The following is a 1,153,433-nucleotide window of genomic DNA, read 5'->3' as shown; positions in this document are numbered from 1 at the left end:
TGGTAGGCTTTATCCTGGCTATTATTTGCTTTCCTCTTCTTGTGTTTGTATCTTTCTTGGTGTGTAGCCTCTTTTTCATTATTTTGACTGGATGACTTATATCCTTCCACTGCTCAAAATAATGGGTCGGCTTTTTTCGGTAAGCACTCTATGAGGGTGCTTGTATTTTCTTTCTTGCTTTGTCTCATGTGCTGATTCCCCCTTTCATATTCCTACCCTTTTGTTGCTTCCCTTTAGAATGACCTCATCTGTTCCTCAATTGCTCTCCTACCGCTGATGGCACTTTAAATAAAATTGTTTAACTTTCATTGTTTTTTTAGAGCTGTGCAGCTACTCTTTGCTGGGGGGGGGGGACTTTGCGTTCCAAATGGCATTTTTACGCACCTCTGTTATTTCTCGGCCAAACATTGTTGCTTCTTCCCTGAGAACCTGCCCAACAATTTTCTCATTTTTCTTTTGAGGGGGGGGGGGGTCGGGGGGCAGCAACTGCAATATACTGTTGTGCCGCGCCACATTCCAAAAAGCACTTTAGGCCTAATTAAATGTATTATTTTAGTTACCAGTCCAAGTAGTGTTTACTATTTTAGGTTACTAAATAAAAATAATAAAATGGTGTTTCATTCTGTAGGAACGTCATTAAAGATGTGGGTGGGTATGGAATAATGTCGCTACATTATCGCATTTTTCTTGTTTCATTTTTTTTTTAAGATGCTCCTTACCTTCGGCAAAAAGCCTTGGAAAAAGTCAGTTGACAAATAAGGCAACACCTATTTTCTGTGGCAATGCTTGTTTGTTGTGAAAGATATTTCATTTTCACACAGTCCCAGTGAGTCAGATGGAGCGCTGGCACAGATTTGCTTATTCCGCTCGAGGCTATTTCTTGTGTCTACTGATGATCGCCTTCTGAGATTAGTGTCAGAAAGAACTTTGGCATCCTTGTCTTAACAGTGCAAGCTGCGGGGCTGATTGTGAACCCTTTGAGGTAGAACCCTTGTTAATTGCAGCGCACAGGGGTGCCGAAATTAACATGAATACTAACACAAAGCGTCACAATCGGCCCCATAGCTGTACAATTAAGAACAGAAAAGCAGAGTCTCCTACACAGCGTGTGCTAAAGCACACGTCGTGTTGGAGACACTGTTTTTCCTTTCTTAACAGTGCAAGCTGCGGGGCTGCTTGTGAACCCTTTGAGGTAGTATTCTTGTTAATTGCAGCACACACGGGCGCCACACTTAACATGAATACGGTCTTGGAGATGCAGGAGCTAAGAAGGTGTGAAAAAACGACAAACCCATGAATGTGCAAAGGATCTTTTAAAGACCCGCAAAGTACTTGGGTGCGGCTGTTGAGTGCCCAGGAAGCTGTCTCAGCCTGGGGGGTCCACGCATGAGGGGAGGGGAAGGAGGGAGGGGGGGGGGTGAAGCTGAAGTCTGAAGCACTTTGAGCACAATGGGCTTTGCGTCTCTTCTTTGATTCCACGTGGACAAGATTCTGAACCCGAAACCACTGGCCTTTGACTGCCTGGACACTCTGGACTTCGCTGGACTTCGTTTGGGCCCGACTTCATCTCCCTCTCAGTTTGAAGCATTGTCTGTGCTGATTCACCATACAGGCTCTGTGCAGGACCTGTGGAACATCAAGGACAACCAAAGATATCTCCCTTGGAGTGAAAGAATCATTCCCCTGCATCCGCAGGCACCACATCATGACTGACCAGTCTGCTGCTCCTGAGCTCCTACGGACTCCGAACGCTCCAGCAACACAAGAGGTAGATTTCTATGCCCCTCGAGGTTTGGGCTGTCCTCTCACTAAGTTTGAGGTCAAAATCCCTTGTGGGGGCTGCAATACCTGTACCCCTGTGCACAGTGTTCATTTGCAAGTGCATATGCTTGTTGGCATTTACAGAGCAAGTGCATTGGGGTCCGAGTAGCTCCTGGCCTTTTCATACTGAGTGCTCCGTGGGCTGCTGTTTGGTGAAATCGCTTGCGGTCCTCCCGGGAGTCCTGTGCCTCTGGCCTGTGAGTCCACTTGAGGGTCAAATGTGCTTTTATTGGTCTCCCCTGGTTGCTCCAAGCCTGCCCTGACTCCCCTTGCTTTAGTGAGTCTCATGTCCCTTGCTGGTCCAAACCGTAAAGTAGTTTGACCTTCTGTATAGGTTGCCGTTGCAAAGGCGTGTTGGTGCTCACGCTAGACACCAAACCCTCGACATCCTTTATGGTACAGCTCATATATGTCTCCTGGTTATCCTCAATATCTCCTTGTCCCCATGGTTGCTGAGTCAAGAACTCCCGCAACGCACCTGAAGCACCCGACATCGGTGAGCATAGGTTTACCAAGCCCCTGGTCACTCCCGAGTGACCTAGACTCTGTCCTCTGCTTTCAGGTACCCTTTGACAAGAATCCACCTTCTGATTCTAATGGACACTTTTCTTCCTTCCAGCAGTGGCTCTTCTTCGAAGTCCTCCATTGAGATCGACGGCGGTTTTGGATGACACTTCATTCCTATGCACCCGGCAACCCTGGGATAGGTAACTCTGGTACTATGGTATCCACGGGTGGGGTGGCTTTCCAAACTCCTAACTTCCACAGGGTTTCTTCGAAGTCCACTGGGAAGGGTCGTCGAACTTTAAAACTTCAACCGCGGCTTTCCGATAGAATTGTACGTAGCACGCGGTCGTGTTCACACACTGCACCCGTCCTATGGGGTGTCCCTACTTACTCATCTCTGGTGGTTCCTTGGGGTCCCAGTCATTCTACGTCCTCTAGACACTGTCTTGACTCGAGTTGTGGTTCTTATACCACTATTTTAGTATATGGTTTGATCCCCCTTGGGGCCCACTGTGCATTTGTGCTATTTACTATTGTTTCTGTGATACAGTATTATGTGCTTTGAGAGTATTTCCGTGTAGAAGAAACAGTGTTGTACTAGAGAGTGTTATAACAATAAACACACATATGTTGTATAACTACTGTGTGGTACTCCTTTCATTTAACCAATACTATAAGGTTGCATTCTAGTAAAACAAGCTCCTTAACATTCCTTCAAGACTAAGCCCGAAGGCTGCTCTCCACAGCTGCCACTTGGATAGCTTTTTAAGGTTACCTTTTACCTCTTAAATCACCATAAGGGTTGTTTGGACTGGTGCAAGGTGCCCACTATAATTAATGGACAGCATATACCAAGCCAACTTCTCACACACGGAAAGACCTAGCCCTATTCTATATGACCCTCTTCTGCTAGTTAACTGTGAGATGGAATAGACATAACTGCACAGTTAAGGAAATCAGGCTTTTCAACTTTTTTCCTCTTTCTTCACATGACTCTTCTTGCTAATTTTCAATCAAGGCTTCACCGAACCTCGAGTCTCCCTCGGTCTCCCATCTTTGTGCAACACACAGCACCCCAATTGCCAGAGCATAATTCAGGCCTTCTTTTACGACTCAAGATGTGGCTTCTGTCCATTTCAGTTTGTTTTGTGCACTATTTTTTGCGATTGCCTGCCTCGTGTTCTGGAAGTGTTGCAAATGCAAGCAGCTGACCAGTATTACTGCTTTACCCTCCACCCACCATTTGTTCATGTGTTTTTCTTTCAAACCTTAGCTTTCACTTATGATCTATAGAGTCTGGGTCAGTAAAGATCGAGTTGAGCAGTCACAAAGTTAGAATAGTAGAAATTTGACTTTACTCACTAGGTCCCTTTCACCAAATCTTTCATTTTATGCATTAATTGTGTTTAACTCGCTCCGAGCTCCATTGCTTCATTTCTGTAAAGAGGGCTGCAAATCTTGCCCTTTATCTGGTCACAATGTGGCAGCTGTTCCTTTGTTACCAGTGGTAAATCCCCTTTCTTTTTCCTCTAGCGAGTACTTCAACTGTCTTTCTCTTCTCAGTGGTAATTCCCCATTCTTAGTCCTCTAGGCAGTTTTGCCACTGCGTCTTTGTTCCCAGTCGTAGTTCCTGATGCTTAATACTCTAGCAACTGCTGCTAGCTGTTTCTCTGGTCCCAGTGGTAATTCCTCATTCTTAGTCCTCTAGACAATGTTACAGCTGCTTCTCTGGTCCCAGTCGTTATTCCTCATTCTTATACCTCTAGGCAGTGCTGCTAGCTGTTTCTTTGGTCCTATTGGTAATTCCTCATCCTGAATTCTCTTGGCAGTGCTGGAGCTGTGTCTCTGATTACAGTGGTAATTCCTCATTTTAAGTCTTCCAACCCATGCTGCTAGCCGCTACTTTGGTCCAGTTAGAAATTCACATATTTTAAGTCATCTAGGCTCTAGCTGTGTCTTTGTTCCCAGTGGTAATTCCTCATTCCTGGTCCTCTAGACAGTACTGCTTGCTGCTTCTCACGTCTTGTTGGTAATTCGTCATTCTCAGTCCTCTAGACAGTGTTGCTAACTGCTTTTATGGTCCCATCAGAAACTCATGCAGTATAAATCCTTTAGGCAGTGCTGCAGCAATGTCTCTGATCACAGTGGTAATTCCTCGTTCTCAGCCCTCTAGACAGTTCTGCTTGCTGCTTCTCTGGTTCTGTCGGTAATTTCTCATTCTAACTCCTCTAGACAGTATTGCTAGCTGTTTCTCTGGTCTCATCTGTAATTCCTCATTCTAAGTCCTCTAGGCAGTGCTGCAGCTGCATCTTAGGTCCTGTCAGTAATTCCATATTCTAAGTCCTCTAGATAATGCTGCTAGCTGCTTCTCTGGTCCTGTTGGGGATTCCTCATTCTAAGTCTTCTACACCCTGCTGCTACCTCCTTCTCTGGCCTCGCTGGTAATTCCTCATTCTAAGTAATCTAGATAATACGACCTCTGCTTCTCTGGTTCCAGTGGAAATTCCTCATTCTAATCCTTAAGCCAGTGCCGCAGCTCTGTCTCTGTTCATACATCCACTACACTCCAAACCAAAACACATAGATAAAAGACATTATCGTTTACAAAACCATAAGCTTTAACTCTGACAGATGTGAGAGCTATTGCATTGCAAATGCTTGATTCAGGTTTATCACGGCCCACTCTTATTTTAAGATATCTTGCCGGACTTGGCATACATTGTTTACGGTACTTAGGGAGAAGCTACTAGTGGAAGGCAACATGGATTCTAAGTTTAGCTACAGGGCTCCTTCGTTTGTTAACCCTTATTCTGTGTTAGGCATATTGTCGGGCATAAAAACAATATAAGTATAGTTTCAGGCATACGTCATTCTCTCATTGTCACTTGGTCACTAATATACTATTATGTCTGATACACATATGGCCGGTGTCTGTTCTTTATTTACACAACACCGCACGTGGTATGCCGCATTGTGGTCATAGTCTTTTCTCCATACAATATTTGAGGTATTATATGTCTCTGGATTCTTCCAGTGACAAATAGTGCCCCTATCCCTTGACCACTTGACCACCAAATATAGGTGTGGCAGCGCTCATGGCTACTTGAATGTCTGAAAGGATTTACTTTTTGTTTTATTTATATTGACATTTTACAGGAGACTTTATATGTTCCTTGGGTCAGACTTCTATATTTTAACACTAAAACTGACTACCCAGCATAGCTGCTTACTGTCACTCTTACCTTATTTACTCACTACTTGCGCATTTATATTTTTCAACAGACTTTTTTATTCTTTGTTACTTTAAACTGGCATCACACGTACATAGGTACCTACAGTGTTTAACACCTACATATCACACAGGCTGATCAATGATTTTCACAAGTATGCACATAGGATCTTAGTTATACTAACCACAAGGGTGTCTCTGCTTACTCATTTCTACGAGAGCTACTTTTGACTCCGTTTCTGCTTGGTGGACACTGGCACTTTGTCGCAATTTGCACTTCTCACACTACAGCCACAGTGTGAGTCTCTAGCCATGTGTTCCTTCTTCTAATATGATTATGGGAGGATTACCATTTTATACATCTGTCTTTTTGTCTTCTTCCCGCATGGGTGAACCATCTTTCTTTGGCTTTTAGACTGTAGTTTGACTCTATAGAGGTTACTCGGTTTGTCTTTGTTGTCATCCCAACTCAAAGTAATGAGAGCCTTTTATATATACTTTTCAGCCTTGGAAAAGTCATGTAAAAGAAAAACGTGTCTTCTGCCTTTTTGTAGAAGTGTTGTATGTGATACAAAGAATTGGAGAAGCAACCGTGAAGAACAGAAAAAGAACCTTTTGTTCACCTCTACGGGAAACAACCTTTAAAATACGGCAATTACACCCCAATACCTTTACAACGCGTTGTTACAATATTCGCGTTGTTATTACGCGATGCATTTACATAGCAAGTCTTTACAATGACTTCCACTAGGGGGGGCTGAGGCATTGGTAATGAAATCCAACACCTTCCCTAATGTTGCACAAACTGGATAGGAATAGTAAATAATACTATTCCTAAGTCCAGCGGGCCCCCTAGTGGAAGTCGTTGTAAACACTTGCGATGTAAATGCATCACCTACTAACATCGCGTCGTTGTAACAACCGCAATGTAATACATCGCGTAGTAAAGTGCTACATTCACCTCTACTGCTGACACATCATTGGATAGTATATCTATAAGAATTGTCCGGATGTACTTGTGTGCTTCAGTACCATTTCTTTCTTAAACACAGGTCCACTCAAGAACCCTCAGTCTCTCACTCGAGTGACACTACCTACTGTTAACCTTCTTTTCCAGCCCTGTACTCATACAGGCTGTTTCTGATAGCAAAGGTTCTTGAACCATGATCAGTCTCTATGTGGCGTTTGTTGTGGTGCAGACCCACTGAAGTCAGTCCCAGTGCTTGTGGGGAACACTGACTTTGGTTAAGCCTGATGGCACAATGTGCAGGAGGCAGCACTTCTGGTCTCCAGATCCTCTGTATGATATACTTAGCTGGCCATTTCTAAAGACAATGGTCCCTAGACAGCATTCTAGTACAATACAAATGAATATAGACTCGATCAGTATTATATTTCTGTCCAGCCTGACAGGTATTTAATATGCAATAAAAGTATAACATAAAGTAGGGGAAACAATCCAAGTGGGGCACAGCTTGCATCCTACTAACATGAACAGACAAACAACATTAAGTAAAGGGTTCAGGCAAAGAAAGTGTGTCTGTATACAAACGTGATACAAATGAAACAGGCAGAATATCGTAGAGACACCAATACATATTCAAACATAGCGATTTAGTGAACGTATATGTTGTACATTTTGTCAACGGCATTTTGATCCCTTAAAAAACGTGGCATCATCTTCAGGACATTAAAGTGACATGCCTGTATGCAAAAGACCTGGCCCATGTGGGCGGTTCTAGCAGGGCACTGTTTGCGACCTGGGTGATCCAGTCGTCAATGGGGTCCTTGTGGACAGCAGGACAACATCCGGTTTTGAGCAACCAATGCTTTGCAAATGGCTCGGGAGGTCCAGTACGGCTTTAAGGAATTTATAGAAGTCACTTCTGGAGTCGTAAAAGCAGGCCTGATTTAAGCTGTGGCAATTGGGTATCGTGAGTGGCACAAAATAATTTAAAAGTTGTAATGACACATGATTACATTAAAAACAATTTTATGCATATTCGTCTTTGCTGTAAGCCAGCTCAATTAGAAAAACTCTGATTTTTTATAAAAGATGCCGTAAGGCACAATTACATAAATCTACATATACATCATATTTATTAAACATAAGGAACAAACTGTCGACGCGGCGTTTCGGTGCCTCAATTACTTTCGCACCTTCTTCAGGACTTGTTCATTTAACTCATATCCAGGTACATATTTCCTTCCTGGTATTATGTGTATCGGACGTTATAGCATATTAGTCACCAAGTGATAGTGGGAGGGTAAAAATTACTATTCCCACTCCAGTGATTACAACAGTAGGGAAAGCGTTGAATAGCGTAGGGGTAAAAATGACTATTCCCACTCCAAAGAGTGCAACAGTAGGGAAAGCGTTGGATAGCGGGAGGGTAAAAATTACTATTCCCACTCCAGAGAGTGCAACAGTAGGGAAAGTGTTGGAAAGCGGGAGGGTAAAAATTACTATTTCCATTCCAGTAAGTGCAACTGTAGGGAAAGCGTCGGATAGCGGGAGGGTATAAATTACTATTCCTACTCCAGTGAGTACAGCAGTAGGGAAAACGTTGGATAGAGTAGAGGTAAAAATGACTATTCCCACTCCAAAGAGTGCAACTGTAGGGAAAGCGTTGGATAGGTGGAGGGTAAAAATTACTATTCCCACTCCAGAGAGTGCAACAGTAGGGAAAGTGTTGAATAGCCGGAGGGTAAAAATTACTATTCCCACTCCAGTGAGTGCAACAGTAGGGAAAGCGCCGGATAGCGGGAGGGTAAAAATTACTATTCCCACTCCAGTGAGTGCAACAGTAGGGAAAACATTGGATAACGTAGGGGTAAAAATGACTATTCCTACTCCTGAGAGTGCAACAGTAGGGAAAGTAATGATTTAATGTTAAAAGAAGATTACATTAATTATCACTACCAATACAAAATGTATTTAAAATAATAACCAATTAATAAAAATGAATTACCAATTAAAAAAATGAATTAACAATTAATAAAAAGTAATTAACAATTAATAATTAATAAAAAAATAATTATCAATACATATAAATAAAAATGAATATTTACTGTATTACAATTAAATTACTTCCCACCCTATTCCCCTATAAACCAACAACATGCTCCAAATAATAAATAATACACTTAACATAATCAATTAATACAAATTAATTCCAAATGAATAAACATTAATTACCAATTAATACAAATTAATGACCAAATAATAATTAATTATCAAGAAATTCATTATTAATACATATACATAAAATAAATATTAACTTTATTACAATTAAATTACTTTCCACCCTATTCCCCTACAAAACCCACAACCTGCTCCAAATAAATAATACAATTAACATAATTATCAATTAATCAATTAATAACAATTAATTACAATTAATAAAAATAATTTACAATTAATAAAAATGAATTGCTAATTAATAAAAATTAATTACCAATTATTAATTATCAATCAATTAATTATCAAATACATATACATAAAAATGTATATTTAATTTACTATAATTAAAGTACTTCCCACCCTATTCCTCTATAAACCCACAACCCACTACGGAATTAAATTACGCAAAAATTAAATTATATAACATTCATTACTTAAAAAAAATTAAACATATATTACAAAATTAATACATAAATTTAACACATACACTGCCATACATAACACCACAAAAAAAATCGATATTATGGAAATCGATATTTTAAATTTGATATTATGGAAATCGAGATTTCCTACCCCAAATTCGATATTCTGACCTATCTATATTTTGGTAATTCGATATTCAGTCCTATCTATATTTTGGAGTCGATATTCTTTCCTGTCTATATTTTGGATTCTATATTTCGGTTGTTCACCCATCTATGTACCTCCCCCAATACATAAAGTGCTCAACAGGTTCTGTAGGGCATGCAGTCCAAATATGTGTTTTCTCAAAAAGTCCATATGTAACTTCTCAAAAGAAGAGCAAAATGTTGCCCAAATTGCTGCACCCTGTATTTGTGTATACCACTCCCCATTATGTACAAATGTATTGTTATTTAAGACAACCCTGATGAAGTCTAGCAGCATTTCAGTATGCTCAAACCGGGTGGTATTCCGGGTGTTAAAGTATAGTGGACAGGGAAATGCCTTGGTCCATGGGAATGTTTGTGTACAGTGAGCACATGTCTAGTGTTACTAGTATGTTCCCCTCTGTCTATTCAAAGTCAGAGACTTGGCTGAGGAGGTCCTTCATATCTTTAATGTAAGAAGGTAGATTACAAACTGTTGCAGATACAAATCTATGTTCTCACATAGTCTCTCAGTTGGTCACCCTATGTCTGATATGATGGGCCTGCCAGATGAAAAGCTCAAGTGCTTGTGTATTTTGGGTAAGATTTATTTGCATGGTGCTATAGGTGTGGGGCTGTATATGTAGAGCTATTCTGCTTCTGAGATTAGGCATCGCTCACTCCAATGTTTAAGTCTATGTTAGATGATTTTATTAGTGTCCTTCAGTGGATTATGTGTAAGTTTCAAATATGCAGTCACATCTGGTAGTTGTTGGTCTGTTTCCTTTTGGTAGTCAACCTCATTCATGATGACAACATTGCCGCCCTTGTCTGCCTCCTAGATCACAATACTGGATTCCGTTAAGAGAGAGTGTAGGGGCTGTCTCTCCTCCTTTGTGATGTTATGTCTTGTAAGGGTAAGTGTTATTTGGCTATGAGAATAACCCATTAGCATGGGGAGCTACCAGCAGAGAGGGAGCAAAGATAACTAAGTGCTTTACTTGCTGTGAGGGATGGGCAGGAAAACCTGATCACATGTATCCACTGTATCCACTGACCTCAACTTCCACCTGGAGAAAAACAACGACACCAACACCACCACCCTGCTGGACAACCTTGCCAACCTCGGACTCAAGCAACTGGTGAACACCCCCACCCACTACGCCGGCCCCACGCTGGACCCCGTCTTCTCCTCCAGCAAGCACATCTCCTTCAGCCACTCCACCGGACTCCATTGGACGGATCACAGCTGCGTCCACTTCAGTTTCAGAAGAACCACGACCCACCACCACCCGCAACAGGTTCTTCGTAGGAGCTAAAGCAAGATCACCGTCGACCAGCTCACCACCTCCCCCAGCCTGAACCCTCCCGCCAGCACAGCGGACCCCAACGAAGGAGCCCGCAACTTCACACAGTGGCTCACCAACTGCGCCGACGACCTCGCACCACTGAAGAACCCTCCCAGCAGACCCGGCAGCAAAAAAGCCTCCTGGTTCACCAACGAACTCAAAACATCCAAGAAAAACTGCCGCACCCTTGAAAAAGCCTGGCGCCCGACCAGACCACAGAAAACATGACTGCCCTCAAGAACTCCACCCGCAAACACCACCAGCTGATCCGCACCACCAAAAGGACAACGCTCAAAGAACGACTGGACAACAACACCCACAACAGCAAGGAACTCTTCAGCATCGTCAAAGAGTTTTCCAACCCAAACGCCAGAAACAACGACATCACACCCTCGCAAGACCTCTGCGACTCACTCACCACCTTCTTCCACCGCAAGATCGCCGACATACACAACAGCTTCGTCGCACAGACCACGCACACAACCACCGAATCAACGCCCCCCACCACCACCCTCTGCACCTGGACCCCGGTCAGCACCGAAGACACCACCCGCACGATGAACACCATCCACTCCGGATCACAAACCGACCCCTGCCCCCACCACGTCTTCAACAAGGTCGACTCCATCATCGCACCCCAACTCCGGGACATCATCAACATCTCCTTCAACACCGCCACCTTCCCGGAGAGCTGGAAGCACGCCGAGCTCAGCGCCCTCCAGAAGAAACCAACAGCGGACCCCGCCGACCTCAAGAACTTCCGCCCCATCTCGCTCCTCCCTTTTCCAGCCAAAGTCATCGAGAAGATCATCAACAGACAGCTCGCCGCCTTCCTCGAGACAAACGGATCCCTAGACCCTTCGCAGTCCGTCTTCCGAGCCAACCACAGCACTGAGACCGCCCTCCTCGCAGCCACCGACGACATCAGATCCCAGCTCGACAACGGGGATACAGCGGCCCTCATCCTCCTGGACCTATCTGCGGCGTTCAACACTGTCTGCCACCGCACCCTAGTACAGCGCCTCAGCAACATCGGGATCCAAGGGAAGGCTCTGGAGTGGATCATCTCGTTCCTCGCCAGAAGAACCCAGAGAGTCCGCCTCCCCCCATACAGGTCAGAGGCCACCGAGGTCATCTGCGGCGTACCACAAGGATCCTCACTCAGCCCCACCCTCTTCAACGTCTACATGAGCCCCCTCGCAGCTATCGCACGCCAACACAACCTCAACATCATCTCCTACGCCGACAACACCCAGCTGATCCTCTCCCTCACCAACGACCCCGCCACCGCCAGAGCCAGCCTTCACGAAAGGATGAAAGACGTCGCCGAGTGGATGAAGAACAGCCGCCTGAAACTGAACTCAGACAAGACGGAAGTCCTCATCCTGGGATCATCGCCCTCCGTCTGGGACGACTCCTGGTGGCCCCCTGCCCTGGGCAGTCGGGGAAAAATTCTACAGCATTATCCGCTAGAGTGCAGCAGAGAGCAGCACGCGGACGCCAGACGCCAGATTTTGTACGACGAGGTACAAGCAAGGGAGCTGAGCAAGCTGAGCCGTGTCAAGCTGGGACAGTGAGCCGGCTGGCGAACCCGGCAACTTTATCACCGGCGGCTGACCTTTCCCGCTTTCCCGCTTGATTCCCTACTGCCGCGCCCCGTCAGAGCTCCGGTCAGGGGTGCCTGGCATTCGAACCGCGGTCTGCGACTCCCGGCTCCCGGCACCAGGCACTGAGGCACTGAGGCACCGAGGAGAGAGGGGTACCCTGGGAGAGCCTGGAGAGAGCTGTGGTGTTGCTGAAACTGCCGACAACCGCGGGGACTAACGTGCCCCCCCCCTCCCCCCGCAGCTCCTTTGGCTCCCTTGGCTCCCTTGTGGAATCTGCACCAGGGAGGTACCCGTGTGCAGGACGTACCCGGCGTGAAGTAGCGACGCCATACCGCCACTAAGCCTGAGGGGGCACACCAATCAACAGGTGAGAAGCGAAATTGGCCCCTGCTCTTGTAATCTGCCGGCCAAGCTGCTGAGGGGCTAAGCGGCAGTGACCTCGACTGAGTAGCTGGCCTTTATAGGGGTGGAAAGAAGGGCTGGAAGGAAGGAAGAGCTACAACTGGCAACTTTTATTTACACCGGATCCCAGTCAGACACAGACTGCGGTCATCAGCCACGTGGGTAGTGGAGAGAGCGGCTCCGTCTCTGCCGCATCACCGCCCTTCACCGCCCCTTGTGTGTTATTTCGTCTGTATGCTTACCCGCATGCCCAGCAAGGCTTCATCCAATGGTTGAACTGTCATAGCACTTACAATCCCAAACATAACCATCAGACATTAAATAACAGGCAGTCCTATCAGCAGTTCTGTCAGCCTACCGCAGCAGCGAACAACTGTGTCACTGACGCAGCTGCATCATCTTTCGTCCAGCCTAGTGAGGATCAGCGACTGGTGCTGAGCGACTCTGGAACCCGTCCTCCTGCCTCTCTCCCCTGCCAGTACAACCCTTGAACAAGCCCCTCGGTGTAACAGTCAGCAACAGTCAGCGCAGCTAAGCGCACTCCTGAACCCACGGGTTTAAACTACTACTTAATTTCAGCATGAGGTCAGGAAAAAAAAGGGTTCACATCGAGAACAAGTCAAAGAGCAAGGCTAAAGTCAAAGCTAAGCAGAATGCTGTAGCAACTCCCAACATAAAGGACAATGCATCTGGAGTCAGTAGCAGCTGGGTTCTTCCCCTAGGAGAAAGCGACGCGGCTTGTGATCAAGTTCTACGGGACGTGAATCCTCGCCCCAACCCTCGGCAGCCAAAAATCACATCAATATTCTACTATCTGAAAGACCCACTCTCCACCATCTTCTCGTCCAGTGGGAAAATCCTGGGTCTCCAGAATTCATTACTTCCACTATCTCCCTGCGAAGTGCAAATCGACCAACCCCTGGGCCATGGCAGTGGTATTACGAACAGCTCTTCAACAGCAAGCGGCCAACCGGCATCACGCTCTTCTGCTCAGGGAGAACTATGTCCCACAGGTACAGGTATTCTTACAGACACGGCCATCTGCAGCCCACCAGGCCCACGGTTGGGCGACAGCGGGGTTACATCTGACCCACAGTTCCCTTCATCTCCCATGTGTAACAACGCCCGTCTGCCACCAATTACCTTACCTGCACTAGGCACCAGTCAGAACTTAAACAATGTCTCGTACAATCTTACAACTTGCAGCGGTAGGGACCACCCCCAACGGCAAGAAGCCCTAAGCAGCGAAAACTCACATAATCTAAACAACTCTTTTATCACCGACAAAAGCTTTCTGGACCAATTGGTCCATTCGGACAGCTCAATACCTCATTTAACGCCAAAGGATGGCATTGGGAACGATCAGATCTCAGAAGACCACCTACCAGAGGACAGGGGTAACACAACAACCCCTGGGAGCGACGGCCCCGCCAATCTAACCTATTTGGGCTCTCAGGAGTGGGCCGAATTAGTTGCCTCATATACTCCGACAACATTGACGAATCCATCTTCGCTCACTGAGGTACCAATAAATAAAAACCAGCGAACAAAAAATGGTCACGAATGTGAGGGCGTCCTCAAGGACCTAACCATCTTACCGAATTCCTCTCTGTCGTCAACCCCCAACTTAAGGACAACCCAAAAAAGCCCTCTACCAAGGACTCATGCATCAGACACGGCAAACACGTGGGACATTTTGCTAAACACCTTCCAACGAACCGTAGACACTCTTCATTTTCAATCTGACAAAATGGACTTGCAGCTGACCCTACTTGACACTCTGGCTGTTTTTGTTGGGCGAATAGACGAGAAACTTGGCCAACTCAATTCGTTAATCATCAGAGCCCAGCAAGAGGCAAAGCTAGCGTGCAGCTGTGGGCCTATTATCGACAAACTGTCAGCCCTTCCCGAAACAGTATCATCTCTTATTGAACGGTTGCCAAAAAGACAACATGCAAGCCACGAGTTCACCAATTCCAGTGATACAGTCTTCTCTGGACAATCAAACAGAGTGCCTACAGCAGCCAGCCCTGCCGACAAGGGGGTATTGACACCCCCACCTGCTGACCAGGTGCTATCAGAGGGTCACCCGATAACAACTACCACCCCTCCCCTAAAGAATAACATTCTGCCCTTGAATGCGAAAGGGCGGCGGCAGCAAAGGAGGAAAGGCCGCAACAAACTGACCACTTCAAGCATGCCAGAAGTGTATCCACTTTTTAAGCCAGGGAGAAAGCAGGAGAAGCTAGCCCACGGCCCGACGCCAGGACCAGACACCAGCGGAAAACCTACCTCTACGGGGCCTCGATCCTCCATAAATGGACCACACGCAGCAGCCCCCACTGGGGTTCCTTCACAGGAGGAGGGGTCGGCCACGCCTGGCACCGACAACGACAAACAATGCACGTCGGGAAACCGCTGCCCGAAAAATGTAAAAGTCAACAGCCCCAGCAAACCACCGTCAACATCTGAAACTAGGGGGGCACAGTCTAAGCACAGCTTGGACACGGAACAAGAAGGACCGATCAGCACATACCGGGAAGGACCCCGTGCTCAAGAACTCAGGTCAACGGCACTTCCGTGCCCCCAAACTCAGCTATACTCCACCATAGCGAGCGCCCCTACAGCTCCAGCTGCTCCCGTTTTTAAGAATTTTCCTTTCGGGGGTACTCGCCCAGGAAACTCATCTCACCTGGACAATAGCGTCTTAGGGTCCCAAACTCAGCTATACTCCACCATAGCGAGCGCCCCTACAGCTCCAGCCGCTCCCATTTTTAAGAATTTTCCCTTTGGGGGTACTCGCCCAGGAAACCCATCCCAGTCGGACAATAGCGTCTTAGGGTCCCAAATTCTTCCCCACCTCCCAACCTCTCAGGTGACTGATCCAAGCAAGACGCCCACCATTGTTCTCTTTACCCCTGAGTACGATTCAAAAGGCTCCTTCGATATTCTGAATAGAGGCAACCTCTTACGATTACTCAAGACAATACCAGCATTAAACAACATATCCTCAGCCGACCTTCTCTCCATAGAGTTTGTAGAATCTGTCAGACCACATGCTAATGAAGCGACCAAAGCAACATGGATTTCATCTGAAATTGCTAGCAAAATCCTAGAAGAGCAAAATCTCCTGAAAAAATGGGGGATTAAAACTACACTATATCACAACATTGGATACCCGCTGCCCCTGCTTGAGAGACCTAAGGAGGGAATACCTATAACAACTTCGAAAACAAGGTCGGTGCTGAGAGGCGCTTTGGGCCTATCTCCAACAACCTGCCGGGCGTCAGGGTTTAAAGACAGTTCATTGACGGCAAATCCCCACAGCACGGTAGAAGATCGACTTTTTAGAATATGCAATACATCATATAACTGCCAATGACAAGGACACCTAACGGAGTTAGGCCTGTGCCCAGCTACACCATGTTTGGAGTTATGTTCGTGGAACTTAAACGGCCTTAACAATAAAGCAGCGGATAACGACTTCTTAAACTACGTGAAATCATTTGATATAATTCTCTTCCAGGAGACATGGCTGGAGGAGCCGATTCACCTAGACGGCTATACCTGCCATCATTCCCCAGCCATAAGGAGAAGCAAGTTCGGTCGGATGGCAGGTGGCCTAGCAACCTACACAAAAATCTCAACTATTGGTAATGTACAAGCGCTCACTTCCAATTCTCCATCCATAAATACTGTTGAGATGGTATTAAATCTTGGGGGAAACAAGAAAGAGGTTCGGCTGATTAACACGTATATCAACCCAAAAAAGAAATCACAAGAGGCAAAGCGTTTAATGGACCATTTACATCATGTCTTGACAACGCAAACCTCACCCTACTTAATTGTTTCCGGTGACTTCAACCAATGTATTCTAGGGTCATCCTTGAACAATGACACTCAGGCCCAGTCTTACCACTGGAACATCCCAAATCAAACTTGGAGCAGCCAAAGTAAAACCACCAAGTCGGCAAAGGACCTGTTGGAAGACTTGGAACACATGGGCTTGAGGGTCCTAAATGGAAGATTTCCTGAAGACTCTCCGCCCATGGCCACGTTCAACTCGGGCATCGTAACCTCGACAATTGATTATACACTGGTCTCTCTTCCTCTTTTTCACAACATCTTGGGCTTTAACTTAGGAGACAAGGGAGACAGTGATCATCGCCCTCAGGAAGTCTCTCTTGGCGCCCTCCCGGATCCAATACTTCTAAACCCAACTGGTCCGCATGCTAGCCACACCATAGACTTTAAACGGATCAAAACCTCAGTCGCTAACATGCCGGAGGTATTACATGCTGCAAAACACCAACTAATCAGCTTAAACTACCTCTCAGGCAACCCAGTAGCAGGCTGGGAACAATTTACGGCTGATTTTGCAAATCAATATTCATCTATTGTACGGCACAACTCATCTGCCGGCTGTGGTGTCCTAAGGAAGATCTCAAGCTCCCAGAAATCAGCCCTAAAAACTTACAAAAAAGAGATCAACAGTCTGTTAAGAATGCTGAGAAAAAGCCGGGGGGACAAGGCCCTTCTTGTAAAACTTCAGAAGGTTCGGACGGACCTAAAAAAACTGACATGGTCAGTCAAAAGATTCAATGAGGAGGACCTCTGGGCAAAACTTCATCACGACTTGAAGGGTAACAACAGCGCCCAGTTTTGGTCTACAATAAACAAAATAATAAATCCAAAAAATTGCGGAATAACGTCCCACATTACCAAATCTTCTTGGGAATCCTTCTTAGACTCGCACTTTAACCAGCAGGTCGCCACTGAAAGCAAGCCCCAGGAAGCCCCGGAAGGCCACACGCTACAAACAACAACAACTTGGTTAGAATTCGAATCTAGAATCTCAGCGACTCTGCCTAAACTTATTGCGAAGGGAAGGAAGGCTGGTGCAGCAGGGCCAAATGGGATTCCTCCGGCACTGTTCAAACTTGAGCCAGAATATTGGGCAGAAACGCTCACCCCTCTTTACACGTCTGTGAGCCGACTTAGGACTCTTCCTGCCTCATGGAGGGGTTCAATCGTTTCACCAATTTATAAGGCGGGGGATAGAACGCTGCCAAAAAATTACCGGCTGATAGCACTCCTGGACATTGAGGCTAAATATTTTGCGGGACTCCTACTGACCCACCTGTGCGATTGGGCAACACACCACAACATAATTCCTCTGAGCCAAACTGGTTTCAGCAAAGAAACGGGAACAACGACAAACTTGCTGGCAATTTCGCAACTCATCGACAAAGCAAGGGTGACCAAACAGGCTCTTCACCTTTGCTTTGTCGACTTCAAGGCGGCGTTCGATAATGTCAACCGGGGCTACCTCTGGAGAAAATTGGCCTCCTGGGGGATCCCCGATCCCCTATTGCACCTTCTGATCGAACTGCATACCAACACGTGGGTCCAGGTCAAGCTTGGCAATGGTACACACCTTTCCAGGCGCATTCCGACTACCAACGGGCTAAAGCAAGGGTGCGTCTTAGCACCGACCCTTTTTAACTTATTTACAGCTGATTTACCACCTGCTCTAGAAACCTGCAATGCACACGCTCCACGCCTGGGGGGCAAAGCGCTGCCTAGTATATCCTACGCAGATGATGTGGTCCTGGTCAGTCACACCAAAGTAGGTCTCCAAAACCTCATCAATGCACTGCACGGATACGCCAAAGCAAATCTGTTAGAAATAAACACTGACAAGACCAAAGTTCTGTCTATAAATGGAAACAACAAGCGGTATACTTGGTTCCTCGGAACAAAGGTTGTCGCAAACTGTTCAGAATATAAATACCTCGGAATATTGTTCGACAAAGGAGGTCGCTTTTCGCACCAACTAGGGGCAATCAAGAGGAAAGGGATGCTGATAGCTACCACGCTCAAACAGCTAAAGTCTAATCTGAATGGTCCCACTCTTCTCCCACTGCTCCGTGTGGCACAGGTTAAGCTAGAGTCATCTATTACATATGGCAGTGAGGCTCTAAAAGGCATAGATGCGAAACTGCTGGACACAACCATTGGAAAGGCCTACCGACTTCTCTTCAACCTGCCAACCTACACCTCACAAGCCCAGATCCGGTTAGAGTTTGGACTGACCTCCCAAAAGCTTGCTAGAAGAGGCTCATACATTAAGTGCTGGCAGAAAATAAAGAACTCGCCAGAAAACTCACTTAACCGTCTGCTATGGCTAGATCTAAGCAGCTCTCTTCAACTGCCGGCGAAAACTTACCTAGAGGAATCCCTGACTGTCACAGGTCTAAAAGAACTATGGGAAACTCCCTTACCGCACGTGCAATTCAAGCGTGTTGTCAACAAGAGCATAAAAAGACAATCGCACTTGGAAGACAAAGCGACCTTTTCACAAAGGCAACACGCATGGATGACTTTGTCCACATACAAATCGCCTGGGTTACAAGCGTACTTTGGTCTGGGGTATGGCAGGAAATCAAAAGAAGCCTTCTTAAAACATAGGCTAGGAATTTTACCCTCTATTCCGCATCTGCAACCATGGCTGAGAAGGGACTGTGGGATAAAATGCAGGCTGTGCGGGGCAGAATATGAAGACTTAGAACATCTACTATGTATCTGCCCAAGGCTGAAAGAGGAAAGAGTAGCCCTGTTAAAAACTGCCTTCAACGAACAAAAAATCCGCACACGTAGACAAGCGGTTCTTGCTTGTTTCGACCCAGCCCTTCCCCCATTAAACGGGAAGTTGGTCAAATTCCTGAAATGTTTGGAATTGAAACTAAAAAATCTGGAAGTTGGCACCAGTCCGGACTAGTTGAAAACTGGCCAAGTCACCACACTACGACCACACACCCGCACCAAACTGTTTTTATCAAAGGTTTTTGTTTTAAAGCATATTATATTTTTCTTACAGTCTTTTATCGGAAGGTATGAGTGATCAATGTACTTTTGTAACGGTTTTAATTAACCTAAAACAATAAAAATTACTTACTTACTTACCCTGCCCTGGGCACCACCCCAAAGCCAACGGACCACGCACGAAACCTGGGCTTCATCCTGGACTCCTCCCTCTCGATGACCAGACAAGTCAACGCCGTATCGTCATCGTGCTTCAACACCCTGCGCATGCTCCGTAAGATCTTCCGCTGGATCCCCACCGAAACCAGGAAGACAGTCACCCAGGCACTCGTCACCAGCCGATTGGACTACGGGAACACCCTCTACGCGGCAACCACGGCCAAACTACAGAAAAGACTCCAGCACATACAGAACGCCTCCGCACGACTCATCCTGGACATCCCTCGCCACAGCCACATCTCAACCCACCTGAGAGACCTGCACTGGCTCCCCGTCAACAAGAGGATCACGTTCAGACTCCTCACCCACGCAAACAAGGCTCTCCGCGACATGGGCCCGAAGTACATCAACAGCCGCCTCACCTTCTACACTCCCACCCACCAGCTACGATCGGCCAGCCTCGCCCTCGCCGCCGTACCACGCATTCGCAGAGCCACCGCTTGAGGAAGATCCTTCTCCTACCTGGCGGCCAAGACATGGAACTCCCTCCCCATCCACCTACGGCTGACCCAGGACCACCTCTCCTTCAGGAAATAACTCAAGACCTGGTTTTTCGAGCAATAACGGACGCCCCCCCCAGCGCCTTGAAACCCTACTGGGTGAGTAGCGCGCTTTACAAATTGATGATTGATTGATTGATTGATTGTATGCCTGTGTGTATGTATAAGAGTATACAGGTTGATGTATGCATATACTTTTATGTGTCCAGTACTGTGTTTGCATGGGTAAATGAATGCTCCAGACATGATTGCCCTACCTAGGCAGTATCCCTCCCTTGTCCATGGCAAATGTGCTAACTTGGCGCACTTCATACCCCACTTACTATCGGGGTGCCTCCCCTGCACAATAGTTGATGTTCCAAAAGTAATTATATGTGTAATGTACTTAATTAAAAGGGCTTTCAGCCATCTCTCTACATACATTGGTCTGTGGTTTTGTCACTCACATTTTGCTTCCACCCACTACTGCAGCACGCAGCATGGGGCAATAGGTCAGCTGGCTTCAGGCACTGGCTAACTTCACTTTGAGTGGCTGCATTTAGCCCTTTCACAGGAAGCACATCTAGCAAATATGCACACTAGGTAGCTCCAGTCAGTGCCAGTATTATAATTTTTACTCTATTATCACTTTATTATTAATTTAGTGTTGCCTATGTTTCTACTAGATGTGATCACATGGCACATTCCAGCTTTATCCCTTCTTGTCTCCTGCCAATGCTGTTGTATCTTCCTTTTGATATGACTGTTGTTTATTAGACTGCTGCTTTTTCATACCGTATTAGCCACTCACATTAACTCTGAATATAAGATCATGAAGGTGCTCTATCTTTGCCACCCTGTCTGTCTGTTATTCTTTCTTTCTTTCTGTCTTTCCTTATATCCTCATTTCTTTCTTTCTTTCTTTCTTTCTTTCTTTCTTTCTTTCTTTCTTTTTTTCTCCTATAGTGGTTTTCAAACCGGCCTCATCCATTAGTCTGTGCTTATATCATTCACATGTTTCTTCCACCCACTCCATCATGCATCAAGGGACAGGCAGTGTGCCAGCCCACTTCAGACATTTTCTGACTTAACGAAGAGTTACAGTTTGCTGTACTTTTACACAGTAGTTCAATTCAGTGCCAAAGAGTGATATGACAACATATGCCTTTTTAAGACCAATTCAGAAAAGGGGGTGGTGATGGACAGAGCATCTGAATTAAACAGAACACTCATACCCAGTCAAAAGATCAGGGCTTGATCCATCACCGTTTTTTAGCTCACTGCACCATCCCAGTTCAGAACCTGGCTATATGAAAATTAGTCTGTCCCTGGCCCAGTGCATCATGGGAACAGGGCAGACCAAACTACCAAGCCAATTCTTTACTGGAAATGTGCATGTAGCCAGGTTCTGAGCTGGGATGGTGCAGTGAGCTAAAAAACGGTGATGGATCAAGCCCTGATCTTTTGACTGGGTACGAGTGTTCTGTTTAATTCAGATACTCTGTCCATCACCACCCCCACTTTTTGAATCTTTTTAAGACCAAAACATTTTTGCTTTAGACAATTTTCTTTTAGATTGATGAGGACCCGGCAAGTGCCCAAACAATACAGTTTTGCAAAAACCATAAATAAAAAAAATAAGAATTGCCTAAAGGCTGGCAGCCAATGCCTCATGTATTGGTTTTGACAATGCTTGTTCTATTACTGATCCTATCTGTTGCTGATCCAGCTCTTTTCCACTGTCAGGCTTAGTATGGCATAGCGCCTACTGAGCTTATTTATCGCGTTCCCAAGTAGGAGCAGCAATAATCATTTATCAAATGTGCGGGGAATATCCCAGCCTGTCACCCTCTTTAGTTGGGCTAAGACCTGAACCTAAAAGGAGACTAAAGTAGAATAGTGCCACACTATCTGTAAAAAATCCTCCAACTCCGCATTTAGGGCATCACTTTCCTCTGAAGGGGTAAATAGAGTGCAACCTTTTTGGGCATAAGTATGTCAAATGGACTACATTATATTGGATTTGCTTGAACCGAGCTGCTACTCTCCAAACCCCTGTATGACTTTTTGATCAGTCTTTTGGAGTAAGAGGATCCTCAGATTACTTTTACTATGTGTCCTCTATTTTGAGCCCCCAGAGCTGCCTGTTACAGTGTGAAGATCGATATGAATGCATAAAGAGCCTGCAGCTCCCTGCCATGGATAAAAGCACCACCAAGGTTTGCGAGTGTTCTGGTAACTCCAGAAAAGTAGGCCACAATTGCCAAGCTGTTGCTGCTATCTTGGCATATTGAAGGACCTGACCTTGAACAAAAGCCAAACACACATAATGGCATCTTGGAGGGAAGCGCTCCTTGGGATACAAATCAGATAACAGAATACATTAATCTTCCTGCCATTTAACAAGGGACATCACTTTAATCATCTGTTCAGAAAGATAAATTATCCATAGGTTGTTATCAAGAGCCTATGGCGCTCTCTTCAGGACCTGCCTCACAAATCTATCCAAAATCCTTCCCAGCAGGTGAATCAAGTGAGGAAGGTTTCCCAGCATATGACCTCCTCGCATCAGGAGGGCCCCAAGCTGGTGAATACCATGAGTGCCTGCCAACAGGAATTGCTCCCAATTAGGCTCCCCGTCCAATCAAAGAATTGCATGATGCAACTGCTCTGCAAAGTAATACAACTCAAGATCTGGAACCTCCATGCCCCCCATATCCCATTCTCATCTCAGGGTCGACAAGCCTACTCTGCAATGCTTGCCCTGCCATAGAAGTTCCAACAAAACTTGTCACGCTCCCTTAACACTATCTGGGGAAGTTCATAGAAAGCATTCTGCATAGCATAGAGGCATGGCAGCAGCACCACCATCTTTATAAGAGCTATTTTTCCCATCAGTGAGAGGTGTAACATGTTCTAAAACCTAATAGTGGGTCGCAAATTTGCCAGCACCCATCCCATGTTGTGGGTATAGAACTGGGTCTGGTCATGTGTAATATTAATGCCCAGATATTTCTTCCTATCAATTGACCAGGTAAGCCAGAGCTTGGGAGGTGGGCAAGGGTCAACCTACTGGCTGCCCCAATGGAAACAGGACCAATTTGTTCAGACTGGTCCGTGGCCCCGACATTTCCCAGAATTCAGTCATTACTTTTAATAAAATCGAAAACCGAGATGTCGGGCTGTCGCAGATGCAGCATGGCATCATCAGCATACAGCAAAGCAATATGCTCTGTATATCCCACTTTTATGCCCCGCCCCAAGTGTGTGCCGAAGTGTGCATGCTAAAGGCTCCATAGTCATGGGAAAACATGCCCACTTCAAATAGGATCTCTGCCAACACATACCGCATGGTATGCACCCTCGCTGTAGGAATTGTGTAGAATATCTGAACCATTTCATAAAGCGGGGGCCAAGTCCCATCTTCATCATCACCTGACATACATAGTCTCACAGACATAACCAAATCAAATGCTTGTTCAATATCTAAAAAGACCTCCCACAGCCTCTGCGAATGCAGTATGTGTGCCAGGCAACGTAAGTTACATAAGGTATTTCTATGTGGTATAAAGCCAGACTGATCTTCATGGATCAGTCAAGGCAGGCGCCATGCCAGGACATGACTCATGATTTTTAGATCTACATTTAGTCTGCAAATGGGTCAGTAGGACCCTTTTTCTAAAAGGTCCGTACATGGCTTTGGAATTACTGTGATCAATGCTTCCTTTATCGATTGTGGATGCTCTTGCTTATCAATGGTTTCAAGATATACTGCAAGTGATTTATGTTGTAGAGTCTGGGGGAAACATTTACAAAATTCTGTCAGTAGGCCGTCGCTGCCTGGTGATTTTGCAGGCTTCAAGGCTTTTATAGTTCTGAGCAATTCCTGACTGGAGACAGGAGACTCCAAGTTTTCCCTCTCCCCAGGGTCTAACCCCCAGATTCATGAAAGCCACATTATGCGAATTCGAAATTGCGAAAATTACCAAATCGCAATTTAGAATTCGCAGAATGGGATTCATGTTGAAATGCGAGCAAAAAAAGCGAATCGCAATCGGCCGCAATTGCCGTTTGCGATTTTGCCTAAATCGCAAATAAATCACAGAATCGCCCTTTTTCCTTGTTGAAATTGCGATTTCGCAATTATCGAAATCGCTAATTGCGATCTCGCTAATTGCGAGATTGCAAACACGGAAAGTCGCATTTCGAGCACAATGATGACATCACAACCAGGAAGTAGGCAGTTTCCTGCCTCATTCTGCTCACTGAGCCTGAAAGTTGAAGCAGCACTTGCCAGAACTCCACTACAGAGCACCTGCAGCAGCAAACCAGGACACAATCAACCCCAGAAAATGTCCCAGGAAGCAGCAGGGAGCAGTGCCCCTGGAAGAAAAAGGAAGATTACATTTTTCGAGCAGGAACTAGAATATGTAATTGAGTCACCAAGGACCATGACCGGCTCTTTGGTAAGGATTCAAGGAGGGTGCCTGAGGCAGACAAGAGGCGCATTTGGCTGCGCATCCGCGCCAAGGTCAATGCAGTGGGAGTGACCCAGCGCTCCATTGACAAACTCAAAAAGAGGTGGTATGACCTCAGAGGGCGTGCAAAAGAAAGAATTGCAGAGAGGTTGGAGGAGCGAATTGCAACCGGAGGAGGAGAGCCCACCGTACCACCCAACACCCCACTGGAGGACCTTGTGGAGGACATCCTGAATCCCCAAGCATGCGTGGGGGTCACCCGGCTGGACTCCTCCCGACCCACCCAACAATCCCAAGGTAAGTGCCATGCGACTGCGACCCTGTCCCCTGACAATGCCCATGACTCCAGAGCTAACCATTAGAAAACCCCAGTCATGCAGGCCATGCACGCCAGAAATGCCCAATTGCATTGTGGGACTCGTAGTGTGACCACAATTTCCAGATAGCCACATACAGCCAGACCTGTCGAGTGAGAGTCATTCCTAAAGCCAGTCAGGAAATGCTAGCCTGCATGCATGTAGCAACCTCCCATGTGCAAGAAACATGTCATTAATCACGGTCCCATTTACATCACAGGTGGCACAGAACAACCCAGCTCGGACAGTGAGGCCCTACACATTGACGACAACCCAGAGGACACCGAGGGAGAGGCCGACCTTCACACCAACCAGGACCATCACAGGCAACACCAGCAGCAGTAGTACCACCACCTGCCCCTGTGGTCAGTGCCACCCCTGCAGCCACATGCGCGCCACAACCAGCCGGTGTAACACCCATGGCAGTGGCACAGGCCACAACAGTTGCAGCCCGGAGGCAGACAAGGCGCACAGCCACTGTGTGATCACAGTCCATTGGACTGGTGAGGGAGCAGCACGACGCAACAACACGCGCTGGCAGGGGGGGAAATATCCGGGACCCTGGCCTGTCCATTGAACGTCGCATGCTCTGAGTCCATCAGAAGCAGGCACGTCACTTGGCTGCCATCCACCTGCAGCTGCACAAGACTGCACGTAATGTGGGACAGCTCACTGAGAGCATGCAAATCATGACCGCTGCTGTCCAAGAAAACACCCAGGTCCTGTTGTCCCAGCAGGATGTCAACCGCCGCCGCCACCGCCAGCTGCTGACCCGCCTGTCAGCTTACACACGCTCAAATCACATCATCGGGAATGCCACATCCCAACTATCGCGTCCCTCCCTAGCGATGCAGATTCAAATGGTGCAGTGCTGCCTGGACGTCGCTAGGGCACTGGAGCAAGTCACCACAGCAGTGCAGGGTCTGCAGGCAACTGGCCATGGACAAGCTAGTGGGGGGGATGATGCCAGTGAGGGCAATTCCAGCCACAGCAGCCTGTCGTTGCCGCTGGTGACGGTACCTTGCCGCAGCACCAGGCCCACTTCATCCTCACGGGCTAATGCTGAAGTGGAGGAAGTCGGAAGGCGACTGGGAGCATCCTCCCGGAAGCGCCACTGACTCTTCCTAATGTACCTGCAGGGCCATGCTGATGTTACAAGCATGCCCTCTTCACAAACATGGGGATGTATGAGTTAATACAGCTCTCATGCAATGTAAAAAATATTATGACTACATTATTGTGAAAAAAACAATAAGGTTTAATATGCACAAGTTAATCTGACTCATGTCATTATTTCATTTGTCATGCATGAGTGAAGTTTTGGGTGAGGGGAGTGGGTGCACTAGAAACAGTTAATTGTGATCTGGTTGTGGTGCCTGTGTCCTTCAGCAGGATTCTCCCCCCATGCATGATGCACATGTGCAGGTGGGCGGTTGTCCCCGTCCGACTCACTGCCAGAGATCTCTACAGGTATCCTCCGCTTGGTAGCAATGTTGTGGAGTATTCCACACACGGCCATGATGCGGCAGCAGACTTCAGGCTGGTATTTGAGGGCCCCACCAGTCTTGTGTAGAATGCGGAATCGGCTCTTCAATAGCCCAAATGTCCACTCAATGCAATTTCTTGTGCGGATGTGTGCAGCATTGAAACGCCTTTGCTGTGGTGTGGCTGGGTTGAGGTATGGGGTGAGGAGGTACTCTCGGAGACCGTAGGCGCTGTCACCTGATTGAAAGGAGCAGAGGGTGAGTGCCTGTTATGTGCAGCTACATGGTCGCAATGTACTGTTTGTTGCATGTGTACTTACCTAGCAGGTGTCCTTCGCCAAAGTCTCCCCTGGCCAGTCGTGGGTGCATGCCGCTGTGCCGGAATATGAAGGAGTCATGTGTGCTCCCCGGGTATTCTGCCACTATGTCCGTGATGATTGTCTTAGCGTTGCACACCATCTGGATATTCAGTGAGTGGTAGCACTTGCGGTTCCGGTACATGTATTCTGTTTGTGCTGGTGGGCAGATGTGGATGTGGGTACAGTCAATGCATCCAATGACATGGGGGAATTGCGCAATGTTGTAAAAATCAAGCTTGGTTTGATTCAAGTCCTGTTGGGTGGTCGGGAATTTGATGTAATGGTGTAGCCGGGTCAGCATGGCCTCCAGGAAATTGTTTAGGCAGCGTGACATGGTGCTCTGGGAGATTCCCCTGCAACGTCAACTATCCCCTGGAAGCTTCCCGAGGCTAGGAGGTGCAGGCTGCACAAGACCTGGACATGGGTGGGCACGGCATTGGTCCTCCTTGTTGGGTGCTGCATCAGGGGGTCAAGGTCCCGGATGAGCTTTGTTATCATTGCCCCATTCAGCCTGTACTTTGAGTAGATTTGCTCCTCAGTTTGGCCCAGAAGTGTGACCCGCCGGTGGAAAATTCTCTCCTGGATCCTGCGTATGTTTCTTGCTGCAGCTGAACCACCATGTATAGTCCTGGCATTGTGAATGTCCTCATGCTCATACTGTGTCTCCTTAAGTGTGTGAGGTCAGGGCCGCACCTGTTTAGGGTTTTTTTTAAACATTTTTTAATATGGACTTCATGGTTGCCACCTGGTTTGGGTTCTCCTCAAATTACGCCTCTGAAATTGCGATTTTGTGGTTTTTCGCAATTTGCGATTTTTGATGAATTTGGTTAGCGATTATTTAGCGAATTCGCAAACTAAATCGCAGTTTGATTGGATTCTCGCAAATTCCGATTCGCTAAGGGGGTTCCACCTTGATTCTGCGATTTAATTTGCGAATTCGCTAAATCTATTTTGCGAATTCGCAAATTGACCATTTTTCGTATCCTGAATTGCATATCATTGAATTGCGATCGCAATAGCTAATTCGCAGCGATTGCGATCGCAATTTTGGTTGATGAATCTGCCTGTAAGCACTTTATCAGGAGTGCGTCTAAATATGGAGAGAGATCCTGTGGCATCGGCATCCTCTGGGAAGCCACATACACCCTCTGAAAGTGTTCTGCAGAGGCGGTATTAATGGTGTGTTGTATATGGCGTTCACTACCGGACGCGTCTCTAATGGTTAATATAGGACATGGCCCGGCATCTGCCCTGCCTTATCTCCCTCTAGATACCTTCACCATCTTGCTGTTTTTCTGGTGTACTTCTTCAATTGATCCCATAGCTCATATTCATTCTGCTTCTGGCTATTCCAGTCATTCTGTGCCGAGGGGTGTGAAAGCAGTATGTGCCCCAATCTTACCAGTTCCTGCTCCTGGCGGGTAATGTCAGTCTCCAACGTGCAGCGCACCCCCACTGTTGTGGCCAGACACACTCCTACTATTACCACCTTCATGGCATCCCATCCCACTCCTCTGCCACCTTCTGATTCCCAATTTTCATCAAAATACTGGGTGGGTCATTGTACTGGAGAACGTCTCTCTGAAAATCATATCTGTCAAGGTTTCGGCACCATCCACCACAGCGGGACCTGTGATAGCTGCCTATCTATGGAATAAGTAAGCACCAATGGGTTGTTGCTTTGATATAGAGATACTTTTGACTGCTTGGCTATCCCCTTACAGAGGCACTTGGTGTCTGACTCTTGCTATATCTCCCCATCAATCCCTACTGGGAGCCTTAATTTACGGACCCCTGGGCCCCTTGCTCAACTCTCTGTTTAACACTGTGGCCCATATGGCTGTGCACTATGCCCATTTTATATTGCTAGGAGACTTTAACCTCCATATGGATAAACAGGATGATAATGAAGTGGTCTGTATTTTAAGTGACATTATTTTATATGGAACTAGTTCACTGTGTGTTTAGCCCTACACATCAAGCAGGACATGTGCTAGACCTAGAGTTTTACTAATAAAACTTTGAAAGTTGACACACCCATTCCGCAAGTCTGGTCCGATCATTTTCTGATCAAATTTGACTGGGCGATGGAAGAGAGAGATCAACCACGGGCTTTAGCACCCTCTTATGTTTTGGAAGCTTTTCACAAAATCAAGACAGCATACCTCCTCGGGGAATTACTTTAGTGAGTGATGTAAATACCGATGCTGATCCATTAGATAGTTGAATTACTGACGTTGTCCAGGGACTGGCACCTGAAATCCCACCGATTTCAAGCAGAGAAAAGCCATCTTGCCCCTGGTTTACAGTTGCTCTCCAAGTAGGGAAAATCAGTGTAAATTCCTTGAAAGACAGTAGAGGTAATCTTATAATCCTAACTATAATGATCAATACAGGTTAGCTCTAAAAGAATATTAAAGAGAGGTTAAAAAAGTGGAAAAAGCCTACCTGGAGGGTAGAACTGAAAGGCCTGGTAATCTATTGTGAGAGATTTTCAAAATTGTGCAACATTTTATAAGCCCTGAAAGGCTACCACTGCCTGCTAAGTACCCCATACTGAGTGGTGTGTGTAGCTAGCTGCCATTCTATTGTCATGATATATCCTGAATATTTAGGCCAGCTTTGCTTCCTGCACTCTGAGGACTGAGGGGGCTGTATGGGACAATATATCTGGCCTTGAGCATAATTCTGCAGTGACCCTCTCCAGATTCAACACAATTTCCCTGGATGACTCACTCACTGCTATGTGTGGCCTTAAATTGGGATCGCCAGCAGACCCCTGCCCCACTAATGTGTTGGCACTCAGGCACATGTTATCAATCCGCTTGGCAAAAAACTCTTGACTGAGTCTCTGGCTTTAGCAATTGTGAAGGGGTTTTGGAAGCAAGCCAAAATCTTACCCTTGCTGAAAAAACCTCAGGCCAACCCAGGAGAGTACTCTAACTATAGACCCATTTCTTTACCCCCAGCCTTCTCTAAGGTACTGGAGAAACATGTTAACCTACAACTCTTTCAGTATCTGGGAAGCAATATCGTTTTTACATCCGAGACAGTCAGGCTTCGTACCCTGTTTCAGCACGGAGATGGCACTAGTGGATGTGGCTGATTACATTAGGAGTACATTAGCTGGTGGTGGTAAGGTATTGCTGACAATGTTATATCTTTCAGTGGCTTTCAATATGGCACCCTATGCCACTCTCCTAGCCCTTCTCCGATCTATCGGAATTGGTGGTAAAGCGCTAGACTGCCTTGCCTCATTTCTTGAAGATTGAGGTCAAGAGGTCTGAATTCCACTTTTTTTGTCTGGGTCATGCAAACAGTGGGCGGGAGTTCTTCAGGTCTCCGCTATAAGCACTGCTTTATTTGATATATACCTTAACCCCTTGCCTTACTTGCAGAAGCCCTGGGAGCAAAAATTACCTCTGACACCCAACATCTGTTTTTGGGAGCAGGATGCAGATTTCCCTGGTGAAAACATTAAAACCTGTCAGTCAGCTGTCTTCCAGTGGCTAACTTACCATCAGCTTTGATGCAATGAGAGGAAAATAGAGCTTCTCTTTTTTGCAGTAAAGGCCCCGGAAACATGGCGGTTTTACTGGTCCTGCAGACACTCCTCCCCCTGAGCGCCATGTGAATTCTGTGAAAAATGTAGGCATCGAATTTTATGATTGTCTCTCTTTTGCACCTCAGGTAAATGCTGTAGTAGGATTTTGCTTTGGTCCCCTGCATATCCTAGGAAAACATGTTCACTTTCTATCTTTCACTGCCAGTAAACAGGTGATAGAAGCTCTTATAACGTCAAGGCTTCATTACTGCAATGTCTTGTATCTGGGCCTTCCAGATTATCTCAGTCATAAACTACTCTCTTGGGACTGCCTTTGAGATTTTCTGTATCTGCTCACTTGTGGGATTTGCACTGGCATCCTTTAAAAAAGAGACCTCTATTTAATAACCTTATTCTGGTCCATAGAGGCCTTGACCAGACTGGTACCGGATATCTTAGGGGAAAGAATAGTTTCTATTCAACTACCAGATGTCTTCGCTCTACCAATGCTTTTTTGACCAAAATTCCCAAGGTTCGACGATCTAGGGCTGGAGGCACATCTTTCTCTTTTCTGGACCATCAACCTGGAAAAAACTGCCTTCTGAACTTCAGGCCATCTTAGCTACCTCCACTAAAGACATGGTTTTATAATTTAGCTTAAATGTGCTTTGGTCCCCACTGTAGTAATTATAGAAGTGCAGAGCGCCAGTACCCTCTCTGGATTAACAGTGCACAATACGAATGCCCTTTTATTCTTTATTTATTCATTCATTCATCCAATATGTACCTGGTCAAATATTGTACATCCTCTACTCTATGAGCAGCAGTCCTCTGAACAAAAAAGTTATCAAGGCGGCTGTGCGTGGCTGTAGCTGGGGCATAACCGGAAAATGTTTTTGTATTGGGGTCGCGCTAGCGCCAGACATTAATTATCAGAAGACTCCTGTGTGCCTTTATTAGGGCTGCCATTGCATGTGGCCTGGATTCCAATTTGGGTGGAGAACAAGCTAATGCACCATCCACCTCGCAGTTAGGGTAGCCTGCTAGTATGACCTCAGTGTCTGGCGACACCTGCATTACTTTCACTTCTGAACCAGTTGAGTAGAGGTTTGTGCATGGAATGGTCTGCCATGAGCAGTGGGAGCAGATGTGTGTGTATTGTGTTACACTGCACTGATTGCTACTTAAATGGATGGGCATGATTGAAATGGCAAGCATCACAAAGTATTCGAGGCGGTTAATCCAGTAGTAACCTCATTGTGGCATCTACCACCTTGTCAAGTACATTGTTTAGACAATATATCGAGTTGAAAGTATTGTGACATGGAAATATCAATGTCAAGATTATCGATGTCAAGAATATCGATTTGAAGGTAAGTAATATCGATTTTAAAAATATGGAATTCATTAATATCTTTTGCAAAAATACAGATGTTTAAAATATTGTTTTTTAATTAGTGGTATGTATTTTAGTATTTATTTTATATGTATGTGATGTGATTTATTTGTAAAAGTGTTGCTTATGTTTTATAATCTTTGTGTTATATTTTTAGTATATATTAAATCTAATTTAAATACATTTTCTGTTTTTTAGTTCCGTAGCAGGTTGCGGGTTTATGGGGAATAGGGTGGGAAGTAATTTAATTATGATAAATAATTAACATTTTTTATTCAATAATGTTTATTTCATTGATATTTAATTGTGTTCATTGTGCTTAAAAATATTTGGGGTACATTTTGGGGCCGATTCCGGTAAAATCCCGTACGAATAGCCGTACGGAGAATTTTTCCCATACGAATCGAATCTTCGAACGTCCCCGTACGTACGATGTAGTACGATGCGTACCCAAAGCAGTTCTCCATCGGAATCGTACCAAAGCCCATACGACTGAATAATCCGTACAAATCGCATTCGGAACGCGCAGTACGCGATGTCCGTACGGATCGAAGCATAATTTCCTGACCCAGCAAGTACGATTCGTCCAGTCAACACTCCGTACAACTCTTTTTTTACGAAAGCTCAAAATGTCCAGAAAAGCAGAATTCGACTCGAAGTGCATGCAAAACGGACCCCCGGTACGGTTCGTTTGACCCATGATCTTGGGGGTACAGTTCGTACACCTACGATCATGGGGTATGGTTCGTACACCCCATGATCTTGGGGTTATGGTTCGTACACCCCATGATCATAGGGGTACGGTTTGTACACCCCATGATCGTAGGTGTACGAATCGTACCCCTACGATCACGGGGTGTGCGAACCGTACCCCATGATCGTAGGTGTACGAACCGTACCCCTACAATCATGGGGTGTAGAAACCATACCCCATGATCGTAGGTGTACAAACCGTACCCCTACGATCATGGGGTGTACGAACCGTACCCCTACGATCATGGGGTGTACAAACCGTACCCCATGATCGTAGGTGTACGAACCGTACCCCTACGATCATGGGGTGTACGAATCGCGTACTCATTCTCCGGTCTGGATCGTACTTGTCGGATCATACGGCATGTTTACGATTCGTACGGTTCACTTTCAGGGTCTGTATCGTATGGATTTTCCCTTGCTTTTCATACGGTTCGCAACGATTCTGACGTATTTTTTTCCTACGGATCGTACTACGCCATTCGGACAGCTTTGTACGATTCGTACGGAAATGGCTACGAATTTGAATCGTCGTACAGATTTGTTTCCCAAATCGGAATGGACCCCTTTATGTGTGGGTTGTGGGGTTTATGGGGTAAAGGGTGGGAAGGTTTATATTTTTGATTATTAAGAATTAGTTGTTAATTAATACTAATTAATTAATTGATAATTAAGTATGTTAGTTGTGTAATTTTTTTAGATGCGGGTTGGGGAGTTATAGAGGGATGTAATTTATTTTTAATAAATTATTAATTAGCAGATAATTATTATTTAATAATTAATTGATAATTACTTTTGTTAATTGTTTATTTACTTTTTTTTAGGTGCGGGTTTTGGGTTTCAAAAGGTAAAGGGTGGGCATTAAATAATTTGTAATTACTGTACAATTAGTTGCTAAATACTATTAGTTATGTATATGAAAATGAATTTTAATAACTATTTTTTAACGTTCAATTTTAGGTGTGGGTTGTGGGGATTATGGGGTAACGGGTGGGACGCTAATTAACTTTAATGATTATAATTTGGTTTCTAATCAATAATATTTGTTTCATTGATAATTAAGTTTGCAAATTATTTATTTTTTAGGTTTTAGATGTTGGTGTGGGTAGGAAGTAAATGATTTTTAAGTAATTAATAATTATTTTTAAATTAATATTAATGTTTAATGTAAGAATTAATGATGTTAATAGTGTAAAAAAAAGATTTTCATGTTATGAGTGTGTTGTGTGCTTTGTGGGATTTATTCTGGCATGTATATTATTATAATTAATTAATAATTAATATGTATTTAATGAAAATTAGTTTGTTGATTAATATTTATATTAATAGTGTAAAGACTGTCTTAGGTTCAGGTTGTTAGTTTTATGGTGTTGTAAGGTGGGAAGTAACTAAACTAAATGTTTGTAGCGTAGCGTAGGGACCCTCCTACTGCCCCACAGTAGCGCCACCTCCCGCTTGGCCAATAGGAACCCAAGAGCTGCAAATTTCCTGACTTTTTTGGGGAAGTTTACCATGTATCCCAATAGTGCAATCTCCGCTGTAGGAACCATGTTATAGCAAGCATGTCGCCCAAAGTGTTGTGTATCAGTACCCAGTATCGCTGCAACTTAGGACAAGTCCATGAGAGTTAGGCAAAGTCGGCTTGTGGGGCCGAACATTTCTGACAGTGGTGAGGCCTAGTAGGATCATTCTTGTGGGACCAAGCCTGAGTATTGTACATTCTGCGGAGAAATTTGAAATGCAGCAGCTTATGTCTACTATTCAGGGACACCTCCCTCGTAACCCTGCAGCAGTGCTCCCATTGGTCAATAGTTCTAGGTCGACCCAAAGTCTTGTTCCCATGCAGTGCGAATCTTAACATCGGAGAAGGCGCGCTCCATCATACATTGTTTACACAATATGGAAATCAAATGTGCACCAGTTTGACTTTCTATAACTAACGTCAGAGGAGCAGCCACGTCAGGAGCCACCGGAAAAGATGGAAAGGTAGCCCGTAACATGGAAAGCATGCGGCGCAGCTCTAAAACATCAATGAAGGAGCAATCTTGGAATCGCGCTCCTCCGAGACTGAGAAAATATGGTTGTCACGTAAAAGATCCCCTATCGAGTGAATTTGAAACTTAGCCAATGTGCGCTGCACTAGAATTTCACCAGTTATTGGGAGCAACGTGGGATTCGGAAGAGGCAATGCCGGGGAGTACAATAGGTCCAAACCCAACAGTCTACGTAACTTCTCCCATACCCAACATGTGGTGTATACCGACTGAATATCCTGTGGGTCCCTCGGGATCCCTCTAGTTAAAACAGAGTATAAATTCTGCGGAAGCACCAGATCCGCCTCTGGCTTCAAATAGGGGACACGTGCGTCCGGATGGTACCAGTTGTAGGAATAACAGCACTGCACCGTCAGATAGTATAGATACATGTCAGGAACCCCAAACCCACCCCGCTCATAAGGTAGTGTCAAGGTCTGCCAGCTTACCTGTGGTGTCTTGTCACCCCATACATGCCGTAACAAAAGTTGCCACAGCTGCAAAAAAAGAGGCCTGGCTGAGAGGGATAGGAACATTGTTAAAAAAATATAAAAATCTCGGGAGTACCACCATTTTAGTAATGGCCACTCTACCCGCCATTGACAAAGGCAGTCGAACCCATCTCTCGATCTGCAATTCAAGCGAGCTAATTGCGTGACCATAGTTCAATCTAATGATAGTGGCAGCATCTAAGTGTACATACACCCCGAGATACTTAACAGAATCTCTGCACCACTCCAGAGGAAACTCACATTCCCATGCAGAAGTGTTGCCGTTAATGGAAAAATCACAGACGTGTGCCAGTTAACACTCAGACCCAAAAACCTGCCAATCCGAATAATTTCCCTTATAAGGGGATCCAAGTTAGTTTGTGGCTGCCGAACGTATAGAATAGTATCATCAGCATACAGAGATACCAACAGAGGGCCGGTACGAAACTGCAATCTACAATGCAAATGTTTCTCCTGCAAATGTTGAACCAGCGGGTCCATTGCTAATATGAAAAGCAATGGGGACAGGGGACAACCCTGACAGGTGCCACGTCACAGACAAAATGGCTGGGAGATAGTACCATTCAGGTGCAATCTAGCTATGAGTTCAGTATTCAGCAGCGAGACTGTAGAGACGAAACACTCAGGCATTCCCATGCGGCGCATCACAGAAAGAAAAAAGGACCATTCAAGGGAATCAAATGCCTTTACGGCGTCGAGAAGTACAGCGGCAGCGGGCATATTGGGGGCAATCCTATGTAATACTGTGAATAAGGTTCACAAATTGAGTGAGGTGGACCTATGGTGGACGAAGCCAGATTGTGCAGGTGAAATGATATATTCCATCAATAAAGATAACCGGATGGCGATCACTTTGGCCACTATTTTGTAATCGAGATTGAGAGGGGACAATGGCTGATAGGAGTCGCAAAGTGTAGGGTCCTTACCAGGCTTAGGGAGAAGGATAATAACAGCCACTCTGAAAGTTGGAGGGAGGATACCAGATTCATGAGCCTCAGCATACAGCTCTATTAATCGTGGCACCATTAAATCCTTATAAGCTTTGTAAAAATCAGCAGAAAACCCGTCAAGGCCGGGCGCCGAGGAACCTTTAAGCACATCAATCGCCACCAATACGTTATCCGGAAATATGGGAAGGGCAAGGAAGTCCTTCATATGCCTTTCAAGGTAAACCAGAGCGATTTCAGCGAGGTACTCTCCTTTCTCACGGAGGTGCCCATCAAGTTTAGAGGTATACAGAGTTTTAAAATGTGTAAGGAAGGTGTCACAGATATCCGGAGTGGAATGAAACACCTGGTCATTTGGGCCTTTGATTTCAGTGATGTAGGCCCTGTCGTGTGGAGGGCAAACAGGGCAAAATGTGTGCGCTAAGATTTTACCGGGCCGTTCACCCTCCCCATATCGTCTGGCAATGTGTTGCTTACAGAGGAAAAATAGTTCCCAGCTCAGCAGGCTCCCGAAATTCCAACATCAAGGCTAATCGTCGAGCCTCACCGGCCTCCGACACCCTCTCTAGCAATTCCATGTCTAGGGCTGCAATTTCTTGCTCAATGCAGCTTAAAGTGGATCGCAAAGCTCTCAGGACCCCTGCATTCTTGGCTATGCACACCCCCCTGATGTAGGCCTTAAAACCCTCCCACAGCACCACCGAGGTATCCACCGACCCTGTATTTATTTCAAAGTATATCTCAGTTGCTTCCCTTATTTCTTCAAGATACACCTGATCCTGAAGTGCCCTGCCAGGGAAGCGCCATCGCCTCTCATAACCCCCGGGTCTCGGAATGTTGAGTCGTAGCAGGACCGGTAAATAGTCCGAAAACTTTCAAGGCAGTGTCTCCAACCAACTGAACCAACCAGCCACCCCTGGTGAGACCAACCAGTAGTCTTTTCTGGTCCAAGTGTTGTGAAACCCAGAATAATGTGTAGAGGATGCGAGGTGCGGGTGATGTGTGCGTTCAATGTCACCAGTGAAAAGTGTCGACAGATGTCCTGTAACACCCTCTGTGAATGGTGCTTGGAGTCTGGTGCGGAGGGGATACTCTCCCTAATGGGTTCTATCAACAAATTAAAAACACCTCCCAATATCAATAAACAAGGATCCAAAGCCAGAAGGCGTACCTGTAGCGCGTGATAGAATTCAGGCGAGTCCACATTCGGACCATATATGCCCACCAGAGCCACATTATGTCCCATCAAGGAGCCAACTACTACCAACAAGCTGCCCTCTCCATCAGTTACTACCTTGTGCAGGGGAAAGGAACCCTCTTATGGATGAATATTGCCACCCCTCTCGCGTAACTGCTGTAGTTAGAGAAGTATCTGAGGAATCCCCAGCTTACCGCCATAGGTGGAGCATCTGAGTTGGACAAGTGAGTCTCCTGCAAGCAAATTATATCTATGTTGTGTCTAGCAACGTAATTAAGAACCTGTCTTCTTTTGCGTGTGTTATTCAACCCCCTGACATTCCAAGACATCAGTGAGAGCCCGGAAGAACTGGGCTGCCAGCCTAACTGTGCCATTCGGTCAGTGTTACAACAAACACGAATTTAGCAGAGCCAACCCAACACCATGTACCATTAACCTGTGTAAGTAGTTCTGAAAACCTGTGAAAAAACTGCAAATGTCCCCCTCACACCACCCAGCCACGCCCTGTCCCTGGCGAGGCAGATCCCATCCCTGCAAACCAACTGACGGTGCAAGTCAAGCAAGCTTCTTAATACAGTTATCGCATATACACACCATAAACTTGGCATTTTTAACAAACAAACCACTGTGTTCACCATGAGGCGCAGCAACGCCACGCCGGCCCGGCAAAACTGAATACAGTAATGACGAATGGAAGAAGTTACATCTATGGTAATTACATAACAGCGCCTTCAAATACAAAAAATGAATCAAACAGTCCCAGGATTGGAGAAGAGTTCCATACTGGCTGCAAAGCCGCTATGCGGGGGGATGTTGCACATGTAGCTGCCGCCACTCCATTGTTGTTCTTCTTGTACTCTTGGCAAAACTCCTGCGCCTCGGTCGGAGTATCAAAGATGCGTGATCTGCCGTCCACATCCACCTTTAGCCTGACCGGATATAGCATACCATACCTCAGGTCCAAGTTCTTTAACGTGGCTTTCACTCCGTTAAATTTGCGTTGTGCATCTTGAACCATAACAGTGAAGTCTGGGAAAAAAGAGAGTTGGCTCCCCTCCATTGGACCTCCCCCTTCTCACGGGCCGAACGAAGTGTTGCATCTCTGTCCCTAAAGTTCATAAGCCTGGCAATGATGGGCCTCAGAGGCTGGCCAGGCCTGGGAAGAGGACCCAGCGACTTGGGTGCTCACTCAACCCCTGCGTGAAAGTCTCTCTGCCAAAGTGATCCGATAGTAGTTGCTTTATGAATATATCTATTCGACCAGAGGTTGCAGTTTCAGGCACGCCAATAATGCGTCTACGGGATTCTAAATCTTCGTTCTTTATCGCAACTTCTTTCAGAATTCATTCCACTCTTTATAGTCATTTCTGAGATTGAATTGCTCCATCTTCTATGTACAAAACTCCAGCCTCCACGTCGTCGAGCCAACGGTCATGAACTTGCACCTTCGTATTCATGTCCGCCAGATGTTGATCCAACGCATCAAATCTGCCATCAAAGGCCTTGAAGCCAGCCCGCATCTCCCAGAGCATCGACGCACTGAGTGAGGCAGAATCTTCAACATCATCCTCGCCCTGCGCCGCTTCAGCCGAATCTGCCTGGTCACTAGAAGTGGCATCAGGGACCTTGTTGTACTGCAGCGTCCGCTGTTTAGGGTTCTTCCATCCTATGGTTGCCTTAGGCTGGCAGCGTCCACAAACCCAGGTTGAAAAATGGATAGTCGCGCCTCAGACAGTAAGTGTGGAAATAGAACCTTAAAAGGGCTGATGACTATGTTGCACTGAATTGCAGGGTCTATACCAGCAGCACTGCCCAGAGTATCGGGGGGTTCTATACCTAGACAGTCAGTTGCTCTCAACAGTCAGTTGGCTTGAGGGACAGCCAAAAAAAGGTGGCACCCGGAAAGCCCTGCGTTGGACAGCAGACAAAGAAGATGGCAGGTAAGGGGAGTGCGCTGTGCCTCAAAGGAGCACACCGTGCCTTCTGGAAGTGCTGTTCAGTATGGCCCCGGTCCAATACACAAGCGCCAGTGCAGGAGCTCCAGGTACCCCTCAGTCAATCCAGCCCAGACTCAGCAGGACATAATGTGACCAACAACAAGAGGACCTCCGCGACAGCAGCAACCCAGGAGTAAGGAGCGACACCTGTCCACCTCAGGAGGAAGTCTATATGTGTGGCCAGAGTCTGTAGGTGCCAGTGCAGGTAAAATCCCCAGGTAGGGGCCGTGATACAAGCTGTCACAGATGTGGGCTGTCTGTTCGTGTCTTCCCCAGGGCCAAACATGGGAAGAGGAGGGAGCCAGCACACCTGATCCAGCCCAGCGCCTCGCAGCCCCCAAGACGTTAGCTGACGACTTCCCCTCTCTAACCCGCCACACCCCCAGAAGCCTCACAGCGCCTGCGGCCCAGCGCAACCGCAACCGTGAGGCAGACAAAACCCCGCAGCCGCTGCATCAGCAGGAGCGCCGCCGCAACGCAACAGCAGGGGGGGCAGGGGGAGGGTCACCGCAGTATCGGGAGGAGCGGGGGGCCGACTCCGGCACCGGGCACGTCACAGGGGCCACCGCTCACCTCAAAACTCGGCCGCAGCGTTCCACTCCACACCGCCGCTCCCGATCAGGCCTCTAGCCCCGAGCACGGATCTCAGCGGCATAGGGTCACGTACAGGGCTGTTCCGCTCATCGGATCCACACGCCCATGGTGCCGATACACTCCACATCATCTCCTGGTTATCAGGGGAAGGCGTCCGCGATGTTATGGGCAGTCTGCATTGGTGGAATCATGGTGCAGCGCCCGACTGGCGGAGCTTCAGGCGCAGGCAGCCATCTTAGTCGCCTGCATTGCCACGCCCCCTAGCAGAATGTATACATTGATAAACATAACCCAAAACTCTGCAAAGCAAACACATACACAAATAAAGCACTTTCATACTGACATATCTACTTTGATAATATATATGACACATCTATTAATAACAAAAAGCATTACACATAAATCTTATACTTGAAGTACATCTATGTCTATAAAGTGCACATTCTCCTCACATTCTACTCATGCACATATAAGGAAATGTACAACAACAGCTACTAAATGTCCAACAAGCCAATACACACCTATTTCAACATATTGGGGGCCATATATACTAACATATTCTGTTATGGTTGTGCAACTTATGTGGCACAGCTACAATCCAATATGTAATGTATTAATTACAAAGCCATGCAAGGGGTGATTAGTCCAAACCTGCATGACTTGGCAAAGAAATGGTATGGCACATAGCTGCTTGTGATGCATTCCAGAACTTAAACATCTTGAAGGCTTTACATGTGAAGAGCATGGGCGTTCATGTGCAACCAACAATTGAATTTGCAAAATCCCAGTGTTACAAAGTTGGTAACAATATGGATTATGTAAAAATTCTATGCCTCCCAGAGGGTGACATAACACGGACAGGATGATACATATATTATTATTTTTATTTCATCTGTATCAGTGTGCTGCAACACACTTATACATTGCAAAATATAGGAAGGGATTTTGTTATACCAGAAGGTATCTACTCCTGCTCAGAAACTATCATGCCTGTAACGCTGTCATATTCGCACCATGGTGCAAGGGGGCCTGCTTTGTTGTACCCTGTATGTAGAGCAGAGGTAGAATTGTGTATGATTTGTCATTGGGCATACATGCTCTCGTCCATTCACTGAACGCAGTGCAGAAAGCTGGCTTGCTGCAATGTGATGCAAGGACAATGAAAAGGCTTCATTGATGTTTATAAAGGCACGTAAGGCCTGATTTGCATGGCTTTGTAAAGAAATGTAACTCAAGGCAGCTGCTTACTTTATATTTTAACTTTTGAGACATTCCATGGGTGCAGCATGGGTATTCCCATGCATCCATCCATGGATTTTGGCGCATTCCCAAAGACTTGGAAACCTGGGAACGTGCCAAAATACTACACCTTCCCAAGGGAGGTGTAACAAGGAGAAATATCTTATTTCTCCTTGTTATTTCCTTTTTCCACAGGAAGAGGAAAATGCCTCTAAGAAATGTTGTCTGTGAAGAAAAACAATCCTGACTGTAACACAGGGACTCTTGCAGGGCCGGACTGGGAACCACAACCGGCCCTGTCAAAGTACTCGGCCGGACCCCCCTCCTCCCCACTCCGGGGGGGTTGGAGGTGCCGCCCAACTCTTTGCCGGGGCCGGTTTTCGGCCGATTTTGGTACAGTGCCGATTTCGGCCCTGTAACAAAAACGGCCCCAGGGGTCCAAAACCGGCCCCCACCAGTGCGGCGCTCCCGGGGATTGCCCGGGCCCGCTATGGCCAGTCCGGGCCTGGACTCTTGCACTATGGTGCAAAGGTGCCTGGCTGGTGCAAACACAAGGAGATGATGGACGTAGCACTAACACTTTTCAGACACTCACCCCCAGTAACAAATCTGGGTTGAATGCATCATCATTCTTTATCCCACTTTGCAACCCCAGTTCAGACACAGCTATATGCAAATAAGTATTGACTCTGTGCCTCATGGGAACAGTCCAGCCCGAACTGCCAAGCCATATCTTCCCTGGACCAGAAATAAGCATCCTGGGACCGGTTTCGGGCTAACAGCCCTCATCAGCCAGGCTAGCTTGAATCCAGGGCAAAATGTACAAGGGACCCACGTCTGGGCATGCCCTGCCAACTTAGGGAGAACAAAGCAACCACATGGAGATGATGGACGGAGCGCTGTAACTTTTCAGACACTCACCCCCAGTCACAGATCTGGGTTGAATCCATAATCATTCTTTAGCTCGCTTCACCACCCCAGTTCAGTCACAGCTATGTGCAAACCGGTCTTGCCCCTGTGACTCATGGGAACAGAGCACCAGAGAAAGAAGGAGCAGCAATGCTCCATATCAGTTAAAATAGTGAGCATTGCGGCTCTCTCTCTTTCACGTAACACAACACAGCACGGTTGATTGCTGCCTGTGTTGGTGAAAGTTTATTAAATGTGCCCCCTGGGGTGTAAGTTGTATAGTTGCTTAGCCTTGCGGTGTTATATTCCAATGCATTGTGATGCAATTAATGTTTGTGTGATGCTGCATTGCTTTAAATGATGTGGCTTCACTCATACATGGCTTGTGTTGCAGTGTGTGACTGAAATCTATCAAATTGCCACAAACACCCAGGAAGTCACACAAAGGTCATGGCTGTGTGGCAGGAAATATATGTAATTACTTTCTCTTTCTGCCTGTGCTTGTTAGATGGTGGTTGCTATTTTGTCTGAGAGAGGAGCTGGTGTCTGGGATTGTGTGCTTTGTTGGTTTTGTTAAAAGTCTTGTCTGTATTGTATCTGTCTTCTTCATATATACTACAGTCTTGTTTATTGTCTCAAATGTGCTTGTCTTTCTTTATGGGGCTTTAAAGGGTTGTCTAGTTCAGGGGTGATAAGGGGTGTTTGGAGGTGTTTAATAGTTAAAGGTGTTGAAGTGTTCCATTTGAACATTATGCCTGGTAAGCGGAAAGTGAGCAACGTTAATGAGAGTGAGGTAAGGATCTTGATATTTCTTATTGTCCACTACCTCACTCATATGCTTGGAGCAGGAGGGAGAGTCAACCAGGGACAGGGATATACCATCACTGAGCACCTTGTCCGATAGGAGTGGATAAGGAAACACTTGCTCCTAGTCAGCAGGGCAGAGTATACCATCCAACAACTGCAGTAAAGATTGGCATATGTGGTACCATGGGAGGCAGATCTGCTGGACCTACTGGGGCTGAAGATTGCTGGGCCTGTTGGTATGTATGCTCTTTCTAATATTTGAACTTTGTGTAGGCCATATAAAAAATATGTTTGATGTTTTGATGTGCATATCCATTCATCGTGAAAGGAGGACTATTGGCCTACAGTGATTTACATAGTGACTCCACTATGTTGATAATACAATCCCATGTAAACATGTGGCAAAGTAGATGAGTAATGTGATCAATACAAATTATTATGAGACTTACACTTGTTGTGTACCATGGAGTGTGAATTAGATTGTAACAAAAAATGCTATCTCATATAAATATTGCCAAATTAGTTAATATATTGAACTGTACTTACCTCTCATGCTTATAGAGTATTTGCAGATGTGTGTATCCCATCAGATTTATTGAAAGGTTGCAATTTCTATTATCAGAATGACTTTTGATATATCCAGTCACAACACATATTCTGCTTCTCGTTATGTGAACAGTAAATACTTTGATAACCAATAAATAAACACACTGTACATTACTCCTTTGCCTTCAACATGCAATGCATCCTCCCTCTAGATATGTAAGAATACATAATTTACCTTCTGTGAGCAGGAGTGATCATAAAGCAATTGTATGTTGCTAAACAATTTATATCTATGTGCAAATTGTGCAATATTCAAATTCACAATTTGCTTTATTCGATTTCAGAAAACAAAATCATAAAAGCATACATTCTAAAAACATAACATTTACATTTAAAAGGAGACTATGCATTTATAAAAGTTTCTAGTTTAAAACGATGCCGTGATACAATTTACATAAGTCAATAAGTAATGGAGGTTAACTCCACACAGTTCATATCATGTCGTGAGAGGACCTAAACAGGTATGTACATTCATAATAGATTTAAAAACCTAGTTTTCCAAAAAGTACAAGGTGGAATTCATTGCTATATGCATTACATTGAATTTCGAAACCTAATTGCAAGTTTTAAAAAGCGGGATACTGCCTGAATGACGAGGTCGTTTTCCAGCTGTTGCAACTTAAGGAATGCCGCTCTACAGGTGCGGATCCCCCAGGCCTTTAAAATAGGTTTCAGGAATGCCCCCCTTGGTGTCTGATAGAATTTACAAAACAATACGCAATGAATATTTGATTGGAAAGAAATGTCATCGCATGGGCATATTAAGTTTTCCCTTGACCAGTTGTTACACTCTGGAAAAGTGATCAAGCGGAAAAAGGTGCCCGTGCGGAAACGAGTCAGTAACATGCGGGCATAGCAGCTTGGCTCAGATAAAAGATACTGTTGGACCTCTTCGCCGATGGTAATTTGCTGGTATTCTACAACTGTACATTTAACTTTTTTCAAGGCCCACCTCTTGTCTGCTAAGTGGTCAAGGACCATATTTTTTAATGACCCTCTAGACACAGCTTCCATGCTTGTAGGACTCGAGAAGAATTACGGGTGCCCTATCTCAGTCAACATATCTTTTACATAGGAAAGCCATTTAATATTAGCTACTCCGTGAAGCTTAAGACAGTCAGTAATCACATCTCTGTTTAAGGTTGTCTCAGGGGTAACCCATACCTTGTGCCACAGTAGTACAGGAGAGATGTTGATAATATCAGAGATGTATGGTAAACCCACTTCAATATGTGCGATGTAAGTAGCTATTGATTTAGGGGCCCCCAGTAAATGGCGGATGTAGTGGTTTTCGCAGCGTTGTATCTGTTGTGCGTGTTCAATCCCCCAGAGGCCTGCTCCGTAAGTGCCTGTGGATACGCATTTTGCTTTATAAATTTGAATCAGTTCTCTCACCGGTCTTCCACCTAGTTTAGCCGCGAAGTTGGTCAGTGCACCTGTGGCCCTAGAAAAAGCTAATTTTCTTGCGCTCACAGCTGCATGCCAGGTGCACTTTCTGTCAAAATGTATTCCTAAATAGGAAAATCTCTCTGTCGTTTCAATCCTTTTCCCATCCAGGAAAATTGGGCAAGGTGCCCTCTTTGTCCCAATGCCTCAAGACATAGTATATGTTTTTTTGGCATCGACTTTGAGCCCTCTGCCTCTCATGTAATTGGTAAATTTAACAACAGCCCTCTGGAGACCGACCCTAGTCCAGGACATTATGGCAGCGTCGTCGGCATACAAAAATATTGGCACTGGTGTTCCCATTATGGTTGGATAGTCGTGCTGAGATTCGCTAAGGTGTTGATCGATGGAGTTGATGTACAGGGTGAAGATGAGGGGTGCTAAGATACACCCCTGTCTCACTCCCCTCCGGATATCAAACTTATCTGAGCACTCACCCTTCCTACCATATCGTACTCTTGCGCCTGCACCCCTGTAGAGTTCTTTAATGAATAGGAGGATTTGTCGATCTAAGCCAATGTCGCTGAGTATCGACCATAATTTCTCATTGTCCACACAATCGAAAGCGGAACTTAGGTCCACAAAAGTAACAAAAAGATTTCCCTTCTTGGCCTGCGTGTATTTGGATATGACTAAAGCCAAGTTGAGTCCCTGTTCTATTGTACCTTTGCCCGCTCTGAAACCATATTGTAAATTGGAAATAACATCATTGTCCTCTGCCCATATCTGAATCCTGTTTAAAATGATCCAGCTCGCCACCTTCATTAATGCATCAAGTACTGAAATCGGCCGATAACAAGTGGGATCATTTCTGTCCCCTTTTTTAAAAATTGGAACAACAATTGCATCAGGCCAGGACGATATAAACCCATGGTGGTTTGCATTGTTTAAAACATTAGTTAGCATAGGAGCCCAAAAATCAATCTCGGTTTTGTAAACGTCGATTGGGACTCCATCGGGGCCCCATCGGGGCCCGGTGCTTTGCCTGAAGGGCTTTCCTTGATTGCCTTTTTAACCTCCTCACAGTTAAAGATAATGGCCAGTGGAAATACGCTCGTCGAATTGTTATCATGGTGTATGCCTATTTCATCGATCGCTGGATTTCCAGATTCAAGTAGGTTAACTTTGTCATAGAGACTTTTAAAATGTATGACCCAAGATTATCCAGTGATTGCAAAGTCAATCAATCAATCAAGACATTTGTAGAGCGCACTACTTACCCGGAGGGTCTCAAGGCGCTTGGGGGGGGGGGGTGCTGCTACTGCTCGAACAGCCAGGTCTTGAGCTTCTTCCTGAAGGAGAGGTGGTCTTGGGTCAGGCGCAGGTCGGTCGGGAGGGAGTTCCAGGTCTTGGCGGCCAGGTAGGAGAAGGACCTTCCTCCTGTTGTCGTTCTTCGGATGCGGGGGACGGCGGCGAGGGCGTGACTGGCTGATCGGAGATGGCGCTTGGGAGCGTAGAAGTTGATGCGGTTGTTGAGGTAGCTCGGGCCTTGATCGTGTAGGGCTTTGTGTGCGTGGGTGAGGAGACGGAAGGTGATTCTTTTGTTGACGGGGAGCCAATGCAGGTCTCTCAGATGTCCGGAGATGTGGCTGTGTCGGGGGATGTCGAGGATGAGTCTGGCTGAGGTGTTCTGGATCCGCTGGAGTCTCTTCTGGAGCTTGGCGGTGGTTCCGGCGTAGAGGGCGTTGCCGTAGTCCAGTCGGCTGGTGACGAGGGCCTGGGTGACCGTCTTCCTGGTCTCGGTGGGGATCCACCGGAAGATCTTCCGTAGCATGCGCAGGATGTTGAAGCACGACGAGGAGACGGCGTTGACTTGTCTGGTCATGGAGAGGGAGGAGTCCAGGATGAAGCCCAGGTTGCGTGCGTGGTCTGTCGGTTTGGGTGCGGTGCCCAGGGCGGGGGGCCACCAGGAGTTGTCCCAGGCGGAGGGCGAGGAGCCCAGGATGAGGACTTCCGTCTTGTCTGAGTTCAGTTTCAGGCGGCTGGTCGTCATCCACTCGGCTACGTCTTTCATCCCTTCGTGAAGGTTGGATCTGGCGGCGGCGGGGCCGTTGGTCAGGGAGAGGATCAGCTGGGTGTCGTCAGCGTAGGAGATGATGTTGAGGTTGTGTTGGCGTGCGATGGCCGCGAGGGGGCTCATGTAGACGTTGAAGAGGGTGGGGCTCAGCGAGGATCCTTGCGGGACGCCGCAGATGACTTCGGTGGCCTCTGACTTGTACGGTGGTAGGCGGACTCTCTGTGTTCTTCCGTCGAGGAAGGAGATGATCCATTCCAGTGCCTTCTCCTGGATTCCGACGTTGCTGAGGCGCTGCACTAGGGTGCGGTGGCAGACAGTGTCGAATGCCGCGGAGAGGTCTAGGAGGATGAGGGCCGCTGTTTCTCCGTTGTCCATCAGGGCTCGGATGTCATCGGTGGCAGCGATGAGGGCGGTCTCGGTGCTGTGGTTGGCTCGGAAGCCAGACTGTGAGGGGTTGAGGGATCCATTTGTCTCGAGGAAGGCGGCCAGCTGTTTGTTGACGGTCTTCTCGATGACTTTGGCTGGAAACGGGAGGAGCGAGATGGGGCGGTAATTCTTGAGTTCGGTGGGGTCCGCTGTAGGTTTCTTTAGTAGGGCGCTGAGTTCGGCGTGCTTCCAGCTCTCCGGGAAGGTGGCGGTGTCGAAGGAGGTGTTGATGATGTCCCGCAGGTGGGGTGCGATGACAGCGTTGGCCTTGTTGAAGACGTGGTGAGGGCAGGGGTCGGCCGGAGATCCGGAGTGGATGGAGTTCATCATGCGGACGGTGTCTTCGGTGCTGATCGGAGTCCAGGCGCGGAGGGTGGTGGTGGGGGGCGGTGGTTCGGTCGTGGCGTGCGACGGTTGAGTGCTGAAGCTGTTGTGTATGTCTGCGATCTTGTTGTGGAAGTAGGAGGCGAGGGAGTTGCAGAGGTCTTGCGATGGGGTGATGTCGTTGTTTCCGGCGTTGGGGTTGGAGAGCTCTTTCACGATGTTGAAGAGTTCCTTGCAGTTGTGTGCGTTGTTGTCCAGCCGGTCCTTGAATGCAGTTTTCTTGGTGGCGCGGATCAGTTGGTGGTGTTTCCGGGTGGCAAGCTTGAGGGTGGTCATGTTGTCCGGTGTTGGTTCCCTTCTCCAGGCTTTCTCGAGGGCTCGGCAGTTCTTCTTGGAGCTCTTGAGTTCGTCGGTGAACCATGGGGCCTTCTTGCTGCCGGGTCTGCTGGGCGGGGTCCTCAGTGGGGCGAGTTCGTCCGCGCAGTAGCTGATCCACTTCGTGAGGTTGTCGGCGGCCTGGCTGGGGTTCGCTGAGCTGGCGGGAGGGTGCTGGCTCAGGGAGGCGGCGAGCTGGTCGGCTGTGATCTTGTTCCAGCTTCTTCGAGCAACTTGTGGCTGGTGGTGGTGGATCGTCGTCCTTCTGAAGGTGAAGTGGACGCAGCTGTGGTCCGTCCAGTGGAGTCCAGTGGCGTGGCTGAAGGCGATGTCTTTGCTGGATGAGAAGATGGCGTCGAGTGTGTGTCCGGCGAGGTGGGTGGGGGTGGACACCAGTTGCTTGAGACCGAGGTTGGCGAGGTTGTCGAGCAGGGTGATGGTGTTGTTCTCCAGGTGGAAGTTGATGTCCCCCAGGAGGATGTAGTCAGCGGAGGGGAGGGCATGCGGGCTGATGAAGTCGGCGATGTCCTCGCTGAATTGTGGGCGTGGTCCCGGGGGTCGGTAGATCAGGGTGCCTCTGAGGGTGTTTTTGGGGTCCGTGTGGATCTGGAAGTGCAGGTGTTCGGCGGTTGTCAGGGTGTCGTCGGTGTTGGTCTTGATGCGGATGGTGTCCCTGTAGATGATGGCGATTGTTGTTGTTGCGGTCTCTTCGGGTGATCTTGTAGCCCTCTGGGATGGTGATGGCGATGTCGGGCGCTGAGGAGTCGTTCATCCAGGTTTCCGTGAGGAAGGCGACGTCAGGAGCTGTGGTGTTGAGGAGGTTCCAGAGTTCCATGGCGTGTCTGTGGACGGAGCGGGTGTTGAGCAGGATGCACTTCAGGTGGTTGCTGCTGGTGTTCGGCTTGGCGGGTGCTGGTGCGGGGCAGGACCGGATGCAGGTGAACTTGCAGGCGTGGCAGCTGAAGGGTCCGTGGGTGCGTCTCGGGGTGGCTCGGTAGCATCCCGGGGTTCGGCCGGTGTTGAGTGCGAAGAGGGTGGCGGCGTCGTAGGTCCGGCGGGTGGGCTGGTGTCTGCGGGGGCCAGGGGTCCAAGTCTATGACATCTACCTCTTTGCTCTGTAAGAACGTGACGTTGACCGCTTTCCAGAAGGCTGTATTATCTTTTCTTTGAGATGCGTCATGTAAGGCCAACCAAGCTTCCCTCTTCAATTGTTTTTTCCTCATCTTCATGGCGGTTTGATAGGAGTTTCTTGCATTCCTGATCACCACAGGGGATCTTGGTAATGCATGCAGTGCCCTTTTCAAGGCAATGAGTGCATTTGTGCAGCTTTTGTTAAACCAGCTGTGAGCTTTGTTTGGGCCGTGGCGATGTTCCCTGGTAAGTAACTTTTTTGTCTCCGCTAAAATATTAATAAACGAGTCCATAACTGTTTGGGGTTCCTCGTTTTGTGAGAGACAAATTACCATGTCTTCATAAGAGTTTGTTACTAGGTTTTGCAGGAAAGCCACTGGCTCCACTTTGTCCCATTTGATTGAGTAACCATTTTTGCTTGCCAGGTTAATCGTGGGTTTATATAGGGGATTTCCTCTTAGGGTCTGCTCTCGACCTTTAATTTTTAAGCCAAAAGAAATAGGATAATGGTCGCTGAGCAAGACATCGAGTGTTTCCCATGATGATACTAATCCTGCATGCCCAACGGATAGAAGTGTAAAGTCAATCGTCGAGTTGCACCCTCTCCCGTTAAAAGTGGGCTGAAATGGTATATTTGGGCTGCATAATTCATTAACGTAAGACAAGTTAAAGTAAAAGATCAAATTATTCAACTTATCGCCAAGTTTGGAGTGGGTGAAATGGGGTGGGATTGTCCTCCCTATTTTTGCCTAAGCCGCTAATGCTGGTCGAACCGCGGGGATAAACAGTACAGTTAAAATCACCCACCCAGATCAAGACCATGTCTCCTGCTAGCTGGTCCTTAAGAGTAGTTAAACTACTCATAAGTTTATTAATCACATGTTCCATGGAGATTATTGGGACATTATTATAAAAGTTTACTAAGGTCATGTTTTTTACATGTCCCCAACGGATTGTTAAAATTTGATAATACTCCGTGGTCGTAAATTTAAGTACTTTAACGCCCCCTGAGATTGAAACGTATGTACACAAGCCCCCTTTGTTTCTCCTCTGTGGACTTGCAATGGCAGGTGTATGGAGGGTTTGGTACCCAAGGATGTGTAAATCGTCTATGGTCCATGGTTCCTGAAGGCATCGTATACTGTGCTCGGTTGTTATGTCTAGCCATGGTGAGTGGGTCACTTTGTCTGACAATCCTGCAACATTCCAGGATAGAATATTATAGTTGGAGTTTTTCCCTTTAAGGGGAGCACTATCTGTGCTATGTGCCTCTGTCAGTCCCGGGGGGGTAAGGGGCCTTTCTTTGTCTGATGTCCGGTTTGAAGCCGTGGTTCATTAAATGTATATCCTAGTTGGATCTCCGCTGGGGGGTTTATGGCAGCTGCAGCCTGCATTGCCTTATCCTTGTTGTTCGGCTCGGCCCGACCTGTGTGTTCCCTCCCCTGTGGCCTATTTAATTCCGTCAATGACGGGATGGTGGTTGCCAATAATTTCCACCCCGTGTGGTTTTTCTTCTGTCAATCTAGATCATCCATGCCTGTTAAGGCCTCGTAGCAGTTATCTAAGGGTATACACCACCGTGGGGTATATGTGGCTTGCTGTGTTCTACCAAGTTGGTATGTGGAGGTTCTATGTGCACGTGGTTGAGGAGGATAGAAAGGCCCCAGTGGGTTGATACGTATTGAAGTTTGGGTTATAGGGATGCTTCTAGTGCTCTTAAAGATGTCGTGAACGAGTCTAGGGTCACTAAAAAAGTGTGCACTATAGACAAACATCATTCATTTGAAAATGATGTCTTTATTGTTATCCGATCAATGCCATCCCAATGCCAATCATCCCAGATATCCTTATAGTAGGACAGGTATCCCCTATCTTAAAGAAGCCATGGGCTGACCTATCGGACTTAAACAACTTTCGCCCAATATCCAACATCCCCACTCTGGACAAACTCCTTGAAAAATGTGTTCATATACAGTTGGGCAACCATATAGTCCATTTCAACCTACTCAACCAATACCAATCTGGCTTCCAAGCAGTTCACAATACAGAATCAGCCATGACACTCATAATAGATGACGTCTAAAAATCCTTGACCAAAACAAAACTTGTTTACTAGTCAAACACGACAACTTTCTAGACCTCCTGAAACACAGAATGGTTTTATCGGCTTTGTACTCACCTGGTTCACTTCCTTCCTCGAAAACAGATCTCAAAGATTCAAGGTAAACAATTCCTTATCCAATCCCATGCCAGTAACTCTAGGAGTACCGCAAGAATCATGCCTCTCACCCACTCTTTTCAACCTCTATATGGAACCACTAACCAAACTCCTCAGCGCATCTAAGGTCCACTATCACATGTACGCAGATGATACGCAACTCTACATAAAGATCCATTCACTTGAGGACATCAATTCTCTCTTAACTGCATTCCTCCTAATCGCTACCCCCAACCATTCTTCCATGATTCACGACTGGCTGAATCACCTAACACCACTCAAATGTCAACCACTCATTGTTGATTCAGCAAAATCACTGGGAATAACGCTAGAACGTAACTTAACATGCAGAAACATAGTGCCTCTAGCACATTTTCAAACAAACACCTTGAGAAAATTGAAATCCTTTTTGCTGGCAAATGACTTCAAACAGGCTGTGCAAGCCTTAGTAATCCCAAGAGTAGAATATGGGTATGTCTCCTTTTGCGGTCTTCCCAGATCAACGACAGCCCCGCTAAGAGTCACAATCAACACAGTGGCTAGACTAATGACAGGCTCCAAAAGAAACTCACATATCTCCCCGGACCTTGGAGCTCTCAATTGGCTACCATTCGAGGCGAGAATTCATCTAAAAATCGCTTGTATGACGCACAAGGCCCTACACCGCAATACCCCAAGTTATCTATCACATAATTTGTCACTCTCATTGTGGTAACAGATCCACCAGGAGCTTCAAGAATCTTCATTTGAAACTGCAAAGATTCGCCAAGAAAAAAACATATAGCCGATCCTTTCCAGGAATGGCCCCTAGGATCTGGAATGTCCTACTCCCAGAAATGAAACAGAACCCCTCTACTGCTTTTTTCAAAAAAGAAGTGAAATCGATTCTCATGTCTAAGTTTACGTGAAATATTTTATATCCGGATTTTTAGTGACTACTCTGTATTGGATCTCTCGCAGCAAGATTTGAACTATATTCTCAGGGATACTATGCTTCTAACAAGGTAAACAACGTTTACCACGAATTTTTTACAACGCGGTACCTTTACCACGCGGCCGTTACAACGCAAGTCGTTACCACGACTTGCGCTGGAGGGCGCTGTGGGATAAGGAATTTTATAAATTTATATTCCAACACCTTCCCTAGTATCCACGGGGACTGGTGTTGGAATATAAAATTATAAAAATCCTAAATCCGCGCCCTCCAACGCAAGTCGTGGTAACGACTTGCGTTGTAGCGGCCGCGTGGTAAAGGTATGCGTTGTTACAACCTGCGTTGTAACAACGTACATCCTTCTAAAAAGTTTGTATATAACCTTGTATTGCATATGTTTTTCTATTGGTAGCTACTTCTCTGTACTAGACTCAATCATATACTTTCTACTATATTTTTATTTTTCCTGACATCTTGCTTGTAAAGCACTCTGATTCCCGCAAGGTTCTTGTTCGCGCTATATAAAGCTCTCAAAATAAAAATAAATAAATAAATGCTGTACAATGTGTTATATGGCTAAATGTAACAAATCATCTTATCATATATTTCAGGTGGTCACAACCTTATGATGATGTGGAAATTCTGACTTTCTCCAATCCTAATGACGAAGGTAGTACTCAATACCCCAGTACCATTAGAACCATATGAAATGAGGGTGTGCCAAGGAGCTTAACAATCATGGATAAGTACTAGGGATGTGTTTAGCAAAAAAGGTTAAAATACGTACATGATGTTAGCAGCATGATCATTACTTACTTATGTCCATACTGTCACACAACATCCTCACAAGTCCTTGTTTGTCAGTATGCAATAGGTGACAGAATGTTTTATCTGTGAATGATGGTCATGACTGTGAGTAACCAAAACCCTCTCAGCACACTACCATCACTCCCAAGGTAATGTGTAAGGCCCTTACTCACATCTTTCATCACAGAGCCCTTCTCCCCTCTAGCATTGTGCATAAGCTCCTTGGAGGACCTATGCATGTCTTCTATATTTACCTTTACAGTGTTACATGCATTGTGATGAGAACACTCTCACCCCTACTGCAGTTGGATAGCACTCTATGAACGTTGTACATGTGTCCCCTTAGCTCACACATAGATGGCTGAATGTGAAATTGCAGCCTTACACAAAAATGAAGTTTCATTTGCCTAAATAATAATAAAACATTTCACACTACTCAAAAGACCAGTGAAAATGTTTTTACATGGCTGTGTATTCAAGACAACATATATTGATTCCCTTCCTCGTGTTTTACAAGGGATGTTTACTATTGTGGACCTTTAACAGGTGGTCAACCTTGGCAATCCTGGACTCATTAGGAAAAATGTCACAGACACCCTTATAGCAACAGTTAGCACTCTCTGATTACCTTTCCTAACATCCCTACACACATCTTGTAGCACAACCTCTTTGTGACATATTGAAACAAAAAGCACAGGTGCACCACTCCACAACACATAGTTCAAATAGGAACAATAATAAAGTTAAAATCCAATAGATAACAGGAGAAAAGTTCCTCAGTTTGGTTTCTTTATTCCATTTTCTTGTTGCTTAGAGAAAAACACAGTACAGCCGACGCATTTCGTCCTAGTATAGGACTTCTTCAGGGCAATGGTTAGAATATTCAGAAAGCCTCCATAGATAAAAACGGGGGGTGCGCGACAATTACTACTCAAAATGTTATGTCCCGTCCGACGTGAAATGTGTGTAAATAACGGGATCTAGGCCGTCCAAGTATAGGCCACAGCTTTGATCTGAGAAGGTTGGATACTCAAAAACAAGATCCAAATGTGCCACTGTCTACGTGCTGATGGTAATCAAAATCCAATCTTCAAAAGGATCATAGACAAGTGCAGGCCTCGAAGCAGTCAACAATTAAGGAGAGCGATCATATGTGAGGTGAATAATAATGCTAAATCTATAATCGTATCGAGTGAGAGGTACATTAAGCTTTACCCCAAGCAGCCAGATAAGGCAGAAAGAACAGGATCGCAATATGATAAAGGCGATCGATAAAGTCTCCGGGAACGTCGTAGCAGCAAGACCCCCTCCAGCAGAAAGTGACCTCGATTTGACCTTTATTATTGTTCCTATTTGAACTATGTGTTGTGGAGTGGTGCACCTGTGCTTTTTGTTTCAAATTGTTGAGTTCCTGAGGGAACAGGCACTGTGACGGTGGGTGCTGTTCGGTGTGCACACTGACCCCTATAAGGATATAAGGGGTAATATTTTGGGAGCAATAGTAGGTTAGGTGCTGGAGGTGAGAAGGTTCCACTGTCTTTCAAAGATTTGTTTGTACTCTTTGTGACATATATCCATATCATTAAATGAGGCAGGACATTTTGCATATATATGAGCCCCATAACAACATCCAACACTGTACTATTTTTATTTAATTTATTTTTGCAATTTTATATAGTGCAGACATGGCCTGAAGGCATCAGAGTGCTTTACAGCAGTAGCATGATAGAAAGGTACAGCAAGTTGCAGTTACAACAATTACGTTCAGACATATTGAATCGGTAGCTGCGACCAGGACAAATACAGCCACTGGGCAAGGGACGTAGTTGGTTCAAGCATTGATTTAGGGGGACACACAATGAAGGTAGTTTGTCTCCTGGATAGAGTACTTAAGTATGGTTGAACAAGATTAACCCAGGTGTCTGTCAAATAGGAGGAGCTTTAGGTCCTTTTTGAAGGTGACTATGCAGGTTGTTGGACAAAGGGATGGAAGTAAGGAGTCCCAGATTCTTGTGGCACTATCAGAGAATGTCTGGTTTATGTACCATTCTCGACTGAAGATGGGGGTTCCAGGAGCAGGGATTGGGCATTTCTGGAACCCCTATTCGCTCCAGAGAGTTTCAGTTTCTCACTTAAATAGGAGAGTAAGTAGGAATGCAGTGCTCTGTGGGTAATGCATGGGGTTTTGAATTGGGCCCAAGCTTCAATGGAGAGCCATTGGAGCGTTAGCAGGTCAATTGTGGTCAATTTTCTTGAAACCTAACACAAAGCGCGCTGCTGCATGTAGAGTTGCTCTCCATGGGCCTAGATAACCTTTGGGAATTCTAAAGAAAAGGGCAATTATGTAATCTAGTCTGGTGTGGACAAGAGACTGCACCACTTTTTTGAGGTTTTGGTTTAGGATCAGTTGTCTGTTGCCCCACAGCTGCCTGAGTTGGTGTTGTGTGCTTTTGGCTGTAATGTCTGTAATGTGGCTGTGGAGGTTTAGAGGATTGTCAAGGATGACTCCAAGGTGTCTAGCACTCTGGACAATAGAGGAGCAGGCATCCATGGTGGGAAAGTTTCTGAGCAAGAGTTTTTGCTTTCGAAGGTGACATCTAAAGAAATTCTGTTATGGTTGCGTTGAGTTTTAGATGATGGTTAAACTTCCAGTTTTGAATCTTTAGGCGCTTGACTGAAAGGAATGCAAGGTCTTCAGGGGAAGAGATGTTCATGTATATTTGGGAGTTGTCAGCATAGAGGTGGAAGAGAATCCCAGAGTTTCTGAGAATCACACATAAAGGTTTTAGGTACAGGTTAAACAGGGTTAAGTTAGGCAGCATTAAACAATATTTGGAACCGCACCTCTTTTACAACTTAATCTTCATTTTAAAGTTTATTATACCAAAAAATGAACTTCAAGGACACACTTTTGCTGTGCTTTTAAAAACAAATAGCATTCATTCGTAACTCAAGCACACTTGTTGTCAAAATCGGGGCATGCTTGCCTCATACACACACTCAATCTATTTTGTTTCCTTTGAAATAAGTGATTGTGCTTACCACCTCGCCTCACTTGCAATGTTTTGGAGGAAATGTTATGTTTTGTATATGTGCACGGTAATCAAATTGCACCATAATTGCAATCACTTATAACAATTTGAATTAAATAATTTCTTAAATTAAACAGTCCTTTCCACTAAACATGGTGCGTATTAAGTATCACACTAATCATTACCTACCACTATCCATCCCATTCTCTATATTAAGCTCCCCAACCACCATAAAAAGTGCAGTGTTCACTATATCATATAAACCACCATAAAAAGTGCAGTGTTCACTATATCATAGTACTTTTTTAGGACAGCTGTTGTTCTTGTTGCTACTTATCTTCCATTTCCCATTTTATTTCAAAGCTCATACCATCCCTCACGCATTAATAACTAACAAAATATTAATGTCTGTATTATAGCTATTAAGAATGAAACTTCAAACATTATGCACAACCACAGTGCTGTACAGCACTTCTAAAATAAACTAAACCAATAGTTCTCACAGAGGCGAGACCTGTTGGCTTTGCCAATGCTGGTGTAAGTAGTGGACATGTATGCTTGTTAGTTGGATGGCATAGCTAAAAAGGAGTGGTGAATTTTTGAGAAGTATATAGTGTATTTGAGAGGTCAAAGTAGTCAGAAAGGTTCTTAGTAGTCATAAAGGTTTGGGATGAGTCAGAGAGACGAAGTATGGGAAGGAGAGTAGGTGAAAAAAATAGCAAAATGGAAATAATGTATACATAAATACATATACAAGATGCTTTGGAAAATGTTTTGTTTGCTTGATTAACCCTCCTCTATATAAATACACATATGTACAGTGAAACGGCAATATTTACGTTGTTTGCAGCTTCCCACGTTATCGTGTGGATGTTTAACAAGTCACAAAATTCTACTCTCTATTGGCAAAAAAGCAAGGACTGGCCACTGCACAAGATATGGAGGTACTTGTTATCATGCACGTTTATAAATACTCACACAGGTGTAACTGATATGCATGCACCTTCATATTCAGACAGGCATACTCGCAAAACATAAACATATGCAGTAATTATCTCAGCACTGGCAGACAAACCTTTCACATTTTCATTGGTTGCCCGGGTGCGTGGATGAATGAATCTATACAATAATCTGTAAATAAAGCTCATTTTCACGCTTCACCTAATGTAGAAAATGGCGTGCAATCGGTGTTTCAGTGGATGTTCCACTGCAACACCCATTGTTTTTTGATGCTGCTCCATATTTTCCGGGCTGGGACAGTGCCAAAAAAGAGACCAGGGACTCTCTGACCTTTGACTGGCGATACAAGGAGAAATTATTAATGTCTCCATTTTTTTGCTCTTTCCATGTGTGCTGCACACTGCGGCACACATAGAACAAAGCAAATCGCCTTTCAAGTTGTTTAAACAACAACCCCTGCAGTGCTGGCACCCTTGTAACATGGCACAAGGGTGCCTGCTGTGGCACTACAAAGCGGTACAAAAGGGGATGGTGATGGACGGAGCATCCGAACCAATCAAACACTCACACCCAGTCAACAGATCTGGGTTTAATCCATCACCGTTCTTTAGCCCACTCTGCCACCCCAGTTCAGACATGGCCAAATGCAAATCAGTCTGACCCTGTACCTCATGGGAACAGTTCAGCCCGAACTGCCAAGCCATGCCTTCCCTGGACCGGAAACAAGCTTTCTAGGACCGGTTTCTGGCATTACAGCCGTCTTCAGTCCGGCTTGGTTGAATCCAGTGGCAAAGTGAGCAAGGGACTCACGTCTGAGCATACCCTGCCAACTTATGGCGAACAAACCGGTACAAAAGTACGTTGGCAGGGTATGCTCAGACATGAGTCCCTTTCTCACTTTGCCACTGGATTCAAGCAAGCCTGGCTGAAGATGCCTGTAATGCCAGAAACCGGTCCTAGGAAGCTTGTTTCCAGTCCAGGGAAGGCATGGCTTGGCAGTTCGAGCTGGACTGTTCTCATGAGGCACAGGGTCAGACTGCTTTGCACTTGGCCCTGTCTGAACTGGGGTGGTGTGGAGTGTAAAAAAACAATGGATTTAAGCCCAGATCTATGTACTGGGGTGAATGTATGACATTGTTCAGCATTCTGTCCATCAACTCTTGTTTTTGCAATTGTCACCCCGAGTGGGACGGGTATGCTCAGACGTGAGTCCCGTGCTCTCCACACCTCTGGAGTCAAGCTATCCTGGCTAATGACGGCTGATAGCCAGAAAACGGTCTTAGGATGCTTTATTCCGGTCCAGGGAAGACATGGCTTGGCAGTTCGGGCTTGACTGTTCCCATGAGGCACAGGGTCAAGGCTGATTTGCATATGGCCATGTCTGAACTGGGGTGGTGTGGAGTGCAAAAAACGATGAATTTAGGCCGTCATCAGCCAGGATAGTTTGACTCCAGTGGTGTGGAGAGCACGGGACTCACGTCTGAGCATACCCGTCCCACTCGGGGTGACAATTATAAAACAACAGTTGATGGGCAGAATGGAGAACAATGTCATACATTCACCCCAGTACAGAGATCTGGGCCTAAATCCATTGTTTTTTTGGACTCCACACCACCCCAGTTCAGACATGGCCATATGCAAATCAGCCTTGACCCTGTGCCTCATGGGAACAGTCCAGCCCGAACTGAAAAAGCCATGTCTTCCATGGACCGGAATCAAGCATCCTAGGACCGGTTTCTGGCTATCAGCCGTCATCAGCCAGGATAGCTTGACTCCAGTGGTGTGGAGAGCACGGGATCCACGTCTGAGCATACCCGTCCCACTCAGGATGACAATTGCAAAAACAACAGTTGATGGACAGAATGCAGAACAATTTCATACATTCAACCCAGTACAGAGATCTGGGCAGCTTTATTAGCACAAGCGCTAGGGAAAACACATGGGTGCGCTGTATTTTTGTAACTAAAGTGCATCCCTGCATTTTAAAAAGGCTGGAGCGTGGTTTTACCAAGTTTGGCGTAACACTGCACTCCGACATTGTGTTGTGAATATCCCCCTACATATGCCATGATCTTGTAATCCTTCCTCAGATGCATGCTATATATGGGATTGTCAGGTAAGTAATAAAAAATAAATGCGTGCATATGTGTTGTGCTCCATGCTTATCACAGTAAAATGTTGGACCTGTGGTAATGGTGGTAATTATTGTCAGCTGTGTTCTTCCACAAATTATTACCATCCCTAGTAAAATGCTTGTCCTAGCACAATAGCAATAATTTAGGTATATTGTGGCTATTCATAATGGTCCAGCACAATTTTGGGCATCAATGGCACAGAGGTGGCCACACCTAGGGGCATATTTACTAGGGCATTGCACCACTGGAACATGCCTTTTTCCAATGTTCTGATGGTGTAATGTCTTGCTCCAAATTTACAAAGTGGCTATAAGCCACTTTGTGTGGCTTTAAGCCACTTTAGAAATATTGTTCCTTTTCACGCAAGTATTTGCATGATAGAGGCGTGCAATGATTTTTGCTTTGGGCATTCCACTACAACACTCATTGCCTTTTGAAGCTGCCCCAGATTTACAAGGATCTGTAAATCTGAGGCCACCCCAAAAACGAATGGCACTGAACAGCAGGTGTTAGTCTGGCGCAATGATGCCGCACACATAGAAAGAGCAAATTGTCTTTAAAGTTTGTTTACGTGCAGGAAGGTGTCCCTTCCTGCGCATAAATAATCATTCCCTGCAACACAGACACCCTTGCACCATGGTTCATGGGTGCCTGAGCTGCAGGGATGATTCCCTTGCACTATAGTGCAAGGGTGTCTGTATTGGTGCTAGGCAGATTTTTTTAGCACCAGCGCAAGGGAAAACACAGGGGTGCGTCGTATTCTTGTAAATACGGCACATCCCTTTGTTTTTTAAATGAATCAGCGTGGCACTGCTAAATTGCATGCAGCACCGTGCTGCGCCATTTCCCTGTATGTATCCCCCTAGTATTGTGCTTGCCCTTTGCTATGGTGATAATTGTATGCATATTGTGGACATACGTGGCACGATGATGCCCATCCCAAGATTGTAGCAGTAATTCCTCGCATATTGTGGGCATCCATGGAATGACTATGCCTGTCTATGGCATACTGCTGGTCATGGCAGAATGGTGGTAATTCTTGATCTGTTATGGATATTCATTCTACAGCCGTGCTCACCTGGTGCATCATTAAGACTCTGGCACATCATTAAGACCCTGGCACAATAGTGGCGGCTTTAGGCATATTTTTTTATATCAATGACACAATGGTTCCCACCGGTGATATAATGCTAGCCTCTGCGTTATGGTGGTACTTCTTGACATACTGTGGGCATGCAAAACATGATGGGATACAATCCTGGTATAATGCTGCCCAGGGTAATTCCAGGCATATTGTGTCCATATTTTGGGGCGAAAGCAAAAATAAAACTCATTTTGAACACCTTAAAGTGCAAGTGGGCCCAAAAAATAGTAAGAGCAGGTGAGCTTAACTTCCATGTACATTAATGCCCTTTCTTTGACAACCTACTTTACAGAATGCAGAACTAATTCGTCCTTGGTGATGCCCAGGTCTTAGAGAATGGGTTGGTCAATGCCAAACCTATTGCATAAAGATAGTAAACGCTTGTTTTCTAAAAGGTTATGTATTTTTCTCAAGGGAAAACCTATGTATATACGGTTCAATTGAATGTACATTGTTTCGCCTCTCGTGTGTGGAGTGTACCCTTAGAAAATGAAATAACACTTTTATTTCTTTTATGTACTCCATGAAGAATTCTATTTTATGTACTTGTTGGGATCGAATTTTTGATAATATACATTATTTGCCTAATATATCCAAGTATAGTCCCGTAGTTATATAATCAGGTATTTAGAGTGTGCTATGGTCACTTATCGACCAACGATTCCTTTTCGCTTGTTTATTCCTATTGGTATAACCGAGGCCATTTTGTTTCGTTTCTCTATGAGCAAACGCGGTTTCTCAGAAATCACGTGATTAGGCCTTCTGTTCGAAACCACGGAGGCAGCCAAACCTGCCTACGATAGTTATTAGCTGGTAGCTCAAGGAAACCTCAAGGTCACACCTGCCCTTCTTGTGGGATGCGCACATTCTAGCAGAGCCCATCCCTGTACTCCCCAGGCTCCAGATAGACAGGGAGGCACCTTACTGACCTGCCCCCGGAATAGCTTAGGCCTAGGCTACTAGCAAATCAATTGTGCCTTATATGGGTATTCCTCTTGGCTTACTGACAAGTTGTGTTTTTCCTTGTATGGTGTCATCTTGAACACATGAAACGTATATATGCTTTGTATTTTGAACATGTAGTCAGTCTCCTCTGCGCAGCTCTGAGGGTCGTGTAGACTGAGGCTCCTCTGTCAGGGCTTGCATTTGAAGAATAAACGATTGAACCTTCTCCATTGCCGACTGAATTATTATAACGTATATTGGTTTATGGGATATTGGTAAGTATAGCCCGGTAGATTTATTTTGGATCCTTCATACTCCATGAGAAGTACGCTAAGAAAACAGTCGAAGTGAATGTGAAGGCTGGAAGCTTTTCCTGCACTGTCGAAGTCTGCTACAAAATCGTTCTGTTCCAGCAACGTAATTTATCATTTTAATATGAGGGCGGACCCGTTCACATGATGGCGCTGTTAGTCTTCAGAAATGTATACGATCTGCGACTCAATCAAGCAATCAAAAATACTTTATTTAGACAGTCAAGACCATTAATGTATAAAATCTGGGAATAACGTATAATCTGCCTTTATTTTTTCACTTTTGGTTGCTGATTTAGCAAAGTGGTGTTTATGAAATGTTTAGTGGATTTATTGAAGCCCCAGATCGACTGAGATATATATTGCATTCGAAGGATTGAGCTATGGTTAATCTATCAAAACACTGTTAAAGCAGGTAATTCAGCTTATACAAAGTTAACTGGAGTGCCCCTTGACCGCTAAGCTTGTTCTTTTATTTTATTTTATCGGCTAGTTAATATTTATTTTCCTCGTTCTTCGTTCTTTTATCCTCTTTATATGCCTAAAGGAGGATAGAGGATATCTACCAGGAATGGTAAATACTATTTTAAATGATCTCACCACTGGTACAACTGGTAAATTTGGTGCTTCGGTCTCCTCAGTCACTGCTTAGACCCTCCCAATGGGCCTGATTGACGCCAGACTGCAACAGAAAAGCCAGCCTGAGTACACAGAATCTGTTTTGGTATACTATCACTGCCGTCTCAACTGCGATATTTGTAACCTGACTACGACAGTCACCTAAACATTCTACTAACAGATTTACATGTCGAAATAATGTCATATTTCCCTATACCATTTTAACACTAGTCTGTTTTTGGGGTACATTTAGTGTGCTACTTGCCGTAAAAGGCTTTAATGCCTCTCCAGGGGTAGTAAGCGCTATATAAATGCAAACACAATTAAATCACTGATAACCTCATCCAGTAAGTGTAAGTGTTTCGTAAAAATTTCTGAGACTTAACTATATACACTAGGCTACTGCATAAGTTAAATTATTATTATTTCTGTACTAGTATGAGTAATACTATTTCTAACATGTCACCTAAGTAGCTGTGTGACTGTCTGTATCAGTGTGTTAGTGAGTGTCTGAGTGGCTGAATGGGTGAGTGGGTGGGTGTGTGAGTGTCTGTATGGATTTGTCAGGGGGGTGGGACTGGCTGTATAGATCTATTAGTAGGTGTGTGAGTGGCTGTATAGGTATGTGAATGGGTTTGTGAGAGGTTTTCTGAGTGTGTGAGTGGTTGTATTTGTGTGTGGTTGTGTGTGAGTGGGTTTGTAAGTGGTGGTTGTATGGGTGTGTGAATGGGTATTTGAGTGGTTGTATGGCTGTGTGAGAGGTTATATGGGTGTGTAAGTAGGTGTCTGAGTGGGCGTGTGGTTGTGTGCATGCTTGTATGGGTGTGTGAGGGGTTTTATAATCTGTGAGTGGGTGTATGAGTGGTTGTGCCTGTGTGTGAGTGGGTGTGTGCATTCATTTCTGCATATGTGAGTTGCTTTGTGGGTTTGTGAGTGGTTGTGCAAGTGTGTGAATGGGTGTGTGACTGGTTGCATGGTCAAGTAAGTCGGTGTGGGAGTGGTTGTATGGGTGTGTGACTGGATATATGAGTGGTTGTATGGATCTATGACTGGGTGTGTGAGTGGTTGTATGTGTGTGTGAGTGGCTTTGTGGGTCAGTGAGTGGGTGTGTGAGTGGTTCTATGGATGATCTCATCAGAAATATCATCAGCGATTTAATCAGTGATGCCACTGACCATGTCATGGGCGATGGGATATGTGAGGTCATAAGCACTGCACTGCAGGGACATAAGTTATAGTTAGCGAAGATAACTATAACTGCTGAGTTTCTATAGTTTTGTGAGTTTGAAATCTGAGCCTAACTATAACATCCCTGTAGCTTTAGTTTTGTTAGTGAATGTCTTAGGTGTTTTTAAAATTCTATTTCCTAACTATACTTTCAACGTACCCTTTGTTTTTTTCAGTGAATTTCAAAAGGTTTTTCAAATTCCATTTCTAAAGTGTTATGTACATCTAATGTTTAATTTGTTTTGTTAATGTGTAGAGTTTATTTTTAATACTAAGTGCCCCATTAGGATGTCGGGCGGATCGCCATCGCCATGCGGGCGGCGGTGATCCGCCAGACATCCTTCCCCGCCCGCCACCCATTTCCCCCGCCATATTACTATGACGGGGGGGGGACCGCAGCGGACAGAATAAACGTCTGCCTCTTTTCCATCCAGTCAAGGAGTTGACCGGGCGGAAAAGGGTTTCATATGGTGGTGGTGTCTGTTAGACACCGCCATCCATATTAGGGTGAAGGCGGGGACATGCTTTTCGGTGGCGGCAACGCCGCCACAGAAAGGCATGCAGGAATGTCTTGTGAGGGCCTGTTGTGGGGCACCCGGGACTCCTGGGGGTGGGGGGTGCACATGGGGGGTACCTATGGTACCCCCCTACACTTCACTGTACAACGTGACAGGCACTGCACGGTGCCCGTTACGTTGTGCATTGGAGTGCACAATGTGCATTTTCACCATTGCGGCAGTTGGTGCTTTCAGCACCGCCTGCTGCAATGTTAAAAATGCAGGTTGTGCCCTCCAGTGTGGCGGGCGTATCCTAATAGCCCCCACGGGACCGCCGCCCTTATGGCGGGCAGTCCCATTTTACGTCGGGATGGCGGATGGACAAAGTCCGCCCACCAGTCTAATGGGCCTCTAAATGTGTTATCATTATTTTGATTTGCTGTAGACATTTTTTTTATAAATATGGTTTATATATTTTTGAAAGCATAAAAATCACGTTTGTACATAATGTAAAGCATATGAAGATTTTTAAATTTAATTAAACAAATTACATTTTTTCAAAAAGCTTTTGGGGTACCGTGGTACCTTTATGGCTTCATAAAGATAGACGGACTGCAACTCCATAGTTTTTAATCCAGAACACATGATTGGAATAGATCCGGGAGTCTGAATCAGCAGATTCAATAAAATATCTTTAAATTATTTTAAATAGGTACACCCCTCAAATTTAATTGTTGGCATGTGTGAACATATTTACAAGTATATATAAACCACCTTATATCTATTTTTCACCAAAGTTACCCATTTAACAAGTATCTTGAATCTTTGATTCTACATGTCAGATTTGTGAATTCGCTCTAAACCACACCCAGTCCTTGTCTTTTGATTACATATATAAGAACCCCACCATGCCCCTGGAAAACCACACCCAAAGCCAGCTACTTTTCCAGTGAAGTTTCTAGAAGGAGGATTGAGAGTCAGTGGTGCTCTGCTTTTACAGAATGGCTAAAGAGACATCTTCCCTCCAGGATAAGCAACCACAACTTGTTGAGGATGAAGAGGAAGACACACCACCTCACAGAAAAGAAATTGATGCCTGGAAGCATTTTAGTAGTCCTTCTGGGAGAAAGAAGGTAACAGCAAAATATGTGCAGTGCAACATGTGTGGCAAACAGTTATCCAGAGGCACTGCAAAGACATACTCTCATGGGATAAGTTCCATGTGGAAGCACCTAAAAACGATTTATGAAATGTTTTTCAACCATTGATGCTTAAGAAAGAAGGTGCAGCAGGATAGTAAACCTCTACAGTAGCCTTGGGAGAACCATCACCAGCTGCAGTCATTACAATACCAGCTGCCTGCAAAGAATTGAGTGGTACAAAAGGGGGTGGCATGGGAATACACGTTGCAAAATGCCACATTCTTGTCACTGTAAAATATCTACTGTGCCTGCATTCATGGACTTCCATGGACTTCCATTGACACTACTTCTTGTATTGAATCCAATAGGGAACTCTCTCTCTGTTCTGGAACTTTTGTCCAGTCATTTCTCCACTCATATCCCTCCTTCTCAGACCCAGTATCCTTAAGGGCCCTCAGTCTAAGGTCACCTACAATCAGGGTTCTACCTTCTCAGGAGTGCTGATATAGTCCTCTTAAAACTCTTTATGTGGTGCAGATTGGATTCTGCGAATATCCTCCCAGGCAGTAAGGGCAAACTAGTCCTCAGACTTGGATGTACAGTTGAGTAAATGGCTGTGTAAATGGTCTTATGGGTGTGTGAGTGAGTGTAGCAGTCACTGTCTGGCTTTATGAGTGATGTGTACATAATTGATTTTGTGGGAGTGTAACTGGGCCTGTAAGTGCCTGCCTGACTGTATGAGATTGTGAACATTACATACTATTAAAAGGCATACTATAAGCAAGCACCCACAACTAATCGAAAACACATTAATTTATACTAGCATAATAACATTGATATTTATTCAGTATATCAATTCCTCTTTCTCCTTTCCTGCATACTGTATTTGCAGTTATAATTATCATCTGAGCACCCTTCTATTTTCTCTTCTAGTATAGTGTCTAGAAGCTACACATTTTCTTACAGATTACATACACTCAGATGTGGGAGTGAGTTTGGACAATCACTGTCTGTCTATATGAGTGAAGGAGTGCTTTTGTGGGAGTATAACTGTGTCTGTAAGTGCCTGCCGGAATGTATGAGTGTGTACAAATTACATGCTATTCACACACATTGAATTTTATTCATTTATACTGGCATAATCAAATTAATATTCATTAAATATACCAATTCCTTTTCCTCCTTCGTGCTCACTCTATTTTTAGTTAATGTTCTCATCTAACACACCTTTAGTTTCCACTTCTAGTATAGTGTCTAGAAGCTATACATTTTCTTTCAGTTTACAAACACTCACTATTATTTTTCTAAATGTACTTTTACATGCTACAACCTACTTTACATACTTGTAAAAGCTCTTTGCTGTTCTCTCAGTTTTATTCTATGTCTGATAACATTTGTGTTCATAGGACATCTCCAATCAGAACCCTTGCAAACCACCTCCTCAGTAGAAAAGCAGCTAAAATGACTATCCCTCACTATGTACTCTTATGTATGCTGCTCTAGATACCAAATCTCAGACTTCCTTCCATCTTTCTTTTATGTTATACCACTTCTAAATTGTCAGTATTTCTTTAACCCTGTCTATTTTTTCTGCAAAAAAGCCAAAAGTGGTTGTTTTTATCCATGAGAATCAGTGCGGCCCGTGTAGTTTTGTGATGGATTTGCTGATCCGCACAGGATCTATGACTGCATGTGTGAATATCGGAGTGGGTCTTTGAGTGGGTGTGTTGGAGTGTGAATGGGTCTGTGAGTAGGTGGTTGTGTGAGTGAGTGGGTCAGTGAGTAGGTTTATGAGTATCTGTGTGAGGCCGGGAGTGGGTGTGCAAGTGTCTGTATGGATCTGAGAGTGGTTGTGTGAGTTTCTGAATGGGTGTGTGAATGGGTGTAAGAGTATCTGAGTGGATATGTCAGTGGGGGTGTCAGTGTCTGTGTGTGCCTGTGAGTGTGCTTGTGAGTTTCTGTGAGTGGGTATGTGAGTTTCTGAGTGGGTCTATCAGTGACAGTGGGAGTACATATATTTATTTAGGTCATGGCGAGCTCTGCAGATCCATTGTGGAGTTACTGAAGGGGCGGCACTTCCTACACAACATAACTCATTTTGCTACCTCTATTACGGAAATATTGGTTCTGGGACTCTCTATCCTGACTGCTTCCTCTGTTTAACACACTACTTTTCAGCCCCAAGGACTGTTTATCAAAACATAAAATGGCATCCAGGACTTTTCTCTCAGGTTGCGGCGAGCCAATCAGGACCTTACTGTGGCATGTGGAATCCCGGATTCACCGTGGGTAGATCTGTGGAGGGTCATTGTCTCTTAGTATCTATATTTCTTTTTCCTTTAATATCGCGGAAACTACTGAATGGATTTACACCAATTAACAAAAAGGTCACCTTCTGAACCAAGACCTACCTTTCTGCCAAAATTGGTGTAATTCCTTCCAGCACTTCGGGCTGTAGTTGTGCTCAGAATCCCTATGATGAATTGCATGGGTAAAACTGTTTTAGGACCCTCCTTTATCTTCACCTCTGCTTGACGAATCACCCTTAAAATTTACAACACAACAGTTGAACTGAGAGTCATACTTATTTTGAACATTTCGTGAAGATTTGGCAAACGACGTCAACGCTATTCGAAAACAATAAATGTTTTTCCTAGGGAAACTAGTTCCTAACTATAACTACCTACTATATATATTTGTGTGTTTTGACATAAGGGGAGGTACCTTTGGGATACCCCAACATGGTTATTAACACACATAGCACAGACAATAACTCTTGGTCTCCACCATGCACAAAAGGGCATAGATTAACAAAAACATTTAACAGGAGAACATAAAGGGGACGCCGTGAATGGCATGTGTTGTGTGCATTCATAATCATCACTGAGTTACAGTGCTTTTCAGAGCATTTGAATCAGAACCATAATTCTGTTTTCAACTGTGGCTTTTTCAGTGAATTTCCTAGGTTTTTTATAGTATACTTAATTTTCAACCCCAACTGCCACCGCCAAAGACCACACACTTTTTCTGAACTACGTTGAATGCCCTACCTCACTGCATATTACCTTCAGCTTGGAACTGATGGAATTGGCCACTGTGAGCCAGGCAATACCCCGCTTCCCCTCCCTGCAGCTGCCCTGACACCCCTAAATAAATAGAGCACTGTAATGACCGCTCTTCACCTTCCTTTCTCACTCCAGCACGACAGACAGGACGAACAGCGTCAACCACTCCTTCACTGCAGCAGAAAAGATAGAGAAAGGGTTAATGGTGACCTCACGGAGCGGCTGACGATAGAAGGGGCGGAACTCCTGACCCTAAGAACCAATCACCGCAGAGAGAGGGAAGCCAGTGGTGGACAAAGGGACCAGATGAAGAAGAAAGTGGGCGGCACCCGGAAGACGCTGAGGAAAGTAACGTGGATCTAGACGGCGTGGAGTGGGACCTGACTAGAGTGGAGAATATGGAGAAACAAGACCACTCCGGGAAGACAACGACACCTGAGAAACCTGGAGAGAGGAGTGTTGATCGCCCCAGGAAGCCTGACTCCCCTCCGCAACTCAAGAGAGTTGTGGCTTGCAAGGTACGTGCAAATATGGGGACTGGGAACTGAGGGAACAGGGGGAAAATTGAGGGAACAGTCAGGGAAGCCTAAAAGAAGGGGCTATATGGGTGAGAAGCAAACACACCTGACATATAGATCTTGAGGGGAGACCGTTAGATGTATCTCTTAATATCTTATGTTACTGATGTCTCGCTGCTACCATCTCACTTTATTTGCCCTGCCAAAGCTACTGGCATTCCGTTTTTTTTGTTTATTTCTTTCTTTTGTTGTTGTAATTTTTTTGAAGATTGACAAAGGGGAAGGGGGTAAAGATAAAAGAGGACTATCAATGAGCAATCCCTAAAACGAATACCAGAAGTTCACCAAGGACCCCGACGAGAGGGCATATAGCAACAGGAGAGTTGGGAGCAGGTTACACGTCTACTCATTTTTCCTGAGCACCTCCACATCCTCACCAAGCAGAAATAGAAAAATAGCTGGAAAAGAGGGAGGGGGAGAGAGGAGTAGACCCCCACACTAAAGGATAGATAGATTGTCTACACCCATGGGTGTGGTGATGGTTTCTGTCCCTTCTCAATAAAACCCACCTTTTACCTACCATCCACTCCTTGTATTCTTTCTTGAGCAACCGGGGACGGCCAACCTCAGAAGTCCAGTCACACCTAAAAGAAAAGAGAAACAGATAAAAAGACTGCTATAAAAAGAAGAACACAGCGACCCAAAAGGACAAGCCTGAGACTTGTTATTAGTGATACCAATTGTGTTATTTTCCAATTTGTGCTACTACCACAAAATAAACGTCATAATAGATAAACACAGGAGGAGGAGCTACGCGCGCATCCGAGATGGCCGCATTAGCACAGGGCTCCCGAGGACCCTCGCTGCCTCCCGCATTTATCCTGGATAATATCCTGATTTGATGGAAGGTCATTGAAGACACAACCCGGCTGATGTACTAGCAGGTTTTTGGGTCTGAATCGGACGCAGGGACCCCGAGCTTTGCCGTCTTGAAATTTGTGGCCTTCTCCATGGAACAGCCTGGACCTTGAGTTGTAGCAGTGCCCAGGTCGTAATTTAACAACAACGGCTTGAGGGGATCAGACCACAGCCTCACTTAACTTTCGGTTTCGTTTCTCCAGCGCACTGTCTCCTATCTGTGGTGTGTCTGTTGATAGGACGAGCTCTGCTGCCAGCTCATCGAGCTTAGAGCTAGCGACTGTTTGGCTGTGGACTCAAATTGGCCCACTTCGCCTCCTGTATTCTTGTTTGTGAATTTTAAGGAGCCATTTGGACCAGATCCCAAGCCTCCCTCCGGGGCACCCGGCTCGCCATGACGGGCAAGCCCGAGGGTGAAAAACGGAAAGTCAAGACCACTATCCGTGGAGGTTCAACCCAGACGAATGTCATGGATCGCTACACACTTTCTAAAGGATCCCCTGGTGGCGCACCTAAGGCCCGGGAGGAGGCTGTCGACGATCCTGCTGCATTGGCGGAATTAACGCTACAAGACGTGATGGGCGCCATTGCTGGTATTCAGTCTTCCATTGGCCAACAGTGTGAAGCCCTGGCTCTGAAGTTGGACACGGTGGCTATTGATGTCAACCTCATTCGAACTGATTTTGCCAAGACGAACGAGAAGGTGAAGTCATTGGACCTAAAGACGTCCAGCCTGACCACGGATGTGTCCGACTTGCAAACAGAAGTGCGCAACCTTAGATCTGCTAATGACTTTTTTGCTCGTCGCTTGGAGGATTTTGAAGGCCGTGCACGGCGCAACAACGTGCGTATTATTGGGGTCCCGGAAGATTCTAGTTCACTCGCCACAGATCTTCGAGTGGAGGACCTCATTCTTAATCATCTTGCACCCAAGGGCCTGAGTAAATTCTTTGCCATCGAACGTGCGCACAGAGCGCCAGGGGGACAGGCGAAGCCCGGTTTTCCCCCCGTCCGATTATTGCACGGATTTTCAACTTCAGAGATCGCGACGCCATTCTGCAGGCGGCACGGACAAGCGGCCCTACGCAGTTCGAGAACGCTGCTGTGAACTTTTATCCAGACTTTTCTCAATCGGTCCAGAAACAACGAATGGGATTTCAAGGGGTGAAACGGCGACTAAGAGACATGGAACTAAAATACGCTATGTTATTCCCGGCCCGACTGCGTGTTGAATATGACAATCGAACATTCTTCTTTGTCAGGCCTGAGGAAGCGAGTGACTGGTTGGACACTTTGACGGCTCGCCGTGCTGGCCAGGAACGTGCTGGTGGTGCTGAGGGGGGACTGATGGACCAAGAATGATTATGGTGCCTGTTTTCGGAACACTGTTCAACGTATCCAGCTGAGGCTCACTGACTTCCTTGATCACTCCATTCGTACTTGGGAGGTAGCGGGGACCCCTTTCCTCCTCTGGGGTTCTCTTTGTGTAGATTAGTTCTTTGTTTGTAATTGTTAGGGCGACAGGCATGCTGCAAATTGGGGTGGCTTTCGAGTCGGTGCAGGGGTGCAGGGTGGGGGGTAGTTGTGTTGGGGAACTTGGGGGGAGGGGGGGCATGTTTTGGGATTGTTTGTTCTTTCTTTTTCAAGGCAAGGTACTTTCATTAACTTTGACTTTGGTGTGATGCTCGTTTTGCGATGGGAGTTCATTGTGGATCTGGATGGGGGTAGGGGGTTGAGGGTATTATGCTGGAATGTGAATGGGTTGGGGGATCGTATAAAGAGAGGGGTGGTTATGCAGCTGTTGCGGCACCTTGATGTCGTTTTGCTACAGGAGACACACTTGATAGGAAATTCTTGTCACGCTCTTAATAGACGGGGTTATCGTCTTGCTGCCCATTCTGGGTTTACATCTAGTTCTAGAGGAGTGGGTATTTTGCTCAGGGTTTCCCTCCCCCTCGAGGTTGACGATGTGATCCTTGATGCCAGGGGTCGATATGTTGCACATGTTGGGCGGTGGGAGGGAAAACCAATCTCGTTGGTGTCGGTGTATGTCCCTCCGGGCTTACAATCCACAACATTTACGGACCTGGGGCGGATGGTTCTGGGTCTCCCGGAGGGTGTTTTGATACTGGGTGGTGTTTTTAACTCCGTAATTTCTGGCAGACTAGACCGCTATCCGCCCCGAGATCTTCCTGCTGCGCAATCCTGGTTGGGTGACTTCCTGGAAACATTGGGACTTATAGACTGTTGGAGACTAATGCATCCAGAGCAAACACAGTTTACTTTCCATTTGGGAGCTCATGGTAGTCTTTCTAGATTGGATTATATCCTGATACCGGCTGCCCTGTCCCCTTCGATTGGAGAGATTAAACACTTGGCCCGGGGTATATCAGATCATTCCCCTATTTGGTTCGCATTTTAATCTTAACATCGGCGCCGAAGGGAGGGTGGCCCCGATTAACCCCTGGTATCTTCTTAACCCTAAGACTCGCACTGAATTGATTAAATCATTTGATCTGTATTTTACTGAGAATGCTGGTTCTGTATCCTCTCCTGTTTCGTTATGGGAAGCTTTTAAGACTGTGATCAGTGGACAGGCATTGTCTTTGGTGGGGTGTGCAAAGAAATGCAAGAATGAGGCCATTGTTCAGCTCGAGACTGAAATCACAGACCTGGAGACTGCATTGGAACGAGAGGTCACTCGAGATGCATTACATGTCCTCCGCCTTAAACAATTAGAATATAAAACTCTGGTTACTGATGCGGCAAAGATGATGAGTAGGGAACAGCAGGGACGGCTATATGATGTGGGTGATAAAGCAGGAAAATTGATTGCCTGGCTGGACAGAAGGGAGAGAGCGAGTCGAGTGGTTCCGGTGGTTGAGACATGTGGTGGTGTGCGTGTAACGGACCCTGTTGAAATTGTTGAATGCTTTGCTGATTATTTTCGAAAGGTCTATACCTCGATGTCCGACAGGCCCGAGGAGGATTCGCAGTTGTTGCTTCGAGATAAAGCACTTTCATGTTTGTCGGAATCGGATCGGGACTGTTTGGATGCCACGCCCTCTGTGGATGAGGTGGCTCTCGCGCTACGCTCTATTCATTCCGGCAAAGCTCTGGGTCCCAACGGCCTTACTATTGAACTGTATAAATTACGCCCTGATACTCTAGCTCCCTATCTCCGTGATATGTTTTTGGCTGCGCGAGACAGTGGCTCCCTCCCTAGAGATCAGCGTCTTGCTACCATTGTGGTGAACCATAAGGAGGGCAAGCCAAGAGATCTTTGCTCGTCTTATATACCCATTTCGCTCTTAAATGCAGAGCCTAAGATCCTCGCCAAACTGCTTGCTAATCGTCTGATTACGGTTATTAGCGACCTGATTCATCCGGATCAATCGGGTTTTATCCCGCACCGTAACACGGCATTAAATTTGCAACGTTTGCATGGTGTTCTCGCGAGGGGCCCGACGCTGCGTGAACCGGCCATCTTGGCGTCCTTAGACGCCACGATGGCCTTTGATACAATCGAATGGTCTTATCTCTGGGCGGTACTCGCCAAGTTTGGATTCGGCGCTGGTTTTATTGGTTGGGTCAAACTCCTGTATGAAACGCCACTGGCACAGGTGGTGGTCAATGGCCGTGTCTCCGTGCCTTTTACTCTTGGGAGGGGCACACGGCAGGGTTGTCCATTGTCCCCGCTCCTCTTTGCTTTGGCGTTGGAGCCACTCGCCGCTTGGCTACGGTGGGAACCTTCGATGAAGGGTATACGCTGGACGCCGGAATTTGAAGATCGCATTTCCTTATACGCGGATGATATTTTATTGTACCTCACCTCTCCCCAAAAATCGCTCAACGTATTGTTTGACGTACTTAACTCCTTCGGGAAGAACTCGGGCCTTATCATTAATTGGTCGAAATCCTACATTTATGTACTTGCGGGTGATGTCCCTCGTTTGCCGCGGGGCTGTCCCATCCAGTTGTCGCAGTCTGGCTTTACGTACTTTGGTGTGTTTATCTCGTTGGATCCGGCGGTTCGCTATGAACGCAATTTACTCCCCCCGCTTCAAAGGTTGCGCTCCGATGTAGCGCATTGGCGTAAATTACCGTTATCTCCCCTAGGGCGTGCAGCTCTTTTTAAAATGATGTCCTTACCGCGGTTCCTATACGCACTTCAGAATAGTTTCGATGTCATCCCGTCGAAATATTTTTGGGAAGTAGAATCGTTGCAGAGACAATTAATATGGGACGGACGTTCCCGCATCGCTCTTTCCCTGGTATGATGGCGGTATAGCGCTCCCGGATATTTGTCGGTATTATTGGGCCTCCCACCTTGCTGCCATCAACCACGGGATGTATGGCCCGGCGTTGAATCCAGCATTTGAAATGGATAAGTGGCAGCTCCCGGTGGTGATTACTACAGGGCGCTTTATTCGGGACCCTCGCGTTCACAACTCTCGGGACCTACCGCTATAGCCGTGGAGTGATAAAATAACTGGTGCGACTCCGCTCTATGCCTCTGCGAAGTTGGGTGGCCTATGGCAGACGAAGGGATTTGATAAATGGGACACGATCGGTATTAGTAAAGTGCGTGATCTCTGGGTTAAAGGAGGGGTGAAGACCTTCTCGGATCTGCAAGTAGAGTACAAGCTGAGTGACAGGGAAAAATTTTGTTATGTGCAGGTACGCCATGCTCTGAACTCTGTGTTGCCAGTGGGTAGTGACATTCCGGAATCCTCCCCCCTCGAAGATCGTATACTAGACGGTCATGTGCCAGACAGTACTATCTCATTGTTCTATAAGAAAATGATTAATGACCGATCGAGTCTGCTTGATCGCCTTCGTGCAGCTTGGATTGCTGATGGTATTGAACTTGATGATGAGGACTGGCAGTCCGCGATCTCCTCTCCCAGGGAGGTGGCGATTCCGGCCCGCCTCCGTCTGGTCCAACTCAAGATCCTCCACAGAATCTATGTCACCGGTCCCCGTCTGATCCATATGGGCTACTCCACAGATGGCATGTGTAGGCGTGGGTGTGGTCTCCTTGGCACCTATCTCCATATCATATGGGAATGCCCTGAGGTGGTGCGATTTTGGAAACGTATACATGAGGTGATGGATGAAGTAACGGGTGTTGTGATGATGCCGGAAGTCCGGCAATGTTTATTGACTGTGTGGGGTCCGAATGATTATGACGTGTCGCAGCTTCGGTGGGTGACTCTTGCCAATATGGCTGCGAAGAGGGATATTGCACAGTTGTGGGGGTCCCCGAGGCCGCCTACAGTGACTGCTTGGAAAGAGAGTCTGGACTGGTGCATGTTCAGAGAGAAGACAGTGTATATGGCAAGAGGCAGACCCAAAAAATGGGGGAAGATTTGGGACCAGTGGAACTCATACCGTGGAGATATCTGTACGCCCCCACTCACTGCGATTCCTAGTCCTTCCCAGTCGCCCTGACCACATTCCTTCTAGCTGTGTTGTATTGTACTGTTCATATGCAATTCTACCTTTGGCACCCTCCCCTCATCTGTATTCGAAAAATCTTTCTCCTGTTGTCATGTATCTCCCGTCCTCCTTGAGCGCAGACCTAATGGCTGTATTATTGCTGTATTGCCTTGATTGTATGTTTGATGTGTTGTTTCCTTTTGTTTTATATAATAAAAAGTTACAAAAAAAATAAAAAATAAAAAATAGATAAACACCTCAGGACTCCTAGATTGGTGTTCCGCCTAGACCTCCCACAGCTACATAGCCTGGCCTACGCCCAGGCTCTTTTCCCACACTAACTTTGGCTACCTACCTTGCAACATCCCACCTTCAGTCTTGTGCAGCAGAGGATTGGCGCAGGGTCTGACTACAGGAGAGGTCCTTGGCTCCTGCAGCAAGATCTGTTCAGTGTCACATAGGCGCAGAGTCTGGTCTCGTGTTTTCCAGGCAATGTAAGACATAAATTTTAATGTTTGATTTGCTTTTGTTCAGTTGCCTCAAACTGACGAGTTTCAAGCTCGTGATTTGGCCCCAACTTGTGAGATGTGTGCCGTTTTCAATGGTTCCATGTCTTGCAATTTTTTTTCTCAGAGTGAAAGTCGTGAATCGAAGCTGACTCACAAGTTTCTAAATGCAAAAAAACTAGCTTTTAAGCCCTTATGCAGCCAATCACAGGGGCATATTATCATGGCAAGGCTATATAATTATCGCCGCTTTAGCATCCGTTTTCGGGCAAAAAGCGGCGATAATTATATCGCATTATCCGCAAGGTCAGGCTATTGTGTGAATCCTTGCCTTAGCGCCCTTTTCCCCAACGCCCAGCTTTGCATCTCTAATGAGATGCAAAGTGGGCGTACCTTGCCAAACTTACATGGAGAATGTCGCTAAACGACATTTCTCCATTTAATAAGAAAATCACTAACCTGCTTAGCGATTAATAATGAAGCGCTAACCGTGCTTAACATAGTTTCCTGTACGCCTGCTTTCCATCTGACTTAGACATGTAATCCAATGGGAGGTGGATTACATGGCTAAGTCCACCCTGCCCTAATAGCAAGGTATCGCCTGTCGCAGTGCGATTGTTGCTGGAAATCGCACAGTTTTGAAGCTAACCTTTGGATTTCTATCACTTTAGAGATAAGCGTTGCTGATAGCACGCTATCTCCGAGATAGAATCCAGCGATAGCCGGCAATAATTATCCTAGCGCTAAGTGCTCTTAGCGATAATTATCGCCAGTTGATGCTGATATGCCCCACAGTTTGTAAAAAATGCAACAATTTTATTGACATGATTCTGGAGTGCTAATCCTTCAAATGCTGCTGGGCAACCTTTTTAACATGCTAATATCTCAATAAGTACTGGATGGATTAACACCAACCCAAAAAAGCATGCCATCTGATCAAAGGTTTACTTTCATATATAGTATGGTGTGAAACCATTCAGAGATTTTTGCTATTTCTTTTGGCAAAATTTCGTAAAAGACCGATACACGGAGAGGTCATGAATTATCAGTCTTAAATAAATTCCAAACAAAAGTTTACAAATGTATCTTTCACATCCCCAAATCAGCATCTCCACAACAAGTTTGTCTAGAGTTTGGCCTAACTAACCAAAGTTTCCTGAACAAAGGCGCATTCATCAAACTATTTGGGAGGCTACATCCATCTGAAAGAGGCTCTATCGATAACCTGTGGTAGAAAGAAATTGAGTACAAAAACAGAACAACATAAAAGGCTCCTGGGGTTTCCATCTAATCCAGGTTATTGAGGATCTTTGCTTGCAAGACATTTGGAAAGCCAGCATTGGGAAAGAGGGCTTTAATGAAGCAATTAAGTTAACTACTAAACAGCTGTCCTTTACTACAGATGTGAACACTTTATTGTGAAGACGCCATGCTTGGACAGTGATTAATTTAATTTATATATTAACTGTAAGCATCAGGAATACTTATCAGCTCACTGTTCAATGAGCATAAAACATCAGTTCATGTAATTTCGCTTCGGCATCTGGGAAACAAATGATTGTATCCCTTCCTCGAGAGAAAAGTATCAAAACCAAGATTGTCGATTGTGTAACAAAAATCTTTAACACATATTCTCTGCTTATGCCCAAAGTTCATGACAGAAAGGAAACAATTACTGAAAGAAATATTTATGAAAATGAGCATTCTAACCTGTAGAGAAGTGGTAACCACTAGGGGCCTCATTTATGAGAAATGACGCATCGCTGCGTGAAAGCAGCGATGCGTCACTTCTCAGTGTGCACTCTTTGCGACATTCCTGATGCGTCATATTTATTGTATGACGCATCATGTCGCAAGGAGTTACAGATACGTCAGTATTTCTGTAAGCGCAAAAGTGACGCATTGCTGGAGTGTGTCACAAAAGTGACGCAACTCCAGCAATGCGTCCTTTCACATGGGGCAAGCCCCATGTGAAAGGGCCTGCGTCAGTCTTACGTCTGCTGTGAGGCAGGCGCAAGATTTTGACGCAATGGTGTCCAAAAAGTGACGCAGTGAAATGTCATAGATTTCACTGTGTCACTTCTACGACCCTTTCTTGCGTCAATACGCCCCCCTTGCATACATTATACCTGGCACAGGTATAATGTGGTGCAGGGGTTTACAAAGTGACGCATCTACCTAGATGCGTCACTTTATAAATATGGCGCAACAAGGTGCATTTTTACACCACTGGTGCGTCACAAAAAGTGACGCACCGGCGGCGTAAAAGTGACGCACAGCCTCATAAATGAGACCCACGGTTTGGCGGTTCTTCAATCCCCTAGTCTGCAGGGGGTAACATTTAAAAGAAATAGGACAAATCTCTCTGGAACCCTAAATAGATCTTTAGTACTTCAGGAAAGTACAATAAGTTGCGAAAATGGAACAGTCAGTACAAAGCAGAAGCACTTTTTTAAAGGGCAAAGCACTTTATGGACAATGAACGGAATCTGTCTATTAACGATCAAAAAAGATTCACTCTTTTATATTTTTGATATCAGGTTCACCAATGGATTTTATAAGGATGTTTTATTTCAAGCTCAAAGCACTTCGTGGACAATGGAGTTAAATTCATATTTATCAAACGTCCAATAATGATCAATTGTTTTATATTTTCATAATAGATTTATAAATGGATTTTACTATGATATTTTATGTATGTATGTTGTATGGTGTAATGGTTTTAAAAGACTGAACACTTGAATAAACTAAACTGACCTAAAATTGGAAACAACAGCCCTTTTCGCCCCCCCTGAACTTTTTGCAGTGGTCGGCTCCTCATAAAACATTGCAATCCCAAAACTTAGATGACTAAGTTGATTGCCAAGTTTTATTCAAGAAAAATAGTTGAACGCTTACTTTAATGCCAAAACACATTTATTATACACAAACAAGCACATTAACAATATCGCAGCTAAGGGAGACAGATCCCCAGGGAATTGGGCATATCATGTTAGGTACTTTCCCCAGAGTCCCAATATATCCTGCACATAAGCAATCGACTGGGGACCCATGGGACAGACATTAAAACTTTACATAGGCGTGTTAGCAGGTGCATCACTTTCTCATGAGAAAATTGTCAAAAGGCTTTGAAAAACGATACAAAAACAGGGTTTCACACATTAAGCTTGATTTATTGAGAAATCTCACTTCACTATGCCAGGCATGAACATTAGGCCTGTGCATGTCCGAAGGGAGAGAGCCCAAACAGTTGGTTAAAAATGGGCATACAAAACGGCTTCTTGTAAAGCAACATGGCATTCACTAAATAGGGTGTATGTCATCAAAAGTTGCATGAATTCACGCAGGCACAGACACACACAAATAAACACACAACACACACGCGCACACACACATGAATATCACAATCTTTATGATCAAATTTTTTCTGGAACTGTGCTAAAAAGGGAATTACTTCCCTTTTTAGCACAGTCTTCATCTTACCAGTCAGAGAGTCCAAGAACTATGCAAGGGGAGCCAGAGGTGTACAGTGATGAGCTAATCTAGCTGAGGGGAAACAGCTACAATAACATTGTGCAGTATGAAGCCAACTGGACACAACAGAGAGATAAACAACACTGGAAGTCCGTAGGTCTGAATCAGGATTATTACAATGAAAAAGAATGCTTCTTGGGGCAACTCATATTTTGTGGGCATGTAATGTTCTCTGACTTGGTAAATTACGTAAGGATTGGGAGCGGTCTGTAATTAAAGAGGGTGTTGTTCCTAATTCTGGAAGTAGGTCCATCTTCGGTTACTTTCTGATTTTTTAATTTTTCTTAGCAATGGTCTGGCCTCTAGTATGGCTCTTTACATCCCAAATGTTTCATTTCCTAACTATGTATAAAGAGATTCCAGTTCCCATGTCATTTTGGAGTGGAGCCAGAGTTTGGGTGCTATGGTCTTCCTTCTTTAGGCTTTGATGAGAAGACCTGTAGTAGCTTGAAAGGTGGTCAATGTGGTGGCATGAAGTCTGGTATGAAAGAATTAGTGGCTTGACTATTGCTCTGAAATTGGTTTAAACCTCGAGGGGGAAAGTGTTTTTTATTTTACTAGATACACAAATGCAAACTGAAGAACATACAATATAGAGAATACATGAAAGAAGTAATGAATTGACATATTTGGACTACATGTCTTCATTTATATCCCAAATAAACTTAAATGGCAGATCCTTCATCTTCTCTTGAAATATCTTGTCAAATCGTTCACTCTGTGCAACAGTCATGATGTTTTTCCAGTCTCCAATGGTGCCTAAAAAAATATAACACAAATGCTAAGGACCAGATTTTCCTTTTCCAGAATTGTTTCTTACTCTCTATGTTTTTTTGTACAAAATCTCAGAAAATTGGATCTTGTGTCAGAAATGAGATATCATTTAGAACTAGGGACATAGGCACGTGTGATACCTATTTTTGTTTTTATCTGCATGTTGTTCACTTTTCTTTTATTTTTTGTACAGGTTTTTATTAACCATACAATAAAATACAGTAGAAAGATATAATTTAACATCCAATCGTTTAAAAAATAAAATGCTGTATTAATATATAATATATGCCACTTTGAGATTTTAGTGGCATGTGCAAGCATGCTTGATTGCACTTACATGCTAAGCTTGGGTGGTTTAGCAAAACATTAATTTCTGTTGTCTAGTTCTGTGTCTGTTTGAAAATGCCTTCACTTTTCCATTTATCTCGATAACATAAACTGTGTTCCCCAAGTTTCCTCAAGTTGTACATCTCTTACCCTACTGTTTTGTGCCCTCTATATTGCTCTCAACAATTTTCTTTTCACTGGATACTTTTCTAAACTTCCCCCTTTTTGATTTCCAGGGTTGTCCCTCTTGTGCCAAAGTTTAAGATTACATGCCCCTTTGTACCACCTCCATTACCACATGCCCTACGAACCGTCTTATGAATAATCTCAATAAGTCTTCAGACCCTTGGACATAAACTACTTTTAACTTTCTACATGGTCTCCCGTGCTTTTAATTCACTCTCTACAGCCTTTTGTACCCTAAGTAAAAACACAATGTTTTATAAACTAAAATTCACTTAATTAATAACATTTTTGATTTGCATTTCAATCTTTCTTCAAATGACTCCTCCACCTCCCTTCTCACCTCTTTTATTATTAACGTGGTTTACTTCAACATTGCATGAATCCCACGAACATCAAAGCACCTACCATTGCAAGATTTGAAAAACATACTATTTACATGTTGCCGATCCTATTGTGGTTCATTGCTTTGAACACTCTCAAATGCTGTTTTCCCAATTCTTAAACAATGGCCAACAAAAAGGATCAATCAATTGAATTGGTGACAATACGATTTCGGATCTCATCAACCATGCACTGAATGCCTTTCCCAGTCTCTGTCCCTTTACTGGTAACAAAGGTAACTATAATAAAATTGTATCCACAATTATATATGTCTGCCGCCAAAAAGACAGATGCTCAGAAGAAAATAAAAACAACCTTTGAGCAACAGAACATGTTACTAAGTAGAAGCCACCAATAGTCAAACTACAAAATCTTCACTGCCAGAAACGCTTACGAGAAAAACATTTTCTGATGAAATGCATTAAATTGAAATAGAATTGACAAAAAATAATAGCCTAAAAGACATTTGAATTATCAAGGTGTGCAATAAATCCCCATTATATCTTGCTATTGATGGCACACATAAGAAATGTGAGAAATGTATAACCTTGTACAGCATTAAATTTGAATATTTGAAAGTTCCCTAGATTTATTTTCTAACAATTTATCCTATTCTTTCCTGTACAGAATGTTTGAGAAGAGCTGGTCCGACATCAAAGACATACCTCAGAGAGAATTTATGATTGTCAATCTCAGACTCTCCAATTACTTCTAAGACCCTGTCCTTTTTATGCTGTGGTAAAGATAATTGAACACATCTAGCTATCTACCGGGAAACAGAATGCTTGTTCTGATGATCTCAATAGCTTTGAGGTCTTTCCAGATAAAGCCCTTAAGGGTTATGTGAACAACTATCTTAACCAATTCATCAAAACCAGTTATTGTAATTTAATTTTCTCCTTGGTTCCAAAGTCCACCTCTCACAACACAGCCTGCCATTGTTTATGAGAGCAATCTGAGAGCAATCACATTTTACTCCATTACTCCAGTGCTAACAACTTTGAGATGGCTTCCAAGGAAGAGATCATGCATCTACAAAAGCCTGAGGAATATCAGTATATGAATCCAATAACCTAACATACAGAACAAACTCAACTATTTGTTTTTGTATCGACTGCTTAATTTGAGCCGGGGTTGCAGGCGGGGCCCATTGACGCTCATTTTTTGGGTCGTAACATATTTTTTCTCACCAGACATTGATCCAAAAGAAGGGGATGAAAAACAAAAGAGAGAAAGAAGGATGAATTTAATGACAGTGACAATTACAGAAAGAAGTGATGAAAAAGAACCTTCAAGAGTGGAATAAAGAGAAAGGTGCTGTGGGAGGGATTAAAGAGGCATGAGTGGAAATCAATACTATGCAGTCCTGGTACTCATGACTTGACCTTTGATAGCATCAGCAAAACTTTGGGCCCAGCACTTACTCTTTTAGAAGGCATTCCTTTCTTAAATATGTGTCTGAATTCTTTCAGATTTTTCAGCATTTTATGTTTTGTTGAAAGGCGCAACATAGATACACTTGGCACAAATCTGTTCAGTAAGAGAATGCAGAGAATAACACAATTCAAGTGGAGATTGTATTGTATTGTATTGTATTGTTTTGGTAGAGCGCAAACAGCTGCCCCAGCGATGAGGCGTCCCGGCGCTAAGAACCACAGACCCTGGTCAGAGCGGGAGAGGGTGGGAGGGAATTAGGGGAGAGGGAATAGGAGCGTTTTAATCGCTTTCCGGAACGCCAGTAGGCTTTCTATGGAGCGGATGTGTTGTGGCAGGCTGTTCCATAGTTTAGCTCCAAGGAACCTGAAAGAGCGGCCGCCCATGCGGCAGAGTTTTATGCGTGGAACACATAGGAGGTTTTGGTTTGAGGATCGCAGAGTACGTGATGGCGCGTAGGGGGTGAGAAGTGGTGGAAGCAGTGGAGGGGTATCCAGTTTGATGATTTTGAAGGTCGTGATAAGGGCCTTGAACTTAATGCGGTACTTTAGCGTCTGAAGGGCTGGCACTTCTGACTTAGAGACAGCAACATACCAAGTTTGCATGAGAAAAGCTGTTAGGAATCAAGTAACCTGTGCAGTAGAAGGAGATATATAAAGAGGCTTTGTCAATCACATGGCAGGCCTATGCACAGGGTCGGATTGAGCGGTGGTGGCTTTCAGTGCGACATTCTTTGTTGGGGCCAGCCCAAAAACCTCCATCTTTGTGAATTCCCTAACTACCATGCTCCATCAGAACCCCTAATTTCCTCTTAGCCCCTTTTACACATGCATTCCATTTGTTTTCAGGAGCTACTCATATCAGTGCAGAGAGTCAGAGCACTTTACATCACACACGCATTATAGAAAGCCAATGAACTATATGTGTGGAAATCAGTCTATGGGAATTATTTTCTACAACAGGATTACACGATGTAGGAGTTACATGTCACCGATAATACTAGGCAGTAAATTGTAAGAGTGTTTGATTTTGAGAAACACAAACTCAGGATTAAAACATACCACAGAGGGTGTATTTCTACCCCAAATAACCGTTTTTAGCAACATTAGAATAATGCAGATGGGGGAAAAACACAATGTTCCAACCTGTATCATGCACTTTGCATGCAGCTCTTTGATGAGAGTTCATAGCTCACTGTACTATATTAAGGTTGTAATTTATGACAAAAAACATGGGCAGGTCATTGTTTTTGTTGTTGTTCTTATTTAAATTGATTCATCTGTACATAAGCCCAAGGTGTCAGAACTGGAGGATGCATAAGATTCTTTCCTTTGAAGAACTAGCTGTCAGGACTTGCTGGACAGTCATGTTGTGCAATGTGTAGACAACAGATGAGATTAAGATAAAGTGATGTGTAATGTGCATGCATGTATTGATACCGATGCCTTGACTGAGTGAAAAGTTATCACAAACAACGGTTGTTCCTGTACACTGTTGCATAAAAAGTCAATAAAACAGATTTGAAAAAAACCCATTAAGGTTGTAACTTATGAACTACAAGCAACAAAAGTATCTCTGTAGCAAAAGCAGTAACCTACTAAGTGATCTACATAAAATACAGTTTGGTGACTTTCATGGTACATGTTCTTGGAAGCAGGCACATTAACCCTTTGCGCCATTTTATGATGAGTCAAAACTGCCACCAGGCAGAACTGGATCACTCTTCAGCAGGAACATTAATCACTAGAGTTATTTTGACATTTTTGTTGTTGTCTGAAAACTGCTGGGCACACAAGGAACTCTAAACACAGCCCCCTCCTTCCCAAAGTCAGTGTCAGGTGCAATTGCACCAGTAACAGCACCCTAGAGCTGGCCTTGTCCATGCATCTGCAAGTGTCATCTATAAATATCTGCACATGAGCACTCATGTCCCTAGAAACGCTTATAAAATATTGTGGCACAAGAAGAATTTCAAATGTAAATGTTGAAATTAATTTTAACCAAAATTTGCTTTGAAGGAAACTGTCTTGGCAATGCATGTTTTACATAAAGGATCAATTCAAACCTGTTTTCCCTTGGTTGGTATAAATACCGAGGCAAAGTAGAAACCTATATGATTATTGTTCAAGCATCTGCAGTATCTGTAATCAGATGGATACATGACTGAATCTGTAAGATCAGTAAACTGTGTAACAAGTAGCCTGCATCAGTGCTGACTCTGAGTACGACCACCCTGCACAGCCTACTGATACAGTAGGTAGCCAACTTCCAAAACTACAAGCTCCAGCATGGTCTAGCAGCAGTCATCATATGTTTTGGTCATGTTGAGCAGAACCCAGACACATCTGAGTAGCATCCATGGCAATTTGCGACACTAAACATGTTACTACCACCAACCTATATTTGAGCTAATTTGAGGGTTAGTTCTTTTTAATCGGGCATGGCTTCTGTGCCCGAGGCAAGATAGCAGCAGACTGCTGAGCTCCGCTACAAACGTGGAGCTTCGTCATTATTTTTAGCTTTCTCATGCCACGCCTTTCTCTACCCACTAACGTTTTCAACTTCTGAACGTCGCTGCACCTCAAACTTCCAAAACTTTCACTGAGGTATGTTTTTATATCTCCCGGTGCAGTGGCGGTGATTGTCTTAACTTCTAGCGAGTCGCTCGCGTCTTGGATTTCCTGCCTCCCAGTAATTTAATCCTGCTTTTTTTCTGCAACCACAAAAAATAAACACAGAGGAGTAACTGAGACTGGATATAATGATAATTTCAATGATAGCTGGTGAAGAACAAGGCAAGAAAACAGACCAAGGAGTGTGTTTCGACGATAAAGACCAAGCCACTACAAAGTAATAGAAACCACGAAGCACAGCCCAGACATAGCTCATTACTAAATTGGCTAGCAAATCCATTATAGATATCTTTCCACCCTCTCTCCAAACCAGTATGATATTTCCAGAATGTTGTTAACAATTCACCTGACTTTTACTAATGCACAACGCTAGGATTTCCCACATGTTCTTCACTTTAATCTGGGACTCAACAGCTTGACTAAAGGAGGCGGGGTTTACAACTCCTGGACGTCGTGGCACCTCCAACTTCAAAAGTTGCACTAAGGTATGTTTCTTTTGGATCCTGGTGCTGCTTCAGTGATTTTCTTCACACACCCGAGCGCCCATTTTCCAGAGCGCCACTCACATCTCAGTTTTCCTGCCTCCTCAGGAATTGCCCCTTGTTGTAATTTTGTGCACCATTTACAGTTGTTGAAGTGCTCTCCTTAGCTCTTGGTACAATAGCAGTGAATTCCCCTCCTTCCATAAGAACAGCCTGGGAACCAGCCTCCTCAGGTTTATTGGACAACTTTTCTTCAAGAATGTCTTTCCTGGAATGACCCTTCACTCCAAGATGCGATCTTATCAAAAGCTTAAGCAGAGTTAAATTCGCTTCATCAAGATAGCCAGGGACTCACATACATATACCAAGCCACTTTCTTCAGGTACAAAATCAAAGAGAGAAAAAAATGACCCTCCAGCTCTAATTCTGACGTCCAATAACCCAGTTTCAGACACTATTATGGTTGAGGTGCGAGGTCTTAAACCTTTCCTGTGCGCAACTAATGAAAAGCTACAACAAATTGAAGACCGCTGGATTGTCATGGAGGGCAAGATGTCCGTGTTGGAACGGCGTGTTGGGACCTTAAAAATATGACTATTCTACATCCCTACCTCTGTAAAATCACCCATGAAGGTGTCTCACAGTCTTTCGATGATCCGACTAAACTAAAAACGTTTTTGCTGAATATTACAAGTCAGAATATGGAGGTTATTGCTTGTTGTTCGTAAATACTCTTAATTTTTCGCATTATTTTTCTTATTCTATTCTTTGATTCAATATTTCTTTAAGCATATGGCTATTTTTTTAAGGACCTTTTAGTCTCCGTCTTTGCTGTCGTTCTTGCTTTTGACTCTATCATGCCCTATGCTCATCCTTTGTTCTCTTTTTTCCAGATCTGGATTTCTATCCTTGATCTGTCCTGTATTTTTCCTTCTCTTATTTCCTTTCCCCATTTCTATTTCTCTCCTCTTTTGCCCTCTTTCTCTTTTCCTTGTTTCTTTTTCTTACTTTCCTTATATTTGTACGAGTGTTTCTTAGATCCTTTTTCTTCTTTTCGTAATAACTGTTTTCTTATGTTCTTTCTTTGTTGATAATCTGTGCCTTTTTACTTTTCTTATTAATTTTGCAGCTTGTTGTAACTGTTCCTGTATCCTCTTCCCCACCCCACATCATGTTTAATGTTGTCTTGTGGAATGTTCGTAGTCTGGGTCATCCCATCAAACGTCATGTTGCAAGTAAGGAAATCCACGTAATGCCAGTAGTTTATCAGTGGTAGTTTATTTCTACAAATACTCCACCTAACGCACGATGCATCCGATCAACCAATCGTAATGGAAATCAAATTGAACCAATCCACGCAGTCACTGGCATAGACGAGAGTCACAAGCTGAATTTCACTGGCCAATCATGACGAGTAAAGTCAAAATAACCAAGTGAATGGGCTTCAGCATCGACCAATCATGCTTCAGAACTCATATTTCAACATACCTTATCCGAGGAAATGGAAAGGAACACTGAAAATCCTACCGGGATACTCTCGAAATTGAGATCAACCGGAATTAAGGGAGCAGGTACGTCCTTCTCTCTGAATTGTGAAGATGTAAAAATGATTAAAATTTCTTGCATGGGTGTGGGTGGAGTTTCCAAGTTTCCCGATCGTCACCAAATGTTGCAAGTAAGGAAATCCACGTAATGCCAGTAGTTTATCAGTGGTAGTTTATTTCCACGAATACTCCACCTAACGCATGATGCATCCGATCAGCAGAAAGCCCAATGGTGACTGCAGAAACGTTAGAGGCTTTCTACAGAACGGACACGCCGCGCGTGAACCATTACATTTAAACCATAATACAATGTTAACACGAAGCGCATGAAATGCACGAGGAATAAAGAACACAGAACCATGAATAAACATTGCGCGGTGATCCGCGTGATGCATGGTGCACATCGCGCGATGCTCTGTGCAATGCGCATTCAACACTTACCACTACACCACCTTCCCCCTTACAACAGCAAAAAAAAGAATCTGAACAGTAAAATTCACATTTACCTTAAAATCTGACAAAACCATCAAACTTCCTCAGAACTCTAATGGTCCTGCCACGAGAAGAGCACCCAGCAACATTTTGTACATTAGAATGAACATTTGAATGAGTATGTGACACAATAGCTGGAATGGACACAGAACGATTATCAGAAACATCCAGCCAATGACTCCCATCTAAATCCTCATTAGATTCACCACATCTATTCTGCATAATTTCTACCTGTCGATGAGAAACTTTTACCAGCTGACGTTTGTTCCACCAACCCTTCCTATCAACAAATGCAGCCCCTTTACTGACTTTAAGGACTTGAACTGGTTCAAGAAATTTTGATTCCCCTTTTTTTACTCTATCAGGTTTTTTAATTAAAACCCAGTCCCCAACCAAAATAGATTTCTTTTTCATTTGAATCTGTTTGTCATTCACTTTTTTTCGAATAGCACTTAGGTCAATTTTCCTTTCACCAGACATATGTTGAAATCAAGAAGGAAACAAATTAGAATGAGCTTCCCTGTTCCTAAAACAAAGTAAACGGAGGGAAACCTGTAGTACAGTGCGGTGAGGTGTTGTAATGCCACACTTTCTGTCTAACAAAATCATGCACATTAAGCTGGCATGTTAAAGCCGTCTGTATGCCTTCTTTGATCACTTTATTCCCTCTCTCCACCAAACCATTCGATGAAGGGGAGTATAAAGCGACTTTTAACTGTTTAATATCCAACTCACTAAGAAATGTGCACATTTTACCAGAAGTGAAATGTGTGCCATTATCCGTAACTATTACTCTAGGAGTACCTTCCACATTAAAAAACTTTCCTTAAGAAAGCAATTGTAGAATCAGAATCAGGTGTTTTAACGAACTCATGATACAGCCATTTAGAATAATAGTCAACCAGTAAAATCACGTACTCATTCTCTTGATCCAAAACAGAATATGGCCAAGAAAAATCTATACCAACTTTCTCCAATGAAGAATGTGGAAACTCAGTTGGGTGCAAAGGAACTTTCAAAGTTTGCCTGTGTTTGTCTGATAACAGACATTCAGGACAAGGATCAATTAACTTCCTAACCTGATCATCCAAAGAGGGCCACAAGTAATGTTGCTTAATTCTCATGACACTCTTGGTAACGCCTAAATGCCCCTGATGCGCCTCATTAATGATTGAAGCACGTACATTGAAAGGGGGAATAAATGTGTCACCTCTACGGACAATTCCATTCTCAACTGAGAGTTCCTCAGAGACTTGAGCAAATCTGCGCAATTCACCCTCTAAACACCTAAGCTCAGGCCAACGATATGTTGAATAATCATTGACTTTCTGAAGAATTGCATCATTTTCATTAGCAGACTTCCAATCCATTTCAGATATAACTGAACTCATTTCACACACCGCATCAACCACAGCAACACATTCAATATCCTCTGCTGAGATATCCTCATCATCATCCTTCACCATGGAGAGTCTAGAAAGACAGTTGACTCGGAAATTCTTCCCTCCATGAATATGTTTTACCTCAAAATGAAAGTCTTGCAATTTGGAAAAAAGTCTCATCAACCTTGCAGACATACAAGAAGAACCTACTTTATTAAAAATGTAAATCAGGGGTTTATGGTCAGTAACCAGTTCAGACTTCTGACCCCAAATGTACGTTCTGAACTTTTGCACCGCCCAGACGCAAGCTAATGCCTCCCTCTTGATGGTACTGTACTTTGCTTCAAAAGATTTGAGGGATCTCGAAGCGAAAGCAACGGTCTGTTCATAGCCCTTCACCCTTTGCTCCAAGTCCACACATGCTGACGTCAACTGTTATGATTGAAGTACAATCCTCTCTAAAAGCGTGGAGAGCTCGAGCGGACACAATCATCTTTTTTACCTCAGCAAAAACTTTATCGAGTTCAGGAGACCAAACAAAGCTACAACCTTTCCTTAACAGCATGCGGAGAGGTTCAACTAATTGGGAATAAGACGGAAAAAAACCTTGCGTAGTATTCTGCCAAACCAAGGAAGGACTAGGTAATCTTTATCTGTAGGATGTTCGGCATCCTCAATGGCCCTAATTACCGAACATTTTGGCTTAATCCCCTTGTTGGAAACAGTGTGTCCCAAGTATTTGAGTTCATTAACTGCAAATTTACACTTGTCACTGCGGACGGTCATGTTTTTAAACATCAAAATTGCAAGCACACGTCTCAGAATCGTATTATGTTCATCCAAAGACTTTGCAAAAATTCAAATGTCATCAAGATATGCTTGAACTCCCACAACCTCATGAAAAAGAGAATCCATAAGTTTCTGGAAAACATTTCCAGCTGATGCTAAGCCGAAGAGGAGGCGCAAAAACTTATATGCCCCAAATGGAGTGATGAAGGTAGTCAATTCTTGGGATTCTTTTGATAAAGCAACCTGATGGTGTGCTGATTTCAAATCAATCAGTGATAACCATTTGGCACCGCCAAGATTTGCGAGAAGCTCATGGATCTTTGGCAGGGATGACAATCTATGATAATATTTTTGTTTAAAGCGCGTACGTCCGCGCATAGCCTAATTTCGCCAGATTTCTTGCGTGCGACCACGATGGGGGCCACCCACTGGGAAGAGTCAACAGATTCTATGATACCCTGATCACACACATTTTCCAAATCATTTTCTAATTCACTCCGAACACTCAGGGAAACAGATCGGACTCTATGAGCAACAGGTTGGGCTCCTGAAATTAATCTGATCTTGTGCTCAAAACCTTTCACACTGCCCACATTGTCATTAAACACTGGCTTGAACTTATCAATAATCTGTTTTAGGGCAAAAGAATCAGAATTAGGCAAGCCACAATCGATACTAGAGACAGGTAGTTCCCTGACCTTGATAGGATTATCGTCCCCGGGAACTAAGTATAGGCCCAAGCGAGCAAGGTCCTTCCAACCAACTATATTCATCCCTTTCTCTGCAACGTAGACTTTAGTCATGGTCTCTCTTCCCAGACATTGAACTAACCCTGTAAAATACCCAATAATGTTAATATCCTTTTCACCAAATCCTTTTGGATTTATGTCTGACTGCAACAGATCAACCTTTCTTTTCCACAAATCATAAATTGTTGAATCCTTCAAAATGGTGAATGGTGATCCTGAGTCTGCCATAACCTGTAATGGAACATTATCAATCATTGCAGAACATAACCAACCCTTTATGTCATCGATTTCGCCATCACAGTCTGAGGTAACAGCTATGTTGCTGATAGAGTTGCTGCAGTAATCAACATCGGAATCAATACAATTCAAATTAGGTGGTTTCCTCACATTTCTACAAACCCCTTGAAAATGTCCCACTTTTTTACAAACTACGCAACGTTTGTTGATAGCAGGACATCCTTGAAAGTTCCCGATGTGATTTTTGGACCCGCATCTATAACAACATATAGATTGCTTCTTCTGAGGAAACTTCACATTTTTGTTTTTAACATTTACTGAACAAATAGTATTGTCTTGGCAAGGATCTAAAGGATTGACCAGGTGAATTCCGCTCTTTGGAGTATCAGACATTACCTTACTCGTGAGTTTGGAACGTTCAATACTCAATGCGAGATCAATCACTTCATCTAAGGAAGGATTTTTGCACCCCAAAATCCAATCTTTGATCTTACGGGAAGCACAATTGAAAACAAACTGATCCCTGATATAGTTATCGGATAATGGACCAAAGTTGCATGTAGTTGATAATACTCTAAGAGCAGAGATGTACTCCTCAACTTTCTCTTCTGCTTTTTGTTTGCTAGCATAAAAATTATGTTGTTCCAACCTAAATTTGGTTCTTCTGCAAACTGCTTCTTTAAGCGAGCCACCGCTTCAAGATAAACGTTCCACTGGCAATCGCCAGCTTGAGATGTAGGAGGAGGAATGGGAGCAACACTTTTAAAAATTCTTTGTGCAGCCTGACCAAGACAACCAAAAAGAATAGCAAATTTACGTTCAGATGTGTAAGCAACAGCATCTATAGCAACAAGGTGGTTTTCAAAAAGGGCAAACCACTCTTTCCAAATGATCTCGGGCTCCCAGGTTTACTTAAGAAAGGAGGAGGTTGAGTAATTTGCTGTAATTGCAAATTAGCTATCGTACAATATTTAATTACTGTAAAAATAACAAATATAAGGAATAACTACTCAATATTGATGCTGTTGCTAGGATACTTGGCAATAATACAAATCCTAAACACTGTAACTTAAATAATAATAAATGTGAACATAACTGGAAAGAAAAGCAAGTAAAATAGGTTAAATATGGCAAAGGGTGCGTATCGCTGAAGGTTAAATAAGGCAAAGCGTGCGTATCGCTGAAGAAATATGCTCAATATGACAAATATCCCAAGCGTGCGTGTCGCTGAAGAAAAGCGCAAATGATGACAAAAACCCAGTTCGATAAAGTGTGCGCGTCGCTGTAGCAACGTGCTGATATTGACAAAATAAACAAAGAAATTGAAGTGTGCGTGCCACTGTAGCAACATGCTGGTGTAAGTTTCCCAACACAGACTAGCGGAAATTAAATTCCGATACTCACTGCATACCAAGACGATTAAAGTGTGTGCGTCGCTGTAGCAGCGCGCTGTTGTGGGTATAAACAATCTCCTTCAGCACGGATTAGTTGAACAAATGCTCCGAAGACCAATCGTAATGAAAACCAAATTGAACCAATCCACGCAGTCACTGGCAGAAACGAGAGTCACAAGCTGAATTTCACTGGCCAATCATGATGAGTAAAGTCAAAATAACAAAGTGAATGGGCTTCAGCATCGACCAATCATGCTTCAGAACTCATATTTCAACATACCTCATCCGAGGAAATGGAAAGGAACACTGAAAATTCTACCGGGATACTCTTGAAATTGAGATCAACCGGAATTAAGGGAGCAGGTACGTCCTTATCTCGGAATTGTGAAGATGTAAAAATTATCAAAATCTCTTGCATGGGTGTGGGTGGAGTTTCCAAGTTTCCCGATCGTCACCAAATGTTGCAAGTCAGGAAATCCACGTAATGCCAGTAGTTTATCAGTGGTAGTTTATTTCCACAAATACTCCACCTAACGCACAATGCATCCGATCAGCAGAAAGCCCAACGGTGACTGCAGAAACGTTAGAGGCTCTCTACAGAACAGACACGCCGCGTGTGAACCATTACATTTCAACCATAATACAATGTTAACACGAAGCGCATGAAATGCGCGAGGAATAAAGAACACAGAACCATGAATAAACATCGCGCGGTGCTCCGCGCAATGCATGGTGCACATCGCGCTATGCTCCGTGCAATGCGCACTCAACACTTACCACTACACGTCAGAAGGTACTTTTTCACCTATCTGAGCTTAATACACTTGTTGCTTTTTTGCTGGAAACACATTGTAATGATGTTGAATCACTTATACTTAAACGTCACTGGGTTGCTCAGGTAATCTTTTCTCCTGCTGTTAACCGCAAAGGTAGTGTAGACATTTTATCCCACAAGTCGTTGTATATTCAGATTTTATCATCAGAACGTGACACAAACGGACGATGGGTTTTAGTTGATGCTATTATCTTTCAAAAACATGTTACTTTCTTCAATATTTACTGTCCTGTTAAATCTGTTCTCGAATTTTGACACAGCGTTAAATTTAAAGTTATCTTCTATCTTTAATCCAAATATTATTGTTGCTGGTGATTGTAATGATTGGTTGGACCCATTTACAGATAGGAGATCTGATTACAAATGTATTCCTGTTAAGTCTCATAAAGCATTCCAATATGCCATTGCCTCTCCTCCCTTCTTTGATGTATGGAAAACATGTAATTCGGATATATATGGATTTACATTATTCTCCAACGTACAGCAGACTATGGGGCACATTAGGATGGCGGGCGGACTTTGTCCGCCCCATCCCTAAGCAAAAAGGGATTGCCCACCATAAGGGCGGGGTCCCGTGTGGGCCATAAGGATGCACCTGTTACACTCGCGGGCGCATCCCGCATTTTTAACATTGCGGCGGGCGGTGCTGAATGCTAAAAATGCACATCATGCAGTTCAATGCACAACGTGATAGGCCCCGCAAGTGATTATCGCCTGCCTTTCGCTGTCGGCGTTGCCGCCACGGAAAGGCATGTCCTTGCCATAATGCTAATTTGAATGGCGTGTCTCCCAGACACCACCACCATGTTATCAGCTTTTCCGCCCGGTCGACTCTTCGACCGAGCCGAAATCTGGCAGACGGTCTTTCCGTCCGCCGGGCTCCCCCCTCCATGGTAATGTAGCGGGGGAGGAATCAGAGCGGGCGGATTGCCACTGCCATACGGGCGGTGGCGATCCGCTGCCATCATAATGATCATAACTAATCCTTACTCCCCTCTTTTCAATCATCAGAAATTGTTTTTTTTTTATTTCTGACCATGTCCTCCTTTGACATGTCTCTTAACACTTCTAAACAGGGACGCTGGCGATTTAATACTCCTTACTATCAGACCAATCCTTTATTTTAGAAGTAATTTCCTTTATTAATGAATTTTTTCAGCTTAATCACCCTCAAGACACTACTGTTCACAATAATTGGGATGCTTTTGAGGCTTCTTTTAGGGCCTTCACCATTGCCTACTCTGCTAAAAGGAAAAAGATGTTAGATTCTAAATACCTCTCCGCTCTCCAATATAACAAAGTTCTTGAGAATACGTACTACACATCCGAGTCCTCCGCTAACTTGTTGGAACTTATTGAAGCCAAGTCTGCCCTGAATAAGATTGCTACAGTTGATGCTTCTATATATGCAGAGGATACAACTCTTTCTGAGTGCGATATTAAGACTTTTTGCATGACCTCCCTAACCCCCCTCTATTCCAGATATTCTTTTAACTCTTGTAAAAGTGGTTACTCTTCAGAAAGTTATCAATGCTATTAAGTCTTTGAAATAGGCTAAAGCTCCTGATCCAGATGGCTTCTCCATTGAACATATTTGCTCCTATTCCTCTATTTTTGCCCCAAAATTATTTTTATTTCGTTTTTGCTTAGTTCTAAAGAAAGTGGTTCCTTTTTGGATGCCCTTCTTGCCATTATCCCTAAATTTGATAAAGATCCTACACTCTGTAAAAATGGCCAGTTTCATTAATTAACTATGATTGTAACATTTTTGCTAACATTCTACAATCTAGTTTGGAGCATGTTGTTCCCCACCTTGTTAAGCCTGACCAGGTTGGTTTTATTAAAGGCAGGCTTGCCTCCGATAATGCTAGAATGTTCTCTAAAGGCCTTGCCTCTGGGAAAAAATACCCATTTCCTCTTGCTGCCCTCTGACTTGATACTGAAAAAGCTTTTCATTGACTACATTGGCAATGTATGTTTACCACTCTTCAGTGGTTTGGTTTTGGCCCGAAGTTTATTTCCTTTATCAAACTAGTATATGTTGAACCCTGTGTCTGCATTTTTGTTAATGGCCATTTCTTCCCCTATTTTAATTTACATAGAGGACCTAGACAAGAATGTTCTCTTTCAACTTTGCTTTATCTCTTTTGCTTGGAGCCCTTCCTTGAGTGCATTCTATGTAATCTGCTATATCTGGCTTTAAACACAATTCCATAGAAATTAAACTCTCAGCTTTTGAAGAGGATATTTTGGACTATATGTCAAATCCCCTCACTTCCCTAAAACCCTTTATACAAGATATTGATTTATACTCTGCTATCTCTGATTACAAATAAAAACATTCTAAAACTGAGATTTTAACGTTAAACTCCTCCTGTTACTGTTACATGTTTGATAACACTAACTTTGCATGGTATACCTCTAAGATTAAGTATTTGGGTGTCTGGTTTTCTCCCACCATTTCTAATACACTTGCTCATAATTTTACTACCCTAAACCTAAAACTTCAAAGTTTATGTTCTACTGTGTCGTCCTTATTTTTATTCTGGTGGGGCAGATTAGATACCATTAAAATGATGATCGTTCTTCATTACTTTTTATGATCTCTAGGTTACCTTTTAAAATTCCTAATTACTATTTTTCACAGATTACTTCTATTTGCACTAAATTACTTCAGAATAACAAAAATACCCATATTGCCTTATCCAAACTAATTTGGCCAAAGACTGACGGTGATGTATGTTTCCCCAATTTAGACATAGTTTTAATTAGACAATTTTATGCTCTGACCAAAGACTACTCTGATCTTCCTGTTTCACAATAGAGAACTTTTGGGTGCTCATTACTGCATTAATTTTCCATTTTATGATGTTGTTTTCATGTCTAATTCTACATTTATATCTAAATATCCAATTTTAAAGTACTCCCAACATTTGCTACACTCAATATTTACCCAGGGATCTGAACTTTTTCAGACTTTTCCTGCACCTTCTATTTGGTACAATAAATGTATTAAATGTCATCATGAATCATTTTATTTCAAATATTGGAAGGAAAAGGTTATTTTTTATGTTCATCATTTGATCTCCCAAAACTCAGTTTTATCTTTTGCTCAATTAAAAGAATGATATAACTTGCCTAATTCCTGCCTACAATAATATAATCAATTATTACCTGTACTTCAATCTTTTTATTGAACAACCATTTTTCTCCTTATTCTACCCCATTCACTCATTCGAAGCAATCATACAATCTTACTCACTTTTCCACACCCAAAGCATCTCTCATATATAGGCATCTATCTTCTCTTATCAGTAGGAGAAATAAATCCTCTATTCGATTATTATGGGAGCCAGAGCTTTCTCTGTCATTATCTGTACACCAATGGGATAATTTTCGTGGTGTAGAATATTTAATATCGTGTATAATAGAACAGTTATTACTCCTTTTCTTATTCATAAAATTGATTCCTCTGCCTCTCCCCAATGCTGGTCATGTCTCTCTTCCAATGGTACTTTAAGCCACCTATTATACTATTGTCCTAAAGTGGCTAAGTTTTGAAAATCTGTTTGATCAAAATGTTTAATGATATTTTCATTCAATGTTACATTATCTATTCAAAATGTTTTACTTGGACCTGTGTCTGCAGATTGTAACAACCTTTCTCCAAAGCGAATTGCTTCTAAAGTTATATTAACTTGCTGGAAAGAGAATCCTAAAATATGTATATTAACTAGGTGGAATCTTATTTGTGATGAACATAGAATATCTACTGTCTCTTTTTCTCCGATGTTTCAAACAATTAAATTGGGTATACTTTGGCTACCTATCACTACCTTTCTATCTTCACACATCATTTGCCTAAATCTTGAACGTTTCTCCCCACTTTTCCGTATTTTTTTCTCTTCTTGGTTCTATTTCTTCCTCCTTCTCCCTCTTTCTTTTTTGTAAAAAAAGTATGACGATAGATAAACATTTACTGTTTGTCACTTGTTGCTTTATATTTCATAATCTGTTACGATTTCCAAGGAATTCCTCTACTAAGACGTTTGTCAACTATGTAATATGTTTAACTCATTATATATTTTGCTTGACAATTGTATTGTTTTTTATTACCTTTCATCATAAATAAAAACATATTTAACTAAAAAAAAATTTTTTTAGTCATACTGCCAGATCAGTGGATTACAAAATGGGCAGAGCACACTCTTTAGGGGTGTCACTTATGCTTCAGGGATGCCAGCAAGAGGGTCATTATTGCTTCCATTTATATGGGATAGGACCAGCCTTCGGAAGTTCAGTTTTGGTATAGAGGCTTTTACTCTGCAAAGCGAGTAGAGCTTGGTGCCAAGCAGATTGTGCTGTTTGCACAATGTGATTATTAAAACTGATGGCTGTATCTTTGCACGTGAACAAGGACCTGATAGCCAAGAGGTGCTTTGGGCAGAACCCTTCAGAATTCAGTGCTGAGAGTCAGTGAATCTCTTGCTGTCACTGTCACTGCAGATAAGGACACATTCTAGATTTGTTTGGCTGATAAGAGACCTATCACTAAAACTAGATATGTGTTATCCCTACTTCCAAGAGTGCACTGGACTTCCAACTGCTCTGTTTATAGTTTGAAGATTCCCGGTAAGAAGATGGAGCCTTAGGAGAGTTGATAAAATACAGGGACAGGCTCACACCTGAGTAGCTCATTTTGACTTGCTGCTATGTGTTGTCGAGGTAATTGGTAAACTACTGTAGGTGCACACTATAAAAGCCCATTTACAAGGTAAGGGTATTGAGAAAGACAAAATGTCTCATTTACAAGAGGGTTGTGCCGCCGGAGCGTCACTTTTAAGGACACTCCAGTGAAGTTAAGTAAATAACTAATTGTTCTAACACACCTTTTAATGTTTTTGTATGTAATTATTATTTTTCTAAACTAAATTGCAGGAACTCAATTGTTTGCCCATGTTCCTTGTTTTTTATGATCTGGATAGCTAGTTTTTGGCCTCTGTGCACAGTCCTTTACAGTCTGAGTTTTTTTCTGAACTGCTGCATTTTGGTTATAACCTTTTCTATATATTTCCAAATGTTATGGTAACTCATGACCAGGGCCACTAGAATTATGCAATTCTACGGCAATGGCATTTTCCACATAATTATGGATTTGCTCCATTGGCCACACAAACTATCATCTGTTGCATAATCTGCACATTTTAACAAAACATTGTTTCCAGCACAAACAGATAAAATATTTTTTTTAATATGCTTACAAATATCTCATTGCAGTTGAAAGCCTTTCATAAATGGGGTCCAATACAGCAGCATAGGTGCTCCATGAGTATCTTCGACCGGAGGTGAACGTCTACCATCATCTACCCTTATCTCCCCTCCCAAATCTCTATCTTGGTTCAATTATCAAGCACAGTCATGAATCCTAACACACAGGGATTACTTAAAGACAAGCTGGAGCCATTGGACCACAATACATTTACCATTAAAAACCCATGTAACCTATCTTAAAATCCAACCAAATGCCTCAAACGCAGAATTCTTAAATCTTATCCAGAAACCCGAATTTCGGACCCTTGCTTCTCCTCTAGTACAAGATCTACAATTTGTGATCTCATCTTCTACTCGAAAAGAAGAGCTAAATGGGGGAATGCACTTCACTCATTCTTCCTGATCACTTCCTCCCAAAAATGTGCACATGGAACTAGGCTGTTGGTTGCCCCTTTATCCACTTTCAAAGATGATGCTTCATCACCATATATAACAATGGGCAAATCCTCAATCAAGCTGCAGACCACCATCTAGGGTCTTTTGAGGAAATTATCCATATTATCAAGAACTCCATAACTAACCAGGATCCTGACACTTCGAAGAGTGTGCTTAGCATCCCATCCTCCCCACTGGTCCCAAACAATCCTGTCTTGTAGTACCACCCACCGAGACACCCCTCTCCCCTCCTAACTCCTCTATGGCAAGCTGCTCACTTTTCCCCATCTCCCTTCTTTTGTTGATGGGATAGGATTCACTCGGGGTGACAAGTGACTCCTTGAATGTGGACATATATTGCAATGGTTCCATCTCAGCCATTCCATACTTACACTCACCCTGCGCTAGCCCCGGCTTACTTGATACTATTATCTCCACAACACGTCCCTTGGCTATTGAAGGGACTACCCTGAAGTCCGATTCCTCAATCACTAACAACACCAATATTCTTTTGACCACAGTGTGTCGAGGAGATCAGTTCATGAGCTCTCTCAGGCCCACGAGCAATCTTAGTAACCTTTCCTACTCTACCGAACCTTATCAGGAACTTTCAGGCCAGCAATACCGGATCTCGTTCTTCAGAACCCCTTCCCCTCCTACTGGAGCCCTGATGCACTTCACAGAGTCTCATCACCACCCTTTACCTACATCTACCCTAGATAATATCTCCCAGGATATTCAACAACTCAAGGCTGACTTACAAATGCTTATATTCATCACCTCAAAACTGGCTAACAATGGATGAATGACAAATTGTCAAGAAAGAACAGACACAATCTAGCACCAGATACTAACTTCTACACTAAGCTGTCATCTGCCCCTTCAGTCAAGGGATTATCTTCGACTATGCGTTCCCCTGCTGGAGAACCATACCCTACCCAACAGCTCCCTCTAGACCCTCTAGATCTAAGAATTCTTTAACAGTGAGGGATAGTGACTACCTCCTCCATTCTTACAATGCCTCTCTCATGGAGGAGCTATATTACCAGGAACATATTCAAGCCATTCCCCCGAACCCACTCAGAAGACCCAGACACACACTAATGCTTTAAACACCTCAAACCTGAAACAAGGTCCCATCACACAGCCCACTTCCACCGATACCTTTCCTCACTTGAAGTGCATGCTCATAAATTGTAGATTAGCAGTGAAACATGCCACGGACATCACTGACCTCATCCTGGCTCAGTATTGTGACATCCTTATACTTACAGAAACCTGGCTAAAGGATTCCTCTGGTCCTTGATATACTAGTCCCGCCGACCCATAACATCATCAGACTCGACAGATCTGACAGATCTGGTTGAGGCAACTCCTGCATATACCAGAATAGCCTTATAGTGGAAAAAGTCACACACAGATATTTTCCCCTCTTGTGAAAACCTGTGTATTTACATCACAAGCTACCATAGGCCATTATGCACATTTCACATGCTTTACCATCCATCAGGAGAGAACCTCCCATTTGTTAAACAAACACAGCAAATCATCTCTTCCCAAGTGGGACAACATTTTTCCCAAATCTTCCTCAGAGACTTCAACCTTCACTGAAACAACCTGAAGGACCCGGTTGCGAACAATCTCAAAACGTTGCTAGCTGACCTTAGCTTAAATTCAAATCTGTGATAGCCCCACACACATTTTGGGCTTGATTCTGGACCTAATTATAGCTAAACCCAAAGCTATTCAACTGGATTTGATTGCCCCATGTGACTGGTCTGATCATCAATATATCTCCTTCCGCATCATTGAAACTTGGCATAAGAAAAGATCACAAGTAAAGAAACACAAGCACTGGAAACAATCTTTCTGAAACACAAACATGAATGAGTTGATATCCCTAGGCATAATACCTTGCCTCCACCGATTGACATGTCTGAGGTACAGGACCTCACAGAGCATTACAACAATTCTATATTGAGTATTCTACATACAATTGCCCCCTTACAACCAAAAAGAAGGTTCACCAGTCTCCAACCTTGGTTCAACAATAGTTTAAATACAGATAGATGCAATCTGACACTAGCTGAATGATCCTGGAGAGGATCCCCATCCTGTGAACACCTTATGCTCCTGAGATCTAGAAGGAGCACCTGCAACAAACATATCAGGAGGGCAAAATCAAACTTCTTCAGAAGCCAACTAGAAAATGCCAGAAACAGACCCTAAAAATGTTTTGAATTAATCAAACTCCAATCCAACTATCTTCTCACTCCTCCGCCAATGGATTCCAGCACACAGCCAAACTGTGAAGTTGTTGCCTCTTTTTTAGAAAAGACGATAAAGATTGAAACTAATCTCCTGACTGCAATGAACCAACTGACTGTCCCATTCCCTACCAACACCGCATCCTTTCCTCCTCCTCAGCCTCTTCCTGTCCCTGGTTTCACATCTAAAATTGACGCCTTCTGGATACAGTTCACATCCTTTGATGAAATCTCTGTACTCAACTTGCTTTCTACTTAAAAACCCTCAAGCCACTTCAGTGACCCTTTCTCCTGACATTTGTTCAATGAGATGAAGGGGCCCTTAGTCCTACTCTGGACAAAATAGTAAATGCCTCCCTCCATCAAATTTTTTTAGGTAAATTTATTTTTTATTGCACAGTTAATTAAAACTCACAATTTAAAATGCATAAAAATTGGGTCTCTTGTGGATAGAAGCACAGTTTGACTGCCTGTCGGCAGGATCTAATCCCCTTCTGGTTCCATATTGCACGTAATAGTGTTCTCCTTAGGTCCGTTAAGCTGGGACAAATACATATTGTGTGGACTAGATCTTCGGGGCCTGTTTTGCAGAGTCGGCAAGTTTGGTCGTCCTGAGTCCTCCTCCATGGAGCCAGATGAGGGAGAATTGGAAGAATGCCTAACCGCAGCTTTAGGAATTTTTTTTTAATCTTCTGTTTAAATCCTTGATCTAAATACTCTTGAGGCTTTAGAGTTTTATAGTCGTTTAAGACTATCCATCCGTGTGCCCTTTTTGCCTGAGTTTCTTTGTCTTCCAGTAATGATGTTATTTTAGTTACTTTTGTTACCAGCTTTTTAAAGTGTTTGTGGTCTACTGGGCTGTTCCAGAGGCCAGTCAGCTCCAAATTTTGTAGAGATTCCATCAGGTACTCTCTAGCGTTTGATCGTTCGCGTCTTTGCAGTTCAGTCCAGAGGTGGGAATTTAGGGTGCCCAGCTCTGCGTTTCTGATCTTGTGCCAGCATTTTATGAAGCTGCCCCTTCTTTCCGCTGTTTGCTTTTGTACCCCAAACTCCAGACGGATTTGTGCTGCTGAGACATAACTAGGAAGCTGAAAGATTGACCTATAGGTTCTGGTGATTACTTTGTCTATTGTCAGCGCGTCTTTTCCGAAGGTTGGTTCGCTCCCATATGTGAGAGTCGGTTGGAGACGAGCTCTCAGTACCTGCAGGAAAGGGTCGAGCGTGTGGTCAGGCAGAAGCTTCTTCAAGGATTTCATCGCAAGGAAGGTCATGGTTCCTTTTCGGTGTAGCGATTCTAATTGAGGTTTAAACGACCCTCTGCTATCCAATAAGACACCCAGGTACTTGTAGCACTTCACTTGGCCCAATTTGTGTCCATCCAGGAGCCAATTGTTCTTCCTGGCCTTCTTGTAGTTCACAGCCATGATTCTTGTTTTATTCAAATTGATGGTTAGGCCGTTTCGATTCGAGAATGAACTAGTAGTGTTCAAAAGATGTTGGAGGCCTGTTGGAGTGCGGCTTATTAGGACAAGATCATCGGCATAGAGGAGGTTGGTCAGCGTAATGTCCCCTAGCCGCGGGGCGTGTGAATGAGTACCGTCCAGTTCCCCTGGTAGATCTGCCAGGTAGAGGTTGAACAGGGTCGGGGCTAGGACGCACCCTTGTTTCAGGCCTTTGGAGGTGTTAAGTCGCCTTGAAAGGTGCGTCCCGTCTCCCAGCTTGATCTTGAGCCACGTGTTGGTGTGAAGTAAGATGAGTTGCCTCAAGAGGGGGTGGGGTATCCCCCATTTTTTAAGCTTTTCCCATAATTTGCCCCGGTCCACGTGGTCAAAGGCTGAGCTATTGTCTATGAAGCACAGAAACAGCGAGTTGTTTCCTAATTTTGCCGCGTCTATTAGTAGGGATAGAGCCATGATATTTGTGGAAGTGCCCTGTCCTCTGCGGAATCCTGTTTGGGTCGGTGCAATTATGTGCATTGTCTCTGCCCATGAAGTCAGTTCTTCTAATAGTATGCCAGCGTAATATTTGGCCTCTATATCTAGTAAGGCTATCAGCCGATAGTTGGCAGGATTGCTCCTGTCTCCTTGCTTGTAGATAGGGCTAACGATAGATCCTTTCCAGGATTCCGGGCATGTCTCTATTTCCAGTGTGCTCGAAAAGAGTGGCACTAAGATATCACTCCAGAATTCGATGTCATGCTTGAATATTGACGGTGGTATCCCGTTTGGGCCCGGGGCTCCTTCCGTTTTCCCTTTCTTTATTTGAGTTTTTATCCGATTAGTAGTTATTTTGATGTCGTTTTCAGTGTTGAATGTTAATGTGCTGTTTTTCTTTTCTCCCCCTGCCTTCTGTTGGTCTTGTTGTGCTCTGATGTTTTCTTCTGCGTTTCTGGGCCCTTTGTCTACCTTCCTTGTTTCACTGATCTCCGTGATAAGCTCATTTCCTTGTGTTGTCGAACCTGTAGAGTTGTCTACGTTTGGTTGATTAAAATGATTCTGCAGGTAATCTGCCCAAACTGGCTCTGATATATATGAGCTTATCCCGTGGTGCCCTGGCCGCTGCAGGCTATGAATTTGTTTCCAAAAATTGGCGCTGTTTTTTTGTTTTGAATCGTGCTTTATTTTTACCCAAAGCTCGTCGTTCATCTGCCTTTTGTTCTCCCAGGTTGCCTTTTTCAGACTTGCTGTTTAAACCGCGTAGAATATAATGTAGCGGCTCGTTTGTAGGCTGTGTGCGCAATTGCTTCAAAGTTTGCTTGATGTGCCTTTTGAGGCTTTTTAGCTCCGGTGTACTTGTCTTTCTCAATGCAGCCTTCGAGGGTTTGCCTTTAGACGCCATTGGTTTTGTTGCATGTTTGATCCCAAGGGCCTTCGTGAACCCTTCCCAGGCCTCTATTTGGTTTCCGGCAGAGGTCCCTTGATGTATTAGTTCCTTTGCGTCAGTAGACAGTGCCTCAATATTGTCTTGTTTGAATCTAATGCGTTTGAAGTCTGTTGTATGTTCAGAGCCTGCGGTTGCCCTGGCTTCTTTGGGGTTCCCACTAAGAGGTTTTAAGACTATTTCTTGTGGCAGGTGGTCGCTTTGGTCGCTGGCGCCCAGTTGATATGAGCTGATGACGTCAAATAGCGGGAGTGTTACAAATGCGTAGTCTAAATAGGAGGAGGTTGTAGCGGAGTGGTAAGTAGATGCTGGGGGGGTGTCTTCTGTATACCGTCCGTTCAGCTCCCTTAACTTTAGTTCCTCTAGATCTTTCAGCAATTGAGTTGAGCATTTTGTTCGTTTAATTACCGGCACTTGTGCTTGCGCTGGGATTCCCCATGCTCTGTCGAGTTCACATGATAGTTCCTCATCCGCGGCTGTTCCAAGGAGAAAAAGATTGAAGTCTCCTGCCAGGATTAAGTCCTCAGCTTCCCCCTCATCCAGGATTCTTGCTGTTTCCTTGGCCAGCTCTCTTGCACCCTTCTGCTTATGCTTCGGGTGTATGTAGGAGTTGATTATTACAAGAGGACGGTCCGGCTTTCTAGTGTTGAGTGTAATAACTGCCGCCTGTAGCACATTAGGAGTTATGGTTTTGGCTTTTATTTCCCTCATCGATCTGATTGATGATATTGAGGCAAAAATCGTCAATCCTCCTGAGCTGTGACCAAAGGTTGATGTCCTGGTCGCTGGGGAAGTTTGCATCATATATCCTTCCAGGGATATTTCTTCTACTTCCCAAGTTTCCTGGAGTAGTATTAGGTCAAATGACCTTAGGTACCTTAATGTGTCCTGGTCATCTAATTTGTCAGTCAAACCGTTGATGTTCCAGATGCAAATTCTGAGGGTGATCGGATTTTCGAGGCCCGGGGGCTCTGCGGAGTATTCTTGTCAGTGCCCACCTCTGTTTGTTATTGTTCGCAATATTATGTCGGAGTTCAAAATTGGAAGTTTTGTTGTTGCCACTTCGATGTGGGAAGGCCTCCCTTGGTAGCCTGGTGAGTGGCTGAGTGCTCCTTTCAATATTGATGTAATTTTGGGGCGATGTTCTTTTCCGCCTTCATTTAAAAAAGGTGTTGGGTAGCAAGGCCTTTTGCCTAGTTCAAGTTTTATACCCCACTGGGCACATTTGGTCAACTTTCCTAAGATGCGATCGACCAGGTCATTTGATGACCATGTTGTCTTAGTTGTTTCTGATTTGTTCTGCACTAGTGCAGGCAGGAATTCGAGTTTGAGTAGGTCAGTTCAAGAGATGCCCTCCAGGCCCTCAATTGAGTTTATCAATTTTATGATGTTCCCTCTGTTCAAGACGTCCACTCGGCCTCTAGTTTTATATTCTGGGATGAATATTAGTATGTCTGTCTTGTTAGATGGAGTGCCGCGTGGTTCTTTGACTGCAGTGAGGCCGGGGTCATTAGCCCTGTTGAAAGATTGGTCACAGTTGTAGTCTGCTATGACTGTGATTTCCCTTGGTTTGAGATTTTTCTGGTCCCCCTTCAGAGTCGGGGGGCTCTCACTTTGGGGCGTGATGTTGTGGCTCCTGGCTACGCCACATTCATAGATCTCCTGCTCGGGACTTTTCCGCTGTTGTATGATTTGTGTGTCTGACTCCTCCTTGTGTTCAAGATGATCTGTTATTAGTGCAGTTACTTCTATTGTAGTTGTAGTTGGTTTTTTAAATTTGTCGGAGGAGTTTTCCTGATCCTGCTTCAGGCCCAGCAGGCTCTCGCTTTGAGACACAAAATTTTGGCTCCTAGCTTCACCGCGTTCGTGGGGCTCTTGCTCAAGACTTTTCCACTGTTGAATACTTTGTGTATTTAACTCCTCCTTGTGTCCCGATCCATCAGTTATTATTGCAATTGTTTCTTTTTTGTTTGGTTTTTTGGGTTTGTCGGATTTGTCTAAGGACCTTGAGGTGATCGATTTTTTCCCTGGAGTCATTTCTTTGCCTGTGGTCAAGGTCTGCTCAATCTCATTATGGGAGGATGCGGTCTCTTCTTTTGTCTCTTGATGGTAGGACTCCTGTAACTGACTTTCCTTTCCTTGAGTTATGGCTATCATTCTCCTGTTCCTGCCTTTCCTTTTTTGTTTCCGGCGAGTTCGTGAATTTGTAGGTGCTACTGTGGTTTCTGTTTCGGGAATCTTGAGAGCTGGGGTTAGATTTTTTGGCGATTGAGTCGCTTGGGGAGAGCTGGTATTCCTGGTTTGGAGGTGTTTCTTCTCTGCCTGAGTCTGATTTCGGTTCGCTTGTGGGTCCCTAGTCTTGTTTCCCGTAGTGACTATGTCTATTAGTGTCGGTGCCTTGAGAGGTTTCAGCTCGTCCAGGAGGTTTTCTAGCATAGTTGGTAGCGTTGATAGCTTATTTATTATTGGGAAGCAGTCACATTCTGTTTTTGCTAACGCTGAAAGTTCTACTGCTTCCTGTCCCCTTTTTATGAGACCGTTTAAGTCGCCTAGTTTCCTCTCGATTCCTGAGGTAAACTCTGCGAGTGTTTGTAATACTATTAGTTGCATGTCTAGTTTCTCTGATTGATATTGTAGTGCTGTTGCCGATAGTTGTATTGTGTTTAGTAGATTTGCCCAGAACGTGATGCACGAACCTTTACTCTTGTTCTCCGGTCTGGTGGTACTGGGGGTTTTACTGGGCTTTAGATTGTAGGCCGTCACTAAGTCTTGCCACTCCTGTGATGCAAGAAAGGTCATGTCGTTGGCTGTGGTGTAGGTGTTCTCTTTTTTCTGACTTTTAGGTGTGTTTGGTATGTTAAGACGGCCTGTATCTCTCTGCTCTGTAGGGGCCGTTTGATGAGTGTCTCGCGAGCTCGTGAGCGTCGGTGGAGGGGTGCTGGTCGGTTGAGATGTTGCTCCCATTCCTTCCTGCTCACTCAGAGCTTTTTTATGTGAAGATCGGGATGAGAGGTCGCCCCAATCATTTGAGTCTTGAAATTGGAGGATGATGGAGGCGTCTAGTGCTCCGGTTAATCTTGACCCGCTTGGAGAGGTCTCCTTGACCGGGGAGCTTTCTGCTATTATCCTTCTGAGCGGAGTCTGTGTGTTTTGGGCGCTCTTTAATGCTATATTTGGTGGACTGCTAAACTCCGCTGGCTGGTCTATTGTCGTGCGGGCTGTTTCGTCTTTTCCCTTATTAGTTGTTTGTCCGATTTCAGCTTGTACCCTCTGGTGACTGTTGATGTGAATGTCCGCCATTACAAGTTTTAGGGGTCTTTCTGCTTCCGATTGTTGTTGTACTTGTAATGGGGAATATTTTATCTTCCCAGGTTCCAAAGGAGTGGGTAGTTGTTCCAAGTTCTCGTTTTTAGTAAAAATTGCCGCTCCAGGTTGTTTTAGGAACGCAAATTTCGTGTAGATTTTCGGTTGGTAAGTGTGTGAAAATTTTGCAACTGGTTCTCCATCTATAGTTATGAGGTCTTCAGTTCTGGCTCTTTTTAATCCTTTCAATGATTTGCTTTGTTTTGATGCCTTTTTTTTGTCCGTGGTGACTGCGGGATTATTGTCTTTAGTAGGATCCAAGCCTGTAAACCAGAGGCAGCCCATATCATCATTAATTTCTTTGCTAGTTTCGATTTAATTGGAATTGACTTTTTCCTTTCCGTTTATTGTAGAACTGACATTGTCATCTGTGGGTGATGGAGAGGTTCCAGCATCTTTAGTTGCCCCCCTTTTCCGTCTGGGTGCTGGTTTTGTGAGGGACCTTCTCACTTTTCCTGACCTCATGACTGTCTGAGAGCTAAAGATGGGTTTAGATTGTCGCTCTACGTTGCTCTGGTTCTGGGCCCCCCCACCGCACAGGCCTCTAGAGCTACTGCGCAGAAGTGAGTGCCGATTGCGGCGTGGATGGATCTTATATCAGTCTTAGGGCGGTCTTTAGCGGTTCCTTTGCCTTAGATCGCTGCACACTCCGCTCTGGCTCTAGCACAGAACTCGCCAGCTGTGCTCCAATAGTCGAGTGTTGTATTGAAAGGTGCCTTGAATGGTAAATGCTTAGGCCCTTTTTGGCATGGTCAGATGGTCAGATGTAGATATGCTTTTCGCAACCCTGAGCCTGCAAGGTTTGTTCAAAAGAAGGCTTTTGGAATGAAAAAAACAGTGCCTTGTGGCGAGTTAGTGTATTTTCTCTTGGGACACTCTCTGGTTAAAAGGACATCGCAGAGCCCCTTTTTTTTTTTGCTGTTACTGTAGTCTACTGTAGTCTACTGCCACACTGTGGTTTCACGAATTAGTTTTTGGGTCCTACCTCAGATGCCGGTTCTATAGTTGGCTCGCCGAGGGAGACTGTAGGCTGAATGGAGCTGAATGGTCGGAGCTGAATGGAGCTCCTGGTGCTACCTCGGCGGTGTTGTTTTTGCAGCACTCAACACCCGCTGGCAGCTCCTCACAGGTGAGGAGCCCGAGGCAGATCAGGTCGGGTCTCACTCAACTGCCCTCGGCAACAAAAACAGCAATGAGTCAAGCTGCTCTCCTCTCCGTGCCACGACGCTCCACTCAGGGAAATGTGCAACCAAACAGGCAGGCAGGCAGGCGGACGAGCAGGCGCGCAGGATACCCCAGGCCACTCACGCCGCCGCCGCCGCCGCTGGGGGTTTTGGTGAAGCTTCGGTGCCTTCCACGGCAAGGACCGCAAGACGGGACAAGACACAGTCACGGTCTAGGCGCGGCTGGTGCGCGACTGGGGTGGCCCCGCAAACTGTGAGTCGATGGCAGTGCTATTGGTACCGGAGGTACAGGAACAGTACCGAAGCAGTAGCACTGAAGCAGCAGCAGCGATGTTTCCTCCCATTGGTATGGCGTCTCTGGCTCGGTCTCTGGCTCGGCGTTCTCAGAGCTCTCTGGTGCTCTCTAGTGGCCCTAAGCAGTTCACTCTCTCCATCAAGGTATGACCCCGTATTGTCTAAAATCAGGGCAGTCACACCCATCCTTAAAAAACCTTAATAACTTCCGACCTATCAATAGCATCCTAACTTTGTCGAAGCTTCTAGAGAAATCTGTTAATGTCCAACAATGTAATCACAATGATCAATTCCAGATTCTTGATCAATTCTAATCTGGTTTTCTTCAGGGCCAAAGCTATGAAAGGGCCTTTCCCACATAGTGGATGACAATCTGAGAATGCTGGATCGGAACGAAGCCTGCCTTCTAATCCTCCTTGACCTCTAATCAGCATTTGAAATGGTCAAACATGACAATCTCCTGGACTTACTGGAACGCAGGATAGGTCTATGAGGTTCAGTGTTCAACTGGTCTGCCTCCTTTCTTAACAACAGAACACAAAGATTTAAAGTCCATCAAACCCTCTCCATCTCTGCGCCCTCCACTCTTGGGGGCCCTCAGGGGTCTGCACTCTCACCCGTGCTCTTCAACATGTTCATGGAGCATCAAACCAAAAGGCTCAAATCAGCAAACATTCACTATCACATGCATGCGGACGACACCCAACTGTACCTGGGAATCTCCTCCCAGGAAGACATCTGGTCTCTCGACTCAATCCTACACAAAACACAATACTGGCAGATTTCACAACAATTCCAGCTTAACTACTTCCAAATGGAATTACTCCTTGTCTCATCACCTAAACAGGCTCCCGATATTGTTGAATACATGAAACACCTTACAGCTCTAAACTGTACACCACACATCATTGAGTCTACAAGGTCTCTTGGAATAATACTTGATTATGCAGGAGCACATCAGCTCAGCCATCAAAGGAGCCAACGTCCAAATGAACATCCTAAGAATTACAAAACCCTTTTACCCCCTGGACAATTTGAAGTCTGCTTTTTAAGTGTTAGAAATTTCTAGGTTAGAGTATGGTACCACAATGCTCTGTGGGCTACCCACCTCTCAGGGCATCCCTGAATTCAGCTGCAAGGCTTATCACTGGATCCAGAAGAAATACCCTAAACACACCAGATCTGAAATCCCTAAACTTGCTGCCTTTTGAGGATAGGATACATCTTAAAATTGCTTGCATCACACACAAGGCCCTTCACCATAACACCCCTTTGCCCCTAACTCAAAAACTTGAAATCTCTGGTGTTAGCAGATCCTCTATGAGTTCCAGCACCCTGCTGCTCAAAGCTCAAAAATTCAAAAGAAAGAAAACCTATAACCAAGCTTTCTCAGATATTGCCCTGAGAATCGCATCGCGAACTCCTTTCTTCCGGAAATCGGACTGAATTCCTCAATGGTATCTTTAAAAAAAAAAAGGAAATTCTACAGATGATTACTCTCTCCATCCCTCCATTTGATGTTGGCTCTTCAACAAGCTTGTTTTTTTCCTCCCGTACGGACTGCGTCACCCAGAGTGGCACTGCTAGAATGTGTTTTTGTAACTGATCCTATGACTGTTCTCAACATCCCGAGTTGTTTTTTGCTTATATATGCTAATTTATATTGTTTATGTGGTGTCACAATATTGTTCCTCTTGTATACAGCAGTATCTTGCATATTACTGCTGCTGTTACTGACCCACTTGTCTAACTCTTTTTTTTGTTCCTGAATCATGTTCGCACTATATAAAAGTATATATAAATAAATAAACCTGTGGCCTGGTCCAACATTTCAGCACTAGAACCCAACCTAGGTTACATTTGTAGCGCTAGAACCTCAGTTACTGAGTGTAAGAAATGGGATTTCTGGTTGGCTAGGACACGTGTCTCAGCCAGGCAGAAACCACTATTCTAGTTAGGGCAAGGAAGTTACACACTGAAAATAACCCCTGCTCACCACCTTGGTAGCTTGGCAGAGCAGTCAGGCTTATCACAGAGGCAATGTGTAACACGTTTGCGCAACACACTCACACAGCTGCGACACACTAGTCACACCACCAAGGAAACTTCACACAAAGTTAAGTAAAAATAGCCTTTGTATTACTCATACAACATATTAGAACTTAATCACATATACACACTGTGCCACATGGCACTTGGTATGTCTTTACAGGGATTATGAACATTACAGGGCCAATCAGGCAACTGACAGAACCATCATAATTTACAGTTTGTGAAGACAACTAGTAACTACTGGTAAGGGTACACTTAACATAAACATAAGGATGTATGTCATTACCATGCATGCTTTTACAACGCATGCCTTTACCACGCAACTTTTACAACGCAAGTTGTTACAACGACTTGTGTTGGGGGGTGCTGGATAGTGAATAGTTTAATTTACTATTCCAACTCCAGTCCCCGTGGATAGTAGGGAAGGTTTTGGATAGTAAATTAACTATTCCTTATCCTAGAGGGCCCCCCCAGCGGAAGTCGTTGTAACGACTTTCGTTGTAAAAGTTGCGTGGTAAAGGTACTGCGTTGTAAAAGTTGCGTTGTAAACGCAGTTTACCTAAACATAATAGGCATACATCCTAATCATCATCATAGCACATTATACATATTCATCTTCAGCACAATGAACCACTGTAAACACGTGCCACAGTGCACATCTCTGTAGAAATGTCACTGGCAATGTAGCATCCAAAGCGTACTCACATCAGGGTATAACACAGCCCCTGGGGCAGCTTCCAGTACTCTCGGGCATATGGCAAGCCTTCTAAGCCCATAACCAGGGCTAGCTCATGTAGGCTCCCGAGCTACACGCCCGCCTACACCAGGCACAATGCAGTAATGTAGGAGCATCCCTCCCCCATACTAATCCTCTTTTTCACTGAGGAGTGGTGGCCTCAGTCGAGGTTTCCCCTTTTATGCCCCCAAGATGTCAGTAAGCGTACAGCTGCCCGGGACCATGCGGTGCAGCTGCCAATATATAGCCAAATGCTGGAGTTACATTGGTGCTGTGAAGGCACCTGAGTGAGGACATCCTATGGCCCCTCGGGCCTGAAAAACAACAGGGTGGTCCACTCCCTTAAAAGGGGCACCCTCAAGACCTGAACTGGTCTCTCCCAGACAGTGTGACTCGTGTATCCAAGGTACTCACTTGGTCTCCTCTTCCAGGTGGGGGCGGGAAGTTGAAGGGTGGAGACCACAAAGCTCCAATTGAACCAGGGCAGCAGGGCTCCTCACCGGGGCTTCCTTGGGCCTCTCCGGTCTCCTCGGCGAGAGGAGGCCTGCCCAGGGTAAAAGACAGGAAGATGCAGAGGGGAGCCTGCAAGGCTACCGTTCTTCCTCTGGCTGCACCTGAAGCCTGCCTACAAACAGGCTCAGGCAGCACGCGGGGCTCTTTCCGGAAACAAGGGAGCCCACCCACAATCAGGCACAGACTTTGCCTGACTTCCGGCAGCGTCTTCTGGTCAGCTCCTGTTGGCTCACGGTGCACTGCAATGCCCCACCCACAACAAGGCTCAGCCTGGCTTCCGCCTGCTTCCTCCCTCTGTCCATTCTCTGCACAGCTGGAGCCTACCCCCAAGGGTCAGGGAGAGGGTAGAATAAGCGTGCTCCACACATTTTCTGTTTTCCAGTATGTACAAAATGGTTGGATTAAATATAAAAACCAAGCACTCCTTCTGCACTCCGCCCCAGGGCTCTTCACAAGTGGAGCGTCCCACCAGCATCCAAAGCGTTTCACCACATGCGTGAGGCAAAGTCTCATTCCAGTTTAATCAGCCCAGGCAGGCCAGCACACTAGTGCTCTTCAGCAGGGCAGCAGCTTTCCTCCCACGAATAGGGAGCCCCAGACGGCGGTTCCTATCGGGGCCCAGTAGTTCCCAGTAAGCAAAACAGCACTTTACATGGGGTCACAGCCCCAATATTTATATTGCATGACATCTTTGTTCTGCCATGGCACAGGGCTTTGGACCCAGTGCAAACCAGTTCTGGGGGGCACTTAACAAGTGCACAACACTCTCCATTGTCAGTGTAGGCTCTGGCCCCAGACAAACCACAGGGGCGCAGAGCCAGAATTGTGTAAGGCAGGCACAGTCCTATTCAGGGTTGGGGGCTACTCCGCCCACTACTCCAAATGCAGATTATCCTATTCAGTCTAGCCCCTCTTGAGCCACTGCACCTACCCAGCCCCTGTCATCCAGAGCCAGACATGCAATACACAACAGGCAGGTACAAAGGCACAAAGCACCCAGAAATGACCACTTCTAAGAGTGGCATTTCTAAAATAGTGATTATAAATGTGTGAACACCAATAAGCAGCATTTACCACCACTATTCCAAACGTATCAAACTTGATCACGCTACTCCTCTCATGTCAGGAATTTCCTCCACTTCCTCTATCTCTTCCCAATGTGTGCCAACTCGCCACCACCCCCCTCCCGAGACCCATGGTGTGAGAAACCTTTACACCGCATGTGAGATATCCATATTTATAAAGCAAATTCTGTAGTGTGATGTAGTAGTGTGTTCTATTGCACAGTAAGGAGGATACCATCGAAATTACCTCCTGCTTTATTCGGAAAGCGTTGCATTCATTAATACGGCAAAACGCCCTAGTAGGTGTGCAGGTGCAATAGCGCTACATTCAAGGTACCTATTATATTGAAGCTGGCAATGCCAATAATTGTGATTTTAAGTGCACAATACTATTCACCATAGTACACCTGGGCTCTTTGAGCCACGTTGTAAGTGCACTAAGAAGAGCACGAAAGCATGAGCACCTGATTACAAACGTGCAATATGTGTGTCCCTTTTTTGTGTGTTTGTGTCTTTATGTTTCCTCTCTTGACACAGGTGCAATTCGGTTTCTCCCAAGAAAGAAACCCCTGTAATATAGGATTGCAATTTTTACACCGTTTTCACATTCATGTCCTCTGGTCAGGGTGGGCCTTAGTGCGCCCATACCGCCGAGGTATCCTCTCCTTTGTGGTCCTGAAGAATGCCTGGTAAATAGCACCACTCAGGAAGAAACATGTCGACCCTACACCACGGGATATACTGAAAAATCCATTCAGTTGTGTACCCCACACTTTGTTTTTAGTGTGTCCGATTTGCTAACTAATAAATCTTTTTTTGACACAATCTTGACACTTTTAAACCACCACTTTCCCCTCTTCACAAAAAAAACAGCTCTGCAGTAATTCTGGCATTGCAGCATACCAGGGAGGCACTCGACCTCTTTTGGTGGGGCCCGATGATGAAGCAAGTCACCAACTAGGTTGGTGAGTGAGGACTTTCTAAAGAATCTATGTAAGATTCTTCCTGCCTGCTCTTCTCACAAGAAGGCACACTCTTTTGTTGTTTAAGCTACCTTAGCTGGGGGACCAAGAGTGCTCCTTTAGAGTTTTTCCCTCTCTCTCCTGTTGATAACTACAACATATACTTAAGCCTATAGGATTGGCTCAATTCCCACCACTTTGAAATTCTGCACACACAAAAAAGTCACTAATTGTAGTACATTAGATCATTTACCTTGCTTATTTCTGGTAAAGCAACCCATCCTCCTACAGCCCATGTAACATATTGTCTCCTCAATCCCACGGTGGAATTCCACTTTCTCCCACTTCTGGCTGAAGTAAAAGGAGGGTGCGGAGTTAGAGGAATCCTTTCCCTTGGAGGACAGATGTTTGACCAACCCTATGCCCTCAAAAGCCACATACCTAAGAAACAAAAAATCCTAAACCATATCCCTTATGACCTACAACAACTAAAAGAATGATGGGAGATGGATATGGGAGACCTTGACCACAAGAAGGCACTTGGCTCCCCTAGGAAGGTCACCCACAAATGTGGGTTTCGATTGACACTGCTGTATATTTTGCACAGCTTCTACTGCTCCCAATGGGCCCTGCTAAAAATGGGAATTGATGCCTCCAGTTTATGTTTATGGGGTTGCAGATAGATTGGCTTTTTCTTCCATATGTTCTGAGACTGCCCGGTAATAAAGATCTTTTGGGAGAAACTTGTGGATGGCATGGAACGGGTGGGAGGAAAGGGACTGACACGTTTAGAAGATATGTGTGCTTAATATATGGGGGAAGACAGAGGTAACCAGGTTCCAGAAAATGTGGATCACGATGGGCCTAGTGGTATGAAAAAGGAACGTTACAAAATCCTAAGGAGCTGGAATTTCTCTGCATCTGAAAACCTGGGAGTAGGCCATGGACTGGCGCATGCTAGCTGAAAAGTGATCTATGAAGACAAGACCTGCCCTAGAAAATAGGAAATGATCTGGAGAAATTCGAACACCTATTGGGGGTTGGTTCAGAAAGCTTGTGAACTGAAAATACCAACCAATCCTGGTGGCACTCTCAATACACTGGAGAACTGGCAAGAAGAAGAGGGGTGAACTGGGGGGATAAGCCTGGCGGGTCTGAGGCAATCCTTTCAACAAATATTGTGCTTGAGACAGTGATTTCCTCCTATTGATCAACTTAGCATTTCTTACCTTTGCGAAGAACTCCCCCTTGCTTGCTGTCTAGGACTTCCTTAGGCATTGATACATAGTTTGCTCTTGGATCAGATTTCATGTTCTTGAAAGTGGCCTGTTCCACAACGCTATCCACTTCTTGATCATTCAGGCGCTGCCCCCCAAACTGACATATCTTTAGCACAACTGTTCTGAGATCCTGAAAGATGACAATGGCATTTTATACTTTCTACATAGCACATATTTTTTTATTTTTAAATAAGAAAACCGACTAAAAAAACAACAGTTATCTATGTGGTAAATTCCCATATTTGCCTTGGAAAGGTGGAAAACAGCTCATACGATGTATCCTCCTTTTAAAATATACTTCTTTCTTTTTGTGGTTTAGAAGAATCCCTATAACCTTAGTTTGACACCATCAATTTTTACTTAATACTCACATCCAGATTGTGCACTTAGGCCTTCCTGTTTTTGTGGAAAAACAGGAAGTCCTAGGTGCACAGGGGTTATTTAAACTTTGGCAAATGGAGGACATCCGCTAAAAATTGGTGGATGTCCCAACCATCAACTGTTGTTTTTGCAATTGTCCCAACCACCATAACCACAGCGTATGCCCATGAATACACTTTAAACAGGGTGACAGGACATCTGCAAATTTTTGTGGCTGTCCCACAGTTGCCAGACTCAACCCCTCAGTATAGATCATCAAATTATGTGTCAAAAACTTTGGAAAGCAATGTAAATACCCACAACACTATGACATGTGTTTACTTCTTTTTCAGTGGCCCCAATCCACCCCTGACACTGACAATCATGACAAGTTGGAATAGAAAACAATAACTCTTCCAATAAGGACTACTAGAGAAATCTCATGGACAAAACTGTTGATTTAAACTGATATGTTGAAGAGCATGATTTTTTCATTTGAATGAAGATTTATGCAATTATAACACATCACTATTTTACCTTATTGTCATTAAATTCGTGGTTAATCACATATTCATATTGTTTATACATTACGCATTTTGACTCATCATTAACTACGTCCATATGCAGTTAAACAGGTTTAATATGTAAACAAACAAATGTTCTTTCTTATTTAATATTACTTTACACCACACACATCAAGGCTCTTTGTTTATTTTTCATAAACACACTGATAAACGTTCATTAGATTTTGATTGTACTCACAATATTTAATCTCATAAGGGGCACAGGCTATTTCAGATTTGGTTAGGTACAAGGCATTTAACAACAAATTGTTTTATTCAGAGTTGCTCAGGACAGGCACCAAATGTAGTTTTTGTAAGTTGTATGTGGTACCCAAGTGTGGTCCAGACACACTGGAACTGTGTGTAGTTCAGCTCCAGTGTTGCGCTCCCTTTTCAGGTGCTCATGCATTGCCATTTGTTCATACATTATTTGATGCTACTCTTTGATGTGCCCAAATGTAGCTTAGGATTGTGGGTCATGTGCATCAAACCAATAACACTACATTCCTCATAAGCTTCAGATACAGACAAACACTGTTGAACAAACAGCTTTGAGAAGAACAGGCAGAAGCACAATGGTAGTAGCCTGAAAGGAAGAGATAGAAAGAGAGAAAGAGAGAGAGAGTGAGAGAGTGAGAGAGATCCATTCAAACGTGTGTACTTGAATACATGGTAAAGTCTTTATATGTGGGCCTGTGATGCTCGTGTGCTTGAGTGTTTAGTGGAGCTGGGTGGCGAGGTAGCTGTGTTACTCTCCTGCATCGGGGTGATCCTGCAGTTGTGACCGCAGCATCCCTCATCAGATAAATAAGCGTCTGGTTTATTCTTGGATCGTTGAAATGATGGCACTCTAGGTTTAAAAGGTCAGAGCACACACACTAGAGGTACAAATGGAAGTGGTAGCATCCCATAGTACTGCTCTGTCTTCTCTTTATCTGGCATCTCTGTTCGGTGTTGGTGAGCATTCTTACAGGTGTATGTGACCAGAACCCACATGTCATTGGACCCTCGTTGCATTGCATCAAGACTGTGGGGCTTGTATAAATGAATACCTCAGTTTGTTGGCACCTCATAGTTGTTTCATTTGGCAGGGCAACTTTTGTATTTTCTAAACACCTGTTGCTCTTTGGGCCCCCATTCACATTGGTAGTCTGATTTGAGAAGTTTATTTGGTTAACATGGCGAACTTTTAGATAAATCGTCCACAATATGTAAACATGTTTATGAAATTCTTCACTTCTGACATGTTTGTTGGGGAACTTGCCTTTTGGATGTCTGGACTTTCTTTGGATTGGGTGACACTCTTCTATATGACAACTAGTACTGGAAGAATTCAATGTTCATCTTGATGAACGCACATTTTTTTGCAGCGTATTGTAAGCCCATTAAATGCCATTCTTTCGAGTAGTGCCATTAGGCAGTGTGGTGTTGTTTGATGCACTTGGATGTCACTGCTGACATCTATTACTTCAAACAGTCCTGATAGCATCTCTTCAATGCAACTTTTATAGATTTCAGTTGCACTTGAAAGGGCGAAAGTGTGCCTGCGCCTGAGACTAACTTGCGTTGAGAACTTTGTTAAATACCGTGATTCTTTACTGAGCCAAGTTTAGTGGTATGCAAATTTAAGATCGATTTTTGAGAACAACTTGGCTCTGCTGATTTCTGTGATGATGTTGTTGACATTGTGAATCACATGGCATTCTCTTCTAATTGCTTTGGTAGGCAAAAGGCATACACATATCTGAGCATATGGGGACAGCTTCTGGTTGCCTTGGTTTCCTTGCCACCATGATGGGTGACACTCATGGAGTTGGTCATTCTACTTTTCATTAATTCCTGCGGCCTCCAGATCTTCCAGCTCGCATTCCCTTATATGGAATGGAATACTTCTGTGATGCAGAGCTGTGTGGTATGGTCGATGTGTAGTTTCGCAAATTTCTTTCTTAAGCACCCTATCCTTTGGAATACTTGTTTGAATGCAACCAGCATTTGTGAAATGGACTGTTCCTCTACGTGGAATGCAAGTGTAATCTGTTTGATCAACTTTGCTGTGCTGCAACTGATTTGTGTATTTTCTCACAGCCTGATTGTAAAGACCCTTGTGGATATGGATTTGGGTTGGTGCACAATCTTTGTAATGAATGTGTGCACCACGCCACCTCGGGGTCATGCTGCCTTAATCATAGATCTTTGTTGCCAATGGTTTCAGCTGTGCTGGTGGGAGCAGCTGTTGGTGGTCATACCTTGGCATTACACACACAGTGGTAACTTTGTCAATGTGGCAGTTCATCAGTTGTTCTTGAATTGTTAGGCAGCCGCGGGCCGTGGAGGGAGTTACGGTGGGGCAGGGAGGCGGGGAGGGGGAGGGGCGGGGTGGAGGGTGCTAAAAACAGGCATATGGATCATTGCAGGTAAGTACACAATTTAATTAATAAAACTAAATTCGTAGCGCGCACTGCATGGCAAAAAGCAATGCTGTGCGTGCTACGAATTTCGTTTTATTAATTAAATGGTGTACTTACCTGCAATGATCCATATGCCTGTTTTTAGCACCCTCAACCCCGCCCCTCCCCCTCCCCGCCTCCCTGCCCCACCATAACTCCCTCCACGGCCCGCGGCTGTTGTTAGGTGGCACTGTGGCTGTAGGCTGGTTGGTGTTCTTGTGCGTCCCCCAAGTGCTGATATTGAGTGGTTCTTCTGGTTGCAGTACCTTTCCATGTTCAAACTCAATGTTTCACACTGTGGGCTTGTCTGTCCTTGTCTTTCGATCTATCTTTGCATTTGATGAGTTAGTCGACTTGCAGACTTTCACCAAATGGCTTGTCTAGCATAGTAGGAACAGGTATTGCCTTTCAAGATGGGAATTTGCCTCTTCGGTAGTGACCCTTGGCTCTGATTTGAGCAGTTTTGTTCCTAAAGATTGTTCAATGTGGACTGCCTTCTCATCTGCTAGTTCTCGAGCATGCGCTAGAGTGAGCATCGTGGCTAGGGGCATTTTGGCTGTCTTCATGTTTTCTCTGTGGAGGTCTGAAGTGGTACACACTTTTATGATCTAGGCATGTAGCTTCTCCTCCACGTTATGATTTTGACTTTGCGCATGCCAGAAACCAGTCCAAGGAAGCTTGTTTCCGGTCCAGGGAAGGCATGGCTTGGCAGTTCGGGCTGGACTGTTCCCATGAGGCACAGGGTCAGACTGATTTGCATATGGTCATGTCTGAACTGGGGTGGCAGAGTGGGCTAAAGAACGGTGATGGATTAAACCCAGATCTGTTGACTGGGTGTGAGTGTTTGATTGGTTCAGATGCTCCGTCCATCACCACCTCCTTTTGTATTGCTTTGTTCGCCATAAGTTGGCAGGGTATGCTCAGACGTGAGTCCCTTGCTCACTTTGCCACTGGATTCAAGCAAGCCTGGCTGAAGACGGCTGAAATGCCAGAAACCGGTCCTCGGAAGCTTGTTTCCGGTCCAGCGAAGGCATGGCTTGGCAGTTCGGGCTGGACTGTTCCCATGAGGCACAGGGTCAGACTGATTTGCATATGGTCATGTCTGAACTGGAGTGGCAGAGTGGGCTAAAGAACGGTGATGGATTAAACCCAGATCTGTTGACTGGGTGTGAGTGTTTAATTGGTTCAGATGCTCTGTCCATCACCACCTCCTTTTGTACTGGTCAGGCCTTGCAGGCACACATAGAAAATATCAATAGTCTCATTCATATGGGCTTTGCATCGCTTGGTGCAAAATTGAACATCTGTAATTTGTATTTGCTTGTTGTGGTATCCATGTCTTCCAGTGTGCAGTGACAGACGACAGCACTGACAGCATGTCAAACGGCACTATTGAGCATCGTGTTGCATGTAATTGAGTAATCTTAGGGTAGTATAAATGACTGTGACCCTGCTGAGGACCCTATCACAACTTGCATGCTTTGTTATTGGATAGCATGTGGCACAATAGTTGGCTGCAGGGGACACATCCATTGAGAAACTGGCTCGTGAGTTAGCATTACTTCTGTTGGGCTGGAAGGACTTCTGCGCTTTATTGAGTGTGACAACAGACACTGTGGCCTTGAAATCAGCGGTTGCCTGACTATCTTTCCCTGGATTTTTGGGCCTCTGTTTCTGTGCACACTGCTCGGCACGTTGAGGGCCACTGTGGGGTGTTTAGTGTATCATAATTACAGAGACCTAAGTGGTCCCCAAAAAATCAGATCATTGTTGTTTGATAAATTTTTGTTTTTTTGTTATTGTGAGTATCATTACTTCTTACCCTTGATGTGGTCTGCCGTGAGTTGCATGCGGCACGCAAGTGTGGTACATACACACAGACATTGTGTGCAGTTCAACTCCCACGTCGTACTCCCTATGCCACTGCATGTCATGTGACACCATGCTTTGGCGTGCACAAGTGTAGTGGAGGAGCGGTGTCACATGGATCGAACAAACAACATTAAAGGCAACTATTTTGTTGCATATTTTACTCGCTGAGAGAGTAAATATCTCTGAAACTAAGCTAAATGTATGTACATTGTCTCTGTCAACTTATATGCAATGGTAACCTCTGTCAAGGAATACTGGTTACGCCCAGTTTAAAGGCACAACATTGAAAAATGCTGAAGAATTAAATGTGCAAGTCACATGAACAATCATTATGTTGCCGCTTACGACAAGTGTCGGAAACCCTACCACAAAAACCAAAGGTGGTGAAACCCTACCACCCCAGGTCGGAGGCTTTCCGACACTCATCGTTAGTTTCCATTCCGACGGGCTGATTATATTACAGCTGGTCGGAATTGAAACTAGTCGGTCATCCCGGCTGACTTCCGATGGGCTCCAGAAGCCCATCTGCCAGTCGGAGACCAGCCTATGATCCAAATGGAAGGCGTTTCTGCCTTCTGGATTACGATACACGGTTTCTGGCAGGGTTTCCATGCAGGCCTTTCAGACACAGAAACCCTGTTGGAAACTGTCTTTAGGCAACCGTAGCAGGGCCCCCTTCTGTTTTTGGCCTCCAGTTAAGGGCCAAACGATGCGCAATAGGTGCCCCTTTGACCCTTGTTGACCCCTGCCCCTTGTGACAGGCACCATGAGGTGCCTGCCACAGGGTTCAGGAATGAAAATAGACTTCCCGTTTACAGCCATAACACCGGATCCCATAGAGGAATGACAGTATGTGACCGCGCCATGTGCGGTCGTATCGTGATTAGGCACTCGGGACCGCCGACCGGAGGTCGGTCAGTCCCATTTCCATGACGGTGTTGGGCGAACGCAAGTCCACCCGACATTGAAATAAGCCCCTATAAGTGATTAATAATGGGCACTTATGAATGACAGACAGTGAATATAAATTGAGGGCAAGGACAATTAATGGAATGTTGTTTAAGAGTATAATTAATGTGCAAACTGTAACAAAGTTATCACAGCTAAGCTGTGCACAGGGTAACACATAGTGCAATTGTGCAGGGAGCGTGCTGTGTGTGTGTGAGTTCAAGCTACAATAACTCCAAAAGCAACATTTAGAGTCAAGGCTATGAAAGTAGTCTTCTAAACCATTTCATGGTGTAGCCAATGAAAAAGATGGTGTGACGACTGGTGCTGGAGGGGTAGGTGACTGACATCTATTTAAATTGTAGATGGTCGAGAGATGTATGGAGTTCAAGTCGTATGGATGATGATCAGCACTGTGAAAAGTAAACCACATTCTTAAATTCTTTCAAATCGATTAAGAAATAGAAGTGGTTTATCCTTATTTAAATCTATAAAAGTGCCCTTCTGCTGAAGCTTCTTGGTGCTAAGGATAACACTGAAATGGAGATCCCATACTCCTCCTTCTAAGTAAATAACCATATATGTTTTTTTCAGAACGTAAAGAAGCCTTTCTCTGATTTGTTTAAGGTGCAAGGCAATCTGTAGCCTAGCCACTACCCTTGGGAAAGGCCTACTCTTTATTTATACATATCTGCATTGGGAGGGGTATTGCATGTACCCCCTTATGTAATGATCTTGGTAAGTGTGAAGGTGACAATCTCTTGAAAGAAGATATCAAGAAAGAAGGTAAGTCAGAGAAAATAGCCTCAAGCACAACAAAAATTGAATTTAGGAGGACTTTTTCTTATTTTGCAGGCAGTGCTCGGCTCTGACTAGGTCTTATAAATGATCACACTTATGCTGCCTCTTGTACGTCTAGATATCACTAAATGTAAGTATCCACTGTCCTTTCCGAGGCTGCTGGGTAATTGCTCTATAGTCTACAAAAGACAGGATAAGTGCATTCACCACTGTCACATTTAGGAGCAGTTTGTGAATAAGGCAACGTTGAATACAGTTTCTTAATGTGGTGATATAAGATACTGATGACTTCTGAAACTTGTCTATCCAGACATCCTATTGTTAAGCAACAGTCTAGGAGTTTTCACTTCCTCAGATGGAGTGAGGAAAAGATCAATCAAAACAGTCAGCTGCATCTATCCCATAAACGGGATTCTCTGATTGTTAGCAAAACCTCTCTTTTAGAGGGATGTAATGTTATGTATACCCTCAACATGCATCCATGAATAGCTGGCAATGTAGGCTTAAATTCACTGACAGCACCTTAAACCCTGCTTCTCTGTTTAAAGGTTAGTGCCAGATACATGTAAAATATGGACTCTATCTTCTGTATCGGGTGGGCCGGAGGTCACATGTAGTTATTAAAATGGAGACAAAGTAGATCCTTGCATGGGCACCCACTTCCACCCCTAAAGGTTTGAACAGCACAGCAGTAAACCAGTCTCTGAGAATGACCCCTAATTAATTAAACCATTGTATTACCACTTATTTTAATCCAGTAAGGTCTAATCAGTTGAGCAGGAGAGAATGGTCAACAGTATGAAAAGATGCTGATGAATCCAAAAGGACAAGCACTCCAATACCACCAACATTAATCTCCTTCTGAGATCATCCAAGACGGATTACCCAGAATTCAGTAGTTTTTATTGGGTGTAAGCTTTCCAAGAAAGGATCAAGGAACTCAGTAAACTTGGAAAGCGTTTTAATCTGCTTCATAACAACTTTCCCTAAAGGTGTGTCAACGTGCTGTGATGGGAAGATGGGTATGGGATTTACTTGGGAGGCAGAATGAGACTTTTCATTCTACAGAGATACATCCTACTTTCAGCGAGCACTTGAATATTGTTATAAGATCTTTCGAAAGTGCTGGAGCTAAGAGTTTTAAAAATCCAGCTAGGTAAACCTCACTGGTGATCTATTCGAATGGCTAGCTTGCATAGGATCAGAGGTACCCGACTCCTAAATTAACTCCACCTCTAAAAGAGGTGCCAAGTCAGAACTGCCTTCAATATGGCCGAGGTACTGAGGTTTAGTAACAGACTTTTGATCAACGTTCTGCCATATTTTATGTATTTCAGTGATAAAAAAAACGTGTTACTATTTGAAGTTTTCTGAAAGTGGAAGAGAAACTAGATGTGTGGCCTGGGAGCAAATTATCACTGTCATAATGTTAAGCATTGCTTCAACAATGGAGATCATACCTCTGAGCTGCTAGCGGTAGCTCACAGTTCTTTCAGACTTAGGTCCCGATTTAGAGTTTGATGAACAGGATACTCTGTTACAAACATGACGGTACAGAGCTCACAGATGTGCTGGTGGTTATTTCTATATTTAGCAAGGGTAGTTTGTTAGAGTGGCAGACGTCATTTCCTTCGCCAACCTGACTGATGGACAATTTTATTTGAGCCTTATGTACAATTAGTTTTAATGCATATCTTTATCAGTGGGATCATAGGCTTGTCCCAAACTCTGAGCAGCTCGGCACACTTCTAGAATACTTTATGCCAGTGCAAGGGTGAGTGATTTGTTTTTATTTTCACTGTGTACTAAGAACCGATAGAGATGTCTGTAAATTATAAAAAAACAAACCTGGCGAAAATCTGGCAAAAGATTAGTGGGTTGAGCATATAGCAAAGAAATTGTGCTGCATGCTGGTTGCAATATCCAGTTCTAATAAGAGTTTTGATGCCTGCTGCAGAAACCTGTATTACACCGGTGGCAGAAAGTTCGCATTTTGCACTAATGCATGCATTAGCATGTGTGTGACTGCAAATGTATAGGTATTTCATGTTAAGCATTTAAAATAGTGTGAACTTGAGCCAGAAAAGCCTCAGAGTCCTATAGAAAGAACATGTTTATGCCTGTAGAAACATGAAACGTTAGGTTCCGTACAGAATGCAGAATTATGCATGCTGTTTGTGTTTTAAACAAGATTATAAAGTTGCAGATGTGATGAAAAGGTGAGGAATAGGGCCATGTCACAAGGTAGTAGGACACAGAAGCCTGTGGGTAATTAACATGCAACCTGGTCCACCGTTGGGTCTCTCCATTAAAAAGTAAACTTAACAAATGTGAAAGAATGGACTCTTCTGAAGACAGTTAGATAAAGGCATAGATAGATAGATAGATAGATAGATAGATAGATAGATAGATAGATAGATAGATAGATAGATAGATAGATAGATAGATAGATAGATAGATAGATAGATAGATAGATAGATAGATAGATAGATAGATAGATAGATAGATGTGTGTTAGAGAGATGCAATGCAGTGGATTATTAGTGTCCATAGCGTATTTTAAGTAATATCACTATTTTGGCAAAATTAGAGCCACCATAACTTCCCCACTTTTTACTGAGTAGAATATTTTCTCTAAAAATGATACTGATGTATTCCAGATAAATGCTAGAGTGCAAACTGTCCTTCAAATTAAGGTTGATAACCTAATTGAGGTTTGCTGCAAATCACTATTAGAAAGTTGCTATTCCTAATGTATGAAAGATAATCAGTTTCATTTAGAGATTTACAATGGGGTTGCAAATTGACCTGCCTCATGAATATTAATTAGGTAGGTCTCCATCTGACCATAATAAGTGTGATTGCTTTTAATAAAATACTCTTTTTTTTAAGCAGCCTGTTTTTCTTAATGGGAAATTGGATGCATTTAAAAAGAAAAAAAAAGAAAAGTTTAAGTTTCGTTTTTAAGAGAAGGTCGAGGTCCATGGGACACATCCTTCTCCTAAAAATATTTGGATCCACATACACAAAGAGGAAGGGGCCCATGCGGACCCCTTCCCATTTCAGAATGGTTACCAATGTTAGAAACGGGGTCTCTATTTGGCAGTGGTTTGCACCCTGTCCAAGTAAAGACACACACTCCAGTCAGAGTAAGATAGTCACACAGCTAAGATAACCCCTGCTCATCCCCTTGGTAGCTTGGCATGAGCAGTCAGGCTTTTCTCAGAGGCAATGTGTAAAGCATTTGTACATACACTCACAGTAACACAGTGATGTGTTAGTTCCTTACTGGAAGGGGAGGCGATGTGTTAATTTCTGGACACGTGGCCTTGGTTCCATACTGTGGTGCAGCCACAATGAAGTATCGGTGTCAAGGGACTATGCGTTGAAAATCCAGACACACTGTGTCAATGCAACAACAGCGAGGCAGGCGCAGCAATGATTTTCCAGCCGCAAACCAGGCACTGCGTTGATTCCACAGCCACCAACCAGGTGCTGTGTCGGAGTTGGAGCAGGTGTCACAGAAGACGGTGACACTGTGCTCGGGACTCACGCTGTTCTGATATTTCTCATGTGTTGTGATGTCGAACTAGGGCCTGTGGTGAAAGCTGTGGTCAATACATAGATCGGGAACCACATTCGGTACATGTAGTGGTGATGCATTGATCTTATGCAGTGATGCATCAAGGAAACAGGCACTGGAAGTCGATGCATGGATTTTCTCTCGGTGGTTAGCAGATTCTACTTCCAAGGGCCCAGAAACTGGATTTTGCACCACTTCACATGTTAGGACTCTCAGCAGAAGAGTCCAGGCATGGATAAGTGAAGTCTTTGATGGCCCTGAGACTTTTTAACAGGAGGCAAGCAAGCACCAGCCCTTGGAGAACATTGGAAGCAAGATACAGAGAGCAAAGTTCAGTCCTTTCACTCCCAGGACAGAAGCAGCAAGCAGCAGGCCAGCACAGCAACGCAACAGGTGGAGTGTCATTCCATCGTAAAGCATCCAGCACTTCATCCTGGCAGAATGTACTTAGTCCAGAAGTGTTCTGCTATGAGAGTGTCAGAGGTCCAATACGTATACCCCTTTCTGCCTTTGAAGTAGGCACACTTCAAAGGAAAGTTGTCGTAGTGCAGAAAACCCTGCCTTTCCCTGATCTGGCTCCAGATACACTACCGTGAGGTAGAGACAGCTTTGAGTGAGGAAAGGCACAGCCCTATTCAAGTGTCAGTGACAGCTCCTCCCAACAGTCGAGGGGACAGATGCATGAAGCATTTTTCTCCTCACAAACAGACCGATTCGCAGAATCAGCCCATTGTGATTGCAAAAAATGCTTTTGCGATGCATCAAACCCAATTTTCCACTTCAGTAACATGTTACCGAATTGCAAAATGGGCTTGCAATTCATTATTGCATGCTTCCAGGGTTTTGTGAGCCCTCCATGCTTTCTCTAGAGCTTCTGTATTCTTGGAGGTCTGTGGTGAACCAGGTGGCTTTTGAGTTGTGTCATCTGTCGTAGTTTGAGGGTGAGCGTGATAGTGCAGTGGGCGAACCATTGGTGGAGGTCATTGGCTGCAGAATTGACATTAGTCATAGTGGGGAGTGGGGTGTGGCTGCGGGAGGATGTGAGGTGCTCTTCGGAGATCTTGCACCATTTTCTGCATGAGAGGCATGGCTTTGGCTTGAGTGCGGCGGGTTTTCAGAAGGAGAAATGGACGCAGTGGTGGTCCGTCCAAAGAGGTTACGTGGTGTGACTGAAGCGGATGTTGTTTCCTCTAGCGAAGAAGTGTCTTGCCATGTGTGTAGGGGTGGTGACGAGTTGCTTCAGACCAATGTTGGCAAGGTTCTCTAGGAGGGTGGTGGAGCTGGGGTCGCTGAGGTTGTCAAGTTGGAAATTCAGGACTCTGAGCAGTGCGTAGTCTGTGGAGGCGAGGGTGTGGGGTGCGATGTAGTCTGCGATGGTGTTGGTGAATGGGGAGCCGGGTCCGGGAGGTCTGTAGGGGGGAGTTTTGCTTAAAGTTGTTCTGGGGTTGGGATGGATCTAGAAATGGATGTGTTCCAAGTGGGCGAGGCGTCGTTCGAGATGGAGGTAGTCAGGAGGAGGAAGCTTTTGTGGACAATGGCGAGGCCTTCTTCGGGGTGGTTAGGACAGTCTTTCCTCTGGATCTTGTACCAGTCGCAGATGACAGTTGCGATGTCGGGAGTGGAGCTGGCATTCATCCAGGTCTCTGTGAGGAAGGTGACGTTGGGCGAGAGGGTGTTGAGGAGGTCTCAGAATTCTACTGTGTGTCTGTGCATGGAGCGTACGTTGAGGTGGATGCAGCTCAGGCGTTTGGGTGGGCTGGCATCCGATGGTTGGCGGTAGCTGTCTGGGTCTGGTGGTTAGTGAAGCAGTGGTGACAGTGTCAGCAGGAGAACAGGCCATGAGGGCTGTTCAGCGTTGATGGCTGGCAGTGGCTGTTGCGTCCAGAGTAGAGTGCATGGAGAGCCCTGGGATCATAGCCGCAGGGGGTCAGAGAACCAGAGTCCCTGGCGCTGGTCGTTGTTGGTTCACGGACAGGCGCAGATGGGCTTGCCATTGGAGCGCCAGCGGATCGGCCACATAGCGGTTGCCATTAAGTAGGGGTTGGAGGGAGAGCAGCTGGGAGGCGGGAACACGCAGGGGGTAGGGGCCGCATGGGCAGCAGCGGCTGTAAAATGGAGGAAAACAGTGAAAAGAAGGAAACAGAGAAAAAAAGAGGAGAAAAGGAGAGAAAAAGGATGAATAAAATAGAAAAAAGAGCAGACCGAAATAAGGCTGGTAGAGGGGACCAGCAGAAGAGCAAGGCTCTCCCACTGGACCACCAGGGATGAGGCGCAGGCAGGAGCCTGTGGGAGGAGGAGGGCCTCAAACAGCTACCTGAAGCAGAGAGCCGCAGGGGGCAGATTTTTAAGGACGGAGCTGCTGTGAAACTTGACATAAACCTTGCAGAAGTGAGTTATTCATCAAGGAGCAGTGGGTGTCCCAACTGCCCTGTTTAGAGTGCACTGATGTCTGTTCACTGTACCTAGGTTAGACTGGGCATCTGCTGCTTTTTGGCATATGCCCTGAATCCATTAAGCTCTAAGTCCAACATGTTATTCCCTGCTGTCTCATTAGTCTACACAAAGGAGGAACAATACATAAATCTAACTTGAAGAGTGAAACAATGCAGCTCTTTCCTTTATCATACTATATTTTAAACTTCTGTTTTAGGGCATTATTAACAAACAATCAAACATGAAGCCCGTCTTCCTAGAAAAATTGGAAATGTCACCTTGAGTCCCACCTAAGTTTAGGCCCTCGCCTGACGGATCTACATGAATCTTACCAGAAGCCGTAATGGATGTACAATTTCTTTTTGGAAAGTATTGTTCAAATTTAATCATATATACACACATCTAAATGTATGGAAAGAGATGGGCTCTGTCCACACATGCCTCACAGGGAGCTGCTTTTTCGGTACCTGTACTACCCTGGTGTGTGCACGTTACCCAGTAATTATTTAATGTACCGTGGTCGTCCTTCCTCAGACTAATGTGCACCCAAATAGTGTTATGCCTCGATTATCCTATTAGAGTCATTAATCTCATGCATTTTTTTCATTTCACAAATTTCTAGTTTTAGCAATACCAATTGTTTGGAACGCTTCATTTTGAATACATAACTGCATTATGGATTGTATTTTTGTTCCTTTAGGAAAAAGTGCCTCAATTTTGCCTCTGTGGGCCACCTTTTAAAAAGAGTACCTCAAAATGTATCGCATTCTCCAGTTTCAATAACCTACATAGAATAATATTTAGATGAATATAGATAAATATTTTGAAGGTGCTAAAGTTATCAACCCTTCAGCGGCATCTCCCCTGCTAAGGATGAGGAGTGTTGCCCTACTGTTTTTCAGCAGAGTAAAAAAAGAAAATGATAATACCTCACTGTTATTATCCTTTTTTTTCCTTGCTGAAGCCAGTTTTAGGGTGGAGATGGGCGGAGTTTGGCTGTCATCATAACCAGCAGGGGGAAGAGTGGTATGTGCACTTAAGTGTGCGTTATGGTTTGGCCAAACAGTGGTGCGCACTTAGCATGTTGTCCACCTGGCTGTAACGTACAGCCTGGGTGCAGAGCATGCACAGGCTCGCAGTCCCCATTTGAGCACTAAACCACAGCACTTAGACCAATCAGGGGACCCTAGATGCTTACTGGAAGAGAAGCGGAGGAAAGACGCTGTAGGACAGAGGGCGTGCAGAGGTACGTTTTTTTGTTTCACCACAACACCCACCCCGTTCCATACCAGCCATGACTGCAACCCTCATGTGGCGTATATCTACTCATTTTAGGGATATAAACTAGACACAAGCAAAAGTTATAAATTGATACTGACTGATTTCATGTTTACATGTTAAAGCATACACTTGTCGTATATATGGTGATATATGATGAAATATGATGTAAAAAAAATGATTACCTTCACCATCTCCTCATATGAAAGCAATAGGAAATCGACATTTTCCTTTTGAGAATACCAGCCTCTGATATGTTCAAACCAGCAACCACCAAATACTAATAAATAAAATTGAAAATTAGGCTTTTTACAGTTTTTGAGAAATACATTCACATTCAACATACACACTCTAAAATAATCTGATTTTATTTACACTTCAGAGCTTAACGCAAGAACAAATAATTAAAGATTTTGTATCAAGTCCAAAATATTTTATTTCTAAGAAATAAGGGGCTGATTAGGATGGCGGTCAGATGATCTTTTGTAGATGGGACCGCCCGACAGGCTGTCAGCCGTCCCGCCATAGGCATTAGGATGTGACCACCACCAGAGCAGTTACAATGCCTATATTTTGGATTGAGGTTAGTGCTGCTGGCTGCAGCACATGCCGCAGTACAAAAAAGGGACACTGCACATATCCCTGCACTACCTGGCAGGCACCACGTGCGCACCAATAGCCAATAGCTGAGGGCCAGGTGGGAAGGGGGACCTGCTACAGGCCCCCAATGTCCCTTTCTGACTGCCTTTTTATGGTGGGTTATCCGCCTTGAAACGACGGCCGGAAAGAGACATTGTAATCCCTATAGCGATGTCTGGCAGGCACCGCCACCATTTTAGGGAATACAAAACCCTCCATCAGCCTACTTTTGCTGCTTGCTTCCTCGCTGCCAGGGGACTCCACTTTGGGGGCAGTGAAAGCCCCGTAAGGTCACCACCGACCCACCAGCACCGCTGCTCAGCCGGAGGACTTAAATTCCCGGCGGGCTGTGGCGGTGTATAGCGGACATCATCACCAAGCGCCCGGAGGCGCTCAAAAGACCGAGGCGCCTCCTGCAGCGCGGGACCCTCCATCAGCCTACCTTTGCTGCTTGCTTCCTCGCTGCCAGGGGACACCACGTTGGGGGCAGTGAAAGCCCCGTAAGGTCACCACCGACCCGCCAGCACCGCTGCTCAGCCGGAGGACTTCAATTCCCGGCGGGCTGTGGCGGCGCATAGCGGACGTCATCACCAAGCGCCCGGAGGCGCTCAAAAGACCGAGGCGCCTCCCGCAGCGCGGGGTGCGCGCGGGCGAAGTCCGGGCCAAGGGCTGGCCCGTCCCGCGCCCGTCGGCGACAGGAGGAAACAGGGCTGGTCCACCTTTTTTTCATCTGGTTTTCAAGTGCCCTCAAATAGAACATATGGACTAAAAGGTACTGTGGGGATCCAGAGGGGGCCTTATTGTTGTTCTGTGTAGTATTGGTTTCCCCTATAAGGTGCTTAAACAATAACCAAAGCTAGCCAGGAGGGTCTGCTTATAACCTTACTGGAAATAATGGGTAAAAGAAAATCTATGGAGGGGGGAGCTGCACTGGTAAATACAAAAAAGGGGAAAAAGGCAAAAAGGGCTCAGCATGCGGCCACTAACTGTGTCCTATCAAGCATTGAAGCTATTGACAGTGAATGTGAGGAGATTCTAGTGGGGAATCCCAGCAATATTGTAAGGGAGGAAACTGATTTGTTAACTGTAGCTCCTAAATCGAATCAGAGCAAGGTGATCCCTGCTATTTTAAACAAAAAACCCATACCCCCCCTTCTATCTGTGAAGTCCATACCCCCCCGAGGGACTTACTGAGCAAGGTGTCATAGAACTTCTTAATAGAGCTAACTCGCCCACGAAGATTGTCTCATCTAGTAATATTTCGGAGATTTCTAATCTGGCCTCAAATGAGGTACCAAGGGAGAAAGTCATCCCTTGCTCCAATAGATTTGCTGTTCTAGAAGGCGAATCAGGAGATCTAATTGAAGCCATAGCACAAGGGTCTAGAGATTTAGAACCCAAGACGGATGGCCATGCGGATTGCTCCACATGCCTATCCTCCAACAGGTTACTCCTGAAGAAAATATTAAATCTTGAGAGGGAACTGGCCTCAATTAAAAAAATGCTGATGGAGTTATCACAGAAGGGGGGATATGTATAGGCCCAAACACGCTCAATCTCTAACACCACCCACACTGGTAACACCATTAAACACAAGGGAAACCACTCTCACAAAGCCCAAAATAGGTGGGGGACCACCAGGGAAAGGAACCATGGCCCATAGACCGAGTGGCAATAAGAACTGTGCTGTGTTTCCCAACTCTGGCTCTTATGCAGATGCCATGAAACCAGGTGGAATTATGGCAAAGTGCAAGGACCAGCGCTTGAGTAAAATAGACTCGAGCTGTGCCAGTCCGGCTAATAAAGGGTTAAGTGCGGGTGACCACCGGAGCTCTCAGTCGAATATTAAGCACCCCGGAAACCCAAAGGCAACTGTTTACCTAACCGGGGTCCCAAAGCCTGGTAGGGACTCCGGTTATGAGAGCAGTGAATCCATCCATAATAAAGCAATTCATTGGATACGCCATGTGAGGGGGTGCAGATCAATTATTAGGGAGGATATGACTAGTGTCAAAAGATTGTCCCTGTTTAGCTCCCATACAGACTGCATTGAAATACAGCTATGCAGCGTGGCTATTGCAGAAAGTTTAGTGTCCTTGGAGTATCGAACATGTCCCCCTAAGCATTCCAACATCCAAATTAGACACTTACCATTATGGTCTATAGACAGGATGCAGGACGATTCCGAATTGAATAAAATAGATTGACTATACAAGGGTATGTCTTGGGAACGCATGGTTGACACAAACAATATTGGCAATCCTGAAAACTTGATCGCAGTCACTAGGCCAATTTTAAGTCGCAGGAGCACGGAAGGGATTATTCCGGATTCTGCAGTCCTACCTGAGTCTGAGAACCTGACCCATGAATCAAGATTGTCTAATAGTTTCAACAATTTGGAGGAGACAGGTTTGGATGTTCAGGTCCCCCTCAGTGATGAGGAAGAAAACAACAGTGTGATCAGATTGCTCTCCTGGAGCAGGTCTCCAAAAGAAACTGGCCATCCCGGAATGGAATGAGTTTATCAGTAAGTACGAGATCTGTATGTTCCAGGAGGCCTGGAGCATGATCCCGTTGCACAAGTCTGGGTACTCCACTTACTTTATCCCGGCAATTAGCTAAGGGAAAGGTCGTCCATCAGGGGGTCTACAAATATGGGTTAGTGTGGCATTACATTGTGCTGTCACCATACATAATTCAGGTTCGGATGATAATATGCATTTATCTGTCAAAGGATCCCACAATGACACCACTGTAGAACTGTTTAATGTTTATGCTAGAGGTACCTCAGGGGCACAAAGCTCAGACACTATAGCAGCTTTAGAAACAGCGCTAGCAGGCGTTTCCCCTTTGGCCAATATTATTGTGGGTGGCGACTTCAATTGTACATATGAACCCCTAAGTGAGGAAGATCTTTTTGGGATTAGTGAGGAGGATGCGAGGCAGGCAATTCCCCCACTAAGCTTGACGCCAATTGGGAAATGGACACCTAGGGTGGTCCAAATCAATGCTCTAACAATAGAATATAATCTTCGAGCATTGAATGGCAGGACCATCTCGGATCCAAATGGGGCAATGACTTTTAACAGACTTAGCAGCCCCTCGCATATTGATTACATCTTGCTCAATACTCGCTTTTGGGGGAGCCTAGTAGACATGGAGGTAATCCATTCGCAAGACAGCGATCATAACCCTCTATGCATGAAAATTAGATGGGGGAGCTTGGGAGAAGCACCGAACGCCCCGCTACTGACAACAAAAGAGGTGGTGCCTTCTAATTGTAATCGTAGATTAAAATGGCAGAAGGTGGCATGTCAGGAAGAAGTACTGATTGGCATTAAAGAGTTAGTACAAGCGAAGAGCAGGGAACTTTCCTCATTTAAAACGCCCCAGGATACAGAGCAGGACTCCGGTCTAAGAGAATCCTATAGGAGCCTTATAGAGAAACTGGGCTCTTTCTTTATTGCCAGGGAGACTAGAGGGAATGAGAATAAAATTCCCAAAAGTGCCAACTCGTGGTACACGGCCAGGTGTAGGGAAAAAAGAAAGGCCATAACCATTGCCCTGCGCAGAAAGGATCCCGCTGCTGTAAGACTTGCTAGAAAGGAGTATAGTAATACTGTGTATCTGGCAAAACGGGAATGGGAGGAAGATCACTGGCAACAGCTCAAAACAGCGGCTTACTTAAAAGATTCAACCCTATTTTGGGAATTAATAAATAAACTCAACAGAAGGGGAACAGAGCCTGTCCCAAACCAAATAACCGAGCAGCAATGGTTTTCACATTTTTCTAAACTGTATTGCGGTGAGATGGAAGCTGACCAAAGGCTAGGGGCACAAATAGAACTTTCCCTAGATGAGCTTGTACCAGCTGAACCCTTCACCCTTCATGAGGTTCATCTGGCCATAAAAAGCATAGCCCCAGGAAAGGCTGCAGGGCCGGATGGCTTGCCGGGTGATCTATTTCTACACGACCCCTCATTATGGGCCAACTTCATAACCCTTCTTATGAATTTAATCGTACAGGGTCACCCCGTCCCTGAGTCGTGGAAGGGAGCTGAAGTTGTAACCATAAACAAGAAAGGTGCCAGGGAGGACCCTGCGAACTATAGGCCGATTAGTTTAATCGATGCGGTCCAGAAGGTAGGAGGCAGGGTCATTGTCTCGAGAATAGGGTCTTGGCTTGAGGAGGGGAATATTCTGACTCACTTCCAGGTGGGCTTCAGGCAAAGGGTTGGTACGATGGACCAGGTTTTCAGATTCTTTGCGGTTTACTGGAAAACTGTGTCCATCGGGAAAGGCAGTTTATACCTGGCCTTTATTGATCTGAAGACCGCCTTTGACCTGGTGCCCCGAGATAAACTTTGGCAGGTACTAAATGATATGGGCTTCCACGATATCTCCTCGAGCTTATTAAAAAACTCCACGAGGATAATTTTGCTAAAACTAGATGGGGGAGCCAGGGACAACTGACAAGCAGGGTTCCGGTGAACAGGGGGGTCCGCCAGGGCTGTGTGACGGCCCCGACTTTGTTCTCTCTCTTTATTAATGGGGTGGTAGCCCATTTGAGAGAGGACCCAGCCGATGCCCCGGTCCTGGCGGGTGAGAAAACAACGACCCTCCTCTTCGCAGATGATACCCTGCTGATGTCGAAAACCCCAATGGGGCTACAGAAACTGCTGGATAGTTTCAGCTTGTTCTGTGAAGAACGTGGTTTGACTATCAACACCTCTAAAACCAAGTTGATGGTATTGTCTTCATCAAGAAAAGCAAGGAGGATTAGTATTACGCTTAATGGGTCTCCGTTAGAGGTGGTGGAGGCATTTGATTACCTGGGCATCAGGGTAAACAACAGAATGAAATGGGACTCTCAAGTAGCCAAAATCCTCCTAAATCATAAAAGAGTGTCAGGGGCAATTTTGAGAAACTAACAAATATCAATTAGTAAACCAAAAGCCCCAGCTCTCATGGTACATGAAGGAAAGGCATTAGCCTCAGCAGTGTACGGTTCAAAAATGTGGGGGTTTGAGAATACCTCGGACCTGGTTAAAGCCGAGAATAAGTTTATGAGTTATCTGGTTTCCCTCCCTCTTTCAACACCCTTAAAACCCCTCCTACATGATTTGGGTAAACGTTCCATTAAAGACATAGTTCGCCTCCGCCCTTTATTGTTCTGGGTGCGCCTGAGGAGGACACCCGAACTGGCGAACTATGCATTAGTGTTGGACAAATAAATTAAATTGAACAGCTCAAGGAAAATCGTGTGGCTGAACAAATTGAGGCAGCTGGTCATGGACCTGGGATTGGGTGATTCTTGGGTGGCCCAAACACCCCCACCCAAACAAAATATGAAACAAATCTACTGGGAGTGGGTCCAGGCGGAGGAATTACACAGTACAAAGTGGGGTGCTCTAACTAATAAATTTCTAAAGCATAAACCTACTAGGATGCTGGAACGTTTTTTGGATTTTATACAAATTCCAAGAGACAGATCTCTCTTTTTAAAAATAAAGATATGGGACATTGCCGTTAAATGATTTTACAGAGAGATGGAAGAAGTCTCGGTCAGATCAAGCTGCCTATCCAGGTTGTTCTTGCCCTAGCGAATCCTTACCACACTTTTTGTTTGCCTGCAAAGCATACAAGGATGTTAGAAGAAAATAGCTGAAACCTGTTTGTAAAGAGCTAGGAGTACGACAATGTAAGGTGGCCCTACGCATTCTCACATCAGATACAACATCCCTGGCCTTGATCTGTGGGGTTGCAAAGTACTTGGGAAGGGCCTGGCTGATACGCACTAATTTGTTAAAAAATAAATGAGCTAGTTAACTGTAGCCAAGTCAGATGATATGCACATGTTTAAATTCACTGCTGCATTTTAAACCTGTTTAGCACTTCTTTTTTCATTGTAAATAAGCTTTTTAACGTTTTTATCGGATGAATCTAGCTATATGAATTTTATTGTTGTATCGAGATAGGAAATGTATTTACTTTTATGATAAACTTATCGAATAAAGTATTACAACTATTAGAATACAAAACCCTCTGACGGTCCGACAGGCTCCTGAGACCATCAGATCCGTGGCAGTTGGTCTCTCTGACTGCCACCCATCCGTCCACCATCCTAATGTGACGGGAGAATCATCATTCCGATAGTGGTGGAACCAACACCAACGGGTTGTCAGTGGCGGCCCCACCATCATCGTAATCAGGCCCAAAATTCTTTCAGAAATATCGCATCAGTATTCCAATGCATCAATAAATAGCGTTTGATTGTATCAAAAACATTCACTTGACATTTAAATACAGCATAAAACACCAATAAATGACTTAAATCATGTTATTACTTAACAAAACAGCAAAACATTAAAACTGATATAATGCCCTTATGACAATTCATCCTGAAGTAAATACATTAGGAGTAGATACAGTATTTCCAATTGATTATCATGCTATTAAAAGCAAACAACCAGAAATTCCATTACTTGTGTAATAAATAATAATGCATTTTGCAAGGCAGGGTATGGGGTCACTGCTCACAGGTGATTGAGGGAATAATTGTCCTTGCATAGCATGAGACGATTTTGTGTAGGTATTGGCCAATAGCGATGGCAACATCCTGATGAGTCATACCACAAAACATATTTAAACCAAGTTCTCTAGACCAGATCCCATATTTTTTTTAAGAATGGTTACAGGATCTTCTTCCTTTCCTCTCAAAAGAATACAGAATCCACCAGTAGATGACACACCGAATACCCTGTGCCCAATTGACAAGTGCATTGGCCTCCATTCACAGCTATTTACGCTTTCAGATCTGGCATCCGCCGTCCCAGACCAATTCCCACCTTCAGGAGCAGAAACGAATTTTGCAATTGTCTATCTGGTATTCTGTAAAGATCCTGAAAGAGATCAGGGCCCTCCTGAGTTAAGTAAACGGGACCAGCAGAGCTCCTATTCTCCAGATACAACAGATCTTCATTCCAGCTAGTTTCCTTGGCACAGTGCCTGAGGGTGCTTTGTATTTGGTCACTTTTTTTTTAATCAACCCATTCAAACTGAATATTTGAGACTCCTAAGTGTTACATAATGATTTCCACTGGGCTTCTCTTACCAGAGAAGGTTTCCATTATCTCCGGGAGGCTTTGCATAGATAGTTTCACACAGGGATCACTGTTTTTTATCAAAAAATGGTATTGCAAGGACTTTTAGTCTGCCAAAGGTTCCCAAGCTACAAATTTCAGCTCACGCCTTATGGCTTGAATCATTGCATTGTTTGGTAAATCAGGTAAGGATTTCAGGGTACTACTTTCTAGCATCTCCCATGTGACCTGTCTATCCAAGGCCAGCACCTCCGCTCCATATAGTGCGTGAGGAATTAACTTTGCATATAGCAACTTTCCTAGGAGACTCAAAGGTATAGCTGACATATTTACAGTCAAACCGCTTCAGACTGTTCACTTCAGCCATCAAAGCAACCATTCTGCTGGCCAAGTGCTTATCCCATCTTAAATCCTCTGGGAATATCAACCCCAAATATTTGTACTCTTGTACCTGCTACAGCTGTACATTGTCAAGGAACCAAGAAAGATTCCCTTTCTCCTTGCAAAAGCACAATGCTTTTGTCATGTTAATATTAATCGTCAGCTTGTTCTCTGGACAATAAGTACTTAATTTATTTAATTTGCATTGGAGCCCAAAGGACATGAAGTCGATAACCACCAGGTCATTAGTATAAATTAGACAGCTTGTGTGCCTGCCCACAATCGTAGGGGGAATACTGTGCATAGCACTTAGTGTCGAAGAGAGATCTGCTATCAGTAAGCTAAAAACAGAGGGGCTAAAAGGCAACCTTGTTGCAATTTATTCTCCACTCGAATTTCCCTTTACAAGCCCCCAGCCCCATCCAGGTCAACCTGAATCCAGCTGTTAGTATGGAGTTCAATCAGGAGACCCATCAGGGCCTCTGGGATATTCCACCTATGGAGCTTAAGCCATAACATACCTCTGTCTACCCTGTCAAAGGCTGCCCAGAAGTCAAAGAAGCAATAGCAAAGACAGCCAGTTCCATTGATCTCTGTCCTGTCCCCCACAGAGTGAAACAGTGGTCAATTGTTGAAAAATTTGACCTAAACCCTCCCTGCTCCATGAGGATAAACCCAGCACCAAGTGCACAGGCTGCTAGTTGATACAGTAAAGTCTGGGCAAATACCTTAGAGGTGATGTCAAATAGCGGCATCAAGGTATAATTGGCAGCAGAGTCGGATTTACCTTTTATGTGAAGAGGCTTCACTATGCCATCAGTGTTACCCTCTTAAAAAACCTAATTGAAACTAAGTCCCACTTCTTGGGGTCCTTCTTGAAAATACCTGATGGAAGGCCGCCTGGGCTTCCTGCCGTAGACAATTTCATATTGTGGATGATTTCTGATACTACCACAGCTGATTGAGAACTTGCAATATCCTCTTTGTCGGCTTGCAAAGCATGCCAGACCATCACCCAATTTTCAGGGTTTCCTCCACTATAAAGGGCGTGAATGAAGGTATACCTATCTTCCTCAGCTATCTGTGCTACCAAGGAGGATGGTGATAAGACGGAGACAGAATTCACCAGCCTCCAGAAGTGCTTGCTGTCTTTCCTGCAACAGCAGTGAACATTTTGTCTTAATTTGCTCTATAAAATTCCCTTTTTTTGAGCACATAAATAGTGATATGCTTTTGTCAAGGCCTCCGTTTCTTCTCTGACACATATGATATTTTTGTTTTCACTGCGATGTCGACAATGCTTATTCAAAGTTCTTCTTTCCTTCCTACAATTATCATCAAACCAGTTACTCGGACTCCCCATATCTATGTGGCCAGTTGTTAGCATTGGTCCAAACTTTGCTGGTTTAAAATGGGCTAACAGTTGTTTGATCAGGCTGTCATACCACCCAATCCCATCATCCCCTACTTCTGCTAAAAGAATCTCAAATTGTATTGGAGGCAGACCCTGTAATGAGTCTTCCGTGATCATAAACCTGATTTTTCTGTGGTATACTACCTCACGCACCTGAATTGCAATTTCTCTTTACTCAAAGGCTTGCTTAAGCTTTAAAATGAGTGTGTTATGATCACTACAGCCTAGATCAAGAACTCTAAAAATGTTTTCCCAGTGAAACTGGTTTACTGGCACAAGCACATTGTAGGCTAGTAGGATCTGCTTCTTATGGTTACCCCACTTTTTGCTTGATGTCTCACTGTTTTTGACTAGTCTGACTGGGATCCTGCTATCTGCTTTCTCCCTTAAATTGTCATGCATGCACTTTGGTACAATCTAGTTTGGATACTGGGGTACCCTTATAAGTCCTTAGTGTTGGAACTGGCCCTTCTTGCAGGGTCATCCTCAAACTTTTTGCTTCTTCCCCCCTTATTTTTCCTGACCTGTGGCTGTTGGCAATATGACTCTGCGCACTTTACCACTGCTGATCAGTGCTAAAGTGCATATGCTCTCTGTGTAAATTGTTATTCTGATTGAATATACATGTTTGGCATATTTGTATCACCATGAAGTCCCTAGTAAAGTGCACTGGGTGTGCCAGGGCTGGTGATGACAAATGCTACTAGTGGGCCTGCAGCACTGATTGTGCCACCCACATGAGTAGCCCTAAAATGGTGTCTCAGGCCTGCCACTGCAGTGCCTGTGGGCAGTTTAGAACTGCCATGTCCTCCTGGTCAGTGTCCACACTGACCAGGCCTAACCCTTCCCTTTTCGTGCACATCAGCCACCCCTACGGAAGGCCCAAGGTACCCCCCTGGGCAGGGTGCAGTGTATGTGAAAGGTAGAGCATGTACTGGTGCAGGTAACATGTTCTGGTAGTGAATTACAGCCATTTTCGTTTTTCACTATTGTAAGGCTATCTTGCTCCATAGGTTAACATGGGGGATGCTGGCTACAGTGGTTAACAGCATTTCTTCCCATAGGAAAAAGATAGGACATAAGTATCTAGTATCCCTGAACTCAGAATTTAATAACACATCTTTTAGGAAAGGTTGTTTTTAAATCCTGTGTTTGAGAACAGCACTTTTAGAAAGTTGCTGTTCTCTTGTCTGACCGTTCTGTGTGCCTGGGCCTGTTTGTGTATTGACTGTCTGGTTTGTGAGTGACAGGGGCTGGGAAATTCCCCAGCAGGATGGATGAGTCAGCACTAGGCTGAATGACTGCAGTTGCAACTGGAGTGGTGGGAGGAGTTAGCACCTGGGCTGAATAGGGCTGTGCCTGCCTTCCACAATGCTGGCTCCACCCCCCTGCTGGGCGGCTGAGGACCCTGCCCCTCACTCTAAAAGGAAAGATGCAGCCAGCAAAACAAAGTACTCAGGATCCACCCAGAACTGGTTCAGACCGGGCACAGGGCCCACATGCACCAAGAGAACAAAGACTTTAGGGGTATAAGTACAGGACCCCTGACAACAGAAAATTAGATCATCCTGGAAATCAAGAAGGAACCTCTGCCAAGGAGAAAGCTGAAACTGAAGAAGGAAGATTGTCCTGCTGTTGCTCTGCTGGACTGACCTGTTGCTTTGCTGCCAAGGAGAGGGGAAGGACTTTGCTGTTTGCTGTGTCCCCTGTCTTGAAGGAATCTCCAAGGGCCTGAGAAGAGCTGGCTCCCTGTTTTGAAGTCCCAGGAACAAAATGACTTCACCCCCCAGCTTCCCTGAACTCTGCTGAGAGAGTTCTGTCCCTCCTAGAGTGCTTGATCCAGTTGTGGGGCCTCTGGAGGTTGGACCTGTGCTGGGAAGCTTGAAACTAAGCTTGAGTGACTTTTGAATCTGAAAAGTGTTGCATCGCTCGCTTGCGGAGCGCATCCCCGACAGTGCGAGAAGTTTCCCGCCGCTACGGAGGTCGAGATCGTCGCAGCGCCTGACGCCGCTGCCAGAGACGTCGCATCCTTCGTTTGCGGGACGCACCAGACCTGTGCGGGAGAATCGAACATCGCTGCGAGTATCGTCGCAGAGCCTGTCGTCGCTGGGTGAGAACGCCGCACCGCTTGCTTGCGGACCGCATCACGTCGCTGCGAGTGTCGTCGCAGAATCATCGCATCGAGGAGCTGCGAGAGAAAGGATCGCCGCTGGACCGCGCATCGTCGCCCCGGAGATCGTCGCAGCACCTACGAGATCGTCGCATCGTGCCTTTGCGAGAACAGACTTCCTACGGAACCTACGCACCGGAATCCATACAAGTGGCCTTCCTCCCCATACAGACCGGATTCGCCGCAACGCGCCCGCTGCTGCAGCTGGGCTGTCGCATCGCCTCCCCAGGGTCTCAGGAGCAACGCATCGCTTGTTTTCCACCGCACCAGCTTCTGCTTTTGGAACTTTGTTGCAACTAAAGGTACTGTGAGTAAACGTGACGCAACTGTGAACTTTTCACGCATCTGTGGTTATTTTTACCGCAACTTGAAGAATTTTAACGCAACCTTAAGAACTCTTTTTGAAACCATATTCTTGAACTGTGTATGTTGGATTTTTATCGTTTTGGTCTTGTGTAGTTTTAGATTAAATACCTTTATTTTTCTAAACTGTTGTGGAATCAGTTTGTGGTGTTTTCACTGTGTTACTGTGAGTGTTGGTACAAATACTTTACGCATTGCCTCTGATTAGCCTAGACTGCTCAGGCCAAGCTACCTAGAGGGCGAGCAGGGGTTATCTCAGAGAGTTATCTCCTTGTCCTGACTAGAAGCAAGGGTCCCTATTTGGACAGTGGTACCTACCCCTGCCAACTAGAGACCCCCAGATCTAACATTGGTGGTCAGGCGGTGGGATTTGAACTTGTATTTGTACTTGACCCACAGTAATTGGTGTACATCACTAGTGAGTGCAGACCACTACGCCACCGCATACTACTGGTTTTGATTTTTTCTATTTTTGAGTAACTCTTCCAAGCATCATGTCTGTGAAAGGAAAGGCACCCAGTCAGGAGGCAGAAGAAGAATTAGAGTTTTGCATTGAAGATTTGTGTTCATACAAAGTTGAGCAACTTAGGAAATTCTGCCTTGAGTTTGAGTGCCCCATAAAAAGCGCCTACAGAAAGGAGGAGCTGCAGAAAATCTTGAGGGCCCATTGGGAGGCTCAAGAGGGAGATGATGTGGTGGATGTGGAAAACAGTTTTCACAGCAAGGATCTGCCAGTGGGCAGAGTAGGCTCAGGAGCTGGCAGCAACCACTCCGGTAGGGGCCTCACCCCAGAAGAGTTACAAGAAAATCAGAGAATGAGAGAATATGACTTGGAAGTCATGAAAATAGAAAGGGCGGCGGAGGAGAGCAAAAATGCCCGTGCCCTGGAAGAATTGAAATTGACCTTGGCCCATGAATTAAGAATGAGGAAGCTTGAGTTGGAGCTCAAGAGGCGTGAGGCCATGAGGGTCTCAGCTGAAGAAGAAACCTGGGTAGCTCAAGAGGTGAGCTTTGCTGAGTTGGAGGCGGAGTCCAGCTCAGATGGTGGCAGCATGATTTTGATATCTAGTGTGGAAAGAAATGTACAAACACCCAGAGATGTGGCGCCTGACTTGAGGGAGGGGGTCGACATACACCAGGGGGTTCAGGTTTATGATGTAGTTCCATTGGAGTGCAGTGTCCCTGAATTAGATTGGGGGACTGGCATAGGGGACCATATTCCTAGTGGTGGGAGGGACACTCTACTGACTCTAGATGAGAGGTACAGGGAGAGGGGTTCCCCCATGGTAGAAACCTTGGTGTGTGTATGTGAAGACCAGCCAGAAGAGTGTGGGTTGTGTGACAGAGACAGTCAGATACTGTCTTGCCAGTCTCAGGAGAGTGGTGTGGGGTACTTGTGTGAGGCACTGGAGGGTGAGGCAAAGGTAGCTTGGTTAACATCTGTGGGGGGCTGTGTGATTCATTTGTTGGAGAGCATATTTTAAGTCCCTGTTTTCCAGAGCTATGCCAACACCCGGTGGAGTGTGAGTTCTCTGAGCCCAGAGAGCTTGCGTTGGAGGCAGACCTCTTGGTGGATTCCAGAGAGTCTGAGGAGGCATTGGGGAGTGATCCCAAAAGGAGTGGCTTAGGTATCTTCCAGACCTGTGAGGTGGAAGCGGTTCAGTGTAGCCCAGTTAGGTCCCAGTGTAGTGGGAGGGGTGTAGGGGCTCATGTCCGGTCTCAGTGGAGAAGGAATGAGTGTGGGACCGTGTGTCTCATGGTGCCCGAAACCCAGTCTCAGGGCCTGGAGGGTTCCTTAAGGGAAGACCAGGTTGGGGACCTAGACTGTACTTGTAGGCCATTTGAGGAGGATCTCCTAGTGTCTGGTGAACGGGGAGTGCCTGTAACCAGGCCTTCATCAGTTCTGGTGTCTGGCAGTGCCGCTCCACTTGGGAGGGTACAGAAGTCCAGACTGAGGGGTGAGAGGGGGAAGGAGTCCCCAGTGGGAGAACCAGTGGGTCAGGGACCAGTCAGAAGGGCTGAGTCCCCAGTGAGTGACCATGGTGACACCACTCCTGTCCTGGGGGATCTTCGCGCACTGTCGGATGGACAGGGGTCGGGAGATCTGCGCCAGGCAGACTGTCACCGGACACATGAGTTGTGTGTCACCCTCAAGGGGGTACTATGTGAGTCCCCAGAAGTCCTGGTGCGCCAGGCAAGTGTTCCATCGCAGGGGTTGGTCCCTGGGTGGGAAAGCCAGGTTCAGGTATTATCTGACCTGGAGGCTTTGGAGCCTAGGTTTGAGGGCCAGGTCTGGGGTATCCCCCCTGACCTGGAATACCAGTTGCAGGATAGCACCCCTGAACTGGTGGGTGAATGGTGCGGGACACCTGCCACAGGTGCCCTGGCTATTCTAGAAGGGGGTACCGCTCCAGGTGGGAGGGTACAGATCCCCAAGGAAGAGGAGGACCGGGTGTGGAGAAGCCCACCTCAGCCTCCTGTCCAGCCGCCGGATACAGGTCCGGGACTGGTGGGTCAGTGCCAGGATGTTAGACCTGACATGACAAGAGAGGGAGTGGACAAAGGGTGCCAAGCACCTGGGGCTACTGCCCCCCACCCTCTGACGCCACAGGGGTTTGAGAGCCCTGAGAGGCATGAGGCCTGGGTCTCATCCTTGATCACTGTTGGTGGTCACTGTGGCTTGCTGTCTGTCTGTTGGGACACACCTGTGAGGAAATTAAGGTTAGGTGCTGCACAGGTGGTGTCCACAGGTGAGGAGAAGGGTTCCACATGGATTGGCATGGTGGACCCTGAGAGTATGGATAGAGTGATCCAACTGGGTTTAGGACGGCTTAGAACAGGACTGCCCTGCTGTGTGGGCCAGTTTCCGTGTTCTATCGCCTTAAGCAGGGAATCCCATCGAGGTATCGTTTGGTCTACCCTGGCTTTAGGCTGGAAGGGGGTTGTGTTGGAACTGGCCCTTCTTGCGGGGTCATCCTCAAACTTTTTGCTTCTTCCCCCCTTATTTTTCCTGACCTGTGGCTGTTGGCAATAGGACTCTGCGGACTTTACCACTGCTGATCAGTGCTAAAGTGCATATGCTCTCTGTGTAAATTGTTATTCTGATTGAATATACATGTTTGGCATATTTGTATCACCATGAAGTCCCTAGTAAAGTGCACTGGGTGTGCCAGGGCTGGTGATGACAAATGCTACTAGTGGGCCTGCAGCACTGATTGTGCCACCCACATGAGTAGCCCTAAAATGGTGTCTCAGGCCTGCCACTGCAGTGCCTATGGGCAGTTTAGAACTGCCATGTCCTCCTGGTCAGTGTCCACACTGACCAGGCCTAACCCTTCCCTTTTCGTGCACATCAGCCACCCCTATGGAAGGCCCAAGGTACCCCCCTGGGCAGGGTGCAGTGTATGTGAAAGGTAGAGCATGTACTGGTGCAGGTAACATGTTCTGGTAGTGAATTACAGCCATTTTCGTTTTTCACTATTGTAAGGCTATCTTGCTCCATAGGTTAACATGGGGGATGCTGGCTACAGTGGTTAACAGCATTTCTTCCCATAGGAACAAGATAGGACATAAGTATCTAGTATCCCTGAACTCAGAATTTAATAACACATCTTTTAGGAAAGGTTGTTTTTAAATCCTGTGTTTGAGAACAGCACTTTTAGAAAGTTGCTGTTCTCTTGTCTGACCCTTCTGTGTGCCTGGGCCTGTTTGTGTATTGACTGTCTGGTTTGTGAGTGACAGGGGCTGGGGAATTCCCCAGCAGGATGGATGAGTCAGCACTAGGCTGAATGACTGCAGTTGCAACTGGAGTGGTGGGAGGAGTTAGCACCTGGGCTGAATAGGGCTGTGCCTGCCTTCCACAATGCTGGCTCCACCTCCCTGCTGGGCGGCTGAGGACCCTGCCCCTCACTCTGAAAGGAAAGATGCAGCCAGCAAAACAAAGTACTCAGGATCCACCCAGAACTGGTTCAGACCGGGCACAGGGCCCACATGCACCAAGAGAACAAAGACTTTAGGGGTATAAGTACAGGACCCCTGACAACAGAAAATTAGATCATCCTGGAAATCAAGAAGGAACCTCTGCCAAGGAGAAAGCTGAAACTGAAGAAGGAAGATTGTCCTGCTGTTGCTCTGCTGGACTGACCTGTTGCTTTGCTGCCAAGGAGAGGGGAAGGACTTTGCTGTTTGCTGTGTCCCCTGTCTTGAAGGAATCTCCAAGGGCCTGAGAAGAGCTGGCTCCCTGTTTTGAAGTCCCAGGAACAAAATGACTTCACCCCCCAGCTTCCCTGAACTCTGCTGAGAGAGTTCTGTCCCTCCTAGAGTGCTTGATCCAGTTGTGGGGCCTCTGGAGGTTGGACCTGTGCTGGGAAGCTTGAAACTAAGCTTGAGTGACTTTTGAATCTGAAAAGTGTCGCATCGCTCGCTTGCGGAGCGCATCCTCGACAGTGCGAGAAGTTTCCCGCCGCTACGGAGGTCGAGATCGTCGCAGCGCCTGACGCCGCTGCCAGAGACGTCGCATCCTTCGTTTGCGGGACGCACCAGACCGGTGCGGGAGAATCGAACATCGCTGCGAGTATCGTCGCAGAGCCTGTCGTCGCTGGGTGAGAACGCCGCACCGCTTGCTTGCGGACCGCATCACGTCGCTGCGAGTGTCGTCGCAGAATCATCGCATCGAGGAGCTGCGAGAGAAAGGATCGCCGCTGGACCGCGCATCGTCGCCCCGGAGATCGTCGCAGCACCTACGAGATCGTCGCATCGTGCCTTTGCGAGAACAGAATTCCTACGGAACCTACGCACCGGAATCCATACAAGTGGCCTTCCTCCCCATACAGACCGGATTCGCCGCAACAGGCCCGCTGCTGCAGGCTGTCACATCGCCTCCCCAGGGTCTCAGGAGCAACGCATCGCTTGTTTTCCACCGCACCAGCTTCTGGTTTTGGAACTTTGTTGCAACTAAAGGTACTGTGAGTAAACGTGACACAACTGTGAACTTTTCACGCATCTGTGGTTATTTTTACCGCAACTTGAAGAATTTTAACGCAACCTTAAGAACTCTTTTTGAAACCATATTCTTGAACTGTGTATGTTGGATTTTTATTGTTTTGGTCTTGTGTAGTTTTAGATTAAATACCTTTATTTTTCTAAACTGTTGTGGAATCAGTTTGTGGTGTTTTCACTGTGTTACTGTGAGTGTTGGTACAAATACTTTACGCATTGCCTCTGATTAGCCTAGACTGCTCAGGCCAAGCTACCTAGAGGGTGAGCAGGGGTTATCTCAGAGAGTTATCTCCTTGTCCTGACTAGAAGCAAGGGTCCCTATTTGGACAGTGGTACCTACCCCTGCCAACTAGAGACCCCCAGATCTAACACTTAGTATATGGTACCCATGCACCCAGGGCATAGGTACCCCAGAGGCCTCCCATGGGCTGAAGCATGTATTATGCCACCTATGAGAGGCCATGCAAAATGGAACTACAGGTTTGATACTGCAACCTGTGTAAGCTTGTGCTCACACCGCTTACTTAGATACAGGTTCACTATATATATTGGTCACTACACTTAAAACTTATAAGTCACCCCCATAGCAGGCCTTAACAATCCGGAAGGCAGGGTGCTGTGTTTTATGTGAGAGGGTGCCCCGCATGAGCAGGCCTCTCTGCAGCCTTCGGAGACCATTCTCCCGGGTTGTCTGTGACTCAGCTAGACATATGGGTAGAGGTGAATTATAACCTCGCGGTAAACGCTTTCTCAAAAACGGCTGCACAGAAACATATTGTGTTTGGTATCAAACACTTTGGATCATACCTCCACACCAGTAACTAGAGTGGGAGGTATGATCCCACCTTTCAGAAGCAAACTTTGTGGGGTGGCTGGTATAACCAGTGCCAGCCAACTTGACCCGGACAGCACAAAATGGATGCTGCAGACCAGAGACACATTTCTGCCCTCCTGCTGCTGAGCCAAGCTCAAGCAGAGGAAGGCAGCACAATAGGCATACTGTCACAGAGAGGTGTGACCACCTCCCAGAAAGGATTTAGTGTATTGGGGCTGGGTGGGTGCACTCTGAGAGTGCCTGAAAGTCTGCACCTAGGTCACATTTGGTATCCCTGTGCATAGCCCAGCTCAAATCAGTTCTGGGAGCCATTGGCGCAAAACTGGACAAAGGACATGGGAGTAACCACCCCTCCGTCCAGACCCTTCCCTAGGAGGGTCCCCCGAATCTGTCCAACCCTCTCCCATGGGTACATAAGGGCTTACCTAGCTATAAGACTTTGAATTTTATGTGGGCAAGATTCTACAAGAAGAAACCCCTGACCTTCGACCATCTGGACACTCTGGACTTTGCTGGACCTCGACAGGGCTCGACTTTGTCCCCTTTCTGTGCAAAGCTTAGTTTGGGCCTATGCTCCATACTGGCTCTGTGCAGGACCTGTGGTGCACTTAAGACAACTGAAGAATCTCCCTTAGAGAGAAGGAGTCACTCCCCAGCAACTGCAGACACCATAACACAACTGAGAAGACTGCTGTTCCCAAGCTCCCGAGGACTCCGAAAACTCCAGCAACACAGGAAGTGGGTTTCCTAAAGTCGCTGAGGTTCATATGCCCTCTCACCGAGGTTGAGGCCAGTATCCTTCGTGGGGATTGCATTAACCGAACCCCTGTGCATTGCATCCATTTGCAAGTGCATATGCTTGTTGGTGATTTCTGAGCTTGTGCATTGGACTTAGTGTAGTCCTGACCCTGAGCAGTGTTTGCACCAAAGAACTCCTGCCTCCTCACACCGAATGTTCCATGGGCTGGTACTTTGCAATCTTGCTCGAGGTCCCCTCGCTACTTCTGGTCCTTTGGCCTGTGGGTCCCCCTGAGGGTCATTTTGATTTCTGTTGTGCTTTCCTGGTTGCTCCAGACGTGCCCTCACTGCCCATTGCTTGCTGAGTCTCCTGGACCTTGCTCGACCACACCATAACCTGCTTGACCTTCCTGCATGGGTTGCATTTGCCAAGGCTTGTTGGTGCTCTCTCTGGACACCGACCCCTCAGCAGTCGACATCCTTTGTGGAACTGCTCACCTCCAGCTACTGGTCATTCTGGATGCCTCCTGGTCCTCGTGGTTGCATAGTCAAGCATCCCTTCTTTGCATCAGAAGCCAACAACATCAGTGGGCATTCATCTCCTGAGCCCCTGGTCACTTTGAAGTGACCCAGACTCTGTCCCCTCTGCTTTCAGGTTCCTTCCTTCCAGAATCCAGGCTTGGATTCCACCAGACCCTTTTCACTTTCACAGCAGCAGTACTTCACACCCTTACATTGAGTACAATGAGAGTTTCCGACGCCACTTCAAACCTATGCACCCGGCTCCCCTGGGATAGGTAACTTGGGTACCACGGTATCTACGGATGGTGTGGCTCTTAAAACTCTTAAGTTCCAAAGGGTTAGCTCGAAGTCCTCCTAGAAGGCTCCTTAAACTATAAATGTGTAACCGCGAGTTCCCCATAGAATTGTATGAAGCCCACAATCGTGTTCCCACACTGCACCCGGCCTCAGTGGAGTCCTTGTCTACTCTCCTTGGGTGGTTCCTTGGTGTCCCAGTGATTCTACATGCTTCAGATCTTCTCTTGATCTCAGTCGTGACTGTTATACCACTATTTTAGCATATGGTTTGGTCTGCCCCTGGAGCCCACTGTGTATTTTGCTACCTACAACTGTTCTATTGATCTCGTATTGTGTGCTTTGTGTTCTATCCTCATGTACAGGATAGTAGAGAGTGTTATATTAATAAATACATATTTTTATATAACTACTGTGTGGTTCCTCTTCCTTTAGTCTTTCAGGAGGTGATATTATGGTAAAACAAGCTGCTTTACATTCCTTCAAGATTAAGCCTGAGGCTGCTTCCACAGCCACTACTGGGATAGCTTTCTAAAGGTTATTTTTGACCTCATACATCATAAGGGTCATTTGGACTGGTACAAGGTGCTCACTTTAATTGGTGGACAGCATATGCCAGGCCAATTTTTCACACACATAATCTATGAACATACAGCTGTTACCATATTCTAAGGTGCTAGCAGCAGGAATATGATAATTACACCCCCCATTAATGTTAATCAAATTTTGCTACCCTTAACAGAAAAAAAACTTTGCTTCGTCTTCAATGCCTCTTAACAAGAAAGTCCCATACAGAATATTTAGTGACATCAGCTGGTCCTTTATCTTTAAATGTTGATATTTCATTATAGTACCCATGCAATAAACAGAGCATCTGGATAATCCATTTACAATTGTTGTAAATCATCAGTCAGTTTCTGTAACTCGTTCTCAAGTATGGAGCACACTGGTGGAATATATACATTTAGACAAACTGTATGCTTAAACACTGATACATCATTAAACAATCTATTAAACAAGCAAGCACCCATGCACAAGAGGTTTGCAGCTTTGTTACTTTTCTCCCACAGCAATCTGACACCAAACTTAGCCACCCTCCCACTGCTCTTCCTCTAGTAGAGGGCTTAGCATTTTGTGCAATGGAACCAAACCCCTCAATTGCCGGGCACTGTATTAGCCAGGTTGTCTAGAGGAAGAGTACTAGGTATTAACTTAGGCTCTCTTTAAAATTTCCTGCTTTCATAAAGATTTTGAACTTGTGTAGGTTCCACACCAGAATATGACCCGGCGATAGAGGCTCTGGCTCCTACCCATCAATCAAATCAGCTCATGTCACTCCAGGGTGCAGTATGGGCAGTGTTTGAACATTGAATAATGGAACTTTCATTCCTCCAGTATCTAAGTGATTAGTGGCATGGGCATTCATCCCTCAAGAGGTTAAGTGGGAGTCTGGCCATATCGTAGTGGTGTTGTGTTATCTTACTCTTTGCAATGCATCCTCCTCTTATTGTTATGTCACCTGCAGCTCAGCCAGAATGACTGTGTAGTTATTAGAATGCTGGTGTGTGCATGGCTTGGGAGATTGTCAGTTGAATGTGTGGGCTGAACAGCAAGGATGCTGGTCCCATTGGGGCTCCCTCCATGCCTAATTTATCTGAACTTTATCTGAACCTGTGACTACTACTTCAAGAATAAACCTAGATCCTGTTTCATCTTACTGCTGGCCACCCTGCATCTTGATTTACTACAGGTGTGTTATATCATGGTTCCCCCATTTTGGAAGGTAACAAACACTATTCTCATGCGACCCTCCCTGCTCTCACCAATTCCTATTAAAGCTTGCTTTCTGACCTCCACCTAGGAACCTTGTTGTATCTACCTCGTTATGTTGCAAACCACTATTATCGGCTAGGAATGGGGCTCTTCTATAGCCACCACCGTCCCCTGACCACTGGCCAGTCTACCTCTACACTATCCTGTAGATATATGCTGTGAACTTCAAGGTGGTTGCTGAGGCTTCAACTAAACACCTTGCTTCCTTAACATCGTTCTTAAAACTTTTCCTAACAAGATACAGTAATGTAATTGGGACCTCTCTGAGGTACTTTCCTTGTGAGTTTTCCCATTTTTCTGCCCCCTACTAATTTAATCCCAGCTGATGGTTTAGGTGTCCCTCCTGTACATGTCTTCATAGATCTTCCCCTGGAAACTCGTGGTGTAATTTATGGGGTTTGGGTCTAGGGGAGCTCAGCAAGTCACCTTGCTGCACTGCCCAACGTCAAAGTGAAAGAGCAGGAATACACCTTATTTATCCAATATGGTGCAATCCTGTCCTTTCCCCATGCACTGGCTCTATTTCAGCAGCCTAGTGCCAATGCAGGAGCCTGTGTTATAGACAGGATAGTCTTTTTGCAGGAAGGGGCAATCCTTGGAGGTGTTTCCCTCCTTCTATGTGTGCTGCAGAATGCAGCCCACATAGAAAGAGGAATAAGTGAGAAGAAATAAAGGCATTTCTCCATTTTATGCCTCACCTGGGGAGGCGTAAGATTTTGATACATTTCCAGGTTTAAAAATCTGTGTAAATCTGGGAATGATTCAAAACATGTATGAGTTTCATGGAAATACCCACAACGCCCATGGAGCACCTCCCTTGCACAGAGTAACGCGACACAGAGATTTGTGCTGTGTTTGCCGTACTCAAGATTTATGAGGCCACTTAAAGCCATGCAATGTGGCTTTGCATGTCTTCAGAAATCTGGCTCAGAGCTTTGTGTAACACAAGTACTACTTTGCTTGGTGCAAACTTAGTGGAAGGATCTCATAAATATGCTCCTTAATGTTTACCTTTAGCCGCTAGGTCTACTTTGATAGGCAGTCAATTAGTAGGCAATTTGTTAGGTGACTGCCTAGATGAGGCCTCACCGAGAGCATTCGGATTTGTACCACATTTTACACTTGTTCACCTTGTCCACAGAAGGAGCACCAGCCCCACTCTGGAATACAGAATGAAATACATCAGGTACATCAGCCAAGCCCTTCATAGGGTCCCAAGGCTTTCCTCCCATGATGTGCTCTGACGAAGGGTGGTGCTTTAAACAAAACTTTACCACATCGCCCTCTTCAACAAAACAGTCCTCCGTGGTGAAATGTTTTGGCAATGACCAGGCTGGTACAGTCGTCTTCATGGTGGTTAGATCCGGTTCAGCTTCTACTTTTTCTTCCTTTACTGGCATCTACAATGGTCCTCTGCTGCCTCTTTTAACAGGCACATTGCTTTGAAATGCTTAGAGACAGACTCCCACAGGGATGATGCCAAACCTGCTACAGACCACCTGACCAATTTCTGTTCCTGCTTCGACTGCTTCTCTTTAGGCATTAGAAGGTAGGGAGTCGACATAGGAAACTTAGCTGCCTATAACACCAGTTCTGCTACAAGCTTTAATGGAGCTTCCATTATTCCCACCACCACCGCTACTTACACCAGTTCCTCCTGCTAATCTTGACAGACCCACTTGTTCTGAGGGATTCTCATTTGCCACAGAAACATCAGATTCATCAAGATTTCACTGGACCCTGTACCCCGGGCAGGTTTTTGGCTCCCTTTCTTCTAGGCCAGGCTCATCGACATTAGTAAATACCTCAGATGGATTACAAATTTTCCGCCCGGCATCCCCCTCACCCTGGATCATTCTTTCAACCTGCTCCTCTACCACAAACACACTTCAGCTGGAGTCGTTCTTCAGTAGCCTCCCATTTTTATCCAGGGATAGCAATCTCATTGGGTGCATAACAAACATCAAAGCAAAAGCCTCCTCATTCATTTGTTGAAATGTAAGGTATGTATGCATCAATGCCAAAGTTTCTTCCTGCAAACCTAAGCCACTAAGACCAATAAGAGACTCACGTGGGCCGCCAACTCTTCTCAAGTACTCTGGGGTATGAACCTCTGTCAAATCCCCAGGCATTCCATTGGTAGGTACCTGACGCTGCAGTGGATGTGATGCAGTGGGTGGTATCAATGAATTACAATTGGTGGACAATTCCCTGGCTCTTTTTGAAGCGCACTTCTCACCGCCGCGCTCTTTTGTAACCTCACCCTTTGCAATTTTATCCTTTGATCATCTCCACTAGAACCAGGTCCAGGAAACACAGAAACAGGAAACTCAGGGAAAATTTGCAGCAAGTCTCCAGGACCACTAAATGTCTCTTATCTCTTCTATCTCAGACCACCTTGTTAGATGCCTGATGCCAAATTGGTGATTCGACGGAGAAACTGTGGGAGCACTTCAAGTGACGGAACAAGACAGGACTGAAAAATGTTTTGTGATTATAGAGCAAATATCCTCAAAGCAAATGGAAGGCTTAGGGAGAAGCTTTCTGGTGACAGCGATGGCAATGGCGGGTGGGCGGAACACACAACTAGCAAACCTCACCTCACTTAGTCAGGCTGCTTCTGCATGCCAAGACCCTGTCTAGCTGCGCCAACTATGCAGCAAAATCTACACAGTATGCACCTAACCAATCCTGTTGATAGTGCTTGATACAGCCTGGTTATGCCTACCTAATTGCTGCCACTACTTCTTCACTGTGCACAATTGTATATTGTAGTAGTGCCAAATAGGTAAGGATTGTTACTCACTGTGGCCCACCTGGCAAGCTGTTGCTTTCCCCTCACAAGATACCTAGACTGTCCCCAACACCTCCACCACCAACAGCTGGGTGCCCCTTGCCCCTTGCCCTCATTCCTCTATTGTTCCTCTTTAATGGGGCCATGTTGCCCAGTGCTTTCTGGTATCTTCCGGTGCGTTCACACACTGAAGTGCCTACAGCACCTTGCAGACTGCACCCTCCACACGGGGATCTGCAGTGTCAATTATCTGGCGTCTTGTATGCGTGGTACACATTTGTGCCCACAAGCTGCCACCGGTGTGTTACAGGTGGTTTTCTCCCGGTACCTGACTGACTCTGGCACCTGCCTGGCTTCTGTGTCTCCATGCCTCAGCCCCGCAGTGCCCACTCGGCTGCCTTACCTTGTGTCTCATATTTCTTATCAGTGCTCTCAGCTGCCTCCTCCTCTCGGGTATCACTGCTCCTGCACAGCTCCTTGAATCATGTGAAAGACATTTTTTGCAGGATGGTTTGCACTCATGCAGTTATCAGGAATACAACAGTATCATTTTAAGAGAAGGCTCCTTCTTAGTCAAAAATAGGGAAATCTTGGTGGCTTGAACTTTGCCAAAAGAAGTGAAATTAAATAAAATGTGCTTCTTAGTCTATGGGCACTGATCATGTACCACATTGCCCACGAAGTGTGGAGCAAATGTTCACTTTCTCCTTACAATGAGAAGATGCAGTGATTAGTTTGTGCATGTGGTTGCAGGAGGTGTGAGCTAGCAATCATTTTTGGGAAGGGTAGATGGGGAGTGAAGGGTGGCGGGAGAAAGAGGTATGAGGTAGAATCAAGACTAGGCAGTATAGGTATTAAACAATAGCAGAATTCGGATGCACCAGTGCTGGATCCAAAGAAAATGTTGGACCCCTGTACCAATTGTCTTTTTTTAACAAATTAAACACTGGCCCACAGTGTCTAGATAAAATCTAAAACAAGTAAAGGGTCCTCCTGTTTCCAAATCAATACTTAGGTGTAAGTATCTCAGAAGTGCAGGTGTTGTGTTGCAGTCTGGAATATTGCATAAGGGATATACTTAAACCTTAATATCGTAGCCAAATATTGACAACAAAAATACTGAAAGTGCATATAGGAAAGTGTAGATTTAGTATTCTTAACTCCTTTGAGATGTATATATCATCAAGCTAGTTATATATGGAGTTAAGTGTGAAAACTCTATACATACTTACTGTTAAAAATTGGGTCTCTAGTTGGCAAAGGTATGCACTCTGTCCAGGTAGGGACCACAATCCTATCAGGGTAAGTCAGACAGACACCCTAAATTAAGCTCTGCTCACTCTCTGGTAGCTTGGCACAGAGCAGGCAGGCTTAACTTAAGCGATAATGTGTAAGGGTTTTGTTCAACACTTAAAACAGTAAAACAGTCAGCACATTCACTTCCATAGGCCCAAGACTGAACTGACACAGCCTGGCAGGGCAGACTCATAGTTGGCAGAGTCCACAGTTATAGATGTATTGTTGGAAGTGATTGATTTCCCTGAGACTTCAGAGCATGAGGCAAGCCAGCAAGCCCTTGGAGTCAGTTTAGTTCTGGTGATGTACAGAGGCAGGCTATTTTTTCTCAACAACAGGCAAGGAAGGCAGCAGGGCAGGCACAACGCAGAATTTCAGCAAAGTCGGCTAGAGTCCAGTGGAGTGAAAGTCCTTTCATCAGCACAGCAGTCCTTCTTCCTGGCAGAATGTCCTCAGGTGTACACATGCACTGGGTTAGTAGTATCAAGGGTCCAGTATCTATATCCAGTTGTGCCTTTGAAGTGGTGATGACTTCAAAGAGAGCGCTTAGAATTACACAAGGTGCCTGCCCTGGCTCCAGACTCACTGCAGTAGGAAATGCATCTCTTTCTTTGGGGGCAAGCACAGCCCTATTCAGGTCCAAGTGCCAACACTCCCTCCTATCCGGCCAAGGAGGGCCCATCAGCCTGGTGATGGCCCATTAGGATGTCAATGGCGGAGACAGCCAGGGACACAGAATGGTTAATTTAAGAAAATGCTAACATTCTAAAAGTGGCATTTTCACACCTGCAATTTAAAATCCAACTTTACCATAAATTGTGCTTTTAAATTGTGAGTTCAGAGACACCAAACCCCAACTATCTATCTTTCCCAATTAGAAATTATACTTATAAAATGTAATAAGGTAATGCCAGTGTTAACCTATTGGAGAGTGGCACAATCAGTGCTACATTATATTTACCGGCCCAGGGCTCTTGTAGTGTACTTTACTAGGAACTTATGAATAAATTAATTTAGCAAATTGTGGATAATGTCGGTCAGAGATCAGCTCTTTCCCATCAGCTCTGCCTTGTTGTGCTTTGTCTCCGGTCACGCCCAGGCATGGTTCGAGACTAACCCTGGGCGTAGTTTGCAAAGTAGCGCTACGCATAGGTAAGCAAAGTGCACTTCGCACTATGCGAGCTATGCGTAGCACTACGCGAACTGCGTAGTGTGCTGTTCACGATGATTGCACAGTGCCGGATACTTGTGCACACTGTGCAATCATTGAAAACGGCATCTTGCACAGTGCGAGCTGTCTTTTACTGCCGCTCGAGTAGATTTTTACTCGAGCAGCAGCTTTCTCAACGCGGACTGGTAGTTTCTCATCGCGAGCATATGCGACCACTCGCAATGAGAAACCTGACCTCCCCGCGTTGAGAATCTCGCCGGGAGATTTTTTTTCCATGCTCGTAATTGGCAACTTGATGTTGTTGATCGCGAACGAGGAAAAAGTATCGCCGGGATGTCATTTTGCTTGCCCGCGGTCGCCAACTTGACGTTGAGGACCTTGAGCAAACAAAATATGAACGCTGCACTACGCTATGCTATGCTATGCTACGTGTGTTTGCACAGTGCTATGTGCAATTTGCGTAGTGCGAAGTAGCGCAAACTTCGCAAACTACGCGAGCGTAGCGTAGTGCTTAGCCCAGGGTTATTCGAGACCACTCCTTGCTGGTTCCCGCGCTGGTAATTCTTGTTTTGTTTTTAACTTTCCCCTGCATTCCCCCCACTGTAGCCCATTAATGCTGGTTCCCCCTATCAGACCTGTATCCTCTATTTGGGTGACAGCAGCACGTGGATTGTGCCCCTCGTAGCTTTTGGCTCCCCCCTTCCTGTGCCACCATCCATTGCATAATTGGAATTGTACTGTAGTCTTTCTGTGTTTTTACCACGTTCATTGTATAATTGGAATTTTACTGTAGTCCTTCCGTGTTTTTTTTGCTGTATTTCTCATCACTTTTTTTTCCCGCCGCAACCTGCCCCTGCTCCCGACTCCCAGCTGCACGTCCCTCCCCCCTCCCCTACTTAATGGCGACCGCTGTGGGGAGCATGAGCTAGACCCCTGACCCTCGGTCAACGATCAGCTCTTCCCAGCAGCTCCGCCTTGCTGAGCTCAGTCTACGGTCCACCAAGGCAGGGTTCTAGACCTCTCCTTGATGGGACCTGCATTGATAATTCTTGATTTGTTTTTTATTTTCCGCTGCATTTCCCCACTGTAGCTCATTAATGCTGCTTCCCCCTATCAGACCTGTATCATCTGTTTGGGTGTCAGCAGCACGTGGATTGTGCCCCCACTAGCTTTCTCCTCCCTCTTCCTGTACCACAGTTCATTGTATAATTGGAATTGTACTGTAGTCCATGCTCTCAACCCCGGGACACACCGGCTGCAATAGATCCTCACCTAGCACCACCAATGGACCATTTTCATGCAGACTCCGCCGCAGATCCTTCACCATCGATACAACCACCACTACCACCGAAGGCCCTCCTGATGCTTGCACAACCGAAACCCTAAGCTGCATTTTCCTCAACGTACGCTCCCTTCACCAACACGCTGTAGAGATATGCGACCTGATCGGGCCCTCTCGCTTGACGTTGCCTTCTTCACAGAAACCTGGACCAACGCCACCTCCGGCCCGACAGTGCCACTGCCATCCCTGATGGCTACAAGATCCATAGAAAGGACGGCCCCACCACCCAGGAGGAGGACTCACCATCGCACTCAAGACCCCCCTCTGACTCTCCACATCCAGCATGAGCGACCCCCACTTCAACACAGAACACCTCCACTTCCAGATCCAGACCAGCCCCAGGACCACGCTATGTGGCACCCTCATCTACAGACCACCGGGACATCGCGCCCAGTCCGCAACCGCTATCGCCGAGCTCAACGCACGCCACGCCATCACCTCCACGGACTTCATTCTACTCGAGGACCTGAACTTCCACCTCGACACCGGCGACGACCCCGACTCTACCACCCTCCTCGCCAACCTCCGACTGAAGCAGCTGGTTAACACGCCCACTCACAGAGCTTGGTCACAGAAGAACACCTTAACACCACCCTCCTCCAAGACCCCCCCAGCACCATGACCAACACCAATGCCACAGCCGTGGAACTGCACCGCTGTATCTCCTGCTGCGCCGACAAGCTTGCACCCCTATGCCGTCCGGCCAAACCACGCCCTCTAAAGGCCACCTGGTTCACCACAGAACTAAAAGAAGCCAGACGCTCCTGCAGACGCCTAGGTAAAACCTGGCAAAACCAGAAAACTACAGAAGCACGGAACAACTACAGGGACGCCCTGAAGGAATACCACCAGCGCATAAGAGACACCAAACAGACCTTCATAAGAGACAAAGTCCAGACCAACACGACCAACGCCAAGGAACTGTTCAACATCATACAGCAGTTCGCAAAACCCCCCGCGAAGCCACAGCCGTCACACCTTCCCAGGAACTCTGCGACAAGCTCAGCTCCTACCTCCATCTGAAGACATCTGCATGCTACTCAACCTGGAACACACTGTGGCCCTCATCCTTCTTGACCTAGCCGCAGCCTTCAACACTGTCTCACATCCCACACTCGCAGCCAGACTACATGACGTGGGAAAACAAGGAGCCACCCTGGACTGGATCCAATCCTTTCTCTCCGGCCGAACCCAGAGGATCAGACTCCCTCCCTTCCTCTCTGAACCCACCGATATCAACTGTGGAGTACCCCAAGGATCCTCGCTAAGCCCCATGCTCTTCAACATCTACATGGCCCTCCTCGTCGCCATCGTCAGACAGCATCAGCTCAGCATCGTATCCTACACCGACAACACCCAGCTCATCCTCTCACTCACGAGAAAACCTGAAGACATCAGACTCAGTTTCCAGGAAGGAATGAAGAACGTGGCAGCCTGGATGAAAGACAGCTGCTTAAAGCTCAACTCAGAGAAGACCGAGGTCCTCATCCTCGGACCCTGCCCCCGACTGGGACAACACCTGGTGGCCCACCGCCCGCGGGAATCCACCCACACCTACAGACTACACACGAAACCTCGGTATCATCCTCAACTCCTCCCTCTCCATGAACCGCCAGATCAACGACGTCACCTTCACCAGTTTCAACTACCTGCGCATCCTCCGTAAGACCTTCAAATGGATCCCTCCCGACTGCAGAAAGACCGTTACCCACGCACTCATAAACAGCGGACTGGAGGACAGCAACGCCCTGTACACTGGAATAAACAGAACCCTTCTACACAAACTCCAAACCATCCAGAACGCCGCAGCCAGACTCGTCCTCGGGACACTGCGCCATGAACACATGAACCAACACCTACGAGACCTCCACTGGCTCCCCGTCGAGAAGAGGATCACCTTTAAACTCCTCACCCACACCTACAAATCCCTCAACAACTCCGGGCCCAAATATCTCAATGAGAGATTATCCTTCCACTTACCCAAGAGGAACCTTCGCTCTGCGGACCTCACCCTGGCAGAGGTCCCCCTCATCCGCAGATACAGAGCAGGCGGGAGAGATTTCTCCTACATCACGGCCAAGAACTGGAACGAGCTCCCTGTGAACATCAGACGCTCCCAACCCTGCACACATTCAGGAAGAACCTCAAGACTAGGGGTGGGCGTATTTTGCATAGTCGCGCTACGCAAAGCTCCACATAAAGGTAAAAAATCTCCGCGAGCACGCAAAAGTTCTGCGAACATGGGGAATTGCTTGTTCTGCCTATTCGCGATGTTTTTTTCCTGTTCGTGAACACTGTTTGCGTGCTCGGGGAAAAAAATCTCGCGAACACGCATTTTGAAAGCGCGAACAAGCAAAAAATTTCACAACGCCACGGATCACGAAATGTTGGCCAATTCTGCGTTCTGTCGGGGGACGCAAAATTACCCAAATTCCACAAATTCCTCGAGCGAACGGAATTTACCGCCCAGGCCTACTCAAGACCTGGCTCTTTGACTGATCCGAAGCTGCTCCCCCTCCCCCGATAGCGCCTTGAGACCCTCACTGGTGAGTAGGATGCTCTATAAACGCCTGATTGATTGATTGATCGTTAGAGAATACATGCACTTTAGCACTGGTCAGCAGTGGTAAAGTGCCCAAAGACCAAAAGCCAACAGAAACAAATTCAGCAAAAAGGGGAGGGGGAAGGCAAAACATTTGGGGGTGACCCTGCAGACAGGGCCAGGCCCAACACTTACCTATTGATTTTATTGTCCTTGAATGATCAAATAATCTAGGTGTTCAGCATAATATATAATATTAAAGCATCATCACCAACAGGGACAAACCATGTTTAGGATGATTAGAGTACATTTACATTCATAATAATCTACCTTCACTGACATGAGATCAGCCATCCAAGAAGTTGGTGGAGGACAATGTCCTCCAGACCCACTCTCTCCCAATGTTGGTATAGAACTGGTTGTCAAAAGTGACAGAAATGTCCAGTAGGGTCATTCACTCTAGACCACCCTTATCTACAGTGGCTCTAAACATCTCAGTAGCCATGATCCTGGCTGCTACCATTCCTTGCCTAGTGCAGGAGTGAAGTTACCAAGGATCAAGAGCAATACTCTTCCACAAAGGCAGCTCATAGCATAGTCAAAATGTTCTCTAAGATTTTTCCCTTTGACTGGTCTGAGAGTAATCAGACAGTTTTATGTAACCTCATTAGAATCTGACGTTCCATATTTTAATAAAAACAGACACCATTCCAAGCTTCCAAACACTCAATGCTTTTAAGTTACTGGTCACTAATTGCTGGAGCAAGTAATTATGAGGTAGAAGCTGGCCAGGAATCAACAGTGGAACCTTATTTGATACTCACCAGAAAGTCCATTACTTTTATTCTGGTGGGAGAAGTAAAGAAGGACCTGTGGCAAAAAGATCTCTTCTTGGAACAGCAAATAGAGGGCCTCAGTTACATGTTGGGCCAATGGGTCACTGTAAACACCCAGGATTGGTGTGTCAAACAAGGATGAAAGCCTTTCACAAAAGCCCTGATATGGCTGGACTATTTTGACAAGGTAGTTAGGACTGATGAATAACGTGTCTATTTCTAGAATTGCTGTTTTATGAACTTTTCATTCAGTTTTATAGTTTGAAAGATCTTCCTCACTATAAGGTGTATGTCTTTGGCATTCTGTCTGTCACGTGTATAATATCTCTGTCCGGAGAGTCTGTGAAATCAGGCATTAAAAGCTATATAGCTTCACACTTCAGAGGTATGGAAGGAAAATGTTCCTACAGTAAGTACCCTAACTCGTTATTACATGAGTCTACTGCTAGGTTAAGGTCAGTACATGAAAAAAATAATCTCAGGCAGCTTTCATGGTTACCTTATTTCACCATTGGATGTGATGCATGAGTTCCCCTCTTGCATTTTTCCTACAACTGGCAAATTATTAGGAAACATATGAGGCAACATCCGTACTGCTCAAAGATACAATATCATGACCCATACCAACTCTTATGAAGCAAGTTCCACATTAAATAGGGGCCTGGCTCTGTTAAACCAATTGTTCTGGCAGTAGAAAATACAATGGCTGAGGTGGCATGGTGTGCAAAATAATGATAAACTGGGATGCATCCCCGAGTAATTACAAGTGCTGAGATTATTTTAAAAATGTCATTCATAACTTTTTTTGTATGCTTTAAATTGTTACCCTAAGTGGGACCAGTACTGAGATTAATTCAAGAATTTTCTTCCTAACTTTTTTTTGTATACTTTAGATTGTCACCCTAAGTGGGACGGGTATGTTTAAATGGGGGTCCTTTGCACACTGTGTCACCAGAACCAAGCTTTACCTGGTTAATGAGCCCTAACGAGTGTTAAACCGTTCTTGGGTTGCTTGTGTTCTGGTTCAAGGAGGAGCAGGCCTGGCAGTTCAGGTTAGACTGTTCTCGTTGGAGCAGTTCAAGACTGATTTGCATATGTCTGGGTTCAAACTGAGGTGCATGGTGTTGAAAATAATGAAGGACTGGGATACTTCCCAAGCAATTACCAGTGCCTGAGGTTAATTTAAGCATTCCATGAATCGCTTTTTGTATACTTTAGTGCGATACCCTAAGTGGGATCGGTATTCCGAGACATGGATCTCCTGCACCCTGTGTCAGTGGAAATAAGCTATACCTGGCTGATGATAATGGAGAAAATGGTCCTGGGTTGCTTGTGGATAAACCCCAAACACAAAACTGTCCCTGCATTGCTTGGGGACGGTCCAGCAACGACCTATCCTGGCAGGCCTGGCAGTTCAGGCTGGACTGTTCCCTTTGGAGCACGGTCAAGGGCGATTTCCATAGTGCTGGGTCCAGTCTGAGGTGGCACAGTGGCCGGAAAACGATTGATTGGGATGCGGCCAGAGCAATCGCCATTGGCTGAAATAACTTCAAGAATTCAAACCACCTCTTTGTTTTTCTGTACACTCACACTTTAATGCCTCACCAAGGTCAACACTGATATCCATGAAGAGTCCCAAAATCTCCATGTGCACAGATCCCGAGTTGTGCAAGACAGTAATCTCAAAGATGCAGCCCAAATATGTGTGCAAAAATTCACCATATAATAGCAGACTTTGGAGTTAGTATGGCTTTTAACAAAATAGCAGCCGGGTGTCTATAAAACTGCAATTGTGTGTGGTGCATTTTCCCAAAACATGGTCACTGTCTGTGGTTGTGTATTGGAGTAGCTTCATTTTGGCTCCATCCTTCTATGTTTGGCTCGGCCATACATATATATTTACATTTGGGCTTATGTACTAGTGTGGCGCAATAATACTAATGAGATGTTGTGCAACAAAGATATGGAAAATGCATCTATAGTGTATTTTTGACATACATTTGTGTGCATATGAACTTTTTTTCTTTTCAGAAACCTCTGGATTGCTGCTATTAATCTTCTATAGGTTTAGAGTGAAAGGTAGTGTGCTAAAAAGCATTTAATGCAGTGCATTCACATGGGATTAATTAGAATGAATCATATGTGTGTTTAATGCTTTCTTTATAAATTGTGACAAGTGGTTGTTTTTGCATAATAGTACATGTATTTGTTTTTTTGCGCCACATATAATAGTACAGTATAAAAGAAGCTTGATTCCTTTATTAAAGCTTTCATTTATTGGATTATATGTAGCATGTATACCTAAAATGTATTTAAAGAGAAATGGTGACAGCATGATTGTGAGCCTTAAGCTTCTAGTTGAGACATTTAGTATTGATATGAAAGTTGTTTTTCTGCATGTTTCTCCTCTGCAGGTGCAGACCAAAGGCATTCGTTAGTTAGTAAAAAAGTATATTTTATTTCTGAGATAGTGAATTGAGGAAGAACTGGCAAGGTCAAATAATTTTAATGAAGAACAAAGAAAGTATTACAAGTTGTTATTATCAGATGAAGGAAGGAACCAGGAACACTTTGGAAGCAGAGAATGAAATCTGAGAGTGATGTTTATGGTACTAATTAATATTCTGGGAACTTGAAACAACCTGCAATTTGTGTGGGGTCATATTTCTCTAATGTTCTTTATGCATTTTAATTAGTGAACTCACCTTGTAGTTAGTCAGATTCCCTTTAAGCTTGGGGAGGTACCAGAAAAAAGAAGAAGACCCTGTAAGTAAATCTGGCTAAGTGTGAAAGAACCAGTCCCTACAGGGAAAGAATAGCACCTGTCATTCAGGCCCCAAACATTGCAAATCATCTCAAGCAAGTTCCCAAATTATAGTTCATCACCCTCCCCCACTGTCTGCCACCAAATAAATCATCAATCACCACTCACAAACACTCACTCACTGTTGCAATAGTTGTAGTTACCTCTTCCAATCCCTACAAGAGTAGATTAGGTGGTAGGTACATAATTAATCTTTGATGCAGGCAACACATTGGAATTTTAGTATTGGCACGCTTGAGAATGAATGAACTTCTGGGGCAGCCCTGCTTGTGCTAAGTGATGCAAAAAAGGATAGGCATGCGAGAGGGGTAGGCATTGTCTACAATGTCAAGAAGGAATTGTGGAGACTTCTTCAATGCACACTGGTCCAACTGCAATCTGGCAATATATGTGACTAAAAAACGGTGGGGCAGCATAAATCTGACACAAAAATAATAATGTTTCACTAAATATTTTTTGTTGTTGTAAAGTTAGAAGTTCACCTAGAAGTTGGTCAGCTAACACACTTGATTCGACCAATCATTCTCCTCCTCCTCTTCTGCTGTTTCAAGAATGGTGTAATTGAGTGGTATGAAATGTTGGTTCATTTCTATCATAGTCAATCTCCACACATTTTGAGGTGAGAGACTGGTCCATCACACTGTAACAACTGCACCAGCTGCACTGAACACACGCTCAACAGACACACTGGCCACAGGTGAAGTATATACATAATTGTCAGCCTGCTGAGCTCTGGACGTTAGCACATCTTCCCATACAAATGCATCATTGGATTTTGTACCTCATATGCCTCTTTTGGATCATCTAGATACTCCCGAACCATCCTGTGGATGGTGATTGGTGTTGCAACTTGCTCACTGTCTTTTGAGTTCACCTCTTCACTGGACGTAAACCCTGCTGATTGAAATCAATACAATGCATAGGTTGGCTTTGATCCCTTTGTTTTTTTTGCTGCTAGTGTTCTGGTTGATGGTGTTTTAGCTGCTGTGAGACAAGACTGCCCTTTCTGGAAGATGCAGGCAGCACCAAGAACTGCAGGGTGGGACTTCAAGTTCCAGACATTCTTTTTTCCAGGTTTCCATGCTTGATCAACAATCTACCTCTTGTATTTTGAAACATCCCCTTCAAAAAAGGAAGGAAAGTGGGCAGAATTTTTTTGTACTGTGGATCAAGTAGTGTGGCACAGATGTACTATTTGGATGAGATGATGTCATTTTGCAGCCTTCCATTGTAAGCCAAGCGAAAGAATAAGCTCTCAACCAAGGCACGCGCTTCTTTGTTTTCATTCACATCTGCAGAGGGAACCTTTTGGACACCTTCTTTACCTGGTCCCGTAGCAGATGCAACAATGGGATAGCTTAGTCCATCAAACTGTTCTCCTTTTTAACTTTCAGTGTGAAAACCTTAAAAAGAGTAGCATCTGTGTCAGGCATTTGGCTAGGCCCCATTTGTCCGTATATATGGTCATAGCTTTCCCAACTGTATCCCCTCATCTCTGAATGATATAGTCATTGATCTGATTGTAGACATCAAACAGTCGTTGCAATATGTAATAGGTTGAGTTCCAATGTTTTGGCACCTCCTCTATCAGGGATATATATATGGTGCTTTATTAGTACGCTGAATAATCCATAGCTGCTTCCAGGCTTCAAAAGAACAGCTGACATTAGTTCAGATTCTTCTGCAGGTGGTCAGCATGTTACTACGTCTTCATTTTTGCGAAGCTTTTGAACCACCATGTTGATTCAATGGGCCAAACACAGGACCCTGAAATAGCCACCGTCTGACGTGGCCTTGCCAGTATCACTGAAATGTAAACTAAATATTCCCTTTGGTATTTGAGCCTCTTGCGTCTGCTTTGTTCAATCCATACAACATTCATTCATACTTCATATATAATAGAAAAGGTAAAGGCAAACCATATGGACGCCAAAAAGTAATCAAGGAAATCGAGATAAGTATAACCGGTGGAGACCAATGAAATGTGGTCATTTTAAACAAGATATTTGGCACATGTTTTTTTATTAAAGATACAGTGCAGTAGAACAACCAGCACCAACTACCAAGAATAACATTAAAACTGGTCCGCTGTACACTGAAATAACAGAGTTTGGCTCATTGGGGCTGTATCATAAAAGACATTGTTCCACAACCGAATTAGGACATATTAAATGGTTGAATCGGGTACATGGACAATGATTTTAAAGGAGGACATACATTTTGGTCTCAAAAAGGGTGGTCGCAATTAGTACAATACCACGGAAATGAGTCAATACATTGGACAGACTTAATTCTTTGGGCACTCTAGCATATTTGATGAAAAGGCTTGCAATAATCAGATGCCTATGTTGACCACACATATGGATTAGTGTATGAATTACATATAAGTGTACCTTTGTATGTGTTTTGTCTCTCTTTTTATCTCTCTTTTTCCTTGTTCACTTCTTATAAAAAGAACAATCTTTTTCTTCTTGTCCTCCGGGGATTGAATTTCACAGAGTATTTTATTGTTATATTATAGAACATAGGCTATTTTTTTTTATTGGACTCCATTGTCTATCAACTACAGTGTAACAATCAAACTATGTTGGTTTAGTCCTATATTTATGTAAAGTTTTTTATGTATGCATTTAAAAAAAAAATCAAGTATATTTTCTCTACTATTTGAGTATGCGTGGCACTAAAACTATTCAATTGGGATGTGGTGGGTGTATATATATGAAGTATGAATGAATGTTGAATGGATTGAACTAAGAATACACAAGGGAGTCAAATTCCAAAGGGAATATTTATTTTACATTTCAGTTAGAGCCCTATCCCTTTGGCATGTTGGGCCTCTCTCATAACATTGCTTGCCAATGTTACTGCCATTGCCATGGCAACAAATCCAATTCTGAGACCTCTAGGTCACAGCCATTCATACACCTGGCTGTTAAATTCATCCAAGATGTTTACAGCTTTATGTGATTTCTCAATGTCGAACATGGCCACTGTTAAATGCTTCTGAATGCTCTTAAAACTGTATTCAGAGCCAAGACTTGCAGATATCTTTTGCTTTACTCCCACAAAAGAGATCCTGTGTGCTGTGATGCTCATGCAATCAGTCATCGGAAATCTGGTCCACATGTCTGTCATCAGGTGGATAGTGTGAACAGCACTTTCCTGCAAAGCTTGTCTAACCAACTGCAGCACATTGCAATGCAACACTGGAACAGCAACTCTGGCAAAATACGTCCAACTTAGTACCTTCCATTTTGGGCAGATGGCTGCCACAATTTCGAAGAATCCCACTGTTGTCTCTTAAAATTCCAGGAATGTAAGAGGCTCGGGCATGTGGTTAGTGAAAACAAAAATACTCCTTTATTCTTGGCAGGCACAGTAGGATTTCAAAAGAAAAATAATGATAACTTAGGGTGTCTATCTTTCTCACCCACTAACTCTTCCCAAGTTGCTCCTCTTGGCTCCCAAGTACTCTTCTTTCTTCAAGAGTTTCTCGTCTCTGTCTTGAATCCCAGGAAGAGATGGCTTGTCATGACCCTCAGAAAGGAATCAAACAGGGAAGACCATAAGTGGGCTGTACACAGGCTAGGTCTGTCCCTTCACAAATTGCGCCACAACCACACCTGTGGGTCATATTTACCTCTTCGTGTTTTCTTTTACATCAGTGGGTGTGTTGAGTATCCCGCCTATCACCTCTTTAAAGAAAATACATTTACAAAAGGCATTTGCCTACAGCCACGACCCTCCATGGCTGTGGTAGACGGGGTCCAGGTGTCCACCTCGCCCGAGGACCAGAGGACTTAGGGAAATTGTGTCTTTAAATTTCCTCTGGATTTGTTGTCAACTCTTCTACTCTCTCACTGCCAATCATGCTGACAACCCCTTTGGTTCACTCTCTGTTTACTGTCACTTCTTGGTGCCTTGCTCCCTCGTCAGTAGTTGGCTTACACTCCTCCTTGCTCAACTCGACTTCCTTTTCTCCCATTGTGCATGCAAGGTTGGCAATCCCCATCTCTTCTATGATGTGCCCCTGAAAGACTGGTGTGTTGACTTCTGTTACAGTCGTGCTAACACTGGCTGCCATGCTTGAATTTTCGGGAGCGGGTAGCGCTGTATTACACCCATTCTTTCCACAAAAGAAAAGGGAAGGAGGTCCGGCGCTAACATTTTTGCCAGCTTCCCATTGTACAAACGTGCAGGTGGGTGGTTCCACTTGTAGGCTCCCTCCTGCCTAAACATGGCTGTAATAGAACCCTGGATTTGCTTCATTTCTGGGGCCATTAACAAAGGCATCTTTCGAGAAGTAGATGGTAGTGGTAGACCTAATGTACATCAAGGTGGGCCGTCACTGTATTATGAATGTGTCTCCATCTCACTCTGAGTCTTCTTGTGACATTGTGAAGTCACTGAGGTGGGTGGCTCTGCTGGTCCACTGCTGAGTAAAGGGCTGCTTTGCAGGAAGATGTTTACATCTTCTCCCTCATCACTTCCCACTATGATTGGACTCATAGCTGATGTTCCCTGGCTCTCTTCACCACCACAACCATGTTCAGCAATTTCTTTAAGGTGCTCCTTCTACCGGGTTGCATAGTGTTTTCTCATAAGGGTTGTTTGGCCTTCAGTACTATAATGTAAACCAGGCTTACCTCGACGAACATGCGTGTAGACAATGCTGCATACTGCCATGTGCTCCCCCCGTGAACTAACCGTAAAAAAGTACCAAACTGGGGAGAAGTACATTTTTACTGTGCCACTGCCAATGCCTGAAGAAGAAGTGCTGGTAGGTGGGTGTGTCGTCTATAGCCTCTCTGTAGGAAATTCTTCTACTGGTGTAGGGGTCCCAGCTGTCGTACTCCTCTGTGTCACCAACCACAATGGCTGCCTCGTCATCCTCTATATCATCCCCTTCCATAAGTCTAAGGCTTCCAGGAACTTTTCTTTTCCCTTCCCTCTCCTGGACACTACTGGGGTCCACTTTGTGTCCGTATCATCTCTGGAAGTGGTGCTTGGAGAAGATGGTGCAAAAGTACCCTTCTTTTTCCTTGCTGGAGATTTAGGAGCCAATGGTTCTAAAAGAGGAGGTTCTTGCTCAGAAGTAAGCTCAACCTCCTGTTGTGCTCCACCATCAAGAAAATATACTATTACTGGCTGTGGCTGCTGGCCACTTTGCTCTGCTTCATAAAATGATTGGGTACTGCTTTGCAAAAGGGACAAATCTTATTCAGTGTCACTGCTCATTGGAGTTGCGAGGATTGCAGTGGCCGCCACACTCACAGACATAGTCTTGGGCTAAGGTTGGGGGCAGCTGTTGCTGCGGGAGTGCTGCTCTCAGCATGCTCCCTGGAGGCCGGTGCAACAGGCACATGACATGGTGGAGCAAAAAATATTTGGGGCGACATGCCACGGGTAGGGGGCTGCTTCTTCTCACTGACCACTTTCTTGCAAGTATCTTTCTTTGGGGTCATCTTAAAGCGCTCAGTTGGCAGTTGCTCTGCCATTTCTCTATGGGAGGTTGTGCTAGGCTGTAAACTGACCGTAATACATGATCCCATAAAGAAATGGATGTGTGTGAAAAACACTGCAAGCAGTGCAGGGATTTCCAGGGGGCATCCTAGGTACCCCCTTGGCCACCAACCAGAGGCTGCGGAGGCAAGGGGGCTCTGCTAGGGGCCCCTCAAAGTTGCTTTCCGAAAGCCCTTCTGTGTCGGAAAGACCGGCACGGAAAGGCTGTTGGAAACTGATATCGTAATCCCCACGGAGGAAACGCTGTCCATAGGGGATTACGGTGCGGGTCCGACCGCTCAGAATAATCCAATAGTCGGTCCGAACCACGTCAGAATTACTTGCCAGTTTCCACTCCAACCGCTGACATTGCAATTCAGCAGTCGGACTGCAAACCAACCATGTCAGTTGGAAAGCTTTCGACTAGCGGTTCGAGGCTTCCTGACCGACGTCGTAATTGGCCCGTTAGTGTGAAACCTCAAAATTTCTCATCTGGATTCGTGAACACAGTGCGACTTCTGCCGTTTTTTTTTTTAATTGCCTAGTTTTCTCAGCAAACATAAGGGGTCAGGATGTTTCTACCCTGCCCCCTTTTCTTGTTTGTTAATGTTTTTTTCACTGTTTTCTAGTCACTCGGGTACTGAGTCACAAGATGGCTGCCAACACATTCAGCTTTGGAGTGTTGGTAGCCAATCAGAGTGAAGCTTGTGCCCGGGAGGATTCGCAAAACCCTTCTCGGTGCTCAGATATTGATATATTTCATTTTTTAATTCCTCAGGAACTAGAGAACGGATTTACCCCATTTAAAAATAAAGTCACTTTGTGAAGCAAGGACTACCTTTTTGCCAAATTTGGTGTAATTCCGTTCAGCAGTTCGGGCTGTAACTGTGTCTAGAAATTCCTATGGAAATTAACATAGGGAAAACGCATTTTGGAATCCCCCTTTTTTCTTGGCCCCCAATTCACAAATCACCCTGAAACTTTCAAAACACAAGCTTACCTGAGTTCCCCATTAGTTTTGAAAATTTCACGAAGATTCGTCAAACGATGCCGAAGAAATTGGCAAAAGAAAAAACGCTTTTTAAATAGAAACAAGGTCCTAACTATAACTACCTACTGGCGAACGCCAGTAAGTAATATATATATATACAAGTGCCAGCATGCTTCAGAAACGGCTCAATGGAGCACTCACCAGGGGACAAAACATTTATAAATTGAAGCAATCAACTTGCGGGTGTGTTTTCTCAAGACATGCCGAGGCTCACCTTCGATAAAGGTCATGAAGTTCGAAACGCATCAGGACTGTCTACTGTAATTGAATACATTATTGATTGCCACTATTGAGAGTGCGGCTATGGCTTTCCTGAGAGGAGAAAGGTTGTGAGATGTTTTAGCGGCTTGGTTATGATGGGACACGACGTCAACAAAGAGCACCATGGCGGTTCAAACTGAACCGCTTGTGTTTTTTCTGTGAATGTCAGCAGGTCCCCTTGGTCAAAAGCAATGCCGGCTCCCGCAGGAGGCGGGGAGCCGACGGGACCATGGAGGCATTGGGGCTGCCCCACGGTCCCCAGTGAAAAAGGCCAGCCCCAGGGGATGGGGTCCCCAGAGCCAGAAGTGGTCATGTGGCCCCCCTCCCTTTAATTAAACAAAAAATGGCTGGCCCCCTAGGAATGGGGACCCGAGGGCTGAAAATGGCTTGGGAAGGGGGGCCGTGCGGCCCTTCTCCTTAAAAAGAAACATAAATGTATAATGGCCAAGCTCCAGGGGATGGGGTCCCTGAGGTCAAAAGTGGCTTGGGAGGGGGGGCCAAGTGGCCCCCCTTCCTAATACATTTATTTTAAAATGAGGCGATGCCCCGGGTGTGGGGTCCCTGGGGTAGATAATTTCCTCAGGAAAACAAAAATGTATACTTGGCCATGCCCCGGGGGATGGGGTCCCAGGACTGAATTTCTTTTTTTTTAAGAAAGGGGTCAGGCCCTGGGGGATGGGGTCACAGGGGCCACAAAAATAGTGAAAGAAGGAAGGCCATAGTGCCCCTTTCTAGAAAAAAAACAGCTGGCATCATGCGCAGGCCCACCTCCTCCTTGCACCCCTCCCTGCAACACTCTGCAAATGCGCCCCCTGGCATGTTGTAAGATGGGAAATTGAGTCCACATGAATACTGAGGGTCCCTGGGGGTAAAATAGCCCACCAGGTGCATTCAGTAAGCGCCACATAGCTGGATTGCAGAGAGGTGGTCAGAGGCATTGCCCCTTTTACACCACTCTGTAAATGCACCTCTAGGTGCACTGCTGATGGCGATGAGGTCCTCTTGTGTCCTGAGTACCTCAGCACACAAGTGGACTTCATCCCCAAGTAGCAGAACGCCAGGAGCTGTGTTTGCAGAGTGGTGTAAAAAGTGGGCTTGGCCTCCGACCACTCAAAGCAATCCAGGTGTGTGGTGCTTACTGGAGGTTACTGGTGGGCTAGTTGGCCCCCAGGGACCCTCAGAAATTAAGGGGACTTAACACCCCAACTTATACCCGCCAGGAGATGCATTTGCAGAGTGGTGGGGAAAGGGGACGTGGCCTTTGCCCACCTCTTAGCAATCCCATTGTGTGGGGCTTATTGGAGATAAGTGGTAGGCTAGTTGGTCCCTAAAGGACCCCAGCAGTGAAGGGGACTTCAATCCCCATCCAAGAGTGAGCCAGGGAGCGCGTTTGCCGAGTGGTGGGCATAGGGGGCGTGGCTTGCTAAGAGAACTTAGCAATCGCGCTGTGTGGGACTTACTGGAGGTAATAGGAGGGGTAGTTGGCCCCCATGGTTGTCCTTGGAGGCCAACAACCTCTCTTGTTACCTGCAGTAAGTCCCACACAGTGGGATTGCTAAGACCTTTAAGGAGGGCATGCCCCCCTTTCTCCACTACTCTGCAAAAGCACCTCCTGGCAGACTACGGGATGGGGGATGAAGTCCAATTAACTCTTGAGGGACTTTGGGGGCCAAGAAGCGCTCTTGGTGCCTCCTCTAAGTCCTATGCAGCAGAATTTCTGGGCGATGGTCGGAGGCCCAGCACCTTTTCTCCACCACTCTGCAAACGTGACTTTTACTTAAAAAAGCATCTTTCTTCACCACTGACTTACATGTAGTTTTAATACCCCTGCCCTATTATGTACTAGGGCCTTACAGGGGAGGCCATGCCAATCACAGGGGTGCCCCAACGCATAGTATTCCCTAGTGGATGTAGGTGTTTTCATGGTATTCTAAGTGGCTTTTAGCATAGCACTTGCTCTAGACCTGATTAGTCAGAATCAGTTACCTCCAGTACCCATCAGCAAAAAGTTGGGGGCACAGGATGAGTTTGCAACAAGGCCTCTTTCTGCTCTTCTGTTGGTTCTTTGTGCACATCGCTTGCTTCTTTTTGCACATTTCTTCATCTTTCTGGACTTCTGTTGCCTCTTTCTGTATTTCTCTTGCTTCTTTCTGCTCCTTTCTTCCTCTTTCTGCACATGTCTTACCTTTGTAGGCATAGTTAGAAATTAACATTTAAAAACCTTTTAAATTCCCTGAAAAAAACACAGGTTTCAGGGACGTTATAGTTAGAAATTAGCTTTTAAAAATCCTTTGAAATTCACTGATCAAACCATAGGTTTCAGGGACGTTATAGTTAGAAGTTAGCATTTAAAAAACCTTAGAAATCCACTGAAAAAAACACAGGTTTCAGGGACGTTACAGTTAGTTGGACTTTTCACTCGTGCAAAACCAGAGAAATAATTCAGCCACCACAGTTAGTTAAGCTAATTATAACTCGCTCCCCGCAATGCACTGCTGATGACATCACATATTACATCATTCATGACATGGTCAGTGACATCACCAATGACATCTCATATGACATCACTGATGACATCCTCCATCTTATAATCTGATACACCTCCTCATACCCTAATATAACCTTTGATACATCCACTCTAAAATACAGACTACCATTTTCAAAACCATAGACACACCAATGTCAGTTACTACATACCCACTCACTGATTACTAGGTCTACACACACATCCACTCATTCACCCATACAGTCACTCATACATTCAGGCACTCATCAATACGTCACTATCATATGCACTCATACACCTATACAGACACTCACTGTTGGACTTGGGCCTTAGGGCAGGTTCACCCCTAATCTTTTTGCTTTTATTTGTGACCCTGTGTAGTGACTTTTGGGTCTTGGCGCACTTTTTCCCTGTGCCCCAGAGTAAAGTGCGTGCGTGTAGTATGGCTGGCCTGCTCTCCCATAGGAATGCATGGAGAATGTGTGTGTCCATGTTAGTTCCTGATGTGTGGGGAGTGCAGGCTCGAGTTTAGTATGTATGTACTCATGAGAGTGAATGCCGCAAGATGGTGTATGCGGCATGTATGTGTCTAGAAGGGAAGTGCTACTTCTGGACATTGATGTATGTGTGCAGTGAGGATGCTGGAGGGTGATTGGCTGGAGCTGGCTGGCATGCCAGGCTCCAGGAAGTCTGGATGGGTCTGCCCGGTGGTGAGTGTGAGATCAGCATGAGTGATGTGTGGGAGGAGTGCACCTGGGTCCTTGATGGGCTGGGGTTTTCCCCACACAATGCTGGCTCCGCCCCCCTGTGGTTTGTCTAACGACCCAAGCCTCCCCAGTGAATGAAAGGGGTGGTTGGGCCATCAAGGGTACTCCCAAGCCAGCTGCAACTGGTTTCCCCCCACCCTGCACCCTGAAGACAAAGGATTTCGCTGTATAAAAATGGGGCTGTGTCCCCACAGAAATTGTTCTACTTTTGGATCCTTGCCAGAGGGGGCTCTTGCTGCTGCTGGGGCCAGGAGGACCGCCACTTGGCTTGTCTCCCTGCCTGGAGACCCAGTGTGCTGGCTCTGGCCCTGCCTTGCCCCCCTGCCTGCCTCCAGACCCTGCTGGAGCCTTTGCTTTGCTCTTAGCGCTTGGGAGCGCTTATTTGCCTGCTAGCGCTGTGGAGCGCTTTTCCTTTTGCCCCGGTTGGCAGCGGGCCGCTCCCACGTGCCAGGTCTTCCGAGTCCACGAAGGACTCCAACGAGAGGGGCCATTTCTTTGCTTGTGAGCCCTAGAGGCTCTTGGGGGCCATTGTCTTGATCCCGAGTCCCCCGTGAGGGACTCCAGCGACGCCCCATCCTTCTGTGAGCCCACAGAAGGCTCAAGGTGCCCCATTTGTTTTAGAGCCCGAGAGGCTCCCACGCCCACATTGATTTACGAGCCCCGAGGCTCGAGGGGGCATTCTGTTGATTTAGAGCGCTGAAGCTCTTTACCCCAGCCCACATTTGTTTTGTGAGCCCTGAGAGGCTCTGAGGGTGCCAGTTCCTTTGCGAGCCCTGAGAGGCTCCAACATTTGCCTACCTGCTATTTACAACTGTCCGGCACTTAGTGGACAGTTGCTACGTTTAGGTTTTTGTGCTGTGCTGCCTGCGCAGCCTCCCCGGACATTAAGACTCAGGGCATTTCAGCCCTTGCGAGGCCAGTTGGCCTGAGGGACCATTCTAGTGTGGTGCTATGTGCACCCTGCGCATTGTGATTTACTTGTGAATATTGATTCCTGCGCAAATGTTCTACCTGCACCTCTGAATGTGTTTTAATGTTTCATGTGCCCTTGTTTGTTATTACCTTTGCTAAAAGTGACCTGCTTAGGTAATTCTTTGTTCTTTTATTCCCCTTTGCTAAAAGTGACCTGCTTAGAGGAATGTTTGTTTTGTTTTGTTTTGTTTGTTTGTAGCGCTTGGGAGCGCTTTACTTTCCCCTTGTAGCGCTTGGGAGCGCTGTGACCCTGTTCCTAGCACTGAGAGCGCTTTATTGATGCCCCTGGCGCTTGGGAGCGCGTGGTCTGCTGGAGGCCGGTGCCCACCCGGCATTTGCCTGTTCGTTTGCCGATCGCGCTTTCCCGCCCCGCATTTTGCGTGGGGAAAGCAGGGGCCGCCCTGCGTGTTGCCGCCGGTTTGCGGCTGCCCACGCCGCACCTGTGGCTGTAGTTATTGCCCTTTTTGGGCTGTGCCCCTTTATTTGAATTTGCGAGTGCCCACCTCGCTTCTTAATTTAATCGGAGGCCGGTGCCCACCCGGCATTGTCCCCGGATCACCGCCGCAGCCTGTGGGTCGAGGAGAAGCCGGGGAACGCAGCCTCCCGCCCGGGCCGCGCTGTGATTGGTCGAGCCGGCCGAGCCCCCGCCGCATCACAGAAGGGGGAGCGGAGGGCAGGAAGCAGCCGGCTGTGTCCATACGAGGCTCCTCGGGGGAGAGAGGAGCCCCCGGACCTTCACTAGAGCCGGTGAGTGCGGGACAGGGTCTTTGGTTGTTTGAGAGCGGCCCCGGTTGGCAGCGGGCCGCTCCCACGTGCCAGGTCTTCCAAGTCCACGAAGGACTCCAACGAGAGGGGCCATTTCTTTGCTTGTGAGCCCTAGAGGCTCTTGGGGGCCATTGTCTTGATCCTGAGTCCCCCGTGAGGGACTCCAGCGACGCCCCATCCTTCTGTGAGCCCACAGAAGGCTCAAGGTGCCCCATTTGTTTTAGAGCCCGAGAGGCTCCCACGCCCACATTGATTTACGAGCCCCGAGGCTCGAGGGGGCATTCTGTTGATTTAGAGCGCTGAAGCTCTTTACCCCAGCCCACATTTGTTTTGTGAGCCCTGAGAGGCTCTGAGGGTGCCAGTTCCTTTGCGAGCCCTGAGAGGCTCCAACGTTTGCCTACCTGCTATTTACAACTGTCCGGCACTTAGTGGACAGTTGCTACGTTTAGGTTTTTGTGCTGTGCTGCCTGCGCAGCCTCCCCGGACATTAAGACTCAGGGCATTTCAGCCCTTGCGAGGCCAGTTGGCCTGAGGGACCATTCTAGTGTGGTGCTACGTGCACCCTGCGCATTGTTATTTACTTGTGAATATTGATTCCTGCGCAAATGTTCTACCTGCACCTCTGAATGTGTTTTAATGTTTCATGTGCCCTTGTTTGTTATTACCTTTGCTAAAAGTGACCTGCTTAGGTAATTCTTTGTTCTTTTATTCCCCTTTGCTAAAAGTGACCTGCTTAGAGGAATGTTTGTTTTTACCTTTGCTAAAAGTGACCTGCTTAGGTAATTCTTTATGTTTTTATTTCCCTGTATAAAAATGGGGCTGTGTCCCCACAGAAATTGTTCTACTTTTGGATCTTTGCCAGAGGGGGCTGTTGCTGCTGCTGGGGCCAGGAGGACCGCCACTTGGCTTGTCTCCCTGCCTGGAGACCCAGTGTGCTGGCTCTGGCCCTGCCTTGCCCCCCTGCCTGCCTCCAGACCCTGCTGGAGCCTTTGCTTTGCTCTTAGCGCTTGGGAGCGCTTATTTGCCTGCTAGCGCTGTGGAGCGCTTTTCCTTTTGCCCCGGTTGGCAGTGGGCCGCTCCCACGTGCCAGGTCTTCCGAGTCCACGAAGGACTCCAACGAGAGGGGCCATTTCTTTGCTTGTGAGCCCTAGAGGCTCTTGGGGGCCATTGTCTTGATCCCGAGTCCCCCGTGAGGGACTCCAGCGACGCCCCATCCTTCTGTGAGCCCACAGAAGGCTCAAGGTGCCCCATTTGTTTTAGAGCCCGAGAGGCTCCCACGCCCACATTGATTTACGAGCCCCGAGGCTCGAGGGGGCATTCTGTTGATTTAGAGCGCTGAAGCTCTTTACCCCAGCCCACATTTGTTTTGTGAGCCCTGAGAGGCTCTGAGGGTGCCAGTTCCTTTGCGAGCCCTGAGAGGCTCCAACGTTTGCCTACCTGCTATTTACAACTGTCCGGCACTTAGTGGACAGTTGCTACGTTTAGGCTTTTGTGCTGTGCTGCCTGCGCAGCCTCCCCGGACATTAAGACTCAGGGCATTTCAGCCCTTGCGAGGCCAGTTGGCCTGAGGGACCATTCTAGTGTGGTGCTACGTGCACCCTGCGCATTGTGATTTACTTGTGAATATTGATTCCTGCGCAAATGTTCTACCTGCACCTCTGAATGTGTTTTAATGTTTCATGTGCCCTTGTTTGTTATTACCTTTGCTAAAAGTGACCTGCTTAGGTAATTCTTTGTTCTTTTATTCCCCTTTGCTAAAAGTGACCTGCTTAGAGGAATGTTTGTTTTGTTTTGTTTGTTTGTAGCGCTTGGGAGCGCTTTACTTTCCCCTTGTAGCGCTTGGGAGCGCTGTGACCCTGTTCCTAGCACTGAGAGCGCTTTATTGATGCCCCTGGCGCTTGGGAGCGCGTGGTCTGCTGGAGGCCGGTGCCCACCCGGCATTTGCCTGTTCGTTTGCCGATCGCGCTTTCCCGCCCCGCATTTTGCGTGGGGAAAGCAGGGGCTGCCCTGCGTGTTGCCGCCGGTTCGCGGCTGCCCACGCCGCACCTGTGGCTGTAGTTATTGCCCTTTTTGGGCTGTGCCCCTTTATTTGAATTTGTGAGTGCCCACCTCGCTTCTTAATTTAATCGGAGGCCGGTGCCCACCCGGCATTGTCCCCGGATCACCGCCGCAGCCCGTGGGTCGAGGAGAAGCCGGGGAAAGCAGCCTCCCGCCCGGGCCGCGCTGTGATTGGTCAAGCCGGCCGAGCCCCCGCCGCATCACAGAAGGGGGAGCGGAGGGCAGGAAGCAGCCGGCTGTGTCCATACGAGGCTCCCCGGGGGAGAGAGGAGCCCCCGGACCTTCACTAGAGCCGGTGAGTGCGGGACAGGGTCTTTGGTTGTTTGAGAGCGGCCCCGGTTGGCAGCGGGCCGCTCCCACGTGCCAGGTCTTCCGAGTCCACGAAGGACTCCAACGAGAGGGGCCATTTCTTTGCTTGTGAGCCCTAGAGGCTCTTGGGGGCCATTGTCTTGATCCCGAGTCCCCCGTGAGGGACTCCAGCGACGCCCCATCCTTCTGTGAGCCCACAGAAGGCTCAAGGTGCCCCATTTGTTTTAGAGCCCGAGAGGCTCCCACGCCCACATTGATTTACGAGCCCCGAGGCTCGAGGGGGCATTCTGTTGATTTAGAGCGCTGAAGCTCTTTACCCCAGCCCACATTTGTTTTGTGAGCCCTGAGAGGCTCTGAGGGTGCCAGTTCCTTTGCGAGCCCTGAGAGGCTCCAACGTTTGCCTACCTGCTATTTACAACTGTCCGGCACTTAGTGGACAGTTGCTACGTTTAGGCTTTTGTGCTGTGCTGCCTGCGCAGCCTCCCCGGACATTAAGACTCAGGGCATTTCAGCCCTTGCGAGGCCAGTTGGCCTGAGGGACCATTCTAGTGTGGTGCTACGTGCACCCTGCGCATTGTGATTTACTTGTGAATATTGATTCCTGCGCAAATGTTCTACCTGCACCTCTGAATGTGTTTTAATGTTTCATGTGCCCTTGTTTGTTATTACCTTTGCTAAAAGTGACCTGCTTAGGTAATTCTTTGTTCTTTTATTCCCCTTTGCTAAAAGTGACCTGCTTAGAGGAATGTTTGTTTTTACCTTTGCTAAAAGTGACCTGCTTAGGTAATTCTTTATGTTTTTATTTCCCTTTGCTAAAAGTGACCTGCTTAGAGGAATGTTGATGTTTTATTGCCTTTGCTAAATGTTACTTGCCTAGGTGATTATTTTAGGTTTCCTTCCCTTTGCTAAATGTGACTTGCTTAGGTGATAGGTTTTCCTTCCATAGGTCCTGATGTTAAGGTCCTGGTTCCCTGCGTGATTTCCCTTCAATGTTTAGGGTGGCGTAGGAGGTATTTACCCTTTACCAGTAGTTACTGGTTGTATGCTACATTTTCTATTTCTGTGTTACAGTCATTATATGTTGATGTGCTAAAGTGTTATACCTACAAGTGCTATTTCTGAAAAGTGCATACCCCTGACAGTGGTCCTGGTGGCCCTGTCCTGTACATAATCCCTTGTAAATCTTGCCCGTGCCTGTTGGCACATTGTAAAGTTGTGTGTTATCTAATGTGTTTTTACTATAATACAAAGGCTATTTTTATATAACCTTGTGTGGAGTTTCCTTTGTGGTGGGCCTAGGGTGTTGCTGCTGGGGTGCGCGCGCAAACGCTTTACACATCGCCTCCGAGATTAGCCTTGCTGCTCGCGCCACGTTACCTAGAGGGTGAGCGGGGGTTATCTTGGTGTGTGACTCCCTTGCCCTGACCTTGGAAATGGTGATCCCTGACTGACCTCGGCGCAAGCCTTGGCCAGCCAGAGGTCCCGTTTCTAACATTGGTGGCTAGCGGTGCGGATTGGACTTGCGTTTGCGCTGTACCACAGTGGCGACGGGCCACATTACAAAACTCTGCAATTTTAGATAACCACATTTTGGGGATTATTGTTTTTTAGGGAAGTTCAGTTTTGCTTCTCCTGAAAGGTGTCATTTTGTGATTTGTGTCCAGTACATTTGTTCCCCGCCCTGCTTCCAGAGCTTGGTACCTGTGTCACTTGTGGTCAGGTTGAGAAAATCAGGGGTGGTAGAAACTGCCTTACCGGTCCGAGGGGAGGGTTGTGTGTGAATGAGTGGTGTGTTACACTGGACAGTGGAGTGCAAGTTCTCTGAGATAGGAATCTTGCTGAATTGTGTAATTGTATACTCCTGTGTAAGCTCAGACCCCCAGGTTCCCTGTGTCAAACTCTTCTTGAGAACGTCCGCCAAAATGGAGCCTGCTTTTGATCTCAGTGATCTAGTTTGGTACAGTATGCAGGAGTTGGAAAGGTTCTGTAGAGAGAGAGACATAGGGGTGGATGAGTCAGATACTCAGAATCAACTTAGGAACCACCTGGTTCAATGGTATATGGATCAAAGGGATCTTGAGCACAGTGAGAGAGATAGGGCCCGGGCCTCCCGCCAGGACGGTGGTGAGTCTGTGGGGAGCCCTGAAGATTCTGATGAAGAAGATGATGACAGTGGGAGGGCACCAGCAGATAGTGAGGACCCCATAGGTAGGGAGTCCCTTGCTGGGCCCAGTGTCAGTACCAGCGCCCCATCCCTTGTCCTGTCCCCAGAAGAGTGGGAAGATAGGGAGAAAGAAAGGGAGCATCAGTTAGTGATGGAACAGCTCATGTTAGAGCATGCCCAGGCTATGGCGCGGCTAGAGATCGAAAGACTCTTAGCGCAGGAGAGGATAGAGGTGGAGAGAAGGGCCATCATCCGTGAGAGAGCAGCCCTAGAGGATAGACTCTTCCCTGCGCACAGTTGTAATTGTCTGGATTCCCCAGGGAGGGTGAAGTCCAGTGGTGGCAGCGATTTAAGTGTTAGTGTAGACAGTCCCACTCCCAGTTCCCCGAGTATGGTACCTGTTTCCCCAGAGGAGGAGAATAGGTTGAGGTTCAGGAACCTTAGGAAACTGTCTCACCAGTCTTGGGAAGAGTTTGTGGATGAATTTCAAGATGCACTGTCTGATTGGCTAGAGGTTCACATGGGAACTGAGTTTACCAAGCTATTTGATCTGATTCTAAGAGAGCAGGTGCTCAATAGTTGTTTGCCAGGGTTGCGCCAACACCTGTTGGAATATGGGTTGACTGATCCAGACACCCTCGCAGAGGAAGCAGAGCGCTGGGACAGTGCGAGAGGTTCTTTAGAGTCACTAGTGAGTGATTCCAACAATAGTGGGTCAGGTGTCTTCCAGCCCAGTGTGGTGGAGGAGGGTGAGAGTAGCCCAGCTAGGTCCCAGGTTAGTGAGGAGGGTGTAGGGGCTGACTGCCTGTCTCAGTGGAGCGGGAGTGAGTGTGTGACCGAGAGTCCCCAGATGCCCGAAGCCCTGTCACAGAGCCTGGATGGTTTCTTTAGGGAACACCAGGATGGGAACCTAGGCTTGCCTGTTAGTTCACTTGAGGGAGATCTCCTAGTGTGTAGAGAACCTGGAGCATCTGTAAGCGGAGATTCTATGGTTCTAGAGTCTGGCAGTACCGCTCCGGTAGGGAGGGTACAGGAGTCCAGCGAAAAGAGTGATTGGGGAATAGTATGTGAGTCCCCAGAAGTCCTGGAGTGCCAGGCATTGGTTCCACCAAAGGTTCTAGACCAGAGGTTGGAAGGCCAGGTTCAGGATCCGCCTGACCTGAAGGGTGGAACTACTGTAATCAGTGTCCTGACCAGTTCTTTTTCCAGAGGTACCGCCCCGGTTGGGAGGGAGCAGGACTCTGGAAGGGGGTGCAGAGGATGGGAGAGCCCACCTCTGACCCCGGTGCAACCTGAGGGGTTAAACCCTAGGTTGGGAGAATGTTGTTTAGAGGGGACCCCCTCGCAGGAGGAGGAGGAACCCTAGAAGAAGAGGTAGGGGGAGGAGAGCCTTCCCTGAGACTCCTGGTCCGCCTGAGGTTGTAGACCCTAGGCTGGAGAACCAGTGGCAGTCTAGCCCTGTCTTGCAGACAGGAAGGGTGGAAAATGGCTATTATGTGCCAGGGGTTACTACCCCCCACTTTGTGAGTAGGCAGGATCTAGTGGTACCTGGGTGGCCTAGGGCCTGGTCCTGGCCGAGGGCAGCGGGAGAGTACCAGTGGGGTACCCCAGTTAGTCCCTACAGTAGTTTTAGAAGGAACCCTAGGGGTTCACTGTGGCGTAAAACAGGAGGGTGTCCCTGCAGTTGTGGGCCCGCGTCCGTGTTTTATCGCCCCAAGCAGGGAAGCCCATCACGGTGGTGATCGGTCTGCCCTGCATTTTGGCTGGAAGGGGGTCGTGTTGGACTTGGGCCTTAGGGCAGGTTCACCCCTAATCTTTTTGCTTTTATTTGTGACCCTGTGTAGTGACTTTTGGGTCTTGGCGCACTTTTTCCCTGTGCCCCAGAGTAAAGTGCGTGCGTGTAGTATGGCTGGCCTGCTCTCCCATAGAATGCATGGAGAATGTGTGTGTCCATGTTAGTTCCTGATGTGTGGAGAGTGCAGGCTCGAGTTTAGTATGTATGAACTCGTGAGAGTGAATGCTGCAAGATGGTGTATGCAGCATGTATGTGTCTAGAAGGGAAGTGCTACTTTTGGACATTGATGTATGTGTGCAGTGAGGATGCTGGAGGGTGATTGGCTGGAGCTGGCTGGCATGCCAGGCTCCAGGAAGTCTGGATGGGTCTGCCCGGTGGTGAGTGTGAGATCAGCATGAGTGATGTGTGGGAGGAGTGCACCTGGGTCCTTGATGGGCTGGGGTTTTCCCCACACAATGCTGGCTCCGCCCCCCTGTGGTTTGTCTAACGACCCAAGCCTCCCCAGTGAATGAAAGGGGTGGTTGGGCCATCAAGGGTACTCCCAAGCCAGCTGCAACTGGTTTCCCCCACCCTGCACCCTGAAGACAAAGGATTTCGCTGTATAAAAATGGGGCTGTGTCCCCACAGAAATTGTTCTACTTTTGGATCCTTGCCAGAGGGGGCTGTTGCTGCTGCTGGGGCCAGGAGGACCGCCACTTGGCTTGTCTCCCTGCCTGGAGACCCAGTGTGCTGGCTCTGGCCCTGCCTTGCCCCCCTGCCTGCCACCAGACCCTGCTGGAGCCTTTGCTTTGCTCTTAGTGCTTGGGAGCGCTTATTTGCCTGCTAGCGCTGTGGAGCGCTTTTCCTTTTGCTTGTAGCGCTTGGGAGCGCTTTACTTTCCCCTTGTAGCGCTTGGGAGCGCTGTGACCCTGTTCCTAGCGCTGAGAGCGCTTTATTGATGCCCCTGGCGCTTGGGAGCCCGTGGTCTGCTGGAGGCCGGTGCCCACCCGGCATTTGCCTGTTCATTTGCCGATCGTGCTTTCCCGCCCCGCATTTTGCGTGGGGAAAGCAGGGGCCGCCCTGCGTGTTGCTGCCGGTTCGCGGCTGCCCACGCCGCACCTGTGGCTGTAGTTATTGCCCTTTTTGGGCTGTGCCCCTTTATTTGAATTTGCGAGTGCCCACCTCGCTTCTTAATTTAATCGGAGGCCGGTGCCCACCCGGCATTGTCCCCGGATCACCGCCGCAGCCCGTGGGTCGAGGAGAAGCCGGGGAAAGCAGACTCCCGCCCGGGCCGCGCTGTGATTGGTCGAGCCGGCCGAGCCCCCGCCGCATCACAGAAGGGGGAGCGGAGGGCAGGAAGCAGCCGGCTGTGTCCATACGAGGCTCCCCGGGGGAGAGAGGAGCCCCCGGACCTTCACTAGAGCCGGTGAGTGCGGGACAGGGTCTTTGGTTGTTTGAGAGCGGCCCCGGTTGGCAGCGGGCCGCTCCCACGTGCCAGGTCTTCCGAGTCCACGAAGGACTCCAACGAGAGGGGCCATTTCTTTGCTTGTGAGCCCTAGAGGCTCTTGGGGGCCATTGTCTTGATCCCGAGTCCCCCGTGAGGGACTCCAGCGACGCCCCATCCTTCTGTGAGCCCACAGAAGGCTCAAGGTGCCCCATTTGTTTTAGAGCCCGAGAGGCTCCCACGCCCACATTGATTTACGAGCCCCGAGGCTCGAGGGGGCATTCTGTTGATTTAGAGCGCTGAAGCTCTTTACCCCAGCCCACATTTGTTTTGTGAGCCCTGAGAGGCTCTGAGGGTGCCAGTTCCTTTGCGAGCCCTGAGAGGCTCCAACGTTTGCCTACCTGCTATTTACAACTGTCCAGCACTTAGTGGACAGTTGCTACGTTTAGGCTTTTGTGCTGTGCTGCCTGCGCAGCCTCCCCTGACATTAAGACTCAGGGCATTTCAGCCCTTGCGAGGCCAGTTGGCCTGAGGGACCATTCTAGTGTGGTGCTACGTGCACCCTGCTCATTGTGATTTACTTGTGAATATTGATTCCTGCGCAAATGTTCTACCTGCACCTCTGAATGTGTTTTAATGTTTCATGTGCCCTTGTTTGTTATTACCTTTGCTAAAAGTGACCTGCTTAGGTAATTCTTTGTTCTTTTATTCCCCTTTGCTAAAAGTGACCTGCTTAGAGGAATGTTTGTTTTTACCTTTGCTAAAAGTGACCTGCTTAGGTAATTCTTTATGTTTTTATTTCCCTTTGCTAAAAGTGACCTGCTTAGAGGAATGTTGATGTTTTATTGCCTTTGCTAAATGTTACTTGCCTAGGTGATTATTTTAGGTTTCCTTCCCTTTGCTAAATGTGACTTGCTTAGGTGATAGGTTTTCCTTCCATAGGTCCTGATGTTAAGGTCCTGGTTCCCTGCGTGATTTCCCTTCAATGTTTAGGGTGGCGTCGGAGGTATTTACCCTTTACCAGTAGTTACTGGTTGTATGCTACATTTTCTATTTCTGTGTTACAGTCATTATATGTTGATGTGCTAAAGTGTTATACCTACAAGTGCTATTTCTGAAAAGTGCATACCCCTGACAGTGGTCCAGGTGGCCCTGTCCTGTACATAATCCCTTGTAAATCTTGCCCGTGCCTGTTGGCACATTGTAAAGTTGTGTGTTATCTAATGTGTTTTTACTATAATACAAAGGCTATTTTTATATAACCTTGTGTGGAGTTTCCTTTGTGGTGGGCCTAGGGTGTTGCTGCTGGGGTGCGCGCGCAAACGCTTTACACATCGCCTCCGAGATTAGCCTTGCTGCTCGCGCCACGTTACCTAGAGGGTGAGCGGGGGTTATCTTGGTGTGTGACTCCCTTGCCCTGACCTTGGAAATGGTGATCCCTGACTGACCTCGGCGCAAGCCTTGGCCAGCCAGAGGTGCCGTTTCGAACACTCACACACTGCCACTCATCCACAGTTACTCTTATACCTAGTCAGTCATGCAAAGAATCAATCACACTCCCATTTACTCACCTAAACAGTTATAGACATACCACCTCACTTATTCATACAGATAGTAACACATACTTACTCTCTTATACAATCACTGATACAAGCACACACTCATCCATAGAGGCACTCTCACATTCACTCACTCTCACATATAGTCATTTATATACTCCAACACTCACATATACTGCCTTTCACATATGGAGCTACTCACACATGTACCACTGAAACATCCATTCACTCACCAACACATCCATACACACATTCACTCACCCATATAACCCTTCACAGATGCACTCTTGAACCCATACACCCAGTGAATCACCTACTCAAACATCTATGCAGGGATTCACACACCCCCACCCACCCACCCACACAGACACTCAGGCACCCATACAGATACTCATACAACCAATCAATAACCCATATAGACACTCAAGTAGCTACTCATAAACCCATGCAGCAGCTCACACACCAACTGACAGACTAATACAGACAGACACAGTTTAGTGACTAACCAATGCATTCAGTAAGACATGATTAATCACTCACTTATGCAGTCAGTCACGCACCTACTAAATCATCCATTCAGACACTTATACACCCACTCATTCTTCAATACACCTTGGCATATAAATATATATAAAACATATTTTAACTTTACAGAAACACATAGTCCCTGAATGATGTCATCAGTGATGTCATCAGTAATGTCATTTGAGATGTCATCAGGGATGTCACTGACCATGTTATGAATGATGTAATATGTGACGTCATCAGCAGTGCCTTGCGTGGCATGAGTTATAGTTAGCTTAACTAACTATGGGGCATATTATAAAGAACCGTGGTAAAATTATTGCTGTTTTAACGGTAGGAAACTGCCGCTAAAACGGTGATAATGGGCTTGCTAATATGCATTATAGAATTCCAATAGAAGCCCAGGTTAGATGTGCAGGACATCGAACCTGGGCTTCTATTGGAATTCTATAACGCATATTAGAAAGCCCATTATTGCCTTTTTAGCGGCAGTTTCCTGTCCCTAAATATGCGATCATTTGAACAAGGTTCTTGCTAATATGCCCCTAAAACGGCTGAATTTCTCTGGTTTTGTACAAGTGAAATGTCCAACTTACTATAACGTCACTGAAATCTGTGTTTTTTTCAGTGAATGTTTAGGGTTTTTTAAATGCTAATTCCTCACTATAACATCCCTGAAACCTATGTTTTTTTCAGTGAATACTTATATATTCCACTATATACATATATAGATATACATACATAAATATGTGTGTATATTTATATATATATTCACTGAAAAAACCATAGGTTATAGACCATATATAGTTAGGAATTAGCATTTACAAAACCTTGAAAATTCACTGAAAAAACCATAGGTTATAGACCATATATAGTTAGGAATTAGCATTTAAAAAACCTTATTTTACTCACACAAAACCATTGAAATTCCATATATAGTTAGTTGCACTAACTATATATCGCGCACCCGCAATCCACTGCTGATCATGTCACATATTACATCATTCATGACATGGTCAGTGACATCACTGATGACATCACTGATGACATCTCAAATGACATCACTGATGACTACATCCAGTGACTGTATAATTCTGTAAAGTTAAAATATGTCTTACATATTGAAGAATGAGTGGATGTATAAGTGTCTTGATGAAGGATTTAGTAGGGGCATGGCTGACTGTATGAGTGACTGATTAAATGTGTCTCACTGAGTGCATGGGTTAGTGACTAAACTGTCTTAATTTGTGCATCATTATGTCTGTTGTTCTGTAAACTGCTGCATGTGTTGATCATTAGCTATATGATTAACTGTATGGGTTATTGATTGGTTGCCCAAGCATTTGTATGGGAGACTGAGTGTGTGTCTGGGTGGCTGGGAGGTGTATGACTCTCTGCATAGATGTGTGAGCAGTTGATTGACTAGATGTATGGGTTCAAAAGTGCATGTGGAAACAGCTGTATGGGCGGTTGACTGTGTGCATGAGTGTATTGGTGAGTGAATGGATATCTCAGTGCTACATGTCAAAGTAACTACATATGTAAAACACAGTACATGTGAGAGTTGACATATATAAATAACTGTGCATAAGAGCCAGTGAATGTGTGAGTGGCTGTATGGATCATTGTGAACTTGTATCCAGGATTGTATAAGTGAGTAAATATGTTTTAGTATATGTTTGAATAAGTAAGGTGTGTATAACTGTATAGTTGAGGAAATGGAGGTGTGATTGATTCTTTGCATGACTGACTAAGTGTCTGAGTAACTCCATGGATGAGTGACAGTCTATGAGTGTCTGTTTACACTGAGTGTATCTAAGGTTATATTAGAGTCTGAAGAGGTTCATCGTATTATCACATGAATGATGTCATCAGTGATGTGATCAGTAATGTCAAATGAAATGTCATCAGTGATGTCATTTGAGATGTCATCAGTGATGTCATCAGTGATGTCATTTGAGATGTCATCAGTGATGTCATCAGTGATGTCATTTGAGATGTCATCAGTGATGTCATCAGTGATGTCACTGACCATGTCATGAATGATGTAATATGTGACATGATCAGCAGTGGATTGCGGGTGCGCGATATATAGTTAGTGCAACTAACTATATATGGAATTTCAATGGTTTTGTGTGAGTAAAATAAGGTTTTTTAAATGCTAATTCCTAACTATATATGGTCTATAACCTATGGTTTTTTCAGTGAATTTTCAAGGTTTTGTAAATGCTAATTCCTAACTATATATGGTCTATAACCTATGGTTTTTTCAGTGAATTTCAATGGTTTTTTAATAGCAAATATCATAAGCTGTCGAATGTCAAGTACGTGGTAAGTGAAAACATTTTCGTGTTTATGCACACTGATCTGCTTTGAATGGTTCCCCCCCCCCTCATTTCTATTAGGAGTACTCTCTCTTTGCAGATAGTGAAAGGTAGTTAACGCAGGCCTTTGCCCCCGTTGTAATCCGTCGTGCCTGCTTCTCTCTCCATTTGATTGATTGTTATCCAAGTATTTACTGTTTTAGAATTAGTTCTCTTTGGTTCATTCTCTATGTACAAACAAACACAGAGTCGCAATACTCTGTTTAGTCTTTGCAGATAACGAAAAATCGTGTAAAAAAAAAGAAAAGGAATCGAGCAAAATCAGTAGGCCACTAATGGGATCTCTTTTTGACCTCGCTAAAATAGAAACATTAGGAACAACCCCTCATGACAAATACAAAACTAGTGAGATGAACTGAACTCCACACCATGATGGCTGCAAAACAGCTCGGCTCTGCCACCCACCCCGCCCAAAATAACGATAAAGAGCGGCTGCCATGATTGGTTGCAGAATGGCCACGACGGAGCTACGAAATGGTGCTGCTCTCATGCTAACCCCAGCTTCAGTCTGAAACATCCAGAAACACTGTAGACTACCAATTCGATCACTTCCGGTAGCGCCCCAATGTAACCCGGTAGAGAAGAACTAGCCCTCCCCTCTTTGACTGATGGTTCTTGTTGCCTGTCCCTTCTGTTGTCATTTAACAGAACTATTTAGCCTGCTGAAAGGGGCTGTGTTCCGACCGCTGGTTGGTGGAGACATTTTGACTATATTCTGTACCTGCGTTGTCGCGTAATGCGTCATATGACGCGCCGCGTTAGCGCATCCGGAAGTCATCCGGGGCGCGCAGCGCGTAACGTAAGCATAACAAGTCATGTGACTTGTTAATAAAACTTTTCATTGGTTCATTTTACTTTTCTTATTGTAATGATGAAAGGCTTGGTCATATGACCTAAAAATTACGCTTTTCATTACTTCCGAACATTATTTTTTCTTAAATATATGTTATAATGTTCCAGGCTAATGTACTTTCCCGGAAATTTTACAACTGTCCTGCAAGTAAAATATATTCTTTTTTCGAGAAAAAGAGCGTTTCTTCGTCCCATGACGGAGCCGTTGAGCAAAAGAGGGTCGACCTGCTGTCTTAGTCGCCGATACGCCTGAATATGAGATTCTTATCGATCACTTTATGTTGCAGGAATAGAAAACACAACAGCCCTTGACCATTTATCTTTACTGCGTTCCTTCGTATTATACCTTTTACCCTTCATGTAATTGGTCTGCTTTATTTCACTTGCCTTTTAATGATTCTAAAACAGTCACTATTATTAAAAACGTTACCAATGTATATACTACTACCATGTTTTCTTTTAAAAACCTTTATTGTGAAAATTTCATTATACAAATACGAGCCTATAACCACGTGGGCCTGCCACGGAGCAAACTGTAATCGTATATGATGAATAGACATTTACACTGTAGAGGAACGTAACGGGCGGGCCATTAGGTTGCAAGAACTAAGGTGTCTAACAGTTACGGAATCGGTGGACGTACATTTTATAATTAAAATACGACAGGGCCAGTTACAATAAAATTATCTAGATATACATTTGCGGGCAAGTACCATGGGTGACGTTAATTCGAACTTTCAACAGTACAGTAATCAATAACACATCAGAACTTAATATCAATAGGGATGTCGAAATATTCAATCAATTCTCGTCCCCGCCCGCCATGTGCTTCAAAACTGCATACGTATCTCATGATTTCAAGGTTCTGCAACCAGTACACAACAAGGAGTTACGAGTCCCATTTATTCCGGCGCCATTTTGGGCGAGGACGGGCAGGTCCAGGATATCGTCAAAATGTCTCTACCAACCATCGACTATGATGATGTTCATATGCTGTATTTATTAGAGTAACACTCATCTGTCCACATGAAATTAATTTGACACAATCTAAACATGTCATTTTAATCTTTCCAAAGTTCTTCTAAATATTTGGGACCGTTTCCCTTGCCTCTGAAGCTCTCAGTGCCACTTCTTTGATGAATGTACTAGCAGGTCAGGGGTTCTCCTCCAAATCTCTCTTTTAAGCAGCACTATAATTAATTGGTGCCACCTCTCCATATGACGATGCATGGTATAGTTACCACAACTATATTTTTTTTCGGTTCCTCTGGAGAGTTCATCGTGGCAGATGAAGCGTGTAACGTACCGGGCATTTACCTTTTTTTGCATGTACAGGAAAGGAAAAAAAAATCGAGCGTCCGAGTTCTAAGGTGTCCCAGGGCCATTTTAGTGGACCAGGCCCAAATCCAAAGAACAGGCCGCCATTTTGAGAGTCCTCTTGCAGCCGCCTCTCGCTGTAGCATCAAGAGCAGCCGAAACTCAGCTGAATGGCAACTGAAACGGTAAAGGGGCGCCCCACTACAGCAGACGAGCCTCCACCTAGGAAGGCCCATTCATGCCGGCTCCCCCCCCCTTCGGGCACCCCACGCCGTTATTCGGAGCAGTATTGTAGGATGGCCACACCAGTGCGGCAACTTGCTAGACATCACCTCGGTGGTAACCGAATCTCAACGCCTTGTGGTGTCTTCTATTCAGAAAACATTGTTATGCTGCCTTCGACCTATTCGCCGCAAGTGCGCACACAACTCAACTGCATAGCTTGCTAGACACCACCTCGGTGCCATCCGGATCTTGGAATGTCAGCACCTTTTGGTGTCTTCTCTTCAGAAAATATTGTTGCACTGCCTTTGGCCCCATTCGCACATCAGTCCGCTACTGACGCCATCTCACAGGCTAATGGGGCGCCCCACGCCGACTTTCAGCATTGTAGAATGACCACACCAGTACAGCAACTTGCTAGACATCACCTCGGTGCCATCCGGATCTCGGCGCCCCACTGCAGATGAAGTGCCTCTCAACTATGAAACCACCACGGTGACATCCGGATCTTGGCACGTTGTGCTGCCTTCGGCCTATTCGCACATCGGTCCGCTACTGACGCCATCTCACAGGCTAATGGGGCGACCCACGCCGAGTTTCAGCATTGTAGGATGACCACACCAGTACAGCAACTTGCTAGACATCACCTCGGTGCCATCCGAATCTTGGCATCTCAACGCCTAGTGGTATCTTCCATACAAAAAATATTGTTACGCTGCCTTTGGCCCCATTCGCACATCAGTCCGCAACTTAGACATCACCTCGGTGCCATCCGGATCTTGGCATCTCAGCGCCTTGTGGTGTCAGTCAGAAAATATTGTTGCGCTGCCTTTGGCCCCATTCGCACATCAGTCCGCTACTGACACCATCTCACAGGCCAACAGGGCGCCCCACGCCGACTTTTACCATTGTACGATGGCCACACCAGTGCCACAACTTGCTAGACACCACCTCGGTGCCATCCGGATCTTGGCATCTCAGCGCCTTGTGGTGTCTTCAAATCAGAAAATATTGTTGCGTTGCCTTTGGCCCCATTCGCACATCGGTCCGCTACTGACGCCATCTCACAGGCCAACGGGGCGCCCCACGCCGACTTTCAACATTGTAGGATGGCCACAGAAGTGCGACAACTTACTAGACACCACCTCGGTGCCATCCGGATCTTGGCGCGTTGTGCTGCCTTCGGCCTATTCGCACATCGGTCCGCTACTGACGCAAACTCACAGGCCAACGGGGCGCCCCACGCCGACTTTCAGCATTGTAGGATGGCCACACCAGTGCGGCAACTTACTAGACACAACCTCGGTGCCATCCGGATCTTGGCGCGTTGTGCTGCCTTTCGGCCTATTCGCACATCGGTCCGCTACTGACGCAAACTCACAGGCCAACGGGGCGCCCCACGCCGACTTTCAGCATTGTTGGATGGCCACACCAGTGCGGCAACTTACTAGACACCACCTCGGTGCCATCCGGATCTTGGCGCGTTGTGCTGCCTTCGGCCTATTCGCACATCGGTCCGCTACTGACGCAAACTCACAGGCCAACGGGGCGCCCCACGCCGACTTTCAGCATTGTAGGATGGCCACACCAGTGCTGCAACTTGCTGGACACCACCTCGGTGCCATCTGGATCTTGGCGCGTTGTATTGCCTTCGGCCTATTCGCACATCGGTCCGCTACTGACGCCGCCTCACGTGCCAACGTATTTTCTCCGCATTTTATACCCTATGCCGCATAACAGGTCATGTGACTTGTTTATAAAACTTTTCATTGGTTCATTTTACTTTTGGTTTCCTAATGATGGAACGCTTGATCATATGACCTAAAAACAACACTTTTCATTGGATGAAAACTTTTTTTTTTCCCAAACGATGAAAGCCCCACCTTGTTTCTGGATGTTTCAGACTGAAGCTGGCGTCAGCATGAGAGCACCACCATCTCGTAGCTCCGTCGTGGTCATTCCGCGAGCAATCATGGCAGCCGCTCCCCACCAGAAGCCTGCAGGAGTCGGGGCCCCCAAAACTTTTGATGAATTCTCAAGGCGGAGGGGACGCTTTCGAGAATGGGGTCCAAGACCTAGCAGACAAGCGTCCGATTTCCAAGGTGTCCCAGGGCCATTTCAGTGGACCAGGCCCAAAAAGGAAAGAGCCTGCCGCCATTTTGAGAGTCCTGTGACAGCCGCCTATCGCTGCACCGCAAGAGTGGGCGCAACTCAGCTGAATTGCGGCTTTTGACACAGTGGACCAAAAACGGACGGAATGGCAACTGAAACGGTAAAGGGGCGCCCCACTACAACAGATGACACTCCACCTGGAGAGGCCCGTTCACGCCGCCTCCCCCGGGGCGCCCCACGCCGTTATTCGGAGCAGCATTGTAGGATACCAAAACCAGTGCGGCAACTTACTGGACATCACCTTGGTGCCATCGTTCTGCTGCCTTGGAACTATTCGCACAACAGTTTGCTACTGATGACCCACCCCCCGCGACGCCCCACGCCGTTATTTGCTGGGTGGCAACTTACTAGACATCACTTTCGTGTCATCTAGATTTCGGCGCGTTCTGCTGCCTTGGAACTATTCGCACAACAGTTTGCTACTGATGACCCACCCCCCGCGACGCCCCACGCCGAAAATCTGGACGTTGTGCTGCGTTGGGACTATTCGCACAGCCGACCGCTACTTCGTTGTTTTTCCCTAAAAATGTTTATATGTTATTACTATTTTTGTTTTCTTGTATATATTTATAAATTATTAAAGTTTTATAATCTTACTACTTTGTCGGAGTGCTATATATTTTTAATGTGACACATAATTGTAAAAACTTTGATGTACAAAGAGTCATCCCTGGAATCTTCCGCTTCACGCTCGGTCCCCTCCCCAATCACAATACAAGATGGTTTTCAGATTATAGCAACGCTTATGCTGTGACGGATCTCATCGAGTGTGGGCCTTGATCTACTATAACTCCTTTGAAGAGGGGTGATTCTTTACAGCTGTGGCCATAAACTACATCTGCAGGGCTAGCTGATAGCCTAGGACCGGCCTGGACAATCGGACACAGAGGAAAAGGAGTGTCAGAGGGTGCGGTAGTGAATAGGACGAAAGGGAGGTGTCGGGCGGGCACAGGGTGTGATTCTCAGGGAAGAGCAGCGCAGATGGGGGGAGGTTTATTACCCATGCATAAGACAGAGAGCGGGGGTGACCACTGCCTGGGTGAGATGCTTGCGAGGGTGGGGAGCCATGCTAAGGATCGACAGCGTGCACAGAGTGGGTCTGGTCAAGGCATCTAAAATGGCTGCCGTGCACGACAAAAGTGTGGCATTTGAAAAAAGACAAGATGGCGCAGACAATGTTTTTCAACACTTCCTGATTTCCTTCGAATCGAACGTTAACAGACGTTGGGGCATATTACCAAAGTTAAGCGATATTTATCCCTAACGATGCATTGCAAAGATTTTTTTACCGTCAGAAATTATCGCAGATAAACCTTGCTATTACCAAGGTTTATCGCAAATACGATAAAAAACGACCGCAATGCATTAATATCGCTGAAAACTCAGCGATATTCATGCATTACCGAGCTAATGCTCTTAGCCATGTTATCCACCTCCCATTGGATAACATGGCTAAGAACTGCTCAGGGCAGCTGTTACTTTTTGGAGATATTCGCGCTTATCTCGAATATTTCCAAAAGTTGATAATAGGAGATAGCGATGTTAGCGACTGTTTCCAGTCGCTAACATCTTGGCATGCCCACTTTGCATGTCATTAGTGATAAATATCACTCACATGCAAAGTGGGGCCCAAGATGGTCGCTATCTCCTACTAGCCGTCGCTAACTGGTGTTAGCAACAGCTAGGTAATACAGATATAATTTTATCTCCGCGAAGCGGAGCGCTGTTACAGATATATATCTTGTTTTTGAACGTTAATTTCTCAAAATGCACTGAAGCACATATATTGAGACCTAGCAAAGGCACATCGGGCTACCAGTCCCTAATATTTTACCAAGTTTCGTGCAAATCCATTCAGCCGTTCGATTATTATTATTATTTTTTTTTTTTGCCCCGCGGGGCCCTTTTAAAACCTCCACATCAAACCTAGGGGGTCAGCGAGGATCTACTATGCCCCCTTATGGTCATTTGCCCCTTCGCTTTGGCCTCCTCTTGTCTCTCGATCCTACCGAGAGACAAGATGGCGGCCGCTACGGACTGTTTGGAATGTTTACAGACACCGGAGAGCCAATCAGCTTCGCTTCGCAAAGCTCCGTAACGCGAAAAGTACGCGAAGCGGTGCGCTGTTACAGATATATATCTTTTTTTGAACGTAATTTCTCAAAATCCACTGAAGCACATATATTGAGACCTAGCAAAGGCACATCGGGCTACCAGTCCCTACAATTTTGCCAAGTTTCGTGCAAATCCATTCAGCCGTTCGATTATTAATATAATTTTTTTTTTTTGCCCCGCGGGGCCCTTTTAAAACCTCCACATCAAACCTAGGGGGTCAGCGAGGATCTACTATTCCCCCTTATGGTCATTTGCCCCTTCGCTTTGGCCTCCTCTTGTCTCTCGATCCTACCGAGAGACAAGATGGCGGCCGCTACGGACTGTTTGGAATGTTGACAGACGCCGGAGAACCAATCAGCTTCGCTTCACAAAGCTCCGTTGCGCGAAAAGTACGCGTCCTGGAGCGCTGCCCGGTCCGCTGTTACAGATATATATCTTTTTTTAAACGTTAATTTCTCAAAATCCACTGGAGCACATATATTGAGACCTACAAAAGGCACATCGGGCTACCAGTCCCTACAATTTTGCCAAGTTTCGTGCAAATCCATTCAGCCGTTCGGGCTAAAAGTGAGGCCAACCGCCCTATGGAAAACTCAATGTTAAAAACACGTTTTGGGGCCCCCCTTTTTTCTCAGCCCCCCCTTGACGAACCCCCCCCAAATTTTCAAGGGCTGCTCAGAAACAAAATGTGCCATTTTCCTGAAAATTTCAGCCAATTCCGTCCACAAACGCCAAAGTTATTAGACATAGAATTTTCAAAAATCCCATAGAGAAAAAATCCTAACTATATATACCTACTGGCGACCGCCAGTAGGTAATGTGTGTGTGTGTATATGTGTGTGCATATATATGTGTATATGTTCTAAGATATATATATATATATATATATATATATATATGTCCCACCAAAGTGATCCTTCAACTCTGTGCGCTCAACTGTGGGTGCTCTGCATAGGGGCCGGATCCTGGCTCAATTCACAATTTTTTCTCCAAAGATGCAGCACTCAGGGTTTGAGTTTTAACAAGTTAAGGTTTATTTACTTCTCCAGCTCGGACCAACGCGTTTCAGCCTTACACGGGGTTTGTTCACGGTAAGTGAGCTTTCTTCTCTGTTCACTATTTATCCCAGTCTGCAGTTACGGTGGATTATGGGATTAGTAGTTGTTAAATCATAACCTATAATTCATTTTTGACATGTTTCGCATGCAATATTTAAACGCATTCGTTTACATCAAATACTTCATGATTTTGCACAGTATTCTGCTTGCGTAGCATTCTTACGCGCGCCTGAAGCAATATCTTGCTATTGTTCTCTATATATACAATTCCGTGGTATAGTACCCATCAGTCTATTACGAATGTACTCTTTTATGTATTTGTATGTGTATTTGGGTATAGTACCCCATTATACCATAGTTACATCAGTCTATCATGTTCTACCAAATCTTTACAGTTCTCAGTCTAAATGTACATGAAGCTCCTCATCGAAGTTCATCCCACGTGGCATTTTAGTCTTAAGTCTAATTATGAATTTCGATTCAATTTGTCTTAGTTTGCGCAGTCTGTTACCTCCTCGTTCATCCAGCTTAACCATGTGTATCCCATAGTATGACATCGCTCTCCAATCACTTTTTTGGCACATTGCCATATGTTTCGCAGTAGCATAGGACATGTCGTTATTTTTCACAGCCCTACTGTGTTCCAATATTCGTTTTTTCAGTGCACAGGTTGTGCTTCCAATATAGCATGACCCACATGTGCATTGTATAATATAGACCACATGTGTGGATGAGCATGTGATTTTTCCTTCAATGATTGTATTTTTCCCATTAGGTTCTTCAAAAGTATTTTTGTTTTGGCCAATTTTACATGCCTTACAGACATTGGATTTTCTGAATCCATTTTGCTGGTCAGTAAGCCAGTTGCTTTTCTTTTCAGATGTTTTTGCCTTGAAATGACTTTTGACAAGATGATCTTTTATTGACGGTGGTTTTTTATAACTTATCATTGGTCCTTCGCCTACTATCTTTCCTATATCGGGATCCCCCGATATTAGATGCCAATATTTTTTGAATTTGCTTTTTATAATGCCACTTTCTTTACTATATGTTGTCACAAATCGTGGTGGTCCTTGTGAGTCTTCTTTATGTACTTGTGTGGTTAGTATCATAGATCTAGTTTTTGTATTTTTGGCAGGAAGTAAATTGTGGGAATTACTGGGTATTCATTCATTAGAAATTTCTTCTCATCTTCATCCAGTAATCCTTCTCTTTGCCAATTATGCAGTAATTCATTTAGTTGCAGAGTCATCTGATTTATTGGGTTATTTTGTAGTTTTCTGTAATTTATGGGGTTCTCCAGTTGTCGTTTGGCTTCTTTTACATAATCCTGTGTGTCCATCAGTACAATATTGCCCCCCTTGTCTGCCGGTTTTATAGTTAAATTGATATCATCATTCAATGTTTTTATAGCATTTCTTTCTCCCTTTGTTAGATTCTCTCTGTTGTTCTCTTTTCTTGTATTTGAGAGTTTCTCTATCTCCTCAATTATGGCTTCTGAAAACATATCAATTCTATTGCCTGGTGACAAGGTGGGGCAAAATCTGGATTTTTTCTTTAGGCCACTTTTGACCCTTTGGTCAGTTCTGACATTCAGATCCTCCAACAGCTGGGTTCCCGAAATTTCCGTGGTACCTCGGTCATATAGTAGTCGGAATATATTCAGGAGATCAGTTATTTCTTCAATCTGCCAGTTTGATCTATTATCTGGTGGATCTCCACCTTCTGTTTCCAACATTTGTTTTGGTCGTCGCACATGAACTTTTGCTAATTTGAGCTTCCGTATGTATTTATATAAGTCAATTCTGACTTTAGTTGGGTTGAAATGCTTTTCAGGACAGAAGGAGAGTCCTTTGTTTAATAACGAGTTTTATTCTTCTGTCAATGTATGTTTTGATAAATTAATTATCAGGTTTTTTACTTTCGATTCCTGAGGGGATACGACCTTTTTTCTTTTTGCTCTTCTGGTTTTCCTTGCGCTGCGACAGTGGTGCTTGATCCTCTTCCTCGGGTCTGGGATGATCCTCTTCCGCGGCCCCCTCCTCTGGACAGGGTTTTGTCCAGGTTCCAGAGCCACACTTCTTCTAAAAAATCACGACCTGTGTTACTTGCTCCACTGTCAGATCCTTCAGTCTCACTTCTCTCTGATCCACTTGTACTTGTTGGTGTGCCTGACATATGTTGTGGCGGAAAATTCTTTTTAAGGTGGTCAAACCGTCTGGCAAATGTCAAGATTCTCCCTATTGCATAGTCTTTTTCATCCCTTTTGAATTTTCGCTCCTTCCGTTCTTCTATTTCGGTTTCGTATTTCTCAAGTCCGTCATTCATCTCTTTTCTCATTTTTGATGCCTCATCTTTATTAATTTGTTGTTTGATGTTTTCTTCTGTTTCATTGAGTTTAGTCGTAATATCAGCTATATCGATTTTGGCATGTTTTATCAAGATGCGCATCATGTTTAGTGAGCATTCTGTATTGTTTTCCACCCAGTCTTCAATTAGTTCTTTCTTGGTTTCTGGGTGAGTTGGCATTGTAAAAATCCTAAGCCCCCTCGGTATCCTTCTCACTTCAATGTATTTTTCTAATGCGATGACTTCCCAACTTTTATTTATTTATTTTTTGTATAATTTTTCAATTTGGTTGAACATTTGTTTTCCAATGTTTACTTGCGATACATTCGCACTGTTTGTGCTCGGCGGTTCTTTTCCCCTGCTTGTAGCAGTTTTAAACATGGTGTTTGCTTTATCGGCGCGTTTTGCTGCTCGCGCTTCCATATTGACACCGTTTGTGTTTTCCTTTGTAATGGCGTTTTTCTTATTGCATGCGAGTTTCAAATGCCCCCACAACCGAGCATCCGGAGTTAGTGAAACTGTCTCTTTGTTATTTAAACCCTTCTCCCCCGTTAGCCTCTCGAAACCGCCGTACTGTTTACGGATCGATTTCACTTGTGGGCTTCACGGGGACACATCGCTTTCACACAGCTTGTATTCAAATGGCCATCATCGCCACTCACCTCCGGGAGACTCCCCATTCGGCGGCGTCCTCCGACTCCGTCTCAAGGCGCTCAACCTTCGGTGATATTCATCAGGTTTCTCCTTCACGCTGTGAGAGTGGGCATATATATATATATGTGTGAGTGTGTGTTTGTGAGTTTTTGAATACCCCCTAAAGCCCCCAAATTCCCAATAGCACAGCAAAACCCATGATCACCCTGAACCCTAAAATTACCATTGGCACCCCAAAGTACATGTTCAAAAACACAAGCAGGAGGAATGGGAAACAAAAAACACATACAGGCCTATGGGCACTGATTATTCAAAAAAATTTACCCTGGCCACATGGCATATGGAACAAAGACGAATGATGGCCTATGGCAAACATACTGACAGACTGGCCAGACACCCATGGACTGGCCAGAGGCCTGGTAACACAGGACAAAACAGCATTTTTTTTACTTCTTTATTTGGCATAACAAAATACAATAGAAGTGACAGTTTATCAATAGAGGTTACAGTACAAACTTTGTTTTAAAAAAAAGCAAAGAAACAATTCATCAATCTAAAATCTACATGGTACAATTTAAGTGTACAGATAAAAAACAAACATCTCATATAACATGTCTCTCATCAGTCCACCCCATCTAAACACTTAGTTGATGCTACCCCTTGTGGTCCCTAATCTAAATGCAGTCCTTAAAAAATTAGTAATACAGAAGAGTGTAAAAGCATCTGGGCAAATTTTAAAAATAAAAGTGCCACCGGTGCTTATTTGAATCTGGCTTTTTTTAAAATACCCCTCAAAAAAAGTCTTCTGGGATGAAGATAAAATGGGCAGAATAAAACAAAGTGAAGGGTGTCCTGTGGAGACCTGTGATCACAGCTACAGGGTCCCTTCATCTGTGGAGAAGTGTGGCTCAATGGTTAGAGCAGCAGACCCTGATGCAGAAGTCTAGCCCGGGATCAGGGTTCAATTCCCCACCTCGGCGGGTCTTGGGCTCAAAATTCCACGGACCTGATAATTCTCGCCTCGGTGCCTATTCCAATCATGGAGTCCCACTCTGCAACTCTTGGCAATAGCTTGCTTAATCTCCACAACGGCCCCCACAACGCTAAGGATGCCTGGCCTCCACCTTGGGGGTGCCCAGGAGTGGACACCATACAGGGAAAGCCAGGATGGGTTCCACAGCGGTATTCTTACAAGCGTCTTGAGACCCTTGCGGGTGAGTAGTGCGCTATACAAGTATCAATTTACATTTCATCTCTGAGTGCGGTGTAAATCCTGCCAGCTCTGCTAAAACGTGAGGCAAAAGATTTAGCCTGAACCGAGTCATTAAAAATCTATCATGGGCACTACTTATACAGGACAGGTATGGTTCAATGCCCTCAGTGAACCTGGCTTCTAAGTGTTCTCTCACCGGTGCATCAGTGCATACTTAAAGAACCGGTCCTTAACCAGTGCCTTATCCTGCATGCTTATTTTTGAGGGGTTAGCAAATAAGTCTGCACATCCAATTTTCACAAAGGACTCCTTCACATATTTTAGCCAGGGAATTTTGAGTCCATGGTCCAGGAAGAGACATTCTTCTATAACCTGCCTGCTTAGTGCAGCCTCCTCATTTAACGAGATCTTTACCCAGCAAACTAGGGGGTTGACAGCCCACATATCCATAATGTAAAGGGCACCCAGTTCTTTGTGTACAATGTTGGCTGGCGTGCTTTGAGGGACTTTTAGCAGGGGCCTGAGATACTTGTTCTCCTCTATTAGTAATTGATTTGCCTCAATAAATCCCCACACCTCACTGCCATACAGCACTTTGGTGCAACACATGGAGCTGTACAGTTTCAGAATCTGCTCTGTGGACCACCGTTATCCCTTTGTGCAAATTTCAATATTGATCCGTTACATTTGGCCATAGTTCGGCACTTCTCTTCTAATAAATATTTCAAATTTAAACGCCCATCACATAAAATCCCCAGATACGAAAAGGACTGTACGTTACCTAAACAATGAGATCCAATTGTATAATTATAGGATTTACCTGGCTTTTTGCCCACTTCCATGATGTAAGATTTTGCCAAATTGGGAGACAAATCCAGGTTCTCCATAAAAGATACAAACCCATCTATTAGGATCTGCAGACCTTTGGGGGTGCGTGCAAGGAGTACCTCGTCGGCTGCCTAAAACAAAACTGGAATTCAACGGGTACCTATCCTTCGGGTGTCTGCCTGAAAAGTGCCTAGTGCGCGATCAAGATCATTTATGTATAGCGTAAACAGAAATGGAGCGAATATGCAACCCTGTCTGACACCACTAGAGCACGTAAAGGGTTATGTTTTATTTCCAGCCTGACTGTATCTAACCGTAGCAGTGGTATTCAAATGCAAAGTTTTTAAGTTGTTAATAAGCCAAGCCCGCCCATTAGTGCCCACAATTTCCCTCTATTAACTCTGTCGAAAGCTGCAGTTAGGTCCATAAATGCCAAATACATCGTCCCTGAACTGACTACTGTGTATTTGGCTGAAATAAGGTACAGGTTGAAGCATTGGTCGGTTGTATATTTCCTTGGCCTAAAACCAAATTGAAGATCAGTTATAACTTGATGCTCATCAGCCCAGTCCATCAGCCTACTTAAAATCACCCGCCCTAGTACCTTCGCTGACACATCAATGAGAGAACTCGGGTGGTAACATTGTGGGTTATCCTTATTACCCTTTTTTAAAATGGGGACAATCGTGGCTGTGGACCAGGAGGCTGGCATTACTGTGTCCACTGCTGCATTAATCACCCTAGTCAGGATTGGAGACCAGAGATTCACGGTATTTATAAAAAAAAGTCAGGTGGGATCCCATCTAGGCCAGGCGCCTGGTTCCTACTTAGCCCTCAATTCACGTTTTGGCCTCACCCATGGCTCTCCTTGATGTTGCCTTTCACACTGAGCAAAAGACAGTTTTATATCCCTCCAGATAAAAGTTATTATTGACGGGTTCCCATGTTTCTTGCAGACAAATAATCTGGAAATCCCATATATAAAAAAGCCATTCTGCATCCTTAAATTTGGTAGATAGGCCTGCTATGTTCCATGAGAGGATTTTAATTTCTTTTTCATTTGGCCTTACTACGCTATCAATTGCCTGGATACTATTTGACATGGGAACATTACAACCTGTAGGCCATAAATGGTGTGGCCTTTCACTGTCCCTGCGGTAGTCACTTCTCTCCTCCTCCCTCGATCTGATCTGAGTTAGTTACGGGAGTACAAAAATTCTATCACCTTTCCTCGGTCGACCTAGTCAATCAATATCATTTAGGTCGTTGAGGTCTCTAAGTGGTGCAAAGGCATTACTTTGCAATGGTGCATTGCCCCAACCAAATGAACCCTCTTGTCAATATACCTTTCTATGATGTTGATTCGGGAAGGGCGAGGCTCTATAGAAAAAGTCCAACGGGAGCAGTTTAACACATACAATAGGCCCCAAAAGAGCAGTTATCAGAGGCTCCAATAGCTCCAATTGGTCAGTCATCCCCAAACTCCGCACCGGTGTGATTATTATTGTTACCACTATTATGAGTCTGATTCAGTTCTGGAGTCGGTTTATCAGGGGGCCGACCTGCTTGAGGTTTTAGTCTGGGTTTTTGTTTTTGCTTTTGTGTAGCTCCTCCCCTTGGGCATTTCGCAGGTGGCTCTCCATTACCAGCAGTTGAGGACTTTGAGACATTTATCGTTCTTTCCCTGGCAACCCTTTTGGATCAAGTGATGACCTCCGCACAACACAGGCCAGATTTATTTGCGTTGTGTCCCGTGGTACGGGACAGTGGATCTTCAACCAAAATGTGTGACAGGTCGGGCTCATTAATCCTGCACTGTGTACTGCAGTAATAATGGAATCAACCTGCACGAGTGTGGTCGCCTCTGATGCCACTAGCAGGGAGTCAGGGGGGCCGATTAAATCCCCATTTTTACTGAGGCCAGGGATGATGTGATGCAGATAATCCACAGGATGCTGTGCACCCTCGGGGGATTTAGCCGTAACTATGCCTCCCATCGAAAACCGTTTCTGGGCCGCAAAGGTATCCAGTGAGAGTCTTTTTTCAGTGAGCTGGATCTGATGAGTCAGGACTGATTTGGCTCTTGTCAAAAAAGCGTCCAATGTCCTCACACAAACCCCCACCAGTAGGCCTGTAACCTTATGTTTATTCATGCTTGCGGCTAGCTGTTCCTCAAAATTGAAGGCCCACAAACTGAATCAAAACGCATAGGTACCTTGTTTTAGTAGCAAAGATCCACCTTGGTGTTTGCGTTGGTGTAGAAAATCACAGGGTAATGGCCCAGCCCCACCTCTTTCTGGCTCTGACGGGCTCATACAGGCTCGCCCTTGGCCCGGGCGCATCCCGCGGTGCGGGAGGCAGTGGCAGCCTTTAGGCGCTGGCTGGCGCACAAATGAGGTGCGGCTCCTGCCGCGAGGCCCCCTGGGCCTGGTAGTCCTTGTGCTCTGTGGCGAGAGTCTGGCAACATCTGATACAGTCTGATACGGCATCCCACGGTGCAGGAGGCAGTGGCGGCCTTTGCGCCGGATGGTGCGCAAATGAGGCACGGCTCCTGCCACATGGCCCCCTGTGCCTGGTAGTCCTTGTGCGCTGTGGCGACAGTCTGGCAAAGTCTGAAACATTCTGATACGGCGTCCCGCAGTGCGGGAGGCAGTGGCGGCCTTTAAGCACCGGCTGGCTCGCAAATGAGGAACGGCTCCTGCCGCGAGGCCCCCTGGGCCTGGTAGCCCTCGTGCGCTGTGGCGAGAGTCTGGCAAGGTCTGATACAGTCTGAAACACCATTCATTCAGTAATGCCATAAACAAAAATTAACACACTTCTTCCAAAGGCATCAAATATATTACCCTACCTAAACTCTGTTTGCAGAATAAAAAATTAAAGTACCCCAAACAAAACTCATTTTGTTACTTAATCCATTGCTATCCATGACCTAAATCATGTTTCAATTCAACAGACACAACAGAAACAGTTGTTTCATGCACCCATGACTAATATTGGTCCTACTGGCTGGAAAGTCCATTGGCACACTAGGCAACATAGTAAACTAAATGAATATTGGAAATGTATTTAAATAAATTGAGAAAATGTACTAAACCGTTAAATAGCTAGGCCTATACTGAAACTGCAGGCCACCCACCACAATAAATTTAAAAAAGTTAATAAAAGTACAAAAAATTCTTGGTGCATGCCCCCCAATCAAACAAACAACACCATTATACACCACTTTTTTAACTTATTTTGAACAGTCCTTAAATCCAGTGGTACATATATAGCAGACAAGGAGAGAGATCCGTCCAGCTCCAAATCCAAACAAAAAGTGACCAGGAGATGGACAAGGCACTGGGAGGTGCCGGCTGGATAGCCTGCTGGCAAATGGAACTTCTGGGGCACTTCCTTCCTAAGAAGCATTGAAATTTTTTTTTTAAAAAAAAGGCTTCTTGCATCAAAAAAACAACTCTTGTGGCCCGCTGGAGAAGAAAATCCACTCAAAAAGCCTCTTTGCTGCTTCTCGAACACGAAAGCTGCTTGAGCGTTGCCATCGCAATCAGCACTACATTGGCGCCATCATGGTCAGAAGCCATGTGAGCGAGTGCAACATATTGCGAACCTCACTAGCTGCCTGAGATTATCGTGGCACTCGCAAGCAAGCAGAACAACAAATCTCGCACACAACCAGAAAAAAACTTTTCTTCGCGCCTGAGAAGACAGAATTCAGCAACTTATTGCTCTTCTGCGGAGCGCAGTGTACTGAATTCCATAAACACAGAGTTTCCTACCCGAGCCTAGCTGAGATATGTGTTGGTTATTGTGTGCTTCTTTTCACAATGGGTTGAGGCACATCCCACCAAAAGGAATGATAGTCTCAAGTAGTAAAGTTGCTGTTGAGGGAGTTGATACAAAGATTTGGCGTCCCGACTTCTTGGGAATCAAATCGAGGCACGCACTTCAATGATGAAGTGCTGAGGATGTGCTTTCTGGTTGGAGGTTGAACAGAGACTGCATTGTAGTTACCGGCCTGAGGGTTCAGGTCTGGTAGAGCAGGGCAATCAGACCCTGATATCAAGATTTGTCAAAGTGAGTGCGTCTACGTCTTTGAAATGGCCAGATGATTTACTGTTGGTGTTGATGAGTCTGCACAGCATACCCGATCATAGGAAGAGGTCTGAATCCCCTTGAGATCATCAGGGTAAAGGGCAATGCGATTGCCAGCTGTACCTGCAAATGTGCTAGTAGATGTTACTGATGATCTGATACTAGATTACTGCAAAGGATTGGCTGACGTGGTGCATTATGTATCCAACCAGGTTGAAAATACTACAGCCCCATTACATCAGGAGCACTGCCCTGACCTAAGTTCTGGAAACTTGGTGGTTGTGAAGAAGCACGTATGAAAGGCGTGATTGGGGCCTTGTTGACGTGGGCCATTACAAGTTATGCTAATAACTTAACCTGCTGTGAAGTGCGGAGATCTCTGCAATTGGCTCTCTGCTGCCCATACTGCAGGGTTTCATGTCCCCTTGATAAAATAACAGCACCTCTTCCAGAAGAGCCAGTGGTGGTCGAGAGATCACAGGAGCAGGATAGTTTAGCTATAGGAGGACAGCCAGAAACTGAAATAGCACTTTATTGGCCTGAAGAGGGTTGCGGAGAGTTGGATGACGAAACTGCTGAAGAAAAACCTAATGCAGTGGCTGTAACAGAGATAGACTTGGACCCTGATGAAAGGCCTTGTGCTAGAGAATTGAAAGGGGCAGCAAAAGAACATTGTCTGAGAAGGCAGAAGAGGGGAAAACATGTCTTGCAAGCAGAAAGTGATCCCTAAGGAGATAGAAGATTCAGACTTGAGTGAAGAAGGAGAAGAGACAACACTCAGGAAATCGAAGTGAAAAAAGGGTCCTGACAGAGGTACTTGTTGTAATCCGCTTGGTACTGCCTTACCTTGCTTTTTCCCCCTCCCTCTTTCTTCCCTTGGAATGTTCTTACAGTTGGTTAGTGAAGATTCCACAGCTGCCTCTAGCCGGCCAGAACCTGTTGGTGGTGTAAGACGTATTAAAGATTCTTCCTCATCTATTCAGTGTTAGGCCTTTTTAACACTGGTGACAACTAGCTGTGTGGGGGCAGCCACACCACCATCCCCAGCTATATCCTACCTACTGTGTACAGCCACACTCCAGTGACAGCGGTAATTACGTTTGACGACCTCTTCATTTTAAGTTTCGGACAACCCCTGAGGTAGTGTACTTCTATTTTCTTAAGATATTTGTGTCTTCTGGTACATCTCCATTAGATCTCAAGAACTCTTACCTGTGTGCAGTGGTTGCTCTCTTGCTTTGGGTGGTGGTACATGTGTTGCTGCATCGTCCGTATTAGGAGTGCTGTCTCTGTGATTATGAGGGGTGTCTCTGTGCCCTGCTTTTCTCCTAGCTTATCCATCTGTATTCGACGAGACTACCCAGAGAGGCTTTCCGCTCTCTGGAGTATGTCAGTTTGGAGGCTTGTCGTTTTGAGGTGATCAATCGGTGAGCACATCCTAGTGTCCAGATCCCTCCGAGACCATCCATAGTACTGGTTTTCCACTTTCTGGATCTGCGCCTGTCCATTGTCTGTTGTTCTGCTCCAGCTGGCTTCCACAGCATTGGAGAACGTGCACAATTGGGCAAGCAGCTTTGCTTTTCCTTCATCAGCACCTGACTGAGGTACCGACCTATGCATTACTGTTTTGGAAGTCAGGGTGTGTGCGAGGCAGGGGCTGCTTTGTTGCTCCATCTTAGTTTGATGCTGACAGGCACAGCAAGCCGCCTGCCTTCTCTCAGCCTATTTTCCTTCACCGACGGGCACAACAGGCTTATTAGTTGCGAAAAACAACTCATTTACCGCTAACAGGCACAGCAAGCTCATCACTTACCAGATACGCCTTATTTCGCTGACCGGCACAGCAAGCTCATCAGTTACCAATGCTGCCTCATTTAGCTGACGGGCGCAACAAGCTCATCAGTCACTTGTTTTGCTCCTTTTCGCTGACGAGACCAGCCCACTCGTCAATTGCTATATCCGCCTCATTTCGCTGACGAGCACAGCCTCTAATCAACAGTAGTAGGTGGATTTATCACACTTTACTCATGCTGATCAGCACAACAGGGTTCTGGACTTAATCCCTCTACAGCATTGACTAGTGAATTTCATAAGCAGTTTACTTTAATTCATATATTTTCTAAGCCTTCCTTGTATTTACCCCATCCTTCTATTTCTATCAAGCTTAGTTAACGGTGTTTTTTTTCACATGGCTGCTTTAAATATGTCCTTACCACCTCCATTTTTAAATGGAGTTGGTGAACCAAATATCCCTTGGAACGAATGGAAAGATTTATTTGAGTCTTACCTCATGGCTATTGGGGGGACACATATTCTCACTTCAGGAAACAGCATATACTGTTTCACAATTTAGGTATTGAAGGTCGTAAAACCTTCAAAACATAAAAGATTCTGAACAAGAAGTTGACAAAGGGGATGGTGATTTCAATGTATATTCAGCCACTATGAACAAGTTTAAGAAACATTTTGTTCAGGCCATTAATGTAGTATTAGAGAGACACAAATGTTTCTCAGGAGTGCAAGGCAAAAATTAAAAATTCAGATCTTACATTACTGTGCTTAAGGGTTTGTCCAACACCTGTGATTTTGGGGTCTTGACTGACTCACTTATCAGGGACCATTTTGTGAGGTGCGCTAATAACCCTAAAACAAAAGAGAAATTATCAGCGGGTAACCCTGATCTCAAACAAGCCATAGAAATAGCGTTGGGAGTAGAACATACCACAGAATACAAAGGCAGGAGCACTGTAGGTAAGAGTTATGTTACTGAGAAGGGTTCCAATCTTTTAGGTTGGAAACACCAACAGGAACTCGGTATCAAACTTGACCCAAACAGCCCAGATTAAGTACTTTTAGTTGATCGTTATTTATGTGATCAAGACATTTGTGAGGAATTCCCAGAGGTCTTTATGAATAAACTAGGTCTACTAAAAGACTTCCCACACCACATAAAACTCAAAGACAAGGCTAAAGCTGTAGCACATAAAATAAGTCCCATTCCACACATCATGCAGTTTCCCTTGAAAAAGAGTTGGACCGGTTGTTAGAATTGGGTGTTATAAAACCTATAGAGAGTTCCCAATTGTTGGCTTCAATCGTTATCATGTCCAAATCAGCTAGTAAGGAAGTCAGGTTATGCATTTAACTCAGTGATTTAAATAGAAATATCTGAGTAGACAGACACCCGCTTCTGAGGATTCATGAGATTTTAACTCTCAGCATGGATGTCAGTTATTTCAGTGTCCTCGATCTATCCTCAGTGTATGACCAAGTGGAACTGCACCCTGAATCCCGGCACCTCACTTCGTGCATCAGGCCCCTAGGTGCATTTCAATATTTACGTATGCATTTTGGGCTGGCATCCGCTGCTGCTGCACTTTCAAAGAATTATGCAGCATATTCTCAAGGATGTCCCCGGCATTTTTGCTTCCAAGATGACATTCTTATACATGGAAAAACATAAAAGAACACAATAACATGCTGAGACAAGTTCTACACAAATTGCGTGAGGCAGGTCTTACACTAAAGAAAGAGAAATGCCAAATTGGAGTAGGCTACGTGGAATATCTAGGACATATCATTTCCAGAGATAGCATAAAGCCAAAGAAGAATTTAGTTGATGCCATCCTAAATACTGTTGCTCCCACCAATGTTGAAGAACTTAAGTCTTTCTTAGGCCACTCAGGATAGTATTCCAAGTTTACACAAAACTATGCCAGCATGGTGGAACCCCTATGGAACTCAGAGCAAAAAGAAACATTTGTATGGGATGAAGACTGTCAAGTAGAATTTGTTACCATCAAGTCCTTTATCACAAACGCACCTTTTTTAGGCAGGTTCGACAGTACGAAAGCTAAATTCTTGTCTAGGGATGCCAGTTATAGAGGGTTGGGAGCCAGCCTCACCCAAAGGATAGGAGCAAGTTGTTGCTTCTGCATCAAGTACACTGAAGGGAGCTGAATATCATTACTCTGTGGTAGAGAAAGAAGCCCTTGCTTGTTTCTTGGCCATCGGATACTTCAAGTTTTTCTTATGGGGCATACCTTTCACTGTTACGACTGATCATAAACCCCTCAACTACTTCTCCATGACCAAAGGCTCGAATAGGACCACACCTAGGATCTCAAGATGTATTTTGGGGTGCGAAAGTTACCATTTTAAGGTGAAATATGTAGCAGGTAAACAGAATGTGGTGGCCAATTTCCTTTCTTGGGCTCCTCTTAATGTAAGTGCTGACACCCCCGTGCTAATGGGTTGGTGGAAAACATGAACAGGGTCATCAAAGAGTCTTTACAAAGAGCAGAAGTAACTAATCCTCCTGCCAAGTTTGCTTTGCAAGAAATTATATGGGCCTCCAGAACTGCACCCAATAGCGTCACCTTTCATCTCCTTAAAGGGTAGAAAACCCAAGACTAACCTCACTGCTGGATGGTTATGAAAAGACAGTACATGTTGTGTAAACAGATCGGAAATTGACAAAGAATCGACCTGCAGTAAAGCAAATACAAAACCAGATATGACAACACAAAATGTGTCAAAACATAGATGTTCAAGCAAGGTGAATGCGTACAACTTGACTTTCCCAAGGTGAGCAGAAACAACTACTCCCAGTTCTCTGAACCTCTCAAGATAGAAAGCATGGGAAGAAATGTGGTCCAGTTAGAAAATGGACAAACGTGGGGGATGGACAAAGGGGTAACATGCAATTCTCCCCAGGTATTTCTTAATGAATCCAGTACTGATGGTAGGCGGTTAGAAAAGCCAACTGGTTCCCCTCGTAGGTCACCGAGGAACAGTGGTTTTTCCATATATCACAAGGACAATAATATTGGTTAATATCTGACTATTGGTATACGCTGTAATGCTTTCAGTTATTCGTTTCATACCTTGGAGGTACTGAAATTTTAACTTTCTAGCAGTTTTGCGATTTCCCTTTCCCCTCCTTTCTTCCTCTTCTCCTGGTACTTTCTTTTCTACCTTTCCTGCCCAGGGATGTGTGTTGTAATCAACTTGGTAGTGCCTTATCGTGCTTTTTCCCCTCCTTCTTTCTTCCCTTGGAATGTTCTGACAGTTGGTGAGTGAAGATTCCACAGCTGCCTCCAGCTGACTGGAACCTTTTGGTAGTGTATTAAAGATTCTTCCGCAGTTTTACATATTTTTAACAGTACTCATCCTCTGAATGGACATATTTATCACAAATGACAGGGAGAAAGAGTTCTGGAAATATTGGGATCACTGTGAAAGTTCAAATAAAACTTCAGGAACTTGATCTCTAGTTTGACGTTACCTTGGAACTTCCTTCGTTGACAAGACAGCGTGCCTTGAGACATCTCATCTTAGATATAGCTGGATTTCCCTTTTTAGGTGCAAATAATTTTCCTGTGCTAATTTATGACCTTAGGCATTTCATACCGGGACTAATAGTGAGTGAAATAGAACCTTTTATTATTAAAGGCATTTCATACCCTTTGTGTCAGAATTTCACCTTGTTTTTCAGCAGGAGCTACAGGATGACATGAAGCTAAATCCCAACTTCACCTTTGCACCTTTGCACTAGGAAACCTAACATTAGTCAACGTTTTCCAAGCCTGATGGGGAAGAGGGGCTGGGAAGAAACAAAACAATGTTGCACGCAGGTGACTCCGGAATGCAACTGTCCATATCTGCCAAATGAGGTTCTTTCTATAAGAGTAAGTGACAGGGTATGCGAGAATACCAATGTGTCTATATGTGCATTACTACTTTTAAAAATGTACCTGTGTATACCTTATTTAATACCCTCTCACTCTTTTTGGTAGATTAGAGTAGAAGGCCTATCGGTATCTGCATGTGCTGCCCTAAAAGGAAAGACAACATATAAATAATGGAAAGAACAACCAACCAACCACTTGAAGGTAAGCCTTATTGGCATGTATTACGTATCTATCATTAGACTGTGAACCAGAAAAAGTAGGTCCCACACAGAACTCATAGGACAATTCTTAGGGCATTCATTAACTTCATGTTAGTCTACTAGTAATTATTTCCAATAAAAATGTGGATCAAAAGAGAAAACAAAAATACAGGGTGTTTGCTATAGAATATTGAAACTGAATACTGTTCCTCCAGATATAATCCCCAGCACATTCACTAATTGGCATTTGATTTTAACTTCTGTCTTTTTTGCAGGAGTAAATATATCAAGGAAATCATGATAGTCTCCCTTGTTTAACTTCAAAAGCTCGCAATTTCAGATAAGTAAATTTTGTAAAATGTTCAGAACAACGCTAAGAACGTTAGTTTTGTTTTTTAGTCACTGATACTTTAAATGTAAGCTTGTTGACTTTTTCCTCCTTAGGTTCTCCTGGAAGAAACCACGCACAAAAGCCCTTGTAACTGCCAGACAATTTAAGGGAGAAAAATGAAGAGACATGCTGATGCCTTAGAAAACCCGATGAACAATACCAAGGACGACACAGTAAGGAGAGGTGGCCCAGAATTCATTTGAGTGAGAGTACGACACCTGGAAGCTGCTGGCACATAAATACTACTTTGCCAAGCATCTTCCTACTGTGCCTGTTTGCCTCTCATGTGAGTCAGCTCCACCCCTGCCATGCCCCCTGGCTGGATCGCAACAGGCCTGACACTTTGTAAGAAGGAAAGAAAAGTACAGAGGCTCAAGGAAACAGAAGGAGCCTAGTGGTCGACCTCAAAGCTGGAGAACTGGGTTCGAGCCTCGGCAGGGATGCTCAACATTCTGTGATTCTGGGAAAATCACTTATAATTTCTAATTCTGTGTGGTGAACCCTGCTTTGCTTGCGGAGTTTGCAGACTTTTCTGCACTCAGCGTTACATGGAGCTTGTGGAGTTCCCAAAAACTCTATATGGAGCTGAGTTTTTTCCCTCACTCATGTTCGTCAATGTTAAGTTGGCGAGCAAGGAAAATCCACCTCCTGGCAAGATTCTTCCATGTTGCGATCGTCAATATCAAGTTGGTGAGCACAAGCTCGGAAAATCAACTTCCCAGCAAGATTTCTCAAAGCGGGCAGTCAGATTTCTCATTGCAAGTGGTCGTGTATGCTTGTGACCGCTCGCGTTGAGAAACCATCCGTTCATGTTGAGAAAGCTGCCGCTCGAGTTAAAATCTACTCGAGCTGCAGAAATTAAGCAGCGCCCGCTTGCGATGTTCATGGTGCCACCTGAGAGGATTGCACAGTGCGTACACGAACCTGGCACTGAAAATCACTGCAAACTGTATTTATCTATCGCACTCCAGCGCATGCGGAGCTCCACGTAGCACGGTGGAGTTCTTTTTGCACTTCACGGAGTTCTGTGTAGTGGATCTCCGCAAGCTCAGCCCAGGATTATTTCTCTCCCTGTGCCTACCAAAATGTATGTGTCTATCTGTAACGCAACTGGCACTCATGTATAGCGCTCTGATACCTTCGGGTTGAGTTTGCAGTATATAAAACTCCCCCTCCCCCAAAAAAGGTTATTTTTAGAAGAACGCGGAGAAGGACTAAAGTACATTCATGAAGATTCAGTATATTTTGTTGCATATGTTTGAAAATTGCTTTTGCTGTTTGCACAGGTGGAAACCGACAGAGAAGTCTCTGCAGATGCTACGTTAGACCCATGGTTAAGATTCCAACCTTACTACTAGTAGGCATAGATACATCATAGTAGGTAAACACAGGGCTTTAGTTGTAATATTAGTTATAGCGCTTATAGGGTTATTTCCAGTGTCTCCTAAGTCTACTAGAGACCCTACCATGCAAACCTTTTCTGATAGTAGCATAGAGTTGTGGACGGTTAAGAAATTAAACACAGATGTATCGTGAGGTGATTGTACCTCAATTGCTTATTTTAGACTGCTTTATGGGTATATTGATACAATGAATGCCATTGATATGGTATTTCTTGGAGTCTTCTATTAAGTAAATTTTATGGAGAAGGCAGTTTCCAATAATATTTTTCAAATTATGATGTAGTTCTCCCACAAGTTCCCCTGATCAAACATTTAAATGAAAAATCTTATTTTAAAAGTGCAGAAATTGCAGGCAAATATGTTGTGTCTCTCAAGTCATTCAAAACTGCTTATGCATATAGACACATTTTCACTTGCTTGATGTCAGATGTGGAAAAGAAATCTTTGAATTTGATGGAGGAAAGATGGAGAGAACTGGATCGTAAAAATCACAAGTGGGGTAGTGAAGAAATTGAACATCAGGAAAAAGGAAATGTACCTGCCTTGCTTTTTATTGGAAACACAAAGGAATGTTGTGTATACATATTGATTAGAGTTACATAGATGTGTTGTTTCTATGGGAGAGCAAATGTGAACATACGTTTGAAGCGAGAGAGGAACCTTTTTGTTTCCTGGAGGGATAGGATCCTGTGGTTCCTGCAGTCTATTTTATTTGTGGACAAACTGCATATTTTCCCAAAGATTTATCCTGTGGAACAGTTTAATGATCCTGTATGGGAAGAGAAATCAAGAACTAAGTAAGGTGCTAGTGAAGCAGAATGGTATGGGATATTTTTGTTGCCATAATCTTGTGTGTGGAAGTAATTTTAAATGATTGGAAAATTAGAAAGCTGTCTAAAATAGTGGGCACATTGGATACAAACACAGCTAATTTTGTATTACTTGTAAATACTAAGATGATTGCAATATGGTCTATGGTCTGGCAGAACTGATGTGTGTTACACCTTTGGCTCGCAAAAGAGGGTGGAATTTATCAGATGTTGAAAGTTCAGCAATTCTGTACTTATATTCCAGACAAAAGTAAGGGCCTAGAGAAATGTATTAGGAATATATCCAGGTTGACAAGGAATCTGAAAGAATTGGAAGTGACAGGTGCTTGGGGAGCTTTTCAAAATTGGTTTGCTTTGGTAGGTCAATGGTTTGGAAGCTTGGGAAGTGGAATTGTGGGCGCCATTTGAAAGCTCGTTTGATAATTGCCCTTTGTGCGTTATTCCTAATTCTGATCTTTAAGGGGAATCAGTATGCACAAGTTAGACAGGGAGTTCAAGGAGTGAAAACAAAGAGAGCACATGTGGGGTTAGAAGAAGGTCAGAGCAGGTATAATACCACAAGGTTTTGATTGGTGTAATCTAATAATGATCGTATTCTAATCTGTGATGGCTTGAGCGCCATCTGAGGGGGGATTGGAGTAGCATCATTTTGGCTCCTTCCTTCTACGTTTGACTGGGCCATTCATATATATTTACATTTCACCTTATGTACTCGTATAACGCAATAATACTAATGAGATGTGGTTACCAAAGGTATATGAAGTGCATCTATTGTGCATTTTTGACATAAATGTGTGTGCATATTAATGTTTTTCCTTTTCAGAAACCACTGGATTGCTTATATTAATCTTCTGTAATTTTACATAGACATGTGGTTTGCTAAAATGCATTCAATGCAGTGGATTAGTGAGAATTACTTATATGTGTGTTTAATGTTTTATTTATAAATTGTGACCAGTTAACGTTTTTGCTTAATACCATATGTATTAGTTTATTGTGCTACATATAAGAGTACAGTCTAAAAGAAGCTTGAGTCCTTTATTAAATATTTCATTTATTGGATTATATGTAGGTTGTAGACCTAAAATGCATTTAAAGAGAAATGTTAAGTCAGCATGATTGTATGCCTTCTGCTGATAGTAGAATAGAGACATTTAATATTAACGTGGAAGCTGTTTTTCTGCATGTTTCTCCTCTGCGGATGAAGACCAAAGGCATTTGTTAGCTAGTGAAAAGCCCATTGTATTTCTGAGATAGTAAGGTGGGGAAGAACTGACAATGTCAAATAATTCTAATGAAGAACAAAGGGAGTGTTACCAGTTGGTACTATCAAACAAAGGGAGGAACCAAGGATGCTTTGGAAGTGGAGACTGGAATATGGGAGTAGTGCTCAAGGTGCCGAGTTCTTTTCTGGGAACTGGACACATACTGTGATATGTATGAGGCTATATTTCCAAACATTCTTTGTGCATTTTAATTAGTTAACCCACCTTGGTGATAGTCAGATTCCCTATGGGCTTAGAGAGGTACAGAACTCCTGCAATGCAATGTTGCAAAAACGGAGGTGATGCTGTTCGGTGAGGCCAAACTCCTGTGGTCCCCCGACTGGTGGCCGCAAGATCTTGGCCCAGTCCCAGAGCCCAAGCAGGTGGTTAAAAATCTCGGTGTGCGTCTGGACCAGGAGCTGTCCCTGAAGCAACATGGCAACCAAGTGGTGGGGTCCTGCTTCCATGTCATCGGAATGCTGAGGAAAGTTTTTCCCTTGCTCCCTGACTCAACCAGGAGGACGTTAGTGCAGGCCTTAGTGTTGAGTCGCTTGGACTATTGCAATGGGTTGCTTCTATCAGTAAATGAGGGAGTAACTGCCAGATTGCAGGTAGTCCAGAATACCGCGGCCCGTCTTGTTCTAAATCAGCCCTCTCGCACCCCCTCCAAACCCCTCTTGAACACCCTGCATTGGGTTCCCATTAAGCAACGGGTGAAGTACAAGACTTGTTGCATTATATACAAGTGTCTTCAGAAGAAAGTCCCTGTGTATTTGTCTAACAGATGTTTCCCCTATAAACCTTTGAGATCCTTGAGATCTAGTGAACAAGCCCTGCTGCAGGTTGCGAGAGCAAAAAAGGCTAGACAGGGTGGTAGAGCCCTCTCAATTGCTGGCCCAACGCTGTGGAACAGCCTCCCACTTTCCTTGAGACTTTCCAAGGAGTATCTCCCGTTCAGAAAACAGTTAAAAACCTTTTTATTCCAAAACTAGTGTAAATTTTATATACCTACTGCTATGCGCTGGAAGGTTGCCAAAGGCGAGGAGATACTCCTTTGGGAGGTGATCCTAGCGCGTTATAAACCCGCAAATAAATAAATAAATAAACTCTATTTACATTTCTGATTGTGTGACTTAACACTATACATCACTCCTTACCTATAGAACTTCTGCAGAAGTTCTGATGCTGACACCTTTCTTGCTTTCATGATTTAATATGGGTTTCCCTATCCTTAGTTTGGTGTAGGGTTTAGTAGATGTTGCAAAACGTTTCCATGTATGTGGAGAAAGATCTAAACCATTTGTTTAGTCATCAAATACTTTTGCCTATATGTGCATAGCTGCAACAGAAATCCTTATATGCTCTTTGCTGTGGAGGACCAATACTGTAAGACGTTTTGCTCTTCCTATGATAATACTTTATTTTTACAGTATGTTTTTGGGATTGATTCATATTAGTTTGGGAAAACATCCTTTACCCCGCAGTCACAACAATTACCTGCCTTTACAACGCAGTCACTATCCCTACTGCAAAGATACCACAAGTTCCTTTAAACCCGCAAGTGGTTACAATGACTTTCTTTAGGGGGTGCGTTGTTGGCCTGGTTTTGGAATTTTGAGTCCCTACTGTTGTGTAGACTGAAGTTGGAATAGTAATTTATACTATTCCAAAGTCCAGCACCTCCTAAAGTAAGTTGCTGTAATAATTTCCATGGTAAAGTAACATGTAGTAACGCTGCAGTCTCAGTGGTGACTGTGCTGTAAAAGCATGTGGGATACATACATGCGGAATTCCGTCACACAACTATTAGTTTGGCTTTAAGTTTGTAATAAATCTTTTAACTTCAAGTTACTGAGGCAGAATTTTTTGGTGTGGTCCTAATGATCACACTGTACATTGAGATATAAATTGTTGTTAACCATTTTTCCTCTCAGACTGCTAAAAAGGTCTATTGACCAAAAGTCAAATTAAAAGAAATGGTCCAGAGCATTCTCAGTAGCTTCTCAACAACATTTCAGCAAAGGGATGAGGCACAAGCTCCTAAAATGGTGCCTCTAATGAGTGCACATTGCTCCACTGACTAGAAGAAGCTCTTGAACTAACTTCTCTTGGAAAAGAGAAATCAATGAGCGCTCTTACTATTAAGTCCAATACATTGAGACTTCCTCAGTGGATCAGATCTTTGTGTTGTCCAACCCTTTGAACTATTGAAATGCAGTGCTGGATTGTGGAGGACAGGTTTCAGTAAAATTCAGTTGCTCAGCCCACTGCCCAGAGATTGTAGGAAAGGATGTGAGCCCTTGTGACATATAACATTCCTGAACTGTGAGAAAATGGATTAGAATCCATAAGGCCTTTGTCTTCTAAAAAATGATGGTATTAGGGGCACAATATAGACTGAAAAAAAGTCCAAAAAGAGAGTCATGGGATATTACCATGTGAGATGGGAAACCTGCTAAAGGATACGTAAATGTTTGTCATTTTGCTATGATTCAATAGAATGGAAGGCATATTTCCTCTCTCCACTGATAACCGAATCAATGTATTGAATATCGATTAAGTACGAAATGTTAGTTCTTTTCACAATAACATTTACTTGCATTGACTTTAATGTTATACATTTCGGATGATGTTACTCTTCTTTAACTGTTTGAAAAAAGGTTACCTTCTCCTTTCAAGTACCTCTCCATGAAATGTGAAAAATTTGGGGACGGTGTAAGTGATGGCAATTTCTTTTCATGATGATAAAATGAAGTCATCACATCTTTAGGATTTCTGATTATGTAGATTACCTGTAATAACACAATTTAGGAACAGAAATTAAGGTAACTGCAACAAAAGTTAGTTCTCTTGGCAATAACTAGTTAATTTAAGGCTTGGGCCCCCCCTTTTTGATATATCAGTTATTGTGTCTTTTCCTGGAGTAACTGACTTTAAACAGTATACAGAGCTTGTGTGACTTCATGACATTCCAAACACCATGACATTCCAAGCCACAGGCTTGCACAATACCACACATCTCCCTTTTTATAAAACAGAGAATAATGTAAAGTACATAACAAAGTGGCTGTCAAAGTTAAATAAAGCAAATTCCCTTTTAAAACAATTTCAGCAATTCCCTTTTAAAATCATTTCAGCAATTATAACCCATTGTACCCATTGATGGAGCAAGGTCTCATGAAAAAGAGACTTGCTTAGAAGCAATCTTCTCATGTAACCACTAACCCCAAACTAAATTTGTATTGTGGAAATAAGATGCATTACACAACATTTATGAATAAGAACTATGCTTGCCTATGTGTCTTATTAACCAGTAACTCGAGTGTGATTTTAAGATGGCCGCTAACCGAAAATCTTTAGTTCGCATGCGTCCACTGCATCTACGTAGTATGGCGTATCTTTTGCTTGGAGGGAACTTTCTGCATTTGTGCAGTAGCTAACAAAAGGCCTCTCGGAACTCACATGCTTGCCACCTGCTTGCTGAAAAACTAAGCACAGCTATTCAACTAATGCTAATGCGGGAAGAGTAATAAGAAGTAAATGGGATTAGAGTAGAGATAGGTGGTATACAGTGAAACCATTTATTTTTGATTTTAACATTTGTCTTTTTGACTCTTCCAATAGTGCTATTTCTGGGCCTAGAAACATGAACCACAGTCTATTCCCTCACGTTCTACCGCACATGCGTAGTGAAATCAAGCTAGAAGACGCGATGTCAACTTGAACCTTGTCCAAGGTTTCTAGTAGTTACTTTTCAAGAGAACCGGAATGACCGTCCACTGAAATATAGAGGAACTACAGTTTTTTCTCTAATATGTGACAATTACAATGTGAATACGGGTGGGAATAAAGCGTGATGTATAAAATGTGAGGGGTGGGATTTAAATCAAAGAACTGAAAGAAAATAATGAGAAATAAGCATGATGTGATGATCACCTCCCCTTGCCTGTCCAATCATAATTAGTATTTTCATAAGTTTGAAACATTAATGGGAGGTACTAGCATACTGAAAGGTATAATTCAGGTAGTTTAGTTAGTTAGTTATGAAGATCCGGACGGAGATGCTCAAGTCCAGACCGGGATGCTGTCAGAGTGACGAGTGATGCTGAAGAAAAACCGAATTACTGAGCCAATTATCTTAAGCAAATTAATTTAGAAGAAGATCACGGAACAATATCAAGGAGGAAGAGAGTGTCACAGAGGGGTGCTACGCAAGCATCGGTGATAGAGACGTTGTCTGTCCTGTCCTGAATCCTGCCCTGAAGACTTTGTTCACCAGACCTTTCCTGGTGGACCCCTTCCAATTCCTAGGCCTGGGAGTTGGTTTTCACACCTTTCTTGGTCATTATAATTATATCTGTGTATGCGCTTATGTGCTGTCCCTTCATGCAGTGTCATTGCAGTGCGTAAATTAATGCATTTTGATTGATTATTTGAATCTTCCTTCCTGTGAGAAGACAGAGTTGGTTCTGTACTGTGTAAGAAGTTCACATGAAATAATTTGAGAGAAAATTTAAAATACATCCTGACTTTGAAATCTTAGGTCATTTCACCATCAACTAGTTCCAAATAATGGTCCATTGACCAGAGGAAAGAACTCTTTGATAAGTGAAAGATTAGTTAGGGACTAGAGATAACTAATCTAGAGAATTACAAAACATGACCCCAGCTGTTATTGCCAGTGTGTTGTGAATGAATGTATGGGGCCAGGTGAGTATGTGGTGTTAGATTACCTGTTGCTGGTAACCCGCTGGATCACTATACCACCCCAATAGGAAAACGAAAGAAAAAAGAGAAAGAAAGAGAAGAAGAAAAGAAAGCATCAAAGCAATTAATGCAAAACCAAATCATTCCACTTCTTTGGCCGTGCAGGAGTGCGAACACTTCTTCTGATAGTTTGTGTCAACATATTACTCTTTTAAAATTTCTTGGTTTGATTAGGCAAAGAAAAACACTGAGGAAAACATTTCTTGTTATCACCAGACATGGCAAGGTTATGAGGAACTAAAGCAACATGAGAATTGCCCCACCAGTTCCTGTCAGAGAGTTCCCTGAATTCTTCCCTAGTTCACAAACCTAAACAGGAATTTAGATAAACTTTTACCAACAAGCACAGGATTTTTCACGCGTACCCAGTCACCTACTTTTAGTCTACACTCTTTCCTTAACCCTGGATTTGCATTAACAGTTCTCCTTAAATTGACAAGATTTGAATTGATTTTAGCTGATTTCTACCATTTATCGGCACTCCCAAACTTCGGTAACATTTTTGTAGTCTAAAAGGATAACGTTCTGTGGCAGCTTCCCCACCTCTCATCAAGTCAAAAGGGTACTTGCCAGTTACTGAATGCGGTGTAGTGCGGTGAGTCTTGAATGGACTTGGCAACACATAGATTGCTTTTAATAGAAGATTGTATGCATTCTACTCGTACTTTGTTAAAGCGTTCAACTTTCCTGGTATTTTGAGGATGGTAAAGAAGTGCCCTCAAATGTTTTATGGCACAATTTTCTAAGAAATAGGACATTTCAGTTGAAGTAAACTGAACCCCATTGTCAGAAAGGATCTCACCAGGGAGACCTTCTCTTGAAAATACTCTCTGGAAAGATTCAATTACTTTTTTGGTGGTGGGATCAGAGACTGGTTCAATTTCAACCCACCTAAAAAGATGATCTACAATGACAATGAAATATCTTAGCAGTTAGATAAGATTTGATAAGACCCACAAAGTCTACGCCAATGCGCTGCCATGCTCTCTTAGGACAAAAACTGACCCACTCTACTTGGGGTTCCGTAATTAATACCTTGTCACTAAGAGTACATTTGGCACAATTGGGTACAAATTTCTCGACCTCAATGTCCATGCGAGGCCACCAGAACCTTTCTCTGATCTTCCTCTTTGTCAAAGTGGAGTCTAAATGACCACCATGTGCTAAACCTATCAAGCGTTCTCGAAAAAAGGAAGGTGCAACTAGTTTCTCTCCATGTACTAAAATACCACCCTCTAAAGACAACTCATCTAAAACGTTCCAAAACATCTGTAGTTCAGGTTGCAGTAGAGTCTCTTTCGGCCAACCAAGTTCACAAAAGCAACAACCTTACTAAGAACACAGTCAGATTCAATGGCAGAAAGCCAATCTTTCTCACAAATGGTAGCATCCCCTATATAAACAATGAAACACTCCTGAATTTCTGTTTCCCATTCAAGATTCTCAGGTTCTTTAATGGGGAGCCTAGACAAGCAGTCTGCACAAACGTTTTTCCCACCAGGTATATACTCAATAGAAAAAGTGAACTCTAAAGGTTTTGCTGCTAATCTTGAGATTCTGGCAGTGGTGATCTTTTTGCCAGAGTATGTTTACCATGGGACAGTGATCCTGCCCCATACATATGCTTTACATTTTTTGACACTCCAAACACAAGCTAAAAGCTCTTTTTCGATTAAATAATACTTGAGTTCAGCAGGTCTAAGTGTCCGAGATGTGAATCCTACGGTAAACTCATGCCTATTATCAACTTGAGTAAGGACAGACCCAAGACCATATTCACAAGCATCCACAGTCACCACAATGGTTCTGCCCTCAAGAAAAGGCTGTAGAGCAGGAACATTCACAATTTTCTCTTTGATAATTTTGAAAAAATGTTCACAGGAATCTGACCAGACAAACTCTGCAGTTTTCTTTAAAAGAGGCCTGAAACATTTTGTCAGGTTGGCAAAATTCTTTTAAAACTTACACACATGCCCAAAAAGGAAAGTAACTGTTCTTTATTTTTGGAGCAGGAGCATCTACAATGCTTTTTACAAGGCATGACTTGGGTTTCACTCCTTGATCAGAAAAGAGATGACCTAAGTACTCAATCTCGGCTGTGAAGATACACTTGTCTTTCCTCAAGGGAGCACCTATGGATTCAAGTATGTTAAAGACTTTTGTTATTAAAACATCATGTTCAAATTCACTTTTAGTGAATAGTAAAATATCATCTTGAAAGACAGCCACCTGTGAGATGCCATGAAACATTTCAAACATCAATCTTTGAAAGACTACTGCTGCTGAGGCTATGCCAAAAGGCATCCTGCAGAACTGGAATATGCCTTCTAGTGGGACAAAGGCAGTTAGATGACAGGAGGCTTTGTCTAATTTGACCTGGTGATAAGCTGATCGAAGGTCCAGTTTGGTGAAACAGCTAGACTGACCAATTTTTGTTATAAGATCTTATATCCTAGGCAAGGGAAAAGTGTCCACCCAGATAGCCCCATTGACACTTCTTAAGTCCACACACATCCTAAGTTCACCTGTTTTCTTCTTGGGTAAAACTATGGGAGATAGCCATAAAGTGCCCTCAACTTTCTCAATGATACCTGGCACACACATGTCAGACAACATATCAAACAGTTCTTTTCTGACACTTGAGGGAATGTTACATAACTTGTGTTTGACAGATACTACATCTCATTTGACTTTTTCAGAATAGACAAAGTCAGTAATTTTCCCTAACTTATCTTGATAAACTTTTGGGAATTTACTTTCCTAGTCATTGCCAACATTAGTAACACACTTAATGTCATGCTTGCCGCAGATAGTGGTATCAGTATTCACCAAGTTCTGCTTTTCAATGGTAATGGGTTTCCTAGAACCAGGTCTAATGGTTAGATTGAACTCAGCTTGATGCACAAGACCTTAAACATTAATGCTTTTCCGTGCAACATAAACGTTTCCATTAATAGAAGAGTGAAACAATTTGGAAGACCAAAAATAACCAACGAGATGCACTTTACTGCCTTTAAAAGCCACTGTCATAATTTCTAGAGGCAGTAAAGATTGTGTACTCCAAAACTGTGTGTACTTAGTATGATCTATAATGGTAATATGAGCTCCAGTGTCTACTAAAAGTTTAATGGGAATTCCACTGATCCAAACTTCATTTCTGGATTGGCAACCAAAGAAAATTAGTCTTGTTTCACACATCTCACACCAAGTAATAACTCTTTGAGTGTGTCATCATTGTCGTTGTCATCAACATCGTGATCTTCACTGACAACACAGCGAACAGGGTTGTTATACCTACCACCCCTGCAAACTTTTAAAAAATGGCCCGTTTTCCAATATTTTTTGCATTGTTTCCTATGTGCAGGACTATGTTTGAAAGTGGAAACGTGATTGGGTGACCCACATCTAAAGCAACTAACCTTCTGTGTTTGTAACGTTTGGGGGTTGGGTTTAAAAGAGTTCTTGTTCTTTTGATATTTACATTAGAAATGGGTTTGTTAAAACTGCCCCTGAAATGTTTTGTTGAGAGATTCCTCTAAAAATTTCACATCTTGGCATGAACCCTCAATGCTCTTGGCTATATCAATAGTTTTGTCTAAGGATGGATTTTTACAAGTGAGGAGACGTTCTTGAATTATTTTAGAACTACATCTAACTACAAGCTGATCTTTGATTAACTGTGAGGTGAACTCTTCAAATTCACAAGTTGCAGCTAATACCTTCAGAGCAGTAACATATGTGCCAATACTCTCTGAAGGTTTTTGTACTCTTGTAAAAAACCTATGAACAACAAGCTTTTTTGACTTGGTAAAATATTATTCAAGTTGAGCAATAGCAATGTCAAATTCATCAAGTTCAGACTCATCTAAGTCTTCATAATCAGGTAAATTGTCAAATATAGTTTGCCCTACAACTCCTAAAAGGTAATACGTTAGACCTGTTTTCCTATCTTGTTTAAGTTTTGTGTGATCAATTACTACAAAACATGCCATGAAGGAGCAAATCCACAGGTTGCATTCTAAAGGAGGTTCACCAGGTTCTTGCAGGAATAGTGCAGGTGGTGAAATGCTTTGCATTGCTTTTGATTCTGACCACTGAACGTTGATGAAATGGTGCGAAGTGTGCAAATTACTGGGTGGATCTGCTCAAAGCGTGCAGATCGCTGACGAAGACAAACTCTGTGAAGAGTGTGCAGATCACTGAAAAGTAGGTTTGCAAGTTGCACTTTATATGAAGTGTTAAAATTGTTGCAGTGTAAATCTGCTCAAAGCGTGCAGATCACTGAAAAGGCTGTACATTTTAAAAAAGTGTGCAAATCACTGAAAATTGGATCTGCGGAAAGTGAAGACTCTAAAAAAACTTACACAGAGAAATCTAGATACAAAGATTGCAAATCTCTGATTAACAGACTTGCACCAATGTCGAATATAGAGTGTGCAGAACTGCTAAAGTCCACTGTAGGCAGTATTGTAAAATTCAACTCTATTGTTGAGACAGGAAACGCAGGAAGAGCACAGATGAGATAATTACTCTGGAGATCGTGGAGCTACTGCGCCTGGCCAGATGGAAAAGGTAAGCTCCAGATAGATTTATTCATGTGTAATGGCAGAAGCGATCGTATTACACAAAGAACGAGCTAGGTTGTCATTGGTTTACTGATATTTGTAGCCTCAACAGTTTAGGGACGCTTGTGTAGTGAGGTGCTCGTGCTGGAAGGCCGCGTTGCCTTCTCACAGTCAGCTTTAGCATGTGCAAGATTTTGAAATGAGCGGTCACTAGGCAACAATGCGATGCTCAAGCTCGACACAAAAAGTCAATGAGAAGATTTTTTTTTTCTTTTCGAATCTTCGACACGTGGAAGATAAAGACTCTCACCTTCAGTGTCCACTTACGATTGAAACACATTTTTTAAGCAGTTGACGGTGTATTGGGTAGATTGCTCCTTGGCATTTTCTTCCAAATGGTTACAAGGATACAAGGATAGTTGGTCCAAACAAATCCCAAATTGTTGCCAGTTTTGTAGTAATGACACTACGCAGTCTGTAGTTACATATGTAAGTTTAATCTTTGAATACATCCGTCCATGAAGGGGCTCTGGAACAACTGACTACAAGCAGAATACAGAGCTTCAGTGACTTTATGACATTCCAAACCCCATGACATTCCAAGCCACAGGCTTGCACAATACCGCTGTTTATCTGATTGCCAGGAAAGAAGGTTGTATGTGAATCACCAATAAAGGAGAATTGGGAGATGACTGTCTCATTAAAAGCAATTGCCTTTCTATAATCCTGCGACAAAATGCATGTGAAGCCATAGCATATTCTTACTTAGACACACACTTAAACACACCATTAAAATGAGATTGTGTTAAAGCCCATTTATTGTTGTACCTCCCCACTACTGAAACAATGCTTCTTATACCAACTGTCACAGTGTTGATATACTCCTCTCTACAGGTACGTGATACATGTCAATGTAAGACAGCCTAGTTCAAGCAACATAAACACACAAATGATGTCCTAGGTGGCATGCTTCAACATTGGGCTTCTCCTCACAAACGTGGGAAACCACCAATGTGGGCTCCACCCTGAAAGTACTGGGGAACTTATATTTGGTGCAAAGAAGGTTGGGAGCTCAGTGTGCTGGTGTGGGGGAAATTCTTAAGTATAGAAGAGAGGGGAACTGTCAAAACTTCCTTCTAGTGAACCCTGGACCTTCATTGAAGTCCCCAGTGGGTAGAGCTAAAATAATCAAGGAAAAAAGTGATACTCTTTGTGACGAGGGGCACAATGATGAAGCATGCCACCTGTGAGTGCCTATCCATTAAAAGTGAACTTTCTATCTCAGTCTCATATGAGGCCTACTGTTTGTTATACACTCTGGGCAATATTTGGATTTTTGATTGTATTGATGGAGGAGGATAGGCTCTGGTAGTACCTCCCATTCACCATTATTGTTATTAGATAGCCTTTTTCAAGCGGCAGGGGATGAAAGAAGCAGCAGGCCAATCCTAGTAGAATATGAAAAATATCTCGGTCATCAGTGACTATATCTCACCAATCCCTGGCTACTTTACAGGTTTTTGCTGTTCTGCCTCCATCTGCCAAGATGTGTTATATTTTGTACTTGCTTCAGAGAGGTGTTGAGGCCCATACGATCACATTTATTTTAAGTTGGTGTAGAAGAAGGATTTGTAATTGTTCACACATTTGCATCCTTCTTTTCGAACCCTACTTAGAAGTAAACTTCTTTCTTCAGCTTTTTGACTTGTCATTTCACTGTAATATATTTATTTTTGGTTTCCATATCCATAGTTACTAACCTCTGGCAGGAATGATTAGCATCGGCTACTTCTACCCTTTTGGGGGCACTCTTTTTGTATGTCCTTTCTTTGTCTGAGTCTGTATGGTGAGGTTAATCCTTCGATTTCTCTGCCCAATCTCTTTTGAGTCTTTTCATGGAATCTATAATGTTTGATCACTCAAGCACAAAAGAGATGTACGCTTCAAGTAAGAAGGGCCACAATTTCAACAATTTGCCTCTTTGTTGTGCATACAAAATCTGTCTCCATCCCAGAACTGCCCTTCCTCTTATTGTCCTCAAATCTTCTTGCTTGCCCCTTTTTCTCACCTGGGCATTTCCAGTTTCCAGCAGGTGGTTTGCTGTACCATTCAGATCTGATGTCCTGACTTGTTACTTGGCTGCTTGACACTAAACCCCTGGGCTAAAGAACAAAAAAGGCAAGGGCTAAAGAAAAAAAAGACAAGGAAGAAGACAGAGAGAGGAGATGAGAAATACAAAATGAGTAATAGAAGACATGGAAAATAGGAGAAGGGAAATATATGCACCAACTTTCTCTCTACCACTTGATGATCATGTTACGTATACATTTCTCCTTAGTCAGTCTCACAGCTTTCTTGGGGAATTGCTGGATCCTGGTGGTTAATTGTCTTCTATTCTTACTCTGCTGTGTGTTCTTGTTAGATTCCATGTCACCTGAACTTTCAGGGATTTGCCTTTCCATGGACTGAAGCTATGTCTTGAAAGTGGCATGTTCCGACTAATTTGTCAGTCCCTTACCCGTGTAATCACCATGGATCCTTTTTAGGCCTCTACTTGTATTGGTTTATTGGTATATAAGGCATGAACCCTCTTTGCTAACACCCACCGTTTTGATGTTTGGGAATGTGCTTGCCTCTGAGAATCAGCCTATTACTTCATCTTCTGCTTGGCTTGATGACCTCTTCTGCACACAGCTTGATCTTTCATTTTCCTCTGAGTTGTCTCAGGTTTACAGATCAGTAGTGACATGCAAACCACCGAACCAAATAACTGTGTTGTTGGGCACTGTCCTGCAGTGTAATATGGAGTGTTTGAGTAGTCTCTCAGTATGGTGTTCAGTTTCTGTTGCGTTGGCATGTGGTTAAATATATCTTATTGGAGCAACGTCTTATGGTTGGCATGAACCATTCGACCATTCAATTCACTTGCAGCAATAACGTGATCTTCCTGTTTCTAGTTTAGGTGTGTTCTGCTCATAGAGAAATCTTGATTTTTGACAGGCAGGCCATAATTAATATTTCTCAACATCTGGAAATTACCATGCTGCAAAGATTTCTTCCAGATTTCAGTGATTCAAAAATAGTGGTGAGAATGCACAAAGCACTTTTTGGGAGAGAAAACCTTTGCAGTGGGGGCTTGTACCCTATAGACAGCTTGGCACTGGTGATGCTCAATATGTCTCTTTGACCAGCTGATCTACATCAGGAAACTATAAATTCTTTAGAGAGAATGACGTGATCACCACCAGTTCTCTGTGCTCCTCATGGATAGATGAATAAATGTGTCTCCTAAGCACCACACAAATTACAATTTGCCTGTCTTTTAGTATTAGTAGGATGTTGAAAGCTCTCGCTGTAAGTTCACTGTTTAATTGTTGGAATTCTCTCATGTTCTACACTTCTACCTCAGCTGGCATGTCATCTTGGTGGTGCCACTGGTTTCTTACTAGTCTTTATTTGACCTCCATCGAGGTTGGAGAGTGGCCTCTTGTATGCTCCGGAGAAGTACAAACTGTGGTACTGTCTGATCCACAAGGAACTTGATGTAATCTTCTACCGTTGAATTGCTCATCTTTCATGTTGGTAGTGGATGTCCTCAACATTTGATGCATAGCAGCATCTTGGTTCATGGTTTTCCAAAACTGGTTGTGAATACATGATGGTCTGTTAATATGATGAAGAATTTACCATAATAAAATAAAGTGAGTGTTCACACACCCATAAAGTTGGACAGGTTTTCTTTTTCTGGTTGAGAATTTGCTCCCGCCATGTCCAACAGGTTTCTGATGGCAGGTGGAAATTTGATGGCAATCATCTCTTTTTTCATGATGTACCATTATGATCCTTAGACGTACTGTGCTGATACCAACAGGGATTTCCATGCACAGCGCTTGATTAAAGTAGACTATGGTGATAGCACTACTGATTTTCTCTTGAATTCCTGGAAATCCTGTTTAAATTCTCAGATCCATACAATTTGGCATCCCTGTTTAGTGGTTTTCAACAAGCACTGCTAATAGTGGTTTAGCCCCAGGTATATTTTGAATATGAACTTTGCTGACGTCTGTGGAGTATTGTGTTGGAGTGAGACTTTGTCTGGATCTGGGTGCATGCTCCAGTCAGGGAAGACATGTACAAAGCATTTTAGCTGGTTGCTGTGTAATTGACACTTTTTAACGTTGCAGTGTTTCACTTAGCTTTCGAAAGGTCTGTCCGAGGTTCCAAATAGAAGAATGTCACCACCATAACTTAGTTTGTTGACAATGGGTCTGATCACTCTAATAATAGAACCCTGGAAAATCTCAGCTACTGAGGATACTCCAAGGCTTATTCTATATACTTAAACATCCAAGGTGGGGGGGCGTGGCCAAGATGGCGACGGAGTGAGACGTCTTTTCGAGTCCCTCCGGCGCCAAGCCCAGCTCAGCTTTGTTTCAGCATCGGAAGCGGCCTGCTTCTCGACCATTTGGGACCTGCTGTGACCCCTGTTGTTGAGGGGTCCGGTCCGGAGTCTCGAGTGCGAGCCGCGGAGGCCCGAGGGTGGACTTAGCCGCGGCGGCAGACTGCGGCCTTGCAATCCCCGACCTGGAGTAGAGGGGAGAGCCGGACTTCCGGTCCGCGGCGGCGCGGAGCAGGCATTGACGGAGGCTGGACGGGGACGACACTCCTGGCCCTCGGTACGCTACGCGAAGCCCCTACGCCCCACCGGTGAGCGGCGACCGGCGAGAGAGCGCTGGCGGGGAGGATCGGCGGGACCTGGTGTGTGCGGCGGCCTCGCTGCTTCCCCTACCCCCGGCCCCGCTTCGACAAGCTTGGCGGAGCGGCACGGCAGAGATCTCCCCACCTGCCTCTGCCTCTAAGGTGAGCCCCGAAGCGGAGTGGTGGGCGCCGGCGGACCGCTCAGGACTGGAGGAGGCCTTGAAGAGGGCTCCGGAGCCCTTGCGGCTCGCGGTCTCGTGATCCCTGGCCCTGGGAGCTTGGCGGGCTCGGGCTCCGGGCACAGCAGGAGGGGGTAGGAGACACTGAGGAGGGGCCGCGATGGAGGGGACTACTGGCCTTTGGGCTCGCGCCTACCCCCCGCCGACCTGGGGAGCTGCTCCGGGCACCGGAGGAGAGTGGCTGTGCACCGTGACCGGAGAGTGGAGGCCGCAGAGGAGGACCGGCAGCCGACAGGGGCCCTAGCAACGGCGCAATCTCTTCCCCACTACGTCCCTGAAGTGACCAGGAGGTTGGAGAGGCCCTGCTGGGGAGCAGCTCCCTGAGATCCGAGCGCCTGGGGGGGGCCCCTGGAGGGGACTCAACGCCCCCCTGCTTGCGCCACACCTGTGCACCTGCGGTGCTGGTCCGTCGCGGAGGTGACCCTTCCTTGGGGGCCCGGCTGGAGAGCACAGCAGTTCGGTGAAGTGGGAAGCGTGCGCTGCACGGCGACGACTAGCCGCGGCGGGGCCGGACATATGCCTGGGCCGTAAGTCCGGAGGGCTCCATGACCATGGGACGCTAGCAGTGGAATCGGCTGCGCAACCCCCGCAGGCGGAGTGCCAGCGGTGGACACCTGGAATACGGACTGGGGCCTGCCCTTAGGAGAGCCCCGGCCGCGGGGGGATCAGTGCAGGAACTGCTTTACCGGCACTGGTGTGGAGGAGATCTTGTGATTACCGAAGATGGGACTGCTGCCCTACCCGGGGGTGTCGCGATGTCTTCCACGCTGCGCAAAGGGAAGCCTGGGAAAGATGGCGCAGCGAAGAATTCTCAACAACCGCCGTCCCCCGGACCCAGTGTATCGCCCAAGAAATCGGACGATGAGGCCCCTGCAACCAAGGCCTTTATGACGGAACTCTTTGCCTACATTAAGGAGGACATCTCTGAACTCCGCGCCCAACTGGCATCGGACCTCCGTGAAGTGCGGAGAGACGTGGACGGCATCGGAGAGAGGGTGGCCACGTTGGAGGACCACAACTTAAGCATGGCAAACGATGTCCACCAGCTACAGCAAGATATAATTAGGCTCACGGAGCAGAACTTGGATCTCCAGTCCCATATGGAGGATCTGGAGAACCGTTCCCGCCGGAACAACATCCGCATTCGGGCGGTGCCATGGGACGGAGAAGCAGGTGACCTGCGGGGTTATGTCCAAGCTCTTTTCTTACAGGTTCTGGGCGACGATGATGTTCAGCAAATCAGAATGGACAGAGTACACAGGGTCGGTCTCCCTAGAAGGGGTGGGGGGGGGCGCCCCCGGACATCCTAGTCTGTGTACACGATTTCCAGCTAAAGGACGTATCTTACGGAAGGCACGGACCATCCCTTCATTGCAATTCAGAGAGCATCATCCACAGCTGTACCAGGACTTAGCGGCATCGACCCTCCAGAAGCGGCGGGAGTTCCGCCCAGTGACCACCTTCCTCCGGGAACGCAACATTTCCTACTCGTGGGGTCATCCTTTCCGCATTATCTTTCGGTGGGAGAACAGACTTGCGCAGATTCGATCTCTCCAGGTGGCGAAGGATCTGTTGGGGCTGGATGATGTGACTCCCTCACAGGAGGCTGGCAGCTCGCCGCCGCGAAGGCGCAGGCGTTCTTCCTCATGGCAGAGAGTGGGCCCGGTCACGAATCGTGGGCGGCCTGATCGTACGGCTAGCCTACTAGGGAGAGGGAATGCAGTGGCTTCGGTGGCCTCTGCGACTTTGGCATCGTCCCAGCAGAGCTCCGGTGCCGCTTGATCTTTGAGCCGCCAGCTGGTTGGTGCCGGAGGGGCACTTGACACCAGGTACCGTGGATTTCATTGTACTTTTGGAGAAGACACCCCGTACCGTGGCCTATGGGGTCCCACCATGGGTGCCCCATCCCCAGCCCAGGAGGACCTCTACGAACTGTTCTCCGATGGGACTGCTAAGTACACTGTTTTGGTTTTGGTTTGGGTTTGGGTTTTGGGGGGGGGGGGGCGGGAGAGACTTGGGGGCCAATTGGGGAGGGGGGCTGTTGGGGACCGGGATAGGGTTGGGCAGGGAGGTGGTGGCGTCCGGAATGAATGTGTCGTATGCTTGTTTCCCTCTGCAGGTGAGACACTTGGGATCTTGCGTATCAGGCCTCAGGATGGGACTCTTTATTGGATTGGAGTTGTCCTCATGTCTGGTCTGCTGGGTTCTAGGGGGTCCGGAATGGGCAATGGGAAGCTGGGAACAGATGGGGCCCGGAGCGATTTCTGGCTGCCTTTGGCGGGGTGGGAGAGTGGGCATAGTTTCGGTGCGGGTACACAGAGATGGTTGCTAATAGTTCTCCATGCCGCTTAGTATCGGAACATGGAACGTAAAGGGCCTCAACTCCCCTCAGAAACGCCAGAAAATTTGGAAATATATATCTGACCACCACTTGGATATTGTGGGGCTCCAAGAGACTCACCTGGCACGTAAAGATGAGCTGCGACTAAGACACAAACATTTCCCGCTCATCTATAGGTCGTCTGCATCTACCAAACATAGAGGGGTGGCACTTCTATTCCGAGCGTCCCTGCACTTCCAACCTATGGGGATCAGTTGTGACAAGGAGGGACGTTGGTTGATGGTCAAGGGGGCACTTTACTGCAGAGTTTGTACGTTTGTAGTGGTGTATGTTCCCAACTCTGGGCAGAATGCTTTTCTTCGTGATTTGTTGGATAGGGCGGGGGACTCTGTGGAGGGGCACATGGTTTTAATGGGGGATTTCAACATGGTTTGGGACAAGGATTTGGATAGCTCCCGAGCCCAGAGAGCGGACGCTGGGGTTTTCTCTACGGAAACGCAGCGTATGGTAGGTGAGCTTGGATTGATTGATACTTGGCGATTCCTGCATCCACAAGCACGAGACTATACCTTCTTTTCCCATGTTCATCATACTTATTCCCGTTTGGATCATATTTTTGTGAGCCAGGCCCTCAGGGGAGATGTCCGTGATTCTGCTTTCTTCCCGCTCTCCGTGTCAGATCATAGATTGCTGGTTCTCGGGCTCCACTGGTCGGCGGGGGGGTGACGGTGTGAGGAAATGGTACTTCCCACCTGCGCTTGTCCGGGATGATAACTCATGTAAGGAACTGCGTAAAGCTATAGGGGAGTTTTTGGCTCTCAACCCGGTTGCGGACACTTCACTTTTCAATACGTGGGATGCGTGTAAGGCGTCACTGCGGGGCACATGCCTGGGCCTCAATGCTAATCTCAATAGGTTAAGGAGGAAGGAACGGGAGGACCTGGAGGCAGAGCTAGCAATCTTAGAACAGGCGCATAAAACAAACCCGTCTAGATTGACTCTTAGACCCTTGACGGCCGTGCGGGGTAAATTGAAGGCCCACTACAACAACCGAGCAGAGTTTACTCTCCTGCGGCTTAGGCGTGTCTCCTACTCACAGGGGAATAAGGTGGGCAGGCACTTAGCCCGTCAGCTCTGGGACAAGAGGGAGAGAGATTATATTGGTGGAATTCTGGACCCAACTGGTTCGCTACAACATAGGGATGTGGATAAGGCTGGTATTTTTGGCCGCTTTTACGAGGCGCTCTATGAGGGTGACTCCCTGGATCAGGCAGCGCAGGACCATTTCCTGGTGGATCTCCCCATCCCACAAGTGTCTGAGGAGTGGAACGAGCTCTTGGCCACCCCCTTCTCTAGATCAGAGGTGTTGGACGCCATTAGAGATCTGAAGCTCCACAAGGCGCCGGGTCCTGACGGCTACACTGCCCTGTTTTACAAGACCTTTGCGGCAGAGTTATGCGATTTTTTGGTGTCCCTTTTCAACGAAATGGCGGTCACTGGGAAAACCACGGGCACCATGGCCGAGGCCGTGATCACCGTGATTCCCAAACCGGAGAAAGACCTTTCCAAATGTTCATCGTACCGCCCGATAGCACTTCTCAATGTGGACGCTAAATTGTATTCCACTATAATAGCACGCAGGCTCCAGGATTTGATGCCGGCCATCATTCACCCGGATCAATCCGGGTTTATTAAAGGCCGTCAGACGCATGACAACTGGAGGAGGGTCATACACCTTATAGAGAAGGCCACCCGGTTCCGGATCCCAGCGGTACTGGTGGGGTTGGACGCGGAAAAAGCTTTTGACCGGGTTGACTGGAGGTTCATGTTCCACACCTTGGAGGCCTTCGGCTTCTCGCACCAGTTCATCACCATGATCCGGGCGAACTACAGCAGCCCTAGCTCTAGAGTAGTGATTAATGGACATCGATCCACCAGCTTCTCGCACTCCCGGGGTACAAGGCAGAGCTGCCCCCTTTCCCCTCTCCTCTTTGCTTTGAGCATCGAACCTTTGGCCCTTGCGGTGCGCGAACGGGAGCAGATAAAGGGACTCCCCTTTTCGGGTGAACAATACAAAATCTCCCTTTTTGCGGATGACGTGTTGATGTCGGTGGGGGAGCCGGCCCATTCCTTACCACATATCCAAACTCTGCTGTCCGACTATGAGACAGTGGCCGGATTTAAGGTCAATTTTGATAAGTCGTACATCTTGAACCTGACCCTCCCTCCAGCAGAATTGGAACGGCTGGGCCCGCTCACGCCCTTGGCGTGGGCGCCTGCCTCCTTATTATATCTGGGAGTCCATCTGACCCCTTCTATAAACTCCCTATTCACAGCAAATTTCCCACCGCTGTTGGCGGCTGTGCGCAGGGAACTAGACGGGTGGAAACCGAAATATATCTCGTGGCTTGGTAGGATCCATACCATCAAGATGGTCCTCCTTCCTAGGTTTCTGTATCTCTTTCAGGCCCTCCCCATCCCCATGGAGCTGGACTTCTTCCGGCGCCTTAAGACTTTACTGCTGAAATACATCTGGCAGGGAGGCCGAGGGCGCTTATCCTTCGCAACTCTGCGGCGCCCACGGGAGGAGGGAGGAGTGGGTCTTCCTGACCTGCACCTGTACTACAAAGCTGCTCAACTGCGGGTATTAGTGGAATGGTCGCAGCAGGTTTCTGAGAAACACTGGCTGCATATGGATAGGAGTGTGGCCGGGAGATCGTTCTGGGACCTTGCCTGGAAGCCCAAGGTGGACAGGCCTAAGAACGCCTACATCAGCACGCCCACTAGCACTGTCTTGAAAGTGTGGGATACGATCACGGGGGATGAGCGATGGACAACATTTCCCTCCCCCTTCACTCCCTTACATTTCAATCCGGCCTTTCCGCCAGCGTTACGGGAGGGTCCCTTCCGACTATGGCGAGAGGGAGGGTGTCGAGCCCTTACGCACTTATTCCACGGAACGGACCTCCTTACATTCCATAACTGCATGCGTGACTACGGTCTCCCGCCTTCGGAACGCTTCCGTCATGCTCAGCTGATCCACTGGGCGACCTCGACGGGACTGAGAGATGCGGCTACCAGACCACTCTCGCTATTTGAGGCCTTTATTCTCCGGTCCTCCACGATGAAGGGGACGATCTCCTTTCTGTATAAACTCTTACTGACTACTGTGGTCTCCCCACGTCCCCGCTACATGGACCACTGGGAAACCCTCCTGGGCCGAGACATAGCCGGGGACGAATGGAAAGGTCTTTGGCGGGATATTGTAGCTCACAACCACTCGGTGGACCTGCGAGAGGCCCATCTTAAAACCATGCTCGATTAGTACCTCTACCCGTCAAAACTGCATCGCATATTCCCGGCTTCTTCGGACCGGTGTTGGAGGGGCTGTGGACTGTTGGGAGACTTCCGCCACATTTGGTGGGACTGCCCGGTCATCCGGCCGTTTTGGGCCGAAATCTTGTCCCATATCAAGGATATATTAGGATACCCAATCCCAGATTCTTTGTCCTATGTCATCCTGGGCCTTCGAGATCCGATGTTGGAACACCAAACGAAGGCGGATAAACATATTCTATGGCTCTGCCTTGGAGCGGCTAAACTTACGCTGGCCGCTGCCTGGAAGAAATCGTCGGCCCCAGCTCTGTCACTGTGGCACGCGAGACTGTGGAGACTTTTGAGCATGGAGAGAATGGCGGACATCTTCTTGGGCAACTTTAAGAACTTTATGTTTCGGTGGGGCCCCTTGGTTCGCTTTCTGTCGAGGGGCTTGCCCTCAGCGGTATGCCCGTCTGCCCTGCGTGCCCTTCACCTTTTCCAGATTTAACTTGATTGTATGATTAAGGGAATGAGACTGAAAGTATGTGTAGGCACCACCACTGGGGGAGGGGGGGTAAGGGGAGCTGGGTGGGGGGGAAGTTGGTGGGGTTGTTCATTACTTGTTGCGGCACCGCATAGCTAATGGAGGCTTTTGATTGCCCGGGGGGCTTTCGCAACATTCCGACTATAAGGGAGTGACCACCCCCTTGGGGAGGGCTGCCGTTGTGCCAAGAAGCGGCTGACTTTGATTTCCTTGCTACTCACTGGCGAGCACTGTTCTTAAGAATTGCCAAGACTGATGTCATTTGTTATCCTAAGTGCCTCTTTGTGAGCTTCTTACTGGTCCCTTCATTGGGAGATACCGCGGTTTTGCTGCTTGTTTTCTTGCTATCCTTTTCTCTCTTCCTTTTTCACTTTATGTTTGAACTGCATTAAATAAAAACTTTTACAAAAAAAAAATCCAAAGTGGGTGGTTAAGGGTGTTACATAGCTCAAGCCTTTGTTGAATTTGAGCAGGTGACATCCCTTATTCCGAATAAGTTTGGAGAATATCTTGCCACCATTTAGGAGAGTGACCATGTCACTTTTAGGCAGTTCTGAATGTCTATACCTTTCTGGGGCTGTGTTTGAAATCCACATGCCTTCCCACAAATGCACATCCTAGTCTGTTTTTCTGTTTAGGACTACCCTTAGTGGTAAAACCCACGGAGTGGACCCTCAGGAATATTCCATGATGTCAGATACAAGTAGTTCTTGAGTTTTTTTTCCACTGCTTTATGAATGAATTAATGAATGGGAATTTTTAAAGCGCGGACTAAGCCCAAGGGCATCAAGGCGCTCTGAACAGAAGAGCCTACAGGCACAGCCAGCATACATACTCACACTTGTCTTGCCGGATACAACCAGGTCTTAAGGGTCTTACGGAAGATTGAGTGAACTTCCTGGCCCGAGAGGGAAACAGGGAGAGAGTTCCACGCCTTGGCCGTGGCCTGTGAAAAGGCTCTCCCACCCCATCTCATCTTTTTGAATCTAGGAACCACGAGCACATTTTTATTAGCTGACCTGAGATTCCTAGAAGGAGCGTACCTATGGAAAATATTCTTTATGCCCACTGGGCCATGTCCATAGTATGCATTGTGGGTGAGGCATGGGGTCTTGAAAAAGACTCTACGGTCCACCGGGTGCCAGTGCAGTGAACAGAGAGCAGAAGAAGCTGAGTGACACTTGGGAAGATCCAGTACCAGCCTAACAGCGGCATTTTGTACCAGCTGAAGGCGGCGCAGCTGACCCTTGCTTATTCCCAGATAAAGGGCATTACAGTAGTCCAGCCTGGCCAATATTAGGGCCACGATTACCTTTTTGCGGGCTTCGAGTGACAGAAACTGGGACATTTTTCTTATGACTCGAATGAGTTCAAAACATGTGGCCACTGTTCTGGAGACCTGGCGAGACATGGAAAGGCCGTCATCCACCACCACTCCAAGATTTTTTCCCTGGGAGACAGGAGTGGGACAGGTACCCAGGGAACTGGGCCACCACTCGCTTGACCAGATGTCAGAGTTGTCCCCGAAGATCAAGACCTCCTTTTCTAACCATTTAATTTGAGGTAATTATGAACCATCCATGCCGATACAGTGGTCATACAGTCTTTAAAGTTTTCAGCAGAGTCCCTGATCTTTTGAGTAATAGAGACCATGATTTGCGTGTCATCCACATAGGACAGCACCTCTAGTCCAAATGATTGCACTACCCTTGCCAGGGGGCCACATAGATATTAAAGAGGGTGTGGCTCAGGGAAGAGCCCTGAGGCACTCCGTAGACAAGGGGGCAGGACTCAGAGTAAAAATCGCCCATTTTAACAGTTTGAAACCGATCACTAAGAAATGAGGCGAGAAGGTCCAGGGCCAGGCTGCCAACCCCTATCTCCTTGAGACGCTCCACCAGTCTCAGAGGGAACAGGGTGTCGAATGCGGCAGTGAGGTTGAGTAAAATAAGGAGGGTGGTGTGTCCTGCATCCACCTGAACTCGAATATTGTCCAACACATTGGTGAGAGCAGTCTCCGTGCTATGAGCCCGTCTGAACCCATGTTGGGAACCATCAAGAATCTTGTGGTCCCTCAGGTAGGCACTCAGGTGTGAGTTCAGATAGGATTCAAGGATTTTAGCAGGGAGTGGCAGCAGGGAAATTGGACGGAAGTTTTCAAGGTTTAAAGGATCTAAGGAAGGCTTTTTAAGGATGGGCCTAACCAATGCAGCCTTCCAGATCAAGGGATATTGGCCCAATGATATGGCTAGGTTCAGGACAGTCGTGAGATGCGGGGTCAAAGCCTCCTTGGCTGTTTTCATGACTTTGAGGGGACAGGGATCCAAGGGTGACCCGGATTTAATACCTTCGAGCAAGATGTCTACAGTTTCAGGTGATAACATAGGAAAGACACAGAAACTTGCCGAGGTCATATTACTGGAAGAGCTGTTCAGACGGGTTTCGGCGGAGGCATCAAGTGTCTGACTGGCATTAAGAATCTCCAACTGTTCATAGATATCGGAGATCTTGCAGCAGAAGAAGGAAGATAAGCGATCACAGAGCTCCTGTGAAGGCTCCACTTTGTCCGAGACTGTCGGAGCCGCAAGGGAGTTAAGGATATTAAAGAACTCCTTGGGAGTGGTGATATCCCCAGTGATCTTGGAGTAATATCTTTCCTTTTCCTCAATTATAGCTGCTTTATATGCCTTCAGACATTGCTTCTGAGAGTCCCTACTAGAGGGAGCCAGGTATTTCCGCCAATATCTTTCCGTCCTTCTGCACTCTTGTCTCATATTTCGAAGACGATCAGAGAACCAGGGAGTGGAGGGCGTTTTCCTGGCCGAGTAACACAATTTTTTGGGGGCAAGAGAGTCCATCGTAGCAGTAATTTTGTTAAAAAAATGTTCCCCCAGCCATTTCTATGTTATGAAGATCCGATTGATCTGTACTATGTTTACTGTACTTTGTTTATTGTACTTTTATGATCTTACGATCGAAATAAAGTTTCAAGAGATCCAATTGTTGGAAGTCAGCAAAAGCAGTGGCGACCGCTTTGTTAGTAAAAAGGGTGAGATTTAGTTTTTCAGCCGTTTTCCACCCTGCGCTATGAGTATTACCTTAGGTAGTGGCCCTCAGTTCAAAAGGAACTGCAAAGTGGTCAGACCATGAAAGTGGAAGGGGCGCGCCCACCAGGATTCGGTCGTCATTCGAAAAAATCCCATCAATGGTGTGACCCGCAATATGAGTAGGGATATTCACTATTTGTGGAAAGTCATAGCCACTCCTACATTCTAGCAGAGTTTGGGTGTCAAGATTCAAGGTATTTTCTAAATGAAAATTAAAATCGCCAAGGAGCGTGAAGTTCATAAGCTCAAGGTAAGGTTCTAAATGGTTGCTAAACTCATTGCTAAACGAAGCCCTAGGGCCAGGTGGCCTTTAGCACAGGATCCCTGAAAAACTCTTGGTGGGAGTGAAATGTATAGAGAAATATAATGCCTGATAGGAGTCAAGGGCTGAGGTCAGCGGTTCTGATCGACAGGTCAAAGAATCCTTAACCAGGATACCTAAGCCTCCCCCACGTCGGCCCTCCCTGTCCAGTCTGGTCAGGCAATACCTCAAAGGAATAGCCTCTACCAGCTCAGGACCAGAAGAGTCATTAGCCCAAGTTTCAGTGAGGAAAACCCAGTCAGGGTCGTGTTGAAGAACAAAGTCCTTGAATGCAAATATTATTCTTAATCAAGGACCTGGAGTTGAGGAGGAAACCCTGCAGCGACCTTTGCGTTAGCGTGTAGTGGGCTTTAATAGGCAAAGAGGAGGGGCTGGTCCCTTCACGCCCATTAAGGCAGAGGCCACACCAACTACATGAGAAGGGTCCTTTCTTGAACAATGTTTCTTCGTTCAAGATGTGTACACAAAGTGGCGGATTTCTCATCCCAATATCCGACAAATCCCCCCTTGAGTACCTTAATTTAGGCCCAAACTCTGGTAGCATAGAGGCCGCATCCCCGGCCCCTGGCGCTGACTTGGCCCGGACGGGCACAGACGGGCTGCTGAAGTAGAAGGGAGATAGCCTGCGCACTAGAGTGCTAACCCCCCAGTCTCCGCCCCTCGATCAGCCGGCCGAGGAGCAAGTGGCGCCGCCTAAGCACCCTCCACACAAACGGTAGAAACCGCGGTGGACCGGGGTGCGTGGCAGACCAAGGCTTCCTGGTAGTCAGGTAGGCAGAGGCAGCACAAAGATAAAAATTAAAATTGGAGGTTTAAAAATTCAATGGCGGCACACCACAGTCAATTTTGCAAATGTGTGTAGGCCGGAAGAAGTATCAAAATAATCACAGCACACCACAGTCAATATTTTAAAAAGAGTGTAGGGACCGGAGGAGCCCCGCAAAACAAAGAATATGCAGGACCGGAGTACCTGCAGGCTACTGACCGCAGCGCAGCCCTGGTGAGGCTCTAATATAGATTTTGTGCGCACTAGAGCGCTAACCCCCCAGTCTCCGCCCCTCGACCAGCTGGCAGAGGAGCAAGTGGCGCCGCCTAAGCACCCTCCACACAAACGGTAGAAACAGCGGCGGACCAGGAAGCGCGGCAGACCAAGGCTCCCTGGTAGTCAGGTAAGCAGAGGCAGTACAAAGATAAAAATTTAAATTGGAGGTTTAAAAATTAAATGGCAGCACACCACAGTCAATTTTGCAAACGCGTGTGGGCCGGAAGAAGTATTAAAATAATCACAGCACACGACAGTCAATATTTTAAAAAGAGTGTAGGGACCGGAGGAGCCCCGCAAAACAAAGAATAGGCAGGACTGGAGTACCTGCAGGCTATAATGGAACCTACAGGCTATAATGGAACTTGATTTATCTGTACTATTGGGCAACTGGTTTCATGCCTTCAATTATACATAGGTGCACCTCAAAATCTATCATTTTCACTAGTCCAGTAAACAGCATTGTGTATTTTTGCACTATGGGTAATTCTTTATCCGCAAATCACAGAGCAGTGACCAATTTTAGTTGTGATGGTTTGGACAGGATGATAAAAGAATCATCCAATATTTGCACATCCATAACAGCCACAAACAAGTGCTCTTTGTCTGTCAATAATGTTTAGAATTTTCCTAGACTGATTAGGTGTTCTTTTGCCATCCATGTGTACACTCAGATATCCACCCAATCCAGCTCAGGTCTGGATTACCTTCTCTTGGGCACGGTGACAGAAATGTAGTTCAATCATGTTTCTCTATCAAGACAAATCGATTTCCTTGCATTGTTCGGTATTTCTTCTTGGCATTCTATTCATCTGACACTATGGGGCATATTTACAAGCCCCCATAGATACAACAATGTCACTTTTCTCGATGCTGTGGTGGTGATAGGAGCTTCACCTTATCCAAAAGGTAGCGTTAAGTCACTAAATGCGGCTTAACGCCGCCTTGTGAATAAGCCACCCTTTTTCGTTGTACTTACATTGACATGTGCAGGCAATGGGTGTTGTGATGGGCATTTCACCGCAAACACATTGATTTTGACACTGCCCCATGTTTACAAGAGTGGCATAAATATGGGGAAGCACCAAAATTAAGACCAGGAAAAACCTGGTCTTACCCTGGCGTTGTGAATCTGCTTTTTACGAAGAGGACAGATCCTAACCAAAACCCTCCCCTGGAACAAGGCAAAACACAGCACTTTCCCAAGGTGAGGTAATAATACCAATCCAAACGTATGGAATAAAACACATATACTTTTATTAATACACTATTTCAACGGCAGGCTGAATGCATTAGTCATGGCAGACTCCCACGTAACAAATGGATAATTGGAATAAATGATAAAAAATAGGATGCAATATATATATGTAGCAATGAATTGAAAAGGAATAAGAAAAGAGTGTCAAGAAAAGAAAGAAATAAGAAAAGATTTGGCCTAGGAACACCTCACCGACTATTTCAGCACCGTCCTGCCAGCCCAAGCTGAGGGAAGTCCGGTTCTGCAGCCTCAACAGGGGTTCGGTCAGGACACAATTTCCTTTGCCGTCAACAGCAATACGTCTATTCTGTGGTGATCTTCTGTCTAGCCCGCGGAGGCCCCTTGCTTTAATACCATTACCTAACATGAAACAAAGCTTCTAGAAAGCCCCGCCCACTTCTCATTGGAAAACCAGGCTGGCTTGTACCAGTCTGCGTCAAGTCAAGACAGTGGCTGGCCAAGCCTCTGTAATTTGGCTTCGAGGCTGAGTTTGTACATTCCATAGATAATATCCAGTACACTCTGGACAGTGAGTTGCCATCTGTGAGGTCATCAGTGATGTCACTGACCATGTCATGAATGATTTAATATGTGACATCATCAGCAGTGGATTGCGGGCGCGCAAGTTATAGTTAGCTGAACTAACTATAACGGAGGAATTTCAATGGTTTTATATGAGTGAAATGTTCAGCTAACTATAACAGCCCTGAAACCTATGGTTTTTTCAGTGAATTTCTAAGGTTTTTAAATGCTAATTCCTAACTATAACCTGTCTGAAACCTATGTTTTTTTCAGTGAAATTCAAAGGTTTTTTAAATGACAATTTTTAAATGTAATAATAGTTATTTGTATTTTTTGATACTGTTTATTTTTACATATTTTATTTTTTCAATTACATTATATATTTTTAATATAAATGAACATAAAAAAGGTTTTTTAAATATTGAAACTGACATACTGTTTTTTTGTTTTATATTTTTATTTTAATATCTTTATATTATTTTCTTTATTGTTTTTTTTTCACATTTTTGGGGGGAGTCGCACACCCAAAGCGCACCTTCCCTGATCGCTACGTGGAACCTAGCCGCCATTTTAGAAATGTTGTGAAGGATCCGCGTAGGGTGTGCGACGGGTGCGTATTTTCTGAAATGTGAGCGATCGCTATGCGACCGGTACGCATCTCCAGCTCCCGCGCATTCGTTGCACATGCGCATTACTGTACACAACGCTTGCGCGTGACCTCATATACGTGTTTGACGCGGTGGGTGCGCGAATCCCGCAAATCTTTTTAATGTCTAAAATGATATATATATATCTTTAGTATACATATTAGGGCAAAACATTATCTAAGCTATTCATAAAAATAATATATTTTTACTTGTGATAAACTTATATTACTTTAAAATGCACTTTTGCGAAGTCGCCTTGGGTGCGTGCTGCCTGTGCGCAAGGTGCGCGGATCCCATGTGACCTGAAAAAAAAGATTTGACTGGTTCATAACATTTTTCATTCTAACTATTGAAGGACCCCACCCATTCCCATCATTCTTCTTTGACCTTCTTTGGAGAGTGATCTCAGAGCTTGGAAGAACCTATTCCCATTACTTTTTTTTGGGTGTTTTGGAGAATAAAAACAACATCATGGCTTCAGGACAGCAGCCACATAAGCAGAAGGAACATTCTTCAGAGGAAGAATTTTTACCCAAAGCTCCACGCCCACAAAGGCCAGAATCGGTGGCGTGGAAGTGTTTCACCTTCCCGGAGGGGCAGAAGAAAGTGGATGCCACCAAAGTCACCTGCAAGATCTGTGAGCGTGCCTTATCCCGGGGTAGTGCTGAGAGAAAATACTCTTGCAGTACTGCCTCGATGTATAAGCACCTGAGGACTATACATCCAGTGAATATGGCTCGGGAGGAGTGTAGAAGAGCACAACAGAACCCTCCACCTGCAGTGCCTGGTACCTCTGGCAGTTCAACAGCACCATCACCACCCGACATGCGTCCTGAATTTGCTCTACGTAAGCAGCACTGTGTAAAGTGCAACAAACTAATTTCCTGTGGAGAGCAGTCTGTTGCAGCAGTGTGTGCTGCGCAACGAAAACATCGTTGCTAGACTTTCTCTTTTTTTTGGGTGGGAATGCAAGTTAATTCCTGAGGTTTCCTGTTTTTTTCGTTCTTTTTTCATTTTTTTGAAAAACACCCAAAAATTAACAAAATCGTTCAGATAAATACAAAAAAAATATAAAAGAAAAAAGAACAAGAAAAAGTTATTCTCAGAACTAACTTCTCTGGTTAAAGAAAGAATTATAGTTGTATGTTAATGTGTGAAAGTTTGTTTGAATGTATGTGTGTAGCTTAATTGACAGGAAGAATGCATTAGTAGTGTATGGTGAATTTATAAGTGCAGAACTATAAGGAAGTGGTGCAGCATGACAATGTAAGCTCTTTAGCTGCACTGTGCTGTGGTACTTTCGAAACACAGGGATGCAACATATGTACATGAATATGTTGCATCTCTATGCTTCCCTCCGCACTGCTGCACAAACTGCAGACATACAGTGACACAGGCATCCTTGCGCCATGGTGCAAGCATGTCTATGTTGTGGAGAGATTGTTTTTGTGCAGGTTTGAGGACTGCATGGGTATTGGAGAGGGGTTTGAACCAGTCCATGTGCTAAGACCTGGCTCACTGCATGGATACTTGGGTACTGACTGGATGATTAGAGTACTGCAAGGAGAGTGCCTGGGTGAATTTATAAGTGGTTGGGTTTTGGCGCAGTGAATGGATTAGTACATGTTGCTGAATGCGTCACGAGAGGAGTGCAAGGGGAGTGACAGGGTGTTTGCTGGAGTGTATGGATACTGACTGGGAAATTGAAGGTGTGAAAGACAAGTGTGTAGGTGGTTAGAGGACTGCATGCATAGTGGATAGGGGTTTGAAGGCAGTCCATGAGCTAAGGCTTGGCTCTCTGCATGAGTACGTTGGTACTGACTGAATGATTACAGTACTGCAAGGAGAATGCCTGAGTGAATTTATAAGTGGATGGGTTTTAGCGCAGTGAATGCATTAGTACATGGCGCTGAATAGGTCACTAAAGAAGTGCAAGGGGAGAAACAGGGTGTTTGCTGGAAGTGTATGGATACTGAGTGGAGAATTGAAGGTGTGAAAGACAAGTGTGTAGGTGGTTAGAAGACTGCATGCATAGTGGATAGGGGTTTGAAGCAGTTCATGTGCTAAGGTCTGGCTCACTGCATGAGTACTTGGGTACTGACTGAATGATTAGAGTACTGCAAGGACAGTGCCTGGATGAATTTATAAGTGGTTGGGTTTTGGTGCAGTGAATGGATTGGTACATGGTGCTGAATGGGTCACTAGAGGAGTGCAAGGGGAGTGACAGGGTGTTTGCTGGAGTGTATGGATAATGACTGGGGAATTGAAGGTGTGAAAGACAAGTGTTTAGCTGGTAAGAGGACTGCATGCATAGTGGATAGGGGTTTGAAGCAGTCCATGACCTAAGGCCTGGGTTACTGCATGAGTACTTGGGTACTGACTGAATGATTAGACTACTGCAAGGAGAGTGCCTGGGTGAATTTATAATTGGTTTGGATTTGGCGCAGTGAATGCATTAGTACATGGTGCTGAATGGGTCAATATAGGAGTGCAAGGGGAGTGACAGGGTGTTTGCTGGAAGTTTGCTTTTCATTTTATTTTCCTATTTTATTTTACTTTGTTTTCTACTCTAGTATACACATTTGCTGTACTCATATTTGTATCCTGTGCACTGCGATACCCTGTACCCAGATCACTTTATCTTCACCGGTAATCCACCGATTACTACCTCACTACCGCACTGAAGCGCTGACTCTCACGCGCTAAACAACTAATTTGATTTTAAAAACTGTCACTTTCTCTGTGTTTGATCTGAAAAGCATTGAGCATTCCTGCACTGAAGCGCTGACTCTCACGCGCTAAACAACTAATTTGATTTTAAAAACTGTCACTTTCTCTGTGTTTGATCTAAAAAGCATTGAGCATTCCTGCACTGAAGCGCTGACTCTCACGCGCTAAACAACTAATTTGATTTTAAAAACTGTCACTTTCTCTGTGTTTGATCTAAAAGCACTGAGCTTACCTGCACCGAAGCGCCGACGTCCACGCGCTAAAGCAGCCCTCCCAGACCCCCCATGACACAGCGACTTCCAGCGCTGATATAGGGGAATACGCCCACACCGACAGCGCGGGCCCAAGGCGGAGCCACGCCCACTGCGAGGCCACGCCCATAACACTCACTACAAATGTGCCGGCCATACCAGCGCAGCGGACGAGCGCAGTTTGCGCGCCGGAGGCGCGCCTAAGGCAAGCCCGTCTGCGCCCGTCCGCGCACGGCCGGGCCTAGAGCCTGATCCCCTGTCGAATAAAACTGCCCATAAGGTAACCTACTCACGTCGGGACCTCCTTAGTCTCAGACCCACCATCGCCTCCTCTTTTGAGTATGTTCACGTTCCAGAGGGACCATTTATCAGCTGCCCTTACTGCCACCCAGCCCTACTCAAACTCCCTATTCAACCCTACAAACCCTCAGCCCTCAAACTTGCTTCTCTGAACTGTCGTTCTCTCCCTAAACATGCGACGCTTATTAACCATCTCATAGAAGACCATGAGATCGACGTTCTATTCTTTACGGAAACGTGGCTCTCCCCACACTCGGCGTCAGACATGGTTCTAGCTACCCCCTCGGGCTTCCTCATTCAGTCCCTACCTCGCCCTTCAGGCAGAGGTGGGGGGGTCGCAATTATTCACCGGGACTATCTCCCCTGCAAATACAACGACGCGCAGGTTCCTGACTCTGAAAGCCTACAGTTCACAATTAAGCTAGACCCCACTAACTCCCTCACAGGCATCCTACTGTACCGCCCCCCCGGTCATCCAGGTTCTTTTTCTAGTGCTCTCCTGGACACGGTAGCAACACAGGCCCACTCCTTTACCAACTTCATGATACTAGGAGACCTGAACATTCATTTCGATGACCCTTTAGATACTGGGGCAGCCGACTTGATCACCGATCTGGCAGCTCTCGACCTCCACCTCCTAAACTCCGGAGCTACACACAACAAAGGCCACTTGCTGGACCCGGTATTTACAAGCACCCCCACCATGCAATTCAGCGAGTCCCTCCCCCTCCCCTGGACGGACCACTTCTTAGTCTCTTTCCAACTATTAGGACCTTTTAGAAAAACACAAAAACCTCCCACTTACACCAGGGACAGGGCCTGGTCCAAGCTCACCACCAAAGACTGGGCCAGGACCCTAGAGTCAACTACCCCTGCCCATGCAGAAGACCCGGCTATTGCCGACAGTAAATTCAGAGAGTGGATTACTACCTCCCTGGATTCCGTACTCCCTTTTAGAACCCGGGAGGACAAAAACGGGAAACCAGGTTCCGCCCCGTGGTATACCCCGGAACTACGATCACTACGTAAAAAATGCAAGAAAGCCGAACGACTATGGAGGAAAGACTGGCAGCACGCCAGCAAGGAAACCTACCAGAACTCAGTTAGATTATACAAAACCACCATTAAGCGCTCTAAAGCCTCCCATTATGACACTCGGATAAGAGAATCTACCAACTTAGCCAGGGAATCCTTCCTAATCGTAAAAGAGCTATTGAAAGTACCAACCACTCCTTCCCCCAACGCCCCCCCTGTGGACCGAAGCAACGAATTAGCCACCTATTTCAATGACAAAATTGCCCGAATCTTAGTATCCCTTCCCCCCCCCTGTCCCCCTAGTCATACGGACATTGAATCACCCCCCAGCCAAGCAGGAAGCAGTATGCGCCCCCAACTAGCTACATTTAGGGCAGTAACTTGCAACGAGGTAGATGCAACCTTGACCAACATGAAAAGCGGATCACCTATGGATCCCGCACCAATCAGATTCCTCAAAACCGTAGCCCCTATCATCGTCCCCACGATCACAGAGCTTATTAACAGCACGCTTGCCCAAGGATCTGTCCCCGATAGCTGGAAGAGCGCAGTGGTGAAAGCACTCCTTAAAAAACCCCAGCTAGACCCAGCAGACATGGCAAACTACCGGCCAATCTCACTCCTCCCTGTCATTAGCAAGATAGCTGAGAAATTGGTCAACGGACAATTGTCTCAGTTTCTCGAGGTAAATAACATCTTACGGCAATCCCATACAGGGTTTCGCCCGGGTCATGGCACTGATACCGCCCTTCTGGCCGTTATTGAGGAGGCAAGGCGCATTGTGGACTCAGGAGGGTCAGTAGCAGTGATCCTCCTGGATCTAAGTGCAGCCTTCGACACAGTCAACCACCGTGTCCTCCTCCAGCGGCTGGCGGCAGCAGGGCTCACCGGGATGGCGCTCAGGTGGATAGAGTCCTTCCTTGCCGGGCGCACGTTCCAGGTATGGGACGGCAACCACCACTCCTCCACCCTCCCCCTCACGAGCGGGGTCCCCCAAGGATCATCTCTAAGCCCTACGCTTTTTAATGCTTATATGGCCCCCCTTGAAGACGTGGTGACGCCCTTCGGCATCAAAATAGTGAGTTACGCGGATGACACACAGCTGGTCGTCTCCCTATCCCAACTAGACGACCACCCAGACAATTTGGCAAATTGCCTTACGGAAATCTATGGCTGGATGTGTAAATCATCACTCAAATTAAACGGGTCGAAGACCGAAGTGATGCTCATGGGAAAGCAATGGGTGACCATCCCCCCATCAGCCTGGCCAGACGTGTTCGGGGAAATTCCCACCCCAAAAAAAGAAATCAAAACCCTTGGAGTCTGGCTAGAACCCGAACTCTCAATGAAAACACAAGCGGCCAAAACTGCAGGAACCTGTTTTGGGCTCATGCGCACCACCCGCAAGATTCTTCCCCTACTCCCGCCCGCCTCCAGGAAACTTTTAGTCCAAGGGCTAATACTGTCACGGCTGGACTATAGTAACATGGTCTACCTGGGAGCACCAGAGGCCACCTTGACTAAAATACAACGAACACAGAACGCTGCAGCCCGACTACTCATGAACCTTCCCTCCAGAGTGTCAGCTAAACCCGCCATCAAAGCCCTGCACTGGCTCCCGGTCCGTCAAAGGGTGGGATTCAAAGCCATGTGCACGGCCTACAAACTGATTAATGGAGCTGGCCCTCCGATTCTCAGCGACCTGGTAACCCCTTATATAGCTCCCAGATCCCTGCGGTCCGAGAATGAACACCTAGCCAACATCCCCAAATTTAAAAAGACACGCACTGGAGGCCGACGCTTCTCTGTGAAAGCTTCCACCGGATGGAACTCACTCCCCCATACCCTCAGACTGGAACCCAGCTATCTTACTTTCAGGAAAAAATTGAAAACACTCCTATTCCCGAAATAACGTCCCCCCCTCTTCCTTTTCTCCTCCATCTCATCTGGATATCAAAATCATCACAGCGCGGGGATGCCTTCGGGTCACCAGGCGCTCTACAAGTCGTTAAAAAAAAAAAAAGAAAAAAAAAAAGTGTATGGATATTGACCGGAGAATTGAAGGTGTGAAAGACAAGTGTGAAGGTGGTTAGAAGACTGCATGCATAGTGGATAGGGGATTGAAGCAGTCCATGTGCTAAGGCCTGGCTCACTGCATGAGTACTTGGGTACTGACTGAATGATTAGAGTACTGCAAGGAGAGTGCCTGGGTGAATTTATAGGTGTTTGGGTTTTGGCGTAGTGAATGGTTTAGTACATGGTGCTGAATGGGTCACTAGAGGAGTGTAAGGGGAGTGACATGGTATTTACTGGAGTGTATGGACACAGACTGGGGAATTGAAGGTGTGAAAGACGAATGTGTAGGTGGTTAGAGAACTGCATGCATAGTGGATAGGGGTTTGAAGCTATCTATGCTGTAAGGCCTGAGTCACTGCATGAGTACTTGGGTACTGACTGAATGATTGACGTACTGGAAGGAGAGTGCCTGAGTGAATTTATAAGTGGTTGGGTTTTGGCGTAGTGAATGGATTAGTACATGGTGCTGAATGGGTCACTAGAGGAGTGCAAGGGGAGTGACGGGGTGTTTGCTGGAGTGTATGAACACTGCCTGGGGAATTTAAGATGTGAAAGACAAATGTGTAGGTGCTTAGAGGACTACATGCATAGTGTATAGGTGTTTGAAGCAGTCTATGTGCTAAGGCCTGAGTCACTGCATGAGTACTTGGGTACTGACTGAATGATTAGAGTACTGCAAGGAGAGTACCTAGGTGAATTTATAAGTGGTTGGGTATTGGCACAATGAATGGATTAGTACATGGTGCTGAATGGGTCAGTAGAGGAGTGCAAGGGGAGTAGGTTTTTAAGCAGTTCTGTGTCAGAAAAGCGATGAAGTAACCACATGCTTCTGTCACAATGGATGCACAAGTGGACACAGACTCACAGTGTTATTCTAGACAAGCAAGACTATTCCCTGGACTTTACCAGAAGAGACTCACTAGTCTGGAAGGGGTTAGGTGACTGCTTACATTCCACACATTTCACAACAGCACTTCTAGTGTGAATGCCTGAATCATTCTGCAAATGCATAAGAAATTACTAGGTTCTAATATTACTGAAACTTGACAACAGGATAGGTTTGTACGCGGTTATGTGTGCGCAAAAACATGAAACACCACATGCTTCTGTCAGAATAGTTGCACAAGTGGTCACAGACTCACAGTGTGATTCTAGATAAGCAAGACTATTCCCTAGACCTTAGCAGGAGAAACTCACTAGTCTGAAAGGGGTAAAGTGACTGCATACATTTTACACATTTCACTACTGCACTCTAGTGACAATGCCTGACTCATTCTGTGGATGCATAAGCAATGACTGGCTTCTAATACTACTGAAACTTGACAACATGATAGGTTTTTAAGCAGTTATGTGTCAGCAAAGACATGAAGTAACCACATGCTTCTGTCACAATGGTTGCACAAGTGCACACAGACTCACAGTGTGATTCTAGACAAGCAAGACTATTCCTTGGACTTTAACAGGAGAAACACAGTAGTCTATTTAAAAACTAAGGCACCACATAGAACACATTACAAATTAATAACTCACCTTTCAAATTGATTTGTAGATTAAGAAGTATCTGAATCACACACCAGAATTTCTTATACAGAATGTCTGTAGTGCACTGCTCTTAGGAAAACCAAAAAATGGCAAACTTTCCCTCTCATTCTGCATACATATACATCTAAACATCAAATCACATTGCTTCCCAAAGTAATTCAAACGCTAAAACACATTTCTATTGCTTACAAATTTCACCCCTTTCCAATTTACACAACTTTCAACCCTACCCCATTCTGCGTAATGTCTGTTACCATAGTAACAGTTCATGGAACACTCAACTGAACACACAGGTCACAATTTCAGCACACAATGTTGCAAACTCAAACAGCAAGGGTGCTTGACTTTTCACAATATCAGCTTATCCTACCTAATGTTCCTGTCAACCAGTTTTTACTATCCAATAAGAAACATGGGGACATATTAGCAAGGACATGCGGTATTTATCACAGAGATAACATGCTATTAGCAATGTTTATCTCTAATGCGATAATATATCCAGCGACAGCGGCTTAATGCGTGAATATCGCTGGAAATCCAGGGATATTCAGGAATTAACGCTAATGGGGACTTAACCTGAATATCCAACTCCCATTGGATAAACAAGTTAAGTAATGGTCTGAGCAGGCGTTAGAATCTGGCGCTAATCGGGCTCAGCGTGACTTTTTTAATCGCACAGCCTGCCTTGCTAATAGGCAATAGCTGTGTTAGCGACTGCTTTCAGTGGCTAACAGTTTAGGTACGCCCAATTTCCATGTCATTAGCGATAAGTATCACTGACATGCAAAGTGGGCCCCAAACCGGTCGCTATTGCCTAAAAGCTGTCGCTAACTGCTGTTAGCAACAGCTTGCTAATAGGGCAATAAAATATTGCCGCTTTAGTGGCAAAAAGTGCCACTAAAGCGGCGATATGGCCCTTGCTAGTATGCCCCATGCATTTTAAACACAGAAACATGCACCCTATTTTTCAGTTTTTTAATGTTCACAAACAGCCAATCATTTCTCTTCTTTTTTTAAAACTGCATCTCATCCACCATTTTAGAAAAATCTTAGTGGCATATTAGCAATAACCTTGTTAAAATTATCGCCATTTTAGCGGCAGGAAACTGCAGCTAAAACGGCAATAATGGGCTTGCTAATATGCGTTATAGAATTCCAATAGAAGCCCAGGTTAGATGTCCTGCACATAAAGTAACCCAATGTTATCCAATGGCAGACTTAGGTCTAACAAACGTGAAACACAAATTTGGAAGTTTTTCACTGCCAGGACATGTAAAGCTTAAAAGTACATGTCTAACTTTTTAAATACATCACACCATGCCCTATGAACTGTTTAGAGCCTACCGTAGGAGTTCCTTATATGAATTAAAAAGTGATGTTTAGGCCTGGCAAAGGGTGTATTTTGTCAGGCCAAATTTATAGTTTAAAACTGCAAATACAGGCTGCAATGGCAGACCTAAAACATGCCTAAAAAGGTTACTTATGTGGGTGGCACAAAAAGCATTTCATTTACATGCCATGGGTACATGTAGTACCACTTTACTAAGGATATACAAGTAAATGTACTGTGCCAATTGAGTGCACAGAGTCCAAAAGGCACCAAAAAACCCACAAAAAACGGAAGGGGTGAAGGCAAAATGTTTGAGGGTGACCCTGCAGAGAGGACCAGTTCCAAAAATTATGTTTAAGGTTGATGCGATATCAGGGATCTATTGTGGCTTTTGCAATAGGCCTCACTGCTGTGCATGCCTTCTTGCTTCTATTTGTTTGAACATGTGAAAAGTGGCCATTTTGTTTAGTAGTGTTGTGTTTTGCCATTGGCCGGCATGTGAGTTTGTTGTCCATGCCATCTTGCCTGTTGTTGTTTGAACACGTGGCCTATGCCCATTTTGTTTAGTAGCAAATGTGATCTTTTATAACAGGCCTACATGTTTTCTTTGTTGTCCTTCTCTTCTTGCTTGTTGTTGTTTAAACATGCGACCAGCAGCCATTTTGAGCAACAAGTAAATGCTCTTTTGCCACAGGCCTGCCTGTGTTCTTTGTTGTCTATGCCTGCTTGCTTGTTGTTGCTTGAAAATGTGGCCAGCTGCCATTTTGTGTATTATTCAGTGTGCTTTTCCCATATGCCTGCATGAATTCTTTGTTGTCCATGCCTTCTTGCCTGTTGTTGTTTGAATATGTGGCCTGTGGCCATTTTGTGAAGTTGGCAAGTGTGCTTTGGCGACATAGGCCTACATGTGATCTTTGTTGTCAATGCCTTCATGCCTGTTGTTGGTTGAACATGTGGCCTGCGGCCATTTTGTTTAGTAGTCACTGTGCTATTTTATAATAGCCCTGCATGTGCTCTTTGTTGTCCTTGTCTTCTTGCTTGTTGTTGTTTAAACATCTGACCAGCTGCCATTTTGTGTTGCCAGCCAATGTTCTTTTGCCACAGTCCTGCCTGTGTTCTCTGTTATCTACGCCTGCTTGCTTGTTGTTGTTTCAAATTGTGGTAAGCGTCCATTTTGTGTGGCAGTCAGTGTGCTTTTGCCATGGGCATGCATGATTTCTTTGTTTTCCATCCCTTCTTGCGTGTTGTTGTTTTAACATGTGGCTGGCGGCCTTTTTGTGCAGTCAGCAAGTGTGCTTTTGGCATAGGTCTCCATGTGATCTTTGTTGTCTATGCATTCTTCCCTGTATCAAAATGATGATGGGACGCTCACAGGAATTCCATACGCCTCACACATTTCTCCATTTATCCATCTCTTTTTTTTTTGTAAGCAGCAGGAAGGCTGCTCTGGGCGGGGCTTTCCATACCATCTATGTTAATAAATCATCTTACATATCTACCCTGGACTTATGCGTTGTTCTAAAACAGCATGTGGCAAAGGGCATTACGGCTGGAACATGTGTTAAGCATTTTACAGTACCATTATAGAGCATAAGTAATTCAGACAACTCAAAAGAAATCCGACACCAACTTGTGAAAATAAAGCTTATTTTTATATCAATAAAGTCAGCAAAACAAACTTTGTATTGTACATACCACCGGAGTTGTGGATTTACGAAGTATTCAAAAAATAAATACAGTACATTTTTCAAACTGGTTCCATTGAAGTCAAAGAGCGAAAACTCAGGTGACAATATGTCACTTGCAGGGTGAGTTCAAACAAATTCTTCTTGCGGATAAGGTCATGCGGGTCACTAGACCAAGTTCCAGCAGTCATTACTTCGTCACCTTACCCATGGAGTCTAGCTGCAGAGGTGACTTGGCTGTCCTTGGTGCTGAGTGCAGTGCATTTTTCAAACTTGTCGCATTGAAGTCAAAGAGCGAAAACTCAGGTGGCAATACGTCACTTGCAGGGTGAGTTCAAACAAACTCTTCTTGTGGATAAGGTCACACGGGTCCCTAGACCAAGTTCCAACAGTCATTACTTTGTCACCTTACCCATGGAGTCTTGGTGCAGAGGTGACTTCGCTGTCCTTGGTGCTGAGTGCGATCTGTGGAAGCTGTCAAACTTACAGCAGTTGACAAAAACACACTGGTAGGTGGAGGTTCACTCTCCCCATGGAGGTTAGAGGGCTTCAGTCCCTAGGATCCAGGTTCAACAGCTGGATTTCTTCTTTCTTGCTCAGCGACTCTGAGTGCAGAGGTAGCTGGCAGCTGCCGATCACAGGACAGGTTGCTCCCAAGATAATTTAACACACACTCAACAACTCCAAGATACAGAAAACCAGCTGGGTTATTGCCATTGTTAGTCGCTGTTGTTGTGAGTTGCTCTTGGGCTGGAGATGTCACTCAAGTGGTCGTTCACCCAACTGCCAATCATCAAGACTTGGCTGCAGCAAATGTAGTGCACGTTACTTTGGCGGGCCAGATAGGTAATAGGGCGAGGGCTCAGGCAGAAGAAAATCAAGGGTTCGAAGAGCTTGAGCAGGGCCAGATAGGAGTAGAAAAATGTGTTCAGGAAGAAGAAGGTGAGTCAAATCAAATTCAAATTCAACAGACACCTGAACAAGGCCAGATTAGTAACCAGGCAGAAGAAACTGAAATAAGACCTGGACCTAGTCATATAGAGATGGATACAGAAGATAATATTGAAATAGATGTGCCACAACCGAATGAAAATAAGTGAACAATGGAAGAAGGCCAGAGCACAGTGCCAGCTAAAAGACTGAGAAAAGGAGACAAGTGGCCTAGGTTTGTCAAAAGACTGAGATTTCGTCTAAAGACAATAAATGAAGAACCAGAACAAGTAAATGAAATAACAAGTCAAACTGACCAATCTGCAGTACAACCAAGAAGGAGAAGTCCAAGTTTAAAGAGACTAAATAATAAATTCAGAGGCCCTGAATGGACTTACATCGTTCTTGAAGATTTCGAAAACTTAGAAATAAGCGACGAAAGTGATGACGAATTGATTGCTGATCAGACTGACAGAGAAGTGAGACCCACTTGAAAATTTCACAGGGTAAAAGACTGTGTAAAAGCTACAAAGAGGGTTTAAGTCCCCTTGGTCAGAAATGGCTGATCATACTGGTAATGGAAGACCGAAAAGAAACTGTTTGAAAACATGCTGTAGAATATGCACATGTAGTATAGTGATAGTACTCGTAGTATGGTTAGGACTGACAATAGCAATTCCTTATATAATGAGTAGAGACATGAAGAATAATCCTAATGAACTACAAACGATAGATACACCTAGAAAAATAGATACACAAGAGAAAGCACTTAGCATTAAACAACAGAAGGTAGACTTAGAAGCATCAGATGAGGAAGGACTACATTATACTGGAATTAAAAACAGAATTCACTTAAATGTATTTGCAAACCTATTAGTACACTATGTAGAAGCTATGGAAATAGAAGATTGCTATGTGTGTATGAAGTTACCTACTTTGGTAGCCGAAGGTATGACTTACCATCATTTACCACTAACCTATGGTATTTCTTGTAGTATTTTAGGTAGTTTATTCTATAAGAAAGGACCTTTGCAGTATTACTATTCTAATTCAGACGTGATATTTTCTGCACTTCCTATACGTAGTAACCTGAATCCTATACATACTAAGAGTGATGTAACATGTTACATGGGTGAATACTTTCTAACTATAGGTACAATAGATATAGCTGAAACACACAAGAATAATTTAACATGTTTATTACGGGAAAAAGAGAAAATATTTTTGAATATGGTTGAGAAAGGAGAGAGAATTTCCAAAGAAAGCGAAATGATAAGAATTATAAAATTCCTAAATGGGCTGAAAATATAGGGTTCACCCCAAATGGCAAGACTCATGCTGCTATGTTGCTGGATTTCGAAAAGAAGGGGATACTCTGTCACCACAGGGAAAGAACTAGTTATTATAACAATATATTCATTGGTTCCAGTGAATGTGAACACAATTATAAAGTAATTGGATGTTCGAGTTTCAAAGATGGAACTGAACCTGTGTTTCCTGGAATTTATTTTATATGCAGAAACAAAGCTTATTACAAATTGCCAGATCATTGGTATGGGAGCTGTTATTTTGGAATAGTATTCCCAAAGATATATCATGTAAACAAAATCACTGTAAAAACAATGTAGAAACTAATGGTTTAATACGTAGCAAAAGAGCTAGTTTTGGAGAAATAGTAGGTGACATATTTAGTGAATTGATACCTACAGTGGGAGTGGCTCTGAATACGCAAATAATTTGCAAATTGTCAACAGTAGTGGATCGTTTATCGACTGATACTGCTGGAGGGTTCTTAATGGTCAATACCGAATTGGTTGCGATCAGATCAATGGTTTTACAAAATCGACTTGCCCTTGATACATTATTAGCAAAAGAGGGCGGAGTCTGTAGAATGTTGAAAGCGCAACATTGATGCACTTACATACCTGACAAAAGTGTTGAAATTAAGGGGTATGTAAGAAATATCACACATTTGGGAAAAGAGCTCAAACCACTGGAGGTTGATAGTGCATGGAAGAGACTTACTGATGGTCTCTCCTCTATAGGTAATTTACTTTCTAATGTAGGAATACGTTTTGTAGGTAGAATACTGATGCCAATGGTGAGAATAGGCCTACTGATTTTAGGGATAATAATTTGTTGCAAATGTCGGAAGCACAAAAAGACATATGCAGTAAATAAGAGAGGGGAAAAGAGAAATATTGATGAACTTGAGTTAGAAGAACTGAATGGAAATATATACAAGAAAGTGAAAAACTTTCACACAAACAATGAAAAGAAACAAAATAGAAAGTTTGAAGAAATTGAGCTGGGTGAAATGTGAAACGTTGGCATCTGTTTCATTAATTGGTGATGATATAAAATATCATCAAAGAGGGAATTGATGGAGCAAGGATTCGCCCGTGATTCGACTTGCTTGTAATCACTCCTCTCGACATAACGTTAATGCGCTAACCAATATGTTTGTCTTATTAATATTGCATTTCACAACACATTCGGTATCTAGAAGAAGCTTGCATATCTGCTTTTACTAATGTTAATCTGCTTGCAATAAAATGGCCGCTGCTATGCGGGATTTCTTACTGCGCATGCGTCTGTCACACTCACGTAACATGACGTACTCTTTGCTTTGGAGGGAATCTTTTGCTTCTGCGCATTAAAACTAAGATGGCTGCTCTGTGTTACAGCATGCATGCAGCTTGCACTGCTGCTTTTGCTAAGCTGCTCGTTTTGCCTAATTTCTAAAGCAATAGTTAAAATAGAGTAGAGATACGTGGTATACAGTACATTCAGTTATTCACTGTTCTAAAACTGTTTCTTTTCTATTTCTCATATGTATTGAACTTTGGGCCTGACATATTTCTGAACTCCATCTTTAGAGGAACTGCGACTGCGCAGAAAAGCTCAAGTCCATGAAGCACTGACCTTTGAAACTCGGCCAACTCCTGACTTGCTAGAAGATGTTCATGGGAACGTCAACTCCTGACCCCTGTGAAGGAAGCTGAACTAAAATATTGGCTACATTGTAATCATTATTGATACATTCACTGCCGGGTGGAATAAAAGTGCATGGGAAAATAAAATTGATGGGAGGGAACGCAAACATTAATATTCAGTCTAAAAGTTTCATTTTGGTATGGTGTGATGACCTCTCCTCATTCTTTTGTCCAATCAAAATTGGGGATCCTTAAACTTGCAACATTGGGGTTGGTACACTGACTTGGAATATAGTATAACTAGACTAGGCTTAGCTAGTTAATTTGTCCGACTTGTCCGAATAGCTGACCTGTAACTGACCCAACGCACTCAATAGGTGATAGGGAGCAGATGTGCTGGCGGAGCCCTCTGTCAGAAGGTTCTAAACCCAGATCAGGGTTTGAGAGCTGAAGTGCTGGCGAAGCACGTTGTTGGAGGAATCGATAACTTTTACCAGGTTCTGGCTGTTAGCTGCAGAGAGGGAGTAACACAGGCGTTGCAACTTTAATTGCGGGTGCTGGTCTTAGCCCTAGTGGTCCTGTCCTGATCCAATTTGCTTTACCTGTCCTGATTCTGATCTGCACCTGCCTGCCTTTATGGTGCCTGCACTTTTGGGGTTCTGTCCTTTAAACAGATCCGTGGCCAGGGTTAGTTCTTCACATCATTCTAGGTAAATATTAAATGTGGGTATTGTCAGTGTACTGTTTCCTTCTCTCTTCCCACCCTATTGTCAAATGCGTAAAGATTGCTTTATAAAAACTCTGCATATTTTATTTTCAATCATTATTTTCCTAATTAAGAATTTTCTAATATTCGAATGCTTGGATTATTACATTTGAAAGATTTTAGATAAAGTGTTTAAACCTTTCCCGAGTTGTTGTTATTTAATGAGTGCAAATGTTCTATTTCTACCAATTATGCTAACACCCTGATCCATTACGTTTTCAGGTACTGGTGACTAGGATTGGTAAGTCCAATGGTACAGGTCCTGAATGGTTAAAACAAAATTTGAAATGAGTGTACGTTTTTACCTGTACAAATTGAATATATATATATTTTATGGGTCCAGGTGAGTATGGTAAATAATGGGCAGGTGAACCTGCGCTCTATCACTATTTTCTGCCTATCAGGATTTTTATTACTTAGGACTTATACCTGTACACCATGACTTACCAATCCTTTGTCACCTATGCTATAAGTCCTAGCGTTCGAAAAGGGAGTCAGCATACTTGGTAGCAATTTAATAATTTACCTTTCCTGAAATAACCACAGGCTCTGGAGTAATACATGAATATTACAAGTAAGAAAATGATTAATAGGACCTAAAGTTTGCAAGAAATCACAGTAACACCTTTAGACATTGGTACCTGGGAAGGGTGAGAAAGGGAAATAGCACAAGGACATACCACATGGATTATATTTACCTAGAATGGTGTGAGGACCAATCCTGACCACGGGCTGGGGAAAAGATAGGGCTCCCGATCAATCAGGTGCCAACAGGACAGGAGAGGTGAAGATCAGGACAGGTAACCTCCCCTAGTGCAACACCAGCGTCACACCCCTCTCTCTACGCCAAATTTTGATACCTCGATTGGGTAATGGATACTTCTCCCTCAGCAAAACCTTTATTCCTCTGACAGTGTGCTCCGCCAGCACCTCTGCTCTCGATCTCCTAATAGCATGCGTTGAGTCAGTGACAAGTCAGATAATCGGACAAGTCGGACAATTTCTCTAACTAAGCCTACCTTAGTTATACCATTTCCAGGGCAATGTACCACCCCTAAATGTTGCAAATCTATGTGTTCTCCTTCAGTGATTGGCCAGAAAGACGAGTTTTATTCCACCCATCAATATTATTTCATTTTATTACACAACGTTTCAAGTCTTTTCCTTTCCAAGGTCCTGAATTCATGGTTCTCAGGCGCGTAGCCAGAAAGACAGTCACTGGCACCAGTTCAATGCCATTGCTTGAGGCTTCTCAAAGTTCTCGGCTCATGCTCAGAGCGGTTTTCAATATGGCTGTACATGTCACCCTTAGGCCCAAATACGAGCTAGTAACAAAGTCAAAGAAAAAACATTAGAATACAAAAATAAATGAATGCACTGTATACCACTTATCTCTACTCTAACAAGATTAATTTATTTATACTATAGCATTAATAGTTAAGCAGAATGAACAAAGTTTAGTTGAAGCAATAGCAGTGCTTTAGTGTGTGAGACATGAAGCGGCCATCTTGGCACTAGTGCGCCGCTGCAAGAAATTCCCACCAAAGCAGAGATGCGTCACAGCACGTAGATGTGGCAGACGCATGCGCAGAAAGGTTCCCACGTTTTCGGTGGCCATTTTAGGACACTCAGGTTACTGTTAGTAAAAGCACATAGGAAAGCTTCCCCCAGATACTAAATGTGTTGTGTTATGCAAATATTAGTAAACAAAACATGTTGATTAATTAGTTATATGTTATTTCGAGAGGGCTGAATACAAGCAAGTTTCTGTAAGTATGAAACCTTGCTCCATCACATTTACCTAGTAGATATGGTTTCAGACAGATATTTAGTGGCCCCAATCATGCATCCCTCCTTCAGCTATACTGACATTTTAGTCACCTTTCCAATGCATCTTGGGAATTGTAGTTTCATTTTTAACATGTTAAGCAGTGTTTTGAGCGAGCTGGGTCTTTTCTTACAGATGCCCTTATTTCAGACCTTGACAGTGCTATCTCAGTAAAAGATATCTAGAAGCTAAAGAGAAAACAATCTGAATGACAGCCTTGGAGACTGTACGTGGCTTAAGTCTTTGTGGATGGAACCTTTGGGAAGGATGGAGCACCGGCAGGAAGAGGATGATTAACCAGTAGGGGAATAAGGGAAATAAGGGAAATAAGGGGAATAAGGATCAGGAGGTGGACCACCAGGAAGACCAGTACAACCAGAGTCATGAGGATCAGGGCAAGATTAAACAGGACCAGGGAGGTCTAAAGGTTGAGAACCAGGATGATTAAGACCAAGGCCACATGTACAAGGAGGAACACGTCCAGGAGAAACAGGAGTAGGGCTCCCAAGATCAAGATGAGAAGGATCAGGAGGACATTGGACAGGGAGACCAGAACTCAATGTACAAGGGCCAGAAGGAACAGAAGGGCTAGGGAAAGGAGTAACAGAACACACTAGACCAGCAAGATGAGGAAGGCTAAGAGGGCTAGAAAATGCCAAACAGGACTAGAGGAACAAGGTGGACAAGGGCCAGGAGTAGAAGACACAGGTGGACACACCCAAGAGTGCCAGGAGAACAAGGGAAAGGAGAATCAAGGACAGGAGGACCAGGACTACAGAAATCATCTCAAGGATGACCTGGGTACAGAATGAGATCAATCAGAAAGGACCAGGGCTAGCAGGAGGCCCAAGATCAGTAGTACCCGGAGGGATAGAAAGGACCAGGAAGTCCAAGTCAATAAAAGTCAGAATCATGAGTTCCCTAAACCAAGATGACAAGCCTACCTGGGCCAAGGTTCCCCAAAACACAGGAAACACAGGAACTAAGAGGACAAGGAATAGGTGGACAAGACAAAGAAGACCATGCCTGGGCCAGCCACTCCAAGGAGCTCAATTACAGAAGAGACCGGGGTCAGATGGACAAGAACAATGTGGAACACACAAATCAGGAGACCAAGAGGACTAGATGGACTGGGATGGAACAGGAGGACTTGAGGACTAGGAGGGCTGAAGAAACCAAGGCCAGTAGGACCAGCACCAGATTACTATTTCCAGCAGGAACAGACCTACGAAGACCAGGACAACATGGACCAGAAGAGACAATGTGCAGCAGGATTAGTGACAGACAAACCAGAGGGACACTATAAACCAGGAGAAATAGACCAGGGGGACTGATGAGCCTGAATTGGGATGAGAAAAATGAAAAAGGCCAGAACCGAGAACCTGTTTTACAGAGAAATGGGATACAGATGCCCTGGGAAAAAGGTACTTGTGAATGAAGACCAGGAAGGCGAGGACCAGGATGTTATAAGGCTAGACGTGGGACTGGGAGGAACAGCTCTGTCCTGGATGGAGAGTTTTCTCACCGGCCGCTCTCAGGAAGTCAGAATGGGCCCCCATAAATCCACCTCTAGGGAGCTCACCAGGGGAGTGCCACAGGGCTCATGCCTAAGCCCCACACTGTTTAATGTGTATGTGGCCCCCCTGGCTGACATAGTGAGGTCCTTTGGGTTCACCCCGGTGTCCTACGCCGACGACACCCAACTTCTATTCCCCTTCAAAACCCTAACATGTGCCCTGAAAAAATCCTTCGCTGATGGCATGAGGGCGGTCTCAAGGTGGATGACTGAGAACTACCTTCAATGCAATGTGGCTAAAACTGAGGTGCTACTGTTTGGGGCGGCAGCGTCTGAATGGTCCAATGAGTGGTGGCCTTCAGAACTGGGTCCAGTCCCCATTCCAAAACAGACTGTGAAAAACCTGGGAGTATTATTTGATCAAACCCTGACATTTAAAGACCATGTCAACCAGGTTGCTGGCACGTGCTTTAGGGCCATTGGACTGCTGCGAAGAGTGTTTCCCTACCTTACTGACAACCACAGAAAAACTCTAGTTCAGGCGCTAGTTATTAGTAGATTGGACTACTGCAATGGCCTTCTTTTATCCACCAATGAAGGCCAGCTAAAGAAACTGCAAGTAGTCCAAAACACGGCAGCGAGGCTAGTCCTCAATATGCCATCTAGGACCCCCTCCTGCCCACTTCTGGCGGAACTTCACTGGCTGCCTGTGCGGCAACGCACCCAGTTCAAAACGCTTTGCATAATTCACAAATGTCTGTCAGGAAACGGCCCAAAATATCTTACAAAAGCCTTTTTACCCTATGCCCCAGGCCGAACACTGCGTTCTAGTAACTTGCAACTATTACAGGTCCCCAAAATAAAGAAATGCCGACAAGGAGGACGTGCTCTGGCTTATGCTGGGCCAGCTCTGTGGAACTCCCTCCCCCTCACACTAAAACAAATAACCAATCACTTGTCCTTCCGCAAATCCCTCAAAACATACCTTTTCAACAGCATCTAAATCCCCCTCCATTTCCCAGCAACTTTTTCCTGAATGACCTGGCACAATACTTGCTTCCCTCTGTAAGGCAAAGCGCGGAGATACCCCTTCGGGGGTTTATTCATGCGCTATAGAAGCATATAAAATAAAATAAATAAATAGCATAAACAGGGTGTCCTGACCCATTATAAATGTGAAAGGCTACGAAGATCAGTGGTGGGTCTGATTAAGGTATTTCCAAACCATGAGGACAAGGAGCAGAAGGAACAGGACCAGATTAAGGTGGACTATGACGTTCAGGACCAGAAAGACAGAGGGCAGGAGGACCAGAAACCCAGGATAAGCAGAACAGTGACTAGGATCTCAGGGCACCAGATGATTCAGAGCAAGGAGGACTAGATAGTAAAAAATAATCTTTACTAGCACAATAAAGAGCTATTTGTTTTAAAAAAAGCAAATAAGATATTTACCAGCCGGACTGCAAACAGGGCTAAGAGGGTAATGACGCTCGGTACCTAGGGGACTATGGTTCAGAATATGAAGTGGAGCAGACTGATCATCTCAGGTAGATGGGCCAGGGCGAGAATGATCAGATGTAACATGGCCAGCCAGGGACAAGAAGTCAAAGGGACTGGACAAGGGTAGCCAGGAGGACTAGTCCCAAAATTGCCAAGCTGAGAGGGGACAGAACAAGGAGAACCAGGATCAGTAGGGTCAGGACCAATGGGTGCAGTACTAGGAGGACAAAAAACAGAGCCATAGGATTAGGACAACCCACGCCAGGAGGACTAGGACTGAATGGTCCAGGACATGAGAAAGCAGATGGGCCAAGTGGACAGCAAGACTGTGCTTGCAGTACAGGGTGATGAGAAATAGAACAAGGTAATCACAGCAAATAGAACCAGAAAGGAGCAGGGCGAGGAAGGGCCAGGACTGGGTGGGGGCAGGAAGGGCAGAATAGCCAGAAGACAAGGTTAATGAGCATGAAAGAGGAAGAACAAGAAAAGCCATAATGACCAGAGCAAGGAGATCAGGGCAAGGATGGCTAGGAGGACCGGGGTTAAGATAACTCGACAGAAAATAATCCAAACTTTAACCAAGGCCAAGAGACCAAGGACCAAAAGAATCAGATCTAATGGGCCTAAAGTCCCTAAAAGGACAAGGACTATGAAAACAGTAAATTGTAGAACCAATGCCAGGAGGACTAGGGGGTGAGATGAGGTATGAAGGAAATCAAGGACAGAAGGGTAAGTTCTATCAGGATCCGGAAACATAGGACCAGGGGGAGCAGAACCAAGGGGGCAAGAGAATCAAGTTAAATAGTACAATGAGATGTTGCACCAGGTCAAGAAGAACCAGGATGAGGAGGAAAAGGAGTATCTGGTGAAAGGGATCTGTACTTGGATGACCACAGCCAGGTTTACATGGTTACAGGGCTGGGAATAGGATAGTCAGGAGGATGGGGAATGGAATGATCAGGCACAGATGATCAAGAAAAAGGAGGAGCATGGGCAGTTGGTGTAGAACCATGAGGATAAGAGGCAGAAAGACATGGGCCAGGAGAATCAGGAGCAGAATCAGGATGACTAAAAAGATAAGGAGCATGAGAATTATGGCTGAGGGAATCAGATTAAGTAAGCGGTACAAGGGAGGCTAGTAGCAACAATACCAGAAGGACCAGAGCTAGGAAACCCAGGACCAGAGCATGGAGGACTAAAAGCATCAGGACCAAGAGAACTGGGAAGATGCCTAGGAGTGTCAGGAGTACCAGGAATACCTCCTGAACCATGTCCATTTGTTCCTGGTACTCGCGATCTCCCATACCCAGCCCAAGATCAAATGGGTAAGGCGCAGGAGGACACAACTGAAGAGAACTAGGACCAGAGGGCCAGAAATAGTGGGAGTGTAATGCTAGAAGGACCATGAGGTCAGCGCAAAGGAACAGGAGAACAAGAGTGATCCAAACCAGGAAGACAAGGACTAAGCGATCCTGGACTCAAGTGCCAGGTCAGCAAAGTAGACCAGCAGGACCAGGAGCTGAAGAGCTAAGAATTAAATGAACATGGTAAGGCGTATCAAAAGGACCGATAAAGGGTACAAGTGTCAAGAAAACCTGGAAGGTTCAGGAAGGGCTAGAGTTCCTGAAGGGGCCAGGATGGCCAAAGCAGCTGGGACTAAGCGGATTAGTGATACAAAGAGCAGAAGGATAGCGTCCCATGGGTACAAAACCAGGAAAAGGACAAGGAATTTGAGAACCTGGAATAGGAAGACCATGGCTATGTAAACCAGATCCAAAGTGAGTAAGACTCGGAGCACCTGACCCAGAGAATCAGGAGCAGTCAGAAGGTCCAAGAAGTGCCACTTCAAGGAAGGGTCAGATCAAGATTCGGGAAGTGCCAGACCATGTCCAGTGTCTTAGTAGACTAATGCATCCACTGCAGGGGCCTGTGTTCAACCTCTTGGTCACAAGTTCAAATTCTGGCAGGTCCACTCAGCCTCTCATCCTTTCTGAGGTCGATAAAATGAGTACCTATGAGTTGGATAACAAAAAACATCTGTTATTCAGCGCCAAGATACCCCGTTTGCGTTGAACATGCGCTTTACAAATACACATGTTATGTTACATGTTAGGAAGACCGGGGCCAAGTAGAACTAGAACTGGAAGCACCACTTTCAGATAACCAGTAATATGGTGATAATGGCTAAGGGGCTCAGGGCAGCAGCAGGACTAATGTGACCAAAACACTTGGAACAGAACAAAGAGAAAGACCAAGATCAGAAGGAATAGACAACTAGGAGAAGAAAAAAGAACTCCAGGAGTATGAAGAGGAGGAGATCCATGTAATTCTAGGCCATGTGCATTAGGATAGCCCTCTTGTAAACTGTTCTTTTTCAAGCTTTTTATGCTGTCAACTGCTGGAAATCCCCATCTCGTTCAGCATTCCCACTTATAGAACTGAAGGAAATAATTTCTTGAAAAATTAAAGCGTGCTCCATCAACAAAAGTCAGGACAATCTCATTGGAAATGATAGCAGGCTGGTACAGTTATGTGATTTTGGGTCCGAGGGCAGAGAGATCAAAGGGTGAATGGTGAGCGTTAAAAGTGGGTATGTAAGATCCAGAAGAGAGAGATGTTATGGGCAATAAGGGTTATCATACGAGGTCAATGTCGCATAGCTCTAGTGGGATGGGGCAAAAGAGAGAAATGGTAATTGTCTGAGTATCAGTGTAGAAAGATCTGCAAGAAGACATCTGGTGTAGTTTGAGGGGTCTCAGAACTGCCCGAGTAATTATGTGTGGGGCTAGTTGAGGTGGTGTAAGAGCTGAATGCCGATAGAGGAGGGTGATGGTGAAAACATGTCTGTCGTTGGTGGGAGCTTTGAGGGCCATCTGATGGGTTAGAGAGCTGGCAAAATGGATAGGCTAGGCTCTGAGGTTTAGCAGAGAAGCAGCAGGGAGAGTTATGGGGTCTGCAACACTTGGCAGAAATGGTTTGACAGCCTGTGAATAAGGGGGTTTGTATAGCATTTTGAAAAAGAAGGCATGGAAGAAGTTGTGATGGAGTTGTACACATGGGAAGGTGTAGATGAAGGCAGTTTGAATGGGTGTTATGGTCTGGAAATGACTTTGCAGACCCCTTGAACATGACTGTTTAATAAAAGGATTTAATGTCCCTTGTATGTTATATGGGTGTGTACCCCTGCTCTGAGCGTTCAACTGCTTGTGAAACTGGTATTCTGACATTTTAATTGGCCTTGTGACCACACTAATCTAACATTTACAGGGAGGCCTTAGCTTGTCCATGGAAATTTAAGGTCAATAGCCTGTTCTGTGACCTGGATGGGACACCAGGCATGCCTTCATAACTGAAATACTACAGATTACTGTTGATGTCCTTTGTTCATCACAAAAGTGGTGCTAGCAGCACACTAAGTTTTGTGATTTATTAGTCTTAAGAACAAATGTTTTTCTATGTCAAATTAGAGTGCTGTCCACTGACGTAACAAGTTCCACCTAGTGTGACTCCCAGACCCTTGCACTGACAGTCTATGTGATGGGATCGTTTACATTGAACTTGCCTTTGGGGAGCCCCGGAGGAGAGTTGCCGTTTTGCCTGCTGGGGTTGCCGCCTGCCTCCCGCTGCCCGCTCCCATCTCCATCTGGGGAAGCGCCGGCCCGCGAGGAGTGTAGGAAAGGGGACTGCAATCCCCAGCAGCCCACGGGAACCACCTGACCAGACCACAGCGCCAGGAGGCGCATAAAACTAACGACAGCCCTGCAGAGCGGGGGGATCTTTTACATTGAACTTGCCTTTGGGGAGCCTGGGAGGAGAGTTGCCCTTTTGCCTGCTGGGGTTGCCGCCTGCCTCCCGCTGCCCGCTCCCATCTCCATCTGGGGAAGCGCCGGCCCGCGAGGAGTGTAGGAAAGGGGACTGCAATCCCCAGCAGCCCACGGGAACCACCTGACCAGACCACAGCGCCAGGAGGCGCATAAAACTAACGACAGCCCTGCAGAGCGGGGGGATCGTTTACATTGAACTTGCCTTTGGGGAGCCCGGGAGGAGAGTTGCCCTTTTGCCTGCTGGGGTTGCCGCCTGCCTCCCGCTGCACGCTCCCATCTCCATCTGGGGAAGCGCCGGCCCGCGAGGAGTGTAGGAAAGGGGACTGAAATCCACAGCAGCCCACGGGAACCACCTGACCAGACCACAGCGCCAGGAGGCGCATAAAACTAACGACAGCCCTGCAGAGCGGGGGGGATCGTTTATTATTTTATTTATTTTGAGAGTTTTATACAGCGCGAACAAGATCTTTGCAGATAACAGAGCGCTTTACAGAATACAAAAGCAATGGAGAAGAAAAAAGAAGCAGGTGTTGAACAAAGTATCTGATCCCGACATAAATGAAAATAAATAAAAGGCATCTAAAAAAGGGGGGAAGTTGCAACAAGGAGCATACTAAATCAAACAGATACATACAGATAATACAAAGGTGCAAAAATATCCAGGATCAATGTTGAAGTGAATTTAGCCATGAGGATAGCTTTTACTTCCTTCTTGAAAAATGAAGTGGAGGAGATAAGTCTGGTTTCTGGGGGGAGTGAGTTCCAGATCCTGGGTGCCATTCCTGAAAAGGATCGTTTATAAGTTTTTTCCTTCCGAAATCTTCGAGGTTTCAGAAGAAGGTTTTTTCTGCTTCTAGTGTTTCTTGGGCCACCTGAGATAGTCAGTTTCTGAGTGAGGTAGCTGGGTGAGTTATGGTGTACAGCACTGTGAGTCATGCAGGTGATTTTCAAATGGATTCTGGCTTCGAAAGGCAGCCAGTTCAGGGATCTCAAGTCAGGGGAGATATGGGAGTGTTTCTTTGAACCAGTGATGAGTCTCGCAGCAGAGTTCAGTGAGGCTTTTAGGGGTGCGGTTGTTGATAGGGGTAGTCCGCAGAGGGCGACGCTACCGTAGTCTATCCGAGGAATGACTAGGGCTTGTACTGCAGTTTGGAAGTCTTTAGCTGGGAGGAAAGGTTTCAGTTTCCTCAGAGTATTTATTTGGAAGTTAGCTCCCTTTATTGCCTTGCTGATATGGTGTTGCATATTGAGGTTGGTGTCCAGGGTGATGCCAAGGGATTTCGCGGAGTCTACGATGGTAGGTTAGATGTTGAGTGCAGTTAGGTTTTTAAGCCAGGTTTGTGTGGTGGAGATTTTTGCGGGAGGTGTGATCAGAAGGAACTCAGTTTTCTGAGCATTAAGTTTGAGGTGATTCTCGGCCAGCCATGTTTGGGTGTTTCTGAGCGTTGAATTCAACAGATTGATGTCTTCGGGGAATTGTAATTTGAGATAGAGCTGGGTGTCGTCGGCAGACATATGAAAGTGTACATTGGATGCTTGTAACAAGGTGGAGAGAGGCTCCATGAATAGGTTGAACAATGTTGGGGATAGGGAAGAGCCTTGTGGGACGCCTAATGTAACAGGCATAGGTGAGGACATCAAGTTGTTGCTCTTGAATTTCGGTGATCTGTTATGCAGAAAGGAGGTAAACCACTTGAGAACGGTCCCTGATAGACCCATTCTAGTCTTTAACAGCTCGAGTAAGCTCTCGTGTTTGACAGTGTCAAATGCTGAGGATAGATCAAGTAGGATGAGGAGGCAGGGATCATTCTGATCTAGGATTTGGAGGGCGTCATCAATTATGTGTGTCATAGCTGTCTCTGTGCTGTGACCTGATCGGAAGCCTGATTGATGAAGATTGAGGAGGTCAAACTTTTCAATGTGTTTTGTTAGCTGGAGTTGTGCGCATTTTTCCAACAGTTTGGCCAGGGTGGGGATATTGGTAATAGGACGATAGTTGTTCAGGTCCGTGGGGTCCGCTGTTGGTTTCTTGATAATAGGAGTGACTTGACCCACTTTGAGGGAGACAGGGATGAGTCCTTGTTGAAGTGAGCTGTTAACAATTTTGGTCCATAGTGGGAGGAGCAGAGGGATAAAATCTTTTACAGCTGGAAGAGGGTCTGTGAGGTGATTAGGTTTCAGTGTACTGAGCAGTTTGCCAATTGTTTCTTCCGAGTAGGTTTCAAATGAGGACCATGCGGCATTGTTTTTTGTTCCAGTGGGAGTTATGCTGTGTGGACTAGCGTAAAGGCTAAGGTCTTTTAGGAGATCCATCCTGATGTTGTCGGTCTTTAGGGTAAAGAAGGCTGAGAAGGCTTCACAGGATGGCGTATCGAGCAATGAGCTATGTGGTTGTTTGGGCTGTTCCTTGGATTGTGTTTTGATTAGATCAACCAATTTCCTCGGTCGGTTCTGTGCTTGGTCTAGCTGGAGGCTAAAGAAGTTTAATTTAGAGCGTTTGATTTTCCTAAAGTAGGCATTTCTCTTTTTCTTAAGAGCTTTAAGGTGCAATGCTGAAGGGGCTGATCTCCAGGTGCGCTCTGCAAGTCGCATGGCACGTCTATCTTCGTTGAGTCTGCCATCGTACCAGGGGTTAGAGATCTTAGTGGGGACTCTCTTTAGTTGTAGGGGGGCTGCCTCATTGATTATAGTGGTCATAGTGTTGAGGTAGTGGTGGGTCAATGCATGAACATCTGAGGTGTCGGTAGGGGGAAGGAGGAGATTGCAGCTGGAGGGAGGTAACGAGTTAGGGTTAAGTTTCTTCAGGTCTCTTTTCCAAGTCTTGGATTTGGTGGGTTGAACTGAGTTAAGTTTGATTTTTTCATTGATGAAGAATGTGATAATGTGGTGGTCTGACCAGTCACAGGGTTGTATTGATTCCAGTTGGGTGGAGTCCTCTTTGGAGATGATAAGGTCGAGGATAGAGCCCTTGTCATGGGCGGGGCTATTGCATGTTTGGATGAGGTCAAGAGCGTTGAGGAAGTTTTTGAAACTATTAACCAGCGCGTCATTGTGATCGTTCCAGTGGAGGTTAAAATCTCCAAGGAAAATTTGAGAGATTTGATGACTGGAGTTGGTTGTGATTATGTCCATGATTTGTTGGGTGAAGATGAGGTTGTCCCCCGGTGGATGGTAAATGATGTGCAGAGGGCATACAGCTTTGCCTATGCTACTGACATCAAGGCAGATGTATTCACATGAGGTGAGAGTCGGGGAGGTGATTCTAGTAATGGAGAGGTTGTTCCTATGAATGCAAGCGATTCCACCACCTGCCTTGGCAGTCCTGTCAAGTCTAATGATGTGATAGTTGGGTGGAACAAGAATGTCAATGATTGGTGTAGAAGATTCTGTTAACCAAGTTTCGGTGAGGATCATTAGGTCCAGGTCTAGTGTTTCTATGAGATCAGCAATGTCTGAGGAGTGTCTATGAGCCGATCTGCAGTTTAGTAATGTGCATTTGAGCCGAGGGGTGATAAGGGAGGTAGAGGGTTCCATGAGGGGGACTTTTTTAAGGTTGATAGGGACCTCTGTTGCTGTGTGTGGAGGGCCTGAGAGGGTTTGATTGAATTGTGGGGATGGGCAGGTGTGTGTTGGTTATGTGATTTTGGGTAGTGGGGTCATATGAGTGGAGGAGGGTGCGTATGTCTTGTTCAGAGTGTGGATTGCTGGTACGGTGTGGGCGGGTGGAGTGTTTGTGAGCGGGGGTAGGGGTCCAGTGGGGGGAGTTTCGTGTGAGGGGATGAATAGGATGGGTGTGTGACTTGTTGGGAGGGGGAGTAGTGGTGGGAAGGGTGTGTCTTGGGTGTGTCAAGAGTAGCTCTTTGAAGGTGTGTAGGTCCTCTTTGATTTGGAGGAGGGTGGACATGATCTTGTCCAGCATAGGATTGTGAAGGGTGTCGGGGGAAGTCGCTGAAGGTGAGAAAGTATCATGGATATTGGAGTGGGGCGGAGGGGTGTGGTGTAAGTGCAGTGGTTGGTTGTATTAGTGTCAGGGTTATCGGACGGTTGGAAGGGGTGTAGAGGGATTAGTGGGGGGGTAGGAGTTGTAGGGGGGTAGGAGGCATGGGTGATAAGGAGTTTGGGGATGGGTGTAGGTTCAGGGTGGTGGGGGTGTAGGTGTGGAGGTGGGGAATGAGTATAGGGGGGGTGATGGTCCTAGGGTGGGAGATGGTCCTGTTGTGGGGAGGAGGAGATGAGTTAAGGGGAGTCCAGCTGGAAATGGAAGGGGGGTGTTAGGGTGTAGGGCAAGGGGAGTGGGGGTGGGTTAAATGAGAGAGGAGGGACGATTGACATCTGGGGTAGAGGGGTGTGGTGTTATGATGAGGGGTGGGTGGGTGATAGGGATACTAGCGGTGGGGGGGGGCGAGGTGAGTCGATCTGATGTTGTGCTATGTTATTGGGGGGAGGGCGGAGGGGTGGTTGTTCTGGTGCTGTGTAGGGTTAGGAGGAGAGAAGGTGGGTGAGGATAGGTGGTTGGTGGTAGGAAGTGGAATCGAGTCGAGGGTGTTGGGGTTGGGGGTGTGATGGGTGTGTGTCAGAGGGTTGGAGATATGTTCTTTGAAAGTGGGGAACAGGTTGTCGAATAGGTCAAGGTTCCTGTCTGTGGATTGCGTTAGGATAATACCATTGTTGTAAATAGTGATGGTAGCTCTCGCTGGGAAGAGTTGGGATGGTGCGGTGGTAAGTGTTAGGCCATGGGCGGATTTTCTAGTGGCGGAGATGGTGAGTAGGTTGAGGAACGTTTTTCTCCATTGTGCTCTTCGTGGAGTGTAGAAGATAATGTCAGTGTTCTTGGCTCCATTGTTAAGTGAGAGATAAGAGTCCACAAAGGGGGTTTCAGGATAGGATTTCAAAAAGTTATGTTTAAAACGTTTGACGTTTTTTTTGGGGAGCTCGGGGGGGTAATTGATTTTATAAGTGTGCCTGCCAGTGCCTTCCATGTTGTGGGTAGAGGTGTAGAGCGGTGGAGGAGGAAGTGAGGGTAGGTGTAGAAACAGCACGATAGTAAGTGTGAGTAAAGTCAGGGGGGAAGGACTAAAGAGTACGCATGAGGATGAGGGATATTGACTAGACTAAGATGGCCGAGTCCTTAGGCCAGGTTAGGTAGAGAAGAGTGACTAGTCTAAGATGGCCGACTCCTTAGGCCAGGTTAGTTAGGAAAGACTAGTCTAAGATGGCCGACAAATCGGAGGGATAAACAAGATAGTCCTCTGTTTGTTTCTATGATTATAGATAGTAGGGGAGAAGAATAAGGTAGTCCTCTGTTTGTTTCCTGATCCTGGGCCGGTTAGGATAGTCCAGTTTCTAGCTTGCTGAGTGACTGAGTGGGGAGTACAAGTCCTATTTCTATTTTGATGTAGCTATAGCCAGTAGGATTGTTATTCAGGCTTGTGTGTGCCTGGTAGAAGATGGAGGCAGTTTATTGCTGTATTTTATGACCCCGGCCATTTTGGGCCATAGTTTTCCGGTTGAATGGGCAAAAGAAATACAAAAATACAAAAATAGAGCGAGAAAAAAGGAGCAGGAACAGTACCTTGAGAGATTAATGAGGAGTAGTCATGATGATGTCATCCGTTTTTACAGTGTATTCAACGGTGCCGTCTTCGGAGTTCCCAGGACTCCAGCCTGCTCCAACTGTCCATCAGGTCGATGCAAGAAAACAACGCAGTCCCCAGGAGTCTCTTGATGTCCTAGATCGGCAGCGCGGATCGTCTAGGTGCCGGTATGACAATGAAGGTGCCGGCAAGATGCGGGAGACGTCGCCCGATGTAGTGGGAGCCTTGCGGGGTCTGCAGCCTCAAGGGGGACGAAGGGTGGCTCCGGGCAGTAGTGTAGACAGCCAGGGCGAGGAACGAAGGACGCCGCCCTCATGGGCGGAAGCTCAGCGGTGTCCGCGATCTCCGGGCGGGAGCCAGAAGCAGAATGACGGTGCGGCAGTACTATGTGCCGGCTCAGCGCTGTCCGCGATCTCCGGGCGGGAGCCAGAAGCAGAATGACGGTGCGGCAGTAGTATGTGCCGGCTCAGCGGTGTCCGCGATTTCCAGGCGGGAGCCAGAGGCAGAATGACGGTGCGGCAGTGCTATGTGCCGTTGCCGCCGGGCAGGGCCGAGAAAACTGGTGAGGGCGAGTGATTGTAGGTCCTCATCGGCGCCTGGGGGAGCTCAGTCCAGTTTGCCCCTGCCGCTCCAATCCGGATGCTTCCCATGGGTGCTCGGTCTCGTGATCAGCCGAGTCTGCAGAGTAGCACCCCAGGACCGATGCAAGATGCCTTGTCCAGTCCGGTTTCAAAGCTCTGGTGTGCAGATCCCACGAGCAGTAGTCAGGACGATGACCCGGGCTACGAAGGAAGATCCATCGGCCAACCTCTCAGACGATCCTCAGCAGGCTCCAGTCGTCGGTCAGTCAGGTAAGGAAAAAGCGAAATGATCCAGTTACTTGTGTGATCCAATCCAATTACTTGATCGAAACTCGAATCGGGTAGAGTGACGCAGCACCATCCAGTTATTCTAAAATACTCGAGGCAGCGATAGTTGCTAACAGGGATATTTCCGAGAAATGGTATCCCAAGCATTGGGAGCTCTTAACAAGAGCTCTTACCAGGCGGCCATCTTCACGTACAGGACATTGAACTTGCCTTTGGGGAGCCCGGGAGGAGAGTTGCCCTTTTGCCTGCTGGGGTTGCCGCCTCCCTCCCGCTGCCCGCTCCCATCTCCATCTGAGGATGCGCCGGCCCGCGAGGAGTGTAGGAAAGGGGACTGCAATCCCCAGCAGCCCACGGGAACCACCTGACCAGACCACAGCCCCAGGATGCGCATAAAACTAACGACAGCCCTGCAGAGCGGGGGGATCGTTTACATTGAACTTGCCTTTGGGGAGCCCGGGAGGAGAGTTGCCCGTTTGCCTGCTGGGGTTGCCGCCTGCCTCCCGCTGCCCGCTCCCATCTCCATCTGGGGAAGCGCCGGCCCGCGAGGAGTGTAGGAAAGGGGACTGCAATCCCCAGCAGCCCACGGGAACCACCTGACCAGACCACAGCGCCAGGAGGCGCATAAAACCAACGACAGCCCTCCTTCGCGGGACGCGAGTAGGACGCCGGGCTAAGCCCGGGCAAAGGGCGGGCCCTCTACGGCCCTCAGAGGCCCGAGGAGGACGGGACGGGCCACCCCCCTTGGCCTTTCCACATGAGGAGGTAAAGAGACTTGGACTCCATATTTTACGGTCTACCCAATATTTGACTTTATTTATGGACTTTTAAATCTTGTACACTAATAGTCCCTGACGTTTTCGCTGCTTGGTATTATCCATATACATCCCACTCATAACCAAGCAATATTATGTCTCCTAAGGGGATCAACAGAAAAACCATCCCTCAGATGGGTTTGTGCCACGGGACACAAGTTCACCACCCAAATGGGATAATACTGCCCATTCTAACAGAAACTGATAAAATGTTTCCCGCCAGTCAGTAGATAGCACATGTAGCCAAGATTTACCTTCATTTATAGCCAGTACTACGCAAAGCCTTTCTTTGGAAGAGGAATTAAATATTCTGTGCAAAACTAGGAATGTCCCAGTGGAACCGAGATCCGAACAAAATAATGCCCTACCTTGTTTTGTAAATAGTATTGGTACTTTTTCCCCTAACGACTGCCCGCTGGAGGCTTCCCTATCGCCTAAAAAAGTTAACATCCATAGCATAGCACTCCCCCAGGTCTTATCCGTTAAAAGGAAGCACGAAGGGGACAAACACAATGGGAAATACCCAAAGTTACAAAAATTGTACAAAAGTCCCCCACTGTCCATCACTAATTCCCCCTTAACCTTGGAGGTTGAAGAAGATTTAGACCATCTAATACCTCCCTCTCACCTGGTTTTATTGTCCCAGATAGAATTATTGGTCAAATCTATTACATTGCCGTTGGTGGAAAAACTAAACGCTTTAGGGGATAGGTTAACGGGATTAGAAGAATTGATTAAGGCTAACTTGTCACCCACTAAAAACTCCGTAATATCCAACCGCTCAAAGCCACTTGTTGGCTCCGAAGCACCCATGTTAACTACACAAAATACTAATGTCCTAATTCAGCCACTAGCCCTCAATAATTCGGCCCCAAATGCTCCTAAGATCTCTTCTAAACCCGTACTAGCACAGCATACTGCTCCCAGAGTAGAACTTAATAAAGCACCTTACATACACCTACCACCGGAGGCCGCACCATTTGTGTGTGTCCTCTCGGGAGTACCAGCACCCACATACGGTAAAGTGGAAAGACAAGAAGATCTATTAAATAAGGCTATGTTTTGGTTAGCAAAAAATAGACCCTTGCCAACCAACCTTAATGGAACAATAGTGAGTGTCAAAAGGGTGGGCTGGTTAGGCTCTCTTCCAAAAGATATTCCTGGTGATCTAGTGTTAGTTAGATTTAGGAACCCACATATTGTCCCGTATCTGCAATCCTGGCGGCCTCAAGAAGGTGACGGCGCTATATCCACCTGGGATTTACATGACTTCTACCCCAGTGCCTCATACACCCCTTTATTAAGACCAAATACAGGGTACAATTATTCTATGGGCAGAAGCGTCTGTGCACTGAATGGTAGTAGCTTTTTCGCATCTAATCAATTTGAATCAATGCACAATAGCAATAAGCAGTCATGGCTTGCAAGGATGAATTAATTTTTAACTGTTATTTTAATTTAAAAGCACCTTTTGAAATTTTGGCTGTTTACAAGAATTTTTTATATTGAAATCCAATATTGTTTTTTTTTTAATTCAAAAGTGTAATTGTTATGAATTTAAAAAAAAAAACTGTTATTGAATTGTACATGCTTTTATGAAATGTTTTTACTCTTCGAATAAAGCTTTTGAACGATGAACGACAGTCTATGTTCATGTCAAGGGTGTGTATTTGCAGTGGATTTAAAGCATGTGTGTAGTAATAAAACTCAGTGTGTGGTAAAAGAGTAAGTGCTGCAAACAGGAGGAGGCATTTTGAACAGCCCCTGGTATTGCATACCCGACCCCTGGCATTGCATGGCACATGATGAAAAGCAAATGTAGTTTCCCATGACAGTAGAACTTTATTGACTGCATCCCTACAATTGAAGAATGGAGACTAAGACATTGTGGTGAGAAAGGATGGAGAAAGGGGGATGTATGTTGTTACAACGCATGCTTTTTCCACGCATGCCTTTACAACGCAGGTATTACAACGCAAGTCGTTACAACGACTTGCGTTGGGGGGCGCTGGATAGTGGAATAGTTTAATTTACTATTCCAACTCCAGTCCCCGTGGATAGTAGGGAAGGTTTTGGATAGTAAATTAAACTATTCCCTATCCTACAGCGCCCTCCAGTGCAAGTCGTTGTAACGATTTGCGTTGTAATACCTGCGTTGTAAAGGTACTGCGTGGTAAAAGTTTCGTTGTAAAGGATGTTTCCCGAGAAAGGGCTGCCCATAGAAATTCATTGAGGTCCTTGTTAGCAAAAGAGTGTCTATCAATTTTTCCTGAGCAAAGCATTTCATAAATGGTAGGAGTGAGGGGTAGGACAGCATATTTCACGGCTAAAGGTGAGTGAGTTCATAAGAAGGACCTGCCCTTTTTTGTGCCTGAGGACTGATCAGGAAGGCTTATGACAGCCAGGAGCAGAGATCCCATGCGTCACTGTGTCCTTGTTTTTGATAATCCTAATTGCACCTAGCACCAATACTATCTGCTGTAACAGCCATCAAATGAAATTTTAAAGAGAATCACCCAAAACCAGTTCTTAATTCTTAGACCGTGGATTCACATCTCCAATTTGGAAATTATCGTTCTGTAGGTCACTAGAATGGAGGTAACAAAATGTTTTGTTTATTCATAGGGGCATATTCTCAAGGAGGTATCGCCAAGTTAACAGCACTTTACCGCAGCCAAAGTCGCGATAAAGTTATCACCCGATTCACAAGCTGGTACTTACAGCCCATAGCACCAGTTTACCTGTGATAGCAGCCGCAAAAAACATCGCCACAGACGACCCAGGCAACTATCGCTAATGAAATGCAGAGTAGTCGTTTCCGTGCATAAAGCCGCAACAACACGACTCCGCAACATTCTCAACGACCATCCAGATCGGTGAATAGACCACGGAACATGCAATAAGACGCGTTAGCAGCTGGAAACTAACACCTGCTCTGATCTGGTGCAAGTCGGATGACATCCTGCACCACAAAAAGAGCCCAGCCCAGAGCCACCCCTGAAGAACAACAGATGCCATGGAGCCACAGAGCATGTGGGCAGGATACCCAAAAGGGCCACAACATCCACCGCCGCCACCCCAAGACTCCCCCGGACCCCCACCGCCCCCCCAGACCAACACTGAGGCAGCGCAGACAAACACAGTGACGTTCAGAAAATGCTCCAACCTCACAGACCCAACACCAGAGAATGTCATTGCCCACTACATGCTCAAAGGGACAACCCTCCTCCGCATCCTGACCTCCATTGGCCACGGGCTGATGGTACCAGCACAGCAGACAACCAACACCCCACCTCAGACTAAGTTGCTGGCCATGATGCACCTGTTGGCCTCTGGTTCCCTCCAACCAACATCCGCACGAGTCGGAGGAGTCACACAGCCAGGCCAGTCCAAGTCCCTCACAATGGTCATGGATGACACCATCAGCTTAGTACCCCACTATCTATACTTCCCCCACACTGCGCAGGGGCAGCGGGAGACCATGCAAGCCATCCACACCATAGCTGGCGTCCCACACACGTTGGGGGCAATTGACTGCACACATGTCCTATTTGTGCCCCCTGCTTACACTGCACACAATAAGCATAACAGAAAGCAATGGTATCCCACCAATGTGCAGGCACTAGTGGACCACCGGGGAATCTACGCCAACATCGGCGCTAACCACCCAGGCAGTGTGCATGATTCATACACCTCCAACAGTCCATCATCAACCAGCGCTTCCAGGATTGCACCCATGGAAAGGCACTGCCTGTTCGTCAATACCAAATGCACACACCACACACCTCAACTCCACAATCATGCAACACACAACACAGGAAATGCACACATCACAAGCTCACATACAACATGCACACCCACCAGACACAACAGCACAACTCACTGTGGGAATGTGGCCCAGCCATTGACATTAGCCATCAACGGCATGGCACATCAGCCACACGTTAGCAGAATGTCAGAAGAGGTGAAGACAAGGCATGTGCGAAGGAGGCAAGTGACCGATGAATGAGAATGTACACAATGACAAGTGTGGCGTGGATGTTATGGCCAGACTGTGGAATGCAGACCACACACATACCCATTTTCATCATCATCATAGAAACTTTATTGCGGCCGTTTTATAGCCATAAAAGCACAATTAAAATTGACATCATTATATAAATCCAAGCTGGATTATGGTTACTATATCAGATCATACATCGGCGTCTAGGCATACAATGAAAATTGGTACATTTCCTTAAAAATATAAAATCGTCATTATGGGAATTTCATAGTTTTAAAACAGACCATAAAAATATAAATTAGATATAAAATAATCATAAAATTCAAAATACAGTCCCATGGTCAACGTCCAAGCCCAGTGTGCATGCTGCTGAATATCAATTGACTATACCCCAAACCACCTCAAAATAAAAAATAGGAGTTCCTGGACTAATCATGAAACCATAGAGAAAGGGGTGTTATAAGTTGCTTGTGGTCTGATCCACTTTTAACAAGTTCCTTTGTATTGACCACATAGCAAACAAAAATGTTGATGTCACAACCACATGAACCGGGTCGGTATCTGTTTTTAGGATCCTGAAAAAATCAAGGTAACTCCTAATACCCAGGTTCCTGCAAAGTTGAATAATCCACTTCTGCCTTGGTTGTTTATATGCCCCGCAGAAGAGCATTACATGAACCATAGTTTCCAGGAACCCAATCAATCAATCAATCAGCAATTTGTATAGCGCGCTACTCACCCAGTAGGGTCTCAATGCGCTCGGGGGGGGGGGGTCCGTTACTGCTCGAAAAGCCAGGTCTTGAGTTGTTTCCTGAAGGAGAGGTGGTCCTGGGTCAGTCGTAGGTGGATGGGGAGGGAGTTCAATGTCTTGGCCACCAGGTAGGAGAAGGATCTTCCTCCAGCGGTGGCTCTGCGGATGTGTGGTACGGCGGCGAGGGCGAGGCTGGCCGATCGTAGCTGGTGGGTGGGCATGTAGAAAGTGAGGCGGTTGTTGAGGTACTTCGGGCCCATGTCGTGGAGAGGCTTGTGTGCGTGGGTGAGGAGTCTGAACGTGATCCTCTTGTTGACGGGGAGCCAGTGCAGGTGTCTCAGGTGGGGCGAGATGTGGCTGTAGAGAGGGATGTCCAGGATGAGTCGTGCGGAGGCGTTCTGTATGTGCTGGAGTCTTTTCTGTAGTTTGGCAGTGGTTCCCGTGTAGAGGGTGTTCCCGTAGTCCAGTCGGCTGGTGACGAGAGCCTGGGTGACCGTCTTCCTGGTTTCGGTGGGGATCCATTGGGAAGATCTTACGGAGCATGCGCACGGTGTTGAAGCACGATGACAACACGGCGCTGACTTGTCTGGTCATCGTGAGTGAGGAGTCCAGGATGAAGCCCAGGTTTTGTGCGTGGTCCGTTGGCTTGGGGGTGGTGCCCAGGGCAGGGGGCCACCAGGAGTTGTCCCAGGCGGAGGGCGAGGATCCCAGGATGAGGACTTCCGTCTTGTCTGAGTTCAGTTTCAGGCGGCTGTTCTTCATCCACTCGGCGACGTCTTTCATCCCTTCGTGTAGGCTGGCTCTGGCGGTGGCGGGGTCGTTGGTGAGGGAGAGGATCAGCTGGGTGTCGTCGGCGTAGGAGATGATGTTGAGGTTGTGTTGGCGTGCGATGGCTGCGAGGGGGCTCATGTAGATGTTGAAGAGGGTGGGGCTGAGTGAGGATCCTTGTGGTACGCCGCAGAGCCCCGGATCTGAACTCTCTGGGTTCTTCCAGCGAGGAACGAGATGATCCACTCCAGGGCCTTCCCTTGGATACTGATGTTGCTGAGGCGCTGTACTAGGGTGGGGTGGCAGACAGTTTCGAATGCCGCAGATAGGTCCAGGAGGATGAGGGCCGCTGTTTCACCGTTGTCGAGCAGGTATCTGATGTCGTCGGTGGCTGCGATGAGGGCGGTCTCGGTGCTGTGGTTGGCTCGGAAGCCGGACTGCGAAGAGTCGAGGGATCCGTTTGTCTCGAAGAAGGCGGTGAGCTGTCTGTTGACGGTCTTCTCGATGACTTTGGCAGGAAAAGGGAGGAGCGAGATGGGGCAAAAGTTCTTGAGGTCGGTGGGGTCCGCTGTTGGTTTCTTCAGGAGGGCGCTGAGCTCGGCGTGCTTCCAGCTCTCCGGGAAGGTGGCGGTGTTGAAGGAGATGTTAATGATGTCCCGGAGTTGGGGTGCGATGATGGAGTCGGCCTTGTTGAAGACGTGGTGGGGGCAGGGGTCGGTTGGTGATCCGGAGTGGATGGTGTTCATCATGCGGGTGGTGTCTTCGATGCTGACCGGGGTCCAGTTGCAGAGGGTGGTGGTGGGGGGCGTTGGTTCAGTGGTTGGGTGCGTGGTCTGTGCTCCGAAGCTGTTGTGTATGTCGGCGATCTTGCGGTGGAAGAAGGTGGCGAGTGAGTCGCAGAGGTCTTGCGAGGGTGTGATGTCGTTGTTTCCAGCGTTGGGGTTGGAGAACTCTTTGACGATGCTGAAGAGTTCCTTGCTGTTGTGGGTATTGTTGTCCAGTCGTTCTTTGAATGTTGTCCTTTTGGTGGTGCGGATCAGCTGGTGGTGTTTGCGGGTGGCGCTCTTGAGGGCAGTCATGTTTTCTGTGGTCTGGTCGTGGTGCCAGGCTTTTTCAAGGGTGCAGCAGTTTTTCTTGGATGTTTTGAGTTTGTCGGTGTTCCAGGAGGCTTTCTTAGTGCCGGGTCTGCTGGGAGGGTTCTTCAGTGGAGCGAGGTCGTCGGCGCAGTTAGTGAGCCACTGTGTGAAGGTGCGGGCTGCTTGGTTGGGGTCCAAGGCACTGGCGGGAGGGTTCAGGCTGAGGGAGGTGGTGTGCTGGTCGGTGGTGATCTTGCTCCAGCTCCTGCATGGATTAAGCTCGCGAAATTTACTAACTTCATGATTTTGGTCAGTTTAAACTCTTTTAGTGCACTAGCCAAGGTTTTCTTGGAGATAGCGGGGCAGGAGACTTATGGATACAACCAAAGATTCTTCCTACCAATTGCCCTAAAGGAGTCCCTTATAAAGGAGAGCCAAGGTAAACAACCAGCACCTAATGCTGACATTACTCCTTTTAATTCTTCCCTGTAGCAATCCAACTCTAAAGTACTCCACAACCGCCGCCAGTATTGCAACGGACGTGATTCTATAAGGTACGCAATAGGAAGGTTATTCAAATCCATCCTTAGAGGGACTAATGGTGTGGTTTTCGGTAGAGTCAGAATGTGTCTAATGAAGTTATTTTCAGTTTTTGTGATAGGATTGGAGGGCCTATGCCCCCGCAATTCCGCCCCATAAAAGGAAGATGACCTATCTTGAACTTTGTAAATTTCAAGTGGTGGGCTTATAGTCTTTAAAACACAATTCTTCTGGACTTTTAAAATCCCCCTAGCTGCCTGAATCAGTTTTAGATTAGCCTTATCCATTTGTGAGCCCTACCCCATTTTATCATTCAGGGTTAGCCCTAGGTAATCAAAAATGGGTACCCTTTCAAGGGGTCTACCCTCCATTACAGGGTGAGGGCAGTTAGTAGAATTAGCATTAAAAACCATATACTTGGTTTTGCTAATATTGACCACAAGATTCCTCTTTTTGCAGAACTCGCTAAAAACATTTAGCACAAGCTGCATACCCATTGCCGACTTCGAAAGCAGCAGGGTATCATCCGCAAACATTAATGCGGGAAATCTACGAAGGGCCAATTTCAGGGAGTCTATATCCTTAGTGGCTGATAACTCTTGAATTAAACCGTTTAGGAAGAGGGAGAAGAGGGTCGGCGTGAGAACGCATCCCTGCCTCACCCCCTTACCCACGGGAAACGGGGCCATCAGTTGGCCATTCTTACCATATCTGACTCTAGCAAAAGTGTTTTCGTGGAGTTGTTTAAACTGAAAGCATAGATATGGTGGAGCGCCCATAGCCAACAGAATACTCCATAACTGGTTGCGATCCACCATATCAAATGAAGATTTCGGGTCCACAAAGGTAAGGTATAAACTCCCTCCATCCAATACTACATGCTTCCAGTAAATGAGCTAGAGCCTAAATAGCTGATCTATAGTAGAGGTTTTGGCCCTAAACCCTGCTTGCAATGGGGTCAAAATGTCGTGGTCACGAATCCATTCCTGCAATCTCTCTAACAACACCCTTGCGTATATTTTTTGGAATACATTGATTAGGCTAATAGGCTTATAATTGGCCGGCTCCATGTGGTACCCCTTTTTATGGATGGGGATAATCTCTGCCCCTGCGAACATGCTAGGGGCCTGAAGGCCCTGAAGGATTGCGTTAAAGAGTAATTGAAGATAAAGTACCCACACTAGCTGTTCATTTTTATACAGGTCTCCCGGGATCCTATCTAGTCCTGGAGCTTTATTCAATTAGAGCTTATCCAGAGCTAGTTTAACCTCGGCCAGGGTGCAAGGTGGTATATTCCACAAGGGATCGAGAGTTTGGAGGCAGACCGGTGTCTCGCTTACTTCAATTGCCGTAATTGAATATAATTCCTTGAAATAGAGACGCCAGGCTTCCTCGACAATATTTGGTTCAATAGCAGTCTTGCCCTCTGGCTTCCCTGTGTGAACCAAATTCCAAAAGGACCTTGGATCTTTTGCATCTAGGGCAGCCTTAATTGACTGCCATCTATCTGCTTCCCATTCTGATTTACTATTAAAAACAATTTTCTTAAAATTTAGCCTAGCATCCTTTATACATAGTCGATCACCCCCCTAAATAGCTGATAAATGGGTTAGCTTTGCCACCCTACAACCCTTAATTAACCAGGGTTTTTTACCCCACACTGTTTGTGGCTAGTTAGCTTCTTAGAAAAAAAAGTACTCGCCCAGGGTTACAACCAATTCCTGGTGGATTTTACCTAGGTCATCACGGTGACCAATATTAGTATTATTTCCAGGAACAATCCTTACCCTTTCTAGAATAGGAATAATACTCTTATACATTCTTTGTATTGTCTCTGGAGTTTCAATAATTGTGGCTCAACAGATGCGCCTCCCACCCTCCACTATTCTAAGTTTACTTCTAGGGGGGATTACGATTCCTTGGACTGTTTCCATCATACCAAAATCCAGCAAAATGACCAATGGATTATGATCACTTTCGGTGCGCTGTTCGACACTAAAGTCAACCACTTTGTGCCAAATTTGGAGACTTATTAAAAAATAATCAATAGCAGAAGCCTGGCCTACCCTCTCGAAGGTTGGATGCCCAGGATTATCTCTCGGAAATCGCCCATTTCAAGCCCTCAAGGAGAAGGTAAGTGTAAGTGAGGTCATTTTGAGGACTAATTGGATCCAACCCTTTATCGGATATGTATTCGGAGGTGGAATTAACCAGAGTGCATCCTCATCACTTGTAATAGATTTCGTGAGGCCGCTCAAGGGTTCGTAATAGCAGTTAAAGTCCCCACCAATCAGAAAGGACACATCACCTGGGAGGGAATTTAGAATGTTCACCAGGGAGTCTAGAGTCCGGGATATCCCACCATGCTGAACTGGCCACGAATAGATATTAATAAGTGCCAGTTTTGGTGCTTTTCTATGAATTATGAGGATACAAATTATATTGGGAGAGTGAGTATCCACTCTTCTCACCTCATACCCAAGGTGAGTTCCCAACCATATACATAGGCCCCCCGATGATCTACCTCTAGGGCCCTTAACAGCCGGCTCGCAGTATGACACAAACCCAACTCTATGGATAGTGCTTAAGGCCCAAGTCTCTTGAAAGAGGCAAATCCCATGCAGGTCTATAAAATCTCCCCAACTTGGCAGGTCAAGTTTGGCAGCAAGGTCCGCAATGTTCCGTGACAGCATTTTTAGGCCGCCTATGGGACCCTGCACATTGCTCCCAGCTTTTCCCACTGGGCCTGGGCAATCTGATGCATCAGAGAGACTAGTGTACAGGCTTGGGGGAGATACCACTTCAAACGATGGCGGGGCTTCACTAGGTAAAATAAGTGCATCCATCATTATAGCCTGCTTCCCATCTATTAAATCCGTGGCAACTCTGGTTGTTTGGTTACTATCACTAGATCGTATTACCTCCTCAGTTAAAGAGGCCCAATTGTTCCCAATAGGGGTCCCTCCTATGTTTGTTGCCCTATTACCCTTTGATGGTCTAGCTGTAGGTGTGGTAATGGATGGTGGTTAATCGGCCAGATCGAGTACACTGAATCTATTACTCGCTGGGAAATCTAAGAATTGCTGATTCCCACCCCCAACCTCACCATGACTCGGGGCAGCATATTGAGACTGCCACCCCCTTTTACTTCCATAATGATCTTGGTTCATATTATAGTTAAGGGGGGATAAAAATAGCTTAAATCAAAGGATTGGATTAATGTTTGTAAATTCTGTGGAGGCCCCATGCAGACATATTCAACCACTCTACTGTCCTTAAAATTATTAACATTGCAATCCCCCTCCACGTCTTTGGGTCTGCAACCCACCCATCCCACTCTGCTGGCAAATACAATTTGGCATTTCACATTTCTGGGGAGTGGTCTGTTTTGGTTCAACCAGTGGATTGACTTATTTTTAGTTCTATGTAAGACTCAGTTACGTTTTCACCCTGTTAGAACAACTACATAGGGTGCACTTTCTGGGGTTGATCGATATATGGTAGATTAGACCCCCAATCTTCAGGATTCCTTTTCCTCTTCCGCCTTCTGCCTACAATTTTCCAGCCCTCCTCTCCAGAATGTTGTAGGGCTTTAGGCGGTTCTGTGTTACTGACCGGGGGCACACAACCATCTGGGTGTACACTGGTGGTTGGACGGGTTGAAGTCTCCACCGAGTTTGAGGGGCAACTGGGAACTGATATTGGAGTGGTGGCCTAAGCCCTTTCAGGGACACGCTTTGCTGCTATGTGCCCCTGATTTATCCTATTTCCCTTGATAAAGTCCACACTCGACCTGGAGAGTTCCTCTATTTTAGTGAGCCTTTGCTCTATTAGTAACAGTCTTCCCTCTAGGGGCTGCAATGATGATAATAGTGGGTCGCCCAGTTTAGCCAAAAATAGATCCTCTGCCATAGGTGGTATTTTAGCCATATTTGCCACGTCAGAGGCAATTGGTGCAGGTGGAGTCTCCTGAAGGTCCTCAGAGGGTTCTGGCTCCTCAGTGACAGGACCCTTGTTGTTGTTAAGCTTTTGGACCTTGGGCTGTCTGCCCCGCATGGCAGCTCCCGCCCACTTCCTTTTGGGAAAGGCCCCCTTGTGGCATCCATCTGACTGTATAGGGACAGCAGGAACTACTGAACTGCATAGTGCTGTATTTACATCAGGACTGATTAATGTGTTATCGTTCGTCACTATCGGTTGTGAAAATTCTCCGATCGAGGGAGAATTGTCCAATTCTTGGAATGGCTGTATATTAGACCCACTCTGGCATCCAACTTTAACAACCTTTTGCTGGAGCCGTTCCGGTGTACGAGCATTTATCAGAGGTCCTATCGAGGACTTTTTGGTGAAGACGGAATCCTGGGACAGCCGTCGCTCTGTTATGGCTATCTCATGGTTCAAAACAGACGTTGCCCTTGTGATAAATTGATCTAGTGTCCCGGCAACGTACCCTCCCGACATCACTTTTTTTCCCCTACCATCGCGCCCAGCCATTATCAAATCCTAGTGTAGAAATAGCGTAAATAAGTACTCACAGGACTGTGAGGAAACCCTCGTTGTGGCGTACACTGGAAGTTAGAGAGTGGGTCGGGTCCGGTCTCCTATGGGCTACAACGGGCTTAAACGGGCCCGCCCTTGGCCCGGGCTTAAGCCGGCACGTGCCAGCGTGCGTCCCACGCAGCGGGTGCAGCGAGGAGCTAAGAGGCGGCGGCTGTGGGCTGGTCTTTGCAACACAGGTGCGGTCAATAGGTGGGCTCCTGGGACTTCGAGTCCCTTTGGAAAACAGTCCTTCTCTTCCGCGATGACAGGCTCCAAGCTCAACGAAGCGGCACCCTCGCAGCGGGTGCGGCGAGGAGCTAAGAGGCGGCGGCTGAGGTTGGGTCTCTGCAACACAGGTGCGGTGAATAGGCGGGCTCCTGGGACTTCGAGACCCTTTGCAAAACAGTCCTTCTCTCCCGCGATGACTGGCTCCAAGCTCAACGAAGTGGCTCCCACGCAGCGGGTGCGGTGAGGAGCTAAGAGGCGGCGGCTGTGGGCGGGTCTCTACAACTCAGGTGAGGTGAATAGGTGGGCTCCTGGGACTTCAAGTCCCTTTGCAAAACAGCCCTTCTCTCCCGCGATGACAGGCTCCAAGCTCAACGAAGCGGCCCACATGTCACACCAGCCAGTGGGGGAGATCAAGGAAATGTAGCTTGTTACGTTCCCACCTGTAAGCGTGCGCGGAGTGGGCTGGTCTGGCATATGCCAGGCCAGCGTAGGGGCATGCATAAAAGGCATGTAACTCTGGGCGTGGTCCTCTTCCCGAATGCCCAACGTCTCTGTCAGGGCAGCGCCTCTCGCCCAGCCATGAGCGGTGTTGCCTGTGATCCTGTGTGCCTGCTGCACCCAAGGCCGCTGGTCCCCAAATCTATCTTACTCACCCCTGCTCACCCAGGCCTCAATGCCCACCTGCCAACACTGGCGTGTGTCAAAGAGGGCCCACCATGTGCCGGTCCAAGCTCCAAGGCCAAGGTCTGTGACCCTGTGGCAACCTGCTATGACCGTCACGGTCTGCGCGAGCAAGGCGGCTGACACCGCGGACTAGTAGGTCACACATTTGGACCTGAGTCTTGATTACACCATGTCCGAGCACATTAGTTATGGCTGAGTGTACACCCACAAGATTCTGTGGGCCCACGTGGACTACTGATTTTGGCCCACGCTTTGCTCAGGTAAGTCATATAATTGGAACCGAGCATCAATTTTTCTAAGGCAGAGTACATTATTGCACGCAAGGGGAGACGTAAGAGGATGATGCGTTACATTTGAGAGGAAAAAAGGATCATCGTTATGGAGGTGATCGAACACTACCAGCAACTGCCCTGGTGTCACTAACTCTGTGCATCACGAGCCTACGACACGTGGCTGTGGGCCACTGCTGACCACTGCCTCCGGCCTACACTGCGGTCCAGTAGGTCACACATTTGGGACTGAGTCTTGATTTAGCAATGGCGGAGTACATATCAGTGTACTGGCATCATCGCAGACTGCATCCCCACTCAGCCCTGTTGCCACTAAGTCTGTTCCCCGACATTCATGGACACTCAATGGTCGTACATTTGTGGAGTCTCAGTCAATGGACTAGGGGGTAGTTTTCATCCTCATGTACCTGATACTGAATTGGTGGTGGCAACGAGGCTGTGACTTTCCACTCCCCCATTTGCTGCTTCCGGATAACATCAGCGGTAAACGTTATATGGCGTTATAGAATCCGAATGAATTTTCCAGATTCATGCCCTTATATAGGTACAATTCACGTTGCCCTTATATAGGCATAGAAATCCAGCCCTTATTTAGGCATAGCTCATGCTACCCAAATACAGGCATGGCTACTTCCATCAGTTCATCAACATCACAACAATTTCTTGGAAAACCACACTCTTAAGCCGTTAGGGACTTTCCCTTGCTTGGATATTGATTTCTCCAAGAAACTCATTATTATGCATGAACACCTATTCCTTAAGGGTTCATCCATGACATTCATATGCCCGACTTTACGTCTATACTGGCATTCCTAAACACCTTCAAGGTATAAATATACCTCCATTTGCTATGGCAAAGCACGGTGTGGTTCGGTGCAGTTCGACGACCTACTTGCCCGACGCAGCTCTCTACAGCAAGTGCTGAAGAAAACCGACTCGCCAGCTGACGCACTGATCAGGAAGCTGTCCTCCTCTGCCGAGATTCCAGATCCTGTGTTTCTGACTCCCCTTGCGAGTGTTGGGAAATCGAGTCCCGAAACAGAGATACCAAACCTCCTTCATTCTAAGGTATGGAGCTGATTAGAACCTAAAGAAACCTTTGGCAAATCCTTGGCAAAACCTGATCTATGCTAAAGACCATACTTACTTCTTCCCTCGTACTAGACCTAGGTTAGGTACATTGCGATGGGCGTATTTCAGAAACACCAGTTGAGTATTTTAATCTGTGTTATTTATGTATGTATTTTTATATGGCTTAGCAACCATACAATGCTATTACAGTATTATTTTATAATACTATTCTCGCTGTATGCATTATACTTGGCATTCTGTCTAACGATTGTAGCAGTTCACCTCTCTTGCATGAGAAATAAGACTGTTCAATCAACCCTTTTTATTGAAAACGCCCGTCTCACTTTTTCTCTGCAACTCTGTAGAAACAAAGCATGCACGATTGACTGAGTGAACTAGTTATCTATTGTTTCCACGACTCTGAAGATATTTGTTCCAGTCCTACCGAAACAAAGTTGTCATGTTTGTACGGTTGTCAGAAACGAATCCCTTCTTGTGTATTCGAGAAAGTTTATAGTGACCTCTGAGTGAGCTGGCACTTACTATTATGTTTAGTATATTTGATAGAGACCTACTGACCTAAGTCCTACGTCATATCTATAGGATATATTATTCCAATGCGCAGAGCCTATTGGGAATATAGGAACTACACTACAACGTAATGGGGCAACCCAGTGTCCCTCAGAACCTGGGTATATGTATTTAAGGTGAAAAATGGTTCTGTTGGGGTTTTCAATTAATTAGAGCAAGTAGCAACACCTTACTTATAACACATATCAATGATTTGCAAAGGAAACATAAAGATATAACACACACCAGAATTAGAATTCAATAATGTATTCAGAAAAAATCAAACAATCATGGCTGTCACAATTTACAATTTAAGTATGAAATCCGTGACTATGGTGAAAAAGTGACATGTGGTGATTGGTGATAAGGGCGGTACCTTATATACAGTAACAATTGAACGTGCAAGAAAAAGAGGGGGGAAAGATTTTATAAATATGTATGTCCTTATTATTTGAGCACATATGCTTCAGGATCCAATGACAAATGGGACTGTAATCATGAGAGTTGTGTAGACATATACAATACGCCAACATTTCGGCCCGTAGCCAGTTCAACATAATATCTGTGTGTGTCCCTGTGGTCTTGATGTATGCATGAGGGCCCTACGACATTACATTGTGCTGTGTACAGCGGGCGCAGACATGTCACCACAGGCAGCGGGTTGGAGCTTGAACATGTAGCTGTGTCGTCACCCACTCAATTCATGAGGGGAGTGGCCTGGGCCATCATACGCAGAGCCAACGTGGGTGTGTGACTGCTATTTGCATGCCCCTGGGCGTGGTCAGTACTGTGAATGTGCATCTGCATGTGTCTCTATGGCAGTATGGGTCTCCTTTGTGGTGTGTAGGTAGTCCCTGAAGGATAATAGACACCCACGTATGTGATCTAGTTCACTTTCCATGGGTTCGGACCCCACCTGTTCGGACTCCTCCGTTTGGCGTTCTGACACCTGGCATTGGGGTGCCATGTGTGGGTCGGTGAAGTGTCGTGAGCCAGTTGTGCTTGCGGGTGCTTCCTGCAGTGTGGCCTGTGTTCTCCTCTCGGTAGCTTGGCTGCCCGGGTCCTGGTGGTGGGTTGCGTTGAATGTCCATAGGCTGTTCGAGGGCATTGGTGTCAAAGCTGTGGTGGTCCTCTCCAACATCACAGATGTGTGGTCTTCTGTGCTCTGCTGGAGGTGTTGTTTACATGCATTTTAGTGCATTGGTGTTGTTTACATGCAGACTGTATGGTAATGTACATTGTGACTGTTTGGGAGGTGCAGGATTTGGATGTGGGCCGTGTACATTTGGACTACCTAACGGATGTGAGGTTGTATGCATACATTTCCATTTCAAAGTTTCCAGCTCTGTCAATTGAAGTAGGCCTGTTTCTGCGCGTCTGCAGAGCCAGCTGTGTCCTCTCTTCTGCAGTGTCGGGTTTGCGCATTGTACCACATTGTTGTCAAAGTGGGTGTGCTGTTCTTGCTATGTGTGTGTGCTGCAGCGTGCCACGGGGATCAGGGACATGATCCAGGGTCATTGTGGGTATGCAGTCTGCTACACCTTGTTGTGCATGTGTGCCATTGTGCCCATCTCCCCCCATTCCCCCAGTCCCTGGTTGTTACTCACCCTCTTGATGTTGTGTCAGGTCCTCTCGAGCTGTGTCCGTACACACTACTCCTTGCACCATCTCCACACTGATGACTTTGGCCTCGGTTTCCTCCAGCTCCTCCTGTGGCGCAGGACTCTCATCTCCTGTCGCCGTTGCTGCCTTCATGTTGGCAGCAGGTTTAGATTATCACATCATGCCAGCACCTCTCGGCCTCCTCTGTTGGTCTCCTCGACACTCTGACTGCATTCCTTTTTTTTTTTTTTTTTTTTTCCCATCAACATCAGAATTACATATTTATAATACATTGCCAGAGAAACAGAAACACACAAAAAGAAAAAAAAATATATATATATATACATATATAATCTTACAATTCAAAAAGCATTATCGCCAAATTTAAAACAAATAAAGCATTTTTTCCAAATACGCAAAGAGTTTTAGACTGGGAAGAGTAAGTAAAAAAAAAAAAAGAAAAAAAAAATGGGAAAAATTAATCTCAGACACAATAGAAAACCATCATTAAAAAATATCACATATTCTTAATTGCGTCTGCCTTTCCCCCTATTTCATCTTAAATCTCTCCCAGCCTCCTTTTCCATTCAATTATTGGGGCCCATATCCTCCGTCCAGCCTCTTTTTTTTCCCTCCCTCTTTTTTCATATAGGGCCATTTCTAATATGTATATGGCCAGTACACGAGAGATCCATTGCTGTAATGTTGGGGGGTTAGGGTCCTTCCAGAGTGTAGCTATGCATAGTCTGCTAAGAGTCATAGCTAAATACAGAAACTCATGGTGAAGAACATCTACACCCACCCTCACTACACCCAAAATCATAACTTCATCTGTCAAAGTTAGATGTATCCCCAGAGAATCGGAAAAAAATTGTTCCAAAGATTTTTTATATATGCCCAGAGAGGGGCATGATGCAAACATATGAATTGTATCTGCTTGCGTGGATTGGCATCTCGGACAGATGCCCCCGTTATTTCCCCCCCACTGCGCTATTTTATGAGGAGTGTAATAAAGTTCAAACATAGTCTTATATTGCTGAGATTGTAGATTAGCCACTCTTAAGACCGAATTTGACAGTTTTAATGACTGCTCTGCCTCATTTCCTGTTAGACCTAGTTTGACTCTCCACTTCTCATACATTCTATCACAATCATCCTTTTTATATTTACAAATTTCTTCGTATAATTGCGAGATGGAGGATCCCCCTTCATCCCTTACACATTCCAGCAGTTCGATTCTTTGAAAATTCATATCCCCTCCCTGTTTCTTTACCAGAACTGACCTCACTTGTAAGTACTTAAAAAAGTCTCTGCGCCCTAGATTATATAAGCGTTGTGCCTGCTCAAAAGAGATCAGACCGGTTGCCCCTGTAAGGTCCCCGATAGTTTTAACCCCTAATGCATCCCATCCCCTCATAACTGGGTCGTGAAATACCCCCGGCAGTGATGGGTTCCCATACAGAGGGGTATAATAATTCATTCTCCCTAGTTTTAATTTTCTCCTTATCCCAGACCAGACTGATCTTGTGGCCACCAAGGTCTTAAGCCTTACTTTTTTGTGATAGCTCCTCTCCTCATATGTGAGTAACCATTGATTAGAGTTTTTCACTACGAGTTCATATACGTCTGGGACCCCATCTCTACCTCTCCATCTGTCTATAATACTCCCCCCCAACATACCTCTGGTGTATTGCAGGACTGTTGCCCAATAATATGCCTTAAAGTCTGGTAGCGCCAGCCCACCTCTCTCTCTTGGGAGAGACAGAAATTTTTGGGAGCGGCGTGTTTTGCCCTTGGCCCAAATAAATCTGTTTGTTACCTTTTCTAGCTCCCTGAACCAGCTATTGGTAAAAATTAGCGGTATGGTCCTAAATAAATAAAGCACTTTTGGCATAAACACCATTTTGATAACATTGCAGCGACCAATTGTTGTTAGGTGTAGGTTATTCAATTTGTCAAAATAAATTTTGGCCTTATCTATAATGGGGCTTAAGTTCTTCGATACCACTTTCGAAAGGTCTGAGGTTATGCGAACCCCCAGATATACTGCTGTCTCTACCACTCTTGGATCGACCAAAGATACTTTCTGATTTATTACTACTTGGGTCTTATTTACATTTAATTTGTACCCAGACAGTCTTCCAAATGCAGCCGCTTCCTGTTCTATTTCTGTTAGGGCTGACCTTGGTTCGCTTGATGTTATGGCCAATTCATCCGCATATCCTAGTATTTTAGTTTCATGCCTGTTCAATGCTATGGGCAAAATGTTTCTGTTCTGCTCTATCCTCCTAATGTATGTATGTGTCTATGTATAGAGCGAAGAGTAGCGGGGAGCAGGGACACCCTTGCCTAGTTCCTCGTCCAATATCTATTATACCACTCAGCTCCCCCATGGTTCTAACCCTTATTCTTGGATTGTGGTATAAGGCTTTCAGAGCTCCCACATAGCCCTCCCCCAGATTCAGCTTCTCCAACGCGGCCCAGAGAAATCCCCACGAGACCCTATCAAATGCCTTCTCAGCATCTAAAAGGATCAGCGCCATAGGGTCTCGTGAGGATGCCGTGCCATCAAATAACGTAAACACTCTTCTAACATGTTCCGCTGTTCCTCTCCCAGGGATAAACCCGTGCTGTCATGGAGAGACAATCTTGCCAATTACTGCTCCTAGCCTATTTGCCAACATCTTTGAGTAGATTTTCACATCGCTGTTCATTAGGCTTATCGGCCTATAAGCCCAGGATTGGTTGCGGGCTTGTCTTTTTTCAGAAAGACTATCATAGTTGCCTCTCCCCATGACTCCGGAGGTATCGCACCCTCTTGTATATTTACAGCCAACTCATATAGTTCTTCTTCTATCTCAGCTAAAAATGTTTTGTAAAACTCCAAGGGTATAGAGTCTGGGCCTACTGCTTTACCAGATGGTAAGTCATAAATTGCCCTCTGTATTTCTATTTTATTAAATGCCGTCTCCAATGTCCCCCTGTCCTCTGTCGTTAGTTTCTCTAGTCTGACACTCCCAAAATAACTATCTATATCCTCACTAGGTGCCATATAGTCAGCTTCATATAGCTTCTGATAGTAGTCCCGAAAGCTAGCATATATACTCTCGGGTGTTGTTGCGACACTTCCGTTCTCGGACCTGATCTCAGAAATATCCCCCTTAGTAGCAGCCTGCCTAGTTCGAACAGCTAGCATGCGGCCTATCTGCTCACTATACTCATATTGATCTTTCCTCCATGCCAAATACTTCCCTGCTGCTTTAGACGCAAATAGTTCCCCAACCGCTGCCTTAGCCATAGCAAGCTCGTATGTTATTCTAACAATATCCTGATTCGCCCTAATTGCGCTACTAAGTTCGTGTTCCAGTCTAGCAACTGTCCTTGTTCTAGTTTCTACTTCCTCCCTCTCTGCCTTATTCCGCCTAATTGAGTATCTGATTGTCTCCCCCCTTGTACCTGCTTTCATGGTATCCCATACTACTGCAGGGGGAGCAGAGCCTTTGTTTAGTTCCAAAAAATTTCTCATCCATTCTTTCATTAGGGCGGTATATTCTGAATCCTGTAACAGGGCTCTCTCAATGACTGCATTCCCAGTGGTCTACTTGTGGGTCAGTTGATGGTAGTGTTCCCTCACCTCAGTGACGCTGATCTGGTTTTGCTGCAGATGGCACCCCGTCTTCCTCTCCCTCTTCTCCTTGGCCATCCCAGGTGTTCGTTGCTGGTAGTCTGTGGGGGTTGTGGGGTTCGCTTTGGCCTCTGCGCTCGTCAGGGTGCATCCATGTTGCTACATGCTTTGGATTGTTTCTGGTGTGTTGTTTCTGTAGTTTTTATAGTGCATTTTCCCTCCAGACACGTGGGATTTGCAGGCCTGTCCGGATTTTCGCTGCTTTTTGTACCACGATTGGCCTCATCGCAAGATTTTTTGTGTTCGCGTTTTGCATTTTTGCGGCAATGGGTAGTTTCTAACGCGGACATTTGACGAGTTATCTGGAGGCTATTGTATGGTACTGCCGTGTTGAGAATGCTTCATTAACACTGGATAATTTTCCCGCAATGGTCTGCGATTTTGGAAGTTGTGTTAAGTTACTTTTGCGATGGTTATCACACATTCTTAAGAATATGCCCCATAGTGTCTTATTTCGTACAGTATTTGTAATAAAGTAAATGGATACAATACCTCTGTATATTCTGGTGTGAGTCTTTAATTCCTACATGTCTTTCTCTGATTTACTGGGAATATCACTTTCTATTCCAATTATATTAAATTAAATTAGTTAAAGTAGAGCTCCAACTAGAGGTGATGGTTCTAACATCCCCAACATGTTGATTATACAATAAACTATAGAAGTTGTTCCTAACCTGTTACATTTAAAACGGTGGTCTCACCATCACTGGCAAATGTCCCCAGGAAAGACAGCTTACTTGCAGATTACAGTGATCTGCTCTACCTGTCCTTGGAAGTCAACTCCAGTCAAACTCAGTTCTGGGTTATTTCACCAAAGCTGGTGGCGAGGCCTGCTCTTGGATTCCTTTGCAACATTGATTTTTGCCTGCTATACCTTGCCTCAGTGTTGCCTTTATCAAGTAAGACTCTTGTTGGGCAGAACCTGCTTTCCACTTACAGAGAGACCCAAATCACCCCACATTGTTCAAGTTCCAAGCTCTTCATGACCTTGGAAGGTAGTGAAAGACACAAAAGGTGATCAGAGGAATAAATTGCTGACCACTGGCAATCACTCGGCAGCATTTCAACCCACTGTTCTTTTGTCTACCATGCTACTTCAAAATAGACACAGCCATACGTAAATCAGTCTTGGTCTAGCTCTCATAGGAACAGGCTAGCATGGACTGCCAAGCCGGGTTCTCTCTTAGCCAGAACACAAGCAATTCAAGACCAGTGTCAGCCTGATTGGGCCTCTTCAGTCTGGTGTAGCTTGGTCCCAGTGGCACAGTGAGCCAGGACACACATTTGGGCACACCCTTGTGCACTCAGAGCATTATATCAAACACACAAAAGGTGATGGGAGGAATGCTTCAATGAGTCTGAACTCTGGTAATCACATGTGTAGCATTTTAACCCATCATTCGTTTGCCTATCATGCAACCTCAGATTAGACCCATCCACATGCAAATCAGTCGTAGTTCTTCTCCCCTAGGTACAAACCAGCCCGAACTGTCAAGCAAGGTCCTTTCAGAATGAGAACACAACCAGCCCATGACTGGTTTTGGCCTGATTGGGCCTCTTCAGTCAGGTGTAGATTAGTTCTAGTGGCATATTAAGCAAGGGGCCCAAATCTGGGAACAATCTCATAGTCTTGGCCTCTTAGGGAATTATATTAAATATACTAAAGGTGATGGGAAAAATGCTTTCAATAAGTCTAACAACTAGCAATCGCTTAGAGTACCATTTGAAACCAACATTCTTTTGCCAACCATACCACCTTAGATTTGATCCTGCCGTAGTCAAAACAGCCTTGGTCCTGCTCCAAAAAGAGAAGTCCAGCCTGAACTGCCCAAGCCAGGTCCTCTCTGAACCTGAACACAAACACCCAAGACCGGTTTTGTCCTGGAAGGGCATCTTCATTGGGCCACAGGAGCCCAGCCACACCTTACTGATGAGCACCAATCAGGGCGAAACTGATTGTCTCAGTCTTACTCTCGTTCATTTTAGAGCTAAATGCTTGTTGGTCTTGACTATCTTGTCCATAGCTCCTCACCAGCATTCCTCGGATAAAGACTTTATGGTGTGCAGGTCAGGTGAATTGTCATCTGAGTGGGCAGGAAGGCAAAAGAAAATCTCTGGATTTCCAGTAGCTTTTGTATTTTTTGCTGCATCTATTATGCTTCCTGTACCCAGCCTGGCCACATCACACCTACCAGCACAGTGTATAGAAACACTTTTGATTGTAACTTTGGTATCAAACTATTACTGCTACTATGTACTCTCAAGAATACATTGAGGTCCTTGAGAGGTCTGGTGATTCTTGTAGATAGATCCATGCGCCTAGTAGTAAGAATATCTTTGCTAGTCACAAATTGCTGAACGCGGAGTGGAGTCAGAGGTGAATGTTTCAGAGTAGTGTTAAATGGGCAGGTTCAATTGATACCAAAAGTAGAACATCAACTTCACCAACAGCTGCAGGGTACAGGTTATTGCATTGTTTGAGTTCAGTCGCATTGCACCCTCTGAGTTATGAAAAGCAGTGTTTGAACTCCAACCTGTTGTTGTCAGCTTTAGGCATTGGACCCATTGTTGCTGCATTGTACATCTTCTGTGCTCAGTATATTTTTAGTATCACAGTTTACAGTGGCTGCTTCCATTTGTGCAGCAGTCTGTATACAGGACATTGTATTTATGACACTAAGGGCCTCATTTGCAATGATTTGGCAAAGGGCAACACTGCATGTCTTTTTGTTTCGCTACCCTATGCATAATCGAAAGGGAAGGAATGCACTGTATTTACAAGATACAGTGCATCCCTGCCCATTCAGCATGCCCCCAATATGGTGCCTAGCGCCAATGCAGGCACCATTGCACTATAGTGCAAGGGTGTCTGTGTTGTTGGCAGGATTATTGTCGTAAAAATAGTTGATTTCCCCTTGTTATGCCTTCCCTGGGGAGGCGTACAGTTTTGACGCATTCCTAGATTTACAGATCCTGGAAAATCTGTGAATGTTTCAAAAACCCATGGCTATTGCGTGGAAACATACAATGCAACGCCCATGGACCGCCTCCCAGGTGCAGTGTGAGGTAACGCAACGACTTGCGCTGCATTGCCTTACACCATATCTACAAGGCCCTAAAAAAGCCACGCAAAGTGGCTTTGCCTGGCATCATAGATATGGGTCTGCACTCAGCACCGCCGGGAGTCATTAAAGGTGAATCACCGGTGGCACAAGGGGTTTTGGTGTGAAACAGGGTGTCTCTTTTCATAGTGCTTGCTATTCCTTATGAGTTAGTTCCTGTGTTGGCCTATTGGGTTCCCAGCTAACCAGCAGAGGGCGAAGGAAGTTCTACAGTTGCCACATAATCCTGTCTCCGCAGAGCAGCTTACAAGGGCAGCAGGGACAGTAGCATTTGAATAGCTGGCAGTGACCGCAGTTTCCATTTTCAGCCCAGCAGCGGCAGTTTGGATGCTGAACAGGTCCAAAACGTTAGGATCATCAGCTTTCATATCGCTGGCAGCCGGGCCCGTCAGCACATTCCTAGTCTCCTGCACACCACTGCTGGCTGCTCCAGCAGAAGTCTTGGTAGCCTGGCAGCATCCTTTAGACACCTTTAGCTGGAAGACACTTAAAGCCTCTTGACCCAATAAGTAAAGCGAGAGCATGCCAGACAGACATCAGTTTGCACTAAAGTCAGGTAATTGTTTTGTAAATGTTGTCCTTTATCCAGGTCAATAGGGCATCACTTTGCAGAATAGCACAGAAGAGGCCCCAGGTTTGGACAAGGTTCCAAGAGACTTATTTAGGGCTGTAAGTGACATCTGGTGCCAGTACTTTGTTATATTCCTCAATTCTGTTCTGAAAGTGCTCCAATGCCGCCCACCTGGCAGGTGCCAAGATAATTCCGATTTGCAAAAAGGGTTCCTGGTCCATCCCCTTCAACTACAGGACTTTAGCCTTATTGACGGTATGCAGAAAATATTTAGTAGGACTATCTTGGCTATGCTGTGTGAGTGGCTCGCTGATGCCGTGTTTTTGACTCCCCTACAAGCTGGCTTCAGAGAAGGTGTTGGTACAATCAATCAAGTCTTTCATCTTAAATTGTTTCATTGGAAGTATGTATTACTCAGGGGTTGTTGTCTATCTGTGATGTTTGTTGACCGTCGGTCAGCCTTTGACCTTGTCTCAAGGAATGGAAGGCTTTGGGTGAAATTGGCATCTCTAAGTATATTTTCTTGGTCTTGATCAGGTTACACTCTGGCAACTTCGCACAAGTAGGTGTCGAGACAGAGGGCGAATGCATGGATACTATCCCCATCAATCAGGGTGTCAGACAGAGATGTGTATTGGCCACAACCTTATTTTTATTTATGGTCTGGTGGCATACTTGGCTGATTGTGAGAATGCTGCACCAAGCATTGCTGATGTTAGGATCCTAGCCCTACTGCTTTCTGATGACATCCTTCTGATTTCTAGATCGCTGATGGGGTTGCAAATGCTCTTGGCTCAATTTTAGTGCACCTGCAGGCAGAGGGGCTTGAAGGTCAACATCAGCAAGACCAAGTACAATGTCTTCAACCCTTGTCCATCATCTAGGGCCAACTCTGAGCTGCACGGAGCCCAGATAAAGCAAGTTCCAATTTTTGATTATTTAGGGGTCACACTCACCGAACACTTTAATTTGTCTATGCATATTGTAAAATGCAGGTTAAAGCTTGAACAGTACTCTAGTGGAATTATTGGCTCCCTTAGGGGCTCTCAATTTCGCCCTATCTCTCCAGCTCTTCAAACTTATAACATTAAAGCTGTGGGAACTGCATCCTATGATGTGGAACTCTGGGATCACAAATATTGTAGCTCGCTGGATAAAGTTGAAAATTGTTTTATGTGTTCACGGACCAATCTTCCTATTAGCACCACGCTCATTTGATGCGCTTACACCTGTGACTAGGAGCGCTTAGCCATATTGTATTGGCACAGAATTTGGGTGACCCCGGAGTTCTTATCCTAACGGAAAAGTCCAGAGGATCTTCTCAGGTCACACGGTGCCCTAAAATGTCCATGGGTTAGGTATATCCAGCAATCCTTTAGTCAACTACGCTGTGCGAATCTATGAATTACTCCAGCAGACCTTAGCTGGATAACTAGGGCAGCCATAAAGAGCTTGTATCGGGAGTAGAAGACATCTGCTTATAGTTGGCAAGTGGGAACAGGTTCTCTAGCTTCTGCATTCCTTGATTTTAAAGTAGACTTTAAATCGTAAGCCTCTTTTGCCCAGCTTACAAAGGATATCAGGAAAAATTGATACTTCCACTTTGTCGGGCTTTTGAGCTTATGAGATTATAGAATGCAATTAGGATATTGAGAACTGATACAAGGAGATTAAGGTCTAAATATTTGCAGTCCAGTGATCCTGGTCCTATGGGAGCTTGACTCACACATATTTTGTATGTAAGTTTGCTGCTCATGCTGGGATGATCTTTTTAGTCTACTTATGTATGTATTGCACTGACTGATAAAGTGAATTTTATGTTTTATGTACTTTTCTGGCCTTGTGCATGATAAAGAATGTATATATATATATATATATATATATATATATATATATATATATATAAAGAATTAGTATAACATTTGTTTAGGCAATCGCAATTTGTTGTCCGATTCCTGTTCAGGAGCGCTGCAAGCACATCCGTTAGCTTGCCACCATCTTGGTTCAAATAGAGAGAGTGTGAATCCTAATGTACTATTGATACTTGTTGCTTGGTTTTCCTCAAGAATGTAAGTATTGGACGGGGAAGGGAAATCCTCACCTTAAACAATGCAAGTAAGGAGGCAGTGTCAAAAATAACATGTTGCCTCTGGCAGTGAAACTCAGGATGTCCCTGCTGTATTTCTTTTGGTAGCTTGCTCTTTCCGTCACCTTCACCTTTCTTAATAGCTCATAGAGCAGGAGGGTCAATTGTAATGTGCGCTCCTATAAGAAAGTTAAATAATCACTTTTTTATTCCCTCAACCCCAACCTCTAAAAATTATTCTGCTGAAAACATTTCAAATGTTTCTATAAGTTTCCCTAGTATTTTCTTTGTTAATATGACAAGGCCCACAACACTGGCATAGAGCTAGTGAAATTAATTTAATTGTCGGTTTATTGGAGAATGTGACCTGTTGAAAGACTGCATGCATCTTATTTACATGCAGAAAAAGCAAGTGCGGAAAACGCAATCACAGCACACTCATGTCAGACACACTTGTCGACTCAGTAATCGGGGTACTGGTTGTAAACAATTAGTTCTACACTATTAAAAAAAAAAACACTAAGTATTTGCAAAGAATATTGTCTATACCTATGAGTTTGTACAGTGGCGTAGCTAGTCCCTAGGCACCCCGTGGCAGCCACTGCATCTGCCGCCCGCGGCTTAATCGAAGAGCGGGGGGAGATGCTGGCACTTCATGCGGCCACGAAGGCCGCACGTAAGAGCGGGGGCTCAGGGGGCTTAATGCAGATTCTTACAGCTGCAATTAAGAGAGGGGGAAGGGGGGCCGGCCGCCGCCCCAAAATCCGTGCTGCCTGGGTCGGTCCACCACTACTGCCCCCACTCCCCCCCCCACTAGCTCTGCCACTGAGTTGGTACCATCTTCTGAATCAACAGGTCTATAGAGGCAATCTATAGAAGCTGCCTTTTGTAGAACCAGATATTTGGAAATAGGATTAACATGATATCATTGATCCACAGTCCCTGCCACTTCTTTTTAAAGCAATTAGACTTGAATGACAATGTCTTTAGCAATCATGCAATCATTTAATCTAGACAACATTTACATGCCAAACATAGGCGCGAAAGCATCTGACAAATACACTGGAGACAACTCCAATTACAATTGTCTGTTCTTGTGATCGTGGGGGGAGTGCAGGCCGGATAAACAGGCGTGGAGGCCGTATTAAGAGAGAAATGTTTATTGAGGTTGTACAGATAAGGATGAAATGAGAAACACAACAGTCCGAGCTTCTGTTCTTCTTTGGGGAGTTCCCGTTCGGGTGGTTTGACTCCTTCTCTTCTCTCTGTGGCCAAGACTCCGGGTAGTCTGTGGAGGGCGTATGGGAGAAAAAGAAAGGGAGTCGTTAGTCCTGTCGGACAGTCCAAGCTGAGTACCGTACACCGAAACCCAGGAATGTGACGGATATAAGAAAACGAGTCGTGAGGGTTAAGGAGCGGGTAAGCGGGACGATAGAGAGGGAAGGGAATTCAGTAAGAGAAGAATATAGAGGCTTCTCCAGGTGCTAACCTTGCTCTAGTCTTTTTAGGGCGGGTGCAGGACGGTTATCAGGAAGGGTAGTGAGGGTCAGGACGTGCTATATACTATGTACAATGGACAGTTCTCCACTAAGTGAACGATCTCTATACAGTTCTAGTGCTCTCCTCCCGCCTTTCTAGTGATTTACAGTATTTCTCCAAGGCGCGTGTTCTCACCGACTCCGCCGTAGCTATCCTGAGCTACGGCAGCTCCCCAGCCACCTTCATGGGACACCACCACTCCTCGCTCCACACTTCTTCTCCGCCTTTGGTCTCTGCTCCGTGATCTCCGTCACCAGCTCTCGGGAACTCCTGCCACTCCGACTCTCCGCCTGCAGTTCTTCCATCCTCGGGTTCACGGCTTCCTCGTTTCAAGTCCCGGAGGGTTGGACTTCCAGGGTATCCTGGGGTCTCATTCGGTTTTCCTCTGTGGGCTATTGGTTCCTGGAATGACAGAGGACAGGGGGGCGGGGTTCCTGTTACTACGGACGATTCCGAGTTCGAGTCCGCCCTCAGGGAATGGCGATGTTGTGAGGCAGGTAAGGGGGCCATATCACAGTTCTCCATAAGCAACTGACTTGAAAAATATTTCACTCAAAAATGCATATATTACCTTCTGGGTTGCATCCTATACTTTTCGAATGGCAACTCAATTTTATGACCTAGCAAATTCTCTGTAATCACCCTAAGGCGCTCTGTGTTATTGAAGCACTATATATAACTGTAAAATATATATTCAAATCAATAATTACAAAATACAACACAACCAGAGTAACTTCTAGAAGTTCATCACATCTCCTCTTCATTTTCACTAAGGTTCCCAGAGAAAGAAGGAAAAGATAGGCATGGAGTACGTGCTAAAGCAAGAGAGAGGGATTATAGATTAAACATAATGGACCTAATTTACCAAGCTAATTTTGATTGTTAGTCAGGCCTTCTCATGCAAATAGCATTTTCCACAAGTCTCACATCAGGGACCGATCAGATATTTATTCTAAAGAGGTGTGAATCCCTGCCCATAGTGGCATTAGGAAAGAAACACCTTCAGACTTTAGGGGGACTTTAAGAATTGGAGGGCTCATTTATGTGCTTGTGATGCAGTGGAGTGCAGCAAGTCACCTTGGTGCCCTGTGCAACAGGGAAAGGGTAGGAATGCGTAGTATTTAAGGGAATACAGCACACTCCTGTCCATTGCCTTGGGGTTGCACCCTTTGGCAGCCTAGCACCAGCGCAGGTACCCTTGCATCATGGTGCAAGGGTGCTTGTGTTGTATGCAGGATTGTTTTTGTGCAGTACAGTGCACCTTCCTGCACCAAAACAATCCTGGAGGGCATATTGCCCTTTCTATGTGTACTGCAGAGAAAGACATTGGGAGAAATGAAGATATTTCTCACTTTCAGCCTCCCAGGGAAGGTGTAAGATTGCGGCGCATCCTTACTCAGGTTTACACGTTTTTTAAAAATCTAGAGATGTGTCACCATCCATGGGAGATGCATGGGAACACCCATGCCACGGCCATAGAACGCCAGAGTGACAAAATGTAGCGATTTGCGCTGCGCTGCGTTGCGTTAGTCCAGATTTTTGAAGCCACTCAGAGACACGCAAAGTGGCTTTGCGTGGCTTTAAAAATCTGGCTTAGAGGTCTGTGCTACGCATGTACCAGGATGTGTTGTGCAAACATGACACAACCCCCTCTTAAATAAGCCCCTCGGTTTGTTCAAGGAGGATAATATTTTTTAAACTTGAGAAAAAAAATAAAAGCACAATTACGGTAATGCAAAGCCATTCTTAGCCCATTCAGTTGATCACTATGTAAAACTGCGCGTTGGGAAATGGCTTCGCTTGAAAGTAAACAGGAATTTATAAAGGTTTCACAGAAGTAGTCGTTTAAAACTGTGTCAGACGCTGCCTTTCAGGAGTACTCTTGAACACAGTTCTAAATACCAGTCATTCATAAGTTTGCAGTCAGAACGAGCTGTAAACCTACAGGTGTAGATTGCAGAATTTCTTGGAGAATTGAACACAGAATCTCAATCTTTCTGATTAAAAAAAAGCCAGGATGCTAACCAGGAAGCATTCTGCATTCTCATATTCATGGGTAACAGGTAAACTGGATTAGAACTAAGCATGGAATTTATGTGAGAAACAAATAGGAGACTTATAGACTAGCATCAAACAGGACAGCACAATGTAAAAAAGAAAACACATACCTTTCCTCTTCTGTTTCTGAAATCTCTTGGAAGCAAATGATAAGGTAGGTGACTGGCAAATAAACGTGGGGAGGGACGCTTTTTGTGATCATGCACTCTTAGGTCATATTCAATCCATGGCACTCTGTCAATAGTATTGATGTTTTCTGTTCCATTACGATGACCTTCGTGATAGATCAAACTTAAAACCTGCTGCGCAAACATTGTTCCTGTAAAAGAAATTTGTGTTTCTATTAGGTTCTCCGCAAATGTGAAAAAAGTTTTTTGATCCATGTGTTTTCATGCATTGTTAGTAAACAGTTTTTGGGATGCTCTTTTGAGCCTCCATCAGTGCGTGTTTGAGTTTCATCTCAGTTCATGTTCTTGTACCTCTTCTTAGCCAATGATAGGTGATTGCCTTGCTAAATGTAACCAGCAGAAAACACTGAGGTGAAGAATTTGTGCTGTGCAACTGACAATCATTCATGATTAAACATGTTTATTAATGTGTCTTTTTCCATGTAGGTAGAAATATTAACTGAACATTCTTATGCAATTTCCTAAAGCTCAGACACTATTTCTCTCATGTTAGCTGAATCTTGTGGGCCTGAAATGCAATATCCCTGGAAGCTCTGGCTTTAGAATTAACAGTTTGAATAAATTGTGGGACATGTACAATGAAGTGGCGAAGTGAGGCGTTAGCCGTCATGGCTTAACGCCTTGCTCCGCCACTTCTGAAACGCAAGGCTGCACCATATTTACAAGAATGTGATGCAGCCTTGTGTTTCCCCCTGCGATGGCTCTGAGTTTAGCAACTTAGCGCCAACGCAGGCACCCTTGCACCATAGTGCAAGGATGTCTGCGTGCAGGGTAGGATTGTTTATGTGTAGGAAGGTGTCCCTTCCTGCACATAAACAATCCTAAAATGTCATTCTCTCACTTTTATGTGTGCTGCTTCCTGCAGCTCACATGAAAGTGACAAAATTGCATGTTTTTTGAAAAAAGATTGTTTATGTATAGGAAGTGACACCTTTCTGTACATAAACAAACCATGGCATTTTGCTTTTTCCACGTGTGCTGCACAAGGTAGCACAAATGCAAAAAGCAAAAACGAGGAGAAATAATGCATTTCTCCTAATTTCGCCTACTTAAGAACAGGATTTACCTGGTTTTAACTTTGGTGCTGTTTTCTATGTACCCCACCCTTGTACACAAGGAGCAGCATCAAAATCAATGGGTGTTGTGGTGGAACGTCCACCGCAACACCCACTGCCTACCCCTTTCACGCTAAACATAGCAAGAAAGGGGGCTGATTTACAAGGCAGTTTTAAGCCATGTTAAGTGGCTTAACGTTGCCTTGTAAATAAGGCACAGTCCCTATCGTTACCACAACGTCGATAAAAGGGATGTTGTGGTGGCGATAGAGGCTTGTACATATGCACTTGTTACACCTTTTGACCGTTGGTAAAAAGGGGGTGGATCTATTAGAGTATCCTCAAAAAACCCAATGCTTTTGTGTTCGTGCGGTATATCTGTTTCATCCGCCCCGCATTGATGTTTTAGGCAGTTATCATTGGGTACTCCAAAGTAGTGGTTTGCCAGCCTCAACCCGAGGCACCTCTGGTCTTGGGTGCAGTGTCCAGAGAAGTTAAGTGAATAAGTGTGAAAAAATAAATTCTCAAAAAAAGAAAAAAATATTAAAAAGCTGGTAAATCACCCTTGGGAAACTTTAATGTTGGCGTGATTTCCAATAGTTGTCTAAAAACAAAGGGTACTACTAAATAGATCGAGTTACTTGATCTGGCAGTATTTTGTATAAAGCGTCGACATGTTTCAGCTCTCTGGGCCCAAAGGGTCTATAGAGCTTTCGTCAGGACTCACAAACATAGAGTTTTATACTTACACCATTTGTGTAGTATTATTTTGGTTTTTTTTTTATTATGTATCTGGAAAATCAAATCCTCCGTATTCTGCAATGGAATGGGGAAAGTACATAGAGAAATACACACTTAACAAGTATATTCAATAACGGGTTGGTGTACACTGGAATAAATTCTATTCACATTGAGAGACGTTATCTAGGGAAGGGGATTCAAGTGAATTGAGTAATAAATGCTAACGCTGTCCGTGGGTGGATTTTAATTCCAAAGGGAGTATAATTCCCACTTTTTTGTGTGTCAAGTGGTCGAATTACTTCCATATAGTATATCTCTTATAGATTAAACAAAGAAATCAAATCTGTCGCCTGCCTTATTGGATCACAAGATTACGCGCTGGTTTTTTGAGAGTGCGCGAATTTAAAATAGGCCAGTATTTATATTTAAGAACTACAAAACCTGCTCATTCGAGAAAAGGTTCATTAGTCTAGGGTCAGGGGGCCATTGGTTATATATTTATGAGTTCCTTCTAGAATGGTCTACACAAGCGTTTACACATACACAGTTAGGGTTTTTTTTCAAAATTGTCTGCAAGCCAGTAAAGGCGATTGGGCGTTTTAACGTAGTAATGAAAAATCATCCTACCTGTACAGGAGGTTCCCTTTCTTTCCTCGGGGTCCTGCTGCTAGTAAGCCCAGAGCTGTTTAAAAAAGCGATTTACGCATTAGCTTTTCCACCCTCAAAGCGTCTTACCAGGGTGATATATGCCGGGTGAGTTTCTCCGCCATTACCCGCGTGTGATTAGGATTCTGCCTTGTGCTGGCTCTGCCCCCGGATGTGTCTATTCCCAAGGACGTTCTTATTTAAAGGGGCAGTACTCTACAGCATTCCGGCTGTGTTTTTTTTTAATTGGCGAACACAAGAGTAATATCAAACTAAAAAAGAACACGACAAAACTCTGTTCCCACTTCATCGAAGCGGGCCATTCTTGTGATGAACTCCGTTGGACTGTCATTGAAATGCTCATTGATAAAACATCTAGATGTGAACAAACATTATTCGAAAAAGAACAGAGGTGGGTAGACCGCCTCAAGACTTGTGAGCAGGGATTAAACGAATTTATACCCTGGCACCAGTTTGTTAACTAAATATTCACAAAGAGCTTGAATGATGCAAGTGTTCTCACCATCAAGTGAAGTTTTCCTGTAAATACTGAGATGCCTCCTTTTGCTCTACGAGATTACTCTAAATGGATGAAAACATTCTCCTAATGTCTCTTTTGTGTTGATCCATATGCAAGTCTTACAAATCAGCCTATTTTTTCCTCAATCGCAAACGCATAAAGTTTTATCGAACTCCTTAAAAAAAAACACAGCCGGAATGCTGTAGAGTACTGCCCCTTTAAATAAGAACGTCCTTGGGAATAGACACATCCGGGGGCAGAGCCAGCACAAGGCAGAATCCTAATCACACGCGGGTAATGGCGGAGAAACTCACCCGGCATATATCACCCTGGTAAGACGCTTTGAGGGTGGAAAAGCTAATTCGTAAATCGCTTTTTTAAACAGCTCTGGGCTTACTAGCAGCAAGACCCCAGGAAAGAAAGGGAACCTCCTGTACAGGTAGGATGATTTTTCATTACTACGTTAAAACGCCCAATCGCCTTTACTGGCTTGCAGACAATTTTGAAAAAAAACCCTAACTGTGTATGTGTAAACGCTTGTGTAGACCATTCTAGAAGGAACTCATAAATATATAACCAATGGCCCCCTGACCCTAGACTAATGAACCTTTTCTCGAATGAGCAGGTTTTGTAGTTCTTAAATATAAATACTGGCCTATTTTAAATTTGCGCACTCTCAAAAAACCAGCGCGTAATCTTGTGATCCAATAAGGCAGGCGACAGATTTGGTTTCTTTGTTTAATCTATAAGAGATATACTATATGGAAGTAATTCGACCACTTGACACACAAAAAAGTGGGAATTATACTCCCTTTGGAATTAAAATCCACCCACGGACAGCGTTAGCATTTATTACTCAATTCACTTGAATCCCCTTCCCTAGATAACGTTTCTCAATGTGAATAGAATTTATTCCAGTGTACACCAACCCGTTATTGAATATACTTGTTAAGTGTGTATTTCTCTATGTACTTTCCCCATTCTATTGCAAAATACGGAGGATTTGATTTTCCAGATACATAATCAAAAAATAACCAAAATAATACTACACAAATGGTGTAAGTATAAAACTCTATGTTTGTGAGTCCTGACGAAAGCTCTATAGACCCTTTGGGCCCAGAGAGCTGAAACATGTCGACGCTTTATACAAAATACTGCCAGATCAAGTAACTCGATCTATTTAGTAGTACCCTTTGTTTTTAGACCACTATTGGAAATCACGCCAACATTAAAGTTTCCCAAGGGTGATTTACCAGCTTTTTAATATTTTTTTCTTTTTTTGAGAATTTATTTTTTCACACTTATTCACTTAACTTCTCTGGACACTGCACCCAAGACCAGAGGTGCCTCGGGTTGAGGCTGGCAAACCACTACTTTGGAGTACCCAATGATAACTGCCTAAAACATCAATGCGGGGCGGATGAAACAGATATACCGCGCGAACACAAAAGCATTGGGTTTTTTGAGGATACTCTAATAGATCCACCCCCTTTTTACCAACGGTCAAAAGGTGTAACAAGTGTCTGTTTCTCTTTTGATAAACTATAGGCTCACCCCGGGGAGTGAAACAGACGTCTCAATCCCTTATCCCTCCATTTTTGATTAATTACTAATTACTGCTTGTACATATGCACCATTGTGTGATGTGTATTTTGTTCTTTCTCACGTATGTGTTGCAGGTGGAAGAAGCGCCCTTGTTAATAAGAATAATTTATTTGTTTTATTAGATAGGCAAGGAGAGAAGGGTAGATATCATGAGCTAAAGCGGATAAGGGAAATTGTTCTGTTTTCACACCGTAGAAGGCCTGGGAATCAAGGTCAACATGAGGCAGTTCAGGAACATCGCTGCCCCATGAAAAATTCCCTTTGAGATCGTGATCAGAGTAGATGGTGTGAACAGCAACAATTCTTTGGAAGATACCTGTAATATTAAACGCTGCAAGTAAGGAATGGTGCCCACTTCTTCTCTGCCTCCAGAAAAAACAAGCTCTGTCTCGATAGCTTCATGCTAATGGGCCCATCGATGGTGGAGAGACTTCTTAGAAAGACTCCACATGCTGACTCCTTTTATTTCTTTCTCTGAAGATGCTTAAGTAGGGATGTATTTTAGTGCTAGTGCAGGGATAGATTGATGTTCTACATTCATCAACCCTCGATGTAGGGAAATTTAGACTCATGCTTCCTGATCCTCTGTATTCTATTTCTTGAGTTAATTCTGTTGTGCATGTATCATTGACTCAGCTTTGTTCGCAGATTTGGCTTTATACTGATTTCAATGTATTTTTACACTCTCGTTTTGAGATGTCTCTATGTCCAGTTATTTTTGGCGCTGTAATAAACGAACTACCCTTGCGTAGTTGTGTGTAGCTACTATGTGTCCAGAGGAATTCCTTTTGAATTGATTGGCCTTAAAACACTTTCTCCCCTCTATGCTTACATGCTGCTAAAAAGAACCATCAGATTGTGATTCTAGAACAGGTCCAGAACATTTGACAATGGATCCCAAATTTCTCTTTGATGGCGAAGCCTTCACAGATACTGACCTACAAGGATGTGAGTGATCCAGTACCTTGGGATAACAATAGCTTACGTGCCTTCTTGGAACTGAGAGAGTGCCTTTAGGAATGCCAGATTACAGCAAAGCGTTTTTGTTGTTCTGCCATGAAATGGAAGGTTGTGCTCTTTATGTACTCACCCAGACACATGGATGTGCCAGTGGACGAGTGGCCTACTTCTCAGCTACATTAGATCCTGTAGCTTCAGCATTGCCCGGATGTCTCAAATTCGCTATCACAACAGTTGCCAGTATTAAAATATGTGAAAGCATTGTGATGGGTCATCCACTACCTGTATTGTACGGCACTCAGTTCAACTCCTGATAACAAGGACCAAAGCACAGCATTTGACTAATAACAGGTTGACAAGATAGGAACAAGTGCTGCTTGCAGCAGAAAACGTGATTTTAAAGCGCTGTTCTGTGTTAAACCCAGCTATCTTTTGCCTGTTCTAAATGTTGATGGGGAAGATTGTGAAGACCATGACTGTCTGGATGTTACTGAGCTTTCCATCAAACTGAGACCTGACATTGTCAATGAACCATTGTCTGATCACGATAAAGTTCTTTTTTGTTGCTAGTTCATGTCTAATGGACAATGAAGGTAATCTGAGAGCAGCATTTGCTGTCTGTACCATCTCTGGAGTTCTGGAAGATGCTTGTCTACAGGAATGTACACTCCGCACAGGTGGCCGAGATCATTGCCTTGACCAATGCATGCCTTGTCTCTGAGCAGATCCGAGTCACCATCAATACCGATAACCAGTATGGTTGTGGTGTAGTTCATGACTTCAGACAACTATGGTCGCAGAGAGGGTTCCTAACGCTATCAGGATCTCCCATTCAGCACAGGGAATATGTGAGACAGCTGTTGGAAGCAGTGCAGTTACCAAAGGAAGTGATGGTCTTAAAGTGCGCTGCTTATGGGGAGGGGGTAATTTTGTCACCATAGGAAACTGATACACAGAGAAAGTTGCTAGTTTTTGTGTCACACATGCATGAATTTTCAATGGGGAATATGTTGGCAAGAGTACAGAGAAGACCAAACTCAGCATGATGCTAGCTGTTGCAGACACATGGGATGACATTACAAATGGAGGCTATAGATCAGGAACAAGATGGTTGAATCAGAGCAGGCTTAGTTTTTCTAAATCCAATGGCAAGGCAGATTCATGGATCAGCCCCCATAGGAAGAGATGCAATGGTGAGATGGTTCATCCTGATTTGGTTTAACCTGAGGTTCCGTGTGATTACAGAGGCAGTGTGTCATGTCAACAAATAAATGCTGGGAAGATAACTGTTATTGCCTGAGCCGAATTAGGAGGTCTGGGGGTCCTTTCAATCGGATCCAATTGGACTTTGTTGAGATGCCTTTTTGTAATGGATTGAGATAAATTTTGGTTGTTGTGTGCATCTTTTCTTGGTGGGTGGAAACTTATCCAACTAGAAGCTGTGACAGTCTCACAGTAGCAAAGTTGTTGTTGAGGTAGCTTATACCACGCTTCACATTTCCAACTACATTGGAGTCGGGTAGAGAAACTCATTTTCACAGCGAGATCATGAAGCTATTGTGTACTGCCTAGAGTGTGGATCAGAGACTGTATTGTAGTTACAGCCAGATGCTACCACCTCGAAGGAGGTGGTAACCCTTTTGCAAATGGCACAGGGTCTTCAAGGGACCACTTCCCCTTTTTCCCCTTTGAGAATGTAAAAATAAATATTTTTTAAGAGCAGGCAGTGGTCCCACGGACCATTGCCTACTCTTAGAATATGAAAGTTTTCTTTTATTTTTTTTTAAACGCTTCCCATTTTCCTTAACACAGGCTGCATTATAAAAATCGCTTTATTTAAAAGCAATCACAAACACAGTGGCCTGCTGACCCCAGCAGACCACTTTCCCAGCGATGGCAGCAATTCCTACTGGTTCACAAATTGCATAGCTCAATAATATTTATGAGGTAGGTTGATGTGTGACCCAACTAGGAATTGCTATTTTAAGGATAGGTATTTAGTACATCAGGAATTGCAATTTTCTAATTGCGATACATTAGGAATCATCATTTGGAAATAGCTATTTGTAATATTTGTACATCTGGCCTTAAAACTGTTGATTCTTTGAAGGATTAAACTCAATGTGCATCTAAACTATCTGGCTTAGGGTGTGATACTTGCATAATGCAACATAACCATAAGTATGAAGTCGTCCTCTCTAGGTACTTATTCAACACACTTAAATTACAATGAGCACTCTACATCAATTTTTGACATTTTCGACATGATGTACCTTCGCAAATTGCGTGACATCAATCTTAGACTAAACCATTACAAGCTATCAAAATATCAAGCTATCAAATTTGTGGGTCTGATTCACAAAGATAAACTTACACTTTTGTGTAAGTTGACTATTTTTTTGGTATTCGCAAATTACAAATTTTAATGTGGTAATAATAATTTTATGACTGCTTAGACTCCTCAGTCAGTACGCTGAACTCTGAACATATAAAAATAGGACAGGCCAGTCTTTTCTTGTGAGGTTTCCACCCTATTGCGGAATCCCACAGTCATAAAATTACTATTAGTAAAATTACACTCATTGCGCCTGATTCACAATGGTAAACTTGCACTTTTGTGTAGTTTTACTATTTTTTCGCTATTCACAAAGTATGAGTTAATAGTAACTTCATGACTGTGGAGACTCCACAGTTGGTGCAGACAACTCTACTCATAGAAAGATAAGCCTGTCCTAACTTTTTATGTGTGGTGTTCTTCACCCCTATAGTGGAGTCTTATGTATTTCAGTCATAAAATTGCTATTTTTTTATGTTTGTAAATAAAAACAAAATAGTAAACTTGCAGAAACATTTTAATTTACCTTTGTGCATCAGGCCCTTTGTAAATACTGAAATAGTTGTAAAGTTACCATAGCAAATGTATACTTACAGAAAAGTATAAATTTACCTTTGTTTATCAGGCCCTCAGGGCAATTCCCAAAGGCAAACGTACACTTTTATGTAGGTTTACTATTTTTTGGCATTCACAAATTTTACTAATGGTAATTTTATGACTGTGTACACTTCATACGTATGGCGGAGACTAACCCCCAGATTCATCATGGTCCCGATTTGCGAGTCCTTAATAGCGATTATTAAGGAATCGCTATTAAGGACTCTCAAATTGGAATTCATGTAGAAAATGCAAAATAAATTGCGATTCCTACAGCCTCCTTATTTGCGATTAGCAAATTGCTAATCGCAAATAAGGAATAACTCCCCATTCATTCCTATGGGCCTAAAGGCCGATAGGAATGAATGGGGAGTCAATCCTTATTTGCGATTAGCAATTTGCTAATCGCAAATAAGAATGCGATTTCAAGGGTGCCAGGGGTGTCCAAAGGACACCCTGTAGCACCCCTGAAATGGAAATGTAGCCTGATGTTGCGCACACACATGTCCAAACTAAAGTGCATTTTTCTAAGTTTTCGCTATTTACCACGAAGTCAGACTTCGCGGTAAATAGCGGCCGGAAATTGCGAATTCGCAAATTTTAAAAGTTTCATGAATTGCATTTAAGGAGTCTCAAATAGAGATTCCTTAAATGCTATTCCTCGCTAAAATGTGAACTCTGTAATAGCGAATTTTGCATTTGGGATGATGAATCCCAAATGCAAAAATTGCGCTCGCAAAGGGCCAGATTCTCAGAATCTGGCCCTTTGCGAGCACAATTTCCCTTGATGAATCTGACTGTTAGCCCATAAAAATAACGGCCGATGCTATCTTTTTATGTATGGAGTTCTCCACCCCAACTGTGTCCCCGATTCAGTTGTAGCTTCTTGTTTTTTTGTGGCTATTTCATAGTTCACAATCATATAAGTGAGTAGCATTGATCTGTGTCATATTCTGAATGTCCTTGATTTGTGCTTGTCTAGTTGACCAGAGCACAAACAAAATGTCCCTTTAAACAAATAAGCACCAGAGCCTGTTATAAAATACATTTTTATGTGATACTGCTTTTTTACTCTGCATTTACATGACATTGATAAACTTGAGAAAGAAAATCTGCATTCATTTTCCTCAGTCTGAAAAAACTGAAATTTGGCACTTATGTAACAAACCCATTCTCCATCGACACAGAATGGGTAAAACCCTTTGATGCATCCGTTCCTTATGGTGGATAAATAAACACAATCTGTGGCAGAGTCAATATGTCTTGCCTGAAGATGCTAACACAGGCAACTAGCATTTGTGGCTGCATATGATTGCAGGCGTATTCGCTGCAATACAGTGCTTCAGAATGCATGACATTGCCAAGATTGGAAAATGGCCGGTAAAAGGGAATTATGTTATTACATAAAAAGGTTCCTGTAGACTCCTTAGGCATTCTATGTACACAATGGATACAGAATGTGCCCAGGAAAAGGGACATTTCCCCTTTATTTATCAAATTGTATTACCTTGTTGGGAATGGGAGATTGGCACTACTGTGTTTGTATAGTGCACAGTGAATGAAATATGCATCACATAAGAGAAGGCGGGGAAAGGAGAATGGTGAAATTGCTAAGTCTGGGCTGTGAAGTCTGCTCAGCTCTTGGAGTTTGCAGAGTTTTCCGGGTAATGCAGAATTCATGGAGTTCCAAAAAGCTATGCATTACGTGGAGCGCGCAGAGTTTTTTTCCTCGCTCGCGCTCATCAACAACAATTTGGTGAGCCCGAGCAAGGAAACTCCACCTCTGCGTGAGATTTTTCCTAATTCCTGCTTGTCAACGTCAAGATGGCAAGCGCGAGCAAGAGAAATCAACTGCCAGGTGAGATTTCTCAACGCAGTTAGCTGGATTTCTCAAAGCGAGAGGCCGTTTATGCTCGCGGCCGCTCGCTTTGAGAAACCGTCTGTTCACGTTGAGAAAGCTGGCTCTCGGGTGAGAAATCTACTCAAGTGGCAGAAAAGAAGCAGCGCCCAAGTGCGCTGTGCATGGTGCTGTTTGCAATAATTTCACTGGGCGGACAAACACCCAGCACAGAAAACTGTGTGTTTGTTTTTCCCATCGAATTCCCGTCAAGGCCGTTTTCTTTGAGCCGTTATAGAAAGAAGACACACGGCTGCCTTACAGCAGTAATTTTGGGCAACCATGGTTCCTCCTCTTCTTTTCCATAAAGATTTTATTCATTTCTGCAGTCCGAAATATCTTGGGTGTAGATAAGTAAAGTAAGGGACCTCCACTTAAAGATGGTGCAGTACTTGGAGGTCTGCGTTAGCAAGTCCTTTCTTTCTTTTCAGTTTCTAATTAGTGTTTCGGTTTTTGCTGCATTTTTTTTGTCAGTATTTATGGCTGTCGTTTAGAGGCTATCGGCTCTTCCAGACTTTTATGCCACGTAAGGCACGCTTTCGGTGAGTGAAATAGGAATGCACATTGCTGTAGGAAACTGACCGAGGTATATTACAGCCGTAGTAAACATATACTGGGCGGTACTTTTCAAACTCTGGTAATTTGGTGAAAATAATCTAAATGTCCCTAAACTATTGGGTCCGATTTTATATTTAGGTAGTAGTGAGCAAGTATTCTAAGAGAACTTTTTCTTTTTCCCATTTAGCCATCACATTTGAATGAAGCATAGAGAAGATTTGTTCTCCTTGCCTGTGGTCAGCTTTGCCAGATTTATTCATGCAGGTAAATGCGATGCACTTAATGGATGCATGTGGGATGCATCTTTTTATAACTTTTTATGTGCCACTTCATTAATACATTGATAATCGAAAAAAGCTCAACTATAATTTGTAGACCCTTGTTTTTTCAATAAATAAATTCAGTATGGGCTATGTGATGCAGTAACTTGATTGTGCGTGACATGTTAACTTTATTGTAGCAGTTTTTGCCATTTGGAAAGTTTTTGTGATTCTCAATGTCACCCCTCGCTTACCTTCTTTATTTCTGCAGCCACTGTGTGGAAAATTAGTACGATTTTGGTAAACATTATCTGCGCCATCTTGCCTTTCCTACTGATGCCACACTTTTTGTCGTGCGCGCCCGCCATTTTAGGTGCCTCGATCAGAACAGCCCTTTTTGCATGCCACTGGCCCCCGACATAGCCCTTCGCCCTCACCAAGCCTGCACGCTGACCAACCCCCCTGCTCGCACCTGCCTTGAGTCATAAACCCCTCTTCAGCGCAGCTCTGCCTCAGAACCCCATCCTGTTCCCAGCGCGACACCTCCCTTCATTCCTTTTCATGGTCCCAGGCCCTTTGATGCAAACCCCTTTTTCCCTGTGTGCCCGTTGTCTTCCTCGTTCCCAGGCCGACACCTAGCTCTGCCGATACTATTCCTTGCCCCTCCCCGTACAGTAGAAAGCTTCCCTCATCAAAGGACCCCCGAGTTGATCAAAGCCCCCACCCCATGAGATCCGATCGAACCCCCCACATTCCATGAATCGGCGGAATATCCAGCTGCGCGATAGTCATCACCTGTTGTGACCGGGGTGGGGACTTCTACTGTAAATGTGTGTGGGAACGGGCCCGAAGGGGAGATTCCGGGAATGTCTTTCCGTACATCAAAGCATCGCCATGAATATGTAATCTGTAATAAAGCAATAAAACCTGTATATAAGAGGCCAGGCCTCAGAGATGCGGTTAGAGCACCTCAGAACGATACCTGCTGTCTAACTGATGTGTTCTCCTCCGGAGAGAATAAACCTTGTTTCCTGCCTTCCCGTCTCCAGCGCCTGCCTCTTCATTGATTAATGTCTCATGGGTTTAAGAGGCGATACCGCCGGGCAAATATCGATTGTCCCCCGACCTAGATTCTACAATTGGCGTCCCAAGCGTGGGGCCCATCAGCGACTCGTGGATCCAGTGGGAGAGGTCCTGACGACAGAGTGAACGACTGCAACGATCGGGAGAGCTCTTGCCCAATAGACCCTCGTCTGGCAGCCGATCATCCGAACTTCACTAGTTCCGAACAGACCTCTCTCGAGTGATCTACGGTCCTGACTGGGAACCATTAGGAGTGCTGCGAGGAATACGAGAAAAAGAGGACGATCGGGCGCTGGATTCGGAAGACAAGAAACTGTCCATACGGTCCGGGTAAGGTCGTGTAAACACGACAAACTGCAAAATAATTGATCGATTGTTCAGAAAATACTAGTATTACTCTTTGTTAACTGATTTGGAGATTCACTGTCTGCATGCGGAGAAACAGTAGGCTCTTTCCCTTTTGCAAACAGTGAAGGATAGGTAACGCAGCCGTCGTGCCTATTTTTCTCCCCCACTGAATCCTATTATTTATTAACGGTTTTCTGGAGATTCCCTCTCCCACACTGATTAACTGGGTTCTTTGACCCCGAACTACTGTTCACGGATTGTTTTCTGGAAATTCTCTGTCTGCAAACAGGAAATAACAGATTCCTCTTTACGGATCGTGAAAGGGTAGAGGACGCAGACTTTTGCGCCCCTACTTATTCTCCCCACTGATTTTATTTTATTTTTATTGGTTGTTTTTTGTTATTGGTTCATGAGGTATTCACTGCCTGCAAACAACGTAGAATAGAAATATTCTGTCTAGTCTTTGCACACAGTGATAAGATAGGCAGTGCTGACTTTTTGTCCCTCGTTGTGAGCTGTCATGTCTGTCTTCTCCCCACTGGTCGGTAGCTGGTTCAGCCCGGACCGTTTATTAGAGGTGGATCATCTAGCTCCACTGGAAGGCACCCCTAATAAGGACATGTTCATAAACTATGGATTAGTTACCATAGCCTATAATAAATTGTGGCACAGGTATACCAAAGAAAGTCAAGACAAACAGTGGCCACTGGTAGGATCCTTCGATCTTGATAAAATAGAAACGTTAGAAATAGCCCTTCGTAATAATAAGACGACGCCTATTATGCTCGACAGTCTCGGTATGTGGCGAAAAGAGGCAATGCAACGAAAGAGAAGAGACGAGGACAGAGCAGGTAGAGGAATATATCAACAGGACAACCCCTGGACACCACGACCCGAAAGTTATCCCCCGACACTACGCACAGGACGGCCAGACTTAGGGCAAGACCAATGTGCTTTTTGTAAATGTATCGGACACTGGAAAGCCCAATGCCCGACTTTACTGAGCGAGAGTAGGAACAGAGGACCGACAGGAATAGCAGCCCGGAAGAAAGGGAGAAAGCGCCAGACAAAGAAGAATCAGACCGACATGGTCAGACCAGATAGAACCACCACGTTTGATTATGCCCGATGGCACAGATTTCGCCAGACCGATTTCAGCGACATGTTCGAGTTTTCATAGATCGGACAATGTTAAGACGGGAACCCAGTCTAGCTCTAAATTAACAGACGGAAAAGGATAATTATGGCCAATAATTGTTTTATATTTGTCTTGGGTCTTTGTATGTCATACTTGTACTGTCTCCCGTCTGAGTTTATGTGTATGTGAGGCATGAATCTACGTCATCCCTCTGCATGTGCTTCCGTGTTACTTAAACTCTGTTAACAGAAACTTTAGCATGAAACAACCTGGAAAGAAAGAAATGGGAAAACGAAATCCGTAGGCCACTGATGAACTTGAACTTTTATTTAACATACCGAACAAGAAATAAATAACAATACGTAATAATAAACACCTATTAATACCCTAACAACAGAAAACGTTTGAAACAAGAACGGTAAAACCTAGAAAATGAAAGTCAACAGAACATTTGCCCTCCCCCCACGCTCTGGAACCTTCCAAAGTAGGGCAGGGTTACGGCTATGCCCAACCAGCAGCAACCCATATAAGGCGGGCCCTGCTGCCAACAATCGGTCAGGAAATCATAACATAGCGGGGAGCCGGAGGAGAGGCAGGGGCCAGCGGAGTCCGGCCGCAGCGGCCCTGGATAACTGCAGGCAGTCCCGCCACATGCCTTCCCGGCCCGGCCACGGTGGCGCATGGGAGTTTCAGGTAGTCCCGCCACATGTCCTCCCGGTCCGGCCACCAATGGCCAGGGACCAGGGCCAACTGGATCCGGCTGCAGCCGATAACCTAAGGAAGCCCGGCCCAGAGAAGGACGAGACACCTCTTTCCTTTTCCCCTCCGTGACAGCCGCAGCAACACGCCAGACGCCACTTCTGTCATGAACAATGGCCGCGACAACTCTGGGCGGCGGGATGTCCTGTTCATACCTCCACGAAAATTAGTCCAAGTTGGGCTGGGAGGGAGAGGCGACGCGGACGAGCCTCTCCCACCTCCATGGATAGGAGGTCTCCCAGCCCCCGGCCCAGCACCGAACCCCCCCCCCCAGCCAGGCGGTGGTGCCAATACCTGCGTAGCACCGAACATGCAACGGTGCCCATATTTTCGGAGCACCGAATATGCAATGGCTGCACTGATACTTGTGCAGCACCGAATGTGCGCCGCAGGTGGCCATACTTCCACAGCACTGGGCATGGGCCTTGTGGAGCACAGGGTGTGGAGAGACCATTGTGCATGCCCATGAAAGAGAGCGGCCTGGAGTGCACCGGGAGAAGGAGACGGCGCGAACGAGTTTTGCTCGCCCCCCAGGTGGGGGCATCACAGCTGCACCCCAGCCGAACGTCCCGCTTCCACAACACAGAGTTCCATTCCCTATTTGTCCTCAGAAAGGTCTCTTCCACTCTTGCAGACTCGACGAGAGGGGACTGCTGCAGGGCCTCAAAATGGCGTCTGGGCCCGCTGGAAGGCGGGTCTCGGCCGCTAGGGTAACTTTGAACAGCAATGTAACTCGGTCGCTCGCCCACCGGAGCACGAGCCCCCACCTCCGTCAGCATCTCCACAGCCTTGAAGAGTCTACAAAGGTCCCCGGCGGAGCCCTCGGCCCCTGCAGGCTTCCGGTAAGGGACGACTGCCTTGATCGCTAACGAAACAAGCATGACATTGCCACTCTTTCTGTTAGCAGGAATTCTAGAACTGCCGAAAAGGACTCTGGTCCAACTGCCGGTTGTAGGAAACATTTTTCCCTGATGCTACTTCCGGACTAACCCGGCCCCGCCCAAAATGGCGCCGGTATCAATAGGAACTTAGGAACACTTCGTGGTGTTCCTTTTTACTAATACAAAACTTGATGTTCTGAGACATATATGATCCTTTGTACACTTGACAAGAAAGAAGGAGAGCTCACTCGACGAACATGTAAAAGGATCCTGTTAAAAATGTTGATTACAAATGTACGATGTATTATATTTTTTTATATAGCTGATGTATAACCTCGCTTATGACGCACGCACACGGTATGCATATAGGAAATCTGATTGCAACTAGTCTGACTATGCTTCTAAATTATGAAATAAATGCCCCCGATCCCCCAACCAATTGATAGATGTTTTAGTTTCCTACGAATGAATGGATAAACCTTTCTAATGTTTTTATTGTTGCAAAACAACCCCCCACTGTACGCACTTTAGCCATTGCCGTGTCCGGCCAAATACGACTGCACCCTCATAATCCACGTGCTGAAATGATTTTGCAAAATAAAGGTTTTCGAAACTATGAACGGGTATTGCATGCTTTATTTAAAAATGTGGGATCGGCGGGAGAATTCTTTTCTGTGCACCCTACTCTGCTCTCTCTTTAAGGTTAATAGAAGATGGTTGCCCAGCCCCGGATGGAGGATCGAATCTGAGACACGACACCCTACCGTCAAATATGCGACTGACTCAGGGACTCGCACATGGTGGAAGTCCTCGATTTCCGAGGATGGGTAAAAGCGAAATGGTGTGAAAAATGGAATATAAAGGATGGGTAAAGTGAAACGATGTAAATAATAGAATATTATAAAGATACGACACTCAAAGGTACTAGGGAACAGAGTTGACCGAAGAGCTGATAAACCTTAAAACATCACAGCGTTGAAAGAGATTTAAGGACCCCGATAGTTAAATACACCTACCAGCTAGAAACTTCGCGCTAAGTACTTCTGATTCTCTAACGTTTTCCTACTCACAGCCTATAAGGACACACTGCCCCCCCCCCTGGCTCCAGAAACCACAACCTCAGGGATTCTATCCCGAGGAGATAAGACGGGTATGAGGTAAGTAAAGGACTCTTGAATCCATGTATTCGATATGCGCGAATGTTGTCCCCCTCCCTTCCCCTCTTTTCCCTCCCTCTGCAGGTTACATCAGAGATCACAACCGAGGTGTGACGAAGATCTGAAGCCTTGCCATGTCTGATACGCGAAGCAGACTAGCGCCGCAAGGTGGCACCTAAGCACACCCACCAACTGCTCATGTAACAAACGAGCCAATAAATAGTATGACTTGATGAGAAATGATCACCCTTAATCCAGGTTGCGCGAGTGGACACATGCCACGTATGTCTGAAACTATGAAAGAATGTTTGTGCGTGACTGAAGCGTCGACTCAACTGGTCAAAGGACCAAGAATGCAAGGAGTACGACACAATAGTGCCCTTTTCCTTTTTCTCAATGCACGTCCCCCGTACCCGACCTAATGCTCGCCCGTCCTGAACCGCATGCTTTCAAAATACTAACGCAGACCTGCGATGTCTTGTATCGAGTAATGCGCTGAATAATCTATCTTGAATACACGGCCGCTCCCTATGTTGCACGTGTACTATCTAGCCTATTGTTGCACATCTCTCTCTCTCTCTCTCTCTCTCTCTCTCTCTCTCTCTCTCTCTCCTCCACACTCTCACTCTTCCGAACGACTAGCACCTAAATTGGCAAACCGCCACCCCTAGCACACCACCCAATTGGCTTCAAATACCGCCAGTATTTGCACAAAACTTGTCTTTAATACAATCACCCTGAGACCGTGTCATTGCCTCTCCTTTCTGCTAAATTAACGAAACCGAGAGTTGGCGATGAGGGAAAGGACAGGTAAGACGACTGAGGTTCCCTAATCTGACCCGTAATAAGGGAACTACATGTCAGCGGCTCCAATGATGAAATAAAATGCCTCAGAATACGCGACCTTCCCCGTCCCGAATTGTCGCAATACCCAAACAGTAAAAATGATCGAAACATCCTCATATTCCAGGAACGCCCCCTGTTTCGTATCAGCTGCCCCAGACGAGAGTTATAAAACTGTCCCTCACCCCCGGTCATAAGAGATGGGTCTACTTACGCCCTTACCACAGTTTTCTATGTCCCTAGTTGTTTCCCATAAGACCCCTGTCTTTTCTAATTTAGTAATCAGGCCATAAGAGGCTACATAGGAACCAGAATGATGTTTTACAAAGTTAAAGGATTAGACCGAAGCGAAGAAAATAATTGCAATGAACACTGTTGAAAGCGAAAATGTTTAGTTGAAAGGCAAGATGCATTGATAGAATGAAAAATGTTTAGCCTATGTTCGTCCCTCAGCAAGATACCTATTAGTACCATGTTGATAGCTCACAGCACCCTTTATAAATATAAAGCCCTAGAGAACGGTATAGCTTTGTCAGGCTCGTATTACGAAGGTGGGTCTCCATCAGATGAACTGTCGTAACTGTAATAAATAGTTGTGAAGGAAAGTCATAGTAAATCCAACAGGCCCATCATCGGTCATTTATATGTTAGTTGTGAACCCTAATATAACGGACGTTTTCAATTTGTGCCTGGAGCTGGGAGAGAAATAGACTTATGTGATTACCTTCCTCTACCAATTCTCTAAAGACTGTCTTTTCAAACTCATTTTAAGGGTACGACTGTCGGAGGAAAGAAGGACCGGATGTGGGAGCACGTGGCCTGACTACAGACTATGGAACATCTGCGACATTGGCCAAGGCGAGACCGCGACAGAAAAGAGCTGCAGGACGAGGCACTATTTCCGACAAAATGAGAGGAAAGGGCTGACCTGATGCCCCTGCTCAATGTTCAAATGTGTGCCGAAAAGTCCCCGCTCTCTGAACTCAGTCATGAGCCCGCCTACCTGGAATTCTCCGCCCCCTGGTCTGTTCCAGATCTGGCCCTGCTCCATCCCCCTTTTTCTCCGACCTACCCTATGGACTACTTACACACTCTTCTTCCACCTGAACTCTTTGACTACCGACTCCAAAGGACACGGGGCGAAAAGGACCTTTTTGACCGGGAAAGCAAGAAAAAGGTCATGCCCTGCAACGCGGAATCTAGAATCGAGCTGGACCCATAAGCTCCACCGCCGGTGCTCCACAGTGCCAACGGAAGACGGAAACAAAATGCTGAGAACTCGCTAACTTCGAACATTCCTTAATTATCGTTTCTACTATGTCTCATTTCTCTCCCAGCCACCAATGTATTGATTATGCGGCAACCAACAATGAACAGAACTCGGATATGTAATAACCTATCAGTTACATTCCAACCGACTATAAGTAGCTATGAAATGTACGCAATGCTCTCACTACAGAATCATTTTTGTCTGCATTACTATAACTTTCCTACAAAACGAGTTTTATCGATGGACCCGCCTCCTAAGATGAGCGATTTTGAAATGTAATGTTTATAGCTCCTTCACCTGGGTTCCTACTTTTTACCTATGACCACCACAATAGACATGAATAGGAAATAGACCAGCAAGATGTCTTGAATATGTTAAAGGGAGGACTGTGGAAAATTAGTACGATTTTGGTAAACATTATCTGCGCCATCTTGCCTTTCCCCCTGATGCCACACTTTTTGTCGTGCGCGCCCGCCATTTTAGGTGCCTCGATCAGAACAGCCCTTTTTGCATGCCACTGGCCCCCAACATAGCCCTTCGCCCTCACCAAGCCTGCACGCTGACCAACCCCCCTGCTCGCACCTGCCTTGAGTCATAAACCCCTCTTCAGCGCAGCTCTGCCTCAGAACCCCATCCTGTTCCCAGCGCGACACCTCCCTTCATTCCTTTTCATGGTCCCAGGCCCTTTGATGCAAACCCCTTTTTCCCTGTGTGCCCGTTTGTCTTCCTCGTTCCCAGGCCGACACCTAGCTCTGCCGATACTATTCCTTGCCCCTCCCCGTACAGTAGAAAGCTTCCCTCATCAAAGGACCCCCGAGTTGATCAAAGCCCCCACCCCATGAGATCCGATCGAACCCCCCACATTCCATGAATCGGCGGAATATCCAGCTGCGCGATAGTCATCACCTGTTGTGACCGGGGTGGGGACTTCTACTGTAAATGTGTGTGGGAACGGGCCCGAAGGGGAGATTCCGGGAATGTCTTTCCGTACATCAAAGCATCGCCATGAATATGTAATCTGTAATAAAGCAATAAAACCTGTATATAAGAGGCCAGGCCTCAGAGATGCGGTTAGAGCACCTCAGAACGATACCTGCTGTCTAACTGATGTGTTCTCCTCCGGAGAGAATAAACCTTGTTTCCTGCCTTCCCGTCTCCAGCGCCTGCCTCTTCATTGATTAATGTCTCATGGGTTTAAGAGGCGATACCGCCGGGCAAATATCGATTGTCCCCCGACCTAGATTCTACAATTGGGGTAACGAGTATATCGATATAAGTTTGAAACTTTCCATCATTGCACTTTGATGTAAGTGATACAATTAGATCTCGGCTGCATTTTTGTCAAATTACATATTAGAGCGGTCTATTCACTTGACTCTCTGTTCCATATTTTAATTTCCACTAGGCATTGGTGAAGTACAAAGTTATTGGTATCTGTCACAACCATTCATCGTGTGACTGCAAGTAAGTGGAGTTCATGCCACACTCTTTTGCCGCATCACAATTCTTTGGAAAAAGGCTACCTCTTCTCCTTAACTACTAGGTTTCTCACTTGTGGTCCAAATATTCCTTTGTCTTCACCATTGGTGTTAGTATCCCTTTTTCAAGGCTAACAAGATCTTTTCTGGAGTGAGTAAAGCAGCTGTGGCTGACCTCGGTTTCGCACTCAAATTTCAATGTTGGATAAATAGTTCAATATTGTGCACAACAACATCCGGAGCTGGCCACAAAAAGGCTCCACTGTCAAGACAGATATCAAGTTTCGTAAAGCGGAGGATGGTGCACAAAAAACACCAGTCCAAATACAATGTCGTATTCTTAAAGAATCCTTTATTATTTTCAATCTTTTACAAAGGCATCAGCCAACGCGTTTCGTTCAGATATGAACTTCTTCAGGGCTAACAAATGAAACGCGGTGACATGTAAGACAACCAAGTTCAGTTTCTGAGTAGAAACTTCCACCTCGTCAAGATGTCACAATCTTTAGAATAAGTGGACGCGTCGTATTTAGGAGGAGTTTCTAGCGCAAATAAGCATCATCAAACGAGAGTAAACGCGATCCAGAAGTTTGATAGAGATTCAGTGTCAGTGAGAGACTGAACCGCAAATCCTTGATTTGTAGATTGAGAAACCATCAATTGGTCTCAAAAATCGCTGGGATCGAAGAACGCTTCCCAATGAATAAGATCCTGCCTAACCAATATTGCAGATCAGACATACATGAGTAATGGGGGTAGGAACTGTGCATAAATCGATAGATCGTGGGATAGGGCATGTATAACCCTATATCACCAATATAAATCCGAAGCTCGCATCTCAAAACTTTGATATATCGAGTCTTGAGACGCGAACTTCGGATTTACGGAGATTACCTGCTCCGGTTTGGGGAGACCAATATTGGTGGTATAGGGTTATACATGCCCTATCCCACGATCTATTGATTTATGCACAGTTCCGCGTTGGCTGATGCCTTTGTAAAAGATTGAAAATAATAAAGGATTCTTCAAGAATACGACATTGTATTGGGACTGCTGTTTTTTGTGCACCATCCTTTGCTTTACAAGATCTTTTCTGGATTTCTGACCTTTCCTTTTTAGATCTCCTTCTAAAACTCTATTTTGTCCACCCTTTAGAAATATGGAATTACATAATTATATACCTATATGCATATCATTTTTGTATTTTATAGATTTTCTTGGATGCTCAGCTAAATGTTTGTCCTGATGATGACCATGTATTCATAACAAAGGTCGAAATGCCGTTGACGCAACTGTGGCCGCAATTAATGAAGGACGCATTGTCTTGTTTGTCGTTGTTTCATTGTTGTTCTGAAACTCCCTTTTTCATGTAATTCCTTCTGTTCGCCACCTGTCTGGTTTTATATTTTAAAACAAATGTTATGTGTACAAGTATACATTCCTGAGCTCAATGTTATAAACTTGCTTTTATCTACACATTGAATACATTTTGTATATTTTTCTATAAATATTTTTTATAAGGGCCTTTCTCTTGTTGTTCCATTTTCCACTTTCTTATGTGTGCATCAATGCTCTTTGTCTTAAACACTTGAATATTGCTATTATCTGTTTGTGAAATTGAAATTCCCTAATACCTTGAACCATTGTCTGGACTAAATATTGATTGCCCCTGGTTCAGGTGTACAGGGCTGCCACTGTGGTTGTTAATGACACTACTAAATATAACGCATTCATTTACAAATCTATACATTGGTGGATGGAAAATACCATAAATGACATTGCATAATTATCTTTGAGCCTCCATGGTTTCACACAAGCATATAAAGTGAGTCTATTGGCTTAGTCAAAGGTTCAGGATGAACATACCACAAGTCAAAGAAATCATTTTGTACATAGATTAAATCACCAATCAATAATAATAATCATGGACAACTGCACTTATTAATGTTAATAAAGCATATTCATTTTAATCAGTAATCACTGTCAACATTAATATATCAATAACGAGCAAAGTATGGATCTGTGTTTTTTATATACTTTTAAACCATAAAAATGCCATCTTAGAGGCAGCCCCTAGAGAGCATTGCATTTTGATTATACCACCTGCAACCATAGACTTAGCCCCCAGAGGGTGCTGTAAAACATGCACCATCTTTAACATATTCAGACCACAATATATGCACCCAGAGGGCATGCTCCTAGAACATACTGCACTCCCACTTATTGAGCAGAAGCTCTAGCCTAAGGAGTGCTTTGAAAACCTTGAAGGAAGTCCTTTAAGGGTCCAGGATTCCTGACCCCTCAGACAAAGGGCCAGTGCCTCTTCAAAAACTATTAGGGGGGTAGCTGCTGTGCTCCTGTAGGTTCTCCACACTTTCATTACTTTGTTGGTGATGCCCCTGCCATCCTGGCATACAAGAATATGGAGATGAAAAAGTCCCACAGGGCATAGTGGAGCGCTCCAGGAGGAAGTGGTGAATACTTTGAGCGGCTCTTGAGCTGTGCCAGGGAGAGATGCTGCCTTTTCTTAACCAAGCAGTTTTGCTCTCCTTTTTCTGTCATTTGTTTAGGAAGTGCTGGGTCCCACCCATGCAAACCATGCCTTCAATAATTGGAGGCAGCTGAGTGAGCCCACCCCTCACTGCCCTTTTGGCTTCCATGCGACCCATGCCTCCATTTGCGGCCACAGGAGCAGGTACTTGCCTCCTCCTCTGGGCAGGATTTCCTTTCTTGTGACGGAGGCCACCCACTTTCCCAGACATGGGTTGCTCACAGGGCTCATGGATGGTGTCCCGGGTGATAGAGTCCAGGGATGGGGCCCCACGCACCACCCCTCCCTGTAAACAATTAAATAAACTATCCAGCGATGGCCCCCGGGCCCAGGCCTACTATGGGAGTCATTCTTGTAAAGGCTGAGGAGTCCTACAGACTCCTTTCAGGAATGGGTCAAAGGTCAACAGTCTTCCTAATTCCATAACTCGGGTCCATTGGGATGCTCTGGATGACCCTGGCCTAATTGTATTCCTTAAGGTCTGCTCTAGCCTCCAGAGGTAGTTTTAACAGACCTCCTCTCATCCAAAGCAGTGTACCCTGCAATAGACCAGGTTCTCCTGGCTCCCTATGCCAGCCTTCCTCCTTGTCTTTTTCTCTGGGCACAGAAGTCCAGGGCTTACTTCCAACTGGTCCTTAGAAGGAAAAGTGTCAGTCTCAATGGCCCTTGGGTAGCTCCACTGTCCCTTGGGTCAACTGGGTCAACTGGGTAGAGTACTTAGTCCTTTCTGGACGTCAGGGGATTCCTCCTTCCAGTTGTCTAAGGCGGCTCAGGGCCTAGCAGCGAAGCATTGGGAAATGTCAAGCTAGAGATAGTCTCCCCCTTGTTCAAGAGTTTTAAAAGGGGAGTGAAAGGTCCCAGAAGTCAGTCATCACTGACCAATCTTAGGGTGCCATATCCCCACCCTAAGGCCAACCCCCTGCATAGCAAGCGGGGACACTACAAGATGGCATCATTCACAAGTCAGTAGCTGCATCTCCTTTTAGGGCCTCAGCTCTGCCCAACACTGACATCACTGCAAAGACTTTCCTCACTAAATGTTCAAAGTAAAACCCCCGTCTGTGAGAGCTCCAGAGGTTTGGACTTCAGTCCTTTGTTCACTGGGCTTGGCCAGACCCATCCCTGGTTCAGTGTCACAGCTGATCGATTAATGTTGATCCTTCAGCCCCACCCCTTTCCACCTCAGGAGCTGAGTAACTCACTGGTAATTGCTCCCTTTGTGAGGAGGCCAACCACTCCCCCCGATGAGCAGACTTCACAGCAATGGTGTCCCGGCCCCCTCCTTGATGAATATGCTTGTGGGAGGGTGTCCCTGGGTGATAGAAAGAGTCCAGGTATGGGGCCCCAAGCATAATCCCTCCCTGAAAAAAAAGAATTAAGTTTCTTGCGCCATCCCCCGGACCCTGACCCACTTTAAGGGTTATTCTTGTACAGAAAGTGGAGCCCTACGTGTTCCATTCTGGAAGGGGTCCAAGGTCACCAGTCTTCTGAATGCCATAACACAGGCCCCATTGGGCCTATCACGATGATCCCTTCATCATTTTACTCCTGGTGAAGCGCTCTAGCAACCAGAGGCAGTTTAGCAACCCTTCTCACCTCCAAAGCAGTGTGACCTGAAGGGACCTGGTTCTCTTTGCTCCTTGTGCCAGCCTTCCACCTTGTCTTTTTTTCTGGGCACAGAGTTCCAGGGCTTTCCCACAACTGGTTGTCAAAAGAAGTTTAAGGGGGGCAATTTCATTGGCTCTTGGGAAGACCCACTAGTTTTGGGGTCATACAGGCAGAGTCCTCAGTCATTCCTATGCATCAGGGTGTTCCTCCTTCCAGTTGTCCAAGGCAACTCTGGGGTCCAGCAGTGAAGCGCAGAAAAACACCAACCAAGAGAGAGTCTCCCCCTTGTTCAAGAGCTTTTAAAGGGGAGTGGAAGGTTGTAGAAGCCAGGCACGACTGGCAGTCTTAGGGTGCCATGTTCCCTTCCCATCCCAACCCTCCTGCACAGAATGCTGGCAAAGTACAAGATGCCATCATGCATGAGTCACTAGTCACATCTTCTTTGGGTATCTTATCTCCACCCCTCACTGACATCACTGTGAGGTCTTTACTCACTAATTCTTCAAAGGAAAGCCCCATCCTGTGATGGCTTCAGACGTCTGGGCTTCCATTTTTCTTCACTAGGTTCGGGCAAGTCCATCCTTAGTTCAGTGTGACAGTGGATTGATTGATGCTGCTCCACAAGCCCCACACCTTTCCTCCTTTCCTCCTTTCCTGTTAATTGCTCCCTCTGTGGAGAGGCCTTTGTCCATGCTGCTCGAGAGAAATGTATTTAATCTGTCAAAGCAGGGTGACACAAGTCCTCGGCTCTGAGCCTGAACTGAGCCAGAGAAATGTGACCATAGGTTGTACAGATATCTTTTTGGAACTGGCAGATTTGATTTTCTTGCTCAGGTTACACCCCATTTCGATATGCCACTGGTCTCTGTAGGCCCCCAAAGAAATAAACTACCCCCAAAGGCAGTTTTCCTCCTAAGTGTAAAATGTATGGGTCTCTACAAATAAAAAAGTACACTGACTTTCCCTATTATTGTACACTAACATTATAAGGCCTACCTCAGATCAATATCTAATCCTGCCGAGTTGCATCTGCACCTGGCTACTTGTCCATATGTAACTTGCCAATTGCCCCTTACCCTTGCAGTGTCCCTGCAGCTTTATCTTAAAAGGTGGGTACTGGTGGTAACCATTTCCAGTCCATTTGCCACATGATTACCATGGGTGAGACACATGCAGTCAGACTCACCAGCAGGAAAAAGTCCAAAAACAGGTAATCCAAAACTCAAACATTTCTCGGTGTACTGAATGGACGGAACGCAATTGCAACAGTCTTAATTCAATGTGCTAAACATGCACACATTGTGTATGCATGCATTAGTACATCGAGACAGAGGGAATTGCATTCTCCAATCAGTGTTTAAATAGCGTTCATTGTTGCAGTTTTGCTATTTTAAGTACTGTAAATACCATGCATTACTAGCAATTAATTTATTAAAGCTCTTTTGATTGATCTCTAAATTCTAACCCTTTTAGTGTTGAGGATGTGATGTTCTCATTTTTTGCACTAACTTTATAGTGCAGAGGACACAAACATCTCGCTCTCTCACTACACTGAGAAAACCCATCTGGTGCTCACACTAGACAGATTCACTTTTGGAGCCCCTCATCTCAGGCTGGAGATCAGCTCGGATGGCCACTGCCTACACTATAGAAAGTGTTCAAGATCAGAGTAGTGCCCCTCCCCCCCCGGGCATGGACTTTTGCTCCTCCACCTAAGAAGGTCCCATGATGTTTTTTGCATGCCTTTGGGGATAGATTGGGATTTAAACCCATTCTGCCCACACCGGGGGGGGGGGGGGGGGGGCAGAAAATTCATTAGGCCATAAGTCATTTTTTTAATAAAAAAAGAAATGAGGTGAGGGCTGGCTCATCCTGACGTTGTGTAGTACCCCCACTCATAAAGGACAAACCGCCTTGCTACCTACCTCAGGGGACAGATTGGGGCATTTACACTCAATCTGCTTTACTTGAGGCGGAGGCAGAAAGTACATTAGACATTATCACAGAAAAAGTCCTGGGAATGAACCAGGTGTTCACTCACTCCTTGACGAATCCACCCCTGCACTTCGTATTGTAGAAGAGCCCCTTCCACAATATGAATGAATCATACAGATTGAAGCACTCCCACAATAATAGCTCCAATTAGCCAAATAATTTGAATGATCCAAGGACTTTTGAAGATTCTCTTCTTTTATTCCAATTCCAATCCCAAACCAACGCGTTTCGCCAAGGTCATAAAACACCTATCGGCTTCATCAGGGCTGGAAATAACACAAAGGTTTCTATCTTAGCAATATGTACACATGTTACAATTGCAAACATCATGTAGAGCTCCATTAGGCCCATAGAGAAAACCTGTGTCATTTTAGATTCATTACTTAGTGAATACATGCACATCACTCCTATTACACATGCTTAGTTTTGACAACATTATTTTAAAACATATTGACGACAATATATTTTCATGCGAAAAACTTGATCCCAATATGTATCTCAGTGGTGTCACACAAGAACCTATACATGTCCATGCATATTTGAAAGTGAACAACCACCTGTGACATCCAATGCAACATTCCGCTTATACCCCAAAAGTTTTTTCTGATGTTAACTCTGACAACATTTTACCTTGTCTTCATATAAACAATCTCCTGCCTGAGGGGAGAAACATTTTCCTTACTCTTAAGTCACGGCACGAAGAAAGACTGATCAATTACGCAACACCAATAAATGCTGCCCTTTCAAAGAACCAAAATTTCCTACCTCTATAAATTTCAGGGAGGTTGCTCTCTCTATTCCTTATCGCTATAGTCCATTGGTTGGAGAAAAGCTTCTTTTGAGTATTCGCAATTCCTAAAAGAATAATTGATGCCCCCATTTCAGAACTCATGTATTTTTATATGTCTATCCATTTTTATGCTTTCCAAGTTTTCCAAACTAACGATAAAAATAGATATTTCTCAATGCTCTGTTCTCACTTGCAATTCAATTGGGTAAAACAATCCGATCCAGTTTCTCTTATTCCCAAAATGTCCACTTTATTCTTTCTTAAATCTTGCCTTTAGATCTGAAAATTGGATATCACAATTGAAACTTCCACTTATCATTACATTGGCAACTACAACTGTTCCTACTATTTCCCACTTCGAACTCATACCTTGGTCTGTAACTTTACTTCATATATCTTCTTCCTTTCTCCACCTTTTAGTCCTGCATCACTCCCTGTTGAATGAATGCGGCATGACTTACTATTATTATTAGTTAATCAAAAGGAGACTAGCTTGAAATAGACAAAGTTAACAAAAATTGATTTAATTTTTAGTTCAAGGACTCAAGTATGTATTGTCACGGGTTAGTGGCACCTGGTAGGTGTGCTCATGAAGCCCTCACCCACCAACCTAGTTGGTGGCATGCTTCATCATCGGGCCCACCCAGTGACACCTAGCGTGTCCTGGGTGTGCTTCGACACCTGATTACAGCGGAGCAGGTATGTCGCTGAGTGTGCGGTGAAGAGTGTTATGAAAAGTGGGTTAAAACGGCTTGGCGGGGATCCCAGTGCCCGGAGGCAAATTAGACTTTAATAGCTGGGTCACCGTCAGTGGTTAAAATAAGGCTGTTGGATGTTAGAGGCGAGTTACGACCTCTCACATCCTGGAATATGTCAACATGTTTCAGCCAGTGCCTTATGACTATGCTGGCTTTCTTCAGGACGGGTTAAAATACGTGTATGTGATTAAAACTAGTGGGTGTGTATTACAGACTATGTGTATACACGCCCTAAAGTGTTTTTCTATGTGTGAGAGGGGGATTCCCTTCTCAAAACACGCTAGTTTTGGAATTGTGCTACTTCATGGTTGAGAAGTGGCAAGGGTTGACCAGAATTGCTGGCCAGAGCCTGCTTTGGACCTGTAGTGCCTCCTTCACAGAACCGGTTCTAACATCCAGATGATGAAGCATGCCACCAACTAGGTTGGTGGGTTAGGGCTTCATGAGCACACCTACCAGGTGCCACTAACCCGTGACAATACATACTTGAGTCCTTGAACTAAAAATTAAATCAATTTTTGTTAACTTTGTCTATTTCAAGCTAGTCTCCTTTTGATTAACTACATATAAACCCGGGAATATGGACTAGCTTTCTGGTCCTCTCTCTCTCTCTTGATACACGAATTACTATTATTATTCCCAACGCTCAAAACCGCTTTATCTCTAAATTATATCCTTCCATTAAAGATACTCACCCTCCACGTTATCTTGGCGTCCCGAGTACAGGCAACACCTTCACTACTTCCTGATTCCGTTATGTTCCTGAACTAAACATAAAAAGCGGACTTGCCGCTATTATTTTCCCGGCCGCCATCTTTGAGTGGGGACTTTACCAAATAGTGCATTTCCTGATATTTCATGATTAACATCAAAAACGGACTCACCGTTTACGTTCCACAGACCGCCATCTTAGAATAGAGTTAAAACAAAGCACCAGATCTTAATTTACAGATTTCCAAGACGCACAAAACATCTCCATTATAATTTCGAGTACCACATTGTTTTTACTCTTAATCTCCCAGGAAAAACTCCAACTCCCGGTCATAATTTAGGCCGTCCTCCACCGCCCGCAAGCGCATGATCCATCTTGCCTCCTGCCGCCTTAATTTCAGTTCTCTGTTTCTCCCTCGTTGATCTATGTACACATGATCTATTCCAAAGAATTTAAAACTCTTACTCTGATCTTGCTTTACACATGTGTGTATATGTTCCGCTATTGGGTATCGCAAGTCATTAATTTTAACAGCTCTCCAATGCTCTCCCATTCTGTCTTTTAGCATGCGAATAGTGCTACCCACATAAATCTTAAGACACTTGCATTCAATAATGTAGATCACATATTTCGTGCTGCATGTTATATTCATCCTTATTTCATATCTTTTGTCATTTAATATCTGAAAGTGCTTCGTCTTATCCTTTGCATGTCTACACATTCCACAGTGACCACATTGGAAAAACCCCTTTGAATACCTGTCCAACCAGGTTTCCGTGCGTTCAGTCATTGGATAACTTGGACTCAGTAGGGTGCCCAAGGTCTGGCCCCTTCTGTAAGTTATCTGTGGTCTTCCTCCTACATATTTGCATAGCATCTTGTCCATTTTTAATACATCCCAGTGTTTAGTCATACTCTGTTGCAATAACTTACTCATGGGAGTATAGTTTGTGATTAGTCTAACTACTTGCTCCTCTTTTTTGTCCCGCAACTTAGGTTTCAGAGTCATATTTCTTTCCACACCCATTACCCTTTGTTTTGCTTGATAAATATTCCTTTTACCGTAACCCCTTCCAGTGAATCTCCTTTCCATGTCATAAATGCAATCTTTAAATTGTGATGCCTCACTACAGTTCCGCCTTGCTCTTAGCATTTCACCAAATGGAATTGCTTTAATTTGATTATGCGGATGGGCACTTTTCGCATGCAAAATTGTATTACACGAAGTCGGTTTTCGATACAGTCTACTTTCTATTGAATCATCCCTTATGTACAACTCCACATCCAAAAACACAATATTGGTTGTGCTGTCATTGGTGGTAAATCTGATACTCATATCATTGCTGTTAAGATAATCATAAAATTCATTTAGAGACTGCTTTGACCCGGTCCATATCATAATGCAGTCATCAATGAACCTTCCCCAAAATAAAATGGATTCAGTCCATTTACTTGCTCCCGGACCCCAAACAACCTTTTCTTCCAGCCACCCCATGAAGATATTAGCATACGCTGGAGAAAACTTAGAGCCCATGGCCACGCCCTGTTTCTGTTTATACCACTCATTTTTAAACAAAAAATAATTATTGTCTAAAATTAATTCTGTCAACGCCAAAGTCATTTGTGTGTGTTCCCAATGACTGGCTGGTTTCTTTGAAAAAAAAGTATTCCAATGCCTTCAATCCTAATTCGTTTTTGATACTGGTATACAGTGAGATCACATCCAGGGTTACCAATATCATCCCTGGTTCCCACTTAATATCACTCAGAATATTCAAAATGTGTCGTGTATCTTTTATAAAGGAGGGCAAGTTGGTCATAATTGGTTGAAGAAAGACATCCACAAATTGTGAGAGTCTTTCCGTTGGCCCTCCTATGCCCGATACTATCGGCCTCCCTGGTGGAAATGGCAGGTCTTTATGAATTTTCGGTAGAGTGTAAAGACACGGATATCTCGGACGATTTACTCTTAAAAAGAAATATTCATCATCGTCCAGTAAACCCTTGTCATGCCAATGTTTCAAAAGAAAATTAATCTTGTCGCTGAGGGAGAATATTGGATTATGAGCTACCTTTTCATAGCAAATTTTATTACTTAGCTGGGAATATATTTCATGCTCATAGTCTTCCCTATTCATTAATACTATATTCCCTCCCTTATCAGCTTTCCTAATAATCAATTCCGAATTATCCCTCAAAGTATCCAAAGCTTCCCTTTCATGCCGTGTTAGATTATCATTCAAATAACCTCCTGGGGAAGCCTTCTGTGTCTGTTTGTCCAAATCAGAGATCACTAGCTTATGAAATACCTCTACACTACTTCCACTCACTACATTGGGTGACCATTTAGATTTGCTCTTAAGGCCACTAGATATCGATAAATCAGGTCTGATCTCTAAATCTTCCAACAATTTGGCCATTGTTACAGGATCCTCCTCTAACTCTGTGATTGATAGGAGAGAAACGGTATCCTGAATATTACCAATTGTACAGCAATCAGACATAATACCAGTTCTTTGCAAACTCTCTTCTTTATTACCTTTGGGGTTCAAGGCAAAGTGCTTTCTCAATTTCAGCTTTCTTGTATATTTGAATAAATCAATTTTAACATCACAAATATCCCCCTTTGCTGATGGGCAAAAACTTAAACCTTTAGTGAGTAAACTAGTCATATGATCAGTGAGAACAATATTTGACAAATTCACCACCTGCACATCATTACTCCTTTCTGTTACTACGGTTTTTTGTCCCAAGATCTCAACTTCATTCCTGCCCGTCCTCCTGCATCTGCCTGCTTTCCCTCCTCTTCTTGTTTTTTGGGCACAGGGCGCCTTGCTTGTTCGCGGTTTCCTCTTTTCATCCTGCTTACTTCCAGAGAGAATGAAGAATTCCCTAAAGGGTGCGCTTGCCTAACCGATGAACCAGAAGCCCCTTCATTCTCACTACTATTTGTAGGAATACTACTTAAGGAAGTACTACTTGAACTCAAAGAAACAGATTGCTGTTGTTGCTTGTTTTTGTCTCCTTGCATTAAATAATCATATTTCTTTGAGAACGTGAAAATTCTTCCGTTAGTGTAATCTATCTCATCACGCTTCAACTTGCGCGCTTTCCTTTGTTTGATATCATTTTGATAATTATTCAAAATGCCTTTCAATATCTCGTAATTTTTTGCACTAGGGTCAGGAAGGTTGAGGTCTGCAATCTCTGCTTCTACTTGGGCAATTTCACTTTGAAACTTTGCTACTTTTCTGTCAGAGTTTTCAATCAGGATATCCATTAATTTCATTGAGCTCGACGTGAGCTCTTTTTCCCACACCCCCAATAAGTCCTCATCGAGGTCATCGAAGGTGGGCATAATCTGGGAACGAAGGCCCCTGGGTATTCTATTAAGCTTCACATACTGCTTAAGGGTGGCCCCGTCCCACCACTTAGACATCTCTGCTTTCTTAAGCCTTTCTAGTTTAATGAATTTTGCACGTAACCCCTCTTCTTTTTGTTGTGTCCCACTTCTAATTGCTTGGGTAACTGTGCTGCCTTTACACAGGTTCTCAAAAAGGTCTGCTGCCATCTTCTCTCGTTCATTGTTGTCACTCATTTTGCAAGTACCTGTGTCCTCTTAGCTGCCCTCCAATGAAATTAAATTATAATCCTGGGTGCTCTAGGAGTTTGCAACGGCGCTCTAGAGGTAATACACACTTGTAATAGTTTTCTACAATTTCTATTCACTTGGGTGCTTACAACATTTGGGGGAGGAAAACACCCTGCTCCTCCCTGCGTAATCAAATTGATTAGGCACACTTAAAAAATCATACAGATTGAAGCACTCCCACAATAATAGCTCCAATTAGCCAAATAATCTGAATGATCCAAGGACTTTTGAAGATTCTCTTCTTTTATTCCAATTCCAATCCCAAACCAACGCGTTTCGCCAAGGTCATAAAACACCTATCGGCTTCATCAGGGCTGGAAATAGCACAAAGGTTTCTATCTTAGCAATATGTACACATGTTACAATTGCAAACATCATGTAGAGCTCCATTAGGCCCATAGAGAAAACCTGTGTCATTTTAGATTCATTACTTAGTGAATACATGCACATCACTCCTATTACACATGCTTAGTTTTGACAACATTATTTTAAAACATATTGACGACAATATATTTTCATGCGAAAAACTTGATCCCAATATGTATCTCAGTGGTGTCACACAAGAACCTATACATGTCCATGCATATTTGAAAGTGAACAACCACCTGTGACATCCAATGCAACATTCCGCTTATACCCCAAAAGTTTTTTCTGATGTTAACTCTGACAACATTTTACCTTGTCTTCATATAAACAATCTCCTGCCTGAGGGGAGAAACATTTTCCTTACTCTTAAGTCACGGCACGAAGAAAGACTGATCAATTACGCAACACCAATAAATGCTGCCCTTTCAAAGAACCAACATTTCCTACCTCTATAAATTTCAGGGAGGTTGCTCTCTCTATTCCTTATCGCTATAGTCCATTGGTTGGAGAAAAGCTTCTTTTGAGTATTCGCAATTCCTAAAAGAATAATTGATGCCCCCATTTCAGAACTCATGTATTTTTATATGTCTATCCATTTTTATGCTTTCCAAGTTTTCCAAACTAACGATAAAAATAGACATTTCTCAATGCTCTGTTCTCACCTGCAATTCAATTGGGTAAAACAATCCGATCCAGTTTCTCTTATTCCCAAAATGTCCACTTTATTCTTTCTTAAATCTTGCCTTTATATCTGAAAATTGGATATCACAATTGAAACTTCCACTTATCATTACATTGGCAACTACAACTGTTCCTACTATTTCCCACTTCGAACTCATACCTTGGTCTGTAACTTTACTTCATATATCTTCTTCCTTTCTCCACCTTTTAGTCCTGCATCACTCCCTGTTGAATGAATGCGGCATGACTTACTATTATTATTCCCAACGCTCAAAACAGCTTTATCTCTACATTATATCCTTCCATTAAAGATACTCACCCTCCACGTTATCTTGGCGTCCCGAGTACAGGCAACACCTTCACTACTTCCTGATTCCGTTATGTTCCTGAACTAAACATTAAAAGCGGACTTGCCGCTATTATTTTCCCGGCCGCCATCTTTGAGTGGGGACTTTACCAAATAGTGCATTTCCTGATATTTCATGATTAACATCAAAAACGCACTCACCGTTTACGTTCCACAGACCGCCATCTTAGAATAGAGTTAAAACAAAGCACCAGATCTTAATTTACAGATTTCCAAGACGCACAAAACATCTCCATTATAATTTCGAGTACCACATTGTTTTTACTCTTAATCTCCCAGGAAAAACTCCAACTCCCGGTCATAATTTAGGCCGTCCTCCACCGCCCGCAAGCGCATGATCCATCTTGCCTCCTGCCGCCTTAATTTCAGTTCTCTGTTTCCCCCTCGTTGATCTATGTACACATGATCTATTCCAAAGAATTTAAAACTCTTACTCTGATCTTGCTTTACACATGTGTGTATATGTTCCGCTATTGGGTATCGCAAGTCATTATTTTTAACAGCTCTCCAATGCTCTCCCATTCTGTCTTTTAGCATGCGAATAGTGCTACCCACATAAATCTTAAGACACTTGCATTCAATAATGTAGATCACATATTTCGTGCTGCATGTTATATTCATCCTTATTTCATATCTTTTGCCATTTAATATCTGAAAGTGCTTCGTCTTATCCTTTGCATGTCTACACATTCCACAGTGACCACATTGGAAAAACCCCTTCGAATACCTGTCCAACCAGGTTTCCGTGCGTTCAGTCATTGGATAACTTGGACTCAGTATGAATATGAATGACACTTGTGCACATCTTGCACCAGCGTGTTAATGGGAGGGCTTTCACTCATTTGCATGGGGGTGTTGCTCCATGCAAATGAGGGAGCACTATGACATTGCTCTTGCTCCGTATTACTGATGTGGGCGTAGCAGAGGCAATCTTCTTGGAAGGCGCACTGAATCTGCATGACAAGAGGTGGTACATAGTCAGTGTGGCCCCAAGATAGCCCCTTGAGAGATGTGTACAAGGGTTCCAGAGTCCCCCACCCAAGAATTCTCATTTTCAAAGAGAGGCCGGTCCACCTTCAGAGAAAGACATAGCACAGTTTCAATGAGCGGCCTTGTGTTTCACTAAGGCCTTCTCCTCAGAACTGGTGGAGAGTATCGGAGTTCCTGCATGCAATGAGAGTACAGATGTTTTTTGTTCTCAAGAGTAATGGTAATACCATGACCCAGTAAACCTAATTAAGAGTGCCCCACAGTGTACAACAGGGACAGTGTATATAATTTGTAATTCAGGTCCTGGAATATTTTATTTAAAAAAAACAAAGAGCAGTAAGGGCTGGTCCATTCTGACTGCTGCATCTCTGGATTCCAAAATGTCTTTCTGCCAACTAGGGGCCTAGAATCCGAATACTACAGCCATCCCCATAGCAAGAGAGAGTATATTTGAATTTTTTGGGTGTCGTCTTGACTAGTGGGCTGGCATAGAGGATGTAACTCCCTCATTCTGTCTCCAGCTAGTTAGGACCCAATACCAAGACAGGCTGCCTCACTATAACATTTCTTTTTAGGACACCAATTCCATGTGGCTTTCTACTCCCTGGGGCCTCAAATCTTCCCCCTAAGTGGATACAAAATGTATTTCTGAGGCCTGGAGTGTGGACTGCCAGTCAGTACCAAAATGGGCAAGACCTAGAACCTTTTCTGTCTTTCACTGTTTTCCCTTAAGGTCTGATGGGCTTTCTGTCTCCACAGAGGAGGTCCAGATAAGCAGTAAAACAACCAAGTCTGCCCACACATGGGGTCCTAAAGTCCATCAGACTCACATGGAAGAAAGTGCTAAAAGGAATGAAATGAAGTTTTTGCCTATCTTGACATCAGATCATACCCCATTCCAGGTATTACACATTATTGTTTCCCCTACTGGGAGACAGAATTGTGGGTTTACCCTATCTTTGCCAGCCCATGTATTAGAACCCCAAAGAAACCACAATTTGCTCTCACTTGCTTTGTGGAATTGTAGTATTTGGGCTCTGGGTCAGCTGGCAATTGGTAAACCCTGCCTACCAGAGGCATTTCTGAATTCTAGGGAGCCAGGGGAATCCAGGGTTCCCAACAAGGTTTTATTTTACCCAGAATTCTATCCAAACATCGAAAATATGTCTAAACCAACACATTTCCTCTCTTTACACTGGGAATGACTGCATCATTTTAGCCCCGTTTGTTGGGCACCCAGGGAACGCAGACAACTCTGAGCATTTCTGAAACCTAGAGACCAGGAAAATTGAGGGTGCTGTTGCTTCTATTGATCCCTGCACATTTTCCTATCCAAAATGCCTTACAAATGTCAAAGTATGGATCCAAAAACTATTTTTCTCAAATTTATATTCACAGAAATCGTGTGCACTTCCAGGTTATAGCTGAAGTCTTACAACACTGCAATCCCACACTTCCCCCGATAAAAACACTGCCCCCAAATGTGAGTGGACCTAACAGACATCATAGAAACAGATCACATTTTTAACTATGTAAAGACTACATTCACACAATGTTGACTTCACACAGTTCAGATTTTGACCAGTTCCTGTCATGGGTGATATTTGTATTTATTTTCAGTTTTACTATAAGAAGAGTGGGAATGTTTGGTGTATGGACTTTAGTCAATTCCCTCAGATTCTGTAAATTTCTCTCACAGAAACACAAGAAAATGCTGTGAGTTTATCAAAAGTTTCAAGTTTGCAGGGCATTCCGGGAAACAAAAAGTAGAGTGAGTGATGCAATTCACACTACCCTTCATTTGTTGGGCTTTCACAAATGTTTGGGGTTATTTTATGTTAAGTTGATTTGTGGATTGCAACTTATCACCTGTGAGGGTATCTAGGTGCTGGGGTATAGACCGAGCAGAGCTCCTGGATGGCTATCCAGCTCTTTAGTTTCTTGCAGCAGTAAAGTATGGAGGGGAGGTCCTTCTGTGTGGGGAAGATCATTTCAGGTCTTGGTGTCAAACTAAGAGAACGATCGGCCTCCTGTTTTGCTTCTGCAAATGAGAAAAATAAATGAAAGAGAGACAGAGGCTAAACATAGTTGCCTGTTTGGATTGTAGAAGTGAAGTCGGTGGTTGAGGTAGGCAGGTCCAATGTTGTGGAGCACTTTGTAGGCTTCAATGAGTAGCTTGGATTTGTAGGGTTTCTGGATGGGTATTGAGTGTAGTTCTCTGAGAGGGGAAGCAATATTTGTGCTGTAGGTCATGTCAAGGATGAGTCTGCCAGCGGCGTTCTAGGTGGTCTGGAATCATTTGGTGAGTTTATTAGTGGTGCGGGCGCAGAGTGCGTTACCATAGTCATGTCTGCTGGTTATGGTGGCCTGGGTGACAGTGTGTGGGTTGGATTGTTTCCCTAGCTCCCAGCTAAACTAGCCCCAAATACTGCAGCTACCCATACCTCCAGACTGATTGAAATTTGGTGGAAAAATTGTGATGTGATCCACCTATTTTGGGGGCTTTCTGGTTTTATTGATAGGTACACCCACATAAAGTGGTTAATTGTATTTTTGGGAGAAGTGTAGGAACTCCAGCTTGTAAGTCTTTTGTTAATCCCCACAGATTATGAATTTTAGCCTTGTTGAAATGAGAGAAACGTGTGTGATTTTAGCTAAAGTTTGATGATTGCATAGCATTCTGAGTCATAAACATTGGTGAGCTGCACACAAGCCATGTAACCATTGGCACTCCTAAGCGTCTAGTTTTAAAAAATGTCTGGCTTGATCTGTTTTCATGAGACCTGGCCGACCCATGGCTCAAAGTCTTCAGATACCCATCACCCCAGAAAGGTTGAACTTCCATGAAAAATCTGGATGTCTCTTTGTTGAATTTCAAGGCCTTTCCTAACACAAATGTTACTGTTTTCATTGAGAGAAGTGTGGGAAAACTGGGAATAGTAGAGCATTGTTATTATCATATTTATTTCTCAACATTTACGGCTCCCAGATGTAATATCTGTGTAAAAAAAAGGCACATTTAAGCATGTGGTGTTATGGATAACCCAAAATGACAAGTCGGACAAATAACCACTATTCCTAAACTCAGATTGTTGGGCACATTTCAAAAAAGTAGTGTGTCCCTTCATGAGAATATTCATTCCTAAGTGTCTATGCTAGGAATTGATGCTGCATGGTGGATACACATTGAAAATGCACAATACGCTGCACCTCGATTGATGGTTCTGCGTGTTTTGGGAAAAAAAAACATCAACACAATGTATAATTGGAACAGGAATAGTCAGATGGACATAACCGTATATTACTTAAAATGAATTATAGATGAAAACATAGACACATACTGCTATTTTTTCCTACTTATTTTCTTTAATGTTAGTTTCAGGAACTGTAGATTTCTATGATCTGTGATAACAGTGACTGTGTGTAAGGTCCCTAATAAGTATTGACGCCATTGTTCAAAGGCTTATTTTATTGCCAATAGTTCCCTGTCTCCCATCGAATAATTGATTTCAGGCGGTGTGATTTTATGTGAATAGAACGCTACTGGGTGTAGATGACCTGTTTGACTATCTCTCTGGGCCAACACTCCTCCAATATTAACTTGGAATGCATCTGCTTCCACTATGAATGGCTGGGGGAAGTCAGGATGTTGCAGAACAGGGGCAGTGACAAAGGAGTTCTTTAGGCAGGAAAAGGCTTCTTCAGTGGCTGGTGTCCACAAAAAATTTACCCCTTTTTTCAAGAGTTTGGTGATAGGAGATGTCAAAGACGCAAATCCTTTTATGAAACGTCTATAAAGATTAGCGAAGCCCAGATAACTCTGTACTTCCTTCACTGAACCAGGAGATGGCCAATTTGTGATGGCAGCAATTTTTGGAGGATCCGTTGTCCCTCCTCTTGCTGACAACAACACAAAGCCAAAAAGTGACTTCCGAATCATGGAAATTACATTTGTCTAATTTTTTAATAAAAGTAGTTATCTCTGAGGCATTCTAATACACTCTTCACCTGTCCGAAGAGTTCTTCGGTTGATGAAGAATAGATAGAATGTCATCTATATAGGCAATGGTGTTAAATCCAATGTCTCCCTTAATACTTCATCAATAAAGAATTGGAATGCTGCAGGGGCATTACACCAAAAACACAGTTGATGGACAGAATGTAGAACAATGTCATACATTCACCCCAGTACAAGGATCTGGGCCTAAATCCATCGTTTTTTTGCACTCCACACCACCCTGGGTTAGACACTGGATATATGCAAATCAGCTCTGACCCTGTGCCTCATGGGAACAGTCCAATCCGAACTACCAAGCCATGTCTTTCCCAGACCGGAATCAAGCATCCAAGGACCGGTTTCTGGCTATCAGCCTTCATCAGCCTGGATAGCTTGACTCCAGTGGTGTGGAGAGCCTGGGACTCACGTCTGAGCATACCCAGCCCACTCGGTGTGAAAATTGCAAAAAACACAGTTGATGGACAGAATGTAGAACAATGTCATACATTCACCCCAGTACAAGGATCTGGGCCTAAATCCATCGTTTTTTTGCACTCCACACCACCCTGGGTTGGACACTGGCTATATGCAAATCAGCTCTGACCCTGTGCCTCATGGGAACAGTTCAGTCCGAACTACCAAGCCATGTCTTTCCCAGACCGTAATCAAGCATCCAAGGTCCGGTTTCTGGCTATCAGCCTTCATCAGCCTGGATAGCTTGACTCCAGTGGTGTGGAGAGCCTGGGACTCACGTCTGAGCATACCCAGCCCACTCGGGGTGAAAATTGCAAAAAACACAGTTGATGGACAGAATGTAGAACAATGTCATGCATTCACCCCAGTACAAGGATCTGGGCCTACATCCATCGTTTTTTTGCACTCCACACCACCCTGGGTTAGACACTGGCTATATGCAAATCAGCTCTGACCCTGTGCCTCATGGGAACAGTCCAGTCCGAACTACCAAGCCATGTCTTTCCTAGACCGGAATCAAGCATCCAAGGACCGGTTTCTGACTATCAGCCTTCATCAGCCTGGATAGCTTGACTCCAGTGGTGTGGAGAGCCTGGGACTCACGTCTGAGCATACCCAGCCCACTCGGGGTGAAAATTGCAAAAAACACAGTTGATGGACAGAATGTAGAACAATGTCATACATTCACCCCTGTACAAGGATCTGGGCCTAAATCCATCGTTTTTTTGCACTCCACACCACCCTGGGTTAGACATTGGCTATATGCAAATCAGCTCTGACCCTGTGCCTCATGGGAACAGTCCAGTCCGAACTACCAAGCCATGTCTTTCCCAGACCGGAATCAAGCATCCAAGGACCGGTTTCTGGCTATCAGCCTTCATCAGCTGGATAGCTTGACTCCAGTGGTGTGGAGAGCCTGGGACTCACGTCTGAGCATACCCAGCCCACTCGGGGTGAAAATTGCAAAAAACACAGTTGATGGACAGAATGTAGAACAATGTCATACATTCACCCCAGTACAAGGATCTGGGCCTGAATCCATCGTTTTTTTGCACTCCACACCACCCTGGGTTAGACACTGGCTATCTGCAAATCAGCTCTGACCCTGTGCCTCATGGGAACAGTCCAGTCCGAACTACCAAGCCATGTCTTTGCCAGACCGGAATCAAGCATCCAAGGACCGGTTTCTGGCTATCAGCCTTCATCAGCCTGGATAGCTTGACTCCAGTGGTGTGGAGAGCCTGGGACTCACGTCTGAGCATACCCAGCCCACTCGGGGTGAAAATTGCAAAAAACACAGTTGATGGACAGAATGTAGAACAATGTCATACATTCACCCCAGTACAAGGATCTGGGCCTAAATCCATCGTTTTTTTGCACTCCACACCACCCTGGGTTAGACGCTGGATATATGCAAATCAGCTCTGACCCTGTGCCTCATGGGAACAGTCCAGTCCGAACATCCAAGCAATGTCTTTCCCAGACCGGAATCAAGCATCCAAGGACCGGTTTCTGGCTATCAGCCTTCATCAGCCTGGATAGCTTGACTCCAGTGGTGTGGAGAGCCTGGGACTCACGTCTGAGCATACCCAGCCAGTACCTTCACTGAACCAGGAGATGGCTAATTTGTGATGGCAGCAATTTTTGGAGGATCCGTTGTCACTCCTCTTGCTGACAACAACACAAAACCAAAAAGTGACTTCCGAATCATGGAAATTACATTTGTCTAATTTTTTTAATAAAAGTAGTTATCTTTGAGGCATTCTAATACACTCTTCACCTGTCCGAAGTGTTCTTCAGTTGATGAAGAATAGATTAGAATGTCATCTATATAGGCAATGGTGTTAAATCCAATGTCTCCCTTAATACTTCATCAATAAAGAATTGGAATGCTGCAGGGGCATTACACAGCCCAAAGGGCATCACAAAATACTCATAAAGCCGGAACTTAGTTCGAAAGGCAGTTTTCCATTTGTCTCCCTCTCTTACTCTAAATAAATGATAGGCACCTCTCAAATTAAATCTTGGTGAAAATGGTAGACTGTTTTACCTGATCCAGTAAGGATTTAATCTGAAGGCAGAGGGTATATATTCTTTAACGTCACACAGTTTAGGAGTCTCTGGTCTATACAACACGGAAGACCTCCTTCTCGTTTGGGTATAAAGAAAAGAGGAGACGATGCTACAGATCTAGTTGGCCTAATGAATCCCTTCGGTAACATGTCATCAAAGTATTCTCTCATATAGGGGTTTTCTTTCTCTGTCAAAGAATATACATGACTGCACTGAATTTTTGCTTCAGGTACTAGATCAATGGGCGATGGGGTGATAGGACAGAGGAGTTTCCTTTAACGATCACCTATCTTAGAGAACCATAACAGGTAATTCAGGTAAACTGGAATCAATAATTCCTGCAATGAGTTGTAATGGCGCATTGGTCTCTAGACAATGGACTTTACAATATTCAGTGGTAAAAGCCATTTTATGGTCTCACCATTTGATAGCAGGGTCATGTTTCATCAACCAAGTGAGACCTATAATTGTGTGAAATTGCATTGAAGAAATGGCATCAAATTGGATGGTTTCAAAGTGTTTGGTATGTATGCAAAGACCTAATTCTTTAGAAGAATGTTTAACAGGTCTAGATTTAATGTGACTTCCATCAATAGTTTTAACAAGTTCAACTGTCTTTTTTTGGTTCGATAGGGGTCTCCATACTCTCAACCCATGTAGAATCTATGTTTTTCCCTGTTGCTCCTGAATCAAGCATAATTTGCACTTCTACAGAAATATATTCTTGTAAGAAGTGTCGAGATTTACCACAGTATAGACATAATTCAATATCCCTTCGTCTTTGCCTTTCTTCATTACTCAAGGGCCCTTTAATGCTACCTATCTGCATTGGTTCAGGGTCTTCAACAGGTTTGTTAGAATCTGGCTTCTTTTCTCTAAAGGTAAGGAACTCTGATCGTCCCTTCTCACGTTTCCGCTTGTGCAAATGGTGATGTAATTTAATCACTAAATCAATTAAAGCATCACAGGATTCAGGAGCCTCTATGACTTGTGCTAACATGTCTTTCAAGTCATCCCTTAAACACTTGTGAAATAGAGCACTATGCTTTGCTTCAGGCAATCCGGCTTCAGCAACTAGCCTGTTTAAACAGGAGATGTAGGTCTCGATCCTTGCTTAAGATTCAATAATTCAGCGTCAACAGACTGCATAAATGACTGCCTATCATACAGACAACGTATTTCTTCCTTAAAAGACCTATAATCATACAATAAGGGATCATTCCTGTCAACTAAAGGGAGCGACCATGTAGCTGCTGTACCTCCCAAATAAGACAGGACAAAAGCAAATTTTGATTCCTTGATAGGGAAACACGAGGCTTTACACATGAAATGCAATTGACATTGATTGATGAAAGTGGCAAATTTAGTAGAGTCACCTAGGAACCTTTATGTGGGTGCTAAGGTTATAGAGAAGGGGATTGTAATGTGATATACTGGAGAAGTACCACCAGAAGAAGAAGAGTGTGATGTGAAAAAGTACCATAGGTTCCAGGCACCGGATTGGGTGACAGAGATGTTTGAGAGGCGTGTTGTAGGGCATTCACTGTAAGGGTCAAGGCGTGGGTTTCAATTTGCAAATTCCCTATCATATGCACGACAGCAGCCAATATTATCTGGCGTTCCACCATTTCAGCCAGGCAGAAATATAAAACGTGGGCTTCCTGTTCTGTGGAGCTCACATGGTTATCCACAGAGCAAAATGGACGGAACAGAGGCTAGGTCCCGACTTCCCTCGCCCACCTCATTCGCCCAACAAAGTCAAAGCAAAAGAGAAGAGGTGGGGAAGGGGGGGAAACAAAACAAGGAAAGGGAAAAGGGGTAGAGTTCACTGGTCTGTCCTATGGAGTGTTGCAAGGTTTCCTAATGGGAAAAGAGTGAGTGTGATATTTTGAACTAGGAGACTGCTGTATAGATGGTTGGTTACTCTAGTATTCTACCTGTGTAAAGCTCTGCCAGGTGTATCTAGGAGGTATCGAGCGAATAGAGCGTGAACTCATACAATGTATCTAAAAAGCATACACTTAATATTCATAAGGACTGCAGAATTCAAACTTTAAACAATGATAAGGGTGAAACATACCATCCTTAACGTAAATCACAAGTGGAATTCAACAGACCCATAAGAAAATATATACCATCACCTGAAAACGAGGAAAAAAACAAAAACTTATTTTCCCAGTCAGGAGAGCCAAGAAGGGAAAAATGTGGCACAAAAAGGTGCAGGTTCGGAGTGCCTAATTTAATTCAGGGATACATGGTTAAAATCAATCTCTTGTTTATTTTGTAGCAAGAGATATGAAGAAATTGTCAAGCAAAGCAAGTTCAGGGCTGAGAATATACTGCACAACAAATGAAGGAGCACAGAATCAGATAAGTATCAGGAGAGCCACTAAATACTAACATATCTTGTATCCTACCTTCAGCCATGAACTAAGATTCTTTAAATACCTCCTTTGTACACAACAAAGCAGGTACCAGTGCTGCCAAGTATCAAGCATCACGTGTGACACTAACGCATTTCAGTGCGGTGTTCCGCATCACCGCACTGAAATGCTATGCCACGCATTTTAATGCCACTGAATTGGGTGCTAGCGCGCAGGCTCTGCTGTGCTGCTCCCAGCAGACTTGCCGCCAGCAGGTAGCTCTGGCTCATAACAGTTATGGATCATGTGATACTCCTCAGCGCTGAGTGCTCTGCTGCAGTGCTACAATGTAACAATTTACGGCTTCACTGCGCTGCACGGCAGGCTGACTGACACAGCCCACACTGGCGATTACACCAGGGCGCCGGGGCTGTCCATTAAATCCCGAATGTCTGACCTCAGAGAAGCACCTCCACAGCAGGAAAGACTCTTTGTCATAGTGGTCAAGTGCGTTCGCCCCTGCAGCAGTGCTCACACTCTGATGACTGGAATGATCACGGGCGCTGTGGGGAGTCTGATTGCAGTGCCAGCAGAGTGAATGAATGAATGAATGAATGAATGAATGAATGAATGAAGGTTTATTTATATTGCGCGAACTTAACCCAGCGGGCATCAATGCGCAGTCTACACAAAAACATATATACAATACAGAGCAAAAAATAATCTAATAGTAGGCCTGTGAGAAGAGCCAAGTCTTCAGAAGCTTCCGGAAAGTCACCAAAGAGGGTTGGTTGGAGAGTTCGGGGGGAAGATTGTTCCACAATTCAGGGGCCAGAGTAGGGAAGGCTCTTCCTCCCCATTTCACCTTTTTAAATCTGGGGACGACCAGCAGATTTCTTGAGGATGAACGGAGGGGTCTTTTGGGAGAGTAGGGACTAACAAGAGTCTTTATCCCTTCGGGGCTAGAGCCAAACAAAGCCCTATGGGCCAAACAGATAAGCTTGAAGGAGATCCTGGCATGCATAGGTAGCCAATGGAGATCCTTCCTGGCCTGAGTTGCGGATGATAGCCTAGGTAGCTTTAGGACCAGCCTAGCAGAAGAATTTTGAACCATCTGAAGGCGATGGAGGGATTGCTTATTTATGCCCCCATACAACGCATTACAGTAGTCGAGCCTGGAAGATACCAGGGCGACTGTAGCCTGCTTGCGAGCGTCGGGTGACAGGTAGGGAGCGATCTTTTTCAGCATGCGGATGGTATTGCAGCAGGTGGAAACTGTTCTGTTAACCTGAAGGTCAAAAGAGAGGGCCGAGTCTATGAGGACACCAAGGTTCCTGGCCGAGTTGGCAGAATGGTGCTAATGCGCCCACCCTGCCCCCGTCACTCTGACTCACCACGGGTTGACCCTGTGCAGCTCAACTCTGCGGCCTATTGACGAGACCGTGTCTGTCGGTGTGAGATGACACACAGTGAGGGAGGCTTGACTGAAGACCAACGACCGTTACCATCCAACGTTGTTCAAGTAAGGTTTTACTGTTGTTTAAGGTTTTCATTAATTAGTTTCAGCCACTGCCTGGGCAGAGGCGCTGCTGCCAGTGTCGTCACTTAAGTAACTAGTAGTCTGTCACTGCAGTGCACTAGCAAGAGCCGAGCGCACCTTCACGCACGGTGAAAATGATCTCAGTTTCAGACTAAATCTGCAGGCAGGGCTGCTCTGGCTCTTCATCCTGTCTGACTGAGTGTGAGGTTTATCTACAAAATTATATAATCTGCATGCATTTTGTCAGTTTAATCTGCAGGCCGAGCAGCAGGGCTGCTCTGTGAGTCACCCTTCAGAGGCATTGGGCACCACTGACCAGTATGAAAACGAAACTGAGAGGGTTTACGTCTTCAGACAAAGCCATTACTACGACGGGTGGTGGGTGTTTTGCCAGTCCGGGCTCACAGTTTGTCTCTGTCTGCTCTCATCCTGTGTGTGTGTGTGTGTGGGGGGAGGGGGGGGGCGTTAACGACTCGCACAATTGTTTTTCTCCCGGCAACAGGGTCTCTGAAAGAGAACGTAAGAGAGTTAAGCAATTAATACCCGGCCCGTGCCGCATTATCATTTACAAGGGAGGAGGACTCGTAGGCCCCACCATCACAACACAGATGGCCAGGCAGGTTCGCTTTCGGTTCAGCCTGCCTGGCCAGGGCGCCTCTACTCTCACAAGACAGGCACATCCTGTTTGGGCCGGCTCAGGTGGTGGGGGGTGGGTCGACTCCCACCACATGACGAGAGAGAGAGGCCCTGAAATGTCAGATGGCCACCAACCCAGGTTCGTTTTCGGTTCAGACTCAGCCTGCAGCCTGGCCTCTCTCACATTCTGTTGTTTGTGCTGGTGGTCCACTCCACCACGTGAGAGAGGCCCTGAACATGATGACTGACTCGGGACAGTCACATCCCAAGAGGAGAGCCTGGACACTCTCTGTGTGTCAAGTTGGTTAGCGCCCTCCCATTTTTGGTGATTTGCAGGTGTTTTAAGATGATCTTATAGTTTCTTGATGCTCAAATGGGTGTAATTTCTGATATTTATGTTTTCCTCGTCTTCATTGCTTGATTTTGCTTGTGGCGGTAAAGTGTCAATCATAGTCGGCGAATGTCACTCATAATTACACTGAAATTATGAAAATGTCACGCATAGCAATCTGAAACCTTGGCAGCTATGAGGTACTAGGAATTTTGCAGCATTAGGAAATGCTGTTCCAAGAGAAAACACTGAGGCCGGCTGAGAAGGGAGCTCCGAGGCTGGAATATGCCCCAGAAGAAGAAACGGCAACCCGGAAACAAAAGTGCTAAGAGGAACAACAGGAGAGGATCGCCAAAGATGTCTTCTCTCTCCAACGCGGAAACAAGAATGTGGGTAAGTGGGAAATGTAAGGGCGGCCTGGCGGGCGTCGAGGAAGGAACGTGAAGGGCTTTTCCTTCGCTGACCCCTTCTGGTGTCCTCAAGTGCCGCCTTCACCTGCTGACAGGAGTCAGCAGCCGGGGCTTGCGCAAGAGGCTGCGGGTGGGAACGGAAGTGCTGCTACGGGCAGCGCAGCACGACACAAAGGACATACAAGCAAATAGCTATGCACAAATCATTTGAAATATGCTATCAGTAGGTAGAGTATTGAGTCGACCTTGATTATGATTATTTCACAGAAATGAGCGCCCCATTACCTTTGCCGCTGGCACCACGACACGAAGGGGAGTATGGGGGGACAGCGCCCTAGTCCCACACGTCGGGCGAGCGTAGCCTGCAGCGCGCCCCCCTGAGACGCCCCCCCGGCCAACAGCCAATGGGGAGGGCTCACCTGGGGATGGGGGAGGCGTGTCCAAGGGTATATGACCGGGCCAGCATCTAGGCTCGGCCTTTAGTTCCCGCGCCTAGTCCGAGGCTGCTCTGCGCTGTACGCTGTATCGATCGTGCATCGGGCGTTATCGTCGGGTGATTACAACTTGGTAAGTGCTGCTCTCTTCCCTCCCCCCCCGGCCCTGTCCCTGGGCATGACCAGGTTGCACGGGGCCCCAGTGGCGGAACACCACCGGGGGAGTGAGAGGTGGCCTCGCTAGTCGTGGGTGCGTGCGCAGCCGGGGCAGTGTAGGCCGGTCTAGAAGAGGTCGGGTTTTGGGCCTTGGGATGGACGGTCTCCCGGGGGCCTGCGTCACCGGGCTCTGTTAGGGAGGGCAGACTCCTCGCCTACCCCCGCACTGCCTGTTTAAGTGCTGCTCTCCTCCCTATGCTAATGAATGCATTCAGAGTCGCATCAAAATTGTGTCCTGCTGCTGCAATAAAACTTATCAGCTGGGACACATGTGCTGCCTCCTCGTTCTTCGCATTCAGAGGGACTCGTGCCTTGGCAAGCCGTGATCGACTGCTCCAGGTTTTATTCTGATGAGTCGGCAGAGCTCTGCGAGCCTCCTGTTAATCTCCAGAAGCCGGCGTTCCCACGGCTTCAGTCAATTTACCCCTCAAGAGCTCTTTAAACTTGGCTTGCAGCGATTACCTCGAGCAGGCTCGCGCTCTTAAGTTGTGTCTTTGATTAAACAGGGAATTGGACGCGGCCTGCTGAGAAGGAAGCAGTGGGCCCAAAATGGGGTGAAGTATCTGGGAGTGGTATTATCCGGGCTTCCATCTCTGTCACTTGCGCCGCTTACAGCCGTGCCTAATATCTAAAGGTTACGTAAATGCCGCTGCCGCCATGAGTGGGTGATCTAGGAGGACCCCTGAAAGTCCTCTGTACAAAAGTAGGTTCACATCAAGTCGGATGTTAGTGTTTCCAGGAAGATCTGTTATTATTATGATATCCAACACGATTCTCTAAGAAGCCAGCATTCTTTCTGCCCACAGTCTCACGCTTTCCTCCAGAGGCTGGCACATTTCAACAGATGAGAATTACACACAAACTAGCTGTTGTGCATATCAAAGTAGCCCCTTTGCAATCTGAGTCAGGAAGTACGGTGGCGCACAGCACCCGCTCATTGATTACTCCATGTGGAGAGCGACATTGTTTTGCGGACATGCTTACAGCCGTTCCGAATAATTTAAAGTTACTTAAAGGCCGTTGCCGCCATTTGTATTCTAGGAGGACCCCTGAAAGTCCTCTGTACACAAGTATGCTCCCATCAATTCGGATTTATAGTTCCCAGGTAGTCTGCTCATTAGTCACCCCCCGAGATAGCGGTGAACCGCAGGATGTGCAAAATGGCATCGAAATGGAAGAGGGTACGATAGTCCAAAATGGAGGCATTTTAGCACCGTAGGGAGCTTCTGGTATTTGGGCCAACACTGTTATTCAAGGGGACTATAGCATAAATGCATTAAAGCAAACAGTATTTGGGTGTAATACGTTTTTTCTGTCTTTTGAAATACTGAGAACTGCATATATAGATATAATTATTTTACATTGCTCATTCTTGTGGCAGTCATGGATAAGTAATCGTCTGTGGATCAGATTTTTGTTGGGCACGGCTAATGAGTGGCATAGAATGCCTGAGTTGCACCAATGGGGTCGGAGAGACTGCTTCACTAGCACCAGCCCGCAGTTGGTCACTATTTTCCCCAGCGTGGGACAGCCACACTCACAGTGACCCAAACCGACAATTAGGTTTCGCTCATCACAGGCGGAGTGCGTCCGTCACTAATGTACGGGCACAGTGATTGAGCACATTTAAAAAGAAAAACACCCTTTAAACAGGATGGGGAGAGGAAGGGGATTGTATGAATTTTAATATAAACTCTTACGGTATGGGCTATTAGAGGAGAGCGTCTTGGATGCAAATCACTCTCTCTTTATTTCTCTTTTTGTGTCTTCATTATTCATCACCGGGGCCCAGTGCTGACCGAATCCCCTCGCGGGAGATTCCAGTGGGGAATGCCCCCGCCCCCCCCTTTACTACTAACGCTGTCCCCGATCGTGGATGGGCCCCACAGCTCTCGGACAGTACATTCATGCCCCCCGGGCCTCTCACACACGCATGGGCCCTATCTCTCATACTGTCTCCATCGTCTCAGCCCATGCTGTAGTCGAGGGTCGTGACTTACAATAGCAGATTTGTTAATTTATGTGCCGGGGCTTGCCTTAGTTTGCGGTTGCTTTGCTTCACAGCTTCTGTCTTAACTTCCGCACGTTAAGGGTTTAGAGAAAATTCAGGAAGAAGGCCGGAGGGCAAGGCCTGCGCGTTATCCATTAACCCAAACCCCGTCGTGAACGGCGGTTGTGGGTGCACAGGCTGGAGCCGGCGGATCATGAGGCGTAGCGCCTCGAGGACTCTGGCAAAGGCGAGCAGCTGTGGCCCATGCACGGTTTCGAATCACCGTGCCTCGCTACTGGCTCCGGTCACTCCATTCACAGGGCCTCTGGGGTACCCTGCAGCTCCCCGGCTGGAGCGGCGGAGTCCGGCTGGGGGGGGGGGGTCATGCCAGCCTGCTTGCCGTGCAGGCCTCCTGCCTGGCTCGGGCGGCTTGCGGGTCTTAGCGCCACTAGCTATAATGATGATAGGTCGACACATAAGGGGGGGGGCCCGCTGGGGCCCGAGATGCGATTGGGGCCGTGGCCCATCCTGTGGGTGGGCGCGTCAACATGCCAGCATCCACGAGTCTGTGAGCGCGCACGTGGGGTGTCTTGCTACATGGACGCGTGAGTTGCGCGTGAGCATTGGGTGCCATGTGCATGTACGAGTTTCCGTGGCAATGTGTGGGGCTTGCGTTTGCCAAGCTTATTTTGTCTTGAGGGCTCTGGCAGTTTATGCCGTACCCTCAACACACTGACCGTAGATCACCTTAAACGACCCCCTGCGTTAGTTCCAATACGACTTCAGAAAACGTGCAGCCACAGAACAGGTGGCATGCGGCCCGGTAATACTGACGTTGAGGACAAATGTCAGTTATAAATAAAAGATCGGCAGCGGACATTAGGCTGAAAGTTACGACTTTTCGAGTAAATAGTGCAGGGGCTTTAATTTACTTTGGGGGCGGAGGCACCTTGAAACTATTAAGCGGAGTCACCTTGAAACTATTAAAATTGATTTCCAGGGTGCTCTTTCCATCTCCCGAATCAGACCCCTGATGTTATCTGTCCATGAGGTGTTATGCGCAGCGACACCCCACCCTGGGGGAGAGGGGTGCTGAGGCGTTGAGCGCTGGGATGTAGGGCATCATCGGAGTTGCGGCTGATGGGGTCGGGGACTCCGAGAGGGCCGGGTGTCTGCAGCGAGCAGTGCCACAAACGACCCAGCATTATGAATTGGTATGCCATTACAGGCGGCTTTATGCGTCGAGCCTGGTTTTCAATCGCTAGATGTTTTCACAGTGTGTTGGGGAGGGACGCTGCTGGGAAGATTAGCTGTAAACTGATCAGCAGTTGATAAACACGATGACGTGAGTTCAGATAATATGATTTACAGGACAGCCCTTGTTCATGTTGAACATTTAAACTTGGCCATTTGAGCCTGGTACGTTATAACCGGTCGGACCCTTGCATGTAAGCGTGGCCATTTGTCTCACACTCTTTCTTGTTATCAGTCTATCAGTCTTACAGTATATCACTCTCTACTTCACAATCTCTCCTGCTCACCTTCACGTCACCTACCATCGTGCCTTTTGCAGCCAATCAGCGACCCTGTTTCAGGTCGGTCGGGTGATTGCTTTTCGATATGGGTCAACTAGAGTTTAGGGCCGTAAACGATGGGGTCTTCATAATGTCGTTCGTTTGGCTGTAATTTGGAGTTTCTAAACTGACCTGCGTCATAAGTCTTTCCAGACACCCAAGAGAACGGTCAGATCGTGTTCAATTGTTTTCATGCCTGCAATCACTTCATTTACGTCATGATAGCTTCGACAAGAAGAGAGTTGTAGTCGCTGTGGCGCATTGATTCTGGCTGCGGGGGCAGACGGGCTTGTTGCTCAGTATTCCGGTACCGACCGGCTTGTAACACGACCTTGGGTCCCTACGGGCTTGGCTGTGAACAGTATTGGTTTAGTGCATTACATTACCAACAGATAGTTTCTGTTATTCCTGCTGCCGGCAGGGATGTTACGCTAGCATGAAAACAGCGAAGCATTGATGCGGTAGTACCAGATCCGGCCGCCATTACCGGCCATGCGGTATGACTCTAGTAATGGACCTAGCTTTACATCGTATCTCCGATGAATGGGTGAGTTGAGACGGCTACTTTCTATTCGGAAGATGAGGTACCTACTTTCTACTCGGAAGATGAGGTGCCTCAGGCAGCCCTACTGGTCTGGAAGGAGATAGAGTACCTTCTCAAGCTAGGTCCTATTTCGTCCCTCTGCCCTCAATTTAACACTACGCATTAGCGTCTGGGAATAAATTGGGTAGAAAATTTGTATTGAGCGCAGGGCGAAGCAAGCACTGATGGTGTGGGCACTATGTTCAGTGCATCAACATAGTGCTAATTTCCTATGAGCGAATGGAAAAGCATCCCTCCAAATCCATGTTGTTTGATTTAAAATGAAGCTGGTGGAGTATAAACAAAAACAACCTGGACCCTACTAACTATCTTAAGGTTGTCATATGCACAAGCCTTCAAGGGAACAAGGACAAAGACGATTTTTAGTGCGCTGGCTTTTAAAGCCCACATTTTAAAAAACATGCAATTGTTTTAAAGTTTTACTTGACAGCTCCGCCAGAAAAAAAAGGGGCACTGTTTAAAAGTTACGGAACTAATCACCGTGAGAAAGAGTAACAAATACTAAAAGTGAGCCTCTAAAAATGCATCACTGTGTTATGTTGCAAAGAATGAGCAACTCAGCTGAACCCAACGTAAGGTGGAGCAGAAAAAAGCACAAGTTCACTGAGTAAAAGAAAGGGCAGTAAAGAGGAGCAAGGCGTGAACTCTTAACTACAGTGTGTGTCAATGTTTACCAAGTTAAGCAAAATATAAAATACAAGCTAAGAGCCTGAGAAACATGATTCGGCATGCCTGGATTTATAGCATTTCACACAACGTAAACTAGGACATGTTGTTGCATAGACAGATAAATGAAAGAATACATAAAAGAAACAGGGCTGGCCAGATTTGTGACAAAGTCCACTGTGACTGAAATCCCTTGTGAAAACCAAAACGCTGAGGAAGAGGGCAAGAAGAAAACCACCAACGTCTTCAAATTAACAGTAGTGTTTCAGGAAATTATTCAATTGATTGCTGACAGACACTAGAACAACATGAAAACTAGAAGTAAAGGCATACTGGATGCCACTTAATCAGAACATGAACAACTCTGGCTAAGATGACACAACATCATATTCAAAATATTTAATTATTTTGTAATTCACTGGCGAGAAGCCATCTTCCAATGGAAACACAGTCTAGGAGTGGAGAAGTGTGGCTCAGGGGTTAGAGGCGGCAGACCCGGAAGATGAGATCGGTCCTGGACCAGGGTTCAATTCCCCGCCTTGCCGGGTCTTGGGCTCAAAAATTCCACGGACTCGATAATTCTCGTTCCGGTGCCTACTCAACTCACGGGTTCACACTCTGCGACTCTGGGCAATAGCTTGCTTAATCTCCACTACGGCCCGTCGCGGCGGGATGCCTGGCTTTCACCTTGTGGATACCCTGCTGGGGTTATCTCACAGGGGAATACAAGGACGGGTTCCCAAGGCAAGCGCCTTGATGCCTTCGGGTGATACGTGCGCTATATAAATCGCAATACATACATACATACATACATAGGAGCCAGAATAATACACCCACTAGCCAATGGCATGATGGTGAGAGACAAATACTCATGTGAACTTATCTAAGATGAGATGGAGAAGGTCTCAAAGCAATAGCTGAAAGTGGCAAACCCTGATCAAACAATGGCAGAGGTGGAGATGACAGAAATCCAGGCGCGACCAGTCCATTTGGGTGGAGGGGCCATGCCCCTCCACCTTTAGCCCCTAGTGAACAGAGTCTGTCAGGCTGAACAAAGGTCAGCCTGACAGACACTGTTCACTTTCAGTTAAAGTACTGCTTAGCACTATCTGGTGGCATGATTCATGTGTCCCTCCAGTGTGCTACAACGCCTGGTTACAGCGGAGCTGGTTCTTGTGTGTGTTGAAGTGATAGAAATACCCAATTGTGCCAAGTGAGTGCAAGAAAAGGGTGGAGTTAAAAAAGCGTAGTTGTGACTGTCTACTATTTTATTATTAGTCCAACCAACACTAGTTAAAAACAGGTGATGAGTGGACTCATAGGTATAATCTCATTTATTAGAGACCCCTAGGCCTCAATTTAATCAGATTTGGTCAACATGTTTCTGCTTCTAGAGCCCGAGTCGCTCAGCATTCTTCAGGACCAGTAATGTAATCCTCCGGCGGTATGCACGCGCTAAGGTGCACCCAACCGTGAGGATATTAGTGTGAAAAATAAATAAAAAGTGAGAAGTAAAATGTATTACTTATACTCACGGCAAAAGCCATTTTAGGCTTGCTCAGCTTTTTGCTGAGGCCAAATACAGGAGGAGCCTGTAGACGCTCTACATGGGCGGACACGGCAGGGGATGTTCATGCGGGCCGCGGTGGTGACAGGCTAGGTAGCTTGAGGGGAGTCGTCTGCGTACTAATAACGCGGCGTGAAGATAACCCCCTGCCGTGTCCGTCCATGTAGAGCATCTACAGGCGCCTCCTGTATTTGGCCTCAGCAAATAGCTTCAACACACACAAGAACCAGCTCCGCTGTAACCAGGCGTTGTAGCACACTGGAGGGACGCTAGGTCCTTCCAGTGGGAACCCGATGATGAAGCATGTCACCACTAGGTCGGTGAGTGAGGGTTCTTAAAAATTACACTGTGTGCTTCTTCCTCACCCTTCTTTCCCAGTTAGTCCCTCACATGAATTCTTGAGGTGTTTCGTTGTTGTTTCACTCTCCTGTTGATTATCAATACTAATACTAGGTGTAAGAGAGTGAATACTTATACCCTTACTCTCTTGTTGTTCGATTATGATTCATGTGTCTACTGTACAAACTTTTGAATTGGCCATTGACACTGCCACTGTATGATGTGTCCATAGGTGCCATAAGCGTGCACTGCCAACACAATCAAGGCCATGGGCACCAATCTCAAGTGGCCATATCACGGTAACAACGCCCTGGTCCCAGCAGTGTGCCACTGCCAATGCCCATGCCCTTACAGCCAGTGGGAAACGTAATCACGGTAGCCAAATGCATTTTTTAAAAATAGTGGTAGGCATGCTCCGCTACCTCAGGCGGTCATTGGATACAATTGCAAGATGCACCATTGCGGTAGCAACCGCCTGGCCCCTGCGGTGTCACCGCCAATGCCCATGCCCTTACAGCCAATGGGAAACACAATCGGGGTAGCCAAATGCATTTTTGAAAATGGCAGAAGGCGTGATCCACTACTGCGGGCCAGTCATTGGATGCATTTGAAAAAAGCTGAGCTGGAACACCAATTGCAGCAGCTTAGTACCACTGAAACAACCCCAGGGCTATATATGTGTGGGAGAGAGCCACACATATCCACTGCTTCCAGGCACTGCTGAATGACACCCTTCAACAACAACTGCTGCTGTTCCTGTCTCCTGGACCCAGTAATGGTGAGGACTGAGCACATCAGAGGAGCTGGAGGTCCTGGTGGACGAGGTGCTCACACAGTATGGGAGGCTATATGGTGATCCTGATATCATGTTAAGTGTTTCAAAGTGGAAGTAGGTGATTCCACTAAGTGCACAAATAAAGTTGATCTGCTGCAGTATGTGCCTGAGAGTGAGGGTATGTGTGATACACTGCCTAGCATGCTGACTTCAGGGGAAAGGGGTTTGTAGCCTATTTTACACGTTTCCCTGGCTGCGTATCAGGACGGGAGGGACATGTAGTGGTATTGCAGCCATACAGTTACACTGCAAGTTTGATGAGTGGGAGTCAGGACAGAAATTGCCTGTGCTAATGGACATTTGGGTCCATGAGGTTCTTCACAGGCTCACCTGTAACATTACAAAGGGTTTCCGTCCAGAGGGTACTGATGGAAGTGTGTCTGACTTAATATTGCCACCATGGATATGTCAGCAGTATGGACAAGAGTGAAATGTTAGAGGGTGACACTCTTGGTGGAAATTCACCCATGACACAGCAGATTGTTGTACCCCTTCCATTTTCATCATATTATGTACTGACTTGCATGTGTAGGCACTGTTTGCTCTCTCAAATCGTATATGAATGGGACAGTTCTAATGGCCCACGTTAGACCACAGTGTGAACCCCCCTGGCCTGCACAGTTACTGTCCAATTTGTCAGGGAAGAATTGAAGCATCCTCTGTGTAGAGGACGACCCTCTGGGCACAGCTCAGCTCGTGATCCGCTATCATGCGTGCAAAGTTTGTCAAATTATTTAATCCAATCAAGGTGACAATTTCATAGATAGGATATTTATTTGAAGATAATTGTTTTCATTAACTTCCAAGTTAAATTTATATTAACGATTTTCACATGATTTTATAATCCATAGATTTTTTCAAAACGTTCCCAATGCATTTCGTGCACCGAGTGCACTTCTTCAGGGGTATCTAAATGTAAAAGATCAAATGAACTCAGTATGAGGATAGGATCCTAGTATACATGTAGGTAAACATATTTACATCTTCCGTCAAATTATAAAACATACAATTTGATATTGTCGAAAATGATGGTTTGAGAGATATTATTAATGGTGAAATATAGCGTGATAAGTGAAGTGAGAGATATAAATTGTTTCAGTTGATCACCGAATTGTGTGATGTTTAGAGTGATAGTCTCATTAATCTAGGTGCATATCCGAAAGAACATGAGGTGCTTATTAGCCCATTTTCGTGGGATAACTCGAAAAGGTGCATCGCGCTATTTCGCGACCAAAAGGTGTGCAAAAAGTGCTTGTGAAAGGTCTCTTACCTATGGGTCATGCAAAGAAATTCTAACCGGTGTCTTCCGTGTTACTGCCTGGTTCCGAAATCGAGCCCGCAGTTCAACCGTTGTGAGTGTGTTTGGAGATAGATATAGGACTAAAGGGTGATGATTCGCTGTAAGCGCCATCTTGAAATGGTGAAATACGTGCATGGCGATTGTGTTAGAAACAAAGAACTGCGGTGATTTGGTTTAGATACCAATCTAGAAATAGTGGGATTAGAAAAAGGACAATAGTGTTGATTTGGGAAAGGAACAGAAATAGTGATATGATCAATGAAAAAAATCGTACAACATAAACCTTGTAAATGGAACTGTGCAATTAAGGGTGAGCAACGATGATAAATAAATTATATAGACAATGCATCGTGTTATTGCAATGAAGTTCAGACAATTCTGTTGTCATATTATAAATATCAAGAGAATTCCACTCTGTCATTGAGCCCATTCGGTTTCATGGCATTCAAAAAGTAAATCCAATGATTTTCTCGTTGTAACAGTGTTCGATTCATGTCTCTACCTGGAGTTTTAGAAAAAGTTTCTAATATCGCAAACTTCAGTTGGCTGATATTGTGGTGTCTTTCATTGAAGTGTGTAGCAACACTGGATCTCAAATTGTTAGTTCTTATATTGCTCTTGTGCTCTGATATTCGCACTTTAATTTTCCTGATCGTTTTTCCCACATATATAAGTCCACACGGACATTTCAGATAGTATATGACATGTTGGGAGTCACGAGTGGCTGTGGTTTTTAATTTGATGGTAGTCCCTCTCATTGGATGTGTCATGATGTTGCCCTTTATTATATTATTGCAACAACTGCAATTATAGCAAGGTATTGTTCCTTTGTAATTGCCCGTTTCCATATCTCCAGCTTGTTTCAAGATGTCTTGTATGTTTTTGCTCCTGGTATATAAGCACCTCATGTTCTTTTGGATATGCACTTAGATTAATGAGACTATCACTCTAAATATCACACACTTCGGTGATCAACTGAAACAATTTATATCTCTCACTTCACTTATCACGTTATATTTCACCATTAATAATATCTCTCAAACCATCATTTTCGACAATATCAAATTGTATGTTTTATAATTTGACGGAAGATGTAAATATGTTTACCTACATGTATAGTAGGATCCTATCCTCATACTGAGTTCATTTGATCTTTTACTTTTAGATTCCCCTGAAGAAGTGCACTCGGTGCACGAAATGCATTAAGGAACGTTTTGAAAAAATCTATGGATTATAAAATCATGTGAAAATCGTTAATATAAATTTAACTTGGAAGTTAATGAAAACAATTCTCTTCAAATAAATATCCTATCTATGAAATTTTCACCTTGATTGGATTAAATAATTTGACAAACTATGCACGCACGATAGCGGATCACGAGCTGTGCCCAGAGGGTCGTCCTCTACACAGAGGATGCTTCAATTCTTCATATGTTCAACACTCTAAGGGGGAGTGAGTGATTCCACTGGAGCACGCTACACTAGCACAAACGGAACACGATAAAGCCTGTGCGCTGACCAAAAAGCTTTGTTTATCTATTCCACAATTTGTCAGGGAACCATCACAGAAATGACAGAGTGGGACATATGGGTTGTCTACTACCCTATTCCTTAATTAGCTATCTTAGGCCTGTGGATTGCACAAGACAGACCTTGTGATAAGGGTGTTAGATTGTAAGATCATGTCCCCATATGTGACCTCCATGACACAGGTAGCCATTCACAGGCGCCAAGGACATTGAGTGGTGTGCAGTGTTGGACACAGTGAGTCTGCCCCAAAACATCCTTTGCAATGTAATGTATGTCTTGCTCCCTCACATACTGCATTGCAGATGTGGGTCAGCCATCTTCACCTTGCTTTCTGTGCTTGCATTCTGCATGTGTATGAGATGGCCAGGCACTGTGTCCTCCTCATAGCTGCATTCATCTAGGTATGATTATCTAATGCTAATGTACTACGTGTCATGCTGTATTGTCTATGATAAACATATCTGAATAGCTGTGCTGAGTGTTTGCTTGCTCCTGTACTGAGACACAGTGGTACATAACCCAGTAGCACTGAAATTTGATCTGCCTGACTCCCATACCTGCAGCTCAAAGTCCACCAGCGGAAGGCCGTATGGAGGGCCATTGCACTCAAGGTGCGGGCTTTGGGTGTCTCCAACCGACGGCACACACTCACTGTCACAAGAGGGGGAATGACTTCTGCCGGCTGAGCAAAAACGTGGCAGAGATGACTCTGGGGCTGCTCCCTCATACTGGCAGGTTGGAGCGCAGGAGCATCACACCACTAATGGCCCGCATAGTGACACAGCCTGAGCTGGATGAACCTTTGAGGGCCCATCAGCAGCAAGCTGGGGTTGAGTATTCTGCAAAGGGTGACTTTGGGTGTGAGTGACTGCATGTATTCCAACCCTGAGCCTGTGATGAGCTCTGTGACGTTGCTAGGGTGATGCAATGGCTTGTAAGTGGCCTCTGTGTCAGGTGCAGAAGTCATGCATTTTCGCTACATGTACTTTTTAATGTCATTGATGTAATGGCCTTTGATGTTGCATTCTGAGTTGTGGCCTTACTGCATCGGCTACATTAGGGGAGTCAGGGACATAACATGGCAGCGAACGGCAGTGTGCCTCATCTGATTTTGCTGTTGTCAATGTGTGCAGTGCATGAGCTCTAAATTGTGAGAACTACACATCCAACACCAATGAGCAACAGTAGTTGTGCACAAAAGCATGACATGGTGGATGGCAGGAGCTCATGGCCATTGCTAAATGACATTTTGGAGTCTGTATCTGTGGTGTCACCTTATGTTCACTCCATATGTGACAACATGTTGGGATGTGCATCTTTTTCACCCACAGGGACCTATGTATGCTCACAGTGATCTCTATGTCAGGTTACATGGAGGCACGGCCAAGCTATTTGACTGTGTGGACATCACCTGGGTCAATAATGCCAAGTGTGCATGCTACCAGGCATCTTTTGAGTTTTGAACTAAGGTTGCTGAATGTTACTGCACAGTATGTTGTGCAACTTTGGGATATCATTATATTGTTTTTTGCTTTGCTTGCATATGATGTTTGTGTATATGGCACTAAACTGAACCTACATCTCTTTCTCTTGCAGCATCTAACGAGGGCACAGAAGGACATGGGATGGACACCAGTGGTGCAGCATCTTGCATGACTGCTACACATGATCTCACTAACACTAATGTGACCAGCGCCTTGGAAGGGGAAAGGAGTGTCCTTGAAAAATCCCGCCCAGAAACACCAACCTCTACTTCATTTGACTCCAGCGGTGACACCTCGATGTTGGCGGGCACAGGGAGTGGGCAATCTGCCTCCTCTTCCACCACACATTGTCCAGTGCCCACATTCCCAGCTACTTCCACTAGTGCTGCACGTGCTTGCACCAGTAAGAAGGGAAAAGTGTCCTTCTTTCAGGCACCGCTGCCTCTGCCCCTGTTTCCCATGCTGCCTTCAGTGTTGAGGCGGTGGACCTTTTGCACCAGCTGGTTGTGGGCAGACAACTATCCTGAATGCCTTCCAAGACCATGACAAGAAGTTTGCATAGGTAGTTGCCTTCATGGAAGGCATTCATTCAGACGTGGGTGGGCTACACAGGACTGTCCAGTCGTTGTCCTCTACAGTGACAGCAGCCATTCAGTTGTCACTGGCTCAGAGTCCAGTTCCAGTCCCTTTGGCAATCCCCCTGCCAGTGTCTACATCTGACGAGAGTGGCGTCACACCACAGCCCACAGGCTCCAGGTACACCACACACAGCACACAACAGCAGCAGCACAAGCAGGCCAGAGTTCAGACACCATCTCCCAAACAAACTAAAGTGACACAGGAGCGCAAAGGCAAAAGCCCTTCAGGAGACACTGAGGGGCATCAGGCCAAGAAGCAGGCCTCAGGCTCACATGCCTCAAAATCAGCCCCATCCAAGGACACTCCCGTCCCAAAGGCGTATCCTAAAGACAGGCTGATAGTTGCCGTGCCTGCTGTGAAGCAGGTGCTTGCTAAGAGCCCGCAGAAAAAGTCCTCTAAGGCAAATTCACCCACAACCTCAACTTCCACCCACACCTCTGTGAAGCTGGGAAAGGAGGGCACTGTAGGGGGTTCACCTGGTCAACAGGGGATAGAGGGGAAAAGGCAAGGCCAGGCCAAGTGTACCACCAGATCCAGCCGATCCCCAGAGGGAGGGCCACCACCTGCACCTGATGCACCTGTGGTGGAGAGTAAGTCTGTTGTGCCCGCCACACTTCCCACTCCAACCAAGACACTTATTACCTATAGAATCCCCAATAAGTGGAAAGGCACTCCTCCACATTCTCCCTCCCACACTGTGTCTCACAGCAGCATGTTTCCACCTCCATGTGCCACACACCACCCGGTCCAAGCAGCCCTCTGGCTCAGAAAGCCACTGATGCCTCTACCTCAGCTGTTCCTCTCTCTCTGAGGTCCAGTCCTCCAACTGTTCACAACGATCAGCCACCTCCCAGTCCGAATGACAGCCAAGTCTGAGGCTAAGTCCCCCTACTCTCCCACAGCTGTGCCTGGACTGCCCATTGTTATCCCCCTGGCTGTGTTGCTTCCCATGGCAATGTACATTGTCACCCATTTTATGTGTAGGTTCTCATGCACACATGTGCCTACTTTGAACTATCGACTGGCCACTAGCCTTGCTGCTTATCACTTTGTTTTCCCATTCCCTGTGCTGCTTTCTCATGCATACATGTGCCTACTTTGAGCTATGGACTGGCCCTTGGCCTTGCTGTTTATCACTTTGTTTGCCCATTCCCTGTGCAGCTCCTCATGCAGACAGGTGCCTACTTTGAGCTATGGACTGGTCAATGGCCTTGCTGTTTATCACTTTTTTTGCCCATTTCCTGTGCAGCTTCTCATGCACACATGTGCCTACTTTGAACTATGGATGGCCACCGGCCTTGCTGTTTATCACTTTGCTTGTCCACTCCCTGTGCAGGTTCTCATGCACACATGTGGCTACTTTGAACAATGGACTGGCCACTGGCCTTGCTGTTGTCTACAGTTCCTCCTGTTGTCTGCTATGTCAATGTCTTTGCTTAATAAAAACGTTTCTGTATGGGTATGGTTTCATGTGACACATGCTCAGTATCCCGCTTTGACATTTTCTTGATGTTTGAACAGCAGTGTTGATGTATGGTCATCTTGTGATGGCCTGTCTTCCTAGTCACATGGGTACATTTGAATGAGTGCTCTTGAGTGGTCATGAAGTGTGAAGGGGGTGACTTGGTCAGTAGTGTTGATGTGTGTATGCCCCTGCAATGGCAACTGCACACGTGTGTGATCCAGGAGCTGAGTGCCTGTTTGATTTGTCAGCCCTGTGCTTGTGATTATCTGCACTTGTAGGAGTTGTAGGTTGTGCACTGGGCAGTGTGTTGGTGTGTCCTTGCACTCCTGGGGGACACCTACTTGTTTTTGCTGCCAGAGTTGAGTATGCAGAGTGTGTGACAGCCAAGTCTATGCTGGGGTTTGTTGAGCAGCCATGTATCTTGTTACTGTTTGTGCTCACTGTGCAGGCCTGCTCAGCCACACTGACATTGTTGGTGAGTTGTCTCATGCATTGCTGTCACTTGAGACATTTTTGACTCCAGTATGGTATGTGGGATGTGGAGTCATACCATCCCCTATCTTTGCCTCTGATGCCTACCCATTGTGCATGACTCATCCAAGTGTTTGTTTATAGTACACTCCTGACCTGGCCACTACTGACATACACACCACTCCACTCTCATGTCAGCTATCCCCTTAGGTTGCCAGTGTGTGAGCCTCGCCACCACTTCATTTGTTACACTATGCTTTGTGGTGCTGATCTGTGCACAGGACCAATGTGCCACTCAGGACAGATTCCCAATTAGTTATGTATGATTTTCTTGTACTGGTTTGCAGTTATGGTTGCTCATGTGCAAGGAATCCGTTTGTGCTGCACAGTTCTCTGGTCATGGTGTTTACACCTGGGTGTCACTGAGTTGTGCATCTGTGAGTGTTGGGTTAGCTGTGTGTGTGTTTGCTGAGGTACTGATACCCTTCGTGAGTGTGATGTTGTCTGTGTGCTGTGCTAATTTGTGTTGTGGGAGTACATGGTGTGACACTGAGATGTGTGTGCTACTGATTTGGTTGGTGTGTACACACTGCTTGGCCTGCATGCAGTGCTCTCAGTGTATATTGCCCTGTACTTGCCTGGTGTACATCCCCTGATGTCCAGCTGAGTTTGCATTGTGATGGATTGGCATGTGCTTCTGTTGTGTTTTTGTTGTGGATGTATGCAGTGTTTGGCCTGTGTTGACTCTTTCTGCTGACAGATGCTCTGTGTGTGATGTTCTGTTTGCATGACATTGTGTGTGAGTTATTTGGGCATTGTGATACATTCTGATGTGTGTTGCAAGTGTAGTGTGGATTACTTGTGTGTGTGTCACATGCAGCAAGGTGTATTCTGGTTACTGGCCTTTTATTGAGTGCACACTAGTGCCATGTCCTCCTATCTTTGACCTGTCACTTGTCAGTATTGTGTGAATGACTTGAAAGGCAGCGTGTACAGTTAAGTGGTTGTTCATATGCAGTGTGAGTGTTCATTTTGTTATTGGACTCAGTTTGCTTGACATGAGTTTATAGTAGGTATGAGGAGGAGAAATGCCCTGCCCCTGAACTTCTGTGCAGGGTGTTCCTCTTCACCCCCACCTTCTGAGACAGGCTCCCTGGTTGTTTGGTGTGTGTGTTGTGCAGGGTCTGGGTGCACCTGGATGGTTAATTGTGCAGGGGGGCACTGGAGAAGCACACAGCATGTCCCCAAGTGGGTGTGGGAAACGTAGTGTGTGAAGGGTGGAGGAGAGGTCATGTTACTCTTTGTGGACTGCCCATGCCTAGCGCTGGCCCTGCCTACTACATTGTGAGCAGGTTTTCCCGTGTATGCACCCCTGCAGTGACGTGACGGGACATTGCTGTGATTTCGTGGTTGATGGGTAACCCGGATGTGGAGGGGTGATTTTGTGACAGGTAGGACATGTGTGGGTACACTTGGGGATGTGTTTCTGTCCCCACAAGAGTATCTGATGTGGACAAGAACCCTATGTCAGCACAAGAGTTGTGTGCTGTGGTTGTGTGTGGAGTTGTGTACATGCGTATATGCGTACCTGCGGTGTTGTCAGCAACATAGCATTACCTGCTGGTAGTGGATCAGGTACAGCAATGGAAAGGCGTGTGGAGCTGAATCCATTACGGTCTGGACTAGGTGAAGTTGACCGGTAGTCTGGTTTGGAGCTCCACTGTCGTGCTTCCGCCGTCTCCGGTTGGGTGGTTTCTCCCTGCGGTGTGACGGGCTGTTTCGGCCATCGTGATTTTAAACAGCGGACGGGACATCATTCCGCACGCCGGTGGGTCTCTATTGGCTCCCACTGCCGTGGTGGGGGGCACATTTTTGATGGTGCTTCACGTCGCACTGTGGCGGAAACGTCAAATGGGCTATGTTTGCCCATTGTACTATGGCGGGCGTGAGGACCACTACTGGGGTGCGGAAAATTAGATTTTCCGCCACCCCCAGCCTGCCATCCTAATGAGCACCATAATGTCTTCCTTTGGGAGTGAGAGCGGACCCCCCCCTAGCGCCTTGAGACCCTCCGGGTGAGTAGTGCGCTATATAAATGCTTTGATTGATTGATTGATTGAGAGTTTAGATTTTGCTAATTTGAATTTTTTGTTGGAAACTGTGCTTGCATGATCAAACAAATCCTGCGGATGGGACTTTTTGGAAACATTGATCATTGTAAGCACCTTAACTGCAGATGTAGATAGCATATGAAAAGGTGTTAGAAAAATCTCTCAGGTTTCATCAGGGGATGACAGGGATAGAATTGCTGGAATATTTTCTTTAACACGCCTATATAGAAAGGCCTCCCTGTCAGCTCTATCCCATTTTAGCCTACTGCCTTTCTTCATGAATATGTTAGAAGCACATTCTCTTAGTGCCCTTCACCATCAGAATGATCTAATTTAATCATCATTACAAGTGGATTGTGGTCACTAACTTTGCAAAAGCACAATAAAATGATTGATATAAAAACAAATTGAATATGTATATATAACAAAAACATGTAACACATTATATAATCAAATAAGGAAAATGTACCAAAAATGTAAATATAACAAAATACAAAGATTTTAATCATAAAATAATTTTTAAAAAAAAGAAAAATAAACAATTAAAATAAATTATACCACTACAGGAGTAGAAAAAATCTGTTACTATGCAGAGGTCAAATCTACTATTCCCATTCCAATCCTGGCAACAGTAGGGAAAGTGTTGTACTTTGTAGGGGTCAGATTCACTATTTCCATTCCAATCTAGGCCACAGTTAAATAAAAGTGTTGGATTTTTGAGGGGACAGATTTACTATTCACATTGCAAAGTAACCTAAATTAGGGAAAGTGATGGAGTTTTGAACAGTTGGATTTACTATTCTAATTTCAATTAAACCAAAATGAGGGAAAATGTTGGACCTTAGAAGGGTCAGATTTACTATTCCGCTTCAATCTTAGTTACAGTAGGGAAATGTTGGCCTTTGGAGGGTCGGGGTTGATAAATGATAGACTTGGATGATTAATACAGTGATGCGTTAGAGATGATGGTTACACTTAGACTGGACAAATCTCCTATTCATCAAACAGTAAGTGAGTTTAATGTTTAGTCCAACAGTGATACACGTTTTACCTGATTTTGGATAAGTCACTAGAAAGACATCATCGTCTCTGATTTCAAAGTCTTCCAAGCTGTCTATTTGTTCTGGTGTAACAAAGGCAGACAAGAAATTAAACCCTCTGAGATTAATGATGCCCTTTTTACTTGTGTCCAGCTTCAAGGAATCTGTTAGAGGAAAACAAATCATGACTTTAAGGGCATGTAATTATTTATTCTTTTATTTCTTCTTTTGAGTAATTCATGGCAAAGCAGGCATAAACCTACACATCATATTGTAATTTTCTCTTTATACCAGTGTTCGATTAATTTAATTGATTTAATTTCCATAATTCAAAATATTGCAAGCAGCTCAGGATACATATAAGATAAAACCTGGGATGTAGACGTGTCAAAAAAAAAAAACAAGGGCCTCATCTCTACGGACATCAGTTGATTTGTAATGCCAACCTTACTGTGACACTCCTAGTTTTCATCTCTGTGGAATGAGGAATTGCTGGGAAAATCAGTGGAATAACAATAATTTCTTTAGATAATGAATAAATTCAAGGCTTTGTCATGACAAATGTAGTCATACTATGTTTGAAACATTTCGGTACCAGTGCCTGCCAAATTAACTCATTACCTCATTATCTGTCTTCCTCCCACAGTCCTACATATGAATTTATCACCATTCATGCAGAAACTAATTACCAAACTTACCTTTTCCGTCCCAATCCAAGATGGCCCCCATACCTATGAGTACAAATACATCATGTCCCAGAAAGAAGCCCCTGTTTCTTTTTTCTGCTGCTGATTACAATCTTGGCAACATATATGGAGTGGAGTGGTGTGGCTGTGGAGTGGAGTGGTGTGGCTCACTGGTTAGAGGCGGCAGACCCGGAAGCAGAGAACGGTCTGGGACCAGGGTCCAATTCCCGATGTGGCAGGGTCGTGGACCATGGTCAGCGGACTCGACAATTCTCGCCTCGGTACCTACTCTAACCAGGGATCACATTCGGCAACTCTGGGCATTAAGCTTGCCTCATCTCTACTACGGCCCCCCGGGGATGCCTGGTATCACCTTGGAGATACCCAAAAGGGACCATCTCACAGGGAAAGCCAGGACGAGTTCCCCAGCGGTCTTCAGCGCCGGGACGCTTACGGGCAGCTGTGCGCTTTACAAGTCCAACACATTTACATTTTACATTTATATTTTTATCTTATTTGAAAGACCAGCTTTGGCAATTGTATGCTGTTTTTCGTGGTTGGGCTTGTATACGGGGCATACCAGACCACAGGCGGTGTCTGTGGCCAACTGGTCGGCATGTGATGGTCTCAGGAATGTTTTCCTTATTTTATGATGTTTTTATTTTTTAAATGTTTCCACTGAATTTTACTTTTGTTTGCACTGAAGGCTTCTGGAATGGGGGGGTGAGGCATGTTCAGGTCTCGGCCTGGTGAAAGAAGGGCTTCTTGGAATTAATACGGATTCCAAAGCCGTGTCTCAGCTCCGCCTGAATTTTTCATTTGTGTGTGTCATTTGGCATCACGAATTATGACAAAGGCAGTGCAATGATTGCATCAGAGGCATTTCAATCCCTCCTGGTTGCCACCCTATCCCCTTTTGGTGCCACCCAGCCGGATTGGATCTCTTACCGCAGCGTAACACAGTAGGCTTTTTTATTAACTTGCTGCACTTTTTTTTAAACCACTGCATGCGTTTCTGTGTGGAATGCATTGCAGGCTTGTACGCTACTTTGTATTCAATTCTTATTATTACGCTACATTGTTGTTATAGGTTTCTTTTTGTATGTACGCTATCTGTTTGTGTTTGTTTTTATTTTTTATTTTGAAATGGAACACGGCGCCGCTTACGGACACCACGCTCGGATTCTTTATATATTTCTTAACTTTACCACTGAGCGCAGTACCCGCATCAAGGACACCGCGCTCAGTGTTAGAGTTAAGAATTCTTTTTGTTTTAAATCGAGCGCGGTGTCTGTGAAGCAGCACCGCGCTCAGCTTTAAACTTAAGCATTTGCAATGCATTCAGACCAATTGCATTGCAGATGCTTTTTTTTTGTACCAGGAAATTAACAGGCAAGAGGCAAGCTTCTCTTTCAATAGACCGTGCAGAGTTTTGAATTGTCACATGTTTTATTATGTAGATTTGGTAACGCTTCCCAAGCTGCAAAAGGTAATTATTTTGCCCTAAATCTTCACCCGTGGGCTGCTTTAACCCTGCTGATCGCCAGAGAATCAGAGTGGGGGAGGGGCCCTTTGCATAGAAATGGCCTGGGGGGTGGGGAGGGGGCTTAGTGTCAAGGTTACAGTATTTCTTTGCTGACCCCCCATTAGGAGTGGAGCACCGGCGCCTCAGAGTCATTTCCCCTTCCAGATTCCCTGCTGCTAACCCCGCCCCCCCACCCACCCATCTCACTGTGAGGCCCCACAGTAAACAGAGCCTGGTGCAGGACATCTGTTAAACCCCGCAGAAATTGTTTAAAAGTGGTCCCTGCCCAGTGCCTTGGGGGTTTACAAGGTCCAAATATAACATGACTGAATGGCAAAGCCACGTGTGCAGGGGGCACACAGTCGCAGCCAAGAGGCGACAGGCATGCACACATGCATCATGCAAAGATGGCTTGAATGTTTACATTTATCCAGAGTTACGTAGCGGGTTAAATAGTTTTTTGCTGCTGTATATAGAGCAAACTCAACTTAAAGGTACTGGAGCGCTTTACATGAGCCCCAGTTACATTACATGGGGGGTCACGTTCATTGTCTTTGGGCATGGCGAGATTAAATGATTTGCCTAGAATCACAGGAGCTGACGCAGAGACTCGGACCTAGTTTCCCAGTTCCAAAGTCGGTAGCTCTGGCCGCTACACCACAATGAATGTAATTTGTCAATACATGTACCTCGAAATCATGAAATGTTCAGCTGGACCTGCATGTTACAGCATAAGTCAGACTTGTTTTTTTGTTTTTAAACCCGCCGAAGCCAACATTTTAAGTGCAGCCAGGAAATGGCACCCTGGCCTGAAAGGGTCCTTTTATTTATTTACTTTGGGTTGCCACCCCCTCAAACTCAGACAAAACAGGTCGGGATGTCAAGCCACTTTTTCAGAAGTGGTAAGGTGCATTGTGGGAAGCCACCAAGTGCCATTTCCGGTGAAACGTGAAGAGCAGGATCGGAGTCGAATGGTCGCAGATGGTGAGAAAGTGGCGTAGAAAGGTGTCCCTTGAGCTGGTGAAGGTGATACTGCTATTGAACGGACCATGAGTTTATTAATTTTGTTGCAGTTTTATATGGCGCGAACTCGACCCGAACTGGTACAAGGACGCTTTACACGAGCACCAGTTACGTTACACAAGGGCACTTTTTTGTTTTAGTAGGCACAGGTAGATTAAGTGACCTCACAGAATTACAGGAAGTTGAGACCACACCCACACTCGAACCTGGCTGCACAGCTCCAAAGTCAGCAGCTCTGGCCGTTACGCCACATCCTCTTTCTGGCTTGTGGATTTAGAGAGTCGGGAAGATTGGGGAGGTCTTTCCACGTGCAAGGACTCACCACTATTCCTGTATATGCGTCCAGTAACAGGTGGCAGGAAGCAATAAGGTATCTGGTCACCGGGGGCGTAACTTGTGCCACTGCAAACAAGCATTGAAAATGCAATAGGTCTGGCCTTTGGACAAGTTAAAGCCATTTGCTTTGCTATTGGTATTGTATAGCTAAGCCAATGGCTTTAACTTAAAGAAAGGCAAGACCTATTGCATTTTTAATGCTTGTTGGTTGTCCGGTGCAGTATGATTGAGATCGGCAAGTCTGCTCTCAAAATGGCGCTTCCACTGTGCCTAGACATCATGTCTTGAGACTTCCGCCTGTCCCTTGTGGGCGTTGCCATGGTTTTCAGCTAGCTTTTTCAGAAAGTGTATTCCTGTGCCGATCTTGTTACTGTTTTGTCATTTGCCTTGCTGATCGCTTACATTTAAAGAAGGTGTTGGCACATCATGCTCTCTGAGGGACTTGGTCTTTTGCTTGCGCCATGAGGGATTCAAACGATTCTCCAATGGTGGCAGGTCATCTACGGGGGCAACTGTAACTCTGATCTCCAGGCCATTATTTCAGTTGCAGTGGAAGCTTCATTAACCCCCGCACTGTGCCCAAACTCCAGATTATGTACCCATCTGTCTGGGGACCTACCATGGTCCCCCGAATGAACAAGCCAACATCATTTGGTTTCTTAGTGATCAATGTTGGCCGCAGTTTTATTCAATCATACATGCATATACTGTCTGTCATACGTTATATGCGATTGCCATACAAGACTATTTGTGAACTGTCATGCATGGTCATACAATATCAGTCTCTGTTTTCTGATTACTTCCATTGTCCATACTCATTACCTTGTTAGGCTATGTTTTGCCCTGCCAACCGGCGGGGGCTGGGCAGCGAGTGCCGTCTCCATTTGCTACCCCCTTTTCTCTTTGTCTGACCCCTCACCCTGCCGTCTGGCTTCCCAGTGTGAGGCTGCCAATTCTTCCTGCTGGATTAATGGTCACATTGTCAGTTCCCTGTTGGCCCCCACTTATCCGGGGAGGGGTGGTGCCACTGCGCCCCCCCCCCTCAGGCGTGTGCTTGGATTTCACAGCAAATGGGGCCTAACGTAGGCTTGAAACGCGCAGGACCACCACCTACCCACCGCTTTTATCCCTGCTTCTGACATCCTGTGTTGAGCAGCTTATGTGGAGGCCCGATCCTGAAAGAGTGTGACCCAAAAGATGCAGAAGGGAGACCAGCCTTTCTTAGGGCCAGGCGTATCACTGTTGTGAATTGGAATTTGCTTAGGTGGCTGCTGTTCTTGTGTCTGAAAAGTGGACCCTCCCCCACTGGTCGGATTGCCATAAATACCTGAAGGCAACATACAGCACAATACCTCCGGTCTTCAATGCAATGCAGCTGTATTATGTTCCCTGCCCCAGCCTGGTCGGTTTTTGAGCACCGCAGCCGGATCTCCACTTGGGCCCCCCCTGGTGTTACGTCCCTTGCCTGTAGGCAGTCTTCCGCGGGCCCCCCCTTGCTCGGGGCCACAAGCTCGCTAATGCGGAAAGCCCTGAAAAATGCTGTGGCAAAGGCTGCTCTGAACAGGCTGAGCTCAAATGCGTCCATTGTGACGCTGTCCAGGGACTCCAGCAGGCGTGAGGAAATAAAATTGGAAATTGTGCCCCATCGTTTCCCTTCCCCGCCTGTCCACCATTTTGATTCAGACAGTACCCTTTTCGTTTTTCGTGTGTCATCCATTTTGTCTCCAAACTCACGAGCAAGACACCCTGCACCTGGCCCCTCTGTTCATTGACCACACATTCTTGTGGCTCTGTCAATTCCGAGAAACCAACAAGATAGTTCGTGTTTCAAGAGACCGTTCCTGTTCTTTGACTCTAAGCCAGAAATAATCCCCTGTTGAGAAAGGGCCTTCAACTGAAAGAGCATTTCGACACTGAGGAAGGACCCTCAACTGAAGGGAACATATTTCGACACACTACATGCACTCTCACGAGACACAAGAAACGCCCATACCTTGACACATCTTGTTTGAAATTACTGTTTGTCACTTCCTTCTTCTTCTTCTTCTTTTTGCCTACTGCCTGAACTGTATAAATAACCTGCTGTATGAATAAAACATTAGACCACTCCTGTACCCGCTTGGTGCTGGAGCTCTCCCTTAACTCGAGTTATTGAATAAACCCTTCTTTACTCGAATACCACGGACTCCTCTCTTTACTTAATTTAAAGTATTTTACTGATATAGAAATTCTAAGACAAGGTAATATTAAATTATTTACCACATTTCTGGCGCCTGAACAGGAACGTTCCCTCTCCCCCACGCGCCGGCGATGTTGAACCCGGTACTGCCTCCTCCTGACCTTCGACGGACTTCAAAGTGCACAGAAGCGGGGAATTCCTGCTAACTCCCTCGAGACGAAGGGGGGGACCGACTGCGGCCCGTCATCCACACGAGGCGGTGAGGAAGATTGCGGAACGTCCAGACCCAGAGCCCAACCCGTGAAGAAGACGAGTCCGAGGTCTTGTGAGACCCGTCTTAAAAGCTGCGCGCATTTCAAGATCAACAGGCCTTCTAGTTTGCTTCTCGGTGAGTACTGCTGAAAGTATAAAGACGGACCCACAACTTTTGTGGGTACGGTAAAGATATATGTTTGTTGTTTCTCATTTCTATTTTTAATAGAAAGTATGCCATCATGCCTGTTTTTTTCGAAAATACGTAAGATGGGAACTAGAAAAAGTATTCTCGAGAAGGAGATTCCCCTCCCTCCTTGAGATACTCCAGGACATTTCATGTATACAAAACATGGCATTGGTGCAATTGTTTATTGTGATTTATGGGTAGATTACACTAAAGATTTCAAATATAAATATAGGTGGCCCGAGACAGGGATTTTTGACATGGAATGTGTTCTAAAACTAGAAGAACAGTTGTGGAAAAGAAAGGTCCGACAGTCACAAAGTGACGCGGTCGAACTATGGAGAAAAGAAGCCCATAGGAGGCAGGAGAAAGCATTGAACAAAGTCGAAAAGGGTAAGAGAATGTCAGAACAGGTCCGGAATGAACGATTACAAGAGATAGGATGAGAACTGGAAAATGAAAGGAATAATAGGGAACAACTAGCCGTTTCCACCGGTCTCTATCCTGTATTACCCAATACTTCTTCATCGCAGATGGAGACCGTCCCACCTAAGACACACCCCACTGCCCCATTTCCAGAGGATACTTTCACCACTTTCCTCCTAGACACCCCGCCTCCATATGATACCCCAATAGTCCAGGCACCCCCACAACAGCCCTTGAATGCCGAACAAGTCCAACCACGGCCTGGAAATAACGAAGGTGCAGAGGGACTAGCCAAAGGGGACACGATTCCCAAGTGTCCCTATGATCCAGCCCCAAGTACCACTGGAGAGGCGGGCCGAATAACAAAAATACTTTGCGATTCATGGATAGAGATTAAGGGTTTACCTGCTATAAGCCCACTCCTTGAGGCAGCATCCGAGTTTCTCCGTACCGGGGAAGACTCTAAGGCTGTTAACAGATTAACCAAAAGCAGACTTTACGCTATCAAGGTACACATGTATAAGTTCCTTATTTGTTGTTTTATTAAACACTTACAAGTGGGAGGAAAAGATGTACCCACGTCATTTTATGAGTTATTGGACTCAACTTCTGACCATACCGATGTAAGTTTGGTAAACGACGCACTTGATAGGTTCACCCGTAAGGTGACACGTACTTGGCAAAATGTACAGACTGAGGAGGAAGAGAACAGAGGTGAGGAAAACATAACACTACCGGTTGTAAAAGCTCTACCAGTAAGACGCTCCATTTCCACGTCACGATCCCCACCCCTCCCATTCCTCCAGGGCCATCCAGAACGGCCGTCTCCAGATTACCTTTTTCAAGCCACGGTAGTAGCATTAGATGACTGGCTGGACCAGGAACCTCCGCTTACATCGGAGGAGAAGGAAATAGCCAGAACTGCGACCCTATGGGTCTCTCAATATAAGATATATGACAATGATCTTATAGCCCAACTCTTTCTAGCATTACCACACCCACATCAAAGATTAGCGAGTCTCTACATGGTACAGCATCTCATCACTCTCAATGACACTTTCTTAAAACATGATCCAAGACTAGAAGACTTTCTGTCTGATTGTGCTGATAACATATTCCTCTACAATGGCTCAGTTTTTCTCAACAGATTCATAGATTGTAGACAGGAATACCAGAAAGCGGTTGAATATAGATCTTTCACTGATACTTGTGGACCGGTTAATAAACTTCCTCAAACATGCCACTTCCCCATGAGGGAGTTTCACCCCAGAGCTGACGCAAATGGCGCGTTACAACGCGTTTTTATTTATGTACCCTTGACAAAACTCGAATTACTAAGAATGAAAGAGATGGTTCCCCCCCACTCAAAAGACCCTGCTGGATTTTTCAAGGAATTAGGAGACGTATTAATGATGGGAACATATACCCTTTCCGATATCACAGCAATTCTGAAATTATTGTTGCCCTCGGGTATATATGACAAACTACGAGAAAAAAATTGGGAGGTGGCGGGCGAACACATTAGATGGACCGAACTTCAGAATGACGAAAATACTAGGGTAGCAGGTCAAGGTATAGGAGACAAACTCAAGGCACTCCCTGGCACTATTTTGAAAGTGTTACCACAGTTATTGACAGTGAAAATGGAGGACTGGGATGCCATTTCCTCCTGCACACAGAAACATGGTGAAGACATAGGAGATTATTACACAAGACTTGAAAAGTGTTTTGCGGTAAATAGCGGTCTTACCCGCATCTGTTTGTTTCCAAATTAGTAGACAACGCCTTGCCAGCTATAAGGGAAAGAGTACTGAAGGTAGAGAGTACCTGGCAAGCCCATACACCGCCACAGGTGTTACAAATGCTACAATACCATCAAAACCGCATTAGGGATGAAGAAGAAAATGATAAGAAGTGCATGAAAGACACAAAGATGAAAGCATTAGTAGCCCAGACTGCACCCCAGCGCCAACAGACACCAGGTAGTCAGACAAACACGAAGAGTACTTGCAATTATTGCAAAAAGTCGGGACACTTCGTTAAAGACTGTCCTGTCTTAAAACACAATTTGGCCACTGATAAGACACAGCCCCGTCCATATCAGCCAAAACAGAATGCCCCACAAGGCACTACAGCACCTCCAGCTCCACCGACAGCACAAATGACCCAAATGTACATTGGAGATGATGACTATACTGAGTACTACCCAGATTTTTCATGATGTTGCCCAGGGAGAGAAGATGACAAACTGCCCCTAATCCCCATCCCAGTAGATCAGAAAGGTCCATTTGTAGAGGTCCGACTTCTTGGGGAGGATAGAAAGTTTCTACTAGACACTGGGGCCAGTAAAACAACTATAAGCCATCAAGAGGTCCCAGAGGCTCCTCTCTCGGGTTCAAAAAGTATTTCTCTGGGTTTCTCCGGACAGCCTGTGACAAACGTCACGTCAAAACCACTGCCCTTGCATGTTGGTCCCCTCACGACAACCACAGATCTTATATTGACAAAATCATGTCTAGAAAATGTACGTGGTATCAAGACATTGAAAGAATTAGGAGCTGTTATTGTTTACTCACCTAAGGATGTTAGATTATTCCTACGAGATTTTAAAGGCCACTACACCAGTAGAGAATTAGACGAACGTTTGAAAGATTTGCCACACACCCTTTGGGCCACTGACTCCACCACAGTAGGGTGTATGGAAATAACACCTCACAAAGTTACACTGAAAGAGGGACCCCAACTGCCACGCATTAGACAATACAAAATCCCACCTCAAGCTGAACAAGCGTTAATGTTAATTATTCAGGATCTAATATGGTCAGGTGTGGTTAAAGAAACTGTTTCTAATATTTGTAATTCCCCAGTTTTAGCAGTTAACAAAAAAGTGGAACTGGGAACACCCCCTGTCTATAGACTAGTGGTGGATTTGAGAGAACTTAATAAATGTGTCATTCCCCAACACCCCGTGGTCCCAGACATCTCCACGTTACTCACAGCCATAGATGCAGAAGCGACACACTTTACTGTAATTGACTTAAAAAATGCATTCTTCAGTATACCCATTCACCCAGACAGCCAATACCTTTTCGGCTTCTCCCTACAAGGATGAAGCTTCCAATTTACAAGAGCTCCCCAAGGTTTCACCGAAAGCCCAAGTGTGTATAGCCAAGCGTTAAAAAGACAATTGGATACCATTGAAATGCCCCCTGACACTGCATTGTTGCAGTATGTTGATGACATCCTCATTACGGCCAGATCTGACCCAGCCTGCGCTGAAGCAACATTGCTGGTACTAAAATTCCTAGCTGAGAATGGCCATAAAGTTTCCCCTGGTAAGCTCCAATTTGGTTTGCAGCAAGTGGCATACTTAGGGCACTTGCTGTCAAAGGAGGGTAGGCAGCTTACACAGGAACGCATTCAACTTATACAACAAATGCCACAACCAACAACACAGAAACAAGTCTGAGCTTTTGTTGGTCTTACCTCATATTGTAGACAGTGGATCCCGCAATTTGCCCTCATTGCTAAACCATTAATACAGCTGACAACACTTGAAGCTGGTGCTACCCCAAAATTACCCTGGACGGATGAACACACACAAGCTTTTCAGTCTCTTAAAAAGGCTATGTGTCAAGCCCGAGTGTTGGCAAAACCTGATTATACCAAAGACTTTACCAGCTTACGCCGTCACAAATGGTATAAACACTTTGGAAGCACACAAAATAGAGATACTGTCAGCACAAGCAGCCGAACTAGTAGCACTAACACGAGCATGTCACTTGGCAAAAGGAAAATCAGTCAACATCTACACCGACTCACAATACGCTTTCGGCGTTGTACACAATTTCGGCACATTATGGAGGGAGAGGGGATTTCTCACATCACACGGGTCAAAAATACAACATGCTGCCCTCATCACTGCTCTCTTGGAGGCCAGTCAGTTACCAACAAAAATAGCGGTGCTGAAATGTAAGGCACACACAAAAGGAACAGATGAAATATCGAAAGGAAATGATTTCGCAGACAATGCAGCCAAAATGGCGGCGAACACAGAATTGAATACACTACACTGCCAATACGCAATACGAGACCCCTTTTCTGACATCCAGGATGTCCAAAGTCACACCACACCACAGGAACTGCTAGAATAGAAGGAAAAAGGAGGGGTCCTTATAGACCAGGGTTGGATGACACCTGAGAGAGCAGTATGGCTACTACCAGATGCTATGGTTCAAGTTATAATAAACACTATACATGGACCAGCGCATCTGGGAGAAAAGGCAATGTTAGATAGCATACAGAACATATGGCATAACAAACATTTGAGAACTGCAGCCAAACAAAAAGTAAAAACATGCATGATTTGTTACCAGTTCAACCCAGGTAAAGGCACAAAGGTGGAGCAGGGTGGATTCCAACCCCCTGACCATCCATTTGAAGCTCTTCAGATGGACTATATTCAGATGGAGAGATGTAGAGGTTACAAGTATGTACTGGTGGTGGTGTGTGCATTAACAAGGTGGACTGAAGCCTATCCCGTCCCTGACTATACCGCCACAACGACTGCTAAGGTTCTAGTAAGAGAGTACTTCCCACGATATGGGTTGCCAAGAGTCATATATTCAGACAATGGCCAACCTTTCTCTTCCGAGCTAATGAAACATGTCTCCCTTCTATTAGGATACACTTGGAAATGTCATTGCGTGAGACACCCCCAGACAGCAGGATTGGTAGAAAGACACAATCAAACCCTTAAAACTAAGTTAGCCAAAATTACAGCAGAAAAGGGCATAGATTGGATGACTGCCTTACCAGTAGCCCTGTTCTATATGCGAATGGTACCACACTCCCGAATAGGATTGGCACCATTCGAGATGGTTTTCGGCAGGCCACCAAACATGTGGGGAGTTCCTAGACCAAAATCTATTACTGATGTAGATAGCAGAATATTGACTGATTACCTGGCTTCCTTGATGTCTGCACTCCATTCTTGTCGTTCACAGGTGGCTGCAGCCTTCCCAGACAAAACCAACCCGGAAGAACATACCATCCGACCCGGGGACTGGGTCTTGGTCCGGAATTTCGATAGGACGGATCCCCTCCAGCCGAGGTGGAAGGAGCCGAAGTTGGTCCTTTTGACTACGCGGACTGCCGTCAAGGTCGAGGGCTGAAAAGGCTAGCTACACGCCAGCCACTGCAAAAGATACTTTGGAGAAATAGACTCTTTTGCCAGCGAGATCGCCAAATCCAGTGACACTGTGACTGAACAATCCTCATTGCCCTTGGAACAGACCCCACAACAAGAATATAAATCAAAACTGAGGTCCGCCACCTGGGTTCTGGCTGATTAAGCCCACGGACACAGGTCTCGTGGTGAAGCGGTTGGAGCATGGGGGCAGACTCAGACACTCTGACTATGTGGAAAAAAGAGAAAATGAGGCGCCTAAAGAAGAATGTTAAGAAGTTGCATAGCGGACCTATCATATGTTTGATCATACTATTTTTCCTGATGACAATCATGACGTGTCTTGGTTGGGCCCTCCACATTGCTTTCCCACCAGCACCACATTCCTCTCCTGCACCTAACAACACCCAAGAGCACACGTATCTCGACTTGCCCCCTCATGAACAAGCTCATAGGCTAGCTCTCCGAAACAATACCTTTATACAGATGCTACACTATACGCATCAGGTTAGCAATATCACAGACTGTTGGATATGTGTCCGCCTCCCACCTCATCAAAAGGAGGGAGGAATGCCTCTCTGCCCCTTTCCGTTTTTTTATAATGGAACTTGCGAGGCCTGGTTCGCCCTAATAACAGCCGACAGGACTACCCGTACCTCCTGCCCTGATGGAAATAGGTCATGCAAGAATGGGTGGCCTTGGGGGGACTTAAATAAGGTCCTTAATGCTGTCTGCTACCCGAATGTGGATGGAGATCCTCAGGCGACAGGTACGATCCTAGAAAGCGAAGCATACAAGCAGGGGAATATGAGCATGTCCTACAGGATATTAAATACCAAACCTAAAAAGAATGCTGGCCGCCCTTCTATCTCGGTCTCAACAGTAAAAGTGCACCTGTGTGTCCGGAAAAATGGTTCTGTCCCATTAGGACACAGTAACTGCCATACCACTGTGAGTTTTGAAGACAGGGGAAAATCATCATTTCTAGCATCCCGCCATACTTATGTCATCTGTGGGCAAACTGCCTATGTGCAACTGCCCTTAAACTGGGGGGGGGGGGACATGCTATATAGCATTTCTGCTACCTCCTGTCTTTGTGGCCCCATCCACTTACCACCGAGACCTCCTAGTGCCCCATGTTAGACATAAGAGAATGATCGATATCTCAGGGATTGATCACACGGAAACTACCTTAGACCAGTATACAGACTTCAACAAAGGATTCTTTTTCTTTATTGGCCCTGTACTGAACAGCAAGCTCATACGCAAGTTGACAAGGACCTTGGAGGCTGTTGTAAATCAGACGGCGTCTGCCCTGGGGAACTTGACCCAGGAACAGTCTGCCATAAGATTGGTTGCTCTCCAAAACCGTCTTGTCCTTGACGTCATCCTGGCTGACAGAGGCGGAGCCTGTAGAATTATCGGCTCTAGCTGCTGTATTTTCATCCCTGATAACTCTCCGTCTGTATATACGGCTATAACAAAATTACACAAGATAGCCGCCCGCCTATATCGAGAACCTGGCACGTGGACATTGTCTGACTGGTTTTGGACAATAATATCATCCTGGGGATGGAAACTGCTGTCAGCAGCAGGCATAATATTCCTGGTAATAACTGGATGCTGCCTTTGTATCCAATGTGGCCCTGCCCTGTGCGGGCTATGCGCTGCAAGCTGCATTCTTAAACCCGCCAGTCCACCATTTTGATTCAGAAAGTACCCTTTTCGTTTTTTCGTGTGTCATTCATTTTGTCTCCAAACCCACGAGCAAGACACCCTGCACCTGGCCCCTCTGTTCATTGACCACACATTCTTGTGGCTCTGTCAAATTCCGAGAAACCAACAAGATAGTTCCTGTTTCAAGAGACCATTCCTGTTCTTTGACTCTAAGCCAGAAATAATCCCCGGTTGAGAAAGGGCCTTCAACTGAAAGAGTATTACGACACTGAGGAAGGACCCTCACATGAAGGGAACACATTTCGACACACTACATGCACTCTCACGAGACACAAGAAACGCCCATACCTTGACACATCTTGTTTGAAATTACTGTTTGTCACTTCCTTATTCTTCTTCTTCTTCTTTTTGCCTACTGCCTGAACTTTATAAATAACCTGCTGTATGAATAAAACATTAGACCACTCCTGTACCCGCTTGGTGCTGGAGCTCTCCCTTAACTCGAGTTATTGAATAAACCCTTCTTTACTCGAATACCACGGACTCCTCTCTTTAATTAATTTAAAGTATTTTATTGATATAGAAATTCTAAGACAAGGTAATATTAAATTATTTACCACAGGCGAGCTAGCTTTGAAAAATCTGTTGGCCGTCTGCTGTCCCTTCTCACTCCCTCAGTGCGCCTCCAGCCCTTCATGGCTGCCTTGACGTAGTGTGATGCCGCTGGGTCATGCCCTGCTGTTAACTTAGTGAAGTGTGTCACTGCTGTTAGGTGTGTCTGGGCCCAGGATCTAGATTTCTTACAGTTGTTGCCCCACAGTATGAACTTCTCCACTGCCCTGCCCGTTGCCCCCGCATTGTCCAGGCTCTGTATGTCCCCTATCTGAATCACCATGTCCACAGACTTCCTGTATTGTTTGGCTGCATTGGGGGCTAGGGCTTGGTTCACCAGCACGGCCAGGTCTACCCCGCCAGGTCCCACAGGTGCGCCGGGAAAGGGGTCATGTCCCGATCTGCTCCCGGGGCCAGCTGCCTGAATCTGTCCATCTGTGCTCTTGACAGGGCGTCCGCCAGCTCGTTCTCCACCCCTGGTACGTGTCGTGCTCTCAGGTCTATGTTGCCCTCCAACTGCAATTTAACCAGGTGGCGCATTAGTGTCATTATCTCGGGGCACCTAGCTGACCCTTTGTTGATGGTTTGTACCACGCCCTTGTGGTCGGACCAGATTGTGAGTTTCATGTTGCCCAGCTCTTGCCTCCAAATGGACAGAGCTACCATGATGGGGAATAGTTTGAGGATTGTTATGTTCCCGGTCCTGCCTGACCTGTGCCATCTGTCTGGCAATTGCCCCCTGCACCATTTACTGCCCAGGATGGCCCCAAAGCCATGGCTGCCGGCGGAGTCAGTGAACAGCGCAATCTGCCTGCAAGTCACCCATCCTTCCCTTCAGATGAGAATCCTGTTGCAATTTGTTAAAAATGAACCCAACATTTGCAGGTCTTGCTTCATGCCTGCTCCCAACCTAACATGGTGGTGTTTGCGTGTCATGCCTGATGTCAGCTGGGTCAGCCGCCTAGCGAAAACCCTGCCTGCCGGGATCACCCTTGCTGTAAAATTAAGCTTGCCTATCAGCCCCTGGAGCTCCCTGAGTGTCGCTTTCTCTCGCCCACAGAAATCCCTGATGTCGTCCCTGAATTCCTCCACTTTCTCCACAGGCAGCCTGGAGGTGCCTGCTAAGGAGTCCAGCTCTATCCCCAGGAACGTAATTGTTGTTGCAGGGCCCACTGTCTTCTCTGCTGCTAGCGGGATACCCAGGTCCTTGGCTGATGCTTGGAATGCTGCTAGTGTCCAGCCGCATTCGTCGGTTTCGGCCGAGCCTGTGAACAGGAAATCATCTAGGTAATGGAGCTTCCCCCCGTCTCGGTGCCTGGCGTGCAGGGCCCACTCCAGGAAAGTGCTGAATGTCTCAAAATACGCACAGTATACTGAACAACCCATGGGCATGGCTTTATCAAAATAGTGCTCCCCCTCCCATTGAAAACCTAAGAGGTGGAAACTGTCTGGGTGTACCGGCAGGAGGCGGAAGGCAGATTCTATGTCTGCTTTAGCCATAAGGGCCCCGAGGCCTGATGCCCGTACTAGGTCAATGGCGTTGTCCACTGTTGCGTAACCTACTTAGCAGGCCTCGGCTGGGATCCCGTCGTTAATGGATGACCCTTCGGGGATGGACAGATGGTGAATTAACCTAAATTGGCCCGGCTCCTTCTTCTGAACCACCCCCAATGGCGAGACCACCAACCCCGCCTGCATGTGCTGAGGTAAGGGGCCCTCTATCCTGCCTAATGCTTTTTTCTTTTCCAACTTCTTGGTCACCACCCCGGGGTGTAAGAGGGCAGATTTTAGGTTCTTTGCCCCACCTAGCGGTGGGGAACCCCTGAATGGGATAACAAACCCTTGCTTAAAAACATTTACTAGTTTAGCTGCGTCAGTCTTGTTGTGGTACATGTTCGCAAGTGCTTTGTGTTAATGGGTGACTTGGCAATGCTGTACTGTACTGTTGAAAACCCCCCAGACTCCCTTTGTGCTCCACTGTCACCTTACTGCTTCTTCTTTCTCTCTTTTTTGTCTCTCCCACGGTTGCCTTTGCATTTGCACCCTGATGCGGGGTACCCCCCCCCCACAACTGGAACAAATGTGTAGGAACTTGCAAGAAGACCCCCATGAGCAGTCGTTGGCCTCATCCTTCCAGCATATGCCCCCCGTGGTGGCAGGGCCATCCATGAGTGGTGTGGTTGTGTGTTCTGCTTTTTTGAAAAGTTCTACCTTTTCCCTTTTGAAAGGGGGGGGTGAAAGGGCTGCTCACTCCGCCCCGCCCAAGACTTGGTCTCCCTAGCGAGCATCATCTTATGGATGAAGCCCGACACATCCTCCTCATTCCATTCCATCTCTGGATGGGTCTGCCTCTTTAGGCGGGAGCCTTTATCGTACTCTAGCCATGCGTCCCCGGGGAATTGCCTCTGCGCATTGTGTATGTTAGATTCATTAAGCCATAGGTCTGCGGCGCAATTGTCAAAATTCCGTTCCTTCCTCTCTCTCCTCCTTTCCCTTCTATCCTCATCCTTCTTGTCACAGACTGTCAGGTCTAGCCCGTCCAACTGGATCTCCAATAAGGTAAAAATGTCTATAAATTATTTTATCCAAATTCTCTCCTTGACTGACAATGGTATCAGACTTGCTAGCCCTGTGGCCCTGGTGGTCAATGATGCAGGGCCAGGGGAGGGGCACGCGTATGGCTCTTGTGCCGGGGTAGCATTGAGTGGGCCGCCCCATCCTGCCACTGGTGACTCCACACCCCCTTATGCCCCTGGCGTGCCCACCCCGGGTCTATCAGGTGCCACGGCAGCCCGGAACATTCCCCTTCCGCTGGGTCACTAGTGCTCCCCTCCCCCTGTGTGTTCCGCCCTTGTAAGATGAGTGGTGCCATCGCTTTGATGCATTCCTGCACAATATTGTTAATATGCTCACCACTTGTTGCTGCCGTCTCCATCCTGCCGTCGGGTCCTGCTGTCCTTAGGTTGCCCTTATGCGGGGGTGCTTTCTTTCTCTGCTGGGTTTTCTTTGTTGCCGCCGCCTCTTTTAGTTTGGCCAGAGTTCTTCTCTGTCGCTTTCACGCTGGCTCCTCTGTCGGCTGGTTGCTTGGCCCTTCTCCACCGTCTTGCACACGTGAGGCTGCAGACACTCTGTTCCGTGCACCCCGGATCTGTTTCAAAAGTTCTCCCGATTCCCTCCCATTGCTCATGGTTGCTGGAAGTGCCCTTAAGCTGCTGTCCCGGGGGTGGTGTGCAGTCCTGATTACTGCGCCAAGGAAGCTCCTCTTGTAAGTTCGAGGCCAAAAAATCCCTGGCGGGTGCAGCCACCTGCTTGATGCACCAACGTAGCCCCTTTCTTTCGTTCTTTGCGTCAAAAATCCCCGGCGGGTTGCAGCTGCCTGATTAATGCAGCAAGGTATCCCCTTTGATAAGTTCCAAGAAAAATTCCCTGGCGGGGTGCAGCCGACTGTGTACCGCACCAACTTCCGTCACCCACTGCCGGTTGCCCTGCTGCGCTTTTGCTTGCGCTGGGGTGAGGAACAGGGGAGGCTGTCCGTCTGCTTTCTGGGTTTTGGGCGCAGCCTGCGGCTTAACTGCCCCACTGGTAGCGCTCTACTCTGCTCCGCGACCTCCGGGCCCCGCCGCGTGTGCGTCGAGGAGCTTCCCACCACCGTGCTGGAGGGTGATCAGGGGCGATCCGTTTCCAGGTGATCAGCGGTGCTCCGCTTCCCGCTACCGAGCTGGCGATCAGGGGAGGTAGGTCTTTTGCTTAGGGAGGGTTCTCAGGGGCGATCAGGGGGGGGGGTTCCGTTTCCCGCTACTGTGCTGGCGGGTGATCAGCGGTGTTCCGCTTCCCGCGCTTAGCATCCGTCACGGATTGTTCCCGCTCCGTGGACCGAGCAGTCAATCAGCTCCGGCTCTGACCCCCGTCCTCCTTACCCCGTTCAGCCGGCAGTAATCACTTCCCCCGGGGCTCACTGCAGCCCTGCCACTCGTCTAAAACCAGCCTCAAGGAGGGAGGGGGGAGGCGGGCAGCAAGTGCTTCTGCAGTTTCGTCTTCCTGGGTCGGAGCCCCGGAAGCGGTCCCACGAGATTTCAGTTCCCGGTCGCGGGCTGAGGTTCCTGGCTCGATGTATTCGCCCTGCTAAACGCTTCTTCTATCAGAACGCACCGGCTGGTCACGAGCCCAGGATTCACGGCGCGGCATCAAGGAGTAGCCTTCCACCCAGGAGTTTACGAAAAAGGAGGGTCTCCGTCCGGGTGGTGAGCTTGATCCACAAGATTCCTTCGCTGTGCTGCCGCTGCCCCCTGGTCCAAGATGCCAACTGAACCAGGGTGCGGCGCTTACTTGCCCCCCACTTTGCATCCCACGGAAAGCAGGCCTTATTCCCCATTGGGGGGTTTGTCCACCCCATTGGCCCCATTGGCCGGTGGGCTAGGCGCCCACTTGGCGTGGCTAGCGGGTGGGTGGGAGGGGGGTGGCACAGCCTTTCCCGCTTCTGGGAGCGCCCTGAACCGGTTCTTCTGGGGGGGGGCTTGGCACGGGTTAAGGCGCCGGCCCTCTAAGCCTCCTGCGGAGGTGGCCTCTGCGATTTGTGCCTGGGAGGGAGCTCTTCTACCTACTGAAGTGCCTAAACTGTATCCTTCATTTGAAGGGGATGGGGATGAGGGTAACCTTAAAGGCCGCAATCATAGAACAGTTTGGGATTTGCCGTTTTGGATCAGGCACTGGCGAATTACTTTTTATTGCAATATCAGTGTGCTCTTGCATGCTTCCATTCTCTATGTGCTTATGAATGAATGGAATGATGTTGAGAAGCAGTTGTTTGCTGAATTCCTGCTGAAATGTTACCATCTGGATAAGTTTGGGGAGCAATTCACAGTTTCGGTGAAAATTGATAACATCATTACTGGGTTGTCAGACAACGGTCTGTGGTGTCACAGGATTCTCTGCCATCTGACGCTGCTGACAAGAAAGTGGAGGGGCCAGTGAAACGGACCTATGTGGCTTTGAGCTTTGTGCTCTGGGTTAATACATACTCCACATATGCCATTCAGCCCCTCCTTAAGGACTTTCATTCCTTGGCACATAAGGTACAGGAGGGGGCAGATTTCGGTACCCTCTTAGCAGTGATGGAACACAGGTGCGGTTTCTTTCCGACATTGCATTAGTCAATCTCTATGCATCTTCGGGGGCTTCTAACACAGCTGTTGAGACCCAGTGCAACAAAACACACAAGATGATGGACGGAATATTGCACAATGGCAAAACATTCACCCCCAGTCACAGATCTGGGTTTAATCCATCGTCATTTTGCTCACCAAGCCACCCCAGTTTAGAGATGGCCATATGAAAATCAGTCTTGACCCTGTGCCTCATGGGAACAGTCCAGCCCGAAATGCCAAGCCATGTCTTCCGTGGACAGGAATCAAGTATCATAGGACTGGTTTCTGGCTTTCAGCCGTCATCAGCCAGGATAGCTTGACTCCAGTGGCGTAGTGAGCACGGGACCCACGTCTGAGCATACCCTTCCCACATAGGACGACAGCAAAACACACAAGGTGATGGACGGAATGTTGCACATTGGCAAAACATTCAACCCCAGTCACAAATCTGTGTTTAATCCATCATTATTTTGCTCACCAAGCCACCCCAGTTCAGAGATGGCCATATGCAAATCAGTCTTGACCCTGTGCCTCATGGGAACAGTCCAGCTTGAACTGCCAAGCCATGTCTTCCTTGGCCTGGAATCAAGCATCCTAGGTCCGGTTTCTTGCTATCAGCCGTCATCAGCCAGGATAGCTTGACTCCAGTGGCGTAGTGAGCACGGGGCCCACGTCTGGGCATACCCTTCCCACATATGGCGAACAGCAAAACACACAAGGTGATGGACAGAATGTTGCACATTGGCAAAACATTCAACCCCAGTCACAAATCTGGGTTTAATCCATCATTATTTTGCTCACCAAGCCACCCTAGTTCAGAGATGGCCATATGCAAATCAGTCTTGACCCTGTGCCTCATGGGAACAGTCCAGCTTGAACTGCCAAGCCATGTCTTCCTTGGACTGGAATCAAGCATCCTAGGTCCGGTTTCTGGCTATCAGCCGTCTTCAGCCAGGATAGCTTGACTCCAGTGGTATAGTGAGCACGGGACCCAGGTCTGGGCATACCCTTCCCACATAGGGTGAACAGCAAAATACACAAGATGATTGACAGAATGTTGCACAATGGCAAAACATTCCCCCCAGTCACAGATCTGGGTTTAATCCACCGTTATTTTGCTCACCAAGCCACCCCAGTTCAGACATGGCCATATGCAAATCAGTCTTGACCCTGTGCCTCATGGGAACATCTTGTGTGTTTTGCTGAGACCCAGTGCAACATCTGAATGTGCTCATGGAAAGTTGATGCTGCTGAAAAGGTGGTCCTTTTGAAACTGCCCTTTAAAGGCTCCAAGGTTTTTGGCATTTATTTGAAGGAGCTGATCAAGAAATAAGTGGAGAACAGGAAGCTGGTTACTCATGTTTGACGTGTCGCAATGGGCAGGGGTTTTGGTTGCAAATAGGCTTTTCCAGCTGGGGGCAAGGCTTCTTAGCACCAGCCTTTTCCGGGCATGGGTTGAGGCCGGGGCACCGTTAATGCTGACAAATCCTGGTACTCTTCAGCTGCCACTTTAGCCCCGTCCCTCCCAAAGGCATGACTTCTCCAAGTTTTGTCCAATTGGGGGAGCTATCTACAGTACTTGCAGGACATTTGGGCTTGTACCATTCCAGATGTATGGGCTAAGTGGTCTCATAAAGATACAGAATACATTTCGGCGACGCTCCTCCTCGCTGTTTTCTTTGATAATTCTGCTGCTTGCTCACCGGAAAAGTTAGCTTTCCTTCACCAGGGGATTAGGTTGCTGCTCCATAAGGCTGCCGTCATTCCTGCTCCTCCTGGAGAGATTTACCATGATTATTTCTTCCTGCTTTTCCTGATGCAGAAGACGTCAGGAGAGTTCTGCTTTGTGCTGGACCTCAAGGGGGTCAACCAGTGTATCCCTTGCGTGTCTTTCAAGATGGTGTCTCTCGAGTTGAAACTGCTATTTTACAGAAGGGTGAGGTCCTGAACTCCGTCGATCTCATGAATGCCTAACTCCATGTCCTGGTGCATCAGTTTCAGCAGAAGTCCCTCTAGTTTGCCTTTTTTTGCTGCCACTACTAGTTCCGGGTCCTGTCCTAGTCTGAGTCCTAATCTGTTGGCATTGTTGGTGGGTGTTTTGCATTCCGAGGTTGTCCAGCTTTCCTCCTATCTGGATGACTGGCTGATTGCCTCTGATTTATTTCCAAGGCCCAGGTGGAGATTCTGAGGGTGACCACACTGTTGCAGGAGTACAGCATCTTGATTAAATGGAAAAGTCCCAGGTCCAGCTGTACCAAGATCTCCTCTTCATTGGACCCTGCTTCAGAATGGAGGTCTTTGAGTCAGAGGAACGTTGTGTACATCTCTGCTCCCATTTGTCTTCTCTCCTTCTTCATCCCTTGGCATCGGCTAGGACCTGGCTCTGCAGTCAGGGAGAGATGTCCTCTTTGTTGACACTTTCCCTCTGGGGAGAATGCACTTGTATCCCTTGTTCACCATCTTTGACTGGACCCGTCATTTGAACATAGGTTTTTCTTTGATTCGAAATGCCTTGCTGATTCTCATTACCAATGCCAGTGGGATGATATGGGGTGCCACTCTCAGGGCGTTCGCTGCACAGGAGAGGTGATCTCAGACAGAGATGCTTCAGTCTTCCAATTGAAAAGAACTTGTGGCAGTTCTGAAGGTCATTTTGTTTTTTTGTCCCCTATCGTTGCACACAGCTGTGTGTGTTCAGACAGACAACCAGTTGTCCACTCTTGTCTGAATCGGCAGACCGGTATATGCCCCTCTCTATTTGCCCTAGGGGAGAATCCCATCTCCTGGCTCTTTTGGCAGTCTGTCTTTCAGGGAGGGAGAATGGGCCTGCTGATGCTCTGAGCCTGAGGTTTCTGTCGCTTGTAACAATGTGTTTGGCTGTGACGGTGCTTCAGTCAATTCTTCTTCAGTTTGTTTACCCTTGTCTGGATTTGTTCGCAATGGAGGATAATGCCCTCCTTCCACAGGTTTGCAGTCTAGTCCCTCTTCGAGAGATTGGATGGAGGATACCCGACAGTTTCCTGTCTCTTATTGTTTTTCACCCATCCCTCTTTTCCCTCAGGTGGTCAGAAAGTGATGCCGGACCAGGTGGAGCTTCGGTTGATTGCCCCAATTCGAACAAGGCACCCTGTCTGTCAGTCCGACTCCACTGGGTGTTGCCAATCCATCCGTCCCCACTACATCAGACACTTCTACCTCTGGACATGCTCCGCAATTTGAGACCTGTGCTTTGGCGCTTGAGAGGCAGTCCCTCTTAGAGAAAGGGTGTTCTTTGGATGTCGCAGCACTGATCCAGCAGTCTCAGGGACAGTCTACCCTCAAATTGTATGACTGTCATTGGCAAAATTGTTCCATATATTGTAAGAACAAAGGTTTGTCATCTTCCCCGTATGATCCTGCAGCAGAGTTCTGGAGTTCCTTTGGGATAGATTTCAGCTGGGTTTCGCTGTGTCTACCCTCTGAAGTTAGTGGGTGGTTGTCCAAGTTTGTTGTGGGGCAGGTGTGTTGTCTGTTGCCACTCTGGTGGCTCACTTTCTGCGCGGTTTTTTTCTGAGATGTCCTGTCCCCCAGTGCCACTGCAAGACTTGCCTCTAGTTCTGCTGGGTTTGCAGGATGCTATGTGTGAGCCTTTGAAGTCTGCTGACTTTAAGTTTCTGTTGGCCTATGTTGTGTTTCTGGTAGCCATTTCTTTAGGGAGACTGGTGAGAGAGACCGGGGCTTTGTTGTTGTACCCTCCATTCCTTTGCTTTTTCCCCACAAATTGGTGCTACACTAGTCCTGCCTTTCTCCATGAGGGGATTTCTAGATTTCATTTGGATTCTGATATTGTTTTGCCAACTTTTTTTCCTGCTCCTGGGTCAAAGGAGGATATGCATTTGCATTCTTTTGATATATATTGTGAACTGTTTGTGTATTTGTAGCTCAATGTCTCATTTCGCAAATCTTATATGTCTCCCTTGATCTGGCGAAGAGGAGTCGGAAGCCTTTTCTCTCTACCTTGTCCTGTTGGATTAAGTGGGTAATTTCTCTGCATCTTTCCCTGGCAGGTATACTGGTGTGTCACTGCCTCCCCGGGGGCATTTAATGGGGCTTCAATTTGTGACCTTTTTTTTACTCCCACATGGGCTTTGCCTCACACGTTTAGGACCCATTTCCGTTTGCAATTGGGTGGAGAAGTAGCCTGATTTTGGTACTGCTGTGTTGAGTTCTGTAGGTTCTCCTGCAGTGTAACATGTTTATGTTTTGGTTCATTGTATTCACTAACTACAACTGTTTTTGCTTACTCATGGTGTGATTTGTTTTAAAATCAGTTTTTGGTTTGTTACTTACTCATACATAAGGACTGTGAGAAGATGACAGACAATGAGGTAATACCCAGTTACTTACCAGCCATTTTCATTACTCTGAGCCCATGTCTTCCTCGTCACTGATTCATTTCTATGCTTAATTATTTCAGGAAGTCCTTTCCAACAGGTGATGTATAGTTACTCATAGTTATGGGGTCCATCTTGGATTGGGAAGGAAAAGCCACGTTTGTTAATTTGGTTCTGCATGAATGGAAATAAACTCATAGGTAAGGACTGTGGTGAGAAAGACATGGACTCTGAGAAATGAAAATTATAGGTAGCTAACCGGGCAATACTTGAAATCCTGACTTGTCAAAAGCTCCTGCTTTCTTTAAAACCAGGAACATCAGGTTACTCAAATTAAAAACCTTGCGACAATATGGTATTTGTATAGGAAAGGATCATGTAAAACAAAAGTATCATTACATTTCTATCATCTACTTTCAGGTAGTAGTAGTAGAAAGCTTGGCACGGGTTAAGGCGCCGGCCCTCTAAGCCTCCTGCGGAGGTGGCCTCTGCGATTTGTGCCTCGGAGGGAGCTCTTCTACCTACTGAAGTGCCTAAACTGTATCCTTCATTTGAAGGGGATGGGGATGAGGGTAACCTTAAAGGCCGCAATCATAGAACAGTTTGGGATTTGCCGTTTTGGATCAGGCACTGGCGAATTACTTTTTATTGCAATATCAGTGTGCTGAGACTGATATTTCGCTCTTGCATGCTTCCATTCTCTATGTGCTTATGAATGAATGGAAGGATGTTGAGAAGCAGTTGTTTGCTGAATTCCTGCTGAAATGTTACCATCTGGATAAGTTTGGGGAGGAATTCACAGTTTCAGTGAAAATTGATAACATCATTACTGGGTTGTCAGACAAGGGTCTGTGGTGTCAGAGGATTCTCTGCCATCTGACGCTGCTGACAAGAAAGTGGAGGGGCCAGTGAAACGGACCTATGTGGCTTTGAGCTTTGTGCTCTGGGTTAATACATACTCCACATATGCCATTCAGCCCCTCCTTAAGGACTTTCATTCCTTGGCACATAAGGTACAGGAGGGGGCAGATTTCTGTACCCTCTTAGCAGTGATGGAACACAGGTGCGGTTTCTTTCCGACATTGCATTAGTCAATCTCTATGCATCTTCGGGGGCTTCTAACACAGCTGTTGAGACCCAGTGCAACAAAACACACAAGATGATGGACGGAATATTGCACAATGGCAAAACATTCACCCCCAGTTACAGATCTGGGTTTAATCCATCGTCATTTTGCTCACCAAGCCACCCCAGTTCAGAGATGGCCATATGAAAATCAGTCTTGACCCTGTGCCTCATGGGAACAGTCCAGCCCGAAATGCCAAGCCATGTCTTCCGTGGACAGGAATCAAGTATCATAGGACTGGTTTCTGGCTTTCAGCCGTCATCAGCCAGGATAGCTTGACTCCAGTGGCGTAGTGAGCACGGGGCCCACGTCTGGGCATACCCTTCCCACATACGGCGAACAGCAAAACACACAAGGTGATGGACAGAATGTTGCACATTGGCAAAACATTCAACCCCAGTCACAAATCTGGGTTTAATCCATCATTATTTTGCTCACCAAGCCACCCTAGTTCAGAGATGGCCATATGCAAATCAGTCTTGACCCTGTGCCTCTTGGGAACAGTCCAGCTTGAACTGCCAAGCCATGTCTTCCTTGGACTGGAATCAAGCATCCTAGGTCCGGTTTCTGGCTATCAGCCGTCTTCAGCCAGGATAGCTTGACTCCAGTGGTATAGTGAGCACGGGACCCAGGTCTGGGCATACCCTTCCCACATAGGGTGAACAGCAAAATACACAAGATGATTGACAGAATGTTGCACAATGGCAAAACATTCCCCCCAGTCACAGATCTGGGTTTAATCCACCGTTATTTTGCTCACCAAGCCACCCCAGTTCAGACATGGCCATATGCAAATCAGTCTTGACCCTGTGCCTCATGGGAACATCTTGTGTGTTTTGCTGAGACCCAGTGCAACATCTGAATGTGCTCATGGAAAGTTGATGCTGCTGAAAAGGTGGTCCTTTTGAAACTGCCCTTTAAAGGCTCCAAGGTTTTTGGCATTTATTTGAAGGAGCTGATCAAGAAATAAGTGGAGAACAGGAAGCTGGTTACTCATGTTTGACGTGTCGCAATGGGCAGGGGTTTTGGTTGCAAATAGGCTTTTCCAGCTGGGGGCAAGGCTTCTTACCACCAGCCTTTTCCGGGCATGGGTTGAGGCCGGGGCACCGTTAATGCTGACAAATCCAGGTACTCTTCAGCTGCCACTTTAGCCCCGTCCCTCCCAAAGGCATGACTTCTCCAAGTTTTGTCCAATTGGGGGAGCTATCTACAGTACTTGCAGGACATTTGGGCTTGTACCATTCCAGATGTATGGGCTAAGTGGTCTCTTAAAGATACAGAATACATTTCGGCGACACTCCTCCTCGCTGTTTTCTTTAATAATTCTGCTGCTTGCTCACCGGAAAAGTTAGCTTCCCTTCACCAGGGGATTAGGTTGCTGCTCCATAAGGCTGCCGTCATTCCTGCTCCTCCTGGAGAGATTTACCATGGTTATTTCTTCCTGCTTTTCCTGATGCAGAAGACGTCAGGAGAGTTCTGCTTTGTGCTGGACCTCAAGGGGGTCAACCAGTGTATCCCTTGCGTGTCTTTCAAGATGGTGTCTCTCGAGTTGAAACTGCTATTTTACAGAAGGGTGAGGTCCTGAACTCTGTCGATCTCATGAATGCCTAACTCCATGTCCTGGTGCATCAGTTTCAGCAGACGTCCCTCTAGTTTGCCTTTTTTTGCTGCCACTACTAGTTCCGGGTCCTGTCCTAGTCTGAGTCCTAATCTGTTGGCGTTGTTGGTGGGTGTTTTGCATTCCGAGGTTGTCCAGCTTTCCTCCTATCTGGATGACTGGCTGATTGCCTCCTATTTATTTCCAAGGCCCAGGTGGAGATTCTGAGGGTGACCACACTGTTGCAGGAGTACAGCATCTTGATTAAATGGAAAAGTCCCAGGTCCAGCTGTACCAAGATCTCCTCTTCATTGGACACTGCTTCAGGATGGAGGTCTTTGAGTCAGAGGAACGTTGTGTACATCTCTGCTCCCATTTGTCTTCTCTCCTTCTTCATCCCTTGGCATCGGCTAGGACCTGGCTCTGCAGTCAGGGAGAGATGTCCTCTTTGTTGACACTTTCCCTCTGGGGAGAATGCACTTGTATCCCTTGTTCACCATCTTTGACTGGACCCGTCATTTGAACATAGGTTTTTCTTTGATTCGAAATGCCTTGCTGATTCTCATTACCAATGCCAGTGGGATGATATGGGGTGCCACTCTCAGGGCGTCGCTGCACAGGAGAGGTGATCTCAGACAGAGATGCTTCAGTCTTCCAATTGAAAAGAACTTGTGGCAGTTCTGAAGGTCATTTTGTTTTTTTGTCCCCTATCGTTGCACACAGCTGTGTGTGTTCAGACAGACAACCAGGTTGTCCACTCTTGTCTGAATCGGCAGACCGGTATATGCCCCTCTCTATTTGCCCTAGGGGAGAATCCCATCTCCTGGCTCTTTTGGCAGTCTGTCTTCCAGGGAGGGAGAATGGGCCTGCTGATGCTCTGAGCCTGAGGTTTCTGTCGCTTGTAACAATGTGTTTGGCTGTGACGGTGCTTCAGTCAATTCTTCTTCAGTTTGTTTACCCTTGTCTGGATTTGTTCGCAATGGAGGATAATGCCCTCCTTCCACAGGTTTGCAGTCTAGTCCCTCTTCGAGAGATTGGATGGAGGATACCCGACAGTTTCCTGTCTCTTATTGTTTTTCACCCATCCCTCTTTTCCCTCAGGTGGTCAGAAAGTGATGCCGGACCAGGTGGAGCTTCGGTTGATTGCCCCAATTCGAACAAGGCACCCTGTCTGTCAGTCCGACTCCAGTGGGTGTTGCCAATCCATCCATCCCCACTACATCAGACACTTCTACCTCTGGACATGCTCCGCAATTTGAGACCTGTGGTTTGGCGCTTGAGAGGCAGTCCCTCTTAGAGAAAGGGTGTTCTTTGGATGTCGCAGCACTGATCCAGCAGTCTAAGGGACAGTCTACCCTCAAATTGTATGACTGTCATTGGCAAAATTGTTCCATATATTGTAAGAACAAAGGTTTGTCATCTTCCCCGTATGATCCTGCAGCAGAGTTCTGGAGTTCCTTTGGGATAGATTTCAGCTGGGCTTCGCTGTGTCTACCCTCTGAAGTTAGTGGGTGGTTGTCCAAGTTTGTTGTGGGGCAGGTGTGTTGTCTGTTGCCACTCTGGTGGCTCACTTTCTGCGCGGTTGTTTTCTGAGATGTCCTGTCCCCCAGTGCCACTGCAAGACTTGCCTCTAGTTCTGCTGGGTTTGCAGGATGCTATGTGTGAGCCTTTGAAGTCTGCTGACTTTAAGTTTCTGTTGGCCTATGTTGTGTTTCTGGTAGCCATTTCTTTAGGGAGACTGGTGAGAGAGACCGGGGCTTTGTTGTTGTACCCTCCATTCCTTTGCTTTTTCCCCACAAATTGGTGCTACACTAGTCCTGCCTTTCTCCATGAGGTGGTTTCTAGATTTCATTTGGATTCTGATATTGTTTTGCCAACTTTTTTTCCTGCTCCTGGGTCAAAGGAGGATATGCATTTGCATTCTTTTGATATATATTGTGCACTGTTTGTGTATTTGTAGCTCAATGTCTCATTTCGCAAATCTTATATGTCTCCCTTGATCTGGCGAAGAGGAGTCGGAAGCCTTTTCTCTCTACCTTGTCCTGTTGGATTAAGTGGGTAATTTCTCTGCATCTTTCCCTGGCAGGTATACTGGTGTGTCACTGCCTCCCCGGGGGCATTTAATGGGGCTTCAATTTGTGACCTTTTTTTTACTCCCACATGGGCTTTGCCTCACACGTTTAGGACCCATTTCCGTTTGCAATTGGGTGGAGAAGTAGCCTGATTTTGGTACTGCTGTGTTGAGTTCTGTAGGTTCTCCTGCAGTGTAACATGTTTATGTTTTGGTTCATTGTATTCACTAACTACAACTGTTTTTGCTTACTCATGGTGTGATTTGTTTTAAAATCAGTTTTTGGTTTGTTACTTACTCATACATAAGGACTGTGAGAAGATGACAGACAATGAGGTAATACCCAGTTACTTACCAGCCATTTTCCTTACTCTGAGCCCATGTCTTCCTCGTCACTGATTCATTTCTATGCTTAATTATTTCAGGAAGTCCTTTCCAACAGGTGATGTATAGTTACTCATAGTTATGGGGTCCATCTTGGATTGGGAAGGAAAAGCCACGTTTGTTAATTTGGTTCTGCATGAATGGAAATAAACTCATAGGTAAGGACTGTGGTGAGAAAGACATGGACTCTGAGAAATGAAAATTATAGGTAGCTAACCGGGCAATACTTGAAATCCTGACTTGTCAAAAGCTCCTGCTTTCTTTAAAACCAGGAACATCAGGTTACTCAAATTAAAAACCTTGCGACAATATGGTATTTGTATAGGAAAGGATCATGTAAAACAAAAGTATCATTACATTTCTATCATCTACTTTCAGGTAGTAGTAGTAGAAAGCTTTATTCGATTTTAGAGCAAGCATAAAAGCAACAATCATCGTAAGCAATTTCATACAGTGTCATAAAAATACAATAAAATAGAATTATACATTATATATTAGCTTTACAGATTAAAGTCTTTCATTACTACAGTTAATGGCTAAAAGATTTTGTTTCCTCAGGATACTTTGTATAAAACCAGACATGATTGCTATACACACTTCATTTTCCAACTGTAAAAATTATAAAACACTGGAACTACAATTAATCATGTTTGCAGCGAATTTTTAAACAGATTTTAAGAAACATGGCAATGCATTTAGCACTGGATACTGATTCTAGATGTTGTAACGCCATGAGGGCAGGACGGCATCTTCGCAAACCCAGGGATAACAATATTGGAGTGATCCAACGTTTGTGGGGTGATTCATAAAATTTGCAGAACAGTATTACATGGATAGTGGACTGTTCGGAAATACCATCGCAAGGATACCGGGTAGTTGGAGTGGACCAGTCTTGTTTCTTTGGAAATGTAACTAAACGAAAAAATATATTGAACCTGAACCGGGTCAACAAGTATTTTTCGTATGTTGTCAGACAGAAGGTGAGATACGGTTGAATGCCCTGTGTACATTGAATAGTTAAAATTTGTCGGTTTGAAACTTTATTAATTTCTTGGGCTATACGCAATTCCCTTAGATGTGACAAACATAACATTTTTAAAGTCTTTCTGGTAATAGTGGATAAAATGGAAGGTTCTTTAAAATATGTAAAAAGATCCAAATCCTTAAGAAAGTTGTGTACAAAGGACAGCCACGGGATATCTGACCAATTGTCTAGGCCCAAACAATCTGAAAGTAATGCACTTGTTAAACTACACTGCTCCGTTGACCAAATGCGGTGCCATAGTAGTATTGGCTGAATTTTGATGTAGTCAGCAATGTAATCCATGCCCAGTTCGATATGACAACCAAACGTTGGAGAGCACTGCGGGACGGCCAACAAAAACGAGTAAAATTGTTCTCTTCCCTCTGTAAGATGTCCACGGGTACATGGCCCCACACCCCAGCACCGTAAACAGCTACACTATGGCATTTTGCATGATATATTTGCATAAGTTCTTTTGAGGGAGGCTTCCCTAGTTTACGCGCAAAAGCAATAAGGGCAGAAGTAGCTCTCAAGAATAGAAGGTGCCTACTACTAATGGCCTGTTTCCAAGAAGAATTATTATCAAATAAAATACCTAAGTATGGGTAGGTGTTAGAACAGTCCAACTTGGCTTCTTCAATGAATATCGGTTTTGTCTTGGCTATCTTTTTACCAAAATGCATAGCAAAAGTTTTTTTGATATTGACCTTAAGGTCCAGTGAGGCCATAAATTTGCAGTAGCAATTTAACAGAATCTGAAGTTGTATTGGGGTTCGCGCCATGATCACGCGTCGTCCGCGTATAGCAACGCGAGACTGGGACGATGGGTGATAGCTGGGAAGTCCTGACTCCCCTCTAGCATGGCCTTCTCAAGACCATTCGTGTAGAGGTTAAATAAAAAGGGAGCCAGGACACACCCCTGTCTGACTCCCTTAGTGACTGCGAAGGGGGTAGTAAGTTCACCGTTCACCCCAAATCTAACCCTGGCCAATGCTTCAGAAAACAGCTCGCGTAGGAAGGATATTATCGGGGGGTCTACGCCTAGTTCTTTTAAGATTGACCACAGCCTTGAATGTGAGACACAGTCAAAAGCTGCGGTCAAATCCACATAGACTAAGTGGAGGTTACCTTTCTTAGCCCCTACATATTTCCCAATAAGATGGGAGAGATTCGGTGCCTGCTCCACAGTGCCCAGGCCCTCCCGGAAGCCATATTGCAGGGCTGTCAAGATGTTATTGGCCTCAGACCAGACCCGCAATCTATCTAGGATTAGCCGAACAGCGACTTTACCAAGGGAATCCAGGAGGGAGATGGGCCTCTAACATGCAGGATTGTTGCAATCTCCCACTTGAAAATGGGCAGAGGGGTAGAGGTTGACCAAGATTTTATAAGGCCCCCTTTTAGAGCAGCTTCAATTACCCGGGTCAGTACCGGCGACCAGAGCTCCTGCGTATTGGTGTAAATTTCCAAAGGTACCCCGTCTGGCCCGGGGGCCTTACCAGACTTCGAGGATGACAGGGCATTAACTACTTCATCATGACTGAAAGATAATTCGATAGGGAAAGTTGATGTGTTGGGAAATACTCCCTCCCCACTTTCGTCTGAGTGCAGACTTTCAGCTGAGAATATTTTCGAGAAGTGAGAGACCCATCCCTTTGCTGTGATTGCTACCTCAATACTGGGGCGAGGGTTCACATCAGTCAAGAAGGGTGATTTAACCACTTTCCAGAACATAAAACTATCCTTTCTATTACAGCTCTCATGGAGCTTCACCCACAGATCTTTTTTGATTTCTTGCCTACATTGTTTTATGGCCAAATTATAAAGCTTTCTCAGCTTCCTAATTTCAACTTGATCCCTCACAGGTTTGCGTAAAGCTATTTTTAGGGTCAAAAGAGCCTTACGACATTCAGAATTAAACCAACCTTTATTGCGAGAAGTTCTGCTTTTGCTTACGAAGCAACTCCTCGCTAATTACCTTAGTGATATTAATGAAACCAGTCAGAATCTGCTCTGCAGAGGAATGCAGATTTAAACATGTTTCCAGCATAGGAAGGGCTCTGGTTATAACCTTTGTTGTTATAACATCCGGATCTACTTTGGACCATTTAACCGAATAGCCGTTTGTTTTGTCTATGCTTATGGCTTTGTGGTTTAATAACCCAAGATTACCAGTTGTATTACGTGCGTTCTGCGCTAAGATGGTAAGACTGTTTGGGAAATGGTCACTACTAATATCATCTCCAGTTAAAAATGTGAGCAGCTGGTCCTTCATATAGTTGGAGATCAAGATGAAATCAATTATGCTGTTACAACCCCTGCCGTGAAAAGTGGGGGAGAAGTCGATTGAAGGCTCAACTAATTCATTCGCGTATCCCAGTCCTAGAATAAAGAACTTTTCATTTAGGATATTCCCAGTACTGGAGTGAGCGAAATGCGTTAGAGGTCTCCCGCCTTCATCTACAATGCCACAATTTGTCTTATTATATTCTTAACATAAGTAATGTTAAAATCTCCACCCCATATCAACTTAAAAGGCGAAAAGGAGCATCTAGTCCGTTGCTCATCTAGAACAAAGGTTATCCTATTTAGAACTTGGACAAATTCAGGTGGTGGCAAATTATTATAAAAATTCACCAAAAAGTATGTGTGCCCTTGGTTCACTGAGAGTTTGAGGATCTGATAGTTCTCTTCAGTTTTTATTTCAACGATTTCCTTAAGTGGGAGGGTATCAGATACATATACTGATAGTCCTCCCTTGGGTCTTCCAAAAAGGGAAGACCGTGCACTAGAGTGATACGATCTGTACCCCTGAAGATGGATAGCAGTCACCGACCATGCTTCCTGGCAGCATACTACATTATGATTTCTAATTGTTTCTAGCCGGTTAAGTTGGTCGACTTTGGGACGCAGGCCTGCTACGTTCCAGAATATAATGGAAAGGGTCAAATTACTAGATGATTGTACCTTGGGAGGGAGATACGGTTGTTTAAAATGAATTTCCGCAGTTTGACCTTAGGTCGACGGGGAAAGATCTTGTGTTAAATTCCAAGGCACTACATTCAGAATACTGTTTTCCGGGGCCTTATTAGGAAGATCGCTTGAGCGAGAAAAACTGTCAGAATAGTCCTCAGATAGGGAGACCTTTTGGAGTACGGTCAGCTTGTCTAGGGTGTGCAGGTTACAGTTATCCAAAGAAGTTGGGGTGGCTTTTAGTCATTCTATATCGTCTATTCCTGACAGAATGTTAAATCGGTTCTGGGTGGGGATCAAAAATGGTCTTGTAGTCAGTTGGTGGTTGAACCTGCGTTCCTGAGTAGGAAGGTTATTCCACAGTGAGGGATAAAAATAGCCTGGGAACCTAAAGTGATCATTCTGATATTGAAGTGAGGGTCTAGAGTGATCAATCTGATGTAGGGGTAAGGACCTATAGCAGGCATCCTGATATTGAAGTAGAGGTCTAAGGCGATCATCTCGGTGTTTAAATTGGGGCCTAAAGTGATCATCTTGATGTTGTATAAGGGTCTGATGCGTTCATCCTGATGATGGACTAGAGGCCTGGGATTAGTAACAGGGGTTATCAAATTTCTGGGATAAAAGTACGGCAAATCACGAGCTGTAATTGCATTACTGCCATTAAAAGGAAACCAATCTAAAATATGTCTGACTGCCCTTTTGTCTCTAAAATTTATTATGATGATATCCCCCGTTATGTTCTTTATACTGGGTCCTAACCAGGGGAGATGCCTGACGTGTAAAATTTCGGCATTTACGTTAGGAGGAAGTGGTCGGTTCTGCCTGAGCCAAAATATGACTTTATTTTTTAGCAGGTTTTGGTCTTCTCTCTTACCATCCTCCAGAACCAGGACTCCAGTGAGGACCACCACAAGCGGAGCTGCTTCCGGAGGCAGTTCTGCATTGTGCCTCTTAGAAAAGGATGGCCTCACAGAAACTTCATGGCCAATAGGTTTTTGGGGACTTCCTGGGAGATTAGGTTTTCCACACACCTGAGCCTCTTTATCTCTATTTCTCACATTTTGCCGAGTTTTTTTGGGGGGGCATTGGTTTCGGGATTTTCAATTTAATTTGATTTGTAGTTTTTACCACCTTTTGGACGATAATGTTTGGGGATGATGCAATAGTTGCGGGCACTAGTGGGGGCCTTGGTACACCCTTAATTCCTTCTTTAATTTCCTCGATTACCTGTTCTAAGTTCCCCAACTGTTGAGCTATTCTTTTTAGTGTCTCTACTAAAGGCAATGTGAGAGATCTAACCAGTTAATCAATACTTCCCATTAAATCAGTGCCAGATGTTTCTAGTATTGGGAAGGGTGGTTGAATAGCTGGTGCGGGTAATGTAGGTGCATCAAACGAGGAGCTCTTAGATTTGACAGGATCAATAAGACTGATCTTGTTTCTCTGTGGTCCACTCCCCCCCCTTTCCCCTTTTTTCAGGGGAGGGCCTTGTGGTCGAGGGTTTTTAGAAGTTTTATTAAGTTCTTGGGCAGTCTCTACCAATGGTGACGGTGTGTCTGCCAAGGCTTCTGCCTCTCGTGTCATGTTGCCTGAGGAAGCAGAAAGGTTTATGATCGAATCATTATTTGGATCAAGTGGAGGGGTTCTATCTTGGAGGAGTAATGGAATGCTATCACCAAAAGATGCATCAGGACCCTCGCTTTCGCAATATGTGCTGGTGTGCGGTGACATGGCTAGCTGTAGCGGGCCCAGAGATGAACGTTTGTTCTTAATAATCTCAACAGAGCGACGTCTCTCGGCCCGTCGCTCAGTGAGTACGATGTCCCTGTCAATTCCTGTAGCGGCCCTGATGACATAATTGTCTAATGCCCCTCGTTTTACTCCTCCACCCACTAAGGATTTTTCTTTGGGGACAGGCGAGGTCATGATGCCTACTTAAAGCTGTGAATACCTAGTCAGAACACACTTAACCTTTATGGTTATCTCGGACCAAGCTGTAAACATGCGTTAATCAGTACTCAAGAAGGCCAAATAAAAAGCTTTAGGTGAGTCTGCTTACTAAAGTCATGTACATGTACTAACAGTCAGTCCTCGCCGTAGGTAGCAAATCAAAGGGGGGGGGGGCAGCCCAGCCTCCTCTGGCCTGTGAGGACCTAAGAGGGCCCGCCCTTTGCCCGGGCTTCGCCCGGCATCCCGCGACGCTGATAGTGCGCGCTTTTTGTAGCGCCTCCGGTGCCGGGAGATGACGTTGGCGGCTCCTGCCGCTATGCCCCCAGGGAAATGTAGTCCTCCACTCGGCGGCCGCTGATGTAGAGAGCGGCGGCGGGAGGACTACTGCTGGAAATGGAGTTGGTTGGTGGCGGCTTGGGCGGAGGGATCAGGAAATGCCAGGTATTTGATAAAAGGTCTGCCCCAAACAAAAAAAGGTTGCACCCGCTCCACCGGTAGTGCGCGCTTTTTGTAGCGCCTCTGGTGCCAGGAGATGACGTTGGCGGCTCCTGCCGCTATGCCCCCAGGGAAATGTAGTCCTCCACTCAGCGGCCGCTGATGTAGAGAGCGGCGGCGGGAGGACTACTGCTGGAAATGGAGTTGGTTGGTGGCGGCTTGGGCGGAGGGATCAGGAAACGCCAGGTATTTGATAAAAGGTCTGCCCCAAACAAGAAAAGGTTGCACCTGCTCCATCGGTAGTGTGCGCTTTTTGTAGCGCTTCCGGTGCCGGGAGATGACGTTGGCGGCTCCTGCCGCCATGCCCCCAGGGAAATGTAGTCCTCCACTCAGCGGCCGCTGATGTAGAGAGCGGCGATGGGAGGACTTCTGCTGGAAATGGAGTTGGATGGTGGCGGCTTGGGCGGAGGGATCAGGAAACGCCAGTTATTTGATGTAAGGTCTGCCCCAAACAAGAAAAGGTTGCACCCGCTCCACCGGTAGTGCGCTGTTTTTGTAGCGCCTCCGGTGCCGGGAGATGACGTTGGCGGCTCCTGCCGCTATGCCCCCAGGGAAATGTAGTCCTCCACTCGGCGGCCGCTGATGTAGAGAGCGGCGGCGGGAGGACTGCTGCTGGAAATGGAGTTGGTTGGTGGCGGCATGGGCGGAGGGATCAGGAAACGCCAGGTATTTGATAAAAGGTCTGCCCCAAACAAGAAAAGGTAAAACTCAGCAAAGTGTACTACTGTAATGAGCACACAATTGTCACACTTTAACATTTCTGCAGTTTTAGGCATCAAGGGTCGTACCATGAAAGCAGATTTGTTACTATATAATTAGAATTTATTGGCACAATTGACATAAAACATACAGAGAGTAGTGTGGTTTATTGAGTGCTCGTAACAATGTGAGGCTTTCATGATGCTAGTTGGCCATTGGCTACAGTTCATGCTCTATAAAAATGCTAAACAGGGAAGGGCAGGTATTCAAGGGATTCCTGGGTTAAAAGTCTGTCTTAGCACAGGGGATAGAGTTTCATAGTGAAGACACCGTAACTGAGCAATTCTGGTCTCTAAAAGCTGTTTCTTTAAGGCTGGAGATGGTCTGGTTGATCTTTTGGATGGTACTAAATTAGCTATTTCAATTTTCTCACTGTTGATCTGCATCATGGTGATTCGAAGGTATCAGGAATCAAAAACATTGGTCTGTGGAACACTAACACAGTATCACACATGTTGAAATATGTGCAAATGGTTAAATACAAATGTGGCTAAACTGTTCTTTTCAGTACTGATATATCCGAGAACACAGCTGAGCAAATATTCTCATAGTATTCTCTGTAACTGTAACTCTGATTAATAATTAGACTTTTATAGTAAGTCGGATCAGTATACTTTCCTGATTACACCGGTCATTTTAGGTAACTGCATCTGCTTTCCTGTTGGACATGTCACATCAAAACTTATAGTGACAAAACATCGAGAGAAAAACACTGAACACCAGAGTTGTCTGGTTTTAGTGTGCGAGCTGACAGAACAACTGCTAGTTACCTTGGTCTTTACAAATCATGATGACCTGTTGTTTTACTAATGGTATTAATTGTATTCACTATTAGTGTCATGCCTTGCTCATTTTTGGAGTAACAGTGCATGCACATTTTTGATAGAAATGACCACAATAAATGTTTGTGAATACCCATATACTTTCTTTGCAATCCCAACATTCCTTATGGTTACCATATTGACCACCTTAGGGAATAACGTTAGTCACCACGAAACTAAATATATGATAAGAGAAAATCCACAACCTGACAAATTTCCCACTGCCAGTGGAATGTTCAGGTGAAAACCCTGTTTTCTGAACTTTTTTTGACAAAAACTACAATTTACAGTTAGTGGAAGGTTGACTGGTAATTAACCAGATTAACCGCTATTAATTTTACACTGTAACTCATTATTAAATAAAAAAACATTACCGTCTGAATATAGATCTGGACACACCAAGATGATGCCTGCCTCGAGTCATATATTATATTTCACTTAGTAAGTATGGCTGTCATACACAACATGAACAAAAACAAAAGGTTTATCATTGACTGATTTGACATATAGTGATATATAATGTGTCATTGATGGACTAACGAACATTGCATAAATGCATAAATAACACAAAAGTGAAGGATATCCGCCCAATTGCAAACACACCGTTTTTCAGACCTGGTCTGCTCTTATGTGTGTTTGGCACTTTCAACTTGCCTTACCCGACTGTCGGGGCATTTTACTTCTGCCACATTCCGATCAATTCTCCCCGGTCCACCGCAGCTCTAGAGTGCTGTTTGTGTGGAGGGAGCTCGGGGTGAAGGCGGCGGCTGCTTTTTTCACTCACTTCCGGCAGCATAGTTTACGCCACCATTTTTGGTCGCGTTCTAGTCCACCGCAGCTTCAAAACCAGCTGATGAGGCCGATGCACAGCGGACGCACGCAGGGGGTGCGCCGGCAGCGCGCCAAAGACAAGCCCGTCTGCGCCCGTCCACGCCCCGCCGAGACCAGGGGCCGGAAGCCCTGCTCCTCCGCTGACTTATGCAGCAGAGACACTACGGTCCCTTAATTTGGGTAACTATGTACTGGAGAAAAGTGTGCAGGCAAGGCTGTTGGTTGAAAACCTACTGAGCACTAATAGTATAGAGGTTGATGGGTCTTTTAGGACTCAGGGTCAGCCTCATGCCCTTACTGCATCTGGTCTGAAGGTAGCGATTCTTAATACTCGCTCCTTGCAGAAGCACCATCTTGAAGTTGTCTCCCTGCTTCAAGATGGTGATATAGATATTTTGGCATTTACGGAAACATGGTTGAGGGATACATCGGCCCCTGACATTGTTGCAGCTCTTCCAATGGAATTTGATGCCCTGTGGCATAATAGATCGGGGGACTCCGGGGGGTGGGGGTGGCTTTCCTTTTTAACAAGAGCCTTATGGTTACAAACATAATGGCAGAAAGCTGTGACAACGCGGATGTTCTGGGGTTAAAATTTTCCTTGAAGTCCTCCTGCATTGTACTTATGGTAGTTTATCAGCCCCCTAGGACTACCCCTGGTTTCAATGAGTTTTTCTTGGAGCTCACTTCGAACCTATGTTCCAGATATAAACGTCTCCTAGTAGTGGGAGATTTTATTTATCACTGGGACAAGGTGCAAAGAGAGCCTGCAGCGGATCTATTTGAGACCACTATGCTCTCGATGGACTTGCAGCAACTGGTTAATAGTACTACTCACGTAAAAGGCCATACCTCAGATCTAATTTGGTTTTCACAGCCTCGGGCACAGAGGATATCAACCCCTGTGTCTGGTCGGATCATTCATTGTTGAAATGTTGGGTCCCACTTGGTAGTCAACTACCGCAGCCCCCGCCTTTGTGGAGGAAGGTCAGAATCTGGAAAAATATTGAGGCAAATCACCTAATAGCCACGCTACACAGTGGAGTGGTGTGGCTCACTGGTTAGAGGCGGCAGACCCGGAAGCAGAGAACGGCCCGGGACCAGGGTTCAATTCCCAACGCGGCAGGGTAGTGGACTAGGGTCAGCGGACTCAATAATTCTCGTCTCGGTGCCTACTCTAACCAGGAATCACACTCGGCAACTCTGGGCATTAGCTTGCCTCATCTCTGCAACGGCCCCCCACATTCGCCGGGGATGCCTGGTTTCTCCTTGGAGATACCCAGTAGGGACCATCTCACAGGGATAGCCAGGACGGGTTCCCCAGCGGTCTACAGCGCCACGACGCCTCAGGGCAGCAGTGCGCTTTACAAGACACATACATTACATTACATTACACTCAATCCCTTCCGCTGATCTGGGAGTAGATAATCTAGACAATAAAAGTGAAGCTTTATTTACTCACAACAGGCCATTGATATAGTGGCACCAGAACAGAAAGAAAGGGTCAGAGATAAAGGAAAGGGGACCCTTTGGTTTGATGTTACACTAAGGAAAAAGAAACAACTTCTTCATCAGGCAGAGAGGCGTTGGAGACATAGTTATGAGCCAGCAAAATTAAAAACCTTTAAAGTCCTTTGTGCAGCTTAAAAATAGGCTATCTTAGTCAGGAAAGCAGAATACTATGAAGGAAGGATTACTCAGGCAGGAAACAAACAAAAAGAGACCATTGCCATCTTGAAGGAGTCAAAAAGTTGAGAAGAAGTCCACAATCGCATTTCCAGATTGCAATGCCTTTTAGGAGTTCTTCCTTCAGAAAGTCATGGACATCATCTTGGAAATCACAAGAACTCCCATTGACTTCAGTTCCCTTGACCAGACTAGCCCCCCCCTCCTAGCAGTCAGTTGTCTGAATTTCCTAGTCTTGATGCAGCTACTTTGACAACACTAGTAAAGCATATTAAATCAGGCTCCCGAGCGGACCCCTATCCTCCAAGTGTTTTTCAGATGGCTCTGCCAGGTCTGAAAAAGCAGGTTCTGGGACTACTCAATAACTCCTTTGATTTGGGTTATCTACCAACTAATCTGAAGGAAGCTAGGGTTACACCCCTGTTGAAAAAGCCTGGTGCAGATACCTAGACCTTAAAAACTATAGGCCTATCTCGCAGCTTCCCTTTCTAGCAAAAATCTTGGAGCAGTATGTATTGAAAACACTTGCAAGATATTTGGAAGATCACCAACTGCTCCATACTAGACAGGCGGGCTTTAGAGCTCACCATAGCACAGAGCTAGTGATGGTGTCTGTCCTGGACGAGCTCAGAATTAGGGCCGATAGTAAACAACAGAGTGCCCTGATTTTATTAGATCTGTCAGCGGCATTCGATACGGTCAGCCATAACATGCTGCTGAACCGTCTTACGAATCTGGGTATAAAAGGGCAAGTACATCTTTGGCATAAGTCTTTTTTGTCAGACCACTCTCAGAGAGTTCAATTGGGCGAGCAGCTGTCGGATCTGGGCTCCCTATCCTGAGGAGTACCCCAGGGTTCTGCTTTATCTCCGCTTCTTTTCAACATCTATCTGCAACTTTTGGTGGAGGCCTTGACTCAGATGGATTGCCAGGTCTTTAATTATGCCGATGACACTCAACTTCTTGTCCGGCTTAATAACTCCTTTCAGGCCCAGGATTCAGTAAAAAATCTGCTCAGGTTCACGGTAAATTGGATGGCAGCCAATGCTTTAAAAATACATGCGGAGAAAACCGAAGTGCTCATTGTTCCAACAAATATTAGCCATGGTGTGCTCTTTTTTGGCCTTCAGAACTAGGAGTGGTCCCAGCACCAATCCCGGCGGTAAAAAGCTTGGGGCTGAAAATTGATTCGGAACTGTCTATGTCTTGTCAGGTCTCCTCTGTTGTGGCAATCTGCACGGGTGTACTTAGGCAGTTACGGAAACTTGTTCCCCTCCTATCTACATCCGCACTACAGTCAATTGTCTCCGCCACAGTCATCTCTCCGCTAGACTACGGGAATGCCCTTTATCTTGGCCTACCCCAGAAGCTCCTTAGGAGACTGCAAGTTGTACAAAATGATGCGGCTAGGCTAATTTTTGGACTCCCTAGGAGGACACAAGCCACCCCTCTGTTACATAAATTGCACTGGTTGCCTATTAAACAGCGAGTGCAGTTTAAAGGTCTTTGTATCGCACACAAGGCAATCTATGGTGAGGCACCGAAATATATAAAAGATCGTTTGACGAATTATGTTTCCAGTCGGGTCCTACGATCATCTGAGGCTTGTAGGCTAGTTCAACCCAGGTACAGCTCTAAATCCAAAGGGGGTAGAGTGTTTCCTGTCCTCCCGCAGGCCTGGAATGATCTGCCGGAGTACCTGCGAAAGGAACCGGTCTTGCTCATCTTCAGGAAGCTCTTAAAGACCTTGCTTTTCAGAGTGGCACTAACAGCTGCGTAATCTCTGCATCCGCCGCTGCCAATTATTTCAGCTCTAGTGACTTGCTCACTCTCTAGAAGCGCTTAGAGACCGGTTGGTGATTTGCGCTATATAAAAATAATATAACATAACATAACAGATGGTAGTTTTAGCTTAGTTCAGTTCAGTTCTTAAGATGCGACACTTTGCGTCAATGTACCTTATGATGCGTTGTGCTTCCACAACAAGCAATGTTGCAGCGATGGAAATCAGGCAAAGTTCCGGTGCAAAGAAATAAAGACGTGAAGATCTTCCAGATGCAGCACGCTTCTCCGGGGATGTGAGAAATTCTCGGTTCTATGGTTGGACTGCAGCAGAAGTGCGACGGCAACAACTTCAGCTGCGACACTCTTCTCCCACGTTTGCGTGAAGCTTCCGCACGATGCGGCAACTACAGCGGCGACATCCTTGTTCAGAAATGCGACGGCAGCAGCTCCGACGGCTGCGCGCTTCTCGGGGGATGCGAGGCGTTTTCCTCGATGCAGTGCAATACGACAGTTCCAGCGGCGACACCCTTGTTCAAAAGTGCGACGGCAGCAGCAGCAGCGGCGACACGCTTCTTCCTCGTTGCGAGACTCTTCTCTCGATGCAGTACAATACGACTGCTCAAGCGGTGACACCCTTGTTCAGAAGTGTGACGGCAGGCAGCAGCAACTGCGACACGCTTCCTCTTCGTTGCGAGATGCTTCTCTCGATGCGGTGCAGTGCGTCAACTCCAGCGGCGACACCCTTGTTCAGAAGTGAGACGGTAGCAGCAGCGACGGCGACATGCTTCTTCTTCGTTGAGTCGCGCTTCCAGCTCATTGCGACACGCAGTCCCTCAGAAGGCCCAAAACAGCAGCAGGCACTTCAAAAAGAACTCTGGGGAGCTGGGGGTTGAAGTCTGTTGTCCCTTGTACTTCTGAACTGGGATGGTGCAGTGAGCTAAAAAACGGTGATGGATCAAGCCCTGATCTTTTGACTGGGTAGGAGTGCTCTGCTTAATTCAGATACTCTGTCCATCACCACCCCCTTTTTGAATCGTTTTGGCCACCACAAGTGTGGAAGGGTATGCTCAGATGTGAGTCCCTTGCTCACTGCACCATCAGGATTCAAGCAAGCCGGGCCGAAGACGGCTGTAATGCCAGAAACCGGTCCCCGGAAGCTTGTTTCCTTTCCAGTAAAGAATTGGCTTGGTAGTTTGGTCTGCCCTGTTCCCATGATGCACTGGGCCAGGGTCAGACTAATTTGCATGTAGCCAGGTTCTGAACTGGGATGGTGCAGTGAGCTAAAAAACGGTGATGGATCAAGCCCTGATCTTTTGACTGGGTAGGAGTGCTCTGCTTAATTCAGATACTCTGTCCATCACCACCCCCTTTTGAATCGTTTTGGCCACCACAAGTGTGGAAGGGTATGCTCAGATGTGAGTCCCTTGCTCACTGCACCATCAGGATTCAAGCAAGCCGGGCCGAAGACGGCTGTAATGCCAGAAACCGGTCCCCGGAAGCTTGTTTCCTTTCCAGTAAAGAATTGGCTTGGTAGTTTGGTCTGCCCTGTTCCCATGATGCACTGGGCCAGGGTCAGACTACGTTGCATGTAGCCAGGTTCTGAACTGGGATGGTGCAGTGAGCTAAAAAACGGTGATGGATCAAGCCCTGATCTTTTGACTGGGTAGGAGTGCTCTGCTTAATTCAGATACTCTGTCCATCACCACTTCCTTTTGAATCGTCCCTTGTACTTCAGCAGAAGGCAAGCTCTTTTCCAAGCCCTTGGAGATCCTTCACAAGTTGAAAATAAAGCACACAAAGTTCTCTCTCCTTTCTTTTGCAGTCAGGCAACCACTGCAGGCCAATCCCCTAAGCAGCACTTCAGCTTAGGAATAGTCTCTCCTCAGTTTCTTCAGGTTCCTCTCCTCAGCAGAGGTTTCTTCTTGTAGTCCAAAAGTGATCTAATTTCTTGGGATCAAAGTCCCAATATTTATTCTCCAAAATTCTTTGTCCTCTGAGGCCAGAGGAGACTTTGCACAGTCCAAATCAGTTCTGGAGCACTCCGTTTACATGACTCCTTCTTTCCTTTCACAGTGCAGGGCAGAAACATCAGACACACCACAGGGGGTGGAGCCAGCATTGTGGAGGAAAGGCAAAGCCCGAGAGCACTCTGTTGACATGATTCCTTCTCTCCTTTCACAGTGCGGGCAGAGACATCAGACACACCACAGGGGGTAGAGCCAGCACTGTGGGGGCGGGCAAAGCCCTATTCAGGTCCCAGGTGCAACTCCCCCCTCCCATCTAGATGCAGATCTCTCTATTCACCACTGGATTGACTCATTCTGTCTCCTGGAATCCCCCAGCCCTGTCACTCAAACTCCAGACAAGGAATACACAACCTAGCAGAGGCAGGCTTTGGATAGTTAGACAAGAAAATACCTACTCTCTAAAAGTGGTATTTTCAGACACAGAATGATAAAACCAATTTCACTAAAAGTTGTATTTTATCATTCTGAGTTCAGGCATACTAAACTAGAATTTCTACCATGTTCCCTGAGTCAGTTAGGATTATAAAATGTAATAATCTAACTGCCCATTCTGGCCTATGGAGAACAGGTAGCCTTGCAATAGTGAAAAACAAAAATGGCTGTAATTCACTATTAGGACATGCACACACATCAGGGCTTGTCCTACCTTATACTTACAATGCACCCTGCCCTTGAGTTTACAAGCCCTGGGCACACTCTGTGCACTGTACTAGGGTCTGACCAGTAAACCAAATCGGGAATCACTAATTCATACATCAATTTACAAAAGGGAGAGCATATGCACTTTAGCACTGATCAGCAATGGTAAAATGCCCAGAGTCATAAAACGAACAAAAACAGGTCAGACGAAATACAGGAGGAAGGCAAAAAGTTCAGGGATGACTCTGCAAAAAGGGCCAAGTCCAACAGATACCCTACGAGTAGGACTCATAGAGAGGTGGGTCCTTTTCTCTATGATGATTTAACATGCCCAGAAGTAAAATGCACGGGTCTGTTCTTGTAATATATCAACTAAAGAATTTGCATGAACACTAAAGAATCTAAAATATACTGCAACAGACGTCGCAGGCATTCTGAATTTACAAGAAGTTTTTGTGGATTGCATTGTGAGTCACCAAAAAATACCCTTGATTTTAAGTTTAGCGCTAAACATAAGTTACTTTGGACCTCCTCTGCCAGTGAAACTGATTAAGATTAGTGTGGCGCAATGGGACGAGAATACATTCAATAATGGCGCCTATTGTTTTGAACAAAACGGATGTACGTTGTTACAACGCATACTTTTACCGCGCATGCTGTTACAACGCAAGTTTCACAACGCAAGCCTTTACAACGCATTGCTTTGGGGGGTGCTGGATAGTGAATAGTTTCATTTACTATTCCAACTCCAGTCCCCGTGGATAGTAGGGAAGGTGTTGGATAGTAAATTAAAACTATTCCCTATCCTAGAGCGCCCCCAGTGCAATGCGTTGTAATGGTTTTCGTTGTAAAACCTGCGTTGTAAAGGCACTGCGTGGTAAAAGTTGCGTGGTAAAGGATGTTTCCCAACAAAACTCGGTGTTGCGCGGTGACAGGAGTAATAGCCACATGACTTTATCCTTCCGGGTCACGCTGTTGAAAATAAGGAGGCAAGACCGTGTCCACACGTCGGAATAAGACAAAGCTCGGCGAACATGCGGACGCGGTAAGAGTATGGGTGCTCTCTGGCTTACTGAACCTTTTTCTCTGATGGCTGTAGTGTCTGTTGAGACAAACGGAGCGGGTTGGGATGCTTAATGGTTTTCGGAAGTATGGACAGCAAAAAGCATTGATTATAGAAAATGAGGGGTAATTTGCATATAAACCCGCAATAGAAATGCTCAGATGATTTCTTAAGCCTGGACTGCAATAGCAGAGAATATGTAAAACGAGGGATACAAATTACATCCAAACCCTTGATACAAACGTCCAGATTTGGATAAAGAAATAGTTTGTCTGTGAACGAAAACGATGTGATTTACATACAAACTTTTGTTATGAATGGAGAGAGACAGAAGGCTTGATGGGTTTCCAATTTTCAAACTAAACATATGCAGCCAGTATGTGAATGAGGGGTGTCATTTGCACACAGAACCAATATAAAAAATAAAGTGATTGGGGTGATAATATTGCCAACTTTTTGGTTAAATAAGAAGGTAAATTAATAAAATGGTTGCTATGTGTTTTCACGGGTATATTCAAGGACACAAACAGTGCTTTAGGGGATTGATGGTGCAAGTAAAATATCCCTTGGCATGGTGGGAAGCTGGTACGAGGGCCCCTGGATACCAACTGGGAAATATAGTTTGGAAGTCAATGATACTGAGGTTAATTTTCAATCCTTGACCTGATATACCAGTACCTGCTATGTAGGATTTCCTAACTGGTTGGTGGTTTCAGATTGGAACAATTTGTGTTTGTTTGTGTTTGGCTGTCACTCTGTCTACAAAGTCAGACGTCCAGTGAGGTGACTGTTGACTTCGAGCCCTGACGAAATTGCTACAACAAAGGACAAGCAATGAAACACATTGGCCTACTTTAAACTGGTCTGTAACATGCAGTTTGTTTGTATTTATGAGTAAGCTCACAACTTTGAATAACAGGGGTTTATGTGAGTCTTAACTAAATTTTTAATTCAGAGATATATAGTATCTCTTGCACAATACGGGGGTCTCTATTTTTGATACACATATCATTATTTTCACCTCTTATCTTTATACTGGACACATTTTCTTTTCTATAGGTGAGGAAGTTACCGTTGATGAGAAACATGGGCAAGCTGGTGAGAACCTGCCAGTAACACCTCTGGTGTAGCGCACATGAGGGACTTCCTCACCTTTTCACATATTTTTCTGTGGTTTCTTATACACCTTTTTCAGTTAAGGGTACTATTGTTATGAGTTGACGGACAAAACTTACACTTATGTAAATTTACGACGGTGGCCTTTTAGGATTGGATTAGACTGGTAAACTATTTAGACCAGCTGTTGGGTAGAGGTGGACCACCCCCCGCCCCCATCACAAGTCCTAAGTAAAAGAGTGGATATTGTCCCGTATAACCAGGTCTGTTGTTGTGTAGTAAGGCAAGAAAATACCAACTTTCTAAAGGTGTTTAGCTAAAGAGGGTTTTGGCCTATAATCAGTAAGGCAAGGCTGGTTTTTATAAGCACACAACAACACACATGGCAATACTTATGTCAATTATAGCTCACTTGACATGATCACACATGACACTTAGTGTGACCTTATATCATAATTGTGCTTATTTTTTTGATTCACTTCTTTTGTTTTTTGTGAAAATATGTTTCAAACAAAATTCATCAGTTTGTTCAAAGCAACATACAAAAGTTTGCAGCAGACCACAACATTAGTTTGAATCTTATTAGGACATTCTTAAAAGTTCTTAAAGTACAAAAGAATATATTTTAAATAAGCGATTCCTAGTGGAGATGCAAATCAAGTTACCTAATGAATAATTATGAGGTAGTTTGCAATTTGTGACCCAGTGGGAATCACTGCCATCACAGGATGGTTGCTTGCTGTGGTCAGTAAACCAACCTCTATGTAATTGCTTTAAATAAAGTATTTTTTTTAAATGCAATACGTTTTCCTTAATGGAAAATTGACTGTGTTTGAAAAAAAGAAAGTGAAACTTGTACGTTTCATTTTTTAAGAGTATGAAGTGGTTTTTAGGACCACTGCCTGCTCTTAAAAAATAATGTTTTGTACATTCTCAAAGGGAAAGGGGTCCCCCTGAGGTGTCGGCAAAGCATTCATGTTTTGCAACCAGAATTTGGTTGCAAAATATTAAAACAGCCTATTCAAATTTGGTATTTGGAAGGGATGTCCTACACATTCCCCTTCCAAATACCACATAGGTATGAATTCAAAATTTGGGATTGATATATACCAAGTGCTGTATTACATAAAGTGCTGTGGGGGTGCAACAGACATTTGCGCCGGCTTTGCGCGCCCCGAGGTACTTTGGTATTACAAAAGGGCCCGCAGATGCTTTTGCGGCCCCTTCTGTAAAACCAATAGTGCTGGCGCAAATAAAGCGCCACTGCTATCTTCAAGGGGGCATTCCCTCATTTGAATAGGGAATGCCCTGTGCAAATGAGGGAATCCCTTTGCCTCTTCACCCACGCCATATTACCAAGGTGGTCGCAGAGGCAAAGAAGCCCTAAGGAGGTGCACTGACAGTGCGCCACGTAAAAGCTGCTGCACTGTCAGTGCGCCTCTTGAAAATAGCCTTCTACAGGGGGTAAAAGGTGTCCTATGGAGCCCCAGACAATTTCTTGCAGGCGGGTGCAGTCACTGTCTGCACCCCCTGCAAGGGGATCTGTATTCCTTTTTAGGTCTCGCCTACCCAGCGCGCATGCCCTCCATAGAAAAAAGATCTTTTGGAATGGATTAGCTTTTCACCCTAAAAACATGCACGCGTTGCATTGCTTTCAATGGCAACGCGTGCACATTTGGCTATTTGCTTGTGGGAGCGAGCAGGGGCACCATATGTTTGTAATTAACTTGCAAACATATGGTGCCCCTGCTCGCTTCCGCAAGGGAAACGCTCTGCGAGTCTTTTTTTTTTAACTTTGTTTTTTTTTTACTTTGAAACCGAGCGCGGCACCGCTTCCAGGACACTGCGCTTGGTTTATTGATATATTTCCTAACTTTAGCACTGAGCGCGGCGCCCACTGCAAGGACACCGCGCTCAGTGTTGAAGTTAAGAAATATATAAAGAAACTGAACGCGGTGTCCATGAAGCGGCGCCGTGCTCAGTTTTAAACTTCAGCATTTGCAATGCAATTGGACTGATTACATTGCAAATGCTTATTTTAATCGTGGCTGGAATGGAAAGGGCATGGAGGCGGCTGCACTGGGGGTCATTATGGAAGCAGTATTTGGCATTATTGGGAACTGCCTTCCGGTGCGGGGAGAGGAGGCTGTGGGTGAAATACCTGTACACTGGTATTTACGGAAGATGATGAAGCCTTACGCCCACTGCTGCCGATTTTTCAACGGGGCAACCAGGTTGGAGTCACAGCGTCGGCTCAACACTGCGTGATTCTGGGCAAATTGCTCAATCTCGCCATGCCGGAAATAAAATGAATGCAACCTTCTTTACTGTAACTGGTGCTAATGTAAAGCGCTACAATCCCTCCGGACTGGGTTTGCGCTATACACAACTGCAAAAAATAGATAAATAAGGGCGTGAGGAGAGTGCACGAGACTGGCATTGGGTGAGCACTGCTTGGTACGAAGCGCTTGAGCACCTTGTCAGGGGCTGGAAGCGCTCTAGTAGCACTAGTACACTGCCATAGTATTTTAAGAAAAAGGTTTGTAAAAAATTACATTTTCTTATGTAAGTGGATTTTGAATGTATGCATATATAGGTCTGGTAACGTATAGTAGGAACCATTATGCGACGCAGACACTCACGTGGTGCATGGTGTAGTGCACTTCCTAGTGTAAAATAAGCTCATCTAAAGGAATTTTGTGATAAATGGAGCTGGAACAAAAGTTCTTGTGAATGCATTTGTTGGGGATTAATTGCAGCTAAAAGCTGTTTCTGCATCCCAACAGTCAGTACTGTGAACTTACATTTTGGTTGAATTTCCGTTTTAATGAGACTCGGTCAATTCCATAAACCAAGTGTCTCCTCACCACTCCCCCACAGCCCCAAGTCTCTTGTCCATTACTCTTTTTACTCTAAAACGCATATTCGCCTCAAATAAAGTTATAGCCAGAAACGTATTATGTGACAAGATTTAAGGTCGTAAGGACCGCAGTGGAAGTATGCAAAAAAGGTATTAATATTAATTTAAATACGTATACCCCGTTGAAGAACTGTCCTTTACTGCCGAATACATTTAGCGACCAAGTAATGATTAATTGGGGAGGGCTGGAGTAACTCATTTAGGACATCTAATTCAGGGACATCAACTAGTATCCTTCGAATATTTACAAAATACCTATAACTAAAACAGAAACAACTTTTTTAAATATCTCCAAGTATGGAGCTTCCTGGAGCAGAAAATATGTAATAATCAGATCATATTAGATGAGATAGGAATCTTTGAATTAATTAATGCAAGAGCTAAAATGGCTCCAATATATCAGCTATTTTTAGACGAAATGAAGGATGATCTACAAGATCGGGAGATAAAGTGGCAGAACAAATTAGGGGTCGAACGGATTAATATTACAAAGAGCATAGATATAGCCACCCAGGTATTGCCTAATGGTTCATCGACTAGCCAACATTTTTTGTCCATCTTTGAACTATACTACACTCCGAGCAAGATCGTGAGATGGAAATCAACTAGGGGAGATGTGGTCTAATTGCGGCTGACGCACTCCATATGTTCTTTTATTGTCCCAGACTTTCTCAATACATTCAGGAGATTGAGTTTTTCGTAACAACTAAGCTGGGCATTAAAGTACAACTGTCGGCAGAGTTGGTAATTTTTGGCTCTCAAGAAGAAGGACAGGGTGGATGGTCTTCTCCCGAAGAAGGATTTATTTTCATCTGCATGTTTATTTTTCGATCATGTATAACGGCTATATGGATAGATGCCGATCCACCGACTTTTTTGAACTGGCAAACAAAACGTTTGTCTACATATCATTTAGAGACGTCTCTGTATAAAAGGAAGGGTATGAGGAAAAAAATGTTGGGAGCAAAGATTTGGCGTCCTATTACAAACTGGTTAAAACATTGATCCGACAAAGTCTGATGTTCAAGCTTTTATGTTTTGATTATAATTTTGTATGAATTGAGAATTGTAATTTTGATCTGTTCACTGACATTTAAAACAATAAAAAAAAAAGAAACGTATTATGTGATGTCTGTAGTGCCCAAAAGCCTTCCAATATCACACTAGCCGCTTCCCTTATCACTCTCCATGTGGCCGCGTCGTAACCCCTTGGCCCCTCACCCATGTTCCTGTTTAAATCAAGCCTTATATATCTGCTTAACAATATTAATCTGCGATTTGCCCTCTTGGGACTTTTTAGCCCTCATACTAAACGTTTTTCACTCAAAGTGCAATTCTTTAAATGTTTTTCACTCAAAGTGCAATTCTTGCTATTTCATTCACACGTATTTGTAATTCAAGCGCTTTGAGGTGCAGTGATTATTGATCACCTTCTCTTGGCTCAGTGATTCTAGTGAAGAGGCCCTTGCACTCTCAAAATCTCCAAAACCCTCGTGCCTGGCCCGTCTGCAATCTCTAGAAAGGAGCTATATCTGGTCAGAGTAAAGAAAGTCGTATGAGGTAATCCATGAATGTTGTAGGACTTGTGACAGAAGTTCACGACACTGAAAGGGAAACCCCACCCACTCGGATGTAGAAAACATCTTTGAATTGTTCACAACTTTGAATATTCATTGCGCGCAAACCTTGCAAGGGGAACCACGCAGCACTTACAGGTAAGTTACAGGTAAATGTCTGTGACCTAAGTGTATTTTCCACGACTTGGTCTGCCTTGGAAAATGTGCCCAGTTTAGTGCTAAATGCTGGTAATGTAGGTTTCCACCAAAATCGACTATTTTATTTGTATAGGTCTTCAATAGCTTAAAACCTGCTTTCAGGGTGCTTGTGCGAATCACTGCTTAGATATAGAGCTTCAGTGTTCTACTCTTCTAGTGGTGCTTAGGTCACCTCTGAGATGGGTTCACAACTTTTGGGTGCAAAACTACTTTGCTGTGCTTGGAGTCACGTCATTTTAATACGTAACTGTCACGGGGTGAGAAAATTCAGGACAAAGAGAGGTACAGCGAGGCTTGGGGAGTTCTCTGTCAAGGGAAGTGCGGCAGTGGAATTGTACTCTAATTGCCGAGGCGTGCGCAGCACAAGGAGCTTGTTTCACTGAGCAAAACGGAGCGGCGAGCGCCCTCTGGTGCCCCAAGGGCACATATGGGGCTAAACACGCAGATTCCCAAGTAGGCCAACAAATCACCGGCCTGCGACATCGGCATTAAAATCCAATCGCAAGGCCTCCTGAAGATCTATGACCTACTGCGTGGCTCTAGGGGCCAGATGTAGGTAATCCCAGATTACCGATTCTTAAATACCGAATCATACCGATTCAGTATTTAAGAACTGGCAATCGGGATGTAGGTAATTTTACCGATTTGATTACCGAATCGGTATGATTCGGTAATTACCGAATCGGTATTTACCAATTCGGTAATTGCCTGGAGGCCCATAGGAATGAATGTCATTTATCGAAGGGGTAAATACCGATTCGGTAATTGGGGGAAACATTGAAGGGTGGCAGGGTGGCACTTTGACACCCTGCTGCACCCCTCAATTGTGCATGGGTGCATATGTTTCAGACATACATGCCCTTAGGGCATGTATGTCTGCAACATGACACTGTTTCAAAAACAAAAGAAATGCTTTTTAAAGGGTTTTCATAATTTACCACCAACTTCTAGTTGGTGGTAAATTAAGAATTCTTAAACCCCGGTAGCGCTGATTACAGTGCTACCTACATGTCAAAATACAGATTCGGTAATTATACCGATTCTGTATTTTACAGATTCGGTAAAATTACCGAATCTGTATTTTAACTTGCCCCTACATCCCAAACTCCAAATACCGGTGGGTAACGGCCGAAGTCGGCCGTTACCGACCGGTATTTGCCTTCCTACATCTGGCCCCTAGTGTGTAGTTATAAAGATTCCCTTTGAACTGGTATATTTCGTTTTGCTCAAGCAACCCGTATCACAGCACTCTATAAAATCTATCACACTCGGAACCACTCCACTCAAGATGTGAAAGTCCTTATATTAAAAAAGATTTATTAATATACCAATAGTGAAAATCACAATAATAAATCAACTTATAATAACACATCATAAAACCATATCAAAGGGTAACAAAGTACCCTACATAGGCTAGAAAAAAATATAAAAAAATAAATAATTCATCGAATTAATATCTCATCATGTAAAAACAACAAAAGAGCACCACATGGAAGGAAAATTTACAAGGCTGTCAGAATATGCCTTTATTAAAGTTATCTGTAATGCAGCCCCAAATTGCTTTTTTGCATTCGCAAACGGACCGTCCCGTTTGTGACTGTAAATATGTTTTGTACATCTGGCCCCTAGTACCTAAACCTGCAGGTCGATGTAGGCCATTCCACCTGCAGACTCAGGACAGAGGGGCAACAAATACAAAAGTATGATGGAGTTGACTGGAGTTTGTATGAGATCGATAACTGGCATTTTAGTAAATTCTCACAAAGTGCGAATGGTCTACAAGTGCAAATTTACATCCACATAGTTTTTTGTCATTCTTGATTTATCTTCCTAGATACATTTATCACAATTAAAAGATAGTTTCTCATTACCAATGTAATTGGAAACACTTACTTTCTGTGTTACGATTTCTCTGATAATTCTGACAATTGCTCATTGTTACCTAATTAGGCAATGTATGTTGGTAATAGCAAAGGCCCTGATTGCTGTTTGCCTGATTAACAGTGTCATGTGCAATAAATAATGGTAATACACACATATCAATTATTAGTTGTGCGGCACGCACCACACTCCTGTAATGTTCCTCCGGTTATTTTCAGCAAGCATGTTACTGGGAGAAAAGTGCCTAGTGCAGATTTTGACAATGTAAGTACCCAAATCTGCATGCCAAGCCCCATCCCTTTGGGAGATTTTCCTAACTGGTCACACTTTATCACGCCTGGCAAATTCCAATCCATGTGATGATAGAGAAGGATTTTGTATTTGAGCTTGGGAAATTCAGGGCAGGTGCAGTATCTATGGATTTATGTAATTTAGGTAATGCACAGACGCATGCCAACAAAAAAATGATAAGCTGTTGCACTTGGCCTTTTTTGGCTAAAGTTCCTTAAACTTTTTGTCTTCCTCCTAGACCTTTTTCTGACATTATATTGCCGACTTAGATGTTTTGGGCACTTTGCAACTGCTGATCAGTGTCAAAGTGCAAGTGCTCCGTGTATAAAGTGTTATGGTAATTGGTTGTCCATAATTGGTATGTTTTTCTTACTAGTAAAGTCCCTAGTAAAGTGCACTATGTGTGCCGGGGCTGGTAATGCAAATGCTACTAGTGGGCCTGCAGCACTAATTGTGCCACCCACCCAAGTAGCCCTAAGAAGAGATCTCAGGCAGCCATTGCAGTGCCTGTGCGTAGTTTGTTAATTGCCTTGTTGTCCTGGCAAGTGCACCCACTACAGCGTCGCCTAGCAAAATAGCTGCAACGTGATCGGGGTCGCAGGAAGTCTGACGAGCGTAGGGAGAGAGCGAGGTAGCGCACCCCCCAGGTAAGGCTTGGACTCCAGTCGGGAGCCGCAAGCATGTGTGGCCTGGAGAGGCATGCAGGAGGAGAACAGGAGTGCTCTGATCTCTCTCCCGCTGCACCTCGTTAGATGCGCTGAGTCCCTGAGCATTATTCTTGACTTACAAACTACCTGATTCTTGCATTACTTACCGCATTATTCTTGCATTACGCAATTCCTGCTTCTTGCATTACTAACCGCATTATTCTTACATTATAAACTGCCTGATTCTTGCATTAAGGACTGTCTTAGTACTACAGTAGGAACTGCATTACAAACTGTATAGCATTGCATTAGGACTGCATTAGAGATCGTGAATTGCTCATTAATACTGCAAGAACCTACAAGTGATTGCTGGCCTAATAACCAGCAAAGTGAAATATTACGAATATGCATATGTTGGATTTCTATCGTTTGGTCTCATCATATTCCTTTTTATAAAGATACCTCTATTTTATGAAACTAGTGTGGTGTCCATTTGTTGTGTTATCACTGTGTTACTGGGAGTGTGGTTGCAAATACTTTACACATTGCCTTGGAGATAAGCATGGCTTCTCGTGCCAAGCTACCAGGGAGTGAGCAGGGGTTATCTAAGAGTGTGTCCCTCCTTACGCTGACTGGAAGCAAGGGTCTCTATTTGGACTAAGGTACCTTGCTCAGCCAACTGGAGACCCCGAGTTCTAACAGAAGCTATGAGAAGTGTTTGTAGGACAATGAGTATGCGAAACCTAAGAACTCTTTATTAGCTTTTGCTACTCTCTAACGTGATAGATAGAGTACTCCAAGTCCATCCTCTTCAGTTACTGCACCTATTTTTTCCTTAACCCGTTGGCTGCTTCCACTTTTTGGCAGCAGTGCAGCCGTTTTAAAAAACGGGTGCGGTCGCGTCGGCCATTGGCCGACGGCAGCACCAGCGAGGTAGTGCTGCCGTCGGCCAATGACCGACGGCAGCAGCCAACGGGTTAAGCAGGGGGTAAACTTGTCCCTCATAAGTTAGTTTGTCCGCCCTGCACCTTAAAAACAATCGCCTTCACTTTCCTGGTAGAAAAGCATGACAATTATGAGAGGAATCAAGATAAGAAAAGAGGGCAGTATGAGGCCTTTTTGCACCTCTTCTGTAACCCAACTGCTTCTGTACTTCTGTTTAACTGTACACAGGTAATCGCATCAGCGAGTAATCACTTCATATTACACTGTGTACATTTGTAAAGCCCTCCTTATTGTTTCCCTGTGAAACTCTCTTTGCGAAGCAATCTATTGATTTCTACTCCCAATTTGGACTTTTCAGATAATCTACGAATTTCTTCTCAATCCATATTTGGAAACAGACTGACCATCATTTTAACAGGCTCGTCCTCTCCCCTTTGTGTGTATAAACAGTATTATCTACATCTTATGTACGGCGAGTGACATATTTAGTTGTCTTGTGAAAAACTCTTTACTTGATTTTTTAATTATTTCTGGGCGATATAGTTTCTCAAATTCAGCCAATTATTGTACCGTGATTAGTACTCTTAGATGCCGAATAATTTCTCTAGCTAATGAGTAATAGGTTATGTGAAAGCACCCAGTTATGTTACTTTTTAAAACAATAGGTATGGGACACTATACTAACAACAGTTTAAAGCAAATCAATAAAGCCAATTTTCATTTTTTGTAGACTGTAGGCTTCATTTTTTTAAATTTCACATTAACATACATTTGTGGAAAATATGTTAACAAATGTCAAGACAGGAAATGCAGCCAATAGTTGTTTTGTGGCGTAAAAACAGTTTCCTTATTTTTTTTTCAGGTTCTTAGCTCCATTCCTTAATGATTCCTCAGTTCATACACAAAATGCTTCTTTCTACACAAACTTTCTTTTCGTATTAGTTCCTACTAAGTTAAGTTTCTGAGATTGTATTAGTGTTCGATATGCATTTTCCCTATTAATCATCCCCTTGGTTTTTTGCTCTGGTGCATTTAAATACACATACATTTTGTCAAGTTTGAAATTGTTTAGGTAGAAAATATAACAAAGACAATAAAAACTCAAGATTAAATACCTAGAATTTTTTTAAGTGTTGCTGTTTTAGTGCTGCTTATTGCTAAATTGACGTCCATGTAAGCCCCCTCACCGCCTCAACCTTTTAAAACTGTGAGATCGCCCGTGCCAGTACCTCCTGTATTACCTCTCAGATTAAGGACCAAATGTACAAGGGGATACTGCCACCAGAATGTCACTTCTTAACGTAGCTTAACACCGTCTTGTAAATAAGACCCCTTTTCACACTTCACTTAATGTGAAAGGGGTGGTCAATGGGTGTTGCAGTGGGCATTCCGCTGCAACAGCCATTGCTTTTTTGACGCTACCCCATATTTACAAGGCTGGGGCGGTGCCAAAAACGAAGACCAGGGAATACCTGGTCTTAGACTTGAAATACAAGGAGAAATTATTAATTTCTCCTCGTATTTTACTTTTTCCATATGTGCTGTATTCTGCAGCACACAGGGAAAGAGGAAATCTTCTTTCAAGATTGTTTATGTGCAGGAAGGTGTCCCTTTCAGCACAGAAACAATTGCCCCTGCAGAGCAGGCACCCTTGCAACATGGCACAAGGGTGCCAGCGCAGACACTAGGCAGCTTTTTTAGCGCCAGTGCCTGGGGAACTATAGGGATGCGCTGTATTTATGTGAATACAGTGCATCCTTGCGTTTTAAAAATGGAGCGCAGCGTTACTAATTTTTGAGTAACACTGCTCTCTGACATTGTGTTGTAAATATCCCCACTTTGTTTCATATTTCCTTAGATGTGTTATTTATAAAATATTTTCAGCTCGCCCTTTCTGTTCAGCTTTGGGCCAGCACTTTGATATAATAGTTCTGTAAGAGGCTATTCAATCAAATTAATTAAAACATTCACATTCATTGAGCATTTGGTAGCTTGCTTCAATGCCATGCACTACTGTTTTACTACCTGAGATGCTCAGGGCTTTGAGGCACATGCTCAAATATTGACCTTGTTGACAAGAACATCACATTCATAGCCTTGCCCTCAGATGAACCTCAGTATGTGACTGTATATGACTCATTTTTATTGTGAATAACAATTTTCAGAGTCTGTCTGAGAAGAATTGAAGAGAGCAAAAGGATGAAGAAAAGTGTGCTAGACATTGCAGCTTACTGACACCACCAATTAATACAATCTGTGCAATTATGGTCTATTTCAATACGGTCCTGCATAAATACACTAAGTAACTTTGGAAAAGAAATGCACAACAGGGGCTTCTGGTGAAAGGCAGGTATTCTAAAACCAGAGTTCTGACTACATCCAAAAGAGAGTTACTCACCCCATTCACGGGTAGCTGATGTTGCCATTTTTATGTGGTAAATTAACCTGTGAAACAAAACATATGTACTTAATGTCAGTAGAAACATTTGTAGTCAATATCACAATCAACTGCCAGATAAATAAATCACTAAACTCTGCCTACAATATTTCTGCTAGCTTTATCCAACTTCCACAACCATCATCATTTTGACCCACCGACTACTAAGCTATACCAAGAAACAATTGTTGAAACTCAGTTTCAGTGCAGTATTTTAAGTTTAAAATGCCCAGGGCCAGACTTACTACCAGTTTGTGATGGGAAAAATCCACACACAGTAAAGTAGTACAAACTCTTTCACAGTTAGTAACATTCCACTGAATCACTTCTAGGACGCAAATGCATCAATATCTTACGGCTGCCTCACAGCAGGCATAAGACTGATGCAGACACATTTGAAATGGGACTTGCCCATGTGAAATGACCCATTGATGGCGTTGAGTCACTTTCATGACACACTCCAGCAATGCGTCATTTTTTGCGCCTACAGATACCTCAGAAATACTGACGTATCTGTAACTCCTTGCTACATGATGCGTTATACTGTAAATATGAAGCATCTAGAATGTCGCAAGGAGGGCGCAATGAAAAGTGATGCATCGCTGTTTTCACACTTTTCATAAATGAGGCCCATAGTTTTTGACACAACGTTGATGTACTAAAATAGCCTCAGCAAGCTTTGCATCAAAATATAGTGTCTCCTTAAGGATTGTTTGCTGCTAGCAGCCAAGATGTTTGCCTAAGCAAATGCCCATTCTCACAGATTATAGCCAGCCACCAGAAAAGTTCCCCCTTTCAGTTCACTGCAGCTCTGAATGTGAAGTCTCTGGACTGATACAGTGTGGAAGAGATCAACGGCAGGCAGCTGTGCTCACTTCTTTCAGAGCAACCCACTGGACCAGGGATCGTGAGGCAGCCTAGCTAGGGCGGCTTTAGCACTGGTGGCACCCCATGTGACAATGTTTGTTGGCACCCCCCAATGAACTCCTTCGCAGATTTCCAGACTGCCACCCCTTTAACAGTGCCCGTTAATTCTCATACCCACCCTCTCTCACATGCATTTCTTGTGTTTTATGGTGCCACTCATACCAGTGTAGGGTGTCAGAGCACTTTGCATCACACACACATTATACAGAGACAATGGATTATTCATGTGTAAATCAGTGTGTAGGAAATGTACATAAGATAGAGGACTACAAGGTGGGGTAGTCACATGTCAGTCATACTATTAGGGAGCATAGTTTGAGTGATTGGTCTGGAGAGGCATAAACTCAGAATTTAAATGTACCACCATGGTTGGGTGTTGTCTTTACTAATTAGAATTGATTTTTACCCAAATTAACCCTTTTTACAATATTAGGCTAATCTAAGACTGGGGAAAAATGAAACTCTTTAATCTATATCTTGCAGTTTGCATGGAGCTCTTTGATGACGGTAAACATCACATTGTTCTGTGTTAGGATTTAAACTATGAACTGCAAGTAACAAAAGGATCTCTCTGACAAAAGCAGTAGCCTGCTGAAATAGCTACATTATATGCACTTTGTGATCTGCATGGTACACATGCTTTGCAGCAAGCATATTAACCCTCTGCACTTATTTAGATAGGTCAAAACTGCCGTTAGACAAAACTCAGATCTCTCCGCAGCAGCGGCGATCACTGCCTTGATCAGCTTTGGGGAAGTACAAGCCGGGTGCCTCTTCCCCCGTTCATCAGTATATATTCACCAATCCACCTGTGGTGACGGTTGGTATGGGGGCATGGCCTTTTGAGGCCAAGCTAAGAGGAGGTGCACAATGGAATTGAATGCACCCCAGGTGATGGGAATATAGAGGGGTGAGAACTGTGGGATATGGGAGGTGAGGAACCCAGTTGGGGGGTGGGACAGATCAAACTGCGATCAACTGCCCTGGGTGTTGGTAGATATATATACAGTCTCACAGTGTGGCTGCCGGGGTGTATAGGCATCTCAACCTGTAGGAGACACTAACAACTGAGGGTCCACTGGGCTGAAAGCAGGCAAACAAAGGCATGCAGTAACTCTGGAAATGAGCCATGCAGACAGTTTAATAAGTATAGATGTGACCTTATGAGGTTAAAATCCTTGATAAGTGATTCATGCAACCAGCAGGACAGATAGTGACAGTCCAATGGTTGGCTGCATTTTTTGAGACACCAGTTAAATTCATGTTGAAAGAAAAGTGATTAGAGATGTGGAACGGGGACTACAATGTAGTCTAGACTGCAAAGTTAGATATTGATTCCAAAGGACCACACTAGGAGGACACCCAAACTGGGTCATCTCTCATGTGTTAGCTGGTCCAAATTCCTCAGCGAAATAAGGACAGAGCAACATACCATACGAGAAACAAGCACAGCATAGAGGGAGGACTAACTTAAATGACACAGAACGCTGCTGCTCAAGCACAGAATCAGGAAAATGAGGCCAATAGGCCCTCACTCTCAAATATAGATCTAAAACAGCTCAAAAGAAAAATAACAATCAGAGGGAAAATTTATGGGGTGGCAATCACAGTAGCCCTGTTGAGCAAAATTAGAGAGCGCTCAAAATCGTTTGAAAACAAGGTTGGTGCTACAGAAAATGCAATTGGTAATCACTCCAGTCAACTGATTGATGTTGAAGCATAATTAATGTGGAATGGCGGGAAGAAATGATAGAAAACGTGGAATACAGACCAAGGTGAAGGAATTTGCGCATTGTGGGGCTGCGGTTGGGCATGGAGACACAGCTGAAGGAAACACTTTTAGCGGCTCTTTTACCTGCATTGCTAAAATCACTGGACAGAACAGCAGAAATGCAAATGGCAGGGCACACAGAATTCCGGGGCTGAAGCCACCACCGGTGGCCCTTCCTAGTATCATATTAGCACAAGTGTAGATGCATTATGTTATTATCCACATACTGATGGATGCAAGAAAGCTGGGTGCATTTAAATAAGATGTGAATCAGATCAAATTCTACCTGAACTATGATATGATGACTCAGAAAAGGAGAAGGACATCTGAGGAAGTGAAACAGAAATTGAGACAACTAAATATACCATATGTACTGCTCCTCACAGCCCATCTGCAGGTTGAGGCATGGGGGAAGACACTTAAAAAATCTGATAAAGCCATGCAACATTGATGAAAGTCTGGATTTGAAGCCACATTGTAATGTTTTTAAGAAATATGTCTTTGTTGTTAGCTTTTTTATCCATATGGATTGGTGCTCCAGGACATATGAGAATGAGCCAAAGGGCTGCATTTTAGAGAAATACAATGCAAATATTTCAGTTGAAATGATGCTACAACTGAGCTAATTAGAGAAACTGGTAATTGTTTGTAGTTTAGGGTTAGGAAAAAATCATAGTGGCAAACCCAGTTGACCATTTACAAGGCCGGCAGTATGAGCTACCCCACAGTAGACTTAGCTAGTTGTTTTTCTGACGATGCGGAAAGGATAGGCATTCATTGTTCATGTTAGGGCCAAGTTTGGGAGGGCCTCTTGGAGGGGGGGCAGTTGGAGGGATAGGAGGGTGAAGAAAGTCACCATCAAAGAATGTTGTAACCAGATTAATAAGATTACTAGACAAGCAATTTTACACTTGTCCATGCTAAATAGGGGACAGAGTGAAATCATGGAGCGTTAAAGGAATTCACAGTGCCATAAACATGGTAAAAACTATTCTCATATCTGAAACGAAGGCTTGCATAAATAATCGTTGTTGCTGCAAACAAACTTGACAACAAGTGAACATAAAAAGCTCAAGGTGAAATGGAGAAGAATCAATCAATCAATCAGGATTGGCAAAACACAAATACTCACTGCAAGCATCTCAAGGACCTAGAGGGGAGGGGGTGGCTCTGTTAAGTGCTGTGGTTTTCCAAAGAGCCAGGAACTGGAGCAGTGTGGAGGCTTGCTGGAGATGGAGGGTGAGGTTGTTCCAGGCCTTAGCTGCAAGGTGGGAGAAAGATATCCTCCCATTCTGGTCTTGTAGATGCATCAAATGGTGGCCAGAGAGAGGCTGGCTGATCAGTGGTGTCTTTTTGGTCGTGGAAGGAGAGGCAGTTGTTCAGGTAGTTGGTCCAGTGTTGTGAAAGGCCTTGTATGTTTGGGTGTGGAGGTTGAAGGTTATCCTTTTTTTGACTAGCCAGTGGAGATCACAGAGGTGTTGGGTAATGTGACTGCGGCAGGGGACATCGAGGATCAGTCTGGCTGCTGCGTTCTGGACAGTCGGGAGTTTGCAAAGGAGTTACTTGTTGATTCCAACTTAAGATACTGATGAGAGTGTACATGTCAGTTTTTCTGGATTTGGATGGGATCCATCTGAATGTCTTTTGAAGCAGGTCAGTGATTCGCCATTAATCTGATGTTTTATTATGAGCGATGAGTCTAGTATGATTCTGAGGTTTCGAGCACGGTCCGTCAGGGTGTGGAGATTTCTGAGGGTGAGGGACACCAAGAGTCATCACACGTGGAGGGGCTGGAGGTAAGGATGAGGACTTCTGTTTCCTTGGAGTTGAGTTTCAGGCAGCTGTTCTTCAGCCAGGTGGCAATGAATTTAATCTATTTTTTGGAGTTGTCTTTGGTGATGTCTGTGGTTCCTGCTGATGGTTGAAAAGGGGGCCATGTAGATGTTGAAGAGGGTGGGGCTGAGGGAGGAACCCCTCAGCCCCCGCCTCTCTCTGTCAGTGCTGAGAGGTAAAGTGGGAGTCTGAGTCGCTGAATTCTGTCGGTGAGGAATGAGCATATCACCTAAAGGGCTTTGTCACAGAATCCGGCGTCCTGGAGTCTGGTGGCTAGGGTGCGGTGGGAGACTGTGTTGAAGGCAGCGCGAGGTCTAGGAGGATGAAGGTTGCCATTTCGCCCAGGTCGGGGATGGAGTAGATGTCCTCAGTGGCAGCGAGTAGGGCGGTCTCAGTGCTGGGGTTGCTGCAGAATCAGGATTGAGAGATGTTTAGGACATTGTTAGCTGCGATGATGTTTGCTAGCTAGGTGTTGAAGGCCTTTTCGATGACTTTGGCTGCAAATGGAAGTAGGGAGATGGGCCTGAGGTTTTTGAGGTCCATGGAACCTGTGGAGGGTTTCTTCAGGAGGGGGTTGACTTCAACTCATTTCCAGTCATCTGGAAAGGTCTCCAAGGAGCAGTTGATAGTCAGACGTAGTTTGGGTGCGATGACTGAGGTGGCTCTATGGAGATGAGGGTTGGGAAGGGGTCTGAGGGTACTCTGGAGTGGATGCTTTTCATGATCTTCAAGGTGTCTTCCGTTGTGAGTGGGGTCTAGTTGAGCAGGGTATGTCAGATGGCGTCGCTTGGAGGGAGAGCAGGAGTGGTGCAGAGGTCCTTAGTTTTTGAAGTTGCATAGATCATCTTAATCTTAAGGTGGAATGAGGTGCTGAGTCTGTTGCAGAGGTCTTGGGAGAGTGGAAGATCTGTTTTTCGCTGCAGGGTTTGGCGAATTCCTTGATCATGGAGAAGAGTTCTTTGGTATTGTGAGTGTTGGTGAGGATTCTGTCTTGGAAGGATTTCTACCTTGTAGATTTGATGAGATGGTGGTGTGTGGTGGTGGCTGCTCTGTAGTCACCACTTGTTTCTGTGTTTTTTTTGTTCCCTCATGTCTTTTTGAATCATTGGCGGTAGCATTTGGATTCTTGGAGTTTTGGAGTAAATCAGCGTGCTTTCTTGATGTGTCTTCCTATGGTTTTCTTGAGGGGGCGAGTGTGTCGGCGCTGTTCGTGATCCAGCGGTGGAGGTTGCATGCTGTGGTGTTAGCATCTGGTGTAGTCAGTGGTGAGGTGCTGATGAAGGCAGAGGTGAGCTCGACTTTGGTGACTTTGTTTCGACTTCTATGGGGAGGCAGGGAGCATGCTTCTGTACGTTGGGATTTTGTAAGGAGAAGAGGATGCAGTGGTGATCTGTCCAGAGGAGTTCCATGGTGCGGCTGTAGGAGACGCTGTTTCCTTCTGCGAAGATGAGGTTGAGTGCATGTCCTGTTGCGTGTGTGGATGCGGTGACTAGTTGTTTCTGTCCTATGTTGCTGAGGTTCTCTAGGAAAGGAGGTGGTGTTTAGGTCATGGTGGTCCAGGTGGAAGTTTAGGTCTCCGAGTAGGATGCAGTCTGTGAAGGCAAGGGCGCGGGGTGGAATGAGATCTGTGATGGTGTTAGTTAAGGGAGCACAGAGATCGGACGGCCTGTTGATGAGGGTTCCAAGGACAATCTTTAAAGGGTTGGTCTAGATCTAAAAGTGGAGGTACTCCATGAGGGTTGTTCTCTCTTCCAGGATGGTGGTTGTCATGCGGAGGGTGCTTTTGATGGTGATGGTGATGCCTCTTCCTTAGTGCATAGAGAAACTGATTCCATATATTTGACATAGGGGAGCAAAGCACAACTAACCTTACTTCTTTCAACCATAAGGCATGTTCTTAGAATAAAGATGTGTATTTGCTTAGAGTCCTGGAAGTTCCCATGAAATACTTGTTATCAATCAATCAATCAATTAATACAACTTTATTCAGCTTTTGTAAAAAAAAATCTAAAATTCAAAAGTACATCACCAATACACATTAAATTACAAAAGTTAAAGATACTGCATATAAACACATAAAAATACAATAAAATTAGTTAAGAAATGTACTTGAAGACTCCATGTCCCATTCTTCCCCATCCCAGGTGATTAATCAAATGTTGCTCTAAGTTTTGCTGTTGCCTTTAAAAAACTAAGAACATGCCATATGGTGATCCCTGAGGGCATTAATAAAAAGGTAAAAGCAGGTCGCACTTGTTTAAAATTGGCTTGTTTTAAAATAGTGATTAAGAAGGACTTTTTAGGGTTCTCATAATTACTACAAACATTAAAAATTAAGCATGTCCTGTGAAGATGTGCCGGCACAGCCACAGGGCAGCAAGATCTAGTCTTTCTTGCTCTCTCTAGGGTGAGCAAGAAGAAGATGGAATAAACCAAGGCAAAACCTGGTCAATAAAAGCTGGGGAGCCCTAAAAGGTGAGCTTCCGTAGAATGAGTTGTTTTCAGAAGGATGTGTCTACACACACTAGGCTTCCTTAACTAACATTTTTTCCTTTCCATCTCTCTCAATGTAAGAAATGACTCCTTTATCTAAGGCAGATCTTTCCTACTGATGATATCAGGGGTGCAAAAGACGTCAGGCCTTCCTAATTTCCTGAATCCATTCAGTATATAGTTGAACCAGGGTATACCGTGGGTACTATCTAAGCAAAGACTGTCCCTTAATATCTCCTTATTGAGGGTGCTCCCATCATTTTAAGCAAACTTTAAGCCAGTAAAATAAAGGGAAAACGACAACAGGTCTGTCAGGTAAGGCACACCCAATTCGCTATGGACAATATAAGTGGCAGTACCCTGTGGGACACATAACAAACATCTCAAACACTTATGTTCTGCAGTTTGAAGGTCCTGATGCGTGGCATAGCCCCAGATCTCACTACCATACACCTTCTAAGATACGCACTTAGATCTGTATATCTGCAATAGGGCGTCTATAGGTTTGTTACCCAAACGGGAAGCAACATTTAAGATAGCTGCATAGCGCAAAGGAAAAACACCGGTTTACTTTTTTTCAAAGAGCTCCAATTTAGCTTAGTATCCAACATAATTTCTAAATAGGAGAAGGCATTTGTCTTAGGGACAGGCATGGTCCCTACCTTAAAATTAAAGGATTTAGATGACCCCTGACCTATCTGCATCACGTATGACTTGGAGTTATTAACTAGCAGGTCCCGGTCTTCCATAAAGGACACAAACGAGCTAAGTAATGTTTGTAACTACCTCGCAGTCTGAGTCTGAGGACCACATCATCCACATACAGTAATACAGGCAGGCCACGGCGGCCCACCTGGGGAACATCTGCATGTGTGGCTACCAGATCCTTCTCTAGATTGTTGATATCTAAGTTAAATAAGAAAGGAGCCAATATGCACTCCTGTCACCCGCCTCTCTAGAACGGGAACTGGCTGGTTACTTTACCGTCATTAGAGTAGCGAACCATCGCTTTCGTTTTTATTGTTAGAATCAAAAAATTCATGTTTGCGCATTGTTTTATATAAGTTAGCACTCATTCTTTGCCATTTCCGAGAAAAGACCTCTGTTGAAATGTGTTTCTCCAAGGCTAAGTTTTGCTTCACCAATGAATACACTGTAGCGCACACCTTTCCCTTTAGATAGAGGGCATCTCCTACTTTTCTAGTTGCGGGCACAGGCAGAGCCCGGCCTCAGAATCAAAACGTATCCTCTGCACTTCATTGTTTAGCTGCATCTGCTTGGAAAATTTCCACTATGGGCATGCCTTGAAATGTACATAATGTATCTCTATGCTTGCTGATGTTAGTCTCTCTGCAGCACTCCTAAGCGACTGGGCAGATTGGGCTCCACTCTGAGTGTACCTGAATAAACAGCTATTGGTTTGTAATCTCTACTGTCTGACCGACTCCTCATTTCTGAGAGGTGGTAGTTAGTGACCTGGGTGACCCTAATCGGGCCACTTCCTTCAGTTGGCACCCGAACAGGAACTCCTTCAGGCGAATGACCCATCCCCTTCAGCAGACGGGGGAGGTTGAGGCTATTGTCAGGTTTGACTGACGGCTCATGGATTCCTGTATGAGGAGCATTGATTGCTCGCAGCTTCCCCTTCTGTCCTGCCGGACAGTGCCTCACCCAGCGGTCATCCCAACTGGAGTCCTAAATGGCGAAACCCTTGGATCTGACCGTTTGAGCTGAAGAATCGGCAGTGGAGAATTAGTTCACTTGACCTGCATATATCAGGTGAGTTTGTTTTGGTTCTTTGTAGATATGGTACCATTTTGGTTTGAATTTGGTATGATCTGAGGACCGTCTTTGGGATAAAAGCACTTGCACTTGCTTTAGGCATAAATAGTGAACTTGTTTTCTTTTGAGAATGCCTGGTATTAGTAAACTGTTTTATTTGTGCTGTCACTGTTATTCTACAGATGCTCGATTGGAAGAAGCTCCGCCAGTGCCTCCAGAAGGCACTCCTAATTTTGATATGTATGTGAAGCAAGGTCTAGGTCCTATTATGTTTAGTACATTATGGCACAAATATACGAAGGACAATGCCAAGTTGCAGTGGCCGTTGATGGACACTTTCGATGAACAAAAGATTGGGTAGTTACAGGAAGAGTTGTTTAAAAGACAAAGTAGACAGTCTATGTTTGATTCCCTCAGAACGTGGCAGAAAGCAGCTAGGCAGAGACAATTAAAGATGGAGAAGAAGGCATGAAAAAGGAAGATGCAGACACTGACTCAGAAAGCAGTAGCATATGGTAGAGAAAAACAGGAGAACAGAGTTGATTGTGAAGATAGGAGATTTCGATTGCATGTTGATAAATTGTATTTGGCTCAGGAGGTAACTGATACTTTTGTGGAAGAATTGTTAGACACTCGACCCCTGCTCCCATATGCCCCACAAAGAATATATCCCACTGTCCCTGTATCTACTGCTGTCGTCTTGAAGGCTGTGGCTTCGGCTCCTCCTTCTTTGCCTTCACCATCTGTGACAACTGTGACTGTCAGCACACCAAGCACACCTATTGTCTCAGCATCCCTATCCCCAGCTCTCTCCCCCCCAGGGCACCAGCTTGCGACTATCCTATCCGGTGCTGCTGTTGCTTCTCCATCTTTGATGGTTAATTTCCCCGCATTATTGGGTGCAGAGATTTCAACACGTGGATTTGGGAATAGAGATTCGACAGAATTTAAGGACCGTATGGGCCCTTTTGTACGGTCTGTGGTGGGGGATAAAGAGAAGAAGGTAGTAGCTAATCAGGCTGTGCAGTGGGGTCTTAATCCCATTTACAGTGTGTGTGATGAAAGACTATGAACCCTTTTCTGATATTGAGAGCCCCTTGTTGCTTGATTATCCTGGCTAGTTAACAGAAAGTTTTTGTTCTATCCAACAACAGGTTCGGGATACCCTGCCAGTCACACCAGAGGCGCCCGGCCACGACATTTAGCCTGGCGACTCTCATCAAGATCTTCCAGAAAAAATAAACGTTTGGAGCCACGTTGGAGGGGGCCAGAACAGGTCCTACTAGCAACATGCACTGCAGTAAAAGACGCTAGCTGTAAGAACTGGATTCACGCGACTCATTGTCATAGGATTCCTTTGCCCCTACCCTATGATCAGTGGGTGAGGGTTGGGATTGGGGACTCTGAGTGCGAGACGGTGCCTTGATTTGTCCCCTTTAGTGATGCCAAATTGACTTGGATGCAAACGGACAAGGAAAATGATGGTGTGTTAAATGCAGCGGTCCTGAGCTCTCCAGGAGCCCCTGTTTGTTGACCATTCTGTCCCTGGAGCCATCAGGTACAATTTGCGCCCTCGGCTGAGGGACGTTGAACCAAAGGAGAAGAAAGATTAGTTAGGCATTGACTGTGTAAGTCAGGATTTACTTTGCTATAGTACCAACGGAATTAGTTTAGGGTGATGAGAGTTTTGTGCACTGGTTGAATATTAGACAGGATAGATCGGACTATACCTTGGAGGCATTCAATCCTGATCGACGTGAGATACGAGCTTAGGACAGAGCAAACTCCACAGCCGATGCTCAAGAGCGCCAACATATTGATTGAGATAGGATCCTGTACCAGTGAGGCTCTGACGGACAATGGTAACTTACATATTTTTCTTGAACATTGACCCATTTCATCATTCGTTATGCATTCCTTTGGTAGAAAGTTTGCTGAGGAAGAGCAGCCAGTGATTCTTGTTGCTCAGCACAATGCTGTGTGGGCCCGTGAACAAATGTTAACATGTATTGCCCTTCTGATTTTGCTGTTAATAATGTTATATAATGTAAATAATGTTATGTGGGGTATCATGTGTTTTGGAAAATGGTTAATTGTACCGTTAAATTGCGAGTATAAGTTTGTTCCTGAAGTCCAAAAGAAAAGGACAACCCCAAGTAATGTGTTTCTAGATACACACAAGAGGTTTTTTGGAGAAGAGACTGCTTGTTACCCCACTGAATCTGTCACTAGTCTATGGACAGTATATTGAGTGTAAATTGTCAATTATACCTATACTTGGCCCCTTGACTTTGTAGAAGTGCATGGAGTATTTGGGTTTGGCTATCAAGGTCATTGTCAATATCATAGAAAGCCACGAGGTATCAGGGGTGTGCCAACAGCACTTATTGCAACAACTTCTATATGGAAAAACAGAATATAACTCTGGTGGTTTACCAGGAATTGGCAGTTCCCCCTGAAGCTGGTTATTACCCTAATTGTTGTCCAATTGTCAATTTTACTGACACCATATTGTATGTCAATTGTTCAGGGACAGTATTGCGTAAGGGTACGCACACTTTGGTAAATACAAAGGACCCCAATACCTTTGGGTGGAATACTCGGTATTCTACAGTAGATTATGTTAGACTGGTGTATGCACACCCAGGTTTTGTTTTGTCTAATGGGACTTAATTGAATGTCCATACTGGTACAGATTATGTGGCATTTAGGATGGCACTGCCTTTAGGTGTACCTTCCAAACATGCAAAGCCTAAAGTATGAGAAGTTAAAAGGACACCAACGAAGGTAAATTTGTGAAGGGGTATCAGATCGCGAAGTCAATAGTTATTGTAATGGTATTACCTTTGGATGAATTCTTTCCTCCATAATTACATTTGGTGGTACTACTATGGCCAGGGGTGAGAAAGATAGAGAATATTTTGGATGTAAACTGCAGATAGTGTCTAATTCCACAGAGGCAGCTTTGCATGACATCACCACCCAATTAGAAAGTATGCAAATATATTCAGAGCTGACTAGATATGCAGTCGATTTCATTCTAGATAAGAGTGGTGGTGTAAGAGACCAGTGTGTAGTCTGGATCACAAATATGGAAAAGAATATTACCCAACAGATTTTAGACATCTTAGAAAATGTGAAAGGAATGGAAAGTGGGAACTGGAGCTGGGGTTAGATCATCGAAAATGTGATTTATTTCATTGTGATCTTGGTCTCTTTCTGTGTCCTTGTTCAGTGCCTTCCCTTCTGTTGTTATTATTTCACCACTCTTCTCACTCATAAGAGGAAAATATTGATTCATGACACCAATGCTGCAATTATGGTTCAAAAGGAGATCGATGACCTCATGCAGATAGATGAGGGCATTTTTGAGAATTCTTCCCTCCTTACAGTCTCCCTTTCTGATAATGACAGTATGGAGTGTTCCCAAGAAGTTTACTCGTGATTTCTGTTTTATTGATTTGTATATTCTTTGCTACTGCAGAAAATGTTTAGCTCATGCTAAAACGAGGGTCTGTTATAATAGAAAAATTCATGTTTACGCATTGTTTTATGTAAGTTAGCATTTGCAGCGCCATTTTCTTTGTGGGCGCCATTTTGAGTTATAATCGAAATGTATTCTTCGCCATTTCTGCGAAAAGGCCTCTGTTGAGTTGTGTTTCTCCAAGGCTAAGTTTTGCTTCACTAATGAATACACTGTACTTATTAGTGCATACCTTTCCCTTTATATAGAGGTCATCTCCCACTTGTCTAGTGGCGGGCAAGGGCAGAGCGACCTTGAGTAGTAGATAGTATGTGCTCGGCCTCAGATTCGAAACTAATCCTCTGTACTTCATTGTTTAGCTGCATCTGCAGGGAAAATTCCACAATTGGCGTGCCTTCAATGGTTCTGAAATGTACATAATCAAGAACATGTGATAATCATCGCAAAATTAACTTAATGCAACTTTGCACATCGCAGTCTATAGCGGGAAAAAAACCCACCTTGGTAACGTGGTATTTTCAAACCAGCGGTACCATGCGATAGGCCCATGATAATTCATCAAAGGTCCGCGATAAAGTCAACGTGACACTGCAAAAATGCGACACCCAAAGCAAAAAAACTGCGATGAGGTCATAAGCGATACAAAAAGCAGCGACAGGCTTGCAATTCCCATGCGTCATGTGGGAAAATGCACTATAAAAGCAGAGAAAAAAAAGGAAGAAAAAAAGAAATGGCGCAGCACCATGGATGCACCCAGACCGAGTGCAGAGTCTAAAGCGAACCCCACAAGCCCCACAGACCACCAGCAAGGAACCTCAGGGTCGGGGAAGGGCACGGAGAAGAGGAAGAGGAAGACGGGGTGCAGTCCGCAGGAAAACCAGATCAGCGTCACGGAGGTGACAGAACACTCATCAACTGAACACGAATGCAGTCGGAGTGTCGAGGAGGTCAATGGAGGAGGACAAGAGGCACTGGAATGATGCAAAAAGCAAAACCAAGCACAAACCTGCTGCTAACAGGAAGGCAGAAAAGGCGACAGGAGGTGGGAGTCTTGCGCCACAAGAGGAGCTGGAGGAAATGGAGGCCACAGTCATCAGTGTGGATATGGTGCAAGGATTCGGGAGTATGAACACTGCTAAATAGGACCTGACACAACATCAACAGGGTGAGCAACGACAAGGGACTGGGGGGACGGGGGAGATGGGCACAATGGTACACATGCACAACGATGTGTAGCACACTGCACACCCACAATGACCCTGGATCATATCCCTGATCCCTGTGGTACACTGCAGCACAAACACAGAGCAATCACAGCACATCCCACGTGTTACAAAGTGCAACACAGACACTGCAGAACAGAGGACACAACTGGGTCCACCCATGCACAGAAACAGGCCAACCACATCTAACAAAGTATGAAACTGTGAGTTTGAAATGTACGTGTACAAGCTCACATCCGTCATGTAGTCCAAATCTTCACTGTCCCGCATCAAATATTCAGCATCTCCTAAACAGTCACAATGTACATTGTTATACAGTCTGCATGTAAACAAGAACAATACGCCAACATACATGTCAGCAAAATGTCAACATGCATCTTCCCTTCACATTACAGAGGGACAAACAATACCTCCAACAGAGCAGACCAGACAGCTCATCAGTAATGCTGGAGAGGACCACCACACCTCTGACACCGATGCCCTACAACAGCTCATGGACATCTTTGGCAACCCACCCTCAGGAGCAGAGCAGTCAAGCTACATAGAGGAGACCCCAGCCCCTGCACAGACCACACAGCATGAAGCACCCACCAGCAGGGCTGGCTCCCAACACCTCACTGGGGCACACATCGCATTCCAATGCCAGGTGTCTGAATGCCAAAAGGAGGTGGCCGAACAGGTGCTGGTGGTGTCAGTGCCCATGGAAGCCAAACTGGACCACATACGTGGGTGTCTAACTCCCATCAGGGAACACCTACACCCCACAAGGAGACCCACACTGCGACATAGACACATGCATTTGCACATGTCCTTGAATGAACCACGCCAAAGCCCCGGAATCATTATTCACACACCCACACAGGACCTCCGTATGACGGCCCAGTCCACTCCTCTTACGTATTGAGTGGGTGACGACAAAGCTACATGTCCAGAGTCTCACCCGCTGCCAGCGGGGACATGATTGCTTCCGCTGTACACAGCACAATGTAATGTTGTAGGGGCCGGGCCCTCTTGTATACATCTTGACCACACAGACACACGCAGATAGTTTGCAAGACTGCCTACAGGCACGTTGGCCCGTCTCCTTTATTGGCATGGTCACATGTACAGTGACGCCTGTGCTGGATGTGTGTGGGGTTAATGTAAGCCAGCCCCCAAGGAGTGGTTGGTCCTGGCAACAACTACAACAGTGAACACAATTAAAATGTGAACAGAAAACACCAGCATTACAGAGACAACTGCGGAGCATCATGGTGGTAGCCAGAGCAAATGTAAATGTACATGTAAATGTACAGGAATTTATATAGCGCAAATCACCAAGCGGTTTCTAAGCGCTTGCTTAGGGAACCCGTCCTGGTATTCCCCTGTGAGATAACCCCAGCAGGGTATCCGCAAGGTGAAAGCCAGGCATCCCGCCGCGAGGGGCCGTTGTGGAGATTAAGCAAGCTATTGCCCAGAGTCGCAGAGGTCACCGGATGTGTCCATGAGCTGTGGTGCACTGAGTTAATGGCACTTGTAGTGCTGAGCAGGGTATCAGGCAGATGATGGCATCCATGACAGGTGTAAGCAACTCTGATAGTCTGGCCGTAATACACTTCCGACTCTGGCAGTTGGCGTTTGGAGGTGATTCGGGCAGTGATTGCATGTGCCTCCTGCAGTGATGCGACGTACAGGCCGGTCAGGACTCGATTTAATGTGTGAGCCCTGATGGACCGCAGTTGAGGCCGGAGGCAGCAGACAGCACAGGGCCTCATACACTTGGTGTGGACGACCCACAGTCCATCGACCCAGAGGCCATCCAACATTCTATCAGACAGGGTCCATGACTTGAGCAGAACAGAATTAGTGGCCTTGGATGCACTGCCGCCGGCACAGGCACAACTCCACGGGACGGTAGCTTGCACTGCGATGAGAATGGGCCACGCGAGCTGAGCGGGTCCTCATCGATGTCCGAGGTGAATGCGGTGGAGGGTTGCATGGGACAGCGGAAGGTGTCCTCCAGGGCATGATGCAGAGGGAAGAAGCCGTCCGGAAGCAGCAAATGGAGGAGTGGAATGCTACTGCCTCGTTTTTGCCACCAAGTCAGTATCACCGACATGATGATCAGGACAACCCCCCGTCCATAGACTCAGTCGCCAGCAAAGTTCAACCAGAAAGTGTCCATGGATGTCGGGGAACAGACTTAGTGGCACAGGAACTGAAAGGGGATGCAGTCTGTGATGAGGCCTGTACAATGTCATCCAATCTGCCATAATTAAATCAAGACTGATTTCTGAAAGTGTGACCTACTCAACCGCAGTGTAGGCTCAAGGCAGCTGTCAGCGCGAGCCAACCGCTGTTCAGCGAGCTCCTCCTGGAACTCTGACACATGACTTTGAAATGGCATGTGGGGATGTCTTGTGGTTGATGGCGGTAGAAGCACCACAGCTGAGCGGGTGTTCAGTCAGCGACGATGATGTGTTCTGTCTGGTACGGACTGAATTGGATTGGTGTGAGACTTGATGGACTGCAGTGTAGGACGAAGGCGAAGTCATCAAGGGCCCACAGACACGTGAGGTTGGTATGCTATGCACAGACTTGGTGTCACCACATCGAAGGCAGTATAGTGAATTAAACTCTGCAGTAATGTATGTGCCCGGACATTGTATAATCAAGACTCAGTCCCAAATGTGTGCCCTACTCTACCACAGTGTAGGCCGGAGGCAGTGGTCAGCAGTGTCCCACAACCATGTGGCATTGGCTCGCGATGCACAGAGTTAGTGACACCAAGGCAGTTGTTGGTAATGTTCGGTCACCTACGTAACAATGATCCTTTTTCCCTCCTGACTGAAATGCATCCTCCTCTTACACCTCTCCTTGCATGCAATGATATGTACTCTGCCATTGAAAAATCAGGACTCAGTTCCAAATGTGTGACCTACTCGAGCGCAATGTGGCCCGAGGTCAGTAGTCCGTGTGGGCCCACAGACAAATGTGGTGGAAATGTGATACACAGACTTGCTGTCACCACATTGAAGGCAGTATAGTGACATGAAATCAGCCATAATTAATGTTCTCTGCCATAGTGTAATCAAGACTCAGTTCGAAATGTGTGACCTCTGTATGCCAGTGGAGTATGTCAATGAGAAAGGAGTACTATGGACCTGTGTCGCGGAGGCCCTGATGGTCTGAGGAGGCTGCCTGGGTCACGGCACTCTGGCTTGGACCTTGCACCTGCACGTGGTGGGCCCTCTTTGACACACGCTGGTGTCTGCAGGTGTGCACTGAGGCCTGGGTGTGCAGGGGTAGGCACGACTTGTTCGGGGGCCAGCTGCCTGGGGTGCAGCAGGTGCACAGGATCGCAGGCAACACCACTCACGGCGACGGCGTCAGCCTTGTGGCAAGGTGAGGGACGCCACCCTGGCAGAGACATTGGGCATTCTGGATGAGAATAACGCCCAGAGCTACGTGCTTTTTAATCACACCCCTATTCGAGGCTGGCATACGCTGGGTCAGCACACTCCACTCACGCTTACGGGGGGGGGGGACAAAACAAGCTACATTTCCGGGATCTTCCTCACTGGCTGGGGTGACATGGTTGCGTCCACTGTCCACTACACTCCAAACACCATCCGTGTATGTCGACATGGATATGTGTGTGGCCTGCAGACTGAAGTCTGGCCATCACATCCACGCCACACTTGTCATTGTGTACATTCATCGTCACTTGCCTCCTTCGCACATGCCTGGTCCCCACCTCTTCCCACGATCGGCTATGTGTGGCTGATGTGCCATGCCGTTGATGGTTTATGTGCATGGCTGGCCCAGGTTGCCACAGTAAGTTGGGCTGTCGTCTCTGGTGGGTGGGCATGTTGTTTGGCTTGTGAGTTTGTGACGTGTACATTCCCAGTGTTTTGAGTTGCATAATTGTGGAGTTGAGGTGTGTGGTGAATTCATTTGGTACTTGCCAAAGAGCAGTGCATTTACGTAGGTGCCAGCCTGGAAGCGCTGGTTTATGATGGACTGTCAGAAGATGTAGGAATCGTGCACACTGCCTGGATGGTTGGCGTCGACGTTGGTGGCGATTCCCCGGTGGTCCACTATTGCCTGCACATTGTTGGCATACTTGTGCTTTCGGTTGCGATTATTGTGTGCAGTGTTGCCAGGGGCACAAGTAGGACATGTGTGCAGTCAACTACCCCCAAACATGTGGGAAAAGCCAACTATGGCGTAGATGCCTTGCTTGGTCTCCAGCTGTTTCTGCTCAGTGTGGGGTAAGGATAGGTAGTGTGGTACCAAGCTGCACTATGCATCATCGATGTCAAATCACTTTACACATCTATATCACATCAAGGAGGCATTGAGGCAGTAGAGAAAGCCTTACTCAATTCGGAATATAAACAAGACATGCAGATCTTCCCAATGGAACTGGTGGAGTTTACACTCATGAACAGCTATTTCAAATGGCAGGATGACTGGTATCTCCAGAAGAGTGGAACATCAATGGGAAATTGTGCGGCGCCCACGTATGCCAATATTTATATGAATGAGTACGAAGAACAACACATTTTGAACACCACAGAATGGAAAGACAATTTGACATTATACCTACATTTCATAGAGGATATTTTCATCATATGGAGGGGCACAAGAGAATCTTTGGAAAATCAAATACAGAGGCTAAACACCGTGGATGAGAGAATACAACTAACATTTGAAATTCAGGATCAAACAATCAATTTTTTGGATGTCTTGATAACAAAAAGTGGAACTAGATTTACAACTGACATGCATAGAAAGCCGACTGATAGAAACAACATGTTAAAGTATGATAGCTTTCATCCACAAGCATTGAGACAACATCTCCCATACTCCCAACATTTGAGAGTGAAAAGGATCGTCTCGGACCCGGCAAGAGGGATTGAACAAATGGAAACCATGTTACAACGTTTCAGAGACAGAGGATACCCAGAAAATGTATTAACATCAGCATACAACAGAGCTAATCTGAAAACAAGAACATAATTACTACAGGCGCACAAACCCGCAAAGGTTGAACGAACCACATGCGTATGGAACTACTCCACCATGAGCAAGCACTACAAAAGCTTTATCAAAAAACATTGGATGTTACTCAAAATGGAGCCTGACTTTAGAAACATTTTCCAACAAGAACCCACTTTTGCATACACACAAGCTAAGAACTTGGGCAAAATGATAAAACAAAGAATTCACCAACCAGAGGCACAAGATTATAAAGGGACCAAACCGTGGTGGAACTGCAACAATTGCAGCAACATTATGAGCGGTGGATTTATCATGCACCCTATGAAAGGCCACAAGATAAAATTAAAAGTGAACGCGACATGCGACACGTCCAACATCATATATATGCTCAAGTGTCCATGCGATAAAGTATACGTGGGACAGACAAAACGCAAACTGAAAATAAGGCTGAATGAACGTAAGAGAAACATCTGGACTCAATCCACAAGATCAGTAGTAGCTACCCGCTTTGCCTCTTCGTGGACTGGTGGATTGGCTTTGGGACGCGGCCGAGGTGAGAGGGTGCCGACTCTGCTCTCCGTGGCTACTCTGAGCTCTTCACTCCTTAACCTTATCAGAGAGGAGCCCCCTCCGATTCTTCTAGCTTCGCCGCTCGCCTCCTTGCTTGACCTCAGGGCCGATTTGGGTCACGGAGGAGGTTTGGCTTCTGTGCCGCTCTCCACGGCCACTCTTGGGCTCATTTTTCCGCGGCTTGTTCTGGTGAGACACCCCTTCCTGCCTTTGACATTGTTTTTGGACTATGCTGCCTCCCATTCTGCGGATTGCTGCCTTGGCGCCCGCGGCCTTTGTTCCCTGACCCCTGGTATCCGGATTGAGCACCTCTGCCCCCGCTGCTCATGGATGGGGCGGCTGTGGCTTGGGGCCGACTGCCTTTCTCCCTCGGACTTGCTGGCTGTGGTGGCCTTCTGCCTTGGATGTCAGGCTTGGACCTTGGTGCTCCCCGCCATTTTCTTTTTCTGGCTCTCTTCTTCTGCTGCCTTTCTCCTGATCTGCCATTTTGGCGATCTCTGACCTCTTCCTCTGTCCCGGCGACCTTTCTGTTGTCTCTCCTGTGCCTCCGATCCACTCCTCGCTGTCTTGCTCGTTTTGTCTTGCTCCTGTCCTTTTCTGCCTTCCTTCCCCTTTCTCTCTGTCCCCCCTCTTCCTTCCCCTGCCCCTTAAATTGTTCTTGTCTCTTACTTTCAGCCTCTCTTACAACCATCCCACTGCTTTTCGTTACCTCACCCAGCGCCTTCGTTTTTGCCATCCTCGAGTTTTCTCATTTTCCTACCCCCTGTTTTGTAATGTGTAATTTTGTGTAACTTACTGTACTGCTGTGGTTACTCTTGTAAAGCGCTGCGATTTGTGTTGTGACTGCTTCCCCCCTCCGACCCCACTTAATGGAACTCTGCTCTCCTGGTTTTTTGGTACTTGACCTGAGAAAATCTACTATTTTTATATCTTTGTATATAGAGATAACTGTAATCACTAGTATATGCAGTATACCTTTGTACTCTCTACCATTCCTATGTGACTCTTAGAGTATATCCATTGTATCCCTTCCCTATGTATTTAGAGATAACTCTAATCACTAGTATATGCAGTAGACCAGTGTACTATCTACCATTCCTATGTGACTCTTAGAGTATATCCATTTGTATCCCTTCCCTATGTATATAGAGATAACTCTAATCACTAGTATATGCAGTAGACCTTTATACTATCTACCATTCCTATGTGACTCTTAGAGTATATCCATTTGTCTCCCTTCCTTGAGTGCTCCTCCTTGTGTGACTATAACTTGTACATTTGCAATTGTATTCTGTTTTGTATCTTTTATGTAACGCACGTAATCATGAACCCTTATGTATCGCAACTGGTTCTTATGTAAAGCGCTCTGACACCTCCGGGTAATGTTCGCGCTATGTAAAATCGCATTAAATAAAATAAATAAATAAATAAATTATTTACAATGCCAATAGCTCAAACTCACGTATATGCAAGACCTATTGCATTACAAATGCTTGTTAAATTCCTGTTTTATTCATGTGACAAATTTCTGTACATAGCACTCTGGCACTAAGCATGTATCACTTGCACTCTAGTTGAGGTTTGGTCAACATTTTGCGATCTGAGTACATTCAAGGATCTCAAGAGTCTAAAAATAAATCTACTTCAGTACACTAGCCAAAGAACAGACGTACATTAAACATCTGAGCTTATCATAGCATTGGCCATCATAGTGCATACTTGATGTGCTTACAAGGCCATGAGAGCATCATGAATACCTAATGTATTCTGAAAATAGCTCCAGAGGAAGCACTTCAGTTGACTGCATATCAAAGTTACTTTATAGGATATAAGGTTGCTATGACTTTGAGATAAAGCCTTCTATATAAGGCAGTGAGTCCTTACTTTATTGGCCAGTTTGGGGTGCTTGTAAAGACCGAATCTACATCTTTACAATTTGTAAAGGTCAGGAAGACCAGTAACGGATGTCAGTACAGTGCAGATGTCATGCCGATAGGAAGCGCAGTACAGTCCTATTGCACGTGCTTTGAATCTGCACCAGGGAAAGCATAGTGGATAGTGGTTTTCATAGATTTCACTTAATCTGTCGGGAATTCAAGAACTAATTTAAGTGAGTCAGAGATGGAAGCCTGTAGGTTACAAACAGAACAGTGCATCAGACACATTAATACCCAGCCAAACTGTTCAAACCCGGTCTCTGAAACTCTGATACCTGCTGGAGCCGCAAAAAAGAGACAGGAGTCTTGGGCCACATGCTGCTGGACTGCACTCTTTTAAAGAATTTTTGGGGCAGAAATAGGAAAACCATATTACAAATTCTAAATCTGAACTGGACATCAAACCTAGCCTCTATTATGCTGGGTATCCTCCCCCCAGACATATACTCCATGCTGAGCAAGGAAGACCGCCTGTTATTATTATTATTATTTATTAATATTTATGAGGCTTGTAAAGCGCACAGCTACCCCCAAAGGGGGTGTCCCGGCGCTGTAGACTGCCGACTTGAAAAGAAAAAGCAATTTTAAGAGATGGAGAACAGCCACGTTTTCAGTTTACTACGAAAGAACGATTCAGAGGTAATAAACCTAAGATCTAGAGGGAGGCTGTTCCAGAGTTTAGCAGTCATTACCGTGAATGCTCTTCCACCCATTCTGGAGCGGCGGAAGCGAGGAACAGTCAAAAGACGTAGGTTGTTCGACCGCAAGGATCTGACCGAATGGGATAGTACAAGTCTCCTTCTCAAGTATCCTGGGCCCAACCCATTAAGGGCCCGAAAAGCAAGAGTCAGCATCTTGAACTGAATGCGACGGGAAATAGGAAGCCAATGTAGCTTCTTACGGTAGGATGCGACCGACTGACGGTAGGGGATGTTGCCTATCAGTCTCGCCGCCGCATTCTGAACGATCTGTAGACGTTCAATTTGGTACAAGTGGGCACCGGCATAGAGACTATTGGCATAATCCAAATGTGACGTGATCAGGGCGTGGATGACAGTTCTGCGGGCGTCCAGAGGAAGGTACGGAAAGATCTTTCTAATCATACGCAGTTTCCCGAAACATGCTGCCGTGACCTTATTAATTTGAGCTTTACAGGAAAGAGGGTTGTCGAATTGAAAGCCCAGATTGCGAGCTGTTTGGACAGGAGTAGGAGGAGGATTGAGCACAGTTGGCCACCACAAAATAGCAGGAAGGGTAGTTTTCTGATTAAAAAACAAGACCTCCGTCTTATCAGTGTTGAGCCTGAGATGATTAGAGGTCATCCAAGAGTATATGTTGCCAAGACAATGGCGAAAACTGGCGAAGCTGGAGTCAGAGTGATCTCTAAAGGAAAACACAAGCTGAGTATCATCAGCTTAAGAGATCACTCTGACCCCCCAGGACTCCACCACCTTATTCAGTGGGGCAAGATACACGTTAAAAAACAAGGGGCTCAGCGCAGAGCCCTGCGGCACGCCGCAAAGGAGAGGTTTACCCTCTGATTCAAAAGGTTTGAGAAGAACCCTCTGAGTTCGTCCTTTAAGAAAGGAGCCAATCCAAGACAGAACGGCGCCACCCAATCCAATCTGCCTCAGACGATCCAAAAGTATCTCGTGGGATACCGTGTCAAAAGCGGCGGATAGGTCGAGGAGGACCAGCATGGCCTCCTCGCCCCTATCCACACACTCCCGGATCGTCTCAGAGACCTCTAAAAGAGCAGTCTCAGTACTAAATCCAGTTCTAAATCCCGACTGCGAATCGTGTAGCAGTGAATTGGATTCTAAATAATCTGCCAGTTGTAGCTGCACAGCCTTTTCCAGGATTTTCGCCGGTTTAAGGAGAAGGGAGTAGGGGCGATAATTGCAAAATTGTGCCGGGTCCGCATCCACTTTCTTTAGAATGGGGACTAACATGGCCTCCTTCCAAACAGTCGGAAATTGGCCTGTGCGCAATGATGAGTTCCAGATTGAGAGAAGTGGTCTGACCAAAAGGGGAGCCAAGTTGCCAATGACCTTAGCAGGGACCGGGTCTAAAGGGGAGCCAGATTTGCACTGGGTAAGCAGATTCAATGCAGACTCAGAAGTAAGCCCTTTAAAGGACACCAATGACGCTAACACAGGGTCCCTAGCACAGGAAATAGGGGGGGTCAAAATAGAAGGAAAAGAAGACGTAATGTTGTCAATTTTGCTTGAAATTATACCGACAAACCATTGCATAAAGCCTGGCTCGAGGAATTCTGAGGCATCATAGCGGGGGGCTTGACAAAGTCCTTTGCAATGGTAAAGAGAGTTTTTGAGGAGTTATCTGCATTCTTAATTTGTAAGGCGAAGAAGTCTCTCATCGTAGACTTTTTTAATTTTAGAACGTTTTTTAAAGCAGACTTGTATATAATTTTAGATTCTGAGTCATAAGTTTGCCGCCATTTGCGTTCTAGTTTTTTGCAGCGGCTCTTTTCCTCACGCAAGGCAGGAGAGAACCACGGGGCAGATGGTCGGGATCTTGCGGAAGTGATAGGTTGTAGGGGTGCGATGGCATCAATGGCAAGCGACAGAGCAGAATTAAGCTGAGCCACGCTTGTGTCAATATCATTAGACAGTGGGTCTGGTTGAAAAGCAAATAGAGGATCTAAGGCAGTACAAGGACCTTTATGCCATTTTCTCCCGCACTCCCTACCAAGCGCTACCGGGCTAGGTACCGAGGGAAGCGTGAGGTCAAAAGGGAGAAGGTAATGGTCTGACCAAGTGAGGGGGAGGGAGGAGTGTACTGTGATACCGGGATGATTAGAAAATATTAAATCAAGAGTGTGGCCCGCTACATGAGTCGGGCCCTGAACTAATTGGTTCAAGTTCAGGCCCTGCAGAGTCTCTACTAGTTGAGTAGCCTGAGGGCAAGAAGAGTTTTCAGCATGAAGATTGAAATCCCCAAGCACAATAAAGTGCGGATGTTTAAGGTAAAGATCCGCTATCAGGTGTACAAGTAGCATTAAGGAGGAAGCTGAAGCGTTGGGGGGGTTATACACTAGAATACCAGCCAAAATAACAGCAGCCGAGTCAGAGATGGTGAAACACAAGGCTTCGATCAGCCCGATATTCGTGAGTTTCCTGATAGTCAAATGAAGATGGGATTTCAAGATGATAGCAAGACCACCCCCAGTTTTTCCACCCTCTCGATTAATACCCATCAAGAGATAGCCAGGGGGAGTAGCTAGATGGATGTCAGGTTTGGAAGTGTCTTTAATCCAGGACTCAGTGAGAAACAGGATATCCCAAGCATGGGAGACCAGAAGTGTCCAGATCTCGCTAGCATGACGAGGGAGAGAGCGGCAGTTGAATAGAACGCTTGGCCAAGTTGGAAAGTGGAGGGGCACGCTTTCCCAAAGGGGGAAATGCAAGATCACAGTGTGGGCATTTAAAAGGGCGACCCTCCAGATAACACGGGGAGCAGCGGGAAGTCGGCATACACATACCTGATGTCAACTGGAGGAGCTGCTCTCTGGACCAGCGAATATGACTGATCTCAGAGCGACAGACAGGGGGACTGGCACTGGGCACGGGCCAGGCGCGGACGGGCGCAGACGGGCTTGCCTTTGGCGCGCACGCTGCGCCCGCCCGCTGCGCGAACGAGAAGTCCATCTATTTTTATACATAGAGAGGAGGGTGGAGGCGTCCAAGAGCTGGACCGCTACCCTGCCTTCCCCTAAGATGGCGGCGGCTATCCTCTGCGTGCCGGCGTCAGCGCCTCAAATCGGCTGCGCCGGTGGGCAATTGAGTGTGGAGACCCTTGAGGCGACGTAAATCTCACATGCAAGGATCGATTCACTAAGTAAATTAAAACAGCACAATTTAAATATTTACAGCTTTTAAAAGTAATTACCAGCCAAATGTGCACTGAGTAACATGGAGGGAAAGTAGAGAGCGCCCCCGGCTTTCGCCTCAGGGGAAAGTAAGCATTAGTCTACAAGCAAGCAGGAAATGAGCCCTTAAGTAACGAGGGAGGGCGGGAGGCGTCCAAGAGCTGGACCGCTCCCTGCCTTCCCCTAAGATGGTGGCGGCTATCCTCTGTGTGCCGGCGTCAGCGCCTCAAAGCGGCTGCGCCGGTGGGCAATTGAGTGTGGGGACCCTTGAGGCGACGTAAATCTCACATGCAAGGATCGATTCACTAAGTAAATTAAAACAGCACAATTTAAATATTTACAGCTTTTAAAAGTAATTACCAGCCAAACGTGCACTGAGTAACATGGAGGGAAAGTAGAGAGCGCCCCCGGCTTCCGCCTCAGGGGAAAGTAAGCATTAGTCAGGGAGCAGGGAAGAAAGATATCTAGTCCAAGCCAGACAATTTCATGCTTACCACATCCGCATAACTACTCTAATTCCATCCCCACCTCCTTCCTTCACTTACCCCCACCTTACCTCCCAGCCCCTCCTGCCATCAGGTATATCCCTCCCCTACTATCGCCCTTTTTCTGTCTTCACTACAATCGGTTGTCGTGACGCTCACCAAATAAAATCACTATTCATCCCCTCGACTCCCTCCACACAAATATCCTCCTCATCTTCATCAGCTCACATGCATACGACTACCCACACTCAACACTTTATTCGTCACCTATCTCAAGAAAACAGAGAATACTGTATTCTACTGCATTATGTATACCGAATGGGACACCGTTTATTGACTATACATTTACCATTTACCATTTACTCTTTTGCTCTTATAAAACTTCAATAAAAATGGCTTGATTTAATAAAAAACAATGTTTTTTTAATCCACTATACTCCCACGGGAATGGAATCCAATCAGATATACACGTTGCAGATAATTTGATCAACACAACAATCAACCACTACTAAAACCCTGAAGAAGAAGGTGAAAACACAGATGTACACAGCAAGTGCATGAACTCAAGCTTCAACACTGGGATGTGTACGTCACCCACATCTCACACAAAGTAATTACTGCGCCACATTATTTAAACTTGAGCTAATACTATTTCCTCATGTAGTACTGAATATAATCTTTTTTGCTGTAAAAAATGCAGTGTTGAATTTATTGACAGCCTTTCCCATTCTGACGATACTGAGGAGGTAATCACGCTTGAGATGTCAGCCTCGGCCAGTCAGTTAGGTGTGAATCAGCTCGGACACCATCTTAAGCGCTCACACCAAATTTGCTAGCTATAAAAAACAAGGCGGCAAGAAGGCACGAACAACGGAGTGGGGAGGGGTAGGGAGGGCATGGACAGAGGGAGCGGGGGGGAGAGGTCACCTCCCGGAAAGAAAAGAGTGCTCATGCAACACTCCAAGTAAAGGGGCCAATAGCCACGGAAGGATACAAATGACGGCATGGCAAAATAAAGCGGGACTAACAAGCCTCATTATCAATCAGAAGACATAATTTACAAAGGACAAACACAGAACCCAATAAAAAATATGGCCGGAGAGTGAGGGAAGCTTGTCTCCCCATACTGGACTACTGCATGCCTCGCAGAGCGAGCAGCGCATGCGCGCTGCCGCTAAAGCTTGACCTGAAAAGGGCTATTGACTAATCCAGAACATATTGCTGTTGTTTAGGGAACTGGCCTCCACGAGCTTGGTCCAAGCCTTTACCTAAGTTCGGCCTTATGCCTCACTATTTCTCGCATATACTGACCCCAACAGGCTTTCACTCGGGTCCCGGGTTTGGTATCTAATGCTCCCCTGAATTCCCTTGCTGCTGTAGAACAGGTTTGGTGAAACCATCTCGGGGTGTGCTCGTTTAGGTGCCTGAGTGGCATCTTTAGGAGGTCCCCAATAGCACAAGAAATAGAACCAAATGAATCAAGGATGCGCCCTGGCGCTTCCTTCCCTTTACCACAGACAGCAAGTTCCCCATTACACCTAGCTGCAAGGGACTCATAGAAAGATTCTGGGATCCCGGTCTCTTTTCGACCTATCTAGCCTTAACTCAAACCAACTGACTGTAGCATATAAAGGATTATGATTGTTAGAAATACTTTCCTTAATTGAAAAATTCATTAAAAGGAGAGACGGGAAGTAGACACATAAATAAAGTCAATGTAAGATGCACACCCCCTCCCTGAGAAGGTGGAGACCGGTGTGCAGACAGAATATCGAGTTGGAAATGTTGAACTACAGAAATATCGAGTTCTAAATATCGTGAGTCAGATATATTGACAGCAAGAATATTGACAGCAAGAATATTGATTTTAAGGTAAGAAATATAGTTTTTTAAAATATAGATGTCATTAATATCGTTTGCAAAAATATGATTGTTTAAACTATCAATTTTTTAATTAGTGTTATGTATTTTAGTATATATTTAAAATGTATGTGATGTAGTTATTTGTATAAGAATTGTTTATGTTTTTTAATATATGTGTCAAATTTGAAGTAGTTATCAATTTTATTTTAATTTAATGTTGTGTTTTTTAGTTCCGTAGCAGGTTTATAGGGGGGGAGGTCATTTAAATGTAATACATTATTAATTCTTTTTTATTTATTAATATTTATTTAATTGAGAATTTATAGTGTTAACTGTGGGAAGTAATTTATTATTAATTAATTATTGATTGGTTGTTAAATATTATGAATTAACTGATTGCTGTTTATTTATGGTAAATGTGTGATTTGTTTAGGTGTGGGTTGTGAGGTTTATAGGGGAAAAGGGAGGAAAGTTATTTATGTTTAATTAATTAATTAATTAATTAATAATTAGTTGTTAATACATATTAATTAATTAATTGTAAACTAATTATGGAAATTGTGTAATTAATTTTAGGTGAGGGTTGTGAGGTTTATAGGGATAATTGTGGGAAGTGATTTATGTTTAATTAATTAATATTTAGTTTTTATTTAATATTAATTAATTAATTGATATTTAATTAAGGTAATTGTTTATATTTTATTGTGTGTGGCTTTCAAAGGGCGGGGAGTAAATTAATGTTACTTACTTTATAGTTAGTTGTTAAATACTATTATTTTTTTAATTGAAAATATGTTTTAAATGTGTAATACATTTTTTACAATTGAATTTTAGCTGTGGTTTGTGGGGGTTATGGGGGAAAGTGTGGGAAGTTTATTAATTTTTATGAGTTGTAATTTGTTTTTTACTTTTTACTTAATAATATTTCTTTAATTGGTAATTAATTTTGTTAATTATGTAGGAATATTTTTTATTTTTTATTTAGATGTGGGTTGTGAATTGTGTGGTGTTATAGGGTAGAAAATAAAACACAGTAAATGTATCTAATAAATTCGAAATGAACATATTTATTTGAATGAAAATTATTTTGATTTTATTTAATATAATATTTTTAGGTATTAGTCATATGTATTTAACATTTAATACGTGTTTTTACATTTGTTATATTAAATATATTTCTATTTTAATTTTTAACATGTTTTTTTAAATATTTTTGTTGTGATAAATGTTTTGGTTGTTTTTAATTTTGAACTGACTGCAGTGAGAATTTTAATTGTTACCCCTTCCCCAATCGAAAATTTTCCCTACTGTTACACAGATTGTATTGGGAATAGTACATTTTACCCTGTCGCTATCCAACACTTTCCCTACTGTTGCCCTAATTGAAGTGGGAATAGACATTTTTACCCCTCCGCTATCCAACACTTTACCTACTCTTACAATTATTGGAGTGTGAATAGTAAATTGTATCCCTCTGCAACTCAACAATTTCCCTACTGTTGCACTGACTGGAATGGAAATAGTCATTTTCACCCCTCTTCTATCCAACACTTTCCCTAGTGTTGCACTCATTGCAGTGGTAATAGTATTGTTACACGTCCGCTGTCCAGCACTTTCCCACCTGTTACACTTATTGGAGTGGGAATAGTACTTTTTACTCCTCCGCTATCCAACACTTTCCCTATTGTTGCACTGACTGGAGTGGTAATAGTAAATTTTATTCCTACACTATCCAACACTTTCCCTATTGTTGCACTCCCTTGAGTGGTGCATTTAATTCTAAAGATTTTTAAATAGTTTAATGTTTTAATTTATAATACAATGTTTTTATAGATTGTATGTTATTATGTTATTGGTACATATATATATATATATATTCACTGAAAAAAACATAGGTTTCACACATGTTATAGTTAGGAATTAGCATTTAAAAAACCTTAGAAATTAACTGAAAAAACCATGGGTTTCACACATGTTATAGTTAGCTGGACATTTCACTCATACAAAACCATTGAAATTCCCCCGTTATAGTTAGTTCAGCTAACTATAACTCGTGCGCCCGCAATCCACTGCTGTTGACGTCACATATTAGATCACTCATGACATGGTCAGTGACATGGCGGTTGCCAGTAGGTAGTTATAGTTATAGTTAGGACATACTTCCCATAGGAAATCCACAACATTCTATTTGTAATAACATTGGCGCTGGTTGATGAATCTTCGCGAATTTCTCCAAGAAAATGGCCTGCTTCGTAAATGTTTGGGGGTGATTACGAGCACGAGCTGTATGCTGATTGGATGTCAACTGTCTGTCAACACTCCAAACCAGGAAGTGTTGGCAGACATCTTGTGCCTCTGTGGCACCAGGTCACAAGAAAACTGTAAAAGAAAGTTGAAAAATAAGGAAAGAGCTCAGGGTAGTTACATGTTGACCCTCTAGGCCTGCTCAGGGGGTCCCACATGGATCTTTAGGCCCCAAAATATTTTTTTTCAAAAATAAAAATACCGCGGGTTATGCGTATGGTACTCGTAGGCGGTGGAAAAGGAAAAAAAAACTAGAAGTCCGTTTTATTCTCAATTAGCTCCCAGGGGGCCAAATCCCGGAGGCAATTTATTTCTAAAATGGGGGGCTTGCTTGCTGAAAATGATGCTGCAGCAGTTGATGTGCTTGGTGCAGTAGCAGGTGGGTTGTCCTGCAACCTCCGTGTTGCAGCTCGAGCAAAGTTGTTGGGGTGCAAGTTCTTCACGTGTTGCTCCATATTTGCTGTGCCAAAGAAGTATTTTTTAGATGGATCACCCCTTGAAAGAGTTGTTTGGCAAATTTTACAGGTTACTTGTGGACCATTAACCTTTTTTGCCCTTGTGGAAAAGTAAAAAACTGCCAAATTAGAGCTTCTTTCCTCTGCTTTGGAGGTTCTTCAGGAATGAAATATTCCTCTGAAGAATGGCTGGAAGATGTGTCCATTGCTGTTATTATGGTAATCTTCCTTCTATTTGACAAGATTCTCAGTTGAGATGCTTCTTTTTAGAAAGTCAAAGTAGAATGATTAAAATGGGACGGAACTTTCAACAGTTGGAATAGGAAGTGTTATGAACCAATCAAATCTCTTCTTTTAAAGTCACATGGCTTTGCGTACGCTTACGCTGTGCTTACGGTGCTCTTACGATGCGAGTATGCATGATGTTCCTCCGTGATTTCTGTAATTGCTTTTAAAAGTAATATACAATTGTTCAAAGTTTACAAAAACTATTTTAATAACTACCCTATATAATGTATTCTGTTAGGATGTATGACGTTACAACGCATGCTTTTACCACGCATGCTGTTACAACGCAGTTTTTACAACGCATACCATTACAACGCATAGCGCTTTGGGGTGCTGGATAGTGAATAGTTTAATTTACTATTCCAACTCCAGTCCCCGTGGAGACTAGGGAAGGGGTTGGATAGTAAATTAAATCTATTCCCTATCCTAGAGCGCCCCCCAGCGCAATGCGTTGTAATGGTTTTCGTTGTAAAACCATTATTGTAATAGCACTGCGTGGTAAAAGTTGCGTTGTAAAGGATGTTTCCCATTCTGTTAGTATGTTCATTAAATACATAAATGTAAGTTTTTAAATATTTAAAAACATTTGCGTCTTTCGCGTACGGCGCGCCGTACATGACGTCACACGGAAGCTATGATGCGACGTGTAACGTGAAAGCGTATTCGTAGCGTATGCTGAGAATGATTAGCAGTACAAACTATGGTGCGATCACTCTCTCACTGTCAAATCAGAGCACAGGGCGCGCTATGAGAATGGTTACAAGTGGTCACTCATTGGAGATCCGATTCAGCTGTGTGGCTTATCCACGGTATCTTAACTTTACCTTTACCTTAAAGCCTGTTTAAGTTTGAGGTTTGCATGAAATAGTATACTATAGGCAGATATGGATCTTTAGGCGGCGCTTATCTATATGAACCTTGGTTATTACCATTTACATATAGGTGCCTGAGGGAGGGAAAAGAAGTTTATCGGAATGGCGAGGATTGCACAATAGCACCAGATCACTCCTTAATTTGTAGACACATACAATTGCATGGCTGCATGCTCTTGTAATCAAGATGCGACTATTTGGCCTGAGTTTTGAAAGGCACTCCGACACCTGCTATCATAACAACGTTGAGTTTACAGGAGTTATTTACTTTGAAATAATGCAGATTGTTGTGCGATGTTAGCAGGCATCGCTTACATGATTACAGTAACTGAGCGTGTGGTTTGCTATAAAAAAGTTGTGTTTACTCCTCTGCATAGGAAGCTGGATGTTTCTATCTGGCTGTCGATTCCGACCTTGAAAGCAGAGTCAACCAAATGAGCCGTATAAGAGCGCTATTGTCTCAAAAAGAGGTTGCTCTTACATCTGCTAGAGAAACATTTGTCTTTCATGTAGCAAACACCCCCACAGAAGTGCATGCTTTATTAAATACAGACGTGCCCCTGCATTTTGGGTAGTTAATTTAGACTATCTTTAATGCGTCCTTGACTACGAAGTTACCTTACTTTTTTAAAGTTATAAGCAGTGGCCTTGTGACTTCTTTTCAAACTAAGGCGCCTATTAGGATGGCGGGCGGACCTGCGTCCGTCCGCCACCCCCGAGGTAGAGGGACTGTCCGCAGTGGCAGCGGCGGTCCCTCCGTGCGAATTAGGATGTGACCGCCACCCTGGCGGTCACATCCCGTATATTTTACATTGCGGCGGGTGCTACTTTAAGCAGCACCTGCCGCAATGTAAAATATGCAAGTGTAGCCTTGGCATGCACAACTTGGCTGGCACCGCGTGGTGCCTGCCACCCTGTGCATGCCAAAGCAGGGGGTACCATAGGTACCCCCCATGTGCACCCCCACCCCCCCAACACCCTGGGGGCTCGCAACGAGCCCCCAAACACCAAAGACCACATGCCGCGGAAAAACATGTTTTCTGCCCCATCCTAATATGGCTGGCGGTGTCTGATAGACACCGCCACCATATTAGAGCTTTTCCGCCACGGTCGGAAGGCAACCGCGGCTGAAAAGCGGCAGATGGTCTTCCCGTCCCCCGATGAGCCCCCAGCCATCCTAATCTGGCAGGGGGGTCTTTGTAGGCACCGCAGCGGTTAATCCGCATCCTCTGGGCCGGTGGTGGCTTCCGCCGGCCCGGAGGATGCGGATTCACCGCAATCCTAATCAGCCCCTATATTTGGTGTCTTCTCGGCATTTTTCCATTCGATTTTTTCCAGCATCTTTGGTGGATTCGCCTTAATACTCGCATTAGTTGCCGGTGTGCTTTTATTAATTTGTTTACTTAAATATGGATGCACATCCTGCAGCACACGACAATATTTCTCGGCTGTTGCTGGTCCGCAACCGAATGCTTACTTATTACGGAGCGCAGCCTATGGCTACATTGAGTGCAGCTATTGATTATCATTTCGATTTTCCGTTTTCACATGCGTTCAACCTGTCTTCCATTGCCTGAGCTGCGATTTCAACTGGGCCCTGGATTGGTGTCTCTGCAGCACGGTGTCTCCCAACGCGGATTATGACCAGCTGATGAGCCCCTTAGTGATTCATGACTTGCTCTGTTCTGGCGGCGGGATTATGGCCTTAGCAGCGATACATGGAATAATGGGACGTTGGAATGTTTTTGCAGCGCGCATGACTTCTTGGCACGCAGTTACATTGAAGATGACCCGAGTTTTCCTCCGATGGTGATAGAGGCTCAGGTCATTGAGGAACATGTATGTTCATTCCCACTATTGAGTTGGATGGCTGAAATGTTTTCAGATGAGAACAATGACTTCCCCTTGGAGGCTGTTGCTACATACTGTGCTTATACGCTGTGCGAATAAGAGTCTTTGATTTTTCTACCTATTCTTTATTATTTAGTTACTGCTTTCTATGAAACAGCGAATATTTTTTTTTGCAAATTTGAACTTGTCTCTGCTTTTCAGGCTTGGACTCTGCGTTCATAATTCGCCCACATTTATATCACGTGCTTTGATCAAGGAAGGGTGCCGTGGGGCTGAGCCTTGCACTCACACCGTGTTAAGTTAGCATGGGTTTATTAAAAGCTTAAACGCCATTTTTGCTTTCCTGCTCTGCTTTGCACACGACACACACTTGCCATATTGTTTAGAGAAGGCTGAGTATTTTGTTTCACATGAGAATAATTTATTATGCTACATTTGTAGACTGCCTCGCTAGTTTAGTGTGTATAGTGAGAACATGGAACATCAAGGTTATCTTGGACACTGTGTCTGTTATTCGGAATGATCCTCGCACGTTCGAGCCATAAGACAAATGCAGCTGTGGCCACCTCTGATACTGGCGTTTAATAATGCACTGTGCAGGCATGATTGCACACAGTTGAAGAACATTCATATCCTGACACTTTGTGCAGAACTCAATGTGATCCACTACTGCTGAGTACCAGAGGTATGGGTCCGCCCATGTAATCCTATGAGACCTTCTGTAGTTATAAACTAACCTGCTAGGTAGGGAGGGTGAAATCTAGGTATATTTTAAATCTGTTTCCCTTTAGCATTATAAGGTGCTTTCTCCCTTTGTATTTTATGGAATAGTAACAATGCTGACAACCTTGTTTCTGATAATATGTTTTCTTGTATTATCTAAGGTACTGCGCATGAAATTACGGCGTTAGAAATAAACATTTCAAACTTGCACGTGTCTTTATTTACTCCTTGTTTTGGACTGGTGTAAGACTATAACGAAAGAGTGCTCTTGTTATTCACCTTACTTGAGGTAATCTAAGTTGCATGTTCTGGGTTGACTAGTCATTGGTGTTTTTGCTATAGGACGAAGAACCAAAGAGTCACTGATTGTTAGTCTGTTAGGGAATTTGGGTACAAAGGTGGGTTTTGGAACACCGTAATTCACTGAGGTCCTAAGTCTTTATGCACAGTTCTGTTAGGAGCAGAATCCCTGCAACAGTAGTTACAACAAAAAGGCTTGATAAAGGGTTTGAGTTTGAATCAGAATATCAAATTGAAGAATAATTGATAACCCTAGCCAATAAAGGGAGCAAGTGTGCAAATTTCACTGTGCCTTCCGCCGGGGTAGTTGTTACAATAAAAAGGCTTGATAAAGGCCTGCACTTTGAATAGGAATATGAAATAGAAGAATAGTTGATAATCACAGTTAAGGAAGGCAGCAAGTAGTTGTGTGTATGTGTGGATGATGTGTTGATTGAGTGGAAGATGAAAAAGGTGAAAAATAAGAAAGACTGGCTAAATGCAAACTACCCACTGCCTTGTCAGTGAAGTGGATCTTTGGATTTCCAGCTCATTACACAGATAGGCTGTTGGATTCCGCAGTGGGAGCAAGAGAAACAAGTACCACATCTAAGGAAGCAAGCTAGTGCACAAAGTACACACAGTGTGCGGTAGAAAGGATGCATGAAATGACGCAAGTGTGCAAATTACCCACTGCCATTCACGGGTAGTAGTTACCAAGAAGGCTGAATAAAGGGCCTGCACTTTGAATTTGAATTAAAGAAGAATAATAGATAACCCCAGACAAGAAAGGCAGCAAGTAGGTGTGTGTATGTGTGGATGATGTGTTGATTGAGCGGAAGATGAATAAGGTGAAAAATAAGAAAGTCCGCAGAGATGCAAACTTTCCACTTCTTTGTAAGGGAAGTGGGTGTTTAGTTTTCCAGTGTGTATATATATTACCTACTGGCGGTCGCCAGTAGGTATATATAGTTAGGATTTTTTCCCTATGGGTTTTTTGAAAATTCTATGTCTAATAACTTTGGCGTTTGTGGACGGAATTGGCTGAAATTTTCTGGAAAATGGAACATTTTGTTTCTGAGCAGCCCCTAAAAATTTGGGGGGGGTTCGTTCAGGGGGGGCCGAGAAAAAAGGGGGGTCCCAAAACGTGTTTTTAACATTGAGTTTTCCATAGGGCGGTTAGCCTCACTTTTAGCCCGAACGGCTGAATGGATTTACACGAAACTTGGCAAAATTGTAGGGACTGGTAGTCCGATGTGCCTTTTGTAGGTCTCAATATATGTGCTGCAGTGGATTTTGAGAAATTAACGTTTTAAAAAAGATATATATCTGTAAGCGCGGACCAGGCAGCGCCCCGGTTCGCGGACCTTACGCGTATCGGAACTTCGCGTAGCGAAGCTGATTGGCTCTCCGGTGTCTGTCAACATTCTAAACAGTCCGGAGCGGCCGCCATCTTGTCTCTCGGTAGGATCGAGAGACAAGAGGAGGCCAAAACAAAGGGGGAAATAACCATAAGGGGGCATAGTAGATCCTCGCTGACCCCCTAGGTTTAATGTGGAGGCTTTAAAAGGGCCCCACGGGGCAAAAAAAATAAAAAAAAATTTTTGTTTTTTTGCGTGGGGAGCGCCCGGTCCGCGAACCGGGAAGCGTTCTGGGGAGCGTACTACAATGAAAAATGAATGATAGACTTTTCAAATGCTGTATGTTAATTGATTGTTGGTTTTGTTGATTATTTTTTATTTCCTTTATCTTCCCAGGGAGCGACCCGGTACGCGAACCGTTGAGCGCCTCGGTTCGCGGACCTTAAGCGTTCCGGGAGTCCACCATTTTGTGTTTCGGTCGAATTAAGATACAAGATGGAGGGCAAATAATGTTCAGAATGGGTAGAAGGGGGCACGGTAGAGTTATCTTGACCCCCTAGGTTTTCTGAGGGTGGCTGAGGAGGCTTATATGTGCGAAAAAAAAAATTCGCGAGGTTAGCTCCCGGTACGCGTACCGGGTAGCGCCCCAGGGAGCGTACTTTGTTGAAAATTATAAACATATAAAATATATTTTTGGATTTAAAGAAGAATACATTTTACAGCTACAGATATTAGCTGTTAAAAAACCAATGAAATTCACAGAAAAAACCATAGGTTATAGACCATATATAGTTAGGAATTAGCATTTACAAAACCTTGAAAATTCACTGAAAAAACCATAGGTTATAGACCATATATAGTTAGGAATTAGCATTTAGAAAACCTTATTTTACTCACACAAAACCATTGAAATTCCATATATAGTTAGTTGCACTAACTATATATCGCGCACCCGCAATCCACTGCTGATGATGTCACATATTACATCATTCATGACATGTTCAGTGACATCACTGATGACATCACTGATGACATCTCAAATGACATCACTGATGACATCACTGATGACATCTCAAATGACATCACTGATGACATCATGACACACCAATACCAGTTACTACATAAGCACTCACTGATTCCTACGTCTACACACACATTCACTCATTCACCCATACAATCACTCATACATACAGTCACTTATTATTACAACACTATCATATGCACTCATACACCTATGCAGACAGTCACACACTGCCACTCATCCATGGAGTTACTCACACACCAAGCCAGTCCTGTAAAGAATCAATCACACTTCCATTTCTTCATCTATACAGTTAAACACAGAACACCATACTTCAGTGACATCACTGATGACATCACTAATGACATCTGAAATGACATCACTGATGACATCTCAAATGACATCACTGATGACATCATGACACACCAATACCAGTTACTACATACACACTCACTGATTCGTACGTCTACACACACATTCACTCATTCACCCATACAATTACTCATACATACAGTCACTTATTATTAGAACACTATCATATGCACTCATACACCTAGTCAGTCCTGTGAAGAATCAATCACACTTCGATTTCCTCATCTATAGTTAAACACAGAACACCATACTTTTCACACATATACTAACACATACTTACTCTCTTATACAATCACTGATACAAGTACACATTGATATGCACAGAGTCACACACCTCCCAGCCAGCCACACACACACTCAGTCTTCCATACATCCAGTCATTCTTCAATATGTAAAACGTATTTAAACTTTACAAAAACACACAGACACTAGATGATGTCATCAGTGATGTCATTTGAGATGTCATCAGTGATGTCATCAGTGATGTCACTGACCATGTCATGAATGATGTAATATGTGACATCATCAGCAGTGGATTGCGGGTGCGCGATATATAGTTAGTGCAACTAACTATATATGGAATTTCAATGGTTTTGTGTGAGTAAAATAAGGTTTTCTAAATGCTAATTCCTAACTATATATGGTCTATAACCTATGGTTTTTTCAGCGAATTTTTATATATATATATATATCAAAACAAAACCCTTTCAGGCATAGAGTGACGCATAAATTATGCAAAAAAGAAGGAGAGAACTCTGGGTAGGTCTCAGTTTAGGTGGAAAGCAGCTCCTGTTAGAGCACTCTCAACACCAGCGACACTCTAGATCTGCTCACCTCAAATGTCTGTTTTTCTATCAAAGTTTTTAAGCATAGGATTAGACAGTGCTATCCATGCCGAGATAGAAAATGACAAAGTCTTTCGCCATTTAAACAGCAAAGTCTTTAAGCATAGGACTAGTACAGTGCAGTCCTTGCCGAGCTGTCAAATAACAAAAGCCATTTATCACTCCAGGCACAATATTACAGCTTTGAATTGGTAAAATACCAACTCAAGCCAACCTGAAATGAATAAAAGCAACCCCTGACACAGTGTTTCGCTCTAATTAGAGCTCTTCAGAGAGGTATAGCTTTGTCCAGACACAAGGGAGCACCCAGTATTAAGTCAAAACAAAACCCTTTCAGGCATAGAGTGACGCATAAATTATGCAAAAAAGAAGGAGAGAACTCTGGGTAGGTCTCAGTTTAGGTGGAAAGCAGCTCCTGTTAGAGCACTCTCAACACCAGCGACACTCTAGATCTGCTCACCTCAAATGTCTGTTTTTCTATCAAAGTTTTTAAGCATAGGATTAGACAGTGCTATCCATGCCGAGATAGATAATGACAAAGTCTTTCGCCATTTAAACAGCAAAGTCTTTAAGCATAGGACTAGTACAGTGCAGTCCTTGACGAGCTGTCAAATAACAAAAGCCATTTATCACTCCAGGCACAATATTACAGCTTTGAATTGGTAAAATACCAACTCAAGCCAACCTGAAATGAATAAAAGCAACCCCTGACACAGTGTTTCGCTCTAATTAGAGCTCTTCAGAGAGGTATAGCTTTGTCCAGACACAAGGGAGCACCCAGTATTAAGTCAAAACAAAACCCTTTCAGGCATAGAGTGACGCATAAATTATGCAAAAAAGAAGGAGAGAACTCTGGGTAGGTCTCAGTGTAGGTCACGTTTTGAGCAAGGAGAAAAATTGGCGCTGCCTCACGGCTAAAAAACTATCATTCCTGGTAAGGAAAACTTCAGACCCGCCCCTCTAGGTGATGTGATCAGAGCGGTAGAGGTATTTACCTCTCATTGTGGCATGTCGCCCCTGCTCTATTTTGCCATCACTGTTGGGGGGCTGTGACGGTATAAAGGAGACCGGAAGAGCAGCTTTTAACAGGAGAACGGGTATTTTGTGACATCGAGCCCTGCAGACTTTGACTTGTCCTTCCATTACACCGGCTCGCCTTGCTTAATCATATGGCATTGTGGGAGTTGGAGTGCAATGATGTCCGTGAGCACTACAACAGGTGGCCTGCACATCATGGGGGAGGAGCCAAGCAACACCAGCATTTCAAAGCGGCAGGAAGCACAGACCGGGACATTTTGGTCGGGTGTAGGGCGCTGAGGAAGGCGAAAAGTGCCGAAATGCATTCGCCGCCACCGGACCTTGATCTCCATTATTAAAGCCTCTCCAAAGTCTCTCCTTTGTGGTTGTTGCCTTCTTCGTTGTGTGGAGGGCGGTTTTGGACATTGTTGTGCGCTAGCCAATTGCGCATATTGACAACCCCCGTCACGTTTTGGGCAAGGAGAAAAATGGGCGCTGCCTCACGGCTAAAAAACTATCATTCCTGGTAAGGAAAACTTCGGACCCGCCCCTCTAGGTGATGTGATCAGAGCGGTAGAGGTATTTACCTCTCATTGTGGCATGTCGCCCCTGCTCTATTTTGGTATCACTGTTGGGGGGCTGTGACGGTATAAAGGAGACCGGAGGAGCAGCTTTTAACAGGAGAACGGGTATTTTGTGACATCGAGCCCTGCAGACTTTGACTTGTCCTTCCATTACACCGGCTCGCCTTGCTTAATCATATGGCATTGTGGGAGTTGGAGTGCAACGATGTCCGTGAGCACTACAACAGGTGGCCTGCACATCATGGGGGAGGAGCCAAGCAACACCAGCATTTCAAAGCGGCAGGAAGCACAGACCGGGACATTTTGGTCGGGTGTAGGGCGATGAGGAAGGCGAAAAGTGCCGAAATGCATTCGCCGCCACCGGACCTTGATCTCCATTATTAAAGCCTCTCCAAAGTCTCTCCTTTGTGGTTGTTGCCTTCTTCGTTGTGTGGAGGGCGGTTTTGGACATTGTTGTGCGCTAGCCAATTGCGCATATTGACAACCCCCGTCACGTTTTGGGCAAGGAGAAAAATTGGCGCTGCCTCACGGCTAAAAAACTATCATTCCTGGTAAGGAAAACTTTGGACCCGCCCCTCTAGGTGATGTGATCAGAGCGGTAGAGGTATTTACCTCTCATTGTGGCATGTCGCCCCTGCTCTATTTTGGCATCACTGTTGGGGGGCTGTGACGGTATAAGTGAGACCGGAGGAGCAGCTTTTAACAGGAGAACGGGTATCTTGTGACATCGAGCCCTGCAGACTTTGACTTGTCCTTCCATTACACCGGCTCGCCTTGCTTAATCATATGGCATTGTGGGAGTTGGAGTGCAACGATGTCCGTGAGCACTACAACAGGTGGCCTGCACATCATGGGGGAGGAGCCAAGCAACACCAGCATTTCAAAGCGGCAGGAAGCACAGACCGGGACATTTTGGTTGGGTGTAGGGCGCTGAGGAAGGCGAAAAGTGCCGAAATGCATTCGCCGCCACCGGACCTTGATCTCCATTATTAAAGCCTCTCCAAAGTCTCTCCTTTGTGGTTGTTGCCTTCTTCGTTGTGTGGAGGGCGGTTTTGGACATTGTTGTGCGCTAGCCAATTGCGCATATTGACAACCCCCGTCACGTTTTGGGCAAGGAGAAAAATTGGCGCTGCCTCACGGCTAAAAAACTATAATTCCTGGTAAGGAAAACTTCAGACCCGCCCCTCTCGGTGATGTGATCAGAGCGGTAGAGGTATTTACCTCTCATTGTGGCATGTCGCCCCTGCTCTATTTTGGCATCACTGTTGGGGGGCTGTGACGGTATAAAGGAGACCGGAGGAGCAGCTTTTAACAGGAGAACGGGTATTTTGTGACATCGAGCCCTGCAGACTTTGACTTGTCCTTCCATTACACCGGCTCGCCTTGCTTAATCATATGGCATTTTGGGAGTTGGAGTGCAGCGATGTCCGTGAGCACTACAACAGGTGGCCTGCACATCATGGGGGAGGAGCCAAGCAACACCAGCATTTCAAAGCGGCAGGAAGCACAGACCGGGACATTTTGGTCGGGTGTAGGGCGCTGAGGAAGGCGAAAAGTGCCGAAATGCATTCGCCGCCACCGGACCTTGATCTCCATTATTAAAGCCTCTCCAAAGTCTCTCCTTTGTGGTTGTTGCCTTCTTCGTTGTGTGGAGGGCGGTTTTGGACATTGTTGTGCGCTAGCCAATTGCGCATATTGACAACCCCCGTCACGTTTTGGGCAAGGAGAAAAATTGGCGCTGCCTCACGGCTAAAAAAACTATCATTCCTGGTAAGGAAAACTTCGGACCCGCCCCTCTAGGTGATGTGATCAGAGCGGTAGAGGTATTTACCTCTCATTGTGGCATGTCGCCCCTGCTCTATTTTGGCATCACTGTTGGGGGGCTGTGACGGTATAAAGGAGACCGGAGGAGCAGCTTTTAACAGGAGAACGGGTATTTTGTGACATCGAGCCCTGCAGACTTTGACTTGTCCTTCCATTACACCGGCTCGCCTTGCTTAATCATATGGCATTGTGGGAGTTGGAGTGCAACGATGTCCGTGAGCACTACAACAGGTGGCCTGCACATCATGGGGGAGGAGCCAAGCAACACCAGCATTTCAAAGCGGCAGGAAGCACAGACCGGGACATTTTGGTCGGGTGTAGGGCGCTGAGGAAGGCGAAAAGTGCCGAAATGCATTCGCCGCCACCGGACCTTGATCTCCATTATTAAAGCCTCTCCAAAGTCTCTCCTTTGTGGTTGTTGCCTTCTTCGTTGTGTGGAGGGCGGTTTTGGACATTGTTATGCGCTAGCCAATTGCGCATATTGACAACCCCCGTCACGTTTTGGACAAGGAGAAAAATTGGTGATGCCTCACGGCTAAAAAACTATCATTCCTGGTAAGGAAAACTTCGGACCCGCCCCTCTAGGTGATGTGATCAGAGCGGTAGAGGTATTTACCTCTCATTGTGGCATGTCGGCCCTGCTCTATTTTGGCATCACTGTTGGGGGGCTGTGACGGTATAAAGGAGACCGGAGGAGCAGCTTTTAACAGGAGAACGGGTATTTTGTGACATCGAGCCCTGCAGACTTTGACTTGTCCTTCCATTACACCGGCTCGCCTTGCTTAATCATATGGCATTGTGGGAGTTGGAGTGCAACGATGTCCGTGAGCACTACAACAGGTGGCCTGCACATCATGGGGGAGGAGCCAAGCAACACCAGCATTTCAAAGCGGCAGGAAGCACAGACCGGGACATTTTGGTCGGGTGTAGGGCGCTGAGGAAGGCGAAAAGTGCCGAAATGCATTCGCCGCCACCGGACCTTGATCTCCATTATTAAAGCCTCTCCAAAGTCTCTCCTTTGTGGTTGTTGCCTTCTTCGTTGTGTGGAGGGCGGTTTTGGATATATATATATATATATATATATATATATATATATTACCTACTGGCGGTCGCCAGTAGGTATATATAGTTAGGATTTTTTCTCTATGGGATTTTTGAAAATTCTATGTCTAATAACTTTGGCGTTTGTGGACGGAATTGGCTGAAATTTTCAGGAAAATGGAACATTTTGTTTCTGAGCAGCCCCTGAGAATTTGGGGGGGTTTCGTCAAGGGGGGGGTGAGAAAAAAGGGGGGTCCCAAAACGTGTTTTTAACATTGAGTTTTCCATAGGGCGGTTGGCCTCACTTTTAGCCCGAACGGCTGAATGGATTTGCACGAAACTTGGCAAAATTGTAGGGACTGGTAGCCCGATGTGCCTTTGCTAGGTCTCAATATATGTGCTCCAGTGGATTTTGAGAAATTAACGTTCAAAAAAAGATATATATCTGTAACAGCGGACCGGGCAGCGTGCCAGTTCGCGTACTTTTCGCGGTACGGAGCTTTGTGAAGCGAAGCTGATTGGTTCTCCGGCGTCTGAAACATTCCAAACAGTCCGTAGCGGCCGCCATCTTGTCTCTCGGTAGGATCGAGAGACAAGAGGAGGCCAAAGCGAAGGGGCAAATGACCATAAGGGGGCATAGTAGATCCTCGCTGACCCCCTAGGTTTGATGTGGAGGTTTTAAAAGGGCCCCGCGGGGCAAAAAAAAAAAATAATAATAATAATCGAACGGCTGAATGGATTTGTACGAAACTTGGCAAAATATTAGGGACTGGTAGCCCGATGTGCCTTTGCTAGGTTTCAATATATGTGCTCCAGTGGATTTTGAGAAATTAACGTTCAAAAAAAGATATATATCTGTAACAGCGCTCCGCTTCGCGTACTTTTCGCGTTACGGAGCTTTGCGAAGGTGATTGGTTCTCCGGCGTCTGTAAACATTCCAAACAGTCCGTAGCGGCCGCCATCTTGTCTCTCGGTAGGATCGAGAGACAAGAGGAGGCCAAAGCGAAGGGGCAAATGACCATAAGGGGGCATAGTAGATCCTCCCTGACCTCTTAGGTTTGATGTACCATTTTGCCAAGTTTGGTGTAATTCCGTTCAGCCATTCAGGCTGTAGACGTATCTAAATGTCCTATGGAAAATTGCATGGGGAAAACACATTTGAAAGTGTTGAAATTTAGAACCAATTAAAATGTTACTTTGGTTTTGTATTTGTGTGTGATGAAAGTTAATTGGTTATGTATATATCTAAAATGAGAGGAAACCACAGCCATTTTGTGATACTACTGTCTGAGGTACATTTGTGAGGAATTTTTGGTGCTCAATTTCTGGTGTTTGGTTTACACAGTACTAACACTTCTCCTACTTTTAAAAAGGTGAGTTGTTAATTTGTAAGGGGAACTATGTTGTACACTTTAAGATAATTTGAAAAATGTTTTCTGTTATTTATTTACAGTCCTTCTGTTATACTAAATACTTGATAAAGTTAGTTTTATATTATGTATTACTAAAAACGATAAATGAAAGTGATTATTTTTTTCTGCAATTTACAGCAAGCAATTTCAAAATAAAATGGCTCACAATGAAGAGACCGTGGCAATTTCTTTTGAATTATCCACTACATTTATTGAAATTGACAGCACCAATAATGAAATATTCTCACAAGGAGGAGATGACTTGAATGATTTTTTTGATCAATCTCTTGATGGCGAATTTATCGAATGTTTGGAGACCATAGAGTTACAAGAATCATCATTGCAGACTTTTCATGAGGAGATTCCAGATGAGATGATTGAAGAGGAAATTCCTGATGTGAACATGTTACTAGTTCTTTCAAATTTTGAAAATTCAGAAGAATAAATTTATATTTAGAAATACAAAAATTGTTTGAGACATTATTCATTTTTATTTTTAATTTATGAGGTTGTAGCGAAGTGATTGTAGTATAAAATGAGACTTATAGTATAGAGTGGAACATTTTTATGTTACATGGTAAGTTTACTCATATTTACTTCCCTTCTCCCACTATATTATCTCCAATGTGTATTTGACATCTCTTCTTCATCTCCGGCCTCCTTTCTCTCACTGTCTGTCTCTGATGCATCTTATCGCTGCCATTTTGTGTAATTACAGAAGAGAGTAAAATAAAATAGATCGGAACGTGAAAAGGGGGCAAAGTAGAGTACCCCTCACCCCCTAGGCCTTCTCAGGCGGTCCCAAAAGGATCAGTTTCTGCTTTCCTGAGAGATTATGGTATGAGTTCCATATACCACAATAACTTGCATTACAACATGCAAGATATCTATCTCCTATTACCAACTTTTGGAGATATTCGCGCTAAGCGCGAATATCTCCAAAAACTAACACCTGCCCTGAGCAGTTCTTAGCCATGTTATCCAATGGGAGGTGGCTAACATGGCTAAGAGCATTAGCTCGGTAATGCATGAATATCGCTGACTTTTTAGCGATATTCATGCATTGCGGCCGTTTTTTATCGCATTTGCGATAAACCTTGATAATAGCAAGGTTTATCTTCGATCATTTCTGACGATGCTTAGCGGTAAAAAATGTGTTGCTAAGCATCGTTAGCGATAAATATCGCTTAACTTTGGCAATATGCACCAACGTCTGTTAACGTTCGATTCGAAGGAAATGAGGAAGTGTTGAAAAACATTGTCTGCGCCATCTTGCCTTTTTTGAAATGCCACACTTTTGTTGTGCACGGCAGCCATTTTAGATGCCTTGACCAGACCCACTCTCTGCACGCTGTCGATTCGTAGCATGGCTCCCCACCCACGCAAGCATCTTCCCCAGGCACTGCTCACCCCCGCTCTCTGTCTTATGCATGGGCAATAAACCTCCCCCCATCTGCGCTGCTCTTCCCTGAGAATCACACTCTGTGCCCGCCCGACACCTCCCTTTCGCCCTATTCACTACCGCACCCTCTGACACTCCTCTTACTCTGTGTCCGATTGTCCAGGCCGGTCCTAGGCTATCAGCTAGCCCTGCAGATGTAGTTTATGGCCCCAGCTGTAAAGAATCACCCCTCTTCAAAGGAGTTATAGTAGATCAAGGCCCACACCCGATGAGATCCGTCACACCACACGTGTTCATACTATCTGGAAACCATCCTGTATTGTGATTGGGGAGGGGACCGAGCCTGAAGCGGAAGATTCCAGGGATGACTCTTTGTACATCAAAGTTTTTACAATTATGTGTCACATTAAAAATATATAGCACTCCAACAAAGTAGTAGGAATATAAAACTTTAATAACTTATAAATATATACAACAAAACAAAAACAGTAAAAACATTTAAACAACGAAGAGACCGTGGCAATTTCTTTTGAATTATCCACTACATTTATTGAAATTGACAGCACCAATAATGAAATATTCTCACAAGGAGGAGATGACTTGAATGATTTTTTTGATCAATGTCTTGATGGCGAATTTATCGAATGTTTGGAGACCATAGAGTTACAAGAATCATCATTGCAGACTTTTCATGAGGAAATTCCTGATGAGATGATTGAAGAGGAAATTCCTGATGAGGACATGTTACTAGTTCTTTCAAATTATGAAAATTCAGAAGATGTTGCCTGGGTGCCGCACTGATTTGGGTATCTGGCGTGGGGCGTCCCGGGGGGTGGGTTGTCAGTAGCGGTCTGTTGTGCGAATAGTTCCAAGGCAGCAGAACGCGCTGAAATCTGGATGTCACGAAGGTGATGTCTAGTAAGTTGCCGCCCAGCAAATAACGGCGTGGGGCGCCGCGGGGGGGGGGGGGGGGGGGAGGCAGTCCAAAGTTCCATTAAAAGGGCAAAGGAAAGGTTCGGTGGTTTGAACCATCAGTCAAAAAGGGGAGGGGGTGCAACAATTTTTCCTACCGGGTCACACTGTGCTTTCACCGGAACTGAGGTCTGCAGGATTCTAGTCATTCAAACTGAGGCTGGCGCCAGCATGGGAGCGCCGACGTCCCGCGGCTACAGTTTCGTCACTCCACGGGCGATCATGGCAGTCATTCCCCATCGGAGGTGTCTGCAGGGGTCGGGGACTCCCGCGGCTCCTCTAGAATCTTCAAGGTCGTGGAGGACTACGGTGGTGGAGTCAACCAGTGACCGGGCCATTTCTTTATGCTGGGCCCGCTCTTGCCAGGTCGACCGCCATTTTGAGAGTTCGGTAGCTACTGGCGATCGCGGGGTCAAATGAGCGGACGGGCTCCACCCTGCCGGGCGAGACGTTGCAGCATCGCCACAGTGGAAGAACCCTTTTCCGGGCGCCTGGAGCGCTGAGGGTGCAGCTGGGAAGCCTCCACCTGGGGAGGCGGGAGAGGCCTGTTCGCACCGTCTCTCCCTCCCAGTGCACCCCACGGCGTCTCGCTTGAGATTTGTTATGGCCGGACCAGGCGATGAGGACGAGAGGGGGGGGGGGTCGGAGGCATGTGCAAGACATCCCCCCCCCAGGGTTGTTGCAGCAATTATTCAAGAAAGAAGAAATGTCCCGTCCGTCTTTGGGCCGGACCTCCGGTGGATGGCGGCCGGACGCCCTTTGCTTTGGCCCCATGAACGGGTTCCTTGGCTCATCGGCTGCAGCCGGATCCCGTCGGCCCCAGCCCCTGGCCGTTGGTGGCCGGACCGGGAGAGAGTGTGGAGGGACAACCTGCAACTCTCAAGGGCCACCGCGGCCGGACTGGGAGAGAGAGGGGAGGGTCGAGGACACGGACATTCTCCCCCCTGAAACTCTCCAGTGTTGTCAATCCCCCTGGCCGTGTCCCGCTGGCCTCGGCCTCTCCTCCGGCTACACCCTACATGATGATCTCTTGGCCGAGGCGTGGCAGCAGGACCCGCCTTATATGTGTTGCTTCCGGCTGGGCGTAGCCGAAAACCTGTTGCCCTTTGGAAGTTTCTAGAATGGGGCGGATGTCTGCTGACTTCTATCTTTCCCAGTTTGCCGTTATTTGGCCGTGGCAGGCGGTGGGACAGACACGTTTTGGGGCAGTGAGGGGCGATGTTTTCAGGTTTCTTATTACGGGCTTACTTCTAACGTTTCTTGTTTCTAGGACAATAATAGGTTTTATCATTACGTATTGTTATCGTTTCTTTGTTTGTTATTTAATAAAAAGTTCATCAGTGGCCTACTGATTTTCGTTTTCCTATTCTTTTCTTTCCAGGTTGTTTCATGCTAAAGTTTCTGTTAACAGGATACAGTGATCACTTCGTTATTATTGCATATGTCCTTTTCACTAGGGGTGCTCTCTGGTCGGGCCAGATGACCTATCTCTAGTAAATGGTCCAGGTGAAACAGGTGCATCAATCAGTGGGGAGTAGATAGGCATGACAGATTACAACGGGGGAGAAAGGTCCGCATTAGGTACCCTTTCACTACTTGCAAAGATTTTCCTACGTTTATTTGCAAACAGGGAATACCTCCAAAAAGAACTAATTCCCAAACAGTCAATGTTCGGACAATCAATCAATCAATGAGGAATGAAATAGGTACAACGTGTTAAAGGCTTGCGTTACCTACCCTTCACTATCTGCAAAGGGAGAGAGAATATTCCTATTCTTCCTCGTTTGCAGGCAGAGAAGATCCTTAAGAGAACCAACTTCGAACAATTCAATGCTCGATTCAAACAATCAACAAGGGGTACTGTGAACACAAATGAACGCCGCTTATGTACATACACATTGCTATTTTCAACAGGTTGTTCCTAATGTTTCTATTTTAGCGAGGTCAAAAAGAGATCCCATTAGTGGCCTACTGATTTTGCTCGATTCCTTTTGTTTTTTTACACGATTTTTCGCTATCTGCAAAGACTAAACAGAGTATTGCGACTCTGTGCTTGTTTGTAAATAGAGAATGAACCAAAGAGAACAATCAATCAAATGGAGAGAGAAGCAGGCACGACGGATTACAACGGGGGCAAAGGCCTGCGTTAACTACCCTTCACTATCTGCAAAGAGAGAGTACTCCTAATAGAAATGAGGGGTGGGGGGCAGCATTCAAAGCAGATCAGTGTGCATAAACACGAAAATGTTTTTACTTACCACGTACTTGACATTCGACAGCTTATGATATTTGCTATTAAAAAACCATTGAAATTCACTGAAAAAACCATAGGTTATAGACCATATATAGTTAGGAATTAGCATTTACAAAACCTTGAAAATTCACTGAAAAAACCATAGGTTATAGACCATATATAGTTAGGAATTAGCATTTACAAAACCTTGAAAATTCACTGAAAAAACCATAGGTTATAGACCATATATCGTTAGGAATTAGCATTTAAAAAACCTTATTTTACTCACACAAAACCATTGAAATTCCATATATAGTTATTTGCACTAACTATATATCGCGCACCCGCAATCCACTGCTGATGATGTCACATATTACATCATTCATGACATGGTCAGTGACATCACTGATGACATCACTGATGACATCTCAAATGACATCACTGATGACATCACTGATGACAACATCCAGTGACTGTATGTTTCTGTAAAGTTAAAATGTGTCTTACATATTGAAGAATGAGTGGAAGTATAAGTGTCTGGACAAAGGATTTAGTAGGTGCATGACTGAATGTATGAGTGAGTGATTAAATGTGTCTCACTGAGTGCATGGGTTAGTGACTAAAGTGTCTTAATTTGTGCATCATTATGTCTGTTGTTCTGTAAACTGCTGCATGTGTTGATCAGTAGCTATATGATTAACTATATGGGTTACTAATTGATTGTCCATGTATTTGTATGGGAGACTGAGTGTGTGTGTGGCTGGCTGGGAGGTGTGTGACTCTGTGCAGATCAATGTGTACTTGTATCAATGATTGTATAACAAGGTAAGTATGTGTTAGTATATGTTTGAAAATGTAAGGTGCTCTATGTTTAACTGTATAGACAAGAAAATGGAAGTGTCATTGATTCTTTACAGGACTGACTAGGTGTGTGAGTAACTCCATGGATGAGTGGCAGACTGTGAGTGTCTGTATAGGTGTATGAGTGCATATGATAGTGTTGTAAAGATGAGTGATTGTATGTATGAATGATTGTATGGGTGAATGAGTGAAGGTGTGTGTAGACGTAGGAATCAGTGAGTGCGTATGTAGTAACTAGAATTGGTGTGTCAATGGTTTCAAAAATTATATTCTGTATTTAACACTGGGTGAAACAGAGGTTATATTAAAATGTGAGGAGATGCATTGTATTGTCACATGAATGATATCATCAGTGATGTGGTCATTGATGTCAAATGAGATGTCATCAGTGATGTCATCAGTGATGTCATTTGAGATGTCATCAGTGATGTCATCAGTGATGTCACTGACCATGTCATGAATGATGTAATATGTGACATCATCAGCAGTGGATTGCGGGTGCGCGATATATAGTTAGTGCAACTAACTATATATGGAATTTCAATGGTTTTGTGTGAGTAAAATAAGGTTTTTTAAATGCTAATTCCTAACGATATATGGTCTATAACCTATGGTTTTTTCAGTGAATTTTCAAGGTTTTGTAAATGCTAATTCCTAACTATATATGGTCTATAACCTATGGTTTTTTCAGTGAATATATATATATATATATATTCACTGAAGACACCGTAGGTTTCACACACGTTATAGTTAGGAATTAGAATTTAAAAAACCCGGCAAATTCACTGAAAAAACCATACGTTTCAGCCACGTTATAGTTAGGAATTAGCATTTAAAAAACCTTTGAAATTCACTGAGAAAACCATAGGTTTCATGCACGTTATAATTAGGAATTAGCACTTAAAAAACCTTGCAAATTCATTAAAAAAACCATAGGTTTCACACATGTTATAGTTAGCTGGACTTTTCACTCATACAAAATCTTTGAAATTCCCCCGGTATAGTTAGTTCAGCTAACTATAACTCGCGCGCCCGCAATGCACTGCTGATGACGTCACATATTACATCATTCATGACATGGTCAGTGACATCACTCATGACATCGCTGATGACATCTCAAATGACATCACTGATACACAAAGACTAGATCTAATTATTTCAGTATCAGAATAGGATGAGTGTATCAGATCATAACAACATTGACCATTGAATAGAATGTATTGTGATGCTGAACTGTCCGCTTATTGATGATGTATGGTTTTTAATCATGTGATTGATTTTATGATTTCTGTTTTTTCACTTAGGAGGAAAGGAAGGGGCCTACTCCTGGAGGAGATGCTGACAGAGGTCGCCTAACCTTTTCTTCAAAATTGCGTTTTTGTGATCTAAGAGCACCTTGTAAATAAGTCTATCAATTTTGAAATTATGTCAGTATGTTTTCTTTCATCATTTGCACTTGATGATATCGATAACAATTATGGGTTTTCGCAAGGTGAGAGTGTTAACACTAAATATAAGAGCTAGTGTCTTTAAACCACACACATAAGTAATACATACATTAGAGTCGAGACAACTGTATCCGAAAGACGGGTACATGGAGCAAGAATCAAGAGACACCATAGAGTTCATTGGCCACTTGGCATAGAGAAGTGTGTCCCCAGTTCCACCGCGGGATGACTATAGGTGGTGGATATCGTGTCCAACACGGTAACCACATACTAACAGATAACCTAGTATCGAAAAAAATGTTTGCATTACACAGTTAATCTAAGTCACTAGTGCAAAGAACCAAAAGAATAGGGTACTCGAATGTCATAATATGTGGAGTCCATTCTCTAGTTCTACAACTTCTGTAAAGCCACTAGTGCATCAATATTTCAACATTCTCTAAATGCTCAACTGATACAGAGACGATCTTCAAAGATACACATATCAGAATAGCCACATCAGATTACATGTGCCCATGATAATGTGTAATGAGATATAAGATCAACCATACACCAATCACGGTATAGGATGCCATTCCAAATTTCCTATTTTTTTTCATACACTACACCCTGCCCATGGAGCTTACTTGGGCCTACCTTAGGGGTGCCTTAAATGTAAGAACAGGGAAGGTTAGGGCCTGGTATGTGAGTGCACTTGCCAGGTCGACATGGCAGTACCAAACTGTGCACAGACACTGCAGTGGCAGATCTGAGTTACATTTACAGGTTGCTCATGTGGGTGGCACAATCAGTGCTGTAGGCCCACTAGCAGCATTTGATTTACAGGCCCTGGGCACACACGGTTCACTGTACTAGGGATTTACAAGTAAATTAACTATGCCAATCATGTGATCATCAATACATAAACACAATTTACAAGGAGAGAATATGCACTTTAGCACTGATCAGCAGTGGTAATGTGCCCTGAGTCATAAAACCAACAAAAACAGGGTCCAAAACAGGAGGTAAAAAAACTAAAAGTCTGCGAATAAACCCGCTGGAAAAGCCAGGTCTTACACTAGAGAACTTATCAAATTAAAAATGCATATGGATCGCAAGAGTAGGACCTCATTGAAGGGAGGGAAATGAAGCTCCATAAAGTAGGGTACTTTTGGATCCATAATTTACAGATGATACTGAAAAGGATTAATACAGATGAAGTGCTACATGTGTAATTAAGATAAAACTTGCAATGAATGATAAGCATTTAAAATGTTAGTTCATTACATATTTTGCCTAGGTAGCTCACAGCATTTATGCATTTTGTTTATTGCAGTTGGATCTTTATAAGGTTTGAGACTGTCTGTTGTTCTGATCCTCTGTGATTAGTATTTTTTTATAAATATACATTTATACTTTGTATGATATATCATTTACCTATATATCTTTGGTGGGATATGATTAGATTATCTGTATTGATTGTATAAATGTATTTACATTTATCGTTGTTACCCTGGTTATACATTTTACATGATTATGTCTAAGCAGTAGCACAAAGGTTTGAGTAATGGTTAATTAAGTCATATGCGGGAAATGAAGATGTAGGTTCAAGACTGACTGTTGCTTTGCTTTTATTTGATTATTACTTTGAAATGATTTTCAACTTGAATTTAGATATTACATTCAAACTCTTTGTTCATTATGCTTTATTGAGTTATTAATTGTTGAAGGTCTTTGTGGTTGACTTTTTCATTCTTATGTTCATTTAGTTATATGCCTTTTTTGTGTGATTTAATCCTGTGTGGGATCATAGAATCCCTTTTCTCAACCATAGAGTGGTATGAAGCCATAATGCACAAGGTGGTCTCCATTTTGGCAATGTCAGATTATATAAAGTGGCCATTTTTAAGGCATTCTTTTGCTGATACACTGATTATGGAACAGCGCTATGATGGTTACTTTTCTTGTTATACTATGTGAGGAGAAATCTCATGGGGAAAGGATGTTGTTTTAGATGTAATGTAAATTCCTTTCAGTCACCACTTAGAATTCTTATGCTTACTATTTCTTTTATGTTTTGTTTTTTGCCTTAGAGCTTGAGTTGAGTTCATCAATGATATTAGGGAAACCTTCTTTGAAAATACAAATTGAGGTAATTATCGTATCATACCTTGTGGTATGCTTGAGTAATAGTTGATGGAATGCAGATTGTTATATTTGATGCAATATGTTTTTTTATCCATGGCAAATGTATAACTAGAGAAAGTATACTGGTGTAATATGTATATACTTACTTCAAGATTTTATCAGCTGTCTTGTGCTGTGGCTGCAAATGTTTCACAGTTTTAGTTCTAGATTGGTGCTTTGGAGTGATATGTATAGTTTCTTGAGGAAGTGAAAACTGTTATGGTCTCTTTTACTTTGTAGAACTATCCATGAATGTTGTCAATTTTGATTGGTGATACATTTTTTTAATTATTTGTCTTAGTGATTCACTGGACTACTGGAACTGTTAAATAGTCCCCAAAGAAGCAATGTTTTTCATGAGCCAATGTGTGCCCTCAAAGACTAACAGGGCCAGATTTACTAAGGGCTTGCATTGCTATTGTGTCACACAAGGTGACGCAAGGCTACCCAAGCCCTTAAATGGGATTTACAAAGCCACGCAAACCCATCTATCCTAGCTCTGCATAGTTTGGTAAATCTAAGGGAATGCAAGGTAGCACATTTTGCTGCCGTTTGTTACCTTGCGGCAGGGAGGCGTTCCATGGATAGAGTGTGGGTCTTCCCCTGGATCCAATCATGGATTTTGCTCCATTTCCAAATTTACCAAGAGTTGCAAACCTGGGAATGTGTCAAAATGGTATGCCTCCCTGACCCAGGCATAACAAGGAGAAATATCTTTACTTAAATGCATTTAAGGATTATTTGTGGTGCAGGAAGTTGTCCCTTCCTGCACAAAAACAACTCTGCCTGTAACAAAGACAGCCTTTCACCATGGCGCAAGGGGGCTTGCTTTGGCACTAGGCAGCACACAGTGCACCAGTGCAGGTAGGCAACAAAATGTGCCTTATCTTTTTGGATATGGTACATTTCTACGGTCTCCCTTTCACACTGAGCAATGCAGTAAGTTACTGTGCTGCATTGCGGGAAATGTTAGTAACTTAGCCCCAGTGTGCCCTAACTGTGAATGAATGAATAATGGTATTTATAGAGCGCAACGTTCACTCCGGGAAGCATCTTGACGCTATCAGAAAGACTGGGCGGGGGCAGTGGTGAGAAATTAGTAAGGACCAACCGGTATAAAGATCAGACACTAACTGGTCTGGGGCTGCAAAGATCCAGGTTTTTAGGTGCTTCTTGAACAGAGGTTCAGACTGCACCAATCTCAAATGGGTGGCCAAGGCATTCCGCGGTTTTTCTCCCATGACTGCCATTGACTTTCCTCCTCTAGATGAGAGTTGGAAGGCAGGGGTGCCAGGAGATTTTCCAAGGATGATCGCAAAAGCATTTGGGTAATATATGGTTTGATTTTGGTTCTTAGGTATGTGGGTCCTGTGTTCTTGAGGGTTCTGAAAATTATTACTAGGATTTTTAAGAGAATCCTTTTATGTATGTGAATCCTGTGGAGGGTTTTGAGTGCTGTTGTGGCCGAGGACCTCCTGGGTAATCTTAACCTGAGCAAGGCTGGCGGGTTCTGGACTCTCTGTAGTCTTTCCAGCACTACCTTATTTGCTCATGCATACAGGCTGTTGCAGTAATCCAAGCGAGACATAATTAGGGATACTGCCACTGGTTTTCTGGCTGTCAAAGGAAGCAGGTCAAATAACTTTTTTATGGTATCTATCATATGAAAGCACATGCCCGCTACTGAGAGCGCTTGCTGGTGGAAGGATAGTGTACGATCGAATCAGATCCCTAGATTTCTCACAGTGTCTATTGTGTTAAGGGTTGGTGCTGTATCGGTCGTCCACCATTGTTTGGGCATGAAGATGTTGGATTTACCAAGCAGCATTATCTCTTTTTTTTGGCTGTTGCATTTGAGGTGGTTTGATTTCATCCAGTCCAAGACTGCTGAAAGACAGTTCTGGAATTTTTCTTCAGCTGCTATGGAATTTTTGTCAAGAGTGAGAATTAGCTCATGTCCATATGAGTTGAACTCGATGTCAAAGGATGCAATCGGGTTGAGCAGTGGTACCATATACAGGATAAAAAGTGTAGGGCTTGGGGCATAGCCCTGAGGGAGTCCAGAGAGCAGCTGTGTGCCTTAGGGCAGAAAAACTTTTACTAATGTCACAGTTGCTCACATACCACTTGCAGGTAGCTTTTCTGTCATATCTATTCTATTTGAGTCTGTGTACAGAGCATTACATATTAAGATGTATCTTCTAGCATGTAGCTTAATGTTTAACAGCTGCCGTGCCACAAACATACACTCTTTTCATTTACAATCTCATCATTGCCAGTAATTGCCAAAAGGCAACAGAAGGTGGCATGGTTGCTTTTCCTTGTCACCCACAAACAGGATCAAGACGTGAAAGATATAATTAAGAATTGGAATAAGGCAATAGTGGCACACGGTCCTGCTCACCTAACCCTTACGTGGTGGGCACTAATCTGGAGGAGCCCCTTGCGGTGGTGGCATGCTGACAGAGAAGAAGGGAGTATGTGATTACCAGGTGAGCAGGGTGTAAGAAAGGAAAATGGGAACACACGGGGCAGAGCAAGACATGCAAAGGAAACGAGGCGGCGTGGCATCAAGTTCTCCCTACACCGGTATTTTTTGCTGTGGTATAGGTGTGATACTGATGCTATTGGGAGCGGATGTGTCGTTACTTCCAGAGCTGCTGACTTTGGAACTTGCGAACCAGAACCAGGGGGCATATTATCAAGGGGGGCGATAGGCACTTTTCGCCGGTTTAGCGACAGCTTGAAGGCGATAGCGAGTTGTTTTGGGCCCGCTTTGCATGTCAGCGATATTTATCGCTAATGACATGCAAAGTGGGCGTACCCAACCCGTTAGCGACTGAAAGCAGCCGATAACGTCGCTATCGCCTATTCACAAGGCTGGCGTAGTGATGGAAATATTCCCGCTATCGCCAAAAACCAACGCCTGCTCTGACCAGTTCTTAGCCATGTTATCCAATGGGAGGTGGATAACATGGCTAAGAGCATTTCGTCGCTAATGCGAGAATATCGCTATATTCTCAGCGATATTCTCGCATTACGCCGCTATCGTTGGATATTTTAGCGCTATGGAGAAAAATGTTGCTAATAGCATGTTTTCTCCAATAAAATATCCAGCGATAGGCAGCGATAAAAAAAAGTCGCTAAGCGCATTTAGCGATAAATATCGCTAGTTGTTGGTAATATGCCCCCAGGTTCGAGTCTCAGCTTTTGCTCAACATCCTGTGATTCTAGGCAAATCACTTAGGGCTAGATGTAGGTAATTCCCATTTACAGACTCTTAAATACCGAATTTTACCGATTCGGTATTTAAGAGTCTGTAAATGGGAAGGGGGCAGATGTAGGTAATTTTAAAATCTGAATTACCGAATCTGTAAAATTCCGTATTTACCGATTCTGTAAATACAGAATCGGTATTTCCCATTGATTTCTATGGGCTTTGAAGCCCATAGGAATCAATGGGAAATACCGATTCTGTATTTACAGAATCTGTAAATACCGAATCCTGCAAGGGTGCAGGGGGTGTCACTTTGACATCCTCTAGCGCCCCAAGTACAGGCTTGTATGCCATGTGGCACACATACATGCCCTAAGGGCATGTCTGTGTGTCACATTGCACAGGTGTGCATGCACAGATGTGCATGCACACCTTAATTCGGTATTTTACCACACAATAGGATTGTGTGGTAAAATACCGACTCTTAAGGGCCTGTGGCACTGTAAAGTGTGCCACCTACATTTGTAATTACAGAATCGGTATATTTACCAATTTGGTAATTTACCCAATCGGTAATTTTACCGAATCAGTAAATATACCGATTCTGTAATTTTAAGCCCCCTACATCTGAAAACCCTAATACCGGTCGGAAACGGCCAAAATCGGTCGTTTCTGACCGGTATTAGGGCTCCTACATCTGGCCCCTAATCTTGCAGTGTCTATCAAAAAAAGAAATAAACATGTTTTTGTGCAATTTAACCGATCTGGTGCTCATGTGAAGGGGTTCAGTGTCTTTGAGTGGAGGTTATCCATACTAATATAATAAAGAGAGAGCCCAAACCTTTGAGGCGGGTAATCTCAGGAACCACAGCACCAATCACAACACCCAATACAGCGTTGGAAAGGGCGGTTGCAGCAGAAGGACTTAGGCTATGCAGACGCCCACCATATACATTTAAAATGTAAAAGAACCGTGCCAGCAAAGTAGTCCCTTGTGGGCGTGTCTGCGTTATGCTGTGGGCATGTTCTGGGGGCGTGACAAATGCCGGGGGCGTGTGGTACATTCCGCCCTTCATGCCATGTCTCATATTGTGTGCTAATCCCACCCTGCTCCCTTTAAATACCCCTGCACCCCATAATCATAACCCACCCTTACTCCTTGAAATACCCCAACACCCGTAAACACTAACCCATCTTAACCCTATGAATATACTCTGTACCCCAAAACCCAAACCTATCCCTAAACCCTAAAAATACCACTGTACCCCAAAACCCAAACCTAGCCCTGAACCCTATAAATACCCCTGTACCTCAAAACCCAAACCTACCCCTGAACCCTGAAAAAAACCCTGTACCCCAAAACTCAAACCTAGCCCTGAACACTAAAAATACCACTGTACCCCAAAACCCAAACCTACCCCTGAACCCTGAAATACCCCTGTACCCCAAAACCCAAACCTAGCCCTGAACCCTTAAAATACCCCTGTACCCCAAAACCCAAACCTACCCCTGAACCCTAAAAATACCCCTGTACCCCAAATCTAGCCCTGAACCCTAAAAATAACCCTGTACCCCAAAACCCAAACCTACACCTGAACCCTAAAATACCCCTGTACCCCAAAACCCAAACCTACCCCGGAACCCTAAAAAAACCCTCTACCCCAAAACCCAAACCTAGCCCTGAACCCTTAAAATACCCTTGTACCCCAAAACCCAAACCTACCCCTGAACCCTAAAAATACCTCTGTACCCCAAAACCCATACCTATCCATAAACCCTAAAACTACCCCTGTACCCCATAACCTAAAACTATATCATAACCCTTAAAATACCCAAACACCCCAAAACATATACCTCAGTACCCCAAAACATATACCCCTATACCCATACTTACCTTATCCAAACTTTAAAAAAAACATGCTTTTACCATTCGCGCATTTACAACGAATTTTGTTGTAAATGTATGCGTGGTAAAAGCATATAAAATGTAATTCCATGCGTTATAATGGCATTGCGGAGTCATGGTACTTTCGTAATGAAAGTATGCGGTGTGATGGTATGCGGAAAGAAAGTTGCGGAATAATGGGTATTTACCCTCCCCTGGTAAGTACATTAGTGGCACGGCGACCCACATCTCCAGCAACATACTCATATTTTTTCACCACCCATTTGAAAAATGCACAGGTCTCTCTCATTGATGGCCAGCACCGACATACACTTTTAGACACACCTCCCGCCACAAGTTCTAGAATTGCGAACTTTAGAGCTGGGGAGCTACGTTCGAATCTCGGCATCAGCTCAACATCCTGTGATTCCAGGCAAATCGCTTTGTCTCCCCGTGTCTACCACAAATGAATGTGTTCTTCTGTAATGTAAATTGTGCTCATGCCATGTTGTCGAGTTTGCGCTATATAATATTGCAAGGAAAAATAAAGTAGGGAAACTGGAGTTCACACACTACTGAACGCGCACTCTTAAGTGCATCAGCAGTGCACTGTGAATCGGAGCGTTTCACAGGCCTGTCACAGATAAGAAATGCTATCAAAACGAAATCCTACAAAACAATATACTACTGGCCGGCAGCAATTCATACCCGGACAACGTCGGGACGGGCTGTTAGTGACATATAAAACTGCAACAACAACAACAACAAAAAACAACTCGGCAACAGTTGAGTAATGCTCATCCACTTAAAAAAAATTAGTATGTCACAGTCCATGCATTTCAATGGAAAGCAAAAATCCATATATTATGAATGACAGATACTGTAAACCAATGGTAAATGGTGTGCGCTGATCAATATGTGAATGACATAACCAAATGACCAAACTCAGAAGGCCAGTCCCAAATTACCACAAATATATTGTCCGCCCAACATAGAACTTGCCCTCTATCCACTGGGAAGGGTATTTGTTTTCATTCTAGACTTGTTTCACCAAATAGCGCGCTTCTCTAAAGTGGCTTCTGTGACATCCCATTGCTTTACATAAGAAGCAAATAAATAAGTATAAATTATATAACATCTGTGAGGTAGCTGCTTCTACCCAGAATTATAAACAGCAAGCAGACAACAGGCGCCCACAGTGATGTAGACTATTCATGCACAAATTAATATAGATCACATCCATATGTTCTTATGCTCAAATGCAGAGCAAGTCACCTACAGACTGTGCATGGGCCTACATCACATAAAACTGTAGCTAGGAAAAAGTGAATAAAGGTGATGTTTTTCTAGTCGGGGTGACATCACAGACAACTCGCTTTCTTACTCATAACCCCTGGGTGAAACACATCCGGAGTATTCACTGTTGCCCATCCATAATTCTACACATGTCACTTGCAGGCTTGACATATTACTTACTAAACATATATTCAGGAAGCACACTTTGTTTTATACTTCATTGCTATCAAAGTGCGATAGTTCAATTACATCAAACGAAGCAGAATGCAACTGCCAACATGCACAGTCTTTCCAAATAAAAATCTAATGCTAGCGATATGATATTTAAATGTACACATACAGATTCTGTAACCCTAGCTGCGCAATGAAGTTGTAATGCATTAGCTGTACCAAATTAGGGCGTGTACTCTAAGAAAACATGTGCTGTTCGTTATTTAAATTGGTGTCGCTTTCGTTCTTTAAAAGCTATTTTCTTTGAGCTAAGCAGAGTGTGGCCCGCTACATACCATGCAAATGTTTCCTTTTTTCTTTTTTTTTATCTCCTTGGCTTTATGTTTGCATTTCAGCCGAGACTCCCACGCAAAACGTCTACTATTGACATTTTAACAACCACCAGATACTACTAGATTTACTTCACATTTTAAAGGAATCTTATTTAAAATTCGGATGCAGATATATACCTATAATGATTAAAAACTCAGTAACGGTACCTTATTTCTGCAGTCTGAATATTTCCTTTTCTCGTTCATCCACCGAAGAGAGCAAATCCTACATGTGTTTCCTAAGCCACCAAGCAGAGCAGATCCTAAAATAATAAAGACTTTCAAAACACGGCTTGTTTTTCCAAGCACAGCTAAAACAAATAGCAAAAGTTATTATTTAAACCTGTCATTCTTTTCATACTCTTTTGCCAAAATGGCATTTTTACAAGAGTCTTTGGCAAGTATGTTGCAGCAAATGTTTGTAAAATACTGGAAACGAACAACAGTTCTCAGAAAGGACAGAGTGTACAAATATATGCTAGGACATTGATCTTAACCACAGTGCTGTGTGGTTCAGAGCAGGGCTTCTCACCACTTTAAAAAGACGGGGGCTTATTTACAAGCCCCTTGCGGCAGCCGTGTGTCACTTTTCCCATGGTAAAAATGACGCTTGTAAATGAGCCCAACAATATTTACCTCAAACAAGGTTAGCCATAATAGGTTCAGCACAGCATCCAATTGTAATATCTACTTCCAATCTTTTATTGCTAATATATTCTTTTGGTAAAATCTAGGATGCGGATTAGAATAAATTCCGCAGCGCCATGAGACCCTCATGGGTAAGTAGCGCACTTGACAAGAAGTTGCATAAGATAGGGCTGATTGTTGAATGTAGTATTGGATAGCACATGGTGGAGTTAAGCCTTGGGTTGGGATGGGAGAATGCGTCAGGCTAGCGACAGGATAAAATATGGGCTCAAGTTGTCTGGTAAAGCTATTGAGTGGCTGTAGTTGGACTTAGGGTCAGAGTGTCACTGAAGGCCATGCTAGCTGATGTGAGTAGCTACAAGATCTCAATTTGTCCCATACAAGGGTAAGCCCTTCAGCAAGCTTAAGTTGTCCCTCACAATGCGTGGAATCAAGATTGTGAGAAATTGAGTAGTTGGTTGACACAACCACAATTTCCTGTCCGTGGAAACCACAACATTCACTAAATTAACCTGTCTAACCCAGGGTAGCATGGCACTAAAAGCAGTCAGCTTAACATAGAGGCAACGTGCAAAATATTAATAAAGTGAAAACACACACAGGAAAAATCCCACTCCAACTTAGAAAAATAGAATACATTTTAACAAATTATTTGACACCCAAATGACAAAATCCAATCAATACACCTGGTGTTATGATTTTTTAGTAAAAAAAAGTGCCTAAAAGATCAAAGCGCCAACCGCAGAAATCTAGTTGGACAAGACAGGGTCAAAGTGAAAAAATATGGTTGACTGAGATTGAGCAGGGGTCGTATGCAAGAAGTGGAATGGGCCCGGTCAGCGCGTAACTTTTTTTGTGCCTATTATAAACATGTATTTCTTGCATTGGAGCAAAATACAAATATAATCAGGCTGGATTTGCCATGACATTTGTTTATAACACAAGCACAAAGATCAGAAGTCGGCACAGATGACTCAAGTGACTTATCTCATTGCACAGTCCCCCAAGTACAGCAATACCCTCAATGCATGAGTACAATAAGGGCATATTCATTATCCCAACAGTGCAGGAAAATAAACCAATATTGGTACAATTATCATTCTCAAGTATTTGGTACACAAGGAGCGAAGTCAAACCTCCGATGGCTCCTCCCGCTCCCCCTCCTCCACACCTGTCTCCTTTCCCACCAAATAAATTTGAAACAGACCCCAAAAGTCTCTACGCCGACTCTGTTGAGGAAGAAGATCACTATAAACATAAGACTGTGGTACAATGTGTCATGTCTTTATGCCAGGCATCCAGAGATGGAGGCGGTTCATGGGCCCATCGCATAGCTACCATGCGTTTCACCAAAACAAGCCCTAATGCCACTAGTTTCCTTACACTTTTGTCCACCTCTCTGTCAAAGCCCAGTAGACCCAATAGTGGGTCAGATACTAACGTATGGCCAGTTATGATCGTCAACTCCTGGAAGATCTTTATCCAAAACTCCATGATATCAGGACGGAACCATGCAATCTGCAGGAAGGTGGCATCTGGTGCTCAGCAATGTAGACACTCTGCAGAATTACACAGTCCATATTGATGCAGTTTCTCAGCCCAGTGATGGAGCATGACACCTATCAAGGTGTGAGAGGTAAGCATGGGCGGATCTAGCGGATCTCGCGTACGCGAATTTGCGAATTTACGGATTCGCAATCCGCAAAAATACGCGAACTCTCGCGGATTTGCGGATTTTTACGTTTTTTGTGTTGGCGAGCGTTCGCGAGGATTTGTGGACCATTTCGCAATTGCGAACTTACTTTTCGGCTCGCAACGGCCACGACTATGTTGTTTCTACGTCTGGTTTATGATCACAGGTTCACAGCACCCTCTGTTTCACCACTGCCACCCTCTGGTACACCCATGCCACCCTCTGGTACATCCTCACTGCCACCCATTAGGTTTGTTTATCACTGTAGATTATGGGGTTGAAAAAAAGCAAGCACACCTGCCCTGCTTCAACTGCCATGAATTAATTTGGGGTTGATTAATGTGTCAGTGATTTAGAAAATTCCAGTCTGGCTGGCACCTGCTTCCTTCCTTATCTGTAATTTGCTTTCTGTTGCAGTGAAAGCAAGCACACCTGCCCTTCTTCAACTGCCATGAATTAATTTGGGGGTGATTAATGTGTCAGTAATTTTGAAACTTCCAGTCTGGCTGGCACCTGCTTCCTTCCTTATCTGTAATTTGCTTTCTGTTGCAGTGCAATTTTTTTTCACAGGACCTTTGAGGTCTACTTGTAGCTTTTCTATGAGCCTGCTGTTTGGGTCATTGCAGGGTCATTGAATAGTTGCAAATAGGCAACTGAACTCTGGAGGGGCCCCTCAGGAAGCACTAGAGTGAATGGTTACTAATGTTAAGTTTGAACTTTTGCACCTGCTGATTGCTTTCAGTTTAGCAAAAATCGTTTTTCTGCAATTTCGCGCGATTTGCGAGGCGCGAATCCGTGTGAATACAATTTTTTTGCGGCGTGTATGTTCGCGTGATTTTTTGCGTGTTCGCAAGGCGCTTGTAGCTATACGTTTGTGAAGTTACCCTAGCGGTCGTACACGGGCGCGGCCATCTTGTTCGCGTGACGTAATTCCGTTTCCGGCCGCTATGTGTAATCTCGCTAAGTGTGCTGCTCGCTAGTACAATTTTGCGCGTGATCGTGAGGAAAATCTCGCGCGAACTTACCCACGCGGTCGTGAATGGGCGCGGCCATCTTGTTTCTCATTCATTGCTATGGTTCTGGGCATGCTTTCTGTATCCTCTCTGAATCTCTGCCATCCTTTGCTTTTTTGAAGTTTATTTGATCTATTTTACTTATTATCTATCCCTCTATTTTTCTAGCTCTATATTTTTGTGTTTTCTGCTACTTTTTGTTAATTTTAAACTACTTTTTTAAACTCTTTTATTTTCTTCTTCCCTATTCTATTTCTTCTTTATTATTTAACTCATTTCTGCCCAGACCATGGTAAAGGGAGCCGGGAAGCACCCTGAGAAGGGGAAGAGTCCCGCACCCCGTGCCCGGCTCCCGTGCGGGCGTTTGAGGGGGGAGCAAGTGATGCCACGGGAGATCTTTAGCGCGGAGGAGGTGGCCGCACTCATCTTCCACGTCCAGCGCCGCCTCCCCAAGACGATCCTGGGAGGCGGCAAGATCGCAACCGGCTATGGCATCAGGGAGCGCCGGAAGCGGTGGGAGAAGGTGTGCCGGGCCATGTTTAAGCTCTCTGGGGTCCGGCGCACCTATAACCAGGCCACCCACCGCTGGACGGATGTCATGGACCGGGAACGGTACTTGCTGGACGCGCTCGGCGTAGAGGTCCCCGGGCTTGGTGAGTAGTAGTAGCCATTTCTAGCTATTTCATCACTAATCTGTTTTATCCGGCTCTGTTATTTGCAAATGTTTGTTCTTTACCAAGAGCAATAATGCTGCCGATTACATTAGGTAAATTATATTTCAAAATCTTCTATGCATTTTAGGTGCACTGCTCTCCTTCTCAGTAGCCTTGCTTGCTACTATGCCTATTTGTTTTGTATTTTGTGTTCATTTCATTGGCCTGAGAAATTATGTATGAGTGTAGTGTAAAGAACTGCGTAATGCTAGACACTAAGGGTCATATTTTCAATTACCGGCGCATCCCTGCAAAGTAGCAGGGATGCGGCAGTAATTGTGCGCCATGCCACCACCACCCATTGGCCCAAAACGTCACAGAAGCCTTACGCATCTGTGGCGTAAAGGCGGCGCATTGCTGGAGTTGGGTGGCAATGATGGCGCAGCTCCAGCAATGCTCTGGGGTGCCCTATCTCCCCAATGCTGCATCAAGCCGTACGTCGGCTTCAAGCAGGCGCAGGGTTTGAGTCACGCATCATTGTCCTAAAAGTGACTGATTGACATCTTGTAGATTTCCCTCAGCCACTTTTAGGATTCGTTCCTGCGCAGGAACGCCCTCCCTTGCGCCGGAACGCCCCCTGATGGTGCAGGGCTTTACAACGTGATGCATCTCCCATATGCGTTTTTTTTAAATATATACGTCGCACCATGGCGACTCTTTTGTTCTGCCGCTGCGTCACAAAAGTCACGCAACAATGGAGGAAAATGAGCCGCAAGGGACTTCTAAATCAGCCCCAACAGACTGAAGTCCAGTCCTTCCTTTAGACACATGGCTATAAGAAGAAATAGTGGTGGTGGTTGGTGGATTGATAGTTTGAGTATTCACTGATCTGCAAGCAGGGTGGACTTTGTCTGTCACTTTGCGTGCTGCGTACTTCTGCCTGCCAGGCCTAGGCAAACCTTTTTAGTAGTCTGTTTATTGAGTTACATAGGAACTTTGAAAGTCAACGGTCCGCAAATCAGGCAATACGAATAACGTAGTATACCACATGAGATAGGTCAATATATCCCGTGGAATAGTTGTCTATCTATTTGCTATTTCTCCAAAATATTTTGTTATAGTTCTTTTGAAATGTTTGATTTGGTTGACAAATCTCATCCATGTTTTCTGGTCTTTCTTTCTTTCATGTTGTACATCAGCTCCCCCCAAGGGCAAGAGGACACAGGAGGAGGGTGCTGTTCAGGAGGATGCAGGCCAGGATCGGGCAGGCGAGGGCTCCTTTGCTGGCCCCAGTAAGTTTTAATTTTAATAAAGAGTACCTATTTTTTCCTAGCGTTCCTCGTTCGATTTTTTCTAAATCGTCTTTGATCTTCTTGTAGACTGGATCTAAATTCTTATCCTGCCTCGACTATGACTCCCTGTGGTATTAATAGATTATTCTTATTAGTCTGTGTGTGTAGCTAACTAAGATTGCACATTTGGCAATTCCATTGGACTCCCATTCTAGTCAGCAATAGCTCTATGCACTGAGTGCAGTCCTCTGGGATTGTCCATAATGTCTTTTCAAGTCTTCTAAATGTTTATGCTTTGACAATTGCCAACAATAAAAAGGTGAATGACCACCAAGAAAGAATAAGATACTACTTTACTTTTGTTTTGGATAGGAGGACAATCCATTCTACTACTGTTGCAGGGACAAATCTGCACAAACCGAACTATGAACACTAAATAGTGCATTGTTTATCAATTATAATAGGCGCAGGTAGACTTTCTTTCCACATACCTCAGTGATATCAGACTTTGAAGAACCCCCAATCTCCTTACTGACTAGATAGTGTGGCAGAGTCATTTAGCTCCCTAAGTCACCGATGATTGATCCCCAATGATCATTAGATTATCCTACGCAGGGCAAGAGTACGGAGTCACAGTCAAGAAGTGTCAGAGGCACATTTATTAAAATCAACTTTGTCATAAAAGTAAACGTTTAACTGAAAATGGAAAAGTGCTTAGTGCTAACGATTAATTGGACACATTTCTTGTGGTCGAGCTGAGCTCTCACCTGGTTTGAACTTGAGCTTGACCCTGATCGTGTTCTTAGAAGTCAAGCTTCTGTTAGGAGAAAAAGTGTTGTGTGTTAAAAATAAAAAGCAAGCATTCATCAGTTGTGCCAAAAAGTGCAGCAAGACAACAGCCTTCCCTGGAAAAAGGGACATTTTTACTGTAGAGTATACAGTTACAAATTATTACATTGTATTTCGTTTTTTTTAACTTTCTTTATTCCTACTAGAACAAATATCATACAGTAGTGAGTGGTGTATTCTAACATTCTAAAAATTTACTTTGTAGGTGGAACATCTGGTGGCGGGGCCAGCGCGGAGGTGGTGGATGAGGAGGACAACACTTCTGGGGAGGAGGCGGTGCGAGTGCCGGACGACACCAATGTGCCTGTGAGGGTTGACACGGTGGTGGCGGGCACAGGTAAGCTATATATTCGAAAAGCAAAAGAAGGGTGTAAGTAAGTGTGGAAGGACGAGAAATTTTATGATGGCTGGCAAAGAAGAATGATATGTGTTTGCTTGGCCCCCGAGGTGGCTGGGAAGGAAAGAATATGGTATGGTGCATGGCTGGGTCAATGAGGAAGCAAGGATGGGTGGAAGGACAACAGCCTGGGTGGGTGAAACATAAACTCTATGTGTGCATATACTTTGAATGGATGGATGCCTGGAGCATGGTATTATCTGACTCTTAGATAGCACATGTGTATCTAGAGAGAGTAGATGGTCACTGGATGAACTAAGTGTTACCTTGAAGAGCATGTAACACCGCACCCGCACGTCCGTTCCAGTGTAGGGAAGGCAAGGAAAAGAAATTGTAAATTTGTCCAATACTACCATGAATAGTAGCAATAGTTTGTATTGCAACTGCAAGCACAGCATATATCCGGTTATTACGGTGGACACGCCGTACCTCTCTTAATAACTTTAGTTTAGTAGTAGTACGTCATTCATGTGTGGGTGTATCACTGTTCACTCAATAATAAGCAAAGCACCTAAAGTCATCCCATATGTCATAAAATACATCCCATGTGAAGTGATAGATAATCTAATTATTTAGCTTCTTCATTTTCCTTTTCTAGTACTCATTTGCACTGTAGGGTGAAAGGTAAATTAATTAAGCAGTAGCCCTTGTAACCGAGTATTCTCAGTGCCACCCGTAATAGAAAAGTAATAGCTTCACCACCTGCATGTACTGGACCGGTACAGTAACGCAAGTCTGTCTCACTCATCATGGTGTGCGTCTGTTTTTCTCGGGTGCAAGTTCACTGCGCTGGCATTCTGCCGGCTTGCATAAGATAACGTACCAATTTTCCGAAACAAGAGAGAAGAAGAAGAATAAGACTGGTGTACTGTCATAGTCGACTGTAATGGAAGTCCATAGTGGTCGTAGAATTTGTTCATTAAACTACCACTAATGTTAGAGCAAGGATGCAGAAGTGGGAGGTTAGATAGATACTGTCCTCAATAGTTATGTACTGTGCTTTCAATGTGCTACTTGTACTGTGACACAACTTTCGGCTCAATCACTTTGTGTTATTAATGTTAAGGAGCATTGGTTACAGACTATGTCTTTCTTTCTTCATATAGTTGCTCCTTCCAAATCGACATCACGGAGGGAGCAGGCTCGAATGGCCCGGCAATGGAGGCTGGATGCCACTGTCGCGGAATATCGGCGGCTGGTGGCCCTGGAGGAGTCGGAGGACACGCAGTCGACCGGTGCAACCACAACATCTTTGACTGGGACAGCTGCATCCTCCTCCGTGACCCCACGGGCTGCCAGCCACGGCAGTGCTCCAGCGGTACGGAGCCGGGCTAACAAAGCCAACCGCCACCGCCAAGCAGCAAAAAGACCAGCTGCCCCCCACAGGAGCTGCAAGGCACGCCAGCGCCGCCTAGGAGTGAGAATGTCCTACCTGGAGCAGGAGGTCCATAGGTACAAGAACTTGGTGGAGGGCCTCCGCTTCGAGCATGCCACCCTCCGCAAGGAGTATGATGCCCTGGCCGCAAAATTCACCAGCACCCTCCAGTAGTGGAGTGTCCCTTGCCCTTTTTTAAGAGACTTTTGGGGGGTGGGATTTGGGAGTTGGGTGCTTTTTGGGACTTTTCAAAGACAATCGTTGGGGTTAGGGAGGGTCTTGAGGGAGATTATTTTGTTAGGGCTACATAAATATACTTTTTTAAACTTTATCTGACCATACCTGTTTTTTACTGCTTTTCAGTCTGGTGGGTGGGGGTGTAACAGTAAGTTAGTTTTCCTGAAGAGTCCTAGGACTTTAGTAGTACTACCGTCAATCTCTCGTCTAGTCCTAATACTCCATTATAATACCTCCCACCAAACGCTTATCTTACCTGTAATTTGTGTTAGAAATTAGGGCTAGGCCCAGGGCTGGCTCCACGTGAAATGGGGATTAAGGTTGGCAATCCTGGGCGGATGAAATTTCCTCATTGCGGTGGTACTAGTGGTGTGACACAGTGGCAGTTGCATGCCTATGGAAAAAAAGAAAACGAAACCTGGTTTGTCCTTACTGTAGCATTACAACGGTTACGGTACGCTCGAGAATATAGCAGGTGACAGTACACTAGAACAGTGCCACAATGTAGCCTAACAAATGGTAAAGTATTGCAAGTATAACTAGTACTTGCGTTGAATTTATTTGACATTGGCTCCTACTACTACAAGAAATAGTACTGAAGCTGAGTAAGTCTAGAATATATCCTCGTATTCCTTCACCAGCCTGTGTCTATGACCTTATCCTCCCCAGCAAGTGTGTGGAATTATTGATGTCATTTAGTCAGACATCAAGCAAAACCACACAGCCCGGGGGAAGAGGGTTAGGGTTTGGAAAATGGATGGGAAAGGGGGTTTCTTTTTGGGTAGGTTTTGTTGAGAGAAGAAAAAAAAAGCACAGCATGGACAAACAATAATTGAAGATAAAGAAATCTTTGGGTACAAACTAAAGCTAACCACATACAGTCACACTCATAGAAGAAAACAATGGATACTGTATCTGTATTCTGTATGTTGTTGGAGTTGTCCTGTTGAATTTGGTAAGTAAGTTGCATGCAGCAAACAATTCCTCTTATTAGCGGCACTCCTCCATTCCAGCTGACGCTTCGTCCATCAATGTTGGTGACCACTGACAGAAGACACCCTGTCCACTGCCTTCCTGGCGGATGTTGACTGAAACCCGGCCTGTAATTATTGAACGGAAAACAGGAAGTGCTATTACAATACCACTGATAAATAAATATAAGGTATGTACGCTGTGTGGTGCAAAAAGTCACACTTTGATTTCCCTAATAGACAGTACAATATTTTTGAAATTGCGTACTCTGTCTGAGTCACCTTTTTAAGGATAAATAAGTATGGCCAAAATATTATAGCGGATCTTTCCCCTCAAGGTAGGTGTACTGTAAACTGTGTTTTAGAACAAAATTTGACCTTCCCAGCAATGCTCCCACCAAGACCCTTACTAAAGCCAGTCGCAAATGTAGAAGACCCCCAATCAGATCTCAAAAAACGAGGCCTAGCAGAAAAATGGTGACAAAACGTACTTTAAAAGTAAAAGTAGGCCCAAATACACCCTTACCCACCGTGGATTGTATTCAAACCACTTGCAAGCAAGCAAAAGTATCCATAGCCAGCATCGCTCCAAGAGTGCTCTAAAACCCCAGAACTGAGTTGCAATAGAACACCCCGAAACACATGCAATCCTTCTGCTAGGGCTAACCCTAACGAACCCTAAGTTACAAAAAGTGCCAAAAGGTTTTGCCTTATGGATTTTGTCCAAAACACTTCTATCCGGTATTAGACCTTCCCAGGAATGCCCCAAAGAAGTAGAACACCCCCACAAGTGCTGAGTCTTTCTTCATTGGGCGTAATCCAGCCCTCTGCTTTGAGGTAAATCGGAGTCTGGAGGAGGAGGACAGAGGAGCATGTTCTTCAGAACTTGTGAACATGAGGAATGTAGACTGCGGCACCTTCAAATCAAGTAGCAAACAAGTGAAGACAGTTCTGCTGATGGGCTTGTTTTTGGGATTAGGTGATTAAAGTTTGAATTAAATTAACTGTGCAAAACAAAGAAAGACAGACACACAGGAATAAAAGTGAATAAGGACAAAAAAGAAAGTTATTGATTCATTGTCTCATTTTCAAGGCTCGGTGTCAGGGAATAAGAAGAAGATTTCGTCATCATACTCTGCGAATTCAGGCAGGATGAGGTCAGTGTCACCGAACAGAGAACAAATCCCCTCATCTACGTTGCCGTCCTCCTCGTCTTCATGCGGCGTGCTTTCTCGTACTTTGTAATCTGGTGGTATGAGGTGCTGATTCATCTTGATCATTGTCAGCCGCTCCACATTTTTGGGCGAGAGGCGGCTCCGTTTGGGAGTTACAATGCCACCAGCAGCACTGAAAACACGTTCAGAAGACACACTTGTGAGTGGGCAAGACAAATAGTTTATAGCCAGGTTGGAGAGCTGTGGCCACAATTGTTTTTTCCCATGCCAATACTGCAATGGCTCATCATTAAGAAAGACCTCTGTTGAGTCATTCAGATAGTCCTGCACCATCGACTCAAGGTCCTCAACGGTTCCTCCACTTTGCTTACTTTTTGCTGTACCTGTGACATTTTTTCGAGAACCATACCCAAGCAAAGTTAGCCAATCCTCTACAGCAGCCACTGTTACTGTTGTGTGTGGTGCAGATGATCCGGTTGCCGGTGTTTTTAACGGCTGAGAGGTCACTTATGCCACAGCCACAGGTGCAGAAGTGGATTTTTTTGACTGGGGATGGCCTGCTGATGCTGATGCTGATGTACTGCCTTCTCCTTCAATAAACCTCTTGGCTGACCAGGCTAGCCAACGTTTGTACTTTTTAACATCTTCATCAGCAAAAGGAAAGAATGCTTGGCCTGCCAGCGCCTTTTTGTAGCGTGGATCCAGAATAGTAGCACAAATGTAATGCTGTTCTGAGTTGATCTTTTTAAGACGTTCATCACCACGTAGGCGCTCTAATAATTTCTCCGACAAAATAAAAGGGTCTTTTTTTTTTTCATCTTTTTCAAACTCAGAAGACACCGCCTTCAGTCGGTGCTCCAGCATGCACAACAATGGGATAGCTTTTCCCAAATTACAGTCCTCCTGGCTGACTGCACGCGTGAAGAACTCAAAAGGACGAAGCATGTCTGTCAGGCTTTTAACTATGTCCCATTGCGCCGCACCCATCCGCAGGTCCTTCTGAGCTGTACCCTCTGTTGAGAAATAGTGATCGAGTACTGTATACTGCTCATACAGACGCTCAAGCATGTAGAAGGTTGAGTTCCAACGTGTTGCCACCTCCTGGACGAGTGCTTTCACTGGCATTCGACGTTCAAGTAGCAGGCTCCTCAGATGCTTCCGGGCCTTAAAAGAATGGCTGAAATGGTTGCACATTTTGCGGCAGGTGGCCATTACCTCGAACGCTGTACTGTCTCTATCACTCAAGAATTTTTGAACTACCAGGTTGATACAGTGCGCCAAACACGGCACTCTGAAATATGCACCCAGCGCCATGGCCTTAACTACATTGGCGCCATTATCCGTGGAAACATAACCAATCTGGCGTTTTTTGGGGGACAGCCAGTGAAAGACCTTTTTGTTAAACTCGTCCAAAATGTTTTCTGCTGTGTGACTTTTCTCCAAGCCAAACATGGCTAGTGTTGCATGTTTCCGAGCAGCTTTAAAAACTTGGTCCGGGTCAACACCTGCGTTTAGCTTTGCTTTAACACCTGAAAAAGAGACCCAGTGTGCAGTGATGCACATGTAATCAGCGCCTGCGCCACTGGTCCACATGTCTGTTGTCAGATGTATAGTGTGAACAGCACTCTTCTGCAAAGCTGCCCCAATCGTCTCCAGCACATCTTCATGTAGTGCTGGAACCGCAACTCTGGCAAAATAGAACCGGCTAGGAACCTTCCATTTAGGGCAGAGCGTTGCCACTAATTATAGAAAACCTACCGCTTCTACAAAAGAAAAAGGGAGAAGGTCCACAGCTAGCATTTTAGCCAGCTTAGTGTTATACAGACGCGTCAGTGGGTGGTTGCGTTCATATGGCGCGTCTGAAGAAAACATGGTTATAATGTTTCCCTGGACCAAGCATTTACGGGATGATAATGACTTTGTTGACCCAATTATGCTCGCTGGTGAACGTTTGCGCGTTGGTGTCTCAGTCGCTCCAACACTCTTAGTGTGCCTCACACGGGGTGTGCTGCTGACAGGGGTACTGGGTGTAAGTGAAGTGTTTGACACGTCTTCTTCCTCCTCGTCATCATCAGATGCAACATCAACATTTTCTTGACTTCCAATTCGGGCTTCCTTGATCGCATCTAGGTGCGCAAACCATTGGACAGTGTGCTGTCTCTCAAGATGACCTCTCTGGCCTCCGGTACCATAGTTGGTACCTGACTTACCACGACTAACTGCAAGCTTACAAAGGGTACAAATGGCAAACTTTTCCCTTTTTGGGCAAACAGTAAAGAAGTCCCAAACTGGGGACTTGAAGTGTCTTTGGGGCCTGGAGGAGGCGGCGATACTGGTGGTGGTGGTCATGCTGCTAATGCCAGATGAAGTGGAGGATCTGGATTGCCCAACTTTTGTACGTTGTGCACTTTCACCGCCACTAATTAAGGTCGAGGTGGATGGAGGTCCCTTCTTGCCAGAAAGAAATATGGAAGCGGTACGAGTTGGTGTACTACTTAACTCCAATGATTGTGGTGGTGTTTCCACTGCCTCCTCGTCGACAACATCATCATCATCACACTCAGCAGCTTTTCGGGCTAGGGTCAAAATGTCTGTTTGCTGCATGCCCGCTGGGGCTGCAGTGACCTTTATGATGACTGGGTCGTCGTTGTCAGAGTCTTCATCAGCAGCAGTATCCGCCACTTCTTTTTGAGCCTCATCATCACACTCCATAAGTCTGAGACTTTGGACGAGCTTCCTTTTACGCTTAACTACCTTTGTCAGATCATGGTGTGCCTCACTCTCAGACGGCAGTGGTGCTGGTTCCCAATTTTGATCCGTATCATCAGAAGGAGGTGTGCTTGAAAAAGATGTAGACACCACCCTTGATCTCTTCCTTGCTAGGGGTGTGGAAGACAATGAATGATCATCAGGAGGAGTGTCTTCCTCAAATGATACCTCGCCTTGATTGTCGATTTCCTGATGTGCCCCTACTTCGGGAGGAACAACTATTGTGGGCACTTGTGACCCTCCATGCACCTCTGCTTGCGCATCTCCTTGCGCTGCCTCTCCTTCCACATGTACTTGGGCTTGTACTTGCACATGTGATAGTTGTTGCGGCTGTGGTTGTTCAACACTCGTCAGATGAGCTACAACAACCTGTGTTGATTGAGGGACATTGCTGCTGCTTTCTTGCGATGAGCCAACATCACTGGTCGATGGTGATTGAACAACTATACTGGCTGCCTCTGCAGCACTCAAGGGCTTGGACGTAAGTTGGCGTGGTGGTGGTGGTGGCACTGAGCCCAATGGAGCGGGGGTGCTGCTCCCAGCTTGGTCCCCAGCAGATCCAGCTGCTGCTGCAGGCATACTTTTTTTTTTACTCCCAAAAAAAGGGCCGGCCGGCACACCCGTCTCCTTGGTAACTTGCTTCTTCTGCTCCTTACTGGCACCTTTCTTGCTAGAGGAGCTACGGGTAACTTTTTTTGGGGCCATCTTCTTCAGAGCAGGTCAGAACAGCAGGCAGCAGTTGCACGAGTTGCAGAGTTGTCTGTGTCCAGACGTGACGTCGCATGACGTTATGCTGCACACGCACACCGCTGCAGGACTTCTTCCTGGCACTGGTGGTTCTCTTGAGTCTTGTGCACCTAAAAGCAATGGAAGACAGAGGAACATCAGTTCAGTTATACACCCCAAAAAATCGACAAAACACAGAAAAATCAGCACAATCCCATGCCATCCATGATGTTTACATTGAAGACACCCCAGAGAAAGACTAGGGCCATGCAAGTATGCAACACTCACTACCCCTGGGCATAATGGATGAAAAGTAGGCAAAATAAGTGCAGGCCTCAGACACTGCCTCTCTTCAAAATGGCCCCTTACACCCCAAGCCAGTCCACATCAACAGTACACCCCAAAAAAACAGAAAAACAGCCAAAAATCACCACAATCAAATGCCATCCAGGATGTTTACATTAAAGAGAGTGAGACCCCACAGGCACACTCAGTCCATGCATCACTACCCCTTGGCAAAAGGCCACACCAGCAGCCCCCAAAAAACGACAAAAAACACAACAAACAGCACAATGCCAGCCCATCCATGGCCTCAATGGTGTTTAACTTCAAGAGGACACCCCACAGAAAGACTAGGCCCATGCAACACTCACCACCCCTGGTCAAAGGGCCCCACCAGCAGCCCCAAAAAACGACAAAAACGACAAAATTCAGCACAATCCCAGCCCATCCATGGCCTCAATGGTGTTTAAATTCAAGAAGACACCCCACAGAAAGACTAGGCCCATGCAACACTCACTACCCCTGGGCATAATGGATGAAAAGTAGGCAAAATAAGTGTAGGCCTCAGACACTGCCTCTCTTCAAAATGGCCCCTTACACCCCAAGCCAGTCCACATCAACAGTACACCCCAAAAAAACAGAAAAACAGCCAAAAATCACCACAATCCAATGCCATCCAGGATGTTTACATTAAAGAGAGTGAGACCCCACAGGCACACTCAGTCCATGCATCACTACCCCTTGGCAAAAGGCCACACCAGCAGCCCCAAAAAAACGACAAAAAACACAAAAAACAGCACAATCCCAGCCCATCCATGGCCTCAATGGTGTTTAACTTCAAGAGGACACCCCACAGAAAGACTAGGCCGATGCAACACTCACCACCCCTGGTCAAAGGGCCCCACCAGCAGCCCCAAAAAACGACAAAACGACAAAATTCAGCACAATCCCAGCCCATCCATGGCCTCAATGGTGTTTAAATTCAAGAAGACACCCCACAGAAAGACTAGGCCCATGCAACACTCACTACCCCTGGGCATAATGGATGAAAAGTAGGCAAAATAAGTGCAGGCCTCAGACACTGCCTCTCTTCAAAATGGCCCCTTACACCCCAAGCCAGTCCACATCAACAGTACATCCCAAAAAAACTGAAAAACATCCAAAAATCACCACAATCCAATGCCATCCAGGATGTTTACATTAAAGAGAGTGAGACCACACTACAGGCACACTCAGTCCATGCACCACTACCCCTAGGCAAAAGGCCACACCAGCAGCCCCCAAAAAAAGACAAAAACAACAAAAAACAGCACAATCCCAGCCCATCCATGGCCTCAATGGTGTTTAAATTCAAGAGGACACCCCACAGAAAGACTAGGCCCATGCAACACTCACCACCCCTGGGCAAAGGGCCCCACCAGCAGCCCCAAAAAAACGACAAAAAACAATAAAATCAGCACAATCCCAGCCCATCCATGGCCTCAATGGTGTTTAAATTCAAGAAGACACCCCTCAGAAACACTAGGCCCATGCAACACTCACTACCCCTGGGCATAATGGATGAAAAGTAGACAAAGTAAGTGCAGGCCTCAGACACTGCCTCTCTTCAAAATGGCCCCTTGCACCCCAAGCACATGTTGCCTGTACCAGCCAGCACTCAAGATGGCCACCACCACCACCCACATGGTCAGTCCACATCAACAGTACACCCCCAAAAAACAGAAAAACTGCCAGAAATCACCACAATCCAATGCCATCCATGATGTTTACATTAAAGAGAGTGAGACCACACCACAGGCACACTCAGTCCATGCACCACCACCCCTGGGCAAAAGGCCACACCAGCAGCCCCAAATAAACGACAAAAAACAATAAAATAAGCACAATCCCAGCCCATCCATGGCCTCAATGATGTTTAAATTCAAGAAGACACCCCACAGAAAGACTAGGCCCATGCAACACTCACCACCCCTGGGCAAAGGGCCCCACCAGCAGCCCCAAAAAAACGACAAAAACAAACAAAAACCGGCACAATCCCAGCCCATCCATGGCCTCAATGGTGTTTAACTTCAAGAGGACACCCCACAGAAAGACTAGGCCGATGCAACACTCACCACCCCTGGTCAAAGGGCCCCACCAGCAGCCCCAAAAAACGACAAAACGACAAAATTCAGCACAATCCCAGCCCAGCCATGGCCTCAATGGTGTTTAAATTCAAGAAGACACCCCACAGAAAGACTAGGCCCATGCAACACTCACTACCCCTGGGCATAATGGATGAAAAGTAGGCAAAATAAGTGCAGGCCTCAGACACTGCCTCTCTTCAAAATGGCCCCTTACACCCCAAGCCAGTCCACATCAACAGTACACCCCAAAAAAACTGAAAAACATCCAAAAATCACCACAATCCAATGCCATCCAGGATGTTTACATTAAAGAGAGTGAGACCACACTACAGGCACACTCAGTCCATGCACCACTACCCCTAGGCAAAAGGCCACACCAGCAGCCCCCAAAAAAAGACAAAAACAACAAAAAACAGCACAATCCCAGCCCATCCATGGCCTCAATGGTGTTTAAATTCAAGAGGACACCCCACAGAAAGACTAGGCCCATGCAACACTCACCACCCCTGGGCAAAGGGCCCCACCAGCAGCCCCAAAAAAACGACAAAAAACAATAAAATCAGCACAATCCCAGCCCATCCATGGCCTCAATGGTGTTTAAATTCAAGAAGACACCCCTCAGAAACACTAGGCCCATGCAACACTCACTACCCCTGGGCATAATGGATGAAAAGTAGACAAAGTAAGTGCAGGCCTCAGACACTGCCTCTCTTCAAAATGGCCCCTTGCACCCCAAGCACATGTTGCCTGTACCAGCCAGCACTCAAGATGGCCACCACCACCACCCACATGGTCAGTCCACATCAACAGTACACCCCCAAAAAACAGAAAAACTGCCAGAAATCACCACAATCCAATGCCATCCATGATGTTTACATTAAAGAGAGTGAGACCACACCACAGGCACACTCAGTCCATGCACCACCACCCCTGGGCAAAAGGCCACACCAGCAGCCCCAAATAAACGACAAAAAACAATAAAATAAGCACAATCCCAGCCCATCCATGGCCTCAATGATGTTTAAATTCAAGAAGACACCCCACAGAAAGACTAGGCCCATGCAACACTCACCACCCCTGGGCAAAGGGCCCCACCAGCAGCCCCAAAAAAACGACAAAAACAAACAAAAACCGGCACAATCCCAGCCCATCCATGACCTCAATGGTGTTTAAATTCAACAAAACAGTTGTATCATGCACCCATAACCAACCCTGGTCCTACTGGATACTGTGGCTACCCACAATATAATTTATTTAATGTTCTGAAAAAGTTCCAAAATTGTAGTTGCAGCAACTGTAATGCCCCAAACAAACTTACTTGTGAAAGTTTATTTCTAATCCAAAAGTGATCCAAAGAAAGTCAAAAAGGCCTCAAATCCAAATATCCAGCAGCACCCACAAAAAGTAATCCTTCAAGCTCCAGATCCAAATAAAAGTGACCAGGAGATGGACAAAGCACTGGGAGGAGCCTGCTGGACAGGAACAGGAAGTTGGAGACTGTGGGGCACTTCCTTCCCTCCCCCCCCCAAAAATGGACTCCTTGCAAAAAAAAGGCCATGCAAATGTCAACTTGAGGAGTGATTCTGATAAAAATCATCATTTTCTGAAGGTTTATCCTGTTTGCTGGTGGATTTCTTGTGCAGAATTGCAAAATCTCTATTTCGCGAGTGCGAGATTGTTCCTTTCCGCCGCAACTACGTGTTCGCAATTGCGAACTCTCGCGAGGTGTGCTGTGCAAGGTGGCAAGCCGCGATTACGTATTCGCGGGCGCCAAACTCCCGCGGGATCACGCAGCAAGATCCAAAATGGCACGGCACTTGCAAAATATGATAGAGAAAAACAACTCGGCAAACGCTTAATGACGGAAAGTGAACGCCGTGCACCACGCCGCGCGCCGCAACCAAGCAAAAAATCCGCCGCGAGCGGATTCAAGGATTTTCGACAAATTCGCGAGAGTTCGCGGATTGCGAATTTGCCGAAAATCCAAAAAATACGCGAGCGGAGCAGATTTTACGCCCATGGCAATAGTTCCTACAGAGTAATGTTCCCTGAAGACTCTGTGGAACTTAACTGATCTAACCAGACAAATCCGTACTTACTAGGTACCGCATACCCCTGTGATCTTGATTAGCTAATTGGAGCATTGTGTGCAGGACCATAAAATGTTCCTCGTCCCTCCCTTTTGATATATGCATGTTGGTGTTGATGCCAGAAACCTTGATGTGGATGCTGGCCACCTCCTCATGTGTGTCCCTCTGCAGCTGCTTTTTTTCTGGACTTCTGTAAGTACCTGGCCTTTCATACCTTGGAAGTCCTTGTAGACTCACAGGACTTGGGTGATGGCAACTTCGGTGTCAGAGTCCCCAGTGGGCTCACTCTGTGGTCCACCAGTTACCCTCCCATAAGCCCTACCTCACAGGCCTGTGCCTTTGGCTCAAACTGCACCCTCCCACTGGGTCTTGGTTCCTCAGTGACTGGAGTGGTGAGAGCCACCTCAGGTGCAAGGACTGGGGGGGACAAGATGGTATTGACTTTGCTAGGTACACAGGTTGGGGGAGCAGGGGTTAACTGTGTTGTTGAAGCTGGGTTGGAAGGTGTTGTTGTGGGCACAGTGAGCCCCATTCTTGCCGTCTGCCCAGGCTGACCAGATGGGCCAGGACCGTCAAACATGGAGTGTTGTCATCACTGACGGCTTCATCCTGGGGTGGAGCTTGAGTCAGTTCTGTTGCCAAGCTTTGGCCATGTGCTGTGCCCGAATGACCTGTTAGGAAATGTAGAACCTTGTTATTGGTGGAAGCGTGGTATCCTCATCCACATTGTTTGTGTCACTGTAAAAGGAGATCTAGGATGAAACAAAATAAGTAGAAGTTGGTATTGTCATCTATTTGGGTTGTGTTGAAGTTAGTTACTAGACATTTGGAGACATTCAATACACGTTGTAGAAATGATCTGCTCATTGGATGTGCTGATATGTAGTATTTCGGATTTAGGGTTACACATGACATCTCCAAAACTTTTCAACCAACACAGTGTAGTCTAATGCAGACACAGACACACCCTGATTGTATATTTAGCAATATTCATCATGTGAGGAGTGCAGAGGCAATGGGTCACTTACACTGCTAATCAGCTGAGCTACCTTGATGGATTACATATTTTAGAGGTACACAATTGGTATGGTGTCACTCAATCCATCAATAGTTTCAGTTGAGGAGACCAGGACACCATCAAGAAAAGTAGTGAAAAACATATCTGAGCAGAGCATTGTAGGTATATTGCACAGTCCATGTTAAATAAACATCCGTTATGACATGACAGCAGTGAGAAGGGCAAAAGGAGTATAGCAGCTTGGCTGGAGTTCCTGTGGCAGGGGCTCATGGCATATGTAATCATTTCCAACTGAACTTACCAACACTTGGCAAGTAGTAACCTGCTTGATAAGAAAACATCAGTTGTAACGTGACAGACAAGTGAGAAGGGGCAAAAGGAGTATAGCATCTTGGTTGGAGTTCCTGTGATGGGCCTCATGATAGTTGAAGTAATTTCTATGTTGAATTGCCAACACTTAAAAGATGGTTAGTGTTACATACCTGTTGGCAATATGCTTTTGGTATTGACCATACATGTTCCTTTTTACACATATAATGGGTCCTGGAATTAACATTTTCTATTTATACACTTACAAACAGCATCCCAACATGTGGCATGTAATGGAGATTAATGCATGTGATCTTATATGCAACGCTCCACGTTAACACTGACAAACCAACACCTCTGATTCCTTGTGGATTGAATGTTTGGAAAGGAGATAGACGAGACAATAGCAAAAGCAGAGTTGAGAGGCAACAGGACGTTAAGGTATTAGGCCAGTTATTCAAGTGTAATTTACCAGACTCCACTCCCCCCAGGTATTCCAGTCAAGCCCTTACAATGCAGGATGGCCAAGACCTTCTACTCTCAGGGAAAGAGTTGTAATGGGCTGCCGGGAGGGCCACCACCAGTCCCTGGGTGTTCGGACGCCGAGTTATGAAGAACGGGGCCCTCTAGGGACACGTGGGTCATTTACAACCACCTGCTATGCCTTCCCCAAAATGAAGAGTCGGTCAGACAGTAGAGAATACAAACTTACTTTATTCAGCATATACTTTGCAGAGGAGCACAGTCAGGCCTTCACCCTAAGATGTCTGCCAAGGGGACTGAACGTCCCAGGGTACGCTAATACATAATAAACCTTCTGGAGACGTCAGCCACACGTCTAATGGAAAGTTACCGGCTTGAGCCCGGCATCAACAAAGGAGGTACAGAGAGATGAGCTAACCCCAGGCAGATGGGTGCACTATCAGTAGCCCAAGGCCACTGTGCCGAGTGTCAGCTTCTTCTAACAGGGGAGCAGAACTACACATTGAGATTGGAATGCAAAGAAAGAACATCAGTTCATTAGAAAGTCAGGATACAGCCTTGAACAAGTGAGGGAAATAATAAGGAAATACAGTGTGCTACTGAGGCAAGCGGATTGGAAAATAAGGCCTAGTACGAGCACAGCCCAGGCAGTCTTCTAGTGATTGCGAAACACAAAATGGAGTCACACAAGCTAACTAAAGCTTACATGTTGCGAGGATAACTCAGTGGGTTGCATAACATGAATACAAATGGCGTCTATTTAGCCACATATTGCTAACCTAACACAGCATGTGTAAGTGCACAATGGGAAGAGGAATTTCAAACCTAACAGGTAGGCACCATTAACCTCATGTCATGCCATCTCCTAATTTCCTACTGTGTTCACAGGGTGCACCAACACCATTCACTTTGTTGACTATCTTGTCCTACATTTCTGTTTTCTACTGAGAGTAGTATGTTGGACGTGTGATCCAAAAATGTGTGTCTCTACTCTACATGACCGACAACTCAGCCTCAGTGAATTGTGAATGTTTGGGGCGAGACATGACTATTAGAAATAAGAGTGACAAAATGAAAGGTAACAAAACAAGGGATATTGGTGAATTAGTGAGAAACATTTTTTAAAGGGTGTGGAGAGGGCTAACTGGGATGATTAAAGATGAAAAAATGGGACCCTCAGCTCACAATGCTGTAGATGGCGTGTCCTGTCTTTTGTGCTGCAGGTGAGAAAAAAAGGATCCTGGTCAGGGATAGGGTGTGTTTTATACTGTGATTTACAGGCATGCCCACTTGGCAAAAGGACATGAGCTGTGTATTTTTTCAAATCATCTAATGGTAAATGATGGGGTGCTGGGGCGTGGCTTGGCAGCCGATGGAGGAAGACGGGTGAGCGCTGAGCTCCGAGTCAGCCTCCCCATTAATCCTGGCGATAACCATCCTGGTGGCCTTGAAGCCCTGATCTTGCCCGCATCTCCTCCCGCACACCTGGGGGCCCAATCGGAGGCGGTGGGCGCGAGTCCGCAGCTACGTGGAGCCCGCGCCGCGCCTGAGACTTGGTGGGCGGCGCCAGCCATCTTGCGGCCTAGACGATTGGCCGCATCCCCGGCCTCGAGTGGTCAGGAGGCCGACCCGCAGTGGCGCCTGGCCGGCCGCCGGCTGCTGCGAGGATCGGAGCTCTGAATTTCCGGGCTCACCGCGGCGGCGGAGCCTGGGCTGCTTTGCCGCAAAGCGTCTGAAGGAGCACAGCGGAGACGCCTACGGGTGGGGAGACCAGTCGCAACCCTTGGCCCTGGGGGCCTGCTTCACGCCGAGAGCGGAGCGCGGGATTGGGGTAGGGCCTGTCCCTGCGCAGCCTGCCAGAGTTGAGACAGACCGGCGCTGGCCCCTGGCCGCTTGACATCGGGGGACCCCGCTGTGCGCCAGCTGCGGAGCGCGGGCTTGGGGTGAGGCCTAGCCCTGCGCAGCCTGACAGAGTGAGGACGGACCGGCGCTGGCCCCTGGCCACGTGTCATTGGGGGGCCCTGCTGGGCGCCAACTACGGAGCCCGGAATTGGGGTACAGCCAGACCCGGTGCAGCCTGCCGGAGTAGAGACGGACCGGCGCTGGCCCCTGGCCGCTTGTCATCGAGGGACCCTGTTGACGCCGGACGGCCTGGTGACCTGGCACTGGGGACACCCAGGGGGACCCCCTTTTTTTTGGAGCCCTGTTGACGGCGGCAGCGGTGCTGGGAGTGCTACTCCCTGGCCCTCACGTGCTTGGGACCTTGGAAGACCGCCCCTGACGCCATATTGGGCTAGCTGCTTTGAACACCGCTTCTGGACTCGGAGGAACGGCGCATTCGGGGGGCTCCTCGTGCTCGGTGGACAGCAAAGCGGAGAGTGATGACCAGGTGCTGCTAGGGAGTTGCTAGTTTTGGGGGCCAGCGGAACCGGCGGACGTGCGACGCGGGGAGTGACCCCGGGGCTCGCGGCCTGGAGAGTTGGTCTTGGAGGCGGACGCTGACCCTGTTGCTGCGGAGGCGAGACACGACCGCCTCCATGGGGAAACACCTGAAACCTCCCCCGGAAGCTGCTGGGGGGACGACGGATGACCGGGGCTCCACTCTGGACGTTGATCCGGCGGCGGGTCTGCCGCAAAGCCAGCTGGAGCAGATCCTGAAGGCCATCGCCGACACCAGGGAGGCCCTGCATCATGACATCGGGCAGGTGTCCACGAGCCTGGGCCTATTGCGTGCGGACCACGGCAAGTTGGCAGATCGGGTCAAGCAGACCGAGATTCGGATGGATGCACTGGAACCCACGGCGAAAGCGGCGGACACCCTGCTGGGGGAACTGCAGCAAAGGGTGCAACTACTGGAGCAAAGGGCGGAGGATGCCGAAGGGCGCAACCGCCGCAACAACATTCGCGTGGTGGGTCTGCCGGAGAAGAATAAGGGGACAGACATGCTGAGCTATCTGGAGGCCTGGCTGCGAGATGTGGTTGTTCCGGAAGGGCTATCGCCGTTGTACACTCTAGAGCGTGCTCACCACGTGCCGGCTCGTCCCCCGGCCGAGGGCCGGCCTCCCAGCCCGGTAGTGGCGCGGTTGCTGCACTACAGGGATCGGGACCTCATCCTACAAAAGGCGCGAGCTCTGGGGCCCTATAAGGTGGACAACGCCCAGGTCTCCATATATCCGGACTACTCCTTAGAAGTCCAGAGACAGCGGTCGACTTTTCTGGCGGTCAAGAAGGCGCTTCGGGAGGAGGGCGTTTGCTACTCTCTCCTTTTCCCAGCCCGCCTGCGGATCATGCTGGATGGCAAGTCTTCCTTCTACGACACTCCCGACGAGGTTTGGAACTGGCTGGAGTTGTACAAGACCGGCGCGGATGCACTTCACACACCCGGGGAACGACGGAGGGCGCCGCCGAGACCTAGGCGGAGTAGGAGACACAAGAAACGACCGCCGAACGTTCGGACACCTTCGATCTCACAAACTGAGCTGGAGCGCAGAGATGCCCTCCGGGCGGTCTCCACTATCTCCCAAACAATGGGTTCCGAATCGGCTGTGGAGTCGGGCTCCCGAGGGGGCACTGACGAGGGGACTTCGGAGGAGTCGGCGGCTGGAGGCCCCGCGCCGCCCCATGTCACGCCTGGGACTGCTGATGGTTTGCTGGACGAATGAGGCTAATGCTCCCCTGCAGTGGTATTGTATGAACTGATGTGTTCCTGATCTGGGTTTGGGGTGGTGGCAGCATCAACCTGTTGGGCCTGGAACTGGTGTTGGGCGGCCGACTTCTGTGGTGGTAGCTATCTTACTCGAAGAGGAGATGCGGAGCACATGGGGCACGTTGGGGAGGACTGACTGGGAGGAGTATGCTGTTCACGGTCTGTTGGAAGAGGCGACAGGCCGCCCCCTCCTATCTCACACCTACTGTGGGACTCTGGTAGTTGCCAGAGACTGTTCTTTTTGGGAGTTAATCATTTGGATGGGTTTCTGCTGTTTGGGACCTATTCTGGGGAGGGGTGGGGCATGGGGTTGTTGGGGAATGTCGGGGTTTCGGTCTTGGGGAGTAGCCAGTGTGCATACGATACTTGCTTTCATTGGGATTGTATTAGTTGTCGGGAATGGGGACCCTCCTTGAACTGAAGTGTGTGACCTGGAATGTGAGGGGTCTGAATTCCATGCTGAAGCGTCACAAGGTTCATGCCCATCTTGTCCGCAGGGGGGTTCAGATTGCCTTCTTGCAGGAGACTCACATTGATCAAACTGAGGGGCGGGCTCTGCAGCGCAGATGGCGGGGGCATATGTTTTACACTACCTACTCGGCCTTTGCAAGGGGGGCTTTGATTTGGGTACGGGCAGGGATTCCCTTCCAGCCTTTAGAGACGATGGTTGACCCCGAGGGGAGGTTTGTAGCTGTACAGGGCCGTCTGGATGGGAGGGACGTGACGCTTTGCAGCGTCTACGCCCCGAACGTGGATCAATCTGCCTTTTTTGCGCGACTGTCTGGGAAACTGGCGACTGTCCTGGCTGGCACGGTCCTGCTTGGGGGGATTTTAACTCTGTACTGGACGTAGAACTAGATCGGTCTCACCCACCATTGGCGCAGGCGGCAGCTCACAAACTGGCGAAGAGTAGGAGAGAGTGGCAAAGTAGCTGGGGCCTGGTCGATGCATGGCGGACCCAACACCCTACGGAAAGGGACTTCTCCTTTTACTCCCCCCCGCACGATCTGCATGTTCGCCTAGACAGCATTCTGTGTTCGTTGGACGTCCAGAGCCTGGTCCGCCAGAGTGAGTACTTGACCAGGACGATATCCGACCATAACCCTTGCCTAGTGACGGTACAATGGATGAGGCGACGCCAAGCTATCCCGACGTGGCGGTTGAACCCACTAACACTGGAGGACCCGGCGTTTAAGGCCGATGTGCGCAGTGGGGTGGAAGGGTACTTCGACGCTAATGTGGGCACGGCTTCCAGCAGGGCACTGGAGTCGGACGCCTTTAAGGCGGTGATTCGGGGCGTCTGTATCTCGGCTACTGCGGGAGTCCGTAAGACCCTCCTGCAGGATGTAGAGCGCAGCGAGGACCGATTGCGCAAGGAGGAACGACGCAGCCACACGGACTCTGAGGCTCACAGAGCGGTTTCGGCGCCGCGAGAGGTAGTGGCGACGGCAATGGAAAAGCTGCGCTGCTTTGACTATAAGGAGTTTCTGGTCCGGGCTCACGCCGAGCGTGATAAAGTAGGCTCACTACTCGCGTGGTTGGCCAGCCCTGGGACCCGAGGCTCCCCGATAGTGGCGCTAGCCACCCCGGAGGGGCACATGGTATATACGCAATCGGCCATTAACGACCAGTTCCTTCAGTATTATACGCACCTTTATAGGAGCAGGATGCCGGATCCCCAGGTGGAGCTGGAGGAGTTCCTGGTGGCGGCGCAACTGCCCAGGCTCGACCCGGAGCACTCGGAACACCTGGGCGGAGACATCTCCGAGGGAGAGATCAGGGTGGCCATCAAACACATGGCCCGCCGCAAGACTCCTGGCACGGATGGGCTGCCGATCGAATTTTATGTGGCCTACGCGGATGTGCTGGTTCCGCGATTGCAGGCGGTTTACGGAGAGGCCTGGGACTCGGGGTGCTTGCCGGCGTCCACTCGCGAAGCTTTAGTGATACCCTTACTGAAGCGGGAGGGAGACGCAAGCTGCCGATCGGCGTACCGCCCGCTCTCCATGCTCACCACGGATTACAAGATCCTGAGCAAGGTCCTCGCGACGCGGCTACTGACCCACATGCGCTCCTTGGTACATACCGACCAGGCGGGCTTTATTCCCCAGCGCACCACTGCCACCTGTGTGCGCCGGTTGCTCCGGGTCATGGGGGGAGAGGCCGCTGCTCGTCCGAGTGCTGCAGTCCTCTCGATTGACATCGAGAAGGCATTTGATAGCGTCGAGTGGCCATACCTGCTCCGTGTACTAGAGGCCTTTGGCCTGGGCGAACGCTTCGTGAAATGGACTACCTTGCTCTATGCTGCGGCCACGGCCCGTGTCAAAACTGGGGCCACCATCTCAGCCCCTTACGCGGTGGGCCGGGGGACCCGACAGGGGTGCTCTCTGTCCCCCCTGTTATTTGCACTTGCTATTGAGCCACTGGCTGCGCATGCCTGGCTGGGTCGCGCGTATGCAGGTCTTCCGCTAAGAGCCGACACCCACTACATCTCTCTCTATGCGGACGACTGTTTACTGTTTCTGGCGGACGCGAACGATTCCCTGCGTGGGGCCGAGCGGCTACTGTCGGACTTTGGTCATCTCTCGGGACTGAGAGTCAACTGGGGGAAATCTTGCCTCTTCCCGCTGACTCCGGGGGCCGATGACACCCAACCGGAGGGCGCCTTGCGATGGGAGCACCATTGCCTCCCCTATCTGGGCACTCTCATCTACCACTCGCCAGTAGCCCTCTTAGACGGCAACATCAACAGGGCAATTCGGAGTCTACAGGGTTGCATGGGTTTCTGGCGGACGTTACCGCTTTCAGTCGCGGGACGAGTCGCATTGTTGAAAATGGTGGCTCTTCCCCGATTGTTGTATCTGTTTCGCACCCTGCCGATCTGGATCCCTGCGTCAGTTTTCACCAGACTCCGCTCCCTAACATCTGGGTTCATTTGGGGATCGGGTAGACCACGGGTTGCGCTGGCCACGTTGATGCGCCCCAGAGCGGACGGGGGTCTTGCGGCCCCGGATTTTGAGTGGTACTACTTGGCGGCGCAGCTGCAGTGGCTCACCCAGGCGGTGGCTTTGGAGTTCCGTGGACCGGAGGGTGTAGCGGGCAAACTGTTCCCGAGACACATCATCTCCTTTATCATCTTGGGCCAGAAACTAGACCTCGCTCAGCTCACATTGGAGGAACGAACGATTCGCAGCTGTTGGCTTCGGTGCCACAGGCGCTCTAGTGCCGTCCGCCCCTACGCCCCAGAAATCCCGCTAGGGATGTGCACGGCCTTTCCACATGGTGGCGACTGGTCGGCGCTAGCGGTCTGGGAGGAGCTTGGCCTGCAGATGATCGGCGATCTCTACAAGGATGGATCGCTGCTCACGTTTCAGGAGTTGCAGGACTCTTACGATCTGCCGAGGGGTGGCTATCTGCTGCACGCTTCGTTAGTGGCTGGTATTCGCCGTCATTGGAAGAGTGGGCTCACCGAACCGCCGACCTCGGAGTGCTGTCAATACGTGGTAATGGCCGCTGGCACTTACAAGGACGTCACATGCCTTTACCGACGGTTATCGACTGCTGCCCTGCGACCCCTGGACGAGCTGCGCACCAAATGGGAAAGGGACATTGGGCGGTCTATTCCTGAAACGACATGGCCACAGCTGCTGCGTCGAGCATGGAAGGGCACTAGGAACGCCAGGTTCCAATTGGTCCAGTTCTTTACCCTGCACCGTGCATACCTAACACCGATTAAAATCTCGCAATATTTCGAGGGTGCATCCTCGCTTTGTCCTAGATGTGGGACAGCGGATGCGGACTTCGCCCACATGTTTTGGACCTGCAACACACTGGCGGGTTATTGGGAGGCGGTAATGTCCTGCCTGAATGCTGTCACGGACCGGCAGATCGATCTCGACATGGGCACCTGCCTATTATTGTGGTTCCCTCACACCCCTCGTACTCGAATTACCAGTAAATTTTGCGACTTGGGTTTGATATTAGCCAAACGTGAAATCTCCATGCACTGGAAATCTACCCAAGGTCCCAGCTACTTGCGTTGGAAGACCACTCTAGAGCGCTGGGCGAAAGCGGAGAGTGCCCTGCGGCTGCGACAGCCTAGATAATGACAAAGCGCTAGAGGTGGCTAGGGCGTGGGAGGCCCTGGTTGTGGCGCTCCAGCGACCAGAGGGTGACCAGAGCGAGGATGAGGGAGGGACACCAGGATAAGGACGCTGAGTTTGGGGTTACCTCACACCCCCCAAGGCGCACACACTACTTACACCTACTATTGGCAGATCTGGGGGTCCTGATTCCCCATTATAGGACGTTCCTTATCCTTTACCGAGGTTCCTGTCAAGGACAGGAATGAGATAACATGTAAATGATTAAGAGGGAGGAGTGTGACACACTGGCTACGGGGGTGGGATACAGGGTGGGATGGCTCAGTTGGGGACTGTTCTATATAAAAGGTGTCTTGTTGGAACTGTACTGATATACTGAATTATCGGCTGATGCCTTGATTGCTTTTTTTCTTGTAATGTACCTTCTAAACTTGATTGGCAATAAAAACTATTTTTACAAAAAAAAAATGATGGGGTGCTTTGCTGAGAGCGTACTGTGGGGGTCTACCACCTTTGGGTAACTATTTATAGTAGACAACCAATATGACTGTATTGTTGTAATAGGCACAGCATGAAACCACAGCCCTGGCAGTGTCTGAATATGCATCACCTACATTGCAGACAATCCTGGCTCAGGCGGGAACATTGCCATCGATGTGGTCTGTGTTTCAGGCTGCACAACTCGTAATACGGCGGGCAGAAGACCGGAGGCACTGCAGTCTTCTAGAGACGGCAGCCACGACGGTTGGGCGGTCGGACACAGGCCCTTAGACTCTCAATGTGAGGTTAAGTGTTTGGGACTTGTTATCTCTGTGACCATATGTCTGCTATTTGTCCTTGTACAATTCAAAAAGGTTCAATAAATAATTTAGAAAGTAATTTTTATAAGTATTCATCGGCAAGCATTATTATTGCCTCTCTCTTTGAAAATAGCTTTTTCTATTTAAACTTTTTTTTTTCATTGGTTTTAATGACAGCCATACAGATGAGTTAGAGCACAATTTTCAAGTTATTCATAACATTACATGTGCAGAAATTGATTTAAGATATACATCAAACATTTCCATCTCGCTCTACGTTTCTGCGTATCTCCAGTTCTACCATAGGGGACACACAGATATCTTCACGATACACATTCCACTTTAACCACTTCCGATCCCATTTTTTGGGGAAACCCCTTGCTACAAAGACCTCCGTCTCCGCCAACATGCATCTGTCCAGCTCTTTCGCCCACATGGTAGTGGAGGGCGGAGTAACTCACGCCACCCTCTAGCCAGCTCCCGTTTAACAAACGTGTACCCCAATGTTGTGAATTTCTGTTCAACTTCAGTGAGGTCAGTTGCGGCCCATATGTTCAGCAGCCCCAGTTGTGGTGTCAAAACTGCCTACTTTCCTAAAGCCGTCTTCATATGACTCGAGGCTTCCTCCCAAAGGTTACGTATGGCTGGCCAACTCCAGAGAGTCTGATAAAAGGTAGCCTGCTGTCTGCAACCCCTCAAACAAAGGTCATCAGGTCTAGACCCCAGTTTTGCCAAAGTCTTCCCTGTCAAGCCTAAATCTAAGTGTGATGCGGCTTCTCTGGGGGACATAAGAGCCAGTTGCCAATCCTAGTCACTTATCGGGCCCAGGTCATCCTGTCACCGCTCCCTAAGCTTTGGAAAGGTGTCTGGTAGGTTATTACTCTATTTTTTATATGTGAGAGATATGGCTTTGGAGAGTAGTGGGCTATCCATCAGGCAATCCTCCAATGGGGATGACTCCGGTATGTCCTTAAGGGTCGGAAATGCAGCCTGAAGTGCGTGTCTTATTTGCAAGTACCTGTATAGTTCTCCCTCGGCCAGGTGGTATTGGCTCTGAAGGTCTCCAAACGTGAGTACTGAACCCTTTTTCACCAGGTCTTTTTTTGCTGAAATACATATAAGGTCCCATTTGTCGAACCCAGGCTGATAGCACAGCATGCCCAGCTTCTGTGTATACCACAATGCGTTGCTCCAGAGAGAACGCCCGCCCATCCTAGTCGCGAATTTGCTATGTGCCATTTTTCTAGTGTATGTAAGGTGGGCCCGAAGTATTTCCGTTTGTTCTTCCTATCACTGGAGTATAGGGCCCCAAGGTACCCAGAGCGATCTGTTTGTTATCTATCATAAGCATATGCCGGGTCATCAGGGGGGTGTTATAGCCAATGGTTAACAATCACCGGCTGATAATAGAGTTGCAGGTCAGGCAGCGCTATACCTTCGTCGTACCAGCCTTTTATTAGTTTCTTCATTGCCACCCTGGGGCCTTACCATCCCACAGCAGCGTGCGTATTTCACTCTCTACTGCTTTAAAATAGGAATCTGGGACTCTGTGCGGGCAATTATGGAGAATGTACAGAAAACGAGGGCGAGCCAACATTTTAAAGAGGGCAGCTCGACCTATCAATGAAAGAGGCAGGGACCTCCAGTCCTTCACGTCGGTGCGTAGTCGAGCAACTGGGGGAGCCAAATTGGAGCTATAAAAAAGAACCGGATCTGAAGTGACAAAGACCCCCAAGTATCAAAACTCCTCCTCCGACACCGCTATGGTGCAGTAAACCGGGAGCCGAGGGACCTGGCCCGCAGCATAAACAACATGGACTTATGCCAGTTAATCGCATATCCCGAATATTTCCCAAAGTTTGTGAAGATGTCAAGCACTACCCGTATGGGGAGGCTAGATATAACAGTATGTCATCAGCATACATTCGATCACCTGCCCACCGCAGCCCCCGCACCATAACATCTCCTCGCGCTCATGCGGCAAGGGGTTCCAACATGAGAGAAAATATCAGCGGGGATAATGGACACCCCAGTCTGGTACCTCTTTTTAACCTGAATGTCCGGGACGTGCAATTGTTGACCCTCACTTGTCCCTGCACATCAGTGTATAGCAGTTTCACCCAGGCTATACATTTAGGGCCCAATCCCACTTTTTCCAGGACTGCGAACATATATGGCTATTCTATTGAATGAAATGCCATTGAGGCATCCCGAGACAACATTGTCGCATCTTCTGCAATATATTCCCTAAGCGCCATCACATTGTGTAAGCATCGTATATTAAGGGCCATATTTCACCCCGGCATAAAACCGAATTGATCCGGATGGACCAGTAAAGAAATGACTGTCACAAGCTGATTAGCCAGAACCTTTGCCAATATCTTGGCTTCCACAGTTATCAGCAAAATTGGCCTATAGTAGACACAGCTATTCGCTGGTTTTCCCGGCTTATGCATACCTACCATGGTAGCCAACTGTTGAACCGCAGGTAGCCTACCCTCCTCTAAGCTTTCCTCATGCATGGCCTGTAGGTGTGGCACAGTCCAAGAGGCTGTGGCTTTTAAAAACTCAATCGGTATTCCATGTGTCCCCATCGCTTTCCCGGATTTTATCTGTCCTATAGCCTTACTAATCTCCTCGTTTGATAGGTCCACGTCTAAAGTTTATTTTTCATCATCTGAGAGGACTGGCACATCGCTCTCCAGGAGGAGCAGATGCAAATCATCTGCTGTGTATCTAGTAGAGGGAGAGTACACCTCTTCCAGGTGATCTGCGAATACCTCTGCAATTTCCCTTGGATGGGTCACCCCCTGGCTTTGTCAGTCTAGGCACCCACCTCATTCCTTGTTCTCATCTTTCCAGCCACGCGAGGGTCTTACCTGCCCTGTCTCCCATTTCGTACAGTCTGTGCTGGGTGTTGCGATACTTAGCCATCATGTGTTCCCTAGTCTTGATCTTGTATTGATCTTGTTTCATCAGATGTCTATGACTTGTGTCTGCCGAGGGATCATGCGCATGTTCCCGTTCCAGTTCTAGGAGGTCTGTCGCTACCTGAACCAGGAGCTTGTGTTTCAGGTTAATGTATCCAGTTTTTAAGGCTAAGGCTTGCCCTTTCAAGACCACTTTGTAGGCTTCCCAAATTGTTTGCGCAGAGTCAACTGAGCCCATATTCTCTGTGAAATAGTTCTCTGTTTGCGTACAGAGTTCCTCCCTTATGTCAGGTATGTGTAGGAGCCATGGGTTAAGGACGATGGTGGTGCGTGCCTGCCGTTCTCAGTGTGTGTATTGTACCCAAACTGGGGACTGGTCTGATATACCTCTGGGAAGAACCCATAGCTGTCCGAAATTCTCTATCGAGGCTGAGTGTGTGAGGAAATAATCGATACGAGATAAACTTTGATGCACATTAGAAAAATACATGAATGATTTGTCAGTGGGTTGAAACGCCCGTCCTTCATCAGTCAGATCCAGTGCCCTTGTAAATTCAGTCATTAGCCCGTTTGACTTCGCTCCCGTACTTGGCGGGTGCCTATCGGTCGTGTCATCTAGTGGCATATTGTAATCCCCACCCATGATTAATGAGCCCATCCGAGGTCCGCCAGGGATGTCTGACCCAGAGCTGGCGGCAAATAAACTGAAATGATGTTGATGTCTCATCCTTCCCACTGAGCCTCTGCCCCTGCAAACCGTCTCCGCGGGTTGGTCCATGTCTTGTGGACAATAAGGGGTGTGCTTTTTCTTACCAGGATTGCCGTCCCCCTTGAGCCAGTGGTATAGTCTGCATGTACCAAGAGTTTGTACGCCCATCTGGTGAGGGCCTTACTCTTCTGACCCACCAGGTGCGTTTCTTGCAGCAGTACTATGTCAGGGGAATGTCGCTTTAGGTGTTGTTGCACTATCCCCCTATTAATCTTGTTGCCCATACCAATGACATTCCAAGTTAGGACAGAAAGCACCCGGTCTCTATCCCCCCCCATAGCCTTCCATATCACAACTCCCAAGTATACAGATCAATTCAAACAGATAGGTAGCTTGTAATAGCCAACTCTTCTGTGGGAGTCCACTCTTCAGTTTGGCCCCTTTGCGTATCAAGATCAAACAACCACATTGCAAACTAATAAAACAATAAACAATTGTTCAAGTTCAAGTTCAAAGAGCTTTATTCAAATTGTAAAAACAAATCATAAAAGCAAACATAACAATCACAGTTATTAGAATTCATTATGATTACAATTAGAAATTACAAGATAAAAACCAAGTTTTAAAATGCATATAAACATGAGCTTTCATCAGAAGCAGAAAAATTTAAAAATAGCAAATACTAAAATTGATTCATCAGGGCAACAAATTTTGCTCAAATAAGATGGTCCGTCTAAGACTCATTACAGCTCTTAGGTACATTGTTACGGTATTAATCGTATAATGATCTTCCAAAGTCCGTAATTTGTTGTAAGCCTCTTGGGACTTTCTTGTTCCCCAAGCTAAAAAAAGAGGTCTTAATATTTGTCGCCTTGGGTAAGAGTGGAAGGTGCAATATAGAGTACAATGGATATTGGATTGAATTGATATCTCATCACAGGGACAGATAGATTTATCCTTGGACCAGTCGTTACACCTCGGAAAAGTTATTGATCTAAAAAAAGTTTTGAGGCGGAAAGATGTTAGTAATCTGCGGTAGAAAAAAGGTTGGTCAACAACAAGGTACAACTGAATGTTTCTATGCAGTGTAACTTCGTCGTGATTTATGACTGATATCTTGGCCCTCTCTCTTATCCATCTATTTGATTCAAGATGTTCCAACAGAGTTTTTTTCAAAGTAGATCTGGAAACAAAGTCCATTGTTGCTGGGCTAGAGAAATATTCCGAGTGGCCAATGTCAGAAAGAGAGTTCTTAATGTAGGTAAGCCATGTGATGTTTTTTACCCCTTTACACAACAAACAATCCTCTATAATAGCCCATCTGGTGAGGGCCTTACTCTTCTGACCAACCAGGTGCGTTTCTTGCAGCAGTACTATGTCAGGGGAATGTCGCTTTAGGTGTTGTTGCACTATCCCCCTCTTAATCTTGTTGCCCATACCAATGACATTCCAAGTTAGGACAGCAAGCACCCGGTCTCTATCCCCCCCATAGCCTTCCATATCACAACTCCCAAGTATACAGATCAATTCAAACAGATAGGTAGCTTGTAATAGCCAACTCTTCTGTGGGAGTCCACTCTTCAGTTTGACCCCTTTGCGTATCAAGATCAAACAACCACATTGCAAACTAATAAAACAATAAACAATTGAACACCCCCCTCTTCCCACCCCCTGTTACCCTTCCCTCCCTGCCCCCTGTGGATTTAGAACTACCCACTCCCAAAAATGGCAGAGTGCCTCTCTCCCTCCCTGAAATGCTGAAAATGCACGGGGTTAGTCAGTCCCTATCCCCGCATGTACATATCACAATTGTATAAGTTTGGCCCTTCACTATTTGTGGTTACTCAAGTCCCGGGTGAACCCTCATCTTTTAGGCCCGCATGTCGCGACCAAATCACCAGTTCCCAAGGTCAGTGTCTTGCACTAATTTGTATCAGGAACCATGTCCCTCCCCCACCATACTTGCGCTTCCGGCGGTGTTCCAACTCTCTTCGGTTTCCTCATGGGGTTATTATTCCGGCTCCTTCGTCTGACCATCTCTCTCCGCTGAGCCACTTCCAAGTGCTTCCGTTCGGCCACCTCTCTGCTGGCCCGATCTACCAGCGCGATCTCTTCTCTGGCTTCCTACTCTGCTCCACCCCTCCATCCAGTCCCACGCTTCCTCCGGTGACTCAAAGAACCACGTTTTACAGTCCGACTCCACTCTCAGCTTCGCTGGAAATAGCATTGCATATTTTATTTCACGGTCAGGGAGTTCCTTTTTCACTACAAAACAGGGGTGGGAGCACACCGCTTCACCTAACAGGCAAGGTTCGCCCCTGGCATTCTGGGTAATGCAGTCTTATGGTAGTAGGCCATATTGAAAAGTTTGTCGAGTGTTTCGCCAATGTTGGCGCAGATGGTGCTGATCTCTAGACACCGGTGTTTCAGGTTCATTAACCTTCATCAGTAGAGATTACAGACTAGTTTTAGGGGTTTGCTGAGTAGGTGGCCAAAATCATCTTCAGGTCAGGTACCGCTCACTGGCGCGCAGGTGCTTCATCCACGAGCTCGTCAGCTCCGAGACTCACGGGAGTCCTTTTAAATACACAACAGGGGTGGGAGCACACCGCTTCACCTAACAGGCAAGGTTCGCCCCTGGCATTCTGGGTAATGCAGTCTTATGGTAGTTCGCCATGTTGAAAAGTTTGTCGAGTGTTTCGCCAATGTTGGCGCAGATGGTGCTGATCTCTAGACACCGGTGTTTCAGGTTCATTAACCTTCATCAGTAGAGATTACAGACTAGTTTTAGGGGTTTGCTGAGTAGGTGGCCAAAATCATCTTCAGGTCAGGTACCGCTCACTGGCGCGCAGGTGCTTCATCCACGAGCTCGTCAGCTCCGAGACTCACGGGAGTCCTTTTAAATACACAACAGGGGTGGGAGCACACCGCTTCACCTAACAGGCAAGGTTCGCCCCTGGCATTCTGGGTAATGCAGTCTTATGGTAGTACGCCATGTTGAAAAGTTTGTCGAGTGTTTCGCCAATGTTGGCGCAGATGGTGCTGATCTCTAGACACCGGTGTTTCAGGTTCATTAACCTTCATCAGTAGAGATTACAGACTAGTTTTAGGGGTTTGCTGAGTAGGTGGCCAAAATCATCTTCATGTCAGGTACCACTCACTGGCGCGCAGGTGCTTCATCCACGAGCTCGTCAGCTCCGAGACTCACGGGAGTCCTTTTAAATACACAACAGGGGTGGGAGCACACCGCTTCACCTAACAGGCAAGGTTCGCCCCTGGCATTCTGGGTAATGCAGTCTTATGGTAGTTCGCCATGTTGAAAAGTTTGTCGAGTGTTTCGCCAATGTTGGCGCAGATGGTGCTGATCTCTAGACACCGGTGTTTCAGGTTCATTAACCTTCATCAGTAGAGATTACAGACTAGTTTTAGGGGTTTGCTGAGTAGGTGGCCAAAATCATCTTCAGGTCAGGTACCGCTCACTGGCGCGCAGGTGCTTCATCCACGAGCTCGTCAGCTCCGAGACTCACGGGAGTCCTTTTAAATACACAACAGGGGTGGGAGCACACCGCTTCACCTAACAGGCAAGGTTCGCCCCTGGCATTCTGGGTAATGCAGTCTTATGGTAGTTCGCCATGTTGAAAAGTTTGTCGAGTGTTTCGCCAATGTTGGCGCAGATGGTGCTGATCTCTAGACACCGGTGTTTCAGGTTCATTAACCTTCATCAGTAGAGATTACAGACTAGTTTTAGGGGTTTGCTGAGTAGGTGGCCAAAATCATCTTCAGGTCAGGTACCGCTCACTGGCGCGCAGGTGCTTCATCCACGAGCTCGTCAGCTCCGAGACTCACGGGAGTCCTTTTAAATACACAACAGGGGTGGGAGCACACCGCTTAACCTAACAGGCAAGGTTCGCCCCTGGCATTCTGGGTAATGCAGTCTTATGGTAGTTCGCCATGTTGAAAAGTTTGTCGAGTGTTTCGCCAATGTTGGCGCAGATGGTGCTGATCTCTAGACACCGGTGTTTCAGGTTCATTAACCATCATCAGTAGAGATTACAGACTAGTTTTAGGGGTTTGCTGAGTAGGTGGCCAAAATCATCTTCAGGTCAGGTACCGCTCACTGGCGCGCAGGTGCTTCAAAGTTCCTTTTTCACTGCCTGGAAGCCGCGACTCTGGGCCTCAATCTTGGCCGTAAAGTCAGGAAAGGCCACTTCATTATTGTCTACTTTCAATGGGGGACTGGATCTCGCCATCTGCAGGATAATGTCTCTATCCCGGTAGTTAAATACCCGAACTATAAGGGGTCTTGGAGGCCCCAGGTTTTAGCCTACCTCACGTCACTCTATGAGCCCTTTCAATCGAGAAGTAACTGGACAAGGACTTGGCTTGGAGGTGTTTGGTGATGAGTTCCTCTACATACAGGTCCGTAACCGGCCCCTCAGCCTTTTTCGGAACCCCCAAAATGCGTATATTGTTACAGCGTGCGCGACCTTCATAGTCATCAAGCTGTTGTGCCATCCGCTCCTGTTTCTTTTGCATTTCGACCATCTGTGCTTGGAGCTCTGGCGTATCAGTTTGCATAGTAACTATCTTGAACTCTTTGACTTTCTCATCCGTCTTCCGAAAGTTATACCTGATCAGGTTAACTTCCACTGTGACCGAAACCAGCGAGGTACGCACTCCATTATTCGCCGCCATGACAGCATGCAGCGTTGGCTCCGTCCCCTGTTTAGGGGCAGTATGTACCCCGTCTTTCTCCATTTGTAGTGGCTAACTTTTGTCGCCCGCCTTGGAGCATGCAAATTTTGCCAGTTGCATCTGAGTGTTAGCCTTAGGACCCTTCCCCCCGTCGCCATGTATGCAGGGCAGCGACACGGGGTCAAGTGAAATTTCGGGACGATACTGGATGTTCCCTGCCGCCTATTTAGCGAGTATGGCGATGCCTCCGTCTTCCTGCAAATTTCCCCCTGGGATCGCCGCCACTCCGTTACCCACTTGAGTCCAAATATCCCAGATGAGATCTCTCCACCGGCAGTATCCCTCCACCATCGTGGCATTTGAGGACAACTTGGTTATGGCCTGCTTCTGGCCCTATCTGTCACCGCACCCGCAGCTCCAGGGCTGACCCCCGTCAATTGGCACCCCTGCACGCTGTCCTTCTCCGTAGAGATACACCGCTCCCTAGTGAGGTTGCGGACTGTTGCTTTCCTCACACATGAGCCAAGTCCAGTGGTCTCGGCGATCCCCAAGCTATATTTCCAAGGCATCCGAGCCAATCTGTAGCTTTTTGCAGTCCTCCTGAGCGCATAACTACGTATCTTGCCAGCAGTAATTACATTTAGGGGCGCCAGCTCTTAGGTGTGCAGGCCACACTCACCGTCTCCCAGAGCAGTCCTGAATCAGATCCGGTAGGCTAATAGGGTGTTTAACCCCGAATCCTGGTCTCTGAGCCGCCCGGCTCTCTGCTCCTGCAGGCTCCTCTTTATTAGAGCACGGGGTTGCGAGTCGCGCAGCAGGTCCTGTATTTCCGACTCGATATGTCATTTAGTGATGCCTGGCCCTCTCCTCTGCCCCAGACAACACCAGTATCTTCTGGCCGCGGTCCGGCCACAAGGGGCCTAGCAGGCCGTGCAGGCCGGGATCTCGGGTAATACATCTCGCAGCCGCTCCTTTCCCAGGCCACAGGACGGCAGCCGTGGCTATGCGTATTTTATCCACCACACTGGGACACCGGGCCCTGCTTCTCAGATCCTTCTCCCTCTGTGCCAAGCCATCTCCCAGTACCCTCCGCCAGCTCCTGATTTCTCCACACCTCCTTCTTCCACCAGGCCTCCGGTGTCTTTCGTAGCGGTCTATGCCCTACAGGCCTCTAAACTGGGACCACGATTAGAAGCAGCAGTCGCTGGGCTCTCACCTCTCAGGCTCCAGCACCAAGCGTGGACTTATCCGATCGCCCTCACTCCGGCAGCCGAGTCTTCCTCTGCGCGTGTGTCACCTCTGGACCCCAGCTAGGTACCATGGGATCGCAGTGCCACTACTATCTTAAGGCCATGATCTCCGACTCAGGCCACCGGAAAGCCGACATTACTGCTCCGTCGTCATCGCCAAAAGTCGCACAGGCTTACTTCCCGGCCCCAGAGCCCGCCGTTTTTTTCACTAGTGGTAACTAGCATGACACGGCACAATTATATCTGCTTTTAAGTTGTGAATTTGTATCCCTAAGGAGTTAGGTCCTTATCAGTGATTGAGACTGAACCTTATACTTTTATACAAACAACAAAAATGTCCCAACCACAATAAATTCAAATCAGCTTAAATGGATGGAAAAATACTTATTCATTCCAAACCAGGCAAATCTTTTATTGCCTTTTACTTCAAATTTTGTGAACAATTTTTAAATTATACTAGCAAAAAACAAACACTGTACATTAAATATTTATACACTATTTACAAACATCACTAAAAATCATGAATCAATTAAGACGACATCAGAACAAGCTACAGAAAATACAAACAATTACAAAAAAATACATATAAACAACACCAAATGAATTATTGAAATGTGCGTGGAACTGGTGCCAAATTAATGACAAATGATACAAATAACTGGACCACTAGGTCCTAGCTGTTATTACAGTTCAGAATTTGTTCCATCAAACACAAAAGCCGACGCGTTTCGAGGCCAGGACAAATGTCCCCGGTCTCTCATCAGGGCTTAGGTTCTTTATATCTGTAGGATGTAAAAGAGAAGCTAATTACTGGACTTGAACTACTTGTTTAGCTCTCCTCGATTCTCTAAAGGTAATTGCTGAGTATACATACCAAGGTTGAGGTCATGTGGCGGAAACGTCGCGTTCTTAAAGAATCTGCAACACCAAGGGCTTTATTTGGAGGGGGGGGGTACCTGATCAAAACAAAGGGGAGCGCGTGTAACTATGGCGCCAAAGTCGAACTTGCATTTTAGATGAAATTAAAATTAAGGAAGGGAAACTGACCTTTACTGTGCCGTCTCCCGGCCAAGCTTTTGATAAATTGTAACCATGTAGCGGTTTTTCTGTGTTGAAAAAACATGTTTGGAAAATAAGTCAAATTGCATGTGCAGCCGCTGTTCGTCTTACTGAAAAAACAAAGTTCAGACGCCTACCTTTCTTTACTGCTTCAAAGACCCGAAAATATCCAAAACAATTGCTCCGCGACACCGGACCTGGCGGGATGAAAGGAGGGGAACAGTGTCCGGTCAGCATATGGCTAGCTTAGAGCCGAATTGCTCACAGATTACGCGCGGAGGGGAGCCGCTTACCGTTTGTGTCCGTGCCTTCCCAGAACACGATGAGGATCACATCGATTCTAAGATGGCCGGCGGGCTATTCTTGATTGGATATACTGGTTCAAGCCCAGGGCATTTTGAACTTAGTAGTTTTGTGGGAAAGCGGGCTTGGGATTTTAAGTGCGAATATGGAAAAAATGTGCAGGCAACACATTATTAGTCACTCGACCGTCCAACACATGGTTCAATTTACAAAAAAATATAAAATGCAAATGAATGATCAAGCAAATAATAGAGGAAGAAAACATTGTTTGTCTGACGAACCCACAACATAGGGGTGTCATTTCTCAAAAAGGATGGAAAAGCAGGCACTTAGACCACTCACAGGTGCCACAAGGGAAACCAAGTCACTCATTACCATAATGGTGTTATAGGCGTGTGACCTCAGACAGGTTGTTTAATCCAGTCTGGGCGCTATTGAATTTCAAAATTAAATATGCTTCTTTTTGAAGCAAAACCCGATCAATGTCTTGAAGATTCTTTTTTGAATTCACTACATGCAGCACGGACCATCTGAAGTCATGCTCAGTGTGGCCCTTTTCTAGGAAGTGTTGCACCATGGGTGCCAGCATCACCTTCTTTTTAATTCGAGAACGATGTTGGCTAATTCGGTGGTTAATCTGTTGGTTCGTCTTACCGACGTAAATCTTGGGGCAAGGGCACTGTATCACGTATACCACATTTTTAGTGCGGCAATTGGAAAATTCATTATGCGACCATTTGGTCCCTTGGTGAATAAACTCTTTACCCTCAATCGTGTTGGGACAAGCGACACAGTTTCCACACTTGTGGTGGCCCTCAATTGGTTTGAGTTTCCACTGAGCCATCAAATCAATTTTTGGTTTTGGTAGAGCAATATCCGCTCGGACCAGCTGTTGGCCGATGCTTCGATTTTTTTTTGTATGCAAAAATAGGCCTCGGGAAGGGACAATCAAGTCCTTCCAGAAGATGCCAATTTTTTAGTACAGCCTGCCTGAGTTTGTGCGTGTCAGGGCAGAATGTCGTGACACAAACAAGTCTATCCAATGGAGGGCGTTGTTTGACTTGCAATAAGCAATCATGGGGTGTGTATTTGGCTCTCTTAAAGGAATGCTTAAGAAGCTTTTTGGGATACCCCCGTTGACGCATGTCAGAACAGAAATGCTGACCATGTTTTTCATAATCGTTCATTTCGGAACAATTGCGTCGAATTCGAAGCAATTGGCCCAAGGGCAAATTGGCTTTGAGATTTCTTGGATGGGCACTATTGTGATGTAAAATAGTGTTCCTGTCAGTCGGTTTTTTGAAGAGGGATACTTTCAGTTGTCCTTGGGCGCACATGAGTTCTACATCCAAAAATGTCATGCGGTTGGTACTGTGTTCGATGGAAAACTGTATGTCGCTATGTCTAGAATTGAGCCAAGAGTGGAACAACATTAAATCGGTCTGGCTCCCCTGCCACAGGAGCCAGACGTCATCAATGTACCTGTACCACTGTTTGATGTAGTCCTTAACCCCTTCGACGCTGATGACGAGCTGGGCTCGTCATGAGGTAGCCTCCTGCTACGCTGATGACGAGCCCAGCTCGTCACGTAACATGCGCTTTCGCATATCTCAGCGTGCGAGCGGAATTCCGCCCGCACGCATGCGGTTAAAAGGATTATTCAACTCAACAAATTTCTCTTCGTACTGTGCCATAAAGAGGACTGCCATTTCTGTGGCATAAGGTCACCCCATGGCAGTCCCCTTAATCTGCATGAAGAACTCGCCATTGATGGTGAAATAGTTCTTTTTTAACGCTATTGCAGCCAATTATAGGATGAACGACGTGGGAAACCGGTGAGGTCTTGGTCTCTTATCCAGATAAATTTGCATCACCTCAAGAGCCTCTTCTTGAGGAATCTGGGTGTAAAGGGACGTGACGTCCATGGTGACCATTATTTGACATTGTGCATCAAATGGAGTACCTTCTACTTTGAGAAGGAAATCTGTCTTATCCCTTAGGTAAGATCTTACTTCTCTTATAAAAGGTTTAAGAAAGAAGTCCACGTACTGTGCAATGGGTTCTAAGCAAGAGTCGCAGCCCGAAACTATCGGGCGACCCGGTGGGTCATGCAAGCTCTTGTGAATCTTCGGAAGAAAATAAAGGACCGGGGTCCGAGGGAATTTTTTGAGCAAATAGTCATGTTCTTTGGTACCCAAAAAGCCACTTTGTTTACCAAGTTCCAAGACTTGGGAAATTAATCCCTGAATCTGCTTGACCGGATCTTCTGGAAGTGCACGGTACCAAGTGGTATTTCTAATGTGTTTCTCTCCTTCAGATAAATACATAGGGCGGGGCCAGATGACTACCGCCCGCCTTTATCTGCTTGTTTTATGACAATAGACGGGTCGTCTTTCAGGGATCTGATAGCCACACGTTGTTGTTGGCTAATATTTTGATGAGTGAATCTTCTGTTCTTTTCTAATTTGCTGATAGAGGATAGCAGAACCTGCTCGAACGCTATGACCTGTTTCAGAATGTTATTGAAAGGGGTAAAGCTAGACTTGTTGCGTAAACCAGTCGGCTCATTATTCTCAATTGCTGGTGTATTTGAAAAAAAGGCTTTAAGCCTAACTTTCCAACAGAATTGCATAGCTTCCATTTTGAGCTTGGTATAATCTGTTCTTAAGCTGGGAACAAATTTGAGACCTAAATCAAGGACTGCCTCTTCATCAGCAGATAATTGTCTAGATGACAAATTGACAACTGTACTGGGGCCGCCTATGATTTGTAATGGCTGCTCCGTGTTCTCATTTCCCATGGTACCTTGTACCTGGGTTTGGATTGTTTGCCCTGTTCTAAAAAAGACACCCCCTTTTTTTTGGTTCTATTATCTGCGCCTGAAGAATCAGACGACGATGTGCTGGAGAAGGTTGTGAACCTAGTTCTGGATCTCCCTTGGAAATTAGACTGAACCTGTCGGGAATCTGGCTGTGAGTAGTATTCGTCTCGAAGAAAGGGGTAGACCTGGTCTATTTTAAAAGCCTTACTGTCCCTTTCGTATTTGTTAGTTTTGTCATTAATCGTGTAATCTTTAAATGCCTGTATCTCTTTTTCGATCTTTTCTAAGAGTGACTTGGCATCTGTGACCACCTGGCTGGTCTCTAAGGCCTTAATTAAATCCACAATTTCTTCTTCCTCTTTTTTGCATAACCTCTGTGCAGTCTCAATGGTATGGACCATGAGGTCGCGACTGCACTTAGTATTTATAAAACTGAAGCCTTTCCTGTATTCTTGGTCTTCAGTAAAAATAACAGGAATATTTTTGACCTGAAGGCCCCAGGGAATTGTACCTCCCTTCAAGTGCTTCAAGAGGAAATAACCATGTAATTTGGTTCTTACATGTTTTTTGCGGAGTCTGATTAATTTCTCAGACTCATTTTGTTGCTTAGCGTTGGTGCTAAGTGAAACTGTAGAGAAAGGAGAAGAGGCAATCAAATCCTGTATGTGGCTTTCAGAGAAAGACAAAGTGTCCTTTTCTGCCATAATTCAGAGAGACCCAGAAAGATCTCTCTACCTTTTACTTGTATATCTATTAAGGACTTCTTTATTTTGTCCTATTACTCTCGTGGGTAAAAACCCGCTCTAACGTTGTATCCCTAAGGAGTTAGGTCCTTATCAGTGATTGAGACTGAACCTTATACTTTTATACAAACAACAAAAATGTCCCAACCACAATAAATTCAAATCAGCTTAAATGGATGGAAAAATACTTATTCATTCCAAACCAGGCAAATCTTTTATTGCCATTTACTTCAAATTTTGTGAACAATTTTTAAATTATACTAGCAAAAAACAAACACTGTACATTAAATATTTATACACTATTTACAAACATCATAAAAAATCATGAATCAATTAAGACGACATCAGAACAAGCTACAGAAAATACAAACAATTACAAAAAAATACATATAAACAACACCAAATGAATTATTGAAATGTGCATGGAACTGGTGCCAAATTAATGACAAATGATACAAATAACTGGACCACTAGGTCCTAGCTGTTATTACAGTTCAGAATTTGTTCCATCAAACACAAAAGCCGACGCGTTTTGAGGCCAGGACAAATGTCCCCGGTCTCTCATCAGGGCTTAGGTTCTTTATATCTGTAGGATGTAAAAGAGAAGCTAATTACTGGACTTGAACTACTTGTTTAGCTCTCCTCGATTCTCTAAAGGTAATTGCCGAGTATACATACCAAGGTTGAGGTCATGTGGCCGAAACGTCGCGTTCTTAAAGAATCTGCGACACCAAGGGCTTTATTTGGAGGGGGGGGTACCTGATCAAAACAAAGGGGAGCGCGTGTAACTATGGCGCCAAAGTCGAACTTGCATTTTAGATGAAATTAAAATTAAGGAAGGGAAACTGACCTTTACTGTGCCGTCTCCCGGCCAAGCTTTTGATAAGTTGTAACCATGTAGCGGTTTTTCTGTGTTGAAAAAACATGTTTGGAAAATAAGTCAAATTGCATGTGCAGCCGCTGTTCGTCTTACTGGAAAAACGAAGTGCAGACGCCTACCTTTCTTTACTGCTTCAAAGGCCCGAAAATATCCAAAACAATTGCTCCGCAGCACCGGACCTGGTGGGATGAAAGGAGGGGAACAGTGTCCGGTCAGCATATGGCTAGCTTAGAGCCGAATTGCTCACAGATTACGCGCGGAGGGGAGCCGCTTACCGTTTGTGTCCGTGCCTTCCCAGAACACGATGAGGATCACATCGATTCTAAGATGGCCGGCGGGCTATTCTTGATTGGATATACTGGTTCAAGCCCAGGGCATTCTGGACTTAGTAGTTTTGTGGGAAAGCGGGCTTGGGATTTTAAGTGCGAATATGGAAAAAATGTGCAGGCAACACATTATTAGTCACTCGACCGTCCAACACATGGTTCAATTTACAAAAAAATATAAAATGCAAATGAATGATCAAGCAATTAATAGAGGAAGAAAACATTGTTTGTCTGACGAACCCACAACCCTGGGGGTGTCATTTCTCAAAAAGGATGGAAAAGCAGGCACTTAGACCACCCACAGGTGCCACAAGGGAAACCAAGTCAATCATTACCATAATGGTGTTATAGGCGGATCACTGAAATATTATCGACGGTCACATTATCGACTAGCAATAATATCGTTGAATAATTATCGACTACAAAAATATCGACTTTGTATACTTATTACACAAAATACAAAAATATCGACTACAAAATATCGAGTACTTTGAATATCGAGTACATAAATATCGTCTTATTAAATATCGACTACTAATATATCGTTGTTCATGAAATTACACCTAACACTACCAAAATATCGACTACTAAAATATAGAGCACAAAAATATTGTTTCTAAACAAATATCGAGTTATTTTTTGTACCCTTTTATGTCTAAAATAACATATTACTCGTCTATAAAAGTCATTGCTCTATACAAAAAGCATTTTACATATAATACCTGTTACTTTTATAACATTACTATTTATCATCATTTCCTATACATTATATTAAAATCGTTATATCATTAGAAAAAGAATCTTTACATGTAACTAAAATTTTCATAATATTTTTATACTTACACATCTATTTTATTTAACAACTAACCTGCTTTAATGCGGAAACCACCACATACCACCATTCTCACATCAACAAACACACCAATTAACTTAAAAAAAAATCAAACTAGCCTATACAATTCTTCCTTTCATCCTACAACCAATCAAATCAAAGCACACAAAATACACATACTATAAAAGGGATAAATCCATTCTACCATTTGCTGCTGCTAACTCTATGGAAAGAAGATGCCAACAGTATGAAGATTTTGTTCCTGAACAAACATCTTTAAAGATCCAGCTCACTAGCTAATCATTCAAGTAAGTTACATTGCATTATTTAAAAATCTAAATTAGTAGTCTACTTTTTTACTTATATCTCCTAACTCTTCCACTTATATAATTTTTATCTCCTCCTACTTTTCTGATAGAAACTACTACAAACAAAATCCTAATACCTGCTCCTATTTCTTCCCCTGCAAAATAAGATAGTAAGTATATATTAATGCTCTGTTCTACAACAACAGCTGTTTTTAAACACTATTTCACTAGATTCATACTTTACTTAAAATATTTTATTCACAGATATTCAGCGATTTTCCGATTTCAACACTACAAATTTATAGAACTACACTAATTAAACATGTAAGTATATATGTTTTTGTTATTAAACAACCAAAATTTAAAATGCTAGTTTCTAAACAACATATCTTGCATATTACATCTTCCCTACAGATCCAATATAAACATCCAACATCAACTATACCAAAAGACAAGACTACCCTTGTTAAAAATGTAAGTATACATCAATTAGTCTAAAACTTCAAAAAAAACAAGAACTATGTTCTTAACACCATGTTATGTATTTTATATTTCCTCTACAGATATTGTGAATACATCATACATCTATTCTACCTACAGCAAAGAAAAGTACATATTTAGAAGTTAGTATACTTTTAAATATTTCCAATTTCCCAACGGTTAAAAATAAATTTTATAATATGTGACATGTATTTATTCTATCTTCTCTACAGATCTAAACTTGACTACCTTGATGTACTCCACCAAATACTACAACTCAACTCTTTAAACAAGTAAGTATATGTAATGTTCACATCAAATGTAGTACTAAGCAAATTAAAAAACTGCTTTCTCCTAGGAAAAACATGTGTTATGTATAAACATTAACTTAGCATTTCTATATTTTCATACCAACAGTAAATAAAGAAATACATACAAGAAAGTCCTTCAAAATACAGTTCTGCATTTGTGATTACTACTTTTAGTAAACGTAAGTATAAATTCAACATTAATTATGTTTGCACCACTAAGTGAAATATATGTTATTTGATTTTGTTTCTTTCTACTCTTTCCTAGAACAATTAAAACAAAATGACAGAAGGTGCAGAATTTGTAATGTCACAGAAAAATAAATTACTGTTATGTTATATGGGTTATGTTTATAGTCAGGAAAGACAAAGTGGTAGAAAAGTTTTCTGGAAATGTACAAAATATTACTCAAACAAATGTTATGGAAGGGCTACTACAGAGGAAACTAATGTGCTATTTACCAGGGAACACAATCATCCCCCCAATGTCACAGAAATTGAAATAAGAGATGCTTTAGAAAGTATAAAGACTGCTAGCACACAAAGTGATAGACCAACAACACAAATCCTTAAAGAGGAACTGTTAAAAGTCCCAGCCCATGCTTCAGGTCAACTACCCTCTATTGACTCACTAAAACGCACAATTGCATACACTAAAAGACGCACTTCCACAACCCCACCCAACCCTACTACTTTTGAGGAAATTATTATTTCACCAGAAATGTCCATCACACACAATAAAGACAAATTTATCCTTTTTGACAATGAAAGCAGTACAAACAGAATCATAATGTTTGCAACTGCAAGTAATTTAAGAAAAATCCAACAGTGTCCCCAATGGATGATGGATGGCACATTTAAACCATGCCCAAAACCTTTTTATCAACTATATTCCATCCACGGGTTATACCATAACTATAACATCCCTTTCATTTACTGTTTGCTACCAAACAAACAGCAAAACACTTACACAGAAATATGAAATGTTCTCAAAAATGAAATCAATAATAATTTTCCAGAAAAAATAATTATTGATTTCGAATTAGCTATGATTAATAGCATTTTGAAAATATTTCCCCACACAGCAATACAGGGTTGTTACTATCATTTCAATCAGAGCATATGGAGACATCTCCAAAAATCTACTTTAAGTATTTTGTACTCAACAGATAGCACCTTTGCCTATCAAATTAAAAAATTGATAGCACTGGCCTACGTTCCTGTTACCGATGTAGCGGAACACTATAATTTATTAATTGACAGCACATATTACAAGAGAAATGAAGAGAAACTAACCCCATTACTGGATTATTTTGAAGATACTTGGGTGGGAAGGTTGCACAGATCTGGACATCGACGCCAACCCAAATTCCAAATCCCTTGGTGGAATGTCTATCTTAGTACTTTAAACCAAGAGGCAAAAACCAACAACAGTGTAGAAGGGTGGCATAATGCTTTCCAAGCTACCACAAGCAGAACCAGACCCACATTCCATAACCTACTACAAGCTTTGATAAAAGAACAAAGCTATCAAGAACTAAGAATGGAACAATCATTGACCCAAATTGGTCCAAAACTAAGTAAACAAACTAAACAAATGTTCCGACTACTGCAAAGTCAAGTCACACTATACCCTACAACTAGAGGATTAGAATATCTGTCAATAATAGCTAAAACCCTACTATAAAAATGTCTACAAAATATACTAATATCTTCTTACAATAATGGTACATATAACAATCATAAACATTTCTAAGCAATTATAAATAATACATATTTGTTTTACAAACTTATCAAAAAATTGAACATTATTTCAGAACAAATATGCAATATTTATAATTACATCACACATACACATTACATAAAGATCGACATTTCCCACCCAATAAATAGAAATATAAAATAACTTACAATTGTTGTAGATGACAGAGACGTAATGAAGCAAAATACAATCCATACAATCCATTACAAAGTAAGAGAAATCCAATATGGGAAACCATCAAAACCCCGAAAATAATGTTAAAATAAAATAAACGCTCCAGGAAATCCCGAAAACAGTAGTGTGGACACTTTATGATTTAAAGTGATATACACACAACTTTAAAAAAAACGTTGACGCATACCAATGTAGCAATCCAATACGAAACCCTCAAAAAACCCGAAAAAAGGTAAAAATGATTAAAATCCACTCCTGGCAAACACGAAAAATAGGAGATACACGTAAAAATATAACCATAATAAGTCATACATTAGTCTCTCAGAAAAAAAACACGCTTCCTTCCATGTAGTTTTCATGCGAGGAACCGGAACCTGTAAAAAAACATACATAACGAAACCCACCCACAAATAGCACATAAAATTTGTAAATACACTCACAATTAACATTAACCATGTAAGAAGACATTTCCTAACAATTCAAATAACACTAGAACTAAAAAATACACGACGCATCTATAACGACGACATTACACCTAAACGCTACATTAACAATTCATACATACACTCAAAAACACAACACAGTTCGAATATACCCTCAAACATTACCACTCAGTCATAAATAGTATATCAAATTTACCTTACCTCTCTCCACACGAAGCAACACCCAACCGCGAGCTTCTCCAGTCCTGAATGAAGCTCAATAACCTTACGCGGTAAAAAAGTAGTCCCCTTAAACCAATTTTGAGAAGGTATCATAGAAAATACAATGTTATAGTCAAAAAATATAATACATACACATTGTTATTGAAACAAATTAATACAGTAGACTCATTATAATTTAAACAGTTTAAAAAAAAATTCTTTAATAATAATTAATATATAGTAATTAATATATATTAATAATATTAAATAAGTATGTAACACTTGAAATAATATATGTAAAACAATTATTTTTGTGTACATTTATAGGAAAAAATTTGTGTTTCTTTATAACTAAACATGATTAATTGTTTTGTTAATAATTATTAATAATAAGTAATATAACTTATTTATTATTATTAATATAAAATTGATAACCATTTACTATATAAATAATTGCCTTAAATAAAGTATTTTTATTTCTCTGAATGTATGTATTTCTGAAAAGAAAAGATAAATGTTTAAGTGAACTAATTAATAATAATAATAATAAATATATTTGTTATTATTTTTCTTAATTAGTTATAATTTTGTAATAATAATGTCAAAGTATTATAAAAGTATATAATTGCATAAATAATCTTTTACCAATACCAGATATTATTAATATACATATTATTCCCCTTTACAGTTATAAAGTTGACAACATAATATATTTATATGTATAATTTAAAAACAAAATTGTCAGAAATATGTGTAAAAAAAGTCTTAATTAGTATTTCCATATCTTGAGCAAATATAATAATTGTCATGTTACTTTATACAAATGTAAATATTAAAATTAAATATTTAATAATATTAATATATAATATTAACATTATTAAATATAAATGGAAGAAACAGAAAAATAACTGGTATTTTATTTATTTCAATATAAATACTTGTAACAGAAAGTGATTGATAATAAGATTTTGTTTTGACATAAAAAATGTTGTGAAAAATTTTTGTGTCACAAATTAAAACATGTACATAAATGATAATGTGTTATTCTACAAATACAACATTTCCAAAAATGTTAATGTTATATTTGATAGTGATTGTATTGTATTACACATGAAAAAAAAAATTGTAATAAAGTTTTGTGAAAACATCCATTTTGCATTGTCTTGTAATATAATAACACACTAAATAAATTTATATGCAAATGTGCTGGACACTTACCAATTAATAATTGCTATTCCTACTCCAGTCAAAGTATTATCAGAGAAGTTGCTGGACACTGACCAATTATTATTTCATATTCCTACTCAAGTAAAAATAATATTTGGAAAGGTGCTGAAGACTGACCATATATAAATTAGAATAGCTACTTTAGTATAATGTTACTGTGTAAAAATTGTCAAATATTTATATATATTGTATAAATATTATAAACATAATTTTTTTGTATATTTTTTGCTGAGTAGTTCAAAAAAGTTATTATTAGCATAAAAAATAGCAACTATTTGTCACTCAAAAATTTCAAATATTTGTAATATTTAGAAAAAAAATTCGCACACTTCATATACCCAAACAGACCCTGAACCCTAAAAATACCCCTTTACCCTAAAACTAAAAAGTGTCCATGAACTCAAAAATATACTCCTATACCCAAGAACTGGAAACTGACCCTGAACCCTAAAAATACCCCTTTACCCAAAAACTAAAAACTGACCCTGAACCCAAAAAATTCTCCTTTACCCAAAAACTAAAAACTGACCCTGAACCCTAAAAAATACACCTTTACCCAAAAACTGAAAACTGACCCTGAACCCAAAAAATTCTCCTTTACCCAAAAACTGAAAACTGACCCAGAACCCTAAAAAATACCCCTTTATCCAAAAACCCAAAACTGACCCTGAACCCTAAAAATTCCCCTTTAGCCAAAAACTAAAAACTGGCCCTGAACCCAAAAAAGACCCCTTTACCCAGGAACTAAAAACTGACCCTGAACCCAAAAAATACCCCTTTATCCAAGAACTGAAAACTGACCCTGAACCCAAAAATATACCCCTTTACCCAAAAACTGAAAACTGACCCTGAACCCTAAAAATACACTTTTACCCAAAAACTGAAAACTGACCCTAAACCTTAAATATACCCCTTTACCCACAAACTGAAAACTGACCCTGAACTCTTAAAATACCCCTTTACCCAAAAACTGAAAACTGACCCTGAACCTAAAAATATACCCCTTTACCCACAAACTTAAAACTGACCCTGAAGCGTAAATAAACCCCTTTACCCAAAAACTGAAAACAAACCCTGAACCTTAAATATACCCCTTTACCCACAAACTGAAAACTGACCCTGAACCCTAAAAATACCCCTTTACCCAAAAACTGCAAACTGACCCAGAACCTTAAATATACCCCTTTACCCACAAACTGAAAACTTACCCTGAACACTAAAAATACCCCTTTACCCAAAAACTGAAAACTGACCCTGAACATTAATTATACCCCTTTCCCCAAAAACTGAAAACTGACCCTGAACCTTACATATACCCCTTTACCCACAAACTGAAAACTGACCCTGAACCCTAAAAATACCCCTTTACCCAAAAACTGCAAACTGACCCAGAACCTTAAATATACCCCTTTACACACAAACTGAAAACTTACCCTGAACACTAAAAATACCCCTTTACCCAAAAACTGAAAACTGACCCTGAACATTAATTATACCCCTTTCCCCAAAAACTGAAAACTGACCCTGAACCTTACATATACCCCTTTACCCACAAACTGAAAACTGACCCTGAACTCTTAAAATACCCCTTTACCCTAAAACTGAAAACTGAGCCAGAAAAAAAAATACCCCTTTACCTAAAGAGAGAAAACTGACCCTGAACACAAAAATTTCCTCCTGTACCCAAATGTAATTGATATTATTTAATTAACTATTAATGAATTATTAACTATAAATAATAAGTTAATATATTAGCAAAGTAGCTGTAATTAATTGAATGTAATTATTTATAATATTTATTCCCAAACAAATATTTAATAATAACAAATTATTAAATAAAACATTTGTATAAATAATAATTGAATTAACTAATTGATATTAATTAATTACTAATTATTTACTAATGATAAATATGTACAAAATTATATGATTTATTTAAAAAAAAAAATTTTATCGTTACCAATTAATTGATAATATAAATTTATAAGAAACATATCATAATTAATTATTTATTTTAAATTACTCCCCACCCTTATCCCCTATTAACCCAACATCCCGCTCCTAAACATAAAGTACAATTTATACCAATAACAACGATGAAAATATTTTAGCACATTAACTGTAATTAATTTAATTTAATTATTAATGAATTTTTCCCCAATTATGTAACAAACTATAACAACTTTTATATATATAACAATTACTCTAAATAATGTAATTAACTAATTAATATTAATTATTTACCAATTAATTAGTAATACAAAATTAAAACAAAATTATAATAATTAATTAACTAATAAAGAATACTTATTTTCCAATTAACTAATTAATAATAATTATTTACAAATTAATGACTACTTAAAATTTTATTACCAATTATATTAATTAATTAACTAATTAATATTATTATATTTCCAATTAACTAATTAATAATAATTAATTACCAATTAATTACTACTTAAAATTTTATTTCCAATTATATTAATTAATTAACTAATTAATATTATGTATTTTCCAATTAACTAATTAATATTATTTAATTACCAATTAATTACTAATTAAAATGTTATAGAAATTTATATAAATTAATTAAGTAATTATTATTAATTATTTCCCAATTAATTAAATAATAAAAATATTTACAAACATATATAAATTAATTATTTATTTTAAATTACTCCCCACCCTTATCCCGTATTAACCCAACATCCCGCTCCTAAACATTAACTACAATTTATATTACTATTAAAAATTATTTATATTTTTTACCTTTTTTCAACATAATATCGATATTTTTTCCTTTCACTATTAATCGATATTTTGTCATGTCGATATTTTTTGAGTCGATATTTTTGTACTCGATATTTTATTATCATTATTGTAATCGATATTTTAAACAACGATATTTTTGTTATCGATATTTTATCATATTCAATATTTTTAACTCGATATTTTGTCCATTCGATATTGTGGAGTCGATATTATGTCTGTGCACCGTTATAGGCGTGTGACCTCAGACAGGTTGATTAATCCAGTCTGGGCACTATTGAATTTCAAAATTAAATATGCTTCTTTTTGAAGCAAAGCCCGATCAATGTATTGAAGATTCTTTTTTGAATTCACTACATGCAGCACGGACCATCTGAAGTCATGCTCAGTGTGGCCCTTTTCTAGGAAGTGTTGCACCATGGGTGCCACCGTCACCTTCTTTTTAATTCGAGAACGATGTTGGCTAATTCGGTGGTGTGTATTTGGCTCTCTTAAAGGAATGCTTAAGAAGCTTTTTGGGATACCCCCGTTGACGCATGTCAGAACAGAAATGCTGACAATGTTTTTCATAATCGTTCATTTCGGAACAATTGCGTCGAATTCGAAATGAAAAATGTGGTATACGTGATACAGTGCCCTTGCCCCAAGATTTACGTCGGTAAGACGAACCAACAGATTTACCACCAAATACGAAAGGGACAGTAAGGCTTTTAAAATAGACCAGGTCTACCCCTTTCTTCGAGACGAATACTACTCACAGCCAGATTCCCGACAGGCTCTGTCTAATTTCCAAGGGAGATCCAGAACTAGGTTCACAACCTTCTCCAGCACATCGTCGTCTGATTCTTCAGGCGCAGATAATAGAACCAAAAAAAAGGGGGTGTCTTTTTTAGAACAGGGCAAACAATCTAAACCCAGGTACAAGGTACCATGGGAAATGAGAACACGGAGCAGCCATTACAAATCATAGGCGGCCCCAGTACAGTTGTCAATTTGTCATCTAGACAATTATCTGCTGATGAAGAGGCAGTCCTTGATTTAGGTCTCAAATTTGTTCCCAGCTTAAGAACAGATTATACCAAGCTCAAAATGGAAGCTATGCAATTCTGTCGGAAAGTTAGGCTTAAAGCCTTTTTTTCAAATACACCAGCAATTGAGAATAATGAGCCGACTGGTTTACGCAACAAGTCTAGCTTTACCCCTTTCAATAACATTCCGAAACAGGTCATAGCGTTCGAGCAGGTTCTGCTACCCTCTATCAGCAAATTAGAAAAGAACAGAAGATTCACTCATCAAAATATTAGCCAACAACAACGTGTGGCTATCAGATCCCTGAAAGACGACCCGTCTATTGTCATAAAACAAGCAGATAAAGGCGGGGCGGTAGTCATCTGGCCCGCCCTATGTATTTATCTGAAGGAGAGAAACACATTAGAAATACCACTTGGTACCGTGCACTTCCAGAAGATCCGGTCAAGCAGATTCAGGGATTAATTTCCCAAGTCTTGAAACTTGGTAAACAAAGTGGCTTTTTGGGTACCAAAGAACATGACTATTTGCTCAAAAAATTCCCTCGGACCCCGGTCCTTTATCTTCTTCCGAAGATTCACAAGAGCCTGCATGACCCACCGGGTCGCCCGATAGTTTCGGGCTGCGACTCTTGCTTAGAACCCATTGCACAGTACGTGGACTACTTTCTTAATCCTTTTATAAGAGAAGTAAGATCTTACCTAAGGGATACGACAGATTTCCTTCTCAAAGTAGAAGGTACTCCATTTGATGCACAATGTCAAATAATGGTCACCATGGACGTCACGTCCCTTTACACCCAGATTCCTCAAGAAGAGGCTCTTGAGGTGATGCAAATTTATCTGGATAAGAGACCAAGACCTCACCGGGTTCCCACGTCGTTCATCCTAGAATTGGCTGCAATAGCGTTAAAAAAGAACTATTTCACCTTCAATGGCGAGTTCTTCATGCAGATTAAGGGGACTGCCATGGGGTGTCCTTATGCCTCAGAAATGGCAGTCCTCTTTATGGCACAGTACGAAGAGAAATTTGTTGAGTTGAATAATCCTTTTAAGGACTACATCAAACAGCGGTACAGTTACATTGATGACGTCTGGCTCCTGTGGCAGGGGAGCCAGACCGATTTAATGTTGTTCCACTCTTGGCTCAATTCTAGACATAGCGACATACAGTTTTCCATCGAACACAGTACCAACCGCATGACATTTTTGGATGTAGAACTCATGTGCGCCCAAGGACAACTGAAAGTATCCCTCTTCAAAAAACCGACTGACAGGAACACTATTTTACATCACAATAGTGCCCATCCAAGAAATCTCAAAGCCAATTTGCCCTTGGGCCAATTGCTTCGAATTCAACGCAATTGTTCCGAAATGAACGATTATGAAAAACATGGTCAGCATTTCTGTTCTGACATGCGTCAACGGGGGTATCCCAAAAAGCTTCTTAAGCATTCCTTTAAGAGAGCCAAATACACACCCCGTGATTGCTTATTGCAAGTCAAACAACGCCCTCCATTGGATAGACTTGTTTTTGTCACAACATTCTGCCATGACACGCACAAACTCAGGCAGGCTGTACTCAAAAATTGGCATCTTCTGGAAGGACTTGATTGTCCCTTCCCGAGGCCTATTTTTGCATACAAAAAAAATCGAAGCATCGGCCAACAGCTGGTCCGAGCGGATATTGCTCTACCAAAACCAAAAAGTGATTTGATGGCTCAGTGGAAACTCAAACCAATTGAGGGCCACCACAAGTGTGGAAACTGTGTCGCTTGTCCCAACACGATTGAGGGTAAAGAGTTTATTCACCAAGGGACCAAATGGTTGCATAACGAATTTTCCAATTGCCGCACTAAAAATGTGGTATACGTGATACAGTGCCCTTGCCCCAAGATTTACGTCGGTAAGACGAACCAACAGATTAACCACCGAATTAGCCAACATCGTTCTCGAATTAAAAAGAAGGTGACGGTGGCACCCATGGTGCAACACTTCCTAGAAAAGGGCCACACTGAGCATGACTTCAGATGGTCCGTGCTGCATGTAGTGAATTCAAAAAAGAATCTTCAAGACATTGATCGGGTTTTGCTTCAAAAAGAAGCATATTTAATTTTGAAATTCAATAGTGCCCAGACTGGATTAAACAACCTGTCTGAGGTCACACGCCTATAACACCATTATGGTAATGAGTGACTTGGTTTCCATTGTGGCACCTGTGGGTGGTCTAAGTGCCTGCTTTTCCATCCTTTTTGAGAAATGACACCCCCAGGGTTGTGGGTTCGTCAGACAAACAATGTTTTCTTCCTCTATTAATTGCTTGATCATTCATTTGCATTTTATATTTTTTTGTAAATTGAACCATGTGTTGGACGGTCGAGTGACTAATAATGTGTTGCCTGCACATTTTTTCCATATTCGCACTTAAAATCCCAAGCCCGCTTTCCCACAAAACTACTAAGTCCAGAATGCCCTGGGCTTGAACCAGTATATCCAATCAAGAATAGCCCGCCGGCCATCTTAGAATCGATGTGATCCTCATCGTGTTCTGGGAAGGCACGGACACAAACGGTAAGCGGCTGCCCTCCGCGCGTAATCTGTGAGCAATTCGGCTCTAAGCTAGCCATATGCTGACCGGACACTGTTCCCCTCCTTTCATCCCGCCAGGTCCGGTGTTGCGGAGCAATTGTTTTGGATATTTTCGGGCCTTTGAAGCAGTAAAGAAAGGTAGGGCGTCTGCACTTCGTTTTTTCAGTAAGACGAACAGCGGCTGCACATGCAATTTGACTTATTTTCCAAACATGTTTTTTCAAAACAGAAAAAACACTACATGGTTACAATTTATCAAAAGCTTGGCCGGGAGACGGCACAGTAAAGGTCAGTTTCCCTTCCTTAATTTTAATTTCATCTAAAATGCAAGTTTGACTTTGGCGCCATAGTTACTCGCGCTCCCCTTTGTTTTGATCAGGTACCCCCCCTCCAAATAAAGCCCTTGGTGTCGCAAATTCTTTTGAGAACGCGACGTTTCCGCCACATGACCTCAACCTTGGTGTGTATACTCGGCAATTACCTTTAGAGAATCGAGGAGAGCTAAACAAGTAGTTCAAGTCCAGTAATTAGCTTCTCTTTTACATCCTACAGATATAAAGAACCTAAGCCCTGATGAGAGACCGGGGACATTTGTCCTGGCCTCGAAACGCGTCGGCTTTTGTGTTTGATGGAACACATTCTGAACTGTAATAACAGCTAGGACCTAGTGGTCCAGTTATTTGTATCATTTGTCATTAATTTGGCACCAGTTCCACGCACATTTCAATAATTCATTTGGTGTTGTTTATATGTATATTTTTGTAATTGTTTGTATTTTCTGTAGCTTGTTCTGATGTCGTCTTAATTGATTCATGATTTTTTGTGATGTTTGTAAATAGTGTATAAATATTTAATGTACAGTGTTTGTTTTTTGCTAGTATAATTTAAAAATTGTTCACAAAATTTGAAGTAAATGGAAATAAAAGATTTGCCTGGTTTGGAATGAATAAGTATTTTTCCATCCATTTAAGCTGATTTGAATTTATTGTGGTTGGGACATTTTTGTTGTTTGTATTTAAGTTGTGAATGGCGCAGGATATTGAGCGGGGAAACAGGGGCTCACTCAGGCAGCCGCCATTCTCTGTAAATTTTTGCTCCAAAAATAAAGTAATTTTGAAGCAGGCCTTAAAAACAAGAAATTCTTTCGTTTCTATTACTTTTCCAGCTTCACTTGTGTAGTGCACTGTACAGCACACATCCGAAGTGGCAAATATTTGAAGTTAGTCTAAGCATAGTATTTTGTATGTGAAGGTTTTCCTTCCAGGACAAACCCTGTGGTAGTCATCGTGTACACACCCTTGCACTATGGTGCAAAGAATGTGCATAAGGCTAGGCAGGATGATTCTGTACCAATGCTATGGGGAGAGAAGGATAGTGCCATATCATTGTAAATATGGTGCTCTTCTGCTTTTTAATTGTCATGCAACTCAGTGCAGCAGCTTGGTCTTTGAATGCTGGTTTCTCCATGGTCATGTCAAAGTCAAAATATCTTTATTCGGTTATAGTGAACAATAACCATAAAAGCACAATAAAATACAAGTTAAAAAATAATTTCTTGGCCAGCAAAGTGCATTTACATATCACATTATCATGTATTTCAGACAACTAAAAAGATTTTTAAGAAACGCAGTAACAGATGCAAAAACAAATTCATTTTCTAAACAGGTACAATCCATTTCTTTCTTAATGCAGCGTAGTATTTACAGAAAAACATGATATGGATAGTTGATTGTGATGAAACGTCATCGAAGGGACACTTACACAGATCTCTAGAACATTCTTGTGTCTGCTGTAAGTTCTGGTACATTACAAGGATTTTCAATGAATACATTATTAGGTAATTTTTTGTATTGCTAGTTAAAGATTATTTTTGATGTTTTGTTAGGGATATCATACCTTAAAGATGGATACAAATTATCTTTTTTTTCACCTCTCTTCCTCCCTCCCTACCTCCCTGCATTCTATTCTATAAATGATACACCATACACCAGAACAAAGTTTTTGCTCCAGTTACCAAGGGAGGCAGATGTAAGTGCTGGCAGGATGGTGAATGTCAGATACAGGCAGATTTATATGTAGGGGCCTAGAACAGTCCCTTTGAAAACTGCAAATCGATCTTTTGGGTAGTAGAGAGAGAAAGAGAGGGAAAGAGATATTTCAGTACCAACAACTAAATTATTGGGTGCTCTAGCGGCAGCAACATGGGGTCGTCAGCGTAGGAGACATTGTTGAGCCCGTGGTTCCTGATGATGGTTGCAAGGGGGAACCATGTAGACTTTGAAGAGGGTGGGGCTGAGGGGGGAGCCGTGGGGGACTCTACAGTTGGTCTCTGTTTGTTCCAAGAGGTAGTGAGGGGGTCTGACCAGCTGAGTTCTGCCGGTCAGTAAGAGTGCATCGAGGGACTTGCTGTGAATGCTGGCATTGTGGAATCTGGTCACTGGAGGCTAGGGTATGGTGAGAGAAGGTGTTGAAAGTAGCGAAGTGGTCAAGGAGGATGAGGGATGCTATTTCTGTCTGGTCGAAGAGGGAGAAGATGTCGTCAGTGGCAGTGAGTAGAGTGGTCTCGTTGCTGCGGTTTCTGCAGAATCTGGATTGGGAGATGCCCAGGACGTTCTTAGCTTCTATGAAGTTTGCTAGCTGGGTGTTGGTGGCCTTTTCGATTACCTTGGCTTGGATTACCTTGGATGGAAATAGAAGCAGGGAGATGGGCATGCAGTTCTTGAAGTCTGTCAGGTCTATAGGGGATTTCTTTAGGAGGAGGTTGACTTCTGCGTGTTTTCAATTATTGGGGAAGATGGCCATCTCAAAGGAGCAGTTGATCATCCAGCTTAGTTCGGGTGCCATGGCAGAGATGGCTCTGTGGAAGATGTGGTGGGGGCAGGGGTCTGAGGGTGTTCCGGAGTGGATGCTTTTCATGGTCTTCAAGGAGTTTTCTGTCATGAGCGGGGTCCAATTGAGTAGGGTCTCCTGGATGGCATCACATGGAGGGGAGCTGGAGTGGTGAGGGGGTCTTGGTTGTCGAAGTTGTTGTAGATCATATTAATTGATTGTGGTAGAAGGTTTTGGGTCTGTTGCAGAGGTCTTGGGAGGGTGGGATGTCTGTTGCTTTGATGAAGGGTTTGGTGAATTCCTTGATGATGCAAAAGAGCTCTTTGGTGTTGTGAGCATTGGTGAGGATTCTGTCTTGGAGGGATTTGTTCCCTGTGGATTTTATGAGATGATGTTTGGTGATGGCTGCTTTGTGGGTAGGGCGTGTTCCTGTTTTTTTTCTTATCCTCTATGTCTTTTCAAGTTCTCTGCAGGAGCGTCTGTATTCTTGGAGTGCAGGGAATACCCAGCTTATTGTCTTGATGTTTCTTCCGGTGGCTTTCTTGAGGGGAGGCAAGTGTTTTGACGCACTTCGTGATCCAGCGGTGGAGGTTGCATGCTGCAGTGTTTGCGTCTAGCGTAGTCGGCGGTGGGGTGCTGATGAGGGCAGAGGTGACCTGGTCTTTGGTGACTTTGTTCCAGCGTCTATGGGGGAGATGGTGGGTGTGCTTGTGTACGGTGGATGAATTTAGCTTGTTTCTGTGACACAGCTTCTGAAGCTAGAACAAACCATACATACATCTTTCCTGGGATCTAAGCCTCATAATCTTCATGCATTTTCCTTTTTAGGTTTCCCCTTTTGGGCTCTACATGTTCATATATGTAGGTATATAATTTAAATGCAAATGCACAGGAAACAAATGTTGTTAAAAGAATTTATTTCATTGCAACATGATAAATCATCTTGATCTAATATATTCCTGGTGTATTTTAGCACAACTGCTCTAGTTTTTATTTTTACCCATGAACAATGTTTTACAGAAATTAATATCTTAATTTACCAGTTGTTTTTAAACAAAAGCAATGTTTCATAAAATATATGTAAGTGAACGGCTAGAGGGTCTTCAATATTGTTTATTCTGAAATGTTCAACAATGTGCAGAGTTTATAAACTGGAATGAAGTATTACTAGATAAATAGGAACAATGAACCAGGGTTATGAGACTAAGGGTCATGCAGGGGCTGTTAAATCTTTTCTTTGCTAAAGGCCAAGAAGGAGGCACATCAAGTTCTCATACCAGCGTATCTGTTGTCCGAACACAGCATAGCCACCAAGATGTGGAAACAAGAACGGCAGCGGATTTTTCTTTTCTGAAAGAATATCTATTTTTCAGAGAAGGTATACAAGTATGAACCATTGATGAAACACAAGAAAGCACCTTTTAGAGCTTAGTTAGCCTAAGGAAAGGAGGGACTGAGAATATTGATGTACAGAAGCCCTATCTATAATAATGTTACAATATTAGAATGTTTTCTGTTTTTGAGCCTTCTGAATAGTATAAATCACACTATTTTGTTTATTTTTTGTAGTAGTTGCTCTTCATGTTACATGCACTAGGATGAAACTTAAATTTCAATGATTCTAGAAAATATATTACTAGGGTTTGAGTGTCTTATTTATGAGGAAAGAAAGTTTGTGTTCCACTAGCTACATTCTGTGATGTCTCAAATGCCTGATCATTAAAAAAAAGCATACCTCGCTCAGATAAAGCTCGGTTGGCAGTGGGGTTATTGCAGTCCACTGAGTTCTCAGTCTTAGGTACATTGACTAAGGCCTGATTTTGAGTTCAGCAGACAGGTTAGTCCATCACAAACATGAAGGATATACTATCTGCCGTATAAAGAGTGCATTATATCAAATGGCACTTTTAATAAGGCGGGTGGGATATCTGTCATGTTTATGATGGAGTAACCCATCCACTGAACTCTAGCAAAATCATTCCTTAAGTCTTTCGTGCCAGAGTATCTAGAAAACTCATTCCTAGGGCCATTTCTGTAAAGAGGTCTAGAAAGCGCATCATTGGCACTCAATTGCAGGTCTAAATTTCTGAGTGATATTGGATGACACACTCAGGGTTTTGCCAAATATTACTAATAGTTGAGATACCCATAAAAATATTGCTCCAGTTCTTCAGTTCAGATAGGTCATACCTTTCTGCTGTGGGTTTGTCAGGTACTTGACTTATGAAAGAATAGTCCACCATTTAGATTTCTTTTTTGAATCTCATGGTTTTAATCTTTTTTATAATGGCAAAGCTAACCATTCTGATAGCAGTAAAATTCAGGGCACCAATTACACAAATCATCTCGGCTAGGGTTTTTCCTAACACAGGGAATGAGGTAACTTTTATTGTCAGTGCACATGCTGCAAACAGTTTTGAATAATGTACTCATGTGTGCAATTCAATGCTGTGGATCCCAATACAACACATTTTCATGCATACAGAGTTGCTGCAATACTTGCTAATTATGAACCTATTTTTAATTTCGAAGTCCCATTGAATATCAAGAACATCAAGCATGGTTGTTTGGCCAATTACTCCATGTATGTCTGCATGTCAGAAATGAATGGGATACCTCTCTCATCATATTAGCTGGGTATACCCCAAAGTCAAAACAAAATCTTACTGCTTCAGAAGTAAAGTACAAAATCAGTTAGTAGCCATATATAGGCAACTTTGAAAGTATGTTTTACAATTGGCTGCTACATGGGCATTTCCTGATCCTGCACAACCAGCGCATGCCGTGGTGCTGGCCATTAGTCCACACAGTATTAATGCTATCATGGGCAAAATACCCACAAAGCAAGAAATAATTCCACTGTGGATTGCTTGTAAAAATAATCAGCTAAAAGCTGTCTATTTGCATACAACATCCCAAGAATAACCATGTGTTTTCACTTGGCATGGTACCACTGGTAGAAGAGTATACTGCATGGGGAACAATCTTTGCAAGTATCTATATTACTATGCATGGCACACCCTCATTAGTAGTGTTACCAGATGTTTCAAAACAAGTATGTAATAAGCACTGAGCTTCTCCAGCTTTTAATTTAGGATCAGAACAATACATAATCTTGAAACCATTTTCCTCAATAGGTCTGGGTAACATTCTAGAAGAAACTGCAGGTCTGGTAGTTCTGGCAGGGTACCAGTGATTGGCAGGAGTTCCTCTTCACAATATTGAATGTGACCTTTCTAAGATTGTTTCAGAAGTTTATACCTTTGTGGGCTGTGATACCCAAGGCTCACAACCCACAAAACTACAACTCTATGTATGAGGTGAGACGGAGAATCTGCTTAACAGAAAGCTGCATTCCAGAAGTCCAGTAGAAGTTGATATAATTTTAGGGACAGTGATAAAATTAGAATACAGATTGGTATCAGTATTCCTATAAGCAGTATTTGTATACTTTGCATGACTCTGGAGACAGTGAAGGAGCAGAGTGGAGTGAATGAATTGAGTATCACAGAAAAGATGAATAGATAAAACCAAAAAATGAACTGTGCATACATTTGAAATTAGTATAAAGAAGCAAGAGAAAGGTTTGGATTCAAAGACCTTTTTAAAGAAAAAGTAGGTAACAAAAGATCATGTATTGGCAGTTGCCAATACTTCTTCGGAAAAGGACATTGACATTAGCATTTCTAGAAAGCACAGCAGAAGTGGCAATTGCTCCCCAGACTATCAAGAAGTACATAGTGACGAAGGGTAAAGAATGTATGCAGGTTGAGACACCGGATGGACATGTAGACCCTCCAGCTAGGGTTTATCATGTACCAGATGATATATTGCACAAAATTGGAGCTATATTCAGATGCTGGTGATATCATCCTTGCAGAGGGTGACTGACTTCCAATTTTTCTGAAGGGCACACCTCAAGGTGAGGAGGCAGTAATGCAAGTATTTTCTTCCTTAGAATCTGCAGAGGTCAGGTAAAATATGCACATGAACAGGCCCTAAAGCAAGTTCCTAAATTGCATAGAAACCAAGAGGGGTAGGACAAAGGATGTGTACCTCATATGACTCCCATAAGGAGTGAGACCCTGGTCCAGGCTCAAGATCGTCTTTAATCAGAAACGAAGAATGAATTAAACACTTTGATTAATTACAGAATCAAGGTATAATAGTAACTTGTCATTCCACCATGAATAGTTACCTTTTTCAGGTATTAAAACCTTATCATTTATATGAAATTGTTTTAGATTAAAGAAATGTGAAAGCACATACCTACACACAGGTGGTGCAAAATGATCATGGCACTAGACTAATCATGAATCTACTCATCAAAAAATATAAAGCAAACTTAAATATATATAATAGATTCTTCAGTCAAAAATCCTAGTGTCTAACCATTATTTGATTTTGCAGTTTTCAGTAATTTTATGCAATATGTCCTCAGGGGAAAAAGAACAGCTCTGGGCTCATTTCAGCAAGCATAATGGAGAACTGCAAGAATATCTTAAGGTGCTTCATATGTTAACAAATGTCTATATTATAGATGATGATTTGGCGGATGAGCTAGAGAGGGTAGACTGGATAGTGTCGCTCTCAGACTAACATGTCTAAAAAATCAATTTAAAAAATCTATAATTGCTTATCTTAATGTGATTCTTCTTGGATATGAAATATTATTCAGTGAGGTTAATGGATTGGCACTTGACTTCCAATAGAAGTGTGCTACTTTACAACCTCAAAATACATTAAAGAAGTGAAAAGACCTGATGGAGTTTCTTACATTTGGAAGAGTTTACTTGTCGCATTATGCTTAGCAAGTAAAGCCATTGGCAATCAATCAATCAATCAATCATGCCATTTGTATAGCGCACTACTCACCCGGGAGGGTCTCAAGGCGCTTGGGGGGAGGGGTATGCTACTGCTCGAACAGCCAGGTCTTGAGTTGTTTCCTGAAGGCGAGATGGTCCTGGATCAGCCGAAGGTGGATGGGGAGGGAGTTCCAAGTCTTGGCAGCCAGGTAAGAGAAGGATCTTCCTCCGGCGGTGGCTCTTCGGATGCGTGGTACGGCTGCGAGGGCGAGGCTGGTGGACCGTAGCTGGCGGGTGGGCGTGTAGAAGGTCAGGCGGTCGTTGAGGTACTTGGGGCCCAGGTCGTGGAGAGACTTGTGTGCGTGGGTGAGGAGCTGGAACGTGATCCTCTTGTCGACGGGGAGCCAGTGCAGGTTCCTCAGGTGGCTGGAGAAGTGGCTGCGTCGGGGGACATCCAGGATGAGTCGGGCAGAGGCGTTCTGGATGCGCTGGAGTCTTTTCTGTAGCTTGGCTGTGGTTCCGGCGTAGAGGGCGTTTCCGTAGTCCAGTCGGCTGCTGACGAGTGCCTGGGTGACAGTCTTCCTGGTCTCGGTCGGGATCCAGCGGAAGATCTTGCGAAGCATACGCAGGGTGTTGAAGCACGATGAGGAGACGGCGTTGACTTGTCTGGTCATCGAGAGGGAGGGGTCCAGGATGAAGCCCAGGTTGCGTGCGTGGTCGGTTGACTTGGGTGCGGTGCCCAGGGCTGGGGGCCACCAGGAGTCGTCCCAGGCGGAGGGCGAAGATCCCAGGATGAGAACTTCCGTCTTGTCCGAGTTCAGTTTCAGGCGGCTGTCCTTCATCCACTCGGCGACGTCTTTCATCCCTTCGTGTAGGCAGGTTCTGGCGGTGTCGGGGTCTCTGGTGAGGGAGAGGATCAGCTGGGTGTCGTCGGCGTAAGAGATGATGTTGAGGTTGTGCTGGCGTGCGATGGCTGCGAGAGGTTTCATGTAGATGTTGAAGAGGGTGGGGCTGAGTGAAGATCCTTGCGGGACGCCGCAGATGACTTCGGTGGCCTCGGAGCGAACGGGGGGAGGCGGACTCTTTGTGTTCTTCTGGCGAGGAACGAGATGATCCACTCCAGTGCCTTCTCTTGGATACCGATGTTGCTGAGGCGCTGGACTAGGGTGCGGTGACAGACCGTGTCAAATGCAGCCGAGAGGTCCAGGAGGATGAGGGCCACTGTTTCCCCCTTGTCGAGCAGGGTCCGGATGTCGTCGGTGGCTGCGATGAGGGCGGTCTCGGTGCTGTGGTTGGCTCTGAAGCCGGACTGCGAGGGGTCGAGGTGTGGTAAATAAATAAATAATTACCGGTACTATGTTTCTATGCATTAACTGAAAAGGATAGCTCAATAAATAAGAGGCAGAATCCGTGGTATCTGAGTCATACGGGCTTTAATTAGATGGCTCGAGCCAATGGACCATCGGGTTCCATCACCTGCTAAGGTTCAGGAAGGGACAGACACAGGACAAAGGGAACAGGCTAAAAAAGGGACAGCAAATATCACATTAACATCATACAGTATATATAGTAAAACAGTACAATTGCATTGAATACAGTAGGCGTAACAAGTGACAAACGGAAGATAAGAACATATGGGCGTAAAAAGAAGGCGTGCGCAGGGCGTGCACGGAGACATGTGATGTAAACGTCACAGAAGTGTCATAAGTGGGTGGATACATGGAGGGGGCTTCATGGGCAGCTGGAACCTTTAACCTACTGGTGCGCGCAAACGAGTCTTGACGTGTAACTGGGGAGAGCTGGGGGCTCTGACTTCTAGCACTAGAAGAGGAGACTAAAGTCTGGGATGTCAGAACGACCTGTACCTATAGCATATCTGATATCTCGTGTTTGGAGTACATGTTGCTTGATTCTAAAAGTCATCAGGGCAAAGGCTACTTGTCACTAAGGTTAGTGCATGCATATATTTCTTAGTGTATTGCGTGTGCTATGAATCTTCTTATGGGTATTAATTCAGTAATTCTCTTGCATGGAGACAGGAAGACTAGACTATAGATGAAGATGTTTATGCGGTTCGTTAGCTAGGAATGTGAAACCGGGGAGCTGAACTGATAACTATAAGCATAACATATTCTTGGCAGACGGGCAGGCAGGCCAGGCCGGGCACCGCACTGCTTGGCAGGATGTAAGTGAAGGGTCAGAGATGCGGGCGGGGCTGCATCTCTCCTCGGAGCGGTTCAGGAGACTTGAGGCTTGAATCTGGTGTCCGGGCCCTATGAGGCCTAGAAACGGGTGCAACTCGATGATTTAACGAGCACAATGTAAAGACGTTGGCAACATGGGCCTAGAAGCCTAATTCACGTTGCTTTTACGAGGGACTGGATAACTGACATACTAACGTTGGACACAACTATAAATGCGTCTTTATTCGGTCAAGGGGGTAATATGCATATTAATCATGCACATATAACATATGATGGGGAACACGTAGGGACACAGGACAGGGCAAAATTCGATTTTCCTCATTCCCTCCTTGTTCCCTACGTTTCCTTCAGGAAACATCAATATTCATGATACCATCTGTCTGTTCATACAGCATCATTTGCTCGTCTTTTATCTTCTGGGAATGGGACATTGGACGTGGAATACAAGAGGTAGCGCACAAGCCGTAAATCGCAGGGCCACATTGTAAACAGAGACAGCAACTGAATATGATCATTACTACTATTCCCAGGAATGACAGTACTTTCCATCCCCAGGCAGATATTATACTCCAGAGCCAACCGGACCAAGTCCAGGTGCCTGGATTCTGGTGTAGCTGATGGGCTATTTTATGAAGTCTAGTTATTGCTGAATATACAGACGGTGCGTTATTAGGAATGAAAACGCAACAACTAGATCCGATGACTCTACAAGCTCCGCCCCTGTCGGCCAGTATGACGTCAAGAACAAGGCGGTTCTGAAGAACAACAAATCTCATAGCAGATTGCTCTTCTGTTAAGTTACCTAGAGCGGAAGTAGTCTCATTCACTACTGCTTCAAGGGTTCTGGTTAACCTGCGTATTAATTTACTATTCTGGATAGGACCTATGAAGAAAAAGAAACCTTTATTGAAATCTGTATACTGTTCTAAGGCAGTTTCAGTTTGATCGACAATTGGGGACTCGATCTCCCTTCTATGTCTGACGTGTACTAGATGTGTATTTCTGTGATAATCGGATGGGGCTAGGAAAACTGGTGGCAGTAGGAAGGCAATATAACATGTTCCATCCCAATCTAGGGGCAGGCGTACATATGCGGTCTGACCACATACGAAATATGAATGAAGTGAGGCTTTGAAAGTAGATTTCCCACTGTCACTATACTCGACCACAGTATGACAATCACTGTGTCCTAGATGTACTGAACCATTCCTCCTAACACATAATTCGCCTTTCACTGGGAGAACTGTAATAGCAGGCAAATCTGGAGTAGTCTCGGACTGAACATTCAAAACCATGAAGTTGGAGGAGAAATTACCTAGATCATATACTTCATTTTCTAGATCTAACCCTGTCCTATGGGAAAGACCTTCCTTGTCTGGGAAACATGTCTTATTCAGAAGGGACTTATCATCTAAGGATGATGTTAACATAAACCATGCTCCACACGAACCATTGTGTGAAAACGGATAGGGAAAGAGTGGCAGAACTCCCTTCGGTGTCTGGTAAGGGGGGAGTCGACCACACACCCAACAATTAGTGGCATTGCTGGTCTGGTGTGAATGGTGTAACATTCGAATAAAAGTATTGTTGCGCATTGCAAGTCGGTAGGATAACTCGTGAGGGGGTAGTTCACTAAAAGTGTGCTCTACTGTATCATTAGAAGAAAGATGTACATGCGAACCAAGAGGAGGAAAAAATACATGTAAAACATAACTTATGCATGTGATCGTAAGACTCAGAAATAACATAAACAATAATGTAACAACACATCTGCTGCGCAGATTCTTACAGTAACGTATTTTCTTAGAGTTTCGTCTATCTCTCTCACTATGTGGGTCTATCTCATACATGTCAGGAACCTGTCTAACCGCTTCACCCGAGAGGGACTTAAACAATTAAACGCTGTCTGACTTGCTAGACCTTAACTTGAGTTTATACTCCTGCTGCGGAGTTTTCTCTAACAGGGGAAGTTTAGAGTCAGTATCGGGGCAGTCCTTGAAAAAAGTCTTTGGACGTAGTCCATGGAAACGCTTGATGTGGCTGGAGTGAAGCCAGCCCTTTCTGCCTTCCAGCTTCACGGCAGTCCTTGTGGTCATCAGAACAAGTTTCGGCTCCTTCCAGCGGGGTTCCAGAGGGCTTGAACGATCGAAATTCCTGACGAGGACTAGGTCGCCTGGAACGACCTCGTGCGGTTTCACCTGGGTGTTACCTGGATAGGCAGCCGCGACCTGTGAACGACAAGAGAGTAGTGCAGACATCAAGGAAGCTAGGTAATCTGTCAGCATATTACTGTCAACATCGGTGATTTTACGTGGCATAGGTGTACCCCACATGTTTGGGGGACGACCAAACACTACTTCAAAAGGTGACAGACCAGAACGGGAGTGGGCGACCATTCTCATATAGAAAAGGGCAACCGGCAGGGCTACCATCCAATCTACACCTTTCTCTGCACAAACCTTCGCAATACGTATTTTCAGAGTTTGATTGTGTCTCTCGACGAGGCCAGCTGCCTCGGGATGTCGCACGCAGTGGAACTTCCACTGGTACCCTAACAGAAGTGATACTTGTTTCATGAGTTCGGATGAGAATGGCTGTCCGTTGTCTGAATACACGACCCTGGGCAAACCATAGCGTGGGAAAAACTCACGAACCAACTGCCTGGCAGTGGTTGCGGCAGTGTAATCTGGGACTGGATATGCTTCTGTCCATCTGGACAAAGCGCATACAACTACGAGGACATACTTGAAACCTCGGCATCGATCCATCTGAATATAATCCATCTGGAGGACTTCAAAAGGGTGGTCAGGAGGATGGAATCCACCTTGTTCCACCGAAACACCTTTTCCTGGATTGAACTGACAACAGATCATGCAGGTACGCACTTTCTGCTTCGCTGCTGCTCGTAAATGCTTGTCAAACCAAAGGTTCTGGATGCTGTCTAACATAGCTTTTTCTCCCAAATGTGCTGGACTATGTGCGGTGTTAATAATGACTTGAACCATGGAGTCGGGGAGAAACCATGTGGCTTTTCCCTTCGTCAACCATCCCTGATCTGTCTGGACCCCTCCTTGTTCAGACCATTTCTCGATTTCGTCTGGGGTAGCATGTGTCTGTATGTCTAGTACGTCTTGTGTAGGGTCCTTAACTGTCATACAAGTCGTCTGAACTGGAACATCTGTCTTTGTCGTGTTAACTGGAATGTCTGGAGTCTGAGCTGTAAGCTTGGCTGTTCGATCTGCTAGATCGTTACCCTGGGAAATGGCGTCAGTGGCTTTCGTATGTGCTTTGCACTTCATAATGGCAATGGCTGTCGGTAAATGTATTGCTTCTAACAGAGCTTGAATGAGGGGACCATGCTGAATCTTGGCTCCATGAGAGGTCATGAAACCTCTTTCTTGCCAAAGGACTCCAAAGTCGTGAACGACTCCGAATGCATAACGTGAATCTGTATATATGTTTACTTTCAGGTTCTTGGCTCGTATGCAGGCTTGGGTCAGAGCGATGAGCTCTGCTGCTTGAGCAGACAAGGTGTCAATACAATGTGTTTCTATAACTTCAGTTTCAGTAGTCACTGCATACGCAGCTACTAACTCTCCTGTATTCGTTCTCATACATGAACCATCCACGTAAAGTGTCAGATCTGGATCAGGTAATGCAATGTCCGTCAAGTCTTGTCTCGGCTTTGTCATGGTGTTAATAACTTCCACACAGTCATGTGTGGCAGGATTTGGTGTAATCGAGGGTAACAGTGTAGCAGGATTTAATATGTTGCAGCGTCTGATTTCTATGTGTGGCTGAAACAGTGTCAGTTCATATCCTGTTAATCGTGCAATTGTCAAATGCTGAGTCTGTGTTCGGTTTAAAAGAACTTCCACTGAGTGTACTGTCAGGGAGTGTCCTAACACTATGGAATCACTTTGTCTGATAGCTAGATCTGTGGCTGCAACTGACTTGAGGCACGCAGGCAAAGCCTGGGCTACTGGATCTAATGTGCTAGAAAAATAAGCACAAGGCTTGTGTTGTCCTGCTTGATCTTGTGTTAGAACAGATAATGCTGTACCATCACGTTCAGTAACAAAAAGTGTAAAAGGCTTACTGTAGTTTGGTGTCGCTAAAACAGGTGCATTACATAAAGCTGTCTTTAACTCGTTGAAAACAAGTGTATGTTCCTGGGTCCAAGGGAGTACAGTCGATGTCGCTGCTTCCTGTGTTGTTAACTGTATCAGTGGCTTGGCTAGATATGCATACTGAGGGATCCATTGTCTGCAGTAAGAAGTGAGGCCGATAAAAGCTCGTACCTCCTTCTGTGTCTTGGGCTGTGGAAGATGTGCAATTAACTGGATACGGTCTGGTGTCAACTGTCTACCCCTCCTGGACAGCAAGTGTCCAAGGTATACCACTTGCTGGACACAGAATTGCAGTTTCGACGGGGACACCTTGTGCCCCATTTCTGCCAGAAAATACAAGACGGTCAGTGACACACGTTCGCAGTCACGTTCTGTACGGGCTGTGACCAATAGATCATCGACATACTGGAGCAGGGCAGTGTCAGTTGGCATGTGAATACTGTCTAGTTGTCTTTTAAGTGCTTGACTGTAAATACTAGGACTTTCAGTGAAACCTTGAGGTGCACGTGTGAATTTATAGCTTCTTCCATTTAAACAGAATCCGAAAAGGAACTGGCTGTCTGGATGGATGGGGACACTAAAGAAAGCGTTCTTGAGATCAATAACAGTAAAGAACGTAGCTTCGGAATCAATGGCAGTCAATAGGAAAGAGATATCTGGAACTACAGGGTACTGAGGTATGATACATTTATTAAGTTCTCGAAGGTCAATCACTAATCGATAAACTGGAGGTGCATTTGGGTCAGTACGTTTAAGAATCGGAATGATAGGAGAATTACATACATTGGAGTCAGTTTCTACAACTACTCCTTGAGCAATGAGCTCGTCAATAATTTTCGATAAGGCTGCTACAGCCTCAGGTGGTAACTTGTATTGTCGGATTCGGGGTAACACAACTCCTTGTTTCAGAGTGACACGATATGGTGTAATGTGCATACAACCTACATCAGTTGGGCCTTGCACCCATAAATGCTGTGGTACATTCAGTAATCTTGGATCAAAATCTCGTAACACATAATGACCTTTAAAATCACGTAAAAACAATCTCACTCCTTCCGGAGAACAGCATATCACAGCACCTAACTCTTTCAATGTTTTAATACCAAGTAAATTTTCAGGACATGATTTAGTAAGTAACAAGTCTGTGGTTCGGGACAATGGACCAACTTCTAGGGAAACTGGTTTCGATATTTCATTAACAATCGGCTTTCCTGAAAATCCCAGGGAAACATTTCTTGAGCCTGAGAGTGGAGCCCCTGGAACCTCGTCATGACTGATGGTAGTCCTACTTGCCCCTGTATCAATCAGAAACTTTCTGTCTTTCCCTAATACTTGACTGTGTACATAGGGACCTTCTTGATCTACAGGAACCTCGATGAGAGGCAAGCCAACCTCCCTCTCTAGGCTGTTTCATGAATACTGCTGATATTCTGGGTAATCTGACTGTGCGTACTGGTACATCTGTTGTGTAACGTGTTGTGTGGCAGCTATAGGCTGCGGTACTGTAACTGTCTGTTGTGCGTTCTGCGGTGGTTGCGTATTCTGCGGAACATGTTCCTGTCTAGGAGGACGCGGTCTCTCTTTCGTCTTACCTGTAGCTATGTTGTGTTTCAGAACTGCACATTCGTTTATATAATGACCTGGCTGTTTACAGTAATTGCATGTCCCTTTAACGGGAGCTGTAAAATGAGTAGTCTGATTCGCACCCCTCTTCTGACTATCTGCTGGAACAGACTGTGCAACTAGTACTTTCATTTTCGTGTCTTTCATACGTCTCCTTTTGTGTTCTTGTTCTTCTCTGATTCGATTCTGGTGATACTGTAGCATCTGTAGCATTTGGGACGGGGTATTAGCTTGCCAGGTAGTCTCGACTTTTAATACTCGATTTTTAACTTGTGGTAAAGAATTCTCAACTAGTTTGGTAACAAAGAGATGTGGATACGACTCACTACTTGTTTTCAAACCGCTATTAATAATGAAACATTTCTCAAATCTGGAATAGAAATCACTAGTGTCTTCGTCTTGTTTCTGTTTACAGGCTGAGATGGCATCCCAGTCTTCCTTTTTCGTGGCTAGTAATCTTGGCAAGACTTGTATTAGCAACTCGGGCAACTCTTTGGCTTTATCCCCGAGACCAGTACCTGGAACTCGTGTGTTATCTTCGTTCTCTAACGCTGTCCAGTCAATCTTTTTCTCTCCCACCTCCCATTCTTTTTCTTTGAGTTTTTCATATATGCCCGCAGGCAGCAGGACCTTTAACATTTTGATGATATCAGGATACGTGTATTCTCCCATACGGAGCATGTCTTTTAATTCACGGTGGAACCCTGCTGGATCTTTATCGTGACTAGGCACTAACTTTTTCATTTCTAGTAGTTCTATTTTCGTTATAGGGGTGTAAACAAATACTCGTTCGAGCTCACCCCCGTTCCCTTAACAGGATGCACTTCTCGCAAGGGATTCTGTCTATCTATGTAGAATGGGGGTGGAACAGGAACAAAATGTGGAGTCAGGAACGTTCTGTATTTGTGGCGCTGTTCTAAAATGACGCTAATCAAATCGGTACCTAGACCTTTCCATCGGTTTAGGAGTAACTCGTTTAATACATTATATAAAGGACCTGGATCAGAATGCTGAAGCTCGTACAGTGTAATGAGATGCTGGATCATGTACATACCCACCAATCGCTGTTGGTCTGGCGGAATCTTCAGAAACATTTGGGCCACTATTTCGTCTGAAAGCGTGGTAGAATCACTAACCCATCGAACTGCTAATCGGGCTAGTTCTTGTTCATGCATGGTACTAAGCTCACTGTAACCTATTCGTAGTTTCAAAACTTTATCGGTAGCCTGGAATAATTGTTCAAGGGAACACTGTTCTGGTACGGGAGGAGGAAAAGCTTTCTTGTAGTCTAGGCGTGTGTGTCTGTCAAAAGGTCTCGTCCTACCTACATACGCTATTCTGGTGGGATTCTCGTTGTCTACATCTTCCTCTGAAGAGTCATTCTCTTTCTCGGCTACTCTTCTTGCTTCCTCCCTCTCGTGTATGCTTATAATTTCTTTACGAATCTTTCTGTACATGGTTTCTATACTATTTTGTGTCTTGTGTTTTCCGTCTGCTATATTGTCGCTCCATCTTATCAGGACCTTCATCTCTTCTTTGTCTTTATCAGGATGATCCTGTTCTCTTATTAAACAATTTATTAAAAATTGCAAAATCATGCCTTGAATCTCGACTTTCCTGTGTGTCATAGCTTCGTGAATACTTTCTGGTTTCTCCCCTGTTCGGATGACATGATATATTCTGTCTAAATGTTCTTTCATATCTGATATGGTAATCAAAAAGTTTGCAACTCGCCGTAAACGAACGGAATATAATATCATGTGATCTTCGCCTGGCACTGGATCATATCTACAATCAGTAAGGTACCTTTTGAGGGCTTCGTACGTAGCCACCTTTGGCGTGCGCTGTAATGCTGCGTCTCTCAGCGTCAGGCGTTTTGTTTGAGGCGGGGTGATAGGAATACCTCCCCCTGCTCCTCCTGAACTAGAATCGTCAATTAATACTGAATGTGCGGCTGCTGGTAATGTAACTGGTAAAGTAGGAGTACGTAATGTGGGTTGGTCCTGGGGTACTGGCACATTAACAGGATTCCCGGGACCAACAGCTGGAGGCACAGTAATTACATTATTAACAGGGGGCTGAAGTTGAACAGGCGGAGTAGGATTCGTATTAGCATATTCTGGAACAGTATCGTCTAAATAGGAAGAAAGAAAGATCTCAGCTGCAGTCGGTTTATGACGTAGCTTAGTCGGAACTAATGGTGGCGGCAAATTACGGGGTGTTTCCGGGGTCGCCTTAGGCAAACCCTCGGCGAGAAGGGGATACATACCTTTAATAAGGGCATCTATTTGTCTGTCTGACTGTTCTGTTCTAACTCGTTCACCTTCTTCTAGTAATTCCCTTTCTTGGGCTTTTTCTGAGGATTCCCTACTTAGTTCTGCTTTTCTGAATTCCTTTTCTGTTCTTTTGTGCGATTCTTTACGCCACAATTCTATGGCATCTTTCTGGGATTGTCTGGCTTTCTTTTTCCATAATGCTTCCTCTACTCTCATGATGCACTCGGCATCCCATGTTCCTGAAACAGGCCATCTATATTTCTCTTCGAGATCCTTGGTGTAGTCCACCCATAAATCTAGATACAGTATGGCATCTAAGCCATGTTTATGATACATGAAATGTCCAGGACTGTCCCTAGGAAGGACAGGAACTGATTCTTCGAGTAACGCTTTTCTGGTTCCTATCTGACGTAACTTTGAAAACAGAGGCATATTTGAACCGTACTTGAACTTGAACACAATACACAATGAACACAGTAATAAATAGCAAACAAATCACTCATACCACGACATAAAAACACATTAATAACAGTTCGAACCGATAGTGAAAATACAATACTTCGAAAACATAATACTGGAACTTCTCGAGAAACTATACCAGAGAACAGACTTACTAGAATTACTGGATGCACTGCTAAAACAGTACAGAACATACCGGTCTCCTAAAGAGACACGTCATACCGTATCCACCTAGGTGAACACGTCGGACCGGATCTGTGTACCCAAACCCGTCGGACCGGGCACAAATTAATGAACCCGTCTAGATACGTTCCCAGCAACGGTACTCACCGGGAAGCAAAACTGAAGGCCTCGGACTGGACTGGACTGCTACGACGTCTGGTTACTGCTACGCACTACGCATGCGCCTCGGGCTTCGGAAACAGGTGGGCCTCCGGATACCTCGGACCTTGCTCTCTCGGCTTGGGCTCTGGTCGGGACGATCCGCCTTCCTCACCGCCTCGTCTGGATGCCGGACCGCAGTCTCCGTCTCCTCCGTGGGCCTGAGGGAGACTTGAAGCAGAAATATCTGCAGGTGCACAGTAGGGGTCCGTCACGGCTGTAGAAGGGTCAGGGGGCCTGCGTTACATCGCCGGCGCGTGGGGAAGGGGCTCGTCCCTATTCGGGCGCCGTTTATGTGGTAAATAAATAAATAATTACCGGTACTATTTTTCTATGCATTAACTGAAAAGGATAGCTCAATAAATAAGAGGCAGAATCCGTGGTATCTGAGTCATACGGGCTTTAATTAGATGGCTCGAGCCAATGGACCATCGGGTTCCATCACCTGCTAAGGTTCAGGAAGGGACAGACACAGGACAAAGGGAACAGGCTAAAAAAGGGACAGCAAATATCACATTAACATCATACAGTATATATAGTAAAACAGTACAATTGCATTGAATACAGTAGGCGTAACAAGTGACAAACAGAAGATAAGAACATATGGGCGTAAAAAGAAGGCGTGCACAGGGCGTGCACGGAGACATGTGATGTAAACGTCACAGAAGTGTCATAAGTGGGTGGATACATGGAGGGGGCTTCATGGGCAGCTGGAACCTTTAACCTACTGGTGCGCGCAAACGAGTCATGACGTGTAACTGGGGAGAGCTGGGGGCTCTGACTTCTAGCACTAGAAGAGGAGACTAAAGTCTGGGATGTCAGAACGACCTGTACCTATAGCATATCTGATATCTCGTGTTTGGAGTACATGTTGCTTGATTCTAAAAGTCATCAGGGCAAAGGCTACTTGTCACTAAGGTTAGTGCATGCATATATTTCTTAGTGTATTGCGTGTGCTATGAATCTTCTTATGGGTATTAATTCAGTAATTCTCTTGCATGGAGACAGGAAGACTAGACTATAGATGAAGATGTTTATGCGGTTCGTTAGCTAGGAATGTGAAACCGGGGAGCTGAACTGATAACTATAAGCATAACATATTCTTGGCAGACAGGCAGGCAGGCCAGGCCGGGCACCGCGCTGCTTGGCAGGATGTAAGTGAAGGGTCAGAGATGCGGGCGGGGCTGCATCTCTCCTCGGAGCGGTTCAGGAGACTTGAGGCTTGAATCTGGTGTCCGGGCCCTATGAGGCCTAGAAACGGGTGCAACTCGATGATTTAACGTGCACAATGTAAAGACTTTGGCAACATGGGCCTAGAAGCCTAATTCACGTTGCTTTTACGAGGGACTGGATAACTGACATACTAACGTTGGACACAACTATAAATGCGTCTTTATTCGGTCAAGGGGGTAATATGCATATTAATCATGCACATATAACATATGATGGGGAACACGTAGGGACAAAGGACAGGGCAAAATTCGATTTTCCTCAGAGGGATCCGTTCGTCTCAAGGAAGGCGGTCAGCTGTCTGTTGACGATCTTCTCGATGACTTTAGCAGGAAAAGGGAGGAGCGAGATGGGGCGGAAGTTTTTGAGATCGGTGGGGTCCGCTGTGTGTTTCTTCAGGAGGGCGCTGATCTCGGCGTGCTTCCAGCTCTCCGGGAAGGTGGCGGTGTTGAAGGAGGCGTTGATGATGTTCCGGAATTGGGGTGCGATGGTGGAGTCGGCCTTGTTGAAGACGTGGTGTGGGCAGGGGTCGGTCGGTGATCCGGAGTGGATGGTGTTCATCGTGCGGGCTGTGTCTTCGGTGGTCACCGTGGTCCAGGTGCGAAAGGTGGCGGTGGGGGTCATTGGTTCGACGGTTGGGTGCGTGGGTGGGGCGCCGAAGCTGTTGTGGATGTCGGCAATCTTGCGGTGGAAGAACGAGGCGAGGGAGTCGCAGAGGTGTTGTGACGGAGTGATGTCGTTGGTGCTGGGGTTGGAGAACTCCTTGACGATAGTGAAGAGCTCTTTGCTGTTGTGGGCGTTGTTGTCCAGTCGTTCCTTCAGGGATTTCTTCTTGGTGGTGCGGATGAGCTGGTGGTGCTTGCGGGTAGCGTGTTTGAGGGCGGTCATGTTGTCGGTGGTCCGGTCGAGGAGCCAGGCTTTCTCCAGGGTGCGGCAGGTCTTCTTGGAGTCCTTGAGGTCGTCGGTGAACCAGGATGCCTTCTTGCTTCTGGGTCTGCTGGGAGGGTTCTTTAGTGGCGCGAGGTCGTCGGCGCAGGCGGTCAGCCACTGTGTGAAGTGTCGGGCTGCTTCGTTGGGGTCCGTTGTGTTGGCGTTGTGTGTATTAATCACTCCCAAGTTTTCTGAAAAGTATTTGGTGAAAACATGCACAGCTATTTTATATGGACTGCAAGAAGACATGATAACTATTAAGAGATTTTCACGAAAGTAACCTACATTTGTGACTAACTTTCATGTGTAATTTGCTCTTAAACTTTGGAGTAAATTTACTACTTTGGGTTAGTCACACAATATGAGTGTGTTAAGTTACTCGAAAGTGTAAATTTATAAGTTTCCATCCCTAATGAAGGTGCAAAGCCAAAAAACGAGTGTAAGTTACTAGTGGAAAAAGAACAGTAGTATGTCCAGCATCACACATCTCCAACAACTGGTATTGAAATACCCTCCTATTAAAAATAATGAATGAAGGAACTTAATTTAAAATCTCAAAAACATTTTTTTTATATTAAGTTAATTTTTTTTAAATACTTAAAACTATAAATAATTATGATTTAATGCCAAAATATATAAAAACTAAACTTGGAAAAAAATTCTCAAAATATTTTTATGTTACATGGTAATGTAAATGAATTTTATAAATGTACCTCAAATGTAGGATTACAGAACAATGCTACAGCATTATCAACTTAATTTTTAACTAAAAGTTAAATCAAATATAATACATTTTAATTATTTTTATCATGTTTAAATGAAATATTAAATTCTCAACTAAGTAAAAATATAGATTCTTTTAATATACATTATTAATGATTAAAAGTGATGTAAAAAATTAATTGAAAGTAATTAATGTATATTGAATAAGAGTTATTGTTACATTACATTTTAAATTCCCAAAAAGTTTTAAAAATATTTTATATTGAAATAATAAATATATATTATTTTTCCATATTTGTAAAATAAAATTACATTTATTTATATTTTAAATTATTTTTAAAAAGAATGATTGACCATTCTTTTCTATAATATTTTATTTAAGTCCCAGACTCCATTGAATTTTATGGAAGGTGCTGCAGTACCAATGCTTGGCCATGTTTGGTACTGGACTTACTAGAGCAGATGTATGATGAAAGTACGCGTGCTAGAAACACGCATGCCTTTACCACGCAATGCCTGTACCATGCATTACCATGCAAGTTTTCACCACGCATATGCATTTACCACACATACCTGTAAGAGGAAAATGTGAGCAAATATCAGGCATATATATATTACCTACTGTAGGTATATATAGTTAGGACCTAGTTTCCATAGCAAATCCGCAACATTCTATTGGGAATAACTTTGGCGCCGGTTAACGATTTTCTCAAAGAAGATGGCCCGTTACGCTCCGCTCCTTCCCTGAAAGTTTCGGGGGGATTCATGAAGCGGGGGCCGAGAAAAAAGGGGGTCCCAAAACGTGTTTTCCCCATGTTATTTTCCATAGGACGATTAGACACGGCTACAGCCCGAACGGCTGAACCAAATTACACCAAACTTGGCAAAATGGTAGAGACTGGTACGCAGTACGGTCATTTGTTTAAATGGTGTAAATTCTTCAAGTAGTTTTTGAGAAAATTGTATTTGAACAAATGTATATATCTATAGGTGCGCACCGTGCGCGAGCGGAATTTTGATTTGCTGTTGGATGTCTGTCAACATTCGAATCGGTAGAAATCAGAAAGTGTTGGCCGCCATCTTGTTTTCGAGGCAGAAGGGAGCCTTAAAAAAAGTGGGAAAGATGAAAAGGGGCCAGGGTGGATTCTCCCTGACCCCTAGGCCTTCTCAGGGGGGGGTCCCTAAAGGACCCCGAAGGGCCCCAAAAACATTTTTTTCTTGAAAAAATCACGGGGTGCGCGCACGGTGTGCGCACCCCATAGCCGCCATTTTGTGTAGTTTTAAAACAGAGTGAGAAATAAAAGTGGAGAACGTGAAAAGGGGGCAGGGTAGAGTCTCCCTGACCTCCTAGGCCTACTGAGGGGGTCCCTGAAGGACCCCGAAGGACAAAAAAACATTTTTTTTTTCAAAATCGTGAGGTGCGCGCACCATGCACGCACGTCAGAAAGAAAAATGTAACAAAATACAGTTAAATAATAAGTTAGAGTGTTTAGATGTTGGTTGGCTCTAAAAAGAGCCGTAGTGTTCAATGGGTGTTTTTTGTACCTACAGGTAAGTACCGATGCAGAGTCTAAAGTTTAAAAGGAAGACTCTCTTCCCCTCATCTGTAAAACATACACCATCTCTCCTATAGATGCCTTGCATGTTGTAACGCAAGTTTTTGTGGTATAAAGAACCCATACCATAGTCTCTAAGGAAAGCAGAAACAGACTTATTCACATGTTTCCTTGCTTTCTCAATCTGTGGACAAAATTGGTTGGACCAGTTCCATTTTTGCCTTTGGCATATATTAGAATATACCAAGGCAGTTTTTGGAAAAAGTGACATCAATTGCCCAAAGGTGTCCTTTAAAAGCATTTCCAGACCTACTCCAGTCAAAGTGCCCAGGTCATTGCCACCACAGTGCACAATTATGAGGTCAGGGTGTGGTAGATGTATAAAGGTTTTTACCAATGGCATCAATTGGTGACATCTCAATCCTCTCTGGCCAATCCACATAATATCCACATTTGGTAAATCAAGGTTGTGAAAGCATCTATTTGCTACATACCTTTCACTCCAGAAAGCTATGTCCTACTCTCCAGACTTTCAGCATCTTGAAGGCAGATGTGGTTGTACTCAGATGGGTTGTGGAAATGAAATGGCAGTTTGAAAGTAGGAGTTTAGAAATAAAAATTGGTTGAGATTCAGTGCACTTGAAAATGAAGAAATGATTGGTGGTTTCTGATTATTTAAGATTGAAAACTAGGGTACATCCTACTGTTTTTTTAAAGTCATAATACTATTGGTTTAGAAAAAGTCATTGAAAAGAACATTGCACAGGATAAGCTGGAATATTGAGAAGTGAAACACACTTGCTGGTTTGGTTTGCAACATTGAGAGATGAACTGTTAACCTTTTGAGTTCAAATAGGTGTTCTATGGAGAGTTGCCATGGTAACGGGCAGAGAGAGCAGTGGGGGAAGGTTGAAAATTATGTGAGTTTGAAAGTGTTGAAATGTACAACCAATTAAAATGTTAGTTTGGTTTTGAATTTGTGTGGGAAGAAATTTCATTGGGTATGTACAGAGATATGTGTGTTTAATGAGAGGGAATCAGGGCCATTTGTGGTTGCAGTGTCTGAGGTACATTTCAGAGATTCTGCTGAAGAAAATCTGGTGTGTTTTTGGGACTGTTCTCAATATTCAAAAGCATTTTTAAAGATGAGTTATTAATTTGTGAGGGAATATATGTTGTGTATTTTAAGTTAATAATAAAAAGGAGTTGCAATGTGGAAGTTACTTACTCTCCTGCTCTTTCACTGTCTCTCACTGTCTTCGTTTCTGTCCAACAGTTTTCTTTTTCTTCCTCCTGTTTCTCTATTAATCCTTCTGTTTTACTTACACCTTTAGCCTTTTTCTTAATATTTTTTTTCTCTCACTCTCCTTTCCTTACCCTTTTTTTCTTCACTGTCATTATCCCTTTCCTTTACTCCTGTTTTTGTAATTCTCTCTGACCATCTGATTTAATTTCTTTTGTTTATTTTTTCGCTCCTATTGTCTCTCTCTTTTTGTCTTCCTCAACTTTGCTCTCTTTATAGAACACTACTAGAAAGATCCTTCCCCCCCCTTTCACTGTACTAATTATTTGACTGAATTGCAAGGATTTCTGTTATGTGTCTAAAGTCACAGTGCGAGTCTCATGATTGGATGTAATGTTGGCAAAAAAGTAATACTGCAAATTGGAAATGTATTTTGAAAATGACTCAGGTTTCTGCACTGTATTGTAGCACTGAAATAGATAGGATGTGTTCTGTCTCTTAATCGTTTTAGTGTGGTAAGTGTGTTTTGGTAAAAAGTTTGGTTTTAAACTTTTTGTCCAGGATCACACTGAGTGTCTGTGTAAATTAAAGAATTATATTTTTACCTTTTATTATAATCTCTCCTGTCTCTTCTCACAGTCTACCTCCCTCTGGTTATACTGTTTTCTTTCATGAAAATATTTTGTCTTATATTTGGATGTAATGCTGCCAAAAAGTAATGCTGCAAATTGGAAATGTATTTTGAAAATGACACAGGTTTCTGCATTGTATTGTAGAGGTGAAATAGATAGGCTGTGTTTTGTCTCCTAAACTTTTTCGTGTGGTAAATATGTTTTGGTAAAAACTTTGATTTTAAATTTTTTGTCCAGGATCACACAGAGTATCTGTGTAAATTAAAGAATTATATTTGCACCTTTTACTATAATCTCCCCTGTCTCTTCGCCCAGTCTACCTCTCTCTGGTTATACTGTTTTATTTCATTAAAATATTTTGTCTTTTGTTTGGATGTAATGCTGGCAAAAAGTAATGCTGCAAATTGGAAATGTATTTTCCAAATAACTCAGGTTTCTTTTGTGTTCTGTGTGTTAAACCTTTTCGTGTGGTAAATGTGTTTTGGAAAAAGTTTGGTTTTAAACTTTTTGTCCTGGATCACACTGAGTGTCTGTGTAACATAAAGAATTATATTTGCATTTTTTTCTATAATCTCCCTGTCTCTCTTCATAGTGTACCTCTCTCTGCATATAGTGTCCTTTATTTTCTGGAATTTCCACACTTTCCTTATATTTTCTTTTCTTTTATGAGAGTGCTATTTTTAAAAAATAGTTTTTTGTGTTTCCTTTCTTGTTGTTGTTTTTACTATCCCCTAATGTTCTGCTTTCATTTTATACTTCTTTCTCTGCTTTCTTAGTAATACTCTCTGGTATTTTAGATCTCTTTTTAGCAATGACCCATGTAATATATATAGAGTGCCGTATTCACTATGGGCAGATTTACAAGCATATTGGGACTTTTTGTTCCTGTATTGTGTCTCATGTTTGGATGAAATGCTGGCAAAAACCTAATGGTTCATATTCGAAATGTATTTATGAAATCAGTTAGTTTTAGCAGACACAGAGATGGTACACACAGAGAATAGATGGTGCAGGCAGAGACAAAGATAGTGCCACAGATAGTGGAAGAATAGATGGTATAGGATTGCAGGGAGAGGGACAGATAGTGGAAGCAGACACAGAGATGGCACACACAGAGGATAAATGGTGCAGGCAGAGACATAGATAGTGGACGCAGACAGAGAGGTGGCACACATAGAGAATAGATGGTGCAGGCAGAGACACAGATAGTGGAAGCAGACACAGAGATAGTACACACAGAGGATAGATGGTGCAGACAGTGACAGAGATAGTGGGAGCAGACACAGAGATGATACACACAGAGAAGAGATGGTGCAGGCGAAGACACAGATAGTGGAAGCAGACACAGAGATGGTACACAGAGAGGAGAGATGGTGCAGGCAGAGACACAGATAGTAGAAGCAGACACAGACATGGTAGACACAGAGGATAGATGGTGCAGGCAGAGACACAGAGAGTGGAAGCAGACACAGAGATGGTACACACAGAGGATAGATGGTGCAGTGAGAGGGAGAGATAGTTGAAGCAGACATAGAGATGGTACACACAGAGAATAGATGGTGTAGGCACAGCCACAGATAGTGGAAGCAGACTCAGATATGGTACACAGAGAGGATAGATGGTGCAGGCAGAGACACAGCTAGTGGAAGGAGACACAGAGATGGTATACAGAGAGGATAGATGGTGCAGGCAGAGACACAGATAGTAGGAGCAGACAGAGAGATGGTACACACGGAATAGAGATGGTGCAGACAGAGACACAGATAGTGAAAGCAGACACAGAGATGATACACACATAGAATAGATGGTATAGGACTGAAAGCAGAGGGACAGATAGTGGAAGCAGAAACAGAGATGGTACACACAGAGAATAGATGGTGCAGGCAGAGACACAGATAGTGGAAGCAGACACAGAGATGGTACACACAGAGAATAGATGGTGCAGGCAGAGACACAGATAGTGGAAGCAGACATAGAGATGGTACACACAGAGAATAGATGGTATAGGGCTGCAGGCAGAGGGAGAGATAGTGGAAGGAGACACAGAGATGGTACACACAGAGAATAGATAGTATACGACTGCAGGCAGAGGGACAGATAGTGGGAGCAGACACAGAGATGGTACACACAGAGAATAGATGGTATAGGGCTGCAGGCAGAGGGGGGATAGTGGAAGCAGACACACTCATGGTACACACAGAGAATAGATGATATAGGGTTTCAGGCAGAGGGACAGATAGTGGAAGCAGACACAGATATGGTACAGATAGAGGATAGATGGTGCAGGCAGACACACAGATAGTGGGAGCAGACACAGAGATGGTACACACAGAGGATAGATGGTGCAGGCAGAGGGAGAGATAGTGGAAGCAGACATAGAGATGGTACATACAGAAGAGAGATGGTGCAGCACAGACACAGATAGTGGAACCAGACACAGAGATGGTACACAGAGAGGATAGATGGTGCAGACAGAGACACAGATAGTGGAAGCAGACACAGAGATGGTACACACAGAGGATAGATGGTGCAGGGAGAGGGAGAGATAGTTGAAGCAGACATAGAGATGGTACACACAAAGAATAGATGGTGTAGGCACAGACACAGATAGTGGAAGCAGACACAGAGATGGTACACAGAGAGGATAGATGGTGCAGGCAGAGACACAGATAGTGGAAGGAGACACAGAGATGGTATACACAGAGGATAGATGGTGCAGGCAGAGACACAGATAGTAGGAGCAGACAGAGAGATGGTATACACAGAATAGAGATGGTGCAGGCAGTGACACAGATAGTGGAAGCAGACACAGAGATGGTACACACATAGAATAGATGGTATGGGACTGCAAGCAGAGGGACAGATAGTGGAAGCAGACACAGAGATGGTACACACAGAGAATAGATGGTGCAGGCAGAGACACAGATAGTGGAAGCAGACACAGAGATGGTACACACAGGGAATAGATGGTGCAGGCAGAGACACAGATAGTGGAAGCAGACATAGAGATGGTACACACAGAGAATATATGGTATAGGGCTGCAGGCAGAGGGAGAGATAGTGGAAGGAGACACAGAGATGGTACACACAGAGAATATACAGTATACGACTGCTGGCAGAGGGACAGATAGTGTAAGCAGATACAGAGATGGTACACACAGAGAATAGATGGTATAGGGCTGCAGGCAGAGGGAGAGATAGTGGAAGCAGACACATACATGGTACACACAGAGAATAGATCATATAGGGTTTCAGGCAGAGGGACAGATAGTGGAAGCAGACACAGAGATGGTACAGATAGAGGATAGATGGTGCAGGCAGAGACACAGATAGTGGGAGCAGACACAGACACAGAGATGGTACACACAGAAGACAGATGGTGCAGGCAGAGACACAGATAGTGGGAGCAGAAACAGAAATGATACACACAGAAGAGAGATGGTGCAGGCAGAGACACTGAGAGTGGAAGCAGACACCGAGATGGTACACACAGAGGATAGTAGGTGCAGGCAGAGGGAGAGGTAGTGGAAGTAGACATAGAGATGGTACACACAGAGAGTAGATGGTGCAGGCAGAGACTCAGATAGTGGAAGCAGACATTGAGATGGTACACACAGAGAATAGATGGTACAGGCAGAGATACAAATAGTAGGAGCAGACACAGAGATGTTACACACAGAGGATAGATGGTGCAGGCAGAGACACAGATAGTGGAAGCAGACATGGAGATGGTACACACAGAGAATAGAGGGTATAGGGCTGCAGGCAGAGGGAGAGATAGTGGAAGCAGACACAGAGATGGTACACACAGAGAATAGATAGTATATGACTGCAGGCAGAGGGACAGATAGTGGAAGCAGACATAGAGATGTAAACACAGAGAATAGATGGTATAGGGCTGCAGGCAGAAGGAGAGATAGTGGAAGCAGTCACAGACATGGTACACACAGAGAATAGATGGTATAGGGTTTCAGGCAGAGGGACAGATAGTGGAAGCAGACACAAAGATGGTGCAGATAGAGGATAGATGGTGCAGGCAGAGACACAGATAGTGGGAGCAGACAGAGAGATGGTACACACAGAAGAGAGATGGTGCAGGCAGAGACACAGATAGTGCAAGCAGACACAGAGATGGTACACACAGAGGATAGATGGTGCAGGCGGAGGGAGAGATAGTGGAAGCAGACATAGAGATGGTACACAAAGAAGAGAGATGGTGCAGGCACAGACACAGTGTCGTGTATTTCTATAGGTTCTGAATCAGTCCCCCTATTCCTGACCCTATTCTGGTCAAACTAACTATCTAGTTAACTAACAGTCAGCCCATGAGGCAAGAAAACCCCCATGATGCAGATACCGTTATCTGACGCAGTCACACTACGGCACAGGAACGTGTTATCTGATTAGGTCATAACGCTTGAGATCTAATTAGACAAGCGACATTCCTCCAGCCCCTGATAAGGCATACGACGTTCTCATAACAAATCAAACCTATGACAACCTGGATAATCCGTGCGGCCATTGTTTTGATTTCACAGAGAACTTTAGTAAAGAATGTGCTAACGAGCAAGTCGTATGACATCTTTATTGACGTACCTATGTCCATCCTTACGTCAATCTCGGCACCTTTAAGGTATAAATATTGCCGACCTTGCCCTATGCAAACACACGCGTGGTGACAAGACGGAGCAGCCATACTTGCCGAAGCCGAGAGCAGAAGCAGACCCCGCTGGCAGCAGCCCCGCCTTCCTGACGCGCTGAGAGACGCGCTGCTATCTCAAGCCGAGAGACCCAGCACCGGCGCTTCTGGGCAGCCCTCGCAGGCAGCCTGGAATATCGAGAGCAGAGAAAGAGATACCATTCCTCATTCATCCTAACTTCCAGGTACAGAACTGAATAACCCCTCACAGAGAATTCTTTAGTTATTCACTTGGCAAAAACAAACTTAACTTAAACTGTAACTTTCTATTCCCGCCCACGCATTAGAGTTAGGTCAGGTACACGGGGTAGGCGTATTTAGAAACACCAGTTGAGTACGTTTAGTCAAATGTATATGTGTATGTAAATATATTTTAATCATTTTAAACATCATATGGCTCAGAAACCATATCAATGTTTTTACAGTATTATTTTATACTATTGCTTTTAATGTATGCACTTTACTTAACTATAAGTATTGCAATAATATCGATCCACTTCTCATGTATGAGAAAAGAGACTGATCAATAAATAACACCTTTTTATTGAACACGCCCGTCTCTTCCTTTTCTCTACATTCTGATGAGACTAAGAATGCACGTACTGACTGAGTAAAATAATTGCCTTGTGCTCACACGACTCTTGAGATTGACTCTTGATTAGGGGAGAGCAAAGTTGTCATGTTCTATGGTTGTCAGAAACTAAATCCCTTCTTGTCTAATCAGGGGAGTTAATCCTTCCTTGAACATTCGAGAAAGTTTCTAGCGAACTCTGAGCTTAGCTGGCAAACCCAAAAATTAAGTCTAGTATCAACAGTAGTAGACCTAGTTAACGTCTGGCCTAGGCCTTTACTGCTGTAGGTACTATTCCAATGCGCGGAGCCTATTGGGAAAATAGGAGCTACACTACATGGCGCCCAACGCGTTTGGAAAGGGCGATAAAACTAACGTAAGACATTTAGAGTAACTCAGTCGTGCTTTCTCACTCAGACCCCTTTTCCCAAATACTCCAAAGACGTCTGGAGTGGGTGAAAGGTTATATCCTCCAAAACCTCGCAGGAGGGAACTCCTATGTATGGTTCTTGGTTAAGTCAACGTTGAAGGATAAAACAGTTCCAAAATATTGTGCATCTAATCTTTGTTCCATAAAGAAACCTGATCTGCAAATAAAAATAATACCATCCTGTCAGTAAAATGGGAGACAGTGATGGAGAAAGAGAGGCAGTTAGATTAGCAGCTGAAATAGCAGCAGCTGATAATGCTGCTCTAGAGGCAGACGGGGATATAATACTCATCCCGGTCGCCAAAAGAAGATCTATAACTCTAAAACTTATAGAAAATGGACTGACACCTAGAGGTGGCACAGTCATATTCGTAATTGAGGCACACGAATATCGGCAGACAGAGGTATACTATACATGGATACATTTTCCAGCAGCAAATGCTGTAACAAAGTACTTCCACTATTACAAAATAGAGGTTCCACCAGAAACATACACTCCTTTCGAGGAGGTGGAAGTACCACTCAAATTCCAAGAGCACTTGCTCTTATTTGATGGCGCCCTAATACATAACAATCACATTACAAGGCTCGGTCCTTTAGGAAGACCAGGAGCAACGTGGCCGGTCTTAGCCGGATACACACCACATCCAGACATCGATAGAATGCCTGCAGCAGAGCTGTTAATACAGCTAAAACAACTACTAAAAATTCATAGACAATTAGTTCAGTATGTAATGCGGACTTCAACAATTCAGCCAGCGATTAAACTTCCACAGCTGACCCCTCACCAGGGGAACACAAATAAAATTACACCACAGAACATCCAATCCTGCCTAGGTAAAGTTCCAGCTAAACGGGAACAGATACCATTCTGGTTGGCACAGAAAATCACCCAAATAGAGGCGGTGTTTCCTGACACCACCCCATTGGAAAAACACAGGATTCTGACTATATGTCTCCCAATGGGAATCGCACCACACATTGAGGACTGTGACACTTGGGGTACAGTCTTTGCTTCCATCTACACAAAAACGCACGATGTTCCATCCATTTCGGTAATACCAGATGTGCTAAAACAAATTCAAGATGAATACGGTCCAGAACCTGCTTTAACTCTTGGTATGAAATTACTGAAAGACTTCAAGCAGGTCTCGGCTATATTACTAGCCAACATAAAAGGTGAAGCAGCAAACGTGGCGATCCGCCAGAGGTTAAAAGAGACAGATATAGCAGACCAACCAGCTGAAATTGCCAGAATCATAGAAAAATCCTATGAAGAACTAGGCAGAGATAGTCTAGGTGGAATACCAGTAAAACCGCAACTGACTACAAGTCCAGAAAAAATATTTTTTAATAATAGTAATAATTCACCAAAAAAGAACTGGGATGGGAATAAACAATCCAATCCTAAAGAAAAGAAATTACAGTCCAGAGGAAGGTCTCCGAGGCGAAGAGAGAAATCTCCAAACCAAAGACAGAGGTCACCGCAGAGTGACCCCTCTGGGAATAGATATAACCTTAGAAATAGGGATAATATTAAAAAACCTGATAGATATCAAGACATTGATACACGTCCCTCTCAATCTTTTCAGAATTCCTCGCAGAAATCGGAAAGAAGAGGACGATCAGAAGAGCACGCCAAGTCCAAAGACAAGGAACCTGCTCAACTGAAAAAGAAATTACAATTTCCAAAAAAGAAGGTAGCCAGTATCAAGGTAGTTAACAATGCCGAGAATACTGAGGACACAACTGAAAAACGGAGAGTGGGCTCAGACAATGCTAGACAGCGCAGCAGAGGTGAGCATAGCTCGCAAAGTCCTTATGAATCATCTGGAGACAGTGGACACGAATGAATACCTTCAAGTGGAAACTGCAGACACCAGAGTTAGCAAGCCCCACAAGATATACGAGATAACATTACGTATAGAGGGAGATAAGACTAGGAAAATTAGGGGACTATTTTGGGATAACCTCTCCAAGGGCTATGACATCCTTCTTGCTGAAAAAGACTGGCCACCAGAGTTTGTCAGGGAGTGCCCTCATGGCGAAGAAGTAATTATGCCTGCCTTCTCGAATCAAATACCGATTCATAAAAAATACACACTTGCTAGAAAGTGGGCAGTGGCCTTAGCACCTGCTTTATATAAAAATCATGTAGGATGGGATGAGGATTCTCCTCCTCACAAAATCCAGTTAAAATCACAACCAACTGCACAAAGGCAGTACCCAATTAAACAAGAAGCTAAAAAACAAGTAAATGAAATACTAGATCAGCTAGAATACCAGGGGGTGATTGAAACTTGCACCTCACAAATGAACAATCCTTTGTTTCCGGTCTCCAAACCAGACAATTCGTACCGTCTAGTTTTGGATTACCGACACCTTAACACATGTTGCAAAACTTTTGCAGTGCAAAACTCACACAGTGCTGCACTAATGAATAACATAGTGCGCAAAAAATACAAAACAACCTTGGACATCTCCAATGGATTCTTTTGTCAAAACATAGCAGCAGAGAGCAGATATTTAACTGCATTCTCAGTAAATGGCACTCAAAAACAATTCTGTCGGTTAGCCCAGGGGTACAAGAACAGCCCGGGGGTATTCTCAGCAAGAGTAACAGAATTACTACAACTATATGATGATGAAGCATTATCTTATGTTGATGACATTTACTTAACAGATGATGACTTGGAGACTCACTTGAAAAGGGTGAACACCATAATACTTGGGTTCGCTGCAGAGGGTTACAAATTCAACTTCAAAAAATCCAGAATTGTCCATCTAAAAATTCTATACGAAGGATATGAATTATCGAGTATAGCCTGGTTGACAATTTTTTAAGAACTAGAAGAATTCAAAAATCTAAAATATGAAAAGACGTATCCTCTGCCAATCGACATTCTGCCTCTACGACATTACGCCTGTGTAATCTATACAGACGGACATGCTCAACCCTCCGTTTGGGGAGAACAAGCATACAACCCCACATGTGAGATTACAAAAGAAGTGTGGCGCGGAGGTATATTAAGACCTCTATTAACAAAATCACACTCAGTAGAAACTAATTCAGAACAACAAACTGAAATAATCGCATTGAAAATGGCGCTAGATAATGCGGATCGAGAATTCCCGACACTTATAGTGTCAGATTCATATTACTGCGTCAAATCATATAACAGCGATTTGCAGACATGGATTCAGAACGGTTACAAAGATGACACAGATGCACCAATAAAGCAGAAACTGCTCTGGGAACAAATAGCTCTTTTACAAAAAGAACTACCAAAGACTCACGTGACTCACTCACTGAGTCATCAACGTGATGGCGTTCACGTTGTAGGGAATTCATTGGCTGAAACAGCCGCAGCGGCAGCCACTAAATCGGCTCCCGTAGTTCGAAAAAAGCGTACATTAAAATACATTGACGGTGAAACATTGCTGGCGGTGAAAACGTCATCAAAAGGCGACTGCTCAGCGTTACCGATCAACTATCCACTCAATTACACATACATAATCGATGCAAACTCCGTCCCCTTTGCTCGAATCCCTGGAGTGGGGGATAGAGTGATTCCAAACATGGACAGGAGAAGCTTGTTAATCGCAGATGCACATATGGGTGAGGGTCTTGGACACCTCAAACTAAAAGATTCTCTGGAAGATTTACAATCACGGTACTGGTGGCCAGGCATGAGCCTACATCATACCATGTTTGTAAAAAACTGCCCAAACTGCAACAGAAATCGCAGTGGGGAGAGAAAAAATAAAATACGGTGGAATCTGACTGCAGATAACATCACCAGTAAAAAGAATGGCTTGCGATTAACATATACAGGCTAGTTTCCACTTATAATGTAGATCCACAGCACTCGGCTGACGTCCGGACTATTATACAAGATTTGCGAGTCTAAATGGCATATACGCTAAGAGCATGCTACGTTCGACCATTGTTTTCACTCAGGCAATCCAGCCTGGGGGGGAAACATGGCCGAATGAGCACAGCCCAGCGGGAATCTTCTCACTTCCTTCCTGAGGGTACTGGATGGTGTAAAGAAAAAACCAAGGCAGAAAGCAATCTATAATGGAAAGGATATTAGGTTCGGGAGCTGGGTGGGTCAAACATCTAATAAGTGTCCAACGTAGTCTAAATAACTTGCCAAGAAATTCTCTGAAGGGATTCAGTCCGTACGAATTATTATTCGGAACTAGGATGTTGATCTCTGACCTTGATAGTCAGACTTCAGTGGTAATAGAAAAAACCTTTGATGTCAAAGACCGTTTGGCTATTTTGCAGGACTTAAACAAAACAAGAAAAGACCTGAGCAACATACAGTTGAAACAACAGCCAACAACCACTGAAGAATCACCACCTGTCCCAGCAAGACCTGTCTGGATTCCAAAAGTCGGGGATCTAGTCAGGGAGAAGATCGCGGTAAAGAAGGAATTTGGGCCTTCTTACAGAAAAGCAGTTCCTGTCTTGTCTGTCAACGGGACAAGATCAGTTGTACTACCGCCACTTGCTGGAAAAAAGGAGAACCGAGTTGTATCCATCGACCTGGTAAAACCACAACATGTGGCCGATAACAAACAGTAGGCCAAGTGGACTCCCAATAAGTAGCAGAACACCAAGGTTTGCTACCAGTACAGAGGTCCTAACAAAGAGGCTCATCACTTTCGAAACGCCTACAGAAGAACAACAAGGACTATGCAACACTGCCATAGAACTCAGACCTCTGAAAACCCAAATAAAGACATTTAGCAGAGACACACCAATCTACAATGAAGTACCAAATGACAATGCAAGAAACAAAAATCCTGAAGCAATTGGAACAATTGACAGAACTGCATCTGGTTACTTCATCAACTTCGATGATTCCTCTGAAGGTTTCAGTGAATCAAAGACACAGCCATCATCAAAATCCTTTAAAGACAAAGCGAAGGAACTTTTGAAACAACTGAAAGAAACATATCTGGTTTCTCCATGGATTGAATTTTGGGTGGGTTTTGGTGCATTTATCCTCATACTTTGGCTCATCATGGTATTTACTTTGGGACGCTTCATTGAGGGAAAATATGCTAAAATGGACACAGCAAGTCAGAACATCAACTTGGTCCTCAAACCACACACATCTTCACACGTCAAGAAAAGAGAACTTTCTCCAGAACTTTCTTCAGCCAACTTCACAGCCAATCCGATACCTGGTGGGGTAGCCTGGGACAACACTGACTATGAAATTTATGGTCCGGTCGAGATCCTGAAATATCCACACCAAATCAGGATCTCTTTGAGTGACTTTGCAAAACCAAACTCATTTGCTGATGATTGGGATTTCGAAAGCATCAACAACATGATGTCTGACTTAGTAATGTCTGCTAAATTTACAAAACATGATTATTTGCAAGGTTCTACAAATTATGATAGTATGTATTGCTATAACCATTATGGTAACCATTTTTTGCATAAGTCTGCACAACCTAGAAATGTTTTAAATTATAATCAATGGGAACATTGTGCTACACCTCCAAAAGGGAGCTCTAGAACCGTTTATGACAAATATTCATATTTTTCAGGTTTTAACATAAGTAATGCTGAAACATTTTATTTTAAATTGTCAAACAAGACAGGGATGAAAACCATGATAACCAACACAAAATTGATATATTCAGATTCATTCTTTGAAAAAATGAATACTTTTGGATTTGATTATTGGGACAAAAATGTTGATTTGAAAAGTGTTTGGGGTACAAAAGAATGGCAAGTACAGGGTTTAGAAGCTTTGTTTAGAGCCTGCATGATCCCAGAACAAATGATATTTTTAAATGACACCGTTCAACAAACCACCTGTCTTGGCTTAGCCAAAATCAAAGATTTAAATAACCCGTCTATTCCAAAGCCAACAATGTTTAGCAATAACTCTGATACAGATAAAGAAATAGACGTAAACCATATACTTAACCAAAACAGAACACATCCTGATTGGAAACAATGGTTGATCTGGCCCACAGATACAAATAACTGTCAAGATAGATTCCTGAATAAAACACAGGGTTTCAAAATGGCCAGGCCAGACCCTAGATATCCCCAAAGACATCACCCAGGGATAATAACAACCTACAGTGTGGGCAAATTATGCCTTCAATGGCTACAGACTTCCACACTGCCTGAAATTAAGCAACACCTAACTTTACTTACTGATGGTGCTGACTTGCGTGATTTCATACTGGGACCACGCAAACAGCGTCAAAAGCGTTTCATAGCAGCCTCTGTATATGCAGCATACAATGAGGCCTGGAAGGTTACTCAAATTGAGACAGCAGAAAGAATACGGGAAATTGACCATATCAATTTGGAAAAATCACTTTCTGTAGTGGACAATGGGTTAATGACTCTGTCCTCCAGAATTTTTTCATTGGACAGCATTGTGTCGTCAGCAATCGATATATTATCGCAAGACTTACTGTTATTACAACATGGTCAGTCACAACTGCGTTCCATTGTACAACTTGGCTGGACGTTACAAAATCTGTGTTCAGGCTATGTGCCTTGGCGTTTAATCAACACAACGTCACTATTCCAAATCTTTAACCTTACTGATAGACAAATCGGTATGGCGCAAAAGGGTGCTGATTATACAATCTTGAGCATTGAAAAACTAGAAAGATTACCGTTGACAATGTCAGAACGACCTGTCAGTGAATGGATAATCCACGGAATCATAAATATTCCAATCTCAACCTTCAGGTTTCAATACTGCCAAAAATATATACAGGCTGGCATGTACGAGAAATTGGGAAAGGGGTACCTTAAAACAACTTGGAACCTGCCCTATTCACATGCATGTGTCAGTAATAAAGGACAGAAAGTGTTTCTTAGTGGCAAACAATTGTGCTATGTCACTAAGCGGCACGCTTCTGTGTAACGGTATTAGTTTGCACGGAGCCTGTGAAGGGAATTCATACAACCTTTCATGTCACCAGCAAGGCGCACCTGCAACTGAAATAGAACCATTCTTTCAAAGACTCTATAATGGGAGTTACATTCTTATTGTAGACCGCAGATGTTGCAGTCTTATGCCCGGGACTCCTTATCTAGTCACTACAACGGCGAAGGTCAAGTGCTGTGGACGTTCTTTGTTCCCCAGCTCCTTTCCAGACAGGGAGGCAAGGGCATGGCCCAGTTTGAAAATTACTTCTATTCGAATAGACACTTTAAGCAGAATGAAAACAGTGCTTCTTCAGACGCCTACAAGGCTCACGTCATCAAAAGAAACGTATGATCTACAAGTCGCAAGGACGACTGCAGAGATACATACACTATTATCAACTAATTCCCCCGTACATTTCACGGAAATCCTAAGCGAAATCTTAAATATTTCTGATACCACTGGGGTCTCAAAGGTATTTAAGACAGTATTTTCGATGGCATTAACACCATTCAAAGCCATACTGGGTATTTTTCCAGATTTCGTCCATTCGATTTTTGGCGGACTTCCCCTGATCCTGGGACTAATTGCAGGAATCCTATTCCTAGTCCTTATTTTTCGTTATGGCAACCCATGTCACAGATCAAACTCTCGCGACAATGGAAGATACGATCCTAGCCATTGGATACCGGGACCGGATATCAAAAATCCTGGGACTCTCCCGGCTTAGAGACCTGAACATGACTTGGTTTCTATCATTTCGACCAATGTGGCAAAGGTGTGTTTTACCTGTACTAAGGTGTCTGCTATGCGGAGAAGAATGCGTGTTAGACACCTGTCTGACGCTACAATCGGATGCGCCGGTGGATGCAGATACACTGTTGGTTCCTACCAAGGTTCACGCTTTGTGCTGCCCTCAAAGGCTGCCAATCCTGATGACGGCATTCCTGGAATCTTCACCACTACGATTGAAGAGTAGTGAAGTTCAAGATGAAAGCAGCATCGAACAGGTACGACCTTCTGTCAGCAATGCGAATCAGAATGTCAATGGAGACAATCATGCGCATGAATGCATGGTTACCCCTATTTCCGACTTAGTGGAACTTTCCCATGAAGCTGTTGACAGTTTTTTCGAAAGCCTGAATGATATGATGTTCTCTCCGGAACAGAAATAGAGACTTTTGAGTAAACTCGCACACGGCGTTCCCTGAATTCGGCCTTCAACTTTAAAAATAAAGTCACATGAACAATTTCACTCCAGTTCACGGACAGCAATTTTTTTTTCAGCAAGCCCTTAAAATATTTTTCTACATATTTTTTCCCCGGGACACTGATCTTCTGCTTAAAGTAAGAAACTATTCCTAGAGAACTAAGATTTCTATTTTTAGATACTTTATAGACTTTATAGACTTTAGCTGCCCGCTGGTATGTTCACAAATATTTTATTATGTGATGAAATGGTCTCGGACTTCCTTTCTGTATAGCCATATTAAGAGCCATTTCATGTGTATTTCTCATATACCAATAAGCAATAATGCATAAAAATGCGTGTTTACTTTTGCATTTAATTCATAGCTTAAGTGCATACAATATATATGACTGCAATTTTTCAGTATATTTGAAAATTTCGAAATGCATTTATGTATTTTGGGGTGGTAAGGTATACACTATACTCTATAGTATGTTGCACTATGTTATACTATGCATAGATTAGTAGATATGACCATAGTTAGCGTGGAGTGGGTGTCGTGTATTTCTATAGGTTCTGAATCAGTCCCCCTATTCCTGACCCTATTCTGGTCAAACTAACTATCTAGTTAACTAACAGTCAGCCCATGAGGCAAGAAAACCCCCATGATGCAGATACCGTTATCTGACGCAGTCACACTACGGCACAGGAACGTGTTATCTGATTAGGTCATAACGCTTGAGATCTAATTAGACAAGCGACATTCCTCCAGCCCCTGATAAGGCATACGACGTTCTCATAACAAATCAAACCTATGACAACCTGGATAATCCGTGCGGCCATTGTTTTGATTTCACAGAGAACTTTAGTAAAGAATGTGCTAACGAGCAAGTCGTATGACATCTTTATTGACGTACCTATGTCCATCCTTACGTCAATCTCGGCACCTTTAAGGTATAAATATTGCCGACCTTGCCCTATGCAAACACACGCGTGGTGACAAGACGGAGCAGCCATACTTGCCGAAGCCGAGAGCAGAAGCAGACCCCGCTGGCAGCAGCCCCGCCTTCCTGACGCGCTGAGAGACGCGCTGCTATCTCAAGCCGAGAGACCCAGCACCGGCGCTTCTGGGCAGCCCTCGCAGGCAGCCTGGAATATCGAGAGCAGAGAAAGAGATACCATTCCTCATTCATCTTAACTTCCAGGTACAGAACTGAATAACCCCTCACAGAGAATTCTTTAGTTATTCACTTGGCAAAAACAAACTTAACTTAAACTGTAACTTTCTATTCCCGCCCACGCATTAGACTTAGGTCAGGTACACGGGGTAGGCGTATTTAGAAACACCAGTTGAGTACGTTTAGTCAAATGTATATGTGTATGTAAATATATTTTAATCATTTTAAACATCATATGGCTCAGAAACCATATCAATGTTTTTACAGTATTATTTTATACTATTGCTTTTAATGTATGCACTTTACTTAACTATAAGTATTGCAATAATATCGATCCACTTCTCATGTATGAGAAAAGAGACTGATCAATAAATAACACCTTTTTATTGAACACGCCCGTCTCTTCCTTTTCTCTACATTCTGATGAGACTAAGAATGCACGTACTGACTGAGTAAAATAATTGCCTTGTGCTCACACGACTCTTGAGATTGACTCTTGATTAGGGGAGAGCAAAGTTGTCATGTTCTATGGTTGTCAGAAACTAAATCCCTTCTTGTCTGATCAGGGGAGTTAATCCTTCCTTGAACATTCGAGAAAGTTTCTAGCGAACTCTGAGCTTAGCTGGCAAACCCAAAAATTAAGTCTAGTATCGACAGTAGTAGACCTAGTTACCGTCTGGCCTAGGCCTTTACTGCTGTAGGTACTATTCCAATGCGCAGAGCCTATTGGGAAAATAGGAGCTACACTACAACAGATAGTGGAACCAGACACAGAGATGGTACACACAGAGGATAGATGGTGCAGGTAGAGACACAGATAGTGGGAGCAGACACAGAGATCTTACACACAGAGGATAGATGGTGCAGGCAGAGGGAGAGATAGTGGAAGTAGACATAGAGATGGTACACACAGAGAATAGATGGTGCAGGCAGAGACACAGATAGTGGAAGCAGACATTGAGATGGTACACACAGAGAATAAATGGTGCAGGCAGAGATACAGATAGTAGGAGCAGACACAGAGATGGTACACACGGAAGAGAGATGGTGCAGGCAGAGACACAGATAGTGGAAGCAGACACAGAGATGGTACACACAGAGGATAGATGGTACAGGCAGAGACACAGATTGTGGAAGCAGACGCAGAGATGGTACACACAGATGATAGATGGTGCAGGGCTGCAGTAGAGGAACAGATGTTGTTGTCACAGAAAAGATGTTGCAGAGAGAGGGTGAGATGGTTCATGCAAAGACAAAGATAGTGCAAGCACACATAGACGTGGTACACACACAGGATAGATGGTGCAGGGCTGCAGGCATAGACTGTATGATTTGCTACTTTGCTCAAACACTGTTGCTGTACCTTCAACTTTATTATGAAGTGAATCATTGTTTACATCATGTAGTTGTTCTAATTGCTATGTAGTATGTTAGTAGTGGTCTATAACTTCACAATAGATTTAAAGAAAAGACTAAAGAAAATCAAGATGCCTAGTAAAGAGGTGAAGAGAAGAAAGTATAAAAAGGCTTACTTTTCCAAGACCACACAATTACAAGATGCATCCAGACAACATTGTACAGAGAAAAAGAAGAGTGCTCCTGGTAAGACAACCAAGGATTTTCTAAGGAAATTTACTGTAAGGACAAAAAATACGAATAATGTTGCAAAGATGAATAAATCTTCAAAAACAACGAAAAGAAAAGTATTAAAGAGAAAAGAAGGTGGAAAAGTGTGTGGCAATGAGAACATCTTTAGTAATAGACGAAGGAGTCAATTTGTTGAAATAAGGAAGAGAATCAATCAAAGCATTTATATAGCGCACTACTCACCCGGAGGGTCTCAAGGCGCTGGGGGGTGGGGGTCCGCTACCGCTTGAACAGCCAGGTCTTGAGCTGCTTCCTGAAGGCGAGGTGGTCTTGGGTCAGGCGGAGATGGGCCGGGAGGGAATTCCAAGTCTTGGCGGCCAGGTAGGAGAAGGACCTTCCTCCTGTGGTGGCTCTTCGGATGATTTATAACAGAATTATCTTAAATTTATTGAAAAGTGGAAAGATTTGTAAAAGGGAATCTGCTTTTTAGAAGCAAAAAATATTAATCAAAGGTATTGTGGATGAAGCATTAGAATTAAAAAATAAATTATATATTTTAGTAATCAATAGACTTCGTACACTAGACAAGGAAATTAATGTTTTGAAAGGGAAAAGTAAGTGGAAAAGACTAATTAATAGAACTAATTTTTGTAATGTTTTTTTCTGGAGAATGGAAGCATAGTTTAATTTCTGAGCCATTTTTTAATGAAGAGAGTTACTTTCAGATTAATGATTTGTTGCATGCAGTTGACACCTGTGGTCGAGCATATGAGGTGAAGGACGGTTGTCCGATTGAAAAAGAGAAAATTGTCCCTATAAATGCAGAAGAGGTGTTAGCTGATGAAGTTTTAGGGAGACGTCCTAATTCTCCAGTGTACACTTGGAATTGTAGTAGTATTTGTAGTGTACGACAGGATTCAATTGATTTTTTTCGCAATTTTGTTACGTAAGTATACTAAGAAAAGTGTTAAACAGAAGATTAAGATGTTGCAAGAATTAGACCCCTGCAAAGTGAGAGAAAAAAACGGGTTTGCAAGGTCATTCTTTGGCTTGTCTTTCTAAAAAAAGTATGCCAGAGTGTTTTTCACCATTTTAGGATGTTAGCAGTGCATCATACTGAAGTGAGGAAATTAGTGAGAAGGTTGTATTTTGCAAAAAGTCCAGCACTTAAGCTAAAACAGTTAAACGGTGCTCTTTTGCAGGAATCTGTATTAGATGTAATCAACATTTGTGAAGAAATTGAGGTTAGTTGCATTGGTCCTGAAGAAGAAAGTGCAGAAACAGATACATTAATAGAAGGAAATGTGGAAGAAAATGTATAGAATTTTAGTACAGAAAATTTTGAGCAAGAAATTACAAGGTTTAAGGTCATTTCAGGTGAAAGGCCAAACTTTTCTTGTATTTGTTGTAGATGAATTCATTATAAAAATCAGACCAGGTTAGTTGATCTTTACTTAAAAAGTGAAAAGGAGAATAATAGTGAGTTGAAGGAATTTGCAACCTATTTGTTGGTTTAGAATTGTTTTGATTTGGGTTCTGATCAACGTATTTGTAAATAGTGTTATAATAAATTAGATGAGAATTAGATGCCTGCTAGAGCTGTTCATAATAATCTTGAGTTGGTAAATATTCCTTCTGAACTGATGGATTTAAATACTTATAAGTCTATTCTCATTCAATGTGTGCATCCATTTCAGGCTATTGTTCGCATGGAGCCTAAGACAGGGAAATTGCCTCCTTCAGATTTACAGAGAGGATTAAAGGGAAGAGTTGTATATTTGCCTCTAAATTTAAAGAAAAATACTGAAACAATTGGTGTAGAAAATGTGGAAGAGGAACCTCTAGTTATTCTAGTTAATGGCGTTCCTACGAAGAGTAAGAAAATCTGGCAAGAATCAGTGGATGTTAGGAAAGTGAAAAAGGCAACGTTGTATTTGGTAAAAAATAATCAATACTATAAAAAAGTGTATGTAGGAGAAGAGGAAACAACTGTAGAAGAGGAGAGTGATCTGCCAACTCCACAAATTGAAAAAGTGGATGTGTCCAGAACTGAAGAAATTTATGAACATTATAGTGTGCATCCACTTCAGTCTAAAGAAGTGATGGGAAATACTATTGAGTTATTTCAAATAGTAGAAGCAAAAGGAAGTCCCATTAGTGTATGGGAAGAAAGCTTGGAAGCTCGTTGCTTCCCTCAGTTGTTTCCAACAGGCAAAGGTGGACGATATGATGAACGACCTCTGCAGATTGCTGCATCTGAATACCGGACATCAAGGTTATATGCAGATGATCCAAGGTTTCACCAATGTATTCCATATTTGTTTCATCTTCTGTTTGAAAGTGACTTGTCTGGACTTTCTTATGCAGTAAACCATATACTAAAAAGTGGAGTACATTTGCAAAATGTTTTGGCAAAGGACTTTATGGATAAAGTCCAACAGAAAGATACTGTTTTGGAATCTCAGCTAATTAATCTCATGGCATGTCAGCGTGGTACTAATGAGTATTGGTACCATCGTCATGGGGAATTGAAATGTATGCTAAGAAACTTAGGAACTCCTACATGGTTCCTTACACTAAGCTGTGCAGAGTATGCTTGGGAAGATTTACTTCAATTTCTTCGAGAAGCAAATGCTAACAGAAAATATAGAATACAAGACACCTGGAGAACTGTGCTCATCGGATCCAGTTAATGTATGCAGGTATTTCAATCATAGATTTGAAGCTATGATGTCTTTTATCACAAACAAAAAAAATCCTCCTCTTGGAGAGGTTCTGGATTTCTTTTGGAGAAAGTACTATCAAGCAAGAGGTGCTCCTCACATACATATGCTGCTATGGATCAAAGATGCCCCCAAATTTGGAGCAGATTCAGATGACACAGTGATGAGTTTTATTGAACAATATTCTACATGTGCTGTACCCAAAAGTACAGTAGAAAAGAATTTAAGACATCAAGTGTTACGGTTTCAAACCCATCGTTGTGGAAAATACTGTCGTCGAAAGTACAAATCTAAGGATAAGTTCTACACAAAATGTCGATTTGCATTTTTACGTCCAGTATTATCAAAAGGAAGAGTGAACCATTTCATGTCATCTTTGCGACATACTGTCACAAGAAAATCACCGAAAAATTCCTACAACTTAAAAGAAATGAAGAGTCAAAATACATAATTACTATAACCCAGTCATTTTGTCCATGTGGAATGCTAACATGGATATTCAATATGTTGCAGACAACTCGATTGCTGTGGCTCGATATGTAACGTCTTACATTACTAAATCTGAAAAGACGGAACTAAAGGAAATGTGGGAAGAAATTTCTCATGAAAAGAGCCTAAGTAAGAAATTGTACAGCTACAGTTTGAAGATGTTGTCTCATCGAGAAATCGGAGCATATGAATGTTCAGATTGCTTATCATCTGCAAGTCTATACTCCAATTCTAGAACAATCATTTGGGTGAGTTTAGGTCTTGCAAGAACACAAAACCGAGTTTTGAAATCTGTACAAGAAATTGAGTATTTAGCAAACAGAGAACCAGACAGTACAGATATTTTGAAGACAAATATGTTGGATACATACTATCCAAATAGAAGTAATCATCTTGAGAACGTTTGTCTCTATGAAGTACTGCAAAGCTATACTTTTAAGAAGAATATTACAGAAGATATAAAAAAAGGAGTATATGCTGTGATTGGATCTGTGAAGCAGCGACTGCCATGGATGAGGTGGACACAGCAATGCAACAAGCTCAAGAGGATGTAATGAACTTAGAAGAATTGAAAAAACAACTAAATGTTGAGCAAAAACAAATATACGATCAAGTGACTGAACAGATTGAGCATGGTTTATATCACGAGAAAAAAGAGTGCTCATGTACGTCATTTCAACCTGTCCGACTGTACGTGAGTGGAGAAGCAGGAACTGGAAAAAGTTTTCTAATTAAAGCAATTGCAACTAATCTACAGAAAAGAACAGAGTCGTCACTCTCTTGTGTTGTTACTGCTCCAACTGGATAGGCAGCACATAACATGAAAGGGATTACTTTACATCGTTTATTGATGCTGCCAGTAGAGCATGAAAATAAATTAGAATACCACAAGCTATCTGGAGAAGCTTGTTGTGAAGTTTCTAGAGTCTTGAAAAAAATGAAACTTCTCATTATTGATGAGGTAAGCATAGTATCAAATTTAATGCTTGCCTTTGCGCATTTAAGAATGCAACAAATCCTTAAAACACACACGTCATAGTTTTTGGAGATCTACTACAACTAACTCCTGTGAAAGAACAGCCAGTATTTAAAATAGTTACACATGAAGACACCAAAAAGTGCCTGGGAAGCATTGGAAATGTAAATATTTGGTCATTTTTGAATATTCAGAACTCATTACAAATATGCAACAGGCAAAGGACGCTGATTATAAAAGTATTCTTGAAGATATAAGAATTGGAAAAGTGAGTGAACATGGCAAAGAAGCTTTACAGGCACGATTACTTACAAATTTGTTTCCAGACGAAAATATTCTCCCAGAGAATATATATAGAAAAATTGCAGAAAAGAAATCATTGATATGCTTGATACCAACTCTGCAGGAATGTTCAATATTCTATGAAAAAATGCTAAAGTTAGAAAATAAAGAAATTATAAAACTGGAAGCTATTGACATAATAGAGCATGAAGGAGCTACTATTATTTTGTCTGAAAAGTTGAAGTCAAAATTGGATTCTTTAGAAAAATCAATATCTAAAACTGCTGGTTTAGAAAATAATCTATATGCATGTATAAATTGTCGGATAATTTTACGACGTAATTTGCATGTGGAAAGAGGTTTAGTAAATGGAGCAATGGATAATGTTGTTGATTTTGTGAATTACCCAAATAGAGATGACATTGAATTTTTGAAAATCAAATTCGATGAAATTGAAGAAGAACAACAATTGAGTCGTTGTTCAGCTCGATTTTTGCTAGTAAAAGATTTATATGTCTGCCGAAAACAGTTTCCTGTTTGTTTGGCATATGCAGTGACTATTCATAAATCTCAAGGTTTAAGTGTAGATAGTGCTTTGGTGAATATTGGAAGTACTGTGTTTAAAGAGGGTATGGCATATGTTGCTTTATCTCGAGTCAGAACATTATCTGGATTATACCTGATTGATTTTGTTGACACAAAGATTAGTGCAGATGTAAATTGTGTAAGAGAGTATAATAGGTTAAGAAGAGAACATGCTCCCAATTTACCTCAATATCCAGTATTTGAAAAGCGTGTAATAAGTCGAAAAAGAAGATATGAGAAAAATTGTAGCGCAGTTGCAGAGAAAAGAAAAAAACTAGATGAACCAGTGATAGTAAGCAAAAAGAAAAAGGATTCTATTGAAGAGGTTGTAGGTTTTCAGTTTGAAAACAGTTCTGGTGTCAACTGCTATGCTAATGTAGTGGTTAATGTTGTTTTTTTTCTTGAAACTTTACTACAGCAAATTGTTGAAAATCAGGACGAAAGATTTTGTTGTTTGTTGAATTCTGTGTTTGAGAAATGTAGTAGTGATAAAAGTAAAATAGAAAGTGTTTCTGATATTCGAAATGTTTTAGACATATGTTCTGGTTTAAATCAATTTTCACAGAATATTCAGCAAGATTGTCAGGAATTTCTAATGTATATGCTTGTTGTATTGCAAGATGAAGGTATAGAAATTGAAAATCTTTTTGGCCTCTCTTATAAATGGCAACACGACTGTGACAATTGTTCGTTTTCAAGTGGTACTGAAATAGACACTGAAATATTTATACATTTGACTCTACCAGACTGCAAAACAGTGTCTTTTAATAATCTAGTTTGAAAAGCAAATCAAAACATGGTCTGTACCCAATGTAACTCTGAAATGTTATCAACATTATTTATACAAAGATATGGACAGTATGTAATTTGAATTCTGCAACGATGCAGACCTGATGGAAGAAAACTGACAACTTTAATCAAAAATGTTGTGGCTTCTCAACTATCAATATCAGGAAAAGCTTTTGTAACTGTAGCAATTATTTTCCATGAGGGTCCTTCTACAACATCAGGACATTACACAGCTTATTTAAAATGTATGAAAGGCTGGACTCTTTGTAATGATACTCAATTGATTGCCTTATGACTTACCAAATTCTTACCTTGTGTTTTTACAACCCAAATTTTAGGAAAATAATTGGCCTGGTAAAATTACTGCTGTTAAGAAAGGGTAGTCTGGTGTTGAAAAGTACATTGAGAGTGAGGGTGATGAGGTTAAAAAAAATTCTTGTATTTGATGTAGAGATAGTGTAAGTGTATCAGATATTGTGTGATGTGGCTATCACAGGAGATGTTGATCATCAGTGAGGCAGAGGTGTTTTAGATTTGTTGTAGTTGTTGGAGATGTTGGTGACATTTTTCATTCCTTTGTAGAGGTTTCTTTTAATGGTATACAGCTCCTTGGTAATATAAAGGATGAGCAGAGTGTGATCGACATACCAGATGATGTTGAGGTGTTGATAGCATGCTAGTTCTTTAGGGTTCTATGTACATGATAAATAGCATCGGATGGAGGTATAACCATTGTTAGATGGTCCAAAAGTTGTTGGTGCTTTTGGTTCAGATGGTTGGGAAACGGACGCTTAAGAGTACTATTAAGTAACTTCCAAACTAAGGATTTCACACATACTATTTGGCCATGAGGAATGATGTGTGAAACAAAAAACGAATATTACTTTATTTAGAGTGTATAAGAAAGAAGTAATAATGTTTTGTTATTTTGTGATTGTTGATGACATTACTTACGTAAAAAATTACTGTTCGAAAAAGACATTTAAGATATGTTTTTTTTAATTGTTACATTCTTAATGAAAATGTTGAGTGGGTTTTTTAAAAACAATCTTACTGATTGTCTTTTTTTTGCCCGCTGTTATATGATGAGTACTATTGAACTCACTGTTTTCAGTGAAATTCAATTTATTCTGAGAACAGCAAAATAAAATAGAAAACGTATTGTACATATTATGTTGTATTGTGAAATATATAATATAACTCCCTCAGTCCCTTTCGCTCAGTCCCCTTCCTTTATTCTCTCCTCACTCTCCTTTCCTCCATCCTTAACTCTAAGTCTCTTCCTCTGTCTCAGTCACTTTAACTGACTTACTCCTTCACACTTCTTCACTCTCCCTCTGTTTGTCTCTCTCACTGTTTCCCTCTCTCTCCACCACTCTTCCTTTTTTTCCTCTCTCTTTCCATAAATCCTTCTCTCTCACTTACTTCTTTTTCCTTTCTCTTACTATGCTTCTTTTTCCATCACTCCCCTTCCCTCACTCATATATCCCTACTCTCACTGTCACTGCCCTTCACTCAATCTAAGTCCTCTTCCCCCACTTCATGTTCTCCTCTCTGTGCATCAGTCCCATTCCCTTTCTCCTGCTCCCATTCGCTCACTCCCCCTCACTCTCTTTAACTCACTCCATCCGTCAATACCTTTCCCTTATTCCCCTTTCCTCATTCCCTTTTGCTAACTCTCATTCCTTTAGTCTCTCACTCCCCATCACTCCATTTCTCTCTCCCTGTCTCCCTCTGTCTCACTCAGTCTAAGCACTTCACTCCCTGTCATTTACTCGTTCTCCCTCTCTTTCTCTTTCACTCTCTCCCTCTCTCTCTCTTCCTCAACCTTCCTTTCTTTCCCTTTCTGTTTCCTTCACTCCTACTTTCTTTTGTATTATGAAATATATATTATAACTCAATTTTTTCTTGTCTTCCACAGATACTATATTTAAAAAGCAAATGTACTATTAACTTGTCATTATTTATAAGGTAAGTATAACAAACAAAAAATACTTTTTCATCACTCTCTTACTTCTCTTTCTCTCTTTCCCAATCTTTAATCTTTGTCTTACTAACCTTCCTTTACTCATCTTACTCACCTTTTCTCATTTTCATTACTCCACTTCATTCATCTTTACAGTCCTTCTCTCACTATCAGTACTCTTTCTTCACCCTCACTCACGTTATCCAACTACCTCTTTCCCCTCTCTGTCCCTCACTTTTCTTTCCTATCTTACTCCATCACTACCTTTGTCTTGCTGTATCCCTCAGTCTCTTCTCACTCCCCCTTACTCTCTTTCCTTCACATCATCCCTCACTCACCTTCACTCACTCCACCTCTCTCCCTCCCTCACTCCCTTTCACTCACTCCCCTTCCTTTATACTCTCCCTCACTCCCCTTTCCTTCATCCGTCTCTAAGTCTCTTTCTCTGTCTCAGTCAGTATAACTGATTTACTCCTTCACACTTACTCACTCTACCTCTGTTTGTCTCTCTCATTGTCTCCCTCTCTCTCCACCACTCTTTCTTATCTTTCCTCTCTTGTTCCATAAATGCTTCTCTCTCACTTACTTCTTTTTCCTTTCTCTCACTATGCTTCTTTTTCCATCACTCCCCTTCCCGCACCCATATATCCCTTCTCTCACTGTCACTGCCCTTCACTCAATCTGAGTCCTTTTCCCCCACTTCATGTTCTCCTCTCTGCGCATCAGTCCCATTCCCTTTCTCCTGCTCCCAGTCCCTCACTCCCCCTCACTCTCTTTCACTCACATCATCCGTCAATACCTTTCCCTTATTTTCCTTTCCTCATTCCCTTTTGCTAACTCCCATTCCTTTAGTCTCTCACTCCCCTTCACTCCATTTCTCTCTCCCTCTCCCTCTGTCTCACTCAGTCTAACCACTTCCCTCCCTGTCAGTTACTTGCTCACCCTCTCTTTCTCTGTCACTCTCTCCTTCTCTCTCTCTTCCTCATCCTTCCTTACTTTCCCTTTCTGTTTCCTTCACTCCTACTTCCTTTTGTATTATGAAATATATATTATAGCTCAATTTTTTCTTGTCTTCCCCAGATACTATATTTATAAAAGAAATGTACTATTAACTTGTAATTATTTATAAGGTAAGTATAACAAACAAAAAATACTTTGTCATCACTCTCTTACTTTTCTTTCCCTCTTTCCCATTCTTTAATCTCTGTCTTACTACCCTTCCTTTCCTCATTCTCATTACTCCCCTTCATTCACCTTTACACTCCTTCTCTAACCATCAGTACTCTTCCTTCACCCTCACTCACCTTATCCAACTCCTTTTTTCCCCTCTCTGTCCCTCACTTCTCTTTCCTATCTTCCTCCATCACTACCCTTGTCTTGCTGTATTGTCCAGTCTCTTCTCACTCTCCCCTTACTCTCTTTCTTTCACATCATCCCTCACTCTCTTTCACTCACTCAACTTCTCTCATTCCACCTCACTCTCTTTCTCTCACTCCATCTGTCAGTCCCCTTCCCTTACTCCCCTTTCCTCATTCACTTTTGCTAACTCTCATTTTTTTAGTCCCTCACTCGCCTTCACTCCATCTCTCTCTCCCTCTCTCCCTCTGACTCACTTAGTCTAACCGCTTTACATCCTGTCAGTCACTTGTCCTCCCTCTCTTTCTCTCTGACTCTCTTCCTCTCTCTCTCTTACTCACCCTTCCTCTCTTTCCCTTTCTGTTTCCTTCACTCCTACTGTATCCCTCAGTCCCTTTTTCACTCTTTCAATCTCCTTCCTTTTCTGTCATTCCCCTTTCGTCACCCTCAAACCCTTTCTCTCATTGTTATTGCCTTTCACTCTTCCTCAGTATTTTTCCCTCACTCCCCTTACCTCACTCCCTTTCCTTCTCTCCTCATTCATCACTCCCTCACTCCATCTCACTTACTCAGTTTCGTTCACTCCCTCCCTCTCTCATTTTTCTCTATGTTTCTCCCCCATTCTCCCTCTGTCTCATTCACTCTGACTGCCTCACTCCCTCTCAGTCGCTTGGTCTCCCTCTCTGTCGCTCTTTCCCTCGCTCTCCCTTGCCCTTAGTCTTCTTTCTTCTTTCTTTCTACCATTCCCCCATTCCCCCACTCTCCTTCACTCACTTTACTTCTCTCTTAATTGTATTTGTTCTCCTTAAATCTCCTTCCCTCACCCTCATACACCTTCACTAACTGTCACTGCCCTTAACGCACTGTCACTCCCCTTCCCCCATTACACTTCCTCCTGTCTGTATCTCACCACCCTTCTCTTTTCTGCTCTGTTTCCCTCACTCTCCTTCCCTTACTGCCATTCCCTTTCTATTTCACTCTCCTTACCTCACTCCCCTACCCTTAGTCCCATTGTTTCAGTCACTCTTTGACTCCCCTTTCCTCAGTCATCATACTCCCCTTTCCTTACTCATTCTCTCTGTCCCTTCCTCCTTTTCACTCAGTCATTTCAGCCATTCATTTATACACTACACATTCATTCAAAAAAAGAATGACACAGTATATAAGAAATACAGCTCTTCTTAGAGAAGTGAAGTTAGTTCTGAAAAGAACAGTTTTTTGTCTTTTTGTTTTATATTTTTTTTCTTTTTTGAACAGTTTTATATATTTTTTTATGAAAAAAATAAACAGGAAACAAAAAACTGTTCATCAGGAACATACTAAATAAAAATTTTAAAAAATGATTTTCGTGAGCATTGGTGCTGCCTAATCTTATTTTCTATTAGGTTGACACTCTGCTCTCCGTAGCATAGTATTTCAGTGCAAAAGTTACATTTAATATGTACATTGCCCAAAAGTGGGCGGACATCTAAAGCTGATGTCAATGGAGATGCAGATGGTGCTCCTGATGAGGTCCTGGGACCAGCAGGTGGAAGTTGTCTCGCAAGGGCTCTTGTGGAAGCCTGTGCATATTGGTGAGGGTGCACATTTTTCACATGCCGCATCATGGTGTGTATGCTGAAGGAGTATTTCTTCTGTGGGTTTCCCCTCGAAAGCACACTCCCACAAATAGTACATGTTACCTTTGGAGCATTTACTTTTTTCGGCCCCTCAGGATACTTGAAGAACTTCCATATGGAGGATGTCTTCGTCTTCTTGGCACGTGGGTCCACATCTGATTCAGAAGAGGAGGAATCCTGTGGCTGCTGTCGCTCTGCCATATTTCCACTCCAAATCCTGGAAGAAAACTCCAAAGCTGGAACAAAACAGCAAAGGTCCTTCTCCCAAGAAAGTCAAAGAGATAGTGAGGGAAGTGGGTGGGGTTTTTGAAGATTCTGGAAAATAAACTACTATAAACCAATCAAAAGTGTTGTTTTCAAGTCACATGACTTTACGCGACCGTTGCAAATGAATGATGTCTTATCCAATTTTCGTATATACTTTTAAAGACGTGAAAAGGAGGCAGGGAAGAGACTCCCTGACCCCCTAGCTTTCTGATGTGGTCCCTGAAGAACCCTGAAGGGCAAAACCCCCTTTTTTTAAATTAAATATTCGCGAGGTGCGCGCACGGTGCACACACCCTCGAGGCAGAAGTGACTCAAAAACAAAAGTGGAGAACGTGAAAAGGGGGCAGGGTGGAGACTCCCAGACCCCCTAGTCCTTCTCAGGGGGTCCCTAAAAGACCCGGAAGAGCAAAAAAATCCTTTTCTTTTTTAAAAGAAAAACCGCGAGGTGCGCACACACGTTGCACGCACCCTCGAGGCAGAAGTGAGTCAAAAACAATATTGGAAAACGTGAAAAGGGGGCAGGGTAGAGACTCCTTGACCCCCTAGGCCTTCTCAGGGGTTCTCTAAAGGACCCCCAAGGGCAAACATTTTTTTTTTTTTTTAAAACAAAGCCGTCAGGTGCGCACACGTGGCGCGCACGTTGGAATTTTTTTTTAAATTAATTGACAAATTTGACTGTTTATATTTTGATTGAACATGTTGACTATACTATTCAACTTATTACAAATCATAAAAACTAGCTGTGCCGTTGTATATTATAGGATACAGTCAATGTATTACAATAAACAAAGGCAGTTTGTTGAAAAATAAATTAGCATTTTAAAAACCTTTGAAATTCACGTGAAAACTATGGTTATTGTTAGGAATTAGCATTGAAAAAACCTTACAAATTCACTGAAAAAAACAAGTTTCAGGCCTGATATAGTTAGGAAATAGCATTTAAAAAACCTTAGAAACTCACTGTACTAACTATATCTCGCACGCCCGCAATCCACTGCTGATGATGTCCCATATTACATCATTCATGACATGGTCAGTGACATCACTGATGACATCTCAAATGACATCACTGATGACATCATCCACGTGATGATACACCTCATCATACACTAGTATAACCTTTCGTCACTCACTGTAAAATACAGGGTACCATATTTGAATCCATTGACACATCAATACAAGTTTCTAAAAACCCACTTAGTGATTCCTAGATCTATACACACATCTAATCACTTACCTACAGATTCACTCATACATGCAGTCAATGATCAATAGAACACTATCAAATATACTTATACACCTATATCGACTTTACACACCAGCACACATCCTATTCACTTATAAAGTCATCCTACTCACTTATGCAAACAATGGATCATACTTACATTTACTTAGCTCCACACTTATACAAACACCACTTTATCTATTCACATAGATAGTAACTCATACTTAGTGTGTTATAAAATCACTATTACAAGTATACAGTTATCCATACAGTCACTCATACAATCACTGAGTATTATGTATACTTATTTATATACAACAACTGGCACATACACTGCCTTTTACTACAGTGAAAAAACGGTCTAGCTAGGAGTGCTGTTTCACATTTTTGGACAGTGCAGTGGTGTACAGGCAAAGCAAGGGCTCAAGGTGGGTCTAAGAAAGTAGAAATGAGAATTCACTGAAATAATTTGTACATGCTACTGAAAAAGTTGGTATGCAATTTCTACAGCATACCCAGGATCTTTATTACACAGCATGGAAACTATTTGGGAATTCAGAGGCCTGAGACACATGCTGCTTTCAAATTTATAGCACTAACTGTAATAAGGAATGACTTACTCAATAATGACATCTTTTGCCATATTTACAGTTTAATCACTATCCCATATATTTAGTGAGACACTTTAAATTAGTCACTTAGACAGTCAACCACATTGCTACTAAATCTTCCATTCAGACACTTGTACATCCACTCAGTCTGCAATGCAGATTGCTATATATATAACACTTATTAAAATATCGAACCAAACCACATTCACTGGATGATGTCATCAGTGATGTCATTTGAGATGTCATCAGTGATGTCACTGACCATGTCATGAATGATGTAATATGTGATATCATCAGCAGTGGATTGCGGGCGCGCGAGATATAGTTAGTACAACTAACTATATCGGAGGAATTTCAATGGTTTTGTATGAGTGAAATGTCCAGCTAACTATAACACCCCTAAAATCTACAGTTTTTTCAGTGAATTTCTAAGGTTTTTAAATGCTACTTCCTAACTATATCAGGCCTGAAACCTATGTTTTTTTCAGTGAATATATACCCGTGAGCAAGACGAGTTCTTCGTCGAAACGCGTTGGGTTCTTTCCATCTAAGCTCGATACACCATGCTTAAATAAATAAACCCGATTTTTCTGCAAACCGAATAATGATGTGGTAATACGTCTTTTGGAGTGGAGTGCGCCAGCAATTGATTTTTGCCTTGGGAACCTGTGAGTATGTGACAGGGCAACCTCCGACCCTGGGGTGCACCGCTGTCCTGGAGTCCCGGCTACCTCGGAGGAGGTGTGGAACTTTATATATATATATATATATATATATATATGTATATATATATATATATATATATATATATATATATATATATATATATATAATATATATATATATATACACACATATTACCTACTGACGGTCGCCAGTAGGTAGTTATAGTTAGGACCTAGTTTCCATAGGAAATCCGCAACATTCTATTGGGAATTACCTTGACGCCGGTGGACGAATCTTTGCTAAATTCTCAAAGAAGATGGCCCGCTCCGCTCCGCTCCGCTCCGCTCTGCTCCGCTCCTTCCCTGAAAGTTTTGGGGGGATTCTTGAAGTGGGGGCAGGCGGGGTGATCACGTGACAGTAACAGCAACTGAAGAAGGCTATTCGCCGAAATGCATATTGCAACTCTGTCCATCATTAAACGGCTCCTGCTTACTTCCCTCTGTGGCCTCTTCTCCTTTCCAACCTGTGAGGAGTCCGATTACTTATATATATATATATATATATATATATATATATATATACACATATTACCTACTGGCGGTCGCCAGTAGGTAGTTATAGTTAGGACCTAGTTTCCATAGGAAATCCGCAACATTCTATTGGGAATTACCTTGACGCCGGTGGACGAATCTTTGCTAAATTCTCAAAGAAGATGGCCCGCTCCGCTCCACTCTGCTCCTTCCCTGAAAGTTTTTGGGGGATTCTTGAAGTGGGGGCTGAGAAAATAGGGGGTCCCAAAATGTGTTTTCCCCATGTTATTTTCCAGAGGACGATTAGACATGACTACAGCTCGAACGGCTGAACAGAATTACAAGAAATTTGGCAAAATGGTAGAGTCTGATTCACAGATTGCCCTTTTGTTTAAATGGTGTAAATCCCACCAGTAGTTGTTGAGAAAATCGAATTTGAAAACATTTATATATCTATAAGCGCGCACCGTGCGCGCATCATGTGTGCGCGAGCGGAATTCTGATCTGCTGTTAGACGTCTGTCAACATTCCAATCGGTCGAAATCAGGAAGTGTTGGCCGCCATTTTTTGTCCAAGGCAGAGGCCAAAAGGGGAAAGCGTGAAGGCCTTCTCAGGGGGTCCCTGAAGGACCCCTAGGGGAAAAAAACATTAAAAAAAAAGTCGTGAGGTGCGCGCACATTGCGCGCACCCTCGATGCAGAAGTCACTCAAAAACAATAGTGGACAACGTGAAAAGGAGGCAGGGTAGAGTCTCCTTGACCCCCTAGGCCTTCTCTGTGGGTTGCTGAAGGACCCCGAAGGGCAAAGAAAACATTTAAAAAAAAGAAAAAAAGAGAATTGCGTGGTGCGCGCTCGTTGCGCGCACCCTACAGCCGCCATTTTGTGTAGTTTCAGAAGAGAGTGAAAAACGAAAGTGGAATACGTGTAAAGGAGGCAGGGTAGAGTCTCCCTGACCCCCTAGGCCTTCTCAGGGGGTCCCTGAAGGACCCCGAAGGGCAAAAAAATTAAAAAATTTTTTTAAAGAATTGCGAGGTGAGCGCATGTTGCGCGCACCCTACAGCCGCCATTTTGTGTAGTTTCAGAAGAGAGTAAAAAACGAAAGTGGAAAACGTGAAAAGGGGGCAGGATAGAGTCTCCCTGACTCCATAGGCCTTCTCAGGAGGTCCCTGAAGGACCCTGAAGGGCAAAAAAAAGTCTTTTTTTTAATTTTAAATTTGCGAGGTGCGCGCACGGTGCACGCACGTCAGAAAAAAACTCCCAAAAATACATTTAAATAACAAGTTTGTATGTTTAGAAGTTGGGTGGCTCTAAAAAGAGCTGTTGTGTTCATTGAGTGTTTTTTGTACCTACAAGTAAGTACCAATACAGAGTCTAAAGTTTAAAATGAGGACTCTGTTCCCCTCATCTGTGAAATGTACACCATCTCTCCTATAGATGCCTTGCATGTTGTAACGCAAGTTGTTGTGGTATATAGAACCCACACCATATTCTCTGAGAAAAGCAGAAACAGACTTATTCACATGTTTCCTTGCTTTCTCAATCTGCGGACAATATTGGTTGGACCCGTTCCATTTTTGCCTTTGGCATATATTAGAATATACCGAGGCAGTTTGTGGAAAAAGTGACATCAATTGCCTAAAGGTGTCCTTTAAAAGCATTTCCAGACCTACCCCAGTCAAAGTGCACAGGTCATTTTCAACACAGTGCACAATTATGAGGTCAGGGTGTGGGAGATGCATAAAGGATTTTACCAATGGTATCAATTGGTGACATCTCAATCCTCTCTGGCCAATCCACATAATGTCCACATTTGGTAAATGAAGGTTGAGAAAGCATCTATTTGCTGCATACCTTTCACTCCAGAAAATATAGCTGTATCCTACAATCCATACTCTAAGCATCTTGAAGGCAGATCTGGTTGTACTCAGATGGGCTTTGGAGATGAAATGGCAGTTTGAAAATTAGGAGTTTAGAAAAAAATGTGGTTGAGATTCAGTGCACTTGAAACACAAGAAATGATTGGTGGTTTCTGATTATTTAACATTGAAAACTAGGGTGCATACTACTGTTTTTAAAAGGAAAAATACTATTGCTTTAGAAAAAGTCATTGAAAAGAACATTGCACAGGATAAGCTGAAATATTGAGAAGTCAATTATACTTGCTGCTTTGGTTTACAACATTTAGAGATGAACTTTTCACCTTTTGAGTTCAGTTAGGTGTTCTATGGAGAGTTACCATGGTAACAGGCAAAGAGAGCAGTGGGGGAAGGTTGAAAGTTGTGAAATGTACAACCAATTAAAATGTTAGTTTGGTTTTGAATTTGTGTGGGAAGAAATTTCATTGGTTATGTACAGGGATATGTGTGAAAAATGAGAGGGAATCAGGGCCATTTTGTGGTTGCAGTGTCTGAGGTACATTTCAGAGATTCTGCTTTAGAAAATCTGGTGTGTGATTGACACTGTTCTAAGTCTTCAAAAGCATTTTTAAAGGTAAGTTATTAATTTGTAAGGGGATATATGTTGTGCACTTTAAGTTAATAATAAAAATCTGTTCTAATGTGGAAGTTACTCACTTTCCCTCTCTTTCACTCTCTCTCACTGTCTTCCTTCCTCTCCACCACTGTTCTTTTTCCTTCCTCTCTTTTTGTATAAATTCTTCTGTTTCACTTACTCCTTTCTCCTTTTTCTTAATATGTTTTTTTCTCTCACTCTCCTTTCCTTACCCTCATATCTCTTTCCTCATTGTCATTATCCCTTTCCTTTACTCCTCTTTTCTAACTCCTTCTCTCCATCTGATTTACTTCCTTTTGTTTATTTCTTCCCTCTCATCGTCTCCCTCTTTCTCTCTCCCTCACCCTTGCTCTCTTTATACAACACTACTAGCAAGACCCCCTCCCCCCCTTCACTGTAGTTTTCATTTGACTGAATTGCAAGGATTTTGGTATGTGTCTAAGGTCACAGTGTGAGTCTCATGTTTGGATGTAATGCTGGCAAAAAAGTAATGCTACAAATTCGGAAATGTATTTTGAAAATGACTCAGGTTTCTGCACTGTAATGTAGTCTCTTAAACGTTTTTGTGTGGTAAATGTGTTTTGGTATAATATATGGTTTTAAAATTTTTGTCCAGGATCACACTGAGTGTCTGTGTAAATTAAAGAATTATATTTGCACCTTTTTCTATAATCTCACCTGTGTCTCCTCGCAGTCTACTTCTCTCTACTTATACTGTGTTCTTTCTTCTGATATTGTGTCTCATGTTTGGATGTAATGCTGGCAAAAAAGTAATGCTGCAAATTGGAAATGTATTTTGAAAATGACTCAGGTTTCTGCACTGTATTGTAGTGCTCAAATAGATAGGTTGTGTTCTGTCTCTTAAACCTTTTCGTGTGGTAAATGTGTTTTGGTTAAATGTATGGTTTTATATTTTTTGTCCAGGATCACACTGAGTGTCTGTGTAAATTAAAGAAATATATTTGCACTTTTTCTATAATCTCCCCTGTCTCTCCTCACAGTCTACCTCTCTCTGCTTATACTGTCCTTTGTTTTCTGAAATTTCCACTCTTTCCTTATTTTTTCTTGTCTTTCTTGTGAGTTGTATTTTTTTTAACTGTTTCTTGTGTTCCCTTTGTTGTGGTTATCTTTACTGTCCCCTAATGTTCCACTTTCATTTTATACTCCCTCCTCTGCTTTCTTAATAATACTCTCTGTTTTATTAGACCTCCTCTTAGCAATGACCCATTTAATATAGATAGAGTTCTGTATACACTATGGGCAGATTTACAAGCATATTGGGCTTCTTTCTTCCTGTATTGTGTCTCATGTTTGGATGTAATGCTGGCAAAAAACTAATGGTACATATTAGAAATGTATTTTGTAAATGAGTTAGGTTTCTGCATTGTAATGTAGTGCTCATATACATGGGCTGAGTTCTGTCTCTTAAACGTTTTACTGTGGTATATGTGTTTTGGCGAAATGTATGGTTTTAACATTTTTGACTAAGATCACACTGAGTGTCTGTGTAAATTAAGAAAATATATTTGCACATTTTTCGATAATGTCATGTGTGTCTCCTCACAGTTTCCATCTCTCTGCTTATAGGATACTCTTTATTTTGATATTGTGTCTCATGTTTTGATTAATTGCTGGTATAGAAACAGTGCTGTAAATTGGAAATGTATTTTCTGTCTGCAATATCCCTCTCCCTCTGGCTGCACCCTATGACTGCACCCTCTCATGTGCATCTGAAGAGGCATATTATGATATGGCTGCTGGTGTGTATTGGACAGCGCTTACATGTTAAATCTTTTCCTTCTCTGCCTGTAGTCTCGCACCCTCTGTGTGCACCATTTTATCTCGGTCTTCACTATCTCCCCCTCTGTGTGCTCCAATTAGCCTCTGCATGTAACATTTCTCTCACTGTTTACAGCATTTCTTCCCTGTTGTACCATTATATCCTCTGTGTGTGCCATGTCTGTGTCTGCTTGCACTATCTGTGTTTCTGCTTCAACCATCTCACCCTTTCTATGCACCACCTTTTCTCTGACTGCACCATCTCTCCCTCTGCCTGCAGCACTGCACCATCTATCCTCTGATTGTACCAGTTTACTCTCTGCCTGCAGTATCTGATTTTCTGTCTGCAGTAACCCTCTCCCACTGCCTGCACCCTCTCATGTGCATCTGCAGAGGCCTATTATAATATGACTGCTGGTGTGTATTAGACAGTGATTACATGTTAAATCTTTTCCTTCTCTGCCTGTAGTCTCACACCCTCTGTGTGTACCATTTTATCTCTGTCTTCACTATCTCCCCCTCTGTGTGCTCCAATTAGCCTCTGCATGTAACATTTCTCTCACTGTTTACAACATTTCTTCTCTGTTGTACCATTTTATCCTCTGTGTGCGCCATGTCTGTGTCTGCTTGCACTATCTGTGTTTCTGCTTCAACCATCTCACCCTTTCTCTGCACCACCTTTTCTCTGACTGCACCATCTCTCCCTCTGCCTGCAGCACTGCACCATCTATCCTCTGATTGTACCAGTTTACTCTCTGCCTGCAGTATCTGATTTTCTGTCTGCACCAACCCTCTCCCACAGCCTGCACCTTCTCATGTGCATCTGCAGAGGCCTATTATGATATGGCTGTTGGTGTGTATTAGACAGCGCTTACATGTTAAATCTTTTCCTTCTCTGCCTGTAGTCTCGCACCCTCTCTGTGTACCATTTTATCTCTGTCTTCACTATCTCCCCCTCTGTGTGCTCCAATTAGCCTCTGCATGTAACATTTCTCTTACTGTTTACAGCATTTCTTCTCTGTTGTGCAATTTTATCCTCTGTGTGTGCCATGTCTGTGTCTGCTTGCATTATGTGTGTTTCTGCTTCAACCATCTCACTTTCTAGAATTAAACAGACGATTAAGATGTTGCAAGAATTAGACCCCTGCCGAGTGAGAGAAAAACCGGGGTTGCAAGGTCATTCTCTGGCTTGTCTTTCTAAAAAAGTATGCCAGAGTGTTTTTCACCATTTCAGGATGTTAGCAGTGCATCATACTGAAGTGAGGAAATTAGTGAGAAGGTTGTATTATGCAAAAAGTCCAGCACTTAAGCTAAAACAGTTAAACAGTGCTCTTTTACATGGATCTGTATTAGATGTAAAGAACTTTTGTGAAGAAATTGAGGTTAGTTACTTTTGTGAAAAAGAGGACAGTGCAGAAACTGATACAGTAATAGAAGGAAATGTGGAAGAAAATGTACAAAATTTTAGTACAGAAAATTTTGAGCAAGAAATTACAAGGTTTAAGGTCATTTCAGGAGAAAGGCCCAATTTTTCTTGTATTTGTTGTAGAAGAATTCATTATAAAAATCAGACCAGGTTAGTTGATCTATATTTAAAAGGAGAATAATAATGAGTGGAAGGAATTTGCAACTTATTTGTTGGTAGAGAATTGTTTTGATTTGGGTTCTGATCAACGTATTTGTAAATATTGTTTTAATAAAATTAATGAAAACAAAATGCCAGCTAGAGCTGTACATAATAATATTGAGTTGGTAAATATTCCTTCTGAACTGATGGATTTAAATACCTATGAGTCTATTCTTATTCAATGTGTGCATCCATTTCAGGCTATTATTTGTATGGAGCCTAAGACAGGGAAATTGCCTCCTTCTGATTTACAGAGAGGATTAAATGGAAGAGTTGTATGTTTACCTCTAGATTTAAAGAAAAATATTGAAACAATTGGTGTAGGAAATGTGGAAGAGGAACCTCTAGTTATGCTAGTTAATGGCGTACCTACGAAGAGTAAGAAAATCTGGCAAGAATAGTGGATGTTGGAAAGTGAAAAATGCAACGTTGTATTTGGTAAAAAACAATCAATACTACAAAAATGTATATGTAGGAGAAGAGGAAACAACTGTAGAAGAGGATAGTGATTTGTCAGCTGGAAAAATTGAAAAAGTGGATGTGTCCAGAAGTGAACAAATTTATGAACATTATAGTGTCCATCCACTGTATTCTAAAGAAGTAATGGGGAATGCTATTGAGTTATTCCAAATGAAAGAAGCAAAAGGAAGTCCCATTAGTGTATGGGAAGAAAGCTTGGAAGCTCGTTGTTTTCCTCAGTTATTTCCCACAAGTCAAGGGGGACGATATGATGACCGACCTGTGCAGATACCAGCATCTGAATACCGGACATCAAGATTATATGCAGAAGATCCAAGGTTTCGACAATGTATTCAATATTTGTTTCATCTTCTGTTTGAGATTGACTTGTCTGGCCTTTCTTATGCAGTGAACCACATACTAAAAAGTGGAGTACATCTACAAAATGTTTCGGCAAGGGACTTTATGGATAAAGTCCAACAGAAAGACACTGTTTTGGAATCTCAGCTAATTAATCTCATGGCATGTCAGCGTGGTACTAACGAATATTGGTATCATCGTCATGGGGAATTGAAATGTATGCTAGGAAACGTAGGAACTCCTACATGGTTCCTTACTCTAAGCTGTGCTGAGTATGCTTGGGAAGATTTACTTCAATTTCTTCGAGAGGCAAATGCAAATATAGAAAATATAGAATACAAGACACCTGGTGAACTGTGCTCTTTGGATCCAGTTAATGCTTGCAGGTATTTCAATCATTGATTTGAAGCTATGATATCCTTTATCACAAACAAAAAAAAATCCTCCTCTTGGAGAGATTTTGGATTTCTTTTGGAGAAAGGAGTATCAAGCCAGAGGTGCTCCTCACATACATATGCTGCTATGGATCAAAGATGCCCCCAAATTTGGAACAGATTCGGATGACACAGTGATGAGTTTTATTGAACAGTATTCTATATGTGCTGTTCCTAAAAGTACAGAACAAAAGAATTTAAAACATCAAGTCTTACGGTTTCAAACCCATCGTTGTGGAAAATACTGTCGTTGAAAGTACAAATCAAAGGACAAGTTCTACACAAAATGCCGTTTTGGATTTCCACGACCAATAATATCAAAAGGAAGAGTGAACAATTTTATGTCATCTTTGCGACATACTGTCAAAAGAAAATCTCCGAAAAATACCTGCAACTTAAGGAGAAATGAAGAGTCAAAATACATAAATGACTATAACCCAGTCATTTTGTCCATGTGGAATGCTAACATGGATATTCAATATGTAGCAGACAACTCTATTGCTGTGGTTCGATATGTTACATCTTACATTACGAAATCTGAAAAGACAGAACTAAAGGAAATGTGGGAGGAAATTTCTCATGAAAAGAGCCTAAGTAAGAAATTGTACAGCTACAGTTTGAAGATGTTGTCTCATCGAGAAATTGGAGCATATGAATGTTCAGATCGCTTATCATCTGCAAGTCTATGTGCCAAATCTAGAACAATCATTTGGGTGAGTTTAGGTCTTGCAAGAACACAAAACCGAGTTTTTTAAATCTGTACTAGAAATTGAGTACTTAACAGAGAAAGCACCAAACAGTACAGATCTTTTGAAGACAGATATGTTGGATACATGCTATCCAAATAGAAGTAATCATCTTGAGCACGTTTGTCTCTATGAAGTACTGCAAAGCTGTCCTTTTATGAGGAATATTACAGAAGATATCAATAAAGGAGTATATGCTGTGATTGGATCTGAAGGATGTCTGGTGAAACAAAGAAAAGGACATTTGATTAACCATCGAAAACTGAGTTGCGAAACTCCTGATAAAAGGGAATTTTACTATTTAGCTCGTTTGCAACTCTTTAAGCCATGGCTTACAGAAGAGGAACTACTTAGAGAATTTCTCAGTTATGAAGATTCATTCAATGCAATCAAAAATACTATAGAATGTCCTGTGTTTACTAATTATCTAGAAATGTTGAATGAGGAAATACAGCAAGAAGCTACAATTGCAACGGAGATTGCTAGAGACAATTCTCAAGACAGTCAAAGTTCTGCTTCGTTGAGTCAGGATCCACTAGGAGGACCAATTATCCAAAATGAAGCAGCCACTGCCATGGATGAGTGGAGAGAGCAATGGAACAAGCTCAGGAGGATGTAATAAACTTAGAAGAATTGGAAAAACAACTAAATGTTGAGCAAAAACAAATATATGATGAAGTGACAGAGCAGATTGAGCATGGTTTACTTCATGGGAAAAAAGAATGTTCATGTACGTCATTTCAACCTGACCGCCTGTATGTGAGTGGACAAGCTTGAACTGGAAAAAGTTTTCTAATTAAAGGAATTGAAATTTATCGACAGAAAAGAACAGAGTCGTCACTCTCTTGTGTTGTTACCACTCCAACTGGGTTGGCACCACATAACATTAAAGGGATTACTTTACATCGTTTATTGATGCTGCCAGTAGAGCACGAAAATAAATTAGGATACCACAAGCTATCTGGAGAAGCTTGTTGTGAAGTTTCCTGAGTCCTGAAAAAAATGAACCTTCTCATTATTGATGAGGTAAGCATGGCAAATGTAATGCTTGCCTTTGTGCATTTAAGAATACAACAAATTCTTAAAATCGAGTATGATGTGTTATTTGGAGGCAAACACATCATTGTTTTTGGAGATCTACTACAGCTAACTCCTGTGAAAAGACAACCAGAGTTTAAAACCGTTACACATGAAGATACCAGAAAGTGCCTGGGAAGCATTGGAAATGTTAATATATGGTTATATTTCAAATATACAGAACTCACTCAAAATATGCGACAGGCAAATAATGCTGATTATAAAAGTATTCTTCAAGATATAAGAATTGTAAAAGTGAGTGAACATAGCAAAGAAGCTTTACAGGCACGATTACTTTCAATTTTGTTTCCAAAGGAAAATGTTGGTACAGAGAATATATATAGAAAAATTGCAGAAAATAAATCAGTGATATGTTTGATGCCAACTCTGCAAGAATGTGCAATCTTCAATGAAAAAATGTTAAAGTTAGAAAATCAAGACCTTATTAAATTGGAAGCTATTGATAGAATAGTCAAAATTGGATTCTTCAGACAAATCAATATCTAAAACGGCTGGTTTAGAAAATAATCTATATGCATGTTTAAATTGTTGGATAATTTTACAACGTAATTTAGATGTGGAAAGAGGTTTAGTAAATGGAGAAATGGGTCATGTTCTTGATTTTGTGAATTACCCAAATAGAGATGACACTGAAATTATGAAAATCAATTTGATGAAATTGAAGAAGTACAACAATTGTGACGTTGTTCAGCTTGATTTTTGCTAGTAAAAGATTTATATGTCTGCCGAAAACAGTTTCCTGTTTGTTTGGCAAGTCTGATAAAAATGTCCATCCTCCCCAAATATACGTTTATTTTTAATTCCATCCCCTTAACCTTTGATAAAAAGCAGCTTCAAAAATGCCAGCAAGAAATCAATTCCTTCATCTGGCAGTACAAAACAACCAGACTGGCATGGAAGAAACTTAGGAGGAGGAGGGAAAAGGGAGGGTTAGCATTGCCAGATCTCCAATACTACGCTTGGGCTTTTCAACTGACCCATTCAAGGATGCTATTAAAAGTTCCATCAGACTCCTCAAATGGGAGAATGTTTAGAAGCCATGCTGGTTGGGGCCAATCTGTCACTAGACGGGTTCATGTTTAAGTTTGGTGACCAGAGATTTTTAAAAAAAGTAATATTAAAGACTCTACTATGCCCTGGTAAAGGACTGGGTGCAAATAAAAACAACCCTAGGACTGGCTTATTTTTCAAACTTTGCCCCGATCTGGGACTCCCCGGGGCTTCCCCCATGCCTGAATGACAGTCTAGCGGTCCCTATCAAGGAAGCCGAGATTTATAGATGGGGCGAACTTCTTGTAGGGGGAAAGTTGGTGGAGTGGGAAAACTTATATGAAAAGGTTGGTCCCGGTTTAACTAGATTTAAATACCTGCAACTCGTTAGCTGGGCCCGGGAACTTTCTTGGAAAAATGTCCCAATCGGGAAGAACTGCCTATTAGAAAAAGAACTGGTAGAGAAACAAGGGGGCAGAAAGGAGGTGGCACGATGGTACTGGACACTATTAGAAGAGGTGGATGTGGATTTTTCTCTTTTTGAGGAGCTATGGGGCCAATACATGAGTGTACAGGGTGATCTTTGGACCAGATCCTTTTCCCTTCTCTATAAAATGGTAAAACCAGCGTGGCTGAGGCGAAACCACCTATTCACTGTACATCGTGCCTATTTCTCGCCACTAAGGCTCTCCAAATGCCTTCCAGGAAAGTGTTGTAACAAATGCCTTCTACCCGCAGCATCTGATGTACACATGTTCTTGGAGTGCCCACATCTAATGGATTTCTGGGATAAAGTTAAGGTTACCTTGGATTCAATCCTTAAAACATCAATAGCCATCACCCTGCCTTTAATAATCTTTGGGCTGGACGACACGGTATCTGGACCAGCAAAGAGCTTTCTATTCTACGCAATCTTGCTTGCAAGAAGACAGATTTGTAAATACCGGGTTGACTCCAAGGCTCCGTCCCATGCTGGCTGGTTAATGTCACTATACGATACATCAAAAGTGGACATGGCCAGAACCTGCAGTAAACGTAATCTTACATTTTGGAATCTGTTGGTGCAATGGTGATAACATCGATCATTTGAACAGCCCGGGTTTTTTTTTTTTCCCGGGTCCGATGATTATGCCCATACACTCCATGGACACAGTGGTGGTGGTAGGGCGCAACAATTTGACAACCACCCTAGTCCAGCAGGCAAACAGGCGCCTAAGATGGAGCAATCGAAACTTCCTTGTAAAACATCTTCCGCCAATCTGGTATATTTGTCCTAAATTTGGTCAGGAGAAGGTCCCAGTCTGGTTCCTGAAGGACACACATGGTGGTTGGTGCATATATTTCTCCTCTTCGGAGCAAGGGATGGCAAATGAGGACAAAAAAAAAGCAAAAAAAACAAAAAAACAATTGTGTCGTTGTTCGACTCGATTTTTGCTTGTAAAAGATTTATATGTCCGCCGAAAACAGTTTCCTGTTTGTTTGGCATATGCAGTGACTATTCATAAATATCAAGGTTTAAGTGTAGATAGTGCTTTGGTGAATATTTGAAGTACTGTGTTCAAGGAGGGTATGGCATATGTTGCTTTATCTCGAGTCAGAACTTTATCTGGATTATACTTGATTGATTTTGATGAGACAAAGATTAGTGCAGATCTAAATTGTGTGAAAGAGTTTAATAGGTTAAGAAGAGAATATGCTCCAAATTTACCTCAATATCCTTTATTTGAAAAGGTTGTGGTAGGTTGAAAAAGAAGATATGATAAAAATTGTAGTGAGGTTGTAGAGAAAAGAAAAAAACTAAATGAACCAGTAATTGCAAGCAAAAAGAAAAAGGATAGTATTGAAGAGGTTGTTGGATTTCAGTTTGAAAACAGTTCTGGTGTCAACTGCTATGCTAATGTAGTGGTTAATGTTGTTTTTTTCTTCAAACTTTACAACAACAGTTTGTTGAAAGTCGGGATCAAAGATTTTGTTGTTTATTGAATTCTGTCTTTGAGAAATGTAGCAGTGATAAAACAAAAATAGAAAGTGTTTCTGATTTTCAAAATGTTTTAGATATATGTTCTGGAGTAAATCAATTTTCGCAGAATATTCAGCAAGATTGTCAGGAATTTCTTATGTATATGCTTGTTGTATTGCAAGATGAAGGTAGAGATATTGAAAGTATTTTTGGTGTTTCTTATAAATGGCAACATGACTGTGACAATTGTTCGTTTTCAAGTAGTACTGAAATAGACACTGAAAGATTTATATATTTGACATTACCAGACTGCAAATCAGTGACTTTTAATAATCTAGTTAGAGAAGCAAATCAAAACATGGTCTGTACCCAATGTAACTCAGAAATGTCAAAAACATTATTTTTACAAAGATATGGACAGTATGTAATTTTAATGCTCCAACGATGCTGACCTGATGGAACAAAATTGACAACTTTGATTAAAAAGTTTGTGGCTTCTCAAACATCAATTTCAGGAAGAACTTTGTAACTGTAGCAATTATTTTCCATGATGGTTCTTCTACAACATCAGGATATTACACAGCTTACTTAATATGTGAAAAAGGCTGGACTCATTGTAATAATACTCAATTGACTTTTAAACAACGTTTGCCTTTTGACTTACCAAATTCTTATCTACTGTTTTTACAACCCAAATTTTAGGGAAAACAATTGGCCTACGAAGATTAGTGCTGTAAAAAAAGGTTAATCTCCTGTTGAGAATTACTTTGTAAGTGAGGGTGATGAAGATAAAAAAAAGTTGTACTTGTCATAGAGGTAGTGTAAGTGTATCACATAGTGAGTGATATGAGTATTACAGGAAATGTTGATCATGAGTGAGGCAGAGGTGTTTTAGATTTGTTGTAGTTGTTGGAGATGTTGGTGACATATAGAGGTTTCTATTAATGGTATACAGCTCCTTGGTAAGATAAAGGATGAGCAGAGTGTGATTGGCATACCAGATGATGTTGAGGTTTTGATAGCATGCTATTTGTTTAAGGTACTATGTTCATGATAAATAGCATCAGGTGGAGGTATAACCATTGTTAGATGGTCTAAAAGATGTGGGTGCTATTGTTTCAGAAGGTCGGGAAATGGATGCTTAAGAGTACTATTAAGTAACTTCCAAACTAAGGATTTCACAGATACTATTTGGCCATGAGGAATAGTATCTCAAACAAAAAATGACTATTTCGGGTAAATGTTATTAGCATATGTTTGGACATTACTTTATTTAGAGTGTATAAGAAAGAAGTAGTAATGTTTTGTTAGTTTGTGATTGTTGTTGACATTCCTTACTTTCGTAAGAAATGACTGTTCGAAAAAGACATTTAAGATATGGTTTTTTTTCTAATTGTTACATTGTTAATGAAAATGTTGAATGGATTTTTTAAACACAATCTTTTTGATTGTGTCTTTTTTTGCCCGCTGTCATATGATGAGTTGTATTGAACTCACTGTTTTTAGTGAAATTGAATATATTCTGAGAACAACAAAATAAAATATATAAAATATTATACAAATTATTTTGTATTTTGTTTTGTGAAATATATATTATAACTCATTTTTTTCTTTTCTTCCACAGATATTGTATTTATAAGGTAAGTACGACAAACAAAAATACTTTTTCATAACTTTCTTACTTCTCTTTCTCTCTATCCTTGCTTCACTCTCTCTCTTACTTCTTTACCTTTCCTCATCTTACTCCTCTTCCCTCATTCTACTTACTCCCCTTCATTCACCTTTACACTCCTTCTCTCACCATCAGTACTCTTCTTTCACCCTTACTCATCTCTGTCTGTCCCTCACTTGTCTTTCTTATCTTCCTCCATCACTACCCTTGTCTTGCTGTATCGATCAGTCTCTTCTCACTGCCCCCTTACTTTCTTTCCTTCACATCATCCCTCAGTGACCTTCACTCACTTCACTTGTTTCACCTCGTCACTCCCTTTTGCTCACTCCCCTTTCCTCCATCTGTCTCTAAGTCTGTTCCTCTGTGTCAGTCACTATAACTGATTTACTCCCTCACAGTCCGTCACTCTCCGTCTGTTTCTCTCTTTTACTGTCTCCCTCTCTCTCCACCAGTTTTCCTTTTCTTTTCTCTCTCTTTCCATAAATCCTTCTCTCTCACTTACTTCTTTTTCCTTGCTCTTAATATGCTTCCCTCACTCTTATATCCCTTCCCTCACTATCACTGCCCTTCATTCAGTCTGAGTCTTCTTCCTCCACTTCATGTTCTCCTCACTGTGCATCAGTCCAATTTCCTTTCAATTGCTTGTATTGCCTCATTCACCCTCACTCTCTTTCACTTACTCCATCCGACAATACCCTTCCCTTATTCCCCTTTCCTCATTCCCTTTTGCTAACTCTCATTCTTTTAGTCTCTCACTCCCCTTAACTCCTTTTCTCTCTCCCTCTGTCTCACTCAGTCTAACCACTTCCCTCTCTGTCACTCACTTTCTCTCCCTCTCTTTCTGTCTCACTCTTTCCTTTTCTCTCTCTCCCTCACCCTTACTTTCTTTCCCTTTCTGTTTCTTTCACTTCTACTTTCTTTTGTATTGTGAATTATATATTATAACTCAATTTTGTCTTCTCTTCCACAGATACTATATTTATAATAAAAAGTACTAATAACTTGTCATTATTTATAAGGTAAGTATGAAAAACAAAAAAATACCTTTTCATCACTCTATTATTTCTCTATCTTTCATTCCCTTTCTACACTCTCTCTTTTACTCACCTTCCTTTTTTCATCTTACTCCCCTTTCCTCATTCTCCTTACTCCTTTGTATTCACCTTTACACTCCTTCTGTCACTATCAGTACTCTTCCTTCATCTTCACTCACCTTGTCCAACTTTGTCTTTTCCCTCTCTGTCCCTCACTTCTCTTTTGTATCTTCCTCCGTCACTACCCTTGTCTTGCTGTATCGATCAGTCTCTTCTCACTGCTCCCTTACTCTCTTTCCTTCATATCATCACTCAGTGACCTTCACTCACTCCACTACTTTCACTTCCTCACTCTCTTTCGCTCACTGCCCTTTCCTCCACTCGTCTCTAAGTCTCTGCCTCTGTGTCAGTCAATATAACTGATTTACTCCTTCACAGTCCATCACTCTCCCTCTGTTTGTCTCTTTTTCTATCTCCCTCTCTCTCCACCAGTCTTCCTTTTGTTTACTCTCTCTTTCCATAAATTCTTCTCTCTCACTTACTTCTTTTTCCTTTCTCTTAATATGCTTCCCTCACTCTTATATCCCTTCCCTCACTATCACTGCCCTTCATTCAGTCTGAGGCTTCTTCCTCCACTTCATGTTCTCTTCTCTCTGCATCACTCTCATTCCATTTCTCCTGCACCCATTCCCTCACTCTTCCTCACACTCTTTCGCTCACTCCATCCGTCAATTCCCTTCCTTATTCCCGTTTCCTCAATCCCTTTTGGTAACTCTTATTCCTTTAGTCTCTCACTGCTTTCACTCCATTACTCAGTTCCTCTCTCCCTCTGTGTTTCTCCCTCACCCTTCCTTTCTTTCCCTTTCTGTTTTTTTCCACTTCTACCTTCTTTTGTATTATGAAATATATATTATAACTCAATTTTTTCTTGTCTTCCACAGATACTATATTTATACAAAATAATTCTATTAAGTTGTCATTATTTATAAGGAAAGTATGACAAACAGAAAATACTTTTTCTTCACTCTCTTACTTCTCTTTCTCTCTTTCCTATTCTTTAATCTCTCACTTACTCTCCTTCTTCTACTCATCTTACTCTCCTTTTCTCATTCTCATTATTGCTCTTCATTCACTTTTTATAGTCTTTCTGTGACTATCAGTACTCTCTCTTTACCGTCACTCACCTTGTCCAACTCCCTCTTTCCCCTGTCTGTCTCTCACTTCTCTTTCCTATGTTCCTACATCACTACCATTGTGTTACTATATCGTTTAGTCTCTTCTCACTCCCCCTTACTCTCTTTCCATAACATCAACCCTCACTCACCTTCACTCACTCCACTTCTCTCACTCCCTCACTTCCTTTTGCTCAATTCCCTTCCTTTATTCCTTTGCTCACTCTCCTTTCCTCCATCTCTCTCTAAATCTCTTCCTCTGTCTCATTCCCTGTAACTGATTTACTCATTCACACTCCCTCACTCTCCTTCTGTTTGTCTCTTTCACTGTTTTCCTCTCTCTTCACTACTCTTCCTTTTATTTTCTCTCTCTCTTTCTATAAATATGCTTCTTTTTCAATCACTCCCTTTCCCTCAATCTTATATCCCTTCCCTCACTGTGACTGCCCTTTAATCTGAGTCCTTTTCCTCCACTTCATGTTCTCCTCACTGTGCAATCGTCACATTCCCTTTCTCTTGCTTCTATTCCCTTACTGACCCTCACTCTCTTTCATTTACTCCATCCGACAATACCCTTCCCTTTCCATTTCCATTCCTTTTTGCTAACACTCATTCCTTTAGTCTGTCACTCCTCTTCACTCCTTTTCTCTCTCTCTCTGTCTCACTCAGTCTGACTCCTTCACTCCCTTTCACTCACTTGCTCTCCCTCTCGTTCTGTCTCACTCTTTCCCTCTCTCTCTTTCCTCACCCTTCCTTTCTTTCCCTTTCTGTTTCTTTTACTTCTACTTTCATTTGTATTGTGAATTATATATTATAACTCAATGTTTTCTTGTCTTCCACAGATACTATATTTATAATAAAAAGTACTAATAACTTGTCATTATTTATAAGGTAAGTATGACAAGCAAAAAAATATCTTTTCATCACTCTATTATTTCTCTATCTCTCATTTCCTTTCTTCACTCTCTCTTTTACTCACCTTTCTTTTCTTCATCTTATTCCCCTTTCCTCATTGTCCTTACTCCCTTTTATTCACCTTTACACACCCCTCAGTCTCACAGGTTCACTCCTTCTCAGTTCTTTGCTCTCCCTCTCACTCTCTCTCACTCTGTCCTTCTCTCTCCCTTACCCTTAAACTCCTATCCTCTCTCTTTCTATCACTCCTCTTCTATTCCTCACTCACTTTCCCTGTGTCTTAATTTTCTTTTTTCTCCCTCACTCATCTTTCCTCTTCCTCATACTACTTCCCTAACTGCCACTGTTGTTCACTCACTATCATTCACTTTTTCCCTCTGCACTTCATCCTATCTGTATTTTTCACCACTTCACTTTCCCGCTCCTTTTTCCTCACTCCCCTCACTCTGCTTCTCTCACTCCCCTTCCGTCACTCTCCTTCCTTTACTCCTCTTTCATCACACCCTCACTCCATCTCACGTACTCCTCTTCGTTTACTCCCTCACTCACTTTTTTTCCTCCTTGTTTCTCTCCTTGTCTACCTCTGTCTCACTCACTCTAACTGCTTTACTCCTTCTCAGTTAACAGATAACAAAGAATCTCATTGCAGAAGTTACATCGGAGGTGGACATTGGCGAAAAGTTGCCAGATATTCAGAGCAGTTGATGAAGGAGATGCTCCTGCAGATGAAGTTCTGGGAACAGCAACTGGAGGGTTCGCTGCAAGCGTTTGCGTAGAGGCTCTTGCATAGTTGCTAGAATGTACATTTTTGCATGTTTTTCGTGCCTAATCAATATCTGTATACTAAAAGACTAGTGTTTCTTTTGGTGTGCTGTAGATAGCACACTACCACAGATTTTGCAGGTGAACTTCGGTGCATTTACTTTCTTATGCCCCTCTGGAAAGGTGAAAAACGTCCAGATAAAGGACTCCTTGTTTTCTTACCGCGTGACTGCTCTTCAACAAACTCCACATCTGAGTTAGATGATAAAGTTCCTTTACTCCCCCACTCTCCTTCACTCCATTTCTCTCTCCCTCTGTCTCACTGAGTGTAACTGCTTTACTCCATCTCAGTCACTCACTCTTCCTCTCTTTCTGTCTCAGTATATCTCTCTCTCTCTCTCCCTCACCCTTCCTGTCTTTCTCTTTCTGTTACCTTCACTTCTACTTTATCCCTCAGTCCTCTTTCCTCTCTCTTACTCTCCTTCCTTCTCTCTCATTCATTTTCGTGACCCTCATACACCTTTTCTCAGTTTCTGCCTTTCACTCACTCTCAGTACTTTTCCCTCAGTCACCTTCTATCACTCCCCTTTCTTCACTGCCTCACTCCATCTCACTTACTCCCTTTCACTTATTCCTTCTCTCACTTTTTTTCATCCATTTTTCGCTCCCTGTTTCCCTCTGTGTCACTCAGTCTCAGTGACTCACTCCTTCTCAGTTCTTTGCTCTCCCTCTCCCTCTCTCTCACTCTGTTCTTCTCTCTCCTTTACCCTTACACTCCTATCCTCTCTCTTTCTATCACTCCTCTTCTATTCCTCACTCACTTTCCCTGTGTCTTAATTTTCTTTTTTCTCCCTCACTCATCTTTCCTCTTCCTCATACTACTTCCCTAACTGCCACTGTTGTTCACTCACCATCATTCACTTTCTCCCTCTGCACTTCATCCTATCTGTATTTTTCACCACTTCACTTTCCCACTCCTTTTTCCTCACTCCCCCTCACTCTGCTTCTCTCACTCCCCTTCCATCACTCTCCTTCCTTTACTCCTCTTTCATCACACCCTCACTCCATCTCAATTACTCCTCTTCGTTTACTCCCTCACTCACTTTTTTCCCTCCTTGTTTCTCTCCTTGTCTACCTATGTCTCACTCACTCTAACTGCTTTACTCCTTCTCAGTTAACAGATAACAAAGAATCTCATAGCAGAAGTAACATCGGAGGTGGACATTGGCGAAAAGTGGCCAGATATCCAGAGCAGTCGATGAAGGAGATGCTCCTGCAGATGAACTTCTGGGAACAGCAACTGGAGGGTTCGCTGCAAGGGTTTGCGTAGATGCTCTTGCATAGTTGTTAGAATGTACATTTTTGCATGTTTTTCGTGCCTAATCAATATGTGTATACTAAAAGACTAGTGTTTCTTTTGGTGTGCTGTAGATAGCACACTACCACAGATTTTGCAGGTGAACTTCGGTGCATTTACTTTCTTATGCCCCTCTGGAAAGGTGAAAAACTTCCAGATGAAGGACTCCTTGGTTTTCTTACTACGCGACTGCTCTTCAACAAACTCTCCATCTGAGTCAGATGATAAAGTTCCTTTACTCCCCCACTCTCATTCACTCCATTTCTCTCTCCCTCTCTCCCTCTGTCTCACTGAGTGTAACTGCTTTACTCCATCTCAGTCACTCACACTTCCTCTCTTACTGTCTCAGTGTATCTCTCTCTCTCTCTCTCCCTCACCCTTCCTGTCTTTCTCTTTCTGTTTCCTTCACTTCTACTTTATCCCTCAGTCCTCTTTCCTCTCTCTTACTCTCCTTCCTTCTCTCTCATTCACTTTTGTGACCCTCATACCCCTTTTCTCACTGTTACTGCCTTTCACTCACCCTCAGTACTTTTCCCTCAGTCACCTTCCATCACTCCCCTTTCTTGACTGCCTCACTCCATCTCGCTTACTCCCTTTCACTTAATCCTTCTCTCACTTTTTTCATCCATTTTTCGCTCCCTGTTTCCCTCTGTGTCACTCAGTCTCACTGACTCACTCCTTCTCAGTTCTTTGCTCTCCCTCACTCTCACTCTATCCTTCTCTCTCTTTTACCCTTAAACTCCTATCCTCTCTCTTTCTATCACTCATTTTCTATTCCTCACTCACTTTCCCTGTGTCTTACTTTTTTTTTTCTCCCTCACTCATCTTTCCCCTTCCTCATACTACTTCCCTAACTGCCACAGTTGTTCACTCACCATCATTTACTTTCTCCCTCTGCACTTCATCCTATCTGTATTTTTCAGCACTTCACTTTCCCGCTCCTTTTTATCCATTCCCCCTCACTCTGCTTCTCTCACTCCCCTTCCGTCACTCTCCTTCCTTTACTCCTCTTTCATCACACCCTCACTCCATCTCAGTTACTCTCCTTCGTTTACTCCCTCACTCACTTTTCTTTCCTCCTTGTTTCTCTCCTTGTCTACCTCTGTCTCACTCACTCTAACTGCTTTACTCCTTCTCAGTTAACAGATAACAAAGAATCTCATTGTAGAAGTTACATCGGAGGTGGACATTGGTGAAAAGTGGCCAGATATTCAAAGCAGTTGATGAAGGAGATGCTCCTGCAAATGAAGTGCTGGGAACAGCAACTGGAGGGTTCGCTGCAAGGGTTTATGTAGATGCTCTTGCATTGTTGTTAGAATGTACATTTTTGCATTTTTTACGTGCCTAATCAATATGTGTATACTAAAAGACTAGTGTTTCTTTTGGTGTGCTGTAGATAGCACACTACCACAGATTTTGCAGGTGAACATTGGTGCATTTACTTTCTTGTGCCCCTCTGGAAAGGTGAAAAACTTCCAGATGAAGGACTCCTTGGTTTTCTTACTACGCGACTGCCCTTCAACACACTCTCCATCTGAGTCAGATGATAAAGTTCCTTTACTCCCCCGCTCTCATTCACTCCATTTCTCTCCCCCCCTCTCCCTCTGTCTCACTGAGTGTAACTGCTTTACTCCATCTCAGTCACTCACTCTCCCTCTCTTTCTGTCTCAGTATATCTCTCTCTCTCTCTCTCTCCCTCATCCTTCCTGTCTTTCTCTTTCTGTTTCCTTCACTTCTACTTCATCCCTCAGTCCTCTTTCCTCTCTCTTAATCTCCTTCCTTCTCTCTCATTCACTTTCGTGACCCTCATACCCCTTTTCTCACTGTTACTGCCTTTCACTCACCCTCAGTACTTTTCCATCAGTCACCTTCCATCACTCCCCTTTCTTCACTGCTTCACTCCATCTCACTTACTCCCTTTCACATATTCCTTCTCTCACTTTTTGTCATCCATTTTTCTCTCCTTGTTTCCCTCTGTGTCACTCAGTCTCACTGACTCACTCCTTCTCCGTTCTTTGCTCTCCCTCTCTCTCACTCTGTCCTTCTCTCTCCTTTACCCTTAAACTCCTATCCTCTCTCTTTCTATCAGTCCTCTTCTATTCCTCACTCACTTTCCTTGTGTCTTAATTTTCTTTTTTCTCCCTCACTCATCTTTCCTCTTCCTCATGCTACTTCCCTAACTGCCACTGTTGTTCACTCACCATCATTCACGTTCTCCCTCTGCACTTCATCCTATCTGTATTTTTTACCACTTCACTCTCCCGCTCCTTTTTACTCACTCCCCCTCACTCTGCTTCTCTCACTCCCCTTCCACCACTCTCCTTCCTTTACTCCTCTTTTATCACACCCTCACTCCATCTCTCTTACTCCCCTTCTTTTACTCCCTCACTCTCTTGTTTTCTCCTTGTTTCTCTCCATGTCTACCTCTGTTCACTCACTCTAACTGCTTTACTCCTTCTCAGTTAACAGATAACAAAGAATCTCATTGCAGAAGTTACATCGGAGGTGGACATTGGCGAAAAGTTGGCAGATATTCAAAGCAGTCGATGAAGGAGATGCTCCTGCAGATGAAGTGCTGGGAACAGCAACTGGAGGTTTTACTGCAAGGGTTTGCGTAGATGCTCTTGCATAGTTGTTAGAATGTACTCTTTTGCATTTTTACGTGCCTAATCAATGTGTGTATACTACAAGACTAGTCTTTCTTTTGGTGTGCTCTAGATAGCACACTACCACAGATTTTGCAGGTGAACTTTGGTGCATTTACTTTCTTGTGCCACTCTGGAAAGGTGAAAAACTTCCAGATAAAGGGCTCATTGGTTTTATTACCACGTGGCTGCTCTTCAACAAACTCCTCATCTGAGTCAGATGATGAAGTTGCTTTACTGCCCCACTCTTCTTCACTCCATTTCTCTCTCTGTCTCTTCCTCTGTCCCACTCAGTGTAACCGCTTTACTCCATCTCAGTCACTCACTCTCCCTCTCTATCTTTCTCACAAACTCTTTCTCACTCTCTCCCTCACCCTTCCTGTCTCTCTCATTCTTTTTCTTTCACTCCTACGTTATCCCTCAGTCCCCTTTCCTCTCTCTTAATCTCCTTCCTTCTCTCTCATTCCCCTTCCCTCACCCTCATGCACCTTCCCTAAGTGTCACTGTCCTTCACTCACCGTCACCCCCCTTACCCCACTACACTTCCTCCTGTCTGTATTTTTCACCCTTTCACTTTCCCATTCCCTTTTCCTCACTCCCCCTCGCTCTCCATCTGTCACTCCATTCTTTACTCCCCTCCTCTCAGTCCCCTTTTCTAAGTTCCTCCATCCCCTCACTCCACTTCTCTCTCCTTCACTCCCCATCTTTCACTTTCCATTACCCCCTTCCCTCACCCTCATACCCTTTCCCTCACCCCACTTCTCTTACATTGATTCTCTTCACTCTGCTCTACTTCCCCCTTTCCATCTCTTACTTACCTTCTCTGTCTCTGTCCCCTTTTCTCACTCCTCATCTCTCACTTTTCTTTCCTTACTGCCCTTCCCTTACTCTTTCTCTCCACTTACCTCACTCCCCTACCCTTAGTCCCCTTGTTTCAGTCACTCTTTGACTCCCCATTTCTCACTCAGCATACTACCCTTCCCTCACTCATTCCATTAGTCCTTCCTCCTTTTCACTCAGTCATTTCAGTCATTCATTTATACACTACACTTTCATTCAAAAAAAGTATGACACAGTATATAAAAGCTATAGCTCTTCTTTGAGAAGTGAGGTTAGTTCTAAAAAGAACTGTTTTTTTTGTCTTTTTTGTTTTGTCTTTATTTTTAGTTTTTTAACAATTTTATATTTTTGGGGGATTTTTCTTCAAACAAAAACAGTAAACAGGTAACAAAAAATTGTTTAACTGGAACAAAAATAAAAAATGAAAAAAATGATGTTCCGCTGCATACATGCTGTGAGATCCTAATGTCAATTAGGTCCACACTTTGTTAACCGTAACATATAATTTCATTGCGGTCATTACAACAAATATGTACTTTGGCAAAATTTGGATGGAGGTCCAGTTGTCTTGAACTTGGTGATGGTACTGCCGAAGAGGTGCTCGGCACAGCAGGTGGAAGCTCCCTGGCCACGGCTCTAGTTGCTGTTTGTGCGTAGTTGTTAGGATACACGTTCTTGATATGTCTTATCATTGTATGTATGCTGAACGAATATTTCTTTTTGGGATCTCCTCTTGATAAAACAGCCCCACAAATAACACAGGTCACTTTGGGGGCATTCACTTTTTTTTGCCCCTCTGGGATTGTAAAAAATTGCCAGATGAAAGAAATGTTCTTCTTGTCTTTTGGAGGCTCCACAAGAAAAGTTTCCACTTCACTCTCCGAAGAAGACTGTTGTTCAGCCATGTTAGAATTGGATTTCAGCACAATGTCTGCTCAGGTCCTTCTCCTGACAAAGTGAAAAAGAAAGTGAGGGAAGTGGGTGTTTGAAGATTCTAGAATAGAAACTGCCATTAACCAATCAAAAGTGTTGTTTTCAAGTCACATGACTTTACGTGCGCGCAACGTGCACGCACGCATGCGCGCACGGTGCACGACCGTCGCTTCAAAATGGTGTTTTGCCCGATTTTTGAAAAAGTTTCAAAACGTAAAAAGAAGGCAGGGAAGAGACTCCCTGACCCCCTAGGCTTTCTCAGGGGTTCCCTGAAAGACTCCGATGGGCAAAAAAAATCAATTTTTTTAAAATAAAAAATATCGCTAGGTGCGCGCACGTGGCGCGCACCCATGAGGCAGAAGTCACTCAAAAACAATAGTGTAGAACATGAAAAGGAGGCAGGGTAGAGACTCCCTGACCCCCTAGGCTTTCTCAGGGGGTCCCTGAAAGACCCTAAAAGTCAAAATAAATGTTTTATTTTATTTTAAAAATTGCGCGGTGCGCACACGTGGCGCGCACCCACGAGGCAGAAGTCACTCATAAACAATAGTGTAGAATGTAAAAAGGAGGCAGGGTAGAGACTCCCTGACCCCCTAAGCTTTCTCAGGGGGTCCCTGAAGGACCCCAAAGGGCAAAAAAACATTTTTTTTAAAAAAAACACAAAATTGTTGGGGTGCGCACGTTGAAAAAAATCACAAAAAAGGTAAATAACAAATTTGAGTGTTTACTGTTGATTGAATATGTAGACTATACTGTTCAACTTTAACCAAATCATAAAAATTAGCTGTGCCATTGCTTATTACTGGATAAAGTCAATCTATTTTAATATACAAAGGCAGTTTGTGAAAAATAAATATATAAAAAATATAAAAATTGATACAGTAATGAGCATGTTAAAAACTTTGGAAATTCAATGAAAAAAGCATAGGTTTCACACACGCTATAGTTAGGAATTAGCAGTAAAAAAACCTTTGAAATTCACTGAAAAAACCATAGATTTCACACACGTTATAGTTAGGAATTAGCTTTTAAAAAACCTTGCAAATTCACTGAAAAAACCATAGGTTTCACCCATGTTATAGTTAAGAATTAGCAGTTAAAAAACCTTTGAAATTCATTGAAAAAACCATAGGTTTTACACACGTTATAGATAGGAATTAGCATTTAAAAAACCTTGCAAATTCACTGAAAAAACCATAGGTTTCACACATGTTATAGTTAGGAATTAGCATTTAAAAAACCTTGCAAATTCATAAAAAAAAACATAGGTTTCACCCATGTTATAGTTAGCTGGACATTTCTCTCATTCAAAACCATTGAAATTCCCCCGTTATAATTAGTTCAGCTAACTATAACTTGCGCGACAGCAATGCACTGCTGATGACGTCACATATTACATCACTCATGACATGGTCAGTGACATCACTCATGACATCACTGATGACATCTCAAATGACATTACTGATGACATCACTGATTACATCATCCTTTTGGAATAGTGGCAGACCTCCTCTCACCCTAATATAACCTTAGATACACATATTAAAAAATAGAAACTGAAATTTTCAAAAAAATTGAGATAACAATACCAATTACAACAACCTATTAGGTAATTCCAACATCTCGCTCCCCCCGGCTCACAGCCGGGCTCCCTCCTCCACCCCTCACAGCTCTCAGAACGCTCCTTCCCCAGTTCTGCTGCTCCCGCTGCTGTCCGCTCTACTGCGCGTCTCCTGCAGCGGTGCTGCCCCCAGCACCCTTCTGCCCGGACAACGTCGGGGCGGGCTGCTAGTATATATATATATATATATATATATTACCTACTGGCGGTCGCCAGTAGGTATATATAGTTAGGATTTTTTCCCTATGGGATTTTTGAAAATTCTATGTCTAATAACTTTGGCGTTTGTGGACGGAATTGGCTGAAATTTTCTGGAAAATGGAACATTTTGTTTCTGAGCAGGCCCTGGAAATTTGGGGGGGGTTCGTCAAGGGGGGCTGAGAAAAAAGGGGGGTCCCAAAACGTGTTTTTAACATTGAGTTTTCCATAGGGCGGTTGGCCTCACTTTTAGCCCGAACGGCTGAATGGATTTGCACGAAACTTGGCAAAATTGTAGGGACTGGTAGCCCGATGTGCCTTTGCTAGGTCTCAATATATGTGCTTCAGTGGATTTTGAGAAATTAATGTTCAAAAAAAGATATATATCTGTAACAGCGGACCGGGCAGCGCTCCGGTTCGCGGACTTTACGCGTACCGGAACTTCGCGTAGCGAAGCTGATTGGCTCTCCGGTGTCTGTCAACATTCTAAACAGTCCGGAGCGGCCGCCATCTTGTCTCTCGGTAGGATTGAGAGACAAGAGGAGGCCAAAACAAAGGGGGAAATGACCATAAGGGGGCATAGTATATCCTCCCTGACCCCCTAGGTTTAATGTGGAGGCTTTAAAAGGGCCCCGCGGGGCAAAGAAAATAATTTTTTTTTTTGTTTTTTTGCGTGGGTAGCGCCCGGTTCGCGTACCGGAGCACTTCCGGGTGCGCTAACGCAGCGCGTCATAAGACGCATTACGACACGACGCGTCACGATGTTGATTTCTAACGCGGCAGTTGCGCTAACGGAACGTTTACCGGTTCGCGGACCGGGTCGCGGCATCAAATTGAGCTAACGGAAAGCTTCCCGGTTCGCGAACCGGGAGCGAAACAAAAAAAATATTAAAAAAAATTATTAATAAACATATAAAATATATTTTTGGATTTAAAGAAGAATACATTTTACAGCTATAGATATTAGCTTTTAAAAAAACAATGAAATTCACTGAAAAAACCATAGGTTATAGACCATATATAGTTAGGAATTAGCATTTACAAAACCTTGAAAATTCACTGAAAAAACCATAGGTTATAGACCATATATAGTTAGGAATTAGCATTTAAAAAACCTTATTTTACTCACACAAAACCATTGAAATTCCATATATAGTTAGTTGTACTAACTATATATCGCGCACCCGCAATCCACTGCTGATCATGTCACATATTACATCATTCATGACATGGTCAGTGACATCACTGATGACATCACTGATGACATCTCAAATGACATCACTGATGACATCACTGATGACAACATCCAGTGACTGTATGTTTCTGTAAAGTTAAAATATGTCTTACATATTGAAGAATGAGTGGATGTATAAGTGTCTGGATGAAGGATTTAGTAGGTGCATGACTGACTGTATAAGTGAGTGATTAAATGTGTCTCACTGAGTGCATGGGTTAGTGACTAAACTGTTTTAAATTGTGCATTATTGTGTCTGTTGTTCTGTAATCTGATGCATGTGTTGATCAGTAGCTAAATGAGTAACTATATGGGTTATTGATTGGTTGCCCAAGCATTTGTATGGGAGACTGAGTGTGTGTGTGGGTGGCTGGGAGGTGTATGACTCTGTGCATAGATGTGTGAGCAGTTGATTCACTAGATGTATGGGTTCAAAAGTGCATGTGGAAACAGCTGTATGGGCGGTTGACTGTGTGCATGAGTGTATTGGTGAGTGAATGGATATCTCAGTGCTACATGTCAAAGTAAGTACATATGTAAAATACAGTACATGTGAGAGTTGACATATATAAATAACTGTGCATAGGAGCCAGTGAATGTGTGAGTGGCTGTATGCATCATTGTGAACTTGTATCCAGGATTGTATAAGAGAGTAAATATGTTTTAGTATATGTTTGAATAAGTAAGGTGTGTAGAACTGTATAGTTGAGAAAATGGAGGTGTGATTGATTCTTTGCATGACTGACTAGGTGTCTGAGTAACTCCATGGATGAGTGACAGTCTGTGAGTGTATGTTTACACTGAGTGTATCTAAGGTTATATTAGAGTCTGAAAAGGTTCATTGTATTATCACATGAATGATGTCATCAGTGATGTGATCAGTAATGTCAAATGAGATGTCATCAGTGATGTCATCAGTGATGTCATTGGAGATGTCATCAGTGATGTCATCAGTGATGTCATTTGAGATGTCATCAGTGATGTCATCAGTGATGTCACTGACCATGTCATGAATGATGTAATATGTGACATGATCAGCAGTGGATTGCGGGTGCGCGATATATAGTTAGTACAACTAACTATATATGGAATTTCAATGGTTTTGTGTGAGTAAAATAAGGTTTTTTAAATGCTAATTCCTAACTATATATGGTCTATAACCTATGTTTTTTTCAGTGAATTTATATATATATATATATATATATATATATATATATATATATACACACACACTCAGTGAATGTTATAGTTAGGTTCAGATTTCCTTCGTACAAAACCAGCAAAATTCAGCAGTTATGGTTAGCTGAGCTAACTGTAACTTGCACCCCACATGACCTCACGTATTGCATCACTCATGATATGGTCAGTGACATCACTGATGACATCTCAAATGTCATCACTTATGACATCATTCAGTGACTGAGTGTTTTTTAAAAGGGTTATGTGTTCAATATATATACACCAAGGTGTATTGGTGAATCAGTGGGTGTATGAGTGCCTGTATGGATGATTCACTGGGTGTGTGACTAACTGTATAAGTGAGTGATTACGTGTCTCAATAAATATATTGGTGAGTGACTGGTTGTAAGGATGTCTGTATGAGTCTGTCAGTTGGTGTTTAAGTAGCTATATGGGTGTGTGAGTGGGTACGTGAGTGGCTGTATTGGTGAGTGATTGGTTGTCTGAGTACCTGTATGGTTGTCTGAGTATCTGTGTGGGTGGGTGAGAGGGTGTGTGACTAACACACCTACTCACTCATCCATATAGACATTACCTGTATGGGTTAGTGAGTGCATTATGAGGGGCTGTGTGTATATGACTGTGTGGGTGAGTAAATATATGTGTGAACTGGGTGTGTGAAAGGCAGTATAGGTGAGTGATATGGTATATGAGTGACTGTATGGGTTAGTGAGTTAATGTGAGAGTGGCTGTATGGGTGAGTGTGTGCTTGTGTCAGTGACTGTATGGGTGAGTGAGGATGTGTTATCATCAGTGTGAGTAAGTGAGTGTGTGTGTATCTGTATGGGTGAGTAAGTGGCTGTGTGATTGACTGTTCTGGTGTCTGAGTGGATATATCAGTGGCTGTCTTAGTGACTGAGTGGGTTTTTGGTTGACTGTATGGGTGAGTGAGGGGATGAGTGTATAGATCTATGAATCAATTAGTGGGTGTGTAAGCACTAGTATGGGTCTGTGAATGATTGTGTGGGAGTGTGTTTATGACTGGTTTTATGGGGTGTGAGTGGGTGCTTCAGTGATACATTTGATGATGTCATCAGTGATGTCATTTGAGATGTCATCAGTGATATCAGTGACCAAGTTATGGGTGATGTAATATGTGAGGTCTTAAGCACTGCATTGCAGGGGGCGTGAGTTATAGTTAAATCAGCTAACTATAACTGCTGAATTTCACTGGTTTGACCAACTGAAATCTGAACCTTACTATAACATCCCTGTAACCTTTGTTTTTTCCGTGAATCTGTAAGGCTTTATTAAATGCTAATTCCTAACTATAGCATCCATGTAACCTTGAATTTATCAGTTTTTTTTAGGAAATGGTTAAGTTTGCAGAGTGGTGGAGAAAGGGGGAGCGGTCTCCAAAGACCTCTTAGCAATCCTGCTGTGTGGGACTTACTGGAAATAACAGGAGGGGTAGTTGGCCTTCAAGGATGTCCTAGAGGCCAATAAGACCTCCTGTTACCTCAAATAGGCCACATATAGCTGGATTGCTGAGTGGTGGTCAGAGGTCACACCCCTTTCTTCACCACTCTGCAAATCTTGTGCTACGCGTAGGTAGATGAAGTCCTCTTGGGTCTTGAGGGACCTTAGGGCCAACCACCCCTCCTCTTGCCTCCAGTAAGTCCCACACAGGTGGATTATTAAGAGGTTGTCAGAGGTCATGCCTCCTATCTCCACGAAATATGATTCCTGGTGCACTGCTGCTTGTGGAAAGAAGTCCACTTTAGTCCTGATGCCTTCAGAAGGGAAGGGGACAGCATCCTCTCACCGGCAGTGAGCCTAAGGGCATGTTTGCAGAGTGGTGGAGAATGGGGATGTGGCCTCTAGCCACCTCTCAGCAATGCCAATGAATGGAGCTTATTGGAGGAAACAGGGGGTCTTACTGGCCCCTAAGGACCGTCAGCAGCCAAAAGGACTTCATTCCCCAACCAGCACCATGCTAGGAAGTGTGTCTTCAGAGTGGTGGAGAAATGGGGCAAGGCCTCCGGTGAGTGGCTGGGTTTTTTAATTTCTCTTTTCGTAATATTTTAGGAAGGGGGGGCACATAGCCCCCTTCCCTGTGCTGTTTTGGGCTTTGGGGACCCCATCCCCCGGGGCCAGCCCCTTTGAAAAAAAAGTATTTTATTAAAACAAGGGAGTGATGCTGTGCAGCACCCTTCCCAGGTCAAATTCGGACCCTGCATTATTTTTGAAAGAAGCCCTGGGAAGGTGGTGGTCCTGGGGAATTAATTAGTGCCAGGAGGGGAACGGTGCCCCCTTCCTTTATTAAAACACCCCCGGGACCTGGCCCACACAGGGGCTGATTTGTGGGTTTTTTCAATTCTGCAAACGCACCCCCTGGTGCGTTTGCAGAGGGGGAACTAATTCCACTTGCATACTGGGGGTCCACCAGGAACCTCCAGTATGCGTGTAGGTGTAATGAGGCCTCGCCCATTTTTACACCTCTTGCAACGCAGCCCCCTGGCGCATACTGGAGGTTCCTGGTGGGCTAGTTTGCCCCCATGGAACCCCAGGATGCAAGGGGACTTAATCCCTAAACGTAGAACGCACTACGGGGCGTGTTTGTACAGTGGTGAAGGTAGGGGGCGGAGCTTGAGGTGATATGTGTGCAAACATGCCCTGTGGCGTGTTTTAAATTGGGAAATGAATTCCTCCTCAATCCAGGGGTCCCTTAGGGGCCAACTAGTCCAGCAGGTATATATATATATATTCATCATGTTAGTATTAACCTCAGCCTTGGAACAGTAAGCGGATAGCATGTTTACATCGAAAAATTTAGACCATCCAAAAGCCCACTGGGGCTAGCAAAGAGGTTGTGTAATTCACATATGTACATGTTCAGTAATGAATTTTGCCGAATGAATGAAGCATGTTTTTTCAAATTGCCATGTTTTGCAGTTTACAATTTATAATACCACAAGACCATCAGCATAAGTATTATTGTGTGGGGCGCTATTTATTCCGGAATTAATTTGCATGTTTGGTCTAACTGCATTTACTGTGAGTATGCATTTCACTCAAAACTACCAATACACGGGCAGCAGGTCTATATCAACAGAACCTTTTAACTTGCCCAAACTTACATGTTCAGTAATTAACTCTGCCGATTGAACGAACCATGCTTTATCGAATTGTCATGTTTTGCAGTCTATAATTTATCATACCATTAGACCGTCAAGTATGATTACCAATGTGTGCAGCGCTATTTATTCAGGAGTATTTTTACTCGTTTGGTTTAATGAAATTCACCGTGAGTTTGCACTCCACTCAAAATCGCCAACTATGTGCAATATTGTTTGGAATAGAAACAATTATTTATTTCTTTTCTTTTGTTGCCATAAGTGTGCTATGTAGCTCCGTGATTCAAGGACTTCAGCGAGTCTGTTGTTTATGTTTATTTGTATGACGTCAATAGCATGTGACTTGTATTTAATGATGTCACAACTATGCACTTGCACTCGTGAGAAAGAAGGCTTGCCCTTCGAAACGCGTTGAGTGGAGCGACTTTGAAATAAAGAACGCGCTTTATTGAACTTTGTGGCCCGGACAGTCCTTTTGTTCCTTTACCCGAAAAGGCGAAGCGTTGGATTTGTTTAGGGATTCGCAATCCCATCTGGGCACGCCGCTGATAGTGGCAGGGGTTTTATGCGACTTTTTGTGGTTTGGATTTGGATATTATTAGGACCCCTGCCCGCCCCCCTTTCGGCATCTATGGTATTGGCCGATACAATCTCCTGAAGACTGGCGTACAAGTCGGCGTCCACGGACATCGGAACTGCAGCGCGTTCAGACGAGTGACGAGTCTGGTTTACCCCACGTCACCAGTTAACTGAACAATGCTGCAAACGGTGAGTGCGAGCGCCGTTTTCTTTATAGTCAAGCCAGGTCTCAGACTATTTAATTTAACTGAGGGGAAGCGGAAGAGAAGAAAGCCGCGATTACCAGTTCAGGGCTACAATCTTGTTCATAATCAGCGCACAGACAGATATAGTTCGTGTCTGGTAACCAAGTACATCATTTATTAAAAAATGGCTTCAAACAGAAATATGAAAAAGAATGAAGCGGCGAATAAGATGTTTGCAGGTCAAAGCTCTGGGGCACCTGTCAATAACACCAACCAACTGATACTTGCAGGAGGGGCACAAAGCAAGCATGAATTCTGGAATAAACTTTGGAAACTTTTGAAAATCGAACAGAACAAATGGTGGAAGGCAATGACTCTTCAAAAATACATTGAGGCCAATAGAGTACCGCGTGTCCTATGTATTTACACAACTATCACGTTTAATGAGCCCGACCCAGACCTTGTGGAGGAGTGGGCCAACAAAAGTCACGAATGCTCTTTGATAATGCTCAAACTACTTGTTAAGTATGCCTCAAAAGAATGTGACAAGCTGGCAGTAGAAATTGATGAGGTAACAGTGAAACTAAAATCACTTTATGACAACATTGGCGAATTTGACACTGAGATGGCCAAAATAGAGAACAAACTCGAAAGAATTGAGAAAGATATCCGTGAGAAGAAAGAAAAGAAATTCACAAGAGACCGAGTTGATTACGAACGCGGTCAAGTATTAACATTCGCTAGGAAATATGACCACCTGCGAAACAAACCGAATGAGACCACAGCTAAAATCACTGCAGTAGCGAACATTGAGGCAGAATAAGATGGATCTACCACGGGTGAACAGCACGAGGAACGAAATGAAATACCCAGTGAAGCTAAACAACCAAAGAGCCTTGGGTTACTAAGCCCAAAAGAACACATTTTAATGGAATTCCCATTGGTAGCGCAAGGTAGACTAGCTGCCCAGAGCAAAGCCAACGTCGGAGGACAAAGAGGACGCGGTCGAGGTGGCAGAGGCGCAGGAAGACCAAATGTGACAACCAGAAATGAAGTATCAAGCCCAGTGGGATCCAGAACAAGGGGCCAAAGAAAGGAAAAATGAAGGATTTGAAGACAGTTATCAATTTGTCAACACCAGAACTCAGTGCAGCTGAAACTGAGGTACTTTCCATTGGCTTATCTTTCTGTCCATCCTCTTCATTTGACTATACCCAAAGCAGAATTGATTTGTTTTACTTGACATGTAAACTAAGACTTCGAAAGATGTTTGCCACCAAGGTCAAAACTGACACAGGGGAAATCCCAAGAGAACCCAGTAACATTGCTATTGAAGATGCTGAGATGTTGCATCTATTACATGACTTAGGCGGCAGCCCCAACATCATTGAAAATCCTATTTTGAATTTATTCAATGAAAATATAAGTCTGGATTTGAATTACCAGAGTGGTGTTCAACCTAAATCTGTTTTTCTTCCCCAGATTACCAACGAAGCGATTGACGTTTTTGAAAAAGGTGTTATCAAAGAGTTTGAGAAAATGTCTAAAAAATCTAAGTTTGCTAGAGCCAACCTTACAAAAGCACAGTTTGATGCTATAGATAATCTGAGTAAGGACAATACCATCATTATCAAAAAATCAGATAAAGGGGGGAATATTGTTGTCTTACCACGAGAGATGTACATTAATGAGAGTCTCTCTCAGTTGAGTGATACCTGCAAATACGAAAAGAGTAATAAACACACATATAGTGCCAGCACGACTAAATATCAGGAACAACTCTTAGATTGGAAAGATAGTGGCCTGATTGAGACTGATGAATTTAATTTTCTCAAATGCAAACATCCTAAAGTACCGGCCCTTTATTTGCTCCCTAAAATGCACAAAAGCATGATTAAACCGCCAGGAAGACCAATTGTTTCCTTGAGGGGAAGCGGTTGGGAAAGCACGTCAAGGTATGTTGACTTCTTCTTGCAGCCATTGGTGCAAGAATTACCATTGTATCTAAAAGACTCTGGAGATTTCTTACGCAAAATTGAGGGCATGGGATGGAAACCAGAGTGGTTATTAATGACACTTGATGTCAAAAGCCTCTAGACCTGTATCCCCCACCAACTAGGGATTGAGGTTTGCAGACACTTTTTGAGAAAACGGTCCTTATCACATCTGTTTCATACGGAGAGGATATTGGACATGGCATTTCTGTGTTTAACACAGAACTTTTTCATATTTAATGGGGATATGTACCACCAGCTACTTGGGACTGCGATGGGTACCTGCTTCGCCCCCAGCTTTGCCGGGTTGTACCTGGGCTGGTGGGAGGAGCAGGTGGTCCGGCAGTCCCCACAGTACTGCACACAGGTCATCAAATGGCTATGCTATATTGATGAAATTTTTATTATCTGGGATGGAACTGCTGAAGAGGCTGTAAGGTTTATTGATGTCTTGAACACCAATGCCTTTAATTTCTCATTCACCAGTCACATTGATGACACCATGGTTGACTTAATTGATTTGAAAATAAGAGTTAAGGGCAATGTACTGATAACCACCTTGTTTAGAAAAGAAACTGCGGGCAACAGCCTCCTACATGCCCAAAGCTGTCACCTGAGCAACCTCATAAACTCTATACCCATTGGCGAATTTATTCGTGCCAAGAGTAATTGCTCTAAGGATGAGGATTATGCTCAAGAGGCGCTCATTATGGCAGAAAGTTTCAGAGAGAGAGGGTATAGTAATAAATGCATTGCCTCAGCCATCAAGTCTGTTAATTCAAGAGATAGAAAGAGCCTCATCATTGAGAAAGATAAGAATACAGATCCCTCTGAACTAGTGACCTCCAGGTTTATTACAGATTACCATTGACAAACCTGGAGTGTTAAAAGAGCCATTGGGAAATTTTGGGCTGTCCTGAAATTAGACAAAGACATAGTAAAGGGAATCAGTAAACCCCCCCCCCAAATCACTTACCGCAGACCCAGATCTTTAAAAGATATGATTTGCAAAACATTCACTCCTGCTGCAGCCAAGAAAAATCCCGTTAGGGGCTTTTATGTCTGCGGGAAATGTAAGGCTTGCAGATACAGTAAGAATTTTAGAGAAGTTAAACTCTCAATAAATTGTGAAACATTTAAAATTCTCAAACATGTCACATGCCAAACTAACCATGTAGTGTATGCCTTGAAATGCCCGTGCCAGCTATACTACATTGGCAGCACAATACATCCAGCGAAGAAGAGAGTGCTCGAACATCTGCGAGATATTGCCAAGGGTGACAAACAATACCCTTTAGCTAGACATTTCGCAATACACCATAAAAGCAACACCTGCATGCTGTCATTCTGTGTTCTTGAAACTGTACCCATTAGAGAGAGAGGAGAAGACAGAGTACAAGAACTCAGAAGGTTGGAATCCAAATTACAATTAAGTACCATACCATGCAACCCGAGGGTCATAATCTTAATGAAGAACTGGCTGTACACCTTGGCTAAGGATACATCCACTTTTAGAATATTAGACTTTCCCCGCTTCTTCCTTTATTTTTATTGTTGTATGTGAGATGTATGTTGTTTTAGAGAATGATTACACAGTTACTTAGTCACATGTTATTTTTCTTAATTCTTACAGATCTTTGGGAAGTCTTAATAGGAGAGTTCTTTTACACGTTTTTGGCACCCGTAAATCTGAAGCACGAATTACAGTTGGGGTATGATTGTGACACCTTTTCGAGCACCAGATTCCTGAAGTATTGTGATATGACTGCATCATGAACTATGAACTGAATGCCTACTTGGGCTGGATACATCATGATAGTATTAACCTCAGCCTTGGAACAGTAGGCGGGCAGCATGTTTACATCGAAAAATTGAGACCATCCAAAAGCCCACTGGGGCTAGCAAAGAGGTTGTGTAATTCACATATGTACATGTTCAGTAATTAATTTTGCCGAATGAATGAAGCATGCTTTATCAAATTGCCATGTTTTGCAGTTAACAATTTATTATACCACAAGACCATCAGCATAAGTACTAATGTGTGCAGTGCTATTTATTCGGGAATTAATTTGCCCGTTTGGTTTAACTGCAATTACTGAGAGTGTGCATTTCACTCAAAACCGCTAATACGCGGGCAGCATGTCTATATCAACAGAACCTTTTAATTTCCCCAAACGTACATGTTCAGTAATTAACTCTGCCGATTGAACGAATCATGCTTTATCGAATTGTCATGTTTTGCAGTCTATAATTTATCATACCATAAGACCGTCAAGTATGATTACCAATGTGTGCAGCGCTATTTATTCAGGAGAATTTTTACTCGTTTGGTTTAATGAAATTCACCGTGAGTTTGCACTCCACTCACAATCGCCAACTATGTGCAATGTTGTTTGGAATGGAAATAATGTATTTCTTTCTTTTCTTTTACTGCCATAAGTGTGCTATGTAGCTCCGTGATTCAAGGACTTCAGCGAGTTTGTTGTTTATGTTTATTTGTATGACGTCAAAAGCATGTGACTTGTATTTAATGATGTCACAACTATGCACTCGCACTCGTGAGAAAGAAGGCTTGCCCTTCGAAATGCGTCAAGTGGAGAGACTTTGAAATAAAGAACGTGCTTTATTGAACTTTGTGTCCCTGACAGACCTTTTGTTCCATTACCCAAAAAGACAAACCGTTGGATTTGTTTAGGGATTCCCAATCCCATCTGGGCCCGCCGCTGATAGTGGCAGGGGTCTTATGCGACTTTTTTTGGTTTGGATATATATATATATATATATATATATATATATATACATATAGATATTCACCAGCTGCTTCTCTGGTGCCACGGGTGCATAAACCTCTGCGTTGGTGAAACGCAAAACGTCTTCCTTCTCGACAATCCCGCTCACGGGTCAAAGTTGAGGCGCACACCAAGGGGTATATATTCTTAGAATTTTATTTCTCCACAAACAAACACACCCAACAGACGAGTTTCGGCTGCACGCCATTGTCATTGTCGGGGAGATAAACAATTCTTGATCATTTTGATCTAAACAATAAGGTTCATTGACATAGAAAGGGTAAAGCAGTTCATTCATTTCATGAAAAGCGAGGAGGGAAAACACGCCATCTCATTTGTGCATTTTTGAAGGGGGCCATCTTATGATGTGTTCTAAATCATACATTCCTATTTCATTGCTCTCTTTTGCATCGACCATATACACATAATTACATAATGTACAAATGATATCGTGCAAAGTTACTGCCTGCACAGATGTGCATATATTTACACCCTATGTACAATCATTGTATTTACAGATTCCTGCTCTGTACATTTGTGCACTGCATACAGAAGCTAGTCTGCCCTGAAGGGGCATTCTCTTTAGGTTTTTACAGCAATCTAGCCCTGAATGGTCATATCGTCCTAGATGAATGCCATCCATTCTCCTGACTTCTGAGTTCCTTTCACTGAAAACCCCCCAAGTCGTAAGAATGGCTACCCTTGATTTTAAATTACATCTCTCCTGCCTCTCCCACCAATGAATCTTATTCTAAGTGCGTAGTCGGACTTCCTCATGTAAATTTACAGAACGTTCTCTGTTGAGTATAAAGAAATAGGTACCATGACATCCTCCTCGTTGTTTAACCCTGAGGGACTTTTTGTCTGCATCTCAATTATATATTTCGATTCAAGTTTTCACAGTTTCTTAACCCTATCCCCACCCCTTTCATCCTTTGGAATATGGTCTAGACAAAAGAATTTCAAAAGATTAGGATTTGATTTGTGGTGCTCTTGAAAGTGACGTGCCACCGGGTATGTTACATCACGGTTCTTGATGGCACACATGTGCTCAATCACCCTCTTCTTTGTCTGATGGATAGTACTCCCTACATAGTTGAGTTTGCAAGGACATGATAGGCAGTATAGAGCAAACTCTGTATTAAAATGTATTAGTTTGATTACCTTTATCTTTGTTTTTCTGCCCGGAATGGAAAATTCTTTTACTTTTTTGCCATTCCTACAGGCCTTGCAGCTCATGCAAGGGTAAAATCCTGTCACTGCATCTTTTCTCTTCGGATTCTTAGTGAAGTGACTTCTCACAAGGTGGTCTTTGAGGGCCGGGCCTCTCCTATATGTTATAAGCGGTGTCTCAGGTAAATGTTTCCCTATCACTAGCTCCTTCCAATTCCTGCAGAATATTTGGACAATCTCTGATGATTGTGCTGAGTAGTCTGTTATCATTCTCAGCTCATTTTTGGGTTCACTGTCTCGAGATTCCCTTTCACCCATTATCAAATTCTATCTTTCCAGATGTTCTCCTTTCTTTTCGGCCCCCTTCAAAATTCTTTCCTTGTACCCTCTCTCTCTTAGTCTATGGAATGACTCAATTAGATCTTTATTCGGTTATTTGCGAGAAAAAACAACCATAAAAGCACAGTATAATATACATCATAAAAACAATTTGATAAAAGAAACCACGTTGTCCACAGGAATAAAACACAATTGATCTGTAGGTGAATGTATACAACAATATATACAACAATATCACGCATTATCCCTCCATGCTGATTCTAAATTTTAGGGCTAATTTTAAGAAACTGACTACAAATAAAGTGCATTCGTTATTTAGCAGCTTTAGGTAACAAAGTGCAGGTTTAATCTGGGTAAAATTCAGTCTTTTAAGAAGAGGCTTAAGGTAAACCCTCCGAGGAATGTCATAAAAAGGACAAAAGAATAAAAAGTGCACCAAATCCTGCGGAGACACAGAGTCGCAGCCGCAGGTAGGTAACACTTGGCCTTGATGGCTTCCTCTTGGAACGGCTAGTAGTAAATGAAAAAGGTTCAGCCGAAACATAATTAACAGGAAGCGGTCAAAGCTCGACATTGGAATGACTCATCCTTGGCCTTTTGAACTTCCTTGCCTGTTGTGCAGTTGCATCTTAGTCTGACAAGTTCCCCATAAGGGATCCATTTGATCTCACTGTTCAGATGAAAACTGCCCGCGCGAAGCGTGCTGTTTCCAGCCGTTGATTTCCGGTACAGTGAAGTCTGTATGTTCCCTTCCTCAATGTATACTAATAGATCTAAGTATGATACCTGAGTGTAGCTCGCCCACAACACAATGTTGTCCAATCACTTTTCATTCTCCCCGCCCAGAACACGTGCTTCTCCCACCAGCCCACGAACAAGTTTGCGTAGCTGGGGGAGAAGCACGTGCCCATCGCGGTCCCCTGTTCTTGGTGCAGTAAGGTGTAAAAAGGGGCATGGCCTCATTACACCTCTCCCTGGGGGCCAAGTAGCCCACCAGGAACCTCCAGTATGCGCCAGGGCGCTGCGTTGCAGAGAGGTGTAATGAGGCCACGCCCCTTTTTACTCCTCTCTGCAACGCAGCCCCCTGGCGCATACTGGAGGCTCCTGGTGGGCTAGTTGGCCCCCAGGGACCCCAGCATGCAAGGGAAATTAGTTCCCCCTCTGAAAAAGCGCCAGGGGGCTGCGTTGCAGAGAGGAATAAAAAGGGGCATGGCCTCATTACACCTCTCTGCAACGCAGCCCCCTGGTGCTTACTGGAGGTTTCTGGTTGGCTAGTTTGCCCCCAGGGACCTCCAGTATGCAAGGGGAATTAATTCCCCCTCTGAAAAAGCACCGGGGGGCTGCGTTGCAGAGAGGTGTAATGAGGCCACGCCTCTTTTTACACCTCTCTGCAACGCAGCCCCCTGGTGCATACTGGAGGTTCCTGGTGGGCTACATAATTAATCTGGTCCTCTGTGGAGAGTTTGTTGTCTATTATCACTCCAAGATTCCGGGCTACTGTCTTGGGTGGGGGGCAGGGTCCCAGAGTGGGTGGCTACCAGTCATTGGTCCATAGTTTCTGTGCATCACCAAAGAGCATGCTCTCTGTTTTACTAGCATTGAGTAATAGGTGGTTATTTGTCATCCAGTCATTTATGGCCATCATGCATTGTTTGAATCTGTGTTTAGTGCCGGTGGGTTCAGGTCCGAGGGTGATTAGTAATTGCGTGTCATCAGCGTATGACACTTTTTTAAAACCATAGGCCTGGACATTTACAGTCATGTTTAGAATATAGTAATTGTTGCAGCCTTGTACCTTGGTGTTAGACCTGTCAGCCTTAGGGTGGTCTTCCTTGTGCCTACTTACCTCCTATGTTTGTTGGTATTCGTTTTTGTTAACCTTATAACTCTGTGCACTTTACACCTGCTAATCAGTGGTAAACTGCTTGTTCTCACTCGCCTAAACATGGTTCGCTTAGCATATACCTGTGTTGCATAAATAATGTACTTATACGCCCTTCTAGAGTGGTGTACCATATATCCAGGGCCTGCCAATTAAATGCTGTCAGTGGTCCTGCAGCATTCATTCTGCCAACCATTTAAAAAGCCTTCCAAAACAGGTCCGAAGCCTGCCATTGCCCCTTAATGCAGTGTCACACTGCCATTTCGACTTGGCATTCAAACCCCTGGCCAAGGCTTAAACTTTGCTTTTATTACATATGTCACCCCTAAGGTAAGCCCCAGGTAGCCCATAGGGCAGGGTGTAGTGTAATTAAAAGGTTGGACTTGCGCTTTTAAGTTTTGCATGTCCTGGGAGGAAAAAACACCCAAATTCATTTTTCAGCACTGTGAGGCCTACCCCTCCAATGGAATAACACTGGGGATTCCATGTTACATTCAATAAGCTGTAATTCCCATTTGTGAGCATGTAGATACATCATGTTTAGCACCCAGGAAAGTGTAATGATAAACCCTCTTAATGGTAAAGTCAAATGTTTCATTATAATTTGAAAATGCCACTTTTAGAAAGTTGGCATTCTCCTGACTTTAGCTCTTTGTGCATGCAGCCTGTCTTGGGTCACATGACTGAGTGTAGATGACAGTAAAACTTTGTGAAATTCCTCCAGACAGTCACACAAGGAGAGATTAGATGTGCCTGGATGGGCCATCTGCTGGCAGGATGGGGGCGGAGCTGAGCAAGGCCATTCTTACACCTGAATATTTTGCGCTCTGCCTTCACACAAATTGCCTAACTATCCTGCCTTGTCTCTGCAGCCAGTTTGAAGCCAGTGCAGGGGAGGCAGTTCAGTACACTTCTGGACCTGTGAGCCAGGAAGAAGGACTGCTGTGCTGCTACAAGGACTGTAAATGTGCTGCACTACTGCTCTGGAAGAACTGCTACCCTGCTGTGCTGACCTGCTGTCTGTTTCCCTTTTGCCCGGGGAAGAAGAACTGGACCTTGATCTTCATCTCAACTGAGGACCCCAGAGTGATCCAAAGGGCTAGTCTGCAGGCCTCCTGATCTGAGCCTTAGGGGCATACCAGGCTCCCCACAGCCCCTGGGCCCATATTCAGCCCTTTCCTGACACCCAAGCGGTCCCTCTCAGGTATTGTGCCCTTGGTTTGGCTCATGAGCTCATAAATTCAAGCTTGTAATGTCTTCGTGACCATGAATGGGCCTGTTTGCACCGGAAAAATAGCACAAGTGGCCACAAGTCCGTCTCTTTGCACACAAACATTAATTGCCAGTGTGTACTGCCAACAAGGAGCTCCAATTAGCCCGTCCGCGACTCCCAGCCTTCTCCTTGGGCCACGCCGATCATCGCCGGTGACGCTCTCTTTGCCCCCGGCAATCTTCTTCCACATGAAAAGTATTTTTGGCACAAAACTTGAGAACCTGTACCAGACCTGTACTACATCGCTGTCAGCTTGAACTTTGAAATTTGACCCAGCCCAGTGCAACCAGGTATCCCCGGTTGGCGGTTTACGCTTTTAGGTGCTATTTTACAGTTTATTCTCTAAAAATGTATAATTCTAGATCAACTTATTGGATTTTTGTCTTTTTACTGACAAATAATGAATTAAAATGTACTCTATTTTATGAATTGGTTTGAGAATTTCGGGTGTTGCATTTTCACTTTATTGATGTTTGTGTGCTGCATACATACATTGCCTCTAAATTAAGCCTGCCGGCTTTTTGTGCTAAGCTACCCAGGATTAGGCACAGGTTAATTTAGTGACTATTTGTGGTTCACCCTAAAGGGGATTGTAACTGTTGCTTTACCAGGCTAACACTGCAGTCAACCAACAATCCTGTTCCTTACACTGGTTTTCAGCTGTGGGAATCAGGACTTGTGTTTGTGCAGTACTATACAGTCATTTGTGTTACACAAATATCACAGATAAATTATTTGACATCACAGTGACCACTTTTTAAAATCTTCCTTAGTTTTTCAATTGACAATTCTCTCCCTTTTCTAAATGTAAGTACCCTTACCTTCCTTTTGCACTTTGGAGATGGAGCCAAGCAGGGTCGACACCCTCAGCAGTGCTGAGCTGCTGAAACTCTGCAAGCAGATGGGGCTAAAAGCAGACAAGAAGGCTTCCAAACTGGATCACCAGGTAGCACTTAATGCCTTTGAGGGAGTTCAAAGGCAGCAGGCCACCTCAGAAGAAGATGAATTGAATAATAATGAAGAGGAGAGAGCAAAAACAGAAGATGAGGAGAGAGAGGACCCAGCTCAGTGTCTTCAGCTGCTAGGAGAGCCCAACTTGACCTCAGCAGATGACCAGGACAGAGCAGAGAGCTGTATGTCTGCAATAGGATTGACCGCGCAGGAGCTGGAGGACAGGAAGCTCAAGCTGCAGATGACCAAGCTAGGATGGAGGAGAAAAGGTTGGCAAATTACCTCAAAGTCAAAGAACTGGACATATAAAACAAGCAAGTGCTGTCCAGCAGTAGTGGTGGCAGCATACTGACAGTGCAAATAGAGAGGTGAGAGTCCGCATACCCAAAGAACTGGTGCCCATGTATGTGGTGGGCGATAATACATAGAAATGATTTTCACCATATGAGGTAGCTCTCAGATTACACAAGGTCCCAGGGGAGTACTGGGGGGGAGGTAGCTTGGAGAGGTACATGCCCACTTTGGGGAGGGACACACTCCTAACACTAGAGGTTTAGGACCAGACCAAGTATGCCCCCATGAAGGCCATTCTCCTTTCCAAATTTGGGCCAAACACTTAGAAGTTCTATCAGGGGTTAAAGGCAATGACAATCTCCCAAACCAGTCCTGGGTGGACTTCCTAGATTATTCCAGCAAGGCACTAAAGGGCTTGGTGAGGGGCAGCAATAGATGATTTCACTGGGCTGTACAACCGGAGGAAGCACATTCTCAATACGTGTTTTCCATAGCTGCTCCATTAGTAATAATGGGGTAACCCAGTGTCCCTCAGAACCTGGGTATATATATGTACAGAAGTGGTTCTGTCCGGAGTGTGACAATTTCTTTGCGCAACGTAACTAATAAATCATAACTTTTTAAATCGCAAACATTATAGACTTCATGTAGGATTTGTCGAAGATGGTTCAACCAAACCTTTCAAGAACCAAATTAGGATAAATAGAACATACTATAGAAAGCAAATTGTTTGTCAAAAAAATGACGAATGTATTTTATGTATATGATATGTACATGTCAATTCATATGGCTGTCAATGAGGCAATACAATATACGGCAATAACGTGAATAACGTGCCAGAAAAGTGACTCATGGTGATAAGTGAAAAAAGTGCTATACACATATTATACAAACAAATAAGAGAAATGTTGAACTGTCCATTCCTTTAAGCATGAATCCTGGACCAAAATGTGACTTCATAGTAGAGTCAGGGAAGCTGCATGGACTAGCGTGACAGGAACGTCGGCGCTTCGACCCTGGGAGGAAGTGCAGCTAATTATGCATCAGAGGCGGGTCTTCATCAGGACTTGGGGTGGGGAAGCAATTGTTGACAGCCTGTAGAATATTGAGAAATAAGGATTCAGGTGTGTCCAAACTATCCAATGAGCTAAATAGGGTAATACCAACATGATTTAGCGCTTACCACATGGAATAAATGCCCGGGATACCAATGAATAAGTAGATGGGGATCTGGATTGATTCCAAATGTGAGGGGTTGGTAGACCTACACCATCAGATTGTGGTCTAGAAGAAAAAGCAGAGCACTTGTGAGACGCACATCATGCCAGCCCTTCCTGCTTATGGATGCACACATGCCTACCAGATCGGTGATTTGGCGGGCAAAGGAGCGTGGGTCCGAGTGATTTACTAAAACAATAGGGCGCGTATATTAGCACTGTAAATAGTTAAAGGAAAGTGGCACGCTTTTCCAAAGCATACTGTTGCCAAAGCATACTAATGGCATGTAGGTGCTAGTCAGGTCTACATGTAAGGCCATAGCAAGTAACTACTATACTATGGCATAGAGGTGGTGCGCGTTGGTAGTGTACTAGCTTCGTATTATGGTACTATGGGCAGGGAATTAAATAGATGGCCACAACAAAGAGCTAATACCAAATGAAGACTGACACTGCACAGGGCGCGCATGGTCTGCTTAAGGACTTCGAACTCTTGTGGTACATAATAAATGAGGCAAGGCACTAAAACATAGCACAAATGAAACAAGAGTGGTTAAAGTCTTCTCCCCCATTATCCCGCAAAGACTTGTGATAGCATTATTGAATGGAATACTTTGAGGAATGTAGGTTTCTCGAACAGGCTTCACCAGCCGGTTGGGGCAGAGAAAAAAGTAATTTAACTACGCTGACCTTGAGCGATCGTTATGCTATGAATAGAAGGAAAGGAATTGTGAAGGAGAAGAAATCCATAAAATAATCCGGTGGAGAATAAAATATGCAATCTGTCAGGGATTACTCATGTTAGAAGAGGCGTGACCTATTCAGTCTGTTTCCAATCCTGTTAGTGATGGATGCGCACTGGCAACTGTCATTATATGTCAGTGGGCCTGGCGTACCACGTCAGGCCACAAGAATGTGCAGCAGCTGAATGCTGTGACTGTGGATGCTGGAGGTAAACAGGCAAGCGCGCAAATCAGGATTGGATTTAACACGTATGTGTCAATTTTAAAACAAATCATCAGTAAATGGGGCCCCTGATGAAATATAGACCAAGCAGGGGATTACATATATTGAACATACATTTTGCACAGTCTAAAATTAACACGTATTTTGAGCATACATTTGGCACAGTGTAAAAATTGAAAACACTTTAAACACATTGTAACCTTCAAACAATACATGATCCTGTGCCATATACAATTATGTTATAGCTCCCCAGTGTCAAGGGGTGCGCATATTGTGAGTAAACCTGAAAGATAATTGTAAGGGCGAGTGTCAACAAAAATGGAACCATAGTATTTGTTCTAGCTTACTGGTGCAACACCATTAAAGGTTACAATACATGTAACAAATCATCAATTGTATATTTAACACACGACCAGCAAATAGTGAACATCTTTAAATATATTAAATTAAAGGTAGTACAGTAGTCCCCGTCTCACAATCTCGTTCAATATCTGATCAGACATTAAATGGCTCAAAGTTATGTCATCAGTACATACACAGATCTAAAACACAGACAATTGTCCCAGTATGAATACCAGTTCTTGTGCAGGTGGAAGGCATATGTACATAGGTTAGAGTTAAAAAAGTGTTTTGAATGATGGTATTAGGGGAAGTGTCATGCACCTCTGTACTGTTGTGTGCATTCAGAAAGTAATAAGGTTGTTACAAGTAATGTGATGACTGTTGTAGTTTGTTCTAAGTGTCACCATTGTTTTAGATTAACCATTTGGCGGTATGTTTCCTCTTGTTCATTCAGTCCCTGATTGACAGAGTCAAGGGTATGGATCCATCTACACTCTTTGAAATTCATGGCAGAGGGTATGTTGCCACCTCTTGGGTGATTGATGATTTTTTCCAAGACCCACCATCCCATTTTATCTAAGGAGTGTCCAGTTGTAGAGAAATGATCCACCAAGGGAGCACCCTGCACCTTACATCTGATTCTACTTGAGTGCTGTAAAATTCGGGTTTTAACATTTTGTGAAGTTTGCCCGATATATATTTTCAAGCACGGTCACCTGATGGCATACATTACGTTCTGACTATTATAGTTGGTGAACTGTGTATGGTGGTAAACACAGCCATGGTGGGTGAAGGTGGTCCCCACTTGAGTAAGTTTGCATGTTTGCAGTGACCACATTTGTGGTGACCAACCACTGGAGGTAAATTAAGTTGTTGTCGGATGTCAGGTCTCTTGTGTGTTGCCAGGAGTGAGCTCACTACAAAGTCTTTAATGTTTTTGGCACGTTTGAAGGCAAACATGGGTTCTTCTTGGATATTTATTTCGGTTCCAACCAGGTTCCAGTATTTTTGGATGACTTTTTGGATATCATGGCTCCTTGTGTTGATTGTCGTGACACATATCAATTTTTCCATCCTCTGATTCCTGGGGTGTACTTCAAGGAGTGTTCAGAGCGGACAATACCATGTTCTTTTTCTGGCTCAATGGAGAAAACTTTTAGGGTATCCGCTGTCTCTTAGTTTTGAAATCAGAATGTCTGTTTCTTTGATAAAGTCACTTTGTCTTGAGCAATTACGTCGTAACCTTAAAAATTGGCCTTAAGGCAAATTATCCCTCAAATGTCTGGGGTGGTGCGAGTCATATTTCAGGAATGTATTGCGGTCCGATGGTTTCATAAAAAGGTTGGTCACGATTCTTTCATCCTCAATTTCCAGTTTAAGGTCCATAAAGCATATGGTTTCATTACTTTGGGACATGGGGAATTGCATATCAGATGAGTGTTCGTTCAACCATGTTTTGAATTGTTTCAAGAGATCCTCAGTGCCTGTCCATATCATCAGCACGTCATCTATGTATCGCTTCCATAAAGCAATGTTGTCAAGGAAGGGATTTGAATGGTTATAGATGTTGAGGTCTTCGTAAAGATCCATGTACAAATTCGCTAGGCTGGGGGCGAATCCGGCCCCCATTGCTACACCCTTACATTGGTAGTAAAAAGTATCGTGGGACATGAAGTAATTCTTTGTCATCGCAATTCGTAGTAGTTGCAGTATGAAGTCAGTTGGGATCCAGCATGGTTGTGGACGTCTTTCCAGTACCCTACCAATAACTTTGATGGCTTCCTCCTGTGGTATACTGGTGTACAGTGAAGAGACATCAAGCGTAACCATATACTGAGTTGCTCAATCCAAGGGTTGGTTTTCCACCAGCTGGACAGTGTACATGGTATCCCTGAGAAATGAACATGTCTCTGTCACACTGGGCTGTAAGAAATTTCTTCTGTAGGGTCTTTATTAATTTTGAGATAGCGCTACACACAGTTCAATTGTCGATTGATTTCTGATATGTAGTGTTGGGTATTCTGTATTACCACCACTCCTCCCTTATCTGCTGTTTTTATCACGATAGACTGGTTGTTGCTAAGGGATCCTAAAGCTTGTCGTTCTTCTTTAGTGATATTGTGTTTGATATATTTGGTGTTATTGAGAAGTGGTTTAAATTTTTAAACTGAGTCACATGAATGCTCAAAATTTGTGTTAATTTTAGACTGTGCAAAATGTACACTCAAGCTATGTGATCCCCCTGCTTGGTCTATATTTCATCAGGGGCCCTATTCACTGGTGATTTGTTTTAAAATTGACACATGCGCTTTTAATCCATTCCTCATTTTCGCGCTTGCCTGTTTACCTCCAGCAGCCCCAGTCACAGCATTCAGCTGCTGCGCATTCTCGTGGCCTGACGTGGCACGTCAGGCCCACTGACATATAATGACAGTTCCCAGCGTGCATCCATCACTAACAGGATTGGAAGCGGACTGAATAGGTGGTGTCTCTTCTAACGTGAGTAATCCCAGACAGATTGCACGTTTTATCATCTACCGGATAATCTTATGGATATCTTCTCCTTTACAATTCCTTTCCTTCTATTCACAGCATAATGATCACTCAAGGGCGGCGTGGTTCAATTACTTTTTCTCTGCCCCAACCGGCTGGTGGAGCCTGTTTGAGATAACTACATTCATTCATTCAATAACTTTATTCGGTTATATTTGATGAATAACCATGAAAGTACAAAAAAACAGAACACAGCATATAAAATTCAAATTACACTTGTACATTAATAAGAATAAAAAGAGCAAGCGACTCATCACAAATTAGGGATTTAAAAAGTTATTGATTTTCGCAAGCTTAAAACATTTTTAAGAAAAGCAGAGACAGATGCCACTGAGAATACATTGCCAAGCTTCTGAATTTCTAAAAAGGCTGGTCGACATTGTCTTAAGTTCATATACATTAGTATGGGCTTAATCTACCTTTTTCTTGGATTTAAATAAAATTTGCAAAAGAATAAAATGTGGATGTCAGATTGACTGGAAAGTTCATCGCAGGGACATTTAATTATACTGTTTGTCCAGTCATTTTCAATCGGTAAACTTAGTAATCTGAACAGGATACCAAATCTAAAACGAATCAGAAGAAACCTTTCGAATTCTCTCATCTGCAAAGTTAGATAGGGTTGAATGACATTCACAGTCGTTATAAGACTGTGAGAGAACACAGTTTTTTTAGTCATCTCTGATTTTTCCCTACAATTCTCTAGAAAGGTTAAGCAAAGCTTTTTCAGTGATTTCCTAGAGATCTTAATCATTAACATTGGGTCCACATAATAATCAAGATGATCAATATTTACAAGGAAAGACTTTATGTACCGTAATCATTTAATTCTGTGGACATGGTCCAGTCTCAAAGCGTCCCCCAGAATAAACCGGTTCAGTTGACATTCATCCGTGGTCCACACCCTATGCCACAGGAGAACCGGATGCACCTTAATGATGTCTTCTAAATAAGGGAGACCAAGTTCAACGTGACAATTATGGGTGGGCATGCTTTTCGGAATTGACAGAAGATATCTTAGGAAGCTATTTTCGGCTAACTGTATGGTTGAGACATTTGAATCCCCCCATATTCCCGCCCCATATGTTGCTATTGCCACACAACTAGCTTTGTAGATACATAAAAGTTATTTTACAGGTTTCTTCCCCATCTTTTTGCTGAATAGCTTCAGGGCCATTATAGACTTGGTGAACAGCAGACTCCTACTTCTTACCGCGTTACCCCATTTTCCGGAACTTTCAAAGAGAATACCCAGATAGGGGAAGGTTTGGGTAAAGTCAAATGGTTTACAGTCAATGTACATAGTTCTCTTTGCCTTATTTGTACGAGTACCGCAGTTCATACAAAAAGTTTTAGCACAATTGACTTTTAAATCCAAGTTGGTCATGAAAGTGGTAAATAAGGTAAACTACATTCCTCAAGGTATTCCGTTTAATAATGCTTTTACAAACCTTTACGGCGGAATGGGGGAGAAGACTTTAACCACTCTTGTTTCATTTGCGCTATGTTTTAGTGCCTTGCCTCATTTATTAGGTACCGCAAGAGTTTGAAGTCCTTAAGCAGACCATGCGCGTCCTCTGCAGCGTAATTGCCTGCCCTTAGTATAATAATACGAAGCTTGCACACTAACAAGGGCCACCACCTCTTCTCCATACTATAGTATTTACTTGCTGTGGCCTCACATGTAGACCTGACTAGCACCTACATGTCATTAGTATGCTTCTGCAACAGTATGCTTTGGAAAAGTGCGTCACTTTGCTTTGACTATTTACAGTGCTAATATACGCGCCCTATGGTTTTGGTGAAACACTCGAACCCATGTTGGTTTGCCCCCCGAATCACCAATCTGGTAGGCATGTGTGCATCTATAAGCGGGAAGGGCCGGCGCGATGTGCATCTTACAAGTGCTCTGATTTTTCTTTTAGACCACAACCTGCTGGTGTAGGTCTACCAGCCCCTCACATTTGGAATCAATCCAGATCCCCATCTACTCATTCATTGGTATCCCGGGCATTTATTCCATGCGGTAAGCGCTAAATCATGTTAGCATTACCCTATTTAGCTCATTGGATAGTTTGGACACACCTGAATCCTTATTTCCTATTATTCAACAGGCTGTCAACAATTGCTTCCCCACCCCAGTCCTGATGAAGACCCGCCTCTGACGCATAGTTAGCTGTGCTTCCTCCCAGGGTCAAAACGTCAATGTTGCTCTCACACTTGTCCATGCAGCTTCCCTGACCCTACTTAAAAGTCACATTTGGTCTAGGATTAATGCTTAAAGGAATTGACAGTTCAACATTGCTGTTAATTGTTTGTATAATATGTGTATAGCACGTTTTCACTTATCACCATAAGCCACTTTTCTTGCATGTTATTCATGGTATCTCAGTATATTTTATTGCCTCATTGACAGCCATATGAATTGACGTTTAAATATCATATACATACAATCACAATTGTAATTTTTTGACAAACAATTTTTCTTCTTTGGTGTGTTCTATTTATCCTAATTTGGTTCTTGAAAAAATTGGTTGAACCATCTCCGACAAATCCTACAGGAAGCCTGTAATGTTTGCGACTTATAAATGTATTATATATTAGTTACATTAAGCAAAGGAATTGTCACACTCCCGACAGATCCACTTCTATACATATCATTCCAAGCTGCTCCAAAACCTGGTTGATAGCAAGCTGGCTGACCCCAGGCTACTTGCTGAAAAAGCAGACCTCTGGGTCAGCACTAGAGTGTCCAAGAAGGTTTCTGGGGGACTCCCAAAAGGGTGGCCAGGTTTTCCACAAGAAGAAATGAAGGGGGAGATAAAAAGGAGTTATCTCAAGGCCCCCAATGTAGTTCACTGGGGAAAGATTACCATAAGGAAGGCTTCTCTAACAAGAATCATGACAAGTCTGTCCCATGTTCTATGAATGTTATGAGTATGGGCATTACAAGGGTGATCCCAAGAGCCCAAGGAGGGCATAGCCTCCAACTGGAGAAAAAGCGCAGGGTTGGTTAGCATAGTGCTTGGGGAGAAGTTGGCCCCGGTTAGTGGGGGGAAGTAAATGAGTTTACCCTAGGGTCCCTGGATGACAAGGAGATGGTGCCCAAAGCCCACATGCCTTTAAATACCTCAAAGTATGGGCAGTGGGTCACCATCAATGGAAGGTGGCTCTGTGGGACACAGAAGCCAATATGACTAGTATAAGGTGTCATCTGGTGACCTCGGAGCAAGTGATTCCCAAAATATTCCACCAGGTTGTAGTAGAAGACAACCCGGAGAGGCACTACCTTGTGGCTCTAGCTCTCTTTAAGTGGGTGGGGTCTCAGGTCTTCTAAAAGTTTCTGTGAGCCCTTCTAGGCCTGTCTATAGTCAGATAGGGAACAAATTGCCTCTAAGTGAAGCCTGACTAATTTTCATGACAAGCTGCCGAGGTTTAAGCACAGGTTAATTTAGTAACTTTTTGTGGTTCACCCTGCAAGGGATTGTGGCTGTTGCTTGACCAGGACTTACATCCTAGTCAACCAACTACCCAATTTATCACAGTTGGTATATGATGGTTGTGCTCCTGGCATTTTGTGGTTGAACCACTGGCATATCATGGCAGCAGGGTTGTAAGTACATAGTTGATAAATAAAATGCACTTTTATCTACTATAATATCCTTTATTACATATTGCAATTTTTTTTTTAAACTTCAGCGAAGTCACTTTCAGTATTACCAACATGGACAAAGATCATGTGATACCTGTTCCTGAATCATCACTAAGTTCAAAGGTCATATAATGTCACTTCCAGTGATGTCATCTCAGGCTAAAAGGGCAAATCCTGTCACTTCTGTAAAACCCTAGCATTTTAATAAATTAACGTCAATGTGAGACAGTTGCAGACTTCTAAGGCGATCTGGCCCAAAGCTTAAGCAATTTTTAGGAATGCTGGACTGCAAGCGTTAATTAGCAATGTGAGTTAATAATTGTTCAAAGGAGTACTGCTATTTCACATATCAGATTAAAAATTCAACAAATTTGTGATTAGATTAAAGAAAATGAATTTGCTTTGCACAGCTGTAGGTGAGGCATGGTGCTATGGCACATGTAACTGACCTCTTCAGGAAAATACTGCCAGAATCGGATGTATGACGTTACAACGCACACTTTTACAACGCATACCATTACAACGAATATTTAGAAAATACCTTTACAAAGCATTCCACTACAACGCATAGTACATTTACAACGCATACCATTACAACGCATTACAGTACTTTGCATATAAGGTAAGTGTTGGATAGTGTAGGGGTTAAAATTACTATTCTAACTCCAGGGGGTGCAACAGTAGGGTAAGTGTTGGATAGTGTAGGGGTTAAAATTACTATTCTAACTCCAGGGGGTGCAACAGTAGGGTAAGTGTTGGATGGTAATTTATGCGTTGTAATGGTATGCATTGTAATGACTGCGTTGTAATGGTATGCGTTGTAGTGGTGTGCGTTGTAGTGTCATGCGTTGTAATGACTGCGTTGTAAATGCATGCGTTGTAAATGATTTAGCGTTGTAAAAGTTTCGTTGTAATGGTAGTGCGTTGTAAAAATTGCATTGTAAACGTTGTATACCGCCAGAATAAGATGCATTTGCCAATACAGAAAGATGAAAGGGAATTTGTAACAAAAGACCTGAAGATATGACCCAATGTATTTTAACGGTGTGATTAGGAAAATACTTCACAGAAGGTGAGGGAAAGCAGAGGAAGGAAGGCTCATTTGTCACCAGGAAAAGGAAATTATGAATTTGTCAGTAAAACGTGGGACTAACGGAATAAGTCTAAAAAAAAGTATATTGTGAATGAAAAGGATGCGTTATGAAAGAGGTAGTAAATTTAAAAAAATCTTAAAAAATAGCAGCCTTTCTTCTGAGGATGCAAACATCCATAATAACATTCAAAGTACTAATGGCAAGGGAGGTGATTTGTTATAAGAAGTGAGGAGAGGGAGAAAGAGTTGGGCAAGCTCATTTAAAAAATGCAAATTGCAATAGAGGGTCTAAAAGTGGTAGAGAAAAAATATTTAGTCCCATTGTAACTCTCATCTTATTCATATGATCCATAGAAGACCGTTAGTCAAATAATTTACAGCATGAGGACAGACGCTTGTAATTCATTGGCATCCGTTTCAGAAAGCTTCTTTGTGTATTTTTTTTAAAGCACTAGCTTACCCGTAGCGCGTTGCTGCGATCTCCTTAGAAAGGAAATTCAAGGAAACTCGTTATGATAACTTTCAATTTACATTGTGTCATTTTTATTGAAACTTATTCATTTTAATATGGAAAACATTTCAAAGTGTCGTTTTAATTCTATTAATTTATTCGAGTGCTTGTGGATACAAGATTTTTCCGTCTTGTGCGTACATCAGTATTCGAAAGATTATGAGGTCCCTGGGGGGCCTATATTTAAAAAGAAATTATGCCAGAAACTTTCGCGGGAGTGTACTCAACAACTTCCAAAAGTTTCATGGCGATCGGATGAATGGTGTTATAATTCTATTTATTTATCCGAGTGCTTGTGGCTACATAATTTGTTGTTTTTCTGTCTGGTGCGCACATCAGTATTCGAAGGATTATGAGGGCCCTGGGGGGCCGATATTTAAAAATATGGTATGCCAGAAACCTTTGCGGGAGTATACTTAACAACTTCCCAAAGTTTCATGGTGATCGGATGAATGGTGTAGTAATGCATAAAGGACAAACAGACAGATAGACAGACAGACAGACAGACATACATTTGTTTTTATATATATAGATTTGCTGACCTTCTTCAAATGCTAGACCTATGAGTCCATTAAGAGTTCACTAAGCCTGTACATTGCTAAATCGCAGAGTTTGCGACTGCTAAATGTTTTTTTAAATGTACTAAACCCACTTCACGATTTAGCAAGTTTTTCTCGAATTGCTAAATGGGCTTTATGAATGCATGTTAAATCACAATTTGGTAGGTGCATGTTTAAAGTGTCTCTAAGTAATTACGAACCGCTCTTTCCTGGAAAATCATGTTTTAATAGAATATTACAGGTGCAGCACATTAGTACATATAACTGCCTTAACAATCCATCCTGTGAAAATGTGCCTGTTGTTTACATTTAAATGTTAATTTTTTCTATTTTCACAAGATACACATGGGCAGCCATGGCCGGTAGTGGGAGTACCTGCCTGGCGGTGACGTGGGGAGGGGGAGGGGCAGGGTGGTAGTAATGTATGGATTATGGAGCTTTACAGGTAAGTAAACATATAAATAAATAACATTAATTTTGTTGCGCGCACTGCATTGCATTTCGTTTTATTTATTTATATGTTTACTTACCTGTAAAGCTCCCTAATCCATACATTACTACCCCCCACCCTGCCCTCCCCCTCCCCACGTCACTGCCCTGTAGGTACTCCCACCACCGGCCGCGGCTGCACATGGGCCATATTATCAAGAAAGGGCGATACATTATCGCCGCTTTTATCAGCAGGAATCTGCCGCTAAAGCGGAGATAATGGGCTTGATAATATGCTCTTGTGAATTCCCATAGAAGCCCAGGTTAACACCAGAACCTGGGGGCATATTATCAACAAATAGCGATTTTTATCGTTAAGTAGGGTTAGCGGCAGTTTTTTTATCGCCGTGCATCACAGGATTTTTTCGCTGAGATAACGTGCTATTAGCAACGTTTATCTCAAAAGCGATAAAATTCCCGGCGATAGCGGCAAAATCCGTAAATATCGCTGAGAATACAGCGATATTCACGCATTATCGCTAATAGGGTCTTAGCCATTATATCCAACTCCCTTTGGATATAATGGCTAAGAACTGGTCTGAGCAGGTGTTAGTTTTTGGAGATATTCGCGCTTAGCGCGAATATTTTCATCCCTACGTCTGTGTTGGTAATAGGCGATAGCGATGTTAGCGGCTGCTTTCAGTCGCTAACAGGCTGGGTACGCCCACTTTGCATGTCATTATCGATAAATATTGCTGACATGCAAAGGGGGGGATCCAAACCACTTGCTATCGCCTACAAGCTGTTGCTAACTGATGTTAGCGACAGCTTGCTAATAGGGCGATAGTATTATCGCCGCTTAGCGTCGAAAACGTCCGCTAAAGTGGCGAAAATTGCCTATCGCCCCCCTTGATAATATGCCCCCAGGGCTTCTATGGGAATTCACAAGGGCATATTATCAAGCCCATTATCGCCGCTTTAGCTGCAGTTTCCTGCTGATAAAAGCGGCGATAATGTATCGCACTTTCTTGATAATATGGCCCACATATCTTTTAATATTATACTGAAACACTGTATAATAATGTACTGAAGAAGAAATGATTGAATGAAACCATGAATTGAGGTGTGAGAACTACTCGTCTTCATTAATATCCCAAATAAACTTCACGGGTATATCTTTCATCTTCTCTTGATAGATCTTGTCAAATCTTTCATTCTGTGCGATGGTCATAACGTTTTTCCAGTCGCCGATGGTACCTATAAATAAATGAAGCAAAGGCAGTGACATTGGTGAGGCATTTTCACAACTGCGCAACAGGATACACATTATAAAACAATTTTAGCTTTGCATAATTAATCTATATCATTAAATCATATGTTTTCAAGGTATGATAAAGTGTAATACAATCCGTGTCGAGTTGACAGATGGAGTATTTCACCCAGTGACTACTCCGACTACTCCGAATGAATAAGAGGGCGAAAATATCATGGGATTGGTGCGGAAATACTGATTCCTGAAGTCATTCCCCAAAATACCACAATCACGAGTTTCCACCTTCCCCCTGAGTTACTGATGCTCCTGTTGTGGGGGTAGTGAGGGGGGGGGGGGTATTCTACTCTTCGCTTCCTCTTCTTCGATTAAAAAAATACAACTAACAAGTTTCATGAGCTAAAAAAGAAGAAGCTGCCAAGCCCTGCAACCTCCATTTTTCCACGACAAACACATGTCTAGAAAGGTTAAATGACAAATTGTAGAGCAGATATAGTATAGAACATCACACCAGATGTAATGGTGGGTGGTCTAGTTGTTCTGCCTACACGCACCCCTGACATCCGCAGGCCAGGCGTGCCCTGCAGGGAGCCAATAAATGAAGGACAGCCGCTCGTGGACATCACTTCCTATCTAAGTACCAGTGTCGCCTCACGTATCTGTTCCGTGCGTCCCTGCCCACGCGCTAGGCCACATAACCCCGGGGAGTCATCCACAACATTGGCGATGAGCGGAGGGGGCCCAACCCTGGCTCACACCTTCGCGCTGCCCCGGAAGGCGTCCGCCTCCGTGTGCAGCAGCGCTGCTGTGCGTCTTCCCGGAGCCGCCACATACCCGTGGCTCTGTTCTGCGCGCCGCCCCGGCCTCAGTGGTGGCCGCGTGTGCGGCAGTGCAGCCCATTGTCACCGCGTGCCTCCAGCACAGTATGCCGGCAGGCCCAAGTGAGGCTGTTTCTGTTCCCCGCGACTCGCTCTTCGTGTGGAGCTCCGAGGCAGGTGCCTCTTTTACATATTTGCCGACGCCACTGCCAGAACACTCTTGACCTGTGCCCTACAACAAACTGAAGCACCAGCACTGGGGGGCATCTTTCAAACGCACTGGCTGCCCCTCATGAGGTGCAGGTGTGCACTGGCCACCCCAGGAGGAGAGCTGCAACAAGCACTGGCAAAACCATTGGAGGAGGTGAAGAGGGGAGACTGACCAGACCCTGGAGAGCCCATTGGTTTGCCAAGTAAGGAGTTTGTGTGCATTGACAAGCGCTAGAATACCCCGAAAGAAACGGGGGGGCTTTATCAGAGCGCGATGGAAGATGTCTAATGCCATCTTATCCGTGAGCCAGCCAAGGCGCCCGAGACACTCCGGGCAACACGGCCGGGCAACACGGCCGGGCAACATGGGGGAAAATGACAACGCAGCTGCGCCAGCCCGCATCCCATTCCAGCACGCAGCGTCAGGAGTCCTGCCTCCTTTTAGCCAATTAGAAGTCCCCGCGACAGCCTCCCCCCGGTGGAGGACATGGATTGAACGCCTAGACAACTATTTTGTCGCGACCCCGGAGACAGACAAGGCGGTGAAGAGATCCTTACTGCTTCACTACGCAGGGGATGAGGTCTTTAAACTCTTCAAGCATCTGCCTAACACAGGGGCAACAGATGACTACGACGCGGCTGTGACGGCGCTTAACGCCCATTTTGACCCACAACTGAACCCAGACTTTGAAGTCTTCAAACTCGGACAAGCCCGCCAGAGAGAGGGAGAATCAATGGACGTATTCTACGCACGCCTCCGGGAGCTAGCCAGCACCTGCACGGATGAAGACCAGCCAAAGGAAATCAGGAGACAACTGATCCAGGGATGCAGCGACAAGACACTATGCGGACTCATACTGCGAAAACCCAGAATCACGCTGGAAGACATCTTGATACTCGCCAGATCACACGACCTGTCCTCAGCTAGAGCCACGGCAATGGACCAAACCCTAACCAAGTCCCAAGGAAAACCAGACTCCATCAAGACAGAGCGGGCTGATGCGGTGAAGACGAAACCGAGAGGAGACTCATTCAGGGGACCATAAGGAGACGCGTCCAGATCAAAATGCGGATCTTGTGGACATGAGCCACATGCCGCAAAAGATTGTCCTGCCCAAGGGAAGACCTGCACCAACTGCGGGATACCAAACCATTTTGCGTCCGTCTGTAGTTGACGCAACAAAACCCCAGACTTCCGTTTGACCACTATCAGTGGCAGATTCTGCGCCACCCGACCACGCCCAGAGGAGGCCCGTGAAACACCTACCAACTGTAGAAGAATCGTCAGACAAAGACGATGAGGAAGTCTACGTAGTCTCTTTCACGAAGGAGCTCAAACAACGCCGCAGGCCCCAACCCACCTGCATAGTCCAAGTCGCAGGGACCGAAGTGAAAGCAGTCATCGACACTGGAGCGACAGTAAACATCATGGGCCTACAACAGACCCTAAGCCTACACCCTCGTCCTCCGGTGGTACCATCCAAAACTCGGATATAAGCATATGGAGCAGACACGGCCCTGCAGATGAAAGGAAAAATCTCAGTACCCATCAAAGCTGATGACCTTGAGATAATGACTACGATCCACGTCATCCACAGAGAGGCGGATACCCTCCTGGGCAGCCACACTGCTGAAGACCTGTAACTAATCGCTTTTGCCAGGCAGATCCGGGCGTACCAGGTAGCGGAGCTCCTTGGGCAATTCTCTGAATGGTTCAAAGGCCTCGGGTGCATCAAGTGCGAACCCATCAAACTACACATTGACAAGTCCGTTGCCCCGGTCACCCTGCGACACAGAAGGGTCCCGTTCCACCTGCGACCGCTCATAGGAAAATAGTTGGAGAACCTAGAGGAACAAGGGGTTATCGAGAAGGTATCTGGGCCGACACCGTGGGTATCCCCGATGGTCATCGCAGAAAAGCCCAAGCAGGCAGGAGCCATCCGCCTATGCATTGACATGCGGCTGCCCAATAAAGCAATCAAGAGGGAATGCCACATTACGTCAACAAAGGATTACTTATTGGCAATTGTAAATGGATCAAAGTGGTTCTCAAAAATTGATCTAAACGCAGGGTACCACCAACTACCCCTGTCCGAAGAGAGCCGATTTATCACCACTTTCTGCACCCACCTAGGGCTCAGGAGATACAAGCGGCTGAATTTTGGGATATCCTCGGCAGCCGAAGTGTTACAGAACACCATAAGGGAACTGCTATCCGGACTACCAGAGGTGTTGAACCTGAGTGACGAGATCCTCATCCACTCCGCGACAGCTGCCGACCACTACAAGCACCTCCGGGACACCTTGAAACACCTCAGTGCACATGGAGCCACTCTCCACAAGGATAAATGCCAGTTCTTTTAACCTTCCCTCGAGTTCTTTGGCTATGTTTTCAATCAGGAGGGCATACAAGTAGACCCGAGGAAGTCGCAAGCCATCAAAGACACACCGGCTCCAACAACGCCAGCGGAAATAAGGAGCTTCCTGGGCATCGCCACCTACTGCGGGAGGTTCATACCTGGCTTAGCCACTCAAAGCGAACCACTACAAGCCCTCACGAAAGTAGACTCAACCTGGCACTGGGGCCCAAAGGAGGTAGACGCGTTCCAAGGGATAAAAGACGCCCTCCTCGGAGAAGCCTCGCTGGCATACTTCGACCCTGCAAAACGGACGGAAGTACTGGTAGAGTGGGCCGCCCTAGCATTCGTCAGCAAGTCCCTAACCCCGACAGAAGCAAGATACACCCAGATTGAGCGTGAGGCGCTCGCCGTCAAATGGGCCTGTAACCATTTTCATCTATACCTCCGGGGGCACCCATTCACCATGGTCACTGACCATCAACCACTGGTTCCACTGTTCAAGGGGACAGCGCCACATCCACCTCCACGCATCGAACGCTGGGTGGTCCAATTGCAACCGTACGAGATGGAAGTGATCTACCGCCCGGGTTCCAAGAACCCCACTGATTTTCTTTCAAGACACCTCACTCAGGCAGAGAGGCTCGAAGAGGACGAAGACAGCGAAGAGTTTGCTCACTGGATGGCTCTCACGTCATGCCCCCAGAGCATGTCCCTAGACAAGGTGAAAGAAGCAGCCGCCACCGATGTGCTACATACCAGGACGCTGGGAGCTGTCCAAGAAGGCTTGTGGACAAAATATCTCCACCAGGCCAACTCATGGACCCCAGAGGATCGGGAACTCCTCACAAAAATGTGGCGAGTCCATCATGAATTGAGTGCCACCGGAGATGACATCCTGCTAAGAGGACCCCGGCTAGTCATCCCTCGGAGCCTCAAGCAACGGGCCGTTCAACTGGCCCACGGGGGACACCAAGGAACCACCAAAATTAAGTCACGGATGAGGGAAAAGGTCTGGTTCCCAGAACTAGAGGACATGGTGGAAGAATACGTCAGAAGATGCTCATTGTGCCAGCTGACGAGTGGTCCGGAGAAGCCTCTCCCGGTCATCACCGAAGAAGCCTGTACCGTGGTCCAAAGTAGGCGTGGAATTTGGGAGCTTCCCAGGGGGAAAACATACACTGGTAGTGATAGACACCTATTCCAAGTATCCCGTGGTTGAGCCCATCGCGTCAACAGCATTCAACCACATTGAACCAGTGTTTGAAAAAGTCTTTGCCATGTTTGGTTTCCCTCAAGAGGTGCGCAGCGATAATGGTCCCCCGTTCCAAGGGGTGGAGTTTGCCACTTTCCTCCGACAACGAGGCATAACGCATCGCCGCATCACACCACAGTGGCCCCAAGCCAACGGGGACGTAGAACGTTTTATGCGCACGCTAAACAAGATGTTCCGCATAGCTGTTGTGGAACAAGAGGACCCAGAACAGAAGCTCCACGAGTTCCTGAGAGAGTATCGAAGTAACCCTCACTGTATGACCCAGCGCAGCCCGTGGGCCCTGATGCTCCATGGCCCCTGCAGAGACTTACTCCCCACCTGCCCAGGGTGGTCACCACCTCCGCTAGACGGAGACGGAGTACAAGAGCGGAGAAAATCAGGAAGCAAGAATCCGATGTCGAGCCACTCCAAGAAGGCTCAGCCAGGGAGCGACTGTTATCCTACGCAACGGGAGCCAAGGAGGAAAATTCCCAAAACAATATGAACCTGGTACCTGGACCGTCACTGCGAACCATGGCACGATGGTAACAGCACGAAAAGGAACGGAAGAAGTATTGAGGAACATATTGTGGTTCAAAGAGGTGCCGCCAGAACAACGCCGGGAGACCTCGAACCAAACCCCTGAGCCCAGGGCCCACAGCAGTGGGCAATAAAGAAGTAGGAGGATCCACGAGCAGCCAAGCCAGTGGGAACCCCTCACACGAAGCTGGCTCGGAGAGCCCGAGCCGGAACAGCATAGGAGGGCGTACCGGCGTGCAACGATACAGCCTGAGGCCGAGCCCCCACCCGAGCCAGCGGCTGAAAGACTATGCTTGCTGATGAGGCCCAAGGACTCGCTGACCAGAGTTCACGCAAGTACCGTGTGTTAATATGTGACACAAAGAGACATTCTTGAACTGTTTAAAATGTTTGAATAAACTGTTTGCAATCAAAGAACCACGTTGAATAGGGATGTAATGGTGGGTGGTCTAGTTGTTCTGCCTACACGCACCCCTGACATCCGCAGGCCAGGCGTGGCCTGCGGGGAGCCATTAAATGAAGGACGGCCGCTCTTGGACATCACTTCCTATCTAAGTACCAGTGTGGCCTCACGTATCTGTTCCGCGCGTCCCTGCCCACGCGCTAGGCCACATAACCCGGGGGAGTCACCCACAACACCAAACACTATTTCCATATAATTGTTCACCCCCGCTAGTAACGCTTGGTTCAGAGAATATTCATCAACTCTCCAGGATGGCCTAGTCCCACTGAGTTGCAATATGTTTATTTTAAAACCGCAAAGAGCACCCCTGAGAGACTAATGGGGGGTGCAAAATGTATTCTGCTTTCGCCACAATAGTTTTTCAAATCAATAATGAGTCCCTCGTACGATATATTACAATACAAAAATGTTGAGTCTAGCACACAATAAAATAGGCATTATCATTTTTATTAATTTCCACAACAATGTTGAACTTATGTGGAATACATTTTTAATTGATCATATAGCTGATATATATAAATATACAATTTTTAACCTTTGTCCCGTATATTGTAAAGGACCCACCTTCCCAACTTCAATCCCATCATAGAAAATCATAAAAATTCACAAATCCTTCAACTGTCTTATTCTTTCATACCACTACTATCCCACATCTCTCATCCAGTTAAAACCAACAGAAAATGATGCACTCCCTAAAACCAATAGATCACACAATACGAATCTGTTCAGTTAAACATCAAACCGTCTGTTTTAACATGTACATATTCATTATTCCACAAATTGATACCCTGATATTACTTCAAGGACAATTACAATAATTAATCTCCAAGAATAAACCAGATTTACAACTCAATTTAGGTTCCCAACTTGAGGCGATGCCAACGTTCCCTCTAATCATTTTTCTCTGTGTGCGTCATCAGAATTTTCTCAGCTGTGTGCGGAACTAGAACCATAGGTAGGAGTGCATTTTTATGGGCTATACCTCCATGATCGACCACACTGAAAGGAGCGGTAGATCTGGTTCTATAAAGTGGCAAAATATGCCAAGATTCTAAAGGGATCAATTATTTTTTGGTGTTGCTTTTTAGATCTGGTATTTTATCAAAACAAATTTACTTACTTACTTACTGGGACTTTCAGTCAGTGCTATTCATTCATTGGGCTGTTATAATGCTTTTCACATTTTTCTTCAGCTCATTTCAGCATGCTGCAACGTGCAAATGGGTCTCTATATCAGTCATTGGCTCCTTTGTCTGTGAGCGACAGCATTCTTCCAAAGGGAAATGGCGCAGCCCATCCAGAAAATGGTCCTCTTCTTCTGTGCTTTGAATTAGGCACTTGCACATGTGGAGGCGGCCAAACTTCAATGGTTTTTGTAAAACTTTAGTAATGCAAATATTTCGAATGCCTCAGTGTGCTTGTGCACACATGGGCAAATATTTTAAATGGATTTTGAAATAAACCTTTCCCAAAAACATATTAAAAAGCAATTTTGGTGTCTGTTTGTAGGATTTGGTGCAAAGTGTACCAACTATGAAGGAGAGAAAAATAGGGCCATTTCTTAGTAGATAAGGAGCTGTGTTTCTCTGACCCTTTGATGCAACAGCTGCACAGCAACTTAAGTTTACACACTGGTTTGCTCCAAAACTTTGTAAATCTGCTTCTTTGTCTTTATCTTGACCTCAGACCTTGTCATTGTGCAGAGACTGCCAGAGGTGAAATACATGTGCACACAGCAAGTATCACCTTACGGCTGTGTGTCACTGACTTTTAGAACTGAGGGTCTCTAGTTGGCAATGGTTTGCACCTTTGTCCAAATAGGGACCCTTGCTTCTAGTCAGGGTATGGGGGCTACATGCCCAAAATAACCTCTGCTCAATCCTGTGGTAGCTTGGCACGAGCAAAAAGGCTTATCTCAGAGGCAGTGTGTAAAGCATTTGTGAACACATACAGTAATACAGTGAAAATACTACAGATGGACACCACACAGGTTTGATAAAAATAAGTATTCTTCATATAGACTTGACACAAGAACCAAACGACAGAAATCCACAAAACAGTATTAGAAAAATAACTTTTAGATGGTAGAAATTGCTTAATTTAAAGTTGATGGTAAATGACACACGTTTCTCACAAAGTACCTTTGGATGCGTAACGCAAGATAAACAAAAGGTTCGCAGGGAGAACGATGCGTCGGTTCCTTGCTTAGGGGGAGGCGATGCGTCTGTTCCTCAGTGCTTGCGCAAAGTAGGCGATAAGTCTGTTCCTTACTGGAGAGGAGGTGATGCGCTGATCTGGTGGTGCTTTCCGGTTACAATGAGACAATATGTCACTTCGATGTGATGCGACGATCCAGTGTGATGCGACAAGATGGCGTCTTTGATGCAATGCGATGACGTGAAGGTGATGTGTGCACACCCGACGGCTGTGCGGTGAACTCGGGAACTTTGAGCTGCGGCAGGCCCTGCGACACGCTTCTCCAGAGATGCGACGGCGACCCTTGCGGTGGCAACACGCTTCTACGGTGATGCGACAACAGCTGCGGATGCGTCACGCTTCTTCTCGTTGAGTCGCGCTTCCAGCTCCCAATGATACGCAGGTTTCTCAGACAGAATTCCCAAAAAGGAAATTCAGGGGGGAGCTGGTGGTGAATTCTTGTATCCCTTGAGACTTCAGCTGGAGGCAAGCACAATTCAAGCCCTTGGACATTCTTCTTCAAGATGACGAAAGTTCAATAAAAGTTCCTTCTCCTTTCCTTGGCAGATAAGTACCCACTGCAGGCCAACCCCAGAAAATAGCACAATGGTGCAGAGGCAGTAAACTCCTTCAGCTTCTTTTGGTTCCTCTCCTTGGCAAAGGTTTGTCTTCATTTCCCAGAAGTGATCTATAGTCTTGCGGTCTGGGCCTCAATATTTATACTAGTAAATCCTTTGTCCTCTGAAGGCAGAGGGTGCCTGTGCCTAGCCAAAACCAATTCTGTGCAGCTTCCTGGCAGGAGGTGGAGACAGCATTGTTGAAAGCAGACCTGGCCCAGGTAGCTGAAAGGAAATCTCCTCCCTCTACTCTCTATTCAGCCAAGGTCCTATTCAGCCCAGCCCTGACTCATCAGACTGCTGGAGCCCAAGCCCTCCTGTCACTCACAAACCAGACATGCAATAAACAACCTAGCAGAGGCAGGCTGAATGGTTAGGCAAGAAAATACTACTTTGTGGTATTTTCGCACACAGAATGTAAAAATCCCCTTCACTAAAAGATGTATTTTAACATCCTGAGTTCAGGCATACTAAATTCGTTTTTCTATCATGTTCCCTGGGTCAGTTAGGATTATAAGATGTTATAATCAAACTGCCCGTTCTGGCCTATAGCCTTGCAAGAGTGAAACACGAAATTGGCTGTAATTCACTATCAGGACCTGCCACACACACCAGGGCATATCCTACCTTTTACTTACAATGCACCCTGCCCTTGGGCCTACCTTAGGGGTGGGTAACATGTACAAAAGGGAAGGTTTAGTGACTGGTAAGTGGGTGCACTTACTAAGTTGACAGGGCAGTACTAGACTGCACACAGGCTCTGCAATAGCAGACCTGAGACACACTTTACAAGTTGCTTCTGTGGGTGGCACAATCAGTGCTGCAAGCCCACTAGCAGCATTTGATCTAAAGGCCCTGGGCACACAGGGTGCACAGTACTAGGGTCTGAGAAGAAACTCAAATAGGCCAATCATGGAGTCAGTAATCCATTACAACAATTTACAATAGGGAGCACTTGCACTGTGGTAATGAATAGCAGTGGCACAGTGCCCAAAGTATGTAAACCAGCAAAAACATATCAAAAACAGAGGAGACAACAGTGAAATGGAAGGGAGACTCACGCCATTAGTACCAGGTAACAAATGCCATTCATAAAGTGCCAGATAGATCATGGACTGTGGGAGCTGTACAGACAGTTAGAGAAATAATAAAAGAAAAAGAAAGACATTTTAAATACAATTACAAGGGTGTATTGGTAAAAGAATTTTAGAGAACTGCTATAACTCATTTACTCAGCTCCTTCCATCCTTATATGGTTTTCCCAATTGATTTGTGTTATTTAAGTCATGTATCCCATCTTCACCTCCTTGTATAATCCTTGGAAAATCACCTCAGCTCTCTTGGCTTCAGTTCCCACCTATTAGAAATAGCCTTTACCCAGAGTGAGGCACAAAGTAAACTTACATTTATCAAGTTCACCATTTCTGCAACTGTGATTTGTTTTGGACCACACCAGCCGGTTCCAAAACCTTCTCACAAAGCGGAATGTATCCAGGTGAGAGCAGGTAACAGAATTGAGGGCATTTGGCAGAGCTGTCTGTGTGCGAAATGTGTGCTGGGAAAATGAATGAGCTGTAGGTGAGCTGTAGGTGAGGACTGATGAACATTCACAGAGTAATGTGCAGTTTTAGGATGAAAAAGCTGCATTTGGTATGCATCACCAGTAGGGAGCACTGCCAATTGTGACAGAGGGGATGTATGTCGTTACAACGCATGCTTTTACAATGCATGCCATTACGACGCAACTTTTACGACGCAAGTTGTTACAACGCATTGCGTTGGGGGTGCTGGATAGTGAATAGTTTAATTTACTATTCGAACTCCAGTCCCCGTGGATAGTAGGGAAGGTGTTGAATAGTAATTAAACTATTCCCTATCCTAGAGCGCCCTCCAGCGCAATGCGTTGTAATAGCTGTGTTGTAAATGTTGCGTCGTAATGGTAGTTCGTTGTAAAAGTTGCGTTGTAAAGGATGTTTCCCAACAGAGGTGATACCAGTCTTAGAATACCTATGTTGGACCTGGACTTATTATTATAATAATAAAATTTAAGCACTGTTACAGAAAAATATACCTAATTGGCCCCACCACCTCCCCCATCACTTGATGTGGCAAGGTTGGAAGCATCAACTTTCAGTATATTTTAATAAGACATAAAGAAATTGTACTTAAAAACATACAGAGTATGCAGAAGAGGACACTATTTGAAAGACCCAAACTGTTTATCCTAAGAAAATCGAGATATGAAAATGCATTTTTTTTGCTTGTTATAAAGAAACGGTTCCAGGACAAACTTTATTCCAAAGCATCCAGGAATACTAGTACTAATTTCAGAAATTAAAAAATGTAAAGCTGATTTTTTTCTTGAAACTAGCTATGCTGCATGTCGTTCCTGAATATTGCTTCACTCTTCCATTCATCTATAAGCTTGAAAAAAAACAAAAGCTTTTATTATTTTCTAACTGCAGATTGTGTGTGCCGAAAATGTTTCCCTTTGCGGCATCAAGATGCTAAATGAGCGGGCAAGCCAGCACGCGATGCCGAGAGAACAGCGGCTGACTGTCATGAAAAGTATCCATTCTACAAGAAATTATATATAACGATAATTATCAAAAACAAAACCATGAGGCCGAGCATAATTACACATGATACACTAATCTCACGAACACTAATCCTTGTATATAATAGTAATTCAAGCCCAGCCCATTGAGGAGCATATTGCTATTTCAAAGCCTCCTGGTTATGCTGTACCCTTACCTAGCCTATCTCATAAGACTAAGGCCAAGGAAGAAAGGAAAATGCAAGTTAGTCATGTACGCATAGGGGTATTTCATATGCATATATTACAACCTTAGGGTAAAAAAAGGACCGAAGTAACACCTTTCTCTATCTGAACCTTCTAGCGGCCCAATACTGAGTTCTCAAAATCAATCCAACACACCCCTTACCTTATTCATTGTATGACGGCATACTAATCCTCTCCAAATAGAGAAATTCGTGATGTCTCAACTTCCCTTTTTATCCAACTCCATGCACATCACATGGCTCTAGTGTCTCCGGATATATGCTTTATAGGTGACACAAACTTGCTATAAAATTGCACTGCCATCTCAGAATGAATTTCTGAAAGTACTACTAACCTAAATTATTCCTGATTGTAGCTGATTAGGGTGTCTAATGCTGCAATCCTCACTATATGTAGGTCGAACGGCAAAGCAATTTCTTTATACTTCCCAAAACTGAAAATACGTTATTCCATTTCACTTTGGCTATATCAAGGTGCCCTGAAGAAGGTGTATGACTCATTTTTGTGGTCTCACACTGAAATGCGCATTGGCACAAGTTGGGAACTAAAATTATGATGTATATTTTATTTTGTGTAGGGCTAAACATTATTTTATTGTTATCTATCATATGAGAGACTCATTAGAAATGTATCAAATATTGTAGGGTAAGCGGGATCAATTTTATTGCACAATATTATTTTAAAACGGAGCCATCAATTATGAAGAACAGATTGCTGAAGATGAAATTAATTCAGTTTCTATATTGTCCAAGGTTCATGGCTAAAAAGGATAATGTTTGGTTCTCTCAATAGAGCTGAGGATTCATGCAAAGGTTTTGAAAGGAAGTGTCTGATACCATGTTAGAAGAGGTGGATGGCTGCTAGAATTAGAACCCAAAGGAATGTTATGGGAAGTAGAGGATCTAAAGATGATAAGAAGCATCAAAAATGCTAGCTTGGGGTTCATCAAACATATTTGACACTGTGTAGCTATTAAGCATGAGCGGATTTTGCGTATTGGCAATCCGCGGATTTGCGGATTTTGAAAATACGCAAAATACGCGGATCCTAGCGTATTTTTTTTGTTTTTGTGTTCGCACGGGTTTCTGCAAGTTCGCGAGGGTTTTATTGTACAAAACGCTCGCGAACGTGCAGAAACCCGTGCGAACACAATGTGCCTGGGTATTGCGCTCGTGAAAGTCAAGGATGCAAAGTCTATCCAGCATCATAGCTGATTTTCGACGGTAGATTTGGGAAGAAGGCACATCTGCCCAGCCTTGACAACGCTTACGATTGTTTTTGGGCTGATGAATGAGTCACTGAATTTAAGCTTCAACTAGGGCACATGCTTTATTGATATCTGTAAGTGCTTCCTGTTGAGGTTTAATTTTTGTGCCAGGACCATCGTGCCAGAATGAACCCTGCCCTTCATATTTATTCAAGAAGACGCCACCGTTTTGTGCCATACCTCTACTCAACTGGAGTACTTTCTACTGGATAATCAGTAAGTGCTACCTCGTTGGGTAAATGTATAGTGCTTTTACTATACTACAGCTTCCTAAAGTGCCAGAGAGTTGTCTACAGCGACCATGTGTGTGTTACTATGCAATCGCCCCGAAGGGCGCAGGGGTCCCTTGAGTGAGCTGCTGTTGTATTTTACAATGGCACCAGCAAGCTGCCAGCGCCGTTGTAAAATAGTTACAAAGTTAGCTTGCACAGGAAGCACTTAGATAAAATAAAGCAGCACCTGCTTCATTTTATCTAGTGGTTCCTGTGCAAGCTAACTTTGTAACTATTTTACAACGGCGCTGGCAGCTTGCTGGCGCCATTGTAAATTAGTTACATGAGTGGGGGTTCAACTTTTGAACCCGTTACGTCCGCGCTGATTTTTTTTTCGGATTTTGTGGGAAATCCGTAAAATACGCGGATTGTGGATTCCCCAAAAATCCGACAAATCCGTGGGCGTAACGGATTTACCGCTCATGCTTAGTAGCTATCAATGGTATGGCAGGAGTAGTGGCACCAGGGCCTGTGGTTTGTTAAGCTCCTGCACTCTGATCAGGGCTGCATTTTACTATTCCATTGAGAGCCCGGGGGGACATTTTTCTTGCTTGCATTCGAGACCTTGGCAGTCTTGCCATGACACTGTTGGGACACAGCAAAGGCCTACAAACATAGTTCAATGGTTGCTATGGATAGCTGAAACAATATGTTGTTTGCAAAGATTGTGACAGCTATACATTGTAATAAAATAAACAAAAAGAGTAATTGATTGGAATGTTGTTTGCCTATGACTAATATGTCAATAAAGTTGATTATAAAACACTTAACGGTCTGAGAATGGTGATGTCTAGCGCAGTTACACCACAAACTTCTGACATGCAGCCTACCACTTAGGGCCGGATTACGATGCGGTTCGGAAATCATTCTGACTTAACCAGTTTGGGAATGGTTTCTGACTGACTTAGATCGGGAGAGTCCGACCGATCAATTATGATGCTTCCAGATGCTTCCAGATACGATTTGGTCGGACTCCTATTGACTTAAATGGGAGCCTTTGTTCCGACCGAATGCATAGTTTCCCATTGAAGAAAGGGGTGGCTAGAGAAAATCGGGCACCCTGTGGCGGGCACCCCCTGGTGCTTGTCTCACTGTGCATGGCTGGTAAGGGGGACCCATGGGTACCACCCCACAGGCCTGATTGGGAAGGCTCAGGGTGCAGGCGGGCCCGCTACATGCCCCCAAAGTCTGATTCCGACTGCCAATTCGAGTCAGACAGCACAATTCGGGAAGGCTGTCCGAATTCAGCATTGTAATCGGTAATTCAGAAATGCGGCCTGTCGAGACGTACGAATCTGTTTCGTACGGCCCGGTCATTCCGAATACCGTCAGGTTCGCATTAGGATATTCCTAACGCCTAATTCGCATCTTAATCGATGGGTCGGAAACCTTTCAGATTCGGTCGAAAAGACATGTTCCCGATCCAATTCGGACCGAACTAATGCCTTTAGGAGGCCTACGAAACTGCATCTTAATTGGCCCCTTGATTGCTAAGAATATTTGTTTTTTTATGCTATTATTAGGGCAGGGAGCAGGGGTATCCCACGTCCTTACATGAACCCTATAAAGAGCACTCAAAATGTTATATTGACAGCATATTATGTATTCATAATATCACTTAACGAAACCACTGTTTGAAATGCACAGGTTAAAGAGTAGTAAGAGAGCCAATCTTGAAGCCTGGAAAAGAGATGGGACTGGGTACGAGTAGTGACTCAGACATAGGCATGCTTAGGTGAAGCAAGACAATTTTTGAGTCTTTAAAATCTATCAAAAAAGTCTGACTTCGAGTTAGTTTTGTAACAAGAGAGCTCATGCAGCAAAAGAGTAATGTTCCTTGAGGATGTGCTGATATGATATCTCAAATATCTTAGTGTCATATGATCTGCTTGTTGCTCATCAACCACTTAACAATATTACAAACTATAAAAACATTGGCAATGTTCTCAGCAGAAAAATGGTTTAGATAGCTGCCTCAGATGACTTTTGCTATGGCTATCGTATAACTAGATTTGTAATATTTTAATAAATCCATTTCAAAGATGACCATTGTGAATGTGGGCACATCCGTGTTGGATGTCTCGAGATGGATTGTTATTATATGATCCAAACACATTCCTAGATACCTGCTGTGTGTGCACACTCACAGACAGCATCTTGAAATGGTAAAAAAACATTTAAAAATGAAAATTTGTGAATAGAGCAGTGGGTGGGTGCAGAAAAGTAAAACATTTAATTGGGTGAGCAATGTCGGTGTCAAGCGGTTAGAAGGAACCAACAGAGGGAGAAGCAATAGATGTAGCGTGGGGATGCAGGGGAAAGTGAAGGTGGAAGCAGAAAGCTAAGAGTGAGTTAGAAAACATATGCCCTCCCATGGAATGCTTAAAATAAAAGAAAAAAAGTGATTTAGTGAATGCAAGCAAAGTTAGCAGTAAAAGGATAAAAGCCAACCAATCAAACACAGTGAAGCTGAAATGCTCTTGTGTTGGGCATTCACATGATTAGAAAGGAAAGCCATTGAATCAAGAGAAAACAACTGAGATAGACAACAAGGAAATCCTATCAGGAGCAAGGGGTAATACCCCCCCATGCCCTCTCTATCTATTGTGGAAATAATACGCTTAGCCAATAGATTGTTAGAGCAGTCTGAATGGACACATAAACATAAGAAAAGAATCAAAGTACACTCAATGTTTCAAAAAAAACTTTCAAAGTTTTTCCTTCACAACATATCTTGCAAGAATAGAGGCTAATTTTATAGTTCAATCTTTTACTTAGCTTGAAAGAATATCAGGAAATAAATGGCATGTGTCATGAAAATTAAAACAAGTTAAAGTGGAGGAGAAGGGAGGAAATTGACCAGATCAGTAAGTTTCCTCCCTAATGCAGTATTCCAAGTATCCTTTGTGTGCAGTTCTGGAGTAGTTCAAACTATGAATTTTGATGAGTGGAATATATGGAGGTCAGACACAGCATTATTGTTTAGGAGCATGAGCCCTCATTCACCAATTGGTGGCAATCTTCATCATTGGACTGTGCTCCTTGTCAGACTGGCACAGCAATGCTGGCCGGGCCCCTCAAGGGGAATCTTTGCTGGAGTGCTTTTATCAACATCAGCCTTAAAGTCCGAATTCAGAGACTTAATGTGCATACAGAGTAGATTGGCCAATTAAATGAATCAAAGGGAAATGTAAAAATATTACAAGGAGTCCCCCTAAATACTTTTTTAATCCTTGGAGCCCTTTGCTAAGGTTACAAACACTGAAGATCTTGAGGTAATAATGTTCCATAGGAGCTAATCTGGATTAATATGTTTCATGGTTAGTATTGACCCCAATTGAATCAGTGGCAATTCATCAGTACCAATGCACTAATGCCTAATCAACATGTAGGGCTCTACTCAAATCAGGAAATACTAAAGTGCCCACCAGGACCATGGAGGCGGGTAGGTACAATGTGGTGACTCTCCACAGGAACAAATATTCCATACTGAGGTCCTCTCTCTGTGAGTCCCAAGGGGAAAAGACGTATTTAGATTTTTGGGGCCTAAACAGAGCTACACAAGTTCCTTCAATTAAAACAAAAGGGCAACTTGAGATTTGAATAACACATATATCATTTTCCAGTGTGACACCAGGTGTGGGTCCACCAGATAGTGCACTTTCCTGATTTGAGTAGAGCCCTACATGTAGATTGGGAATGCTGCAAAAATGAGCAGAATATTCACCTCCTTAAAGAACACCACATAGCAATGCATTAACAGCTTACAAACTATGTACCTCTTCTTTCCCTCATTGACTTTATTCAGGACTGTGACAATGTAAAGCGTTCTGCTGACTTTTGCTTAGGGTCTGGCTTTAGAAATACCACAACTGTTAAGGGATATTTCAGAAAATTATGAGTGTGTTGTGATGACTGAGGGATAAGGAATGAGACTGATCGAAGTTGGGTGAATGATGATGGATGGGAAATAGAGATCAGAAGTGAAGAATATGAGATAAATGGTAAGGAATGATGACTGGCATAGGGATATATTTGTAGTAAATGCCACTGTCCTACATTATATGGACATTACATGTCACCAATGAGTTAAATTACCCTACAGGGAACAAAACTGAAGTATGAGTTTCTTTTTCGAGTCATGGTACTCTGAGGTGACTTGCAATATCCTTATAATGAATGACAGGGGCTACATAGCCATATGTACTAAGAATTGATTTGCAGAAAGTGGTCCCAAATTGCACACAGACTTTTAATTAAACAAATCTGATTTTGGGAACTGACATTTACTAATAGGTTAGTTCACAAAATCATCATTCGCAATGGGTCTCCATTCAAACTACCTCATCAATATCAGACACAGTTTCCAATATGTGATTTACTCCAATTGGGTGGCATCACAGAGATTGTGGCCTACTGGTAGCAGCAGACTGCAATGTCTATGATCACTTTGTAATAAAGTACTTTTTTTAATGCAGCCTAATTTCCTAAAAGTAAGTGGGTCTGCATTTAAGTAAAAAAAAAGCATTTGTTAAAAATGTGTGTTTAAGAGTTGACAGTGGTCCTGTGAATATCTGGCCAGTCCCGAACCTTTTTTTCCACTCACAAAGGGAGAGAAATCTCATGGAAACCCCGTTATCTTTATGATTAGGTTACTTCCTCCTTTGAGAAGTCTGTAACCTATCAGTGGTTTGCAATTGGAACTGCAGTTGCAAGTCATTGATTAGTAGCATTGTGAATCACAATTCGGAAGAGACGGCCAAAACATGCACCTTCCAAATTGTGATTCAGAAACCATTTCTAAAACCATTTTGCAAGTTGGTAACATGTTACCGAATTGCAAAATAGGTTTAGTACATTTAAAAAAGCCAGTTAGCGGTCAAAAAAACCTGTGCTTTAGGGAATCACAGGCTTTGTGACCTCTAAACGGCTTTCTACATCTGGCCCTTAATTCCTTATAATATATGGTCACACCATCACAATTCCCGTAAACTGCTAAATCCTTGGCATGTTGCTTTTTCACATGAAATAGATTGGATGCATGCATATATGAGGCAAATAGTAAAATCTATAGTGTAAAATTAAACACAGCAAAAAGCAGTTAGATAATTGTTACACAAAAATATTAGAATCAGTTTAATATAGTCAGATTAAAAAAAGTACTGGAGATCAGAATTTGTACAAACATCCAGAGAGAATCTATCTTTCCTATAATTACTTAAAGCGTGTATAAAATCAACATTTGACAGAGTCATGAAATGTTGAAATTATGAACAAAACAAAGTTGTAATTGAAAAATAGTATAAGGGAGCCAACAATCCCTTCATAAAAGCATGTCTCTATTTCCAATATTACAGGTGTGTCATGATGGCTTTAGTCATCTGCAATAACAAAATGGCATTAGCAGCTGCTCAATTGTAATCAGTAGACAGTTGAGTTTTGAGGTCACAATGCCCGCTGCCAAGGGCCGGTCACAGAGCATCATTTCAGAAGCAGTTTAACCAATTAAAATTAGGACTTTTTTTCTGTTCCTATGAACTGCCGTTTCTAAAGTGAGTCGTTATAAAGGAGAGATTTATGGCAACCTGTATCTTTATGGAGCATAGATCATAAACGAAAATAAAGAAACTTTTTGCATGCTACTACCCTTTCTCACCTACAACATTGTTTTAATCTCACTTACATTAAACCGAGCTAATATATTTTTGCAACAAATGACTCAATACTTTTTAGTGTGTTTAATTAGCAGGACATATTCCGCTTTTATGTTTCATGGTTGAAAGCATAACATTTTCTTCATATAAAGGAGCAAGACACCAAGGGGCTTATTTACAAGCCCACTGAGTCACCGGTGCGGATCACTGACATAATATCGAATACAAAAATATAGACTTACCAAAATATCGTTGACAAAATATAGAATGCAAAAATATCGAATCCTTATCTACAAACAGGTAAGTACAAAAATATTGAATCAAAAATATCGTTGTAAAAAATATAGTCAAAATATCGATTTTTTTTAAATGTCTCAAAAGTAATTTAAAATTAATGAAATAATAAATATAATTAAGTAAAACATACTTAAAAATACTTAAATAACCTTAAAATTAATAAATAATTAATTTAAGTATATATATATATATATATATATATATTACCTACTGGCGGTCGCCAGTAGGTATATATAGTTAGGATTTTTTCTCTATGGGTTTTTTGAAAATTCTATGTCTAATAACTTTGGCGTTTGTGGACGGAATTGGCTGAAATTTTCAGGAAAATGGCACATTTTGTTTCTGAGCAGCCCCTGAAAATTTTGGGGGGGGTTCGTCAAGGGGGGGCCGAGAAAAAAGGGGGGTCCCAAAACGCGTTTTTCCCATGTTAATTTCCATAGGGCGGTTGGCCTCACTTTTAGCCTGAACGGCTGAATGGATTTGCACGAAACTTGGCAAAATTGTAGGGACTGGTAGCCCGATGTGCCTTTGCTAGATCTCAATATATGTGCTTCAGTGGATTTTGAGAAATTAATGTTCAAAAAAAGGTATATATCTGTAACAGCGGACTGGGCAGCGCTCCGCTACGCGTACTTTTCGCGCAACGGAGCTTTGTGAAGCGAAGCTGATTGGTTCTCCGGCGTCTGTCAACATTCCAAACAGTCCGTAGCGGCCGCCATCTTGTCTCTCGGTAGGATCGAGAGACAAGAGGAGGCCAAAGCGAAGGGGCAAATGACCATAAGGGGGCATAGTACATTGTCGCTCACCCCCTAGGTTTGATGTGGAGGTTTTAAAAGGGCCCCGCGGGGCAAAAAAAAATAAAAATAATAATAATCGAACAGGTGAATGGATTTGCACGAAACTTGGCAAAATTGTAGGGACTGGTAGCCCGATGTGCCTTTGCTAGATCTCAATATATGTGCTCCAGTGGATTTTGAGAAATTAACGTTCAAAAAAAGGTATATATCTGTAACAGCGCACCGCTTCGCGTACTTTTCGCGTTACGGAGCTTTGCGAAGCGAAGCTGATTGGCTCTCCGGTGTCTGTAAACATTCCAAACAGTCCGTAGCGGCCGCCATCTTGTCTCTCGGTAGGATCGAACAGCTGAATGGATTTGCACGAAACTTGGCAAAATTGTAGGGACTGGTAGCCCGATGTGCCTTTGCTAGGTCTCAATATATGTGCTTCAGTGCATTTTGAGAAATTAACGTTCAGAAACAAGATATATATCTGTAACAGCGCTCCGCTTCGCGGAGATAAAATTATATGTGTATTACCTAGCTGTTGCTAACACCAGTTAGCGACGGCTAGTAGAAGATAGCGACCATCTTGGGCCCCACTTTGCATGTGAGTGATATTTATCACTAATGACATGCAAAGTGGGCATGCCAAGATGTTAGCGACTGGAAACAGTCGCTAACATCGCTATCTCCTATTATCAACTTTTGGAAATATTCGAGATAAGGGCGAATATCTCCAAAAGCTACCACCTGCCCTGAGCAGTTCTTAGCCATGTTATCCAATGGGAGGTGGATAACATGGCTAAGAGCATTAGCTCGGTAATGCATGAATATCGCTGAGTTTTCAGCGATATTAATGCATTGCGGTCGTTTTTTATCGTATTTCCGATAAACCTTGATAATAGCAAGGTTTATCTGCGATAATTTCTGACGGTAAAAAAATCGTTGCTAAGCATCGTTAGGGATAAATATCGCTTAACTTTGGTAATATGCCCCAACGTCTGTTAACGTTCGATTCGAAGGAAATCAGGAAGTGTTGAAAAACATTGTCTGCGCCATCTTGTCTTTTTTCAAATGCCACACTTTTGTCGTGCACGGCAGCCATTTTAGATGCCTTGACCAGACCCACTCTGTGCACGCTGTCGATCCTTAGCATGGCTCCCCACCCTCGCAAGCATCTCCCCCAGGCAGTGGTCACCCCCGCTCTCTGTCTTATGCATGGGTAATAAACCTCCCCCATCTGCGCTGCTGTTCCCTGAGAATCACACCCTGTGCCCGCCCGACACCTCCCTTTCGCCCTATTCACTACCGCACCCTCTGACACTCCTTTTCCTCTGTGTCCGATTGTCCAGGCTGGTCCTAGGGTATCAGCTAGCCCTGCAGATGTAGTTTATGGCCACAGCTGTAAAGAATCACCCCTCTTCAAAGGAGTTATAGTAGATCAAGGCCCACACTCGATGAGATCCGTCACAGCAGAAGCGTTGCTATTATCTGAAAACCATCCTGTATTGTGATTGGGGAGGGGACCGAGCCTGAAGCGGAAGATTCCAGGGATGACTGTTTGTACATCAAAGTTTTTACAATTATGTGTCACATTAAAAATATATAGCACTCCGACAAAGTAGTAAGATTATAAAACTTTAATAATTTATAAATATATACAAGAAAACAAAAATAGTAATAACATATAAAAATTTTTAGGGAAAAACAACGAAGTAGCGGTCGGCTGTGCGAATAGTCCCAACGCAGCACAACGTCCAGATTTCCGGCGTGGGGCGTCGCGGGGGGTGGGTCATCAGTAGCAAACTGTTGTGCGAATAGTTCCAAGGCAGCAGAACGCGCCGAAATCTAGATGACACGAAAGTGATGTCTAGTAAGTTGCCACCCAGCAAATAACGGCATGGGGCGTCGCGGGGGGTGGGTCATCAGTAGCAAACTGTTGCGCGAATAGTTCCAAGGCAGCAGAACGATGGCACCAAGGTGATGTCCAGTAAGTTGCCGCACTGGTTTTGGTATCCTACAATGCTGCTCCGAATAACGGCGTGGAGCGCCCCGGGGGAGGCGGCGTGAACGGGCCTCTCCAGGTGGAGTGTCATCTGTTGTAGTGGGGCGCCCCTTTACCGTTTCAGTTGCCATTCCGTCCGTTTTTGGTCCACTGTGTCAAAAGCCGCAATTCAGCTGAGTTGCACCCACTCTTGCGGTGCAGCGATAGGCGGCTGTCACAGGACTCTCAAAATGGCGGCAGGCTGTTTCCTTTTTGGGCCTGGTCCACTGAAATGGCCCTGGGACACCTTGGAAATCGGACGCTTGTCTGCTAGGTCTTGGACCCCATTCTCGAAAGCGTCCCCTCCGCCTTGAGAATTCATCAAAAGTTTTGGGGGCTCCGACTCCTGCAGGCTTCTGGTGGGGAGCGGCTGCCATGATTGCTCGCGGAATGACCACGACGGAGCCACGAGATGGTGGTGCTTTCATGCTGACGCCAGCTTCAGTCTGAAACATCCAGAAACAAGGTGGGGCTTTCATCGTTTGGGAAAAAAAAAAAGTTTTCATCCTATGAAAAGTGTTGTTTTTAGGTCACATGATCATGCCTTCCATCATTAGGAAACCAAAAGTAAAATGAACCAATGAAAAGTTTTATAAACAAGTCACATGACCTGTTATGCGGCATAGGGTATAAAATGCGGAGAAAATACGTTGGCACGTGAGGCGGCGTCAGTAGCGGACCGATGTGCGAATAGGCCGAAGGCAACACAACGCGCCAAGATCCGGATGGCACCGAGGTGGTGTCCAGCAAGTTGCAGCACTGGTGTGGCCATCCTACAATGCTGAAAGTCGGCGTGGGGCGCCCCGTTGGCCTGTGAGTTTGCGTCAGTAGCGGACCGATGTGCGAATAGGCCGAAGGCAGCACAACGCGCCAAGATCCGGATGGCACCGAGGTGGTGTCTAGTAAGTTGCCGCACTGGTGTGGCCATCCAACAATGCTGAAAGTCGGCGTGGGGCGCACCGTTGGCCTGTGAGTTTGCGTCAGTAGCGGACCGATGTGCGAATAGGCCGAAGGCAGCACAACGCGCCAAGATCCGGATGGCACCGAGGTGGTGTCTAGTAAGTTGCCGCACTGGTGTGGCCATCCTACAATGCTGAAAGTCGGCGTGGGGCGCCCCGTTGGCCTGTGAGTTTGCGTCAGTAGCGGACCGATGTGCGAATAGGCCGAAGGCAGCACAACGCGCCAAGATCCGGATGGCACCGAGGTGGTGTCTAGTAAGTTGCCGCACTGGTGTGGCCATCCTACAATGCTGAAAGTCGGCGTGGGGCGCCCCGTTGGCCTGTGAGATGGCGTCAGTAGCGGACCGATGTGCGAATGGGGCCAAAGGCAGCGCAACAATATTTTCTGATTTGAAGACACCACAAGGCGCTGAGATGCCAAGATCCGGATGGCACCGAGGTGGTGTCTAGCAAGTTGTGGCACTGGTGTGGCCATCGTACAATGGTAAAAGTCGGCGTGGGGCGCCCTGTTGGCCTGTGAGATGGTGTCAGTAGCGGACTGATGTGTGAATGGGGCCAAAGGCAGCGCAACAATATTTTCTACTATATTTTCGGAGTAGAAGACACCACAAGGCGCTGAGATGCCAAGATCCGGATGGCACCGAGGTGATGTGTAAGTTGCGGACCGATGTGCGAATGGGGCCAAAGGCAGCTCAACAATATTTTCTGAAGAGAATACACCACAAGGCGCTGAGATGCCAAGATCCGGATGGCACCGAGGTGATGTCTAAGTTGCGGACCGATGTGCGAATGGGGCCAAAGGTAGCGTAACAAGATTTTCTGTATGGAAGATACCACTAGGCGTTGAGATGCCAAGATTCGGATGGCACCGAGGTGATGTCTAGCAAGTTGTGCCACTGGTGTGGCCATCGTACAATGGTAAAAGTCGGCGTGGGGCGCCCTATTGGCCTGTGAGATGGTGTCAGTAGCGGACTGATGTGCGAATGGGGCCAAAGGCAGCGCAACAATATTTTCTGACTGACACCACAAGGCGCTGAGATGCCAAGATCCGGATGGCATCGAGGTGATGTCTAAGTTGCGGACTGATGTGCGAATGGGGCCAAAGGCAGCGTAACAATATTTTCTGTATGGAAGATACCACTAGGCGTTGAGATGCCAAGATTCGGATGGCACCGAGGTGATGTCTAGCAAGTTGGTGTGGTCATCCTACAATGCTGAAACTCGGCGTGGGTCACCCCATTAGCCTGTGAGATGGCGTCAGTAGCGGACCGATGTGCGAATAGGCCGAAGGCAGCACAACGCGCCAAGATCCGGATGTCACCGTGGTGGTTTCATAGTTGAGAGGCACTTCATCTGCAGTGGGGCGCCGAGATCCGGATGGCACCGAGGTGATGTCTAGCAAGTTGCTGTACTTGTGTGGTCATCCTACAATGCTGAAACTCGGCGTGGGTCGCCCCATTAGCCTGTGAGATGGCTGTTCTTTGGATTTGGGCCTGGTCCACTAAAATGGCCCTGGGACACCTTAGAACTCGGACGCTCGATGTTTTTTTTCCTTTCCTGTACATGCAAAAAAAGGTAAATGCCCGGTATGTTACACGCTTCATCTGCCACGATGAACTCTCCAGAGGAACCGAAAAAAAATATAGTTGTGGTAACTATACCATGCATCGTCATATGGAGAGGTGGCACCAATTAATGATAGTGCTGCATAAAAGAGAGATTTGGAGGAGAACCCCTGACCTGCTAGTACATTCATTAAAGAAGTGGCACTGAGAGCTTCAGAGGCAAGGGAAACGGTTCCAAATATTTAGAAGAACTTTGGAAAGATTAAAATGACATGTTTAGATTGTGGTAAATTAATTTCATGTGGGCAGATGAGTGTTACTCTAATAAATACAGCATATGAACATCATCATAGTCGATGGTTGGTAGAGACATTTTGACTATATCCTGGACCTGCCCGTCCTCGCCCAAAATGGCGCCGGAATAAATGGGACTCGTAACTCCTTGTTGTGTACTGGTTGCACAACCTTGATATCACGAGATACGTATGCAGTTTTGAAGCACATGGCGGGCGGGGACGAGAATTGATTGAATATTTCGACATCCCTATTGATATTAAGTTCTGATGTGTTATTGATTACTGTACTGTTGAAAATTCGAATTAACGTCACCCATGGTACTTGCCCGCAAATGTATATCTAGATAATTTTATTGTAACTGGCCCTGTCGTATTTTAATTATAAAATGTACGTCCACCGATTCCGTAGCTGTTAGACACCTTAGTTTTTGCAACCTAATGGCCCGCCCGTTACGTTCCTCTACAGTGTAAATGTCTATTCATCATATACGATTACAGTTTGCTCCGTGGCAGGCCCACGTGGTTATAGGCTCGTATTTGTATAATGAAATTTTCACAATAAAGGTTTTTAAAAGAAAACATGGTAGTAGTGTATACATTGGTAAAGTTTTTAATAATAGTCACTGTTTTAGAATCATTAAAAGGCAAGTGAAATAAAGCAGACCAATTACATGAAGGGTAAAAGGTATAATACGAAGGAACGCAGTAAAGATAAATGGTCAAGGGCTGTTGTGTTTTCTATTCCTGCAACATAAAGTGATCGATAAGAATCTCATATTCAGGCGTATCGGCGACTAAGACAGCAGGTCGACCCTCTTTTGCTCAACGGCTCCGTCATGGGACGAAGAAACGCTCTTTTTCTCGAAAAAAGAATATATTTTACTTGCAGGACAGTTGTAAAATTTCCGGGAAAGTACATTAGCCTGGAACATTATAACATATATTTAAGAGAAAATAATGTTCGGAAGTAATTAAAAGCGTAATTTTTAGGTGATATGACCAAGGCTTTCATCATTAGAATAAGAAAAGTAAAATGAACCAATGAAAAGTTTTATTAACAAGTCACATGACTTGTTATGCTTACGTTACGCGCTGCGCGCCCCGGATGACTTCCGGATGCGCTAACGCGGCGCGTCATATGACGCATTACGCGACAACGCAGGTCCAGAATATAGTCAAAATGTCTCCACCAACCAGCGGTCGAAACACAACCCCTTTCAGCAGGCTAAATAGTTCTGTTAAATGACAACAGAAGGGACAGGCAACAAGAACCATCAGTCAAAGAGGGGAGGGCTAGTTCTTCTCTACCGGGTTACATTGGGGCGCTACCGGAACTGATCGAATTGGTAGTCTACAGCAGTGGTTCCCAAACTTTTGACTCCTCAGGACCCCCATTGAGTCACCGCTGAAAGCCGGGGACCCCCAAGCAAGTTGTATGATTAAAATTTCAAATATTAAAACAGTAATTCGAAAAAAAACATGTGTGCACACAAAACAAATACTCAAAGTACTAAGGATTTTGGGGCCAGATATACGACCATTTCATTTAGCGCCTCGCAATTGGCGACACATTGCGAGTGGCAAATTCCAAGACACTAAATGAAATGTACAACAGTGTGTTTAACACTGTTTGGGATTGCGAGGCCATTGGGAATGCCAGCCCTCCCAGGGATGGTGGCCTGCTGGGCTCAACAAACCACCATGTCTGGGACTGCTTTTAAAGAAAGCAGGTTTTTTTTTAAAATGCAGACCGTTTTCCATGCATTTAAAAAAAAAAGAAAATGAAACGTTTTTGTATAATTTTCTAAGGGCAGGCAGTGGTCCCTGGGACCACTGCCTGCCCTTAAAAAATAATTTTGCATGCATTTGCAAAGGGGAACGGGTCCCCTGGGGACCCCTTCCCATTTGCGAATGCATTACCATCTACTTGAAGTAGGTGGTAATTGCGAGTGTTTTGCGACCCCAATTGCAGTCGCAAAACATTTGTACATAGTTTTGAGACTCACTATTTGAAAGGGAATGCTTCTTCCAAATAGCAAGTTGCAAAACCTATTTAGCGAGTCAACAAAAAACTGCGACTTGCGAAATAGGCTATGTACATGGCTCAATAGACTTTTGCATGCGCAAACCGGTTTGCGAACCCGTTTGCGCAAATAAAAACGGGTCGTACATCTGGCCCTTAGTATTTTATATTGAAGGATGTTTTTCACATGTTTTTCATTTGTTTTAAAGCATCTCTCATACCATTGTAGGATGTCAGCACTTTACATCACACACATATAGAGACAATGAATCATACTTGCAAATCAGTGTATAGAAAATGTTAAAGGGGACTACAAGGTGTAGTATTCACATGTCATTCATACTGGTAGGTATTTTTAAAGAGTGCTTGGTCTGGAAAAGCACAAACTCAGTATTCAGAACATAACACAGTGGCTAGCAGTGACTTTAACATAAAAAATGTATTTCCTACCAAATAATTTTTTAGCAGCATCAGGATAATGAATGACTGGGAAAAAACATAAGTTACTAACTGGTACCATGCAGTTTGCAAGCAGCTCTTTGATGACAGTTTATAGGTCCCTCTGCTAGATTACGATTGTCACTTATGAAGTGCACAGTAACAAAAGAATCTCTGTGTCAAAAGCAGTAACCACGAACCTAGGCACATAAAATACTGCTTTTTAAAATGCATGTTAGACGTTATTTGCAGTAGGCATATTAACCCTCTGTGCTATATTAGTTAAGTCAAAAATGCCACTGAACAAAACTCTAATCTCTCTCCAGCCGGTACATTAATCACTGGCATCATCTTGACACTTTTATTGTTGCTCGAAAGCTGCTGCTAATTAAACAAGAAATGTTGCTGTGCTTTTAAATCTTCTGCCTACGGACCCCCTGGGAATGTGTCACGGACCCCTGGGGGTCCGCGGACCCTAGTTTGGGAAACACTGGTCTACAGTGTTTCTGGATGTTTCAGACCGAAGCTGGGGTTAGCATGAGAGCAGCACCATTTCGTAGCTCCGTTGTGGCCATTCCGCAACCAATCATGGCAGCCGCTCTTTATCGTTATTTTGGGCGGGGTGGGTGGCGGAGCCGAGCTGTTTTGCAGCCATCATTGTGTGGAGTTCAGTTCATCTCACTAGTTTTGTATTTGTCATGAGGGGTTGTTCCTAATGTTTCTATTTTAGCGAGGTCAAAAAGAGATCCCATTAGTGGCCTACTGATTTTGCTCGATTCCTTTTCTTTTTTTTTACACGATTTTTCGTTATCTGCAAAGACTAAACAGAGTATTGCGACTCTGTGTTTGTTTGTAAATAGAGAATGAACCAAAGAGAACTAATTCTAAAACAGTAAATACTTGGATAACAATCAATCAAATGGAGAGAGAAGCAGGCACGACGGATTACAACGGGGGCAAAGGCCTGCGTTAACTACCTTTCACTATCTGCAAAGAGAGAGTACTCCTAATAGAAATGAGGGGGGGGGCACCATTCAAAGCAGATCAGTGTGCATAAACACGAAAATGTTTTCACTTACCACGTACTTGACATTCGACAGCTTATGATATTTGCTATTAAAAAACCATTGTAATTCACTGAAAAAACCATAGGTTATAGACCATATATAGTTAGGAATTAGCATTTACAAAACCTTGAAAATTCACTGAAAAAACCATAGGTTATAGACCATATATAGTTAGGAATTAGCATTTAAAAAACCTTATTTTACTCACACAAAACCATTGAAATTCCATATATAGTTAGTTGCACTAACTATATATTGCGCACCCGCAATCCACTGCTGATCATGTCACATATTACATCATTCATGACATGGTCAGTGACATCACTGATGACATCACTGATGACATCTCAAATGACATCACTGATGACATCACTGATGACATCTCATTTGACATCAATGACCACATCACTGATGATATCATTCATGTGACAATACAATGCATCTCCTCACATTTTAATATAACCTCTGTTTCACCCAGTGTTAAATACAGACTATAATTTTTGAAACCATTGACACACCAATACTAGTTACTACATACGTACTCACTGATTCCTACGTCTACACACACATTCACTCATTCACCCATACAATCATTCATACATACAATCACTCATCTTTACAACACTATCATATGCACTCATACACCTATACAGACACTCACACTCTGCCACTCATCCATGGAGTTACTCACACACCTAGTCAGTCCTGTAAAGAATCAATCACACTTCCATTTTCTTGTCTATACAGTTAAACATAGAGCACCTTACATTTTCAAACATATAGTAACACATACTTACTTTCTTATACAATCATTGATACAAGTACACATTGATCTGCACAGAGTCACACACCTCCCAGCCAGCCACACACACACTCAGTCTCCCATACAAATACTTGGACAATCAATCAATAACCCATATAGTTAATCATATAGCTACTGATCAACACATGCAGTAGTTTACAGAACAACAGACATAATGATGCACAAATTAAGACAGTTTAGTCACTAACCCATGCACTCAGTGAGACACATTTAATCACTCACTCATACATTCAGTCATGCACCTACTAAATCCTTCGTCCAGACAGTTATACATCTACTCATTCTTCAATATCTAAAACATATTTAAACTTTACAGAAACACACAGTCACTGGATGATGTCATCAGTGATGTCATCAGTGATGTCATTTGAGATGTCATCAGTGATGTCATCAGTGATGTCACTGACCATGTCATGAATGATGTAATATGTGACATGATCAGCAGTGGATTGCGGGTGCGCAATATATAGTTAGTGCAACTAACTATATATGGAATTTCAATGGTTTTGTGTGAGTAAAATAAGGTTTTTTAAATGCTAATTCCTAACTATATATGGTCTATAACCTATGGTTTTTTCAGTGAATTTTCAAGGTTTTGTAAATGCTAATTCCTAACTATATATGGTCTATAACCTATGGTTTTTTCAGTGATATATATATATATATATATATATTAACGTAATATTAATAAAAAATATACAATATTTTTACCATAGGCTAGTGGGAGGGTACAATTTACTATTACCACTCCAGTGAGTGCAACAGTAGGGAAAGCGTTGGATAGCGGGAGGGTAAAAATTAATATTCCCACTCCAGTGAGTGCAACAGTAGGCAAAGCGTTGGATAGTGGGAGGGTAAACATCACTATTCCAACTCCAGAGAGTGCAACAGTAGGAAAAGCGTTGGATAGCGTAGGGGTAAAAATTACTATTCCCACTCCAGAGAGTGCAATTGCTGAGAAAGCATTGGATAACGTAGGGGTAAAGATTACTATTCCCACTCCGGAGAGTGCAACAGTAGGGAAAGCGTTGGATAGCGTAGGGGTAAAAATTACTATTCCCACTCCAGAGAGTGCAACAGTAGGGAAAGCGTTGGATAGCGGGAGGGAAAAATTACTATTCCCACTCAAGAGTGTGCAACAGTAGGGAAAGCATTGGATAGCGTAGGGGTAAAAATTACTATTCCTATTCCAGAGAGTGCAACAGTAGAGAAAGCGTTGGATAGCGTATAGGTAAAAATTACTATTCCCACTCCAGAGAGTGCAACAGTAGGGAAAGCGTTGGATTGCGGGGGGGTAAAAATTACTATTCCCACTCCAGGGAGTGCAACCGTAGGGAAAGCGTTGGATAGCATAGGGGTAAAAATTACTATTCCCACTCCAGAGAGTGCAACAGTAGGGAAAGCAGTGGATAGCCTAGGGATAAAAATGACTATTCCCACTCTAGTGAGTTTAACAGTAGGTAAATTAATGATTTAATATATTAATAAAAATACATTGAATATCAATACCAATAAAAAATTAATTAAAATTAATTACCAAATTAATATTATGTAATAATGAATCAAATAGAAATAAAATAAATATTAGTTATTAAAATTAATTACCTATTCATAATTAATTAACAACTAATTAATTTTCAATAACAAAAACGAATTAATAATACAAATGAATACCAATTAATAAGTAATTAACAGTAAATTAATTATCAAAACACAAAAAGTAGTTTTAATATGTAATTAATTACAATTAAATTACTTCCCACCCTATTCCCCTATAAACCCACAATCCGCTACAGAAAATAAATTAATAGAATTATCATAATCATCAATTAATCAAATAATGCAAATTAATTACCAATTAATAAGAATTAATTACCAATTAAAAATTAATTACCATTATTTAAAAATCAATACCAATAATAAATAAAAAGTATTTACTTAATTACAATTAAATTACATCCCACCCTATTCCCCTATAAACTCATAACCTGCTACGGAAAATAAATTAATAAAATTAACATAATTATCAATTAATCAAATAATACAAAATAATTACCAATTAATAAGAATGAATTACCAATTAAAAATAATTACCATTATTTAAAAATCAATATCAATAATAAATGAAAAGTATTTACTTAATTACACTTAAATTCCTTCCCACCCTATTCCCCTATAAACCCACAACCCGCTACAGAACTAAAATGCAAAATTAAATTAAAAATAATTAGTAATTTCTAAAAAATAATATTTAATTTAATATATTTAAATTACTTCCCACCCTATTTCCCTACAAACCCACAACCCGCTACAGAATTAAATTACGCAAAAATTAAATAACATAAAATTCATTACTTAAAATAAATTGCAAAAAGAATATACACTTTTCACACATATACTAACATACAAAACACTTTAAAAAATTGGATACTATTACAAATTCGATATATTTTAATACCTATATTATATACTTCGATATTTTGATTTTCTACATTTTGACAATCAATATTATATTACTTACCTTAAATTCGATATTTTTAACCACTATATTGTGTCCATTCTATATTTTGTCCATTCTACATTTTACTTCGATATTATGGCTATTCTATATTTTGTATTCGATATTATGTCTAGTTACCCGCCGGTGCATCACTTTTTTTGAAGCACCAGCGGTGAAATAGGTTTTCCAATACTTACAAGGCCACGTAAAGTCACCCTGATTGACTTTACATAGCCTTGTAAATATGGGTCCCTTTCATGCATTACTCTTGCTGTGGGTTTTTCCACGCAACATCTATGGAACCTGACACATTCCAAGATTTAAAACATTTTGTAAAGTTGGGAATGTATCAGAATTCTACTCTGCCACAGGGGAGGCATAGGAGTGGAACAACGGGGAGAAATACTTTTATTTTTCCTTTTTGGTCCCTCTTTCTATGCGAGCTGCATTCTGCGGTATGCGTTGAAAAAGGAAAAGACCATCAATGATTGTTTTTGTGCAGAAAGTGTCCCTTCCTGGACAAAAACAATAATTTCCACAGTGCATGTACCCTTGCAAAAAAACGCAAGGTGGCCTGCGCTGGCACATGGCAGCCAACTCTACACCAGTGCAGGGGAAAACACAGGAATGCATCATATTGTTGTTAATACAACGCATCCGTGCTTTGAAAAGGACACAGCACAGCACAGGTAAATTGCTTGGGGCACCTCGCTACGCCATTATCTTGTAGATGAGGCCCCTAGGTTTTAAGCAGTTTGTAGGAAGGGTGATAGTGTAACCATATATTATTATGAATGCATTAATCTCGGCCATTTGTTAAAATTGTGTTGCAAATTACCTGAGATTTAAGTGATTTCATAAATTAAACTGGCCTTCAGCCTTGTTCCTCTGTATGGGTACAGAAGTACTCAGTGAATTGCAATGTCCTTTTAAAGTATATCAAGGAGTCCTTTATTCCATATATAAAAGAAACACAAATCATTTAAAACTCATTATAGTTCGAAACATTTTAAATATAAGCTACAGCTACTTGTGGAAATATGTTTTTGCCATGCAGGAAGACCCAAACAAACATAACAATTAAGTTCAGGAGTAATGACTAATTAAAATGTTGCCCGAATTTCTTGATCAACACAAGACTCTGCCAGTCTATACTTATCAACTTAAATGATTCATTCACTGCCTAACATTCACATGCAGGTTTGTTCAAACATGTCACACTTTTTGCTTTAACAGTAGTGTACTATTTGAAGTAACTCTATAAGTGATCGCCATAATATTACCTTTGCGAAGAAAACTCCCTTGCCGGTTGTCCAGAATATTGCTTGGCATATGTTTGTAGTTTGCCCTTGTGTCTGATCTCATATTCTTGAAAGCAGCCTGTTTCACAACAGAATCCATTTCAAGATCACTTAGATGCTTCCCTGTAAACTGGCAAATCTTCACCACCACAGACCGAAGGTTCTGGAAAAAATAAAGAGCATTTAGCATTTTTCCTACTGAACGCTATCTTTTACAAGACGATAAACCTGCTATTTTTTTTTTTAAATATGTCTACATGTTCAACCTTCCATGATGTTCAGGATCTGTCATCTAATAAATTCTGATATGGTTGATGCAGGTTGTGGGAGAAAATACATTCCTTGTGGTTTCTTAAGAAAATAAGACCTGCGTGTATAGCTTATCCCTCTGCGACCCAATAATGTAGAAGAATCCCTTTGGGGGAAGGGAAAATGTTCCATGGACAAGTTTGTACAGCATTGCTATGAAGGGGAAATAATGCTGGCAACCTCTTGGTGTTGAAATAGGAGACCGAATATTCCTGGACATTTATTATAATTGTGATAAAGAGGAAGGGGTTGCAGAGTTGACTGGGAGAAGGTTGAGCACTTTTGGGAGTTCTGTAGAAACATAAATGCAGCTGAAATTATAAAAAATATCTCAGAATTATTCTAGGGACGCCAATCTAGATCACATAATACATGTAGAGCAGTTTGAAGAACCCATAGCAAAGACCAAAGTTATCAGTTTTGTCAGTCTATTGTGTGCAGTAAAATGACTATCTATAAATGTTTTTATACTTTCAACCTGAACCTTCTCTTCAAGCGTTACCATAAGTGTGCAACCAAAGCAAAGATAACTCCTTCAATGTACAAGGCTCTGATTTCGCTCATCATCAGACAAAGATGCATTGAGATTGGAATCATTTATACCAATCTTAGTAATAAACACTTGGCAAAATCATTATAAAAAGTTTGGCCCAAACAATGAAACTTCTCTTGCCCTTAATACCCACCTGCTTCAAAAGGGGTAAATCTCCAGAAAACTAGTAGGGGAAACATGCTAAAAGATGAAACAATTATAGATGCGGTTCACAGAGGGGGAAGGAGGGTTATGCTTCTCTCATTAGATGCTAAGTAAGGTTTGGACAGGTTTCTGATGGCAGCTTTGACTGCAAGAAGCTTAGGACCTGGTTTTCTCAACATATTGGTGTACAAGACACACTACCTGTATGCCCAAAACAGGGTTAATTAGAGAGATTCCCAGCAAGTATGGATTAAGAAGGGTATGAGGTAGGGTTGCAGTTTGTCCCTCTCCATTTAGCTCTTTCCATATAATAACCTGTGCAATTCATACCTGGGCTATTTGTGGTGTTCAACGGGGCAATGTATTTATATGATCTATGCTCATGGATGTTAGACATTATTATCACGTTTGCATCAATGATCCTTTTATCAAGATTCAAACATCTTAGTGCCTTCAAACGTTACCAATATAAACTACTTCTATGTGAAAGTTAACATGGAAGTAACTGTGTGTTTTTGCCTGTACAAACTAACGTTGCGTGGACTACAAGTTACATGATGCCTAGGAAGGACATGAGGATTTCTGAAGAATCATGGGGGATTTATTGGAGGAGCTTGCAAGCTGTTCGGCATGTGTAATTTATTTGTGATGTGGTTGCAGAAGCTTGTACTTTGGGAGAGACTGTTTACCTCTCAATTGGAAATTGCAGCCTTGGAAAAATAAGGATGGTATTTGAAGCATGTGCAAGAAGTACTGCCCTCACAGATAAAAGAGAACGTGGGTTTATAAATTAAATCAGCAGTTGAGTTCTTATTTCCCTCTGAAAAAGTTGTATTCTTTGGAGCTACAGAATTGAACTAAAGGACATGTGAGCTCAAAAAAAGACATGCATTCTTTCTTTCTGTTAGTTGTATTTTTTGAAGCTGCAGAGTTGAACTAAAGGTCAGGTGAGTTAAAAAAGACATACATTATTCCTTTATGTTGGAGCATATTTGTTTTTCTGGAAAACATGAACGAAATAAAAAATGTAAAACAGAAATCTGTTATTTTATAAAAGCTGTTAAGGTGAAAAGACTTTGGTTATCCACAGACTCCTACATTCAGGGCTTGAAGTAAAGCAACTGTGCTCTCATTATTTTTCTGTCCTTTTTAATATTTTTGCTTCTGGAACAAATGTAATGAGAATGAATTGCTTAACAAAGTAAAAGACTGCACTAGTGGTGATGATGAACCAATGAATATTATATCAATGGTGGCAGCATTGACTGTGAAATACTTTTCTTTTACAATCTTATGAGGAACTTTTCCAAAATATTTGCAAACCTTTACATAAACATTTTCTTTCTTTTCTTGTCCTAGGTATGTATGAGGAAATGTGATTATTTTGAGTTGTCGTGGACGAAGTAATATGGTCTTGCAGGCTTGTTTATTTTTGTATCCACAGGTACAGACAGGGAATTTCAAGCTTGGTAATCACAAGAGTGTAGATTACGTGGAGGTTGCCAAGGCGATTACTCTATTAAGTCTCCGGTAAATCTGATACGCTTTAGTGAGAATTTGTGAGAGTAGGTGTTCTTTCATTTGCTATTCTTGTTTCATTTCCTTTCAAGGTTTTTCTCCCCTTTTTGCTGCTGTTTCCATCGTCATACCCTTTCACTCACTTGATCACTCTAAAACTGTGCGCCTTTCCTGGTATTCAGAATTGGAGATTGTTAGACCTGGCTTTTTCCAGCTGGTTTATCCCCTGGATTTTTGGCCTCCTGTTTTGGACCCTGTTTATGTTGGTTTTATGACTCTGGGCACTTTAACACTGCGAATCAGTGCTAAAGTGCATATGCTCGCCCTGTAAATTGTGTTTATGGATTGGTGGTTCCACGATTGGCTTATTTGATATACTGGTATGTCCGTAGTACAGCGCACTGTGTGTGCCCAGGGCCTGTAAATCAAATGCTGCTTGTGGGCCTGCAGCACTGATTTGAAGAGTGGAAGAGGTGTGGGGCAGCGGCTAGGGTGATTGACTCCGGAACCCGAGGGCTCAAGGTTCGATCACCGCCCGGAGATTAGCCCAGTACCATGTGACTCTGGGCAATAGCTCGCTTAATCTTCCCGACGGCCACCAGCACCTTGACACCTTCGGGTAATTGTTCGTGCTTTACAAATACTGGACAAATTATGGTCATTGTGCCACCCGCATGAGTGGCCTGTAAATGTAACTCAGACCTGCCACTGCAGTGTCTGTGTGCAGTATAGTACTGCCATGTCAACCTGGCAAGTGCACCCACTTGTCAGGCCCTAACCTTCCATTTTCTTACATATAAGACACCCTTAAGGAAGGCCCAGGGTAGCCCCATGGGAAGGGTGCAGTTTCTTATGGAAGGTAGGACATGTACTGAGGTGTGTGACATGGCCTGATGGTGAAATACAGTGTATTTCGTTTTTCACTATTGAAAGGCTACCTGTCCCATAGGATAGAATGGGTGTTTATTAATAACATCTTATAAACATGAGTTCCCATTGGAACAAGATAGGAAAATGGAAATGAATATGCCTGAACTCTGAATATAACTATGCATCTTTTAGTAAAGATGATTTTTATATTGTGTGTTTGAAAATACCACTTTTAGAAAGTGGGTATTTCTTGCTTAGCCATCCTGTGTGGCTCTGCTGGTTTTTGGATTGACTTTCTGGCTTTTCAGTGACAGGGGCTGGGGATGTGCATTCTCTCAGACAGCCACTGAGGGGGGTTGATGAGTGTCCTGCCTTTCCTGAATGAGTCAGGGCTGGGCTGAATAGACCTCAGCTAGGGGGAGTAGATTTCCTTGCACCTGAATAGGCCTGGTCCACCTTATACAATGCTGTCTCCACCTCCTGCCGGAAAGCTGCACCAGAGAATACAGAACTGGGTTTGGCTGGGCAAAGAGCCTCTCTGCCACCAGAGAACAAAGGAATTTGTGCTAGAAAAAGTGGGACCTAGACCCCTGAACCTTAGATCACCTCTGAGATTCAAGAGAAACATTTGCAAGGAGAAGAGCTGGAGAAACTGAAGGAGAAGTACTGCCCCTAAACTGTGTACTGTCTGGGGTTGACCTGCAGTGGCTGTTTCTGACAAGGAAAGGACAAGAACGTTGCTGTGTGCTGTGTCCCCTGTTTGAGGAAGAGCTCCAAGTGCTTAAATTAAAGCTTACCTCCTGTTCTGAAGTCTCACGGATACAAAGACTTTACCCCCAGCTCCCCTGAATGTCCTTGCTGGGAGTTCTGACCTGCCAAGAGGTGCCTGTTGCTGTTCTGGGCCTCTGGAAGTTGTTCCTGCTGTTGGGAGCTGGAAAAAAAACTCAACGACGAGAAGCGCAACGCATCCCCACCTGTTTCTGACGCATCGCTGAAGAAACAGACACAGCTCCTGCCCGCGGTGGGAGAAATCACCACACGCTGCATCACGTGCACCGATCTACGAAGTCCAAGATCTCTGTACTGATTCCGTGCGGCTGCAGGAACCAACTCATCGTGAGACTGCGGCTGGAGAAACCACCGCAGCACTATTGCTGCCACTGCATCGAGAACCCACCCATTCCCGATCCTCACGCATCGCTCTGGGGCGCCAAGTCTACATTAATGCTGGGGCCATAGAAAGAAAGAGACGATCACCTCCCCGCACAGTAAGAAGCCAACGCATCACCTCCTCTTCAGTAAGGAACTGATGCATCACCTCCCCTGCATGGCAGTATGGAACTAGCGCATCACCTCCCCTGAAGTAAGGAACTGATGCATCACTTTCCCTGCGCCTCAGGAATTACTGTATGTGTGCACAAATGATTCATACACCTCTGAGATAAGCCTGTCAGCTTGTGTCAAGCTACCATGGGGGTGAGCAGGAGTTATTTTAGAAGTGTATCCCTTTTACACTGATTAGGAAGTAGGGTCCCTATTTGGACAAAGGTGCAAACCATTGCCAACTAGAGACCCCCATTTCTAACAGAGATATCAAGGGTTGGGCCATATTGTTCATCACTCTGATCTGGAGAAGTTTTCTTGCACCATTGAGAGTCCTTGACACCTTTGATCTAGTGATTCTTTGAGAGCTTCAATTATCTCAAGTCAGTCACAGGAGTTAAGATTAATGTATCCAAGACTGGTGCTCTGAACTTCTTTGTGGATATTGTGAAAGAAATGTAGAGATATTTAGGACAAACTATCCACCATTTCTTGAGAGAAAGAATCTGATCTCCTTTATACTAACATTTCTTGGTTGGAACACATACTGACACTAAAGATGTTTGGCCAAAAGAGAGAGAGTCACAGAGAGAGAGTTATTTAACTTTCAGACTCAGAAGTCTTCAGCTGATTTCAATAAACTTGTTTTAAGTTTATAGGAGGTGGCAAAAGACTCAGGGTTAGATCAAGACAATCGTAACAATAATGAAGCAGGGGTGATTAGGTATTCTTGACCTCACTTCATATGATCAAGAGACATCATTACGTTTTTATTGTAATGATCCAGAAAAGATATGAAGAGCCATTTCTTCTTTACTGGCGCCACAGTGGCAGGCTTTCACCTCTGGGAGGTTCCATGGCTTCCAAATAATTATATATCTCAGTTCCTTTTTGTTTCTCTTATCAAACAGGCTAATTTTAGAGTTTGGGGTGTTGTAGGTGTTAGATATAGACTCACCAGCTACCCTAATTTATTTACACCAATTCTTAGCAACCCCAACTACTTCTCATGTTTAGACAGATATGCTTTACAGGCATGTTTCAAAAGGTAAGAACAAACTATTTGAGCAGATGACAGAACTTAGGAAGACAGAGTTTGCTATACACAAGTTAGACATTGAGTTTAATGTTTCACAATGAAAGAAGTTAGACTCTCTATCAAAGGATGATGCAAAATGTGGAAGGGGTTTGTGAATTTCCGGATCAAAAGGCCTGAGGGGGTGTTGGGAAATAGCTGTGAACTAATACTAATGATGCTCAGTGGAAAGATATACTCAAGCAGGGCACACATGTGCATGTAATTGGGGCAACACCAATAATACTCTTATGCTGGCACTATACCCATTCATGCCTGTGATTTGATGTTGTGCATAATTGAAAGTCTTACCTTTGCTTTCGAGAGAGTGAGGATAGGGGTACAAATACCCACATCTCTGTGAAAGTGCCTCCCTTGAGAAATACTAGAGGAAATGCTGATAATTTCAGGGACCACAGGCCCAATATTTCCAGCCATTAACTTTGGGTCTCATGCTTGATGTATCCTAGGTAGTGTGGAAAAGGATCCATATCGTGCTTCAAGGGGTTTTGTCAGTAATGAAGCAGATGCCTCTAGACATATAGGGAATGCACCCCCTCATGTAGATTGATACCAAAAGGGATTTCACTGTTAAGCAGTCTTTTCATGTAATGGAGGGGTGTTCTCTTCTCAAGCTATTTTAGGGGTGTACATATTCCCTCAGCTGTGCTTCCCTGAGGAGTTGTACATATTGTCAATTTGGGTTTTGTTTAATGTCCATTGTTTATCAGCTGGTGGAAACAATCAATGTATTTTCTGTTATGATCTGTACTGGGGCAGAATGACAAGGAGGGGGAAGTTGGGAAATTGTTTTGTATTGTTGTTGGTCTCTTAAAACCAATTCAAATACTGGAAACCAACACTAGATCGACATTACATTATAACTCCAACTATTGAGTACTAAAAGTAGATATACGATTGAACAGAAAATTGATAAAATGCTCAATATTAGAATACATTCTACATCGTAAGATGATGTTTCCAAAAACATTACATTCTTAGGTCTGTCTTAACAGCACAGCTGTCGCCAGACATTATGTGATCCACAGGAAAATAACTTTCAAAATTAGTAATGAGGAAGAGACTTAAGCTTGGGGCACATATTGGTTTCTTTGAAAACAGCATTTAATTGGGTAGACGTTGTTTCCTTCCGCTGAAAAAGTGTGCTTTCATTGAATGTTTTCCCTTTTTGAAAAGCCCATGTTCAATGCATTGAGACTGAATTGGTTTTAATGGCAAATCAATGATCAAGGCTTTAGGTCTGTCCTGGTCACTATGAGAAGTTAGGATAAACAGAATTGGCCTCACATATTACTTGTGAAAAGCATATTTTAAAAGTAATTGCCATTAAGGACGGGATTGTTTTTAATCTGTATTAAAGCCTGCAGAAAGTTACTCTTTTACATGAAGTCTCACAGAAAACTGTAAAAGGCAAGGGATTTGGGGTTGTTAAACCCTTCTGAAAAAATGCGTTGCTAGATTAGCAGTACTAAAATGCTTGTTAGGTCCTTTTGGGTGTTATTTTATGACTGTATTCTTGATGGTTGCTTTGTGGGAAAGCTTATGCCCATTACAGTAGGACTAAGTTTGTCATGTTGACAAAACAAAGATGAAGGCTATAGGGATCACTGGAGAAAGTAATATATATAAAGCAATAGGTCTGATCTGTTTATTACAAAATATATGACAAGGGCAGTGACTTGATTGTTTATTGTGAGAAGCAATACTGAAAGCCAATATGGCTTTAACAATGGATGGCTATCACACAGTGTTACAAGATGAAAACAGGTATTGTGTTAAATGAATGCCACAGAATACTATAGCAGACAAGAGTTTTGGTATTGGTCACTCTCTCTGACAAACACTGGGAGTAGAAAATCTTCACTGTGATAATCCTCATCAAGCACTTTTAAAAAGGAGTTTTTTACTGTCTTGGAAACTTCAATTTTGTACATATTTGGAATTTTCCACTTCTATGCAAGATGGTTGCCACCTTTGGCAAACTTCAACATGTCTGCATTGTTTATAGGGCCAAACCAATTGTTAAAGCTATAGAATCTTGCCGGCTCACGAGAATCCGTTCCAGTTTTCAAATTCAACAGTTTTGATCAGTTTATTATGTAAAGATATGACAAAACCAGTAGAACAGTTTTTAGGAGTGCTGTGATATTATTTCAGATGGCGCAGACTGATCTGTTTATCATGAACGATTTTGACAGACAGTAGAACGTATTTATTTATTATGAAACAGATATGTTAACACCAGTATGTCTTTAGGATTGATTGTTATTTACTTGTGTAAAAGCCTGGAAGCATGCATTTTGATACATGCAATCTCATAAATCAAGATTTTGGTGCAGTTTACCACCTATGACAAACATCAGGGGTAGATCTGCACAGTAATTATGTAAGCTAGAATTTCTTTTAACCGCATGCGTGCGGCGTCTTTTTTCGCGCTGTGCGGCTTTTTTTAAAAAGCCGCGTTACATGACGAGCTGAGCTCGTCATGAGCATGCGAGCGGCGCAACTATGGAAGGGGTTAAAGGACTGAGAGGCTAAGTTGCTTGCCTTGCAGGTATGAGGAACCACATACGTTGTGCGGAAAATGAAACCGTTAACCGTGGGTAGTTCCCAAGTTTTAGGCAGATAACAGCTCCTTTATATGGAACACCAACGACACTCTAAAACTTCTCAACTCAAATGTCTATTTTTCTAGCACAGTGATATCCACGGTAAGCTTGAAAATTGACACAACCTTTTGCCATTTGTTTAGTGAAGTCTTTAAGCATAGGATTATTAAGTGCCATCCATGCTGATCTAAAAAAAGAACAAAGCCTAGAAGGGTGGCACAGCCTTTTGTCATTTTTCAGTTTGACATGGAAGCCACTTGCTAATCATATGCTTTAAGACTGTGCTGCAAAAAGGGCCTTCTGATTTACAAAGGAAGCTTTCTCTCCTGTCAGCCTTTTCAGTACCATGGACCGGGTGGAGCCCGGTGGTACCAAGCAATCTAATTGGCTGGCCGCAACAACGGAAAAATTGGGCATATTACAGGTATCTGGGACTCAGTCCCGTGTCCTGAAAATGATTTTTTGTAAGTATTATGGAGCAGGATAGGGGCACACTGATCCCCTGGCACTTGTGGGGGTGGGCAGGAACTACCAGAGACACCCTTTCAACTCAATATTAAACTTTTTCTCTTCATGCTGCGGACCCAGCGTGACCCACCAGTTGTATTCAATAAGGGGAGGGGTGGCACATGGCCACCCTCCCAAAGCCATAAAAGCACTGGGGAGCCCACCCCTGAGGCCACAATTTGCATGTAAGGGGAGAGGGAGGGCATGATCTCCAGAGACCCGGGGACCCAATCCAGAGGGGCTGAATTCAATAAGTAGGCAAGGGGAACCTTGTAGCCCCCATCACCGTACCATCACAGGCACTGGGAGCCCAACACAGGGCTGAAGTTTCTCAAAATGGGGAGAAGGCCATACAGCCCCTCTCCCGAGTTGTGACAGGTCCTGGGGGGGCCATCTACTGTGGCTGATATTATTCATAATGGGAGGGTGGCCACATGGCCCCCCTCTCCAGGCCTCTAACGGGGCCCAGGAACCCCACCCTCTGGGGAAACAAATCTAATATAAAGGGAGGGGGTTGCTTGGCCACCCTCCCTGAGCCATTAATGGACCTGGGTTCCAGCTTTGTCTCAAGTAGCCCACCCCGAGGACATAGTGGTTTCCCTGCCCACACAGGGGCAGGCTTGAAAACACGTGTTTGCTTCTGCTTGTTGGGAACATTTTTGAATTTCCCGCCAAGTGGGAGCAAACACAAAATCTGCTACCAGCTGGTGGGAGCTTAAGAAATGCTCCTGCTGGCTGGGAGCCAATTATTAATCTGATTTCCTGCCAACAACAGATCAAGAAATTGCTCCCACCCGAAGTGAACAAAATAAAGAGCTGCTCCCTTTGGGCAGAGCAATGTCAGCTCCTGTTGCATAGGGGGAGCCGACTGGGGCAACGGGGCCCTGGAGATCTGCCAGAGGACCTCAATATATGTATGGTTGGTGCCCTAGGTGAGCAGCAGTGTGCTTACTTTTAAGTATTGAGGGCCCACTGGATGGTGACCCTGGGGCCTATAACAGTACAGGGAGGAGGCGTGGTCAGCCCCTCCCCTTTATTTTTAGTAATGGCCCTGGGGATGGAGTCCTGAGTGTCTAGCAAGCCCCAGGGAAGGGGGGTCACATGCCCCCCTCCCCTTTCAACAAAAAGGCCCTGGGGGACCAGTCCCCCAGCATCTAATATGGCTCAGGGAGGGGGCCATGCTGCCCCTCCCTTTTAAATAAACAAAGTGACCCACTGGGATGGGGTGCCCAGGGCCTAATATATAGTTTGGGGAGGGGTGCCACATACCGTGCATCAAAGATCCTGACAATCTCTTAACCTACATTGAGAAATTAAGTGGATATAAGTAGAAAAGTTGGTACTGTTAACATTGCTTACTGTTTGGAGAGAGTTTACTCTGTACCATCCTGTTTGCAAACAGTGAAGCTCTCATTAGAAATACGCACCTGCCCTTCTTTCTCCTGCCCTCTGTGGTCTACTGTGCTGCCTCTGCCTGGTCAGCGTGTTGTCCCTTGCCCTTGCTGCCTACCATGCCATTTTTATGTGCGGGCCCTTGCCCTGTCCCTCCTTCCCTCCTTCCCTCCGTGGTCCGTTGTGCTGCCACTGCCCGCACCTATCGCATGTCCTTGTTGTTCAGCTTGATGTCCCTGCCCTCCCTTGTTGGTGAGCATGCCCTGGCCCCCTTGTTCTTCTTCTCCATTGTCTGTTGTGCTACCACTGCCACTGCTACCAAGTTATCCTCATTTTGGATTTCTTGAACACTGACCATAATTTCTATGAAAGAAGGAACCCTCTAATTCTAAAGGAAATTCTTTACGTTTTACAGCTTTGAGCCCATGATGATAACTTCAGGGGAGCCACACTTTTGTGATCAGCTGCAATAACTCATTGAGGAGTTAATCAACAGACTGCTGCAGTGTTGAAGTCGAAAGGGAAAAACAAGGGGGACCCTACTCACAACGGAACCATGGTAGTTAAAGTGTTAAAAAAGAACAAGGATTCCTGTTGAACAATATTTATTATTTATTAATAATACCAATAGCGAGAATCGCATGTATAGGCAGGGTTCAAGTGGGATGTCATATAGGAAGAGACTCAAGTACACAGGTTTTGTTTATACAGTAATTTGTATTGGATCAAGCAAAATTAAGAAATACAAAACTAATACTAATAATAAATTCAAAACAGTTCTGCAATAATTATATTTACAGTTGTGAGTTTGTGTCCCAAGTGAATTTATGAACCAAAACATACGAAAACATTTGTGAAACAATATGTGCAAGGTTTCAGTTAATTTTTATTATATACCGAAAGCGACTAATTCCTTTTTCAAATACATAACATCTATAGAGTGATAGAATGTCAGTTCTATTAGTTCGCTTTTCTCAGTTGTCGACGGCGTTTCGACCCTAACAAGTATATAGGGTCTCTGCAGGACTTAAGATGTGTGGGACATCTAGGGAAATAGAATTGTACATTTTTAGAATCTATGGCCAATTTTAAGTACAAGATGTATTCCTCAAGGTATGTGGGCTGGAATTTACCTGTCGTAAGAATTGCTCAATGTTGGTGAAGTGCGTGGGAACCATATGCATGTGAAGATAAAATTAAAGATACTAAGAAACCCAGCCGGGTTCTATGGGAAAAAACAAATTCAAATAGTCCATATTAGGAAGAAGATATAGAAAAGGATATAGAGTGAGGCATACACTGGTAATCGCTGTGGGTGGGTGCTTGTCATACACTTACCCCTAGTGAATATGTGGCTTGAGTTAATTCCAAAGCGAAGCTCAAGGGCTGTCCTTTTTGCTTCCAGGTATAGCTTGCCTTGAAGTCGTAGCCCTTGTTTCTGCGGGCGCTGACAGCAGTCACCGCAGTCTGCGTAGAGTTCTGTATGCAAGGGGCAATAGTTAAGGCAAGGGCTGTGTCCTCATTTACAGTGTCTGGTTGTAGAATGTCTGATAATGTGGGTAGTGTTAGTGGTACGGATCCCTCCCTGGTAGCCCGCTGTTTTTCTATATATTTATATATTTAGGGGCGCCCATTTATACATGCGATTCTCGCTATTGGTATTATTAGTAAATAATAAATATTGTTCCACAGGAACCATTGTTCTTTTTTAACACTTTAATTACCCTGGTTCAGTTGTGAGTAGGGTCCCCCTTGTTTTTCCCTTTCGACTTCTTGTGCGGTGGCTGCATCGCAAGGGTCTCATCCGTACCTGGATCGATTCCCCACACCCTATAAGACATATAGGGTCACTTTCTTCCCCAGGGATTGAGATGGTAGATAGAGAGGCACCATTATACACTGAGGACTACATTGCAAAGATCATTATTAGTCCATCCCTATTTACGAATCTACCAAACAATAGTACAAGCCCGAGACAACAATTGCTGGAAAAACTAGAGAAGCTCAAGAAAAAACATGTTAGGACAGAATTTCACACACGAATGTTAACAGATTACCTAAGGGCTGGCATAATTCCACAGGGACTCCAAGTTAGAAATTTACCAGGCATCTTTAGGGAAGACCCTAAATTCAAAGGAGGTTTTAGTAGCATTTCAACAACCTGCTCACGACACTGGATGGTGCTAGGGGTGGAAACTGCTTAACACGCAAAGGCAGAATTGAAAGAAATTGAGGAAATAGAGAAAGAATTGCTAGGTGGTGATGGAGAAGAAGAAGCAAAAAAATTGCTGGAGAAATTGAACAAAACAATTGAGGACTTCCATGCTTTGAATTAAAAAAGAAGGCAGATAAAGTAACAAAGGACATAAAAGGTTTTTCAAAAGAAAAAGCATACCCTTACCTTAGAGAAGACTACTATACTACTTTGGGCAACCAAAACAGGCAAAATACCTGGGGTAGATACAGCAACCAAAACAGGCAAAATACCTGGGGTAGATACAGAAACAATAAACCAATAACATTCTCAGAATCCTCAGGAGGTTCCAGTGATTCAGACGCACAAACTGGTCCAAGTTGCATAGAAAATCACCCAGGACAGCCTTTTTTAGACAGGGGTGGAAAGGCAAAAAGAAAAACATGGTACCAACACCCGGAAGAGAGGCAAACGAGGAACAAGTTTTACCAGTGGGGTCCACAACCTTATTAACACAACAGACAAGCAATATGGAAACATTCCCCATATTTAACCTGTCCCAACACATACTATCATCTCCTGAGACATCACTTTTGACCAAAGGATTATCCTATGTCACAACGGAGAAAACAGACTTTTTTGCTCTCAAGGCAGAACTATTCCAATTTTTTAGGAAAATTCGTTTGAAAATATTCTTCAAAGATAAAGATAACCTCGCACAGGGCTCTGTAACAGGTCTCAGAACCCCCTCCACATTCTACCCCACCAATGGTATGATGCCGCATGAAATGCTAACCTTTGAAGAACTAATCCTGACTGGTGTGGACAAGCTTAAAAACACCCAAAAGTTCATACTATACAACATCACACTACAGGAAAGATATGCTTTGAACTCACTTAAAAACAACAAAAGCATAATACTGAAACCCGCAGACAAGGGAGGGGGACTTGTCATTCAGGATCGCAAAGACTACGACAATGAGATAAAAAAAACAGATCAGTGAGGAGAAACACTATAAGAAACTAAAGAAAAATCCTCTAGCAGGAATCAAGAAAGAGATATTAGAAACAACCATTGAGGGTTTTAATGAAGGGTATATTGACAAAATAGAAATTGACTTTCTGAATACTGATAATCCTAGGATACCGGTACTATACACATTACCAAAGATCCACAAGGACTCCACCAATCCCCCAGGCAGACCTATTCTGTCAGGGTAATGTAATGTAAATGTAATTTGTACTTGTAAAGAGCACTAATACCCATGGGTGTCCTGGCGCTGTAACGCATACCGCTGTGGAACCCTTCCTGGCTTTTCCCTGTGAATTGTCCACTCCTGGGCACCCCCAAGGTGAAGCCAGGCATCCCAGCCCTGTTGGGGCCGTTGTGTAGATTAAGCAAGCTATTGCCCAGAGTTGCACAGTGGGACCCATGATTAGAATAGGCACCGAGGAGAGAATTATCAGGTCCGAGGAAATTGAGCCCAAGACCCGCCGAGGCGGGAATTGAACCCTGGTCCCGGGCCAGATCTCTGCATCTGCTCTAACCATTGAGCCACACTTCTCCAGTGGGGTTCTATATTAGAACCTATTGGGCAGTATATTGATTTTTTTTATAAAGGACTTTGTATCCACACAAGAAAGTCATGTAAAAGACACCATGCACATGATAAACCTGATAGAAGGAAAACACTTTGATGAATCCACTTATTGGTTAGCCACACTTGACATCACAGCACTCTATACCAACATCCCCCAGGAGGGCAGTATTACTGCTATAGAGAGACTTCTGAACTCAAGTCGCAGACCCCAACAAGTCCCCACCTCCTTTATCATTTCACTATTACGCATCGCTTTACAGTCTAACTATTTTGAATCAGGAGGAGAGTACTATCAACAATGCTCGGGCACGAGTATGGGAGCCGTTTTTGCTCCAAATTTGGCAAATATATATATGGACCACATAGAACAGACATTTGTCCTTAATACTACCAACCCCCAACGTCAAAGTATTAAATGCTGGCATAGGTACTTAGATGACATTTTCCTGATCTGGAGAGGCAGTGAGACTGACTTTCATAACTTTGTACTACACCTAAACACAGTGCAACCACACCTGACCTTTACTTCCACTCTACATAGGTCTAATATAGCCTTCCTGGACTTGAACATTAGACACAGAGACAATCAAATCTATACCACTTTACATAGAAAACCAACGGAGCGAAATACCTTACTATCCTATAGAAGTCAACACCCCAGAGCGCTCAGAGACGGATTGCCCTTCAGGCAATTCCTGCGCATTCGCAGAAATTGCTCACTTAAGGAGGGCTATATGCATGAAGCAGAAATTCTGAAAACTAGGCTACTGTCCAGAGGATACCCTAACAGAGTAGTCAAAACATCATTGAAACAGGCATGGTACTGCCCGCGGTAAGAATTTTTAAAATCCAAAGAAAAGAAACAAGTAGAAAAAATTGTATGTGTGACCACCTTTGGTGGACACACAAATGAGGTAAGGAGACTAATTACAAAGAACTGGGATATAATTGAGAGTTTTGACCTTGAAATGACAATCCCACTCTTCGCATACAAAAGATGTAAAAACATAAAAGATCACCTGGTCAGATCCTCTACAGAGATAACAAGACCAAGGATAAAAACATTGGAATCAACATGGGGCCTACCAGAGATCAAAGGCCATCACAAATGTGGGAATTGTGTTGCATGCCCCTTTACCACCAACACAAATACTTTCGAACATGGGTCTTGGATGCACACTTTGAATTTCTTTTCAAATTGTAACACTCGAAATGTGATTTACTGTATATGGTGTCCGTGTGATTTACCATATAGCGGGCAAACCCTGAGGTTCCGTGAAAATTGTTACGGTGTTTTGGGCACGATCGAATATGGGAAAGTTTGGTATCTACGAACCGTAAATAACGAGCTTAGTAAGTGTACGCGTTTTCGCTACACTGCTTGGAAGGGTTTGCCTTATTTACGGGTTTCTTCATCTGAACCTTCGGGTTCCATTTTAGATACGGCATCCATTTTGTTTCTTGCCCTCACGTAGTCAGCGAGCAGGCAACTGTTCGCCACATGACCCTTTAGTTCCCAAGCCTTACGGAAGATGCATATTCCTTTCATGCGTCTTTATGACCGGGGGAATGACACTGCAGAGGCAGATGGCTCCGCATGAGGGTAATCTTGCCGTGCCGGTCTATTATTTCAGCCTAGTACGTGCTGGGATCCAGCTCTTTGATCCTAGGATCATGCTTCCGATATTGCCCTCGCCTTCCTTTGCTTACGAATGTCTGTCTTCCTTGCAGCTGTTCTTGTCTCTTTTTCTTGCTCATTTACAACTAGAGTGGAATGTGCCTAACGGTGAGAAGATGTACTTTTACAGTTGGGAACCGGTGATGTTACTGTAAATATGTTTCGGGGTTCTGAATACATGAAAGCGATCCTTTTGAATTTTACTGTGGGAACTGAGTTGTAACCTTTTGTTTACATGTTGTGCAATGACAAAATCTTGTATAAAAGAGAGCGACCCACATATGCAATTTGAAGCAGACTCTCAGAACCTACACTCTGTTGTACTTCTCGTGACTTTTGCCTCCCTGCAGTAATAAACGCTGATCTTTGACGCCAAAGGAAGTGTCCCGTGTCTCTGTCTTTAGTGCGCCAGAACAGGTATCCCACGAAGGTTTTAGGTGTTGTCCCCTGGCACCGCTGGGCCTTAAATAGCCTAGTCCTTCAACCCAACAGCCCATAAAAGCCTGCATTGGACAACACTGAAGTCGCATACGACGTTCGGTGGAAAATGCACCTCTAGTGGCCCACTATATAGACAAAAAACATTCAGCAGAGGACATCAGGTGGCAGGGTATTGACATTGGTTCGGTCCCTGAAAGAGGGGGAGATATTGCACAAATCCTACAGAGACGTGAATGCCACTGGGTAGACCGTATCTGGCGGGGTTTTGTGGCAACGCTCGTTTAACCTATCCTATATAAACAACTATCATCTCTGTACAGGTCCTACTCAATACTAAACATGATGTGCAACCCATTCATTTAAAATGTCTAACAACTACTTGTATATATGCTCTTATGCTTACATATCATTATGAAATTTTGCACAGGTTGTATACTGAAAATATATAATTCTACAATGCATGTCAACTGTCAAAACCTGAGGTTTTGCACTATCTCATACGTTACAAGCTCTATACCATGTATATCCAAGGCGGAAAGAACCTAAATATGCGGCCACAGGTTTTTCCTTCCGTAGGTATTGACTTGTGAGCGTACTAATTTATATCTCAGGTGGAAAGAACCTAAATAAGTGGCTACCAGATGTTTTCCCTCTCTCCCCACTAAGGTATTGACGATCAACTGTATTGACTTTAACGCGCCCCTATTCCACCCCGCACAACCATTCCTTGACATTTTTTTTTTATGCGCGGCCGCCGTGCATTGCAGGTAGAATTATCCGGTTCCAAGCCTAGGCTTAAATAGCTGCTGAGAACACTGGATCGACGTTATCACGACCGCGGAGGACGGACATACGCTGCTCCTCTCAGAAGCCCCTTATACTTAAAAGAAAGGTACGTGTATCAAATGGCGGATATTAGTTAGCGTTAGCATATTCCAACGCCATCTCGGCAGGAATATAATGAGTGTATATGTAATAGCCCGGAGCCCTCTATACAATGTGGATTCTGCAGACACCCTCGCAAAACCACATGAAAGGACGAGAATTATTTTATTATATAATTACTGACACACGTCCTTTGCTAAAAACTTAGACTAGTGTGATGTCATTTTGTGTACATATATGACATAATCACGTTATAATACTACACATAGACACACAAGGAGAAAGTATGATATATTGTTGGGAGGACATAATCAGGCCTACCAGCCCATTACACAAGTTAATCCGCCTAGAAGGGGTCACAGTCGCATTAACATGGCCTTGACCTACACCACCACTTGTATAAGCCTGGCAAAACCCACACCCGACAACTCAACCCCTCCCCTTTCTATCAATCACGATGGAGCAACTACGCACTTTAGGCAAAACTCCAATTAGATGGTCTAATAAAATGGGCGCCCCTAAATATATAAATATATAGAAATACAGCGGGCTACCAGGGAGGGCTCCGTACCACTAACACTACCCACATTATCAGACATTCTACAACCAGACACTGTAAATGAGGACATAGCCCTTGCCTTAACTGTTGCCCCTTGCATACAGAACTCTACGCAGACTGCGGTGACTGCTATCAGCGCCCGCAGAAACAAGGGCTACGCCTTCAAACCAAGCTATACCTGGAAGCAAAAAGGACAGCCATTGAGCTTCGCATTGGAATTAACTCAAGCCACATATTCACTAGGGGTAAGTGTATGACAAGCACCCACCCACAGAGATTACCAGTGTATGCCTCACTCTATATCCTTTTCCAAATCTTATCCCTAATATGGACTATTTGAATTTGTTTTTTCTCATAGAACCTGGCTGGGTTTCTTAGTGAGTATCTTTAATTTGATCTTCACCTACACATGGTTCCCACGCACTTCATCAACATTGAGCAATTCTTACGACAGGTAAATTCCAGCTCACATACCTCGAGGAATACATCTTCTACTTAAAATTGGCCATGGATTCTAAAAATATACAATTCTATTTCCCTTGATGTCCCACACATCTTAAGTCCTGAAGAGACCCTAAATCCTTGTTAGGGTCGAAACACCGTCGACAACTGAGAAAACCGAACTAATGGAACTGACATTCTATCACTCTATAGATGTTATGTATTTGAAAAAGGAATTTGGTCGCTTTCTGTATATAACAAAAAATAACTGAAACCCTGCACATATTGTTTCACAAATGTTTCCATATGTTTTGGTTCATAAATTCACTTGGGACACAAACTCACAACTGTAAATATAATTATTGCAGAACTGTTTTGAATGTATTATTAGTATTATTTTTGTATTTCTTAATTTTGCTTCATCCAAATACAAATTACTGTATAAACAAAACCAGTGTACTTGAGTCTCTTCCTATATGACATCCCACTTGATCCCTGCCTATACATGCGATTCTCGCTATTGGTATTAGTAAATAATAAATATTGTTCCACAGGAACCATTGTTCTTTTTTACCAATGCTGCAGTGTTGAAAGCAGATTTTTCATTCTGAGTATAGCATTTTAGCTTGCTAGAGCATTACCTATAATTTCTATGGCAAAACGAACAGCCTAATTATGTTCATTTGTAGAGGAAATACTTTAAGATGCATACCTTTGATTCCATCAAGATGGCTTCAGATGTGCACACTTTTACTAGAGTGGGAAGCTGCAATAGTACACATGGGAGTTAACCAACAGACTTGCTGGTGTTGAAAGTACGTTAAATTCTGCATGTCATATTGCTTTAACTGACATTGATGGAAAACACATTTGAGAACGCATAGAAAATGTGTCCACATTTTATCTTGCTAGAACACTAACCATAATTTCTATGACAAAACAACTACCCTCATTTGTTTATTTCCAATGGAAATGCTTTAAGATTTACAGCTTTTAAATCCATCAAAATGTTTTCACCATCGAGATGTCTTCAGGTGTGCCAGACTTCTGTCATAAATAAAGAATGTTAGTGCTCTGGCTGTGCATTAGAACTCTATTGGAAGCTGCAGTTGAACATTGGCAGATCAACTTACAAACTGCTGCTGCTGTTAGAAGTAAATGTTTTACTACGAATATCAGATTGTATTCTCACATGGCTGAGGAAAATATTGTGCATTTATAGAAAATGTACTTTATTTTTTCTGGAACACCTTTCAGAATGTCTATGAGAAAATCGTGACAGAAAACAGTTTTCTCTTAAACCTGATTCCTCAAATCCCAGCAGAGGGTTAGCAGTTTTCACTAGGTTAATTCACTATACAAAACAACACAATTCCTAATACAAGTATGGTAGACAAAAAATGCTTTATGATGCAACTAAAAACTATTATCACCCTGTATATGTGCTCCTCTGTGACTCTCAAGAAATGACATTGACTGCAGTGCATTTTAGGGGGGTCTATGACAATAAGAGTTGCAATGGCTGCCTCAATATGTTGTCCTTGTTATGCAAATCAGGGGGCGGGGCTACCCCCGACCACTTATGTTTTTTGGATTCTGGGTGTGGTCATCATCTTCCTCATTACATTCACTTCAGATTTTAGCATGAGTGAGCTTCAGGCAAAGTTGGTACAATGATCCTACTCTACCTCAAACATGGCCTTTAAGGTCAGAAGATGCCTCAAGCAGATATCCATTAGATGGAAGAGTGTACAAATGAGAAACACCAAGACAAAGTTAAGGTACCATTGAGGCACAACAAAGAAGTGATTTGTAGAAGCACAGGTAGTCCAGTAAATGTAAAAAGCCTAAGAGGGCTGACACATACCCTTTTATACTTTCCACCGCAAAGAAAAAATTTACTTCCAACAGTTTGGGTGTACAATGTCTACAACTTGAACTCCACACTAGGTTACAAATTTTTCCCAGCACCTAGCATACATGGGCTTTATGGTTATTCACCACTTCCTGGGGTTGCTCAAATGGAGCTACCTGCTATCATTCATTCTCCATGCATGGAGGTACAGATTGTGATTGTTTGGGTGAAGGACCGTGCCCTGCTGCTGTAACAGGAGATCCTCTCAGCTTAGGATCCTTATCAGAGGGCAAATGCTTCTGGTAGAACACTTTCCCAGCCCAATTGTAGCCACTAGAATGACCTGGTCCTGGTCATTCATGATCTTCTTCAGAACTCGGGCTGGGAAGGCAGGACAGAAAGGCATGCAGGAGTCCCATGTTCCATTCCAGACATAATGCATCTTCCCGCTAATCTTTTTGCAAGACCTCCAGAGTGCAAAATTGTTGTGCATTCCTGACTAGGGCTGGGTGGAGCTCATGGAGTTTCACGCTGAGTAATTTCATTAAGTTACAGAAAAACTCCGCTAAATTCCGCTGAGTTTCGCAAGCAGGCAGAGTTAAGCTGGTATTTCTCCCTATCCCACAATGAACATCATCATCAATCACAAAGACAATCTACACTTTGCCTGTCCTCAAACGAATTATACTAGTGCAGCAGAAAGGCATACAACCTACACTTAAACATGCATTATTCTGTAACAGAGACTAGTGTGAGATAATATAAAGCTTACCGTACATGTCATGTCCTGCACTTTCATACATGCATCTGTAAGTCACAGGGTGCGGAACCCAAAGGCGCACCCCACTGGTATTCCCACATTAGAGGCACCCTGCCATGAGGTTGCCTGTACTCATCCAGGTGCAGGATGATGTTGAAATGAAAGTCTTCGCTGATGGAGTTGGAGTTGGAGGACCTGGCCCCAATTCCGTCTGGCTCTGCCTTCTCATCGCCGACACCATGCAGGTCAGTCAGGGTGCCAGCTTTGTGCTGGTGGTCTGTGTTCCCTGTCTGGTGTTGGTGACCCCCGGCTCCCTCAGATAGGCATGCAACACTGCAGTGCCCTCTCGTGGTTGTAGCTGGAGTTCATGCCCCCCAGGGTGGGTGAGACCACCTGGGCTTACAGGAGCAGTGCAGATCGGGAATCTCTGGACTAGCCGAGAGAAAAAATGGAAAAGGCCGGGCAGTAGAATGCATGGCAGACAAAGTTCTCTCTGCCGCAGAAAGGAGTGTCCCAAGGCAAAAATGGCACAACACTAAACATTTTGTCACGTGCTGGCTTCTGTGTCTGGGTACCAGTGCCTACTACTTCTCTTTTCTTCCACTTGCTCACTATGCTGCAAAACAATATCAGTCCAAAGTCGAACGTGAGACTTTCTAGCCTATGCTGAAAGACTAGACTGCTCAATGTAGTGGTCATTTTGGGTTGCTCACGCCACTCTGTGTGTTACTAATATTTACTGTACGCCACGGTTTATGGAGATTTAGCTGAACTTCGCACTCAAGCTCCGCCTACCCCAATTCCTGACAGTGGTGAAAAGATCTAGCTAGGGTTTTCCTCATTGCAGGAAGAAGACCAATAACATCCAGGATGTAGATGCCATTTGTGATTTGTAACTTGTCACTGATTGAGCCCACCTGCTCTGTCATTCAAGATTTCCGCCTGGTAGTTCGTGAGCAGGACAAGACTCTGACAACCCAGTACAGTCAACTCCAGAGTTGCAATACCTCATGGCACAGGACCTGGGACCCCACTCCACCCTGCTTATTGTAGCACCACATGGCAGCAATGTTTTCCGTGACAACCTGCACCAGTCTCCCCTTGACTGATAGCAGGAAAGCCTTCAATGCCAGGCAAATGGCTTGCAGATCCAAGTGGCTGATATGGAGAGGCATTCTTCTGTGAACAAGAATTCTCTGATCTCCACCTCCCCTACATGACCTCCCCAGCCTAATAACGACACATCCATCACTACTGTCACCTCTGAATGGAGAAGGGAGAAAGACCAGCCTCCCAACCAAGTTTGTTTGAGCAGCTACTGCTGCAGATAGCTGGGCATCCCTTCTGATATCTGAATGGAATCTGCCACAGCTCCACAGTGCTGGGCCCACAAGGACTTCAATCCATTGCAGTTCCCACTTGCGCCGCCTTGCGTAGTTAACCAGGAAAATGCAGGAGACTATGAGGTCAAGAAGCTTCAGAGCTGCTATCACCAAGATAGAGAATCGAGGCTGAAATTGAGGGATCACCGCCTGAATGTACAGAACTTGTAGCAGTGGAGGGAAGGCTTGGAATTGCACTGTGTACTGTATAGCCCCAATGAATGGCAACCACTATGATGGTATTAGGTGTGACTTTGGCATGTTGAGCTTGAACTCTAATGATGTCAAGAGGTTCATCATTGTCTGGTGGTCACTTAAGACTGACTCTGACAAGCTCATTGTCAACAAACAGTCACTGACGTAGGGTAAGACTGGCATTTTCAACCTCCAAATGTGTGCCACAACCACTGCCATCACTTAAGAGGCACTGATAAGGGAAAAGGGGAGCACTGCAAACTGAAAATGCTCCTGACCAACCGTGAAACGTGGGTAAGGCCCGTGGGACCGAAGCATTGGTATATGGAAATATGAGTCATTCAGGTCCCAGGACACTATTCAGATTCCTGTCTCCAGTGCAGTTAGAATCTAGGCCAATGTGTGCATCTTGAGCTTTCCCTTACCTAGTATAGTATTCAGAGGCCGCAGGTCCAGTGTAGGTCAAAGACCTCTGTACTTTTTGGGAATAAAGCAATCTCAAGAATAACAACCCTCTCCTCTTTCTAAGTCTGGGGCTTTCTTGGTTGCTCTGCTGGAGACCAACACTCACATCTCCTCTAGAAATATGGAAAGATGCTCCTCCAAATGTTGACTGAACCAGGTACTAAGATATGGTGAGGAGAAAAAAGAATGTAAGGCATTTCAAGTTGAACAATTTAACTGACCCATGTGACTGGCATTAGGGATCACCATCCTGGAAGAAAGAATTGTGTCCTGCCCCATGCAGTATGTACTGCTAAAGGCACCCTAAAGCCGCTAACAGGCAAGTTCCACTGGAGGAGGGGGCTGTGGGGACTGTTGCCCTTGCTGGCATGCACAGTGTCTGCTGGAACCCCCATCCATGGCATTTAAAGGACTGAAGTGATTGTTGGAATGGGTGGGCGTGACTGTTGCTGATTGTATGCCAATTCTCTTAAATAGCCATTCCTTTTTACTAAATTGGTTACAGAATTACATGCAGGTCTCACATTTTTTTTTTATGTTGCCAGATGTCCAAGACTACTGATGAACTGACCTAACTGCAATATGCTCAACCCATGCACTGGACATGATATATATTTTTAAACATCATAGCAGTCTCATCATCCCAATTATATTTTTCCTAAATTGTAGGCTTCACTACTAGGAAATAGCAAATGTGAACTTTACTCTAGGTTCTCACTCTGCTTGTTCAAAACTTCAATGAGGAAGTCAAACACAGTTCAAGGTTCAGAACAAATTTAAAGCAGTTACTATGCAGGTATTATGCTTTGCAATTGATGCATCTTATCACTCAGTAGACGGGTCTAGCTTCATCTCACTCTCTAAACATCAGCCTTCAAAACGTAGGGCCTCATTTATGCGGCCATGCGTCACTTTAACGCCGCTGGTGCATCACTTTTTGTGACGCACCAGCAGCATAAAAAATGTGCCTTGTTGCACCATATTTACAAAGTGACACATCTAGGTAGATGCATCACTTTGTAAACCCCTGCACCACATTATACCTGCGCCAGGTTTCATTTATGCAGGGGGGTTCCGGCGCAAGAAAGGGTCGTAGAAGTGACTCAGTGAAATCTATAAAATTTCACTGCGCCACTTCTAGGACACAAATGCGTCAATGTCTTACACCTCCCTCACAGCAGGCGTAAGACTGATGCAGGCCCTTCCACATGGGGCTTGCCCCATGTGAAAAGACACATTGCTGGAGTTGCGTCGCTTTTGTGACACACTCCAGCAATGCATGACTTTTGCACCAGACAGATACATCAGAAATACTGACGTATGAGGAGTCATACAATAAATATCATGTCGCAAGGAGGGCGCACTGGGAAGTGATGCATCGCTGCTTTCATGCAGCGATGCATCACTTCTCATAAATGAGGCCCTCAGAGTTTAGAAAAATCACAAAGATACAGAAGAATACAACTTTTTTGTTCAGGGTATATGCAAATATAAAATTCCATGCACCTTCTAAATTTTAGGATAAGCTCAGGAGGTATAAATGAGCAATGCATCCATTCCATTAGTGCCGTGGGGGTCTTCCTCAACATCTCATAACCTGCAAGGCTCTATTAGACCACATTGCCAGTCTATGTACCCTCATGATATTCAAGCAAGTCCCTGTAATCCTCGGCCCCAGTTTAAACACAATCTTCAGTTCCATGTTCACAGAAAGAGTTTTTCCTTCCATTTGGAAGAGGGCATCGATTCCACCCCTTCTGAAGAAACCTAGTATTGATTGAGCCAAACTGAATAATTACCAGCCCTTTTCGCAACTTTCCCTCCCGGCTAAACTGGTGGAAAATGTTATGAATAAACAGTTTACACTATATCTTCAGCAACACAATTTTCTGGATGAGTCCCAGTTTGGTTTTAGGGCAGAGTATAGCACCGAAACAGCCCAAGTAAAAGCTACAGATGAAATCAGAGCAGTTCTAGCTTTAGGGCACGTGGCGGCTCTCATTTGCTCGACCTGTCGGCGGCGTTCAACACGGTCGACCACAATCTGTTACTCCACCGTCTGATAATGCATTAGCATTGGCTTCTTCCTATCTGGCAGGATACAATCAGTGGCCTTGGGCAACTACGGATCCCCATCCTTAGCTCTGACCTGTGGGATCCCTCAGGGACCCTCAATAAGCCCTACTCTTTTTAATGTCTACGTGTCAGAATTGGCAACGTTAATCAGATTTTTCAGTATGGAATTAACATCCTATGCGATGACACTCAAATTGTCTTGTCCGTTTTCAAAAAGATTCAGGGATTGCATGCAGGCAGTCAGCTCATGGATGAGCTCACACTGCCTCAAGTGAACTCAGATAAAACGGAGACAATCCTTTTTGGCAACTACTCCCCAAGTTGGTCGCAGATCTGGTGGCCGGACGAATTGGGGACAGTGCCTATCCCAGCTCCCAAAGCAAAAATCTGGGAGTGATTATAGATGAGAAACTGAACTTTGAGGCACAAGTCAAAGCAGTTTCCTCATCCATCTTTTTCTTACTTAAGGTGATTAAGAAAATCTTACACTTTATTCCAGCAGATAGTAGGAAAACTGTGGTTTCATCTTTAGTCTTTGCCAAACTAGACTATTGCAATGGGCTCTATCTCGGCCTCCCCGAAAAGCAGTTACATAAGCTTCAGACGATTCAGAATGCTGCTGCAAGGCTTCTGTTAGGAATACCCAATTTTCAATCAGTGGGAAATCATTTTCAGAACCTGCACTGGCTTCCAGTTAAAAGTCGTATTAAGTTCAAGGCCTTATGCATAACATATAAGGCGCTACATGGTACCGGTCCTCAGTTTTGAGGCGGTCACTGTACTGGTATTCTCCAAATAGATGCCTCCGTTCGGAAGGGGTGAAACTCATGCTCGCTCCCAAATTTTGTAAGTCCAACTGGGGCGGCAGAAGTTTCACAGTGGGGGCTACAATGCTCTGGAATATCCTTGCCATTTCCATCAGAAGTCTCTCTTCTTCGACATCATTCAGGAAAGTTCTGAAAACATGGCTATTTAACAAATAGAGGTTCCAGCTCACTCAGGACTGCTGGTGCCAAGACACCATTTGGTATTTGTGCACTTTAAAATGTTAATATTATAACATAACACAACATGAGATTGTTCCCTGCTCAACTTTTATCCTGTATAGGTTGTGCCTCTTCCAGTGAATGCCCTTACTTTTCGTGTCTTGCGAAGCTGAAACTCCACATACCTTATGTCTTTCACAACCCATGCCCACAGCACATCGCACATCTGGCACAGCCTATATCCTTTACCGCATAGCTCATAACCTTCACAGCTTATTGTTCACCCAAGCACAACCCTCCGTTCACGACACCCGACACAGCTCATACTGTCTAGGTCATGCCTATTAGCCTACTGTTCAGCTCATACTCTGCTCAATTTATATCCTGGTCATTATATGTCTGAACAGGTTATATGTATGAAGCTCACATCTTGCTCACCTTATGACAGATACAGCTCATATTATGCCCAAATCACACAAAGCACCACCCTTGTCCTTTGAACAGAAAATATTATGGACAGGTTGTGCAGTGCATACTTAACTCTACAAAGTTCATTCAGCTTGCACAGCTGTCATACTACACAATTCATATCATGCACAGCACATATCACTATTGGCTCATGCACAGCACATCTCATTCCCTTGCACATTATACAGCTTGTGATCTGCATAAATATTGGGATGACAAATTGTCTATGCAGTGGTAGTGTAGCTCTTAATACTGTAATTAACTTGCTCAATTTTATTGGTTTAGTACAACATGAGAGGGTGCGTCCTGCAGTTGCTTTTCATTCGATAACTGGAGACATAATAAGAGCCGTAGCGGCCGGTGGTGAGAGTGCTGCGGGGCAGTGCGGTGGGGCGGGGAAGAGCAGGGTGGGGGGTAGTAAACTACGGCATACGGTCAAACAGAGGTAAGTAAACATATAAATAACTACAACGAATTTCATTGCGCGCGCTGCATTGCAAAATGTGATGCAGCACGCACAGCGAAATTTGGTTTATTTATTTATTTGTTTACTTACCGCCATTGGGCCATATTCCATAGTTTACTACCCCCACCCTGCTCCACCCCCGCCCCGCCCCACTGCCCTGCCGCACTCCTACCACTGGCCACTACTGGTTGTTGGACGTGGACAAGGAAGGGGGTAAATGAGTCCAGAAGGCCCTGGGATGTTCCGCCCTGAAACGTTAATGACATCACACATAGGGCCTGGTTTAGAGTTTGGCAAATTGATTAATCAGTCACAAGTGTGACACATATCCCTTCTGCCTTATTACAAGTGCATTATTTGCTACAACACTTTTAGTAAGGCAGATAGGATACCCATCATGTTTGTGATACTCATGCACCAAACTCTAAATCAGAGTCTTAGTGCTTAAAAAACAAGGCATATACAAGCTGAAATAAAAATAAATCAGCACAACATTGACAAACACCTGAACTAAGCTGCTGGAAATACCGCCCACAACAAGTGTTTTAAAATTGTCTTTTTCATATTTTAAAATTCATTATTTATTGAGAATGCAGTCCATTTCGCTGCCATTGTCCAACTATTACTTTTATGCCCAGCGGCCAACCTTTATCTGTCACTGTCTCAGTGCCATTAGTGAATGTTGAGGTACATACTGTAAATTTGAAAAAAGGATTTGCAACTCACATTTGCAAATGTTTTTATTCAAGAGCCAGGCGCAATATGCTTTTTCTGCCCACCGATATGAAGTTTCTGGAAATTTGAAATATAGCTCAAACATTAATTTGATTACTGTCCATAAGTAAATTTAACAATGGGCCATATTATCAAGAAAGGGCGATACATTATCGCCGCTTTTATCGGCAGGAAACTGCCGATAAAGCGGCCATAATGGGCTTGATAATATGCCCTTGTTAGAAATGGGATCCCTGGCTGGCCAGGGCTTTCGCCAAGGTCAGTCAGAGACCACCACTCCCAAGTCAGGGCAAGGGAGTTACACGCCAAGGTAACCCCAGCTCCTCCTCTAGGTAACGTGGCGCGAGCAGCAAGTCTACACTTGGAGGCGATGTGAGTTAAGTATTTGCGCACGCACCCCAGCAACAACACCAGAAGGCCCACCACAAATGAAACTCCACACAAGGTTATATAAAAATAGCCTTTGTATTACACCAAAACACATTAGATAAAAAACACACACTTTACAATGTGCCAGAGGCACGGGCAGAATTTACAGGGGATATGTACAAGACAGGGCCACCTGGACCACTGTCAGGAATCAGCACTTTTAGAAGTAACAATACAATACTTGTAGGCCTAGAACTTTAGAACATAGAGCCTATCGGACAGTACCTTCCGTCCTGGATGCGCAGGATAATGCGAGTGATCTCCTTAGTAGGCTTTAGCGGGCGACCGGCTAGCTACAAGCGTTTCTCTGGGGCGACCAATGTGTGCGGCTCAGAGGAGGAGGGGGAGACAGGATGCGGGCGGCCCAGCGAAGCGGCGCGGATCAGGGGAGAGCGGCGCGGCTCGAGGCTTGGCCGGGCGGCCGGGCACGAGCTGCCGAGGGGAGTGAGCGAGGCACACTTCAGCGAGGCCCCAGTGGCCCAGGGAGATCAGACAAGTCCCAGCAATTTGTCAGGGAAGGCACAATAGAGTCCACTGGTCCTGGGACTCTGGTCAGGGGGCGAGCTCAATATCAAGCCCTTGAAATATCACTTAGAACATAACAGAAAATCACTGTAACACAAAATAGGACATAAAGCACACAACCAGTACCCACTGGTAACCGGTAAGTACCACCTACGCAATCCTAACCACCTTAGGAACAGGTCACGCAGGGAACCAGGACCTCACTAGCACCACCTGTACTAGCAAGAACAACCACCTAAGTATCACAATACAAGTAGGGGCATAGACCTGGGGACAAAACACATGATGCATAAACATACATTCAGCGGTGTAAGGAACAAGGCACATGATGCATCAACAACACATTCAGAGGTGCAGCAAAGAGCACTTTGCAGAAATCACATTAACATGAACTTACATCAAAGTCCAGGGTCCAGGTTGCGCCACTGCGCCAAGACCTAAACGTAGCAGCTGCCCACAAAGTGCTGGGCAGCTGTAGATGATGATGAGGGGCATCGTGGGAGCCTCACAGGCTCTGAGGAATAAATATGCACAGGGAGAGCCTCTCTGGGCTCGTAAAATAGCTGTGGGCGTGAAGCCTCGTGGGCTCGAAGAACTGGAATGCCCCCATGAGCCTCTCGGGCTCTCCAGGAACTGCAGCCAACGTTGGAGCCTCTCAGCGCTCGAGAACAAGGTGGGGGCAAGCGGAGTCCCCCCTCTGGGGACTCGATCTGGCCAGGGATGGGCAAAGAGCCTCTCAGGGCTCGGAAGCAATGTGGGGCCCAGGGGAGCCTCTCGGGGCTCGAGAGCAACACTGGCGGTAGGCGGAGTCCCTCCCGGGGGACTCGGCATTAGGGGAGGCCTCACGGGCCTCTGAACACAATGAGACTCGCTCTGGAGGGGAGGGGCGGTCACCGGCAATGTGCCCCGACGCCCCTCCTCTCCCTCAACACACTCACCGGTTCTGGCGGTGCTCGGCTGCGGCTCTTTCTCTCGGGCGGAGATAGCGCTTGGCGGGGCTCTCTCACCACATGCACTCAAGGAGCGCACGCACTTTACACTGCGCCACAGTGTCAAAGTGCGCAAAGACCAGAAATCACTATACTTCAAGGCAAAAAGTTCAGGGGTGAACCTGCCACAAGGCCCAAGTCCAACACAACCCCCTTCCAGCCAAAACGCAGGGTAGGCCAATCACCACCGTGATGGACTTCCCTGCTCGGGGCGATTGAACACGGACGCGGGCCCGCACTGCAGGGACACCCTCCGGTTCTACGCCACGTTGATCCATAAGCCAAGCACATCCTTAAAAAAAAAACAGGCCCAACTAGGCTACCCCACTGGTACTCCTTAGCTGTCCACGGCTAGGACCAGGCCCTAGGCCACCCAGATACCACTGGTCCCTGCCAATCCACAGAGTGGGGGATTGTAACCCCTGGCCTACACTAGCCACTCTCCACTCCCTTTCTCAGTGTAGTTCCAAACTACCACTGATCCTTCAACCTAGGGTCTGCACCCTCAGGCTGACCAGAGGTCACGGGCAAGATTGCCCCACCCTACCTCTACTTCTGAAGCACCCTCCAGAACACAACTCTCCCACCAGTTTAGGACCTTACTTCCTCAGCAGCAGTGACCACGGTCAGACCACCACCAGAACGGTGTAGTGAGGCGTTGCACGTTGCGGTGCCCCCCAGTTGCGGTGCAGCCTATGGCTCGTTGACGGCGTCGAGACGACGTCGGTGAGCGCAGAGGCGGCGTTGCTCGAGGGGGACGTGGCTCAGTGCTGTGCCTACAGGACACCAGGGTGGTCATGACGGAGTCACAGCTCCCTTAACTGGTTTACCACCTGGGATTCAAATTCACCGGATGCACAGGGGTCAGACTCCCTCTGACCCCCTTCCAGAGTTCTGCACCCTCCCACTGTAGAACAGGGTCCCTCCACTTAAGTTAGGCCCCACCTGCTCTCAGGGTAGTACCACAACACTCAGCCAAGAACCCTAAAGATCCCTGCTAGGCCTGTACCACCCCTTCTGGGAAACACAGGGTCTCTTCACTTAAGATGAGCCCCACCTGTGTTCACAGGGGTACCCCTAGAAGACAAACCGGCCAGGACACTGGCTACAGTCGCCCTGCCGTCCAGGACAGGCAACACCTGACCCTGGCTGCCCAACCTAGGGACGCTACCCTTTGGTTAGATGCCTGGCGCACCAGGACTTCTACAAGTTGAAAACAAAAATCTAAGACTTTCTCTCCTCCTTCAGCAGCAAGGCAACCACTGCAGGGCAATCCCCCATACAGCTTACCCGGTTCCTTCTCTTCAGGCAGGAGTTCCTTCTTGTAACTCCAGGACACTACGTACAGTTGCCCTTACGTCCAGATCCGGAAACACCGGCTACTGGCTCCCCAACCGAGGGACGTACCCCTTTGGTCAGATGCCTGGCGCACCAGGACTTCCTTGAGGGTGACACAGAACTAATGTGTCATGTACAACTCTGCCTGACACTCAGGACAGAAGTGGCATCACCATGGTCACTCCCTGTCGACACAACCCTTCTGGTTGGCCCCTGACCCACTGGCTCTTCCACTGGGGAACCTATCCCCCTCGCACCCCTCCATCTGGACTTCTGCACCCTCCCAACTGGAACGGTACTGCCAGACACCAGAACTACTGGAACCCTGGTTACAGAGGTTCCACATTCTCCAGACACTCTGGAAGATCCTCCTCAAATGACCTATTGGTACAGCCTAGGCCCCCGACCTGACGTTCCCTTCAGAAACATTCCAGGCCCTGACACTGGGTTTCGGGCACCTGGAGACATGCAGTCCCACCCACTCCTTCTCCTCTTGAGACAGGACGTGAGCCGAGACCTAGCTGGGCTACACTGAACCTCTTCCACCACGCTGGGCTGGAAGACACCTCAGACACTCCTTTTGGAATCACTCCATCCCCTATGCCTCTCTCCTCCCAGAACATTACCAACTCCAAAATTCTGTCTCTCAACAGACCACAGAAATCAAAAGCAGGCTCCACTGTCTGCAGACGTTCTTGGGAAAAGTTTAATACACTGAACTTAGGTATCTGAACAAAACAAGAGTACACAAGCATTCAGCAAGCTCCCCATCCAGAGAACTCACACACACGTCCAGTGCCACACACCATTCATCCACACACCCCTCCCCAGACTGGTAAGGCAGTTTCTACCACCCCTCACTTCTCAACCTGACCACACTTGACACAGGTACCATTACTCCAGGGCAGGGACAGGGGACACATGCACTGGACACACTTATGCTGCCACCACTGGATCCCACCCTTCTGGTGAATCCAGAAAACACACTGCACTTAGGGGGATGATCTACCCTCCCGAGCTAGGGACACTTAACTCAAAGTGCACAAGAAACACATTTCCACAGAAATGACATTTTCAGCAAACTTAAAACAAAATAATCAACAAAATGTGGTCATCTAAAATGCAGAGTTTTGTAGTGCGGCCAGCTGCCACTGTGGTACGACGCAAACACAAATCCTTATCCTCACCGCTGCGTCCAATGTTAGAAATGGGATCCCTGGCTGGCCAGGGCTTTCGCCAAAGTCAGTCAGAGACCACCACTCCCAAGTCAGGGCAAGGGAGTTACACGCCAAGATAACCCCTGCTCACTCTCTAGGTAACGTGGCGCGAGCAGCAAGGCTAAACTTGGAGGCGATGTGAGTTAAGTATTTGCGCACGCACCCCAGCAACAACACCCAACGGCCCACCACAAAGGAAACTCCACACAAGGTTATATAAAAATAGCCTTTGTATTACACCAAAACACATTAGATAAAAACACACACTTTACAATGTGCCAGAGGCACGGGCAGAATTTACAGGGGATATGTACAAGACAGGGCCACCTGGACCACTGTCAGGAATCAGCACTTTTAGAAGTAACAATACAATACTTGTAGGCCTAGAACTTTAGAACATAGAGCCTATCGGACAGTACCTTCCGTCCTGGTTGCGCAGTGATCTCCTTAGTAGGCTTTAGCGGGCGACCGGCTAGCTACAAGCGTTTCTCTGGGGCGACCAATGTGTGCGGCTCAGAGGAGGAGGGGGAGGCAGGATGCGGGCGGCCCAGCGAAGCGGCGCGGCTCAGGGGAGAGCGGCGCGGCTCGAGGCTTGGACGGGCGGCCGGGCACGAGCTGCCGAGGGGAGTGAGCGAGGCACACTTCAGCGAGGCCCCAGTGGCCCAGGGAGATCAGACAAGTCCCAGCAATTTGTCAGGGAAGGCACAATAGAGTCCATTGGTCCTGGGACTCTGGTCAGGGGGCGAGCTCAGTATCAAGCCCTCGAAATATCACTTAGAACATAACAGAAAATCACTGTAACACAAAATAGGACATAAAGCACACAACCAGTACCCACTGGTAACCGGTAAGTACCACCTACGCAATCCTAACCACCTTAGGAACAGGTCACGCAGGGAACCAGGACCTCACTAGCACCACCTGTACTAGCAAGAACAACCACCTAAGTATCACAATACAAGTAGGGGCATAGACCTGGGGACAAAACACATGATGCATAAACATACATTCAGCGGTGTAAGGAACAAGGCACATGATGCATCAACAACACATTCATAGGTGCAGCAAAGAGAACTTTGCAGGAAATCACATTAACATGAACTTACATCAAAGTCCAGGGTCCAGGTTGCGCCACTGGGCCAAGACCTAAACGTAGCAGCTGCCCACAAAGTGCTGGGCAGCTGTAGATGATGATGAGGGGCATCGTGGGAGCCTCACAGGCTCTGAGGAATAAATATGCACAGGGAGAGCCTCTCTGGGCTCGTAAAATAGCTGTGGGCATGGAGCCTCGTGGGCTTGAAGAACTGGAATGCCCCCTGAGCCTCTCGGGCTCTCCAGGAACTGCAGCCAAGGTTGGAGCCTCTCAGGGCTCGAGAACAAGGTGGGGGCAAGCGGAGTCCCCCCTCTGGGGACTCGATCTGGCCAGGGATGGGCAAAGAGCCTCTCAGGGCTCGGAAGCAATGTGGGGCCCAGGGGAGCCTCTCGGGGCTCGAGAGCAACACTGGCGGTAGGCGGAGTCCCTCCCGGGGGACTCGTCATTAGGGGAGGCCTCACGGGCCTCTGAACACAACGAGACTCGCTCTGGAGGGGAGGGGCGGGCACCGGCAATGTGCCCCGACGCCCCTCCTCTCCCTCAACACACTCACCGGTTCTGGCGGTGCTCGGCTGCGGCTCTTTCTCTCGGGCGGCGGTAGCGCTTGGCGGGGCTCTCTCACCACATGCACTCAAGGAGCGCACGCACTTTACACTGCGCCACAGTGTCAAAGTGCGCAAAGACCAGAAATCACTAGACTTCACGGCAAAAAGTTCAGGGGTGAACCTGCCACAAGGCCCAAGTCCAACAGCCCTTGAGAATTCCCATAGAAGCCTAGGTTCTGGTGTTAACCTGGGCTTCTATGGGAATTCTCCAGGGCATATTATGAAGCCCATTATCGCTGCTTTAGCGGCAATTTCCTGCTGATAAAAGCGGCGATAATGTATCGCCCTTTCTTGATAATATGGCCCAGTGTGTTTTGGGGGGCTCCTTTTCTTACCTCATAGACTTAGAGATGGCGGTTGATTGTTCTAATGAACAGGGAGAAGGAAGAGCTGTGGACGAGGGAGGCAGTGACAAATCATGCCGACAGAGGGTGTGCTTAGTGGATGAGAAATAGAAGTGGGCGAATAGCTGAGAGCTCAAGCTCGGCTCCAGCCAGATGCTTGGCTTTGGCTCAGCTTGAGGTCCTTTTTGCGTTGCAGGTGTTGACTCCTTTTAAGTGCCCTCTGTTGTTTCCTGTCCTTTGTGAAAAAGGAACAGTCTAACACAGCGGGACGGTCTGCAATTCCGAATGACGCACAAGACAGGCTAAGGAAGAAACTGGGGATCACATCTGGCTTTCACGCTCTACTGAAATATGCCTTTCAGACGTTCAAGGGCCTAAGACTTCCCCGCTATTATGATTCCAAGGTTCTACAGTGCCAACCTTATCAGACCCACCATCTCACCTGACAGTGATCCTAGGTCCTGACCAGTAAATCTTCCTCAACCCTTTGGAGTGCACAATGGATGCTCTGGAGGTGCACAGCAGTCTTAGTTAAAGCTTTCGGGATCCAGTCTGGTGCCTGGAGAATGGCCTGACAGTGAAGAATCTGTAGTCAGAAAAATCCATTAGAAGCCTACTATTATTCATTCACTTTCACTCACACAGGCTGGCATATGTAGACACCCATGCATGCTCAGATATGCACACACACTCACACAAACTCACTCTCACCTTCAAGCATGCACACAACATTCATTTAAAAGCATGTTTTTCTTCAACCACCTGCCCTATTCCAGATTCTTGCTTTCTAATTTTATTACAGTGATAATGAATAATGGGTTATTATACACTATAAGTATAATAAAAATGTAAAGAAGAGAGGATTGCAGAGGACCGACACTCATGGAGAAGTGTGGCTCAATGGTTAGAGCGGCAGACCCTGATGCAGAGGTCTGGCCCGGGACCAGGGTTCAATTCCTGCCTTGGCTGGTCTCGGCGGATCTTGGGCTCATAATTCCTCAGACCTGATTTCTCGCCTCGGTGCCTACTCTAAGCATGGGTTCCACGCTGCAACTCTGGGCAATAGCTTGCTTAGTCTCCACAACGGCCCCCTACAGCGCTAGCGATGCCTGGTTGCACCCTGGGGATGCCCAGGAGTGGACATTTCACGTGGGGGAAAAACCAGGAAGGGTTCCCTAGCGGTATGAGTACAGCACCAGGACACTCAGGAGTATCAGTGCGCTTTACAAGTACGGCTACATTTACATTTACATATGGGCATCTCCTGTATTTCTGGGACTGATTTTCCCACTTCCGAAGCCACGGGTCACAAAGGCAGTGCCAGGTATCTTAGGGGGCAAGCCGTTGGGCACAGCTACGACCCCTGGTGGTCCATAAATGACGTCCATGCATTCTTAGAGAAAAACAGGGATGAATTAAAGAACTTAATGGCATGAATTACATATCATTACAAATGTGGGAGGCATTCATAAGTCTGTATGCGGTTTAACCATTCCCCAGCTGAACATAACATAACACGTGTATTTGTAAAGCGCACTTATCACCCATGGGTCTCAAGGCGCTGAATAAGAGATGTTTATTGTTACCCAACTCAATGGTACTCATTTTATCGACCTCAGATGGATGAAAGGCTGAGTAAACCCACTGGGATTTGAACCTGTGACCATGAGGTCGAACACATGCCCCTGTAGTGGATGCATTAGTCCACAAAGCCACCAGACCCAGCAATCCATTAAACCATTCCCCAGCAGAAAGGAGAGAAAACCAAGACTGACAAACACTCTGGTCATGTGGGGCTGAAACGTGGCACCATCCAGACCAATGAAAACGGGTGCTGAAAGGCAGCATCGCGTACTCACTACAGTACAGTCAGTGTTGTACTGATCAGGAGCGGTATCATCTATTAGACAGTAGTCAACGGCAGAGGAAAACACAGAGGGTCTAATTTACGGCAAAAGAAAAGGGCAGAAATGCGCCGTATCTATATGACATGGCACATTCCTGTCCTTTTCCCCTGCGCTGTCGCACAATGGGCTGCCGTGCGCCAGTGCAGGCACCTTTGCACCATGGTGCAAGGATGCCTGCTTTGCGGGGATGATGATTTTTGTACAGGAAGGAAAACCTTTCTGTACAAAACTAATCACAAGAGACTTTTTACTCTTTCAACATTTGCCACACGTAGAAAAAGGAAAAACGAGGAGAAATAAAGATATCTCTCCTCGTGCCTCCCTTACGCCTTTTGACGCTGCCTCAGATTTTCGATTTCTCGTAAATCTGGGGCAGTGTCAAAAGGCCATGGATGTCGCTGGGAACGCCCCCAGCAACACCCATTGCACGCCCCTTTAACACAGAATACTGTGTTAAAGAGACTGATATTTATCAGGCAGAATTAAGCCAAAAAAAGTGGCTTAGTGCTACCCGATAAATATCACACAGGCTTCTGCGCCACGGAACGTCACAAAAAGTGACGTTCCCGGAGGCGCAAGGAGTCTCATAAACGAGACCCAGAGAGCCTTATTTATAAGCTACTTGCAACACTTTTGCGTCATTTTTAACACAGGGAAGGTGACGTAGGGGTGGCGCAAGGGGCTTGTAAATAAGCCCCAGAAAGTGGACACTTTAAAACCCACAAAAGGCATAGTCAATACTGCTCAGGCTACAACTGCTCATTTAACAATGGTTCCATCATTGCTTTATTTACCCCTGCATGGTATAATGCTAGATTTTGGAGTAACAGTCTACTTTTGTTATTCAAAGTTTGCAGAGGGTATTCCATTAGAACTCAAGAAACATGGAGAGCAATACCCAGTTATGTTCTACTCTAACACACACTATATCATTTACTGTAACCATTGTCTGATCAGAACGGCAGAGGAAAAGATGCCACGCAGTTTTGCATTATTCCAGGCATGTAGCATTTAGCTGACTATAAACTGGCCTTGGATTGCTCTAAATAATTACTTATCTTACTGTCTGAATTTGGTTGAGATTGCTACATTATCCTGAAAATAAAGGAGGCACCAAGCCCGGGCAGGGTGGTGTATTTAGCAAACAGTGGAGATGTTGTAGGGTTGGTTATGTCTGGTTTGCTTATGGAGTGCCAAGCCTTAACTAATATGGACCGCAAAAAATAAAGCAACAATCTTACAATCAGGATTTTGACGGTCATATCGAGTTTGAGCCAGGGACACCTATCCATTGCAGTGCCTCAACCAAACCAGAAAATAAAGTTTGTCAGGCAAACCTAGAGAAACTTTCAGGCAATGCAGTGGCGTAGCAAGGTCAGGTGGTACCTGGTGAGGAAAATGTCTTGGCACCCCTTCCCACATTGAAATTATTGAAAGAAGGAAAGATAAGATACTTAAAGCTTTGCCTTTCTGTTTTTTTCTTTGCTGCGCACCACTCATTTTAAATAATATTTTTTTTTCAAAAAGTGCTGTGAGCCCCCAAATTTTATTTTAATTTTAAAAACACCATTTTTTTCCATTTTGTCACCACCCTCAGTAAAGACATCCGGGGCAGCCCGCACCCACCACACTCCCTTCTTACGCCACTGAGCCAATGACATCATCCAACATTCCGAGTTGCCTGCTTTTTCTCATCAAGGTCATCTTAAGGATTTCGGGGGCCCTGGCCCAAACTTAGGGGCCGATTATGATGGCGGACAGACCTGAGTCCATAGAGTAGGAGGGAGCCTCCGCATTGCCTGCAGAGTTCCCTCCTGTGCAATTAGGATGTGACCGCCACCCTGGCGGTCACATCCTTAACCTTTAACATTGCGGCGGGTGCAGCTTCAAGCTGCACCCGCCGCAATGTTAAAAATGCATGCACGGCATTTGCGTGCACAAAGCAGCAGGCACCGCGCGGTGCCTGCCGCTTTGTCCACGCAAATGCAGGGGGGTACCATAGGTACCCCCCATGTGCACCCCTCACCCCCCCTTTACCCAGGGGGCCTGCAACGGGCCCCCGAAGTGAAGCTCCATATGCTTTTTCACGGCGGAAAAGCCGCCATGGAAAAGCATACTTTGTACTCCATCCTAATATGGATGTCGGTGTCTGATAGACACCGCCAGCCATGTTAATGTTACAGTTTCTGAGAGCTACCAGAAGAGAATTCCAGAGTTTTGGTCCTAAAACAGAGAAGGAGCGCCCTGCAAGACCTAGGCAAGGTAAACAGTGCCAGGTTAGCTGATCTCAGCGCTCGGGAGGGGACATAAGGGGACACCAGATCGTGAATATAAGAAGGGGCGAGACTGTGTCTAGTTTTAAACATGTAACATTAGGCCTTGAATTTAATCCGTTTGTCAACCTTCAGCCAGTGCAATTTGTAAAGCAAGGGAGAGACTGAAACATTTCTCGGCAGCTGGAAAAGAAGGCGGGCGGCCCCGTTCTGGATGATATGCAAGCGATGAATCAAGGCTTTATCAGCGCCCAGATACAGTACATTCCCATAGTCCAATCTAGTTGTTACCAAGGCCTGCAACACTGTTCCCTGGGAACTTAGAGGAATCAGGCAAAGGATTTTCTAGAGCCATTTCAGAATGGAAAAGCAAGAGGCTGTGAGCTTGGAGAACTGCGGTGTCAAGGTAAGATTCTTATCGATGATGAAACCGAGATTCTTAACCTTTTCAACCGGGGAGGGTGAAGGCCCCAGTATGTCAGGCCAGTGGATAACTCCCCAAAGTCCATGGTTGTTTTCCAGGATGAGGATTTTGGTTTTATTGCCATTGAGTTTAAGGGTGTTTCTGTTCATCCAGAGGGCGACCTTAGACAGGCCTTGTCTGAGAGGGAAAGGATCTTTGTTTTCAGCATCTGATAGTGAGAAGATAATCTGAGAGTCATCCGAGTATGAAAATAAGGTGAGACCAGACTCTTCAATCACTTCCGTCAAGGAGCGAAGGTAAATGCTAAAAAGCAGAGGGCTCAGAATGGATTTAAACGAAGAAATTCAGTGGAATGCGTTATAGCCAGGTGACATTACAAACCATGCCTATTAGTAAGTAGTGTTGTCCATCAACCACATTATTAGTAGTCTGTCATATGGCTGGCATGCATTTTAGTACTAAGCTGTGACTCCGTATATTGTATGGAGTGGTGATTCCTGCAATTCAACAGCCACGGTTCTATCGAATATAGCATAATGAGGGAGACAGAATAATATACATTGTGTCAGGATATATACTTTTTAATTATGACTACGGTCTTAGTATATATTAAATGGCTATTTAAAGAGGCAGCTGCCTTTTTGACTCTACATGGTGTTTATTGAGTGTCATGGAGAAATGTTTGATGCGAAGATAATTAATTGATGACGATTTTCTAAGTATAGACTACATGTCCCAGAAGCTAGCGTTCTGGTTTTATCGTGATCGCATGGCCGAATTTCTGGAATAGCTGTGACGAATAGTTCTGTAAATTGCCAAGCGCACTATTATTGTCGCGTCGGTAACCGTAGGCCGCTCGGCTCCACCCAGACGTGCCTGACGCGTCCATGAACCGGACGTGGTTTCCAGTACTTCCGGGGCATGGTACACTAGCTCCGCATTAAGACGCGGGCTATCGGTGAAGGTTCTTCCCCTTCGGCCTTTGTCTGCCTACGTGGTAGGCAGTGGGTTAGGTTAGAGACATCTGAGACCTTCTGACGCTGTTTTTTGCCCAGAGTCCGTTTATGTAAAAACGGGGTGAAATATTTTTTGAGTCCTGCTCGTGCATTTATACTACTTGGAGCGGTTAATAATAAGATGAAACACATAGTGCGGACATTGTTTAGAGGATAAATAAGGTTTAATACCAAGCATGTTGTATACTATGAATTTAGGAGATTAGGTGATATATATGGAATGAGACTAGAGGCACAGATTAAATATAGTACTGGTCATTTTGCCCTAATCCCATTAGACATTTGCAAACAACATTTATATATGCTGATATATTTATCTCTGGTGTTTGTAAATATTTTATTTTCCCTGTAGGTACCCGCACTTAGACAAAGGACCTATGTAAGGTAGAGGCAGAATTTATTCTGCTTAAAGGTGAGATATTTAGATTTACAGGTGCGTTTTTCACAATGATGGTGTGCTGGCACTTGACACGTACACGGGGGCACACTCACCGTTGCTATGTGTGTATAAAATCATTATTGTATTTCTGAAGATATGCTTTTGTTTTTACAGAGACCAGACCAGATAGAAGTTGGTCCACATAGAGTTTACATAAGTATATTTTGTTTATCACTAAGTACAGCAGAGTGACATGACTGTGGTCCTGATGAATGCAGCAAATTATATACCTGGCAAAAACATGTTGACCTAGACAGATAGGTTATATCTATATTCCTATTGTTACACAGGCTTTTTACTTCATCCATTAGGGATACAGATTAAAGACATATGCCCTAGTTGAGATGATTTTTAATTCTCTTTATGTTATAATATTTGCACTCTGCCCCTCACTCACATATCACATTGGAGTAGAAAACACCTCCTGCTCCTCTCCTGTGGGAGAGTTGTAGCCCACACTTTTAACCTTGCGGTCACTGTGTGCAAGAGGGAACCCAATGATGAAGCATGTCACCCGCGTGGTGAGTGAGGGTTCCCGTCTTTAAAAGTAAATGCTTTTTTCACAATACACACTTCTTTCTACACACATGAGGCTCTATACCATTCAGTTATCCTTTGTGAGATGCTATATAGTGGAGTGATGCTGTGAATGGTTATAATTTCTCCTATTGAGACCCTGTTGTGAGATACACACGGCTCAGAATAGATCCCTGAGGAACCCCCGAGGTCGGTGTTAGGGTCGTACAGGTGTTGTTTGCTGATGAGACCTGAAATGTTTGATCTTTCAGAAAAGAAGATAGCCACTTCAAGGCAATGCAAGCAATGCATGAAGCCTCCAATCTATCCAAAAGAATGGAATGTGAGACCGTATCGAAAGCCGCACTTAAATCCAGGAAGGTAAGGGCGGCTGTCACACCAAAGTAGTGTTCTTGCCTCAGGAATTCTGTGACTCCAAGTAGGGCAGATTCGGTGCATGTATACATGTATTAAAAAATAATACAAATAACATCTATAAATAAAAATAGGAAAAAAAACAAATTTCATACAATAAATTCAGCTTCCCTAACTACCAAAAAGAAGATAAAATAATTAGTGACCAAAATAATTTCAATTAATACATAAAAAAATAATTCAAATAAAAATATCAATCATAGCACAAACACACTTTCACAAACACTTACAATAATATAAATTAAAGATGTTTAAAAATTATATATTTTAAAAAATGTAACAATTAATTGACAATAAATAAATTGCATATAAATACCAATAATCATAAAAATATAGATTTATTTTCTTCCCAAACAACTCATCCAAAAAAGCAAAACACACGTAAAAATACATGTGTAATACACGTGTAAATACTAATATACATATAAAAATAAATTAAAGGGTAGAACAATTGCACAATTCTTAGTAACTTAATACATTTACAAAGTTAGCTATCAAATAAATACAATATAACAAAATCAACATTACATTATTTAATTGTATGTAGCTTCCCACCCTATACCCCTACAAACCCAACAGCCAGCACCTAAAATGCAACTGAAATAAATAAGCATTAAACAATTAAAATATTTATTCATCAATTAAAAAAGTAATAAGCAATTCATAAATCATTGTAAATTAATTATTACTTAACTTACCACACTATACCCCTAAAAACCCAGCAGCCCTTGCCTGCAGTATAGTAAAATAAATCAGTATTAAAAAATTTACATAAAGAATAATAAACAACATTGTTAAATAAAAATTAATAGTTCATTTTTAATTATAACTTAATTAATTTCCCATCCACTACCACTACAAACCCAGCAGCCCACACCTAAAATATAACTAAAATAAACCAGTGCCTAAAAATGTACATAATTAATAATCAATTAAATAATTGATTACTAATTAATTGTTAATTAGTTATTACTAAACTATCTTGCCACCGCTTCCCCGTACAAACCCAAAACCTGCTATTCTTTTTTAACTTTCTAAATCACTTAAAATTGTAAACTATATTCAAAAAAATGAATAGCAATTATGCAAATAACACATAAAATATTATAATTACTAAAATATATTGAAATAGTTAAGACATTATAAGTTTTCCAAGTATATTACTGAAACTACCATATTAAAAGCAACAATATTCTTTAAAATGATAATACACCCACTCATGTGACCCAGAAGAGGCTGCATGCAGCAAACTAAGGGCAGGAAAATGCCAACTTTCCAAAAGTGGTATTTTCAAAATTGTAACGTAACATCTGAATTCACCATTTAAGAGGATTTTTCATTACAATTTCATAGATACCAAACATGAACTGCCTACCTGACTCAACCATAAGTTAGCACCTATTACATATAATAAGGTAACATAATCCTATACAATGGGACAGGTAGGCCTCATAGTAGTGAAAAATGAACGAAGGAGTTTTTCACAACCAGTACATGTAAAAATTGAATAAATGTCCCCCTGTCGCATTACTACTACTACTATCAACATTTCGATTCTGTTCAACAAAAATGGCATCATCTTTTAAACACAATCCCAATTGGTCAATGAGTTGGACCAGATCTGCTTAGATGAGTCATGTGTTTCTGTTCAATATTTCTAGTATAATATTTGATGCTGACAATATAGGTGGGAGGGAAACCAGATCAGAACTGTTAGCAGCTTCACAGTAACAGGTGCTTACCTCTAGCATAGCCATGCTTATGTATGGACACCCTCATGTTATAGATTTCTGGCCTGCTTCTTTTCAGAGAACTCGTCATATAAATTGCCATTCTTACTTTAAACTGACTTTTCCTCCTAAATCTTGCCTGTAGTAAATGTATGCAGTATTCCTGAATGGTTTATGTAATAACTGATCCTATGTATCACAAACAATAATATGTAACGCACTCTGTCACCCATTTAAGTATTGTTCTCCCTATATAAAACTGCAACACCATGAAAACATATCAATCCTTCATAAAGTCATTCTCTGCTCAATCCATATACTCATTCAACTATGCATACATGATTGCCTCATCCAGTCATCCACTTGTGCAACTAATTCCTTGCCCATTCATCCATCAATGCACTTGGTCACGCACCCACCCATTCATCAAGACACTTACATTTCCATCCATTCATCTACTTTTGAATCATTCTCACATTCATTCACTCACCTATCCTTACAACCTGGCTGATCAAAACTCCTAGAATTAGAGAGAGAAGCAGAATAAAAGTGAGGGTTCTGGACAATAGATTGTAGAATGCCTTAAATCCTCTTCATCAAACTCATCCAGACTTGCCTTTCTTCAAAAACACAAATGGAAAAAAGGCAAACCTCTTTAAGAAAACCTTCTACATTTACTTAAACTCCATTAGGGCCACCTAACTACTTTTAGTTACAGGATCCCATTACAGTAGTTAACCATCCAAGCGTCCTTCATATTTCACTCATGACTTTTCTCAACTGTATTCTGTACTGTACATATGTCTGATATTTCTGTTTTACCCCACCTCATCTATGCTCTGCAAAGCCACATTGGCAACATGGTGTGATTACTATCATATAATGAAATGCCATACCTAATGGCTTTGACAATACCTGGAAAAATAGCATTTTACAATGGCAATTTGGTTTTGCCTCTTGTGAGAAAGGTTCTACAGTGATGTACAAAGTATGCAAAATTCAATAGTTATGTGTTAGACGTATATGATTTAAGTTGATGAATGCTACTAGTAAGTCTTACCTTTACCATCTCCTCAAATGAAATTAAGAGGAAATCAAAATTATCCTTGTGCATATGCCACCCTCGAAAATGTTCAAACCAACATCCACCAAACACTAAAGAACAGAAAAAAGTACAAATATGAACATGTGGCAACATTTTCAGGCTATAATCATTAACATTCTATTATTCAGCTGAGAATGACTGTGATGAAAACCTCACCTCCTACCTCATACTTCACCACATAGAATCTTAAGATTATTGGTGAATTCGCCTGACTTCTTTTTCTTTTTTCCCTCAACTGGAAAATGAATTGCTTGTTCAGGTCAAATAAGCAGGTTGCAAATGTCACATTTTTAGATGAAATTGAAGAATACATTAATTATTATACGAAAGGTAGGTTAACTAGCTTTGTAAGATATTGGTCATTCATTCAAAAAATAAAAAGGGCCAGCTTTTTATTCTGTCAAGTGTCAACAAGAAAAAGAATATTTTGTGGCATGATAGCATTCATTAGCGCTATCCACCCCGTCAATACTTAAGTTTGAGACGCTGGGCCCAGCTCACATAACAACAAGGGCAGGACTTACTCTAAGTTTATAGACTTACAATTGTGTGCAAAGTTCTTAAAAACTTTGAAAGCAGTCTAAGGTTTACATTATGCATCGTTCCATCACATAACAAAGGGCCCGTTTAATAGCAACAGGAGCCATTTCATGAAGAGCAGAACTGTGCAGTTCATAGAGATAGTTTTGTATCCCACAACTGAATCATGTCTGACAAAGCTGATAAGGCGATTCTTGGAACGTCTATCAGCACCGCAGGAAGAGGAAGAAGTCATCTGAATGGTAAAGATGATGGAAGGAGAAAGTACACCAAAGGGCCTGGAGGTTTCTCACATACACCTGTGGAAAAAAAGCTTAATGCTAAATGGATAACGTGGAAATCAGCAACCAAAAATTGAGAACAGGGCAATGATGTCTGCACTCTTTTCATCTTCAACAATGACAAGTCGTATCAAGTTGAAAACAAAAAGAAATTGCTGACATTCTAGAGCAAACAAAAGAAGACAAATTCCAAAGCCACACCTGCCCAGGATATACAAACAAAACAATGTTCATGAACATGTGCTGCAGCATGCTGCACAGGAGAGAAATCCCCAGTTGAAAATCTTTCTGTTGTACTGAATATATTAAATGGATTACATAGCAAAGGCGTGGTGCCGAGGGCAAAACATGAGGTTTGGGGGGAAAAGACTGAGGACCACTAGAAAATAATTTGCCAATAAAAATGTTGTGTCAAGTTTGTAAGTAGCATTTTGTTTCCAGAGTTGCAATTTAAAAAACATTGAATACAAAATAATGGTCGTTAAACTCAATAATAGAGCTTGGTCCCTTTTTCTCCCAAGCCCTTCTTGCCTACCTGTGATATAGTTGTATATCCCCCCACACACTGTGCACAGCTGAAAAACATGCCCAGTAAGTAAAGGGTATATGGATAGCCAAACAACTAATGCACACGGCTAAAGGATATCTCTCTGTCAAAATCATGTACTAAGTTAGATGATGCCTTGCTGTGATACACCATCTGGGCAGCAATCACAATGTATTAGCACTCGATTAACTTACGTACACAATGACAATTCTTCTAAGACAGAGACTGTTTTAGCTTCTTCATAATGTTTGCAGTCACGTGATCTTTACTTGCTTACTTTGTGACTGGTGACCTCTATAAGAAGATGTGTCTATTTACCCCAATAATGTTGTTTGTAGGTTTTCTGTGGAGTTAAATAATAACACACCTATCTCAATAGTCCAGGAATATTATGTATTTTATGTGTAAATGTAGTCTTTTTTTATTATCCACATCTTATTATCCACCCATTTCATTGGTTACTATGCCATTGTTAACACAAGTTTAAGTTTAAATGTATTATTTTCTGTTATTGCAATGTTTTGAGAACAAATGGATTTCTATTAGAAATACATTCTCTAATGTCATTCTTCTCATGCCAATTTATGCTAAATACCTCATGAGGCATTTGCTGATGATGATCGGCCATAGTGTGAAATTAATATCTGAAAACAAACTTCATTTTGGATCCTTGTTCTACTTTTTGCATACGTCTAGTAGAATAGTGTGCTTTCCCTGTTGTTCAAATAGATTACATGATGCTGGACATGGCCCCTGAATTCTGTAAAAATAAAGATAACAACACTAAATGGTGCTGGGAGAGTACACCCTAATCTTAGGCCTATATGAATACGCCCCAAGGGACCCGCTTGAAGTTCATTATTTAAAGAAAAACATATCCTAGCATATGGATTGCGGCTCTTCCGGTTGAATCTACTATTCACACATTTGTGTGATAGAGTCCACAAACATTTATTGTGGGTTCTAGAAATCGTGGATCATGTTTGGGCACCCTCCTAGAAGTATGGCGGTGCCCAAGGAGCGTTTGAAGCTCTATAGTAAGTTTGCATGTTTGAGCACCCAGCTCTGCGATCATTTCAAGTTTGAGGAGCTGAAATTAGGTCAAGTAAATCAGGTACCACATGGAAGTTAGTTTTCCAGAAGGTTTTGTACAGTTGGGATGGGCTTGCTGTGAGGGGTTGCACCTCCATGGCAGAGTTGAGTATATGGCATGGCCGTAGCACAGGCCCTGTAGCCAATACATTTGAAGGCTGTGAATATGCTTGTTGGTACTCCCTTTCAGGTTTGGAGGAGGGTTTGTGACTAATTTCTGATGTGAGCAGTCAAAGACTGCAAGCACCACGAGTTGGGTGACCATGTGTGCAGTCTCTGAAGCAAACAGGAGATGGCTAAATACTGTGGCACACTGGATTTTCCCCCGCATGAATGAAAGCAGGGCTAAACTGCAGATTAAACGCTGCAGCCAACACCCAGGAGCTGCCAAAAATCGCACAAACCAGAGGTTGGTCAGCAGCACAGGATTGTTTGCAGGTCCTAGACACAAACAGGAGGGAGAGGGCAGGGGTTTACACAAGGATTAGGGAGTGCAGGGGAGAGTAGACCACAGTGGTGTAGCTAGACTAGCTGCTGCCCGTGGTGGTCCCTGCACCTCCTGCCCTGCAGATGTATGTAAGAGTGGTGGGGTGATGGTGATGCCGCAGGTAAGGGGGAGGCCACTGCCCCCAAAAACTCATGCGGTCTGAGGCGGACCGTCCCCCAGCCTCTCCCTTGCTATGCCACTGGCAGCCCAGGAACAGCAAGCTAACCATGCAGGGCATGTTGCAGGGGCATGGATTTGAACACCAGATGGTAGGGGGAGGGTGGCAGGGACAGGAACAACACGCTGAATATGAAAGGCAAGCGGGAGAGGCATTTGCAGCACATACGACAATGCAACACAGGAGGAAGAGGACAGGGGCATGGACTCGGACACGAGCAGCAAGCTGGTCAAGCAGGGTAGGTGGGAGGGGCAGTGGAAGCATAACACACGACAGAGGCCAGTAGGATGGAATGTAAGAGGTGTGCACGAGCCGCAAGCTGACCATGCAGTGCAGGTAGGAGGAGCAGTGGCACCACAATGGACCACTTATGGAAGGTGGAATGGTTAGTGGCAGCATATTATACTATGGTGGCCAAAAGGGAAGGGGCTGGGGAATTCACATATTGAAATGGATAAATATGATGTCAATGAGTACCATGATGTGTGAAGGCCCAACAACGACAATAACAATAAATGCAATTCCAACGTATGTCATAACCTGTGCCCATATGACAATGCCAATGCTCATAAACAAAAGGCCAATGTATGTCATAATCCATGCATGAACAATAGCGATGATACCAGCAGCAGCAATGCCAATGTATGTCAATAATGTACAAATGACAATGTTGTTACCTGTAAAAGCGATGTCAAGGTATATCATGATCTAAGAATACACAACTATGTCAATATTGGTAAAAACAATAACAATGTACTCTATGACATCTGTACATGAGCTTCTGAGAATGTCGATAAAAATGACACCAGTGACTGACATTATTTTTAGGAGATCCCGTGAACTCGTACCATTACTGTTAGATTTACGCAATGGGACCTCCCATCAACCCTGAGTCAGAGATACGTGGTCAGAAAAGTAAACACACACCCAATTATGCTTGAAATTATAAGCATATAGTTATCTGGTATATTTCTCCTAGATAGGCGTTAGTTTCATTACAAACTAATTTGCAACAATATTGTTAGAGGCATGTAATACAGGCATACAACAATATGGCAATGGGTTACAGCACAGTAGTTATGCTGCTGTCCTAGATGCTGAGCATGATGTCCCTTGGCAATGCAAATCCTAGTGTGCCATGACAGGTATAGTAGATAACACATTAGGGTTAGGAGAGCAATATCTCATAGAGATGCAAGACTGCTCCTCCTCCTCTCACCCTCGATCAGAGTAAATCATCATATATAGTTCAAACAAGGCTCATATATTTTTTGGTCCACTTGTAACTGGCACCGTAAGACTGAGCCATTGTTGGCATTGTGTGGCAGGTGGTCTTGGAGAGGCCCACTTTTCTCTTCCTCTCCTCCATCTGTCACCATGAGCATTGCCATGTCAGCCCTGTCATCGTGGGGTATAAACCTGATTACATGGATCACCCCATGAGGATATCTGTTGGTGCCAAGATTGCTAAGCAGGTGTCTTCTCTAGTAGCTGGTAGAACACAGTCCATTTGTCCTACAGGGCCCTGGGAGCTACAGATTTCAATACCCACACTTCTGACCTGGCTGTCACTCAAACAAGGCAGCTTTCTGGTCAAATCAGTGCTTCAGCAACTCCTGACTGGTCTCCAAGTTCTTATTTACCATTTTCATGTACTCCACTATTCGTGACCTCACACCCAGTACATTGTCCACAATCTCTTGCTTTGGTTGTCAAGAAGGTTTCTCCCAACCCTCTCTCACCAGGATCAAATGACCTCTCACAGGGTGCCTAACCAAGCAAAGAATGGTACTGAGGCCCTCTCCTTTTTGGGGTAACCCAATTTAGGCAAACAGTGGGCCTGACAGTAGAACTTACTACCTTCTTATGTGTTTGTCAGGCAACCCCCAAATCATGTCTTTCATGGTTTTGTTGAGTCTCTCAATGAAACCATTGGTTTGGGGGTGATGAGGTGGTAAAATGTTACCCCACACCCATCCCATATAGCCTTCAAGAACACAGACATGATGCTTGTCCCTCTGACTCCTACCACCTTCTTAGGAACCACCCTCTGCTGAAGACACCAGGTAAGGCACTGGCCACTGTGGGCACATTCACTGGCCTGAGGGATATTGCTACTAGGTATCTTGTGGATGTGTCCAGCACCACTAGGATTAACCTATTCCCAGAAGCAGTTGGAGGGTCTAGGGAATCAACAATATCAATCCCCACTCCCTCAAAGGTTATCCCAATAACAGGTAGTTTAACTAAGGGAGCATTGGCTTTCCTCCTGTCTTGTCACTGGGTTGACAGCTGTGGCAGAAACAACAAAACTCATTACTTTTCCTGACATCTGGAGCCAGTAAAAGCGACTGACTAGCCTATCTCAGGTTTTGAACTGCCCAAAATGCCTAGCCAAGGAAATGTCATGGGCAGGTTGAGAAGGAATGCCCTGTACTGTTGGTGGACCACCAGCTTCCTAGCTGTTCCTGATTTGGAGTCCCTTTACTCACTGTACAAGACACCATCTTCCCAGTAGACCCTATGGGGACCACTGACATCCCCTTAATTCAATTAAGGAAGGAGCACTAGGAGGTGATGTTGTAAATATTTGTAGATTAATCTGGCTGTTTTACTGTTGAATGTTCAGATTAGGAGTGGGAAAGTGAAATCAATCATTTCCATTTCTTTAGACAACTTCTTTATTATACATATGCCAATATTTAATATGCCTTAACATGTTCTGATACAATTTTCAAACGAATTACATTTTCATTTTGTATTAACCTTAAGAGCCCATTAAAAACAGCATACCTGCTACACTTCATATATTTTTGAGGCACATAAACCCTTTTATTTAGTGGCATATATTTGCATATTTTCTGCATCTTGTAGTAAGCAAGCCTAGCCTTGTTTTTTTTTTTAAGTACTCATCAAGCAAAAAAGATTTAGATTATGGAGGAGTCAGAGGCCCCGTTTCTTAGTTTCGACCCATTCTTCTCTCTTGGGGAGCAGTTTAACTTGTCCTCCGGGGCCCCCGTTTGTCCATATCTAGGCACATGATTGTCGGGGGGAGCTAGTCATTATGACTACTCTGTTCAAGACTCTGCTTGAAATCGATGTTGCCTTTGCCTTAATCATTGGACCCCCTTTCGGTTACCGAATTGTATGTTTCCCAAATACTCCAGAACTTGTTTTTCTTGCTCCGCCTCCCTTGTTTATCCAGTTTGTATACCCTTAAAATTGAGTTTAACCATTCGGAGTGACTTGGAGGTGTTAGTTTTATCCAATTTATACATATTTCCCTCCTGGCTAAGAGGATTAATAAAAAAGGATACTTTATAGGCCCTTGGACATTGTGATACTATGCGAGTTATTTCTGGCCCGAAAGATAATTAAGTCAATGCTTACCTCGATGTGTTGTTTTAGTACCTCAGAAAGAGTCTTACCAATCTGGTCCCAGTAATCCTCCAACATCACGCACTCTTTGAACATATGTAAGTCGTCCGCTTTCTCTGTTCCACACTTTGGACACTTCTTTACTGTACTGTTTTTAAATTTTGACAGCTTTTTTGGGGTCCAATACGCTCTGTGTATTGTGAACAAGTGTTTTTTTTTTCAATGGAACGGATTTTACCACCCTGCCAGCAATGATGTTCGAGGATTCCCAAAGATTTGCAATGTCGAGGTCTGGTATTGATTTTTCCCAGATATCTTGGGGTACTTTGTAATCTTCTTCACCTGATCTTATCAAAGCCCAATACCAGTAAGATATCTCTTTTTTGAATGGCTCTGTGTTCAAGAGCTTTTGTTAGATGATTTAATCTCCTTGTAGGCCCTATTTTACTCCTTTAAGCCAGCTGCTTAATTGGTAGTATTTAAATCTAGATAGCTTCCCCTGGGTTTCTCTATCTAGGATCCCCCAGTCTATGATCTTGTTGCCTTTTATGAATTATCCCCAGAAGTTTATATTGGCTTCCTTTAGAGGATTTATTAAGCTGTCATTTAGACATTCCGGTGTGCCTGGGGATTCCCAGATTGGGGAAGATTTACTTTAATAAGGTATTGCCAGGGTGGTCCTTATGTCGTACCAGGTTCTTGCTGCTGATCTTATCATTTTTAGTTTGATTTTTTTGAAGTATTTGGGATGGCCACATTTGTATAGGTAGTGATCTTTTCCAGGTCCGGTTAAAACTCTCCAGTGCATAGGCCACTTTTCACTTTTGCCTAGCAGAATCCTTATATTTTTGAACTGGAAAGCTTTATAATACTCCAATATGTCAGGGCTGGCTATGCCACCTTGCATCTTACTTCTTCTCAATTTTTTCCAGCTAATCCTTACTCCTTTTGAGGCCCATATAAAACCAGATATCTCCCCTTGCAGCTTCTTGATCTCTACCTTGTTAAACTGTAGGGGGAGAGAGTTAAACAGATAAGTGCATTTCGGCAATACTGTCATTTTTATTAGGTTGGACTTACCTAAAAAAGAGAGAATAAGGCCCGACCAAGCCTTTAGGAGAATGCATATTTCCTTGTGTATTCTCTTGAAGTTTAAACTAGCTATTCTTTCAATACTTTTGATATACTCAATTCCCAGATACTTTATTTTGTTCTTTACTAGAGGGTTCCCAGACTTGCCATTCCACTCCATTATTTCAGATTTTAATTGATTTACCTGGTAGCCTGAGACCGCCCCATATTTACTTATGATATTTTCTATCTTTGAAAGGGAGGTGGTTACGCTTCCTGTAAATATCATTAGGTCATCTGAAAATAATGCAACTTTCTTCACCCATCCTTGATTTGTGAAAGGAATAATCTCTTCATTACTTCTTAAAAGACATGCTAGGGGTTCTATGTAGAAATTAAATAATAGGGGGGACAAGGGACAACCCTGTCTGGTTCCTCTTTTTATTTGGAAGCTTTCTGTAAGTGGCTCATTTACCAATATTCTAGCTGATGGATTTTTATAGATGTTCTTTACCGCATTTTCAAAGTTATTCCCTAGATCAAACTTAGCCAAAGTGGCACTCAGGAATGGCCAACTGACCCTGTCAAAAGCTTTGGCAGCGTCAAATGTTATGACTGCCAAAGGTATATTATGTTGGGTCGCGATGTCTATAGTGGCTATAAATTCATGAGATAGTTCAGATATTTGTCTTCCCTTAATAAATCCCCTTTGGTTTGAATGGATTAGGGACCCTGCCACTGCCCCTAGTCTTTTTGCCAAAATCTGTGTATAGATCTTATAGTCACAGTTCAGGAGTGAAATAGGTCTATATGACTCGCATTTCGTTGGGTCTTTTCCTGATTTTAATAGAATGCTGACTGTAGCTTCATTTCATGATTTGGGGAGATCTTCATTGTTGACATATATTTCGTTACAGAGATCTGTGAGTGGAGTCAAAACACTTTCTTGGAGAGCCAGATATATTTAATTTGGTAAGGAGTCTGGGCCTGCGGCCTTCCCCCTTTTCAGGGATTTTGTATCATCTAAGACCTCCTTCTCAGTTATTTTTTGGTTCAGACCTGTCTTGTGTTCCTGGGAGGTTTTAGGAATCTCTAATTTGTCAAGCAGGCACTGTATTTGTGTGCCGGAACAGGTGGATTATTCCGTATACAGCTTTAAGCCTAGCCTTGTTATGAAAACTGCAAATCAGTCTTGACCCTGCTCCTCATTTGAACAGTCCAACATAAACTGCCGAGCCAGATTCTCCCTAGACCAGAAACAAGTTTCCTGGGACCGGTATTGTGGTATCACCGCTCATCATCCAGGTAAGCTTGAATCCAGTGGCACAGTGAATCCGGAGCCCTAGTCTGGGCATACCCAACGCACTTAGGGCAAGGAAGCAAAAGACAGACAAATTATAGATGCTTCTCTCATGCATCTTGCGAAGAGTGGCCATAGTCTAATGGTGGAGTTGAAATAGAAAATTCTATGCAATATATAGTCTCTCACTCTTTCCGGCATGGCAATTCTTACCTGTCTAGTTGATGCATGTTGGCATGGTGAGGTTGTCTGCCCTCTTCTGTGTCACAAGGGAAAGACATCCAACAGCATGAACAGGATTGCTGAGGCAACCATACCTATCAGGATATGCTGGAACAGTGGAATGACAGGTAGGACATCAGCAGTTGTCTTTTTTTGGGCATTTGCAGCCTCCAGCCAACAATCTAGAGCCTGATATCAAATGGGCATTGCCAGGCTTAAACTTGACAAATCACAGGGGACAGCTGGGTTTACTCTGGTACTGGAGAAATAGGAAGTACAGGTGGTTAAAATGTGTGGGAGGTACACGTTTTTCACACTGTACACTAATGATAATCTCCTATTGGAATCCAACCCAATATTCTCCATCCTAGGACCAATGTGAGAACTGGAGAGGAACAAAAGGGTCTCATCATTCAAGATCACCATAATAAATCCCAGAATGTGATGATCTCCATCCTTCACAACCAGATAGCCTGGCTCAAGGTAGAGTACCAACCTTTTCAGTTGGTGGTGATGTCTGTAACTTACCTATGGAACCAGAATGCTGTCACCAACCAATTAACTATTTGCCCTGCCAGAGAAGGTAAGACAGGTCCTGCGAGCCTTGTACGCAGAGGGTCTCTCCTTGCAGCAAAAATGTCTGAATTGCCCCAGATCCTTTACCTTTTTCATACTGTCCAGTACATGATTCTGGGAAAACTCATGAAGCAGTGGACAAATGTGTTTTGGCATGGAAAAGAATGTGACTTGCATGCACCGAATTCCCAAAGAGGGGGATTAGAATTCCCTAACATGATGTTCTACCCGGAGATCCAACTTAGATTTTGAGAGGAATGAGATTGTGAAGAGTCTGAGAACTACTGGTGCTTCATGGACGAAAACTACAGGAACAAGCATGTGGAGAGCACATTGCCTTGGGAAGCACCAAAAAGTAGGGAGCCTCTAACCTTCACCAGTGACCTGGGCAATGCTAGTGTTCTTGGACACCGTGGCGGTCTAGCTGGTCCTATCAACACTTCTCTTTCCATTCAGCCCAATAATGAACTATCAAGATTTGACCCCAGAGAAAGGAAAAGTGGCATTTAATGTATGGAAAGGGAAGAGGATCCTGAATGAGTAAGATATGTTTGAAGAATGGGGGTTAGGTCCTTTAAATGCTACAAACAAGTTTCTGACGAAGACAGTAATAACCCTTCCAACAAGTTTGACGTTGGGTTGTGAAATCACTATTAGACCATTTGTAAGCCTAAAACAACCCCTCGGAATGATGGCTAGCTGCAAAGCTTGTTTCTGAAATATACAATATTCTCTCACACAAGTAAGAAGGGGAGAGGATCCAGAATGGAAGAGAGGGGAAATGGAGATAGGATAGTTACTATCTGACACAGAATGGTAAGAGACTCGTTGTTAGACAAGGAAGACATCAAGGTGCATGGTTGTGAGGGAGACAATGATAAAACTGATGGAATACTGGTTTAAGACTCCTGCCAATCTTCATGCATGAGAACCCTGAACCTCTGATACCTGCTAGCAGGGATTTGGAGGAGGAGGCACCCATATACACAATTCTCATGAGCCATCATTCTCAAGGCAATAGATGTTTGAGACAACATTGCCTAGGTTCACAGTTTACGCACTACTGGGAATAGCTAATGCACAAACTTTGTCCTGTTCCCTAGTAGAGGCAGATTGATGCCATTCATACTAAGGGCCTTAATGGGAGTTTGGCAGTCTGTGAAACACTTTACCCGCGGTTGCAGTCCGACCACCCCGAGCTCGGCAGTCCGACCACCTCATTACAAGAGGTTCACCGCCATCTGTATTATGAGTTAACTTTTGACAAGCTGACCGTGCCGGTGGGGCCGCCAGCTTCAAGTTGGTGGATTTGAAGGATTCGAGGTGCGTACTCACCCCTTTCTTGTTCTTTGAGTCAGAGTTCATGTGGATCCCTCTCTTCAGTCCCACCTTCACAGCAGCATCTTCAGCTCACGGATTAGGATCCTGTTTGAGGTGATGTATAGGTGACTCCTTTTTGTACCATATAAATATTGCAAGGACTACCCACATATGGGTCCCAAAACCGCCAATGTGTAGGTTGGATTTGTCCACATGTTTCATACATGTGGGTGCATCCTTCACATATTTAGTTGAAAAGCTCATACAGGCATTGATATATATGGAAAATGTAATCACCATGATGCAAGACCTTCCAGCCACAAGCAGGGGCTGTGGAATACAGAAGTCAAAAGACTGCTGGCACTGTGGTTTCCTGGTGGCTGCGGTGTTTGGCAGTTGACCACTAAACTGTTAATCAGGCTTTACGAGCGGCAAGAAAGACCATGATAGCCTTGTGGGGGAAAAACTACCCATCAGTCATTGGGGGGGGGGTGGTACTGACTGGGCCATATTCATAAGTAGAGTTCCATCACTCTTGCACCATGCAATGTGGTCCAAATGTGACTCAAATCCAAAATTCGATTTCTGAAGCCACAAAGAGCCACCTTGAGTGGGCCAGAGTGGCTTCATAAATCTGGCATAAAGCAACACAGCACAAATCACTGCGTTGCGTAACTCTGCCCTGGCAACTCCCATGTTTTTTGAGGCATTCCCACATTTACCAAAAATGGTAGACCTGGGATTGCACCAAACAAATATGCCTTCCCAGGCAAGGCATTACAAGTAGAAATATAATTTTTTCTCCTCATTACATCCTCCTTCTATGTGTGCTGCATTACGGAGCACATATAGAAAAAGGAATATGCCTCTCAGAATTGTTTTTGTGCAGGAAGGTGTCCCCTCCTGCACAAAAAACATCCTGTGTACAACACAGGCACCCTTGCGCCATGGTGCAAGGCTGCCTGCATTGGTGCTAAATACAAAAAGAACAATTGATGGAGAGAATGCAGAAGAATGTCATACATTCACCATAGTACAGAGTTCTGGGCCTAAATCCATCCTTTTTTTGCTCACCATGCAATTCGAGTAGGGACCCAGCCATATGCAAATCACTCTTGAACCTGCCCCCAATGGGAACAGTCCAGCCCAAACTGCCAGATCAGGTCCTCCCACAAGCATCGTAGAACCGGTTTCGGGCTTTCAGTACTCTTCACCGAGTATAGCTTGACACCAGTGGCATGGAGAGCATGGGACCCACATCTGGGCATACCCGTCCCACTCGGATGACAAATGCAAAAAGAGCAATTGATTAACAGAATGCAGAACAATGGTATTCATTCACCCCAGTACAGAGATCTGGGCCAAAATCCATCTCTTTTTTGCTTACCATGCCATTCCAATTTGGACCAAGCCATATGCAAACCAGTCTTGAACCTGCGCCCAATGGGAACAGTCCAGCCCAAACTGCCAGATCAGTTCCTCCCTGGATGGAAACAAGCATCGTAGGACCGGTTTTCGGCTTTCAGCCCTCATCAGCCAGTATAGCTTGACAGCAGTCGCATGGAGAGCATGGGACCCACCTCTGGGCATACCTGTCCCACTCGGGGTGACAAATGCAAAAAGAACAATGATTGGATAGAATGCAGACCAATGTCATACATTCACCCCAGTACAGAGATCTGGGCCTAACTCCATCTTTTTTTGATCATCATACCATTCCAGTTTGGACCCAGCCATATGCAAATCAGTCTTGACCCTGGCCCAATGGGAACAGTCCACCCCGAACTGCCAGGCCAGGTCCTCCCTGGACTGGAAACAAGCATCCTAGGACCGATTTCGGGCTTTCAGCCCTCATCAGCCAGGATAGCTTGACTCCAGTGGCATGGAGAGCACGGGACTCACGTTTGGGCATACCCTTCCCTCTCGGGGTGACAAATGCAAAAAGAACAATTGATTAACAGAATGCAGAACAATGTCATACATTCACCCCAGTACTGAGATCTGGGCCTAAATCCATCTTTTTTTGCTCACCACGCCTTCCAGTTTGGACCCAGCCATATGCAAATCAGTCTTGACCCTGCACCCAATGGGAACAGTCCAGCCCGAACTGCCAGGCCAGATCCTCCCTGGACTGGAAATAAGTATCCTAGGACCGGTTCCGGGCTTTCAGCGCTTATCAGCCAGGATAGCTTGACTCCAGTGGCATGGAGAGCACGGGACTCACGTCTGGGCATACCCGGTCCATACCCATCCCACTCAGTGTGACAAATGCAAAAAGAACAATTGATGGATAGAATGCAGACCAATGTCATACATTCACCCCAGTACAAAGATCTGGGCCTAAATCCATCTCTTTTTTGCTTACCATGCAATTCCAATTTGGACCAAGCCATATGCAAACCAGTCTTGAACCTGCGCCCAATGGGAACAGTCCAGCCCAAACTGCCAGATCAGTTCCTCCCTGGATGGAAACAAGCATCGTAGGACCGGTTTTCGGCTTTCAGCCCTCATCAGCCAGTATAGCTTGACAGCAGTCGCATGGAGAGCATGGGACCCACCTCTGGGCATACCTGTCCCACTCGGGGTGACAAATGCAAAAAGAACAATGATTGGATAGAATGCAGACCAATGTCATACATTCACCCCAGTACAGAGATCTGGGCCTAACTCCATCTTTTTTTGATCATCATACCATTCCAGTTTGGACCCAGCCATATGCAAATCAGTCTTGACCCTGGCCCAATGGGAACAGTCCACCCCGAACTGCCAGGCCAGGTCCTCCCTGGACTGGAAACAAGCATCCTAGGACCGATTTCGGGCTTTCAGCCCTCATCAGCCAGGATAGCTTGACTCCAGTGGCATGGAGAGCACGGGACTCACGTTTGGGCATACCCTTCCCTCTCGGGGTGACAAATGCAAAAAGAACAATTGATTAACAGAATGCAGAACAATGTCATACATTCACCCCAGTACTGAGATCTGGGCCTAAATCCATCTTTTTTTGCTCACCACGCCTTCCAGTTTGGACCCTGCCATATGCAAATCAGTCTTGACCCTGCACCCAATGGGAACAGTCCAGCCCGAACTGCCAGGCCAGATCCTCCCTGGACTGGAAATAAGTATCCTAGGACCGGTTCCGGGCTTTCAGCGCTTATCAGCCAGGATAGCTTGACTCCAGTGGCATGGAGAGCACGGGACTCACGTCTGGGCATACCCGGTCCATACCCATCCCACTCAGTGTGACAAATGCAAAAAGAACAATTGATGGATAGAATGCAGACCAATGTCATACATTCACCCCAGTACAAAGATCTGGGCCTAAATCCATCTTTTTTGTGCTCACCATGCCATTCCAGTTTGGATCCAGCCATATGCAAATCAGTCTTGACCCTGCGCCCAATGGGAACAGTCCATCCCATACTGCCAGGACAGGTCCTCTCTGGACTGGAAACAAGCATCCTAGGACAGGTTTCAGGCATTCAGCACTCATCAGCCAGGATAGCTTGACTCCAGTGGCATGGAGAGCACGGGACCCACGTCTGGGCATAACTGTCCCACTTTGGGTGACAAATGCAAAAATAGCAATTGCTGGACAGAATGCTGAACAATGGCATACATTCACCCCAGGACAGAGATCTGGGCCTAAATCCATCTTTTTTTTGCTCACCATGCCATGCCAGTTTGGACCCAGCCATATGCAAATCAGTCTTGACCCTGCGCCCAATGGGAAAAATCCAGCCCAAACTGCCAGGCCAGCTCCTCCCTGGACTGGAAACAAGTATCCTAGGACCGGTTTTGGGCTTTCAGCGCTTATCAGCCAGGATGGCTTGACTCCAGTGGCATGGAGAGCATGGGACGCTTTTAGCTCTCTTAATTCCTGTAAACATTGTCTATCAAACCACCTGGGGGCCCCCTCTTTGGGCTTGTGAGGTGGACTTCAACAAATTGTCCACCAGATTTGTGACGTTCATAAAAGCCTCTATTAGGTAGGCCCCTCCACTTCTAAATCTAAGCATTTCAGTATTTCCTGGTACCCTCTATGAAATATAGAAGTATTAAAAGCTATGGCGTCCACCTGTGCCCATCTCAGCCTTTTGCCTTGATCTGTTTCGACAGATGGCGCACCCCCTTCCTGTCTATTTAAAACTGTCAATTGGGACTGAACAGCAAGCACTAGTGTCAAAGGTTTATGGTCGCTAAACACACTGTGACAAAACTTTTCAAGAAAGGGGAGACAAAAATAAAATCAATATAACAGTGGAAGTCTCTCCCTTTAAATGTGGGAGGGACCACACTACCCCTGCTATTAGTGATCATAGCCATTGTATGGGTTAACACATAGGAGCATAAAAGGCCGGTCAGTTCCCCTCCCGCCTGCGAATGCTCCAAGTGAGGCCCCTTCCTTAGTTAACATGACGACCAATCACCCTGTACCACCCTCAAGTGTGGGCACAAGTGACAGTTAAAATTACCCACCAATATCAATTGTGATTGAGCCAGCCCTTTACCACAAGTGTGTTCCAACTGCATGTGTAGTTCTTGGAAACTGCTTATGCCCTGCGGGTTTGGCATTACATTATAAACATTTATTAGAATGGGGGGCGCTAGAGGGCGCACAGCGGAATGGTTGACTCGTGAGTCAGCTCCGCCGGACAGATGCAGAAGAAGTGTTGATTACCCGTACGAGCGCTGCTATACTCCCCAAAAAGACGTCAAATGTGATCGGAAGGTGACATCTACACCTGGGAGAAATTAGGGCTGGTTTGCAATTGGCACGGCGAAGTTATTCGAAACGCAGCGGGCTGGCGAATGCACTGCTGCAAGATGGTGGATACCGAAGATTGACGATGCCGGCTAAACAGGTTGCGAGGAGACCCAGCTGAAGTAGGTAAACCGCCCGGCAAGCTATCGTAAGGACAAATGACCGGTTCCCATACACCACGCATGTAATGAGGGGCCATAAGGGGCCGCAATCACCTCCGACAACCTCTGCCGCTGTGCGTTCCACGGCACACAAGATGGCGGCCGCAGTGGAACGCAGAGTCTGCGGTTCGTGCAAGTAGCTGCGAGGCGGCCGACGGGGAGAACATAGCAGCACCGGAGCACCCAGCCGAGGTACGCGGGTGTGCAGTGGGGGAGAAATAGCAGGAATTGGAGGAGGACCGACTACGCCGGCTGCATAAAGAACCTTCCGGCAGAGTGAAGCAGGACACAATCCTGGAGCGCCGAGGTCGTGTGTGCCACTCCACTCCAGAGAGCAAGTGGAATTACTCATAGGTAACTTTCCTGTTAAGATGAAAGCTGCCTGCTACGCACTGCACATACAAAAGATCACGCTTGCACGCAAGAACCCATCAGGATACCGGGATGAGTGAGAAAGCACTGACTTCCCACCCCTAGCATACAGGGCGCACGTAGAGAACCACGACTACACGCGGTCACTTCTTTAGGTGTTCAGCTGGTACTGCTGCACCACCACACACCACCCGCTGAGAGGCCGATGTATTGCGCTGGAGCTCGCAGAAAGACGGTGACGCCAAAGGACAGCCCACTACATAAGTCGCCGGCTGCGCTGGACAGTGTCGCCATAGAGAAACCGCGACGGAACGCTGCATCAAGGTGTACCACCATGGGTAAACCGGAAAAACAACAGTCCAAACTACAGTTTGAAGCGAGGAAGCAACACCAAAACGCTGCAAGGACATCAGACACTGAGGGAGATAATGAAGCATGCGAGGGGGCAGGTATGGAGAAGGTCCTACGTGCTATTCAACAAAGCCTGTCTGAAATGAACAATAAATTGGACACAGTGGTGTTGAGAGTTGACAACATGGCCGCAAAGCTGGATAAGCATGGTGAGAGGCTGGGCGAAGCAGAACAAAGGCTATCGAGGGTGGAGGATGAGTCTGCGACTACGACTAAGGTGTGCGGTGACATGACTAAAACGCTGGAAACACTACGCGCCAAGGTGGAGGATCAGGAAGCCAGGTCCAGGCGCAACAACGTTAGAATAGCGGGCCTGCCGGAATCCACCAATACGGGAAGAATGGAAGACTACATAGAGAAGTTACTAAAGGAACTGTTTGGCGAGGAATGATTGTCACCAGTCTGTCTTGTGGAGCGAGCACACCGATCATTGGCTCCTACTCCGAAACCGGGTGCGCCACCTCGAGTGATAATTGCCAGAATGTTAAACTACAGGGACAGAGACACTGTTCTTCGGCTCGCCAGAGAAATGGGAACGGTTACTCATCAGGGCAACACACTCCAATTTTACCCGGATCACACCATGACAGTTCAGCTAGCAAGGAAGGAATTCGCGCCAGTGAAGAAGAAGCTGCGGGAAATGTGTGTGGAATACGCTATGTTATATCCAGCGAGGCTGAAGATAATAAATGCGGGTAAACCGGTAGTCCTCTTGACTGTACAGGCGGCACATGAATATGTAAAGAAAATGGGACGACGACGACATCAACAGGACCGTGAGGAACAAGGGGACGAGGACGAATGAGCACGCACTTGACTTACTGAGGCTCTACTGTGCAAAACTACGAGTAGGGAGTAGTGCCGCATGTCAAGTGGTTAGATCACGGAACTTACGAGTATACAACGTTACATGATGCGCCGCACGCTAATTGAAAGATGGAACGTGCTTAATGCATGAACGCATGGGAGGAAGCACGTAGGGCGCTAACACTGATCGAGAGCGGTACGCAGTGAGTAACCACAAAGTACACACGGACTAGGTGGGGTAGGAGGGCAGTAAGAGACTGTGGAATATTCCACGATGGACCTCAAACAGTCATATTGGGTCCGTGTTGTGTGCTGAACGGTTGATTACTATCTTGCAGGCCGGGTGGAAACGGGTGATTGGTGGAGGGAGTACGGGATAGACGAACACAATTCGAGACATGTCTAAATGCATCTGTCCACATCCACCATGTGGATGGAGAAGTGTGCCACTGGTGACACCCCCGAGAGGGTGCAGCCCAAATATGGTTATATTGACTGTTCTGTTCTGGATTGGGGATGGCTTTGGCAAAGTTTGGGTGCTGAAGTGGGCGGGGGGTGGAGGGGGGATTTAGGGGATGTTAAAACTATATCACTGTACCTGAGAAGCACTGCGACCCCTGTTACTATGATGACGAATGTACACCATTGCGCACAAATGACCAATAGTGGCCTATGTCGGCAGTCACACAACCAGAAATATTTCTATCACAAAAGATACCGAGATGGCTACACACCTCTCTAGCATGGATAAAATAACGGCACTGAAATGCATCACATGGAATGTGAGAGGCCTGGGGAATCCCAAAAAAATACGTCAAATTTTCGCTTACTTTGATAGGCTACACGTGGATATAGCGTTTCTTCAGGAGACCCATTTGGCCCCGTCTGCTGACTCCAATTTGGGAGCGAGATGGGCTGAATCGGTAACCTGTTCCAACTATTCCACGTACTCTCGTGGTGTCAGTATATTAATAAAGAAGGGAGTGCATTTTGAGATAACAAAAGTACATAGAGACACTGAAGGGCGTAGTGTAATTGTGCTTGGTAAAGTGCGACAGCAACAAATTGCATTAGTGAACACATATGGCCCTAACACGGATGACCCACATTTTTTTGCGACACTGTGGCATGACATAACCCAACTTCAGCCAGATCACATCATATGGGGTGGCGATTTTAACATCGCATTACAGGATGGGTTGGACAGGTCACAAAACACACTGGAACCGCACACAAGAGCGAGGATGACGTTACAAGACGCACTCACTGACATGCGAATGGAAGATATATGGAGAGTACACAACCCAGGGAAGACAGCTGCGACACATATCACGGCTTCACATAATAGCTGGTCCAGGCTGGACTACTGGTTGGGCACAAGGGAAGTGATTGACTGGACTATCTCCATCAAGCATTTGCCCAGAACGCTTTCGGATCATTGCCCAGTGTTTGCGGAACTTCAAATCCCACACTACGTGCCCCCACCTTTCACGTGGCGGTTCAACGCTGGTGCGTTGCGTGACTCCATATACACTGACACTATACGCAAGGCGATAATAGAATACTTTGAGCTAAATTGCCCCACGACTGACGACCCTTGCCTACTATGGGAAGCTTTTAAAGCAACAATACGGGGAGTATGCATTAGCACTACCACGGGCATCCTGAAGGACATACGACAGCAATTACACACACGGGAAACAACCTTGCAGTCACTAGAACAACAATATACACAGACGAGGGACGTCACGTTGTTGGCTACTATACAAACGATACTGCAGGAGCACCAACAATTTGCCAAGGACGAGCTTAATTATATATCCAAGCGTAAGACGGCAAGAATGTATGGCGAGGGGGGGAGACCAAGCAGGTCGTTGGCAGAGAAAATTTGCAAGGGTAGAACACCACAGCATATAACCGAGATTAAAACTCGGGAGGGAACGATCACTCGGGACGTCGAAACCATACTGGGCGAGTTCCGGACGACGTATGGTCGACTATACGAGGCACGACCCTCACTATCGCAGGAAGATATACTGGCATATATGGAGGATGTGGAGATAGCATGGTTGTCAAACAGGCACAGGGAGTATTTGGCCAGACCTGTCACAGTAGAAGATGTAATAGACACAATCAAACTTTTGCCGAACGGCAAAGCTCCGGGGCCTGATGGCTACACGACGGAGTTTTATAAGACTTATGCAGACCTCTTGGCCCCGCATTTAGTACGCCTATACGGGGTGGCACATGAGGAACAACAGCTGCCGGCGTCTATGAGGGAAGCACTGCTGATAGCTTTACTGAAACCTGGGAAGGATGAGGTGAATTGCGACTCCTACCGCCCCTTATCGCTAATAAATGTGGACACAAAGATAATTGCAAGCCTCTTAGCAGCGAGACTAAAGCCGCTGATGCCTCTGCTGGTGAGGCCGGATCAGTCAGGTTTTATACCAGACAGGTCAACAGCACTTAACACGCGCACCCTCTTTGCACTGGCACACTATCTAACACCAGAGGTGAAAGCAGTGGCGGTACTCCTAGATGCCGCCAAAGCGTTTGACACAATAGACTGGCCTTTCTTACACGCGGTTATGGTGAGGATGGGTTTTCCACCTATCTTTACACAATGGATAGCTATGCTATACACAAATTTGACAGCACGTATACGGGTTAACAAACACATTTCAGAACCCATCGCCATATGTCGCGGGACCAGGCAGGGGTGTCCACTCTCCCCGATGCTGTTCGCGCTAGTGTTGGAGCCACTAGCCTGTAAAATTAGACAGCACCACCACTACTCAGCCATTCAACTTCCGACACGCCCAATTCATATATCTTTATATGCAGATGACATGGTGGTTTATGTCAAGAACCCGGTGCAACATCTAAATCCCCTAATACGGGAGTATATAAAATATGGACACCATTCGGGCCTGCAGATAAACTGGTCAAAGTCGTTGGTCATGGCACTGACGGACAGCACCTCCCCTTTCAAACTGGATTATCCGCTAGAGTGGCAGGAAGAACCCACTAAATATCTGGGGGTGTGGTTCCATAGAGATCCGGAACAGGTAATTAGGACCAACTATGGTAGAGTCTTAACATCGTTGGAGGATAAAATTAAACGATGGAACAGACTACCACTGTCGCTAGCTGACAGAGCGGCGGTTGTGAAAATGGTACTATTGCCGAAATTGTTATACCTGTTTACTAACATCCCCATTAAACCCCCGGCAGAGGTATTTCGAAACATAAACAGATTAGTACTGAGCTTGCTCTGGGCGGGAAAGCATGCTAGAATAGAGTTGAAAACGATGACACTACCATATGAGAGTGGAGGTTTCAAAGTCCCGGACATGTATTTGTATTACCTCTGCGCTCAAGCACAATTTGCACATTATTGGTTTCACGAAGTACCCTTTCTCACGCACGTGGCGGTGGAAATAGGCGATACAGACCCGATCCCATTGAGCAACATATTACCACACGTGAGGCCGAGGTTACATGACAGAGACATTAACCCAGTGAACACAACAATAGACGCTTGGCGACGGATGGGCAAGGCAGCAGACAAGTTGCCACTTTATGCTCCGAACCTCCCACTAGCTAATCATCCGTCCCTGTCGGTAACACAAGAACGGGTAGGAATGGACTTACTACGTAATGCTGGTATCGACACAATGGGGGATTTGTACGAGGAGGGGGTGTTCCAAACAATGGACAAACTAAAGTACATACAAAATCCCACACTATTGTTTAGCTTCAATTATTACAGATTACAGAGGGCGATGAAGGCTCACTTTCCCACATTCCCGGAAGAACCCCAAACGCTGGACACATTGCAACTGATATTAGAAGCTCCTACGGCTGCGCACATGATATCCAGACTCTATGTAAGCTTACAAAAAGATATAGGGGGTAACACGGACAGAATGAGAGGTAAATGGAGCGCACTGTTGGGCGACACACTGTCGGAAAAGGACTGGGAGATGGCGTGCTCACTCACGGGTATGCTGACCCCTAATGGAAACCTTAGGATAATACACTATAAATACTTACATCAGATTTATTACACGCCAGAACGTCTCCATAGGTACGGTTTGAGTGAGGATTCGAGATGTAAAAGGTGCGGGGCAGAAAATGCGGACTTCATACATCTGGCATGGCAGTGCGGAGTGGTGGGGGAGTACTGGGGGGAGGTGGTAAACGTGATAAATATGATGCTGGGGGAAACGCTGGATTGCACGATGTTAAGCTGCCTACTGGGCCTGGTCCCAAGTCTCAGAGCGACAAAGAGAAAGTTTTGCGTGATAGCCCTGTTAATGGCAAAAAGGAGGGTAGCAATGCATTGGAACGGGAGAAGGGGGCCGAAGGTGAAGGACTGGCTAGTCGATTTAACCTACTGTAAAGACACATTAACGACGTATGAGGAGGACCTGCCAGCGAGGTCACGTCCTAAGGATTACTGGGCATACCTGAGGGATTACCTACAGGCGCAACGGGGAGACACGGCTGATTGATGTGATTATATACTGTGCTGTGCAGAGACTACGGGGGGTGCTACATGGTGAACTATAACGGCAAACTGAGGGGGAGAGTGCTGTGATGCAGTGGTTTTAGTTTAACCAGTTCATGTTTTGGTTTTCAGTTTCACTCTCCTCTAGATGAGGGGGGACATAACAGACGGAATAAAAAGTAAGTGATTTGAATATGCTTGGAATAATATGTTGCAAGATATTACAATGTACAGGTTGCCTATGATCACGCCGCCGGGCCCATGGCTGTCGGCTAAATGGCTGTGTTCTTCTAACAGCACCTTGTAGGTGCTCTTTATGTATGCAGCCGGCCTGTTGAGGTTGTAGGCGTGTTCTGTATAACAATTTGCAAACAAGGTAACACAAGACTTACGCTAATAAAAAAAAAAAAAATAAATAAAAAACATTTATTAGAATGAGCCTAAAGGATTTATTTGAGAATTTTAATCCTTTGGCTTCAATGCCCGTTACCGACCGGTAAATGGGTATTTGGGATGTAGGGGGACAATTTTACCGATTCGGTAAATTTACCGAATCGGTAAATGTACCGAATCGGTAAAATACAGAATCGGTATTTTTACCGATTCGGTAACTTCGAGATGTAGGTTGGACTCTTCTGAGTCCCAAAGGCATTTCAGATTCGGTATTTTACCACCCAATCCAATTGGGTGGTAAAATACCGAATCCAGGTGTGCATGCACATGTGTCCATGCACACCTATGCCATGTGACAGACAGACATGCCCTTAGGGCATGTCTGTGTGCCACATGGCACACATGCCTGTATTTGGGGTGCTAGAGGGTGTCACAGTGACACCCCCTGCACCCTTGCTGGAATCGGTATTTACTGAATCGGTAAATACCGATTCGGTAATGCCCATTGATTCCTATGGGCTTCAATGCCCATAGGAATCAATGGGCATTACCGAATCGGTATTTACCGATTCGGTAAATACCGATTTTTACAGATTCGGTAATTCAATTACCGAATTTATCTAAATCTCCCTTCTTCTATTTTACCGATTCATAAATACCGAATCGGTAAAATTCGGTATTTATGAGTCGTAAAATAGAATTACCTACATCTGGCCCTTAGTACCTACTGACTGTCTCCAATACACATCTGGGGTGGATGACAGCTAGCTTTGTGCATTCCCTCTATACAGCCACACATATAAATGGAGCTTAGGTATAACTGGGGGCATCCACATTCTTATGAGGCATCCTGGGCCGGATGGATGGGAGTAGCTGGGCACAGACTCACACTAACACATGAATGGTCTGTGTCCTGCCCCAACACAAAGGGGTGAGCCAGGAGCCAAGGCAGGAAGGGAAGACCCAGCTAGGCAATCTACTCTATGAAACAAGAGGGCAAGGACCTAATTAAGAAGTTTATGGTATGACTTCCAGTCTTTTGGTGAGGTGGAGGGATATCTTCTGCCTCCCTGACAGAGGGTAGTCCACCCTAGTTTGATTTTTAGCACAGAGGCATGTTTTCTCCACCAGAGCAGATCCCACCATCATGGTAGAAGCTGGGAGGACAATCTCTGTGAGAACAATTTAAACATTTCTGTCCAGCATGGAGGACTTGCCAAAACTCTGGGAACTGGAATGCATTTCCAAAGTTGAGGTGCACTTCCAATACTTTAAAAAAGACTTTGGCAGTTTTTTTGTGGAAGATCACTATATGGTGGACTACATGGTGGTCTTGCACAGAAGTGGATATAGTCAATTGCAAACATGCCAAACTTTACTTTGTAGCTTGTCCAATATCAATCTACTTCTTTTCAACAGCAGGCATCTCCATTCAGAACATAAGTCACTTATTTGCAGGCCACTTTGGGAAGAAGACCACTGCTGCAAATATCTGCAATGAGATTCAAGAGAAACACAATGGACCATCGGACATTTTGTCCCAGTCGTTACCCTCCAAAAATATACCACAGTTGAACAGTACTGATTTATTCTCCTAAATCCAATTATCTAATTTATCAGATGTCACAAGTTCCCTGAACGAATAGTAACTGAACAGCTGTAGCCGTTTTTTTAACATAACAATAAGCTCAACCCAGGTCACATGGGATTTAGTCTGTGCTAAGGTCCCTACTTTTTAGCTCATGCACTCATTTTGGGATCACCTTATTCAACTGTTGCAACAACCTATAATTTACTTCTCAATTTTAGTCTATCATCTCAGTATGTAAGAGAAATATTCTCCACCAAAAAACATTTAGTTTGCTCTAGCACCTTCTACTCTCTTGTCAGCTCATGCCTGGTCTTCTCCCTATCAATAATAAAAATTGTTTCTTATTATGCACATACAGATTCTTTGGTTCAATATGGGCATGGAATTTTGACTTGAACCCCACATTTCAAACAACATTAAATGTATTGGAACAAGATTTTGCCCTTTATGGGCCACCCTCGCAGAATTCAGGAGATCTTCAGAATGCAGCAGAAAGGCTTTAACCTGTGTCCATTGAAATCCATAACATGTACTTTTAGCCCAATCAGAATCAGACTCAGAAAAGACTTTATTCGGTTTTTTGTAACAAGAAAAAAAAACATAAAATCAATTATTGCAAGTACAATTCAGTTTTACATTTTAAAACAAATATTTGATATACATAATATGTTAAAAATGTATGCCAATTTTATATCTCCCGAGAGGAATTAGATGTACAATATGACTTAGTGCCACAATTTAATAATCATAATTTTCAGTTAATAGTTTGTACACAATCAGTATAAAACACACAGTATAGTGTACGAGTTTAAGACCTCATTTCATTATAAGTTAGAACGATGTTGGCAAATACATTTCAAGAATCTAATAATGTGCCTCGATATGCCCTCCTCTTCCAGAAATTGTAAATAAATCAGGGCGGGGCGGCATCTTCTAATGCCCATGAATTGTAATATTGGCAGCAACCAGGTCTTTCTGTGTTCCATATAAAATTTACAAAAAAACAGGGTATGAATGGTTGCCTGGACTGAGGTGTAATTACAAGGGCATGGTGGTAATTCTGGAGCCCAATTTTTGGGCTGCGGGAAGGCAACCAGACGGTGGAAGACATTTAGCCTAAATCTAACCAGAAGAAATCTTTCAAATACAGTGAAGTTTTGGGTTAGGTAAGGCTGAATGGAGAAGGTGGTTTGAATGGCTATGGACTGTTGAACAGATGGTTTAACAATTTCTTTCGCCAATCTTAATTCATCTAAGTGTGCTAAGCACATAACCTTCAATGGCTTCCTTGTTAAAGACCGGATAGAGGAGGGAACGGAATAATGTTTTTCCAGGCCTAGGTCGGTCAAGAAACGTTTTACATATACCAACCAGCCAATTTTATGGCACTGATCGAGAGACATATAATCTAGAATAATACCCTGGGTTAAAACATTTTTATCTGTTGACCAAATACGGTGCCACAGGAGGAGTGGTTCTATTTTTACTAAATCAGTCAAATAGGGCATACCCAGCTCAATGTGGCACGAATACGTGGAGGTGATCTTTGGGGCAACTAGCAAGAACCTCAGGAAAGCATTTCCCACAGATTGCAGGGCATTATTTTTTACGTACCCCCAGAGACCTGCCCCGTACAAAGCAACTGATTGACATTTAGCCTTGTATATCTGGAGGAGTTCCAATGGGGGTCTTTTACCCAATTTTTTCGAAAAATTTACTAGGGCGGTTGTTGATCTCATTAAGAGACGTTTTCTTGACTCGATGGCCGGTTTCCGGTTGAGTCTATTATCCATTATGATGCCTAAATATGGATACTGGTCTGTGGAATCTAATTTCTCCTTTCCTAGGCAGATATTAGTTTTGTTTTTTTTCCTAGGGCCTACCGTCATAATAAAGGTTTTTTTATGTTTATGCGTAGGTCCAGGTTATTCATAAATTCTGCATACCTATTTAGTGACTTCTGGAGTTCGAGGGGCGTTCTAGCGAGTATCACCGCATCGTCGGCGTAGAGAAGAGCGGGAATAGGTCGGTTTTTTATTAAAGGAAGGTCCCGGCTCCCAGTGATCATTTCCCTCTCCAGGCCGTTGGTATAAAGCGTGAAGAGGAATCGGGCCAGGACACATCCTTGTCTCACTCCTCTCTCTATTCCGAACGATGCCGTTAACTCGCCCTGTGTACCAAACCTTACCCTTGCTGATGCGTTTGAATACAGTTCACGCAGAAAAATCAGCAATTGTTCTTCCACTCTCATTTCCGCTAAAATGCCCCAGAGTTTATTATGGGCTACGCAGTCAAAGGCAGCTGATAGGTCTACATAGACCATATAAACCGAGCCTCCCTTCGCGCTAGCATATTTTCCTAGGAGCAGTGCCAGATTTAGTGCTTGGTCTATCGTCCCCAGACCTTCTCGAAACCCAAATTGAAGGTCCGAGAGGATCTCTCCATCTTCCGTCCACTGCTGGAGGCGTTCGAGGATGACTCTACCCGCCACCTTTCCCAAGGAGTCCAGCAGTGAGATCGGGCGATAGCAAGATACCTCCTGACGGTCCCCCTTTTTAAAGATGGGGACCATAATTGACGTGGGCCATGAGTCCAATAGCCCCACCTCACAGGAAGCCTTAAATACTCTTGTCACCAGTGGGGCCCATAGATCTAAATTAGACTTAAAAAAAGTCTACTGGGACCCCATCCGGTCCTGGTGCCTTTCTATTCTTGCTAGATGTAAGGGCAATGAGTACCTCTTCAATCGTAATATCTAGTTGAATAGGGTAAGGGGATAGAGATTGTGTTTGACCCGGAGCTGCTTCCTGCCTCAAATTATCTGGCCCTTTAGCAAAAATCTTTGAGAAGTAGTCCACCCAGGTAGATTCGTCGATAGCGACATCAATACTTGGTGCCGATTTGTTGTCGGTTAGATATGGCGACTTAACCACCGCCCAGAATGCCGAGCTATCTTTTTTCCTACTACTCTCGTGAAATTGGTCCCACAGGGCCTGTTTTAATTCTTTTTTCCTAACCTTTAATGCTACATTGCATTCCCTCCTGAGCTTTGCTATTTCTTGGGGTGCCCTATTTGATTTGTTAAGCGCCTTTTTTAGTGTGGAATGGGCAATAGTGCATCTGTGATTGAACCACCCTTGTTGTTTCTGTTCATTTAATTTCAAGTTTACAGAAAGCTCCTTTTTTATGGCCTTTAGAATGACCCTAAAATTACTTAATACGTCCACATCATTTGTGGACAAATCTAAGCATTTGTCAATAGCAGGTGAGGCTATATTAAAAACTCTCCTTGTAATTTCTAGAGGGTCGGTTTTCTCCCACTTTAATGTAAACCCATTTATTTTATCCAGGGTCAGAGTATTTTGCTTTAAAGCGCTAGTTAAACTATGCGCCCTAAATTTATGTAGCGGTCAGAATGTAATACTAAGGGCAGAGTGATCACTCAGAACAGTTGTGTGATTCTCAACATTTCTGCTGTCTTAGTGTGGTAGATATAAGGATAAAATATATCGTACTCTGTCTGCTACTGCCATGGAAGGTTGGTTCATAGAGAAGGGAGGAGGGATCTCTTGGATTAATAATAGCAAGGCCCAGATCAAATAGTATGTGATTTAGAAAACTTCCTATTCTCGAATGGGAAAAGTGGGCAATTGGATCTTCCTTTTCATCCGTTAAACCGCATAAAATAGAACTGGTGGATTGACATAGGTATTGGTTGAAATCACCCCCCCCAGATAATTGATGCTGACCCTGCGGTGCCCCTTATAAGAGTGGATAATTCAGCATAAAGCTGGGACAATTTGGTGACTAACTCTGCGTCAGGAAGATTATTGTAGAAATTGACCAGAATTATTGTTTCTGTCTTGTTAAAAGAAAGAGTAAGTACCTGAAAGGTCACTTCTGATTTAACGTTAGATACTTTCATAGCCCCTAGGATATTGGAAATATAAATAATCAAACCCCCTTTAGCTCTACCAGAAGCTACCGCTAGAGTAGGAGAAAAATATGTTTTAAAACCCACAAGGTGAATTTCATTGGTAGACCAAGTCTCCTGAAGGCAGATTATGCCGAATTTCTGGACGAAGTCCAACCAAAGGCTATTCTTCACCTTATGTCGCAATCCCGCTAAATTCCAGGACAGTATCCTGATTGCCAATTTATCTGAGGAGTGGTTGTTACCCAGTGACCTCGAGTCAGCCCTCACTGGTGGGACCCCACTTAGAGGCATTATCACAGCCTGTCCCTCATCGGTGAGGAGATGCACTGGTTCTATTTCTCCATTCTGACTATTCCCAGCTTCGGGATACTCTCCCCCAGGGTCTGTATGTTCCGATCCCACGAGTATTCGCTCTGGTACTGTCAGCATAGCCAAATTACCTGGGTGGTACCTTTGCACTAATTTTATAGGAGAGTGCTGGTTCCTGAGTGAATGATTTAAGAGTCAATCTACTCCGTCTAATCCGGAGAATGCCACAAAGCGATTGAAGGTAGGGATTCTAAAATTCAAGTCGGGACCCTGAGGCACCCAATCTCTTACCATATTCGATATCAGGGACTGGGGATAGAAATAGGTAAGGTCACGTGTGGAAATTCCCTCCCTCCCTCTCTCCATGTACCAATCCCCAATATAACTGGTGGCCCTGTAGTCTCTAAAATTGACACTAATTATGTTCCTCCTAATATCCTTGGGCCTGTGCCCTACCCAATCCAATCTTCTAACGTGAAGAATTTCACCATTGATATTTGATGGCAATGGTCTATTATTCATCAACCAGTATACAACTTTATTTTTTAAGGCATGATAGTGTTCGGTTTTACCAGCTTCCAGTTTCGGCACCCCTGTTAGTACCACGACATATGGTGCCGCTTCTGGGGGCAAATCAACTTTGGGCGGGGAAGGTCTTACTTTTTTCGGGGTGGAGGTATTCCTAGTAGGGATAGGTTGTGGGCAATCGGATGTACTACGGCTCATTCCTGCTACCTTAGGTACTTGCAAAACCTTATCAGGGGGCATTGGGAGAAGTGTGTTCGCTACACAGGTAGTCGGGGGATTCACGTTGGTTAGCCCATTTGTCATTGTAACCACTGGCAGTGGTGGGGGAGGTAAGGTTTGACCCTGACAGGGGGTTGAGAGTTCTTTCAAAAGGTCAGTATTCGTAGTGTGTGCATTTTGTATGACTCCTAGTTGATTTGACAGCCTTTTAACCCTCTCCACTAGTGGTAGTAAAAGTGTTTAAATAATTTTTCAACACCCCCCAGAAGTTCTTTGATCGCTGTAGGATTTTGGGCAATGTCATCCTGCCTGGTGCTCTCTGAGACGGATCCCATGTTGTGTGTGCCCTTCTTTGATGCTTTTGCGCATCTACCATTTTGAGTATTTCCCTTACGCTTTCTTTTCTTCAGTGGTGGCGCTAGACTAGTCTGTGTGCGTGGGGTTTCCTTTGTTTGGAGTTGTGTTAGAGGGATTACCTGGGAACCTTCGTCAGAATTATCCACTGATGAGTTAATGTTCGCAATTTTTGTGGTAGTATCCCTAATTAATTGTATAGAAGCTGTTATATATTGTAGTAGAAAGGGAATACTTGTGTCCCCATTTGTATCATTTTGCGAGTTACATACTGATGGGGTTGATGCATGGCAAATGGGACCCAGAGATGAGCGTCTATTTTGGATTAATTCCGAGGACAAGCATCGTTCTGTGAGCGCTACTTCATGTTCTATCCTAGATGTTTCCCTGGTGATATAATTGTCCAAAGTCCCTCTAGATGATCCAACCCCCCGGGTTTGCTTGGTGGCGTTAGCCCGTGTGGTCATTAGTGCATAGAAATTCAACTAAAATTGTCAAAAAAGGAGGGCCTCCACAATGGGTAGTACATGTTTCAATCTGTCTCAATTCAGTCGTGATGTTTAAAGTCTTAACCCAAACCCACCATAGCGAGAATATAATAATTTGGAGGAATGGTATCACCATAAGTGACATTCTCTTACTTTACCAGTCTAAATCCAGGTGTAAATGAGGGGGGCCCAGCCCAGCTGCGTCCAGCCCCGGACGGCCTCAGACGGCCCGCCCTTTGCCCAAGCTTAGCCCGGTTGGTTCCTTGCGCGTCCCGCGTTCGCGGAATTGGGCGTTGCTAAATAGGGGGGGAGGGTGCGTGAAGAGGCACCAGCTGCGGACGATTATTGTTGGTAAGGCCCGCTGGTCCTCGCAGTCCCGTACCTGCTGATGTTCGTTAGATGCTCGGCCCCACGGTCAGCTAGAGTTCCAGGTCCACCTCCTTTGGTCAGTACAAGTTGCAGAGGAAGAACACTACCACTGTCCATGCCTGCGAGCGGCTCCGGCGGAGCGGGGGCCGCGAGGCGTTAAGTGCTGGAGGGGGGAGGGAGCGGGAAGAGGCACCAGCTGCGGCTGATGATTATTCGCAAGGCCCGCTGGTCCTCGCAGTCCCGTGCCTGCTGATGTTCGTTAGATGCTCGGCCCCACAGTCAGCTAGAGTTCCAGCTCCACCTCCTTTTGGTCTGTACAAGTTGACGAGGAAGAACACTACCACTGTCCAAGCCTGCGAGCGGCTCCCGCGAAGCGGGGGCCGCGAGGCGTTAAGTGCTGGAGGGGGGAGGGAGCGGGAAGAGGCACCAGCTGCGGCCGATGATGGTTCGCAAGGCCCGCTGGTCCTCGCAGTCCCGTACCTGCTGATGTTCGTTAGATGCTCAGCCCCACAGTCAGCTAGAGTTCCAGGTCCACCTCCTTTGGTCCGTACAAGTTGCCGAGGAAGAACACTACCACTGTCCATGCCTGCGAGCGGCTCCCGCAGAGCGGGGGCCGCGAGGCGTTGAGTGCTGGAGGGGGGAGGGAGCAGGAAGAGGCACCAGCTGAGGCCGATGATGGTTCGCAAGGCCCGCTGGTCCTCGCAGTCCCGTACCTGCTGATGTTCGTTAGATGCTCGGCCCCACAGTCAGCTAGAGTTCCAGGTCCACCTCCTTTGGTCCGTACAAGTTGCCGAGGAAGAACACTACCACTGTCCACGCCTGCGAGCGGCTCCCGCGGAGCAGGGCCCGCGAGGCGTTAAGTGCTGAAGGGGGGAGGGAGCGGGAAGAGGCACCAGCTGCGGCCGATGATGGTTCGCAAGGCCCACTGGTCCTCGCAGTCCCGTACCTGCTGATGTTCGTTAGATGCTCGGCCCCACAGTCAGCTAGAGTTCCAAGTCCACCTCCTTTGGTCCGTACAAGTTGCCGAGGAAGAACACTACCACTGTCCACCCCTTTAAGCCCAATCTATAATGGTTGCTTTTAGGGCCTTATTTATTGTACATAATGCAATGCCCAAGAAGGACGCTCCTTTCTTTAAATAAAATTGTATGTTTCAATCAGCCTCCTCCTCTGGAACCCATGCTCTGTTCTTCTGTACCAGATCTTTTACCCTGTGGGTACAAATCATAGGCCCAACATGTGGGTCATCTCATTGTTGGATGCGAAAACTGAAACCCCTTCCCCCTGCACATGAGAACATTTGAAATTTAGTAACATCCACTTAAAGATTTAGGAATAAGCTTATCTTGAAGTGTGTCTTTGTAATAGAAAGGCTTTTTTTCTGACCTGATAGACACCACTTGCAGGTGAATGTTGTCAGATACCTATAACATACAATTATGTGGCATGCTTTACCATGACACAGATACAACAGTATGTAGAGATATACCTACTGGTACCTGACACGACATGTCAAAGTTGAAGCATCACTGCGGTCTGAAGGAATCTACAATGCTGTTAATCGCAATTTAGTATGTTGTGCTTTTAACTGTTCACAATTGTTTCTAAAAAAAAGCAGACATTGTTAGAATAATTTCATTATTTTAAAAATGATACTCTACCTTCTCCTTTTAGGTATTTCTCCATGAAGTCTTCAAAACTTGTGGTTGGATCTAAGTAGGGTAACATCTTTTCAAAATAGTAAAATGAAGTCAAAACATCTTTAGGATTTCGAAGTACATAAATGATCTGTAAAGCAGAAAGTTCAATAAGAGGATAAGATAATAAATGGAATCTATCTTTCTGAAGCAATACATTATTAACATAAGGTTGGTCTTTTACTCCAATCCAAAACAATACATTGATATATCAACTGCTTTGCTATTTTGTAAGTTGTAAAAATTCGAAATATTCCCCGCAACAATTTTGATTTTCAGGAATCTTTTAAGCATGAGCCATGCACTGGTAAAGTTGCACAGCATGTTAAGGAAATTATGAAGATGCCATTGCTGATGTATGCAGAACATGTGATACCCGCCTCTTTAGCTACATAGTAGAAGAACAAATCCTTTCTGAAGTGAAGACATTAAACTTAAGGTACTGCTGCTTTTATCTCTAGGCCCAGCGGCAGGGCTAACTGAACAACACTTTTGTACCCTTTAACCCACCTCGACCACAGCCAGGAGCTAAAAAGTGGGAACTCTGTTGTTGGGATACTGCAAATTCAGTCCACCCACCACATATGTATATGAATTCAATATTCATGGACTATGTAGTGAAGAAGAATGAGGAAGACTGGTATTTTGTGCCATTTCAAAATATGCACTCAGTTGACATTGAGGAGGGGTTGAAAGAAAAGTTTAATGTTTTTCACCACATCTACATCTACATTAGACAATCAGGATATTTTAAAACGGCATATAGTTTTCATCAGTGTTCTTCTTTTATTAAAGCCCAGCATTAGTGTTGCTTGGATTTTTAACTCTGTGATCTCATCAGAAATAAATGGGTGATCCCTAAATCATATTCACAAATTTTGATCCAAAACCTGAAAAGTGTCTACTTCTACATACACATCTATGTTGCAATTTGGTAAATCTTACACATTAATTGTTTTAAGAAATAAATATAAAAATAGGAAACAATTGTTCACATCAAATCGACTGGTTTAAGCACATTTGAGAAGTTACGCTTGCACATCAATGTTCATAAAATGATCTGCTCTGTTTTGGAGGTCTGACTTGACAGTTTTGCTATTTTTAGAGTTTAATGGAGTAAAATAAAAGATCTAAACAAAGGGGGTTTTTGCTTCACCCCTATCTTATATTGTTCCTTTTCTAGATGTATTTTAATGGTCAGCAGATGTGTTATCCTGCTGCTTGGAGTGCCACTGGAATGCCCGGACTGTGAAATGTTTGTAGATTGCGATGAAGGGTCTTTGTTTTATTTAGCTTATATTTACTTCTTATTCTTCTGGAAGAAACTACCTGTGTTCATTATAGTGAGGTGCCAATTGGATATAACATAGGTTATTATGCCGCACCCTGGGAAAAGGGGGTTGATTTCCTGGGGAGTTTCTGAATTAAAGATGGCCACTGCATTGTAGTAAAAAAACATGGCAGTGTTGTCAAGCTTCTTAAATGCCGTGTGGGTGAGAAGGGGGATGGCTTGTCAAACATGTGTTAAATTGATGCAGACATATTTGTAGTGAGAAGGGGGGAAAACCAGCAAGAAAACCGGTACCAATACTACTCATTCCAAAACTCCTAACAATCCAATTCTGTTCATGTGGAGTGAGGAAAGGGTCAAATAATGGAGACCATATCCACTAATGCAGACCAACATGATCTTTCTTGGGGTTTTCAATATTCACTGGAATGACTAAAATGGCCCCTTGCTGACCACCTTCAAGGCCTTCCTTTCAGACCTCAACCTTACCCAGTCACGTAATGCCCCAACACACAATAGAGGCACCACCCCAATCATAGCCAAGGATAATGTCATACAACTGGAATCCATATCCCTCTGTGATTGGTCTGATCACTGCCTAATCTCCTTCCTCCTCTTAGAAAAGGTACTGATTAGACAAGACCAACTTCTAACCCAGACAATAGTCCAGACACTTGAGAAATAATAATCTAACTGATCTTTCTTTTGTTAGCAACAACTTCCAACCTCCTCCCATAGACATGACAAATGTGAATGACCTCACCGAACACTACATCCAATCCATGTTAGATATACTTGATACCATTCTCTGCCTATTTCATTGAAAATTCTAGGAAGATTGAATCAGACCTTAAACTCGTCTCCCAGTGGCTAATAAGCCGGGTGCAGCCCATTCTCCTCTCAGTTTATCACCTGGTGAGATCCCCTCTTACTGTTTATATCACAAAAAATAAGGCTACTTATAATACCTTCACACTTCCAGATGAATCCGATATATTCAAAACAATAATATCTATAAAAGCCTCCAACCACTTCAATGATCATCTGCCTACCAAGCTCATCAAAGAGCTTTGATCCTCCATCCTCCCACTTTAGACTAAGATTGTCAATGCATCTCTTTCTCAGAGCATGATTCCTGATTGCCTAAAGATAGGTCAAGTTACGCGTATCCTAAAAAAACTTAATCCGGACCTGTCGGACCTCAACAATTTCTGTCCAACTACAAATGTCCTGACACTAGCAAAGTTACTTAAGAAATGCGTACACCTGCATTCTCTGCAACCACACTGAGCAGTTTCATCTCTTTGACCACCGCCAATCTGGCTTCAGAACGGGACATTGCACTGAAACAGCTCTTACACATATTGCAGATTATGCCCTGAGACTGCTTGGTCGGAACAAATCTTTCTTGTTTATACTTCTGGATCTCTTCTCTGTGTTCAACATGGTCAAACATGACAGCATGATTTACCAGCTGGAAAGAAGGAAGGGGCTATCTGGTTCCATTTTAAACTGGTTTGCATTGTTCCTACATAACATAGCTCAAAGAATCAAAGTCAATAAAACCCTTTCTGACATTATGCATTATTTAATTTGAGTGCCTCAAGGTTCCATACTCTCACCCACGCTAGTCAACTTGTTCAGTGAACCTGTTCCTGAAATACTGAAGCACTCAAACATCCACTACCACATGAATGCAAATGACACACAGTTGTTCTTGGAAATTTCCTGACCCGACCCGAAGATATCAAAATTCTCAGATGTACCCCACTAACAACCCATCAATGGCTAAGCAGCAATTACCTTATGTTCAACACACTCAAAATGTAATTCTTCTTGATTGCCCCAACAATCACCCTGCCTCCATAGATGAATCGCTCAAAACACTTACAGCTCTCAACTGAGCCCACCTCGTTATTGACTCTACTGGATCACTAGGTATAACATTGGACAAACACATGAATATGCAAGCTCATATCAGTGCAACTACTAGGGGAGCCAATTACCAACTAATGTTTTATTGTGTCTCTATTGCTACTTGCCTATTCATTATTGCATTTCTCCCTATATGTGTAACTTGTCCGCTATTTTTTAAGCTATATAAAACTCCTCATATAAAAAAATGGCCATCATTGAGATCGAGGAATCTCTGAAGACGCATGCAACTGTCGGCCTTTTTGGAATGACAGTCTTTTTAAGAATATCTCTTGTTTAATATTTTTACACAAAGCGTAATTTCAATATAAATGCCCAAAATATAAATGTAAGTCATTTTCATACACCCAAAAGAAATACTTGCTCTTTTCATGTGAGTTTGCACTCCTACTGCTGATTGAATATACGCTAACCGTATACCTTGTTTCCTTCATGCCTAGCTTAAAATTCTTACAATTCCAAGACACCCATTTCATGTTACTCTAATCAATAAATGCTCTTCATGTGCTCCTAGGTGAGGCTTCCTAAATGATTCTGATAGAAGACCAGAGGACTGCCAAACCTGTAAATAGTGGCAGCTGAGAGTTCAGTAAGGTCCATAGTGACCTAGGTATACAATGAACAATAAATGGATTGTATGGTTGTCTCGACTGGTGAGTGCACTGCTTTTGGGAATGGACAGAAGGGTTCTTCTTCATATAAGAACTGTGAGATGGTATAAGCAGGTGAGGAGGGTTGTGTGGCTATAGAGACTGGCCTGCAGTTGAAGGGGCAGCAGACATAAGGGATTTGCCCTCCAGTGAGAAGGGTGACTAGTGCCAACACTACTCACATTGGAAGAGTACGTCAAGCAGGTAGGCGTCATCTCACTCTCCTCTCAATGAATAGAGCATAGCCTGTGCCTGCATAGTAGTGGATTTTAATTAATTAGTTAAAATAAATTTGCTTACTTAGTGATGTTCCCCTACCCAACCCATTTAGTATTGGGCCAGCCAAGAACCAGCGCTACAAAACACACATCCAACGAAATCCATGGGGCATAGCGAACCTATACACAATACCAACCCCATATTCAAGTCTCTAATGGATCTTGGAAGGTTGTTCTGGCTCGTCTTTTTGTAACATGCAGATCACACCGCTAATCCCTCAACCCCACCATGATGGCCTTTATACATTTCCATAAACCTCCATTGAAATACATTGGGCTGAATGAATCACATTTTATACAGTGAACACAATATATTTCAAACTTGAACCATATCAAATTCCTTGCAGAACTGTATGTGGCAAAATAAGTCAAAGACACTAACAACCACTTTCAATCACATGCAAACGGTGTTAATTAATGCCAATGTTTGCATGTGTTAGCTCATAAAGTTCTAGTCTGTATGCTTTGCCAGTTGGATGTTTTACTCGTCTCCCTATCCCTATTTATATCAAACATACCACAGATACAACATTACAACATACATAACTCAGCAAAAACCACCATCTGAAAAGGACAGCTTGCTTAATTTTGCAGTCTACAATCATCCTCAACCTTTGCTATCCATCAGGAACTGGGGCTGGGCTATGTTTTTGATTTGTTGAGTCTAGCCACGTTGGTCTGCTGGCTTAAAACCTGGCTTAATCCAGATATAACACTGAATCACCAGATTCTGAGGGATTATGTTAAACTGGATAAAGCAGTAGCATCCCGTGGTTGTATTTCATTAAACTTATGTTTTCCAAACTGGGGCGTCCTGAACTTTTTGATGCTCCTGAGGGGATTAAAAAAGAAGATGTGAAATGAGTTCAATCTCAGTATTTGAATATAGTGGCGATGGAACTTGAGGAGCAGGAGCTACAGAAACCCGAGGTCAGGGTCCATTATTTGATCAAATCCTCCTTGTTAATTGAGCCCTATCTGAGAATTGTGGCTAAGCCTTTCCACCGCTGGCTCCTGATCAGGTTTAGTTTTAATTTAATCCATTTCACGCTTGGTGACCTGGGTGCTGTAAACCAGAGGATGCAACCCTGTGTCAGTGTGATAATCATTCTTCACAGGACACACTGCATTTTATGATGCTTTGTGGTTATTACAATGAAATTCGCAGGAAGTTTTTAGTCCCTTTATTGAAGGACGAAGGCTTTTTACAGGTTAGAGCACCACTGCTTTACCTTCAAATGTTTAATAATACCTGGGACATTTTTAATATTGCCAGCTTTCTTGTTGCTGCTGTACGTCTTAGGAAAAGGAAAAACCCATGATAAATCATGAATAAATCCCCTATTTTTGTATTTTAAGGAAATTCTATGTAACTTGATATGTTATGCTTTAACACTGATGAATTATATTAATGATGTTGTCGTTTTTTTTCTTTTATTTTCGCTCACATGTATTTATTGTTAACTTGACAGGGTTTTTTGTATATTGTGCTGGTACTTTTATGATTTTAAATAATTGAATAAAGTGGATTGACTGACTGACATTTGCCAAGTGGACAATTCTTGTAGAAGGATGGTTACTTCATTAACACTTGTCCACTCCTAAAGTAATTGCAATAATGAAGGTACCACAGAGCTATGAAAAGGCTTCATTTACACCAAGATAAACCTTACCTACTGAAGAACAAAATAAATGTTAGCACTAGTTTACTCACATTTGGAAGCTACACAGCACAGATTAAGAACATTATTAAAAACTGGCATATCCTAAATACCCTTCTGCTAGTATTGAAGAACCGGTATTTGCCTAGGAAAGAAGGCACACCTTAAAACAAGAATCAGCTAGTGTATTCACATGTAAACACCATAAATTAAAACCATATTATCAGTGTTTAATTTAACTCCAATCCTTGGGTATCAAAAATGTGGTCACCAACTGTAATCAAACATTCTACAGGTGCAAGTTCAAATATAGTTAAACTCAGACATAAAAAGTTCACTAACTTTAATACCCAATACTTGGTGTAAACCAGTGCTTCTACATGTAGATTTACTTTGGAACGACTAATAAAGAAGTCAAAAATGCATTATATAACACATAATTTCAATTTATGATAAATAATCATAGCCCAAAAGGTACATCTTTTGTACTTAGGAAAAGGTTTAGGAAATCATTTGGCATTTGGAAGCACAAATAAGCAACAGTAGTTACCTAAGTCTCACATCTTGTGGGGTAGGAGAATCCAACATCTTGGGAGTAGAGAAGCAGGATTCAGGTGTTTTATTGAATAAACCATGACAAAACATAAAACGCGAAAGTGATTTTACATGTATTTTTATTACAGGTTAACATGTGTCCAATTAAAAATGGTATGTTGTATGTTGAAAATTACAGGCCTGGAGAAATTTGCTGAATTGAACATAGTTCTGGTGGAGTGTTCTCAGACACTAGATGAATAGTGTGTCCTGTGAAGAGTTTTCCCGTGGGAGACATACGGATTAAAGTGTTAAGCGATGGATCCTGATCTATATTTCATTCAATACTGCTAGTCCCAAAAAAATCAAGTTTTCTGTGAAACACACTATCTAATTCTAGCCAAGAAAATTTATAAATACCACTTGATACTGTGGTTATAGTGCATTCTTAGCAAGGAGGCAAGCATGCATGGGAAAAAATGTGGGGAAGCAACTCTTCGTTCAAGTTAAACTTAGTTAACATGTTCAAAACAAAACTTTGGTGTGTTTGCAAGACCACTATGTCGAATGGAACATATGTCATGGTGCACAATCAGATAGAAAGTGAACCTTGCTGATAAGCGTAGCCAATATTACTGTGGCTAGGAAGGAAGAAGCTAGTATCAATAGTGTTTGACATAATATTTGAAGATTATTTCTACATTTCTACCAATGTATTCTCTTTAAAGCTATACTTGTGTCGTTGCACAGGAAATTATTTGATTTCTTGATTTGTACTGCAATTAAATCATGAAACGTAATTCAAACGAATCATAAAAAGTAATTGGAAATACATAAAGTTAATTTCAAATATTTCCAGGTGGCCCTAGGTATGTTGTTAACACCTCGCTGTCAAATTTTATTCAGCACAATAAATAATGAATCCGACACTAGAGAACTCAAAATTACCCCCAGGTCCCTTATGTCCTCATCCCATTCATTACAAAGTGGAGATAACCATCTCCCGACAGAAAAAAAGACTAGAGGAATGCTGGGACCCTAATACTGCCCCTCCCACAGGGAGTACATAAGCAGTACTTACCCAGCATCCCGCCTGTTCTTTTTTTCTGTCTGTCAACAGAATGGACTTGACTGTGCTGGTACTGCTCCTGCTGGGCTGGAGTGGCGGTGCTTCTCTTCTCCCCCCACCCGGCTGCCTGGCTGTGCGGGCGTGGGGTTTCCTGGACTGTCTCCTGGCCTGCCGGGCTTGCTGGGAGTCAGTCCCTGTTGGAGCCGGTGTCCTGCTTGCTGTGCATGGCCTCCCGGCCCTTCGCAGCTGGGTCACGGGCTCATCTTTCCGAGCTTGGCCAGGTGAGACATGCTGTGTTTGATGGGCTCCTGCCGGTCTCCTGGTGTGCTGGCATTTGGAGTGGGGGCATTGTTCCTGGGGTTGGCCCCCCACTCCGGGTGAGTGCCGCTTCTTGGTTTTTCTTCCCTTCGCTGCTTCTGAATCCTTGTAACTGCACATGTGATTCTCGCACTTGCATTACTCACTTGGTGTTTTGTCCGCAGTGGGATTCAGTTTATTATGCCTGCTTGTTTCCTCCACTTCTAGTTATATCCGGAGCTATGATGGGCATAATACTGAGCTTTAAACTTGTGAAGGAAGAGGTTTAAATGCATTACGGAAGACATGTTCTTCTCATACTCGTGAAGTTCTCATTATCCCCTATGCGAGCTGCTGAAGTGTTTGGCTGGGGGCTTTTGGCTCCCGAGGACTGCTGGGGTGTGCTTCTGCCTGTGCTGTGTTTCCCTGGGGGGGTGTTCTGCTCTGGAGCTGCTGCTGTGTTCTTGGGATCTGGGCTGCTGCACACACCGGGAATCCATGCCGCTGGCTCTCAGCTACTGCCCGTGGCTCTTGCCCTCTTCCACTTTGAGGTGTTCTGAACCGGACGTTCAGTAGGCCATGTTAGCTCAGTTGGAGGAGTGTTCGGCTGCTGATCTGAAGGTCCCTGGTTCTATCCTGGGAGTGCACTGTTCTGGCTGTGGCCTGCCCGGATCTGGGGCGGCTCCACGTACCTTCGCTCTGTTGGGCTTCCTTCCGTCTTCTTTTCATGTTACATTTGCCATGTCTGTGCGCTGGCAGTGGGGGCCTTGTTGTCTGGTGGCACCCTCTTGGGTGCTTCCTTCCCCCGGCCTGTGGTGGCTGTTGCTGCCTCTTTCAGCTTGATGCTTGGTTATGCTGCGGGAGGTTGGGGAGTCTGTCTTTGGTGCCGGTGTGCCCGGGTCGTGTCTCGTACGCCTGGGTGCAGTAGCTCACGGTTGGTGCTCTACCTGTGCATGCCCTCTGGTGGTGTTCCTTGGGTTTCCTAGGGACTTCGGCAGGCCCCTGATGGTGCGAGTGGTCAGGCTCTATTCCTGCCTGCCGCGAGGTTTTGCCCTCAGGTGTGCTGGCTTTGGTTTCTTCCGTCTCTTTTTTTCAGCGAAATGGGTTTGCCCTGGTTGTGGCACTCCGTGGCAGGGCTGGGTGCCCGGTTTTCTCTGCTGTTGGGGTCTTACTCGGCTGTCCTGTCCTCCCTTGTTTGCAGGGGGGGATGGTGTCGCCATCTTGTGGCACGGACTTGTCACGCTGGGCTCTCAGGCCTTTGAGGTGCTCCGGGGGATGTGTGCTGTGCAGGGGTCCTGGTGTGATGGGCTCTGCTGCTCCCTTTGGTGGGTTTGGCTCGTGGGGGTGCTAGTTTTGTCCCGAAGCCTCATGCCTGCTTGCTTGCGTTCATCCTGCGTCTGCTTGCTCTGCGGGTTGGGGTCTCACTTCCTTGGATGCGGCCTGTCGGGGTACGCTTCAGGTCCTCCCTGCTCCGGGCTCCTCCTTGGCTACCTGCCCCCGGCTAGTGGTGGGACGTGTTCCTGCTCATTTGGCCATTCTGTTGGCTCCCCTGTGTTCCTGTTGGCCTGCTGGGGTCTGACCCGCTTTTCTTTGCTGCCCCGCCGTTACTCTGGGGCCTTGCCTCCACTGCGGGTGGCCTGTTTGGTTGTGGCTTCTGCTCCGCTTGGGTGTTATGGGTGTTCACCTCCGCTTCTTGGCTTCTGCATGGTTGTTCGAGGTTGGTGAAAGGGGGCTCCGGGTTCCTGGCTCTTGTCCTCCCATCCCTGGGCTGCGCCTGGTTTCCCTTGGGGTTTTCCTAGTGTCGTGCCTGGTGCTCTCTGCAGCGCTTTGCCCCCTCTGCCTGTGGGTCTGGTTTGTGTTTATGTTTTTCCAGCTTCCTCCCCGTTCTGTGGGTTGGCGTAGCTGTGTTCCGGGGTTCCTCGTGCTGCCTCCTGTGCGCAGTTATGTTCTCCTTTGCTCTGGCCTGGTGTTTATAGGTGTTTGTCCCGGGGCCTTCTGTGTGCTTGGTTGCTCCGGCGGTCTGGCTGGTTGGTGCTGTTTACGGCTGTTTGTCTCATCCTTTGCTGGGTACTTATGTCTTTGGTTGCTCCTGCCCTGGCTCTCGCTGTGCTTGCATTGGGCTTGCTTCGGTGTTCCTGGCCACCTCTCCTGGTTCTGCAGCTGGTCCTGCTCTCGTCTGGTCTCTGGGGTTCCGTTTGGTCGGGCCTGGTTTGTTCCTGGTTGGGGCCACCTGGGGGTGCCTTGTGTGACCTTCTCTGGCTGGTGTGGTTGGGCGCCTGCTCTTCCTTCCTCTGCCGCCCCCAGGTGTTGTTCCGGTGGCGGTTCACCATTTGGTTTCTTGCTGCTGCTGTTTGGGCCTGGCTGTCTTTCACTGCTGCCATGTCCTTGGCATGGATCCTGTTTCCCCTCTTCTGTTCTGCAGTTCTCCCGGTTGGGGGTCCGTCTAGGCTCTAGGTGCATTTGCTCCCTGAGGGGTGCTGGTCTTGTGTGGTTCCTGTCGTGGGTGCCTGGCTGGGTGTCTGCTGGGGTTTTCCCGCTCCTGCGGGTTTTGGGTGCCTGTTGGTCACCTTTTTTGGCTCTACATCCTTGCCTGTGCTCTCTCTGTGTGTCCTGGCTGGGCACTCTGCGGTTTGCGGCCGTGTCCTGGTGGGTCCTTCTAGTCCTGCTCCTGGTGGTGCTTCTCTTCCCGGGCTTAGTTTGCCTGTGTTTGGGTTCCGTTTTTGTGCCTGGTTCTGGGGTTTCTGTTGGATGCTGTGGGCTTTCGGTTTTCCTCTTGCCCTGGTGCTCCTTCTTCGTTGGCTTCCTCCTGGGTTGCGGTTCCGCTGTTTGGGCCCTGTGCGGGGTCCTGGTGTTCGGTGCTTCTGGGTTGCCGTGTCCTGGGTTGCCTCCTATTGCTCCGGTTCTGCCGGCCTCCTGCTGGTTTGGGAGGGCCTTAGGCTGTGCCTCCTTGGCTGGCTGGCTGTGCTGTCGCTTTTTGGCCAGATTTGTGGTGTGTTTTGCTGGGCGTTCCGGGTTCTTTCCTGGTTTTGGTGTCCTGGCTCCCTATTGTCTTCATACGCTTCCCCGGGCTCTGTTCCCATTGTGTGTCTGTTTGGGTGCCCCACCCCCCCTCTCCGGTTGTGGTGCAGTTCTGTGGTGTTCCTCTTGCCTCTGTGGGGTCCTCCCTCCTGGCTGTGGGGTTGTCTGGGGTTTTGCTGCTGCTTGGCCCTCTGCCTTCTCTGCTTCCTCCGGTTTCTGCTTTGGCGGTTTCCTCAGTTTCTTTTTCTGGCCTTCTGTGTGGTCCGGCAGTGGTGTGTTGGGGATCTCTGTCCCTCCCTGCCTTTTTTGCTTTGGCCTGGGCGCTGCGTAGGCTCCTTCCAGAAGTTGGTTGGGCCTGCGGGTCCTCCTGCATCGGCTGGTTGCTTGGCTCTGGCTTTGGCTTCCTGGCTCTGTGGATCGGTGGGTTTGTGCCTGGTTGTTTCCTGGTTTGGGGGCTGCTGGGGGTTCCCGGTTGCCCTGGTCTCCCGTCCTGCCTTGCTTTTCCCTCCCTATTTGGGGTTGGGGGGTTTTGGGGGGTTGTGGCTGGTGGCCCTGTCCCCTCCCTTGCTGGTTTGTTCATTTTTGGTTTCCGGTCCCTGTTGGCCTCCCCGTTGTTGGTCGGCTTTTGGCTGGTTCTTTCTGGGGGCTTCTCTGGCCTGTGGTTTTTGGATTGCCCTCCTCTGCCCTTTCTGTTCTGGGTTTTGTTCGCCTTCCTGGTTTTGGGTGCGGCCTCCTTCTCTGTGGGGCTTTTGGCCTCCTGGGGTTTCAGGTCTCTGTCTCCTTCCCTGTCATTTTCGTTTGGTTGGGGTCTCGCTCCTGTTCGGGCCCTGTGCTCTTCCTTCGGCTCCTCCATCTGGGCTGGGTGCTTGCTGGTTGTCGTTTGGTGGCCCTGGGGGTGCTGGTCTTTTCTTTCCTGGTTCCTGGGCTGACCTCGGTGGGGTTTGGTCTGTGTCTGTGTGGCTGCCGGGTCTGGTCTGCCTTCATGGTGGTTCTGGGCTCGGCAGCCTTGTCCGGTGGGTTCCTTTGCCGTGTCCTTAGGGTCTTGGTCCTGGTTGAACTGTTTCCGGTTTCTCTAGTTGGTGACCTCCTTGTTGGGGCCCTGGCCTTCTGTTTTTTTCTTGGTTGTCTCCGGTCCTAGTTTGGTCCCTGCTGTCCTATTTTGGGTTGCGGGCCGGTTGTTTCCTGCAGTCCCCCTTTCCCTCCTTCTCGGTGCTCCCTTGGGTTGCTGCTTTTGTTGTGGTTTCCTGGGTGCGCTTGTGGATTCGGAGGGCCGGTTTTCTGCTTTGGTATTCTCCACTTTGTAATGAATGGGACGAGGACATAAGGGACCTGAGGGTAATGCTCCATTACTTACCGGTAATCCTCATTACTCCGGGTCCCGTTGTCATCGTCCCATTCTACACCCCTCCCTCCCGCCCGGGCGGCCGGCCTTCCTGTTTGGGCTTGGTTGTACAGGCGGGATGCTGGGTAAGTACTGCTTATGTACTCCCAGTGGGAGGGGCAGTATTAGGGTCCCAGCATTCCTCTTGTCTTTTTTTCAGTCGGGAGATGGTTATCTCCACTTTGTAATGAATGGGAAGAGGACAACGGGACCCGGAGTAATGAAGATTACCGGTAAGTAATAGATCATTGATACCAAAGGCAATGAGTTTGATTTGTGGCTAAAGTTCAGTCTCTGTGCACACAGGAGTTTAAGCAATTACACAGCAATTACTGCAAAACCCACAATTTACCTCTGCTAGATTGCTGCTAGTGAAACCTGCCAAAATGCAGAATATAGGGCGATAAATTCTGATTACACATGTTCTGCCTCAGTATTGAGTTATAAACTTGGAATAGGAGGTGTTGACTGCACCCAGTAAATATTTCACCTAAGGAATTGGTATTTACCATGTGTGGTAAATCTCTTAGCATACTCCTAATCATACATATTTTTACAGCCCCCACCGCCCATTATTATAAGGCTGTACTTAACACAATTACCTAATAATGCCAAAAGGAACCCAATTTGCAAGAGACTGAGCGTTACCGGCTGAAAACATGTAGAGTGAAACCGTCCCTTGGCCACAACTCTTTTGTAGACGTTCATTTATCCTCTGCGAGAAAATTCGCATTTTCAGTCAGCATCTACCTGTTCACTGAGAATGTTTTATCAGGTTAATAACAGAAGCTGTTCATATTATAATCAATGCTGAGCCAACTGTAAGTTAACCCGGAATGTTAAACTCCTTGAACGCCGTTTGGTAGAACTTTTGGTTCGCTACTATTTCTTTCAAATTTCACCGGCCACCACTGAAAGGGTATCTAATTCACTGCCCTCTACCAGTCCCAAACACCCCGATAATCCTCGCTGCCTTTGTGACATCAAGCACATTGGAAACCAGTGAAAAGTAAAACCAAAGACATTGCATACCTTTCCTCTTTTGCATGTGAGACCCCTTGGCACCAAGTAGTATGGAAGATGAGTGCAAAATAAACGTGGAGAGGAACGTGTTTTGGGATCTCCCATATTGAAGTCATATTCAATCCAAGGCACTTGATGAAGAGTTTCAGTATTTTCAGCTCCGTTACGATAACCTTCATTATAAATCAAGCTCATGACCTGCTGACTGAACACAGTGCCTGCAAAACAAATGTTCATTGCATTCACCTTTGGACCAAATATTTTATCTTCTAAAAATTGGAGCAAATCTATGTGATAATCCGTATATTCTGCAGTTTTGTAAGGTGCTGTGAAGAGTTTATGCTCAATTATGGTGTGCCTATGGTTGCAGCTTACAATTCAACAAGTGTTCTACAAGGAAATCATTTTTAGAGAGAGTTGACAAAAAGAGGTTCAGTCATGGGTTTCAAAGGTATGAAAGAATAGATTAAACAGTTTTGTAGAATGCTGAAGAAACATGTACAACCAAAGATGCTGATGTTTCAGTTTTGTATTTGAAGCATTGGATTCAAGAGACTGATCATCCTGCTGTAGTCAAACAAAAGGCACTCCAAGTGACGGCACAAGGAGAAATGAAAATCAGTAAGCCTTAACAAATAATGGAAAAATTACAAGGACAGATACGTATTTACAGTATGTACAAATGGCCAATACCCATGGAGTTTACGACTGAAAAGATTACAAACACAATGATTTGAGCATTTTAGTTCTAGCACTCAAAAGTAAATGATATGGGTAAGCCTGTGAAATGTAGACGTTTCAACTCCTACTTAGACAAATGACCCTGGGTTTTTCATCAGGACAAACATTTGGCAGTCACCTACAGAGTAGGACCAAGAGCCAGGGTCACGGAATCAGCAGCCACCAGGATAGGGATGTATGACATTACAACGCATGCTTTTACCACGCATGCCTTTACAACGCGGTTTTTACACCGCATACCATTACAACGCATAGTGCTTTTGGGTGTTGGATAGTCAATTATTTAATTTACTATTCCAACTCCAGTCCCCGTGGATGGTAGGGAAGGTGTTGGATAGTAAATTAAATCTATTCCCTATCCTAGAGCGCCCCCCAGCGCAATGCGTTGTAATGGTTTGCGTTGTAAAAGTTGCGTCGTAAAGGCACTGCGTGGTAAAAGTTGCGTTGTAAAGGTTGTTCACCCCAGGATAGGGACACACCTTGCAGGGGATTGGAAATACACCTACAATGGGGTCAATGAATACAGAACCACTGGGGGGGGGAGCAGAGAGAATGACACCAGGAAAGTGAATAAACTTAGATATTGAAAAGACCTGAAATACACTGATAATAGTGAAGATATACACACACATTTTCTTAATTGAGTATCAATAACTTCTCAAGTATCAGCTTGAAATATTATATCGAAATGCAGTTTGACATTTTCTGAAAACCGCATACTAATGCTTGAAAGTTTTTTTATTAAATATTTATTGTCACCCAAATACTTTTTATTTGTAGAAAATCCACAAGTTTGGCCCTCATACTTGTGATTTTGCTTATGAACTACATGGCAGAGTCTGCCTCGCATGCCTATAACAACAATTTATCCCTGTGATAGCTGGCCCATGCTTGTAGATTCACCAGTTTAATTGATGCGAACCAAAAACCAAGGTGCACATTAGACGCTAAAGGAATCTTGTATTGCTAGCGATATGTCTAGAATTAACAGCTTATGCTATGGCCACCATAATGCCAGCATGGCCACAATTTCCTAATGAGGGGCTACTTTATGGCTGGTAAGCTGGTAAGCGTGATGACACACAGTGGTAGGTAAAGCTGTGAGAGCACGTGCATCGTTCATACAACCCATATTAGGCCAAGGGTGACCACTGAATGCCCTTGTCAAACTAATTCAATGTTATGGTCACGGTTTGCCAAGGAGTGCCCTCGATTACTCAAATACGCACATCTATTCTATATAAATAAAAATGTAAATGTTCGTTTGTTCAAAATCGCAAATCTCCGAAAGTTCTTCACCGATTGCTTAGAAATTTTGACACAGCGTTGGATTCAAATACGTGTGTGTTTTTATATACACAATGTTAGATTCCAATACGCGTGTGTCGAATACACGCGTGTTTTTAATGGAAAGCCCGAACAGCCACATAAAAATGTCAATGTTCGTTTGTTGAAAATCTTAAATCTCCTAAATTTATTCACTGGTAGCTTTGAAAATTTGACACAACGTTGGATTCGATTAAGAGTGTGTTTATATATACACAACGTTGGATTCGAAAATGCGCATGTCACCTCATTTTCTCTAACCTCGATTTTGCTTTTTAATACATTCTTCTTCTGATATTTCTTTCTTCCTCCTTTTATTTTTGTTGTTATTTTAATTAATTTGTCTTTCATTTTCCAAACTGCCTCTTTATTTACAATAATTCTCTTTCATTCTTTCTTTGTTCTTTTTTCTTTTCCCCATAATTTTCACCTTCCTTCCTTCTTTATATTGTGTTCTTTCTTTTGCCCTGCTTTGCTTTCCTATTTCTCTCCATTGTTTCTTTTCCATTTCCATTTCCCTTTCTCCCTTTTCTTTCTAATACATTCTTGTTTTACACTTCTTTCTTCTCTCCTTTCATTCTTGCTTTTCGTCCACCATTTTCCTTGCTTTCTTTTGTTTCCATCTTACCTTTCTTTATGAACTTTGCTTCTCTCATCTCCCTATTTCTTTCTATAATTTTAGTCTCTTTATTTGCCTCATTCTCTACTTTTCCTCATGTTTTCAGCTTTTCTTTGATTTTGTCAATGTCCTTTCCTCCTTTTAAATCCCTCTGCTACAAAAGCAGTTCATTCTGCTTTAGCTGCTGTAGTGTGGGGAAGGGAGTTATGATGCCCTTATATATACATATTGCCACAGAGGGGTTCTAGAGACAACATAAACCATTATATCAAGTGGTTGGCTCATGTCACTACAACCCCATTATTTATGTTTCTTTTATGAAGAGACATAATGATTTTAAAATGCATCAAACTGTTTTCATGAAGACATATTGATCTCTCTCTAAGAATCCAGTGAAAAAAACACTGTAAGATATAGAGTTGTGGGTTGGGAGTGGGGGTGAAACCCTTCTCAAGCTGCAACCACAGTTCTTCCCAGGGTGAAGTCACAACCAAACCCTAAATTAGCCTGTGCTTAAACCTTGGGTAGCTTGGCACAGAGCAGTCAGGCTTAACTCAGAGACAAAATGCAAAATATTTGGCCAACACTTCAAACAGTAACACATTGAAAATACGCCACAAATGGACCCCACATCAGTTTAGCAAAATTAAGTAATTTTTAATCAAGTAGAGCAACAGATATTTAATTTTCATGATTTTAGTGAAAATAGGCCTCAAAGGCATATAGCTCCAACTGACGATATCTGGTCACACCGGACCGGGACAAAAGCACATGTTTAGGCTGACCGCAATAGAGTGTGGGTCAGCTACAGGGAACCAGTTATGCTAGTTGAACCTTAAATCCTGGTTTTGCCGAGTGTTACGAGGATCCACATGAAGATGCAGTTCTCAGATGTGGTGAGGCTGCAGTGTGAGTTCCCGCGTCTTTGTTGAGTATCCCGTCAACCAGGGTTTGCAAGTCAGGAGTTGGGATACACTGTCCAGTTAGGACAAGGCCTCAGTCCTGAGGAGCTGCGAAGCTGCTATGCAGATCTGGACTCTTTGTAGCGGCTGCAGTTTACAAGGGATGCAATAGACTGCAGTGAGGAGGTATTGTGCAGCAGCGGTATCACTGCAGGGACGGCCTGCAAAGTGATGTGGGTCTTTATGGCCATTCCGATCAAGCAATAGTGGCTCTGTGTTGGTTCGGCTCGGGGTTGTGCCACAGAGTAGAGGAAATGACTCTGTTCCACTGGATCCACAGAGGCCAGCAGACCACTTTAGGTCCAGGACTGGGTTGCACCACTTGGCAGGGTGGACTCACAGATGGCAGAGTCCAGGTGCTGGGTGAGGCTTGTTGGAGACATCTGTCCCTGAGGATCTAGTGAGGAAGCCAGCCAACTAGCCTTTGAAGTCCCTCCGGGGTTCTGGGTTCAAAAGATGCAGGTCCTGTCCTTCCATGCAAGTAGCAGGCCAGAAGGGGGCAGGCCAGAACAGCATGGCAGTAGCAGAACAAGGCAGTAGTCCAGCAAGTCAACAGACTGGCAGAGTGGCAGTCCCTCAGCAGCTCTCAGTCCGTCTTCCTGACAGGTCCAGAAATGTACTGAAGTGGTGGTGTCTGAGGTGCAGTATTTATATCCAGCTGTGCCTTTCAAGTGGAGGAGAAGCTTGGACCCAGCTCCTCCATCTCATCCAGCCAGTGATAGCCCATCCAGACACACCTAAGCTCCCTTTTGCGTGTGACTGTCTAGGAAGAATACACAAAGCTCAACTGTCTGCTACAACCAGACATGTGAACCAGGTACAGGCTACAGGCACAAAATGGCTAAGACAGGAAAATGCCAACTTTCTAAAAGTGTTAATTTCAAAACTGTAATTTAAAATCAGACTTCACTATAAGAGACCATTTTCCATTACAATTTTAAAGACTCTAAACATGAACTGGTTACCTGCGCACATTTGGAAATTGCAGTTTAATACATTTAATAAGGTAACTCAAATATTAGTCTATGGGAAAGATAGTGAAAACGTTTTTTAAGATATTTAGGAATTGTTCATTTCTGGGACATGTAAAACCTAAAAGTACATGTCCAACTGTTTCAATACACTGAACCCTCCCTCTGGATTGTAACAGGACTACCCTGGGGGGACTTATATGTTTTCAAAAGGAAGGTTTGGGGGGCGTGGCTTGGCCAGCGGTGATGGCGGTCGTGGTTTGGTCGCGCTCCGACCGGCCCCGTAACATCCTGACAAATATCCTGAAATGTGAACACTGACTTTGGTATGCCCTGTAACGAGGAATCAGACATCGTCCCGGCAGGTCTTGCTGCGAGTGGGGGAGCTGGAGGAGGTGCAGAAGGAATGATCGGAGCACCGCGAGAGGTAGCGGCCTGGTGAGGTGACGTCCTGAGCAGCGCCGGGGACTCCCGTACTGCGCCAGGCCCGGGAGGGTGCCTGAGTGGCGGCGTGGCCGGTGGGCGCGCGGCGGAGGAGTTGGCGCCCGAGATTCCTCTTCGGCACGGGACCCTCCGAAAGTTCTTCACCGATTGCTTTGAAATTTTGACACAGCGTTGGATTCAAATACGTGTGTGTTTTTATGTACACAATGTTGGATTCCAATATGCGTGTGTCGAATACATGCGTGTTTTTAATGGAAAGCCCGAACAGACACATACAAATGTCAATGTTCGTTTGTTGAAAATCTTAAATCTCCTAAATTTATTTACTGGTTGCTTTGAAATTTTGACACAACGTTGGATTCGATTAAGAGCGTGTTTATATATACACAACGTTGGATTCGAAAATACGCATGTCACCTCATTTTCTCTAACCTCGATTTTGCTTTTTAATACATTCTTCTTCTGATATTTCTTTCTTCCTCCTTTTATTTTTGTTGTTATTTTAATTAATTTGTCCTTCATTTTCCAAACTGCCTCTTTATTTACAATAATTCTCTTTCATTCTTTCTTTGTTCTTTTTTCTTTTCCCCATAATTTTCACCTTCCTTCCTTCTTTATATTGTGTTCTTTCTTTTGCCCTGCTTTGCTTTCCGATTTCTCTCCGTTGTTTCTTTTCCATTTCCATTTCCCTTTCTCCCTTTTCTTTCTAATACATTCTTGTTTTACACTTCTTTCTTCTCTCCTATCATTCTTGCTTTTCGTCCACCATTTTCCTTTATTTCTTTTGTTTCTATCTTACCTTTATTTATGAACTTTATTTCTCTCATCTCCTTATTTCTTTCTATAATTTTAGTCTCTTTATTTGCCTCATTCTCTACTTTTCCTCATGTTTTCAGCTTTTCTTTGATTTTGTCAGTGTCTTCTCCTCCTTTTAAAACCCTCTGCTACAAAAGCAGTTCATTCTGCTTTAGCTGCTGTAGTGTGGGGAAGGAAGTTACGATGCCCTTATATATACATATTGCCACAGAGGGGTTCTAGTGACAACATAAACCATTATATTAAGTGGTTGGCTCATGTCACTACAACCCCATTATTTATGTTTCTTTTATGAAGAGACATAATGATTTTAAAATGCATCAAACTGTTTTCATGAAGACATATTGATCCCTCTCTAAGAATCCAGTGTTTTCTGACAGTGAAAAAACACTGTAAGATATACAGTTGTGGGTTGGGGGTGGGGGTGAAACCCTTCTCAAGCTGCAACCACAATTCTTCTCAGGGTGAAGTCACAACCAAACCCTAAATTAGCCTATGCTTAAACCTCGGGTAGCTTGGCACAGAGCAGTCAGGCTTAACTCAGAGGCAAAGTGCAAAATATTTGGGCAACACTTCAAACAGTAACACATTGAAAATACGCCACAAATGGACCCCACATCAGTTTAGCAAAATGAAGTAATTTTTAATCAAGTAGAGCAAGAGATATTTAATTTTCATGATTTTAGTGAAAATAGGCCTCAAAGGCATATAGCTCCAACTGTGGATATCTGGTCACACCGGACCGGGACAAAAGCACAAGTTTAGGCTGACCGCGATAGAGCGTGGGCCAGCTACAGGGAACCAGTTATGCTAGTTGAACCTTAAATCCTGGTTTTGCAGAGTGTTACGAGGATCCACATCGAAGATGCAGTTCTCAGATGTGGTGAGGCTGCAGTGTGAGGTCCTGCGTCTTTGTTGAGTATCCCGTCAACCAGGGTTTGCAAGTCAGGAGTTGGGATACACTGTCCAGTCAGGGCAAGGCCTCAGTCCTGAGGAGCTGCGAAGCTGCTATGCAGATCTGGACTCTTTGTTGCGGCTGCAGTTTACAAGGGATGCAATAGACTGCAGTGAGGAGGTATTGTGCAGCAGCGGTATCACTGCAGGGACGGCCTGCAAAGTGATGGGGGTCTTTATGGCCATTCCGATCCAAGCAGTAGTGGCACTGTGTTGGATCGGCTCGGGGTTGTGCCACACAGCAGAGGAAATGACTCTGTTCCACTGGATCCACAGAGGCCAGCAGACCACCTTAGGTCCAGGACTGGGTTGCACCACTTGGCAGGGTGGACTCACAGATGGCAGAGTCCAGGTGCTGGGTGAGGCTTGTTGGAGACATCTGTCCCTGAGGATCTAGTGAGGAAGCCAGCCAACTAGCCCTTGAAGTCCCTCCGGGGTTCTGGGTTCAAAAGATGCAGGTCCTGTCCTTCCATGCAAGTAGCAGGTCAGAAGGCGGCAGGCCAGAACAGCATGGCAGTAGCAGAACAAGGCAGTAGTCCAGCAAGTCAACAGACTGGCAGAGTGGCAGTCCCTCAGCAGCTCTCAGTCCTTCTTACTGGCAGGCCCAGAAGTGTACTGAAGTGGTGGTGTCTGAGGTGCAGTATTTATATCCAGCTGTGTCTTTCAAGTGGAGAAGCTTGGACACAGCTCCTCCCTCTCATCCAGCCAATGATAGCCCATCCAGACACACCTAAGCTCCCTATTGCGTGTGACTGTCTAGGAAGAATACACAAAGCTGAACTGTCTGCTACAACCAGTCATGTGAACCAGGTACAGGCTACAGGCACAAAATGGCTAAGACAGGAAAATGCCAACTTTCTAAAAGTGTTAATTACAAAACTGTAATTTAAAACCAGACTTCACTATAAGAGACCATTTTCCATCACAATTTGAAAGACTCTAAACATGAACTGGTTACCTGCGCACATTTGGAAATTGCAGTTTAATACATTTAATAAGGTAACTCAAATATTAGTCTATGGGAAAGATAGTGAAAACGATTTTAAGAGATTTAGGAATTGTTCTTTTCTGGGACATGTAAAACCTAAAAGTACATGTCCAACTTTTTCAATACACTGAACCCTCCCTCTGGATTGTAACAGGACTACCCTGGGGGGACTTATATGTTTTCAAAAGGAAGGTTTGGGGGGGCGTGGCTTGGCGAGCAGCGATGGCGGTCGTGGTTTGGTCGCGCTCCGACTGGCCCCGTAACATCCTGACAAATATCCTGAAATGTGAACACTGACTTTGGTGTGCCCTGTAACGAGAAATCAGACATCGTCCCGGCAGGTCTTGCTGCGAGTGGGGGAGCTGGAGGAGGCGCAGAAGGAATGATCGGAGCACCGCGAGAGGTATCAGCCTGGTGAGGTGACGTCCTGAGCAGAGCCGGGGACTCCCGTACTGCGCCAGGCCCAGGAGGGTGCCTGAGTGGCGGCGTGGCCAGTGGGCGCGCGGCGGAGGAGTTGGCGCCCGAGATTTCTCTTTGGCGCGGGACCCCCCGGGCGCGGCGGCGCGGGCGAAGACGGGCCACGGTGACTATTGCCGCATTCAGAGGAGGAACGTAGGGGCCACAACATCGGTAGAATCCCCCAAATCGAGGGAGCGCCGGCGGCCATTTTGCGGAGCCCCGAGACAGCCGTGTGCGGCCGCATACATTCAGGAGTGGAGTGACGGCTCTCGGGGCACAGACATAACCCCCTGGAGGTTGCATCCCGGCTGGCCCCCAGCAGGCCCCTAGCAGGCTATATCTATTTTCGGCAGCTATACCGGGCCACGGCGCTGGTGGTAGTGGAGGAGGAGCGTCGCCCCCGGTTCATTGGTCGTGGGGGCTCCCACATCGGCACAGCAGATCTCCCGAGGCCACCTGAAGTGTGTGGAGTGGTTGGGGTGCGGGGCCTCCCGAGATGTGCCGTCGGGCGGTGCACCAGGTGTGGTGGAGGTGGCGTGGCATAGCTCCAGGGCATAGCTGCATGGGAACAGTGCTGGAGGCATCTCTTGACGGCGGGCGCAGTGGAGCCCTGGACATTGCTGATGACACTGGTGCCTCTCGGTGGCCGGATCGGGTCATAAGAGGTAAGGCCCTCCGCGGTGGGGGTGAGGGAGCATTGGCGACCATCTTGTGCGGCTTTGGGGTGGCAAAGGTGGGCTGAGTCGCCTGGAGGAGGAGGCTGCTGGACTGGGGCTGCGCTTTGTCTCCTAGGGGGACCCCCCTGAGTGCCTTGAGTGCCTAGTTTCAATGATGACACGAGACAGAGGCGGGGGAGGCCACACTAAGCAAGGCACCATCGACAAATTTACTGGAGCGGGCGCGCAGCGGAATCTGCAGGATCCCAGAGCCACGTGCCAGACAACACGGCTCTAATGGCGGCCATCACCCTGTCCAGGGATATGCTCGACGCCAAGACTGGGGCCGCGGGCTCGGATGTCATGCTATTGAGGCAGGACTTGTGAAATGCAGTGGAATGTATCACAGTGACTGAGACTCACATGTCGGAGGTGGAAGACGATGTCGCGTCCTTAAAGAAGAAGGTGGCGGATATGGAAAATATTCAAAAAGGGCTGGCGCTGAGTGCTGAGGATGCAGAAGGGCGGACTCGGCGCAACAATCTTTGTTTTGTAGGGTTCCCGGAGGGCTGCGAGGGCGACAATGTGGAACGCTTCCTGACACAGTGGCTGGAGGGTTGGCTCCCCCCAGATGCACTGTCTCACTGCTTTGTGGTGGAGCAGGCTCATAGGGCCCTTATGCAGAAGCCCCCGCAGGGGGCCCGCCCACGGCCGATCATCGCCAAATTCCTGAATTATTTGGACCGGGATACTATTTTGAAGCAGGCGAGGGAAAAGGAATCCATCACGTGGGACAATGTACGCATCCTCATATTCCCGGATTACACACGTATGGTTCAGCAACAGCGACAATCCTTTCTAGCGGCTACAGCTCGCCTCCAGGACCTTAAGCTCCCATATGCCCTGCTATGTCCGGCCTGCCTGAGAGTAGTGTATCTCTCCCGCACACACTTCTTTGACTCGCCTGAGGAAGTTTTTCGCTGGACTGATGAGACTGTGCGGATATGAGTTCACACGCTGCCTGGCAGAGAGTTGGACTCATCGTCGAGTGAGGCGGCCCGTGGGGGGCCCCGGGGACAACGGAGTAACAACTGGAGGTCGAGGTACCGCGTCGCTCTCTGTCCAATTCTGCTGTCCGCCGGAAGGAGTTGACCCCGGAGAGACAGAGCTCGGCGGACTGAACAGTGACCAGGCCAGGGCAGGGAGAGTTATGGTCACACCTGGTTGTTCAGAGGGACACCCTATTGGGGCTGGAACCTTGGCCACACAGTGGTGGGTGGGGAAGGGTAAGGCCCGAGGGTTATGGGTGGCCAGTTTGTGATACATTGGAAGGTATGGCTCCTGTCTCCCGGTTGGGGCCTTGGCTCCTATCTGTCTGCGACAGATACTTCAATGTTTGTGAGGTATGGGGTGGGGGGGGTTGTTGGGTAATGGGGGTTTGTTATGTTTGTTTGATTGCATGTCCATGCTGATTGTTCGAAACGTATCGCATACACTGGGTAGCACATACACAGGCCACAACGGCACACACTGTCTGTCATGCCTAACAGTCACAAAGACCGGAGGATAACTCCTGGTTCCCTGTGCATAGTTAGCTGGAATGTTCGTGGGGCTCTGGATAAGGTTAAGCGGGGGCCATACTCCACTATGCCAAACGGGCGGGGCCGACGTGCTTCTGCTACAAGAAACGCACCTGTTGGGCAATAAAGCACTATGCCTTCAGAGGTATGGGTACCAGTATACATTTCATTCTGGCTTCACGCGGAGCTCGAGGGGTGTGGCGATTCTGATCCACCGCAGGGTCCCCTATGTACATGAGAGGCTCTGGTCAGACACGCAGGGTAGATTCATCATGGTCCAGGGGAAGATCGGGGGAGACACCATTACACTGGGCAGCATCTACGCTCCACCGCCACTACAGTGGTCCTTGGTGGAGGGACTTCTGAGCCTTTGGGGTGAAATGCCCGATACACTCTCGGTGGTGGGGGGGGGACTGGAATGATGTGATGGAGTTGGGCCGGGATAGGTGGTGGAGTGGGGAGGAGGCTGTGGTGGGTGGATCCCCTACCAAATTACACTCCCTGGTGATGGGGTTGGACTGGGTGGATGCGTGGAGGTACTTTCATGGCCCCCGCCGAGAGTACACATACTTCTCCATGGTACATGACTCCTTCTCAAGGTTGGACCTTATATTTGTTCCTAGGGGGCTAGTGCACAGGGTGCTGTCAGCAGACATTATGCCTAGAGGCCTATCGGACCATTCACCAGTTGCTCTTACATTTAGGATTGGCCCGGGGAGGCAGCCACTAGGATGGTGGATGATGGGTGGCAGTTGCAGAAGGAGGAATATAGGGAGCACTTGACCAAGGAGATTGACAATTATCTGGTGGTTAATGTGGGGTCGGTCACGTCTCCAGCGATAATTTGGGAGGCGCTGAAATCCACGTTGCGAGGGGTAGATATATCGTGGTGTGTGGATACACGGAGGGAACGGCATAGAGATTTGGTGCGTCGGGAAGCAGAGGTGGAGGCCTTGGAAAGTAGGAGTCGGGAGGCAGACGGCAGTCTGGCTAGACGACAGTTGATACTAGCCCAGCAACAGTATGCAGCTCTCCTGATGGATGAGGCCTGTCAGGCTTGGTTAGCGACACGTAGTAGGGTCTATCAATGGGGCGACAAATCTAGCAAGAAGCTCCATCATCTATGCCAGGGCGTCCTCCATGCCCAGCCCCTGCCGCGAGTCTTGGACTCCGCGGGAGCGCCGATCCTTGAGCCCCCAACTATTGCAGAAAGCTTTGCGGCGTACTATGAAGATTCATATGCGCCTAAAGAATGCCTCACGGCGGCCGTTATCGAGAAGTTTTTAGCTGACCTTCCCCCCAAGACAGTATCGGATGAGGTGCGAGACCTCCTGGATAGGCCCCTGTCTGGTGATGAGTTGAGCACGGCATTGGGGGAGTTGAGTCCTGTGAAGGCCCCGGGTCCCAATGGTTTCCCCAGTGCATTTTTTAAATGGTTCTTTGTTCAACTGGGCCCGCATTTTTGGCAGGTGGTGGAGGAGGCGCGGGATTGCGGTTCACTCCCCCCGGGCTGGAGGCATGCGGAAGTGGTAGTGTTTCTCAAGCCTGGTAGGCCCCCATAGCAACACACATCTTATCGCCCCATCTCCCTTCTCAATGTTGAGGCTAAGGTTTTATCCAAGGCTTTGGCCAATCGACTACGGCCTCATATAACCACACTGGTACACCCGGATCAGGACGGGGTTTATGCCCCGGAGGGTGACACGACATAATATCCGGCGGGCGCATGTCGTGGTGTCAGCTAGTGGGTGACTGGGGGAGCCTGCTGCTCTGCTGTTCGCAGACATGGATAGGGCCTTTGATTCCCTGAGCTGGGTATACCTGTTTGCGTTCCTGCGGAAGCTTAACCTTGGTCCGTGTTTTTTGTCATATTTGCAGCTGCTTTACATGGATTTAATGGCGTCGGTGCGGGTGGGGGGGCAGTCTCTCACTCCTTCTCTATCCAGCGGGGTACGCGACGGGGCTGCCCCCTCTCCCCATATTTCTTTGTGCTTGCCATGGAGCTGCTGGCGGCCTGGGTGCGCATTGATGCCCAGCTTTGGGGGTTCGAGTGGGCACTGGGTCTCACAGATAGAATAGCACTGTACGCAGATGATGTCTTGTTCTTCCTTACTGCTCTGGACAGGTCGGGACTGCGGCTGCTGCGCATATTGCAGATTTTTAAGAGATCTCTGGCCTATATATGAATGCCTCCAATTCCACTTTGTGGATGCTTGTGGAACATTCGACGGTGGGAGCAATGGCCTCATCCCTTCAACTGGCAAAGGGAGGGATGAAGTATCTGGGAGTCTTACTGTCCGATGTGCCGGCAATTTCCAGGGAACATAATCTCATTCCAGTGTGGGACCGAACCCGAGAGGACATCAAGGTGTGGTCTTGTACGCCATTAACTATTTTTGGCAGATCTGCCATCTTCAAGATGGTGGCGCTCCCTCGTCTCCTATATACCGGCTCTCGCCCCGCTGGTTCAAGCAGGTTAACTCAGTGCTGGGAGGGTTTTCATGGGAAGGGAGCGCTGTGACGGTGGCCCTGCACAACTCTTTTTTATCCACATATACCGGGGGTCTGGCTACCTCAGACGTCCTCTCCTACTATCAGGCTGCCCACCTGCTGGTCCTCAACGAATGGTGGTACGTGGACAGGAGGGATCCAGCCTACGCGGTTGAACGACATCTCATGGGGAACAAATCACTGCATACACTACTATACTCTGCCCCGCTTCGGCGGCTTCTGCCCCCGGCCACGCAGGTAGTGTTTCACATTTGGAGGCAGGCTCAGAACAGGATGGGGTGGTGGAACGTCCTGACCCAGGAGACCCCTCTCTGGGATAATCGGCGGCTGTCTCAGTTGGCTGCACTACAGGGCTTCCAGGGATGCCACGATCCCAGTTCTTCCGATACCTGCAGTTTCGACACGCTCTAGCACCTAGCCTGGAGGGCTTGGAGTCTCTCCCCGGAATCAGCCCCATAGAAGCGAAGGTCTTTATGGGGGAGTTATCAGATCGCAAGATCTCCCTATATACCAAACGTTGACCATCGGCTGCTCCACTACTCTGCAGAGGCTCAGGACTGCGTGGGAAGTAGACGTGGTCAATTGTGAGGAAGAGGATTGGGCGGAGGCCTTAGCGAGCCCACGTGGGGCGGCAATAGCTATGCGCCTGCGATTGGTACAATTCAAATACTTACATAGAGTATATTTTACTAGAATGCGATTGTGGAGGGCTGGCATGATTGATTCCCCCAGATGTCTCCGTTGTAGGCAAGAGGAAGGATCACTTCTACAAACAGTTTGGAGTTGTCTTTCATTACATCGCTTCTGGAGAGGGGTGTTCTCCTGTCTGTCAGAGGTCTTGGGTTGGGAGCTTCCCTTCACACCGGATGTATGACGTTACAACGCATACTTTTACCACGCATACCATTACAACGCGGTTTTTACCACGCATACCATTACAACGCATAGCGCTTTGGGGTGCTGGATAGTGAATAGTTTAATTTACTATTCCAACTCCAGTCCCCGTGGACACTAGGGAAGGTTATTGGATAGTAAATTAACCTATTCCCTATCCTAGAGCGCCCCCCAGCGCAATGCGTTGTAATGGTATGCGTGGTAAAAACCGCGTTGTAATGGTAGTGCGTGGTAAGAAATGCGTGGTAAAGGTTGTATACCCTTCACACCACGCCTAGCCCTATTGCTTGTTTTAGTTGGAGTGGGAGGTAACAGATATAAGCACCACCTCATGCTGTTAGAGCTCACATTGGAAAGGAGGGATATAGCCAAAGCCTAGAAGGCACCCTGAGCTCCGTCCCTGGTTGCGTGGAAAAATGGGATAGATTTTTGTATGGGGCTCGAACAGCCAGTCTTTATCGCCAGAGGGTGCCCACGCAAGCATTATAAGATATGGAAATGGTGGGCGGACTACAGGGGCTTGGCGTTGGACCCGCCAAAAGAGGGTGATGCCCGCTTGCCGGATTGATGGGCATGTGGACTTCAGGTTATGATGGGTGGTCGATGGGTATGATGTTTAGCACCAGCTGTATTGTACAACTTTATTCTAGTCATGGATGCAATCAGGGGGGGTGGGAGTTGGGGGGGAGTTGTTCCAATGTGATTTACTCACTCCTTTGTCAACGAAATTTTCATTGTACAATTAATGTGTGCAGGAGTCTCTGGATCTCGGAGTTATGCAATACATATGAACGTGACAATAAAAATGAGTTTAAAAAAAAAAGGAAGGTTTGGGCCTGGCGGCAAAAGGTTTATTTTGCAAGGGCAAAATGGCAGTTTTAAAACAGCACACAGAGGCTGAAATGGTAGGCCTGAGGCATGTTTAAAGGGCTACTAAAGTGGTGGCACAATCAGTGCTGCAGGCCCAGCATTAGCATTTAATTTACTGGCCCTGAGCATATGTACTTCCACTTTACTAAGGACTTATAAGTAAATTAAATACACCAATTCGGTATGCGCCAATTATAACATGTTTTAAGGAGTGAGCACATGCACTTTAGCACTGGTTAGCAGTGGTAGAATGTGCAGAGTCAGTGCTAAGGCCTGCAAAAACATAATCTGCAAAAATGGACATGGAAGGCAAAATTTTGGGGGGAAGAACATCCTATGGCTGACTGGTCTAACAGACACATCTTTTCATGTGTTACCTTCCAAATCGGACAGCAGTGCACTGCAAATATTATGCCTTTGATTGGCTCCTATCCTGTCACTATCACCTAGGAGTTTCATAGCCAGATGCTGTGATAAGCCTGATTACATTCACAATCAACATATTTCTGCAACCAGCTTATATAACAGCTGCCTGTGAAGATCAGACATCTAATAAGGATGGATTGTGCAAAAAGGGCTCAAAGAAGGTGTTATGCAGGTGGAAAAGATAGATTAGAATATTTCCCTTTCGTGTGCACTGTGCAGGAAGCAGAGCATGTACATGAAAGTGATCACATCTCTGCTGCTATGAGGTCTAATACTATAGGAGGCCCCAACAACATGTTCTAACTTTCCCTGTGAAACATATTTTAAACTATGCAATCTATGACGGTTTCACTGTTTTAAAATAGCTGCCTCATTGATCAGATAAGCAGAAGGTAGATGTGGTGGGTTGAAGAAACTCATTATTTATTGCCCTTTTTGTAAGTTGTCTGTTCCTTTTCTGGTCTTAAAGTGCTACAAATTGGGAAAAGTGGTAGTGTGCATTCTTAGAACCACTCAGAGCAGATGGCAACTGTCTGTGCAGATTGGGGAAATCTGGGTGGTGTTACAACCAGTAAATTCAGTCTCACACACTGCTTCCCCATTGCATGGGGCTTAACATGTAATTGTATGGTACTGGCGATACTGTGAAATAGTTGCACATTTTCATGTACTGTGCAACTCAGAATCAAAACCTTTGAACCAAGCAATTGAGAACCAAGGCCTTCTGAGTAAAAGAACATGATGTTTTTGTTTTTTGAAAGAAATTAATATGTTTCAACGCGCCATGCCCCTAATATTACAAGAAATATCATTTGCCCTGCAGCAAGCACAAATACATGTTGTTCCTCATCACTCATTAACGCCAGACAGCATATTCATTTGCAAATGTTGGCCATTTTGTTACTATCCAATTCACGATCAGTGCCAATTTTTGGTGGATGTGCCTATTTTTTTGGCCCAGTCTGATCCTGTTGTTAATTCCCATTCCATGCAGCTAAACTTGTAATTGTGTGGTACTTGTGTTGATTTACCACATGGAATGGTAAATGTGCATGCAAACTTGTTTCCAAATGTACTACCTCGTCTGTACAGTTCAAGCAGGATGTGTTTTTATTTTTTTGATCATGTAAGGAATAAAATACATTTCAGTCCTGCATGTCCATAATATTACAACACACATTGTCTGCCAAAAGCACAAATGTATGTGATTCCAGTGGTGGCTGGTAGGGAACGGTGGCGGGGGGACAGGGGAAGGTGGGGGGAAGAAAATAAAAAAAGAAATAAAGCGTACCTGTTTTTCGCGTCGCCAGCTGCCACCTGTCCTCTGTCGCAAGAAGCACCTGGGCGCCAAGGTTCCCTAAGCCAATGGCAACGATGCAATGCAACGTTGTGTTTGGTTCCCGTAACCCAATCACAAGCCCGTCTCAGTGCTGTGGTTCAGCACTCAGACGGGGAGAGGGAGTCTGTGCATGTTCTCCACCAGGCCGTGTAACACAGCCTCATGGAACAGATGCAAAGTGACTGTTCGGCTGACCTAGACGGCCGTTCAAACAGTAATGGGCACTTTGAGTGTGCCCACCACTCCTCCCCCGGCCCCTGCTCTGGCCAGCCCCGCCCCTCACTGCAGCTAGGAATGGAAAAATAAAATTATATTCAAGGTCTGTTATTATCATTTTATTTTTCCTCTGTACTGCTCTTAAAGCAATGGGGGGGACGCGCCTCCACCTTAGCAGAGGAGCCGCCGCTGTGCGACTCCCTACCTCTCACAGACAAAAGACAGCAATTCCCAGATTCTGAAAACTGTCACGAAATGCAGTGCAGCCCCCAAAGAGACTGTGCTGCAATTTGACAAGAAGAAAGCAGGAGAGCACCATATTCACAGAGATTTGGCTCTCTCCTCCCCCTCCCTTGCGCCGGCACTGATTTCAGCAGCTGTCGCCAGGCACACACCTTAGGGCCATAGTGCTAGTGTGTGTGCCTAAGTCTAGCGTAGGTTTTGTACAGGAAGGGTATCCTACTTTGTATGTGTGCTGCACAGTGCAGCACTCATGCAAAATTGGAACATATAGGAGAAATAACATTTGTTTTTCCTTTTAATCCCTGCTTTCCAGCTGCTTAATTTTTTGGGCGCTAAACCATGTCTACTAATGTTAGTAGATAGGGTTTACCATCAAAAAGCATGGTTGGTTGCATGGGAATGCTAATGTTCCACCCGTGTAATGCCCCTTTGATGCAAAGTAATGACGAGCAGCGTTTTGCATTGCTTGTGCTACTTTTCCATACAAACCAACGCTTATACCAGTTAGCATTTGTTTGTTAATCCTCAAATAGATTTAGTGTCAGGTTAGGGTTACAAAAGTAACGCTATTCTGAGGCTAAACATTTTGTAAATCTGGGCCCAAGTCTCAAAAAAGTTTAGCGCGTCTCCATTTACTACCCAATTCACAATAGGAGCCACTTTAAGCTGGTGCCCGTGCCTATTTTCTGGCCCAGTCTAACCCTGTGCATTATAGTACAAACAGCAACACATTATCAGAAGAAATACAATTCATATTGTAACAAAGATCACATCAACAGGTCGAGGATAGTACGAAACAAAGGGTCTGTTTCTTTGGCTTACAAAGTTGTAGAATTATGTTTGATAGTTGCTGGAGATGGATGTTAACACTCCAATGTTATATTGTGTTTGGGCTGCAGCAAACTCTCTTATGACATGCTCAAATAACACTGTTAAATCAGGGGCAATATTTTTTTTTTAAATATGCTGTATATGGTGTTAAAGAAGGAAACAGAAGAAAAAAAATAAGGCCCAGATTTAATAACGGTTTGTGCATGGGCTACTTGTGACGTAAAATGACACTAAGTGGTACAAGGCAGCATAAGTTATTTACTATCCAACATAAAATATACTTTGCGCTGGAAAGGTGAAGTTTTCACAGTGCAAAAACCGCTTTGTATTGCTTTGCTAAAGGAGGTTGTTACTGGGGCATTACTGGGGTAGATGAAGCAAACACCCATAGTTTATGACTTAGAAACTGATTAATAAAAAAAAAAGCCAGATAGGATTTTGCATCAGCAATTAACATCTACCTGCCTCAGGCACAAACAAGGGGAATTGTGCTCATTTCTCAACGACAGCATGTGTGCTGCAGTGCCCAGCACGCATCCAATGCGTAGGAATCTTCAGGGTTTGTCTATGCATAGGCATTAGTACATCTCAGCCCCAGACTGTATAAATAGATAAACAGATGCGAGGCATAGGCATCGGTATTTCTCATTAAATATTGCAACCTGTTTAAAAAAATGTAAATGTCATAAATGACATGAAAGGGAAAATGTAACATGACTAAAATCACTCACGTCCCCTCACATGTTTTTAAAAAGCTGTTTCTCATTCGCATTTAAATTAAGGGGTCTAATTAAACCTACCACTTCTCTTACTGTACCCTGGCCTATAACAATGCTTTAAATTTAATAGCTCCTATTTCAGCAACTTGATGCTCAGATGGCCCTAACTCCGGCCATGAATACAGAACTTCAGCAAATCATTAGAAGTGGTTAAGCTCAAGTAGAACACTGGGTATAGGAACACTGCTGCTGTTTGACGTAAATTTCACTCAAGCATGTTCTTTCTCCTTTTACAGAAAATGTGTCCTTATTTTAGCTTCCTCAACAGCTCACTATCTTTTCTGTGAGAGAATCCTAAGAGGAAACATGAAAGAAATACCACCTTAAAATTCACCACACTTTCTAACGTTAGTATGTCACAATCAATAAATGATCAATACTTTGGCTACATTTTGTTATCACTCCTTGAACATGCTCCCTTTTCTGACCATCAAAAACAGGCATCCACTCAAATAAATATCACTAGGAAAAGATGTCAGAGCCTTATCACCAAAATTAACGAAGTAGTTATCTTTCACAGAGCAATTCGGAGCAGGGATGGGGTAGTGATTAGTGGCGCCAGAAAGCACTATAAGGCCAGCGTATCCCTAGCTAAAAAACTATGGGATGAACAACATTGGGCAGAATTAAAGGAGGCCTCGGGGCCAGGGACTCTAGGTTATTCTGGAACATTGTTAAGTGGGGCAGAGGTGGAATTCCAGACAAACCCGCCAATAATGTTCCAGAGGGTGGCTGGGTAGATCACTTTAAACACCAATATACAGAGACTGCACAGTATAAGGGTATGGAAGAAATTTTAGCTGTACATTCCACTGGGAATTTATTTTCCCTTAAAGAAACCGAAGATGCTCTATGCACTGTCCCTGGGGGAAGGGCCCCTGGATTGGATGGCGTACCAGCTGATGTTTTTATTAACGACAAGGTGCGGTGGGCCCGATATATATTCCTTTTGGGAAATGCCATTGCGAAGGGATCGGCCGTTCCGGAACTATGGAAGGGAGCGATCATCATACCCATATATAAAAAAGGGGACCGGTCTCTTCCAGCCAACTACAGGCCAATAAGCCTGATCGCCACCGTTCAAAAGTGGTGGTTAATACATTGATGGACTGGGTTGATGAGAACAATGCCCTGTCCCCTTACCAGGCTGGTTTTCGGCGGGCCACGAGCACAGTTGACCAGGTGTTTCGTTTCACTCTGCTACAGTGGGGAACAGTGGTGCTAGGCGAGGGCAGTCTGTATGTTGCTTTTGTCGACCTGCGGGATGCCTTCGACCTGGTCCCAAGGAGAAAGCTCTGGGCAGTTTTGAGCGAAATGGGTCTCCCGGCTGAGCTACTTACCCTGATTATGAGGTTGCATGAATGCAACTTCGCTAAAATCCAATGGGGCATGCGGGGCGAATCTTCTGATGACTTCCCGGTTGAACGTGGAGTGCGCCAGGGGTGCGCAATGGCTCCCCTGCTTTTCTCATTATTTATAAACGGGATTGTGGCTCGAATGTTGGATGCCAGCGTAGATGCGCCATCGTTGGCGGGCCTCAGGGTCCCGATCCTGATGTTCGCCGACGATACGCAAATTTTATCTAAAACTCCAGGTGGTCTGCAGCGGGCTCTGAACATCTTTGATTCTTTTTGTGGGGAGCATGGCCTAGAACTCAATGTGGGTAAGACTAAACTGATGGCCTTTGCACCAAAATGTAGACCCAGGCCGAAAATATCATTGGACAAGTGTTTGTTAAAGGTGGTTACCGTATTCACCTATCTTGGGATTCAGATAACAAATGATTCGAGATGGTCCCAGCATATAGAAAGGGCGGTTTTGAGCACCAACAAATCTCGGGGGCACTTCGGGTGGAGCACAAAAAATCTAGGTCCAAACCAATAAAACCCGTTTTGGCAGTGTATGAGGCCAAGGCTCTTGGGTCTGCTCTATATGGGGCAGAGCTGTGGGGCTTTGGGAAGCTTCTTCCCCTGCAGACCTCCGAGAACAGGTTTTTTAGGGGAATTACAGGACTCCCGCAGAGTACCCCATTGATTCCCCTTGGTCTTGACCTGGGGAGGAGAGCAGTCAGAGATCTAGCGAGGTTGCGCCCGATTCTTTATTGGAGACGGCTCTGGACTACTCCGGAGCTCCTGCATTACGCAGAAGGGTTTCTAGCCATAATAGATGCTGATATCTTTCATAGGATAGAGAGGCTAAAAAATCTTAGGTCTTCTTTACGTGATCTTGGCCTCTCAAATTTATGGTATAACCCAACTGGGGAGCTCTTTCCAAGCACAAAAGTGATCAAAGATCTATATTGGGATCACGTATCTGCAAGGGTTTGGAGCAAAAGTAAACCTGATTCCATGACGGGGCGTTTTGTGGTAGTTAAACTGTATCCAGTTTTGGAACCCTATTGGGATAGCATAACCAATCCTGGGGACAGGAAGCTTTTCTTTCAGTTAAGATCAGGTGCCCTTCCATTGAGATCATTGACAGGTAGGTGGAGGAGTTCCTCCACTTTATATTGTCCAGCCTGTGGTGCACCAAATGAAAGTATAGGCCACTTTTTATTTGCCTGTAAAGCCTATGCCATCCCGAGGAAAGTTTGGCTAGTCCCTGTTTGTAAAAAGTTAGGGACAACTAGGGGTGTAGAGGCCTTACGAATCGTTTGTACCTCCACTCATATGGCTGTAGTTTTAGCAATAGCTAAGTATTTGGGCTGGGCATGGTCTATTAGACGGAGGACTGTTCCCAAGAATACATTGAATGGAGTATCTTTCCCGGCACCTATGTAATCATGTACCAAAGTTTTATATCTTGTTTTTAACCACTTGTGCATGTCTGTTTAATCTTTTTAACTAATGTACTTGACGAGGAAACAATTGTTTAATGATGTTTTTTTAAATGTATGCTTGTGCTTTTATGAGACAAATCCTCGAATAAAGCTTTTTGACTTGACTTGTTATCTTTCACATAAACTTTTTGTAAACTTCCTCCTCTATAGTACTATGACAGAACACAATTTAACACATAATTTCCCCCATTTCAATACAATAGCGATGTTACAAGCCTTGGGGAGCAATGTTGTGAGTGTGCTTTCAGTAACAATCATGGCGCCCAGCCATGCCACTTTGGTAAAATAACGGATTCTGCAAGAGCACATGCACACAACGTATTTATTTTAGGTTAATTACCTCAAACAATCAGAACCAGGTCATACAACTGTAGGGGGTTCCCTAGCTACTGGATCTCCAATAGTAACAATAGGCAAAACAGGCACACCATGATAGTTGTTGTTTAGGTTGGAGTAAGTGTTAGAAACGGGATCTCTGGCTGGCCAAGGCTTGCGCCAACGTCAGTCAGAGACCACCACTTCCAAGTCAGGGCAAGGGAGTCACACACCAAGGCAACCCCTGCTCACCCTCTAGGTAACGTGGCGCGAGCAGCAAGGCTAAACTTGGAGGCGGTATGAGTTAAGTATTCGCGCACGCACCCCAGCGACAACACCCTAGGCCCACCACAAAGGAAACTCCACACAAGGTTATATCAAAAATAGCCTTTGTATTATAATAATAAAAACACATTAGATAACACACACACTTTACAATGTGCCAACAGGCACGGGCAAGATTTACAAGGGATTATGTACAGGACAGGGCCACCTGGACCACTGTCAGGGGTATGCACTTTTAGAAATAATACTTGTAGGTATAACACTTTAGCACATCAACATATAATGACTGTAACACAGAAATAGTAAATGTAGCATACAACCAGTAACTACTGGTAAAGGGAAAATACCTCCTACGCCACCCTAAACACTGTAGGGAAATCACGCAGGGAACTAGGACCTTATCATCAGGACCTATGGAAGGAAAACCATCACCTAAGCAAGTCACATTTAGCAAAGGGAAGGAAACCTAAAACAATTACCTAAGCAGGTCACTTTTAGCAAAGGTAACAACAAACATTCCTCTAAGCAGGTCACTTTTAGCAAAGGGGAATAACACATAAAGAATCACCTAAGCAGGTCACTTTTAGGAAAGGTAATAACAAACAATTGCACATGAAATATTAAAACACATTCAGAGGTGCAGGTAGAACATTTGCGCAGGAATCACATAAGCAGTAAATCATAAATTGCGCAGGGTGCATGTAGCACAACACTAGAAATGTCCCTCAGGCCAACTGGCCTCGCAAGGGGCTTAAATGCCCTGAGTCCAATGTCAGGGAAGGCTGCGCAGGCAGCCAAGAACACCAGCCTAAACGTAGCAACTGTCCACTAAGTGCTGGACAGTTGTAAATACAGCTGGGCAACGTTGGAGCCTCGTGGCTCAAGAACAATGATTGGCACCCAGGAGCCTCTCTGGGGCTCTAGACCAAATGGGGGCGCTGTGAGCCTACTCCGGGCTTTGTAGAACCACTAGCAAAGCAAATAGGCACTAAAGAGCCTCAGCGCTCTAAACAATAAAGTGCCCCTAGAGCCTCTCAGGCTCGTAAATCAATCATGGCTGGGAGCCCCGGGAGCTCGTGAACAAATGGCGCCGTGAGCCTACTTGGCTCGAAGAACAAAGAACTGCCCCCCTCGAGCCTCGGGGCTCGTGAATACAACTTAGTGGTGGGTGCCTTGGAGCCTCTCTGGCTCTCCCCCAATGGAGCCAGTCGTTGGAGTCCCTCACAGGGGACTCAGAACAAATAAATGCCCCCAGAGCCGCGTGGCTCTAAATCAACGGAATGCCCTGCCAGAGACGCGACCCGGGGCACGCCCGCACTCACCAGATACCTCGGGAGGCGGCGTCTCCTCGCGGCGTTGGCTCTTCTTGGCTGGGCTTCTCCTCTTGGCAGTGCGGGGCTCTCCACTCCTCACGGGAGCCCCGCGAGCACCGGCAGCCTCTCTCCTCTCCTCGCGCAGTGCCGAGGGCGGGACTTCCGGGTCTCTCGGTCGGGCCGCGCAGGGATTGGCCGGCCCACCAATCACTTCCGGGTCGCAGTAGGCAGCGGCCCGGCAACAGTTTCCACGGCTCCGGGACTTGCGGCGGTGAATACACGGGCAAATGCGGCGTGGGCAGCCGCTCAAATTAACAAGGAAAACGGGGCAATGCCGGGTGGGCACCGGCCTCCAAAATTAAATATAAAGCGAGGTAGGCACTCGCTCGGCCCCAAATTCGGGCAAACGCCGGGTGGGCACCGGCTGGACAACTAGAGCGCTCCAAAGCGCCCTAAAAGGCAAAATCAGCGCTAGTGAGCGCTGGGGCCAAAATACAGCGCTCTTCAGCGCTAGGAGTGAAAATAAAGCGCTCCCAGCGCTATAAGGCAAATAAAAGCGCTTTCAGGCGCTCTGGCACAAGGTAAAGCTCCAGCAGGGTCTGGAGGCAGGTAGGGGGGCAAGGCAGGGCCAGAGCCAGCACACTGGGTCTCCAGGCAGGGAGACAGTCCAAGTGGCGGTCCTCCTGGCCCCAGCAGCAGCAACAGCCCCCTCTGCCAAGGATCCAAAAGTAGAACAAATTGTAAGGGGACACAGCCCCTTCTTATACTGTAAATTCCTTTGTCTTCAGGGTGCAGGGTGGGGGGAAACCAGTTGCAGCTGGCTGGGGAGTACCCTTGATGGCCCAACCACCCCTTTCATTCGCTGGGGAGGCTTGGGTCGTTAGACAAACCACAGGGGGGCGGAGCCAGCATTGTGTGGGGAAAAACCCAGCCCATCCAGGACCCAGGTGCACTCCTCCCACACATCACTCATGCTGATCTCACACTCACCACCGGGCAGACCCATCCAGACTTCCTGGAGCCTGGCATGCCAGCCAGCTCCAGCCAATCACGCTCCAGCACCCTCACGGCACACATACATCAATGTCCAGAAGTAGCACTTCCCTTCTAGACACAAACATGCCGCACATACCATCTTGCAGCATTCACTCTCACGAGTTTACACATACCAAATTCGAGCCTGCACTCCCCACGCATCAGGAACTAACATGGACACACACATTCCCCATGCATTCCTATGGGAGTGCAGGCCAGCCATACTACACGCACGCACTTTCACTCTGGGACACAGGGAAAAAGTGCGCAGAGACCCAAAAATCACTACACAGGGTCACAAATAAAAAGCAAAAAGATTAGGGGTGAGCTGGCCCTAAGGGCCAAGTCCAACAGTAAGGATCTCAACTTTGCATTTGGCAATGTGACTACAATCTGGTCAGCAACTACTTGGGAGTGTCCTTATTCGTGGAGAATATTACTTAAATATTGCCCCATTGAATTCTAAGGCCGCTACAACTCCTTCACTGTATCTTAGGCATTACATAATTTCAGGTAGGGGCAGGTCACTCTCCTTTTTAGAACATTTTTTTAGAATAGATTGTCCCTTACTCTATTTTTAGGTTGACTTCAAGACCTGCTGTAATCAGTCTGTATGCATTAAGTCCATCCCCTTTCTTGTCATTGCTTTTCATTTGTCTATTGCAGTATACTTTAATATTCGTTGCTTGATTGTGGTCAATCCTGCCTTTGTGCCCCTCCTTTCTCTTTTTTGTTCCTCCGCACAGAGCAGGGACATAGGACTGTCTCATTCCACTATGGTTCTTTATCTGTTCTTCAGGGGACTATTTTTTTCTTGCTTTCCTGCTCTGTTACTGTGTGTCCACCTTCAGTGCCCGAGCTGCTTACATTCAAAAATAGCATTCTTCCTCTCACCTCCTCTTAATTTCACAGTTATTTTGCTGCTGCCTTTTTTACTATTGCCTCCCCCACCATGGTTCCCACTGGGTTGTTTGTCTTAATAAATGTGGACATACTTTATCAGTGCAGCGAGGGCTGCACCTGTTTCACGAGCACTGAGCTGGTGCTTTCATTCTTGAGTATTTTCTCTGCTCTCCCTCCCTCTCCCAATCAGTCATGGGGCTCCAGCCTGGCCTGCCTTAGAGCAGAGCAGGGGAGCAAGGGGGCGGGAGAGGGAGGGCTGTGCTTATAGCTTAAAATGACCTGGCCTTAAGGCTGAAGAGCTGGCGGCAGAGACCGGTGTCCCTGCCTCACATGCTGCTGTAATTAACTCTAATCGGATCGTCTGTCCTGAGCAAATACTTCAGTTGCACACTTCACACATGCCCCTGGGAGACCTCTCTTTTTTTATTTATGTTGGATAGTGATTGCGTGTTGGCAAAGTTAAACCACTTTGCTTTTTATCCTTAGGGAGAGTGAGTGTGCTCTGTAAAGCACTTTTACTTATTTGTTTGGAAGGCAGAAGCGCAATGCATTTTAAGGAAATGCAGTACACTTCTTCCTTTGAAACAAATAAACAATTTGCTTTCTTAACCACATGGCTGCTAGAGCTATTCCCCTGCTGTGCTGGACAGCAACCAAAACGGGTGTGGTCATGACGAGCTCAGCTCGTCATGAGCACCTGAGAGGCATATGCCATGACGAGCTGAGCTCGTCATGAGCACCGAAGGGGTTAAGCACCCACGCTGTTTACAATAATAAACATCAAAGTTTGTTTAACCCTTTCACTGCTTGGCCTTTCCTCCCCTGTGCTGAGACTTTTTTGGCTTTTTGGGGTAGTTTGCGCTTAGGCCCCTGTAACTTTTTGTCCACATAAGGTATCCAGCCAAATTTGTGCCTTTTTCTTCCAACATCATGGCGATTTTTAAAATGGAGGAAAAGTGCTGCAGAAGAAAGCATCTGGTTTGTCCCCTTCAAATGGTATCATTGTTTAATTGGATTCACCTACTAGCTGTGAGCCATCTAACTTAAATGAGATGAAGAACCTCTAATTTTCCCTCTATCCTGCCTAATTGTTTTTATTGCTCTTTGCACTTCCTGGTAGACATACTAGGATGCCATTTTTGTTTGTGTTCTAGTTCTATGCACCAGATTATGAAGCAGGTTGACTGCTTAAGTGGACCACAGGTATGTTGGTGAGGGGAGTACTGGTGGTGTACTAGAAAGCTCGTCAGTGCCTGGACCAGACTGCAACCTGCAGTTAAAAATCTTCTTTAATTTATCAAAATTTTATGGTGAGTCATTTAAAACTTATTTTGCAAATTGTTCACACAGGAGGTTGGTTTATCGATGGACATAATAAAAATTATAAGACAAGTGGGGATGCAGCTCCCTTTATCAATGATGTGCAAGGTGATTCCATGGGTATGTTAACATTAACCAACCCATTGGTTGGAAAGTTGGTTAATGCTAATGATCAAACTTAGACGCTTCAAAGCTGTAACAGAGCTCTCACTAATGCCTGCTTGGCAGACAAAGACTGGATAATATATATGACCTAATTCTGATGGCTGAATCAGATTTTTTTATATTTTATGGAAAGATCAGAATATCATGCTGATGCAACTCAAGAAACTGGACATAAGAGAATATACTGTTGATAAATCTCTGAAATCTCGCTGGAGCATTGGTAAGGTCAAAGGCCATGGCCAGGTTATCATAATGTCCAAAGGGGTCTGAAAGGCCATCTTACAATCATTACACTTCTTTATCTGTAGTAAAGTCGAAGCTCCATGGAGATCTAATTTAGTGAAGCATTAAGCACCCTAAAGAGGCTCAAGAATGCTTTTGAGTGGTTGTAAGTAATGGGCATTTATGGTGACCTTATTCAATCCACAATAGTCTATACTTTGTCTTTTTTAGACCAAAGAAGGGAGGAGCGCCAGCAAGGGAAGTAGACTTTCATCCAAATTTTCTCTCAGAACCTGCTTCTTGTGCTAGAAAAAATTATATAGACTTCCATAAGGAATTTTGGCTCAACACGGTCTAAATCTCTAGAAGGAGAGAGTGACACAGAGGTAGGCTTTTAAAAACACCAAGGAATTCTTGAGAAGCCACAGGGACGGACAAGCTCTAGGCAATAGTAGAATGAGATTACTCTTCAGTAAGTACTTCTACAAATGGAGCCCAGTAGTTCCCATCAGAATAACAATTGTCTCTACAGAATGGAAGGAATGAGAAACATGCCTGTTTTCCCAATTGATATAGGGATTGTGTTGTTCCAGCCAAGGTATCCCAAGCACAATTAATAATTAGATAAGGTAGAAATATTGACATGGCTAAGGTGCCAAAATTATCCAGCTGGTGAAGGATCTCCTCTGGGCATGAAATTCTTCTTGCAGCTTTTCCATCAATAGTTCCACCGAGAATCGTCCAGCGGTTACCCAAAAACATGGAGTTCTTTTCAGCCACAGTCTGCTGTCTTACCCTGCTGTGTTTGTTTTACTTCTATTTCAGTCACTATAAGCCAGATTTAGAATTCAGCGGAGGAGTTACACTGTAACAAACGTGACAGATATCCCATCCACTTTATTACAAGTGCATTTTATCTAATAGCAAATATAATACAGCAGATAGGATATCTGTCACATTTGTGAGGGACTAACCCGTCCGCCAAACTTTAATTCTGCATCTAAATCTGAATAATAAAGAAATAAAGTGGCAACATTTTGTAAGTTCCTTCTTTTGCCAAAAAGATAAAAATGTCAACACCTTCAAGATCTCCTACCTCCAAAGTGCTATTGGTCCATAAACATTTCCTCCCATGAGATAATAGCATACACTATACATCTTCCTCATTACCTCACCTTGGCCACCTCCTTTCATCTCTCCTGGTTATGCATTTCCACCCCTAACCGTCCCCCTTAGCACTTTAGGTGAATGTGCTATCTTATTGTGGATTCAAACCTGTGATTGGCAGATTAGATTAATTGCTTTGCAGCAGACACAACAACCCTCCAAGGCAATTTATATGATTATTCAAACTTGTAGACATCGAATTACAGATAGCTGTGTTTAACAACTTAAGCAATATTCTAAAAGCATTACACCAAGAGGTGCAGGAAAAACACAAATTTCCTTTGTGGGAGGTCCCTAAATGAACCAATGAACCAGTAGATACACTTCGCTAGTAGATTTAGTTAATGAGATACCTCCGTGGTCAATGTACCTATTGTGGTTAATCAGGGGGAACCAGAAGGTGACAGGTTTGAATTATAAGGTTCTGTAGCAGAATTTTCAGCAAATGTATAAAATTGATGTGCTTGTGACATTGCACACCATATGTTGTGCAATTTGCAGATGTCACCCACATTTTTTTTCTAGTTTAACCGGATCAAAAGCTATGCAAAAAGCACAAATCGTGGTTCCATGCAATAGCAGACCCGTTACTAATGTTAACTGATGACCTTATAGTTGCTGATTGCCGTGTTCAAGTGTTCAGGTGTTAAACTGGTACCACTGAGGTACAACGTTTTCTAAACAGTATTAATAGGTGTTGAAATGACAAAATAGTGTATAATACGGTTACTGATTATGCAATATAATGCCATATCATTTTCTTTATCTTGAAGCACAATTTTGTAAATCTTTCTGCTTAATGTGGCTTTCCATTGCCGCATAATTCCACTGGCCCTACAATTTTCCCATGATTACTGAATTACTTTGTGTCTGCTTCCAGCTGTTTTACTGGCCACACCATAGTTTAGTTATCTTCTCCAATGAAAGTGTGTCCGGTCAAAAGCCTTTACTTTCTTCTGCCGCAGAGCACCGTCTTACTCTAACCTTATGATTTCAGACATCTTTTCCTGGTTTCATGAGACCCCCATTTGGAGATAACTGGTGACATAATAGTACATTGTGGACATACATGTTCTTTGCACATTAAATACTCTTGACCTATTGTCCACCTGCAAGCCTAATACCATGAATACATATTCCACAGTTAACCTTCACCAATTTAAAAGTTAATGCAGAGAAAGCCATTGAAACAAATCAAAGTTCCTATCTCATTGTACGACTTGCAAAGTTTACTCTATAGTGATTAGAAATTAGCTTCCGCCTGTGCTCAAAAAGTATAGCCAAGGCTACTTTGTCTGGCAAGTTTACACAGAGCTTTGCCATTTTTATAAGAAGATGGTAACATATAACTACAAGCCTGATGATGCCCTCAAATGAGTTCAGTGGCAATCCTTTTTGACCCCCTGCATGAACAAAACCGCTGCCCTAAGTGAGAGCATTTCTGGCACCACCACTTGGCTTGATGGCTCTCATTCAATATTTCACACCTAGTCTACCCTTCATCGTGGGTTCACGCTAGTCTCTGACGACGACTTAAACATTTCTTAATGTGCTCCAAAGATTCCTCCATCTCATGGGATGTGTGTTCCGCAAAAATGGTTAGCCAGGTTATCATTGTACTATTACTTCTTATCACCAGGTTAATCAGTGTTTTTATCCCTGCGGTATTAATGCCTCAAACATGCCATCATCGCTCCTTTTGTGAAAATTTATCGAACTACTGACCTATCCCAGGCCTATCCTGTGTTGAAGAGCCATTTAGAATAGTCTGGGCCTCATTTATGAGGCCTTGCGTCAGTTTTGCGCTTCCGATGCGTCACTTTTTGTGACGCATCGGCAGCGTAAAACATGCCTCCTGTTGCGCACTATTTACAAAGTGACGCATCTAAGCAGATGCGTCACTTTGTAAACCCCTGCGCTATATTATACCTGCGTCAGGTATAATGTATGCAGAGGGGGCGTTCCCTCGCAAAAAGCCTCGTAATAGTGATGCAGTGAAATCTTTGAGATTTCACTGCGTCACTTTTAGGACGCTGTTGCGTCAAAATCTTGCGCCTGCCTCACAGCAGGCGTAAGACTGATGCAAGCCCTTTCACATGGGGCTTTCCCCATGTGAAAGGACGCATTGCTGAAGTTGCGTCACTTTTTTGACACATTCCAGCAATGCGTGACTTTTTGCGCTTACAGATACGTCAGAAATACTGACGTATCTGTAACTCCTTGCGACATGATGCGTCATACTGTAAATATGACGCATCAATGATGTCGCAAGGAGTGCGCACTGAGAAGTGACGCATCGCTGCTTTCACGCAGCGATGCGTCATTTCTCATAAATGAGGCCCTATGTTTTTATTATGTCTCGAATCAAATGCCATTTTTAGTGACTTTCCATCAGATGTCTGGCACCTCAGTGGCACAGAATTCATGCTGCTAAATAGAAGGGAATAAGTACTGATTACCGGGAACCAAGCCCTATTCTGGTCTTTGATTTTATTAGACCTCTTGGCAACATTTGGACGACATTGGCATAAGGTGCTCCTCAAAAGCCAGTCTCAATTGGTTTGCATCAATGTTACAGTGCCACCTTTTCCTGTTTATATTTTATCAGAGTAGCTTTGATCAGATAGGAAGAAAGATGAAAATGGGTTAAGTTCTGAAAATACCTGAACATATTTAGTGGTGGTATAATCAGTTGAACAAACCCATCCACAATGTATGCTTATAGAAAAGTGATACTGCCTCGGTGAAAAGTCGGCCTCATGAACGTGCTGAAACCAGTCTACTGCATCTGCAATAGCCCAAGAAAAGAAGCCGAATAGAATCAATCAATCGATCAGTCGTTTGGGCTCGTCTGGTCATTCTGCCGCTCTCGTTTGCCCCACGATGGAGGCTATAGGGCTGATGGCAGAGCAGGGTGTCCTGCCATGACCCAACCAAGCACTAGGCCTGGGCATAATTTCAATTACACCAGAGTAATCAGAGTAATTTCTGTAATTCTGCTTAACTCTTTAACACGTAATTACTGATAATTACATGATTATCCGTGCTCCCATAATTTAGGGTAATATGGGGGAAGTAATCCTACTACAAGAGCACATTTAGCTATTTGTGTTCTGCTGCATTCAGTGCTGTTTCTTTGCACAAAATGCATCCTCAAATCCACTTGGACGCTAGGGTGTATTTTGGCCAACGAAAACAGCACTAAATGCCTGTAGTGAGCTGGGCAAACATCCTAACCAAAGAGCACATTTAGAAAACACAAGTGGCTGCTCATGCTTGCTATTTGTGTTTTGTTCCATTTAGCGCTATTTCTTTGCACAAAATGCTTCCTCGCGTCTATTTTTGGGATGAAGGGGCACATTGACATAGCACTAAATGCAAAATTACTCGTCTTGCATGATTCTGCATAATCCTGCGGGATTCTTAGGCATTGCTGCATGATTCCGCTGCACGAAATTATGCCAGTTAAGCCCACCCCTGCCAAGCACCCAAAGCCCCATTTTAATGGTGTCCTTTTAAAATGCAGCACTGGTGTCGTGTATTTCTATAGGTTCTGATTCGATCCCCCTATTCCTGACCCTATTCTGGTTAAACTTACTAGCTAGTTAACTAACAGTCAGCCCATGAGGCAAGAAAACCCCCATGATGCAGATACCGTTATCTGACGCAGTCACACTACGGCACAGGAACGTGTTATCTGATTAGGTCATAACGCTTGAGATCTAATTAGACAAGCGATATTCCTCCAGCCCCTGATAAGGCATACGACGTTCTCATAACAAATCAAACCTATGACAACCTGGATAATCCGTGCGGCCATTGTTTTGATTTCACAGAGAACTTTAGTAAAGAATGTGCTAACGAGCAAGTCGTATGACATCTTTATTGACGTACCTATGTCCATCCTTACGTCAATCCCGGCACCTTTAAGGTATAAATATTGCCGACCTTGCCCTATGCAAACACACGCGTGGTGACAAGACGGAGCAGCCATACTTGCCGAAGCCGAGAGCAGAAGCAGACCCCGCAGGCAGCAGCCCCGCCTTCCTGACGCGCTGAGAGACGCGCTGCTATCTCAAGCCGAGAGACCCAGCACCGGCGCTTCTGGGCAGCCCTCGCAGGCAGCCTGGAATATCGAGAGCAGAGAAAGAGATACCATTCCTCATTCATCCTAAATTCCAGGTACAGAACTGAATAACCCCTCCTAGAGAATTCTTTAGTTATTCACTTGGCAAAAACAAACTTAAACTAAACTGTAACTTTCTATTCCCGCCCACGCATTAGACTTAGGTCAGGTACACGGGGTAGGCGTATTTAGAAACACCAGTTGAGTACGTTTAGTCAAATGTATATGTGTATGTAAATATATTTTAATCATTTTAAACATCATATGGCTCAGAAACCATATCAATGTTTTAACAGTATTATTTTATACTATTGCTTCTAATGTATGCACTTTACTTAACTATAAGTATTGCAATAATATCGATCCATTTCTCTTGTACGAGAAAAGAGACTGATCAATAAATAACATCTTTTATTGAACACGCCCGTCTCTTCCTTTTCTCTACATTCTGATGAGACTAAGAATGCACGTACTGACTGAGTAAAATAATTGCCTTGTGCTCACACGACTCTCGAGATTGACTCTTGATTAGGGGAGAGCAAAGTTGTCATGTTCTATGGTTGTCAGAAACTAAATCCCTTCTTGTCTAATCAGGGAAGTTAATCCTTCCTTGAACATTCGAGAAAGTTTCTAGCGAACTCTGAGCTTAGCTGGCAAACCCAAAAATTAAGTCTAGTATCGACAGTAGTAGACCTAGTTAACTTCTGGCCTAGGCCTTTACTGCTGTAGGTACTATTCCAATGCGCAGAGCCTATTGGGAAAATAGGAGCTACACTACATGGCGCCCAACGCGTTTGGAAAGGGCGATAAAACTAACGTAAGACATTTAGAGTAACTCAGTCGTGCTTTCTCACTCAGACCCCTTTTCCCAAATACTCCAAAGACGTCTGGAGTGGGTGAAAGGTTATTATATCCTCCAAAACCTCGCAGGAGGGAACTCCTATGTATGGTTCTTGGTCTAGTCAACGTTGAAGGATAAAACAGTTCCAAAATATTGTGCACCTAATCTTTGTTCCATAAAGAAACCTGATCTGCAAACAAAAATAATACCATCCTGTCAGTAAAATGGGAGACAGTGATGGAGAAAGAGAGGCAATTAGATTAGCTACTGAAATAGCAGATGCTGATGCTACCATGCAAGCAGCAGACGCGGATATAATACTCATTCCGGCCATTAAAAGGAGATCTATAACCTTAAAACTTATAGAAAATGGACTGACACCTAGAGGTGGCACAGTCATATTCGTAATTGAGGCACACGAATATCGGCAGACAGAGGTATACTATACATGGATACATTTTCCAGCAGCAAATGCTGTAACAAAGTACTTCCACTATTACAAAGTAGAGGAACCTCCTGAAACGTACACTCCTTTCGAGGAGGTGGAAGTACCACTCAAATTCCAAGAGCATTTGCTCTTATTTGATGGCGCCCTAATACATAACAATCACATTACAAGGCTCGGTCCTTTAGGAAGACCAGGAGCAACGTGGCCGGTCCTAGCCGGATACACACCACATCCAGACATCGAAAGAATGCCTGCAGCAGAGCTGTTAATACAGCTAAAACAACTACTAAAAATTCACAGACAATTAGTTCAGTATGTAATGCGGACTTCAACAATTCAGCCAGCGATTAAACTTCCACAGCTGACCCCTCACCAGGGGAACACAAATAAAATTACACCACAGAACATCCAATCCTGCCTAGGTAAAGTTCCAGCTAAACGGGAACAAATACCATTCTGGTTGGCACAGAAAATTACCCAAATAGAGGCGGTGTTTCCTGACACCACCCCGCTGGAAAAACACAGGATTCTGACTATATGTCTCCCAATGGGAATCGCACCACACATTGAGGACTGTGACACTTGGGGTACAGTCTTTGCTTCCATCTATACAAAAACGCACGGTGTTCCATCCATTTCGGTAATACCAGATGTGCTAAAACAAATTCAAGATGAATACGGTCCAGAACCTGCTTTAACTCTTGGTATGAAATTACTGAAAGACTTCAAGCAGGTCTCGGCTATATTATTAGCCAACATAAAAGGTGAAGCAGCAAACGTGGCGATCCGCCAGAGGTTAAAAGAGACAGATATAGCAGACCAACCAGCTGAAATTGCCAGAATCATAGAAAAATCCTATGAAGAACTAGGCAGAGATAGTCTAGGTGGAATACCAGTAAAACCGCAACTGACTACAAGTCCAGAAAAAATGTTTTTTAATAATAATAATAATTCACCAAAAAAGAACTGGGATGGAAATAAACAATCCAATCCTAAAGAAAAGAAATTCCAGTCCAGAGGAAGGTCTCCTAGGCGAAGAGAGAAATCTCCAAACCCGAGACAAAGGTCACCTCAGAGTGAACCCTCTGGGAATAGATATAACCTTAGAAATAGGGATAATATTAAAAAACCTGATAGATATCAAGACATTGATACACGTCCGTCTCAATCTTTTCAGAATTCCTCGCAGAAATCGGAAAGAAGAGGACGATCAGAAGAGCACGCCAAGTCCAAAGACAAGGAACCTGCTCAACTGAAAAAGAAATCACAATTTCCAAAAAAGAAGGTAGCCAGTATCAAGGTAGTTAACAATGCCGAGAATACTGAGGACACAACTGAAAAACGGAGAGTGGGCTCAGACAATGCTAGACAGCGCAGCAGAGGTGAGCATAGCTCGCAAAGTCCTTATGAATCATCTGGAGACAGTGGACACGAATGAATACCTTCAAGTGGAAACTGCAGACACCAGAGTTAGCAAGCCCCACAAAATATACGAGATAACATTACGTATAGAGGGAGATAAGACTAGGAAAATAAGGGGACTATTTTGGGATAACCTATCCAAAGGCTATGACATCCTTCTAGCTGAAAAAGACTGGCCACCAGAGTTTGTCAGGGAGTGCCCTCATGGCGAAGAAGTAATTATGCCTGCCTTCTCGAATCAAATACCGATTCATAAAAAATATACACTTGCTAGAAAGTGGGCAGTGGCCTTAGCACCTGCTTTATATAAAAATCATGTAGGATGGGATGAGGATTCTCCTCCTCACAAAATCCAGTTAAAATCACAACCTACTGCACAAAGGCAGTACCCAATTAAGCAAGAAGCTAAAAAACAAGTAAATGAAATACTAGATCAGCTAGAATACCAAGGGGTGATTGAAACTTGCACCTCACAAATGAACAATCCTTTGTTTCCGGTCGCCAAACCAGACAATTCATACCGTCTAGTTTTGGATTACCGACACCTTAACACATGTTGCAAAACTTTTGCAGTGCAAAACTCACACAGTGCTGCACTAATGAATAACATAGTGCGCAAAAAATACAAAACAACCTTGGACATCTCCAACGGATTCTTTTGTCAAAACATAGCACCAGAGAGCAGATATTTAACTGCATTTTCAGTAAATGGCACTCAAAAACAATTCTGTCGGTTAGCCCAGGGGTACAAGAACAGCCCGGGGGTATTCTCAGCGAGAGTAACAGAATTACTACAACTATATGATGATGAAGCATTATCTTATGTCGATGACATTTACTTAACAGATGATGACTTGGAAACTCACTTGAAAAGAGTGAACACCATAATACTTGGTTTCGCTGCAGAGGGTTACAAATTCAACTTCAAAAAGTCCAGAATTGCCCATCTGAAAATCCAGTACGGAGGATATGAATTATCAAGTATTGCCTGGTTAACAGTCTTTTAAGAACTAGAAGAATTAAAAAATCTAAAATATGAAAAGACGTATCCTCTGCCAATCGACATTCTGCCTCTACGACATTACGCCTGTGTAATCTATACAGACGGACATGCTCAACCCTCCGTTTGGGGAGAACATGCATACAATCCCACATGTGAGATTACAAAAGAAGTGTGGCGCGGAGGTAAACTAAAACCTCTATTAACAAAATCACACTCAGTAGAAACTAATTCAGAACTACAAACTGAAATATTAGCTTTGAAAATGGCGCTAGATAATGCGGATCGCGAATTCCCGACACTTATAGTGTCAGATTCATATTACTGCGTCAAAGCATATAACAAGGATTTGCAGACATGGATTCAGAACGGTTACAAAGATGACACAGATGCACCAATAAAGCAGAGACTGCTCTGGGAACAAGTAGCTCTTTTGAAAAAAGAACTACCAAAGACTCACGTGACACACTCACTGAGTCACCAGCGTGATGGCGTTCACGTTGTAGGGAATTCATTGGCTGAAACAGCCGCAGCGGCAGCCAGTAAACCGGCTCCCGTAGATCGAAAAAAGCGTACATTAAAATACATTGACGGCGAAACATTGCTGGCAGTAAAAACGTCATCAAAAGGCGACTGCTCGGCGTTACCGATCAACTATCCACTCAATTACACATACATCATAGATGCAAACTCCATTCCTTTTGCTCGAATCCCTGGAGTGGGGGATAGAGTGATTCCAAACATGGACAGGAGAAACTTGTTAATCGCAGACGCACACATGGGCGAGGGTCTCAGACACCTTAAATTAAAAGATTCTCTGGAAGAATTACAATCACGGTACTGGTGGCCAGGCATGAGCCTGCACTACACCATGTTTGTAAAAAACTGCCCAAACTGCAACAGAGATCGCAGTGGGGAGAGAAGCAGTTTAATACCTCGTCGTATCAAGGCAGATAACATCACCACTAAAAAGAATGGCTTGCGATTAACATATACAGGCTAGTTCCCACTTATAATGTAGATCCACAGCACTCGGCTGACGTCCGGACTGTTATACAAGATTTGCGAGTCTAAATGGCATATACGCTAAGAGCATGCTACGTTCGACCATTTTTTTTTCCTTTTTCTCAGGCAATCCAGCCTGGGGGGGGAAAGAATGGCCAAATGAGCACAGCCCAGCGGGAATCTTCTCACTTCCTTCCTGAGGGTATGGGATGGTGTAAAGAAAAAACCAAGACAGAAAGCAATCTATAATAGAAAGGATATTAGGTTCGGGAGCTGGGTGGGTCAAACATCTAATAAGTGTCCAACGTAGTCTAAATAACTTGCCAAGAAATTCTCTGAAGGGATTCAGTCCATACGAATTATTATTCGGAACTAGGATGTTGATCTCTGACCTTGATAGTCAGACTCCAGTGGTAACAGAAAAAAGCTTTGATGTCAAAGACCGTTTGGCTATTTTGCAGGACTTAAACAAAACAAGAAAAGACCTGAGCAACATACAGTTGAAAGAACAGCCAACGACCACTGAAGAATCACCACCTGTCCCAGCAAGACCTGTCTGGATTCCAAAAGTCGGGGATCTAGTCAGGGAGAAGATCGCGGTAAAGAAGGAATTTGGGCCTTCTTACAGAAAAGCAGTTCCTGTATTGTCTGTCAACGGGACAAGATCAGTTGTACTACCGCCACTTGCTGGAAAAAAGGAGAACCGAGTTGTATCCATCGACCTGGTAAAACCACAACATGTGGCCGATAACCAACAGTAGGCCAAGTGGACTCCCAATAAGTAGCAGAACACCAAGGTTTGCTACCAGTACAGAGGTCCTATCAAAGAGGCTCATCACTTTCGAGACGCCTACAGAAGAACAACAAGGACTATGCAACAATGCGATAGAACTTAGACCTCTGAAAACCCAAATAAAGACATTTAGCAGAGACACACCAATCTATACAGAAGTACCAAGTGAAAATGCAAGAAACAGAAATCCTGAACCAATTGGAACAATTGACAGAACTGCATCCGGTTACTTCATCAACTTCGATGATTCCTCTGAAGGCTTCAGCGAACAAAAGACACAGCCATCATCAAAATCCTTTAAAAACAAAGCTAAGGAACTTTTGAAACAACTGAAAGAAACATATCTGGTTTCTCCATGGATTGAATTTTGGGTGGGTTTTGGTGCATTTATCCTCATACTTTGGCTCATCATGGTATTTACCTTGGGACGCTTCATTGAGGGAAAATATGCTAAAATGGACACAGCAAGTCAGAACATCAACTTGGTCCTCAAACCACACACATCTTCACACGTCGAGAAACGAGAACTTTCTTCAGAACTTACTTCAGCAAATTTCACAGCAATTCCAATACCTGGTGGGGTAGCCTGGGACAACACTGACTATGAAATTCACGGTCCGGTAGAGATCCTGAAATATCCACACCAAATCAAGATCTCCTTGAGTGACTTTGCAAAACCAAACTCATTTGCTGATGATTGGGACTTTGAAAGTATAAACAATATGATGTCTGACTTAGTAATGTCTGCTAAATTTACTAAACATGATTATTTGCAAGGTTCTACAAATTATGATAGTATGTATTGCTATAACCACTATGGTAACCATTTCTTGCATAAATCTGCACAACCTAGAAATGTTTTAAATTTTAATCAATGGGAACATTGTGCTACACCTCCAAAAGGGAGCTCTAGAACCGTGTATGGCAAATATTAATATTTTTCAGGTTTTAACATAACTAATGCTGAAACATTTTATTACAAATTGTCAAACAAGACAGGGATGAAAACCATGATAACCAACACAAAATTGATATATTCAGATTCTTTCTTTGAAAAAATGAATACTTTTGGATTTGATTATTGGGACAAACTTGTTGATTTGAAAAGTGTTTGGGGCACAAAAGAATGGCAAGTACAGGGTTTAGAAGCTTTGTTTAGAGCCTGCATGATCCCAGAACAAATGATATTTTTAAATGACACCGTTCAACAAACCACCTGTCTTGGCTTAGCCAAAATCAAAGATTTAAATAACCTGTCTATTCCAAAGCCAACAATGTTTAGCAATAACTCTGAAACAGATGAAGAAATAGACATAAACCATATACTTAACCAAAACAGAACACATCCTGATTGGAAACAATGGTTGATCTGGCCCACAGATACAAATAACTGTCAAGATAGATTCCTGAATAAAACACAGGGTTTCAAAATGACCAGGCCAGACCCTAGATATCCCCAAAGACATCACCCAGGGATAATAACAACCTACAGTGTGGGCAAATTATGCCTTCAATGGCTACAAACTTCCACACTGCCTGAAATTAAGCAACACCTAACTTTACTTACTGATGGTGCTGACTTGCGTGATTTCATACTGGGACCACGCAAACAGCGTCATAAGCGTTTCATAGCAGCCTCTGTATATGCAGCATACAATGAGGCCTGGAAGGTTACTCAAATTGAAACAGCAGAAAGAATACGGGAAATTGACCGTATTAATTTGGAAAAATCACTTTCTGTAGTGGACAATGGGTTAATGACTCTGTCCTCCAGAATTTTTTCATTGGACAGCATTGTGTCTTCAGCAATCGATATATTATCACAAGACTTACTGTTATTACAACATGGTCAGTCACAATTGCGTTCTATTGTACAGCTTGGCTGGACGTTACAAAATCTGCGTTCAGGCTACGTGCCTTGGCGTTTAATCAACACAACGTCACTATTCCAAATCTTTAACCTTACTGATAGACAAATCGGTATGGCGCAGAAGGGTGCTGATTATACAATCTTGAGCATTGAAAAACTAGAAAGATTACCGTTGACAATGTCAGAACGACCTGTCAGTGAATGGATAATCCACGGAATCATAAATATTCCAATCTCAACCTTCAGGTTTCAATACTGCCAAAAATATATACAGGCTGGCATGTACGAGAAATTGGGAAAGGGGTACCTTAAAACAACATGGAACCTGCCCTATTCACATGCATGTGTCAGTAACAAAGGACAGAAAGTGTTTCTTAGTGGCAACAATTGTGCTATGTCACTAAGCGGCACGCTTCTGTGTAACGGTATTAGTTTGCACGGAGCCTGTGAAGGGAATTCATACAACCTTTCATGTCACCAGCAAGGCGCACCTGCAACTGAAATAGAACCATTCTTTCAAAGACTCTATAATGGGAGTTACATTCTTATTGTAGACCGCAGATGCTGTAGTCTTATGCCCGGGACTCCTTATCTCGTCACTACGACGGCGAATGTCAAGTGCTGTGGACGTTCTTTGTTCCCCAGCTCCTTTCCAGACAGGGAGGCGAGGGCATGGCCCAGTTTGAAAATTACTTCTATTCGAATAGACACTTTAAGCAGAATGAAAACAGTGCTTCTTCAGACGCCTACAAGGCTCACGTCATCTAAAGAAACGTATGATCTACAAGTCGCAAGGACGACTGCAGAGATACATACATTATTATCAACTAATTCCCCCGTACATTTCGCGGAAATCCTGAGCGAAATCTTAAATATTTCTGATACCACAGGGGTCTCAAAGGTATTTAAGACAGTATTTTCGATGGCATTAACACCATTCAAAGCCATACTGGGTATTTTTCCAGACTTCGTCCATTCGATTTTTGGCGGACTTCCCCTGATCCTAGGACTAATTGCAGGAATCCTATTCCTAGTCCTTATTTTTCGTTATGGCAACCCATGTCACAGATCAAACTCTCGCGACAATGGAAGATACGATCCTAGCCATTGGATACCGGGACCGGATATCAAAAATCCTGGGACTATCCCGGCTTAGAGACCTAAACATGACTTGGTTTCTATCATTTCGACCAATGTGGCAAAGGTGTGTTTTACCTGTACTAAGGTGTCTGCTATGCGGAGAAGAATGCGTGTTAGACACCTGTCTGACGCTACAATCGGATGCGCCGGTGGATGCAGATACACTGTTGGTTCCTACCAAGGTTCACGCACTGTGCTGCCCTCAAAGGCTGCCAATTCTGATGACGGCATTCCTGGAATCTTCACCACTGCGATTGAAGAGTAGTGAAGTTCAAGATGAAAGCAGCATCGAACAGGTACGGCCTTCTGTCAGCAATGCAAATCAGAATGTCAATGGAGACAATCATGCGCATGAATGCATGGTTACCCCTATTTCCGACTTAGAGGAACTTTCCCATGAAGCTGTTGACAGTTTTTTCGAAAGCCTGAATGATATGATGTTCTCTCCGGAACAGAAATAGAGACTTTTGAGTAAACTCGCACACGGCGTTCCCTGAATTCGGCCTTCAACTTTAAAAATAAAGTCACATGAACAATTACAATCCAGTTCACGGACAGCAACTTTTTTCAGCAAGCCCCTAAAATATTTTTCTATATATTTTTCCCGGGACACTGATTTTCTGCTTAAAGTAAGAGACTATTCCTAGAGAACTAAGATTTCTATTTTAGATACTTTATAGACTTTATAGACTTTAGCTGCCCGCTGGTTTGTTCGCAATAGATTTAATGTGATGAAATGGTTTCGACTTTTTTTCTGTATAGCCATATTAAGAGCCATTTCATGTGTATTTCTCATATACCAACAATCGATAATGCATAACAATGCGTGTTCACTTTTGCATTTAATTCATAGCTTAAGTGCATACAATATATATGACTGCAATTTTTCAGTATATTTGAAAATTTCGAAATGCATTTATGTATTTTGGGGTGGTAAGGTATACACTATACTCTATAGTATGTTGTACTATGTTATACTATGCATAGATTAGTAGATATGACCATAGTTAGCGTGGAGTGGGTGTCGTGTATTTCTATAGGTTCTGATTCGATCCCCCTATTCCTGACCCTATTCTGGTTAAACTTACTAGCTAGTTAACTAACAGTCAGCCCATGAGGCAAGAAAACCCCCATGATGCAGATACCGTTATCTGACGCAGTCACACTACGGCACAGGAACGTGTTATCTGATTAGGTCATAACGCTTGAGATCTAATTAGACAAGCGATATTCCTCCAGCCCCTGATAAGGCATACGACGTTCTCATAACAAATCAAACCTATGACAACCTGGATAATCCGTGCGGCCATTGTTTTGATTTCACAGAGAACTTTAGTAAAGAATGTGCTAACGAGCAAGTCGTATGACATCTTTATTGACGTACCTATGTCCATCCTTACGTCAATCCCGGCACCTTTAAGGTATAAATATTGCCGACCTTGCCCTATGCAAACACACGCGTGGTGACAAGACGGAGCAGCCATACTTGCCGAAGCCGAGAGCAGAAGCAGACCCCGCAGGCAGCAGCCCCGCCTTCCTGACGCGCTGAGAGACGCGCTGCTATCTCAAGCCGAGAGACCCAGCACCGGCGCTTCTGGGCAGCCCTCGCAGGCAGCCTGGAATATCGAGAGCAGAGAAAGAGATACCATTCCTCATTCATCCTAAATTCCAGGTACAGAACTGAATAACCCCTCCTAGAGAATTCTTTAGTTATTCACTTGGCAAAAACAAACTTAAACTAAACTGTAACTTTCTATTCCCGCCCACGCATTAGACTTAGGTCAGGTACACGGGGTAGGCGTATTTAGAAACACCAGTTGAGTACGTTTAGTCAAATGTATATGTGTATGTAAATATATTTTAATCATTTTAAACATCATATGGCTCAGAAACCATATCAATGTTTTTACAGTATTATTTTATACTATTGCTTCTAATGTATGCACTTTACTTAACTATAAGTATTGCAATAATATCGATCCATTTCTCTTGTACGAGAAAAGAGACTGATCAATAAATAACATCTTTTATTGAACACGCCCGTCTCTTCCTTTTCTCTACATTCTGATGAGACTAAGAATGCACGTACTGACTGAGTAAAATAATTGCCTTGTGCTCACACGACTCTCGAGATTGACTCTTGATTAGGGGAGAGCAAAGTTGTCATGTTCTATGGTTGTCAGAAACTAAATCCCTTCTTGTCTAATCAGGGAAGTTAATCCTTCCTTGAACATTCGAGAAAGTTTCTAGCGAACTCTGAGCTTAGCTGGCAAACCCAAAAATTAAGTCTAGTATCGACAGTAGTAGACCTAGTTAACTTCTGGCCTAGGCCTTTACTGCTGTAGGTACTATTCCAATGCGCAGAGCCTATTGGGAAAATAGGAGCTACACTACACTGGTTTGGACAACCAGGCCACGAAATAAAGACAGGCACAGGGAGGGATATCTAGAAATATGCTTGAAGAAACATGCTTTTAGCAATATCCTGAATTTGTAAAAATCAGGGATCTCTGTGTTGAGAGGAAGGTAGAGACCTCCACCGAGATGAGCCCGGATCGTGAAAGGGAAATCCTCAAAATATCTTATAACAAGTCATTTCATTTCAAGTCGAAAAGATGGGCTGCAAATTAAGATTGGAAGACTTTAGCCATCTGATGGGAAAATAAGGAAAAAACACCATTGATAGGTAATAGGATGCTCAACCATGCAAGACCTTGTGGACAAGGCAGAGAAAATTGAAACGTGCTTTTTTATTTAGTGGGGGCCAGGGGAGGGCATTCAGTGCAGATGTAATGAGATCATGGGGCATATTATCAAGAAGCAGCGTTAAATTTATCGCCGCTTTATATGCCCTTGTGAATTCCCATAGAAACCCATTATCGCCGCTTTAGCAGCAGTTTCCTGCCGCTAAAGCAGCGATAATTGTTACGCCCTTCTTGATAATATGCCCCATGTTTTTTCAGACCATACATGAGATGAAAAGTATGGTTCTGGACTCTTTGAAGCGAGTGTATTGATTTGTTAAGAAGTCCAGTTTAGAGGCCATTACAACAGTAAGGGTCAGAAAACAGTTGATAAAGAGTTGGGAAATGTTTCTTTTTAGTAAACGCTAAAATATTTTTTCCAAATATTAGGACATTTTGTCTATGAAAGGAAGAGAATGAATATCAAACATAAAATAATATCTTGTTAGTCTCCATAGCTCACTACGGTGCAAGATGATCGCATATAGAAGATACAGAAGTTGACCAACACATCTCTCCTCATACACATCTCTCCTCCTCATAGAGCGTGCACTGCCCAAACAAGTAAACCAAGCCCATTTGTCCACCAGCCTCATCCATCCACATCCGGCCAATTAGCTTTTGCTGGAACTTCAGAAGGGAATAGGCAATGTGTATCATTCATTCAGCGCCGGTCTGGGTAGGGGTAGGACAGAGGACTTTAGGGAAGGTGTGTGTGCAGCAGCCATAATTGGCCAGGTGGTAGTAAATGTAAAAATGAATAAGAATTGCATCACCTGCCATTAGGGCTGCTATCTGGACAGTATTTTATGCCAAGGTCAATAATAAATAACATATTGAGAGAAACATCAAAAGTCTGTCACCCTTTCCTAAAGACCACTAAAAGTAATATTGGAAATCCTCAAATAACTTACTTCAAAAGTATTTTAGAAGTGTCTTAATTGTGCCTAAATTATTAGTAAAGCCCACAAATGCAGATTTGCTCTGTTGAACAATAAGATACATAATTTTACATGAAAACGAAACCACATATCAGCTCCTGGCCCTTTTACAAACCGAAAGCAAGGGCAAATGGCCTTAATTTTGCTCAAAGCTGACAACCATGCCAGCCATGGTACAGTCGATATGACATGATGAAGCTTTTCCCATACCTTGTGAAAATCCCAACTGATACTGCTGTGTTCCCAATCCAACCTATAAAAAGAATATCCAAAACACCAACCCACGTGCAATCAGAAAAGCAGCCAATCAATCACACAACAGAACCGCCCCACACACAGCCACAAAACCATCCAACCCACTAATTTGGCAGATCGGCTCTTCTGACACTGCAAGATTGCCATATATGCCAGTATTCCCATGCCACTGATTGAGATAAGCCAGCAGGACACTAAGCAATACGATTCATACTATATAGTACATCCTAGGATTATGACAGTGAAAAAAGACTGAAAGCTAAACGTAGTGAATTACAAAGCCACTATCAATACATGTCTTGTGTTCCAAAGGATTAGGGATATATTAAAGATGTTTTGCACGAGTCCTAAAAGAGAGGGTAACTGCACTTGCACCATTTTGCTGCCAATATAATACAGATTGGAGCAAAGTACATGTGCATCAGTGCAAACATGGAAGAAACTAATTTCACTTACGATAATAGGTATAACATTTAAATCAGCTCCACTTTCAAATGTGAATGATAGTCGCACATTTAAGAGCTAAATAGTAGGCCCCTGGCGGTGAACTCCGCTCCTTTCATGGAGTTTGTGGAGTTTTCTACACTCTATGCTCCGCGGAGTGCAGAAAACTCCACTCTGCGTAGTGCAGGTTTTTCCTCCCTCACGCTCGCCAACGGTAAGGTGGCGATCGCAGGCGCCGCTTGGGTAGAAGTTCTACTCGACTGGCAGGAAGATCGGTGTGAAGCAGTTCGTGCTGCAGTCGGCCACTTGCTGAACTCCGCTGAGCTTTTTTGTCACTTCGCGGAGTTCCACGTAGCGAAACTCTTCGAACTACACCCAGGTCTACTAAATAGTACGTTCCATTTTATGTTAGATAATTATATCAGATAAGTAACAAAAACAGTGCAGAGACTTGTTAACTAACTACGATTTCTTTGACTGTGTCTATGACACTTGTAAAACGAGTTCTAAAAGAGTTTCATGTGTATTTACCATTCATTTCTCAGGTTTGCCCTGGTACAACATAGAATGATGCAACGTCACTTTACCCCATTCAGTATTACATTAAAAGCAATATAGTGCAAAACAGTGTTTCCCTGTTACAGTTGCAGCAGTACAAAAGTTCTGAAATACAGCCTGTTATGGTGACTATTTAGATATCACCAGAATGACAAGTACACGCACATGATAACAGCACAGATGGAGTCATGGGCACCAATTTTCAAAGAAAGGTCACTCTCAGTCTGTGAAGATAACCATATTTTGGGATCCATATGGCAGACGAGGGCTTAGTTGCAAGCAAGAAAATTCTAGGTTTGCACCGAAGTCTTTAATCTTACCTGATTTGGGGTACGTCACAATAAATACATCATCGTCTCTTATTTCAAAGTCTTCAATTGAGTCCATGAGTTCTGGTGTACTCAAGGATGCTAAGATACGAAATCCTTTATATTCAAAGGTACCTCTTCGATTCTCAGCAATTTCATATTCTGAAATAAGATACATAGTGTGCATTTAATGATGATGTCACAGCCTTCTATTGGTGCTTTTTTGTGACGTAGAATATAAGCAAGCACACCCCTTTGCATGTAAATTTCATTTGAAAGAAATATTTGAATCATAGTTGATAGACACTGTACTTAAATATTTCCGAGTATATTGTTTGCTCTTGACATGGTTTAAATACCAAATACAGTACTACACTGTCATCAATTCATTGAATCATCATTACCACTCTATTGGTATTCATTCTCAGAATTTGTTATTTTCCTATAAACATAAATTATTTGTTGCTCCCTTTTTATGTTGAGCCTAGACAGCGTACGCATTGTCTCTCCGAGACATGCTGTATTCACTCTGTTGCTTGCGGCCCACCCCTTGTCTTTTTAGTCATCCCTTCGATTGTCATTCAAAAATACTTGCTAGCTAGTGGTTATCCTTCCTCTTTGTCCCTCCTTTTTGTGATTGGTTTCCACCCACAGAGCACCGCATAATTACTGTTATTATTTCGCTTTTGTGTTCATTTGGGCAAATATATTATTCTTTGATCCTGCTCGTGTCACTGTTTGCCCCTCTTCGATGGCCCATCTTCGATGATTTCGCTTTTGTGCCCATCACTTAATATCCCTATCCAGTTGTTATGTTATGTTATTTATTTTTGCATAGCGCTCGACTCACCCGAGGGCATCTCGGCGTTGCCTAGCAATATTCCTGCAGCTGAAAAGGGAGCAAATGAAACTAGAATAGGAAATCTTTAAGCTGTTTCCTGAATGTGCTGTAGATGTTCATTTTGCGAAGGAAATCTGGTAGCTCATTCCAGTACCTTGGAGCTAGGTACGAGAAGGATTTTCCTCCAGAGCGACACAGCCTTATGCGTGGAGTTAGTAGGAGATCTTGCGCCCCCGACCTAAGGTTTCTGTGAGGTACATATTTGTTAAGTCTCTTTTGGAGGTATTTGGGGCTTCTTCCTTTAAGTGCTGTATAAGTAAGACAGCAGATCTTAACGTGTGATCTTTTTCTCACTGGTGACAAGTGGAATTTGCGCAGTAATGGAGCCGATGCGGTGCCCGCTGTCGATTTAATACCATTCTAGCTGCAGTGTTTTGAATCACCTGCAGTTTGTTCAGCAGGGTCTCTCCAACCCCTGCCAACAGAGCATTGCCATAATCCAGTCGGCTGATGACCATAGCCTGGACCAGGGTTTTTTGCTGAGTTGTTGGCATAAAGGGGAGAATTTTGCGCAGCAGACGCAGGCTATAGTAGCATGAGCTAGTTGTTGCGGCAATGTGGTCTTTCATAGATAGAGGCTGATTAAGTTTCAGCCCTAGGTTTTTAACACATTGGGTTGGGACTGGGGCTGCTCCCAATTGGGCGGCCACCAGTCATCCGACCAACTAGCTGCGGCTTTGCCCATTAGCATTATCTCAGTCTTGCCCGGATTTAGCTGGAGACAGTTCTGCGTCATCCAGTTGGAGATTACCAGCATACCTTTGGCAAACCATGCTTTCTCAGCTACTGTATCCGTGCCGATTGGGAACAGGAGCTGAGTATCATCTGCATAAGAGATGATCTCAAAGCCCTGTTGTTCTGCAATCCCTGCCAGAGGAGACATATAAATGTTGAACAAGGTGGGGCTTAGGCAGGAGCCCTGAGGGACACCTCTGTCCAGGCTAATTGGGTTTGAAAGATAGGAACCAAGCATGACTGTTTGTGTTCTGCCGGACATGAAGTTGTGTAACCATTTTAGGGCTGTTCCCTGGATTCCTGAAAAAGCCAGTCTCTCCGCTAGCATTTAATGTGAGATGATGTCAAATGCTGCGGAGAGATCTAGTAGTAACAGTATAGCCGATCCACCTTTATCTGTTTCTAATCTAAGCGAGTCAGTGACTGCTAATATAGCGGTTTCTGTGCTAAAACACGGTCGGAATCCAGACTGTGAGGGGTCTAAAATTTCGTTTTGCTCCAGGTATTGACTCAGTTGCTTGTTAATCATGCTCTCCAGCATCTTAGCCAGTAAAGGTAAGAGGGAGATCGGACGGTAATTGGCAAGTTCCCGTGGATCTGCCGTTGGTTTCTTCAGGATAGGACGCACAAAAGCTTCCTTCCAAGTACTTGGGATAAGGCCGGATGAAATGGATGAATTGTAAAGTTGGAGAATAGCTGGCGCACAACTGGTGACTAGAAGAGCCATAGTCTTAGGTAGACAGAGATCGGTTGGTGAACCCGATTTAGCTGAGGCCAGTGCTATTAAGACATCCTCTAGGGTAATTAGGTCAAAGCAGCCCAAGGTGTGTCCTGTCCTTTTTTCCAGATCCCCATGCCTGCTCGGGCTATCCGGTATGTGGGTACTTTTCCCTGGGAAGTTCTCATATATTCTATTAATTTTTTCTTGGAAGTAGCTAGCAAGCTGATCACAAAAGTCTTGAGTTTCTAAAGGGGATTGCCTGCAAGCATCAGGAGACACAAAATCCTTTAATATTATAAAAAGGGCCTTGGGGGCATTGGCCGCACCTTCAATTTGGTTAAGAATGAATTGGCGTCTAGCCATTTTTAAGTTGGAGTGCTAGATGGTCAAGGCTTGTTTGAATTGCATCCTATCAGGTATTGCTTTACTGGTGCGCCAGACTCTCTCCAGTCTTTTGCATTTGGATTTCTGAGTCCTAAGTTCACTGGTATACCAGGGGGCCGAGGGGCTGTTGCGTAACTGGATCATCTTTTTATTAGGAATCACAGCATCCAGTGCCGTTTCGACCGCTTTGTTAAAGCCCTCCAAAGTTAGCTCATTTTCCCTATCTTTTTTGCCCACTTCTGATTGGAAGACCTCCTCAAAGGCTTCGACTGAGAGATTGCGCCAAGGTCTGCGCATGATTCGCTTCTTGCCCGTATTTAATGTGGTGATCTTAGAACACAGCAGTTTGATGGTAAAGCCGACCAGCGCATGGTCAGACCATGTAATAGGCTCTGGGGGGTTGCAGGTCAGATGGTCAAAATTGGAGAAGATAAGGTCTAACGTATGTCCCGCAGAGTGGGTAGGACCAGTCACTCTTTGGGACAAACCCAACAGGTCAAGAGTGGACATGAGTTTATTCACCTCCAAACTCTTTGGATTTTCACCATGGAAGTTAAACCCCCCAATATGAGGAATTTGTTAGCAGCAAGCACATGCATAGCAATTAATTTTGTGAGTTTATCAACAAAATCTGTCTTCAAGCCTGGAGGTCGATATAATAAAGCACCATTCCAGCTATCTGTGGGTGAGGTTGTGATCTTGAAAATCCCTAACTCCATGCTATCATTTCTTAGTGTGGTAATCCAGTTTATAGAAATGTGATTCTTAAAGGCTATTGCTATCCCCCGTCTGTCTTTCCCTCCCTATCCAGATGTAGAAAAGTATATTTGTTTGGGATGGCCACTTCAATAAGTGGATAGTTGGTGGCTTTTAGCCAGGTTTCAGTGAGAAAGCAAATATCTGGGGATTTCAAAAGGATGCTTAGCCAGAGACCTCACATTACATAAAATGCATTTAAGGCCACCGACATTTTGCTCCCTTCCGTTGTTTTTAATCTGCGGGCTGACAGGCATCTGGACACTTTGGAAGTGACAATGGCTACAGGCCGCAGGTCCCTCCAGTATTCTTGGGAATTTCTGCAGGCAAGTCTGGTGGTTTTGGGGTTTGTCTGGTTCGCCCCTTCTAAGCCTCCGTAGGGCATTACCAGTGTATGAGATTTGAGGGGCATGAGAAGAGTTTCCCTTAAAACGGGCAGGGTTTGTGGCCTCTGGGCTCGGTCGGGAGCAGACGGGCGCAGGCGGGCTTGCTTTTGGCGCGCCTTTGGAGTGCCCGCGGCGCGCCCGCTGCTCGCGTCCGCTGCGCGCGCGCCCTGACATGTGTTTTGTACCCTCCGCGCTGCGCCACCCTTCGCTACTCTCAAGATGACAGCTCGCTCCACCGGCCGCCTCTGGGGTAGTCAGGTGTCCCTACTGCCCAGCACCTCAATCGGCTGAGTCAGGTAAGTGGGGGGAATTGAGGGAGCAACCTAGCTCTTCGTGCACAGAATTAAAACCAAAGTTAAGATTTACAATAGCAAGGCACCTTCAAAGTTCAGGCAGCATTTCTCCTGGCTTCCGCCTCAGGAGATACTAGACCTGCGAGTGCGCTCTGACATGTCTTTTGTACCCTCCGCGCTGCTCCACAACTAGCCTGCCACCCTACTCTACTCCCAAGATGACAGCTCGCTCCACCGGCCACCTCTGGGGTAGTCAGGTGTCTCTACTGCCCAGCACCTCAATCGGCTGAGTCAGGTAAGTGGGGGGAAATTAGGGTGCAACCTAGCGCTTCGTGCACAGAATTAAAACCCAAGTTAAGATTTACAATAGCAAGGCACCTTCAAAGTTCATGCAGCACTTCTCCCGGCTTCCGCCTCAGGAGATACTACCGAGGAATACCGAGATGAAGTGTCAGATGCTGGTTTTGAAATCGCCTCTTCAATTTCCTCTGACTTCAAAGTGAGAGGATTTCCCCCGATTTGCTGCATGTTGCTTTGGCGAGCCTCGGTCACCGGACCTTCAGCAGCCCAGTACAGTTAAGGGCAAGCTTGGGCAACTCCTGTTGCATTGTCTATGACACTTGTTTATATATAGGTGAGCTCATACGAACCGAAGGTGTTGGAGTGCTTTACATGATTTTTGGGGGGTATTTTATAGAGTGCAAGCTCAACTGTCCCAAAAGTATTGAAGTGCTTTACAAAAGTGAAAGTTACATTACACAAGCTCAATTATTTTTTTTGTTTTTAGGTGCCCAGAGATTAAATGATGCCAACGCCACCCCTGCTTATTCATTATTTCCCCTCACTCCCACTTCCTCCCATGTCGCTGGCATACCCGCCCTGCTGCTTCTTCCTGTCGTCATCCTCCTCTATGAGCTCTAATTTCAAAGCACATTCAAAGCAGCTCCCCAGGGACTATTAGACATTTTTTGTTATATAATGTGAACCCAAGTGACACGAAGATAATGGAGTGCTTCACATGAGTGCTGGTTACATTACACAAGGTCAGATTAATTTTGGGGGGCATTTTTATCGAACGTGAACTCGACTGACCCGAAGGCATTGGTGCACTTTACAAAAGCACCAATTACATTACACAAGCTTGGGTAAATTTTTTTGTTTTTAGGTGTGCGGAGATTAAGTGATGCGGACACCGTCCCTGTTTATTCATTATTTCCTCTAAACCCGACAAATGGGAGCATTTTGCTGTTGTTGCTATGTCCAGTGCTCTTATACCCAGAGGGCTGGGACAGATGGTGGGGCCGGGGGCTTGGTAAACGGATAGCACAAGCAGTGTTTCGAATGGAAAACTCTGGAAAAGGGTGCCTGGTGAATAGTTCAATACTCTAGTGATGCAGTCGCACACAGAATGTTATAGTGCTGTTGACTTTCATCAAGGCACTTGCTTTTCTGTCTGTGCATTAAAAAGCCTTGGAATGTGCCCATAAATGTTTCCTGAGGCAAATATGTAGTCCTGAATCACAATGCATGAGCCAGCATGTACTAATTGTATAGCTTTTTAATCCCTGGTGGCACAGCACCCAGGATAATGTGCTGCATGGCTAAACGCTTATAAGGTCCTAACGGCAAGACCTATTGGCTGTGCCAATGCTTTTTTGTTTTGCTGTAAGTATTCTTTGAAAGTGCATATGTTTTTTTGTTTTATAATGTGTGCTGCTACTACACTTTACATTTCCCTGCTCTCTACACCTCGTTCTCTATGTTGCTTCCTCACCCCTTCCCAACTCGTTTTCTTTATCTTCATGTTGTTTCTACACCGCTTCCCTCTCCAAGCTTGTCTGCTGATTTCTTTGTCCCTCCTTATCCTGCTCATGTTTTAGCAAATACCAGCAGCTACATCAACACAAAATCTGTGCTATAAAAGTGGAAAATGGCTGTGCCCTGTCACAGTGTTGAAAGTGTGGTCTTATTCAGAAAGTCATTTAAATTGGCTCAATTTTAATGCAAATTATATGGACAGCTGCCTCATTTGCAGTACTGAAAGCAAAAAATAGAAAACTGATCCTGGAGCAGAGCACACACACAGAACCCCCACTGGGAAATAGGCACACTGTAGGATTGTAAAAAAAGAAGCATTACTCTCTGTCATTTTCAAATTTTCGTGAACTGAGAGTGCATGTCCTTTCTTGTTCTCTCCACCATGGATAGCTTTCCCACTTCACCTTCCAATACTCCCTCTCCTCCCATGCCAGCACATCACCTGTACATTTGGAAAAAAAGCTATGTTGAGTCTCAATGGCGACAGTGCTGTCTTATTCAGAAAATCTTTAAATTAGCGTGTCTGGTATGTAGGGTTGCCACCTTTCCAAGACAAAAATTCCGGCCATTTGTTGTCATTTTAAGAGTCTGCAAAGGTCTGGACACTATACTAAATAGGACTTTAAAGGCAGCTCTTGAACCATTTAAAAGTGCTTTCTGTTTATATTTGCTGTTTGAAGTAGTCACAGATAAGGGCTAAAAATACCAGCTTTAGATAATTTTGCTTATTTTTCTACCATCCGGGACGTTAAAAGGCCAGTGGTGCTAGTAGAAAACCGGCCAGGTGTCAACCCTACTCATATGCACAGTGGGTTACATCTCTTACAACACCAAAAAGACAATAGAAAACATATTTTCAGATTGTATTGGACACAATCAGCAATATTTGATATATGATTTCGAGCTGTGCCATCTGAAAATCAAGCTCAAACTTTCATAAACATCTCGTTAAAATCTTGCCCTTTAGACAGTGCAAGTGAATTAACCCCTTCGCTGCTAGGCCTTTTCCCCTCCTGTGCTAAGCCTTTTTTTGGCGTTTTGGAGTAGTGCGCGCTTAGGCCCTTGTAACTTTTTGACCACATAAGGTATCCGCGCCAAATTTGCGTCCTTTTCTTCCAACATCATGGGGATTCTAAAGGCGCCTGGGGGTTGGGATTTCCTTGGAGGGGTCCCAGAAATTAACCAAAATATAGTGATTTTTTTGTTTTTTTCAGAAAAATGGGAAAAACGGGCTGCAAATGAAAGCCTCTGGGTTTTTCCCTGAAAATGGTATCACAAAAGGGTTTGTGGGGCTGAAATCTCAATTTTCTCAGCTTTCAGGGAATGACAGACTTTTGTCAGAGAACCGACATTTTTCACTCAGTTTTGCCATTTTTCAGGGACATAGCCTATTTTTGCTATTTTTAGAGCTTTCCACCTCCTTCCAGTTAATGGTCGAAATGAGTTTGAAAGCAATAATGGATCCTGGAAAGCTTTACATTTTTGAAAAGTAGACAAAATTCTGAATTCAGAAAGGGGTCATTTGTCTAAATCCATGAAGGTTTCGTTATAGAAACTAACAGTTAGATATTGGAATATTTGAAATTTTGTTGAAAAAAACAGCCTTTTGTCTCAACGTTTTCACCTATAACTTTTTCTAATTTTGACAGCTCTTGGAAAGCAATAGACCTTCCTGGTTGTGGGGATATATAGGACTTGTAGTTTCACCAAGAACCCGACGAACCCAGATCCAAAAACTGAGCAGCAACTTGCAATGGTATTTTTTCATTTACTGGGTATAGTGCACTTTGTCTTGGAAAATGTATACATGGAATGATCTGTATGAAAGACACCTATGTATTTCTGAATTGGGTACAAATTATAGAGTTCAGAAACAGTATATAATTGCACATTTTCAAAGTTGGCAATACTCATACTAGCATGAGAATTATTGGTCATTTTTCATAAAGATTTTTTTTTTACACAATGTCTTTCATTGAAAGGGAGAAATGGATGAAAGCTCAATTGGTAATAACAGTTGATTTACAAATCTGAATTACCCCAAGTGTCCCGATAAAAACGGTACCTCACTTGTGTGGGTCGGCCTTGTGCCTGTGACAGGAAACGGCGCAAAATGCAACGTGGTCACACCTAAATTTAGCAGTTACAAATTGACCCTTTTTTGGCAAAGTGCCTACCTGTAGTTTTTGCACCCTAGCTCTGCCGGCACCTAGGGAAACCTAGCAAACCTATACATTTTTGAAAAGTAGACACCCAGGGAAATTCAGGATGGGGTGACTCGACTGCCTACCACCAGGTTTTGCTACCCAGAATCCATTGCAAAGCTAAGATTTTGACAAAATAAACACATTTTCCTCACATTTCTGTGGTGGAAAGTTCTGGAATCTGCGTGGATCAACAAATTTCCACCCACCCAGCGTTCCCCCAGGTCTCCCGATAAAAACAGTACCTCACTTGTGTTGGTCGGCCTTGTGCCTACGACAGGAAACGGCACAAAATGCAACGTGGTCGCACCTCAATTTCCCAGAGAAATTTTACGTTCTTTGGACAAAGAGACTACCTTTTGTTTTTGAGCCGTAGCTCTGCCAGCACCTAGGGAAACCTAGCAAACCTATACATTTTTGAAAACTAGATACCCAGGGGAATTCAGGATGGGGTGACTCGTCTGCCTACCCCCAGGTTTTGTTACCCAGAATCCCTTGCAAACATGAAAATTTGACCAAAAAAACACATTTTCCTCACATTTCTGTGGTGGAAAGTTCTGGAATCTGCGTGGATCAACAAATTTCCACCCACCCAGCGTGCCCCTAGGTCTCCCGAAAAAAATGGTTCCTCACTTGCGTGGGTAGGCATAGTGGCTGCAACATGAAACAGCGCAAAACGCAGCATGGTCGCACCTCAATTTCTCAGTGAAATTTAGCACGATTCGGACAAAAAGACTACCTTTTGTTTTTGCGCCGTAGCTCTGCCAGCACATAGGGAAACCTAGCAAACCTATACATTTTTGAAAACTAGACACCCAGGGCAATTCAGGATGGGGTGACTCGTCTGCCTACCCCCAGGTTTTGTTACCCAGAATCCCTTGAAAACATAAAAATTTGACCAAAAAAACACATTTTCCTCACATTTCTGTGGTGGAAAGTTCTGGAATCTGCGTGGATCAACAAATTTCCACTCACTCAGCGTGCCCCCAGGTCTCCCAAAAAAAATGGTACCTCACTTGCGTGGGTAGGCATAGTGGCTGCGACATGAAACAGCGCAAAACGCAGCATGGTCGCACCTCAATTTCCCAGTGAAATTTAGCACGATTCGGACAAAAAGACTACCTTTTGTTTTTGCGCCGTAGCTCTGCCAGCACCTAGGGAAACCTAGCAAACCTATACATTTTTGAAAACTAGACACCCAGGGAAATTCAGGATGTGGTGACGCGTCTGCCTACCCCCAGGTTTTGTTACCCAGAATCCCTTGCAAACATAAAAATTTGACCAAAAAAACACATTTTCCTCACATTTCTGTGGTGGAAAGTTCTGGAATCTGCGTGGATCAACAAATTTCCACCCACCCAGCGTGCCGCCAGGTCTCCCAAAAAGAATGGTACCTCACTTGCGTGGGTAGGCATAGTGGCTGCGACATGAAACAGCGCAAAACGCAGCATGGTCGCACCTCAATTTCCCAGTGAAATTTAGCACGATTCGGGCAAAAAGACTACCTTTTGTTTTTGCGCCGTAGCTCTGCCAGCACCTATGGAAACCTAGCAAACCTATACATTTTTGAAAACTAGACACCCAGGGCAATTCAGGATGGGGTGACTCGTCTGCCTACCCCCAGGTTTTGTTACCCAGAATCCCTTGAAAACATAAAAAATTGACCAAAAAAACACATTTTCCTCACATTTCTGTGGTGGAAAGTTCTGGAATCTGCGTGGATCAACAAATTTCCACCCACCCAGCGTGCCCCCAGGTCTCCCGAAAAAAATGGTACCTCACTTGCATGGGTAGGCATAGTGGCTGCGACATGAAACAGCGCAAAACGCAGCATGGTCGAACCTCAATTTCCCAGTGAAATTTAGCACGATTCGGACAAAAAGACTACCTTTTGTTTTTGCGCCGTAGCTCTGCCAGCACCTAGGGAAACCTAGCAAACCTATACATTTTTGAAAACTAGACACCCAGGGCAATTCAGGATGGGGTGACTCGTCTGCCTACCCCCAGGTTTTGTTACCCAGAATCCCTTGAAAACATAAAAATTTGACCAAAAAAACACATTTTCCTCACATTTCTGTGGTGGAAAGTTCTGGAATCTGCGTGGATCAACAAATTTCCACTCACCCAGCGTGCCCCCAGGTCTCCCGAAAAAAATGGTACCTCACTTGCGTGGGTAGGCATAGTGGCTGCGACATGAAACAGCGCAAAACGCAGCATGGTCGCACCTCAATTTCCCAGTGAAATTTAGCACGATTCGGACAAAAAGACTACCTTTGGTTTTTGCGCCGTAGCTCTGCCAGCACCTAGGAAAACCTAGCAAACCTATACATTTTGAAAACTAGACACCCAGGGCAATTCAGGATGGGGTGACTCGTCTGCCTACCCCCAGGTTTTGTTACCCAGAATCCCTTGAAAACATACAAATTTGACCAAAATAACACATTTTCCTCATATTTCTGTGGTGGAAAGTTCTGGAATCTGCGTGGATCAACAAATTTCCACTCACCCAGCGTGCCCCCAGGACTCCCGAAAAAAATGGTACCTCACTTGCGTGGGTAGGCATAGTGGCTGCGACATGAAACAGCGCAAAACGCAGCATGGTCGCACCTCAATTTCCCAGTGAAATTTAGCCCGATTCGGACAAAAAGACTACCTTTTGTTTTTGCGCCGTAGCTCTGCCAGCACCAAGGGAAACCTAGCAAACCTATACATTATTGAAAACTAGACACCCAGGGCAATTCAGGATGGGGTGACTCGTCTGCCTACCCCCAGGTTTTGTTACCCAGAATCCCTTGAAAACATAACAATTTGACCAAAAAAACACATTTTCCTCACATTTCTGTGGTGGAAAGTTCTGGAATCTGCGTGGATCAACAAATTTCCACCCACCCAGCGTGCCCCCAGGTCTCCCGAAAAAAATGGTACCTCACTTGCGTGGATAGACATAGTGGCTGCAACAGGAAACGGTTCAAATCGTACGGTGGTGAATTTACATTACCGTATTGCAAAACTACCTTGATTTTGGGGGGGGGCATCTGAGTTTGTGGCCCGGGGCTCGGTGGTATTCTTTGCAAAGTAGCAAACCCAAACAGTTCTGAAAACTAGACACCCGGGAGAGTCCAGGGAGGTATGGCATGTGTGGGTCCCCCAATGTTTTCCTACCCAGAACTCTTTGCAAACCTTAAAAATAGGTAAAAATAGCACTTTTCCAAACATTTTGGCGTGGGATCGCCGTGCCGGCAAAAAAGTCCTACCACCCTGCGTTCCCCTTGTTCTCCCGAGTAAAAGGATACCTCACTTGTGTGGGTGCCCCAAAGCAGAACACGCCAAAAATGAATTTTGAAAAAAGTACTTTTTAGTCAGATTTAAGTTTTACAAATTAAGCACCCCAGCCTGAGTCACATGCCTTTGGCCCACCCACACAAGTGAGGTATCATTTTACTCGGGAGAACAAGGGAAACGCTGGGTGGTAGGACATTTGTTCCGGCAGCGAGATCCCACCCAAAAAAGTATGGAAAAGTGGGTTTTTGGACCAAAATTTCAGGTTTGCAGGGGTTTCTGGGTAGGAAAACATTGGGGGACCCACGCATGCCATACCTCCCTGGACTCCCCCGGGTGTCTAGTTCTCAGAACTGTTTGGGTTTGGTACTTTCCAAAGATGCCTGCCAAGCCCCGGGCCAAAAGCTCAGGTGACCCCCTCAAAAAATAAGATTATTTGGCTAAAGGTAATGTGTTGGTCTCCACAGTATGAATTGGGCCTTTTCCTAAAGCAGCCGCTATGCCTACCCACGCAAGTGAGGTACCATTTTTATCGGGAGACCTTGGGGAACGCTGGGTGGGAGGTAATTTGTGTGAGCCCAGTGATGCCACGCTTTCCCACACTAAAACGTGTGAAAAAACTGATTTTTTCCAAGCAAAAAATGAGGTTTGCAAGGGATTCTGGGTAAAGGAACGTTGGAGGATCCACGCAAGCCATACCTCCTTGGAAGCCCCCGGGTGTCTACTTTTCAGAAATGTGTGGGATTGGTAGGTTTCCCTAGATGGCTGTCTCGCACGGGGCCAAAAACCCAGGTAACCCCTCTTGCAAAAGCTGGTGGACTTAACATTTTCACCATTGTGAAATTCACCAGCTTTTGCAAGAGGGGTTACCTGGGTTTCTGGCCCCGTGCGAGACAGCCATCTATGGATACCTACCAAACCCACACGTTTCTGAAAAGTAGACACCCGGGGGCTTCCAAGGAGGCATGGCTTGCGTGGATCCTCCAACGTTCCTTTACCCAGAATCCCTTGCAAACCTCAATTTTAGCAGAAAAAAATCTATTTTTTCACACGTTGTAGTCTGGGAAAGCGTGGCATCACTGGTCTCACACAAATTACCTCCCACCCAGCGTTCCCCCAGGTCTCCCGATAAAAACGGTACCTCACTTGCGTGGGTAGCCATAGTGGCTGCAACAGGAAAAGGTCCAAATCTAACGGTGGTGAATATAAAATACCCTGAAGCAATATAACTTTGATTTTGGGGGGGGGCACCTGAGTTTTTGGCCCAGGGCTGGGTGGTATTCTTTGGAAAGTAGCAAACCCAAACAGTTCTGAAAACTAGACACCCGGGAGAGTCCAGGGAGGTATGGCATGTGTGGGTCCCCCAATGTTTTCCTACCCAGAACTCTTTGCAAACCTTAAAAATTGGTAAAAATAGAACTTTTCCAAACATGTTGGCGTGGGATCGCCGTGCCGGCAAAAAAGTCCTACCACCCTGCGTTCCCCTTGTTCTCCCGAGTAAAAGGATACCTCACTTGTGTGGGTGCCCCAAAGCAGAACACGCCAAAAATGAATTTTGAAAAAAGTACTTTTTAGTCAGATTTAAGTTTTACAAATTAAGCACCCCAGCCTGAGTCACATGCCTTTGGCCCACCCACACAAGTGAGGTATCATTTTACTCGGGAGAACAAGGGAAACGCTGGGTGGTAGGACATTAGTTCCGGCAGCGAGATCCCACCCAAAAAAGTATGGAAAAGTGGGGTTTTGGACCAAAATTTCAGGTTTGCAGGGGTTTCTGGGTAGGAAAACATTGGGGGACCCACGCATGCCATACCTCCCTGGACTCCCCCGGGTGTCTAGTTCTCAGAACTGTTTGGGTTTGGTAGTTTCCAAAGATGCCTGCCAAGCCCCGGGCCAAAAGCTCAGGTGACCCCCTCAAAAAATAATTTTATTTGGCTAAAGGTAATGTTTTGGTCTCCACAGTATGAATTAGGCCTTTTCCTAAAGCAGCCGCTATGCCTACCCACGCAAGTGAGGTACCATTTTTATCGGGAGACCTTGGGGAACGCTGGGTGGGAGGTAATTTGTGTGAGCCCAGTGATGCAACGCTTTCCCACACTAAAACGTGTGAAAAAACTGATTTTTTCCAAGCAAAAAATGAGGTTTGCAAGGGATTCTGGGTAAAGGAACGTTGGAGGATCCACGCAAGCCATACCTCCTTGGAAGCCCCCGGGTGTCTACTTTTCAGAAATGTGTGGGATTGGTAGGTTTCCCTAGATGGCTGTCTCGCACGGGGCCAAAAACCCAGGTAACCCCTCTTGCAAAAGCTGGTGGACTTAACATTTTCACCATTGTGAAATTCACCAGCTTTTGCAAGAGGGGTTACCTGGGTTTCTGGCCCCATGCGAGACAGCCATCTATGGAAACCTACCAAACCCACACATTTCTGAAAAGTAGACACCCGGGGGCTTCCAAGGAGGCATGGCTTGCGTGGATCCTCCAAAGTTCCTTTACCCAGAATCCCTTGCAAACCTCAATTTTAGCAGAAAAAAATCTATTTTTTCACACGTTGTAGTCTGGGAAAGCGTGGCATCACTGGTCTCACACAAATTACCTCCCACCCAGCATTCCCCCAGGTCTCCCGATAAAAACGGTACCTCACTTGCGTGGGTAGCCATAGTGGCTGCAACAGGAAAAGGTCCAAATCTAACGGTGGTAAATATAAAATACCCTGAAGCAATATAACTTTGATTTTGGGGCGGGGGGGCACCTGAGTTTTTGGCCCGGGGCTGGGTGGTATTCTTTGGAAAGTAGCAAACCCAAACAGTTCTGAAAACTAGACACCCAGGAGAGACTAGGGAGGTATGGCATGTGTGGGTCCCCCAATGTTTTCCTACCCAGAACTCCTTGCAAACCTTAAAAATAGGTAAAAATAGCACTTTTCCAAACATTTTGGCGTGGGATCGCCGTGCCCGCAAAAAAGTCCTACCACCCTGCGTTCCCCTCTTTCTCCCGAGTAAAAGGATACCTCACTTTCGTGGGTGCCTCAAAGCAGAACACGCCAAAAATGAATTTTGAAAAAAGTACTTTTTAGTCAGATTTAAGTTTTACAAATTGAGCACCCCAGCCTGAGTCACATGCCTTTGGCCCACCCACACAAGTGAGGTATCATTTTACTCGGGAGAACAAGGGAAACGCTGGGTGGTAGGACATTTGTTCTGGCAGCGAGATCCCACCCAAAAAAGTATGGAAAAGTGGGTTTTTGGACCAAAATTTCAGGTTTGCAGGGGTTTCTGGGTAGGAAAACATTGGGGGACCCACGCATGCCATACCTCCCTGGACTCCCCCGGGTGTCTAGTTCTCAGAACTGTTTGGGATTGGTAGTTTCCAAAGATGCCTGCCAAGCCCCGGGCCAAAAGCTCAGGTGATCCCCTCAAAAAATAAGTTTATTTGGCTAAAGGTAATGTTTTGGTCTCCACAGTATGAATTGGGCCTTTTCGTAAAGCAGCTGCTATGCCTACCCACGCAAGTGAGGTACCATTTTTATCGGGAGACGTTGGGGAACGCTGGGTGGGAGGTAATTTGTGTGAGCCCAGTGATGCCACGCTTTCCCACACTAAAACGTGTGAAAAAACTGATTTTTTCCAAGCAAAAAATGAGGTTTGCAAGGGATTCTGGGTAAAGGAACGTTGGAGGATCCACGCAAGCCATACCTCCTTGGAAGCCCCCGGGTGTCTTCTTTTCAGAAATGTGTGGGATTGGTAGGTTTCCCTAGATGGCTGTCTCGCACGGGGCCAAAAACCCAGGTAACCCCTTTTGCAAAAGCTGGTGGACTTAACATTTTCACCATTGTGAAATTCACCAGCTTTTGCAAGAGGGGTTACCTGGGTTTCTGGCCCCGTGCGAGACAGCCATCTATGGAAACCTACCAAACCGACACATTTCTGAAAAGTAGACACCCGGGGGCTTCCAAGGAGGCATTGCTTGCGTGGATCCTCCAACGTTCCTTTACCCAGAATCCCTTGCAAACCTCAATTTTAGCAGAAAAAAATCAATTTTTTCACACGTTGTAGTCTGGGAAAGCGTGGCATCACTGGTCTCACACAAATTACCTCCCACCCAGCGTTCCCCCAGGTCTCCCGATAAAAACGGTACCTCACTTGCGTGGGTAGCCATAGTGGCTGCAACAGGAAAAGGTCCAAATCTAACGGTGGTGAATATAAAATACCCTGAAGCAATATAACTTTGATTTTGTGGGGGGGGCACCTGAGTTTTTGGCCCGGGGCTGGGTGGTATTCTTTGGAAAGTAGCAAACCCAAACAGTTCTGAAAACTAGACACCCGGGAGAGTCCAGGGAGGTATGGCATGTGTGGGTCCCCCAATGTTTTCCTACCCAGAACTCTTTGCAAACCTTAAAAATTGGTAAAAATAGCACTTTTCCAAACATTTTGGCGTGGGATCGCCGTGCCGGCAAAAAAGTCCTACCACCCTGCGTTCCCCTTGTGCTCCCGAGTAAAAGGATACCTCACTTGTGTGGGTGCCCCAAAGCAGAACACGCCAAAAATGAATTTTGAAAAAAGTACTTTTTAGTCAGATTTAAGTTTTACAAATTAAGCACCCCAGCCTGAGTCACATGCCTTTGGCCCACCCACACAAGTGAGGTATCATTTTACTCGGGAGAACAAGGGAAACGCTGGGTGGTAGGACATTTGTTCCGGCAGCCAGATCCCACCCAAAAAAGTATGGAAAAGTGGGTTTTTGGACCAAAATTTCAGGTTTGCAGGGGTTTCTGGGTAGGAAAACATTGGGGGACCCACGCATGCCATACCTCCCTGGACTCCCCCGGGTGTCTAGTTCTCAGAACTGTTTGGGTTTGGTAGTTTCCAAAGATGCCTGCCAAGCCCCGGGCCAAAAGCTCAGATGACCCCCTCAAAAAATAAGATTATTTGGCTAAAGGTAATGTTTTGGTCTCCACAGTATGAATTGGGCCTTTTCCTAAAGCAGCCACTATGCCTACCCACGCAAGTGAGGTACCATTTTTATCGGGAGACCTTGGGGAACGCTGGGTGGGAGGTAATTTGTGTGAGCCCAGTGATGCCACGCTTTCCCACACTAAAACGTGTGAAAAAACTGTTTTTTTCCAAGCAAAAAATGAGGTTTGCAAGGGATTCTGGGTAAAGGAACGTTGGAGGATCCACGCAAGCCATACCTCCTTGGAAGCCCCCGGGAGTCTACTTTTCAGAAATGTGTGGGATTGGTAGGTTTCCCTAGATGGCTGTCTCGCACGGGGCCAAAAACCCAGGTAACCCCTCTTGCAAAAGCTGGTGGACTTAACATTTTCACCATTGTGAAATTCACCAGCTTTGTGCGATCGTGCACCAGGAATGCCGTGCATTGGGACATCAGGGGAGAGGAAACACAGTTTCCTCCCCCCCGATGCCTCAAGGCACCGAAAAAGGCCCCCCCCCCCGCCCCACCGCAGCACCAAACACCGACCTTGTTTCTGGACGCGCTGGAAGCAAATGGCTTCCAGGGCGTCCAGCGCTTCCTGATGATGTCGGCGCGCGCTGTGCGCGCTGACGTCACCAGGAAGCGTGAGGGGGCCAGGGGGTGGCAGCGGAAAGTCTTCCGCTGCCACCCCTGCAAAAAAAAAAGATCGCCGCACAGGGGGGGGAGCGCCAGCGCTCTCCCCCAGGGCTGTACTGATGACGGAGCGGTTCCGTCATCAGCACAGCCCAACCGATGCTGATGACGGAACCGCTCCGTCATCAGCATCGAAGGGGTTAAAACAGGCATTCGCCTCTGTGTTGAGCCATCTCAGTTGTTCATGAAACAGTCCCTGGAGCATGTGGTTTTCACCATAGAGGGTTACAGCACATATCAGGAGAAGCGGGCAGTAATGTCAGCAGGAAGGAAGCAGGCGAGCCAAACACACACATGCACACTCACTGACTCACACGCACTCATTCACATGCACACGCACGCACTCATTCACAGCATGCACTCACAAATATGCATACATTCATATATTCAAAAATGTCGTACCTAAAATTAATAGAAATAATACTAACCGGCTCGGAGGGAAGCCTCAGTGGTTCCTGACTATTGGGACTGCTGCTTCCTTTCAAGACCTTGTTATGGGTCAGCTAATGAGAGGAAGTGGCAGTTCCTTACTCGTCACAGAGTGGGATGGGGCCACTGAGACTGCTGAACCCATCCAACCCCACTCTGTGACGAGGTGTCAATAATGGACACGCGCTGCTGGGCAAGTCAGGGCTTACGACTGAAGGGCCCATGTACAAGGCTCTGAGAAACACTCCCCATCATCATTAAAGGTAGGACCACAAAACCACCAACCGGGGCTGAGGATAGCATGACCACAGTGCTGGGATATCATCCGCCTGGCGGCAAAGTTCAGCTCAGGCAGTTAGGCGCTTGTGCATTGCCGCCTAACCTGAACAAGTAGAGTGCCTGTCAGGCTAACGTTTGCTCAGAGTGACAGATAGTCTTTGTTAGGCCTGGCATCATTAGCGTGGGTTTCCCCTGTATTTTTCCCTTTGCCTCCTGTGTATTTGCTGGGTGATAGATTTCAGTTTGATCTAGATGCTTTGGGCACTTTGCCACTGCTGTCCAGTGCCAAAGACGAAGTGCTCCCTTGCTCAAGTGTTGTTATGCATTGGTGTTTTACGATTGATCTTTTTGGTTTACTGTTAAGTCCCTAATACAGTGCAGGGGTGTGCCCAGGGCCTGTAAACCAAATGCTTGCTGCACTGATTGTGCCAGCTACACAAGAATCTTTGTAACAAGGTCTCATGCTTATTATTGCGGTGCCTGTCTGCAGTCTATCGCTGCCATGTCGACCTGGCAAGTGCACCAATTTGCCGGGCCCTAACCTTTCCTTTTTAGGTTTCGCCCTGGGCGTTGGCAACTGCGTTGCCCCGCCCATGGCGAAATCTCATGATTCTACATAGGGGCTGTGGTTCCGCCTCAGTCTCTCATTGGCTAGCTCCATAAATGGAGGCTAGCCATTGGGAGACAGAGGCTGTCAATCACGTTTTCTTGTGAAAACGCGATTCGGGGGCGTTTCTCTGTGTTTTTTTAAGCCCCGCCCCTTTGTCCTGGGCCGCGCTGTCATTGGCTGCCGGCCCGGGACACCCCGTGACGTCATTCCCCGGGCCGCGCTGTTATTGGCTGGCGGCCCGGGACACCCCCCTGACGTCATTCCCGGGCCGCGCTGTGATTGGCTGCCGGCCCGGGACCTGACTTGTTTTCTTTTTCTGCCGAAGATATTTAGAATTAAGTGAAGGACCGACATTTAGGTGTGGTTTGTGTGTCTGTGCCTAGTTCAATATTGTGTTCGAATAATGCACTCTTTCCTGTTCGCTCTTTCTTGGTCACATTGAACTCCCACCCCGTACTCCTTGGCAGCTGTCTTTAATTGGCCTCTACTTAAATGGACTAGCAACTTCGGTGCAGTGGTGTTATTCCCCGCCCCTCACATTTTCAGGCCTTGGTTTGTATTTGGCTAAGTATTTGCAGTACTACCGCTTTAATGAGCTGTGTTTCCGGAGTGAGTCTTGAGCAGCCAAGGTCAAGGGATGTGTGTGTGAAGTGGTGAAGACCACAAGAGCAGGAGGCTCCTCGAGTAAGTGGTGTCTGCGGTACCAGTGCCCATAAATTAATGGGTGCGCCTCCTCCGGTGCCCCCACAGCCACTTTTGCTTCTGTACAGACAGCAGCGAAGACGTGGCAAAGCGCCGGGCTGATTTATATTTTCTCAGACGTTTTAGACTGCCCGTGGAACTAAAGGCCCTAGATTTCCAAAACGGTCTCAGTTTAACCCATTTCTCGCACAAGGTCGCCGGATAAGTCATTGTGTGTTTGTGGATAAATGAATAATCACTAAAAGCATTTTTAGGAATGCAGTGGGGCGGTTTGGGGAATTAGAGGTGTTCACTTTTTAATTAACCAAATGCATCTGTTGAGGAAACAGCACACGTATCTGCTCAAAAATCTGTTGAAAAGTTGTCAGGAGGAGCCAAAAATAGTGTTTTGGACACAGCAGATCCTTTTGAAAGGGAAACTTCATGTGTCATTACAAACAAGGCTCTTCTTGGGCAGTGTTTCCTTCCGCTTGGAAGAAAATACTGCCCAACATGGCCAACATTCATAGCCATGAACACTAAGCTTGTTGATTCACCAACCTTTGTCGGACTTGTATATATGCTAGCAGTACTGCAGCACTCGTCATGTCTGTTAGAAGTGCAGTCCAGGGATGGAATTTGGTTTAAATGGGGGCCCCACAGGTAAATGGGATCACCTGCGGGGGGGGGCGGATACTACAGCGGTGTGCACTTCCGGTAGCTAAGACGCTTTTTGACTGTGCACCACCTTTTCACCAGGGCTGCGCATTTTGGTGATTAACGCCCTATTGTGTAACATGGTATGTTTTTTTTTTTTTGTAATGTAGGATTTCCCTTTGTGTAATGCCGGTGATGTTCTCTTTACAGTTCATCAGCTGTGCTTATCCTCCATATCTTGGTGTGTGTGTAGCACTGGAAGTTTCACTCACTCTGCTAGTGATACTGGTTCAGTTTTCGTCTCTGTATATTTTTACTTGAATAGAAAACAGAAAATTCATGGGAAATTGTAGAACATAGTCTGTCCTGTATTTTGTTTTCAGGGTGACATATCTTAGAGGGGTTACCATTTATCGACGTTCCATGGGTGGGTAGCGGTGTCTGGAATTAACACTTTGGAATGTACTGACGTGTCCATATAAGCTAGTCTGTTTTTTCTCTCGCTCTCTCTCAACAGTGGTGTGTGTATATATAGATTTACACTTATTTTTACAGTTTGTCTAGTTCGCTGCCGAGATCCCTTTAAAAAAGAAAATGCAGATTGCGGCTTCCAGGTTTTCATATTTCAGTTGTTTATGAAGCGAGTGCCATTCTGTTGAACATTTCACACCTTTTTACATACAGGTTTGCAAAGTGCTAAAACCTCAGTGATACACAACTTATAAACGAACACTATTTTTAAAGTATAAAACATGTAGCAAGCCCAGCTTTTCTGCTTTTTTTCTGAACCCTATTTTTGTAGGTTGTCCACCCTGCCTGTCCTGCTGTCCCCCGAACATGTCCACCCTGCCTGTCCTGTTGTCTCACTAACGTGTCCACCCCAATGTCCACCCTGCCTGTCCTGCTTTCTCACGAACGTGTCCACCCCACTGTCCTGCTGTCTCAACTAACGTGTCCACCCTGCCTGTCCTTCTGTCTCACTAACGTGTCCACCCTGCCTGTCCTTCTGTCTCACTAACGTGTCCACCCTGCCTGTCCTTCTGTCTCACTAACGTGTCCACCCCACTGTCCTGCTGTCTCACTAACGTGTCCACCCTGCCTGTCCTTCTGTCTCACTAACGTGTCCACCCTGCCTGTCTTCTGTCTCACTAACGTGTCCACCCTGCCTGTCCTTCTGTCTCACTAACGTGTCCACCCTGCCTGTCCTTCTGTCTCACTAACGTGTCCACCCTGCCTGTCCTTCTGTCTCACTAACGTGTCCACCCTGCCTGTCCTTCTGTCTCACTAACGTGTCCACCCTGCCTGTCCTCTGTCTCACTATCGTGTCCACCCTGCCTGTCCTCTGTCTCACTAACGTGTCCACCCTGCCTGTCCTTCTGTCTCACTAACGTGTCCACCCTGCCTGTCCTTCTGTCTCACTAACGTGTCCACCCTGCCTGTCCTTCTGTCTCACTAACGTGTCCACCCTGCCTGTCCTCTGTCTCACTAACGTGTCCACCCTGCCTGTCCTCTGTCTCACTAACGTGTCCACCCTGCCTGTCCTGCTGTCTCACGAACGTGTCCACCCTGCCTGTCCTCTGTCTCACTAACGTGTCCACCCTGCCTGTCCTCTGTCTCACTAACGTGGCCTACCCGCTCTCTCTTCACCCTTCACTCTTGGACCTCGCACCCGTGCCCTTCCTCAACCCTGGGTGCCCTTTCACCTCTGACCGCTGTCCTCAGCCTCGTGCGGTGTGCTTAACCCCCACCACGCCTGCTGCCCCCTCTGCAGTGCCTCCTCGTTTAATAGTAATTCCCTATTTTGTAGCGCTGCGTGTGCACGTTATAGCTCCTATAATACTATTTGTGTGTACGGGGTAAACGTGTCTGTCCTTAGGTGTGTCCGTCCGCAATGTTCTGATCTCTGCGTGCCTGCTCTTTACATATGGCTTTCTTGACCTTACTCCGGCCGCCTGTACGTGGTGATAGTTTGTGGTGATCTGGTGTGTGATCCCGAGTGCGCCCCTGCTGCCAGTCATGCGTGCTCTCTTCTGTCTCTCACCATTCAGGTGCTGTGCTTTATTCCCCTGGACTTGTTGTTCTTGGGGTTATTTCTAGGTCAAGTGGATTGCAGGCCTCAGCATTCCAAGGGCTTCACAACCAGGACTGACGGAATGTGCCACATATGGGGGGTGAGGGCGGGGTCACTTGGTGGCCACAGCAGCAGGTTAAGTCTCCCAGGTGGTTGCAGCTACTCTTGATGGCTGTAGGGGGCGCTCAACACTTCTGGGAGGCTGACCATTGTGATTAGCAGCCGGAAGCTATCGACCCTGATTAAACGAAACACAGCATGAACACTTTGTACCTGGGGGTGCCTAGAAGACCATGTCGCCTGCTCCACTTCCCAGAGGCGGCGCTAGTGAAAGGCTAGGGACAATTGCCCCCCAGATGATTGCAGTACCAGCCGAATCCAGAGTACAGGCGACTTTTTAAAGTCGGAGGCCATTTGATACCTGCCTTGAGGCCAATCACGAGTCTACCATGATAAATACGGCAAAGAAAATAACATTGAGGAAACATTAAAACATCTGAAAAGAGGTAACATGGTGGGACTTTCCCTTTGTTATCCATCCCTGCTTTTCGAGTAAAATTGAGTAAAGCCTTGCCCCTTAAACAATTATTGGGTGACGGCGATTCCCGCACAGTGCACGTGACGTGGGGCACATGCCGTATTGAGGGAGTAGTTGTAAAGAATTGTATTTGTTTTTTAAAAGCGGATGAACAGTGTTCTAAGGTGCCAGCGCCTAGTGAAGCTTTAAGAAAATGTAGGGTAGCGTTTGGAAATACAAAACTGGAGTTTCGTAGCACTGCATGTCAAAAGTGTTGCTGTTACTGAAGTGAATGATCATGTCCACTTTTGGAAGAAGAATGATAGACTGACAGTCTCGCTGTGATTTAAGTCTGTGGGCTGCAGGTTGCGCGAAGATGTCGCAGTGAGCGTTTCATCCACCGGATTTATTTGACAAGTCGAGGATGTCACTTAAGGCGATGCAGGGGCCCCTCGAGCATGACTGCGTGCCAGGCTTTTATCAAGATTTGTACGTTTAGGCGCTTCGCACTGTTTAAGAAAAGACGTGAAAAGAGGGTGGTAAACTGGTAATCCTAGAGAAAAACGTTTGTAAAATAAACACTGTGTAAGTACTCGTCTCACATGAATTTTCCCTCGGGCGCCCGTTCCCTTTTAGTATCTGCCCTAAGTCACAAACTCATTTAAAGTTCTTCTCTAGATGTGCGCTTTACTAGGTGCCTGCAATTTGTCCTGTAGCTCATCCTGTACTGGTAGCGCCAGCCCATTGATGCACACAGTCCACCTTCTCCGCTGTGTGACCACACGACTTTCATGTTTTTTATATAGCACTTCTACTATTTCTATAAGCACTAGACCTTAGTAAAGTCTTCCATTTTGCCCGTTCTTCTATATTTGAAAACACCAACGATCTCACCCGCTGTCTACACATGAGGGATCCCGAGTGTGTGCGTGTGTGACTGCTCCAGTGTGTGCGTGCATGTGACTGCTCCAGAGTGTGTGTGACTGCTCCTGGGTGTGTGTGTGTGTGACTGCTCCAGGGTGTGTTTGTATGTGACTGCTCCAGTGCGTGTGTGACTGCTCCAGTGTGTGCGTGCATGCGACTGCTCCAGAGTGTGTGTGTGTGTGTGTGTGACTGCTCCTGGGTGTGTGTGTGACTGCTCAAGGGTGTGTGTGTATGTGACTGCTCCAGAGTGTGTGTGTATGTGACTGCTCCAGAGTGTGTGTGTGTGACTGCTCCTGGGTGTGTGTGTGTGTATGTGACTGCTCCAGTGTGTGTGTGTGTGTGTATGTGACTGCTCCAGTGTGTGTGTGTGACTGCTCCAGTGTGTGTGTGTGTGTGTGTGTGTGTGACCTGCTCCAGTGGGTGTGTGTGTGTGGCTGGCTCTGGGTGTGTGTGGCTGGCTCTGGGTGTGTGTGGCTGGCTCTGAGTGTTTGTGTGGGTGGTAGTAATTGCTGTCTGCTGAGCTCGTCCGTAGGGTACAATAGTTCTCACATTTGCGAGAGATTAAGCTATTGGCAATGTAAATGACAATGCCATTTATTTATCTGTTTTCAAAACCAACACATACATACAAATTTTGTCATTTACAATGCCAATAGCTCTAACTTCTCCAAAGGCGAAACCGTTGCATTGTAAATGCTTGTTTTTACATGTGAGTCAACCCTAAGGTATGCCCAAGGTACCCCTGTGGGCAGGATGCAGTGTATGTGAAAGGTATGACATGCCCTGATGTGTGTGGCATGTCCTGATAGTGAAATGCTGCCTGTTTTGTTTGTCACTATTATAAGGCTATCTGTTCCCATAGGTTAGAATAGAGAGTTTGCTTATAACATTTATAAGCCTTACTGCCCATGGGAAAAAGATAGGAAAATAAAGATTGATATGCCTGAACTCAGGATGTTAAGATGCATCTTTTAGTCAGGGTCATTTTTACAATCCGAGTTTGAAAATACCACTTTTAGAAAGTAGGTTCTTTCTTGCCTAACCATCCAGTGTGTCAATTCTGGGTTGTGTATTGACTGTCTGGCTCTGAAGTGACAGGGACTGGTGATGTGCATTCTGTTCAGATAGCCACTTGAGGGGAGGGCGGGGGGGTTAGGGGTGTCCTGCCTTTCCAGGGTGAGTCAGGGATGGGCTGAATAGACCTGGGTTGCATTCAGAGTACGGGGAGGAGATTTCTTTCACACCTGAATGGGCCTGGTCTGCCAAGGGCAATGCTGTCTCCACATCCTGCCAGGAAGCTGCACCAGAGAGGACAAAACTGGTTTTGGAAGGGCAAAGAGCTCCTCTGCCACAGAGAAAAATGGATTGTGTTTTATAAAAAGAGGGGGCCAGACCCCAGACTTTTAGATCACCTCTGGGAATCAAAAGAAATGTTGGCAAGGAGAAGACTGGATAAACTGAGCAGTACTGTCCCTTTGCTGTGTGCTGTCTAGGGTTGGCCTGCAGTGGCTGTTTCTGCCAAGGAAAGGACAAGCACTTTGATGTGTGCTGTGTACCCTGCTTGAGGAAGATCTCCAAGGGCTTGAAGTAGAGCTTGCCTCCTGTTTTTAAGTCTCAGTGATCGAAAGACTTTACCCCCAAGCTCCACTGCACTCCCTTGCTGAGAGATTTGACCTGCCAAGAGGTGCCTGTAGCTGTTCTGGGCCTCTGGAGGTTGTTCTGGCTGTTGGAATCTGGAAAAGTAAAGCAACGAGGAGAAGCATAATGCCTGTTTCCAAATCATTGCCGAAGACACTGATGCAGCGCCTGCTAGAGAAATAGCTGCATCAAGTGCACTGATTTACGAAGGCCGAGATTACCCCACCGATTTTGATGCAGGCCCTACTGTGTGGCTGCAAGAATCAACGCATCGGTGGACCGCAGCTGAAGAAATCAATGCAAGTGCCATTGAAGCCACTACATCGAGAACCAACGCTTCCCCAATCCTCACTCATCGCACAGGGGCGCCAAGTCTACAAGATACCGACACACCACCTCCCCGCAGAGTAAGAAACCAACGAATCACCTTCTCATAAATAAGGATCAGACGCATCAACTCCACTGCTTGGCACTAAGGAACCGACGCATCACCTCCCCTGGAGTAAGAAACTGATGCATCACCTTCCCTGCGTGTAAGGAACCAACGCATCACCTTCCCTGTGGCTGTTCTTGCTTTTGATTTTGACGCTTCCAAGGTACTTTGTGTTGAAAGTGTCGCAACTTCAATTTGCTTCGAACAGAACTGTTTCTACCTTTTGAAAGTCATACTTTATTTTTGTATTGTTGCTTTTTGTCATTTTGGTCTTGTTTGGTTCAGATATAGATACATTATTTTTCTAAACTGGTGTGGTGTCCATTTGTAGTGTTTTCACTGTATTACTATACTAGCAGCCCGTCCTGACGTTGTCCGGGTATGAATTGCTGCTGGCCAGTAGTATATTGTTTTGTAGGATTTCGTTTTGATAGCATTTCTTATCTGTGACAGGCCTGTGAAACGCTCCGATTCACAGTGCACTGCTGATGCACTTAAGAGTCAGACCCTCCAGCTTTTCGCAATTTCGCGATTTGCAAAATAATCCCGAAATCGGCAGAGGAGCACGATTACCGCGATTTTTACCTTTCTGCCCGCGAAAAAGGTCTCCGGCAGGCATAAAAAAAAATGATTACATCTTACTGGCTGTATGCGCACACGTCACTACGTGGCGCCGTACAGCTGTAAATACCTGCCTGCCTCTTACTGCGGCCGGCATTAGGAATCACAGAAAAGAAATTAAAAGTACAGTCTTGGCAGTGGGCCGTGCCCGTTGACTCGATTGTACACCTGAAGTGGCTACATCCTGAGCTGCGCACGCCTCTCTCTTTTACCCCTCGCCGTGACAGCATTCCTCCCCTTAATAGACTCCTTCCCTCTTCTCTTGCCGTCCCTGAGATCTAGCCCCCTCCTTCCCTTTCCAGTTCCTATGTGTCCGTTGCAGGGGGGGTGCAGGGATGCAGGGAGGGTGGGGGGGGGAGCGGGAGGGGGGCAGAGGAATGCAGGGTTTCTGTACGGATGACCTTTATCTCGAACCTGCTCAATTAGCTGCCGCTTTTACTTTGCTTACTTTGCAGTCTCCGTATCTGATAAACGCATGGGGCTCTGTGAAAGCAAAGGGCTGGTGTTGGTGCATAATAATAATAATTACCTGCATCGAGTTGTAGCTGAAGGTTACATGAATATCTCGAGTGGTTACTCTGCTGCCACACCGACTGCCTTCTATCCAGTTACCATGAGCATGCATGCCAGCAGACCTGGTTCATGCAGGAGACACCGATTTTTTAAGACCTGAATAATTTTTTTTAACTGTCTGCTGCCTAAAATTTCCTTTGCCTGAATGTACCAGAAGGAGGAAAATAAAGCCCCCCTTTTTTATTCTCCATCAAAATCGCCATTTTTTATTTCAAAATATTGGCATGTATGTGTGAGAGCCAGCTGTACAGTGCAAGCCCCTGCCAAAAGGGCTTACTGAGGGTGTCCCTGCTCTCTCAGCCTTCACTAGAAGATGAAATATTGGAGGGACAGCTCTACTCTACATGTCCTTACCGGCTGGTATTAGACCCAAGGGACAGCACTACGCCGCAGGTCCTTTTTTTGTTGTTGCAGTTTTATATAGCACAAACTCGACACAAAGGTATCACAGCCCTTTAGATGAGCACTATTTGCATTACCGAAAGACACATTCATTTTTAGGCAGAGGGAGGAATACCTCTCCCCCGCCCGCTCGGCTATGCGGGCATTAGTCTATCTTCTGCTGCGGTCAGAAGATGGACTGCTCTGTTCACTGACTATGGGAGTTTGACAAAGTTCAGCACCACCGAATAGGCTCAACGGACTTGGCCAACGGCGTAACATGGGAGGGGACAACTCTTCAGGGGTCCTAAACCCTTCAGATGGGCCCCATTCCTACCAAGGCCATTGAATGCAGTATAATCGTGCACTACATGCTTGGTCACATAGAGACACAATGTAACAAAGACAAAGGGCGGGGAGACGTAAACCCTTACTTTGGGGAAGATGTTGGCACTGTTCGGTGAACAGGTGAGAGGGGTTCTCCTTTCCCACCTTAGTGGGGATGCGCGGCTTCAATACTTTTCAGCTGCATGGGTAGTGCTGGGTGTCAGGGTTGCATACCACAGCTCACATGGTCGGGTTGCCTCTTTCTCTCATATACTAATCAGACTCTCCAGCATTTCACGATTGATGCAAAAATCGCAAAATCTGACTAGCGAGAGGACGACATTCTATACAATTTTGGCTGCGGTATTTACAAAAAAGTGCCTACCGGGCGACAGCAAAGCAAACAATGCTCTCTTATTGCCTGTGCGCGCACACATCACTACGTGCCACTATCTGCTTCCTCCTGGTCAAGCTGTGAGAGGCGACGTCCGCATTACAAATTCCCATTTCGATTAATGAGGGAGCAAGTCAGTTTCCAGCCATGGGAGCCTTCTGCTGCATATTATCTGTCAGAGGGAGCGCTGGAGTGCAGACATATGCAGGTCATAATTAGCATGGCCACGTTGTGTTATATATGGATGAATGGACAGTAGGAGCAAAATACCATTTGGGGCAGCACACTATACTAATTGTAGATTTTTAGCTTAAGTGTTTTAAGCCACAACCTTAACTACATCAGCTACGCCCCTATGACAGACCCGCCCCCAGGTTTTTCATCCTACTTAAAACCCTGCACACACCCCTCTGATGTTAATTGTGGACTTCATTCCAAACCTAAGTCACATGCAGATGGAGCCATGCAGATTGGTAAAGAGCAGTTACTATGGCCCGAGGAAAACACTCCTCTTGGTCCACAGGTGTAGCACATTCTGGACGGGTCCAGTAGTCTGCAGTGCCCTGGCAGAGGTGCATACATGGGTGCTAAAAGTAACACCTCGGGGAGAAATAGGGCCCCCTCTCCCAAGGTGCAAATGGGAGCTGTGCTTCTGTAGAGCAACAAACACTTTAAACATGCCTATTTCACAGTGGAAAACTCTTCTAATCATTTTATATTGATTTAAGGCTGAAAAGGAATGATTTCAAGTAAAATGAAGTGCCGCAATAATGCCGCTAGATTTCCATTTTTGTGTCGCTAAATTTGCAAATCTATGCCGCAATATCCTGGGGGTCTGAAGAGTGCACTTCAGTAGTGTGTGAACTCGAGTTTCCCTACTTTATTTTTCCTTGCAATATTATATAGCGCGAACTCGACAACATGGCATGAGCACAATTTACATTACAGAAGAACATATTCATTTGTGGTAGGCACGGGGAGACAAAGCGATTTGCCTGGAATCACAGGATGTTGAGCTGATGCCGAGATTCGAACGTAGCTCCCCAGCTCTAAAGTTCTCAATTCTAGAACTTGTAGCGGGAGGTGTGTCTAAAAGTGTATGTCGGTGCTGGCCATCAATGAGAGAGACCTGTGCATTTTTCAAATGGGTGGTGAAAAAATATGAATATGTTGCTGGAGATGTGGGCCGCCGTGCCACCAATGTACTTACCGGGGGAGGGTAAACACCCATTATTCCGCAACTTTCTTTCCGCATACCATCACTCCGCATACTTTCATTACGAAAGTACTATGACTCCGCAATGCCATTATAACGCATGGCATTACATTTTATATGCTTTTTCCCGCAAATATTTACAACGAAATTCATTGTAAATGCATGAATGGTAAAAGCATGTTTTTTTTTATGTTTGGATATGGTAAGTATGGATATAGCGGTATATGTTTTGGGGTGTTTGGGTATTTTAACGGTTCAGATATAGTTTTGGGTTATGGGGTACAGGGGTAGTTTTAGGGTTTAGGGATAGGTATGGATTTTGGGGTACAGGGGTATTTTTAGGGTTCAGGGCTAGGTTTGGGTTTGGGGGTATATGGGTATTTTTAGGGTTCAGGGGTAGGTTTGAATTTTGGGGTACAGGGGTATTTTAAGGGTTCAGGGCTAGGTTTGGGTTTTGGGGTACAGGGGTATTTTTAGGGTTCAGGGCTAGGTTTGGGTTTTGGGGTACAGGGGTATTTTAGGGTTCAGGGGTAGGTTTGGGTTTTGGGGTACATGGTTATTTTTAGGGTTCCGGGGTAGGTATGGGTTTTGGGGTACAGGGCTATTTTTAGGATTCAGGGGTAGGTTTGGGTTTTGGGGTACAGGGGTATTTAAGGGTTCAGGGGTAGGTTTGGGTCTTTGGGGACAGTGGTATTTTTAGGGTTCAGGGCTAGGTTTGGGTTTTGCGGTACAGGGGTATTTTTAGGGTTCAGGGGTAGGTTTGGGTTTTGAGGTACAGGGGTATTTATATGGTTCAGGGCAAGGTTTGGGTTTAGGGGTACAGGGGTATTTTTAGGGTTTAGGGATAGGTTTGCGTTTTGGGGTACAGGGTATATTTATAGGGTAAGATGGGTTAGTGTTTAAGGGTGTTGGGGTATTTTAAGGAGTAAGGTTGGGTTATGATTATGGGGAGCAGGGGTATGTAAAGGGAGCAGGGTGGGATTAGCACACGATATGAGACATGGCATGAAGGGCGGAACGTACCACACGCCCCCAGCGTTTGTCACGCCCCCAGCACACGCCCACAGCACAACGCAGACACGCCCACAAGGGACTACTTTGCTGGCACAGTTCTTTTACCTTTTAAATGTATATGGTGGGCGTCTGCATAGCCTATGTCCTTCTGCTGCAACTGCCCTTTCCAACGCTGTATTGGGTGTTGTGATTGGTGTTGTGGTTCCTGAGATTACCCGCCTCAAAGGTTTGGGCTCTCTCTTTATTACATTAGTATGGACTAGCAGCCCGTCCCGACGTTGTCCGGGTATGAATTGCTGCCGGGCCGTGGTATATTATTTTGTAGGATTTCGTTTTGATAGCATTTCTTATCTGTGACAGGCTGAGAAACGCTCCGATTCACAGTGCACTGCTGATGCACTTAAGAGTGCGCGTTCAGTAGTGTCTGAACTCGAGTTTCCCTACTTTATTTTTCCTTGCAATATTATATAGCGCAAACTCGACAACATGGCATGAGCAAAATTTACATTACAGAAGAACACATTCATTTGTGGTAGGCACGGGGAGACAAAGCGATTTGCCTGGAATCACAGGATGTTGAGCTGATGCCGAGATTCGAACGTAGCTCCCCAGCTCTAAAGTTCGCAATTCTAGAACTTGTGGCGGGAGGTGTGTCTAAAAGTGTATGTCGGTGCTGGCCATCAATGAGAGAGACCTGTGCATTTTTCAAATGGGTGGTGAAAAAATATGAGTATGTTGCTGGAGATGTGGGCCGCCGTGCCACCAATGTACTTACCGGGGGAGGGTAAACACCCATTATTCTGCAACTTTCTTTCCGCATACCATCACTCCACATACTTTCATTACGAAAGTACCATGACTCCGCAATGCCATTATAACGCATGGCATTACATTTTATATGCTTTTACCACGCATACATTTACAACGAAATTCGTTGTAAATGCATGAATGGTAAAAGCATGTTTTTTTAATGTTTGGATAAGGTAAGTATGGGTATAGGGGTATATGTTTTGGGGTACTGAGGTATATGTTTTGGGGTGTTTGGGTATTTTAAGGGTTCAGATATAGTTTTGGGTTATGGGGTACAGGGGTAGTTTTAGGGTTTAGGGATAGGTATGGGTTTTAGGGTACAGGGGTATTTTTAGGTTTCAGGGCTAGGTTTGGGTTTTGGGGTATAGGGGTATTTTTAGGGTTCAGGGGTAGGTTTGGGTTTTGGGGTACAGGGGTATTTTAAGGGTTCAGGGCTGGGTTTTGGGGTACAGGGGTATTTTAGGGTTCAGGGGTAGGTTTGGATTTTGGGGTACAGGGTTATTTTTAGGGTTCAGGGCTAGATTTGGGTTTTGGGGTACAGGGGTATTTTTAGGGTTCAGGGGTAGGTTTGGGTTTTGAGGTACAGGGGTATTTATAGGGTTCGGGGCTAGGTTTGGGTTTTGGGGTACAGGGTATATTTATAGGGTTAAGATGGGTTAGTGTTTAAGGATGTTGGGGTATTTTAAGGAGTATGGGTGCGTTATGATTATGGGATGCAGGGGTATTTAAAGGGAGCAGGGTGGGATTAGCACACGATATGAGACATGGCATTTTTTTTTTATTTATTTATTTATTTTTATGTGCTTATATAGCGCCTGACTAGATCCCCGAAAGGATATCTCTGCGCTTATGATGGAACAATTACATTTGACCTGCGCCTGATCATAAACAGAAATAGTAAATCATAAACTGATTAGCTGAAAGAGAAAAGGTGAGTCTTAAGGTTTTTGCGAAAGGATAAATGATTGGTAATGAGTTTCAATTGAATGGGAAGGGAGTTCCAAAGGACAGGTCCTGTATGTGCCAAAGCACGACCTCCCTGGCGAGATTTTTTTATTTTTGGGACCTGTAAAAGATGAAGATTACTTGATCGAAGTGATCGGCCTGGTACATAGGGTAAAAAAGCTTTAGTCAAATATTTGGGGCCCTTTCCTATCAGACACCTATGGATAGTACACAGAATTTTAAACTTTGTGCGTTGCCGCACTGGTAACCAGTGAAGTTTAGCTAGTAGGGGGCGGGAGGAAGTTCTAGATGGTACATTGAGAACTAACCTCGCCGCCGTATTTTGGACTACTTGTAGTTTGTTTAATTGCCCTTCATTAGTTGACAAAAGAAGGCCATTACAGTAGTCCAATCTACTGATCACTAGTGCCTGGACTAAAGTTTTCCTGTGTCCATCGGGTATATAGGGGAACACCCTTTTCAAAAGTCCGATGGCTCTGAAGCAGGTGCCTGCAACTTGGTTGACATGATGTTTAAAAGTCAGGGCTTGATCGAATAGCACCCCCAAGTTTTTGACAGTCTGCTTTGGGACAGGAACTGGTCCTAATTCTGTGGGCCACCACTCCCCAGACCATAGTGTTGCTGCCTCCCCGAACAATAAAACCTCTGTTTTGCCCACATTGCATTGTAGGCAATTCTCAGCCATCCAACATGACACAGCCCTCATGCCTTCTGCAAAAGATTTTTGCAGAGCAGGTGAGAAGATTTTAAAGGGGAACAGCAGCTGGGTGTCATCAGCGTAGGATATCGGGGTAAACCCAAATGGCCTCACTAAGTCGGCCAGGGGGGCCACATACACATTGAATAATGTGGGGCTAAGACATGAGCCTTGTGGCACACCCCTGGTGAGCTCCCTAGAGATGGATTTATGGGAGCCCAGCCTGACTTCTTGAGAGCGGCAGGAAAGGAAGCTTTCTACCCAAGACAGGGCCGTTCCTCCCAACCCTACACCCCTCAGACGACCGAGAAGCACTTCATGAGACACCGTATCGAAAGCAGCAGACAAATCCAGCAGCACCAGAATCATAGACCCCCCACTATCAAGTGTCAACCTGATGTTATTGGTCACTTCCAGTAGGGCCGATTCGGTACTGTGGTTTGGCCTGAACCCAGATTGAGAGGGGTCCAGGCCTTCTGCTGCTTCAAGGTGATTCGATAGGTGGGTGTTAACGTGCCTCTCCGTCATCTTACCGATGTAGGGCAGGAGGGAAATGGGCCGAAGGTTGGACAAATCTGTCCAGGGGAGGGCCGCCTTCTTCCTAATAGGGTTTACCACCGCTATCTTCCATTCTCTCGGGACTTGTCCTTTCGTCAGAGAGATGTTCATAACTGACTGGATGGAGGGCCCCAAGATGGAAATTAACGGGGCCACCATTTTTGCAGGAAGGTGATCGCTCGGGGAGCCAGTTTTCATATGGTTGATGAGGAGTGGGAGATCTAAATCACTAACTGGAGGAATGGTAAGAAAGGTGTTTTTAATCTGTGCAGGAAGTGCGCATGGAGGGGAGGGCCGTGTTACTGCGCCTTGTGAAGCCAAGATTTTATTATAAATCAGATTTATTTTGTCCTCAAAGAACATGGAGATTTCGTCACACAGCGTCTGTGAGGCATCGTCAGGGCTCTCACTAGCTGATGGCTTAACAAAACTTAGCAAGATTTTAAATAATTCCCTCGGACAGTTACCCGCCTCTTCTAGTTGTAAAGATAAATCATTTTTCCTTGCGAGTTTTATGTTTTTATAATATTTTGACTGAGCTTCTAAAAACATTTTCCTTTCTTGCTCATTTTTTGATTTCCTCCATGTTTTTTCTAATCTCCTGCATTTCTGTTTTTCCTTCCTAAGATCCAAAGTGTACCACTTCTCTTGTTTAGTAGGAGGGTACTGTTTGTGAAGTTTTAATGGAGCAAGAGAATCAATAGCTGATTTAAGAGACTTATTGTATTTTTCCAGTGCCTCTTCAGCTGAGTCTCCTTCGGTGATTTGGGGTTGTTGCCAGTGTTCACTCAGATTCTCAACTGATATTTTGTGCCATTGGCGACGGAAAATAGGAGGAGATGGTGTTCTGGGTAATTGTTTGGTGGGTCCTACCAAATAGAATTCAATCAAAAAATGATCGGTCCAATGGATTTCTGTAGCTGGAAGGCACCTTATTTTGGAACAGTTAGTAAAAATAGAGTCAAGGGTATGTCCAGCTGTGTGAGTAGCCCCTCTGTTTCTTATTTCTAATCCAAGATTGGACAGATCTTCTGTTAATTGTATAGCTTCATGATCTTCGGGGTTATCCATATGTATATTAAAGTCCCCAAGGAGAATAAAATTCTCCTTAGCTCTGACATGGGGGGCCAGTAGTTCCAGAAGAGATAAAGGAAAATCTGGATTCTGTCCCGGTGGGCGATATGTTAATGCGCCCTTCCATGAGATATTACTAGTCAGGGTAATTTTGAAAATCATGATTTCCAGGAGGGGGGTAATACTCTGTTCTATCATTACTATTTTAAAGGAGTCTTTAAAAATGATGGCTAATCCTCCACCAGTTTTGATAGGCCTATCCACATGTATAATTTTATAACCCACTGGGACCCCTAGTGTAATAGCAGTAGTGGTATGGGGTTTCATCCACGTTTCAGTGATGAAACATATATCAGGTTGCTGAGCAGAAATCAGATCCCAAATCTGGAGTTGGTGTTTTGGAAGGGATCGTACATTAAGGAGAAGACACTTAAGTTCTATGGGGGAAGCAGATATGGACGCATTGGCATGGGAACAGTCAATTGGCACCATAGAATGATAGTGACATTGTCGACAAAAAAAGCCACCTTCAAGTATCTCGCCGGGTAATCGTGTCGCGCAGGTGCGCGTGGGTTGGAGCTGGTGCAGGAAAGTAGCAGAATACGAAATAAATCGAGTACCTGCAGTATCGGGATCCATAACACAAAGAACCCTAGCCCCTACGCCGCGTCCTGTCGCGGACGGGCGCAGACGGGCAGCTCTTTGGCGGGTCTTCGGCGGGGCTGCGCGCGATCGCTGCGCGCTCGTAAACCTGCGAGGGCTAAATAGCCCCCAGGAAGTCAAACACTAGAGCGCTACCCGCTCTTCGTGCCGTCCGACCGGAAGTGCCTGCAGATCCCTGCAAGGAGTGTCAGGGAGGCGGCTTCGGTAATCAATAGTGGCGTGTGGTGCAAGGGGGAAGTGAATTTTTAAAAAAAACACAGTTTACACGTTTTAAAATGCTACAACAGTAAATTACTAAGCGCTAGCAAGCACTTACTGCCCAGGACAAGTCAGAATGCAAAGCGGGTCGGAGACACTGCCACTGTCTCCTTCCCACAGCGAAATGCGCTCCTGCTCCGCCTAAATAGCCCCCAGGAAGTCAAACACTAGAGCGCTACCCGCTCTTCGTGCCGTCCGACCGGAAGTGCCTGCAGATCCCTGCAAGGAGTGTCAGGGAGGCGGCTTCGGTAATCAATAGTGGCGTGTGGTGCAAGGGGGAAGTGAATTTTTAAAAAACACAGTTTACACGTTTTAAAATGCTACAATAGTAAATTACTAAGCGCTAGCAAGCACTTACTGCCCAGGACAAGTCAGAATGCAAAGCGGGTCGGAGACACTGCCACTGTCTCCTTCCCACAGCGAAATGCGCTCCTGCTCCGCCTAAATAGCCCCCAGGAAGTCAAACACTAGAGCGCTACCCGCTCTTCGTGCCGTCCGACCGGAAGTGCCTGCAGATCCCTGCAAGGAGTGTCAGGGAGGCGGCTTCGGTAATCAATAGTGGCGTGTGGTGCAAGGGGGAAGTGAATTTTTAAAAAAAACACAGTTTACACGTTTTAAAATGCTACAACAGTAAATTACTAAGCGCTAGCAAGCACTTACTGCCCAGGACAAGTCAGAATGCAAAGCGGGTCGGAGACACTGCCACTGTCTCCTTCCCACAGCGAAATGCGCTCCTGCTCCGCCTAAATAGCCCCCAGGAAGTCAAACACTAGAGCGCTACCCGCTCTTCGTGCCGTCCGACCGGAAGTGCCTGCAGATCCCTGCAAGGAGTGTCAGGGAGGCGGCTTCGGTAATCAATAGTGGCGTGTGGTGCAAGGGGGAAGTGAATTTTTAAAAAAAACACAGTTTACACGTTTTAAAATGCTACAACAGTAAATTACTAAGCGCTAGCAAGCACTTACTGCCCAGGACAAGTCAGAATGCAAAGCGGGTCGGAGACACTGCCACTGTCTCCTTCCCACAGCGAAATGCGCTCCTGCTCCGCCTAAATAGCCCCCAGGAAGTCAAACACTAGAGCGCTACCCGCTCTTCGTTCCGTCTGACCGGAAGTGCCTGCAGATCCCTGCAAGGAGTGTCAGGGAGGCGGCTTCGGTAATCAATAGTGGCGTGTGGTGCAAGGGGGAAGTGAATTTTTAAAAAACACAGTTTACATGAAGGGCGGAACGTACCACACGCCCCCAGCGTTTGTCACGCCCCCAGCACACTCCCACAGCACAACGCAGACACGCCCACAAGGGACTACTTTGCTGGCACGGTTCTTTTACCTTTTAAATGTATATGGTGGGCGTCTGCATAGCCTATGTCCTTCTGCTGGAACTGCCCTTTCCAATGCTGTATTGGGTGTTGTGATTGGTGCTGTGGTTCCTGAGATTACCCGCCTCAAAAGTTTGGGCTCTTTCTTTATTATATTAGTATGGATGTGTTCACAAATGCCTCTGAGATAAACCTGTCTCCTCCTGCCAAGCTACCAAGTGGGTGAGCATTTTTGGAAAAGTATACCCCTTACCCTGACTAGGAAGAAGGATCCCTACTTGGAGAATGGTACAAATCATTGCCAACTAGTGACCCCCATTTCTAACAGTCTTCATTTTGGGAAAAAGATCAAAGGGCAAGGGCCCTCTTCCGCATACCAGAATTTAATGGGCAGCTCATAGTAAGAGTTTTAGAGTAGGCTAAGGATCTGCTCCTTGCTATTAATTTGATTAGACTGTTGTCTATATCAATTGTTGACTTTTGGTTTGATGGCTTTCCTCCCTATTTTTTTGTTTGTTCCAATAAACCATTTTAGTCTTGCAGTGTTCTGAGTGGATGTGTTGTAACCTTCCACAGCATGCTTTAGGTAACTCTTTTTTATTTAGTATTGAACACACCTTGAAATTACATGCTCTCTCCCCTTCTTAGATGCTTTATAGCATTCTCTTTTTACTCCACCCTCCACAGATACCCCTGCCCTGCTCCCGATGTTACAATATTTATTTTTTTATGTAATTTTGTGAATGCCAAGCAGCTGCTAGTCAGTTCGTTTTTCATGTTTTGTGTGCACTCTGTTTTGTTTTCTTTTTTAACATTATAACCTCTACCGTAATGCTCTCCAGCCCTCTCCTTATTCTTCCTGATACAATGTTTATTTTTCTATATATTTTTATGAGAACCCATTATCTACAATGTGCTCCTGGGACACTCAAATTGAGTTGTCTTGCTTTCCATGCACTTTTTCCTTTTGTACCTCTTTAAAACGGTTTTATCATTCCACTCCATGTTACAAGAATAAACAAAAAATTAACAACATGTAGCATTATGCATGTGCTGTGCACTCATGCATCATGACACATGCGTGCACTTTGGAAGTAATCTTGGAATTAATTTTCTTCAATATAAAACCACTTCCAAGATTGCCTGTCATAAATGCTCATGGATCTTGACACATGCATTCACATGAGAGTTGTAAAGTGCTAGTGAAGATGGAAAGATGTATAAGGCAATGCTTGTTAAAGGGCCTTCGATTGAGACGTGGCAGGCAGTAATCGTGGGTGGGGGGCTGGGAGCGTGCAGGGAAGGGGTGTTTTAAATGAAATAATACATTTAAAAAACATGTCTTTCATGCTTGCTGGAGGAGCTGCCCCTGCATGAAAGGAGAAATATGAAAGTCTGCTTTCCATTTACACATGAAATTATACCTGCCTGGAACATTGAGGAATAAGCCTTTATACACCAAGACAATATACAATGTATTATTTGCACTGCCAATGTACAATTTGCATTGCATCCTATTTCGGAGGTTGCATCTCAAATTGCATTACTGTTTGCAAACTAGATAGCCCCTTGCGCCAGTGGTACTTCACCGGTGGTGCAGGGGGTTTGAAAATAAGCCCCTAGATGGCTTGAGAATAGATCTTTATCGATTGGGCCCTATGTTGACTTTAATGAAAAATAATAAAACCAGGAGTAGAAACAAGGGTAAGATCGAAATACCCAGGTGAATCTGGGAAGTAGAGTAGGGTAAGTTTTTGGTGAAATCTATGGACTAAAAGGTCAAAGGGCCAACCACAGATAACTGCCCGCTTGACATAGGGGCAAAGTCAAATGTTAATGCGACAGTGATGGAGCGCAAGTCAGATACAGAAGGTGGATTGGGCCCAGTCTAGGCTTACCGCCGGACTTAGAAGACACTGCCAAGAAAAGTACAGGAGAAGGTAGAGGTCAGCTGGGTAAGGCGGAAGGCTGTGCCTGAGGAGGAGTTGTCATTGCCTGGGAAGTGCTGGATGAATTCTTGGTGAAGTCAACACGATGGTGGGAAAAAGCTCTGAGGGGGAGAATGCGGTTTTCCAGAGCAAAGAGGTCATCTCAAGGGTGCCTGTCACCATCCAGCCCAGTAAAGACTTTTGAAGAAGAAACAAGGTTGTACAAAGTTCCCCTAGGTATGGACATGTAATAAGGTCTCTCTCCCAAGTTACTAAGTGAAGGCAAGGGGGTATTATTTGCTAAGAAGTCAGCAAGTTCCTTGTCGGAACTAGGAAGCCTCACACAACTAATGAGCTGGATGACATGTCTCATTCAGCCTACTTGAGATGTTGTTTAAATCATCGGCTTCCTGCTCCTACGTCAAGCCGGCGCTGCAGGTACACTGGACCCCTTTAAACATTGTCCATTTTCGTCCCCCCTTTTGTTCATATATACAGTAAAGACTTTTATCTTTGGACTTATAGATCCTTCAGCAGGAAAAAGCTGCAAGCTGTAGCTGAAGAGGACTCCACAAGGTCAGGCACTATCGTTCAAAGGTCCCACTCAACAGGACTTGCTGCTGAAGAGAAAACATAGCAGGAGTTGCCACAATATTGGGATGGTTGCCTACGCACTTTGGGCGGAATGACGGAGTGGCTGACAGGTAGATCCCGATCTTCTGTCAGTACTTCTGCCACTTTTTGGTGAAAAGTTTCATGTGTGACAAGTTTTAAGCAGGAGCAACGCCTCTAATTCCTCATCCAAGGGTTGAGGACCTGGGGGGCACCACTTGGGGAGTTGACAAACTCCAGCAGATGCCAGGTGCAGAGTTCAAGGTCTGTACGTGGTGAAGATGTCCGTGAAGTAGGAAACCCTTCTCTCCACCGTAGCCCTTAGCCAGCACAGAAGTCAGCAAAGTGTTTTGTTATGCCTGGCAGACACAACTGACAGTGAAGTGTGGCACATTAGACCAGGGGAGCATTGGAGGTACTGAAGAAGCTCTAGGTGAATGGAGGACAGATCTTTAAGAGTCCCAAGCTGATGGTACTGAAATATAGGCAATGAATAAGCATCAGACCAGGGGAGCATTGGAGGTACTGAAGAAGCTCTAGGTGAATGGAGGACAGATCTTCAAGAGTCCCAAGCTGATGGTACTGAAATATAGGCAATGAATAAGCATCACTGCAGGGGACCATGCAGCAGTTAGCAGACCTGAAAGTAGAGGCAGCAGATAGGGTGGTGATAGCGGCGGCAAGAGACCCCCAGAAGGAAATCTTCAAAGTCCTGACAGAACTAAGGAAAAACAAAGAGCAGATCCCTTCGTTCACACAGGACGATTGTCAAAAATGTCAGGCTTTCTTCTCTAACAAAATATCGGATCTCCTATTAGAAATCTCTCATACCCCAAGACTTGACTGTCTTGTTCAATTTACTCTGACAGCTCCGTTGATTACCCACCCCTTGAGTACACTGCGCCCGATCACAAAGGAACTACTGGCGAGCCTTACGGGGCGAGTAAAGTCTGGGTCATTGGCAGATCCGTGCCCCCCCAGGATATTCAAGCTAGCACTACCAGGAATAGAGGACAACGTCCTTTCCCTCCTCAGTAGCTCCTTGGAAACAGGACAGGTCCCCACCAACTTTAAGGAGGCATGCTTGATTCCACTATTGAAGAAGCCGGGTACAGATGCTAAGAACCTGAAACATTTTAGGCCCATCTCCCAGCTGCCGTTCTTAGCAAAAATTCTGGAACAACATGTTCTCACACATCTTTCCGGCCACCTTGAAGATAACGGGATGTTAGAACTGAATCAGGCGGGTTTTAGGGCTCATCATAGTACGGAGTTGGTGATGCTGTCCATACTAGATGATCTGAGATGTACAGCAGATAAAAAGATCCTGGGCGCCCTGGTGCTGTTTGACCTCTCCGTGGCATTTGACACGGTTAATCATGGTCAACTGCTGTCGCGGTTGGGGGACTTCGGCACCCAGGGAACTGCGCACGCCTGGTTAACCTCTTTTCTTCAAAATCGATCCCGGAGAGTTCAACTGGCAGACCTGGTGTCATCGTCAGCTGGTATTTCGTGTGGAGTTCCTCAAGGCTCGGCACTCTCACCCCTACTTTTTAACGTGTATCTGCAACCATTGATTTCGGCATTAAATCAGATGGAATTCCAAATCTATAATTATGCAAATGACACCCAGATTGTCATTCAAATTGAGGATTCACCTTTTGCGTATGCGAGATTGCAAAACATCCTGAAATACACGGTTAACTGGATGTCCGCCAATTCCTTAAAGATAAATCCAGATAAAATAGAGGTGCTGCCGATTACCATCGCCGGCAGCCCATGGAATGATCTATTTTGGCCGAAGGAATTAGGACCTTTTCCAGAACCAGCTTTAGCTGTGAATAGTCTGGGTATCCACGTAGATGGCAAATTGACTATGATAAAACAAGTATTTTCAGTCGTCGGAACTTGTGTAGGCCTTTTGAGATAACTCCGGAGAATTTCTCAACAGTATCAGCCATGATCATGTCACGCTTAGATTATGGTAACTCGCTGTATGCTGGCCTTCCCCAACAACTGCTGACGAGGCTACAAACAGTCATGAATGATGCAGCCAGACTGGTCTTTAAAAAACCGAGACGGACACACGTTACACCTTTGTTGCCCAAGCTCCCCTGGCTGCCAATCAGGCAAAGAATAATGTTTAAGGGCCTTTGTATTACACATAAAGCCCTATATGGAAATGCGCCAAGATATATCAAAGCGCGTTTGGCTCCATATCTCCCCAGCAGGGCACTCCGCTCAACAGACGCGACCCTCCTGGTCCGCCCCCGTTTCAGACTATTAACTATGGGAGGGCATGCTTTCTCCAATGCGATCCCAGTGGCCTGGAACAACCTGCCAATACACCAGCGCAAGGAACCAAGCCTCCTGCCTTTCAGGAAGATGCTCAAAACTCTGCTCTTCCGGGAGGCTTGGGGCTCGTCCTAATGTGCTCTGGCCCTGTGAATATTCAGTATGTACTTCTGGACAAGTGGACAAGCGCTTAGAGACCACTGGGTGATAAGGCGCTATACAAATCTAAATTAATAAAAAATAAATTAATTAAATTGGTGAACCACTTGGCTGAATTTTGCCTGAGTATCGGGAGCAAACGTGACAGGTGGGAAAAGCCAGCTCTGTTCTACCGGAAAGAAAAAGAATGTGACCTGAACCGATGTCCAAGCCACCTTGAGGGAGGCCCAGCCTGACCCTGACCCAGCCTGACCCTGGGCATAAGGACAGCATGCTATTGTACAGGCTGATTTTCCAAAGGGAAGGGCTGCAACCAACTGTGTAATAAACCCCTCTGAATTACTGGTGATCCAATGATGAGCCCCTCTTAACCCCCGAGTTGGTGAAGCCAGTAACACCAACTTGGTGGAGCTGATGGGTTCCATATAAAGCTCCTGAATGCTCTGTAGACTATGTGGAGCTGCCTCTCCCACCACACAGCAAAAGTGTGGACAGGAAATTCTGGAGGCATGATTAGAGATTCAAGGTTCTGGAGCTTAATATGTCCTTGTAGCTCACACAAGAGGGCAGCCAACAAGCTCTTGGAGTCACTCTGGTAGTCCTGGGTTCAAGCAGAAAGGCAGGCCTTAAGCAACAAGACAGTCCTTTGGGGAGCAAGGCAGGCCTCAAGCAGCATGGCCGTCTTCTGGTAGCAGCAGGGCTGTCCTCTAGGAAGCACCACAGGCATCAGGCAGCATGGCAGTCTTCTGTTAGTAGCAGGGCTGTCCTCTAGGAAGCACCACAGGCATCAGGCAACAGGGCAGCACTCTGAAAAGCCGGTCAGTGCTTCTGAAGTCTTCCTTATGTCCAGGAGTGTACTGAAACGTTGTTTTGAGGGTCCAATATTTATAACTGGTGCCTGCCTTTGAAGTTAGGGCATTCTCTATACTACCCTTATATCAGCTTCTGGAAAGTTCTTCTCCTCCCCTGCCAATGCTCCAAAAAGTCTGGAAGTTACAGGTTCCTTTGTGTGTGTCCTGGGGCAGTCCTTTGAAGTGTAAGTGGGGCACTCCATCCCAAGCCACCCAGGCAGGATTGCCCAGTGCCTAGTCCCCTTTGTCATACAAAGCCCAATAGCAGAGCCATTCACAGTAATGTGACCCAGGATATTGGCAGCTGACACGAAATGGTTAGCGGTACAAAAGGGGGTGATGATGGACGGAGCATCTGAATCAATCAAACACTCACACCCAGTCAAAAGATCTGGGTTTAATCCATCACCATTCTTTAGCCCACTCTGCCACCCCAGTTCAGACATGGCTATATGCAAATCAGTCTGACCCTGTGCCTCATGGGAACAGTCCAGCCTGAACAGCCAAGCCATGTCTTCCCTGGACTGGAAAAAAGCTACAGAGGACCGGTTTCTGGCATTCCAGCCGTCTTCAGCCCGGCTTGCTTGAATCCAGTGGCAAAGTGAGCAAGGGACTCACGTCTGAGCATACCCTTCCACACTTATGGCGGCCAAAAGCGGCGCAAAAGGGGGTGGTGATGGACGGAGCATCTGAATCAATCAAACACTCACACCCAGTCAAAAGATCTGGGTTTAATCCATCACCATTAGCCCACTCTGCCACCCCAGTTCTGACATGGCTATATGCAAATCAGTCTGACCCTGTGCCTCATGGGAACAGTCCAGCCCGAACAATTGCTTCCCCACAATCCAGGATTACCCCCCCCCCAAGCATGTTAGCACTTTATGGGAATCGTCTGGGAATGGGGATAAGGTTATGCACAGTGAGGTTATGCACAGTGCATAAGGTAAACAAAAAGATATACTAGGGGCCAGATGTAGGTAACTGCAATTTACCGTCTCATAAATACCGAATTTTACCGATTCGGTATTTATGAATCGGTAAATTTGAAGGAGGGAGATGTAGGTACATTTTATTTTAGAATTACCGATTGATTCCTATGGGCCTTGAAGCCCATAGGAATCAATGGGCAATACCGATTCAGTATTTACCGAATCGGTAAATACCGAATCCTGCAAGGGTGCAGGGGGTGTCACTTTGACACCCTCTAGCACCCCAAGTACAGGCATGTGTGACAAGTGGCACACATACATGCCCTAAGGGCATGTCTGTGTGTCACATTGCACAGGTGTGCATGCACAGATGTGCATGCACACCTGAATTCGGTATTTTACCACCCAATAGGATTGGGTGGTAAAATACCGACTCTTAAGGGCCTGTGGCACTCTTAGGAGTGTTACCCACATATGGATTTAACGAATCGGTAAAATTACCGATTCAGTATTTTACAGAATCGGTAAATTTACCGATTCGGTAAATTTACTGATTCCGTAAAATAATGGCCCCTACATCTCAATCACCAAATACCGGTCGGTAACGGCCGAATTTGGCCGTTACCGACCGGTATTTGGTGACCTACATCTGGCCCTAGATTCGCTATATTTACAGAATCCCTGGGACCACCCAACCCTTACAGCTGTCTACAGATTCGAAATTTAGAGATTCCATAGGTCTGGGAGTGCTGGGTAGCAGTTGCCAATAACTGGTTTGCCAGCCAGGCCTAGTGAACTGAAGACAGCAGCCTAGAGGTGGATACACAACCACTCAGAGATTTGTTACTGCCCATCATTATTCCTCCTTGACCAGCTCTCCCCAAATTTGAGATGTAATCCCACCAGCAGCTATAATGTGGCATGATTTACAGTTTGACCAATTTACTGACCCGGCCTTGATCTGAATGGGGGCCCTTAGTTCTTTTTGTTCCTTGTGTGTGTATTTAAATGTGAAACTTTTCAAATATTGCCTGAGTTTTACTGAAATGATGAAAGAAAGGGAAGAAAGAAAATGTTTGCATATGCAGAGAGATTTTAGTAGAAAAGGCATGTATTACAACAAAATATGACTTGGTAGTTTGCATTGGTACACGTGTCAAGTTGAATCACTTCACATCATTTCCATAAAACCCCACCTCATGGCACATTTGATTCCCCATATATATATATATATATATATATATATATCACACTGGATGGCTCGATTTTCTCCCCAGTCGGCGCTGCAATGTGGTCGCGGTATTCCTGCGGACGAGCCCGCCCGCTCATTAATTCAAACCAGGTTTCCTTCAACAAAGGATGTCGTGGAGTCGCGACGAAATCCAAGAATAATCCACTAGGTTTACATGAAATCCGTTTTTATTTTCAATCCATGTGAGTCAAAATTAAGGCAAAAACCAACGCGTTTCGACAGCCTCCGCTGTCTTGGACAGCGGAGGCTGTCGAAACGCGTTGGTTTTTGCCTTAATTTTGACTCACATGGATTGAAAATAAAAACGGATTTCATGTAAACCTAGTGGATTATTCTTGGATTTCGTCGCGACTCCACGACATCCTTTGTTGAAGGAAACCTGGTTTGAAATATATATATATATATATATATATATATATATATATATATAAAGTATTTTCAAACCGCGACATGCAAAAAGTTGAATTACTCACTAGGGTCCTGGGTAACAGATGACATCTTTAATGTTGCAAGACTGGCACACGCTGTAAAGAAATTATAAATATTTAAAGTTAGTAGACGTTTTTCAGTCAAAATATTGTTTGGAGTAGGCAGCATTTACACATTCATTTACAATCTCTCTGGCACCTCTTTATGTTCTGAGTTTCCATGCTTACGTTTTGACACTGTTTTTCAATACTGAGAATCAACAAATTTTTTAAGAGGGTAAGAGACCAATTTATTGTGACCACCCTTGACATTTATTTTATTTTATTTTAAAAGTTTTATATAGCCCTGGCTAGACCCGGAGGTATCAGAGCGCTTTACATGAGCATCAGATCATAGTTACAGGTTACATCGTTACAAAGGTTACACAGTTCTTAGAGCATGGCAACATAGTTACTTGTAAGGTCGAGATAAACAATATGCACAAATACGTAAGGGGAAAAGCAGGCAAGGTGTGAGATTCAGGGGAGGGGGGTTGGAGCAGGGGAAGTAGACAGATAATGAAGACAGGAAAGAGGAGGGGAGGGTGAGAGACACAGCATGGGGAGAGGAGGGGAAGGGTGACGGGGACACAAACCGGTAGACGAGTCAAGGCAACGTCCAAAGTCCAGTAAGCTGTGATCCCAGGGAAGTGATATCCCTTCCCTATCTCTATTGCGAGAGGCTCCCTTTACGCAGTGGACTCTCTCAGAGGAGTCTCTGAGACTCCAAGGCCTACATACTGGATCCTTCCCCAAAAAGGGGAGAGGGAGTGCTTTGGCAAGGGGTTCCATACCATACCTAAAGTGTGAGTGGCTCCCTTGGCACAGTGGACTCACTCAGCGGGTTCGCTGAGACTCCAGAGTATAAATATTGGATCTTTCCCCAACAAGGGGAGAAGGAGTGCTTAGTCAAAGGGCACAAAGGACAGGGGGGTAGGCAGAGTAGCAGGCAAGAGGAGAGATTCAGGGGAGAGAGGATAGGAGCTAGGGAAGATACAATAAGGAGAGACGAAAAGAAGTCTGCCTAAAGACCGACTGGGTAGGTGACGACCAAGGAGGGAATCCACGGCCCATCTCCCCTATAGCTAAACCAAGTAGCTCCATCGAGCATCAGACAAAATAGTTCTCTCTCAATACATTGAGAGGGGAGGGAAGAAGAGACATAAATAGAGGGAGGATGCGGGGGGAGACAACAGGAATTGCAACAATGTGGTTCAACAATATACCAGAAAAAGAACAACAAGTAAACATTAAATCAAACAGTCAGCAATACATTAGGGGAGGAGAGAAAGGAGAGAGAAAGTAGTGGGGGGTAGGGGAGGAGAGAGAGTGAGGATAAGGGAAGAGACAACCATAGAGACGAAAGGAAGTTTGTCTAAAGACCGACTGGGTAGGTGACGACCAAGGAGGGAATCCACGGCCCATCTCCCCTATAGCTAAACCAGGTAGCTCCATTGGGCATCAGACAAAATAGATCAGTCTTTTTTTGTTGTTGAATTTATAGGGCGCGCAGCTACCCACAAGGGGTCTCCCGGCGCCAGTAGAAAAAGTGCTTACAAATCGCAGTTGTTATTGAGGAAAGAGCCAGGTTTTAAGGTCTCTGCGGAAGAGAATTCCACAGCCTAGGGGCAACGCAAGAGAAAGAGCGTCCACCCATTCTCATCAGTTTGAAACGCGGAATCAGGAAGTTTCCTTGGGATGAGGATCTAAGAAGGCGAGATGGAGAGTATTGTTGAACAAGAGACTGTAGGTAAGCTGGAGCCAACCCTTGTTTGATCTTATGCATAAATCAAAGAGCTTTAAATTTGACTCCGTTTTCAATACGGAGCCAGTGAAGGTCCTTGAGAAAAGGGGAGATAGGAGATCTCCACAGGACCTTACAGAGGAGGCGGGCAGCCGAGTTCTAGACAAGCTGAAGTCTCCTCTGAATCTCCAAGGTAACTCCCAAATAAAGCACATTACCGTAGTCCAGGCGAGAAGTAATCAGAGCGGGGACCACAGAGCACCTCGTCGAGACTGGGAGCATCCATAAGATCTTCCGGAGCCACCCCAGGATGGAAAAACAGGTGGCTGCCACCTTGACCACTTGGTGCCGCATGGAGAGTGAGTCATCTAGGACAAAGCCAAGGTTGCGACCGGCGTCACTGGAAAGGGTGGAGGACCCATTTCTGACGGCCAATGTGCGGCACTCCAGAGGTACTTATGCTTGCCCAGAATGACCACCTCCGTCTTATCTCTGTTCAATTTCAGGAGGTTTGCCTGCATCCACTCTGCCACTCGGCTAAGTCCTAGTTTGAGAGCAGATGGATGATTTACTTCGGCCGAGGTGAGGGAGAAAAGAATCTGAGTATCATCTGCGTATGAGTAGAGGGAGAGACCAGCGTCTTCCACAATGTTTGCCAGGGGCCTCACGTAAATATTAAAGAGCATTGGGCTCAGAGAGGACCCCTGCGGCACCCCATACGCAGATGAACGGATAAAAGAGGAAGAACCGGAAGAAACAACCTGAAATGTACGGTGACTTAAAAAAGAGGCCAGCCAAGCAAGTGCAGGGCCAGTCACCCCGGCCGCTCTCATGGCTCTCAGAAGATTGGAGTGTGAGACCGTATCAAATGCGGCGCTTAAGTCTAAAAGAAAAAGCGCCGAGGTCTCACCATGATCAAGGCGAGTGCGTAAGTTCTCGGTAACCCCCAGGAGGGTTGACATAATTACTTTGTGTCAATCATTTTGTACTTTTCAAGTTTTCACAAACCTTGTAACAGAAAAAAGGACTATACATTTAAATATTTACAAAACTATATATACTCTGTACATACATAAAAAAAACACACCATGTTTACACAATAAAAAGAGTTTCTGCATCAAACATTACAAAAAATTATGAATACATCACAAACAACAATATCACAAACATTACAATCAGAACATGAGAAAAACTAATTTCCAGGGGGAATATATGCAACTTAATGACTCGTAGACGCTTGAATACTGGACCAGCCGGTCCTAGTATCTTTAAGATGGTAATTTATTCCACCCAAGAAAAGCTGCCGACGCGTTTCAAGACCAGGCACAAGGTCACTGGTCTTTCATCAGGGCTGTTTATTCTTTGTATCTAGAAGATGCAAAGACATTATTTTACTTTAATGATCAGATTCATAGTGAGTACCTTTTTCCAATAGTGGGCTACTAGTAGTGGTGAGCTACATACCAGGCTTGTTTTAAGGAAGGGCAGGATGTTTAATCTTCGTATTGTCCAAAGGACTGTTTGTAGTCGTGGCCAGACAGAGATGTCTAGAAAGGTTTAAAAACATGCATCAATGAAACCTGCTCATAGCTTTGATTGTCCTGCTAGTATCCGATAAAAAATAAAAAATAAGGCATACCTTGCTTTTTGCCAACTGCCGCAAACCGGCGTATTCACTTGTGCGATGTCACCATAAAGATGTAGTTCTACAACAATAATGACACCTATTTTAGCCACGGGACTTTCTCTCAAGGTTCGCCGCATTTATATGCATGCTACCAAAGGAGGAATTTGCCTACCTTTCTGAAGTGTAAATTCTCATATATTCAAAGGGAGTGCCTCAATCAACGTCCTGTTGAAAAACAAAACGCGGGTCTCAAAAGATTGCTAGTAAGTGCTCGAAGTGCAATTCAAACTACCCGATGTTCGTCAATTACCTGCTCTGTGCCACAGAACGCCGCTACTGGAATCTGCTTTTTCTCAATACAGATGGCCGCCCCACATTTCCGTATAGTCCTTTCTTCTGTTACAAGCTTTGTGAAAACATGAAAAGTACAAAATGATTGACACAAAGTAATTATGTCGAGGGTGGTCACAATAAATTGTTCTCTTACCCTCTTAAAAAATGGATCGAGTAATTGTGGTGCGGGCACTGTGTGTATTTTGCAATTTATTAAAGGGTCTAGCCCTCAACACTGATTTATGGACCTATCCCCTTTTGTTCTTAACCTGATGGATACCTGGGCCTTCCATACTATGGCTGAGAGGAAATACCTTAAGTTTGAGGAGATACTCCCTGGAACCAAAGATACAGGATTGGTAGCCAGTGGAGAGGGCATGGAGTATCCGCTTCCTAGGGTTGAGACTGTGCTCAATGGCAAGGCGGCCAAGTTTCACATCTGGATAAAAAGAAAGAAAGGTGCTGGATGTCTCTTAGGAAATGCTTTGATTGCCACTGGCTTGTTGCAAGGACCAGTAGCCTTTATAGCATATACAACATCTGCTGTGTTAACCAGAGCAGAAGCTGCATGTCAGTCTCAGAGTGAGGCTGGTATATTTCAGATTTGCAGGCACCAAGGCGAGGCAGTTTGCAGTAAAGGGGAAACTCCAGGAAGGCAAAGGCCATGGAGGACATTGTTTCTGCTCCACAGGGACAGAAGGATGAAGCTCAAAGTGGACCATTTTCTGGAGACTGGGTCGCTTCCAGAGTTTCAGGATTTGGTAGCTGCTGGAGGACCTACCCAGGAATATATGCAAAAGGCACATGAAGAGTGCCCAGGATCAAGTCAGCAAAAGGGGTGATCAGGAAACACTATGTTGACTGGAAGGATAGTCTACTCTACTCTCCTAAACTGGTAAATCCCAAGGCAGGTACTAGCACGAGGCTAGTACTTTCATTAGTGTACAGGAACTTTATGTTGTCACTAACCCATAAAGTTCCCTAAACACGACACCGAGGTTAAAAAAAAGAATATCAGGATAGGAGCCTCTGTACTACTGTCTAGGGGTGCGCAGAGTCAGAGAGTGGTTCTGTAGACCATGCACAACTTGACAGATGAGTGATAAGACGGGAAGAAAGACTAAGGCACCATTAGTGCCTCTACAAGGTGTAGATGTTCCATTTGAGTGGCTGGGAATAGACATTAGTTGATCCATTTGACCCCCCTTCCCCCTTACAGACAGGCAACAAGTATATCTTGGTTGTGGTGGATCATCATCACACCACCAGGTACCCTGAAGCTGTACCTTTAAGGAGCATGACTCCAAATGTGGTGGCAAGAGCGCTCCTGGAGATTTTTTCTAGTGTTGGATTTCCAAGGGCAGTAATTTCTGAACAGAGAACCAACTTCATCTTTACTTACATCTCTAATTACAAGAGAGAGTTGTGGGCGCAAGCTGGTGTGACATACCATTTCTCCATGGCAAACCAATGGTTCGGTAGATTAGTTTTACAAAACACAGAATACCATGATGTGAAGTCTACCAGAGAACCTCTGGAGGAAGTGGGATCTGCACCTGCCATGCTAGAGAATCACTTTCCAAGCACCCAAAAGAAACATCCGATCTACCAACCTTGCCCTCGCTGAAACACCTCGCATCCGCAAAGGTTGGACAGGGGGAAGAGCTTTCTCCTACATCGTAGATAAGACCTGGAATGAGCTCCCGATCAACATCAGATGCTCCTCCTCATTGAACACCTTCAGAAAGGCCCTCAAGACCTGGCTGTTTGACTGAACAGAACTGCTACCCCTCCCCCCCACCCCCCCAGCACCTTGAGACCCTCACACGTGAGTAGTGCGCTCACAAATTCCTGCGGTTCTGTAATCTTTAGCTCCTGGATGGGCCGGGTCCTGGGAGCATGAGCAATTATATAAATGGGGGAGCATGAAAAGCCCCGGGGAGGTGACAGTGACAGAGGCAATTACAGTCTGCTGCTGTAAATGCTTGTACCTTGTCTGACAGTTCCCCTGAAGTTGTGCCTGCAAAAGTTAATAATCCCTTAAATGAAGTTTCAAGGGGATCTCCCCCTCTTACTTCTGTCCAGCAGCCAGCTTCCTTGGTTGTGGAAAAGGCAAGTATGTCAGAAAACCAGCTCCCTAAAAGGATATCTAGAGTTTCTGAGGAAGTTGTTTTGGATGACAGTGAGGCGTTGGCGCCATCTAGTGGCGAATTACATTTAAACAGTTATGTCCGGATGATTTTTCTCCCACTTTGTCTACCAGATGTGACATTCCTATTTTGGGGACTAAATTTCATTTGGCTAAGGCTGGGGTTTCCGGTTCTTGCGAGAGGCCCCTTTCTCTTGTCATTTCTTCTGATACTAGCAATTTATCATTGAATAGTGCAGCTTTATCTACTGAGGTGTCCTCAAAGTTTTTTCCAAGTAGTCATTCTGTGGTAAATTCTGTTTTAAACAGTATAAGACTACCGGTTAATAGGATGTCCAAGGTTAGTTCTTCAGCCTCTGAGGCTGGTAGCAAAAATGCGTTTTCTGTCAAAGCAGGTAGCAAGCATCCTGGACAGGGTAGGTCGGTGTGGATGGATAATGAGGATAGGAGTTGCTCTGTAGTAACTGAAAATATTACGGGACCCCACATGTCTGCCAGAATTGGCGTCTTGCAGGCCAACATTGCTTCAAGGCTGCAAAAGGGCATCAGGTGCAGTGAACCGCCTTTGAGCAGGTTTCAGGCGTCCTGTTCACCTCATCACACCCACACTAAAAATCCTGAAGTGATTTTTCCAACACCTTTACCCGACCAAAAACGTTCTCAGTTAAATTGATGGTGGTGTGGGGGTGATGGTGCTCAACCATCCTGCAGTGGGGCTCGTCAGGGGGTTCATGCTAAAGGTGACAATGAGTTATCTGATTTGGAAGAAGGCTAACTTGCAAGTCAGGAGGACTAGTCTAACAGCCTTTTTATTTCCAAACAGGGGGGATTACTAACAAGATTTTCCGAGCTAATTGTTTGCAGATGAAAGAATCTGAAAGGAGTTGGAACGAGCTAGAACGGTATTCAAAGGCATCTGACAGTGCCAGCAAGAAGATGCGTTCAACACCTGACAAGCCTTCCAAATAGGTGAGCTGATGATTGATATTCATTCTAATTCAGTTTCTAGGAAACGTAAAGCAGACGGGGTTGTTGGTAAGGCCGCAAAGGCTAAGGTTGTTGTCGTTGTGAGTCTCCTTCAAAGTTACAAAATGTATTTTCTCCTAAAACCAATACATTTCAAGACAAATTGTTGGCATCTAACACACATTCTCAAGGTGAGAAGGACGGTAAGAACAAATCCATAGGTCTAAAACAGCTTTCCTATATGGGGCTGTGGATGCCCTTAGGTCTGCATCTTAACAAACATACCAAAGAAAAAATGTGGAATGGAGAATTTGTGGATGTTTTCAAGTTACTGCATAGGGAGTTTCTATTCACAGAAGGTTCTAGGGAAGAGGCTTGGGAGCTAGCTAAAACACCCAGGGTCCCCACTAATATTGATTATTGGACCTCAGCCTCTCTGATTTTTGCAAGTGTTTACTGCGAAAGGTTCCCAGATCATTCTTCAATTTTCAAATACTTAGATACAATCAGAAGGGCTTAGTCAGAATTTGGAGATTTTGCCTGGTTACATTACAATGAAGAGTTCAGAGCCCACCTAGTCCTAGTTCCAGAAAAACCTTGAGGTGGATAACAAATTATGAGTGCAATGGATGTATCCTCAGAGGCCTTCCCCTACAATGCATACTGCTAGTGGGCTTGCCCCCCAGCCCTTTCTTAACAGACCTACCCAGGGAGGGGTGGGCACTTGGGCTAAACCACCAGCTTTTGTTACAGGAGCCTGCAGGAATTTTAACAGGGGTTTCTGCCAGAAAAAAACATTCAAATACAGGCACTAATGTTCTTAATGTGGGGACAAACATGCTGTTTTGCAATGTTTCAGTAAGCAAGCATCCAGCTTCCCTATCAGTCAAGGGCATGGCCGGACTGGTAATTCTGGGCACCGGGCAATCCCCCGGTAGGCTGGAGGGGGTGGGGGCCGTTTTTTGATAGGGGGCCAGTTTTGTTTTCGGTCCGTGGAATCCTAGATATAAATGCAGTTGCGAAGATGTGCAGTGTTGTTTATCATTTAAACAAGTGGTACGCTGAATGGCAGTATCTGTTCGCCGAGTTTTCCACCGTGTTGCACGGTGTCTGCGAGGAGAGTCGGCCATGCAGGTAGTACGGAGGTGTGGGCAGCGCTCTTGAGAGCTCCCGGCCCCACTGGAGCTGGACAATGGAACATGTCACCAGATCTGAGCTCCTTACAGTAACAGATACTCTAGGCATGGAGCAGCCCACAGTCTCCCCACCCCTTGTGCTTGGGCGCTGCGCAGAGGGACACGCGCCCCTGAACGGTGTAGACTGTTGAACACCGCTGAAAACTTGATTTGTTGTAAAAGTATGCAGTCCTTTACACTTGTCTTCTTGGCTTATCATGATGAACATGTGCCCAGCTAATAAATGTCTGCAACAAGAATAAAATATCTACCTGTGATAATGTGTTGTAATACGACTGGCTACCTGCTTTCGGGATTTGAAATACATGATTAGTAAAATATTATATGCGACAGCAGGCAATGTTATATCAGAAATATGTATTTATTTCACTCATCAGCAAGAGGTTTTGTTTATTTGTTTATTTTTATTCGGTCTATATCAATTTTTTCCTGAGACGAAAATAAATAACGTTTTGTGATTTCGATATTGTATATGCTGCGTTCTAGGTGAAATGCACGTCATGTTCATGGGAATATAATAAGTGGCGTGGGTATATTTTGAACAGCAGTGTTAGGTCCTTCTTTGGCCAACGCTCTTTCTGGACACCTTTGCAGAGGGCGTGAATAGCTCTGTGAGCACCGATCGCTGCTGCCGGCTGCGAGCAGGGGCTGACCAGGCAGCCGGAGAGACAGGAAACATCCGGTTCCCCCATCCTGGAAGTTTACTGTCTGATGCAGCAGAGCCATTTATCACGTGTGGGGGGAGCGGTGGCGCTGCATATGGTATGGGTGTAAACACAGGGAACAGGGAGCATGGACCATTGAGTCAGGGGGCTTAAGGTACCCAAGCTGATGTTAATGCACAATACAAGGAGCAGTGATGTCCCCGTGGCACGTCATTGCGCAGTCTGTCTGCATGGTGTGTTACGCATTGCGCACTCCCTATAGTTCCTGCATTACTTTGTTCTCAAAAGTGGTGTCAGGTGCGCTGATGAGCTGCCTAGCTGCTGATGACAACCCAGTGACTCCTCTCCAGGCACCAGAATTTGGAGGGGGTCGGGGGTCGCTTCCGTTGGACTTTGTTGGAACCCGAAGGTCTCTGGTTGGCACAGGTAGGTACTTGTGACAAACAGGGACCCTGAGACCCAATCGTCAGGGCAAGGGAACTACTCCTTTGAATAACCCCTGCTCACCCTCTAGGTAACGTGGCGCGAGCAGACAAGGCTAATCTTCAGGGCGATAGTAAGTTAAGCATTTATGACCACACACAGTAAACCCACTGACCCACCACAAATGGACACCAGTCAAATGGTTGTATCAAAAATACGTATACTTTATATAAAAGATATATTCGAGCAGAATTATCACAAGACCAACAATAACGTTTAGCGAATGGGGGCCACCAGATTACAATAGGCAAACTTAGTCTTTCAATGTTCGTGGTTTTGCAAGGTACGGCGACAGTGAAATAAGAACGTTGCGGACCCTGGATCGAATATGAACTCGATACGGAGTTCAAATGTACCTTGCTGTGGAAGTCCGAGGCGTTTCAGGCACGGCTGGTGAGGGCTGACCCCGAACGAGGCCGACGGTTCTCCAGAGGATCTCTCCGGCTCGGTCAACCTCGAGGAGCGAGGCTGGGGAGCTAGACTGTGGAGGGTTGCGGCGATCCGGGATCCATGCAGCTCACGGGGCGGGGCGCCGTTCAGGCCTGCGGGACGTACTACTTCTTAGCACGTCGGGTCTGACTCATGGATCTGTGAGGGGTGTCGCGTTCTCGGGCTGACGGGTGCAGCACCAGGCTTCCAGTACCACTGTACGGGGAGGCCTTTCTTGAGGTGCGGCACGAGCCTTGGTATGCAGGAGGACAATGCGAGACAGTCGGGTACGTTGCCACGTACGGACCGTCCGAGGCTATGGGAATGTTCTCCGTGCAGATTCCGGCTGGAGAGATGAGAGGCACCCAACGCGCTCCGTTAGCGGCGAGGTGACAGGAGAGCAGGCGGTCCGGCACTGAAGCGGAGAGCGACTCAGGGATGAGCGGGGCTCTCTACGGCGGGGCGACCAGGCTCCGAGCTGTCACGACCTGGGAGGGGGCGAAGGCACCCGAGTCACAACTCTGGCGAGGGAATAAGAACTTAAGGCCCAACAGCAGATGGGCACAAGCAGATAGAACCCAATGGTCCTGGGGTTCCGTTCAGGGGGCAAGCTCTCGATCGAACCCTTGGAGATCGTTTCAGGCAAAAGTCTACAAAGTCCTTTCTGGTCCTTTCCTCTCCGTTCTCAGCAAGGCACCACTGCAGGCCAGTCTAACAGGATACAGACTGGTTTCCGTCCTTCAGCTTCTCTTGGTCCTTCTAGTCAGGCAGAGGTTCGTCGTGGTCAAAACTGGATCTGATTTGTAAGGAGCGGAGCTCCTGCATTTATACTGTGATTCTTTTGTCTTTGCAGGCCAGGGGGCCTGAGCCTGGTTCAACCCAGTTCTGGAGCACTTTGTTGACAGGATGCTGCCGTCTTCTTTCAGGGTTCAGGGTAGAGACATCAGACGCTCTGCGGGTCGGTGGAGTCAGCATTGTGGTGGAGGAGCACAACCCTATTCAGAGTCAAGGTCTACTCCGCCCACCCATCCTGGTGTAAGCACTCTATTCACCACCTGGAGCACCCGACTATCCCCGGGAATCTCCCAGCCCTGTCACTCACACAAACCCAGACAGCAGATACACATCCAGGCAGAGGCGGTTGAACAGTTAGGCGAGCAAAGGCTAACTTTCTAAAAGTAGCATTTGCAAACACAGGATATTAAAATAGACCTTACTAAAGGAAGTATTTTATTATTCTGAGTTCAGGCATACTAAACTTGACCTGCTACCGTGTTCCCGGAGCCTGCCGGGACTATAGCATGTAATAGCTCCGACAGCTCGTCTGGCCTAAGAGAACCGGTGGCCCTTCAATAGTGAAGAGCCAAAAGGGCGGCAATTCACTACTAGGACATGCCACACTCGAGGCTTGTCCTACCTTATGCTCGCAATGCACCCTGCCCGTAGGCCTACCATAGGGGTGACTGATATGGAGGTTAGGGAAGGTTCAGGGACTGGCAAGTGTGGGTACTTGCGCAATCAGCGTGCAGTACGCGACTGTACGCGGGGTCAGCAGTGGCAGACCCGAGACGCATCTTACGAGGCCGCTTCCGTGGGTGGCGCAACCAGCGCTGCAAGCCCACCAGCAGCATTTGTATCTACAAGCCCTGGCACTCCTCGTGCGCGTTACTGGGGACTGACAGTAAACCAAATAAGCCAATCATGGAGATCAATTTCATATACACTTTATATGGGGAGCACTTACACTGCGGCACGGAACGGTCGTGGCGCAGTGCCCTTAGCATCGAACACCAGCAAAACATCGGAGGCACATCAGCAAAAGGAGGAAGGGAGACTCACGCCAAGGTGCCAGGTCTAACAGACTTCAAGGAGTATATTTCAGATGTTGACCATGGGGCAGTGCACAAACCCTCCAAATGTACTTTGGAGGGTGCACGCTGCTTACAGGTAGGTGCCTGGTAGGAATTTTTATTATCAAGCTTGCGAATGTCGCAAAATGAGTACTCTGTGCTTTCTGCTGTTTAATGCAAACTGTCTATATTTAAAGTCCTGGAAAGCAGCCAGGGATTTGTATAAACTCGCCATAACGTGTTTTAAAAACATCCTCTAAGGCTGCTAGCCGCCCTGCCCTCACTTTCATCAGGGATTACTCTTCCTTCTATTTTGAGCCCAGGGCAGTGCTTTATAACAACCAAATAAGATGTTTTGCCGGGCCTTTCTTTTTCTGGTCCGTTGAAGTGTCCATGATTGAATGACATTATGGCGTGTACAATTAGACTGGGCAACAATGATAGCACATCCAGAACATCGCCTGACGTTGTATCATCATGTAAAATAAATTATTATTTTTACCTTTACATCATCTACTAACCCTAACGATTATTGTATTAAAATATGCCTTTATTGGTCCAATTCCGGCCGTACAAGAGAACAGATAAAGCATATAACAAAGAAAAAATACAAATATCAAACGTCCATGAATTAGATTTAAAAACGTTCGTAATGGTAAAATTGGCTTACACGGAATTGGAAAATTTAATTTACTTGGAAGTCCCTAGAAATGTAGTATTACATGTACCCAGGGACTGCAAATTAAATGATGTTACTGGGCCTGCAACACTTATTGTGCCACCCACTTAAGTAGCCTATTTAAACATGTGTCAAGGCCAGGGGCTGCCATTGCAGTCTGCCTGTGCAGACGTAAAACTGCCACTTTGACCTGGCAAAAGGAACAGTTTGCCAGGCCTAAATATAGTCCCTTTTACTACATATGTCACCAGGAAGTCACCACTGGCTCAAGCCCTGTCCATATGGCAGGGTGCAGTATGCAGAGTGCAGGGTATTTAATTGTTTGGCATATGCTTTTAAGTTTTATATGTCCCGGAATAGGCAAGGCTCAATTGCTACCCTTGTTCTTTGTGTGATTCTTGAATTTTTCACAATCCCATGAGTTGACTTTAGTGGTGTACAGGCAACTTTGATGGCAGCACTCACACTCTGAAAAGTGTTCCGGTGCCACTGGCCTGGGTGCCTTTGTGTTATTTTTCATGCTTTCTGGCCAGGGTGCCATGTGAGACATTTCCATGCTTTCTGGCTGCCTGGGTGCTTGTGTGAAATGCCCATGCTTTCTGGCCTGGGCGCTTATGTGTGCTATTTCCATAGTTTCTGGCCTTAGTGTCCTGGAGGCTCATGTGTGACATTTCCGTGCTTACTGGCCTGGGTGCCTTTCCCCACCCTGGGTGTGACGTTTACATAGTTTCAGGCCTCTGTGCCCTGGGTGCTAGTTATCAGACGCTTATCTGTGACATTTTCACAGTTTCTGCCCTCAGTGCCTAGGTGCTTATATGTACTATTTCCATAGTCTCTGGCCTCAGTTACTTGGAGGCTCATGTATGACATTTCCATGCTTTCGGGCCTGTTGTGACCAGGCATGGGTGTGACATTTCCATAGTTTTTAGCCTCAGTGGCCTGTGCGATCGTGTCTATTTTTGGTGCTCTCTGAAAGAATGCCTATGGGTACATATGACTGGGTAGGTAACCTGGTGCTCTTTAATGTCATCATCTACTATTTACTGTGCTTTGAAAGTTGATACGATTGAATATGTAATGAAAAATGTGCTGTAAAATTCACCATTTTGGTCAGTCTTTTTCTCAAATTTTCTTGGGTGTAGAAACCCCCAATACCCTCCTAGTAGTGGTCGGGCTTGCTCGCTAAGCGCCGAACAGGGGCTGGTATGGCTAATTTTGCCAGGGCTGCTTTCAGTTCCCTGCCCGGTCCTGGTCAAGGGAGAGGAAGGGACGTCCCTTTACAGCCTGACTTCAAAAGCAGTTACACCAATTGATATCCCCAAGCTCTGTTTTTGGCTTCAGTTTTAAACTTGCCGGGAGAAAGCTTTGAAGTTGGAGTGGGGGTTTAAGCTAGGTTATTAGGGCCCTATACAACGCAAGTTTGCTCAAAGCCTGAAATCTGCATAGCAATTCCCACAGGTCATTACTCATACATTACACTCTGAAATTGCGGAGGGTAGGATGGTGGGCCCCTTCCTTTCTTGGCCTCTTCCCAATCTTATCAATTCTCCTTTGGGAGTGGTTCCTAAAAAGACTCAGGGAGAATTTTGTATGATACAACATTTATCCTGGCCACAGGGTTTGTCGGTGAATGATTTTATTGCCAAAGAAGACACTGTGGTGCAGTTTGTTTCAGTGGATGTAGCTCTTGCTCTGGTGAAAAAGCGGAATTAGCCAAATGTGATAATAAATCCACTTTCAGGTTACTTCCAGTTCATCCACAAGACTTTGAATTACTTTGCATACATTTTCAAGGACATTTCTTTGTTGACAACGTTTTGCCTATGGGTTGTGCAGTCTCTTGTCAGCTTTTTGAAGACTTAAGCGCTTTTTCCAATGGATTTTTTTCATTCACATCAGGTCATACACAAGTGTCTCATTATTTGGATGAATTTCTTTTTGTTGGCACAAAAGGTTCTCACCAATGTAGCAAGGGGCTCCAATTTTTTCAATCTTTCATCCAGGATTTAGGCGTACCTCTGGCTAGAGAGAAGACAGAAGGACTTGATATATGTCTCATATTTCTAGGAATTGAGATTGATACAGTGAAAATGGAGGCCAGGTTGCCAGTTATTAAAGTGCAAGGAATTGTAAAAATTTTGGAACATGCTAAGATGACACCGAAGCGTACCCTGTTTGAGTTACACGGTTATTGGGGCACCTAAACTTTGCTTGCAGGGTAGTAAAGGCCGAGAGATCCTTCTGTCGGAGGTTGGGATTTGCTATCATTGGTGTTTCATTACCTCATCACAGGGTAAGAGTGTCTCTTTCCATGAGATCTGATTTTGAGGTTTGGATGACGCTCCTACAAAGCTTTAACGGTTTTCCTATCAGGCTTTTGGATGAACACTTTGTATGGTCAGTACAAATTGTGTACGATGCGTCAAGAGCTAATGGTTTTGGGCTTTTCTGTGACGGAAAATGGTGCACAGAACCATAGCCACATTGTTGGACCTGGCCCTTTTTGGCAGGTTCACCCCGAAACTTTTTGCTTTTTCCTAGCCTGTTTCTGGAATCTGGGTTGGTGATTTTAGGCCTCTGCGCAATTTTTCACTGTGGTACAGTGTAAAGTGCGTGTGCTCTCTGTGTATGTGTGGTGAGTGACCTGCCCTCCCATAGGAATGAATGGGGAATATGTATGCCCATGGTAGTTCCTGATGTGTGGGGAGTGCAGGGTCGAGTTTGATATGTGTGAACTCGTGAGATTGAATGCTGCATAATGGTGTATGCGGCATTGTTGTGTCTAGTCTAGAAGTACCACTTTTAGAAGTTGGCATATTTGTGTAGTGAGTCTGCTGGCACGTGATTGGCTGGTGAACCTGGCCCAGGAGTGCCTGAGCCTGCTTGTGGATTGACTGTCTGGTTTGAGTGTGACAGGGGCTGCAGATCCCCCAGGAGGTTGTCTGAGTCAGCCTGTGGATGAAAGGCAGCATCTGCTGCCAGGGAAGTGGGAGGAGATAGCACCTGATAGTGAAGGGCTGTGCCTGCCTGACCACAATGCTGGCTCCACCTCCCCGCTGGGCGACTGTCACCTCTGTCCCTGACACTGAAGAGAGTTCCCTATAACCAGTTCTAGCTGGTTCTCACACTGCCTACACAAAGACTTCAAAGACTTTTTTTCTGTATAAGAAGGGGCTGTGTCCCCTTCCAAAATGTTCTTGTTTTTGGACTTGAATCTGCCAGGGGCGTGCTGCTGCTTGGGCTCAGGGGAATCCCTGGGCCCTGCCCAGCCCCTGGACACCTGATGGACTTTCCTGGACTCTTGGGGGACCCCTCTGCCTTGCTTGGGCTGATGGGGGGGACTTGGCTTTGCCCCCTGGGAATCTCTGGGACCTTTGCAGAGAAGCTGCATTTCCTTTCAGATAACTTTGTCTTGCTTTTGCCAGGGCTTATTATAGCCTAAAGCGCCTGGATGCGCTTTGTCTGCTGTTCTAGCGCTGGGAGCACTGTGGATTGTGCTTTAGCGCTGAAGAGCACTTTACTTTTGTTCTAGCGCTGGGGAGCGCTTTCATTTTCAAGGCAGGTGCCCACCCTGCTGCCTGGCTGCCCTTTGTGCCCTTTTTGGGGTATGCTGAGCGTTTATTGTTTTAAACTTCGAGGGAGCCCACTCCTCGGTTAATTCTCCCCCAGCCTCTGAGTGCCGGAAACGGGCCGCCGCGCTGCCTGCGGCGACCCGGAAATGTTGAGGCCGGCCGGCCAATCGCAGGGCGGCCCCGAGATGAGCACCGGAAGTCCCGCCCTCGGCACTGTAGTGCGAGGAGGGAGACCGGAGTTGCAGCTGAGAGCCCCGGGTCCCAGGAGGGGGCCCGGGTGAAGCGGGAGAAGACGTGCAGCCTGTGTCTTGCGGAGGGGGGCGGGAGGCACAATGGCGGTGCCTGCCCCTGCGCGCTACTCGCCAGAAGCGCCGCCCGAGGTCCGATGAGTAGGCCGATGGGGAAGCCACCTAGATGGGAGTCCCCAGTGGGGGGGAAGTGGAAGACTCCGCTGTGTGCCGCATGTTCCCAGGCGGGTGTGGTACCCCCGGGCCCAGAGAAGCCCAGGCCTTGGTGAAGGCAGTAACTGAGTCTGAGCGGCCCCGTGAGCTGAGCGGGCTGCTCCAACGATGTGCACAGTAGCGGGGGTCATGTAGGGCGGCCCCGGATGGTAGTGGGCCGCCCCCACGCTATGCTGGGCATTTCTAGAGTCCCGTGGCTCGAACGTCGGGCCATATTCGTTTTTCTGTGCCCCGAGGGGGCAAGTCTATTTCTAGGGCCCCAGATGGCTCCCACGTTAGAGGCATTTGTTTACAGAGGGCCAGTGAGAGCCCAAGCCGCATTTTTGGTGGCCAGAGCCTGAGAGCTCCAACGTTTGGGGCATGTGTATTTATAGAGCCAGATGGCTCCAACGCCCCACAGCTGTGTCAAGAGCCTGTGTGGCTCCAACGTCTACGTAGTGTTGCCCAGAGCCTGTGTGGCTCCTACAGTTTAGCGCAGTTTTGTTTCCTAAGGGCTAGTGAGAGCCCTGTCGCAGTTTGTCTCCAGCTGCCCAGCAATTAGTGGGCAGCTGCACCGTTTAGGCGCAAGATGGAGAGTGAGTCCTTGAGAGGGGCAGAGATGGCACAGAGGTGCCCGGCCAGTCACAGCTGCGCAGCACTTAGTGCCAGCTGCAGCGTTTAGGCCCTTGTGAGTGTGCCCAGGTCCCCATCAAGTAGTAGGCACCTGCACCATTTAGGCCCCTGACATTGAGACACAGGGCGTCCTAGCCCCAACAAGGCCAGTTGGCCTAGGGACTGCCACAGGTGGTGGCTTATGTAAGCTTTGCGCAATTGTAGGGTTATTGCAGCTCTGAATGTGTTTTCATACATCATGTGTTATTCCTGCACCTCTGAATGTTTTAGACATCATGTGATTTTTGCGCTATTGTATTGTTCTGGTACCTCTGAATGTATTTTTATTGCATCATGTGCTTTATTCTTAACACCGCTGAATATGTAGGTTTATGCATCATGTGTTTCCCTTTACTACTCCTCTGAATGTATATTTATGCATCATGGGTAATGTGTTCTTTCCTAGACCCCTAAATGCTCTGTGATACTTAGGTGGTTGTTCTTTTTAGTACAGGTGGTCCTAGTGAGGTCCTTGTCCCCTGCGTGACATTCTCCTAAGGTGGTTAGGGTTGCGTAGGTGGTACTTACCTGTTACCAGTAGATACTGGTTGTGATTTATAACTGTTACTTTGTGCTACAGTGATTTTATATACTTATTCTAATTTCTGACAGTATTTCTATTTCTAAAAGTGTTGATTATGACAGTGGCCCATGTGGCCCTGTCTAGTAAATAATCCCTTGTGAATATTGCCCGTGCCAGTTGGCACAATGTACATGTGTGATTTTTATCTGATGTGTTTTGACAATACAAAAGTTGTTTTCATATAACCTTGTGTGGAGTTCCTTTTGTGGTGTGCCTAGGATGTTGTTGCTGTTGTGTGCTGGTGCAAATGCTTTACACATTGCCTCCGAGTTTAGCCTTACTGCTCATGCAAGGCTACCAAGGGGGTGAGCAGGGGTTATCTTGGCGTGTGACTTCCTTGCCCTGACTAGAATGGTGGTTTCTGCCTGGCTTTGGCGTCAGCCTTAGCCTACCAGAAATAGCCAGTTCTAACATTGTTGGTCAGCGGTGCGGATTTGGACTTGTGTTTGCGCAGTGCCACAGCGACAACTGGCTACATTACAAAACTCTGCAATTTTTTTTCAGATAGTCACATGTTTGGGATTATTGTTTTTGATTTTGTTTTTCCTCAAGAGTGTCATTTTCAGATGGTGTATCTGCGCTTTATGTTTAGTGGCAGATGAGAGAAAATGACAGGGCGGGACGCCAGTAGAGAGGGGAGGTTCCCATAGATTAGGAATCACTTGCTGGGTCCAGTGTCCAATTCCTATTCCTGTCCCTGTGTGGGTAGATGGAAGAGAGGGAGTGTGGAGGAGAAATTGCTTGCTTGGGAGGGTGGTTATCCCCTGAGTGTAGTGTGTGTGTCTGGATTCCCCAGTATGGTAGGATCCAGTGGTGGCAGCTTAAATGTGTCCAGTGCGTGAAGTCCCATTCCCAGTTCCCAGAGTATGGTGCCTGGTGCGCAGTAAGAGGATGACAGGTTGAGAGTCAGGGGCAGTGAGGAACTGTCTCACCAGTCTGGAGGGGGATTGTGTGGATGAGTGGTGTCTTGAACTGGAGGAGTTGGTTTGAGGGTTTTTTTAGGAGCTTGCACGTGAGGTGTACCTCTGGTGGTGTGCAGGAGGTCCTGCAGAGGCACTGGACAAGAAGGTGGATGTCTGGCGGTGTGCTAGATGTCTTGCAGAGGCATTAGGGAGTGATTCTGAAAGTAGTGGCTTGTGTATCTGATGATCCTGTGTAGGTGAAGAGGTTCATGTGTAGTCCAGCTAGGTCCCATTAGGATGGTAGGGGTGTAGGGGCTCACGCCCTGTCTCAGTGGAGGCGGAGTGAGTGTGGGACGGTGTGTCCCACGTTGGCCCGAAACCCTGTCTCTGGGCCTGGAGGGTTCCTTAAGGGAGCGCCAGGTCAGGGGCCTAAGTTGTACTTACAGGTCATTTGAGGAGGATCTTCCTGTGTCTAGAGGACGGGGAGTGTCTGTAACCAGAACTACGGCGGTCCTGGTGTTGAGAAGTACCGCTCCTAAGTGGAGGGTGCAGAAGTCCTGATTCACTGGACATTTGACCGTCCAGAGTGCTTGACCATTTTTGGGTCCTCTGGAGATAGTTCCCCGAGGAGGGGGAGGCCAGGTTCAGGTTCAGCCTGACCTGGAGGGAAGGGCAGCTGTAATCAGTGTCCTGACCTGGTGTTTGGCTTTCAGGGGTACCGCTCCAAGGTGGGAGGGTGCAGAACTCTGGAAGGGGGTGCAGAGGGACGGTGTACTTCTGACCCCGGTGCAACTTGAGGGTTTAGATCCTAGGTTGGGAGATTAGGAAGCTTCCAGGTCAAGAGGAATCTCTAACAAAGTAGATCAGCTGAAGAGACTGAGGGGGCTGCCCCTGCTGTGTGTTCTGGGGCCCACCTGCAGTTTGTTGTTTCCACTAAGGTAGAGGAAAGGGGATTTTGCTATGTGCTGTGTCCCCCCCACCTGCTTGAAGAGGGACTGTGCTGTGTGCTTTGTACCTCAGGAGTGAAATAGTTTCCAGGTGGTAGACCAGTGATGAAGTGAGGTCCTGATCTGGTAGGAGAGATGTGTTCTGGTGGGTGCTTCCCTGTGAGGGTGCGGAACCCCAGAAGTAGAGGTAGGGTGGGGCATTCTTGCCCGTGACCTCTGGTCAGACTGAGGGTGTGGTCCCTAGGTTGAAGGATCAGTGGTAGTTGTAGCTACACTGAGAGAGAGAGTGGAGAATGACTATTGTGTGCCAGGGGTTACTGCCCCCCGCTCTGTGGATTGGTTAGGACCTGTGATATTTAGATGGCCTAGGGCCTGGTCCTGGCTGTGGATGACTAGTGTGTACCAGTGGGGTACCCTAGTTGTGCCAGAGAGCTTTTGTTGAGAGAAATCTATGTGGGTTAAGAGTGGCAAAAAACTGGAAGGTGTCCCTGCCGTGCGGGCCGGTGTCCGTGTTTTGTCGCCCAAAGCAAGGAAGCCCATCAGTGGAGTGATTGGTCTACCCTGCGTTTTGGCTGGAAGGGGGTTGTGTTGGACCTGGCCCTTTCTGGCAGGTTCACCCCGAAACTTTTTGCTTTTTCCTAGCCTGTTTCTGGAACCTGGGTTGGTGATTTTAGGCCTCTGCGCACTTTTTCACTGTGGTACAGTGTAAAGCGTGTGTGCTCTCTGTGTATGTGTGGTGAGTGACCTGCCCTCCCATAGGAACGAATGGGGAATATGTATGCCCATGGTAGTTCCTGATGTGTGGGGAGTGCTGGGTCGAGTTTGATATGTGTGAACTCGTGAGATTAAATGCTGCGTAATGGTGTATGCGGCATGGTTGTGTCTAGTCTAGAAGTACCACTTTTAGAAGTTGGCATATTTGTGTAGTGAGTCTGCTGGCACGTGATTGGCTGGTGAACCTGGCCCAGGAGTGCCTGGGCCTGCTTGTGGATTGACTGTCTGGTTTGAGTGTGACAGGGGCTGCAGAGCCCCCAGGAGGTTGTCTGAGTCAGCCCGTGGATGAAAGGCAGCATCTGCTGCCAGGGAAGTGGGAGGAGATAGCACCTGATAGTGAAGGGCTGTGCCTGCCTGACCACAATGCTGGCTCCACCTCCCCGCTGGGCGGCTGTCACCTCTGTCCCTGACACTGAAGAAAGTTCCCTATAACCAGTTCTAGCTGGTTCTCACACTGCCTACACAAAGACTTCAAAGACTTTTTTTCTGTATAAGAAGGGGCTGTGTCCCCTTCCAAAATGTTCTTGTTTTTGGACTTAAATCTGCCTGGGGCGTGCTGCTGCTTGGGCTCAGGGGAATCCCTGGGCCCTGCCCAGACCCTGGATACCTGATGGACTTTCCTGGACTCTTGGGGGACCCCTCTGCCTTGCTTGGGCTGATGGGGGGGGACTTGGCTTTGCCCCCTGGGAATCTCTGGGACCTTTGCAGCATGGAGAAGCTGCATTTCCTTTCAGATAACTTTGTCTTGCTTTTGCCAGGGCTTATTATAGCATAAAGCGCCTGGATGCGCTTTGTCTGCTGTTCTAGCGCTGGGAGCACTGTGGATTGTGCTTTAGCGCTGAAGAGCGCTTTACTTTTGTTCCAGCGCTGGGGAGCGCTTTCATTTTCAAGGCAGGTGCCCACCCTGATGCCTGGCTGCCCTTTGTGCCCTTTTTGGGGTATGCTGAGCGTTTATTGTTTTAAACTTCGAGGGAGCCCACTCCTCAGTTAATTCTCCCCCAGCCTCTGAGTGCCTGAAACGGGCCGCCGCGCTGCCCGCGGCGACCCAGAAATGTTGGGGCCGGCCGGTCAATCGCAGGGCGGCCCCGAGATGAGCACCGGAAGTCCCGCCCTCAGCACTGTAGCGCACAGAGGGAGACCGGAGTTGCAGCTGAGAGCCCCGGGTCCCAGGAGGGGGCCCGGGTGAAGCGGGAGAAGACGTGCAGCCTGTGTCTTGCGGAGGGGGGCCGGAGGCACAATGCAGTGTGCCGCATGTTCCCGGGCGGGTGTGGTACCCCCGGGCCCAGAGAAGCCCAGGCCTTGGTGAAGGCAGTAACTGAGTCTGAGCGGCCCTGTGAGCTGAGCGGGCCGCTCCAACGATGTGCACAGTAGCGGGGGTCATGTAGGGCGGCCCCGGATGGTAGTGGGCCGCCCCCACGCTATGCTGGGCATTTCCAGAGTCCCGTGGCTCGAACGTCGGGCCATATTCGTTTTCCTGTGCCCCGAGGGGGCAAGTCTATTTCTAGGGCCCTAGATGGCTCCCACGTTAGTGGCATTTGTTTACAGAGGGCCAGTGAGAGCCCAAGCCGCATTTTTGGTGGCCAGACCCTGAGAGCTCCAACGTTTTGGGCATGTGTATTTATAGAGCCAGATGGCTCCAACGCCCCACAGCTGTGTCAAGAGCCTGTGTAGCTCCAACGTCTGCGTAGTGTTGCCCAGAGCCTGTGTGGCTCCTACAGTTTGGCGTAGTTTTGTTTCCTAAGGGCTAGTGAGAGCCCTGTCGCAGTTTGTCTCCAGCTGCCCAGCAATTAGTGGGCAGCTGCACCGTTTAGGCGCAAGATGGAGAGTGAGTCCTTGGGAGGGACAGAGATGGCACAGAGGTGCCCGGCCAGTCACAGCTATGCAGCACTTAGTGCCAGCTGCAGCATTTAGGCCCTTGTGAGTGTGCCCAGGTGCCCAGCAAGTAGTGGGCACCTGCACCGTTTAGGCCCCTGACATTGAGACACAGGGCGTCCTAGCCCCAACAATGCCAGTTGGCCTAGGGACTGCCACAGGTGGTGGCTTATGTAAGCTTTGCGAAATTGTAGGGTTATTGCACCTCTGAATGTGTTTTCTTACATCATGTGTTATTCCTGCACCTCAGAATGTTTTAGACATCATGTGATTTTTGCGCTATTGTATTGTTCTGGTACCTCTGAATGTATTTTTATTGCATCATGTGCTTTATTCTTAACACCGCTGAATGTGTAGGTTTATGCATCATGTGTTTCCCTTTACTACTCCTCTGAATGTATATTTATGCATCATGGGTAACGTGTTCTTTCCTAGACCCCTAAATGCTGTGTGATACTTAGGTGGTTGTTCTTTTTAGTACAGGTGGTCCTAGTGAGGTCCTGGTCCCCTGCGTGACATTCTCCTAAGGTGGTTAGGGTTGCGTAGGTGGTACTTACCTGTTACCAGTAGATACTGGTTGTGATTTATAACTGTTACTTTGTGCTACAGTGAGTTTATATACTTATTCTAATTTCTGACAGTATTTCTATTTCTAAAAGTGTTGATTATGACAGTGGCCCATGTGGCCCTGTCTTGTACATAATCCCTTGTGAATATTGCCCGTGCCAGTTGGCACAATGTACATGTGTGATTTTTATCTGATGTGTTTTGACAATACAAAAGTTATTTTCATATAACCTTGTGTGGAATTCCTTTTGTTGTGTGCCTAGGATGTTGTTGCTGTTGTGTGCTGGCGCAAATGCTTTACACATTGCCTCCCAGTTTAGCCTTACTGCTCGTGCCAAGCTACCAAGGGGGTGAGCAGGGGTTATCTTAGCATGTGACTTCCTTGCCCTGACTAGAATGGTGGTTTCTGCCTGGCTTTGGCGTCAGCCTTAGCCTACCAGAAATAGGCAGTTTTAACACACATAAATGGGTTAATGAGAAGCGCAATATTGCATTCTTTGAATTCTTTCCCCTGATAGTAGCTTTGTCAGTTTGGGGCGAGTTTTTGGCAAACAAGACAGTGCTTTTCCATGTCGACAATAAAACTGTTGTTTATTTGGTGAATGGTCAGAAGTAAAAAGAAATGCGTCTGCTTAAATTGTTGCAGAGATTTATGCTGGGTTGCTCGATGTTTAATGTAACGTTCAGAGTTTAGCATATCCCTGGTCTGGACAATAACATAGCAGATGCGTTATCTCCTTCTCAGTGGCAGAGATTCTGTGGTTTGGCCCCCACAGCAAACGCAGACAAGACTCAAATTCCTCAGGAGGTATAGTTTCTAGCGGACTGAAGATTATGATGTTGGTGGAACACTCTCTTGCTATCAGCACACTTTTCGCTTACAGAAGGGCTTGGGCGGAAATTCTCCAGTCGGTGCGGCTTGTGGTGACAATGGTCAAGTAGGCTCTTTATCACATAACGATGACATATTGCGTTTTGTTTTGAATAACATTGACAGGAATATATCCGCTACCACCATTGTGGGGAAGCTTTCAGGCATTTCTTTCTATGGTAAGTGTTTTTGGGGTTATGACCCCTCTTTGGGTAAATTGGGAAGGAGAATTTTGCTAGGGTGGTCTAAAATAAAGAGACAGAGCACTGTACTTTGCAAACGTATCTTTTTCCTTACTGGGGGGAATTATACCAACACTGTCTCCACTTTGTTATTCCAAATTTGAAGCTTCACTGTTTAAACTTTGCATGTTATGGTTATTCTTGGGAACCTTTAGGGTATCTGTGTTGTTAGGAAAATCCTTTATTCAAGGGCTAAAAAATTCCAATGTGTCCACCTCACCAAAGTCACTAACTATTCTTTTAGAATCCTCCAAAACGGACAAAAGAGGTGAAGGGGCTACTGTGGTTTTGCAAACACTTGGCGGTCTGCTTGGTTACAATTTCAAGATTTGAAAGTTATCCAAATAATAACTTTATTTTTCAACATCAGGATAGATCTGCCTAACCGCTGCACAGCTGTTAGCAGTCTTGAGAAAATCTTTGCTTTTATTAGGTCTTAACCCTTTAGAATTTGGTACCCATTCTTTTTGAATAGAAGCAGCTTCAAAGCTGTCAGAAGGGGTTTTTCTTTACAGCAGCTGCGAAGGTTGGGCTGCTGGATATCAAATTGGTGTTTGAAATATGTTAGGGATTTGAATGAATTTTAGACATCATTTGAGTCTTGCTAAGATCTGTATCTTTCCAGGCCGTCAAATCTTTTCTCTGGCATCCAGGGTGAGCGTCTGGATCGTCGGACACTCATTCAGGAGATGGGCGGCCAAGCAAGCTGAGAGGAGCCACTGTGGGTCAAATTTGGGTTTTAGTTTTGAGGACACTGAAATTACTTGGTTTGGTAAGAGTGGCATGCGTTGGGGTCAGTTGTTGCCCAGTTTATCCGAATTGGCTTCTTCTAAACCATCCCATAAGATTTTGCTTCTTCATCTGGGTGAGAATTATCTGGTACAGCTGTCGGGCCTAGGCCTTCTTCTTGATGTTAAAGCTGACATGGCAAAAATCGTTACAACCTGGCCTTCTATAAAAATCATATTTACGGCTCTGGTTCCAAGGCGGGTTTGGAGGGGTGCAGAAAAGTTTTCAGCTATTGACAAAGCCAGGTGCAAATTTAATAGGGAACTCCATCAGTTCTGCATCATTAACGATATCAGCAAGCTATCACATGATGACATTGGAAAAGACAATTTTCTATTTTTTCGACGTTATGGGTTTCACCTGTCTCCTATTGCAAATAAACTATACATTGAGAATATTAAAGACAAATGATCTTACATTATGGGTTTACATCTGTAGGGTTGAAGGATTGCATAAGTGGCTTTCACTTCTGGGGGATTTAATTTTTGAACTTCTATGTATTTATTGGGGTATTTTTCTCCTTAAAAGTTGGTTCTGTTGTAAGTTGAGTTCCAAACTTATTTATCGATATTTTAAGTCTAAAATCACGAGAAATTTTGGGGGGGACAGAAAAAATGCCTAGACAGGATTTTTTCCTGGTGGCAGATTTGGACTGGATTGAGGCAGGCAGGAAGGGATGGGGCAGGGAGAATAGATTAGGACAGAGGGAAAATAGGGGGTAGGAAGGGGGACAAAATAAGGGGTTGAGGTTGACATTGAAAGTGGGGGGGGTAAATGTCATGGGGGATCAATCTGGGGGAAAATTCATGGGGTATCGATATGGGGATATTTCATGGGGGATCAAGGAGGGATGGTGGGGTGGGGGTTTATATGCAAGTTCATTGATTGCATTATTGTGCTGAATTTGTTTTTGCTGAAATAAATGCGACCTTTTAACCCCATCAGTCATGATGTGATTGATTGCCTGATGGGGGCTTGGGGGTGGCATTCGAAGAATGTCCACCCCCGGGCTTATTCGGGCATGGTGTTGCACCAGAACGAGCGCTAGCAGACGAAGCGTCTGCTTTAGAACGCGGCGGTTTCAAATACCGTGGTCTAATTATTGCCAGTTGTGGGTTCCGAGGCGAGGTAGGCAGCATCGCGGCCGTTTTTGTGCCCTGTCACCCCCTCCCTTTAGTAAAATGTATTATTGACACCTCTTTTTGGGTTTGCTTCTGGGTTATTATGGTAACTTTCCTTTACCTAAGGGCAGATTTGGACCGGATTGAGGCAGGCAGGAAGTGTTGGGTCACGCAAAACAGATAAGGACGGAGGGAAAAATAGAGGGTAGGAAGAGATACAAACTAAGGAGTTGGGGTTGATGTTCAAAGTGGGGGATAATTCATGAGGGATCAATATGGGGAAAAATTCATGGGGGATCAATATGGGGGAAATGTCATGGGGGTCGATATGGGGGAACATTCATGGGGGATCAAGGAGAGGGGGGCGGGGGTTTATATGCAAGTTCATTGATTGCTTTATTGTGTTGAATTTGCTGTTGCTGAAATAAAAGCAACCCTTTAACCCAATCAGTCTGTGTTCTGATTCATTGCCCGATGTGCAAAAGCGAAAGCCTGTGAAAGTCATTTACCGCAGAAGCTGCTCAGTTTCTGACTCAGACCAAAAGCTTGCACATTTTTGGAAAGCACAGGGTTTCATTACCAAACAGGTGGGCCTTTCAGCCACAGCTCCCGACAGATAAATACACTTTTTTTGGACTGGTGGTAATGTGATGGGGCACCTGATGGTCACAGTGCGGTGGGTTCTTTCTTTCTCTGCGCACCTTTCCAAGCCACTTTGAACTGAGAGTGTATGCCTGACCAGGTGGAACACTAAAATAAAGGTGTGTGTTTCTGCCTATATGTGTAACTGCCTGCGGCTGGATTGTGTGCGTGTGTGATTGCGCATGTGTTGGTGGATGTATTTGTGTATGTTTCAGCATACCTGCTTGTAAACTGGTGTGCACCTTTTGCACTTGAGCTTGTGTGTTTTGTGTATGTTTGGTAGTGTGTGCATGTGTGAGTTTTGGATTGTACTGTTTTGTGCATGTGGTTGTCAGTGGATGTGCCTGTTTCTCTATTTGAGCTTGTGTTCAGATGTGCACCTGTTGCGCCTGTTTGAACATGTGTGTGTGATATTTACTAGTGGGTATGAATGCCACATCTAAAGGATGTGAGGATGGACAGCATCAGAAGGCAAGAACGTTTAGCCTTTTCTTAAGTTAAAATAAAACATGAGGTGGGAATGGCCACTTATGTGCATATCAGGAACGTGTCAAGTGCAGAAGTGCACCACAAACATTCAATCATTTTCCGTGGCACGCATGCACACACATTAACTTTCCCGCTTTGAATTGATCGGTCTGTATGTTATTTCAAGATGACAGCCACATAGTGACGAAAAATACAACAAGCCTGACAAATATGTTTTACCGCAAGTTGTCAGCAAGTCCTTCGCTGTTTATTTATACCTGAAGTTCCAGTGGCTGACCGTGAGTGCCAGGCGATGAAGAATTTGGTAGGGGAACGTGACTATTTTTGGGCATCAAAGGTGTGCAACCTAATTGTACAAAAATCAAAGACAACATGATTATTTTTCTTTTTTTTTGCATAGATAGATGCCTCCAGCAAATGACGGCTGGGAAGTGAGGCGTAAATCAGAACTTTGGGGCAAAATGAGTGAATATTTTGGAATCCGATTTTTAATTCTTAGTAATCTGTGCTGAAATATTTATCTGGGATAGATTTAAAATGTTGCATTTAACCATGATTACTTCAGCCCGCGGAGGTCCCTTGAATTTTGGTCAACATCCAGTTCTTTGGTTGGATGCTAGTGTTTTCCACTCATATCCAAAGTGGTGATGTCACGCAGCAGTCCTCTATTTTCCGTAGAAATTTACAGCCAATTAAGACTCAGGTGTGCCACACTGAAGAAATCAGTGCATGCTGCTGCAATTAAACTGGCGCAGTGTTTAACCCCATCAGGCAGTGTACGTTATAGTCATTTTACCACATAAACGAGGTAAAACGATGATTACTGAAGTGCATTGCGATTTATATTGGAACGTTTTCTTTTTAACTCTGATCTCTTAAAATGGCATGTTATGAGGAGGGACAATGATTTATGTGCTGTGGCGCAGATGAAGCCACCAGCAAGGTGACCCACAGCAAACTCCTACATGAATACATGCAGTAGTGTTGCCATGATGCACATTTCTGCCTGTGTATTTGTCTCTCTCATTCATCAGCAATGAATCGCCGCCCCTGGCCCGGTGAACTGAGGCGGCGGGCTGTGCACGCTCACTCAGGGCTCGAGTCAGGGTACCATGTGGGTGGACGGCGTCCCCACACTTATTTTACCGGGAGGACGCCGTCCCCCCTGCAACACAGCTGGACTTCACTCTTTGGCCTCTCTGGGACGAGGAGCACGGCATCTTGCGTGACGCCACTTCCTGTCGTGACGTCACTTCCGGTGACAGCATCTTGTGCCCTGCGCTCACTGCTGCAGCTGACAGTGGGCATAAAGTAAGTGACCCTACAGATGTTGGATTCTGCAGCCCCCACATCCTGACGCCCTGTACGCACCCTGTCTCGAGCCGGCAGCTGCGCACTTCGCAGTGACCCCTTGAAGTGCGTTTTATTAGCAGTGAGTGCAGCAGAACACCGTATTAGTTAGTAACACCTGCTCGATGAACCATGGAGGTGTCACCGCAGTCACCTGCTGATCCTGCACCCGAGCCCCCCTCACAAACACCCACCACAGACACACAGATGGAGGTTTACAGCTCGCTTTATGGTTATTGTGAAGGGACAGTCACGTGTCTATAGTTGTACCCATGAACTGCTCAAGGTCACACCATGCATCTGTTGTCAGATGATTCTTATAACCCATAAAGGACAGTAACGTGCGACCCGGGGTTTTCCTTAGGGGTAACTGAAAACTTCCTGCAAGAGAAGAAGCAACCATGCCCACGGGGCACAACGGTGCCCATAAACCTGCTTATGTGACAGTGGAATCCACTGTTGTTGCCCATCGTGAGTTGCCTCAGAGAAAAACAGCTTGAATACAAATAAAGAATAATACATTATTACAATGCCAGTAGTGTTCATTTGTTTACACCTCCCAGCAGGCCTTTAAGTAGAATGAAAAAACTGGGGGGGGGGGGGTCTCTCAAAGGGGGGGGGGGGCAATTTCATTAAGGGCGTGGCTTAAAAACACGTAAGCCAAAAAACCTGTGATTAGCATAGTGTGCTGCCCGACTTGAATTTTGCTGTTTCTGTCATTGCATCCACATATATGAAACAACAAGTAACATCATACCTACAAGTCAGGACTATTGGCTTAGTCAATGGTAGTTAGTTGCATAAGGTTAGTGGTCGAAGTGGGATTCTCCACCCACAGGGGAACTGTGGGTGGAGAATCAGGGGGCAGGAATAACCAAAGATTGAATCAGTGGGCGGAGTCAGGGGTGTGGCTAGAAATAGAAAAACATACCAATTGTTAGTACGTTTAGCATTTCACTGACCAGTTACAGCTTATAACGTTTAATTAAAACAATGGATAAACACGTTTATTTGAGGTTTAATTCAGGTAAAAGCAAACACTTATAGGGAATGTAGGTTTATGTAAAGCGTGTGAAATATAAGCAGGAACAACATGTTCCATGCATAGCCCGGTTCAAACCAGTTGCTGGGGCTCTGGCGCGAAACTGGACAAACGGAAAGTTGTGTAACCACCCCCTTCCCAGGTTCCACCCATAGGAGGGACCGAGCAGGTAATCCAGCCCCTTAGTTTAGTATAAAGTTAGGAGCTGTGTCTAGAGACTTTAGTTTTATCCTGGAAAGAAACTCTGAAACGAAGCTCTTGGACCTTCGACATTCCATATCGACTGGAAGACTGAAGACATCTCCCTTGTGGTCAAGGAGTGACCACCCTGTGCAAACAGGCACCAACAGTAACTTGCCGGTTTGCTTTGTCGACGCTCCCGCTAGAACCTGAACACTTAGCGACGCAGGAACTGGACTTCCAGACTTCTCTGACTCCGATCCACATCCACAGCAAAACTGAGACCCGTGGCGGACACGAAAGACGCGGGACCGGATATCCTGGACTACCTGCTTTTTGCTACCTGTGCAGCTTCTGAGGTACCCTTGAAGTTGTGCATTAGGGTTTGAGTAGCCCCAGACCCGAGCAGCATTTGCATCGAAGCTCAGCCCTCCACACTCCAAGAGTACCGTGTGGGGCCTGTGCCTGTATTTCAGCTCAATGCGTCTTCACGGTTGCTAGCCAGTTGGCTAGTACGTCCTCTGAAGACATCTTTGTAAAACTACACTGCTTGCCTGGTTGCTCCGGGCTTGCTCCAGCTTCTCTGTGAAGGAGAAGCTCCCCAGACTTGCTGATCTGAACTGAAGCCAATCTTCCCATCCTGCGTGGATTGCATTTGCCAAGGTTTGTTGGGTCCAATCTGGATACCAACACCGCCAATAGCTAGATCCGTCATGGGACATCTCAAATCCAGCTCCTGGTCATCGTCGACGCCTCCTGGTCCTTGTGGCTGCAGAGACGAGCTTCACCTGTTCACCTGATTGCATCTCGACATCGCCCTCTTCCTTCCCGGTCCCTTCCTGGTCACTGGCTAGTGACCCAGACTCTGTCCCCTCTGCTTTCAGGTTCTTCTCGACTCCGATCTATCCTTGGATCCACCCGGACACTTTTCTCCTGGTCGCCTGCATCACTTTCTTGCAGCTCTCCATAGGAAACAGCGACGAAACCTGACACGAAAGAACACCTATGACCCGGCTTCCCTGGGTGAGGTAACTCAAGTACTCCGGTGCTCCCGTGGGTATTTACTATCCAAGTGTTCTAGTTTAACAGGGTTTTCCAGAAGTGTCCAAAATCTACTACTTCGTAACTTTTACGTTCCCATTGAAACTCTATAGTAACCTGTGTGTGTGTTTAGACACTGCACACGCTTCCTGTGCGCCTCCTACTTCCAATCCCTTGGTTGCTCAGTGTAGCCCCAGCGATTTCCTAGGCCCTAGGCCTACTCACCTTTCCTGAAGTGGTTCTTATACCACTTATTCAGTATATGGTTAGTGAGGCCCCTAGGGCAGAATTGTATTTGTGCAACTTATAGTATGCGTATTGAGTAGCTTGTGCTGTATCTCGAACTCTGACCTCCTGCCCCGTCACCTCTCCTGCCCCGTCACCTCTCCTGCCCCGTCACCTCTCCTGCCCCGTTACTCCTCCTGCCCGGTCAACTCTCCTCTCCTGCCCTGTCACGTCACCTGCCCGTCATGTCACCTGCCCGTCACGTCACCTGCTCGTCACTTCTTCTGCCCGGTCACTTCTCCAGTCCGTCACTTCTACTGCCCGGTCACTTCTCCTGCCCGGTCACTTCTCCTGCCCGGTCACCTCTCCTGCCCTGTTGCCTCTGAAGCCTCTGAAAATAGGGGGTAGGAAGGGGGACAAAATAAGGGGTTGAGGTTGACATTGAAAGTGGGGGGGGGAAATTCATGGGGGATCAATATGGGGGAAAATTCATGGGGATAAATATGGGGGAAATGTCATGGGGGATCAATCTGGGGGAAAATTCATGGGGTATCGATATGGGGATATTTCATGGGGGATCAAGGAGGGATGGCGGGGTGTGGGTATATATGCAAGTTCATTGATTGCATTATTGTGCTGAATTTGTTTTTGCTGAAATAAATGCGACCTTTTAACCCCATCAGTCATGATGTGATTCATTGCCTGATGGGGGCTTGGGGCTTATTCGGGCATGGTGTTGCACCAGAACGAGCGCTAGCAGACGAAGCGTCTGCTTTAGAACGCGGCGGTTTCAAATACCGTGGTCTAATTATTGCCAGTTGTGGGTTCCGAGGCGAGGTAGGCAGCATCGCGGCCGTTTTTGTGCCCTGTCACCCTCTCCCTTTAGTAAAATGTATTATTGACACCTCTTTTTGGGTTTGCTTCTGGGTTATTATGGTAACTTTCCTTTACCTATGGGCAGATTTGGACCGGATTGAGGCAGGCAGAAAGTGTTGGGTCACGCAAAACAGATGAGGACGGAGGGAAAAATAGAGGGTAGGAAGAGATACAAACTAAGGAGTTGGGGTTGATGTTCAAAGTGGGGGAAAATTCATGGGGGATCAATATGGGGAAAAATTCATGGGGGATCAATATGGGGGAAATCTCATGGGGCTTGATATGGGGGAACATTCATGGGGGATCAAGGAGAGGGGGGTGGGGGTTTATATGCAAGTTCATTGATTGCTTTATTGTGTTGAATTTGCTGTTGCTGAAATAAAAGCAACCTTTTAACCCAATCGGTCTGTGTTCTGATTCATTGCCCGATGTGCAAAAGCGAAAGCCTGTGAAAGTCATTTACAGCAGAAGCTGCTCAGTTTCTGACTCAGACCAAAAGCTTGCACATTTTTTGGAAAGCACAGGGTTTCATTACCAAACAGGTGGGCCTTTCAGCCACAGCTCCCGACAGATAAATACACTTTTTTTGGACTGGTGGTAATGTGATGGGGCACCTGATGGTCACAGTGCGGTGGGTTCTTTCTTTCTCTGCGCACCTTTCCAAGCCACTTTGAACTGAGAGTGTATGCCTGACCAGGTGGAACACTAAAATAAAGGTGTGTGTTTCTGCCTATATGTGTAACTGCCTGCGGCTGGATTGTGTGCGTGTGTGATTGCGCATGTGTTGGTGGATGTATTTGTGTATGTTTCAGCATACCTGCTTGTAAACTGGTGTGCACCTTTTGCACTTGAGCTTGTGTGTTTTGTGTATGTTTGGTAGTGTGTGCATGTGTGAGTTTTGGATTGTACTGTTTTGTGCATGTGGTTGTCAGTGGATGTGCCTGTTTCTCTATTTGAGCTTGTGTTCAGATGTGCACCTGTTGCGTCTGTTTGAACATGTGTGTGTGATATTTACTAGTGGGTATGAATGCCACATCTAAAGGATGTGAGGATGGACAGCATCAGAAAGCAAGAACGTTTAGCCTTTTCTTAAGTTGGTCAACATCCAGTTCTTTGGTTGGATGCTAGTTTTTTCCACTCATATCCAAAGTGGTGATGTCACGCAGCAGTCCTCTATTTTCCGTAGAAATTTACAGCCAATTAAGACTCAGGTGTGCCACACTGAAGAAATCAGTGCATGCTGCTGCAATTAAACTGGCGCAGTGTTTAACCCCATCAGGCAGTGTACGTTATAGTCATTTTACCACATAAACGAGGTAAAACAATGATTACTGAAGTGCATTGCGATTTATATTGGAACGTTTTCTTTTTAACTCTGATCTCTTAAAATGGCATGTTATGAGGAGGGACAATGATTTATGTGCTGTGGCGCAGATGAAGCCACCAGCAAGGTGACCCACAGCAAACTCCTACATGAATACATGCAGTAGTGTTGCCTTGATGCACATTTCTGCCTGTGTATTTGTCTCTCTCATTCATCAGCAATGAATCGCCGCCCCCGGCCCGGTGAACTGAGGCGGCGGGCTGTGCACGCTCACTCAGGGCTCGAGTCAGGGTACCATGTGGGTGGACGGCGTCCCCACACTTATTTTACCGGGAGGACGCCGTCCCCCCTGCAACACAGCTGGACTTCACTCTTTGGCCTCTCTGGGATGAGGAGCACGGCATCTTGCGTGACGCCACTTCCTGTTGTGACGTCACTTCCGGTGACAGCATCTTGTGCCCTGCGCTCACTGCTGCAGCTGACAGTGGGCATAAAGTAAGTGACCCTACAGATGTTGGATTCTGCAGCCCCCACATCCTGACGCCCTGTACGCACCCTGTCTCGAGCCGGCAGCTGCGCACTTCGCAGTGACCCCTTGAAGTGCGTTTTATTAGCAGTGAGTGCAGCAGAACACCGTATTAGTTAGTAACACCTGCTCGATTAACCATGGAGGTGTCACCGCAGTCACCTGCTGATCCTGCACCCCAGCCCCCCTCACAAACACCCACCACAGACACACAGATGGAGGTTTACAGCTCGCTTTATGGTTATTGTGAAGGGACAGCAAACAGTCACGTGTCTATAGTTGTACCCATGAACTGCTCAAGGTCACACCATGCATCTGTTGTCAGATGATTCTTATAACCCATAAAGGACAGTAACGTGCGACCCGGGGTTTTCCTTAGGGGTAACTGAAAACTTCCTGCAAGAGAAGATGCAACCATGCCCACGGGGCACAACGGTGCCCATAAACCTGCTTATGTGACAGTGGAATCCACTGTTGTTGCCCATCGTGAGTTGCCTCAGAGAAAAACAGCTTGAATACAAATAAAGAATAATACATTATTACAATGCCAGTAGTGTTCATTTGTTTACACCTCCCAGCAGGCCTTTAAGTAGAATGAAAAAACTGGGGGGGGGGGTCTCTCAAAGGGGGGGGGGGGCAATTTCATTAAGGGCGTGGCTTAAAAACACGTAAGCCAAAAAACCTGTGATTAGCATAGTGTGCTGCCCGACTTGAATTTTGCTGTTTCTGTCATTGCATCCACATATATGAAACAACAAGTAACATCATACCTACAAGTCAGGACTATTGGCTTAGTCAATGGTAGTTAGTTGCATAAGGTTAGTGGTCGAAGTGGGATTCTCCACCCACAGGGGAACTGTGGGTGGAGAATCAGGGAGCAGGAATAACCAAAGATTGAATCAGTGGGCGGAGTCAGGGGTGTGGCTAGAAATAGAAAAACATACCAATTGTTAGTACGTTTAGCATTTCACTGACCAGTTACAGCTTATAACGTTGTTTAATTAAAACAATGGATAAACACGTTTATTTGAGGTTTAATTCAGGTAAAAGCAAACACTTATAGGGAATGTAGGTTTATGTAAAGCGTGTGAAATATAAGCAGGAACAACATGTTCCATGCATAGCCCGGTTCAAACCAGTTGCTGGGGCTCGGGCGCGAAACTGGACAAACGGAAAGTTGTGTAACCAACCCCTTCCCAGGTTCCACCCATAGGAGGGACCGAGCAGGTAATCCAGCCCCTTAGTTTAGTATAAAGTTAGGAGCTGTGTCTAGAGACTTTAGATTTATCCTGGAAAGAAACTCTGAAACGAAGCTCTTGGACCTTCGACGTTCCATATCGACTGGAAGACTGAAGACATCTCCCTTGTGGTCAAGGAGTGACCACCCTGTGCAAACAGGCACCAACAGTAACTTGCCGGTTTGCTTTGTCGACGCTCCCGCTAGAACCTGAAGACTTAGCGACGCAGGAACTGGACTTCCAGACTTCTCTGACTCCGATCCACATCCACAGCAAAACTGAGACCCGTGGCGGACACGAGAGACACGGGACCGGATATCCTGGACTACCTGCTTTTTGCTACCTGTGCAGCTTCTGAGGTACCCTTGAAGTTGTGCATTAGGGTTTGAGTAGCCCCAGACCCGAGCAGCATTTGCACCGAAGCTCAGCCCTCCACACTCCAAGAGTGCCGTGTGGGGCCTGTGCCTGTATTTCAGCTCAATGCGTCTTCACGGTTGCTAGCCAGTTGGCTAGTACGTCCTCTGAAGACATCTTTGTAAAACTACACTGCTTGCCTGGTTGCTCCGGGCTTGCTCCAGCTTCTCTGTGAAGGAGAAGCTCCCCAGACTTGCTGATCTGAACTGAAGCCAATCTTCCCATCCTGCGTGGATTGCATTTGCCAAGGTTTGTTGGGTCCAATCTGGATACCAACATCGCCAATAGCTAGATCCGTCATGGGACATCTCAAATCCAGCTCCTGGTCATCGTCGACGCCTCCTGGTCCTTCTGGCTGCAGAGACAAGCTTCACCTGTTCACCTGATTGCATCTCGACATCGCCCTGTTCCTTCCCGGTCCCTTCCTGGTCACTGGCTAGTGACCCAGACTCTGTCCCCTCTGCTTTCAGGTTCTTCTCGACTCCGATCTATCCTTGGATCCACCCGGACACTTTTCTCCTGGTCGCCTGCATCACTTTCTTGCAGCTCTCCATAGGAAACAGCGACGAAACCTGACACGAAAGAACACCTATGCACCCGGCTTCCCTGGGTGAGGTAACTCAAGTACTCCGGTGCTCCCGTGGGTATGTACTATCCAAGTGTTCTAGTTTAGCAGGGTTTTCCAGAAGTGTCCAAAATCTACTACCTCGTAACTTTTACGTTCCCATTGAAACTCTATAGTAACCTGTGTGTGTGTTTAGACACTGCACACGCTTCCTGTGCGCCTCCTACTTCCAATCCCTTGGTTGCTCAGTGTAGCCCCAGCGATTTCCTAGGCCCTAGGCCTACTCACCTTTCCTGAAGTGGTTCTTATACCACTTATTCAGTATATGGTTAGTGAGGCCCCTAGGGCAGAATTGTATTTGTGCAAGTTATAGTATGCGTATTGAGTAGCTTGTGCTGTATCTCGAACTCTGACCTCCTGCCCCGTCCCCCGTCACCTCTCCTGCCCCGTCACCTCTCCTGCCCCGTTACTCCTCCTGCCCGGTCAACTCTCCTCTCCTGCCCTGTCACGTCACCTGCCCGTCATGTCACCTGCCCGTCACGTCACCTGCTCGTCACTTCTTCTGCCCGGTCACTTCTCCAGTCCGTCACTTCTACTGCCCGGTCACTTCTCCTGCCCGGTCACTTCTCCTGCCCGGTCACCTCTCCTGCCCTGTTGCCTCTGAAGCCTCTGAAAATAGGGGGTAGGAAGGGGGACAAAATAAGGGGTTGAGGTTGACATTGAAAGTGGGGGGGGGAAATTCATGGGGGATCAATATGGGGGAAAATTCATGGGGATAAATATGGGGGAAATGTCATGGGGGATCAATCTGGGGGAAAATTCATGGGGTATCGATATGGGGATATTTCATGGGGGATCAAGGAGGGATGGCGGGGTGTGGGTATATATGCAAGTTCATTGATTGCATTATTGTGCTGAATTTGTTTTTGCTGAAATAAATGCGACCTTTTAACCCCATCAGTCATGATGTGATTCATTGCCTGATGGGGGCTTGGGGGTGGCATTCGAAGAATGTCCACCCCCGGGCTTATTCGGGCATGGTGTTGCACCAGAACGAGCGCTAGCAGACGAAGCGTCTGCTTTAGAACGCGGCGGTTTCAAATACCGTGGTCTAATTATTGCCAGTTGTGGGTTCCGAGGCGAGGTAGGCAGCATCGCGGCCGTTTTTGTGCCCTGTCACCCTCTCCCTTTAGTAAAATGTATTATTGACACCTCTTTTTGGGTTTGCTTCTGGGTTATTATGGTAACTTTCCTTTACCTATGGGCAGATTTGGACCGGATTGAGGCAGGCAGGAAGTGTTGGGTCACGCAAAACAGATGAGGACGGAGGGAAAAATAGAGGGTAGGAAGAGATACAAACGAAGGAGTTGGGGTTGATGTTCAAAGTGGGGGAAAATTCATGGGGGATCAATATGGGGAAAAATTCATGGGGGATCAATATGGGGGAAATCTCATGGGGCTTGATATGGGGGAACATTCATGGGGGATCAAGGAGAGGGGGGTGGGGGTTTATATGCAAGTTCATTGATTGCTTTATTGTGTTGAATTTGCTGTTGCTGAAATAAAAGCAACCTTTTAACCCAATCGGTCTGTGTTCTGATTCATTGCCCGATGTGCAAAAGCGAAAGCCTGTGAAAGTCATTTACCGCAGAAGCTGCTCAGTTTCTGACTCAGACCAAAAGCTTCCACATTTTTTGGAAAGCACAGGGTTTCATTACCAAACAGGTGGGCCTTTCAGCCACAGCTCCCGACAGATAAATACACTTTTTTTGGACTGGTGGTAATGTGATGGGGCACCTGATGGTCACAGTGCGGTGGGTTCTTTCTTTCTCTGCGCACCTTTCCAAGCCACTTTGAACTGAGAGTGTATGCCTGACCAGGTGGAACACTAAAATAAAGGTGTGTGTTTCTGCCTATATGTGTAACTGCCTGCGGCTGGATTGTGTGCGTGTGTGATTGCGCATGTGTTGGTGGATGTATTTGTGTATGTTTCAGCATACCTGCTTGTAAACTGGTGTGCACCTTTTGCACTTGAGCTTGTGTGTTTTGTGTATGTTTGTTAGTGTGTGCATGTGTGAGTTTTGGATTGTACTGTTTTGTGCATGTGGTTGTCAGTGGATGTGCCTGTTTCTCTATTTGAGCTTGTGTTCAGATGTGCACCTGTTGCGTCTGTTTGAACATGTGTGTGTGATATTTACTAGTGGGTATGAATGCCACATCTAAAGGATGTGAGGATGGACAGCATCAGAAAGCAAGAACGTTTAGCCTTTTCTTAAGTTGGTCAACATCCAGTTCTTTGGTTGGATGCTAGTGTTTTCCACTCATATCCAAAGTGGTGATGTCACGCAGCAGTCCTCTATTTTCCGTAGAAATTTACAGCCAATTAAGACTCAGGTGTGCCACACTGAAGAAATCAGTGCATGCTGCTGCAATTAAACTGGCGCAGTGTTTAACCCCATCAGGCAGTGTACGTTATAGTCATTTTACCACATAAACGAGGTAAAACAATGATTACTGAAGTGCATTGCGATTTATATTGGAACGTTTTCTTTTTAACTCTGATCTCTTAAAATGGCATGTTATGAGGAGGGACAATGATTTATGTGCTGTGGCGCAGATGAAGCCACCAGCAAGGTGACCCACAGCAAACTCCTACATGAATACATGCAGTAGTGTTGCCTTGATGCACATTTCTGCCTGTGTATTTGTCTCTCTCATTCATCAGCAATGAATCGCCGCCCCCGGCCCGGTGAACTGAGGCGGCGGGCTGTGCACGCTCACTCAGGGCTCGAGTCAGGGTACCATGTGGGTGGACGGCGTCCCCACACTTATTTTACCGGGAGGACGCCGTCCCCCCTGCAACACAGCTGGACTTCACTCTTTGGCCTCTCTGGGATGAGGAGCACGGCATCTTGCGTGACGCCACTTCCTGTTGTGACGTCACTTCCGGTGACAGCATCTTGTGCCCTGCGCTCACTGCTGCAGCTGACAGTGGGCATAAAGTAAGTGACCCTACAGATGTTGGATTCTGCAGCCCCCACATCCTGACGCCCTGTACGCACCCTGTCTCGAGCCGGCAGCTGCGCACTTCGCAGTGACCCCTTGAAGTGCGTTTTATTAGCAGTGAGTGCAGCAGAACACCGTATTAGTTAGTAACACCTGCTCGATGAACCATGGAGGTGTCACCGCAGTCACCTGCTGATCCTGCACCCCAGCCCCCCTCACAAACACCCACCACAGACACACAGATGGAGGTTTACAGCTCGCTTTATGGTTATTGTGAAGGGACAGCAAACAGTCACGTGTCTATAGTTGTACCCATGAACTGCTCAAGGTCACACCATGCATCTGTTGTCAGATGATTCTTATAACCCATAAAGGACAGTAACGTGCGACCCGGGGTTTTCCTTAGGGGTAACTGAAAACTTCCTGCAAGAGAAGATGCAACCATGCCCACGGGGCACAACGGTGCCCATAAACCTGCTTATGTGACAGTGGAATCCACTGTTGTTGCCCATCGTGAGTTGCCTCAGAGAAAAACAGCTTGAATACAAATAAAGAATAATACATTATTACAATGCCAGTAGTGTTCATTTGTTTACACCTCCCAGCAGGCCTTTAAGTAGAATGAAAAAACTGGGGGGGGGGGGTCTCTCAAAGGGGGGGGGGGGCAATTTCATTAAGGGCGTGGCTTAAAAACACGTAAGCCAAAAAACCTGTGATTAGCATAGTGTGCTGCCCGACTTGAATTTTGCTGTTTCTGTCATTGCATCCACATATATGAAACAACAAGTAACATCATACCTACAAGTCAGGACTATTGGCTTAGTCAATGGTAGTTAGTTGCATAAGGTTAGTGGTCGAAGTGGGATTCTCCACCCACAGGGGAACTGTGGGTGGAGAATCAGGGAGCAGGAATAACCAAAGATTGAATCAGTGGGCGGAGTCAGGGGTGTGGCTAGAAATAGAAAAACATACCAATTGTTAGTACGTTTAGCATTTCACTGTCCAGTTACAGCTTATAACGTTGTTTAATTAAAACAATGGATAAACACGTTTATTTGAGGTTTAATTCAGGTAAAAGCAAACACTTATAGGGAATGTAGGTTTATGTAAAGCGTGTGAAATATAAGCAGGAACAACATGTTCCATGCATAGCCCGGTTCAAACCAGTTGCTGGGGCTCTGGCGCGAAACTGGACAAACGGAAAGTTGTGTAACCAACCCCTTCCCAGGTTCCACCCATAGGAGGGACCGAGCAGGTAATCCAGCCCCTTAGTTTAGTATAAAGTTAGGAGCTGTGTCTAGAGACTTTAGATTTATCCTGGAAAGAAACTCTGAAACGAAGCTCTTGGACCTTCGACGTTCCATATCGACTGGAAGACTGAAGACATCTCCCTTGTGGTCAAGGAGTGACCACCCTGTGCAAACAGGCACCAACAGTAACTTGCCGGTTTGCTTTGTCGACGCTCCCGCTAGAACCTGAAGACTTAGCGACGCAGGAACTGGACTTCCAGACTTCTCTGACTCCGATCCACATCCACAGCAAAACTGAGACCCGTGGCGGACACGAGAGACACGGGACCGGATATCCTGGACTACCTGCTTTTTGCTACCTGTGCAGCTTCTGAGGTACCCTTGAAGTTGTGCATTAGGGTTTGAGTAGCCCCAGACCCGAGCAGCATTTGCACCGAAGCTCAGCCCTCCACACTCCAAGAGTGCCGTGTGGGGCCTGTGCCTGTATTTCAGCTCAATGCGTCTTCACGGTTGCTAGCCAGTTGGCTAGTACGTCCTCTGAAGACATCTTTGTAAAACTACACTGCTTGCCTGGTTGCTCCGGGCTTGCTCCAGCTTCTCTGTGAAGGAGAAGCTCCCCAGACTTGCTGATCTGAACTGAAGCCAATCTTCCCATCCTGCGTGGATTGCATTTGCCAAGGTTTGTTGGGTCCAATCTGGATACCAACACCGCCAATAGCTAGATCCGTCATGGGACATCTCAAATCCAGCTCCTGGTCATCGTCGACGCCTCCTGGTCCTTGTGGCTGCAGAGACAAGCTTCACCTGTTCACCTGATTGCATCTCGACATCGCCCTGTTCCTTCCCGGTCCCTTCCTGGTCACTGGCTAGTGACCCAGACTCTGTCCCCTCTGCTTTCAGGTTCTTCTCGACTCCGATCTATCCTTGGATCCACCCGGACACTTTTCTCCTGGTCGCCTGCATCACTTTCTTGCAGCTCTCCATAGGAAACAGCGACGAAACCTGACACGAAAGAACACCTATGCACCCGGCTTCCCTGGGTGAGGTAACTCAAGTACTCCGGTGCTCCCGTGGGTATGTACTATCCAAGTGTTCTAGTTTAGCAGGGTTTTCCAGAAGTGTCCAAAATCTACTACCTCGTAACTTTTACGTTCCCATTGAAACTCTATAGTAACCTGTGTGTGTGTTTAGACACTGCACACGCTTCCTGTGCGCCTCCTACTTCCAATCCCTTGGTTGCTCAGTGTAGCCCCAGCGATTTCCTAGGCCCTAGGCCTACTCACCTTTCCTGAAGTGGTTCTTATACCACTTATTCAGTATATGGTTAGTGAGGCCCCTAGGGCAGAATTGTATTTGTGCAACTTATAGTATGCGTATTGAGTAGCTTGTGCTGTATCTCGAACTCTGACCTCTTGCCCCGTCCCCGTCACCTCTCCTGCCCCGTCACCTCTCCTGCCCCGTTACTCCTCCTGCCCGGTCAACTCTCCTCTCCTGCCCTGTCACGTCACCTGCCCGTCATGTCACCTGCCCGTCACGTCACCTGCTCGTCACTTCTTCTGCCCGGTCACTTCTCCAGTCCGTCACTTCTACTGCCCGGTCACTTCTCCTGCCCGGTCACTTCTCCTGCCCGGTCACCTCTCCTGCCCTGTTGCCTCTGAAGCCTCTGAAAATAGGGGGTAGGAAGGGGGACAAAATAAGGGGTTGAGGTTGACATTGAGTGTGGGGGGGGGGAATTCATGGGGGATCAATATGGGGGAAATTCATGGGGATAAATATGGGGGAAATGTCATGGGGGATCAATCTGGGGGAAAATTCATGGGGTATCGATATGGGGATATTTCATGGGGGATCAAGGAGGGATGGCGGGGTGTGGGTATATATGCAAGTTCATTGATTGCATTATTGTGCTGAATTTGTTTTTTCTGAAATAAATGCGACCTTTTAACCCCATCAGTCATGATGTGATTCATTGCCCGATGGGGGCTTGGGGGTGGCATTCGAAGAATGTCCACCCCCGGGCTTATTCGGGCATGGTGTTGCACCAGAACGAGCGCTAGCAGACGAAGCGTCTGCTTTAGAACGCGGCGGTTTCAAATACCGTGGTCTAATTATTGCCAGTTGTGGGTTCCGAGGCGAGGTAGGCAGCATCGCGGCCGTTTTTGTACCCTGTCACCCCCTCCCTTTAGTAAAATGTATTATTGACACCTCTTTTTGGGTTTGCTTCTGGGTTATTATGGTAACTTTCCTTTACCTAAGGGCAGATTTGGACCGGATTGAGGCAGGCAGGAAGTGTTGGGTCACGCAAAACAGATGAGGACGGAGGGAAAAATAGAGGGTAGGAAGAGATACAAACTAAGGAGTTGGGGTTGATGTTCAAAGTGGGGGATAATTCATGAGGGATCAATACGGGGAAAAATTCATGGGGGATCAATATGGGGGAAATGTCATGGGGGTTGATATGGGGGAACATTCATGGGGGATCAAGGAGAGGGGGGCGGGGGTTTATATGCAAGTTCATTGATTGCTTTATTGTGTTGAATTTGCTGTTGCTGAAATAAAAGCAACCCTTTAACCCAATCAGTCTGTGTTCTGATTCATTGCCCGATGTGCAAAAGCGAAAGCCTGTGAAAGTCATTTATCGCAAAAGCTGCTCAGTTTCTGACTCAGACCAAAAGCTTCCACATTTTTTGGAAAGCACAGGGTTTCATTACCAAACAGGTGGGCCTTTCAGCCACAGCTCCCGACAGATAAATACACTTTTTTTGGACTGGTGGTAATGTGATGGGGCACCTGATGGTCACATTGCGGTGGGTTCTTTCTTTCTCTGCGCACCTTTCCAAGCCACTTTGAACTGAGAGTGTATGCCTGACCAGGTGGAACACTAAAATAAAGGTGTGTGTTTCTGCCTATATGTGTAACTGCCTGCGGCTGGATTGTGTGCGTGTGTGATTGCGCATGTGTTGGTGGATGTATTTGTGTATGTTTCAGCATACCTGCTTGTAAACTGGTGTGCCCCTTTTGCACTTGAGCTTGTGTGTTTTGTGTATGTTTGGTAGTGTGTGCATGTGTGAGGTTTGGATTGTACTGTTTTGTGCATGTGGTTGTCAGTGGATGTGCCTGTTTCTCTATTTGAGCTTGTGTTCAGATGTGCACCTGTTGCGTCTGTTTGAACATGTGTGTGTGATATTTACTAGTGGGTATGAATGCCACATCTAAAGGATGTGAGGATGGACAGCATCAGAAGGCAAGAACGTTTAGCCTTTTCTTAAGTTAAAATAAAACCTGAGGTGGGAATGGCCACTTATGTGCATATCAGGAACGTGTCAAGTGCAGAAGTGCACCTCAAACATTCAATCATTTTCCGTGGCACGCATGCACACACATTAACCTTCCCGCTTTGAATTGATCGGTCTGTATGTTATTTCAAGATGACAGCCACACAGTGGCGTAACGAAACTTGAGGGGGCCCCCCTGCAAAGCACATGGAGGGGGGCCCCCACCCCCCGGTGGCCTGGTCCACCACCTACTACTTTGCCCTACCACCCAGAAATCTAGAATATTTTGATTTGAAGCCTCTGCACCATTTAATATAAAGAGCAGAGCCTCAGAGGCTTTATATAGCGCAAACTTGACCCAAGAGGGTACCAGAGCGCTTTACATTTAGGATTGTTGCGTTAAAAGTTACATCAGTTACAAGAGCATAGGAAGGTACAGTACACAAAAACAATGTTGCAAGAATTCGTAGGAGGGAGGGGAGGAAGGAGTCATAGCGGGGAGACGAGGAAGAACTGTGCCCAATGTCTGGCTGGGTAGGTGACTGTCAAGTGTCCAGAAGAAGGTCTATGATATCCAGGTAAACACTACATAATCTAGCCATGAGATCATGAAATGCAAAAACTTTATGGAAGGGAAGCAACTCATTTGAAAAACAATTTTAAATAGAAGCCAACTTCAGCTGTATTATTGATTCAAGTGGCATCAAAAACTTGGGGATCTACTTAAACTACTATATGCTCTACTAAAAGTAAAAGGCTTGAACATAATAAAAGCCCCTCTGTATGCCAAGACACGTTGTTCCCCACGCTGTTCCCATAGACATGATCACCAGTTTTGTTCCAGTGAGCTTGAGCTTCTTTGCTGCCTTCTTTTGGGCAATTCCTTTATTCCAGTTGGGGACACTTTGTCTTCACTTCAGTGACTGTAGCTTCATCTTAAAAACTATTTACATCCTTTTAGTGTAAATGTACAACAATGTGCCAGAGCTAATCAATTCAAGCAAGGATAGCAGATAAAGAGAACAAAATAATTGTATCGATTCCTCTAGGGCCCAAAATGGAAAGGCAACACAGCGGGAGGAGAATAGAGGTATTCAGGTCAGACTGAGTCCATTTTACAAACACTGCCGAGTTTCAGGACACATGCTGCAGAGTACCAGATGTAAAAATCCACCCATGTCAGGGTAAAAGTCATTGGGTGTCATATTCAAGGAACACACCTGTTTGCCTATAGAATATGGGTTTACAGAGACCATTGCTAATGCAGTGGAGTGTCTGTCATATTTAACAATGTGTCACTGCAAAGGACACTTCACGTTTGAAACTTGGCCAGGACAATCTATACTGGGTATCGTGTTTAAAGAAGCGTCTATGTCAGAGAAAAGGATACTTACTGGCTGTCACATATCTACGTGGCTACTGTTTAATGTGATGCTTGATGACCAGAGTTGTGAACTCAGTGTTTGTTGCTGCACCTAGGAGAGAAGCTGCAAAAGAGGTGTGATGGTAGGGATATGTATTTGAACAGGACTATTGATGGGGACAGTTAGTGAGAAAGAGAGCCTATGCGCGCAGGCTGTGGTTTGTGTGGTGTTTTTGCCACATGTGTGCATGGCAAAGAAAGCTCAACCTGTGTGGCCACTAGCGTGGAGTTGCGCATACACAATGTTTGAGAAACGTGTGACAATAGGCACAGTCACGCAACCCTAGTCAGGACGTATGATACTCACACAATTAACCCTCTGCCAGTACAGACATTTCAGATGTCACGTTTAGACCTAGTATAGGGTATCAGAGCTCTTTACATAGCACCAGTTGCGTTACATAAGGACACATTCATTTTTGTTATGCACAGGGAAATTAAGTGATTTGCCCAGAATCACAGGATGTTCAGCGTCATTGCCGAAACTCGAACCCGGTTACCCAGATTGTACAACGTTAATGATAGTGCCAGCAAACAGGGCAATGACAAAGTGCATGGTGACTTGATCTCTGTTTCATTTGAGAGCATTTGAGAGCATTTGAGGAGGTTTTATTAAGGGTCCACACACAATCTAGGAACTCTTTCTGCCCAGCAACCACCAAAGCAGTGCAAATGTGAAAGGCATGCAAATGTCGCAACTGGAGCTGTTGCCAATCCACAGCGCCGAGATACGGGTAGCTCACTGTAGTTGTGTATGCCACGTTCCAAGTCCAGTGGCGTTAAACAAAATGATGGGGACCCCCTGCCGAATGTGACAAGGGACGCCTGAGTCACCCTTATCTGACAGATATGCATTTGTCTTAGCTCAATTGGTGCGCCAAAATATGATTCCGAATGTGGGTGCAGAAATAGAAGGGCCATAAGATAATGGATAAAATAAATATGTATATCAGAAGAAATTTTAATTTCTCATCAGTAGCAACAGTGAACGACTTCCACCGCACTGAGTCCAAGAGGCCCTGTCCTCAAGGAAAGTGGGCCGAGTGTGCCTCCTAGCCCATCAACAGGCAAAGCTGAACACAGGAACTGTTTGTTGAACCAGGGCCCTATAAGGCCTCGGAAATAGAAATCCAATGTAAAGTCACAATGGAGGCCTGGTGAACACATCCCGCCTTGCGGGTACACTGTGCTCGTGGCCCAGGGCAGCAAGAGAGAGTGAGTTAAAACTCTCCTATACCACGTAACACGTGTGGTGACAGTGACATGTTTAACACACACTGCTTTACATGGCACACCTTCTACCCTGCCCGTGCCTGCAACAAACCCACACAATACCTAATTAGGGATTACTATGTTAACATCCATATTTTTACAAGAGTGTTAACGAAAATATTTCAAAAGAGAGTCATCGCCTCTTCACCCCCCAGCCTTCAGCATACTGTATTGAACCCTCTAGGTGAACTGCATTAGCACAGTTTTGTCTTTCAAAGTGGGTGTTACATTTAATACGGTCTTGAAGGCACAAGAAACTGTGTCAAACGGAACACCCCTCTTAGGTCCGAGATCATTTATTATTCTTATCATACAAAAGGGCGCCGGTTTCTGCCTTTAACAGCCCTGTAGTGAAAGAAGACACCAGGGAAAAATGTAACCGTCCTGCCAGGGAAGGAGACGCTTGTGTCCACATTTATTAACGTCAGGATAGAAGACAAAAATATTTCTCCCTTTCCCGATCTGTCAGGTCACAGGATGACAGGCTAAAGTATTATAAAGTGCTGTAAGGAGGTGAAATCAAGAGTGTTCCGGGCAAGCGGGTCGCAGACCTCACTTTTAATGGCACTTTACAGTCACCATGACTGTCACTGCTCCCTTTCATTCTCCCTCCTTACCTGCCAACTGCCTCCTCCGCAGCAGCAGCGCTGATTGAGGCTCGATCCTGCTTCACTTGGGAGAGGGGAAGCGAGCGGGCCTCGGGTGCATAAACTCTGGGCAGCCAGTGCCCCCAGACAACGCCTAAGAGTAATAATTAAAGAAGACGCTCAGAGGCCCGGGGCCCGCACATGCGCAGTTGTGCACCACTCAAATAATGAAGAGCGGGCTGTTCTGAAGCACTGGGCGGGCCAGCCGGGCGATAGGGCCTGCACACCATTTCATTAAAGGCGAGCCTCTGAGGCCCGGCCGGGGCCCAGGCGTGCGACGTGCGTGCACCTTTTGATTTATTAAGAGGCCGGGCGCACCATTAAAATTCATGATGAAGGCAAGTGAGGAGGCCCCTGGAGCGCGGGGCCCCTGGAGCGCGGGGCCCCCCGCAATGCGTGGGCTGCGGGGGCCTGTGTTACGCCCCTGCAGCCACATAGTGACGAAAAATACAACAAGCCTGAAAAATATGTTTTACCGCAAGTTGTCAGCAAGTCCTTCGCTGTTTATTTATACCTGAAGTTCCAGTGGCTGACCGTGAGTGCCAGGCGATGAAAAATTTGGTAGGGGAACGTGACTATTTTTGGGCATCAAAGGTGTGCAACCTAATTTTACAAAAATCAAAGACAACATGATTATTTTTCTTTTTTTTGCATAGATAGATGCCTCCAGCAAATGACGGCTGGGAAGTGAGGCGTAAATCAGAACTTTGGGGCAAAATGAGTGAATATTTTGGAATCCGATTTTTAATTCTTAGTAATCTGTGCTGAAATATTTATCTGGGATAGATTTAAAATGTTGCATTTAACCATGATTACTTCAGCCCGTGGAGGTCCCTTGAATTTTGGTCAACATCCAGTTCTTTGGTTGGATGCTAGTGTTTTCCACTCATATCCAAAGTGGTGATGTCACGCAGCAGGCCTCTATTTTCCGTGGAAATTTACAGCCAATTAAGACTCAGGTGTGCCACACTGAAGAAATCAGTGCATGCTGCTGCAATTAAACAGGCGCAGTTTTTAACCCCATCAAGCAATGTGCGTTATAGTCATTTTACCACACACACGAGGTAAAACAATGATTGCTGAAGTGCATTGCGATTTATATTGGAACGTTTTCTTTTTAACTCTGATCTCTTAAAATGGCATGTTATGAGGAGGGACAATCATTTATGTGCTGTGGCGCAGATGAGGCCACCAGCAAGGTGACCCACAGCAAACTCCTACATGAATACATGCAGTAGTGTTGCCATGATGCACATTTCTGCCTGTGTATTTGTCTCTCTCATTACCCCCAGGTCCCTCCGTCCTCGACACCTTCATAATAAACAAGTGGAGATGTCCATCTCCCGACAGAAAAAAACAACAAGAGGCATGCTGGGACACTAATACTGCCCCTCCCCCCGGGAGTACATAAGCAGTACTTACCCAGCAGACCTCCTGTTCTTTTTTTCTGTCTGTCGACAGAATGGATGGTGTGCTGGTGCTGCTCCTGCTGGGCTTGAGTGGCTTCTCTTCTTCCCCCCCCGCCCTGCTGCCTGGCTGTTTGGGCGCGGGGTTCCCTGGACTGCCTCCTGGCCTGCCGGGCTTGCTGGGAGTCAGTCTGTCTTGGTGCCGGTGTTCTGCTGTGCTCTTCGTGCACCTACCGGTCCTTTGCGGCTGGGGCTGGAGTTCCAGGGAAGTTGCTTCCGGGTCGCGGGCTCGTCTTCCCGAGCTTGGCCGGGGAGACGTGCCTCTCTCGATGGGCTCCTGCTGTTCCTGGCTGTGGAGAAGGTGGGGTGGGGGCCTTGTTCCTGGGGTTGGCCCCCGCTCTGGGTGAGTCCCGCTTGCGGGGTTTTCTTTCCTTCTAGCATGTGGGAGCCTGCTTTGTTTGGACGGCTACCTTTCTCCCTGTGCTTTGCGTTGATGCCGCGCACTGTGCTTGCACTGTGGGGGGCTTGCTGATGGTGGGCATGTGGAGTCCTTTCAGCTGCTCTTGGGGGGGCGTGTGCTGTGTCACGTTGTTCCCTTCTGCTGCCTGTACGCATTTCTCCATTCCTCGCACTCGTGTGCTTTCTGCTGCTGCACTGCGAGTTTTAATTTTTGCTTCCTGCCGCTTTCCAGTTTGGGTTCATTCCGGTCGCCGGCCCGGCTCTGTGCCTCTGCGGCCCCCGCACTGCCCCCGGGCTGTCTCGGGTGCGGGGCTGGCGCTGCCCCTCGGCTGTGGCTATTTCTGCTGGGTTCCGGTTTGCCCCTCTGTCTGTGGCGCGCCCGGTGCTTTGGTGGCTTTCTCTTCTGTGTGCTGGGATGTCCCGTTCTTCTGAGGCTGCTTGTTTGGAGTCCGGGCTTCTGTCTCGGTGGCTGTGGGTCTTTTCGGGTTCCTGCGGGTCCTCTCGGCCTCTTCTCCTTCTCGGTTCGTTCTTGTGCTGGTACCGATGCGATGTCTCTTCCGGACGCCCACGTGGTAGTTCTTTCTTCTTCGTGGAGATGTGTGGCTCGCTGGTTGGAGCGGCGGACCCTGTTGCAGAGGTCTAGCCGGGGTTCACTTCCCCGCCTAGGTCGGTCTTGGGCTCATGCTTCACCGGACCTGGTCCTTCTCGCCTCGGTGCCTATTTCTTTGATGGTGTCCCTCTCTGCAACTCTGAGCTAGGGCTTGCTTATTCTCCACTACGCTGGGAATGCCTGGCTGGGGTCCCTGTGGGGCTCGTCCGTTTGGCCCTGGCCTTTCCGTGCTTGGCCGGTTGGGTTTCGGGGGTTGGCGTCCCTGGGTTGCTTTCTTTTTGCGTGCTGCTGGATGGCCTTATGGCTGGGGGTCTCGGGCGCTGAGTTGCTTTCCCTGTCCCTCGCCTGTCGGTGTTCGGGGGTCTCTTGGGCTGCTCGTGCTGGGCTTTGGCTTTGCCTGCGCCCTTCTCTGGGTCTGTGATGTTTGACCCTGTGCGGATGCCGGCCTTGTGCTGTTGGCCCCCGCTCTGGCTGACTCGCCCCCTTTTCTTCTTCTGTGAGTCTCGTGGGCTGGTCCTGGAGTTGGTGGCTGGCTATCCTTCTGGGTGTGCCGTATTCTGGCATCATTGTCTCCTGGTTTGTGCCAGGGCCTCCTGCTTGGGGGGCTTGCGTTTGGCGCTGTGCTTCGTCCCCTCTTCGTTTTTGGGTTGTCATGCTGCTGCCACCGGTGCCCGCGCTGCTTGCTTCCTGTGTGTTCTCAGTGGCTGGTGCTTCTGTGTGCTTGTGATGCTCAGTCGCGCTGGTGTTCTCTGGTGCTCCCCCCCTCCTCCCGCGGTGCTTGGGTGTCTGGTGGGTGCTGGTCGGTCGGGCGCTGTGGTTCCTGTGCTCCTCTTTTTTTGTCTGCGGGGTCACGTTCTGTTCCTGGCCTGCTGACTTGCCACCTGCCCTCCCCGGCTCTGGTCTGTTCTCGGGGGCGGGTGTGTCACGGGGCTTCTCGTTTGGGGGTGCCCCTGCTCTTGACCACTGTGCGCTTGGGGTTTTTTTCCCCTCCGGGGTTGGCGGGGGTTCCTGTCGCCTCTGTGGGGGCTGGTTCCTTTTGCTTGATCTGCCTTTTTTTTGCTTGCTCCTGGGGTTTTCTCTGTTTGTTGGGTGCTCCCTGCTTGCTTGCTTGTGCCTTGCCCTCTGCTGCTCGTCTGTTTTGGTCGCTTCTTCGACATCTGCCTTCTCTGTGGGGGGCTTTGTCTCCTCGGCGGGCTGGCTGTGGTGGCCTTGCTCCAGTGGTGCCCTGGTTCTTCGCCTTCCCTTCCTGGCTTCTTTGGGGTTGGTCGGCTTTTGGGCTGCTCCTGGTTCCTGTCCTTGGTTGCTTGCCGGTGTGGTGCCGGGGGCCCTCTGGGGTGCTTTGTCCCCTCTACCTGTGCTTGGTTGGCTTGTGCTGCCTTGGGTTCGGCTGTTCTGTTCTGTTCCGCCTTGCCTGCGCCTGTCCTCCTCTGTTCCCTGCAGTTTTTGCTGGGTCTGGCCTGGTTGATGGCTGCTTTGGCGCCCGTCTGGGTCTTCCTGGTGCTCTGGGCTTCCCTTTGCTCCGGCCTGGGGCTTTCGGTGTTTGTCCTGGGGCCTACTGTGTGCCTGGCCTGGTTGCTTCTGCTCTGGCTCTCCCCGTGCTTACCTTTGGTTTGCTTCTGGTGTTTCCTGGCCGCCCCTCCTGTTTCGGACGTTGGTGCCTGCCTGGTTTATTCCTGGCTGCTGCCGTGTCCTGTCGTGTCGCCTGTTCTCCTGTGTGGTGTGCTGTCCCCATGCTCCGCTGTCTGCTCGGTGGGTGTGCCTGGTCGGGCCGGGTTGGTACCTGCATGGCCTCCTGGGGCTGCTGGGTACTGTTGGCTTTCTGGTCCTTCTGCTCGCGGGGGTGTTTGCTCCCTGGATTTTTCTATTCTCGTCTGGTCCCCTTGGTGGGTGCCTGGATGTGTTTTTTTGCTGGGGCGTTCCGCTCCGGCCTGTTGGGCTCCTTTTTGGGCTCTGCCTCCTTGCTGGTCTCCCTTTGGGTCCTGGCGGGGTGTTCTGCGTTGGGGCCGCTTCCTTGGGGTTCCTTCTGGGCCTTCTCCTGCTGTTGGTTCTCTTCCCGGGTTTGTTTTCCCGGTGTTGTGGGCCTGTGTGGGGTTCTGTGGCTCCGGTTCTGCCGGCTTCTTGCTGGTTGTGTGTGGCCTCGGGCTGTGCCTCCTGGGTTTCTGGATGTGCTGTCCCTTTTCGGCCTGCTCGGGGGGTTTTTTGCCGCCCTTTTCCGGGTTGTTTCCTGGTTCTGTGGTCCTGGCTCGCTTCTTCCTCCCCTGTTTCACAGGCTTTGTTCCCGGTATGGGTCTGTTTGGGTGCCCCTCCCTCCTTGGTTGGGGTGCGGTTCTGTGGTGCTCGTGCCTCTGCGAGTCCCTCCCTCCTGGCTGCGGGTTGTCTGTGGTTTCCTGCTGCTTGGTCCTCTGCTCTCCTTCGGGGGTTTGCTTGGGCCTGCTGTTCCTCCTGCGTGGTCGGGTGGCTTGACTCGGGTCCTGGCTTCCCGGTTCTGTTGGCGTTTGTTGTCCTCATTTTTTGCGGTTTGCTTGGCTCCTCTCCGGCGTTGCTGGGTTGGGGCCTTGTGGTGTTGGTCTGGGTGCTGTGCTCCCTGGGCTTTCTTTTTCCCGCTGCTCCTGCCCTTGCTGCTGACCTGGGTGTGGGGTTCCTGGTCGGTCCTTTGTCTTTTGGGCGCCTTCTTTGTGCTGCCCTCTGTGCCTCGTTGGTCGGCTGCTGGGGTTTCCCGGTTGCTCTGTGCTCCCCTCCTGCCTTGTGTTCCATCCCTTTGGGGTTGGGGTTTTCAGGGCTTGTGGTCAGTTTCTCTGTTCCCGACCTGGTTGTGTCTTTGTTGCTGGTTTCCGGTCTTGTTGGCCTCTCCTTGTTTGGTGGGCTTTCGGCTGGGTTCTGGGGTTCCGTCCTGTCCCTGTCTTTTGGGTCGGGTTTTCGGTCCTGTTCGGCTCCTGGGTGCTTGTTGCCTCCTGGGCCTTCTCGGGGGGGGGGTTTCCTCCTCGGTTCTCTTGGGCTCGTGTCCTTTCTTTTGCGAGTTTGGCCGTGTTTCTGGCCTGTGCTTCTCCTTCCTTTTTGGGCTGGGTGCTTGTGCCTGCGCTCTGTTGGCCGTTCCTTCTTTGGCTTCTTCCGGGTTGTCTCGTCTTCCTGGTGGCTCTGCCTGGCCCTGTGTGTCCTTCCTGCTGGTTCTGGCCTGGGCGGTCTTCTCCGGTGGGTTGTTTTGGCTGGTCTTGGTGTCCTGGTCCTGGTCCCGGTACCGGTACCGGTTGCCTGTTTTTCGGGTTGGCGGCCTCCTTTCTTTGGAGCCCTGGCCTTGTTTCTTTCTCCCCGGTCCTTGTCCCTGCTGTCTTGTTCGGGGTTGCGGGCCGGATGTTGCCTGCGGTCTTCCTTTCCTCCTTCTCGGTGCTCCCTTGGGTGACTGCTTTGTTGTGGTTTCCTGGGTGTGCTTCTGCGTGCGGAAGGCCGGGTTTCTGCTTTGGTATTCTCCACTTGTTTATTATGAAGGTGTCGAGGACGGAGGGACCTGGGGGTAATGTCCTATTACATATGGTAATCTTCATTACTCCGGGTCCCGTAGTCCTCGACACCTTCATACGCCCCTCCCTCCCTCCCGGGCGGCCGGCCTTCCTGTCTGGGCTTGTTAGTACAGGAGGTCTGCTGGGTAAGTACTGCTTATGTACTCCCGGGGGGAGGGGCAGTATTAGTGTCCCAGCATGCCTCTTGTTGTTTTTTTCTGTCGGGAGATGGACATCTCCACTTGTTTATTATGAAGGTGTCGAGGACTACGGGACCCGGAGTAATGAAGATTACCATATGTAATAGGACATTCATCAGTAATGAATTGCCGCCCCCGGCCCGGTGAACTGAGGCGGCGGGCTGTGCACGCTCACTCAGGGCTCGAGTCGGGGTATCACGTGGGTGGACGGCGTCCCCCCACTTATTTTACCGGTAGGACGCCGTCCCCCCTGCAACACAGCTGGACTTCACTCTTTGGCCTCTCTGGGACGAGGAGCACGGCACCTTTCGTGACGCCACTTCCTGTCGTGACGTCACTTCCGGTGACAGCATCTTGTGCCCTGCGCTCACTGCTGCAGCTGACAGTGGGCATAAAGTAAGTGACCCTACAGATGTTGAATTCTGCAGCCCCCAAATTCTGATGCCCTTTACGCACCGTGTCTCGAGACGGCAGCTGCACATTTCGCAGCGACCCCTTGAAGTGCGTTTTATTAGCAGTGAGTGCAGCAGACCACCGTTTTAGTTAGTAACACCTGCTCGATGAACCATACCGGTGTCACCGCAGTCACCTGCTGATCCTGCACCCGAGCCCCCCCTCACAAACACCCACCACAGACACACAGATGGAGGTTTACAGCTGGCTTTATGGCTATTGTGAAGGGACAGCAAACAGTAATGTGTCTATAGTTGTACCCATGAACTGCTCTAGGTCACACCATGCATCTGTTGTCAGATGATTCTTATAACCCAGAAAGGACAGTAACGTGCGACCCGGGGTCTTCCTTAGGGGTAACTGCAAACCTCCTGCAAGAGAAGATGCTGCAACCATGCCCACGGGGCACAACGATGCCCATAAACCTGCTTCTGTAGTAGTAGTAGTAGTAGTAAGTATACTTGTAAAGTGCAATGTTACTCCATCTCGGAGTGTCCTGGCACTGTATACCACTGGGGAACCCGTCCTGGCTTTCCCTGTGAGATGGTCCCACCTGGGCACCTCCAAGGTAAAGCCCGGCATCCCCGGTGCTGATGGGGCCATTGTGGAGATTAAGCAAGCTATTGCCCAGGGTTGCAGAGTGGGACCCATGGTTAGCTTAGGCACCTTGGCAAGAATTATCGAGTCCGCGGACATTGAACCAAGACCCTGCCGCGTCGGGAATTGAACCCTGGTCCCGGGCCGATTTCTGCTTCAGGGTCTGCCGCTTCTAACCAGTGAGCCACACTCCCCCATTTCTGTGACAGTGGTACCCACTGTTGTTGCCCATCGTGAGTTGCCTCAGAGAAAAACAGCTTGAATACAAATAAAGAATAATACATTATTACAATGCCAGTAGTGTTAATTTCTTTACACCTCCCAGCAGGCCTTTAAGTAGGATGAAAAAACTGGGGGGGGGTCTCTCAAAGGGGGGGCAATTTCATTAAGGGCGTGGCTTAAAAACATGTAAGCCAAAAAAACTGTGATTAGCATAGTGTGCCGCCCGACTTGTATTTTGCTGTTTCTGTCATTGCATCCACATATATGATACAACAAGTAACATCATACCTACAAGTCTGGACTATTGGCTTAGTCAATGGTAGTTAGTTGCATAAGGTAAATAAGCAGCAACTATGGCTTGTTTTATGGAATATTGAGAAAGATTCCTCTTAACACCCTGGTGACATTACAACAATGTTGCTGCTCCTGAGTTTCAAAAACAGAAGGGAAATCAAGAGAGAATTTACTCTCTTTAACCCCTTCGCTGCGGCGGCTATTCCGCCGCAGCACTAAGGGGGAGGCGGGGCCGCGCGGCGGTCCCGTGCTCGTGACCGAACCGCTCCGTCATGCCCCTAAGGTGAGCTGTGCTTGTGACGGAACGGTTCCGTCACGGACCCGCCCGCCAATTAGAACGTCAGCGCAGGCGCGGAATTCGCGCCGCAGGCACGGCGAGTGGGCCGTGACGGAACCGTTCCGTCACCAGCACAGCCCACCCGAGGCTCGTGACGCAACGGTTCCGTCACGAGCATGGGAGGGGTTAAAGGATTTTCGTTCCCCTACAACGCTCACCTGGCATGAAGTCATGCTGTAACTTCTCCACTAGTGAGAAGTGAGCAATGTGAGCATGTGCACATCGATGTGCATGCTGTCACTGCAGTCCGGAAAAAGAGGGACCGCCTATGCCAGGGCAGAAAATAGATCCCGAGAGAGACCCATTTCGAGGCCTCCTTAAAAAAAACTGCTAGTGCTCAGACCCCGTGAGACCCGGCCCACTTAAGACCCTGCCTCCCAGTATCACGCCTCCTCTAAAGTTTTCCAGAAGCTGAAATGCACCATCTCACTGCCCCCCACAATACACTTTGAAATGGCTTAATAGCGTTAATTTCAGTCTGCGAGGATCTTCATTTTCCCTGTTTTAATTGTGATTTGGGGTAGGTATAAAGTTGTATTTGGGATTTGCATCTGTACTCCAGCTTTGGTTTGAAGGGGGCAAATGGTTTGCCTCTTCCTGAATGTCGGGCTCTTGACAAGTTTTTGATGCAGGTCTTGAGATTTCGTGCAGTGATTTTCTCCGCTGTCTGTGGTCTGCAGTTACCTTCGCACAGCCCGCTGGAGGATTGCTGTCCTAAATAAAGACGCACTACAGTAATATATACTACTTACTATTTACAATACCTCACTTAGGGCCAGATGTAGGAGCCCAAATACCGGTCGGTAACGGCCGATTTTGGCCGTTACCGACCGGTATGTAGGATTTGGCATGTAGTGGGTATGTCATTTACAGAATCAGTAAATTTACCGATTCGGTAAATATACAGAATCGGTAAAATACCGAATTGGTAAATTTACAGATTCTGTAAATGAGATGTAGGTGGCACTTCAAGGAGTGCCACAGGCCCTTAAGAGTCGGTATTTTACCACCCAATCCTATTGGGTGGTAAAATACCGAATACAGGTGTGTATGCACATCTGTGCATGCACACCTGTGCAATGTGATACACAGACATGCCCTTAGGGCATGTATGTGTGCCACATGTTACACGTGCCTGTATTCGGGGTGCTAGAGGGTGTCAAAGTGACACCCCCTGCACCCTTGCAGGATTCGGTATTTACCGATTCGGTAAATACCGAATCGGTATTGCCCATTGATTCCTATGGGCTTCAACGCCCATAGGAATCAATGGGAAATACCGAATCGAACACAGGATCCACTGGAAAGGAAATGAGGCCGCCACTTCAGTCACTTTCAAATTTCGTGAGAAAAACTTAATTTATTCTTAAGTTCATTACAGCTTTCTTCACAGCATTAAAACCAAAGCGTTTCGTTAGCTCCCAACTAACTTGATCACGGTTGTCTACAAACACTGTTTGCTGATTGTGTTTTAAAAGGGAGTTCCCACCCACCTCGGTCACATGGTCATATTCACATTCAGTCTGTTCTCAAAAAAAAGGGGGGGATTCTGGGACATGTAGTTCCCTTTCAAACTGAAATGCCTGTTTAAACAAATAAAAATTTAATTCATTCAAATTGCCCCCTTTGTTCGTTCCTGCTTACCAAATGTTATGTGAATATATTTACATTCGCAGCCTAATCACATTTATAGCACTTTTGGCATTTTATCACCATTACTAACACAGCGAGGAGAACAAACAATGGGCCATGGTCCAGATTCTTTCAGTGTCCTTCTCCCATCTCACTTATAGCCCTCTAGTGGGCTGACATTTCTACCAAATTATGACCTGAAATGAATATGTACAGTTTTCACATTTCATGCGATCGAGTCTTATGATATTTTTTCTCTGACTTTATCATTTGTGTGGGATTATGGGAAAATGAAAAATTGTGGAGATTTATCTGAGAAGCGTTCGGATTTCATGTTTTTCATAAATGCACATAAAGTTCTTCCGACTGATTCAGTCCAAAAGGGGTCATCGTTCTAAAATTCAAAATATGTCTAGGTTCTTTCTGGCGTAATAGTTTTTCCCGGTGTCCCCCTCTGTCCGAGAGTGACATCGTTTCCAGACCCAGGAATTTTAGGAGCTTCCAATTGCCGTTATGGTGAGTTTCCATGTGTTTTGCCACCGCATTAGCTCTGTCCTTATTTACAGTGGCCCTTACATGTTCCAAAATTCGTTTCTTTAACTCACAGATTGTACTTCCTATGTAACGCAGTTTGCAAGGACATTCAATCATGTAAATAGTGTATTGGCTCTTGCAAGTGATCAATTCTCTTATTTTCCAAATTTTCTGATTTGCCATAGTCAGTTGTTTGGTAGGTTTGGCTATTTCACAAACTTTACAGTTGTAGCATTTGGTGAATCCAATCGTTTTTAACCATGGTGTTTTTTTCTTTTGCTTTACAAAGTGACTGTGTATTAGTTGATCCTTAAGATTCTTTGCTCTTCTGTACGTCACTACCGGATGGTCTCCCATTTTTTCACTTATAGTAGGATCAAGTTTCAGAATTCGCCAATTTTTTTTGAGAATTTTGATTACCTGCTTCGATTCTCTGCTGTAGTCCAGTATGAGTCTGATAGGCTCCTCTGATTTGGTTTCTTTGCTTGATGATTTCAAACAATCCGTCCTGGATTTTTCGTTTGCTCTTGCCAGACATTTTTTGATCAAGTTTTTTCCATATTTTCTTTTTTGGAATCTTTCACTGGTACTCGCACTGTGTTTCTCCCATTCTGCTTTTTCACTGCAGATCCGTTTGATGCGGAGAAATTCTCCATAGGGTATACTTGAGATCACGGCAGGGTGATGGAAGCTGGTGGCCTCCAGAGTAGCATTCGTGGCCGTCGCCTTCCTATGCAATGTTGTTTCAATTTGATTATTCTTAATATATACTTCTGTATCCAGGAAAGATATTCGTTCCTTGCTTTTGGTACATGTGAATTTCAGTCCTGGTGTGCTGTTATTCAAGAGTTCGAAGTATTGATCAAATTCATTTTCGCTTCCATCCCACACTATAAATAGGTCATCAATGAATCTCTTCCATTGTATGATGTGTTGGGTGAATCTCATGTTTTGAGGGTTCCAAGCTACTTCCTCTTCCCACCAGCCCATAGCTATGCAAGCATAGCTAGGGCTGAATGAGAAGCCCATCGCTGCTCCATTACACTGTCGATACAGTTCCTCTCCAAACAGGAAGATGTTATTTCTCAACATCAGGGAGATCATTTCATATAACATTTCGTTATGTTCCTTATAGTGTATGTTCCGTTGGTTTAAATAGTATTTGCAAGCCTGCAAACCCAAGTTATTGTCAATGTTTGTATACAGTGCGATGACGTCCATTGATATTAGGAGATAACTTTCCTGCCATTTCAAATTCGACAATGTATGCAAAAAGTCTGTTGTATCCTTAAGATATGATTTTAATTCCTCCACAAAGGGTCTCAAGAAGAAGTCAATAAAGCTTGCCATGGGTTCCATCAATGAACCATTGGCCGATACAATTGGCCTCCCTGGTGGTTTAGTGGGATCCTTGTGTATCTTGGGAAGAAAATACATCGTAGCTGTCCGTGGGAAATCTACTGTTAGATATTTCCTTTCTTCATAATCAATAAGATTCTTTCTTTCCCAGATTGTTAATTTTTGGTCGATGTCTCTTTTTATGTTATCCGTGGGATTTTTTGATAGTTTTTCATAATATACGGAATTTGTTAGTTGACTCATTGCTTCCGCAGTGTAAAGTTCTTTGTCCCAGATTACCACGTTGCCCCCTTTGTCAGCCATTTTTATTTCTACTCCTGGGTCTTTGATTAACGTAGTCAGTGCTTCCCGTTCTTGTCTGGTTAAGTTGTCTTTATGATGTGTTTTAGGAATGTTATAAAGTTCTTGTGTGACGATCTCCTGGAACAAGTCGATTTTGTTGCCGGGAGTGAGTTGTGGGTAGAATTTTGATTTAGCCTTCATTGTGCTTGTTCCTGCTCCCAATTGTGGTATCACTGTTTCTAGCGATATTTCATCTTCCTCTTCCACATTTAAATTCAGAAGTGTCAAATAACTGTCAGCATCTTTTACGCTTAGTTTAGAAGATGGATTCTGTGGGGTTCTATTGATTTGGGGTTTGTTTTTTCTCTCCAGGAAGTGCTTGGCCAGCTTGATTTTCCGAATGTATAAATACAGGTCTATTCTCGTCTGTGCCAAATCCATCTTTCTCGTTGGACAGTAGTTGATTCCTTTTTTTAAAAGAGCTGTTTCCTGCGGAAACAGCTCTTTTAAAAAAAGGGAGCAACTACTGTCCAAGTGATGTCACTGACCATGTCATGAGTGATGTAATATGTGACGTCATCAGCAGTGCATTGCACGCGCAAGTTATAGTGAGTCCAACTAACTATAGCGTGGGAATTTCAATGGTTTTATGCGAGTAAAATTTCCAGCTAACTATAACTCGTGTGAAACCTATGGTTTTTTCAGTGAATTTAATAGGTTTTTTAAATGCTAATTCCTAACTATAACTGGTGTGAAACCTATGGTTTTTTCAGTGAATTTCAATGGTTTTTTAATAGCAAATCTTAACAGGTATAGAAAGTGAAACATTTTAAAACTAATTTTATATTGTATAAATATGTAAAAAAAAAATTATTTGTAACCGGTGAACGCACGGGTAAGCGCAATGTTACAGCGCGCCCCGGGGCGCGTACCGGGGAGCATCCCGTTAGCGCTATTCTCGCGAACGAAAACAACATCGTGACGTTTGGCGTAACCGCGTGATGCATCATATGACGCACAGCGTAATCGCAACTGAAAGCACGCGATCGCATATGATCGCAAAACGTCCTGAGACGCTTACGCTACGCACCCGCGGGCGCGCCCCGGAGCGAGACTACGGGCGCGCACCGGGGCGCGTAGCGTAAGCGCAACGGGTCATGTGACCTGAAAATAACACTTTCTATTGGTGCAGAACAGTTTTGGTTTCCAAATGAGTATAGCCTGGGTCTTGTGAACAGTCTGGGTCTTGTGACCTGAAAATAACACTTCTGATTGGTTCAGCACAGTTTTTTTTTTCCAAATGATACAAAACCCCACCTTTCTTCCTTACTCTGACTTTGTCCTTTGACTGAGGAAGACCTGTTTCATCTACAGAGACAATTCTTTTGTACTTGGAAATGGCTACTGTAGCAGCAATAGCTGGGGCATCTGCACCACCACCACCACCACAACCACCAAGAGGACCACCAGAACAATACATTGCTGGTGGAGAAGAGGAGGAGGAGGAAGAGGAAGAGGAGGAAGGGAGCAGATGGCTGCCAGAATTAATTACCCCATACAAGCCAAAAGAACACATTGTATGGGAGTTTTTTTCTCTTCCAGAAGGCAAGGAAAAAGTTAATGCGGCCAAGGTAACATGTCGAATCTGTGGTGCAGAACTCTCAAGGGGCAATCCAGATAAAAAATATTCATTTGGGAATCATACCATGATTCGGCATATGACCCGGAAGCATCCTGCTAACTATTCTCGTGCAGAGATCAGGGAACTGGCCAATCACCTCCCCCAGTGTTCAAGAACCAGCTCAAAAAGAAAGCAACCCAGTCAATTGGACCCAGAAACAACGGAGACGATGCCTTGCATTCAGCAACAATTTGGTACTTTTAGAATCACTTGTACTGAATGTGGCAAGCTCATCGCCTATGGTGAAAAGAGCGTAAAGCTGATCGTCCTTGCTGGTGAGAATCACGATATCCCCAAAAAAAAGAAGTAATTTTTTTCGTTTTTTGGTTTTGTGATCCAGTTGAGCCATTTTCAATTCCCTTTCTCTTTGTTTCTTCCCATAAAAAATACAAAAAAAATATAAAAATGTTTTGAAAAGCCAAAAAAAGTACAAAATGTTCAAAAAACATTAAAAAAATATAAAACAAGAAAAACAATAAAAAAAGTTCTTGTCAGAACTACCTTTCATTAATAAAATTAAACCTATATTTTTGAAGGTTCTATGTCAATTTTTTGTCCTTAGGGTACGCGTACCGGGGCGCGCCCCCCCAAAAAATAAAAAATAAAAATCTAATGAAGCAGTTAGCATGAGGGAAGGACACAAAGAGAGTTATGTTAAGAGAAAAAGAGCTAAAAGATGACCACAAAGGGATTGTTTATTACATAGTAAAAAATAGAGAAGGTGTAATTGGATGAAAGTGAGAAAAGTAAAATGACTAAAGGAGCGAAAGAAAGGAAGAGAGAGGAAGAACACTAGAGTAGACATAGTGTGAGACTGTGATTGGCTGTTAAAAGAAAAACAAAGGACAGTAAAAAATGTAGAATGAAGGGTAGTGGCGGAACCACGATAAATGAAGAACGATGAGGGAAAATGAGAAAAGACCAGATAGTATAAGTAAAGAGGGGTGAAAGAGGGAGAAAAATTGAATTAGGATAACACATGGGGAGTGACAAAGAGAGAGGACAAAGAGAGTAAAGGAAACAGTACCTGAATGGGCTTGAGTAAAACAGCAAAAAAAGATAAGTAATGCAGTGTGTGTGACTTACAGGGAGTCAGTGGGTGTAGGTCGGACTGTGGGTGTGTAAGGTGTGTCTGTGGGTGTGGTTGTGTGGAGTGTTTCGGTGTGGGTAGAGGTGAGGGTGTGTGAAATATGTGTGAGAAGTGTATGAGTGTGGGGTGTATATGTGTTCGATGTATGTGTGTGTATGGAATGTGTGTGTGTTTTTGAGGAGTGTGTGTGGGAGGTTTTTTGTGTGTATGAGGTGTGTGTGTGGTGTGTGTGTGGGGTGTATGTTACAGGTGTGTGTATGTGTTGGGAGGGGGATAAGGTGTATGTGTAGGAGTAAGGTAAATAATTAAGAAAAAGAGAATGAGTGAAGAAGCAAAGGAAGGGAACAGAGGGTAAGTGAAGTAAAGAATAGGGATCAAAAGAAGTTGAATATGAGAGGGTAAATAGGGAAAGGGGAGTAAACATGGAGAATAAGAATAAGTGAGAGAAGCAGAGTAAAAACACAGGAGTGAGGTAGATTGAGAAAATGTTAGTGACCTTAAAGCAAAGGGTGATAACAAACTACATTATTTTAGTCATACTTACCATATAATAAATGTAACTTTAATTTTTTTTACTACAGTTGGTTTCTGTGAAAGAGAGAAGAAAAAATAAGTTATAATTAGTAAAATATGTATTTTAAATTAAAAGATACAAATGAAGAGGTTTAAAATCATAACACTCTATTTAGAAATAAAGTTAGAGTGAAGGACACAGAAAGTGAAATAAACAAAAGTAGAAGGACAAAAAGAGAGAAAAAGAAATAGAAGGAGAGCAAATTACAAAGAGTAAGGCATATAGATTCACTGACAAAAAGAGAGAGAAGAACAGAGAAATGAACTGAAGGTAAGAAAGATACTAAAACAATGTGAGTTAGCAAAACTAAATCAGGAAACAGAAGTAAGTAAAAAGATAATGACTGAGACAGAAAACAGTCTAATTAAGGATGCATTTAGAAGAATGAGGAATAGAAGATAACTGAGAGTAAGTGAAGAACAGTCATAGAGTGAAAGGATGAAGGGAGACAGGATAATATACAACGATTGAGGGAAATGGACTGAGGAAGTTATAAGGTAGACACACTAAGAGAAAAACTGAGTGAGGTGGAGTACAATGAGTGAGAAAAGAAAATAAGTAAGTGAGCAAAAAAAAGGAAAGAGGGGAGAAGACGACTAAAACAGTGGTACTGAGAGAAAATAATTTGGTGATGAAAGTAAAGAGAAGGACATTGAAAGAAAGGAAATGATGGATAGTAACGGAACCAGAGTAAAAGAAATGGGATGAAGAACGATGAGAGAGGAGCAGTGAAGTTGTTGTAAAAGAAGTGATAGAAGGTAGATAAACACAAGTGAAAATAACACAAGTAGAGTGAGGCAATGAGCACATAGAAGTAGTGAACGAAAAATAGAGAGAAGAGGTCAAAAGTAAGGAGCAAACAAAGATAAGCGAGGGAGAGTGGGTGAGTGCAATAATACTGCTGAGTGAGTAAACAGGAATTACTAAAAGAGCAAAAGAGGAAAATACAGAAAATAGAAGTAAAGCAGAGAGACTGAAAGCTGAATAGTTATACAAGGGAGAGAGGGCATGTAGACAGTTGAAATGAGAATGAGGGGTTTTCAAAGTAGTGGAGTAAAGGAACGGGGGTTACAGAGAGTGAGAGAAAGACATTATAAGTGAGTAAAAAGAGGTGAAAGAGGATGGAAAAAAGAAAGTGAGCGTCAGAGATTGGGAATACAATTTAATTTACACAATCCAAACTATAGAATAACTTCTACAACATGTTACATAGTTTATTTTTGCTGTTCTCAGAATATATTGAATTTCACTTAAAACAGTGAGTTCAAATTACTCATCATATCACAGCGGGAAAAAAAACACAATCTAAAAGATTGTGGGGCATATTACCAAGCAATAGCGATAATTATCGCTATTGCTTGGTTAGCGGGAAAAAAATATCGCCGAGCACCGTGGATTTTTACCGCTGAGATACCTTGATATTATCAAGGTTTATCTCAAAAGCGGTAAAAATCCTGCGAAATGCATGAATATTGCTGAAAAATCAGCGATATTCATGTATTATCGTGACAATGCTCTTAGCCATGTTATCCACTTTCCATTGGATAACATGGCTAAGACCTGCTTTTAGCAGGCGTTAGCTTTTGGAGATATTCGTGCTTAGCGCAAATATTTCCAAAAGTTGTTAATAGGAGTTAGAGATGTTAGCGACTGTTTTCAGTCGCTAACATCTTGGCACGCCCACTATGCATGTCATTAGCGATAATTATCATGACATGCAAAGTGGGCCCCTAAATGCCCGCTATTGCCTACAAGCTGTCGCTAACTGGTCTTAGCGACAGCTTGGTAATAGGGCGATAAATGTATCGCCGCATTAGCGGGAAAAAGTCCCGCTAATGCGGCGATAATGCCCTTGGTAATATGCCCCTGTGGTTTAAAAAAAACCTTAGATACTGACAAATGACAAATGTACGCTAATCTTTGATTGACTTACTTTTCCTTGAGGCCAAATAGTATATCATGGAGGTCCTTTTCTCGTTGCAAAGTACTTTGCTGTTCACTTAGAAATCCATTTCATCGACTTTCTGCAAGAAAAGCTCCAAGAATATCTGAAATATTTTCAATATTTTCATATACTCATTTTTTTCAGTCATGACTCTTTACTCATTCTTGCACCTTTCCATTTGGCCATATAGTGTCAGATGTATGAGTATATATGAGTACTCCTCCCGTCTTCATAGGCCAATTACCTTTACCTAAATTTTGGCTGTAAAAACACTAGGTATGAATTTATAAAGAATTTATATATGAATTTATAAAGCCAAAAGGCAAACGTTGTTTGAAAGTCAAATGAGTGTCGTTACATTGGGTCCAACCTTTAGAAGTTTTTAAATAGCATGTGTAATGCCCTGATGTTGTAGAAGGACCGTCATGAAAAATAATAGCTACAGTTGCAAAGGTTCTTCCTGATATCGATAACTGAGAAGCCACTAAATTTTTAATAGAAGTTGTCAATTTAGTTCCATCAGGTCTACATCGTTGGAACATTAAAATGACATAGTGACCATAATTTTGTAGAAACAATGTGGACAGCATTGCAGACTTACATTGGGTACACACCATATTTTGATCCGCTGCTTTAACTAGATTATTAAAAGGCACTGATTTGCAGTCTGGTAAAGTCAAATATATAAATCTTTCAGTGTCTATTCTAGTAGTACTTGATGAAGCACAGTTATCACAGTCATGTTGCCATTGATAAGAAAGGCCAAATAGATTTTTTATATCTACTCCTTCATCTTGCAATACATCAAACATATACATTAAAAATTCCTGACAATCATGCTGAATATTCTGTGAAAATTGATTTTGACCTGAACATACGTCTAGAAGATTTCTAATTTCTGAAACACTTTCTATTTTTGCTCTATCACTACTACATTTCTCTAACACAGAATTCAATAAACAGCACAATGTTTGTTCCCGATTTTCGACAATCTGTTTTTGAAAATTTTGAAGAAAAAAAACAACATTAACTACTACATTAGCATAGCAGTTGACACCAGAACTGTTTTCAAACTGAAATCCAACAACATCTTCAACAGAATCCTTTTTGTTTCTCTTTACAATTACACTTTTATCTACTTTATGCCTTTTTGCTGATACCTCACTGCAATTACTCTCATTTCTTCTTTTTCGGCCTACCACACGTTTTTCAATCAGAGGATATTGAGGCAAATGTGGAGCATACACTCTCCTTAACCTATTGTACTCTTTTACACAATCTAGATCTGCACAAATCTTTGTTTCATCACACTCAATCAAATACAATCCTGATAAAGTTCTGACTCTTGATAATGCCACATATGCCATACCCTCTTTAAACACAGAACTTCCAATGTTCACCAAAGCGCTATCTACACTTAAACCTTGAGACTTATGAATTGTCACCGCATATGCCAAACAAATAGGAAACTGTTTTCGGCGAACATATAAGTCTTTCACGAGCAAAAATCTAGCTGAACAACGACAAATTTGTTCTATTTCATCAATGCCATCAAATTTAATTTTTTAAAATTTCAATTCCATCCCTATTTTTGTAATTCACAAAACCAACAACATGACCCATTGCTCCATTTACCAGACCTCTTTCAACATTTAAATTCCTTCTTAAAATCACACGACAATTCAAACACACATTTAGAGTCTTTTCAAAACCAGCAGTTTTAGATATAGTCTTCACTAATGAATCCAATTTTGATTTCAAATTTTCAGACAAAATAATTGTTGCTCCCATATGCTCTATTTTATCAGTAGCTTCCAGTTTCACTATCTCTTCATTTTCTAACTGTAACATTTTGTTGTTGAACATGGAACATTCTTTCAGAGTTGGCATCAAACATATGCCAGATTTCTTCTCGTTAATTTTCTTAAAAATGTTCTCTGGAAGAATGTTTTCATTTGGGTACAAATTTGAAATTAATCGTGCATGTAAAGCTTCTTTCCCTTGCTGACTTACTTTTCCGATCCTTACATCTTGTAGAATATTTTTATAATCTTCATCCTTTGCCTGCCGCATATTTTGAAGCAGTTCTGCATATTTGAAGTTTAACCATATATTAACGTTTCCAATGCTCCCTAAGCACTTCCTGGTATCTTCATGCCTGAGCATTTTGAACACAGGTTGTCCTTTCACTGGAGTCAACTGCAGAAGATCTCCAAAAACAATAATATGTTTTCCTCCAAATAAGACATCATAGTCTGTTCTAAGAATTTCTTGCATTCTCAAATGCACAAAGCAAGCATTATATTTGACACCATGCTTACTTCATCAATGATAAGAAGTTTCATTTTCTTCAGGACTCTCGAAACTTCGGAACACGCATCTCCAGATAGCTTGTGATACTCCAATTTGTTATCATGCTCAACTGGTAGCATCAGTAAACAATGTAAAGTAATCCCTTTAATGTTATGTGCTGCCAGCCCAGTTGGAGCGGTTTACAACACAAGACAGTGGTGATTCAGTCCTTTTCTGCAGATAAGTTGCAATTGCTTTAATCAGAAAACGTTTTCCAGTTCCCGCTTCTCCACTCACGTACAGTTGAACAGGCTTAAATGATGTACATGAGCACTCTTTTTTCTCATGACTGAATCCATGTTCAATCTGTTCTGTGACTTCGTCATATATCTGTTTCTGCTCAAGGTTTAGTTGTTTCACCAAATCTTCTAAGTTAACTTCATCATCTTGAGCTTGTTCCATAGCTCTTTCCACCTCATCCATGGCAGTGGCAGCTTCATTTTGGATAATTGGTCCTCCAAGTGGATCCTGACTCAATGAAACAGAACTCTGACTGTCTTGAGAACTGTCTTTAGCAATCTCTGCAGCAATTGTGGCTACTTGCTCTATTTCTTCGTTCAACATTTGCAGATAATTTTGAAAAACAGGACATTCTATGGTATCCTTGGTTGCATTAAAAGAATCTTCATAACAGAGAAAATCTCCAAGTAGTTCCTCTTCTGTACGCCAAGGCTTAAAGAGTTGCAAAAGAGCTAAATAGTAAAATTCCCTTTTCTCTGGATTTTTGCAACTCAATTTTCGATGATTAACCAAATGGCCTTTTTTCTGTCTGACTAGACATCCTTCACACCCAATGATAGCATATATTCCATTGTTAATATCTTCTCTGATGGTTCTCTTATAAATATAGTTTTGCAGAACTTCATACAAACAAACGTTCTCAAGATGACTACTTCTATTTGGATAGTATGTATCCAACATGTTGGTCTTCAAAATATCTGTACTTTCTGGTTCTTTCTCCGCCAAATACTCTATTTCTTGTACAGATTTCAAAACTCGGTTTCGTGTTGCAGCAAGACCTAGACTCACATAAAGGATGGTTCTAGATTTGGCATATAGACTTGCTGATGACAATCGATCAGAACATTCATATGCTCCAATTTCTCGATGCGACAACATCTTCAGACTGTAACTGTATAATTTCTTGCTTAGACTCATTTCATGTGAAATGTCCTCCCACATTTCCTTCAGTTCTGTCTTTTCTTTTTTTGTGATGTAAGACGTCACATATCGAGCCACAGCAATAGAGTTGTCAGCAACGAACTGAATATCCATGTTAGCATTCCACATGGACAAAATCACTGGGTTGTAGTCGTTGATGTACTTGGACTCTTCGTTTCTTTTTAAATTGTTTGTATTTTTTGGTGATTTCCTCGTCACAGTATGTCGCAGAGAAGATATCAAATTATTTACTCTTCCTTTAGAAATCACTGGTCGTGGAAAGCCGAAACGACATTTTGTGTAGAACTTGTCCTTGTTTCGGAATTTTCGACGACAGTACTTTCCGCAACGATGGGATTGAAAGCGTAAAACTTGTTGCCTTAAACTGTTTTCTTCGGTAGATTTCGGAACAGCACATGTTGAATACTCTTCAATGAAGCTCATCACTGTCTCATCCAAATCTGTTCCAAATTTGGGTGCATCTTTAATCCACAACAACATGTGTATGTAAGGCGCACCTCTCGCTTGATACTCCTTTCTCCAAAAGAAATCCAAAACCTCTCCAAGGGGAGGATTTTTTTTGTTGGTAATAAAAGACATCATAGCTTCAAATCTATGATTGAAATATCTGCATACATTCACTGGATCCAAAGAACACAGTTCTCCAGGTGTTTTGAATTTTATATTTTGTATATTTGCATTTGCCTCTCGTAGAAATTGAAGTAAGTCATCCCATGCATACTCGGCACAGCTAAGAGTGAGGAACCATGTAGGAGTTCAACGTTTCTTAGCATACATTTCAATTCCCCATGACGACGGTACCAATACTCGTTTGTACCACGCTGACATGCCATGAGATTGATTAGATGAGATTCCAAAATATTATCTTGCAGATTCACTTTCTCCAAAAAGTCCCTCGCCGAAACATTTTGCAGATGTGCTCCACTTTTCAATATATGGTTTACTGCATAAGAAAGCCCAGACAAGTCACTTTCATACAGTAGATGAAACAAATAGGGAATGCATTGATCTTCAGCATATAATCTTACAGTTCGATATTCAGATGCAGGAATTTGAAGTGGTCGATCGTCATATCGTCCACCTCGACCTGTTGGAAATAGCTGTGGAAAACAACGAGCTTCCAAACTTTCTTCCCATACACTAACGGGACTTCCTTTTGCTGCTTTCATTTGAAACAATTCAATTGCATTCCCCATTACTTCTTTGGAATGCAAAGGATGAACAGTATAATGTTCATATATTTCTTCACTTCTAGAGACATCAACTTTTTCAATTGGACCGACTGAACAATCACTGTCTTCATCTGCAGCTGTTTCCTCTGCTGCAACACATACATGTTTATAATACTCATTGTTTTTGACTAAATACAACGTTGCCTTTTTGACTTTCCTAACATCCACTAAATCTTGCCAGATTTTTTTACTCTTTGTCGGCACCCCAATAACTAGAATAACTAAAGGTTCCTCTTCTACTTTTTCTATACCAAATCTAGAGGCAAATAAACAACTCTTCCCTTTAATCCTCTCTGCAAATCTGTAGGAGGCAATTTCCCTATCTTAGGCTTCATGCGAACAATTGCCTGAAAAGGGTGGACACATTGAATCAAAATAGACTCATATGTATTTAAATCCATCAATTCAGGGGGAATGTCTACCAACTCCAGATTATTATGAACAGCTCTAGCAGGCATTCTATTTTGATTTAATTTATCATAACAATATTTACAAATACGCTGATCAGAACTCAAATCAAAACAATTCTCCACCCACAAATAAGTTGCAAAATCTTTCCACTCATTATTCACCTTTTCACTTTTTACGTATAAATCAACTAATCTAGTTTGATGCTTATAATGACTTCGTCGACAACACACACAAGTAAAATTCGGCCTTTCACTTGATTTCACCTTAAACCTGGTAATTTCCTGCTCAAACTTTTCTGTACTTGAAATCTGTACATTGTTTTCCACATTATCTTGAATTGCTGTGTCAATTTCTACACTATCCTGTTTTTTATCAAAATAACAAATCTCAATTTCTTCACAAATCTTCTTCACATCTAATTCAGTTCCATGCAAAAGAGCACTGTTTAATTGTTTAAGCTTAAGTGCTGGACTTTTTGTATAGTACAACATTCTCACTAATTTCCTCATTTTGGTATGATGCACTGCTAACATCCTAAAATGATGAAAAACACTCTGACAGACTTTTCTAGAAAGACAAGCCAGTGAATGGCCTTGCAAACCTGTCTTTTCTCTCACTCTGCAAGGATCTAAGTCTTGCAACAACTTCACTTTCTGTTTTAGACTTTTCTTACTATATGGACGTAAGAAATTACAAAACAAATCAATTGATTCCTGTCGCACACTACAAATACGACTACACTTCCAAGTGTACACTGGACCCTTATTACATCTCCCTAAAACTCCATCAGATAACACCTCTTCTGGTTCTCTAGGCAAAGTTTCTCTTTTTCAATCGGACAGCCGTCTTTCACTTCATACGCTCGACCACTGATGTCAACTGCATGCACTAAATCATTCTCCTGGAAGTAACTCTCCTCATTAAAAAATGGCTCACAACTTGAACTGTGCATCCATTCTCCTGAAAAAACTTTACAAAAATTAGTCCGATTAATTACTCTTTTCCATATACTGTTTGATTTGAAAACATCAATTGTCTTGTTAAGTGTCCTAATTCTATTGATTATTAAAATAAATAACTTTTTCTTAACTTCAAAACCCTGATCAACAATCTTCTCTACACTTTTCTTTTTCTTATAAAAAGCAGCTCTCTGTTTACCTTTCCTAATGTTTTTTAACAAATTTAAAACCACCCTATTGCGAAATAATTCGTTTACGAATGTCTCTAAACTGATTCTGCCTTCTATTCCTATACTTATTATTCTCTCCTGCTCCAGTTTTAGGATTCTTTGAAGTTCTCTCCTTCCTTTTCAATTTTACTCTCTCATTTTCTTTTTCTACATGCTGTCCATCATTTCTTTTAAAAGTACATATGTTTCGAATAAAAGACTTAGTTTTTTGAAGTATTTGTTGTGGAAGAGTGCTGTAATTCCGTTGCTGTTTTTGATTTTTCCCGGTTACGTTGTTTTCTTGTCCTTTCCCTCGTGGGCATCTTTGCTTACTCTTGAAATAACGATTTCAATCTGTGTTAAAGAAAAAAGTAGCACATTATAGACCACTATTACCAAACAACAAAGCAATGACAAAGAGCAAAAGATCTATTCAGGGTTACAGATCAGGTGAGGATTCTCCAGGGGTGCACAAAAGGTGAGGCCTGTATTGAAGAGTATAGTGGAAGACAGCTCTGTCCACAAGTACAAAGAAGATGAGACCTGTGTATAAGTCCACTGCACTCTTATACACACGCTTCACCACCTATGCTTCCCGAGAAAGGCCTCTCTCCCACTACAGTCTTGATCATAAACCTCACCTCCTCTGTCCCTCTGGACATGTCTTACCTCATCTGCACAATCTACTTCCTAATCTCAGGTAACACAGATGACATAATTGATCCTCATTTATAAAGCCATGCGTCAGTTTTGCGCTACTGAAGCGTCACTTTTTGTGACGCATTGGCGTCATAAAACATATGCCTTGTATATTTAAAAAGTGACGCATGCAGTTTGATGCGTCAATTTTTAAACCTCTGTGCCACAATATACTCAAAGATGTAAAAAACATTAATTTCCCCAAAATCGTTTTTGACATCATATTTAGGAAACACAGCACAGATCCTATGTACAAGCATCTGCCTCACAGCAGGGATAAGACTGAGGCAAAAGCTTTCACATGGAGCTTCACAATTTTACAAAATACAATTCCTCTATGCAAACAAACTCAATATGCTTCCTACACTGAGTTAACACAGGTAACATCATTATAATCAAAAATGTAAAAACCATTCATTTTCCCCAAAATAGCACAGATCCTATGTACAAACATCTGCCTCACAGCAGGGATAAGACTGAGGCAAAAGCTTTCACATGAAGCTTCACAATTTTACAAAATACAATTCCTCTATGCAAACAAACTCAATATGCTTCCTACACTGAGTTAACACAGGTAACATCATTGTAAAGAGTCAAATTGACACCTGTGTCTAAGAGTGCAGACGGGGATAGGCTTCATGAAGCCTAGTCCACTGCACTCTTAAATACAAGCCTCACCACCTACGCTCCCCAGGAAAGCCCAAGCATGTACCTTTTTGCACCATATTTAAAAAGTTACGCATGTAGTTAGATGCGTCAATTTTTAAACCTCTGCGCCACATTATACTCAAATATGTAAAAAACATTCATTTCCCCAAAATCGTTTTTGACATCACATTCAGGAAACACAGCACAGATCCTATGTACAAGCATCTGCCTCACAGCAGGGATAAGACTGAGGCAAAAGTTTTCACATGGAGCTTCACAATTTTACAAAATACAATTCCTCTATGCAAACAAACTCAATATGCTTCCTACACTGAGTTAACACAGGTAACATCATTGTAAAGAGTCAAATTGACACCTGTGTCTAAGAGTGCAGTCGGGGATAGGCTTCATGAAGCTTAGTCCACTGCACTCTTAGATACAAGCCTCACCACCTACGCTCCCCAGGAAAGCCCAAACATGTACCTTTTTGCACCATATTTAAAAAGTGACACATGTAATTAGATGCGTCACTTTTTAAACCTCTGCGCCACATTATACTCAAAAATGTAAAAACCCGGGATAAGACTGAGGCAAAAGCTTTCACATGGAGCTTCACAATTTTACAAAATACAATTCCTCTATGCAAACAAACTCAATATGCTTCCTACACTGAGTTAACACAGGTAACATCATTGTAAAGAGTATTTCTTTAAACATGCACACATTCTTTATTCCTTTAAAAAAATGTAAAAGCCATTCATTTTTCTTAAAATCGTTTTTGACATCACATTTAAAAAACATAACACAGGTCCTATGTAGAAGCATTCCATGTCACTTCTAAAACTTCACAATTTTACAAAATACAATTACTCTATGCAGTAAAAACTTTTTACCAAGCATTATCAAAAAGCATGACACAAAGCAACATTAAAAAACCACAATTTGCTTCCAAATCTTCTCCATAGAGTATACAAGTCTCTATGTATATTAAATGAATCATAACTCACCTTTACAAATGCTTTAGGAGATTCAGAACAGTGTCAGATACACACACCAATATTTCTTTAGCGGAGCAAAAGGTATGTTCTCCAGGCATTGCAAACCATAAAGGCACAGAAAACCTCTAATTCTACACACATATTGCTCATGGTAACCAATCAAAACTCTTCCCTCTGTATTTTCAAACCAACACCCTTCCCCCCCTCAGCCCTTTCTACCTGTTACCATAGCAACTCCCTCCTCACTGAGCTGCCAGGGTTAAAAGTTTATTCCACAATGTTGCAAATCACCTCTGCAAGGATGTTTGACCTGCAAATACACCAGCTTATCTATGTAAGGTTTCTTTAAATGACTTTTTTTTAACCATTCAAATTACTTCTTGCACAGAACACAACCATGCACCCTAACTTTCAGTTTTCACCTATCTCATTCTACCAATCATTGCTTGTGATTCAAGAGCACTGAAACTCCACAGGTTTAGTTTTGCAAACTCCTATTGTTCCAACTGCCATTTCTTTTCCACACTTCATCTGACTGCATCAGAATCTCCTCTCACCATGTATTCTGTCTGGATTATTGGACATAGCTATATCCACTGGGCTCAAAGGTATACTAGTACCAGAAATTTTCACAACCTTGGTTTATCAAATGTGAACATCAAATGGATTGGCCACAGAGGATTAAAATGTCATCAATTGATTCCATTGGTGAAAACCTTTTTGCATTTGCCACACACTGACCTGTTAATTGTGCACTGTAGAGGAAATCTCTTGGGCACTTTGACTGGGGTAGGTCTGGAAATGCTTTTAAAGGACACCTTTGATCATTTGATGGCACTTTTTCCACAAACTGCCTTGGTATATTCCAATATATGCCAAAGACAGAAATGGAAGTGGTCCAATCAATTTTGTCCACAATTTGAGAAAGCACGGAAACATGTGAATAAATCTGTTTCTGCTTACATGAGAGACTATGGAATGGGTTCAATATACAATAATAACTTACGTTACAACATGGAAGATATCTACCGGGGAGATGGTGTGGACTTTTCAGATGAGGGGAATAGAATATTTCTCCTGAATTTAAGACTGTGCATTGGTACCTACTTGTAGGTACCTAAATCAGCCACAGAACCTAAAAGCCCTTTTCAGGGCTACCCTATCTCTGATCACTCCAAATGATTATCTTTTTCTAACTTTTTTCACTATTTTTCACCATAGTACGCTCCCCGGTACGCTCCCCGGTGCGCGGTTGGGTATATATGTACCTCCTAAGACCCCCTCAGAAAACCTAGGGGGTCAGGGGGTGTCTACCGTGCCCCCTTTTACCCATTCCCAACGTTGTTTATCCTCCATCTTGTGTCTCAATTCTTCCAAAACACAAGATGGAGGACTTCCGTAGCGCTACCGGTACGCGTACCGGGGCGCTCACCGGTAAGCGTTCCCAAAATTTTTTTAAAGTTAATTTACATAAAAACCTCTGTAGAGATGTTCACCAAATATAGAATAGGCCATACTACATACCAGTCCCTACCATTTTCCCAAATTTGAAGGAATTCCATTGAGCCATTTGGCCTGTAGCCCTGTCTAAATATCCTATTTGGGCCTCCTAAGACCCCCTCACAAAACATAGAGGGTCAAGGAGTGCCTACTATGCCCCCTTATATTCTGTTTTTCCTCCATTTTCTGTCTTCAATCTACCGAAAACAAAATGGAGGACTGCCGTAGCGCTGCCGGTACGCGTACCGGGGCACGCACCGGGAAGCGCTCTAAAAAAATGTTAAAAGTTAATTTACATAAAAACCATTGGAGACACTTTCACCAAATATAGAATAGCTCATACTACATACCAATCCCTACGATTTTCCCAAATTCGATGGAATTCCATTGAGCCATTTAGTCTGTATACCTCTCTAAATACCCTGAGGTAAATTACTTCACAAAAACACATCTGAAGTGTTAGAATTTACAACCAATTAAAATGTTACTTTCATTTTCTACTTTTTTTCCTGACATTTCATTGGTTATGTACATGAATATATATAAAGAAAGAGAGGGAAACACTGCCATTTTCACTACAACTCCCTGAGGTACATCTTGAAAGGATTTTCGCATTTTAGCTTCTTCACCTCTCTGTAAAGTAAGTTGATAATTTGTAAGGGGCACTTTAAGTTAATTTGTAAAAACGTTTTCTGATAGTTATTTACTGTCCCTCTACTATAGTTATAGATAGAGATAGGCTCCTCTGTTATATTTATGGATTGACTTAGGCTTCTCTGCTATAATTATGAATTTACTTACGTTTCTTCACAGGCACTTTTATATATTTCTACTTCCTGCCTGTTACCATACACTGCCCAAAGTTAACTTCACTGTTAAAAAATCAAAACTACCTGTCTGAACTTAAACCCAACAGTGCCATATTTCTACTGATTTTTTTTTAAATGCAAATTTCAGCACAAAAATGGAAGGAGAACAGAACATTTCCTTTGAAATTGTCCTAGAGATGAACAATGAAGAAATCATTGAACCCAATGACTTGGAATTCATGGATGAATCACGGGACCATGAACTTCTACAATCTGTAGAATCTGTGGATTTGTTAATTCAATATGAGGACGTTTCTGACAGTCAAATGTTGGAAGTTATGTTCACTCAAAAAGAAGACATTTCGGACAGTCAAATGTTAGACGTTATATTTAATTTGGAAAATGAATCTCAAAAATAAATTTATATTTAATAATTCTAAAATTGTTTGAGACATTATTCATTTTTATATCTAATTCTTAAACTAGTACCAAATTGATTAGAATGTAAAGTCAAACGTATAGTATACTGTGCAACTTTTTTGTTTTACATAGTAATTTTGCTCATAGATACTTCCTTTCTCCCACTATATTATCTCCAATGTGTATTTGACTTCTCTTTTTCATCTCCTGCCTCCATGTTCTTTCTGCTTTCCTGACAGACTATGGTATGGATTCCATATACCACAATAACTTCTATAACAACATGCAAATTATCTACAGAGGAAACGTTGTACATTGAATTTAAAACTCTGCATTGGTACCTACATGTTGGTACTTAAATCACCCACACAACACAACAACTCTATTCAGAGATACCCTACCTCTAAGCACTTTAAATTATTATTTTAGTGTTTCACTGAGTTTTCCCCATGTGTGGGCGTGGGGGAGGTGTGTGTGGGGGATGTGCGGGGTGTGTCTGTGAGGTGTGTATGTGTGTGTGTGTGTGTGTCTGGGGGGATGAGGTATATAGGTGTGTGGGGTATGTGGGTGTCGGTGGGGATGTGGGTGTGTAAGGTGTGTGTGTGGGTGTGGGTGTGTGGGGTGTTTGGGTGTAGGTGGGAGTGTGGGTGTGTGAGGTGTGTGTGGGGTGTGTGTGGGTGTGGGAGGTATGTGTGTAGGATGTGTATGTATGTGTGGGATGTGTGGATGTGTCTGTGAGTTGTCTGTGTGTGCGTGTGTGTGTGTGTTGGAGGGGGAGAGGTGTGTGTTTGAGTGTGGGTGTGTGGGATGTGGGTGTTGGTGTGGATGTGTAAGGTGTCGATGTGGGGGTGTGGGGTGTTTGAGTGTGGGTGGGGTTGTGCATGTGTTAGGTGTGTGTGGGGAGTGTGTGGGTGTGAGGGTGTGGGGTTGTGTGCCGTGGGTGTGTGTGGGACGTACTTGTAGGTACCTAAAACAGCCACAGAACCCAAAAGCTCTTTTCAGAGCTACCCTACCTGTAATCACTCAAAATGATTATTTTACACTATTATTTTCACAATTTTTCACCAAAGTACGCTCTCTGGTACGCTCCCCGGTGCGCGTACAGGGCGCTCCTCCCGCGAAAATCGAAAAAAAATAAAAAATAAACTGTGTCCCGCGGGACCCTTTTATGGCCCCCACATCAAACCTAGGGGGTCAGGGGGTGTGTACCCTGCCCCCTTTTGCTCATTTCCCCCTTTGATTTTTGCCACCTCTTGTGTCTCAATCCTACCGAGACACAAGATGGCGGCCGCTGCTGACTGTTTCGAATGTTTACAGACACCCGAGAACCAATCAGCTTGCCGTGCGCAAGTCGCGTGGCACGCCGGAGCGCTCCCCGGTACGCGTACCGGGGCGCTGCCATAGATATATACATTTTTTTTAACCTAAATTACTCAAAATCCTCTGGAGCACATATCTTGAGACATAGCAAAGGCACATCGGGCTACCAGTCCCTACAATTCTGCCAAGTTTGGTGAAAATCCATTCAGCCGTTCGAGCTAAAAGTGCGACAGACCACCCTATGGAAATTAACATGGGGAAAACACGTTTTGGGACCCCCCTTTTATCTCGGCCCCCGCTTGACGAATCCCCCCCAAACTTTCAGGGAAGGAGCGGAGAGCCACGAGGCAAAGTTGCTGAAAACTTCAGGCAGATTCCTCGACCGGCGCCAAAGTTATTCCCAATAGAATGTTGCGATTTCCCTATGGAAATCAATCCTAACTATAACTACCTACCGACGGTCGCCAGTAGGTAGTTATAGTTAGGATTAACCCTGGGCGGAGGAATCGGCTACGCCCACGGAGTAGGCGTAGTGTTGCCGGCAACACTACGCCCACTCCGTGAGCGTAGCCGAGTCGTCCACCACCCGCCTCCCTCCCGCCCTCCCCTGCATACAGGATTTTAGCAACTAGCCTTAATAAATCTATTTTAAACCACTTACCGTGTCCGGGGGCTCGTCCGGGCTCCCTCTGGGAATAGCGTCCTTTCCTGGACACCAATGCGCATGCGCGGGCGGCCGCGCATGCGCATTTCTCGGGAGAAATGCGCATGCGCGGCCGCCCACGCATGCGCATTGGTATCCAGGACAACGCTATTCACAGAGGGAGCCCCGGACGAGCCCCCGGACACGGTAAGTGGTTTAAAATAGATTTATTAAGGCTAGTTGCTTAAATAATGGATGTAGGGGAGAGCGGGAGGGAGGTGCGTAGTGGGGCTACGCGGAGTGCGGGAGTGGGCGTAGCTTCTCGCCCTCTCCGCGTAGCTCCGCGGAGCCCCACTACGCCCACTACGCCCAGGCTTAGTTAGGATCTACTTTCCATAGGAAATCCGCAATATTCTATTGGAAATAACTTTAGCGCCGGTGGACGAATCTTCGCGAATTTCTCAAAGAAGATGGCCCGCTCCACTCCGCTCCTTCCCTGAAAGTTTGGGGGGGATTCGTGAAGCGGGGGCCGAGATAAAAGGGGGGTCCCAAAACGTGTTTTCCCATGGTAATTTCCATAGTGCGGTTGGACTCACTTTTAGCCCGAACGGCTGAATGGATTTCCACCAAACTTGGCAAAATTGTAGGGACTGGTAGTCCGATGTGCCTTTGCTATGTCTCAAGATATGCGGTCCAGTGGATTTTGAGTAATTTAGGTTAAAAAAAATATATATATCTATAGGCGCGCGGAAAGCTGATTGACTCTCGGGTATCTGTAAACATTCCAAACAGTCCGGAGCGGCCGCCATCTTGTGTCTCGGTAGGATCGAGACACAAGAGGTGGCAAAAACAAAGGGGGAAATGACCATAAGGGGGCAGAGTAGACTCCCCCTGACCCCCTAGGTTTGATGTGGGGGCCATAATAGGGCCCCGCGGGGAAACATTTTTTTTAATTTTGTTTCCGATTTTCGCGGGGGGAGCGCCCGGTACGCGCACCGGGGAGCATACCGGGGAGCGTACCATGGGGAATAAAGAATGACAGAGTTTTTAAAAAATGTAGCATTTTTATATAAATTGGAGGTAGTTCTGAAAAGAACTGGTTTTTTTAATTCTTTTTTTTGTTTTAGATTTTTTTAATTGTTTTTTTGAACATTTTTTACTTTTTTGGCTTTTCTTTACAATTTTATATTTTTTTGTAGTTTTTCTGGGGGTCAAACAAAACACAGGGAATTGCAAACAGCTCAACTGGAGCAAAAAAAAATAGAAAAAAAATTAAGGTCGCTTGCTGCAGTGATGGTTGTCTGCAGCTCGATTGAGTAAAGTGATGCTTTGCTCACCATATGAAATTGTTTTGTTGCAATATTTGCAAACAAATGTAAAATCTCCAAACCTGGTTTGGACATTAGGGACCATCTCCCTAGCCTCTGCATCCAATAGAGTGGGTTGATTGGAGGTGCTTGAAGAAGAAGGATGGGAAGGGTTCTTGGTCACTTCCATGACCTCTGCTGCCGAATAATTGTTAGGGTGCTTCCTCTGCATATGTCTAATCATCGTGTGGTTCCCAAAAGAATACTTCTTCTTTGGGTTCACTCTTGACAGTTCTTGGCCACAGATGAGGCAAGTCACCTTAGCTGCATTCACCTTTTTTGCACCCCTTTGCATCTTGTAAAAGTTCCAAATAAAATGTTCCTTGGGTCTGTATGGGGGATTGTCCTCAGGCAGAAAATCCCTCTCCACCTCCTCCTCTTCATCCTCCTCTTCTTGTTGACCACCAATGTGCTCTTGTGGTGGTCCTTGTGGTGGTGGTGATGGTGGTGATGGTGCAGATGCACCTGCAGCTGCTACTAGTGAAGCCATTTCTCACAGAATGAATGCAGGTCTTCTTCACTCAAACCACAAAGTGAAAATGGGGAAAAAAGGTGGGGTCTTTCATCATTTAGAAAACAAAACTTATGTGAACCAATCAAAAGTTTTATTTTCAGGTCTCATGACCTGGGCCTTCTCATCATTTGGAAACCAAAAGTGTTCTGAACCAATGAAAAGTTTTATTTTCAGGTCACATGACCTGACGCGCTTACGCTACGCGCCCCGGTGCGCGCCCGTAGTTGCGCCCCGGGGCGCGCCCAGCTGCGCTTACGTTACGCAATCGTATGCGGTCGGGTGCTTCCGGGTGCGCTTACGTAGTGCGTCATATGAGGCATCACGCGGCTACGTGATACGTCACGATGTTTTCGTTCGCGGCAATAGCGCTAACGGGCGGCTCACCGGTACGCGCCGCGGGGCGCGCTGAAGCACTGCGCTTACCGGTTAGCGCATCGGTACGTGCCCCGGGCGCGCTCCGGGGCAAAAAAATAAAAAAAAATAAAACATACTATTACATAATTATACAATATAAAATTCGTTATAAAAATATTACTTTTCATACCTATAGAGATTTACTATTAAAAAACCATTGAAATTCACTGAAAAAACATAGGTTTCACACCAGTTATAGTTAGGAATTAGCATTTAAAAAACCTATTAAATTCACTGAAAAAACCATAGGTTTCACACCAGTTATAGTTAGCTGGAAATTTTACTGCCATAAAACCAATGAAATTCCCAAGTTATAGTTAGCTGGACTCACTATAACTTGCGCGTGCAATGCACTGCTGATGACGTCACATATTACATCACTCATGACATGGTCAGTGACATCACTCATGACATCACTGATGAAAACGACTAAGAACCCGACGAGGTGGCTGGCAGAGGAAGAGGAAGGGGCAAAGCAGCAGCCCAAAATACTCGCAAGAAGAGAAGGAAGAAATGGTAGATTCCAGTCCCACGATCGTTAACCTGACTGATCAGGCTTTAACACGAGATGAAGAGGACACCTTACAATTGGGGCTTAGCTTTTGCCCGAATAATGGACTGGAATATACCCAAACCCGTATCGACTTGTTCAAACTGACCCGCAAAATCAAACTACACAAGTTTCACAAAATGAAACCCCAGTCTGATGGCACGAAGAGAACGAAAAAGAAAACCACAGCGTGCCCCACAGACGTTCTGTCCATCAAGGATCTTCATACGACACAAGCCTTGGAGGATCTGAGAACTGAACAATTGGTTGAGAGTGTCGGAGATATCATCGGGACACCTGGTGCGCAAAGCATTCAGCAACAATCACCAATTACAGATTTCAATGCTCCATCGCAGTTTAATCCGCAGATGCCATATGATGCAATAGACACTTTTGCAGACGCTGTGACACAGGATCTTATGAATTACAGACTTTCGAACAACAAGAGGATTAAGACAAGGAACAATCTAACTATGGCACAAACCAACGCCCTTGCAAATTTGAGTAGAAATAAAGAGATTATTGTGAAACCCTCAGACAAGGGGGGGAATGTTGTCCTGCTAACACGAGACCAGTACTGTCAGGAGTCATTGAGACAGCTTCAAGATCTAAGAAATTATCAAAAGATCAATAAAGATGAATATGCAGCAAGTATTAAGGCTTATCATGATCTCTTGACTAAATGGCGTAACAAACTGATGTTAGATATGAACGAATTCCTTTTCCTTAGAAATCCAGAACCTGTGATTCCGACCTTTTACCAATTACCTAAGGTCCACAAAGATCTTCAGTGTCCACCGGGACAACCTATTGTGTCCTCCAAGGGTAGTCTGACGGAAAACTTGTCCACTTATATTGATTCTTTCCTTTCTGGTTTTGTATCTGATTTGAAATCATATGTGAAAGACACTAAGGACTTTATTGGACAGATTGATCAGATTGTCTGGGATCCATCTTATGTATTAATTACCCTGGATATTGCCAGCCTCTATACTAGTATACAACACGAACAAGGTATAGAGGCTATCAGGTATTTTCTGGACAAAAGATCGGCCAAATATATGGAGCATGGGAAGATGCTAATAGAATGTTTGAATTTCTGCCTTAGAAATAACATCTTCCTCTTTCAGAATGACCTGTACAGGCAAACCAGTGGGACTGCGATGGGAACCTGCTTCGCCCCCAGCTACGCGAATCTTTTTGTAGGCTGGTGGGAGGAGCAGGTTGCCCTAGCTGGTGAAAACCAGCGATGGGCTAAACACATCGTGGTATGGCGTCGATATATCGACGACCTCTTCCTGGTGTGGAGGGGTTCCACCACACAGGCAGAGGAATTCATTGGGGATCTTAACCAGAATCAGTTACATTTAAAGTTTACATCTGAAATAAGTGAGACGGAGGTACATTACCTTGACCTAAGGGTATTTGTCAACAAAGGTGGGCTGGAAACTGCTCTATATAGAAAGCCGACAGCCGGCAACAGTATACTACATGCTGGAAGTAGCCACCCCCCCAGCCTGATTCGCAGCATCCCCTATGGAGAACTGCTGAGACTGAGACGCAATTGCTCTCTGGAAACAGACTTTACCTCAGCAGCTAAGGGATGTATTGCCAGATTTCTGACCAGGGGGTATGACCAAACTCTGTTGGATGATACTTTCAACAATGTATTGAGAATACCCAGGAAACATCTCCTTGAACAAACCCCTAAGATCAGGGAGCACTCAGATTTGAACAGCAAATTCCGTATGATCACAACCTACTCTGCTGAGGCTAACAAACTGAGACAAATGCTCACAAGGAACTGGCATATCTTACGTATGGATCCCATTATTGGGAGTGATGTTCCAGTCAAACCCTTGCTCACATTCAGGAAATCGAAATCAATAAGAGATAATCTGGTACAGAGCCATCTTACGCCAATTCAACCCAAGGCTAGCGGCACTCTGAAAGACATGAGGGGGTTCTATCCACGTGGGAAATGTCGAGCATGTGATAACAGCAGACGGACACTAATTAAAGCACTGGGATGCTCTTCGGAGTAGCCGTGCGCTATAGAAGAAAATAAATAACATAACAACATAACAAATAACAATGTATAGTGTTCCGGGCTTGAGCAAACCCAGAATTATCAACAAATTTATCACCTGCACAACACCGTATGTAGTGTACTGTTTGGTCTGCCCATGCGGACTACAATATATTGGGAGTACGATCAACAACGTAAAACTCCGAATATTGGAACATCAAAGAGCAATCACAAATAAGGATGTGACCTACCCTGTAGCTCGACACATTGCCAAAGTACACGGTAGCAACAGGGAACTGCTACGCTACTTTGGCATTGATCATGTGCCTGTGCACCCCAGAGGGGGTGATAGATTGCTGAGTCTTCATAGACTGGAGTCTAGATTTATCATAGACTTGCAGACTAAAAGTCCCTCAGGGCTTAATACAGTGGAAGAACTCACAGTCCACCTAGGCAGATGATCCTCCGTCTCCTTAAATATGTCCTCAAACACACTGTAAATATTTCTTCATGAAAAGATTGTGTATTAAACCCAAGAGGTGAATAGGGAGGAACACACAGATATGAATATATGAAACTGTATTGCAGTAACTTATGAAATTAGACACTAACATGAACTATTTCTCCAAAAAGATCTCTGGGACACATTACTTTTATCGATCAATTTTCTAATAACCGAATGTATGAATTCATTACACTGTAATCTCCATCATGTCCGAAATTTCCAAGCTATGTATATAATAAGTTGTATATAATGATTTGTCTTCGCATGTTCATGTTTTTGACCATAGTTTTGACAGACAGGGCTATTTCAATATCTCATTTCATTTTCCATTTTCAATTGCATTCTCATTCCACATATGGTATATTTCGAAAACAGTATTATGACTGTTGGCAATTTGCTGTATGTAAATATATCATATCTCTTTCCTACCTCATTGCTAACTAATTAGTATAAATTAGTCGTATATCACTTTATCTCCGGGACACAGTATATATTGTGATGCCGGAGTTGTGCCGATACACGGCTTGATTGTAATTTGCTTTTGTTTTGGGCTATGCTGCAAAAGGCTAAATTTTTGGTGTTTGTAACGTTCTTTTGGTAATTTAGCCAGAATGATGCTGATCTACGGCGAGATTTCATCTATTTTGCATTGTTTTGCATCTGGCAGTGGTTGTTAGTCCATACCGATTATACAATCCTTAAGCACAGAGGCTATGTACCTGCTATGAAAAATGTTACTTACATTTGATCATATATACAATGGCCGCCACGTTTTACCAAGCGTTTCCAAACGAACATCTCTGTACATAAATCAAGTCCGCCCTCATTTTCTACGAGGGCCGTTACAAAAATGAGCCGTGAGCAGCACACTGCTGACACTGAGGAAGGACTTTGTTTGAAACGCGTCTGTCATCTTACTTTTGCTGTAGGCGCTAATAAAATCCTGTCACCTTACCCGGAGTGCTTGAGTCTTCTTTTGGATTATTGAGGGGACCACAGAACTTCAATATATATATATATATATGGATATATATATATATATATATATATATATATTCACTGAAAAAACCATAGGTTATAGACCATATATAGTTAGGAATTAGCATTTACAAAACCTTGAAAATTCACTGAAAAAACCATAGGTTATAGACCATATATCGTTAGGAATTAGCATTTAAAAAACCTTATTTTACTCACACAAAACCATTGAAATTCCATATATAGTTAGTTGCACTAACTATATATCGCGCACCCGCAATCCACTGCTGATGATGTCACATATTACATCATTCATGACATGGTCAGTGACATCACTGATGACATCACTGATGACATCTCAAATGACATCACTGATGACATCACTGATGACATCATCCAGTGATTATGTGTTTCTGTAAAGTTTAAATATGTTTTACATATTGAAGAATGAGTGGATGTATAAGTGTCTGAATGAAGGTTTTAGTAGGTGCGTGATTGACTGTATGAGTGAGTGATTAAATGCGTCTTACTGAATGCACGGGTTAGTGACTAAACTGTCTGAAAGTGTGCATCAGTATGTCTGTTGTTGTGCAAGCTGCTGCATGTGTTGATCAGTAGCTATATGAGTGGCTATATGGGTTATTGATTGGTTGCACAAGTATTTGTATGGGAGACTGAGTGTGTGTATGGCTGGCTGGGAGGTGTGTGACTCTGTGCAGATCAATGTGTACTTGTATCAGTGATTGTATAAGAGAGTAAGTATGTGTTAGTATATGTTTCAAAAATGTAAGGTGTTCTGTGTTTAACTGTATAGATGAGAAAATGGAAGTGTGATTGATTCTTTTCAGGACTGACTAGGTGTGTGAGTAACTCCATGGATGAGTGGCAGAGTGTGAGTGTCTGTATAGGTGTATGAGTGCATATGATAGTGTTGTAAAGATGAGTGATTGTATGTATGAATGATTGTATGGGTGAATGAGTGAATGTGTGTGTAGACATAGGAATCAGTGAGTGCGTATGTAGTAACTAGTATTGGTGTGTCAATGGTTTCAAAAATTATACTCTGTATTTAACACTGGGTGTAACGGAGGTTATATTAGAGTGTGAGGAGATGCATTGTATTATCACATGAATGATATCATCAGTGATGTGATCATTGATGTCAAATGAGATGTCATCAGTGATGTCATCAGTGATGTCATTTGAGATGTCATCAGTGATGTCATCAGTGATGTCACTGACCATGTCATGAATGATGTAATATGTGACATCATCAGCAGTGGATTGCGGGTGCGCGATATATAGTTAGTGCAACTAACTATATATGGAATTTCAATGGTTTTGTGTGAGTAAAATAAGGTTTTTTAAATGCTAATTCCTAACGATATATGGTCTATAACCTATGGTTTTTTCAGTGAATTTTCAAGGTTTTGTAAATGCTAATTCCTAACTATATATGGTCTATAACCTATGGTTTTTTCAGTGAATTTCAATGGTTTTTTAATAGCAAATATCATAAGCTGTCGAATGTCAAATACGTGGTAAGAAAAAACATTTTCGTGTTTATGCACACTGATCTGCTTTGAATGCTGCCCCCCCCCTCATTTCTATTAGGAGTACTCTCTCTTTGCAGATAGTGAAGGGTAGTTAACGCAGGCCTTTGCCCCCGTTGTAATCCGTCGTGCCTGCTTCTCTCTCCATTTGATTGATTGTTATCCAAGCATTTACTGTTTTAGAATTGGTTCTCTTTGGTTCATTCTCTATTTACAAACAAGCACAGAGTCGCAATACTCTGTTTAGTCTTTGCAGATAGCGAAAAATCGTGTAAAAAAACAAAAGGAATCGAGCAAAATCAGTAGGCCACTAATGGGATCTCTTTTTGACCTCGCTAAAATAGAAACATTAGGAACAACCCCTCATGAGAAATACGAAACTAGTGAGATGAACTGAAATCCACACAATGATGGCTGCAAAACAGCTCGGCTCCGCCACCCACCCCGCCCAAAATAACGATAAAGAGCGGCTGCCATGATTGGTTGCGGAATGGCCACGACGGAGCTACGAAATGGTGGTGCTCTCATGCTAACCCCAGCTTCAGTCTGAAACATCCAGAAACACTGTAGACTACCAATTCGATCAGTTCCGGTAGCGCCCCAATGTAACCCGGTAGAGAAGAACTAGCCCTCCCCTCTTTGACTGATGGTTTTTGTTGCCTGTCCCTTCTGTTGTCATTTAACAGAGCTATTTAGCCTGCTGAAAGGGGTTGTGTCCCGACCGCTGGTTGGTGGAGACATTTTGACTATATTCTGGACCTGCGTTGTCGCGTAATGCGTCATATGATGCGCCGCGTTAGCGCATCCGGAAGTCATCCGGGGCGCGACGCGCAGCGCGTAACGTAAGCATAACAAGTCATGTGACTTGTTAATAAAACTTTTCATTGGTTCATTTGACTTTTCTTATTCTAATGATGAAAGACTTGGTCATATGACCTAAAAATTACGCTTTTTATTACTTCCGAACATTATTTTTTCTTAAATATATGTTATAATGTTCCAGGCTAATGTACTTTCCCGGAAAATTTACAACTGTCCTGCAAGTAAAATATATTCTTTTTTCGAGAAAAAGAGCATTTCTTTGTCCCATGACGGAGCCGTTGAGCAAAAGAGGGTCGACCTGCTGTCTTAGTCGCCGATACGCCTGAATATGAGATTCTTATCGATCACTTTATGTTGCAGGAGTAGAAACCACAACAGCCCTTGACCATTTATCTTTACTGCGTTCCTGCGTATTATACCTTTTACCCTTCATGTAATTGGTCTGCTTTATTTCACTTGCCTTTTAATAATTCTAAAACAGTGACTATTATTAAAAACTTAACCAATGTATATACTACTACCATGTTTTCTTTTAAAAACCTTTATTGTGAAAATTTCATTATACAAATACGAGCCTATAACCACGTGGGCCGGCCACGGAGCAAACTGTAATCGTATATGATGAGTAGACATTTACACTGTAGAGGAACGTAACGGGCGGGCCATTAGGTTGCAAGAACTAAGATGTCTAACAGTTGCGGAATTGGTGGACGTACATTTTATAATTAAAATACGACAGGGCCAGTTACAATAAAATTATCTAGATATACATTTGCGGGCAAGTACCATGGGTGACGTTAATTCGAACTTTCAATAGTACAGTAATCAATAACACATCAGAACTTAATATCAATAGGGATGTCGAAATATTCAATCAATTCTCGTCCCCGCCCGCCATGTGCTTCAAAACTGCATACGTATCTCGTGATTTCAAGGTTCTGCAACCAGTACACAACAAGGAGTTACGAGTCCCATTTATTCCGGCGCCATTTTGGGCGAGGACGGGCAGGTCCAGGATATAGTCAAAATGTCTCTACCAACCATCGACTATGATGATGTTCATATGCTGTATTTATTAGAGTAACACTCATCTGTCCACATGAAATTAATTTGCCACAATCTAAACATGTCATTTTAATCTTTCCAAAGTTCTTCTAAATATTTGGGACCGTTTCCCTTGCCTCTGATGCTGTCAGTGCCACTTCTTTGATGAATGTACTAGCAGGTCGGGGGTTCTCCTCCAAATCTCTCTTTTATGCAGCACTATAATTAATTGGTGCCACCTCTCCATATGACGATGCATGGTATAGTTACCATAACTATATTTTTTTTCGGTTCCTCTGGAGAGTACATCGTGGCAGATGAAGCGTGTAACGTACCGGGCATTTACCTTTTTTTACATGTACAGGAAAGGAAAAAAAAATCGAGCGTCCGAGTTCTAAGGTGTCCCAGGGCCATTTTAGTGGACCAGGCCCAAATCCAAAGAACAGGCCGCCATTTTAAGAGTCCTGTTGCAGCCGCCTGTCGCTGTAGCATCAAGAGCAGCCGAAACTCAGCTGAATGGCAACTGAAACGGTAAAGGGGCGCCCCACTACAGCAGACGAGCCTCCACCTAGGAAGGCCCGTTCACGCCGCCTCCCCCCCCCCCTTCGGGCACCCCACGCCGTTATTCGGAGCAGTATTGTAGGATGGCCACACCAGTGCGGCAACTTGCTAGACATCACCTCGGTGGTAACCGAATCTCAGCCCCTTGTGGTGTCTTCTCTTCAGAAAATATTGTTGCGCTGCCTTTGGCCCCATTCGCACATCGGTCCGCTACTGACGCCATCTCACAGGCTAATGGGGCGCCCCACGCCGAGTTTCAGCATTGTAGGATGGCCACACCAGTACAGCAATTTGCTAGACATCACCTCGGTGCCATCCGGATCTTGGCATCTCAGCGCCTTGTGGTGTCTTCTAGTCAGAAAATATTGTTGCGCTGCCTTTGGCCCCATTCGCACATCGGTCCGCTACTGACACCATCTCACAGGCCAACAGGGCGCCCCACGCCGACTTTTACCATTGTAGGATGGCCACACCAGTGCCACAACTTGCTAGACACCACCTCGGTGCCATCCGGATCTTGGCATCTCAGCGCCTTGTGGTGTCTTCTATTCAGAAAATATTGTTGCGCTGCCTTTGGCCCCATTCGCACATCGGTCCGCTACTGACGCCATCTCACAGGCCAACGGGACGCCCCACGCCGACTTTCAACATTGTAGGATGGCCACACCAGTGCGGCAACTTACTAGACACCACCTCGGTGCCATCCGGATCTTGGCGCGTTGTGCTGCCTTCGGCCTATTCGCACATCGGTCCGCTACTGACGCAAACTCACAGGCCAACGGGGCGCCCCACGCCGACTTTCAGCATTGTAGGATGGCCACACCAGTGCTGCAACTTGCTGGACACCACCTCGGTGCCATCGGGATCTTGGCGCGTTGTGCTGCCTTCGGCCTATTCGCACATCGGTCCGCAACTGCCGCCATCTCACAGGCCAACGGGGCGCCCCACGCCGACTTTCAGCATTGTAGGATGGCCACACCAGTGCTGCAACTTGCTGGACACCACCTCGGTGCCATCCGGATCTTGGCGCGTTGTGTTGCCTTCGGCCTATTCGCACATCGGTCCGCTACTGACGCCGCCTCACGTGCCAACGTATTTTCTCCGCATTTTATACCCTATGCCGCATAACAGGTCATGTGACTTGTTTATAAAACTTTTCATTGGTTCATTTTACTTTTGGTTTCCTAATGATGGAAGGCTTGATCATATGACCTAAAAATAACACTTTTCATTGGATGAAAACTTTTTTTTTTTCCCAAACGATGAAAGCCCCACCTTGTTTCTGGATGTTTCAGACTGAAGCTGGCGTCAGCATGAAAGCACCACCATCTCGTGGCTCCGTCGTGGTCATTCCGCGAGCAATCATGGCAGCCGCTCCCCACCAGAAGCCTGCAGGAGTCGGGGGCCCCCAAAACTTTTGATGAATCCTCAAGGCGGAGGGGACGCTTTCGAGAATGGGGTCCAAGACCTAGCAGACAAGCGTCCGATTTCCAAGGTGTCCCAGGGCCATTTCAGTGGACCAGGCCCAAAAAGGAAACAGCCTGCCGCCATTTTGAGAGTCCTGTGACAGCCGCCTATCGCTGCACCGCAAGAGTGGGCGCAACTCAGCTAAATTGCGGCTTTTGACACAGTGGACCAAAAGCGGACGGAATGGCAACTGAAACGGTAAAGGGGCGCCCCACTACAACACACGAGACTCCACCTGGAGAGGCCCGTTCACGCCGCCTCCCCCCACCCCCGGGGCGCCCCACGCCGTTATTCGGAGCAGCATTGTAGGATACCAAAACCAGTGCGGCAACTTACTGGACATCACCTTGGTGCCATCGTTCTGCTGCCTTGGAACTATTCGCACAACAGTTTGCTACTGATGACCCACCCCCCGCGACGCGCCACGCCGGATGCCGAAATCAGTGCGGCACCCAGGCAACATCACCTGGGTGCCGCCCAGAAATCTGGACGTTGTGCTGCGTTGGGACTATTCGCACAGCCGACCGCTACTTCGTTGTTTTTCCCTAAAAATGTTTATATGTTATTACTGTTTTTGTTTTGTTGTATATATTTATAAGTTATTAAAGTTTTATAACCTTACTACTTTGTTGGAGTGCTATATATTTTTAATGTGACACATAATTGTAAAAACTTTGATGTACAAAGAGTCATCCCTGGAATCTTCCGCTTCAGGCTCGGTCCCCTCCCCAATCACAATACAGGATGGTTTTCAGATAATAGGAACGCGTCTGCTGTGACGGATCTCATCGAGTGTGGGCCTTGATCTACTATAACTCCTTTGAAGAGGGGTGATTCTTTACAGCTGGGGCCATAAACTACATCTGCAGGGCTAGCTGATACCCTAGGACCGGCCTGGACAATCGGACACAGAGGAAAAGGAGTGTCAGAGGGTGCGGTAGTGAATAGGGCGAAAGGGAGGTGTCGGGCGGGCACAGGGTGTGATTCTCAGGGAAGAGCAGCGCAGATGGGGGGTGGTTTATTACCCATGCATAAGACAGAGAGCGGGGGTGACCACTGCCTGGGGGAGATGCTTGCGAGGGTGGGGAGCCATGCTAAGGATCGACAGCGTGCAGAGAGTGGGTCTGGTCAAGGCATCTAAAATGACTGGCGTGCACGACAAAAGTGTGGCATTTGAAAAAGGCAAGATGGCGCAGACAATGTTTTTCAACACTTCCTGATTTCCTTCGAATCGAACGTTAACAGACGTTGGGGCATATTACCAAAGTTAAGTGATATTTATCCCTAACGATGCTTAGCAACGAATTTTTTACCGCTAAGCATCGTCAGAAATTATCGCAGATAAACCTTGCTATTATCAAGGTTTATCGCAAATACGATAAAAAACGGCCGCAATGCATGAATATCGCTGAAAACTCAGCGATATTCATGCATTACCGAGCTAATGCTCTTAGCCATATTATCCACCTCCCATTGGATAACATGGCTAAGAACTGCTCAGGGCAGGTGGTAGCTTTTGGAGATATTCGCGCTTATCGCGAATATTTCCAAAAGTTGGTAATAGGAGATAGCGATGTTAGCGACTGTTTCCAGTCGCTAACATCTTGGCATGCCCACTTTGCATGTCATTAGTGATAAATATCACTCACATGCAAAGTGGGGCCCAAGATGGTCGCTATCTCCTACTAGCGGTCGCTAACTGGTGTTAGCAACAGCTAGATAATACAGAGATAATTTTATCTCCGCGAAGCGGAGCGCTGATACAGATATATATCTTTTTTTTAACGTTAATTTCTCAAAATCCACTGAAGCACATATATTGAGACCTAGCAAAGGCACATCGAGCTACCAGTCCCTACAATTTTGCCAAGTTTCGTGCAAATCCATTCAGCCGTTCGATTATTATTATTATTATTTTTTTTGCCCCGCGGGGCCCTTTTAAAACCTCCACATCAAACCTAAGAGGTCAAGGAGGATCTACTATGCCCCCTTATGGTCATTTGCCCCTTCGCTTTGGCCTCCTCTTGTCTCTCGATCCTACCGAGAGACAAGATGGCGGCCGCTACGGACTGTTTGCAATGTTTACAGACGCCGGAGAACCAATCAGCTTCGCAAAGCTCCGTAACGCGAAAAGTACGCGAAGCGGAGCGCTGTTACAGATATATATCTTTTTTTGAACGTTAATTTCTCAAAATCCACTGAAGCACATATATTGAGACCTAGCAAAGGCACATCGGGCTACGAGTCCCTACAATTTTGCCAAGTTTCGTGCAAATCCATTCAGCCGTTCGATTATTATTATTTTTTTTTTTTTTGCCCCGCGGGGCCCTTTTAAAACCTCCACATCAAACCTAGAGGGTCAGGGAGGATCTACTATGCCCCCTTATGGTCATTTGCCCCTTCGCTTTGGCCTCCTCTTGTCTCTCGATCCTACCGAGAGACAAGATGGCGGCCGCTACGGACTGTTTGGAATGTTTACAGACGCCGGAGAACCAATCAGCTTCGCTTCACAAAGCTCCGTAACGCGTAAAGTCCGCGAACCGGAGCGCTGCCTGGTCCGCTGTTACAGATATATATCTTTTTTTGAACGTTAATTTCTCAAAATCCACTGAAGCACATATATTGAGACCTAGCAAAGGCACATCGGGCTACCAGTCCCTACAATTTTACCAACTTTCGTGGAAATCCATTCAGCCGTTCGGCCTAAAAGTGAGGCCAACCGCCCTATGGAAAACTCAATGTTAAAAACACGTTTTGGGACCCCCCTTTTTTCTCAGCCCCCCCTTGACGGACCCCCCCCAAATTTCCAGGGGCTGCTCAGAAACACAATGTGCCATTTTCCTGAAATTTTCAGCCAATTCCGTCCACAAACGCCAAAGTTATTAGACATAGAAATAGAATTTTCAAAAAACCCATAGAGAAAAAATCCTAACTATATATACCTACTGGCGACCGCCAGTAGGTAATATATATATATATATATATATATATATATATATATATATATATATATATATATATATATATATTCACTGAAAAAACCATAGGTTATAGACCATATATAGTTAGGAATTAGCATTTAAAAAACCTTATTTTACTCACACAAAACCATTGAAATTCCATATATAGTTAGTTGCACTAACTATATATCGCGCACCTGCAATCCACTGCTGATGATGTCACATATTACATCATTCATGACATGGTCAGTGACATCACTGATGACATCACTGATGACATCTCAAATGACATCACTGATGACATCACTGATGACAACATCCAGTGACTGTATGTTTCTGTAAAGTTAAAATATATCTTACATATTGAAGAATGAGTGGATGTATAAGTGTCTGGATGAAGGATTTAGTAGGTGCGTGACTGACTGTATGAGTGAGTGATTAAATGTGTCTCACTGAATGCATGGGTTAGTGACTAAACTGTCTTAATTTGTGCATCATTATGTCTGTTGTTCTGTAAACTGCTGCATGTGTTGATCATTAGCTATACGAGAGGCTATATGTGTTATTAATTGCTTGCCCAAGTATTTCTATGGGAGATTGAGTTTGTGTGGGGGTGGCTGAAAGGTGTGTGACTCTATGCATAGATGTGTGAACAGTTTATTCACTAGGTGTATGAGTTCAAGAGTGCATGTGGAAACAGCTACATGGGCAGTTGACTGTGTGCATGAGTGTATTGATGAGTAAATGGATATCTCAATGCTACATGTCATAGTAAGTACATATGTAAAACACAGTACATGTGAGAGTTGGCATATATAAATAACTGTGCATGAGAGCCACCGAATGAGTGAGTGGTTGTATCGATCATTGTGAACTTGTATCAGGGATTGTATAAGAGAGTAAATATGTGTTAGTATATGTTTCAATAAGTAAGGTGTGTTTAACTGTATAGTTGAAGAAATGGAGATGAGATTGTTTCTTTGCATGACTGACTGGGTGTGTGAGTAACTCCATGGATGAGTGGAAGTGTGTGAGTGTCTGTATACACTGAGTGTATCTAAGATTATATTAGAGTCTGAAGAGGTTTATCGTATTAGCACAAGAATGATGTCAAATGAGATGTCATTAGTGATGTCATCAGTGATGTCATTTGAGATGTCATCAGTGATGTCATCAGTGATGTCACTGACCATGTCATGAATGATGTAATATGTGACATCATCAGCAGTGGATTGCAGGTGCGCGATATATAGTTAGTGCAACTAACTATATATGGAATTTCAATGGTTTTGTGTGAGTAAAATAAGGTTTTTTAAATGCTAATTCCTAACTATATATGGTCTATAACCTATGGTTTTTTCAGTGAATTTTCAAGGTTTTGTAAATGCTAATTCCTAACTATATATGGTCTATAACCTATGGTTTTTTCAGTGAATTTCAATGGTTTTTTAATAGCAAATATCATAAGCTGTCGAATGTCAAGTACGTGGTAAGTGAAAACATTTTCGTGTTTATGCACACTGATCTGCTTTGAATGGTGCCCCCCCCCCCCTCATTTCTATTAGGAGTACTCTCTCTTTGCAGATAGTGAAAGGTAGTTAACGCAGGTCTTTGCCCCCATTGTAATCCGTCGTGCCTGCTTCTCTCTCCATTTGATTCATTGTTATCCAAGTATTTACTGTTTTAGAATTAGTTCTCTTTGGTTCATTCTCTATTTACAAACAAACACAGAGTCGCAATACTCTGTTTAGTCTTTGCAGATAACGAAAAATCGTGTAAAAAAAAAGAAAAGGAATCGAGCAAAATCAGTAGGCCACTAATGGGATCTCTTTTTGACCTCGCTAAAATAGAAACATTAGGAACAACCCCTCATGACAAATACAAAACTAGTGAGATGAACTGAACTCCACACAATGATGGCTGCAAAACAGCTCGGCTCCGCCACCCACCCCGCCCAAAATAACGATAAAGAACGGCTGCCATGATTGGTTGCGGAATGACCACGACGGAGCTACGAAATGGTGCTGCTCTCATGCTAACCCCAGCTTCAGTCTGAAACATCCAGAAACACTGTAGACTACCAATTCGATCAGTTCCGGTAGCGCCCCAATGTAACCCGGTAGAGAAGAACTAGCCCTCCCCTCTTTGACTGATGGTTCTTGTTGCCTGTCCCTTCTGTTGTCATTTAACAGAACTATTTAGCCTGCTGAAAGGGGTTGTGTTCCGACCGCTGGTTGGTGGAGACATTTTGACTATATTCTGTACCTGCGTTGTCGCGTAATGCGTCATATGACGCGCCGCGTTAGCGCATCCGGAAGTCATCCGGGGCGCGCAGCGCGTAACGTAAGCATAACAAGTCATGTGACTTGTTAATAAAACTTTTCATTGGTTCATTTTACTTTTCTTATTGTAATGATGAAAGGCTTGGTCATATGACCTAAAAATTACGCTTTTCATTACTTCCGAACATTATTTTTTCTTAAATATATGTTATAATGTTCCAGGCTAATGTACTTTCCCGGAAATTTTACAACTGTCCTGCAAGTAAAATATATTCTTTTTTCGAGAAAAAGAGCGTTTCTTCGTCCCATGACGGAGCCGTTGAGCAAAAGAGGGTCGACCTGCTGTCTTAGTCGCCGATACGCCTGAATATGAGATTCTTATCGATCACTTTATGTTGCAGGAATAGAAAACACAACAGCCCTTGACCATTTATCTTTACTGCGTTCCTTCGTATTATACCTTTTACCCTTCATGTAATTGGTCTGCTTTATTTCACTTGCCTTTTAATGATTCTAAAACAGTGACTATTATTAAAAACTTTACCAATGTATATACTACTACCATGTTTTCTTTTAAAAACCTTTATTGTGAAAATTTCATTATACAAATACGAGCCTATAACCACGTGGGCCGGCCACGGAGCAAACTGTAATCGTATATGATGAATAGACATTTACACTGTAGAGGAACGTAACGGGCGGGCCATTAGGTTGCAAGAACTAAGGTGTCTAACAGTTACGGAATCGGTGGACGTACATTTTATAATTAAAATACGACAGGGCCAGTTACAATAAAATTATCTAGATATACATTTGCGGGCAAGTACCATGGGTGACGTTAATTCGAACTTTCAACAGTACAGTAATCAATAACACATCAGAACTTAATATCAATAGGGATGTCGAAATATTCAATCAATTCTCGTCCCCGCCCGCCATGTGCTTCAAAACTGCATACGTATCTCGTGATTTCAAGGTTCTGCAACCAGTACACAACAAGGAGTTACGAGTCCCATTTATTCTGGCGCCATTTTGGGCGAGGACGGGCAGGTCCAGGATATAGTCAAAATGTCTCTACCAACCATCGACTATGATGATGTTCATATGCTGTATTTATTAGAGTAACACTCATCTGTCCACATGAAATTAATTTGCCACAATCTAAACATGTCATTTTAATCTTTCCAAAGTTCTTCTAAATATTTGGGACCGTTTCCCTTGCCTCTGAAGCTCTCAGTGCCACTTCTTTGATGAATGTACTAGCAGGTCAGGGGTTCTCCTCCAAATCTCTCTTTTATGCAGCACTATAATTAATTGGTGCCACCTCTCCATATGACGATGCATGGTATAGTTACCACAACTATATTTTTTTTCGGTTCCTCTGGAGAGTTCATCGTGGCAGATGAAGCGTGTAACGTACCGGGCATTTACCTTTTTTTGCATGTACAGGAAAGGAAAAAAAAATCGAGCGTCCGAGTTCTAAGGTGTCCCAGGGCCATTTTGGTGGACCAGGCCCAAATCCAAAGAACAGCTATCTCACAGGCTAATGGGGCGACCCACGCCGAGTTTCAGCATTGTAGGATGACCACACAAGTACAGCAACTTGCTAGACATCACCTCGGTGCCATCCGGATCTCGGCGCCCCACTGCAGATGAAGTGCCTCTCAACTATGAAACCACCACGGTGACATCCGGATCTTGGCGCGTTGTGCTGCCTTCGGCCTATTCGCACATCGGTCCGCTACTGACGCCATCTCACAGGCTAATGGGGCGACCCACGCCGAGTTTCAGCATTGTAGGATGACCACACCAGTACAGCAACTTGCTAGACATCACCTCGGTGCCATCCGGATCTCGGCGCCCCACTGCAGATGAAGTGCCTCTCAACTATGAAACCACCACGGTGACATCTGGATCTTGGCGCGTTGTGCTGCCTTCGGCCTATTCGCACATCGGTCCGCTACTGACGCCATCTCACAGGCTAATGGGGCGACCCACGCCGAGTTTCAGCATTGTAGGATGACCACACCAACTTGCTAGACATCACCTCAGTGCCATCCGAATCTTGGCATCTCAACGCCTAGTGGTATCTTCCATACAAAAAATATTGTTACGCTGCCTTTGGCCCCATTCGCACATCAGTCCGCAACTTAGACATCACCTCGGTGCCATCCGGATCTTGGCATCTCAGCGCCTTGTGGTGTCAGTCAGAAAATATTGTTGTGCTGCCTTCGGCCTATTCGCACATCGGTCCGCTACTGACGCCATCTCACAGGCCAACGGGGCGCCCCACGCCGACTTTCAGCATTGTAGGATGGCCACACCAGTGCGGCAACTTGCTACACACCACCTCGGTGCCATCCGGATCTTGGCATCTCAGCGCCTTGTGGTGTCTTCTACTCCGGAAATATAGTAGAAAATATTGTTGCGCTGCCTTTGGCCCCATTCACACATCAGTCCGCTACTGACACCATCTCACAGGCCAACGGGGCGCCCCACGCCGACTTTCAACATTGTAGGATGGCCACAGAAGTGCGACAACTTACTAGACACCACCTCGGTGCCATCCGGATCTTGGCGCGTTGTGCTGCCTTCGGCCTATTCGCACATCGGTCCGCTACTGACGCAAACTCACAGGCCAACGGGGCGCCCCACGCCGACTTTCAGCATTGTAGGATGGCCACACCAGTGCGGCAACTTCCTACACACCACCTCGGTGCCATCCGGATCTTGGCGCGTAGTGAAGCTGCAGCAGCTGCAAATAAGCTTCAGACAGTGTTACAACCGCTGCTCAGAACTCTCAACTATGACACCACCTCGGTGCCATCCGGATCTTAGCGCGTTGTATTGCCTTCGGCCTATTCGCACATCGGTCCGCTACTGACGCCGCCTCACGTGCCAACGTATTTTCTCCGCATTTTATACCCTATGCCGCATAACAGGTCATGTGACTTGTTTATAAAACTTTTCATTGGTTCATTTTACTTTTGGTTTCCTAATGATGGAAGGCTTGATCATATGACCTAAAAACAACACTTTTCATTGGATGAAAACTTTTTTTTTCCCCCAAACGATGAAAGCCCCACCTTGTTTCTGGATGTTTCAGACTAAACTGGCGTCACCATGAGAGCACCACCATCTCGTAGCTCCGTCGTGGTCATTCCGCGAGCAATCATGGCAGCCGCTCCCCACCAGAAGCCTGCAGGACTCGGGGCCCCCAAAACTTTTGATGAATTCTCAAGGCGGAGGGGACGCTTTCGAGAATGGGGTCCAAGACCTAGCAGACAAGCGTCCGATTTCCAAGGTGTCCCAGGGCCATTTCAGTGGACCAGGCCCAAAAAGGAAACAGCCTGCCGCCATTTTGAGAGTCCTGTGACAGCCGCCTATCGCTGCACCGCAAGAGTGGGCGCAACTCAGCTGAATGGCGGATTTTGACACAGTGGACCAAAAGCGGACGGAATGGCAACTGAAACGGTAAAGGGGCGCCCCACTAAAACAGATGAGACTCCACCTGGAGAGGCCCGTTCACGCCGCCTCCCCCGGGGCGCTCCACGCCGTTATTCGGAGCAGCATTGTAGGATACCAAAACCAGTGCGGCAACTTACTGGACATCACCTTGGTGCCATCGTTCTGCTGCCTTGGAACTATTCGCACAACAGTTTGCTACTGATGACCCACCCCCCGCGACGCCCCACGCCGTTATTTGCTGGGTGGCAACTTACTAGACATCACTTTCGTGTCATCTAGATTTCGGCGCGTTCTGCTGCCTTGGAACTATTCGCACAACAGTTTGCTACTGATGACCCACCCCCCGCGACGCCCCACGCCGGAAATCTGGACGTTGTGCTGCGTTGGGACTATTCGCACAGCCGACCGCTACTTCGTTGTTTTTCTCTAAAAATGTTTATATGTTATTACTATTTTTGTTTTCTTGTATATATTTATAAATTATTAAAGTTTTATAATCTTACTACTTTGTCGGAGTGCTATATATTTTTAATGTGACACATAATTGTAAAAACTTTGATGTACAAAGAGTCATCCCTGGAATCTTCCGCTTCACGCTCGGTCCCCTCCCCAATCACAATACAGGATGGTTTTCAGATAATAGCAACGCTTCTGCTGTGACGGATCTCATCGAGTGTGGGCCTTGATCTACTATAACTCCTTTGAAGACGGGTGATTCTTTACAGCTGTGGCCATAAACTACATCTGCAGGGCTAGCTGATAGCCTAGGACCGGCCTGGACAATCGGACACAGAGGAAAAGGAGTGTCAGAGGGTGCGGTAGTGAATAGGGCGAAAGGGAGGTGTCGGGCGGGCACAGGGTGTGATTCTCAGGGAAGAACAGCGCAGATGGGGGGAGGTTTATTACCCATGCATAAAACAGAGAGCGGGGGTGACCACTGCCTGGGGGAGATGCTTGCGAGGGTGGGGAGCCATGCTAAGGATCGACAGCGTGCACAGAGTGGATCTGGTCAAGGCATCTAAAATGGCTGCCGTGCACGACAAAAGTGTGGCATTTGAAAAAAGACAAGATGGCGCACACAATGTTTTTCAACAATTCCTGATTTCCTTCGAATCGAACGTTAACAGGCGTTGGGGCATATTACCAAAGTTAAGCGATATTTATCCCTAACGATGCATTGCAAAGATTTTTTTACCGCCAGTAGGTAATATATATATATATATATATATCCATATATATATATATATATATCCATATATATATCCATATATATATATATATCCATATATATATCCATATAACCTACTGGCGGTCGCCAGTAGGTAGTTATAGTTAGGATCGATTTCTATAGGGAAATCGCAACATTCTATTTGGAATAACTTTGGTGCGGGTTGAGGAATCAGCCTGAATGTTTCAGCAACTTTGCCTCGCGGCGCTCCGCTTCTTCCCTGAAAGTTTGGGGGGGATTCGTCAAGCGGGGGCCGAGATAAAAGGGGGGTCCCAAAACGTGTTTTCCCCATGTTAATTTCCATAGGGCGGTATGTCGCACTTTTAGCTCGAACGGCTGAATGGATTTTCACCAAACTTGGCAAAATTGTAGGGACTGGTAGCCTGATGTGCCTTTGCTATGTCTCAAGATATGTGCTCCAGAGGATTTTGAGTAATTTAGGTTCAAAAAAATTTATATATCTAGAGCCGCGCACCGGTATGCGTACCGGGGAGCGCTCCGGGAGCGCCACGTGACTTGCGCACGGCAAGCTGATTGGCTCTCAGGTGTCTGTAAACATTCGAAACAGTCCGGAGCGGCCGCCATCTTGTGTCTCAGTAGGATCGAGACACAAGAGGTGGTAAAAACAAAAGGGGAAATAATCAAAAGGGGGCAGGGTAGACCCCCCCTGACCCCCTAGGTTTGATGTGGGGGCCTTAAAAGGGTCCCTCGGGTAAAAAAAAAGCGTACCATGGAGATAAAAAATGACAGACTTTTTTTTTTTTAAATAGCATTTTTTTATAAATTGGAGGTAGTTCTGAAAATAACTTTTTTTTTGTTTTTGTTGTTTTATATTTTTTTTATACTTTTTAAAACGATTTTATATTTTTTTGGGATTTTTTTCAGGGGAAAAAAAAACTGGGAATCCAAAACTGCTCAACAGGAGCAAACAAAATTGAAAATTTAGGGACTGGGAGGGCAGCGGTGTTCCTGTTTCTTTCTTGAAATGAGTTCAACATTCTGCTCCCCATAGCAGAGCAGTTCGTCACACTGCGTGCAAAGAAATTTGATGCCTGCAAACACCGGCTGTATGTTAGGGACCATTCTTCCACCGGGTGGTCCCGAAGGTGTTGCTCCACCAGTGGAGGTGCTGCCGCCATCTGTGGGTAAATTCCGTGCCAGCTCCCTGACACTCTCCCTGGCAAAGTTCTTTGGGTGTCTTCTTTTGACATGCCTGATTAAATTGGCATTTCCGAAGCTATATTTTTCAGAGGATTGCCTCTGGATAAAGTACTGCCACATATTTTGCAGGTTACTTTTGCAGCATTGACTTTTTTTTTGTCCTTCAGGGATGTCATAGAATTTCCAGATGAAGTGATTCTTTATCTTCTGGTGAGGAGGGTCCTCATGCAAAAATTAAACGGAATCACTGCTGGATGACTCCCTTGCAGCCATTGCTGTAGATCATATGGGCGGGATACCCGTCACCCCCTCCCAACACAAATCCCAAGAATGGGAAGACGGAAACGGTTCTTGAGCTTTTGGAAGGCGGTGAGGGAGTTACCCTCACCGGCCGTATTTATTAAAATATGAAACAAAAATTAAAACATTAAATTAACAGTTTCATATCATGTACAACTTCATTTAGACATTACGATGCATTTTCTCAAAATCAAATTGTACATCCTAGCATTACGGGCCAACGGCAAGGTCGTAACCGGTGTCAGATCCCTAATACCATAACTCCCCCCTCACTTGTGAGGGGCGGGTGCACAGAGGACTGTACCTCTGTGCCAACTTCCAATTTCCCTTGTCTTAACGGGGGCCCCATATTTACTCGGCGCCATCTTGGTGGTCGTCCGAGGACTCGTGTGAGGTGTCTAGAAGGTAGCGTAGACCCCCCTCCCACCCCACACTGCTTACCACATCCGCCGTCGCGGATGTCCTGGCCCCGGGAAATTCCCAGGAGGGGCCCGTAGCCCCTCCTCCCCAGGGAGGGGCCGATGACCGCCTTCCCTTTCGGCGTCCCCATCCTTAGAGGGTACCGCCTCCCCGTGTGAGGGGCCAATGGCCGCCTCACCCCGGGCGCTCCCATCCATAATGGGTGGCGCCCCACCTCTAGGGATCTTCCAATTACTGCTCACCGATCATGACCTTACCGCCCGACCAGAAAATAAATACGACAGTTTTTAAACTAAAGAGAATAACAGTTATACTGGGCAACATAAACCTCCAACTATGCCATAACAGTTTTTACACTTAGCTGTGATACCTCGCCAGAAAAGAACAACCATTTTATTGTCATATTACGACCATCCCAACTTTTTCGAAACAACCTGAGAAGAGATAATATCCATGTCAATTGACTTTATTGCAATACAAATCGCTGTCATCAGGGGCTGGTGGGTGGGTCAAAATTGGCTCCTTGTTCCGTCTCGGGCTCACGAGCAACGAGGAGGTGCAGCTTCCAAGCACAGGAACAAGAGGATGCTTCCTTGGCAAGATGCTCCTTTTATCCCTCTTCGGGAGGGCGTGGGCCTTCCCCAACACGCCTACGGGGCGGTTCGAACGGTGTAGGTGTCTAGGCCAACCCTTCCTGGGCGGGAAAAGGCGCGCCCCGGCTACGCCACTACGGGCATACCAGCCAAGCCACGCCTCCCGCCCAAAACGGTTTCCCGGGGGGATCGGGGTACTCCACCATACGTTCGGGGGGACCGAGTGGTCGCCCCTTTCCATATGGGTGGGATACCCGTCACCCCCTCCCAACACAAATCCCAAGAATGGGAAGACGGAAACGGTTCTTGAGCTTTTGGAAGGCGGTGAGGGAGTTACCCTCACCGGCCGTATTTATTAAAATATGAAACAAAAATTAAAACATTAAATTAACAGTTTCATATCATGTACAATTTCATTTAGACATTACGATGCATTTTCTCAAAATCAAATTGTACATCCTAGCATTACGGGCCAACGGCAAGGTCGTAACCGGTGTCAGATCCCTAATACCATAACTCCCCCCTCACTTGTGAGGGGCGGGTGCACAGAGGACTGTACCTCTGTGCCAACTTCCAATTTCCCTTGTCTTAATGGGGGCCCCATATTTACTCGGCGCCATCTTGGTGGTCGTCCGAGGACTCGTGTGAGGTGTCTAGAAGGTAGCGTAGACCCCCCTCCCACCCCACACTGCTTACCACATCCGCCGTCGCGGATGTCCTGGCCCCGGGAAATTCCCAGGAGGGGCCCGTAGCCCCTCCTCCCCAGGGAGGGGCCGATGACCGCCTTCCCTTTCGGCGTCCCCATCCTTAGAGGGTACCGCCTCCCCGTGTGAGGGGCCAATGGCCGCCTCACCCCGGGCGCTCCCATCCATAATGGGTGGCGCCCCACCTCTAGGGATCTTCCAATTACTGCTCACCGATCATGACCTTACCGCCACAGGCCGGATAGTTGACCGGCTATCCGGACCCCCCAAAAAACTCCTACTATAGGTCATGGCTACTCAAACTTTTTAACCAAGCTAGGAAGTCCCCTATGAGTAAGACATTTCCTTCCCGGGACAAATGGACCCCATCCTCCAGATACATATATTCCCCCCGGATACATCCATGTGGTACACAATGCAACTTTCCTGTGCGAAACAATCTACTTAATTTGCTATTAACCTTCTTTACCGAGTGATTCAAAGCTGACACCGAGAGGGCCCCCCGCCACACCTTCCGAGGAATCATGTGTGACCATGCGATCGTGCACCCCGGAACCCTCCTTGCCAACCAGCTTACCGAGGACAAGATTAACTCAAGAAGTACTCGTCGACCAATGGTCACCAAATCATTGCCCCCAAGATGTACTATGATTACAGACGGCGGTGACCTCGTCCGCCCTAACAAACCCTCCATAAAACCTTGAAACTGGTCAATACAGAGCCGGCCCCTTCCGTGGAAGGTCACCCTGTACCCGTATTCCCCCGCAACGTGAATCATGTCACCTGCTTTGAATACATCCGCGGCGCGCCTCACGTATGAGTGGCCAACGACCCACACCACTCTTTCTTCAGCCGGTGAACTTTGACCGCTGGTCCCCAGGTGTCGGGTCAACAGCACTGACCGCCCCGTAAGGCCTGCTCGTGCAACTGAAAATCAAACAGAAAACAAGAAGCGTGAGTGCATGACATAGGCTTCACAACATGTGCAACCGCACATACCTCTTATAGCAATTCGAGGACCAACGCCCCAATTGTTTCACTTTTTCAACACTCAGACCCCTGGCTGTAGCCTCCGTAGCAGCCCCTATCCGGAAGGAATGGGTCCCAAAATCGCTCGGGTCCAAGCCCGCTGACACGATTGCCATTGTTAACACCCGCTGAAACTGAAACCTCGTCAGTGGGGTGGCATCGGTGTGTCTCAACAAACTCCCCCCCCATGATGCCGCCCTCTGCGCTAAATACTCCTCCACGCATTTTACCGGGCACATGGGAGACTCCGGGATCCGCTGGACTACCACACTGTCCCCGATGGCTTCCTGATCGGTCTTGGAACTGGCTATTGTGACCACCATTGTGTCACCCTTGATCTGAATGTGGTCTCGACACAGACCTCCCCCCGTATCCCACTTATTCCTTGCTACCAGCTCGCTCACCCGCATAGCCCCATGGAATGCTAATGCAAAAGCGGCCCGGAACAGCACCGTCTCTGATTGAGATGAACAAGTCGCAGGGAGTACGGACATTAACAGGGACAACCTAGCCAGATCTATCGGGTGCCTTCCATCCACTCTCCGACCCTCAAGGCGTTGCCACCCACGCAACGCTCTTTTCACGAGAAAGGACGATGTGGAGTCCTGGATGCCATGCGCCTGTGCCATGAAGGCAATGGCGGCCCTGTGCCTGTTGGCTGTTGCCAGTGATCGGCCTGCCTGGTGTAGTGCTACCAGAAATTGCAGAACAGACTCCTCCTGTCCCCAATGCTCCCCCCCCGTTGAACCCAAAAATGACCAATATGAACGGAACGCTCCTTCATATGCCTTCCTTGTCCTGGGTGCTAAACTCTCTCCCACGAGGTTTTGTAATCCGGGGCACCGAGAGACCAGAGAGCTTCGGGAAATGGTGCCGCCACCAAGTCCGCTGAGGGCAGAAAACCCCTGAAGGCCTGCATATGGGAACGAGAGAGTGAATCAGCTGCCTGGTTCAGTACCCCCGGCACGTGTCTTGCCCTAAAGTGGACATTTAATCTCATACATAGCAGGACAATTTCTTTCAGTAATCTCAAAATCCATTTGCAACGTGCTGCCTGATTATTGATACATTCAACCACAGTCATATTATCAGACCAGAACACCACAGCACGATCATGCAACCCCTCTGGCCATGTCTTCAAGGCCACCAGAATGGGGAACAGCTCAAGGAACCCGATGTTACCTGTGAGCCCACTATCGTGCCACCACGCCGGCCATGTTTGCGCCGACCATTTCTCACCAAATATGGCGCCAAAACCCACACTTCCTGCCGAGTCAGTCCACAACCCCAGCTCCTCGGAGGAAACTGCTGGCTTGTTCCACACGACACGACCGTTGAAATCCACCAGAAATGCCAACCATATGCGCATGTCCTGGCGAACCTCGGCTGACAGTCTTGTGCGGTGGTGTCCTTCCTTGAGACCCACCATGGCTTGTGCGATAGAGCGGGAAAAGGGGCGGGCCATCGGTATTACTCTGAGGGCAAAGTTAAGCTGACCCACAACCTGTTGCAGCTGATGGAGAGTTACTTTTCTCTCGCCAATGCATACTTCCAGTGCGGCCTTAAACTTCATTACCTTCTCCCTGGGCAGACGGAAGCACCCCTCTACTGAATCCAGCTCGATTCCAAGAAACTCGAGAGACGTAGATGGCCCCACTGTCTTGCCCGGTGCCAATGGCACACCAAAACTTTTCATGAGATTACAGAATTCCATCAAAGCCTGTTCACATTCCGTGCCCCCGGCTGCCCCCAGAAACAGAAAATCATCAAGGTAGTGCATTACCTGTGTGAGGCCCGTGGCTCTAGTGAACGCCCATTGCAAAAAGGTACTGAACTTCTCAAAATAAGCACAAGAAATGGAGCAACCCATCGGCATACATTTATCCATGTAATAACGTCCTTGGACACATTAGCAAAGTCACTTTCCTGTGTAGATACCACCGCTTACCTCCCCGTTCCACCGCAGCTTGTGCTGTTTGTTGTGGAGGGAGTGTCTAACGCGGTACAGAGGGAGCCCTTTCACCCTCACTTCCGGGGGCCATCTTGGAGAGCTGACGGTCTAGTGGTTGTACTAGGACCATTAGCAGCCTCCTATTTAGGGCGAGCATTTCCTGCTGCGTTTGAATCTAGCATTTACTGACGCTGAAACGCTGCTTGCAGACGCGCTGCTGGGTCACGCTTGCACGCTATTGCTTTTTACTTGCAATTTTTCAATTTTTAAAATCGCCGCTTTACTGTTGTAAATGACCACTATTTGCACGGTATAATTTTAATTATTGTGGGCACATTAGCAAAGTCACTTTCCTGTGTAGATACCACCGCTTACCTCCCCGTTCCACCGCAGCTTGTGCTGTTTGTTGTGGAGGGAGTGTCTAACGCGGTACAGAGGGAGCCCTTTCACCCTCACTTCCGGGGGCCATCTTGGAGAGCTGACGGTCTAGTGGTTGTACTAGGACCATCAGCAGCCTCCTATTTAAAGCTCACATGGAGCAGACGCGCAGCGGTGACGCGCAGCGGTGACGCGCAGCGGGCGCGCCGTAGGTGCGCCGGAGGTGAGCCAGAGGTGAGCCCATCTTTGCCCATCCGCGACCATCCGGGGCCTGGGGCCAGAACCCCTGGCCAGAATGTGGTTTACTCAAGGGGTGACTTATTGCAGCTTAACCTGGGTAAATCCCATCTGGAGCCGGTTACTATACATCGGCTGGGTTGCGAGGGCCTGCTAATCTCACCTAGGAGTATTGGTGGGCGACAGCGTTCTTCCAATACACATACCCTGAGCTACGGTCTATTGAATACCCGCTCTTTGCAGAGCCATAGGTTGGAGGTCTTCACACTTTCTGGAAGACGGGGAGTTAGACGTCCTTGCGCTCACTGAAACATGGTTGGAGGATTGCTCAGCGCCGGATTTAGTGGCGGCTCTTCCAGACAACTATTGGGCTATTCATTTTAATAGGGCGGGAGCCAAGAGAGGAGGAGGAGTAGCCCTTTTATATCAGTCATGCCTCCGTGCCGATAGGTTCCTCTCCGAAACCCTTGGAGGAGCAGAGGTTATGGGGGTTAAGCTCAGGAGGGGAGCGGTCTGTGTGGTGTTCTTGGTGGTATATCGGCCACCCTGGGCGTCGCCAGATTTCCCCACTCTCTTCATAAGATTGGTCCAGGACCTGTGTACAAGATATGATAAAATGGTGATCGTGGGGGACTTCAACTATCATTGGGAAAAATCCCCCAAAGAAGGACAAGCATTACAGATCGAGGAGGCGGTCTCCTCCTTAGGTCTCACTCAACAGGTCAAGGGACCGACACATGAGAAAGGTCATGTGCTCGACTTAGTCTGGACCACCATGCCAGTCCAGGGCACTACGGAAATTCTCCCCTGTGCCTGGTCTGACCATTCTCTAATAAAGGGTAGACTCATACTGAGGGGCCCCCTGTCCAAACCTGGGGAGGGCTGGATAACGGCCCGCAAATGGAGAAATCTTGATGGGGAAAAATTGGTTCACCACCCTTCAGCAAAAGAGCAGGATGTCAACGTTGATGCTCTATGTGGACACCTCCAGCATAAACTGGGGAGTGCCATTGATGTGGTGGCACCTCTTCGTAGGATGAAGAAGGTGGCGAGAGGAGCTGGGGCGCCTTGGTATAATGACTCCCTAAGGGAGATGAAACGTGGGGTGAGGAAGAAAGAACGGGCATGGCGTAAAAAATATGACGCCATATCCAAACAAGCATACGTTTCATCCTTAGCCCATTATAAACTAGCCATACAATCTAGAAAGGCTGTTTTCTTCGAGGAAAGAATAGCTGCTGCAAGAAATCCGCAAAAAGAAATTTTTCGGGTCCTGGCGGAGCTCAGGGTGAACAAAGAGCAAAGGCCCGAGTTCACTCAGGAGGACTGTCAGAGGTTTCAAGACTTCTTCGTAAAGAAGATATCCGATATCTTGGACGAAATTGCGGAAACTGCACCCCTCGAATGTCCTCGCCTACCGGACCTTATCGCCCCGTTAAACATCCCACCATTAGCTGAGTTCTCCCCTATCTCCAAACAGGAATTACTTAAAATCATAGGCCGAGTTAAATCGGGTTCCTTGGTGGACCCTTGCCCTCCTGACATATTCAAGGTGGCAATGCCAGGAATAGAGGAAGAGGTTCTGCATCTATTGAACACTTTTCTTCGCACAGGACAGATCCCTCTAGCTTTTAAGGAGGCTCGCCTGATCCCCTTACTGAAGAAACCTGGTGCAGACACAAAATGTCTGCAAAATTTCCGGCCCATCTCTCAGTTGCCTTTTTTGGCTAAAGTGGTTGAGCAGCATGTGTTAGCTCTACTATCGGGCCATCTAGAGAATAACAACCTGCTGGAGACCAATCAGGCAGGGTTCCGTGCTAATCATAGCACGGAACTAGTTATGTTATCCATTCTAGATGAGTTAAGAACGCGGGCTGATGTAAAAACACCGAGCGCCCTGATACTACTGGATCTCTCCGCGGCGTTTGATACCGTGTGTCACAAACAGCTTCTGTCGCGGTTGAGATCCTTTGGCGTCATGGGAACAGCACATGCATGGCTTGCATCATTTTTGCAGGGTAGGACACAACGAGTGCAGCTGGGTGACCTACTTTCCACCCCTGCCCCGATCACCTGTGGGGTTCCACAGGGCTCTGCCTTGTCACCCCTACTCTTTAACATCTACCTGCAGCCACTAATTGCCCTCCTGAACAGGATGGATTGCCTAGTGTATAACTATGCCGATGACACCCAGATAATCATCCGGTTGGATGATGGTCCGGGAGCATCCACTAGGCTACAGGACATACTGAAAACCACAGTCAATTGGATGTCCGAGAACTCTCTGAAAGTCAATCCGGATAAGACGGAAGTGTTGCCCATCTCCATCTCGGGTAACCCTTGGAGCGAGAAATTTTGGCCTAAGGAGCTGGGCGCACCACCAAAACCGGCAGTCGCAGTCAAAAGCTTAGGCCTATACGTGGATAATAAATTATCCATGGAAAAACAAGTTACCACCGTAGTGGGCACCTGTATAGGCCTCCTAAGACAACTAAGGAAGATCTCTGCCCTACTCTCATTCCCTACTTTGAGACACGTGGTTTCAGCCACAATTTTGGCTAGGCTGGACTACGGGAACTCCCTATTTTAGGTTTGCCACAGCGGTTGCTGGACAAATTACAGGGAGTTATGAATGATGCAGCTAGGCTGATATTTAAAAAACCCAGGACTGCTCATGCCTCTCCCCTGATGCAGGAGCTGCACTGGCTCCCAAGTCGTCAGAGAATTGTCTTCAAGGGACTGTGTATCGCTCACAAGGCTCTGTATGGCAAAGCACCAACATACCTGAAATCCCGACTATCCCCCTACACACCGGGCAGGACTTTGCGTTCGTCGGACGCCACTCTTCTGTCCCAATCCCGCTTCAAATTGACCACGGTGGGGGGCCGTGCGTTTTCCAACACGCTCCCAGCTTTATGGAACAAACTGGATCCAGAGAGTAACTTACTTTCCTTCAGAAAAAAACTAAAAACTGTATTGTTTAAACAAGCATGGAGCAGATCTTAGGTGCACAGCTGGTTTTCAAGTGAATGTAACATCTTATCACGTAAATCTGGACAGATAGCGCTTAGAGACCCCTGTGGTTATAACGCGCCATATAAATTAAATAAATAAATAAATAAATAAAACCTAAGAGGCGCTGATCCTGTGGGTGTACCGAAAGCAACCGGAACGCTGACTCAATATCTGATTTAGCCATCAGCGCTCCGGGCCCTAGGCGATTCAACATGGCGACGGCCTCATCAAAGGATGCGTACCGCACCGAACACAGTCCCGGGTCAATCGCATCGTTCACCGAAAGACCCCTAGGAGCAGACAAATTATGGATCAACCGAAACTCACCTGGGTCCTTCTTGGGGACTACTCCCAACGGTGAACATACAAAATTAACAACAGGCGGGTGCACATACGGCCCCTCAACCCGACCTCGGGTCACCTCTTTTGCAATTTTTTCCTGCACCACCGTCGTGTTTCGTTGCACAGATAGTTGATTCTTACACTGTGCTTCCCCCCGTAAACCCCCCGCCGGGATGCGGAAACCATATGAGAAACCGTCTCGCAACACCCCAGCGGAGACATGGTCTGGGTATCGGTTCAGCCAAGGGATCAATGCCATGATGTTAACAGGAGTAGGTAACTCTGCCCCTCGGGCGATATTAGACCTGTTTGGCCCCCCCTCTACCTCCCGTCTCACCATTCTTTGCTCTGCAGGAACTCTCGGGGTGTGAGGACTGTCCACACCCTGCACACTCATGCCTGAACTTGCATGTTCCTTGTGGCCTAGTGCACTTGCCTCTGTTAAAGCTCCAACACACCCCTTTTTTTACCTGAGTTCCCATTATTCTTGTTGTGCTTATCCCCATTGGCGCCTGCCCGAAAGGGCGCCGCCAAGTAATTGCGGGCAGGCTCTGCGCCATTCCCGCCAAAAGAAGACGACCTCGCCGTGTTCGGCATAACTTGCTTCTGCCAGGAAATGGAGTCGAAACAATCCCACGTCAGGGATGAGTCGTGCTCCTTGGCCTTTCGAAATTTGTTGTCATAACCCATCCATTGATTACCTTCATATGCTTCAAAAAATTCCATAATACGTGTCTGATAACAGGCCAATTCTGATAATACTTCAGGCCTACGTTCCCCCATGATTGCAGTAAACATACCGAATGCCCTGGCCCAATTAGCGATTGTTTCCTCCACCCTGAAACCCGCCATTTTTGCACGCCATACACTCGGATGCAACAACTCCTTCTGATTTTTAACGTGTTCTATCTCATAGTGATCGGTCAACAACGAAAACATGTTCACATATTTATCGGCCCAAATCCTCTCTTTCACATCCATCGGGATATGCTGAACAATTTTTTCCCTCCTAGAGGGTAACGATCCCTCCCCTGCTATCGGCAACGGCTGCTTACCAGAACCATGAGCCGTATCTGTTGCCGCTGTTGTTCCAACGACCGGTGCCGGTTTATCCGAGGGAACCTGCGGGGAAACAAGAGGACAAGGTGCCTTGGCAGCATCTCTCGATTGCCGCAACTGCTTCATTATCAACCTGGCCTCTGCCACCGTGTCTCTTGGTGCCGGAGCACTCTCGTTGTTTTTGCCCAACCATGCTGCCAACTGAGCGGCCAGTTCGGGAGGCATATCCCCCTCACTCACGGGCGTAACCACCACAGGGATCGGCTGTCCCGCGTTCGGGATCGGAACTGGGGCCCCCACTGGACCGACCGGGCTCTCCGGTGGTGACTCAAGAACCGGGGCCTCCCCACCTGCCGCCCTACTCCTGACCCTTTTACCTCTCCCGGCAGGGACTATTCCCGGCAATGCTGGCCCGATGGTCTTCTTCGGTCTACCATTCATTGCCGCCATCTGCTTCTTCATGTCCGCCATATCTTTCACCAGCGTGCGAAGCAGTTGTTCCGTCCCAACGTTCTTTCCGACCCTCTTGCCAGGCATCGTATCGCGGGTATTTCAAACGGGGTCCTGGATCCAAAGCTTCGGACTCACTGAAAGAGAAACACAAAAATTACAAGTTCTCAAAATTGGCTCCTTGTTCCGTCTCGGGCTCACGAGCAACGAGGAGGTGCAGCTTCCAAGCACAGGAACGGTGTAGGTGTCTAGGCCAACCCTTCCTGGGCGGGAAAAGGCGCGCCCCGGCTACGCCACTACGGGCATACCAGCCAAGCCACGCCTCCAGCCCAAAACGGTTTCCCGGGGGGATCGGGGTACTCCACCATACGTTCGGGGGGACCGAGTGGTCGCCCCTTTCCAGGAAAGTAGGAGATGAACACAGTACATAAAAGAGCTCTTGCTCTCTCCAAGTACAAAGCAATAGTGAGAGAAATGGGTGGGTTTCTCACAATTTGGAAAAAAAAAGTTCTGAACCAATGAAAAGTGTTATTTTAAAGTCACATGGCTTGACGCGCTTACGCTACGCGCCCTGGGCGCGTATCGTAAGTGCATCGGGGCGCTTACGTTGCGCGATCGTATGCGCTTCCGGGTGCGCTTACGCGGTGCGTCATAAGACGCATCTCGCGGCTACGCGATACGTGTCTTATGACGCAAGGCGTGGCGGCTACGCGATACGTCACGATGTTGTTTTCGTTCGCGGCAATAGCGCTATCGGGACGCTCTCCTGTACGCGCCCCGGGGCGCGCCGTAACATTGCGCTTACCCATGCGTTCACCGGTACACGCCCCGGGAGCGCCCCGGGATGAAAAATAAAAATAAAAATTAAAAAAATTGACATAATTATACAATATAAAATTCGCTTTAAAATTTATTATTTTTTATAACTATAAACATTTGCTATTAAAAAACCATTGAAATTCACTGAAAAAACCAAAGGTTTCACACCAGTTATAGTTAGGAATTAGCATTTAAAAAACGTATGAAATTCACTGAAAAAACCATAGGTTTCACACCAGTTATAGTTAGGAATTAGCATTAAAAAAAACTATGAAATTCACTGTAAAAACCATAGGTTTCACACCAGTTATAGTTAGGAATTAGCATTTAAAAAACCTATTAAATTCACTGAAAAAACCATAGGTTTGACACCAGTTATGGTTAGCTGGAAATTTTACTCGCATAAAACCAATGAAATTCACACGTTATAGTTAGTTGGACTCACTATAACTTGCGCGTGCAATGCACTGCTGATGACGTCACATATTACATCACTCATGACATGGTCAGTGACATCACTCATGACATCACTGATGACACCATCCAGTGAATGTGTGTCTTTCTGAAAAATAAATATGTTTTATATATGTATATGTAAAAGTTTATGGAACAATACATGTTTTAATAAGTGTCTAAATGGATGTTTTTTTTTAAAGAAATTGATTGGTTAACTAGCTTATTAAGTGTATCTTAGTGAATACATATATTAGTGAGTAATGTTTAAATATTTAAATATATGTATTAGTGTTTCACTTTCTGTATAAGTGGCTGCATGGGTTGGTGAGTAGCTACATGTGTATGTTTATGGGTTATTAGATGTTTTTTTAATATCAGTATGAATGTATATATGGTTTGGTGGGGGTATTACTTAGTACATAGATGCATGAGTGACTGACTCTCTGTTTGTATGTGTTTTGAAGACAGCATATGTGCAGGACTGTATGGGTGGATGAGTGTGTATATGTGTGTGTTAGTGAGTGAATGACTCTTTCACTAGTGTCTTCATCTGTAAATACATATGTTTTAATCTAGTATATGTGAATATTGATGTATATAAGTGAGTATATGTGAGAGTGAGGGATTGTAAGAGTTCCTGTTTAGATTAGTATGTGTTTCTATAAGTGATTGTTTAAGAGAGTAAGTATGTGTACGTTTCCTTAGAAGTAAAGTGGTAGTGTGTGTATAGCTGTATATGCTAATGAATGGATGTTCAATAGTTTATTTGCATGTGTGAGTATGTGTGTGAGTAACTTTTAGATGACTGTCGGTGTGTAACAGGATGTATAGGTGTATCACTACATATGATGAGTGAGTATATGTATGAGTGGCTATATAGAACTGTTGGTGAATGAGTGGATGTGTATATAGATGGTGGAATTACTGAATTGGTTGTTGTAAGTGGTATGGGTATCTCCATTTTTTTGAAAATTTTAGTTTCTATTTTTGAATATGTGTTTCAAGGGTTACGTTACAGCGAAAGGAGGTCTGTCACTCTGTCACAAGGATGGTGTCATCAGTGATGTCATGAGTGATGTCACTGACCATGTCATGAGTGATGTAATATGTGACGTCATCAGCAGTGCATTGCACGCGCAAGTTATAGTGAGTCCAACTAACTATAACGTGGGAATTTCATTGGTTTTATGCGAGTAAAATTTCCAGCTAACTATAACTGGTGTCAAACCTATGGTTTTTTCAGTGAATATATATATACACATATATATATATATATATATATATATATATATATATATATATATATATATATATATATATTTTTTTTTTTATTTTTTTTTTCACTGAAAAAAACAAAGGTGTTAGGGACGTTATAGTTAGAACTTAGCTTTTAAAAAACCTTTAAAAATCATTGAAAAACCATAGATTTCAGGGACGATATAGTTAGAAAGGAGCCTTTAAAGAACCTTAAAAATTCACTGAAAAAAATAGTTTTCAGGGACGTTATAGTTAGTTGGATATTTCACTTGTACAAAAACAGAGAAATTCAGCCATTATAGTTAGTTGAGCTAACTATAACTTGCTCCCCCACAATGCACTGTTGATGACATCACATATTACATCATTCATGATATGGTTAGTGCCATCACTGATGACATCACTGATGACATCTCAAATGACATCACTGATTACATCAGTGGCATTTTTTCTTTCCAATGTAATATAAATTAATTATAAAATAATCACAGATACAAATGGGTTAAAGGGAGATCAACTATCATTAATCAATGGGCTTTTACAGATGGGTATAGATCCCTTCATCTGTGTTGTATGTATTTGAGCTTGTAAAGCGCACTGCTACCCGTCTTTAGGTTTCATGGCGCTGTATAACTCTGGGGAACCCGTCCTGGCTTTCCCTGTGGGATGTCCCTGCTGGGAGTCCCCAAGGTGGAGCCAGGCATCCCCGGAGATGATGGGGCCATTGTGGAGATTAGACAAGCTAATGCCCAGAGTTGCCGAGTGGAACTCCTGATTAGAGTAAGCACCGAAACGAGAATTATCGAGTCCGCTGACCCATTCCACGACCCTGCCGCGTCGGGAATTGAACCCTGGTCCCGTCCCGACATCTGCTCCCGGGTCTGCCTCCTCTAACCAGTGAGCCACACTACTCCACTAAGTGTTGAGTGTTGAGTTCATTAGGTGCCTTAGTGTTGATTATAAAAAAGGTATTTACATTCCAGCTGGCATAATGTTTTCCCTCTATCACCTCCTCTCGGAGATGTGGTGATAGAGTCTATAAGACTAAGGGCATCATTAGTATGGCGGGCGACTTTGTCCGCCCGCCATACCTGTGGGAAATGGGACCGCCCGCTAAGGGTGCAGTGGTCCCGTACATCCAACTAGGATGCGCCCATCACAGTGCGGGGCGCATCCTGCATTCCCAACATTGTGGCGGGTGGTGCACTCAGCACTGCCCGCCACACTGCCAGGAAGGCATGTTTTGCAGTTTATTTATTTATTTATTTTTGAGATTTATACAGCGCGTACAATTGCCCATAGGCGTCTCGGCGCTAGAAACTTTGAATGTATTCCCGAGGTTAGGCCGGTAACTATTCTTGATCAAACAGCCAGGTCTTTATCTTTCTGCGGAAATGCATCAGGGATGGGCTGCCTTTGATGGAAGCTGGCAGGGAATTTCATAATCTGGGAGCTGCCACAAGGAAGCGTCTATCGCCCCAGTTAACTGGTTTTGTTCGTGGTATTTGTAGGATTTTAAGGTTGTTAGATCGGAGCGATCTTATGGAGGACTGGTATCTGAGTTGGGATTTTAGGAAATGTGGGCCACAGTTGTGCAATGCTTTATAGAGTATGCACAGCGCTTTGAACTTGATCCTGTTTCGAATCTTGAGCCAATGCAGGTCCCTTATAGTCCCAGAGATTGGTGAGAACTTTGGGATTCCAGACAGGAGACAGGCTGTAGCATTCTGGATGGTCTGCATTTTGTTGGTCACTCTTGCTTGGGCGTTGATGAATAAGCCGTTACAGTAGTCAAGAGATGACAACACGAGGGCGCTTACCAGCGTCTTACCTGCTGAGGTTGGAAGAAACGGCATGATTTTCTTGATCAGCCTGAGTTTATGATGGGCTGTTGCTGCTATTTTATTTGAGTGGGCCATGAAATTTAATTTATCGTCAAAAATCACCCCCAGATTTCTGACGGTGATGGCTGGTGTAGGTGGTGTTCCGTGCGTAGGGGGCCACCAGGTGTTTGACCATCTGGGGGAGAGATGTCCAAATATGACGACCTCCGTTTTTTCAGCATTTAACTTTAGGCAGTTAGAGGCCATCCACTCACCGATCGCCCGCATGCCCTCTTGGAAGTTTTCGGCTACCTTGTCTCCATTCCCGTTGATGGCCAACACAAGCTGGGTGTCTTCCGCGTATGAGGTAAGGCTCATCCCATAGGCCTTTATGACAGAGGCCAGGTCCGACACATAGATATTGAATAGTGTCGGACTGAGGGATGAGCCTTGAGGAACCCCACACGGTAGTGACAGCTTGTGCGATTGGAAGGGCCCCAGTGTGACCACCTGTGATCTACCGGCCAGGAAGGAGGAAAGCAGATTTCTAGCCATGTGGCGGATGCCCAGGTTTTCGGCATGGTCGACCAAGATCTTGTGGTCGACCGTGTCGAAGGCTGCCGACAGATCAAGCAATACGAGTATTGCTGTACCTCCTTGGTCCCGTATCACTCTTATGTCCTCTGTAGCTTTTATTAAGGCAGTTTCGGTTCCATGGAACTTGCGGAAACCAAATTGAGTGTTGTCCAGTAGTTGATGTTTTTCTATGAACACCGAGAGTTGTAAGTTCATAGCCTTTTCCACTACCTTGGCTAAAAAGTGAAGACTGGCTATGGGGCGGTAGTTTTTTGGTTGGTCCTTGTCCAGATTAGCTTTCTTAAGTAAGGGTTTGACCAAGGTGTTTTTAAGGGAGTCTGGGTATATCCCAGTTCTGAACATTGTGTTGCAGATTGATACAATGTCAGGGGAGAGATAGTCCATGATCGGACGAATGACTTTTAGAGGACAGGGATCTAATGCTGAGCCTGATTTCATTGTGGCCGTTATTGCCTTGATTTGTGTTTCTCCAAGGTCTGAGAACTGAGATAGTTCGATATTATTGATCCCGTTGTTAGATGTGGGGGAGCTGATTACTGTTTTTGTGGAGAATGCTTGATATATATCATTCACCTTTGTGAAAAAGAAATCAGCCAGAGAATCACAAAAGACTTGGGATTGTGGAGGATTCAGGTCCGGTGCGTTTCCCGTTAAGACCTTAGTTATCTCAAAAAGTTTTTTACTTGAGTTTTTAGCAGAATTGATTTGTTCAGTGAAATAGGATTTTTTTGTCTCGACAATAAGGGCTTTGTATTGTCCGAGTGCTTCCTTATAACTGGTCTTGCTTTCAGCGCTGTAGGATCTGCGCCAGTGTCTCTCCCTGTTTCTACAGAATTGCCTCTTAATACGGAGCTCCTCTGTAAACCATGGGGCTGATGGCGTTGCTCTATTTCTAGAGAGTTTTTTATTTCCATGCACAACATGGCAGGCACCACACGGTGCCTGCCATGTTTTGCATGGAACTGAAGGGGGTACCATAGGTACCCCCATGTGCACCCCCACCCCCCAAAATCCATGGGGACTGCTACGGGCCCCCAATGTCAGAAACCGCCTGCCTTTCCATGGCAGTAATGCCACCACGGAAAGGCAGGTCCCCGCCTGCATCTTAATATGGATGACGGTGTCTACCAGACACCGCCACCATAAAAACAGCTTTACCGCCCGGTAGGCAATCGAGCGGATTGCCTACCGGTGGAAAACCGGCGGACGGTCTTCCCGCGGACCCGCCCGTTATCTTAATGGGAGCCTAAATGTCATAAAGACAGGATTACTGTTATGAAAGGTTTTTAGCAGCCTTGCTATCGGGTAAGTGTCATCCTGACTCTTTCAGGCACGCAAATGCTGTAAGGTTCGCTTTGTACTAGTAACTTTGTGCTGCCAAAAAATGTCTTTCCACAGTCACAGATCTGGGTTGAATCCATCATCGTTCTTTAGCTCGCTTTGCCAGCCCAGTTCACGCCCACCAATATGTAAATCAGTCTTGACCCTGTCCCTCATGGGAACAGTCCAGTCCGAACTGCCAAGCCAGGTCTTCCCTCGACCAGAAACAAGCATCCTGAGAGCAGCTTACGTAACACCTCTCATCAGCCAGGCTAGCTTGAATGCAGTGGCAAAGTGAGCAAGGGACCCACGTCTGGGCATACCCTACCAAAATAGGGTCACTAAAGCAAACACAAGGAAATGATGGATGGAACGCTGATAATTTTCAGACACTCACCCCCAGTCACAGATCAGGGTTGAATCCATCATCCTTCTTCCCTGGACCGGAAGCAAGCATCCTGGGACTGGTTTCTGGGTAAAACCCCTCATCAGCCAGTGTGCCTTACTTGTACATATATAATTTTGTAGCAAAAGATCCTTCATAAGCGAGCCTTTCTTTAAGTTACCATTGGTTTCTTACTCACTTCTTGGCCTATCACTGTGTCTTTCTGGATAATGTGGCAGTCTTTTTGTAGTGCTCGACAAACTTTGTTGTGTTTCTCACTGTCAGTGGTAATAAATCTGCACTTATTGGCAACACTAGTTTCTTGTGATGCCACACTGGATTTTGCTCTATTGAGTGTGTCCTCACTGTAACCTCGGCTCTCAATCTGGTAACCATGCTGTTTGTGTACACTCAAGCACTCAAAGGCTTTACTTGAGCTATAGATTTGTTTTGCTCTCAGCAGTTATCCATATTGTATGCTTTTTTTAAGGCTAAGGAATGGGCAGTTTTTGCATGTAAAGTGGTGTTCCCAGCTGACTCCTTCCTATACACTGTGGAGGTGATGCGTGAGTTTACTACTTCCAACCTTACATCTAAAAAATCAATGCTAGAGTCACTGATACGGCTAGTTAATGATACATTCAGGTATTTCATGTTAATTTGCCTGACACACTCAGCAGCCATTTCCCTGTTATCTTTTCACATTATAAAGAGGTGGTCGATATATCTGACCCATACCACTATGTGTGGAGACCATCTCTGTAATTTTGTGCCATGTAGTACCTGCTCCTCCCACCAACCCATGTGCAACTTTGCATAGCTGGGGCAAACCAGGTACTCATTACTGTTCCTTGCATTTGCTGGAACAACTTGTGGTTGAGCAGGAAGACATTGCCAGTAAGACACCACTGCATGATTTGTATGCCTATAGAATCTGATTAACCTAGATCTCCAGAATCGTTTTACTGCCCTTAGGCCATCTGTGTGTCTTATACTGGTGTATGGTGAGCTCACATCTAAATATATCATTAAATCATAATTTTCCCATTATATAGCAAAGACCAGTCTTAAACATTCTGAGGTGTCTTTAATGTAAGATGGCTAGATCATCACCAGGGGTATTTGGAAATAATCCACATATTTAGACACCTTTTCAGAAGACGGCCAATAGCAGATATAATCAGCCTTCTGTGGGACAATCTTTATTTTTGGGAATTTTTGGGAATCAAGTAAAATATGGACAGTTTGGGATGGGATACTCTTAAAAAATAATATTTATCTGTACTCAGCAGCTCCGCTTCAGGCCATCTGTTCAATTCTGCATAAAACCTCTCCCTCACATTTTCATAATTAATCATGATGACATGTAATGTCATTCAACTGTGAATATGCTTCTTTCAGATACATATCCTTGGACCAGAGCACTATCTCCATGGTGTTAATACATTCCTATGTCTTTTTATTTGTTTCTTTATTTCTTTAAATTCTTGGCTCATGTTCTCTGTGAATGTGTCTATATTGTTATGTGGCATGGTAGGTATAAATTGAGTCATAGGCCTGAAAAGGGTATCTGCTCCGTCATCCCCAAGTATTTGCTGTACTCTCAATATATCTAAATCCGTGAGGTCTGACAATCCACCTTCTCCCCATGTTCCAATTCCAAAAGGTCTCCTAGCAGTACAACATGTGAGGAGAAGAAATTGCTATGTGTATATGTGCTTATCTCCTTATCCTTCCCACTTTTCTGCTGGGTTTAAAAAAAATGTAAAGTTTCAATTTTAATGTAAACATATTCAAATTAATCCTTCTCTTTTCATAATTGAATGCAGCTTTAGGGCAAAAGGAAAGTCCTAATGATAATATGTCACTATCATCCTGTAAAAGAGGTTCACTCGTTAAGTCAATTACCATGTTCTCCTGGCTCAATTTTCCGAATAACTCCGTGCCTTCATCCCTCCACCTCTTCCTTTGCCAACCACGCCTTTGCTGCCTCCTCCTCATCTTTGCTGTCTTAGCCGAGGATTTGTTAAACTGCTTAGTCTTAAAACATGGAATTCATATTGCTCTATGGTGATGGATCCAACTGATATTATGCTTCCCTCCCAATTGGACTTCGAATCTGTATGTGAACTAGGATCATTTAATGAAATGTCCTGCCTCATTGTATTTATTCTCCTAGGAGGTCTCTCTTAATGTTGTCTAAGCACTTTGAAAACGTGTAAATGCGTCCATTTTCATAGTCCCTTCTATCTCTTTGAAACGCATGCGTCACTTCCTCACATTTAAACATTCAAGTCTGTTTGCACTTGTAATTGCTTATTTATACATTTAATGTTGTGGCATATTTGATCAGGAGGATTAACATTTTCATGGAACTCTCTTCAATGAATTCTGGCCACTCCTTTATCAGTTCTGGGGGGAGTTGTCATATGTGTGTGTGATAATATTTCTAAGGCGTCTAGGGATTCTCCCTACTCCCACATACTTTTTGAGTGATTGAATTTCCCACCACTTGAATAATTCCTTTTTAGTTCATTTTTCCAATGTAAAAAGAAAGCTTTGTATTGTGTTACTATCCAGATCTTTTGCAATATATATAGGCAGGGGCATTTTTAGGATTTAGGGGTGAGTGAGGGTAATGGGTGGCTGGAGTATTTTTTGAGTTTAGGGTCGATAGGGATATTTTGGTGGCAAGGCTGTATTTAGTGTCTAGGGTGGCTAAGGGTACTTGGATGTCAAGGGGCTGTTAATGGTTTATGGTGGGTAAGGGTATTTGAGTGGCAAGGGGATTTTTACAGTTTAGGTTGGGTAAGGGTATTGGGTATTTGGGTGGCAATGAGATTGCGTGGCTAAGGGTATTATATATATATATATATATATATATATATATATATATATATATATATTCACTGAAAAAACCATAGGTTATAGACCATATATAGTTAGGAATTACCATTTACAAAACCTTATTTTACTCACACAAAACCATTGAAATTCCATATATAGTTAGTTGCACTAACTATATATCGCGCACCCGCAATCCACTGCTGATGATGTCACATATTACATCATTCATGACATGGTCAGTGACATCACTGATGACATCACTGATGACATCTCAAATGACATCACTGATGACATCACTGATGACAACATCCAGTGACTGTATGTTTCTGTAAAGTTAAAATGTGTCTTACATATTGAAGAATGAGTGGAAGTATAAGTGTCTGGACAAAGGATTTAGTAGGTGCATGACTGAATGTATGAGTGAGTGATTAAATGTGTCTCACTGAGTGCATGGGTTAGTGACTAAACTGTCTTAATTTGTGCATCATTATGTCTGTTGTTCTGTAAACTGCTGCATGTGTTGATCAGTAGCTATATGATTAACTATATGGGTTACTGACTGATTGTCCAAGTATTTGTATGGGAGACTGAGTGTGTGTGTAGCTGGCTGGGAGGTGTGTGACTCTGTGCAGATCAATGTGTACTTGTATCAATGATTGTATAAGAAGGTAAGTATGTGTTAGTATATGTTTGAGAATGTAAGGTGCTCTATGTTTAACTGTATAGACAAGAAAATGGAAGTGTCATTGATTCTTTACAGGACTGACTAGGTGTGTGAGTAACTCCATGGATGAGTGGCAGACTGTGAATGTCTGTATAGGTGTATGAGTGCATATGATAGTGTTGTAAAGATGAGTAATTGTATGTATGAATGATTGTATGGGTGAATGAGTGAATGTGTGTGTAGACATAGGAATCAGTGAGTGCGTATGTAGTAACTAGTATTGGTGTGTCAATGGTTTCAAAAATTATACTCTGTATTTAACACTGGGTGAAACAGAGGTTATATTAAAATGTGAGGAGATGCATTGTATTGTCACATGAATGATATCATCAGTGATGTGGTCATTGATGTCAAATGAGATGTCATCAGTGATGTCATCAGTGATGTCATTTGAGATGTCATCAGTGATGTCATCAGTGATGTCACTGACCATGTCATGAATGATGTAATATGTGACATCATCAGCAGTGGATTGCGGGTGCGCGATATATAGTTAGTGCAACTAACTATATATGGAATTTCAATGGTTTTGTGTTAGTAAAATAAGGTTTTGTAAATGGTAATTCCTAACTATATATGGTCTATAACCTATGGTTTTTTCAGTGAATTTTCAAGGTTTTGTAAATGCTAATTCCTAACTATATATGGTCTATAACCTATGGTTTTTTCAGTGAATTTCATTGGTTTTTTAACAGCTAATATCTGTAGCTGTAAAATGTATTCTTCTTTAAATCCAAAAATATATTTTATATGTTTATGAATACATTTTTTTTTAAATATTTTTTTTTCTTCGTTCCCGCTTCGCGAATCGGGAAGCTTCCCGTTAGCTGACCTTGATGCCGCGAAATAGACCGCGAGCCGGTAAACGTTTCTTTACCGCATCTGCCGCGTTAGAAAACAACATCGTGACGCCTCCCGTCCGCATGACGTTTCACGTTGTCGCGTGATACGTCATATGACGTGCTACGTTAGCGAACTGGTACGCGAAGCGAGTCGCAAAGCGCAGGTTTCTGGAAGCAAACCGGGAGGCCCTGCAAAGCGCTTAACGTAAACACAGCAGGTCATGTGACTTGGTAATAACACTTTTCATTGGTTCATTTCACTTTTGGTTTCCTAATGATGTAAGACTAGGTCATATAATCTAAAATGAACACTTTTCATTGGTTGAGAACTCTTGTTTTTCCCAAATGATGAAAATCCCTCCTTCTTTCCTCACTCTGACTTTCATCATTGTGAGAGAAAGACCCTTTGTTACCAGTGAGCAATGGCTTCTTTAGTAGCTTCAGCTGGTGCTTCCCCACCACCTCCACCACATCCAAGGAAGAGTGGACCACCTGCTCAAGTTATAATTCAACAAGAAGAGGAAGAAGAGGAACAGGACGACGAGCACGAAGAGAGGCAGTTTTTGCCTGAGGAGCCCAGGACGTCTCACCGGAAAGAAAACTTCATTTGGCAATTTTTTAAAATTCCCAAAGGTCAGAAAAAAGTAAATGCAAGATACGTAACTTGCCTTATATGTCAAGATAGACTGTCCAGAGGGACCGACAAAAAATACAGCTTCGGAAACTACACAATGCATCGCCATATGACTAGGTGGCATCCTAACAACTACAGTGCTGCACAGTTTCGGAACGACCTAGATAATCTCCCTATTATGGCCAGAAGATCTGTTGTACCGGAAGTAACGGGACCAGAGGGCAGGGAGATGGTGCCAAATATTCAAACGAGATTTCATGAAGTAAAACACTTCTGCGTACATTGCAATGGATTCATTTGCTACGGAGAAAGAAGCATCACTCTGATCAACAGAGCTATTGACTATCATATGCAAGTTTGTACGAAACGCCCCAAATAATAAATACTTTTTTTTTGTTTTGTTGCTCCTGTTGAGCCCTTTACAATGAATCGTTTTCATTGCCCCCTGCAAGAAAAACCCAAAAAAATATAAAACTGTTCAGAAAAATTCAAAAAAAGTAAAAAAATGTTCAGAAAAATAATAAAAAAAATATAAAACAACAAAAACAATAAAAAAAAAAGTTCTTTTCAGAACTACCTCCCCGTTATTAAAAATTGGTACAATATTTGGAACTGTGCCAACCTCTATTTCTCGTAGTACGCTTCCCAGTTCGCTCGCCGGTACGCGAACCGGAAGCGAACCAAAAACAGTAAGTATAAGGGAAGGAAACAGACACTTATGTTAAAAGAAAGACAGCTATAGGGGAGTAAACTAGAGATACTATTACCCGTAATCCACTGCTGATGATGTCACATATTACATCATTCATGACATGCTCAGTGACATCATCAGCAGAGGATTGCGGGTTTTTTGGCAACGTGCCTTATCCACGGTTTAATAACGCTGCCTTTTGCTTTATATAAGTTTTCAAATTGTATGAAATATATACCAATAGGTCGTTATGAACCTTTAGGTAGTGCTTTTCTTCATGAGGTCTGGTCGCTTCCATACACATACAGATGTTTCAAAGATGATCAAGAAGTTTATCTGAATGGAGAGGAATGCACTGAGACGCCAGATCATTCACTAATGTGTAGGCACATACAGTTACACGGTTCATGCAACAAACACCGACCAAATATGGCTTGCGTGTTGCAAGGCACGCCAGTTCCTGCTATCATCCCCACGTTCAAGTTGTTGGAAAATGGTAGTTATTTGATGCTCAATAATGAAGATTGTTCTGGGTTAATTAAAAGTATTCCTTTTATCGTAACAGTAAGTGAACGGGTTATTTGCTGCAGAAATGTTCTATTTCCTCCCACACATGAACATAGGGAGTTTTCAATCTGGCCACAAATACCAACCTTGGGAGCAGATTTCAACGGCATGGCAAGAATAAGAGCTCTTTTGTCTCAGAGAGAGGTGGCCTTGAGTTCGGCCCGTGAAACTTTCGTGCTTCACATAGCGAACACCCGTACAGAGGTGCAGACCCTTTTCAATACTGATTCGCCTTTGCATTTCAGCAAGATGGTTCGGACTATCTTTAACGCGTCCTCCACAAAGGCCCTGGCGCACTTTTTTAAAGTTGTTACCAGTGGTCTCGTGACTTCATTTGAGAAAATCTTTGGAGTCATCCCTGCTTTCTTTCATTCTATTTTCTCCACTGTGCTTCGTGGATTGCCATTTTTACTTGCATTACCAGCGGACGCTCTTGTGCTTTTTTACATTTTTAAATATGGATGTCCCTCCTGTGCAATCTCCCGCCCTGCAGCTGCTGACACTGTTCCGCAATCGCATGCTAGAATATTATGGCACAATGCCGTTGGCGATATTAAGCACGGCATATGGATTATCTTTTCGATTCTCCTACTTCACCTGTGTCCAGCCTGTATTTCACTGCCTGACCTGTGATTTCGATTGGGCCATTGATTTGTGTCTCTGCGGACCGGTTTCTCCTGACATCGACTTTAATCAGCTGATGACTCCTATCATTACTCACGAGTTGGTTTGTCCTGGCGAAAGGATTATGGCTGTGGCATTGATGCATGGACTAATTGGTCCCTGGAATTTACTGGCGGCAACACAGTCTTTCTTGGAACAGAGCTTTCTTGAAAACCCACCGAGCTGTCCTCTGATGGTGATAGAGGATCCGGTGCTGGGAGAGCACGTATGTTCTTTTCCGCTTTTAAATTGGATGGCTGAACTCTTTTCGGATGAAGACGGTGACTTCCTATTGGAGGCTGTTGCAGCTTATTTTGCATACACAGTTATGTCATAGACCTTTTTCATGTTTGATATGCTGAGTACTAGCATTTCATTGACAATTCATTGACTTATTTGTCAAGTTTTTATTATTTAGCTTGCCTATTGGCTTAAGACTCGATAAAGTACTTAGCTGTTTTATTTTTCTTTAGCATTAAATTTTCCTAGTTTTTAATGTTTTACCTTGCGGACCGTCCACATATAAAGTTGCAATCTGCTCTCATGAGATGGCACTTCTATTATCTTATTCAGTTTGTTTCCGGATCATGGGGAGGTGTCATCTAGGTCCTGGATATCTTTACACCGTGTTAAGTTAGCATGGGCTCATTACTGGTTTAAACGCCATTTTTCCTTTTTTGCAACTTCTGCACACGACACTTAGTTGTTGCTTTAGCTTTCAACCTAGTAGTTCATCGTGGTTTACATGAGAATAATATGTTATTGCTCTACTATCTGCTTTGCTTGTTAAACTATATCTGTACAGCGAGTGCTGAAGTTTCAAGAACAACACGATACAGAATTGTTATGAGGTCTGATCTGCACGACTTCATACTCATAACATAAGTGCAGCTTCTGCCAATTCTGGGCATGAGGCGGGTTTTATATTGCTTTGCCGAACACACATACACAACAGTTCATGCGGTTCACATGAAGAGAGAGCTGGTGTATGCTGATGTGATTCCTTCAAATCTAAGACACTAAAGTATGGGCACGCCCTAAACCAACACAAACAGACCTTCTTAGCAAATAATATAATATGTGTATTAGGGAGGGTGAGATATAAGCAGCCGCGGGCCGTGGAGGGAGTTACGGTGGGGCAGGGAGGCGGGGAGGGGGAGGGGCAGGGTGGAGCCCTCTCCACCCTGCCCCTCCCCCTCCCCGCCTCCCTGCCCCACCGTAACTCCCTCCACGGCCCGTGGCTGCTTATAAGTGTTGATAACTCTTATTCATTTACAGCATGTTAACATACTGTCACCATTCGCTTTTTATGTACTAGTAACTATGCTGGTAATTTTGCTACTGATAATATGTGTACTTGTATTATCTAAGATACTACGCCTGAGAAGACGGCATTAGTAAATAAACATTTCAAATACACATGTGTTCTTCTTAACTCCATGTTCTGGTTTCTAAGAAATATATAACGACCGACTGTTCATGAGTTCTACGTATCCTGAGGTACTATAAGTTCATATTCTGGATTGTCTAAACATTGAGAGTTTGTTATATCCAATGTGACACTGTACCTAGCTTGCTAAGGGGTTTTTGATTACTAAGGTGAGTTTTGGGGCACCCTAATTCACCGAGGTTCCAATCCTCTGTCCACAGTTCTGTGTGAGAACAGAAACCCTGCGACAGGGGCACCCCCGACCCTTGCTGGAGCTTCATCACACTTGCGATACAACTCCAGCAATGCGCCACCTTTACGGCACAGATACATCACGCATCTGTGCTGTTTTTGCCCCATGATGCGCCGCATTGTAAATGCAGCACACCATAGGTGACGGAACAGCGGCACAGAATGACTAACACATCCCTGGTGATGCGCCAGTCATCATAAATCTATCCCTATGCTTCTTATCTTGTTCGAGATGAACCGCCATATGTATCATCAAAGTTTTTTGCATTTCCTAAATAGCGAACTTTAAGGAATAAATAGCGATTCTTTACCATTCCTAGTTTGCGATGAGCTATTTGCTAATTACAAATTACCCATTCATTTCCTTCATTTCCATAGGGCGGTTGGACTCACTTTTAGCTCGAACGGCTGAATGGATTTCCACGAAACTTGGCAAAATTGTAGGGACTGGTAGCCCGATGTGCCTTTGCTATGTCTCAAGATATATGCTCCAGTGGTTTTTACGAAAATTAACTGTGAAAAATATATATTGGGCTACATTGGCCTATATATATGTTGGAGCCCAAATGTAGCCCAATGTAGCCCAATGAAGCCCAATGAAGCCCAATGTAGCCCAATGTAGCCCAAAGATGGCCGCCAGAGACAAAAAAAACAAATGTAGCCCAAATATCAGCCAGATGTAGCCCAACTATAGCCCAGTGACAGAATAACCAATCAGCTTCGCAAACCTCCGTTACGCGAAGCGGAGCGCTGTTACAGATATATATCTTTTTTGAACGTTAATTTCTCAAAATCCACTGGAGCACATATATTGAGACCTAGCAAAGGCACATCGGGCTACCAGTCCCTAATATTTTACCAAGTTTCGTGCAAATCCATTCAGCCGTTCGATTATTATTATTTTATTTTTTTTTGCCCCGCGGGGCCCTTTTAAAACCTCCACATCAAACCTAGGGGGTCAGCGAGGATCTACTATGCCCCCTTATGGTCATTTGCCCCTTCGCTTTGGCCTCCTCTTGTCTCTCGATCCTACCGAGAGACAAGATGGCGGCCGCTACGGACTGTTTGGAATGTTTACAGACGCCGGAGAACCAATCAGCTTCGCTTCTCAAAGCTCCGTTGCGCGAAAAGTCCGCGAACCGGAGCGCTTCCCGGTCCGCTGTTACAGATATATATCTTTTTTTGAACGTTAATTTCTCAAAATCCACTGAAGCACATATATTGAGACCTACAAAAGGCACATCGGGCTACCAGTCCCTACAATTTTGCCAAGTTTCGTGCAAATCCATTCAGCCGTTCGGGCTAAAAGTGAGGCCAACCGCCCTATGGAAAACTCAATGTTAAAAACACGTTTTGGGACCCCCCTTTTTTCTCGACCCCCCCTGGACGAACCCCCCCCAATTTTCAGGGGCTGCTCAGAAACAAAATGTGCCATTTTCCTGAAAATTTCAGCCAATTCCGTCCACAAACGCCAAAGTTATTAGACATAGAATTTTCAAAAATCCCATAGAGAAAAAATCCTAACTATATATACCTACTGGCGACCGCCAGTAGGTAATATAATATATATATATATATATATATATATATATAACAATTCTATGGCAAAATGAAACCCCTTATTTTGTTCCTTTTCAAATTAAATGTATTAAGTGTTACCACTTTATTCCAATCAAGATGACTTCAGGTGTGCCATACTTTTGTCATAAGTAAGACTGTTAGCGTTCTAGTTGTTCTTTAAAACACTCTGGGACATTCTGTCACTGGGCTATAGTTGGGCTACATCTGGCTGATATTTGGGCTACATTTTTTTTTTTGTCTCTGGCGGCCATCTTTGGGCTACATTGGGCTTCATTGGGCTTCATTGGGCTACATTGGGCTACATTTGGGCTCCAACATATATATAGCCCAATGTAGCCCAATATATATTTTTCAAAGTTAATTTTCGTAAAAACCACTGGAGCATATATCTTGAGACATAGCAAAGGCACATCGGGCTACCAGTCCCTACAATTTTGCCAAGTTTCGTGGAAATCCATTCAGTCGTTCGAGCTAAAAGTGAGTCCAACCGCCCTATGGAAAACTCAATGTTAAAAACACGTTTTGGGACCTCCCTTTTTTCTCGGCCCCCGCTTGATGAAACCCCCCCCAAATTTTCAGGGGCTGCTCAGAAACAAAATGTTCCAGTTTCCAGAAAATTTCAGCCAATTCCGTCCTCAAACGCCAAAGATATTCCACATAGAATTTTCAAAAATCCCATAGGAAAAAAATCCTAACTATATATACCTACTGGCGACCGCCAGTAGGTAATATATATATATATATTATATATATATATATATATATATATATATAACATTTCTATGGCAAAATGAAACCCCTTACTTTGTTCCTTTTCAAATTAAATGTATTAAGTGTTACCACTTTATTCCAATCAAGATGACTTCAGGTGTGCCATACTTTTGTCATAAGTAAGACTGTTAGCGTTCTAGTTGTTCTTTAAAACACTCTGGGACATTCTGTCACTGGGCTATAGTTGGGCTACATCTGGCTGATATTTGGGCTACATTTGTTTTTTTTTGTCTCTGGCGGCCATCTTTGGGCTACATTGGGCTTCATTGGGCTTCATTGGGCTACATTTGGGCTCCAACATATATATAGCCCAATGTAGCCCAATATATATTTTTCAAAGTTAATTTTCGTAAAAACCACTGGAGCATATATCTTGAGACATAGCAAAGGCACATCGGGCTACCAGTCCCTACAATTTTGCCAAGTTTCGTGGAAATCCATTCAGCCGATCGAGCTAAAAGTGAGTCCAACCGCCCTATGGAAAACTCAATGTTAAAAACACGTTTTGGGACCCCCTTTTTTCTCGGCCCCCGCTTGACGAAACCCCCCCAAATTTTCAGGGGCTGCTCAGAAACAAAACGTTCCATTTTCCAGAAAATTTCAGCCAATTCCGTCCTCAAACGCCAAAGTTATTCAACATAGAATTTTCAAAAATCCCATAGGAAAAAAATCCTAACTATATATACCTACTGGCGACCGCCAGTAGGTAATATATATATATATATACATATATATATATATATATATATATATATATATATATATATATATATATATATATATATGTATATATATATATATGTATATATATATATATATATATATATAATACCCTTAGCCACGCAATCTATTAATCTAATATATATATATATTACCTACTGGCGGTCACCAGTAGGTAGTTATAGTTAGGATCTACTTTCCATAGGAAATCCGCAACATTCTATTGTTAATAACTTTGGCGCCGGTAGACGAATCTTCGCGAATTTCTCAAAGAAGATGGCCCGCTCCGCTCCGCTCCTTTCCTGAAAGATTGGGGGGGATTCGTTAAGTGGGGGCCGAGATAAAAGGGGGGTCCCAAAACGTGTTTTCCCCATGTTAATTTCCATAGGGCGGTTGGACTCACTTTTAGCCCGAACGGCTGAATGGATTTCCACCAAACTTGGCAAAATTGTAGGGACTGGTAGCCCGATGTGCCTTTGCTATGTCTCAAGGTATGCGCCCCAGTGGATTTTGGGTAATTTAGGTTAAAAAAAATATATATCTATAAGCGCGCCCCGGTAAGCGCACCGGGGCGCTTACCAGCGTGCTACGCGAGTTCGCGCGCGGAAAGCTGATTGGCTCTCGGATGTCTGTAAACATTCCAAACAGTCCGGAGCGGCCGCCATCTTGTGTCTCGGTAGGATCGAGACACAAGAGGTGGCAAAAACAAAGGGGGAAATGACCATAAGGGGGTAGAGTAGACTCCCCCTGACCCCCTAGGTTTGATGTGGGGGCCATAAAAGGGTCCCGCGGGACAACATTTTTTTTAAAAAAAAAAATCGATTTTCGCGGGGGAAGCGCCCGGTACGCGCACCGGGGAGCGTACCGGGGAGGGTACCATGGGGAAAACCCAGTGAAACAGTAAAATAATAATTTAAAGTGCTTAGAGGTTGGGTAGCTCTGAATAGAGTTGTTGTGTTGTTTGGGTGTTTTAAGTACCAACATGTAGGTACCAATGCTGAGTCTTAAATTTAATGTACACCGTTTCCTCTGTAGATATCTTGCATGTTGTTACAGAAGTTATTGTGGTATATGGATTCCATATCATAGTCTGTCAGGAAAGCAGAAATAGATACTTTAAGCACTGCCTGAGAAGACCTAGGGGATCATATGTAATCTATCCTGCTCCCTTATGATGTTTTAAAATTGCACTTTATATTATAATATAAATATAATCATTTTGGTACTACTTCATGAATTACATATAAAAATGAATAATGTCTCAAACAATTTTTGATTAATATATATAAATGTATTCTTGTGATTCTTTTTCAAAATTTAATAAAACTTCTAACATTATATTGTCTGGAATTTCCTCATAATTATCATTGCATGATTCAATTTGTTCCAAACAGTCAATTAATTGTTGGTCTATAGAGTCATCCATGAAATTCAAAACATCTTTGTTTTCATCTGGATTGTTTTCAATCTTTACTTCGAAAGAAATAACATTTGATTGTTGATTTTGTTCCATTTTCTTTCTGTAAATTGCATAAAAAATAACTTTATCAGTTGAGTTAGGGTACTTTTGGGTTTAAGTTCAGACAGGTATTTCTGAGTTTTTAACAGTGAAGTAAATTTTCGGCAGTGTATGGTTTCAGTTAGGAATCAGAACTATTAAAAAGAGCATGCGATGAAGCCTAAGTAAATTCATAATTATACAAGAGAAGCCTAACTCAATCCATAACTATAACAGAGAAGCCTATCTCAATCTATAACTATTACAGAGGGATAGTATATAACTATCAGAAAATGTTTTCCCAAATTAACTTAAAGTGCACAACATACTTCACTTTCCAAAATAACAACTTACATTTGTGAAAGAAGTTGAAGTTCTCAGTGAAAATCCTTTTCAAATGTACTTCAGGAAGTAGTAGTCAAAATGGCTGTGTTTCCCTCTCTTTTTTATATATATTCATGTACATAACCAATCAAATGTCAGGAAATGATAGTAGAAAATGAAAGTAAAATTTTAATTGGTTGTAAATTCTAACACTTCAGATGTGTTTTTGTCATGTAATTTACCTCAGGATATTTAGACAGGGCCACAGGCCAAATGGCTCAATGGAATTCCTTCAAATTTGGGAAAATGGTAGGGACTGGTATGTAGTATGGCCTATTCTATATTTGGTGAACATCTCTACAGACGTTTTTATGTAAATTAACTTTTAAAAATTTTTGGGAGCGCTTACCGGTGAGCGCCCCGGTACGCGTACCGGTAGCGCTACGGAAGTCCTCCATCTTGTGTTTCGGAAGAATTGAGACACAAGATGGAGGATAAACAACGTTGGGAATGGGTAAAAGGGGGCACGGTAGACACCCCCTGACCCCCTAGGTTTTCTGAGGGGGTCTTAGGAGGTACTTATATGCCCAACCGCGCACCGGGGAGCGTACCGGAGAGCGTACTTTGGTGAAAAATAGTGAAAAAAGTTAGAAAAAGATACTCATTTGGAGTGATCAGAGGTAGGGTAGCCCTGAAAAGAGATTTTGGGTTGTGTGGCTGATTTAGGTACCTACAAGTAGATACCAATGCACAGTCTTAAATTCAGGAGGAATATTCTATTCCCCTCATCTGAGAAGTGCACACCATCTCCTCTGTAGATATCTTGCATGTTGTAACGCAAGTTATTGTTGTATATTGAACCCATTCCATAGTCTCTCATGTAAGCAGAAACAGATTTATTCACATGTTTCCGTGCTTTCTCAAATTGTGGACAAAATTGGTTGGACCACTTCCATTTCTGTCTTTGGCATATATTGGAATATACCAAGGCAGTTTGTGGAAAAAGTGTCATCAATTGCCCAAAGGTGTCCTTTAAAACCATTTCCAGACCTACCCCAGTCAAAGTGCCTAGGTCATTTCCACCACAGTGCAAAATTATAAGGTCAGGGTGTGGCAGATGGTGAAAGGTTTTCACCAATGGTATCAATTGATGACATCTCAATCCTCTTTGGCCAATCCATTTGATGTGCACATTTGGTAAATCAAGGTTGTGAAAAATTCTGATAGCTGCATACCTTTGAGCCCAGTGGATGTAGCTATGTCCAATAATCCAGACAGAATACATGGTGAGAGGAGGTTCTGGTGCAGTCAGATGAAGTGTAGGAATAAAATGGCAGTTGGAACAGTAGGAGTTTGCAAAAAAACTGTGGAGTTTCAATGATTGGTGGATTCAGAAAGTTGAAAACTGAAAGTTGGGGTGCATGGTTCTGTTCTGTGAAAGAAGTAATTTGAATGGTTAAGAAAAAGTCATTTAAAGAAACATTGCACCTCATAAACTGGTGTCTTGAGAGGTCAAACATCCTTGCTGAGTTCATTTACAACATTGTAGAATAAACTTTTAACCCTGAGAGCTCAGTGAGGAGGGAGTTGCTATGGTAACAGGTAGAAAGGGCTGAGGGGGGGAAGGGTGATGGTTTGAAAATAGAGAGGGAAGAGTTTTAATTGGTTAACGAAAAGGGATATGTGTGTAGAATTAGAGGTTTTCTGTGCCATTAATGGTTGCAGTGCCTGGAGAACATACATTTTGCTCTGCTAAAGAAATATTGATGTGTGTATCTGACACTGTTCTCAATCTCCCAAAGCATTTGTAAAGGTGAGTTATGATTCATGCAATATAGATAGAGAGTTCAGATTAAGAAGCACATTGAGCTTGTTTGCTGTTGGTTTGTGTGATGCTTTTGGAAAATGCATGGTTGTAATATTTGCAAGATAGATGATTTGTATTTTGTGAAATAGTGAGGTTTTAGTAGTGAAATTGAATGCTTGTGCATAGGCCCTGCGCCCTGTTTCTAAAATGTTATTTAAAAAATGATTTTAGGGCAAATCAATGGGGTTCACTAGTCAAATTGAATGCTTGTACATAGGACCTGTGCTCTGTTCCTAAAATGTTAATTAAAAAACGATTTTAGGGCAAATCAATGGGTTTCAGTATTGGAATTGAATGCTTGTACATAGGACCTGCGCTCTGTTTCTAAAATGTTATTTAAAAAACGATTTTAGGTCAAATCAATGAGTTTCAGTAGTGAAATTGAATGCTTGTACATAGGACCTGCACTCGGTTTCTAAAATGTTATTGAAAAAACGATTTTGGGGCAAATGAATGGCTTTCACATTTTTAAGAAGGAATAAATAGTGTGTTTATGATTACATAAAAATATTAGAACCTTTCACAGTCATGTCACCTGTGTTACCTCAGAATAGGAAGTAGACTGAGCTTCTTTGCTGTTGGTTTGTGTCATTTTTTGGGTAATGCTTGGTAGGAATGTTTGCAAGAGAGAGGAAATGTATTTTGTAAAATAGTGAGTTTTCAGTACTGAAATGGAATGCTTGCACATAGGACCTGCACTCTGTTTCTAAAATGTTATTCAAAAATCGATTTAGGGGCAAATCAATTGCTTTTACATTTTTGAGAAGGAATAAATAGTGTGTGCATGATTACATAAAAAAATGTGAACCTTTTACAATCATGTCACCTGTGTTACCTCAGATTAGGAAGCACACTGAGGACCTTATTTATGAAAACAGCGATGCGTCACTTTTCACTGCACACTCCTGGCGACTCCAATGATGCGTTATATTTAATGTATGACGCATCATGTCGCAAGGACTTACAGATAAGTCAGTATTTCTGATATATCTGTAAGTGCAAAAGTGACGCATTGCTGGAATGTGTCACAAGAGTGACGCAACTCCAGCAATGTGTCCTTTCACGTGGGGAAAGCCCCATGTGAAAGGGCTTGCGTCAGTCTTACGCCTGCTGTGAGGCAGGCGCAAGATTTTGACGTAACAGCGTCCTAAAAGTGACGCAGTGAAATCTCATAGATTTCACTGCGTCACTATTACGAGGCTTTTTGCAGGGGAATTCCCCCTCTGCATACATTATACCTGACGCAGGTATAATGTGGCGCAGGGGTTTAAAAAGTGACGCATCTACCTAGATGCGTCACTTTTTAAATATGGCGCAACAAGGCACATGTTTTATGCCGCCTATGCGTCACAAAAAGTGACGCATCAGCAGCGCAAAACTGACGCAGGGCCTCATAAATGAGGCCCTGATCTTCTTTGCTGTTCGTTTGTGTCATGCTTTTTGATAATGCTTGGTATCTACATTTGCAAGATAGAGGATTTTTATTTTGTGAAATAGTGAGGTTTAAGTAGTGAAGTTGAATGGTTGTACATAGGACCTGCGCTCTGTTTCTAAAATGTTATTACAAAAACGATTTTGAGGCAAATCAGTGGGTTTCAGTAGTGAAATTGAATGCTTGTACATAGGACCTGTGCTCTGTTTCTAAAATGTTATTTAAAAAACGATTTTAGAGCAAATCAATGGGTTTCAGTAGTGAAATTGAATGCTTGTACATAGGACCTGCACTCTGTTTCTAAAATGTTATTCAAAAAACGATTTTGGGGCAAAGCAATTGGTTTTAGATTTTTGAGAAGGAATAAATAGTGTGTGCATGATTATATAAAAATATTTGAACCTTTCACAATCATGTCACCTGTGTTACCTCAGATTAGGAAGCGCACTGAGGGCCTTATTTATGAAAACAGCGATGCGTCACTTTTCACTGCGCACTCCTTGCGACACCAATGATGCGTTATATTTAATGTATGATGCATCATGTCGCAAGGACTTACAGATAAGTGAGTATTTCTGACATATCTGTAAGCGCAAAAGTGACGCTTTGTTGGAGTGTGTCACAAAAGTGATGCAACTCCAGCAATGCGTCCTTTCACATGAGGAAAGCCCCACGTGAAAGGGCTTGCGTCAGTCTTATGCCTGCTGTGAGGCAGGTGCAAGATTTTGACGTAACATCGTCCTAAAAGTGACGCAGTGAAATCTCATAGATTTCCCTGCGTCACTATTACGAGGCTTTTTGCGGGAGAACGCCACCTCTGCATATATTATACCTGATGGAGGTATAATGTGGCGCAGGGGTTTAAAAAGTGACGCATCTACCTAGATGCGTCACTTTTTAAATATGGCGCAATAAGGCACATGTTTTATGCTGTCGATGCGTCACAAAAAGTGACGCATCAGCAGCGCAAAAGTGACGCAGGGCCTCATAAATGAGGCCTTGAGCTTCTTTGCTGTTGGTTTGTGTCATGCTTTTTGATAATGCTTGGTATCTACATTTGCAAGATAGAGGATTTTTATTTTGTGAAATAGTGAGGTTTCAGTAGTGAAGTTGAATGGTTGTACATAGGACCTGTGTTCTGTTTCTAAAATGTTATTATTAAAACGATTTAGGGGCAAATCAATGGCTTTTATATTTTTGAGAAGGAATAAATAGTGTGTGCTTGATTACATAAAAATATTTGAACCTTTCACAATTATGTCACCTGTGTTTCCTCAAATTATGAAGTAGATTGTGCAGATGAGGTGAGGTATGTCCAGGGGTACAAAGGAGTTGAGGCCTGTGTCCATGAGTGCAATGGAGAGGACTTACCTCCTCTGACCCTTAGAGAAGCATTATCTAATCTGTGCCCCTTGGACAGGCCTCAATACATTGAGTAACATTGATGGTAACAGGGTACAGATTCGATGAGGCGTGTCCAAGAGTGTATATAAACTGAGGCCTGTCTAATGGTGCAGATGAGTTGAGGTGTATTCAGGGTTGCAGATGAGGTAAGGATTGTCTAGTGGGGCAGAGGAGGTGATGCCTGTGTTGAAGAGTGTAGTGCAAGAGAGGTCTGTCCAGGGGTGCAAAGGAGGTGAGGGTTGTGTCTAAGAGTGCAGTGGGGGATAGGCTTTATGAAGTCCTGTCCACTGCACTCTTGGACACAAGCCTCACCTTTTGTGCTCCCCTGGACAGGCTTCATCTCATCTGCACTCCTGCTTAGGCCTCACAATCTTTTTTTAGAATAACATTTGAAAAACAGAGAAAAGGTTAGATGTATAAGCTTTTCATTACACTACTGAAACCTCGCTCATTTATAAAATACAATTCCTTTATGCAGCGAGGTTTCTTTACCAATTATTATGAAGAATGTATAAGTCTCTGTTACATCTCTTCCTGACTTACTCTATTTTTCCATCAGTCCCCTTCTAACATCTTCTCTCTGACTCATTCCTTTTTACATCCTACACTTCTCTTTAACTTACATCCTCTTACACCCTCTCTCTGTCTTACAGCCTGTTATATCCTTTTTCTAACTTATTCCCTATGTCCACTTCTTTGACTGACTCCCTCTCCTTATTACATCCTTTTTCTGTCTTACAACATGGTATACACTCCTTCTGTCTTACTCCTTCTCTATGTTTTACTTCCTCTATCTGTTTCTTTGTCTGACTCTCTCTATCTTTTTGTGTTAGTTCCTCTAGCTCTTTTTCTATGTCTTAATCCTAGTTACATAGTTGTTGTGATGTAAACTTAGATATGTTGCAAAGTAGTGTTTATATCGTTTGCTTATTGTCATTGCTTTGTTCTTTGGTAATAGTGGTCTAAAATGTGTTATATTTTTTCTTTATCACAGATTGAAATCAAGATTTGCATAGTAAGGAAATATGCCGTCAAGGCAAAGGAGAAGAAAAGATGTGAAGCGGAAAAAACTAAAAACAGCAACGGAATTAAAGCACTCTTCTGCAACAAATACTTCAAAAGACAGGAAAAAAGCTCCTGGTAAGACAACTAAGTCTTTCTTTCAGAACATATGTAGATCAAACAAAAATGTTGATGAGAATGTAAATAAAGAGAAGGAGAGAGCAAATTTGAAGAGGAAGGAGAGGCCCCACAAAAATTTTAATACTGCAGCAGGAGAGAATAATATGTATAGGAATAGAAGGCAAACCCAATTTAGGGACATTCGTAAATGAATGTTTCGCAATAGGGTCGTTTTAAATTTGTTAAAAAACATTAAGAAAGGTAAACAGAGAGCTGCTTTTTACAAGAAAAAGAAAAATGTAGAGAAAATTGTTGATCAGGCTTTTGAAGTTAAGAAAAAATTATTTATTTTAGTCATCAATAGAATTAGGACACTTAACAAGACAATTGATGTTTTCAAATCAAAGAGTAGATGCAAAAGAGTGATTAATCGGACTAATTTTTGTAAAGTTTTTTCTGGAGAATGGATGCATAGTTCAAGTTGTGAGCCATTTTTTAATGAGGAGAGTTACTTTCAGGAGAATGATTTGGTGCATGTAGTTGACACCAGTGGTCGAGCATATGAGGTGAAAGATGGTTGTCCGATTGAAAAAGAGAAACTTGTGTCTAGAGATGCAGAAGAGGTGTTAACTGATGAAGTTTTAGGGAGACGTACTAAGGGTCTAGTGTACACTTGGAAGTGTAGTAGTATTTGTAGTGTGCGACAGGAATCAATCGATTTGCTTCGTAATTTCTTACGTACATATAGTAAGAAAAGTCTAAAACAAAAAATAAAGATGTTGCAAGACTTAGATCCTTGCAGAGTGAGAGAAAAGACAGGTTTGCAAGGCCATTCACTGGCTTGTCTTTCAAGAAAAGTATGTCAGAGTCTTTTTCATCATTTTAGGATGTTAGCAGTGCATCATAACAAAATGAGGAAATTAGTGAGAAGGTTGTATTATGCAAAAAATCCAGCACTTAAGCTTAAACACTTAAACAGTGCTCTTTTGCAGGGAACTGAATTAGATGTGAAGATGATTTGTGAAGACATTGAGTTTTGTTATTTTGGTGAAAAAGAGGACAGTGTAGAAATTGACACAGTAATAGAAGGTAATGTGGAAGACAATGTACAGATTTCAAGCACAGAAAAGTTTGACCAGGAAATTACTAAGTTTAAGGTAAAATCAAGTGAAAGGCCTAATTTTACTTGTGTGTGTTGTCGACGGACTCATTATAAGATTCAGACTAGGTTAGTTGATTTATATGCAGAAAGTGAAATGGAAAATAATAGTGAATGGAAGAATTTTGCAACTTATATGTTGGTGGAGAATTCTTTTGATTTGAGTTCTGATCAGCGTATTTGTAAATATTGTTATAATAAATTAAATGAAAACAGAATGCCTATTAGAGCTGTTCATAATAATCTTGAGTTGGTAGACATTCCTGCTGAATTGATGGATTTAAATAGATATGAATCTATTTTGATTCAATGTGTCCATCCTTTTCAGGCTATTGTTCGCATGGAGCCTAAGATAGGGAAATTGCCTCCTTCAGATTTACAGAGAGGATTAAAGGGAAGAGTTGTTTATTTGCCTCTAGATTTCAAGAAAAATATTGATACAATTGGTATAGAAAAAGTAGAAGAGGAACCTTTAGTTATTCTAGTTAATGGGGTTCCGACAAAGAGTAAGAAAATCTGGCAAGATTTAGTGGATGTTAGGAAAGTCAAAAAGGCAACGTTGTATTTAGTCAAAAACAATGAGTACTACAAACATGTATGTGTTGGAGCAGAGGAAATAGCTGCAGAAGAAGACAGTGATTGTTCAGCCGGCCAAATTGAAAAAGTTGATGTGTCTAGAAGTGAAGAAATATATGAACATTATACTGTTCATCCTTTGCATTCCAAAGAAGTAATGGGGAATGCAATTGAATTGTTTCAAATGAAAGCAGCAAAAGGAAGTCCCATTAGTGTATGGGAAGAAAGTTTGGAAGCTCGTTCTTTTCCACAGCTATTTCCAACAGGTCGAGGTGGACGATATGACGATTGACCACTTCAAATTCCTGTATCTGAATACCGGACTTTAAGATTATATGCTGAAGATCCAAGGTTTCGTCAATGCATTCCATATTTGTTTCATCTACTGTATGAAAGTGACTTCTCTGGGCTTTCTTATGCAGTAAATCATATACTGAAAAATGGAGCACATCTGCAAAATGTTTCGGCGAGGGACTTTATGGAGAAAGTCAATCTGCAAGATAATATTTTGGAACCTCATCTAATCAATCTCATGGCATGTCAGCGTGGTACAAACGAGTATTGGTACCGTCGTCATGGGGAATTGAAATGTATGCTAAGAAACTTAGGAACTCCTACATGGTTCCTCACTCTTAGCTGTGCCGAGTATGCATGGGACGACTTACTTCAATTTATACGCGAGGCAAATGCAAATATACAAAATATAGAATTCAAAACACCTGGAGAACTGTGTTCTTTGGATCCAGTGAATGTATGCAGATATTTTAATCATAGATTTGAAGCTATGATGTCTTTTATTACCAACAAAAAAAATCCTCCCCTTGGAGAGGTTTTGGATTTCTTTTGGAGAAAGGAGTATCAAGCGAGAGGTTCTCCTCACATAAATATGTTGTTGTGGATTAAAGATGCACCCAAATTTGGAACAGATTCGGATGAAACAGTGATGAGTTTCATTGAAGAGTATTCAACATGTGCTGTTCCGAAAACTACAGAGGAAAACAGTTTAAGGCAACAAGTTTTACGCTTTCAATCCCATCGTTGTGGGAAGTATTGTCGTCGAAAATTCAAAAACAAGGAAAAGTTCTACACAAAATGTCGTTTCGGCTTTCCACGACCAGTGATTTCTAAAGGAAGAGTAAATAATTTGATGTCTTCTCTACGACATACTGTGACGAGGAAATCACCCAAAAATACATACAATTTAAAAAGAAACAAGGAGTCCAAGTACATCAACGACTACAACCCAGTGATTTTGTCCATGTGGAATGCTAACATAGATATTCAGTTCGTTGCTGACAACTCTATTGCTGTGGCTCGATATGTGACGTCTTACATCACAAAAAAAAAGAAAAGACAGAACTGAAGGAAATGTGGGAGGACATTTCACATGAAAAGAGTCTAAGCAAGAAATTATACAGTTACAGTCTAAAGATGTTGTCACATCGAGAAATTGGAGCATATGAATGTTCTGATCGATTGACATCAGCAAGTCTATATGCCAAATCTAGAACCATCATTTGGGTGAGTCTAGGTCTTGCTGCAACACGAAACCGAGTTTTGAAATCGGTAGAAGAAATAGAGTATTTGGCGGAGAAAGAACCAGAAAGTACAGATATTTTGAAGACAAACATGTTGGATACATACTATCCAAATAGAAGTCCTCACCTTGAGAACGCTTGTCTCTATGAAGTTCTGCAAAGCTATATTTATAAGAGAAACATCAGAGAAGATATCAATAATGGAATATATGCTGTCATTGGATGTGAAGGATGTCTAGTGAAACAGAGAAAAGGTCATTTGATTAATCATTGAAAATTGAGTTGCGAAAATCCAGACAAAAGGGAATTTTACTATTTGGCTCTTTTGCAACTCTTTAAACCATGGTGTACAGAAGAGGAACTACTTGGAGATTTTCTCTGTTACGAAGATTCTTTTAATGCAACCAAGAATACCATAGAATGTCCTGTTTTTCCAAATTATCTGCAAATGTTGAACGAAGAAATAGAGCAAGAAGCCACAATTGCTGCAGAGATTGCTAGAGACAGTTCTCAAGGCAGTCAGAGTTCTACTTCTTTGAGTCAGGATTCACTAGGAGGACCAATTATTCAAAATGAGGCTGCCACTGCCATGGATGAGGTGGAAAGAGCTATGGAACAAGCTGAAGAGGATGTAATTAACTTAGAAGATTTGGTGAAACAACTAAACATTGAGCAGAAACAGATATATGACGAAGTCACAGAACAGAATGAACATGGATCCAGTCATGAGAAAAAAGAGTGCTCATGTACATCGTTTAAGCCTGTCCGACCGTACGTGAGTGGAGAAGCGGGAACTGGAAAACGTTTTCTGATTAAAGCAATTGCAACTTATTTGCAGAAAAGGACTGAATCACCGCTGTCTTGTGTTGTAACCGCTCCAACTGGGCTGGCAGCACATAACATTAAAGGGATTACATTACATTGTTTACTGATGCTACCAGTTGAGCATGATAATAAATTGCAATACCACAAGTTATCTGGAGATGCGTGTTCTGAAGTTTCGAGAATCCTGAAGAAAATGAAACTTATCATTGATGAAGTAAGCATGGTCTCAAATCTAATGCTTGCTTTTGTGCATTTCAGAATGCAAGAAATTCTTAGAACACACTATGATGTCTTATTTGGAGGAAAACACATTATTGTTTTTGGAGATCTACTGCAGTTGACTCCAGTAAAAGGACAACCTGTGTTTAAAATGCTCACGCATGAAGATACCAGGAAGGGCCTAAGAAGCATTGGAAACGGTAATATATGGTTAAACTTCAAATATGCAGAACTGCTTCAAAATATGCGACAGGCAAAGGATGAAGATTATAAAAATATTCTACAAGATGTAAGAATCGGAAAACTAAGTGAGCATGGGAAGGAAGCTTTACATGCACGATTAATTTCAAACTTGTATCCAGATGAAAAAATTCTTCCAGAGGATATTTTTAAGAAAATTACTGACAACAAATCTGGGATATGTTTGATGCCAACTGTGAAAGAATGTTCTATGTTCAACAACAAAATGTTAAAGTTAGAAAATGAAGAGATTGTGAAACTGGAAGCTGTAGATAAAATAGAGCATATGGGAGCAACAATTATTTTGTCTGAAAATTTTAAATCAAAATTGGATTCATTAGAGAAGAGTATATCTAAAACTGCTGGTTTTGAAAAGACTCTGAATGTGTGTTTAAATTGTCGTATCATTTTGAGAAGGAATTTACATGTTGAAAGAGGTCTGGTAAATGGAGCAATGGGTCATGTTGTTGATTTTGTGAATTACAGAAATAGAGATGGAATTGAAATTCTAAAAATTTAATTTGATGGCATTGAGGAAGTACAACAAATCAGTCGTTCTGCTAGATGTTTGCTTGTGAAAGACTTATATGTTCGCCGAAAACAGTTCCCTATTTGTCTGGCATATGCGGTGACAATTCATAAATCTCAAGGTTTAAGTGTAGATAGTGCTCTTTTGAACATTGGAACTTCTGTGTTTAAAGAAGGTATGGCATATGTGGCATTATCACGAGTCAGAACTTTATCAGGATTGTACTTGGTTGAGTGTGATGAGACAAAGATTTGTGAAGATCTAGATTTCAGTTTGAAAACAGTTCTCATGTCAACTGCTATGCTAATGTAGTTATGTTATGTTATTCACATTTGTATCGCACACAGCTGCCCCAGCAAAGGGGCGTCCTGGCGCTTAACAAGATACACAAACCACAACACCAATAAAAGCCAGAAAAAGGGAACAACAGAAAGCAGTTTCAAGGCTAAACAAATAAAATAGTTTTGATGGCGCGTCTAAACTGCAGGAGGTCATCAAGCGCCCGGATGTGAGGGGGGAGAGAGCTCCACCACCTCGCCGCTAAAACTCGAAAAGAGCGACCACCGGCTCTGCTCAGCCTAAAACGCGGAACAACTGCCAGATTTTGGCCCAGAGATCTGAGGGTTCGCGAAGGTACATAAGGTACCAATAAATTCTCCAGAATTTGGGGGGACGTACCCTTGAGGATTTTAAACGCAAGGCAAAGTACCTTGAATTTGATCCTCTGGTTCACAGGGAGCCAATGAAGAGAACGCAACTTATTAGAAACCGAATACTGCCTTGGCAGACCTATCATCACTCTGGCTGCAGCGTTTTGAACTCGCTGCAGCCGGGTGAGTTCCGACTGATTAATCCCTGCCAAAAGCGAGCTAGCATAATCCAGCCGGGACAACACTGACGCTTGAACCACCAGTTGTCTGGTGGGTGCGTCAAAGAATTTAAGGATAAGTCTTAAACCTCTGATAATACCATAACAGGTAGCCGCCACCTTCTTAATGTTGTTTCTTTTCTTCAAAATTTACAAGAACAGATTGTTGAAAATCGGGATGAAACATTCTGCTGTTTATTGAATTCTGTGTTTCAGAAATGTAGCAGTGATAGAGCAAAAATAGAAAGTTTTTCAGAAATTCGAAATCTTCTAGACATATATTCTGGTCAAAATCAATTTTCACAGAATATTCAGCAGGATTGTCAGGAATTTTTAATGTATATGTTTGATGTATTGCAAGATGAAGGAGTAGATATAAAAATATTTTTAGTCTTTCTTATCAATGGCAGCATGACTGCGACAATTGTAGTTTATCAAGTAGTACTAGAATAGACACTGAAAGATTTATATATTTGACTTTACCAGACTGTAAATCAGTGTCTTTTAATAATCTAGTTAAAGCAGCTGATCACAATATGGTGTGTACTCAATGTAAGTCTGCAATGCTGTCTACATTATTTTTACAAAATTATGGTCAGTATGTCATTTTAATGTTCCAACGATGTAGACCTGATGGAAGTAAATTGACAACTTCTATTACAAATTTCGTGGCTTCTCAGTTATCAATTTCAGGAAGAACGTTTACAACTGTAGCTATTATTTATCATGACGGTCCTTCAACAACGTCAGGGCATTACACATGCTATTTAAAATGTCGTAAAGGTTGGACCCACTGTAATGACACTCATTTGACTTTCAAACAACGTTTGCCTTTTGACTTGAAAAATTCTTACCTAGTGTTTTTAGAACCAAAATATAAGTAAAGGTAATTGGCCTATGAAGACGGGAGCAGTTAATAAAAGTTAGTTTACTGTTTAAAATTATATTCTGAGTAAAAGTGATCCAGATAATATAAATAATTGAGTTGTCATATAGGTACTGGAAGTGGATGTCATAGTAAGTGATATCAGTATCATACAAAATGATGAACATGAGTGAGTCAGAGATGAAATTACGAATATTTAAATATTGTGAAAATGTTGTATGAGCCTTTCTTTCAGAACTTTGGAAAAACAGTAATTTCAGAGTTTCTTTTAATTAATTTGAAAATATACTTATACATCTGACACTATTTGGCCTAAAGGAAAAGTGAAGGAATGAGCAAAGAGTCATGACTGAAAAAAAGGAGTATATGAAAATAATGAAAATATTTCAGATGTTCTTGGAGCTTTCGTCTAGAAAGTCGATGAAATGGATTTTTTAGTGAACAGCAGAGTGCTTTCCAACGAAAAAAGGATCTTCATGATATACTATTTGGCCTAAAGGAAAAGTAAGTGAATCAAAGATTAGTGTACATTTGTCATTTGTAAGTTTCTAAGGGTCTTTTTTAAAACACAATCTTTTAGATTGTGTTTTTTTTCCCGCTGTCATATGATGAGTAATTTTAACTCACTGTTTTAAGTGAAATTCAATATATTCTGAGAACAGCAAAAATAAACTATGTAACATGTTGTACAAGTTATTCTATACTTTGTATTGTGTAATTTAAATTGTATTCCCATTGTCTCACACTCACTTTCCTTTTTCCACCCTCTTTCAGCTCTTTTTACTCACTTATAATGTCTTTCTCTCACTCTGTCTCACCCCCGTTCCTTTACTCCATTTCTTTCACAACCCCTCATTCTCATTTCAACTGTCTGCATCCCCTCTCTCCCTTGCATAACTTTTCAGCTTTCAGTCTCTCTGCTTTACTTCCCTTTTCCGTATTTTCCTCCTTTGCTCTTTTAGTAATATCTCTTTACTCACTCAGCAGTATTGTCGCACTCTATCACTATAAATCACCCACTCTCCCTCGCTTATCTTTGTTTGCTCCTTTCTTTTGACCTCTTCTCTCTATTTTTCGTTCACTACCTCTATGTCCTCAGTGCCTCACTCTCCTTGTGTTATGTTCACTTGTGTTTATCTACCTTCTATCATTTCTCTTACAACAACTTCACTGCTCCTCTCTCATCGTTCTTCATCCCATTTCTTTTACTCTGGTTCAATTATTATCCCTCATTTCCTATCTTTCAGTGTCCTTCTCTTTCCTTTCATCACTGAATCACTTTCTCTCAGTACCACTGTTTTAGTCCTCTTCTCCTCTCTTTCCTTTTTTTGCTCCCTTACTCATTTCCTTTCCTCACTCATTGTACTCCACTTCACTCAGTTTTTCTCTTAGTCTGTCTGTCTATTAACTTCCTCACTCCTTTTCCCTCAATCCTTCTATATTATCCTCTCTCCCTTCATCTCTTCACTCTATGACTCTTCTTCACTTACTCTCAGTTATCTTCCATTCCTCATTCTTCTAAATGCATCCTTAATTAGACTCCTTTCTGTCTCAGTCATTATCTTTTTACTTACTACTGTTTCCTGATTTAGTTCTGCTAACTCACATTCTTTTAGTATCTTTCTTACCTTCAGTTAATTTCTCTGTTCTTCTCTTCCTCTCTGTCAGTGAATCTATATGCCTTACTCTTAGTAATTTGCTCTCCTTCTATTTCTTTTCCCTCTTTTTGTCCTTCTACCTTACTTTATTTCCCTTTCTGTGTCCTTCACTCTTACTTTATTTCTAAATACACTGTTATGATTTTTAACCTCTTCATTTGTATCTTTTATTTTAAAATACATATTTTACTAATTATAACTTATTTTTTCTTCTCTCTTTCACAGATACAAAGTGTAGTAAAAAAATGTAATTAAAATTACATTTATTATATGGTAAGTGTGAGTAAAAAATGTAGTTTGTCATCACCTTTTGCTTTAACCTCACTACTATTTTCTCAACCTACCTCACTCCTGTTTCTTTACTCTGCTTCCCTCAATTATTCTTATTTGCCATGTTTACTCCCCTTTCCCTATTTCGCCTCTCACATTCAACTTCTTTCAGTCCCCATTCCTTACTTCCCTTACCCTCTGTTCCCTTCCTTTGCTCTCTCACTCATTCTCTTTTCCTTAATTATTTACTTCACTCCTACACACACCCCTCACCCCCCAACACATACACACACCTCTGACATACACCCCACACACACACCACACACACACCTCACACACACACACACACCCACACCCACCTCACACACACATACACACACATCCCACACACACACACACATCCCACACACATACCCCCCACACCCACACCCCCCACACATATCTCACACGCCCACACCTCCACCCATACCGAAACACCCCACACACCCACACACACCTTACACACCCACACCCCCGCCTACACCCACTGACTCCCTATAAGTCACCCACACTGCCTTACTTACCTTTCTTTGCTGTATCACTCAGACTCTTTCAGTCACTGTTTCCTTTACTCTCTCTGTCCTTTCTCTCTGTCACTCCCCATGTCTTACCCTAATTCAGTTTTATCCACCCTCTTTCACCCCTCTTTACTTACACTCACTGCTCTTTTCTCACCCTCCCTCACCGTTGTTCATTTATTCCGGTTCCATCACTACCCCTCATTCCCCATTCTTTACTGTCCTTCCTTTTACTTTCAACACCCACTCACATTCTCCCAGTACCTCTACTTTAGTCTTCTTCCTCTCTCTTCCCTTCTTTCGCTCCCTTATTCATTTTACTTTTCTCACTTACACCCTATTACACCTTCTCTGTTTTTTACTATGTAATAAACAATCCCTCTGTGTTGCTCCCTCTAGCTCTCTTTCTCTTAACATTACTCTCTCTGTGTTCTTCCCTCATGCTCACTCCTTCATTCATTTTTTTTTCTTTTTTTGGGTGCGCGCCCCGGTGCGCGTACCCTAAGGAAAAAAGAATGACAGAGATTCTTTAAAAATATAGGTTTATTTTTATAAATTAAAGGTAGTTCTAAAAAGAACAGTTTTTTTTATTCTTTTTGTTGTTTTATATTTTTTTTATTGTTTTTTTGAACATTTTTTACTTTTTTTGGCTTTTCTGAACAGTTTTATATTTTTTTTGTATTTTTTATGGGGAGAAACAAAAAACAGGGAATTGTAAATGGCTCAACTGGAGCAAAAAAAAATCAGGAAAAAATTAGTGTTTTTTGGGGCAATCGTGGTTGTCACCAGCAAGAACGATGAGCTTTACGCTCTGCTCACCATAACTGATGGTCTTACCACAAAAAATACAAGTTACCCTGAATTCACCAAACCGTGGTTGTATGATTGGCATCGTCTCCCTTGTGTCTGGTCCCGATGGAGTGGGTTGCTTTCTTTTGGAGGTGCTGGGTGAAGATTGGGGAGGGTTACTGGCCAGTTCTCTCACCTCTGCAGCAGCATAGTTGTTGGGATGCTTGCGCTGCATATGCCGAATCATGGTGTAATTACCAAATGAATATTTCCTATTAGGGTTCCCCCTTGAAAGTTCCATGCCACAGATTCGGCAAGTCACCTTTGGTGCATTCACTTTCTTCTTGCCCTCTGGGATGGAAAACACTCCCATACTATGTGCTCCTTTGGACTATATGGGGTATTGTCTTCTGGGAGGAATGTCCTTCTCCCCTCCTTGTCCTCCTCCTCCTCTTCTTCTTCTTGACCACCAATGTGATGTTGTGGTGGTCATCTTGGTGGTGGTGGTGGTGGTGGTGGTGGTGCGGATGCTCCAGCTGTTGCTGCTACTGTAGCCATTTTAAAGTAGAAAAGATTAGAGACAGATCTCCAAACAGGTCTTCCTCAGTCAAAGGACAAAGTCAGAATAAGGAAAAAATGTGGGGGCTTTCATCATTTGGAAAACAAAACTGTTCTGGACCAATGAAAAGTGTTATTTTCAAGTCACATGATCCAGGCTTTCATCATTTGGAAACCAAAACTGATCTGCACCAATGAAAAGTGTTATTTTCAGATCACATGACCCGACGCACTTACGCTACGCGCCCCGTGGCGCGCCCGTAGTCGCGCCCCGGGGCGCACCTGGGGGCGCGTAGTGTAAGCGCGTCAGGACATTGCGCGATTGTATGCGCTCGCGTGCTTCCGGGTGCGCTTACGCAGTGCGTCATATGACGCATCACGTGCTACGCGATACGTTACGATGTTGTTTTCGTTCGCGGCAATAGCTCTAACGGGGCGCTCACCGGTGCGCGCCCCGGGGCACGCCGTAACACTGCACTTACCGGTGAGCGCATCGGTACGCGCCCCGGGAGCGCTCCGGGGCAAAAAAAAAAAACATTACATAATTATACAATATAAAATTCGTAATAAAAAATATTACTTTTCATACCTATAAAGATTTGCTATTAAAAAACCATTGAAATTCACTGAAAAAAACATAGGTTTCACACCAGTTATAGTTATGAATTAGCATTTAAAAAACCTATTAAATTCACTGAAAAAACCATAGGTTTCACACCTGTTATAGTTAGCTGGAAGTTTTAAGGACACCACCTTCGGGTCTAGCTCGGGGGTCTTAGCAATCATATCTGGGAGAGATGGGCGGGTGCATTCGGATCGAAGTCGAGTTCTGACCTCTTTCGGTATTTCCCTCCTGAGCCAAAATGAAATATAGTTGGCAACGTGTTGCGAGGGAGTCCATTCGGAAGAAAGGGGATGTTTAATCAATAGGGGATCGAACATGTTATCCCCAAATGGGTCCAGGATTTTAGATCCAGAGGCCGACGGTGCCTCATCAGATGTCCCTTTTTGACCATTGGGTGTGTCTTCATAATCAGAATTGAATTCTGAAGAACAAGATAAATCAAGTTCTGGTTGATAGGTTTGATCCTCATCAGAATCACTGTCACTGTCTATAGGGACAACTGGGCCGTCATGCCCATCCATAGTGATAGTCAGGCCGTCATGCCCATCCACAGTGTCAACAACACTGAGTCTATCACCGGCGTCATCCGGAACATTTTCAATGACCCCTTTTGATTTTTTAGATTTTTTATGAGGGTGATCCTCCGAAGTTCTTTTCCTATGGGAGCTATCTTCCCAAGTGGAGCAACCCGGTTGGTTAGGGGGTTGATTAGAAAGATTATCTATTTTTTTATTGATGGTGTCATCCAACAACCCCATCATTTTAATCAAGGCCCTATTTACAAGATCTTCTAATTTATTTTGGATTAAAGGGTCTAGATCTTGGTCAGTCATTATCTCTTTTTTTTTTTTTAAACAATTGGTATTAATTATTAATTCATTAAGAATCTTATTAATCTTAATATTTATCTTAATAAAATATAATGAATTAGTCAAAACTCTAATTAAAGTTAAAGTAACCAGTAATATGGGGCAGTTAGGCTCAGGGGATCCTCTCTCCATAGTTGGGAATTCGTTTTAAGTTAAAATAGGCTTTGAAAACTGTGTTTGGTGGAAAAGGAAGGGTCTTTCCTCTAATGTGTTTCAGAACGAGGCTTGATTTATTTTGTTCTGAAGAGCCCGGTCGTGTTGACAGAAGGAAGCCAGGCGTAGCGCTAATGAGGTAAGGCGTGAAGTTTTAATATGCGGTACATGGCGAGGAGTGACAGCGACGCGCTAAAAATCAATGTGGCCCTGTACCGCCCCGTGTGGGAAGCGTTTCGCAAGCATTTGGTTTTTCCAAGCGTGAGGGGCCGCAAGAGAAATCTCGAGGCCCCGGCGCATTTTCTATTGTGTGTTAGCCGACGGAGCACTCCATGAGGCTCAGCAGCTGTAAGCGCGAGGGGCCGCGAGAGAAAGCACTCGAGGCCCCAGAAAATCGTTTGTGTACGAGCGGTCCGAAAAGGAGAGAAAATGGGGCATTACTTTAGAATGTGTTCATTTAAAAGAGTAGGTAAATAGGGATTAGTGTGACCGCTCTGAAACAAAAAACCTCAAGCACCAGGATTAAATGGTGTAGAAAACACGCATGTAATAAGTTTTCACAAGTGCAGTAAGGTAAATACTGTATGCATTAATAAGTTTAGATAGTTATCAACAACAGCAAGATATATATAAACAGATAAAAAGGTATCGTTAATAATTATTTGTAAGAGAGAGAAAAAGTAGTACTTATCTTGTGAGCAGCAGCAATAAAAGAAGGAAGATGGCTGCCTGGTGCTGAGTTACATAGAGATCTTCAGAATGTTCACAGTGTTCTAAATTCTTCATAATTGTTGCTGCTGTGTGAGCTGGCAATAAAAGGAGATTGCATAATCTTAGCCTCCGTGTCTTTAATAAAATCCAGATTTTCTTTTCAGTAGGCTGTGGAAAATCTACATTTTACTTGCACAAAACCATTGAAATTCCCACGTTATAGTTAGTTGGATTCACTATAACTTGCGCGTGCAATGCACTGCTGATGACGTCACATATTACATCACTCATGACATGGTCAGTGACATCACTCATGACATCACTGATGACACCATCCTTGTGACAGAGTGACAGACCTCCTTTCACTGTAATGTAACCCTTAAAACACAAATTCAAAAATAGAAACTAAAATTTTTTTAAAAATGGAGATACCCATACCAGTTACAACAACCAATTCAATAATTCCACCATCTATATACACATCCACTCATTCACCAACAGTTCTATATAGTCACTCATACATATACTCACTCATCATATGTAGTGATACACCTATACATCCTGTAACACACCAACAGTCATCCAAAAGATACTCTCACACATACTCACACATGCAAATAAACTATTGAACATCCATTTATTTGCATATACAGCTATATATACACCACTACACTTACTTTTACAGAAACGTATACATACTTACTCTCTTAAACAATCACTTATAGAAACACATACTTATTTAAACAGGATCTATTACAATCTCTCACTCTCACATATACTCACTTATATAGATCAATACTCACATATACTAGATTAAAACATATGTAGTTACTGATAAAGGCACTAGTTAGACAGTCATTCACTCACTAACACACACATCTACACACTCATCCACCCATACAGTCCTGCACATATGCTGTCTTCAAAACACATACAAAGCGAGAGTCAGTCATTCATGCATCTATGTGCTAAGTAATACACCCAACCAAACCATACAAACACTCATACTGATACTAATAAAAACATCTAATAACCCATATACATACACATGTTGCTACTCACCAACCCATGCAGCCACTTATACACAAAGTGAAACACTAATACATATATTTAAATATTCAAACATTACTCACTAATATATGTATTCACTAAGATACACTTAATAAGCCAGGTAACCAATCAACATGTAAACACTTATTTAAACATTTATTCTTCCATCAACTTTTACATATACATATATAAAACATATTTATTTTTCAGAAAGACACACATTCACTGGATGGTGTCATCAGTGATGTCATTAGTGATGTCACTGACCATGTCATGAGTGATGTAATATGTGACGTCATCAGCAGTGCATTGCACATGCAAGTTATAGTGAGTCCAACTAACTATAACGTGGGAATTTCAATGGTTTTATGCAAGTAAAACTTCCAGCTAACTATAACAGGTGTGAAACCTATGGTTTTTTCAGTGAATATATCTATATATACATATATATATATATATTGGGCCATGTAGTCTTTAGATACCGAGACAAAAAGTCCCCTTGAGCTCATCTGGGTGCATGGAGAGTCTGAAAAGGACTGTAAGGAAAGGAACCAACAGAGTATCTTGGGGTTTGTGTCTTTGTGGGTGGCGAGCCATGTGAGAGGTGCATGGTCAGTGATTAGAAAGAAAGTGCATCCTATTAAGTAATACTGTAGGGCTCCCATAGCCCACTTAATGGCTAAACACTCTTTCTCCATAGTTGCGTAGTGGGTTTCTCTGGGAAACAGCTTGCGGCTGAGCTACAGGACGGTCGTAAATCTCCCTGCTGGCGAGGTTGCGATAGAATAGCTCCTAGGCCTCGGTCTAAAGCGTCTGTTTGCAAGAAAATGGTTTTTCAAAATTGGGACACGTTAACACAGGGACTGGAAGCTTTGTTCCTGGTTAGCAGTCCACTCTACCTGTTTGTTGGGGCATCGGTGGGATAACAAGTCCATAAGAGGGCATGCTAGGGATGAGAAGTTTGGGATAAAACGGCTGTAACAACCTACCAATCCAAGGAATGCCCGTACATCCTTTTTGGTGGTAGGTCTGGGCATGTTTTGTATGGCTTCCACCTTGGTATACTGAGGTCGTAATGTGTGCTTGTATGGAGTAACCCAAATACTCTATTCGGTCAGTTCCCAGGGTGGTCTTCTTGGGGTTGAGCAAAAGCCCTGCTTGGTGTAGAGAGGGGAAGACAGCCTGTAGGTGTTGTAGGTGTGTCTCCCAATCCGGACTGTATACTACAATATCATCCAGATAAGCCACAGTGTTTGTTTGATGGGCTCGTAGAATGACATCCATTAGTCTCTGGAACGTCGTGGGGGTTCTGGGTAAACCAAAGGGCATAACCTTAAACTGAAACAGAGGACAGAGGGAGTGGAAAAGGAGGTTTTCTCTTTGGCAGCCGTATTGAGAGGTATCTGTCAGTACCCCTTTGTCAAATCGATGGTAGACATTACACTGGCCCTCCCTGTTTTTCTAGGAGCTCATCAACTCTCGGCATGGGATAGCTGTCGAATTTAGATTGGGCGTTTAGTTGGCAGAAGTCGATGCAAAAGCGGAGGCTTCCATCACGTTTGGGATACTAACACTACTGGGGAACACCAGTTACTCTGTGAGGGTTCCATGACATCCGCCCGCAGAATTGCGTCTACTTCGTTCTCTACTGCCTGGCGTCTGGCTGCTGGTATCCGATATGGCCTTAGTTTTATCACTTTCCCTGCTTCTATTTTTATGTCATGGGTTACCAGGGTGGTTCTTCCCGGATGGCTGGAACTGAGCTCCAGAAAACAATCCAGCAGGGAATACAGCTGTTCCCTCTGTCCACTGCTAAGTGTTTCTCCTGTTCCTGGCCGTTCCAGGGACAATAAGCCACAAGGGTGGAGGGGTTTCTCTATGGCTTTAAACAGGTAATACTGTTAACAAATATAACAAAGTCTTTACTTCAAGGGGAGAATTACTCCCACTTTATCAATAGATTGATGTGGAACACTTGCCCCTTGGACCCTGTTCTGGGAACCGCGACTCTGTAGGTAACAGGGGTTACCTGCCCCATCAAAGTGTAAGGCCCTTGCCAGGTCGCCAGTAGTTTTTTGTCCGAGGAGGGCAAACGTATGAGGACACTATTTCCCACTGTTAATTGTCTTAACTGTGTGTTTTTGTCATAATACAACCTCTGCCTTTGCTGGTCCTTCTCCATATTTTGGTGGACATCCTCCCATAGAGAAGCGAGGGTTGTTTATAAGGCATTAGAGTACGCTAATAATGGTTTCCCCTCATCTTCCTCCTCCATCCACTGCTTGGCTGCCATATCTAAAAGGGTGTGTGGTCTTTGTCCATACACTAACTCAAACGGGCTGAACCCTATGGATTTTTGCTCACGTGTTCATATAGCGAACAATGCTAGAAGGATCTTATGGTCCCAGTCTCTCCTCTTCTCTGTGATACATTTTCTCAATATGGTCTTTATAGTCCGGTTATAGCGTTCCACTAAACCGTCCGTCTGGGGATTTGATTTGATTTGATTTGATTTATGGATTTGTAAAGCGTACGTCTGCCTGTGGGCATCTTGGCGCTGGTAGTACAGGTAGACTAGGGCACAGTGAGATCACAGCTAAGCAGACGTGAATAGCCAGGTTTTTACCAGCCTCCTGAATGAAAGCAGGGAGGTGCTGTTTTTAATTGTAAGTGGGAGCAGGTTCCAGGCTTTAGCTGCATGTTGCAGGAAGCTTCTCCCCCCCACCTAACCTGTTTGAATCAGTGTATCTGAATCAGTTTTTCCTGACTGGATCGCAGCTTTCTGGATGGCTCCTAAAGTTTGAGATGCGATCTTAGGAACTGAGAGCCAACTCCATAAAGGGCTTTGTATGCTAAGCATACAAATTTAAATGTGATTCTTTTTACCAGAGGGAGACAATGTAGGAAACCTAAGTGATGTGCAATAGGCTCAGACCTGGGAATGTCCAGTACCAGCCTTGCTGCTGCATTTTGCAGGCTTTGTAGTTTAGCTAAGTGCTGGACTTGCATACCGGCGTACAGAGCATTCCCGTAGTCTAGCCTTGACATGGCCAACATGTTTACCACCATTTTACAGAAGTCAAAGGGAATGAACTGTAGCAGTTTCCTAATCATTTTCAGGATATACCACATGGTGGATGTTAGTTTGTTAGTCTGAGCGTCAAACATTAGTCTATTGTCAAGTATCATAACCAGATTTTTTACTTTGTTGACTGGGGATGGGCAATTGCCTAGACTAACTGGCCACCATTCTGGGGACCAGACTTCACTGTTTGTTCCTAGTATCATGACCTCCCTTTTGTCTCCATTCAGTTTTAGGCAGTTTCTCTGCATCCACCAGCTGACTTGCATCACACAATTTTTAAATTTACCTGCCGTCTCTGTGGTGTTGTTTGCGATTGAAACCACTATTTGGGTGTTGTCAGCGTACGAGACCGGTAGGAATGTAAATGTAAATGTATTTGAGCTTGTAAAGCGCACTGCTACCCGTCCGTAGGTTTCCTGGCGCTGTATAACTCTGGGGAACCCGTCCTGGCTTTCCCTGTGGGATTGTCCCTGCTGGGAGTTCCCCAAGGTGGAGCCAGGCATCCCCAGAGTTGATGAGGCCGTTGTGGAGATTAGGCAAGCTAATGCCCAGAATTGCCGAGTGGAACCCCTGAAGCGAGAATTATCGAGTCTGCTGACCCAAGTCCACAACCCTGCCGCGTCGGGAATTGAACCTGGTCCCGTGCCGACTTCTGCTCCCGGGTCTGCCGCCTCTAACCAGTGAGCCACACTACTCCACACAATAATTTCTGCTAAAGGAGCTACATATAAACTAAAAAGAGTGGGACTTAATGCGGATCCCTGGGGGACATCACAGGGGGAGTTGAAAGGTTTTGATTTTGCTTCTCCCAACTCGACTGTGAAAGTCCTATTGTACAAGTAAGACACCAGCAACTTTCTTGCAGTTGGATGAACGCCGGCCTCTGCAAGTCGACATGTGGGGATGATAAATTGCCCTTCGGATCTGCCGGATACCTAGAAGGTTACAGACCTCCTTCATCAATCGTGACATTAAGGGTGTTCCCTGGTCGGTCAGGATTTCGGATGGAAATCCGACCCTTGAGAAGAATGAGACAAAGGCTTGAGCAACTGATAGGGTGGTCATGCTTGTTAGGGGTATTGCTTCGGGGTACCATGTGGCATAATCTACTAGCACCAGTATATATTGGTGGCTTCTGGCTGAGAGTATAAGGGGTCCCACCAGGTCCATTCCTACCCATTTGAAAGGGATGTCTATAATAGGCAAGGGTTATAACTGGGCTTTCTTGTCTGTCAAGGGGTTAACTAACTGAAACCTGGGGCATGAGATACAGAACCGGGCCACTTCCTTATATACCCCCGGCCAAAAGAATTTCTCCAACAAGTACTGGAGGGTATGTTCGTGGCCATAGTGTACACCCCCAGCCTGGCTATGGGCTATGTGTAAGGCTTGCTCTCTAAACGCTAGGGGAACGAGTAACTGCTCCTTTTTTATCTCGTCGCTTCTAATCCTATAGAGAAGCCCTTTCTTAACGCAAAAGTACAGGCCTACCTTCTGGGGCTCTTCTTCACAGGCTTGATTCCAGGCATGTGTCAGTGCTGTCCTCTCGTTGAGCTGTCCTAAAACTCCGGAATGGCCACTCTCTGGGTCAGTCTTCCCCACTTGTTTTCTTGCTAGGAGACGTTCTCACGTTCTATTCTTCTGGCCCCACTGGATGTAGGGAGAGGGATCAGAAGGCAGGGCCCTCGGAGGAAAAGGACAGACAGGGATCAGGTATGTAGGGGCTGAGGTAGTCAGTGTACCATCACCTGGGGCTGTATGGTGTAGGGTTGAAAGGGGCTGTGTTGTGCAAGGCTTCGGGGGAAACACGTTTAGGGAATACGGAGCTTGGTACACATGCACATACAGGTGCACTTCACCGCCCCAACCTCCACCAGCCCATGAAAAAATAAGAAAAGAAAGGTGCTTGCTTGTGGCCACAAACCTCCAGGGTCGCAGCGGAGGGAGCCTCACCGTCCTCCTCCTCTTCAGGCTGGCTTGACTCTGGGACCTTGCCTCTAGGCGTTCTCCAGTCGGGGTGCCCTCCTCCTCCTGGGCTCCTTTCCCCAGCACTTCTCTCTCTTTCCGCAGATCCAACTCCTTGGGGTTCTCTTCCTCCAGCAGCCGCAGCACGCCGATCGGCTCCTTGGCAGGCTTTTATCCTTCCTCTCGCCCCTCCTCTTCCTGAGCCTGTGTTTTCCTGCATGCAGAGGCTGGACTGCCGGCCTCCTTGTCCTGGTGCCCGATTGTGGGCGCCATGTTGGAATTCCCAGCCGTGGGAGGTGCCGGGTTGCAGTCACATTGCAAGTAGAGAAAAGATCTGGCAAAACCCAAAGCTGGGTAGTAAAATGCACTCACAATTGGGATACAGAGGACCCCGCAAACTTGTGGAACCTGATCCTCCTTCACCCACTGCACTTTTGATAGCTGCATGCCTATACTGGTTTTTGGATCCCCATTTGTGGGGTTTGGCCTAGCTTGGCTACATCTCATCCAACCCCCACTACAGTGGTTAAGAAACTCTGAGTGAAGTTTGACAATAACCTGTCTTTTAAATCATAGGTCGAGAGTGCAGCAAGGGAACATGTTTTGACCTTCTCTGGTTCTTGAGGAAGTTCTTGCTTCTTCTTCCAGCCCCTTGCCAGAAGATGATAGTCCATGCCCTCATAACGTCTTGGCTGGACTATGCCAATGTATTATATCTTGGCTCCCAATTAAGAGACTCCCGTTGGTGCAGAATGTTGCAGCCCGGCTGTTGAACACCCAAGGAACATCCCTGTTCAGGTCCACATCAAGAAATTGCATTGGCTTCCCATCTGGGTAAGAGTGAAGTCAAAGGGACTGGTGCTAGCCCATAGAGCCTCCTTTGGACTAGTCCCTAAATACCTAACAAAGCGACTTCCTCATTATCATCCACAACTCCACCGTTGGCTGATGCATTGCTGGCAGTGAAAAAGATGAAGAAGAAGAGATGGGGAGGCACTTATTTCCCTGACCTAAATGCCCCCAAGCTGCCATGCTTTTCCCTTGTACCTTTGTGCCCCTAAGGATGAGAGTTCTTTTAAACATAGCCTGGAAACCTAGCTTTTTAATTATGCCTTTTAGATTTTCCCTTTCCGGTGAGTCCAGAGGTTTATGAACCATTTGTGTCAGGACACTCTACTGAGTAGGCGCTTTCTTTGCAAGTCCCTTTTGATTTGATTTAATTATGTACTGGCAGTTTACTCTATTCCAGTGGCAGTTAGTGAACTTTAAAAGTGGTGTGGTGTAAAACCTACTTTGTATATGATTGAGCATGCAAGCAAGCATATTGAGCAAGCTCAACTCACAAGAGTAGTTTTCACAGTGTTCACCAGCAAAAACCTTCTGTAATTTTGACCCTCATAGGCCTAAATGGTGTATTGAAAAGACAGTGGCAAATTAGTAACATTTTGCAGCACAATCAAAAGTAATACAAATCACATGCCAAAGACACCAGGCAGGCTATGCCAATTATACCTGCTCAGGCCACATACAGCAGTTGTGATAATAACACTGAAAGCTTTATCACTACAGACAAAAATGCCTCCCCTGCGCTCAATAAATAGCAACCACAGCAGAAAGTGCAATGTGGTATCAATCAATCACATTGAAAAAAAGCATTCCACATGAGTTTTCTCTCAAATTCAAGCCTTAAAATATATTTAGGAAATTGTGGGGCATATTATCAAGGACGGCGTTAAAATTATCACCGGTTTAGCGGCAGAACACTACTGCTAAAACAGCGATAATGGGCTTGATAATATGCCCTTGACAATTGCAATAAAAGCCCATGTTCACACCAGAACATGGACTTCTATTGTAATTCTCAAGGGCATATTATCAAGCCCATTATCGCCGTTTTAGCTGCAATTTTCTGCCGCTAAACCGGCGATAATTTTTAACACCGTCCTTGATAATATGCCTCTCAATCATTTTTGTCTGAAACCTCATATTTTCAGTTACTGAAAATTTGAAATATGAAATGATTATCTCTCATAAATAAGCACATTTTAGGAAACAGACACTTGTAATTGTTCTGCGCATATAAACAGTTGTTTTGGCATAAAATAAAAGTGTTTCATGCTAGTGAATGCATAAGTATTCCCAAAACAGCAGCTTGTCAAAGTCAGCTTTATTCGAATACTATAAAAACAACAATAAAAGCAAAAACACTTAAATAAATGCACTTTTCATGATCATAAAACATTAAGCTTAAAACATTGAAATTGATTGTCTTCATTACTGTGCAAATATAATTTTTCTTTAACGTATCACGGACCATAAAAAACTTGAAGCACTGCAGCAAAGCAATAGGCAGTTCAGCTTTGGCAGAAACAATAGTGCTGGCTGGAATTTTTAAAGTTAAGGTCACGTAAGATGGGTAAAATAAAAGGTCTTCGAAGCACAGCTTAAAACGAGCAGAAACACATAAAGTGCAAAGTGCATTGCCTAGAAATACCATTCTAAGGGCAATTGGTCAGAACCTTTGATCAGTCGTTTCTGACCAGGAAAAGTGTCTAAGAGGCCGATTCACAGAACTGATCTCAGATACAATCCTAAGCGTACTACTTTTTGTATTCACAGAAGGCCTTTAGTAGTAGTAAAGTTAGGACTCCTAACTTTACTACTACTAAACTGAGATAACATCCTAAACTTACTACTTTTGGTATTCGCAGAAGGCATTTAGTAGTAGTAACGTTAGGAGTCTTAACTTTATTACTACTAAATGCCTTCTGTGAATACCAAAAGTAGTACGTTTAGGATTTTATCTCAGATGAGTTCTGTGAATCGGCCCCTGTGTGATTAAAAATGGCTAATTTGAAATGTGTGAAAACAAATCTATGCTGTTGGTTGTGCATAGCAGTTAAGTATGGCTGAATGCCATTCCCGGGCAATGTCAACTGGTTATTAGTGAAGCAGGATTAACTATTTCCCTGGAGAATCTTCGATCTTTAAGAAAAGATAGACACTGCAGTTGCTGATGTTTTCCACTGGTACTATTTAAAATATTAGGTGAATTGGAATATTCAGCATGACCCAGCTTCACACAGAATTGTCTAACAGATTTAAACCAGGAAAACGCTCCAGAGCTGCTTAGCTTTAGACAATCGTTAAGGATCGACCGATTTAAAATAGTAAAATCACGAGTTCACACTTTGTGCCAAAGTAAAATCGGCTGAATGTTGATCAAATCAGATAAAAACAGGGTGCTGAGTTCAGCATGACATACGAAAGTAGAACAAATAACTGTGACAGCCAAAATATTTCTCAAGAAGGCGTTCTCTGGTGACTGGAGCTGGGTGATGTTGTTTTAGCCTCAGATAACCACTCTGTATTGGGCCACAGATCCACATTTAGAATTGTAAATAATTAACATTTCACTGAGTGATTTATTTCCTAGCTTGGTAGTGAAATTAAGCAGTGCAGAAATGGATTTGCTAAAATATTGCTTTCTGATATCAGCTGCTGGGGACCATGAGCCACAATCATCAAATAAAATGCCAAGGTAACATAAAGTCGGAGGTAACACTTACCCTAACTTTGTTTATTACCCTAACTTTGTTTATTGTGAAGTCACAGCACTTCCGAATTTGCCTCCCACATTTCATTATGAAGGTTTTGCCTATATTGACCCTGAGACCAAGGTCAGACATGAAGCAGACAAAGCCTTTAAGTAGCTGCTGCAGCCCCAGGGGTGTGCGGGCATAAAGCAGGCTTGGTATGGGTCTATGGGCGATCCAATTGGAGAGGAGTGAGAGTTCCTTGGTGTGCCTGTCCTCAGTTAATGAGGATATCAGTGTTTCCAATTGTCATTAGTAAATGGGAAACCCCTAACCGATTGAGTCTGTATGTATGTGTAAAGGCAAGGACAAGTGGATGTTATTGAAATATTATTTCAATTCCAGTATTCATTCAAATACTTTATTCGGTTTTACATATATTTGGAAAACCATAAAAGCAATATTACAGCATGGGCATAAAACTATGTAAAATATATATATCATAAACATAACCCCAAGAGTCGCGCGAGCGCGTCAACCACGATGGCCGCTGCCACCGGAGCTCCGTAAGTGTCCCGGCCCAATTAGCCGACAAACGACGATATTCCTGTCAGGAACCGCCAAATTATAACGGCGCTTGCATTCTATGCATGTCTCCTACCTTGTGCTCGATTTTTAGGCGATTTCTTTGTGGGGAAGTACTCCTGCTGGCTCCTTGGTTCCTCTCCCCTGCCTCTGCTCCAGCTTCTGCCGGCTTGCTCTGCATAGAGGGCGGAGTGCTCACGAAGAGAGGGCCTGGCCACACCCACGACCCAGTTTAGCTGCTGCACCAGTCCTTTTGAAGAGCTTTTGGGGAATTTTACGTCCTTTTTCCCTCATATCTATTACATTTTGAGGTGTTTTTCATTTTCTGCATTTCTCTGACGCAAAAGGTTATTTTTTCACCTCAAGATGGAAAAAAAAAATGTGGCTGCTAATAAAAGGAAACAGCAGATATCGCCTTCTCCAACTAAGTCTAAGGTTGTTGAATCTTCTGAACCTTCCCTTGCTCTAATTTTAGAGGAAATTCAAGCGCTGCGCCTGAATACTGATACTATTGCAACTGAAGTGAAAAATGTTCGCAAAGATATGGCTTCTATGTCCATGAAAGTGTCTGATAATACTATCAGAATTCAGGACAATAAAAATAAGTTGGACGCTTTTTCTGCATTTCTCTGACGCAAAAGGTTATTTTTTCACCTCAAGATGGAAAATAAAAATGTGGCTGCTAATAAAAGGTAACAGCAGATATCGCCTCCTCCAACTAAGTCTAAGGTTGTTGAATCTTCTGAACCTTCCCTTGCTCTAATTTTGGAGGAAATTCAAGCGCTGCGCCTGAATACTGATACTATTGCAACTGAAGTGAAAAATTTTCGCAAAGATATGGCTTCTATGTCCATGAAAGTGTCTGATAATACTATCAAAATTCAGGACAATAAAAATAAGTTGGACGCTTTTACACCTTTGATGAGTCAAATAGTACCAATGCATACTCAATTGCTGGAATTGGAAAACCGTAATAGACAATACAATCTCCGTATTTTCAATCTGCCTGAAGAGGTTGAGGGATCTGATTGTCGCTTATATCTAGAGTCCTTGCTTCCTGGCCTCCTAAATATCAAATTCCCCCAAAAATTTGAAGTGGATAAGGCTCACAGAATTCCCTCACATAGGAATCCTCGCCACACTAAACCCAGGCAAATGATTTTTAAGGTTTTGCGACACCATCATTTGGTCCTTATCAGGAAAGCAGCAAGAGACATTCCCTCACTCTTAGTGGATGGCTGTAAAATCTTTATCCATCAAGACTTTGCTAAGGAAACGGTTGCTATTCGCAAGGAATTTTCCTCTTATCGTCCACAATTGAGAAGCCTTGGTTTTAAGTATGGTCTATTTGATCCTTCTACGATGAGAGTCTGGAAAGACACCTTCTCTAAATCTTTTCATCGTCCTGAAGATTTAAGACTTTTTCTGGATCAACAAGCTTCACCGTCAATGGACACTCATGATCCCGTTACTTGAATGCTTATAGTCTGATTTCTCCTGGCATTTAAATATCTCTCTCTTCACGGGCTCCAACGGTTTTCTGGCCATGCTTGAGGAACGGGTGTGCGTCTCTATGTTCTTATTTATGTTTATGTTTCTTGTTTGTTCTTTTTCCTTCCCTTTGTGTTTCTCCATTTTGTGTCTTTCCTTTTCTTGCTCTCTACATAGAGTTGCTCTTTCTCCATGTCAGTTTTTCAGTTCCTCTTCCTTTGAATCTTTTTCTATCCTCTTCCTTCTAAATCCTAATGGCTATTATTTATAATGTTAAAATTGTTTCACTTAATGTCAAGGGTCTACGGCATCCAGTAAAACGCACTAAAATCTGGGACTACCTGGGTGCGTGCAAAGCTGACATTTGTTTTCTCCAAGAAACGCATGTTGAAGACAACATTTTACAATATATGAGGAAAAAGTGGGTAGATAATATTGTTTCCTCTCCTGCGCTGGGGAAGAAAAATGGTGTTGCAATTTTCTTTGCAAAAAGGTTGCACTGTCAGATTCTTAGTAAGTTTACTGACACAGAAGGTAGATATATTGTGGTTAAGGTTAAAATTCATGACTCAACCTTCTTTTTGCTTAATATCTATGGCCCTACGGCTGATGACCCTTCGTTCTGGTCTACTATAACTACTGAAGTTCTAAAGTTGCGGCGAGTTCCTTTGATTGTAGGGGGGAATTTTAATGTGATTATTGATCCGTTGCTAGATAGGCTTTCCACTACAAAATTCTGACCTCCTAAAGTTTTTCATGCCTTTAAATCTTTCCTTCGCACAACCAAGTTGGCTGATATTTGGAGGCTACACTTTCCTATTGATAAATGGTTTTCCTTTTTCTCTAATCCCCATAATTCTCATTCAAGGATTGATTATTTTTTGCTTTCGCCTTCATTACTTCAATCAGCCACCAATCCTGTTGTAGGTAATATTGATATTTCGGACCATGCCTTAATTTCCTTTGTTTTAAATATTTCCTCTACTTTTACCAAACAAATTAGGTGGCGTATGAACACGAACATTGTACTTAATGATACGCATAAACCTAAACTATTACAAGCTATTCAAGACAATTTTTTGTTCAACCCTGAAAGTTCAACTTCAATTGTCAATAGATGGGATGCATTTAAGTCCTACATTAGAGGTACCACAATATCTATTATGGCCCATGAGAACAAACAATTTAACTCTAATGTTAAACTCTTGGAAAAACAAATTGCTAAATATGAACGTTTATTTATTTCTTCGAATGACCCTCAATACAAATTTAAACTACAAAAGCTTTGTTATGAATGTAATGCTCTACTTAGTACTAGAGCAGGGATCCAACTCGCAAAATCCAATGCTAAATTTCGCTTTAATGCCAATAGGTCTGGGAAACTCCTTGCAAACTATTTACGGATCAAGAGGGATAAGACTCAAATAACCTCAATACTCGGTTCTCGTGGCCAAGTTGCTATTTCCCATAATGATATTGTCCAAGAATTTTAAAATTTTTACTCTACCCTATATAGTAAACCTGTCGCCTGTGATGATTCTTTAATTGATTCCTTTTTAAAGAAGTGTAATTTGCCTCACATTTCTCCATCAGATAGAATAGGTTTAGATTCCTAAATTACTTGTGATGAGATTTTACTTGCTATTAAATCACTTCCTAAGAATAAATCCCCAGGCCCGGATGGTATCCCAGCTGAATTTTATAAAGAGTTTCAGTCTCACCTTTTACCTTATTTAAGTGCACTTTTTTCCCATTTTGGTTCCTCTGGTACTATTTCGGGCTCCTTTATGGATGCTCTAATCATTGTTTTGCCCAAGCCTGATAAGGACCCTACCCTGGTTTCTAATTATCGTCCCATCTCCCTAATAAACCAGGACTGTAAGCGTTATGCTAAAATCCTTGCCACTAGATTGGCTCCTGTCCTTCACTCCATCATTCATCCAGATCAATCTGTTTTTATGAATAATAGGTACTCTGCTAATAATAGAGGAACGCTTTTACACGTTTTTGAACAGAGCCCTCACCCTACTTCCCCTGCGGGAGTGATGGCTTTGGATGCAGAAAAAGCATTTGATAAAATTAATTGGCAATTTTTATTTAAAACTTTATTATCTTTTAATTTTGGTGCCCATTTTATTCGTATGATTTCTGCTTTATATTTTGCCCCTACTGCTCGTTTGTTTATTAATGGTCAAATTTCTACTCAATTTCCTCTCTTTAGAGGTTCTAGGCAGGGTTGTCCCCTTTCCCCACTGTTATTTTGATTAGGAATTGAGCCTTTTCTTAATTATATCCGCTGCTGTGACAATATTCAGGGTATTGCGATAAATGATGTCACTGTTAAAACTTTAGCTTAAGCAGATGATGTTTTATTGTTTATTAGTAATCCTCTTTCCTCTGTTCCCTCCCTATTAGACAATATTGCAAATTATTCTGTGGTTTCAGGTTACAAATTAAATGTAAGTAATACTGAATTTTTTCCTTTAAATGCTTTTTGTACCTCGGATATGCTACCAAACACAGATATTCTTTGGCAAAACATTAAGCTTAAGTACTTGGGTATCCTATTTGCCTCCTCGTTGCCTGCTACATTAAAACTAAATAGCGATTTTATACTTGATTATATCAAAAACAAAACGTCCAAGTGGTCTTCCCTTTATCTCACCTGGTGGGGGAGAATGGAGGCTGTACAAATGAATATTGCACCAAAAATCTTCTACTCCTTGGCTATGATTCCCACTCAATTTCCTCTCAAATTCTATAAAGATGTTGATAAACTGTTATCTAAATTCCTTTGGTCCAACAAAGTTGCTCGTATTGCTTACAGGAAATTAAAACTCCCCAAGTCCCAGGCGGGATTTGCCCTTCCAGACTTTTACCTCTACCATATAGCTTTTATCTTAAAACAAAGCTCCTTATGGTTTACAAATTCACATGTGGTCAAACCTCCAATTTGGTTTGATATAGAGTCCTCAATTGAACGACCCTTTTCGTTGTCCTCTTTGATGTCAATGTCTTCTGCATCCAAGGTTGTTCATCTGTCATCTATAATTAAATCCTCTAGATTAATAATTAATGATTTGGACTCTAATTATAGTGAGTCCAACTAACTATAACGTGGGAATTTCAATGGTTTTATGCAAGTAAAACTTCCAGCTAACTATAACAGGTGTGAAACCTATGGTTTTTTCAGTGAATATATCTATATATACATATATATATATATATATTGGGCCATGTAGTCTTTAGATACCGAGACAAAAAGTCCCCTTGAGCTCATCTGGGTGCATGTAGAGTCTGAAAAGGACTGTAAGGAAAGGAACCAACAGAGTATCTTGGGGTTTGTGTCTTTGTGGGTGGCGAGCCATGTGAGAGGTGCATGGTCAGTGATTAGAAAGAAAGTGCATCCTATTAAGTAATACTGTAGGGCTCCCATAGCCCACTTAATGGCTAAACACTCTTTCTCCATAGTTGCGTAGTGGGTTTCTCTGGGAAACAGCTTGCGGCTGAGCTACAGGACGGTCGTAAGTCTCCCTGCTGGCGAGGTTGCGATAGAATAGCTCCTAGGCCTCGGTCTGAAGCGTCTGTTTGCAAGAAAATGGTTTTTCAAAATTGGGACACGTTAACACAGGGACTGGAAGCTTTGTTCCTGGTTAGCAGTCCACTCTACCTGTTTGTTGGGGCATCGGTGGGATAACAAGTCCATAAGAGGGCATGCTAGGGATGAGAAGTTTGGGATAAAACGGCTGTAACAACCTACCAATCCAAGGAATGCCCGTACATCCTTTTTGTTGGTAGGTCTGGGCATGTTTTGTATGGCTTCCACCTTGGTATACTGAGGTCGTAAAGTGTGCTTGTATGGAGTAACCCAAAGACTCTATTCGGTCAGTTCCCAGGGTGGTCTTCTTGGGGTTGAGCAAAAGCCCTGCTTGGTGTAGAGAGGGGAAGACAGCCTGTAGGTGTTGTAGGTGTGTCTCCCAATCCGGACTGTATACTACAATATCATCCAGATAGGCCACAGTGTTTGTTTGATGGGCTCGTAGAATGACATCCATTAGTCTCTGGAACGTCGTGGGGGCTCTGGGTAAACCAAAGGGCATAACCTTAAACTGAAACAGAGGACAGAGGGAGTGGAAAAGGAGGTTTTCTCTTTGGCAGCCGTATTGAGAGGTATCTGTCAGTACCCCTTTGTCAAATCGATGGTAGACATTACACGGGCCCTCCCCGTTTTTCTAGGAGCTCATCAACTCTCGGCATGGGATAGCTGTCGAATTTAGATTGGGCGTTTAGTTGGCAGAAGTCGATGCAAAAGCGGAGGCTACCATCACGTTTGGGTACTAACACTACTGGGGAACACCAGTTACTCTGTGAGGGTTCCATGACATCCGCCCGCAGAATTGCGTCTACTTCGTTCTCTACTGCCTGGCGTCTGACTGCTGGTATCCGATATGGCCTTAGTTTTATCACTTTCCCTGCTTCTATTTTTATGTCATGGGTTACCAGGGTGGTTCTTCCCGGATGGCTGGAACTGAGCTTTAGAAAACAATCCAGCAGGGAATACAGCTGTTCCCTCTGTCCACTGCTAAGTGTTTCTCCTGTTCCTGGCCGTTCCAGGGACAATAAGCCACAAGGGTGGAGGGGTTTCTCTATGGCTTTAAACAGGTAATACTGTTAACAAATATAACAAAGTCTTTACTTCAAGGGGAGAATTACTCCCACTTTATCAATAGATTGATGTGGAACACTTGCCCCTTGGACCCTGTTCTGGGAACCGCGACTCTGTAGGTAACAGGGGTTACCTGCCCCATCAAAGTGTAAGGCCCTTGCCAGGTCGCCAGTAGTTTTTTGTCCGAGGAGGGCAAACGTATGAGGACACTATTTCCCACTGTTAATTGTCTTAACTGTGTGTTTTTGTCATAATACAACCTCTGTCTTTGCTGGTCCTTCTCCATATTTTGGTGGACATCCTCCCATAGAGAAGCGAGGGTTGTTTATAAGGCATTAGAGTACGCTAATAATGGTTTCCCCTCATCTTCCTCCTCCATCCACTGCTTGGCTGCCATATCTAAAAGGGTGTGTGGTCTTTGTCCATACACTAACTCAAACGGGCAGAACCCTATGGATTTTTGCTCACGTGTTCATATAGCGAACAATGCTAGAAGGATCTTATGGTCCCAGTCTCTCCTCTTGTCTGTGATACATTTTCTCAATATGGTCTTTATAGTCCGGTTATAGCGTTCCACTAAACCGTCCGTCTGGGGATTTGATTTGATTTGATTTGATTTATGGATTTGTAAAGCGTACGTCTGCCTGTGGGCATCTTGGCGCTGGTAGTACAGGTAGACTAGGGCACAGTGAGATCACAGCTAAGCAGACGTGAATAGCCAGGTTTTTACCAGCCTCCTGAATGAAAGCAGGGAGGTGCTGTTTTTAATTGTAAGTGGGAGCAGGTTCCAGGCTTTAGCTGCATGTAGCAGGAAGCTTCTTCCCCCCACCTAACCTGTTTGAATCAGTGTATCTGAATCAGTTTTTCCTGACTGGATCGCAGCTTTCTGGATGGCTCCTAAAGTTTGAGATGCGATCTTAGGAACTGAGAGCCAACTCCATGAAGGGCTTTGTATGCTAAGCATACAAATTTAAATTTGATTCTTTTTACCAGAGGGAGCCAATGTAGGAAACCTAAGTGATGTGCAATAGGCTCAGACCTGGGAATGTCCAGTACCAGCCTTGCTGCTGCATTTTGCAGGCTTTGTAGTTTAGCTAAGTGCTGGACTTGCATACCGGCGTACAGAGCATTCCCGTAGTCTAGCCTTGACATGGCCAACATGTTTACCACCATTTTACAGAAGTCAAAGGGAATGAACTGTAGCAGTTTCCTAATCATTTTCAGGATATACCACATGGTGGATGTTAGTTTGTTAGTCTGAGCGTCAAACATTAGTCTATTGTCAAGTATCATAACCAGATTTTTTACTTTGTTGACTGGGGATGGGCAATTGCCTAGACTAACTGGCCACCATTCTGGGGACCAGACTTCACTGTTTGTTCCTAGCATCATGACCTCCCTTTTGTCTCCATTCAGTTTTAGGCAGTTTCTCTGCATCCACCAGCTGACTTGCATCATACAATTTTTAAATTTACCTGCCGTCTCTGTGGTGTTGTTTGCAATTGAAACCACTATTTGGGTGTTGTCAGCGTACGAGACCGGTAGGAATGTAAATGTAAATGTATTTGAGCTTGTAAAGCGTACTGCTACCCGTCCGTAGGTTTCCTGGCGCTGTATAACTCTGGGGAACCCGTCCTGGCTTTCCCTGTGGGATTGTCCCTGCTGGGAGTCCCCAAGGTGGAGCCAGGCATCCCCGGAGTTGATGGGGCCGTTGTGGAGATTAGGCAAGCTAATGCCCAGAATTGCCGAGTGGAACCCCTGATTAGAGTAAGTACCGAAGCGAGAATTATCGAGTCTGCTGACCCAAGTCCACAACCCTGCCGCGTCGGGAATTGAACCCTGGTCCCGTGCCGACTTCTGCTCCCGGGTCTGCCGCCTCTAACCAGTGAGCCACACTACTCCACACAATAATTTCTGCTAAAGGAGCTACATATAAATTAAAAAGAGTGGGACTTAATGCGGATCCCTGGGGGACATCACAGGGGGAGTTGAAAGGTTTTGATTTTGCTTCTCCCAACTCGACTGTGAAAGTCCTATTGTACAAGTAAGACGCCAGCAACTTTCTTGCAGTTGGATGAACGCCGGCCTCTGCAAGTCGACATGTGGGGATGATAAATTGCCCTTCGGATCTGCCAGATACCTAGAAGGTTACAGACCTCCTTCATCAATCGTGACATTAAGGGTGTTCCCTGGTCGGTCAGGATTTCGGATGGAAATCCGACCCTTGAGAAGAATGAGACAAAGGCTTGAGCAACTGATAGGGTGGTCATGCTTGTTAGGGGTATTGCTTCGGGGTACCATGTGGCATAATCTACTAGCACCAGTATATATTGGTGGCTTCTGGCTGAGAGTATAAGGGGTCCCACCAGGTCCATTCCTACCCCTTTGAAAGGGATGTCTATAATAGGCAAGGGTTATAACTGGGCTTTCTTGTCTGTCAAGGGGTTAACTAACTGAAACCTGGGGCATGAGACACAGAACCGGGCCACTTCCTTATATACCCCCGGCCAAAAGAATTTCTCCAACAAGTACTGGAGGGTATGTTCGTGGCCATAGTGTACACCCCCAGCCTGGCTATGGGCTATGTGTAAGGCTTGCTCTCTAAACGCTAGGGGAACGAGTAACTGCTCCTTTTTTATCTCGTCGCTTCTAATCCTATAGAGAAGCCCTTTCTTAACGCAAAAGTACAGGCCTACCTTCTGGGGCTCTTCTTCACAGGCTTGATTCCAGGCATGTGTCAGTGCTGTCCTCTCGTTGAGCTGTCCTAAAACTCCGGAATGGCCACTCTCTGGGTCAGTCTTCCCCACTTGTTTTCTTGCTAGGAGACGTCCTCACGTTCTATTCTTCTGGCCCCACTGGATGTAGGGAGAGGGATCAGAAGGCAGGGCCCTCGGAGGAAAAGGACAGACAGGGATCAGGTATGTAGGGGCTGCGGTAGTCAGTGTACCATCACCTGGGGCTGTATGGTGTAGGGTTGAAAGGGGCTGTGTTGTGCAAGGCTTCGGGGGAAACACGTGTAGGGAATACGGAGCTTGGTACACATGCACATACAGGTGCACTTCACCGCCCCAACCTCCACCAGCCCATGAAAAAATAAGAAAAGAAAGGTGCTTGCTTGTGGCCACAAACCTCCAGGGTCGCAGCGGAGGGAGCCTCACCGTCCTCCTCCTCTTCAGGCTGGCTTGACTCTGGGACCTTGCCTCTAGGCGTTCTCCAGTCGGGGTGCCCTCCTCCTCCTGGGCTCCTTTCCCCAGCACTTCTCTCTCTTTCCGCAGATCCAACTCCTTGGGGTTCTCTTCCTCCAGCAGCCGCAGCACGCCGATCGGCTCCTTGGCAGGCTTTTATCCTTCCTCTCGCCCCTCCTCTTCCTGAGCCGGTGTTTTCCTGCATGCAGAGGCTGGACTGCCGGCCTCCTTGTCCTGGTGCCCGATCGTGGGCGCCATGTTGGAATTCCCAGCCGTGGGAGGTGCCGGGTTACAGTCACATTGCAAGTAGAGAAAAGATCTGGCAAAACCCCAAGCTGGGTAGTAAAATGCACTCACAATTGGGATACAGAGGACCCCGCAAACTTGTGGACCCTGATCCTGCTTCACCCACTGCACTTTTGATAGCTGCATGCCTATACTGGTTTTTGGATCCCCATTTGTGGGGTTTGGCCTTGCTTGGCTACATCTCATCCAACCCCCACTACAGTGGTTAAGAAACTCTGAGTGAAGTTTGACAATAACCTGTCTTTTAAATCATAGGTCGAGAGTGCAGCAAGGGAACATGTTTTGACCTTCTCTGGTTCTTGAGGAAGTTCTTGCTTCTTCTTCCAGCCCCTTGCCAGAAGATGATAGTCCATGCCCTCATAACGTCTTGGCTGCTCTATGCCAATGCATTATATCTTGGCTCCCAATTAAGAGACTCCAGTTGGTGCAGAATGTTGCAGCCCGGCTGTTGAACACCCAAGGAACATCTCAGTTCAGGTCCACGTCAAGGAGTTGCATTGGCTTCCCATCTGGGCAAGAGTGAAGTCAAAGGGACTGGTGCTAGTCCATAGAGCCTCCTTTGGACCAGGCCCTAAATACCTAACCAAGCGACTTCCACATTATTATCCACAACTCCACGGTTGGCTGATGTATTGCTGGCAGTGAAAAAGAAGAAGAAGAAGAGATGGGGAGGCACTTATTTCCATGACCTAGATGCCCCAGGCTGGCATGCTTTTCCCTTGTACCTTTGTTCCCCTGAGGATGAGAGTTCTTTTAAACATAGCCTGGAAACCTGGCTTTTTAATTATGCCTTTTAGATTTTTCCCTTTCCGGTGAGTCCTGAGGTTTATGAACCATTTGTGTCAGGACACTCTACTGAGTAGGCGCTTTCTTTGCAAGTCCCTTTTGATTTGATATAATTATGTACTGGCAGTTTACTCAATTCCAGTGGCAGTTAGTGAACTTTAAAAGTGGTGTGGTGTAAAACCTACTTTGTATATGATTGAGCATGCAAGCAAGCATATTGAGCAAGCTCAACTCACAAGAGTAGTTTTCACGGTGTTCATCAGCAAAAACCTTCTGCAATTTTCACCCTCATAGGGCCAAATGGTGCATTGAAAAGATAGTGGCAAATTAGTAACATTTTGCAGCACAATCAAAAGTAATACAAATCACATGCCAAAGACACCAGGCAGGCTATGCCAATTATACCTGCTCAGGCCACATACAGCAGTTGTGATAATAACACTGAAAGCTTTATCACTACAGATAAAAATGCCTCCCCTTTACTCAATAAATAGCAACCACAGCAGAAAGTGCAATGTGATATCAATCAATCACATTGAAAAAAAGCATTGCACATGAGTTTTCTCTCAAATTCAAGCCTTAAAATATATTTAGGAAATTGTGGGGCATATTATCAAGGAGGGCGTTAAAATTATCACCGGTTTAGCGGCAGAAAACTACTGCTAAAACAGCGATAATGAGCTTGATAATATGCCCTTGCAATTCCAATAGAAGCCCATGTTCACACCAGAACATGGACTTCTATTGTAATTCTCAAGGGCATGTTATGAAGCCCATTATCGCCGTTTTAGCTGCAATTTTCTGCCGCTAAACCAGCGATAATTTTTAATGCCGTGTTGATAATATGCCCCTCAATCATTTTGTCTGAAACCTCATATTTTCCGTTACTGAAAATTTGAAATATGAAATGATTATCTCGCATAAATAAGCACATTGTAGGAAACAGACCCTTGTAATTGTTCTGCGCGTATAAACAGTTGTTTTGACATACAATAAAAGTGTTTCATCCTAGTGAATGCATAAGTATTCCCGAAACAGCAGCTTGTCAAAGTCAGCTTTATTCGATTACCATAAAAACAACAATAAAAGCAAAAATACTTAAATAAATGCACTTTTCATGATCATAAAACATTAAGGGTAAAAACATTGAAATTGATTGTCTTCTTAATCGTATCACAGACCATAAAAAACTTGAAGCACTGCAGCAAAGCAATTGGCAGTTCAGCTTTGGCAAAAACAATAGTGCTAAGAAGGGTAAAATAAAACGTCTTAGAAGCACAGCATAAAACGAGCAGAAAAACATAAAGTGCAAAGTGCATTGCCTAGAAATACCATTCCAAGGGCAATTGGTCAGAACCTTTGAACAGTCGTTTCTGACAGGAAAAGTGACTAAGAGGCCGATTCACAGAACTGATCTGAGATACAATCCTAAACGTACTACTTTTTGTATTCACAGAAGGCATTTAGTAGTAGTGAAGTTAGGACTCCTAACTTTACTACTACCAAACTGAGATAAAATCCTAAACTTACTACTTTTGATATTCGCAGAAGGCATTTAGTAGTAGTAATGTTAGGAGTCCTAACTTTATTACTACTAAATGCCTCTGTGAATACCAAAAGTAGTAAGTTTAGGATTTTATCTCAGATGAGTTCTGTTAATCGGCCCCTGTGTGCAGGGCTGGACTGGGAACCACAACTGGCCCCGGCAAAGTACTCGTCCGGCCCCCCCTCCCCACTCGGGGGGGGGGGGGTTGGAGAGGCTGCCGAGCTCTTTGCCGGGGCCGGTTTTCAGCCGATTTTGGTACAGGGCCGGCCGATTTTGCAGCTATGCTGCAAAAGCAGCACTGTAACAAAAACGGCTCCCAGGGGTCCAAAACCAGCCCCCCCGTGCGGTGCACCGGGGGATTGCCCGGTGCCCGCTATGGCCAGTCCGGCCCTGCCTGTGTGATTAAAAATGGCAAATTTGAAATGTGTGAAAACAAATCTATGATGTTGGTTCTGTATAGCAGTTAAGTATGGCTGGATGCCATCCCCAGGCAAGGTCAACTAGTTATTAGTGAAACAGGATTAACTATTTCCCTGGAGCATCTTTGATCTTTAAGAAAAGATAGACACTGCTGTTGCTCATGTTTTCCACTGATACTATGTAAAATATCAGGTTTGTTGGACTGGGATGTGGTGAATCAGGTATATAATTAACAATGTTTCATAATCTCATGGGCACATTATTAAGCTGGAATACAGAGAACTGGTGCCCAGGGACGTCTATGGTATTAAACCAGTGGGTTAGTGTACAAACTTGGTATATACCAAGTTTGTACACTAATCCACTGGTATTCCAGCTTAATAATGTGCCCATGAGATTATGAAACATTGTTAATTATATACCTGATTCACCACATCCCAGTCATAAATGTATACCATCCCACACTGGTTCTATATGTGGAATCGTTTATTACTCCTACCTGTCCACACAGGGGTTATTTGCTATTTACATATTATACGTGTGTAATTGAATTGTGTTACTCCGTTTCCCATGTTTATTACTCATTCAGGATTTTGTTTTATCGCATGTCAGACCTCCCCTGTGCGTTCATTCCTGAATTGCTTTCTTCTACACCGTTACTTCCTGTTTACTCCTGCTGCCACGGTAACGCAGTGACATGCTCCCCTACACCGCCCCCTTCCCCCGGCCACGCCCTCTAACCACCGGCCACGCCCCCATCCCTCCTCGCTGCTGTTCGAACCCATATCAATCTACCCGAGGTCCCGGGCCCCTCGTAGCTCCTGCATTCAGTGCGAGATTGCCGACCCAAGAGAGCACTAATCGCCCTCCTTAGCCCTACTTTTATCAGCTATGTCGATTACGTAGACTCGCACAACGCTGTGCGATTTTGACACTCCTTTGTTCGACCCGTCCACTAAGGCTCTTTTACCTCTCCTTCCCACAGGCGCTTCCCTGCTGATCACACTAACCAACGATCATGTAATTCTTTCAAAATAACTGTTTACCGGCACTTGTTTATTCATCTAGCCAGTCTCCGTTTTAATACTACCTCTCCCCCTGACAGCCGCCTCCTCCGATGACCCAGCCAGGATTTTAGATTCCTCACGCAACCGCTGTGTGCGTGTCCAAGTAGGTGCAGAACTTCTTACCGCACTTGACTTTATTCGCACCCGCCTCACTCCCCCAACCCTCACTCCCCTGCTTACGTGATTGATCCAGCACCCTAGCTCACGCGGTAAATACCCGATGGAAACTTTGGAATCTCCATGCAGCAATCAATCAGTCCCTATGGGTTACATAGTCAGGATTTATCCGCCACCATAGTCCACGTGGTTAACACCCCGTTTACATCTTAGATACCTTTTCCAGTTAACACCCACGCGCTAGAGTTTCACTCATGCCTCAGTCACCGTATGCATCCCACCCCACCCACCTCCACTCCATTCCATCACCCTCCGGTTGCCATTCCATCACCCCTTGGCTTCCCACCCTACATCTGCCGACCTTGTGGTTCCCGTCCATGTCCCGTGCTTACTCGCCCTTTCTCCTTACAGCACTGCCCTCATCGACAACCTTGTCCTGATGACGATCCCGACTCACGGGGATCGAAACGCTGTCGAAACCACAGCATTATTTGTTGGCGCATTTTACGTTTTGTGCTCCGGAAAAAAGTTTATTGAATTTTGCTTTAAAGTGATTGCAACTTGACCTTGTGGAGCCATCTCTGTATATATACTTTGTCACTATGCGTCGTTCACGCTGTTCACCTTAGCACTTGCACTTTCACTTATTGTATATATCACCTTTCACCAAGTGCCCTCTGGTTGTCACATGATTTGCTATACACAGTGCTGTTTAACTGTATTTAGCCATGTGAAAGACCCTTTATAATTGCTGAATAATAAGCTTCTACAAAACTTCTTTGAGACTCCTTGTTTTCCTGTTTCTTGTAATGCTGATTGCATACATCATTTAACTGACTTCTATTGACACCTGTTGGGAATTGTTTCTTACCAGACGTTGGGTGTAGTTCCTATATTCCCAATAGGCTCTGCGCATTGGAATAATATATCCTATAGATTTGACGTAGGACTTAGGTCGACTAGGTCTTTATCAAATATATTAGACTTAATTGTGAGTGCCAGCTAGCTCAGAGGTCACTAGAAACTTTTTCGAATGCACAAGAAGTGATTTGTTTCTGACAACCGCATAAACATGACAACTTTGTTTCCCCAAGATAAAACTGATCTTCAGAGTCGTGGAAACAATAGATAGATATTTTACTCAGTCAATCGTGCATGCTTCGTTTCATCAGAGGTGCAGAGAAATAGAGAGACGGGCGTTTTCAATAAAAGTATTTATTGAACAGTCTTTTTTCTCATGCAGGGGAAATGAACTGCTACAATCGTAATACTGGCTGTAAAGTATAATGCATACAGCAAGAAGAGTATTATGAAATAATACTGTGAAAGCATGGTATGGTTTCTAATCCATAGAATACATACATAAATAGCAAAGACTAAAAGTACTCAACTGGTGCTTCTAAAATACGCCTACCCCGATGTACCTAACCTAAGTCTAGTACGAGAGAAGAAGTAAGTATGGTGTAGCATAGGTTTAGTTTTCTTTGCCAAGAATCTAACCAAGATTTCTCTTAGGGTCTCATCAGCTCTGTACCTTGGTTTAGAATGAAGGAGGTCTGGTATCTCCGTCTCGGGACTCGATTTCCCAACACCCTGCAAGGGGAGCTTGGAAACACTGGAGCTGGATTCTCAGAGAGAGAAAGGCAGCCTCTCTGTCAGTGCGTCAGCTGGAGGGTCAGCTTCCTTCGGCACTTGCTGTAGCAAGATGCGTCAGGCAAGTAGATAGTCGAACTGCTCCAAACCACCATGTGTTTGCTAGGGCAAGTGTAGGCATATTTATACTTTGAAGGTGCCTGGTCGGACATAATAATGTACCCAAAGAACGGTAGTTCTTTGAAAAAGCCATGATTTCTAGGACAAATCAATATTCAAGAAAGGGTATGTCCCTGCCTGCTAAAGCCGAGTTTTCCAAGAAATCGTTGTGGCTTTTTGGAACTGGTGGAAGTAGCCATGCCTGTATTTGGACTGCATGGGCTATGTCTAAATATGGGTATGATCGCTATGCCTATATAAGAGTAATGTGAATTATACCTATATAAGGGCATGAATCAGCAAAATTACACTAGGGTCCTAAAACGCTATACAACACCTTGTAAAATGGCACTGCATGTGCCCAGGGGCTATAAATAAATGCTACTAGTGGACATGCAGCACTGGTTGTATCACCCACTTTAGTACCCTTAAAAATACCTCAGGCCTGACATTGCAGTTCACTAGAGACCAAACTCTATTTTCCTACTTACTCTCAATTGAAAGTTATCACTTAATAAATGTAATAATGTTAGCTTAAGGGAGAGGTAGGCCTTGCAGTAGCGAAAAGTGAATGTAATCGTTTTTCACTACCAGAACATGTAAAGGTTAAAAGTATAAATCAAACTTTTTAACTACACTGCACCCTGCCCTATAAGGTTTTCAGAGCTTACCCTAGGAGTGACTCATATGTGTCAAAAGGAAGATTAATGCCAGCCAAAGGTTTATTTGTCAGGTCTAAGTGGCAGTTTAAATGCAATTTAAAATACACACGTGGGCTGCAATTGCAGGCCTGCAACATGTTTAAAGGGCTACTTAAGTGAGTGGCACAATCAGTGCTGCAGGCCCACCAGCACATGCCCTGGGTACATGTAGTACCACCTTTGTAGGGACTTATAACTAAATTAAAGGTGCCAATTGGGAGAAAGCCAGTCTGACCATGTTTAAAGAAGAGAGCACAAACACCTTAGCACTGGTTAGCAGTGGTAAAGTGTGTGGAGTCCTAAGGCCATCAAAAACGAGACAGCGAAAACAGGTGGACCGAAGGCAAGAGGTTGGGGGAAAACCATGCCAAGGATATCAGGTCCAACATATACTTATTGATCATGGGTATTATTCAACTGTGTATAAAATACATAGAAATACAAAGGTGAATAAACCTAACACTCAACTATTGAGGCCTCTTTATGAGGGCCATTTAAAACCAATAGTCCTTTTATAGCGTAAATGTATCCAGGAGACCTGCCAAATTGTAGATATATTTCATTTTGTGATGAGGGGTGGTGACTTGGAGGGGATGAAGCCTCATGCCGAAAGCTACCTAAGAGGCACTTTTTGTCCTACCTACATAAAAAAAGAGTTTGTCTGAAGCTGTCGCAGATGTCTTGGGGTGTTTTCACACCCCCTTAATGGACATTGGCTGTGTACATCCTCTAAAGAAAAGCTGGAAAAGCACCAGGTGCATTGTTTTCCAGCTCATCTTCCCTGCCACTGTGTTATCTCCGCTCCTCCTCAGGTGAGCATGTAAAGGGAGTAAATTTTGTGTTACACATATAGGCGCAAGCTGGACCCCAGCAACTAAGACACCTTGTTAATGTACCATACAATATCAATGTCCTTACACATGAGATGAAAAACCCATGTAAAACCACTGTTCTCCCTCTGTATACCACTACAATGCTCCAGTCACATATGCATCCTTGCGAAAGTCCCTATTTTACTAATAGGAATATGCGACTCTTCATCCTTGGGTTCCCCCGTCATGGAACAAGCAGCATGGGGTGAAAGACCCATGCCTACCAGGTCTGCTTCCCAAGACCATCCCCCACACTGAAGACAAACATTCGCCCGGTCACTCCTTCGGCAATCAATTACGAAATGATTCATATATATATATATATATATATATATATATATATATATATATATATATATATATATATATATATATATATATATATATATATATATATATATATGTATATTATATATATATTATATACATGCCTGTAACTTTCTGGCTGCACCGGCACCATAGATAGAGCCTTGTGTTCGCAATAGTTTTGACCTATATTATGTTCCCATTTTACTCTAAATGTATCTCCACTTAGGGAGTAATGTCAGTCATTTCCAATTCTTATGAGAGAAAACTCCATGCGGCTCCATATTCACACACATTCTCCATCGAATTTATGGAGACATGAGAACGAGTACCCTTATGATATCTTTTAGGGGGAGAGTTACGCTATGTCAGAAATAAAACTCTAGGAGGAATTACTACCTCCTCTGACAATAGGGCGAGTGCAATTAAATTATGTATATGGATTAAGTAACAATGTTTGTATTTGGATATAGTATATATATATACATATTCTATTTTGCATATGGAATATTTGAATTTTTCAATGTGGATTTCAAATTCAAATTGAAAAAGCTTTATTCGATATTCAAAATGAAGTCATAAAAGCATGCAAGTTAAAAAAGAACATACAATCAGAAAGTGCCAAGTAAGTATAAGACGTTAAAATCATTGTTATTACAATCAGAGCAATTCCAATGAAACAGGTTGTTAAAAAATTCTAAAATACTGATATGTACAAAAATGAGTTCTTTACATAGAGTTTCTAAACTTAACCTGTAATTTAAAAAAACTAGATATAGCGTGTGCCACAGTGTCATTTTCTAACTGTTGCAGTCTAACATAGGCTATTCTGCATGAGCGATGGCCCCACGCTTTGAGGATAGGTTTCAGGATAATCCTCTGTGGAACAACGTAAAATTTACTGAATAAAATACAGTGTAAATTCGATTGGGAAGATAAGTCATCACAGGGGCAGGTGGGCAATTCCCTCGACCAGTTATTACAGGTTGGAAAGGTGATTATACGAAAAAAAGTTCCAGACCTGAACCGTGACAATAGCATTCTCGAATAGCAGGTTAAATCACTTACAAGGTACAATTGGGGTCCTGGGTTAGTAGTGATTTCCTGAAAGGCCAAGACTGAGTTTTTAAGTTTTTCTATGGACCATCTTTTGTTAACTAGATGATCCATAGCCAGTTGTTTCAGTGATTTCATGGCAATCACTTCCATGCTGGACGGTCTCGAAAAAAACTGAGGATAGCCAAACTCGGTCATCAACATTTTTACATAAGACAGCCATTTAATGTTCCTAACACCGTCAAGGGTAAGACAGTCAGTGATTAGTTTGCGATTAAAAGCTGTCTCCGGGGTGACCCACACCTTGTGCCATGAGAGGATAGGCGCAATCTTTATGGCGTCAGAAATGAAGGGTAGACCCAGTTCGATGTGAATAAGGAAATTTGCAGAGGATTTAGGAACCCCCAGCAAATATCTGAGGTATTGATTTTCAATTAATTGAATAGATGTTGTATTTTCAATACCCCAGATACCTGATCCGTAGGTGGCCGTAGATATACCTTTGGCCTGATATATTGAGATCAGTTCCTTAACGGGTCTGCCCCCAAGTTTTGCCGCGAAATTATGCAGTGCACCAACCACCCTAGAGAAGGCTAATTTTCTTGCTTTTACTGCAGTGTGCCAAGTGCATTGATATTCCGAGATAGGGGAAGTGATCCGTTGTCTCTATCCTCCTACCCTCAAGGAATATAGGACAGGGTGCTTTCTTGGTACCATGCCCACAAGCCATAGTATATGTTTTAGTGGTATTGACTTTTAATCCCTTATCTTTCATGTAATTATTAAATTTTGAGACCGCCCTCTGCAGACCTAGCCTAGTTTGCCGACATGATGGCAGCGTCGTCGGCATATAGGAGTAGGGGGACAGGCTGGCCCTGAGATGAAGGATAGTCATACGGTAAGCCCTTAAGGTGGTCGCCAATAGACTTTATATATAGGGTGAAGAGCAGGGGTGCTAAAATGCACCCCTGTCTCACTCCCCTCTTGATGGAAAATTTTGGCGAACACTCACCTTGCATACCAAAGCGCACCCTGGCCCCAGCACCCCTATATAGTACCTTGATGAAGTTGAGTATTGTTTCATCAATGCCCAGGTCAAGTAGTGTGGACCAAAGTTGGGTGTGGTCCACACAGTCGAAAGCAGAGCTCAGGTCGATAAAAGTGATGAAAAGATTCCCTTTCCTGGCCTGGGTGTACTTGGAAATTAAAAGATACAAGTTTAAACTCTGCTCAGTGGTTCCCATACCGGAACGGAAGCCGTACTGGAGGTTAGATATAATGTTACCTTCCTCAGCCCAGAGTTGAATTCACTTTAAAATAATGCGACCAGCTACCTTCATTAAGGCGTCTAGAAGTGAAATGGGCCGATAGCAGGTTGGATCTTGTCTGTTGCCCTTTTTAAAGATAGGGACCACTATAGCCTCGGTCCAAGTTGATATATGCCCAAAAGAGTTAGCACTATTCATGACATTGGTTAAAAGGGGGGCCCAGAGGTGGATTTCAGATTTAAAAACATCAATTGGTATGCCATCCGGCCAGGCGCCTTACCAAGAGGACTCTCCCTTATTGCCATGATAACCTCGTCGCAGGTAAAAGATAAAAGAAATTCCCAATGGGAAAGCTCCCTTACAAGCACTTCCTTTATCGCCAGACATAGAGACGAAAGCAGAAGGTACAGGGTTGGGGGAAATTTCATTGTCATAGAGATGTTGGAAATGAGTGACCCATGTTTCCCCATTAATAGCAATATCTATCGCCACCGCGTTATTATTATTCTGGAAGAAAGGGGCGTTAACCGCCTTCCAGAATGAGGTTGTATCCCTGTTTTTGGAGGCAGTGATTAAAGCCTGCCATGCCTCTTTTTTCAGTAATTTCTCCCTGTTTTTAATTGCTAGACGGTAGGAATGTCTAGCATCTCGGATCTCACACAGGGATCTAGGTGAAGCATGGAGGGCCTTTTTTAGGGTTTTTAATGCAATAGTGCAATTATGATCGAACCAGCCATTAGGGCGGTTCGAGTCTGAGCGATACTGTCTGGTCAATAGCTGTTTTAAAGTTACTTGTATCTTTGAAAAGGAGCCCAGGATTTTAGAAGGTTCTTCAGTGGGAGAGAGGCAGATTTAAATTTCTTTCCTCATTGTCGAGAATAAATTTACTAATAGTCCCGCCGGGTCAACCTTATCCCATTTAAGGGTGTAACCATTGTTGCGAGCAAGGGTGATCGGTTGTTGGTAAAGGGTGCTGTTATCCCTCCGGGACCGCTCTAGCTCGGCCTTTGTTATGGAGAATGAGATTGGGTAGTGGTCACCATAAATTTCATCTAGCGTTTCCCATGATGTTACTAAATGGGCATGCGTTCTGGAAAGGAGGGTGAAGTCTATTGTGGAGTTGCACCCTCTGCCGTGGTAGGTTGGCTGGAACTGCATTGATGGTGAGCATAGCTCATTAATATATGAGAGATTAAGATAAAACAGCAAATTATTCTATATATCACCCTGCCTAGAGTGGGTGAAGTGACTCGGATTGTTGTCAGTAAGGTTCCCGAGGCCGCAAATGCCCTTCGGTCCATCCTGACAGACATTACAATTAAAATCGCCCACCCAGGCCAGGAAAAACTCCCCACCTATCCTTTCCTTTAAGGAGGAGACACTGCAAATCAGGTTATTTGTAACTCTATCTAAATTATCAGTCGACACATTAATATAGAAATTAATTAAAATCATGTGAATGGAATTGCCCCATCTAAGGATTAGAATCTGATAATGTTCAGTTGGAAGGTGTCTTGAAATTGTAAGCCCACTAACAGTGCTAACATATGTACACAAACCCCCACTATTTCTGCCCTGAGATCTTGGCAAGGCTGGTGAATGAAAGGTCTGAAACCCCAATAAGTGAAGAGGGTCTAAGGCCCAAGTTTCCTGAAAACAAAGAATGGTATAATTACCAACTAAGTCCTGCCAGGACTGTTGACCAAGTTTATTTGCCAGACCTGCCACGTTCCAAGATAGCACTAAGGGCCAGATGTAGGAGCCAAAATACCGGTCGGTAACTGCCGATTTCGGCCGTTACCAACCGGTATTGAAGAATTGGCATGTAGGGGCCATATTTTACCGATTCGGTAATTTTACCGAATCGGTAAATTCGGGATGTAGGTGGGACTCTTCAGAGTCCCTATGGCCTTACAGATTCGGTATTTTACCACTCAAACCAATTGGGTGGTAAAATACCGAATCCAGGTGTGCATGCACATGTGTGCATGCACACCTGAGCCATGTGACAGACAGACATGCCCTTAGGGCATGTCTGTCTGCCACATGGCACCCATGCCTGAACTCGGGGTGCCAGAGGGTGTCAAAGTGACACCCCCTGCACCCTTGCAAAAATCGGTATTTACCGAATCGGTAAATACCGATTCGGTAATGCCCATTGATTCCTATGGGCTTCAATGCCCATAGGAATCAATGGGCATTACCGATTCGGTATTTACAGAATCGGTAAATACCGAATCTTAACGATTCGGTATTTACCGAATCTGAAATACCTACATCTCCCCTCCTCTTTTTTACCTCTTCTTAAATACCGATTCGGTATGAATCGGTATTTAAGAAGTGGTAAAAAAGATTTACCTACATCGGGCCCTAAGTGAGGCAAAATTATCGGATTTTGGGCAGTATAAGTAGGGATGTCTCTATTTTCCGCTTCCCTAAAAGTGGGAGGCGGTGTGATGGGTGGATATTCAGACTGTGCCCTAGCGTCCGCTAATAGTGTAACTGATTCCCTCGCTAGCAGAGAAATGGGCCTCCCTTCTTCAGTAAATTCACCGGGTGCAATGTTGATATTAGATCTATCAAATGGAAGGTAGCACCCAAGACCATTTTGATGTTCAGAGACACCAGGGGATGAATCTAATTACTGGCACACCTTGGTGGCCATCAGCTGTCAATCTAGGTCCTCTAGACCTGACAATGGCTCAAATGGGTTACATACTGGAATACTCCATCGCCCGTTGTAATTCGGATGTTGACGCCTACTAGAGTGAGGAAATGGAGGCCTGTCTATTCGTAGAGACTGGAAAAGTGAGGGTGTCTTAGAGGTGGGAGGTCTCGATGTTAGGATGTGGGTGTTACAGTTAAGTGATTGTTGGGTGTTGTGTGTTTCATGAATTGGCGCGAAATTTGAGAGGGTCAGTAGGGCTTTGGGATAGAAGTAGCTCAAATCGCGGGGTGATATGCCGCCTTCACCTCTCCCCGGAAACCAATCAATAATATGGGTAACAACTCTATGGTCCCTGAAATTGATTATTACAATATCCCCCTCAATGTCTTTTGGTCGGGGACCCACTCAGCCTCGTCTCCTGACGGACACTATATCCCCATTGATATTTGGTGGCAAGGTTCTGTTGGTGCTCAGCCAATGTATGACTTTATTTTTAAGATTTGCATGGGCTTCTTTCCTACCTTCAACCAACACTGGGACTCCAGTCAGGATGATGACAAAATGGGCTGCTTCCCGAGGTAGATCTATATAGAGCCCACTATTGTTTGAAACCAAGTGTGATGGGGGTGCCTTCGTCAATGCTATATTATTAATGTTAGACATGTTCCAAGATCCCGCTAATGCTGTCTCTCTGGGTAGCTGTCGGGGCAGCTCAGTACTGGCAACAGCAACCGGAGTGACCCTTGGTTTTAATAAGTGGCGTTCCCCGTGGGGCTTGGTTGGTCCCGGTAGACGTCACTGAGGTACGTTTAGGGTGTTCTGGGTAATGAATTGCTTTAGAGCCTCTTCGTTTGAATGAGTGGTTTCCAGTAAATGAGTCATTTGATCTCTCAACCTCATAACTCTCTCTATGAGAGGTAACAAAAGAGATTTTAGGAGCTTTTCCATACCCTCCATTACCCCTTCAGTTAGGCAAATAGCAATTGCATTGGGTTCGGCGGTCCAGAATATACTTATCCATTGGCGCACCACTACACTTCCCACCGCGGTTGGCTGGTTGCACAGGTTGTGGCATGTTTTGGGGATGGAGAAGATGTCCCTGATGGCGGCAGGGGAGGTGGATACGTTCGAGGAGTTGTGGCTCCCCTTTCACACCTTGTTACAGTCCGAATTCAGGGAAATCACTTGTCCCCGGTACCTCAGACTGCTACGTCTGACGTCTCTGGCGACTCCGTCCACTTGACCCGCTAGTGACCACAAGAATGATGGGGGCCCGGGCGCTCTTCTGCTTTGGCGACGTAGGGCACTTTTAGCACAGTACGGGGGTGGGGGGTGGGGATAGGAATGAGGGGGGGAGGGGGGAGTTGGGTGCAGGGGAGTTGAGTTCTGGTCATGTCTCACTCGAAGATGCGCCTGTCATACGACCTGGAATGCTGTTGGCCTTTTTCTCACTGTAGCCACAGGGCGCTCCTCTGTAGCAAATTGATTGCTTTCCTCGTACCGAGACACCTGTAATTGTTGACCTGTGTGGTTTTGTGTTTATCTTTTTGATGCTGCAATAAAATACTTTAAAGCTAAAGTGCCCCCAGGGAGTGAGTTTTTTTGGGCCGAGGCGTTTATCGCTCATAGCTTGCTTCTTGCTCGGGCCTGTGAATGATCTAGATATTTTTGCACGCTTGCTTACATGTGTGTCCCCACCCCTCTTTCTCTTTCTTTAAAGTGGCCCCCTGTTCGGAGCGTAAAAGATTTTCCTTCGGTTGATGTTTGAGGCCAGCTTTATTCCCATGGATTTATATGTACATCGTATTTGAATATGTATTTATTTATTTATTTATGAATACACTTAAGACTTGCACTAGCGATACAACAATCTCCGCCCCTTAAATTCATGTATTATATTCTCTTTCTATATGCGTATTTTACATATATTAACCCACCTAATATCTGGAGCAGTGCATCACATTCGGCGTGTTGTCGATATATGCAGTCCGAGAGGATCTTAGGAGCATGTAAGGGCAGCATGAATTGGCAATGTCGACATACCCCATCGTGACCCATAATAGGTTTGGTACCACTGACAGCTATGTTTATAAAAGGTGTTTTTAAATTTTAATTTTTTTAAGACACATCTATCACTGCACATTTGCACTTTTAAGGGGTTAATCAAACCAGAGAGAATGGGGTTCTCTACATGTGACACAAGCCCAAAACTAATTAAATGAGACCATGGAGTACAAAGTGAGATTATATGGAGATAGCTAACTAAATGTGCTATGCATGTACCTACCGATAGCACTAGCTCGGAGATTTGTATTTAACAGATCACGTTGCATGAACAACAATTTCAAATATAAATTTTAAATGGTTTTATTTTGATAAAAACAGTATCTATATATGCAATAAGATGTTACTCACCTAAGTGTTGACAAAAGTGTATTTTACATTTATTTGTCGAAGTGCGATTAACACGAAAGTATTTCCTTTAGCTTCATTGTATTGGGTAGTCACATGATACAATGCACTACAGTGTCTGTCACTTTAAATGCAACTCACGTTTCTGTGTAACTTGTCGAGTAAACAAGCTGCTGAGGCTGGGAAACGCGTCTTGACGTTGCCCGATGAATAAACCACTTTAAAGCACTAAACTGGGTCCGTGTCCAACTCTGCGGCAGGTGGCGCTGGGAAGAAAGCGAGCGCTTGTGGCAATTGGCGATACTTCATATATATATATATATATGTAACTATTTTCTTTGCGCAAAATAAACCGTATGTGGTTTGACATCTGCTGCGAGTGCCGTCTTGTTGCTTTCTGCTGCCGGCTGCCGGTCGCAGAGTTGCGGAGCTTTGAATATATATATATATATACATATATATACTCACCAGTAGGTAGTTATAGTTAGGACCTATTATCCATTGGAAATCCGCAACATTCTATTTGGAATAACTTTGGCGTCAGTTGATGAATCTTCGCGAAATTTTCAAAACTGGTGGCCTACTCCGGTCCGCACCTATACTAAATGTCTTGGGGTGATTTGTCAAGCGGGGGCTGAGAAAACAGGGGGTCCCAAAACGTGTTTTCCCCGTGGAATTCTCCATAGGAACGATTAATCGCAGCTACAGCCCCAAATGCTGAACGGAATTACACCAAATTTGGCAAAGAGGTAGACCTTAATTCAGACTTGTGCATTTTGGTTAAATGGTGTAAATTCGTTCAGTAGTTGCTGAGAAAATAAAAAATAAAATCATAGATATATCTATGGCCGCAGGGGATCCGCGTATCCTGAGCGCACCCTGAGCGCACCCCTACGATCACAAGCTGCATGCTAATTGGCTGTCAACTGTTTGTTAATATTCCAAACCAGGAAATATTGGTGGCCATTTTGTGCCTCGGTAAAAGCGAGGTTCAAGAAATCAGTGGAATAAGGTTGCAAACACAAGGACCCCTGGGCCCCAAAACGGAAAAATGTGTGCAGGGTGCGTGGATCCGCCATTAAAAAAACATAAAAATGAAGCGCGGTCTCCCGGGCTTGTTTAAAAATTAGCCCCCAAGGGGGCCAAACCCTCGGGGCAAAAAAATTAGTTTAATGTGGGGCTCAGAGGGGGGCCTCCCCGCCCCGGTGATTGCCATCCCCGGGGCTTTGTATATTGTGGGAGGGGGCCGTGTGACCCTCCTCTTGGAGCCGTCAAGGGCCCTGGGGAGCGCCATCCCCCAGGGGCACTCCTGCAGTGTCTCGGGGTGCCCACCCCTAGGAAACTGCTGTTTGCTATGGCTGGGCAGAGTTGAGGTTCCCGCCCTGTCATAGCAATCTTTGTTAGGATTTTCTGTTTCAATGTGCAAACCAGATTGGTTTTCCACATGGGGAGCTGCATGTTAGCAGCTCCCCGTGTGGAAAAGCAATGCCGGCTCCCGAAGGACACGGGGAGTTGGCTGGGACCGTGTGGGGCATTGAGGCTCCCCCCACGGTCCCCTATGTTGCATATAGTCCCCGGGGGTTGGGATCCCCTGGGAGAATAGAAATTAGTGATAGGTAGTATTTTTTATGGGGAAATTAAGAGTTGCACACCAAGCGCGGCGCTCAGCGCGGCCCCATGATGTGCACGCACTGGGTGCGAGATTCCCAGCGCGGCCCCCTGGTGTGTACGCGTTGGGTGCGTGACTCCTAGGAAAAAACAATTATATTTTTCGGATATATATCAAACTTATGTGTTTTAGATCTTAGGTGGCTCTAAAAAGAGCCCTTGTGTTTATTGAGGGATTTTTCTACCTACAAGTAAGTTGCCCAGCCGCATTCCAGGAGGAGCGTGGCTTGCACAGGTGCGTGCACGATTCCTGGGGAGTGGGAAGCGGGGAGGAGTAACGTCCCAGTTCGCTCAGAAGAGGAGCCCTTCATGAACTCTTTTTCTGCATTTCGGTGGCGGTCTCTCTTTGGCAGCACTCTCTCGAGCTAGTAAATTGGGTGTAACATTCCCCCACTCCCTTTCCCACATCTGAGTATAGTGTGTGGTGCTGACACTTGTTTCCATGTTCTTTTACATGTCCCTTTCTCCTGGCTGGGCCGACAACATTCCTACTGGAGAACTTGTGAGTCATAAGGAGAAGCACTATTCCCCAAGAAGAAGAGGAATATTTTTGTTTTGTTGCAACAGCATCAATTGAAAATAAACACATTTATAAAGCATAAACACCCGTGTGATTCCTGTCTACCCCTGGCATATGGTGGAGAATGCAAGCAATTTTCCATTGGTGAGCCGGAATGGAACCATTAATACATCACCTGGTGGATGGACAGAAGAAATTAGAATGGACCATCAAGCACCAGATGTCCTCAGCCCAAGCAGATAGGGGCACCTGTAAGGACATCACTAAGTCCCAAGTGGAGGCCCTTCAAAGAGTGGCTGAAGGCCACGTACAGACTACATCAGGAATACAGGGCCCTCGTGAGGGTGCTCCAGTTTATCCGAACATTTTGCTTAAAAAATATATACCCGAAGAGGATACAGATGCATTTCTACTTAACTTTTAAATGGGCGGACCAAGCCTCAGGGTGGCCTGTCGGGATGTGGCCGTTCTTCTTGGCCCCAAGGAGGGGAGGCACAAGCGGCAAACCAAGTCGCTAATGCTGGGGGTACTACCCCTCATGAGGAAGTAAAAAACATTATCCTTGACCATCTGGGTATGGACTCTAAGTCCTACAGGGTTAAATTTTGGAAAGAAAAGGGTCCCCGGGCGATAACTCAATGGCGCTATTCTTTAAGTTAGTGGGAGATAAGTGGCTGAAAGCGACGGACAAAGGAGGAAACCATGGGACAAATTCACCTAGAGCAGTACCTAGAAGCCTTGCCTTTCTCAACCTCAAGATGGCTTCGAGAACACTTCCACCTCACAGTCGAGCAGGTGGTGGAGACGGCCACCTCCTTTTCTTGTGCACAACTGCATGTCTCCATGTGGGAGGCGGAGAAAAACCCACAAGGGTACCAAGGGCCTAAGAAGAATATACGTCCTGTCAGTGAGCCTCCAAAATCCAGGTCCTACAAAACTTAGGCTCCACCCTAACGAGGTCCCCAGGTATAGATCTGTTGTGTACTTTGAGATGTCAAAACCTACCCTGTAGCCCGCATACCCACTCAACCCTTAGCAGGACCACAAACAATGGTGATGGGGGTGCTCTACAGAACCTACCCAAGGAACTGATACTAGGGACAGACAACCCCAGTTTCCTGACTTTAGTCATGGGCAATATACAGGGAAAAAGAGACCCACTTCAAACTATCAAAACCATTACCCCCGTGCCCTCATCACTCAAGAACCCTGGCAGACAGATAAAAAACTTCTGGTTGGCCCAGGTCAATGGCCCATCCTTGCACAATGCTTGGCAAGACGCCCAAAAACCTAAAACTATGAATTCCCCAACATATCCTGACTTCCTTGAAACAAACGGGCTCCTGTGTGGGGTTAGAGGACCAAACAAATCTCCGCAAATGCTTGTCCTAAGGGTCTTTCGCGTACAGATAATGTTCTTTGTCCACTCCCATTTGCTAGCGGGGCACTCGGGGGCTCTAAAGACCACCCAAAACATTCTGTGCACACTTCTATTGGCCAAGCATATACGAGCATATTAAGAAGTACTGCCTGGAATGCCCCGTTTGCCAACAGAAAAACCCTTATAGACCCCCTCCCGCACCGCTCCAGCCGTTTCCGATCATAGGCAAACCGTTTGAGTGAATTGGCATGAACCTGATAGGCCCTGTACCCAAATCCACAAAGGGATATCAATATGTCCTCGTGTTGGTCGACTACTCTACCTGATTACCAGAAGCCTTTCCCTTACAAACCCCTAACACAACCACTATAGCAGACACATTGGTTGAATATTTTTCCTGGGCTGGTTTCTCTCACCAGATCCTTACCGATCAGGGAACCCCCTTTGTGTCCAAACTAATGTTCCAAGTATGCCAAATGTTAGACATGAAACACATCAAGACTTCTGTCTATCACCCCCAAACCGATGGGCTAGTAGAGATGTACAATGGAAGTCTCAAATTAATCCTGAAGAAGATGCTCACTGGAGAAAGAAAGAGCTGGGATCAGCTCCTTCCCCTTGCCCTAATCGTCATCTGATGACAGGTCCAAAACAGTCTGGGTTGTTCTTCTTTCGAAATGTTATACGGCCAACAGCCTCAAAACCTGTTAGAGATTATGAAGGAGGCCTGGGAGAAAGGAGAGGATGGTGTCAGTGAACTCCTGGTGTATACCAAACAACTCTGGGCTAGAATTGGTAAATTAAGAGACCTAGCCCATTCCAATCTGGAAAAAAAACAAAAGAGACAACAAACCTTTTATGATAGGGGGAAGAAATGGAGAACCCTACAGGTAAACTATTGGGTCCTCATACTTCAACCCACATTCCTTGCCAAGGTTAGATCTGAATGGAAGGGGCTGTTCAAAGTGGTATCTAAGCTAGGCAATACCAATTATCATAGTCAAATCAGCCCTAGGAAACAACAGAGCTACCACATCAACCTCTTAAAGAAATGGTTAGTTCCAATACCTCAGACCAATCAACTCACCCTAACACCCCGGACAGACCCCTGTACATTAGAACATTTAGTGGTAAACGAAGAGCTAACGAGGGACCAACGTTCAGGTCTGTTAGACAATCTTGAACCCTTCTCGGAACTGTTTTCCGATCTGTCTTGAAAAACCACTGTGGTCGAGAATGCAATCAAAACAGCTCCCAAACAAGTGATAAAACAGAGACCTTATAGAACACCAGCTGCCAGAAGAAAGGCAATTTTCACGGAGGTCAAGAAAATGTTACAAATGGTGGCCAAATGGTGGTCATAAAACCATCCCAGAGTAATTGGTCCTCACCCATCATCCGTATCCCAAAGCCGGACCATTCACTCCGGTTTTGCATAGACTATCGAGCAGTAAATACCATATCCAAGTTTGACGCGTATCCCTTACCACGCATAGATGAACTCATAGAAAAGTTAGGATATGCTGTGTTTATATCCACACTCGACCTAACAAAAGGGTACTGGCAGATTCCCTTACACAAAAGAGATCAAGAGAAGACCACTTTTTCCACCCCTGACTGACATTTTGAGTTCATGGTTCTTTTGGACTACATGGAGCGCCTGCAACCTTTCATAGACAGATGAATTCAGTGCTCCGTAACCATCGAGCATACTCTTCGGCTTATCTGGATGTCATTGTCATATTCTGCCAATCTTGGGAAGCACACCTCGGACATTGCTACCAGATATTCCAAGAGTTACAAAAAGCGGGCCTACATGTAAATGCCATGAAGTCCAGAATCAGATTTCAAAAAGTACGATATCTAGGATATCTATTAGTCAACGGGTGTATAGAACCCCAAGAGGGGAAGATAAAAGCCATCTTAAATACACCCCTTCCTAAGACCAAAAGAGAGGTGAGAGCTTTCCTCTGCCTTTTGGACTATAATAGGTGGTTCATATCTCAATATTCTGAGATAGCAGGACCTGTTACGGACCTTCTAAAGAAGGATGTAACAAAAATTGACCTCCTGAATCCATCTGAATAAGTCCTGAAGGCGTTCCAACACCTAAAAGAAGCCATCACTAGCATCCCAATCCTACCGTTCCCTGAATTTTCTAGACTCTTCATCCTGCAAACCAATGCTTCTTACGTCACAATAGGGGCAGTACTTTCTCAGGAGTCTGCGGCCGGCCTGGAGCGCCCTATTCTGTTCATCAGTCACAAACTCTTCCAGAGAGAGCAGAACTACCCTGTGATAGAAAAGGAATCCCTGGCAAATAACTGGGCAATAAAAAACCTCTGGTATTACCTAGAGGGAACGCCTTTCCTCCTCTACACTAATCACGCCCCATTGATGTGGATGAGTAGAAACAAAGGAAAGAATACCAGAATATTAAGGTGGTTCCAGTCCCTCCAACCCTACAGATTAGAGGTTTGAAACAAGAAAGGTACTCATAACGCCAATGCTGACTTCCTGTCTCGCATCCCTTACCTCCCCATTTGGGAAGACTCTAGGGATGGGGTAAGTCAGGCTCAGACTCCCATTGCCCCTGAAACTAAGGAGGAAGAAGAGACTTTGCCTCACTGGCCCGCACCTTTGTTTCCTTTCCAGCCCCCGGAGGTTCCCCATGCTGTATGGTATACCCTGGATGATCCTGATAAAATAAATAAAACAGATAAGACAGCAAATTATTCAATATATCACCCTGCCTAGAGTGGGTGAAGTGACTCGGATTGTTGTCAGTAAGGTTCCTGAGGCCGCAAATGCCCTTCGGTCCATCCTGACAGACATTACAATTAAAATCGCCCACCCAGGCCAGGAAAAACTCCCCACCTATCCTTTCCTTTAAGTAGGAGACACTGCAAATCAGGTTATTTGTAACTCTATCTAAATTATCAGTAGACACATTATTATAGAAATTAATTAAAATCATGTGAATGGAATTGCCCCATCTAAGGATTAGAATCTGATAATGTTCAGTTGGAAGTTGTCTTAAAATTGTAAGCCCACTAACAGTGCTAACATATGTACACAAACCCCCACTATTTCTGCCCTGAGGGCTTGGCAAGGCTGGTGAATGAAAGGTCTGAAACCCCAATAAGTGAAGAGGGTCTAAGGCCCAAGTTTCGTGAAAACAAAGAATGGTATAATTACCAACTAAGTCCTGCCAGGACTGTTGACCAAGTTTATTTGCCAGACCTGCCACATTCCAAGATAGCACTAAGGGCCAGATGTAGGAGCCAAAATACCGGTCGGTAACGGCCGATTTCAGCCGTTACCGACCGGTATTGAAGAATTGGCATGTAGGGGCCATATTTTACCGATTCGGTAATTTTACCGAATCGGTAAATTTGGGATGTAGGTGGGACTCTTCAGAGTCCCTATGGCCTTACAGATTCGGTATTTTACCACCCAAACCAATTGGGTGGTAAAATACCGAATCCAGGTGTGCATGCACATGTGTGCATGCACACCTGTGCCATGTGACAGACAGACATGCCCTCAGGGCATGTCTGTGTGCCACATGGCACACATGCCTGAATTCGGGGTGCCAGAGGGTGTCAAAGTGACACCCCCTGCACCCTTGCAAAAATCGTTATTTACCGAATCGGTAAATACCGATTCGGTTATGCCCATTGATTCCTATGGGCTTCAATGCCCATAGGAATCAATGGGCATTACCGATTCGGTATTTACAGAATCGGTAAATACCGAATCTTAACGATTCGGTATTTACCGAATCTGAAATACCTACATCTCCCCTCCTCTTTTTTACCTCTTCTTAAATACCGATTCGGTATGAATCGGTATTTAAGAAGTGGTAAAAAAGATTTACCTACATCGGGCCCTAAGTGAGGCAAAATTATCGGATTTTGGGCAGTATAAGTAGGAATGTCTCTATTTTCCGCTTCCCTAAAAGTGGGAGGCGGTGTGATGGGTGGATATTCAGACTGTGCCCTAGCGTCCGCTAATAGTGTAACTGATTCCCTCGCTAGCAGAGAAATGGGCCTCCCTTCTTCAGTAAATTCACCGGGTGCAATGTTGATATTAGATCTATCAAATGGAAGGTAGCACCCAAGACCATTTTGATGTTCAGAGACACCAGGGGATGAATCTAATGGCTGGCACAGCTGGGTGGCCATCAGCTGTCAATCTAGGTCCTCTAGACCTGACAATGGCTCAAATGGGTTACATACTGGAATACTCCATCGCCCGTTGTAATTCGGATGTTGACGCCTACTAGAGTGAGGAAATGGAGGCCTGTCTATTCGTAGAGATGGGAAAAGTGAGGGTGTCTTAGAGGTGGGAGGTCTCGATGTTAGGATGTGGGTGTTAAAGTTAAGTGATTGTTGGGTGTTGTGTGTTTCCGGAATTGGCGCGAAATTTGAGAGGGTCAGTAGGGCTTTGGGATAGAAGTAGCTCAAATCACGGGGTGATATGCCGCCTTCGCCTCTCCCCGGAAACCAATCAATAATATGGGTAACAACTCTATGGTCCCTGAAATTGATTATTACGATATCCCCCTCAATGTCTTTTGGTCGGGGACCCACTCAGCCTCGTCTCCTGACAGACACTATATCCCCATTGATATATGGTTGCAAGGGTCTGTTGGTGCTCAGCCAATGTATGACTTTATTTTTAAGATTTGCGTGGGCTTCTTTCCTACCTTCAACCAACAATGGGACTCCAGTCAGGATGATGACATAATGGGCTGCTTCCGGGGGTAGATCTATATAGTGCCCACTATTGTTTGAAACCAAGTGTGATGGGGGTGCCTTCGTCAATGCAATTATTATTATTATTAATGTTAGACATGTTCGAAGACCCCGCTAATGCTGTCTCTCTGGGTAGCTGTCGGGGCAGCTCAATACTGGCAACAGCCACCGGAGTGACCCTTGGTTTTAATAAGTGCCGTTCCCCGTGGGGCTTGGTTGGTCCCGGTAGACGACACTGAGGTACGTTTAAGGTGTTCTGGGTAATGAATTGCTTTAGAGCCTCTTCGTTTGAATGAGTGGTTTCCAGTAAATGAGTCATTTGATCTCCCAACCTCTTAACTCTCTCTATGAGAGATAACAAGAGGGATTTTTTGAGCTTTTCCATACCCTCCATTACCCCTTCAGTTAAAGTACCCCCAGGGAGTGAGTTTTTTGGGCCGAGGCGTGTATCGCTCATAGCTTGCTTCTTGCTCGGGCCTGTGAATGATCTAGATATTTTTGCACGCTTGCCTACATGTGTGTCCCCACCCCTCTTTCTCTTTAAAGGGGCCCCCTGTTCGGAGTGTAAAAGATTTTCCTTCGGTTGATGTTTGAGGCCAGCTTTATTCCCATGGATTTATATGTATATATATGAAATTGCATCGTATTTGAATATGTATTTATTTATTTATTTATGAATACACTTAAGACTTGCACTAGCGATACAACAATCTCCGCCCCTTAAATTCATGTATTATATACTCTTTCTATATGTGTATTTTACATATATTAACCCACCTAATATCTGGAGCAGTGCATCACATTCGGCGTGTTGTCGATATATGCAGTCCGAGAGGATCTTAGGCGCATGTAAGGGGAGCATGAATTGGCAATGTCGACATACCCCATCGTGACCCATAATAGGTTTGGTACCACTGACAGCTATGTTTATAAAAGGTGTTTTTAAATGTTAATTTTATTAAGACACATCTCTCACTGCACATTTGCACTTTTAAGGGGTTAATCAAACCAGAGAGAATGGGGTTCTCTACATGTGACACAAGCCCAAAACTAATTAAATGAGACCATGGAGTACAAAGTGAGATTATACGGAGATAGCTAACTAAATGTGCTATGCATGTACCTACCGATAGCACTAGCTCGGAGATTTGTATTTAACAGATCACGTTGCATGAACAACAATTTCAAATATAAATTTTAAATGGTTTTATTTTGATAAAAACAGTATCTATATATGCAATAAGATGTTACTCACCTAAGTGTTGACAAAAGTGTATTTTACATTTATTTGTCGAAGTGCGATTAACACGATAGTATTTCCTTTAGCTTCATTGTATTGGGTAGTCACACGATACAATGCACTACAGTGTCTGTCACTTTAAATGCAACTCACGTTTCTGTGTAACTTGTCGAGTGAACAAGCGGCTGAGGCTGCGAAACGCGTCTTGACGTTGCCCGATGAATAAACCACTTTAAAGCACTAAACTGGGTCCGTGTCCAACTCTGCGGCAGGTGGCGCTGGGAAGAAAGTGAGCGCTTGTGGCAATTGGCGATACTTCATATATATATATATATATATATATGTATATATATATATATATATATATATATAGTCACCAGTAGGTAGTTATAGTTAGGACCTATTATCCATTGGAAATCCGCAACATTCTATTTGGAATAACTTTGGCGTCAGTTGATGAATCTTCGCGAAATTTTCAAAACTGGTGGCCTACTCCGGTCCGCTCCTATACTAAATGTCTTGGGGTGATTTGCGGGGGCTGAGAAAACAGGGGGTCCCAAAACGTGTTTTCCCCGTGGAATTCTCCATAGGAACGGTTAATCGCAGCTACAGCCCCAACTGCTGAACGGAATTACACCAAATTTGGCAAAGAGGTAGACCTTAATTCAGACTTGTGCATTTTGGTTAAATGGTGTAAATTCGTTCAGTAGTTGCTGAGAAAATAAAAAATAAAATCATAGATACATCTATGGCCGCATGTCATCCGCGTATCCTGAGCGCACCCTGAGCACACCCCTACGATCACGAGCTGCATGCTAATTGGCTGTCAACTGTTTGTTAACATTCCAAACCAGGAAATATTGGTAGCCATTTTGTGCCTCGGTAAAAGCGAGGCTCAAGAAATCAGTGGAATAAGGTGGTTGCAAACTCAAGGACCCCTAGGGCCCCAAAATTATTATTTTTTTTTTTTAAACGGAAAAATGTGCGCAGGGTGCGTGGATCCGCCATTAAAAAAACATAAAAATGAAGCGCGGTCTCCCGCGCTTGTTTAAAAATTAGCCCCAAGAGGGCCAAAACCTGGGGGCAAAAAAAATAGTTTAATGTGGGGCTCAGAAGGGGGCCTCCCCGCCCCGGTGATTGCCATCCCCGGGGCTTTGTATATTGTGGGAGGGGGCCGTGTAGCCCTCCTTTTGGAGCCGTCAAGGGCCCTGGGGAGCGCCATCCCCCAGGGGCACTCCTGCAGTGTCTCGGGGTGCCCACCCCTAGGACACTGCTGTTTGCTATGGCTGGACAGAGCTGAGGTTCCCGCCCTGTTATAGCAATCTTTGTTAGGATTTCCTGTTTCAATGTGCAAACCAGATTGGTTTTCCACATGGGGAGCTGCATGTTAGCAGCTCCCCGTGTGGAAAAGCAATGCCGGCTCCTGAAGGACGCGGGGAGTCGGCTCGGACCGTGTGGGGCATTGAGGCTCCCCCACGGTCCCCTATGTTGCATATAGTCCCCGGGGGATGGGGTCCCCTGGGAGAATAGAAATTAGTGATAGGTGGTATTTTTTATGGGGAAATTAAGAGTTGCACACCAAGCGCGGCGCTCAGCGCGGCCCCATGATGTGCACGCACTGGGTGCGAGATTCCCAGCGCGGCCCCCTGGTGTGTACGCGTTGGGTGCGTGACTCCTAGGAACTTTTTTTAATATTTTTCAGATATATATCAAACTTATGTGTTTTAGATCTTGGGTGGCTCTAAAAAGAGCCCTAGTGTTTATTGAGGGATTTTTCTACCTACAAGTAAGTTGCCCAGCCGCGTTCCAGGAGAAGCGTGGCTTGCACAGGTGCGTGCACGATTCCTGGGGAGTGGGAAGCGGGGAGGAGTAACGTCCCAGTTCGCTCTGAAGAGGAGCCCTTCATGAGCTCGACTGAGTAATGGCTTGCTCTTTTTCTGCATTTCGGTGGCGGTCTCTCTTTGGCAGCACTCTCTCGAGCTAGTAAATTGGGTGTAACATTCCCCCACTCCCTTTCCCACATCTGAGTATAGTGTGTGGTGCTGACACTTGTTTCCATTTTCTTTTATATGTCCCTTTCTCCTGGCTGGGCCGACAACATTCCTACTGGAGAACTTGTGAGTCATAAGGAGAAGCACTATTCCCCAAGAAGAAGAGGAATATTTTTGTTTTGTTGCAACAGCATCAATTGAAAATAAACGCATTTATAAAGCATAAACACCCGTGTGATTCCTGTCTACCCCTGGCATATGGTGGAGAATGCGAGCAATTTTCATTGGTGAGCCGGAATGGAACCATTAATACATCACCTGGTGGATGGACAGAAGAAATTAGAATGGACCATCAAGCACCAGATGTCCTCAGCCCAAGCAGATAGGGGCACTTGTAAGGACATCACTAAGTCCCACGTGGAGGCCCTTCAAAGAGTGGCTGAAGGCCATGTACAGACTACATCAGGACTACAGGGCCCTCGTGAGGGTGCTCCGGTTTATCCGAACATTTCGCTTAAAAAATATATACCTGAAGAGGATACAGATGCATTTCTACTTAACTTTTAAATGGGCGGACCAAGCCTCAGGATGGCCTGTCGGGATGTGGCCGTTCTTCTTGGTCCCCTCCTGACTGGGGAGGCACAAGCGGAAAACCAAGTCGCTAATGCTGGGGTTACTACCCCTCATGAGGAAGTAAAAACCATTATCCTTGACCATCTGGGTATGGACTCTAAGTCCTACAGGGTTACAATTTGGAAATAAAAGGGTCCCCGGGCGATAACTCAATGGCGCTATTCTTTAAGTTAGTGGCAGATAAGTGGCTGAAAGCGACGGACCAAGGAGGAAACCATGGGACAAATTCACCTAGAGCAGTACCTAGAAGCCTTGCCTTTCTCAACCTCAAGATGGCTTCGACAACACTTCCACCTCACAGTCGAGCAGGTGGTGGAGACGGCCACCTCCTTTTCTTGTGCACAACTGCATGTCTCCATGTGGGAGGCGGAGAAAAACCCACAAGGGAACCAAGGGCCTAAGAAGAATATACGTCCTGTCAGTGAGCCTCCAAAGTCCAGGTCCTACAAAACTTAGGCTCCACCCTACCGAGGTCCCCAGGTATAGATCTGTTGTGTACTTTGAGATGTCAAAACCTACCCTGTAGCCCGCATACCCATTCAACCCTTAGCTTGACCACAAACAATGGTGATGGGGGTGCTCTACAGAACCTACCCAAGGAACTGATACTAGGGACAGACAACCCCAGTTTCCTGACTTTAGTCATGGGCAATATACAGGGAAAAAGAGACCCACTTCAAACTATCAAAACCATTACCCCCGTGCCCTCATCACTCAAGAACCCTGGCAGACAGATAAAAAACTTCTGGTTGGCCCAGGTCAATGGCACATCCTTGCACAATGCTTGGCAAGAAGCCCAAAAACCTAATCTATGAATTCCCCAACGTATCCCGACTTCCTTGAAACAAACGGGCTCCTGTGTGGGGTTAGAGGACCAAACAAATCTCCGCAAATGCTTGTACCAAGGGTCTTTCGCGTACAGATAATGTTCTTTGTCCACTCCCATTTGCTAGCGGGGCACTCGGGGGCTCTAAAGACCACCCAAAACATTCTGTGCACACTTCTATTGGCCAAGCATATACGAGCATATTAAGAAGTACTGCCTGGAATGCCCCGTTTGCCAACAGAAAAACCCTTATAGATCCGCTCCTGCACCGCTCCAGCCGTTTCCGATCATAGGCAAACCGTTTGAGTGAATTGGCATGAACCTGATAGGCCCTGTACCCAAATCCACAAAGGGATATCAATATGTCCTCGTGTTAGTCGACTACTCTACCTGATTACCAGAAGCCTTTCCTTACAAACCCCTAACACAACCACTATAGCAGATACATTGGTTGAATATTTTTCCTGGGTTGGTTTCTCTCACCAGATCCTTACCAATCAGGGAACCCCCTTTGTGTCCAAACTAATGTTCCAAGTATGCCAAATGTTAGACATGAAACACATCAAGACTTCTGTCTATCACCCCCAAACCGATGGGCTAGTAGAGATGTACAATGGAAGTCTCAAATTAATCCTGAAGAAGATGCTCACTGGAGAAAGAAAGAGCTGGGATCAGCTCCTTCCCCTTGCCCTATTCGTCATCTGATGACAGGTCCAAAACAGTCTGGGTTGTTCTTCTTTCGAAATGTTATACGGCCAACAGCCTCAAAACCTGTTAGAGATTATGAAGGAGGCCTGGGAGAAAGGAGAGGATGGTGTCAGTGAACTCCTGGTGTATACCAAACAACTCTGGGCTAGAATTGGTAAATTAAGAGACCTAGCCCATTCCAATCTGGAAAAAAAACAAAAGAGGCAACAAACCTTTTATGATAGGGGGAAGAAATGGAGAACCCTACAGGTAAACGATTGGGTCCTCATACTTCAACCCACATTCCTTGCCAAGGTTAGATCTGAATGGAAGGGGCTGTTCAAAGTGGTATCTAAGCTAGGCAATACCAATTATCATAGTCAAGTCAGCCCTAGGAAACAACAGAGCTACTACATCAACCTCTTAAAGAAATGGTTAGTTCCAATACCTCAGACCAATCAACTCGCCCTAACACCCCGGACAGACCCCTGTACATTAGAACATTTTGTGGTAAACGAAGAGCTAACGAGGGACCAACGTTCAGGTCTGTTAGACAACCTTGAACCCTTCTCGGAACTGTTTTCCGATCTGTCTTGAAAAACCACTGTGGTCGAGAATGCAATTAAAACAGCTCCCAAACAAGTGATAAAACAGAGACCCTATAGAACACCAGCTGCCAGAAGAAAGGCAATTTTCACGGAGGTCAAGAAAATGTTACAAATGGTGGCCAAATGGTGGTCATAAAACCATCCCAGAGTAATTGGTCCTCACCCATCATCCGTATCCCAAAGCCGGACCATTCACTCCGGTTTTGCATAGACTATCGAGCAGTAAATACCATATCCAAGTTTGACGCGTTTCCCTTACCACGCATAGATGAACTCATAGAAAAGTTAGGATATGCTGTGTTTATATCCACACTCGACCTAACAAAAGGGTACTGGCAGGTTCCCTTACACAAAAGAGATCAAGAGAAGACCACTTTTTCCACCCCGGACTGACATTTTGAGTTCATGGTTCTTCCTTTTGGACTACATGGACCGCCTGCAACCTTTCATAGACAGATGAATTCAGTGCTCCGTAACCATCGAGCATACTCTTCGGCTTATCTGGATGTCATTGTCATATTCTGTCCATCTTGGGAAGCACACCTCGGACATTGCTACCAGATATTCCAAGAGTTACAAAAAGCGGGCCTACATGTAAATGCCATGAAGTCCAGAATCGGATTTCAAAAAGTACGATATCTAGGATATCTATTAGTCAACGGGTGTATAGAACCCCAAGAGGGGAAGATAAAAGCCATCTTAAATACACCCCTTCCTAAGACCAAAAGAGAGCTGAGAGCTTTCCTCTGCCTTTTTGGGCTATAATAGGTGGTTCATATCTCAATATTCCGAGATAGCAGGACCTGTTACGGACCTTCTAAAGAAGGATGTAACAAAAATTGACCTCCTGAATCCATCTGAATAAGTCCTGAAGGCGTTCCAACACCTAAAAGAAGCCATCGCTAGCAGCACAATCCTACCGTTCCCTGAATTTTCTAGACTCTTCATCCTGCAAACCAATGCTTCTTACGTCACAATAGGGGCAGTACTTTCTCAGGAGTCTGCGGCCGGCCTGGAGCGCCCTATTCTGATCATCAGTCACAAACTCTTCCAGAGTGAGCAGAACTACTCTGTGATAGAAAAGGAATCCCTGGCAAATAACTGGGCAATAAAAAACCTCTGGTATTACCTAGAGGGAAAGCCTTTCCTCCTCTACACTAATCACGCCCCATTGATGTGGATGAGTAGAAACAAAGGAAAGAATCCCAGAATATTAAGGTGGTTCCAGTCCCTCCAACCCTACAGATTAGAGGTTTGAAACAAGAAAGGTACTCATAACGCCAATGCTGACTTCCTGTCTCGCATCCCTTACCTCCCCATTTGGGAAGACTCTGGGGATGGGGTATGTCAGGCTCAGACTCCCATTGCCCCTGAAACTAAGGAGGAAGAAGAGACTTTGCCTCACTGGCCCGCAACTTTGTTTCCTTTCCAGCCCCCGGAGGTTCCCCATGATGTATGGTATACCCTGGATGATCCTGATTATGTCTGTTATGGGCCATTTAAGTCCCGACTGGCTGATGCTGAGGTGTCGCTTAGCCACGCCGCCTGGAGGAGTGATCCATCAATGCCGAAAGAAGAACAGCATCTTGGACTGCCTGCCGTTGAATCAGAGAGAAGGATCCGCTGACACGGAAGCAAGAGATGCTGTGCAGCAGCCACAAGGGAAGACGACAAGTAAAGACAATCTGCAGAGACCGGATTCCAGCCATGAACCGCAGGAAGGAGCACCAGGAGGCAAACGACCCCACAAGTCGCCCAGCTCATTCCAGGAGGAGCGTGGCTTGCACAGGTGTGTGCATGATTCCTGGGGAGTGGGAGGTGGGGAGGAGTAATGTCCTGCTTTGCTCAGAAGGGAAGCCCTTTATTGGCTCATCTGAGTAATGGCTTGCTCTTTTTTCTGCATTTCGGTGGCAGTCTCTCTTTGGCAGCACACTCTTGAGCTTGTAAATTGGAGGTACCATTACCCCCACATCTGAGTATAGCGCGTGATGCTGACCATTGTTTCCGTTTTCTTTTATATGTCTCTCTCTCCTGGCTGGGCCGACGACATTCCTGCTGGAGAACTTCTGAGTCATAAGGAGAAGCACTATTCCCCGTGAAGAAGAGGAACATTTTTGTTTCATTGCAACAGCGTCAATTGAAAATAAACGAATTAATAAAGCATAAACAGCCATGTGATTCCTGTCTACCCAGGACAGAATATTAATCCTTTCTTACATACAACCCTCACCCACTCTAGTAGGGGCATGCTTCATAATCAGGTTCACCTTGATCCATAAAAGTCAGGGTGGGCTCAACCGTGTTCCAAGGTGCTCTTTGTATATTAGTGTATCGGGGGATGTACGTGTAAATACAAATTCCTCATCCACTCCCAAATATCCCTTTATTAACCGGGTGGATGTGAAATAATTAAAATAAACAACAGTAGGGGCACCTAGGATGCAATGGTCCTATGCCTCTTATTGTGCCAGCATGTTTCTGCTCTACAATGATGGACGTAAAAGGTCATCGGCATTCGTCAGGGTGAGTTTGTTTTGCTAATACCCCCCAAGGGACATTTCTGTAATCAGAAAATTACTATTGTGGCATGCACTCAAAATTATAGGCACGCACAGGCAGTGAATACTTGCCGGTACAATGGCACCTGTAAGTAGTATATATATATACATGAAAAGCAAATTTTGCAGTTTTACTATGGGTACGCGTAATGCACACAAATCCAGACTCATGTGTCTACCACCTCTGATACTCAAGAAATATTGTTCCTGTAACACAATTTTGGTGCAGGTGTTACGCATAAGTTGCATTCCTGATTGGTTTCCCTACATTAGTGTCTCAGTGTTGAGACCATACCAGAACTCATAGACGTGCCTGTTTTCATGCTTTTTCGATAATCTTTTTGGGGTATTCCTCCCCCGGAGTTTTTTTAGCTACGGTCCCTCCTTCTTTCTAGAAAATCTTGCACTTCTGAGCGGTTACACCTGATCTGTAGAAAGTGTCCAATAGGCAAGTTCTCTCTGATTGCCTGGGGATGGGCGTTGTTAAAATGCAGGAGGCTCTTGGGGTCAGTAAGTTTAGTGTACAGAGAGGTTGTGAGTCTGCCATCTTTAGCTGTAATGGTGATGTCAAGGTAAACCTCAGATATGGGTTTCTGCCATTGAGCCATGTGAGGAAAGGTTCAATGGTAGTGTGGTCTCCATGCAAAATGACTAGAATGTCATGGTGCAGAGCAGGAATATCGACGGAGAAATATCGAGTTACATTAATATCGCTGCAGAAATATCGTCTAGAAGAAATATCGACAACAAAAATATGGATGACAAGAATATCGACTGACAGGGGCGTGGCCAACAGCATGGCTGTGTAGGACGTGCCTCAGCAAGGCTCCCCAGGAGCTGCTGCTTAATCCGACATACTTAACAGCCTGGACTCCCTGAATCGGTGCCTGCGGGACCGGAACGGACGGGGAGTGCATAGCGGCCGAGAAAACGCCGAATCCTGCTGATACGGCGGGGTAATTGTCCGGGTAGAGCCGGTAGCCTGCCTTCCCTTTACCAAGATGGTGGCCACATAAATCCTGACAGGCCAAGAAACCTAGCGCTCGGTGCCAAAACCTCGCAACAACCAGTGCCTACCACTGACGGATATCCCTGAGAAGGAGGACCGGAGATCCGGCGCGAAGTGCCCAGGTGGGGCGGACACACGGCTGTGGGACGCGGCCTGCGGAGACGGGGCCCGGGGAACCGCCTGAGCCTGGTCCGGAGGCCCACTCGAGCTCCATGCTGGACTGCGGTGTTCCCGCGGCGTGATCCCTGGCGGGGCCCCTGGCGACTGTCACCAGCAGAAGCACGCGGAGGTTCGGAGGCACCGGACAGGACCTGCTCGGTCGCACCGAAGCCCCTGCAGAGAAAGGTGTGTGACCTGAGGGCGATGGCCGGCGGAGGCAGAGGCGGCACGGGCCCGGGGGGAGCTTGTGAGGGGGGCCACGCCGTGGCGAGTTGTGGAAAGGCACCGGCTGGGCCATTAGAGGTGGACACTGATGGGCGGCCACAACCGGGCGGCATGGCACACCTTGATAAAGCCAGTGCCAGCCGTACTGCGCCCGCACCATAGCCGCCAGTATTCCGGCTGAGTGCTCCAGAGCCGAGTGCTGTACATGGGTGCTGGGACGCCGTGCCGGTCCCCATGATCCTCAGGGCACACGACCATATAGTTGTCTGAGCGGGGCGGTTTGTGTCTCTTGGGCCCCTGCTCCCCTCCAGAGTACTGCGCGGACCCTGAGGCGAGAGACAAGCCACAGAGGGTGTGCCACAGGGGGCGTGCAGAGAAAGGCCGGACCCTCACTACACCGACCGCCACCTGTGTAGTGTAGTTCCTATCTTCCCAATAGGCTCTGCGCATTGGAATAATACCTACAGCAGTAAAGGCCTAGGCCAGACGTTAACTAGGTCTACTACTGTCGATACTAGACTTAAGTTTTGGGTTTGCCAGCGTAGCTCAGAGTTCGCTAGAAACTTTCTCGAATGTTCAAGGAGGAATTAACTTCCCTGATTAGACAAGAAGGGATTTAGTTTCTGACAACCATAGAACATGACAACTTTGCTCTCCCCTAATCAAGAGTCAATCTCGAGAGTCGTGTGAACAAAAGGCAAATTATTTTACTCAGTCAGTACGTGCATTCTTAGTCTCATCAGAATGTAGAGAAAAGGAAGAGACGGGCGTGTTCAATAAAAAGGTGTTATTTATTGATCAGTCTCTTTTCTCGTACAAGAGAAATGGATCGATATTATTGCAATACTTATAGTTAAGTAAAGTGCATACATTAAAAGCAATAGTATGAAGTAATACTGTAAAAACATTGATATGGTTTCTAAGCCATATGATGTTTTAAAATGAATAAAATATATTACATACACATATACATTTGACTAAACGTACTCAACTGGTGTTTCTAAATACGCCTACCCCGTGTACCTGACCTAAGTCTAATGCGTGGGCGGGAATAGAAAGTTACAGTTTAAGTTAAGTTTGTTTTTGCCAAGTGAATAACTAAAGAATTCTCTGTGAGGGGTTATTCAGTTCTGTACCTGGAAGTTAGGATGAATGAGGAATGGTATCTCTTTCTCTGGTCTCGATATTCCAGGCTGCCTGCGAGGGCGGCCCAGAAACGCCGGGGCTGGATTCTCGGCAGGAGAAAGCAGCGCGTCTCTCAGCGCGTCAGAAAGGTGGGGCTGCTGCCAGCGGGGTCTGCTCTGCTCTCGGCTTCGGCAAGTATGGCTGCTCCGTCTCGTCACCACGCGTGTGTTTGCATATGGCAAGATCGGTAATATTTATACCTTTAAGGTGCCGAGATTGACGTAAGGATGGACATAGATACGTCAATAAAGATGTCATACGACTTGCTCGTTAGCACATTCTTTTACTAAAGTTCTCGGTGAAATCAAAACAATGGCCGCAGGGTTTTGCCCAGGTTGTCATAGGTTTGATTTGTTATGAGAACTCCGTATGCCTTATCAGGGGCTGGAGGAATATCGCTTGTCTAATTAGATCGCAAGCGTTATGACCTAATCAGATAACACGTTCCTGTGCCGTAGTGTGACTGCGTCAGATAACGGTATCTGCATCATGGGGGTTTTCTGCCTCATGGGCTGACTGCTAGTTAACTTGTTGGTTTGTTTAACTGGAATAGGGTCAGGAATAGGGGGATCGATTCAGAACCGATAGGAATACATGACACCCACTCCACGCTAACTATGGACATATTTACTAATCTAGGCATAGTATAACATAGTACAACATACTATAGAGTAGTGTGTATACATTACCACCCCAAAATACATAAATGCATTTTGAAACTTTCAAATATACTGAAAAATTGCAGACATATATATATAGTATGCACTCAAGCTGTAGAAAAATGCCAAAGTAATTGCATTTGTATACATTATTGCTTATTCGGTATATGAGAATTTACACATGAAATGATGTCTTACAGAAAAAAGTTTCGAGACCATTCCATCACAGAATAAAATATCTTTATGAACATGCCAGCGGGCAGCTAATGTCTATAAGCTATCTAAAATTTAGAAACCTTAGTTCTTTAAGAATAGTTCTTACTTTAAGCAGAAGATAGTGTCCCGAAAAATATGCAAAAATATTTGGGGCTGCTGAAAAAACTGCTGTCCGTGAACTGGAGCGAAAATGTTCATGTGACTTTATTTTTAAAGTTGAAGGCCGAATTCAGGGAACGCCGTGTGCGAGTTTGCTCAAAAGTCTCTATTTCTGTTCGGGTGAGAACATCATATCATTTAGGCTTTCGAAAAAACTGTCAACAGCTTCCTGGGAAAGTTCCACTAACTCGGAAATAGGTGTAATCATGCATTCTTGCGCATGATTGTCTCCATTGACATTCTGATTTGCATTACTGACAGAAGGTCGTACCTGTTCGATGCTGCTTTCATCTTGAACTTCACTACCCATCAATCGTAGTGGTGAAGCTTCCACGAATGCCGTCATCAGGATTGGTAGCCTTTGAGGGCAGCACAAAGCATGAACCTTAATCGGGCTCAACAATGTTTCTGCATCCATCGGCGCATCCGATTGTAGCGTCAGACAGGTGTCTAACACGCATTCTTCTCCGCATAGCAGACACCTCAGTACAAGTAAAACACATCTTTGCCACATTGGTCGAAATGATAGAAACCAAGTCATGTTTAGGTCTCTAAGCCGGGAGAGTCCCAGGATTTTTGATATCCGGTCCCGGTATCCAATGGCTAGGATTGTTTCTTCCCTTGTCGCAAGAGTTTTGTCTGTGACATGGGTTGCCATAACGAAAAATAAGGACTAAGAATAGGATTCCTGCAATTAGTCCCAGGATCAGGGGAAGTCCGCCAAAAATCGAATGGACGAAATCTGGAAAAATACCCAGTATGGCTTTGAATGGTGTTATTGCCATCGAAAATACTGTCTTAAATACATTTGAGACCCCATTGGTATCAGAAATATTTAAGATTTCACTCAGGATTTCCGCGAAATGTACGGGGGAATTAGTTGATAATAATGTATGTATCTCTGCAGTCGTCCTTGCGACTTGTAGATCATACGTTTCTTTTGATGACGAGAGCCTGGTAGGCGTCTGAAGAAGAACTGTTTTCATTCTGCTTAAAGTATCTATTCGAATAGAAGTAATTTTCAAATCGGGCCATGCCCTTGCCTCCCTGTCTGGGAAGGAGCTGGGGAACAATGAGCGTCCACAGCACTTGACCTTCGCAGTCGTAGTAACTAGATAAGGAGTCCCGGGCATAAGACTACAACATCTGCGGTCTACAATAAGAATGTAACTCCCATTATAGAGTCTTTGAAAGAATGGTTCTATTTCAGTTGCAGGTGCGCCTTGCTGGTGACATGAAAGGTTGTATGAATTCCCTTCACAGGCTCCATGCAAATGAATTCCGTTACACAGAAGCGTGCCGCTTAGTGACATCGCACAATTGTTGCCACTAAGAAACACTTTCTGGCCTTTATTACTGACACATGCATGTGAATAGGGCAGGTTCCATGTTGTTTTAAGGTACCCCTTTCCCAATTTCTCGTACATGCCAGCCTGTATATATTTTTGGCAGTATTGAAACCTGAAGGTTGAGATTGGAATATTTATGATTCCGTGTATTATCCATTCACTGACAGGTCGTTCTGACATTGTCATTGGTAATCTTTCTAGTTTTTCAATGCTCAAGATTGTATAATCAGCACCCTTTTGCGCCATACCGATTTGTCTATCAGTAAGGTTAAAGATTTGGAATAGTGACGTTGTGTTGATTAAACGCCAAGGCACATAGCCTGAACGCAGATTTTGTAACGTCCAGCCAAGCTGTACAATAGAACGCAATTGTGACTGACCATGTTGTAATAACAGTAAGTCTCGCGATAATATATCGATTGCTGAAGACACAATGCTGTCCAATGAAAAAATTCTGGAGGACAGAGTCATTAACCCATTGTCCACTACAGAAAGTGATTTTTCCAAATTAATACGGTCAATTTCCCGTATTCTCTCTGCTGTTTCAATTTGATTAACCTTCCAGGCCTCATTGTATGCTGCATATACAGAGGCTGCTATGAAACGCTTTTGACGCTGTTTGCGTGGTCCCAAAGTGAAATCACGCAAGTCAGCACCATCAGTAAGTAAAGTTAGGTGTTGCTTAATTTCAGCCAGTGTGGAAGTTTGTAGCCATTGAAGGCATAATTTGCCCACACTGTAGGTGGTTATTATCCCTGGGTGATGTCTTTGGGGATATCTAGGGTCTGGCCTGGTCATTTTGAAACCCTGTGTTTTGTTCAGGAATCTGTCTTGACAGTTATTAGTATCTGTGGGCCAGATCAACCACTGTTTCCAATCAGGATGTGTTCTGTTTTGGTTTAATAAATGGTTTACGTCTATCTCTTCATCTTTAGAAGTGTTGCTAAACATTGTTGGCTTTGGAATAGACGGGTTATTTAAATCTTTGATTTTGGCTAGGCCAAGACAGGTTGTTTGTTGAACAGTGTCATTTAAAAATATCATTTGTTCTGGGATCATGCAGGCTCTAAACAAAGCTTCTATACCCTGTACTTGCCATTCTTTTGTACCCCAAACACTTTTCAATTCAACATTTTTGTCCCAATAATCAAATCCAACAGTATTCATTTGTGCAAAAAATGAGTCTGAATATAACAATTTTGTGTTGGTTATCATGGTCTTGGTTCCTGTCTTGTTTGACAATTTAAAATAAAATGTTTCAGCATTACTTGTGTTAAAACCTGAAAAATATGAATATTTGTCGTAAACGGTTCTTGAGCTCCCTTTTGGAGGTGTTGCAAAATGTTCCCATTGATTATAATTTAAAACATTTCTAGGTTGTGCAGATCTATGTAAAAAGTGATTACCATAGTGGTTATAGCAATACATACTGTCATAATTTGTAGAACCCTGCAAATAAGAATGTTTGGTAAATGTATCAGACATTACTAAGTCAGACATCATATTATTAATACTTTCGAAGTCCCAATCATCAGCAAATGAGTTTGGTTTTGCAAAGTCACTCAATGAGATCTTAATTTGGTGTGGATATTTCAGGATCTCGACCGGACCATAAATTTCATAGTCAGTGTTGTCCCAGGCTACCCCACCAGGTATCGGATTGGCTGTGAAGTTGGCTGAGGAAAGTTCTCTTTTCTTGACGTGTGAAGATGTGTGTGGTTTGAGGACCAAGTTGATGTTCTGGCTTGCTGTGTCCATTTTAGCATATTTTCCCTCAATGAAGCGTCCCAAAGTAAGTACCATGATGAGCCAAAGTATGAGGATAAATGCACCAAAACCCACCCAAAATTCAATCCATGGGGAAATCAGATATGTTTCTTTCAGTTCTTTCAAAAGTTCCTTAGTTTTGTCTTTAAAGGATTTTGATGATGGCTGCGTCTTTGATTCACTGAAGTCTTCAGAGGAATCATCGAAGTTTATGAAGTAGCCGGATGCAGTTCTGTCAATAGTTCCAATTGCTTCAGGATTTCTGTTTCTTGCATTTTCACTTGGTACTTCATTATAGATTGGTGTGTCTCTGCTAAATGTTTTTATTTGGGTTTTCAGAGGTCTGAGTTCTATTGCATTGTTGCATAGTCCTTGTTGTTCTTCTGTAGGCGTTTCGAATGTGATGAGCCTCTTCGTTAGGACCTCTGTACTGGTAGCAAACCTTGGTGTTCTGCTACTTATTGGGAGTCCACTTGGCCTACTGTTTGTTATCGGCCACATGTTGTGGTTTTACCAGGTCGATGGATACAACTCGGTTCTCCTTTTTACCAGCAAGTGGCGGTAGTACAACTGATCTTGTCCCGTTGACAGACAAGACAGGAACTGCTTTTCTGTAAGAAGGCCCAAATTCCTTCTTTACCGCGATCTTTTCCCTGACTAGATCCCCGACTTTTGGAATCCAGACAGGTCTTGCTGGGACAGGTGGTGGTTCTTCAGTGGTTGTTGGCTGTTGTTTCAACTTTATGTTGCTCAGGTCTTTCCTTGTTTTGTTTAAGTCCTGCAAAATAGCCAAACGGTCTTTGATATCAAAGCTTTTTTCTTTCACCACTGAAGTCTGACTATCAATGTCAGAGATAATCATCCTAGTTCCAAATAATAATTCGTACGCACTGAATCCCTTCAGAGAATTTCTTGGCAAGTTATTGAGACTACGTTGGACACTTATTAGATGTTTGACCCACCCAGCTCTTGAACCTAATATCCTTTCCGTTATAGATTGCTTTCTGCCTTGGTTTTTTCTTTACACCATCCCGTACCCTCAGGAAGGAAGTGAGAAGATTCCCGCTGGACTGTGCTCATTCGGCCATGTTTCCCCCCAGGCTGGTGTGCTTGAGTGAAAACAGTGGTCGAACGTAGCATGCTCTTAGCGTATATGCCATTTAGACTCGCAAATCTTTGTATAACAGTCCGGACGTCAGCCGAGTGCTGGTGATCTACATTATAAGTGGAACTAGCCTGTATATGTTAATCGCAAGCCCTGCTTTTTACTGGTGATATTATCTGCAGTCAGATTCCACCGTATTATATTTTTTCTCTCCCCACTGCGATTTCTGTTGCAGTTTGGGCAGTTTTTTACAAACATGGTATGATGTAGGCTCATGCCTGGCCACCAGTACCGTGATTGTAATTCTTCCAGAGAATCTTTTAGTTTGAGGTGTCTGAGACCCTCGCCCATATGTGCGTCTGCGATTAACAAGTTTCTCCTGTCCATGTTTGGAATCACTCTATCCCCCACTCCAGGGATTCGAGCAAAAGGGACGGAGTTTGCATCGATTATGTATGTATAATTGAGTGGATAGTTTATCGGTAACGCTGAGCAGTCGCCTTTTGATGACGTTTTCACCGCCAGCACTGTTTCACCGTCAATGTATTTTAATGTACGCTTTTTTCGAACTACGGGAGCCGATTTAGTGGCTGCCGCTGTGGCTGTTTCAGCCAATGAATTCCCTACAACGTGAACGCCATCACGTTGATGACTCAGTGAGTGAGTCACGTGAGTCTTTGGTAGTTCTTTTTGTAAAAGAGCTATTTGTTCCCAGAGTAGTTTCTGCTTTATTGGTGCATCTGTGTCATCTTTGTAACCGTTTTGAATCCATGTCTGCAAATCGCTGTTATATGATTTGACGCAGTAATATGAATCTGACACTATAAGTGTCGGGAATTCGCGATCCGCATTATCTAGCGCCATTTTCAATGCTATTATTTCAGTCTGTTGTTCTGAATTAGTTTCTACTGAGTGTGATTTTGTTAATAGAGGTCTTAGTTTACCTCCGCGCCACACTTCTTTTGTAATCTCACATGTGGGGTTGTATGCCTGTTCTCCCCAAACGGAGGGTTGAGCATGTCCGTCTGTATAGATTACACAGGCGTAATGTCGTAGAGGCAGAATGTCGATTGGCAGAGGGTATGTTTCTTCATATTCTAGATTTTTTAATTCTTCTAGCTCTGGATCAAAGTAGTAGTATACTTTGTCCGTTGTGATTGAATTCACCCATTGTATCCATTCCGGATTCAATGTTGTTGTCGGTAAATTACACGTGTTGTTAATGCCTCAAAGGCTGATTCAGCTGTTCTGACTGTGATATGTCTACCGTCTGCTTGATCTTTTTCTCTAGCTATTGCGGTTTGAACTGCATGAACAATTTTTTCTTTGTTGCTGAATTTCTGTTCAGCTTCTGTGTACAAGTGTGATTTGAATGCAATTGGTACCGTTTCTCCCTCATTAGAGGTCAGGTATGTGAATCCGCATCTCCCTGGGATGACTCGAATCACAAGATTGCGTGTGTTATCACGTGTTTCTAATTTTGTTTTAATTAGCATGTCTGTTTGTAGGGATCTCAAAATTTCTGTGTGTATTTGAGTCCAACTGGATCTTTTAAAGTCTGGTTTAATTAGATCATAAAGGGGTTTGACCCTTTCTGCGTAATTTGCAATGTATGTTCTTCCGAAATTTAGGAAGCCTAGAATCGACTGAAGATTTTTTAGTGTTCTAGGTGCTTGGATTACGGCGCATTTCTCTAGGAAATTGTCAGCCATGCTTTTGCCTTCACTTGATAATTCATATCCTAAGAACAGGACTGTCAGATGGGCAATTCTGGATTTTTTAAAGTTGAATTTGTAACCCTCTGCAGCGAACCCAAGTATTATGGTGTTCACTCTCTTCAAGTGAGTATCCAAGTCATCATCTGTTAAGTAAATGTCATCGACATAAGATAATGCTTCATCATCATATAGTTGTAGTAATTCTGTTACTCTCGCTGAGAATACCCACGGGCTGTTCTTGTACCCCTGGGCTAACCGACAGAATTGTTTTTTAGTGCCATTTACTGAGAATGCAGTTAAATATCTGCTCTCTGGTGCTATGTTTTGACAAAAGAATCCATTGGAGATGTCCAAGGTTGTTTTGTATTTTTTGCGCACTATGTTATTCATTAGTGCAGCACTGTGTGAGTTTTGCACTGCAAAAGTTTTGCAACATGTGTTAAGGTGTCGGTAATCCAAAACTAGACGATATGAATTGTCAGGTTTGGAGACCGGAAACAAAGGATTGTTCATTTGTGAGGTGCAAGTTTCAATCACCCCCTGGTATTCTAGCTGATCTAGTATTTCATTTACCTGTTTTTTTAGCTTCTTGCTTAATTGGGTACTGCCTTTGTGCAGTAGGTTGTGATTTTAGCTGGATTTTGTGAGGAGGAGAATCCTCATCCCATCCTACATGATTTTTATATAAAGCAGGTGCTAGAGCCACTGCCCACTTTCTAGCAAGTGTGTATTTTTTATGAATTGGAATTTGATTTGAGAAGGCAGGCATAATTACTTCTTCGCCATGAGGGCACTCCCTGACAAACTCTGGTGGCCAGTCTTTTTCAGCTAGAAGGATATCATAGCCCTTGGAGAGATTATCCCAAAATAGTCCCCTTATTTTCCTAGTCTTATCTCCCTCTATACGTAATGTTATCTCGTATATTTTGTGGGGTTTGCTAACTCTGGTGTCTGCAGTTTCCACTTGAAGATATTCATTCGTGTCCACTGTCTCCAGATGATTCATAAGGACTTTGCGAGCTATGCTCACTTCTGCTGCGCTGTCTAGCATTGTCTGAGCCCACTCTCCGTTTTTCAGTTGTGTCCTCAGTATTCTCGGCATTGTTAACTACCTTGATACTGGCTACCTTCTTTTTTGGAAATTGTAATTTCTTTTTTAGCTGAGCAGGTTCCTTGTCTTTGGACTTGGCGTGCTCTTCTCTTTGTTCTGATCGTCCTCTTCTTTCCGATTTCTGCGAGGAACTCTGAAAAGATTGAGAGGGACGTGTATCAATGTCTTGATATCTATCAGGTTTTTTAATATTATCCCTATTTCTAAGGTTATATCTATTCCCAGAGGGGTCACTCTGCGGTGACCTCTGTCTTCGGGTTGGAGATTTTTCTCTTCGCCTAGGTGACCTTCCTCTGGACTGGAATTTCTTTTCTTTAGGATTGGATTGTTTGTTTCCATCCCAGTTCTTTTTTGGTGAATTATTATTAAAAAATATTTTTTCTGGACTTTCAGTCAGTTGCGGTTTTACTGGTATTCCACCTAAACTGTCTCTACCTAGTTCCTCATAGGATTTTTCTATGATTCTGGCAATTTCAGCTGGTTGGTCTGCTATATCTGTCTCTTTTAACCTCTGGCGGATCACCACGTTTGCTGCTTCACCATTTATGTTGGCTAATAATATAGCCGAGACCTGCTTGAAGTCTTTCAGTAATTTCATACCAAGAGTTAAAGCAGGTTCTGGACCGTATTCATCTTGAATTTGTTTTAGCACATCTGGTATTACCGAAATGGATGGAACACCGTGCGTTTTTGTGTAGATAGAAGCGAAGACTGTACCCCAAGTGTCACAGTCCTCAATGTGTGGTGCGATTCCCATTGGAAGACAGATAGTCAGAATCCTGTGTTTTTCTAGCGGGGTGGTGTCAGGAAACACCGCCTCTATTTGGGTAATTTTCTGTGCCAACCAGAATGGTATTTTTTCCCGTTTAGCCGGTACTTTACCTAGGCAGGATTGGATGTTCTGTGGTGTAATTTTATTTGTGTTCCCCTGGTGAGGGGTCAGCTGTGGAAGTTTAATCGTTGGCTGAATTGTTGAAGTCCGCATTACATACTGGACTAATTGTCTGTGAATTTTTAGTAATTGTTTTAGCTGTATTAACAGCTCTCCAGTAGACATCCCTTCGATGTCTGGGTGTGGTGTGTATCCGGCTAAGACCGGCCACGTTGCTCCTGGTCTACCTAAAGGACCGAGCCTGGTGATGTGATTATTATGTTTTAGGGCGCCATCAAATAAGAGCAAATGCTCTTGGAATTTGAGTGGAACTTCCACCTCCTCGAATGGAGTGGTACCTCTATTTTGTAATAGTGAAAGTACTTTGTTACAGCATTTGCTGCTGGAAAATGTATCCATGTATAGTATACCTCTGTCTGCCAATATTCGTGTGCCTCAATTACGAATATGACTGTGCCACCTCTGGGTGTCAGTCCATTTTCTATAAGTTTTAAGGTTATAGTTTTCCTTTTGGTGACCGGGATTAGTATTATATCCGGGTCTGCTGCTTGCATGGTAGCATCAGCATCTGCGAGTTCAGTTGCTAATCTAACTGCCTCTCTTTCATCCTCATTGTCAGACATTTTACTGTCAAAAAGGTTATTTAGTTTGTTTGCAGATCAGGTTTCTTATGGAACAAAGATTAGATGCACAATATTTTGGAACTGTTTATCCTTCAACGTTGACTATACCAAGAACCATACAAAGGAGTTCCCTCCTGCGAGGTCTGGCGGATATTACCTTTCACCCACTCCAGACGTCTTTGGAGTATGTGGGAAAAGGGGTCTGAGTGAGAAAGCACGACTGAGTTACTCTAAATGTCTTACGTTAGTTTTATCGCCCTTTCCAAACGCGTTGGGCGCCATGTAGTGTAGTTCCTATCTTCCCAATAGGCTCTGCGCATTGGAATAATACCTACAGCAGTAAAGGCCTAGGCCAGACGTTAACTAGGTCTACTACTGTCGATACTAGACTTAAGTTTTGGGTTTGCCAGCGTAGCTCAGAGTTCGCTAGAAACTTTCTCGAATGTTCAAGGAGGAATTAACTTCCCTGATTAGACAAGAAGGGATTTAGTTTCTGACAACCATAGAACATGACAACTTTGCTCTCCCCTAATCAAGAGTCAATCTCGAGAGTCGTGTGAACAAAAGGCAAATTATTTTACTCAGTCAGTACGTGCATTCTTAGTCTCATCAGAATGTAGAGAAAAGGAAGAGACGGGCGTGTTCAATAAAAAGGTGTTATTTATTGATCAGTCTCTTTTCTCGTACAAGAGAAATGGATCGATGTTATTGCAATACTTATAGTTAAGTAAAGTGCATACATTAAAAGCAATAGTATGAAGTAATACTGTAAAAACATTGATATGGTTTCTAAGCCATATGATGTTTTAAAATGAATAAAATATATTACATACACATATACATTTGACTAAACTTACTCAACTGGTGTTTCTAAATACGCCTACCCCGTGTACCTGACCTAAGTCTAATGCGTGGGCGGGAATAGAAAGTTACAGTTTAAGTTAAGTTTGTTTTTGCCAAGTGAATAACTAAAGAATTCTCTGTGAGGGGTTATTCAGTTCTGTACCTGGAAGTTAGGATGAATGAGGAATGGTATCTCTTTCTCTGGTCTCGATATTCCAGGCTGCCTGCGAGGGCGGCCCAGAAACGCCGGGGCTGGATTCTCGGCAGGAGAAAGCAGCGCGTCTCTCAGCGCGTCAGAAAGGCGGGGCTGCTGCCAGCGGGGTCTGCTCTGCTCTCGGCTTCGGCAAGTATGGCTGCTCCGTCTCGTCACCACGCGTGTGTTTGCATATGGCAAGATCGGTAATATTTATACCTTTAAGGTGCCGAGATGGACGTAAGGATGGACATAGATACGTCAATAAAGATGTCGTACGACTTGCTCGTTAGCACATTCTTTTACTAAAGTTCTCGGTGAAATCAAAACAATGGCCGCAGGGTTTTGCCCAGGTTGTCATAGGTTTGATTTGTTATGAGAACTCCGTATGCCTTATCAGGGGCTGGAGGAATATCGCTTGTCTAATTAGATCGCAAGCGTTATGACCTAATCAGATAACACGTTCCTGTGCCGTAGTGTGACTGCGTCAGATAACGGTATCTGCATCATGGGGGTTTTCTGCCTCATGGGCTGACTGCTAGTTAACTTGTTGGTTTGTTTAACTGGAATAGGGTCAGGAATAGGGGGATCGATTCAGAACCGATAGGAATACATGACACCTGGATACCCAAATGTGCTCAAGGAGGTTGAAGAACCGGCGCTAACAAGTGTCGCGGACCGCCCGGAGTGGTCGGGCTCAGCGTTGACCCCGTCGATCAAGAGAGACGGTGTAGTGCACCCGAGGAAAGTCCAGCGGCCTCAGGCCGAAAGCCGGGTGGCAGACCACCCTCGCCTGCTGCAACACCACCAGGAACACAACGCAAGTAGGTCCCCCTACACAAAGTGGACTGCGACTCAGGCGCTGACACACTGGTTGCTGAATGGAGCTGTGCTGTGACCCCGCTGCTGCCCTCCACCCCTCGCAGACCTGGTCACGACGACCCTTGCATTTCTCCATCTGGTGTGGGGTAAGTGCGGAGGAGGGCGAGATGGGGAAAAGAGATCCGGTGCTCAAACCCGCACGGTAGGAAACCCTGGTTGACTAAGCTACGGCCCGGCAACGGAAGGAAGCGGCGCCGCTGGCCTCTGGCGCACGCTCTGATACGGATATGCTGCTGGCGGCAATACAAGCATCTAGGACGGACATGCAGGACTCGAGGGCGGCTCTGGAGGTTAAGATCGGTGAGGTGGGCTCCGAGGTACTATTGTTGCGCCAGGATTTTTGGAATCTGATGGAGAGGGTGACGACGGTGGAGACACGGATTGGAGAGGCTGAAGACTCCCTCACTTCCCTCCGCAAGGACATGGCGGAACTCCAAGCATGGCACCGGCAACTATTATGGAAGGTGGACGACGCAGAAAACAGGGCAAGACGCAACAACCTACGCTTCGTAGGTTTTAGAGAAGGCATTGAGGGGACGAACGCGGCGACCTATTTACTATCCCGGCTTCAGACAACGTTCCCGCAGGCCTACTTCTCAAACTGTTTCGTCATTGAAAGGGCGCATAGGGCACTGCTGGCGAAACCACCGGAGGGAGCGCGGCCACGGCCGCTCATCGCCCGTTTCCGAAATTTCGCGGATAGGGATCTAATACTACGAGAGGCCAGGAAGAAAGGCGAACTACGGCTGGAAAATACGAACATTATGATCTTCCCAGCCAGGAGGTGCAGAAGCAAAGACGCTCATACGATGCGGTAAAGGCGAAACTGAGAGAGCTCCGCATAGAATATATGCTGCTCTTCCCAGCAAAACTGAAGGTAATTTCCACAAAGTGGACTGCGACTCAGGCGCTGACACACTGGTTGCTGAATGGAGCTGTGCTGTGACCCCGCTGCTGCCCTCCACCCCTCGCAGACCTGCTCACGACGACCCTTGCATTTCTCCATCTGGTGTGGGGTAAGTGCGGAGGAGGGCGAGATGGGGAAAAGAGATCCGGTGCTCAAACCCGCACGGTAGGAAACCCTGGTTGACTATGCTACGGCCCGGCAACGGAAGGAAGCGGCGCCGCTGGCCTCTGGCGCACGCTCTGATACAGATATGCTGCTGGCGGCAATACAAGCATCTAGGACGGACATGCAGGACTCGAGGGCGGCTCTGGAGGTTAAGATTGGTGAGGTGGGCTCCGAGGTACTATTGTTGCGCCAGGATTTTTGGAATCTGATGGAGAGGGTGATGACGGTGGAGACACGGATTGGAGAGGCGGAAGACTCCCTCACTTCCCTCCGCAAGGACATGGCGGAACTCCAAGCATGGCACCGGCAACTATTATGGAAGGTGGACGACGCGGAAAACAGGGCAAGATGCAACAACCTACGCTTCGTAGGTTTTAGAGAAGGCATTGAGGGGACGAACGCGGCGACCTATTTACTATCCCGGCTTCAGACAACGTTCCCGCAGGCCTACTTCTCAAACTGTTTCGTCATTGAAAGGGCGCATAGGGCACTGCTGGCGAAACCACCGGAGGGAGCGCGGCCACGGCCGCTCATCGCCCGTTTCTGAAATTTCACGGATAGGGATCTAATACTACGAGAGGCCAGGAAGAAAGGCGAACTACGGCTGGAAAATACGAACATTATGATCTTCCCAGCCAGGAGGTGCAGAAGCAAAGACGCTCATACGATGCGGTAAAGGCGAAACTGAGAGAGCTCCGCGTAGAATATATGCTGCTCTTCCCAGCAAAACTGAAGGTAATTTTTGAGGGTAAGACACACTTCTTCAACTGCCCGGAAGAGGCCTGGGAATGGCTGGAAGAACGTCCGATACTTCAAGGAGCGGAGGAGGAAGGCCGCAGGATCAGGGGCGAGTTGGCAGCGGCCAATCTGCGACGAAGCCCACCTAAGACCCAAAGAGTCAAAAAACCCCGTACCGGACGACGCGCGCAGCCAACTCCATACCCTGGTCCCAGCATGTCGGGACGGAGCAGACAGAATTTGGCGACCTCAGCGGAGAAAGCAGTGACGTCGGGGTCCAGGTTTGGCTGTCTGGCCAGTCACAATGGCTCGGAGGAAGAGGACGAATCAGGTGGCCGCACATCAGCAAGGGAAGAGACGGTGGAGCAATCCCTACATCCCATAGTGACCGCAATCCGGGAGCTAGAGCAGGAGGCACCCGGCCTCACTGAAGATCTGGACACCGAGACCCAGGACTCGCATTCCTGAAGAGGGCCAGGACTGATATATGGCACAGCAGCTCATCGCTAAGGGGGCACGCAAGTTACAAACACCCCTTTATTTACTGTTTATTGTTTATTTCCATGATATGCACTTTTTCTTTGCAGAATTGGTCGGACAGGGGAGGGCTAGCTGCCCAAATAGGTAGAGTGCAGTCGTAGACTCAGTGGAGGGGGTTCCAAGGGCGGGTGACAGACCCTCTCCGCTGGTGGTCTTGGTTATGCAGAGGCTGAGACTGAAGGGGGGGTGGTAGGGAGGGGGGTAGGGGGCTAGTTGCGGGTGTTGCCAGTTTGAGAGAGTTTGAGGATGGGAGGGGAATGGGGGGGTAAGGGGAGGGCGGGGGACGGCCCCGGCTATGTTCGAAGCATCACACGTGAAGAGACAGGGGGGAAGTTTTTTTTATAACATGTCATGTCAGGCAAATGCACGCACAACACAGCAGATGCGCACCAGACAACGAGTCCCACCACAGGCCGTGAGATAACATCCGAGCGCACTCCGGACATACGCTTATGGGTGACACAGAAAGAGAAGTTGTACAAACTGGGGGCTTTAAGGTGCTGTCCTGGAACGTGAACGGCCTGGGATGTAAAATCAAAAGGGGCCTGGTCAACAACTATCTGAAAAGATCCGGGGCGGACGTAGTACTTCTCCAGGAAATGCACCTACAGGGCACTAGATGTGCCTTTCTGGAGAGAGGTCAGTATAAAGTCCTGGCTCACGCAGGGTTTACCTCAGGCTCCAGAGGGGTAGCAATCCTGATTAAAAAGCACCCACCTATGACAGTGGCGCAGGTATGGACTGATACCCAGGGCACGTACGTGGGGGTGCGTGGGATGTGGGGACGGCAGGAATACACACTTATCTCGGCCTACGCCCCGCCCAAACTACAGGCAGGAACGCTAAAGGGAGTCTCGGGTATCATTCTCAATACGTCAGACACGACTCAAATTCTTGGAGGGATTTCAACGACGTAATGAACCCTTAGGTAGACAGGACGGGTGATCGCGATAGACCCCAGACCATGACGCCACTAGCCAAATCTATGAATGCACTAGGTCTCCTTGATGTTTGGAGATGGCTCCATCCGGGCGCCAAGGCATTTTCTTTCTTTTCCGGAGCGCACAAAGTATACTCCCACCTGGACTATATTTTCATGGCACGACAGGCATTGCAGGTATCAGACTCGGCGGAGTACTGTGCCCGTGGGGTGTCTGACCACTCCCCTTTGTTGCTAGCAATAGGAGGGAAAAGGAGGGAAGGGCCCAAAATACTTAGACTGTCGGCTTGGGACCTGCAGAACCCGGAAATCCTGAAGGGGCTACGTGCAGACGTAAAGGTGTACCTGGCAGAAAACATAGATTCAGTGGACTCTAAGGTAGTTCTCTGGGAGGCGCTTAAGGTGGTCCTCCGAGATAGGGCGCAGTGCAGGCTGGCGGAGGATCGGAAAAATAGCCAGGCTGAGGCCCGGGCCCTGGAAGCAAAGATAGTGGCACTGGAAAGGGAAAACCTGCTTAACAGGGACCCAGAGAAGCTTCGACGTCTCTCTGATCTGCAAGTCCACTACTGGCACTTGGTGACTAGGGAAGCCGAGTCCCAGGCACTGGCGACACTACACCCTATCTACGATGTAGGAGATAAATCTGGAAGGCTTCTGGCGTGGCTCAGCAGGAAGGAGAGAGGGTGGAAAGAGTAAGGGATGGCCATGGTGGGTGGGCTTGTACGGATTTCAAGATAGCTGCCGCGTTTGCTGAATGCTATAAAGCCTTCTATGCAGCACGTGACTTGGAGTCCAAAGAGGATGCAATGCACTATATGGCAAACTTTGATCTCCCGACCGTTGAGGAGGCAGATCGACTGGACCTGGAGGCTGATATTACTGTTGAGGAAGTCAGGGTGGCACTGACTAAGCTACGCGCGGGTAAGGCTTCGGGCCCAAACGGATTCCCCGCGGAATTCTTAAAAAAAATGGCGGATCTCCTGACTCAACATCTTCTAGGCCTCTTCCAGGATGCTGAAGAAGAGGGACAGTTCCAGCTGGACCTCCGACAGGCTACGATTGTCCCGATCCACAAGCCGGGGAAGCCGGCAGGGGATTGCTTGTCCTACCGCTCTATTTCCCTTCTAATTGTGGAGGTAAAGCTATTTGCCACAATTCTAGCTCTCCACCTGAGACGAGTCATACATGGGCTGGTCCATCTGGACCAAACGGGGTTCATCCCGGAAAAGGCAACCAGGTATAATCTGCGGAGGACGCATAATTGACTCCGAGAGGTTGGAGGTAGGACGAAGCCTCATTGGTTCCTATCCTTAGACGCCGAAAAGGCGTTTGACGCTGTCCATTGGCCCTTCCTGGAGGGAGTGCTAGAACACATGGGATTTGGACCCAAGTCCAGACATAAAGTTAGTTTATTGTACACGTGCTGTAGTGCTAGAGTCCGAGTTAACGGGGCACTGTCAAAAACCTTCCCTATACAGCGGGGTACCAGGCAGGGATGCCCCCCGTCGCCCCTGCTGTTTGCCTTATCCATTGAGGTGATGGCATGCGCGGTTAGACAGAATGCAGTGATCACGGGATTCCGGGTGGGACAGACAGAGGAATCGGAAGAGAAACAGTCCCTCTACGCAGACGATGTTCTGCTTTACGTTACCCAGCCAGAGAACACGATACCGGTGCTCTTTGATGAGCTAGACCGCTACGGCGCCCAGTCTGGGTACCAGGTTAATTGGCATAAGTCGACGCTCTATGACCCTCGGGGACGGAGCGAGTGGCCCAAATAGCCGGAGAGACTACAGACGACTGGCCTAGGGTTTATGTACCTGGGGATATTTATCACGACAGATGGTGCTATTTCTTACGAACGAAACATTAAACGTGTCATTAATACTTTCAGGACTGACGCTAGTAGATGGCAATCGCTCCCCCTGACGATTCTTGGACGGGCAGCTATGTTTAAAATGATCTCGCTCCCTAGGTTCTTATATGCCTTCCAAAATGAATATTTCCCCGTGAATGATAAGGTCTTCCCGGACATTCATGCAGAATTAAGGTCGTACCTTTGGCTGGGAAAGCACCCCAGAGTGGCGCTGGCGACTTTACAAAGTCATCAGTATGACGGGGGGCCTATTACTGGGCGGAACATCTGGCCCCTTTAATGAATGGTTACATGCACCTGCCACACACCCCACTTATGCATTGGAAAGACACACTATGGGCACACACACGTCTCCATTACATATACCGCGGTAAGGGGTAGGCTAGACTCTTGACGGCTACCAAAATCACGCTGGGAGCATGGCAAAGGGCGACGAAAGCCATTAAGTGGGAACATAGACCAACACAGCAGACGCTGTTATGGGACAGTTAAGAGGGTTTCAAGGCTGGGACGCCATTGGCATCTCGACCTTAGGAAATGTGACCAAGGGCGGGGCACTAAAGTCATTCCCTTCACTGCAGGCAGAATTTGGGCTCCACCGCTCCCAGTTTTTCAAATACATGCAACTGAGACATGCGTGGCAGGCAGAGGGGATATTACAAGGGGCACTCCCCGAATATGCTCCTTTGGCGGGTCGCCTGTTGCAGGAAAGGATCCCTGAAAGGGCTGTCTCCCTAACATATAAAACTATCATGAATAATAGACCAAACAGACTGGAAGGTCTCCGGGCCACATGGGAACAGGAAGTAGGGGACATGGATGACGTGGACTGGGGCATGGTACTGATGCACCCCAGGGAAGTGGCAATTAAATCACGTCTCCGCCTAATTCAGTTTAAGATCTTACATAGGGCTTACTTTGATAGGGTGCGGCTCTTTAAAATGGAGAGAGTGTCCGACCCCTGCTGCCTACGCTGCGGACATGACGATGGAGGTTTTCTGCACATAATCTGGTCCTGCCCACGCATTCAAATTTACTGGGGAGAGGCCACTACCGAACTAGGGGAGGTACTGGAGGCAGACATCCCGTTAGACCCAAAGCTCATACTCTTGGGAATGACCAATGATGTGGACTTAGCCCGCCCACTGTTGATATTCCTAATGTTAGCCCTGGTAGTGGCCAAAAGGGACGTAGCTAGGAAATGGGGGGCGCCAGAAGTCCCGCAGATAGGGGACTGGAGGAGGGGTATGGACCTCTACATGGCGGCTGAAAGGGTCACGTACAAAGCTAAAGGGTGCCCGAAGAAGTTCCGCAGAGTGTGGGGTAAATGGAGACGCTATCATGGTCTGGATGGAGGTCTATGAGGTGACACGAACATTGTACCTTTGCTAGACATGAAGGTGAAGGGCGTGTGGGGCTGGGAGGGCGTGCTGGATTGGACACAGAAGGCTGCAATGGTTGAGCGCCCGGACTATGGCGCTGGGGTACTGGATTATAAAGGAAGTGGGAGGGATAAGGGGTGGGGGGTGCGGGGGTTGTTGCCTGATACTGACATGCTTGTTCTATGTTTTTTCCTTGCTGCAAAACAATAAAAATGTTTATAAAAAAAAGAATATCGACTGACAGGTAAGAAATATCGATTACAAAAATATAGTTCGTAGTAGTAGAAAGCTTTATTCGATTATAGAGCAAACATAAAATCATAAAAGCAACAATCATAATAAGCAATTTCATACAGTGTCATAAAAATACAATAAAATAGGATTATACATTAACATTAACTGGTTAATACGTTTCATTACTACAATCAATGGATAAAACATTTTGTTTCCTCAGGATACTTTTTAGAAAACCAGACATGATTGCTATACAGACTTCGTTTTCCAGTTGTAGGAATAAAAACGTTGGTCGGCATTGCCGCCATGCACCCTGCTTCAAGTATTGCTTAATCCACTTTTTATGTTCGTTCTCATAATATTTACAGAATAAAACCATGTGAAAGGTGGACTGAAGTGATACATTATCACACGGACAGAACTCCAGATTCTTTGACCAATCGTTTTTGGCTGGAAATGTTAGCAGGTGATGGAATGTTTTGAATCTGAGCCTGGTCAGAATAAATCTATCAAAACCTTTTGTGCAATGGCGTAGATATGGTTGAATAGTATTAGAAGCCAAGGTCATTTGGTGTTTAATCACAGATGTTTTGATAATTTCGCCCGTTGATCTAAGCAGTTCGAAATGGTTCATGCATATGGTTTTCAATTCCTTCCTTGATGTCATACAGTTTAGTTCAGGGTTGTTATACAATTCGGGTCTATGGAGGTCCGTTAATGTTTTTCTCACATAGGCTAGCCAGGGAATATATCTGGCGTTATCTAGTGCCGTTACATCCTTTATGATTTCACGGTTGAGACCCAGCGCATCTGCAGACCACACTCTATGCCAAAGGAGTATAGGTTGTAGTTTTATGAGGTCCGTTATGAATTCCATTCCTAGTTCTGCATGGCAATTAAAAACTGAAGAACCCTGAGGTAACGCTAAAATATATCTTTAAAAGCAATTTTCTGCAATTTGGATTGACGCTACATTCTGAAAACCCCAAATGCCCGCCCCGTATAATGCTATACTACTACATTTAGTAGCATATATTTTTAGAAGAATCTCCGGTGGCCTTTAGCCTAGTTTTTGAGCAAAGTTCACTTGGGCTGCGATTGAGCGTTTAAACAATAGGGTCCTGCTCCTGACCGCAGGGCCCCAAGAGCCCGCTACATCCAAAAGCACCCCCAAATAAGAAAATGTTTTGGTGTGCTCTATAGTAACCTCGCCCACCCGGATAGATTTGCATTTGGCCCATCCTTTCCCACACATCATCACAAATGATTTCTTGGTGTTTCATTTTAAGCCCTTCTCATCCATAAACTAAATATATTTAGAAAGAGCCAACTGGGCACCTATTTTTGTTCTGGCCATTAGCACCGCGTCTGCTTAGAGAAGGGTGGCGGCCTGCTTGTTGCCATATCTTGGTGTGTCCACTACCACCGCCTCCATCTCCTCCTCCAGAGCGTTCGTATATAGGAAGAAAATAAATGGGGCCAGGACGCATCCCTGTCTAACACCCCTTTCTATGCGGAAGGACCCAGTGCATTCTCCCTTGAGACCATGTCTCACCTTTGGGGTGGCTCCTGTATAAAATTGTCAAAGGAATTGGACAATCTCGGGATCCACCTGCAAATGATCCAATACCCCCCCAGAGCTTATTGTGGTCAACACAGCCAAAAGCGGCTGTAAGATCGACAAATATGGCATATAAGCACCCCCTCTTTGCCTGTGTATATTTCCCTTGCAGTAACACGAATTTAAAGACCTGCTCCACAGTACCCATCCCCTCTCTGAAACCATACTGGACCCGGTTCAAGATGTTATTATCGTCAGCCCAGGTTTGTAATTTCTTTAGAACCACCCTCCCTGCTATCTTCATTAAGGAGTCCAGGAGGGATATGGGCCTGTAGTTTGCAGGGTTCTCACGGTCGCCTTTTTTGTAGATAGGTATTATTACCGATTCGGACCAAGTTTTTATGAATCCATTGTAACAGCAGGCCGTTAAAACACGTGTTAAAAGTGGGGCCCAAAGATCAATATTGAGTTTGAATATGTCATTAGGAATCCCGGGGCTTTGTTTCCTTTACTACAGTTTATTGCCAATATTACTTCTTCGTAAGTAAACTCTATGGGTATCGGGAATTGGTCCTGCTCGTCACCATCCGGAATGCTACTCTCAAGTGGCCTACGAAAGTTCCCATCCTCGTTGTTATTTACCTTCGAGAAGAAATCAACCCAGGAGTTCTCATCTATCGCGATCTCAATTCTCGGGGTATCCTCTTTAGAAAATAAAGGGGCATTCACCGCCTGCCAGAACAGACCAGAGTCTCTAAGTTGAGCAGCCTCGTACAGGTTTTGCCATGCCTGTTCTTTTATTTCTTTTTTGCATTGTTTTAGGGCAGAATTGTATGCCTTCCTTCGTGCTCTAATTAGATCATAGTCCCTTGTTTGTGTGCTGAGTGCAGCCTTAAGTAGGGAGTATGTTTTGTTGCACTGAGTATTAAACCATCCGTTACTCTTAGGTTGCCTATTTTTATTCGATTTAGTAAGAGAGTTTTGGATATTAGATACATAAACACATATTCCTCCTTTGTGTCTTCCACGTGTGGACCTCACCGCTGGAATGTGAAACGTTTTAAAACCATCCAAGTGCTTTTCATTAATGAGCCATGTTTCTTGGATACGGAATATTTCAAAATTCTGGATAAAATCTTTCCAGACTTTATTTAACACTTTACTCTCCAGCCCACAGACGTTCCATGAGACCAACCTAACAAGCCCAGTGGTAAGTGGAGATCTAGCAACTATATCGTATATCTCTTTGTTAATAATTATTGATGCTTCTATCTCATTTTTAGCCTCCCCCTGCTCTATGGCCGTACTAATCACTGTTTTTTCTAGTTCGCGTCTAGCTTCATCCATATAGATGATTGCTACATTAGTTTGTTGAACAGGATTTCTATCCGGCTCTACTTCGTCAAATAAATATACAGTTTCAATGTTCCTGGGGGCTACATCAGAGAGCATATCAGTCTCTTTCTGTGTCACTAAGGAAGCCTTATTTAAATACTGAGCTTGGGGTATATTCGCTGCATATTGCAAGGATGTATGACATTACAACGCATACTTTTACCACGCATACCATTACAACGTGGTTTTTACCACGCATACCATTACAACGCATAGTGCTTTGGGGTGCTGGATAGTGAATAGTTTAATTTACTATTCCAACTCCAGTCCCCGTGGACACTAGGGAAGGTTATTGGATAGTAAATTACCCTATTCCCTATCCTAGAGCGCCCCCCAGCGCAATGCGTTGTAATGGTATGCGTGGTAAAAACCGCGTTGTAATGGTAGTGCGTGGTAAAAAATGCGTGGTAAAGGTTGTATACCATATTGCAACACTGGTGAAACCTTGTTTAAGCGCTGTACTGGGGTTTTATCTACTTTCTTGCCTGGGCTCCCAATTTTGTTAATGCCATCGTGAAGTCAGTCCACCTCGTCCAGTTGTTTCAACGATTCAAATCTATTGTTAACCGCTATATTATAGGTCAAAGTATCGTTATCAGTGTGGTGCCTCAACGTGAAATTTCCTCTCTTTAATAAGCGTGGGTGATAAAAAAAAGCCCAGAGGGAGGTTTTTTATTTCACCAGATCTTGATTTGGCTTGCCCCACACCTTTAAGAATTCCGTTAACCAAAGCCGGTGAACTCAGGGTCAAAACCACACAGTCCCCCTTCCAGATCTTCCTCTCCCAACCTACCCAAGCAACACTTCTCACTATTTTGAAGGCTTTGAACATGTCCTTAGCAAGACCTGCCTTTCGCCCCAGATGGTGAATATACTTGTTCCGCAGAGTTGCCCAACATTCTTTATCTCGTTCGTCTATCTGGGGAACATTTGCCAATACTATAGTGTAGGGGACTGCAGCTGGTGGAAGGTTTAAAGTAATGGATTCTTGGGGCGCTGGTCGTGCAAGGGTTTTTAATACACTTCCCTGTGAGTGGGCATTTTTAGTAGATACTCTTCCTTTATTTAGGTTGTCCACACCTCCTGCTCCCTCATTTTCATCACAATAATTGTTATGCCTTATTATAATACTTTCTCTGGCATTTTTATCCGAATTACTGGGACTCTGGGCTTCCTTTCTCTGAATACCAGGCGGATCTCTACTAGGCTATTCTACATTCTCATTCGATGATTTAGAGATTAATTCAATTAATTTATTTAATTTGTTATGAATAGTAATCTGACCTTCATCAAACAATGCCAATCTTTTCTCTAGTGGACCAGTAAGTGTCTGGATAGTAGAGACCAGCTCCACCATGAGAGACTTAGAGACAGGAGGTCGTTTGCTAGTTTGAATTTTAGCATTGTTTTTCACCTGGATTGCCTGCTTACGCTTGCTTTGGGCCTTGATTATGGGCGGTATTTTGTTTGCTAAAGTCTCACGGGTGGTAAACTTATCAATGACACTTTCTTTCCCTTCGTGCAGGTTTGCTTAGGTGGAGGCAATAAGGCGACATCTTGATCGTCAGATAAAATCTCATCCCCTCCGCTAGTAATGCAGCCATTAGTTAACTGTTTTGGTGTAATACTAATGATCTGTTCTCCCTCTATTCCTAGATTACCATCAGTTTTATTGGAATCTCCTGCTGTCAATGCTGCCCTATATTTAGTCAAAACGTCCTCAACATTGGATATTTGTTTTTCAATGGCCCCTACAGCGCCCGTCAGATATTTCATTAACGACATGTTTTTCATTTCCCTATTATCTGATTGTAATACATTGTTGGATTTGTTTAGCTTTCTTTTTCCCATCATTTAATAATAGGGTACCTCTCTTCCACACAGCTATTTAATAGCGTTATTACAACTATTAAGGGGGAACTTTTGCCCGTACTAGTATCCTTACTTGGTAGAAGTCCCAAAGTCCATAATCAGATGGAAAAGTCAAGAAACAGCGCCCAGCCCAGCCTCCTCCGGCCTGTGACGGGCTAGGATGGGCCCGCCCTTGGCCCGGACTTTGCCCGGGCGAGACCGCACGCGTACCGTGCCGCGGGACTCAGCGCTGCAATTTAGAGCCCCGGGGGCGGGAGAGATGCATCACGCCCATCGCGGGACCGTGTGGTCCGCGAGGCAGAAGAGGCGACAGGCGAGCCGCAGGGGTCCCCCAAACAGCCAAGGAGTCAATCAGGCAAAGAACCGCTCCCGGGTACAGCCAGGGGCCGCAAGAACAGCAAGGGGCAGCCAAGATAAGGTTCCATCTCCAGCTCGTTGTAATAAATATCGTTTACAAAAATATCATTTACAAAAATATCGATTTATTAATAATGGTATGTATTTTAGTGTTTTAGTGAGAATTATTTGTCATTTTATTATATGTTTTAGAATTTTTCTAGTTATAAATTGTTTTTAAGTTTAATTTTGCGTTATTAGTTCCGTAGCGGATTGTGGGATTATAGGGGAATAGGGTGGGAAGTAATTTAATTATATAAAATTAATTGAATAATTAATGTGTTTATTAATTAGTCATTAATTGTTTATTATTTTTAATTAATCAATTACTAATTAATTATGTTAATTGTTTAATTGATTTTAGGTGTGTGTTGTGGTATTTGTATGTGTACATGGTGTGAAGAGTGGTGAGTAATTAATATTAAATGTATTAATTATTAAATATTTAAAAATTAATTACCATTAATTATTTAGTAATTAATAATTGTAATTGTGTAATTAATTGTAGGTGTGTGTTGTGGTGTTTTAATGTGCAAATGGTGTGCAAGCTGGTAAGTAAATATTTTTTTATTGATTAATTAATAAATATTAATGAATCAATTTTCATTAATTAATTAGTAAATATTAAATGTAATTGTGTAATTAATTGTATGTGTGTGTTGTGGCTATTATAGTGGTAAATAATGTGTCTTTTTTATCTTTGTTAACAATGATATATATATATATATATATATATATATATAATTATATTTTAATTATGTTACAATTGGAAATTAAATTTAATAAAAATGTTGATAGTTTTTTTGGGGGGGGGTCCTGCGCTTTCTCTCCTGTTGCACTCACTGGAATGGGAATAGTAATTTTTACCCCTACGCTATCCAGCGCTTTCCCTGCTGTTGCACATTCTGGAGTGGGAATAGTAATTTTTACCCCTACGCTATCCAGCGCTTTCCCTACTGTTGCACTCACTGGAGTGGGAATAGTAAATTTTACCCCTCCGCTATCCAGCACTTTCCCTACTGTTGCCCTCTCTGGAGTGGGAATAGTAAATGTTACCCCTCCGCTATCCAACGCTTTCCCTACTGTTGCACCCTCTGGAGTGGGAATAATCATTTTTACCCCTATGCTATCCAGGACTTTCCCCACTGTTGCACTCTCTGGAGTGGGAATAGTAGTTTTTACCACTCCGCTATCCAGCGCTTTCCCTACTGTTCCACTCACTGGAGTGGGAATAGTAATTTTTACCCCTACGCTATCCGCGCTTTCCCTACTATTGCACTTTCTGGCGTGGGAATAGTAGATTTTACCCCTCCGCTATCTAGCGCTTTCCCTACTGTTGCACTCACTGGAGTTGGAATAGTAATTTGTACCCCTCCGCTATCCAGCGCTTTCCCTACTGTTGCACTCTCTGGAGTGGGAATAGTACATTTTACCCCTACGCTATCCAGCGCTTTTCCTACTTTTGCACTCACTGGAGTGGGAATAGTAATTTTGACTCTGCTGCTAAATGTTTTAACTACTAATGTTTTTATTTTGTTATTAAATGTCTGTATTGTTTTTTTCAGAGTTTAATGTGTTAATTAAATATAGAATATTGTATATTATTTTAAAATATGTATATATGTTTTTATTTTATTTTTTTAAATTAATACATTTTATAAATGAAATAAAGATAATAGTTAATAAAATGTATTTAAGTAAATATATGTATATGTACACTTTTTTATGTTTATATTTATTAAATTAAATTTATTTGTTATAATTAATTAAAGTATATATTAAATTTAATTTAATTTGGTAATAATAATAACATTATTGAATTAATTTAATTTAAGTTATGTTCGTTTTTTAAAGTCGATATTTGTTACATCTATATTTTTGACATCGATATTTTTGAGTCGATATTATTGTACTTACCTGTTTAAGTATAGGGAGTCGATATTTTTGTTATCGATATTTTTACATCGATATTTTTGTTGTCTATATTTTTGTATTCGATATTTAACCATGGAACCGAATGTCATTGATGTAGCACCACCACAAACAGTACCCATCTATAAAAGGGTTGTAGGCCCAGATGTGTTCTCCTCAAACCACCATACATAGAGACAAGCTATGCGTGAGGTAAATATGCTTCCCATCGATGTTCCATCGCGCTGTAAGAAGATCTTCAAAAGAAAACCATCTACTTCTCCCCAAAAATTTAATTTGCAAAAAATTCAGCCAAAGAACAATATAAAACGGTCAAAATACTATCTAATACAGCTCAAATGAAGCCATCTAATGCTAGTCAAGGTTTTTGCAATGCTCTAACAAAAACATTTCTGTCAAAAGTACTTTGCTCGCGTTCATTCTACTTACTCCCCAAATATCCCCAAACTATCAAACAACTGCAATCTGCAATCAGAATTTGATACACAATGTTGCTTCTCAAACCTTACGCCCTTATCCCAAGAGCAAGTCAAGAACCTCTTATCCAGCACTAAATCAGATTCCCCAGATGATCCATGCCCTTCTTAAGTGTTAATCTTGCAACAGAAGCTATCTCTGCACACCTTACACCAATTTGAAATAAAAGTATTCACACTGGCACTTTCACAAAGCTATGTAAGAAAGCAGCAATTCTCCCACTTATAAAAAAGGCCACTCTTTCGGCATCTGAGACGATGAACTATCAACCCATCTCTACCCCTGCCAGCTGAAATATTAGATAACACACTCAATCAGCAAGTATCTGTGTTAAAAGAAGGAACTCCACGAAGTCGAAGGTAGAATTAAGAGTTATTTCTTCTTTATTCAGTTAACAGGTTTCTTAAGCCACGGTGCGGAGCAGTGTGTTCACTCGGATCACGATCACCAACAGCTGATCGAATCCACGGGAACACACACTCCAAGAACATCATTACATTCTAACCAAGTACATTCCAAATAATATGACATGTACAACATTCCCTTAAACCCCATAAAACACCAGTCCACCACAACACCTCCCCCTTTGTATTGTATTGTATTGTATTGTATTGGTGATTTGTAAAGCGCGTTGGCTACCCAGGGGCGTCCCAGCGCTAAGAGAAAGAGTAAGTTGTGCTGAGGAGGCTGGAGTGAGAAGCTGAGTGATGAGTTAGATTGAACTTTTACTGAAGAGCCAAGTTTTTAATAATTTACGGAAGGTGAGAAGGTTAGGTTCTGATCTGATAGGGAGGGGGAGGGAGTTCCAGATCCTGGCCAGGTTGTAGGAAAGCGAGCGGCCTCCACACCTGGTTTTCCTAATGCGTGGTACTGAGGCCAGGTGGGAGGTCGCCGATCTGAGTGCACGGGAAGGTAGGTAGGCTTTCACCATGGGGGAATTAATGAGGGAGCCTGAATCCCAGTAGGATCGGTGTGCGATGCACATGCTCTTAAATTCAATTCTAGATCTCACCGGGAGCCAGTGAAGATCCCTCAGTCTGGCTCCGACTGAGGTTCGGCGGGGGATATCCAGAATGATTCTTGCCGCACAATTTTGGATGACCTGGAGTCTGTTAAGGGTAGATTGCGGGCCCCCCAGATATAGGGCATTCCCACAATCGAGACGGGAAAGGATCAGGCCTTGAATCATGATCGGTCTCGAGTGGAACGGAAGGAGGGGGAGTATTTTGCGGAGTAGTCTCATCAGCCCGAAGCAGGTGGCAGCAAGCTTGGTGGCTTGATAGTTAAAGGTTAAATTGTGGTCGAGCCAGATGCCTAAGCTCTTGATTTGCTCCTTGGGTTGCGGGGGGCTTCCTAACAAGAGAGGCCAGATGGGATCAATGCATTTCGAGATGTTATTTCCAAGGAGCATTATCTCTGTTTTGTCCCCGTTGAGTTTGAGGCAAGAGCTAGACATCCAGGCAGCGACGGCTTCAAGGCATATATGTAATCTGTGATGAGAGTTCATGGGGGGTCCAGTGCTACCACTAGCTGCGTGTCGTCCGCGTAGGTGACGATCTTCACCCCATATGGGCGGACGACATCAGCTAGGGGAGATGGTAGACATTAAAGAGGGTAGGGCTCAGGGAGGAGCCCTGAGGCACTCCACAAGTGAGGGGTTTACTGGCTGAGGTAGAGTCCCCTTCAAAGACCTGGAAGGATCTGTCCGTAAGGAAGGACCTCATCCAGTTGAGTGCTGTGCCTGACACTCCTATTTTGTTAAGCTGGTGGAGTAGGATGTTATGATTGACAGTGTCGAAGGCGGCACTTAGGTCGAGTAGGACGATGGCTGTGGACCCGCCATCGTCCAAGATCCTCCGTGCCTCCTCCGTCACTGCAATCAGTGCAGTCTCCGTACCGTGGCGGGGCCTGAAGCCAGTCTGAGAGAGGTCCAGTATGTTGTTGGCCTCCAGGAAGTCAGTAAGAATGATGTTTACATGCTTCTCAAGAAGTTTGCTAAGCCATGGCAGAAGTGATATTGGTCTGTAGTTAGCAGGGTTTGATTGGTCCAGATTGGGCTTTTTTAGTAGGGCTCTGACCATTGCCTTTTTCCATGGCGGTGGAACGATGCCAGACTGGATGGAGGAGTTGAGCAGGTCTTGTATGGTGGGCGAAATCAGATAAGTTATCTGAGTGAGAGCGCTAGGAGGAGCTAGGTCAGTGGGCGATCCGGATTTAACCTGGCTCATGAGTAGTTCCAGTTTGGTGAGTTCTAGTGGGGGGAAACTATTGAGAGCGCAGGGGGGGGCCACCATGTGGTCTATTTCAACGGGGTCTGCGATTTGGGTGACGGTGGGGGGAAACGAGGAGTTAATGGTTTCTATTTTTTGGTGGAAAAACTCGGCTATTTCCTCGCAGTGGGTCTGAGTATTATAGAGTTGCCTTGGGACCTCAGGAAGATGCAAGAGGGTTTTAGCTATCTGATAAATCTCCCTGGGTTTGGAGGCTGCCTTCTCAATCTTGAGTTCAAAGTATTTAGCCTGAGCTAGATGGATGTTGGCTTTGTAGTTTTTAATCGCCGTTCGATAGCTTACCTTGTCTGCTGGAAGGTAGCTGATGCGCCATTTCCTCTCGAGTCGTTTACAGACACGTTTGTCCTTGCGTAAATCGCTCGTATACCACGGGGCTGTAGGATTGCCTCTTTTAGGATGGAAGTTTTTGAGTATGAAAACAAAAAAACAAAAAACAAAAACAAAAAAATAATAAAGTTCAATAAGTAATAAAATCCCCAAACCTAGCAGGTAATCTAATAGAGCGCCCACTTCTAGTAGACCTGCCCCAACAACATTCCTTTCCACCGGGACAGCGGCATTGGAAGGTGGAACCACAAATGAACTGCCATTAACACTGGATGTAGGAGCTACGACTACATTACTTCCACTCTGATCCTGCAACCAAAAAGTCCATTCCAATTCACTAGAACTACTACTCTTCTTTTTCTTTCAAATTAACTCAGCCTGATCTTTTCATACCTTGACTAACTGTCTTTATTCTACCGTTGAGGAAAACAGCCCCTTCCCCTAAGTAACTCAAAGGGATTTACCCCAGTGGTGCAATGCGGAGACACATAGTAACTCCAAACTTTCTCTTCCAAAAATGAACTGACATCCAAACCAGAAGCCACAGCTGCCTGAATCCCTTCTTTAAGAATCTTATTACCATGTTCCACCAAACCATTAGATGCGGGGGAGTACTTAGCAACCTTCAAATGTTTAATATCCAGTGACCCCAAAAACTAACACATCCATTCCGACACGAAATGTGTCTCGTTATCAGTGACTAAACACCTAGGAGCCCCTTCAACCAAAAACAACTTCTTTAAAAACAAGATTGTATTCTCAGTATTAGGCGCGTCAACAAACTTGTAATACATCCATTTGGAATGATAGTCAACAGCCAGAATCAAATACCTACACACCTCAGGGAGAATTAAATATGGACCGGAAAAATCCAGCTCCACCTTAACCCAAGCTTGCTCAGGAAATTCAGTGGGATGAAGTGACAACTTCGGAATCTTCCAGTGTTTATCAGAAAGCAAGCACTCTTCACAACCATCAATAAGTCCTCTAACTTGAGCTTCCAACCCCGGCCACCAATAATGCTGCCTAATTTTCATACAAGTTTTGGTAACACCAAGGTGGCCTTCATGACCCATCTTAACAATTACTTTCCTCAATTTAGACGGGGGCACAAATTTATCCCCTCTAAGAACAACATTATCCGTTACAGAAAGTTCATCCGCAACCAAAGCAAAATTCTTTAAATCTCCAGAAAGATTTCTCACCTCTGGTCAACCATTTTTACAACAGTTCAAAACTTTAGTTAGAACTAAATCTTCTAGAGAAGCTTTACTCCAGTCCTCTTCAGAAATAAGGGAACCACAACCTTCTACTGCGTCCAACATCGCCACACATTCCACATCATCCTCCTCAAAATTCTCCTCCTCATCCCTATCCATCAGCATTCTGGACAGGCAATATGCACGAAAATTCTTCCTACCCTGAATATGCTTTATGTCAAAATTGAACTCCTGCAGCTTTGAAACCAACCTTGTTAACCTAGCAGACATAGAATTAGTATTTGAAGCTTTGTTAAAAATGAAAGACAGAGGCTTATGATCGGTCAAAATCTGAAATTTCCTTCCCCAGATATACATTTTAAATTTCTGCACCGCCCACACACAGGCTAGCCTCTCCCGTTCTATTGTGCTGTAATTATTTTCAAAAGGCTTAAGTGCTCGTGATGCGAAAGCCACAGTTTGCTCATGTCCCTTTACATTTTGACTAAGAACTGCACCTAGCCCATTTAAACTAGCATCCACAGTGATCATTGAAGGACAGTCATCACGGAAAGCATGCAGAGCCTTCGCAGAAATGATTAGATCTTTCACTCTCTCAAAAACACCGTTCAATTCCTCCGACCAGATAAACTTTTGACCCTTCTTGAGCAGACAGTGAAGAGGTTCAACCATCTGAGCATAATTGCACACAAACCTAGCATAGTATTCAGCTAGCCCCAGGAAAGAGCGCAAAGTATCTTTATCAGTAGGAGGTTTAGCATCTTTTAGAGCTGTAATAACTGAAAACGTTGGACTAATGCCTTTATCAGAGATCGTTTTCCCCAAGTAATCAAGTTCATTCACACCGAACTTACATTTGTCAGCCCTGATCGTCATTCCATTACCTTCCAAAGTGCCCAGAACTCTTTTTAAGAGAGTTAAATGCTCATCACGGTTCTTTGTAAAAATCAGTATATCGTCCATGTAAGCTTGGACCCCCACCATTCCCTTGAACATAGAGTCTATCAACCTCTGAAAAATATTTGCTGCCAAGGCCAGCCCAAAAGGGAGTCTCAGGAACTTATACGCACCAAAAGGTGTAACAAACGTAGTAAGTTCCTGAGATTCCTCACTCAAAGGAATCTGGTGGTAGGCGGACTTTAAATCAATAAGGGAGAACCACCAAGCCCCCCCCAAATTTGCCAAGAGTTCATGGATCTTAGGAAGGGGATGGCAATCCACCACAATATTTTTATTCAACCCCCTCAAATCTGCACAGAGCCTAATCTCCCCTGTTTTTTTCCTCGCCACGACAATCGGGGCGACCCATTGGGAAGACTCTGTAGGCTGTATAATTTTTTGATCACAAAGGTCATTTAACATTTTCTTCAGCTCCTCCCTAGCACTCAACGGCACAGGTTGTACCTTATGCATGACCGATTGAGCGTCAGGAACCAGTCTGATTTTATGACTAAAATTCTTTATGCACCCTACTTGATCTTTAAAAACTTCCTTAAAATGTTCAAGCAAGCGCTTACAGTCAATTTCCGAACTTCCCACACTCATGACCTCCATACTTCTCACTTTAATAGGATTATCATCCCCTGGTACCAAATACAAGCCCATTTTTGCGAGATCCTTCCACCCCACAATATTTTTCCCCTTAATTGCAACATACACATTTGTCATAATACATTGACCAAGAATTTCAACCTTTGACAAAAAGAACCCCAACATGTCAATGTCCTTTTCTCCAAACGCCTTTGGATTAATATCAGGGGTAGCTAAGTGAACATCCTTTCCCCAATTGTCATAAAAATAAGAGTCACGTAAAATTGTTATCGGAGAACCCGAATCCCCCATCACCGTTGTCTGAATTCCATCAATCAACGCTTCGCAAAAGGGACCCTTTATCTCCAAAAGACCTTCCTTATGATCCAGATTGAGCAGCAAATTGTCAAAATCTTCCGAACAGGACTCAAAATCACTGTTCACATTGCTAACTTGCACTACTCTCTTTTGCGCTTTACAGAACTTTTGAAAATGGCCAAACCTTTTGCAATTTGAACACCGCTTACTCAAAGCAGGACGTTTAGGAAAGTTACCAATTAAACTCAGGCAAGACTGAATTTCTGCTCTTCGGAAACAAAACTTATTTCTGGTCCCCATATTGGTGGCCACCAGATATGAGCCCTATCCCATCCCTAGTGGAAAATGTTAGAAACCTAGGGGTCATTTTTGACTAAAAACTATTTTTCGAGAACCAGATCAATCAAACAGCCTCCTCAGTCTTCTTTCTTTTAAAGATCCTTAGAAATATGTTACCCTACATTCCTTCCAATCTTCAGAAACAGATCATGCCAGCACTAATTTTATACAAACTTGACTACTGTAAAGACTACATGTCCGCCTACAACAGAAATAGTATCTAAACTTCAGACCCTACAAAATGCTGCAGCCGATCTAATTTTCAGTCTCCCCGAATTTCATTCAGCTACCATTGCACTGAACCAATTGAACTGGCTGCCTGTGAGGAAAAGGATTGCATTGAAGGCCTTGTTCACCGCCTTTAAGGCACTACATAACATCGGGCCAGTTGCCCTCAGACAGGCCTTTCGCTAGTACATATCTCCTAGACCCCTACGTTCATCAGGTTTGACAAATATTACGGTGCCAAAATTCAGACTTGCCCATTGGGGAATTAGAGGCTTTGTAACTCGTACTGCTACTTTATGGAAATCCCTTCTGTTGGAACTGGCCCTTCTTGCAGGGTCATCCCCAAACTTTTTGCTTCTTCCTCCCTTATTTTTCCTGACCCGTGGCTGTTAGCAATAGGACTCTGCACACTTTACCACTGCTGATCAGTGCTAAAGTGCATATGCTCTCTGTGTAAATTGTTATTATGATTGGCATATTTGTATCACCAAGAAGTCCCTAGTAAAGTCCACTGGGTGTACCACGGTTGGTGATGACAAATGCTACTAGTGGGCCTGCAGCACTGATTGTGCCACCCACATGAGTAGCCAAAAATGGTGTCTCAGGCCTACCACCACAGTGACTGTGTGCAGTCTATGAACTGCCATGTCCTCCTGGTCAGTGTACCCACTGACCAGGCCTAACCCTTCCCTTTTTTTGCACATTGGTCACCCCTATGGAAGGCCCAAGGTACCCCCCTGGGCAGGGTGCAGTGTATGTGAAAGGTAGCATGTACCGGTGCAGGTGACATGCTCTGGTAGTGAATTACAGCCATTTTTGTTTTTCACTATTGTAAGGCTATCTTGCTCCATAGGTTACAGGCCCGGACTGGCCATAGCGGCGCACCGGGCAATCCCCCAGTGCGCCGCAAGGGTGGGGGCCGGTTTTGAGCCCCTGAGGGCCGGTTTTAGTTCCCAGTCCGGCCCTGATAGGTTAACATGGGGGATGCTTGCTACAGTGGCTACCAGCATTTCTTCCCATAGGAACAAGATAGGACATAAGAGTCTAGTATCCCTGAACTCAGAATTTAATAACACATCTTTTAGGAAAGGTTGTTTTTGAATCCTGTGTTTGAGAACAGCACTTTTTGCTGTTCTCTTGTCTGACCTTCCTGTGTGCCTTGGCCTGTTTGTGTATTGACTGTCTGGTTTGAGAGTGACAGTGGCTGGGGATTCCCCAGGAGGTTGGCTGAGTCAGCCCTAGGCTGAATGACTGCATTTGCAACTTGAGTGGTGGGAGGAGATAGCACCTGGTCCTGAATAGGGCTGTGCCTGCCTTCCACAATGCTGGCTCCACCTCCTGCTAGGTGGCTGACGACCCTGCCCCTCACTCTGAAAGGAAAGGAGAAGCCAGAAAAACAAAGTGCTCAAGAAACAACCAGAACTGGTTCAGACCGGGCTCAGGCCCCACTTGCACAAAGAGAACAAAGACTTTTAGGGGTATAAGTACAGGACCCCTGACATCAGAAAATTAGATCATCCTGGAATCAAGAAGGAACCTCTGCCAAGGAGAAAGCTGAAACTGAAGAAGGAGGACTGTCCTGCTGTTGTTCTGCTAGACTGACAAGGAGAGGGGAAGCTGGCTCCCTGTTCTGAAGTCCCCGGAACAAAAGAACTTCACCCCCAGCTTCCTTGAACTCTGCTGAGAGAGTTCTGCCCTTCCTAGAGTGCTCGATCCAGTTGTGGGGCCTCTGGAAGTTGTACCTGTGCTGGGAAGCTTGAAACTGAGCTTGAGAGACTTTTGCAATTGAAAAGTTATCGCATCGCTCACTGCGGAGCGCATCCCCGGCAGTGAGAGGAAATTCCCGCCGCTACGAAGGCCGAGATCATCGCAGCGCCTGTTGGCGCTGCCAGAGCCGTCGCATCCTTCATTTGCGGGACGCACCAGACCGGTGCGGGAAAGTCTAACATCGCTGCGAGTGTCGTTGCAGAGCCTGTCGCCGCTGGGTGAGATCGCCGCACCGCTTGCTTGCGAACCGCATCACGTCGCTGCGAACATCGTCGCAGAGCCATTGCCTCGAGGAGCTGCAAGAGAGAGATCGCCACTGGATCGCGCATCGTCGCCCCGGAGATCGTCGCAGCCCCTATGAGACCGTCGCATCGTGCCTTTGCGAGAACAGCCTTCCTACGGAACCTACGCACTGGAATCCATACAAGTGGCCTTCCTCCCCATACAGACCGGATTCGTCGCAACACGCCCACTCCTGCAGCGGGGTTGTCGCATCGCCTCCCCAAGTGCTCAGGAGCAACGCATCGCTTGTTTTCCACCGTACCAGCTTCTGCTTTTGGAACTTCGTCGCAACTAAAGGTACTGTTGGCTAAACGTGATGCAACTGTGAACTTTTCACGCTTCTGTGGATTATTTTATCGCAACCTTAAGAACTCTTTTGAAACCATATTGTTGAACTGCGTATGTTGGATTTTTGTCGTTTTGGTCTTGTGTAGTTTAGAATAAATACTTTTATTTTTCTAAACTGTTGTGGAGTCAGTTTGTGGTGTTGTCACTGTGTTACTGTGAGTCTTGGTACAAATACTTTACACATTGCCTCTGGTTAGCCTAGACTGCTTGTGCCAAGCTACCTAGAGGGTGAGCAGGGGTTATCTCGGGGGGTTTCCTCCTTACCCTGACTAGAAGCAAGGGTCCCTATTTGGACAGTGGTACCTACCTCTGCCAACTAGAGACCCCCAGTTCTAACACCTTCCTTTTGAAAAAACTCTCAGACCATTTTACTTTTAAGAAGAGCATTGCAAATGTGGCTGTTTTATTCCAGAGTTACATGAAAGTGGCCTAACCCCAAATGGTGACTAGGACTCCAACACGCACTACAAATACTCAATGCGAATACATTTTAATGCATAATTCTCTGAAACACAAAGAAAGATTTTTGTGTATGTAACACAATTGGATTTCAGAGAAATATGCATTAAAATGTATTTGCATTGAATATTTGTATTGTTTAATAAGGACTGCGTGTTGGAGTCCTAGTCGCCATTCGGGGTTAGGCCACTTTCATGTGATATTGCAGGCAGGCATATTTTCAACACTGCACACATATTGTTATACACAGCATAGATTTATTTATCGAGTGCGCTCTTCACCTACACATTCATTTACCATTACCTGTGCACGTGAACAGCTGCACCTTCATAAAGATGTCTTTCGAATCCATAGCTAACCTAACGGAAAATCGCGCTTCAACAAAAGCTTACACAACGGATGAGGCTAATGAAATCTATAATTTGATAAAGGAAACAAAATCATTTGATGCACAAAGTGGCTCGGTCACCCAACAACTTCGCCAACTGGAGTACCTCACAAGGAGGGAACTAAATCAGCGTTTACACGCATCAACTCTAATTCAATAGCATCGAGTAAAGAGAATTCCACGTGGTCTCAGATTAGCAATTGATGCTTTTCAGACTTCACAGCAACTAACAATTCATGGAAAAATGGTATTCCATACTTAATAAATGCTAGTTGGATATGATCTTGTTATTAATTGAAGAACTGTCATGAACCATCCATGATTTGGAAGAAAAAATGTACACACTTAAAACAGATCTTTTAAGAAGAATGGAAGAAGAGCCATGGGGGAGATTTCCAGAAGAGCTCAATAAAAACTAGAAAAGTACAGAAAAGAATTGATTGCAAGAGACAAAACTAAGAAAATGTAAAAGAGACACTATTGATTATAAATTAAATGAGGCTTATACATTGGTGGAAGTATATGCCCAAAGACGATTTATAAAAAGGAATACACACACCTCCTCGGAGAAAAGCGTTGTTACTGTACATGATACTGAGACCACCAGAGCTCCATTAAAGACCATAGAACAAGGAAAAAGTACCAGTCCACAAACAGTTGAGAACTTGGAAGCAACAACTTCGAGCTCACCTTTTTTAGAAGGGGACACGGATCATGGTCGACCACCGGAACAAATTGCAGCCAAAAGTCAAGTCAAAACAAGCAGCACCTCAAAACAAGGAGAGGACAAAGAAAAGGAAAAAAGCATGAAAGGCCTCAGGAGTCCGACCAGGACCTAATAATCAATATTTCAAGATCACAGCTAACTAAATTTGAGGAAAAGGTGCTAAACAAGGGAATTTCGTTTGTGAGCACTTATAACACCACAGAATTGGAGACGGAAGTAGCTTTTTACAAATTCATGAGAGTTTTAAGACTACGGCATTTCTTCACCAACATATGTCCCCATGAATCAGATTGAGAAACACCATCATTCAACTTCAAACCAAAAAGCACATTCACTGCACCTGTTTCACATAAAGCATTCGACACGTTTGAATTACTGGTCAAGAACGATCTCAAAAAAATTCAATACAAAGGAAAAGTGAAAAACATGAGTCGAGCAGAATATAGTGCATTGAAAACCTTTGCTACCAATCCAAATGTTGTTTTTCAGAAGGCAGATAAAGGAGGCTTAGTAATGATGGACTCTGATTATTACGAACGCAAGGTGCTGGAACATGTTAAAAATCAAGAAATTTACGGATGTTTGAATGGGCATCCCACTGTTGAAATTGTCGAAATCCTAAGCAAAATATTGGATAAAGCAGAGAATTTGCATTGGATCGATTCCGCCACCAAACAATTCCTAGCTAACCAGTTCCCTAGAAGACTTAAAATCTACCTATTGCCTAAAATTCATAAAAGTATGGTCCATCCAACATCATTGTTTGAAAATCCTGGGCGTTATATCGATGCTTATTTGCAGCCATTTGGGCAAAACTGGAAAACCTGTGTGGAGGACACACCTGATTTTTTGTGCAGTTTGACAAGACTTACTGACCAGGTTTCCGAACATTGGATTCTTTGTACCATAGACGTGGTCGCTTTGTACACCTCCATACCACATGGCAATGCTTTGGAAGCAGTTGAGTGGGCACTCCTAACACAAGAAAATGTAGATGCACCCAAATGTTTTATCCTACAACTTCTGAAGTTCTGCTTACCGAATAGTTACTTCACATGGAATGAAAAGTTCTATATCCAGTTAAATGGAACTTCAATGGGATTCCCGGGAGCACCTGCTTATGCGAATACGTACATGGCTAAATTAGAAAATTATTATATTCTTTCAGATACAATGTGGCGAGAAGGCCTGGTTTACTTCCGCAGGTACATTGACGATTTGGAATAAATCAGAGCAGGCATTGAGACACAACATACGCATATTGAATTTGGTAGATTCCGGAATTCAATTTACACACACCATCGACAATCGGGCCCTGTTATTCCTAGATTTATGGATTGAAATTGAATCAGGTCAACTTAATACAAGCGTGTTTAGAAAGAGCACAGATAAAAATAAGACTTTGCTGTTCATCAGCTTTCATCCTCCATCCTTAATAAGGAATTTACCGGCATCTCAATTTTTGAGAACTCAACGGATTTCATCAAACCAGAAGTCATGTGAAGAAACATGGGAGGAACCAAAAACCAACTACATTCGGAGAGGATATCCTGAGGAAATTCTGAATCAACACTTAAGCAAAATCAAACAACTACCAAGAACACAACTGTTGGAGAAAGTTATCAAAAAAACCTCAGAACAGAATAGTGTGGACTTGAAATTTCCACTTCATGTGACTCACACACACCACTCACGGCACATACTCACCTAGATGAAACATACATAAACACAAGGGCACAGAAATCTCAATTTTGATTTATTGTGATATTTATTTGCGCTATTTTTTCTCTTTTTATTGGAAATGTCGAAAAATGGATTGTATCTGTTAAATGCCAGATTGTGATTGCAGTATTACATCTAAAATATCAAGTAACACTGTGGAATATATTGTGTACATCAGGTTGTGCTTCAACAATCACCATTCCGGTGAATAAGAGGTTAGGGTGGTAATAGGCATGGTCCATGTACATTAAATCTCCTACACTGACCATTACACATTGCTGTTGGGTCCAAATTCATACACTGTATGGGTCTTTCACTAGGAGCACTTTTGGATTATATTTAGAACCGGCACACATAAATCGCGTCTGGTTCATCTTTTGTGAGCGACGTATTAGGTAACGCAGGTGCTGTACGGGAGTCCGTTTTCTATGTCTAAGCTTCTCTTCGAACATGTGACCACACCGTTCCTGACACCTTGAAGGTGCTCTTCGGGAGTCTGTTTTCTATGTTTAAGATCCTCTTCGAATATGTGACCACGCCGCTCCTGACACCGGGAAGGTCGTCAATTTCTGTCCACTTTTTTCATATGTGTTTGTTTAATTCATGACCTGTAGTGTCGTCATCATAATGGACTAGTTCAATTTCACTATTTTCGGGTTGGTTTATGACATTGATGTGTATAGTTGGACATACACGCAGTCCGCTTTCTATGTACATCACGTGATTACGCTGTCACAGACCCAGATATTCAGGCTTTTAAACTCTGCAGTGGAATCGTCGTAGTTAGAGAGGCAAGAACACCGGTTGAAGCACCCTACGGTTGAGCTGAGGATCACAAAGGTCAGTTGTTAATGCTTTCGCCCAGCACCTACAGCACAGGGGATGCTTAATGGAAGGGTCTGATACGTTTTGGCCCGCATTGAATGAGCATGACGTTTTTATGCTCCCGAGTATAGGAGAGAGAATTATGCAGCAAGTGGCCCACTCGCCTCTGAGCACCATTTTGATAGTTTGTATGTATATGTAGGTGACATCGGGAGTTTCAGTTTAAAGAAAGACATGCAGCCGCAACACGTGTTGGTACTTAAGGAACATAACAAAGGTTAGTCATTTTGGCATTACAACCTGTAATTAATGGTATCCGTGTGATTACAAAACGTCCACTGACATTATGGAATTTGGCATTTCCAGCTTTTTGCAAAAGACTTCTGTGTTATCACCGCGTCTGATATTTTAATCAGCTCCATTAAGGTGTGTTTCTGCATTATTCGCAACAATTGAAATTTTCAGGAGTGGTATCAACCATTGAGACCACAGCTACGTGTAATTTAGAAGTTTGGTCAGTCAGCTGGTTATTACGCACACTTGATCATGGGCCAATGATTGATACATTGTTTTCCATTTTTTCTTTCTGATTCAGCTTTCAGCTGTGAAAAAGGAGTGCTTTCAATATCTCACTACACAGAGGTGTGGGTTGCATGACACAACATATGAGTCCCATTAGTATTATACTTTGAAATAGCGATCCCTGGGTGCTTCATTTGAGATGTTTTCCTTTTCTCTAACAGATTACCCCTGATGAAGGGACAATGCGTCCCGAAATGCATTGGGTTTTTGCAATTTATTGCATCTAATTTGGTTTTCTTTCAGAATTTGTTACAATACTGTTGTTGTTTTCATGTGAAAAAAACATTTAAACTCAAAGAATTTTTTTTGTGTATGTGACACAATTGAATTTCAGAGAATGATGCTTTAAAATGTATTTGCAATGAATATTTGTATTGTTTAATAAGTAGTGCGTGTTGGAGTCCTAGTCGCCATTTGTGGTTCGGCCACTTTCATGTCATATCACATATGCTTTGCAGGCATATTTCCAACACTGCACACATATTGTTATACATAGCATAGATGTATTAATCGAGTGCATTCTTCACCTACACATCCATTCTTTTATTCCAGAGGACATAGTATATCTAGCCTGTCTCACTGACCACCCCATGTACCACAGCAACAAGACCCCTTCTGGTATACGAGCGTTATACAATTCTATAACATAACATAACAATATGGGTTTCTGCCATTGAGCCATGTAAGGAAAGGATCAATGGTAGTGTTGTCTCCTTCCAAAACTGGCTAGAATGTCATCGATGTAGCACTGCCCCAAACAGTAACCATCCATAAAAGGGTTGTTGGCCCATTTGATTTATTCCTCAAACCTCGAAACATAGAGACAAGCTATGCTTGAGGTAAATGTGCTGCCCATCGATGTTCCATGGAGCTGTAAGTAGATCTTCAAAAGAAAGAAAAAATTCAGTCAGTGCTAATTTATTGTGCATTGAGTATTACTAAAACAAACCCGCCCAAACCATTGGCCTGTTCTTTTTATGGCCATCACTGTAGGGCAGAAACATGTTGGCACAATAAGGGTCATGGGACCAGTGCATCTCCTATAGTTTACTTCAAACATTTCCTATCCACCATGCTAATGAAGGCATTCCTGGGAGTTGATGAGGCATTGTAATTTACATGTAGTTCCCCCGATACACTAATATACAAAGAGCACCTTGGAACACGGTTGAGCCCACTCTCACTTTTAGGTGTCAGGGTGAACCTGATGATGATGCATGCCACTACTAGAGTGGGTGAAGGTTGTATATAAAAAAGGATTAGATTACCCTTTTCCCATTTCTCACAAGGGTGGTGTATAGACGTGGAAAGCAATTTTTCTCTCATTGGCAGAGGGATATTCTTCTGTTTGTCGTGTTTGAATCCAGGGAGAATTGATCCCCTGCATCCCTTGGTATTCATAGAAATCTCCACTGCCTACCGGTAGGTTGGTCCTCCAACCTCTCTCACCATAGTGTAAAGATCCTCTGAATCTCACAAGAATCCTCTGAGCAGTTGTCCCCCCTTCATCTGAGTCTTTCTCTAGGACTTTGTATTTGTTGACTGGGTCCCAGGAATCGGTGTGTTGAATGTTTGCCACCACTTTGGCTTTCTCTTTTTCCATATGGTCCCTCATCAGGGCTGCCGTGGGTCATCCATGGGGCTTTCTTCTGGGCCCCCATCACCTTCAGTCCTGATCCTGGAGCAACTCGCGGTAGTGGGTGAGGTTAACCTCATGACCCAACCAGTCCAAAACTGTGTGTCCCCCTCATCACTGATTCATCGTTTTGCCAGGAACACCAAGAGTACTTCAAATTCAGTGACTGGAGATGACATTTCACCTGCATAAAAGGGATCTATGACATAATATTGACAGACAGAATATAGACATACAAAAATATCGAACCAAAAATATCAACATCAAAAATATTGAAGTTACATCTACATAAAGGTAAGTACAAAAATATCGAAAAAAATATCGTAGTACAAAAATATCGAAGTAAAAAATATCGTTTTTTAAATGTATTAATAATAATGTAAAAATAATTAAAAAATACATATAATTTAACAAATTATAGATATACACATTAAAACATGTTTAAAAAATAATAACTAATACATATACATTTAAAATAAATAAAAAACTCTACATAAAAATGTATATGTATACTTACTCTACATATTACATCAGTAGTGAAAGCGTTGGATAGTGTAGGGGGAAAAATTACTATTCCCACTCCAGAGGGTGCAACAGTAGGGAAAGCGCTGGATAGCATAGGGGTAAAATTACTATTCCCACTCCAGAGGGTGCAACAGTAGGGAAAGCGTTGGATAGCGTAGGGGAAAAAATTACTATTCCCACTCCAAAGGGTGCAACAGTAGGGAAAGCGTTGGATAGCGTAGGGGAAAAATTACTATTCCAACTCCAGAGGGTGCAACAGTAGGGAAAGCGCTGGATAGCGTAGGGGTACAAATTACTATTCCCACTCCATAGGGTGCAACAGTAGGGAAAGCATGGATAGCATAAGGGAAAAAATTACTATTCCCACTCCAAAGGGTGCAACAGTAGGGAAAGCGTTGGATAGCGTAGGGGTAAAAATTACTATGCCCACTCCAGAGGGTACAACAGTAGGGAAAGCGTTGGTTAGCGTAGGGGTAAAAAATACTATGCCCACTCCAAAGGGTGCAACAGTAGGGAAAACGTTGGATAGCGTAGGGGTAAAAACTACTATTCCCACTCCAGAGGGTGCAACAGTAGCGAAAGCCTTGGATAGCGTAGGGGTAAAAATTACTATTCCCACTCCAAAGGGTGCAACAGTAGGGAAAGCGTTGGATAGCGTAGGGGTAAAAATTACCTTTCCCACTCCAAAGGGTGCAACAGTAGGGAAAGCGTTGGATAGCGTAGGGGTAAAAATTACTATTCCCACTCCAGAAGGTGCAACAGTAGAGAAAGCGTTGGATAGCGTAGGGGTAAAAATTACTATTCCCACTCCAGAGAATGCAATAGTAGCAAAAGCGCAGGATAGCGTAAGCATTATATTAACATACTTATCAATTAGAAATTTTCTTAACAAAAAAAAGATATATTTTATTTACAAAAATATATTACTAAATACCAAATATTTATAATTAATATTTACTTAAATAACAAAAAATTACTTCCCACGCTACTCCCCCTTTAACACACAACACACTACACATACAAAAAAACACGATTAATATAAATATCAATTAATCCATTAATAACAATTAATATCATTAAATTGATGTAATTATACATTAATTAATTGACAAATATTAATTACCAATTAATAATTAATTACCGATTAATAATTAATTAACAAGATATTTACAAGAATAAACAACATTTATTAATACATTATGTATAACTAATATTATAAAATAATTTAAAAAAAATGAATTACCAATTAATGAATTAACAATTAATTAATAATAAATACCAATAAATAAATACAATCTCTTTAACACCTTAGGAGCTTCGTAAATATACCTCCCCAGTGCTGCGCTGTCCATTATCCAGTGCTGAATGGACGTCCAACGGTCGCACGCAGCACTGGGGAGGTAGTGCCCGTGACGACCGTTGGCCGACGGCAGCACTTAAAGGGTTAATTAATTTAATTTAATTATTTCACACCCTATTCCCCTATAAACACACAACCCACTACACATAAATAAATCCCATAAAAAATGTAATTATCATTTAATCACTTAATAATAATTAGTTACCAATTAATTATTAATTAACAATAACAAAAAAATCAAAAATATTACTACATTAACTCTAATTAAATTTAATCACAGAACATTCGCTGTTTTAACAATTGTTCCTACCTGTGCAATTTTATTTGTTGGGTGTTGCATCAGTCTCCCCGGTCCACCGCAGCCTTCTATGCTGTTTGTGTGGAGGGAGTAGACGCTCGGAGTAAGGGGGCATTTCCCTCACTTCCGGTGGGACACTGACGAGCGGCCATTTTCAGAGGCTGACGCTCTAGTGTTCACCACACCAGCCTACTTAATCTTCGGACGCCAACGCGCAGCGACTGGCAGGCTAGTCGCTTGAATGTTATCTGCACTAGCGCCATTATAGCTTCCTCCCTTAGTATAACTGTATTTTCTTGCGTGTAACTAATATTGAAGCTCACAGAACATTAGCTGTTTTAACAATTGTTCCTACCTGTGCAATTTTATTTGTTGGGTGTTGCGTCAGTCTCCCCAGTCCACCGCAGCCTTCTATGCTGTTTGTGTGGAGGGAGTAGACGGAGTAAGGGGGCATTTCCCTCACTTCCGGTGGGACACTGACGAGCGGCCATTTTCAGAGGCTGACGCTCTAGTGTTCACCACACCAGCCTACTTATTCCTCATGAAGCCGTCGCCTAAGGCAAGCCCGTCTGCGCCCGTCCGTGACGGTTTCCCTCTAACCTTTACCTATGACGATCAGACCTTACTGTATCTGCGAGGAGTCACTGGCTCCAGTTGTCTACACTCCCTTTCCCCCACCAATATTCTCACCAACAGCTTGCACTGTGATTTTAAGTTCCAACCTAATAGTAAAACTATTCAAGAGGCTAAGTCCTCTTTTAAATTCTACCTATTAAACTGTCGGTCCCTGCCCAAGCACTCAGTTGAATTGGCCCTCCTCATAGAAGATCTTAAACCTGATGCCCTCTTTCTGACAGAAACCTGGCTGCGGGACGAAGTGGACCCAGTCATCTCCCACATCCTGCAATCAGGCTACTTAATACATAGAGCTGACCACAAAACAGGAAGAGGCGGTGGACTAGCTATTATCTTTAGAGACAGCTATGGCTGCCGGTCCTCTATGGAAGATCTACCTAATACGGAAAGCATGCATTTTTCCCTGGAGCTTTCACCTACTCACACCTTTACCGGTCTGCTTCTCTACCGCCCCCCTGGACCTATGGGCCAGTTTCTTAATTCACTTCCCACCTTCAATGCTGAATCTGCTTTAACCTCTGCTAATTAGACAGTACTAGGCGACCTCAACATCCATCTGGATGATCCATCTGACCACCTGGCAACTGCCCTGTTAACAGTCCTCACCGCGCTTCAAATTGTGCAGAAAGGTTTTGCCCCAACGCATATTAAGGGTCATCTTCTTGACCTAGTGCTTAGCAACGTCCAGGCCCTCTCTGCTGGTCCTCCCATCCCGCTCCCATGGACTGATCACCTACTCGTCCCTTTGGTCTGGAAGATTGCTGTCTTTCCCACTGTGCAGAATTCCTTTCCAAAATGGAAAGGCAATGGGCAAACCTCTCATCTAGCACTTGGTCCACAACTTTGGCCGCCACTATTCCCTGCACCGACCCAGACCTGGAAAAGGCAAACAATAATTTTGATTCTTTGATTCAAAGTTCACTTGACACCTTACTCCCCAAAAAACTTTCTCGCAAGATTCCTAAACCCAAGTTAGCCCCTTGGTATTCCCTTAAACTAAAAAAACTTAAACAAAGTTGCAGGAGACTTGAAAGGAGATGGAGACAGAATCTAGCATCCGACAAGAAAAACAAGTATAGAGAGGCAATAAGAATTTACAAGGCTGAAATTAATATCGCTCAATCCTTCTTCTATAATGAAAAGATCAGCACATCAGCAAACTCTCCTAAAGAGATATTTTGTATTGTTAAATCCCTCATCTCCCCACCTCACAAAATCCTCAATCCAGAAGGTGCCCAAGCCCGCTGTGACAATTTGGCTAAATATTTCCATCAAAAAATGTGTTTAATATCCCAATCCTTCCCTCCCCGCCAGAGAGATCCGTCAGCCTTTAGCACTAAAAGGCCCTGCTTCAATTTACAGGGCTCCCTAGCTGAGTTCCCCTTGCTAAATGAGGAAACTTTGAACACACTTATTTCGAGGGTCACCTCTGACTCACCTATGGATCCAGCCTCCCCACACCGCCTCGCTCCAGTCATAGAAGTCGTTTGTCCAGTAATTTTAAAGGTCTTAAATGCTTCCATTACTACGGGAAGGGTACCTTTAACCTGGAAATGTGCCCAGGTCAGAGCTCTTTTACAAAAAAAAAACCTAGATTCCTCCAACTTGGCCAACTTCAGACCCATCTCCCTTCTCCCCTGGCTGAGTAAACTGGTTGAGAAGCATAATAACTCCTCCTTAGGCCAACATCTGGAATCAAATAATCTTCTCCAGGAATCTCAGACAGGGTTTCGCCCTAAGTACGGGACAGAGACTGCTTTACTGGCAGTGACGGAAGAAGCAAGGAGATTAGTAGATCAGGGTGGTTCAGCAGCAATTATTTAGCTCGATCTCAGTGCCGCTTTCGACACTGTTGATCCTACCATCTTGCTGGAGCGCTTACAAAAACTGGGAGTGAGGCATTTGGCTTTGGCCGGGTTTAACTCCTTTCTGGAGGACCATTCTTTCCAGGTCATCGAGGATATGGCATCATCCGGCCCCTGGCCTCTTAGCTGTGGGGTTCCACAGAGTTCTTCCCTGAGCCCCACGCTATTTAACACCTATATGGCCCCACTAGTTGAGATTGTACTCCCGTTCGCATCCAAATTATCACCTACGCAGATGATACCCAACTAGTGGTTTCATTGAACCACCCGGAAGGTTCATCTGGTGCTCTGGGCAATTGCCTAGAGGTGGTTGCCGAATGGATGGAACTGTCTCATCTTAAGCTAAATGGGGACAAGACAGAGCTAATGTTCCTGGGCAAACCCTCTCCATCCTCGGCGATACTCTCCTGGCCGATCTGTCTCAGCAATCCACCTGTCCCCAAACAACAGATCAAGAGCCTTGGCATATGGTTTGACAGTTCGCTTGGTTTCAGCCATCAAGCTACTAAGCTTTCAGCCACCTGCTTTGACCTGATGAGGATGTTACGGAAAATATTTCCTCTACTCCCCTTCCAGGCTCGCAGGATAATGGTGCAAGCCCTTATCCTATCTCGGCTTGACTACCGGAATGCCCTATACCTGGGCGCCCCCGTGGCTACAACCAAAAAACTCCAAGTAATCCAGAATTGCGCTGCCCGCCTTCTTCTCCAGATCCCACGGAGGCAGTCAGCACGTTCTGCTCTGGATACACTCCACTGGCTCCCTGTTCATTCCAGAATACGTTTTAAGGCAATGTGCCTGGCTCATGCTGCTATTCGGAAAATCGGTCCCCCCGTTATTCATTCTATGGTGGTTCCCTATTTACCTTCCAGGAGTCTTCGCTCCAGTATTGCCTTTCTTGCTACTACTAGGAAAGTACGCAGATCCAGATGGGGCGGTTGCTCCTTTTCTCTGAATGCCTCCAGTTGTTGGAACTCTCTCCCCCCTACTCTTCGTAGGGAACCCAACTTGCAAATTTTTCGTAGACTACTCAAAACTCATCTTTTTAGCGCTACATAACAATCCTGTTACACATCTGCCTGTCAGCTTATAAGCGCTAAAAGGCCTCCGGGTAGTTAAGCGCTATATAAACTCTATTTCATTCATTCTTCATTCATTCATTCATTCAATTAACTAATTAATAATAATTAATTACCAATTAATTATTAATTAACAATTAATTATTAATCAAAAATATTTAAAAAACATAATAATAAATTAATTATAATTAAATTACTTTCCATCCTATTCCCTTATAAACCCACAACCCGCTCTGATACTAAAACGCAAAATGTAAACAAAATTACTAATTTCTAAACATACATTAAAAACATGTTTAACAAACATATAAAATACATAATAAAATACATAACACTAAACAAAATTTCGATATTAGTAACATAGATACATTAAAATCGATATTCTGTCCATCGATATTATTGCACATCGATATTCTATACCATCGAAATTAAAACATCGATATTATTGTATATCGATATTTTAATTTCAATATTTTGTCTCCCTACCGCATAAAAGATGTCCATTGCCTCTCTACCACTGTGGTGTAATCTGAGTATATGCTTGCTGTGGTCCCCTGTATTCACCAGGGACCGTTGAGGAGGGCTACCTGGAGGATGTGGCCACGGTATCAGAAATTGAGCAGGAAGGCCACAATGGGTCCCTGGGGTGCCCCCGGTATCTATGGCTTGCCTGGCCTCTATGTGCCAACTCTAGTTTAACCTCTTCCAGTTCTTGCCACCGAGGAGGTCCTCCATGAAGAGTTCTGAACTTGGGCCCTCATCATTCTCTGGGACCCCTACCACCCGTATGTGGTAGCACCGGGAACAGCCCTCTGCATCTTCCACTTTGTCTTGCAGGCGCTCAATAGTTTTTAGGGGGGCACTTATTAATTTCTGAATTTTGTAGACTGCAGGTTCTGGGAATACCAGTGTGTTTTTCGACTGCCTCCACTCTGTCAGGTAACTTCTTGTGGTAGGCCCTAAGGAGGCCAAGGTCTAGGACGATGGTGTTGATTTGCTGCTCCAAGGCTTCTTCTTTAGTGTCTCTGTTGGCCTCTAGTATTGTTGCCATATGTGCCTCTAGGTCCTGGGTCACATGATGCGGTCTTTCCGAGGAGTGCCATCAGCTTGATGGCTAAGGATCGTGGCAGCTCCCATTTTCTGTGCCTTGGAGCGCACCATCACTGTAGGGGTGTAGCAGACTCTGCGGTGTGTTCTCGGACTGGTGGTGGGGATGTTGCTTCCTAGGACACCTGCCACCTCACATGCCTCGGAGCACTGTTCACTGCAGCTGGGCTGCCATACACAGGGCAGCATCATGCACCAGTACCCAGGCCTGTATCCATCTTTGGTCCACGGTGAGCCAGCTTCCCAGCTGCCTTCAGCCGTGGTCAGAGGGGATTCCTACCCCTAGCAGGCACCCCCACCACCCCGCAGACACGAGCACCCTCCATCTACTTGTCAAGGGATTAGGGAACCGGTTGTTGCCCTTTAGCAGTCTTGTTCCCGCGGTCCTTCTCGGGGGCCCACACTCACTCCTGCACCGAGGGCACTCTGCAGGACCCTCCGTTTCACCACCTCAGTCTCCGGCCTTGACCTTGCAGCACCGCTGTATCTCAGGCGACCTAACCCCTCGACTTTCACTTACAGTCTTGTCGACCCATCTGTTGGCCACCACAGGGACTGCAAGACACACCAAGCACCAAAGGTGGTGCTGGTCAGCCCTGAGAACTATGTGGCCTTGGGCACCCCAATCTTGTCTGGCTCGTACCTGGAGCAGACCGACTGAACCACATCTCTTGTGGAGCCCCACACACAGCCCACCCGGCTCATTTTGCCACTTGCTCCAGGGTCCCAGGACATGGCAACTTAACCACTAGTCCATCATTTACCCGGGAGGCTGCAGTATCTCTGCCTCCACAGCACCATGTACTGCAGCTGAGTGCTCATGAGGCCATCTTGTCAGCTGGCAGGAATTCATTCTTGTTAGTAAAACCTACCCCAACCACTGTGGTACATTTTAAATCCTGAGCTTATACTTCTTCACAACAAACTCTCTTAAAACATACTGCCTACTAGTATGGATGACGTGATTCATACACCCTGTAGTCCTAATTGTTAGCATTTACTATAGATTGACTATATGATTTACACAAGTGTGATTCATTGTCTATATGATGTTTGCGTGATGTAAACTGCTCTATTATCCTACATTGGTATGAGTAGAACTATGAAAAATTAAATACATGTGAGAGAGTGGCTTTGGAGGAATAAGAGACACTGTTGGAGGGAGAGGGGGAGGGGGAGGATTAAGCAATACTTAGAGAGGGAGGTAATAGGGACGGAGCTAAAAAAAGATCGTTACACCGGCCGCCACCAACTCTAAAGCCAGCTCTGACATGAGGCTGTTAGTGCACACTCCAAGAAGCCCAAGCGTACTTGAGAAGTCACTGCTCAGATATCTCTACTCTTTTCAAATTCACCCCCTAAAATGGTATTGACAAAATCCAGAATCTGCAGGTCGTTTTCTGAGAGGATGCAAATTGCTTAACATGAGTAAACCCTGAATAGGGAAAATCACATATCATTGAAGCTTGATGTGTGATGACCCTTTTAATGAAAAAACAATATTTAAAGCGAGACTCTGTTTGCTTTACAACATTATTCAGTGCTCAAACTTCGAAGAGAATATGTGGTTGTCCGTCGGGGAAAAAACATGTCCACATACCCACACGATCAAAACAAGCCAGCTACGCCTTATCTCTCATTTATAATCCGCTGAAATGTGTGGACGCAAGCATAACCTTAAGCCGTGTGGCCAGAAATTCAGGTTCTGATGCTTTCCAAAGCAAATAACAACGTGAAAGAGAATTGGCAAGGATTTGCAATAATGTATTCAAGATTTCGAAACAGTTCAACAAACATGGAGAAAACGCCATGATGGAATGCAATAAAGAGTGCCAAATCTTCAGTATTGATATTGACAGACAGGCTAAGAAGAGAAATACATTTTAAGAATTCTGAATCTTTGCATTGGCTGTGGCTTATTGCCAGTCTAAAATAATTGAGATAAGTATCATGAATATGATTTTATTAATGTATGCAGGTGATATTCCATGAATGGAGCTATAAAGCATTAGCCCGATTTGCATTGATGAGGACGTGACGTAGGTACTGCATTGATGAGTGAAATGGAAACTGGCAGTGTGGATGCACAGAATCAAGGGGCAGATTTACAAGCCCCTTACGACACGTTTAAGCAGCCGTTGAGACACTTTTGTGACGCAGCAGCGTACTAAACCATGCGCCACTTTGCGACTTATTTACAACGTGACGCATCTAGGCAGATGCGTCATGTTGTAAAGAACTGCGCCACATGAAACCTTCGTCAGGTGTCATGTGGACGTTCCGTCGGAGGAAAGCCTCGGAAAAGTGACGTAGTGAAATCTACAAGATTTCACTCAGTCACTTTTCCAATGCCGCTGCGTCAAAACCTTGCGCCTGCTTGAAGCAGGAGTAAGGCCTGACTCAGCATGCTGGCGATAGGCCGGGTTGGAACAGTGCTGGAGTTGCGTCACGCCCACGACATGACTCTCGCACTGCGCCAACCTTACCCCGGCAGACACATCACATCTGTGTGCCACGGCTCGCCGCATTGTAAAATGCGGTGCATCCATGGTGGCGCACGGGTAGTTTTGCGTGATGCATCTTTCTTGCCGCATTCCTGCTGATTTGCAGGGATGTGCCAGAAGTTGTAAATCTGCCCGCAAGTGCGAGAGCTTGCAGTGAGACGGAAGTGGCCTGTGGCAAGAGTGCAGAAAGTAGGCCCAGGCACCAGACATTTGCAAATGGGGCAGTCTTAATTGTGTACAGACACGCCTTACTCCAGGAAGTAAAAGGGAAGCTTAGAAATACCGACGCATCCTATGCCTCACCGAAACTGATCTAATGAAAGGTGCGGAAAAGCACATACATTCTGTTTCAGGCAATATGTTTAACTGCATGTTTATGTTTTGCCTGCCCGTTTACAAAAAACAACTTTGTGATAGTGAAAATGTGCACATGTAAATGTTGCTATAAGCTATCTTTTGTACTCCTTGTGAACATTTAACGCACACCAGAGACACAGAAATGTAAGTTCATCTTTTCATTATGGAAACGTGACATTTGCAGCAATGAAAGAAAACCCAGTGGTCTGAAGAACTCAATGGGCTAAAGTATTATTTAAACTAGGTACACTAACCTTTGAGTTTGTCCTCTGTAGTATGACTATTTAGGCAATTCTGTCTGGATAGCTGGGCGCATGACATTGAAATACTCCTTAATCTGCTGACAAATTTGAATCGAGCAGGGCAAAGTCAGCCTTTCATCCTTCCAAGGTCACACCATTGAGTACCATTAAACTGGGTAGTAGAAAACTCTTTTCAAAAGCACTTAAAAACTGAATAAGCACGGGGGCGTGGCTTGGACGGCGGGGAGAATGGACGCCTAGTCTGTATTCGCGCTGCACGGGACCCAGATTTGCGGCGAAAACAGTGTGTTGTAGACCCCAAAAATATTCCCCAAAGGTGATTCCAGCGATCGCAACAACTAGCGCATCTGATGTATCGGTGAAAACAGCAGATCGCCTGTTAAAAACAGACGGGGCTGAAGATCGAGTTTATGCCCTGGTGACGCGAGGCACAGCCGCCATCTTAGGACCGCGGGACCCGTGCTGATGTGAGCCGTGATTCCAGTCCACTACCTTCTGCAAAAACAACCTTCCAAATGCAGAGGTGAGCGCGTTCAACTTAGTAGTGTCGCAACGCTTGCTCCATGCCTTGGCTGCTACCACGAGGCTGCAGGAGAGCTATATTTAAGCCCAGCTCAGCTGCTGCCTGACCTCAAAATGGCGAGGTGAAAATATTGTGGAGAAAACGCGATAAACTTTGCGTTCTAAATCTACGCCCTACGGCCCAGCACAGCGATCTATCTCACTGCAGAGCCCTTATCCTCACAGTTCTGCCTCACGGAGGCAATATTCGCCTTCCTCCTCACACAAAGAGGACCTACGATCTTTTACTGCTGCCTGACGTTAAGATGGTGGACTGCACACCAGATACTCTCAGTACCAGGCGCGAAACTGGTTTAACGACATAACAACACCATTGAGTATAAGTGGTGAATATTTGGCACCAGCGAGTAATCGAATAGCCACCCGACTTGCTCATGCGATCAGTAGTATGAACGTGGAAACGGTCGGCAGCCCAGATATGTGTATGCGACCTGTTTCATAAGCGCCCAGCCTGCACCAGTAAACTATTGGATGGCAACCCCAATTACACGCTAAGGCCAGGATACGAATACTAGTGACCGACAATGCCAGTCTTAACGTTATTTTGCGAACTACTGTAGTACTGCACACATGTGATAGCCCATCGCTATTTGCCTACAAGCTGGTCAACCGGTACTGCTGCATTGACTCCTGGGTGTGAATTGAACCACTGCATCTTATCCGTGGCAGATCACTCAGAAACACAAGATCTCCCAGGAACACAGATCTCTCAGAAGCGCAAGACTGGTAATGGAGTATCATCAGCCACCGAATCTGCTACTGCAGCCAGCCGCTCCCCGCTCAGAACCTTCCTACCTTTACAGTGAACCAACCCAGCACCAACAATGGCGGATAAAGACTCCAAAAACAACAAGAAGGTTCGCCCAGAATCTTCCATCTCAGACTCGCCTATTAAGAACAGAGGTGACGTAGCTGGCATTCTAGACATGATTCTAAAAAAGTTGGCAGACGTACACGACCTAGCCAAATCCACGAAATGCAACACCGACTCGATGCAGCTTGAATTGACTGAGATCAGGGCTGACATGAATACCTTGAATCTCTGCCTCGATGAAGCAGAACAAAGAATTAGTGACACCGAAGACAGGACCATAACCAGCGTTAAAAACATACAGCATCTCCAAACAACCGCCAGTGTCCTCAGACGCCAAGCTACAGAGTTGGAGGATCGCAACAGGAGAGGCAACGTGCGCATCTTCGGGGTCTCAGGGAACTCAGAAAAAGATGCTGAATCTTGTGTATCATTCCTGGAAGCGTGGATTCCATCTGTTACAGGGATAAAGTTCCAACATTGGCTAGAGCTAGATAGAGCCCATAGAGTACTGACCTTCTCACAATGCACGTCGAGAGGCCCCCGACCTCTCATATGTAAAGCACTCAGGTACCAGCACACGGAAGCTATCCTACAGTACGCTAGGAAAAACCAACACATTGTCTGGGAAGGTAACCGCATTATATTTACCCAGGATTACTACAGAGAAACGGTGGAATTACAGAAAGGTTTCCTGTCATTTGAGAGAAATTACAGGCGAGACATCCAGTTTTCTTTTGCAGGACCAGCTAAATTCAGGATCACAGACCATGGTTGGACACATTTCTTCTCCAACCCACACGACTTGACATGTTACCTAAATGGCACACCACAACAAGAAATGGATTTGTCTGGAGGCCCATCCGGTAAAAGAAAACCGGAATCCCACGACAAAGGTAGCCAGGATTGACTATAGATTTATTTCCCAACAAGGCCCTGACAGGATTTCCAATGTCGGTCATTTTACCATTTCAGTCTGTCACAACTGAAGAATCGGTGGTGCTTACCCTTCACCGCTGCAATAATTACTTCGATCACGAACTTCATGACTGGAATGCCTAGGTTATGCAATGCATAGTGTGAATGTTTTTGTCTTCCTACTGGTTTTTACCCTTACCAGTGACACAGGTCTGGCTTAGAACTCTCATAGACTTGACATAGCCTCGACAGTCGGACACTGTAATGCTGTCAAAGCTAATCACCGTATCCCCTGGTTACAGTGAGCTAATTCCAGACAAAATGCAACGTAAAGGGCTAATGACTCACTCGGAGTGGACCCACTCATTGGTGCAGCCCTAAGTGCCTGTATACAATCTAATTGGATAAATATTGCCTGACATATTTTGTTATGAGTTTGAGATCTTGGAAAGATTGAATGACTGAACGATCTTTGATCGATTGACTCGTGCCTTCAACCTCTGCTAGTTCAAGGAGGGTACGAGATACCATAGTTAAATTTGGGGAGGCGCCAGACCGCAGCAATCACACGGTTCTTCAGTGAGAGTGTTACTTCACTTATTCCTCTGCGAAGTTAGATGTTTCTAGGGTATTTTTGGAAATGTTAACGAAAGTTCTACCTCTAGCACGCATAAAAAAGAGGGGCAATAACGACCACGCTGTTTCAGATATCAGTTGACTATATATATCCCTGTGCGAGCGTAGACAGTACTGCCGTCGCAGCTCTTAAGTTCGAGTTTCAGGGAGGGAGGGGTTGGAGGGGGGATGGGATGGTGTAGTGGGGGTGCGGGGGGAGGTCTGGGGGTGTTGGGTAGGTTGTGGGTCAGAGGGGAGGTAAATACGGATGTTTCAGTATTGTTTCTGCTGTGTACTATATTTTTCCTATGCTCTATTCTCTTCCCTTCTTCATTCCTCTGTTCTTATCCTTTCTCTTTTCCCTTTCACTTACTATATACTCTCTGTCACCACGATGTGTGCCACCCACTCAGGGTTCACCTTCTACATGCACTATTAACTGTCATGGTGTTTAACAGATACACCCTGCCTCTGAGGGCAGAAGCAAATCACATAGCTCAGCCTCCTCATATTGGCGTTCCCAACATGAAAAGGAACCTGGCCATATGCACACCGATAACGGGGTGACACCTTACTACATCGAATCCCGTCCACGTCCATGGCTACAGATAAGAGTTTAGCAGCCTCTCTAAATATAGTCTCGCTAAAGGTTAAGGGGCTTAACCACCCAGTTAAACGTAAAATTTTGTTAGATTACCTGATCAAAACTAAAGGTGATATCATTCTCCTGCAAGAGACTAAACTATCTCAGGATGATGCGGATAATCTTAAACAACACTGGATGTCACACACACTTTGTTCCCCGGCGGTTCAAAAGAAAAGAGGGGTGATTACTTTGATCGCTAAAAAATCAAACTTAGCCCTGATATCTCACTCTGTAGATTCTGAAGGTAGGCTAAGCATTGCTCATCTCCAAAGAGATGAAGACCATATTTATGTGGGAAATATCTATGGCCCTAATACAGATCTCACTGAGTTCTAAGAATACGTTTCGAAAGAACTTGAAAACATCCCCCAAGAAGAGCTTCTGGTAGTATGAGTATAAGTATGAAGAGTATTTCTATAGCGCCTAACTACCCAGAGGCCTCGTAGCGCTTAAGGAAAAGAAAGCAGGGCACATCATTCTTCACCACCTAGGAGGGCAATCCAACCAGGTGCGTTTTTAGGAGCTTGCGGAAGGTCATCAGGTTGCTGTTCTCTCGCATGGCTTGGGGAAGAGAGTTTCACACTTTGGCTGCAGTATATGAGAAGGAATGTCCTCCCCATCTTACCTTCCTTATTTCCTTAGTGGTGGCCAGATGTAAGGAGCTAGAGCGTAAGGCTGTCGGCGGCAAATATGGTGTTAGTAATGGATGTAGGATTGATGGGCCAGTTTTCCACATGGCTTTGTGAGCCATGCACATAGCCTTAAACTGTATCCTGACAGCCATGGGTAGCCAGTGAAGCTGCCATAAGGCTGGCCTTGCTGATTGTCGCCATGGAACCTGCAAGAGCATCCTTGCTGCGCTGTTCTGGACCACTTGTAGTTTATTCATTGTGGCCTGCGGGGCTCCTAAGTACAAAACATTTCCGTAGTCCAGCCGGGACAGGATGAGGGCCTGGACCATTATCCTTCTAGCCTCAAAAGGAAGAAGGGGAATGATTTTGCGGAGCATTCTTAGCAGCCCATAGCAGGTTGATGAGAGCATAGTGGCTTGGTGTCCAAAATTGAGGGAGTTGTCGAGCCAAATGCCTAAGCTCTTTTTGTGTGGCTTTGGAGATGGTGCAGGACCTAAACATGGCGGCCACATGGGGACAGAGATAGAGGGGGAGGAATTACCTAACAGCATAATCTCTGTCTTGTCTCCATTGAGGCGGAGATAGGATAGCTCCATCCATTTGGCTACTGCTACAAGGCAGGGGGCCAATGTGCTAGACGAGCCCTTGTGGTGGTGAAGAGATACCACTAACTGGGTATCGTCTGCATAGCTAACGATCTTAATGCCAAATGGATGGATAATCCTCGCCAGTGGCCTCATGTACACATTATCCATGGGTAGCCTGGAGGAGGCCACATCTCCCTCGAAGACCTGGAAGTGGCTGTTACTGAGGAAGGAGGAAAACCATGCCAGTGCAGGGCCTGTGACCCCGACACTCTTAATTCGGTCGGTCAAGATGATATGATTGACCGTATCGAACGCTGCACTTAGATCTAAAAGAATGATGGCAGCTATTCCCCCCTCATCCACCACCTTCCTTGCTTCTTCAGTTACCATCAACAGGGCGGTCTCTGTCCCCTGATGTGGACGGAAGCCGGTCTGCGTGGCATCTAGCAAACCGTTATATTCTAGATGGTCGACCAAGATGTTATTAATGTGTTTTTCTAACAATTTGCTCAGCCAGGGCAGGAGCGAGATTGGATGGTAGTTGGAGAGGTTTGATTGATCTAAACTAGGCTTTTTCAATAGTGCTCTCACCATCGCGTACTTCCACAGGGGGGGACAGTGCTGGTTGTTATAGAGGAATTTAATATCTCTATAATTGTTGGTCGGACAGAGTCAATAGCCGCCATAAGATGTTGGGGCGGGGCAGGGTTCGGTGGAGAGCCCGACGACACTCTGCCAATAACCTGGTCTAACGTTTCTACGTTCAAAGGGTAGAATTGATCCAGCACCGGGGCCTGGTCCAGGCCCGTTGCCTCAATTTCCTGTGACTCAGGCAGATTAGAGGAGAAAGTGGTATAAATAGCTTGAATCTTTTCTTTGAAAAACGCAGCTAGTTGATTACAACGTGACAAAGTTCCTTCCTTCGATGGAGGTATTTGGGGCGGGTAATCAGGGACTTTGCTATGCGGAAAATCTCCTTTGGAGAATTGCTGGCTTTACTAATTTTAGTTTCATAGAAGTGGGCCTGAGCAGTTTTAATCTCGATTTTATAGAGCCTAATGGCCTTCCTATAGGTTTCCTTTGTGTGCTGTGTGGAATCCTGTCTCCAAGCCCTCTCTAATTTCTGGCAAGATTGTTTTAGGACCCTTAGTTCGGAGCTAAACCAGGGGGACGCGTTTTTCCTAATTTGTTTCTGAACAATGGTCTTGGGGAGAGTTTGATCAAGAGTGTCCTGGATCCAATTGTTAAAATTGTTGTTTGCTTCCTCCGTGTCAGTTCCCTTTGGAGGCTTTGAAGCCTCTAGGGCCAGTTTCCATTCCGACAAGGGGAGTCTGCACCATTTCCTGTCCCAAGCTACCGTGGGATTCTGGACACATGGAACAATCCTTGTAACCCAGAATAAAGGAATTAAAAAATGGTCCGACCAGGGAAGGGGAATAGGGTCCCCTGAGCTGAGATTATCTAAGTTGCTGAAAACTGGGTCCAGGAGATGGCCTTTGTTATGCGTTGGGAGGAAGCACTTTTGACTAAGACCTAGTGACTGAAGGCTCGATAGAAGATTATTAGCTATGGAATTTAACTGGTCCTCTAGATGTATATTAAAATCCCCCAATACTGTGAAATTTGCCATCGCAAATACCCATTCTGTGGCCGTATCAATGAGTTTAGGGATGAATTGTTTTAATGTTTCCGGAGGCCGATAGACCAGTAGGCCGGAGAGGGTATTGATAGGTGAGAATTCAATTGAAAAGACCAGACTTTCACAGTCATCAAGTGATGAGGGTAACAATCGGCATTTGTAAATGTTCTTGTAAATAATTGCTAGACCTCCACCTCTACCCGACCCACGATCCATTCTACAAATTCCATATCCCACGGGAAGGGCTCGGATGATGTCGGGATCATTCCCAGTTTGCAACCACGTTTCCGTCAAAAACAGGACATCCAATTTATGTTCATCAATTAACAATGCTATTTCAGTACAGTGTTTTGGGAGAGATATGCAATTCAAGAGAGCCATACTATGTAGTGTGGTAACTGAGGGATCTCGGTCCAAATGATCTGATGACTTAAAGTGCAGGTGACAGTGGCGGCAATATAAAGGTGGTTTAGCGGGATTTAGAGTATGACTACATTCTGTTTTCCCTCTAGGTCTCAGCCGATATAGAGTAGATGAGCTATGTTTTATGGGGCTTCTCGTGCGAAGACCAGGGTTTGTGGCCCCTGGGCCCGACCGGGCACGGACGGGCGCAGACGGGCTTGCCTTTGGCGCGCCATCGGCGCGCCCGCCGCGTGTGGCCACCGCGCGGCCGGGGGGGAGTATTGCTCATATACAGGCAGGGGTGGGAGTGGCCGGACAACTAGAGCGGCAACCCCGGGCTTCTCCCAAGATGGCAGCCAACCTCGCTCTTCCCCCTACAGCACCTACTCGGCTGCACGGGTGAGCAAGATCGAGTGAGGAGGAGCGCAAGGAGGTAAGCGCACAGCAAGTAAAGTTTAAAAACAATACACAAGTTTTAAAATTACAAGTAAGTGGTGCTCCCGGCTTCCCCCTCAGGAGTTCTGTGTGTGGTTCTGTCAATAGTAGGTGGGGACCTTAACCTCCCACTAGATCCCCTACTAGACAGACAGTCTAAGTGTGTGTACCATCCCTCTCGCTCACATGAGGCATTAATACGATTGTGTGCTAAATTCCAACTACATGACTCGTGGCGTCTCAAACATCCGGACGGTCGACATTACACCTTCTATTCCCCACCTCACAATTCTTACACGAGAATAGATTATTTACTGATATCAGACCCCTATACACACCTTATCGATGAAACAGATATAGCCCCTATATTGGTGTCAGACCATGCATGTATTCATATGAAACTTGCGGGCTCACATTCACTTATCCCTCCGAGGCGATGGCATCTTAACGAGGAGATATTGTTAGTACCGGAGAATAAGAAACTTATAGAGATGGCCATACAAGAATACTTTCAGATAAACTCTCAATCGGAAACAGATCCCGCTTTAGAATGGGACGCATTTAAGGCCACAATAAGAGGTACGCTGATAAGAATCAGGGCTCGAATGAACAAAGAATTAAACCCTGAATTAGACTCATTAGAAAAAATAATCAAACAACTTGAGACGCAACACTCCTCCGATTTGAATAATAAGGCAACCATTGACCGCCTGACTAACCTAAAATATAAATATAACGCCATCCTAAGTAAACGTGCAGGAGTATGGATTAATAAATTCAAGGCTCAGAAGCTTTGCGAAGGTAACAAAGCAGGGAAACTCCTGGCGTCCTATCTTAAAGACAAAAGGAAACAATTCCACATAACATCTATTAATGACCAGTCTAATACCACCCTTACCAAACAGAAAGACATTCTCCGCACATTTCAATCTTTCTATGAAGACCTATATACGAACAAAAACCAATTCAACGTGGACGAGTGCAATAACTATTTAAATTCAATACATCTACCACGCTTATCCGAGGCTGACAAGACCAAATTAGGGGCTCCATTCACGCTTAAAGAAATTTCGACCGCCATCAGAACACTAAAGAATAACAAAGCACCGGGGCCTGACGGCTTTACGCCCAATTTCTATAAGACCTTTGAGGAACAACTTAAACACCTACTCCTCAACCTATTCCAATCCTTCTCACTAACAAACAGAATCACCTCCACGAAGAGTGAGGCAACAATAATAGTGATACCTAAGGACGGAAAGGACCCACTGCAACCTAAAAATTATAGACCGATATCCCTCATAAATTTGGATTGTAAGATTTATGCGAAGTCCCTAGCCTGCAGACTAAACGCCGTCTTACCAACCCTAATCAATAACTCACAGGTGGGGTTCCTAAAACACCGAATGACAACACAAGACTCCTATGCCATGTGCTGGAGAAGTCGAAAATCTCAAATGCCCCCGCTGTAGCAATCACCCTCGACGCGGAAAAGGTATTTGATAGGGTGTTGTGGCCCTTTCTGCGCCAATGCATGCACATATTTAACCTGGGTGACACATTTATAGATATGGTTATGGCACTTTATGCCTGTCCTTCGGCTAGGATTGCCATTAACAGTTCGCTATCAGAACCATTCCAACTTGAACAAGGGACTAGACAGGGTTGCCCCTTATCTCCCGCTCTTTTCCTTCTGGCGTTAGAACCACTCTTTCCTAGTGGAATTGCTTTTGGCGATATGACTGTAAAACTCACAGCTTATGCGGACGACATATTGATGGTCACTGAACGACCAGATACCTCTATAGCTGCACTGATGGACTCTATAGAATCCTACTCAAAGCACTCGGGTTACAAGTTGAACCGTGACAAATCTGAAGGGAAACCCCTCAACATTTTCACTAACAAAGACATTTTAGGCACATCAGGATTAGTCTGGCAAAAAACATACATCATTTTTTACTCACTGTGGAGACAAGAAACAACCGGGTGACTTGCTAAGGATATTTAAATTCAATTTTGCAACACAGCTGCCGTGCGGGGAGCTCAGAAATACAAGATAGATGATACTTTTTTTTTAGTGTGCATGCCTTTAATGCAGCATATGCGCACACACGAAAATAGGGCATGAACATACAAGGTGCTTCATCGAGGAAATCTACAGTACAGTACAAATTGGCCCAGGAGACCATCACTCAAACAGCCACAAACCCGCCCAAACACGGACCTGTCAGACTGGCCCTTCTAGCACTGCCACATTCTCCTACAGGCCACCACGACTCTGGGCATCAGAGGGGTTATGCTGTTACTAACATCTTATGCAATTGCATACACAGTGAAATCTTAATACAGTCACAATGTCCAGGGCGTAGTGTGCGTAGTGGGGCTACGCGAAGCTACGCAAAGTGGGCGAGAAACTACACCCACCTGCGCACTTCGCGTAGCCCCATTACGCGCCGCATTCCGCCCTCCCCTAGATACCTAATTTTAGTAAATGGGCACATAAAAATAAATAAAAGGCACTTACCTTGTCCGTGGCGTCCCGGGGCTCCCTCTGCTCGTTCACGCCGCCGTCTTGATAACCAATGCGCATGCGCGGGCGGCCGCACATGCACATTGGTTAGCAGACGGCGGCGTGAACGAGCAGAGGGAGCCCCGGGACGCCGCGGACAAGGTAAGTGCCCATTCACTAAAATTAGGTATGTTCGGGAGGGCGGAGGGAGGCGGGTGGCGGGCAACTTCGCTATGCCCAAGGAGTGGGCGTAGTGTTGCCTGCTTCGCCTACTTTGCAACGGGCGAAGTAGGCAACACTACGCCCACTTCGTGGGCGTAGCAAAGTCCTTCGCCCAGGGTTATATCAGGAGCACGACTTCAAAGCAGACATTAGCCTTGAGCCGAAAATATCACAGTGAATTATGAACTTACATGTGTTGTTGTCAATCCACTACTCCTGTACATATGTGCACCACACCTATATATTTTTTCTGCATGTGCTCTGAATGGTCACATTTGGATGAAAGAATAATTTCGTGTTTCTGCCTCTAAAACATAAAAGGCATGGTTTCTTTTTATTAGTGTTGGTTAAAAATGTTAGTCCCTCAGATGAAATAGTGATACAATTTTTTGTTAAACAAATGCATCTGAATTATAGAATTCGAAATGCCATACTCTGTACATTGGGATAAATAACGAAATGATGGGGCATCAGTAACAATTTAAAAGTTGAAATCATTCTAAATCTAACTTTTCTCCGACTGAGAACCATGCTTCCTTCTGGAAGACACGACATGAAATAATCTAAAACAAGTAACACATGAAACAGCTTAACTAATTCCGACCATAAATCCAGCACAAACTCTGTGCTTTCCAGGGTGTTCTTAAATTAATTGTAAGGCTCTTTAAAAGCATAAAAGACACCATTACTATACCTTAATCCTGTATGCAACAGCTACCATCCAAACAGTGCAGTTTCATATGATCCCACAAACACAGGATATCAATTATATTGCAGACCAAAAAAAATCAGCATCCATAAATTAGTCTTGTAGTCGCTGCCAAACTCTTAATGGAGTCTCTTCCTTGCTTGAACATTTGCAGATGTGTTCTACTAAATGAATGTAAAACATTTAACTATTTTCAACTTCGTTAAAAAGTGTGCTATGTAAAAAATGAATTGTTGGGAGAAAATACTTAGTTGAAAGGTTGGGAGAAAATACTGAGTTTAATGTTATTTTGGGAATTTGCAGAAATCATGCAAAACAATACAAGGCATCTATAATTTTCTTGATACTGACAGCTTAGGCCTTACGGTATTGCCAGTATCATTGAGCCTGACCCCACTGTTAGAACCTCTTAGAGAGGGCATGCAGGGGTAACTGAGCCCGACCGTGGTGGTAGAAGCCTTTTACTCTTTATGTCCCAGGGCCCCACATACTATGGATTGTGAGCAACTGAGCCAATGGCACCCTCTGCACTTGACTCACTTGGTGATAGTTGTGGACCGGCAGTCCAAGGCTCCCTCGGGGGAGGTGTGGTTACAAGTTTGTGAACATGACTCATAACTTAAAAAACACAGTAATGACAAAACATAAATGTATAGTCAAAAACATATTTTTCCAGTAAAAAAAGTATTTTATTTCTAACTGAATGCATTTAAAAAAGTACTGCTGCATTCATAAGCAATAACACAATCCCCTTGAGGCTGGAGCTTTAGAGTTCCTCTGGCATGCCCCTGTCGCACCCACTCTTCGTAACATATTCAAAGTTATTCCCCATTCACTACTAGCGCATCTAGGGAACACTCACTAGTAGGCCGTACTCAAGAGTTCACTCTGACTCTTAGGAAATAGTCAAAAGTGTCTGTGGTGCAACAACACCTACACCATAGAGTCCCCCAGGGCACAGTAGGTCTGCATCAAGTCTTACCCACTCCAGAAGATAGGAAGCTTGCAGTGACTTGAAGGGTGCTCCAACTGCAGGCAGTCACATTGCTCAGTCCTGCTCAATCGAGTCAGGTTGTACCGAGGAGGCGCATCAGTACCCATCAAGTACGCGCTCTCCAAGAGCTTGCACGGCTCACTCCAGCAGTGATCAGAGGTGCTCCAGTGCTTCCTCTTTAAAGGTAAGGTCAGAGCTCCTCACAGGGGAAGAAGGGATTGATCCTGGTGCTGCTGATCTGGTCCAATGATGTTGATGCTCTCTTGGCATCCGCCTTTGTCCAAGGGACAATTCGGGGACAATTCCCTTGATGCTCAATTTCAACCCACAGGTATCACTTCAGTTCACAGGTGGCAGCCTGAACTCTAAAAGCTAATTAGTACTGGTAGCCCGTCCTGGCCAACGGGATTGTCGTAGTACCCCACACATGGCATTGGCCCCTTACTGCACAGCAGTCCACACCACAAAGGCCCCTCCTAGCATACCTGGTCATTGCTAGGCTCAAGAACAATCTTGGCACTTGTTGGCAGTGTTCCCTTTGGTAGCAGCCCATCCTGGCATATGGAGTTGCCGAAACAGTGCTTTGCCCTCTGCTATCTTCATGGTGGCCCTCCCCTGACATTTGGGGGGTGGTTGACCTGTTTCTACAAATGAGCAATGACCCATTCAGTGTAGCGCCTGTCTCGTCATACTTCACATCCAGAGTCCTCACAACAGTGCACCTAGTAGACCTTGCTCCCTTCAGCGCTCTACTCTCCCTCACAGGGCGCACTGGTCTCGGCAAGCAGGCTCCAGAGAAGGAGGTCTTGATTATCCTGGGTGATGTGCCCTTACCCAGCAGGGAGACTGGCAGGCCTTGGCCAACTGTCCTGATCACAGACAGAAGTATTGCACAGCTTCCCCCCTTACACAGCCCATCTGGATGCTTTGCAGATGACAATTTTTGGGGTCCCAACCTCTTCTTGTTATAGTCTAATTCAACACCAAATGTGGTTTAGGGTCTGGGTCTTTGAAGTTTTATGTTGGGGTCCTGCTTGTTTGGAAGTGCCCCCTTCCTTTCTCTCCATTCCTCATGAAAGGCTGTCTGTCACAGCAGAAGATATTCCGAAGCTTACAGTCCCACAACACAGGCCATGGGAATGACTAGAGTTTACACATGTGTGCCAGCCACAGTGATATATGTATCAAAAGGTTAATCCCGGAACCCCAGCCCATCTCCTTATGATTCCTTTATCAGTCCATCTATATTCCTGAGATGTGCCATCTCTCACTAAAATGAAGAGCACCTTTTCAATTGTACAGGGGAAGTCTCTCTCTCTCCTTTCTCTTGTGTGTTCCACAGGATTACAGGAATTACCCAATACACAAATCTGTCTTGGGGGATTCCTTCAGTCTGCATGCCTTCACCAAGCAGGCTTGGGCCTCCCAAAAGCAACCTAGGGTCCTCCATGTAATGTACCATTAAAGGCACACTTACAAGCAGTATACATACACAGCACACGCACTGTCCATTACTGTTACCTCCTTGTAATGTGCCCTCACAGACGCACATGCATTCAACACACACATTTTCTCCGCATAATGTCCAGTACTGTAGCCTATCTGTATTATGCCGTGGTGTGCTACTTCCAAACACACACACTGTGAGCACACACATACTCCATGAGTGCTCTGCACAGCACTTCAACCTTCATGTATTGTACCATTCACAAGTACGCATAACCCCAGCACATGCTTCGACTGAACACGCACTGCGCAGCACTACATCTCGCATGTAATGTATTTCTAACAGGTATGTTTACACCCAGTACACACACACTCACTATCCATATACTGCAGGGCACTGCTGTTCCCTGTATTGTACCCTTCCCAGGCACACATACATTCAGCATACAGGCACCCCTCCTGTAAGAAGGCAAGATTGGTTTGGCTCCTATATGCTTTCTTTTCTTAAATAGCAGCCATGGTAATATAACAACTTCACATCCCATAAATCTTAGCAAACAAGCTTTTGCAAAGCCAATAAGTCTCGCCGATGCACGGTCTATTGGATTTGTCAATCTGTTTTTTGCCATGCTGTACAGTAGCCCAACAGCTGTGCAGCAAGGCTGAAAGAAAAAAATGTGATGACACTATAAACTCTACCCTCATCATAGCACTTTTTTTTAATTTCAGCAATCCTCCACAGCAGTCATGCTGATGTACAGCATGGCTAAAAAAGCATTTACAAAGCTCATAGATCTCCCATGGGTGACCTATTGTCTTTGCCAAAGCTTGTTCCAGAATCAGCACTACTATCACCAAGACTAACCCCTTCCTCTGGCTCTTAGCGGGTCTCTTTTCACAGTTACTTTACTCCAGTCACAGAACACTGATGCCAAGCTTGGTTCAGATTTGCCCATTCTGCTGAACCGCACATCCTACAACACACACCGCAGTGCTTAATTTGTAATTTGATAAGTGGCAGGGACTCTTGTCAAGATACCACTGCAGTTTGCACCACACATTGCCCCTGCTACCCTGCCAGTATCCTAACTGCCTTTTGTGAATACTGAAAGTTGTAAAGTTAGGATTTTGTCTCAGATTAGGAGTAGTAAAGTTAGGAATACTAACTTTACTACTCCTAAATGTCTTTTGTGAATACCGAAAGTCATAAAGTTAGGATTTTGTCCCAGATTAGGAGTAGTAAAATTAGGAATCCTAATTGTACTACTCCTAATGCCTTTTGTTAATACCGAAAGTCGTAAAGTTAGGATTTTGTCTCAGATTACTTTTGTGAATCGGGCCCACTAATGTTAATAACGAAGTAGCCGGTTTGCTTAACAGCTTAATCCTTTGCCTGTATACACATGTCAGGCTGCAACAAGAGATCATGTTCTCTGAAGAGTACATCTGTGTCACAATACCGAATCCATAGTCCAAATGTGGGTATTCTACTTTCATTCCTTTTTAAGAACTTGGTATCTACTTAATCAGAACTACATAAATCTAGAACTAGATAATCAAAAAAGTGGTTGAACTGTAAAATGAACAACTGAAACTCCACAAAAGCAATCAGGCTTACATTAGAGGCTATGTGTAAAGTATTTATGCAGTATTTAATACAGTAAGAAAGTGAAGACAGCACAAGAAAAATCCCACACAAACTTAGAATAATAGAGTAAAGTGAAATACATTATTTAAGACAAAAACACTAAAAATCAAATCAGTAGAACTAGATATATGCAATACCCATTTACAGGCTTGTACCTCTTAAACAGGCATTGCAGTATGTATAAGGTGACTTGTAATAAGTCCGAATTTTCTGTATGTTAGTTTTTAATGTGAGTTTATAAGCTCACTGAATGAGTCTCAAGCATCTAAAGGCTTAAAATAAAGGGCTAAAGAGTGAGTATTTTTTGCAACAGGTCGTCAGTATAATGTAGACTACTTCTTCCTTTTTGAGGAAGTCCTACACAATTAGGATAATGCAATGTGCTAAAAAAACACTCAAAAGTATCAACCGTCTAACATGTATTTGAAAAGCAGACTGCCGCTATCAGTGACAATGAGAGCAATCATAAGGCCCCTGGATTCAAGTCATTCAAAAACCTTTGCATTGAATTATTTTGAGATCTAGTTCAAGTTCAAATTCAGGCATTTGTATAGCGCGCTACTCACCCAGAGGGTCTCAAGGCGCTGGGGGAAGGGGTACAATTATTTGTCGAATAGCCAGGTTTTCAGTTCTTTTCTGAAGGCGATGTGGTTCTGAGTAGGCGGAGGTGGGTAGGGAGTGAGTTCCAGGTCTTGGCAGCCAGGAAGGAGAAGGATCTGCCACCCATGGTGGCTTTCCGTATGCGCGGGACTGCGGCGAGGGCTTGATTGGACGATCTTAGTTGGCGGGTGGGTTTGTAGAAGGACAGTCGAGTGTTGAGGCATTCGGGTCCTAGATTGTAGAGGGCCTTGTGTGCGTGGGTGAGAAGGCGGAAAGTAATTCTTTTGTTGACGGGAAGCCAGTGGAGGTCTTTTAGATGTCCGGTGATGTGATCTTGGCGCGGAATGTCTAATATGAGTCTCGCGGACGCGTTTTGGATGCGCTGGAGTTTTTTCTGTAGTTTTGTTGTGATTCCGGCGTAAAGTGTGTTACCATAATCCAGTCGACTCGTGACCAGTGCGTGGGTGACAGTCTTTCTTGTCTCGGGGGGGATCCAGCGGAAGATCTTTTTGAGGATGCGAAGTACGTTGAAGCAGGAGGACGAGACGGCGTTGACTTGTCTGGACATCGAGAGAGAGGAGTCTAGGATGAAGCCAAGGTTACGTGCATTGTCTGTGGGTATGGGTGCTGTGCCCAGAGCTGAAGGCCACCAAGAGTCGTCCCAAGCTGAGGGGGAAGATCCTAGGATGAGCACCTCCGTTTTGTCTGAGTTGAGTTTAAGGCGGCTTTGTTTCATCCATTCGGCTACTTCTTTCATGCCTTCGTGAAGATTCGTTTTGGCGGAGTTGGGGTCTTTGGTGAGGGAAAGGATTAGCTGGGTGTCGTCGGCGTAAGAGATGATGTTGAGGTTGTGTTGACGCGCGATGGAGGCGAGAGGGCTCATGTAGACGTTGAAGAGGGTGGGACTGAGTGAGGATCCTTGTGGTACGCCGCAGATGACTTCGTTGGCCTCTGAGTAGAATGGGGGAAGTCAGACTCTTTGAGTTCTCCCAGCGAGGAATGAGATGATCCAGTCCAAAGCTTTTCCTTGTATGCCGATGTTGCTGAGGCGATGTATAAGGGTGCTGTGGCAGACTGTGTCGAAAGCGGCGGAAAGGTCGAGTAGGATGAGGGCCACTGTTTCTCCGTTGTCCAGGAGTGCTCGGATGTCGTCGGTCGCTGCAATGAGGGCGGTTTCGGTGCTGTGTTTGGCTCGAAACCCGGATTGAGATGGATCAAGTGAGTTGTTGGATTCAAGGAAGGCGGCGAGCTGGCTGTTGACGGCTTTCTCGATGACTTTGGCCGGGTAAGGGAGGAGGGATATGGGTCGGTAGTTTTTCAGTTCTGAGGGGTCTGCTGTGGGTTTTTTCAGAAGGGCGCTGAGTTCGGCGTGTTTCCAGCTTTCTGGAAAGGTGGCAGAGTTGAAAGAGCAGTTAATGACATCGCGGAGTTGGGGTGCGATGATGGAGTCAGCTTTGTTGAAGATGTGGTGGGGACAGGGGTCAGAAGGCGAGCCAGAGTGGATTGAGTTCATGAGGTGAATGGTGTCTTCAGTGGTGATTGGGTTCCAGGCGCTGAGGTTGTTAGTTGGAGGAGTAGAATCTGAAGGGGGTGGGGCGGGTTGATCGCTGGGAGAATTCTCGAAGCTGTTGTGGATGTCGGCAATTTTGTTGTAGAAGAAGGAGGATAGTGCATTGCAGAGGTCTTGGGAGGGAGTGATGTCGTTAGTTGCTGCGGTGGGGTTGGTGAATTCTTTGACGATATTGAAGAGTTCCTTGCTGTTATGAGTGTTGTTGTCGAGACGATCCTTGAAAGCTGATTTCTTGGTGGATCGAATCAGTTGGTGGTGTTTGCGGGTGGCTGTCTTGAGGGAGGTCATGTTGTCTGAGGTTGGGTTTTTTCTCCAATTCTTCTCTATGGTGCGGCATGGCTTCTTGGATTTTTTAAGTTCGTCATTGAACCAGGGAGCCTTTTTGCTGGCTGATTTCATCTGGTGCTTTTTCAGGGGTGCTAATTCGTCCGCGCTGTGGGTAATCCAATGCTTGAGGTTGGTGGCCGCTTGGTCTGGGTCCATAGAGAGGGTGGGAGGGTTTTGGCTGAGTGATGTGAGGAGTTGGTCGGTGGTGATTTTGTTCCAGTTTCTCCGAGGAATAGGTTGTGGACGGTTGTGGGTCAGGGTGGTTTTGTAGCTGAAGTGAACACAACTGTGATCTGTCCAGTGGAGAGCTGTAGTGCTATCGAAGGAGATGTGCTTGCTGGAGGTGAAGATAGGGTCGAGCGTGTGTCCAGCTGTGTGAGTGGGGGTGTCGACAAGTTGTTTGAGTCCGAGGTTGGCCAGGTTGTCCAGAAGGGTGGTGGTGTTGCTGTTGTGTTTGTTTTCAAGGTGGTAGTTGAGGTCTCCTAGAAGAATGTAGTTCTCGGAGGCGAGGGCGTGTGGGCTGACGAAGTCCGTGATGTCATCGTTGAATTGAGTGCGGGTGCCTGGAGGCCAGTAAATGAGGGTGCCTCTAAGTGTGGACCTGGGGTCGGTGTGGATCTAAAAGTGGAGATGTTCGGCTGTTGCAAGATTGTCGTCGGAACTGGTTGTGATTGTGATGGTGTTTCTGTGGACAATGGCGATGCCTCCTCCTGTTTGATTGGTGCGGTCTTTACGGCTAATCTTGTAGCCCTCCGGTAAGGCTATGGCGATGTCGGGAGCAGATGATGTGTTCATCCATGTTTCAGTAAGGAAGGCGATGTCAGGTGAAGCAGTGTCGATTAGGTCCCAGAGTTCTGTTGCGTGTCTGTGGACCGAGTGGGTGTTGAGCAGGATGCAATTTAGGCGGGTAGAGTCGCAGTTGTGTTTGGAGGACGTGGATTTGGTGAGTGTTCTGAAGCAGTTGAACTTGCAGGAGAGGCAGGCGAATGGGCCGTGGGTACGTCCTGGAGTAGCTTCGCAGCATAGTGGAGTACGTCCGGGGTGGAGTGCGAGGAGAGTAGCGGCATCATATGTGATTCTAGAGGGTTGGGGGCCAGGGGGCCAGGGGGTCTGGCGCTGGGCGCGGTCCAGGCGTGGACGGGCGTAGACGGGCTTCCCTTTGGCGCACCTTCGGCGCGGCCGCAGCGCGTGGACGCTGCGCGTTGGGACATCTGTCTTAAATGGATAGTGGAGGGGGGAGGGGCGAGGGAGGGACAGCTGGGAGGCCGAGGGCGGGGTGTAGGTCCGAGCAAGGAGGCACCACAACAAATGTGAAAATGGCTGCTACCAAAACAATCAATTTGGATTGGGCAGTACTACGCTATGCAAGCATGCATTCACAAACAGATAAATAAGTAAAATCAAGGCACAATGCGGACTCGCTGACTGCGCGCTTTACCTATGTCAATTTCTAGAATTCGTGAAATTACTTCAATCAACTCGATTCTGCAGCGCGGATAATTAATGGCAGCCTGCTTTAAAAGTGCGAGCGATGTGAGGAGGAAGCAAGCAATAATTGCAGCACAGTTTCAAATTATGAGCAATGCGAGGCAGAAATCACTATGGATGCCGGGCGCTACGATACCAAAGCAATAAATGCAGCACCGTTTGAAATTATGAACAATGCGAGGCAGAAATCACTAGGAATGCCAAGCGCTACGATACCACTGCAGACGGGTGGGGAGCTGCGTGGGGGAGCGGCCGCCTCTGGAAGAATCCGGACGGTCACAAAGGAGAAGTCGGAGGGTCGGGGCAGTAGACTCAGTGGGAGGGAGGGACAGCTGGGAGGCCGAGGGCGGGGTGTAGGTCCGAGCAAGGAGGCACCACAACAAATGTGAAAATGGCTGCTAGCAAAACAATCAATTTGGATTGGGCAGTACTACGCTATGCAAGCATGCATTCACAAACAGATAAATGAGTAAAATCAAGGCACAATGCGGACTCGCTGACTGCGCGCTTTACCTATGTCAATTTCTAGAATTCGTGAAATTACTTCAATCAACTCGATTCTGCAGCGCGGATAATTAATGGCAGCCTGCTTTAAAAGTGCGAGCGATGTGAGGAGGAAGCGAGCAATAATTACAGCACAGTTTCAAATTATGAGCAATGCGAGGCAGAAATCACTATGGATGCCGGGCGCTACGATACCAAAGCAATAAATGCAGCACCGTTTGAAATTATGAACAATGCGAGGCAGAAATCACTAGGAATGCCAAGCGCTACGATACCACTGCAGACGGGTGGGGAGCTGCGTGGGGGAGCGGCCGCCTCTGGAAGAATCCGGACGGTCAGATCTGGGCAGCTCTGTGTGTTTTCTGCTCAGAGAATATTTAAATCATGTGTGCAGATGAACTCTTATACAAGTAGCACTGTTGGCACTTGTGGATAGCCTTTGCTTACCCCTTTGAAGTTGTACAAAGATGCACATAAAGGTACTGCTTTAGACCCTGGTGCTATTGACCCTGTCCACTAGGGTGACAGAGGACAATAGGACCACCATATTTAGAGATCACCACCAGCCAAGCAGTAATCAGTGTGCATTCACAGGAGCCACCTCCATGGCAGCTCGTATGAAGACACTGAAAGGTTGAATGGCATTTTTCAGGCGGCCGCTTACCAAATTTACCAAACAAGACTTTGTGTTTGAAAAACAAATAAGTAACGATACTGACCTCTTTGAGTTTTATCCCAAGTTCTAGGCCTCTTTGGTCATTTTTTTCTGTTCACGGCCACTAGCTTTCCATTGCGCTTGGGACAGAAACAAAAGAACATTGGAATATCCACTGTAAATAGCATAGGTATTCTAATGTTCTTACACCATTGTTCCCTATTATGTCAGGCTGTTTGTATAGCATTCCAATGCTGGAGGAAGCAGAGGCAGCACCGTCAGAAACTTGATGGTCTTCCCGTCTCATAATAGAGATGGTTGACCAAGGGTTTGGAGGCGTACTCCACTGCATTTGTGGCAGGGAACGCTTTCAGTCAATCTAATTTGGATCATAATCTGTAGCTCAATTACTAGTCCACATGCCTACACTGAAATGAATAGACTGCCCAGAACTCCTCTTCATTGCTTCAGAAACCAGTCCTTACACTTGATTGTGTTGCCTAACTCATCAATAGAAAAGAAATAGGTCTGGTTTGAAATCTTCCTTTTCCATAAAGTACTGCTACACACTCTAGAAACCCCACTCCTTCTACCAATGAAAATAGAAGCAGGCAATTCCTAATGTTCTGGCCTTTTTCCCTTTGAATAAATAGATCAGAGGTAAAGTTTGTGGCTTCTGTGGATGTAGGTTACTTAAACACTTTGCTCACCATGGTATTAGTATTTTCCATTAGCCAAGCAGAGGTTGCTCATGATGCTGAATGCATGCTATTAGCTGCAGGAGTTGTTTTTCTAACGACATCATCATCACAATAATTATCTCCATTGGTCAGTTCAGGTTCCTCTATAATAGCAGCACTCATCTTCCTTAGGTACTGTTCCCATAACAGGTCATATTTGTTTTTATCAAATGGGCTATGAGCTCCCAAATCCATGATATCTGCCTGACTACCCATTGTTCTGTGGAAAAGTGTGCAGTCTGCAAAGCATTCTGTAGTGTAGTTCCCATATTCCCAATAGGCTCTGCGCATTGGAATAATATAAACAGCAGTGTAGACGTAGGACTGAGGTCATCTAGGTCTCTACTGACTATATTAGACTTAATTAGTTTCGCCAGCTAGCTCAGAGGTCACTAGAAACTTTCTCGAGTAAACAAGGAGGAGTTAACTTCCCTGAATAGACAAGAAGGGATTAGCTTCTGACAGGCGCATAAACATGACAACTTTGCTCCCTCAAAATAAAGAGTGTATCTCTAGAGTCGTGTGAAAACAATAGACAACTATTTCACTCAGTCAATCGTGCATACTTAGTTTCACCAGAGTGCAGAGAAGTAGAGAGACGGGCGTTTTCAATAAAAGGTGTTATTTATCGAGCAGTCTTCTTTCTCATGCAAGAGGAATGAATTGCCACAATTGCAATACTTATCATAAAGTAAAGTGCGTACAGTAAAAGGAGTATTATAAAAATAATACTGTAAAAGCATTGATATGGTTTCTTAGCCATATGATACTTTAAAATGGATAAAATATATACATACATAAAAACATTGACTAACATACTCAACTGGTGCTTCTAATATACGCCTACCCCGGTGTACCTGACCTAAGCCTAATACGTGGGAAGGAGAAAGTAAGTTGCTGTTTAAGTTAAGTTGGTTTTTGCCAAAAATCTGAATCAAGAAATCTTAAGGGTTTAGTCAGCTCCGTACCTTGGTTCTAGAATGTAGGAGGTCTTGTATCCCTCTCTCAGGACTCGATCTTCCAGCAACCCGCAAGGGTGACTGGAAACACCGGAGCTAGATTTCTCAGCAAGAGAAAAGACAGCGTCTCTCTCAGTGCGTCAAGGGAGGGTCGGCTTCCTTCGGCTCTCGCATCAGCTGGGCGTCGGGCAAGTAGATAGCCGCTCTGCTCCAAACCACCGTGTGTTTGCTTAAGGCAACGTTGGTATATTTATACCTGAAAGGTGCCGGGTTTGACGTAAAGTTGGACATAAGATGTCACTAAGAACTAACAGTTCTTTCTGGACTCCAGGAGTTCTTGTGCACATCAAAACAAAAGCAGGGGGAATTCCCGGGCTGCTGGAGGCTTGGTTTGTTTAAAGAACGTGTTGTACTTTCTAGGAGTCTAGGGGAGTAGCCTTGCCGTATTTGGACTGCATGGGCTATTACTAAATATGGATATGATTCTTATGCCTTTATAAGGATACTATTTAATATAACCACATAAGGGCATAAATCGGGAACATCGAATTAGGGTCCTAGATAGAAACACAACACCCACTCCACGTATTATTGTCCATCATTACTAAAAACTAAGCAATATTAAACATTGCATGTGTGTTTGACAGCCCACCCCAAAATACAAAATTCGCATTTGAAATGGTATATGGTAAGTACACGAAAAAATGAGTATTGGCACTGTACGTTTTTTAAGCAGTGGTATCATTCAGTTAAATGCATATATATCTCAGCTGAAATGAATTTGCGAAAATTACACATGAAATGGCTCTAAATACAGAAAAGAAGGTCGAGACCATTTCATCACATATTTATACAATACTGTACATATGCTAGAGGCTGAGGTAAAATATTGTCTGTAGTATCTCTAAAAATAGAAGCTCTGTTATCTAAGAATAGTTCTACTTTAAGCAGATTACTGTGTGCCAAAAAAAAGTAAATATTTTGGAAGTGGAAAAAATAATTTCGTTTTCAGGGGAAAAAATAGTTCAAAATGTTTTCAGTGGCTTTGTTTATCACAATTGAAGGCCAAATTCAGAGTTCAGGGAACGCTGTGTGCTCGTTGTTTTAAAAAAGTTAGTCTTGTTGTTCAGGGGAGAACATCATATCAGACAGGCTTGCGAAAAATTGCTCTACAACATCAGGTGAAAGTTCGACCAAGTTTGAAAATGCTGAAATTGTGCATATGTGAAAATTATTGCTATCATCGATGTCAGGATCAGCAATGCTCACAGAAGGTTGTACCTGTTTGGTGCTGCTTTCCTCTCGTACTTCACCGCCACCTACTCGTAGTGGTGAAGTCTCAACGAATGCCGTCATCAGAATAGGTAGCCGCTGGGGACAACACGTTGCATGAGTCTCTACCGGACCTAGCAAAGTATCGATATCCATTGGTACTGCTGATGGTAGTGTAAGACAGACGTCTAACACGCATTTTTCTCCGCATAGCAGACATCGAAGCACAGGTAAGATGCAATCTTGCCAGATTGGTCTGAATGTAAGAAACCAGGTTGTACTAAAATCTCTTAGCCGGGCCAATCCGAGCACTTTAGAGATGCGGTCTCGGTAGCGGAAGAGGCAGGCCACCAAAAAAGGAATGGACAAAATTCGGGAAAATGCCCAGAACTGTTTCAAAGGGTGCTAACAGTCCCGAAAAAATTGTCTTAAATACATGTGCGATGCCACTGGTATCAGACATGTTTAAGATTTGACCTAACAGTTCTACGAAATGCACGGGGCAATTTGTTGATAATAGGGAATGTATCTCTGCTGCTGTCCTTGCAACTTGCAGATCATACGTCTCTTTGGACGAGGTGAAAGGCACAGTTGTCTATAAAAGAATGGACTTTATTCTGCTTAAAGTATCAATTCGAATAGAAGAGATATTCAAAGAAGGCCATATTGCCGCCTCCATGTCTGGATTGCTGTTTGGATAAAATACTTGCATACAGCAAGTGACCATGGAACTAACGCTCACGAGATAGGCTTTTCCTGGCACCATGCCACAACAGCTGTGGTCACTTAATAGAACATAACTGCCGTTGGAAAGTTGTCTGGCAAATGGCTCTATTCGTGTTGCAGGAGTGACGTGCAGGTGACATGAAAGGTTATTTGAAGACCCTTTAAAGGTTCCATGCAAGTTAATACTTTGACACAGGAGTGTACCACTTAGTGATTTTTTACAATTGTTACCACTAAGGAATACCTCTTTTTTCTCTTCACTGTAACATTTGTGTGTATAAGGTAAATTCCATGTTGACTTGATGTATCCTTTAACCAACCTTTCATACAGGCCTGCTGGTATATATTTTTGGCAATACTTAAACTGGAAAGTTGTTATTGGGATTGTAATCGTTCCATGTATTATCCATTCAATGACAGGTCTCTCCGACATTGTCAATGGTAATCTCCGCTAATAGCAGATGATACAATGCTGTGCAGTGAATATATTCTGGAGGACAGAGTCGTTAACCCATTGTCCACTACAGAAAGTGATTTTCCCAAATTTATACGATCAATTTCTCGTATTTTTTCTGCTGTTTCAATTTGTGTTACTTTCCAAGCTTCGTTTTAAGCAGCGTATATACCGGCGTATATGAAACATTTTTTACGCTGTTTGTGTGGTCCCATTATGAAATCACGCAAGTCAGCAAAGTCTTTAAGTAAAGTCAAGTGTTGCTTAATTTCAGCCAGTGTGGATTTCTGTAGCCATTTGAGGCATAGTTTCCCTACACTGTATGTTGTAACTATCCCTGGATGTTGTCTTTGGGAATATCTTTGGTCTGGCCTGGTCTGTTTAAACCCCTGTGTTTTGTTCAGGAATCTATCTTGACAGTTATTTGTGTCTGTGGGCCAGATCAACCATTTTTTCCAATCAGGAATTGTTCTGTTTTGGTGTAAAATATGGGATACGTCTATCTCCACATCTGTAGTGCTATTACTATCAGGTATAGGCTTCGAAATGGACGGTTTGTTTACGTCTTTTATCTTTGCTAAACCAAGACAGGTTGTCTGTTGAATGGTGTCATTCAAGAATATTATTTGTTCTGGGAACATGCAGGCTCTAAATAATGCTTCTAGACCTTGTACCTGCCAGTCTTTTGAACCCCATGTGGTTTTTGTTTCAATGTTGTTTTTCCAAAATTCAAAACCAAATGTAGTCATTTTTTCATAACATTTTTCAGAATAAATCAATTTAGTATTTGTCAACATTGTTTTCATTCCTGTCTTATTTAACATTTTAAAATAAAACGTTTCTGGATCACTTGTGTTAAACCCTGAGAAGTATGGGAATTTCTCATAAAATGTTTTCGAGCTGCCTTTTGGCGGTGTTGGACAATGTTCCCATTGATTATAATTTAAAACATTTCTAGGTTGAGCAGATTTATGCAAATAGTGATGACCATAATGAATATAACAATATAACTCTTCATAATTTGATGAACCCTGCAAATAATCATGTTCTGTAAATTTTGCTGACATTACTAAATCTGACATCATATTATTAATATTTTCAAAGTCCCAATCATCAGAGAAAGTACTCGGTGTCGCAAAGTCACTTAAGGATACCTTAAATTGGTGTGGATATTGCAAGAGCTCAATCGGGCCATAGATTTCATGATCCTTTTTGTCCCATGCTACCCCACTGAGTATTGGATTGGCTGTGATGTTCACTGGTGACAGTTCTCTTTTCTCGATGTGAGAGGATGTGTGAGGCTTTAGGACCAAGTTGAGGTTCTGACTTGCTGTGTCCATTGAACTATATGTTCCATCAATGAATCTACCCAAACATAAAACCATGATGAGCCAAAGCAGGAGGAAAAGTACACCTAACACAATCCAAAATTCAATCCATGGTGAAATCAGATAAGTTTCTTTTAGTTGGTGAAAAAGTTCAGGTACTTTGTCTTTGAAAGTTTTTGTTGCTGGCGTTTCTTCAGGCTCGCTTGGATCTTCAGAAAAGTCATCGAAATTGATGAAGTAGCCAGATGCAGTTCTGTCAATTGTTGGAATTGCTTCCGGATTTTCATTTGCCTTTGGATTTTTCTTTGTTTCATTAGCATAGTCTGAGGCTACATTGTTGTAGACAGGTGTTTCTTGACAAACTGTTGCAATTTGGGTATCAAGAGGCACAAGTTCCAAGGCTTTGTTGCATAGTCCTTTTTTATCAAATGTGATTAGTCTCTCAGTTTGAACCTCTTGGATTGTAGCAAGATTTGGTCTTCTGCTATTTCTTGGGAGTCCACTGGGCCTACTACTTATTATTGCCCACATGATTGTGGTTTTACCAGGTCGATGGATACAACTGGGTTCTCCTTTTTACCAGCAAGGGGCGGTAGTACAACTGATCTTGTTCCGCTGACAGCTAAGACAGGTACTGCTTTTCTGTAAGAAGGCCCAAATTCCTTCTTAACCGCGATCTTCTCTTTGACTAGATACCCAATCTTTGGAATCCAGACAGATCTTGCTGGGACAGGTGGTTTCTCTTCAGTGGCTGTTGGCTTTAATTTTACATTACTCAGACTTCTTCTTGTTTCATTTAAGTCCTGTAAAACAGCCAAACGGTCTTTGATATCAAAGGCGTTTTCTTTTACCACTGAAGTGTGACAATCTAGATCCTGGATGTGCATTGAAGTGCCGAACAATAGTTCCTAAGGAGTGATACCTTTTAGAGAATTTCTTGGCAGATTGTTAAGACTACGTTGGACACTTGTTAAATGTTTGACCCACCCATCACCCGAACCTAATACCCTCGCCGTTATAGATTGCTTTATGTCACGTTTTTTTCTTTCCACTACCGCATTTCCCTCAGGATGGAAGGGAGAAGAGTACCGCAATGCAATGCCCATGCTGGTCATGGCCTCTTTGTAAGCTCGAGAGCTAAACGCGGGACCCTGGTCAGAATGTAGCATGCCAATTGCGTATGTGCCGATAAGGACTCGCAAATCTTTTATAACAGTTCTGGCATCAGCCGAGCGCTGGGGCCACATCCAAATGAATCTCGTGCAGGAATCCACTGAGACCATGATATATTTATAGTTGCCATCCCTTTGTAAGGGACCACAGTGGTCCAAGTAAAAGCATGGTAATGGTTTATCTGTGATTAGAAGGGGCGTCTGAGCTGGTCTTTTCACTGTTGATACTTTCATTCTTTGGCATATTTCTCATTCTAGAACATAGTTCCTAGTTTGTTTTCTCATGCGTGGCCACCAATATCTCTGTTTTAATAACGATACTGTGGCGGAAACACCAGCATGTGCAGAAGCGAGCCCTTAGTGTGCCGCTAAGATTAGTCCTAACCTGTGTTCCATGTTTGGAATTGCTCTATCCCCCACTCCAGGGATTCGAGCAAAAGGAACATTATTCGCATCAGTTATGTATGAGTACTTTACTGGAAAGCCTTTCGGGAGTGATTTTCTATCATCTTTTACTGAAGCACAGACAGCTTGCATTATATCGCTGTCTATTTTTGTTTTTGATCGGGTGATAGCAGCTACGGAAGCCGTTTGTACAGCTGCCTTCGCGGCCTCATCAGCTAATGAATTCCACGCAACGTGAACGCCATCACATTGATGACTCAGTGTATGTATCACGTGAGTCTTTTTTAGTTCTTTCTGTAAAAGAACTACTTGTTCCCAAAGCGTTTTATGCTTGATTGTGCCACTTTTCACATCTTTGAAGCCGTTTTGAACCCAGTTCTGCAAGTATTCATTATAAGACTGAACGCAGTAATATGAATCACACACTATTAGTGTGGGTAATTTGCGATCGGTATTTTCAAGCGCCATCTTAAATGCTAGTAGTTCAGCTCGCTGAGCTGTACAATCTCCTAGAGATTGGGTTTTAGTGACCAGTGGTCTAAATTTTCCTTCGTGCCAACGACCTTTAACAACCGCACACGCAGCACTGTTAGCTTGTTTACCCCCAACTGCGGGTTGTGCTGATCTGTCTGTGTATATTATAGAGCCGTAATGTTCCAGAGGCAGGATTTCAGTCGGCAGAGGACATTCATATTCATATTGGAGAAATTCTTGTGTTTTTAAATTAGGATCAAATTCGTATATTACGTCTGTTGCAGCAAAAGAATTAACCCATTGTATCCCATCTCGGATGTAGTGCTTTAGCATTTGGAATGCTTGCTTTTGTTACTGCTTCTAGGGCTGGTACTTGTGTAACGATTATTATTCGTTTACCTTGTGCTAGGGCTCTTTCTTTTGCTACAGCAGTTTGAACTGCAGTTAGAATTTTTTCAGTAGAACTGAATTTCATTTCAGCTTGTGTATAAAAATGTGATTTGTAAGCTATTGGTACCGTTTCTCCCTCATTAGAGGTTGGGTACGTGAATCCGCATCTTCCTGGGATGCCTCGGATTACAAGGTTGCGTACGTTTTCGCGTGTTTGCAGTTTTGTTTTAGTTAACATGTCTGTTTGTAATGATTTTAAAATTTCTGTGTGTTTCTGAGTCCAATTGATTGGTTTGAAATCAGGTCTTATTAATTCATAGAGAGGTTTAACCCTCTCTGCATAATTTAGAATGTATGTTCTTCCGAAATTCAAGAATCCTAGTATTGATTGTAAATTCTTCAGCGTTTTTGGAGCTTGGAGTACTGCACACTTCTCTAAGAAGTTGTCTGCTAGGCTTTTGCCTTCACTTGATAATTCATATCCTAAAAACAGGACAGTTAGGTGAGCAATTCGTGACTTTTTAAAGTTGAATTTGTACCCTTCAGCAGCGAACCCAAGTATTATGGTGTTCACTCTTTTCAAGTGAGTCTCCAGGTCATCATCTGTAAGATAGATGTCATCGACATATGACAATGCCTCATCATCATACATTTGTAGTAACTCTGTTACCCTTGCTGAGAATAATCCTGGCTATTGTTGAACCCCTGTGGGAGTCGACAGAATTGTTTTTGCGACCCCATTAATGAGAAAACAGTCAAATACCTGCTTTTAGGTGCAATGTTTTGACAAAAGAAACCATTTGAGATATCTAATGTTGTTTGATATTTTTTGCGCAGGATGTTATTCATTAGTGCTGCACTGTGTGAGTTTTGTACTGCAAATGTTTTGCAGCAGGAGTTTAGGTGTCTGTAGTCCAAAACTAGACGATATGAATTGTCTGGCTTGGAGACAGGAAACAAAGGATTGTTCATTTGTGAGGTGCATGTTTCAATCACCCCCTGATATTCAAGTTGATCTAAGATCTCCCTGACTTGCTTTTTAGCTTCTTGTTTAACTGGGTACTGCCTTTGTAAGTGGGTTGATTTTTTAACTGGATTTTGTGAGGAGGAGAATCCTCATCCCATCCTACATGATTTTTATATAATGCAGGAGCTTGGGATACTGCCCATTTTCCTGCAAATGTGTATGTTTTGTGAATTGGAATATGATTTGAGAAGGCAGGCATATTCATGTCTTTGCCATGAGGGCACTCCCTGACAAACTCTGGTGGCCAGTCTTTCTCAGCTAGCAGGATGTCATAGCCTTTCGAAAGGTTATCCCAAAAGAGACCCCTTACTTTCCTAGTCTCGTCCCCCTCAATACGTAATGTTATTTCATATAATTTATGAGGTTTGCTAACTCTGGTGTCTGCAGTTTCCACTTGAATGTATTCATTCGTGTCCACTGTCTCCAGAAGATTCATCAAGATCTTGCGAGCTATTGTTACTTCTGCTGCGCTGTCTAGCATTGTCTGGGCCCACTCTCTGTTTTTCAGTTGTGTCCTCAGAATCCTCGGCATGTTTTATTTTAATACTGGCTACCTTCTTCTTTGGATATTGTAATTTTTTACTTTGATGAGCAGGTTCCTTGTCTCTGGACTTGACATGCTCTTCTTTGTGTTCTGACCGTCCTCTTCTTTCCGATTTCTGTGAGGAAGTCTGAAAAGATCGAGAGGGACGTGTATCAATATCTTGATATCTGTCAGGTTTTCTCAATTTATCTCTATCTCTACGGTTGTATTTTTTTCAGAGGGCTCCCTCTGGGGAGACTTGCCACCTCATTCTGGAGATCTATCTCTCCGTTGAGGAGACCTTCCTCTGGACTGGAATCGTTTTTCTTTGAGAGTGGATTGTTTATTTCCATCCCAACTCTTTTTAGGAGTGTTTAGATTATTTTTAACCCCTTCGGTGATCATGACGGAGCGGTTCCGTCATGAGCGTCGGTTGAGCTGTGCTCATGACGGAACCGTTCCGTCATGACCACACCCGTTTTTCAGAACGTTCAGCACAGCGCGAAAATTTGCGCCGCGCTGAACGGGTTAATAACTGTTTTTTCAGGCTTTTCAAGTAGTTGGGGTTTTACTGGTTTCCCACCCAAACTATCTCTACCTAGTTCTTCATAGGATTTTTCTATGATTCTGGCAAGTTCAAAAGGTTGCTCTGCTATATCTGTTTCTTTTAATTTCTGGCGGATCGCCACAGATGCTGCTTCTCCTTTTATGTTGGCTAATAATATAGCCAAGACCTGCTTGAAGTCTTTCAGTAATTTCATACCCAGAGTTAAAGCAGGTTCTGGACCGTATTCATTTTGAATCTGTCTTAGTACGTCTGGTATAATCGCCATGGACGGAACACCATGTGTTTTTGTGTAAATCGAAGCAAAGACTGTGCCTCAAGTGTCACAGTCCTCCACATGTGGTGCGATCCCCATTGGAAGACAGATAGTCAGACTTCTGTGTTTCTCATGAGGTGTAGTATCCGGAAATACCGCCTCTATTTGAGTGATTTTCTGGGCTAACCAGAATGGAATTTATTCCCGTTTTGCGGGTTTTTTGCCAATGGCTGATTGTATATTCTGTGGTGTGATTTTATTTGTGTTCCCCTGGTGAGGGGTGGTCTGTGGAATTTTTATTGCCCGTTGGACTGTTAAAGTCCGCATGACATATTGGACCAATTGTCTATGTATTTTAATGAGTTGTTTTAGTTGAGCTAAAAGATCCTGGTCTGCCATTTTTTCAATGTCGGGATGTGGTGTGTAGCTGGCTAGAACCGGCCATGTGGCTCCTGGTCTACCTAGTGGACCGAGCCTGGTGATGTGATTTTGATGTTTTAGGGCACCATTAAACCAGAGCAGGTGCTCTTGGTAAGTTAGTGGGATTTCAACGTCCTCGAAAGGAGCGTATTCATCCGGAGGTTCCCCTATTTTGTAATAGTGAAAATCTTGTGTTACAGCGTGTGCTGCTGGAAAATGTATCCATGAATAGAACACCTCTGTCTGCCGATATTCATGGGCCTCTACCACAAATATGACTGTACCAGCTCTCGGTGATAGTCCATTTTCTATAAGTTTAATAGTTATAGTTCTTCTTAAATTTACCGAAATGATCATAGCATTCGGGTCTTCATCTTGGAGACTTGTGTCATCCGCTAATAGTTGAGCTGCTAAAGCATCTCTTTCTTCGTCACCTTCCGGCATTTTACTGACAGAAAGTTTTTTGTTGCAGATCAAGTTTCAAGGAAACAAAGATTAGGTGCACAATATTTTTGAACACTGTATCCTTCAACGTTGACTAAACCAAAAACTAATACATAGGAATCTCTTCCTACTAAGTTCCGGCGGATATTAACCTTTTACCCACTCCAGACGTCTATTGGAGTTTTTACGGGAAAAGGGGTCTGTGTGAAAAAGCATGACTGAGTTACTCTAATGTCTTGCGTTAGATTATCGCCTTACCAAACGTTGGGCGCCATGTAGTGTAGTTCCTATATTCCCAATAGGCTCTGCGCATTGGAATAATATAAACAGCAGTGTAGACGTAGGACTGAGGTCATCTAGGTCTCTACTGACTATATTAGACTTAATTAGTTTTGCCAGCGAGCTCAGAGGTCACTAGAAACTTTCTCGAGTAAACAAGGAGGAGTTAACTTCCCTGAATAGACAAGAAGGGATTAGCTTCTGACAACCGCATAAATATGACAACTTTGCTCCCTCAGAATAAAGAGTGTATCTCTAGAGTCGTGTGAAAACAATAGACAACTATTTCGCTCAGTCAATCGTGCATACTTAGTTTCACCAGAGTGCAGAGAAATAGAGAGACGGGCGTTTTCAATAAAAGGTGTTATTTATTGAGCAGTCTTCTTTCTCATGCAAGAGAAATGAATTGCCACAATTGCAATACTTATCATAAAGTAAAGTGCGTACAGTAAAAGGAGTATTATAAAATAATACTGTAAAAGCATTGATATGATTTCTTAGCCATATGATACTTTAAAATGGATAAAATATATACATACATAAAAACATTGACTAACGTACTCAACTGGTGCTTCTGATATACGCCTACCCCGGTGTACCTGACCTAAGCCTAATACATGGGAAGGAGTAAGTAAGTTGCAGTTTAAGTTAAGCTATTTTTTGCCAAGAATCTGAATCAAGAAATCTCTTAAGGGTTTAGTCAGCTCCGTACCTTGGTTCTAGAATGTAGGAGGTCTTGTATCTCTCTCTCAGGACTCGATCTTCCTGCAACCCGCAAGGGTGCCTGGAAACACCGGAGCTGGATTTCTCAGCAAGAGAAAAGACAGCGTCTCTCTCAGTGCGTCAAGGGAGGGTCGGCTTCCTTCGGCTCTCGCATCAGCTGGGCGTCGGGCAAGTAGATAGCCGCTCTGCTCCAAACCACCGTGTGTTTGCTTAAGGCAACGTTGGTATATTTATACCTGAAAGGTGCTGGGTTTGACGTAAGGTTGGACATAAGACGTCACTCAGAACTAACAGTTCTTTCTGGACTCCAGGAGTTCTTGTGCAAATCAAAACAAAAGCAGGGGGAATTCCCGGGCTGCTGGAGGCTTGGTTTGTTTAAAGAACGCGTTGTTCTTTCTAGGAGTCTAGGGATGTAGCCTTGCCGTATTTGGACTGCATGGGCTATTACTAAATATGGATATGATTCTTATGCATTTATAAGGATACTATTTATTATAACCACATAAGGGCATACATCGGGAATGTCGAATTAGGGTCCTAGATAGAAACACAACAATTCCACATTCTGCTTGTGGGAAATCCAAAACTGTAGAAAAGAGCATATTTACAAAACAGGATGAAACGAGGTGATTTGCACATACATACTGCTACTGTGCAATGAACTGAACAGTGACAAGTTTATCTTCCTCACTTCCAACCTCTATCAAAGCATGGCTCTAGGTCAAATTCATGTCACCTTCCTCAGAAGGGAAACTTCAAGAACCTGAGGGAGAGATTCTACTTTTTTTTGGAAAAGGATATGGTGAAGACTTTCCACATGATGAAAGAACAAGCACAATGTCTGGCTATACAGCAAGTGCAACAACCTAATGTGCTGTTAGCGAAACGTCCTGCTATGCTGTATCCTCTGGTTCAGATGTAGTAGAGTATTGTTCCCGTTAGGTTTGCTGGAAAGATTGTGTTTACCAGGAAAATTCTAATTCTGACTATGGTCAAACATAAAATGATTGCAGTTAACAGTACACTGAGAGATATGGACTTTGGTGGACCCAGGAGTGATTGCAATGTCTTTCCTCACAAATACATGTGTTGAAAATACACCATGATAGAGCAGAGGGGTGAACCCACTACTTTTACCAAATACTCACCTGGGCCCATAAACACATTAATCATTTACTCTTGAGCAGGTTACCTCTACACTCTATCAAATGTTATACATTTTACTTATTAGGTCCTATACCATAGATTTACCAATCCTTGTCACTAGTACCTAGGAGCCTAAGGGATAAAGGGATGTTAGAATAATAGGTATAATAACATTTAATTTATTCTTTATTTCAAATGACCACAGACTCAGGAAAAAAGTTTAACCTTTTATCTATGTAAGTTTTTCAATTGTTACAGTCCATACACTATTGACCAAGATTCATTTAATTATGAGAATGATAATGAGAACAATAATGTGCAAAGCAGTTATAGAACTTAATTTTTTCATTAAAACAAAGGAAGGGGATAGAAAAGGAAAACGTACGTTAACATACCCACATTTAATATTTACCTAGAATAGAGTAAAGACCAACCCTGGCCAGGGGCTGGGATAAGGGACAGAAACCCCGAAAATGCAGGTGCTAGCAAGGATAGAACATGTGCAGACCAGAATCAGGAACAGGGACAGGTATGAACCAAATTGGATCAGGACAGGACCACCTCAGGCTAGAACCGGCACCCGCAGCTAAAGGGTATATGCTTGCGTTGGACCCTCTCTGTAGCTAACAGTTGAACCCTTATTGGATCAGCAAATCCTCGGACAGAGTGCTTCGCCAGCATCCCAACTCCCGAACCGCGATTGGATTATCGAATCTTCTGACAGAGTGCTCCGCCAGCACCTCTGCTCTCGATCACCTATTGAGTGCGTTGGGTCAGTGACAGGTCAGCTATGCGGATAAGTCGGACAAATTAACTAGCTAAGCCTACTCTAGTTATACTATTTTTCCAGGGCAGTGTACCACGCCCCAATGTTGCAAATGTAAGGATCCCCAATTTTGATTGGACAAAAAACGAAGAGAGGTCATCACACCATACCAGAATGAAACTTTTCTATTGAATATTAAAATTAGCGTTCCCGCCCATCAATTTATTTTCCCATGCACTTTTATACCACCCAACAATGAATGGTCCATTAACAAATACATTGTTAATAATATTGGCTTCCTCTCCGTAGGGTCAGGAGGTGAATTTCCCAGGCTCATCTCAGTCAAGACTGTCCTTGGCATTCATTCAATGCCATGACTTGAGCATTTCTGGATTCTGGTGCGCATGTGCGGTGTGAGTTTCAAAATGGAGTTACAGATACATCTCAGGCCCAAACACGAGCTAGTAGCAAAGTAGAAAAGAAACAGTTTTAGAACAAAGAATAATTGAATGTTCTGTATACTACTTATCTCTACTCTATTTCCATTATTTTATTTTACTTATTGTGTTTAGTGTTTAGGCAAAACAAACATCTTAGCAAGAGCAGCGGTGCAAGCTTCATGCATGCTGTAACACAAAGTAACCGTCTTAGTTCTAGTGCGCAGAAGCAAAAGTTTCCCTCCAAGCAAGGTAGTACGTCATGTCACGTGAGTATGACAGACGCATGCGCAGTAGGAAATCCTGCGTAGCAGCAGCCATTTTAATGCAAGCGGATTATGGTTAGTGAAAGCACATACACAAGCTTCCCCTAGATGCTAATAACGTTGTGTGGTGCAATTATTAGTACACAAAACATGTTTATTATTACATTAATACTTATTTCGAGAGGGCTGAATGCGAGCAAGTCGCTATACGTGCGAAATCTTGCTCCATCAATCCCCTCTTTGATGATATTTTATATCATCACAAATTAATGAAACAGATGCCAACTTTCACAGCTTTCCCAACTCAATCTCTTCAAACTTTCTATTTGTTTTCTTTTCATTGTTCGTGTGAACGTTTTTCACTTTCTTGTATAAATTTCCATTCAACACTTCAAGTTCTATTTCTTCAATATTTCTTTTCTTTCCTTTCCTATTTAGTGCATATGTCTTTTTGTTTCTGCAGCATTTACACCAAAGAATTATTGCTAAGATATTCTACCTACAATACTTTTTCCTACATTAGAAAACCAACTACCTATAGACGAGAGACCATCTGTTAGCCTCTTCCATGCACTATCAACTTCCAATGGTTTGAGTTCTCTTTCCAAATGTGTAATATTCCTTACATACTTTTTGATTTCCACACTTTTATCTGGTATGTAAGTGCAACAATGTTGCACCTTCACCATTCTACAGACTCCGCCCTCTTTTGCTAATAATGTATCAAGAGCAAGTCGATTTTGTAAAACCATTGATCTGATCGCAACCAATTCGGTATTGATCATCAAGAATCCTCCAGCAGTGTCAGTCGAAAAGCGATACACCACTGTTGACAATTTGCAAATTCTTTGCGTATTCAAAACCACTCCCACTGAATGTATCAATGCACTAAATATATCACCTACAATTTCAGAAATACTCACTCTTTTACTAGGTATTAATCCATTAATCTCTTCATTGCTTCCAGTGTTTTTATTTATATGATGTATCTTTGAGAATACTATTCAAAAATAACAGTTCCCATACCAATGATCTGGTAACTTGTAATATTCCCTGTTTCCACATATAAAATAAATTCCAGGAAATACAGGTTCAGTTCCATCTTTGAAACCCCAACCCCCAATTACCTTATAATTGTGTTCAAATTCACTGGAACCAATTAATACATTGTTATAATAACTTGTTCTTTCTCTATGGAGCCAGAGTTTCCCTTTCCTTTGAAAATCCAGCATCATAGCAGCGTGAGTCATGCCATTTGAGGTGAGCCCTATATTTTCAGCCCATTTAGGGATTTTATGGTTCTTGTCTTTTGCCTTTCTTTGGAAATTCTCTCTCCTTTTCTCATCCATGTTTAAAAATATTTTCTCTTTTTCATGAAATAAACATGTTACATTATTCTTGTGTGCTTCAGCTATATCTATTGTACCTATAGTTAGAAAATATTCACCCATATAACGTGTCACATCACTCTTAGTATGTACAGGATTCAGGTTACTACGTATAGGAAGTTCAGAAAATATCACGTCTGAGTTAGAAAAGTAAAACTGTAAGGGTCCTTTCTTATAAAATAAACTAGCTAAAATACTAAATGAAATGCCATATGT

At 44.5% G+C, this 1,153,433-nt stretch overlaps 2 protein-coding genes across 4 annotated transcripts; both read right to left on the bottom strand.

The window, feature by feature from the left end:
* Positions 1-78,430: 78,430 nt before the first annotated feature.
* Positions 78,431-483,666, bottom strand: LOC144763172 (amine sulfotransferase-like). Its single transcript, XM_078648512.1, has 8 exons — positions 483,622-483,666; positions 423,898-423,944; positions 367,094-367,246; positions 302,316-302,524; positions 216,794-216,920; positions 129,524-129,618; positions 115,004-115,184; positions 78,431-79,873 (listed from the first exon to the last, which is right to left on the bottom strand). Exons 2-8 carry the CDS (start codon positions 423,923-423,925, stop codon positions 79,749-79,751), a joined length of 918 nt encoding a protein of 305 aa, XP_078504638.1. The 5' UTR covers positions 423,926-423,944; positions 483,622-483,666; the 3' UTR covers positions 78,431-79,748.
* Positions 483,667-650,179: 166,513 nt separating this feature from the next.
* LOC144761579 (amine sulfotransferase-like) lies at positions 650,180-1,126,725 on the bottom strand. Of its 3 annotated transcripts, XM_078646876.1 has the most exons (9): positions 1,126,610-1,126,673; positions 1,117,107-1,117,189; positions 862,672-862,722; positions 817,978-818,127; positions 771,891-772,099; positions 758,709-758,835; positions 726,794-726,888; positions 682,928-683,108; positions 650,180-650,388 (listed from the first exon to the last, which is right to left on the bottom strand). In XM_078646876.1, exons 2-9 carry the CDS (start codon positions 1,117,171-1,117,173, stop codon positions 650,264-650,266), a joined length of 1,005 nt encoding a protein of 334 aa, XP_078503002.1. In that variant the 5' UTR covers positions 1,117,174-1,117,189; positions 1,126,610-1,126,673; the 3' UTR covers positions 650,180-650,263. The 3 variants fall into 3 exon arrangements, with proteins under 3 accessions (XP_078503002.1, XP_078503003.1, XP_078503004.1); XM_078646877.1 differs by lacking the exon at positions 1,117,107-1,117,189 and having other exon boundaries at positions 1,126,610-1,126,725; XM_078646878.1 differs by lacking the exon at positions 817,978-818,127 and having other exon boundaries at positions 1,126,610-1,126,675.
* Positions 1,126,726-1,153,433: the final 26,708 nt, after the last annotated feature.

The sequence above is a fragment of the Lissotriton helveticus genome, chromosome 6 (assembly GCF_964261635.1).
Source record: "Lissotriton helveticus chromosome 6, aLisHel1.1, whole genome shotgun sequence".
Taxonomy (NCBI): Eukaryota; Metazoa; Chordata; class Amphibia; order Caudata; family Salamandridae; genus Lissotriton; species Lissotriton helveticus.
Note: the sequence above shows the minus strand (reverse complement) of the source record. Positions and strands in the feature narration are given on the sequence as shown.

Bases quoted from the DNA above. Each gene is read 5' to 3' on its own strand.
- LOC144763172 (XM_078648512.1), bottom strand. From the start codon at position 423,925: ATGGCAACATCAGCTACCCGTGAATGGG. The intron at 216,921-302,315 runs GTATGTGTTTTC...GTGTTATTACAG, and splicing joins TCAGAAACAGAAGAGGAAAG to GTAATCTACATAATCAGAAA. The intron at 79,874-115,003 runs GTAAGAAATGCT...ATATTTTTTTAG, and splicing joins AGGGGGAGTTCTTCGCAAAG to GCACCATTGGAGACTGGAAA.
- LOC144761579 (XM_078646876.1), bottom strand. From the start codon at position 1,117,173: ATGTCATGCGCCCAGCTATCCAGACAGAATTGCCTAAATAGTCATACT. The intron at 818,128-862,671 runs GTGAGTAATTCA...ATCTTATTTCAG, and splicing joins ATCTGTTACCCAGGACCCTA to AATATGAAATTGCTGAGAAT. The intron at 758,836-771,890 runs GTATGCAATGTC...TCTGCTTTACAG, and splicing joins TCACATGCAAAAGAGGAAAG to ATCATTTATGTACTTCGAAA.